At 36.4% G+C, this 1,153,433-nt stretch overlaps 8 protein-coding genes, 1 long non-coding RNA gene and 1 other non-coding gene across 15 annotated transcripts; 6 read left to right on the top strand and 4 right to left on the bottom strand.

Moving 5' to 3' along the window:
* Positions 1–31,075: 31,075 nt before the first annotated feature.
* On the top strand, positions 31,076–228,245 carry LOC150108681 (histone-lysine N-methyltransferase SMYD3-like). 3 transcript variants are annotated; one of them, XR_016550678.1, is made up of 13 exons: positions 31,076–31,569; positions 41,930–41,993; positions 47,646–47,756; positions 62,918–62,987; positions 87,819–87,946; positions 117,316–117,383; positions 141,179–141,287; positions 153,084–153,194; positions 161,708–161,819; positions 178,071–178,263; positions 201,312–201,420; positions 201,844–202,068; positions 227,755–227,876. XR_016550678.1 is itself a non-coding variant. In XM_090416146.1 (12 exons), the coding sequence occupies exons 1-12, from the start codon at positions 31,466–31,468 to the stop codon at positions 227,884–227,886; spliced, it is 1,311 nt and encodes a 436-aa protein (XP_090272272.1). In that variant the 5' UTR covers positions 31,076–31,465; the 3' UTR covers positions 227,887–228,245. The 3 variants fall into 3 exon arrangements, 2 of the variants coding, with proteins under 2 accessions (XP_090272272.1, XP_090272273.1); XM_090416146.1 differs by lacking the exon at positions 201,844–202,068 and having other exon boundaries at positions 227,755–228,245; XM_090416147.1 differs by lacking the exon at positions 201,844–202,068 and having other exon boundaries at positions 178,089–178,263; positions 227,755–228,245.
* Positions 228,246–239,985: 11,740 nt separating this feature from the next.
* Positions 239,986–271,691, bottom strand: LOC150108682 (endoplasmic reticulum chaperone BiP-like). Its single transcript, XM_090390919.1, has 8 exons — positions 271,538–271,691; positions 267,426–267,573; positions 262,243–262,474; positions 254,627–255,029; positions 251,222–251,457; positions 243,334–243,571; positions 242,579–242,736; positions 239,986–240,842 (listed from the first exon to the last, which is right to left on the bottom strand). The coding sequence occupies exons 2-8, from the start codon at positions 267,554–267,556 to the stop codon at positions 240,273–240,275; spliced, it is 1,968 nt and encodes a 655-aa protein (XP_090247045.1). The 5' UTR covers positions 267,557–267,573; positions 271,538–271,691; the 3' UTR covers positions 239,986–240,272.
* Positions 271,692–312,456: 40,765 nt separating this feature from the next.
* On the top strand, positions 312,457–313,131 carry LOC150108683 (general transcription factor II-I repeat domain-containing protein 2-like). The gene has a single exon (XM_090390506.1). The coding sequence runs from the start codon at positions 312,457–312,459 to the stop codon at positions 313,129–313,131; it is 675 nt and encodes a 224-aa protein (XP_090246632.1).
* A 2,634-nt stretch (positions 313,132–315,765) lies between these two features.
* LOC150108684 (transmembrane ascorbate-dependent reductase CYB561-like) lies at positions 315,766–515,884 on the top strand. 3 transcript variants are annotated; one of them, XM_090416148.1, is made up of 7 exons: positions 315,803–315,932; positions 358,203–358,613; positions 399,651–399,878; positions 444,006–444,214; positions 484,526–484,680; positions 504,748–504,947; positions 515,353–515,884. In XM_090416148.1, exons 2-6 carry the CDS (start codon positions 358,430–358,432, stop codon positions 504,911–504,913), a joined length of 942 nt encoding a protein of 313 aa, XP_090272274.1. In that variant the 5' UTR covers positions 315,803–315,932; positions 358,203–358,429; the 3' UTR covers positions 504,914–504,947; positions 515,353–515,884. The 3 variants fall into 3 exon arrangements, with proteins under 3 accessions (XP_090272276.1, XP_090272274.1, XP_090272275.1); XM_090416149.1 differs by having other exon boundaries at positions 515,372–515,884; XM_090416150.1 differs by lacking the exon at positions 358,203–358,613 and having other exon boundaries at positions 315,766–315,932.
* A 2,482-nt stretch (positions 515,885–518,366) lies between these two features.
* Positions 518,367–761,716, bottom strand: LOC150108685 (protein scarlet-like). Its single transcript, XM_090390507.1, has 11 exons — positions 761,640–761,716; positions 734,574–734,593; positions 720,132–720,237; positions 690,759–690,890; positions 680,119–680,211; positions 665,432–665,489; positions 612,305–612,382; positions 601,145–601,250; positions 581,607–581,707; positions 531,091–531,164; positions 518,367–518,426 (listed from the first exon to the last, which is right to left on the bottom strand). Exons 3-11 carry the CDS (start codon positions 720,156–720,158, stop codon positions 518,367–518,369), a joined length of 729 nt encoding a protein of 242 aa, XP_090246633.1. The 5' UTR covers positions 720,159–720,237; positions 734,574–734,593; positions 761,640–761,716.
* On the bottom strand, positions 754,126–918,623 carry LOC150108686 (protein white-like). The gene is made up of 11 exons (XM_090390508.1): positions 918,597–918,623; positions 918,152–918,320; positions 906,766–906,814; positions 898,743–898,844; positions 890,834–890,918; positions 869,649–869,720; positions 846,915–847,013; positions 828,725–828,891; positions 811,775–811,846; positions 769,999–770,101; positions 754,126–754,257 (listed from the first exon to the last, which is right to left on the bottom strand). The coding sequence occupies exons 1-11, from the start codon at positions 918,621–918,623 to the stop codon at positions 754,126–754,128; spliced, it is 1,077 nt and encodes a 358-aa protein (XP_090246634.1).
* On the top strand, positions 788,776–788,849 carry TRNAI-AAU (transfer RNA isoleucine (anticodon AAU)). Its single transcript has one exon. It is a non-coding gene; the product is annotated as a tRNA-Ile (tRNA).
* A 32,523-nt stretch (positions 918,624–951,146) lies between the features above and the next one.
* On the top strand, positions 951,147–997,598 carry LOC150108688 (protein white-like). Of its 2 annotated transcripts, XM_090390921.1 has the most exons (18): positions 951,147–951,178; positions 955,439–955,689; positions 963,148–963,383; positions 964,312–964,383; positions 966,158–966,256; positions 968,224–968,462; positions 976,074–976,176; positions 980,177–980,260; positions 981,074–981,102; positions 981,353–981,458; positions 983,786–983,917; positions 986,706–986,798; positions 987,403–987,460; positions 987,954–988,031; positions 988,440–988,545; positions 989,865–989,965; positions 994,676–994,743; positions 997,307–997,598. In XM_090390921.1, exons 2-18 carry the CDS (start codon positions 955,458–955,460, stop codon positions 997,406–997,408), a joined length of 1,938 nt encoding a protein of 645 aa, XP_090247047.1. In that variant the 5' UTR covers positions 951,147–951,178; positions 955,439–955,457; the 3' UTR covers positions 997,409–997,598. The 2 variants fall into 2 exon arrangements, with proteins under 2 accessions (XP_090247047.1, XP_090247046.1); XM_090390920.1 differs by lacking the exon at positions 951,147–951,178 and having other exon boundaries at positions 955,361–955,689.
* LOC150108689 (uncharacterized) lies at positions 968,360–1,102,899 on the bottom strand. The gene is made up of 5 exons (XR_016548140.1): positions 1,102,850–1,102,899; positions 1,097,623–1,097,651; positions 1,091,996–1,092,033; positions 1,089,898–1,089,974; positions 968,360–968,487 (listed from the first exon to the last, which is right to left on the bottom strand). It is a non-coding gene; the product is annotated as an uncharacterized LOC150108689 (long non-coding RNA).
* Positions 1,012,794–1,085,319, top strand: LOC150108690 (protein white-like). Its single transcript, XM_090415362.1, has 18 exons — positions 1,012,794–1,013,216; positions 1,023,041–1,023,281; positions 1,033,993–1,034,228; positions 1,036,022–1,036,093; positions 1,039,103–1,039,201; positions 1,042,075–1,042,313; positions 1,043,929–1,044,031; positions 1,044,327–1,044,410; positions 1,048,426–1,048,454; positions 1,054,551–1,054,656; positions 1,056,882–1,057,013; positions 1,057,183–1,057,275; positions 1,065,367–1,065,424; positions 1,068,161–1,068,238; positions 1,070,023–1,070,128; positions 1,078,748–1,078,848; positions 1,081,390–1,081,457; positions 1,085,200–1,085,319. The coding sequence occupies exons 1-18, from the start codon at positions 1,012,794–1,012,796 to the stop codon at positions 1,085,299–1,085,301; spliced, it is 2,370 nt and encodes a 789-aa protein (XP_090271488.1). The 3' UTR covers positions 1,085,302–1,085,319.
* Positions 1,102,900–1,153,433: the final 50,534 nt, after the last annotated feature.

Consider the following 1,153,433-nt stretch of genomic DNA (forward strand, 5'->3'; position numbering starts at 1 on the left):
CACTTCTGACCAGATCAAGATCAAGATAAAATAAGGAATCGTGACGTGAATTTTTATTGTTATAGAGATTGGAATGTTTGAAATTTCGCTGGGGCCGTCGTCTGTCAGTGACGTCGGTTCTTGTGTTTTAGTTCGTGTATTGAATTATGGATGAGCCTGTGTAGCTCAGTAGAAGTGGCGTTTGCACTCTACAGCGCTTGACCGCACGAAGAAAGGATTTGCTGGTTCAAATCTAGTCGCCGACTAGAGGAAATTTATCTAAGCCTTTTTTCGACCGGTTACCGAGTTAGTCGATCTCTGGCACGGGCAAGCGGGTTTTTCCTCCTGAAAACTCGGGTTTTTCGTCCCGTAAACTCAAGAAAATCGACCGTAGAACCCACATTATTTTCAGACATTAAATATATTGTGTTAAGGTTAGGGACCACGAGATGGCGGCACAATTGAACCGTCTCTCTTCACTGTGTACCGCTTAATTAGTGATAGCCTTGGGCCATCTATCTCCGATTGGTACCAGTGGAGATTGAACTGCCCACTCAGTCTCCAAAAGTTAGATAGGGCTAAATGGCCTCGCCTACTCCCGTATACGGGAATAAAAAGGCGTTAGCTGATTTTTTTTTTTATTTTTTTTTATTGAATTATGGGTGATGTTTTTGAGATCTTGGAATTTTTCCAGGGTGACACACACGTTCGTCATTGTCGTGATGTTTTGTGTTTGGTTGTCTATAGATGGGTGTATACTAATTTTCCAATACATTTGGGGTATTTCTTTCCTGTTAAAGGCTGGGAATTCTTAGTTGAGTAGAGTCATGATGGCGGCTGTGATTAGGGTTTTCTGAATAATTTAATTATATACTGGTGTAACTCAAACACAAACTTTTTTTTCTTCTATAGATGGCTGTACTAATTTTCCAATACACTTAGTGTTATTTCTTTCCTGTTGAAGGGTGGGAATTCTTAGAGTAGAGTCGTGATGGTTGCTCTCACTAGGTTTTTCTGAAAAATTTAATTATATACTGCTGTCCCTCAAACACACACCTTAAATTAAAAAATAAAAAACGTGTTTTTTATTTTATTTTTTTCCAAAGTTATCAGTATCAGTTGGAGGTGACATCACTAAAAAATATCCCCAAAAGATGAGCTTGCTCATCTCCACTAGACTGAGCAGACATTTCTGGAGGGGAGGGGAGAATAGGGCAGTGGTGTGGATTATTGAGCAAAGACCCTTGTCACCCTCTTGACTACCCTTTCACTTCCACCACCAAATGCTATTTTTTTCTCCAAAGTTTTCAGTATCAGTTGGAGGTGACATCATTAAAAGATATCTGCAAAAGATGAGTTGCTCATCTCCACTAGGCTGAGCAAAACATCTTCTGGAGGAGAGCGGGGAGAACAGGGGGTGATGGGGTTAGGGCATGCGGTGGGGAGCATTGTGGGAAAGACCTCTGTCACCCTCTTGACGACCTTTTCACTTCCACTACCTAATGTTATTTTTTTTTCCCATCCCAAAAATTTTCTGGACATATGAGCGAGAGATATAGTCACATGGTCTAACATCAAAAACACTTTTTGAGGATAAAATACTTAACATAAGAAGGACAAATAATATAGAATACCATTCGAGCCACTGAGATAAGGTTTGCCCTATGATGTCTCAAAGTAAGATAATCTCATATCAACATCATATCCAACAGCATGTAGAAACATGTCTGTGAATCAACTTTGCGAAAGTTTTATTTTGGAAGGAATGGTCATGGTTAAGGGTCAGGTAAACAGTACTATAAGGAAAAACAAACAAGTCAAGTGTCTTTGCAGTTACGGCAATTCGTTCATCCCGTGCAGCTATCATATTGTGTTGTGGTGATTGGTATCCAGGAAAGTAAAGTAAAATCATGGGTGAGCCACAAAAGTCGTTGAAATTTTCTTTCTTCAAGAAAATAGCACGAGAAAAAGCTCTACACGTAGCTCTAAAAGGATGCAAACCGATTATTATTTTATAAGACACGTAAATTGTTCTGTATTTATCCAGGACCACTTGAGAAAAGTTATGCAGGAAGTGGCCTGATATCCTTGGCTGCTTGCCAAGAAGAGTTGACTAGGAAATTGACCTCAGTGAGTGTTATATTCTGAAATGCCAAGAAGAGGAACTAATACTTGATGATACAGGAGCTGATGGAAGTAAAGTTTTTTCTATTAGTTGTGAAGAAGCTGAGAGATTTTCACCAAAAATGTATGACGATGATGATCATTTACTATTCTTGGAAATTGAATTACCATCTATTCGTATCATGGGGAAAATTATCGCTGATCATTTAAATTCATCAATAGTAAAATTAGACTTTCAAGATTTTATCCAGTTCGATAAAGATTCTTTATTTTGGGACATTTACGAACATTTTACGAAAACTGTTTGTGTATATTTTCTGACAAAAGAATACCAGAATGTTTAGGGAGGAATGGTGTCATTGCCAGACTGACACAATATCAAATGTATGGAAGTGTGGTTACCATGCCATCTGATTTAAAAATTCTTTTGCATGACCAGCTATTTTGATGTCATGTAACCAAGAAACAGTGAGTAACAAAAATTGTATTCATTGAACTCTTTGGAAAATGTTAAGAATCTACAATAAATATTGTGAAATACTTTAGGTAATTACATGTTTCGAGTTTTTCTCATTGAATATTCTTGTAAAGAGTATTTCAGCAAAACAAAATATACATTTGTAAACTTAAATGAACAAAGATATGTGCTTTTGTTGTTATCTTATTCTACAGTGAATTTTTTACTTAGTTATTCTGATTATAACTTGATATTTAAATCCACAGCTTTATATCTTAATGCAATTCTGTTCAATTATTTTAAAAAAATCAAAACTGAAATTAATCCCACGAAGAGGGGGGAAAAGTGTTGAAAAACTGATATCCATGTATTGATTATTTTAGAAATTGTCTAATGCTACCTATTGACATTGTTTGAGTTGTCTGAAAACAATTTGTTCACATAATCGAAAATCCAAACTGTTAGAATTTGATTGTTTTACAGAGTGATAGCAGATAATTAACCCAAAACCTGACTTTAACTCTTAAAGGTTGGTATAAAAAAAATGTATGTACTCTCCAGATAACATATATACAAATTTTACCTTTCCCTACACAAAGTAAGATAAAAACACATGAACAGTATATCCAACAGTATGCAAAAGCATGTCATTGAATAAACGGTCAGCATAGGGCATATAGTAAGGGTAAACAGTACTATAAGAAAAAAACATCGAGTCGAGTGACTTTGGAGTGAAGGTAATCGTTCATCCACTGCAGCTGCTGTTTTGTGTTGAGCCACAAAATTTTTTGAAAGTTTCTTTGTAAAAAGTTCTAATTATTTAGAATTTTGTAACAGAAAGTTAAAATAAAATATAAGATCAGAGCTAATAATCAGTGAAATAATAATAATATATAACTATTTATTTGTGGTGCCATATGATGTAATCTAAGAAGAATGAAGGAAAATGATTATGAAAAATCAACAGTGGTTGAAAAATACGAATTTTCACTTATCATTGGAATAATTGATTGCCAATTTCTCTTGAATAAGACTTCAAATTTATTTCCTAAAGAAATTTGTATTTCTGATCGAATCATTGTATGATATGCATTAATAAAATCACTTTGTCATTGAAAAGAATTACCTGAAAGAGTTAAAAAAACAGAATTCTTGGTTAATAAAATATAACCCTCAGCTGAATTGGGAAATTGGTTCACTGACTCTGGACAAACTAAGAAATTGGATGATTGAATCAACATGCAAATATCAAATATTACTCGCCAAAGGAAGAGAAAAATCAAAGATATTAATGTGGTTAATTGGGAGGCCTGTTCTTGATTTAAATGAAATTGGATGCCCAAAACCTGAAAACATAACTTGTACTTTTAAATGCTTTTGGAAACATAATGAAAGATTCCGTGCTGTTAATAAATCTCAGAAGTATATATGGGTTGCACATTTAAAAATAAATATGCAACCCTTAATTTTACTACAGTAATAAATTCCCAATGATCACTAAATGAAACTTAACTTTCAGATGAGAGTCATTTTGTCAAACACCACATGATAGCAGTTCCACAAGCATGGGAAGAATCTTTGAACAACAGTGCAAATTTAACAAGAAAATTAAGGAACAAAAAACTTGATTGTATTTTTCACTTTATTTGTTTTCTGTATGTTAAATTCAGTAAATACAATTTGTAAATAATATTTCATTGAAATAAAATGTGTAAATTTAAATAAACAAATTGGGTTTCGTTGATGTTTTTTAACAAATAAGTAAGACCATAACATTTTTTTTCTCCTTGTAAAATTTCATTCCACAAACTAACCAGACTTTTTTTTTGACTCAGTGAATTAAAAGTCTTATTTGTTCATTCAAGCCCTCAAATATTTTAAGAAACTGTCATCTCTTGGAAGCATAAGGAATAATCAGGTATTAAATTAATAGGCAGAATTTTAGTGGAGAATATTTCACCTGAAAAGTGACAATTTATTTATTATATATATAGATACCTGTCTTTTTCACTTTATTTAATTTCTGTATGTTAGATTCTGGAAATACAATTTGTTAATAATATTACAGTCTAATAAAAGGTAACATAGAAATTAACAAAGTATATATTACAGAGTTATATTCATTTGAAATAATGCTAAAGAAACAAATAATAAAATAAATAAATTTCAGCTACAGAAATAGGTTAAGAGCACAAGGAATCGCAGGTAAAATTAATAGTCAATATTGGTTTTAAAAAAATAAATGTAAGCATTAATTTACTACAGCAATAATTTCCCACAGGAATAAAGAGTTCCAACCTAAACACAGGATTTCTCACCTACGTACAACAAAATTGGCGACTGGATAAGAGAGATTACAGAGCCAGTATTCATTTGAAATAAATTCCAGTTTCCTAGCTACAAAATGTAATCAAACAAACAAGCCATCGACTTGAAAACAATAACTGTATAAAATCCTTAATTAGGAATGAATAATTTTAGGATATCTGTCATCACAATCATCTGAATGCTAATCACTTAGCCATATGTAAGTATTTGAGAAACATCCAAACTTGGGAAAATGATACCTTTTGAACAATACTGCAACTTATGGATAAGACGCATGTCATCTTCATGAAAAAACCCCTTTGAAGAAAACTGCGATTTGAAGTAACCGCTAGCTAGGGGATATTACTCATGATGATAACATAACATGATCCTATTGGGCTGAAATCTAAAGGAAGAAGTACTGAACTATTTCAGGTCACGGTATTTACAGAAATTTCGTTTTTTCTGGTTTTTGTGTTTGCGTTGTGATGGGGATATAAAATTCAACTATTTTGGAATATTCGCATTTAGAAGAGCCATTCTAGAAAGATAGTAATTAATTTAAATTATCATTAGAATTTCTAGAAAACATACAAAAGGTTTTGTAATCTATTTAACTGTCCGTTTATTTTAATTTATTTTTAAATGCCATAGAGACACCAACATATAATTAAATTATTCAGAAAAACCTAATCACAGCCACCATCATGACTCTACTCAACTAAGAATTCCCAGCCTTTAACAGGAAAGAAATTCCCCCAAATGTATTGAAAAATTAGTACACCCATCTATAGACAACCAAACACAAAACATCACGACAATGACGGATGTGTGTCACCCTGGGAAAATCCCAAGATATCTTATCTCAAAAACATCGCCCACAACTCCATTCACAGATGATGTCTGTAAAGTACTATTTTTGCATATTATATTGTAAATAATATCTGTGCAATAAAATGTATAAACTTAAAAGAACAATCACTGTCGTTGATGTGTTATATATGTTTAAGTAAGATCACTTTCGAAATTGCTGTGAATTCACATACGATTTGTTTATTTATTTATTTATTTATTGAACTTTAAGATCTTAATTTTAGACAAATTAAAATATTATGATGAATTATGAATAAAACATGAATTAGAATTAGAATATGAATATAGAAGAAAATTCGGATGAGCAATGGAAAAAAAGTGTGTGTTTGAGGAACACCAGTATATAATTAAATTATTCAGAAAAACCTCATCACAGCCGCCATCACCACCCTACTCTAAGAATTCCCACCCTTTAACAGGAAAGAAATAACCCTAGCGAAATTTCAAACATTCCAATCTCTATAACAATAAACATTCACGTCTCGATTCCTTATCTTATCTTGATCTTGATCTGGTCAGAAGTGTCCCACCAATCACGACACGATTCCTTATAGACTAATATATATCCCTTTCCATTCAAAACAACGTCACTTATTTACAACTAACAAATGACGTCACTTAATTACAAATAACAAATGACATCACTTAATTACAAATAACAAATGACGTCACTTATCTTCATCTGGTCCCACCAATCATGACATGATTCCTATACACTAACATATATCCCTTTCCATTCAAAACAACAACGTCACTTATTTACAACTAACAAATGACGTCACTTATCTTCATCTCATAACAACAAACATTCACATCACGATCCCTTATATTATCCTGATCTTGATCTAATTTAAAGTGTCCCACCAATCAAAACACGAATCCCTATCTCTATCATCACCCATAATTCCATACTCGAACGAAAACAAGAACTCACGTCACTGACACATATGCTCCAGGGAAATTCCTAACATTCCAATCTCATGACGTCACACCCACAATCACGTCATCAAATCAACTACAAATCACGTCATGATTCCTTAGCTTATCTCGATCTTGATCTCGTTCAAACCGCCACCCGTATGACCCATGTGACTTCGCGTGTTGGTAACCAATTCATGCATCATTTATTTCTTTCTCCCCTTTAGCATGAATTGATTACTCTTGGCACAAAGCCAAGGTCGGTTCTACGAATTGCGTACAATACTCAAACGTACTGATGATAATAATAATACTAAGCCAATGCCTTTTATTTAATTACAGGTAGCATGCTGAGTCGGCAGTTCAATCTCAACCGGTAACAATCAGAGATACCTGGGCCATTATTATCTCTAATTATAGGGCCTCCAAGGAAGAGCCTTGCAAACAAGTGCTGCCATCTTTTGCAAATTAACAGGATATACTACTGTCTGAAATAATGTGGATTCTATGGTCGATTTTCTTCAGTTCACAGAACGAAAAAAGCGAGTTTCCAGGAGAAAATAACTGATTGGCATTGCTAGACCTTTTTGCCACCCAGGGCCATCTCCCTGTATTTTCTGCTCCTCTCATCAATACACACCAATAATGCTACAAAAAGTCAAAACAACGTATAGGATAAGGTTCAAAGTGTCCCCTGGGAAGCTCCCCCTAGCTATGCCACTGCCAGTGCCAGAGATCAACTAAATCGGGAAGCGGTCAAAGGAAAGCTTAGAAAAATTTCCTTCAGTCGGCGATTAGATTTGAACTATAACTCTATCTTCAGGTGGCCTACCGCAAAGGATGCAAGTACCCCTTGCACTGAGCTACATACAAAAGCTTCAAACATACTCAATTACTTAAATAATTTTCTTTGTCTTTTATAAACTTTATTTTAAGTGAATCAAAAAATGAAGTATTTATTGAAACGAAGTATAAAACCTAATTAAATTTATACTAAGATTAAAATGTAATGTAATAATATTATTAGCTACAATATTGCTATTACTTTATACAGTGTAATAATCTTATTATATAGGAAATCAATATTACTATGCATAATGTAATAATATTTCTATGTAATATATGAAAATAGAATGTAATAAAACATTAATATTACTAAAATGTTTGTAAATAATGAATTTGCACTTACTGTATGATTGTACGAAATAGTAGGAAATATAATATTTTAATTGTAAATGTCAATAGAGTGGGTAATCACACTTTTTCAAATTTTTAAGAAACTTTGTACTGAACCACGAATACTAAAATGTAATATTGTTAGTAGTATTGTAGTCACTTCTGACCAGATCAAGATAAGATAAAGAATCGTGACGTGTTGGTTGACGTCATTGTGGGCGTGGCTTCGTAGGTTTGGAATGCATGGAATTTTCCTGTGGGTAATGTGTCAATGGCTTCGGTTCTTGTATTTTGGTTCGCGCATGGGATTATGGCTGATGGTAGAGATAAGGATTCGTGTTGTGATTGGTGGGACACTTTGAACCAGATGAAGATCAAGATAAGATAAGGAATCATGACGCGAATGTTTGTTTTTATGAGCTGTAGATAAGTGAAGTCATTCGTTATTTGTAAATAAGTGATGTCACTTGTTAGTTGTAAATAAGTGACATTGTTGTTTTGAATGGAAAAGAGAGATATATTAGAGATGAGGAATTGTGTCCTGATTGGTGGACACTTCTGACCAGATCAAGATCAAGATAAGATAAGGAATCGTGATGTGAATGTTTGTTGTTATGAGACATAGATAAGTGACGTCATTGTTAGTTATAAATAAGTGACGTTGTTTTGAATGAAAAAGAGATATATTAGAGATAAGGAATCGTGTTGTGATTGATGGACAGTTCTGAGCAGATCAAGATTAGATAAGGAATCGTGACGTGAATGTTTGTTGTGATTGGTGGACAGTTCTGACCAGATCAAGATCAAGATAAGATAAGGAATCGTGACGTTAATGTTTGTTGTTATTGATTTTGGAAAGTTTGGAATTTCGCTGGGGTCCCTTCTGTCAGAAACATCACGTGGCGTTTTTGGTTCGTTTAATGCATTGTGGGTGTATTTTGGGATAAGAATGTGACGTTATGTGTTTGGAAATTCACAGTTTCGAGGGTTTTCTGAATAATTTAATTATATGCTATATCATTCAAACATACAGTTTTTTTTTCTTCTTCTTCTATAGAATGACTGCTAATTTTCCAATACATTTTTGGGTTATTTCTTTCCTGTTAATGGGTGGGAATTCTTAGAGAAAGTCGTGATGGCGGCAGTGTTTCGAGCTTTTCTGAATAATTAATTATATACTAATGTCATTCAAACACACTTTTTTTCTTCTATAGATAGTTGTACTAATTTCCAATACATTTGGGGTATTTCTTTACTGTTAAAGGGTTGGAATTCTTAGAGTATGTCGTGATGGCGGGTGTGAATTTGTTTTCTGAATAATATAATTATAATGGTGTCCTTAATCTCACACACACACACACACACACACACACACACACACACACACACACACACACACACACACACACACACACACACACACACACACACACACACACACACACACACACACACACACACACACACACACACACACACACACACACACACACACACACACACACACACACACACAACACACACACACACACACACACACACACGCACACACATTAGACATGAAAAGTCGCTAATGTATTCATGTCGATACTCTAATATGTACCCTATGATTATTCTTATAAAAAAAAAAAACTCTTCCGTATTAGAATTACGCTTACCGAAATATACGAGCATAGATTATTGAAATTACAATTAGCAATCGTTATGTTTAAATTTAAAAAAAAATTAACTTACATTTCTTTCCGGAATGGGAACATCTTGGTGCTATGCTTTTCTGAATAATTTAATTAAATGGTGCTGTCTCTACAGTATTTTTAAATAAATAAATTAAAATAAACGGACAGTTAAATGGATTACAAAACCTTTTGTATGTATTCTAGAAATTCTAGTGATAATTTAAAATTACTTACAGCTTTCCAGAATGGCTCTTCTAAATACAAATATTCAAAAAAAAAATTCCAAAATAGTTGAATTTTATATCCACAACACAACACAAACACAAAACCAGAAAGAACGAAATTTCTGTAAATACTGCAACCTGAAATAGATGAGTAGTTCTTCCTTTAGATTATAGACCGTAGATGCTATGTTATTGTCATGTGCAATATCCCCCAGCGAGTGGTTTTCTTCAAAGGATCTTTCATGAAGATGACATGAGTCACATCCGTAAATTGTGGTATTGTTCGAAAGGTAGCATTTTCTCAACTTTGGATATTTCTCAAATACTTACATATGACTAAGCGTTTAGCCTTGACATGTTTACGATGACACATATCCTAAAATTATTCATTCTTTGTTACCATCGGTATTTATTGGTGTAGTAAATTAATGCTTACATTTAATTTTTTAAAAGCAATATTGGCTATTAATTTTACCTGTGATTCCTTGTGCTCTTAACCTATTTCTGTAACTGAAATTTATTTTATTTTCTTCTTTCTTTAGCATCAGTAATTTTACATAACGGATATTTGCGAGAAACAAGGTTTATGAACTCGCCCTTGCGTTTTCTTTTAGAAATTTCTTTTACCAGCACAACAAATAAATAGTTATTTCTTATTATTTCAAATGAATATTAGCTCTGTAATATATGCTTTGTTAATTTCTATGTTACCTTTTATTTGACTGTAATATTATTAACATATGGCTCTTTAAAATAGTCAAATTCTTACAGTATTTTAACTTTTCAGATGAAATCTTCTCCACTAAATTCTGTCTATTAATTTAATACCGAACTATTCCTTTTGCTTCCAAGATTTGAATATTTCAAATGAATATTAGCTCTGTCATATATATATATATATACTTTGCTAATTTCTATGTTACCTTTTATTTCACTGTAATATTATTAACAAATTGTTCTGTAAAATAAAATAGCTAAATTCTTACAGTATTGTAACTTTTCAGGTGAAACCTTCTACACTAAAATTCTGGCTATTAATTTAATACACGATTATTCCTATTGTTTCCAAGAGTTGACAGTTTCTTGAAATATTTGAGGGCTGGCATGTATTTTTAAAGATTTGAACGATTACCTTAAGACTTTTAATTCAGTGAGTCAAAAAAAATGTTATCGTCTTTCTTAAATTTGTATAACACAACAACGACACCTAATTTTTTATGTAAATTTACACATTTTATTTGAATAAAATATTATATACAAATTCTATTTACTGAATCTAACATTTCAGAAAATAAATAAATAAATTGAAAAATACATCAAAGGTTCTTCCATGGCTGTGGAATTGCCATCATATGGTTTTTGACAATGTGACTCTCATCTGAAAGTTAATTTTTCATTTGGTATTCGTTGGGAATTTATTACTGTAGTAAAATTAAGGGTTGTATATTTATTTCTTTGAATCCAATACATATACTTCTGAGAATTATTAAAAGCACAGAATCTTTCGTTATGTTTCCAAAAGCATTTAAAAGTACACATTATGTTTTCATGTTTTGGGCATCCAAATTCATTTATATCAAGAACAGGCCTCCCTATTAATTTCGTTAATGTTTTTGATTTTTCTCTTCCTTTGGCAAGTAATATATGATATTTGCATGTTGATTCTATCAACCAATTTCTTAGTTTGTCCAAAGATAGTGAACCAATTTCCCACTTCAGCTGATGGTTATATTTTATTAACCAAGAATTCTGTTTTTTATCTCTTTCAGGTAATTCTTTCCAACCACAAGGTGATTTTGTCAATGAATATCTTACACTAATTCCATCAGAAATACAAATTGCTTTAGGAAATAAATTTGAACTCTTATTCAAAAGAAATTGGCAGCCAATTATCCCAATGATAACTGAAAATTCGTCTTTTTCACCAACTCTCGATTTTTCATAATCGTTTTCCTTCATTCTTCATCTTCTTAGATTACTTCATATGGCACCACAAATAAATAGTTATTTATTATTATTATTATTATTTCACTGTATTAGCTCTCAGTGTATACTTTATTGTAACTTTCGTTTACAAAATTCTAAACAATTAGAACTTTTCACAAAGAAACTTTCAAAGAATTTGTGGCTCACCCATTATTTTTACATTACCAAACACAAAACACCACAACACAAAACAGCAGCTGCAATAGATGAACGATTACCTTAAGTCCAAAGTCACTCAACTCTATGGTATTTTCTTATAGTACTGTTCACACTTACTATGCCCTACCCTGACCGTTCCTTCAAAAATGAACCTTTTATGCAGATGACTCAACGACATGTTTTCACATGCTGTTGGATATACTGTTGCTGTGTTTTTATCTTACTTTGTGTAGAGAAAGCTAAAATTTGTGTGTTATCTGGAGAATACAAACATTTTTTCTATACCAAACTTTAAGAGCTAAAGTCACGTTTTGGGTTAATTAGGTGCTCTCTCTCTCTCTCTCTCTCTCTCTGTAAAATAACCAAATTCTAACAGTACGGATTTTCGATTATGTGAACGAATTGTTTTCAGGTAACTCAAATAATGTCAATAGGTAGCATTAGACAATTTCTAAAATAATGAATACTTCGATATTAGTTTTCAACACTTTTTCCCGTCCCAGCATTAATTTCACGGTTGTGATTTTTTTTTAATAATTAAACCGAATTGCATTAACATATAAAGTTGTGGATTTAAATATCAAGAACTAATCAGAATAACTGAGTAAAAATTCACTGTGGAAAACACAACAACAAAAACGCACATCTTTGTTTGTTTAAGTTTACAAGTGCACATTTTATTTTGCTGAAATACTATTTACAAGTATATTCACTGAGAAAAATTTGAAACATGTAATTACCTAAAAATATTTCTCAATATTTAGTTTAGACTGTTATTTTTTTCCAAAGAGTTTTCAATGAATAAAATTTTTGTTACTCATTGTTTCTTGGTTACATTACATCAAAATAGCTGGCCATGCAAAAGAATTTTTAAATCAGTTATCATGGTAACCACACTTCCATACATATGATATTGTGTCAGTCTGGAAATGACACCATTCCTCCCTAAACATTCTATGTATTATTTTGTCAACAAATATACACAAACAGTTTTTGTAAAATGTTCATAAATGTCCCAAAATAAAGAATCTTTATCGAATTGGGTAAAATCTTGAAAATCTAATCTTACCATTGATGAATTTAAATGATTAGCAATAATTTTCCCCATGATACGAACAGATGGTAATTCTATTTCCAAAAATAGTAAATGATTATGAATGTCATACATTTTTGGTGAAAATCCCTCAGCTTCTTCACAACTAATAGAAAAAACATTACTTTCATCAGCTCCTGTATCATCAAGTATTAGTTTCCCATCTTGGCATTTCAGAATGTAACACTCACTGAGGTCCATTTCATAGTCAACTCTTCTTTGCAAGTAGCTGAAGATAGCAGACCACTTCCTGCATAACTTTTCCCAAGTGGTCCTGGATAAATACAGAACAATTTACATGTCTTATAAAATAATAATCGGTTTCCATCCTTTTAGAGCTAAGTGAAGAGTTTTGTCTCCTGCTATTTTCCTGAAGAAAGAAAATTTCAATGACTGTTGTGGCTCTCCCATTATTTTACTTTACTTTCCTGGATACTAATCACCACAACACAATACGATAGCTGCACGGGATGAACGAATTGCCATAACTGCAAAGACACTTGACTTGTTTGTTTTTCCTTATAGTACTGTTTACCTGACCCTTAATCCTGACCGTTCTTTCCAAAATGAAACTTTTGCACAGGTGATTCACGGACATGTTTCTACATGCTGTTGGATATGATGGTGATGTGAGATTATATTACTTTGACACATCATAGGGTAAATCTTATCTCTGTGGCTCGAAGGGTATTCTATATTATTTGTCCTTATTATGTTAGGTATTTTATGCTCAAAAAGTTTTTTTTATGTTAGACCATGTAATTATTTCTCTCACTCATATGTCCGAAATTTTTGGGGTGGGAAAAAAATAGCATTAGGTGGTGGAAGTGAAAAGGTCGTCAAGAGTGTGACAGATGTCTTCCCTGCAATGCTCCCCCACCTAAGCCCATCCCTGCCTAGTCTCTTCCCTCTCCTCCAGAAGATATCTGCTCGGCCTAGTGGAGATGAGCAAGCTCATCCTTTGCGGATATCTTTTAATGATGTCACGTCCGACTAATACTGATAACCTTTTGGGAAAAAAAATTAAAAAAACGCCTTTTTTATGATAACTTTTTAGGAAAATAACATGTTTTTTATGATAACGTTTTTGGAAAAAAAATAAAAAAACGCGTTTTTTTATTTTTTTTAATTTTATTTTGTTGCAGGAAATGTACAGAAATGTGAAGACAAGTGTTTGGACCTGTCTGGGACAGACAGAAAATTTTCAAGTAACAGTTGGCTTGCATCAAAGGTCAGCATTAAGTCCGTTTCTGTTTTACATTGTGATGGAGATGGTGACGCAGGAGGTGAGAGAAGATGCACCTTGGACAATCATGTATGCAGATGACAACTTGCTGTGTGCAGACTCAAGAGAAGAAGCTGGAACTAAATTGGAAAGATGGAGAAAAGTACTGGAAGAGAGAGAGGTATGAGACTGAGCAGAAGTAAGACAGAAGTGGGCGGCGGCCACGAGACAGATCTGGAGCTGGAAGGAAATGTTATCAGGAAGTTGAGATACTTTAGATACTTAGGTTCAACAGTGGAAGAAGATGGAGGAGCTGAGAAGGAAGTGGGATGCAGGATACAAGCGGGTTGGAGGAACTGGAGGGAGATGGCTAGAGTGTTATGCGATAAGAGGGTGCCGATCAATCTGAAAGGCAAAATTTCTAGGAAAGTAGTGAGGCCAGCTATGATATATGCTATAGAACCTCTGGCCCTGAGGAAAAATAACATCAACAGGATGGAAGTAGCAGAGATAAGAATCCTTAGGTGGATGTGCGGTGTGACCAGAAAGGATCGTCTGAGAAATGACTATGTCAGGTCAACAGTGAAAGTTACGAACTTAGGAGCGAAAATACAGGAGGCAAGGTTGAGATGGTTTGGTCATGTGATGAGGAGGGAGGACGAATATGTGGGAAGAAGGTTCATGCAGATGAATGTGCAAGGAAGGCGGAAGCGTGGGCGGCCAATGAAGAGATGGAGGGAGCTGGTTGAAGAGGAATTGAAGATGAAGAACTTGGATGTGGTGACAGCCCAAGACAGGAAGGTGTGGAGGGGACTCATTACAAACAGTGACCCCACTTAAGTGGGAGAAGCTGCAGAAGAAGAAGAAGACTGTAACAGAAAAAAACTCAGCAATTAAACTTTTTATCAATGTATTTAAAAAACGTATAACTATTCTGGAAGATCAATAAGATTATCATTGATATTGTTATTAAAATTATTATTGTTTTCTTTTACATATGCAAAAAATATTTGTATTATAGTTAGAATTTTTTTTAAAAAATTGCATGTACGAGTACATGTAGGGTTACCATACGTCAGCGTTTATGTAGACATATCCGCATTTTGATAATGGATATATCTTATTGATGTAATGGAAATGTTAACTGTATTACATGATCTTCTTCAGGAAAGGAAAAATTAGCATTTCGTACCATTAAAAGCAAAGGACATGTTGAAGAAAATGAAAAGTGATGGCTTCAAATCTGGGGTAAAAAAGTTTTGGTGTAATGTGGAAACACTCTATGTGGAGTGTTTATACTATTTGAATATGTGGATGCAACAGTTTAATGAATTTTTCTGTTTTAAGTAGCTAGGTCTTAAAGATATCTCCTCGGAAAGTGTAGAAAAATGAATTCATTTCTTGATGGAGGTGAGGTGCGCAAGTTGATGGCAGCAAATGTTTTGACCAATTTTCCAACTTGAAGAGATTTGTTGTTTCATATGATGGAAAAGAAGTGTTAAGTCAGAGAAAATGGTGTAACTACATTGAATTCTGCAAGAGTGAAGAACAGTACAATGAAATCGTAAAGATGGCTCAGTTTCTGTTTGTAATTCCAGGTTATAATGTCAGTGTAGAAAGGCTCTTTTCATTAATACAAGCTCAGTAGACCAAGGAAAGAAATAGACTTACCATATTATCTGTTACATACCATATTAGAAATAGACTTACAATATTACTATAGTTACATTTAATTACAGACATTTTACATGTAAAAATATGTTCGATTATTTGTGTCGAAACAAAGAACTGCTAAAGAAAATTAGGTCTAGTGAAAAATATGCATCGGCTGCAATAATGCATGTAGTGTGATAGTCAAATTCTTTTTCATGTAGGACTACCCTTGTTTCATAAGACTTATGATGACACTCAAAATCTCATATTTTTGTGTGTTCTAATAAGCATACTCATCACATCTAATTAATGAAAATCTTACAAAGTAAAGATTTCAAACATGTATTTATTTTTGTGTTAGATATCTGTGTCCAGAACGAGTTGGTCAGCCTAAGGGATGGCAGCATTTTGGCATTTTAGAATATGATAACCCTAAGTGCATGTAATTTCTTTGAAGGAGGATAAATATTTAGAAGAAGAATAAAAATTATTATTATTATGATTATTATTATTATTATTTTATTCACGTAATTGATACATAGTCAAAACAAGATATCGTATAAATTAAATTTGACTGGTGATACAGAACAATTCAGATTCCACCCAAGAATCTAAGAATAGTCCGTCAGGTAGCGTCTTAAATAAGACACTACCTTAAATACCGTTCCAAGTAATGTTGCTTTTTGTAGCTGATATGGGGTCACTTCATTGATTTTTAATTGCTGTAAATAGCTGGATAGCTTCTTTGAAGTTGCACCAAGTGCACCGATAACTTAAACACACCAATGTTTGTTTAAGTTAAACAGGATGACTTAAACACACCAATGTGTTTAAGCAACAGCCGGATAACTTAGGTTGCCAGATCTCGATATTTAGTGATTTTTTCCAGTTCTTTGTTGTTAATGTTGTTATCACTGGGTACTGCGATATCAATAATACAAACTTGTCGATGTTCGATAATTGTAATGCCAGGTCTATTGTGTTCCAAATGCCGATTAGTTTTGTATTCTAAAGTCCCAGAGAATTTTTGCTGTTTCGTTTTCCAATACAGTCTCAATTTTATGCTGCCACCAGTTATCAGAAGTAGGAAAGCCATATTTTTTGCATTCATGCCAATGAACTATTTTGGCCACTTGATCATGGCGGTATTTATAGTCAGTTTGAGCTATTTTGCTGCAGGCACTGATTAGATGTTCTACAGTCTCATCTGTCTGATCGCATAATCTGCATTTGCTGTTATTATTGATGTTCAAAATTTTGCTGTGATTGCACTAGTTTGTAATACCTGTTCTTGAGCTGCTAGAATAAATCCTTCTGTTTCTTTTTTAATGTATCCGTGTTGTAGCCATTGCCATGTCTTGTTCACGTCAATTTTTTCCACAGTATCTCAATGAAATTGGCCATGCAAAGGTTTATTTTTCCAGTGCACATATCCGATATTTTGTTGTTCCTTTTTTGTAACTGGATTTGTTTCCTGTTGCTTTTAGAATTATTATTATTATTATTATTATTATTATTATTATTATTATTATTATTATTATTATTATTATTATTATTATTATTATTATTTCATAGGCACCACACCTTCGTGGACTCTTACGACTGAACGTGGGAGATAAAAACTATCAACGAAATAGCTACTTTACCTCTCCCTGACCACCATTATCAGACAAAGCACTTGAAATTGACTCAGGCAACCCATTCCATACATTCATCTCTCTCTCTGCAAGTGAAAAATCTAGTCCTCACCCAATTTCACTAAACTATTATCCAATTTCCAGGGATAAATTCTTCTTCTTCTGATGCTCTCTCTGGCCAATTGCTGAAACATTTTCCCTGCATCAATCTTAAGAAATCCTTTAAGTAGCTTACATGTTTCTGTCATTATACTCCCTTTTTTGCCCATCAATCAATGAATCAACTATTGGCAATCCACAAAATCTCAATCTCTCATAGGAAGCATTCCACAGCCACATGCAGACACACACAGACCATCTTCATTACTCACATCTGGATCCTCTCCACCACTTCATCATTCCCAAGAAACCGAGGATACCAAACTTAAGCACAGTAATCTACATTCGAATCAAGGCTTTTTAAAGAGGAATAATAACTCCCTGGTCTTTGCTTGTTAGTATATTCTTCAAAAACCAAGAGATCCGTTTGGATATTTTAGTAATATGCCCTATACTTTGTTGATACTACCCCCAATCAGTTTCCCGGAGTACATTTACCTCATTGTGATACACAGTTTCTAATCTTTGTATCCCAAAATGCATAACTTTGAGCCGTTTTACATTCAATTGTAACCCATCTTTATAAATATTATTTCTGGAAATTTTCCATGGTACTACTCTAAAACTGATATTAATATTTATTCTGTTTTGCATATTTTGTTCTTAAGGAGTACCCCTTGTAATACGTTATTGGCTATCTACTCCAATTTACTTAAAATATTATTGGTAGCTCAGTGGATGCGGCGCTTGCATCCTCTGCGTCAGGTCGCTCGAAGATCGGCTTATACTTCAGGTCTAGTCGCTGACTGGAGGATCTTATAATAAGCCTTTCTTCGACCGATTCCCGAGTTAGTCTGTCTTTGTCACGGGCAAGCGAGTTTATCTCCGTTAACTCAAGAATATCGACCATATTATATCAGAAAATAACATATCCTGTCAGGATTAGGTAGCAAGAGATGGCAGTACTTGTTTCCCAGTCTCTTAAACGGTTGCCACTTATAATTAGTGATAGATATGGGCCACCTATCTCTGATTCGGTACCAGTGGAGCATACAACTGCATACTCAGTCTCCTATATAGGGTTGAAAGTCCTCACCTCTGCCAGTAGCAGGTGAGCTTTTTTACAACAGTAATCCAAGCATTCTACTTCTCCATAAACTACTTTTGGGCATCGGTCCCGAAGCCACCCTTTTCACCATACCACCAGGTTAGGTCTGAATTTAAATCCTTGAGTTGTGATAAAAGCCGAGATGTTTTTGTTCTGTAATTCAGGTCCGTTACAAGTTGATGAGATATTCTCATAATTCCATCATGAACGACGATAGCTGTTTAGTAGTTAAGTACTTCTTAACTACTTTCTAACATAGTTGTTAGTCATGGGATCTTGTTTTTTCTGTTTTCATGTTTGCCATCGTTTGGAAGGTTGATGTGCTTTGTTATGTACATTCATAGAGAGAGAGAGCCGCTAATTTCTTGAGTTTATTGATATTCATGCATCATCTTACATTTTTCATATAGGGATTTAGGTGTATCTCATTGTGAGGTTACCATTTTAAATTATTCTTTCCAATACTTTGATCTTTTACTCAAGCAATTATGATTTGCACCGGATGTTTATTTCAGACGACTTGTCTCTAAATTGAAAAGTCTTCTATATCACTGGAAATGTAGAGATAGTTTTCTTATTTTTTTTTTAATTTTCTCAAGGATACACACATCTCCCCCATCACAGCAGGAATGCTGAATTTGTCGGAAACATATTTCTGGAAAGAGTGTTTTTCACAACAAAGACATTATTGACAATTCAATGATGACTCTTTTAAAACAGCAGGCTAAAACTATCCATATCAGCTTTAATTTCGAAAAAAGAATTAAGGAGACAATTTAACAGTAGCTAGTTTTTTAATAATAATTGACAGTAAATCTGTAACCTTAGCTAATCATAGAATAGTAGTCAAGTACAGGCACCAAATTTAATTGGTAGATGTAAAAAAGGGAACAGTAGAACAATGAGCATTTAGTCTATGGAAAAGGCTCAGGATTAGAACTTATTACAAACCTTTCGTTGACCGCTTGCCAAATTTGTGTAGGTGGGATTTTCTCTCAAAACTGGGAATTTCGTTCCGTAAAATCTCACAAAAATCTAGTGTATAATCCATATTATTTGAGGCAATAAATATAAAATCAAACACTATGGCCTTTAATGGACAAGCTCCAGCAAGAACTAAAATAGTAATAGATAACAAGATCTTAGAACAGGTAAATTCATTTAACTACTTAGGATGTACGATCACATATGAAAATAAACAAAGCAAACCTAGTTCAAAAACAAACCAGGCTAAAAGTATACAATACATTAGCCCTGCCAGTCTTAATGTATGGAAGCGAAATCTGAACAATAAACAAAAAGACAAACAAAGATTAATAACAGTAGTAATGAGAAAAACTGCAAAGTATACCCTATTTGATCATAAAAGAAACGAAGAAATTATGAAAGAATTAAACCAAGAACCAGTAATAGAAAAAATTAAAAAATATAAACATGAATGGATGGAACATGTTCAAAGAATGGAAACAGAAAAATTACCAAAACAAGCCTTAAAGTACAAGCCATTAGGAAAAAGAAAACCAGGACGTCCGCTTAAACGATTCAACGATGACTTCTAAGGCCGGAACAGGCCATGCTAGGCCTAAATCCTTGATACGCATGAAGATGATGATGATGAATAAATATATTGTGTTACAGATATGATCTACGAGATGGTGACACTTGTTTGCCATCTCTCCACCAGATGCCGTTTATAATTAGTGATAATCTTTGGTCAATTTCCCCCCCTTCCTCTTTTCTTTCTCTTTCTCTTTCTCTTTCTCTTTTTTTTATCTCTCGCTCTGATTGGTTAACAATGGAGATCGAACTTCCCATCAGTCTCTAAAAATAATTAAACTTAACTAAAACGGCGTCCTCCACTCCCTATAATGAAATATAAGGTATTAGTGGAGTTTTTTTTCTCTTTATTTTAAACGGTGTAATATAAAGTGTATAATTAGTTGAGAAATTGTGGAGGGAGTTAGACCTGAAAGATTTATGAGTGGTGGTAAATAGTTCTGAGGTATAAGTAGGCTGAGCATTGACAATAACGGGGCCCGGGTTATATAAGATTTTGTCTTCATGAAAAATTAGATAAAAAAAAGTTTTATTATATAGACATATTGAGCTCACCATTATTCTTCAGTGTCAGAACCCATACAAAAATTTAGGTAGAGTGGGAGTGTATTTCACCACGATCGTATCATGAATATTTCTCCGATGAAGTCATCCCATGCAACAAATTTCGGTCTTTCAACACCTTATCATAAAACTTTTCACACTCCATAACAAAATTTTGTCTTACAACTAACATAGCCATCATTGTCTCAACACTTAATCTCAGCTGCGTTGATATAGCTTTTGCCGCCAGGGGTGGTCCCTGAGTTACCGCTCCTCTCAATACACACCAAAAATACTACAAAACAGTCAAAACGACGCATAGTGTAAGATTCGAAGTGCCGCCCGGGGTGTATCGCCTCCCCTACTTCCTGTACTTCCTGGAAGATAAGAATAATTACAATATTTCAAAAGTCTTAAATGTCTAGGTGTTTTTCGCTCATTTCAGAAAAAAATTGTACCCATCTATCAGATATGGAATATTTTTTATTCCGTGTATCCAATTGCCTCACAATTATACATTTTATGAGGGTCAACTGATCAAATACACGAGTTTCTTCTGTTTCTGGGCGTGTGATGAGGTCCTCGTTCAGGCTGTCCTGTATTTCTTTCCATTCAGGTGTCTTCCTTAGTAGCACGCGGTTGAACTTCTCAGTGTTTCCTAAACTGTACTTCCACTTGTTCACATATTCTAAGCTGTCATAGAAATTGTTTTCGAAATTCTCAACTACCTCAAAAAACTTAACCTCATTAATTTCTCCTGAAAATCTACTAACATTTTCAGTTGTTTTTTGACGTCGGTAGTTACAAAAACTTTACTTTTTCTGGACTCTATATTATATACAAGATTTTCAATGTTCATGGCTACTTCTGTAGCTGAAATATTATCTTTTTCAATTAAGCTAATGTATGTTTGGAAAGTAGATACTCGATCTCTTGCAAATGCAACCCCAATTTCAAATAGGGATCTTCGCAACATAACAGGGCATTTTTCTTGAGAAATAAAATAAGAACGAAATCCATGAAACATGAGCCTGTGTAGCTCAGTGGATGTGGCGTTTGCACACCATCGCGCTAGGCCGCACGAAGGAAGTCTTGGTTTCGAGTCTAGTCGGCGACTAGAGGAAATTTTTCTAAGCCTTTTTTCGACCGGTTCCCGAGTTAGTCGATCTCTGGCACGGGCAAGCAGGTTTTTCCTCCCGGAAACTCGGGTTTTTCGTCCTGTAAACTCAAGAAAATCGACCGTAGAACCCACATTATTTCAGTCATTAAATATATTGTGTTAGGGTTAGAGACCACGAGATGGCGGCACATTTGAGCCGTCTCTCTTCACTGCGTACTGCTTAATTAGTGATAGCCTTGGGCCATCTGTCTCTGATTGGGTACCAGTGGAGATTGAACTGCCCACTCAGTCTCCAAAAGTTAGATAGGGCTAAATGGCCTCGCCTACTCCCGTATATACGGGAATAAAAAGGCGTTAGCTGATAAATCCATGAAACATGATTAAAATTCTGTCAATTGATGGACCCAAGGACAAAAATCTTTCCAGTTCTTCAACTCTGACTTGTGTATATATTAAAGTACAGTCATCCCTCGAGTTAGATCCGTTCGAGTTACGTCCTTTCGATGATACGTCTCTGATCCTATAAAGATATAAATAACTAAATAAATAACATTTTCGACTATACTTTCGAACAAGACGCAAGCGAGCGTAAAGTAAAAAATGTTTTTATTTAGAAACAATTCAGTGGAAACAGCGCATTCATCTGCAACCTCCCCTAGGCAGTCGGGACTTGGCTTCAAAAGTTCCACTGTTGATTTTGTGTTTGTGACCTGTATATTGTTAAATATTTCGCGATATTTTGGACAACATACCCCCACATATCCCAACTAAAAAATCTAGTGAAGAATCGCAGAAAAGGAGGCGAGTAATTGATCTTGAAACGAAGCTGCAAGTTCAACAATAGTGACGAAGCAACGACAAGGTCCTATCAGTGATTGGAAAAGCTACTTCCATCATGCATAGAGGACCTGAATCAATTGCTCATACCTCTTAGGACTATGACCATAACCACTAAGGAAGTCTCTTCAACATGTTGAAGCAGAATGCAGGGTAAGATTACGACTATAAATTCAATACTTCTTCCGGTTGGTTCATGAGATTCAAGCAGCATTTTTCACTGCATAATGTGAAAATGTATGGAATCTGGAAGTTCCGAAGAGAAGGTTCCCAAGTAGTTTGTAAAGAAATTGGAAAAAAATATTACAGAAGAAAATTATTTGCAACAGCAAATGTTTAATATGGATGAGACCTCCTTGTTTCGGAAAAAATTTTCAGAGCAGACAATTCATCCACAAAAAGCTAAAATCTATGCCTGGTTTCAAAACTCTTAATGACCATGTTACGATTCCGTTAAGGGAATAATGTGGCTGGATATAAACTGAACCCATTTCTGATATTGCACAGTGAGCATCCACGAGCCTTCAAAAGCATTAGGAAGTATACTCTTCCAGTTCAATATCATAGCAATAAGAAGTCGTGGATGACTCAAAAATTGATTGCGGATGCCTGTGTTATGGAGTGAAATGGAAAGCTATTGTGTGAAAGAAAATGTACAATTTAAAATTTTATTAATTGTAGATAATGCTCCGGGTCATCGGTCTTATATCGATGTTCTTCGTCAAATTGAAGGTCACGTTTCTTTTTCCAAACACTACTTCATTGATCGAACCGATAGATCAGGCAGTTCTTGCAGTGTTTAAGGCTTGTTATCATCTACAGAGAACTTTTCCACAAGCCATTTCTGCCACTGAAGGAAATTATCGGACTCTCGTGCAACCTGAATCTCGAAGTGAATGACGACGACATAGTTCAACTCATAAGAAGTGCCACCTGAAGAGTTGACCAACGAAAAATTGGTCGAACTGGAGGAAAACGTGTTGCAGAAGAGGACGAACGAGAAAAGGAAGAGGAAAAAGAGAAAGTATAGGGGTAGGTAAATAATTCGCAGTGAAGGGTCTTGCTGAAATGTTCTCTGCAGTTAGCGATATTCTCAAAATGGTTGAAGACGTGGAACCAATGTTGAACGCTACTTACTAGTAGAAAGGAAAGTTCATGATGCGTTCGTTTGCTATAAACAAATTTATGATGAAATAAAGAAAAGGAATAAACAAAGCATATTGGACGTTTTCATCAAAAAAAGATTACACCAGAAAGCCACAGCCAGGTCATTCACATAGGGAAGGTAATGAAGATGTGATTGTGGAGGAACATTTGTGTGATTACTCTTCTGTTTTACAGTGGCAGTAAAGCACTGTACAGTTTTATAATAAGGTTTAAATATTAAAATCACAGCATACTTATTACTGTTAAGTCCCTATAACTCTTTTGATTTAATGTTGTGACTTACGTCCTACCGGATGGAACGGAACCCCGAGGTAAGTCGAGGGACGACTGTATTTATATACTTTCACTGCAAAAGATTCAATCTCAATTGGTAAGCAGTCGACAGCAGCAGAACGCTACAGCAGAACAAACGCAAAGCCTGAGACACCCAAGTGTTGCCAATATGTATTTTTATTTTTTATTTTTTTATTTCTCTGAATAAATCACTGAAGATTCGATATTTAGTATCGAACAATGCAACTATGGTTATACAAATTACCGATATCCATGATATTGGTATACGATTATAGGTTATGAATAATAATTTATGATTGACCAATATTAAATTATATTTATAGTTTTTATTAAAAATGGGACAAAATTAACATTTTTATTAAAATGACGGGACGGCTTGGAAATATGAAAAAAAAAGTACTCTCCCGTTCAAAACGGTACGTATGGTCAGCCTAGGTATAAGGGATCACTTTGCTCAAGGCAAGAAATCAACATCTGATATTATGGCGCTGAAGAGGAGGAATTCGACTTGTAGAAGTAAAGTGGTTATGGTTCCATTGTATATGATTCACTCATGCCTCCTGTGAAATGTTGTGGATTGATTTGATAATATAACTTTAATGTAGATGAGGCTATATCAAAAAGGTCCGGAAAAGATTTCCTAAAGTAATTTCTAGTCTTTCAAATCTGGGATATGAAGACAGATAGAAAAAGTACTATTTGAAGAACCTCTTCATGAATAGGAAAAGGAAAAGTGACATATGATGGAGACAGATAAATTGGTAGGCATATTTTTTGGCAGTGTTTATCATTCTAGGGCTGTGATTTTTCATCCCGGAATCAGTTATTCGACCAGAAGAACACTAAATTCACATTCGAAGACTACTCATTCATATGAGTAGTCTTCGAACAGAAAGAATAGAATCGAAAGAACCTTCCTGTCTTAGAATTGTGGGTACGAAATCCAATGCTACTAGGAACTACAGTCACTTAAGTGGTCGTTAAAACAATTATGGCGATTATGATGATAGATATTTGAGAAAATAATTGTAAAATATTTCATATTTCAAAAAAATCACTGGATGTGAATTAAGTTCTATGAATTAACTTTTGCTACAACCTTATGAAGAAACCTATACAAGTCAGTCGATCTCTGGCACGGGCAGGTGGATTTCTTTCTCCTGGAAACTGGGGTTTTGATTCCATTAAAAGCTAGAAAAGAGCAGCATTAGAACCCACCCTATTTCAGAAAAGAAACATAATGTAGTATTAGAGACCACCAGGTGGCGATACTTACCACCCGATTCTGTTGACCGCATTGGTGTATAATTAGTGATAGTCCTGGGCCAGTTATCACTGATTGGCTACCGGTTGTGATTGAACTGCCTTGTCAATCTCCAAAAGCTAGGTAGAACTTACTCAGCCTCACTTACATCCGACAGCTCAATAAAAGGCGTCAACGGATTCATTTTTTTAAAACATGTTTTGAGATTGTATATTGTATTTGAGATTGGTGAATACATTTTGAACAATTATTATAGCTATTCTTATAAATAAATATATTTGATAATATTTTCTATATTTTATTCTCACACTTAGCTACAGAACTCAAAGGTTATTACAGAGAGTAACACATAAGCTGACCATTCGTACCGTTTTGAACGGGACAGTGCGTTTTTTTTTTTTTTTTTCATATTTCAAGGCCGTCCCTTCGTTTTAATAAAAATATCTATTTTGACCCATTTCAAATAAGAACTATAAATATACTCTAATATTTATACTTCTTATAAATCATTTAAAAGGATGGCTTGCACTTGAATTCATTTGGCATCAGAAGCCTGGAGAAATTACATCTTATATGAGACCTAATGCAGAGTGTCAGAGAAACTATCCAAAAAAAGAAACCGAACTTTTCGAAAATAGAAGAAACTAGTGGCGCCGCCTGTTATATCTCTTTGTTGTTGAAAGTGCAAACTTCATTAGTGTTGTGTTAACTGTTTATGATATTTGTTTCATTAGAAGCCGAATTACAGTGCCAAGAGTGACAGTGCGTTTTGACGAACGGTCGGAAAATGAGTTTCAAACTGAGATTGAAATTCATTAGCTGCGATTGACTTTTGTATTAAACTTGGTAAACGTTTTGCCGAAACACATCAGATGCTTCAAAAAGAACACGGTTGTGAATGCTTATTCCTCACTGAAGTTAACGAGTGGTTTAAGTAATTTCAAAGTGGTCGTGAGACGCTTGAGGACTACGAAAATTAGGGCCGTCCAAAAATTGGACTCAGGGAAGTTAACATCCAAAACGTGCATGATTTCATTAAAGAAAAACCGAAATCATCTGCAAGATTGATTGAAGATGAATTGGGGATTCCAAAATCAACTGTGCACAACATTTTGACCGAGAGTTTGGGCCTTCGTAAATTGAATTCGCGATTTGTTCCTCAAAAGTTGACCGACGACCAAAAAGTGTATCGAATTGAATACTGCAAAGACCTCATTAAAACCGCTCGTAAAGACTCAAACTTCCTTGAAATGGTTGTTATTGATGAAATATGGTATTTTGTGTATGAGCCCGAAACAAAGCGCAGGAGTGCTGAGCGGAGACCACCAGAAGAGTCGCTATTCGAAAAAAAGTCACTTGGAGAAGTCAAAAGTAAAGACAATGCTGATTTGTTTCTACGATTCCAAGGGTACTATGCACAAAGAATTATTTCCGCCTGGCCAAACGGTCAATGGTGAGTTTTATCTCGAAGTTTTCAAGCGATTGATAGCGAGAATTCGTCGCGTACGGCATGAATATAGTGACGACCGACCGTTCGTCAAAACACACTGTCACTCTTGGCACTATAATTCGGCTTATTATTATTATTATTATTATTACGTGACACCTCCAGGGAGTTCAAAGACTCATCAAGGTAGGACAACTACTCTGTATCTCTCTCTCTCTCTGTCTCTCCCACCCAATCTATTAACTAACCCAACGCCATCTGCCATCCACCACCATCAACACCACCACTTCTACAGAAATCACAAACATCCATGCCCACAGCTACACAGCGGGATTCGAACCCGCAGCCTTTTGGCTGGAGAAACAAATGTCATAAACAGTTAACAGAACCCTAATGAAGGTTGCTGCTTTCGACAACAAAAAGATACAAGAGGTGGCTCCACTAGTTTCTTCTATTTTCGAAAAGTTTGGTTTGTTTTTGGATAGAGGGTATAGATCATCAAGGGAGGAATGGGAAAAATGTGTGTGAAAGTTCAGCTATGGTATGCAAATATGATAAAGATATGTCTTTGAACATGGTTATGTATGTGGCGAAGGGGTGGAAAAATACTTTAGGATTGGAACTTTTAAGCATGTCTGGGGAGGGAAAAGAGAAAATTCTAGAACAATACTAAATAGATTGCATATGTATTTATAAGAATAGGCTAGGTCATAATTTATTATGTCTATACAGAAATGCCAGGAGCATTAGAAACAAAGGGGTTAAGTTGGTTGCTTTACTGAATACGATGTGGGCAAAAATTAATGAGTTGGCATTAGTGAAACCTGGCTATCAGAATCAGATATGGTAAGTGGGATCGAGTGTAACGGATATACTATTTTTAGGAATAATAGGAGGAGGAGGTGTGCTACTAATAATATCAGATGACTTAGAAATACAAGAAAACAATGATGGTAACAATGTCCCATGTAGCAATGGGCTTGAGTCTATTTGGTGTGAAGTGGAGGTTAGCAGAATGAAATATATGGTGAGGTGTTGCTACAGACCTAGCGGCTCAGTTGCAGGGGACGAAGAAATGCATCGCCAATTTAGCCATATGAGTATCAAACGCATGATCATATGGATGACTTTAATTTTCCAAACTTTGATGGGGTAGAAGCGAAATCTCACGATAAGAAAGAACAGGAATTTATTGAATTGTTGCGAGACAACTTTCTCAAGCAGCATGTGAAAGAAGGACCTTAAGGTCAAAGAGTGTTGGATTTGCTCATAGCGTCAAACTGGGTTTCTGTCAAGAATATGGCGATTTTACCACCAATTGGTAACAGTGATCATGCTGTACTTTCTGTGAACGTATCTAATTGTATTGATGCTCCCATTAAAAACAGCTTACATGCTGAACTACAAAGCTGGAAATTATGATCAACTTAGGAGAATACTATCTTTGGTCCCATGGTATCAGTTACTGAATGAGAAAAATGTAAGCAATGCATGGAAATCTTTGAAAAATTGTTCAGAATAGTTGATCTGAATGTATCCCTAGTGGTCAAAGAATAAATATCTTGGGAGTGAAATGGATATCCAGCCTTATTAAGCATGAAATCCAGAAGAAAAAGGTGATGTGGAAAGAATATCGTGAGAATAAGAGTGAGAGGAGTTGTGAAATATATAAATTTCAGGCCAGAAAAGTAACAAATATTGTGAGAAAATCTAAATCAGAGTATGAAAAGAAATTGGACATGCAAACGGAGGGCCAGCGGTGCAAGGCATGCATTTGCACGGGGCGGCAAGTTTTTTGGTGCGGCAAAGTTGTCATAAACTATACGAAAAATAAGGGAGAAAGGTCGGCAAAATCCCTGTGCAAGCGAAAGGCAATCTAAAAGAATTTTATCGTTATATCTCAGGTATAAGAAAGAATCAATGCAGAAGAATAACTTTGTTGAATGCAATGTCGGAAGCTAATGAGATTCTTCAGTTAATGAGCACTCACTTTACTAAGATATATCAACCACGTCTATGTAACATGGTGCCCAACGCTATTGCTACATTGGATGAAGCATTAGGGATTCATGAAAATGAGGTTGAAGAATTGTTGCATAACCTGGATAAGAATTTGTCTATAGCGACAGATGAAATATCAGCCCATTTGCTAAAGGAATGTTGAGCCAAATTGGCTACGCCTTTCATACATTTGTATAACTTGAGTCTCAGCTCAGTAATTATGCCACAGGAATGGAAGTAATGTATGATAGTTCGATTGTACAAGGTGGTGCAAAAACTGATGTGTCTAACTACCTATGAGTATCTGTGATATGTGTGGTAGTGAAGATTTTAGAGAAGTTGGTAAGAACTCGCATACAGAAATGGGTAGACAAACATGATATACTCTGTAAGGAACAGCATGGGTTTACTAAAGGAAAGTCATGTTTAGCAATTTTCTCATATTTTATAACAATCTTATGGGCGAGTTGGACAAAAGGAATGGATACACTATAATAATGTTGAATTTTATCTATGGCATTTGATAGGATATACCAGACGAAAGGCTGTTGCGTAAACTGGAGAATATGGGATTGGAATATAAACTCTTGACTTGGATCAGGGAATGGTTGGCAGACAGATATCAAAACATAGTATACAGTGGGTGTGAATCTGCCAGACTTAAAGTAACCAGTTGTGTACCTCAGGGTTCAGTCCTTGGGCCATTATTGTTCAATCTATTCATTAATGACATCAGGAAGGATCTAACATCAGATGTGCAATTGTTTGACAATGATGCGAAGATAGTCAGAGTAATCAGGGATGCTACTGGCATTCAGCACTTACAAAATGATTTGAATAGACTGGAAAAGTGGGCAAACAAAAATGTCTGTCAATTTAATGTTAGTAAATGTAAAGTTATACACTTTGGCGTGATTTGAGTTCCAGCAGCATATTATATTAGCGGGGTATTGCTAGTAGACACCGAAGAGGAAACAGATCTTGGCGTATAATTGCGTAAAAGGGATAACTGCGATTGAAGCGAATGTCCCGTAAACTCAAGAAAATCGACCGTAGAACCCACACTATTTCAGACATTAAATATATTGTTGGGGTTAGGGACCACCAGATGGCTGCACTTGTTGAGCTGCCTCTTCACTGCATGCTGCTTAATTAGTGATAGCCTTGGGCCAGCTATCTCTGATTGGGTACCAGTGGAGATTGAACTGCTCACTCAGTCTCTAAACGCTAGATACGGCTAAAACGGTCTTGCCTACTCGCTATACGTGAATAAAAAGGCGTTAGCTGATTTTTTTTTTCACACCTGGATTATTGTGTGCAGATTTGGTCTCCTGGGTTCCAAGGGGATATAGAAGCCATGGAAAGGGTGCAAAGAAGAGTTACAACTGTCATATCTGGATTATGGGATTTAGATTATGACGACAGATTGTGAGTATGTGGACTGGAGACTCTGGTTAAAAGGAGAAAGGGGGAATGATATGATAGAGGAATGGGTGTCATAAGATATCAACTGTTATATGATATCATATAACATGGGATTTTTCTTTATGTGGAATGTGGGGAGAAGACACGGGGGCATCCATGGAGTCAAGAAAGGGGGTAAGGGCTAGGTTTTGCTCCCAGAGAGCAGTGAGTAAGTATTTTAGTTTGCCTTTGGGGGTTAGCAGGGGCGCGCCGGCCATATGTGGAATGTGCGATGCACACAGACTTCAGGATAGTAAATGCGCCAAAGAGGAGGAAATACTTTTAAAACAAACTTTTTTTTAAGTGATTTTTTTATTGGTGGGGGGGGGATAGGGGCACCAACTAAAGTTTTGCACACAGGTGCCGGACACTACTGGCGCGCCCCTGGGAGTTAGTGAGTGCATCTAGTGTGAATGAATTTAGGAAGGTATGACAGCTAGTTTGGCCGATGTATAGTCTCTCCTCGATGAGCCCTTAACTACCTGAAGGTCTCAAAAAAAAAAAAAAAAAATAATAATAGTTATATAACCCTCAGTTATTCATTAGAAAATCGAACCATCAGGGAAAATAACCACTTGGTCTCGGGAATGAACGATGAAATGCCAATCTTTTATATTTTTAACATAATTAGTTCTTAATTAGTATGCTATATTCCAGTGTTTAGCTCTCTTTGCTGGCATGGCAGAATATAAATTGTAAACGATATTCACTGTAGTTAAATTTCATTAGAGGGATAACAATTTTATCATTTGTGCTTATAAGAAGATTGGTAAGGTGATTTTGTCGAAATTTAATCGCGCCTTCCCAGAGAAAGAAGTAAAAAGGAGGTTAAAAGGAAAAAATTTAATTAGCTACAAAGTGGTAGCAAAATGTAAAAGTTCACGAACTGCATTCGGTTAATTTTTTTTCTTCTCTCTTATGTGTAGACCATTGTCAGTGAAAACTGGAAATGTTAATATTGTTTCTGAAAATATAAGTGCTGTTCACTGTGAAAATAGCCTCTAAAGAAAGTATGCGTCTCCTATTAAAAATGAATATTTTTTAATCTTCGTAACCTACGCCTGCGAAGATCTCGAGATGAGTACCTATAATTTGGGTGATGTGATAATGATTTCAAAACCTTTTGCGTATATTGTAAATAACACTGAACGTGGACATGTGTGTGACACATGTCTGAGGAGGTAAGAATAATGTTCTTTTTTACGGACACTAAGTGTAGTCAGTTACTGTTTATTAACATGATTTATACTTAGAATAAAGTTTTCATTACTACATAGATAGTTTGTTATTCTTATTGTATGGACAGCTCCATGGAGTCTGGAGATCCAAATTATCCACACAATTTATCATACCTTTCATTGAACCCATTAACACACAAAACATTCACAACTGACTCTGGCAACCTGTTCCATTCATTCACAACTCTCCAGCAAAAAATCTAGTCCTCCCACCCCTACTCACTACACTTTTATTCAACTTCCAGGGATGACCATCTTGTTCTGGCACCTCTAGCCAAGTGCTGAGGTGCCAGAACATATTTCCCCTGCATCAATCCTATAAAACCCTTTAAGCAACTTAAATCTTTCTATCATATCCCCTATTTTTCTGCAATCAACCAATTTCTGTAATCCACATACGTTGTCAATTTATCCTCATCAGGGGGTGAATTCTCCATGCTTGCTATGCTTGCTGCGCAAGCTCATTAATTGAGAAAGAAGTAATATTTATTTGTTAATAAATGCATGCATTTATTAACATTCCATTTAGGCTTTTATTTTTGTAGACAGAAGACTTCTTAAGCTTGTGCGGCAATAATTGAGCTTTGCATTGTGTATCGAAGGCCGATGCTTGCTTGTCTAGTCAAAGCTACCTTGGCTTCTCGGTTGTAGGAGCTTCCAGGTCCTAGCAGTGGCACTGTGATTTCACGCGCCCACATAGCCATTTCATCTCACTCTGTTGCTTAAACACAGGCCATACGCAGCTCTAGCCAGTGAGCTTCGGCCAGCCTTTGCAAGTGTGCGTGTTGCTTGGGAAAATTAAGTTACAACCAACTTTTTATGACGATGTTATTGACCAGTTCATAAAGAAGAACCATAGGGTAGAATTTGTATTCAAGTAGCTAAATTGAAAAATATAGAATATCATTTGTAAAATAAATGTTGTATTTGTATGATTAAATATACGTACATTTCTAAATATATAGTTTTAAATGGTCAACAATTCATTATTCCGCTAATCAGACTTCAATCACACCTCTCACTCCCTGAATGATAACAAGAGCAAGCGTGAATTTCAAGACCAGCATTTGCCCCCGATCCTCATAGAGAACATTCCACAGGCCACTCACCTCTGAATCCTCTCTACCATTTCCTCATCCCCCTGGAAACCAGATCTCAGCACAGTAATCCAGATGTGGATGTATCAAGGCCTTATAAAGAGGAATAACAGCTTCCTCATCTCTACTTGTTAGTGTGTTCATCAATAGCCAAGTAATCTTATGAGCTACCTTAGCAATCTCTTCTTCTTCTTTTAACCTTTTTATTGCCACTTCTGGCTATAGGTTTCCTCCAATTCTCCCCATCTGTTTCTATCCTGAGCTTGTTGATTCAGGGGATTCCAATTGTTTTCCTTATATTGTCTGGCCATCTTCTTTCTGGTCTTCCCACAGATCTTTTATCTTCATGTGGCTGCCACTCCAGTAAAACTTGGCCATCTATTCTCCTTGAGTATTGCGATATACTTTTCCAATATCTAAAAATTTTGTTTTAGGCTCTTATTTCTTCATTTTTGATTTTATCTTTTGGTCTTATATTTAGCAGACATCTTTCCATTCTATCTGATTTTTGCATTTTATCTATTATTTCTTTTTTGATTGGCCAGGTTTTGCTTCATATGTCATAACAGGCAATACACACTGGTTGAAAGTGTTGCTCTATTCTCATATTTTATTTTGCTGTTTAAAAATCTCGCCAATTTTTCAAATGCTGACCATCCCATTCCTATTTGTTTTTTCACTTCTTCCATCAATTCATTACACTTATTCATGGAAGAAGTGAAAAGACGAATAGGAATGGGATGGTCAGCATTTGGAAAATTGAAGAGATTTTTAAACAGCAAAATAAAATATGAGAGCAGAGCATTAAATAAGAGGATGACTGACTGACAGATATCAAAAAGTGGTGTATGGGGGATGTGAGCCCACAAGATTTAAGGTGAATGATTGCATGCAAAAAAAGAAATGAGAGCTAGTTTTTTTCTCATAGTGGTGTACCCCAGTGATTAGTCCTTAGTCCATTATTTTTTGATGATGATGCAGAGATAGGCAGGGTAATCAAGAATGCAACTGACATGCAGTACTTAAAGAATAATCTAGAATTATGGGCGTGTTAATATGGCTGTCACTTCACTGTTAGCAAATGTAAAATTATGCAGTTTCATGCAGTGAGATGACCAGCAGCATGTTATATTGATGGGATTATACTAGAAGAAATTTGCTAGACCTAAGGATCTTGGAATTTTAGTAGACAACTCAGGATAAATGCCAAAACTAACACTGAATATATAAGAATAAGGGTTTGATACAACCTCATCTGGTGTATTGAGCACAAATCTGGTTTTTGAGGTGATGCGAGAGTATAAAGGAGAATGTTAAGATGATATCAGGACTGTAGAATGTGGGTTATGTGGAGAGATTGAGAGAATTTGTGGACTGAAGATGCTAACAGACAGGAGAAAGAGGGATGATATGATAGAGACTTACAGACTTTTAGAATGATCATACAAGATCCCAGTAGATGAAATTTTTCATTTTTCTGGAGGTTGGAGGATTGAGAATGAATGCAGTCAAGAAAGGAATGAGAGCTAGATTTTGCTGTCATAGAGCAGTACTTGACTGGAATGACTTGCCTTTGGAGGTGGTGAGTGCAGATAGTGTGAATGAATTCAAGAAAAGGCATATGTGGTGTTAGTGATATGTGGCCTTCCTCAGTGATTCTTTGACTCCCCAGAGGCCTCTTGTAATAATAATAATAATAATAGTATAGAGTGGCTTCCTGAAACGAGTCTTGTTGTCATGCAATAATAATGTCATGTAATGATACTTTTAGTGTGAAGAGTAGTATAAGTTAGTCATTTTGTAGTTATAGGACATGTAAGAATAAGGTGATCCTTTTCATTATTTTAAAACATATTAAGGTCAGTGACAGAACCAGTCCTACAACAGTAGTATATTCTTAGCTGGTAATGGCATTGTAGAAGTGAATAAACAATATTTTTTCATAGGCAGTTTTGTTGACACTTAATAAAAAAATGAAGTGGAAAATAAATCACTTTGACAAATATAGTTTATAGTGAGTGACTTCTCACATTTCTTTTATCAAATGAAAAAAATATTCTGAGTAGATACCTGTTTAATTCCAATCTTTTGTATTAGTAAAGTATTTTTTTTTTTTAATGTTGTGTCCATACACAAAGAGGTTGGTTGGTCAACCTATAGTACATTAATACCATGTATGGGTAGTGGATTGGGAAAAGAGGAACTTGTTTACATTTGATTTAAATGACTATAAATTGTATTACTTGGGAAACACAGCAAGGGGGGGGGGAACTGTTCCACATAGCAGTTGCAAGGATGAAGGAGGAGGAAAAAACCTTGTTCTGTTTGTTTCTAGGTGTACTGTGAAGGGATGTTGAGCAGCAGCTGCACATGTTCCAACGAGCTTAGTACTGAGTGGAGGAATTATCGATGTTATTTCAGATGAGCATTTCCCATGGAAATATTTGTAGAATATACATACTGCAGAAACCAAATGTCTGTGTGAAAGTGAGGGGAAAGAGTTGGTAAGAGAAGGGTCATTGATAAGTCTAATTGCTCTTCTCTGTATTGCGTCAAGCATTTTGAGAGAGCTTTTAGGGGCCCCCACCCCATATGTGGGAGCAGTATTCAATAACTGGGCAAATTTGTGATTTGTATAATGTTAACACTGTTCAGGGGTGAAGTAACGTCTTGAGCGAAAGAGAAATCCTAGTTTTTTTGAAGCTGAGGATGCAATGGTTGTGATGTGTTTATGCCAGGAGAGATTTGATGTGAGGGTAATTCCAAGAAGAGAGATTTCAAACTGTCTGGATTGGGTATCGTCAAAAAGGATATTGGGAAAAAATGGTTCTTTTTTATGAGAAATGGAACAGAACTGGGTTTTATTTAGCATTGAAATTGATGAGGTTATCTGAACCTCATTGTAGGATGGCTTGGAGATCAGAATTGAGGGTGGTGGTGGTTGATGTTCCATAGGTGAGTAGGGTAAGGTTCATCAAATGAAAGCGAGGAGTGTAGTATGCTGTTGTCTGCAAAACTGTGTATTGGGTTAACTGAAGTAGGTCATTGATATATAGCAGGAAGTGGGTGATGAGAGGACAGAACCTATTGGAACCTAGTATTAATTGAATGGTGAGAGGATAGGGAGCCATCCACCATCACACACAGTGTGCATCCAGACAGAGAGCTGGCAATCCAACTACAGATGTCCTGGGTCAGACCGAATGATGGTAGTTTGCTTAGTAAGCCTTTATGCCAGACCCAGTGAAAGGCTCTGGATATCAAGTGCAACCACTCGAGATTCTCCAAACTTCTCCATGGCATTTGTCCAGAGATCGGTGACATATGTGAGCAGATCTTCCATTGATCGGCAACAATGGAATCCATACTGGTGGTCATTTATTAGGTGGGTGTCTTCAAGGTAGTGTAGGAGATGGGAATTGATGATTTTTTCCATTACTTTAGATAGGACTGAGGTGAGCAAGATAGGATGGTAGTTGGACGGCAGTGATTTGTCATCCTTCTTGGGGATGGGCTGAATATAGGCCAATTTCCAGTTTATGAGATAGATTCCAGTGGAGTAAGAAAGTATATATAGGCAACATAGGTGAGAAGTTAGTTCTGGTTGTCAAACTTTCAGGACAATTTGGGGGAATGCCATCAGGGCCAGGAGACTTTTTTGTGATCTCATTCCTGATCTCATCCTGGCAAAAGGATATAGGGGGCATTATATGTTGTGTGCCTGAAATGGTTGGGGGGGGGGACATTTACCATCGTCAGTTATGCATGCATCGGAAGCAAAGTGTGAAGCCAGAAGATTAACTTTTTTTGTGGGTGATGATGCAATAGGATCATCTGGGTACGATAAGGGTGGGAATAGTGTTGGGCAGAAGTTACAGCCAGTTTCTTCGGCAAGAGACCAAAAGGCTCGGCTGCCATTTGGACAGGCTGCTAGTCTCTTGTTTTTTGCTCTTTCGAACTCTGTTTTGGAAACATTGATTGTTTTTTTTGCATCAATTTCGGGCTTCGGTATAAGCTCTAAAGGAGAATGAGGTTCTTGATTTCAGCCAGTTATGGTATGTCTGGTGTTTCATCTGTACAGCCTTGGCACATCTTTTGGAGAACGAGGGTTTAGTTAGGGAATGGCAGTTCAGAGTACTGTGTGGAGTGTATGTTTCCATGCCAGTGAGGATTACTTTGATAATAAGTTCAGTGCATATGTTTTGGTTGGAACGCCAGAAGCAATTAGGTAGTCCAACCATGGGAATATGGCATAGAAGTTGTGGAGGCTATCCCCCTTGGCACTTTATAATGCCAAAGCATTAGCAAAGAGTTAAGCATGTCACATGCTTTGCATTAGAATTTCAGAAATTTTGCTTCCTTACTATTATATCCTGTTTCCTCTGCCCAGTTTATAGTGCTATAGTTTAAATCTTCCATAACAATCACTTGTTTTGCACTTGCCAAACTAAACCTCTTAAACATTTCCTGCTTTTCGCCCTCATAACCTATATTAACATCCCAATAAATGTCTTGTCTGTCCCACCTCGCACTATATGCTATCAAAACCATTAGTACCATTTACATCCAAATTCTCTGCTCTGAGAGAATATGACTCATCTCTTATTCATCAGTAACATTCCACTTTCCCATTTACTCTTCTGCTGAAATAGGCTGTGTCAACCATGTTTCACTTGATTCCAACAAATTTTGGACAGATTGAAGCTATTACTATCACCAGTTCATTTTCTTTATTCCTGATACTTCTGGCATTTTTTGACTAAGTGGTTAGTGTATCCGCTCTCCAGCCAAAAGTCTACGGGTTCAAATTTTGCCATGGGATGGGCATGGATGTTTGTGATTGTCTGTGGAAATACTAGTGTGGTGGTGGGCAGTAGATGGTGTTAGTATAGTTGCAGTTAGTTGGTGAATTGAATGGTGGAGACAGCGTTGTAGAGTAGGTGCCATCCCTTGATGAGTCTTTGGACTCCCTGGAGGGGTCATGTAATAATAATAATAATAATTTGTGTAGAGAAGCTTTAGTGCATTATCAGTATTCCTGCACCTATTATTATTTCCTCTAGACTCTATTTGACTCTGCGATACACCATGCATTCTCCCAAGTAACTATCCCCACAAGCAGCTATCCCTGCTGCCAATTCACCCTTGGAATTGTAGTTTTTCTGTCCTGACACACTAGTCATTTCTACAGATGCCCACATCTGGAGAGCATTTTTCTACTAGGCCAAAGGGAGAACAACAGTTCCCCAACCTATTCTAACATCCTACTGACATATCTTCCTCTCATTTCTCTGTCCTTTGTCCCCTGTGCCTTCTTGATTTTCTCTAATTTCCTCTCTTTCCTTGGTTCTCTTATTCTCTCTGTCATTCTGTTATTTCCATGACTTTTTTTTCACTCCTCTTGTTCACCTCATGTCAATTAGCCTTTCAAGTCTTTTAATTTCTTCCTTTCAACTCATTCTCATATTTTCTCTCAGTATCTGTGTTTCTTTCTACAAGTATCATACCTTCGCTTATCCATCACCATCTTCCTCAAAATCTGCTAAATCGCGAGCCTCACTACTAATGTTATGTCCAGCCCCATGATGTGGGGCTGGACATAACCCTCCCCATCATGCTCACCTTCCTCATCCTCAATCAGGCTAGTCATACCTCTCTGCCTGCACTCACATATTTTTGATGCTTTACCACTGCAGCTATTGAAACCAGGGATACTGATGTTGAGATCATCCAGCTCTCCCAATTATGATGACATACCCCTCCCCATCTCTTACCTGCCACATTTTCATTTACATTGATGCATACATGCCAAGAAGAGCACGCTACAAAATCTTGCAGGGTATCGTATGAATGTAGTCCTCAAATAGTGTCATGTAGGACAACATTGTATCAGTTAAAAGGTACAGCAGCTACTATTGTTTAAGACACTACAGTACACACAGACTCAGTATACCAGAAAAGTATACTCATGTCCAAAACCGAAGGAAGAACATTATTTCGAAGGAGAACATTATTCATCTAAATTTCCACAAATTTAGATGAATCAGCTTGTGGCAATTTATATAACTGACTATTTCAAATAGAAAGTGGATACACACATTCAAATTTTCAAATTGCATGCAAAGGGATCATGTGATAGCACTCAACATGAATAGAAGACAAAAGGCTGTGCTAAGCAAATTGTGTTTGAAGGAAGCTCTTTTCATGAAGGAATAAAGTTGCGAACTAATATTGCCAAAGAGTTGCGAATCTCGCATAGCATTGTGTCCAGGCTCCGGGCAGCATTCAATGGAATGTGTTCCAGATGTTTGCTAAGAGGTCACCCTTGCTTCATCACAGAGCATGAAGACAGATATTTGGTTTTAACAGTAAATTATAATTGACACACCACAGCAGGTCAACTTGCAAATCAGCTCCATTCAAGCACAAGTACGTGGATATCTCAAGAAACTGGCAAGACGTCTGTGATAAGTCTATACATCCGAAAGCCAGTAGTCTGCTTCCCTTTATCCACAGATCATCGTGGATCATGTTTTCAGTGGTGTTGTATCCATTAAAATTGGACAAATCACCAATGGGCTAATGTACTCTTTATGATGAGAGTTGCTTTAGTCTTTCCTCTGATTCTAGCCAACACTTGATTTGGCGTGAAAGTGGTACTGCTTACTGTCGCTAGAATGTTCTTGAAAGGGATGGATACAGTGATGCTGGGGTCATAGTGGTGAGGCATTATGCTTAATGGATGCAACGAGCTAGAACTTTTAGAATGGGCAGTGGAGATACTTCAGCAGATTGAGGATATTAATTGATCAAGCGGCCAGCATGCTCCCCAGATCTCAACTTCAACTCCCTATTGCATCCCAAACATGTGGGATGCAATAAGGAGATACATTGCTGCTCAGAATTGCCCTCCAGAAAATAACTCCTTGATGGCTAGTTTGCCTCAAGAACTCCTGAATCACTTGGTGCTAAACATGGTATGACGTGAGAGCTGCATTGCAGTTCAGAGTGGACATATTCCATACTGAAATGTTTCCACATAGTTTTCTGTAAGCACTGTACATTAATTCCTTAACTGTGTCCTTAGGAAATTTGTAACTTTTGCCAAAAACGTATTGCAATTTAATTTGTATAAAATTTATAACACATTTTTTGTGTAATATAATTTATTAGTATGCTGCAATAAGTTTATATCCACATTTGGCTGTAGTCATGAAAATATTTTCATATACCGGTAAAATTGTAGTTTATCCTTAGCTATTGGACACCAGTGTGTGTAATAAACACTAAGAATGTCAGAATGCAAACTCTCCATACTCATTAAAGGCCAACTTAGTGAAGACTCACTCTAAATTTAAAATAATAACCATAATAATTAATGGAATGTATTCATATGACATATATCCTAATAATTCATATGATATATTTGTGCTAACAATGATTAGTGTTTGCTTTTTATGATACATCTTTGGTCTTCATAGTGATGCCTATATGATAATAACAGTAGGAACAAATGTTGGAAAACATTAACATGACAACGTAGAATTAGAACAAGTAAAACATTGCAGCTATTTAGTCAGTTTTTAGTGAATAGATAATAGAATATGCAATATTCAATTATAGAACATGATTATAACATGATGAATTTTAAAAGAGTCAAATTCAATCATGTTAGCATTCAATCTTGCTTTATAAAGGACTGTAGTTTTAATGTACTTGATTTTATACCACAAAATTAGTGATATTTTGATATTACACCCTCTGTCCAAAAAGAAACCGAACTTTTCGGAAAATAGAAGAAATTAGTGGCACCACCTTTTGTATCTTTTTGTTGTTGAAAACGGCAACCTTCATTAGTGTTGTGTCAACTGTTTATGACATTTGTTTCATTAGAAACTGAGTTATTATGCCAAGAGCGACAGTGTGTTTTGACAAATGGTCGGAAAATGAGTTTCAAACAGAGAGCTGCGATTGACTTTTTGTATTAAACTTGGTAAAAGTTTTACCGAAACACATCAAATGCTTCAAAAAGCATACAGTGATGAATGCTTATCCCATACTCAATTTTACGAGTGGTTTAAGCGATTTGAAAGTGGTTGTGAGATGCTTGAGGACAACAAAAAGCCAGGCCTTCCAAAAACCGGACTGAGTGAAGTTAACATCCAAAAAGCACGTGATTTCATCAAACCCGAAATTGTCCATGAGATTGATTGAAGATGAATTGGGGATTCCAAAATCAACTGTGCACAACATTTTGACCGAGAGTTTGGGCCTTCATAAATTGAATTCATGATTTGTTCCCCGACGACCAAAAAATGTATCGAATTGAACGCTGCAAGGACCTCATTAAAACCGCTCGTAAGGACTCAAACTTCCTTGAAACGATCATTACTGGTGACGAAACATGGTGTTTTGAGTATGAGCCCAAAACAAAGTGCCAGAATGCTGAGTGGAGACCACCAGAAGAGGGGCATCCGAAAAAAAGTCGCTTGGAGAAGTCAAAAGTAAATCCACAAACAATTTGTCCTGCCTAGCCAAACAGTCAATTGTGAGTTTTATCTCGAAGTTCTGAACCGATTGATAGCATGAGTTCGTCACGTACAGCATGAATATCGTGATGCAGGCAGCTGGTCACTTTTGCACAATAATACACCATCTCATCATTCGAACAATGTGAGACAATTTTTGAGCAAAACCAATTTTGTGTGTTGGATCACTCACCATATTCACCTGATTTAGCATCCTGTGACTTGTTTCTCTTCCCCCGACTTCATTTGCCGATGAAAGGAAAGCGATACGACACCATTGAAAACATTCAAGCAGCAGTAACCACGACCCTTAACAGTATCCCAAAAACCGATATAAAAAAAACTCATTTAACGAATTAATTGACTGTACCAAACACTGTATCGAAGCTGAAGGAAAGTATATTGATTGAAATAAATGATTTAAATAATTATAATTGGCCTGTGTTTAATTTTCTATCAAAAGTTTGGTTTCTTTTTGGACAGAGGGTGTATAATATAATTTGTTTCTCTCTGTGTGTGTGTGTGTGTGTGTGTGTGTGTGTGTGTGTGTGTGTGTGTGTGTGTGTGTGTGTGATGTATTGTATTGATGATTATATATGTGGTTACATATATTTGACTTATTATTTCTTATGTAAATGATAAATGTGTGTCATTCTAATATAAAATCTATTTTTTTAGGAAAGATAAATTACGTCGGTGCTCACAGTGCAGTTTTACATATTATTGTGATAGAAGCTGTCAGGTAAGACCCTAAACTTATGCATGATGTTCAAATTTTAGGACCTTAATAATAGAGAGGGTGATTTTTTGATTGAATGTTCTCAGTCAAATTGTTAGCACATGAATATAAATTGGCCCTTGCAATGCTCCTTATTTATACTCAAGTGTGATTGTTTTGGGGACTCAACTTCTGAACACAAAGATCCATATCACTACTGAACTGAGATCTGATTAATACCTTTAATCAGATAATCATGACATCAGTTCTATTGCAGTGACTTCCCTAAGGTAATAAAGTGGATCTTTGTCATGCTACTGGATCTAATGAATTAATTTCAATATTTTTTGAAAATGTGTGATTGCATTTAGTTGCTTTTGTACAAATACATGAATAACAAGATATTAGTTATTCAGGTCTCCATGGAGTCAAAAGAGACTCATCATGGGAGGTCCTTCCTAAGAACATAAAGTCTGTCAAGACTCATCGAGGGGAGGTTCCCCCTAAGAAACACAAAGTCTATCATACCACTCCTTAAACTCATTGACCGTTCTCGCCCTCACCACTCTATCAGGCAATGCATTCCATGGCTCAACCACCCTCCATGCAAAGAAACCACTCCTCACCCTCTTGCTCACAGTTTCCTTTCGTAACTTCCAGGGATGGCCTCTTGTCATCACTCCTTCCCACTGTTCAACCAAGTGAAAGAACTCCCCAGTGTCAACCCTGTAACCACCTCTCAACAGTTTAAAAGTCTCAATCATATCACCTCTCCTTCTTCTATCCGCCAAACTCTGCAGTCCACATTCCCTCAGCCGATTCTCATAACTATCCTTGTACAGTCCTGAGACCATCTTTGTCATCCGTCTTTGTATCTTTTCCACAGTTAATTTATCACCTTCAAATCCTGGGGACCAAATCTGAGAACAATAATCCAAGTGTGGTCTGATCGGAGACTTATACAATGGAATGATAACCCTCTTATCTCTGCAGGTCAGTGTCCTTCTCATAATTGTAGCAATCCTCTGTGTTACCTTCACCACCTTTGCAATATGTCCCCTAAACTTCAGGTTTCTATCAATCATCAACCCCAGATCTCTTGTCTCCCCAACTTCCTCCGGTATAACTCCTCCCATAGAGTATGCAGCATCCCATCGATGTTTCCCAAACCTCAAGACCTTACATTTTACTGCATTAAACTGAAACCCCCATTCATTTGCCCATCTATCTAGCTTATTCAAATCCTCTTGCAGGGCTACCGCATCTGCACTATTACTAATAATCCTTCCCAGCTTCGCATCATCCGCAAACAACTGAATATCCCCTTGCAATCCACTGGCAATGTCATTGATATGAAGGTTAAACAATATAGGTCCTAGTACTGAGCCCTGTGGGACTCCACTTGTAACCTTCTGTCTCCTTGAAACTGCTCCACCATACACAACTCTCTGATACCTATCAGACAGCCAATCCTGAATCCAGTTGACCGATCTGACATCCAGACCCATGTGTTGCAACTTAAATATCAGCTTATCATGTGGCACCCTGCCAAATGCCTTTGCTAAGTCTAAGAAAATTATTATAGTATATGCCTTTCCCTCATCTAATGTTCTTATCCCTCTAGCATTAAAACTGACTCCTCCAGGATGAAATACTCCAATAAAGTGGTCATTAAACAATTCCACTATGTCCTCTGCATCAGTCACTCTATTCCCATTTTTATCCCACAATATCATTCTTCCACAGTCATTTCTCCTCCTACTGGCCGCATAGCTAAAAAATTCCCTAGGATTTTCTTTGGATCTTAGGGCCAATCTCCTCTCATATTCCAGTTTCGCTTTCCTTACCATACTAGTCACTCTTTTGGTCTGTGTCCTATATTCTTCATGCATCCTCTCTTCACCTGTCTCCTTATATCTCTTCCATAGCCTCTTTTTCACATGCAATTCCTGTTTAATATTGTTTGTCATCCACTTTACTCCAAATTGTGTCCTCTTCTTCACTCGTGGTATACAACTTACCATTGCTGCTAACAAATATTCTTTCACAATTTCCCACACACTAACGATATCCCGGCCTTCCAATTCCTCCCTCCATGAAACTTCCCGAAGTTGACGTCTAAGACTATTATAATCACCTGCATTATAGTTCCACATAAGTTCCCGTCTCTTTGATACTCCTGCATGTCTATTCATTTTCCAAGTCAAAACCATATGGTCACTCTCTCCAAGTGGTGGGAGAGATGTCATCTCAGTTATTATCAATTCTTCTGATGCTATAACCAAATCTAAAACTCTTGAACCTCTTGTTCCCTCTGTTACATGTTGCCTAAGACATTTGTCCCTCAAGAATTCTAGAAATTCCATTCTACTATTGCTACATGCATCTTCCTCTCTCCAATTTATACTACTGTAGTTAAAATCTCCCATAACAATCATTCTTCTTGCACTTGCCAAACTTAGCTGTCTAAACATCTCCTGGTCCCCATCCTCCGTGCTCCTGGGTCTGTTTCAACACCCCACCAAATATCCCGTCTTGCCTGCCTCTACCTCACACCATATGCTCTCAAAATCATTTGTCTCACTTCCTTCCAAAGCCTCCACTCTTAGAGGACATAGATCATCACTTATCATAAGCAGTACCCCACCACCACGCTTTCCCCTCCTATCCTGACAAAAAATGCTATACCCAGCGACTTCTATTCCTGTTATTATATCCCCTTCTGTCAACCACGTCTCAGTGATCCCAATAATTTTTGGCCAGGCTGATGCTATCTGCGCCACCAATTCCTCTCCCTTATTCCGGATACTCCTGGCATTAGTATAAAGCATATAAATACCATTGTTTCTATACCCAGCATTATCCCTTCTAGACTCCACTGGGCTCAGTGTTACCTGACATTGTCTCCCTTCTCCCAAGTATCTATTCCCACAAGAGGCCACCCTTGCTATCATCCTCCCTGGGACACACTGACTCGTTCAGAACAGCAATCCCTCCAGATGCCTACGTCCTTCCTCATTCAAGTGTAAACGGTCTCTTGCATACAATTCCTTATACATGTAGCTAAAAACTTAAAAACTTCAGTATATTTCATCCATTGACTTCATCAGAGAGACAGACCATTAACTACATTCAAAAGATGAATCACAATGATGAGTCATAATTCATGCACATATTAGGTCATGTCTCGTTGCAGATGAAGTACACGTTATTACACTATTAAAGTTCAAAGGAAAATTGTAAAAAGTTGTGTAGATAAAATGAATTAGGAACAGTTAACACGTTCACTGCCAACTACAAGTATACTCGTAGTTGGTAAACCAGCCACACAAGCCAGCTACGAGTATACTCGTATGACTCTTACCGCCAGCAACGAGATTACTGTACTGACCTTGAAGAAGTGAAAATGCTTGGCTTGTGGAGCTAGCATTAAAACTGTGTATTCTCATAGATGATATATGCTCTGCACAAGCCAACTACGAGTATACTCGTATGACGCTTACCGATGGCAACGAGATTACCGTACTGACCTTGAAGAAGTGAAATTGCTCGGCGTACGGGAACAGACTATGCCGAAGTAGCGTGGCAGCAAATGTGTTAATAGTGATCACTTTCCAAAACTTGGATATCAGCATGCAGTCTGATCGGTTCAGGTTTGGATGATTTCGTAAAGTTTCACATGTTTCTAGGAAAAGTTGATTGAATTTGAACTTGCTAGAATGAATTTTAGTTTAGTTCCAAAGAACTCTGTGCCTAGTTCCAATAGTATGCAAAGCAAGGCCACTAACACAGAGTTCTTTGGAACTAGACTAAATTTCGTCATTCCAGCATGTTCAAATTCAGTCATCTTTTCCTAGAAACGTGAAACCCTGCAAAATTGTCCAAACCTGAACCAATCAGATTGTGTACCAATATCCAAGTTTTGGGAAGTGATCTGTTCATAATTTATTTTATTATTATTATCTTTTATCTATGCAATTTTTTGCAATTGCTTCTTTGAACTCTAATAGTATAATATCATGTACTTAAGCTGCATCTGAGACATGAGCTAATATTTGTATGAACTATGACTCATTATTGTGATTCATCTTTTGAATGTAGTTAATGGTCTATCTCCTTGACCGAAGTCCACATAATGTTGGATAAAATAGGTTGGAGTTTTTTTTTTAAAATTCTATATAATTGTTGGCTATCCATAAGCTATAAAGTTATTTTATAATAGAACTGATATCTGGTTATTCATGTATTTGTACAAAAGCACCTAAATGCAATCAGACATTCCCAAATAAATATTGCACCCAAACTGAGCACAAAATATTAGATACAGTAGCATGAAAAAGAGCCACTTTATTACTTTAGGGAAGTCACTGCAATAGAACTGATGTCATGGACAAACTGCAGTTTACAAATTCATCACAAATGGTGATACTGAGTAAAACAGTTATAGTGTCTCTGTACAAGGAGAATGTAGATACTAGAGTAGTGGAAAGGCATTTTGTGGAGCAGCAGATTTTGTTGAGTACTTGCTATTTTGCATCCACTGAAAGCATGGAGCTGAAACCCTCCATATGCCTGAGTGTTGAAAGTCAACTGAATGTGACTTTCAACTCACCTTTAGTCAAAAGTCCTTATAAATGTTCTTTTAATATGGCAATGAGAATCAAGCCACTTCTTTCCACTGAATGGTTGTAGAGTTTACCTGTAAAACTGTAATTCTATAGAGGAAGACTTCCTTCATTTCAACACCAGAATTTCCTGTTAATCTGATATGCATGAACTTAAGATAGTGTCAACCAGTATGTGAGTTTTTTATTATCTTATGAAAAAAACAAGCTGGCAATTATCCTAGAAGTTGAAGTTGACAAAAAGAAGAAATAATGTATGCTACTTTACAACCAGTTCATTCTAAATGATTATCCAGAGTTCACAGATTATGTATCAAGAAACTTGACATCAAACATAATGGCTTCATCTCTTTACCATACATTTGTGAGACTTTCCAGTTTTTTTGCATCTATACTGTAAGACGTAGGTGTTGGAATCTCCTTTAAACTAATGCAGATACATTGAAGCTGTTTTTTTGTTTTTTTTTTAAATTCCAAAAGATAGTGTTCCTTTCCTAAAATATACTGTCTCATCTATAAGATCTCCTGTTCCTGTAACAAGTTTACATAAGTTATACTGGGAGAAGTTACAAAATTCAAGACAGTGAACATCACAGTGATATTATCCATTAATGAAAAGATAAGTCAGGCCTTTCTGCTTATATTTTCAATGAACACTATGAAATAGATTGGCCTTCATTTTGATGCCTTATCTCCTGTTTCTTATTTTTAAGGAGTAGGAGATTATCATTCTGTACGACATTAGGAAGATGTTTATCCATTTTTGCATTATTTCTAGACCTTCATTATACTTATATCTTGATCTTCTAAAGCATTTTTAATTTCATCAAAATATTTTTATCTTGGTCTTTTCATGTTTTATTAATCAGATTAATTGTTTACAGAATTTTTACAAAATTTTTATAGGAAATTTTGATATTTTTTCATAAGTTCAGATTTTTTTTACTTTAATTTTTATATTTTTTATGTAATTTCATTATTATTCTGAAGTTTATGATAGAAGTTATTTTGAAAACATTTATTTATTTATTTAATTTTATTTTTTTCCTAGAGTAAAGCTTGGCCTTACCATAAATGTGAGTGTAAAGACATCAAGCTAATATCTCCAAAAATCCCAACTGATAGTCTTCGATTTATAGCCCAAATTATTTATAAACTGCAGGTATGTTAAAATTGTAAATGAATTAGTTGCATTTTATAATTTTAATGCTCAGATTTATATGTGGTAAAATTTCATAGTTCATGTTCCACTTCTGCATAAGCACATGCATATATGCATGATTGAGAATTTCATATTCTTGTGTGGTGAATTATATCAAGGAGAGTTGCCTGTAATGATTCAAGAAGATGGTGCCACTTGTAGAAGTGACTTTATAGATTTGATTCTTAGCAAAAATGAAAAAAGACACTTAGGATTTCTTAGTTTTTTTTTAAATAAATTAAAACATTAATTCAGTTTTACAACTAGATTAGTGAGGCAAATCATATTCAGCAGCTTCTATTCTGTATTTTTTTTAAGCATGCTGGTTATTGTAGCAATAAACCTGCATTTGAGTGTGTGTGCACGCATGCATACACATGTCCAAGCATTCAGTTTAATAGATGAAGTGATACATTTATGGTAGTTAATTTATTCTCTAAGAATGAATAGGGAATTGTACAATTAAAATATGTCAATCATTTTAAATCTCTGATATTCAGCTATAGTTTAGTAATTTATGTCATTATTAAAAAGCTGCCCATTCTTTGTTCATTACCATAGCATTATTTTCTGTATGGAATGCAGTATATTTTATTATAATCTGGCAATACCAGATTTTTTTACATTCCTATTTTGTAAAAAAAAGTTATAATTAGCTTCACCCCTTTCCCCCTAACTAAGTACTCATGTTGATATTTAGTGGAATAAACATACAGTGTTTATTTCACTAAATAATAACTAAATTTATTTAATTAATAAATTATGGCAATACTTTGTCTAGGTCACCTAGGCATCTTCATGAGCACAAAGAATTATGTTGATCATGTACATACTGGCACACTGATAAGAAAGCAAACACAGACTATGTATGAATGGCAGGATCCTACGGTTCTAACTGGCACCTCTATGTATGTGATGATGGAAACTTACTGAAAGTCTTGTGATGATGGTCTACCGCATTTTAGGTATAATGAGGCAGCCGAATTTATTGAGATTTGGCATATATTATCTGGTGAAGCAGATTCTAGAAATAGTCTCTCAAATTTCTATCTGCTATAAGAAAGGTTTGATTCCACTGAATCTCTCTATGGTATGGTCCTGCTATTCTTCCTGTTTGTACAAAGTAGGATAGTTTGCAGGAGCAAGGGATTCAGTAGATCCCAGAATGGTCCAGATGATGGAGTGGAATTTTTGGTGAGCAGATTGCTATCAGCTCCTTATACGTGTCAACAATTTACATGAGAGAGGAATGAAAATTTCACCTATCTAACCAAGCCATATACACTCAGGGAAATTCTAGCAGACTCAGGCAGATTGCATAATGTTTTTAATTTTTTTAGAAAGAATTAATTTGTACAAACACATTTGACTGTATGTTTATATGTAAATACTGTATTGCTTAACTTAACTTTTATACATACATATTATTCATTAGTTTATATTTTGACCAATTATGTATTACTGTAGGCCTTGATCTTGTATATTTGTGTCACCCTGTTGTAATTTTGTTAATATGTAAATACCACAATGCTAAACTTAATTTTTATGCATATATGCTGTATAATAATTCCTTTCTGACTCTTTATGTATTAGTATAATAACATTTGTTGTAATCTTACTATATGTAGATACTGCTTTCTTTGACTTGTTTTGTATATGCATATGTTAACCTGTACTGTTATCTATTTATGTACTGCTGAAACCTCTGCAGTAATTTTGTTTATATGTAGATACTGCATTGTTTAACTTAAATTTTGCATATGCATTTTATTTACTAGTTTATTTTTCGGCTAATCATGTATTGCTGTAGGATACCTTATCTATTTGTGTACCTTCTAGTAATTCTGTTTATATGTATTGCTAATTCTGTTTATACTGCATTGCTAAATTTAATTTTCATCCATTCATATTGTATAATAATCCCTTTTTACCTATTTTTCCACTGCTGTAAAAGCATCTGTTATAATTTTACATAAATGTAGATACTGTCGTGACGTGTTCTCTTGACGTTCGAATCCGCCATCTTGCTAAAAGTCACTTTCTTAAAATAAAGGAAAACTAATTGCAAATTAATCACAGATCTAAGGGTAGAGAAATTTCTATTATACTGCGCCACTCTATCCTTAGATAAGTCTATATGAATTAGTGGGATTAATTCAAAATTAGTTATCAGTCTATTCATTCATTCAGGCCGATGGTATTTATTTTCTTTCTTTCTGGGATTCCCGCTAGATTCGAGTTTTTGTGAACGGTGCAGTAAAAAGAAATTCAGGCAAACACAATATTTAAATTAACAAACAAAACATTTAATATATGGTTATATAACAAATACATGAATTTCACTTTTAAATATGACAACTCAGTCAAGCCAGTACATCAGGTCAAGTCATACACAATAAATCAATCTTCCAAACTTTCACATACTAATTCACAGTTTCAGAATCACAAAGTTTCTTTACTCAATTTATTACAATAGAATTTCTTATTTAATCAGTTTCCATGTATCTCTCAGCTACACTCTATGATTAACTCATAACAGGCACTAACCACGGCAGATATTATTTCAATGTAACTATATTTTCAACTCTCAGCCTCGATGATATGCTACAGTTAATGTTAGAAACAGCGCAACGGAACTAATACTTAAATCTTCATACACTGAAATAAACTAATATGACTGTCCTTACCAGAAATAATCTTCAGTACTTCCAATATTTTGTGAGCACACTTTCAAATTGTATTTATCACACTTGCGAAACACTAAATAACTAAAACATTACTAATTGCGCTTCAAAAATCCAGATAACAACTATGAGGTACATTAATTATTCTTATTTATCATTCATCAACTAGTTTAACTCCGTACAATTCCCTTTCATTTTAGTACAGAAATAAGTCGTAATTGTAGACTGACTGGATTTATTCAGTATTCTTCTTTGAATGTCCAGTTCTCTAATTATCTGATTACGGCAATAATTTCTTTTTATTACTACGGCTGGTTTTGCTTTCAGCCAACTATAAGATTCACTTATATAAAAAAATATCTACTCAACTCCTATCCTTAGGAATCTTTTAATTACTTCTACTTCTTTAGTTTACTTCCTTGCTACCTTATAGTTCCAAAGTTCCGTTCCGACTCCCTCTTACTACTACCTATCTATTTTCTCTTCTCCTCCACAAACGCTCCCCTCACACGCGCTCGTTTATTTCCACGCGTCTCTATGACAACCGATAGACGTAAACATTCTCGCGAATGTTACATTAGGTTATATAACTACATTCAGTTATTACATAACGTTAAACTTTCACAAAAAAGAATAAATAGAATATTTGCATTTCAATAAGTGCGTAGTTAAATTACAAATATAAGTTCTTACAATATTGACAAAATAATAAATAAAACAGCTTAATAATATTTAATACAGAATCTATTTACCATTAAAACATTTCTTTGATTAAGCAATTAAATATTTGACATAATTAAGGTAGTTATATGATATCAATTATAATTTATGTTATTTACATCGAATAATATTTACAAATATAGTTCTTGGGACGGAAAGTCATGTTGGATTCTGAATCAAACAACATTTATTCTATTTTCTACATAATTAGAATCCAACAATACTGCATTCCTTGGCTTGGTGTTGCATATTTTGTGTATTAACTTATATTGTTAACTATTTTTGTACTATCTCTGACCTTGTGTGTTGCTGTGCCCTCTGCAGCAGTTCTGTTTATCTGTAGATGCTGCTTTGTGGAACTAGATTTTTGTACAGACATATTGTTTACAATTTTCTGTAACTACTTAAGTATAGATGTAACCTTTAATATGGAACAGTATGACCTGTGCTGTCTTTGTGCCAAATAAACTATAAACCAAACCTAACCTTCTTATACAGGAACAGATAGAAATCTGAGTGACTTTCCCTAAAATTGCCTCAGCATTAGAATATATGCTAAATCTTAAAAATTCAACTACCTCACTTTGTCTAAAATCTGGAAAACCATCATTGTGAAATCTTCAAGTTTCCATCATTATGCCCATAAAGAGCACCAGTTGGGACTATAGGAACCTACCAATCAGTCTGTGCTTACTTTCTTACCATTGTACCTATGTGCACTTTCTCAGCATAAACATGTAGAAAGTCTTATGTGTTCATCATACATGGATTAATTTTAATGATATAGATGAGAACACAGACTGATAAGAAATAACTATTTATTAACTTATTGCTGACAATATCACTGGTATTCTATCCAGCATCTTCAGAGCACAAAAACAGTTTATTACAGTATGCGAAACAACAGCAATCCAGTATAACAATGGGAACTAGTTTGAACAGTTGTAACGTACAACACAAAGACCAAAGTCCTAATTAGGCACCATCTATGTTGGAAAAAAAAAAAAAGAAAGAAAAACAGAGAGAGAAAGCAGGTATTAATTAGGTCTTAAGATGGCTGTCTCCTAAATCTTTATCAAATTTATACAGCCATACTTGTTGAAGTTTGGAGTATGTTTCAAGGCTTCTGTTGATTCCAAGAACAATCTCTCTGACTTATAACAACTTCTGTGCAGTATTTTTGTTTTTTTGCCAATTGATCCTGTGTGCAAGGGTATCCAAGGCATGGTTTGCTAGACCCGACTTGCCATAGCGATAGTGCCAGATGTATTTTTTATGTTCACTGAGGTGGATGTCCACAGTTCTTCCTGTCTGTCCATAGTAGGCGCGATCACATGAACAGGGCACTTCACAGACTCCTAGATGTGATAAAGAAGAGATTCTGTCCTTGGGTAAATGGATGAGAGTTGCCAATTTGACATATGGTTTGAATACAGTGCATAGCTGATGTTTATTAAGCACTCTAGATATCTTTTAGATGTACCTTGAATGTATGGGATGGTAACAGTTTTGCTGCGGTCTTCTGTGGTAGAGTGGGGGGGGTATTTCTGGGGAGCATTTAGTATTTTGTCTATCTTAATCTTATAGGGATTATAGCCACTGACTGGAAGGTGTGAGTGAGTTCAGAAGTGTGAGCATTGTCATTGGAACAAATTGCTCTAGCTCTGTGGGTTAGTGTTTTTAGGATACCTTACTGTTGAGATGGGTAATGGTGTGATTGTTTGTGCAAATATTTCCCTGTATGTGTGGGTTTTCTATAAACCAAAAATGATAAGAAACCACCTGGAAGATGTGTGATTAGTGTATCCAGGAAGGGCAGACAGTCATTAACTTCCATTTCCATTGTAAAGTGAATTTTTAGGTGTTGGTTATTTAAATATGCTAAGATTGTATCCAATGTGTCTGGGCCATGTGGCCAAATAGCCACCACATCATCAGCATAGTGTAGCCAAAGCACTGGTTTGAGAGTGGCTCTTTTGATAGCTAGCTTTTCCAAGTGTTCTATGTAGAAGTTGGCTTAGGGAAGGGGGGGGGAGTCCATTGCTTTCCCATCTAATTGTTTCTATATTTTCTCTTTCCATGTAAAATAACCTGCATGTACTGTGAATTTAAAAAGTTCAAATAAATCAAGGGTTTCCATTAACGGTACATTTGTGAATAGTGACATGATATCAGATTAAAAAGTTCAAACATAATGGTGAGTTTTGATATCACTTGCCATATGTATTAATGGAAACTTAAATTACTAAAGTTACACTTTCCTCCTGATATATTTGAACTTTTTAAATTCATAGACATGCAGGTTATTTTACATGAAAAGGGAAAATACACAAACAATTAGATGGGACAGCAATGGACTCCTCCCCCCCCCCCCCCCCTTACTGTAACAAACTGTTTTTTTGTGCTCTGAAGATGCTGGATATAATACCAGCAAAATATCAGCAATAAATTAATAAATAGTTATTTTGTTATCAGTCTGTGTTATCATCTATACCATTAAAATTAATCAACTTGCTCAGCCATGAAGATGCATGCCTATGTGGTCTAGGAAATATTGGCATAATAATTTATTAATTAATAAATAAATTTAGCATTTATTATTTGTAGATCTGTGTGTATTCCACTAAGCATAAACACCAATGATAATCAATCTGTATATATCCATACCGGATTAGTAAGCACCTATTCAAGGTAATACATATGGACTTTATTTGTTTGTATATATATATATATATATCCTTCAGGAGTGTCCCAGATATTATGACAATTAACATTGTGAAAGGTTTATAACTAGTTTTCAGTCAACAACTCACAAAAGTGTATTACCTGTCAGTTCTCTAATTAGAGCACCTGTCCTTACATTTTGATCTTGAAAAGCACTTCTAACTTTATCTGTTTACCTATATCTTGTCATCCTCTCAATCTTTCGCTGCAATCTATGCTTCTAATTTTTGTTTTCTAATCTCTGGTTCTTTTAAGTGACCATGCTATCTCACATTAGCTCTGCTTAAACATTCCTAAATATTAATAATACTACATTCTTTTCATATATATATATATATATATATACACACATTTTTTTTAATAGTCCTGCCATTAATACTATCTATTATTTCACAGTTTTCTTTGAAACTCTCATATCTGTAAACTACATGGTTTTTGGTCTTTTTGTGTTTGTTAAAATTATTTTGAATACTGTCATATGTAGTAGCTTGGTCTTTTAGCTATGTTTTCATTTGTTCATTATCAATTTATTGATTAGCTTCCTCTTAGATAACTAGCTTATTCTGTTATCTCTTTACATAATGAATTTGCTATCTTCACTAAAAATTTTGACTAAATAGCAAATGTGTATTACACATTTGTTATATAGCCACAATTTTTAATAGATTTTCATTACTGAGGATGCAGTTTTCTTTTTTTCTGCATATTTTAATTTCTTTTTTTTTATTTACACTAAATTTGTCACAGCAATTATTTACTCTAACTGAAAACTCTGGGTGACTTGAAGTACCTTTATTTAAGATTTCCTTTTCAAATATTGTTTAATACCACTTTACTTAATGTTGTAGTCCATATGGAGTATAAATAGCAGAGGTGATAGTGATGATACAGCAGGGGTGATACTGCCTATCACCTGATTTAACTTGAAGCCATTTTCCTGTACCACCTCTTTCAATTCTGACTACTAATTTGCATCTTAAATATGGGCCATGTACCTCCCTGTGTAAGATTCCATTTATACTGCACAGAGTCTTTTGAACACTTTCCCTTAGTAGTACTTGACCATTTATTTAATATTTATTTTGGAATACCATAGCATGGTTTATGCATTTATTTGCAGTTCAGTGGATATTATTCATCATCATCATCAAATTCCTGCCATGTACCCACAAGGGGTGTACAGGATATGATAGTACTACATGAAAAAATTATATCATTACTAACTTCCTATCTACAATTTTCCTCCAAATCAGTCTGTTACTTGTCAAGACTCCAACATTATCAGATCTTATATTTCTATCGTCTAAGGCACTTTGTACTGTATCAATCCACCTATATCTTGGTCTTCCTCTGGGTCGTTTTGCTGCCAACCTGGCAGAGAACACTTGTTTTGCTAATCTTTCCTCGCCCATTCTGTTTAGGTGACCATACCACCTGAGATTAGCTCTGCTAACGCATTCCTGAATGCTGACAATATCAAGTTCTTTCCTAATATCCCCGTTTTTAATATGATATTGCTATTATTATTATTATTAAAACAGGCACCTCTATAGAGTCCGAAAGTCACCACAGGACAACCAATCTATCTACACCATCTATCATACTCTCCTTGAACCCATTAACAGATAAAGCACAAAGCACTCACAACTGACTCTGGCAACCCATTCCATTCATTCATCACTCTCCAAGCAAAAAATTTAGTCCTCACACCCCTACTAACCGCACCTTTGTTCAACTTCTGGTCCCTCTGGCCAATTGCTGAAACATTTCCACATGCATCTCTCGTATAGAACCTTTTAAGCAACTTAAATGTTTCTATCATATCCCTTCTTTTTCTCCTATCAACCAACTTCTGCAATTCACACACCCTCAATCTATCCTCATAAGGAACATTCCACAGGTCACTCACCATCTTGGTCACACTTCTGAATCCTCTCCCCCCCCCCCCCCCAAGAAACCCAGGGGACTAGACTTGTGCATAGTAATCTGCAGGCATTTCAAGGCCCTATCTCTACTGCTAATGTGTTCTTTCTTCGTTCTTCAATAGTTCTTCTAATGTGTTCTTCTTCCTTATCTCTACTTTCAATGTGTTCTTCAATAGTCAAGTAATTTTATGGGTTACCTTAGCAATATGTTCTCTAAACTTTAACTGTCTGTCTATCACCATCCCTAAATCTCTAGCTACATCAATTTGCTAGAATACAGTACGATCAATGTGATACACGGCTTGTAATCTGTTTATCCCAAAATGCATAACTTTACATTTGTCTGCATTAAACTGACACCCATTATCTTTTGCCCATACTGACAGTCTATTTAAATCAACCTACAAGTTCTCCACATCTCCTTGATTATCTATTACTCCACTTAATTTCGCATCATCAGCAAACAACCGAATATTATCTTTCAGGTTATTTCCTATATCATTTATGTACAAGTTAAACAGCAATGGTCCCAGTACTGAACCTTGCAGCACACCATTAATCACCTGTTTTTGCCTTGATTCTGACCCTCCATGTATCACTTTTTGATATCTATCCAGCAGCCACCCTCTTATCCACTTAACCAGTGTTCCTCTCTATCCTCATTTGTTCTAATTTGCATAACAGAGTTCCATGTGGTATTTTGTCAAATGCCTTTGCAAAATCCAGCAAAATCTTTGTGGCCATTTTCTTTATCCAACTCAGCTGTTACTCTATTATAAAAAGTTAGCAAATATCTAAGGCATGACCTACCCTTCACAAAGCCATGTTGACTCTCATACATGGCTTGATGGTAAGATGGTAATACTGATGTCAAGAGGATAATCTTTTATCCTTTTACCATCAGTATTTTTACCCATCCCTTCTCAAAATTCTCTTTTTTACCAATTTTTCTAGTACTTTTACCACCATGCCTGAGATACTGATTGGTCTCTAATTTGCTACTGTATTCTTAGAGCTTACTTTATGCAAGGGAATTATTTTGCACTCTTTCTACTTCCCTGGAACTCTACCAGAGCCGAGACTTAAATTAAAGAGCCTAAATATTTGCTACTATATTCTTAGAACCTACTTTATGCAAGGGAATTATTTTGCACTCTTTCTACTTCCCTGGAACTCTACCAGAGCTGAGACTTAAATTAAAGAGCCTAAATAAAGGCATTGTGCCAGTTCTCTTGCACATTTGCGTGAAACCCATCTAATCTCACAGCTGTATTTACATTGAGATTCTGCAATATTATTATTATTATATGACACCTCCAGGAAGTCCAAAGACTCATTGAGGGAGGACACCCACTCTACAACTCCGCATAACTCTACAGCTCATTCCACCATCTACAACTTACCGCAACTACACCAATGCCATCTACCATCACCACAACTATCACCACTAGGTATTTCCGCAGACAATCAAAACATCCATGTCCACGGTGCAATTCGAACCTGCAGCTTTTAGGCTTGAGAGCAGATACGCTAACCACTCGGCCAACCAGGCCGGCATATCCTATGAACCTCCAGTTCATCCACCTCTGTTCCCACATTAGTGTCTGTCACAAAAGTTGAAGCAGTAACCTCACTAGGATGATATACCCTTACAAAGTGGTCACTCAGTAACTCAACTATTTTATCCTCTTCTGTCTCCTTGTGACCATCATCATCACTGATTAAGGTTAATCTTCCGTAGTCATTCTTCCTCTTACTTGCCGCATGACAAAAGCACTTTGGGATTTCCTTTGGCCTGCTTGGCTAAATTCTTCTCATAATCTGATTTTGCCTTCCTTCCCATGCTGCACTTTTCTTGCCAGAGCCTTGTACTGTTCATGAGTTTGCTGGTTACCTTTCTCTTTATATACCCTCCACAGCATTTTCTTCTCCTACAGTTCTTGATGGATGAGTAATATCTAATGATATTACTCATCCATTTAATTCCTACCTGATTAATCCTCTTACCTTAGGTATACAATTTAATACTGCTTCCTCTAGCTGACCCTTAATTATATCCCATGCACTACTGATATCCTTACCCTGCAGTGTTTTATGACATGGCACAGATTTATGCTTCTTCCTAAGTTTGTCATGATCAACTGCCTTGTAGTTTCACATGTACTCCTTCTTGACAGAATATTCATCATTTTTTACATTCTCCCAAGCCAAGACCATATGTTCACTTTTCACAATCAGAGGCAATATGGCCATCTGAGTTACAGATAGCTCTTCTGATCTTGTGACCAGGTCCAATACTCTTGCACCTCGAGTCCCCTCCATCACATGCTACATCACGTAATTATCTCTCAGTAAGTGTATAAATTCCATTTCCTTCTTGGCATGTGATATTTCTTCCTTCCAGTCTATATCTCCATAATTGAAGTCCCCCATTATAATCACTCGATCTGTACTTATTGTACTAATTTGGCAATGTTTCAAATGAACAGCCATCCTCCAGCTTCTCTCTCTCTCTTCTATTGTTTTTGGCTGCAATTCATCTGCTATCATCAGCAGCAGTACTCCTTCTCCCATTCTATCTTCCCTGAAAAAAAATAAACCCCTCACATTCAGTCCATATAACTACATCATCTGTTGTTAGCCAAGTCTCACTAATGCCTATAATGCCAACTACTCCTCCCTCTTGTTTCTGATACTTCTGCCATTAGCATATATAGAAACTGCAGCATCCCTTTGGTCCTCCCCACTCAACTTTACTTCCTGAATTTACTCTTAAATATTTTTGCTTGAGAGATTAGATTCCACACTTGGTCATTCTCACACTCGCCTCATGGGTGCCTTCACACAAATTCACTTACTTGCACCCTAATTGCTTAAGTTTTCCTGAATTTGCATTTCAGCACTCGATGAACAAAGCTCTCTCCAGTCACCTAACACCAAAATAGGTGTCTGGAGGGATTAATCCTCTTACCTTAGGTATACAATTTAATACTGCTTCTTCTTCTTCAACTTACTTTGTTGCATTTGGATGGTGTGGCCAATATTGTGAATTTTTGATTATCTATTACTTAACTCCTTAACTTGTTTTTCTTGTTTTTCGGTCAGTCTTTATTATTCCTTTGGATCACCTGCTTCTTACTCTTTTCAGTCTTGTTAATCTCTCGCTGCTTCTGCAATTTTTCACTTTCGCACTTTGTCCTATGAAGGATAACCTTTAAGCTTGATTTTAGTTATATTAAACTAAAGTTTTTATTCAAACACGGTAGTTGTCTCCATAATTTTCAAAAATGCATTCGGATCACCGTGTAAGCTTAAAAGAAAGGATGACCTTTTAAGCTCGTTATTTCTTTATTAATGTTCCTTTTGTTCTCCTCTATTTCCACAGCTGCATGTTTGACATTAATAACATCATTTTCCATCTTACCATCAGTATTTGCTGCATTCTCATCACCTAACAGACACTCACTTTTGAAACACTTCATACATACTTTCTCTCTCCAGTTTTAATTTCGTTCCACATATTTTTTAGTTTTCTTGATGAATACATTTCACACACACTGCACTGAATAAAATCCCACAAATTAAAACTGCTGGACAACATAGTCTTTGCCTCCATTGTTTGTTGCATGCTGACAATGTTACAATAAATTATTTACACAACTTGAAATAGGATAGATTTAAGTGAATGTAAAACTACAAGAAAGATTTATGTTATCAAATATTAATATTTTTAAAATTACTAAAAGTTTACTATTTGTTGAGGTATTATATTTCAAATTATTTTAAAGGAAAGCATTTCTCTCAGAGAAATGCTTTGCTTGTTGACTATTATTACAAAGTGCTTGAATAAGCAAAATTTTGATAGCCATTTAGATGTGATTAAATTAAGTATTACCAATTTTATCACACTTTTCTTTTCTTTGGTTGAATCATGAGCAAGAAGTCACAAACCATAAGCCATGACTGGATTTAAGTCTTAAAATCATTCAAGCTTCTGAAATTCTTTGAATAATTTCAGAAGCAATCCAAAACATCTATAAAGTGAAAGGTTAGAGTATTCAGAATAAATGCTGTGAAGAAGAAAAGTACTGAATTGGACTGATTAAAAAAAAAAAAAAAAATTATGGCTAATAATATCACTCTCGTAGACCAACTCCTGAATGGTCACTCTCAGTTGATTCCGAGATGCTGTATCAAGTTTTTAAGCCAGTTCATTGCAATACTCATGAGTTGTTGGCTAAACTTATTACTACAGGGAAAATTGTGAGTCAGCATTTTTACATGCTTGGGAAAGTCACCAGAAGCTGTCATAAATTGTAATGGGACACAGATGGTTAACTGCAGTGAAAAGTTGATTTTCTTCAATATCTGAGTACACAGAGTCACTTAACAGGTCCCAGTGACGCAGCGCTCTTCCAATGAGAGATTAACTTAAGAATAATGTTCTATTGTTAGTTAAAGATGCCTAGAAATTATATTTTTGGCTTCATCCTTTATCCAAATGTAAGCAAACAAAGTTTGCCTGTGAAGTAACTTCACAACTAGGCTACTTGCACATAGAGCATAGAGGCTAATGACTTCACATCAATTGCCTTAGTATCCCATAATGCAAGGCGCATATCCTTTCAGATATGTAGAATATATATAAAAAAAAAAAAAAAAAAACTCAACCGCAACGTTCTTTATGCATTAGGCAGAATTTTGAGGACATGCCATCAATCCTGATCTACATTTCAGGAATTTAAGCAAGTGCATGCTGTTTTCTGTACAAATACTATTTGGTGGTGGCCTGTTGCAAGTTCTCAGCAAGACAGCAACACACACACACACACACACACACACACCATAAAATTAAAGGAAATGGAGATTGCTTTTTCCTTGTATAGCATCATTCACATTCAGTCCAGACCTGCTGCAATTCTATATCACCACTATCCATGAAAGGTGTAAATCAGTAGAACATACTAATGCTATGGGTGGGCTAAAAGTTTGATAATCTGGAGAACCTTACTCCAGAAGCCAAAAATGGAACTCTTCCAAGCCTCTTTTTAGATATTTACAAAATATCAGTACTATTGTGAGATTTGAACTTGCAGTCGGTAGATTATGAAGATGGAGAATGTAGATACTCTGCCAACCATTCTCTCAGATTAATGGTTTGCCTCTTGCACCAAAGATACTCTTGCTGTTGTTAAGGAAATTAATACTGGACGTCAGTTTCCACTCTGACGATGGCTGTCTTCAGAGGGGAAAGTCCTCTGAATACCACACCAGATATCATATAAGTCTAAGACTGCTTGCAAAGTTATTAATCAAGAAGTTTGTTTTTAGAATGTTTCCAATTTTAATTTTATGAAGCAGGAAAATTTCATCATCATCATCAAATTCCTGCCATGTACCCTCAAGGGGTGTACAGGATATGACAGTACTACATGAAAAAATTACATCATTACTACCTTCCTATCTACAATTTTCCTCCAAATCAGCCTGTTACTTGTCAAGACTCCAACATTATCAGATCTTATATTTCTATCGTCTAAGGCACTTTGTACCGTATCAATCCACCTATATCTTGGTCTTCCTCTGGGTCGTTTTCCTGCCAACCTGGCAGAGAACACTTGTTTTGCTAATCTTTCCTCTCCCATTCTATTTAAGTGACCATACCACCTGAGATTAGCTCTGCTAACACATTTCTGGATGCTGACAATGTCAAGTTCTTTCCTAATATCCTCATTTTTAATATGATATTGCCATTGATGCCATCTGGTCATGCCTCTAATCTTTCTCAAGACTCTCATATCTGCGGTTTCTAGTCTTTGGTCAAGTGTTTTACTTCTGACCCAGCTCTCAGATCCATAAGTTAAAACTGGTTTGAACACTGTCTTGTATATAGCTAATTTAGTGTTCCGACTAATTTCTTTCTTATTCCATATGAATTTATTCAATTGACTTCCCACGATACCAGCTTTGCTGATTCTGTTGTCTATTTCTATATTTAATTTACCATCTTCGGTAAAAATCGTGCCTAAGTAGCTGAAATGTTTTACTTGTTCCACAGGTTCTCCATTCACAACACAGTTGACATTTTCAATGATTCTGCCTATTTTCATTGTCTTTGTCTTTTTATTGCTGACCTTCATACCATATCTATTACAACAGCTATTCAATTTAGTCAGAGAATCTTGCAGACTTGTAGCGGATTTATTTAGAAGTATAACATCATCCGCATAAAGCAAAGAGCTGACATTAACATCTCCAATTTTGATATCAGGTTTAATACCACATTCCTTCATAATGTGATCCATATAAATAATGAATAACAGAGGGGATAATGTACATCCTTGTCTCACACCAGATTTAACATTAAACCATCTTCCTGTACTTCCTTCAATTCTGACTGCTGACTTACAACTCAAATAAAGACTAAGTATTGCTTGATATAATGCCCCATTGACACCATATAACTGCAGTGTATTGAATAGCTTCTCTCTTGGCACCTTGTCATATGCCTTTTCCAAATCGACAAAACTTAAATACAGATCTCTGTTGTATTCCCATGCTTTCTCGACTATTTGTCGTAAAGTGAAGATCTGATCTTGACAGCCTCTATTTGGCCTGAATCCAGCTTGTTCTTCACCAAGCTTTTCTTCCTCAATTCTTCTCAACCGTTTCTCAAGTATACATGCATAGATCTTGCCAGGAACACTCAGTAATGAAATACCTCTGTAATTCTCACATTCAGTTTTATTTCCCTTTTTATATATGGGTACTATGAGAGCTCTACTCCAATCATCAGGAATTCGTCCCTCTGTCCAGGCTTTCTGAACTATGCAGTGCAGCCACTCTAAGACTTTTATACCACCATACTTCAGCATTTCTGGTCGAATATCATCTACTCCTGCTGCCTTTCCACATTTCAAGCTGAAATGTGGAAAGGAAAATTTCAGAATTGTGAAAACTTTTCAATTTTCCTTTTAATAACAAATCTTTTATTATTACAAGGGATCCAGATCTTTTATTATTATTATTGTTGTTGTTATTGTTTAATTTTTTCCTTTCTTTCTTTTAGACATACAGGAAAACAAGTGTGCTGAATTCTGAAGGAGAATATACCCGAGCTTTCAATGACCTTGAGTCACGTAAGTATATGTGTACATGTGTAAAGTTATGGTAATAGAATAATCTAAAGAGATTTCCAGTAAGTGCCATTTAATCATTAAACCAGGCTGCAATAAGTTGGTTTTGTGGGGGTTGTAACAACAGAAATGTAAATGACATGTTCATCATAAAAAGCAACAATGGAACTATATACAGAGCATCAATGGGAAGGAAATAAGTGGAGCTAGTAGAGGGACTTCACACTTACCATATTGATTCTGTAAGATACATGTGTTGAGGCTTAAGTGCTGTGAAGAATTCATGTTAGAGGTTTAATGGAATATTAACAGCGCTGAGAAAGGATTAAAAATAATTTTAATACTTCCAATATTTCGTCTCCATCACAGAGACATCTTCAGGGATTACTAAAACTTTTTGTAACAACACACACACAAATACAATACAAAGTGAAATTAAAGTCCTATCTAGGTGGTGCTCCCTCTATGGGCATTTGCAGGTAGCTTGGGATGTAAAGAGGGATGTCTGATAATTAAAGTTTCCCTAGAGGCTTAAGTGCTGTAAAGAATTCGTGTTAGAGGGAAACTTTAATTATCAGAGATCCTTCTTTACATCCCAAGCTACCTGCAAATGCCCATAGAGGGAGCACCACCTAGATAGGACTTTAGTTTCACATTGTATTGTATTTGTGTGTGTGTTGTTACAAAAAGTTTTTGTAATCTCCGAAGATCTCTCCATGATGGAGACAAAATATTGGAAGTATTAAAATCATTTTTAATCAGTGTTGTTAATATTCCATTAAACCTCTAACATGAATTCTGTAAGATAATTTATTCAATGTGGTATTTAATATGAACTGCAACTTTAAATAAGAGGCAGTTTCATGTACAAAGGCTGATCAGAAATATTTGGACAGAATTTTTTTTATAGAGAACTACTAACAGCATCAAGCAACTATGTGTGTGGTATAGGACATTTTCTGATGCCACATACCAGGAAAGAAGATGGAAGGTTGACTTGATCATGAGTTGACTTGATCTAAAGTGCAAGCATGTTTCTCCCTTCACTGCATTTTTAAATGAATATATTGAATAACCAGCAAGCCTGTCACATTCTGTTCAATACTTTTTAAGATAACTAGAGTAATATGAAGAGTTATATAAATGATACTGAACACCCCTTGAGAGTACATATCAGGAAATTGATGATGATTGATGATGAGATGTTACAGTTAAATATTTGGAGAAATAATGATGAATCAATCCAAGACATTGGGGTGTTATTTGAGATGTCAGTTGAGTCTATGACCCCACTGGGTGACCTGAACCTTTACTGGAAATTTACTGAGCCTTTCTCCAGCTCCTCTGAGAATGATTTGTTGCAAATTGCAAATTTTGTTACAGATAGTTTCCTGGTGTGCATATTTCTGCACCACAGCAGTACACCATGAAAAACAGCTTTCATTGAATAACTTTCTTAGCTAAACACATTCCTGACAACATCAAGCAACTATATGTGGTATAGAACATTCCTATGATTCTCCACCTGCCTTTTTCACTAGATTTAATCCCATTTTCTTCCTCAGGTTGAAAAGCATCCTGAGGAGTTTCAAAATTGCAATATGTACTGACCCTCATTATAGCAAACTCGGGGACTAAATTAAAAGTTTGCTATAGTGAATTTCATTCAGCTTGGCACACTGATACCATTAGAGTCTGCCTAGAATTTTTTTTGGTAATTTGTTGTAATGAATGAATTCACAATAGTGGAGTTTCTGTTTGGCAGGCCATTCCCATAATGGCATACCAAAGAGGCATTGAAGAAGGGAAAAACTACTGGAATTGCTGCATGTGAATTGCTTTCATTTTGCTAGAAAAATTCTGTCTTTGATATATTTGAACATCTTCATAGAGTGAAGTGTTGCGAGAAAAATTGAAATTTGAAAAGGGCACATGAAGAGAAAAGGAAAAAAAAATAGAGAAATTACTTCTTGTTAAAAGAATAGTTTAAGATACTGAATGAATCCCAAAGTTATAAAATATTTTGGAACAAACTGTGAGGAATGGCAGATCTCTCTCCTCGGTTTTTTTATGTATGTATTCTTATGGTAGAGTTCAGCTATAGTTCATTGTCCAATGTTGAAAGCCACTCTAGAACCTCCTTTGAGGTTGCTGTTTTCACAGCGAAGGGAGCAGTCACTGATGATGTTTGATAGTCTGTAGAATATGGGTGCAGTCACAGTAAGGGCTGTTTGCCATATTCCTTTATGAAAGAGATAGCCACATCTGCCCTGATTCACCCTGATTCTGTTGATAGTTGTCCATAGCCTTCTAGGAAGGATAAAGCCAGGCTGGTGGCTGCAGGGATCTTTCATAAGAGAGCAATTTGTCGGAAAGTTCATAGCCCAATGTTGGTTCCACATGTCGTGAGTTGAAGGTGCTGGACCAGAAAAGGCTCTGGTTATATCCCAAAATGGGTACCTTGAGTTCATCTGGGTTCTAGGGGGATTTATAAGGATTGAGTGGAGAGGCAATAGGGAGTTATTTGTGAGTTTCTCCAGTTCTTTTAGTGAAACCTGCATTCTTCATATATTTGGTGGGGGCTATGTTGGAAAGCACTGGTAGCCATGGCAGAGGGATGGATTTCAGGGTCCTGCTAATCGTGCACATTGTTATGTTCAGTTGGGAGTCAATAGTGTTTGTGTTAGCACTTCTTTCTCAGACTTGTGTGCAGTTGGTTGGTTTATAGTTTATTTGGCACAAAAACTACAAAGGCCATACTGTGCTACTAAAGGTTACAACATTAGCATTTACAGAAAATTATAAACAGTATGTCTCTACAAGAATCTAGTTTCACAAAGCAGCATCTGTAGGTAAACAGAACTGCTGCAGAGGGCACAGTAACACACAAGGCAACACACGTTACCAACATAGATTTTAATACATGATATATGAAACACTAAGCCAAGGAATGCAGTATCTACATATATGTAAATTTATAATAGATGCCTTTATAGCAATACAAAAATAAGCAAAAAGGGATTATTATACAATATGCATGGATGAAAATTAAATTTAGCAATGCAGTATAAACAGAATTTAGCAATACATATAAACAGAATTACTAGAAAGTACACAAACAGGTAAGATGTCCTACAGCACTACATGATTATTCAAAAAATAAAGTAGTAAATAAGGTGCATACACAAAATGTATATTAAGTGATGCAGTATCTACACATAAACAAAATTATTGCAGAGATTTCAGCAGTACATAAATAGATAACTATAGGTTAACATATGTATATACAAAAAAAAAGTCAAGGAAAGCAGTGTCTACATCTAGTAAGATTACAACAAACATTATTATAAATTAAAGACTTAATTCTGTATGTTAGTCAAGTAAATAATAGTTTAACATCCGACGTTTCACTGACTGACATCTGTCAGCATTTTCAAAGGATACGCTGGTAAGCAATAGAAAGTAACAAAAACTAGGAAACTAACCTACAATTCTAAAAATTATATAAAGTTATTACTGTGCGTGATACAATGATATAATACGTATGTCGCAAGTACAACGTTTTATTTATTGAGAAATTTATTGTAATTTTCATGGAAGTTCATTTCTTTTTGGTTAAATGATCTGATTAGAGTTTTCCATATATCTGGTAAGATTAGGCCTTGATTCTTATTTAAGTTACCTGTTGAACGGGCGACTGTAGCAGCTTCTTTAAATGTTCTGGAATGGTAGTTCTCTTCTATGTAGGGCATATGGCTCATTAATTGCTTCCACAACACTATCAAGTTCACATTGGAACTAGAAAAAGATAATAAACTTCCATTCCTAGATGTCCTTATTAAGAAGCAAACTGACAATAGCATCAACCTCTCGGTATATAGAAAACCTACTAACACTGGACTCTACCTCCATTTCGACTCATCTCACCACATATCCCAGAAACTCAGCATTATTCATATGCTCAAAAAAAGAGCTATACAGTGTACCACAGACCCTGGCGACTTACAAGAAGAATTAATGAAAATCTCCAGGGATCTATCCGTAAATGGCTACTCCACAAGAATCATCAACAAGATTCTCTTTAGTGACATTCCCTCAAAGACAACGAGATGAAACCCAATACATCAGCTCTATAACAATTCCATTTGTTAGTACAATATCAAAAAAATTAGCTCTTTTTCTAAAACCATATAATATCAGAGTAACCTTCAAACCTATTTAGACCATTCAAAAGTTTATAAGATCACCGAAAGATAGCCATCCTTTCTACAAATACTCTGGAGTTTATAGCATGCCCTGTGTATGCGGCATTAATTACATCGGACCGACATCTAGAAGTTTTGAAACAAAAAACAAGGAACACATAGGCTTTGTAAGGAACAACAGACAGGATATATCAGGCCATTCTTCCCACTTTGCCTCTACCAACCATAATATTGAATGGGATATGAGCCATATGCCCTACATAGAAGAGAACTACCATTCCAGAATATTTAAAGAAGCTGCTACAATCGCCCGTTCAACAGGTAACTTAAATAAGAATCAAGGCCTAATCTTACCAGATATATGGAAAACTCTAATCAGATCATTTAACCAAAAAGAAATTAACTTTCATGAAAATTACAATAAATTTCTCAACAAATAAAACATTGTACTTGCGACGTGCATATTATATCATCATATCATGCACAGTGATAACTTTATATAATTTTTAAAATTGTCGGTTAGTTTCCTAGTTTTTGTTACTTTCTATTGCTTACCAGTGTATCTTTTGAAAATGCTGTCAGATATCAGTCAGTGAAACATCAGATATTAAATTATTATATACTTGACTAACATACAGAATTAAGTCTTTAATTTATTAATACTAGTGGTCAAGAAAAAAGGTCATAATAAAAACATTATTATACTAATACTTAAAGAATCAGAAAGGAATTATTATACAGCATTGATGCATAAAATTTAAGTTTAGCATTGTGGTATTTACATATTAACAAAATTACAACAACACAGTGACACAAATATACAAGATCACGGCCTGTGGTAATACATAATTGGTCAGATTTAACGTAATGAATAATATATATGTATAAAAGTTAAGTATGTATAAAAGCAAAAAATTATTTACATATAAACAAATTTATGGTCAAATGTGTTTGTACAAATTACTTCTTTCTAAAAAATTAAAAACATCATGCAGTTTGCCTGAGTCTGCTAGCATTTCCCTGAGTGTATATGGCTTGGTTAGATAGGTGAAAATTTCATTCCTCTCTCATGTAAATTTTTGTCAGTCTACCAGAATATGATGAATAATGAGATGTGTGTTGCATTTTTCACATATGGGAGGGTCTTCAGCTCTCAGTAAATGAGAATGCGTAAAGGTGACTGTGACCTATGCGGAGCCTAGCAAGGACAACCTCCTCCCTTCTCTTTGTACGTTGACTAGAATGCCAGTGTTTAATTTCAGGTGTTTTTATGTTATATAATTTGTTTGTTGATGCTTCTTGCCATGTTAACTCCCACTGAGCAATTAGCTTTGATCTTATAAGTTGTCTGTAGTCTGTATATGGAACTGTCAAACAGTATATGGAGAAGGTATGAGCTGATTTAGCAGCTGTATCTGCAGCCTCATTTCCTTTGATTCCAATATGGCTGGGAATCCAGCAGAACTGAACATCGAAATTAAGGATTTTCATTTTGTGAAGCAGGTGTAGCACCTCATAAAGTACTGGATGTGGATTATACGTAGGAGAGAAGCCTGTAAAGAGCCTGTAAAAAGCCTGTAAAGATAGCCTGTAAAGAGCTCAATGAGTCTGTATAAATTATACACTTTTGGTAGCGGTTTTCTTTTATATGCACAATTGCAAGCTGAATGGCATGTAACTCTGCTGTATAGTTACTGCAGCCTGGTGGGATCTGATTTGAGATAATAATGTCAGGAAACACAGCAGCACAGCCAACAGAGGTGTTAGTTCTTGAACCATCTGTATAGATGGGTAAGAAATCAACATGTGCTGCTCTGTGTGCATTAAACAATTGCAGGTAAATGGATGATAGAGTATAAGATTTCTGTAGCTGACAGAGTGAGAGGTTGCAGGATCGTGTGCAAACCTGCCATGGAGGAATGCTGTTATGTTTAGTGTAGCTAATGTTGTCAACATTTATACTAACAGTTTGCACAGTTTCTTTAATATGCATACCAAAAGGATGTATAGCAGTTTGATGTGTGTGATATTGAGCTTCCCAATGCAGAGAGAAGATACTATTCCATGTAGGGTGATCTGGGAGAGATTTTATTTTTAAGGGCGTAATTAAGATACAACTGTTTCCGTCAAAGTGATAGAGCTGGTTCATTTGCTTCAACATAGAGACTTTGAGTGGGTGAGGTGCCAAGGCACCAGTAGCTATCCATATACCCTGATGATGGATGGAATCCAACCATCGTAGGTTACTCTGTCTTGCCAAACCATAGACTTGGGATCCATAATCCAGCTTTGAACGTATAAGTGCATGATAAAGATGGAGGAATGAAGCTCGATCCGTACCTCACTCAGTAGAGGAGGTTCAAAGTTCTTTTGCACTTTTCTCTTAGTTGACAAATGTGTGCTAGAAATGTGAGTTTTCTGTCAAAGATGTTCCCAAGAACTTGGTTTCTGTAGCTACTGGAATAACAGTATGTCCCATTCTCAGTTCAGGATCTGGGTGATGAGTGCGTTTTCGACAGAAGTGTACACAGACACTTTTTTCTTTCTGTTGAAAACCTAAACCCATTATTAAGAGCCCACAGAGAGACATGATCAATTGCTTGCTGAAGTTGTCTTTCAGTTACCCTCATGTTACATGAGTGACAGTAAATTGTGAAGTGATCAACATATAGAGCATTGTCTACAGTGGGAGGAAGCTGTTCAATGATTGAGTTAATTTTAATTAACTCAATCATTGAACAGGGTTACACTTAAGACAGAGGTTACAAGGGTTACACTTAAGACAGAGCCTTGGGGAACACCTTGTTCTTGATGATATGGTCGAGATAGCGTACTTCCCACTCTGACTTGGAAAGTTCGCCTTGCCTGGACAGAAAGAAAGTTTTTAATAAATATAGGGAGGTGTCCTTTGAGACCTAGGTTATAGAGGTCTTAATATGCCATATCTCCAGGCTGTGTCATAAGTTTTTTCCATGTCAAAAATAACTGAGACAAGATGTTCTCGCTTCAGAAATTCATCTCTTATACAAGTTTCTAACTGAACTAAATGGTCTAACGTTGATCGATGTCTACAGAAACCACATTGTGTATTGGAGAGAAGACTGTTGCTTTCTAAATACCAGAGAAGTCTGGCATTAACTTTTCTCTAGTATCTTACAAAAGACAGCTGGTCAGAGCAATGGGTTGATAATTATTTGCTTGTGTTGGATCTTTTCCTGGTTTTGGGATAGCAATGACAATTGACTTATGCCAAGCATTTGGAAACTCTTCCTCTGCAAGTATTCTATTGTATAATAAGAGAAGAAGATCCATAGAAGATGATGGTATATGTTTTATCATTTCATAATGGATGTCATCAGGTCTTACTGCACAGGGTGAGATTGTAGGAGAGCTCCTTTTAGTTCCTCCTTGACAAATGGCTGATTATATGGCTGAAGAATGTTGGTAGAAAAATTAAGCCTTTGTTTCTCTTGCTGCTCTTTCAAAAGTGATCACTTCCATATTGAAAATTCCGGAGAATATGAAGCTGTTGCTGAGATTTTAGCACAAGTTTCTTTCAAAGTATCTGCAATGGCTTTGGGATCAGCAAGAACACTTCCATTATAATCTAAGGTAGACAAACAGTGTGTACTATATCTGCTTTTCATTTTCCGGATTTTATCCCATACAATTTTTGGACTGGTCATTTGATTAATTGATGCAGTAAATTGGATCCATGATTGTTTTTGACTCTGACGTCTTACATAACGTGCTTTGGTTCGAGCATGCTTGAAAGTTATTAAATTTGATGTGGTGGGGTATCTATGAAATATGCTCCATGCTCTGTGTTGATCTTTTTTGGCTGCCTGACATTCTGGGTTCCACCAAGGCTTTGGATAGACTGGAAATCGAGATGATGTTTTTGGGATGGAGGTTGTTGCTGCCTGGGCAATACATTCTGTTATATATTTTACAGCTTCATTGATAGGTGTTTGACTGATGGCATCAGCATTAAATTTTGCGAGATGAGAGAAAGTGTTCCAGTCAGCCTGGTCCATTTTCCATATAGGTATCCATGTGGGTGAACATGGTTCCTGTGAAGACATTGTACAAAGAACAGGAAAGTGATCACTTCCATATATGTTCTCTTCAACGTCCTACATGAGCAGTGGAAGAAAGGAAGGGGAACAGATTGTAAGATCAATTGCAGAATATGAGCGCGGGTAGTCATATGGAAGAAAATATTGAGTTTATTATTTAGAAGGGAAAGGTTATTATCATCAAGAATTTTTTCAATGATTCGACCTCGTCTGTTAGTGGTGGTGTTGGATTCTAAATAAAGAGAAATTTAAATTATTAATACTCTCCTCAGAATCCAACATAATCCACCATGGCAAAGGCTACATTTGTAAATATTATTTAATGTAAATCACTTGTTTATAATTTAATATTCATATAACCACCTTTAATTTTATCTAATATTTAATTATTTAATCAAGAACGTATGTATTAATAGTAGAAAAACTCTGTGATAAAATATTATTAAGCTGTTTTAATTATTACTATGTTAATATTATAAGAACATGTATTTGATAATTTAACTGCGCATTATTTGAAATGTAAATATTCTCTATTTATTTCTGTTTGTGAAAGTTTAACATTATGTAATAGCTCAATTTTATTTATGTTTTGTTTTGTTGTCATGGAGATGCATGTAAGTAAGCGAGCGTGAGAATTGGAACAGAACGTGAAGAGGAGGTTTATTGGAAATGCTGAAAGTTTACTGGAAAGTTAAAGAGATCTCGAGAAGAATTTAGGCGGGAAAAATGGATATAAAAAGGAGGAACGCTGGAAAAAAAAGGGAGCATTAGAGATTTATTAGAGAGAGAAGGATTGGCATTAGGTTGGAATCAGGCATTCAGCAATCACAGTGTGATAATAGCGAGTCGGCAAGTCACTCAAGCAACTAAATAAAGTCTACAAGTTGAGAAGCAGTTAGCTAATAAGTTTCTGAATAACAAATAAAGCAACAGAAGATAGCTGAGTGACTACTGAATGACTAGCAATATTTTAGTTGAGATTTATTTTCAGGGCCGACCTTTCAAGGACACACTGAAATGTGAAGCATAGTAAGAAGTAACTAGAGAATAAATAGAGGCAACAGGGTTGTGTTTAGCATTATAGCTGTGTTTAGAATTATAGTGCCTAAAGAATTATTTGAATGCTGGAGGAATGAACATCTGTACATATAAAACCCCAAGTTAAAGAATTATTGTGTATTGCCCTAATTCAAGAGTAATCAGTGCATCTTACAAGAACATCTGATTATATGTATTGTGCCTGTAAATCAATTCAGTTAATACTAGAAGATTTATTTTAATGAGTGCTGTTTATTGTTAAAAGTGTTTACAGTTATAAAAAGTGTTTGTGTGTATGTTGATGAAGGAAGAAGATTAACGGTAAGATTATTCCAACTTTAATATTTCTGTTCAGAGAAGTGTGTGAGTTTCATCTTAGAATTCCCTGATGTTAACAGTAACTATCGCGGAGAATTAAAAGAAGCGTAAAATTAAAAGTGTCTGTTTATGAAGAGGTATTACTGCAATTTTTTGTATTTGGAACTTAAGGAACTATGAAAAGACTGTGATATAGAGATAACAGATTTATCTTGTCAGAGTTTGATTGTACTTATCGGAGAAGCTGAAGTGATTGTGATATCTTAATTACTGATTTGAAGTTAAGTGTAAAATTTATGATTTTAAAATTAAATGTTTGGTTTTGTTAATGAAAAGTTGTATTTTGCCTGAATCTCTTTTACCGCACCATTCATAAAATATTCGAACCAAAGCGGGAAAATTAAGTAGGTTAAATATACTCGGCCTGTATATATAATAACATCATATAAAAGAGGATAGTTGTGAGTTGGTTTTTCTTCAATTCTTGAACTAATTCAGATATAGAGTGGCGCAGTCTATAAATATAAATTTTCTCTATATTGAATTAGAAATCAACTAGCAACTTATAATTTTGTTTAAGAACATCATAGTGACTAACATGTCGGATTCAAAGTATAAATTAAGAAGTAGGATCCAACAGTGGCATTACCCCATTGGGTATTGTGACCGTTAAAGTCACCCACCAAAAGTATGGGTTCAGGCAGTTGCGAGATAAGGTTATCAAGATCAGTTTCATTTAACTCAGCATTTGGTGGTAAATAAATTGAACATACTCTAATAAGAAATCCCACAGAGAAGCAAATCGCTACTGCTTCCAGAGAAGTATTAAGTTGGACCTGATGGAAAGGAGTATGATTGCCCACTAGGATAGTTACTCCTTCAATGAACAGGACCATCTCCAGTTCTATCCTTTCATACAACAGTGAAATTCCTAAAGGTACGATCCTCATTGGGTCTTAAGTAAGTTTCCTGTAGACAGAAACAGAAAGGTTTGCGTTTCTGCAACATCTTGATATCGTCAATATTCTGGCGGATGCCACGACAGTTCCATTGTAAAAATTTTCCTTTTGTCTTGATTTTATTGACTTGTCTGGTTTTCGAGAGGTTGAGGGCTTACCTTTGTCAGATTTATATTTATCCAGTTTTAGGAAAGTATGGACAGTGTCCATCTCTTCCTCTGGTAGAGTGTTGAAAACATCAAATGTGTTAGGATCAGTTGGCATGTTTAGTTTGCTTTCAGTTGGTATCGAGTTATCCATTTTTTCTGTGCGAGTGTCTGGTGGGTTATCTTTGAGTGATATCTGAGCCATAATTTTTTTGACAGGTGAGTTTTCATCGAATGGGACCATTTGTCTCTGGAGTAAGGCCATAGGTCTTGTGATTAATGCGCTCAACAGAGAAGCACTTGCGATCGTAAAGTTCAGGTATGGTGAAATTATCAAATGGTGGAATAGACATACATGTTTGAGTTGCTGTTGGCACTTTTTTAATTGTTACTTTTTCTGCATCGTAGAATATCGTAGAATAGGTGTAATGGTGGCCAGCTTTCTTTTTGCATGATATGTTATGCTTTGTTCTGTTTTAATTTTTTGTATCTCTTTTTCATCTTTCCATTTCTGACATGCACGAGAGTATGCTGGATGATCTCCCTGACAGTTGACACATTTAGCTTTTTTTTTCACAGCAAGATTTATTATCATGTTCTTTACTACCACATCGGGCACAGGTAGTAGAGCCACGACAGGCAGTTTGGGCATGTCCATATCCTTGACATTTAAAGCATCTCAGCAGGTTAGGAATGTACATTCTAACAAGACAGCTGAGATACCTTGCTTTTACAGATTTCAGAGGCCTAGGTTATCAAAAGTAAGGATGATGTTCTTGGTTGAGACCAGAGACCATCCCTGTGTACCAGGATGTGCCTCACACCTGTCACTCCTTGATCTTTAAGCTCTGAACATATCTCCTCATCAGGAACATCAAGGAGATCCCATTCTGATATCACTCCTCTACTGGAATTGAGTGTTCTGTGAGGTGCTACTGCAATTTGTATTCCACCCATTGTTGTTACTCTCAGTAATTTCTCGGAATGTTGTTTGCACATTGTTTTCATGAGGATATCACCAGAACGCAATTTCATGACAGTTTTGGGAGGTCCTACCAGTCCTTCTAAACCTTTGTGGATAAAGATTAGTGACATTTTCCCAATTGGTTTTTCACCTGTTGCATGAATGATTAAAAAGGTTGGTACATTTATGTTAGTATCTGATATCTTTTGTTTCTTACTTCTGTTTCCATATGCTGTGTCTATATTATCAGTACTCGGTTGGGACTTTGTTAGGGTCCCTGAAACATTTGAGGATGAAGAATTCATAATTAAGGAATGTTTAATTCGGTGGCAGAGCTCCCCACCCACCACGGAGCCACACATGGATGCCCACTACCCGGCAAGCAAAGACTGCGCTCAGGAGTGGAACGCCAGGGTTACCCTGGATACTATACCGGTATGGTGTAGTATCCAGGGTAGCAGGTCTAGGATCCCGACCCCAGACCATGGGGTGAGAGACTTACTGCAACAGTGTTGACTCTTGCAGGCAAGCCCAGTAGCCGATTGATCCTGGCTGGGATCAATCGGCTACTGGGCTTCCAGGACCACCCGTCTTGCCAAAGTAGTGACTACCAGGATCCCCCTTTCCGGATGTCCACGGGTCGCACCGCATGGCAAACATGCCAGCAGGGTGTTGTATCCCAGTGATGGTGGTATGGAAAAAGGATTGAAAAAGACTCAGGAGAAGTAGAGCAAAGAAAAAGTGGAAGAATGAAAAGGGCCAGTACCATCACTGGGAGGTCCCCTCCACCACGAACAGGAATCCCCACATGGAGGGGCTTGTGTGCAGTACTCTGCAGCAAAGTAAACAAGAGTACCTCAGCTCTGCAACCCCAGCTAGTTTCACTTAATCTAGAGATTATGTTATTTCTCAATTTTATTTTGTTTTTTACTTCATAAATATGATTTTTGCAGGTCATACTTCTATCCAGGTTCACTCCCAGGTATTGCAGATGAGAATCATGCTTGACTTGGCTGTCACAGAAAATAAGGTTGGCTTTAGGTGCCACTACTCAAAATATTTTTTGAGGATCTCCAAATCTGTGTTCAGGGCAACCTCCAGAGAATCAAAAGAAAGTGATTGGTGGAGTATCGCCATGTCATATGCATACATATATTTGCTTGATCTTGTTGAAGGAATGCAAGATATAGTTTAAAAGGGTTGGAACCAAAACAGAGTCCTGGAGCAAGCTGTTCTGAAGGAATCTGGGTCTGCTTTTCCTTCCTCCAATATGGACCTGAATTTTTCTGTTTGTGAGCATGGATTCTAGGAAGTGTAAGGTTGTTTTGCATTTTATGATGAAACTGAGCTTTGAGTGAAAGCCTCTGATCCAGACTGCATCATAGACCGATGTCAAGTCAGTGAAGGCAGCTCCAGATTTTAATTTCTTTTGGAAGCTGGCCTTAATTTGAGTTATTAAAGCCAAGACTTGATCACAGCAGTTTCTGCCAGGGCCTAAAGCCAGCTTTCTCTATAGGGAGAGCCATCTCGATGCACAAGGAGATCCTTTTCAGTATGATTCTTTCCAGGAGCTTGTAGATTGAGCATAGAGGGGAAGTTGGGTGAAGGTTTCCAGTGGAACTGGGATCTTTCCCTGGCTTAGGAACTGCAATTCCTTGGTAAGTGATAAGGTTTCTTAGATTTCCTCTGTTGTGATTGGGCTACAGAGGTCTGAAGTTTCAGAGCTTGAAGCTAAGTTGTGAAGGATAGTTTGTATGTCCTTCTTTCTGGAGATCCTTGGATTATCTTAGATGTTGAAAATAAATGGGATGCATCTTGATCTGGAGTCACTTCTGGAACTTTTTTTGCACATACTGCTCCTCCACGTTTTCTCAGTAGGGACCTGCTTTTCCAACTAGTTTTAGAGAAGTCTAGTTTTTCCAGGAGTAATTTTAACCATATCACTCTCTCTCTCTCTCTCTTCTGTTTTCTCTCATCCAGGAACTTTGCCAGTTCTTTAGCCACTAATGGGTCACCAGATTCCTCATGTAAAGCTAGAAAATCTTCAAGTTCTTTGTTCCAGCATAATGTTTAGTGGGGCCAGAAACTATGAAGGATGGTTACTTTAGCAGCTGTTTTTACCAATTTGGCAAATCTCGTGTAGTTTTTAGTAATAGGTAGGATGTTATTGATAGTTTGATCAATTTTTTCACCAACTCCCTCCAGTTGGCTTTCCAAAGGTTCTATCTAGGGATTGGAGTAGTTTAATAAGTGGAATAAAGAAACCAATCTCCAGAAGGAAAGATGTTTGGCAAGCTGCCAAAGATAGATCTATTTGTTGGTAGGAGTGGTTGTCAGTGTCTCTACTATGCATAGGTCAGGAGTATATGCCTTTCCCCTACCTGGCAGAGTGAAGGTTGTGGATATCCATCTAGTTGGCCAATCATTCGCCGTTAAGATCAGCCGATTGGTAGCCCCACATGGAGTGGTGGGATTTGAAATCTCCCGTGCAGGTGACTGGATCTGTGTGTGTGGGGGGGGAGGCTTAGTATCTGGTTTGACCATGGCTGAGATGGAAGTTTGTAGACATTGTGGATTATAAATAAAATTGTCTGCCTTTATTCCAGTGTGGTGTATTCCAGGTCAGGTGATGGCTGAGTTGAGTTAAGCAGGTCTGGGTGAACATAAGTGGCCAGACTATAACTGGGATAGAACCTCTGGGCCACTAAAATGAGGCTAGGGATCTTAAGTCTGTTTGGGACAGTGTCAGGCACATGGGTATTTTGAAGTAACAGGACATTAATGTTCTTATTCTGGAATATTTTGCAATGGCTTTGGATCTTGAGAGACCTTCAGTGTTCAGGGAGCAAATTCTGAGTTTTGATTGATGTAGGGACTGTAGTACACTGCCTTCCTGCCAAGCAGGTTACTCGATCCTTGTTGTTCTGGTGATGTAGAGCAGGCATGAGGCTCAGTGGTGGGAAAATTACATAGCTGTGTAAAAAGAAGTTCAGGAAGGATACATTTGGACTCTAGGTTGGTAGTTCCACATATAGGCCGTCTTAATTAAAAATACTACATGCTTAGCCACTTCCCAGGTTAAGACTACCTGATTGCACTCGTTGTTTGGAGGGAAAATTATCATTAACACATTTTCAAATGTTATTCAACCATACTCATTACTCATGTGTCTTCCATTACCTGTTGTTTCCGTAGTATTTGCATAACTTCCATTTCCTTCTTCCACACATCTTTTTCCTCCTTCTAGTCTATGTCCTCTTAGCTGAAGTCTCCCATATGATTACTCACCCTGTGCTCATTGAGTTAATTTTCCAGTGCATATCATCCTCATCTCCTTTTGCTCTCATTACCCTATAGCAGTAACCAACTATATATTTTGTTTTATTGGCTTTTATCTCACACTAAACAACATCACATGCACTGCTTCATTTGGGAAGCTGCCAAATGAAGTCTGCTCTACCTTCCTGTCGAACTTATTCTTTTGCTATTTACGGTTCTTCTGCTGTCATTAGCAGTACCCCTCCTCCACTTGTATTCTCTCTATCCTCCCTGATAATATAGTATCCCTTACATTATATCCTTGCGACATTATCTTTCTCTGTTAACCAAGTCTCACTAATACCTGTAATTTTTGCCCAGTTCATGATAACCAATGTAAAATATATGCATTGGGATATTTTCATGAAGGCTTTTAATGAGTATCTTGCTCATATTTGAGACTTCTGAAAAAGTACATTCAGTATTCTATAGTGTCTCTTGTTCTCACACTCACTCACTTCAAAAGGAGCCTACACACATGGTCACCAGCATCCCTTCAATAGCTTTAAGTATTTTGATTTTGCATGACTGTTGTTACTGAACAGCTCCAAATCAATTGATCTAATTCTGAATTAATTTAAGTAAAATCCATCATGCATATATAACCACTACTTTCATCCATCAAATCTCCTCAAAAAAATCTAAACACTTATCTTTCCTTCTACAGAACCTATGCATTGAGTTGTTTATAGTCAAGTTGTTTTCACTCCACCCCTATCATATACCTTGGTAAAAGACACAAATTTTACTCTCTCACTCTGAATTTTTTTCACAATCTGACCAGTTTTGATATCCTATACACCAAGATTAAAATTCATATTAATTAAATTAGGGAAACAAAACACACGTGTTAAAAAGATTATTTTACTGATTAATAATAAAATAATAACTTTACGTTTCGACCCCTATATTGAGGTCATCTTCAGAAGGATACATTCAGAAGTATAAGAACAAGCTACATGCTGTTGCACTCTACACAAGTAAATTACATCTACGTTGTTAACTAATCTTTTTTTCTTAGCCTGCCCTCTAGTGGAAAAAATAAATTAAAAAAAAATTAAAATTAAAAAATAAAATAAAAACTACAATAAACTCTGCTAAAGTCCTCATGTACTAGCATTCTTCTGGAATTATACAGTTATATTACGATTATCTTCTGGATTTGTCATCATCATCATCATCAAATTCATGCCATGTACCCTCAAGGGGTGTACAGGATATGACAGTACTACATGAAAAAATTACATCATTACTAACTTCCTATCTACAATCTTCCTCCAAATCAGTCTGTTACTTGTCAAGACTCCAACATTATCAGATCTTATATTTCTATCGTCTAAGGCACTTTGTACCATATCAATCTGCCGATATCTTGGTCTTCCTCTGGGTCGTTTTCCTGCCAACCTGGCAGAGAACACTTGTTTTGCTAATCTTTCCTCTCCCATTCTGTTTAAGTGACCATACCACCTGAGATTAGTTCTGCTAACACATTCCTGGATACTGACAATGGCAAGTTCATTCCTAATATCCTCATTTTTAATATGATATTGCCATTGATGCCATCTGTCCACGCCTCTAATCTTTCTCAGGACTCTCATATCTGCGGTCTCTAGTCTTTGGTCAAGTGTTTTACTTCTGACCCAGCTCTCAGATCCATAAATTAAAACTGGCTTGAACACTGTCTTGTATACAGCTAATTTAGTGTTCTGACTAATTTCTTTCTTATTCCATATGAATTTATTCAATTGACTTCCCACCATACCAGCTTTGCTGATTCTGTTGTCTATTTCTATATTTAATTTATCATCTTCAGTAAAAATCGTGCCTAAGTAGCTGAAATGTTTTACTTGTTCCACAGGTTCTCCATTCACAACAACACAGTTGACATTTTCAATGATTCTGCCTATTTTCATTGTCTTTGTCTTTTTATTGCTGACCTTCATACCATATCTATTACAACAGTTATTCAATTTAGTCAGAGAGTCTTGCAGACTTGTAGCAGATTTATTTAGAAGCATAACATCATCTGCATAAAGCAAAGAGCTGAGATTAACATCTCCAATTTTGATATCATGTTTAATACCACTTTCCTTCATAATGCGATCCATATAGATAATGAATAACAGAGGGGATAATGTACATCCTTGTCTCACACCAGATTTAACATTAAACCATCTTCCTGTACTTCCTTCAATTCTAACTGCTGACTAACAACTCACATAAAGACTAGGTATTGCTTGATATAATGCCCCATTGACACCATATAACTGCAGCGTATTGAATAGCTTCTCTCTTGGCACCTTGTCATATGCCTTTTCCAAATCGACAAAACTTAAATACAGATCTTTGTTATATTCTCATGCTTTCTCGACTATTTGTCGTAAAGTGAAGATCTGATCCTGACAGCCTCTATTTGGCCTGAATCCAGCTTGTTCTTCACCAAGCTTTTCTTCCACAATTCTTCTCAACCGTTTCTCAAGTATACTTGCATAGATCTTGCCAGGAACACTCAGTAGGGAAATACCTCTGTAATTCTCACATTCAGTTTTATTTCCCTTTTTATATATGGGTACTATGAGAGCTCTACTCCAATCATCGGGAATTCATCCCTCTGTCCAGGCTTTCTGAACTATGCAGTGCAGCCACTGTAAGACTTTCATACCACCATACTTCAGCATTTCTGGTCGAATATCATCTACTCCTGCTTCCTTTCCACATTTCAAGCCTTTGATGGCTTTTTCTACTTCAAGTATGGATATGTATTCCTGACTGCATGCCTGGTCAGTGTTTTTTATTACTGTGCTGTCATCACTGCTTGTTTCATTTAGCAGTTTTTCAAAGTAATTACTCCATACTTCAAGGATATCTTTTTCTCCTGATTTCATGTCACCTTTATCATCTCTAACTCCTTTTACAGCACTCTTTCCTCCATTCCTAAGCTTCTTCAACAACCTCCAGAATATTTTGCCACCTTCTTGATATTTATTTTCTGTATTCTTGCCAAAGTCCTCCCATGACTTTTGTTTAGTTAGTTTTACACACTGTTTAGCTTTCTTACATTTGTCTATGTATTCTGTAAGAGTAAAAGCTGAGTTATTTGGCAAGAACTTTTGATATGCTTTCTTCCTTTCCTTCACTGCCTCTTTAACTTCCTGTGTCCACCAGGGAGTTCTGATTTTTTTCTATCCTTCCAGACAACTTCACCACATGCCTCTCTAGCTGAATCAATCAGGGCTTTCTTCAAGGCTTGCCACTGAATCTTCAAGGTTTGATTCCTGTTCTCAAACTCTTTCATTTTTTCTTCAATAATCTTTGTATATTTTAGTCTACAGTTCACATCTGAGAGAGCTGCTCAACTTTTATTCGCTTTAAAACTTTCTTACATGTTATTGTTTTCAATATGAAATTCAATTTTATCCTGCTCAAGACTAAATAGTGATCACTTCCAATTTCAAATCCTCTGTATACTCTGGTGTCCTGCACCAGGGAGAAAACATCACTCTCAAATAACATAGTCAATGAGACTTTTCTTATTCCTAGCCTCTTCTCTCCATGTGAATTTGTGCACATTTTTATGTTGGAACATGGTGTTAGTAATAACCAGTCCATGTCCTGAGCAGAAATCCAACAGATATTTGCCATTATTATTAGCTTTGCTCTTTTCTCCAAATTTTCCCAAAATATATTTGTATGTCTGGCAATCATTTCCTAGATCCCCAACAAGGACCAACTTTTCCTTTTTCATTGTGTCAGTTGCTTTTTCTAAAGCGTCAAAAAATTCCTCCACTTCTACCTTAGTAGAACCTTCTGTGGGACCATAGGCACAAATAAGTCTCATTGTCCAGTTCCCCATTCTCATATTTGCCCAGATTACTCTACTTGAGACTGACTGCCATTCAAGAAGATTAGCCTTGTATTTTGTGTTGAATACTATGGCTACTCCTTCTTTTCCTTGATTGTCATTGCCTGAATATAACATTTTGTATTTATTGCTCAGAAAGATCTCACCAGTTTTGGTCTTTTTTGTTTCAGTCACCCCTATTATGTTGATCTGGTACTTATCTAATTCCTCAGCTAGCTCCATTTCTTTGCCATTCAGGCTTCTTACGTTGATAGTACCGATCCTTAATTCTGGTGATGTTGAGTTGGGGTTTGTTTTCAGATTTGTACAGGTTGCTATTGAATGTTCAAGGGAAAAAAAAAAAAAAAAAACACTTCGCTAAGTCTTGTATTGAGATTTTTCTTTGTGGTTGCTATGAAGGTTGTAGCTGGGTCCTCCACATTCTTGGAATTGTTAGACCATCATTTTTATTCAGATTCGGATCATGTTAAGGTACCAAGTCCCTACACTGCACCTAAACATGGTTTGAGCGGAAATTCAAAGAAGCATGTGAAATGCTCAAACATGTTCCGAATCTGAATAAAAATGATGGTCTAACAATTCCAAGAATGTGGAGGACCCATCTACAACCTTCATAGTAACCACAAAGAAAAATCTCAATACAAGACCTAGTGAAGTTTTTTTTTTTTTTTTTTTCCCTTGCAATAGCAATAGCAACCTGTACAAATCCAGAAGATAATCGTAATATAACTGTATAATTCTAGATGAATCCTAGTAAATGAGGACTTTAGCAGAGTTTATTGTAGTTTTTATTTTATTTTTATTTTAATTTTTTAAAAAATTTTATTTTATTTTATTTTATTTTATTTTTTTATTTTTTCCACTAGAGGGCAGGCTAAGAAAAAAAGATTAGTTAACAACGTAGTAGATGTAATTTACTTGTGTAGAGTGCAACAGCATAGCTTGTTCTAATACTTCTGAATGTATCCTTCTGAAGATGACCCCAATACAGGGGTCGAAACGTGAAGTTATTATTTTATTATTAATCAGTAAAATAATCTTTTTAACACGTGTGTTTTGTTTCCCTAATTTAATTAATATGAATGCTGATCACCGTGTAACCTTAAAAGAAAGAACCAAGATTAAAAATGACAAGACCTTTTAATAAGTATCTCAAATGCCAACTTTTGTTATGGACTGGGCCAAAAATATGAATATAACAGGCTTGGCTACAGAAATACACTTGCCATAGGTGAGTTATCAGACAACTGGCAAACAAATGTTCAGCCTTGTTCTAAATGCATTGCCTTATTTTCATATTTTCTTCTTTTATTTTATTCTTGTTAACACTTTTTTTTTTTTTTTAAATTTTAAAACATCATCGCATTCACTGTCAAGTTATTTGATTATGGGGGGGGGACTCCAAATATAATAAAAAAAAGTTTATTGTCAACCAATATGTAATTAATTGAATTAGAAGTATTCCTTCATAGAGTGTTTGTCTCTGCCAAAAGTTAGTTTGCATAAAGATACCTTGTTGATGTTTCCCAAGTATGTGAAGCAGTTCCAATCTGTGAAAACAGATGGCACTATTTCTCTCTCAACCTCTGTTATAAAGTAAAGCCTATCCTGGTAGAAATGCTGTGACATATACTTGGCTAGAAATAGTCTGGGGAACATATCTGACTCCTTTCCAAAAAAAGTATCGGATTATAAACTGTTTGATCACACAAAGTGCCTTTTTAATATGGTCTGCTATAAAGCTAAATTCAATAAACAATTTACTGACTACAAAAATTTCAGATTAATTTTGAAATAAACAGTCAAGTATTCTAAAACATTTTATTTTACATAAATTGCAAGTCATCACCATTCTTATAAAAATCAAAGATAATACCCTTAAAAAATTAATTTAGCAAGAATTATTTCCATTTATTTTACTGCCAAGTAATTCTCCCAATATCATCTTTAACCCTGATGTAGATATGCAGTCATATTGGTGGAAGCTTATTTTCATAATTAACAACATGAAATAATGATGAAAAGGCTTTTTAATGGTGTTATTAAGATATATAGATATATATATATATATTTTTTTTTTAATATTGGAATTTTACTGACTAGAAACACCGAGATAAGACAAAACTAATTAGAACACAACTAGTTTCATTGGAATGCTGACTTCTTTAGGTGTACATACTATCACAAAAAACTGGAAAAATTAGCAAGATAAAAAAGTGAACTTCTCACATAAAAAGTTAGGAACAACAACAGTCAAATTTCAGTTGGCGTCTGCATGGCAGGTCTAGCATGAGGCATTAGTGAGTGGGAACTATCTCAAGAAAGCCGATTACTGCACTGTGTGAATCAGGTAAGTTATAACTTAAATTTCTATTCATGTGTGAGGAGTACAGAACTATTTCTTTCGATCCTAAGATGCGTCTTTCTGGTTCATCAAGGCATTTATGGATATGTGTAGTAAGATTCCAGTCTATCTGGTGTTGACCCTCTTCTAAATTAGAGTTTGCAGAGAAAAGGACATGGCTGGAGAGGACGCTTGCACGGGTTCTGTTGTACGAGATATCACGTTGATGCTCTTCGAGTCGTAGTGAGATAGACTTATCAGTTTGCCCATAATATAGCTTCCTGCAACTACAGATGATTTTATATACTCCTGGGAACTGAACTCCTGGATTTTATATCTAAGGTAAAAAATTTACAACTAGGAGTCTGACAGAGTGGTCAGCTTTGACATTCTCTCTTTTTACAAATGTTCCCTCCGAAGAAGTCCTCAATCTCCTAAAAAAACAAACTCTCCAAAAAAATTTTCTCCTTATTAATGCATTGTGTAAACTCTGGCTATTTCTTATTTGAAGGAAAAAAATCTTTAAACAAACCAGCGGCTTAGCTATAGGCAGCCTTTTGTCTCCAGTGTTAGCCAACATTTTTCTTGAAGACTTCGAGGAAAAAGCAATTTCTAGTGCTACACTAAACTTCAGCTTCAATACATAGATGACATCTTCCTCATCTGGGAATATGGTCCAGAGAACTTACAAACCTTCCTAGATCATTCGAACATTTGTGTAAACTCTGGCTATTTCTTATTTGAAGGAAAAAAATCTTTAAACAAACCAGCGCCTTAGCTATAGGCAGCCTTTTGTCTCCAGTGTTAGCCAACATTTTTCTTGAAGACTTCGAGGAAAAAGCAATTTCTAGTGCTACACTAAACTTCAGCTTCAATACATAGATGACATCTTCCTCATCTGGGAATATGGTCCAGAGAACTTACAAACCTTCCTAGATCATTTGAACAATCGCCACCAAAACAACAAATTCACATCGGAACTTGAAGTGAATGGTTTCCTCTCTTTTTTAGATTTAAAGATTACTAGGATGCCTAATTGTCTAAAAATTTCTGTTTTTCAAAAAACAACTCATATGGACATATGGATACTTACATGCCTTCTCTCATCACTTCCCTCTGCAGAAACTCGGAATTATCACCGCTCTGGCTCATCTGGCGAGATCTCTAATTTCAGAAGAAGATCTTTAAATCGAACTTAACCACCTCAAAAGTACTTTCTTAAACAACGGCTACTCACCTCGAAGCCTTTCTAACGATCTATACCCTCACCCTCAACAACAAGAAGATAACTCTAACCTTATTGCACACATTCCATTACCATACGTGAGTTCTATATTGCCCAAATTGGTGAAAATTATGAAAAAATTTAATATTAGAACTTACTTCACTACCCTACCAAAACTTTGTTCTTTCCTGAGTCACCCCAAGCCAAAACATCACCAACTTCAGTTCCCAGGAGTATATAAAATCATCTGTTGTTGCAGGAAGCTGTATTATGGGCAAACTGATAAGTCTGTCTCACTACGACTCGAAGAGCATCAACGTGATATCTCCTACAACAGAACCCGTGCAAGCGTTCTCTCCAGTCATGTCCTTTTCTCTGCCAACTCTAATTTAGAAGAGGGTCAACACCAGATAGACTGGAATCTTACTACACATATCTATAAATGCCCTGATGAACTAGAAAGACGCATCTTAGAATCGAAAGAAATAGTGCTGTACCCCTCACACATGAACAGAAATTTAAGTTATAGCTTACCTGATTCACACGGCGCAGTAATCGGCTTTCTTGAGATTCCAGTTTTTTGTGATAGCATGTACACCTGAAGAATTCGGCATTCCGATGAAATTAGTTGTGTTCTAATTAAAGTTTTGTCTTATCTTGATGTTTCTAGTCAGTAAAATTCCTATATAAAAAGTCTGCAGTCACATATATATCTTGCAAAGATGAGCTGGAGACCAGATCATATTATGTATATTACATCTTATTATTTGCTGGCTCAGTTGCTAACATTGACCAGTTTTTGTTATTTTCACAAACTTTATTATTTGCATTTCCTCTTGAATTATTTTTAAGGATAATTTATTTAAATTCACTCATTATTATGGCCAACAAATGAAAGAAAATAAAAAGTACACTTTTTTGTTTAGTTTTATAAAGTGAAAATCCGAAGGCAATCTGAAACCAGAAAATATTACTATCACTACACAAAAGAATTCTGTTGTGTCATCGACTCAAAACAGTCAAGACATGCTTTCAAATGGCTGAAGGTATTCATCTTTGTAGTACAACAGAAGTTACATTCTGTATTGCATAAAATATATCCTGGGACTGCTCACAGAAACTCTGAATTACTACAATGTTTTTGAGGCTTTATTTCAATTTTCACAAAAAATGCTGTGACATAGACTTGGCTAGAAATAGTCTGGGGAACATATCTGACTCCTTTCCAAAAAAAGTATCGGACTATAAACTGTTTGATCACACAAAGTGCCTTTTTAATATGGTCTGCTATAAAGCTAAATTCAATAAACAATTTACTGACTACAAAAATTTCATAGGCCATTAGTAGAACAGTATCAAAATGATATGAAGAATTTGTGTCAGTTACTGATGTTGTTAAACAAAAAAATTAGTTAAGTAAATCAAAGAGTCCGGTAGTGAGTTTTCTTGTAGATGCTTCTAAGATATTGTGAATGAAGAGGAAACTCATCTGTTATGAGTTATATAGATAAAATCAGGAGAGGCATTTGTTTAAATTATTCCTCTCCAAAACTCAGATGTAGTTATTTTGATGGAGAATGAGTGAAATAAGCAAGTTCTTATTGTGATGAAAGTTTGGTAATTGGTAACAGGAAATGGAATAAAAGTGACATGGAACATGTTTGGGTAAAAAAATAAGTTAGAAAGATTGATTAGTGGCAAAATTAAAGAGACATGCTAGAGCTTACAAATTATTCCATGTAATTTGAATTTGTGGTTTTAAATTCTGTTCTGTATATTCTATATATATATATAATATAGAATAATCTAATATATTATGTAATATTACATTATATATTATTATGATGTAATGATACAAATATAAATATATTTATATGCCTTTAGACATAATTTGTACTCTGGGCAAGTAAAATTCTTTTGTAATCAGTAGTAATCAGAGCCCTGTTAATAGGTAATTATGCATTTTGCAAATCGTACATTAATACGAATAAAGATAAGTAAGTAATGATATGAGTCATATTAATTTTTACTAAGTGTTTGTTGTTAAACCACATTATAATAATGTTAACATATACTAGCCTGGCTGGCCAAGTGGTTAGCGTATCCATTCTCCAGCCAAAAGGCTTCGGGTTCGAATCCCGTCGTGGGCATGGATGTTTGTAATTGTCTGTAAAAATAATAATGGTCAGCGGTAGATGGCGTTGGTGTGGTTGTGGTAAGTTGGCAGATTGGGTGGTGGAGATAGAGTTGTAGAGCGGGTGCCTTCCCTCGATGAGTCTTTGGACTCCCTGGAGTTGTCAAATAATAATGATAATAATAATACTAACTACTATGAATTCCTCATCTCAAACTTATTAAAACTCTTACTTATTGAAGATGTTGAGGAAATCAAGAAGGATGTAACTCGATTTCAACAGTTAGCAGCATTGACTGGTGCCCTCAAAGAATTTATGACATCTGCTGACATACTTTTACCTCAAGTTCTTTTAGAAATATTTGGTAAGGTGAGTTGTTTATGTTCTTTGCAATTCAGAAACTGATATTTACATTTCAGATAATTTTCTGTGAGTATAATTTAGGCTAGAAAGTTTTAAAGTAATAACAAAATTATTCCTTTGGCTTGTATTTTTTTAAATATCCTTTTCTTAGCTCTGTATTCTTCTTAGGTTTCTGGTAGAGTAAGAATCAGTAGGGAAATGAGGTATGATGCCATTGAAATTATCCTGGCTGGCCGAGATAGTTCATCCTTGGATAAAGTTGTAAAGCAGAATACATATGAGAAAGTGATTGGAAGGAGTCTGTGAGAGTTGATCATTAACCAGCCTTCCCTTTTTTGAATAGCATCAATTATTTTAAAGACTGTTTTTGGTGTATTACACCAAATGTGAAAATAGTTTTATATGATTAGGTAGATTTGGGATTTGATATTGTGTTAGCAGTTGTGCAGGTAAGAAGTAGTGGGCTCAGTTTGATCAGAAAAATCTGATCTTGCTTAGAAGTGTAAGCATTATCAAAGATAAAGGGAAATGAATTATTATTATTTTATTTATTTATTTGCAAGAAATACACTGAACCATATTTTGACAGCATTGAGATCCACAAGTTGATTATTTTACCATAATTCCTTTGTATTCAGTGAATGCCAATAAATTAAATGCAATTTACAGTTGATTTTCACCATAGCAAACATTGCTATAACAAACTACAAAAAGGTTCTGACCATAGCTCCATAAGTATACAATGGTATGCAAAAAAATTCACTATAACAAACCATTCATGTGATCCTATGAATTTGCTATAATGAGAATCAACTGTATATCCAAGTTCACTTCATTATGATCATCATCATTTTGTATCAAGAGCATTCAAGAATTAAATAAATTCATGAATGTTATTACCAAAGGTGAATTATATTGCCAAGTCATGAGTTAAATTGCACTCTTCTGAATGTTAAATAAGAGGTTTACCACATGCCCACACACACACATTAATATTATTAATGTACTATAGGTTTGCAACCTTTTGTGGAACAGGATAAAGGTGATATAAAAATTGAAGATATCTTGAATGTCTTAGAGCAGGGGTGGCCAACCTATGGCGCATCGCATGATTAGAAGTGGCACACTGAACCCCAGAGAAAAATTTTTAAAAAATTTCTGTATGATTTATATATATATATATATATATATATATATATATATATATATATATTTATAAAACTAAATTTAACTGACTAGAACCCGAGAAAGTATAACAAAAACCTTTAATACATCACAACTAGTTTCATCGGTGCTCCGACTTCTTCAGGTGAGAAATAAAAACATAAGATATAAAATAACACGGTAAAAAATGAACTTTACAGCTTAATAAAAAGCAGAATAATAACAGTCATATTTGAATAGGTGACCGCGTGCTACCGTTGGCATGAGTAGAATGTGTGCGACAGCTAATTTTTGAGCGCCAGTACTGGATTACTGTGCTATGGGAATCAGATAGATTGTAGCTAAGATTATTGTTTAAATGTGAAGGGTCCAGAACTATTTCTTTTGATTCGATGATTCTTCTTTCTAATTCATCCTTGCAAATATATAAATTAGTAGTGCGTTCCCAATCAACTTGATGTGGCTGTTCTTCAAGGTTAGAGTTTGCCGAGAAAAGGACATGACTGGAAAGGGCGCTCGCTCGTGCTCTACTGTAGGAGATGTCACGTCTATGCTCCTCAAGACGAAGTGAAACAGATTTGTCTGTCTGGCCAAAATAAGGTCGACCACAGTTGCACAAAACTTTATAAACACCAGGAAAATGCAGATGGTTGTGTTTTGGTTTTGGTCGACTCAGAAAAGAACGAAGTTTTGGCAGCGTAGTATAGTCAGTCTTTATGTTGAATTTTTTTAGAATCTTAGCTAGTTTTGGGGTAAGAGTGCTGATAAAAGGTAACTGTATATGAGTGATAGGGTTGGAGTCATCTTCTTGTCGAGGATGTTGGCGTGGTCTCAAACGTTTAGTGATGTTACGAGACGAATATCCATTATTTAAGAAGGTGTTTTTCAGGAAGTTAAGCTCTGTTTGAAGGTCTTCTTCTGTGGAAATGAGACATCTTGCTCGATGGGCAAGGGTGGAGATGATGCCCAGTTTCTGAGGTGGGAAGTGATGAGAAGAACCATGTAAATATCTATCAGTGTGGGTGGTTTTTCGAAAAATTGAAAATTTAAGACAGTCAGGAAATCTACTGATCTTTAGATCCAAGAAGGGGAGAACGCCGTTAATCTCCAGTTCAGATGTGAATTTAATGTTTTGATGTTGGTTATTTAAATGGTTTAGGAAGTTTTGCAGTTCCTCTAAACTATGTCCCCAAATAAGGAAGACGTTATCAATGTAACGTAACCACAGTTTAGGTTTCAAGTAGCTGATGAAATAGCTTTCTCTTCAAAATCTTCTAGAAAAAAGTTAGCTAAGACTGGAGATAGAGGGCTGCCCATAGCTAAACTGCTAGTTTGTTTGTATATTTTCTCTTCGTAGCAGAAATAGCCGGAATTGATGCAGTGAGTTAGAAGAGCGAACACTTTTTTAGAAACCTTGTCCTTAAGAAGACTCAGAACTTCATCTGTAGGAACATTCGTAAACAGAGATACGATGTCAAAACTCACCATTCTGTCCGAGTCTAAAAGATTCAAATTTTTTATTTTTGAGACGAAATCTTCAGTTTTTGATGAAGGAAGAAGAATTGCCAACTAAATGTTTTAAAGAAGCTGCAAGATATTTAGACAGATTGTACGTAGGTGAGTCAATCCCTTCCACAATAGGTCTTAAAGGGGTGTCAACCTTATGGATCTTGGGCAAGCCGTACAACCGAGGAATGAGGGGATGGAGAGAGCGGAGAGATAGTCTTGTATGTCTAGGAAGTTCAGAAGTTGATTTCAGAAGATTGTTTGTACGGTTATGAAGTTCTCTTGTGGGATCACTTTCTAGCATAGAATACGTATTAGAACTTAACAAGTTGTTCATCTTACAACGGTAGTCAGCTTTGTCTAAGATTACAGTAGCATTCCCTTTATCAGCAGGTAAGATAATAATGTCGTTGTTACGAAGTTGGTGTAAGACCTATTGTGGAAGGGATTGACTCACCTACGTACAATCTGTCTAAATATCTTGCAGCTTCTTTAAAACATTTAGTTGGCAATTCTTCTTCCTTCATCAAAAACTGAAGATTTCGTCTCAAAAATAAAAAATTTGAATCTTTTAGACTCGGACAGAATGGTGAGTTTTGACATCGTATCTCTGTTTACGAATGTTCCTACAGATGAAGTTCTGAGTCTTCTTAAGGACAAGGTTTCTAAAAAAGTGTTCGCTCTTCTAACTCACTGCATCAATTCCGGCTATTTCTGCTACGAAGAGAAAATATACAAACAAACTAGCGGTTTAGCTATGGGCAGCCCTCTATCTCCAGTCTTAGCTAACTTTTTTCTAGAAGATTTTGAAGAGAAAGCTATTTCCTCAGCTACTTTGAAACCTAATCTGTGGTTACGTTACATTGATGACGTCTTCCTTATTTGGGGACATAGTTTAGAGGAACTGCAAAACTTCCTAAACCATTTAAATAACCAACATCAAAACATTAAATTCACATCTGAACTGGAGATTAACGGCGTTCTCCCCTTCTTGGATCTAAAGATCAGTAGATTTCCTGACTGTCTTAAATTTTCAATTTTTCGAAAAACCACCCACACTGATAGATATTTACATGGTTCTTCTCATCACTTCCCACCTCAGAAACTGGGCATCATCTCCACCCTCGCCCATCGAGCAAGATGTCTCATTTCCACAGAAGAAGACCTTCAAACAGAGCTTAACTTCCTGAAAAACACCTTCTTAAATAATGGATATTCGTCTCGTAACATCACTAAACGTTTGAGACCACGCCAACATCCTCGACAAGAAGATGACTCCAACCCTATCACTCATATACAGTTACCTTTTATCAGCACTCTTACCCCAAAACTAGCTAAGATTCTAAAAAAATTCAACATAAAGACCGACTATACTATGCTGCCAAAACTTCGTTCTTTTCTGAGTCGACCAAAACCAAAACACAACCATCTGCATTTTCCTGGTGTTTATAAAGTTTTGTGCAACTGTGGTCGACCTTATTTTGGCCAGACAGACAAATCTGTTTCACTTCGTCTTGAGGAACATAGACGTGACATCTCCTACAGTAGAGCACGAGCGAGCGCCCTTTCCAGTCATGTCCTTTTCTCGGCAAACTCTAACCTTGAAGAACAGCCACATCAAGTTGATTGGGAACGCACTACTAATTTATATATTTGCAAGGATGAATTAGAAAGAAGAATCATCGAATCAAAAGAAATAGTTCTGGACCCTTCACATTTAAACAATAATCTTAGCTACAATCTATCTGATTCCCATAGCGCAGTAATCCAGTACTGGCGCTCAAAAATTAGCTGTCGCACACATTCTACTCATGCCAACGGTAGCACGCGGTCACCTATTCAAATATGACTGTTATTATTCTGCTTTTTATTAAGCTGTAAAGTTCATTTTTTACCGTGTTATTTTATATCTTATGTTTTTATTTCTCACCTGAAGAAGTCGGAGCACCGATGAAACTAGTTGTGATGTATTAAAGGTTTTTGTTATACTTTCTCAGGTTCTAGTCAGTTAAATTTAGTTTTATAAATGTATACATCCCGAGTAAATCCTAATTTCAACAATATATATATATATATATATATATATATATATATATATATATATATATAAACACACAATTAACTTACCGCTGAATTCCAGAGTGCGCACTTATTATATTTGTCATCATCATCATCATCATCAAATTCCTGCATGTACCCTCAAGGGGTGTACAGGATATGATAGTACTACATGAAAAAAATTACATCATTATTAATTTCCTATCTACAATTTTCCTCCAAATCAGTCTGTTACTTGTCAACACTCCAATATTATCAGATCTTATATTTCTATCGTCTAAAGCACTTTGTACCGTATCAATCCACCTATATCTTGGTCTTCCTCTCGGTCGTTTTCCTGCCAACCTGGCAGAGAACACTTGTTTTGCTAATCTTTCCTTGCCCATTCTGTTTAAGTGACCATACCACCTGAGATTAGCTCTGCTAATGCATTCCTGGATGCTGACAATGTCAAGTTCTTTCCTAATATCCTCGTTTTTAATATGATACTGTCATTGATGCCATCTGTTCATGCCTATAATCTTTCTCAGGACTCTCATATCTGAAGTCTCTAGTCTTTGGTCAAGTGTTTTACTTCTGACCCAGCTCTCAGATCCATAAGTTAAAACTGGTTTGAACACTGTCTTGTATACAGCTAATTTAGTGTTCTGACTAATTTCTCTCTTATTCCATATGAATATATTCAGTTGACTTCCCACCATACCAGCTTTGCTGATTCTGTTGTCTATTTCTATATTTAATTTACCATCTTCAGTAAAAATCGTGCCTAAATAGCTGAAATGTTTCACTTGTTCCACAGGTTCTCTGTTCACTACCCAGTTTACATTTTCAACGATTCTGCCTATTTTCATTGTCTTTGTCTTTTTATTGCTGACCTTCATACCATATCTATTACAAGAGCTATTCAATTTAGTCAGAGAATCTTGCAGACTTGTAGCGGATTTATTTAGAAGTATAACATCATCCGCATAAAGCAAAGAGCTGACATTAACATCTCAAATTTTGATATCATGTTTAATACCACTTTCCTTCATAATGTGATCCATATAGATAATGAATAACAGAGGGGATAATATACATCCTTGTCTCACACTAGATTTAACATTAAACCATCTTCCTGTACTTCCTTCAATTCTAACTGCTGACTTACAACTCAAATAAAGACTAAGTATTGCTTGATATAATGTCCCATTGACACCATATAACTGCAGCGTATTGAATAGCTTCTCTCTTGGGACCTTGTCATATGCCTTTTCCAGATCGACAAAACTTAAATACAGATCTTTGTTATATTCCCATGCTTTCTCGACTATTTGTCGTAAAGTGAAGATCTGATCCTGACAGCCTCTATTTGGCCTGAATCCAGCTTATTCTTCACCAAGCTTTTCTTCCACAATTCTTCTCAACCGTTTCTCAAGTATACTTGCATAGATCTTGCCAGGAACACTCAGTAGGGAAATACCTCTGTAATTCTCACATGCAGTTTTATTTCCCTTTTTATATATGGGTACTATGAGAGCTCTACTGCAATCATCGGGAATTCGTCCCTCTGCCCAGGCTTTCTGAACTATGCAGTGCAGCCACTGTAAGACTCTTATACCACCATACTTCAGCATTTCTGGTCGAATATCATCTACTCCTGCTGCCTTTCCACATTGCAAGCCTTTGATAGCTTTTTCTACTTCAAGTATGGATATGTATTCCTGACTGCATGCCTGGTCAGTGTTTTTTACCACTGTGCTGTCATCACTGCTTGTTTCATTTAGCAGTTTTTCAAAGTAATTACTCCATACTTCAAGGATATCTTTTTCTCCCGTTTTCATGTCACCTTTATCATCTCTAATTCCTTTTATAGCACTCTTTCCTCCATTCTTAAGCTTCAACAACCTCCAGAATATTTTGCCACCTTCTTGATATTTATTTTCTATATTCTTGCCAAAGTCCTCCCATGACTTTTGTTTAGCTAGTTTTACACAGTGTTTAGCATTCTTGCATTTGTCTCTATATTCTCTAAGAGCACAAGCTGACTTATTTGACAGGAACTTTTGGTATGCTTTCTTCTTTTCCTTCACTGCCTCTTTAACTTTCTGTGTCCACCAGGGAGTTCTGATTTTTTTATCCTTACAAACAACCTCACCACATGCCTCTCTGGCAGAATTAATCAATGTTTTCATCAGAGTTTGCCACTGAATCTCCAAGGTTTGATTCCTATTCTCAAACTCTTTCATTTTTCCTTCAATAATCTTCGTGTATTTTAGTCTACAGCTCACATCTGAGAGCTGCTCAACTTTTATTCGCTTTAAAACTTTCTTACATGTTATTCTTTTCAATATGAAATTCAATTTTATCCTGCTCAAGACTAAATAGTGATCACTTCCAATTTCAAATCCTCTGTACACTCTGTTGTCCTGCACCAGGGAGAAAACATCACTATCAACAATAACATAGTCAATGAGACTTTTCTTATTTCTAGCCTCTTCTCTCCATGTGAATTTGTGCACATTTTTATGTTGGAACATGGTGTTAGTAATAACCAGTCCATGTCCTGAGCAGAAATCCAACAGATATTTGCCATTATTATTAGCTTTGCTCTTTTCTCCAAATTTTCCCAAAATATTTTTGTATGTCTCACAATCATTTCCTACTCTGCTATTTAGATCCCCAACAAGGACCAACTTTTCCTTTTTCATTGTGTCAGTTGCTTTTTCTAAAGCCTCAAAAAATTCCTCCACTTCTACCTTAGTAGAACCTTCTGTGGGACCATAGGCACAAATAAGTCTCATTGTCCAGTTCCCCATTCTCATATTTGCCCACATTACTCTACTTGAGACTGACTGCCATTCAAGAAGATTAGCCTCGTATTTTGTGTTGAATACTATGGCTACTCCTTCTTTTCCTTGATTGTCATTGCCTGAATATAACATTTTGTATTTATTGCTCAGAAAGATCTCACCAGTTTTGGTCTTTTTTGTTTCAGTCACCCCTATTATGTCGATCTGGTACTTATCTAATTCCTCAGCTAGCTCCATTTCTTTGCCATTCAGGCTTCTTACATTGATGGTACCGATCATTAACTCTGGTGATGTTGAGTTGGGGTTTATTTTCAGATTTGTTCCATTAGCTGACTTTTCGCTGTTCGCCCTGGTTCCCTGGCGAAAACAACGGGGGCCTTGTTTAACTGGGCGACACCCCAGCCGGCATGAAATTTTGTCATGTTGTACCATCATTCTATATTTTGGTTTAACCAATAAGAATACAATTTGGTCGGCTAAATCCCAAATTGCCAGCCCATCCTTGTCCGTTCAGTATCCAAGTAGATACCCAACAGGGTGCAGCACGAGAAGGTGAGGATTGGACATTAGGTCAGAAGCCCTGGTCGGTTCTCCGCATTCCTTTAAAGGCTATGTGCAGGTCTCCTCTCGGTTATACAGCTTTGACCCTTAAGCACCACTATTATATTTGTTTATTCTTCTATTGTATTAGATAATAGAAGACATGATCTTAACAGACACTATAGAAAACATCAGACTGAATTAGAAGAAAAACTGAAGTTAGTTCCTGGGTCTGAGTTGCGGAAAGAATATGTGGTTAAGAAAAAGGAAGAAATAAAAAAAGAGACAAAATATACACCTAAACCTCTTTTTATGCGAATTTGTTTTACGCGAATTCGGAGTTACGCGAATTGGGATATCAAAAATAATTTTTTTTATGTGATTTTTATTCACATTTACATGACCAACCTGAAATCTAAGTTAGGAAAAAATCCTTAATTCAAGAAAATTCTGAGAATTGCATTGTTGTTTCAATTAAGAAAATTCTAAATTCTTACGAATTTCATGTATTGGGAATTCCCCGAATTACATAACTGACTGCACATAAAAAAACAGTTCTTAGCAGTTTGAATTTGGTGTTTAAGTGGACAACACAGTTACCGCATTTTTTTCATTTGTATTTTTTAAGTGAAATCAAAATAAAAATCGCGTTTTAAAATTAATAATTTTGCCAAGAAATAATAAATGGTAAGCTATATGTAATTTTCAAACTTTCATTTCGTTAACCGAAGATTTTAATCCAGCCCTCACATGATGTTGCCGATAACAAAAAAAAAGCCGTTTCCTTGGATATAAAAATTCAAATTTTAGACAGTCTTCAAACTGGGGAAGGTGCAACGGCTGTGGATAAGCATTTTGGAGTCCATGAATCAACTGTCAGATCTATAAAGAAAATGAAGAGGCTATTAGAAAAGTGGTATGTTCTGGTACAAAATCGAGTGTGAAATTATCATCATACACAAGAGATGTTGTTCTAGAAATCACTGAATAAGATTTAGTGATATGGATAGATGTACAAAAACGAATGCCAGTTGACAGAAATTCCATCAAGCAATCATCATTGAGATTTTATGAACAGATTAAAAAACTGCAGCCAGATACTTCATCTCAAGCGAGGAAAAAATATGAATTTCATTCAAGTGATGGTTGACTGGCAAAGTTTATTAAAAGACATGCTCTTCATAATGTAAAAATTAAAGGTGAAACGGCTTCTGCTGATGAAACAGCTGCTAAAGTATTTCCACAAAAACCTGCTAAAATATTTGAAGATGGAGTTACACTCGTGAACAAGTTTGGAATATAGATGAAACCAGCCTTTTCTGGAAAAAAATGCCAAACAGAACTTACTTATCAAAAATGCAAAAAAACTTTTGGTGGATTCCAAGCAGCAAAGGATTGCATAACATTTCTATTTTGTTCGAACGCTTTAGGAGATGGGATGTTGAAACAAAACCACTGCTCATAAATCGATCATTAAGACCACGGCCAATTAAAGGTGTAGATTTTCAGAAATTGCCAGTTCATTGGATGGCCAACAAAAAAGCTTGGGTGACCATTGATATTTTAACTGAGTGGTTCCACAAACATTTTGTGCCAGAAGTTAGATGCTATTTGAATGACAAGGGCCTCGAATTTAAAGTGCTTTTGATTCTTGATAATGAACCTAGTCATCCTGCCATTGAACACCCAAATGAACAGATTAAACATATTATGTCAGACGAACATTTCAGTACGTTTTGAACAAGTTAAATGATGATGAAACACTGTCAGTTATAGATGTGTGGAAAAAATTTTCAATTATGGATTGTATTGATCAGGTTCGATTATCGTTATCTGAATTGAGATCAGAATCTATGAATGCATGCTGGAAAGTTATTTGGCCCGCATGTGTTAAAGAGAATGCTCCTGTTTCCTTCAATCATACTGCAGAATTCCCCAATATAATAAGTTTGGCATGTGAAATTGGCAGAGAAGGATTCGATGATCTTACGTCGGCAGATATCGAAGAATTGTTAATTGCTAAACCTCTTAGTGAAGATGAAATAGTGGAGATTGTTTCTGAGACTCCCGAAAGTGAAGAAGTTAATGATAATGATCAAGATAATCCTACTTTTACTGTTGATATAATTAAAGAAGGTCTTAAGCTGGCCAGTAATTTAGGCAATTATTTTGCCCAACATGATCCAAATGAAGAACAGGAAGTTTTCATGTGAGCTTAAGTTGTTAATGTCTTTATACAAAGAATTATATCGCGACTTATCTAAAGCATCAGCACAGCAATTAATAACTGAGTTCATGCCTAAAACTACTGAAACAACCAGTGGTACTTTTGTTCAAGACATGACAAGAAGAATTCCACAAGTTGAGGCAGAAGTCGATGACGATAACACCATATCTAGTAGTTCCAGTGATATTACAGAAAATGAAAGCTTTCGCGTTTATGTCAGAAACTGATAGCGAATAACGTAATTTTTTTTTATAGAATCCTTAGCAAACAACTGAAATGAATATGTTAAATTGCCAAGAGGCTATTTTTCCAGCAGTGTAAAATAAGTTAAGGAGATAATAAAGAGGGGATAATTTACGCTGCCGGAAAAATAGCCTCGTGGCTCTTTATCGTAGTAATAATAAAATATGGGTACACCGCTCTGGTAGTTCGTTAGTGGGGGTATATGTAAGTTCGGTTCACTTTAAACCTTGGTATTCCAGGTCTACCTACTCACTGATGAGACCTAAATAAAGGTCGAAACCGGTCTGGGTAGCGACCTCTCCTCATAATGTGAAACAGTAATACATCTCCTAGTAGCTGCGTTTTACATTATGAGAAAATATTAAGGATAGTGACGAAGCTTGCTCCACCTTTACAACGAGTTGCCCTAGTGTTGTACCCAGGTGATCACTTACGCCTGGACTCGCTGATAGTTCTTCGGCATGAAACGCTTAGATTTTGATCTCCGAGTTTCGTATCCGACTTTAAAATAAAATAATGAGGGATTTATTATCCCCTTAACTGAAATGAATATGTTTTTTTTTTAAGTTATTAAAATTCATTATATGTATGTGTATTCTCCATGAAATGTAAATAAAAATCTTACGATCCTAATGAATTTAATGTTTGTTTTTTTTCATTATTTTGCTTATATTTCAGGTTTGGAACCAATCTTCACTTTTTCTATGGAGTCAGTAATTCTTTTTATGTGAATTCTATTTACGCATAATTTTTAGGAACATATCTATCGCATAAAAAAGAGGTTTAGGTGTATATGTGACACGAAGTTGTTAAAGTGTGGCAATGCTGGAAACGTCTTATTAAATTGCTTTTGTGTTGGCTAAAAAACACAAGCCTTTCTCTGATGGAGAGGAGGTTGTTAAGCCCTGTCTCGAAAAATTTGCAAAATGTCTTGGGGATAAGAATGTTGTAGAGGCTACTAATGGCTCAGTTAAGCAAGTTTGAGCGTGGTTAGTAGTTGGAAGGGGACTATCGTTCGATGCTGTTGGCACACTCTCCCTCGATGAGTCTTTGGACTCCCTGGAGGTGTCAAAGAATAATAATAATAATAAGAAGAAGAAGAATGTTGAAAGAAAAGTAAACCAAATTGCTCTGTCCAAGCAAACAATTACAAGACACATCGAAGAACTTTCCCATGATGTTAATGAGCAATTGAAAGACCATGTTCTTTCTTTTCTTTAGCCTTGAACAAATCTGCTTGCATATGTAATGTAGCCCAATTAAGCATTTTTATAAGAGGAATTGATGGTAATTTTAACATCTTTGAAGAACTTATCGGTCTTAAGTCACTTCATGGAAAAACAAGAGGGTCAGACATATTTCACAAAGTAAAGTCATGTCTCGAAAATCAACAACTAGATTGTTGATTTTCTAATTAATGTTTGCACAGATGGAGCACCGTCAATGGTAGGTAGAGTTTCTGGGACTGTAACTTTACTTGAAAGGTTTTTAGGTTGTTCTCTACTAAAGTATCACTGTATTATATATGAAGAATCTCTGTGTGGAAAAACTCTAAAAATTTGAAGCATGTTATGATACCAGTTGTAAAGTGTGTGAATTAAATTAGAGCAAGAGGGTTAAACAGAAGAGAATTTGGAGAATATTGTGAACTGCTAGATATGGAATATGGTGATCTCATCCTTCATTGTGAGGTGTGCTGGCTTTCTAAAGGACAAGTTCTCAGTAGATTTTGGAAACTGAAAGAAAGTGTTCGTAATTTTCTGGAAGAGAAGGATGAGCTGCATGAGGAAAAAGCCCTGTTGTGTGATGAGAAATGGCTATTTGATTTAGCATTTTTAGTTGATGTTACTAGCCACCTCAATGATCTAAATTTGAAACTGCAGGGCAAGAACAAATTGTTTCCTAGCTTAGTAAATGACGTCAGTGCATTCAAAATGAAATTAAAACTGTTCATCTCCCAGTTAGAAAATGGGGATTTAAGTCAATTTCTACATTTAAAAGAACATAGTGAATCTGTTGAAGATAATGGCAACTTTACAGAATATACTGAAAAACTCAGATCATTGCAAGAGTTCTTTAACAGTCGTTTTAACGATTTTGCCGAAGAAGAAGAAGACTGCATACTTGCATTTATAAATTCCTTTTCACTTACTGAACAAAAAAATCTTGACGATGCCTAGTAACATACAAATGGAACTTATTGATCTCAAAACCAATTCTTTATTGAAAATGAAATTTAATGAATTTCCATCACTCCCAGATGCTTCTGATATAATTAATTTCTGGCGATCGTTGCCCTGTGAACATTTTCCAGACCAGAGAAAATTTGTTCAGAGTTATATCTGTCATTTTGGAACTACATACAGATGCGAACAAGCATTTTCATCAATGAAAATGATTAAGAACAAACTACGGTCGCAACTGACTGATTCAAATTTGAAAAACTGTTTGATGCTTTCTGTAACTGATTTAACTCCAAACACCACAAGCTTAGCAAAAGCAAAGCAATTTCAAAAGTCTCAATAAATTAATTAATGTTTATCTTGTCTTTATATGAAATCCTTTTATTTAAAACTGCTAAAAGTGTCTATATTACCATATATATAATAAATCATTTTATGCATGACTGTTAAATATATCCATATTACCATATTTTAAAAGGGCTGAAAAGTGGCATAAGTTTGTATGCCGCATCTTAACTTAAAAATAAAAAATTGACGCATGAACTATAAAAGGTTGGCCACCCCTGTCTTAGAGTAATGACTTTGAAAGATTGTTATAAGAAATAGGCAGTGACAGAAGAAGGGTAGAATATATTCAAGAGGAATGCAGTTAGAATTACATAACAATACTTAGACATTTGAAATAAGAAAAAAAAAAAACTTCTGGAATAGATATTTGACTAGAAATGCACAAATATGGAGGTATAAAAGTTTTACATTGGTTGCACTGCATATTTCAGGTCCACTCAAATCACCCAGAAGATCGAATTCTGGGTGATTTAAGTAGAGCTCTATTGGCACCATCTATAAAAAGGGAAATAATACTGAATGTAATTATAGTGTATTCCAGATAAGATTTGTACAAGCATATCCGAGAAGAAGGAAAGAAAAATTGGGGAAGAGAAACTCTGGGAAGAACAAACTGGGTTCAACTGAAATAGCATTTGCCATGATCATATTTTTACTTTTAACACAAATTGGTGAAAAATCATGGGAGTATAACAATTTGTGTTTAAGTTTATTTTTATTTTTTATTTTTTAAATCTAGAAAAGGCAGATGACAAGTTACCTAAAGAAAAGCTGTTCAAAATGCTGCAATTATATGCTGTATGAGGGTGGTCGGAAAAGTTCTTGGCCCAACAATGAAAAAACGAATTTATAATTTCAAAATTAATTTTATTTTCAACATAATCTCCGTTAAGACTAATACATTTATTCTAGCGATGCTCCAGTGCCATTCTCCCATCCCTGTAGTGGTTCTCAGTGAAATCTGCAAAATACCCTACTACAGCTACAATCGCCTCTTGATTCTAAGAAAAATGCTGACTAACGAGGAAGAGTTTTAGTTCTGGGAAGAGATAGAAGTCAGAGGGAGTCAAATCTGGGGAATAGGGTGGATGATCCAACAATTCATAGTGCAGATCTCTTAATTTTCCCATTGCCAAAACACCTTTGTGGGCAGGTGCATTTTCCTGATGAAAGGTGATTTTTTTCTTCTGCAAACTGGGTCTTTTCTCATGAATTTTTTCATCTAGTTTGGTTAAAAGATCGGAATAATATTCCCCAGTTATTGTTTTACCCTTTTCAAGATAATTAATAAACAAAATGCCTTTAACATCCCAAAGCACCGATGCCATGACCTTTCCTGCTGATGGAACTGAATTTGTCTTCTTTGGCACTGAACAACTAGCTTCTGTCCACTATTTTGACTGCTGTTTGGATTCTGGTTGTAATGTTGAATCCAAGTCTTATCCATAAATTGACACATAAAATCAGTTTTATTCTTGTTAAAACACTCCAAGCACTGTTCAGAGATTTTCATGCAAGTGCGTTTTTGATCTGCTGTGAGCAAGCACGGCACCCATCTTGTGCAAAGCTTTTTCATTTGCAATTCTTCATGCAAAATATATTCTACGTGTTCTTTTGAAATGCCTATAGTCCTAGCAATTTCATAATTTCATGCACTTTGACTCACCAGTCATCCAATACCATATCATGCAATTGATCACTGATTTCCAGTGTTGTTACACTTTTTGGATGTCCTTCACATGGATCATCTTCAAGGCTGGTACGACTTTGTTTAAACTCGGCAGCCCATTTCTTAATTGTCAAAAATGAAGAAGAGTGCCCATAAACTTTTATGAACTTCGAATGAATTTCTTTGCCGTTAAACCTTCTTTTACAAAGAATTTTATAACAGAATTTTATGTTAAAATTATATATTATAATTTTATAATTTTAAAACAAACTACTTGATAGAATGACTTGCAATTTCACATGGATGCTTAGGACAGATGTACCAACTTTGGAAAAAAAAAATCGTGCTGATAATGTTGCCATCTATGGTCGAGGTTGAGAACTTTTCAGACCACCCTCGTAAATATGACATTATACAAAGCAATACATACTTTATTAAGTATAGTTTCTGGGAAAATTCCCACGTTACTCCTCTTAAACACTATTAATATAATTATGGCTATTATAGCCTGTTTTTGTTTAGGAGTGTCCCTTATTTTAATATAGTTCGCCCACCGATTAGAGATCCTTCGACACTTCTGCGCATCTCAGAAAAAGGAGAATCCATTCCAATAATAGGGTAATCAATCCGTATTGTGGGATGAGTTGTTTATTATTACATTCGGAAAATTATCTTCTGTTTTATGATCATCGTACTTAACTATGTTGCTTGTATAACAGTTGGAAAATTTTACCTATACAGCATGTGATTTCGCGTGTTGGTGACCAATTCGGACGTCCTTCATTTCATTCTCCCCTTCAGCATGAATCGACTATTCTTGGAAAGACGCAAAGCAGGGACCTACAAACGGTGGGCGAACTATACATTGGCTAACATTACTCAAAAAAGGGGTATATACAGGGTGTTCGGGATAAATTTGACAGTTTCGTAAGGAAAAAGAAAATCTTCTTTGTATCTATTAAATTTAATGAATTGACAAAAAAACATTACAGGCAGAGTTAATTACAATACTATCAACAAGATTTACTCAAAATAACCACCATTAGCATCGATCACAGCTTCAATTCTGCTTCGGAACCTCGAACAAGCTGATGCTACAGTCTCCCTGGGAAGGGCCGCAAAAACTGTTTTAATTTTATCCATTAACTGGGCTTTTGTATTACTGGAAGTGCGATTGGTGTCTTTTTCAACTGTGCCCCATACAAAATAATCCATGGGGTTAAGGTCTGGGGAGTTTGGAGGCCAAACATTTGGACTGGTGAAGTCGTAGAAATTTTCAGACAACCATTTTTGACTTTTCCCAGAGGTGTGGCAAGGGGCCGAATCCTGCTGCCATACATACGGCCTACCATTGGCTACCCTTGTTATCCAGGGCTTGACTACAGTTAGCAACTCCACGAACAAAGCCCGAATTCCAATGCCAGGGTTCTTCAACACCTGTTCCTGCAGATTTGCGAGGAATTCTGCTGTACGAACGCAATCAGATCGTCTGCTAGGGATCTTTCTTCTTGCTACATCCTCGTAGTCACCATTGCAAGTCTCTAGTTCATGCCTGATTGTTTTTACTGTATTCAGGGAGCATTGGGCAGCAGTCGTAATATCCTTATTTTGATGGCGGGCACGAATCATCATGATACAAGTTATTCTCTTCCATGATTCAGGTGGGTTCCAGCTATCCATCCTTTCTGACATCTTGTATATGAATGAAGAAGGGTCCAAACTTTTAAATGAAGAGAAGTGTGTGTTAATACATGTAACTTACGGAAAAATATAATTAATTATAAATATGTCAAATTTATCCCGAACACCCTGTATATATTTTTTTTAGGACATTATGGGTGAGTATAGAAGGCAATATAGCAGAATAAAAGAAGTGGAAAAAATTTTATATATACCTTGTTTTTGGTTCTATATGATGCCTTCCAATTCCAAAATCTTGCTGAAGGTTGTTTATATACGGGGGGGGGACATGGGGTGCCTTTTGACGCAGGAAATAAGATTGGAAACCAGGGTTACTATTAATAATATATATATATATATATATATATATATATATATATATTATTTTGTTTAGGGCTGCATTTTTTGTGGGGGGGGGGAACGAAGGGAAAGAATATCCTTATGTGATATTCTGATATATGATATTGTCCCAGTTTCCACATAAGGATATTCTTCCCTTCGTTTCACCCCCCCCCTCTCCCTCCACAAAAAATGCGGCCCTAAACAACATAATATATATATATATATATTATTAATAGTAACCCAGGTTCCCCACGTCAAAACTCACCCCCATGTTCCTTTCCCCTCCCTCTCTCTTCCATGAAGGACATGAACAGTCCTTCTACTGTTCATGAGTTTGCTGGTCACCTTTCTCCTAATGATACTACTCATTCGTCTAACTGCTTCCCAGTTTACTTTCCAGACCTTGGGTATACAGTGTGATATTTCTTCCTCCAGATATCCATTGACTACCTTCCATTGTGAACATCCTTCCCTTGCAGAACTTTATGCAATTTTACTGCTTCAAGCTGCCTCCTAAGTGTATCATAATCACCTACCTTATAATTTTCCACATATCCTCTTTGGAATTTCCACATATTTTGCTACCTCTCAAGTCAAGATCACATGATCACTTTCTCAATTGAGGGCAATGTAGCCACCTTAGTTATGGGCAGGTCTTCTGAACCTATAACAAGATTCAACCGCCCCATTCCCCTGAGTCCACACCATCACATTCTGTTTCAAGCAGTTATCTCTCAGTAAGTGTATAAATTCTGTTTCATTCCTGCCATGTGATCTTATCCCCTTTCCAATCTATATCTTCAAAGTTGAAGTCCCCTCATAATAATTACTCGACTTGCACTCATTGTACTAATCTGCTGATGTCCGTCTTCCACGTCATTTCTGGCATCTCCTGGCCTACAGCAGCAACTGATTTTCTTGCCCTGTTGGCCTCGATCTCACACCGATTGACTCAAAAAAAACTGCTATGTACCTGACTGACTCCTCTTGTTGAGTGCGGTTTATCTGCTATCACCAGCAGTTTCCCCATCCCCTACTCTGTCCTCCATGAAAATTCTACATCCATCACATTCTATCCCTGTAACAATCTGTTGTTAGCCAATTCTCACTAATGGCTATAACTTTTGATGAGGTTGCCCTAACCAATGCCTAAAACTCTTCCCTCTTATTCTTGATGCTTCTAGCATTAATATATGGAAACTGTAGCATTCCCTTAGCCCCCAACCACCTTTACATCCTGAATTGACTATCCATTCAATATTGCTGCCTGAGAGACTAGATTCTGTATTTTTTTGTTCATTCACACATGCATTCACTTCATGGGTGCCTTCACACACAAACTCATGTGTATCTGTTCTAATTGCTTTAGTTTTCCTGACTTTTTGCTTCCACATTCTTAGTGAACAAAGCTCTTATTATATATTTGGTTTAATCCTTTATCCAAATGTAAGCAAACAAAGTTTGTGCCTGAAGTATTTTCAGGACTGGGGCAACTCGTGGCAAAGGTGGTATAAGTTCTCATCACTTGCCTTAGTATCCCATAATGCAAAGCACATGGGATACTAAGGGAAGGATCACTACCCAGACCGGTTTCGACCTTTATTCGACATTTATTCGGGTCTCATCAGTGGGAGGCAGACCCAGAGGTGGTGATACTAAAGTGGAAGTAATGGAGAAGTCATATTTCTATATGCCAGTTACCAAAAGATGTCACACCTTATTATTAAACTTCTCTGGATTAGAGATAAGTTGATGGAAGTTGATGGAAGTAAGTAGTATTTTTATTTAATATGCAAGATGCACTTTGCTTGCCTTAATCACTGCTTATTTATGCAAAGGCTTTGTGAATCCCATGTAAGGCATTGATGTTTGTAAAAGTTTGTTCTGGATGAGCTTATAAAGTTAATGTCTCTTCAACATTGCACTAATGTGACTTTAACTACCTTAGCAAGATGCTCTTGAACTTAAAATTCGATCTATCCTCACCTCACCTCTGCCTTTCTACAGGGTGATTGTAAAGTCAAGCAACCAAAAGTTTGAATTTGTACCAATTGTTTCCAAATCATTATAATCACTTCTTACACCACTAGATGTCACCATCATGTTATTATTATTGCCAGCGTATAAGACACTTTTTTTTCTTTGAAAATAGGTCTGAAAAACAGGGTGCGTCTTATACGCTGATACTCAGTTTTTTATTTTCATTTTTGGAAATTTTCTCTGTTCCGAGTTACGCGATTTCTTTATTGCTTCCTTGCGGTGTGTGTGAGAGCATTCCAGTTATGTGGAGCAGTGTTTCTCAAACTTCAGACATCCGCATTCATATGATTGGTGCGGTATTAACAAAGGATTGTGCTACTAAATGACAAAGACAAGCCGACAGTTGAGTTGAAATGTTAATTCTCTTGAACCGAATTCCTTATATAATATCTGAAACACATTCACTATATATTTCTTCATTTTAACACATTCACTCAAACAAAACCATATGTTGCACCGGGCAACATATGGTTTTGCTTGAGTCATACAGCATTTTCTGTGGGAGGGGGACATGTAATTCATTAGTTAGTGCCAGTTGTCTCTAATTGCACTGTTTGTTGAGAAACATATTGCACAGCCTGCAGATGTCTCTGTACCTTATTCAGTGATACAATAGGAACGTTTTACGATCTCGAACTTCACGGATACATTGAATATGGTATGCATACTCAATGTATGTGGTATGCATACCCCCGTGAAGACCTTTCACGTACCCCCGGGGGTACGTGAAAGGTCTTCACGGGGGTATGCATACCACAATTTGAGAAACACTGACGTAGAGTTCAGTGGATGCGCATGCACTGTCATCGATTTAAACAAACAGGACACAGCTGTGTCCTGTTTGTTTAAACTTTCTAATTGTTGTCGCAGTTGTGCGCAATGATAAATTTCTGCCGTTAAATTTTCTCTAAATTTCTTGGCAAATTATGGCTGAAAGTGAAAGCGATAGCCACTAACAGAGGGATCACCAACTTTACTGTTTAAACTTTCCAATTGTTGTCGCAGTTGTGCACGATGATAAATTTCTGCCGTTAAATTTTCTCTAAATTTCTTGGCAAATTATGGCTGAAAGTGAAAGCGATAGCCACTAACAGAGGGATCACCAACTTTACTGTTTAAACTTTCCAATTGTTGTCGCAGTTGTGCACGATGATAAATTTCTGCCGTTAAATTTTCTCTAAATTTCTTGGCAAATTATGGCTGAAAGTGAAAGCGATAGCCACTAACAGAGGGATCACCAACTTTACTGGATCAACATCATGGTTTTCAAGATTCGTGAAGAGAAACCAGCTATGTATGCAGACTAAAACAAAAATATCACAAAAGATGCCAGATAAATATGAAGAAAAAATGATTGAATTTCATTGATTCGTCATTAACGCAAGGAAACGAGAAAATTTTGAACTTGCGCAAATAGGAAACATGGAATGAGGTTCTGCTGACTTTTGATGTGCCCTCAAACAAAACTGTAGATTCCAAAGACACTAAAAGTGTTACTTTTAAAACTTTGAGGCACGAAAAAACTCACTACATGATTGTTTTATCCTGCTGTGCTGATGGGACAAAATTGCCACCATTATTGATTTTTAAAAGGAAGACACTACCCAAAGAAAAACTGCTTAAAGGAGTGTTTGTACATGTTCACACAAAAGGCTGGATGGATGGAGGAGGAATGAAGTTATGGATAGATAAAATTTGGTCTACGCACCCTGATGGACTGTTGAAGAATCCTGCCATGCTAGTATGGGATCAGTTTCGTTCTCACAGAACAGACGATGTTACAAATAAACTCAAGGAATTAAAAACTCAGTTAGCTGTAATTCCAGGAGGTCTAACTACTCAGCTTCAACCTTTAGATGTCTGTATTAATAAACCATTTAAGGGATTTATGGAGGAGAAGTGGAACAGCTGAATGCAGTCTTCAGATTTTGAGGTTACGCCATCAGGAAGAAGGAAGAGGCCTAGCATTTCGTAAGTATGTGAGTGGGTCAAAGCTTTATGGGATGCTGTGAAAACTGAGACAATGGTTAAATCATTTAAGAAGTGTGGAATTAGTAATGCACTGGATGGTACAGAGGACAATTTGTTGTATGAGGACTCAGATTCTGATTTAGAAGAGGTTTCAAGTGTCTCTTCATTTAGCTCTAGAGATGAATTTCTGAGTTTTGATGATTAAAAGGTGGGTACTCTTTCCTAGTTAGATTAGGTATTTGTTGAAAGTAGCACCTACTTAATACTTTATATTTGAAATACTGTAAATTCATTATAATATTCAGTGATAAAGTTTTTTCCTAAAAAATGTGTACAAGAAAGGGGTGCATCTTATACGCCGGCAAATACGGCATATAATAGGCCTAAGCTCGATTCTCGTCACGACGGAAGGAATCTTTATCTGGACGATTTCAATCGAAGGTGAGTTAGCCGATCTCATATGGAGGTAGCAGGGTTTTTTCTCCCAGAAACTCGGGTTTTTCATCCCACATTCAGACAAATCGGCCCTTCAGAACACACGCAATTTACAGATAGATAGCGTTGATGGAGATGATTTGTAGTAGAGGTTTGGTGTAGTGATTGAGACAGGTGTAGGTGTCCTCCCGCGATGAGTTTTCAGACTCCTTGGAGGTATCAGGAATAATAATAATAATATTTGGTCACTAAAATTCTCTGGATTAGAGATGAGTTGATGGAAGTTTTTTCATTTTTTAATTTTAATAATAAGATATGACACCTTTTGGCAACTGACATATGGAAATATGACTTCTCCATTACTTTCAACTTAGTATCGCCACCTCTGGGTCTGGCTCCCACTGATGAGACCTCAATAAAGGTCAAAATTGGTCTGAGTAGTGACCTTTCCCTTAATGCATAGCATTATACATGTCCGCAAGGAGATATGCTTTGCATTATGGGATACTAAGGCAAGTGATGAGAACTTATACCACCTTTGCCATGAGTTGCCCCAGTCCTGAAAATACTTCAGATGCAAACTTTGTTTGCTTACACTTGGATAAAGGATTAAACCAAATATATAATTGGTAGCATAGCCAAGAGGAAAAAAAAAAAAACTTCCATGAATAAAGCTCTCTCCAGACACCTAACTCCAAATCCATTTAAATGCAGTCCATCAGCATTGTACAAATCTTTCTGTTCATCAAATTTAGGCCATATGTCCACAAACTGTACATCATTCCTTCTGTACAAGCTGCATATTGATTCATTAGCTATCATCACCCTCCTTCTCAGTTCACCTCTATTATAGCATGATAACAGACATAAACTTCATCGTCTCACTCTCCTTTTTTCGCTTCTTCCAATAACTCTTTCATATCCTCCATCATACATTACCTCTCAGGTCATTGGTTCCAGCCAAAACAATCAACCCTTTCTGCATTCTGACAGCATTACTAATATTATTAATTTTCTCATTAGGGAAACAAGATTTTGTAGATTTTCCATGATGAACCTCTGTTTATCATAGAATCGCTTAAATAATTATTTACTTACACTTTCTCTCAATTATTCTTACAATTTTCTTTTTGGCTTTAGACTTCTTCTTTTTTTTTTTTTTCTGTTTTCAGTTTGGCTGATCTCTTGTTTCTGCAGTCTTTTTATCTCACTCTTTGTCCTACGAAGGATTGCATGCAAGTGCACAGTTTTCTTTATTCAGGTCTTTTACCTTCATCTAAACTTCCACCACCACACTTTCAGTATTATTACTGATATTTACATTTATTGTCTTGTATCATGCTCTCTACAAAATTATTATTATTTGCTGTTTTAAGGATACTTGTGACATAAGACTGAATGATAAATGCACGTAAACACAAGAAAGATTTAATTAACCAAATATTTCGGTCTGGAAATGGCAGACCATCCTCAGTGGTATTACAAGAACAGTTTTAAAAAATACAAGTTAGAATATTAACAATAGATCATTTAAAATAGAACACGCCACGTGATGTTATATCACTAAGTATGAAACGGAATATTTTGAAGTAGAGACATGATTGAAAAAAAAAAAAAATTAATGAGTAATCTTGATTAGACGTTCCCAGATTCTTGATATAGATATACAATCATTACGATTTAGGTTGAGACGATGGAGCAAGGAAAGCGTGGAGGCCTTGCTCCATCGTCTCAACCTAAATCGTAATGATTGTATATCTATATCAAGAATCTGGGAAAGTCTAATCAAGATTACTCATTAATTTTTTTTTTTTTTCAATCATGTCTCTACTTCAAAATATTCCGTTTCATACTTAGTGATATAACATCACGTGGCGTGTTCTATTTTAAATGATCTATTGTTAATATTCTAGCTTGTATTTTTTAAAACTGTTCTTGTAATACCACTGAGGATGGTCTGCTATTTCCAGACCGAAATATTTGGTTAATTAAATATCTTAATTGTGTTTACGTGCATTTATCATTATTATTATTACATGAAACCTCCAAGGACTCATCCTGGGAGAGTACACTACTCCACTACAGCTCACCCTTACTTAATCCTCCCACTACTACTACTGCTACTACTATTCATCAATGCACAGCACCGTCTATTACCCACCACCACTAGTATGTATTGTCTGTAAATTGTGTATGTTCTCATTGCTGATTTGCCTGTATGTGTGATGAAAACCTGAGTTTCCAGAGCCAAAATAAAAACCCTGCTACCTCTGTATGAGATCAGCCAATTCACCTTCAATTGAAAAAGCCCTTATAAAGATTCCTCTTGTCACAATGAGAATCAAACTCATTTCTTTTCCATTCAAAGAGTGCAATGTGTCGGCATTCTTCCAATTGTGCTACAGATCCTCTTTTGCAATTCGTTTGATGTCAGAAAAAGGATCCAGAGGAAGACCACAGATCTTTCAAAAGAATGAAATGTTAGATGTGCTTTAGTGGTGCTATCATGTAAGTATACTATCATAGTGCTGAACTCTTCTATTTCTTTAATAAAAATGTTCATTCAGAAAAAATCTTTCAAAAATTTAATTTTCCTCTTTTTATTTGAACAGGTTCTTTACTAAATGTCCATTTGAAATTTAGGATTATAAATTTTCAAGCATGTAAATAAAATCAGACTGTTGTTTACCATTTGATTTTCAAATAATATATATGAAAATGTTGAAAAATTAATGCATAAGTTGTGGACATAAATAAATATGAGATGGATTCACTTTAATATTTTCAGTGTTTCAATATCATTGTCAGTGTCTAGATCCAGTTAAAGAGAAATATAAATGTGTGTGTTACGAACTGTCTTTTGAGAATAGCTGTTTTTTCTGAAAAGTTGTAAGAAGAAACTGTAGTTCTTTGGTGATCTCTCCTTCATCACTGAGTAGGGAGCGAGCATGTTTACCCAAAGTGGAAATGATGCCAAGTTTCTTGTAATTTTGTAGAGAACCAAGTTTCTTATATTTTGGCAATGTTACATTGTATCATCTTCAGGGATCACAAAAAAGACAATGATATGTGCATGCAGGCACTAACACTATGTAAATGAGGCTGAATAAAGGGAGCAGAAGTCGGGTCTAGAGTCCTAAACAGTGCTTCCTGGTGGGCTAAATTGTCTTGGCCGTTGGACTGATGATCTTAAAATATATGCTTCCCAAATTTGGGATAGTCTCATGCATCCAAATTTGTTGAGGTTTGGAAAGTTTTTCAGAGATGAGGCAGATTCCAGGAAGAATCTTTCATACTTGTATTTGCTGCAGTGTAGTAGCCTTCTTATTGTGTATCCTTTGGTGGGTGTCCAAAGCATGGTCAGCAAGTCCTGAGTGGCTGAAGTGGTAGAACCGGATGTAGTCTTTGTGTTCTGATATTCTGATATTGGCTATCCTGCCTGTTTGACTATAGTAGGACAGTTTGCAACTTCAAGGGACCTAGTATACTCCTGGTAGGTCTAGGGGATGTGGCTGGTCTTTGGTGGAGGCAGATAAGAGATGTCAATTTCTAATGTGGTCTATAAGAGGTTGTAAGGTCATATTTTCTTAGGATTTTTGTTAATTTTTCAGATGTGCCCCAGATATAAATGGTAATAGATTTTGAGTAATCTCTGCTTTGAATTGGGGTGGGGGGGTTTGCAATTACATAGTTTTAATATTTTTTTGAGGGTTGTAGCCATTGGCTAAGAAAGTGTTAAGGGCACTGTCTGAATTGATTAATTTTGCCCTGTTATAAAGGATATTTATAATCCCATATTGTTGGGAAGGGGGGGGGGACTTCTGGTGAATGTATCTAGCTATATGTCAGGGGCATTTATTCCGTGTGTACTAGGTGTGGATGAGCAATATCATTGTTATTATATTTTTGCATTTATTCCTGTTAAAGACTCCCCTAATTGTTTCCACACTTTGTGTGATTCCTAAAAGTAAACACATTACACTAATGCTTCATGAAAACACCACTTTTTGATGCATAAACATTGCATCACATTTTCGTTAATAGCCCAGGTGTGCATTCAAAATACATACACCTGGAAAATTAAATATGGAAATGCAAAGAAAATAACAAAAAACACTAAACTAGAAGTATGCAAAAGAGTATTCAAACCAGTTGAACTTATGGATATGTAGAGTTGGGTTGAATGAGACAAATATCATCTTGGAGATTACAGATATAACAGCACTAAGAGAAATCGGGAGAAGCATACAGATAATGTTGATGACAGAATCATTAAAAACTAAGATATTATGAAAGAACTTGACATTGTTAGCATTCAAGAATGTGTGAGCAGAGCTAATCTGAAGTGGTATGGTCACTTAAACAGAAAGGGAGTGTAAGATTAGCAAGATGGAAGGGAAAAGACCCAGATGAAGTCTAAGATATAGGTGGATTGATGCAGTTAGAAGTATCCTAGAATGCAGATTTATAAGATCTGAAAATACAAGTTTTAGACTAATTTGGAGGAACATTATTGGCAGGACAACTTTCTTGTACTTATAAATTAATCATAGTGCTGTCATTATAGTACCTGTAACACCCCCCCTTGAAAATGTATATTAGGAAATTGATACTGATTCTGTTTAACTAGTATGTTAATGACTATTAAGAAAGAACTGAGTGTGGTCATGCTGCAGTTTTTTGCAAAGTTGGGAAGAACTGTGAGGAGTAGAGCAGATATTATGACTTGCATAATCTATCACATAATCTATTTGCAAGTCCTCTTGCAAATAGATTATATGAATGGCTAAGCAAGTCGGAGTACCAATTCCTTATTACAAAGAGTAAAATTGGGAATGAAAGATGGAATGCAGAGTATTCAGTTGGTTGGGATATCTCAGAGGAGGCAAAGGAGATAAAGGATCTAGGGTATGGATGGTAGATAACCACCATCATCCCTGAAATCTCTTATCCTCCTGAAGATTGAAATGATTGGAATGAATATCCTGAGAGAGAGAGAGAGTGGTAAGTGTTCAAGACTGAATATGTTAAGGTGCAGTATAATGAGCTATGTGTGTATGTGATGTGACATTGAGACCTCCCACAATGAGTTTTATGACCACATGACTGTCTGATGATGATGATAATATTTCTGCTTTGCACCTTTTCTATCTAATATTTTTGCTCTTTAATCTTTCTAAGAACAGTATTGATGCTGTTCTTATAAAAAGTTGGATCATTATAAATGCCTGTGATTTGATAATATGCGCTGGACTGAATTCTTTCACAAGTTCACACTGGACACCATACTTATTGTATTTATATCATTTGGTGCTCGTCCATGGGGACAGGATGTGACAGATCAGTACTTCCAGTTTGCCAAATCTCAGGTATGCAATAAATCATTACACATGCTTTCTAGAGAAACCAAATTCATGTTAGAAAGGAAAGACTTTTTGGTTTCTGGTTTTATAATTCACAGATAATTAAAAGAAATTCTATAATTCTTTGCATTTTTTTAAAAATTTCTAAAGGTGTATGTGATTATATTTCAACCTGCATTAATCATATATGAACCCTTTGCAGATGATTGGCATGTCTGAGATTTGTAGATTTGTTACAGTCAACAAAAGGTAGTGTAATAAATTACTAATAGATTACTGGAAGGAAATGAATTGCATCATCCTGTAAACTGTAGTTACATTGTTGTGAATTCATGATGGACTTCATTTTGGGGGGAAAAAATAGCAAGCAATTTGTTTTGTAAAAAATAACTAAATAATAGTAATTAATAGTTTTCGTATATATCATTAGCTTATTTATGACTACATGGAGAGCCTTATCTGTCAAATTATGAAGTATGATGATATAATATGTTTGGTCATGGCATCAGGTACATGTGTATTGATTGAGCTTTTTAATATAAATATAAAATTTATGTTTAATATTTGGTTGGAGACTACCAGATGCAGTTTTTTTGTGTGAAACATGAGTATAGTTCGCCCACCGTTTCCAGGTCCCTGCTTCGCGTCTTTCCAAGAATAGTCGATTCATGCTGAAGGGGAGAAAAAAATGAAGGACATCCGAATTGGTCGCCAACACGCGAAATCACGTGCTTTATAGGTAAAATTTTCCAACTGTTATACAAGCAACATAGTTAACTACAATAATCATAAAAGAGAAGTTAATTTTCCGACCGGTAATAATAAACAACTCATCCCACTATACGGACTGATTACCCTATTATCGGAATCGATACTTCTTTTTCTGAGATGCGCAGAAGTGTCGAGGGACCTCAAATCGGTGGGCGAACTATACAACAATTAATTTTTATGTCTATATGTTTTATAACTAAATATACTGCTTAGTAGGGATACAGTAAAATACCCTAAAAACCTATTTCTTTTTTTTTTTTTAAGAATTTTCAATTATCTCACATATCTTTCTTCTATTCTTTAACTCCAAGTAAGAAAAAACTAGCTTTTAGAGTTTCTTTTTGAGGAATCCAAGAAAAGCTTGGCATGCTTAAAGACTAGCAAGGCTTTCCTAGTTCATGAATTCCTATGAGGAATTCACAAACTAGGAAATGAGAATTGTGAAGAATTGTACAGAATCCATTTTTCCAAACCTGGTGAAGTATCAGTGACTTACTTTAGTACGTGAGACTGAAATCAATACAATGAGACAAAGAATCAATACGTCGAATTCCAATTCCATATATTTCTGGGATTTCAGAACCAGTTTCAAGAATTCTGATGAAATATGATTTAGCAGCCACTTATATACCTATTAAAAAAATCCACCTATTTCCCCCTCTTCTAAAAATAAATGCTCAACTATGTCTCTACCTGGTGTGTATCAAGTTCCTTGTAACTGCAATCTGTCCTACTTTGGACAAAGGACGCTCTATAGGAAAAAGAATTCAACAACATCAGTCATACATTCTGCACAACAAATCCGATAAGTCTGGATTGGCTCAGCACGGGATAGAGACTAGCCACAACATCCTCTGGTCCAAGACTCACCTTCTACACAGATGTCGCTATAAATTTGAACGCCTATTCAGAGAGTGCTGAGGCCTTACTTCAATGCCCTAACTTGAATCGAAATGACTGTATATCCTTATCAAAAATATGGGAAAGTTTAATCCGGATAACACATTATTATTTTTTTAATATTTTTTATTTATTTATTTATTTTTAATTGAGACTTTAATTCCTACATTAGTCTAATGTTATTTATAAATTAAGATTATTATATGAAATTGTGAATTAATACCTATAATTTAGTCATCACTCTGATGAAATTTTTTCCTCTCTTTAATGCTTAGCAATGTAACATCATGTGGCTCGTTCTACTTTTGAATGATCCTATGTAGCCACTGAAGATAGTCTGTTAGTTTCAGACTGAAATATTTGGCAAATATTAAAATATTCTTGTGTTAACGTGTCTATAATTCCTAATTATAATGTTACAAGTGTCTCGAAAGAGTAAAATTTGTTTTACATGAAAATTCTACCAACAAACTTGAAATTGGCATGTCACATATAATGCATAAAAATGTACTCATCCACCTGAATCAAAAGGGACATGTTACAAGGTCAAGTGAGCAACATGCTAGATTCATTACCAATGCAAAACATAGCCCAGTATGAACATGTTCAACCAGTATATTTTAAACCACAAGTACATCTGTAAATTTAATGTTTATTGTTTGACTTAAACTTATCTGCTACTATTACTACTCGATATTAAATTTTTATAATTTTTATTAAAAGTTAAAGCCAGTTGGAAGTCTATGAGATGAGGAACGTTTATAAACAGTTTTCAACTGAAGATGAGTTAACTGGTCTAATATGGAATTAATAGTTTGTTTGTTTGTTTCCAAAACAATCAAAGGGCTAGAGAACACTCAGTGTGAACAGATATAGTTGCTTCAGCTGTAATGCAATCTGCTTAACCATGGTGAAATCGTATACACAACTGTCACACAATTTCTTTCTGTTTTTTTCTTCCCCTTGTTAGTAGACCTCATGTAGTATCAGAACAGTTTCAGGAATTAATTTTAATTGATATTCAAACAAAGTGTATTATTTTAAATGAAAAAAAAAAAAATCAATGGAATTAAGATTTTCTTTACTAGGCTGTTTGCTAAGCATCAATTTTGAATATTAATATGTTTGTTTTTGTTTAATTAGATGGTCATCAATACTTTTGGAATTTGGGATGAAGAATTGAACACTATAGGAACAGGTCTTTATTTGGGGTGAGATCATTTTCTTTCACTTCTTGATTAACATTTAAGTAAGTAGTATTTTTATTTAATATGCAAGATGCACTTTGCTTGCCTTAATCACTGCTCATTTATGCAAAGGCTTTGTGAATCCCATGTAAGGCATTGATGTTTGTAAAAGTTTGTTCTGGATGAGCTTATAAAGTTAATGTCTCTTCAACATTGCACTAATGTGACTTTAACTACCTTAGCAAGATGCTCTTGAACTTAAAATTCGATCTATCCTCACCTCACCTCTGCCTTTCTACAGGGTGATTGTAAAGTCAAGCAACCAAAAGTTTGAATTTGTACCAATTGTTTACAAATCATTATAATCACTTCTTACACCACTAGATGTCACCATCATATTATTATCAATTATTGGAGACGCCGAGTTCACTGTGACATGTACAGGTTGTTCTCAATGTAGCTTTGTTCATTTTGGAAGTGAAATGTCTTTTTCCTAGCCGCAACAAGTTTTCATTTTGGAAAGTTATTTCACTAATCATTCTTATGCATGTGTTGCAAAGAATTTCACTAGAAATATCCAGGTACAGCACTTCCTCAGAAGTCGACAATAATGAGATTAGTGCAGCATTTTCAGGAAACTGGATCTGTTGTAGATAGGAATTGCTCTGGAAGACCTTCCATTTTGACTGACTATAAAATGGATGAGGTAAAGAGAGCATTGCAGCATCCCAACAAAAAGCCTCAGGAAATTTGCCATGCAATCATCAGTGTCATACGGTAGTGCTCAGAAAGCTGCAATATCGTTACACCGTCATCCATGTTGTGTGCACTAAGTCCATGAATTGGGACTGAGATAAAGGCAAACAAACAAATAATCTTCTGCAGATAGTTATACTCATTCCTTGAGGAACATGGTATTGAGATGCTTGATATAGTTTTCTTCAGTGATAAGGCCAGGTTTCACTCCACTGGGTATGTGAATAGTCAAAACAATAGGGCTTTAGTCATGTGAAAATCCACATGCTTTTCATGAAAATATTTTGCATTCCCAAAAAAGAGTTTGGTGTGTGATGTCACAGTTTTGTATAATGAGACGCATTTTCTTTGAAACAACGGTGAATAGTTCTGTCTACCAAGACATCATCACACAGTTCATGGCACTCCTTGATGTCAGCGAATGCCATTGTTGGTTCCAGCAAACAGTGCCATGTGCCACACGTCGAATAGTACCATACATTTGTTGCAAGAATTTTTCGGTGAAAAATTCTTAAAACATCTCGAAAGAATTGCGGCCTCCAAGATAACCAGGTTTTTTCCTTTGGGGGGGGGTATCTCAAGGTGTTGTTTATCGGAATAATCCTCACATACTGGATGAACTAAAAATTAACATTTCAACAGCAATTGAAAACATCAGTGTGCAAGTGCTTCAGAAGGTCGCATCAAACCTCGCAAAAAGAGCACAAGTTTGCATTCATGAAGAAGGTGACCACTTTCAATGTATGTTATAACGAGGTTCCTGTTTCATTTTTCACATACTTGTAATTAATCTCAAAACATATACATATTGTTTCTGGGTTGTGTGACTTTACCCTATAGTTTCGTTGACCTGATTTTTTGTAGCAAATTACCATTAATATAATATTCTGCCTGCAGTGTCCTCAGTTAATGCCCAGCTTGCACTTTGTAATATTGAACTAGCATTCATTATCCTTATTGTCCATAGAACCAGTTTTTCCATATCAGCTTTCAAGAATTCTGCATCTGAAATGTCCTCCCTAATTATCCTTTGTAACTTGATTATGATCATTTTTCCTTTTGCTTGCCATATAGTGAAAAATATTCTCTCATATTTCTTTCTGCCTGTAAAGCTGATTGCTTTTTATTGTTTCATTTTGCTTTCGAGATCATGGTTATCACTCTCTGAGCCTATTTTTTTTATACTGTACCTTGGTCTGTCATCGCTTTTCTCTTGTTATTGCATTTAAAACATTTTCTTTTTGTGTAGCCCAAGTGTTATTCATCCATTTAACTCTCATATAATATATTCTAACACTAGGGTTGCAGTCAGATATTGCTTTCTTCAGCCATTCTGCACCATGCATTTTCTCTTGTCAAAGCACTACTTCAAGCTGCCTTATAGCACCGCAATATCATTGTTATTTATTCACATCACAACTTGCCACCTCCTAAGTTAAAACTTCATGATCACTTTCTCCAGTTGGAAGCAAACTACTACCTCATCTTTATACAGATTCTCATTTAAATTCCTATTACAAATTCTCAAATGCTTTTACTAGATCCAATATTGTTGTGCCACAAGTTCCCCCCCATATCGAGGTAGCAGGATAAAATTGGGTTTTTCACCCTACAAAACAAAACAAACAAACTGGCCATAAAAAAACATGCAAGGTAGCACTACTTTAAGCTCAATTAACAGACATAATACACTTGCCTCATAGCCTGAGTTGCTTTGGCCATAAATCCAAAACAATTATCCAACCAACCAACCAACCAACCCTCAGTAACTCCCTCATCTTACATATGGTTCATCTGTCTGTACAGCCAAGTCCTATTCAGATGACCCTTGCCGCAGTAGCTTCCAGCTGTGTTAACCTCACATTCTTCACATTAGAGTTGGATAAAACAAATAATTTTTCATTTTCTGGATGTTTTAGTCACAAAGGGACTAAACAATGGTGTTTCTTTAGAAGTTTGGACAAGTCCACCCCTACTGGACACTGCCCTCAGATCTGTACTTATGCACAGGTGCATGAGGCTCTTAGATGGGGGGGGGGGCAAAAAATCAGGGCCGATTTAAGGGTCCCAAACAGATGAGATTCTGTAGCACTCTAGCGCCTTGGGGCCCCACCCACTTCAGGAAAAGTGTAAGTGCAGCCCTGACTGCCTTCATGCTTCATCCCTTCCTTCCAAAAAACTTCTTTCCAAAATATTTCTATTCAGATCTCTTAGTACATCAGAATTTAACTCCTCCAACAATTACCTGCAGGCCCTACAAAGAGGCAGCTGACTCATGCATTTAATTTGTGTCAGATTGTTTCCTCTTCTGATGATTTATTTATGTTTTAACATCAGTGAGTTTAAGGAGTGGTATGATAGATGTTGTGTTTCCTAGGAGGGACCTCCCACGATGAGTCTTTTGACTCCATGGAGGCCTGAATAATAAATAAATAAATCATATACTTTCTTCATTTCTCCCATTTTAAAAAAGTCCCTGAAGAAATCACCAGATTAAAATTGTTGCCGAATTAGTCAGTTTTATTTTTTGTAGCAGTGTGTGTAATTAATAACTAATTAAAATTCCTATTACTTGTATATTAGTTTATTTCAGTGGCTAGATACAGCCATCCTTTCAAAACTAATATATATATATATATATAATGTATGTATATGTATTATATTATTCCCTTTGAAGAGAGGCTGCAAGGCCTAAGGCAAATAAATGCCACGTGTAAGCTAGATTCAAGAGCAAAGTAATCTGTTGGTAATCCTCACACATACAGAACTGGAGATTTCAGTCCTTTGGAGAACACTTCATGAGGAATGATGTTCTACAAAATTAAGGAAGATGGAATGAAAGATGACTAAGAGTATCAGTGATACAGATGTTTTACAGTCATCCTGTAAAAGGATGTTGGACAGCTGTTGCTCCCATTTCTATGGATTAACAGAAATGGGGGATCATACTGAATGCTAGTTCTGTAGCAGATCACCTTTAGAAAGATTGGGCAGCTGTTGCTTTTGTTTCAGTAGAGCATCAAAAATTATGATACATCTCAAATGTGAGAATAATATTTCAAGATTGGGTGAATTTGGGATTTTTACAGAGCAAGATGAAAAATTAATGCCTTGAGTGAAAAGGATGCAAGAGAAGTGATGTGATTATGCCAAGAAAAGCTTAGGAGAGAGTCAGTCAAAAAAGAGAGATTTGGTCTTGACTACTAATTTGAGCATTAACAAAGGTAAGAGAAGAATAACTGTTTTTTTTTTGGAAAGAAAAAAGACAGAAATGTATTTTGGAAACATTGGTGATAACTAGGTTGTCATTACCCTAAAGAGTGGTGAGCAGTCAGTGTTTAAGGCCCTTTCCATGGAAATTGCTATCATCAACAAAATTGTGGATAGGGTTTGAAGTTAGGTCATTTATGTATATAAAGAAGAGGGTGAGTGATATAATAGAGTCCTGTGAAATACCAGCATTAGTAGGAAAATCTGAACATAGAACACTTTCCACCATTACATGTATTGAATGAGCTGAGAGAGAAACTGACAGTTCAATTACAAAGGAAGAAAGACAGCCCATAAGATGATAATTTGCTTAGAAGCTGTCAATGCCAAACTATTACATGTCTTGGAAATATAAAGTGCAACATCATAGGTTTCTCCAAATCTTTTCATAGTGTGTGCCTAGAGGTGGGTGATGTAAGTGAGGTTTCCTATGGATCTTGACTGGTGAAATCCATATCAGCGGGTCACTGATTAGTTGACAGCGTCAGAGAAGTTGACTGTTGATCACCTATATTAGTTTATTTAGACAATACTGAGGTAAGAGCAATAGATTAATGGTAGCTGCTTGTCACCTTTTTTGGAATTGTCCTACAGCATGCAATTGGGTGGATACCAGCTGAGTATATTACAGTGTATAGATTTATTTCCATGTTCAAATTTCTTTAGCTGTTGCTATGATTCATGTTGAAGTATCCAGAATAAAAAACTACATAGAATGAGGAATGGAAATAAATAATTTACTGAACTAAAATTAATTATTTACAAGCTGATGTTTTGCTAACTTAAGTTACCATTATCAGAGGCACTTTAACAATACAGTCAGTGAAAACTTGAATGAAATTACCCAAAGAACAAGGACAGTCATATGCATGGAGGTGACAATAGGTAATCTGATCCTGGTAATCCGATCACGAAGATATGAAACTTTTGCGAGTGACTAGGAGGCGCACCTGCCATTGACACAGATGGTGAGGTTCTACATTTAACCCTTTCAGAGTAAGACTGAGCACTATTAATGATGGTTTTGCAAGTGTTGTGGGCTTCAGAGCAGACTGTAAATGAAGCTGAGTTTTTTTTCTCAAGACTCTCAAAATAACTGGCATAGTTTTGAACAGAGTAGGAAATGAAGACCTTCATTCCAACATGGATGGTTTTTGAATAAAAAGATCACAACAAAGATCAGGATAACAAAAACAGTAGTCTAACCAAGTAAAGAAGAATGGAGATCTTCTCATTTGGTATTGTTGTGTTAAACACACAAGATGGTGAATAGCTAAAGGGATTACATTCTGCTACAGATGAAACTTGGATGAGATTGTGATCTGCATTACCAAGAAGAGTAGTCACCTCAGCACTTTGTCTGGAAGAGAAGTGATTAAGAAAAGATCCTGTGTTGGGTAAATGGAGAGGATTGTCAGCAATTCTGGTTGGGAAATAAATGGTTTGCTTTAGGTAATTTCTTTCATCAAATACATCTGCTTCTCTTCCCGCTTAGTCAGTGAAAATGGATAAAGAGAGCCAATTAAAGTTGTGGACATTAAAGTCATCTAGGAAGAGATTTGGCTGTTAGAAATTTGGTTTACAAGAAATCAGGTTTCAAGAATAAGAAGTCATAGAGTCAAAACTGGGGGGATGGTAGAGACAGCAGATGAATAATGCATAATGAGGCAAGGAAATCTTAAACCACATAAAGTCAAAATAAGGAGATTCCAGATTAGGAAGATTATGCAATCTCTGGAAAGGATTATTGGATCACACAAAATTGCAGGTATCATACAGTGTCATTTGGACTGTTAAAATTGCTGTGATTGTTTCAGCAGAGGTTTGGGGGTTTGGTCAAAAACGGAGGGTTCGATGTCTGCAGATTATTGCACATCGTTTAGATAGGTGTTTATGCCAGAAATGTTGGGTGAAGTGAATCTGTGGAAGTTTTATGCAAGTTTTTTGTGTTTTTAAATTTCGGGGAATTTTTTGAGAGAGGTTATTATTATATGAAACCTCCAAGGAGTCCAAACACTCATCATGGGGGGGGGGGGGGGGGCACTGTACTCTGCTACACACATCTCTCCTACTGGCTGGGTTTGTTTTTTATTTTAGCCAGTGATGCTATATACTGTATGTACTGTTATTGTCATTAATATTTCAAAGGTGAAGAATAAAGAGCAGGAGATAGACCCTTAGGTATATCACCCTCCACTAAACCTGTTATTGTAATGACTACCATGCTACGAATTCCTACTTGACTCTGCAACCTTCTCAATTTTTTTACACACCACTTTCAGAGTTGATATGAATAGATGATATCTGTTCAGGCAGTGTACAAATGATCAAAACCAGCAGATCTATTATTATTATTATTACAATTATTGTTAGCTTTGCTCTTTTCTCCGAGTTTTCCCAACACATTTTAATATGGTATTTGTTTCTTCTTCTTTATGTTAACTGCCTTCTCTAATGACTTGAAAAATTCCTTTACTTTTTCTTTAGTATAACTTTCTTTGTAACCATAGACACAAATAAGTATCATTATCTGATTTCTTCTCTTGATATTTGCTGATGTCACTACTACTACTTGATGTTGCCTGCCATTCAAGAAGATTATTCTCATATTAGTCTTGGATGCTATATTTACTCTTCCTTTCTCTGATCATTAATGCCTGAACGTAACATCTTGTATTTGCTATATAAATAAACTTGCTATTTTTTGTCTTTTTTTTTGGTAACATGAGTTGTAATGTTCCAAAATATGGTACTTTTTAAATTCTTCTGCCAGTTTACTCTCTTTTCCAATGGTAATTGTTATGTTGATTGTACCTATCTTGAATTCTGCTGATATTGAGTCGGGATTTATTTCAGTATCTAGCTTTCCACTGTTCTTCCTGGTTCCTTGCTGAAAACAGTAGAGGTTTTATTTAACCAGGTGATGCCTCCATCCACCCTGACATTTTATCTTGTTGTACCATCAGTAGCTTTTGGTTTAAGCCAATAGAGAATACAGTTTTAAATTAAAGATACCAAGAAATTATATACTTGGTTTAATCCATTATCCAAATGTAAGCAAACAAAGTTTGCGCCTAAAGTATCTTTCTGGACTGGGGCAACTCATGTCAAAGGTGGTATAACATCTCATCACTTGCCTTAGTATCCCATAATGCAAAGCACATCTCCTTGCAGACATGTATAATGGTATGCATTAAGGGAAGGGTTACTACCCAGACTGGTTTCGACCTTTATTAGGGTCTCATCAGTGGGAGCCAGACCCGGAGGTGAGATACCAAGGTTGAAGTAATGAGAAGTCATATTTTCCTAATGAGTTGCCAAAAGGTGTCACACCTTATTATTAAAATACTTCATTATAAATTAAAGATACCAAGAAATTATATACTTGGTCTAATCCATTATCCAAGTGTAAGCAAACAAACTTTGCACCTGAAGTATCTTTCAGAACTGGGGCAACTCATGGCAAAGGTGGTATAACTTCTCATCACTTGCCTTAGTATCCAATAATGCAAAGCACATCTCCTTGTTGACATGTATAATAATATGCATTAAGGGAAGGATCGCTACCCAGACTAGTTTCGACCTTTGCCATGAGTTGCCCCAGTCCTGAAAGATACTTCTGGTGCAAACTTTGTTTGCTTACACTTGTATAATGGATTAAACCAAGTATATAATTTCTTGATATCTTTAATTTATAATATAACCAAGGGAAATCTTTCAACAACTATCTATCTCTAATCCAGAGTATTTTAATAATAAGGTGTGACACCTTTTGGCAACTCATATAAGAAAATATGACTCTGCATTACTTCAACCTTGGTATCTCACCTCTGTGTCTGGCTCTCACTAAAGTCAAAACTGGTCTGGGTAGTGACCCTTTCCCTTAATGCATAGCATTATGCAGGACTGCAAGGAGATGTGCTTTGTATTATGGGATACTAAGGCAAATGATGAGAAGTTATATTTGCCACGAGTTGCCCCAGTCCCGAAAGATACTTCATGCACAAACTTTGTTTGCTTACACTTGGATAATGGATTAAGCCAATTATATAATTTCTTGTTATCTTTAATTTATAATATAACCATGAAAAACTTTCAACAGAATACAGTTTTGTAAGCTGCAACCAAAATTGTCAGACCATCCTCATTCATTAAGCATCCAGGTTGATAGGTACTAACAGGGTGCACCATGAGAAGATGAGGATTGGACATCAAGTCAGAAGTCCCAGTTTGTTTTCTTCTTTAAATATTCCCATATAAGAAATCACTTTAGTCAGTTATCTCAGAACCCTTTCCAGTATCCCTTCGTCCTTGGAAAATTGCCTAAGCATGTAAGTTCACAGTGATCCATATGGAACCATAATCTACTAACTTCAAAATGTCAGTATTTACCCCTAGATCTCTTATCTGCAATGCCTCCTGGATATTTCCTCCCCTCAGTTATATACTCTGCATCTCGTCTTTGTTTCCTGAATGTTAAAACTATACAATTTCTATGTGAAACTAGTACCCCCCTGTTCCCACTCTCATGTAATCTATTCAAGACCTCTTGTAAAGTCACATTTCTACTCCTCATAGTTCTCCCTAACTTTGCATCTGCAAATAACTTATTTCCATTCCATTTCCTTCAAATATGTCACTGTATATACATCTCCCTTGTCCATTGCATTGTGATAAGGAAGGAAATTGCTAAAACATCATCTTCCTTTAGGAAACCCATGGCATCCATTAAATAGAATGCTGCTATTGTTAACCTAACTCTGGATCTTAGTTCTCACTAATCTTTAACCACAACTCTAGTCATAGAGATTGGTCTAGAATTCATAGCCTTTACAATTTTCCTTATCAATTGGAACAGTTTTCCTCTCTTTTCATTCTTTTGTGGCCCATTGTGAGACTCATTTTAAACAAGTACATCAAGGCAGTTGTTAACTCAGTGAAACATTTCCTCAAAATCTGCAGTGATATATCAAGTTTTTACCACCTTACTAGTATCGAGTTTATGTAATTCCTATATAATTTCTCCTCTGTTCCCACTGCATTGAAGCTCCACATGCTGCCACATCATAAGGACGAAGTGCATTTATGAATTAATTGCTCATCATCATCATTCTTTCAGGGATTTAGGCATAGTGGCCTGTTGTAGTCTCACAACAGGCCACTATGATGATGTGATCTGATGAATGCACACCTGTGCATTCATCAGAACCAACATACCATACCAGAGATTGCAAAACCTCAAATCCTCACTGTTTGATCTGCTTTGGCTCAAAATTTCCCTACCATATTAACCTGCCCTTTTCATATGCTCTCTATTACTCTCCAGACTCCATTAATCACGCTGATCTCTTCTACTGTCTCTCTCTCTCTCTCACACACACATTGCTGATGGCAAAGGTGTTCTCCATCAGCAGTGACATATCAGAGATCATCAACCTCCCTACCAGAATACCTGACAACCCACTCCAATTTGCCAACACATGCCATCTTAACAAGCTTCCCTTCCAAGTATACCATGGATGTCACTTCTCCTCTTGGTAACTTGGATCACAACCTCATACAAGTCTCTTTTACCACAGAACAATCTTTGCCAACCAGTTCACAGTCTCATGTCCTTTGGCACTACAGGAGTGTCAAATGGGACAACCTTTGTGACTTCTATTCCTCCTTCCCATGGTCTGACTACTACTACATTTCTTCTGATGTAAACACCTGCTCAGATGTAATAACAGAAATTATCCTCACAGGAATGAAGTCTTTCCCTTATTTCACTTCAAATGCTCTGCTGCCATCCAAACCTTGATTCTCAAAATGGGTACCAATGCAGTAAAAGAAAAAAACTTCTGCATACCATGAATGGGCTCAAGCCTCCAGCTGCTCACTTTGCCTGCAGCTTGCAACAGTTGTAAAAGAATCATCACCATGTCCAAATCGGACTTTGAAAGGGCCAAATGCTCCAAACTCGCCTCCTGCCCCAATGAGCTGTTGTTCCTTCTGGTTACCTGCCAAGGCCATTGGGCACTACTTTTGCCCACCCAGGTTTCTATCACTCTCACATCCAGATGGTACCGTAGTTATCTCACCTAAGGACAAGGCCAACTAATGGCATCACTCTTCTCAACCACTTCCTGCATTGATGACCTCAGTGAAGTTCCCTCCACTCCACCAAGAACAGCAGCTCTCTCCGTGTCACTCATTGTCTTCCACCAAAAAGAAATCCAAAGAACCCTTAATAACCTGAACACAAACTGGTCCTGATGATATCCCACCTATTATGTTAAAAAATTATGTCCCAGAACTAACACCTATCCTGTATTGTCTCTTCAGTCTGTACTATTCAACTAGCATCTACCCTACAACCAACTCTTGAACCACCTAAAGACCTACCAACTAATCAGTGACCAGCAGTATGGATTCTGCCATTCTTTAACTACAGCTGATCTTCTTGCTTTCAACACCCACATCTGAACTCAAGCTATAGAAAAAATTTGGAGAAAGTCATGTGGCCACACTCAACATTTCAAAGGCATTTATTTGGGTTTGGCACAGGGACCTACTTAACAAACTGCCATCCTGTGTTCTGCCTTCCACACTCTGCAGCTGAATCGCCAACTTTCTCACTGGTCACTCACTAGGTGTCATGGCAGATGATTTTCTCTCCTCAGATTTCCACACCAGTGCAGGAGTACCCAAGGGTTCTGTTCTTTCACCCACTCTCTTCCTCTTGTATATAAATGTTCTTGTTGAAAGACTTATACGCTAGTTAAACATGATAACTAATAATTAAGGAATTGACAGCGTACACTAGAAATATAAATTAAAAACAACTTTAATAAATACTTTCCGATATTTTGGCAACGTCATGTTGCCATCTTCTTGGGAACTTAAAATAAAGAACAGGTGCACGCAAGTGCTACATAACAGCAAATGAGAAACGAAACGAGGAAGCTACCGTTTTACTAAAGCCCTGGTGGGCTATATTGGTAGTTATTGGGCTGAAGTTCTTCTGATATATGTTTCCCGAATTTGGGGTAGTCTTATGCACCCAAATTTGTTGAAGTTCGGCATATTCCTAAGGGCTGAGGCTGATTCCATGAATAGTCTTTCATATTTGAACTTGCTGCGGTGTATTACTGTGGCTTTCTTCCACCTTATTCTGTGGTGGGTATCCAGAGCATGGTCTGCAAGCCCAGAGTGGCTGTATTGGTGAAATCGGATGTAGTCCTTGTGTTCTGTGATTCTGATATTTGCTGTCCTGCCTGTTTGGCCAAAGTAGGACAATTTACAGCTGCAAGGGACCTGGTATACACCAGGTAGGTCTAGGGGAAGTGGTTGGTCTTTAGTGAAGCGGATAAGGGATGCCAATTTGCTATATGGTCTGTAACAGGTGGTTAAGTCATGTTTTTTTAGGATTTTATTGGTTTTTTCTGAGGTGCCTTGGATGTAGGGGATGGTGATGGATTTAGAGTAATCTTTTTTGTGAAGAGGGGGAGGTGGGTTGTGGATAACTGGTTTAAGTATTTTTTGGATTATTTTTTTTTTGCGGGGGGTAGCCATTGGCTGAGAAAGTGTTAAGGATGTGATTTAGTTCAGTGGTTAGGGCTTGATCATTTGAACAGGTAAGTTTTGCCCTGTTGAATAGTGTCTTAATAACTCCATATTGTTGTGAGGGGAGGGGGGATTGTTGGTGAATGTATCTGCCTGTATGGGTGGGTTTTCTATAAACTGAGAAAAACCAAGGTTCCATCAGGTTGGCGGGTGACTAGTGTGTCTAGGAAAGGGAGGCTATTGTTTTTCTCTTTTTCTAGGGTGTTGGTTGTTTAAGTGTGTTAAGAAGGAGAGGAGTGTATCCGGGACATGTGGCCAAATAGCTTCGCTACATTGATGATGTGTTTGTTAACCCATGGCTGTCCCCTCTATCTGTTTGTAGAATTTTTCCTGCCAAACAAAATAGCCTGAGTTCATTGTGAACTGAAATAGGGCTGAGATATCGGGAAGAAATTTAGCTTGGATTAGCTGTAAGATTTCTTTGAGGAGGGGGGACATTTGTGAATAAGGAGGAGACGTCAAAACTGACCATTATGTCATTATGTTGGCGTGTAAGGTTTTCTATACTGGCTTTGAAGTGGGCTGAGTATTTTATGTGTGATGGTGTCTTGCCAATATAGTGTGAGAGCACTTTGGCTAAATACTTAGCTAGTTTGTAAGTGGGGGAAATCAGTGCCATCCACTATGGGACGTAATAGCACATTTTCTTTGTGTATTTTTGGGAGTCCATATATACGGGGGGGGGGTCTAGAGTTATATGGTTTTAGTCTGTTAGTAATCTCCACAGGCCAAGAAGTAACCTTCTTAAGAAGCCTATGGAGTTTTCTAATTTGTGAGTTGGTGGGATTGCATTCAGTGGGGAGGTAAGTAGCTCGATCTAATAGTAAAGCCTTAAGCTTACCTGTGTAGTCATTATGATTGAGTACCACAGTGGCGTTCCCTTTATCCGCTTTGGTGATAACTATTTCTTTGTTTTTCTTCAATTCTTGTAGTGACTTGTATTCACTAATGGATATGTTGGTTTCTGGTGGTTTTGCTTTGGTAAGAACACAGGCTACATCCAATCTAATATCGTTGGCGATGTGGTTTGGAAGGTGGCGAATCCCGCGTTCAATCCGGATCATGAATTCCTCGGCCGGTAATTTCCTAGGAGCAATGGCGAACTTGTGACCATGTGACAGAGCGTTGAGTGCTTCAGGCTTCATGGTAACTGACAAAAGGTTAACTACAGTGTTGGTTTGTAGTTTTTGTTTGGACGTTGAGTTCTTTTTTAGTTTATCAAACTTGTTGATATGTCAACTCCGTATTCGTTTGAATTCTTTATTGGCCACAGTACACGAGACGTCATGTAGAATTGACCAAAGTTTGTGATTAAATGTATATGAAAGCTCATCCTCTAGCGCTAAAATAGCTCTGTTTATGTCGGCTAGGGAACCGCATGTAGCGGTAATTTGCTCCCGAAGTAAAGCCTGGCTTGCCCGTTTGTAGATACGGAGACCTTTTTGTGAAAAGAAACGGTGCTTCAATTTTACACAATTTGGGATTACCTGGTTATCCCGGCAGCGTTTTAGGAAGGTCAGACGATTCAATTGTCTGGATAACTTCAGCTTCAGTTTGCCGTAATGGCGGGCCTTGCGTGTGAAGGAATCTCCGTGAATGATTGTAATTCTTGTTGAAAGGCTTATACGCTGGTTAAACATGATAACTAATAATTAAGGAATTGACAGCGTACACTAGAAATATAAATTAAAAACAACTTTAATAAATACTTTCCGATATTTTGGCAACGTCACGTTGCCATCTTCTTGGGAACTTAAAATAAAGAACAGGTGCATGCAAGTGCTACATAACAGCAAATGAGAAACGAAGCGAGGAAGCTCCCATTTTTCTAAAGTCCTGATGGTGCCCCCTGGCGGGCTATATTGGTAGTTATTGGCCTTTGGGCTGAAGTTCTTCTGATATATGTTTCCCAATAATACACCGCAGCAAGTTCAAATATGAAAGACTATTCATGGAATGAGCCTCGGCCCTTAGGAACATGCCAAACCTCAACAAATTTGGGTGCATAAGACTACTCCAAATTCACAAATGTCCCCCTCAAAGAAACCTTAGAGCTAATCCAAGCTAAATTTCCTCCCGATATCTCAGCCCTATTTCAGTTCACAATGAACTCAGGCTATTTCGTTTAGCAGGAAAAATTCTACAAATAGATAGAGAGGACAGCCATGGGTTCACCACTTTCCCCACCCTTGGCCAACTTCTTTATGGAGACTTTTGAAGAGAAAGCCTTAAACTCAGCCCCACAAAAATTGTCCCACTTTGGCCAGACAGGCAGGACAGCAAATATCAGAATCTCAGAACACATAGACTACATCCGATTTCACCAGTACAGCCACTCTGAGCTTGCAGACCACTGGATACCCGCCACAGAATAAGGTGGAAGAAAGCCACAGTTATACACCGCAGCTTTCAAATATGAAAGACTATTCATGGAATCAGCCTCAGCCCTTAGGAACATGCCAAACCTCAACAAATTTGGGTGCATAAGACCACCCCAAATTTGGGAAACATATATCAGAAGAACTTTAGCCCAAAGGCCAATAACTACCAATATAGCCCGCCAGGGAGCATCAGGGCTTTAGTAAAATGGTAGCTTCCTCGCTACATTTCTCATTTGCTGTTATGTAGCACTTGCGTGCACCTGTTCTTTATTTTAAGTTCCCAAGAAGATGGCAATGTGACGTTGCCGAAATATCGGAAAGTATTTTTTAAAGTTGTTTTTAATTTATATTTCTAGTGTACGCTGTCAATTCCTTAATTATTACTTATCATGTATATAAATGACCTGCTCTCACAGTCTTCCAATGCTATTCTTATTTTTGCCTACAACAGTACGTTCTATTCCTCCTTTTCATTTGACAAACCTTGTAGTGCTCGAGTATTAGAATCCTGAAGATCCACCACATAGTGACCTGAATTCTGATTTCCTAGCTATATCCCAGTGGGGCAAGGACAACCTTGTCAACCTCAGTGCCACCAAAACTAAGTTGTGTCTGATCTCTCACAAGATTTCTCTTCTTGGACTGCCCTGCACCTCCAGTCCTTCGTGGCACAACCACATTTCAACTATAGCTTCAGCAGCCAGCAAAAAATTTGGTGTACTTTTTTGCACAAGACAATACTTCAACACCTTCACAGCTGCTAACTGTATACAAACCCCAAATCTGCACAACCATGGAATATTGCTCCCATATTTCACTCATTGACAGTCTACTCTTTCCTCTTTTCCCAAGAACTTTACCTTCTATTATTGTTTTGAGAACTCCTCCTTCCATCCTTTCACTATGTCCAAAGTGTTTCAACTTTCTTCTGTCATTAGCTTTAAGGAGCCTTAAAGTTCTACCTATCCTTTTTAGCATCCATTCATGTCTGCCTTTCACTATATGATATCAACAACCTTCTGTAACACCACATCTCAAAATCAGCTATCCTTTTTCTTTCAGACTTCTTTAGTTTCTAAATCTCATGTCTATAAGTCACTCTTAAAAAAACAGCTGCATCCAAAATTCTCAACTTTGTTCCCATGGAGATCGATCCATCCTTCCAGATTTTAGACAGGTCTCTGACTGTTGTTTTAGCCACTCCTAGTCTTCTTCTAACGTCTTCTGAACAGCAATTCTTAACATTAATAATGTATCCCAGGTACTCAAACTTGCTGACTTCCTCAATTCTTTCTTCATTAAGGTACACTTGTTTCTCAGGAGCTTCCCTGTCTGTATTTCCTTTGAGAACCATAATTTTTGTCTTGCTTGGATTCAGCTGAAGTCTTCTGGTTTTTTTTTTTTTACTGCACTTGTTAACTTTGTCAAGAGTTTGTCATCCTAGTTCTTCTTTGTCATTACAAAGGAGTACTGTATCATCAGCACACCTCAGATTACTGATCAATCTACCACGTATCTACATATCACTATATGATATCAACAGATATCATATAGTGATAGGTAGTATCTATTCCTGTCTGCTTATCCAATGCTACACACATGATGTCCTTGGCATAGATACTAGACAGGTGAGTAGAAGGTAGGCATCCTTGCCTGACTCCATTTCCAACCTGAAGCCAATCAGTTAATCCAACACTTGTTCTCACCATGTGGCTTCTTGCTCACTGTACAAGTTAGCTATCAACCTAATAGTGTGTTGAGGAAAACCCATTATTTTCATTACTTCTCACAGTTTCACTTGCTGAACACAGTCAAAAGCTTTAGAGTAGTATATGAAACACATTACCATAGGGAATCTAAATTCTTTATACTTTTCTATGATCTGTCTGAGGCAAAGAATCAGATCTCTGGTATCCTTACCTTTCTTAAAACCTGCTTGTTCCTCAATCTGCTTCAACTTTGGCCTTAATCCTATTTAGAATGATCTTTAATAAAATCTTGATTGCATTAGAGATTAAACTAATAGTTCTATTGTTCTCTTGCAATCCTTCATATCTCCCTTCTTATGTAGTGGTATGAAACTGATTTCTTCCAGTCTCTAGTGTAAACTCTCTCATAATAATTAACTTATCTTGTTTGTTTTCACATGTTTTTCTAGGGAGATTGCACTTAAAGGAATGTCAGATTTTGTCTGTAATAAATTTTGTACTTGTAATAACTTAACCCTGAGTCTTTGTTAAAATGTGGTGCATCACACCATTATGTAATGCTGTCCATATATGGCAATTTCAAAAGGCATGCGAAGTATGATGGCATCATGTTCAGACATCCATATATGACCATACACGGAAATTTTGAGAGTTGTGTGCATCTGTACAATGGAAGTCCGGGCCTTTATAAGGCAAAGCGTCGAGAAGGACTTTGAGGTTTCTGAATGCCTGGGTCCGCTGCCATGGGAAGTATAGTGTCAATTGTCAGGACATCTCACTAGGAAAGAGCTGCACATTGCTGCCATGTTAAGGGTCCTAAAGGGCATAGAATAATTAATGACTCAGACAAAGAAGAAACTTGGTGTGTGTGTGGGGGGGGGGGGAGATTAAGAATGACCTGGCAGAAACAAAGAGAACAAAAAGGGGCACTTTCATGTGGACAAAATTTCATGTAAAAGACAGTGCGGAGCGAGATATGTGATATTTCCTATACACAGATACAGGTAGAATAAGATTGTGTAAGTAATATCGAAATAAGCTCAATCTCAGTTGTGTATAGATAATTACTGTAAATTATCTATACACAAATTATCTATACTAATTATCTTTAATCAATAATAAATTAATATTGATTTAAGCTTACTCAAAGTATGCATTATTTTCAGTTTGTGTATGTATGACTAGCAGGATATTCTAGATTGTGATTTAACTTTAAGGGAAGAAACGAAGAACTAACCTGAATCAGGAAGAATTAAAATTGACAAAGACTTGTAATGTAATTATATATATATGTTAATATGGATCAGACTTTATCTTTATGTACAAATTAAACAACAGTGGTCCAAGCACAGAGCCCTGCAGCACACCACTAGTAACCTGCCTTCTCCTGGATTCGGCTTCTTCATATACTACTTTTTGATATCTGTCCAGGAGCCACCCTTTTATCCACATGACCAGTTTCATATCCATCCCCCATTTGTTGCAGTTTTTATAACAGAGTTCTGTGTGGTATTCTGTCAGATGGTTTTGCAAAATCCACAGTACCATTCCCTTTATCCAATTCAGCTGTCACTCTATTATAAAAAGTTAGTAAATTACTAAGACATGATCTACCCTTCACAAAGCCATGCTCCCCCCCCATAAAGTATCTTTCTTATCCATCTATTCCTGAATTCTTAGGAATAGGTGGATAAGTACAACTTTTTTAAGTACCTCCAATTCATCAACCTCAGTTCTCACATCAGTCCCTGTCACCTCTGCCATAACAGTATCTTCACTCTTGCAAAGTGGTCATTTGGTAGCTCAACAATTTTGTCTGTTTCTGTCACTTTTCACCCATCTGCACTCATTGAAATTATCCTTCCATAATCATTCTTCCTCCTACTTGCCACATAATGAAAAAAACTCTTTGGGATTTCCTTTCACCTGTTCAGCTAATTTCTTGTCGTAATCATTTGCTTTCTTACCATGCTGGTCATCTTTATTCTTATATATATACCTTCCACAACATTTCCTTTTTTTTTTTCCAGCTCAGCTTAATAATATCATTAAGCTGAGCTCATCCATCTAACTGCTTCCCAATTTACCCTCCTTCCCTTGGATATACAGTGTGATGTTGCTTTCTCCAGATACTCCTTGACTATTCCTCCTCCCCCTCATGCACTGTGAACATCCTTTCCTTGCAGATTTTTAAGCCATGGTACTGCATCAAGCTGCCTCCTAAGTGTATCATAATCACATGCTTTGTAGTTCCAAATACATCCCTGCTTAACTACAATTTCCTCATATTTTGCTACCTCCCAAGTCAAGACCACATGATCACTTTTCCCATTTGGAGGCATTGTCCATAACTAAATTTATGGACAAGTCTTCTGATTCTAACGAGATCCAACACTGTTGTACCCTGTTTCCATTTCCTTCCTACCATGTGATCTTTCCTCCTTCCAATCTATGTCGCTGAAGTTGAAGTCTCCCACACCATAATTACTCAACTTACATTATTGTACTAATCTGCTGATGCATGTCTTCTATATCTCACACCAGATTTGACTGAAATGAACTGCCACATGCCTGACTGACTCCTCTTGATGGCTGTAATTCATCTGCTTTCATCATTAGTATTCCACCTCTTGTCCTCTCTAATATATCCTCCCTGAAAATACTAAATTCACCACATTTTATCCCTGTAACTACATTATCTCCTATTAGACAAATCTCACTAATGCACAAGATTGCATTAACCATTAGCAAAAACTCCTTATTCCTGATACTTTCTAGCATTAAATATAGAAACTGTGTCATCCCCTTAGCCCCTAAACTACCTTTACATCCTGAATTGACTATCCCATTCACTATTATTGTCTGAGAGACTAGATTCCACATTTTTTGCTCATTAACGCACTAATTCACATCATGGGCCTTCACACACACACACACACACACTTGCCTGTATCTGACCTAATTTCTTTAGGTTTCCTGACTTTGCACTTCTATACTCTCAGTGAACAAAGCTCTCTCTAGAGACCTAACTTCAAATTCATTTAAGTGTAAGCCATTAGCATTGTACAAATCTTTCCATCCATCAAACTCAGGCCATACATCCACAAGCCCTGTATCATTCCTTCTGCACAACCTACATATTGATTCATTAGCTATGATCACACACCTTCTCACTTAACCTCTATCATAGCATGATAGAGGTTAAGTGAGACTTAACCTCTATCATGCTATGATAGCGGTTAACAGACTTACAAACTTCATCCTCTCACTCTCCTTTTTTTGGCTTCTTCCAATAACGCTTTCATATCCTCCATTCTACATTACTTCTCACCTCTCCGGTCATTGGTTCCAGCCAAAACAATCAATTCTTTCATCTTCCTTGTCTGCATTTTAGCAGCATTACTAATATTATTATTAATTTTTGCACCAGGGAAACAAGATTTTTAGCACTTTTGTGAAGTACTCCCCTTATCGTATAATTAGCATAAAAAATTATCTGCTTACACCCTGTTATATCGTCGTTTTCTTCTATAATTGACCTCTATTGTTCTTCTTTGTGTCTACTGAGATATAACCTCTAAACTGACCTTCTGGGGACGTTTCCCGTTTTGAGCTCTGACAGAATTTATTTGTTTCTGCTGCCTCAGCCAGAGCTCTAGGATAGAAATTCTTATCCAGAGAAACCTTCTCAGAAATCAAGTAATATGTTATCTAGTTTAAGTAGGTAAGTAAATTTCAGAGTTCTCAGTATACAGTCATGGCCTTGACAATCTTAAGTTTCCCCTTTTTCCTCTAAACATAGGTTCGATATTTTCGTAAGTGGTAATTTCAGTCTCATGCTCAGACAGGCTCAGACTTAAAAAAAAAAAAAAAAACGTTTATTAATTATCAAAATTACATTCAATAAACTTCCACACATCAAAGGTATGTCATATCAAAATTCTAATTCACTAGCTAAACAATAAGGAACATTCTAATTATCAAAATACTCTAATCTTACATCTCTAGGTTAAATAAGTACACATTCATCATAAAACACTAGTTCAAAATTTTAAATAAAACTTGCTAACAAAGATCAATTCACATTCATCTAAGTGTTGCATGCTCTCATGCTTTCAGACTACTAGTCCAATATGACTAATATGTATATTCAAAGCTAATCAAGATCAATACTAAAATACAGGTAAAGCAAGGCAGTGGTAATCATACAGGCAAGTTATTTATACACACTCATGATTCATCTAAATCACAAACATGGTTCTCGATATCAAACTAAATTACTGCTACTAACGGCCCATACACATTAACTTGGGTTTAGACAATCTATGAACGTAGACTACCAGTCCAATTCAATCAACATAACACAGGAAGCTGTCTCTAAATTCTCACTATCTTCTTTTCTAATCTCTGTCCATTTTACACATTCATCACTAATAGATAATACATAAAATGAAGATTTTGTACGTTACCACCTTGTTAGATGATTTCTCGATCCTTCCATCTGTTCTTTGTTATGGATTGTCCCTCTGTACGGTGATCTGCCGCCACATGGAGTCACATGCTCGTCCCGAATTTCCCCCTTCTTTCTTCTGAGCTTACAAATTTTTCGCGTCGCTGCCTTTAACATAATTTACCTTCGAGGGGAATCCTTTGCTGCCTTCTCATCGGTTAGAACCAGACTGATGGCCGAAACTCGAAACACTGCCATCATTTCATGCTAAACTTCTTCGATTCGCGCCACTCAGCAACTGGAAACCCGTTGCCGCTATGCCATCTTATCGGATATCAGCTATGCTGACCCGCCTCGGAACTATGAGCCAGTAACGCATATGGGGGGGGGGGGGGGCACGCAACCGGGGAACACCACAGAAACCAAAACCAGAAACATTGAAGGAGCCAAGAGAGAGAGTCTCGAGCCCTGTGAGTTCGTTTTTAAACTCTTCTATAGCGCCCTTTTCCATAATCCAAGCTTATCTATGACTTTCCTATTTGCTGTCACCTCCTCGCTGAACGAGGATCGCTCTCTTTGGGGAACGCGAAATTTGAGCGCCTTCCACGAATGCCTACTCATCATTCGTTACGTCATCTTTGGTGGTCAAACTGCAACCTTTGAACTTTTGTTTGCACGACAATATGCAATTTCTTTACATGGCATAGTTTAATATTGATATTTTTGAAAGTTTAATATTTCCATCTATTTTAGACAATACTTTAAACATAGTACAATCTAATACTTATTTCCTTCTTCGATTTCATTTTAATTTAGGATTCAATTTCTTCCTTTATATTTTAATTCCCTTCTCAAACAAAAATGACATCTGCATTTTCACATATTATGTCTGTTTTGCCAAGAATACAAGTGTGCTTTTGCTTGATATTGTTGTTCTTGTTAAATCTTGAATGGTGCAGTTCTATTCTTGATAGAACCATCATTCAAGATCTAACATACCCTTTATCTTGTTTATTTTTACAGTTTTATTTATTTATTTATTTTTTTGGTTTTGGACCTCTTTCTTTTTTTTTCTGCTCTCAGTTTGACTGATCTCTTACTGTTTCTGCAGCCTTTCAATCTCATGCTTTGCCCTCTGATATAAGTGTTCTACATTCTCTTGAACTTCCTCCACTGCACTTTCAGTATTATCACCAATATTTACATTTTCCAGTCTTCTATAAATATCATCTACTCTACTATCACTTCATTTGTTCTCCCTCTCTGCATTCACTCTGAAAACATTTATTACACGTTTGTTCACCGGTTTCTCTCTCCTTCCATAAATCTTTCAGCTTTTGCAACAAATACATTTTATAAATTTTACACTTGGCAATATTGCCAAATTGAGCTCTCCCAACAAAGATATCTTATTCTGCTATGCCATACTGATAGTATCTACTTTAAGGAAAAAATGATACATAGCTGGTACTTATCCCAATGTGTGGAAGAAATCTCATATCCAACCTGTTCCAAAAAAGGGAGATAGACGTCTACCATCAAACTATCATCCAATTGTCATCACCTCAGTCCTCTCCAGAATAATGGAGAAATTAATCAATGGTCAACTGCTCCACTACCTAGAGGTCCATCAATTAATCAGCAACCACCAGTGTGGATTCCACCATTCAAGAATCACTGCTGACCTCTTAGCTTGCATTACCCACCACTGGATATGTACAATAAAAAGGTTTGGTGAAACTTATGCTGTCACTCTTGACATTTCCAGAGCTTTTGATCATGGCGTCTGGCTTCATGGATTCTGGCATCGAGGTCTGCTAAATAAACTGCTGTCCTTGGTCTACCTGCCAACCAGTGTAATTGGATTGCTAACCTCCTCTCTGGTCATTCACTGCATGTCATAGTTGAATATCACCTCTCTTTGAGTTTCACTACTACTGCAGAAGTACCTGAGGGCTCTGTCTTATCACCTACCCTCTTTCTCATGTACATAAATGACCTCTCAATCACCACTAATCCTCTTCACAGCTTTGCAGACACGAGTACTCAACATTCGTCCTGCTCATTTGACAAACTATGCAGTGTGCAGATATCTCAAACATCAAGATCATCTACAATTAGTGCCTTAAACACTGGTTAATGTACTATCCTTCAGTAGGGCATGGTCACATTCATTGCAACCAAAACACAATCTTGCCTCTTCTTATGCAAAGGAAATCTCAGTTAACATTCCCTTACCCTCTGGAATACGCAAATCACCAAACAAGATTAGATCCCTCTACTTGGACTACATTATCTCCAGCCTCTCCTAACACAAACACACCACAACAGTATCTTCCTCAGCATCCAAAAAAAAACTAGGCCATCTCTTTTGTTCAAGATGTTGTTTTGGTTCATAGACAGTCCCTCTGTTACAGATTCACTTCAACCTCTATCTCACAGACTCAGTATTTCAACTCTTTGTCTATATTCTATAGGTACTTCATTGGTCATTGCTTCCCTGAACTGGCAACCATCATTCCCCCACTTTCTGTTGCCCCAGTTAATACAAGAGCAGCAGCAGCTACCTAGCACCCCCTTTACTATGCAACTGCAAACACACTGAATCTGTTTTTCTTTCTCTTTTATTCCATCTGTCTCCATCCTCTGGAACAGCCCTTCACAAGAAGTATTTCCAAACAGTTAAAACCTGCAAAAGTTCAAAAAAATTTCAATAAATTGCTATTTGATTCCTCACCTGCATCTCAGATATGGCACTTATGTGCAGATAGGTCCTTCGACCTCTTGTGTATGGTATCAATAAAAAAATAAATAACAAATATTTAATTTGCCATCTTCACTAAAAATTGTGCATAAATAGTTAGTTGAAATGTTTTACTTGTTCTATACATTTTCTGTTCAAGATGCAGCTGATGTTTCTAGTGTTTCTGCCTATTTTCATACTCTATCTTTTTATTGCTATTTGCATGCCATGTTTGTGATAGGATTCTTTAGTTTAGATAAACAATGCTGCAAATTTTTTTTTCTGAATTTATTTCAGAGTAGAACTTTAAAACAGTTTAATATATGCTAAATGACATCAAGTTTAACAATGCTTTCATTAATAAGGTGGTCTAAATAGGCCACCTTATTAATGAAATTACTATAGCACACTTTTTTTTTTTTTTTTAATTTAGACCCATGCACGAAAGGTTGCAAAACCTATAGCACATCAGTGCTTTATGGCAGATAGGATCTACAGGAATAATTTGTTGTAGTGGATAGTTTAATAGTATGAGAAATTGTTATAACAGTGTTTGCTATAGTTGAGAGTTGATTGTATAAAGAAAAAGTGATGGAGAAATAAGGAAGAAGAAGAAGAAACAATAGGTTTCTTCTCTCAATCCCTGATGTATGCACAATATTATTGTTTTAGGATCTGCAATTTCTCATATGTTGGGGTTAATACTAAAAAAAAACACTAGAAGAGACTGACAGGAGTCAGTTCCTTATCACAAGATGGTGTGAGAATAAATTATGATATATATATGATAGCTTAATAAATATTTTTTTGCTTATCACCTTTTCTAATTTTATTATTTTTTAACTTGTTATTATCAAGAGGTTTTTAAGTATTTAAACACACATTTGAACTTGATATTTTAGTCCATCTGTCCTAGACCATTCATGTGATCCTGATGCTATAGTTATGTTTGATGGGCCTACTATGTATATCAGAGCTATTAGAAATATTCCTCATAGAGATCTTAAAAAAGTAAGGATTATTTCTGAATTTATAAATAAACATAAAATTAAATAAATCATTGAATTCATTTTGATTATTACATGTCTGACTATAGATGACTGAATTTATGACTCGGGGTGGGGAGGCATGAAATTCATCCCTTTATTCTGCACTACATTATATTCTTATAGCACCATTAACTACAATTTCCTTTAGTTTGAAAGATGCATTCATAGGCCTTTCTAGGAAATGTGGAATTTATATTGGACTTTCAGCTGAAGGGAAGTCAGCCCATCTCACGTGGAGATGAAAGTTTTCCTTCCTGAAATTTTGGTAGAAAAATTCATTTGCCAAAATTAGGTTTCATTTTATCAGTGGAATGAGGGGAAAAAAAGTTATTGTCCATAGCGAGCTATTGAACGTAGTATATTAAGAAGCATGGGATATTATTATATATATATACATTTTCAAATCTCACAAAAAGAAAAAAACCTCATTGGCTAGTCTTCTTCATACTCATCTACTTCTCTCCTATTGATGAAACTGAGTTAGGAATTGCTGATATAAAAAACATTATATCAGCAAAGAGATTGTTTGATGAAATGATAGCTTTTCTTTAGCTGGTTTAGAGTTAATAATTTTATATAAAAGTTGAGATTATGTAAAGCATACATCTTTATGTTCCCAATTACTAGTTTTTCACAGCTGCATAGGTTGATGAGATCATGTAGCAGTAGATCTGACAGATCTAGTTTCATACAGTCAAGATTCCTAATGACTTTTTTCATCATTACCAGAATTGGCAAATCCATATTCCCAGGAATGTCATATCTCATACTAGCGTTCAGTAATATTTTATATTTTACTTGCCATATATGTTAGAATTCCTGGTTGGCCCAGTGGTTAGTATACCACTCTTCAACCACCAGGCTGCTGGTTCTAATCCCACTGTGAGCATGGATGTTTGTGATTGTCTTTAGATGGAAGATGAATTTCATCGCCCATGTGAGACGAACTCCCCACTTATTAGAGATCTGAAGTGGCTTGAAAAAAAAGTTCCATGTTTGGTCTCTAGAGCGAGGTTTCCAGACTATGTAAAAAATAGATTAAAAAAATTAAATTAAATATTTAAATTTAAATAAATAAAATAAATTACAAAAAATATAGAAAATTGATAAAAATAAAAATTCCAACCCAGATTATGATTGCTATTTATAATGTTATTGCTGCTAGTCCATGCTAATATTAAATTTGGAAATGTGAGCCAATTAAAACACAACTTTACTTTACATTAAATTATCACTTTAGGACATTTATTTCCATAGGGTTTGTTCTTGAGAAACTCATGCTTTTTGTCCTGCAAACTGATGAATCAGAACTGGTTAGGAAAACATGTAATTGACAAACAGTGGCTATGCAGATAGAATTATGTTTATATGAAGCCAGGCAGTTACTTGACCACGATATACCATTGAGCACCACATTAAGAGAAGGGTCATGATATCAAATGCTTGAGTAAGATCCACTGAGAGCACTGTCATTAGCTGCTTTTTTTTCATCTTAACTAGATAGAGTAGAATACAAAGCAGAAACATATTAAATTCAACTGCTCAAATTGGGACATTACACATACGTGTGCTTTTAATTATTTATCTCATTCCTACTTTGAGCCTGTTGTTGATAATGTGAAAAGGATCTTGGTAGTCAGTATTAGTTTAGAGAAATAGGCTTCCAGCTATTGATTACGGTATGATCTCTATTAGGTTTTTTAATGAGGACAGTATGGCTTGCTAAATTCACTTGGCATGTGATGACCTGCAGAAAGAAAAGAATTAAAGAGCTTAACTAGACTTTGAAGAATTCCAAAATTCCAGTCCTCTCAGTAAAGTTCTTTCCCTAGACTGTCAGGACCTTGGGATTTTGTTGTCCGGCATTCTTTATAGGCTATAGTAACTTCAGCTGCAATAATGGGTCTATCAAGGCCATCTTGAATGCGAACAGGGAAGGCATTAATGTTCCAAGTCTTATAGTTTCATATGGTACTGTTATCTTCAAACAGATGTTCATAGGCTTTTTGAAAGAAGTCAAGGATATCTTGTGTGGTGGACATGTCTTCACCATCTACACAGATTTCCTTTGTTCACATCATTTGGTGAACTATCTATTGAAGAAAACAGCTGAAGGACTAAGTGCTGCTGCTGCTGTATCCTTACTTGAAAATTTCTTTCTCCCACTTGTTTCTGCCTTTCCATTTCTATTTTTGTGTTGATGTTTCCTGATATCTATACTCTCAGGGAATCTAAAGATATGATAGTATTACATAGAAACTTTACATCAATACTTACTTCCTATTAGTAATTTTCCTCCAAATTATTGTCTATCTGTCAGGACTCCAGTACTTTTAGATCTTATATTTCAGTCTTCTAAGGTACTTCATACCATATCAATCCACCTAGATGGCCTTTCTCTGGGTCTTTTTCCTGTCATCCTAACAATAAATACCTGTTTTGCTACTCTTTCCTCTTCCCATTTTATTTAAGTGACCATACCATGCTAATAATGTCAGGTTTCTTTGCAATATCCCTGATTTAATATGATTCTGCCATTGATGCCACCTGTTCACTCTTGTAATCTTTCTCAGAACTCTCATATTTTCTAACCCAGCTCTCAAATCCATAAGTTCAAATTGGTTTGAACACTATCTTGTAGTGTACAACTAGTTTAGTGTTTTGATTAATTTCTCTTTTATTCCATTTAAATTTATTTAGTTAACTTTCTACTATATTAGCTTTGCTAATTCTAATGTCTGTTTCCATGTTTAATTTGCCATATTTACTGTAAATTGTGCCCAAAAATAGCTGAAATGTTTGACTTATTCTGTAGGTTCTCCATTCAAGATGCAGTCAAGTTCTCTATTCCTACCAATTTTCAGTCTTTACCTTCTTATTGCTGATTATCAGTGAAGAATATGAAGAAGAACCAGAAAGAACAGTGCTGAAGCTAAGTGAAGAAGGAAAGAGATATGGCTTGATAATGAACATCAAATAACTAAAACGATATGCAGTGAGAAGGGGATAAAAAAATTGAGCTAGAAAAGGTTAGGAGCTTTACATATTCAGGGAGCAACATGATGCATGATTTAGACTAGGAAAAAAAAAGATAAGGTGCCATATAACAAAAGAAAAAGTAAACCTATAGGCAGTAAATAAGACATGGAAAAGTAAATCGGACTCACCACAAACTGAGACTACTAGAAACATGCTTATTCACAAGCACTTTCTATGGTTGTGAGACATGGGTAATGGTCAAAGACTGTGAGATGAAAATTGGCATTTGAAAGAACATGATATAGAAAGATTCTACAAATTGGGTGAATGCAAAAGGTGCAGAACTTTAGGCCATATCTGTATGATAGATAACAGCAGAAATATCAAAACCTCAATGTTTGGTACTATAGATAGTATATGTCCACAAGGAGATGTGCTTTGCATTATGGGAGATACTAAGACAAGCAGTGATGAGAGCTTGGCCTGCCTTTACCAAGAATTGCCTCAGTCCTGAAGATACTTCAGGTGCAAACTTTGTTTGCTTACACTTGGATGAAGGATTAAACTAAATTTATTATAGTGTAACCAAGTGGAAAAAAAAAAAAATCCAACATCTTTTTCTAAATCTAGAGTAATTTAATAATAAGGTGAGACACCTTTTGGCAACTCGTATAGGTAAATATGACTTCTCCATTGCTTCCACCTTAGTATCACCACCTCTGGGTCTGGCTCCCACTGACAAGACCTCAATAAAGGTTGAAACCAGTCTGGGTAGTGGCCCTTCCCTTAATGCATAGCATTATACATGTCTGCAAGGCAATTTGCTTTGCATTATGGGAGATATTAAGACGTAGTGATGAGAGCTTGGTCCACCTTTACCACGAGTTGCCTCAGTCCTGAAGAAACTTCAGGTGCAAACTTTGTTTGCTTACACTTGGATAAAGGATTAAACTAAATTTATTATAGTATAAACAGATGGGGCAAGGCAGGAGTGGGGTAGATGATGTGAAAGAGTGGTGTGGAAAGAGTTTACAGGATTTGAGTCACTTGGCACCAGACCAAGAGGAATGGCAAGCAATGGTGAAAACTGCACCTGTGGATATTGGACTCATTGTCACTGATGATGATCATACCACATTTATTACATCAGTTATTCAGTTTAGTTAAGGAATTCAGCAAACCTGTACTCAATGTATTTGAGTATAATACAGGGTGTCCACATGGGACCTCTCTAGTCTCGAAGAACGGTAAAAATTCGAAATGCAGAAATATGTAAGGTGTGGGTTGTTCAAATGTTCCAGAGACTACAAGTTTCATCCAGAATTTTTTTTACAAAAACTTGGTGATTTTGACACCATAGTCCATACACTTAAGTAGTACTAACACATTGAAACTAGGGAGGTCCAACGTGGACACCCTGTATTATCTGCATAAAGTAAAGAGTTGAGTTGAACATCTTCAATTTTGATATTAGGTTGAATGCTACTTTCCTTCATAATGTAATGCACATAGATGGTTAATAGCTGTAGAGATAATATACTTCCTTATCAGCAAACCTGATTCAACATCATGCCATCATACAATTCAAATATGGACTATGTTTTCTCAATAAAATGTCCCTTTTAAACCACATAATTGTAGCATTTTGAATAGCTTTTCCTTTTGGCACCTTGTCATTTGTCTTTTTTAGATCTACAAAGTTTAAATATTATCATCATCATCATCATCAAATTCCTGCCATGTACCATCAAGGGATGTACAGGATATGATAGTACACCATGAAAAATTTACATCATTACTAACTTCCTATCTACAATTCTCCTCCAAATCAGTCTGTTACTTATCAAGACTCCAACATTATCAGATCTTATATTTCTACCGTCTAAGGCACATTGTACCATATCAATCCACCTATATCTTGGTTTTCCTCTGGGTCGTTTTCCTGGCAGAGAACACTTGTTTTGCTAATCTTTCCTCGCCCATTCTGTTTAAGTGACCATACCACCTGAGATTAGCTCTGCTAACTCATTCCTAGATGCTGACAATATCAAGTTCTTTCCAAATATCATCGTTTTTAATATGATATTGCCATTGATGCCATCTGTTCATGCCTCTAATCTTTCTCAGGACTCTGATATCTGCTGTCTCTAGTCTTTGGTCAAGTGTTTTACTTCTCAACCAGCTCTCAGATCCATAAGTTAAAATTGGTTTGAACACTGTCTTGTATACAGCTAATTTAGTGTTCGACTAATTTCTCTCATTCCATATGAAATTATTCAATTGATTTCCTACCATACCAACTTTGTTGATTCTGTGTCTATTTACAAATTTAATTTACCATCTTCACTAAAAATCGTGCCTAAGAAGCTGAAATGTTTTACTTGTTAAACAGGTTATCCGTTCACAACGCAGTTGACATTTTCAGTGATTCTGCCTATTTTCATTGTCTTTGTCTTTTTATTGTTGACCTTCATACCGTATCTATTACAACAGTTATTCAATTTAGTCAGGGAATCTTGCAGACTTGTAGTGGATTTATTTAGAAGTATAACATCGTCCGCATAAAGCAAATAGCTGACATTAACATCTACAGTTTTGATATCATGTTTAGTATCACTTTCCTTCATAATGTGATCCATATAGATAATGATATTTATATACCATTATCTACATACAGAGGGGATAATGTACATCCTTGTCTCACACCAGATTTAATATTAAACCATCTTCCTGTACTTGCTTCAATTCTAACTGCAGACTTACAACTCAAATACAGACTGCAGTTAGAATTGAAGCAAGTACAGGAAGATGGTTTAATTTATGTTTTGTCGATCTGGAAAAGGCATATGATATAATGCCTGTAGCTTATTGAATAGCTTCTCTCTTGGTAACTTCTCATATGCCTTTTCCAGATCGATAAAACATAAATATAGATATTTGTTATATTCCCATGCTTTCTCAACTATCTGTCATAAAGTGAAAATCTGATCCTGACAGCCTCTATTTGGCCTGAATCCAGTTTGTTCTTTGCCAAGCTTCTCTTCCACAATCCTTCTCAACCGTTTCTCAAGTATACTTGCATATATCTTACCAGGAATACTCAGTAATGAAATGCCTCTGTAATTCTCACATTCAGTTTTATTTTGCTTTTTATATATATGGTACTACGAGAGCTCTATTCACATGGTCAACGAGACTTTTCTTATTCCTTGCCTCTTCTCTCCATGTGTATTTGTGCACATTTTTATGTTGGAACATGGTGTAGTAATAACTAGTCCATGTCCTGAGCAGAAATTCAACAGGTATTTGTCATTATTATTAGCTTTGCTCTTTTCTCCAAATTTTCCCAAAATATTTTTGTATGTCTGACAATCATTTCCTATTCTGCTATTTAGATCCCCAACAAGGACCAACTTTTCCTTTTTCATTGTGTCAGTTGCTTTCTCTAAAACATTAAAAAATTCCTCCACTTCTACCTTAGTTGAACCTTCTGTGGGACCATAAGCACAAATAAGTCTCATTGCCCAGTTCCCCATTCTCATATTTGCCCATATCACTCTACTTGAGACTGCTTGCCATTCAAGAAGATTAGCTTCGTATTTAGTGTTGAATACTATGGTTACTCCTTCGTTTCCTTGATTGTTATTGCCTGAATATAACATTTTGTATTTATCGCTCAGAAAAATCTCGCCAGTTTTTGTGTTTTTTGTTTCAGTCACCCCTATTATGTCGATCTGGTACTTATCTAATTCTTCAGCTAGCTCCATTTCTTTGCCATTCAGGCTTCTTATGTTGATAGTACCGATTTTTAACTCTGGTGATGTTTAAATATTATCCCTGTTATATTCCCATGATTTCAAATTTTTCTGTCTTAAACCAAAAATCTGATCCTAATAACTTCTATTTGGCCTGAAATCAGCTTGTTCTTCTCCACGTTTCCCTTTCACAATTTTTCTTAGCCATTCCTGAAGGATTCTTGCATAAATCTTATCTGGAACACTCAATATTGATATTCTTCTCTAATTACGACATTCACTTTTCTTTTCCTTTAAAAGTCATCTTTTTATAGCTGAGTACTATGACTGCCCTACTCCAGTTAACTGGAATTTGACTCTCTCTCACCAGTCGTACTGAATTATGCAATGTAGCCTCTGTAAAACTTTTATACGTCTATATTTGAGCATTTCTTGTTGAATATCATATATTCCAGGTGCCTTTCCATATTTCAGATTTTGATGACTTTTTCTGTGCAAGTATTAATGTGTATTCCTGATACTGCATTCCTCTGCATTGTTTTCCATCTCTCTGCTATCACTCCTGCCTTGAAACTGTCTCATTTTTGTTTGAATAATATTTGTATATTTAAGTCCACACTTCACTTCTGGAAACTGCTTGATTTTTATTTTTTTAAAAAAAAAACTTTCTTCAATACTTTTCTTTTCAGTATGATATTCAATTTTATTCTACTCAAAACTAAATGGTGATCACTTTCAGTTTCAAGTCCTCTGTATAGTCTTGTATCCTGTACCAGCATGAAGATATTACTATCAACAGTGACCTAATCAATGAGACATTTCTTATTTCTTGTATCTTCTCTCCATGTGAATTTGTGTGCATCTTTATGTTTGAACATGGTGTTAGTAATGATTAGTCCAGTAGTGCCAAGTTGGAGTTTGTTCCAGTGGCTGACTTTTTACTGTTTGCCATCATTTACTGACAAAAACAGTAGGGCTTGTTTATTGGGAAACTCCCCAACCTGCATGAAATTCTAATCGTTTGTAATATTTTTTTATTTGTTTAAGCCAGTAAGAGTATAGTTTCACTGAATCCCAAATTGTCAGCCCATCCTCATTAGCTCTGTATTATCCATGTAGATACCTACTAATGGGGGTGCACCATGAGAGGTGAGGATAGTGCATTAGGTCAGAAGTTTCCATTGGTTCTCTATATTCCTTAAAAGGCTATGTAATGTTTAAGTGACTCCCCTGAATAATGTTTTTAAATAGATTCTCAGTTAATTTTTTGCAGCTAAGTCTATATTGCTGTTTCGTTACTGAATCTGATTATGATAATGCATGTACAAAAGTTCATTTTTTAAATGAATTAAAATTGTAATAGAGGTTAATTATAACTGAAGAGTGAAAACTAGAAAGGAACATTTCTATACTCATTTCTTATACTTTTTGCATACATTTCTTTGGGAGGGTTTGTTAGATATCAGTTAAACAAGACTTTCACTGGTATCTGGTTCACTATTCTTTATCAAAGCTAGAATTATCACATTTCAAAACATAACTGGCATCACATCCAAGGTCTATGTACTTGCAGTTCTTGATGTGAGGTCCTTAATTTGTATTCCTTCGAGTAGGTGTGTGTTTGTGTGTAGCATTTCTGAAGGAGGATGCTTCAGAAATGCTATACATTTCAGTTATGGTTCACATAAGCATTTCTGTTTTCTACCATAGTACAGAATTATCTTCATTGATAGTGCAATAAGCTAATCTGGTTTTGTGTTTTCCCTTCTTTTAAAATGTTCTAAGATGCAGATATTACCACATCATCCTGTTTGTCTTAGAAAACATATGCTGCATGAAGAGTGAATTTATAGCCCCCCCCCCCCGTTTATGGAGTAGATGAAGCAGATTTAGAAGGATATAAAAATCTTGATTTTGTATTGTAGAATGAAAACTGATTTTATGTACTGAAATAAAGAGCCAAAAGGCTTCACTTCGGCGATGCAAAATTATTCAAATTAAGTGGATATTGAATCCAACATTATTTCAAATCCAAATAGAGAAACTGCAAGAGTTTCGTGCCGAATATAGAAACTATAAAAAATATAAGATCTGATAATGTTGGAGTCTTGACAAGTAACAGACTGATTTGGAGGAAAATTGTAGATAGGAAGTTAGTAATGATGTAATTTTTTCATGTAGTACTGTCATATCCTGTACACCCCTTGAGGGTACATGGCAGGAATTTGATGATGATGATGATGATAAAAATTTTGGCAGATCCAAGCGTAAGTAAGCAAACCTTTCATGACAGGGGAAACTCGTTGTAAAGGTGGAGTAAGATCTGATCACTATCCTTAGTATTTCCCACAATGTAAAACACATCTCCTAGCGGACAAGTATGATATTATACATTATGGGTAGGGTGGTCACTACCCAGACCGGTTACGGTCTAAGGAATAAATATATTCAATAATTTGAATAATTTGCATCGCCGAAGTGAAGCCTTTTGGCTCTTTATTTCAGTAATTCTTGGTGCCTTTTGTTATGTGACACCTTTTTTAGCAACTCGTATGATAAAGTATAAGTTCTGCATCACTTCAACCTGAGTATTTACATCTGTGTCTGGCTCCCACTGACGAGACCTCAACAAAGGTCGAAACTGGTCTGGCTAGTGACCCCCTCCCCATAATGCATAACATCATGCATGTCTGCTAGGAGATGTGTTTTACATTATGGAAAATACTAAGGATGGTGATCAGAGCTTACTCTACCTTTACTATGCGTTTCCCCTGTCATGAAAGATTTGCTTACGCTTGGATCTGCTGAAACTTTTATAGTTTCTATATTCGGCATGAAACTCTTGTAGTTTCTCTATTTGGCTATGAAATAATGTTGGATTCAATATCCACTTAATTTGAATAACTGTTTTATGTGTTATTGAAGTATTTCAAGAATTTTGTCCATTGCATGTGGAATACAAGGAAGGCACTGCACCTTTGCATTTTTGCATATTTGTCATTGTCTGGGGGATGGGGGTGGAGGTGTGAGATTATCTTGTACTTATATTCATTTTGAGATAGGTCCTTACGTTGAGGTTTTAAGTTTATGATTATTCTCCTTCTTTGTATTACTGAAGATGCTGTATCTCTTAGCTTTTTTTTTTAACTTTTCCCATTTTCTTTATGTCAGCTGCCTGCAAGAGATGACTTGATGACTTGAAAAATTCCTTAATTTCTTCCTCAAGAGAACCTTTTGTGGCACCATAAGCACATTTGTTCATTTCCCCATTCTGAAGTTTTGCCCACATAAACTTCTTAACTGGAAGGCAATTTCAAGTAGTTATCTTCATGTTTGGTGTTGAATGCTATCACTACTCCTTTTCTTGATCATTATTGCATGAACATAACATCCTATATATATTATTTGGTTGGATCTCACCTGTTTTTGTCTTTGTCCCAGTAGTGCCAATTATGTTCATGTGGTACTTCTCCAGTTCTTCTAGCTGTTTTCTTCAGGGAACCTGAGTGGACAGTGAAAAGTCAGCTACTGGAACAGACTCCAACTCAACATCTAGAAGTAGAATGAACCCAAAATCAGAAGAAGAATTGAATATCAGAGCTATCGGATAATGGGAAGAAATCAAACTTGCAGAAGAACATATCCATTGTTAAACTGGTTTTCACCCGTTGATTCCATTCCATCTTTGATACACTAAAGGTCTCTTGTAATTTAACTGATATTTGAAAAACTCTCCTGAAAAAGTGTATGCAGCAATTTCAAGGTAACCACAGAAATCTCGAAATTTTGAAAAGTTTTTTTTGACTCATAAAAAGGAAAAGCTAGTTCTTTTAAAATTAGTTTTTCCTTTATTTCCTAAGCTGATATAGTGCATAGCCATTTGAACAATTTATATGGAATAAGAGAAAGAGAGAAGATAACTAAAACACTAAATTAAGAACCCACAAGACAACATTGAAACTAATTTTAATTTATGGATCTCAAAATGGGTTAGAAATACAATGGTTGATTAAACATGAAAGACAGCAGAATATGAGAGTTCTGAAAAATATTAAGGGAATATGCTGATGGCATCATTGACGGAATCATATTAAAATGACATTATATTAAAAATATGATGACGGAATTTGACATTGTTACCATTAAAGAATAGTTGAATGGTACTAATCTAAGATTTTTGAATTATTAATATTATTACATTTCATAATTTAGCCTCCATAGCTTAGTCGAAAAGACCTGGGTTCAATTCCCATCAGTGATGTGAGGAATCTTTATCTGGTCTCTTTTGACGAAAGGAAAGGTGAGTTAGCTCATCTCATACACAGGTAGGGGTTTTTTCACCCGGAAACTCGGGTTTTTTGCCCCTCAAAACAGGCAAGCCAGTCCTGTGAACACACACAACTACAGACATAGGACACACCAGGGGGGCATAGGGCTAACCACCTTGAGTTACGGTTGCAGTTGCAAGAATAAAAGCCATAAAGGTAAAAGAGGAGGATTAAGAAAGAAAGAACATTTCATAATTTAATATACATTCACTTCCCACTATATCAGATGGCATAAATGTTTCACTCACTATATCCAACTAGAAAGAAATCTCAATGAATGCTTTACACTGTCAGTATTATTCTAAAGGAATTTTGCTGAAGCACACCTTCAATTCTATTCTTTATTCTATTTGGTCTATTCCTATAGTCACTTGGTTTTCTCGTCTCCACAGTAGAGTTGACTATAATATTTCATTAAAGCAAATTAAAATGATTAAATGAAATGGCTGTCATTTTGGAAAATTCATACTAATGCTTTATTTATTTTTATTTTATTAGTATATTGCTTTCATAATAGAGCTATTCTATATTGATATGTGATACATGTTAAAATTAAATGACAGCTGAATTATCATTCAGTTTTGAAATGGAATCAGTGGCTAGATTTTGAATAATGCTTACAGAAAAGCTTATAATGAAAAGGATTAAGGATGAATATATAATTTAATCACAGGTATTTCTCTTTATCATTGTTAGATATACATTAGCTATATTGACCAGATGGCTGTCACAGAAGTCAGGCAGAAACAACTTTATGAGCAATATTATTTTCTCTGTAATTGTTCTAGGTGTGCTAATTCTGATATGGTAAGTTATATTATGTAACTGCTAAAATAAAAAAAGAAAAAGTAATTTCTCAAATTTTTGATTCAGAAATTGTCCTTGGTGTATATAATATAATAATATTACATTTAATCTAACATTTATCTGTTGTGTCTAAATATTATTTGTATAGCAATACATATGATATCTTTTATTCTTCATTCAACAAACCATGCGTTCATATCCAATGGTAGCACAGATGTTTGTGAATGTCTTCAAGTTGTAAGTAGTTCATTGGTCAGTTTGCAAAGATACAAATGGCAGTCAAGATATTCTGCAGATCACCAAAAAAAAAAAATGATGATATATTCTAAAAATATGTAAAGAAGGAATTTGATAATAATCTCTCATTAATATTGGATTCCAAAGCTTGTTGGAATAGTTGATTGGCCATCTCGGAGTGCTTCTTGATGCTTAAAAATTGTGTTAGAAGGAGTCTCAGTGATTTGAAACTGAATATGAACTTTAAAGATAATGAACTTGAATTGTTTTTTCATACAATATTAGCATTTCAATGGAGGGGACTGCTCTAGAGGCATTAATTAAATTTGTAAAAATGTGAATTTGCATATCGCTGATATACCATTAAAATTCTTGCTGCACTAAGAAATCAAAACGTGTTTAAAAAAGACCTTTTAGATACACTGTAATTTAATTCACCTAAATGAAGAAAAACATCTTATTCTGATGTTCTGCAATATCTTTATTATCCTAAGAAATTGAGTGAAGATTACAGAATTTTTAATAAAACCAGCAAATGTATAATAATGAAGATAATCATGGAATCAACAGAATACATTTATAATAATAATAATAAAAAATAAAAAAAGAAACAGAAAATTCAACATGGGGTTAGTGATGCCAAGTCCAAGGATGTTGCAACTTCAGATTCAGTTCTTTTGACATCAGCTGCATCAGCAATGAAGGAAAATCTTCAGTTGGTGATAAAGAAAACATTGAAGCAGCCTATGAAGATGTATCTTAAATAAGAAAAGAACAAAAGATGATCAGAAAGTAATTGACATATTTTCAAGAAGAAGAAAAAAAAAAGAGAAAAGAGAAAAATATTTAAAAATGGCTCATTATTGACCAGTTAACCAACAAATGTCAAATTGAAAGAGCTTCTTTCCATGGCTTGATGAACATGTTGACTGTCATTTGCCTCATGTGCAAACTTGCTACTATTGCCAATAGGGTGTTAGCATTTTCTATTCAAAGTATATAATTGTTAATACATTTTTCACTTGGTCACTATAACTACAAACTTTTCCTTATTGAAATAAATGTCAATGTTTGTGTGATTATAAAACTGGTTGAAAGTTTCTAGTCCTGAGCATGTAGGGAGCTGCTAGCTCATTAGCAGTGGATGACACTGATGTCATACTGACATCTACACCCGGCTACCATTAATCAGTTATCAACTTGCCACTACTGCCAAAATATTTGTGGTATTTGCTCTTCAATAACATAATTCCTGTAATTTTTTTCACAATGTCACTGTAGTTAATTTTTTCAAGAATCAAAGTACCTTGTGGTTGGTGTATGGATAAAACTTCTTTTGTATATATGCCATCTGTGAGATATCTTGCCCTGAGTTATGTATTGGTTCCTGAAAAAACATTGGTGTACACCTTAAAAAAGAAAAAAAAGTGACTTATGTTAACTGTCTGTTGATGTTAGTATGATCTTGGTACTGTTTGTTTCTAATAAGCTGAAAGCTCCCTTCTCCCATTAGACTAGAAACCTAGAACCAGTAATATAAATTTGCAAGCTCTGAAATCATGTTAGTACAACTCTGATGTAGCAATTTTTGTTGTTTTACAAATATGTTGTGTTACTTCTCTTATTTATTCATCTGAAAAAAAAGCATTTAGTTCAATTTTGCTATAGTTATTCCATGTGTCGATCTTCCCTTTCTCCCATTTGAAATACCTGCATCAGCAACGAATTATTGTGTAGTTTGCAGCAATGTTAATAAGAAAGATATGATACAAGATAACTCATAGTTGGTAGTCAGCATGTTAATTTGTACTAAAATTAGTTCACATTTAGGGGATCACAGCTTTAATAAGTTATGTTTTCTGTGTGCTCATTTTAATAAAAAAATACACTATTTTTATTAAAGACTCATTTTAATAAAAAAGACACTAAATAAAATAAAAATAGTTTGTTGAGTTATGTATGTTTGGTTTCCTTATCATTACAGTTACTTATATTTTGAAATAAGTTTTGTTTATTTATACTGTATATGAATAATATTAAATTTTCTTTAGGATAAAAGTGTTAATTTTTTAAATATTTGTCGTTTTATGTTTCAATGAAATTTAATGTATTAATAGTTATTGATTTTATTTCAATATATATATATATATATATATATATACAGTCATACCCCGAAGTTACGCGGTAGGTGGGACCAACAAAAAGCATGCAAGTCGAATTCGCGTAACTCGGGGTATAATTTTGCATGTAATTTATATATACAAACATACAATTGGGACCAAAGGTTTACAAAAACACCTATATTTTTTAAGAAATATAATCATAATTGTAGTTTTTCGTACATAAAAAAAAAAGTTATTTTGATGTCGATGGTTTCATAAAATCTAATAGATTCGTGTGACGGCATAATGTCTTTTTCTTCTCACAAATTTTCATTCCGCCTTCAAAAATCCTTAGTGATGTTGAGTTTTGCTTCCAAAGTCATTGTTTTTCTTTTCTTGCTAGCTGTAGAAGAATCGGACTTGCTTCTTTTGGACAACATTATTATTTTTTATGTGATAAAATTTTTATCAGGAGCATAACATTAAACAATGGCAAGGTTTGTAGACTATAAAAATCATGTATGAATGGAGACCACACGAAACATGTCAGTGCTTGTTCACAGTATGTGCGACACCGGCGAATGCAGCCGGTGCCGGAAAGATACGACTAGTGGTGAGGCGTGAAGTGGGACGGGAATACATACATATAAGAAACCGCGTAACTTCGGATTCGCGTAAGTCGGGGTATGACTATTTTTTTTTATTGAAAAAGTTGATAAATTTGCAAACACTACAGTTGTAAATACCACCTAGATCTTGGTCTTTCTCTGAGACTTTGTCCTGCCTTTAGTTAGCTCTGCTGATGCATTTTTGAATGCTAACAATGTCAAGTTCCTTTCTAATAGCCAGATAGCATTCTGGCATGGTTGGCTGAGCAGTTAGAGTATATTCTCTTCAACCAGCAGCCTAGAGGTTCATATCCCACTATGAACATGGATGTTGTGATTGTCTGCTGTGAAATTACTACCCGGCTTACTGATATGGCTTTTTTTAAGCCTGAAATGGCTTGAAAAAGTTATGTTTGGGGCTTTAGAACAACGTTTCCAGATTATGTAAAAATAAATTTTAAAAATACAAAAAAATTTATAAAATTAATAAAAAATAGAAATAAATCCTTTGCTCATCTATGGTACTAATGTACTATATGCGTACAAACTATCATAGGCAGGAGGAAATTTATAAAAATAAATTTTTATAAATTTATTTTTATAAATTTATAAAAATTTATAAAAATAAATTCATTGGGTAACTATTTTACTTCCCCATTCTCAGCTCTGTTAAGTTAAAATTGGTTTGAATCATTCTTTTTTTTTTTCCCTATACTGCTAATGCTATGAGGGTTGTTTGAAAAGTTTGGTAAATTTCCAGTAGATGGCAACACAATTCATTCATACCAGTGTCGGCACGTATCATCTTTTTCATGACCATCGGCAAAACTTTAGCCATGTGCGATGCATAGTTCTCGTTTGGCAAACATTTAAAATGACCGTGTTTGCATTTTTCATAAAAATGGAGAAAAAAAGAGTTTCGTGCAGTGATAAAACACTTTTATTTGAAGAAGTGGAAAGCCGAGCAGATCAAAGCCGAGTTAGATGCAGTTCGTGAGGACTCTGCACCAGCATTAAAGACTATTTATTTTTGGATAAATGAGTTTAAGCGTGGTCGTAAGTCCATCGAAGATGAAGCATGCTCCAGACGCCCATCTGAGGTCATTACGAAGGAAATGATTGACAAAATCCATGGTATCATTATGGAAGACCACCAAGTGAAAGTGTGTGAGATTGCTGAGATTATAGGCATCTCAACTGAACAGGTGTATAATATCCTGCACAAAAAATTGCACATGAAAAAGCTCTGTACGAGATGGGTGCTGCGGTTGTTGACTGTCGATCAAAAACGCATGTGAAAAGACATTTCAACGCAGTGTTTGGCAATGTTTAATCACAATCCACAGGATTTTTTGCGTCAGTTCATGACTGTAGACGAAACTTGGATCCACCACTACACACCTGAATCCAAGCAGCAATCAAAACAGTGGACAATGCCCAGTGAAAGAGCATCGAAAAAAGCAAAGACCATTTTCTCAGCTGGGAAGGTGATGGACACTGTTTTTTGGGATTCCCAAGGAATTATCATGATAGACTATTTGGAAAAGGGTAAGACAATAACAAGCGTCTATTATGTGTCATTGTTGGACCTTTTAAAAGAAGAACTGAAGAAAAAACTGCCAAGATTGGCACACAAAAAGTGCTCTTTCATCAAGACAATGCACCATCCCATTCATCGGCTGTCGCAGTGGAAAAATTGCATGAATTGAGGTTCAAATTGGTTCCACATCCAGTATTCTCCGGACTTAGCCCCTTGTGACTTCTTCTTGTTCCCAAACTTAAAAATTTTCATTGAACGAGGATGTCATTAAGGCTGTCAATGACTATTTTGCACAGTTCGACAAATCCTAATTTTTAGATGGGATGAAAAAATTGGAAACTCGTTGGACCAAAAGTGTAGACCTTGATGGAAACTATGTTGAGAAATAAAGGTGATTTTTTTCCAAATAAAATGTGTTTAACTTATTTTTTTTACCAAAATTTTCAAACAACTCTCGTAGTTTAGTATGTTGGATAATTTCTCTTATATTACGTTAAATTTCATCAGTTGGCTCCCATATGAACTTTGCTTCTATCTAATTTCATATTTCATTTGGAAAAACTGTTTCCTAATGAAAAAACTCATCTCTTTTCTTTATGCAGATGATGTTATACTTCTAAACAAATCCAGTACAAGTCTGCAGGATTCTTTGACTAAATTGTATAACTGCTGTGATAAATTTGGTATGAAAATCAAGTTTGTATATTGGGAGGCAATATCTTCAAAGAGGAAAGTTACTAGTGACATGCCCTAAGGGCCTTTTCTGGTCATTGTTTAACTTATGTGTTAAAGATATTGAGAAAGGTTTGAATGGTAATATGTAGTTGTTTGCAGATGACACAAAGTTGGGAAGAATTATGAGGAGTAGAGCAGATTTTGCTTTGTAAGAAGACTTGAATAGACTGGCTGAATGGGTTGTAAAATATTTCAGGAAGCAATAATAGGATGAAAAAGATACAGATAGGGATATCTTAAAGAATTGGAAGATATGAGGGATCTGAGGGTAATGGCAGATAAGGACCTAAGTTTTTGGCGATAACTGCGAAAATAGTGAGGACAACACAGGAGATTATGGGAATGATACAGAGAACACAAACATATAAGGAGATTATGATTCTACAATATAAGGTCTTGATCAGGCTATATATGAATTACTGCACACATTTGATTACCTGGTTTTCAGAGGGATAAACATATATTGGAAAGAATCCAGCAACAATTGGCTGAAGTAGTTTCTGGTCTTTGGAATGTTGAGTATGAAGAAAGATTGAGGCAGTGCAATTTGTAGAATCTGTTGGATAGCAGAAGGGATATGATTAAAACATATATGTTAGTAAGGGATTATTGCGAGATTAATGCAGCTGAGGTCTTTCATAGAATGGACATGATAGGGGAGAACAAGAGACTATCCCTGGGATATGAGCAGGGAGTGCATTTTTTTTTTTACATGGAAAGTGGTGAGTGATTGGAATGTATTGCTTTAAAGCTGCATGATATGAACTGTGTGTGATAGCGGGACCTCCCACAGTGGGTCTTTTGATTCCATGGATGGGTGTGATGACGATGATGATAATGAAATGTATTTTTGAATCGTAGATTCTCTCATGCAGCTCAGCTGTCAACAGTTGTTTGTTACCCAATAAATAGAAGATAAATTGAATGATTTTTACAATTTGTTCCTAGTAAGCTGATTTGGATACTCCAGCAAGTAAAGTAAAACCCACGAAATGTATTATTAATATCAAAGACCATTACAAAGTTTTAGAACAATGCTGAAAAGCTGGTAGTGTTCAATGTTGAGCACTATATTAATTTAGTGAAAAAATAATTTTGAGACATTTTTTTTTCCAGCAGTATACACGGAAAAATGTATAACAAGAAATTGTTACTAAATTACTGCAATAAATACAATAGATGGCACCATGGTATCAGTTTCTGGATGAAAAGAATGTCAAGAGTGCATGGAAAGCATTTAAAAAATACTTAAATGATGTCCAATATCAGAATATGTCCCGAGAGTTAGAAGAATAAATAAAGTAGGATTGAAATAGGTATGTAATCTTATCAAGCAAGAGATTCATAAGAAAAAGAATGATGTGGAACGAATACCATGTGCATAAGGATGATATCCATTATGAAAATTATAAGCAGCAGGCCAGAAGAGTTACAGCTGCTGCTGTACAGAAAGCTAAGTTTGAGGAAAATGCTCTGCAAGCTAAAGACAACTCTAAAGAATCCTGTTGTTATGCTGCAAATAAAAGAAAGAAGGAATATGAAAGAATAACTCAACTGAATGCAGATGGTGTGAGAGTAACAGATGCAGAAGAGGTTGTTCAACTAATGAGTGTCCATTTTCTAAAATCTATCCAACTGGTGACCAGGCTATATAATTTGAATCTCAGAACAAGGATGGTTGCTTACAGGAGTAGAAAGAATATGTGATAATCCTATTGCACAAGAGTGGTGCAAAGGCTGATGTATCCAGGAGTGGTGACGAAGATTTTGGAAAAGTTGGTTAGGACTTGAATTCAGATATAGGTTGACAAAGAATCTTTACTCTGCAATGACCAGCATGGGTTTACTAAGGGAAGATTTTTTTAGCAACTTGCTGATGATGCAAAGATAGATAGGGTAATCAAGAATGCAGCTGTTATGCAGTACTTCAGAATGATTTGAATGGACTGGAATTGGGGATGTAGAAAAATGGATGTCAGTTCAATGTTGTAAATGTAAAGTCATGCACTTTGGTGTGATTAGATATGCAATGTCGTAGTATATTGGTGGGATTGTACTAGATAGGAAGTTGAAGTTCAAGGGCCATATAGCTAAGATTGCAAATACAACTCAGTGGATAATTGCAATGCTGAAACAAACTTTGTTATGCAAAGACAATAATGTCATTTTGCCTCTTTACAAGGCCTTGATAAGACCTCACTTGGGCTATTGTGCACAGGTCTGGTCTGGTTTTCATTGATGATTCTGATGCAGTAGTGCAAAGGAGAGTGTTGAAAATGATATCAGGTTTGTGGAATTGTTTATGAAGGAAAAGGATTATGAAGACATATTGAGAATTTGTTGACTGCAGACACTAGCAAACAGGAGAAATAGGGCTATGATTGAGACTTACAAACTTCTGAAAGGTCATACATGATTTCAGTTGATGGAATTTTTCATTATATGGAGGGTGTAAAAAGGACAAGAGGACATCCTTGGGAGCTGAGAATGAATGCCATTAAGAAGGGGGTGAGATCTAGATTTTTCTCTCGTAGAGTGATGTGCGATTGCAATGGATTGCCATTGGATTATGTGTGTGGGGGGGGGGGGGCCTCCATCGATGAGTCCCTGACTTCCTGGAGGTCTCTTAATAATAATAATAATAAATAAATATTTCTAAGAGAGACCTCCAGGGAGTCAGGGACTCATTGATGGAGGCCACACACACACAACATCCAATGGCAATCCATTCCAATCACACATCACTCTATGAGAGAAAAATCTAGATCTCACCCCCTTCTTGATGGCATTCGTTCTCAGCTTCCAAGGATGCCCTCATGTCCTTTTCCCACCCTCCATAAAATGAAATATTCCATCAACTGAAATCATGTATGACCTTTCAGAAGTTTTTAAGTCTCAATCATATCAGCCCTCCTTCTCCTGTTTGCTAGTGTCTGCAGTCAACAATTTCTCAATATGTCTTCATATTGAGAATATGAAGACATAATCTAGACACAGACTTGACAAACTCTTTTCACATGTGTGGACTTTTTTGAACCAGATATTCTATGTATACTATAGTGTGTAATTTTATGAATTAAATACTAGATAAAAAAAGAATCATGAATGGATAGTCGGTAAACCAAATGTTCAAGAGTACACTGTACATAGGGTATTTCTTTAATCAGGATATTTGAATGATTAAGCACTGCAAAGTGTTCTGAATTTAATATTAAAACCTATAAAATCTGAATAGATTTTATAGGTATTGACACATAATATTTAGACCTTTTTGTATTTAACCTTATTTAGGAAAAAATAATAGTCAATGGCACGGAATTATTTCAGACATCTAACACTGAGAGTTCTATAACGGCTTCACAAGAGACATTAGAAAAATTGCAGTCTATGAAGAAAAACAAAGGTAGGTAACAGACGGTGTATATATCTGTAATGATTTAAAAACTAATTTCTTTTAATTAAATTAAATTTGTCAAGAAATTAGATTTTAATCTTGTATTCCGTTGTAAGTAAACAGAGTTTATGCGTGAAGTATCTTCATGACTAGGTTACTTGCATATAGAGGCTAATGAGTTCACATCATTTTACTTAGTATTCCATAATAGAAAACACACATCCTTTTGGGTATGTGAAAGTAGTGTATTATGCATTATGGGAAGTGCAATAAAGGATTAAACAAAAATATAATTTCTTGGCAAGCTTAATTAAATTTATAACCAGGTGAAAAAACTTTTTCCAACTATCTCTAATCTAGATTATTTTAATAATAAGATGTTATACCTTTTCACTACTTGTATATGGAAAATATGTGAATTCTGCATTACTTCAACCTTGGTAACTTTTCTGGGTCTAGCTCCCAGTAATGACATTTAATAATGTTTGGGCTTGCTTGCTTCCTGGGGAATGGAGCCACTGCTGAGTTTCCAGTCCTGGAGTGCATGCAGGTCAGGAGTGACGAATTTATTAGTGATCCTTTAGGGTTACTCAGTTAGATTGAGTGATCCTCTAAATCACTAGAGTTTTTGGAGAGACCCCTCTTGAACTTTAGCAGTGCCCAATAAAGGTCGAAACCAGTGGTCCTTCCCATAATACATAGCATTATACACATCTGAAAGGATACATACTTTTCATTATGGGATACTAAGGCAATTAATGTGAAGTTATTAGCCTCTATATACAAGAAGCCTAGTTGTGAAGATATTTCATGCACAAACTTTGCTTGCTTTCATTTAGATGAAGGATTAAACAAGAATATAATTTCTTGGCAAGTTTAATATAATTTATAACCAAGTGAAAACACTTTCTATAAGTTATTTTGAAACAAATGGTGTTTTTGCTATCAAGCACATACTATTAGTATGACATTATAAGTTAATATGATTATTATATACACCATATTCAAACATCACTATTTAACAGCCAGTCATAGCATGTTTGCCATATCCATATAGTACATTAATCGCAATAAATATAATCAATCTGTCAATGACAACCATGGGTTCAACACCTGTAGGTGTCTGATGCCATCTTGATATGATTCTTCCATTGTATTCTGTTTTGTGCAAGATGACTTAGTTTGTGTACAGAGTTTCTGCATCATTTGACAATGCCATCACCCCATTCTCTGCTTGATCTTCCTCTTTTGTTCTTTTCTTCAATCATCCCAAACAACAGCATTTTTAATTTCCTCTCATTGTTCATTCTACATATATTGCCAAATAGATGTAGTTTCCTTTTGATTATTTTGTGGATCAGGTTTTCTTTTGGTTGTATTCGTCTATAGATTTCCTCATTGTTCACTTTCTGGATCCAGCTTATTCTCAAGATCTTTCTATAGCACTTCTTCTCGAATGCTAATATCCTCCTTTCAGATTCTCTCAGAAGTATCCAGGCCTCACATCCATAGAGCTATTCGTCTATAGATTTCCTCATTGTTCACTTTCTGGATCCAGCTTATTCTCAAGATCTTTCTATAGCGCTTCTTCTCAAATGCTAATATCCTCCTTTCAGATTCTCTCAGAAGTATCCAGGCCTCACATCCATAGAGCATGCTGCTGAAGATACAGTTTCCCACAATGCACAGTTTAGTGTGTATCTTTGTAGCTCGGCTCTTCCATATTTTGTCCATGGCTTTTAAGATAGCTGTTACTCTGATTATTCTAATTTTTACCTCTTTCTTTGAGTCCAAGTCATACATCATGTGGCATCCAAGATATGTGAAGTGTTCTACATTTTCCAGTTGAAATCCTTCAATGGTAACTTTGTTCAGTAACTCCTCTTGTCCGAATATTATTTTTTTAGTTTTTTTCAAAATTGACATTTAGTCCATAAAATATGGACTAAACGAAGTTGGAGTTTCCTTTTCTAGAGATTAAATATGGCTTTATTCACTTCATTCCAGTAAGCAGAGTGGATATATATGTTGCAAGTAGCAGTGATCATTGCTATAGATCTTCTATTTTTATGTCACAGTTGATAGTGACTTAGAGAGGTTATGCATACTGTGCTTTCCCTGATAATTTCTGAGATGTAAATAGTGAATTTAGTTTTATTAGTATATTACATCTTTTGAACTTTATGGTGTCCATTAAATTCTTGGAAGATACCACATGATGTACAGAATGGATGGGGAGGATTCTGTATTAATCAGTTATAATCACATCTGGCATCTCATAAACAAGGCTTTGATGGTGGTATCAAACATATCGATTTAAAAATTAAATGTTTCTTCACCTATGAGTGGATAAGAATTTCTTATTTTCCCCTTTTATTTCTCTGCTAACTATTATCCTCTCATTTTGGTTACTTTACTCTTAAAAGGCTGTGAAAATTTTGCAGTGAGTTAAATTTCCGAGATCAAAACTAACATGTCTATAATTATCTGCTTGCATCCCTTGAATTAGCAACTCCTTTCCAATTGGTAAGTAAAAAGAGCTGTTATTTGTCTGAACCTCTTATTTAATCACCTTTTACATTTCAAATTGTCTTCCACAGCATTCTTAACTACATGAGCTCTCATATATAATGGTGTTTTTTTTCTGTCATTTGTCATTTGTGCATGGAACATTTGTTTTGCTACTGGTTTTATTTACGAGGGTGTGTTGAAAAGTTGTGATAATCACCATAAAGGAACTGAGGTAGAACCATGTAACTTACACATTATTCTACATATTTCCCACAAAAGTGCTATGCACTTGTTACAACGCCTACATCATTTACAATCCTCTGATAAAAAAAAGTCTTTCCCTTGTTGCACAAACCAGTCTTCAGCTGCAGATATGACTTCATCATCATCTGTGGTAAATTTTGTTCCTTTCAAGTGTTTCTTTAAATAGGAAATAGTCCGATGGGGTCAGGTCTGGTGAAAGGGTGAATGAGGTAGACAATTAAAGCCCAAGTCGTGTATTGTCTCTTGGGTTTCGTGAGCAGATGCATTGTCCTGCAAAAGCAACACACCTCTGCTCAGTTGCCTGTGGCATTTTTCCTTCAATATGTCCTTCAATTCTTTCAGAGCTGTTGAATAAACCACTGCTGTAACAGTTTCATCTTTTTTGAGGTACTTGGTAAGGATTACACCATCCATATCCCAAAAGGCAATGTCAAGAACCCTCCCTGCTTACTTTTGGGTTCAGAACATCTTTGGCCGTGGAGAAGCTTTGTGTCTGTTGTTTGGTCTCTGGGTCATAGTGGTGAAGCCATGTTTGATTAACAGTCACAAGACGAGCCAAAAAATTTGCACCTGATTTCTCCAAATGACCCAAAATTCCTTGAGATGACAGCAGACATTCTCTCTTTTGGTTGGCATCCAAACATTTGGTGACCCACTTCTCTGAGAGCATCTGCATGTCCAGATGTTGCTGGATAATAACCCCCAACTCGTTCCATCCCCAGAGTCTTTGCAATGTTTTTTGCTAGTATTTGTGTATCATCAAGGATCGTGGCATGCACTTCATCAATGTTTTCAGTTTTGATCGGCGTGGAAGGTCTTCCTTACCTGGAGTCATCTGTTGTCTCAGGATACTCAGTTTTAAACCTGGCCACCCATCTGTCAGCTGTTGGATATGCTAGGGCACAGTGCCCTAAAGTTTCACACAACATTTGATGAATCTCAGTTGCAAACTTTTCTTGCAGCACGAAAAACTTTTATGACCCACAGTTCTGTGTCTTCATATTTCTTCAAAACCTCTGACATGTCTTCTTATATATCCTAAAAGAAAAAGAACAAATTATTACAATTTGATGAAACATAGTGGTTAAAGGGTTTTAAGATTATGCTCTTTCTTGTGATTATATCAGTTGCTTTAGCATCATTTTTTGTTCTGGGTATTTATCAGAATTTTCAGCCCTCCCCCACTTATTTTCATCTTTTTATGCTCCTGTTTTCATTTAAGGGTTTGGTTGAAAGGTCACTGCTAGATAACCGGGAGGACACCGCATCAAACCTGTTTAAATAATGCAGATAACCAATGAGGATTTCTAACCTCCTCATATTCTCATGATGAAAATTTATGAAAAATTTATTTAAATAAAGTTTCAAAAATTTCAATGAAATCCGTTGAGTCAAGTGGTGGATGAATGACTTGAATATTTGCATTCGATTTTACCACCACTAGTTGAATCATATCCCCTGACAAAATAATCTGTAGTGAGATGAGGAAATACTACACTGCTGCACGGGCAGATATATCAGTCATAAATCGGTGGTGTTTTGCACTACAATTATTTTGTAATGTCTTATGCACTTTTCATACTAAAATAAAGTGGGCATTGTATAAATTTATAATATTATGATTGTGTATATCGCAAATTAAAATATCATGGATGGTTGGTTGAGAGGAGTTTTAAAGAAAATTTGTAGCAAGCAATTCACATGTTTCTAGTGACAAGGAGACTAGTAAAGCAGATACTGACAAAAATACAAATCAAGGCACTTACATTACTTGTGTAGTAGATGAGTGGAGGAAAAGGGAAGTGTTGTTTATCAATATTAAAACATTGCTAAATTATAAAAACGTAAATATGACTAAAGTTATTACTCGGATTCATGACGACGTGAAATCCTGAGGCAGTATGTATATTATGCAATAAGATAGCTTCAGCTAAATTGCAGATATTTTGAAACGAATCATTCAGAATATAAAAATAAAGATGTCAAATTTTTTGATGGAAAACTTGAGTCTCTTAACAAAACTAAACATTTTATGTCAAAAATTGTTGTCGGAAAACGAAAGGACAAGAATGGCTTCCTACAAAGCAAGCTACCGGCTTACAGGTGAAGCGGATACAATTTCTGAAACTCACATAAAACCAATCATTCAAATTTCTTTCTCAAATAATACAGTTTCACACAGAATTCATGATATGGCTGAGGATATTGAGCAAGAACTTAATTTAAGACTTCAATTATGTGATGAGTACTCTTTACAATTAGATGAGACAACAGACATTGCAAACCTATAAATTTTATTAGTTTTTGTTCATTATTACTACAATAATTCTATCGAAGAAGTCATGTTACTCTGTGAAAATTTACAAACCAATATAATAGGAGAAATGATGTTATGAAGACTCGTGGAATAAGTTGAGAGAAATGTGTCGATGTATGTAGCAATGGTGCGAAGTCGATGATAGGAGTGAAAGGGACAGTAACACAAATTAAAAGTGCTGCTTGTACTAGTAGAGTTGCTGTGTTTTTCATAGACATGCACTGGTTGCTTCGAAATATCCCTTCATCTTTAAAATGTATTTGAGATAAAGCAATGAAAATGATTAACTTTGTGAAAACACAACTGTTAAAACAAGATTATTCAAAATTATATGTGAAGATATGGGCAGCCAACATACATCTTTGTATGGCTGTCACATGGCAGAGTTCTTGTCAGATTGTTTGAATTACAAGAAGAGCTCACCATAGTCTTACACAATGACAAATTTCGATTAGCAGATTGCTTTAGAAACGTTTTGTGGTTGAGTCAAATTACCTACCTGGCAGATATATTCACAAAATTGAATGATGTTTCCCTCTTCCTTTAAGGAAAAGATGTAAATATTTTCAACACAAAAAATAAATTATGATCATTTTTCAACAGCCATGGTTCAGTATCGTAACAAAAGTTACAGTACTGGACCATGGCTGTTGAAAAAAATATATATATATATATGGATCCATTTCCAACTTTAAATGACTTTTTACAGGAATTGAACTATGAAATTGATGAGGAAATTCTAAAAGAAATTATTTATCATCTAAAATCAATAAATGTGGCTTAAATTAATACTTTCCTCTACTAAAAGATGACTATAACTATCAGGGTTTCAATATTAAAGCAAAACCAGAGGAACTATCTACTTCAGAATATGAAAATATCGTTGACCTGATATCAAACAGCCAAATAAAAGTTAAATTTAATGAAGTTTCATTAAATGAGTATTAGTGTGACTTAAAAGAAGAATATCCTTTAAATTTTTCAGGAAATGACAATGCATACTAAAATATTAATTAAAAAACTTTAATCAATACCTTCCAATATTTTGGCAATGTTAACTTGTCAAAATATTGGAACATAAAACAATATGTGCATGCAGGCACTAACAACAAATGAAGCTGAAGAAGGCAACTGTCGTTGGTCCTAGCATCCTAAAGGTGCCCCCCCCCCTAGCAGGCTAAATTGGGTTGTGTTGGCTGTTGGGCTGATGTTCTAAGGATGAGCTTCCGAAAATTGGGGCAGTTTCATGCACCCAAATTTGTTGAGATTTGGGAAGATTTTTAGAGCTGAGGCTGATTCCAGGAACAATCTTACGGCGTAGTAAAGGGGCTTTCTTCCAGCATATTCTGTGGTGGGTATCTACTGCATGGTCTGCAAGTCCTGAGTGGCTGTTTTGGTGAAACCTTATGTAGTTTTTGTGTTCGGATATCCTGATATTAGCTGTCCTGCCTGTTTGGCCATAGCAGGACAGTTTACAGTTGCAAGGGACTTGGGATACTCCAGGTTGATCTAGGGGAAGTGGCTGGTCTTTGGTGGAGCAGATAAGGGATGCCAATTTCTTATGTGGTTTGTAACAGGTAGTCGGATCATATTTTTCAACCAAACGGATTACACAGGTAAGCTTTCAACTTGACTGTTAGATCGTAACTACCTCCCCATTGAATATGATCCCACCAGCTCCTAAATCAGAACACTCAAAGGCTCCTTAAGAAGGTTACTTTCTGGCCTGAGGAAGTGACTAGCAAACTAAAACCTTTCAACTCTGGACTCCTCCCCCCCCGAATATATGAACTACCAAAAATCAATAAGCAGAATGTGCCATTATGTCCCATTGTGGATGGCATTGATTTCCCCACATATACAAATTACCCAAACATTTAGCCAAAGTGCTCACACATTATACTGGCAACACACCATCACACACACATTAAAAACTCAGCCCACTTTGAAGTTAGTATAGAGAACCTCTCACCTGCCTCTCATTATGTCAACACACTGACTTAATGATCCGTTTTGATGTCTCCCCCTTATTCACAAATGTCCCACTCAAAGATACCTTAGATCTTATCCAAGCCAAATTTCCTCCTGATATCTCAGTCCTATTTCATTTCACCATGAACTCAAGCTATTTCATTTGGCAAGGAAAATTCTACAAACATATAGTGGAGAACCCATGGCTGTACTCTCTATCTCCACCCCTGGCAAACTTCTTTTGGAGTGTGCCAGGGGTCGAGATAGTGGAGAACTATCTCCATAAAAACTTCAAACTTCTTTTGGAGTTTTTATGGAGACTTTTGAAGAAAAAGCCTTAAACTCAGCCCCACATAAACCACTGTCTGGCTACACTACGTGGATGATGCGTTTGCTATTTGGCCACATGGCTTCAACACACTCCACAACTTCCTAACATGCTTAAACAATCAATACCCCAGAATCCAGTTTACCTTGGAAAAAGAAAACAACAACAGTCTCCCTTTTCTAGACACTCTGATTACACATCAGCCTGATGGATCCCTGGCTTTCTCTGTTTACAGACAACCCATACAGGTAGATACATTCACCAGCAATCATCCCATCCCCCCCTCACAACAATATGGGTTATAAAAACCCTATATAACAGGGCTAAATTAATCTGTTCAGACAACAATGTCCTAACTGAACTTAACCATATCCTTAACATCTTAGCCAATGGCTACAACCAGTGGTGAGCTATAAGGGGCTCGCTCGAGCCCTTTGTTAAATTTTTGTCAAATTTGCGAGCCCCTTGTTCTTCTTATAGAACTAGAAAAATAACACCGTGGAATGTATACATGCTACTATAATTGCTAGTTTAAATTCATATGGATTTTCTGATAACTATATGAAAAATCATTTCATTGCATTTTGTTCTGATGGAGCTAGTGTAATGTTAGGAAACAAATCAGGTGTTGCAATCAAACTTCTACAAAAATTTCCCAACGTTGTGATTTGGCATTGCACTCATTGTTTACAATTAGCATTAGACGATTCGATAAAAAACATTAAAGAAATAAATCATTTTGAAATATTTATGGATAAATTATATGCTTTTTAACATCAATCACCAAAAAATCAATGAGAATTAAATACGATTGCAAAAGACCTTGGAATCGAAATTTTAAAGATCGGCTGTGTGTTTGGACCACGATGGGCAGCTTGCAGTATACAAACGGCTCTTGCTTTGTGGAGAAATTACCCAGCTTTATGCAAGCATTTTGCATCAAACGATAAATATAAAGGCTTTTTAAACAGACTTCTCAGTTTGGAATTTTTAAAACATCTAGCATTAATGATTGATATCCTACAGGAATTATCATATCTGTCAGAAGCTCTACAAAGTCGCAATATAAGTATTATAAGGGATAAGTTAAGCTTTTTTTTTTTTTTTTTTTTCGCTCGACGATGCGAGCCCTTTGTTAAAATTTCCATAGCTCACCACTGGCTACAACCCCCAAAAAAATCCAGAAAATATTAAAAACCAGTTAACCACAACCCCTTCTTAACAGAGATTACACTAAATCTGTCACCATTCCATATATCTAGGGCACGTCTGAAAAGCTCACAAAACTCCTAAAAAAATATGACCTGGCTTCCTGTTGGCATCCCTTATCCACTCCACCAAAGACCAGCCACTTCCCCTAGATCTATCTAGAGTATACCAGGTCCCTTGCAGCTGTAAACTGTCCTACTATGGCCAAACAGGCAGGACAGCTAATATCAGGATATCCAAACACAAAGACTACTTCCGGTTTCACCAATACAGTCACTCAGGATTTACGGACCATGCACTAGATACCCACCACAGAATACGCTGGAAGAAAGCCACTTTACTATACTGTAGCAAATATAAATATTGAAAGATTGTTCCTGGAATCAGCCTCAGCTCTAAAAAACTTCCCAAATCTCAACAAATTTGGGTGCATGAGACTGCCCAAATTTGGAACGCTTGCATCCTTAGAACATCAGCTCAACAGCCAAGACAACCCAATTTAGCATGCTGGGGGGGGGGGGGGGGGGCACCTTTAGGACTCTAGGACCAATGTCAGTTACCTTCTTCAGCCTCATTTGCTCATTGTTAGTGCCTGTGTGCACATATCATAGTTTTATGTTCCCAGAAGATGGCAATGTAGCATTGCCAAAATATTGGAAGGTATTGATTAAAGTTTTTTAATTAATATTTAATATACATTGTCATTTCCTGAAAAATTTAAAGTCATGTATAACCAATGAAGAAGAATATCCAAATTTATTCAAAAAGGCAATTTATAGTTTGTTGCCATTTTGTACCACATATTTGTGTGAAAGCTGATATTTCAGCTTTAACACAAATTCAGCTGTCCACAATCAAACCAAATTTTGAAAGAAAATATAATTTTCAATAAATTTATTGAAAATTATATTTTCAATAAATTTTTTGATTTTTTGATTTGTTGTTTTATTTATAATATTTAAAAATCGTCAGGGTTCCAAAATTTTTTATCAGGTGAAAATGGTTCCATACTTAAAATAAGTTGGGAACAGCCGGCTTAAACCAAAAGAAAATATCACAAAATGATAGAATGTCATGCTCGCCAAAGCTTTGCTTATTTAAACAAGGCTCCCATCTATTTTCGTCAGCAATCAGACAAACAGGAAAAGTTGGCTATTGGAACTCAGCATGACTAGAATTGAACATATACACAAGAAGTACCAAAAGAAATAAAACTTGGAACTGGTAGAAGAATTAGAGAAAAATCATATCAACATAATGGTGTTACTGAAACAAAGAAAACAAACAAAAAAAAAAAAACCGATGGAATCTTTCTAAACAGTAACTACAAAATATATTCAGGCAGTAATGATCAGGGAAATGAAAGAATACCTATAATATCAGTACTAAACACAAAGATAATCTTTGAGTGGTGATGTGTGCATACATCGAAATAAGGAATAATCAGACAGTGAAACTATTTGTGCATCTGATTCCCTATAAAGTTCTACTAAGGAAGAAGTGGAGAAATTTTTTAAGTCATTAGATTAGTTCATTAAATTCATTAGAGAGGGTAGCTTATATAATGATAAAGGAAAAGATGGTCTTGTAGATCTATAAAGCAGAGTAGGAAATGAATCCCAGTCATAATAGAAATATTTTGGGAAAATTAGACAAAAGGATCAAAGCTAATATTAATGGTATGTATCTGTTGAATTTCTGTTCAGGACATGGACTAGTTGTTACAAATGCCATGTTCCAACATAAAGATGCACGTAAATTCACACAGAAGACAAGAAATTAGGGAAGTCTCATTGGCTGTGTTATTATTGGTAGTGATATCTTCCCATTGATTCGGATCACAAGATCAGATAGTATACAGGAGATTTAAAATAGAAAATGATCACCATGTATAGTTGTAGAAAGTTTTTTCACTTGGTTATAATTTACATTAAGCATGTCAAGAATTATATTCTTGTTTGTTCCTTTATCCAAGTGTAAGCAAACAAAGTTTGGGCATGAAGTATCTTCACAACTAGGCTACTTGTATATAGAGGCTAATGACTTCACATTAATTGCCTTAGTACATCGTTTCAGATGTGTATAATGCTATGCATTATAGGAAGTCTACTACCCAAGCTAGTTTCTACTTTTATTTTGAGGTCTCATCAGCAGGAGCCAGACTCAGAAGAGATAACAAGGTTGAAATAATGCAAATGCCTTATATTTCCCATATGCAAGTAGTGAAAAGGTGTATCACTTTATTATCAAAATATTTTTTTATTAGAGATAGGTGTAAAAAGTTTTTTCACTTAGTTTCTGTATACAAGTAAAGATACTTGTGAAGATACTTCACTCACAAACATTGTTTGCCTTACACTTAGATAAAGGATTAAAAAAAAAAATAAATAAAATCAGCTAATGCCTTTTTATTCCCATATAGGGAGTAGGCGAGGCCATTTTAGCCTTATGAAACTTTTGGAGACTGAGTGAGGCAATTCAGTCTCCACTGGTACCCAATCAGAGATAGATGGCCCAAGGCTATCACTAATTAAGCGGCACGAGTGAAGAGAGAGAGAGGCTCAACAAGTTCTGCCATCTCGTGGTCCATAACCCTAACACAATATATTTAATGTCTGAAATAACGTGGGTTCTACAGTCAATTTTCTTGAGTTTCCGGGAGAAAAAAACCTTCTTGCCTGTGCCAGATGTCGACTAACTCGGGAACTGGTCGAAAAAAGGCTTAGAGAAATTTCCTCTAGTCACCGACTAGATTCAAAAGCAAGTCTTCCTTCGTGCGGTCAAGTACTGTAGTATGCAAAAGTCACATCCACTGAGCTACATGGGCTCCTTATATATAGGATAAAGGATTAAACAAGAATATAATTTCTTGGTAAGTTTACTTTAAATTTACTCACCATTTAGTTTTGAGCAAGTTTAAAAATGAACTTCATAATGAAATGAAAAGTTTTGAAAAGAATTGTAAAGTTGAGCAGCTTTCAGAGGTGAACTGTGGACTCAAGTATACATATATGATTCAGGGAAAATGAAAGAGTTTGAAAATACAATCTAAACCTTGGAGAGAAACTGACATACTCAGAAGAAATCATTGATTAATTTAACTAGGAAGGCATATTGTGAAGTTGTTTGCAAGGATAGAAAAATTCCACCTGAATTGTAAACTCACAGAGTTTGAACAGATTTTCTTCTTTACCAGGAGCAGTAAAAAAGAAAGCATATAGAAAGTTCCTAACAGGTAATCATCTTGTGTTTTGAGACAATGCAGAAGAAATATATGAAAAAGCAAAACAATATATAAAAGTAGCTAAAATAAGCCATGGGAAAACTTGGGTAAGAAAATATATGATAAATATCACGAAGATGACAATGTTTTGGATTCTTAGGTTACATGCATTTTTTTAATGTCGTGTTTTAGTGGCTTGGTAATTTCTTCTCCAACTGAAGTGGCTAATTGTAAGGAGCAAAGAATCTGCAGCAAATTTTGTTTCAATATCAAAAAAAAAAAACGTGCAGAAACCCACCAAATGCTTAAAGAAGCATTTGGTGATAATACTATAAGTCAAATCAAAACTTTTTTGTGGTACAAATGCTTCAAAGATGGATGAATTTCTGCCAACAACGATCAGTGTTCTGGATGACCATCAACAAATAGAATACCAGAAAACATCACAAAAGTGCATGAGACTATTGCAGGTCATAGCAGGCTATCCATGATGTTCTGAGATTGTAAGACTGTTGTACAGGATTATTCAACACATTTTGTTGGATGTTTCGAACATGAGACGTATTGCTGCAAAATTTATGCCAAGAGTGCTGAGTGACAACTAGAAAAAACATCACATTGCTGTCTGCAGGGAGCTCAAAGATCAAACCAGAAATGATCAAACTTGAAGTTCATAACCAGTTATTACCCTGATACAAACCAGCAGTCATCGCAGTGGAAGTCATCAAATTCATCACATTTGAAAAAAGCACATCAAGTTCACAGCAATGCCATTTAAATAGCGATACATCCAAGCATATGAATAACAATAGCACTAGCACTAGAATATAAACCTACAGGAAGAAGAGACTGTGAATGTCCAAGATTAAGATGGAAAGATAAACTTCATCTGCAGTGCAGGAACAGGACATAAAAAGCCTATACTACCTAAATTGCTCAGACGATGACATCCAAGCATTGTCCACAAAGAATCCCCCCCCCCAGTCAAACTGTAAATGGCAAGTTTCACTGTTGGGTTTGAAGCAGCTAAGAGAGAGCATTCACTGCAAACATCCAGACAAGTGGAAGAATAATGACTGGGTGCATTGTCACCATGTCTCCTGTTATGTTTCCTGTTCCTCAAGATGAAATTTCAGCTGAAAGGGCATCACTTTGACACGATTGAAGAGATCTGGACAGAGTTATAGGAGGTGCTCAACACAGTTAGACTTTGAAGACTTTCAGTTATGCATGAAAAAAACTGGAGATTACTGTATACATGCCAAAGGGATATATTTTGAAGGAGACAGTGGAAACTAGGAGTTTGAGTAAGTAATTTTTTATGGTCAAATTCTCTGACTTTTGGATAGCACCTTGTATCATATTAAAAATGAGGATAATGCTAACATGACATTGTTAGCATTCAGGTATGTGTTAGCAGAGCTAATCTCAGGTGGTATGGTCACTTAAATAGATTGATAGAGGAAAGTTATCAAAACAAGTATTCTTTTGCCAGGATGGCAAGAAAAAGACTCAGAGGAAAACCAATATAAGTTGATACAGTAAGAATAACCTTAGAAGACAGAAATATAGGATCTGATGATATTAGAGTCTGGACAGATAACAGATTCATTTGAAGGAAAATTGGTGATAAGAAGTTAATAATTATGTAATATTAACTTCCTGTATCCTTCCTGGGGGGGAATATCGTGTATCCCCCCCGAGGTACATATAAAAAATTTGATGATGATGATGACTGCAATCAGAAGTATATCTAAATATTTAAGGTAGAAAAACCATCAAAAATGTGAAAGCACATGCAGAGCAGATGATATTCAACCAGAAATGTTCAGAAGCTTTATACTAGTTACACTACATAATTCAGAAAGTCAAATTCCATAAAATTGAATGATCAGATTTCTCATTGCATACTACTCATTTATAAAAAAAAGAATAAAACCGAATATGAGAATTAAAAAAAATTCACCAACAAAACACAACAGACTTTGGCAACTCTTTCCACTCATTCACTACTCTCCAAGGGAAAAATGTAGTCCTCACACCCTCTAACGACTCTCTTACTCAATTTCCAGGGATGACCTTGTGTTTTGGCCCTCTTGCTAAATGCTGAAAACTTTCCTTTTCATCAGTCCTGTAAAATACTTTTAGTAACTTTTTTTATCATATTCATCCCTTCCTACCTGTCAACCAACTTCTGCAACCCCACACATACTTGGTCTATTGTTGTAGGAAGCATTCGCATGAGGATACTCTCCTCCACTTCCTCATCCCCAAGAAACCCAGATGACTAGACCTGTGCACAGTACTTCACATGTGGCAATATCAAAGCCTTTAAGGAAGGATGATAACTTCCTTATCTAACCAAAATATCTTATGAGTTACCATGGCCACTTCTCTCTGAACTTCAGTTCCCTATCTAGCAGCATTCCCAGATCCGTAGCTTCATCAATTTCCTGGAATACAGTTCCATCAGTGTCAGTATACAGCCTGTAATCTCTTCTTTCCAAAATGCATAACTTTATGCTTCCCATTGAACTGGTATCCATTATCTTCTGCCCATACTGTCAGCCTATGTAAATCATTCTTCAAGCTCTTGATTAACCTCTCTACCAGCCGAGGTGGATGAAATAGTGAGACCAACTTGCACTTCTTATCCATGTTATTCAATATGTGTTACAGAATTGTATCCAGATTTATCTGGACGTATATATACATCCTGGCCTGTTGGGGGGTTAACTCACACTATCTAGTTTTGCATCATTAGCAATCAACTGAATGTTTTCCTTCAAATAATTTGTTCACCAGACTGGTAACCACCATTTCTCCACTTTCTTTTTCTTTAGTTATCTGTCTCCGTTCTTTAGAACATTCTTTCCAAAGGACTACCCCTTCATCTGTTTAAGAAACACAAGATGACATTCCTTCTTTCTTCCTGACCATTTGCTCCTGCATGGCATTTTGGATTATATATTTTGTGACCTTGTGTTTGTGTGTGTGGTGAGGAGGTAACCTAAAAAATATTTTTATTTCTTTATCTGTTTATTTATTTTGTATGCTAGTATTAATATTATATGACATTTCTGAAAAGATATAAATTTTATTTTATTTTTCAACATCATATTATACATATACACCTAATCATTGTGATGGTAGTTTGGGGTCAGGCTTCCATTGGATCTTGATTTCACAGATACCTGACAATTATACTATATAATGGCCAATTGCTGATTAGTTAGTAATGAGAATTAGAAAGAGTGCAGAGTCTGACAGTGACTATTTCCAGATATTTTTGACAGCACCCATTATGTTTCCAGATTCTGATTAGTCACTTCACTTTATCAGAATAGTCTTTGCAAATCATTGAAAAATTCATGTAGTAAATTTTTTAATGATTTGTGAATGCTTGTCAGCCATTTTTGAATTGGTGAGAAGTTAACTAGCAAGCTGTTTTCTTTTTTATCAGAATTTTATTATCAAACATCATAAATAATCATCAAAAAAAAGAAAAATTAACTGATGAAATATTTTTATCAAATATGAGAGTTCTGAGAAAAGTAAGAGAGAGAGTACAGATGGCATCAGTGGCATAACCATATTAAAAACGAGGATATCAGGGAGGAACTTGATGTGATTAGGCACTCAAGAATGTGTGAGCAGAGTTAATCTCAGGTGGTATGGTCACCACTTAAACGGAATGGGTCTGAAAAGACTAACAAAATTATGTTTGTTGCATGGATAGTAGGAGAAAAAACTCAGGGGATAACGATCCATGTGAATTTGATATAGTAAGAAGTACCTTAGTAGATCAAAGTATAAAATCTGATGATATCATAATATCCTGTAGTACATGTCAGGAATTTGATGGTGGCATGATAGTGATATTTTTATCAGGAAGAATAAAAATTCATTTTAGTTCCTAACGGACACTATGTGCTGTATCACTAATAAATTTTATATGGGTAAGTCAGTACTGAATCTACTGGCCTTCTGAGCAGTTTAATTCATGTACAAGAGGAGTAAAAAACACAGATCATTACTAATGATTTGTATTTGCTTGTTTAGTGAACAATAAACAATTAGTGAGTCCTAAACTAATTTAAAATATTAATTTTTATCACTATAATGCCTATTTTTCTTTAGGAGTACCTGTTGTATAATATCATTGGCTTTTTACTCAATTTTTAAAGCAGTATTGATATTTTAGAGATATAGATACATAAAAAATATATGGAATAATTTTGGATCATAATCCAAAATTATTTTAGCCAATAATTTAGAGGAGTAGCATGGACATTTTCCAGAAATAATATATAAATAATAGTTTAAAAAAAGAAGTATTTTAGCTAAACTTTTGTGAATAAAATGAAAAGGCAATTGAATAGCATAATTTCTTATTTAAGATATTAATCACATATTCTATGTTATGTACATACTTAGGAAATATTTGTCTCTTAGAGTCTTCATCAAAAATTTTGGAAGTCTGCAATAAGTATTTACAACAGAATCACATGTTATCTGATATGAATGTATGGAAAGTTAAAATCTTGGATTTTGCCTTTGATGCTTGTATTGATCTTCATCTCTGGAGAGAAGCACTGGATTTTGCAGTATGCACTCTAGAGCCTTATAGGTATTGTATTTCTGTTTCTCTCTCTCTCTGAGACAGTGAATTTGTATATATGATACCCTTTGTACTAGATCTTTTAGATTGCTTGTAAAAGTCAGTTTTCCATTATTTCACTTTATTTCTAAATAGGCTGAAAGTAATACCTGTTTTGGAATAAAAAAACCAGAAATACCTTGATTCTTGATACATTGTGAACAAAGGCAACTCTATTGAGCCAGTCTTAAACGATTTTTTTTTCCTTTTTTTTTTTTCCCAATTGCTCATCAATGTTAAAATTATGTCTAGGATGAGCATAACATGATTGTCCAACCAGATCAATATTTTTTTTTTACTTGTGACCAGTGTGTAGTCTAGCATGCGATGTAAAGTTATCATTGTTAATTTAATTCTAGTGGAAACTAATGAAAGTATGCAAGAAAACATAATGAAAGAACAAAGAGTAAAAGAAGTGATGAGTGATTCCATGATAGCAATATATGGAGACTCCATAGTTAGAGGGCTAGTTACTGACAGAGTCCATAAGGTCTGCTATCCGGGTGGGAGAATGAGTACAATAATTAAGGCGTTGGACATGAGGAAGAAACGAGCGAGAAAGAGAGTTAGTTGTGATTGTAGGGACGAATGATCTAACTGGACATAAGAAGGATGAGGACGAATATCAGAAGATTATTGAGAAGAGTGAAAGATAACAGTTGTAGTAGGAAAGGTTGTCAGCTTGTTACCCAGGTATGATGATGATGAGTTGCGATGGAGAGCCAAAATCATGAATGGTATGCTGGCGGAGCTGTGCGAGGAGAAGGGAGTGGAGTTTGTGGATGTATGGCATGTGTTTGAGGGAAGAATGAAATTATACAGGTGTGATGGGTTGCATTTAAATCGGTTTGGAGTGAGTGTGCTGGATGAAAGTATAGTGTATGGAAGTACAGTGTGTGATGCGTGTCAGAGATCAGAAGGAAGAGATGAAGAGAAAAATCAGGAGAGTAGTACTGAAGAAACAGAAGTGCTTGGCAGTGGAAACAGTAGTAGTGTGAGAGAGGAAGAGAGAACAAGGAAACCAGGGGGGGTGGGGGAACTTGGGTGGACAGGGAGACGTGGCATAGAGAGATAGAGTGCCTGTTGAAAGTGGCAGTGAATGTAAATCTGTGTGTGAAGATGGAGTATATTGCAATGTGGATGGAGAAGTAAAGACTGAGCAGGTATATGTGGTAAGCGGTGATAAAGGTGATTTGGCAGGTATATTGGGGAAATCACAACCAACATATGACTTGGATAAGATTGGTTATAGACCTAAAATGAACTATTGTGTTTGTTTACAAATGCGAAGTATCAGAAATAAAGGGGATAAAATGGTTTTCAGTGATTGAGTTTATTCGCCTCCAAATCATTGGAATAAGTGAAACATGATTGAATGAAGATGATATTGTAACGGGAATAGAAATGGAAGGGTACAGTATTTTTTGTCAGGATAGAAAGGGCAGGAAGGGAGGGGAGTGCTGCTAATGGTAGCAGGGAAATTAAGTTCACATAAGGTAGACATGAAAGGAGTGGCAATGGTTATGAGGCAGTGTGGTGTAACATGGAGGTTGAGAGCAAGGCATGTTTAGTTGGATGTTGCTACAGGCCTGGGAATGTGGAAGATGGTGATGAAGAAATGTATAAACAACTTGGATTAGTGAACAAAGGAAGGGTAATTATTATGGGTGATTTTAATTATGATGGTATAGATTGGAATGAAGAGATAGCATTTGTGAATAAGGAAATTGAATTTCTCAAGTTCTTGAGAGATAACTATCTCAGGAAGCACATAAAGAAAGGCATGCGAGGATCAAGAGTTGTAGATCTCATCATTTCATCAGAGGATGTAATTGTGAGTGGGTTTCACATTTTCCTCCAGTTGGTGAAAGTGATCATGAAGTAATCACCTGTGTTGTGGCTAGTCATATGCAGATTTTTGCGAGAAAAGGATATATGTCGAATTATAAGGCTGGTGATTATGACAAGCTTAGGAGACAACTTCGAACTATAACATGGAACGAGGAGTTGAGCAGCAAGGAATTAAATGCTGCATGGGAACTTACAAAGAAATACATAACAGCATCAATGTACGAATGTATCCCAAAAGGCTGAATAAGGTAGGTGTAAAATGGATGAACGTGGAGCTTAAGCATGTAATCTGGAAAAAGAAAGTACTTTGGAGAAAGTACATGATGAATAATGGTAATCAGTCACATGAAGAATATAAAGAACAAGCCAGGAGAGTGATTCAGTTAGTAAGGAAAACAAAAGTAGAGTATGAGCAGAAATTGGCAAATCAGGCTAAGAAACACCCTAGAGAATTTTTTTTAGATATGTGGCAAGTGGAAGGAAGAATGATCATGGAAAGATGAAGTTAAGGGATGAAAGTGGTAGAATGGTAACTACTGCAGAAGACATTGTTGAGGTATTCAGTGATCAATTTATAAGGGTGTTTAATCCTGATCAGGGTGGAATCATGAGGAACTTAAGGACATAGGGGAGGATAGCTTAATTGTGAGTGAGCAGGAGGTATTTGAGGAAATAAATAACCTCAATGTTAATAAGGTGATAGGATTTGATGACATATCACCATGCATCTTAAGGAAATGTTCCAGGGAACTGGCAGTAGCATTGGCATGCCTGTTTAATAAGAGTTTTGCAACAGCACAGGTTCCAAGGGAGAATAAAATTGTTCCACTGCATAAAGGAGGTGATAAGGCTGTAGCTTCAAATTATAGGCCTGTCTGTATATCTGGAGTTGTGGTGAAGGTACTGGAGAGATTGGTGAGAAATAGAATACAGAAATGGGTTGATAACAGCAGTATTCTCTCAGCATGGGTTTGTTAAGAGGAGATCATGTTTCACTAACTTATGTACTATAACAAGGTGACAAATACCTTGGACAAGGGAGATGCATATACAGTGGTGTACTTGGATTTTGCAAAGGCTTTTGATAGACTGCCACATGAAAAGCTCTTAAATAAATTGAAACAGATGGGCTGGATAACAGTCTTCTGTGTTGGATCAGTGACTGGCTGTCTGATAGGTATCAGAAAGTTGTATATAGGAGTGCAGTATATCAAAAGAGAAAGGTCATCACCAGCAGTGTGCCTCAGGGGTCAGTTTTCAGGCCATTATTGTTCAATTTGCATGTTAATGATATTGGGTTGGGGTTAACTAGTGATATCCAGCTGTTTGCAGATGATTCAAAACTGGAGAGCAATGCACAGTCAGGCAGGAAGGAAAGTTAATGCCTTACAAGAGAACTTGAATAGATTGCATGAATGGGCAGATAAGTGGAACTGTCAGTTTATTGTTGCCAAGTGTAAGGTTTTGAGATTTGGTAAGCAATGATGGGATGAAAATTACAGCAAACCCTCGATTTAACAGACTAATAGCGGCTAAGGGGTGTCCGTAAAATCATTTTTTTTTAAAATAATTTTCAAAAAATTATTTTTTAAAATAAAAATATTTGTAACATTATACTGCAATTTTATCAATATTAGCACTGTAATAACAAAAAAAATTGTTTTACACACACTTTTAGATAAGTTAATGTGAAGTTAATGTTCGATGTTGAGGCTCTTGGTTTAAGTAATCCTGCTTTGAATAAACTATCAAGTTTTTTTGAGCTTTTGAATTCTGCTGTTTTTTTATAATTAACTACCTAAAATTACGAAAATGTGTGTAATAAAACTGCCGCAGAAAGCCATGCCATGCGACAAAAGAAACAATTATAGTGTGATCCAGCTCTCAGATTTCTGTAGACTAAAATACACAAAGATTATTGAAGAAAAAATGAAAGAGTTTGAGAACAGGAATCAAAACTTGGAGATTCAGTGGCAAGCCTTGAAGAAAACCCTGATTGATTCAGCTAGAGAGGCATGTGGTGAAGTTGTCTGCAAGGACAGAAAAATTAGAATTTCATGGTGGACACAGGAAATTAAACAGGCAGTGAAGGAAAAGAAGAAAGCATATCAAAAGTTCCTGGCAAATAAGTCAGCTTGTGCTCTTAGAGAATACAGAAACAAATGCAAGAATGCTAAACACTGTGTAAAACTAGCTAAACAAAAGTCATGGGAGGACTTTGGCAAGTTATTGAAAATAAATATCAAGAAGGTGGCAAAATATTCTGGAGGTTGTTGAAGAAGCTTAGGAATGGAGGAAAGAGTGCTGTAAAAGGAGTTAGAGATGATAAGGGTGACATGAAAACGAGAGAAAAAGATATCCTTGAAATATGGAGTAATTACTTTGAAAAACTGCTAAATGAAACAAGCAGTGATGACAGCACTGTGGTAAAAAAAACACTGACCAGGCATGCAGTCAGGAATACATATCCATACTTGAAGTAGAAAAAAGCCATCAAAGGCTTGAAATGTGGAAAGGCAACAGGATTAGATGATATTCAACCAGAAATGCTGAAGTATAGTGGTATAAGAGTCTTACAGTGGCTGCACTGCATAGTTCAGAAAGCCTGGACAGAGGGACGAATTCCCGATGATTGGAGTAGAGCTCTCATAGTATCCATATATAAAAAGGGAAATAAAACTGAATGTGAGAATTACAGAGGTATTTCCCTACTGAGTGTTCCTGGCAAGATCTATGCAAGTGTACTTGAGAAACGGTTGAGAAGAATTGTGGAAGAAAAGCTTGGTGAAGAACAAGCTGGATTCAGGTCAAATAGAGGCTGTCAGGATCAGATCTTCACTTTATGACAAATAGTCGAGAAAGCATGGGAATATAACAAAGATCTGTATTTAAGTTTTGTTGATCTGGAAAAGGCATATGACAAGGTGCCAAGAGAGAATATTTTCAATACGCTGCAGTTATATGGTGTCAATGTGGCATTATATCAAGCAATACTTAGTCTTTATTTGAGTTGTAAGTCGACAGTTAGAATTGAAGGAAGTACAGGAAGATGGTTTAATGTTAAATCTGGTGTGAAACAAGGATGTACATTATCCTCTCTGTTATTCATTGTCTATATGGATCATATTATGAAGGAAAGTGGTATTAAATCTGATAACAAAATTCGAGATGTTAATGTCAGCTGTTTGCTTTATGCGGACGATGTTATACTTCTAAATAAATCCGCTACAAGTCTGCAAGATTATCTGACTAAACTGAATAACTGTTGTAATAGATATGGTATGAAGGTCAGCAATAAAAAGACAAAGACAATGAAAATAGGCAGAATCATTGAAAATGTCAACTGTGTTGTGAATGGAGAACCTGTGGAACAAGTAAAACATTTCAGCTACTTAGGCATGATTTTTACTGAAGATGGTAAATTAAATATAGAAATAGACAACAGAATCAGCAAAGCTGGTTTGGTGGGAAGTCAATTGAATAAATTCATATGGAATAAGAGAAATTAGTTGGAACACTAAATTAGCTCTATACAAGGCAGTGTTCAAACCAGTTTTAACTTATGGATCTGGGAGCTGGGTCAGAAGTAAAACACTTGGCCAAAGACTAGAGACCGCAGATATGAGAGCCCTGAGAAAGATTATAGGCGTGAACAGATGGCATCAATGGCAATATCATATTAAAAACGTGGATATTAGGAAAGAACTTGACATTGTCAGCATCCAGGAATGCGTTAGCAGAGCTAATTTCAGGTCGTATGGTCACTTAAACAGAATGGGCAAAGAAAGATTAGCAAAAGAAGTGTTCTCTGCCAGGTTGGCAGGAAAACGACCCAGAGGAAGACCAAGATATAGGTGGATTGATACAGTACAAAGTGCCTTAGACGATAGAAATATAAGTTCTGATAATGTTGGAGTTTTGACAAGTAACAGACTGATTTGGAGGAAAATTGTAGATAGGAAGTTAGTAATGATGTAATGATGTAATTTTTTTCATGTAGTACTATGATATCCTGTACATCCCCCTTTAGGGCGCATGGCAGGAATTGAATGATGATGATGAAGTTTTTTTGAGCTTTTGAATTGTGCTGTGTTTTTATAATTAATTCCCTAAAATTACGAAAATGTGTGTAATAAAACTGCCGCAGAAAGTCATGCCATGCGACAAAAGAAACAATTACAGTGTGATTGGTGTGATCACATCCTAATCATTCGCCGAACATGTTTTATGACTGGTGACTCATTTATGTCGGCTAAATTACTACAATGTTTTTCCATCATATGGCCTATTCGTCAAAATTTGTTAAATATAACAGGAAATTAATAACAAAAAATAACCTGTTAATTTAATTATAAGCAAATCTTGGTTAAAAGCATTTTAAAATTAACAGGCCATTAATTTTCACGTGTGATATGGACCAGAAATTTTGTTCATTAAATCGAGGGTTTACTGTATACACTTGAAGAATAAGGTGGATTGATGCAGTACAAAGTGCCTTAGACGATAGAAATATAATATCTCATAATGTTGGAGTCTTGACAAGTAACAGACTGATTTGGAGGAAAATTGTAGATAAGAAGCTAGTAATGATGTAAATTTTTCATGTAGTACTATCATATCCTGTACACCCCTTGAGGGTACATGGCAGGAAATTGATGATGATGACTTGGTGGAGAAACTTTAACGGAAGTAGAGGAGATGAGAGATCTAGGAATGATGGTGGACAAGGACCTGAAATTCAGGTCCTTGTCCACCATCATAATTGAATAATTGCAATGATGTGTAGAACCCTGACGTGTAGAAATAGAGAGGTTATGATTCCATTGTATAAGCCCTTGATCAGGCCTCATATGGATTATTGTGCACAGATTTGGTCACCGGGTTTTCATGGTGACGAGGATACGTTGGAAAGGGTACAGAGAAGATTCACAAAGGTAGTCAGTGGTCTTTGGAATGTTGAGTACGAGGACAGATTGAGAGAATGTAAGTTGCAGAGCCTTGTGAATAGGAGGAAGGGGGGGGAGATGTGATTGAGACATGTAAGCTGGTCAGGGGTTGTTATCAGGTAGACATGGAAGAGATTTTTCATAGAATATGAGAGGGAAGTAGAACAAGAGGCCATTGCTGGAAACTGTATAAGGAGAGTGTGAGCAAAGGAGTGAGAAGCAGGTACTTTGCATGGAGGGTGGTTGGTGAGTGGAATGCATTGCCTGAGTGTGAGTGTGTTGTGGATGTGGACACATTGAATCAGTTTAAGAGTCGGTTGGATGAGCATTGTATGCAATAGTGAGTACCTCCCACAATGAGTCTCTGACTCCATGGAAGTCAAATGTTAATAATAATAATACAAAAAAAAAAAAATAATAATAATTTTTTAAGCTCTTTTCTTAGTTTTTTGCTCAGATTTTTAACAGTGATTCCTTGTTGTTAATCTGATCTAGATTTGAACTGTCAAAATAATGTATTGCTAGTCCATAAGAATGTTGCTACCTTGCACTGAACTTGGAAAGCATGTTTTTTTCTGATATTGCTGATTTCAATGGTTTCTTCATCATACACTTTGAATAAATTTTTATGAATTTCCACTTTTTTTTTTTAAACCTGATTTAACTAAGAACTAATGGACAACCTTCACGGCAGGTAAACATCACTTGGACTGGCCATTTTAAAAAGTTGTGATAAAAGCCAAATTTTTGTAGATTTAGAAATCTTAAAGTAAAAACTGTGGGCATTACATACATTACTTTTTGGCCTATCATTGTATATTAATAAAATATCTTTTTTATTATTTTTTTAAAATAATATATTGTATAAATATAATATCCCCATTCTTGTGATAAGTGGCACACTTGATGGTGGATTAAGTAGTGTAGATGGCAGTTATTGGTGTAGAGTGCCTTTTCACGATGAGTTCTTTGACATCATGAAGATGTCACAATAATAATAATAATATTTGTCATAAGGTAAAAATCTGGACATGAACAATATCTTCTTGGCCTAAATCCAACTTGTTCTTTATCAGCTTTCCCTTCAACTTTTAAAAAGATAATTTTATGTGCATATTAAAAAGAATAAGCTGCTTTCTTATATTTGAATATCAGGTTTGAACCACATCACTTTACTTAATCATGTAGTACATGTAGTTATAAATAATGGATATCCTTAATTTCTGACTACAAGGTTGCCCCTTTCTGGATGTCCATGGCTCATGCACAGCAAACATGGCAGCAATTGAAGAATACTGGAAGAAAAGCAAAGAAAAAGAGGAAGAATGGAAAGGGCTAGTACCATCACTGGGAGGTCCCTTTCACCATGAATAGTTGCCCCATGGGGAGGAGCAACATGAAAGATGGCACAAGTATACTGAAAGATCAATACACTGTATAAGCTGAGTCAGTGAGAGGAATCATGAGTCATTTATAAGCTGTAGTTTGATGCAGTATGACTTTTCCTATTCCTAGGAGCTACAGTTAAAGATTGGAAAAAACAGGTCACCGCAAGAAGGTGGGGATTGACTGAACAGGGAAAGACTACATATTCTGCACCACCCATCCATTAGTGGCTCATATTAAATGCTGCATTAAAGTTCTTTTATTTTAATATTTTGGTGTTTGATTCATATTTTAGGTTCCTGAAACCAGGTTATTTTGGATGTTTAGTCATTTAAAGTATTTTAAACAGAGTAGAATCCAGTTAAATAATTGAGGTAACCATTTATTTGGGACATATCTTAAAGAACCAAATCAAATTGAGAAAGTTGCCAGATTTCTTTGTTTATTTGGAATTACAAGCCATTTATTTGGGACATGAGAAGCAGTACTCGAGATTATCCCTCTGAGGTAATAACTTGTAAAGGATTAACTGGTTTAACGCTTACAGCACAAGGAGTGCATTATCTCCGATCATAATTTCTGCTATTATTTTTGCTGCAGGCTTGACCAGAGTTTCACCAATTGTTTCCACTGCACCACTTTTTGCTATTAATAGCGACACACGATATGAAGATTCTAAAGCCTTCATGTTTTCACCTCCTGACACGATTGACATCATTTTTTGAGATTCTTTTAAATTTTTTTGTTTATTTTGAAAAAATTCGACAGGTTTGTCCTTGCATTCATTATGTTTAGATTCAAAATGGCGATTTAAATTACATGGTTTCATGCTTTCATTTTTTAAAGTTTCACCACAAATTACACATAATGGAATAGGTTCCTCTTCATTTCCCATCCATGAAAATCCACATTTCAAGTAATTTATATCGTACTTATGAAGTTTTCTCATTTCTTCCTGGTTGGTTCTTTAGAGATGTCAGACGACACACGCTTATCAATTTTACTTGATCCAGATACAATATCAACATTTTCTTGTTGCTGACAGCTACTTGTATCTACTATGTTCCTCTCTTTTGCACATTTTAAAAATCCAGTCTTTAACCAGCGATCCATACTTAAGAATTTGAAAGCTTCTTAAGTATGGATCGTATTTAACGAACAGTCCTTCAACAAATGGCTAGTGAAAGCAGAACTCGAAACAGACAGCAATGGTAGGCCAGTAGAGATAAAGCAGCTATGAAGACGTTCATATGATTGGTGCGGTATTAACAAAAGATCACGCTACTAATTGACAAAGGCAAGCCGACAGTTCAGTTGAAATGCTAATTCTCTTCAACCGAATTCCTTATATAATATCTGAAACATATTTACTATATATTTCTTAGTTTTAAGGGTCAAAGCTGTATAACTGAGAGGAGACCTCCATATAGCCTTTAAAGGAATGCGGAGAACCGACCAGGGCTTCTGACCTAATGTCCAATCCTCACCTTCTCGTGGTGCACCCTGTTGGGTATCTACTTTGATACTGAACGAACGAGAATGGGCTGGCAATTTGGGATTTAGCCGACCAAATTGTATTCTTATTGGTTAAACCAAAATAAAAAATGATGGTACAACATGACAAAATTTCATGCCGGCTGGGGCGTCGCCCGGTTAAACAAGGCCCCCGTTGTTTTCGCCAGGGAACCAGGGCGAACAGCGAAAAGTCAGCTACTGGAACAAATCTGAAAACAAACCGCAACTCAACATCACTAGAGTTAAAGATCGGTACTATCAACGTAAGAAGCCTGAATGGCAAAGAAATGGAGCTAGCTGAGGAATTACATAAGTACCAGATCGACATAATAGGGGTGACTGAAACAAAAAAGACCAAAACTGGTGAGATCTTTCTGAGCAATAAATACAAAATGTTATATTCAGGCAATGACAATCAAGGAAAAGAAGGAGTAGCCATAGTATTCAACACAAAATACAAGGCTAATCTTCTTGAATGGCAGTCAGTCTCAAGTAGAGTAATGTGGGCAAATATGAGAATGGGGAACTGGACAATGAGACTTATTTGTGCCTATGGTCCCACAGAAGGTTCTACTAAGGTAGAAGTGGAGGAATTTTTTGAGGCTTTAGAAAAAGCAACTGACACAATGAAAAAGGAAAAGTTGGTCCTTGTTGGGGATCTAAATAGCAGAGTAGGAAATGATTGTGAGACATACAAAAATATTTTGGGAAAATTTGGAGAAAAGAGCAAAGCTAATAATAATGGCAAATATCTGTTGGATTTCTGCTCAGGACATGGACTGGTTATTACTAACACCATGTTCCAACATAAAAATGTGCACAAATTCACATGGAGAGAAGAGGCTAGAAATAAGAAAAGTCTCATTGACTATGTTATTGTTGATAGTGATGTTTTCTCCCTGGTGCAGGACAACAGAGTGTACAGAGGATTTGAAATTGGAAGTGATCACTATTTAGTCTTGAGCAGGATAAAATTGAATTTCATATTGAAAAGAATAACATGTAAGAAAGTTTTAAAGCGAATAAAAGTTGAGCAGCTCTCAGATGTGAACTGTAGACTAAAATACAGAAATATTATTGAAAAGAAAATGAAAGAGTTTGAGAACAGGAATCAAACCTTGGAGATCCAGTGGCAAACTCTGAAGGAAACATTGATTGATTCTGCCAGAGAGGCATGTGGTGAGGTTGTGTGCAAGGATAAAAAAATCAGAACTCCCTGGTGGACACAGGAAGTTAAAGAGGCAGTGAAGGAAAAGAAGAAAGCATATCAAAAGTTCCTGGCAAATAAGTCAGCTTTTACTCTTACAGAATACAGAGACAAATGTAAGAAAGCTAAACAGTGTGTAAAACTAGCTAAACAAAAGTCATGGGAGGACTTTGGCAAGAATATAGAAAATAAATATCAAGAAGGTGGCAAAATATTCTGGAGGTTGTTGAAGAAGCTTAGGAATGGAGGAAAGAGTGCTGTAAAAGGAATTAGAGATGATAAAGGTGAAATGAAAACGGGAGAAAAAGATATCCTTGAAGTATGGAGTAATTACTTTGAAAAACTGCTAAATGAAACAAGCAGTGATGACAGCACAGTGATAAAAAACACAGACCAGGCATGCAGTCAGGAATACATATCCATACTTGAAGTAGAAAAAGCCATCAAAGGCTTGAAATGTGGAAAGGCAGCAGGAGTAGATGATATTCGACCAGAAATGCTGAAGTATGGTGGTATAAGAGTCTTACAGTGGCTGCACTGCATAGTTCAGAAAGCCTGGGCAGAGGGACGAATTCCCGATGATTGGAGTAGAGCTCTCATAGTACCCATATATAAAAAGGTAAATAAAACTGAATGTGAGAATTACAGAGGTATTTCCCTACTGAGTGTTCCTGGCAAGATCTATGCAAGTATACTTGAGAAACGGTTGAGAAGAATTGTGGAAGAAAAGCTTGGTGAAGAACAAGCTGGATTCAGGCCAAATAGAGGCTGTCAGGATCAGATCTTCACTTTAAGACAAATAGTCGAGAAAGCATGGGAATATAACAAAGATCTGTATTTAAGTTTTGTCGATTTGGAAAAGACATATGACAAGGTGCCAAGAGAGAAGCTATTCAATACGCTGCAGTTATATGGTGTCAATGGGGCATTATATCAAGCAATACTTAGTCTTTATTTGAGTTGTGAGTCAGCAGTTAGAATTGAAGGAAGTACAGGAAGATGGTTTAATGTTAAATCTGGTGTGAGACAAGGATGTACATTATCCCCTCTGTTATTCATTATTTATATGGATCACATTATGAAGGAATGTGGTATTAAACCTGATATCAAAATTGGAGATGTTAATGTCAGCTCTTTGCTTTATGCAGATGATGTTATACTTCTAAATAAATCTGCTACAAGTCTGCAAGATTCTCTGACTAAATTGAATAGCTGTTGTAATAGATATGGTATGAAGGTCAGCAATAAAAAGACAAAGACAATGAAAATAGGCAGAATCATTGAAAATGTCAACTGTGTTGTGAATGGAGAACCTGTGGAACAAGTAAAACATTTCAGCTACTTAGGCACAATTTTTACTGAAGATGGTAAACTAAATATAGAAATAGACAACAGAATCAGCAAAGCTGGTATCGTGGGAAGTCAATTGAATAAATTCATATGGAATAAGAAAGAAATTAGTCGGAACACTAAATTAGCTGTATACAAGACTGTGTTCAAACCAATTTTAACTTATGGATCTGAGAGCTGGGTCAGAAGTAAAACACTTGACCAAAGACTAGAGACCGCAGATATGAGAGTCCTGAGAAAGATTAGAGGCGTGAACAGATGGCATCAATGGCAATATCATATTAAAAATGAGGATATTAGGAAAGAACTTGACATTGTCAGCCTCCAGGAATGTGTTAGCAGAGCTAATCTCAGATGGTATGGTCACTTAAATAGAATGGGAGAGGAAAGATTAGCAAAACAAGTGTTCTCTGCCAGGTTGGCAGGAAAACGACCCAGAGGAAGACCAAGATATAGGTGGATTGATACGGTACAAAGTGCCTTAGACGATAGAAATATAAGATCTGATAATGTTGGAGTCTTGACAAGTAACAGACTGATTTGGAGGAAAATTGTAGATAGGAAGTTAATAATGATGTAATTTTTTCATGTAGTACTGTCATATCCTGTACACCCCTTGAGGGTACATGGCAGGAATTTGATGAAGATGATGATGATGATGATGATGATTTCTTAGTTTTAACACGTTCACTCAAACAAAACCATATGCTGCCGGTTTTGATTGTCTACTATACAGCATTTTATGTGGGAGGGGTCATGCGATTCATTAGTTAGTGCGAGTTGTCTCTAATTGCACTGTTTTTTGAGAAACATATTACAGCCTGCAGATGTCTGTACCTTATTCAGTGATACAATAGGAACGTTTTATGATCTCAAACTTAAATTTTATTCCATTCATTAAAGATGCATAGCCGAAAATTGCCACGGACCCCCTGAAGACCTTTCGCGGACCCCGGGGGTCCGCTTACCACACTTTGAGAAACACTGCTCTAAAGCATCAAAAAAATTCCTTCACTTCTACCTTAATAGAACCTTCTGTGGGACCATAGGCACAAATAAGTCTCATTGCCCATTCTCATATTTGCCCACATCATTCTACTTGAGACTGCTTGCCATTCAAGAAGATTAGCCTCGTATTTAGTGTTGAATACTATGGCTACTCCTTCATTTCCTTGATTGTTATTGCCTGAATATAACATTTTGTATTTATTGCTCAGAAAGATCTCACCAGTTTTTGTCTTTTTTCTTTCAGTCACCCCTATTATGTCGATCTGGTACTTATCTAGTTCCTCAGCTAGCTCCATTTCTTTGTCATTCAGGCTTCTTATGTTGATAGTACCGATCTTTAACTCTGGTGATGTTGAGTTGGGGGTGTGTTTTCAGATTTGTTCCAGTAGCTGACTTTTCGCTGTTCGCCCTGGTTCCCTGGCGAAAACAACAGGGGCCTTGTTTAACAAGCTGGTGCCCCAGCCAGTATGAAATTTTGTCATGTTGTACCATCATTTTGTATTTTGGCTTAAGTCAATAAGAATACAATTTGGTCAGCCCATCCTCATTCATTCAGTATCCAGGTAGATACCCAACAGGGTGTACCACGGGAAGGTGAGAATCGGATTGGACATTATTATTATTATTATTATTATTCAGGCCTCCAAGGAGTCAAAAGAGTCATCGAGGGAGGTCCTTCCTAAGACATAAAGTCTATCAAGACTCACTGAGGGGAGGTCCCCCCCTGAGAAACACAAAGTCCATCATACCACTCTTTAAACTCACTGACCGTTCTCGCTCCCACTACTCCATCAGGCAATGCATTCCACGGCTAAACCACCCTCCACACAAAGAAACCACTCCTTACCCTCTTGCTCACAGTTTCCTTTCGTAACTTCCAGGGATGGCCTCTTGTCATCACTCCTTCCCGCTGATCAACCAAGCGAAAGAACTCCCCAGTGTCAACCCTGTAACCACCTCTCAACAGTTTAAAAGTCTCAATCATATCACCTCTCCTTCTTCTATCTACCAAACTCTGCGGTCCACATTCTCTCAGCCGATCCTCATAACTATCCTTGTACAGTCCTGAAACCATCTTTGTCATCTGTCTTTGTATCTTTTCCACAGTTAATTTATCCCCTTCAAATCCTGGGGACCAAATCTGAGAACAATAGTCCAAGTGTGGTCTGATCAGAGACTTATACAATGGAATGATAACCCTCTTATCTCTGCAGGTCAGTGTCGTTCTCATAATTGCAGCAATCCTCTGTGTTACCTTCACCACCCTTGCAATATATCCCCTAAACTTCAGGTTTCTATCAATCATCAACCCCAGATCTCATCTCCCCTACTTCCTCCAGTATAACTCCTCCCATAGAGTATGCAGCATCCCATCGATGTTTCCCAAACCTCAAGACCTTACATTTTGCTGCATTAAACTAAAACCCCCATTCATTTGCCCATCTATCTAGCTTATTTAAATCCTCTTGCAGGGCTACCACATCTGCACTATTACTAATAATCCTTCCCAGCTTCGCATCATCTGCAAACAACTGAATATCCCCCCTGCAATCCACTGGCTATGTCATTGATATAAAGGTTAAACAATATAGGTCCTAGTACTGAGCCCTGTGGGACCCCACTTGTAACCCTCTGCCTCCTGGAAACTGCTCCACCATACACAACTCTCTGATACCTATCAGACAGCCAATCCTGAATCCAGTTGACCAATCTGACATCCAGACCCATGTGCTGCAACTTAAATATCAGCTTATCATGTGGCACCCTGTCAAATGCCTTCGCCAAGTCTAAGAAAATTGCAGTATATGCCTTTCCCTCATCTAATGTTCTTGTAACTTTATTATAAAAGGCTAGCATATTGCTAAAACAAGAGCGTCCTTTCACAAATCCATGTTGATTCTCACAGATAACATTACCCTCATCTGCCCAATGCTGTACACGGTCCCTCATTACTTTCTCCAAGATCTTAACAACTACTGATGACACACAGACTGGCCTATAATTAGACACTTCCAGTCTGTTACCACCCTTATGCAATGGCACTATCTTACCTTCCTTCCATTCCCTGGGCACCTTTGCCAAAGCCAGACTTTCATTGAAAAGCCACGTTAAAGGTACTCTCAATTCCCTAGCACATTCTCTCAAAACTCGTGGCGAAATACCATCCAGTCCCACAGCTTTACTGACATCCAGAGTACTCAGTATCTGAAACACACTCTCCTTCTGTACCTCCAGACCTCGTACCAGTCCTATCCCTCTAGCATTAAAACTGACTCCTCTAGGATGAAATACTCCAATAAAGTGTTCATTGAACAATTCCACTATGTCCTCTGCATCAGTCACTCTATTCCCATTTTTATCCCACAATATCATTCTTCCACAGTCATTTCTCCTCCTACTGGCCACATAGCTAAAAAATTCCCTAGGATTTTCTTTGGATCTTAGGGCCAATCTCCTCTCATATTCCAGTTTCGCTTTCCTTACCACACTAGTCACTCTTCTGGCCTGTGTCTTATATTCCTCATGCATCTCTTCACCTATCTCCTTATATATCTTCCATAGCCTCTTTTTCGCATGCAATTCCTGTTTAATATTGTTTGTCATCCACTTTACTCCAAATTGCGTCCTCTTCTTCATTCGTGGTATACAACTTACCATTGCTGATAACAAATATTCTTTCACAATTTCCCACGCACTGGTGATATCCCGGCCTTCCAATTCCTCCCTCCATGAAACTTCCTGAAGTTGACGTCTAAGACTATTATAATCACCTGCCTTATAATTCCACATAAGTTCCCGTCTCTTTGATACTCCTGCATGTCTATTCATTTTCCAAGTCAACACCATATGGTCACTCTCTCCAACTGGTGGGAGAGACGTCAACTCAGTTATTATCAACTCTTCTGATGCTATAACCAAATCCAAAATTTTTGAACCTCTTGTTCCCTCTGTTACATGTTGCCTAAGACATTTGTCCCTCAAGAATTCTAGAAATTCCATTCCCCTATTGCTACATGCATCTTCCTCTCTCCAATTTATATTACTGAAGTTAAAATCTCCCATAACAATCATTCTTCTTGCACTTGCCAAACTTAGCTGCCTAAACATCTCCTGGTCCCCATCCTCTGTGCTCCTGGGTCTGTAGCAACACCCCACTAAATATCCTGTCTTGCCTACCTCTACCTCACACCATATGCTCTCAAAATCATTTGTCTCACTTCCTTCCAAATTCTCCACTCTTAGAGGACATAGGTCATCACTTATCATAAGCAGTACCCCACCACCACGCTTTCCCCTCCTATCCTGACGAAAAATGCTATACCCAGCGATTTCTATTCCTGTTGTTATATCACCCTCTGTCAACCACATTAGGTCAGAAGCCGTGGTCGGTTAAGCACCCCTACTATTATTATTATTATTATTATTATTATTATGTAACACTTCCAAGGAGTCCAAAGACTCATCGAGGGAGGGTACCTACTCTACAACTCTCTATCTCCACCACTCAATCCACCAACTACAATGAACCGCAACCACCAATGCCATCTACCGCCCATCATCACCACTGGTATTTTCAAGACAATCCACAAACATCCATGCCCATGGTAAGATTCGAACCCACACCCTTTTGGCTGGAGAGCTGATACGCTACTATGCTTCCTTAGCTGGATTACTGTTTTCATTCCCCATTTCACTATATATTCCTTATATAAGCCAGTTTGTTCTTTCTTCAAGACGTGTGGCAGGGCTGTACTAAATAAGAAGAAAGAAGTGTTGTGGCTTATCTTACATGAACCAAGAATAATAAACATCAAGAAAACAATTAAAAAAATTGTTTAATTGACCAGTTTCCTATGACATATCATGTACATCTTCAGGATAAAATTATAAATTTGAATTATGAATGCTTATATTAATAGGGTTTTTGAAAGTAACAACTGTCATACACAATGAATTTCAAGTAGATGATGAACACAGCATCGAGATGACATGCATGGTTCATTATTGTGTTGTATAATGAATACGGTAGCCTAATTCACAACTATGCCAGTCTTTGATATACGCAGACCAAAGTTGGTTTAAAACGAGACACTGGTTTTTGTTACACTGGGTTAGACCATGTAATATTTTGGGAGCTTCTTTCAAACTACATACATAAATGGCATTCCTGTGAGCTGCCAAAGTACCTATGTTTTTCTTTGGTGATATGAATTAAGAGGAAAACAAGAATTTCTGGGTAATTATCCCCTACATGTGGAGATAGTAGAGTAAGTAAATATTTGTATTGGTAGTATGTCAGAAAAAGCCTAGTATCTACAATAGCTTTAAGTAGAATGCCCTCCTTATAATTTTAGGAGCACCATATACTATATATATATGTGTGGAATAACTAGATGGTTTGAAGAAATTTGTTATTTCATCTCCTTATGCCAATTACTAAGATCATTAATTAAATTGTTTGTTTTGCTATGAATGTTCCATGTAGTGGCCATTCTCCAAGTATTGATGCTATGAACGCTTTTCATAGCATCAATATTTCACCAAGTATTGATGCTTTTCTTTGAAGTACAGAAAAAAAAAATTCACACTGACAGGTGCGTGCTACATCACACCAATCCAGTCCAGAAGAAAGATATCATAAAAACACTCAAAGGAAAAGCATACAATATTCAGTGATAACAACAAAAGAAGAACAGGAAATGACATATCTCATCAGATATGTCATTTCCTAGGCGCTACAGTTAAAGATTGGAAAAAACAGGTCACCGCAAGAATGTGGGGATTGACTGAACAGGGAAAGACTACATATTGTGCACCACCCATCCATTAGTGGCTCATATTAAATACTGCATTAAAGTTCTTTTATTTTAATATTTTGGTGTTTGATTCATATTTTAGGTTCCTGAAACCAGGTTATTTTGGATGTTTAGTCATTTAAAGTATTTTAAGCAGAGTAGAATCCAGTTAAATAATTGAGGTAACTATTTATTTGGGACAAATCTTAAAGAACCAAATCAAATTGAGAAAATTGCCAGATTTCTTTGTTTATTTGGAATTACAAGCCATTTATTTGGGACATGAGACGCAGTACTCAAAATTATCCCTCTGAGGTAATAACTTGTAAATAAATAAATTGATCGGATTTGCCTTTCAAATAGTACCATTCATTGAAGAATCACTGAAATGGCTGAAAATATAAAACAAACATTGTTATCCGATATACATAAGAGTCATTATTATACGTTGCAGGTAGATGAATCCACTGACATTACAAATTTTGCAAATCTTCTAGCGTTCGTTAGGTACGAAAAAAATCAAAAATTTCATGACGACCTTTTATATTGCCAACCCTTCCTTGAATATTTCTTCTCCTGTTATATGTTCTAGGAAGGGTTGGCAATATAAAAGGTCATCATGAATTTTGATGCATAAAGGTATTTGCTGTATAAATACCTTTATGCATCAAAACAAGATTGATTGGAAAAGTTGTGTTGGAATAAACAAAGCATGGATGGAGCGAAATCCATGGTCGGATCTAAAAAAGGGCTTGTTTCAAGGATTCAAGCTGCAGCAAATGCAAAGTCGACACACTGCTGCATACACAGGGAGGCTTTGGCTACACATATGACATTTACAGAACTAAGAAAAGTTCTTGATGAAGCTGTAAAAATCATAAATTATATTAAAGGCCGTCCTCTAAACACCAAGACCTTTCTCTCAACTTTGCAAAGAAATGGGAAGCAACTATACACAACTTCTTTTCCATACCGATGTTCATTGGCTTTCTCGTGGAAAAGTCCTTACTCATTTATTTGAACTTCGGAATGAACTACAAGTTTTACTTGATGAAAAGTTTGAATTGAAAAAGCATTTACATAATTGGAAATGGCTCAGTCATTTAGCATACCTGGCAGATATATTTACTGTATTAAATAGTCTTAATTTATCTTTACAAGGCAAGGAAATTTCTATATTTCATGTCCAAGATAAAGTGAATTACATTGGCAAAAGCGGGTTGGTAATGGAGAATTTGATGCGTTTCCATCACTTCATGAATTGCTCGCAAGTTCAAATGAACAAATTGATGATGATGTGAAAATTACTATCATGCAGCATTTAAAAAGCTTACAAATGAATCTAGAAAAGTATTTCCCTGAATTGGACATTGATATTGAGTGGATAACATACCCTTTCAATAAAAACAAATTTATGCCAAAGGGTCTATCGTCAATAGAAGAACAACAACTTTTAGAACTAGCTTTTGATGGTTTCCTAAAAAATAAATACAATGAGAATACGTTATAATCATTTTGGCTACAAATACAGTATGAATTTCCTGAATTAACAGATAAAGCTCTAAGGTACATTTTTCTATTTCTAAGTTTATATCTGTGCGAAGTTGGATTTTCGGCCCTTGTAGATATTAAGACAAAGAAGAGGAATCGCATTATAGATGTCGAGCTGCATCTGAGATTGAAATTAACAACTATAGAGCCAAATTTTGCTGAAATTTTATCTCACCATAAGCAATTTCACTCCTCTCATTGATGATAAATTATTTCAAGTAAGTAAAACTTTATAGTATCTTTATAAAGTTTGTTCTATTAAAAATAAATCATATTTTTTGTTTACATGAACATATAAATTCAAATAAAATAGATATTTAATTTTTTAATATTTTAAATTCATTTATTCATTTTAATTAATTGATTTTTTAATTAATTAATTAGGGGGTACTTGGTAATAATGAAAATTTAAGAAAGGGTCTGCGGATATCTGAAGTTTAAGAAAGCAACTGACACAATGAAAAAGGAAAAGTTGGTCCTTGTTGAGGATTTAAATAGCAGAGTGGGAAATGATTGTCAGACATACAAAAATATTTTGGGAAAATTTAGAGAAAAGAGCAAAGCTAATAATAATGACAAATACCTGTTGGATTTCTGATCAGGACATGGACTGGTTATTACTAACATCATGTTCCAACATAAAAATGTGCATAAATTCACATGGAGAGAAGTGGCAAGGAATAAGAAAAGTCTCATTGACTATGTTATTGTTGATAGTGATATTTTCTCCCTGGTGCAGGACACCAGAGTGTACAGAGGATTTGAAATTGGAAGTGATCACTATTTAGTCTTGAGCAGGATAAAATTGACTTTCATATTGAAAAGAATAACATGTAATAAAGTTTTAAAGTGAATAAAAGTTGAGCAGCTCTCAGATGTGAACTGTAGACTAAAATACACAAAGATTATTGAAAAAAAAATGAAAGAGTTTGAGAACAGCAACCAAACCTTGGAGATTCAGTGGCAAGCACTGAAGAAAACCCTGATTGATTCAGCCAGAGAGGCAAGTGGTGAGGTTGTCTGCAAGGATAGAAAAATCAGAACTCCATGGTGGACATAGGAAGTTAAAGAGGCAGTGAAGGAAAAGAAGAAAGCATATCAAAAGTTCCTGGCAAATAAGTCAGCTTGTGATCTTAGAGAATACAGAGACAAATGTAAGAAAGCTAAACACTGTGTAAAACTAGCTAAACAAGCTGAATTCAGGCCAAATAGAGGCTGTCAGGATCAGATCTTCACTTTACGACATATAGTTGAGAAAGCATGGGAATATAACAAAGATCTATATTTAAGTTTTGTTGATCTGGAAAAGGTATATAACAAGGTGCCAAGAGAGAAGCTATTCAATACGCTACAGTTATGTGGTGTGAATGGGGCATTATATCACGCAATACTTAGTCTTTATTTGAGTTGTAAGTCAGCAGTTAGAATTGAAGGAAGTACAGGAAGATGGTTTAATGTTAAATCTGGTGTGAGAAGATAAAGTTGTACATTATCCCCTCTGTTATTCATTATCTATATGGATCACATTATGAAGGAAAGTAGTATTAAACATATCAAAATTGAGATGTTAATGTCAGCTCTTTGCTTTATGTAGACGATGTTCTACTTCTAAATAAATCTGCTACAAGTCTGCAAGATTCCCTGACTAAATTGAATAACTGTTGTAATAGATATGGTATGAAGGTCAGCAATAAAAAGACAAAGACAATGAAAATAGGCAGAATCATTGAAAATGTCAACTACATTGTGAACGGAGAACCTGTGGAACAAGTAAAACATTTCAGCTTCTTAGGCACGATTTTTAGTGAAGATGGTAAATTAAATTTGGAAATAGATAACAGACTCAACAAAGCTGGTATGGTAGGAAGCAATTGAATAAATTCATATAGAATAAGAGAGAAATTAGTCGGAACACTAAATTAGCTGTATACAAGACAGTGTTCAAACCAATTTTAACTTATGGATCTGAGAGCTGGGTGAGAAGTAAAATACTTGACCAAAGACTAGAGACCGCAGATATGAGAGTCCTGAGAAAAATTAGAGGCGTGAACAGATGGCATCAATGGCAATATCATATTAAAAACGAGAATATTAGGAAAGAACTTGACATTGTCAGCATCCAGGAATGCGTTAGCAGAGCCAATCTCAGATAGTATGGTCACTTAAATAGAATGGGCGAGAAAAGATTAGCAAAACAAGTGTTCTCTGCTGGGTTGATAGGAAAATGACCCAGAGGACGACCCAGATATAGGTGGATAAGTGCCTCAGACGATAGAAATATAAGATCTGATAATGTTGGAGTCTTGACAAGTAACAAGCAAATATCAACCTAAGTAAATAAATATATTTATTTACTTAGGTTGATGTTTCGTAGGGTGAAAATAGTAGATATGAAGTTAGTAATGATGTAAATTTTTCATGTAGTACTATCATATCCTGTACACCTCTTGAGGGTACTTGGCAGGAATTTGATGATGATAATAATAGTAATCATAGAAATATCCCTATTGTTATAATGCCAGATAGCACATGGATGTAGGTGGCAATGTGAGCAAAGACTCAAACAGCCATCTACATCTATGTGTTATATGTTGATTGTTCTAAATCAAAATTATAGAAGAGGAGAACAACATACAACACACATTTCTCTCGTAGAACACAATCCATGTCAATTGTTTTGGAGAACAATCAATATCCATAGTGAAGGGAGTGTTAAAGAGTTATCTAGTATTCTGGTAGGCATGTGAACAGTTGGTGTGAGATCACTGGTGATAGCAGATGTCTTTGCATCTCAACCTACGGGATAACTTCAGTTTTTATTATGGTTTAATTCACGACACAGCACAAACACTAATAAGAAAATAAATATATTTATTTTCTTAGGTTGATATTTCGTTGGTTTTCTACCCAGCATCTTCAGTGCTGGGTAGAAATGCTACGCTGCATCGCCGCCGTCATCAAGGCGAAAGGGATTGCTACCCGCTACTAGGCAGGTATCTCTAATTCAACTGCTCATTAGTGTATAACACTGTTACATCTCTTATTGATGTTTAAAATCATGAAATATAATGGAGAGAGAGATCAGAAATTGCATGTTGTTTGTTTCAAACTATTTTGAACAAAATAAAACTATTCAAATAAAAAACAAAACTGTTAACAAATGAATTAAGGTTTTTGATTTCTAAACCAGAGAAGACTTGAGGCTTTCTTACATAGAATTACTCTAACAGCTGTATCTGCTTATAGAAATTCAGGTATGTGTTAATCACTTTTTTTTTTTGTTTTTGCAATTAGTATAATATTTTGTTTTGATATAAATTCTTGCATTTAATCTGCAAAATAATTGAAAAGTAATTAAACTCTACACAGCTGTTTTATATTATTTTATTTTTCCATTTAAAACCATAGGTTCTACTATGGACACTATCATCCTAATTTAGGAATTCAGTTGTTTAAAATTGGCAAAATCCAGCTGTACTTAGGTTATTTTGATGAATCTGAATTCACCTTTTTGCAGGTAAAGCACAATATTAATAGTGAAATCTGCATTTTTTTTTATATTATACTGCATTTTTTAACTTGTAATACTCTATTGTATTATTGTTCATTTCATCTTTTTTTTTTAAATATTTGGAAGTTTTTTAAGGTAATAATGGATTAAAAAATCTATTGAACTATAAGGCTAGATGATATATAAGACTATATGTTTCAAGGGAAACATATAAAAATTATTAATTTATCAAGGACATCTTTGGGGAGAGAAGAAAAGCTCAGTTAATAACATTCAAAACTTATACTGTTATATAGTTTTTGTAATTCATTACAAGGTTACAAAATCATTTAAAAAAAAAAAAAACTATGAACGGTTAATCATGATTACTTCTCAAAACTTTGAGATTGGCATGCAATCAGAACAGATTGAAATTCAGGTGTTTTTCAGGTTTCACTAGATTCAGTGAACAGATGATAAATTTAAATCTATTTGGGTGCAGAATCTCAGTTTGATTCCAAAGCCTAGTGTTAATGCCATGGTGTGCTGAGCCAGATATAGCAGATTCCAAGAATTTGGTGTAGTCCTAATGTTTCTGGATTCTTATCTTGGCAGAACTGCCTACCTGTCTGGAATAACAGAGTTGACAGGAACAGGGTACTTGATAAACACCAGGTAAGTGAAAAGTATTATCCTTGGATGGTGTAAAAGAGGATTTCTAAAATGGTTTGAAAGTGGTAATAGATCAGACTTAAAAATAATCCATGCTGTTCATTTCTATCTTCTTTTAATGTATGGTAGAGCAACTCTTTTTACATCCATTTTGTGGTCTGGTTGGGGGATGATATTTATTGATAAATTTCTGGATAGCAGCTTGGTTATATCAGTCATGATGATTTTTATTTTGTTTAATTCTTCCAGCTGATTTCTTTCTGTTGATAAATATGAATAAGTAAATACACATTACGTGACACTTCAGTTTTGAATGTTTTTAACCAGTCTTTTTTTTCTCTCCCTGTTGATGCTCTTGTAACAGGAAAGAAATCTGTAGGAGTTAATAAATTCTATAATTTTTATGTTTCTCTCTTGGATCTCCTCATGTCTGAGGACTCGTGACCTTCCTGATGATGCTTCACCATTTCTTTCTCTCCTGTGCTTCTCTTATTACTTGTTCTATTTGGTCAATCCACCTATTGGGGGGGTCCCTCTTTTTTTTCCCCACACGGTTTACCCTGGATGATTACTTTTTCCAAGCAGTTGCCTTCCCTTCTACATATATTTCCAAAATATTGCAGTATTCTCTTTTCAATTATGTTTATCAGTCTTGTGTGGATATTCATTTCTTCTAAGATAATTTTGTTGGCTCGCTTTTCTGTCCAAGACACTCTTAACAATCTTCTCCAGCACCAGAACTCGAATGCCTCAATTCTTCTGTCATAGTCCAAGACATAGAGAAAGAATAGAGAAGACATAGACATAGAGAAAGAATAGAGAAGACATAGACATAGAGAAAGATCAAAAAAACTAAGGTTTCTACAAGCTTAATTTTCGTCTTTTTGGAGATGTGCTTGTCTTTCCAGATCTTGGTTAAATCAAGATCTGGAAAGTCATCGCTTTCTTAGCTAGTGCTATTTTCTTCTTATCTCTATTTTACATCCATCTTTTTTTGTTATTATCACTCCAAGGTAGTTGAAATGGTTGACAATTTCAATTCCTTCTATATCTATCTCTTCTGCATTGTTTAAAATCATTATTTTGGTTTTATCTTGATTTATTCGTAAACCGTGACTTAGGCTTTCCCCTGTTTGCTTGTTGCTATTATCACTGTGTCATCTGCATATTGTAAGTTAGTGATTGTTTGGCCACCTGATTTAATGCTACCATTCCACTTTTCTAGAGATCTTTTCATTATAGTTTCGCTGTAAAGGTTGAATAGTAATGGTGAGAGTATGCATCCTTGTCTTGATCGTTTTTCAAATTGGAATGCAGGGGAGGGACAGTTTACTGTTGCTTGATTTCCTTGATATAAGTTCTTTATGAGGGTTATTAGATGGTTTGGTATTCCTGATTCTTGCATGATATCCCACCTCATGCAGTCAAAGGCCTTGGAGTAATCTATAAAGCATAGATAAAGGCTTAAGTTGAATTCCCCTTTTTTTTTCAATTATTTGTCTGATGTTAGATATATGATCTCTAGTTCCTCAACCTTTTCTGAATCCTGCTTGTTCTTCTGAGATCTGATAGTCTATAAAACTTTGTAATCTCTCCTTAATGTGTAGTAAAATCTTGCTGGTATGTGAGATAAGGGCAATGGTGCAGTAGTTTTCACAGTTGTTGTGATTGCCTTTTTTTTGTAGATTGGTATAATGGTGGAATTGGTCCAGTCATTCGGCCATCTTCCAGATTTTGTTGCATAAATCATGTATCCAGTTGACTGCATTCTCTCCAAAGTTGTTCAACATTTCAGCTGGTATTGAATCAGGACCTGGAGCTTTGTTTTTTTGATTGCTTGTTCAGCTTCACTTTTGAGGATCTCTGGTTCTGTTTCCATGTTTTCCATAGCTCCTTCATCTTCTTGTTGAATAGCTGGGTCCTTGTAAAGTCAGCGCAATACTCTTTCCATCTTCTGGCTATGTCATTAGTGTCATTTAAGATCTTGCCATTTTCCTCTGCAATTATATTAAGTTTTGGTTTGATTTTTTGGTTATATCCTTAACCTTATTGAATAAATCTGTTGTTTCATTAGAGTTGGAGTGTCTTCTATTTCTTTACAGATGTTTTGGATATAGCTATTTTTATCTTTTTGAAAAGATTTCTTAATAGCTTTATTCAGGTTCAGGTAATTTGGGTTTTGCCAATCTATTATTTTAATTTGTTTCCTTTTTTCAATTAGTTCTAGGGTTTCTTTTGTAATCCATGGACTACCATTCTTCTTTTTTATTGGGATGTTTTTGGCTGCAGATTTTGCAATGGTTTGTTTTAGGTGTGTCCAATATGATTCAATGTTTTGTTCCTGAGGCATGTTTTTTTGTTTCTTGAGCTCTGATTCAATGTCCAATGTAAATTTTTGTCCATTTGCGAAAAGTCATATCTTTTGTTGCTGTTATTCTTGTTTGCTTTCAGATGGATCTTTAAATTAGAGATTAATAATTGATGGTTTGATCCACAATCTGCACCTGGCAATTTTTTGGTGTTATTGATTAGTGTCCTCCATCTTCTGTCAATTAAAATGTAGTCAATTTGATTCTTACATCGATTCCCAGGTGTCTACCCATGTGTATAGTCTCCTCTTGTGCTGTTTGTACATAGTGTTAGTGATCGCTAATTCCCTTTCAATGCAGAACTCCAGTAGTCTTTCACCTCGTTCGTTTCTAATTCCCAGTCCGTATTTTCCAATGATTCCATATAAGTGATCATCATGTGCATTGAATCCCACCTTAGCATTGAAGTCTCCTAGAACTTTTCGAATGTCCTTTCTTGGTATTGTATCCATAGTTTCATTTAGGTCTTTGTAGAATTCCTCACTTACTTCATCTTCTGCATTTGATGTGGTTGCATAAAATTGTATCAGCATTGTTGGAATTGGGTTGGTATTTAATCTTACTGTTATGATTCTGTCACCGACTGGGTTGTATCCTTTTACTGCTTTACTTATGTTTTTATTAACAATAATGGCAACTCCCTTTTCACTGTTATGGTCTGGACCAGAGAAAAACACCTTGTTTCCCTTATGTGTTGTAAAATGACCACGTTCTTTCCAGTGAGTTTCAGCCAACCCTAAGATTAGTATCTTATTGTCTTCCATTTCATTCTGTATTATGTCTAATTTCCCAGGTTGCAGGAGTCCTCTAATGTTCCATGTTCCTATCTTGAAGGTCTTTCTGAGAGTTATTTTATGATGATCTGGTTGGTGATTTTGTGGGCTGGGATTGTCATCAGTCTTGTTGACGTCATAGTTCCTCAGTCTAGTCAAATTTGGTCTTTGTTGCACATTCATTTCCCCTCCATGTACCACCTTAGTGTGCCAGGCTGGCAGTTTCTCCTCTGTTATAAGTCTGCATCATCATGAAGCTTATCATGGGATAATAGTAGAGTGGTTTTCCATTGCCTTCTCTACCAGTATCCTGGCCAGAGAGATGAACAGTTCGTCATAGCCCAAGATTATCATGTTGGAGCCAAGTCAGTCCTCTGGATCTCTGCTTCTTATAGCATATATACTACAAGAGGTTACTACTAGTAGCACTGCTGCTCACTACTAGGTATGTTAGTGGTTAGTTGCAAGAGGAGGAAACACCCCTGGTCCTCGAATACTCTAATAGCTCCAGGGAGAATGGAGGACCTCCTCCTGGGGTTAGTAAGAGACAAGAGATAGATAGAAAGCTTAAAGTAAAGAACCCTCGTTAGGAGGAATGTTAGTATGAGGGTAGAAGCAATAAGCAGAAGAATAAGAAAAAAGTATGACCAAAAGCTTGAAATAGATCATACTTAGCTCTGGGACCTCCGGTTAGCCATGCCCATGCCTGCAAGCTGTAAGCCCCATGGGGAAATCTGTACGAGTTAATAAATTCTATCATTTTTATATGTACTATTCATCATTTAATTTATAATAATATAAGACAAGTCATACAATAAATTGAGGCGGCAACTTGAATCATAAGAAACTGCATTGTGAAGGAAACAACAGTGCACTGGAAATAGTCAAAAGGTGTCTGAAGGAATCTACAGCTCACTGCATCCCAGCCTTAAGAGAATAAACCACATTAGAGTTAAGTGTATGAATAAAACTTTAAAATAACAGCTGCATAAAATGTTCTGGATCCATTATTGGAAGAGTGATTGACTAGATTCAGAAACAATATAATGAATAGGTCAGGAAAGTGACAGCCATGTTGAGGAAGAAGAAGACTATGCTAAGAAGTTAACTGAACAGACCAAAAGAAATTTGAAAGAACTCCTTTGCTGTTTGGCAAATTAAAGGAAAAATCAACATGGAAAAATAATTAGTGAATGTAGATGGTAGGAAAGTATCCGATTTACTAGAACTGCTGAGTTATTAAGTAATCACTTTAGTGATTAAAAGTTTTACATTCCAAGGCAGAACCAGTAGTTCTTTGGATGCTGAAGAGGAAGGAATAGAGTTAGCTGGGTTAGAAGTACTAAAGATATTGCTATGTTTGCAAGAGCTTAATGTAAACGTAGCAGTGGAATTAGATGGATGTTGGCATTGTCTTTAACTGTCACTTTAACTTGTAACTTTTTAAATAACTTTCACTAGATGTTGAAAATTTATTTATCACTAGGTTAGACTATAATAGATTTAGTTTAATCCTTTATCCCAGTGAGAGCAAACAAAGTTTGCGCCTGAAAATATCTTCAGGTCTAAATATAGTGTTGTACTATCTTATCCAGTAAGTAGTGCAACACCAAGGCAACTCGTGGCAAAGGTGGAGCAAGCTACCAGGCACTTCTAACCCAGTATCTCCCATAATGCAAAACACATTTCCTATGTGGATATGTATACTGTTATGCATTAAAGGGATTGGCCATCTACCCAGACTAGTTTCGACCTTTATTGAGGTCTCTTCAGTGGGAGCCTAATCTGGGTAGATGGCCAATCCCTTTAATGCATAACAGTATACATATCCACATAGGAAATGTGTTTTGCATTATGGGAGATACTGGGTTAGAAGTGCCTGGTAGCTTGCTCCACCTTTGCCACGAGTTGCCTTGGTGTTGCACTACTTACTGGATAAGATAGTACAACACTATATTTAGACCTGAAGATATTTTCAGGCGCAAACTTTGTTTGCTCTCACTTTCACTAGATATTTAACTTAACACAAGCAGTCGTTTCCAAATGAGGCTTTTTTGGGAATGGAGGCAAGATAATTCCATTATACAAAGTTGGAACTGACTGTTGCATTAAATCAGTATCTCTGAAATAGTCATTAAGGTACTGGAGAGGTAGGTTAGAACATCCAGAGGTAGATAAACGGCCTTTGATTAGAGCCAAAATCATCCTGACCTGTTTAGTGGATAGGATGGCTTTTTTTTTAGAGGTAGTTCTTGCTTTAGCAAGGTGCTCACATTTGTCAGTTAAGTGACAGTAGAATTGTAGATACAGACTAGAGCAGTGGTCTCCAAACTTTTTGCCGTGAGGGCCACATTGGGTACTTCAGCACTGTTCAGAGGGCTGTAGTAATAACAAACTCTAGAACTAGATATATGAGTTTTATCGAAAGCAGATAAAAACTGATTACAGAGTATGTGAGATTAAATAATCATATATTAATGACCATGAAGACTATCAGCAAATTTTTGCTAGTCGTTAGTTTTTTAACAGAATATACACAGACAATTTACATGTAACTTTTTTTTAATTTCGTATAATTTCGAGTTTTTTGTCAATGAACAGATCAGGAAATTTTGTTTTTATTTTGTTTTTTGCTCGTTAGTTCATTTTAACCGTGTTTTTACCGACTTTTTTAAGTGTTCTTATTTCGTGCAACATAAATTTTTTTTCGTTGATAAAAAAAGTTTAATCGGATGTAACTTTTTTATTTTGTTTTGAATTCTTTTAAATTTTTTTTCTTCGTTAGTCCATTTTAACCAACCTTTTACAGTCAGAAATACCGTAACTTGGATTATGGTTACTTTTTGCTATTCGGGAATATATTTTGACCACAGTTTTAATTAATGCATTTGAAATCTATCAACACCCCGTGTTTTTTTTTTTTTTTTTTTTTTTTGCAGATTCGTATTGAAAAATTAGTCCAATTGGCAGGCCAGATAAAATCATATTGCGGGCCGCATCTGACCTGTGGGCCTTAGTTTGAAGACCCCTGAACTAGAGGAATAAGTATGTAAAATAGTATTTTGACATAGAAGAGAGAGTGGCTGGTTGACAAGTATCTGAAAGTGATGTATAGAAGTACTGAATTCATAAAAGCATAAACCTGCTGCTGTTTGGCTTGCAAATACAGAATCCCTGTTGGCAGATTTTAACAGACTGGTTCTACAGTAAATGCAGCTGTCTGACATGATGATATAACTACTTTAGCAATGTGGTCCCTTAAACTCTTTTTACTGGCACCTCTATGTATCCAGTACTGTTAATTGGTTAGCATTCATAATCTTTCCCAACTTATTCCAGTTCTACAAAAACATAGTGAGAACTCACCATCAGTTGACCACTAAGCTGACATCTCTTTTATTCTCCAGTATCCATTCTTTTCAACTCCTCTTCTTCCTCTTTCTATTTTCTCCAGAGGACTGTTACCTGCACCCATTCAAAAAGAATGGTAAAAGTATCATCTTTGTTTTTCTCCAATGACCTGCATTGTACTGGTATACTAGGTAATTCTGCAGTTTCTCATGTGGAATTAATATAAAAGGAAAAAAAGCACAATCACACTATCTATCCATTTGATCCCTTTCTGATATATATAGGAGCATCAACACTATCAAAATTATTCAAGAACAGTCCAGCTGACTATTAGAGGGATTATTACTGATCATAATAATATCATTATCATTAGAGACCTCCAGGGAATTAAAGACTCATCAAGGTAGGCCATACATCATGCACACCAGCTATTATACCGTCTCTTAAACTGATTAACACTAAGAATAAAGTGCATTATGCAGAGTAACCAATATATAGAGGTATAAAAGTTTTTATATCCCCATATTTTAGCATTTCTGGTTGTTTTCACAAAGTAAACTGAGTAGAACAGTTTTATAATACAACCAGAAATGCTAAAATATGGGGATATAAAAATTTTTATACCTCCATATATTGGTTACACTGCATAATTCAGAAAGCCTGGTAAGAGGGTCGAATTCCATATGATCGGAGTAGAGCAGTCATAACCCATCTGTAAAAAAAAAAAGGAATAAAGCTGACTTTCTCAACTGAGTGTTCCTAGTAAGATTTATGTAGCATTTCTGAAGTATTCTTCAGAAATGCTAAGAAAAATTGCAGAGGAACTTGGAGAATAACAAAGCTGGGTTCAGGCTAAACAGAGGTTATCAAGATCAGATTTTCACTTTAAAACAAATGGTTGAGAAATCATGGATTTGTGAAAACAAACAAGGATTTGTTTTTAGGTTTTGTAGATCTGGAAAAGGCATATGACAAGGTTCCAGGAGAAAAGCTGTTCAAAACATTCCAGTTATATGGTGTAACTGGGACATTATATCAAGCAGTACATAGTCTCTATTTGAGTTGTAAATTAGCAGATAGAATTGAAGGAGATACAGGAAGATGGTTTGATGTTAAGTCAGGTGTGGGACAAGAGCGTACATTATCTCCACTGTTATTCATCTATATGGATTATATTATGAAGAAAGGCAGTATTAAACCTAATATCGAAATTTGAGATGTTAACCATAGCACCTTTACTGTATGCAGATGATGTTATACTCCTAAATAAATCCAGGACAAATCTACAGAATTCTGTGACCAAATTGAATAACTACTGTAATAAATTTGGAATGAAAATCAGCATTAAAAAGACAAAGACAGTGAAAATAAGCAGAAACATTGAAAACATCAACTGCATTCTGAATGGAGAACCTATAGAACAAGTGAAACATTTCAGCTATTTAAGCACAATTTTTAGTGAAGATAGCAAATTAAATTTGGAAATAGACAGCAAAATTAGCAAAGCTGGTATGATAGGAAGTCAACTGAATAAATTTATATTGAATAAGCAAGAAATTAGTCAAACCACTATATATAAGACAGTGTTCAAGCCAATGTTAACTTATGGATCTGAGAGTTGGGTTAGAAATAAAACTCTTGATCAAAGACTGGAGACCACAGATATGAACGTCCTGAGAAAGATTAGGATGACTGAACAGATGGCATCAATAGCAGTATCATATGAAAAACGAGGAGATTATTCTTATTCTTAACTTTCTAAGATAAAAGAAACCATCAAATCTCCTGGAGCTCAAAAAATCTACAGGAACACCAGCTTAGCTTTAATCTGCAATCAACTCAGAGTAGCTAAACATGATCTTGCTATCAACATTCATCAAGTTGCTGATCTCCGTACCTTTATCTCCGCAAGCTTAGACCCACAACTTTCTGACATAGTTCTTAATGTGGCTAAACACTCTATACAACATTCATATAAAAAACAGAACCAACATCTAAACCATAAATTTGTTTATCAAATATATAACAAAAATATTAAATAGACAAATCAAGCCTTTCCACGTTCCAGATAATTGGGTCGTCAACTTGTCCGGTTGCCCTTTAACGAGTAGTGAAACACTCATCCTCTCAAAAGGACATGATTTTGCTATAGTCCCTAAAAAAAAATTCCTTATTTAGATTTCCTGGTTAACATCGAATGGAACCTTAGTAATCTCTCCAGTAAAAAGGCTAATTCTCTCCACCTAGAAGTTGCTTCTACGCCACTTAAAGCCAGGCTTCCTCCTTCCAACATATCTCCTTCTGAAAAGAAAGCGCTACATTCCTTAAGAAGCAACTGTCGCTTTGTTATCACTAAAGCAGACAAAGGAAAAGCGACAGTAATAATGGATTCTTCAAACTACAGAAGAAAAATTTCTCTTTTACTTCAAGATCGCTCAACATACCAAGAACTTGATCACGAACCCACCAACAGGCAACTGAAGAAATTAAATTCCCTTCTAGATGAGGTGATAAGTTTAGATGTTAGAAAGGTTAAAAACACATTTTGGAAGACCTAGATTTTATGGTCTACCAAAAATTCACGAGAAAGATATTTCTCTCTGTCCTATAGTTGACTGTATTGGTTGCATAGCCAAATATTTAGCGAAATTATTGAAATCGTGCTCTTTTTTTGAAAAACTCTTTGGATTTCTTAAATAAATTAAAAAATATCTCATTACAACCTACTGATCTTATGGTGAGTTTCGATGTAGAATCTCTATATACTAATGTACCTCTCAAAGAGAGTTTACAATTACTTGCTGACATCTTCCCACAAGATATCGTAAAATTATTCGATTTCGTGATGCACTCTGGATATTTCTTGTGTCAAAACAAATTCTACAACCAAGTGGAAGGCACGGCCTTGGGAAGTCCACTTTCACCTGCTTTAGCCAACTTTTATTTGGAATATCTAGAGGACATCCTGTTTTCATCTATATTCCCTCAACCATCCTTTTATGTTAGATATATAGACATCTTTTCAGTGTGGTCTCACAACAGAGATTCCTTACCTTCCTTTTTATCCAAAATCAATTCCTTACATCCTCATTAAGTTTACCATGGAGATTGAAAAAGACAACAAGTTATCCTTTTTAGACATGCTCCTCATCCGCTCACCTTCAGGTATGCTGACAACAGTTTACATAAAACCCACTTTTACTGGACGTTACATTCTCAAACAATCTGCCCATCATTCTTATCAAAAAACAGGAATCATAAAATGTTCACTTCGAATCGCTAGAACTAAATGCTCAATTCCCCATGAATTACAGAAAGAACTTTCAACTATCAAAGAGCACATAAAATTAAATAGCTTCTCCAAAAAAACTACACAACATCTGTTCGATTCCAATCCAGAACAGCAAACAGTCAATACATCAAGTTCCAATTCCATATATTTCTGGGATTTCAGAACTAATTCCAAGAATTCTGAAGAAATTAGATTTAACAGCGCCACTTATATCCCTATTAACGAAATATCCACCTATTTCCCCTCTTCTAAAGATCAACTATGTCTGTGCCTGGTGTACATCAAGTTCCTTGTAACTGCAATCTGTCATAATTTGGACAAACATGACGCTCTATAGAAAAAAGAATACAAGAACATCAATCATGCATTCTTCACAACAAATCCGATAAGTCTGGATTGGCACAGCACGGAATAGAGATAAGCCAAAACATTCTCTGGTCCAATACTCGCCTTCTACACAGATGTCGCTATAAATTTGAATGCCTATTCAAAGAGAGTGCTGAGGACTTACTTCAACGCCCTAACTTGAATCGAAATGACTATATCCTTGTCAAAAATATGAGAAAGTTTAATCCGGTTAACACACTATGTGGCATTTGCATACCACGGTGCTTGACTGCATGAAGGAAAACTTTGTTTCGAATCTAGTCGTCGACTAGAGGAAATTTTTCTAAGCCTTTTTTCGGCCGGTTCCCGAGTTAGTCGATCTCTGGCATGGGCAAGCAGGTTTTTTCTCCCGGAGACTCGGGTTTTTCGCCCATAAACTCAAGAAAATCGACCGTAGAACCCACAGATTTCAGACATTAAACATATTGTGTTAGGGTTATGGCGGCACTTGTTGATCCGTCTCTCTTCACTGTGTGCTGCTTAATTAGTGATAACCTTGGGCCAGCTATCTCTGATTGGCTGCCAGTGGAGATTGAACTGCCCACTCAGTCTCCAAAAGTTAGATAGGGCTAAATGGCCTCGTCTACTTCCTATATGGCAATAAAAGGGCGTTAGCTGATTTTTTTTAACTTGAGACCTTTAATTCTTACATTAATCTAATGTTATCTTTAATTAAATTTATAAATTAAGATTGTTATATGAAATTGTGAATTAATACCTATAATTTATTCATCACTCGGATAAAATTTACCTCTCTTTAATGCTTAACAATGTAACATCACGTGGCTCGTTCTACTTTTGAATGATCGTTTGTATTCCACCTTGTAAAAACTGTTCCTATGAAGCCACTGAGGATAGTCTGTTAGTTTCAGACTGAAATATTTGGCAAATATTAAAATATTCTTGTGTTAACTGTAGATGTTATACATACTACTAACACTAGACATCAAAAATGAAAAGATAATTTGAAAAAGAAATTCATATTTATATACAAGCATAGCAATTCATGCATTGATAATGAAGCAGCAGCAATATGATTGCTTAAGGTAGCCTCCTAGCCCATACATGAATGAATTGTTATAAAATTTTTATTCCATACAGTAGTGCATACTTTTTATTGTGTAGTGCATACTGCAATTTTTATTGCATACAGTTAATTGTAGTACAGTATGTACTACAGTTATTTTATGCGGTTATAATTTAATACTGCATCTTTACATTTGTTTACATTTCTTTCGACTGCGAATGGCACCATGTACGGTCTGTAAATGTTTGTGTGCATACGTTTTGGTAAATTTTAACTTTTTATAATAGAGTTGTGTGTATTTTATGGTAGTAAATGACAAAATACACTAGTATTTACATATATTTTATGCATTCATGACATACCGAACTTTTTCTTAATTTTTTCGATATTTTTAGGCTATGCAGTTCATCTGTGAATTTTTTCAAATTGTCACAAATTTCAAAAAAATTTTCAAATATATTTATTAAAAAGAAATCAGCATATTAGCGAACCTGTGCAGTTCAAACCTATGTTGTTCAAGGGTCAACTGTATTCCAGTCCCATATTCACCAGTTTATGCAGCAACCGTTCATGTGATGTCCTATCAAATGTTTCAGCATATTGTACAACAGTATAGTATATCCATTCCCTTTATTCAACTCAGTTGTAACATTATTATAAAATATGAGAAAATTGTTCAGACACGATTTCTCTTCAGTAAACCATCTTGTTCCTTGCAAAGTGTAATTTGTCTGTCAACCCATTTCTATATGTGATTTCTAAACAACTTTTTCAAAATCCCCACAACCACTCCAGAGATATTGATAAGTCAGTAATTAGACATATCAATCTTTGTACCATCCTTGTGCGATGGGATTATCTTTACATTTTTCTATTCCTGTGGAATATTTCCTTTGCTGAGACTCAAATTATACAAAAACACATGAAGGACCTAGCCACTTTAGCTGAACATTCTTTTAACATACATGCTTTTATCTCTTCTGTCCCTATTGCTTAATTGTTATCCAGGTAATGCCAAGGCTCTAGAACCTCCTTCTTGTGCATACACCAGATTGAGAGATCTTGGTGAATCTGTTTGAATTATCATATCTGTTTCTGACACAAGGGTACTTACCATATGCATTCAGTAAAGTTATTCTTCCACATTCATTCTTTCTTTTACTTGCAGCATAATGATAAAATTCTTTTGGGTGTCTTTAGTCTGCACAGCCAACTTTTCATACTCCAAATCAGTTTTCTGTACAGTACTTACAACTTTCTCTCCTGTGCTTTACATATTTCCTGATATTCCTTCCACATCATCTTATTATTATTATTGATTTCTTGCTTGTTAAGATCTCATTCCATTTCATTCCTATTAAGCTTTGCATTTCAAAGCTTTCCCTGCAGTACTGACATTCTTCTCATTCAGTTAACTGATGCCATAGGACCAAAGGTATTCCAAGTTTGTAATAATTTCCAGCATTGTATTACAAGAATGTAACCTGTCCTAATCAAAACATCCATATATACCTGGCTACTTCTCGGATCAGTATGGCATGGTCACTGTCATCAACTGGTAGCAAATCAGTCACATCCATAACTGAAACTACTATGATCAAATCCAACACTCTTTGACCTCAAGTTCCTTCTTTCACAATACTAGCTGAGAAAATTGTTTTGCATCAGCTCAATAAATTCTCCTTCATTCTTATGAGTTTTCTCTGCTGTCCAGTGTTAATGTTTGGATAATTTAAGTTGCCCATAATGATTACTTGTTTATCCATTAGGATAATTTGGTGAGGCAGTTTACCATATGGTTCATCCTATTATCCTCTACTTCATGCTAGATAGCCTCAAATTCACTGTTACATGAGGCATTACTGTTATTGCTTTCTTGAGTTTTTATCCTAAATGGACTGAAATCATCTGATAACATTAATAGTATCTTTCCTCCTGTTTTGTCTCTTCTGTTCTTCCTGAAAATATTAAATCGTTTATGCTCGATTCTGTTTAATACATTTGACTCTCTGAGCCAGGTTTCACTAATCCCATCAACCTTAGGCCTCAACGAATACAATCCCTTTGTTCCTGCTGCTACTGACATTTATCTATAGACATAACAAGTTACATCCTGGCTTTTCATAGTCTTGCATCTGCAGTTTGCTTGGCCCAGATGGGCAACTCTCCCATCCTGAAGTATGCACACACACTCAAAACCTTATCACAGTTACATACCTTAGCTGGCTTACACCTGTAGATGTATGTTTATATAAATATTACTGACTGTGCATGTGTAAATATAACATAAGATATATATAATGATCAGTTATATATATTGATTAATTGGAGATGAAGCAAAGAAGAGTTGCAAAGATGATATCAGGATTATGAAGTGTACTATTATGAGGACAGATTGAGAGTATGTGAAATGCAGGTACTGTTAAACCAAAGAAAGAGAAGTGAATATGATAGAAGTCTATAAATTTCTGAAAGGTAGATGTTATATCATGCCAGTTGATGGAATTTCAGGAGAGTACAAGAGAGACACTCGTTGAAGTCAAATTTATGTGCAATTAAGAAATGGGTAAGGGCTAGATTTTCTCTCACAGAGCAGTGAGTGGAACAATTTTTCTGTTGAAGTAGTTTAGTACAACTAACTTGAATGAGTTTGGGAGAGTATGATGGCTGGTTTGGATGAAATAGGACTGTCCTCAATAATGCACACTGAACCTTTTTAAAACTTTTAAAGATATCTCTCACTACATGGCGAGGCCTGGTGTGGCATGTCACCAACCATCGGAGTAACCATATGGCATCTATGGATGCCCAGTGAACATATAGACAGAACCTTGTCATAGAATTCCATGTCTGATTCTGCACCACACTGTACACTCATGAAATTTATGAAAAAATAATTTTTGAGCAGTTATTAATTTTCAATAAATAGTCATGAACTGTTACAAATATCAAGACTTCACAGTGTGACTGTAAATCAGATAAGGCAAACATTGACTAGTCATATATGAAGCCAAAGAAATGTGGTTCAGATATATGGAGTTCTCTGACAAGGTTTAATGTGTATTTTTAAAATGTAAAGACAAGTGGAGACCAAGCAGTGCACATGCACTGATTGAAATTTGCATGTGCTCTCAATAGTTAGCTTAGTTGTACTCAATAGATTACCAACAGCTGAGAAGTGAATTGCAGTTAGCTATTTCTTGTTAGATAACTGTGTACTTTTTTAAAACCAATGTTCATCTTTCTCAGCAATTGGAAATGGTGTTGAAGATATTTTGCACACACTTTTATTCAAACCAAGAATAAGAGATTCAGTTACATAGTTTTAAAGACAAAAAGAGTGAAAAAAAGATTGTATGATCTCAGTTCAGTTTCAGCTGAAAAAAATTCGCTTACAGAATTAAGTAAAAAAAAAAATAACCCTTTTATGCTAACATGATAGAAAGTTCACACCTCAGAAAGGATGAAGCTGATGTATAAATCTAATGTTTTTTTTCCTTAATAAAGTAATTTCTTTATACAAATTTAGTGACTTTTAATAATGTTGCCTTATCACAGCCCTCCCACCTCCTTCCTGGATTCAGCCAATCAAACTTTGTTTTGCTATTAGCGTATACCTAAACAAAATGATGGTACAGTGTGATGACATTTCATGCCAACTGGGGCCATCGCATTAAACAATGCCCCTGCTTGAAATACTTAAAACAATAAACTTAACAAAGTCTGCTGTTTTAAGTGTTTCAAGCTTAAACTTTTATATCAACAGAATTCACAATTGGCACATCACCATAAGAAGTATCAACAGAAAACAAGTGGAACTGGCAATAAAATTAGAAAAGCACTATGTCAACATAGTTTTATCAAAACAAAGAAGACAAAAACAGATGAGATTCCTCTAAAAAAAATATTCCTATAGGATTCAATATTAAATACGAGGATAATCTTGAATGCAGGTATACTGATGCCTCTATTTTGATGTGCATCTACATCAAATTGGAGAAGAGACCATTATAATTGTCCCTTTGGTCCACTGACCATTCTATTAAGGAAAAATTGGAGGAATAGTAATAGAAGAAAAGGCCCAAGCATTATATATGAGGAGCTGATTGCTTTTAAAGCAACTCTCAAGGCTTCAAATAAAATGTTGACATTACATTAACTAATTTAATTTAATTAGCTAATATGTAACTGTTCCTGAAGGCTATTGAAAAAGTTTAGAAATGGAGGAAAGAGTACTGTAAAAAGAATCAGCGATATAAAGGTGACATGAAACTTTTGTTTAGCTACTTTTATGCATTACTTCACTTTCCAAGTGTTTCCTCTGTGCCTTTCAGCTTACATTAGCTTACTTGCTAGGAATTTTTTGGTTCGTTAGAGGAGGTAGCTGACATAAAAGAGAAAGGAAAGCTGGTCCCAGTTGGAGCACAATAGGAAATGAATGTGAGACATATATTTAGAAATATTTTGGGAGAATTTGGAGAAAACAAAACTAATAATAATGTAAGCACCTGTTATATTTCTGTTAAGGATATGGACTAGTCATTACTAATACCATGTTCCAACGTAAAGATGTGTACAAATTTGCATGGACCGAAGACACAAGAAATAAGTCTCATTGGTAATCTTATTGTTAATAGCAATAATGAAAATGAGACACACGAAACAAATATAATTCAAGGAAAATTTTGAACACAAGAACCAAATGAGACCCATTGGCTAGCTGATGAAAACATTGATAGATTCAGCAAGAGAGGCATGTGGCAAGATTGTTTGAAAACTAAAATCAGATTTCCATGGAAGACTCAGGAAGTTAAAGAGGCACTCATGGAAAAGCGCTTATTAAAAGTTCATAACAAGTAAGTCAGCATGTGCAGTAAAAAAATGACAAAAGTATAAGAAAGTGAAGTAAACAAAAGTCAAAATGGAAAGGCTAGTAAGAATACAGAAGATAAACATCAAGGTGGTGGCAAACTGTCGTGAAAACTTTTGTTTAGCCACTTTTATGCATTACTTCACTTTTCTACATTTTTCTCTGTATTCTCTCAAAGCACATTGGTTTACTTTCTAGGAACTTTTGATAAGCTTTCTTCTTTTCCGTGAATATCTCTTTAAATTGATGATTCAACATGGAATTCTGATTTTTCTACCCTTGAAGACAGCTTCACCATACTTCTCTGGCTGAACTTTTTTTTTTCAGAGTTTGCCAGTAGTCTCCAAGGTTTCTTGCTTAAAAACTCATTTTTTCTTGATGCATATTTTTATATTTTAATCAACAGTTCATCTCTGAAAGCTGCTCAACTTTGATTCTTTTTAAAACTTTTAAAGATATTTTAGATGTTTAGAGCAGTTATATGAATGAGTACTTCATATAGCAAAAATCATCAAAAATCTGAAATGGAAAAGGCAGCTAGAGAAGATAATATTCACCAGGATTATAGTGGTTCAGAAGGTCAAATAGAAGTTAGAAAGTAGATGATTTGAGTAATAATACCCATCTATAAAAAGAGGATAAAACTGAATGTGAGAATCACAAAGGAATTTCCCTATTGAGTGTTCCAAGTAAGACTTACACAATGTTTAATGGCTGGGTGATATAATAACGTTTATTAGACATACACATTCACAAGAAAAAAAAAATTTATTACTGCAAATATTTCAACCAGAAACTAACTGGCACAAGGTGAAGCTAGAACAGAGAAAGTCCCATTTAAAGAGTTGAGCCATGTGCTGCAATGCTATGAGGGTTGTTTGAAAAGTCTGGTAAAAAAATAAGTTACATTTTTATGGAAAAAATCACCTTTATGACTCAACATAGTCTCCATCGAGGTCTACACATTTGGTCCAGCGAGTTTCCATTTTTTTCTTCCCATCTAAAAGGTAGGATTTGTCAAATTGTGTAAAATAGTCATTGACAGCTTTGATGACATCCTTGTTTAAAGAAAATTTTTAAGTTTGGGAACAAGAAGTCACATGGGGCCATGTGCGGAGAATATGGTAGATGTAGAACCAATTCGAACCTCAATTCGTGCAATTTTACCATTGCAATGGTTGATGTGTGGGCTGGTCTTGATGAAAGAGCACTTTTTTGTATGCCAATCTTGGCCATTTTTTCTTCGGCTCTTCTTTTAAATGGTCCAACAATGATGCATAATAGACTCGTGTTATTTTCTTACCCTTTTCCAAATAGTCTGTCATGATAATTCCTTGGGAATCCCAAAAAACAGTGGTCATCACCTTCCAAGCTGACAAAACGTTCTTCACTTTTTCGTTCTCTTTCACTGGGCATTGTCCACTGTTTTGACTGCTGCTTGGACTCAGGTGTGTACTGGTTGGATCCAAGTTTCATCTACAGTCACGAATTGACGCATAAAATCAATGCAAAACAATCTGGCGCTGTGTCAGAAAGAACGAAAAGCAAAAACAATCAACAATTAAATATTTTTTAAATAGATAAATGTAATTGTGTAGCTCAGTGGATGTGGCGTTTACACACCACGGCGCTTGGCCGCACGAAGGAAGACTCGGTTTCGAGTCTAGTCGGCGACTAGAGGAAATTTTTCTAAGCCTTTTTTCGACCAGTTCCTGAGTTAGTCGATCTCTGGCACGGGCAAGCAGGTTTTTCCCCCCGGAAACTCGGGTTTTCCGTCCCGTAAACTCAAGAAAATCGACCGTAGAACCCACATTATTTCAGACATTAAATATATTGTGTTAGGGACCACGAGATGGCGGCACATTTGAGCCGTCTCTCTTCACTGTGCACCGCTTAATTAGTGATAGCCCTGGGCCATCTATCTCTGATTGGTACCAGTGGAGATTGAACTGCCCACTCAGTCTCCAAAAGTTAGATAGGGCTAAATGGCCTCGCCTACGGGAATAAAAAAAAAAAGGCGTTAGATGATTTTTTGATTTTTATTTATTTTCAGTTATTAAATTTTGTAATCTAGTATGTAGACTCACATCTTTTAGCCTTTTTTTTTTATTATTTTTTATTTACATTTCCTGCTATTTACACTTTTTCCATCAGTCCCCTGAAAAATGTAAAAAAGGGGTTTTACTATAATTATTTTTTGTCTGTTAGTTAGCATCTTTGATAATTAATTGGAACAAAAATTTTAGTTATACATGTGGTATGGACTCCAGAAACAGGTTGCAAGAAATCAAGGTTTTTAAAAAAAATAAAAAGTTAATTTTTTATTAGTTTCTACTTGTATTTACTTCTTTAGTGTTCAAAATTCAACAGATTTAGTCAAAATATTGCTTTTTCTACTCTTCTTCAACCGTTTGGTTCAGTCCACTGCTGGACAAAGGTCTCCCCGTGGTTTTCAAGACCACTCAGTTTTCTACCTCTTCCATACATCTCACTCCTGCAACTTGCTCCAGTTCATCCCTCCACCTTCTTCTCGGTCTTGCTCCTCTGCACTCTGTTGTTTTTCTAGTCCATCTCCACTTAACCTGTTTAATGTATTTTACAATATGATGTTACATATTACATTATGACAAGATGTTACATAAATAATGAAAATTATAAATACAATTTATGTGTGTTATTATGATGAAAATATCATTTTACGTAGGGGTGTACATCACTATAATTATCCACAAAAGGTGAGTGTAAATTATTGAATTAAGCCATTCAGTTTTTGAAATGCCACGACCTCGCATGCGATCACGAACACGACTCGTTGGACTGCCTCAAATTTGGTCACCTTTCGTTTTGAAGTTCTGTGTCACTGTCGCTTGACTTGGAGCTCACATTTGTGGGGAGATCTGCTTCCTCTTGTTCTAATTCAATCATCTAATTCAGATCCTTCATTATTGGGTATTTCCTTGAGTATTTGTTCTAATTCGCATTCAGTCAAGAACCATTTTACACCCCTGCTTTTGGCACCCAGTGGTGCCAAAAGCAGGGGTGTCAGAAAGAAGAGAGCCATGAATCCCTTATATTGAAATGAAATTTCAATATAAGGATGGGTACCAGGGTTTCTTCGTGATAGGGAGGAAGTGGAGAGGGTCCAGAGACGAGTGACCAAGATGATAGCCGGTCTGTGGAATGAACCTTATGAGAATAGGTTGAGGATTTGTGGGTTGCAGAAATTGGACGATAGGCGAAGAAGGGGTGATATGATTGAGACATTCAAATTACTGAAGGGTTTTTATAAGAATTGTCAGTACCCTCCTGAATGAATTGTTTGAGGTAGCAAAAGAAAAGAGTGAGAGAGTTAGAATGATTAGTCTTTTGCCACGGTATGACAGTGAAATGTTTAAAAAGAGGGCCATAATTGCAAATGACTTTATGCGTGGGTTATGTATGACGAGTGGTGTGGAATTTGTGGACGCGTGGAGTGAGTTTGATGGGTGAAAGGATCTAGATAAGATGGATGGCTTGCATTTGAATGGTTATGGTGTAAGAAGACTTGAGAAAATGTTGCTGAATGTAGTGGATGTGCAAATTCAGGGAAACTAGATTTGTTAAGGGGGGGGGGATATACAGTCCTTAGGGAGGCAGTTGAATGTAAGAATGAATATAATATGCTAGAGCAAATAAGGACAACAAACCAGAGTGGGATAGTTAATATAAGGCATCAAGATAGGGTTGGGGCTAATGGAGGTCTTAAATTCATGTACACTAATACTAGGAGTATTAGGAACAAGAAGGAAGAGTTTTTGGCCATGGTTGGCACTTCCAGACCACAGGTTATTGGTATTAGTGAAACATGGCTGACTGTAGATGATATAGCTAGTGGGATTGAATGTGATGGGTATAGTGTGTTCAGGAATGACAGAGAGAATAAAATGGGGGAGGAGTATTGTTGATGATAGCTGATGAGCTACAGCCAAGGAGAATAGAAGTTGAATTGCAGGATAGAGAAAAGAGCACATTTGGTGTGAGATTGTGGCTAGCAAAACTAAATATACAATTGGGTGCTGCTACAGAAAAGGTGATGGAAAAGATGATGGTGACAATATGCATAAGCAAATAGAAGAAATGAGTGGAAGGAGGGTGATTATTATGGGAGATTTCAACTATGGTCGCACTGATTGGAGTGAGGAGAGGACACACGGGAGGAAGGAATTGAATTTTATGCGGTTATTAAGGGATAACTATCTGCGACAGCATGTAATGGAAAATACTAGGGGTCAGAGAGTGCTTGACCTAGTAATTACATCTGAGGATTTGGCTGTAACAAATATGACCACATTGCCACCAATCAGTGAGAGTGATCATAGGGTCTTGACTTGGGAGGTGGCTAAAGGTGTAGAATTTTCAATTAAGACAGGGTACATGTGGAATTATCGGGCTGGAAAGTATGACAAGCTTAGGAGTTTGATTGGCTCAGTGCCATGGCATGTACAACTGCAAGGACTAGAAGTTGATAGTGCATTGGAGGTAGTTAAGAAGTGCTTGTATGAAGCAATGGCTGACTGTATACCTAGAGTCCGAATAATAAATCAAGTAGGGGTTAAATGAATGAATAACACCATTAAGCTTGAGCTGCAAAAAAAGAAACAACTATGGAGGGAATTTAAGGAGAAAGGTGACCGGCAGGCACATGAACGGTATAAAGCGCAGGCCAGAAGGGTGACGAGTGTGGTAAGAAAAGCAAAAAAGGATTACGAAAGAACATTGGCCATGCAGGCTAAAGAGAATCCTAAACAGTTTTTTAGATATGTAGCAAGTAACAGGAAAAATGTACATGGCAGAATGATTTTAAAGAATGCCGATGGTAGGGAGGTAACTGAATCAGTTGAGATAGCTGAGTTACTGAGTGAGCACTTTGCAAGAATATATCATCCAGGTGGTGACATTGCAGAAACGAATAAACCAGTAGATTATACGGAAATTGTGGTGAATGAAGTGGAGGTGAGTAGTCTATTGCATAACCTCAATGTCAATACATCTGTGGGATTGGATGGTATACCAGCTCGTGTTGTACGAGAAGCAGCTAAAGAATTGTCAGTACCCTTGACCATTTTGTTTAATTTGAGTCTCGGGTCTGGGTTAGTCCCGAGCGGGTGGAAAGAGGGGAAAATAGTTCCACTGCATAAAGGTGGTTCCAAGACTGCTGTTGTAAATTACCGACCGATTAGCATATCAGGAATCATTGTCAAGGTCTTAGAGAAATTAGTCAAGAAAAGAATACAGGATTGGATAGATGAAAATGGGATATTGTATGGGGGACAACATGGTTTTGTGAAGGGTAGATCATGCCTCAGTAACTTGCTCACGTTTTATAACACAGTGACGGCTGAACTGGATAGGGGTAATGGGTTTACAGTGATACTACTGGACCTTGCCAAGGCCTTTGACAGGATACCACTTGTTTGCTGATGATGCAAAGTTGGGTAGAGCGATTGTGAGTGCACAGGATGATTTGGATAGTTAGGAGGAATGGGCTAGGAAAAATGGATGTCAGTTTAATGTGGCAAAGTGTAAGGTTATGCACTTTGGGGTGAAAAGAATAGCAGCAGTATATCCCATAGGTGGAACCGTACTCCAGGAGATTGATGAGGCCAGGGATTTGGGAGTGCTGGTGGATAGGGAGTTGAAGTTTAGGGGGCACATTGCAAAAGTAACTAAAACAGCTCACCAAATCACTTGGCTTATGAAAAATACTTTAACATGCAGAGAGAAGCAAGTTGTTGTTCCTCTGTATCGAGCCTTGATAAGACCCCATCTGGACTTCTGTGCCCAGTTATGGGCACCAGGGTTTCTTCGTGATGGGGAGGAAGTGGAGAGGGTCCAGAGACGAGTGACCAAGATGATAGCAGGTCTGTGGAATGAACCTTATGAGAATAGGTTGAGGATTTGTGGGTTGCAGAAATTGGACGATAGGCGAAGGAGGGGTGATATGATTGAGACATTCAAATTACTGAAGGGTTTTTATAAGATTGATCCAGAAGATATTTTTGAAAATATGACTGGTGGTGGGAGGACTAGGGGCCATGCATGGAAGCTGGGCAAGAGCGTGGTTGACAAGGGTGTTAGAGCTAGGTTTTTTACTTGGAGAGTGGTGAATGAGTGGAATAAGCTTCCAGAGTTTGTTGTGGGTGCTACGACCGTGAATGAGTTCAAGGCAAGATATGATAGATACTGTGTGAATGTTGAATAGTTGTTCCAGACATGATGTTAGGGCCTCCCTCGATGAGTCTGTCGACTCCTTGGAGTTTCCCGGAACAACAATAATAATAATTGTTTAGATTGGAGCAACCAGAGTTATGGCGCGATGTAATATAAACATGCACACTTGCGAATGTACGTGACACAGCCAGTGGGCAGGCTTTACAATATACTAATATAAATTCCCTTTTTTACTAAAAAAATCAACTATTCTTATGGATAATGAAGCTGAAGGTTCAAATTTAACTACAGTACAGTCTGATAATGAATTTCAAGCATATATTATTATTTTTGGAATTTTTAATTTAGTGATGTAAATATACATAGATGGGATTTTGGGTTCATGTGTGATCGATGTATATTTACATCAATAAGACTCAAAGTGTTAATGCTGATGTAGTGTCCCCATGAACTGCATCTAACTCAACTTTGATCTGCACGTTTTATCACTGCATAAAACTCGTTTTTCTCCATTTTTATGAAAAATGTGAACACAGTCATTTTAAATGTTTGCCAAATAAGAACTACACGTTGCACATGGCTAAAATTTTGCAAAGGGTCATGAAAAAGATAATATATGCTGACACTGGTATGGATGAACGAATTGTGTCGCCATCTATTGGAAATTTACCAAACTTTTAAAAGGACCCTCGTACCTGGCAGGTGATTTTTCCGGAAGCATTTCTTGTTGAATGTCATCTGCTCCAGCTGCCTTTCCACATATTAAGTTTTTGATGGCTTTTCTACTTCAAGTGGTTATATATAAACTCCTGAGTTGCATTCCTCTTGAATATTTTCTATCACCATTCCATTACTTCTTGTTTCGTTTAACAGTCTTTCAAAGTAATTGTTCACAACATTTAGGATATCTATATCTTCAGTTTTCTTGTCACCTTTATTATTTACTGATCTCTTTTACAGTACTATTTTCCTCCATTTTTAAGTGTTTTCTATAGCCTTCAGATCATTTTCTCACCTTCCTGCCCTTTATCTTTTGTATTCTTTATCATGGCTTTTGTTTAGCTGCTTTCACCACATTGCGTAGGTCTTTTACAGTTTTCTCTGTATTCTCTCAGAGAATACATGCTGACTTACTTTCTAGGAAGTTTTGACATGCCATCTTCTTTTCAATTCAACTTCTTGTGTTCACCATGGTGTCCTGAATTTTCAACCCTTGTAGACAACTTCATTGCATGCTTGTCTAAATCAAAGAATGTTTTCAATAAATTAACACGATAATACAAGGAAATGAGTGAATGATATTTATTCACAGTAGTAGAAATAGGCTGTTGAATACAAAGTGGAACTCGGACAATGGATTAATTGAAACATTGAGAGCCACACTATGTTATACATAAAACAGCAACTGAGGAAACATTGTATTATTAATTAAAAAAAATGATGTGTGAATAGAGTAAGCCTGTTTCAGACCATAGTATATTGTCAGGCCAAAATATGGCCTTTGAATATTATTCACTCCTTTTCTGGTGTTAGCATGTTAATTTTATGAAACACCTTATGGCACAAGTATCTCTAAAACAACAAGGAATGTCTTCTTGAATCTTTGATTGGGTCTTTTCAGGTTTCCAAACTTTTTTTTTTTTTTGAATCATTTTGTAGTCTTCAACCAGTTATTTCTGATGGGCTACCAGTGGCGAATGAACTTCCTCTCAGTCTCCAAAAGTTAGATAGGGCTAAAACAGCCTAGCCCACTCCCTATAGGGAATAAAAAGCAGACGATTTATTTATATTTGTATAATCTTGTATGGTAATTCCATTGCACAAGGGTGGTGCAGAGACTGATGTATCCAACTAGCAACCAATCAACATCTTAGGAGTGGTGAAGATTTTGGAAAAGTTGGTTTTCCAAATTTTTTTGAAAAAACTTTCCCTTGGTAAACCCATTTGTGAATGTGAGCCACATTCAGAAATGGGTTTACTAAGGGAAAGTTATGTTTTAGTAACTTGCTCACATTCTATAATAATGTTACCAGAGTTAGACAAAGGGAAGGGATACACCATGATACTTTTGGATTTTGCTAAGACTTTTGACAGAACATAGCTAATAAAAATTGGAGAAGATGCAATTGGATTATAAACTACTGGCATGGATAAGAGGATGGCTAACTGACAGATATCAAAAAGTCTTATGTGGGGGGGGGGGGGTTGAATCTGCAAGGTTCAAAGTAACCGGTGGTGTGCTTAAGGATCAGTCCTTGGTCCATTGTTATTCAATGTGTACATTAATGCCATTGGGAAGAATTTGACAGGCAATATATGGCTGTTTGCTGATAGTGCAAAGATAGGTAGGGTAATCACGAGTATTATATGCAGTACTTGCAGAATGATTTGAATATTCTGGAATTGTGGGCATTTGAAAATGGCTATCAGTTCATTGTTATAAATGTGAGGTCATGCACTTTGGTGTGATTAGATATCCAATGTCATATTATATTGTGGAATTATGCTAGAAGAAACAACTAATCAGGCTAGGGATCTTGGAGTTTTAGTATACAGAAAGTTGAAGTTCAAGGGTCATATAGCAAAGATTGTAAATACAACTCAGAAAATAATTGCAATGCTGAAACGAACCTTGACATGTAAAGTAAGAATGTTGTTTTACCTCTCTACAAGGCCTTGATAAGACCTCACTTGGACTATTGTGCACAGATCTGATCTTCTGGTTTTCGTGGTGATTCTTATACAGTGGAAAGAGTGCAAAGGCGAGTGTTAAAAATGAGATCAGGATTGTGGAATACTGATTATGAAGACAGATTGAGAATTTGTAGGATGCAGATGCTAGCAAACAGGAGAAAGAGGGATGATATAATTGAGACTAACAAACTTCTGAAATGGTTATACAGAATTTCAGTAGATGCAATTTTTTTCATTTTATGGAGGGGTAAAGGATGCAAGAGCATCCTTGGAATTTGAAAATGAATACTGTCAAGAAGGGGATGGTGATGACTAGATTTTTCTCTCACAGAGTGATGTGTGATGGGAATGGGTTGCCATTGGATGTTGTGTGTGCAAGTAGCATGAATGAATTCAAGAACAGGTATAACAGCTGGTGCGAATAATATGGACTCCCTCGATGAGTTCCTGACTCCCCGGAGGTTTTAACTGTGTCTAGTTTACCTCTGAAAACTGATTTCTTTTTAAAATTTTTGTGCATATTATTTGTTACATTATGAAATTATTTTTTATCTTGCTGAAAACTGAATTATTTGAAGTTAATCTGTTAATTATTGTTTAAAGTTTGAAATTAACAAATAAGAAGGTTAGTATCCTGGTTCACAGATACATAATGATTGGAATAAAGAGGTATGATATGTAAAAAATACATAATAATTTTCCTTTTATTTAAACAGGCACAGAAAATTCTCTCTGTTACTCATGGAACCAACCATTCCTTATACCAGTCTCTTCTGGAATTTGTATACCAGTGTCAGTCTGAAAAATACATGGAAAATGTGTGCAAAGAAAGAGAGACATGTAGTTAGACATACTTATGGATTTAAGTTTCTTTCCAGCATAAATGACTCATTTGTAATCATCGTACAAAACATCTCTTATCTATGATATAAATCTACTTTTATAAATTGAATATTAACTACTTCTTTGCAAATTGTACATAAGACAATGTATGCCACATGTATATATTATGTAAAATTTGAAATGTTCTTTATTCATTATATGCTCAAGTAATGTGTTTTTAATTTAATTATGCAAGTGCTCGTTGTAAATAATTTTATGTAATGAATATTTTAAGATCCATAAGAATATGTATCATGTCAAAAACTAATGAAGGATCTGATGTTTAAGAAATAAAATTTCAAATAAAAAGCAAGATTAAATATTAGTGTTTCATTTAAGCGGCACTTAATTTTCTATAAAGAAATGTCACTAGAAAATTTTCCACGCAGAGGAAAGTAGCATAAAAATTGTTTAATGGTATTATTTACCAATATTTCATATTTTAGCAGATAATTGTGTGTCATATATCTCTGAGATTTTGTGCCAAGGAATATAATTCATTGGTATTTGTACCAGAACACATTCCAACTCAACACCAACAGAGTTCAAGACTGGTACTATTGACGTATCAATGGAAAAGAAATTGAGCCAGCAGAAGACTTGGATAAGTTTTCTGCTAGTTCATTACAAAGAACAGACAAGGAGGGCGACTTAGTTGATAAGGGTAGCAAAAGTGAAATAAGAGCAATAGTTAGCTAATGAAGCCAAAGAGAATCCTATTCAATAATGTAGCCAGCAAAACAAGAAATAACAGACTATATTCTCACAAAAGGAATAAAGAGAAATATGTTAAAAACTTGAAAAACAATCCCATATGAACAAATAACATAAAATTGAGTCATATTAGTAGATGAAAAGAAGGTTAAGTACAGATGGAAAAAATATTTTACAGAGTTGTTAAATATAGAAAATAAGAGGAAGATGCTGGAGGAGCAGGAAAGCATACAGGGGCTAAAGATGGAAGTTACAAAGGAAGAGGTAATAGAAGCAATAAGAAAAATGAAAAACAAAGCATTGGGACTATCAGAAGTAGTAATAGAAATGATAAAAGCAGTAGGGGAAGAAGTAGTAGACTGGGCCCATGAACTATTTAGTAAAGTGTGAAGAGAAGTAAAGATACTGGAGGACTGGAAAAGGAGCTTTGTAGTACCTATCTACAAACAAAAAGGCGACATACTAGATAGGAAACTACAGAGGGATAAGACTTACAGAACACCTACTAAAGACATTTGAAAGAATAGTGGATAAGAGATTGAGAGAAATAGTGGGTATTAACCAGATATGTGGTTTCATAAAAGGGAAAGGAACAATAGATGTAATTTACATGATGAGACAACTACAAGAAAATTACCTCGAGAAAAATAAAAGGTTTATCCATATATATTTGTAAACCTGGAAAAGGCATAAGACAATACCAAGGGGCCTTGTCTACTGGGCTCAGGATTATAAAAGTGTATGAAAAAATAGAGATGGCAGTAAAAACAAGTATTGGAACCAGAGAATTTTTTAACATCAAAGTGGGTTTGCATCAAGGGTCAGCACAGAGCCCATTTCTGTTTGTGATTATTTTAGTTGCACTCAGTGAAGGTAGAGTAAAAAATACAGCATGGAATATATTATTTGCAGATGACTTGGCTATCACAGGTGAAACTGTAGAAGAGATGAGTTTTATAGAGTGGCAAAATACCTTGGAGGATGCATGTCTCAAGACATGGGAAAACTGAAGTAATGGTTAGTGAGAGGGGAAAAACATGAAGAAATTAGTATAAAGGATAGGGAGGGTAATATCCTGAAAGAAGTCGACCATTTTAGGTACAGATCAACCATAGAGAGAAAGAGAAGGCACATGTAACTTGGCAGTCAGAGAAAGAATTAAGGGAGGATGGACTAAATGAAAGGAGATGTCAGGAGTGATATGTAACAAAAATGCAGTGAAAAAAAGTAAAAACAGGTGTGTGTGTGTGTGTGTATATATATAAATCAGCCATTAGAGTGGCCTTGTTGTATGGAGCAGAGGCATGGTAACAAAGAGAACTCAGGAGGAATATTTGGAAAGAACAGAGATGAAGATGCTACGATGGATAAATGGTACATCAAGGAAAGATGATATAAGGAGGTGGGGGTTAGAAAAATTAGTGACAAAGTGAGAGAAAATAGATTGAGGTGGGCTGGCCATGTACAGAGAAGACCAGTAGACCACCCAATTCAAAGAGTGACAACAATGGAAGTGTAGGGTAAGAGGAAAAAAGGAAGACCAAGAAAATGATGGAAAGGAAGGATGCCCAAAATAGAAATAAGTGGAAGAAAATTGTCCAAGTAGCAGACTCCAGGACTGTCTGGAACTAAAATGCTGAAAAGAAAACACTGATTGGAGAAAATGGTATAAGAGCAACTGCTGCAGAGAATATAGTTGGAATATTTAATGAGCAGTTGATAAAGGTCTCATTCTTGTGAATGTGACATCATGGAGAGTTTGAATGCAGTTGATGAGGAGGAGATGTATGGGGAATTTAACAAACTTGATGTTAATAAGGCTGTTGAACGTCATATCACCACACATTCTAAAGGAATGTGCCAGGGAGTTGACATCTGCCTTAACATTTTTTTAATATGAGTCTTGTACTGGGTCGAGTTCCAAAGGAGTGTAAGGATGGCAAGATTATGCTGTTTTATAACAGAGGTGACAGAACTCAGGCAGCAAATTATAGGCCTATCTGTGTGTTAGGTGTTGTGGTTAAGTTGTAGAAGCTGGTGAGATCTAGAATGCAGAATTGGATTGAACAATGGTATTATCTTTGATGGAGAGCATGGATTTGCTAAAGGGAGATCATGTTTTAGTGATCTACTTACATATTACAATAAGGTGACAGCTTTCTTGGACAGAGTAGAGGGATACACAGTAGTGTATATACTAAGATTTTGCAAAGGCTTTTGAAAGATTACTGCATGATAAGTTGACAAACTAGAGTGCATAGGGTTGGATATTAGACTAGTGCATTGGATCAGAGATTGGCTATCTGATAGGTATCAGAAAGTAGTGTATGGGGGAGCAATTTCCTGGATGAGGAAAGACCTCCTAGATGAGTCTGACTCCATGGGGTCTTAGGGTAATAATAATAATGTTATTGTTAATAGTGATGTTTTCTCTCTGGTGCAGGACACTAGAGTGTATAGAAGATTTGAAATTGGAAGCGACCATTTATTCTTGAGCAGGATAGTGAAGGGAAAAGAAGAAAGCATATTGAAAGTTCCTGACAAGTAAGTCAGCTTGTGCTGACTTACTTGTCAGGAGAAAAATGTAAGAAAGTGAAAGTAGGCTAAACAAAAGTCATGGGAAGACTTTTAGTAAGAACATAGAAAATAACTATCAGAAAGGTGGCAAAATATTCTGGAGGCTATTGAGAAAGCTTAGAAATGAAGGAAAGAATAGTGTAAAAGGAATCAGAGATGATAAAAGTGCCATGAAAACTGAAGATAAAAATATTCTAGATGTCTGGAGTGATCACTTTGAAAGATTGCTAAATGAAACAAGCAATGTAAGCATGATGGTAGAAAGCTTTCAACAGGAATGCAGTCAGTATTCCTGTATCATTTGTTGAACGCGGTACTTATACAACGTAGTTTTGATATAAGACGGTCTACAAACTGTAGTAATCCTTTATCTTTTCATATATTTTTCAACACTAGACTTAAAAATCAAATTTTGAAATTAGTGAATTAATTGATGGGGAAATAGATTTAAATGAGGAGGAATTTTACAATTAATAGATGGCGTCAAACCAAATGCACGGAAAGTTCTGCCAAAGATTCTGATTGCGATGGATCCGTTAAAGAATTCAGTTTAAAGAAATTAGCAGAACTTCGCAAGAAAGTTATTTTTATAATGATCTCTCAATGGAGCGCTCCGGAAAATTCACGAGACAATTGGATATTTGTTTAGCTCCATATTATGAACTTAATAAAAAATTGCAGCATATCGATATGCAAGGTCTTATTACTGCCTTCTTGATAACTAAATCAACTTGAGTATGAAATGAGAATTATACAAATGATGTCCAAGAGATTTCAAGTGATTATGACGTCCAGCCACTCGTAAATAAAGAACATCTACGAAATGTTAGTTTTGAAGAGAGTGATGACGATTAAAATATACACTTTATTTTACCTAAGACATTTATGCATTATATATGCAATGAAGTTTACATACAATTTATATTTTTTTATATGTATTTGTTTCATGGTTTGTTTTTTTAAATTACATGAATTAAATAAAAAAATTTTTTGTTGGATGTCATTGAACGATTTCGGAACCTAACCCTACTTTTTCTGTGTGATCTGAGTCTCGCACAATGCAATTTGTATAACGCGGTATTTCTATGGAATCTAACATCTGCATTATACGAGGATTACTTGTATAAAAGTTTTACAGAAGCTGCATTGCATAATTTAGAAAGCCTGGTCAGAGGTTAGAATTTTGGATGATTGATGCAGAGCTCTGAGTACCAGTCTGTAAAAAAAGGGAATAAAGCTGAATGTGAGAATTATATAGAGGAATCTCTAATAAGTGTTCCTGGTAAGATTTATGCAAGTATTCTTGAGAAACGGCTAAAAAAAATTGTGGAACAGAAGCTTGAACAAAGCTGGATTTGTTTCAAATAGAGGTTGTCAGGATCAGATTTTCGCTTTAAGACAAATATTTGAGAAATCTTGGGAATATATCAAGGATTTGTATTTAAGCTTTGTTGATTATTATTACATCCGCACAGTTAGCCAAGTGGCTATGCGCTTTGCAACCATATGCCTGGGAAAGGAGTGGCCTGGGTTCGATTCCTGTCATCGACACGAGGAGCTTTCTCAGACATAGCCAAGTTAGCTGGTCTTGGGCATGGACAGTAAGGTTTTTCTCCCTAGTTTATCTGTTGTTTTTCCTCCTGCAAACTGGCTCCGTGAACACACGCAGCTATAGACATAGGACACACCGGGAGGCATAGGACTAGCCACCTTATCCTCGGGACGTGTACGGCTTAGAAGAGCTAAGGATAGAATAGCTCCATAACAGGCCACTAGGCCTAATACCTGAAGGGAAGAAGATTATTATGGGCTACTTCAAGGAGTCCTTAGATTCATTCAGGGAGGCCCTAAAGAACTATCCAACATGTGTGCAGTATCTATCATATATTTTGCTTTGAACTCATTCATGGCACCCACAACAGTCTCTGGCAACTTATTCCACTCATTCACTACTCTCCAACCAAAAAACCTAGTTCTGCCACCCTTGCTAACTACACTCTTACTCAGTATCTATGGATAGTCCCTAGTTGTCCTATCACCAGATGTGTTCTGAAATCTTTCCTCTGAATTAATCTTGTATAAACCCTCAGTAATTTTTATGTCTCCACCTATTAACCAGTTTCTGCAACCAACAAATCTTCAACCTGTTCTCATAAGGTTCATTCCATAGACCTGCTACCATCTTGGTCACTCCTCTTCATCAAGAAACACTGGCACCCAAATCTGCATGCAGCAATCAAGATGGAGTCTTATCAAGGCTGAACACAGGAACAATAGCCTACTTGTCAAAATATTCTTCAGTAATCTGATGAGCTGCTTTAGCCATTGCTATGTGCTCCCTAAACTTTAATTCCCTATCCACTAACAATCCCAAGTCACTGGCTTCATCAATTTCCTGAAGTACAGTTCCACCAATGTGGTATACAGCTGGTAATCTTTTTACCCCAAAATGCATAACCTTACACTTTGCCACATTAAACTGACATCTTTTGCCCAGTCTCTCAATCTATCCAAATCTGCAAAATTTTGACATCTGTATTTTAACTATTACACTGCCCAACTTTGCATCATTGGCAAATTCCTCTCAGATCCTTTTCTATATCGTTAATGTACAAATAAAAGACATATGACAAAATGCCAAGAGGGAAGCTTTTCAAAAACACTCCAACAGTGCTTCTTAACCTGAGCAGTAGCTCCTCACCTGGGGGTGCTGTGAATGCTGAGGGGGGGCAGTAAGCATTATAATGCTACTAATATATAATATAATAATAAACTTGAAAAAAAATATATATAAAAAAAAACTTGAATTTGTTTGTCGAACATTGAACTTGATATCGAAAAATTACCAGGATCAGGGTAGCCATTAATGATTGGCTTATTAAATACAGTAAGTTTACATCTTTTTTGAGTAAAAATTAATTTATATCAATATCACTAATTTTTAATTACCTATCAGTACAAATATGTTGATAGTAACTTAGGTGTGCCTAATATTATTATGCCAGCCTGGCTGGCCGAGTGGTTAGTGTATCAGCTCTCCAACCAAAAGGCTGCGGGTTCGAATCCTGCCGTGGGCATTGGATGTTTGCAATTGAACTTGGAAATACTAGTGGTGGGCAGTGGTAGATGTATTGTGGTCAGTTATTGGATTGAGTGGTGGAGGCAGGTGCCCTCCCTTGATGAGTCTTTGGACTCCTTGTAATAATGTTATTGAGTCATTAACCAAGTGCAAAAATAAGCAGGGGTGCCACACCATACAAATAGTTGAAAGGAGCACCAAGGGGGTGGGACCATATTCATATTTCAGTGGTTCAAGCAATTCTTTTCAAAGCCTGTGTACACATTTTTCAATGGATACTCATTTGGTTCACTACTAGATGTTTGCTTTCTATTTTAAATAAATCTCTTGTACATTCTTTTATCATAGACCTTTCAAAAGATGACACTATTCAGTAACATAAACCATATGCACATATTGGAACTATGTTTAGGTCATGTCCCAGCAATTACATACAATTAGCCTTCTTTCCTAAATTTTCATAAACGTTTTTACACCAATTCATTTTTTTTTTTTTTTGTCCTGCATCAAGCTTTCTTCTGAGTAGTCCAAATGAATCAAAATTGTACATCCCCAATAACACAAATCAGCATGAATAGTGTTACTGAAACAAAGCGAAATGTTAAATATAATCAGATGTTACAATTAGTATTCAAGAAAAGGAATCAGAGAAAGGTTTTCACAGAATATTCTGGAGGATCATTAAGCTTAGAAATAGTGGAAAGTACTGTAAAAGGAATCAGTTAAGGACAGTAACTATAGTATTCAACACCAAAAACAATAATCTTGAAGAGTAGGTAATACCATCTGTGTGTTGAGGCTTAACATGTTCATTGCCAATCGCACGATGAGAGTTCTCACCAAACGGCCGATCACGCATTATCATCGCTAACTAAATAAATAAAATTTGGCCACCACACGAAATTCCAATTTTCAGCTTGGCAATGAAAGTGTAAAGTGCTGGGAGGCCATGTTGAAGGTTTAATGGAGTATTGACAGCACTAGGAAAGAATTAAAAACTAACTTTAATGCCTCCAATATTTTGTGTCACTTCAGGGAGTACAAATAACACAAAAAAAAAACAATACTTAATGAAACACATGAGTGACTATCTCTAGATGGTGCACCCTCTATGGGTGTTTGTAGGAGGCCCAGGATGTAAACTGGGACCAATGACAATTATTCCCAAATTTTGAGAAGTTATGTCAGTATTTGTTTAGATTAATTTCTGAGTGCTACTGCAGATTTCAAAAAGTTTTTCCTTTTTAAATTTACTATGGTGGAGCATGCTGGTTTTCTTCTAGAAGATCCTGTTGTGTCCAATAGATGGTCTGCAAGGCCAAATTGACCAGTTTTGATTGCAGACAGATATAAGATTTGTGTTCATCTAAACAGACAGTGGCTGATATAGTTGTCTGCAGTAGACCAACTTGCAGGAATAGAGTACTATCTATATATAGGTATCCCTTGATTAATACAGCTAATTAATCCCTCTGTTACCGCATCAAAATTGCGTTAATCAAATCTAATAATCAATGGTAAAAATTACAATTTGCCCATGATTGATTACTGTATTAATAATTTGTTTTATATGATACTCTTTTAGGAAAGGAAAATGAATGCAAAGTAAATGTTTAATAAATACTTGTACAACATTTCATAGCCAGATATAGAAACTACAAGAGTTTTGTGCCAAATATATATAGATATAGAAACAAACTTTCGGCAGATGCAAGCAACCTTATGGGCAACACTCGTAAAGGTGGAGTAAGCTCTAGGTCACTTTCCATAACGTAAAGCATATCTCCTAGAGGAGATATGATAAATAAGCCTTTGGCTCTCTATTTCAGTAATAGATGGTTTATTTTCAGTTATAATCTAGAAATTATTGAAGAATAAAAAAAAAACAACTAAACCATATTATACTGACATCAGAGATAGTCTATTGTATCCGAGAAATACTGCTGTCAAATATCACAAACCTTTACATAACATGTGTTAAACCAAACTGACAGCAAAAAACAGTGCGGAATATCACTTGTAACATAAGAATGCAAAGCTACTCGTGACCTCCAAGCCAAGCTATACACTGAATTGTGTAAGAACATTTATATTAAACATTTTACATGTATCTGTCAGATCAGCTGAGAGCTCCACAGGGTTAAAGACACATCAAAACCATTACTGCAATTAATTTTGCCAATCGCGCATTAAGCAAGGGATACCTGTATACACACACACACACACACACACACACCACAAGCACTAAGAGATGGAGCTGATCTTGGGTAGAAGGAATAAGGGTAGCAAGTTTCCCAGTGGGGGCTTAAAAGCTATGTACAGCTACTTTTTTTTTTTAACGACCTGGCTATTTTTACTATGGATGTAGGTTATCGTCATGGCATTTCTGAAATCTTTCTGAAGAGATGGCAAAGGAATGGGAAGAGAAACTGATTTTTTTAATTCTGTAATCACTGTAGCCATTGGATAGGAAAGTGTTGGTATATGAATACAGTTGAGAGGTTCCACTGAAACAAAGATAGGATCTATTGGTTAGAGTTTTAATGATGCCATATTGTTGAGGGATGGTGATGGAAAGTCTGTGAATGTATCTGCCTGTTTGAGTGGGTTTTTTATTTTTATATACACACACACGCCTATAGCGAAGAAAAGGTCACCATTGGAAGGCATGTTATGAAGGTATCTAGGAAGTCAACTTATCCTTTTCCATCATAAACTGGATTCTTGGATACATTAGACTCCTTCAATCACCTCCAATAGTACATCCAAGAATCCAGTTTTCTTGGATGTTATGTTACATAGATGATATGTTTTCTATTTGGCCATGAAGCCAAATAGAAAACATACCATCTACGTATCATAGCCATATAGATGGGGCTGAGTAAGGCTCATTTTTCAAAATTTTCCATGTAAAAATTGACAAGAGGGTGAAGGGAACCTATAGCAGTTCCCTCTATAAAAAATAACCAGAATTGATGACAAAGAAAGATTTAAGATATCTAAAAGAAAAACATTTTTTTAAATCTAATATATCTGTATTATTTAAAGTTAGATTCTCAATCAAGGTTTTGAAAGTGATTTACATCCCATTGTCTCTGGCTGGTGACAGTGATCAAGCAGTATTCACTTGGGAAGTGGCTTTTCTGAATGTTCCATTCAGAAAAGGTTACATGCTGAAACTACAAAGCAGGAAATTATGACCGATTGAGGATTATACTGAGTTCAGTGCAAATTGTATCAGTTGCTAGATAAGAATATTGACAGTGCATGGAAGCATTTAAGATAATTAAATTATGGAATATAAGAATGTATCCTGAGAGTTCAAAGAATGAAGAGTTCTTGTGGAGTACAGTAGCTGTTTTTAGCTGGCTCTGCAAGCTAGATAACCCAAAAATTTTATCTACATCCTGAAAGTAAAAGGATGAAATTGAACTACTGAATTTTTTATGTTGGTCCGATTTTTTTTTTTATTTATGTTGGTCCGATATATGAGAGGTTGGCTGGTCAACCTATAGTATGTTAGTACCGTACATGGGTAGTGCGATGAAAAAAGAAAAAGCTCGTTTACAGTTGATTTAAAAGCCTGTATGTTTCATTCCTTTGGAAATAAAACAGGAGAAAGACTATTCTATAATACAGCAGTAACAGGGAGGAAACTTGTTCTGTGGGTTTCAAGGTGTACTGTGAAAGGATGTTGGGCAGCAGCTGTATGTTACAATGGGCTTAGTACAGAGTAGGGGAATTATTGATGCCGTTTTAGATGAACATTTTCCATGGAAATATATACACACACACATCCACAAATTGCAGAAACCAAATGTCTATGAGAGTGAGGGGGAACAAGTTGGTAAGAAATGAGTCATCTCAGTCGAACTGTTCTCCTCTGTATTGAGTCAAGCATTTTGAGGGAGCCCCCTCCTGCTCCAAAATGGGAGAACAGTATTTCATAGCTGGGCAGATTTGTTTTGTATAAAGTTAACAGCTGTTTAGAGATGAAATAACATCTTCAGCAAAAGAAAACCTAATTTTTTTTGAAAGCTGAGGATGCAATATGTTTATGCCAGGAGAGGCTTGATGTCAGGATAATTCTGAGAAGAGAATTCTCATCGTCTGGAAATTTGAGTGTTATCAAAAATAATGTTGGAGAAAAATGGTTCTTTTTTGTGAGAAAAAGACAGAACCGGGTTTTACTAGTGTTGAAGTTGACAAGGTTATCTGAGTGCCATTGGTTGTTGATGCTCTGTGGGTTGAAGTGAGTTGTGTTGAGTAGGGTTTGTCAAATGAACAGGAGGAGTGCAATGTGGTCATCTGCAAAACTGTATTGGTTGGAGGTCAACAGAAGTCAGTCATTGATATACAGAAAGAAGAGGGTCAGTGAGAGAACTGAACCTTATGGGACCCCCCCAGCATTGATTGGATGGCAAGAGAATAGGGAACTGTCTACCATCACAGCGTGCATCCAGACAGGAAGCTGGCAATCCATCTGCAAAAGTCCTGCTACCTCTGCAAGGGATGAAGAAACTCATGAAGGAGGTTAGAGCTATTGCAAATAAGAATTCAGCAAGAGGAGCTGTAGGTATATCAGTACAGGTGCTAAGAATGTTCAGCTAAACTGGCTATTCTTTTGACCAAGCTATATATAGCTTCAATCTCACAACAGGGAAGATTCTACAGCAGTGGAAAGGATGTGGTAATCCCATTATATTCATTTTGTACAAAGACTGATGTATCTAATTATTGACATCAGTATCTCAAGAGTCAAGATTTGGGAAAAAATTGGTTCGGGATCATTCAGAGATTGGTTGACAGCAAATCTGCATTTCAATGAACAACGTGGATTTGGTAAGGGAAGGTCACATTTGCAACTTGACCATATTCTATAATAATGTGACCACTGAACTATTGCAAGTGGTTACACTGATACTTTGATTTTGCTAAGGCTTTTGACAGAATACAGTATAAAATACCGTTTTGAATATTATCCATTGGATTATAAAACAGATAGATATCAGAGTGGTATATACAGGATGAGAGTCTGCAAGATTTAAAGTAACCAATGAGGTACCACAAGGATCAGTCCTTGATCCACTTATTCATTCTGTACATTAATGATACTGGAAAGGATTTGACAGGCAACATACAGCTAGTTGCTGATGGTGTAAAGATAAAGTAATCAGTATTCCTGATTACAGAATGATTTGAATAGTCTAATTGCAGGCATGGGAAAATGGATGTTGCTAAACAAAGTCATGCACTCTGGCATGATTAGATCATGCTAGAATAAACTGATCAGGCTATGGATCTTGGAGGAGTTAGTAGATAAGAAGTTGAAGATCAGGGGCCATGTAGCAAAGATTACAACTTAAAAGATAATTGTAATGCTGAAAAAAAAAAAAAAAAAATTTGTCATTCTGCCTCTTTACAAGGGCTTGATAAGACTTTTTTCACTGTGCGAAGGTCTGGTCTCAAAGGAGTGTTAAAAATATCAGGAATTTGTAATGCTGATTTTTTGCTTAGCGGTGCACGAATGGAATGGATGCATGTGCAAGTAGTGCGAATGAATTCAAGAACAAATATGGCAGCTGTTGCATGTAGATACTACTAGAGTCCCCTATTCCCTAGAGGTGTCTTAATAGTAAGATTTAAGCACAATAGAATTATTCTATTTGACATACATACGACTATTGAAAACAGATCAACTTCATAAATAGTTTATTGCGATTTGACGAACTACATTGACAACTTGTGATTAACAAAAGCTTAAATATACAGCTGCAAACAGCGAGGTTACCACAATTTTATACAGTATTAGATGTTCTCTATATCAATGGCAGAGTGAAACTTCATGGGCAAGTAAACAATGAATGATGTGAAAGCCACTGATGCAGAGAACTTCATGGAAGGCAAAAGTTCTTTAAATATGTGCCACCTCTCATCTTCATCTTTGGAAAACAATTTACATTAGTCTTAGTACTAAAGGTTTTATAGTTCATCTTTCATTTCATCTTCACTTGGTGGCGGAGGTCCTCCTGCACCAGCATAAAGTTTAGACATAATTGGCTGAACAACATCTTCAACTTCTTTCTTTTGTTTCTGGAAGTCTTCAATTTCAGCATCTTGGTTACTGTCTAACCATTTAATCTTTTCTTCTATAATTTCTTCTATTTTCTCTTTTTCTTCTACACTAATTTTAGCTCCAAGTTTCTCTTTGTCATTTATCTGATTCTTCAATGAATATACATAAGATTCAAGTTCATTCCTAGCTTCTACACGTTCTTTCACACGTTTGTCTTCTTCTGAGAACTGTTCAGCATCTTTAATCATTCTTTCTATTTCATCTGGAGTCAGTCTATTATGGTCATTAGTGATGGTTATTTTTTCTTTGTTGCCAGTACCTTTGTCTTCTGCAGTTACTTTTAGAATGCCATTGACATCAATTTCAAATGTCACTTCAATCTGAGGCACGCCTCGAGGAGCTGGTGGTATTCCTGTAAGGTCAAATTTACCTAGCAAGTGGTTATCTTTAGTAAGTGGTCTTTCTCCTTCATACACCTGTAAAGACAAACAAAAGCTTTAGTAGAAACAGAATGCTAGGATTTTCTAAAGTAATTAGACCAATTAGAAAACCAACCAAAAAAGTGCATGTTTAATTTAGAAATTAAAACAAGTTATTAACTGCAGATATTTTAGGACTTCCAAAATATATAGTTTTGTATTAGTCCAATTACTCAGAACTTTCAGGTAGAATCTGAATATTACACAATGTCTGGACAAAATTTGTCCAATTTTAAGTTGAGCAAGATTAATAGATATGGTCAACCATAAAGTAATAACATCTGAATATCTCAATTAAAAAAAGGTATTAGTGTACCCCAGGGATTGGTTCCTGGACAATTATATACTTTAATCATTAAAGATAGGCAGGGCAATCAGATGCTATTATATTAGCATTCATAAGGTGACTGAACATGCCTGAAGTGTGGGCAAACAACTATCAATTCAATGCTACTAAGTAAAGTTATGCACTTTATTATGCAATATCACAACATCATATTTGGGATTATGCTTGAAGTAACTGATAAGGCTATAGAAGTCATTTTGCTTTTCCACAAGTGCTCAATGATTGCACTTTGATTACTGACCTTTCTTGGATCCTGAAAGAAACAAGCTTAGGAAAGGCTGCAAAGAGTTAATGATATTGGGATTATGAAGACAGATTGAGTAGGAGTACAGACATTGGAAGATAGGAAAGGTGTTACAGGATGTTGAAATTTATGGTATGGTTCTAGCCCTCCCATATAAAAGTATGGTTTGTATTGCAGTTAAGGGGTAGATTTTTTCCCTAGAACTACCTGTGAGTTGCCTGTTGAAGTAGTGAGTGCATCTTTTGTGAATGAGTTTACAAAAATTTATGACTTCTTGATAAGCTGTTACTCCTTGGAGATATCCCTTGTAACCATGTCAGAAACATAGGACATGAAGTATATTAATGACTATTTTCAAAAATACATGATTTGTTGTGTCTAAAGATGACTACTTCTTTGCTTCCTTCCAACTATCATCCTTGCTATCAAAACATTTGTAATTGCTATCTGTAAATGAACTTAGTTTTATACAGTTTTTTTTCCCACTCCATTGGCTTTCTTTTCATGTGAAGATAAAAAGAAAGCCAATTATCCTTTTATAAAGCAGTCAATAGCACTAATAAACATGTAAAGCTATATCTATTTATCTAATCTGCAATGAACTACATGGATGTACTAAGGAAAAATCATGTTTCAGCATCTTGCTCATTTCATCCAGTTAGCAAAGCTTGAAGCTTCCTCCTCATCCCTCTGCAGGGAGGCTTTCCATAGTTCTGTTATTCAAGATGATTACAGATGCACCAGTGGTTGGACGTAGTACCAGTACTCCCAGATAGTGACAGCATTGGCAGAGCATAAGAGATGGGCATCTACTTCATGGATTTGTTGATGGTGGTTCTCTGCGAATCTTACAAGGTGCCCTCTTAACATCAGTGGATTAGGGATGGTACCAGATTATCTTCAGGATATGAGTATGTTGACCTGATTATCATCAGGACGAGAGAGTGTGTGTGTGTATCACAACTTCCTGGTTAAAAGAAAAGTCCTTAAGATGAAACCTGCCCTTTCCTCACACCAGTTTTAGCATTACAGTTCTAGTTTCTTCATAAAAGTAGTTACAGCCACTCAAAACATAGAAACTAGCTATTTTTCAACTGAAGTTATAGTCAATGAGGAATTATGAAAGTTTGAGGATAATCTTACCTGAATTGTTACAGTATGCTGATTATCTGATGCAGTTGAAAAGATCTGCGACTTCTTGGTTGGAATAACAGTGTTTCTTGGAATGAGTTTAGTCATAACTCCACCAACTGTTTCAATACCCATAGTCAGAGGATTCACATCCAACAATACAAGCTCACCTAAAAATAGGAGTAATATTTTATCCTAAAGGCTTAAATTTAACTTAAAATTTAAATTGTAATAAGTTAGATGCATTAAAAGAAAAAAATATAAGTTTTTAGTTACTGAGATCAGATTTACTTTAATTATAAAGTTTATGATAAAACAAGTATCTTATTAAAAAGAGATTTGCATTAATGATCATGCTATAAAAATTTAAACAAACCCAACTTGGCAGAGTTAAATCACTTAAAAAAAAAGTTTATAGATAGCAAGCATCACAAAATGCTTTAATATTCCCGCCTCTTCTTTAGAAGTTACGAACTATTTGCAAATATATAGCTATAAATTATTTAAAAAACCAAGGAGAAACTCAAGGACCTATACAAGCTTGTTCAGAGAAGGCTTTTACAAATAAAAAAAAGATGCCCTAAGGTGTGATTTGAACACAATCTGTTGTTTAGCAGAGCATATAGCATACCTGCTCTCTAGATATACAAATAATGATACAGATCTCAGTAGCTTGTTTTTGATTACTGAAATTCAAAAAACATGTATTTATATTCTGTTGGATAAGTTAAAAATTTCAGATATTACATGTTTCAAGTAGTGCTTACCAGTGTCTTCTTCTCCACTAAGAACACCAGCCTGTACGGCAGCACCATATGCTACAGCTTCATCAGGATTAATGCCTCGAGTTGGTTCTTTTCCATTGAAAAATTCTTTTACAAGTTGTTGTATTTTGGGAATACGAGTTGATCCACCAACAAGTACAATTTCATCAATATCTTTTTTCTGCAAATCCCCATCCTCTAGAACTTTCTGAACAGGTTTCATTGTAGAACGGAAGAGATCCTACAAATTGAGATTACATCAATGCTATTTAACGTTTCTAGAAATAGCAAGAAAATTTCAAGCTACAGCATCTTTCATGAACAATTACATTTGCAATTGACTAAGAAAATAAAGTATGGTATTTTATTCAGTGTATATTAGTACTGATAGGACAATAAGATTTGTCTTAATAGGATATAACAATGAATGTATAGGAATTTAGAAAGCAGATGAAAGCTGTTCTTTCCTTATTTCTATGTAAAAATAAGGAAAGCAGATAACATTGGCTTAGGATGAAAGTATAGGAGGTTTGAATAAGCTCCTGTTAGATCTGAAATAGGTAACCTCATTTTACATGAGGTCACCATTCCAGAATCTAACAGTAAACATAAAATAAATATGCATACTTATCTTTTAGCACAAGATGTTTTTTTTGTAAACATCTTGTGTATTAAAATTAATGTATCTGTATGTCACGCATGAATGCAAGTCAGCAAAAAGGGGCAGTTATAAGAAATAATTAGCAATTTTCTACAAGTGAAAGAATGCAAGTTATTCAGCAACATAGGGCAAAGATCACCCTAACGCTACAAGAGCAGCATTAGCACCCGCAGGCATCGCATTTGAGAAAATATCGTGATACATACATTTTCGGAAATAGAATGTCCTGTATGTTGATTGGTGATGTCACCCAGTCTGAGACCAATGGGCGAGATGATGAGAGAAATTCAAACTCTGAAAGGTGGCACTCTTGGGAGTGTATAAAACCCACAACACTGAATTGAATCCCCCCCCCCCCGTTTTCTTGTTTCCGCATTTCTCTCCGTGTGCTACAAGTGTTCATCGCAGTTCAGCTCTTATTTTTAAGAGCTGACTCTTGAGAAGTTCCCGCATGACACTGCAGCAGATTTCGGCAAGATCAAGCGTAGGCCGTCAGCGAGAAGGTCATTAGCATAAAACCTTAGAGAAATAGTGCCCAGCTCAGGAGAGCACGTGCATTCCACATGGCAAAAGAATTGAGATAGCCAGAATTGTAACAAGGAAGGAAGGATGGAAAGAAACCGATAAAGAGTAGATAAGTACTTTCACTTGTTCTAGCCCCTTTTGGGAATTGAATTGACTAACAGTGTGAAGAGAGTGTATCTTAAGTTTGTATTAGAAGGAAGAAGTGTGAAGAACTAAGATTTATGTAAATGACTATGCCTTTTGAAGTGAGCTTTAAGAACTTTCAGTTAGAGATTTTGTCGCGATTCATTCGAGAGAGATTATCAATGTGCTAAATGCCTAAATGTCCAATAGAGTTGTAGATAATGTAAAATGTTGAAATTTTAATTTGCTAAAATTTAGAAATCAGTGCTTAATTACTTAAGGAGCAAGAGAAAAGTAGAAGTTTAATTTAGAATTAATAATTATTTTGTTTTGTATTGCATTGCATAATGAGTTCATTAAAATTATTTAATACTTTACATATCTGTGTTTCTGATCATGCTGACCGAACCTGTGATTGTATGTGTGCGCAGGGATATCCCAATTAAGAGTAGTAGGGCATGACTGCAATAAACTAGAAAACCTAAGGCTTCTGAATTTCAGTTAAGATTATTAGTAGCACCTGATATCCTATCACTATTCTTAGGCTGAGTTTAGCTCTACCCTTAATGCCCAGGCTGGCACAGTAAAAATAAATTTGCCTGAGTGAACAGGATAGCTCATAGTATTCAGGGAACAGCTAATTTCTAGTGGCCCTAGAAAGTTAAATTACTTAAGGAAAAGTATTAAAAAAAGGAAACCACGATAAAATTAAAACAAAAGAAGATTACATAACAAAAAAGGTGCAAGCGGTAGGAATTTGATAGAAGAGGTTGAGGTAAGAAAGGATAAGATTAAATATAATGCATCGATATAATAAATTGCAATAAAATTAAAGAAAACTACCTATATAAAACACTATTCTATTACAATATGGTGCTAGTAGAAAATATTAGTACCATATTGAAAGAACATATTAGAAATGTTAATCAGTTCAGCTTTCTAAAGCAGAGCCAGACTTAGAGGACAATGAGAACCAGGCAGCAACACAATCTAAAGAGTAGACTGGGGAGAACAAATAAGACTAAATTCAATAGAAATTTTCTAGGACTACCCTTCAAGTGAGATGCTCTAGGAAAGCCTTTCCATATTGAAGTGAAAAGTAGAAAACTATTGAAAGGCTTGGAAAAGAAATGTAAAAAAGGAATCTATGGAAAACTGAAGCTATTCTGGAGTAATAGGGTTGAAAGATTTCATGAGCAATAGAGAAAAAAAAAAAATTAAATACAAGTCATAAGTACATCAATATTTGCAAGAAAATGAGACCTGAAATGAAAGTTGTTTAATTTGTCTCAAAAATTAAGTTTGTCTGGCAAAAGTTCCAGGAAAGTAGAAAAGTAAGATAGTTCCATTACATAGAGGCTGCTCCAAGACAGGAGTAGCAAATTACAGACCACTTAATATCTCTGGAATGGTGATATTGGAAAAGTTGCCTAAAAGTAAAATTCAGGAATGGGTGGATAGGAATGATATTTTTATATGAGACAGCATGGGCAGTTGGGGAAAAACAAGGGAGATCACTTGGAAACCATCTAAGTGAGGTAAGTAAGGGTATACAGACCAGGTTCTTTTCTTGGAATGGTGAATGAGTTGCCAGAAATAGTTATTCACTATTGGACATTCATAGGTATTGTGTTAATGAATAGAGTGGGTCTCCTCCCACAACAGGTCTCGACTCCATGGAGTGCCCATATAAATAATAGATGACCAATAACTACATGGGAATTAGTCTAAATGCAGGATACAAAATATTTGCAGGAATATTAAGAGAAACTAATTAGTATTGTAGAAAACAAAACTACTAGAACAGAATGGATTTCAAAAAGGTCAATCTTGCATACTTAAATTTCACTAAAAATATTAATAGAAAACAGAACTAAGAAATGGGCTTCAATGATGGAGTCATTTGATAAAATTATCATCAAATTCCTGCCATGTACCCTCAAGGGGTGTACAGGATATGATAGTACTACATGAAAAAAAAAAATTACATCATTATTAATTTCTTATCTACAATTTTCCTCCAAATCAGCCTGTTACTTGTCATCACTCCAACATTATCAGATCTTATATTTCTATCGTCTAAGGCACTTTGTACCGTATCAATCCACCTATATCTTGGTCTTCCTCTGGGTCATTTTGCTGCCAACCTGGCGAGAGAACACTTGTTTTGCTAATCTTTCCTTGCCCATTCTATTTAAGTGACCATACCACCTGAGATTAGCTCTGCTAACGTATTCCTGGATGCCGACAATGCCAAGTTCTTTCCTAATATCCTCATTTTTAATACGATACTGCCATTGATGCCATCTGTTCATGCCTATAATCTTTCTCAGGACTCTCATATCTGTGGTCTCTAGTCTTTGGTCAAGTGTTTTACTTCTGAACCAGCTCTCAGATCCATAAGTTAAAACTGGTTTGAACACCGTCTTGTATACAGCTAATTTAGTGTTCCGACTAATTTCTCTTATTCCATAAGAATTTATTCAATTGACATCCCACCATACCAGCTTTGCTGATTCTGTTGTCTATTTCTATATTTAATTTACCATCTTCACTAAAAATCTTGCCTAAATAGCTGAAATGTTTCACTTGTTCCACAGGTTCTCCATTCACAACACAGTTGACATTTTCAATGATTCTGCCTTTTTTCATTGTCTTTGTCTTTTTATTGCTGACCTTCATACCATATCTATTACAACAGCTGTTCAATTTAGAGAATCTTGCAGACTTGTAGCAGATTTATTTAGAAGTATAACATCATCTGCATAAAGCAAAGAGCTGACATTAACATCTCCAATTTTGATATCATGTTTAATACCACTTTCCTTCATAATGTGATCCATATAGATAATGAATAACAGAGGGGATAATGTACATCCTTGTCTCACACCAGATTTAACATTAAACCATCTTCCTGTACTTCCTTCAATTCTAACTGCTGACTTACAACTCAAATAAAGACTAAGTATTGCTTGATATAATGCCACATTGACACCATATAACTGCAGCGTATTGAATAGCTTTTCTCTTGGCACCTTGTCATATGCCTTTTCCAGATCGACAAAACTTAAATACAGATCTTTGTTATATTCCCATGCTTTCTCGACTATTTGTCGTAAAGTGAAGATCTGATCCTGACAGCCTCTATTTGGCCTGAATCCAGCTTGTTCTTCACCAAGCTTTTCTTCCACAAATTCTTCTCAACCGTTTCTCAAGTATACTTGCATAGATATTGCCAGGAACACTCAGTAGGGAAATACCTCTATAATTCTCACATTCAGTTTTATTTTCCTTTTTATATATGGGTACTATGAGAGCTCTACTCCAATCATCAGGAATTCGTCCCTCTGTCCAGGCTTTCTGAACTATGCAGTGCAGCCACTGTAAGACTCTCATACCACCATACTTCAGCATTTCTGGTCGAATATCATCTACTCCTGCTGCCTTTCCTCATTTCAAGCCTTTGACAGCTTTTTTCTACTTCAAGTATGGATATGTATTCCTGACTGCATGCCTGCTCAATGTCTTTTACCACTGTGCTGACATCACTGCTTGTTTCATTTAGCAGTTTTTCAAAGTAATTACTCCATACTTCAAGGATATCTTTTTCTCCCGTTTTCATGTCACCTTTATCATCTAATTCCTTTTATAGCACTCTTTCCTCCATTCTTAAGCTTCTTCAACAACCTCCAGAATATTTTGCCACCTTCTTGATATTTATTTTCTATATTCTTGCCAAAGTCCTCCCATGACTTTTGTTTAGCTAGTTTTACACAGTGTTTAGCATTCTTGCATTTGTCTCTATATTCTCTAAGAGCACAAGCTGGCTTATTTGACAGGAACTTTTAGTATGCTTTCTTCTTTTCCTTCACTGCCTCTTTAACTTCCTGTATCCACCAGGGAGTTCTGATTTTTTTTATTCTTACAGACAACTTCACCACATGCCTCTCTGGCTGAATCAATCAATGTTTTCTTCAGAGTTTACCACTGAATCTCGAAGGTTTGATTCCTGTTCTCAAACTCTTTCATTTTTTCTTCAATAATCTTTGTGTATTTTAGTCTACAGCTCACATCTGAGAGCTGCTCAACTTTTATTCGCTTTAAAACTTTCTTAAACGTTATTCTTTTCAATATGAAATTCAATTTTATCCTGCTCAAGACTAAATAGTGATCACTTCCAATTTCAAAATCCTCTGTACACTCTGGTGTTCTGCACCAGGGAGAAAACATCACTATCAACAATAACATAGTCAATGAGACTTTTCTTATTCCTTGCCTCTTCTCTCCATGTGAATTTGTGCACATTTTTATGTTGGAACATGGTGTTAGTAATAACCAGTCCATGTCCTGAGCAGAAATCCAACAGATATTTGCCATTATTATTAGCTTTGCACTTTTCTCCAAATTTTCCCAAAATATTTTTGTATGTCTCACAATCATTTCCTACTCTGCTATTTAGATCCCCAACAAGGAACAACTTTTCATTATGTCAGTTGCTTTTTCTAAAGCCTCAAAAAATTCTTCCACTTCTACCTTAGTAGAACCTTCTGTGGGACCATAGGCACAAATAAGTCTCATTGTCCAGTTCCCCATTCTCATATTTGCCCACATTACTCTACTTGAGACTGACTGCCATTCAAGAAGATTAGCCTCCTATTTTGTGTTGAATACTATGGCTACTCCTTTTCCTTGATTGTCATTGCCTGAATATAACATTTTGTATTTATTGCTCAGAAAGATCTCACCAGTTTTGGTCTTTTTTGTTTCAGTCACCCCTATTATGTCGATCTGGTACTTATCTAATTCATCAGCTAGCTCCATTTCTTTGCCATTCAGACTTCTTACGTTGATAGTACCAATCTTCAACTCTGGTGATGTTGAGTTGGGGTGCGTTTTCAGATTTGTTCCAGCAGCTGACTTTTCGCTGTTCGCCCTGGTTCCCTGGCAAAAACAACGGGGGCCTTGTTTAACCGGGCGACGCCCCAGCCTGCATGAAATTTTGTCATGTTGTACCATCATTCTATATTTTGGTTTAACCAATAAGAATACAATTTGGTCGGTAAATTCCAAATTGCCAGCCCATCCTCGTCCGTTCAGTATTCAAGTAGATACCCAATAGGGTGCACCACGAGGCGAGGATTGGACATTAGGTCAGAAGCCCTGGTCGGTTCTCCGCATTCCTTTAAAGGCTATGTGGAGGTCTCCTCTCAGTTATACAGTTTTGACCCTTAAGCACCCCTTGATAAAATTAAGAAGTTATTTAAAATATAAAAAATGAGCTTAATCTATTAAGGTTCCGTTCCAGGAGAGTAGAAAAGAAATATTTAGACCAAGCCATCTGTAGTAATTATAGGTGGTTTCACATGAGTCAAAAGAGGAAGCAAACTTATTTCAATGACATTTTACTATAACTATTTGTTTAACTAGAAAACAATCAGCTGTAAACAAGCAAAAAGAAATCAAGTTAACTGTCAGTTTGATTATAAACAAACTTAAATTATTGGAAAAAAAACAGGAGCATATCCTGCAGTATTAGTTAGAATTTATCTGATCTTGAAACACTGCTTATGTACATAAGAACGAAGCATATGCTCAGGAAATACAGATTAGATTAAGAGGCAACAACATGCCTACTAGTGAAAGGCAAGATCATGATTAAAAATGTCTAAAAACCTAAATGGCTCAATAGGTCTTAAATTCTAAAAATGAAAAACTTTAGACATTAATAGCAATAGATTGTCATTCTATACAAATACCATTAAATGAAATGCTATGAAAAGATCCTTAAATAGAGAAAACTTGCTTTATTGCTCCAAAGTAATAAGGGTAAAAGCTGTATAACTGAGAGGAGACCTCCACATAACCTTTAAAAAGGAATGCAGAGAACCAAACAGGGCTTCTGACCTAATGTCCAATCCTCACCTTCTCGTGGTGCACTCTGTTGGGTATCTACCTGGATACTAAACGAACGAGGATGGGCTGGCAATTTGGAATTTAGTCAACCAAATTGTATTTTTATTGGCTTAAACCAATATAGAAAATGATGGTACAACATGACAAAATTTCATACAGGCTGGGTGGGGCATTGCCCGATTAAACAAGGCCCCCCCATTGTTTTCGCCAGGGAAAAAGCGAAAAGTCAGCTATTGGAACAAATCTGAAAGCACACCACAACTCAACATCACTAGAGTTAAGATTGGTACTATCAACCTAACAAGCCTGAATGGGAAAGAAATGGAGCTGGCTGCGTTATTATTAGGTAAGTACCAGATCGACATAATAGGAGTGACTGAAAAACAAAAAAGACAAACTGGCAAGATCTTCCTGAACAAGAAATACAAAATGTTATAATATTGGAGTCTTGACAAGTAACAGACTGATTTGGACGAAAATTGTAGATAGGAAGTTAGTAATGATGTAAATTTTTTTATGTAGTACTATTATATCTTGTACCCTCAAGAGGTGTACATGTCAGGAATTTGATGAATTCCTAATTTACTTGACTTAGTTCACAATAAATTATTATAGTAAAGAAGCTAATATTGTAAAATAAAGTTATCCTGAACAGTTGTTACTACCTACCATGTTTAGTTCTTCAAATTTAGCTCTTGTTAAAGTTTCACTGAAGTCCTCTCCTTCAAAGAAAGACTCAATTTCTATACGTGCTTGATGGGCTGTAGAAAGTGTTCTTTTAGCTTTTTCTACTTCCCTTCTTAACTTCTGAACTGCTCTATTATCTCCCCTGATATCCTTACCAGTTTTCTTTTTGTATAGTTTAATGAAGTGTTCCATCACTCTTTGATCAAAATCTTCACCACCTAAACATGAAATTGAAGTTTCAGATTTTACATGCTAAAAGCAAGAAAAATTAAGTACACATTACATTTCTGAATGTATTTTGCATCTGAACATTTAACTAGAATCAAGTTCTTTCACATTTGCAATGAAAGGAATGGAATTTGCAATACCAAGTGAAATATTCACTTGTAGATTGTTTTTTGCAAGTAAATATTATACTATTTTTCAGTTTCAAAGACTAAAAAAGGTATGCAAGGCATAACTTGAAAGGATGTTTCTAGAGGTAGCAACCTTACCATTATCTAAGGACACACTAGTAATCTAGTGTGTGTGTATATATATGAAATAAAAAGTCAAATTAGAACAAACAGCAGAATGGAAAGACAATCTAGTATATAGCGATAGACTATTATAACATGAATGTATATATTGAAGTAGCTAGCCTAGAAATGTTAACCATTTGGTATACGAATAATCTTCGTGTTTAGGCACTGATTCTCCAGCATCATGTGGTAGATTTGCTCCATAATCATCCTTTATATTCAAAGTCTTGGAAAAGGTGGTCAAGATCTTTAATACCTTCTTTAAGACCTTAAAGTGTAGTCTTGTGACCACTTATAAACCACAAAGCTAGCAACCTTTATCTGCTCCTAAAGATAAGCTATACCCCTCTGGATTTAGCTGACCTTATAGCTAAAACTATTTATACAATGGACCAACCAGGTAGAACAGACGATATCTATATCAGAGCACCAGGATTATATCCATTTCCACCATCACACCCACTCAGGATTAGCAGACCATGCTCTGGATACCTAGCACAGGACTTGGGGGAAAAAAGATATCTTAAAGGAAATTTAAATCCACGAGGCTTTTCCTTGAACCTGCTGCAGCTCTTGCCAACTACCCCAACCTAAAGCAAATGGTTGACAGACTGTTGATATGGGAAACTCTCACTGGTAGACAGTGAGCTCAATAGGCTATGTATTTATAGAATTTAGATCATGCCATATCTGTCATGTTTGTCTTTGTTACTTAAGTGCTTGCATGCACATGTTTAATATTAGTGTATTAATCCCTGAAGATTCTGATTTAACTATGACAAAATATCATGTGAAAACTCTAGAATGTCCAAAAGACATCGTGAGTGTTTGTTATGCAGATGATGTTGGTGGATAGAAAGAAGAAATGATAGAATCCATTAACTAATTTGAAGTTAGATTAATAGAAAAAAGAATTATAAAACCAGTATGTTAAAATGGGAAGAGCAAAAGGCCATCCCTAGAAGTTAAAGATGAAGGATGCGAGTAGTAGACATTTTGCATGGAGTTGTTGGCAAACAGAACGTATTGCGAATGCAGGTAGTGTACCTAACTTCAAAGTGCATTATGATAGGCATGTTGCTGGTTGGGTGTGTGGCCCATGATAAGATTATTCAAATCAATCCGACTCCATTGAGTCAGATTTACTTTTGACCAGTATTTACTGGTCAAATTTACTTGACAGGATCTAATTTATTTTAAGATGATATACATAATTTTAAAAGATAAACATTTACTAAATAATTTATTAAATCATATTTAAGCCATTCATGACAAATAAAAAAAAAGTCTAAAAACAGAAGTAAATGGACCATAAAGAAAGATGAAAAATTTGACCAGCCAACAAAAATAGAAATTTCAGAACAGCAGGATGTACCAAGTGGTACAATAAAACCAAAAAATTTTAATCCCTGAATATAAACAAGATTAATTATATTAAATATATGCAAAAAAATTAACAGAACAAAAACAGAATAGATGATATTCAGATAAAATGGAAAAGCTTTGTAAGTAATTGGAAATGATGGCATGAGACCAGATCATACCAAATGGTCTGAAGTCCAATAAGGAATTCGAATAAATCTTAATGTATAGAATTAAACTAATTAAGTTCAACTTTTATACTGATTTTAAAGTTAAAGAAAAGTTAGCTGACACGTTCAAAAATTACTATTTGTATGTAAAAAACATTCATATCTTGGCTTACCTACTTATAAGCTTAATTTTTTGAGGTCTCACTTTGAAGAAAGATTCCTATAATTTGTATGTGTTCTAAGCTTGGAAAAGTTATTGTAAGACTAAACATTGATCATTTCTTTTCGTGTATCTAAATTTATGATAACATACATAAAATGCTGTGAGGGAAAAGTTCAAATAGTGCTGGTTCTTTTGAAAAGAACTGCACTGATGAAGAATTTATTGCTGAATGACTAGTCATGAAAGCTTCATGCAAACATTTTCACTATAAAGTAAGAAATCAAAATTTTTATTTATATATATAAATAACAAAAATGTACACAAAGACAATTATGAACTATTGTATTCTTGTTATAAAGTTTAAAAAACACCTTTATAGGCATGTATACACACATATGCCAATACATATAGATAGGCAGTGATATTTAGTAAAAAAAGTTGTTGCTCCCACCCATGGGCAGGCTACAGTTTTTTTTTTTTTTTTTTTACTTAGTCCCATCTAGAAACTTCTCTATAGAACAAAACATGGAACTTAAGCCATTTCAAGCCTTCAAATAAGTGGAGGAATGGTCTCACACTGGAAACAAAAAACATACTAGTTCTGAAGTATTTGCTAAAAGACAGGTTTCTCATGTTGTTTAAAACACTGGTTGCCATGTGATCATTTTATTTTGGAGAAAGACAAAATAAATGCTTATAATTTGCACTTTAAGCCAGATGGAAAATCTCACCTGCAATATATGCTCAGAACTTGATATTTATATCAAGTTCTGAGCATATATAAACTTTATATAAATTCTATATAAACAGTAAAATCCAATAAGCTACAAGACTTGCACAAATGGATCTATGCAAAAAGGTTTAGCCTAGCATAATTATTTTATGCTAGTTTAAAAGTTTAGTTTCAAGTCCATTAGGAAATCCTTTCAACATTATATGAATTGGCACCTTTAATTCCTTCTCCATAGACATCTTTGAGATTGCAAGTCAAAGCTAGACTTATGACTTCTAGATTAGAAGCCATAGTCATCCATTCTTGCAACATACAAAAAAATAACTTATTTAGATAACATGTATAGGATATAAATATTCACAATGAAAAAGTAATCATTTACAAATAGGTGTTACATAATGTTTAAGTTAACTAACTCTAGAGAAATTTGGTACTTACCAAGATGAGTATCACCATTAGTGGCAACAACTTCAAAGACTCCATTATCAATAGTCAGAAGAGAAACATCAAAAGTTCCACCTCCTAAATCAAATACCAAGATATTCTTTTCACCTTCTTTTTTGTCTAAACCATATGCAATGGCAGCAGCTGTTGGTTCATTAATGATTCTCATGACATTTAATCCCGAAATTGTGCCTGCATCTTTAGTGGCTTGACGCTGTGCATCATTAAAATATGCTGGAACAGTAACAACTGCATTTGTTATTTTTTTTCCAAGATAGGCTTCTGCAGTTTCTTTCATTTTTGTCAAAACCATTGCTGAAATTTCTTCTGGTGCAAAGATTTTAGCACCTTGTGCTGTATTAACCTCAATGTGAGGTTTGCTGTTTTTTTCAATTACCTGAAATTGAAAAATTCAGGTATTAATGATGATTTCTTATAGACCTATACCCTTGAGTCACTGAACTTAAATCTAAAATTATGTTGATCTGAACTTTACTATCCTAAAACAAAATTTTTGGTCAAAATGGAAAAGGAATGTTTGAAAAATCAAATTATGAATTTAAAAATTATCAGAGCATTTTGATTGTGCTATTTTAACTTGCAACATAAGCATGGCTTGCAGAAGTTGCTATCAACCACAGGGTTTAATACCTACAGCAGGTAGGTCCTGTGTATAGCAGAAGTAGTTGAGGGAAAGTAAGTCTTCATAAACAAATGAAAAAAGGATGAGAAGTTTAGTAGCTGCTCTTAATAGCTTAGCACAAAGATGAATTTAGTTATTTAAAAATTATCATGAAAAGAAGTTATCCATTCTAGAAAAGATTTGATGCATTAGAATACTATAAAGTTTACTATTTTATATAGTAAAAATATAAAAATTTCTTACTTGGGACAAACCAGGTTTTTAGGCTGATTAATCTATTCATGAGCAAAATAGAACAGAAATCTTGTGTCTGATTAAATATTAGTTACCATACTAATCATCTTCAATAGCATTTAAAGTTCTGTTCAAATATGTAAGGTATGGTATTTACATGTAAAGCAATACAAGTTATAATAAAGTAGATTTGTTTAACTTCATGTCAAAGTAGTTGTTTAATATCTAATGAAAATTTAGTTATGGACTCTTTCAAGTGAAAGCTATTGAGTTGTCAGTCCTGAAACTAACTGTTCTATAGTAGCCTGAACTGCAAATAAGATTTTTGCAGCAAATTTTCAAAAATGTGTTACACATTTAATATTTTCTGGACCTTTTGACATTTTTGAAAGAAGGCTATCTCCTGAAATTAACTGATCCAAACTGTTCTAACATGCATCGAAGTTAAAAAGGTCATCTTATTTAATTCATACCCTTTATGAAATTTCCAATCAGATTGAAGAATGAAAGTTGTTTAACAATTTTGACCATAAAATTGCTAACTTCATATTTTGCAATGACTGGGTTTTCCCCATTGGGGAAATAATTTCAATATTTGTTAATAGGGAATATGTGCAACTAGAGAAAAAGAAGGTTAAAAAAATGTTGCCATAAATAATTTTACTATATTCACATCACTGATCATCACAGCAGAATAAGATGTATATTTAGGAAGTGCTCAGTTGCACTGCAAAGTAACCAGTTAATGCTAGCAACATGGATCAGAGATGTAATTAGATTATTTTTTAAGCTAGTAAACAAATATGCAGAATTTGTTAGTAGCAGCTCAGTAAAAAAAATTCCGAAAGTATCATTTTCCATAAAATTTCAGACAATTTGAACCTGAAAATTGTTTCGAGTTTGCTGTCATATCACTAAGCCAAATGTTTGATGCAACTGGAATGCAGGAACTCATTCATGTAGTTTGTGTAGACCTAAGGGTCTTGTTTTATTGGAGTTTGAATTTGCTTTTTCTATAAAAAAATTTCTATGTTAGAACAAGTGAAAAATGCAAGGTGGTATATTAAAAAAGATTACTATCATAAAGAAAAGACATTAAAAAAGTTGTTAAAGTAAACAGCATAATAAATTTAAACCATTGCTGTACAGAAACACTGGAATAAGGAGTTCCAAGACTCAGAAGGAAGGCACCTATGCTACAACTCAATTCAACTACAGCAAACCACATCTACACCAATGCCATCTACTGCTCCTCACCACCACTAATATTTTCACAGACAATCAAACATCCATTTCCACAGCATGATTCAAACCTGAAACTGTTTAGCTGCAGAGTGCATACGCTAACCACTTGGCCAGCTAATAAGACTTATGTTTTATTATATAGAAGCAAAACATGGACCATAGAAAAGTGAATTAATTTAAAACAAATTAAAATTTTCAGAATAGCTGGATATACCAAGTGGGACCTTAAAAATGAATATAAACAGAAAGGGTTATATTTAAATCCAATAGTAAACTGCCAAAAATACTGTGGATATAAAATAAATGGAAAAACTGGGAGACCAAAAAAGATCACTTTGCATTGCTTTTCAGATTGTCCATAAAAAACTGGATTTGAGATTCCTAGTGATACCAGGTGAACTTAGATGTTGCATTCCAGGCCTCCTTGACTGAGAAGGGTTTGTTTGTCCAGACCAAACACATTCTTGGTTTTGACATTTTTGAATGTAACTTTTCAATCTTGTATCATGGAAGTTTAACAATTGTTCAGCTCAGTCTGAAGAATAAGGAGAATTAGATTAGATTTAAGATGGAGAAGAATAATTAAGGCTAGTTTTTTTTTAAACCTACTAAAATACAATCTTTTGTTAATGAAAGACATCTTATAAGCAACTGAACTTGTGAAAAAGGTTATAAATATCATGGTAGGCTAAGAGGATTCTGTCTAGAAGCTACATCCTAAGAATGCACATGAAATTTAAGCTATTTAAGGCTACAAAAGTGGGACAGTAATCAGACCAAGATATTCATATCTGAAGAAAATATAAATATTCATGCCTGAGATTGAATTTAAACCAACAGAAAGCACGTGTCCCCCCCCCCCCAAAAAAAGAAACCTGACCACTAGATTATCTATTATTGTTCATTCACATCTTGACTGATTTTACAACTGAGGTCTATAAGTGAAGAAGCAGATAGAATTGCCAGTTTAAAATTTAATATAAAGTCCATCTGCATCAATGCAGTTTTAACATTAGCAGCAATAAACCAGATATGAAATAATAGAAATCAAAAAAGATCTCCCCATTCAAGTCTTGCAGATATAATCTATTATGCTTTTATACAAAAAAAAAAAAAAAGCATTTATACAATGCTACATTCAGACAACAGTTTTAATAACACAAAATCCATGAATTAACTGATATGCAATATTCATGAGTGTTTATTTTTGATAATTTTGTTATTTGCATTTGATGTTTCCAATTTTGTTAATGGCAGATAAAATTCAAAATAAGGGTGTTGCTTTTATGCATTTTTTCAATAACTCCTATTACATTAGGTGCCAAGATTTAAAAAAAAACATTTATAATCTTTAGTGATAGTGTCTCACACATAGGCTACAGGCTAAAAATTTTTTGCACTACTGTTAAAAAAAAAAAAAATGCTATGCTAGTTAATTCTTGTGTAAAGGCTTAAGTGCTGTGAGGACATTATGTTGGAGGTTTAATGGATTTTTTTTACAACACTCAAAAAGAATTAAAATAGAATTTAATACTTCCTATATTTCGTCCTAGTGACGAAGACATCTACAGGGATTACAAAAACAATTAATGTAACATGCACACAAAAACTTACAATACTAAGCTCAACCACGTGGGTGACACTAAAGTCCTATCTAGGTGGCCTGGAATGTAAGGTGGGACCTCTGGTGATGAGTGTTTCCCAAATCTTCGGAAGCTTAATGCAACCGTATTTGTTAAGATTTGGTTGGTTTCTGAGAGCTGCTGCTGCTTCTAAGAAAAGTCTCTCTTTCTTGAATTTGCTGTGGTGGAGCATGGTGGTTTTCTTCCATGATACTCTGTGGGTGGTGTCCAAAACATGGTCAGCCAAACCTGAATGGCCATAGTTGTGTTTAACGATGTACGACTTGTGTTCCTCCAGGCGGATGGATGCTGATCTCCATGTCTGTCCAAAGTACGCAAGCTTACAGGAACAGGGTACTTTGTAAACTCCAGGCAGAGAGAGAGAGAGAGGAGGGAGCTGATCTTTCGTAGAACGGATAAGGGTAGCAAGTTTGCAGTAGGGCTTATATGCTGTGTGTAGGTTATACTTTTTTAGTATCTTGGCTATTTTTTCCAAAGTGCCTCGGATGTAGGGTATGGTGATGGCATTTTTAAAATCTTGTTGACGAGAGGGACGTGGAATGGGGGAGGAATTGATTATTTTTTTGATACTGTGAATACAATCGTAAAATGAACATTATCCTCCGCGATCGCGCTACCTGCGTCCCGCTAGAACACGACCCTACAAAAACACAAGTTAAGAAATTAAAAATCTTACTTAAAAAAGCAACCTCCTGGCCCCCTGATGTCACGAAAAAACTTAAACCTTTCTGCTCCCGTCCATCCCGAATATACGGTTTACCAAAAATCCACAAACCCAATTCCCCACTCAGACCTATAGTAGATACCACCAATGCACCTTGTTACAGACTGTCTAAACTGCTGGCCAATTCTGTCCCCCCCTCACCGGAAATTCAGCTTCCTATATAAAAAACTCAACCCACTTTAAAGCCCTCACAGAAAATTTAACCTTGAATAATACAGACATGTTAGTAAGCTTTGATATCTACTCTTTGTTTACTAATATTCCCTTAACTGACTCTTTATCTCTTAGAAAACGTTTTCCCCTCTGACATCTTACATCTCTTTTCCTTTGCCATCAACTCTGGGTATTTCTCTTGGAATAACAAAATCTACAAGCAGATAGAGGGAACCGCCATGGGTTCCCCCTCTCACCCCCCCTTGCCAATTTCTATTGGGAAGATTTCGAAAAACGAGCCATAGATTCAGCCCCACTCAAACCTATCCGGCTAAGATATGTAGATGATGTGTTCTCTATTTTGCCTCATGGCCCAGACACGTTAGACTCCTTCCTCGGTCATCTCAATAGCCTACATCCAAGAATCCAGTTACTATGGAAAAGAACAATTGTTTACCCTTCCTAGACACCTTAGTCACGCGCCTGCCTAATGATACACTTGCCTTCACTGTATACAGAAAACCCACACACAGGCAGATACAGTCACAAACTCTCCCACCACCACCACCCCTCAACAATATGGCATCATTAAAACCCTTACCAAGAGAGCCCACAATCTTTGTTCCATTGGAACCACCCTCACTACTGAGCTTAACCACATACACAGAACTTTCCTCTCCAATGGCTACAGCAAACACAGTATCAAAAAAATAATCAATTCCTCCCCCATTCCCCGTCCCTCTCGTCAACAAGATTTTAAAAATGCCATCACCATACCCTACATCCGAGGCACTTTGGAAAAAATAGCCAAGATACTAAAAACGTATAACCTACACACAGCATATAAGCCCTACTGCAAACTTGCTACCCTTATCCGTTCTACGAAAGATCAGCTCCCTCCTCTCTCTCTCTCTCTGCCTGGAGTTTACAAAGTACCCTGTTCCTGTAAGCTTGCATACTTGGACAGACAGGCAGATCAGCATCCATCCGCCTGGAGGAACACAAGTTGTACATCGTTAAACACAACTATGGCTATTCAGGCTTGGCTGACCATGTTTTGGACACCACCCACAGAGTATCATGGAAGAAAACCACCATGCTCCACCACAGCAAATTCAAGAAAGAGACACTTCTTAGAAGCAGCAGCAACTCTCAGAAACCAACCAAATCTTAACAAATACGGTTGCATTAAGCTTCTGAAGATTTGGGAAACACTCATCACCAGAGGTCCCACCTTACATTCCAGGCCACCTACTACTGCCCTTAGAGGGCGCTCCACCTAGATAGGACTTTAGTGTCACCAACGTGGTTGGGCTTAGTATTGTAAGTTTTTGTGTGCATGTTACATTAATTGTTTTTGTAATCCCCATAGATGTCCTAGTAACTAGGACGAAATATAGGAAGTATTAAATTTTATTTCAATTCTTTTTGAGTGTTGTAAAAAATCCATTAAACCTCCAACATTATGCTAGTTAATATAACTATCCACAAAACAAATCTCATTACTAAGATGGGACTTAATAGTGTGCTTTGATACTCAAACTGGTTGGAATATTTCCTAAAAACTACTCAGAATAACTCATTTGAGAAAATTCAATTTTTCATTTTTATATATCTGAAGTAAATGCTCTAGTTGCATCATTTACTCACATAACTGCTTAAAAACATTAATTTGGGCAAAGTAGCAATTCACTATACAACATTAGCATAGAACCTACATATGAAGTGGACAAAGAATAGTTACGATGCAAAATGCAATCTAGCCTAAATGCTCACGTTTTCAGGTGTAAGCTAAGGAAATCTATGTAGCAAGAAGTTGAAGCTCAAGAGCTTAAATAAGTCTGATAAACTGATTAAGCACTATCAAATTAAGTCATTGGTGTCACTTTTAGAAGCGAAAACTGATCAAGTATGTTAGCAATACAACCTGCTTAGATGCTATCAAACCGAAGTGAAAGGTGGAAAAAATAAAAATGTTTTAATGCAAGGTCTGACTAGTTTAGAAATAATCAATAGCCTATATTCTGCTTATACACATGCAATGAGGAATATAGTAATGTACAGAAATACTAGAGGACTAGGTTGTATTTTAGAACTTAAGAAAATTAGTCAGTTTAATACAGTAAACAGCACTGACAGTAAGAGTGGCATCAAAAGCTCCATCAAGTGATGTTATATTAAGATTTATTATATCACAGTGTAACATAAGAAACTATGGTCCATAGGAATATTTAAGGTATCAACTGCATTTTTTAAAGTTGACAGAAGAGAAAAGGTTGAAAAAGTACTATAGGACAATATTCTGAGATTTCTTGGTAAATATCAACTGGCAATCTATCAGCTTAAAATCAGCTAACACCTTTTTGTTCCCATATATAGGGAGTAGGCAAGGCTGTTTGGCCCTATCTAACTTTTGGAGACCGAGTAGGCAGTTCAATCTCAACTGATAGCCGATCAAAGATAGCTGGCCCAAGGCTATCACTAATTAATCGGTACACAGTGAAGAAGGCAGCTAGCAAGTGCCACCATCTTGTGAAGCCTAACCCTAACACAATATTTTTAATGTCTGAGAATAGCGTGGGTTTGAAGGCCGATTTTCTTGTGTTAACGGGATGAAAAACAGTTTCCAGAAGAAAAATCCCGCTACCCCGTGCCAGAGATCGACGAACTCAGGAACCGGTCGAGAAAAGGCTTAGTTTTGTTCCACTAGTTGCCGACTAGATTCAAACGCCACTTCTACTGAGCTACACTGGCAATCAAAAGTAAGTCAAAGCAATATTAAGTCATTACAGTATAATGTTTTGGAGTTCTACTCTAATATAATGGAAAAGAAATGTGACAATCTATCATGTGTTTCTGCTAACTAATGAAATTCTTGCAAGGCAGAGATTTTTTTGCAAGAGTATCTAGTTCTTTAGTTTTAATTTAAAAAAATTTAACTTTTACATGCAAAGTCAGAATTGCTTACCTTGAAGGGAAAGAATTTAACATCACGTTGTACTGAAGGATCAGACCATTCCCGTCCAATTAAACGTTTAGCATCAAACACTGTATTCTCAGGATTTGTTGTTAGCTGGTTTTTGGCTGCATCCCCAATTAATCTTTCTCCTTCTGCAGTAAAAGCCACATAAGATGGAGTAATTCTGTTTCCTTGATCATTAGCAATGATTTCAACTCTTCCATTTTTAAAGACACCCACACTGAAAAAAAAAAAAAATTTGCTAGTTGAATATAACTAAACAATTCATGTTATCTAACATCAATACAAAAATGTGACTAGTCAGCTGTATAAAGGAAAAAAAGCTTTTATAATGCTATAGCAATGTTGAACAAGTGTAGAAAAAGGTTCAAGCTTCTTATTTTATAAAGGCTACAATAGCCCAATTCTTGATTTCTAAGAGGAAAAAAGATCTTCACTATGAAGAAATAGCAAGATTTTTTTTTTTTTTAGTGATAAGCTATATTAATCCTACTTTTTTTTTCAACAGCCATAAGATGAGGAAAAGTCACTAAAAAAGTAACACCTCACTAGAAAAAGCAAATTCCACATTAGTGATACACTAAAAATGATAATTAGATTCTATAAAATTAGAACTTACAAGACGTCAAAATTTATGCTATCTCAGTGGTTAAATATATTAACTGTCATGAAATCAAAAGATAACTGCAAATGTTTTAGTTTTGTTATGTGATCAACAATTGAAGTTGCAGAGTTAGTCATAATAGGAGTAGCTACTGCATTAATGTAAAAATAATGTGAAAGGCTTGATTTCTGATCTTTACCTTTAAAGAATAGTATAGAATATGTTATGGTAAATTTATATACCTAATGCATTCCTATCAACTTTTGGCCATCTAATTTGCGAAATAAGACTGGATCTTATTTCAGTCTAAAGAAATTTAACTTTCTGAGAAACTCAAATATTTTGCTAGATTCATTACTGAATATCTAGCATGTATAAAACTAAAAATAAATCGCAAGATAACTTTTGCTCTTATTCAGCAATTTTGTAAGTAAATTATAAGCTGCCTATCCAAGCCATGACTGAAGAGATCAATTGCTACTTTATAACATTTACCACTTTAGATACTTAAAGCAATGGTTTAAATCATGTTTACAGTTAAGAAAAGAGTAGCTACCCAAGCCTCATAAAAAAAAAGGTAGAATACAGAATTAAGATAAAACTAGGCAGACCATTCTTGGTTATCAGAATTTAAGGCATTTAGCTAACTAATCAACTGACTGTTTCAAAACACAGCCTGGTAGCATTTATGAATGAGACCCAATAATAACAAAAAGATGTAGCAAGATTGGTCAAGAGATTAGCATATTCGCTCTCCAGCCAAGAAGCTGCAGGTTCGAATCCTGCCATGAGCATAGATGTTTGCAATTGTCCAAGTGTGTGGATAGGGTATCTGCAACCCTACCACTTCTAGCAGAAGCTCTTTACTCCTGAAACCCAGTGAAATATGGGAGTGACCATATGGTGTCTGCAGATGTAGAATTTATTTTTTGAAAGATAACCAAGTCATTGTCATTAGAAACCTAGCTAGCATCTAAATGCTAGTGTACTTAGCAATACTGCTGCTGATTACATAAGAATTCATCTACCAAAATAGATCTTTTAGTACAAATATGGGAAATGGATTTGATACTGGTTTCATTTACAAAAAACAGCTACATGCAGTTACAAACCAGGTCATCTGAAGATGATATGCCCGATGCGATTGGTAATAACTCTTGAGAATAGACTAGAGAAAAGAAAGCATGCAAGACAAAGAAAATTTTTAGGAATTTAAGTGGCAAGCAATGGGATAATGTCAAAACTATTACATCTTGCAACAGCATTTGCTAGTTTAAATGAGATGGTTTGCCTCTAAATTGGTTATAACCTAGAGATGGTCTTTCATGATCAAGTATAGGTGAGTCAAGTTTCAGAACTATTGAAAGAAAGATTCATCTTTCAGTAGCAGTAGAAAGATATTAGTAAGGATGTCAAAAGGCATAACACCTTGAACTTGTGTTTTAGATTAAGTGATTAATCAAGTGAGAGAACAAGATAATTATATTATACTGAGGATGATAGAAAACCAGTTTTAGCCTAATGTCTGGAGTGGTTAAGGTGGAAGGCTCATAAGCTTTCTTTCAGATAGGACTCATTCTATTTAGGATAGACCAGCTTTAAAATCATGCTAAAGCAAGCTTTTATTGCTTTATGAGCAATGACTGCATCAAGAGAAATAGATATCACTGGTTTTGCCAGGGCATTTGACATGACACGATTCTATACTGGAAATGTTCACATGAACTCTAGGAGGGGATATAATATTGATAGAAAGAGTGACTAACCAGTAAAGTGCTAAAAACTTTGCAACAAATTGTTGCTATCCAGACCAACCTTAATAGCAGACTAGTTAAGGTAAAGAAATTATTTACACAGAATTTAGGATTAAGGAAAGGGCTCTATGGACAACTGACACCACAATGTTGGTTATTCATTTTTGACAAATACAAAAAATTAATATATATAATTAATGGTTAGTTGCTATAAATGTCCAGCAGATGTAGTTTAGGGTTTACTATTTAATAAATCATATGATAAAACCTCCATACTTATGCCTGATTCCCATGGTTGGATTTGTTTCTGGCCTTCCAACCCAACTGACACCACAATGTTGGTTATTCATTTTTGACAAATACAAAAAATTAATATATATAATTAATGGTTAGTTGCTATAAATGTCCAGCAGATGTAGTTTAGGGTTTACTATTTAATAAATCATATGATAAAACCTCCATACTTATGCCTGATTCCCATGGTTGGATTTGTTTCTGGCCTTCCAACCCAAATATGTCACTGAAGTAGTCTTTATTGGCATGGAAACATTTCTTATACTACTCTGCTGTCCCTTAATCCTGGTTCTCTAAAAGATGTGCCAATGCTGTTCAAATAAAAAAAAAAAAAAAAAAAAATCACAACTGGCTTACAAGAACTCCATTCTCCTTTAGTGCTTATACTCAAGCCCAAAATAGCTGAAAGAAAGCTATCAATACTTCCAAAACAATTGGAAAACAGGACACTTGCAAAGATTGGTCATAACTTTTGCCCAACACTATTCCCACCTCTATTATACTATTATGCATGACTATTGCATCATCACCCATAGAAAGTCAATCTCCTGGCTTCACACTTTGCCTCCAATGCATGCATAACTGAAAATAGTAAATCCCAACCATTCCAGATGCTCAATATACATAATGCCTCCTGCATCCTTTTGTCAGAAAAAAATTGTCCAAATTAGAAAAGTCTCCTGGTCACATTCCTCCGATGGTCCTGGAGATTAGTGCACCAGAACTAACTCCTATGTCAGTTATATGTACTCTTCCACAGCCTGGAAATAAAATATTTGGCTGAATATAGACCTGTCTATATTCTGTCTTATCCAAAGTAATGGAGAAGACCAATTCAACTCCTATAATACCTCAAAAAGGCACCTAGCTAATAAACAATCATTAGTATGGATTTAATGAACTTTAATATCAAGAAAAAGATGCATTTCTTTATAAATGCAAGAATTCAGCTAGGCTAATGCTTGTGGCAAACTGAAAAAAAATCCTGTGTAATAAATTAAAACTTGAAAATTAAGTCAAATGTTTCAATCAATGCACCATTCTAGTACTGATCAGTAGGAGATCTACTCACATCATCCATCTCTGGACAAATGCCATAGAGAAGTTTGGTGAATCCAAGTGGTTGCATTTTAAATCTCTAGAGCTTTTGATCTGGCACAAAGGCTTACTAAGCCTACTCCCATCATTTGGTCTCAGGACTTTTGCAGTTGGATTGCCAGTTTTCTGTCTGGATGCATTGTGTGATGGAGGATTCCTTATCCTTGCACCATTCAACTAATGCTGAAGTTCCATAGTCACCAACCCTCTTCCTATATATTCTTCCAATTCCACCACTGCATCCTCAGCTTCTAAAAAAAATAGAAGCTCTCTCTCAAAGATGTTACTTCACCTCAATGACCTCCAACCCAATAGTTTTGGGATGACAGAGCACTGTATCCTCCTTTTATTTGATAAACCTTACTGTACACAACTTGCCTCAACCTATAAAATATTCACCAATGCCCTAAATTCTGATCTCCAAGCCATCCTCCAGTGGGGTTCAGATAACAAATGCTAGTAAAACCCAGTTCTATTTGTTTTATTTCTCAAAAAAAAAAAAAAGGAAAATTTCTCCCAGTATTATTTTTGATAACACTCAAAATTTTCAGACAAGATGAGATCTCTTCTTGGAATCACCCTGACATCAACACATCACAACCTCAGCTTCTTTAAAAAAAAAAAAAGATTTCTCTTTTGCTCAAAAAATGACTTCACTTCTGAACAGCTGTTAACCTTATACAAATCACAAATCTACCTAGCTATTGAATACTGCTCTCACATTTGGAGTGAGCCTAAGAGCTCCCTCAAAATCTTGATTCAATATACAGAACAACTGATTAATAATCCATATTATACCAACTTACTCCTCTCACTTTTGTATAGATGTCTGGTTTCTGCAATATATGTATTCTAGAAATATTTCAATGGCAAATGTTTATCTGAAATAGCATGAATAATTCCCCACTCAGTACTAAGCCCACTGGAAAATGTGCAGCTACTGCCTATGCAACTCTTCACAGTACACCTTGAAACCCATGCAAGTTTGTTTTCCTCCATCTTTGCAAATGCTGTATTGTAAGGCTTATGATTTGCTTCCCAAAAGGAATACAATACATGTAGGCTTTTAAATGAAATGCAAAAAAGTTTCCTTTCCAAACCCACTACCCTATTAACATACTAAAAGTTTTATCAACCAACCTCTTGTATGGGCTCAAGAAAATTACCCAGGATGTAGACTGAGTTTAATGGAGATGTCTCTATGGAAATATTCTATAAATCATGAGGGAGTGGTATCTTATAATTAGATACCATTTTTTTTTTTTTTTTTTGCCAAATTAACAAGTCAATGCAGTGTTCACAAAATTTTGTAGTTATACATTCTAGTTAAGAATAAAATTTAAGGAAATGTGGTTTAAATAGCTCTTATACCAAGTTCAGAACAAAAAACTTACTGAATAAGAATTTATTACATAACTTACCATGAATAAGTTGTTCCCAAATCTATTCCAATTACTGTACCTATACTTTCTTTTTTTGAATCTTCATCCTTCTTAGCTATTATTGATGTAGCCAAGAATAACATTACTGCTGTTACCTTTAATCTGTTCATTTTTTTTTTAAGTTTTCCTAAAATTTATTAAAATTAAGAGAAAAGATAGAAAAAAAAATTGAATTAAATAATTTCATACAATCATTAAAATTTATGATTATATATATATATATATATATATATATATATATATAGTAGTAAATTTGCATATATAAGAACTGTACCTCTATGCAAAATAGCTGCTTGTAACACAAGCATAATGCTATAAGATTGAATGTTACAATCAGTTATTTTGCATGATGGTAAATAGTTCTTATATAGAATTATATGAAAGTTCATATGTAAATAAATACATTGCATTTTACGCTGTCTTTACAATCAGAATAAACACAAGAGTAAAAACTGCATATGAAAATTCGCTGTTTGAGAGGGTATTATATTAGATTAGCTGTATACCATTGTTCAAACTTTAACTTATAGATCTGAAAGCTGGGTTAGAAATATGAAATTGATAACAAAACTGGAGACCAGGATAGTCTGGAGAAAAATTAGTGGCATGAACAGATGGCATCAATGGCAGTGTCATTAAAAATGAGGATAGTAGGAAAGAACTTGCCATTGTTAGCATTCAGGAATGTGTTAGAGCTAATCTCAGATGGTATGGTCATTTAAACAGAATGAAAGGAAAGATTAGCAAAAGAAGCATCATTCTTTGTCAGGTTGGCAGTCCCAGATGATACAGTTAAAAAGTGCCTCATAAGATAATGTTGGAGTCTTGCTTTAGCACTGTACCTATTAGTTGTGATATGATGCTGAAAAAACCAGCAAGACAGTAGCAAGTTTAATATTTTTCCCCTCTTGGTGTTGGTTATGCCAACAAGCATTAATATGAATGTTGATCAGAAGTTAGTAATGGTGTAACTTTTTCATGTACCCCTAAGAGTACATATCAGGAATTCGATAAAGTCTTGTTTATCACTTACAAAGCATGCCTGTAGGATTTCAATCAACAGTATTTGACTAGAACGCAACAGTTTAAATAGAAAGTTTGGACTGAGTCAGCACTTGTGATGCTGTCATTTGCATAAACTTAACCATATTGTTGAAAATCAAAATCTGCTCATCTCTTGTTAAAAAGAGAACTGATGAGAGTATAGTGGCCTAGCAAATTAAAAAACCAAAAGGGATACCCTATAAATGCCCATTTACAGCATCAAAATCAATTCCATAAGTTAGGAATGGTTTGAGATTAAAAGCAGATTCAACAAAAGAAAAATCCTAAGGATAGCTATTTGATTCTGTTGGAAATAGCCATAGCATTGGTCTATCAAAACTGAAGTAACAGTTATAGCCATACTTTTGTTCTTTTAGAAAAAGGTTCTGGTGTACCCATAGCAACAGCTTTCAGTTACAAAAAAAAAAAATAATTGTAGACAGAAGTGAAGGAAAGGTTTAGTAAAGCAGATAAAAAGCTTTATGGTTTAAAAAAATGTTAAATTCAGAAGCTAACATATGCCTGGATATAAGGAAAGATGAGGTGAGAAATTACTAGAATAGCCTCTTATTACATGTATGGCAAGATAAGACTTGCCATGTGACTACATGTTTAAATTATTACTGAAACAATCCAGTAGTTAACAAGCTATGCTAGAACTTGCCACATTAATATGAAGTTAAGTTAGACAAGTTATCTGCTGGTCTGGTTGGCCAAGTAGTTAGCATGTCTGCTCTTCAGCCAAGAAGCTGTGGGTTCGAATCCCGCTATGGATGTTTGCGATTGTCCTACATATATTTTGTGGAAAGGGAATCTGCGACCCTACCACTTATTCTAGTATAAAAAACCATTGCCAAAACCATGCGAGGTACAGCAGTGACCATCCGGTGTCTACGGATGTCAAATGTGGAAAAAAAAAAAAAAAGTTAGACAAAACCAGATGTTAACAGTGGTTCATGGTGATATCTCACTAGATGAGTGAGAAGAGAGGTTGAGACAAGATGCAAAAACAAACTAGGTGACCATAAACCCAGAAGATGTGGCAGTTAGATCAGCATACAGTTAATGACAGAAAAATCAAATTTACAGAGAAACAGTGAGGAAAATTTTTAATATCGAAAGCAAAATTGTACCATATTCCAATTCATTACAGCTGGCTGTGTTTGAAGAGCAATTAAAATGTCTTCAGTATAATCCTGAAACAAGTATGCAATGGAGATTCTCACTAAAATGAAAAAGCAAGAATATCAGATTAAGATATGCTTATTTTCAGATCATAGCTCACTTTTACCCATTAAACAAATTTGGAAGTACTGATAAGATTACCAACTTTGACCTAAACAATAATCACCCATTACAACACCTATAGATATGATGCAATATTCTATCCAAGTTCTATCTAAACTATGACTAAAAACTACAGCATCCTCCAAATTCAGAGTTCACTCTTTGTAACTTGGCTATTCCCAGAAGTCAAGATAGCTCAGCAAGATTCTGATATCCAATATATGATGACAGAACATTCCTGGAATGCTTAATAAATGGCAAGATTAAGTAAGTGCACTGCTACACATAGGGATTACTTCACAAAAGGTAGTAGCCCTTAACCTATAGTGAAAGGTACTTTAGACTCCAGGAATTTGTCACCCTTTGAAGTCAATATAGATTGTTCTATTTTATTAGAAAATACTGAAATAATCCATTTATTGAAATAGTGTGACAAAATGTTGTCACATTTAGTAGGTTGCCTTAGGCCGAGATTCCTTATTAAGAGTTACTACTTAATTCTTCTAGCAATTATTAGGGAGAAGTTAGGATCAATAACTAAGAAGACCATTTATAGATTACTGCTTTCATAGGATTTTATGTCTTGTACCTATTCCCAGTGCATTATTGAATATAATACTATTACTTTGTCATTAATTCTGACAGCTTTATTTATCTCCTCTTCCATTAACACCTAATGAAGTGTACAGAACAAGATGCATTCCCTGAATAATAATTATATTAAAAAAATTATAAGCAGTGCCATAAGCAAAGATGGCACCGACCTAGGCGAGTAGCATTTTATCATGCTATAACCAGCAACTACCATCACAGTTTGTTCTTGTATTTAGGACTTTATATTTCTTTGAAGTGTTTAGTTTGCAAACCATTTGAACGTTCGTAAACATCTCTTTTTAAACAGCTGAATGTCAGCTTGTATACAAACTGCTGTCGTTAAAGTGAGCAATTTTTAAAAGAATAAAAACAATACACTAAGTACACTGAAGAGTGATACTCTCATTGATTGGGGTGGCTTCCGTAGCCCTATAGAGAAGAGAATTACCATTTAGAATCCAAGACGAGTGGATCCAGGTTATCAGCCACTACGAACCTGTCATACAAACAGATGCATTTAATTTTAGTTTGGAATTTAGCATTTACATTTTAAATTAAAAAAAAAAAAAAAAATATTTTTTGAAGAATCAAGTCCCGTAACCGACTAATACCTCCACCCCTGGGACAGTGCTAACTATTAAATTAATATTCGTTTAGTTAAAACTCGGGAAAATCCTTTGATGATTTCTATTAACAGGTTAATTCTCAGGAAAATTTGACACCCATGAGCTGCAAGAAAAACTTGCCAAGCATTAAAAGTTAAGTAACCGATGTATCAAAAAATGTCACTCTTTACACTTAATACACTATTTTAAAACATCAAATACCTAGAACTAGTTATTTTATTGCTCATAATTAAAAAGAGGTTATATCACAGAAATGAGACGTCACTAAATGCTACCCACTGAGAAAAGTTAATTTTAGTATTGATAATAATGGAAGTAGTAGTTCCTCCCAACTGAAGTAAATGATAACATTAATTCTATAAATGATTATATCTTATGAACAATTGAAAGCAGAGTACTTCAATTATTATTACATTAACTCTTTTAGAATCCAAGACATTATTATTAATATTATTAAGAGAGATCTTCAAGAACTCATCGAGGGTGTTAAGTTTATACCACTAACAATTAATATTAATGCAGAAATTCAATCAGACTTACCTTATGTAAAATGTGAAGCCAATTTCCATCCGCTATAACAACTTAGATATTAGAGAAACGCACCTGAAAAAACCTGCCCCCTTACTTTTCTTTTGTACAACGGAATGTATGATTCTAACACAAGTTTCTTTGCCGGGTGCTATATGAACAGCACACAACCATCGTGTCGACCTGTGATTGGCTTCTACTTCGTAGTTGTCTCTTTACTATTGGAGGAGATATCACGCAGATGAAATGTCCCGAAAATGACACGTAATGTGAAGAGATTTCTTCAGATTGTGGACAGCAACACACCAGTAGTTGTGAGTAGTATAGGTAACTCACTAATTGTACATAGTTACTTAATCTGTGATGTATGAGGGTCAATTAGTATCGCTCTCTGGTGTACGTATCAAAAAATTATGTATGTGTATTTGTATGGGGTAAGTTTAGCGAGCCTATTTTAGTCGTACTGGAGGAACTTAGCAGTGGAGAGTTTAACGATAGTGTAAAGTTCGAGCACCAACTATTCTGAAATTTAAAAATGTTTGACATCACTAGTGACCGATATCTGTAATGACTGATATATTCCTATAACGTAATTTTTAAATTTTTGGAAAAAAATATTCTATACTGCATTTTTGTCAAGAGAACATGAGAAACTGAATCAGAAACTTCTCGGAATCAGTCAAGCAGTGTATTGGATCAAAGTCGTAAAAGACAAAATACTTTTGATACTAAAGGGGATCTCGTTTCTTGTTGCATAAAATAGTCCACAATTCGAGATTCTTTTTTCTAATAAGCGAGTTCGAGCAACATATGCAAGCATATAACCCATTAGTGTAATTTTTCGTTTCTCTAAAATAATCCTCATAATAGTATCCTGGTTCTCAGTGTGCAGATCATACACTGTTTCCTTCTTTAAACTGAAGGCAAGTAAACTATATCAAAACAAAAATACAGCACAGTGACTTTTTTTTTTTTTTTCTTCCAACGGTATTAATATTCACTATTTAATGGATGTAATTTTCTAGGTCGAAATGGCCTAATATACCAGAATAGTTTTCAAACTTCAATTCTTAAGTAGTTTTAAAAATACTTTACTGGATTATTGTAAACCCGAACCTATGAATCGTGACTTATACTTGACAGAAAGACCATGTACTTAAAGGTTGAAGGCTTCGCTAGCAGCAATGAGGGTCGCTAGTGAGTCTTCACTGATACGGTTGTGAACTTTCTTCTCTGTAGAATGTGGTAATTAAATATGATGGTTTTGAAGTGTAGCTGCTAGATTAACTAGCAGAGACGCGTTTATTTAAAGTCATTAAATTGCGGACTATACTGAATCTAAGAACATCAGCAAAGGTAAGTGGACGGTAATTGCAACGAGGGCGATTCGTTAGGCCTAACAGCCGATAGAATCGCCATTGTTAGCATATCTATTCCAGATACATTTACTTGCGTTTATACGCAAACTGTCAATAATGAATGTGTCAGATTTGGACGCCCTCACAGATTCGCTGGACGAAGAGCCAGCGCTCATACTTGTAAATAAACTTCAAAGGAAATTTAAGTTCAAATGGCCATCAAACTTGATAGATCCTGATACAATTATAGACTCTCTAGTTAAAGGATTGGCTTTCAGCTTCATAAAGAAACTCCTTAAGAAGTTCGAGCGTGAATGGCCCGGCTTCCTGAATCTTTACTCTTCACCTGAGACTGACGATGATCCAAATGAAGACACTCCTCAAATGGAGGAAAATTTAAATCCAGTCACCTCTGAATCTACTCATTCAGATCAAGGAGAGAAGCACGTGCGTAAAAAACGCAAAACTCTCGCCTCGGAGTCAGCAAACGAAAATGGCATGGATGAAGATGCCCCCAACATAGATTCCTCTGCCTCCACCAATGAAAAGGTGCCTCCAGACATTCTTAGGGAAAAACAGAGATAGACAGCCCTAAGAACCACCATGGCCAACCTGCAAATAAATTACTCCACTGCCAAGAACATAGAGGAGGGCATCAAAATTCAGCCCACTACAGTGTCTGACTATAGAAATCTAACCAAGGAGTTGGACACAAGAGGTATACAATACCATACCTTCACACTTACCTCGGAGAAAAATCTTAAAGTGGTACTCCGAGCAGTATCTGAAGACATTGAAATAGCTGCTGACCTCAACATGCAAGATCTGCCTCCCATCAAAGTCAGTAGAATGTACAGATCTAACAAGACCCCTATGCCTCTAGTATTGGTAGAAATACAACATCTATAAAGATATTTACAATTTGAAGACAATCTGTGGGCTCAAGATCTCACCAGAGCCACTTAGGAAGAGGGCATCTTCTGGGCAATGCCATAGATGCCAAAAATTTGGTCATGCCCAGAAGTTGTGCAAAGCCCAATACAGATGTCTGAAATGTGGTGACACCCACCCCACATATACCTGCTCCAAGCCAAAAACCACCCCGGCTAAGTGTGCTAATTGTGGTGGCTCCCACCCTGCAAATTACAGAGGATGTATATGCCACCCAAAAAACAGACAAACTGAGTTAATCAGTCAGTCTGGCTCACTGACAGAAACGAAAGCCCCAGAAGCCCAAGTTCATCAGGCTCCTATTAGCTTGAACAAGATGACAGGTGTTCACCCACCATCAACTGAGCCCCCTAAGAAAATAAATCTTCAACACCAAACAAGAACATATGCTGATGTGGCCCGCCCCAAAAAAGCAATCCATGACCAGAATATGACAAATCCACATTCAAATATAACAGCCATCATCACCTCTTCTCTTGTAAATATGTTACAGGATTTCAGTAACGCAAATCCACCACTGAGCACTACAAAAAGTTTCTTGCAGCAAACACAGCTCATTTTATCTGCACTCTCCAATGCATAGGAAAAAATTTACCCCAGATTCTCTGATTATCTCATGGAATGCCAACGGCCTTAAAAATAAAATACTAGAAGTACAGGAATTCAATGACAGATATAATCCGGATATATTATTAATTAATGAAACTCACCTGAGACCTGCTGACAATCCTAAATTCAAAGGATATCAGCTCTACAGGAATGATAGACTGGATTACAGAGGTGGCGGCACAGCCATCCTCATCAAAAATCACATCAATCATCATTCTGTAGCCATTCCTACAACCACCAATCTCGAACTTACAGGTATCAATGTCATCACAAACTCTATCGGAAACATAAAAATATATTCTGCTTATAACCCACCATCAAAAACATTGCTGACCACAGATCTGGATGCTATCCTCGGCATTAAACTGCCGGTTATTATTGCAGGAGATTTTAACGCAAAACATCACGCCTGGAGCAGTAGGTCTATAAATAGGAATGGCCGCATCCTATATAACTACACAAGCTCAAATTGCGCAATTGTGGCTGGTCCCTCAGTGCCAACTCACCACAGTCCTACTGGCTCATCCGACGTCTTGGATATAGTTGTCATTCAGAATGTTAACCTACAGTACTCCCTGGAATCATGGAATGAGTTATCATCAGACCACAATCCTATTCTGCTCCAACTGGGTTATCAGAGGGATCTTCCCCATTCGCCTCATACCTTCATTCCCTGGGAAAAACTATCCAAAATGCTTCCAAACTACATTGATCCCATCCCTCATATTAATTCCAAGGAAGAAATTGATTCTGCAGTCAATAAACTTACTGATCAAATCAAAACAGCCATAGCATCTATCACCTCAAATTCAGTTGCCTTCAAGCCTAAACGACTACCAGATGACATAATGAACTTAATCAGGGAGAAAAATAAAGCAAGAAAAAGATACCACAACACCAGAGCACCCCAAGACAAGAAATATCTCAACAAAATGAACAGTGCAGTGAGAGATGCACTTAAAGTCCATAGAAACAAACTATGGGAAGATAAATTAGCCTCCATATCACCTGGTGATCAATCCGTTTGGAAGTTCCTGAGAAACATCAAAAACAAAAACAAATCTCTTCCTCCTCTCAAATCTGACCTGAACATTGTTTACACAGATGCAGAAAAAGCCGAAACTATAGCAAAAAATTTAGAAAAACAGTGTAGCCCTTCATACAATAATCTAAATTTCAATCATATTTACAAAGTCCACCGCCACGTCAGACACGTTAAAACGGCCTGATACCTGTACTAGCCAACTCACACCTATTTCCCCAGCTGAAATTTATGACATTATAAAGAATTTAAAGAATAAAAAAGCTCCAGGGCCTGACGGCATCTCCAACAAAGTTATTAAACTGCTACCCCGAAAGGCCATCGTATATCTCACAACAATAATAAATGCTATGTTCAGGTTTAAGTACTTCCCCTCTGCATGGAAGTTGGCAGACGTAGTTCCTATATACAAACCAGGCAAGGATCCTCAGCAGCCTCAAAGTTATCGTCCCATAAGTCTGATATCTAATCTGGGCAAAATAGCAGAAAAAGCTATCCTTTCCAGAATTCAACTTTCAGTTAAAAAATTAAACATCCTTCCTTCAGAACAGTTTGGTTTTCGCCAATTTCACAGTACCACCCAACAAATTCACAGACTAATAGAATTCATTATCACAAGTTATAATTGGCATCAATACACCGGGGCAGTTTTTCTTGATTTAGAGAAGGTGTTTGACAAGTTATGGCACTTTGGACTACTATACAAGTTGATTTTAGCTGGCATTCCATCAGATCTAGTTCAAATTATAAAGTCATTTCTTAGTGACAGACGAATGCAAGTCAAACTAAATGATATATTATCTACCCAACGACGCATCTTGGCAGGAGTTCCTCAAGGGTCCCTTCTGGCACCGATACTTTTCACGATTTACACGGCGGACATTCCGCACAATCCAATGTCATCCATCATTGCCCTATACGCAGACGACACAGCTATACTAGCCAGATCTATTAAACCTCACCTTGTCACCAAGAAACTGCAAGAAAATCTGCAGAGATTAGAGCACTGGTTCTCGGAATGGAGACTGCAAGTAAACCCTCAGAAGAGTATTGCCATGCTCTTCACTAAAAACTCAATACTCCCCAAAGATGATATCTTCCTATTTAATACCAAGATTCCCTGGAAAGTAGAAGCCAAATATCTGGGTGTACTGCTGGACAGAAAACTAACTTTCAGTTCACATATAAAAGCCTCATGTTCAAAAGCATCAAGAGTCATTGCACAGCTTTACCCTCTTATCAATAGGAATAGCAAGCTGGATACCAAAATAAAACTGCTCCTTTATCAACTGTTGATTCGACCCATTATCACTTACGCATCCCCAGCCTGGAGTCACACCTCAAGTACAAATATCCTCAAACTACAGAAAGTGCAAAACAAATGTCTCCGCATGATATTAAACGCACCATGGTACGTCAGAAATGTCCAACTTCACCGGGATACAAATATCCCCTACATCTATTCTTTCCTGCAGTCTTCAGCAGTGAAGTTCTTCTCAGTGTCCTCTTCACATCCAAATGAATTAGTGCAACAAGCAGCAAATTATGATGAAACAGACTTCTCAAAATATAGGAGACCGAAGGCCATCCTACTTCCAAATGAAGATCTCCGAATCGCACCCACTCAGGCAGAGCTCTTAGCTCATAAACTATTCCTCACACAGTAATCCTTATCAGATAGCAGGGAATAAAAAAGCATTTTGCTTCGCCCTTATAGTCAGCAACGTCTTGCGTGCGTCTTGCCTAGCAGCAATGATCAATGATTGCATTAGCTGTATGTCAGCTTGCAGTGATGTAGGTCTAAACACACGGGTCGGCAAACGTTTTAGACCATTGACTCCATGGAATCCTTGATCCCTCATCGACCCCGATCATGTTAAATAAATTATCAATAATAAATTTCTCAATTTAAAAATAATTCCTTCACCCTTTTCATTGGTAAAGGATGGTACAAATCCAAATTTTAAATACTCTTGCGAATACTGTCAGCAGTTCTTACTATCAGGGGCCGCCATAATGGGCACTATAACTTAAAAAAAAAAATTACATAGTAAATTCAAAGTTATCAGATCACTGGACACCACTCTGATAATTATGGCGATAACTGTGCACTAACTCGGATTGTCTCTGTTCTAGATGTCTTCATCAGGGAGAGCATGCTCTTCTCCCTCGTTGGCGTTGCATGTTTACTATGTGTTACTCAAAATCGTTTTAATACTCTTGCGAATACTGTCAGCAGTTCTTACTATCAGGGGCCGCCATAATGGGCACTATAACTTAAAAAAAAAAATTACATAGTAAATTCAAAGTTATCAGATCACTGGACACCACCCTGATAGCTATGGCGATAACTGTGCACTAACTCGGATTGTCTCTGTTCTAGATGTCTTCATCAGGGAGAGCATGCTCTTCTCCCTCGTTGGCGTTGCATGTTTACTATGTGTTACTCAAAATCGTTTTAAGTGTTTATTGACCCCTCGACATTTATCGACCCGTGGATAGCCACATCTACCTCCAGGGATCGATATCGACCACTTTGCCGACGCGTGGTCTTAAACATTTTACATGAATATTTAAACCATCTTATGAAGGAATCGCAGCGCACACAGAATTACTACTCAGATATAACATTTTTAATATTTCGTACATATCTAATTCCTGTATGCTAAATAGAAAACTTTTGTTTAGTTTGTTCAGAATAGCTTCTGTTGTCTGGTGGAGGCAATGCCGCAACTGGTGCAATCAGTTATTTCACCCAAAGAATAGCAAACATGCTACTAAAGAGGTGGTCAGAAATAACATATAACCACGTATCTAGTTTATTAGAAATTTATATATAAAATAACCACGGGCATTAATGGCATACTGTCACATCAAAGATGCCCAAAGTTGCCTTTCTCTTACTAACAGTCTCCATTTATGGTGCAATCACTGTCGCTCTCCATCTTTATATTTCAGAATACATTTCCACTCTTCAGTGGAACTTGACATTATAACAAATAGTTCAATAACGCTTTCCACTGAAATCTAAATGTCTGATATAATTATATCATTTTCAGTGAACAGTCAAATCAAATAGTGTGCACTAACAATGGATTTCAAAAGATATGAGCCGTGTGTTGATACAAGACGGTATAGTAAATTGCAAGCTGTGATGAAAAAAAAAAGACTTATTTTCAATTAATAAAAATAACATAAGGCCTGTGGAAATGGCGGTTGCATCCATAGCGCTAGGTCGCCCAAAGAAAGATAGTCGATGACTGGAACTTTTTCTATTTCCCTATTTTCAATCAGTTCCCAAGTTAGTTGATCTCTGGTAATTAAAGATTCAGTTTTTTTTTCCCTCTGGAAAGAAAACTTGAGCTTTTCATTCCATACACTCAAGAAAATACAAGAACCCACGCTATTTTAGACATTAACATATAGTGTTATGGACAACAATATGATGGTAGTTGTCTGCCCTATTCTTATCAGGTACCAATTAAAGTCACACATAGTCTTGGGCCAGCTATTCTGTGAGTAGCTAAGGGTAGAGGCTAGTTGCCCACTAGTCTTCAAATTTGAGATTAAATGGCCTCCCCTACTTTCTTTGGGAATTAAAGGCATTAGCAGATTTTTTAAGAGCAAAATTCCAAAACTGCAGGTAAAGAAACATGGTAATTACTGTCTAAGTGGAACCATGTAGCAGCACTCTGAACAAATGCTCAAACATGAAGTAGCATTAGTACAGTAGGCACTTGTTAGGACCACAAGATTCTGTGGCATCTCCATGCTGTACTAGACAAGCCATCTGTCTTATTATAAATTATATCAGATTCACCCTCCTAGTCTGCTCAACAAAACGTCTTATTTGATCAAAGTAAGAGAGATGGCAGCTGCAAGGAATTTCGTAAGCATCTAGGAGGGACAGAGGAGACAGTTTATCCTTGGTGGAAGGTAATAAGATTAGAGTTTGACCTAAAAAATTGCAGTCGATTATATTTCTTGAGGATCTTCAACGTTGATTTAGAGATCCCAGCAATATAAGGAAATGAAACCTCTGTACAAGTTCAAGTCCTTAGGAATAGGTATGTAAGAATTCGAATGCTGTGAATCTTCAGTGGGAATAACCCATCCTGCTACATAATCTGTAGGAAGTCAACTTTTAGTTTCAGATCATGAGCTCTGTTCAGGCAAGATTTTAATGGTCTTATTTTTTGAAACTGATAATCTTGTATTAACTGCCGGTGAAGGTGAGTTTCAATAAACAAGTGGATGGTACACCAGAGGATTCTCCCAGGTTCTTTGTAATTGCTATTACTTTTACTTTGAACCCCAATTATATCAACCATAATATGTTAAACTAAACTAAGAAGTTTGGTTTAGCAGATAATCTGATAGCATCACATCAAAATATTTAATAAATAAATCAGCCAATAAATAAATTATGATACCCCAGAAATTAAGGAATGGGAAACCGAAGCAGCCGTTAAAAGAATAAAGGATAGGAAAGTTCCAGGAGTGGATGACATTCAAGGAGATCTGCTGAAGTCATTGGGAAAGGATGGAATAAAACTTCTATCCATTATCTTTAATAGAAGTCTGGAAGAGGATAAAATACCTAAAGATTTCATAACATCTATTTTTATTCCTATTCCCAAGTCTACAGGAACAATGGATTGCAATAAGCAGAGAACTATCAGCTTGATGAGCACGTTGCAAAAGTCCTAATCAACATACAAGGGTGGTCGGAAAAGTTCTCTGCCTAACAATGAAAAAACGAATTTATAATTTCAAAGTTATTTTTATTTTTCATCATAATCTCCCTTAAGACTAACACATTTATTCCAGCGATGCTCAAGCGCCATTATCCCATCCCCGTAGTGGTTCTCAGTAAGATCTGCAAATACCCCTCTACAGCTGCAAGCACCTCTTGATTCGAAGAAAACGCTGAAGAGCGAGGAAAAGTTTTAGCTTTGGGAAGATCCAGAAGTCAGAGGGATCCAAACCTGGGGAATAGGGTGGATATTCCAAGAATTTATAGTGCAGATACCTTAATTTTTCTATTGCCAAAACACCTTTGTGCAGGTGCATTGTCCTGATGAAAGATGATTTATTTTTCTTCTGCAAACCGGGTCTTTTCTCACGAATAGTCTGGTTAAAAGAGCGGAATAATATTTCCTGGTTATTGTTTTACCCTTTTCAAGATAATTAATAAACAAAATGCCTTTAACATCCCAAAACACCAATGCCATGACCTTTCCTGCTGATGGAACCGACATTGTTTTCTTTGATGCTGAACAACCGACTTTTGTCCACTGTTTTGACTGCTGTTTGGATTCTAGTGTTTAATGGTGAATCTAAGTCTCATCCATAGTAATAAATCGACGCACAAAATCAGTTTTATTTTTGTTAAAACGCTCCAAGCACTGTTCAGAGATTTTCATGCTAGTGCGTATTTGATTTGCTGTGAGCAAACACAGCAACCATCTTGCACAAACTTTTTCATTTACATCCAATACCATATCGTGCACTTGATCGGTGATTTCTGGTGTTGTTACACTTTTTGAACCCCCTTCACATGGATCATATTCAAGGCTGGTACGACTACGTATAAACTCTCAGCAGCCCATTTCTTAATTGTCGAAAACGAAGGAAGAGTGCCCGTAAAATTTTATGAACTTCGAATGAATTTCTTTTGGCGTTAATCCTTCTTTTACAAAGAATTTTATAACCGCACGATGCTCAATTTTATTCATTACAAAGAATACAGACAACTGTTTTGCTTCAGACAGCTGTATAACACAAACTTTTTGATAGAATGACTTGCAATTTCACAAGGATGCTTATGACAGATACACCAACTTAGAAAAATAAATCTTGTCGATAGTGTTCCCATCTATGGTTAAGACCGAGAACCTCTCAGACCACTCTCGTAATATATAGAAGAATGAAACAGATGATAGAAAGAGAATTAAATGAAGCACAATTTGCTTTCAATGGAACCAGGAAATCTATTAAAACACTACGTATATAAGGAGAAAGAACGATCGAGTGCAATAAAGATTTGTGTCTATGCTTTGTGGATTACGAAAAAGCTTTCGATAATGTTAATCATTCTGTCTTATTTGATATTTTGCATAAAATAGGAATCGATGAAAAAATTATCGGACTTGTTCAGAATATATAACTCAAGAAGCCATGGTTAGATTTGAAGGATAGAATACTGAATGGATTCCCATAAGAAAGGGTGTGGGATGTCCCCACTCCTTTTTAATGTCTATAGTGAATGGATGATGATTGTCGAAAACAATCATCATCCATCAAAGGGATGGAAAATCTGAAGGATGGAATAAAGATAAATGGACATCTGATAAATAATATAATATATGCAGATGATATTGTACTTATGAGCAAACAGAGGAAGGTTTGCAAAGAATTTTGAATAGACTGAATAGGGTTGGAAATGAGAGCTATATAATGAAAATAAACATTCAAAAGACAAAAGTGATGAAGATTTCAAGTAAAGGAAATGATGGGATGGAAATCACCGTGAACGGACAAAGAATAGAGAATATAAAAAGTTTTGAATACCTTGGGAGTTAGATCACAATAGATCTAATTATGAAATTAAGAACACAGTTAAAAAAAAAGCAAAAGCAGCATTTTTCCAAATATACCACATATTAAGAAACGGAAATCTGAACAAACAGTTAAATGTAAGAATCTCAGGACAATGATCTGGAGCGTGGGACATATGGATGTAAGTCGAATGATCGATTGAATGCGTTTGAAATGTGGTGCCTGAGAATAATGGATTCGTATCAGCTGGACTGAAAGAGTGAGCAATGAAGAGATTCAAGATGAAAAGAGACTATATGGCTAGTATCCAAAGAAGAAAAATAGCGTTTGCAGGACGTTTGATGCGAGGTTTTTCTGGAGAGCTCGCCAGAATAGTATTGCACGGAAGGGGAGGAACATCCCGACTGCAATGGAAAGACAACATCAAAGACCGGACGGCAAGTGTCTTACAGGAGCAGGAGATAGAGAGGCATGGAAGAGGACTGTTCGTCAGCTGCAACCCTCTTAAAAGAGGAGACCACCGGATTAGATTAGATTGAAGATACTCTGATAGCATCAGATGAAAATATTTAATAAATAATCAGCTAACGTCCTTTGTTCCCTTATAGGGAGTAGGCGAGGTCCTTTTAATCATATTTAGCTTTTGGAGATTGAGTGGACAGTTCAGTCGCAAACACCTAACCCTAATAGAGGGTTTATTGCCTGGTATTGTGTGGATTACACGAAAAACCCGAGATATGAAAAAAACCCTGCTTGCACATGCCATCGATCGACTAACTCGGAAGTGGTTAGAAGAAAGGCTTAGAAAAAGTTCCTGCAGTTGCCGATTAGACTTGAACTTAAGTCTATCTTCGGGCGGCCTAGCGTAGAGGACGCAAACCGCACTTCTACTACGCCTTTCTATTTAAATATTTATTGTAATTAAACTCGTGTCCACTTTTTTTTTCCAAAATATATATAGGCAACGTCTATTTTCTAGAGTTGCTAATCGACTAGTCGATTAGCAACTCTAGCAACGAAGGTAAAGGATCATGAATTAATCTACACGAGAAAGAAGTGACTATTTCGGTACCATTTGAAGATGGGTAGGTTATTACGATCTCTTAATATCTTTGTTTTTTGGACATAACATTCAAGATCCTTCGCTTTTTTTTTTTTTTTTTTTTTTGACACAAAGTAAACCCGTTACCGAAGAGCTTGGCGATGTTTCATTTCTTTACATTCTTTTATTATATATATATATATATATATATATATATATATATATATATATATATATATATATATATATATATATATATATATATATATATATATATATATATATATTTACATTGTTTTACATTCTGTTCCATTAATATCACCAGTTGGCGATATATCTCCACAACCCCCCCCCCACGTTGGTCATCAAATCTTCAACACTCTTTGCATTGGGTGTGTGTAGGGGGAGGGAGGAGATTAAGTATCGTGGAAACAGCTGCTTATTTAACAAAATAAATAGCAATGTATAATTGTGAGATTAATTAGTTCAGAAAAGCAGTAAACAAAGGAGATTCCAGCCAAATTGACATTTGTTAATGCAAGGAATTACTGGATGTTACTGAACATAACAAACAGTATGATTTACGAAGCATTTCGACTATTTCGTTTCGTAAGAAATAAGACCTAAAACATGCGACAAAAATAGTTTTCCTCCATTTCTGATATAACTCTATTCCATCGCAACCTCCTCTGTAAACCTCCATAATCGCACCGAACCGAAGGCTTCATCAGTTTATTGCAGTTCAGTTCCATTAATATAATACAGTTTCTAATCTCTTCCCAAAGTGATTTCACCTTACACTTGGCCACATTAAAATGGTAACTCATACTGTTTAAATCTTCCTACTGGATCTCTTCAAAGCATTCATTTACCATTGCTCTTCCTAGTTTAGCATCATCAGAAAAAAATTAAATATTTCCTGTCAAATCATTTCCTATATCAAGTACTGGGCCCGGTAATACACCAATGGTCACTTGCCTTCTTCTGGACTCAACTCCTTAATAAACCACTTTGATAACTGTCCATCAGCAATCCTCTAATTCAAATCGCCACATTCATATCCATCTCCATTGCTCCAATTTATGCAATAGAGTTCTATTTGAATCTTGTCAGACGCTTTTGCAAAGTCTAGAAATATCTGAGTAGCCATTTCTCCTATCCAATTCCATTGTCCTATCCTTCATGAAACTATGTTGACCCTTATAGAGTATTACATTCCTATCCACCCAGTTCTGAATTCTGTCTTTCACCAATTTCTCCAATACCTTTATCATAATTCCTAAGATGCTGATTTGCATATAACTGCTTCTGTCTTGAAATCTCCTTTATGCAGTGGGACTATTTTGCTCTCTTTTCACTCCATTGGCAACTTCCTGGTACTGAATCTTAAATTTAACAGCTTGGTCAGAGGAGCTGTTAATTTCCTTGCACGTTCTCTTAATACATGGAGTGATATTCCATTTAATCCCATGGCTGTGCTCTTGTTGAAGTTCTGCAATATTCTAAGCACCTTCATTTCTGCAACCTCTCTGGTCTTATCAGTCAGTCATATGTGGCATTGCAACGTCACCATATAGATAGTACATCCTTGCAAATACTCGGTAATTCAACTATTTGGTTTGATTCTGTTACCTCCCAACTGTCAGCATTTTTTAAAGTCATCCTTCCATAGTCATTCCTGCTTTTACCTGCCACAAAGTGAAAGAACTCTTTAAGATTTATTTTGGCTTCATCAGATAGATTTCTCTCATAATTAGCTTTGGCCTTCCTTGCCATATCGGTCACCCTTCTTGCCTGCGCTTTACATTGCTCATGAACATGCTGATCACATTTTCTGTGTAATCCCTCCACAGCCTTTTCTTGTGTACAACTCCTACTTAGTGAAGTATTTATCCATCTTAACTATCCTTCTGACTTTAGGTATCCATTCAGATACTGCTTTCTTTAAAGAACCTTGATCACCCCCTATGCTCTAACAATATCTCTCCCATCCAAATTCTTATCCCATTACTCTGCTGAAAGCGTACTCAGCTTGTCATAATCACCTGTTTTGTAATTCCACATATATCCATTTTTAGAAAATTTGGCATGTCTGACGATCTACCAGGTCAAGATTACCTGATCACTTCTAAGTAGTGGCACTTAGCTAGATTGGTCATTATTATGTTCTCTGATGGAATGATCAGATCGAGCACTCTTGAACCTCATGTCCCCTCCATTACATGTTGCCTCAGGTAATGTTCTCTCAGTAGTTGTATAAATTGTATTTCTTTCCCGATCTGTCACGGTTCCTCTTACCAATCTATGTCCGCATAGTTGAAATATCCCATGATATTTATTCGATCTGTATTCATCATGCTAATTTGCAAATGCAGTTCATCTACATTCTCCCATATTTTCTCTTGATTATAGCAGCAGCCAATTACACATTTAGTATTATTGGCCTCTATCTCCTACCAGATAGCTTCAAACGAACTCTCCGAATCCCTGTCCTCCTGATGTACTTGAACTCTCTTTGGCTTTAATTTCTCTGTTATGCCCTACCCCCATCCTGTTTCGTTTGTTCTCTCTGAAGACACTATATACTTTACATTCTATTCCTATGAAAATATCATCCTCCGTCAACCACGTCTCATGCCTACAATTTTAGCTAAGTTGTGCTAACCGATGCCAAACCCTCCTGAACCTTATTTCGAATATTTCTGGTATTGCATTAACTGCAATACTGCCTTCATCTCACAACCTTATACATCTCTTATACTTTGTATTACTTAGCCGACTAAAGTTTACCTGGGAAACTACATTTTGCATCATGTGATCACTCTCCCACTTTCTAACTTCTAGGTTACATGGATCCACGCTTGCCTGCATCAACCCCCCCCCCCCCTAAACATTCCAGTTTCCCTGACTTTGTACTTCCAAATTCTCACCGAACAACACTTTCACTGACACCAAATCCAATTAGATGCAAATCTAATTGGATTTGGTGTCAGTCATCTACCTTTATATACATTCTCTTTTCCATCAAACTCACTCCACTAATTCCAAACCACTCCTTCTGCGCACTGACTCATTCGCGAACATCGCTCTCCGTCTCATATTGCCTCTATCATACCGTAGGAACGGGCTCAGAACTTTTACTTTCTTACTTTTCTTTTTCGCATACACTAGCAACTCTTTCATGTCGTCTTGTATACAACACTTTTCATCTGCTAGATCATTTGTTCCAGCCAAAATAAACATCTTTCATCTTAACTGTCCGCATCCTTATAGCATCATTGACACGAAAATCTATTGACAATGGGTTTTGGACAAACACATCTGGTTATATTAATATCTGAATAGTCATTAATACTCGAATTTAACTATTTCAATTCAGTAAGTTCTATCCAATTAATATTCAAGAAGCGGAATATATCGCAATTTGAATAGAAAGAAACAAACATCCTGCTTTGCTATTACTGATTGTCTCTTCTGGAAGTTTCTATACCAGGAAATTATATATATATAATCTTCTTACAAGTTATTTTGTGAAAAATGGCGATCATTGGCATATTCAGGTGTAAGCTGCTCATTGTCGTCAATGGTTTTGAGTTACCAGGAATAGCATGCTGCTGAAGCTTATTAAGTCTTTCAAATATCGTGTAGAATAAGACGTTGGTTCTTGATTATGATATTCTAAGAGTGGGACTTTATAAGATTCCTTGAAGGTTTATAACAAGTTATCTTCTAAGCGCAGTGTTTTTTGTCCTCCAGCAGTTATTTAGAAAAAATTAACCCACGTGGTTTTCATAATGAGTCAAATGAGCTTATTGTTCACACAGCTGGTTTCTGAGAGGAATAAAAAAAAAATGCCTAAATTACATCAGAGCAATCCAGGATATTGTAATTCTCCCACACACAAAAAAGTTTTCTTCTGGTCTTACTCTCACAATACCCGAATCTCTAGACAAGATGGCATCTCTCTTCTTGAGATTACAAGGCGTCTTCACCTCCGAACAGGTATCAGTCCCACCCAAGTTTCTAATCTGTCCAACTATTGAATAATGCTCCACATACTGACTTGTGTCCTTAAGAAATCCAATTCACTCCACATATTAGCATAAGTACATCGTTTTTTCTGTTTTCATATTCTACAAATATTAATATAGCCAATGTTTATCCGAACTAAAATCAATAATTCTTACACCCTGTATTAAATCCATTGAAACAAGTGCAGCAACTACTCTATATTCCTTCACGGTTAAAACTCCAATTCTGCAGAACAAATTTCTCCTCGTTTGCCCATTCTACCCTCTAGAATAGTCTTTCATCCTTTGGGAATATAATCTACAGCTCTTGAAAGTTAATGTGAACAAGGTCCTTCTTGCCGTCTACTGTACTAATATTCTGTAGAGTGCCCAACTTCTCATGTGTAGGATTGTCATTTAAAAAAAAAAAAAAGAAAAAGAAAAACCCTAGGCTGTATGGAGTTCCAAATTTTCAAAGCCAGAATACCACTACTCTCATTAGTATATGCCACAATCTGTAAGCTAAATTTTTAGTCAAGCTTCTAAAGAACCACATTGGACATTCTAGCGCACTTTCTAGAGAGGATATTAGGCAGCATATCAACCGTTCAGATACTTAAGACAGTTTCAGTGTGATATTATTATTCACAAACGTTCTAGTTGAATCTGTCACCCTCTTAGAAGATCTATTTCCTCCAAACCACAAATAATTTTCAACATCTTCTTCAGACAATCCTTCTTCAGCTAGATGAAACACATATACTTAAACATGGTTTAAGATTTATGTTCTTGGCTACTGCCTCCAGTCGCTGATTTATATTTTCCCGTATATTTATATGGGAAAATTTGAGAAGAAAACTGGAGTCACCTTAAAAACGTAGTATTGGGTTTTTGTAAACATTGAGTTCGCACTAGAAATTGAAATTAACTTTCTGAAGAGCGAAAAATACACTTAGAGGAATAGGTCTATTGCATCGGTTTCCAACTGGTGGTACGCGTACCTCCCCGGGGGGGGGTACGTGCTGGGCCATTCAAAGGTACACGAAAAATAATCAGTAATGGTGGAAAAACAAGTAAAGTAAAACGTTAGTTATGGAACAATAAATGTTAAATTTGAATCACCGCTAATGGAGACACTTCAAAACTAGCTCACATTAGCGAATGATGATTGGTGAGGGCGTGGCTATAAACCCCTCCCTCCCTAAACCATTCTTCTACCAATCATTACGCACAGTTCATGTGTCACTTTAGTCACTCATCATCCTTTCCAGAACAATCGTCTGTTACTAAGAAATTACCTTTGCGATAACGAACTTTCCACTGACTTCCATTTGCAACGTTTCTAGAACTTCTTCAAAAATATAAATGCATTCATAGCCAGACTGTTTTGATCAGTTCAGTTATTGACTGAGTATAAGTAAGTGCGTTGTCTTTAATTGTGATTCCTTTCAAGTAGTTTTTTTCATTTAAAGTTTAATAGTTATTATTTATTATCATTTATTATTGTCAGTGATTTTAAAGCGTGTCAATCATGGATCAGTGGTTGAATACATTAACGCATAACAAACCAAATCTTGATGTGGATTATAACCCGTCGCCAAGTATTTCTCAACACGTGTCCGCAGCTACGAGTACACCCACACCGGGAGATAGTAAAAAGGCGTGTGCTTCAGGTACTACACAGAAGAAAAGGAAATACTGTGAAGAGTATATTAAATATGGGTGTTTTCATTTGTAGGGGATGATGGCATTAAAATTACATTAAGATAGGCACTGAACAAAAGTGTCAGTATTTAAAAACAGCTATTTAAAAAAAGGGGGGTACAATTTATAGAAATGGGTTTAAAAGGGATATACAAGTGGAAAAAGGTTGCGAAACACTGGTCTATAGGAATCTAACTCGTGTCATCATCCACAACAAACGAAGTTATGAATTATCACACCCTTAAAATCATCTAGTTTCACACCTGATTAAAGAACAAAAAGTGAACTTAACCCTCTGTTTAACAGTGTCTTAAATAGCTATTGGAAAAAAAAAAAAAAAAAAGATATTAAAGAGTTATTCTTCTCCAAGAAACCTAACTGCTCGATTACTGAAGTCAAATATAAAGGTTCGATTGCACTGTCTTATGGACATACATTTGTAAAACACTTAAGAATTACTTTCAAACTGGTTTATATAGTAAGGTTAAAAAAAAAAAAGTGTTCTCTGGACAAACCTTGTTTAAACTGGGAGAATTTCCGAAATACGTTAAATGATAAACACCCCAAGAGACATACAAAAGGAACGATAAAAGCTTCACTTCAGACCACAATGGAGTGTATTGTGATCTGCCTACATGCTGTACATAGGAGACTTCTAAAGACCTTCACGAAATCGAAATCATATGTTCTCAAGTCGCTTTGAACACAAACTAGTTCCTCATTTTGCGCAATATTTGTATGTTTGTTATATATCTGTATAACATGTCATACCTCCATTTCAGCTGGTAACCATCAAGTGTTGAGGACAATATTATTTTAAGCAGTATAGTGTCTGTAGGAAAAGAGATGTTCTTCTCTTAGGGATATTTGCATTCCAGTCTTCGGAAAGAATAGACGAAATGAGTAATAATTCATTCATTCTCTTGAATAAAATGAATCCACTGTTATACAATGAATCCACAGAGGACTTGAAAGTATTGTTAAAGGTAGCGAAAAAAAAGAGTGGCAGAGTTAGGATGGTGAGTCTGTTGCCACAGTATGACAGAGAGGAGTTTAGAAGGAGGGCCATAATCGCAAATGACTTTATGCTCAGGTTATGCAGACGGTGTGGTGTGGAATTTGTGGACGTGCAGAATGAGTTTGATGGACGAAAGGATTTGTATAAGAATGATGGCCTGCATTTTAAAGGATTTGGTGTGCGGAGACTGGAAAACGTGTTGCTGAATGAAGTGAAAATGGAGGTACAGAACCAGGGAAACTAGAACTATCAAGGAGGGGCGGGGGAGTGGATATGCCGATATCAGTGAGACAGTTGAGTGTAAGAATGTATATAATGTACCCGAGCCAATACTAAGGACAAGAAATCAGAATGGAATAGTTAGAATAACGCATCAAGATAGGGGCGGGACAAAGGGACCTCTGCATTTCATATATACTAATGCCAGGAGTATTAGGAACAAGAAGGAAGAATTTCTGACCTTGGTTGGCTTTTCCTTGCCAAAGGTTATTGGCATTAGTGAAACATAGCTGACGGAAGATGATATAGTTAGTGGGATAGAATGTGTAGGTTATAGTGTGTTTATGAGGGACATAGAGAAAAAAATGGGGGAAAGAGTTATTGATGATGGCTGTGGAACTGCAGCCAAGGAGAATAGAAGTTGTATTGCAGGATAATGAAAATAACTCATTTGAGGCTATTTGGTGTGAGATTGAGACTAGCAGAACAAAATATACAGTTGGGTGCTGCTATAGATCAGGTGATGGAATAGATGGTAGTAGTATGGGGGTCAGTTCTGACCAAATGCTTCCGGTGGGCGTGGCTTTTCCCTGAGGGTATATGTGTCAATGGCTTCACTTTGGAGTTTCTGACCAAATGCTTCCGGTGGGCGTGGCTTCCTGGTGTCATTGTGAGTGACGTCATGAGTTTGGAATGTTAGGAATTTCCATGTGGGCGAGTGTGTGAATGGCCCCCCCCCCCCCCACCCCCCCCCCCCCCCACCCCCCCCCCCCCCCACCCCCCCCCCCCCCCACCCCCCCCCCCCCCCACCCCCCCCCCCCCCCACCCCCCCCCCCCCCCACCCCCCCCCCCCCCCACCCCCCCCCCCCCCCACCCCCCCCCCCCCCCACCCCCCCCCCCCCCCACCCCCCCCCCCCCCCACCCCCCCCCCCCCCCACCCCCCCCCCCCCCCACCCCCCCCCCCCCCCACCCCCCCCCCCCCCCACCCCCCCCCCCCCCCACCCCCCCCCCCCCCCACCCCCCCCCCCCCCCACCCCCCCCCCCCCCCACCCCCCCCCCCCCCCACCCCCCCCCCCCCCCACCCCCCCCCCCCCCCACCCCCCCCCCCCCCCACCCCCCCCCCCCCCCACCCCCCCCCCCCCCCACCCCCCCCCCCCCCCACCCCCCCCCCCCCCCACCCCCCCCCCCCCCCACCCCCCCCCCCCCCCACCCCCCCCCCCCCCCACCCCCACCATACATACGGCCTACCATTGGCTACCCTTGTTATCCAGGGCTTGACTACAGTTAGCAACTCCACGAACAAAGCCCGAATTCCAATGCCAGGGTTCTTCAACACCTGTTCCTGCAGATTTGTGAGGAATTCTGCTGTACGAACGCAATCAGATCGTCTGCTAGGGATCTTTCTTCTTGCTACATCCTCATAGTCACCATTGCAAGTCTCTAGTTCATGCCTGATTGTTTTTACTGTATTCAGGGAGCATTGGGCAGCAGTCGTAATATCCTTATTTTGATGGCGGGCACGAATCATCATGATACAAGTTATTCTCTTCCATGATTCAGGTGGGTTCCAGCTATCCATCCTTTCTGACATCTTGTATATGAATGAAGAAGGGTCCAAACTTTTAAATGAAGAGAAGTGTGTGTTAATACATGTAACTTACGGAAAAATATAATTAATTATAAATATGTCAAATTTATCCCAAACACCCTGTATATATATATGACTTATGGGATTTCACTTAACACAAAACAGAATGAATATCATGAACATGATTTTTATTTTCCATTGCAAAAACCACCTTATAACTTTATAGACAAAATCGCTAATGTAGTCATTAAAATTCATATGACATTGCTATAAAATGACAAAATTAACTTACCTTTTCTCCAGGAAAACTCATTTTGAAACTATAATAATCTTCTGAATGCATACACTGTTACAAATACTACTAGAAAGTAACTACTAGAAACTCAAATTGGAACCAAAGAGCGAACCTTTAGTCTATTTATAAAAAAATTAGAACCAATGGAAAACCAAAAATCACATCATGTGACAATGAATAACTTAGTTCTCATCGATCACACAAGGTCAAATTACGAACCTTTGCTACCGATCAGAAAGTTGACTAATACACATCCCTGAGAAAAATTTACCTTTGAAGTAACCGCTAAGAAAAGAACGATGACCGACTGATCGGAAATGAGTCACTCAGTTATCTACAAACAAGTTAATGAAAATTAACAGTGTGGGAAAATAATTCACAAATAAATTCTACTTACAGAAATAGGTTAAGAGCACAAGGAATCGAAGGTAAAATAAATAGTTATATTGGTAATTTCCCAACGGAAACCAAGAGTTCGAAACAAAACACACGATTTCGCACCTACGTACAACAAAAGGCAAGCGGATAAGAAAAGACTTAATGAGAAATATACAGTGTTGGAAAATAAATTCTCATATACTTTATATATTTATTAATTCTGCTCAGTTATTCTGTTAGAATATGACCTGTAAAAGTAAAATACAGAAAATAACCAATCAATTTGAAAAAAAAAAAATAAATAAAAATTTCACTTGTCTGAATTCCATACTCTAACAGCAATCGGAATTCGAAACCGGAAATAACACTTACCCTAAACAAAACGGCGCATAGAGTTTCCACCAAGGTGGGCACCAGTGAGAATGAATTAATACAGAGAAGCAAACGGATACTAAAGTAAATTAAGTAGTCCACTAGCTTTTCTGGTTATTTACAGAAATATCTTTCAACTACTATGTTTTGTGTGTTTTGTGTTGTGAATATATGTTAGCCACAGTAACCTATAATGAAAATGTCTTTTCAGACTTGTGTTTGTGTTCTGTGAATATATGTTAATCAACATTTTGGAATATTCAGAAAACCTAGATAGTACCAAGATGTTCCCATTCTGGAAAGAAATGTAAGTTTTTTTTTTTTTTTTCAAAGAAATGTTACGCCAAGAAAAATACCATTTGCATTGGTGATATATGTAAATTCCTATTCCTGCATATTGCATTGTAAATAATATCTGTGAAATAAATATGTAAACTTAAAAGAACACTTTTGAAATAACCGTGAAAACACACACGATTTGTTTATTTATTTATTTATTTATTTATTGAACTTTAAGATCTTACTTTTTGACAAATCAAAATATCCGGATGAATTATGAATAAAATATGAACTTGATTAGAAATGAATATAGAAGAAAATACAGATGCGGTATGGAAAAAAAAAAGTATGTGTGTTTGAGTGACATCAGTATATAATTAATTATTCAGAAAAGCTCGAAAGACTGCCGCCATCACGATTTACTCTAAGAATTCCCACCCTTTAACAGGAAACAAATACCCCAAATGTATTGGAAAATTAGTACAACCATCTATATAAAAATTAAAAAAAAAAAAAAAAAACCGTATGTTTGAGTGACACCGGTATATAATTAATTATTCAGAAAAATCTAATCACAACCGCCATCACGACATACTCTAAGAATTCCCATAGACGACAATGACGGATATGTGCCACCCTGGGAAAATTCAAAGATATCTTATCTCAAAACATAGCCCACAATTCCATAGCCAAACCAAAATACCGCACAAAGACATAACGTCACGATTCTTATCTCTAAATATCACCCATCACACCACGTGATATTTCTGACAGAAGGGGGGCCCAGCGAAATTCCAAACTCAATAACAACAAACATTCGGACACGATTCTTCCTTATCTTATCTTGATCTTGATCTGGTCAGAAGTGTCCCACCAATCACGACACGATTTCTTATCCACTAATATCATCCTTTCCATTCAAAACAACAACGTCACTTATTTACAAATAACAAATGACGACATTTATTTACAAATAACAAATGACATCACTTATCTACATCTGAAAACAACACACACCCACAACACGAATCCTTATCTCTACCATCACCCATAATTCCATACGCGAACCAAAACACAAGAACTGAAGCCAGTGACTACATATGCTCCCAGGGAAATTCCTGACTCAGGAAGCCATGCACACCGGAAGCATTTGGTTTAAAGTGTCCCACCAATCACAACACGAATCCTTATCTCTATCATCACCCATAATTCCATAGGCGAACCAAAAAAATCACCCATAATCCCATACGCGAACCAAAACACAAGAACTGAAGCCATTCACACACTCGCCCACATGGAAATTCCTAACATTCCAAACTCATGACGTCACTCACAATGACGCCAGGAAGCCACGCCCACCGGAAGCATTTGGTCAGAAACTCCAAAGTGAAGCCATTGACACATATACCCTCAGGGAAAAGCCACGCCCACCGGAAGCATTTGGTCAGAAGTGACCCTCATACTACTGATGGTGGAGATAGTATGCATAGACAAATTGATGAAATGAGTGGAATTAGGGTAATTATTATTGGGGATTTTAACTATGGTAACATTGACTGGAAATAGGAGAGGACACATGTGAAAAAGGAACTGGATTTTATTCAGTTACTAAGGGATAACTATCTGAGACAGCATGTAATAGAAAATACTAGGGGTTTGAGAGTGCTTGACCTGGTAACAGCATTTGAGAATTTGACTGTAATGAATATGACCATGTTGCGACCTATTGGTGAGAGTTATAAGGTGATACTATTAGTGATAAAATTGATGACTAAAGGTGATAAAATTCTACACCTTTAACCACCTGGGAGGTGGCTAAAGGTGTAGAATTTTCGATTAAGACAGGGTATATGTGGAATTACCATGCTGGCATGTATGACAAGCTTAGGAGTTTGCTTGGTTCAGTGCCATGGCATGTAAAACTGCAAGGGCTGGATGTCGATAGAGCATGGGAAGTGGTCAAGGAGCATTTGCAGGAGGTTATGGAGGTTATTGTATACCTAGGATCCGAATAGTAAAACAAGTAGGGATTAAATGGATGAATAACACCATTAAGCTTGAGCTGCAAAAAAAGAAACAAATGTGGAGGGAATTTAACACGTTCATTGCCAATCGCGTGATGCGAGTTCTCACAAACGGCCGATCACGCGTTATCGCGTTGACGTCGCTAACTAAATAAAAAAATAAAAAAAATTTGGCCACCACACGAAATTCCCATTTTCAGCTTGGCAATGAAAGTGTTAAAGAGAAAGCAGGCAAACGTATGGTATAAAGCGCAGGCCAGAAGGGTAACGAGTGTGGTAAGAAAAGCAAAAGCGGATTATGAAAGGAAACTAGCTATGCAAGCTGAAGAGATTCCCAAACAGTTCTTTCAATATGCTGCAAATAAAAGAAAAAACTGTACACGACAGAATGATTTTAAGGAATGCCGATGGCAAGGAGGTCACTGAATCAGTCGATATCATGGAATTGCTGAGTGAACACTTTGCAAGAGTATATCATCCAGGTGGTGACCTTAAAAGAATGAAGGAACCATTAGTTTTTATGGGAATTATGGTGAATGAAGCGGAGGTGAATAGTCTATTACAGAACCTTAATGTGAATACATCTGTGGGATTGGATGGTATACCTGCACGGGTCTTATGAAGCGGCTAAAGAATTATCAGTGCCATTGACCATGTTGTTTAATTTGAGTCTCGGGTCTGGTTTAGTCCCGAAGGTATGGAAAGAGGGGAAAATAGTTCCACCGCATAAAGGAAGATCCTAGACTACTCTTGCAAATTACCGACCAATCAGCATATCAAGAGTCGTTGTCAATGTCTTGGAGAAAGTTTTCAAGGGAAAAATACAGGAATCGGTTGATGAAAATGAGATACTGTATGGGGACAGCATGGCTTTGTGAAGGGTAGATCATGCCTCAGTAACTTTCTCAAGTTATATAACACAATGACGGCTGAACTGGATAAGGGTAATGGGTTTACAGTGATACTGCTGGACCTGGCTAAGGCCTTTGACAGGATACCACATGGAATTCTAATCCGTAAACTACATCATATGGGAATGGATAGGAGGGCGGTTGATGGAGAGATATCAGAGAGTAGTTTATTCAGGAGTAGATTCCAAAAGATGGCCTGTGACTAGTGGTGTGCCACAGAGTTCTGTTCTTGGACCACTGCTGTTTAATTTGTTCATTAACGATATAGGGAAGGATCTAAGAGGAACGGTTTGTTTGTTCGCTGATGATGCAAAATTGAATGTAGAAGATGTCAAAATCTTGCAGGATGATTTGGATAGATTGGAGGTCTGGTCTAAGGAGAAGGGATGACAATTTAATGCGAAAAAATGTAAGGTTATGCATTTTGGGGTGAAAAGATTAGCAGCAGTATACCACATTGGTGAAACTGTACTCCAGGAGATTGATGAGGCCAGAGACTTGGGAGTGTTGGTGGATAGGGAGATGAAGTTTAGGGGGCACATTGCAAAAGTGGCTAAATCAGCTCATCAAATCACTTGGTTGCTGAAGAATACTTTGACGACAGAGACATGCAGGTTATGGTTCCTCTGTACTGAGCCTTGATACGACCTCCTCATCTCGACTACTGTGACCAGATTTGGTCACCTAGGTTTCTTCTTGATGGGGAGGAGGTTGAGATGATTCACAGGCGAGTGACCATGATGATAGCAGGTCTATGGAATGAACCTTATGAGAACAGGTTGGAGATTTGTGGGTTCCAGAAATTGGTTGATAGGCTGGAAAGAGGAGATATGATTGAGACATTCAAACTGCTGAAGGGTTTCTATAGGATTAATTCGGAGGATATTTTTGAGATCAAGACTGGTGGTGGGAGGACTAGGTGACATCTATGGAAGCTGTTCAAGAGTGTGGTTAGTAAGGGTGTTAGAGCTGGGTTCTTTACTTTTAGAGAGGTAAATGAGTGGAATAAGCTGCCAGAGTCTGTTGTGGGTGCTATGACAGTGAATGAGTTCAAGGCATAGTATGATAGATACTCTGAGAATATCGAATAGTTGTGTGGACATGATGTTTAGGGGCCTCCCTCGATGAGTCTAAGGACTCCTTGGAGTCTTCGGTAGTAGTAATAATAATAATAATACAAGAAAAATTGTTTCCAGCAATATCCAACAAAATAATTAGCATGTTTTTTTTTAAAAAAGAAGTGTTCATGCACTTGAAGTGTGTAATCTTCATTCTTATCTTCTTGTATGTAAACAGCGAAGTATTACTATTTTCACACTCATTTATACTGAATTTCGAATAGCTCTTACGAGTAGCTTTTATCTGTTTGCAACAACGAACAATTTACACCTGTTATTCTAAATGATTTCTGTTTGTAATGCATGCTATAATATTCTATTTAAAAAAAAAATCTGTTAGTTCATAGAGGTTCTATGTACATTTCTCTTCTGCAGTCATCTACCTATAGACTTAATAATACTCGAAAACAGGCTCATTTGTTCATATTAAATAAAAGTGACATCTTTTTTATGTTGTATTTATCATAGTATTTAATGATCTCGTCATTTTTGTAGTACTGTCCAGGCTGATGATCGAAAAAATACGTAATCTATAGATTTTTATTTTGATGGATAACAAGTGTGGGAAACTAATCCTGTATGCCAATACAAACTTTGAAAAACATATTAATGAGCCATTTTAGAGGAAATTGAATCTTAGATTTAATATTAACATCAGAAGATTTAGGAATTAATCTTATTAGTTACTTAGAGCCACTCTGATCAGATAATTTAAACCTAACATAGGAATTAAACGGAGAAGCTGTGAAAAGAAAGAATGGAAACGTTCTTCCAAAAGCGCCTCCGTAGCGCATTTGGGAGAACGACGGTGCATTGCGCCCTTCGATTGGAATAGGCCTAAGTTCGATTCTCGTCGCGACGGGGGGAATCTTTATCTGGTCGATTTCAATCGAAGATGAGTTAGCCGATCTCATATGGAGGTAGCAGGGTTTTTTCTCCCGGAAACTCCGATTTTTCATCCCGCATACATACAAATCGGCCCTTCAGAACACACGCAATTTACAGACAAAAATGACTAGTTGTGGTGGTGTTGGAGGTGGGCGGTAGATGGCGTTGATTCGTAGTAGAAGTAAGGTGTAGAGACAGTTGTAGATGTCCTCCGCGATGAGTCTTCGGACTCCTTGGAGGTATCAGGAATAATAATAATAATAATTTTAAAGAAAGCTGCTTCTCAAGGAATTGGTAAAAGATGTAAATTAAGTGGATATTAAATCCAACATTATTTCAACGCCGAATACAGAAACTATAAAAGTTTCAGCGAAGTTTGACCAGAGAGTTTACGGGATTATTATTATTATTATTATTATTATTATTAATTAAAATATTTTAATTAATTTAATTAAAATAATTAAAATACAAATTATTAAAAAATTATTATTATTATTATGGGAAACTCCAAGAGTCCTTAGACTCATCGAGGAAGGCCCTAAACATCATATCAAGAACAACTATTCGGCATTCGCACAGTAGCTTTGAACCCATTAACAGTCATGACACCTGAAACAAACTCTGGCAGCTTATTCCACTCATTCACCACTCTCCAAGTAAAAAACCTAGTTCTAACACCCTTGCTAACTACACTCTTGCTAAGTTTCTATGGATGGTCCCTAGGCCTCCCATCACCAGACCTGTTCTGAAAAATTTCCTCTGAATTAATCTTGTAAAAACCCTTCAATAATTTGAATGTCTTAATTATATCACCCCTTTTCCGCCTATCAACCAATTTCTGTAACCCACAGATCTTCAGCCTGTTCTTGTAAGGTTCATTCTATAGACCAGTTATCATCTTGGTCACTCGTCTCTAGATCCTCTCTACCTAAGAAGAAACCCAGGGGCCCAGACCTGGGCACAGTAGTCAAGATGGGGTCTTATCAAGACCCGATAACGAGGAAAAATAACTTGCTTATTTCTGCTCGTCAAATGATTCGTCAGTAATCAAGTGATCTGATGAGCTGATTTAGCCATTCTTGCTATGTGCCCCCTAAACGTTACCCAAATCTCGGGCTTTTCAACCTCCTGGAGTACAGTTCCACCAATGTGATATACTGCTGCTAATTTTTTCACCCCAAAATGCATAACCTTACACTCTGCTACATTAAACTGACATCCATTCTTATTAGCCAGACTGCCAACCTATCCAAATCATCCTGCAAAATTTCGACATCATTTGCATTCACTATTGCGCTACCCAATTTTGCATCATCAGCAAATAAATGAACAGATCCTCTCAGATCTTTTCTTATATCATTAATTAGCAAATTAAATAGCAGTGGTCAAAGAACAGAACCCTGCAGCACACCACTAGTAACAGGCCTTCTTTTGGACTCCACTCCTGAATAAACTACTTTTTGATATCTCTGCATCAACCACCCTCCTATCCATCTCACCAATCCTATATCCATCCCCATGTGCTGCAGTTTACTGATTAGAATTCCATGTGATATCCTGTCAAATGCCTTAACAAAGTCCAGCAGTATCACTGTAAATCGATTACCTTTATCCAGTTCAGTCGTCACTGTATTATAAAACGTGAGCAAGTTACTGAGGCATGATCTACCCTTCATAAAACCATGCTGTCCTCCATACAGTATCCCATTTTCATCTATCCATTCATCTACATTTATCCATATATTTCATCTATCTTGTATTTTGCTCTTGGCTAATATCTCCAAAACCTTAACAACAGTTCCTGATATGCTGATCGGTCGGTAATTTGCAACAGCAGTCTTGGAACCTCCTTTATGCAATGAAATTATTTCCCCCTCTTTCCACCCCCTCGGGACTAATCTAGAGCTGAGACTTAAATTAAACAATATGTTCAAAGGAACTAACAATTACTTTGCGGCTTCACGTAAGATTCGAGCTGGTATACCATCCAATCCCACAGATGTATTTACATTGAGGTTCTGTAATATACTTTTCATCTCCATTTCATTCACTTCAATTCCTGTATCAGTCATTCATTCTCTCATTCCTGCAATATCACAGCCTGGATGACTCTTGCAAAGTGTTCGCTTAGTAATTCTACTATTTCATCTGATTCAGTTACTTCCATGCCATCTGCATTCCTTAGAATTATTTTGCCGTATACATTTTTTTTTTTTTTACTTGTTGCATCGAAAGAACTGTTTGTGATTCACTTTAATTGCATTGCTAATTTACTTTCATAATCTGCTTTGGCTTTTCTTACCACACTAGTTACCCTTCTCGCCTGTGCTTTGTACTGTTCGTGTGCCTGCAAGTCACCTTTCTCCTCAAATTTCATGCACAATTGTTTCTTTTTTTTTATGCAGCTCAAGCTTAATGGTGTTATTGATCCTTTTAACTTCCACTTGATTTACTCTCCCGACTCCAGGTATGCAGTCAGCCATTACGTCCCTGAAACGCTCCTTTACTACTTCCCATGCACTATCAACATTCAGCTCTTGCAGTTTAACATGCCAATGCACTGATCCAAGCAATCTCCTAAGCTCGTCCTACTTACCAGCCCGGTAATTCAACATGTACCCTGTCTTAATTGAAAATTCCACACTTACATATACTTGTCGCCATGTTACGAGTTGCTCCAACAATAAACGATAGGAAGCACGATCACTAGTAAGCGTCCGAACTTCGCCGAAACTTTTATAGTTTCTGTATTCGGCTTTGAAATAATGTTGGATTTAATATCCACTTAATTTATATAATTTTGCTGCCGAAGTGAAACCTTTTTGGATCTTTATTTTAGAAAATTGGTAAATGATTTAGAAAGTACAAATTGAGAGATGGAATTGAATGGAATAAATATTAATAGAAAATGAGACGCAGCTAAGGATATTCGTTAAATCGAATATTTAAACTTATCTTAGAATTAAATTCAGAAAGAAACGAAACTAGAGTTCGTTTTAAGAAACACCTTAAAGAATTAAAAGAAACACACGTATTAACCACAGTGAAAATTGTTTAATTGTAAATATTTCATCCTAAGTATCTTAGGACATCATCAGTACAGTAGTTTTAAACAATAATAGGAATTATGATCTTTTAATTATGATCGCACCACAGGTTTCGTTATTTATAAAAAAAAAAAAAAAAAAAAAAAAACTTAAAGAAATACACCGTAGATAAACATTAGGCGGCGAATATCAGTTGGGATCAGTTTTATCATTAGGGAAGTATGAAAAAATAAAAACTAATAATAATAAATGATCATATCATTCATTGAGCTAAACAGGAGCCTGTGCAGCTCAGTGGATGTGGCGTTTGCACACCATGGCGGTTGGTCGCACGAAGGAAGACTTGGTTTCGAGTCTAGTCGGCGACTAGAGGAAATTTTTCTAACCCTTTTTTCGACCGGTTCCCGAGTTAGTCGATCTCTGGCACGGGCAAGCTGGTTTTTTTTCCTGGAAACTCGAGTTTTTCGTCCCGTAAACTCAAGAAAATCGACCGTAGAACCCACATTATTTCAGATATTAAATACGGGTGTTAGGGTTAGGGACCACGAGATGGCGATACCCGTAGAGCTGTCTCTCTTCACTGCATGTCGTTTAATTAGTGATAGCCTTGAGCCAGCTATCTCTGATTGGGTACCAGTGGAGATTGAACTGCCCACTCAGTCTCCAAAAAGTTAGATAGGACCAAAAACGGCCTCGTCTACTTCCTGTATATACGGAAATGAAATTAACTTACCCCACCAACGAATTGCAGACGTATGAATGCTTTGATAGTTCTGATTGGTTTATTCAGAATCAGCCATTAATGACGACAATTGACTGAATTAACAAAGGCTAGTGATTGGCAGAAGCCTGTTCGCAGAGACAAGGTACCGTCAGTTTCGCCACGTGAACCGGTGACTCACCCGTGTATAAGACGAGCCCAAATTTTTGATCTACAAATGTTAGAAAGAAAAAGTATCGTCTTATACACGGTAAAATACGGTATGTCTGTTATATTATCCGTAGACTGGTCCCTATCTTTTTTTTTCTTTCTTTTTTTTTTCTTGCTCATATCCCCACTCCAATGCTGCCAGAGTATTCGAGGGGTAAAGCTTTCCTACTTTATTTTTTTTTCCATCTTATGCAGTAAGAGTCTGCCTTCTCTACCAGTCTAATATCCCCCCATATATGTGGAAAGAGCCTCTGCAATCTATCACGTTTTTCTTGCAGTGACTTCACTTCAAAATCCTAATATGTTTGTGCATTATAATACATTTCATGCTGCATCAGTTATCGCGCAGAATAATCACAGGGAGAGAAGTATATTACAGTTTCCAGTATAAATTAGCATAACTGTGAACGAGGAATACAGAAGGTAAGGGATTAATCTGATGTGAACTTTATATTGATCCATGGAATGTACGGGATCTACAGATGCATACTTTTGATATTGTCTAGAAAGAGATGGAAAGGTATAAAGCTGACATGCTATGAGATACAGAGACAAGGTGGAATGGAGAGGGTCATTTCAAAAGACAGAATGGCACGCTAGTTATTTATTCAAGAGATGCCTCAAAGCATAATAGGCTAGTTGTGGCACTGAGGAAAGTTTAGGCAAGAGCTCTTCTTGGTAATAATCCTTAATGACAGGATGAACCTTAATCTAATACTTATATTTGATTAAGGCTCATCCTATCAATTAGTAGTTATGTGCGTTACATAGATAGGCCTGATGAAGATAATAAGGAGTTCTACAAAAACCTGCAAATTGTGTTGGACTGCCTACCAAGAAGGAATGTACTTTTCATCAGTTAACAAAAATGAGAAAGAGTATGAGAATTAGGCCTGAGTGTCTAATTCTCATTTGAATTAGAAACACTTGTTTGAACAGTGTGAACTTAACACCCGTGGTGAAAGACTGTTGGAATTTGACAATGCTAACAGATTAGTCATTACCAATACCTGCTTCCAGAAACACCCACGATGGACCTATACAGGGACATGGAACATAGATAGGCCAAGGCACCAGGAATCAGATTATCTGTAGTCTGCGTCCATCCAAAGCTCGTCATAGAGCACGTTTCCACTGGTATTATATCAACAAACATTGGACAAGACACCAGTGGACTAATGTACTCTTTATAGATGAGACGTTTTAGTCTTTCCTCCCATTCTAGATGACACATGATTTGGCGCAAAAGTGGTACTGCTTACCATTCTGAGAATATTCTTGAAAGGTGCTTCGGTCATGGTGTGATGAGTCCATTATGCTTAATGGCCTCACCGAGCTGCAGTTGCTGGAAAAAGGGAGTAAGACTAGTGAACGATATTTCAACGAAGTTCTTCAACGACTTTTCGTGGTGCTGTAGGCGAAGAATTCATTTTATGGAAGACAATGCCATACCATTCGACTCAGTGACAGGTAAAAACTTCCCACCGACAGGCACCAGGAAAGCCGCAATCAGTGGGAGCCAGACCCAGAAGAAATACCAAAGCTGAATTAATTCAGGAACCATATATTTTCCATATATAAGTAGCAAAAACCTGTATTAATTTATTAATACAATTCTCTGGATAAGTGTTAGACATGGAAATATTTGGTTTCTTGGTTGAAAATTAAATTAAACTTGTCAAGGAACAAGAATATAATTTTTTAGCAAGCTTAATTTGCAACCAAGTGAAAAAAAAATTCCACCATCTATTTCTCGCTATTCAATGCACGAACATATCACATCCATAGCATCTTTTGGCTCTGATTTCCTCCATCCCATCCTCCCGAACTAGAACTTGCAAACTATATATATATAAACAATGATGAAACAATAAAATCTGCCTGTCTTTAGAATTCTGTATCAAAAACTTCTTAAAATTGACATGAAGCCTCATGTCAGATTAAATTGTTTAATCTGGCATAAGGCTTCATGTTATAGTGGCATGCTCATACTCTTCCATCAGTATGGCTAACAAGAACTGGGATTCATCACAATTTCCACACTTTTCTGGTGGTCAATAATGATGTTTCTTTTCCCTTATGCAATTTTGTTGGACAGGAAGTGCTCTTAATGGCTGTTTGCTGTTATAAACCCTATTTTGATCAGTGTTGGATATGTAGCGTTTTCGGATATGCACCATGCGGTCAGATGATAATTTCTAGCACGTCTATTGAACATTAAAACGTGCTTGATACTATTTAGAAGATTGTTACTGTAGAAAATCTATAGCTATTGATTGCTATGAGCGTTGTTGTGATTGGCCATCATCACTCATCTACTTTCTTTTCACTAAACCGGTAAAAGCACGAATGAAAGTTGGTCAACGTCCGTGTACAGTTCAGCTGCAGATCCACCGAAACTTTCCACAGACTTCTCTCCTGTAACTTTATTCTGTGCAATAATCTTCCTCACCTGGTATTCCCTATGGACTACACCCTTCAAATGTTAAAAAGTATATTAGTGTAGAAGATGCAATCTTAACAGTATGCTACTATGAATCTTTAATTGATCTTCGAGGATTTTTGAAGAATTTCTATGGGTTTCATCATCCTACAGCTTAACAGGATTGAATTTCCGTGGATGAGAAGATATTAAGGAGAAACCACAGCAGCTATGGCTATTCCTGGAAATATGCAATCTGTAATAATAGCACATTATTTTATTTTTATTTCTAATATATTAGAAATAAAATTTCTAATATATTAATGCTCTGAGTGGGCTAAGGGTTAGGTGATCTAGAAACTCTAATACAATACTTTTTCCACGCTCCACCGTTCTGGTCTCTAGTAAGCTACTGAATCAACAAAATCAGCATACGTGAAACGATATTCATATGCCGCACAATTCAGCTCTTGGTCTACTCTTATTTAAGGGACTTGAGCCAACCCAGTAAAACGTACCTGAGACCATAGCTCTTACACTGTTGTCATATATTTGTCGGTCTATTTGACCAAGTGGTAAGACATCTTTAGGTGCACGATTTCATCGTCTGCAATTAGACCACCGCTCTGCTTATTGGATGTCTGAAGGGGGGTTGTAAAAGTTCTATTATTTGGTCTCTAGAATGTTGTTTCCGGATTATGTAAAAAATAAACGCAGAAATACATATAAAAATAGTAAAAAAAAAAAAAAAAGAAAGAAAGAAATCAGCTAACGCCTTTTTATTCCCTTATATATAGGGAGTAGGCGAGGCCGTTTTTAGCCCTATCTAACTTTTGGAGACTGAGTGGGCAGTTCAATCTCCACTGGTACTCAATCAGAGATAGCTGGCCCAAGGCTATCACTAATTAAGCGGCAGGCATTGAAGAGTGACGACTCAACAAGTGCCGCCATCTCGTGATTCCTAACCCTAACACTCGTATTTAATGTCTGAAATAATGTGGGTTCTACGGTCGATTTTCTTGAGTTTACGGGACAAAAAACCCGAGAGTCTGGGAGAAAAAATCAGCTTGCCCGTGCCAGAGATCGACTAACTCGGGATCTCGAAAAAAGGCTTAGAAAAATTTCCTCTAGTCGCCGACTAGACTCGAAACCAAGTCTTCCTTCGTGCGGCCAAGCGCCGTGGTATGCAAACGCCACATCAACAGAGCTACACATGCTCTATAAAAACACTTTAGAACTTTTACAACTTTTTTTTTTTTATTGTCTGGTGTCTAGAATGTTGTTTCCGGATTATGTAAAAAATGAACACAGAAATACATATAAAAAATAATAATAATAAAAAACTTAATTCACCTACAATACTAATGTGCTATAGGTTTACATCATGAGTGTCAAACTCGCGCCCCGCGACGAATATTCTTGTGGCTCAGCCAAACGTTTGCCAATGAAAGTGATTACTACATATAGCCGTGTTGCATGCATTTCCTTTACACGCAGGCGAACCATTTCCCCCACTTTGAACTTTGAACTTAATTGGTTGATGGACTGAGTCCTTGACACTTTATCCCTTCATCTGGATTTTAGATTGTGGGTGATGAGATTATTGTGGGTAATTTACCCGCTCATTGTGAGTAATTTACCCGCTCATTGTGAGCATTGAGGCTGTATCAGCTTTCTCTTGCGATGGAGGATTTCGGTTTTTTATGTTTGAAACCATCTGAGGGCTTGTAGTCCGCTGCCTGTCGAACTAGCTGATTTGGATGATTATCCGTGATTGTGAAGAATTTCTCCGCAATGCTTGTCATGTAGGTCTTAATATCTGGAAGATTGGCTTCTTGATGTAACTGGATGTTTCTGATGACCCATGGGGCATTTAATGCCATTCTTAGGCATTTATTCTGTATTATCTGAAGTCCGTTGATGTTGCTTTTAGTCGTGTGAACTCAGGTTGGAGATGCGTAAGTTAGTTGCGGTCTGATTAACAATTTGAAAAGGAGGATTTTGTTACTTATGCTTAGGAAGCTGTTCCTATTCAAAAGTGAATATAGCTGTGCTATAGTCTGACTTGCCTTAGTGCAGGGTTTCTCAAACTTTTTCTATGACGGAACAGTTCACAAATCCTGAAATTTTCACGGAACACCTTCGTTATTTTGTAATGTATTAATTAATAATTAACTGGTAATTTAGCTAATTTTTATTATTAGTTAAGTTTAATTTAATTTAATTAACAATTAATTCAACAAAAATTAAAGTTTAATTTAATTGACTTAATTAAAGCAACAATAAACCATCATTAAATTAATTTTTGTGCTGCTTTTCATTGACATATCCTATTCTGATCACCAAATATATTTATAATATTATTATAAGTACTTACGAGTGAATGCAGACTTTTTCTCCTGTGTGCTGGTAGTTTTTCCCTCCTTTTGTACATCCTGGAGATCTTTATAGACTTGAGGTGGATGACTCACTATCTGTTCCGTCACAAACACCTTAAATAAGAGATTTCTTAATACCAAAATTAAACAAAGTGCCTTGTCTCTTATTCATATTAGAATTTAAATCTGTATTCCTATTAATTTTAAAAAAATCACGGCACTCCGGTTTCAGAATTACACACTGCAATACGAACTTGCGAAGAAAGTATTCAGTATTACTAGATCTGGGAACCAGATACAGATCTGAGAACGTTGATCTTCAATTTCAGTGGAAATAATTTCTTTATACTTCCTTGATGATTGGTCACTGACATTTGCAACACAGATGTTATTTCTTTCAGTTTTAAGAACACGGCGCCCATTGTTTTAATTGGTTTGCAGGCAATTTTTTATGATCGGTCATAAACGGCGGTATTCTCTTTCCTGATTGTTGAAAGATTTCGATGTATGAAAATTAACGATAATTCATGAATATTGCCATGTTTAAAAATATGCTGCTTGGTCATTGACATTTGCTACACAGATGTCATTTCCTTCAGTTTTGAGAACAGAGGATATACCACCATTGTTATAATCCGCTTGCAGGCAATTTTTATGACCCGTCATAAACAGCGTTATTCCCTTTCTCAAATGTTGAAATGCTTCGATGTGTGAAAATTAACGATACACAGATGTTATTATGGGTTCTGGGTTTGAGCTATTCGGCATATTCGCGAGTATTATTCTCCTCAGAATATTTCTATTATAAAATATTTCTTCATGAAAAATGCTTAGAAAACTAAAATGACAAATTCCAGAACTTCTCGCGGAACGCCTATTCGCCTTCCGCGGAACACAGTTTGAGAAACCCTGCCTTAGTGGCAACACTATCCATATATGACTTGAAGTTTAGACGTCTATCAAGATGATCTCCCAGATATTTGGTAGAATTGCGCCAAGGGATGGTTTTACCAAACATTTGTATGCTTGTATTCGGTTCTGCTTTACGTCTGGTGAAAAGTACTGCAGGGATTTTATTTGGATTAATTGCGATAGGCCACTTGGTGTACCAATCCTCCAATTCATTGACTGCTCTCTGCAGCTTGATTGTGGCCAGGTGTGGACGGAGGGATCTGGCTATAATGATTGTGTCGTCGGCATACAGAGCGGTGATAGCTGGAGACAGTTTGTGGAGATCTGCCATGTATATGGAGAAGAGTAGGGGTGATAGCAGAGAGCCTTCAGGGACTCCGGCCGTGATTCTCCTCTCTGTGGATCTGATACCGTTGAGTTTTAGTTTAAATTTTCTGTTATTTAGATGTGATTTGATAAGTAGAACTAGTGGTAATGGAATACCAACTTCGTGTAGTTTAAAAATTAGTCCGTGATGCCACACTCTATCAAATGCTGTCCAGGAAAACTGCGCCAGAGTGTTGGTGCCATTCATACCCTTGGGTTATATGTTCGATAACTCTGTAAATTTGTATCGTTGTGGAGTGATATTTCCTAAAGCCGAATTGTTCATCTTGAATGACATGGCTGATATCTGTTGCCTCTTGAACCCGTGCGAGAATAGAACGTTCGGCTATCTTACCTATGCATGAAAGAAGGCTGATTGGTCTGTAATTTTCAGGAAACTGTGTTTTTTCCAGGTTTGCGAATTAGGAAAACGTCGGCAATTTTCCATCGCTCTGGGAAATAATTTAGCCAGAGGATGGCATTAATGATGACTACTAGATGCATAACTCCTTTGCGGGGAAGTAACTTGAGTAACTTGTTTGTTATTCCATCTGGACCCGTAGCCTTTTTTTGTTATTTAGTTTTCTTAAATTCTCATATACTTCTGTTGGTGACACGGATTTGTTATTGGATTGGATTGAGGCATTTTGAGTTATTTTACGCACTTGGGTGTGAATTTTAATTATGAAATTTATATCTGTATTGATATAATTGGGGCTGCATTGTTTTTCTAAACTGTCAGCAAATGCTTCAGCTTTTTCTTCGTCGTTGTAGACAACATTAGATTCACCTTGGATTGGAGGAAATGTAAAACGCTTTGAACGGAGTGATTTCATCATTTTCCATATTGATTGATCCTCTGTGTTTAATTGGTGAATTTTGTTATTCCAAAGTTGGTTACGGTGGTCCTTTAGGGCATATCGAACCTGGTTTGTTGCCCTATTCACTGCTTGTTTATCCGCTGGGTCCATTGTTCTCTGATAATGTCTTCTTAATCTGTTTTTCTCTTGGATAAGACGTTTTATATCCTCTGAGAGTTTATTTGATGGTGTACATTTGGTTATATTTGTTACCTGTGTTATAGCTGTCAGCAGTTGTTTTTCAAGGGTCTTCACTTCTTTTTCTACATCTTCGGCAGATATTATATGCGGTATTGGACCAAAGTTTTCCTGGAAGGCTGAGGGAAGTTGTTTCCAATTTATAAATATGGTCGTGTTTTCTGTTAAATCTTGTATGGTGCCTAGTTGTAACATGATGGGGTTATGATCAGAACTTAAGTCGTTGATTGCTTGTATGTGATAGCTGTGCGCTATGTTTTTTAATATAGCTATATCTAGTACATCAGGACGTCAAGTAGCTCCGTAATGTGTGGGTTCAATGGGTCCTATTACTGTTATATTTCTTGAAGTGGTGTAAGAGTTGAGTATTCTTCCGTTAATATTTGAGTTTCTGCTGTTCCAGACTGAATGTTTGGCATTAAAATCTCCGGCTATAATTACTGCTCTGCCTGTATTTAGTATCACATCTAAGTCAGATTCAAGGAGTTTTTTTATTTGGGGGGAGGGGTCGTAGGCTGCATATATCGTAATGCTGCTTGTGTTTTCCATATGTATTTCTATTCCTGTAGTTTTCATGTGTTCTGTTTGGGGTTCGGCTATTGAATTATGTTTTATGTTTCTTTTCACAAAGATGGCAGTGCCTCCACCTCTAGCAAAGCATCTGTCTGTACGGTAAGTGCTATAACCGTTGATTCTGATTTTGTCACTTGGACGAAGATGCGTTTCATTTATGAGGATGATGTCTGCTTGGGTTTCTGCTGCAAACTCCTGCAGCTCCTGTAATTCGATAGATAAATCATTTGCGTTCCATGAAACAATTTGTAACGATTTCGGTTTTCTTTTAGACCTATCCATTAAGAATTTCCATAAAGAGTGATTGTGTATGCCTTAAGATGATATCCTTGGCTTCTTGAGTTGGGTTGGTTTGTTGGAGTTCAGCAAGCATTTCACCTAAGTGGCTTGTTATGTTCAGTAGGAGAGGTTTGTTGGTTTGTTGGTTTTGGGCCTTTTTGGAAGGTTGATCTTGTAACTTCAACATACGATCTTCCATCCGTTGTGGAGACTATGGTTTGATGGGAGGACGCGTGTTCTTGAAGAGGTTTACTGGTTTTGAGTTGTATCTTTTGGTTTTGGGGAAATGCTATACAGCCCCTATGGTTTGCAGGGTGTGGTCCTCCGCAGGACGGAGGACCACACCACACCAATGCCATAAACCTCGCACACTTTGCTGGAAGTGTGCGAGGTTTATGGCATTCATTTGATGCGTGTTTGCCACCACATATCACTCAACGAAATTCAGCCTTGTAGCATCGTTGTGCATGCCCAATCTTCTGGCATCTATGGCTCTGGGTTGTAGTTGATTTATGTTTCAATGTTTCAACTTTTATGGCTAGATCACAGATGGTTTGGAGATTGTATATATGTTTTTGGTATTTGCTTATTTCCACCAGAATTAGGGGATAGGGAGTTTTATCAGCTCTCCGCATTCGGCTGACTTTAATTGGGCTAAATCCCTTAAGTTGGAGGTCTGCATTGAGGTCTTCTATTTGTAATGTTTCAGTTACTCCCCTTAATACCACTTTTAAATTTTTCTCACTGTTGAGTGCAAAAGTGTGGTATGGCAAATTGTTGTTGTCTAGAAGTTTGGTTATTTTTCTGTAGTCTGATGACGTTTTAGGTTGTATGCAAATCCCTTCTTCTGTGTTTGTGGCTTTAATGAAGGTGATATCTGAAGATTTCAGTGTGGATGCAACGGACGTCCAGTGCTCCCTCCTTGGCCCTTAGGACGACTGGGGGTACCCTTTCTTTAATTACATTATCTGGTTCTATCTCCGCTGTTTTGGGTGTATCTGCAGTAGAGGAGATTTTCCTTTTCTTTTTGACCGTTTGGAATTCTGTGTTGGTTTCCAAAAACTGCAGAGTATTATCCAGAGATGCAGCATCTTCTATATTCGTGGAGTGACTTAATTCTGGTTCAGTTAACATACTTCCATCATTTAAATCATCCATCCTATCTTCTGTGACTGCTGTAGGGTGAGGGGGGATGTATCTAACAGCTTTGCTTTCCCTGGCCAGTTGTCGCTCAATAGTTTTCCTAATCTTAGGAATTCTCTGTAAACTTCTTCGAATATGCTTTCATTGAGAGGTTTTGACATGTCTGATAGAAGGCAACAACTCTATTAGAATAAAGTTTGAGAAATGGGTCCTAGTAAATATCTCATAGATCAAATCGATCTACCAGCATAGGTAGCAAATATTTCACAAAATGAAGAATGTTTACCTCTCTATATAAATATCCCGCAGATCAAATCGATCTACCAGCATCGGTAGCAAATATTTCCTTAAAATGGCGAGTTCTAAACTACAGATTTTTTAACACTAACACGCGAGACGCCATTTTTTCAAGAGCCTATCCTCGCTATGTATGTTACGTTCTCAGAATTTCATCCAAAACTCATCATTTCCCTCACTATTTCTACCAGCCGATTATATACCTATTATCACGTGGAAGTGCCACGCTCAAAACTAGTCATCAGTCTTGTTTGAACTGACTTGTTTGGTGTGCGTAACAGGAAATATTTCGCTTTTGGTGAACAAGAAAATTAAGTTTATTTATGGTACACTTATTAATTTGTGCAATTATTTAGTGTCTGGTAAGTTGATGTTCAAGAAAAAATATCAGTTTTTATTAAAATATTCAGCATGTCTCTATCGAAACCAAGTGATAGTAATAAATGAAAAACTGCTGACGAACATCGAAATTTCCAAGAAAAGTGAGAATTGGAATATTTTTGCTGTGAAGTAAAAAATAAAATAAAAATAAAATGAAAAATCAGCTAACGCCTTTTTATTCCCGTATATAGGGAGTAGGCGAGGCCATTTAGCCCTATCTAACTTTTGGAGACTGAGTGGGCAGTTCAATCTCCACTGGTACCTAATCAGAGATAGCTGGCCCAAGGCTATCACTAATTAACCGGCACGCAGTGAAGAGAGACGGCTCAACAAGTGCTGCCATATCGTGGTCGCTAACCCTAACACTGGTATTTAATGTCTGAAATAATGTGGGTTCTATGGTCGATTTTCTTGAGTTTACAGGACGAAAAACCCGAGTTTCCGGGAGAAAAAAACCCGCTTGCCTGTGCCAGAGATCGACTAACTCGGGAACCGGTCGAAAAAAGGCTTAGAAAAATTTCTTCTAGTCTCCGACTAGATTCGAAACCAAGAAGTTTTCCTTCGTGCTGCCAAGCGCCGTGGTGTGCAAATGCCACATCCACTGAGCTACATAGGCTCCAAAAATCTACTTAATATGTAATAATGTTATCAGTGTACCAAAGTTATACAACATTAATCGTTACTATGAACAATATAAATCGAAACATGATAATTACGAGGGATTAATGAGAAGAAAAGTTGAAAGAACTCAAGTCGGGACTGACAAAACAATAGTTCATGTTTGCTAAAGTATCACCAGAAAGTGAAGCGGCAGTGCATACAAGCTACGTCTTGTCGGAGTTAATAGCTAAACACTCGAAACCTTTTACTGAAGGTGATTTCATTAAAGAATGTCTAATTAAAGCTGCAGAAATTATTTGTTCTGAAAATATGAAGGCTTTTCAAACAATCTCCTTGTCTCGAAATACAGTTGCGGAAAGAATTACTGATTTGGCCAACAATTTAAGTGTTCAGATCAAAGCAAAATCATCTAGTTTCGAAGCTTTTTCCATTGCCTGTGAGGAGAGTACGGACATTGGGGACGTAGCTCAATTAGCTGTGTTTCTTCGTGCTTGCGACACGGATTTCAACATTTTTGAGGAATTATTGGAACTAGTAACAATGCATAACACTAGCACAGGACAAAATATATTTAATTGTGTTTTTGAACTTCTGCAGAAATACAATCTACCTCTGTTAAAATTAACTTCTGTAGCTACAGATGGTGCTCCTTCTATGACAGGAAAAAACAATGGTTTCGTGGCATTACTGCAAAAAAAAAACAAAGTGAAATTTATGACGGATCCAAGATTCTCATACGCATTGCATTATACATCAAGAAGTATTATGCGTGAAAGTAATAAACATGGAAAATGTGTTGACATCTATCAAAAAAAATCATTAATTTCATAAAATTTCGAGGGTTAAATCAGCGACAGTTCTCTGCTTTCTTAAGTGAATCAGATAGCGAATATTCCGGTTTGTCCTACTATACCGAGATACGTTGGCTATCCTGCTCCATGATTCTTAAACAATTCTGGAACTTGAAAGAAAAAATATGTCAGTTCTTAATAACTAAAAATCAAGACACAAGCCTGTTTTTGACACAGTGTGGTTGCAAGATTTTTCTTTCATTGTTGATATAACAAAACACTTATATGATTTAAATTTAAAACTGCAAGGAAAAGATCAAATCATTACGAACAAGTTAAGGCATTCAAATGTAAACTAGTTCTTTGGGAAAAGCAGTTAAAAAATGAAGATTTAACGCACTTTCCGACATACAACATGGACAAATCAAGTTCAAGTGAAACTGCATCGTATCAAAATTACGCAGAAAAAATTGTAAGCCTTATAACTGAATTTGAAACAAGGTTTGCAGATTTAAAATTTTTGGAAGACAAGTTTTCTTTGTTTTCTTCGGTTTTTTCAATAAATATTGAATCAGTACCTAATCAAATGTAATGAAGGTAATTGAGATCCAGTGCGATTCAGATTTGAAGGCAAAATTCAGTTAAGTTGGCGTGTCTGGATTTTACAAATATTTACCTGCCGGGTTTAAAAATACTCGAAAATTTGCATATGAAATTATATCCATGTTTGGAAGTGCTTATCGGTGTGAGCAGTTATTTACAATTATAAATAAGTCTCCTGTCAGATCCAGAATTACGGACATTCACCTTGGATCAGTTTTGAAAGTAATCACTGCGAACAAGATTTCCCCCGAAGTAGGAAAGATAGTAGCAGAGAAGAGATGCTAAGTGTCAGAGAGAAAACATAAATTTTTATCGTTGTTCTTGTTCTTTTTTTTAAATTGTACTTTTTAAAATAAACCTGAGTTTTTATGAAAATTGAAGTTTTTGTTTTTTGCGGTCCACATAAACTTAAATCTCGTTTATTTGGCCCGTGTTAGCCTTTGAGTTTTACGTGCTTGGTTTACATGGATCGGAATTACATAAATATGCACCATGCGGTCGATGATGATTTCTAGCGCGTCTATTGAACTTCAAGTTCTTATGTTTATCTCTCCCTTCTCTCTCATTGATCAGCTATTTCCGCCCACATCCCTGACGTTGCTTGCTTTGTTCTTTTCTGTTTATCACGACACTGCACGTGGCCATTCTATCCGGGCAAAGATTTCAGAGATTTTATTACACTCCTGTCTAGTCTTCTCTGTTATCTCCTCTTGGATATCGCACACTTGACCCTGGATACTAAAGCATTTCCCAGGAGGCACCTGTCTCGTTTTTAGTAGTGCTGTGTTTATCTAAATGGATTTAGAAAGGGGGTGTTTTTCGCATTATTTCGGCTACTGTGTGTGTGTGTGTTTAATAATATCAACCTACTGCAGAGATTTGTCGTTTCTTGCTTTCCACTATGGCGATCACCGTATTGATTTAAAACACTGTTTATTTTACTTAGACTTTTGCGTTCAAAGTAAAAGCTGAATATATTAATAGAAGATCGTAATATCTTTGAACACACTGGCTTATTATCCTTAATTATTCTATCATTAGGTTTTATTATTAAATGGAATAATGAAAATATTTCAAGCATGCATTTTCATAGCGATCACCAAATCTCTTATTACTTATTGTAAATATCACTCAGTAGTCTGACGTCTGTAAAAATCGAGTGTGAAAGTGATGTCAATTAAGTGAAACTTGATATTGCAGATTTTTTTTAAAATAGTTCGAATAGAAGGCAATATACCAAAGACAGTAAACGCCACGTGAATATCTTGTTTCATTATCACTGTTATTTTACTTTGCGCTTTTAAAAGCTGAATAACTATTGAAGCACTAATTTTATTCTCTAACATTCATCTCTTTTTCATATATATATATATATATATATATATATATATATATATATATATATATATATATATATTAGGATAACCAAGCAATTTTATATGCTTGGTTATTTTAGCTCCTAATCCCAAGTGTGCAAACAATTAAGTTTGCGCCTGAAACAAAGTTCAAGTCTAAAGATGGTACAACACCAGGACAACTCATTGTAAAGGTGGTTAAAGCTTTGATCACTATTCTTAGTATTTTCCCATAATGTAAAGCACATCTCACTAGAAGATGTATACTGCAATGCATTATGGGTGGGGTCACTACCCAGACCGGTTTCGACCTTTTTTGAGGTCTCCTCAGTGAGTAGCTAGACCCTAAATACCAAGGTTTTAGTAATACAAAGCCTTATCAACTTTACCTATATAAGTTGCAACAAGGTGTATTAAGTTTTAATAAAAATCTCTGGAGGAGATATTGATGGGAATAAATTTTTAACTTGGGTATATTGTATATATTGTATACAATATACCCAAGTTAAAAATTTATTCCCATATATATATATATATATATATATTTCTAAATAGAGAAATTTAGCAATTTTATCTTTCCTGTGACAGTTATGTCTGAAATGAAACGAACCAGAATTATTGGTTAAACGCAGACGCGGGTTAAACAGGGACGCGGAACTTTTTATTGACCTTTAGATTACCAAAGTGTGATAAATGCTAATATAGCGTAAGAGAGCGTATTTCTCTCTCTCTCTCTAGTAGAGAAAAGCGTGCCAAATTGTGCTTCCAATATTACGTGTACTTTAAAAAAAGAGAAGAATTTAGTGCAGTTTAGCTGTTACCGTTGAGGTCTTGTAATCCAGCAAAGTGAAAATGATGAACTTGCCTGGGCCCAGCAAAGATGGTTCGTATACGTAATTAGTAGTTTTATTGCTGAAGTTCATTTTAGACATTTTTCATGTAAAGCTTGTACAAAATTTTAACAAAATCTTTATTTTCGTGAATATAAACACTTTAACGCAGGGTAAGAGAAAGGTAGCGGTTTGAAATGAAAGCGATTTAGCAAATTATTGAAAATTATTAACGGTGAAATTAACGGCAATGTATCTATACGAGAAGTAAATATTTGAGCTAATAGATTTCAATTTTAGCACCACAACATTAAATAATTTATGTATTGCATTTTAATTAAAAACTTTGAATTTTACTATTAAAAAAACTACTTAACTCGATATTGCGATATGGTTATACTCGTAGAAAAATAAATATTGAAGATAGTTTAACACATGAATTAAATGATTTTATAAAACCGTATAATACATGCCTTTTTAAGGGGGGAAAAATACAAATGTGTAAACATTACACAAAAAGGAAAGTTTCTTTACCGTTTCAAATTGCAAAAATTTTGTAGTCATAGCGCACGATGTAAAGCAATCTTGCAGCATGCTTTTTTTTAATTACTGTGTTTTAATTTAGAGCACTAATGAAAAGCGAAACATCTCTAGGGAATTGGGTTTTTTAAATAGTGTATCTTATAGCAAGCGTGGTCTAAGCTAGTATGGTATTAATAAGACTGTCAATAATAACTTATCAACATTTTTTTTACAAATGTTCGGTACAAGCAGTTTGTTTAAATTACTCGGATAATATTTCTAAAAAAAAAAAAAATCTTTATTTCGTCTCTCCGAGTAAAGTCAAATCATCCCCACATTCCCGTAGTAATGACCTGTTTTCACAAACGGGGCTTTGGTGTGACGAGTAAAAATGCATATCTTCCCTAATTGTGAGGATATGCCAACTAGACCTCTAGGTCAGCGCTTCCCAAACTGTGGGCCGCGTCCCCCCCTTGGGGATCGTTTGTTTTGTTTTGTTGAGGGAGTCGTGAAATAATGAAAACAAATTGAAAATGTTTTAAGACTAAGTAGATATTTTTCATCTTAAAAGAAACGTATTTAGTTTTTATTATTTATTATTTTTTTTTGTTAATTTTATATTTTAATGGAAAAAATCACACATTGGTGTCAGTTCACAAATTTTGCTTCCTGTGTATTTCGGCTCTTAATGAATATTAGTAAATATAAGTTATTCATATAAGTTTCATTTCAAAGATATTGATAACAAAAAAGCTTACAAACGCAAAATCTTGCGCTTATTTAAAACAGCCAAGTTTTTCGCTGTTTAAATAAATCACCACCTTTAAATAAATACTTTAAAGGTGGTGATTTATTTAAATAAATCACCACCCTGGTTTGGGGTGGTGATTTATTTAAATAAATAAAGTAGGGTCTTCGGTTTCTCTCCTTGCTTTTTTTTTCTCGCATGCAGTTTGGGTGATGGCCTTACTGAACATACTCATTACACCGTTATCATTTTCAATTAGGGAGCCAATCTCTGCTCCATTTGAGGGCACAGCAGTAAAACAGTTTTGCGCAGGATGGCCGTCAGATAGTGCACGGGACCGAACCGGACCCTATGGTAACGCATTTGTTGGAGGCTTCCGTATCAGCTGGTGAATAATCCTGCTGCCGGTTACCCTGCCAGGTCGTGCATGGAGGGAAGCCGGGTGAATGGTATGCAGGGGATACTGTCCAAGGCCACACACAGACTGGAGTCCGGGCACTCTCTAGGTTATGTACACAAGTCCTTCACTACCTGCATGCCCTTCTCTTTGTTTTCTGAATCAACTACCATGCACATGAAAGTCAATCATAAAAATACTAGTTTAAACTGCGGATAAAAATCTCCCATAAAAAAATAACAAAAGGGCAAAAATGAAAAATATAAAAAAAATTGGAACAAATAATAAAAATAAGCTCCAACCCACCCAAAATAATATCAAAACTTTTTTCAATAAGAAACACTTTCATGTTCATTTCACCAACATTCAGGCATTAATATAAAAATTAGTGACATGCATCACCACTTACAGGGGTCTCATGCTAGTCCCAAGCCTGGATAAAGGAGGAGGGTCGGTCAGATGAGTGTCGATGCTCTGACCGTAAAAAAAAAAAAAAAAAACACGATTGATGCCTGTACAACCAACAGCTACAACATGCCCGAGATACCAATCGAGCGATCGGGGTTGGATCGAAAAGTGGGATACCGAAAGGAAACTGAAACTAACAGAACTGTTATCAGTAGGAACATGGAATGTGCGGACACTCTGGATGTCAGGAAAACTAGAACTACTTCGTGAGGAAATGAAGAGATATCGGTGGGATATACTAGGATTGGCAGAAATGAGATGGACATCATCTGGAGAGATCAATGGATGCGAAGTAATATGGTCAGGACATGATACCATGCACGAAGCAGGAGTTGGCTTCCTTCTCAGCAAAAGAGCTCGAGAGGCACTGTTAGGCTACAAACCAGTAAATGGACGAATCATAGTAGCAAGATTTCAGGCAAAGCCATTCAACATATCAATAGTCCAGATATATGCACCCACATCTGACAGCACAGATGAGGATATTGACTTATTCTACAAAGATCTGACAGAGACAATAGAAACAATACCAAAGCAAGATGTGCTAATTATTGAAGGAGATTGGAATGCCAAAGTTGGAATAGATAATGATGGTTGGGAAAAAGTCATGGGAAAATATGGTTTCGGAGAAAGAAATGAACGAGGTGAAAAATTGTTAGAATTTGCTGTGGACCACGAGATGATGATCTGTAACACAAGATTCCAACAAAAAGAGTGTAGAAAATGGACGTGGCGATCAAATGATGGGAAAACCAAAAACATGATTGTTATGATTATGATTAAAAGAAGATGGATAACATCAGTACAGCAATGTACTGTACTGATGTACAGTACAGTACATTGCTGTACTGATGGAGAGCATAAAACAAGGGAGGTATACAAAATGATCAGAACCATTAATAGAAAGTGGCAACCAAAACAGACCACAATTAAAGATGAAAAGGGCAAAGTATTGATGAATAAAGAAAAAAATGTACAGCGGTGGACAAAATACTGTAGTGAGTTATATGAAGAAAAACTAGATTCAGATAGCATTGGGAAACTCACTGAAGAATTGAAGCAGATATCACCACCAGGTAATGAGCATGATATTGACATTTTAAGAGGAGAGGTAGAAAAAGCAATAAGACGGCTAAAACACACAAGAGTCCTCGTAACGATAACATTACTGAAGAAATTATTAAATATGGTGGCGAAAGTATGGTTAGAAATGCACCAACTATGCAATATGGTATGGAAAGAAGGGAAAATGCCAGAGGAGTGGGTGAAACCAATATTAGTAACATTATACAAGAAAGGAAATAAGCTAGAATGTAAAGAATGTAAAAATTATAGAACAATTGCCTTGATAAGTCACCTTGGTAAAGTAATGATTATCATATTGACAGAAAGATTGAGAACACAATTGGAAGCATACCTTGCAGACAAGCAAGCAGGATTTAGGAAGGATAGAACTACAATTCAACAGATTTTGACAATGAGGTTAATAGCAGAGAAAGCTAGGAGAAAAAACAAAAACATATATACTTTCTTTGTTGACTTTCAGAAAGCATTTGACAGTATTGGCCAGAAAGTTACATTAGCAGTTCTGGAATCCTATGGAATTGATAAAAAAACTAATAGCTATATTAAAAGATGTTTACCAGAATGCAGTTGCAGCAGTTAGAATAGGTGATGGTTTGGGGAAATGGTTTAAAACAAGCAGAGGTACTAGACAGGGAGACCCAATATCACCAAGCATTTTCATCGCACATTTAGAAAGAGCAATGGATAAAATGAAAGAAGATGCCAAAGGAATATCTGTACACGGAATGAGAATTAACAATCTGAGATTTGCAGATGACATTGTTATTATTGAAGAAGACGAAAGAGAACTACAAAAAACACTGGAACTGTTAAATGAGGAAGGGAAGAGATTTGGACTTGTTATGAACTTTGAAAAAACAAAGACAGTGGTATTTGGTGAGAAGAACATGAAACAAAAGATACAAGTGGATGGAACTGATATAGAAAATGTAGAACAATTCACATATTTGGGAAGTAAACTGACATATGACTTGGACTGTAAAAAAGAAATAAAGATCAGGATTGCAAAGGGAAGAACAAGTTCTGATGGCCATGGATAACATCTGGAAAAGTAAAGTGATCAGTCTGCAAACAAAACTAAGAGTATTGGAAACATGCATCTTCAGCGGTGTACTGTACGGATCTGAAACGTGGGTAATAAATAAGGAATCAAAAAAAAGAATTTTGTCGTTTGAAAGAACTTGTTACAGGAAGATTCTAAGAATAGGATGGGTACAGAAAATCACCAATGAAGAGCTCTATCAGAAGATACAACCAAAACAGAATCTAATGCAGAATATTATAAAACGGAAGCTGCAATTATTTGTACACATCTGTAGAATGAGTGAGGACCAGAAGATAAAGACATTTATGTTTGGTATTTTGGATGGTTTAAACAAAAGAGGTAGACTATACAGAGAATGGATAGACGATATAAAAGACTGGTGTGGAATGGGTGTACAAAAACTGCGACACTGTGCACTGGACAAAGAAAGATGGAAGAAGATAGTGAAACAGGCATCAGACATCAACGGGCAGTGAGCCCATGATTCGTGATGATGATGATGATCACCACTTACAGACATCAAAACTTGATATCTTTTTCCTACATCGTACATGATGAATTTCGCATAAAGGGTGGAACATGTGCTTTTATGAAATCTGATATCCCCTGTCAAAGGCAATTCAACTTAAAATCCCCAATTTTCAATCTGCTCGGACTCAAGATTTTTTTACCTCAGATTTCTTTACAGCCTTCACTTGCTGCCTTTAACGCTTTCCTATCTCCTATTACTAAAAATTGATATCTTACAAACCAATTACCCAAATTGTGAGATTGTCCTCCTTAGGGACGTTAACGTCCATAACACAAACTGGTATAACTTCACAGATCTGACTGGAAGGGAAGCTATATCATTTGCCGTTAGTCATGACTTAACACAAATAATCTACCAACCAGAATACCAAACAATTGTCATCATTCTACTAACTTCCTTGACCTTTTCTTAACTCAAGTCTCCGTCTCTACAGTTCGTTTTCCACTCAGCCAATATCAGCCTCCTACCCTATGGCTATAACTGCTTTCGCTCTCATGATCCAAACACCTGCACTGAACTAGTAACCGAAATAATTTTCACTGGAATGAGAGCCTTCATTCCCCGCTCCACTGCAACCCCCCCCTTCCCGACCTGTATCCAAGGCCTGTTTTTTTTTTTTTTAAAAAAGTATCTCATGATAACAATGCAGCTTATGTTGAGTGACTTTGATTAAAAACTCCAGCTTCTCATTCAGCTTACACAACAGCGAGAAACATGTAAAAAAAAAGTTATCAACGATTCCAAAGCATACTTGATAAGAATGAAATGCAGTAAACTCTCCTCCTGCTCAACTCACAGTCAAGCCTTCTGGTCCCTTGCTAAGGCTGTTAGGCGTATCTTTGCCCTTGCATGTTGCCACCTATATTTCCTGCATCCTGGTGACGCTATGGTAACTTCAACCAAGGAAAAGGCAGACCTCTTGGCATCAGTTTTTTCCTCCAACTCCTGCCTGGACGAAGACAAATTTCCTCCCGTACTTCCACAAACTGCCCACTGCGTGCCTCCTTTGAACTTTCACTAAAAGGACATCAGAAGAACGCTCATTAATCTTGATACTAATAAGGCTCCTGGACCAGATGGTATTCATCCAGCTGTACTCCAGAATTGACGCACATCCTTAATCGTCTACATCAGCGCTTCCCAAACTGTGGGCCGCGGCACCCTTGGGGGCCGTAGGTTTTGTTGAGGGGGGGAGCCGTGAAATAATGAAAACAAATTTAAAATGTTTTAAGACTAAGTAGATTTTTTTATTTTAAAAGAAACGTATTTAACTTTTATTATTTATTATTTCTTTTTTGTTATTTTTTATATTTTAATGCAAAACTTCACACATTGGTGTTGGTTCACAAACTTTGCTTCTTGCGTATTTCGGCTCTTAATGAATATTAGTAAATATTGCTTATTCATATTTTTCATTTCAAAGCAGTGGTTATTTGTATTTACTTCGAATGCTCTCCTTATTTGTATTTACTTCGAATGCTCTCCAGGGAAGCTCCAAATCTTCCTATCCCTTTCATCAGGTGTTCCTAATCAGTGACTGTTGATATTGACTTTATATACACATCAAAACTCGTTTTATATTATCACTGTCATCCGAGCTAGTTTTCTGTTACCAATAAAAGTTTCGCATATACTTCACACATGAAAAAAAAAGCTTAAACAAGTTCATGTGGAGAGATAGTAACTTGCTTGCAGTGGTAAACAACACGCCCTCCCCAATAGCTACTATACTGCAGAGGCAATAAAAACAAATACTTTTATTATATTAAGGTATGAGGAGTCTGTGTAATATATTTCTCAACAAATAGTGCAATTAGAGACAACTGCAGTAAAAACACACTAATTAATGAATCACATGTCCCCTTATACAGAAACTAAGCTGTATAGACTGAAACAAAACCATATGTTGCATGGGCAAACACAGTATCTGACTAAAAACTGTTATTAATTAGATGTGTGTGAGTTCGATTTCCCAAGGCAGCAATAAAATTCAACCGAACGTGTTAAAATTCGTAAAAGTGTTAAAACTAAGTAATATATATATATATTACTTAGTTTCACATATAGAATTCGGTTGAAGACAGTTAGCATTTCAACTCAATTGTCAGCTATGCTTTTATCTTTCGGTTGCGAGATCTTTTGTTAATACCGCACCAATCATATGCACGTTTTAATAACCTGCCTTTGCTGTCTGTTTCGTATTTCGTATTTTACCAGAACAGCCCGCATCGTCTTCAGAACTTCTGAAATTTTCACGGAACACCTTGGTTATTTTGTAATGTATTAATAATTAATTATGCCATAATCATAAAGAGTATTAGTACACTTATGTATACGGTGTGACATGTTGACAAATATAAAATTACATTTAAATCAGTTATCAATTACTGGACTAATGAAATCTTGTAGCATATTATAGTTTCATCAGGCCAACATCATTAAATTAATTTGTACTGATTTTCATTGACATATCCCATTCTAATCACCAAAAATGTATAATATTATTATAAGTACTTACGAGTGAATGCAGACTTTTTCTCCTGTGTGCTGGTAGTATTCCCCTCCTTTTTGTACATCCTGGAGATCGCTTTGTAGGCTGGAGGTGGATGAATCACTATCTGTTGCGTCACAAACACATTCAATAAGAGATTTCTTAACACCAAAATTAAACAAAAGTCCCTTGTCTCTTGTTCATATTAAAATTTAAATCTGTAGGCCTATTATTTTTAAAAAATCACAGCACTGCGGTTTAGAAACAAGCACTTTCAGCTTTCATCCTATAATATGAACTTGCGAAGAAAGTATTCAGTATTACTAGATTTGAGAACCGGTACAGACTACCTTGATCTTCAATTTCAGTGGAAAAATTTACTTTATACTTCCTTGCTGATTGGTCACTAACATTTGCAATACAGATGTTATTTCGTTCAGTTTTTAGAACAGAGGATACACCGCCCATTGTTGTAATCGGCTTGCAGGCAATTTTTATGAGCTGTCATAAACAGCGGCATTCCCTTTCCCCGAATTACTTCCATGTTTAAAAATACACGGCTTGGTCACTGACATCACGGAACACTTATTCACTTTCTGCAGAACACAATTTGGGAAACCCTGGTGTATATAAACTCTCATATTCTACTGGCATCTACTCAGCAGCATGGAAGCAAGCCCATATCCAGTCCGTACCTAAAAACGTAGACAAAAAAAGTCAGTCATCTAACTATCGTTCCCATTGCTTTCTCACCTAAATACTTTCAAAACTGATGAAGAGGGTTGTCAACAACCAACTTTTTCATTACCTGGAAATTCAGTTAATTAGCTATTACCAATATGGATTCCGTCATTCTCGCTCTACCTATTAGCTAATCTCACCTACCTTTGGACTCTGACCAGGAGAGATTTGGAGAAACTCGTCGCTCCCGATATTTCCAAGGCATTTAATCGTGTTTAACATCGAGGCCTTCTGAACAAACCGCCATCTTATGGACTGCCTTCTACCACCTATGATGGGATTGCCAACTTCATCACTGATCGTTCATTGTGTGTCATGGTGGAGGGCTTCCACTTATCAGATTTCCCCATCAATGCTGGAGTGCCTCATTTCTGTGCTCTCACCCACGCTCTTCCACCTTTACACCGATGACCCCTTCTTTCTCTGACTTCAAATCCTACCACAGCTTTGCCAATGACAGTACTCTTCATCATTCAATAAAATCTGTAGTATCCTAATTTTAGATGCTTCAAATATTCCATAACCAGTGACCTGAACACTGACCTCAACATCCTAAAATGGGGTGAAGGCAACTTAGTAAATTTCAATGCCAAAAAAATCTGAATCCTGCCTTATTATCCACAAAAAAATCCTTCTTCATCCCCTCTCATTACCGATAATATTCCAGTTTCCTTTTAAGATCAAGTTTCTCTTCTTGGGTTTGCTGCCATATCCAGTTTATCCTGATACAAACATATTACTTATATAGCCTCTAAAAATTTTGGTGTTCTTTTCCGTTCTAAACACTATTTCTCCTCCTCTCAACTCCTAACACACTATAAGTCTCAGATCCGTTCAACTTTGGAGTACTGTTCCCACATTTGGGGTAGAGTACCCAAGCTCTCTAAGAATTCTTGGTATTCAGAAACGACCCTACCCTCACAGACTCCCTTCAGTCACTTTATCATAGCTGCTCTGTTTCTGCGCTATGCATTTTCTATAGGTATTTGATGATTAAAATTTGATGATGCCCATTATTTTCATGAGCAATGCCCATGAAAATAATGGGCATTGCTCCTCTGAATTGGTTGCTGCTATTCCTCCACTTTCTTCTAAATATAAAATAACCAGAGCAACCACTGGCCAACACCCATTATCGACGAACATACCAAATCAACTTCTCATCTCCCTTCATTTCATTCACCTCTATTCTTTGGAACATCTCTCCTATACTGTTTTTCCCACTGAAATACAACCTCCCACTCTTTAAGACACATGTCAGCAGGCTATACTTTCTCCTTGATCTCTTGTCCACACATGGAACTGTAGTGTTATAGGTCTTGTGAACTTTTATCTGTGGGATCAACATAAAAAAAATTAAAGTTTTTAGTTAAAACGTTTTTTATTATTCCATTTAAATTACTGTAATATTTTCTATTGAAAACGGATGTTTTTTTATTGCGGTTACTAGTGCGGCAGAAGGGCGTTTAAAAACTTGGAACTATTAGCATGGTTTCAGTTTTGGTTATTGCATATAGTATTCTCTATTACGGTCGTAATTCCACTCGACTGATCTTGAGACAATGTTGATTCCTAATTGTTTTAATTTGAAGAAAATGAACCTCTCTAGCTCAGTCAGTATAGACGAAGTCTTTTGGTCGGAAAGACCTGGGTTCGATTTCTGTCCATGACGTGCGGAACCTTTATCTGGTCTCTTTCAACTAAAGGTGAGTTAGCTGGTCTCATAGGTAGAGGATTTTTTCACCCGGAAACTCGGGTTTTTCGCCTTTCATAAGAGGCAAACCAGCCCAGAGAACACATACATAAAATACATACTTAATCCCTCATTAGGAAGGTTTAAACCTTCCTAAGGACGGGTGAGGGGAAGGGGGGGGATCCCATACGAAATAAATTTGGAGAAAATATTTTCGCTAGAAGTCAGTGATAAGTTAAACACTCCTTGAGTCATTCGCGCGTTTAAGTATGGGAACCCTGTTAGGAAAAACAGATTCAAGACAGCAATACCAAATCAGTTACGTTACTTAATTATACCACATAACTATTTTTAATCATCTTCTTTCGTCTCTTCCCAATTTTTTGTTCGATGTTTTTAAGTTTCGGTACGCATGTTATTTATTTCCACGCCTTCTGGCTTGGCTAACAGTGGTAGGTACTATATTATGCATTGTTTGTAGACGTGTGTGTTGATGGGAGGATACATTAGCTTCTTTTGTGGAACGAAAAACTAGAGTTAACGTTAAGAAAAAAAAGCAAAAAAAAAAAAACATCGAGGGCGTATGAGACGAATAACTCCCTTTAGTTAAGTTCTTATAAAAGTTCCTTTCGTATAGAGAACTATAGTACAATATCATTGCCGAAGACTGAGCTCCGGAGGCTCCTGATATCGTCTCCTTCATTCAAATTGAACACAATAATAAAATAATTTTTCATAAATAGTAAATTTTCAATTATATAAGCTGTTGATAATTCTCATCAGTTATACGGATAAATTCCACGTAATTTAGAAAATACAGTTATAAACAGAAAATGTCACTTCTAGAAAATTTTATGAAACTAATTAGCACTGTCGACAATAGCCAGATAGTAGTTGTTAGTAATTAATTAACAAGTTCATTTTGTGGACCATCCTTAAATTCCAAAGTCAAACTAGATAAATTACTGTACTAGAAAAAATACTGGAAATCTCACCTTTAAAATCCTAGTTTTGTTGTAGCTTTTTTCCCTTTGCTGTTAAATTAATTATTGGTTTGAATTCAAAACATCATATCCAGTACGTTTTGTAAATGTTTTCTGTTTTCAGACCAGCAGTTACATTTAAAACCTATTAAATTATTTGAATTAAAAAACGTAAGTTTGAATAAAAGTAATAAAATATTAAACTGCATAAGTAGTTTGGATGACCATTTATTTTAATGAATGATAAAACTGTGCAACACTAAAATAATAAAAGGAAATCTCCAGCATTTATTATTTTACTACATTCAAGCGTCTATAGATGATCTCTTAATATAAATACATACCAGGTTGATTGGAATTACATCGAAGTCAATGAAGACCAGTATATTATATCATGCCTTTGTGTATCTATTTTTATTTTATTTTATTATTTTTTTATTTTATTTATTTATTTGCTGTTTTGCTCGTTGTAGGATAAAAAAAGTTTTATAGAACAAACTCATTTTGATTTTGGTTACAATTATGGCTGAAGCAGCCAAGACGCTATATTATGTTTGTTAAGTGTAGTTCAGTGAAAGTGGCACTTGCGTCCTCTGCGCTTGGCTGCTCGAAGTTAGACCTAGGTTCAAGTCTAGTCACCGATTGGAGGAACTTTTTCTAAGCCTATCTTCGATCGGTTCCCGAGTTAGTCGATCTCTAGCACGGGCAAGCGGGTTTTTTTCTCCCGGAAACTCGGGTTTTTAGTCCTGTAAACTCAAGAAAATCGACCGTAGTATCCATATTATTTCAGACACTAACATATCCTGTTAGGGTTAGGCACCAAGAGATGGCAACACTTGTTTGCCAGCCTCTTCATCGGTGGCTGCCTATAATTAGAGATAGACATGGGCCAGCTATCTCTGATTGGCTACTGTTGGAGATTGAACTGCCCACTCAGACTCCAAAGCTAGATAAGGTATAAAGGCCTCGCCTACTCCCTATTAGAGAATAAAAGGCGTTACTGAATTTTTAATCAATTATAGTCTCTTGCTGACTTGCATGTTTTCCTGGAGATGAAAAATTCATTTTTTTTTTCAAAAACAGCCATAGTCCTGTAGGAAACCCACTGACTAATCATCAGTTGAAACGAGATTCCAACCCTAGTTTTACAACTCGCAGAAGAAATATCGCGTTGTGTCGCTATGGAGGCACTGTTCCTGGAAAAAAAATCCTCCACATGAGACCATCTGATTTACCTTTAATTGAAAAGTTCCTATTAAGGTTCCTACATGCTAGATAGGTTTCGAACCCAGTAATTTCCAAACGAAGAGCACACACGGAAATATTTTTCGAATGTTTCCAATGTCGTATTATATTGGTGGGATTAGGCTAGAAGAAACTGATGAGGCTAGGGTCTTGGAGTGTTAGTAGACAGGAAGTTGAAGTTTAGTGGCCACCTGTAAAAGATTGCAAATACAACTTAAAAGATAATTGCAATGCTGAAACGAACGTTCACATGTAAATATGAGGATGTTATTTTGCCTCTTTACAAGCCTTTGATAAGACCTCACTTGGATGCACAGATTTGGTGTCCTGGTTTCCATTGTGATTCTGATATATTGGAGAGAGTACAAAGGAGAGTGTTAAAAATGACATCAGGATTGTGGAATACTGATTATGAAGACAGGTTGAGAATTTGTAGACTGCAGACACTAGAAACAGGAGAAAGAGGGGTGATATGATTGAGACTTACAAACTTCTGAATGGGTCATACAGGATTTCAATTAATGGAATTTTTCAATTTATGGAGGGTGGGGAAAGGACGAGAGGGCATCCTTGGAAACTGAGAATGAAGGCCGCCTAGAAGGGTGTGAGGGCTAGAGTTTTCTCTCAGAGGATGGTGCGTGATTGGAATGAATTGGCATTGGATGTTGTGAGTGCAAGCAGTGTGAATGAATTCAAGAATAAGTATGATAGTTTGTGTGTGTAGTATCTGGCCTCCCTTGATGAGTCTCTGACTCCCTGGAGGTCTCTCTAATAATAATATAATAATAATAATAATAATAATAATAATAATAATAATAATAATAATAATAATAATAATAATAATAATAATAATAATAATAATAATGTGCTGACAGACTCTGTAATAAATACATGGCAATGATCCTATTACTTATAAATATAGTACATCAATAAGTCTCATTATTCATAGAAATTAGTTTCGCTATATATAGCGAACTACTTATCTTGTAAAATTTATTTATATACCTCGAAAAATAACACCCATGGACCAACTCTTTTCTCTCTTTAAAGTATAGTTGTCTACTTAGCAGTCAACTGTTGTCACAGACATCATTGATAGAGTGAAGACCACCAATCTTTCCATCTCGACTATTTTAGAGTTATCTTTTATTTTATTCTGACCCTTATTACCCGTCGATCCTTATGTCCTGCACATATTTAAGGTCCTTTCAGGTGTATTTACAACTCTGTCCAAGGTAGTCTAGTAATTTACAAACACAGTATTCCTGGTACACACTTGACGTCTTGGATGAAGAGTATTTTATTTTTATTTATATATTTATTTATCTATGGTAAAGTGTATGTTAACTGTCCAGATGTACCAAAAATGTTTACATGTCTAGGCCATGTGCAGTCAAACACAACATGCTATCTACAAAGCGTGGGTAAATGGCACTGTGCGTGCGAATGTGCCCAGACTGCATGTTCTTAGTGCGCACGCACGCACGCACACCCACACCCACCCACACCCCCCCCCCCCACACACACACACATCTTAGTTTCTAAGCGTCCCATGAAAAAGTTTAAAATTGGGGTGAGAGAGTGAGGAGATACATCAAGATGTTACTGATATATTAGTGAATTATTACTGATTTTTATTGGGTAGGCGTAATGAAATATCGTTCTTATTTCCAGTCTAGATATCTCCAGCTAGAATTGGGATACATTAGGCCTGAGCGTGAGGTTATTTTTACGTGATTAAATTCAGTGCGCTGCAGGGCGATCATCGCATTATAATTTGCTATTTTTAATTAATTTTAAGGATTTTTAAATAAGCAATTTATTATCTATGCATATTTTAGTTTATTACTTGGCTGTTCTGCATTCATAATCATCTAACCTCCTGACCCTCTTGAAGTATGCCGAGTTCTTAAAATATATATACTTCCTTGTTCCTGGCATTGCTCCAATAAAGTCATGTAGTTCTTTCAGAAGGGAAGTGACAATGACTTTCAGTCATTTATCAGCAAATTTTGAATAAATGCTAAATTAAATTATATAAACTTTTATTTTATAATTCAACTAGTGAAAATAATGATATTGTAAGTCTTACAAACTCTTTATTTAATATGGAAATTCTTTTGAGTATATCATCTTTTTCTCAGACGAGAGAGAGAATGGGACTGCCAGAATTTAGTATGCCTCCAGTTCCAAGAAACGCATCCAGGGGCAGGCTTTGTTGCGGATGCAACAAATGGTCCACTTACGAACTAATCGTGTCAACACCGTAACTATCCAAGAGTTTAAAAGAATAAATCTAGTATAAAATAAATATATACCTATTATTATTTATATATTATATATAAATAAATAATATTATTTATATTATATATATATTATATATATAATATTAATAATATTATATATATTATTTAATAAAGAAGGCAGTAATAATAATTTTTTTAAGTTTTAATTTTTTATTTTTGGTGTAGTCATCGAGGAGACGGAGCCTCCGTAATTCAGTCAGTATAGACGAAGCCCTTTGGTCGGAAAGACCTGGGTTCGATTCCCGTCAGTGACGTGAGGAACCTTTATCTGGTCTCTTTTTAAAGGTGAGTTAGCCGGTCTCATACCGCAGTAGAGGGTTTTTTCACCCCGAAACTCGGGTTTGTCGTCCCCCAGAACAGGCAAACCGGCCCCGTGAACACACATGGATTACAGTCATGAATACGTCCAGCCATATGCCGGTCCTGAGCCTGGATAAAATGGGGGGGGGGGGGGGAAAGCAATGGTAAACTACCCTGTAAAATTTCACCAGGAATACTTTGTGGGCAATGCGTACAGAGTCACCTACGGTCGAAAAACGACTGAAAGGGAAGATCAGATCATCGAAAAGACTGCACCTGCATAACTAGATCAGAAAATATTTAAAAACATCTGTTATTTAAATTGTATTTTTGTTGTTTTTTAATCCAGAAACTATTCCCAGTATTTCTAATCTTCTACTTTTAAAATATACTTGTAGGTAAAATATTACACGTCAATTAACAATAAACTCCCAAATGAAATCAAATCTATAACCTCAGCTTATGCATTCAGAAAAAGATTGAGAGACTACCGTATGGGACTAAACAATGTTGATAATTACTTTAAACGTAGAGTATAAGAGATCATTATAACTCACATATCCAATTAAGGTACCAATATACTAACTAGTTTACTTAGGAGACTAATATATTAACATGTACATCAAATCAAACTGTGTAAGGTGAGCCCTCATAGATACGGTCACTGGACTCGCAGTGACTGTTTCAAATTAATTTAATTCTCTAGTAACCAGTATGGCTACTGCCCTTGGTTACACATAAACACACAAACTTACTTACTTTATCACTAAAACCAGTAACTTATTATAAACTACGAAAACTATCCGAAATGTATTTTACTCTGTTTGTAAGGAAATATTTATTAACTGTAACAAAATAAATAGCCAAAAATAAGTGTAATTACCAACAGAAAATGATAGTAATACTTGAACTGTATTGTATAATACTGTACATCGAATTGCAAAACTTGAACTGTATTGTATAATACTGTACATTGAATTGTACAACTTGAATTGTATAATACAGTATAAATAATTTGTATACGTGATGGGAATGATAAAAAACTGTTAAACTGATAAAACTGATAAATACATATTTTCTTCATATACACACACACACACACATATATATATATATATATATATATATATATATATATATATATATATATATATATATATATATATCAGAAATTATTACTACAACATTAGAATTATATTTCTCTATTAATTATGTAATTTAATTAGATGAGCTGAAATTACTCTCCAGCTGATAAATATTGTTTTAAGCTTAGACTCGACGATTCTTATGGGCAAACAACAGATCAGAGAAGTATTATTATTTTTATGAAGATATCAAATGCAGAAACGATTGTGTGTGTGTGCATCGAATAGAAGAGTGTGCATAACGCTCATAAAATTAAAGCACTTGAAAGGGGAAAAATTATTAAAAGCATAGCATGTGAATTTCGATTTTTATCAATATTTTGTATAATCAGGTTTTAGGATAGTTTTCTTGTTTAATAAGAATATAGAATTCAATGTATATGGTGTCGATGCTATTCAGAATTTACAGAATTTGTATAGTCATAATCAGCAAATCTGTGAAGTAATTAAAGGACTGTTGATTTCTTTTATTCTGATACAAGCCATACGTCATTGTGCTTATACTGAAAGAAACATTGCTTCTCTCTCTTTCTCTCTCTCTCTCTCTCTCTCTCTCTCTTTACTTCCATTTTTGCTTTCCAAGCATAGTGAAGTCAAACCTTTTTTATGAATGCAGTGACGCGAAACCTAAGTTTCACTTATGCGAAAACTTCTGTTCGCCTAACGGGAAAAAATGAAGTAACACTGGTTTGGTTAAATGTATTACTCCGCTAGGCATGACGCTCTTTCAGGTTCCTTTTCAAATACTCATCTGTAGAAGTAGTGTGTAGCACTAAAGCGCACGCGCATGTCTTCCGCATACAAGTGATGGCCAGTACAGTACAATACATTTAGATCGTGTCAAGCTGCGACCAGCAGTGGGATAAGATTTGAGAAGAAGCGGTGTATCCATATGGCTTACCTAATAAAAATATGAACAATATTTGTCTTTGGGATAGCACTATTATTATTACACCGTAATTAATCTCGCTGTGTAACTGACTTGGCTGAGAAATACTAGCGTTTTTCTCTGAAGAGACACATACGACGACCCTTGAAGGTAGCAGTGCCGCATAGCTAGAAAGCAAAATCTATCCTAAGGTAAGTTTGAATTCGTAACTATCCATTTTTAAGATATTAATCAATAGTAAGAAGAAATGTATGTAGTTACAGTCAAAATTATTCTTTGACATAAATTGGCTGCTCTGTGCTTTGTGGTAGCTATAACTCCATATGTCAAACATATGGTTTGCTTGTTTCATGTGCAACAAGACATCTACAACCATATGTTGTCCTCGTTGAATGTGAACCGCTTTGTACTGAACAAGATGATTTTTCCACCTTATTTTGTTTACATCGTGAAATTAAGTCATAAAAATTATATTTTTATAAATGAAAATTTACATTTCCTATAGTTTTATTTATTACGTTGCTTCAAGTATCTGTCATCCAGTTCTTCTCTCCATTATTCATCTTATATAACAAAATTCTTGTGAATCCATCTGCTCAAAGCTACGAACTCTTTCTCCAAAACATGGTTCAGCGTTTGATATACATTTCAAGCGCAGAATAAGCATTGTTAGCTTATTCTGCGTTTTGTCATTTGTCATTTTTAAACGCCTGTTGTCGTCCGTGATAAAATAAAGTCTGTATGGGTATATTTTCCACATAAAAATAGTCCATATTAGCTCCCGAAGAAGTTTTTCATAAAAACTGCTTCTTCTGGATCAACAAGGATGAATTTTCAGTTCGGAAACCGAAATGATTACAGGATTCGTACTAATTTTTGCCATAGTTCATTTCATTCGTGTTAAAGTTCTTGATTGTAGACAAATAAAACTGTCATTTCTTCATTTTTAATGTCTTGTGTAGGAACACGAATTTTCTTATATAATGCTGTAAGCAATGTTGTATGTTTGTCTGCTCTCGAATACATAACTTTGTATTCGTTCTGCATGGAATGCTAATCTCCCACTACGGAATGAATGGAAACCTAATTCCATGAAATACTTAGAACAGAATGCTAATTGCAAAAGTTAGGATTAGCACTCCATACCACAAAGGAAATATCATCTGGAAGGAGATTAAAAAATACTATCAATTGTATTTATTTTTAATGTGATCTCACCCATGAGAGGTTGAAAATCTCTCGTGTATAAGTACCGTGGTGGGATTGATGATTCAGAAGTTCTGCTCTAGAAACGTCTTAAACATGCAATGTTTTCAAGTCACTTCAGATCTCTGTTAAACAGCAGAGGAGTAGTCGCACACCGGGCAATGCAATTTATCTATCACCTAAAAACATTCACTAGCCAAATGGTTGCAGAGTGGATACTCTATTCTCTCAGCCAGCCATGCCAGCATTCAGTATTACATATGAAGATTATATGTATTCCGACACAATACAATAAAAATCAAAGTACGACTAATATTTTATTATCTATGCCGATCAACAGTTTAATATGAATGACACGTCAAACTTACTAACAACGAGTCACGTATTTAAATCTGTGGAATTATCTGTGGTTCAGGAAACATGAAATCATGTTTCATGAACTAAAAGATAATTCACGTTTCTTCTACGAATTTATATATTTTTATCGTTTTATTTTTTATTTTTATTTTTTCATGTCTGATTTTCTATATTCACAGTTCATGCGATTGTTACTAAGATCTTGAAGAAGCCGTTCGTAGAAAGAGTGAAACAACTGAACTAATATAACTGTATATTTTTTGTTAAGAAAATACGGTTCCGACATTGCTTCACCAAACATCTATTAGTCATGCTTCAAAGAAACAGTGTAGCTCGCAACGTTTGTTAAAATTTACTTTTCAGCAGCCGATTACAGTTCTGGGCTCTGTTGGACTGTTTGAATTAAGTTGTCGATGAAGCAACTTAAGGCTATTGAGATTGAGGCCAATGTATTATTATGGCTGTTAATTCTTCTTCTGGCGCTTCCTGTTGTGCAGAATGGAAAAACCTTTCCACCTGTGTATGAGGTCCACCAAACTTGCCTTTATTTGAAATGGTCTTATAAAAAATTTTTGCGTAACAGATGGGAATTCGAACTGTCTTTCCAATCAGAAAACATCATTATCAGTTTTAGTTTACGTAGTCAGCAAAATGAACCACGCTTATAGTACAGATGTAAGAGAAAGAGATACAGATACCCACGTTATAAAGTCTGCCGGAATTACAAGAGGTTAAACAAGATGTAAGATCACTAACAGCAGATTTTTACTTCGAGAGTAAAATACTAATAATTGTAGATAATATTGGATTAGAATACGAAAGCACCTATATGGCACTCGTATATGGAATTCCTAATATAGTACGTAAATAAAATTATAGCAGCATGAATTCAAGAATAAATTAGCTGATCTAAATACGCTACTAAAAATTTTGTGCGTACGCAGTGTAATTCGTACTCTGAACAAGAACAGCAGATACGTTAGTAACATTATTCTATACATTTCTTTTATAACGTTTTAATAAAATTACTTAAAAAAAAGTTTCTTCTTACTTTTTTGCGAAATCTTCGGATTTCAATGAATGCTGCTGTAATGCTACTCTATACGCCATTAAAAATGTAATGTAATTAATGTGTGTATGTGTGTGCTTGAGGAAAGGCAATGCACTATGAGCAAAACACGGAACCAACTAAATAGTGCAAACTTTACCAGAACGAATAATATATGTATATTGAGACTGTAGTTGAGTACACCTGGCAATCCGGCCCGTAGGCCGTCTGTGGAACTCCCAGATATATTGGAATATCTTCTTAGATGACGTCAATTAGCATGATTCTTCATTAATAAATGAATTAATACTTCCACATTTTAATTTCTTTCAGGACCCCGAGAATCGTATATAAAATAAGCACCGTATATAAAGCAGAACTCGTTGGAACACTAACGTCTGAATAAGTTGATGTTAATGAATCGGCATCCATCACATATCTTCCACCTCATACAGTTGTAACTAATGAGATGAAGACTTGAATAACTTTTTTTTTAATGTGAAAAATTATCTAGTTCGTATCTCGTCAAAAATTAGTTTAACGTAAATCAATCAAGATAATTTTAAATGATCCCATGAAACGCCTAGGTTTTTTGTTGTTGTTGTTGTTGTTGTTGTTTTTTATTCCCAGCAAAATAGGCGATTACTAGTAAACAAGGCCAGTATACTTGTTTAATTAATAGACGTAATATACTACCCTCATAGCCTTATTTAATTAGCCTGTAGTAGTTAGTTCCAACCGAATACCAAAATGCCACTGATGGCGAATACCAGTTTTTGTGGACAGTATTTGCTGGTGTCTGATATTTTACATATATTCTAACGGAAGACATTGGAAAACCTATACATATTAGTGTTCTGCCTTACGAATTTCTAGCCAACGAACTAGGTTTGAAATCCTGTCTGTGACAAAGGAACTTTGTTAGAATTATCAGGTAAAACTAAGCTATCCATTGGTTGGTAGTTTCTTTCAGTTCTTATATGAACTACTCATTCTTGTTATTGATAATGATCAGCATGTCTTTACCACCCACTACAGCGCGAAGGCCACTCCCGTTGCGGGAGGGTTGGGTCTACTTCTCCCATGATGACCTAGTCCATCTTGGGAGAGTGTATACATACTTGGATGACTGAATGTATGAAGGTGGAAGACAATCACAAACATCCTTGCCTAAGCGGGATTCAAACCCGCAGCCTCTTGGCTGGAGAGCGGATACGCTAACGACTCGGCTAACCAGATCGGCATTCTTGTTAATATTATTGACATATTCTGAAATTGTTGAAGCTCCTCCAAGTGAAGTTGAAAATCAGATGGGGAAATCACGACGTTTCCTTTTAGTTACAAACTTGTTCATAAAAATCTTTTATTACCGACGAAGTGATAATGATTTCGCTGTGATGTATGGATAAAGGAACTTCAGTTTTGGCATCCTAAACTGATCAAAATGCCGAAAGGAAAATTTAAATTCCATAAACCAAGCTATAACTAAATTTTACAGAACTGTTAAAAAAAAAAAAAAAAAATTCGTAACCGAAATATTCTATTGCCTCCTATAGATGGTAGCATTAATTAATCTAATGGTTAATTTCTGACCGCTTAGAAGAAATATTCTGAATTTCCATCATCTATTAAAACATTGCTTGCTCACTGTATTCTTAAATGAAATTAAAAAAAAAAAATTCAAAAATATGGGTAATGATGAGACTCCCATTCTGCCCTCCAGCTACAAAATTCTTTATGGGTCCTTTCAGAAACTGGCATTGCCAACATGCAGTATCACTAGAGTAAATTATTTGGACAATGGATCAAGTGTTAACTAATATATTTATTAAACCTACTAGTTTCACCAAACTTTAGCTGTTAGCATCTTCAGGGTACAAGCATTTAAAAAACATTACACAAATATGAAAACTGTAAAATTCTAACGATTATAGTTGCAAACTGAAATAGCATTGAACGTGAGTGATACACGCATCGCGTGTGCATAATTAACTAGTTGTTGCTAAGGAACGTTCTGTAGGTTACATTGAAGTTCATTTCCTGTGTGTTAAGAGATCTAATTAGGGTTTTCCATATCTCTGGGAGTATTAAACCTTGGTTCCTGTTAAGGTTATCAAAAGAGCGAGCGACTGTAGCTGCTTCTTTAAACATTCGGGAGTGGTAGTCTTCTTCTATGTAAGGGGGAACAGCTTTTATCCCACTCAAAGCCAGTGCAAAATTGCTTAATCAGTGCTGAGAGCGTTTCTTCTTTCTCATCGGTCAGATGACGAGTTGAGTTTCCTATTAACAAATCTTTGTCATCTTGCTCTATCTCTGGCCATTTCGTTCGTCTTTCTGAAGTTCGATAGTTGTGACATTTCCTTCAAAGACTGTAACGAAGTCCTTTTTGGTCTATCTCTTGATTGTCTTCCTCCAATGATTCCATTCAAGGCTATATTTGATAATCTCTGAGTGGACTTTCTAAAGAGATGTAAAAACTATCTTAACTGTTAGTTAAGAATTATATACTTGATGTTTTCTCTACGGTTTAATACGTGCTTGACTTGCTCATTTGTTTTGTGTTCTGATCAGAGAGCTCTATTTATTTTTCTTAAGGATTCTTTTCAAACCCTCTGATTTTCTATATTTTTTCTGATTGGGCCTCCACGTCTTGATTCCATATGTTGCCGTAGGTATAATAATGGGTTTACATTACAGAGTTTTAGCTTGAGGTTTTTTGAAATGCCGTTATCTTCCCATATTTTGTTTCATTTATTCATATCGAGGTTACAAGTAAGAGACTACAAGAATATGTAAATTGCTTTACCTGTTCAAGTATATGATTTTCTAAGTTTATTGAAAATTTTGCATCTCTTCCTGTTTTCATTGTTTTAGTTTTTCTTAGATTGATTTTCATTCCAAAAGTTTTGCGCTTTTCATTTAACATTTTTATTGTCTTTTCCAATTGTGCTGTAGATTTTGTAAGAATAATAATACCGTCTCCATATTTAATGTGATTGACATTCGTGCCATTTCGTAGACCTGGTTCTTCGTCTGTAGAACACATATATGGACAAATAAATTCTGTTTTAGAGATAGAAACATCACATCTTTTCTGTCAGCAGAGATAATACCACAGGTTAAGTTATGTTAAGTTAGTTGATTACAAACAAATGATTTTTTTTTCTTTCCAGAAATTTATGCGGAAGGAAATATATATATTTACCGACCCACGAAAGGTTATTAGTAAACCTGTAGTAAATTTGATTTTTTTTTTAATTTTATCAATTTCATATATTTTTTGTAAATTTTATTTATCTTTACATAGTCCGGAAACGTTGCTCCATAGACCAAATATGGAACTTTTCAAGCCATTTCAGGCCTCCGATAAGCTAGGCAGTGACCTCACATCTCCGATGAAATTCATCTCCCACTTGAAGTTTAGTTGAGTTGGGATATTTGCTTCCCTACCAAATGCAAGAGAATATGCGGATTTTAAAAGAAAAGATATATTCATTTTAGCCTTTTCTTGTCAAACTTTGAGCAACCACATCAAAGTATCAGAGTTGTCAGGTTGATTGGAAAAAGAAATGATGCTGATCTTGGCAGAAAAGGTACAGAATAGAGACTCAACGTCTTTATCTCTTATTTCTTTTACGTACCATTTGCTTAATATTTCAGCATCTTCTTTTTTTTTCCAGTACCCTCCACAACTTTAGGATTTTTACTTCTATATTCTTCCCACACTCTTTTGTTTAGCTACTCTTCTCATTATTTAGCTTTATTATATTTTACTTCGTATTTTCTTACAGGACCAACTTACCTGCCAGGATTTTTCGATATGATGTATGCATAGTGGCTCAAAGAACTTAAGGAGGAAGTCATAGAACTGCCCTTTAAGTAATTGAATCCAATTACGAAGGCTTTTTTTTTTTTTTTTTCCTTGCAAATAATAGCCACATGCAGTCGCAAAATCTGAAGAAAATCACAATTTTCTTCAGATTTTCCATTCAGTCTCTACGGCTTGGTTTTTGTTTTCAAACTTTTTCACTGTTTTGTCTTTTTTTTTTTTTTTTTCAATAGGCTGAAATTTCCAAATTTCCTAAAATCTCTCTTTCTCTCTCTCCCTGTGTGTGTGAACAATTTTGGGAAATTAAATGTGAATTCATTTCCACACTGGGTTTAAATATCCAACACGGGCCAACTTTTCTTTTTAATTTGTCAGGCGTCCTTACTGATGACTCAAAAAAAATAAATAAATAATAAAAATAAACATTAGTTCTTCACTCTGCTAGAACTGTCAACAGTGAACACGAACTTACTGAACTGCAGATGCCCACCTCATTCCACTTGAAAGCAATTCCAGTTCATGTAATGCTTTCTCCCTTCCCTGAATCAGTATTGACTGAATATAACTCCTTACAGTTATTATAAGATGATTCAGGCAATATAAGTCTGGCTTCTCACCCACCTCCCTTACTTCGCTCCCCTCCATAATAATAGAGAACGTCATCAGCATTCAGCTTCTTCACTACCTAGAGCAGGGTTTCCCAAATTGTGTTCCGCGGAACACCAGCGTTTCGCAGAAAGTGAATAAGTGTTCCGTGATGTCAGTGACCAAGCCGTGTATTTTTAAACATGGAAGTAATTCGGGAAAGGGAATACCGCTGTTTATGACCGTCATAAAAATTGCCTGCAAGCCGATTACAACAATGGGCGGTGTATTCTCTGTTCTCAAAATTGAACGAAATAACATCTGTGTTGCAAATGTTAGTGACCAATCAGCAAGGAAGTATAAAGAAATTTTTTCCACTGAAATTGAAGATCAAGGTAGTCTGTATCCGATTCTCAAATCTAGTAATACTGAATACTTTCTTCGCAAGTTCGTATTGTAGGATGAAAGTACTTATTTCAAAACCGTAGTGCCGTGATTTTTTAAAAGTAATAGGCCTACAGATTTAAATTTTAATATGAATAAGAGACAAGGGACTTTGTTTAATTTTGGTGTTAAGAAATCTCTTATGAATGTGTTTATGACCCAACAGATAGTGATTCATCCACCTCCAGCCTACAAAGCGATCTCCAGGATGTACAAAAGGAGGGAAATACTACCAGCACACAGGAGAAAAAGTCTGCATTCACTCGTAAGTACTTATAATAATATTATAAATTTTTGGTGATCAGAATGGGATATGTCAATGAAAATCAGCGCAAATTAATTTAATGATGTTGGCCTGATGAAACTATAATATGCTACAAGATTTCATTAGTCCAGTAATTGATAACTGATTTAAATGTAATTTTATATTTGTCAACATGTCACACCGTATACATAAGTGTACTAATACTCTTTATGATTATGGCATAATTAATTATTAATACATTACAAAATAAGCAAGGTGTTCCGTGAAAATTTCAGGATTTGTGAAGTGTTCCTTCGTAGCAAAAATCTGGGAAACGCTGGTCTACGTCATTATATTTATCTATAGCAATGGTGTTGACGTTAGAAGAAAAGAAATTTATTGAGCACTATTTTCGTTCATATGGAGTTGGTAGAGCAATTGTGAGGCTCAAACCTACAATAGTTTTGAGCAGTTTGTTCGTCGTTTCCGTAAGCGTGTCCCAAGCAATAGTGTCATCATTAGGGCATTCGGGGAGACAGCGAACTGTTAACATAAATGAGAATCACGGGCATATGTTATATGCCCGTGATTCATAGAGCAAGTTATAGTCTATGAAAGCAGTTAATGCCAAACAGCGATAAAACTTTGGATACCATGGCGGTCGCTTCAGAGAATCCTTAAGGAGCTGAGTGCAGAGGCGTAGCTAGGGAGGGGCTGAGGGGGAAGTGCGCCCCGGGCGGCACTTTGAACCTTTTTGAACTTTCGCAGTTAATTCCAAAATACAGGCTCGAGAACTCATTTCCAAATACTGTAATACTACAGCGAATTTTCCTCACAATTGCTGCAAGTGTTGCTAGTTGTGAGAGGAGTTTTTCTAAATAAAACTGATTAAGAATTATCTACATTACTATGAAACGGACTTCACCAATGTCATCGACGATTTTGATAACAGAAAAGCAAGAAAAATAACATTTTAGAATGTTGAAATTTACTTCAAAAATGAACACAGTGTTTTAATTATCTCCTTATATGTCGTTGGTAACTTTTTGTAGTATTTTTGGTGTGTATTGAGAGGGGCGGCAAACTCAGGGATCGCCCCAGGTGGCAAAAGCTCTAGCTACACCACTGGCTGGGTGCCTTTTCGTACGTCATTCAGGTGGGTCATTGTTTAACAGCAACGGATTGCACTGCACGGCGAGAATCATGAGCACACGTGCTGGCCGATGTCTATGAAGATCTGTTCTTCCTCCATAATGTCTGGTTCTCGGACGAAGCGCATTTCCATCTAAGTGGTCATGTAAACATACGAACATACAAGTTTATTGATTTCTCGAGACCTAAATTTGTCCAAGAAACCTCTTCACAGCGAGAAGGTCACCGCATTATGTGCGGTTTCCGGACATGGCATAATTGGATCCTACTTCACTGAAGAGGGCAGTGTACTCGTGACCTTGAATAGCGAATACTACATCAAGAATGTGTTGGTTCCGCTCACTTAGGACTTGCATAGGATGTGTCATATACATAAAACATTCCATTTCGTGCACAGGTATTCCATTAGGACGGAGCAACCTGTCACGCATCACGTGGTTCCAGAGCCTATTTATCAGAACATTTCCCCAGTAGGCTCATTTCGAGGTTTTCGGAATTCCGTACCCTCCACGTTCTCCTGTTCTCAAAACGCTTGAATGATGGGTTGTTTCTGGTATGTTGAAGGAATGGGTATTTCCTCCACATACCCGTCTTCAAACCTTGATGAACTAAAGAATAAAATTACACGATATGTCCAGCAGATGTCCAAACCCTTGTTCTCCAAAATGACAAAGAATCTTCGCATGCATTACGAAACCTGTCTTGAAAGACAAGGTGCCCATTTTAAGCGTAATCTACAATGGTTAATGTTTTATTCTACCAAAATTTCACTGATAGCTGTGATTGTGCATACCATCAGGTGTAAACATATATTTCTTCGTTAATAAACCCATTTACTCCATAAGTTATCACTGTAGTTATTTAGTACTGATATTTTTGTGCCATACTGTATATTTAAACTGTTCGGAAAAAAGTCAACGGACACTCCCATGGGCAAGGTGCACCGTGCCATGTAACGAAGCACGTGTTTATAGCCGGTATAAATTGGAGGAGTAAGATGCTCTCAAGTCAGTTTAATTGTGTCCGGATAAAACGGCTACGAGAGGGGAAACTGACGGAATTTGAAAGAGGCGTTTGTGATAGGATGGCATGGTGCAGACCTATCTATTCGGCAAATTGTTGAGAGTTTGGGCCATCCAAAGTCAACAATTAGTGAAACCATGCTGAGATTGGAAGCGCAGGGAGTCAACTGCAAGTGCTACCTGCAGTGGACGACCCACCACATTCACCGAACGTGATCGTAGGGTGCTACCAAGGATAATATGTAAAAAACCGCCATTAATCGGCCGACACGCTGAATGCGGAATTCCCGGGCATAGACTGGGACACAAATCTGCACGAAAACATTCAGAACCGTCTCACAACATGGGTTTCCTTGGCAGGACCGCAAAATGCAAGCTCCACATTACCCGAACCAACATGCAGCGTTCTATTCAGTGGTCCAAGGAGCGTGTATGAAAGCGTGGAAAACTGTGTTATGGAGCAGCGAAGCACGCTACAACCTCTACCGAGATGGACGGATTTGGGTGTGGGGGATGCTCTGTGAACGTCTCTTACGAGAGTGCGTAACCCCCAACTATGAAATTCTGAGGTGGTGGTGTGATGGTAGGGTTCTGTTTTGCCTGGTTTGGCCTCGGACCTCTGTTTGTGGTGCCATGAACATTGAACTTCGAGAGGTATTTGAACATTCTGAACAATGTAATGCTTCCCTTTGCATTTCTACGGAATTGACCATTGTCTCTTTCAATACTGTTTTGCAATACACCTTATCATAAAGCTGCTGCTGTGATAATGCGTGGTTTGTGGACATGAACCCCATCACACATGATTGGCCTCCACAGAGCCCCGATCTCAACCTTATATATATATATAAGGTATTTTCTGGCGCTATTAGATGAAAATACTGCATATTGAAGGGGTAGGTGGGAATACATGCAATGCTACTTTTGGTATTACGTGGCATTTTTGAAGAAGCTAAGTTTTACTGTTCTTTTAGACTAAAAAATGTGTAGATAATTTTAATTTCTTGTGAACAGTTTAGAAAATATTTTAAAGAGCGGCTAAATCTTTCCGTCTTTCCTCAGGAAATAGTTCAATGTCCAAAACATCGCGTTAATCAAATTTACAAGTGATTATTATCATATAATGTTTTCCAGTTTTATCATTTTTTTACCCTTCAGATCAGAATATTAACACTTTGCAGTTTGGTTAGTAAATTAATATTAATTCATCCAGATGGTTTGCTGGGAACAAAATGTCCAGCAGGCGGACTCTCATACCATGGAATCCTTACATTGCTGATAAGTTTAGTCATGGCTAGATGACTATATACTGAGGATATGCAGTGAGAGAAGTTAGACTCTTTAACATAATATCCATACAGAAAGAAAACAGTCTCCATATTATTACGTGGCCTCGACAGTTCCTCCCGCATATCACTACGCGGACTTCCTCTACAGGCACGCTCTGGCAGAGTATGTGGCAGCGAGATTATGCGCCAGTTCACCAGAAGCATCCGGACTCGTTACTGACAGGTTCAGACCGTGCACTGACTAGCTGCCGGGCTGCGGTAACACCATTTTAACTGATGTATTCTCGAAATGAAGTAGGTTATGGGTCTCTAAGTATGTGTTGGCATGACCTTGAAGGGTATCACTCACACTACACGGAGAAGAGGAGTGTGGGATCAGAAACCGGAAGCCCTGCTCTTGAGACCAAACATGACATCTACCGCTTCAATCCTCCAAAAGTCAGGTGGTGGTATTTCAACGGGCAATGAAGGATATCTACCCCCCCCCCCCCCCCAGTATCTAGTTGGCATTTCGTCCAACTAGGAAAGTATCCATCCCTTTGTAGCGGGGAATATTCGCTGGTTTAACCAGAGCAGTTTCATTAGAATGAGCTTTTGTAGAAACAAGCCACCTCACGGAAAGGCAGGATTGACTTAACAGAGAGAGTGAGTCTGTATATTGCGTATCTCTGCTTACTAGTTGTCCGAAGACAGTATTCTGGATTACTTACATAAACCATGCTTGAAGAAATAATATTTTAAATACAGTAATCATTCAGTCTGAATTGAATGTACGATATCCTAAAAACGTACTTTCAAATAAAAAAAAGTTTATAACTGAATGAGATAAATTCATGAAGATTTAAAAATTCTTGTATTTTTATGAATTTATTATCTGTAATCATTTTATCATAGTATAACGGAAGTGGATCCGCTTTTTATTTGTACCGGAATTTATTCAAATTAACAGATGTCTGCAATAAAATATGGAAGTCACATTAATTCTTATAAAAATAAAATCATATTGGGCTAGTTGTCACTATCTATCTATCCCAATGGCTTTAACAGGCCTTTAAGGCCCACAACCTTCCAAGCATGCTTGGATTTCGTAACCGAAATACGAGGATAGAATGGTCATTCCTATGCCTCAAGGTATTCTTGGCTGTATCCCTGTGTGTTCAAGGGGCCGGTTTGACTGCTTGCGGGATGAAAAACACCAGTTAAACTGGCGGAAAAAAACCCTACTGCCCGCGCCCAAGACCGGCTAACTTAGCTATGCCTGAGGAAGATCTTTCAGCTCCTCACGTCTCCGACGGGAATCGAACCTAGGACACTCCTTCCCCAGGCATATGGTTGCGAAGCGCAAAGCCACTAGGCTAACCGCGCGGACACTAGTTGTCACTGAATGACGCTAATATGCAGGGTAATAAATATATTCGGTTACCTACTTATTGACATCAGAATGATCTGTTGTCGTGTAGCGATATTTTAATGAACTCTTAGTGTTTGCGCGTATGTGCTGTTATTAAACCAAGACCAATCTTCTAAATTGATCCGAAACTTCACGCAGGAGAGTCAATACTTGCGCAAGACGCTTACCACTGATGTGTAAGTGAAGGACCCTAATGGCGCAAGCGATATTAAATTCTTTATCCCTCATGCGAGGTATTAAATTCTTTATCTTGCACGCTAGATATTAAATTCTTTAGCATTGGCTTAGGTCATTTCATTTCAACAAAAGGAGAGAGAGAGAGAGAGAGAGAGAGAGATGTTGTTTATAAGATGTATGACACGACTAAACAAAATAAAAGCAGTCATGAAAAAAAACATCTGAAAATATACAGCATAATATCCAAGGTCTCAATGATATTCTAGATACGAATAAGAATTTCAAAAGTTAGTCGAGATTATTCTAATGTGTATGTATGTATGCATACACACGGTAAGACAAAAGCACTTGATAGATGCATTACAAGTGACCTATGCTGAACATCCATTGAAAGGTTGGAATCACATATCAATTTATAATCGGTTTGGACATTTATAACTCAATATAAAATGTAATTGTATTTAATATATTTATTTTATTTCATCTTGCATTAATAAATGCATCTAACTGTCAAGTGACTTTTGCCTCACCCTGTATATGTACTGGCCATAAGGTCAGTCATTAGAAAGTAGAGACAGAAGATACTCGGAGTCAGTTTGAGGCATTTATAGATCATGGACCAGAAATTTTACTCAGTTGAAAAAGAAAAAAAAAAGCGCTTTATAACGGCAAACCGAAACATCCGACTTTAAACCACAATAGAAGCATCCTGTCTCTTAGATTTACTCTAACTTTTCTAAACTAACAAAGCTTTCCAGACCAATGAAGCGTGTACTAAGTCTTTCCCCCCCCCCCTCTCTATCTCTCTCATAATATATAATATATATTATGAGAGAAATAGAGAGGGGGGGGGGAATATATATATATATATATATATATAATTAACCACTGAACAACAATGATAATAAAAATTAAGGTATGGAGAATCTTCACAATATTTCGCAGAATAATTGTATTCTGCGAAACTACAGGAACTACAAAGTAAAAATATAAATAAAATATATTTCTTTGCAGAAGATACTTGAAATCCTTTTTGAAAATATTACGAACACTACTACTACTAATAATAAAATTTATTATTATTAGTAATTTAAGAATTAGTAAATTAAGAATTTAAGAGGAGGAAGGAATAGAATTTGTAATGTACTGAAAACAGCTTTAAAAAAATAATAAAAATAACAATAATAAATGTTTCATTATAAACATGTGTGAAATTTTACGAAAACTTGGAAAACGGCAGCGACTGCTAGGACATAAAATGTATTTGTGGTCTCAAAAGGAATTCATCGGTAGAACTTGACACTAATTTGTTTCCTTTTTTATATCCTATTTTGTATGAAGACCTTCTCTGCGCTATTTTTATCCCAGGTGATTCCAGATTTAGTTGATACAAACAATAGTTTTTTTTTTTTTTTTCTTTAAAGAACCTATAGATTATTTTTTCTACAACTCAAAAATCCCATCGTAGAACACACACAAACTCGCCATCATATTTTTCCCAAATAATGGAATTTTCCTCTGATATATAAACCTAATTCGTTATGTTTTGTGAGGCAACATAGTGTTCTTCATAAAGCTTCAGAAATTGTTTCACTCCAACTTGATCATGTCTGCAGAATTTTATAACAAAAAAAAAAAAAAAAACTTAAGTATAACAAAAGAAGAACATAATTTCTTGTCTGGTGTTTATTTTCCATTTTTCTTCTCATCTTGTTTCTACTCAATTTACCAATAAATTTGCCCCTGCTATTTGAAATTATGGAACATTCCAGGTTTGTTAATAACATAAACCAGTGTACAGATAGTAGTAAGCAGTGTATTTCATCGTAACAGTTTAATACAAATGGTATGGCAACACGACGTAAACTCGGTGACTTATAGAGAGGTGTCATCGTGGGCTGTCACATTGGCATGTCCATACATGTCATTGCCGCTCAATTGGAGCATCCAAAATCAATTGGCGATGTCATCAACAAACAGAGACATTCTGGCGTCAACAGTGCAGAAAAAACACACAGGGCGGCCGCCGAAAATGACTGACAGGGAGAGGAGGGTGTTAAAACGGGTGGCACGTAAAACCGGCTACAGTCGGCCACTGGCGCACCCAGAGGGGGGGAGGTCCGGGTACCCCCAAAGAAAAGGAAAAAACACTAGAAAATTTTCCAAAAATCTTTTCCTAATTAAAATTCTTTTTTTTTTATTTATGTTGTGTCGTGTCTTCTATTTCTATACTACTTATGAATTAGCGATCACTGCAGATGCTCAGTCATAGGTCGTATGCGATGCGTAGTGTGTATTCGCAAATCATCTACTCAACTCGCCCCTCCTCCCAAGGTTAAATCCTGAGCGCTCGCCCCCCCCCCCTAAGATTAAATCCTGAGTGTGCCACTGCAGTCGGCACAGACCATCATTGATGAGTTTCAGAGCGGCAGTAACACCTGGTGAGCACTAATACTGTACGAAAAGGACTCCATTTACTGGGTTTCCACGGAAGAGCAGCGGCACACAAGCGGAACATCACAACAACGAAGTGCTGGTGCAAAGAGCATGTGAACTGGACAATTAACCAGTGGAAAACGGTACACTGGAACGATGAATCAAAGTTCACCTGTTTCCAGTCTGATGGCAGGGTGTGGAGGCAGCCTGGTGAACGCTTGTTACCACAGTGTATTGTACCCAGTTTTTGTTGTAGCCCTGTGGAAATAATGGTGTGGTGTGCATTCAGCTGGTTTAGAGTGAGACTGCTGCTGGTTGTCAATGATTCCATGAAAGCAGCTCAGTATCTTGATATTCTGGATAATCAGGTGCTGCCTAGACTGTGGATTTTTATGGAATGGATGCGTGTTACTATCAAGACAGCAATTCCCCACGCCACAAAACTGCAATTGTTATGTAATAGTATGAAGAGATGGGTGTTAAACGACTGCCCTGACTTGTGCAGAGTCCTGACCTCAAACCTATCGAACATCTGTGGGACGAATTGGAGCGGTGATTGAGGTCCAGAGCAGCACATCCTCGATCTATTGCTGAACTCAGTACTGCTTTGATGGAGGAATGGAGACAAATTCCACCTGATGTCTACCGCACATTGTTGGAAAGCCTTCCTCAAAGGGCGCAGGAGGAGATCAAAGCTAAAGGTGGACATACCCGATATTAGCGTTCTCCTGCTGGTATCAATTGTAAATTGCTAAAGTGTCCGGACAATTATTGGTAGATAATGTATTTCTCGTGTTATTACCTCAGTTTGAATTTTTCCTTATTTTTCCTTTATTGAGCTGTTAAATCCTTAGGTTACTGCCCAACATGCTATTCTCCAACTAATTTTATAGTGCTCAGTCTTATGGTTATCACTTATCAGTTGAAGATCGTGGTCTATCACCACAGTACTACCACCTATATTCGTTTTTATTTTAACTATATATAAATCAAATCAATAGGACCATGTAGCCCTGTGGAAATGGCATTTGCATTTTTAGAATAGGCCACTTGAAGAAACACTGTTATAAGAGAGTATAGGACCATTTTCTAAACCTTTCTTCGATTGGTTCTGGAGTTATTCGATCTCTGGTACTGTAAGTGTTTTTTTTTCCCCTTCTCTTGTAAGCTACAGTTTTTAATTCCCCAACTCAATGAAACTGACCGTGGAACTCGCAGTATATAGATAATATCTGCTGTTAAGGTTAGAGACCAAAAATGGTGGCGGTTGTGTACTATACTCTTTAATAGGTATTAACAGCATTGACCAGCTGACAGTGATTGGCTGCACACCAATCTTCAAAAAAAGTTAGATCTGAAACGTCCCCGTTTAGTCCCTTTGGGAATAAAAAGTGTTGGATTTATTTAAATTAAATCATTTTATACATTGTCAAGTCACATCAATATAACCTCGACGGCTTATGTTCGCAAAGATTTGCTTGATAATAAATAATTATCTGTAAGAAGAAGAATGATGATTTATTTAGCGTTTGGCTAAGAAGAATACATGCACACACACACACACACACACCACTACACACAAAAAAACCTGCATAAGACAACAAAATACATAAAAGAATGCAATAGTGTGAAGTGACACTGTAGTCAATACATACGGGGTGTTCGGGATAAATTTGACAGTTTCGTAAGGAAAAAGAAAATCTTCTTTGTATCTATTAAATTTAATGAATTGACAAAAAAACATTACAGGCAGAGTTAATTACAATACTATCAACAAGATTTACTCAAAATAACCACCATTAGCATCGATCACAGCTTCAATTCTGCTTCGGAACCTCGAACAAGCTGATGCTACAGTCTCCCTGGGAAGGGCCGCAAAAACTGTTTTAATTTTATCCATTAACTGGGCTTTTGTATTACTGGAAGTGCGATTGGTGTCTTTTTCAACTGCGCCCCATACAAAATAATCCATGGGGTTAAGGTCTGGGGAGTTTGGAGGCCAAACATTTGGACTGGTGAAGTCGTAGAAATTTTCAGACAACCATTTTTGACTTTTCCCAGAGGTGTGGCAAGGGGCCGAATCCTGCTGCCATACATACGGCCTACCATTGGCTACCCTTGTTATCCAGGGCTTGACTACAGTTAGCAACTCCACGAACAAAGCCCGAATTCCAATGCCAGGGTTCTTCAACACCTGTTCCTGCAGATTTGCGAGGAATTCTGCTGTACGAACGCAATCAGATCGTCTGCTAGGGATCTTTCTTCTTGCTACATCCTCATAGTCACCATTGCAAGTCTCTAGTTCATGCCTGATTGTTTTTACTGTATTCAGGGAGCATTGGGCAGCAGTCGTAATATCCTTATTTTGATGGCGGGCACGAATCATCATGATACAAGTTATTCTCTTCCATGATTCAGGTGGGTTCCAGCTATCCATCCTTTCTGACATCTTGTATATGAATGAAGAAGGGTCCAAACTTTTAAATGAAGAGAAGTGTGTGTTAATACATGTAACTTACGGAAAAATATAATTAATTATAAATATGTCAAATTTATCCCGAACACCCTGTATAAAAATATACAAATAAGTATATTTGTATATTAATAAATAAATAAACCATAAACCATCTAAAGCCTTTTAATCCTTACGTACGCAGTGCTCCTCTATCTTAACTAATTTGTTGCACATACAGACTATCTATCCTTCAGCTATTACTGATTGTGAAGTCGAGCATCAATAAATCAAAGCTGAAAAGCAGAACGTTACTGATTTGATGAGTGAAGCATATATGTTTTTCTTATTCCCCCTTTGTCTGAGAGGGAAGTTCTTTGAGTGGAGAGTTATTTAGCTTTAAGCTCGCCCTGGAAGGGCAGTGAGATTAGTTGTGTTCAGCTGAGCATAGAATTGACTTGGGTCTTTTGTATTTGTAGAATTCTGCTTTATTGTAATCTGAAGCTTGATTGATCAGCGGGTTTGGATGATTGCTTGTCTTGATAAAGAACGTTTCTGCTAGATCATGAAGGAGGGATGTGATGTAGGGAATGTTGACATCTCTGTGAATCTGGGAGTTTCTAATGAACCATAGGGAGTCCAGAATCATTCTCAGGCATTTATTCTGTATCCTCTGCAGCCTTTGAATATTTATTTGTATCGGAGATGCGTAAGTGATGACTGGGCATATTACCATCTTGTATATGAGTAGTTTGTTCAGAGTATCCAGTTTGCTTCTTCTGTTGATCATGGAGTAGAGTTGCGCGATTATTTTGGATGTCTTCGAGCTTATGTGTTTTATGCGACTGGTAAATTGAATTTTTTTGTCAAGCATCATGCCGAGATATTTCACTTCAGTCTGCCATGAAATCGTGACTCCTAGCAGGTGTATCTCCTCCTTAGTCTGGACCTTCTTTCTGGAGAACAGTATGGCTGAACTCTTCTGGGAGTTTGCTTGGATCCTTCAATCCATCAACCACTTCTCCAGTGTATGGATACTGGTTTTGGAATCTTCTGATAGCCAGTTTTGGGCTGAGAGATCTTGCTAGTAAAGCAGTATCATTTGCATATAATGCAGTGATTGTTGAGCTTGGGTTTTGAGGGATATCGGCTATGTAGATAGAAAACAGCAAAGGGGCCAGAAGTGAGCCCTGCCGCACACCTGCCAGGATTTTGCATCTGGTTGATATAGTTTCATTAATTTTGACCTGCATGTATCTGTCTTTGAGGTATGTGTCAATTATTTTTACTAGATTAATTGGTATATTGAATTTAATGAGTTTGTAGAGAAGACCCTGATGCCACACCTTATCAAAAGCCTTCGCAGCATCTATAAAACCCACAGCTGTGTGGAGATTCCAGCTAAAACCATTTGTGATATGTTCGACCAGTCGGTGTGTTTGTTGTGCAGTGCTATGGTTTTTTCTGAATCCGAACTGCTCGTCTGAAATAATTACTAGCTTATCTGTTGCTGCCTGAAGCCTTGTAAGGATGAATTTTTCCGCCACCTTTCCAAGGCTGAATAGAAGACTGACAGGTCTGTAGCTTTCGGGGAGTTGAGAGTTCTTTCCAATCTTTTTGATTGGTGTGACACTCGCCGTTTTCCAACTTATGAGAAAATGCTTGAATCTGAGGATGACATTGATTATGTTGACTGGATGCACAATGGCTTTTCTGGGGAGTAGTTTGTGATTCCATCTGGGCGTGAAGCCTTGTTGTTGTTCAAATGGGTTATGATGCTTATAACTTCCGCTTGAGAAGTGGATGTGATAGGTTCTAAGTTATCCTTTTGTTATTTTAAGACCTTCTTGACTCGGTGGTGAATCTTGTAGATAAGATTGATATTCAGGTTTTCATAAGAAGGGTTGCATTTAGTTTCCAAGCTGTCAGCTAGAGCTTCTGCTTTTTTCTTTGTCAGTGTGGACTACTCCCTTCTTGGTCTTAATTGAGGGTATAAGTCGTCTTTTAGTGCAGCGGGTTCTGAAGAATTTCCAGATGGAGTTGTCCTCTGGGTTTAAGTTTGCCAGCTTGGTTTCCCAATCTTGGTTTCGGTATTTTTGCAGAGCTTCACGGACTTGTCTATTTAGATTGTTCAAAGTTGTTTTATCCTGTGGGGATTTTGTATTATGGTACCTCTTACTGGCTTTGTTTTTTGATTTGATTAGGTCCATGATTTCCTCGGGGATCCAGCTGAGCAGGTGAAAGTGTGGTTTGGGTGACTGACTTTATTACTTTTTTGGTTTGACTGATTAGGTTGTTTACAGCAAAGTCTATCTCCTGTTTATTGTGATTAACATGGGCTGGGCCGATGTGCTCTGGGAGAAATCTAGAGAGTTTGTCCCAAGATATGAATGAGTGTAGTGGAGTGAGTTGCTCGAGGGTACCGAGCTTAAGCAGGATGGAGTTGTGGTCAGAAGACAGTTAATTTAGTGTTTCCAGCTGATATTGGTATCCAGTGTTTCTGAGGATGACAATGTCAAGTACATCTGAGCTTCCAGTTCAGCTGTGACTATTGAGTTTTGGGTTGAGTAATGATATAGAATATGACCTTTGTCATTGATTGTGGAGCTGAACGAAGCTGTATGCTTGGCATTAAAATCTCCAGCCATAATAATGGAGTCAGTAGAGCCAATAATGGAGTCCAAATCAGCTACCAACAGTTTGATGCCAGGTGGGTTGTATGCGGAGTAGATTTTGTTGCTGCTTGTATTGTTGGTATAAACTTCAATACCTGTTATCTCAAGGTTCTTGGTTTGTGGGTTGGTCAGGACGTTGTGGCTTAAATAATTTTTGATCTATAATGCTGTGCCTCCTACACCTGCGGTAAGTGTGTCGGTTTTATACATCGCAAAGTCCCGTAATTTTGGGCTGTTAGCTGGCCTAAGGCGCGTTTCATTAACTAAGACTATATCAGGATTGTATCTGTGAATGAACTCTTACAGTTCAAGGATTTTGTTTATCAGGGCTATTAGCATTCCATACTATTATTATGAGTGAGTTAGGTTTGAGTTTTTTATACATTGAATAGTGCTGTCAGTAGGGACTGAGTTTCTAGATAAAATCTCTTTCGGGAAGATGGTGAGGAGCTAGCTTTGCTGAATTCCTGAAGCATGGTGGCAAGACACGCAGTTAGAACTGATGCTAGATTGGAGCTTGCTTGCTCATGCGATGAAGGAATCTGTGTTCAAGCCACCTCCGCATATGTCTTGGTCGTGGATGAAGATCGCATGCCTTCCTGTGCTGTTGAAGTTGAGGTATTTCGAACAGGAGAGCAATCTGCTTAGTTGCTTGTGGTGTTATTGTGTGGAGGAGCAGGGATCACTCTTGGTGACCCACGATTTTTTGGATGGAAAAGGCATTCCTTGTAGTTTGCAGGGTGAGGTTCTCTACAATTGGCACAACAGACAGGTGTAGTCCTTGGCTTGGTGCAGGGACTGGTCTGGTGTCCTTCACCACATTTTAGACATCTGTAGGCTGCTCTGCACAAATTTAGGGTGTGCCTAAATTTTTGGCATCTATTGCATTGGCCTGCCGATGCCATTTTCCTTAGAGGCTCAGTAGTAATTTTGAGCCTGCAGATATCTGTCACTTCGTATACCCTTTTCCAGGTGTTCTGACTTTTAATACTAACGGCATTGGCTTTTCGTGAGATCTCAGCATTCTGCTGACTTTGATTGGGGTAAGTCCTTGACTATAAGGTCGGCAGTGACCTCATCTGTTGTGATGCCCTCGGAAACCCCTCTGAGGACCACTTTTAGATTTTTCTCGCTTGCGAGTGCAAAGGTGTGGCAATTTGGAATTGTCTAACAATTTTTGTCATTTTGCGATAGTCTGAGACAGTAGCGCGATGAATCTTAACTCCCTCGTCTGTGTTTTTCGCCTTGGAGAAGTTGATGTTTTGTTCACCAAGGGTCCTTGAAACCGATGTCCACTTTTCTTTGTCCCAGAGAATAACTGGTGGGACTTTTTCTTTTTTGTCTTCTGAGGCTTGTGGTGTTAGATCTTCTTCCATAAGATTTTCAGAGGTCCTCCGTCTTTTGGTTGCCTGTGCACCCTGGGATTCGACCTGTCGCGGGTTCTTTGGCGATGGGACCGTTGTGAATTCGCCTTCTGTATCCTCCTCCTCTCCTTCTTGATCAGTTTATAAATCCCGGAAATTCTGTATCAAACCTTTTTAGTATCTTCTTGAATAGGTCAAGCAACTGGTCTTTGCTAAAGGCTTGAACAATATCGTCGGTGATGTCCATAGCGGGATAAAAAACGCCTTGGTGGATACACCTCTTGTTCATTTATGCCTGTTTTGGCAATCCTGTTGGCTTGTAACCCACTATTAGATCCTGTAGATTAATGCAGAAGTCTACTAGCAAGGTTGTAATGTCCTACTAAAAGGAGAAAGGAGTGTCAAAAACTCACTTGGCCACAGAGTGAAACCTACCCCCCCCCCAAAAAAAAATACCATAAATCCACCACTGGCCATCGTTTCGGGTGGGACCGACATGGTCATCAGACCCCGTGCATTTTTCATGCAGAGGAGGAGACAGTAGGAATCAAACTGTGTCAGCGCCAGTGCAATGTGAGATTCCTGAAAAACCTTGTATGCAATCTAAAGTAATACGTCTGTTCTCGTGAAAAGTCAAAAGCAGAGTCCATTAATTCGCTGAAAAGCAGGATATGCGATGCATTCCACAAGGAAAATGTATTTTCCTTGTGGAATGCATCGCATACCCTGCATATTCTGAATACTATGATAGTTCCAACACAATTAATAGTTCACAAATAGTTTCCTATCAACTTCAATACCCGTTCCAAATGAGCCTATTACATGTCTTACCTTTGACTAACTTAGTTCATAAAGTGGTTTAGATCTGTGAAATGAAGTAAGAAACTGTCTTTATTCACTCAATTAAGACAGTATATTGATTAAATAAAAATAAAGACACTAAATTAAAAAATGAGCAGTTTGAAATGCAGTATACACCGAAGAAAAGTATTCTCTATGTTACAACCAGTTAATATTCCTCAGAGAAAAATTTATTGTTTATAGTTAATAAATAAATAGAATACATAAGAATGCAGTCTTATCCTGGGAGGTCACTCAAAATGTGAAAATTTCAGTCAAGAAAGGGTTTATGCTATGGCATAAGAAACTACATGGAATGAATGTCATTAGTGCATAAAAAAGTAGCCAAGGATTGTTTGAGCGAGGCGGTATCAGAATGCGTATCCAGGGTCAGCAGTAGCATAAACCGTGTGGTATTATAATTACAAAAAAAAAAAAAAAAAACATTGTGGAAGGAATATAAACAAGCCGATCAGCATGCCACTGAGCAGTATAAAGAAAAAGCAAGAAAAATAACTATAAGGTAACTGGAAAGGAACGCCTAAATCAGATTTCGAGAGAAAATTAGCCAAGCGGGACAAAGTAAATTCTAAAGAGTTTTTTCGCTACGTAGCAAGTAAGAGAAAGAATGATTATGGAAAGTTATCTTTCCATAATCATAACTTTCCGTATGCTGATGGTAGGAAAGTGACAGAAGCAGAAGAAATAGTTCGATTACTAAGTGACCACTTTGCGAGGGTATATCATCCAGGTGATAACTTTGCAGTTACTGAGGTGACAGAGACTGATGTGACCACTGAGGTAGATGACCTGGAGGTACTCAGTATATTGAAAACTATCAATGTGGATACAGCAGTAGGCTTGAAACGGTATGTCTGCTCGTGTGCTAAGAGAATGTGCAAGTGAACTGGCAGTTCCTCTGATAAAGTTGTTTAATCTAAGTCTCTGGCAAGGTTACAAGGGAGTGGAAACATGATAAGATAATTCCATTACATAAAAGTGCTCCAAGACAGAAGTAGCAAGTTATAGCCCAATTAGTATCCCTATCTCTGGAGTGGTGGTTAAAGTATTGGAAAAGTTGGTTAAAAGTAAAATTCAGGAAAGGGCGGATTGGAATATGATACTCTATAGGGGACAGCATGGCTTTGTAAAAGGAAGGTCTTGCCTCAATAATTTATTCACATTTTATAATAAGATGACAGAATTGGATACAAGAAATGGCTACACCATGATACTGCTGGACTTTTCAAAGGCATTTGACAGGATATCATATGGAAAAACTGTTATATATGTTGGAGCAAATGGGAATGGATATGAGGCTGGTAACGATAGTGGAGTGACTGATAGACAGACATCAGATCTGGTATGGTGTATGGCGGCAGAGCCGAATCAACACCTTCTTGGGCCCCCAGTGGGAAGAGAAATGTGAGGCCCCTATCACATTTCCGAATGTTCAGTAATAATAATAAGAAGAAGAAAAAGAAGAAGAAACTCATCGATTTTGAAGTTCCAAGTAATTCCATTGGTGGATGTGAGGCGATATTCAAAACAAAAATAACACAACAATTCACTCCTTACCACCCACATGCTTCCCCATAGCAAAACTAACATTATAAAGCGATTTTTCTACATTTTGTGGTAAAATCATGTATCAGGTCACCAACTTTGACCTGATACATGAGTTTCTGATACACGAGTTTCTGAAACTCGGGTATCATCAACTTTGACCTGATACATCCTACGTCGACGTGACTGTCGACGTAGGATGCCCCAAATCAAGTTAATGTTAATTTCATAAAAGTGAGTAGCTCATAGCTTAGCACAGAAATAAAACGAAGTTTAATAGCAGTTTTTGTTTAACCGGGTTTCTTGTAACCGGAGTTTGAAAACGACAATCGACAAAACTAAATTAAGCTTTTCAACGTAATTCTAAGTTCTTTCCTCATAACATTTTCATAAAATACTTTGCATCAAGTTATATTAGGGTTATGAAATATTTTAACCGGTCCATGTCAAGCACTGAAAATTTGTTTGGTTCCTCTATTTAAAAAAATTAGAGAATGGGGCCCGCTAAAGAGCGGCGCCCTATCGGCAGCCAGGTTCGCCGTTACCTTAAAACGACACTGTATCGCGGAGTGGAATTAAGGCGAATTAGAGTGACTAGTGGAGCTCCAAAGCTCTGTACTAGGACCACTACTCTTTAATTTGTGCATTAATGATATAGTAGAAAGCTGAAGGAGGATATTCAGTTGTTTGATGATAAGGGGAAACTAGAGACGGCAGTAGTTAATAAAGATAATGTAGATATCTTACAAGATGATTTAAATAAGATGGCAACGTTGGCAAAGGACACTGGTTGTGAATTCGATGTTGTTAAATGTTGGTAATGCACTTCGAGACAGAAAGATTACACACTTCATAACACATTAATGGTATTAGTGTACAGGAAATCGATGAGACTAGGGATCTGGAGGTGATGACGGATAGAGATTTGAAATTCGGAGGACATATTGCAAGAGATGGAAAAACAGTTCAGAGGATTACTTGGTTGCTGAAGAACACATTGACAAGTAAAGATAGTTATTATCTGAGGTTATTATCCCTCTTGACAAGGCTATGATTCAGCTACATATTGACTACTGAGCACAGATTTGGTCGCCTGGATTTCTTGGGGATAGGGAGGTGGTGGAGAGGATTAAGGGAAGAGTGACCAAGTGACCAAGCTGGTGTCAGATCTATGGAATGTTCTCTATGCAGATAGATTGAGGGTGTGTGGCTACAGAGTTTAGCTAACATGCAGAGCAGAGGAGAGATGATAGAAACTTATAAGTTATTAAAAGAATGCGATAAGATTGACACAGACAAAAGGGGTGGTTGTCAGTGCCCCAATAGTGAATCGGTTTAAGGACATGTATGATGTGTATTGTGTTAATGAATAGAGTGGGTCTTCTGCAATGAGCCTTTTGACTTCATAGAGGGCACATATAATAATAATAATAATAATAATAATAATAATAATAATAATAATAATAATAATAATAATAATAATAATAATAATAATAATAATTATTATTATTATTATTATTATTATTATTATTATTATTATTATAGTGCTGTGTAGGCAGATGGATATATGCAAGCTATTATCGCTGCTCCCGTTTTTATAGCTTTAAAGTTTTAACTGATATTTAATTCTTCTAGTCACACTGAAGACAGGGACGTTTAAATCATCAAAACCGGCTAAGTAATATCCAAATTTTGTGTGCTGAAAGTCATAGAGTGAACTGCTGTCACCACCAACAACAATCAAAGTACGTCGCCAGTTTAACAGTCCCACAACAGTCGCTAAAGGGAAGAATATCCAAAGGTCCCGAGACAGCGAAGGTCAAGTACAATGAGCTGAAATAAGTGCAATAAGTCATTAACCGATGCAGGGGACAGGCGGCATTGTTCTGGATGTGGCCAAAGACAACACTACCAATGCTCTGGGATCTCAGAAAGCACGCGCAAAGCAAAAGGAGCCGCGAAACGGACTGGATGGCACTGTCTACACGGTGAGAAAAATGAAGAACAAAGAACAGATACCAAAGAAAAGCAACGATGGACATCAAAGTAAGTCCCTTCCTTATCCTAAAATTACAGACCACTTAGATTCATTCAAACTTATGGTTAAAGATTTTCTAAATACACACACACGAAACAAATTAACAAAAAATTCAAGGGGTATGAACATTACATACAGTACAATAACATGACTGTATAAGAAATGTTAGGAACTGTGCAAGAAATAAAGACAAAATTAACGGTAGCGATAGAAACACTCAAGCGCGAAAGTGAAGAATTGTGGAAAGAGGTAAACACACTCAAGTGTCAAATGGAGCACATGATGCAAAAAGAAAGAAAAAAAATAACTTCAAATTGAGGAAATACCAAAAGAAAAGACAGAAAATTTAAGCAACATAGTGCAACTGATCGGCAGCAAAATTGGCATTCAAGTCGCAACCACAGACATCGCCTCTATTAACCGAAACCCATAAAAAACAAAGAGAGACCGCTACCAATTATCGCTCGTTTTACCAGCAGAAGTCTGAGAGACTCCATTCTTGCAGCAAGCAAGAAAACAAGGCCAACAACATCGATCTTAACTGACAAGACTCTCCCAACACCAATCTATATATCTCAACACTGGACCCCATACTTTAAAAATCTTTTATACCAAGCAAGGAAGACAAAAACAAAGAAAAACTACAAGTTCCTGTGGACTAAGGATTCACAGATATTTATGAGAAAGAATGAAAATATTCGAGTTTATATAATTGCAAGAGATCCGACGTACAGATCCTACCAATATAAACCACTGACTCTTCACATCATTAAGAACAAGATTAGAAATCACTTGAAAATTATATAATGGAAATCTCAAATATAGTCGAACATATTCAGTGAGACAATATAAACTTCAAGGTCTTTGACTCTTTGAAGTAATGGTAAGACAACATTTCCACCAATACCAACTTCACTATCATACACACAAACATAAGAAGTATAAAAACACACTGGCTTACATTGATGACACTGCTCAACTACACCTTGACAAACATAGACGTGCTAATACTGACCGAAGTTGCAATAACCGACACAGAAATTTATGCATACAACATTAATAATTACCAAACCTATAACTTATCTACATCAGTTGTAGGTTTGGTAACCTACAAAGTGCCGCCTCCTCTACACCAGCGCTTCCCAAACTGTGGGCCGCGGCTCACAGTTTGGGAAGCGCTGATGTAGAGGAGGTTTTGGCCGTAGGTTTTGTTGAGGGGGGCCGTGAAATAATGAAAACAAATTTTAAATGTTTTAAGACTAAGTAGATTTTTTTATTTTAAAAGAAACGCATTTAACTTTTATTATTTATTATTTCTTTTTTTGTTATTTTTTATATTTTAATACAAAAATTCACACATTGGTGTTGGTTCACAAACTTTGCTTCCTGCGTATTTCGGCTCTTAATGAATATTAGTAAATATTGCTTATTTACTAATATATATATATATATAATGAATGTTATGGCAGTTTCACATATGGAATTCGGTTGAAGAGAGTTAGCATTTCAACTCAATTGTCAGCTATGCTTTTATCTTTCGGTTGTGCGATCTTTTGTTAATACCGCACCAATCATATGCACGTTTTAATAACCTGCCTTTGGCGTCTGTTTCGCGTTAGGGTTAATTACCATAAAGGGAGAAAAGTCACAAAAGAGAAAAATGTTCTTGGTCTGGGGATTCCCTTATTCAGGTAATATTCACTAATTTCATGTTATCAGTCTGTGGTGTGCCAGTATCGGTAAGTGGTGATATTATTTGATCTATTCTACGTTAAAAAATTTAACCCTGAGATGGATAAGTGGCTGATAAAAAAAAAATTTAAAAATCCCGCGAACAATCAGAAGAAGCAGAAACAGATTCAAAAAAAAAAAAAAAGGACAGTATTTCATATTTTACCAGAACAACCCGCATCGTCTTCAGAACCAAATGGTAAGAGGCAAAAAATGTAATACATGCATTTGATTTTTGCAATATTCGCTGTGTATGTTTTGTATTGAATATAAATACAATAAATATTATAATAATATATCTCTCTATTACGATTTTTTTTCGAGGGGGGGCAGTGAAATATTTTAATTTTTGCAAAGGGGGCCCTGACATCCAGAAGTTTGGGAAGCACTGCTCTACACGATGCCACCTCTTCTTCTGTTTGGTTCCCAAACAAAAGAGGATGTGACATCGTGGCATTTATCAAAGAAAAATACAATGTGACTGAAAACAAACTCATTTCGAACATGCGGAAACACTAATTTTGGAAATCACAAATAGCGACAAACATAGTATCAAATACACAATAACCATAATATACAGAACCCCAGATAATAATCAACTCAGCTTTCTGCATGAGTTAGAGGCATGGCTAAGCGGCATCGAACCGTGTACAAGACACAGGCTCATCCTAATAGGAGACATTAATATAAATACTCTTGACCACGCTTCTTCAACCACTAACACATACCTTGATATACTAAGTCAGTACAACATAAACCCTACCATTGACTCACCAACAAGAGAAGAAATACTCAACAATTCATTAACACAATCATGCACTGATCATATCAATATACGGACTCCCATCCATACATGTACATCATCAGTAATTAACGTCAAAATAGCCGATCACTACTTTGTCTCAACTTCGTTTTATTACGTTACCTACACCCCCCCCCTCCCTCCACCACAAAAGTCAACAAAACCTGATCATATTAAAGAGCATTGTCGACAACCTTGTAAAAATTACAAAGTGGAATTGCCTACTTAAACTAAATGATCCTGTAACATTATACGAGAATTTTTGAAGACGATTATTGTAATTTGTGTAAAATATTTTAGACATTAATAATAAAAATATAAATAAATAAATAAATAAAAACAAATTATTATTATTATTATTATTATTATTATTATTATTATTATTATTATTATTATTATTATTATTATTATTATTATTATTGACCACTAACCACTCTGCCAGCCGACCTGGTTGCCAGAGTGGTTAGCGTGTCCACTCTTCAGCCAAGAGGCCGTGGGTTCGAATCCCGCCATGGCATGGATGTTTGTGAATGTCCTACAAAAAAAAAAAAAAAAAAAAAATATATATATATATATATATATATATATATATATATATATACATACATTATTATACAGGGAAGATATAGGACTGCAATATTTCTACTTGTTTGATCAATAAAATATTTAAGTTATTGTGTAAAAAAAATAATATTTTTATTTCTTCTTCTTATCCAGAAACTCGAATTGTTCGTCCCGTGAGTCAGACAAAGAAATCAATAAGAAAATACACTCAGTTAACAGCTATACCAGATTAGCATCGGATTTGGTTTCGAATGGTTGAGAGTCCGAAAGCAGGAACATTTCTGTGCATAAAATATAACAACAGTACTTAAAAAAAAAAAAAAAAAAAACTGTGAATAAATAGTAAAGTAAAGGAGCAATTATAAATAGAGTATATCTAAGAAAGGACAGAAAAGCACTTTTTCAATGAAACCAGCACTACATTTATGTCTATTTTGCCATGGTTTAGTAGCAGTGCTCAAAGAATATAATATTAAAATGTATTTTGATACAAAACATCTGAAATCTTTCAGCATTTCATGTGACTCCCTCAGAGCAACATTTCCTTTGACGCATGACGCAAACACACCAACTATTAATTAATAATTTACGAGACACAAACATAAACCACCCATTAAATCAGGGCCTTAAATTGGTAATTCTAAAAAATGCAGCAAATCTTATTAACATACTGAATTTCTGACTATTTATTACGGTTTTACGAGTTGCTAGCATAATTTTATACAGCATAAATTTGTCTATTCGCATAAATAAAATAAATCTTTTAATGTCTTATTATTTCTGAAGGAAAGCATTTAGCCCTAATTACGTTTAGGAAATCAGTGAACAGCCAGTTATTATGCTTCGCATCCAACGATAACTGAATTCATGGTTGGCCAATGGTTTTAAAGAGAGAGGGAGGTAGCTGTGGCCACCTTGTAATCCTAAACTCCATCGTTTGAATAGTGTTGGTTCTACTATCGACTGAAAGAATAAAAATTCGAGTTTCTTGGATGAAAAAAAAAATCCTCTTTGCCTGAGCCTAAGATTGATTCTGTGTGTGTGTGCTCTTGCCCTGGAGTTCTTTTTATTTTATTTTATAGAACCGAAGCATTGCCACATTGGCAACAGTCCTGTTCAACATAATTGATAAATTTAAATAAATGAATTTCATTTGATTATATTTGTTAATATTTTTCAGTAAATCGCATTACTGAAACTATCATAATGCAAAGTTGATATTGAGATCCGATTAATTTTAATATAAATCGAATGTTGCCGACATCAGAATCCGGTTGTTTGTTGTTCATGCATATTATTATTATTATTATTATTATTATTTGACACCTCCAGGGAGTCCAAGGACTCATCGAGGGAGGGCACTTGCTCTACAACTCCATCTCCACCACTCAATCATCAACTGACTGCAACTACACAAATGCCATCTACCGCTGACCACCACTGGTATATTCCACAGACAATCACAAACATCCATGCCCACGGTAGGATTCGAACCTGCAGCTTTTTGGCTGGAGAGCGGATATGCTAACCACTCGGCCAACCAGGCTGGCAATATGCTGTAGATGATATTCCAAGCAGATCCATTTATAAAAACAACTGGAAACGTATTTCGAACGTTTAATCTCGTTATACTGTTTTCATCTTATTAGAGAGCCTGGATTTAGCAGTAGCCCAGCAAGTACTACAAGCAGGATTATGTTGTTCAAACTGTAAAACACAATGGGTGAAGCATAGCAGAGAATTAGTTGTTTTCCGACAGAACCATGAACAGAAAGATATACCTCAATGTTCTAGATTAATGCTCTACTTACGGAATTCTATGATAAAGAGCTATACTGCTCCAGCAAAACAATATCCTCTCTCAAAATCTGCTATAAATTGGTTTTTAGGATAATAATGTGCCTCCAATGGAATGGTGATGTCAGATCACTGAGTTGGTAGCCCTGAGTCCTTTGCCAATCAGGCCAGAAAATCTGGCGTGATAGGCCTAGTTTTCGGATATCTAACTCTTTCCTCACCTCCCAGTAGTAATGTATTATTATTATTATTATTATTATTATTATTATCGCTGCCCCCGTTTTTTATAGTTTTAAAGTAGTTCCAACTCCTGTTTTTAATTTGAAAGTGTTCCAAAGTAACTCTACCAGCCACTCCGAAGACTGTGATATAAAATTCACCGAAATCGGCTAAGAAGAAACGAAATTTTGAATGGTTGAAAAGCAACGAGCGTAGAACAAAGGACGTCGTCATCTTTACAATCACGCCACAATTGCTCAAGGGAAGAAAGGTGAGTCATAAAGTATGAAATGCCTGGAGGATTTATCGTCCGACGGAAATCAAATAACCTGTACAAAATGCAGTAGGATTCTACACTTAAAATGTGCTGGCTTTTCATAAACAACCTGACAATGTAAATCCAATGCAACACGCTAGAAATGGAAGTGTGTGATCTGCAGGAGAAACAAAGAAACGCACCTAAGGCAGCCACCTACGACGCATCCGATTATACTGGAGACAAAACCAGATGAAGAACTGAACAGACAAAAAAATGCAGGTGAGTCCTGTAATTTCAACTCTATAAATATACTAATAGAAAGAGGTCTAGAGACTATAAAAGCCAGTTTAGTAGATCTTGTGCAAGAACTCTTCGTCAAAAGAACGAACAAATAACAAAAAATCTAGCGAATATGAAGATTTGGTCAAACATAAGAATTTAGCAGTGATAGAAGTGTTGCAAACGGTAAGAGACATCAAAATCAGCATTAACGCACTAAATGACAGGCAACACAATTTGATGAAAGAAACTTGAACGCATTGCAAAACAACACACCAATCTTCCTATCCGAATATTTAACACCATTCAACCAGAATCTGTTGTACCAAGCAAAAAAAGCAAAAACAGAAAAAAATTACCAATTTTTACTAATACGAACGTTTAAATCAGCAACAACATAAAGAAGATCTTATCATAAACGGTCTTCCTGAAACTGCACCTACAGAAAACCTCAGAGACGTAGTTTTAAAATTAGGCCATGCAATTGACATCCCCTACAGCTTAACGACATTCAGACCGTAAATTGGATTCCTAGGAAGAACAAAAAAACAGGGCTTATCACGACCTGCACCAGTCATAGTTCGTCTTACAAGCAAGTCCACAAGAGACAATCTCATAAAAGCCAGCAGACAGAAAAAAAAACATTTGCCAAGGACTTGAACGCATTGCAAGACAACACACCAATCTTCCTATCCGAATATTTAACACCATTCAACCAGAATCTGTTGTACCAAGCAAAAAAAAAAGCAAAAACAGAAAAAAATTACAAATTTAAATTTTTGTGGATCAGAGATGCCAAGATATTCTTGAGGAGGTCACAAACTTTAAAACCGATACAAATTAAAAGCTCAGAAGACATAGAAAGGCTGCCACAGTGGGGGAAAAAGCCTCCTAATTAGTTCAAAAAGAAGACCACAATAAAAATGAATGTGAACCACCAAGACAGATTCAATAACACCAGAACATACCGGCAAATTCACTTTGATCAGACCATTCAGATCATTCATTTGACCTCCCAAACATCAGCTTACTTCCAACACAACAATCAAATCAATAATAATAATTTTAAAAAAATACATATATCTAACCGGTGTCATCCTCAGATTATTTATTACATCAAAGTGCTGTAGTTACAACAGTTAAAAACATTAAAAAGCAAAAATTGTAAAATACATATAACTTGCTGTTATACTATAAATGCTGTCAAAAAAACGTAACCTTATCCAATTGCAAACTATAAATTACCATCCATAGTAACTATTATTACCCATTTTAGAATACAAAAAAAAAACCGGAAAAAACTGTATGAAATTCACTGTTAAAAAAATATATATATATATAATATGTAAATATATGTAAATATGTGTATATATGTAAATGCTCTGTAAGATGATAAATAAAAAGTTATTACAGAATTAATATATATATATTATTATTATTATTATGTGACACCTGTACCCTCTCACTACTTACGAGGGTGGTCTGAAAAGTTCTCTACCTCAACCATAGAAGGCAACACTATCGGCACGATTATTTTTTCTAAGTTGGTACATCTGTCATAAGCATCCTTGTGAAATTGCAAGTCATTCTATCAAGTAATTTGCTTTATACAGCTGTCTGAAGCAAAGGAGTTGTCTGTATCCATTGAAATGGATAAAATTGAGTATCGTGCGGTTATAAAATTCTTTGTAAAAGAAGGTTTAACACCAAAAGAAATTCATTCGAAGTTCATAAAAGTTTATGGGCACTCTTCTCCTTCATTTTCGACAATTAAGAAATGCGCTCCCGTGTTTAAACGTGGCCGTACCAACCTTGAAGATGATCCACGTGAAGGATGTCCAAAATGTGTAACAAAGCCAGAAATCAATGATGAAGTGCACTATATGGTATTGGATGACCAGCGAATCAAAGTGCGTGAAACTGCTGAGACTATAGGAATTTCAAAAGAACGTGTAGGATATATATTTTGCATGAAGAATTGCAAATGAAAAAGCTTTGCGCAAGATGGGAGCCGCACTTGCTCGCAGCAACGCAAAAACGCACTGACATGAAAATCTCTGAACAGTGCTTGGAGTGTTTTAACAAGAATAAAACTGATTTTGTGCGTCGATTTATTACCATGGATTCACCATTACACACCAGAATCCAAACAGCAGTCAAAACAGTGGACAGAAGCCGGTTGTTCAGCGCCAAAGAAGACAAAGTCGGTTCCATCAGCAGATGGCATTTTGTTTATTAAAAAGAAAAAAAATCATCTTTCATCAGGACAATGCACCTGCTCACAAAGGTGTTTCAGCAATGAAAAAATTAAGGGTTTTTCTTCGAATCAATGATTGCAGCTGTAGAAGGGTGTTTTGCAGATCGTACTCAGAACCACTACATGGACGAGATCATGGCGCTAGAGCATCGCTGGAATAAATGTATTAGTCTTAAGGGAGATTATATTGAAAAATAAAAATAATTTTGAAGTTATAAATTCGTTTTTTCATTGTTAGACCGAGAACTTTTCAGACCATCCTCGTAATTACCTCCTACTACTTAATTCTCCAACTACGATATTGCTACCATCAACGCCATCTATCGTCCATCATCACCAACAACAGTATTTTTTGCGTGTATTCTGAAGGCCGAATTGTCTGTATGCGGAATGAAAAACCTAAGTTTCCGGGAGATAAAACTCTGCTACTACCGTACGAGATCGACTGACTCACCTTCAACTGAAAACGCCCATATAAGGTTTAGGTTTGCTACCTTTTTTTGTAAGTTTCCCACCTACATAAGAAAACAGATAAAATAAAAGAAAGGAAGAAAGAAAGAATTTCTCTTTTTCCTGATATATATCACATTGACATATTTCCCAACGACTGAATCGGCAAAAATGTAGTAGGAAGAAAATGCCGTACCAAGAAACCAACGATTTATCCATGAAATATTACCATTAAACTCAGCTAAAAACAAATGATATGTAAATAATGTAATGACGAAACTGAGAAGCTTTCAAGATTTATTATCTGGTAATAAATTAATAAATCACTCAAGGACACAACGCATTTATTTTCCATAGCCAGGTGTAACTCCATAGCCATAAGTAATTTAGGTGGCAGCCAGCCTCCATTCATCAGCTGCCATTATCTTGTGACACTAAACCTTAACACTGACATTACTGTCTAACCATATGAGTTCTACGGTCGATGCAGGATTGAAGACTCGAGATGTAATATTAAAAACTCGAGTTTTCAGGAGGAAAACTCCTAATTGCGTGTGCAAATAATCGACTAACCTGGGAACTGTCTTAAAAAAAGCATAAAAAAATTTCTCGTTGGCGGCTAAAATCGAACCTATAATAACAGTCTTTGCTATGGCCTCCTAGTGCTATGGAAACAAACACAATTTCCACAGGACATGTAAAAAAAAATAAAAAAAATAAAGGCTTTTTAATTCCAAAAAAAAAAAAAAGTGGACAACTGAAAATAAGATTGAATCAAACAATAAAGATGGTATGAGCATGCAGATAAATTATCATTATTTTTAATGAAAGAGAGAAAAAAACATTGATCAGTACAATCTGTAGGGAATAATTTCATTGAGAACATAATATAATCATTATCTTATACTCACGAAAAATGCAGAAATAACTATTCAAAATTTAAACAGGCAAAGCAACAATATATCTTCTGAAAGGAGGAAAATAACCTAATATTTATGCTCTTCAGAAATCTGTCAACAAGAATGTGATTCCGGAATTGGTACGCTGCTATTATTTTTTTTTCCCTTAAAAAGGGAGGAGTAAGAACGAAAGAAAAGTAATTTTTCTTTCGTTCTTTAGGATGATCAGCCAGTAAACTTTCTACGGTCACATTAATTCTAAGAATTGAATGAAAAGTAGAATACAACTTACACCTACAAGATGGATTGGTAAGAAAAGCAATACCGTTGGTCATACGAGTATATCAAGTCACTTTCATCTGTTGTCTCAATGAGAATGTTTTTCTTTTTAATAACAGAAATAGTCTGCTTCTATCGCGGAGCAGTACTTTTGTTTTTATTTATCCAATAGCAAAAGAAATTAATATGTGGATTGAGAATAAGCATGAAAACAGAAAATTTTCCTGATGTTGAGTGCGTGGCGCATGCTCAAGCAATCCCGAAACATATGAAGGGGGAAAACATGTGTTACCTCCCCCTTTTCTTTTTTGAAAAATATGCGTTGCAACATAAATATGCACCAATCCTCTCAAAATGTTATGATCATTCTGTTATTTCATAATCTGTCATTCCGCCGAACACAGTGGCAAGTGTTGGGCGGAATGAAGTGCTGCTGATTCGATTACAGTAGAACAAGGAACGTGATCTGACGAACTTTGAAAAAGGCATGAATGTAGGGTATCAGCTGACGGGTTGTGGTACTAATCAAAGAAACTACCAAGTCTTGTAGGCTCATAGTCTGATTTAAGGATGTTGTGGCCTCACGCTATAACATTTAAGAGTCCCGCCGTCTACTGACTAAATTTTAGGTTCTCTATAATAATCAGAAGAGTCTCCATAGCTCGATCAGTATAGACGAAGCCCTGTGGTCGGAAAAACCTGGATTCGATTCCCGTGTGAAGTGAGGAACCTTTATCGGGTCTCTTTCGACTAAACGTGAGTTAGTCGAAATAGGTGAGTCTCATACGGAGGTAAATTTTTTTCTCCCGGAAACTCGGGTTTTTCATCCCTCAGAACAGGCAAACCAGCCCCGTGAACATACGCTACTACAGCCAAAAATACATTCTCCCCAAGCGACAGGCCGGTCGGTTGGAGGGAGGGGGGGGATACTAACAAAAGGGCATCAAGTGCAACACGCTGACCCTGCATTGGAAGCGGGATAAACGCGCAGAGGAAAAAGATAAGAAGAAGAAGAGGAGGCTCTTGTAATGTGAGACCCTGAGCTGAAGCTTGTCTAGCTTATGCATAAATCTGGTCCTGTGTACACTGTTCGCGGAATGCTGTATTTACGTGTTTCAAAATATTGAAGGGATACTCGGAAGAACAGCATTCGCTGGCTAATGGCGTGCGTCCACGCCAAATCGATGATCGTGGTAAACATAGGTTGTCTCTTCTTGTACAAGCCCATTGACTAAAAACTCTAGAATGTTGACCTTGAAAATTAACAATGGGAAGTATTGCAATGTTTAATATAAACACTGTAGTAATAACACACATACACATCCTTTTTGGTATTTTTGGTAAATGAAAAGACTTGAGATGATGCATTAATTTATCGATTAGTGTTAGACCAAACTGACGCAGTGCTAGATTTGTATACACAGTGTTCCCGTTAAATAACCAGACAGAATTCTACCTATATATATGGTGTACTATATATATGGTGTACTCTAAATACACTGGGCAAAACAGTATATTATTTTAATCGCTAGCGTATGCACTTTCCAACGAGTACATGCGCATTGCGGTATCTTCATTTGTTTATCTTCTTGTATACGCTATTTGTGTGAGCCTGCGTAAGCCTGGTATCAAAACTGGAAAAATGAGATGTAATAACACTTCAGTTTAAGCAATTCCGCCTGAGAAGCATTTAATGATCTTAAAGCGGTGTAAGAGAATGACTATTTATTGTGTGCATAAGTTTTTTGTGCCGTTCGCAAGATTTCTTCAAAGAAAACAATATTGATCGGTTTCTTCTACATTGATGAAATTATTCATAATGAATTTGTTCTGGAGGGCCAAGTGGTTAACAGTCAACACTGTCTCGGTGTCATGAAATCTCTGAATAAACGCCTGAGATAAGTGAAGGAGAAGCAATGCTCACTGCATATTATTATTATTATTATTATTATTATTATAAAAAACCTCCATGAAGTCAAAGACTCATTGTGATAGGTCTATTGTTATACACACAGTTTATCATACCGTCCTTAAATATGTCCCCTGTCTTTGCACTCACCACACTCGCGGACTATGCATTCCAATCATTCACCACTCTCCATGCAAAAAACCTACTCCTCACCCCTTGCTCACACCCTCCTTATACAGCTTCCAGGAATGACCTCTTGTTCTTTTCCTATCTTCATCCATTCTGTGCAAAACCTCTCCGACATTAATCTGGTAATAACCTCTTAACACCTTATATGTCTCGATCATATCCCCTCTCCTCCTCCTATCCACCAATTTCTGCAAATTGCATTTTATCAATCTGTCTTCATACTCAACATTCCAGAGACCAGAAAACACCTTAATCAATCGTCTCTGAACTTTTTCCAAATACATCTTCATCTTTTTAAAAACCAGGTGACCAAATCTGCGCACAGTAATTCATATGTAGCCTGATCAAAGTCTTACAAGGGAACCGTAACATACTTACTTCTACAAGTCAGTGCCCTCCTCATCATTCCCATTATCCATTTTGTTGTCCTCACAGTTTTAGTAACATGTCCCCGAAAATTTAGGTCATTTTCTACAATCACTTCCAGATATCTCATCTCTTCTACTTCTTCCAAGATATTTCCACCGATTGTGTACTCTACATCCCATCTCTGCTTCCCAAATTTCGAAACCTTCCATTTTGCAGCATTGAATTGACATCCCTATTCATTTACTCATAAAGCCAGTGTATTCAAGTCCTCTCCCAAAGCTACAGCATCCACTCTACTCCTGATATCTGTCCCCAACTTTGTATCATCTGCAAACAACTGCATATCACCATTCAGACCTCTCCAAATATCATTTACATACAAATTAAATAGCAATGAACCCAAAACAGACCCTTGGGTTACACCACTAGTAACTTTCCTCTTCTGGTATATCGCTCCTCCATAGAAAACTCGCTGATACCTATAAGACAGTCAATCTCCAATCCAGCGAACTAATCTACTGTTCAGCCCCATCCGTTCCAGTTTATTTACCAGCTTGTCATGTTGGCAATTTATCAAACTCCTTTACAAAATCTAAATATATCACTGTGTATGCAACACTCTTATCCAATGAGTTCGTCACTTTATTATAAAGTGTAAGCAGATTGCTAAAGTACAATCTTCCTTTAGTAAATACATGCCGGCTGCTAAAGAGTATTTTTCTGTTGTCAACCCAATTCTGAATCATATCACCATCCTTATGAATTGGAACAATTTTATTCTCTTTCCACTCCTTTGGAACTTGACCCAGTGAAAGACTCATGTTTAAAAAATATGTAAAAGCTGTTGCTAACTCTCTGGAACATTCCCTTAAAACACGTGGTAAAATAGCATCAGGTCCCACAGCCTTATTTACATCCAGTCTACTCAATTCCTCATATACCTGCTCGCTTACTAACAGTTCCTCCGCCTCCTTCGTTCCCACTGCATTCAAGCACTGCATGATGTCACATTCATAAGAATGAAATATATGTACCGTAACTGCACATTGTGCTTTAAACGTGACGGAGTTTCTGGCTTCCAAATCTTGCACAGTACTCGAACATCAGCCATATTTGCTGGATTTGGCACGATGTATTTTTTATTTATTTTTTATTTTTTGCAGAAATTGAAAACGAAATTCCATATGATGACAGTTTGACTCAGTAGAGTCAAACTGTCATCGTACACACACACACGCGCGCGCGTGTGTGTGTGTGTGTATACGATGCGAGCGTGTGTGTGTACCAAAGAAATGAAGTTTTGTGATTTTTAGTAGAACTCAATACAAAACTTCAAAATTTAAGTCCAGTCCCTCGAACTTTGTATTGTATTAACTAGATCCAAGAGAGAGAGAGAAAGTGTGCGCTCGCGCATGCGTTCATAAATTACTCGTTCTGCTTATTATTATATTATACTCGTACTTATACATTCTTTTTCTGTCTTTATTATACATTCTCTGTCTGTCGTATTCTCGGACTGTCCTCATCTGCCAGTAACTTTTACTGGAGGGCATAATACAGGCTCGCGAGAATAATGTTGCAACATTATTCTCGGCATGTACAGTATTAAGAAGGAAAATTTTAGCATTCTGGAAAAGGTGATGGAAAGTTATTGTCAACAGCATGTATAAAGAAATTTTCAATAAAATCAAATTTTTGTATCTGCATTGGCGGAGTCTTTTTTTGTAAACCTAAAAGTACATTTGAGCCGTGAGTGGGCTAAGGATTTTTCTATTTTTATTAATTATATATATATAAAAATATATATAAATATATATATATATATTTTTTTTTTTCGATATATTTTTACATAGTCCAGAAACGCTGCTCAAGAGGTATACAGTTCAAGAATTTCCTGCTGGGAATTCTTGAACTGTATCTCCTGCCTAATAACAATCACAAATATGTACGTCCACAGTGGGATTCGAACTCGCAGCCTGTTGGTTGGAGAGCAGATAGGCTAACCACTCAACCAAGTGACGATATAGGGTAGACTATCGGCATTTAAAGGAGATGAAGATCGTTGACTTAACATACTTCCATTTGAGGCTGAGTTTATCTTATATTCTTATTAAAAGGAGATGGTTTTCTCACCTGTGAAACATATCAATGACTTAACTGTCTTTGATAATATTGGACTAGCTATCTTTAGAGAAGATTATCTGTCCTTCACCTTCCAGTCTTCAAAAAGGTCGCTTATTCCCTGTGGGATATAAATGACCTTAGTGGATTTATTTACTTATTTATCTATATTTATTAATTGTCAGCAGAGAAAACTAAATCTCTCAATCAAATTTCTAACATAATCCCTTGTCCCAAATAATTTTTAGCATTATCTCTAAACCGATTATTTGACCACCACAAAATATTGAGTTTCAAATTATTACTATTACTATTACTTCCAAGCCTCAATGGAGTCCGCAGACTCATCGTGGCAGGTCAAACATTCGCAAATCACAATAAATAGCATACTTCGACAATGAATTCGAATCATTCACCACTCGCCAATCTCCTTTTCACCTCCTTATTCACATGACCTTCGTACAGTTTCAAGGGATGACCTGTCGTCATCCATGTCTTTCTCACCAACTGATAGGTCTCAATCATATCACATCTTCTCCTCGTCCTCCTATCTTCCAAGCTCTGCAGACAATAATCCATCAATTTGTTCTCATACTTACATTCCAGAGTCTTGAGACAGTCTTAGTTGTTTGCCTCTTCCCTTTCTCAAATGCTTCCTTATCACCAATAAAACTAGGTGATTAGATCTGCATCCAGAAATCCAAATTTCTGCACCCAGAAATCCATTAGTGCTTTATACAGTGGAAATATCGCTTCCTACTCGTCAGGGTTCTTTGCATTATAGCAGCAGTTTCCTGAGTAACCTTTACAACTTTTAAAATGTTTCTCTGAATTTCAGTTTCCTATCTACCTGGATCCCCTGATCCTTTCTTCTTCTACCTTTTGAAGCAACAGTTCCTCCAACATGCGATAAACCTCACCCGTTTTCTCTAGCCAAAGTGTATAACAATATAAAGTACTCGTATAGCAATATTGAAGTTCTCAAATTCCCATTCTTCAGTCCTAAGCACCAGCCTTTTCAAATGCACATGCAATATCACATCGGAATTTCCTAACATTGCTCTTCCTATTTAGGATAATCAGTAAACAATTGAAAAATTCTTTGAAAAATCCTTTCAAATATTGGACTATATCATTGATATAAAGTAAACAACAGTAATAAAAAATAGCTAAACTTATTAGGTAACCCCCGCTCATCTAACCAGAGGTTAAGTTAAATTAATAATATAATATAAAATTTGAATTTATATTAAGAGAATGATTGAATAACATACCTAAGTTGTATATTTTAGAAGATAGAAATGATCAAATATTCGTAGACTAACTTTATTGAGTAGAAAACAAACGGGAAGAGAAAGGTGCTGGAAATAAAGCTCAGTTACATGAACCTAAAAATATTTGAAACTAAACATTTAAAAACCAAAGAGAAACAACAACTAGTAAAGTTTATACAAGATAATAATATTGTCAGCAAACATGACAGTTGTGCTGACAATTTCTTGGGAATCATCATCGGCATCTTAAGCCATGGGGCAGTTCACGGTAGTTTTGCGCTGTTTATCATCTGGTGACGATTCTCACGATACGGTCAGTACAATCGTCATGTTGCTGAGTCTATATATGCTTTACTAATTTTTGTTCCTCTTTGGTATTTAAATTTCAAAATTTGTTCCCGTCAACTCGGTCTCGAAAAGTAAAATAGGGCTAAAACAGCCTCGACTAATCCCTTATGGAATAAAAGGCGTGTTCATATCTTTAATTCTTAATGTTTCAAAAATGTATAGTCCATTTGATTCATTATTTTCCCTGTTTTCCCGTTTTATTTATGTTTTAATTTTCGACTGTAAAAACATACAACTCGGTATGCCTTTTTTTAAATTACCGACTTAATATAAATAAACCTTTTATATTAATAATTTAACTTAGTCTCTTATTGGACACGGGGGATAGCTCTATTGATGATGATGATGATTGATCCCTTCTGTCGTTTTCCGATTCTAGGTAACTTTGTAGGCAAGTGTTCTTGCTCACAAAGTGTTCTTGGCTAGATTTTTTTACAGGGTAGTTCACCATTGCTTTCCCCAACTCTCCCCATTTTATCGGGACTGGGCACCATCATATAGCTGACGAATCAGACCTATGACTGGGACGTAAGTATTCATGATTGTAATCCATGTGATGTGTGTTCACGAGGTTGGTTTGCCTGTTCTGGAGAACGAAAAACTCGAGTTTTCGGGTGACACGCCCCCCCCACCAATATACGACATTGACTAACTCGCCTTCGTCGAAAAAGACCAGATAAAAGTTCCTCGCGTCACTGACGGAAATCAAACTCAGATCTTTCCGACCAAAAGGCTTCGTCTATACTGACTGAGCTACGGAGGATATATAGCTCTATTACCTAATAAGCATTGCAATTTTATTATTATTATTATTATTATTGTTTTAAAATCAGGAGTGGCATGAAACCTAGTCAGTGCCGGATTAAGGGGCGGGCGGATGCCCAGTGCGCCAAAACTTAGGATGGCCCTGCGGCCTTAGAGCCTGCACTCTTTCCAAAAATAATTACCTGGCAATGGAAGCATTGCCTATACTTTCTTCCGCTCCGAGAAATTTGAGTCTCAGGTTTGGGTTAGTTCCGAGGGGGTGGAAAGTGAGGAACATGGTTCCACTGGATAAAGGAGGTTCCAAGACTGCTGTTGTAAATTACCGACCGATCAGCATATCAGGAATCGTTGTCAAGGTGTTGGAGAAAATAGTGAAGAGGAAAATACAGGATTGGATAGAAGAAAATGGGATACTCTGGGGGACAGCATGGTTTTGTAAAGGGTAGATCATGCCTCAGTAACTTGTTCACGTTTTATAACAGTGACAGCTGAACTGGATAAGGGTAATGGGTTTATAGTGATTTTACTGGACCTTGCTAAGGCCTTTGACAGGATACCACATGGAATTCTAATCAGTAAACTGCAGCATATGGGGATGGATATAGGGTTGGTAAGATGGATAGGAGGGTGGTTGGAGAGATATCAGAGAGTGGTTTATTCAGGAGTAGAGTCCAAAACGGCCTGTGATTAGTGGTGTGCTGCAGGGTTCTGTTCTTGGACCACTACTGTGGTCCAAGAACAGAACCCTGTTGCTATTGCTCACTATATTCTGTTCCCAAGAACAGAACCCTGTGCACTCACTATTGCTCTACCCAACTTTGCTGATGATGCAAAGTTGGGTAGAGCAATAGTGAGTGCACAGGATGTCAAAATTTTGCAGGATGGTTTGAATATGAATAGTTTGGAGGACTGGGCTAAGGAGAATGGATGTCAATGTAATGTGGCAAAGTGTAAGGTTATGCATTTTGGGGTGAAAAGATTAGCAGCAGTATATCACATTGGTGGAACTACACTCCAGGAGATTGATGAGGCCAGGGATTTGGGAGTGTTGGTGGATAGGGAGTTGAAGTTTAGGGCACATCGCAAAAGTGGCTAAATCAGCTCATCAAATCACTTGGTTGCTGAAAAATACTTTAATAAGCAGAGACAAACAGGTTATTATTCCTCTGTATCGAGCCTTGATAAGACCCCATCTAGACTACTGTGCCCAGATATGGGCGCCAGGGTTTCTTCCTGATGGGGAGGAGATGGAAATGAGCCAGAGACGAGTGACCAAGATGATAGCAGGTCTATGGAATGAAGGAGGAAAAGGGGTGATATGACTGAGATATTCAAATTACTGAAGGGTTTCTATAAGATTAATTCAGAAGATATTTTTGAGAATAGGACTGGTGGTGGGAGGACTATGGGCCATACATGAAAGCTGGGCAAGAGTGTGGTTATTAGCAAGGGTGTTAGAGCTAGGTTTTTTACTTGGAGAGTGGTGAATGAGTGGAATAAGCTGCCAGAGTCTGTTGTGGGTGCCATGACTGTGAATGAGTTCAAGGCGAAGTATGATAGTAGTGTGTGAATATCGAATAGTTGTTCTTGACATGATGCCAGGGCCTCCCTCGATGAGTCTATCGACTCCTTGGAGTTGTCCGTAATAATGAATAATAATAATAATATTCACCGGAGGTAAAGGGATGTCTATTTTTTAACGCATCTGAAGTAAACAGCTACTTGTCCACTTAGTGCTCTTTACCTCGATACCATGATGGCACATAGTGCCCTTTCCAACTGGGTAATCTGCTTATTATTGCACACAGGAGATAGTGCTTTGCTCAACTGAAAAGAGCGCAAAACAAAACATTAAAATTTATCTAAAACTCAATTCTGTGAAAAAATGGACATAGAGCTCTCTACCTCTGGTGTACACACACACACACACACACACACACACACACACACACACACATAAACTTAAGGGCATCACATCCGGAGTGTGTCCAGGGTGGGAAATTATCTTGGTCCAGTACTGAACCTAGTTTTAGAAAATTTGCATATTAAACAACAGTGATCCCAGAACAGATCTCCCTGCAGTGCTTCGCTTGTGATCTTCACTTTTCATGGCACTGTATTCCTATGTACAACTTGCCAGCTTCTATCAATCAACTATTCCTCTACCCAAACAGCCAGCTGACTATACATCTGCATCCTACCTAATTTCAAATGTAGTTTATCATGGAGTAAAGATTATAGAATTAAGTTAACATCAGTATTCTAGTGAAAATAGTCAGGGATAGAGTTTATTGAGACAACTAGACATTCTATTTAAAATGTAATAATAATAATAATTACATTTACTGGTCACGCCCATCCACCCACCCACCGACACGCAAAATTTCGATCAGTGTTGCTTCTGATAACTTAGGTCTGTTGTGTGCAGTGCCAGCTCTAGAGTATGTGGCACACCTAGGCCAGTTTTATCAACGCATTGTAAGACAAGACAGTCATCATAAATGTTGGCACCCCAACGCGATTACGCCCCTAGGCGGTAAATCGTGAGCCTAAGCCTAGATGCGGCCCTGGTTGTGTGTATTATTCATATGATTTGCAAATGTGCTTCTATACGTCGTAGTAATTTTATTATGATAGATCTGCAGACGAAAGACCAAAAGATAGGTTCGATCCTTGTTGCCGTCTAAAAGAAATTTTTTCCAGCCAGTTTTCGAGTTAGCCGATGTTTGGTGAAGGCAAGTAGATTCATTTCTATCGGAAACATGGATTTTTATCCGAGACTTAGAAAAATTGGCCATCGAACTCACACCCGTATACACAAGAATACTAATTATGGTTAGGTATAAGAGATGGTGACAACTGTCTGCCATGTTCTTGAGACCATAAATCTACAAATGGTCGATAGAAGTGAACTAAATTATCGATGATGATCACGAATGTCTGCTTACCGATTTGCAAAAGTTTTGTCTATTCCCTAATCTGCAAAACATTTGCGATTGGTAAGTTAAATTTATAGTCTTCCTCCCCCCCCCCTTTTTTTAAAGGTTCCCTTTTTAGCAGTAACATCACCGCCACATTAAATGTGTTTTTCTTTTTTGTGCGAGAAGGAAATATTATATATGATCGTTTTCTACCTAAAATAAGTGCTTTTCTTTTTAATATTTTGCAGCAGGGCCTTATAACCCTAAGAGTATTTCTTTCTGACATTACTGCGTTTTGCGTTACGCAGGACTGATTATGCATTAGACGCGAGGTGAATTCGAAGATTGTTCTGGTGTAATGTGCGATTGTATATCTTTCTGAATATTTAAAAACAACTTAGTGTGAAATCTTCTAATTTGGGGGGTGGGAAGAGAGAGAGAGAAATGGCCAGTGGAATTAAAGGTAGTTGTTTTTATTAGCGTACTTATAATTAATATTTCATTCTAATTTTTCTATCAAGTGTAATGTTACTCCCCGATTACTTGGTACTTTGAGAGTGAATTCTTCAGAAATTTTTGAATGCTGCAGAAATTCGATGTTTCGGAGTGCTTAACTATGAGCATATATGATAATTATACCAGAAGATATAGTTGCTTCTCACAGAAAAATATAAACCATGTTTGAACCGGAAGAAATATTGTGAGATATTCACTCAGTAATTGATTCACGATTATTGAATGGACATCAACAGAATTAGTATTTTGCTCAAACACCACTTTCTGTGTCAGCAAGGGTTGGTCGATTGGTAGAGCTTTTGCCTAATGGCTCACGCAAAAAGTTAAGCAAGTTTAAGCGCGGTTAGTAGTTGGAAGGTGTCAATCGTTCGTTGCTGTTGGCATACTCTCTCTCAATGAGTCTTTGGACTCCCTGGAGGTGTCACATAATAATAGACGTATAAAATTACGTAAACATTAAATTCATTAAAAAAAAAGTCAATAAATGAAAACTAAACCCCCCCCCCCCCCAAAAAGGCGATGTCTTTGGTAAATCGTATTTTTCTTTTTAAATTATGTAATGTATATCAAATTGCTTGCTGTTGTCATTATTTTGAATGCTGCTATTCCTCGTGATCGTAGCCCAACCATAGATTTAAATTATCCGCCTATTTACAGTAAAAATGAGCATTGCGATACCAGTATTTTTTTTTAAAAGAAAAACAATCACCATTAGTAATGCAATTAATACAATGGCAGATGGCCCTGTGTTGAGGAAATGTGCTTGTCTGCTGACTTGAAAACGATTAGTTTTCCGAGAATTCGAGGCACAGATTGTGTTAAGCCTGAGATATCGATGTTCTTGACAAGCCGACTCAATCGTTTTTAAGTCAGCCATATATTTGTTTGGAAATTACTTAGCATTTATTTCAGCAATTCTTCTATGAAAAGAAGCTGTTATTTTAACGAGGACCATAAATCTAATACATCTGTAGATCATGAACGATGCCTGAACTTCCGATTTACCGCAGCCATCTTTATCCCATTATTGGCGAACATCAGCAAAACACTACACTTCTTTTCATACTAACATAACTTAATTTCACATGCTTATCACACTTTCCCTGTGTCGCCGCTTTTTGCATTACATTACAAAATGCATTATGTTTAGTAGGCCTTTATACACCTGGTCAGAAAGTAAATTATAATTGATAAGAAATTATATTCTTATTTAGATGCTTTATCCAAACATAAGCATCTCCATTCTGGGCCTGGCTCCCACTGACGAGACCTCAATAAAGGTCGAAACCGGTATGGGTATTGTCCCCCCCCCTCAATGCATTAATACATAGCAGTATACATGAATGCAAGGAGATGTGCTGTGCATTATGGGAGATACTGAGACAAGGAGTTGAGAGCTTGATCCACCTTTGCTGCGAGTTGCCCGGTGTTGTACTACCTTACATCAGTCCTGAAGATATTTTTAGGCGCAAATTTTGTTTGCTCACACTTGGATAAAGGATTAAACTAAATTTATCATAAGCAAATAGTTTGTGCAGTAGTATCTTCAGTGCCGGTCCGAGAGTATCTGATGCTCCAAGTCAAAGAAAATTTAGGCATCCCTATACATTTTCTCTCTATATATATTTTGTCATACTTACGCAAGCACACGTACACCTACACATGCGGATATTTATAAAAAATAATATCATTCCTCGCTCATCTTGGGACAGATGCCAGAAGGAGGAAATATCTCTGCACTTGAGGTTAAGTATACAAAGAGCAGGGGAGTGTAAGAAATAGAGAAAGGCAAAAATAATGTGGGATCCTCAGTGGGCACCAGGACGGCTTGACTTATTTCAGTTTTTTATTATTAATCAAGGTTTTACTAATTTTTTTCAGAGGTTGTAATTTCCCCCCGAACTATTATTATTATTATTATTAAACAAGACTATGTAGCAAAATCTGGCACCCCGAAGTCTTAGCGCACCTAGGCGATTGCCTAGGTTCGCCTAATGGTAAAACCGGCTCTGAGTATCTTCATGATTAAGCCACTTGTATATACAGGCTATTGATTTCTTACTAAATTATTGTTAGTTGCAGTACATTCTCCTGGAGTTATGAAGGGAAAAATTTGTGTCAAATATAACAGAAGTTCATATGGAAGGTCCATGCAGCTGTTTGTAACATATCTATCATACTGAATCATAAATTTATTTACATTCAGACAGTGGATGTGTTGTGAATGCTAGGAATAAGAACCAGGGATGGTCTCTGATTCTTGTCCCTACTCCTTGTTTTACCATTTGAAATATTTCTTCCATATTTATTCAGTATGTACCTCTCAACAGCTTAAATGCCTCTATCATATCACCCCTATGTATTCTGTCTGCTAAACTGAAGATTATATGCCTTGAATCTATCTCCCATAGCTAACATTCTGCACTTCTGAAATCATTTATGCCGGTCACCTCTATATCCCTTTAAAGTTTTTTCATTCCACTAGAAATTCTGGTGACCATTTCTGATCACAACCTTATATGATGGAACATTACCATTTTATTTCTGCTTATTGACATTCTTTTCAACGCTCTTGGAAAAAAAAAACCTTCTGAGTTGTCTTTACCACCTTTGCAATATGTCCTGTGAATTTAAAATTTCTATCCACCAAGATCCAGTACTTCTCCATTATAGTCCAATAAACAGAGTATGCAGCCTGCCATCTGTGGATCCCAATCCCCACTCATTTTCTTGCCTTTTTGATCATCCTGAAGAACTACTAAATCAGATAATGCTTCCCAATTTAGCATCATCTGCAAATAACTGAATATCTCCCTGCATTCTAGCAAAAGTCATTAACATAAAGGTTAAAGAATAGTCTCAGTATTGAGCCTTGTAGAAGCCCACTAGTAATGTTCCTATTCTCTGTTAATACTCCTCCATACACACCTCTTTGATATCTGTCAGACAGTCATTTGCCAATCCACTCCACTGACCTGAGTGAGACTGACAAATGTGTTAGTCTCACTTATATTGTAATTTTACCATATTTACTATACTAATCACCCTTTTAGTTTGAGCTATATATTCTTCATGCAACTGATCTTCTCACTTTATAATTTTTCTATAACTTTTTTTTTTTTTTCCATCATGCATGATTTCCTTAGTCATCCATTTTACCTGAAATTTCTTTACTTTTCTCACTTCTGATATGCAGCCTGCCAAATCAATGAACATATTCCTTAACTCATTCTCATTCATTACTTACCTCTTTGCTTCAGATTCCTTTTTCCATGATGCTGCTTCAAGCTGACACCTAAGATTGTTAGTCTCCTACTGTATAATTTTACATGGTGAATGATTCCTTTTTCTCTTTAACACTTTTGCATGTCTATGTAATCCCAAGTCAACAGGTGGTCCATACATAATCACCGCATAATCTACATAATTGCTCAACAACTAGAGGCAGGAAAAAATATGACAGTAATAATCAGATCATCTAATGCTATAACAAAATCCTTTGAACCTTGATCTTTGAATTCCTTCCACTACATGTTTGAAACATTTGTCCAAAAATTGAATTTCTTTATTATTATATCCTGCTTTCTCTACCCAGTCTATATTGTTGTAAATGAAATTTCCCATAAAGATTACCTGCTTGTTAGACAGCTAAACTGCCATTTGAACAGAGAAGATTTTTCAGCATGTGGCTCATTCAAAGTCACATTTAAATTTGTTGGTCATTTTATAAAGGTTGCAGGCTGAGTATGATTTGAGCCAGTTGAAGTATGTTGAATAGTTCTCTAAAAGTTGTGAAGGTCCTTAATTCCTGTATGGGTCATTTTAGTTCTTAGTTAGGAGTAGGTGTTTGAATTGAATGAGAAGGAACAGTAATTGGACAATGAAGAGGAGGAGTAGAAATGATAGGTGACTTATTTGATGCAATTGTAGTGCCAAAGGATATGACACTGAGAATAGTTAGGCAAAAAGAATATTTTTGTTGAAAAGAAAACATGGCCATACACTATCTACCAAAAATTCTCCACACACCCCCTGTTATTTGAAGTTATGGAACATTCCAGGTTTGTTAATAACATAAAAACTGGTGTACAGATAGTAGGAAGCAGTATTTCATTGTAGCAGTTGAATACAGGTGATATGGGAATATGATGTGAACTCGGTGACTTCGAGAGAGAGGTGTCATTATGGGCTGTCACATTGGTGGCATGTCCATACATGCCATTGCTGCTCAACTGGATCATCTAAAATTGGTTGGTGATATGATCAACAAATGTAGTTGTTCTGGCATCACTAGTGCAGGAAAACACCCAGGGAAGCTGCCAAAAATGACTGACAGGGACAGGAGAGTGTTAAAACAGGTGGCATGCAAAAAAATGACTGCAATTGGCACAAACCATCTGTGATGAGTTCCAGAGTGTCAGTAACACAATGGTGAGCACTAATACTGTACAAAAAGAACTTCATTTACTGGGTTTCCATGGAAGAGCAATGGTACACAAGCTGAACATCACTGAACAAGACAGCTTGTCTAGCCTGGTGAAAAGAGTGTGAACTGGACGATTGACCAGCCGAAATGGTACTCTGGAGCAATGAATCAAGGTTCACATGTTTCCAATCTGATGGCAGGGTGTGGAGGCAGCCTGGTAACGCTTGTTACTGCAGTGTGTTGTATCCACAGGAAAGTTTGGTGAAGGAGGGGTAATGGTGTGGGGTGCATTCAGCTGGTTTGGAGTGGGACCACTGGTCGTTGTCCATGGTTCTATGAAGGCATCTCAGTACCTTGATATTCTGGATAATCAGGTGCTGCCTATACTGTGCAGTCTTTATGGAATACACCTGTGTTACTATCAAGACAACAATACCCCAAAGCTGCAGCTGTTAAATGATTGCCCTGGCCTGTGCAGAGCCTTGCCTCAACCCCGCTGAACACCTCGATCCATCACTAAACTCAGTGCTGCTTTGATGGAGGAATGGAGACACATTCTACCTGATGTCTGCCACACATTGGTGGAAAGCCTCCCTCATGGGTTGCAGGAGGTGATCAAAGCCAAAGGTGGACATACCTGATATTAGGGTTTGCCTACTGGTATCAGTTGTAAATTGCTAAAGTGTCCAGACAATTATTGGTAGATAGTGTAGTTATGATTTTTGTTGCCAAGAGGAAAGCTGAAATCTATATATTTGAAAGGAGAGGTGGCCAAAATAAGGTCCAGGATTTGAGAGATGTTGAGGATTATTATTATTAACGGACCTCCATGGAGTCAAGACTCATTGTGGGAGGACCCACTCTCACATACACAGGTCATCATACTTTGGTTTAAATGCATTCATTCTCGCTGCACTCACCACACTCTCAGGCAATGCATTCCAATCACATCCACTCTCCATACAAAAAAACCTACTCCTCACCACCTTGCTTACACCCACTCTATACAGCTTCCAGGGATGGCCTCTCATTTTTTCTCCTGTTTCCAAATATTCTAAGAAAAATCTCATCCATGCTAATCTGGTAATTACCCCTTACCAATTTATACATATTTATTATGTCTCTCTCTTCCTCCTATACACTAGGCTCTGTAATTTTCATTCTCTCAATCTGTTAACATATTTTATTGCAGAGACCAGAAATCAAATTAGTCGATCATCTCTGAACTCCCTTCAACATCTCATCATCCTTTTGAAAACCTGGTGACGAAATCTGTGAATGAACAGTAATTCATATGTGGCCTGATCATAGTCTTGTACAATGGAATCAAATCATCCTTACTCTACGCAGTGTTCTTTCCACATTATTCCCATAATCTGCTGTTGTCCTCACAATTTTAGCAAAATGTCAATGAAATTTGAAGTTCTTATCCACCATTTTCCCTCAAATCTTTCATCGGAGTATTGGATTAGTGGGGAAAATATCCCCACCAATCCTATACTCTGCATCCCAACTTTGCTTCTCAAATTTTAAAACCTTACACTTTGCAACATCGAACTTGCATCCCTACACAGTTGCCCATTCAGACAGTCTATTTAGGTCTTCTTGCAAACCTACATCTTCTGTACTTCTCATAACTCTTCCCAACTTTGCATCATCTGCAAACAACTGTATATTACAATTTTTGCCATTTTCAATGTCATTGACATACAAATTAAACAACAATAGCCCCAAAACTTTGCCAGCCTGGTTGGCCAAATGGTTAGTGTATCTGCTCTCCATCCAAAAGGCTGTGGGTTTGAATCCTGGTGATCGTATGGGAAAATACTAATGGTGGCAGTGGGCAGTAGATGGTGTTGGTGTAGATGATGTGGTTCTTGTGGTTGGTGGATTGAGTGGTGGAGATGGAGAGTTGTAGAGTAGGTGCCCTACCTCAATGAGTCTTTGGACTCCTTGGAGGTGTCACGTAATAATAATAATAATAAAAAAAACAGAAACCTGAGGCATGCCACTAGTGACTTTCATCTTCTGGTGACTTTCATCCCATACACAACTTGTTGATACCTTCCAGACAGCTGATCTCAAATTCAATGCATCTACTATTGAACCCAGCTGTTTCAATTTAACTGCTAGTTTGTCATGCAGGAATCTACTGAAAGCCTTTGCATTATCTAAACATACTACTGTTATGCAACCCCCCCCCCCTCTTGTCCAGTGTATTCGTCACCTTGTTATAATAAGTAAACAGGTTGCTAAAATACACTCCTCCTTTAGCAAATCCATGGTATCCATTAAAGAGAATTCTACTGCTGTCCACCCATTCCTGAATCCTTGCCCTCACTAACTTCTCCAACACCTTAACCATGAATCCAAACAAGCAGATTGGCCTATGATTCGAAGCCTTAGTCTTATCACTCCTTTAAAATGGAACAATTTTGCTATCTTTCCACTCCTTTGGAACCTGGGCTAATCAAGACCGATGTTATGCAAGTTAAAGTTGTTAATTCCCTGGAATATTCTCTCAAGACACGCTGATATACCATCATATCCCAGCATTATCTAGTATGCTAATTGGTAGGTGCACAAGGTTAGATTGTTATTAATAGGACAAATGTGTAGCAAATTTAATACTGTATAAAGGCTTAGTAGTTAAATAACCTACAAATCTGTTTTAGAGACCAAATATGGTATTTTTTCAAGCAATTTTAGGTCTCTGTTAAGGGGTGTTTAATAAATAAATCTAAAGAATTAGATTTATCTATATTAAAGTGGCATCCATTCATTTTCGCCTACCTTTCCAGCTTATTCCAATCCTCCTGAAAGGCCATATCAATAAACCTTTCAAGATCACACCATATACAAAAAAACTGAATATATTTTCTTGCAAACCAATAAAAGTTAAACAGGTTCTGAGCCCTGTAGAACCTCCACTTGTAACCTTCCTTCCTGTATTATCAGACAGTTCATTTCCAATCTAATTCACTAACCTAATGTCTGAACCCGTACTTTGCAACTATAACATCATCTTAATCAGGCCTGGCTGGTGGCATGTGCGAAGTGTGCAATATACACAGGCGCCGCAGAAGAAAAGGCACTTAAAAGATGTCAAAAAATATGAGATAAGAGTTTAAATGAACAACGAATGGTACAGAATGGTACATATAATTATGAATGTACGTCATCTTCCATTCGGGCCTCTTCAGATCTTCCTGGAAACGAACAAATAAATTCTGAAATTGTATTCTGGACCCGATTATATCACTGTAATTTTTGATTAAAATTTACGAAAATATACCTAAAATAGTTCTTTATTTTTTGATGTATCATAAATCAACTTATGATTAATTGTTGAGTTCCGTGTAAAAAAAAAATTGTATAAGCAGAACTAATATGTAGGTAACATTATAATGTAAAGTGGTTTTCATTTGTTTTTCATTTCCTTCATTTTATTCACACTTTATTCAAAAAAAACGTTTTTGGAATGACGCCGAACATTAATCGCACACACAAGAAAAATACTAGGTGCCAGCGCTGATCTTAATCATATGATATTCTTACAGATATCTTTGTAAAAAAAAAAACATCCTGACAGGAATAGAGATGGAAGGGTATGATCTGTTTTGTGAGGATAGAAGGGGTAAAAAAGGAGGGGGAGTGCTATTGATGATAGAGAAAGTGTTATGTCCATAGAAAGTAGAGATGCAAGAGGGAAATAGTGCCAGTGATTTTGAGGCAGTATGGTGTGAGATAGAGGTGAATGGAATCAAATACTTGGTGGGATGTTGTTATAGACCTGGTAATGTGGATGGTGGTGGTGATAGTGAATGAAATGTATAATCAAATTAGCCAGGCAAATAAGAAAAGGGTGATCATTATGGGCGATTTTAATTTTGGCAATATAGACTGGAATGATGAGATAGCAACTGGAAGTAAACAAAATGAGTTTCTTGAGTTTTTGAGGGATAACTACCTCAGATAGTATGTAACAGAGGGCACGTGAGGATTGAGGGTCTTGGATTTGGTCATCAATTGGTGAGAGTGACCATGAGGTGGTTGCCAGCAGTGTAAGGATTTCTGTGAGAAAAGGGTATATGTGGAACTACAAGGGGGGAGGGGTGATTATGAAGAGCTCAGGAGACAGCTTGCAGGTGTAGCATGGAATGAGGAGTTAGCTGGAAAAGATATCAATGCAGCTTGGGGGATTTTCAAAAACTATCTAGTAGATGCAATGTCTAAATGTATTCCAAGGGTGAAATGGATGAATAAAGAGATTAAGCAAGTGATACAGAGAAAGAGGGCATTGTGAAGGCAGCATAAGAGAAGTGGAAATAACCAATTCCATGAGGTCTACAAAGACCAGGTAAAGAGGGTGACTTGGTTGGTGAGGGTAACTAAAGAGAGGTATGAACAGCAGTTAGCTAATGAAGCCAAAAAGAATCCTAAGGTATTCTTTTGATATATAGCCAGAAAAAGAATGAATGATTATGGAAGGTTGACATTGATTGGAGGAAATATAAAGACAGCTGTTGCAGAATGTGTGGTGGAGATACTTAATGAGCAGTTCATAATGGTCTTTCAATCTTGTGAATGTGACTTCATGGAGATGAGAACAGTAGATGATGGGGAGTTGAGTAAACTAGATGTTAATAAGGCTGTGGGACTTCATAATATATCACCACGTATTCTGAAGGAATGAGCTAAGGAGCTGACACCTACCTTGACATATTTTTTTAATACGAGTTTTGCACTCGGTCAAGTTCCTAAGGAGTGGAAGGAGGGCAAGATTGTGTCACTTCATAAAGGAGGCGATAGAACTCAAGCATCAAACTATAGGCCTATATGTGTGTCAGTTGTTGGAGAAGCTTGTGAGAACTAGGATCCAGAGTTGGGTTAACAACAATGGTATTATCTTTGATGGACAGCATGGATTTGCTAAAGAGAGGTCATGTTTTAGTAATCTACTTACTTATTACAATAAAGTGACTGCTTCCTTGGATAGAGGAGAAGGATACACAGTAATATACTTAGATTTCGCAAAGGTTTTTGATAGAGTACCTCATGATAAACTGATAGTCAAACTAGAGCAGATGATGGTTGGATATTAGGTTAGTGCATTGGATTGGAGACTGGCTATCTGATAGGTATCAACAAGTTGTTTATGGGGGAGCAATATGCACGTAAAGGAAAGTCACTAGTGGAGTGCCTCAGGGGTCTGTTTTAGGGCCATTACTGTTTAACTTGTATATTAATGATATTGAAGATTTGGATGGAGATATTCAGTTATTTGCAGATGATGCAAAGTTTGGACGAACCATGAAGAGTAGTGAAGATGTTGTGGCCTTACAAGAAGACTTGGATAAATTGAGTGATTGGGCATGGAAATGGGGATGTGAGTTCAATGTTGCAAAATGTAAGGTTAAATTTGGAAAACAAAGATGAGATGTGGAATTTATGCTTGGTGAGGATATATTGTTGGAAGTGGAGGAAATAAAAGATCTTGGGGTGACAGTGGATAAAAATCTGAAATTTAGGGGAAACATAGCCAAAATTGTGAAGACAACACAAAGGCTTCTGGGAATGATGCAGAGGACACTGACGTGTAGAAGTAGGGAGATTCTTGTTCCGTTGTATAAGGCTTTGATTAGGCCACACATGGACTATTGTGTCCAGATTTGGTCACCTGGTTTTCAGAAGGACAGTGGTGGCCCATACATAAGCACCGCGACACTACAGCACCCCCAAGGAAAACATGAAAAATTTAAATTTTGTTTGTGTTTTATAAATAATAACAATGCTTACAACATTATATAAATGCAATACAACATGTTAAAGGTTACTGCTTATATTTCAACAATGATTGAATAGTTAATAATAGGAATTGTTCGATTAACGCTTTAGATTACGAAACAAATACACTGCGATCTAATGCAGTGTCAGAATTATCAAATCCGACTAATCGCAGCCGGTCTCGCCGATTATTCGTTTGTGCTTGTGATTGCACTTTACAAGTCATTCCAACACTGCTTGGTTGGGCAGTGTATCATATGCTTCCGTGCATTATTTCTGTGAGATACAAAACTTTTATTATTGGTGCGTGGTGAGGGTGAACTATTATTTGCAAATCTTATTTTATTCTGTTAAAATAACATATATTTATTTATTTATTATAGATACAAGGTTGAATTATGATGAATGTCACTGTTGAAAATATGAAAACAATTATATTTTTTTTCAATTATCGTTAAATGAAACAAATACAGTGTGAGAATTATTGCGTTTGGCAAAATGCAGCCAGTCTCGCTGATAATCGTGCACGCTTGTGATTGCATGTTACAAGGTCATTCCGACACTGCTTGGTTGGGCAGTGTATCGTATACTTCCACGTTATTTTTGTGAGATACAAAACTTTTATTATTGGTGTTTGTTTGTGGTGAGGGTGAAATATTTTTAATAAAATAATTTTTGAATATGTAAATTTATTTATTAATAAATTGGTTACTGATTAGGAAAAAATAATTTTTTAGTTTTTTATTTGCAGCACCTCCACTTAAAATTTTCACCGGCCGCCACTGCAGAAGGATGAAGAGATGTTGGAAAGGGTCCAAAGGTGACTGACTAAGGTAGTTTCTGACCTCTGGAATGTTGAGTATGAGGAAAGATTGAGAAGATGTAATTTGCAGAGTCTGGTGTACAGGAGGAAGAGGGGGGAGATATGATAGAGACCTACAAATTGGTAAGGGGTTGTTATAGGATCAATGCTGGAGATGTTCTACAGAAAATAGTTGAAGATCGGGGAGAACCAGAGGTCATCCCTGGAAACTGTATAAACAGGGTGTGAGTAGGGGACTGAGAGACAGGTTTTTTTCTTGCAGAGTTCTAGATGATTGGAATGCCTTGCCTGAGAGTGTAGTGTCTGCAAGGAGTTTGAATGTGTTCAAGGCACGGTATGATGAGCTGTGTGTGTGATAAAAGCACCTCCCAGATGAGTCTTTAACTGCGTGAGGTCTTGGGGTAATAATAATAATAATTACTGTAAATAAAACCCCTTAACAAATTCAATCTGACCCAGAGATAATATTACCCTCAAATGCATAATTTTGTATATGATCCTGTATAAATTTCTTCAAACTCTTAACAGCTATAGAAAAAATACAAATAAGTCTGTAGTTTGATGTCTCCATTCTACAACGATCCTTATGCAATGGTATTCACTCCTTGGGGATATTTTCATTAACTAGGCTTGCATTACACTATCAGCCAATGAAGCTGTCGGAATCTTAGCATACTCTCCCCCCCCCTCTTAAAACACATAGTGAAATCCCATCTATTTCTGCTGCCTTATGACTTCCACAGTATTTGTCATTCAAAATGCATTCTTCCTCATGCATTTCTAACTTTTCAACCCTCCTCTTATCCTTCTAGAAATAAAACTTGCTTTTCCAGAATAAAACACTTAAATAAAATGATGATCAAACAGTTTCAGTACATCATTTACATTGATCACTTGACTTCCATTTCTATCTAATAGTTATTCCTCTGCAATAATTTCCCATCCTGCTGGCCACATAATGAAAGAAATCTTTAGGATTTTCCTTGAGTCTTAGTGCATCTCTTGTATTCCAATTTTATCTTCCTTATTGTATTAGTCACTTTCCTGGCTTAAGTGTTGTATTTCTCATGCAACTGCTCCCCACTTTTCTCTTTATAATTTTTTATAACCTCTTTTTGTCACCTGCAGTTGTTATTATTATTTTTATGTGACACCTTCAGGGAGTCCAAAGACTCATTGAGAGAGGGCACTCACTATACAGATCTTTGTCTTCACCACTCAATCCATCTACTACAACAAACCAAAACTACACTAATGCCATCTACCGCTCACCACAAGCACTAGTATTACAGAAAATCACAACATCCATGTCCAAGGCAGGATTCGAACCCGCATCCCCTTGGCTGGAAAGCAGATATACTTACCACTCGGCCAACCAGGCCGGCAGTTCCTGTTTGATTTCGTTAGTCATCCACTCCACACTAAATTGTATCTTTTCATTTGAACGCAATTTACTGTTGCTTCTGATAAGTATTTCTTAAATAGTTCTCATGCACTGTTGATATCCCAACTTTTAATTCTTCTGCCCATGGAATTGCCTCAGGCTGATTTCTGAGACTGTTATAATCACATATCTTATAATTCTAAATAAATTCTTTTTTCCTTGATATTTTTGCATGTCAATTTATTCTCTAAGTTAAAACTACATTGTTTGGAAAGAAGCCCATGGACACCATAGTGTGAGGAAAAACAGCCATGGCACCCACGTTAATAAGATGTGGTATGACCTCTTTTTTGCTGTGATGACTTCAGCAGTCCCACGAGGCATACTTTCCACAAGCATACAATAGTGATCAATGGGAAATTTGGACCATTCTTCCTATAGGCATTTAATGAGGTAGACTAATTGTGTGGCAGACATCCCTTGACCTCACCCAACATTACAGTTCATCCCACAGGTGTTCAATAGGGTTGAGATCAGGGCTCTGTGGAGGCCAGTCAGGTGTTGTGATGTTCATGTTCACAAACCATGCAGTTACTGCAGCTGCAGTCTTATGACATGGTACACTGTTTCACTGAAACAGACAGTGGTCTCCATAGAAATGCCACAAAGTAGGAAGCATTGCATTGTCCAGAAGTTCAGATACTTTTCTGAGTTCGGTATTTGTGGCACCATAAACAGAGGTCTGAGGCCAAACCAGGAAAAACACAACCATACCATCACACCTCCAAATTTCATGGTCGGGGTTATGCACCCTGGTAAGAGCTGTTCACTGGGCATCTGCCACACCCATATCTGTCCATCTGCTTGGTAGAGGGTGTAGCATGATTTGTTGCTCCATAACACAGCTTTCCAAGCTTCCACATCTCACTGTGTATGCTCTTTGCACCTCTGAAGACGATTCAGCATGTTTTTTCAGGTTATGTGGGGTAATTGAATATTGATGTTCCACCATGGAAACCCATATTTTGAGCCTTGGTTCTGAATGTTTTAGTGCAGATTTATGTTCCAGTCTATGCCCAGAAGGCTATATTCAACGTGTAAGCAGACAAATGTCAATTTTTACATAGTATCCTTCAAAGCACCCTATTGTCACTTTTGGTGAGTGTGGTGGGTCATCAACTTCAGATAGCACTTGCAGTTGACTCCCTGTGCTTCCATCTCAGTATGGTATCCCTGATCATTGACCAGGAATACTCTATTTGCTGAACGAATAAGCCTGCGACATTGCATCTTATTACAATGCTTCTTTCAAACTCCATCAATTCCCATGTTGCAGCTATTTCACTGAGATACAGTTGCACTGACCTGGGAGCATCATATTCCTCCATTTTATACTGGCTACAAACATGCGACTCATTACATGGCATGATGCACCTTGCCCATGGGGGGGGATGTCCGCTGACTTCTTTCCAAGCAATGTAAATGGTTCTCCCTCCCCTCTCACCATCTGGGTACAAGGATGATGATACAATCTGATCCTCTGATGCTATGACAAAATCCAGAAGACTTGATGTTTGTGTTTTCTGTACTACATATTGCTTAAAGCATCTGCCCATCAGGAGTTTTAGAAATTCTAAGAGTTCCCTTACTGCTATCAGAACTGCTACATCTCTAGTAACACTGTTGAGTTAAAATCCATTTCCTACTTCATATTCACCTTCTCGCTCTCATTCACATTACTGGTACTCTTTGTCAGCACTTGATCTTTTGAAATGCACTACCACTGCTATTAAGACATGGAGTGTTGACATCAGTTATCTGGTGCTGCCCATTGTCTACATTTCATACAGACATGCACTCCTGCTACATTTGCAATTGATGGAATGCATACGTGCCACCAGCACTGCATAATACAAAATTATTATTATTATTACGTGACACTTCCAAGGAGTCCAAAGACTCATTGAGGGAGGGCACCTACTCTACAGCCCTCCGTCTGCACCACTTAATCCATCAAATACAGGGAACTGCAACTACCATCATCTACACCAACCATCTACTGTCCACCATCACTAGTATTGCATGTTTTCTCAATGCCTGTTTGTCTCCTGTATGTAGGATGAAAAACCAGAGTTTCTGGTAGAAAAAATCCAGCTACCTCTGTATGAAATCAGCTAACTCACCTTCAATTGAAAAAATCCATATAAAGCTTGTATGACATTTGTGAAAAATGGAATCTTTAAATGGTTGTGGACTTGGCAATGTGTTAGTAAATGGAGATATGGCAACTTCCATAACCGAAACAAAACAAAATTTTTTGCTGCCAGTTAGAGAGAATGACTATGTAGTTTTGACTTGGAAGATGAATAGACATACAGGAATAGCAAAGATTGTGAATGGATTTCAGGGGGATATTCAGTTGTTTGCAGATTATGTAAATTTGTAAAGGGTTATTTATTAGTAATAGTGCAGATGTGGTTGCCCTTCAAGAGGATTTGAATAAACTGGACAGATAACAAATGAATGAATGGGGATGTCAAATTAATTTGGCTAAATGCAAAATCTTGAAGTTTGAGATACATCAATGAGAGGCTGCATACTTTGTTTGAGGAACTGTACTGAAGGAAGTGGGAGAGGCAAGTGATCTTGAAGTTATGATTGATAGAAACCTGAAATTCAGGGAACATATTACAAAGGATAATAAATTTAGTTTAATCCTTTATCCAAGTGTGAGCAAACAAAGTTTGCGCCTGAAAGTATCTTCAGGACTGGGTTAAGGTGGTACACACCAGGGCAACTCGTTGCAAAGGTGGAGCAAGCTACCAACACTCCTATCCTAGTATCTCCTATAATGCAAAACACATCTCCTTGCGGATATGTCTATTGTTATGCATTAAGGGAAGGGCCACTACCCAGACCGGTTTCGACCTTTATTGAGGTCTCTTCAGTGGGAGCCAGGCCCAAGTCGAGATATCAGGCAGAAACATTAGCAGGTCATCTCCACCTATAGGAATTGCCAATTGGTGTGCCACCCTTTTTTAATAAGTTACTCTGGATTTAGAGAAAGATGTTGAAAGTTTATTTTCCACTTGGTTAGAGTATAATAAATTTAGTTTAATCCTTTATCCAAGTGTGAGCAAACAAAGTTTGCGCCTGAAAGTATCTTCAGGACTGGGTTAAGGTGGTACACACCAGGGCAACTCGTTGCAAAGGTGGAGCAAGCTACCAACACTCCTATCCTAGTATCTCCTATAATGCAAAACACATCTCCTTGCGGATATGTCTATTGTTATGCATTAAGGGAAGGGCCACTACCCAGACCGGTTTCGACCTTTATTGAGGTCTCTTCAGTGGGAGCCAGGCCCAAGTCGAGATATCAGGCAGAAACATTAGCAGGTCATCTCCACCTATAGGAATTGCCAATTGGTGTGCCACCCTTTTTTAATAAGTTACTCTGGATTTAGAGAAAGATGTTGAAAGTTTATTTTCCACTTGGTTAGAGTATAATAAATTTAGTTTAATCCTTTATCCAAGTGTGAGCAAACAAAGTTTGCGCCTGAAAGTATCTTCAGGACTGGGTTAAGGTGGTACACACCAGGGCAACTCGTTGCAAAGGTGGAGCAAGCTACCAACACTCCTATCCTAGTATCTCCTATAATGCAAAACACATCTCCTTGCGGATATGTCTATTGTTATGCATGGGTAGTGGCCCTTCCCTTAATGCACACACCAATTGGCAATTCCTATAGGTGGAGATGACCTGCTAATGTTTCTGCCTGATATCTCGACTTGGGCCTGGCTCCCACTGAAGAGACCTCAATAAAGGTCGAAACCGGTCTGGGTAGTGGCCCTTCCCTTAATGCATAACAATAGACATATCCGCAAGGAGATGTGTTTTGCATTATAGGAGATACTAGGATAGGAGTGTTGGTAGCTTGCTCCACCTTTGCAACGAGTTGCCCTGGTGTGTACCACCTTAACCCAGTCCTGAAGATACTTTCAGGCGCAAACTTTGTTTGCTCACACTTGGATAAAGGATTAAACTAAATTTATTATACTCTAACCAAGTGGAAAATAAACTTTCAACATCTTTCTCTAAATCCAGAGTAACTTATTAAAAAAGGGTGGCACACCAATTGGCAATTCCTATAGGTGGAGATGACCTGCTAATGTTTCTGCCTGATATCTCGACTTGGGCCTGGCTCCCACTGAAGAGACCTCAATAAAGGTCGAAACCGGTCTGGGTAGTGGCCCTTCCCTTAATGCATAACAATAGACATATCCGCAAGGAGATGTGTTTTGCATTATAGGAGATACTAGGATAGGAGTGTTGGTAGCTTGCTCCACCTTTGCAACGAGTTGCCCTGGTGTGTACCACCTTAACCCAGTCCTGAAGATACTTTCAGGCGCAAACTTTGTTTGCTCACACTTGGATAAAGGATTAAACTAAATTTATTATACTCTAACCAAGTGGAAAATAAACTTTCAACAACTTTCAATATTACAAAGGAGATGAAGATAATAACCCAGAGGATTGTGCAATACTGAGAAGGATGCTGAATAACAGTTGCCATTCCATTGTATCAAGCCTTGATTAGACCACACATGGACTATGGTGCTTACATTTGGTTTCCAGGATTTGAAGGGGATAAATGTATACCTCTGACCACCTCTATCAGGCAATGTTGAATACATTGCCCGATAGAGGTGGTCAGAGCACGAACTGTAATGAGTTTAAGGAGTTATATAATAGACTGTGTTTTCTAGGATGGGCCTCCCATGAGTCTTCTGACTCCATAGGGGTCTTGAATCACAATAATTATTATTATTTTATTATAATTTTTGAATTCTTATTAATCCTCACAAAAATAGGTTGTAGAAAACTGCATGACGAATTTCAGCTCTTCTTCAGATAATTCGGGAAATTCCCTTCTCACTGAAGGCGAGATCCAGAATCAAGCCAAAGCAAGATCATGGAATTGCATTTTAAGCCCACTGTCACTTAAAAGCTCAATTAACTGTTCTTTTTTCGCTTATAGTCACGGGAATGACGAAAGATCATTCTCGTGACTATAAGCCTGAAATAGATCTCGAAACCACAAAAATTTCTTATAAACGTTATTCGAAAAATATGTTTGAAAATTCTGTTTCAGAGTTTTGAAGGGTTACAAACCCTTTCCAGAAACTCAGAATGAATAAAAAGATAATTTTCCACTAAAAAGGATTCCAATGTTGGAAACAGTGCAAATTATCTGTATTTTAGATAACTAATGCATAACACCAGTTTTTTTTTTTTCCTCGAATGCTTTTATTTTGTTGTAGGCATCAGGAACAGTTAAAGAATTTCCCTGAAGGGAGAGATTTAGTTCATTTCATTTTGAAAAAAAATGTCTGAAAGATAGGATAGTGTTGATAGCAATGCTTTGTCAACAAGGAGTGATGCAAACGTAGAATTACGTTCATTTATAAAAAAAAACAATAAAACATTGTGCCTTAATTGAAATAACCTTGTTAGTACTTTGCCTCTGGAAGGCCAGCAAATTTCAGAATGAAGCAAAAGTTGTATATATTCACTGCCTATTTCATCGTAGAGTACTGAAAATAACCCGTTATTTAATGGTTGAGCCTTAATAAAATTAACTGCCTTCACAGCGTTGTATAGCACAGTTTTAAATTCTGGTGGTATTCCTTTGGAGGCCAACCTTTCCCTATGTCATACATTGTTTCATAAACAATATACCTAATTCATATCTGGAACCACTTCCTTGACCATAGAAACAACTCCCAACTATGCCTGCCTGCCTGTAAGGGCGTGAGCTCCATCTGAACAAAAGCACATGCATTTTTCCCACTGGATCCCTTTGTGTATTATGTAATTACTGAGAGTGTGAAATATTTCTTCTCCAGTTGTTTGGGATGACAAAGTTCTACAAAACAGAATATCATCATGCATGTTGTTATCATGCGCATATCTTATGTCACACATTAACTACGCATCATCTGTAACATCAGTAGTCTCGTCTATTTGTAACGCATAATAAGGGCTCTTCTTAACTCTTTCGATTAACTCAGATTCTACGTCACCTGCCATATCATTAATTCTGCGACCTACACTGTCATTGAAAGAGGAGTCAAATCAAAATCTTTTAGTAACTTGTTGCCACGCATCTTTTATAACTGGAAGTAGTAAATTTTCCCTGATAGAATGAGGTTTCCCTATTTTCGCTAAGTGCAAACTTAAGAGATAGGATGCTTCCAGCGCCTTGCTATTAATCAAACCCATGGCCAAAACTACATCTTTCCCGTGATTTAATGTCCCAAAGCATCGTTGAAATTGGCTTTTTTTTTTTCTCAATTTGCTTATTTTTCACATCACAATGTTTAGTTTCTAAATGTCAGAGTTTCACAGGTTTCAGGCACTCGTTCGACAACACTTCATAACACATTGAGGTTTCTGTTCGCTTTCATCTTCACACCAAGTAAACCTGAATTCCAAATATGAACTGTTATATTTCCTGCTGTATTTTTTCTTTGAACTGCTTGTTTCTTCTACTTTAATAGTATCAGATTTACTCGCCGTTAAAATAGGTGTATCACAATTAGGCTAGCATCACCTGTTTCATTTGCTCTTCTTTTCAAAGTCCTAGTTCTAAGCCTCTTTTCCATTATTAAAAAATGTTTCCAAAACTTGTATAAATATATAAATATTGGGGTTAACTCAAGATACACTTTGTCTGAGTATCATTTAGCACTTCTGAAGATATACTGAGCCTCGGTTGAAGGAGGAAAGCCTTCAGTAATAAAAATCAGTAAAAACAAGCAATTGGTTGAAATACGGATAACACATGTTCACTTCAAATCTGACAAAACAGCAAGGGAAGGCAGAAGCAATAAAACTATATTGTTGTTCACTTCACCGATCTTATTATTCGTCATTCTGCCACTACAAATTATTTGTTGTGCCAGAATGGCGAGTAATAAAAGAGTGGTGAAGTGAACAACAATATAGTTTTTTGCTTCCACCTTTGAACATTCTGAAGCTTTTTTTTTTTTTGTCTCCATTTGATTTCAATAATTTTTACTTACTTATTCAATTTTAATTTGGTTGGATAACTAAAAATATATATTTATTTAATTAATTTAAGTCTGCTTGTGGACCACCTGTCCCATTCCTGCGGACCACAGGTTGAGAAACACTGCTATAGCACATAAGTCCTTGACTTATGACAGCCATCCCATTAACACATTCACTGAATACCACTTCACTCTTGCACAAGTTGTATGGAACTTAATAAAGATGTTGAAAAACATATTAAATTTGATATAACATAAAAATTATATGCTCTGCTAATATACACCGAGTTAGCTTTGCATTAGGAACACCCACCTAATAATGCATTGGTCCACCACTCTGTGCACTTACAGCTCACAGAAGCCTAGGAACAGATTCCACAAGGTGTCAAACATCCTCCATTCATAATTCAACCAACGTTCCCTGCAGCAACTCTGTCAGTTCATGCTTATTCTGTGGAGGAGGATCAGCAGTTCTCGCACCTTGCTAGCATGTCCCACACATGTTCAAATGGGTTACATTCAGAGGAGTTTAGGGGCCAAGGCAATGTGGTGAATTTGTTGTCATGTTCCTCCACGTAGTCGTCACTCAGTAGTTGTACAAGCCTGATGACAAGGTGTGTTGTCCTGTTGAAAGATAGCACTGTGATCAAAGTAAACCTCCTGCAGATATGGATAGAGATGATCAGCTAACAGGTCCCCACAGTGTTCACCATTCAGTGTTTATGAGATGATAACCAATGGCCATAGGGCATGTCAGGAGAAAGCTCCCCCAGACCATAACACCAACTGTTCAACTAGGGGATAGGGCTAGAGATGCCGTTTATGCCAAATGCAAACCCGACCATCAGCACGATGCAGCAGGAAATGGGACTCATCACTCCATATGACCTTCTTCCATCTGTTGAAAGTCCAATGCCAACATTTCTTGGCTGCCCATGCGAGGCTTTGTTTGCGATACTTGACTGTCATTATGAGTACCCTTGTCAGTCTCTGGTTGTAGAACTCAAGTAAAGAAGCAAGGTATACTGCATGTGGAAATGCTTGCCTCTAGGATCAACCACACAAAGTGCTGACCAATGTTAGCCCTTTTGCTGGATGTCTGTTAATGATTAATCTTGTCCTGGTACACCCTTGATACAGTAGACAGTAGTATGGAAGCAACCAACAAGTGAGGCTGTTTCTGAAATACTGGCACCTATCCTCCAGGCTTCAAATGTCTGAACATGGTCAAATTGGCTTACATCACCATGTTTCTCCATTAGTGGCAAGCATTTACCGATTACTTACAGAGGATAGGTGTGCCCATTTATAGTAGCCACACATGACATTGATATTATACAGTACTTTGTTATCACACCGAATATGTGAATCAGGAAGGGTGGTGGGATTCTTCATGCAAAGCTAGCTCCATATACATTTTAATGTGTAATTTTCAGAGCGATATGGAACTTTTTCAGAATTATGTATCATAATTTGTTTTAGTGAGCATTATATTTACATTCAGTAACAAAATCTCTATAGAATTCTAATAATAATAATATAGAAATAATATAAAGATAGCAATATAGTTTAATATACCTTTTTGTTTTAAACCATACTATAGAAACTGGTGTTTCTCAGCCAGACAAAACAATGGAATCAGATCAGCTCAGTAGAGCCTTCACTACAGGATTTTTTTTCAGTCAGCTTTTAGGAATTGTAAATATTGCATTAGTTGGTGCTTGGACAGGAAGGTATCTTGGAGGTTTTGCTTGGAAGACAGATCCAAGGAAGCAGTTTAATTATCACCCTTTATTTATGATTGTGGGATTGCTCTTTCTGAATTCAAATGGTAAGCATATTAAACTTAAGCAAAATATTTAATGAATTCTTACAAAAACAAAAGTAATCTTTTGTTTTACCTTTTACCATTACAAGACTTTTAATTTAGTTTAGTTCAAACAGTGCTTAAACATAATTTCCAAATTGTTAACTGATGTTGCAGTCATCACTACTTTTTAGGCAACCCTTGTTGATCTTCAGGTGACACTTGCTGATCACTCTCTGGCAATGAGAAAAATTGAATTCTTTTATTTTCTCTAAGTATCCTCCTTCTCACCTCCCAAGAATGTTAATCTTATCAAAATATCTCCTATATCTGTTCTGTAAAATACTATTGCGATAACTTTACCAACTTATATCATAAGACATATAGCTTGGAAAAGAATTTACTAACTTAAGAGAATGTTAATTCAGTGAATTCTTTTCCAAGCTTACATGTCTACCAACTATGAGGTTGAAGTACATTATAGATATACATATTTAACTACAGTAGTATAAATTGGAGAGAGGAAGCAATAGGGAGCATGTAGCAATAGGGGAATGAAATTTTTAGAATTCTTGAGGGACAAATGTCTTAGGCAACATGAAACAGAGAGAACAAGAGGTTCAAGAGTTTTGGATTTGGTTATAGCATCAGAAGAGTTGATAATAACTGAGTTGACATCTCTCCCACCAGTTGGAGAGAGTGACCATATGGTTTTGACTTGGAAAATGAATAGACATGCAGGAGTATCAAAGAGACGGGAACTTATGTGGAATTATAAGGCAGGTGATTATAATAGTCTTAGACGTCAACTTCGGGAAGTTTCATGGAAGGAGAAATCGAAAGGCTGGGATATCATTAGTGCGTGGGAAATTGTGAAAAAATATTTGTTAGCAGCAATGGTAAGTTGTATACCACGAGTGAAGAAGAGGACACAATTTGGAGTAAAGTGGATGACAAACAATATTAAACAGGAATTGCATGTGAAAAAGAGGCTATGGAAGAGATATAAGGAGACAGGTGAACACAAGATGCATGAAGACACAGGCCAGAAGAGTGACTAGTGTGGTAAGGAAAGCGAAACTGGAATATGAGAGGAGATTGGTCCTAAGATCCAAAGAAAATCCTAGGGAATTTTTTAGCTATGTGGTCAGTAGGAGGAGAAATGACTGTGGAAGAATAATATTGTGGGATAAAAATGGGAATAGAGTGACTGATGCAGAGGACATAGTGGAATTGTTCAATGAACACTTTATTGGAGTATTTCATCCTAGAGGAGTCAATTTTAATGCTAGAGGGATAGGGCTGGTTCGAAGTTTAGAGGTACAGGAGGAGAGTGTGTTTCAGATACTGAGTACACTGGATGTCAGTAAAGCTTTGGGACTGGATGGTATTTCACCACGAGTTTTAAGAGAATGTGCTAGGGAACTGACAGTTCCTTTAATATGGCTTTTCAATGAAAGTCTGGCTGCAGGAAAGGTGCCCAGGGAATGGAAGGAAGGTAAGGTTGCCATTGCATAATGGTGGTAACAGACTGGAAGTGTCTAATTATAGGCCAGTCTGTGTGTCATCAGTAGTTAAGATCTTTGAGAAAGTAGTAAGGGAACGTATACAGCATTGGGCAGATAAGGGTAATGTTATCTGTGAGAGTCAACATGGATTTGTGAAAGGGTGCTCTTGTTTCAGTAATATGCTAGCCTTTTATAATAAAGTTACAAGAACATAGATGAGGGAAAGGCATATACTGCAATTTTCTTAGACTTAGCGAAGGCATTTGACAGGGTGCCATGTGATAAGCTGATATTTAAGTTGCAGCACATGGGTCTGGATGTCAGATTGGTCAACTGGATTCAAGATTGGCTGTCTGATAGGTATCAGAGAGTTGTGTATGGTGGAGCAGTTTCAAGGAGGCAGAGGGTTACAAGTGGGGTCCCACAGGGCTCAGTACTAGGACCTATATTGTTTAACCTTTATATCAGTGACATTGCCAGTGGATTGCAAGGGGATATTCAGTTGTTTGCAGATGATGCGAAGCTGGGAAGGATTATTAGTAATAGTGCAGATGCAGTAGCCCTGAAGAGGATTTAAATAAGCTAGATAGATGGGCAAATGAATGGGGGGTGTCAGTTTAATGCAGCAAAATGTAAGGTCTTGAGGTTTGGGAAACATCGATGGGATGCTGCATACTCTATGGGAGGAGTTATACTGGAGGAAGTAGGGGAGACGAGATCTGGGGTTGATGATTGATAGAAACCTGAAGTTTAGGGGATATATTGCAAAGGTGGTGAAGGTAACACAGAGGATTGCTGCAATTATGAGAACGACACTGACCTGCAGAGATAAGAGGGTTATCATTCCGTTGTATAAGTCTCTGATCAGACCACACTTGGACTATTGTTCTCAGATTTGGTCCCCAGGATTTGAAGGGGATAAATTAACTGTGGAAAAGATACAAAGACAGATGACAAAGATGGTTTCAGGACTGTACAAGGATAGTTATGAGGATCGGCTGAGAGAATGTGGACCGCAGAGTTTGGTAGATAGAAGAAGGAGAGGTGATATGATTGAGACTTTTAAACTGTTGAGAGGTGGTTACAGGGTTGACACTGGGGAGTTCTTTCGCTTGGTTGAACAGCGGGAAGGAGTGATGACAAGAGGCCATCCCTGGAAGTTACGAAAAGAAACTGTGAGCAAGAGGGTAAGGAGTGGTTTCTTTGCATGGAGGGTGGTTGAACCGTGGAATGCATTGCCTGATGGAGTGGTGGGAGTGAGAACGGTCAATGAGTTTAAAGAGTGGTATGATAGAATTTGTGTTTCTTAGGGGGGACCTCCCTTCAATGAGTCTTGACACACTTTATGTTCTTAGGAAGGACCTCCCACGATGAGTCTTTTGACTCTGTGGAGGCCTGAATAATAATAATAATAGTCCAACCTCATAGTTGAAATTCCACACTCTTACACCATCTGCTAATCATTATAATTATTGTTGTATTATGTTGGAAGTTTTTCCACTTGGTTATACTATAAATTAAAGATACCAAGTAGGGCCGTATTCATGGGTGTGCAAACTGTGCGGTGGCACAGGGCCTCCGCAAAGCTCAAAAAAATTGAAAAAAGAAAATCAATTAATTTTTTAAAAATTATTAATAAATTAATATTGTAATTATTAAAAAATATTATTATATAGAAAAATATATGTATATAATTTTACAACCAACTATTTTTGTTATAATAAGCGAAATAAGATCGTAACGGTAGTGTTTGAAACTATTCTAAGATATATAACAATATCATATGACATAGTGGTAAATAGGGAAAAGTGCATTTTAAAACAGGTGTTTTTAGTAATTGTAAGGAGTTTATTTTAGTTTATGATTTTATGAACTAGTAAGTATATACACGTACTGTCATGGCAATTTTTTTATATGACATTACTTGCAAAACATCTTTAAAAATATATTTTGTAAACTGGCTTTAGGTTATCCGACATCAGAATTTTTCTTCAATAGCAGGTTTCAATCTATATTAGATTTATTTATTTTCTAATATTATCTATTTTAGATATATTTTATTTATCAGTTAAGGAATTTTGTTTTAATTTATTAACTTATTTTATAATTAAATCTATCGTATTTAATTCTAGAGTATGACTAGTCATGAGCAAGATTATTATGGAAGAAAATGCCCAAGTGGGCATAAAAAACTAAAGAGAAAACAAGAAAAAGAAGCGGCTGAGGAACATCAAAGAAATTCACTGTTTAAATTTATGAAGTTGAATTCATATTTTTGTTCAGATATATCAGTTGATAACGGGAATTCTGAAATAACTACAAACAGTTCTTCGGCTTCAATATTAATTAATAATGAGAGTTCTGAAATACTCAAAGGAAGTGGAGAACATGATGCGTTTGGTCAAACAATGAGTATTGAAGATCCTAAAACTGAGACATTAGAGGAAGGTGAACTGTTTACTATTGATGATCCAGCAACATGGCCCAAAACTTTGAACAATGTAACACTAACACAAATTGTACAACGTGGTCCATCGTCTCCTCTGACTGAAAATGATTTTCCAAAAGATGACAACAAGAGGTGTTTTTCCACAGCTCACTATGTTAGGACAATTGCAAATGGAGAGAAGCAAAACAAAAGATGGCTTGTATATTCAAACTCTTCCAACTCTATTTTTTTGTTTTTGTTGCAAATTATTTTCATTTGATGATAATTTTTTATCTAATAATGGCTTTTCTGACTGGTGACATGTAAGTGAAAGATTAAAGTCGCCCGAACGAAATCCAGTGCACATGAAATGCATGTATTCATGGACATAAATGGAATGTAATTTACAAAATCACGATACAATTGATCAGGCAAATCAAAATGTCATAAAATTTGAAGCAGAATGGTTAAATGTTTTAAGATGAATAGTAGCAGCAATTCTTTATTTATCCGAACATAATTTAGCTTTTAGAGGTAATTTTGATGCTTTGTACACAGCCCATAATGGTAATTTTTTTGGAATCATAGAATTAATTGCAGAATTTGATCCACTTTTAAAAGATCATTTAATGTGATGTTTGGGGAAAAAAATTATAGGTAAGAAACAAAATTCGTATCTATCATCCATTGTGCAAAATGAATTATTTGTTGATATGGGAACCAAAATTCAACAAAATATTGTAAATATGATACGACAGGCAAAGTACTATTCAATAATTCTCGATTGTACTCCTGATGTTAGTCAGCAGGAGCAAATTTCAGTAATTTTTAGATTTTTACATATATTTGAAGCAGATATTGAAATTCGTGAACACTTTTTGACGTTTTTTACCAAGTAATGGCACTACTGGTAAAGGTATATATGAAAATATAAAATCACTTTTTAATGAATTAAATCTTAAATTGTCAGATTTTAGAGGGCAGGGGTATGATAACAGAGAGAATATGAAAGGAGTATATGAGGGAGTCCGTGCTTACATTTTAAATGAAAACGAAAAGGCATTTTATACCCATTGCGCCTGTTATAATTTAAATTTGATTTTAGGGGATGTTGCAAAATCATTAATTATAGTAATAAATTTTTTTAATGTTATACAAAAAATATGTACATTATTTGCTTCCTCAACTTCATGTTGAGACATATTAAAGAAATTTGTTAAACAATTAACTCCAAAACCGGTATGTGATACAAGATGGGAATGTAGAATAGAATCAGTTAGAGCTGTACGTTTTCAAATTCCAGAATTTTTAAATGCACTAAAAGAATTATTTAAAACTGCATCAGATAATACTATTAAAGTAGAAGTGGTTTCAATATATGAACAAATAGATTCATTTGAGTTTATACTAAGCCTTGTAATTTGGTATGAGCTTTTTTCAAAAGTTAATTTAGTAAGTAAAGTATTACAAAATGCAAAAATTCCCATAGATGCAGCAACTAAGCATATTAAAGAGTTAGTGCAGTACTTTGAAGAGTAGAGAATATCAGGATTTGATAGCTGTTTTGAGTTTGCTAAAGAACTGTCAAATCTATTAGAAATTAAATTTAAAGAAAGTTGAGTACATCGAAGAAAAGTGTTTTTTCATTATGAAATGCCTGATGAATCACACATAGGTGATAACAAAGATAATTTTAGGATAAATTTCTTTTTTGTAATTTTAGATACTGCTCTACAATCTGACAAACAAAGATTTGAATTGTATGAAATTCACAAAAAATCATTTGGATTTCTTTGATATGAAATTAATAATTAAAATGACAGAAAATGAATTAAAATTTTGCTGCAAACAGCTGTATCAAAAATTAAATACAGATATTGATGAATCTGAATTTTACAATGATTAATTATTTTAGAAATATTGTTCCAGAAGATACACCCATTAATATTTTAAAATTCATAATTGCAAATAATTTGTCGGATATTTATCCAAATATTACTACGACATTTAAAATATTATTAACCAATTCAGTTATGGTCGCATCAGCAGAAAAGTCATTTTACAAATTAAAATTAATAAAAACCTATTTGCGATCTTCTGTGTCTCAAGAACGTTTGTCGTCCCTAGCAATAATATCTATAGAGCATGAAATTGCAAAAAATTTGAATTTTGATAGCATTATAAATGATTTTATTGATAAGCGCATTAGGTTAAATAAAACTTAATATATTAAGATTTCTTTTAAATCTTATAAGTTGTTATACATATATTTCATTCTTTATGGTAAAAATGGATATTTTTTCATATTTTTATATTATTATTTATATTATTAAATAAATCATTGTTCTGGCATATATATATGTGATAAGGTGTACTTACATAATAAAATAATATATATGTACATACAAACACATATATTTTTTAACTATTTTTTCCCTTTACTTAAATTGATGCTAAAGAGCATGCTTGTTTATTTATGTGCATAAATATTTTTCATATTTGATTTAATTAATTAATTAACAAGATATTCTTCCATTTAAAATTTCCATAAATTTTACTAACTTTCAGGGGCCCCGCTTTTCCATTTCGCACAGGACCCCGCAAAATGTAGAAACGGGCCTGATACCAAGAAATTATATACTTGGTTTAATCCTTTATCCAAGTGTAAGCAAATAAAGTTTGCACCTGAAGTATTTTCAGGACTGGGGCAATAGAAGCTAATGACTTCACTTCACTTGCCTTAGTATCCTGTAATGCAAAGCACATATCCTTGTGGACAAGTATAATGCTAGGGATTATGGGAAGGGTCACTACCTAGACTGGTTTAGACCTTTATAGAGTTCTCATCAGTAGGAGCCAGACCCAGAGGTGATACTAAGGTCGAAGTAATGCGGAAGACATATTTTTCATATACGAGTAGCTCTGCATTTTCTCTTTACTATTTCCTTGTCATCCAAACTATCATCAAAAAAATTTTAGTTCCATTACAAATATGAGCCGTATACCTGTGCATACACAAATAATTCATTTCCTGGTGCATATTGACATTGGTTTGGTTTTAGGTAGAACTATTCAATATGCATGACAAATAAAAGTAGTTATAAATATGATAGAAAAATGATTTCCTTATTGTCCCAAAATCATTGGAATAAATGAAACATGGTTGAATGAAGATGGTATCGTAACGGGAATAGAAATGGAAGGATACAGTATTTTTCGTGAGGATAGAAAGGGCAAGAAGGGAGGGTAGGGGGTAGTGCTGCTGATGATAGCAGAGGAATTAAGTCCACATAAGGTAGACATGAAAGTGGGAAATAGTGGCAATGTTATGAAGCAGTGTGGTGTAATGTGGAGGTTGAGAGGAAGACGTATTTAGTTGGATGTTGCTATAGGCCTGGTAATGTGAAAGGTGGTCATGAATAAATGTATAAACAACTTGGATTAGTGAACAAAGGAAGGATAATTATTATTGGCGGTATAGATTGAAATTAAGAGATAGCATTTGGGAATAAGGAAAATGAATTTCTCGAGTTCTTGAGAGACAACTATCTCAGGCAGCATGTAAGGGAGGGCATACAATGATGGAGAGTTCTAGATCTGATCATTTCATCAGAGGATGTAATTGTGAGAGGCGTTTTGCACTTTCCTCCAGTTGGTGAGAGTAATCATGAAGTGATCGCCTGTGTGGTGGCTAGTCATATGCAGACTTTTGTGAGGAAAGGATATGTGTGGTGATTATGACAAGCTTAGAAGATGGCTTGGAGCTATAACATGAAACAAGGAGTTGAGCAGTAAGGAAATAAATGCTGTATGGGAACTGACGAAGAAATACATAACAACATCAATGTGCGAATGTATTCTGAACAATAGGCTGAATAAGGTAGGTGTAAAATGGATTAATGTGATGCTTAAGCATGAAATCTGGAAAAAGGAAGTACTTTGGAGGAAGTACAAGATGAATAATGGTTATAAAGAACAAGCAAGGAAAGTAAGGAAAATAAAAGTAGAGTATGAGCAGAAATTGGAAAATCAGGCAAAGAAAAAACCTAGAGTTCTTTAGATACCTGCAACTTGTCTGTGACAAGTCAGTTAGAATGATCATGGTAAGATGATGTTAATGGATGAAAGTGGTAGAATGGTAACTGTTGCAGAAGACACTGTTGAGGTATTCAGTAATAAATTTTAAGGATGTTTCATTTTGATCAGGGTGGAATCATGAGGAACTTAAGTGTATAGGACACTGGAGATGATGGCTTAATTGTGAGTGAGCAGGAGGTATTTGAGGAAATAAATAAACTTGATGTCAATAAGGTGATAGGATTTGATGACCTATCACTACTCATCTTAAGGGAATGTTCCAGGAAATTGGCAGTAGCATTAGCATGCCTGTTTAATAAAAGTATTGCAACAGCACAGGTTCCATGGGAGTGGAGGATAAAATTTTTCCACTGCCAGCCTGGTTGGCCGAATGGTTAGCATATCTGCCCTCCAGCCAAAAGGCTGCAGGTTCGAATCCCACCATGGGCATGGATGTTTATGATTGTCTGTGAAGTACTAGTGGTTTTAGTCAGCGGTAGATGGCATTGGTGTTAGATGATGAAGGTTGGTGGAGTAGTGAGACAAAGAGTTGTAGAGTAGATGCCCTTCCTCGATGAGTCTTTGGACGCACTGGAGGTGTGATGTAATAATAATAATAATAATAAAGGTAGTGATAAGGCTGTAGCTTCAAATTATAGGCCAGTTTGTATATCTGGAGTTATGGTGACGGTACTGGAGAGATTGGTGACAGGTAGCATACAGAAATTGGTTAATAACAGCAGTATTCTCTGTGGTTATCAGCATGGATTTGTTAAAGGGAGATCATGTTTCACTACCTTACTTATGTACTATAAGAAAGTGACAAATACCTTGGGCAGGGAAGATGCATATACAGCGGTGTGTACTTGGGTTTTGCAAAAGCTCTTGATAGACTGTCACATGACAAGCTGTTAAATAAATTGAAACAGATGGGATTGGATAACAGGCTTCTGAGTTGGATCAGTGACTGGTTGTCAGATAGGTATCAGAAAGTTGTGTATGGGGTTGCGGTATCCTGAAACAGAAAGGTCTCTAGTGGTGTACCTCAGGGGTCAGTTTTGGGACCATTGTTCAATTTGTATGTTAATGATATTAGAATGGGTTTAACTAGTGACATTCAGCTGTTTGCAGATGATGCAAAATTGGAGAGAACAATGCTTGTAAGGCCATAACATCAAGTGGATGTTATGGCCTTACAAGCAGGCTTGAATAGATTGCATGGATGGGCAGGTAAGTGGAATATCAGGTAAGTGGAACTCTCAGTTCAATGTTGCAAAGTGTAAGGTTTTGAGATTTGGTAGGCAATGATGGGATGCAAAGTATACAATTGGTGAGGAAACTTTAAAGGAATTGGCCTTGTCCACCATCACTCCTAGAAGAGAAAGATCTAGGAGTGATGGTGGACAAGGACATGAAATTCAGTGGCCACGTTGCACAAGTTGTGAAGACGTCACATCAGATAATGACAATGATGTGGAGAACCCTGACTTGCAGAAATAGAGAGGTTATGATGCCATCGTATAATGCCTTGATCAAGCCTCATGGATTATTGTGCACAGATTTGGTCACCGGGTTTTCATGGTGATTAGGATATGTTGGAATGAGTCCAGAGAAGATTCATGAAGGTGGTCAGTGATCTTTGGAATGTGGAGTACAAGGTCAGATTGAGAAAATGTAAGTTGCAAAGCCTCATGAATAAGAGGAAGGGGGGGGATATGATTGAGACATATAAGCTAGTTAGAGGGTTATCAGGTTGAAATGGAAGAGATTTTTTCATAGATGGGGGGGGGTAGAACCAGAGATGATCGCTGGGAACTGTATAAGGAGGGTGTGAGCAGAGGAGTGAGGAGTAGGTTCTTTGCATGGATAGTGGTTGGTGAGTAGAATGCATCGCCTGAGTATGTTGTGAATGTAGACACATTGAATCAGTTTAAAGCATGGTTGGATGAGCATTGTGTGCATTAGTGGGTACTTCCTATGATGAGTGTCTGACTCCATGGAGGTCAGATGATAATAATAATAATACTCAACATTTTGACCTCTATATCAAGATCATCATCAGGGAAACATACATATGAACAAGACACAGGCTATATATACATGGTCTGATAGGCCTGTTTTTATTAAAAAAAGAAATAGCTCATACTCCACAAAAAATCAGTTCACAAGATCCTCTGCAATAATGCCATCAAAGGTAAAAATTATTACAAAAATGCCATTGCCATATCATACATTAGGGAATATCAGTAAAAATAGATAGAACACTCATAAATACAATATTAAGGCAACTTTCAAATTTCTTGTAAAATTAAAAAGTATTCTCAGCTCATCCAAAGATTCCCTTCCTTACCTTGCCCACCTTGGGGGGGGGGATTACAAAAGCCAGTGCACCTGCAACTTTTCCTACATAGGTGGGAAATAGGACACATAATTCCACCAAGAAAAGATGAACAGAAACACCACATTAAAAACCTGTCAGACCATGCACTCCAAACATGCCACAGAATTAACTGGAAAGGAAACATCTGTGCCAAAACCTGGTTTAAGAGGAAATTTTGATGGATTAGTAATTCTAAGAATTTGGAAGATCCATTACAACAATAAACATCCAGAACATGATGGCAGATACCAGAAAACAGTAAGATAACAGGATTGTAGATGCATTTGAAGTTTCACTGTAATTTTATTTATCAATTTTTTTATCCCTCTCTTTATGTGGTTCTTTATCTCTCTACAGTGGTTCTTAACCTTTTAGTAGTTGCAGCTTCCTAGTTTGCAGCTCTCTTTTAGTAGTTGCAGCTTCCTAGTTTGCAGCTCTCTTTTAGTAGTTGCTAGCTCCCTAGCAACATAATAATAATTAAACTTTTTTTTTTTAATAGTGGTTTTACTTATTGATTATAATGAAAAAAAAAAAGAAAACAGAAATCAACGTTACTTAAATGTATTTTAATGAGGCCCCTGTTGTTGAACATGCTCTACTAATTTGTCTATTTTTGCTTCAATTATGTTACTCAATGCTATTTGCATGCATGAGTGTATTTGGAGTCAATTTCAATGTTTTGTTTTAATATTTACCATTGTGGAAAATCCCTTTTCACACAAATATGTAGAAACAAAAGGCAACAAATTTTGAATAGCAATGATAAAGAGGTGCAGATATGTATCCAAAATTGGACCAAACTTTTTTTCTTCTAAACAGAGATCAGACTTAAATCCTTTGTCAATTCCAGTAATGTATCTTTGTCCATTTGTGATAAATTTGTATTTTTGCAGTTATTATATGGATCTTGAACCCACAATTTTCTACAATCAAGTTCATTATTTGGAAAACATTTATTGACCTTTTCAATTAATCTGGAGGTGATATATAATTAAAGAATTTAGGTGTAGTCTATCAAATTTAAAATTGTAGTCTGAAATCATTTGTGACTAGTTAGAAACATTTCAAAAACATCTGAATATACTCTTTGAACCCATCTATGCAGTTTTATTTTCATTGCCTCTATTTTACCTAGGATAGTAAAAATATTAGACTGTTAGACTTGTAAAGATAAATTTAGCTGATTTAGAATAGAGAAAATATCTGCTAAATATGAAAGTTTTGCAATCCAATTTTTGTCATCGAAATAAATGGCCAGGCTGGATTTTTTATCATTTTAAAATATTTCGACTTCCGTTTTTAATTCTAATAAATGAGCAAGAATTTTTCCTCTCGACAGCTGTCTAGTTTCTGTATGAGCATACAGAAACCAACTTCTTCACAAAGAGCAGAAAACAGTCTTGAATTAAGAATATTTGCTTTTATAAAATTTATAACTTTTACAGCAACTATCATTACTTTGTGTAATTTCAGACTCATTTCTTTCGAAGCTAGTTGTTCTCTGTGTATGAAACAATGAGTAACCATTATATTAAAATTTACAATTTGTTTTATTTGAAAGAGAGAAATATGATGACCTATCATAGCGGCTGCACTATCTGTACAGATTCTGACACAGTTTTGCCACTGTAAGTCATTGGATGTGAAAAATGAATTTATTTTGTTAAATATACTTGTTGTATCACTTTCTAATTCTAAACAAAATATTTCTTCAAATATATCTTCTTCTGTATTATGGTCAATATGTCACACATATCCCAAACAGATACTCTTGTTGGACATGACAGTTGATTCATCTATTTGTAGTGAAAACCACAGAGAATTTTTAATATTTTGATAATAATAAGTACACTAACAGTTAGTATACTTATTAGGTAAAAAAAAAAATATGAATTTGAATTATTCATTTATTTTTTTTCTCACCTGAGGTCAGGCTACTGTAAATGATTAACCAAGCAGTTAGATTTAACATACTTTTGTGTGTTAAATCATTTTTTGTCAGCTAGACAAGACACAAGCTACATAGTGTTATGTAGCTTGTGTCTTGTTCATATGTATGCTTTCCTGATGATGACCTTAATATAGAGGTTGAAACATGTTATTTACTGTGTACAATTTATGTTCAAGCAACAATTACTTTACTCACAATTAAGAAAATAATAATCGATGTTTCAACCTCTATATCAACATGCTCCTATGTTAAGAACACTGAACAAGTAGAGATAACAGTGTGATTATAATTTGTACAAAGCCCTTAAAATACTACACTCAGACTGCTGTGCATAAATTTGGTCACTGAAGTTGTGATTAGGATTGTTGTTTATTTTCTAGACATTGTCTAGAAAGCAAACAACAATCTAGAAAGTAAAAGTCTAGAAAATAAAAGGAGTGATACGAGCAAGACATATCAGTGGTTCATAGAGTAGATGGAGACAGGGATAGAATAAGAGACTATTCCTGATCTTATCTAAGAAGGTAAGGAGGGTGTGAGCATAGAAGTAAGGAGTAGAATTTTTACACGGAGAGTAGATAATGAATGGAATGGATTGCTTGAGAATGTGATGTGTGCAGAAAGAAAGAGTGGATAAGTTTTAAGGCACAGTTTGATGAGCATTATACGTTACAGTGAAGATCTCTCATAATGAGTCCTATATGCCAGCAAAGATTGGTCGATTGGTAGAGCCTCTGCTACTAATGGCTCACTCAAAAAGTTAAGCAAGTTTGAGCATGGTTAGTAGTTGGAAGGGGTTAATCGTTCGATGCTATTGCCACACTCTCCCTCGATATGTCTTTGGACTCCCTGGAGGCATCACATAATAATAATAATAATGGATTATTGTGTGCAGATTTGGTTTCAGGGATTTATGGGAGAAGAAAAGATGGAAGTACAGGAATACCTTGTATAGTGCGGTTAATTGGTTCCAAGAAGAGTCCGCACTATGCAAAACCGGGTTGTTCAAGGTCTATTTATAAAGGTTTTCAATTTAATTTGTTTATTACAAAAATTTAGGATGATAAAAATCTTTAAAAATGAAAAAAAAATGTTATTTTTATTAACTGAATAACAAATAAAATCCTTTTATTCTGATATAAAAGTTGTAGAAAACAAATATTGTTTCAATTTTAACGTACAATAATTTACTTTTTACTAAAGTAGTCTTTTAGTGTTCTTTGAACCATTCTTGTCTTCTTTGTCTCTTCAAATACTAGATCTCTGTAGCATTTGATGGCATTATTGAGACTTTATCTCACTTTGATGCTTCTTTCCAAATTCAGGTTGGCATTTATGAGAAAGTCGGAAGCTTCGTCGATTTTTCTCACAAAAGTTGAGAGGTCAGCAAAGGAAAATTCTTCAACCATGACATCAGTGGGGTCATCTTCGTCTTCTTCTGCTTCATAGGCTCATTGTTGTTCCAACTCAAAGGGTTTCATCATCCAGATCATTTGAATGAGAATCAATACATTCGTTCACATTGTTACAATCAAAACTTGTAAAACCAAGATCTTCGCCCATCTGCACAATTTCTGTTGAGATTTCTGTGTTACAAAAGCAACAAAGTCCTTTGAACAATGTGGCAAGATATTATGCGATACGGCTCTCATGTTGCTTTGAGTCACCTCTTGCCAAGATTCATAAATATTTTAAATGGCATCTTTTATGTTAAATTTCTTCCAAAATTCACTCAAAGTCCAAGAATCTTCTTCTTCTGCAGCTTTAATAGCTTGAGCAAAAGTTCGTCTTAAATAGTAAGCCTTGAAAATGGAGATAACACCTTGATCCGTCGGCTGCAGAATTGATGTTGTGTTTGGAGGGAAAAAATTAATCTTGACATTTTCATCTAAGTCAGTCAGTAGAGTTGGATGGCCTGGCGCATTGTCTAATAAAAGAAAATTTTTAAAAGGAATTCTTTTTACAATAGCTTTTAAGTTCATGGCAAAAACAAGTTTTAAAGCAGGCTTCGAAAATTGAACGAGTCATCACCCATGCTTTTTTTATTCGAATGCCAATGAACAGGTAAATTGTTATTTGCAAAGCCCTTAAGAGCTCTTGGGTTTTCCACTCTGTACACTAGCAGCGGCTTCAATTTTAAATCACCTGATGCATTACCTCCTAGTAAAAGTGTCAATCGGTCTTTTGACACTTTATACCCAGCTTGTGTTTTTTCCTTCTCTGCTAGAAATGTGCGCGATGGCATTCTTTTCCAGAACAAGCCAGTCTCGTCAGCATTAAAAATTTGATCATCTGTGTAGCCTTCCTTCTCAATAAGCTCCTTCAATTCATTGGGAAATAATTCTGCAGTTTTAGTGTCAGCACTTGCGCTTTCACCTTGGATTCTTACGTTATGGAGTCCCATACGCTTTTTGAAACTGTAGAACCACTCGCAACTTGCTATAAAAGTTTAACTGGTTGTACCTCCTTCATGTTTGCTTTCATTTTCTTTTATTTTTTCATATAGACGTTGCTTTTGCCTGGATTATCATTTGACTCAAAGGAATCTTTTTCAGATTACAATCTTCAATCCAGATCATTAGAAGGCATTCCATATTTTCCATTGTAGAAGATCGATTTCTTGTGATCACTTTTGACATATAAGAAGCGGTGTTCATTCCATGTTGTTTAATCTTTTCTTTGCTCTGAATAATTGTTTGTACAGATGACTCATTCACTGAATTCTCACATGCTATTTTAGCAAACGAAGCGCCATTCTCGTGACATTTTATAATTTCAAGTTTCTTCTCTAATGTCGACCATTTGCGTTTTTTTGTTACTCCAACAGTGTCTTGTTTGTTTCGTCTCTTTTCACTCATAGTTAATTAATAAAAAAATATTAAATACTAATATTAACGTAAATAATAAAATGCTGTGGGGAAAGAACATCTCTACGTGAGAGCCAATCGAATAACTACTGCATAAACGTGGCTCTCGACTGTCACTTTAGGTGCCCAGGAGTCGCCAGTCAGTGTTGACAATGTTAGTGTATGTAATAATAAAAACCGCATTAGACCAAAACCCGCGTTGTTCAAAGCCGTACTATACAAGGTATTCCTGTATTTGTATTAAGATAGGACTTTTTTGTGTATAGATCTTTATTAATAATGGTTTTTAAGTTTGCACTATTGAATTTTGCTGGTTTTTTGTATAATTGATGTGGCTTTTATTTTTTTGTTACAAATTTGTCTGTCTTATGACTAACTGTATTTGTATCCATCATGGTGGCCACCAGATCTAACACATTATTGCCCATTTAAAGACTACATTACATAGCATAGTACAGCTGAGCATTTTTAACAATGTGGCAAGTGAGAAACGAGAATGTGTATGTGTACAATAAATGTAGGTGGTGGGAAGTGCTGAGTGACATAAGTGCTTTGATCTCAGGATTCAGCAACAGAGACGGTGCTTTGGAAATGGGTGGTACCAACTTCTGGATACCAGTAGTGTGTGTTAAGAGAATGATGAAACCCTGAAAGATTGTCTGTGGATTTGACCTTTGGTAGTGCAGCAGAGAGAGAGAGAGAGAGAGATGGTATTTGATGATCATGATTGCATGATTGAATATCGAGTGAAAGTATAGAGAAGGAAATATAACTGCTGAGATGGAAGGCATGAAGATTGAGTTGAGGAGGGTTAATGAAATGATTAGGAAGGTAGAATGGTTGGGTAGTGTGAGGAGAACAAGAGTAGGTGTGAGAGAAGGACACGAGAGAGAGAGTGAGTGAGTGTGGAAGCAGAATGGGTCAGGGAGACCAGTGAAAAAAAAATAAATGATAGGGTGTGGTAATGAGATTGAATGTGAGTTGAAAATGTAAAGGAAGTGGTAATGATGGTTAGCACGAATAACTGGAGAAGTAGCATGTGAAACGGGTAGCAAGAGATTTGAGACTGATGTTAGGGATAGTGTAGCAGAATTTTGTCAGACGGAAAATAATGAGTGTATTGCCTTGGCATGATAATACAGAGTAGAAGAGAAGAGCATGATAATGAAGGAGATTACCGTAAGAATGTGTAGGGAGAAAATCTGGAATATGTGGATGCATGGACTACACTTAAGGACAGAATGGAGCTGTATTCAAGAGATTGATACATATGAACACAGAAGGATGCAGGCATTTGGAGAGATTGTGGTTGTCCAAGCAAGCGAGTGTGTTAGGGCAGAGCAACTAGAATTGTGTGTAGTGGTGATGGGGGGGAGACAGATGGCCTTGTGGGGATAGTGGCTTGAAAAATGAGAGGGTGTATACTGTATTGCAGAGCTAAATAGAGTATTCATAGAGTAATAATAGCTATAGGAATTCTAGTAATGCACTCGATTTTTTGTATACAAATGCCATGAGCATTAGGAATAAAGAGAGTGAGTTTGTGACATTGATTCACTCACTCTCTCACTGCCCAAAAGAACTTTGGTATCAGTGAAATTTGGTTAACTGAGGAGGATGTTCTGACAGGGAAATAAATCAAAGGATATAGCAAATTTCAGCAGGGTAGGAAAGGTAAACACTGTAGTGGAATGTTGCTTATGATAAGAGATGAATTGTGCCCTCTCAGAATAGAGAATCATACTGGAAATGAGAGTATGTGATGCAAAATAGAAGCTTATGGGACAAGATATTTAGTTGTATGTTGTTATATTTTGGGGAATATAGATGGTGATTACCAGGAAACATTTAGTATATTAATTTGAGTTTTCATTATGGGAGACCTCAACTATAGCAGTATAAACTGGACAGAGCAATTGGACAAAAGCAATAGTTATCTCCATCTACAAAAAAAAAAAAAAAAATAGAAGAACAAAATTGATTCAGAAAAGGCAGGTCTTGCATAGACTCTGCATTTATGTTAAAATTGCTAATTAAAAAACACAGAGAAATGAACATAGAAACACACATAGCTTTTATAGATTACACCAGAGCATTTGATAAAATGATCAAAGAAAAACTATGGGAAATCCTGGAAGAATATGAAATACCAAACCAACTCTTTAGAGCCTTATCAAGATGTTAAAATATCTGTACTTCACAGATATTTTATTATCAAGCTAGAAACCAATAAATAGAGGAGTGTGTCAGGGTTGCCCTCTCTCACCTGTTCTATTTAATATATACATAGATAAAATCATAAAAGAATGGAAGATAACTAATGAAGGAGGATTCAAGATAAACCGTAACAACAGATTTGCTACTCTACTCTTTGCTGAGGACCAAATAATCCTTGAAATCAATGAAGATGAACTACAAAAATCATTATGCAGTCTAAATAATTTAATAAAAACATATGATATGGAAATATCAACAGATAAAACAAAAGTCATGGCCTTCAAAGGTGCTAACCCAATAAGAAGCAAAATAGTAATAAACAACAAAATAATAAAGCAAGTAAATATGTTCAAATATTTAGGATACACAATGTCATATGAAAATGAAGCAGATATAGAACTGAAACTGTCAAACTTTTTAAAAGTAATAAACATTATAAATAAAATGTTTAAACCCAATTATGTACAAAAAAAAACACAAATAAGAATCTACAATACAGTAGCTAAAATTACCTTACTTTATGGCAGTGAGATATGGACAATTAAAAAAAAAGCAGATGAAAGAAGAATTGAATCAGCCGAAATGAAATTTCTGCTCGGAACTGAAGGAGTCACAATAATGGACAAAATGAAAAGTAATGAAATCAGAAATAAACTTGGAATTACAAACTCCCTAAATGAAACAGTTATTTGCTTTATATGCCTTCGAAAGAACATGTACTCAGAATGAATAGAAACAGAATACCTAAACAAATTCTAAATTACCACCCAAAAGGTACCCAATGCAGAGGAAGACCTTTAAAAAGATAGAATTGAGTCCGGAACAGGTCACTTGGCCTATAAGACTAGAAAGGAGGAAAAAGAAGTTTAGTGAGTTATCAATATGGGAGACCTTAACTATAGCAGTATAAATTGGACAGAGGAAGCAGCACATAGTACAAGTGAACTGAATTTTTGGACTTCTTAAGGGGCAATTGTCAGGCAGCATGTGATGGAGCTAACATAATGATCAAGAGTTTTGGACTTGGTCATAGAATCAAAGGATCTGATTGTAACTGAGTATCATACTTGCCCCCCAGTTGGTGAGAGCGATTATCTAGTCCTGACTTTAAAGATGAATAGGCATGTAGAAGTACCAGGACAGAAGCAATTTATGCAGAATTTTAAGCAGTAGCTATCATAGACTTAGGAATGAGCTTGGAGCAGTACAATGGAGGCACTGCTCCAAAGAACTTGAAGAAGAGAGATCAATAGTACATGGGGGATACTTAAAATAAAATTTGTCAGCAATCGCAGATTGTATACCCAGAGTGAAGAATTTTGGATGACTAGAGAAATTAAACAGGAATTACAGATGAAAAGAGATTATGGAAGGCATATTATTCTCTCTTTATATGCCTTCTATAATCTCTTTTCATCTGTAATTCTTGTTTAATTTCTCTAGTCATCCAAAACTCTTCATTCTGGGTATACTGCTGATTGCTGACAATTTTTTTCTTAAGTATTCCCCATGTACTACTGATCTCTCTTCAAGTTCTTTGGAGCAATGTCTCCATTGCACTGCTCCAAGCTCATTCCTAAGTCTATGATAGCTACTGCTTAAAATTCTGCATAAATTTCTTCTGTCTTGGTACTTCTACATGCTTATTCATCTTTTTTTTTTTCTATTCATCTATATTTCTTATACCACTATCTTATGTCAGGACTAGATGATTACTCTCGCCAAATGGGGGCAAGTATGATATCTCATACTTTCCCAAAGTTGGTGATCCTGGTGTTTAGGCTTATACATTGATTCTTTAGCATCATATGTTGTTTAAAGAAATTGACAATGTAGACTTGATAATAATTAAAAATATTTAATTATCCTATATTTCTTATACCACTATCTTAGATCACTTATAAACCACACAAAAAACTATCAGCCCTTATCTACTCCCCCAGCTACAACCTCTGGATTTATCTGGAGTGTACCAGGTAAGCCTGCAGCTGACCTTTCTTATTATGGACAAACAGGTATGACAGCCAACATCCATATAGCAGAGCACCAGGATTACATCCAATTCCACCACTACGGCCACTCAGGATTAGCAGACTCTGCCCTGTATACTTGGCACAGGATCCGATGGAAAAAAGTCACCTTGCTCCACCAAAGCAAATTTAAGTTCAAGAAGCTTTTCCTTGAATCTGCTCTTACCAACTATCCACCTAAACAAATATGGTTGTATCAGAATACCCCCTCATATGGGGGGAACCCTCATCCACAGATAGTCAGCCCAATGGCCAAGAACACCCAACCAAAGCCATTAGGTAGCATAATCATAAGACTTTAGCTTCCTGTATCTCTCTTTGTTACCGAAATATGCTTGTGTGTACATGTTTATTAATCCCTAAAGATGTAGATTTAACTTAAGCGAAATATAGCAAATGATGATAACTAAAAATATTTAATTATTAAGTCTACATTGTCAATTTACTTAAACAATATACAGTGTATAAAGAGAGAGGTTGAAAGAGATTGCATGAGGAATGTAAGGCTCAGGCTAGGAAGATGACTAGTATAGTAAGAAGAGAATAATTAGAATACAAGAATGACCAGCATTGCAATCCAAGGAGAATCCCAAGGAATTGTTTTGCTGTGTGGCCAGTGGGAGGAAAAATGATTGTGGATGGATCACCCTGCTGGATGGAGATGAGATTCAGGTAACTAGTGTAGATGACATAGTTGAGTTGTTTAATGATCACTTTATTAGAGGGTTCCATACTGGTAAATCGGGCTTTATTCCTAGAGAGAGAGAGGATAAGGAAGTGTGAAGCATTAGAAGTGAATGAGGAGGATGTGTTCTGAATACACTAGATGTCAGTAAAGCAGGAGTCGGATGGAATTTCACTACGTTTTAAGGGAATGTGCTGTAGATCTGACTGTACCATTAACTTGGCTGTTTAATGAAAGTCTTACACTAGGAGTGGTTCCTTTAGAGTGGAAAAGGGATAAGACAGTGCCATTACATATGGGTGGTGGTACAATGAGGGGTATCAGATTAGACCAATTTGTATTTCTTCTGTGTTTGTTAAGATTTTGGAGAAATTGGTAAAAACTTTATTCAGAATTGGGCAGATGATGGCAATATTATTTATGCATACCAGCATGGATTTGTTAAAGGATGCTCATGTTGTACTAATCTGGTTACCTTTTACAATAGAGTAACAAGAGCAGTAGATGAGAGTAAGGCACATGCTGTTGTTTTATTTGATTTTGCAAAGGCATTGACAGGGCACAACATGACAAGTTGTTTTTTAAGTTGCAACATGGATTTGGATAACATGTTAGTGGACTAGATTGATGACTGACTTATTTGTTTCGTATCCAAATGCAAGTGGTACAGTAGTAAGTAAGTGGTACAACATGATTTACAACAAATTAGGATACATTACAATGAGATCAGCTTAGATTTGGTAGGTGAATTATACAGGGAATAATAATTAAATATGAAAAAAAATGGAAGCTATACATAACTTATATACAATAAATATGGTCAGATGTTCCTCCAGTATCTTGCACAATCAACTGCTCTTTCTGTGCAGGATATAAGGTCCTCTTTTGTGCAAGGTGATGGAAGAAAGGGACAAGAAAGAAGGTGTTCCATGGACTGGGTTGTCCCACACTCACAATTGTCTGGGACAGTAAGGTGGCCCCATTTGATGAGGTTTTGTTTGCAGCATCCTGTCGTTCAAAGAATACTTTTCCAAGTATTCCAGTCCAAGTGGGCACCACGTGGAAGATGTTCGGCTGTTGGAATACCAGTATTATTTTCAGGATATAATGCAAGCCATTGTTGAAGTCTTGTCTCTGAGAGGTTTTTAGGCGGTTCAACAGTTGCCAGGAAGCTATGTTGGGATCTTAGTCTTTGGGGCACTGCGGTCTGGCCAAATAATGGGTGGCGTTCATCATTCATTTGTCTGCTTCTTTCGTCAGCTGAGAATGCAGATCTTCGAAATGAAGGGGGTGCAATACGAGCCAAAGTATACAGGTCTTTTAGTGGTGTTGGTTTCAGGCATCCTGTAATTAAGCAGCAGCTTTCATTCAATACTGGATCAAGTTTTTCAGCATGGCAGGATCTGGACCATACTGGGCAGGCGTATTCAGCACGATAACTGACTTTCTGATAGATATCAGACAGTTGTATATGGAGAAACAGTATCAGGGAGTAAGAAGGTTGCAAGTGGAGTTTCACTGGGTTCAGTACTGGGACCATTACAGTTCAGTGTTTATGGCAGCGATATTGTCACAGGATTACAAGGAGATATTCAGCTGTTTTTCAGATGATGTGAAGCTTGGGAAGGTTATTAGTAATAGTGATGACGTTCTAGCTCTTCAAGAGGATTTGATAAGCTGACTGGTATATCAGTTTTTACAAATGAATAGGTTTAGCAGTTTAATGGAACTAAATGCAGGACTGAAATTTGGAATTCACAGATGAGATGCTTGATACTCACTTGTTAGAGAGCTGAAACATTGCATCTGTGAGATAGAAAATTGAAGTGAGCCTGTATGAGATGGATCACCTAGGAGCCGAATTGCTCTCCTCTGGTCATCATCAAGAATTTCTATGGAGATTTTAGGTGCATCACCCCAAATGTGTGTACAGTATTCTAAGGATGGGTGGATTTGGGATTTGTATAATTAGCAGCTGGGTGGGTGTAAAATAGCTTCTTGAACAGAAAAAGAATGCCTATTTTTTCAGAAGCTGAGGAAGCTACTGATGTGATGTGTTTGTGCTAAGACATGTTGGAGGTAAATGTCAATCCAAGGATAGAGAGTTCATCCTGTCTAGTGATATCTGTATTACTGAGGATGAAGTGAGCCGAGATCCCTTTTACCAGAGAAAAGGCAGGACTGTGTGTTGGTGGCATTGAAAGTTACTAGGTCATTCTTACCCCCACTGGTAAGAATGGTATGGAGATCAGTGTTTAAGCCACTGGTTGCAGATGATCTTGATGCAAGGGATGTCTGGAAACTACATGGTTCGTTAAAGGAGCAAGATGAGTGGAGAGTGCTATCACCAGCAAAGCTATGGATAGGATTTGTAGTGATTGAGAGTAGGTCATTTTTGTACGACAGAATGGAGCCCTGAGGTATACTCCTGCATTGGTGGCAAAGCTCGAAGAAAGTTGCCATCCACCGTATGCAGTGAGTGACCAGAGAGAAAGCTGGCTATCCAGTTACTAGAAAAGTGAAGAAAGCAAGTGATCTTGGGAGGTTGTAGATTAAAAATTTGAAGTTCAGAGAACATATTGCAAGGTCTGTAAAGACAACTCAGAGAATTGCTGCAGTGTACTGAGGAGGATACTGACCATGGGAGATAAAGATGATGGTTCATTGTATAAAGCTAAGATCAGACCACATCTGGATTTCTGTGCTCAGATCACTTGCATTTGAAAGAGATGAAATAACCTTCGAGAGGTGCACAGATGGAAAACAAAAATGATATCAAGACTGTACAAACTGAAGGCATGCAAACTAAAGATTTGGTGGATAGAAGACAAAGATGGGATATTATTATTATTATTATTATTATTATTATTATTCAGGCCTCCAAGGAGTCAAAAGACTCATCGAGGGAGGTCCTTCCTAAGACATAAAGTCTGTCAAGACTCATCGAGGGGAGGTCCCCCCCTGAGAAACACAAAGTTTATCATACCACTCTTTAAAGTCACTGACCGTTCTCGCTCCCACCACTCCATCAGGCAATGCATTCCACGGCTCAACCACCCTCCACACAAAGAAACCACTCCTTACCCTCTTGCTCACAGTTTCCTTTCGTAACTTCCAGGGATGGCCTCTTGTCATCGCTCCTTCCCGCTGATCAACCAAGCGAAAGAACTCCCCAGTGTCAACCCTGTAACCACCTCTCAACAGTTTAAAAGTCTCAATCATATCACCTCTCCTTCTATCTGCCAAACTCTACAGTCCACATTCTCTCAGCCGATCCTCATAACTATCCTTGTACAGTCCTGAAACCATCTTTGTCATCCGTCTTTGTATCCTTTCCACAGTTAATTTATCCCCTTCAAATCCTGGGGACCAAATCTGAGAACAATAGTCCAAGTGTGGTCTGATCAGAGACTTATACAACGGAATGATAACCCTCTTATCTCTGCAGGTCAGTGTCCTTCTCATAATAGCAGCAATCCTCTGTGTTACCTTCACCACCTTTGCAATATGTCCCCTAAACTTCAGGTTTCTATCAATCATCAACCCCAGATCTCTTGTCTCCCCTACTTCCTCCAGTATAACTCCTCCCATAGAGTATGCAGCATCCCATCGATGTTTCCCAAACCTCAAGACCTTACATTTTGCTGCATTAAACTGACACCCCCCATTCATTTGCCCATCTATCTAGCTTATTTAAATCCTCTTGCAGGGCTACCACATCTGCGCTATTACTAATAATCCTTCCCAGCTTCGCATCATCCGCAAACAACTGAATATCCCCCTGCAATCCACTGGCTATGTCATTGATATAAAGGTTAAACAATATAGGTCCCAGTACTGAGCCCTGTGGGACCCCACTTGTAACCCTCTGCCTCCTGGAAACTGCTCCACCATACACAACTCTCTGATACCTATCAGACAGCCAATCCTGAATCCAGTTGACCAATCTGACATCCAGACCCATGTGCTGCAACTTAAATATCAGCTTATCATGTGGCACCCTGTCAAATGCCTTTGCCAAGTCTAAGAAAATTGCAGTATATGCCTTTCCCTCATCTAATGCTCTTGTAACTTTATTATAAAAGGCTAGCATATTGCTAAAACAAGAGCGTCCTTTCACAAATCCATGTTGATTCTCACAGATAACATTACCCTCATCTGCCCAATGCTGTACACGGTCCCTCACTACTTTCTCCAAGATCTTAACAACTACTGATGACACACAGACTGGCCTATAATTAGACACTTCCAGTCTGTTACCACCCTTATGCAATGGCACTATCTTACCTTCCTTCCATTCCCTGGGCACCTTTGCCAAAGCCAGACTTTCATTGTAAAGCCACGTTAAAGGTATTGTCAATTCGCTAGCACATTCTCTCAAAACTCGTGGCGAAATACCATCCAGTCCCACAGCTTTACTGACATCCAGAGTACTCAGTATCTGAAACACGCTCTCCTCCTGTACCTCCAGACCTCGTACCAGTCCTATCCCTCTAGCATTAAAACTGACTCCTCTAGGATGAAATACTCCAATAAAGTGTTCATTGAACAATTCCACTATGTCCTCTGCATCAGTCACTCTATTCCCATTTTTATCCCACAATATCATTCTTCCACAGTCATTTCTCCTCCTACTGGCCACATAGCTAAAAAATTCCCTAGGATTTTCTTTAGATCTTAGGGCCAATCTCCTCTCATATTCCAGTTTCGCTTTCCTTACCACACGAGTCACTCTTCTGGCCTGTGTCTTATATTCTTCACCCATCCTCTCTTCACCTGTCTCCTTATATCTCTTCCATAGCCTCTTTTTCGCATGCAGTTCCTGTTTAATGTTGTTTGTCATCCACTTTACTCCAAATTGCGCCCTCTTCTTCACTCGTGGTATACAACTTACCATTGCTGATAACAAATATTCTTTCACAATTTCCCATGCACTGGTGATATCCCGGCCGTCCAATTCCTCCCTCCATGAAACTTCCCGAAGTTGACGTCTAAGACTATTATAATCACCTGCCTTATAATTCCACATAAGTTCCCGTCTCTTTGATACTCCTGCATGTCTATTCATTTTCCATGTCAACACCATATGGTCACTCTCTCCAACTGGTGGGAGAGACGTCAACTCAGTTATTATCAACTCTTCTGATGCTATAACCAAATCCAAAATTTTTGAACCTCTTGTTCCCTCTGTTACATGTTGCCTAAGACATTTGTCCCTCAAGAATTCTAGAAATTCCATTCCCCTTTTGTTACATGCATCTTCCTCTCTCCAATTTATACTACTGAAGTTAAAATCTCCCATAACAATCATTCTTCTTGCACTTGCCAAACTTAGCTGTCTAAACATCTCCTGGTCCCCATCCTCTGTGCTCCTGGGTCTGTAGCAACACCCCACTAAATATCCTGTCTTGCCTACCTCTACCTCACACCATACGCTCTCAAAATCATTTGTCTCACTTCCTTCCAAATTCTCCACTCTTAGAGGACCTAGGTCATCACTTATCTGATTGTCATCACTTATCTTATATATATGATTGAAACATTTCTGTTATTGAAAGGTTATTGGTAGAATGAACAAAGGCCATCTAAAAGAAGGACAAAGGCTATCCTTGAAAGTTTGGAGAAGGAAGTACTGAGTAAGTTTTTTCTGTGGAGAGTGGTAGGAGCATGGAATGCATTTCCTAAGAAGGTGATAAAAGTGAAAATGGTTGAGTTTAAGAAGTGGTATGATACTTTGTGTTGTGTAGTGTTGACCTCACTATAGATGAATCTTAAGATTCCATGGAGGTTAGAAAAATAAAGTTGAAGAGAAAGAAGAAATTTGTTAACATTGGAGTACAGACTGACAGCGTAGTGCAAAGTTTCTCAAATGAGAAGTGCATCATACTGTCATCAGCAAAACTGTCAGTTTTTATTTACAGTCAAATAGCAGTCACTGATATATATAGTGCATACAGTAGGCACAAGAATAGTACTTAGCATTAAGGAGAAATAATCCATGCACACTATCACATGTAATGTGTAACCAGGGCGAAAACTGGTAACTCAGTTGCAAAATTCAGAAAATGGCCATATGATGGAGCTTACTTATTAATAGGCCTTTGTGTCAAACACAATCAAATGCCTTAGAGATGTCAAGACAATCATTTGAGGTTTTCTGGATTTTTCCTAGCATTTCTAAGAAGACAATAAGTAAGAAAATAATAATAATATTATTATTATATGAATATATAATAATATATTATATTATTATTATGCCAAGCACTATCTAACATTTGCACAGTATCTATTATACTTTGCTTTGAACTCATTCACAGTCATGGCACTCACAACAGACTCTGGAAACCTATTCCACTCATTCACCACTCTCCAAGCAAAAACTCTAGTTCTAACACCCTTGCTAACTGCACTCTTGCTCAGTTCCAAGGATGGCCCCTAGTTCTCCTATCACCAGACCTGTTCTGAAAAATTTCCTCTGCATTAATCTTGTAAAAACCATTCAGTAATTTGTATGTTTCAATCATATCGCCCCTTTTCTGCCTATCAAGCAGTTTTTGTAACCCACAAATCTTCAACCTGTTCTTTCTTTGCTCAGCTTTTCATGCTTGTGTTTATGGTGGGTTTGGTAAGTATATACAATGTCTCTCACAGGAGGGACATTGTATATACAGCAAGGGATTTTTTTTTTTACTAAGTTACATATGGAGATGTTGAAAATTTATTTATCACTAGGTTAGACTATAATAGATTTAGTTTAATCCTTTATCCCAGTGAGAGCAAACAAAGTTTGCGCCTGAAAATATCTTCAGGACTAAATATAGTGTTGTACTATCTTATCCAGTAAGTAGTGCAACACCAAGGCAACTCGTGGCAAAGGTGGAGCAAGCTACCAGGCACTTCTAACCCAGTATCTCCCATAATGCAAAACACATTTCCTATGTGGATATGTATACTGTTATGCATTAAAGGGATTGGCCATCTACCCAGACTAGTTTCGACCTTTATTGAGGTCTCTTCAGTGGGAGCCAGGCCCAGAGCTGGAGATACCAGGCAGAAGCAGTAGCAAGTCATCTGTGCCTATGGGAGTTGCCAAAAGGTTTATCACCTTTTTTTAAAAATTACTCTGGATTTAGAGAAAGATGTTGAAAATTTATTTATCACTAGGTTAGACTATAATAGATTTAGTTTAATCCTTTATCCCAGTGAGAGCAAACAAAGTTTGCGCCTGAAAATATCTTCAGGACTAAATATAGTGTTGTACTATCTTATCCAGTAAGTAGTGCAACACCAAGGCAACTCGTGGCAAAGGTGGAGCAAGCTACCAGGCACTTCTAACCCAGTATCTCCCATAATGCAAAACACATTTCCTATGTGGATATGTATACTGTTATGCATTAAAGGGATTGGCCATCTACCCAGACTAGTTTTGACCTTTATTGAGGTCTCTTCAGTGGGAGCCAGGCCCAGAGCTGGAGATACCAGGCAGAAGCAGTAGCAAGTCATCTGTGCCTATGGGAGTTGCCAAAAGGTTTATCACCTTTTTTTAAAAATTACTCTGGATTTAGAGAAAGATGTTGAAAATTTATTTATCACTAGGTTAGACTATAATAGATTTAGTTTAATCCTTTATCCCAGTGAGAGCAAACAAAGTTTGCGCCTGAAAATATCTTCAGGACTAAATATAGTGTTGTACTATTAGAAGTGCCTGGTAGCTTGCTCCACCTTTGCCACGAGTTGCCTTGGTGTTGCACTACTTACTGGATAAGATAGTACAACACTATATTTAGTCCTGAAGATATTTTCAGGCGCAAACTTTGTTTGCTCTCACTGGGATAAAGGATTAAACTAAATCTATTATAGTCTAACCTAGTGATAAATAAATTTTCAACATCTTTCTCTAAATCCAGAGTAATTTTTAAAAAAAGGTGATAAACCTTTTGGCAACTCCCATAGGCACAGATGACTTGCTACTGCTTCTGCCTGGTATCTCCAGCTCTGGGCCTGGCTCCCACTGAAGAGACCTCAATAAAGGTCGAAACTAGTCTGGGTAGATGGCCAATCCCTTTAATGCATAACAGTATACATATCCACATAGGAAATGTGTTTTGCATTATGGGAGATACTGGGTTAGAAGTGCCTGGTAGCTTGCTCCACCTTTGCCACGAGTTGCCTTGGTGTTGCACTACTTACTGGATAAGATAGTACAACACTATATTTAGTCCTGAAGATATTTTCAGGCGCAAACTTTGTTTGCTCTCACTGGGATAAAGGATTAAACTAAATCTATTATAGTCTAACCTAGTGATAAATAAATTTTCAACATCTTTCTCTAAATCCAGAGTAATTTTTAAAAAAAGGTGATAAACCTTTTGGCAACTCCCATAGGCACAGATGACTTGCTACTGCTTCTGCCTGGTATCTCCAGCTCTGGGCCTGGCTCCCACTGAAGAGACCTCAATAAAGGTCGAAACTAGTCTGGGTAGATGGCCAATCCCTTTAATGCATAACAGTATACATATCCACATAGGAAATGTGTTTTGCATTATGGGAGATACTGGGTTAGAAGTGCCTGGTAGCTTGCTCCACCTTTGCCACGAGTTGCCTTGGTGTTGCACTACTTACTGGATAAGATAGTACAACACTATATTTAGTCCTGAAGATATTTTCAGGCGCAAACTTTGTTTGCTCTCACTGGGATAAAGGATTAAACTAAATCTATTACATATGGAGAATTCACAAAACTCCTACATATCATGGCCACAGCAGTAACTTATACATACCACTGTTTGAACTCCCTGCAGGTGATTACTTTGTAACTGATTTGGAAGTCTCTTAAAATATTACTATTAGATTCAATTCAGTATATTGCATAATGACCAGTTTGCCAAATAACTTGTGAGGGTGAGGTCATGGTATTGTCTCATAATCTAGCTATGTCAATAGTTTGAGGACTGGCCTATTTTCCAGTGGTTATTGATTTGGACATCTATACTATGCACATCATCAGTATGGTGACTTTGATGGAGCTCAGAGACACAATTGCCTAATAAGAGGTATTTCTGCCTGGAGTGTACACAGCAGGCAAAAGCTTTCTTGTCATGCAGTAATGTGATTGCTTCTGTGGACATACACTGAATAACAGCCAATATAACCATATCCAGTTCTTTTTGGGAAACCTCTGTGGCACAATTGGAAGAACAACAGGACATTGTTCTTCAATCAGAAAAGATCCAAGTTTAATTCTCATCATGAATGAGAGGAATCTACTTTAGTCCCAACATGGTTTTTAGCAGTATGAGCACCAGGTGCTGCAAGTTCTTTCTTTTGGTACCTTGTACAATGGTTTGGCCATTCCTGTGAGGAGGTGTGGATGACACATCTTGAATCCCTGGCTGTGTTAGTTCACTCCTGCTTAGTTTCCTTGATACTATGGTTTGATAATTGTTGACTGGAGGATATATCCAGGACTGCTAATAGATCCACTAATATGATGATGATTTGATTGCTGCACACAGAGTAAACTTCTGCAAAGTTCCACATACTCTGATAGCCTGAACATCATTTACATCAATATTTTAGTCATTATTACCATTATTATTACCACCCCAAGACCTCACTGAGTCAAAGACTCATCTGGGAGGTCCTTTTATCATCCACACATCTCATCATACCGTGTCTTAAACACACTCAAACTCCTTGCAGACACCACACTCCCAGGCAAGGCATTCACAACTCTGCACGAAAAAAATCTGCCTCCCACTCCCCTACTCACACCCTCTTTATACAGTTTCCTGGGATGACCTCTGGTTCTCCCCTGATCTCCCACTATTCTCTGTAGAACTTCTCCACCATTGATCCTATAACAACCCCTTACCAACTTACCCTTACCCGGTGACCAAATCTGGGTACAATAGTCCATGTGTGGCCTAATCAAAGCCTTATACAATGGAACAAGAATCTCCCTACTTCTACACATCAGTGTCGTCCACATCATTCCCAGAAGACTTTGTGTTGTCTTCACAAATTTGACGATATGTCCCCTCAATTTTAGATCCTTATCCACTATCACTCCCAGATCTCTTATTTCCTCTATCTCCAACAATATATTTTCACCAAGCATAAATTTTGCATCCCATCTTTGTTTTCCAAATTTTGAAACCTTACATTTTGCAACATTGAACTCGCATCCCCATTTCCGTACCCAATCACTCAATTTATTCAAGTCTTCTTGTAAGGCCACAACAAGTCGTCTGAGGTCTTCACCTGTTTAGAAAGTTATAATGTTTTAATTGTCCTATTAGATTCAGAGCAGAGTACTTATACATTGCTTCCATAAGTTGCTTCTGATCTTTTTCTTAAGTATTCTACAATTAAGCACGTTCTTCTTTTACTAGCAAAAACTTTCCTCCCACTTTCTTCTGTTCTGAACCTTCTTTTTCAAGGTTGTGTATCTGTCTCCATCCAGCATGGCATCTAGTGTTGTTTTCCACACTCTTCCTCTGTCTTTTTCCTTCTATTTTTCCTTCAATGGCATCTCTGATTATTCCATTTCCTCTCAGGATATGTCCAGTCCAATTTCCCTTTCTTCTTTTATCCTTTTTAACAGATACCTTTCTTCCTCTACTCTTTTTAAGACCTCTTCATTATTTATTTTATCTGTCCATTTTATTTTTTCCATCCTTCTCCAAATTGAAATCTTGATCTTTCTAAAAATTTTATTTCTTCTTTCCTCAATGTCCAGGTTTCAGATGCATAAGACAGCACTCCATAATAACATTTTATTAGTCTTTTCTTTAAATTTCTGTCCATTTTACTATTGAATAAATTTCATTTTCTATTAAAGGCATCTCTTCCCATTGCTATTCTTGCTTTTATGTCAACTGTACATCTTCCATCGCTGCTAATCACACTTCCTAGATATTTAAATGTCCTTACTTGATTCAATTTTTCTCTATTTATTCTTACATCCATAGTTGTCTCTTTTCTTATTAATTTCATTTCTTTTGTTTTGCTTATGTTAATTTTCATTCCATAGTTGATGTAAGATTCCATTAATCTGTTCAGCAGATGTTGTAATCCTTCCTCAGTGTTTGATAATAATGCCTTGTCATCTGCATTTTTTCCTATCTTTATTCCTTCTTCTGCATTCTCCAATGCTTCTTTTAACATTGCTTTGGAATACATATTGAACAAAATTGGTGACAAAGAACAGCCTCGTCCAATGATACCTGTTTCTGCTGTACCATATATATCTCTTACCATATCAGTTTATCCCATATATAGTGAAATAATTAATCTTCTATCTTTCCAATCTATGCCAATCTTTTCCATTACTTCCATCATCTTATCCCATTTTACAAAGTCAAGCTTTTTCAAAATCTATATAACAGATATTAACTTCTTTATTCACATCTAAACTTCTTTCACTTATTATTCTTCACAATCCAATCACATCTCTTGTTCCCTTATCCTTCCTGAAACGAAACTTATCTTCTCCAAGAAATTCTTCCACCTTAGATGCAATTCCTCATGTTAGGATTCTCATAAGTTTTGATTCGTGGGAAATAAGGCTTATTTTTCTAAAATCCTTGCAATTCACTGCATTAATTTTCTTTGGTATAGGTATAAATATTAAGATAATAAAATCTTTTGGTAATTTGCCTTTGTTATAAATTTATTAGTTTAGTTATTTCTTAGATTCCTTTCTTTTGATGTTTCAGGAATTCTGAAACAACTTCTTGGCTCGACCAACCTTTGCCAGCAAAGGTTGATCAATTGGTAGAACCTCTGCTACTAATGGCTCACGCACAAAGTTAAGAGAGCTTGAGCGCGGTTGGAAGGGGTCAATCGTTCAATGCTGTTGGCAGACTCTCCCCCTATGAGTCTTTGGACTCCCTGGAGGTGTCACATAATAATAATAATATAATAATAATTCTGTAGGTATTACATCTACTCCTTCTGCCTTTCCATATTTCAGTTCTCTAATGGCCATCTATACTTCTGTCTTCAAAATCTGTGGTCCTAAATCATTTTCATTTACCTTCTTTATGTTTTCTAAAGGCAACTCATTTGGTCTATTTTCTTTGTCATATAGATCTTCAATGTATTCTTTCCATCTCCCTAGGATTTCAACTTCTTCCATTATAATTTCTCCATTCTCATTTTATATACCTCTAGCTCGAATTCCCTTTCTCTTTTGATTGATACTTCTGGCTTTTTCATATAAAAGATGTTTTTTTCATATTCATATATCATGTCTTCCCTCTCTCTTATAATTTTCCATATCATCACATTGTTTTTCAAGCTAATTTTCTCTACTTCTTTCTGTCTCCCTTCTCAATATGTCATTCATGGTTCTATATTGTATTTTCCCTTCTGGGGTGTCTTTATTTTTCCATTTTCTTCTTTCTTCCATTATAGAAATCATCTCATTAGTTATCCAAGGTTTTTTTTTTATTCTTGTACTATTTACATATCCAATTTCTTCTTCTGCAATCTTCACTTTCTCTTTGATTTGATCCCATTTCTTTTCTGGATCTTCAATCTTAACATTACTTGTTTTCTCTAATTCTTGCTCCAAACTATTTTCAAATTCCTTGGACTTTTTCAATTTCTCTAAGTTTGGTACCTGTCTGTATCTCCTGTTTTTTTTCCATGCATGTAGTCTTCTCTTAGCATTTTTAAACCAAGTATTTATAATAATTATTAGCTCATTTTCTCTACAAAATTCCACTAACCTTTCTCCTCTCTCTCATTTCTATTTCCTAATCCATGTCTTCCCACTAAATTTCCTTCCTCTTCTTTTCCCACAACTCCATTCCAATCTCCCATTATAATCATATAGTTTTTACTTTTTTCTTCCTTAATTAGTTCTTGTATTTGTTCATACATTTCTTCTATTTTCCTCATCTGAATGATCGCTTGCTGGCATATAAACCTACATTATTATGTCAAAACTATTATTATTGTGTTGTTATTATTATTATTATATATGTATTATCATGTCAAACCTATATAACTGAGAGGTGACCTCCACATAGCCTTTAAAGGAACTCAGAGAACTGACCAGGGCTTCTGACCTAATGTCCAATCCTCACCTTCTCGTGGTGCACCCTGTTAGGTATCTACCTGGATACTGAACGAATGAGGATGGGCTGGCAATTTGGTATTTAGCCGACCAAATTGTATTCTTATTGGCTTAAACCAAAATTTCAAATGATGGTACAACATGACAAAATTTCATGAAAGCTGTGGCATCACCCAGTTACACAAGGCCCCTATTTTTTTTTTGCCAGGAAAGGGAACCAGGGCAAACAGTGAAAAGTCATCTACTGGAACAAATTCTGAAACACTCCAACTCAATATCACCAGAGTTCAAGATCGGTACTATCAACATAAGAAGCCTGAATGGTAAAGAAATGAAGCTAGCTGAGGAAATGGATAAGTACCAGATTGACATAGCATTTTAAAACCAAGTATTTGTAATTATTAGCTCATTTTCTGTTATATGCAGGTAATGACAATCAAGGAGAAGAAGGTGTAGCCATAGTATTCAACACTAAATACGAGGCTAATCTTCTTGAATGGCAGGCAGTCTCAAGTACAGTGATGTGGGCAAATATGAGAATTGGAGAACTGGACAATGAGACTTATTTGTGCCTATGGCCCCACAGAAGGTTCTACTAAGGTAGAAATCAAGGAATTGTTTGAGGCTTTAGAGAAAGCAACTGACACAATGAAAAAGGAAAAGGTTCATTTCCTACTCTGCTATTTAGATCCCAAAAAAGGAAGGACCTCAATAGCAGAGTAGGAAATGAATGGCAGACATACAAAAATATTTTAGGAAAATTTGGAGAAAAGAGCAAAACTATTGGATTTCTGCTCAGGACATGGTGGACTGGTTATTAATAACACAATGTTCCAACATAAAAATGTGCACAAATTCACATGGAGAGAAGAGGCAAGGAATAAGAAAAGTCTCATTGACTATGTTATTGTTGATAGTGATATTTTCTCCCTTGTGCAGGACACCAGAGTATACAGAGGATTTGAAATTGGAAGCGATCACTATTTAGTCTTGAGCAGGATAAAATTGAATTTCGTATCGAAAAGAATAACATGTAAGAAAGTTTTAAAGCAAATAAAAGTTGAGCAGCTCTCAGATGTGAACTGTAGACTAAATTACACAAAGATTATTGAAGAAAAAATGAAAGAGTTTGAGAACAGAAACCAAACCTTGGAGATTCGGTGGCAAGCCTTGAAGAAAACCCTGATTGATTCAGCCAGAGAGCCATGTGGTGAGGTTGTCTGTAAGGATAGAAAATTCAGAACACCATGGTGGACACAGGAAGTTAAAGAGACAGTGAAGGAAAAGAAGAAAGCATATCAAAATTTCCTAGCAAATAAGTAAGATTGTGCTTTTAGAGAATACAGAGACAAATGTAAGAAAGCTAAACACTGTGTAAACAAAAATCATGGGAGGACTTTGGCAAGAACATAGAAAATAAATATCAAGAAGGTGGCAAAATATTCTGAAGGTTGTTCAAGAAGCTCAGAAATGGAGGAAAGAGTGCTGTAAAAGGAATTAGGTGATAAAGGTGCATGAAACCAGGAGAAAAAGATATCCTTAAAGTATGGAGTAATTATTTTGAAAAACTGCTAAATGAAACAAGCAGTGACAGCATAGTGGTAAAAAACACTCAACAGGCATGCAGTCAGGAAATACATATCCATACTTGAAGTAGAAAAAGCCATCAAAAGCCTGAAATATGGAAAGGCAGTAGGAGCAGGTGATATTCAACTAGAAATGCTCAAGCATGGAGGTATAAAATTCTTACAATGGCTGCACTGCATAGTTCAGAAGGACTGGACAGAGGGACGAATTCCAGATGATTGGAGTAGAGCTCTTATATATATAAAAAGGGAAATAAAACTGAATGTGAGAATTACAGAGGTATTTTTATACTCAGTGTTCCTGGTAAGATATATGCAAGTATACTTGAGAAACAGTTGAGAAGAATTGTGGAAGAGAAGCTTGGTGAAGAACAAGCTGGATTCAGGCCATATAGAGACTGTCGGGATCAGATTTTCACTGTACGACAGATAGTTCAGAAATCATGGGAATATAACAAAGATCTCAATTTGAGTTTTGTAGATCTGGAAAAGGCATATGTTAAGGTGCCAAAAGAGAAGCTATCCAATATGCTACAGTTATATGGTGTCAATGGGCATTATATCAAGCAATACTTGGTCTTTATTTGAGTTGTAAGTCAGCAGTTAGAACTGATGGAAGTACAGGAAAATGGTTTAATGTAAAATCTTGTATGAGACAAGGTTGTACATTATCCCCTCTGTTATTCATTATCTATATGGATCACATTATGAAGGAAAGTGGTATTAAACCTAATATCAAAATTGGAGATGTTAATCTCAGCTATTTGCTTTATGCGGACAATGTTATACTTCATCTACAAGATTCCATGACTAAATTGAAAAGACAGAGACAATGAAAATAGGTAGAAACATTAAAAATATCAACTGTTGTGAATAGAGAATCTATAGAACAAATAAAACATTTCAGCTACTTAGGCACGATTTTTAGTGAAGAGTGTAAATTAAATATGTAAATAGACAACAGAATCAACAAAGCTAGTATGGTAGGAAGTCAACTGAATAAATTTATATGGAATAAAAGAGAAATTAGCCAAAACACTAAATTAGCTGTATAGAAGACAGTGTTCAAACCAATTTTAACTTATGGATCTGAGAGCTGGGTCAGAAGCAAATCACTTGACCAAAGGCTAGACTGCAGATATGAGAGTCATGAGAAAGATAAGGGGCATGAACAGATGGCATCAATGGCGATATCATATTAAAAATTTAGCATATTAGGAAAGAACTTGACATTACCAGCATCCTGGAATGTGTTAGCAGAGCTAATCTCAGTGGTAGTCACTTAAGCAGAATGGGAGAGGAAAGATTAGCAAAACAAGTATTCTTTGGCAGGTTGGCAGAAAAAGACCCAGAGGAAGACCAAGATATAGGTGAACCGATACAGTAAAAATTGACTTAGAAGACAGACATATAAGATCTGATAATATTGGAGTCTTGACAGGTAACAGACTGATTTGGAGGAAAACTGTAGACAGGAAGTTAGTAATGATGTAAAATTTTTCATGTAGTACTATCATATCCTGTACACACCCCTTGAGGGTATATTCCAGGAATTTGATGATGATTATTATGTCTACTGGTTATGTCTACTGATTATTATGCCTTCTTCTATCCACCAAACTCTGCAGTCCACCTCAGACGATCCTCATAACTATGCTTGTACAGTCCTGAAACCATCTTTGTCATCCGTCTTTGTATCCTTTCCACAGTTAATTTATCCCCTTCAAATCCTGGGGACCAAATCTGAGAACAATAGTCCAATTCCAGTTTCTTGGATAGTTAGTAGTAGGGATTGTTAAATCAGTTTACTGGTAAATGGTGCAAAAATCCTTCAAAACTTTGCCAGGAATTCAGTGTTTACTACTGGTATTTATGTAAATCAGAAACATTTGACTAATTTTGTGAAATGTAGTTTCCTTGAGTAAACTATTCAGACCTTAATGAATCTCATGGTGATGTAGCTACATGCTTATGTTAGTAGTCAGCTGTATGCATTATTATTTCACATATTTCACGATTATTTTAACTTTGCAGTACTAGCAACTCATAAAGTTAGAACATTCATGCCAGGCTAAGTCTGTCTTGCACAAGTGGAACATCAGGCTGGAAACTTGCTTGACTGTACAATATGTTTCTTTGGCACCATCTGGCTACATTTTTAGATATTGTTAAACATATTATTATTATTACCCAAGACCTCATGGAGTGAAAGACTCATCTGGGAACCAGCCACACCAGTTTCAATTCAGTAGACTTATTTCTAAAAATAGCATTTATATATAATTTTAATAGTATAGAAATCCCAAATGGAACTTTATATTATTTCAATCATAAAAAAAATAAAAAAACGGTATTTGTTTTTGATGTTTACATTACATAAATCCATTTGTTTCTGCTCTTAGTGAAGTATATATATATATACAGGGTGTTCGGGATAAATTTGACAGTTTCGTAAGGAAAAAGAAAATCTTCTTTGTATCTATTAAATTTAATGAATTGACAAAAAAACATTACAGGCAGAGTTAATTACAATACTATCAACAAGATTTACTCAAAATAACCACCATTAGCATCGATCACAGCTTCAATTCTGCTTCGGAACCTCGAACAAGCTGATGCTACAGTCTCCCTGGGAAGGGCCGCAAAAACTGTTTTAATTTTATCCATTAACTGGGCTTTTGTATTACTGGAAGTGCGATTGGTGTCTTTTTCAACTGCGCCCCATACAAAATAATCCATGGGGTTAAGGTCTGGGGAGTTTGGAGGCCAAACATTTGGACTGGTGAAGTCGTAGAAATTTTCAGACAACCATTTTTGACTTTTCCCAGAGGTGTGGCAAGGGGCCGAATCCTGCTGCCATACATACGGCCTACCATTGGCTACCCTTGTTATCCAGGGCTTGACTACAGTTAGCAACTCCACGAACAAAGCCCGAATTCCAATGCCAGGGTTCTTCAACACCTGTTCCTGCAGATTTGCGAGGAATTCTGCTGTACGAACGCAATCAGATCGTCTGCTAGGGATCTTTCTTCTTGCTACATCCTCGTAGTCACCATTGCAAGTCTCTAGTTCATGCCTGATTGTTTTTACTGTATTCAGGGAGCATTGGGCAGCAGTCGTAATATCCTTATTTTGATGGCGGGCACGAATCATCATGATACAAGTTATTCTCTTCCATGATTCAGGTGGGTTCCAGCTATCCATCCTTTCTGACATCTTGTATATGAATGAAGAAGGGTCCAAACTTTTAAATGAAGAGAAGTGTGTGTTAATACATGTAACTTACGGAAAAATATAATTAATTATAAATATGTCAAATTTATCCCGAACACCCTGTATATATATATGAATGAATGAATAAATTTCCCTTATCAATTATTTTGAAGTAAATCATTAGCATATTGTACTTAAAGAATGCTACAATAAAACCTATGTTCTTCAGCTTGCTTTGGCTTTTTTAAAGTTGCTATTTATGTTTTGAAATAAAAATTTTGTTGATTTATAATTTATATTAATTTATTTTTAGAATAAATGTTTGTATTGTTTTATGCTATAATAAAATTTTTATTAATATTTCTTTCAATACAGCATTTTTGGAAAATGTAAGAAATTATTGATAAATTAATTTTAAACCACTATTTATGGAAGTTTATTTAGTGAAGTATATATATAATATATATATGAATGAATAAATTTCCCCTTATCAGTTACTTTGAAATAGGTTGTTATCACATTATACTTTTTAAACTAGTATTTATTTCCTCAAGGTCTCACTTTAATGAGTATGGGAGTGGCGAACCTGAGATACCAGATGCTGGACCCTGCCTTATTCCATGTAATATGCATCTGTTATAATCTGTTGTATTAGCTGTAGACTAGTCCCTACTCTTCTTTATTTCCTTCCTTCTTGCTCCTTCTCCAATGCTATCAGAATATTTGATGGCTAGGGGTGAATCTTTCCTATTTTACTTTCCTTCATCTCATGCAGTGTCTGCCTTTTCTCCCAGGTATTTGCCTTACTTAGTAGACTAAACATCCACAGAAGAAGGCAATGGCAAACCACTTCTGTATATATTTTGCCAAGAAAATCTTATGAACAGAGGCTTAAGTTATTGATATGGTGCTGGAAGATGGGACAGCCAGGTTGGAAGTCATTGAAATGGCTACTGGGGAACAGCAGAGAGAAACTTCCAATGAAGTTAACAAGAATGATGAAGCTGGGTCAAAGTGAGCATGGAGGAAACTATTAAGAATCCCATGGACTACAAGAAAGACTAATAAGATGGTTTTAGAGAGTATAAAGACAGAATGCTTCTTGGAGTTGATGATCGTTAAACAGAAGTTGATGTACTCTGTACATATTATGCGAGCTGATGAATCATTGGAAAAGGAAGTTATGTTGGGTAAGGAATGAGAAGAAGACGCTGCAAAAGATTGGATGGACAACATAAAAGAACTTATTAACTTGAACTTACAATTGCTGAAAGAAAGGACAAGTGGGATGGAGAGCCTTTATTTGCAAGATCACCAAGAGTTGAAAAGGACTGGGATGGCACATAACAACATTTATGGAAATGTTTAGCAAATTATGAGTAATAATAATGGAAATGCCATAAGATAAGGAGATATCAAGATCTTCAGTTATTTTAGTTTTTATTCATAGAAAAAAAAAAAGTATTGGTTGAGAGATTAATTGCTTTAAGTTGAAAAATTAGTTCCAGGTTTCCCTACTTGTTTATCTGACCATATGTATAAAAGATTGTATGCTCAGATTTTGCATTTATTGGACTAACCATAGATTTAAAAAAAATTTTTTTTTTATTATTATTACTATTATTACGGGCGACTCCAGGAAGTCCTTAGACTCATCGTGGGAGACCCTAAACATCATGTCCACTATTCGACACTCACAGTATCTATCATACCTTGCCTTGAACTCATTCACTGTCATAGCACCCACAACAGACTCTGGCAGATTATTCCACTCATTTACCACTCTAAAAGTAAAGAACCCAGCTAACACCCTTGCTAACCACATTCTTGGACAGCTTCCATAGATGTCCCCTAGTTCTCCCACCACCAGTCCTAATCTCAAAAATATCCTCTGAATTAATCCTATAGAAACCCTTTAGCAATTTGATTGTCTCAATCATATCTCCCCTTTTCCTCCTATCAACCAGTTTCTGCATCCCACAAATCTTTCACCTGTTCTCATAAGGTTCATTCCATAGACCTGCTATCATCTTGGTCACTCGCCTCTCGATACTCTCAACCTCCTCCCCATCAAGAAGAAACCTAGGTGACCAAATCTAGGCAGAGTAGTTGAGATGAGGTCTTATCAAGGCTTGGTACAGAGGAACAACAACTTGTTTGTCTCTGCATGTTAAAGTATTTTTCAGCAACCAAGATTTGATGAGCTGATTTAGCCACTTTTGCAACGTGTTCCCCAAACTTCATCTCCCTATCCACCAACACTCCCAAGTCCCTAGCGTTATCAATCTCCTGGAGTACAGTTCCACCAATGTGGTATACTGCTGCTAATCTTTTCACCCCAAAATGCATAACCTTACATTTTGTCACATTAAATTAACATCCATTCTCCTTAGCCCAGAACTCCAATCTATCCAAATCATTCTGCAAGATTTTGGCATCTTCTGCATTCACTATTGCTCTATCCAACTTTGCATCATCAGTGAACAAATGAACTGTTCCTCTTAGATCCTTCCCTATATTGTTAATGAACAAATTGAAAAGTAGTGGTCCAAGAACAGAACCCTGCAGCACACCACTAGTCACAGGTCGCCTTTTGGATTCTACTCCTGAATAAACTACTCTCTGATATCTCTCCATCAACCACCCTCCTATTCATCTCACCAACAATTTATCCATTCCCATATGTTGCAGTTTACAGATTAGAATTCCATGTGTTATCCTGTCAAAGGCATTAGCCAGGTCCAGCAGTATCATGGTCAACCCATTACCCTTATCCAGTTCAGCCGTCACTGTGTTATAAAACTTGAGCAAGTTACTGAGGCATGATCTACCCTTCAAAAAACCATGCTGTCCCCCATAGCATCCCATTTTCATCTATCCAATTTTGTATTTTCCTCTTGACTATTTTCTCCAAGACCTTGACAACGATTCCTGATATGCTGATCAGTTGGTAATTTGCAACAGTAGTCTCGGATCCTCCTTTATGCAGTGGAACTATTTTCTCCTCTTTCCACATCTTCGGGACTAAACCAAACCCGAGACTCAGATTAAACAATATGGTCAAGGGCACTGATAATTCTTTAGCTGCTTCACGTAGGACCCATGCTGGTATACCATCCAATCCCCCAGATGTATTGACATTGAGGTTATGCAATAGACTACTCACCTCCACTTCATTCACACAATTCCCATATAAACTAATGGTTCCTTCATTCTTTCAATGTCACCACCTGGATGATATATTCTTGCAAAGTGTTCACTCAGTAATTCCACTATATCGACTGATTCAGTGACCTCCTTGCCATCGGCATTCCTTAAAATCATTCTGCCATGTACAGTTTTTCTTTTACTTGCAGCATATTGAAAGAACTGTTTGGGATTCTCTTTAGCTTGCATAGTTTGTTTCCTTTCATAATACGCTTTTGCTTTTCTTACCACACTTGTTACCCTTCTGGCCTGCGCTTTATACCGTTCGTGTGCCAGCAGGTCACCTTTCTCTTTAAATTCCCTCCACATTTGTTTCTTTTTTTTTTGAAGCTCAGGCTTAATGGTGTTTTTCATCCATTTAACCCCTACTTGTTTTACTATTCGGACTCTAGGTATACAATCAGCCATAACCTCCTGCAAATGTACCTTGACCACTTCCCATGCTCTATCGACATCCAGCTGTTGCAGTTTTACATGCCATGGCACTGAACCAAGCAATCTCCTAAGCTTGTCATACTTGCCAGCACAGTAATTCCACATATACCCTGACTTAATCGAAAATTCTACACCTTTAGCCACCTTCCAGGTCCTTATGATCACTCTCACCAATAGGTGGCAACATGGTGTCATATTCATTACAGTCAAATTCTCAGATGCTATTACCAGGCCAAGCACTTCCAAACCCCTAGTATTTTCTATTACATGCTGGCTCAGATAGTTATCCCTTAATAATTGAATAAAATCCATTTCCTTCCTCACATGTGTCCTCTCCTCCTCCTTCCAGTCAATGTTACCATAGTCGAAATCCCCCATAATAATTACCCTCCTTCCACTCATTTCATCAATTGTTTATGCATACTATCTCCACCATCTATTCCATCACCTGGTCTATAGCAGCACCCAACTGTATATTTTGTTCTGCTAGTCACAATTTCACACCTTGTCCTTAGTACTGGCCTCGGGTACATTATATACATTCTTACACTCAACTGTCTCACTGATGTCTGCATATCCTCCCCCCCCCCCCCCAGTAGTTCTAGTTTCCCTGGTTCTGCACATCCATTTTCACTTCATTCAGCAACACGTTTTCCAGTCTCTGCACACCAAATCCATTGAAATGCAGGCCTTCCATCTTGTATAAATCCTTTCGCCCATCAAACTCATTCCACATGTCCACAAATTCCACACCACACCGTCTGCATAACCTGCACATAGAGTCATTTGCGATTATGGCCCTCCTTCTAAACTCCTCTCTGTCGTACCATGACAACAGACTCGCCATCCTTACTTATATTTTTATATTGCTTCAGTTTTATCTTTATCACAAATCAAATCTAACCATTACACCAGTGGAGGCCATTGAAAATTTTAAGTGGGATGCTGCATATACAAAATAAAAATTTTTTTTTTAAATTTTTTTTTTCCTAATCAGTAACCAATTTATTAATAAATAAATTTACATATTAAAAAATTGCTTTATTAAAAATATTTCACCCTCACTACGAACAAACACCAATAATAAAAGTTTCGTATCTCACAAAAATAATGTGCAAGCATACGACACACTGCCCAAACCAGCAATGTCGAAATGACTTGACACGTGCAATCACAAGTGCAAATGAATATCGGCGAGATGGCTGCATTTGGCCAAACGTCGAATGTGATGATATCAACACTGCTTTAGATCGCAGTGTATTTGTTTTGTAATCTAAAGCGTTAATCAAACAATTCCAATTATTAACTATTCAATCACTGTTGAAACATAAGCTGTAACCTTTATCATGTTGTATTGCATTTACATAATGTTGTAAGCATTGTTATTATTTATAAACACAAACAAAATTTTAATTTTTCATTTTTTCCTTGGAGGTGCTGCAGTGTCACGGTGCTTATGTATGGGCCGCCACTGCATTACACATATGAAAAGCTATGGAAATGTCATGGCATACATTGTCCCTATTGGATATCATTGACAGATATAAATCTCACTTCCATTCATTGTTGCAAGAACTCTGAAAGGGGGAATCAGGAGGTGGTGGAGAGGATCTAGAGATGAGTGAACATGCTGGTGACAGATCTGTAGAATGCCTCCTATCAGAACAGGTTGAAGGTGTATGGGTTGTCAAGTTTAATTGATAGGCATAAAAGAAGGGACATGATAAAAACTTATGCGTTACTAAAGACTGACGCAAAAGAAAATTTTCAATACATGACAAATAGAAAGAGAGAACCAGGATTCACCCTGGGAATTTGTAAAGGGTGTATGAACTAGATTTTTTTTTTGTTTGAATGTGATGAGTGAAATAAATTGCCAGAACTAGTTGAGCACCCTGACAGTGAATGAGTTGAAGTATGATAAGTATTGTGTGTGATATATGTATGATGTATGATAAGTCTTGTGAGTATAAAGTTTAGTATAGGTCTCTTGCAAATAATATAATTTATATATCTGAATCCACTATGAAAGGTTATTAACCTGTTACATACAGTATGATACAGTATTAGTACCATGGGTGAGCTAAGGGCTAGATAATTGGGAAACCCTATTCTTAAAACCAAACATGGGACTTACCACTTAAAGACATATACATTCATGCTCACTGTGGGATCCAAGTCCTTAGCTAAAATTGAAGAACTAATATGCTATCCACTTATCCAACTAGTCCAGCATATGTAAATTGATACAAATTAATTAATATTAAGTGGATGTCATTGAACTAAAAGATTTTTTTCTGTTGAGATGTATTTAGCGAAGTAGAGTGCCATCCCACAATGAGTCCTTGGACTTCCTGAAAGTGTCAATTAATAATAATTATTATTATTTTTTGTAGTTATAAAGTAAATCAACTTTTCCTATAGTGTGTTTAAGTGATAGTAGTTAGGAATATCAAATGATAGCAATTTTTATTTTCTAGCAATCCTTATATTTCGTATATTGCGTAATGAAAGGAAACGCGGATTGAAAATTTTCCATGGTATTCTTCATATGTCAGGTTTTATATTTGCTGTTGTGGGACTAAAAGCTGTCTTTGATTCTCATGATCTTGCTGAACCTCCCATTCCTAATCTATATTCTTTGCACAGTTGGCTTGGGTTGATCACCATTCTTCTTTTTTCACTTCAGGTAAGTTATTGAATTCAGAGCTATCAGTTTATTTTTTATTTTTTTATATATTACATTCATTGCAGTTAATCAACTCCTTTGGGCCATGTGAAGAAATTAGAATTACAGCTGCATTCAAATAACTTTTGATATAGCTATAATATTAATATCACTTAAATATTCATCCGATCATACACAACACTCTCCGTTAAAAAATACCAAAAATCCTGCCAAAAGGGACAGCAATTCCACTAAATAATTAAGACCTACTGTTCTAAATACTTAAATTTCCTGGAATCTGTTAAGGACGTCTAATCCTAAAAGACTTTTCACAAATTTATTCCAATGGTTACAACTATTTCACCAAAAGCATACAAGCTTATAGTGGCTCCATTAATTTCAAACTGTTAGTAGTTTGTGATTCCTGGGGAGATGTAAATATTGTATATCCATATAATTATATAAGGATACAACACTATTATAATAAAGATATATTGTTACAAAATATGACTTATTGTTAAACTGACCATAGATTTTTAATTCATACGTATGTTCGTACAATATTGCCCACCAGTTTCGCTAGTAACTGACTAGCTTTCTCAAGGCTTGCACAGTACAAAAAAATGGTAAATGCAAAAAAGGTTTAAGAATACAAAAAAACGTTAGTACCTGTTAGGTAGCTAAGGTAACACGTTCTTGTGACATTTCTACTCAGTATCATGAACAGGCGTTGCATGCAAACGTGTAATATGATTATTCACATACTGTAGTTCTGTTGAACTGAGGGAATTAATTAGATTTTTCCAAGTATCGTTCAGTATGGCCCCCTTGATTTCTGTGTTTAGGTTGCTGCCTGTACGTAGCACTACTGCTGCTAATTTATCATTTAAAGATATATTGTATATCCTTATAATTCAATCATAATCCGGACAACCTCCTCTGCATTTTTCTAGCTTCATTATTGTCTTATCATTTCATTGTTATGTTGAAGTTCTCATCATCATCATGCATGATGATGAGAATCTTGACATGCAGAAGTAGAGCTTATGGTTCCCTTGTATATGACATTGATCAGACCACATATAGACTACTGTGCACAGATGATTTGATCTGGTTTTCAAGGAGATGCCTTTGGGGTCTTCGGAGAATTCACTAAGTTGGTGCCTGGTCTGTGAGATATGAGATATGAAGACAAATTGAGGGAATGCAATTTGCAGAGCCTTGTAAATAGAAGTTGAGAGGATATGATTGAGATGTGTAAGTTGTAAAGGCTTATTACCAGATTAATATGGAGATTTTTCAGAGTAGAGGAGAGCAGGTTAGAACAAGAGGCCATTCCTGGAAGATTTATATGCGTAGATAGGCTTATGTGTTCGTCAGACATGTTGTAATAGATTTCATGGTATGATATGAACACAGATGGATAAGAAAATAACTATTTATTAACTTAAAAGCTAATATTTTGCTGGTATTATATCCAGCACCTTCAGAGCACACAACACAAAGTTTGTTACAAATGCAAGACAATCTTACACACACACACACACACACACACACACACACACACACACACACACACACACACACACACACACACACACACACACACACACACACAAATAAAATAAATCATTGATTCACCAACCCCTTCATGCAATGAACAAAACAAAAGAAATCACTAAGAAATCACTAAAAACAAAAGAAATCAATATTTTCTTATCCATCTGTGTTCATATCATACCATGAAATCTATTACAACATTCCTGGAAGATGTATAAGGAGTGTGTGAGCAAGGAAATGAGGAGTAGGTTCATTGCATGAAGAGGTTGATGAATCAGTGATTTATTTTATTTGTGTGTGTGTGTGGACCTACTGTAACTCTTTTTGCCTCCATGGAGGTCTGATGTTAATGTTTAATATTGCCATAAAAGTAATAAAGTTGAATATAAATTTAGGAACAGTTTCATTTTAATCATTTGTGTGATGTTTATTATATGTATACATTTCTTATCTTTGTTATCAACTCATGTATATCTAGAAGTGTAAATATACTACAATTTAAATAGAGCACTTGTCTGAACACCATAACCAGTAAATCCCGCATTCAACGGAAGCCATTATTTGGGTTTTAGGCACATCTTTAGGAGTAACAGCAAAATTGTGTCCAAGACGTAATGCACTCGTGGCCTCTTTGGATAAGTTTGTCGATGATAGGTTCACAACGACGCCATCTTGATGAAATTGTGGCTGCTGCATAACATTGCATTGCTGAAGGATTTCAAATTTTTTCCGGTGTCGGTTTTTAACTTTAGCAAATTCTTTATTGGCTGTCGAGTCAGAGATTTTATCCAAGATATCCCATAGCTCTGGGTTCAAAATGTCAGATAATATATCACGTAGTACACTGATGGAGGAATTTATTTTTGAAAGTTCTCAGCGAGTAGCGTATACCTGTTCTCGTAATAGTACTAAACTCGCTCTTTTATAAATACGTTGGGCTTTGGCCGAGTGAAACTTGTTCCTAATTTTTATACAGTTTGGTATCAAATTGGTATCTCGGCACCTTTTTAAGAAGGCTAACCTGTTCAGGTTTTAATACTAGAGGGATAGGGAAAGTTCAGGGTTTAGAGGTGTAAGAGGAGAGAGTGTGTTCCAAATACTGATTACTCTGGATACAAGTAAAGCTGTGGGACTGAATGGTATTTCACCATGGGTTTTGAGAGAATGTGCTAAAGAATTGACAGCTCCATTGATCTGGCTCTTCAATGGGAATGGAAGCAAAGTAAGATAGTGCTGCTTCACAAGGGTGGTAGCAGACTGGAAGTATCTAATTATAGGCCAGTTTGTGTGTCATCAGTAGTTGTTAAGGTCTTGGAGAAATTAGTCATCATCATCATCAAATTCCTGCCATGTACCCTCAAGAGGTGTACATGATATGATAGTACTACATGAAAAATTTACATCATTACTAACTTCCTATCTACAATTTTCCTCTAGATCAGTCTGTTACTTTTCAAGACTCCAATATAATCAGATTTTATATTTCTTTCGTCTAAGGCACTTTGTACCGTATCAATCCACCTATATCTTGGTCTTCCTCTGGGTCGTTTTCCTGTCAACCTGGCAGAGAACACTTGTTTTGCCAATCTTTACTCGCCCAGTCTGTTTAAATGACCATACTACCTGAGATTAGCTCTGCTAACGCATTCCTGGATGCTAACAATGTCAAGTTCTTTCCTAATATCGTCGTTTTTAATATGATACTGCCATTGATGCCATCTGTTCATGCTTCTAATCCTCAGCTCTCAGATCCATAAGTTAAAACTGGTTTGAACACTGTCTTGTATACAGTTAATTTAGTGTTCCAACTAATTTCTCTCTTATTCCATATGAATTTATTCATATGGAATAAGAGAGAAATTCTTCCTACTATACCAGCTTTATTGATTCTGTTGTCTATTTCTATATTTAATTTACCATCTTCACTAAATATCGTGCCTAAGTAGGTGAAATGTTTTACTTGTTCCACAGGTTCTCCGTTCACAATGCAGTTGACATTTTCAATGATTCTGCCTATTTTCATTGTCTTTGTCTTTTTATTGCTGACTTTCATACCATATCTATTACAACAGTTATTAATTTAGTCAAGGAATCTTGCAGACTTATAGCGGATGTATTGATAAGTATAACATCGTCCGTAAAGCAAATAGCTGACATTAACATCTCCAATTTTGATATCATGTTTAATACCACTTTCCTTCATAATGTGATCCATATAGATAATGAATAACAGAGGGGATAATGTACAACCTTGTCTCATACAAGATTTTACATTAAACCATTTTCCTGTACTTCCATCAGTTCTAACTGCTGACTTACAACTCAAATAAAGACCAAGTATTGCTTGATATAATGCCCATTGACACCATATAACTGTAGCATATTGGATAGCTTCTCTTTTGGCACCTTAACATATGCCTTCCAGATCTACAAAACTCAAATTGAGATCTTTGTTATATTCCCATGATTTCTCGACTGTTTGTCGTAAAGTGAAGATCTGATCGTGACAGCCTCTATTTGGCCGGAATATCCAGCTTCTTCTTCACCAAAATTTTCTTCCACAATTCTTCTCAACCGTTTCTCAAGTATACTTGCATATATCTTACCAGAAACACTCAGTAGGGATATACCTCTGTAATTCTCACATTCAGTTTTATTTCCCTTTTTATATATGGGTACTATGAGAGCTCTACTCCAATCATTGGAAATTCGTTCCTCTGTCCAGGCATTCTGAACTATGCAGTGCAGCACTGTAAGACTTTTATGCCACCATACTTCAGCATTTCTGGTCGAATATCATCTAGTCCTGCTGTTTTTCCACATTTCAAGCCTTTGATGGCTTTTTCTACTTGAAGTATGGATATGTATTCCTGACTGCATGCCTGGTCAGTGTTTTTTATCACTGTGCTGTCATCACTGCTTGTTTCATATAGCAGTTTTTCAAATTAATTACTTCATACTTCAATGATATCTTTTTCTCCCATTTTCATGTCACCTTTATCATCTCTAACTCCTTTTACAGCACTCTTTCTTCCATTTCTAAGCTTCTTCAACAACCTCCAAAATATTTTGCCATCTTCTTGATATTTTTTTCTATGTTTTTGCCAAAGTCCTCCCATGACTTTTGTTTAGCTAGTTTTACAGAGTGTTTAGCTTTCTCACATTTGTCTCTGTATTCTCTAAGAGCGCAAGCTGACTTATTTGCCAGGAATTTTTGATATGCTTTCTTCTTTTCCTTCACTGTCTCTTTAACTTCCTGTGTCCACCATGGACTTCTGATTTTTCTATCCTTGCAGACAACCTCACTACATCCCTCTCTGGCTGAATCAATCAAGGTTTTCTTCAAGGCTTGCCACTGAATCTCTAAAGTTTGGTTCCTATTCTCAAACTCTTTCATTTTTTCTTCAATAATCGTTGTATATTTTAGTGTACAGTTCACATCTGAGAGCTGCTCAACTTTAATTTGCATTAAAACTTTCTTACATGTTGTTCTTTTCAATATGAAATTCAATTTTATCCTGCTCAAGACTAAATAGTGATCACTTCCAATTTCAAATCCTCTGTACATTCTGGTGCCCTGCACAAGGGAGAAAACATCACTATCAACAATAACATAGTCAATGAGACTTTTCTTATTTCTTGCCTCTTCTCTCCATGTGAATTTGTGCACATTTTTATGTTGGAACATGGTGTTAGTAATAACCATTCCATGTCTGAGCAGAAATCCAACAGGTATTTGCCATTATTATTAGCTTTGCTCTTTTCTCCAAATTTTCCCAAAATATTTTTGTATGTGTGACAGTCATTTCCTACTCTGCTATTTAGATCCCCAACAAGGACCAACTTTTCATTTTTCATTGTGAAATTTTCAAACAATTTCTCAATTTCTACCTTAGTAGAACCTTCTGTGGGGCCATAGGCACAAATAAGTCTCTTTGTCCAGTTCCCATTCTGATATTTGCCCACATCACTCTACTTGAGACGGCCTGCCATTCAAGAAGGTTAGCATCGTATCTGATGCAGAGGATATAGTGGAGTTGTTCAATTAGCACTTTATTGGAGTATTTCATCCTGGAGAAGGTTTTAATACTGGAGGGATAGGACAGGTTCAGGGTTTAGAGGTGCAAGAGGAGAGTGTGTTCCAAATACTGAGTACTCTGGATACAAGTAAAGCTGTGGGACTGGATGGTGTTTCACCATGGGTTTTGAGAGAATGTGCTAAAGAACTGACAGCTCCATTCACCTGGATCTTCAATAAAAGTCTGGCTGTGGGAATGGAAGCAAGGTAAGATAGTGCTGCTGCACAAGGGTGGTAGCAGACTGGAAGTGTCTAATTATAGGCCAGTTTGTGTGTCATCAGTAGTTGTTAATGTCTTGGAGAAATTAGTGAGGGACTATATACAGCGTTGGGCAGATGAGGGTAATGTTATTTGTGAGGATCAACATGGATTTGTTAAGGGGCACTCTTGCTTTAGTAATATAATTGCCTTTTATAATAAAGTGACAAGAGTAGTTGATGAGGGAAAGGCATATACTGCCATATTTTTAGATTTTGCAAAGCCGTTTGACAGGGTGCCACATGATAAGCTGATATTTAAGTTGCAGCATATGGGTTTAGATGTCGGGTTTAGTCAACTGGATTCAGGATTGGCTTCTGATAGGTATCAGACAGTAGTGTATGGTGGGAAAATATCAAGGAAGCAGAAGGTTACAAGTAATGTTCCACAGTGCTCAGTACTGGGACCTGTATTGTTTAACCTTTATACTAATGACATTGTCAATGGATTGCAAGGGGATATTCAGTTGTTTGCAGATGATGTGAAGCTGGAAAGGGTTTTCAGTAATAGTGCAGATGTGGTAGCCTTGCAAGAGAATTTGAATGAGCTATACATATGGGCAAATGAATGGGGATTACGGTTTAATGCAGCGAAATGTAAGGTCTTGAGGTTTGGGACACATCGATGGGATGCTGCATACTCTATTGCAGGAGATATACTGGGTTGATGATTGATAGAAACTTGAAATTCAAGGGACATATTGCAAAGGTGGTGAAGGTAACCTAGAGGATTGGTGCAATACTGAGAAGGATGCTGACCTGCAGAGACAAAAGAGTTATCATTCCATTATATAAGATCCTGATCCGACCACACTTATATTGATAAATCAACTGTGGATAGGGTACAGAGGCAGATAACAAAGATGGTTTCAGGACTGTACAATGTCAGTTACGAGGATCTACCGAGGGAATGTGGACTGCAGAGTTTGGTGGATAGAAGAAGGAAAGGTGATATGATTGTGATTTTTAAACTGTTGAGAGGCAGTTACAGGATTAACCTTGGGGAGTTCTTCCGCTTGGTTGAACAGCAGGAAGGAGTGATGACAAGGGACCATCCCTGGAAGTTACGAAAGGAGGCTGTGTGCAACAGGGTGAGGAGTGGTTTCTTTGCATGGAGGGTGGTTGAAGCAGATGGTTACCCACTTGTAACCTTCTGCTTTCTTGATATTGCCCCACCATACACAACTCTCTGATACCTATCAGGCAGCCAATCCTGAATCCATTTGACTAACCCGACATTTAAACCAGATTTTAAACTATTAAGTGCATAAATGAAGACTCAATCAAAACCATCAACAAATAGAGATTAAACATATTCTTCTTTGGTGAGTAGGACTACTATATAGTTGTATAACTGGTAATTAGTTTACGAAATTAACAACGCATATAAAGTATATTAATTAAAGATAACTTTAATAAATAACTTCTATATTTCGGCAACGTCACGTTGCCATCTTCAGATGGCAACGTGACGTTGCCGAAACATAAAGATCTTTATGTTGCCGGAACATAAAGATATGGTATGTGCACGCAGGCACTAACAAAAGCAAATGAGGAAGAAAGCAAGAAACTAATATTGCTCCTAAAGTCCTAATGGTGCCCTCTGGTGGGCTGATTTGGTTGACTTGGCAGTTGGGCTGAAGTTCTCAAAATGTAAGTCTCCCAAATTTGGGGTAGTTTCATGCATCCAAATTTGTTGAGGTTAGGAACGTTTTTTAGAGCTGCTGAAGATTCCTTGAATAATCTCTCGTATTTAAACTTGCTGCGGTGTATTATTTTTGTTTTCTTCCAGCGAATTCTAGGGTGGGTATCTAAGGCATGGTCTGCCAGCCCAGAGCGGCTGTACTGGTGAAACCGGATGTAGTCTTTGTGTTCTGAAATCCTGATATTTGTTGTTCTGCCTGTTTGGCCAAAATTTATTTTGACTAAACAGGCAAAACTTTAATAAAAATAAAAAAATAATAACTTTAATAAAAAATTATTTATTAAAGTTATCTTTAATTAATATACTTTATATGTGTTGTTAATTCCGTAAACTAATTACCAGTTATGTATGACCAACGTATAAGCCTTGCTACTAGTATATAGTTGTATTTTTTATTATTTATAAATACAATTTTAAAATAATATTTTCTGCATCTCTTGAACATTCAAAAATATATTATATGCGGCTCTTATTACCGAAGAACTTGCCCACCCCTGGTATAGAGCATAAAAATGTCACTGCTTCTATACATATCATTATCCCCTCTCAACCATACTGGGCTCAGTGTTACCTGATGTTGTCCCCCTTTCCCCAAGCACCCATATTCACAAGAGGCCATCCCTGCTACCATCCACCCTGAGAATTCTAGTTTCCCTGCATTGACACACTGACTCATTCAGAAAATAGCAATCTCTCTCCAGATACCTTCATCCTTCCTCATTCAAATGCAAGTGGTCTCTCGCATAAGTTCCCTTCTGTCCTCGAATGCCCTCCAAGCATTCCAATTCCAAAATAAAAGGTAAGGAAATTATTTTTGAAAATTTCAAAAAAACTAGCTATTTAAGTTTGTCTCTTGATTCTACACCTGATCATATTAATATGATAACATATTAATCAGTTAACTGTTGTAAGTTATGTTTCTCGGCATGATGGTCATCCCATTGAACAATTTTTAACATTCGTTCCAGTGGAAGCCATTCTGAAGAAAATGTAGCCAATTTTATACTTGATTATATAACAAATTAATGTAACATTGATTTTAGCAAGGACAGTCCTATAATTATACAATCAGCATGTCTTGGAAATATAAGGGTATGCAGCTAAAAATTTCAGAAAAACATAAATATATGTATGTTCCCAATGCTGGGAATTCATATTTAGTCAGCTGTGCTGTGTAGTTAATTGTTGTATAGACAAAATAACCTTTTTTGCAACAAACCTATACTTTTTTTTTCTCTACTTCTACAAAACAATAGTCTATTTTAAATATGACATAATTATTATTATTATTATTATTATTATTATTATTACAGGTATCTCCATGGAGTCAAACTAGCAAAACAATATCTGTCGTATCTCTTCTTGAATTCATTTGCAGACAAAGAGCTCACAACTAAGTCAGGCAATGAATTCCACTCATTCACCACCCTCCAGGCAAAAAACCTTGTTCTGACACCTTTGTTAACCATACTCTTCTTTAATTTCCAGGGATGACCTCTTGTTCTTCCATCACTATCACACAGCTGAAACATTTCCCCTGCATCAATCCTATAAAAACCTTTCAGTAATTTAAATGTTTCTAACATATCCCCTCTTCTCCACCTATCAACCACCCTCTGCAATCCACAAGCTCTGAATCTGCCAATGTAGGGAGCATTTTTTACATCACTTACCAACTTAGTCACTCTTCTCTGAACCCTCTCCACAGCCTCCTCATCTTCAAGGAATTCAGGTGACCAGACCTGAGCACAATAATCCAAATGTGGAAGTATCAATGCTTTATAAAGGAGAATAATAACCTCTTTATCTCTGGATGTTAGTGTGTTCCTCAATAACCAAGTAATTCTATGTGCAATCGTGGACACCTTAGCAATGTGTCCCCTGAACTTCATCTCCCTATCTACCCACACCCCTCAGTCCCTAGCCTCATCAATCTCTTGGAGTACTGTTCCATCAATGTAGTACACAGCTGGTAATCTTTTAATCCCAAAATGCATGACTTTACACTTTTCCACATTGAACTGACATCCATTATCTTTTGCCCATTTTACCAGCTTATTTAAATCATCCTGCAAACTTTCAACATCAGCTTGATTTTTTATTGCGCTACCCAACTTTGCATCATCAGCAAACAACTGAATATCTCCCTTTAAGCCATTTCCTATATCATTTATATACAAATTAAACAACATTGGCCCAAGCACAGAGCCCTGAGGCACATCATTGGTCACCTGCCTCATCCTGGACTTGGCTCCTCCATACACCACCTTATGGTATCTCTCCCTGAGCCATTCGCCTATCCATATCACCAATTTAGTATCCATTCCCATCTGCTCCAATTTGCATAACAGTGTTCCATGGGGTATCCTATCAAAAGCCTTAGCAAAATCCAGAAGTACCACTGTGTAACCAGTTCCTTTGTCCAACTCAGATGTCATTCTATTATGAAAAGTTAATAGATTGCTAAGGCAGGATCTACCTTTAACAAATCCATGTTGGCCTCTATAGAGTATCATATCCTGATCCACCCATTCTTGAATTTTGTCTTTAACCAACTTTTCCAATACTTTTACCACTACTCCTGAGATAGTGATTGGTCTGTAATTAACTACCACAGTTTTAGAGCCACCCTTATGCAAAGGAACCACTTTGCCTAACTTCCACTCCCTAAAGTGGAGGAAACGGAGGAGTACATGTTAAATGAAGTGCAATTATGAATAAATATGATTCGATTACTTATGCTTTAATTAAATTTTGGGTTGATGAATATGAAATAGAAAGTTTTTTTCACCTGATTATAAATTAAAAATACCAAAAAATTATATTCTTGTTTAATCCTTTATCCATGTGTAAGTAAAGTTTGCACATGCTGTTTCTTTATGAGCAAACTTTGTTTGCTTAAATTTGGATAAAGGATTAAATAATATAATTCTGGGCATTTTTAATTTGATGAATGCAAAAATGGTGAAACCAAAACAGAACTCTTTGTTATCCATGAAAAAGTGGAAGAACCTGAATTTAATTTTTATACTTGTATTATGGAATTATATACTGGAAGAGTTTCACAAAACCAGCAAAATATTACAAGATTCTCAAACTTCGTTAAGTTCATGTTCAAAACTGCACGCATATTTTCAGATTTCATAAAAGAAACCTGAAATAGTTTTGATAAGTTTGAACAAAATGCAAAAGAAAAATTACCAGTTGACATAGATTATAAGAGTGCAAAGGAAAGAAGATCCTGTAAAGAAAATAGTTTGTTGCCTTAGTCAATATGTTGGGACCTCAGATTGTAGGCATTAGTGAGACTTGGCTATCAGAATCAGACATACTAACTGGTATTGAGTGTAAAGGATATATTATTTTTAGGAATGATAGAGAGGATATGAGAGGAGAGGAGGAGGCATGCTGCTAATGATATCGGATGACTTGAATCCTGTTAGAGTTGAGACCTATGATTGTAGTACTACTAACAACATTATTTCATGTGACAGTGAAATTTGAAGCCATCTGGTGTAGGTGGAATCTAACAAGATCAATTACACAGTATTGTGTTTTTACAGACCTGGTGGATTGGTTGCTAGTGATGAAGAAATGAATAACCAAATAGACATGATGAGCGCAAAAAGAGTAATAATAATGGAAGACTTTAATTATTCAAATATTGATTGGGTAGCAGTAGAATGTCATGAGGAGAATAAAAATGCATTTATTGAGCTATTGCGGGACAACTTCCTCAAGCAGCATGTGACAGAAGGAACTTGAGGTCAGAGAGTGTTAGATTTGATTATAGTGTCAGAGGGCATTTCAGTTAAAGATGTAACTATTTTCCTCCAGTTGGTGACAGTGATCATGTGGTACTCTCTCTTGGAAAGTAACTAAGTTTATGAATGTTCCATTCAGAAAAGGTTACATGCTGAACTAAGCAGCAAATTATGACCAACTGAGGAGTATACTGTGAGTTCAGTGGAATGGGATCGGTTGATGGAAGGGGATAATATTGACAGTGCATGGGAAGCATTTAAACAATACTTAAATGATGCAATATCAGAATGTGTCCCAAGACTTCGAAGAATAAATAGAGTAGGAATCAAATGGATGTGAAATCTTATTAAGCAATAGATTTGTAAGAAAAGGACAATGTGGAAAAATACTGTTTGCATATGGATAACATCCATTATGAACGTTATAAGCAGCAGGTTAGAATAGTCACAACTGTTGTATGGAAAGCAAAGTCTGAGTATGAAAAGAAACTGGCTCTTGGCTCTACCTGCTAAAGACAACCCACAAGAATTCTATCGATATGCTGCAAGTAAAAGAAAGAATGAAATGCAGATAGCATGCAAGTTACAGATGCAGAAGAGGATGTTCAACTAATGAGTGCCCATTTTGTTAAAAGCTATCAACCTGGTGTACGTGACATTGAGCTCACTGCTATCTCTTTATTGGATGAAGAAACTCAGGTGTATGAGGATGAGGTATTAGAGCTGTTGCACAAACTGAATAAGAATTCAGCAATAGGGACTGATGGGATATCAGCACGTGTGCTAAAAGAATGTTCATCTGAACTAGCTATTCCTTTGACCAGGCTGTTTAATGAGTCTCAGAAGAGGGAAGATTCTGCAAGAATGGAAAGAAGGTATAGTACATTACAGAAGGGTGGTGCAAAGACAAATGTATCCAACTATCTACCAATTAATATCTCAGGAGTGGTGGTGAAGATTTTGGAAAAATTACATAGGGCTCGCATTCAGAAATGGGTTGATAGTGAATCTCTACTATGCATTGAGCAACATGGATTTACTAAGGGAAGGTCATGTTTTAGCAAATTGCTCACATTCTATAACAATGTTGCCATTGAACTAGAAAAAGGGAATCGATACACTATTATACTTTTGGATTTTGCTAAGGCTTTTGGCGAATATAGCATGGTAGACCGTTGCATAAATTGAAGAATATAGGTTTGGGTTATAGAATATTAGTATGGATAAGAGGATGGCTGACTTACAGATATCAAAAAGTGGTATATTGGGGATCCGAGTCTGCAGGACTATCCATTCAGCCATGAGATCATAGCTCCGATGGCTGCCTAACACTCCTACTGCATATTTCCACGTGAGGGTGAAAGACGGTGGGTTCAGGGTACCATCACTTAGATGACTGATTCCACACCTGTGGCTCCCCACGTGTCCAGAATCATGAAATTAGAACTATCTTCTTCCCAAATCTGCAGAGAGGCTTTCTATAGCCCATTAATACAAGAAGACTTTAGGCAGGCTAAAGGTTGGTCCTATTATCAAGATACCTTAATTGAGTCAGCACCTGCAGAACACAAGAGATAGGCATCTCTGCTGCACTGTTCTGTAGATGGTGCTCCTTTAAAAGAGTCATGTGGTGCCTCCCCAGCATGAGTGGTTAAGGGATGGCACCAGAATCCTCCCTAGGTTCGAGTATATTGACCTTATCATGATGAGGATCAATACCCTGGCCACTGAAGCTTGCACAGCTTGATGTGGTAGTGACGACTCATACTGTAGGGCTGGCTGCCACTACAGTGAGACATTATCTCATATAGCCCAGTGTTGCTTCCACACCCATGGGGTCAGCATGAGGGGGGCATGACACCGCGGTCTCCATTGTGAACAACCACTTTAAGAACAAAGGTTGGAAGACCGCAGTGGAACTACATTATAGGACCTCCATGGGTTTGCATAAGCCAGACTTAGTGATTAAAATAGATGGTGATGTTTGGGTAGTTGATGCCCAGGTGGTGGGAACAGGATGCCCACTAGCCTATAGCCATAATAATAAAGATAAACTATTATAAGATCTAGTTAGTAAGATACGGGAGGAACATGGGGCAACTCGGAGGTTTACCAGCGCCACCATCTCTCTACATGGTGTATGGAGCACAGATAGCTATAAGGACTTAAAACAGCTTGGGCTTATGCAGAAGTATATAAAAGTTCTTTCCTTGAGAGCCCTACAGGGCAACTGGTGGCATGGTGTTGCCACCAGAGAATGACTACAATGATAACTAGAACAGGCATAGGGTAAAATACTTGTAAAAACTTAGGCCTATATCAAGTTTGGACGTGATGTAAGGGTAGTACTGCCCATAACCAGTACAAAGATTAATAAATAAAAAAAAATTAAAAAAAACCAGCGGACCAAGTACCATAAGGATCAGTGCTTGGTCTGCTGTTATTCAATCTATACATTAATGATATTGGGAATGATATGACAAGTGACATACTGCTATTTGCTGATGATGGAAAGATAGGTAGGGTAATCAGGAATGCTGCTGATATGCAGTACTTGCAGAATGATTTGGATAGGCTGGAATTGTGGGCATGGTATTAGTAATAGTAAAGTCTATTAGTAATAGTAAAATCTATTAGTCTAGTAAATGTAAAGTAATTTACTTTGGCATGATTAGATATCCAATGTCGTATTATATTGATGGGATTATGCTTGAAGAAACTGATGAAGTTAGGGATTTTGGAGTGTTAGTAAATCAGAAGTTGAGGTTCAGGTGCCATGTAGCAAAGATTGCAAATACAACTCAAAAGATAATTGCAATGCTGAAGTGAACGTTCGCATGTAAAAATAAGGATGTCATTCTGCCTCTTTACAAGGCCTTGATAAGATATTGGAGAGAGAGAAAGCCTTTACAAGGCTCTCTCTCTCTCTCTCTCTCCAATGTACCACTGTGATTCTGGTACATTGGAGAGAGAGAGAAAGTGCAAAGGAAAGTGTTAATAATGATATCAGGAATGTGGAATACTGATTATGTAGCCAGATTGAGAATTTGTAGACTGCAGACACTATCCAATAGGAAAAAGAGGGGTAATATAATTGAAACTTACACACTTCTGAAAGGGTCATACTGGATTTCAATTGATGGGATTTTTCAATTTATGGAGGGTGGGATAAGGACAAGAGGGCATCCTTGGAAGCTGAGAATGAATGCCGCTAAGGAGTGGGGGGGGGGGCTAGATTTTTCTCTCATAGGGTAGTGAATGATTGGAATGGATTGCCACTGGATGTTGTGAGTGCAAACAATGTGAATGTATGCAAGAATAAGTATGATAACTGGTGCATGTAGTATATGGTCTCTCTCAATGAGTCCCTGACTCCCTGGAGGTCTCTCTTAATAATAATAATAAAATGCAGAGTAATGATGGAAATGTATCAATCTTTTTGCAAGAGGTAAATTTATTATAAAATCTTTCACTTCTATCATGGATTCATTAGAAAGTCATTTACAACAAAGAACTGAAGTTTATAAGATTTCTCAAAAAATTTCATTTCTATTAAATTTTGACTAGATTGACAAAGAGCTCAGAGAATATGTAAAACGTTTAGCATAAATAATTATCCTGAATACATAGATGATAACCTATATGAAGATTTGAAACATTTTCATCTGTATATAAAGCAGAATTATTCTCAAACAAATGAGAATAATTATCAAAATTTAAGCAATATAATAATTCAAAACAATACAGTCAGGTCATATTTTTCAAATGTTGAAAGTATATTTCAAATTTTCTTACCTAGATAACTAATTGCTTTGGAAAAATATAGTGAAAGTTTTTCACTCAGACTATGAATTAAAGATACCAAAAATTATATTCTTGGTTTTTAATCCTTTATTCAAGCGTAAGCAAACAGTTTGCAAATGAAGTATCTTTATGACTGGGCTACTTGTATATAGAGGCTAAAGACCTCACCTTGCCTTAGTATCCCATAATGCAAAGCACATCCCCTTTTCAGCATATGTAATACTATGCAATATTGGAAGGGCCAATACCCAGACCGGTTTCAACCTTTATTGAGGTCTAATCAGTGGGAGCCAGACCCAGAAGAGATACCAAGGTTGAATGCAGAACTCATATTTCCGATATACAAGTAGTGAAAAGGTAAACTATGTGTAATAAGGAGTATACACCTTATTAGTGAAATACTCTTAATCAGAGATGGATGTTGAAAGTTTTTTCACTTGTATGAGACCTCAATAAAGGTCAAAACTGCTCTGATTTCGACTTTTATTGAGGTCAGAGGTACATCAGAAAAGATAGCCAAAGTACTAATGAAACATCCTTGTGTTAAATTAGCAACTCTGATCTGCTCTCCTAAGGATAAACTTTATCCTCCAGCATATCCTAAAGTGTTTGAAGTTCCTTGTGACATGGACTACTATCGGCAGACAGGAAGATCTATTAACATCTGCCTGGAAGAACATAAAAAAATACATTTGCTACCATTATTATGGGTAAGTTAGGACTGGCAGACCACGCTTTGGACACCCCTTCACACAGGATTAGTTGGAGGAAAACTAATGTGCTATTCGGAAGTCATTAGAGATCTGAAAGATTATTTTTTGAGGCAACCATGGCTATGAAGAATTCTCCTAACCTGAACAAATATGGTTGCATTAATTATATATTACATATATAATTATATATTACAACATTGTTGTTATGTGCCATCCAGTTGTTTTCAACTTTTAGTGATCTTTTGAACAAAGACTCTCCATCCTACTTGGCTTCTTATCCTTTCTGTCAGTAGTTGTAAGTTCAAGGTGGTAAGTTCATGTAAGTTCTTTCATGTTGTCCATCCAACTTTTTTGTGGTCTTCCTCTTCTCATTCCCTCAATTTTCCCCAACATAACTGCGTTTTCCAATGATTCCATCAGTTTGCATAATATGTCCAAAGTACATCAACTTCTGCTTAGTGATCATCACCTCCAAGAAGCATTCTGTCTTCATATTTTCTAAAACTTTCTTATCGGTCCTTGTTGCAGGTCCATGATATCCTTAATAGTTTCTTCCACACCCATAATTCAAATGAATCAACTTACTTTCTATCTTTCTTCTTAATAATCCAGCTTTCACATCCAAACCAGGGGCGAATGCTGGTCTTGAAATTCACGCTTGCTCTTGTTATCATTCAGGGAATGAGAGGTGTGACTGAAGTCTGATTAGTGGAATAATGAATTACTGACCATTTAAAACTATGTACAGGTAACCCTTGTATAATGTGGATGTTAGGTTATATAAATCGCGTTATGCGAGTCTCACATCACATAGAAAAAGTAGGGTTATGTTCCGAAATCGTTTTTTTTTTTTTTTTTTAATTATATAAACAAGGACCTATCCAACAAAAAATATATTTTTTATTTAATTCAGGTAATTCATGTAAGTTAAGAAAACATATAAACTATTATACAAATACATAGTATAAAAGTATAAAAATTACAAATTGTACTTAAACTTCATTGCACACAATGCATAAATGTTTTAGGCAAAATCAAATAGTGCATATTTTAATCTTTCATAGCACAAAGATTTGAGGATTGGTTAATAAACACTGGTGTTAATAAACATTGGTGAATAATCACCTGATGCATTATTACAAAACAATAGAGTAATTCTATCTTTAGAAACTTTGAATCCAGTTGTTGATCTTTCATTTTTCGAAATATAGGTGCATTTTTGCACTTTTTTCCAGTATAACCCGGATTCATCCACATTGAACACCTGGTCTGCACTATAAATGTTTATAAACTTTGAGAGATTTTTGTTTCATAAGATTTCCATCCATAGGAATTTTCTTTTGAAGTGCAATCTTCTATCGAAATCATTAGAGATTTCTCCATTTTTCCATTAGAATATCACGTACACGAGCAACGTGCTTTGCAATTATCGTTGACCAAGCAATAAACACTTTCTCGGATTTTATGTTCATTTTGTTTGATTGTTCGAATTGTTGATTCATTTAAATTCAAAGTCCCTGCAAAAACTCCTGGTTTTTCTCCGTTTGTCAACCGATCCAAGGTTTTGAATATTTTTCTTCGAGAGAAATTAATTTTTTTTTCAATGTTGGTTTTTTCCCTTCCGTTGCAGTTTGTAGCCATTACTATAAAAATAATTTTTTACACAAAAAAGCAAGCATTACATATTATATGTAACTCACCAGAAAATAAAGTGCTCAGCTTGAGATGAACACACTTACGATTTTTAATGCACTTTCCTGGCAGAAACGAGGATAATTTTCAACAATAAACATCTTATACTGTAAACAATTGAGGTACATGCGTGCTAAAGGGTATTTCCCCTAATATCAACTTATAATTATATGCAGGATACAGGTAGACACAAATTAAACGAAGATAAAATTTGATTTTTAAGTCACGCGGTGAAAAACATATGAAAAGATAAAGGGTTACTTCAATTTGTAGACCATGTTTTTATCGAAATTGCGTTGTATAAGTACCGCGTTATATGAGGGTTATCTGTATTTAGAAATTTATGTACATTTAATCATACAAATACAACATTTATTTTACAAATGATATTCTATCTTTTTCAATTTAGCTACTTGAATACAAATTCTACCCTACAGTTCTTCTTTATGAACTGGTCAATAACATCACCATAAAAAGTTGGTTGTAACTTAATTATCCCAAGCAACACGCACACTTGTAAAGGCTGGCTGAAGCTCACTGGCTAGAGCTACTTTGACTGTGTATTGCCCGTGTTTAAACAACAGGGTGAGATGATATGGAGGAGGCAGAAATGGCTATGCATGCACATGAAATCACAGTGCTGAAGCGAGGACCTGGATGCGCCCACAACCGAGCAAGCCATGGTAGTTTGACTAGCGTCGGCCTTCGATACACAACGCAAAGCTCAATTATTGCCACGCAAACTTAAAATGTCTTCTGTCTACAAAAATAAAAGCCTAAATGGAATGCTTATAAATGCATGCATTTATTAATAAATAAATATTACTACTTTCTCAATTAATGAGCTTCGCAGCAAGCATGGAGAATTCGTCACTGATCCAAACATCAGCACTGGAAGTTTATTTTTCACTAGTTTATAGACTATAATAAATTTAGTTTCATCCTTTATCCCAGTGAAAGCAAACAAACTTTGCACCTGAAAATATCTTCAGGACTGAATATAGTGTTGTACTATCTTACCTGGGTAAGTAGCACAACACCAGGTAACTCGGAGCAAAGGTGGGGCAAGCTACCAACACTCCTATCCCAGTATCTCCCATAATGCAAAACACATCTCCTTGTGGATATGTATACTGTCATGCATTAAGGTATACTGTTATGCATTAAAAATAAACATTCAACATCTTTCTCTAAATCTAGAGTAATTTAATAAAAAAAAAAAAAAAAAAAGGTGGCAAACCTTTTGGCAAACCCCTATAGGTACAGATGACCTTGCTACTGCTTCTGCCTGGTATCTCCAACTCTGGGCCTGGCTCCCACTGAAGAGACCTCAATAAAGGTCGAAACTAGTCTGGGTAGTGGCCAATCCCTTAATGCATAACAATATATCCACAAGGAGATGTGTTTTGCATTATGAGAGATACTGGGATAGGAGTGTTGGTAGCTTGCCCCACCTTTGCTCCGAGTTGCCTGGCGTTGTACTACTTACCCAGGTAAGATAGTACAACACTATATTCTGTCCTGAAGATATTTTCAGGCACAAACTTTGTTTGCTCTCACTGGGATAAAGGATTAAACTAAATTTATTATCAGTACTGGAAATACCATTGCTTTGACAATTCTAACTTTCATGGCCTTGCTCACACCTCTATCTTTCATAATTTTTGCTAAATTTAGCATCACATTTTTTCCCATGACTATCCTTCTTTTAATTTCATCTTCACATTTACTATAATTTCTGATTCTGGAATCCAGTAAATCATAAATTTCAACAATTTCTATTTTATCTCCCTTTATCTGAAATTCATTTAAATTGCCAGAAACCATCACTTTTGCTTTGCTGATGTTTATATTAAACCTGACTTTGGTACTTACCATCTTAACCAATAGAATCAACCATTCCAGATCTTCCTTATAGCAGAAAATAAGATATCATCTGCATATCTTAAATTATTTATTTTCCTGCCATCAATCTTAATTCCAGCTGGATCTTTGTCTAAATCAACCATTCTCATAACATATTCACTATAAATATTAAAACGGGAGGGCGACAGTATACAATCCTGCTGCACCCCTTTCTCCACTTGAAAACTGTCTGTTTCTCCAAAGACTCATTTTACTGAAGCTTCTTGGTTGTCATACAGCTCTCTGAATTAGATGTTTAGATATTTCCATTGATCTCATTATAATCTACAGTCTGTTGTGATCCACACAATCAAAAAGCTTTCATAAAATAGTTTTACTTTTTAAATTAAAGTGATGGTTCTATAATTATCACAATCTCTGGCATTTGATTTTTTGGCATTGGGATGAATACTGATGTTTTCCAATCTCTAGGCCAGTATATTTTCTTCCAAACCTGTTGACAAATTTCAATCAATATGTTCATTACTTCATCCCCAGCTGCTCTCAATAATTCTACTGACACACACCATCAGCTCCAGAAGCTTTTCCTTTTGACAGCTGTTCCATTGCTGACATCACTTCACTTTTCATTACTATGGGTTCCTCAACAAATACTCCTTCAATATTATTTTCTTTCTTGTACAAATCTTCTACATACTCTTTCCATCTTTTTATCACTGCTTCTTCTTCCATCAGACATTTACCTAAATTACTTTTTACAACTTCTAATCTAGGGATAAACCTCCCTGTATTAATTTTCTAAACAGATCTCTTGTTCTTCCCATAATATTGCTTCCTTCCTTGCACCTTTTGGAAGTTTATTTTGCACTTGGTTAGACTATAATAAATTTAGTTTAATCCTTTATCCAAGTGCATGCACCTTTTGTTTAGATATCTTTCCTTATTTCCTAGCCTGTCTTTGAAAATCTGCACTCAATTGTCTAACTTTTTCTTTATTTCTCTGAAGTTTCATTTTTCTTTCCTCTGCTATTTGAATAGCTTCTTCTGACAACCATTTACAATCTTTCTTTCTTGTTGTTTTATTAAGATTCTTTGCTGCTTATGACTGTACATTTTGTTTCTTCCCATAGTTGTTCTTAATCTCTTCCTGTCTTCTCTAAACTTTTTAATTTCTTTCCGACTGCTGCTACTTTAAATGCTCCATTTATAGGATCTAAATCAAATCTGATTTTTTTGCTGGAATAGCAAAAAAAAAAAAAAGTTTTGCTATTCTAACAAAAAATTTGTTTTTGCTAGAATAGCACCATACAAAACAGGAGTTTGGTGGTCAATCTCGTTCTTCTTTTTTTTTTCCCTCTTTCTTTCACATAAAGCTGCAAACATATACTTTTACAAGCTTCAACTCTTTCTCTCTGCATAAAAATATAAGAAATTCATATCAGAACACCTGATATTTTGAGAATCATGTAGACTGAAAACACACCAGAATTCCTGTCAATTTCACTAAGTTTCTTTTTTTGAAAATCTGTTCACCATTGTTAGTTTTCCCCAGTGGGAAAACTAACAATGGTGAACAGATTTTCAAATCTATTTTTTAGGAAAAATAGATTTGTTCCTGATTTGTTAGGAAAACTAACAAATCAGGAACAAAAGGAATTAAGAATGAATTGGTGGCATAGATAGCCTTAACCTGTCAACAGATTCTAATAATCTTTTGTAGTTCACAAATGATGCACTGATGAGAATATAAGTAGAAAGGTATGGCATATTTTCACAAGAGTAGAAAGAGTAAACAGAGAGGTGAAGCGTTATGATAAATGATGAGTTGTGTCCTCTCAGAATAGAGAGGACCTAAATCATTTGTCATAACCATTCTTGAATTTGGAAGAAAACATGACTAATGGTTTTGAGAGTGTGAGATGTGGATGAGCATATTTAGTGGGATGTTGCTGTGGGCCAGGAAACACAGAGGATGATGAGCAAAGACATGTTGAGGCTGACAAGTGTGGTAAGGGTGATTATTGACTGAATGGCCTATAATGATCATTATAGGCCAATCACATCTCAGGAGTGTTGGTTAAGGTAATGGAGAAATTGGAGAAAGAGAGAATTCAGGTCTGGGTGGACAGGAATACGATACTTTAAGAGGGACAGCATGGTTTTGGGAGGTGTAGGTATTGCCTTAGTAATTTTCTTACTTTTTATAATCAAATGACACTGGAGTTGGATAAGCTAAATGGTTACTGAGTGATATTACTAGACTTTGCAAAAGCACTTGACAGGATTCCACATAGAACTATTGCACAAATGAAGATGGATAGGAATCTGTTGATTTAGATTAGAGGGAAGCTGATAGACAGATACCAAAGAGTGGTTTATGGAAGAGTTGAGTCCAGAAGGCAGGTGATCATTGGTGTACCACAGGGCTCAGTTCTTGGTCCTCTGTTGTTTAATTTGTACATCAGTGAAATAGGAAATGATTTGACGGGAAATTATTATTACTATCAAAGACTCATCTAGGAGGTCATTTTATCATACACACAGCTCATCATATCACACTTTAAACACACTTAAGTTCTCTGCAGACACCACACTCTCAGGCAAGGCCTTCCAATCATTCACAACTCTGCACGCCAAAAACCTACTTCTCACTCCCTTGCTCACACCTGCTTTATACAGTTTCCAGGGATGACTTCTGGTTCTCCCCTGATCTCCCACTGTTTTCTGTAGAACCTCTCTAAAATTGATCCTATAACATCCCCTTACTCTGCATGCAAAAAACCTGCTTCTCACTCCCTTGCTCACACCCTCTTTATACAGTTTCGAGGGATGACCTCTGGATCTCCCCTGATCTCCCACTGTTTTCTGTAGAACCTCTCCAAAATTGATCCCCTTACTAACTTGTAGATCTCTATCATATCTCCCCTCTTCCTATCCACCAGACTGTAAATTGCATCTTCTCAATCTTTCCTCATATTCGACATTCCAGAGATCAGAAACTACCTTAGTCAGTCACCTCTGGACTCTTTCCAACATCTCTTCTTCTTTTTGAAAACCAAGTGACCAAATCTGAGCACAGTAGGCCATGTGTGGCCTAATCAAAGCCTTATACAATGGAACAAGAATCTCCCTAATTCTACAAGCCAGTGTCCTCTGCATCATTCCCAGAAGTCTTTGTGTTGTCTTCACAATTTTGGCAATGTGTCCCCTAAATTTCAGATCCTTATTCACTGTCACCACAAGATCTCTTATTTCATCCACCTCCGATAATATATCCTCGCCAAGTATAAATTCTGCATCTCATCTTTGTTATCCAAATTTTAAAACCTTACATTTTGTAACATTGAACTCACATTGCCCATTCCGTGCCCAATCACTCAGTTTATTCAAGTCTTCTTGTAAGGCCACATCTTCCCTATCCTTTATGGTTCATCCCAATCATCAAGTCCCAATGTTTGCATCATCTGCAAACAACTGAATATCTCCATCCAAATCTTCACCAATATCATTAACATGCAAGTTAAACAGTAGTGGCCCTAAAACAGACCCCTGAGGTACACCACTAGTGACTTTCCTTTTCCTGGATATCGCTCCACCCTCCCCCCCATACACAACTTGGTGATACCTATCAGATAGGTGTCTCCAATCCAATGCACTAATCTAATATCCAACTCCATCCGCTCTAGTTTGACTCTCAACTTATCATGCGGTAATCTATCAAAAGCCTTTGCAAAATCTAAGTATTTTACTGTGTGTCCCTCTACTCTGTTCAAGGAAGCTGCCACCTTATTGTAATAAGTAAGTAGATTACTAAAAGATGACCTCCCTTTAGCAAATCCATGCTGTCCATCAAAGATAATACTATTGTTGTCAACCCAATTCTGTATCCTATTACTCACCAGCTTCTCCAACAACTTAACCACAAACACCTGACACACAGATAGGCCTATAATTTGATGCTTGAGTTCCACCTCCCTTATGAAAGGGCACAATCTTGCCCTCCCTCCCACTCCTAAAGAACTTGACTCAGTGCAAGACTCCTATTAAAAAAATATGTCAAGGCAGGTGTCAACTCCCTAGTACATTCCTTCAGAATATATGGTGATATATATTGTCAATTCCCACAGCCTTATTAACATCTAGTTTTCTTAACTCCCTATACACCTCTTGCTCACCAGTCAGTCTCTCCTCCCCATCATCAGCTGCTCTCAAGCAGCTCACAAGACTCAAAGACCTTTGAACTGCTCATTAAGTATCTCCACTATATCTTCTGCAATAGCTGTATTTATATCATTTTCCCCCAATCAATGTCATCCTTCCATAATCATTCCTTCTTTTGCTTGCTACATATCAAAAGAACTCCTTAGGTTTCTTTTTGGCTTCATTAGCTAACTGCTGCTCATACACCACATTTGCTACCCTTACCAACCAAGTCAACTGCCTTGCCTGCTCTTTGTAATCCTCATGGAATTGGTTATTACCATTCTCTTATGCTGCCTCCATAATGACCTTTTTCTCTGTATCGCATGCTTAAAATCTTTATTCATCCATTTCACATCTACTCTATTTAACCTTCTGACCCTTGGAATATATTTAGACATTGCTTCTACAAGATAGTTCATGAAAATCTCCCAAGCTGCATTGATCTCCTTTCCAGCTAACTCCTCATTTCACCCTACACCCACAAGCTGTTTCCTGAGCTCTTCATAATCGCCCCCCCCCCACCTTGTAGTTCCACACATATACCCTTTTCTCACAGTGCTGGCAACCACCCATGTAATCACTTCATGGTCACTCTCACCAATTGGAGGATGATTGGACACCTCATTTATAATTCACTGTATTTTTCTGTGTATAAGACGATACTTTTTTTCTAAAATTTTTAGACCAAAAATTGGGGATCGTGTTATTCTCGGGCAGGGTAACCAGTTGAGAGACCTGCAGTTGCTGTGGCGAAATTGCCGGTACCTTGTCTCCATGAACAGGATTTCGCCAATTACTAGCCTTTGTTAACTCTGTCATTTAACATCATTAATGGCTGATTCTGAATAAACCAGTCAGACCTCTCAAAGCATTTATACGTCTGCAACTTGTTGGTGGGGTAATTTAATGCATTAACAATATTTTGAGCACTAGCTCATAAAAATGTCCGAAAATAAAAAATAAATGATTGTCATATTCTTCAAAATTCAAGTAAGTCATCAATTATGCAAAAGAACATGGAAATAAAGGTTCAGAGAGACAGTTTGAACATCCTCATACTGAGTATATGATTGGACACAGGAAGAACAACTACTCAAGATGCCAAAAAAGAAGGCCTTAAGGGGGAAACCAGCAAAATGGCCAAATTTGGAGCAGAGGCTTAAGACTTGGATTATGGATCAGTGCCAGAGTGGGATATGTGTGTCAACCGAGCTTATTCAATATGAGGCAAAAAAGTTTGCAAGAGAAATGAACGGTGTTGATTTCATAGGAAAGGCAAAACGGTGCTTCAACTTCATAAGAGAAGGGTTGGTCATGAGAACACAAACCAAATTAGCCCAGAAAATGCCACCAGCTTATGAGGATAAAATCCAACAATTTTACTCCTATGTCATAAAACTTCGGAAAAATTATGCTTTTGAACCAAGTCAGATTGCAAACATGGATGAGGTGCTTCTCAATTTTGATACACCTTCCAACAGAACTGCTGATATGAAAGGGGTAAAAACAAGCGGTCATGAAAAGACACACTATACTGCTGTCCTTTTATGCTGTGCAGATGGTACCAAACTGCCTCCTATGTTCATTTTTAAGAGGAAAACATATCCTAAAGAGAGCATACCACTACATGATGTTCTTGTCCAAGTTCATGAGAACGGCTGGATGAATGAAGAGATCATGGCTATTGGGTTTGCAAAGGTTTGGTTCAGAAGACCTGGAGGTCTCTCAAAGAGGCCAGCTCTGCTTGTGTTTGATCAGTTCCGAGCACGTTTAACAGAAAAGACAGAAAAGGTAGCAGCGGATTTGTGAACACAGCTGGCAGTTATCCTTGGTGGACTTACAGGTCAGCTACAGCAAACTAGATATTTCTATCAACAAGCTCTTCAAAGCTCTGATGAAAGAAGAAGAATGGAATAAATGGATGCAAAAAGCAGGTAATAACTTGACACTGACGGGAAGAGTGAAAAAATCAATACTGAGGTATGCAAATGGTCCTAAACTCATGGAATGGAGTCAAGCAAGAGGTGGTTGTGAAGTCCTTCCAGAAATGTGGAATCAGCAATGCCATGGAATGGATGGAACTGAGGATGATCTCATATATATATATATATATATATATATATATATATGGAGAGAGAGAGAGAGAAGTGACTCAGAAGACAGTAGTGATTCAGTAGAGGTTGAAGAAAGTGATGATATGTCTGGAACTAATAGTGATGAAGAAAATAATATGCTTGGAACTGAGAATGATGCATAATTTCTTAGTAAGCATCTTTAAAATATTACCTAATTACTAAATATACTTTGAATATTTAAAAAATATATCAAATGTGTTCTGTTTTATGTTTAAAATATTGATTTCTTAATTTTGAGTTCAAAAAAGCAGGGTTTGTATTATATATGTCTTATACACGGAAAACTATGGTACATCCTCTGATGAGATAATCAAATCCAAGACCCTCAATCTTCATGTGGCCTCTGTTACATACTGTCTGAGGTAGCTGTCCCTCAAAAACTCAAGAAACTCATTTTCTTTATTTCCAGTTGCTATCTCATCATTCCAGTCTATGTTGCCATAATTAAAATCACCCATAATGATCACCCTTTTCTTATTTACTTGGCTAATTTGATTATACATTTCATAGTCACTATCATCCACATTACCAGGTCTATAACAACATCCAATCAAGTATTTCATTCTATTCACCTCTATCTCACGCCATACTGCCTCAAAAACCGCTGACACTATTTCCCTCTTGCATCTCTACTTTGTATGGACATAACTCTTTTTCTGTCATCTATAGCACTTCTTCCTTCCTTCCTTTCTACCCTTTCAATCCTCACAAAGCACATCATACCCCTTCCATCTCTATTCCTGTCAGGATGTCGTCCTCATCTAATGTCTCACTTATTCCAACAATTTTTGGGTGAACAGACTCAATTAATGCAACCATTTCTTCTGCTTTGTTTCTTATACTTCTAGCATTTGTATACATACACAACAACTCATTCCTGGATCTACAACTGGTTCGCTGATTATACCACTCATTTGATATGATTTCTCCATGCTCAACTGGAGCCATTTCCCTTTCTGCTTATTCATTTTAGAACTCTCTTCAAGTCCAACTGTTTCCTCATGATCCCAGGTCATCCCATTCCTTTCCTGTCTGCACATGCATTCGCATCCTCTTGGAGAATCTGCCTTAACTCTATTCAGTAGTTTGCTGATGAAACTGGGAAAAGCAATAGTTAATAAAGGTAACGTAGAAGTCCTGTAGGATGACTTAAACATACTAGCAGTATGTGTCGTGACGACTCCTTTCTGTCGTGTTCTAAATCTATCTAGTTTCAAGTCACTTTTATGAATAATACAACTAATTACGAAATGATCACCGATCCAAAAGTAGGGAAATTTATATTTATACTGCGCCACCCTATTCTTAGATTAGTCTATATAAATAGTAGGATCAGTTCTAAATTAAGTTAGCAGTTATCTCATTAGGCCGAATCATCTGTTATCATTTTTACTTGGGGTTCCCGCAAGATTCGAATGTTTATGAATGGTGCAATAATAAGGAATTCAGGCAAACACAATATTTAGATCAACAAAATAAAACATTTAATATATGATATGGTTAACAAATACAAGAACTCTATTTTAAAATGGAACTATACAATTAACTTAACACATCTTCTTAGGTCACTGATGCTAATTCAATGTTCTAACTTTCATATACTATTCACAGTCTCAAAAATACAAATCTTCTTATCTCAAGTTAATATAACAATTTCACATTTTATTCAGTCTTCACAAATCTATCAGCTCAATGTTTATATTCACAGCAGGCAATAAACTACGTAAGCTATATTCCAAGCAAATATATTCCCGGACCTTGAGCATCGGAGATATATTACAGTTAATGCTAGAATAGAGAAACTTATACAACTACTCTTACCAGACAAATTCTTCAATACATCAAATTATTGAGAGAGCACTTATGAATTAACTTAATTAACATTAGCGGAACACACATAACAAATATTCTCCATAGTTAAAACTGTATTACTGTAAGTCGCACTTCACTATTCCAAACAACAGTAATTAGGTACTAATATCTTTTCCTGTTCACTTTTCTCCAAATAATCAATATAACCTTTTCCTAGGGCAACATAGAATTTAATCGTAATCCAGATTAACTAGAACTAATCAGAATTTTCGCATTGACTGTCCAGTTTTCTTTTATCTGATTACGGCATCAACCTTTCTTCATAACAACAGCAGATTTCGCTTATGACATTAAACTTTATGTTTCACTACTTATAGGTTCACTTCCGAACACTATACTCATAAATTTCTGCCCTGAGGAATTTATAATCTTGGTTCCGCAAAACTCTCTCCTCACTCCTTAATAATAATTCTTCTCTTTCTTTCTATCTTATCTATGACCTTCCCTCTTCTTTTCTCTTTCTCTCTCTATAACCTTCTATATATGACCTTCACTCCCACCTTACGTTCGAACGCCACGCTCTACTCCACTCGTGGTTGTTTACGCGTGCGTCTCCATGACAACAGACTGCACGTAAACATTTCGCTAATGTAATGTATGGTCTATTATTATTCATGAGTGATTACATAACATTAAATATTTCACAAATAAAAACAACAGAATATTTAAGCTACTTCTTTAACTTTTTGATTACGTATACAGTTAAATATAAATTAACACTTTACGTTACACCATATATATTTAGTTATACAAAATTCTAAACATATTATTATTTTATAAACTAATAATAGGTCAGGTTTTGAATAAATTTTTAATTAGTAATTCTTATTTAAGAAATAATAAATAAATTTATATGAGCCATGATTAATATTTAATAAGCAATGTTAAATGTGAATGAAAAATAATAAATTACATAACATAGCTTCATTCACAATTTAACATATGGTCAAAGGTAAATGGCTGCCAGTTTAATGTGGCCAAATATAAGGTAATGCACTTTGGGAAGAGGTCAGAATACTATATTGATGGAATTGAACTGCAGGAAACTGATGAGGCCAGGAGTGTGATTGTGGGCCAGAAGTTGAAGTTTAGAGAACATGTTGTAAAGGTAACCAAAATAGCACATCAGATTATGTGGTTGTTGATGAACAAACACACTAATAAGCAGGATAGAGAGATTATTGTTCTTTATAAGGCCATATCTGGACTACTGCACACAGATCTGGAATCCTGTATTCTGTGGTGATGAAGTTGTGGAAAGGATCCAGAGGAAAGTGACAAAGATTGTGACAGGTCTGTAGAATGCTCCTTACAAGAACAGATTGGTCTGTGGACTTCAAAAATTAGCAGATAGATGAAAAAGAGGAGACATGATAGAAGCATGTAAGTTATTAAAGGGATTTTATAGGATTAACAAGGAAGACTTGTTTTCAGCACATGGCAAGAAGGGAGAGAACCAAGGTGGTCACTAGTGACAGTTGTGTAAGAATGTAATTAGCAAAGATGTTAGGACTAGGTTTTTTGCTTTTGTGGAATGGGTTGCCACAGGTTGTTGTGGGTGCTTTATCAGTGAATGAGCTTAAGAAGTATGATAAGTATTTCTTATGGAAAGGCTTAGATGTTGGTTATACATTCTCACTAAATAGCTTAAGGAAATTACATTGTACAATAGAATATACATTAAAATAAATTTTAATACACTTCCAATATTTCGGCAACGTCATGTTGCCATTATCACAGGAACTTAAATACAAGACATGTGCACGCAAGCACAACACACAGTAAAAAATTAGTAAGTATGATAAGTATTGTGTGAATAAATGGATCTCCCTAATGAGTCTTCTGACTCTATGGGGAATACCTGTATGATAATAATAGGAGATTTTAGCTAAACTAGTACAAGAATGATCCCTTTTTCAATTCTGGCTTGATCACTAGAATTGAAGCAGGGATCATTCTGAGTTGTGAATGTTGAAAGATGACCTAACTGTTTGATTTTTGGGCTGTAGATGATCAACCTTCATAGACAAGTAATGGAAAAGGTCTGAGTGGTTCTCAGAATATTGAAGAGTGACACAGACAGTTAATCAATGTATTGTATGGGGCAAGGAAATTTTGAACCACAGCTGATTGTAAAGAGTAGATTCAGGATTTGACTGCATAGATCGTATATTGAGCCTCAAACTATTAATTGAGAAAAAAAGAGAATTCAGCTTAGAAATACATCTAGCATTCATAGAATATATATATAAAAAAGATTTTGACAAGATAGACAGGTAAACGCTTTGATATATTAAAAAAACACTTCAAGTATAAATTTATTAACACCTCTTTACAGCCTATATGAGCAACAATAATAAGTCCAAAAAGAGGCAAGAATAGAACAAAAACAATTGAAGTAACAAAAGGACTTTGACAAGAAAGGTCAAAGTCCTTTTGTCTTTGTCCTATGTCCATTATTATTTAGAATGTACATTATATAAATGAAATAATTAAAGAATGGAGGTTTACCCACAAAGGATTCAAAATAGAAAAGAATTTATCTTAGATATCTTACTCTTTACAGATGACCGCATGATCTTTGGAGCAACTGAGGGCAATCTACAGAAATCTGTATATAAATTTATTTTTAATAGTAAAATCATACGCGAGTCTCTAGTTTAAAAAAAAAAAAACATTTGGGAACAAAAAACATTCAAGAGGGAAAAAATGCCCAATAGACCTAAAACAGTAATAGACAATAAAAGAAAATAATTAACAAGTCAATAAATAAATGATGAGCTACTCAACATTTTTAATTATTTGGGCTGTAAATTAAGTTAAAAATAAAGATTTAGACATTTCTAGAATTTAGAGTAGGTACCCTCTCTCGATGAGTCTTTCGATACCTTGGAGGTCTCTCACATAATAATTTCTAACAAAATGAACAAATTGTCCAAAGGAAATGGAATAATAAATAAAGCTTTACCAGCAAGTGTTCTCCAAAAGAAGCAGACTAAGAATGTATAATAATTTATCAAAACCAACATTATTATATGCCAGTAAAAAATGGACAATAAGAGAAAGAGATAAGAAAAGAATCATTGCAGCAGAAATGAAATATACGATAACAACACTAGGTTACCAGACTAGATAAAAAAAAAAAAAAAATGAAGACATACTGAAAGAACTAGACCAAACACCAATAATGGAAACAATAGAAAAATACAATAGAAAATGGAAAGAAAGCATCTAAAACAATTGGCATGTGATAGAATACTCAGGAAGATGTTGAACTACAAATCAAAGTGGGGGGGGGGGAGGGTTGAAGAAACAAAGGTAGACCAATGAAATGCTGGGATGAGACCAAAACAAGCCACCTGGCCTAGATTCATGAAAGGAGAAGAAGAACATAAACTAAGGATACAAATATCCTAGTTGTCTGGAGTAATTCCTTTGAAAGATTATTAAATGAGACAAGCAGTGACAGAACAGTAGTGGAAAATATTCAAGAGGAATGTAAACAGGAGTACATCAATATTTGATGAGAAAGCTATCAAAAATCAAATGTAAAAACCGTACAATAATATCAGCTGGAACAGATGATGATATTGTACGGGCACCTCATGGAGTCCAAAGACTCATCGTGGTCACCCAAAACTACCCACACAATATATCACTCATTCACAACTCTCCAAGCAAAAATTCTAGTCCTCATACCCCTACGAACTACACCTTTATTCAACCTAAAGGGATGACTCCGGCCTCTCCAGCCAAGTGCTGAACCAATTTCCCTGCATCTATCCTATAAAACTCTTTAAGCAACTTAAATGTTTTCATCATATCCCCCTGTTTTTCTCCTATCAACCAACTTCTGCAGTCCACACAAACTCAATCTATCTTTATAGGGAACATTCCACAGACTACTCATCATCTTGGTCAATTGCCCATGAATTTTCTCCATCACTTCCTCATCTCCAAGAAACCCAGGAGACCAGACTTGAGCACAGTAATCCAGATGTGAATGTATCAAGGCCTTATAAAGAGGAATAACAACTTATCTCTGTTTGTTAATGTGTTCTCACTAACCAAGTAATCTTATGTGCTACCATAGCAATATGTCCTCTAAACTTGAACTGTCTGTCTACCACCAACCCTAAATCTCTAGCTTCATCTATTTACTGGAGTACAGTGCCATCATCGTGATAAATGGCTTGTAATCTATTTATCCCAAAGTTCATAACTTTACATTTTTCGACATTAAACTGACACCCATTAAATTTTATCCATACTGACAGCCTATTTAAATCGTCCTGCAAGCTCTCCACATCGCCTTGATTAACTATTGTTTTACCTAATTTCATCATCAGCAAACAACTCGATATTTCCTTTCAGGTTATTTCCTATATCATTCATGTACAAATTAAACAGCAATGAACCTTCCGGCACACCAATAGCCACCTGTTTTCACCTAGATTCTGCCCCTCCATATACCACTTTTTGATATCTGTTCAGCAGCCACCCTCTTGGGGATGGATATGACACTTAATCAGTGTCATATCCATCTCCATTTGTTCTAATTTGCATAACAGAGTTCCATGTGGTATCTGTCAAATGCCTTTGCAAAATCATTATATAGCCAGTTCCTTTATCCCACTCAGCTGTTACTTTATTATAAAAAGTTAGTAAATTACTAAGGCATAACTAATCCTTCACAAAGCCATGTTGACCCTCATACAGTATCATATTTTTATCTGCCCATCCTTGAATTCTCTTTTTGACCAATTTTTCTAGTATTTTTCAACACACCTGAGATACTCATTGGACTTCACAAGGGCATTTAACAGAATATCACATGAAAAATTATTACATAAGTGGGAGCAAATAGGAATGTATATGAAGTTGGTCTATAATCATTGTCTATAATTTGCTACTGTAGTCTTAGAACCTCCCTTATGCAAGGGAATTACTTTGCCCTCTTTTCAGATCTTAGAACTCTACCAGAGCTGAGACTTAAAGAGCCTAGTCAAAGGCATTGCCATTTCCCTTGCACATTCTTGCAAACCCTAGCTGATATCCCATCTAATTCCACAGCTGTTGGAAGTTTTTTTTCTACTTGGTTAGACTATAATAAATTTAGTTTAAATTTATCCACTGCTGTATTTACATTGAGATTATGCAATATCCTATGAACCTCCAATTCATCCACCTTTGTTCCCACATTAGTGTCTGTCACATAGGTTAAAGCAGTAACCTCACTAGTTTGATATACCCTTGCAAGATGGTCACTCAGTAACTCAACTATTTTATCCACTTCTATCTCCTTGTGACCATCATCACTTGTTACGGTTAATCTTTCATAGTCATTCTTCCTCTTACTTGCCACATAACAAAAGAACTATTTGGGATTTCCTTTGGCCTGCTTGGCTAGATTCTTTTTATGATTTGATTTTACCTTCCTTGCCATGCGTCACCTTTCTTGCCTTAGCCTTGTACTGTTGATGAGTTTGCTGGTCACCTTTCTCTTTATATATCCTCCACAGCATTTTCTTCTTTTGCAGCTCATGCTTAATGATATTAGTCATCCATCTACCTATTATCTGATTAACCCTCTTTATCCTAGGTATACAATTTAATACTGGTTCCTCTAGATGACCCTTAATTATATCCCATCCACAACTAACATCCTTACATTGCAGTTGATGGGTTCAATGAGAGGTATGATAGATTATGTGAATAAATTGGATCTCTGTGATGAGTCTTCAGACTCAATGGAGGTGTCTATATAATAATAGTAACCTAGCCCTGTGACATTTCACTAGTCAATTTCATTTGCCTTGATTCCACTCCACAAAACTGCACGCTGTGATGTCTGTCTATCAGTCTTCCCCCCCTCTTATCCATGCCACTAACTTCATATCCATTCCTATTTGCTCTCACTTGTGTAATAATTTTTCATGTGGTATTCTGTCAAATGCCTTTGTGAAGTCCACAATTTAACTTGTTATGCCTGTATACAAATTCCAGGAGCATTAGGAACAAAGGAGTTGTTTGCTGCCTTAGTGAACCTTGTAAAAACTGAGATTGTTGGCATTAGGAAACCTGACTCATATTCAAATGTAAATGGAATTGACTGTGAACAGAATAGTATTTTAAAAAAGGATTGAAGAGTACTACTAATAATATCAGATGATATCAGTCTATTTCAGGTAGAGCTCATGAAAACAATAATAGTAATAATGTCCCATGTACCAGTGAGTTTGAGGCTATTTGATGTGAAGTGGAGGATAACAGGATGAAATATATGGTGGAATGTTGCTACAAACCTGGGCAGTTTACTTGCTTTGTACAAAGAGATGCACTGCTAAATTATCTAAATTATTATTTGATGCGTACTAAATGAGTAATCATTATGGTTGACTTATAAATTATCTGGACATTGATTGGGTAGCAGAAGAGTGATATGGAGAGTGAATGAAGGAGAATTAATTGAGCTGTGGCAAGATGACTTTCTCAAGTGCATGTGAAAGGAGCATCTTGAGGCTAAAGAGTCTTCAATTTGATCATAAAATCAGCAGGAGTGTCAGTTAAAGATGTGACTATTTATCACATTTTATGACACTGATCATGCTGTATTGATCTGGAAGTTGCTAAGTATATGAATGTACATCTGAACAGGTTGCATGCTGAAATACAAAGTTGGAAATTATGACAAACTCAGGAAAATACTAAATGGACACTGTATTCCTGGGAATGAATACTATGTTCATTCCCATGGTATCTGTTACTGAATGTGTGTGGAAGGCTTCAAAAAAATGTGATATTTGAGGGGCACCCCCTACAGTTCAGAGAATAAATAAGGTGGGAGTAAAATATTTGCGTTATTTTAAGCAACAGATCCATAAGAAGATAAGGGTGAGAGGAGTTATGAAATATGCAAAGTGCAGACCAGAAAACAAGAGTATTTTACAGAAATCTAAGTTGGAATATGAAAAGAAATTGGCTGTGCAGGATAAAGGCAACCCAAAAGAATTTTATCATTATGATGCAGGTAAAAGAAAGAATAACAATTGTTCTAAGAGTTATCAACCTGGTGCGTGTGTGTGTAACACGCACCAGGTTGATAGCTCCTAGCGAAGTGAGCATTCCTAGCACACCATAGGGTTGAAGAGGTAGAGGAGCATGAGGAGGCGTTCTGGAGATGTTGCATAACTTGGATAAGAGTTTGGCAATAGGGACAGATGGGATATAAACACATGCAAATGAATGTCCAAATTCATTTGCAATTCTTTTCTCAGCTCAGAAAAGATCCCACAGGAATGGAAAGGATTATAATTCCTTGGCACAAGGGTGGTGTGATGTGTGTATTGACCTGTCATTGGAGTGGTTGGGAGATGTTAGAGCACTTGGCAAGAGCTCACATACAGAATAGTTGACAGAAAAGCATGATTTGGGTGGTCATGTCTGAACAATTTGAGTAACATAATAAAATATGAGTACTGCTGATTTGGATAAAAGGAATAGATACTCTCTGATACTGTTGTACTTTGCTAAGGTATTTGATAGAATACTACATTAAAAGGTATTGCATAAATTGGAAAATATGAGATTGAAATATAAATTATTGACTGTGATAAGTATGTGACTGAGGGACAGGTATCAGAAAGTGGCATGTGGGGGAGGGAAAGTCTGCCAGATTTAAGGTGACTAGTGCTTTACCTCAGGGATCAGTCCTTGGACCATTGTTGTTGTTCAATCTGTATATTAATGGTATAGGAAAGAACCTGACAGGAGTGTTCAATTGTTTGCCAATGATACAAAGTTATGTAGGGCAATCAGAGATGCTACAGATATACAGCACTTAACAGAATGATTTGAATAGGCTTGGAGTGTGGACAAATGATAATGGCTATCAATTCAGGGTAGTAAGTTTCAAGTTATGCATTTTGGCATGTTGAGATATCCAGTGGCATATTATATTGGTGAGATTATACACCACCCTTGTGCTAAGGAATTATACATTCTTTCCATTCCTGTGGGATCTTTCCTGCAAAAAGGGCATCTGTACCTCTTACCTCTTTTAGTTTTGGAAGTGAATCCTTCTGCTAGAAAAAGTGGTAGGGTTACAGATGCCCTTTTCACACAGAGTTAGTAGGACAATCACAAACCTCCATGTCCCTGCAGGAACCCACAGCCTCTTGGCTGGAGAGCGAATATGCTAACCAGTCGACTGGTCAGAGTGGTTAGCATTTTCGCTTTTTCTCTTTACAAGGTCTTGATACAACAACTAATCACACCTAGTCTACTCAAAACTCAGGCAACCAAATGTAGATTATGAGGACAGATTAGAATATGTGGGCTGAAGATATGGGTTGATAGGAGAAAGGGAGATGATATGATAGAAGTCTAAACTTCTGTAAGAGTGTTATAGGATATCAATTGATGAAATTTTTCATTATATTGGAGATGGGGAGAAAACAAAGGAGCATCCATGAAAGCTGAGTTTGTGTGTAGTTAAGAAAAGGATGAAAGCTAGAATTTTCTCTCAGAGCATGATTTATTTATTCATATGGAGTTTCCTCCCTTTATCTCTCTTGTCCCTATTTGGGCGAGTTGAGCCCCCTTCATGGGGGGGTTAAGTATTTATGGCTGTAGATCGATATGTTCACGGGGCCGGTTTGTCTGCTTGCGGAATGAAAAACCCCAAATAAACTGGGGGGGGGGGGAATCCTGCTGTCCGTGCCCAAGACCGGCTAACTTGTCTATGGCTGAGGAAGATCCTTAAGCTCCTCACATCCACAACGGGAGTCAAACCTAGGACACTCCTTCCTCAGGCATATGGTTGTGAAGCACACAGCCACTAGGCTAACTGCACAGACAGAGCATGATGAGTAAGTGGAACAGTTTGTAAGTGTGCTGTCTGTTGTCATTTTCTTGTTTCTTTATTAAAGAAGCAGATCCCTTATGCTTTCTTTGTCATGTCTTTGATTGCATTTTTATTATAATAATTATCACAGGATATACATGATTCCTGAGGTTAACCACCGAAGATATGCTTTAGATATTTATACCCTAATCACACTGTTCTTTAAACCATTAACCATCTGCCCTCTCAGGAATGCATTCCATGTACCTTCCACCCTCCATGCAAGGGGTAACTCACACCTCTCTTACTCACTAGTACCATGTTGCAACTTTCAAAGATGGTTCATTGCTTCCAAGAACATCCCATACCCATTCAAACATCTTCCCAGAATTTATCCCGTAAATACCTATCAACTGTTTAAATTCCTCAGTCGTATCACTATTTCCATCTTTTATCTCTTAATGCTACAAATTTGCACGTGTGTTCAATCCAGTGGTGGCCAGTGAAATTTTAAGTTGGGGTGCTGCCTATACAAAAAAAAAATAAAAAATTTTTTTTTCCTAATCAGTAACCAATTTATTAATAAATAAATCTACAAATTTATTTATTAATAAATTGGTTACTGATTAGGAAAAAAAAATTATTATTTTTTAAATTTGTATAGGCAGCACCCCCACTTAATATTTCACTTAATATTTCAGTTGAGTATACAGAATTCACAGTATATGCATTCCCTACATTGACTGCCGTTATTTAAAAGTACCTGATTACTGAAATCAGCATCTCACAACAGATCCATGTAGATCTTCATATATAATATTATCTATATCTTCCCAATTCTGTGTTTGAGTCTTCATTTAAAACAGAAGAAACACAGATTGATCTATGTTTCATGTCTCCAGCTTATCACCACACTGAAATTGTGCTATTTGGTCCTCTCTCTACGATTCACAAATCCATGTTGACCCTCACAGATAACATTACTCTCATCTACCCAATGTTGTATACGGTCCCTGACTAATTTCTCCAAGATCTTAACAACTACCTATGACACACAAACTGGCCTATAATTAGACACTTGCAGTCTGCTACTGACCTTATGCAATGGCACTGTCTTACTCTCCTATTTCCTGGGCAGGTGTCCTGTAGCCAGACTTTCATTGAAAAGCCCAGGTCAAAGGAGCTGTCATTTCTTTAGCACATTCTCTCAAAACTCGTGGTGAAATACCATCCAGTCCCACAACTTTACTCATATCCAGAGTACTCAGTATTTGGAACACACACACACTCCTCTTGCACCTAAAACTCCTGAACCTGCCCTATCCCTCGAGTATTAAAACCTTCTTCTACAGGATGAAATACTCTAATAAAGTGCTCATTGAACAACTCCACTATGTCCATTTTTATTCCACAATGTCATTCTTCCACAAAAATTTTTCCTCCCACATAGCTAAAAAATTCCCTAGGATTTTCTTTGGATCTTAGGGCCAATCTCTTCTCATATTCCAGTTTTGCCTTCCTTACCATACTAGTTATTCTCCTGGCCTGCGTCTTATATTCTTCATGCATCTGCTCTTCAACTGTCTCCTTATATCTCTTCCATAATCTCTTTTTCACATGCAGTTCCTGTTTAATATTGTCATTCACTTTACACCAAATTGTGTCCTCTTCTTCACTTGTTGAATACAGCTTACTATTGCAGCTAACAAATATTCCTTCACAATTTCCAAAGCACTAATGATATCCCGGATTTCCAATTCCTCTCTCCATGAAACTTCCCTAAGTTGATGTCTAAGACTATTATAATCACCTGCGTTATAATTCCACATATGTTTTCTCTTTGATACTACTGCATGTCTATTTATCTTCCAAGTCAAACCACATGGTGGGAGAGATGTCATCTCAGTTATTATCAATTCTTCTGATGCTAAGATCAAATCCAAAACTCTTGAATCTCTTGTTCCCTCTATTACATGCTACCTGAGACATTTGTCTCTCAAGAATTCTGGAAATTCCATTACCTTATTGCTACATGCATCTCCCTCTCCCCAATTTATACCGCTGTAGTTAAAATCTCCCATAACAATCACTCTTCTTGCACTTGTCAAACTCAACTGTATAAACATCTCCTGGTCCCCACCCTCTGTGCTCCTTGGTTTGTAGCAACATCCCATTAAATATCCTGTCTTGCCCACCTCTACCTCACACCATATGCTTTGAAAATCATTAGTATCACTGCCTTCCAAAGTCTCCACTCTTAGAGGATATAAGTCATCACTTATCATAAGCAGTTCTCTACTACCACACTTTCCCTTCCTATCCTTGTGAAAAATGCTATATCCTGCTACTTCTATTCCTCTTATTATATCCTCTTCTGTCAACCACGTCTCAGTGATCCCAATAATCTTTGGCCAGGCTGATGCTATCAGCACCACCAATTCCTCTCCTTTATTCCAGATACTCCTGGCATTAGTATAAAGCATAAAAATGCCACTGTTTCTATACCCAGCATTATCCCCTCTAGCCTCCACTGGGCTCAGCGTTACCTGATGTCATCCCCCTTCTCCCAAGTACCCGTTCCCACAAGAGGCCAACCCTGCTACCATTCACCTTGAGCATTCTAGTTTCCCTGCATAGACACACTGACTCGTTCAGAACAGCAATCTCTCCAGATGCCTATGCCCCTTCCTCGTTCAAATGCAGGTGGTCTCTCGCATACAATTCCCCTCTGTCCTCAAACACACTCCAAGCATCCACATATTCCAATCCTCTCTTCTGACACATTCTAGCTATTATGTTATTCAATACTGCTGCTCTTCTGCTCAGCTCATCACTATCTTTCCTCTCTGCGTCTTCTTTCATACTACCTCAAGCAAGAATCTCGTATCTCTCTCTCTCGCTGCCCAATTTACATGACCTCTCAAGTCATTTGTTCCTACCATCACAATCATCTCATCCACCCTTTCACCCCTCTTAATTGCCATAGCCACACTTTCTATCGTTCTTCCAGGCAAACACTCCTCACGCATCCTATTTTAACATCACGGATCATCGAGTCCCCATACATTAAACCTCTCACCACCCTGTTCCTCGATTGTTCCCATGCATCCCTCAATCTCTCTCCTCTAACACTTTCTCTCTGTGTTCCCCTACTTACCTGACATCATGCTATCCCTGGTTCCAGTGCTCCCTCGCATTCTTCTCATTCCCTCTCTCCTACTGTTTGCATTCTCTTCTCTTCTATCATTTACATAACTCTCTCTCATTCCCTCCCTTCCACTTACCCTATTCTCTCCCCTTCTATTGTTCACATAACTCTCTTTCATTCCCTCCCTTCCACTTATCCTATTCTCTCCTCTTCTATCATTCCCATACCCCTCTCTCATTTCCTCTCTCCTACTGCTTCTATACTCTCGTCTTCTATCATTCCCAAACTTGTCTCTCATTCTCTCTCTCCTACTGTTTCTATACTCTCCTCTTCTGTCATTGCCAAACCTCTCTCTCCCACTGTTTCTATTTTCTCCTCTTCTATCATTCCCAAAACTTTCTCTCACTCCTACTCTGATTCGCTTTGCATACATCTCTTCCATTCTCTGTTCCCTTATAGTCCAAATAGAAATCATCTAGGTTTTAAAATCAGAATTTACTATTCTGTGTGCTGTATAAATGCATTAACAGTGAGTAATTATCTGTTTTTATTTCTACCTTTTTCTTTCTAATATTTGGAAAATGAAAAAAAAGTTGTAAACAAAATGTTAAAGTATTTTGTAAATTATGTAAATTTTATAAATCATACAGTATAATATAATAAAAAAAATTATTATTATTTTGAACTAGTTTATTGCAGGTTTTCTAGCTTTTCTCTTTCCCACACTTACTGAACCTGTGAAAGCAAGCTATCATCCAGTACATGTGAAGATTGGTGTTACTATATTTGTTCTGGGTGTTTGCACAGCTGTTATTGGAATTAATGAGAACCTTATATTTAAACTGTAAGTATAGCTCGGTTTTATGCTGTTATAAAATGATCATCACCAGTTTCCTGATATGTACCCTCCAAGGGTGTTCAGACTACTATCAGCACTACATGATTAAGTTTATATTATTAATCTCCTATCCACAATTTTCCTCCAAATTAGTCTATTACTTGTCAATACTCCAATATTATCATATCTAGCATTTTGTGCTTCTAAGGCACTTAAGACTGAATCTTCTTGCCATCTTGGCACCAAACACCTGTTTTGCTAACAATTAAAGATACCAAAATAATTATATTCTTGGTTTAATCCTTTATTCAAGTGTAAGGAAACAAAAGGTTTGCATCTCAAGTAATTTCAGGACTGGGCAACTCATATATGGAAGCTAATGACTTCACATCACTTGCCTTAGTATCCCATAATGCAAAGCACATATCCTTATGGACATGTATGATGCTATGCATTATGGGAAGGGTCACTACCCAGACCAGTTTCGACCTTTATTGAGGTCACATCAGTGGGAGCCAGACCTCTGCCCATAATGCATAGCATTATACATGTCTGTAAGGATATATGCTTTGCATTATGGAATACTAAGGCAAGTGATGTGAAGTCATTAGCTTCCATATACGAGTTGCCCAGTCCTGAAATTACTTCAGGTACAAACTTTGTTTCCTTACACTTGAATGAAGGATTAAACCGAGAATAGAATTTCTTGGTATCTTTAATTTATAGTATAACCAAGTGGAAAAACTTCCAACACTGTTTTGCTAACCATACCACCTTAGATTAGCTCTACTGGCACATTCTTGAATGCTAATGCGAAGGTCCTTTCTAATATCTTCATTTTTAATATGATTCTGCAATCTGTTCACTTCTCTAATTTTTCTCACAACCCTGTCTTGTATACTGCTAGTTTGGTGTTTTGGCTAATTTCTCTCCTATTCCATATAAATTTATTCAGCTGGATACACACAGCATGCCAGCTTTGCTTATTCTGTTATCTATTTCCAAATTTAACTTGCCATCTTCACTAAATAGCTGAAAAATGTTACTTGCTCTATAGGCTCAACATTCAGAATGCAGTTGGTATGTTTAATGTTTCTGCTTATTTTCTAGTTTTTATCTTTTTATTGCTAATTTTTATGCCAATTTGTTACAGCTGTTATTCAATTTAGTTAAAGTACCCTGAGGACTTGCACTAGATGTGTTTTGAAGTACATCATCTGCATAAAGCAAAGAGCTAAGTTTGACATTTCCAATTATAAAATCAGGCCCAATGCTACTTTCTTTCATAATATGATCCATATAGATGATGAATAAGAGTTGAGATAAGTGCATCCTTGTCTTACCCCTGATTTTATATCAAACCATCTTCTGTATTTCCTTCAATTCTAACTGCTGACTTACAACTTAAATATAGATGTATTGCTCTGTGTAAATGTTCCATTTATCCCATATAATTGTAGTGTTTTGAAAAGTTTTTATTATTATGATTATTATTATTTAGACCTCCATGGAGTCAAAAGACTCATTGTGGGAGGTCCTTCCTAGGAAACACAAAAGTCTATCATACCACTCCTTAAACTCATTGACCGTTCTTGCTCTCACCATTCTATCAGGCAATGCATTCCACAGTTCAACCACCCTCTATGCAAAGAAACCACTCCTCACCCTCTTGCTCACAGTTTCCTTTCATAACTTCCAGGGATGGCTCCTTGTCATCACTCCTTCCCGCTGTTCAACCAAGCTAAAGAACTCCCCAGTGTCAACCCTGTAACCAACTCTCAACAGTTTAAAAGTATCAATCATACCACCTCTCCTTCTATCCACCAAACTCTGCAGTCTACATTCCCTCAGCGGATCTTCATAACTAACATTGTACAGTCCTAAAACCATCTTTGTTATCTGCCTTTGTATCTTTCCAAAGTTAATTTATCCCTTCAAATCCTGGGGACAAAATCTGAGAACAATAGTCTAAGTGTGGTCTGATCAGGGTCTTATACAACGGAATGATAACTCTTTTATCTCTGCAGGTCAGTGTCCTTCTCATTATTACAGCAATCCTCTGTGTTACCTTCACCACCTTTACAATATGTCCCCTGAATTTCAGTTTTCTATCAATCATCAACCCCAGATCTCTTGTCTCTCCTACTTCCTCCAGTATAGCTCCTCCAAGGAGTATGCAGCGTTCCATCGATGTGTCCGAAACCTCAAGACCTTACGGTTTGCTGCATTAAACCGAAATCCCCATTCATTTGCCCATCTGTCTAGCTTATTCAAATCCTCTTGCAGGGCTACCACATCTGCACTATTACTAATAACCTTTCCCAGCTTCACATTATCTGCAAACAACTGAATATCCCCCTGCAATCCACTGACAATGTCATTGATATAAAGGTTAAACAATATAGGTCCCAGTACTGGTCCCTGTGGGACCCCATTTGTAACCCTCTGCCTCCTTGAAACTACCTCACCATACACAACTCTCTGATACCTATCAGACAGCCAATCCTGAATCCAGTTTACCAACCTGACATCCAAACCCTTAAATATCAGCTTATCATGTGGCACCCTGTCAAATGCCTTCACTAAATCCAAGAAAATGGCAGTAATTTTCTCTGGGCATTGTGTCACATGCCTTTTCCAGATCTATAAAACTTAAGTTATGGATCTTGTTATATTCCCAAGATTTCTCAACTATTTCTAGAGTAAAATCTGGCCTTGACAACCTCTATTTGGTCTGAACCCAGCTTGTTGTTCTCCAAATTTCTCATCCACAATATTTCTCAATCTCTTAATCACTTATGCTTGCATAAATCTTATGACACTTAGTAGAGAAATTCCTCTATAATTTTCACATTCAGTTTTATTTCCTTTTCTATAAATGGGAACTATGAGAGCTCTACTTCAGTCATCTGGAATTTGACCTACTGACCAGGACCTCTCCATGCTTCAGCATTTCTTATCAAATATCTTCTACTCCAGCTTCCTTTCTGCATTCAAGTTTTTGATGGTCTTTTCTACCTCTAGTATTGATATGTACTCCCTTTTTTTCCCTCTTGAAAATGTTCTAGTGTGTTCGTTTCACTGCTTGTTTCATTTAACAATCTTTCAAAAGTAATTACTCCAGACATCTAGGATATCCTTATCTTCAATTTTCATGTCACTTAATCATCTTTGATTCCTTTTCCAGTACTCTTTCCTTCATTTCTAAGCTTTTTCAATAGCTTCCAGAACATTTTGCCATCTTCCTGATATTTATCTTCTTTATTTTTAAACAAAGTCTTCCCATGCAGTTTTGTTTAGTTACTTTTACACATAGCTTAGCTCTCTTGCATTTTTCTCTATATTCTTTTAGGGCATCTTCTGACTTATTTGATAGGAACTTTTGGTATGCTTTCTTCTTTACCAGAACTGCTTCTTTAATTTCTTGTGTCTGCCATGGAGGGTTCTTATTTTTCTGTCTTTACAGGCAACTTCATGACATGTCTCCCTAGCAGAATCAATTAATGCCTTCTTCAGAGTTTGCTACTGAGACTCCAATGTTTGGTTCTTGTTTTCAAACTGCTTTAAGTTTTCTGCAGTAATTTTTTAAATTCTCTTTAAAACTTTGCTACATACTATTCTTTTCAATGTAATAGCCATTTTTTTTTTCTTCTTAGCACTAAGTAATGGTCACTTCCAGTTTCATATCTTCTGTACACTCCTGTATCTTGAACCAGCTATCAACAACGATGTAGTTAACGAAGCTTTTTTTTTCTTGTGGCCTCTCCACGTGAACTTGTGCACATCTTTATGTTGGAACATGGTGTTAGTGATGACTTGTCCATGTCCTGAACAGAATGGGATCATTGTTGGATCTCCAACAAGGACCCATTTTCTTTATGTCAGGTGCCTGTTCTAATTTACATGGAAAATTCTTTGATTCCTTAGAAGAACCTGGTGTGTGACCGTAGGCAATAAGTTTCATCATCCATTTCTCCATTTTGAAGAGTGTCCGCATCACTCTACTTTAAACTGCCTTCCAGTCAAGAAGTTTATCTTCATGTTTGTTGTTGAATGTTATGGCTACTTTATTGCCTAAATGTAACATCCAATACTTATTACAGGTAACCCTCGTATAACGCGGTACTTATACAATGCAGTTTCGATATGACGCGGTACTTATACAACACGGTTTCGATATAACGTGGTCAACAAATTGTAGTAATCCTTTATCTTTTCATATGTCTTTCACCGTGCGACTTAAAAATCAAATTTTATCTTCGTTAAATTTCTGTCTGCCCGTATCCTACATGTAGTTATAAATAGTGAATTTATATTAGGGAGAAATAACCTTTAGCATGTCAATTGTTTACCGTATAAAGCGTTTATTGTTGAAAATTGTCTTCATTTCAGCCAGGAAAGCGCATTAAAATCATAAATGTGTTAATCTCAAGCTGAGCACTTTATTTTCTGGTGAGTTATATAATACAGATTACAATTTGGGCAGCTAAGTCCCAAATTGCCAGCCAATCTTCATACCTAGTACTAAGTATGAAATACCACTCCTTAAACTCATTGACCATTCTAACCTACCTACTAACAGGGTGCACCATGTGAAGGTGAAGAATGTTATAAAATGGTATGAAAAATTAATACTTAATTTTGTTGCAGTGAATATTTGTTGAATTAGTATTTTTCTTACTAATGCCTACAATCTGAGATCATGTATTTATCAAAGCAACAATCTCAACTCCCTTTTCTCCTGATGACGTTTCTAGCATTTGTATACAGACATAACTTTATCTGGTCTTCTTTTTATACTCACCTTTGTAGCCTGATTGGTTCAATTGGATAACTTATCATTATTCATACCTAATATTTCACTTATGTCATCATCATCATAATAACACTAATAATGGGTATAGACCATACTGGTCTGTTCCAGTCTCATTATCCATCCAATATCCTTTTTTGAAGTCTACTCTGCCTTCTTTTTCCAATCGGCTTATATTTTAGTATTTTTTTCGGATGTCGGGTGTTGGCCATTCGGTTTACATGTTCAATCCATTTTTGTTTATAATTGTTTAGTTTTTCTTCTATTGATTTTGTTTTTAGTTCTTTTAAAATGTCTTCATTCTTTTTTTGATCTAATAATGTGTATTTTGCAATTCTTCTCATAAATCTCATTTCACTTGTTTTTATTCTTTGTTTATCTTGCTTTTATTCTTTGTTTATAATGTGGGCACTGCTAAAGTATTGTATATTTTCAAGCGTGTTTCTTTTTGTACTATATTTGGGTTGAGTGTTCTATTTATCAGGCCTATAATCTGTAAAAATTTTGAAGTTTTTAATTTTATGTGTTTTTCTCCTTCATATGATATTTCACATCCAAGATAACTGAAAGTATTTATCCCCTTTTTTAAATTTCACTTATGTAGATATCCTTATGTAAGTGTTGTTATTATTATTATTTGGTAACTTTCATAGAGTCAACAGACTCATCGTGGGAGGCCCACTCAATCAGCAGCATGCCTATCATAATGAGCTTTGAAGTTACTATACAAATAACTTATAATTAATTACTATGTAAATAACTTACTAACACTTCTTACTTACTAACAATTCTCCATGTAAAATATCTACTCTTCACTCCTTTCTTCACTACATCTCTACACAACTTCCAGAGATGGCCTGTTGTTTTTCCCATCTTAACATCCACTCTTTTTATAATTCCTTGTGTATTAATCTGATAGAATCCCTTAACTAACTTGACGGTCTATATCATATTTTCTCTTTTCATCCTATCTACCAACCTCTGTATTTCACATTCACTCAAGTGCTCTTTATAACCAACACTTCAGAGTCCTGATATCACTTTGGTTATTCGTCTTTGGACACTCTCTAGTGTTTCCACATACACAGTGAAAACTAGGTGATCAAATCTGAACATAGTAGTCCATATGTGATCTGACCAATGCCTTATATAGATGCACCACCACCACTTCCTTATCCCTACATGTCAGTGTACTTTTTATCATAGCAGCAAGAAGATGTGCAGTCTTTGCAACATGTGTGATGTGCACTCAGAACTTCAGTCCACTGTTTACCATCACTTCAAGATCCTGAATCTCATCCATTTCCTGAAGTACAGGTCCAAAAACACAGTATGTATGAGGGTTGTTTGAAAAGTTTGGTAAATTTCCAATAGATGGTGACACAGTTTATTCATTCATGCCAGTGTCGGCACATATCATCTTTTTCATGACCCCTGGCAAAATTTTAGCCACGTGTGACACGTACTTCTCATTTGGCAAACGTGTAAAATGACCGTGTTCACATTTTTCATAAAAATGGAGAAAAGTGAGTTTTGTGCAGTAATAAAACACTTTTTATTTGAAGAAGTGGACGGCTGCACAGATCAAACCGAGTTAGATGCAGTTCATGGGGACTCTGCACCAGCATTAAAGACTATTTATTTTTAGATAAATGAGTTTAAACATGGCCGTAAGTCCATCAAAGATGAGGTGTTCAGCAGACGCCTGCCTGAGGTCACTATGAAGGAAATGATTGACAGAATCCATGGTATCATTATGAAAGACTGTCGAGTGAAAGTCCATGAGATTTCTTAGATTGCAGGCATCTGAACTGAATGGGTGCATAATATCCTGCACGAAAAATTGCACATGAAAAAACTGTGTGCGCGATAGGTGCCGCGATTGTTTACTGTTGATCAAAAACGCATGATCAGAAATGCAAAAAGACATTTCAATGCAGTATTTGGCAATGTTTAATTGCAATTTGCAGGATTTTTTGTGTCGATTCATGACTGTAGACGAAACTTGGATCCACCACTACACACCTGAGTCCAAGCAGCAGTCAAAACAGTGGACAATGCCCAGTAAAAGAGCACTGAAAAAAACGGAAAAAGTTTTCTCAGCTCGGAAGGTAATGGATGCTGTTTTTTGGGATTCCCAAGGAATTATCACGATAGACTATTTGGAAAGGGATAAGACAATAACAGGAGTCTATTATGTGTCAGTGTTGGACCTTTTAAAAGAAGAACTGAAGAAAAAACGGCCAAGATTGGTGCACAAAAAAATTCTCTTCCATGAAGAAGACAATGCACCATCCCACTCATCGGCCGTCGCAGTGGCAAAATTTGTATGAATTGAGGTTTGAATTGGTTCCACATCTGGTATTCTATGGATTTGGCCCCATGTGACTTCTTGTTCCCAAACTTAAAAATTTGGCTCGGTGGGAAAAATTTTCTTCGAATGACTGTCATCAAGGCCGTTAATGACTATTTTGCACAATTTGACAAATACTACTTTTTAAATGGGAGGAAAAAATTGGGAACTCGCTGGACCAAATGTGTAGACCTCGATGGAGACTATGTTGAGAAACAAAGATGTCTTTTTCCAAAAAAAAAAAAAAAAAAAGTTTTATTTTTTTACCAAACTTTTCAAACAACCCTTGTAGCCTTTATATCTCTGTATCCCAAAGTGTAATATTTTGCATTTATTAACATTAAAACTGCAACCCCACTCATTTGTTCAAGCTAAAAGTATATTCAAATCTTCCTGTAGAGAATTAACATCAACACTACTCCTGATATTTCTTCCTAACTTTGCATCATTGGCAAACATTTGACGATCCCCAGTCAATCCACATGAAATATCATTAACAAACAAGTTAAACAGCAGGGTCCCAAGCAGAGAACCCTGATGCATGCCACTGGTCATGCATCAAGTTGGTATCGTTCAGAAAGCCAATCTCTGATCCATGTAACCAATATACTATCTATATTCTCTGCAGATTATACACCAACTTATCATGTGGTAAATTATCGAATGTTTTTGCAAAGTCCAAGAATATCACTGTATGTATTCTCCCTTATCCAACACATTTGTCACCTTATCATAAAACATAAGCAGATTGCTAAAACAAGACCTACCCTTCACAAACCTATGCTGACCATCATAGAGAATCTTATGTTCATCAACCCAATCCTGTATTCTATTTCTAACCAATTTTTCCAACACTTTGATCACAACTGCAGATATACAGACTCGTCTATAATTGGGAACTTCTATTCTCAAACAATGCTTGTGGAGAGGTATTATTTTGCTTTCTTTTCACACCTTAGGAACCTTACCCACTGCAAGATTCATGAAATAACCAAGACAAGGGCATGGCTAACTCTTTTACACATTCTTTAAAAATATGTGGTGATATGTCATCCATTCCCACAGTCTTATTAACATCTAACCCAAGCAAGACTTATAAAGCAATCCTATCATCCTTAGATATTTGCTTCTTCTAATTTCATTTACACCAGTTATTTTCTTCTTTAAATGTTCAATTTTCTCTTCTATACATTTAACTTGACTCTTCATTTTCATTAACTATTGCCTAAGCTCTTCCATGTCACTTCTATTATTACCATCATAAGCACTCCCATCCATTTCATGATTATTCCCGGTAATGCTATTATTATTTCGTAACTATTTTCATCATTAAGTCTGAACCTGGTAAGCATGCAGTCTTTCTTTCATCATACTCTCCTCCTTTACTGCATACTTTCATATCATTATCACAACTATATAACTTAATTGCTCTTGTGCACAGATAATTGCTATTCCTCTCAACATGATCTAGTTGTTTCTATAACTCTCAATATTAGGTCTCATACCAATAAGTAATTTTTCCATACTCCTAATTACAAACACATTCAACTGCAGGCCGTGTTTTATGTATGCATAGAAAATTGCAAACACTTTGGACTGCGAGGATGAATGAAAAGGATGAGAGTATTAGAATAGTACATTAGAAAGAGAACAGTGTAGCTAAGAATAAAGAAAAGCGTGTGCACAAATGATGGTAGTGAGTGTTGGTTGGAAGAATTTTGGCAAGAGTAGGTGAGAACGAAGACTGAAATTAATGTGACAAGTATGAAATTGGGCATTTGAAGAAGTGATTAGATGATCTGATTAAAGGGGGGGGATTAGTATCACAAAAGAGGCATCAAAGAATAATGAAGTGGTCTTGTATAGTGATTTGGTTGTTATTTGTGTTCATGGATAAAAGGGTAAATGTCATAAAATGTGTTTCTAGTGGCACAATGATACAAACATTATTGGTAAAAAAAAAAAAAAAATTAAAAAAATGAGTTTGAAAACAACAACCAAACCTTGGAGACTCATTGTCAGACTCGTTGTGACAAATGCATGTCATTCAACATGTTGAATTGGATTTTAACGGTATTGATGTGAACATAGATTGATAAAAAAAAAAATAAATACAGGTAAGTTATTTTAAATGGAAAGGGAAAATATACAAACAATTAGATGGGACAGCTATGGGATCCCCCCTTTCTCCCCCCCTTAGCCAACTTCTACATAGAACATCTGGAAAAGTTAGCTATCAGCACAGCATCTCTCAAACCTAGTCTCTGGCTATGCTATGTTTATGATTGTGTTTGCTATTTGGCCACATGGCCCCCCGACACATTGAATACATTTTTAGTGCATCTAAATAGCCAGCACCCTAAAATCCACTTTGGAACTAGAAGCCAATGACTGCCTGCCCTTCCTGGACACACTGATCACATGTCTTCCAGAAGGTTCCTTATCATTCTTGGTTTATAGAAAACCTACACATACAGGGAGATATTTACACAAACAATCACACCATAACCCTTCTCAACAATATGGTATCTTAAAAACACTAACCCATAGAGCTAGAGCAATTTGTCCCAAAGACATTGCTCTTACTGCTGAACTTTCTCACCTGCATCACACCTTCCTGACCAATGACTATAACCCCCATAAGACAGATAAAATACTAAATGCTACCCAAAAATCCCCCCCCCCACTATCTACCACTGAAGACTACAACAAAACTATCACCATCCCATACATTAAAGGCACATCTGAAAAAATATCTAGAGTGCTTAACAAACACCAACTACTCACCGTATTTAAACCTTATGCGAAATTGGCAACTCTCATACATTCACCTAAGGACAGATTCACTCTTTTATCACATCCAGGAGTCTATGAAGTGCCCTGTTCATGTCATCGAGCTTACTACAGACAGACAGGAAGAACTGTGGACATCCACCTCAGTGAACACAAAAAATATATCTGGCACTTTCACTATGGTAAGTCGGGTCTGGCAGACCATGCTTTGGATACCCTTGCACACAGGATTAATTGGAAAAAAAATAAAAGTACTGCACAGAAGCTTCTACAAGTCAGAGAAGTTGTTCCTGGAATCAACAGAAGCCTTAAAACATACTTCAAACTTCAACAAGTATGGCTGTATAAATCTACCAAAGATTTGGGAGACAGTCATCCTAAGACCAAATAAATTTTTTTTCCCCAAAAACTTTGGACTACTATTTTTAAAAACTTTCAAAGACTTGGACTAGTATTTTTCAAAACTTTGGACTGCTGTTTTTTTTTTTTTTTTTTTTTTTTTTTTTTTTTTTTTTTTTTTTTTAAGGGCCATCTAAGTTTAATAACTTAGATGGCCCTTAATTAGGACTTTAGTCTTGTGTTGCATGCTGCAATTACTTATACTAGTCCCACTGTTATACCGGATTGTGGTTGTCTTGCTATTGTAACAAACTCTGTTTGTGTGCTCTGAAGATGCTGGATATAATACCAGTGAAATATTAGCTTTTAAGTTAATAAATAGTTATTTTCTTATCAATCTGTGTTTGCATCAATACCATTAAAATCAAATTCAACATGGGGGGGGGGGGTAAGAAAGCTAAGCTATGTGTAAAATCAGCTAAACAAAACTCATTAAAAGACTTTGATAAGAATATAGAAGATAAATATCATGAAGGTGGCAAAATGTTTTATGTCAACTTTATCACCTCTTAAGCTTAGAAATGAAGACAAGATACTGTGAAATAAACTGAAAATGATAAAGGTGACATAAAACATTGAAGATGGACATTCTGAATGTCTAGAGTAAGTACTTTGCAAAATTGTGAGATGTGATAAGCAATTAATGGAACAATGATAAAACTTTTGTGTGCAAAGGTTTCTGTGGTTCAGTAGTTCGAGAGATAGATTCTGGTCTTGAGACCACATGTTTATTAAATGCGAACAGGATACGTGAAACCAGATAAGTTTCGTAAGTCGTATGACTTACATCATCAGAGGCATTGGTGTATAAAAAAGTTAAACACAACTAACAAAGATTAAATTCATAGTCCATTAGATGTTTCTAACTGTAACATTGAAAAAATTGAAACATTCGTTACTGAATGTTTCATTTTTTTGAAACAAACTTCCAAGATCTGAGGAAGTTTGTATTATAGGATACTAAAGCAAGTGATGGGAAGTCGTTAGCCTCTATATACAAGTAGCCCAGTTGTGAAGTTACTTCAATCTAACTTCCTCATATCTCAGACATAACACATGTGAAGCACAGAATGTGACAGTGTTAGTTGGAAACATCTAATGGACTATGAATTTAATCTTTGTTAGTTGCATTTAACTTTTTTTATACACCAATGCCCCTGATGATGTAAGTCATACGACTTACGAAACTTGTCAGGTTTTCACGTATCCTGTTCGTATTTAATAAACATGTGGTCTTAATATTGGAATCTATCTCTCGAATGATAAAACTTATTCAGGAGGAATGTCATCAGGAGTACATATCAATACTTATTGAATCTTGGTTTAATCCTCTATCCAAGTGTAAGCAAACAAAGTTTGCACGTGAAGTAACTTCACGACTGAGCTATTTGTATATAAAGGCTAACGACTTCGCATCACTTGCTTTAGTATCCTATAATGCAAAGCACATATCCTTATGGACATGTACAATGCTATGTATTATAGAAGTGTCATCCAGATCGATTTTGACCTTAATTGAGTGATGTGAAGTCATTAGTTTCTATATACGAGTTGCCCATTCATGAAGTTACTTCATGTGCAAACTTAATTCGCTTACACTTGGATAAAGGATTAATCCAAGAATATAATTTCTCGGCATCTTTAATTTATATCAATACTTAAATTAGAAAAAGCCATCAAAACATAAAATATGGAATGGCAGCCAAAGTAAATGATATTCAATCAGAAATTCTCAGTGAAGGTTTGAAAGTTCTACAGTGGCTACATTACATAATTCAAAAAGCCTGTTCAAAAGTTCAGATACCAATAATTATAGTACAGTACATCTACAAAAAGGAAAATGAAACTGTGCATGTGAAAATTACAGAGGAATCTATTGAACATTCCCAGCAAGATTTATGCAAGTATGTTAGAAAAGAGACTAAACAAAATTATGGAAAGGAACTTGAGGAAAAACAAGTTAGGTTATGGCCAAATAAGGGTTGTCAGGATCAGCTGCATTATGCAATACATACCTTATTTTTTACCTAGGAACTCTCTTTGACAGTTTTTATTTCAGAGGTGATATTTGCATATGCTCACTTTGATATACCATGTCAAAGAGTTTTCACTTAAATTTCCTCTTTTTGATCTCTGACTAAAAATTTCTCCATGCCGTTCTATTAGATTTATTTACTGTCACTCTTACTCTGGTAATTAGTACTATTTCCATGCCTCCGTGGCATCCAAAGACTCATCGTGGGAATTCAAACACTCACACCAGTGCCACCAATCATATTACACTTTTTTTTTTTATATCTTTTCTTTAAATAGTGATTTTGTCCAGTCCAAATTTCCTAACAATGAAGTCATCTTCATTAATTTCAGTGTCTGCTACAAGTCTGCAAGATTCTCTGACTAAATTGAATAGCTGTTGTAATAGATATGGTATGAAGGTCAGCAATAAAAAGACAAAGCCAATGAAAAAAGGCAGAATCATTGAAAATGTCAACTGTGTTGTGAATGGAGAACCTGTGGAACAAGTAAAACATTTCAGCTATTTAGGCACGATTTTTAGTGAAGATGGTAAATTAAATATAGAAATAGACAACAGAATCAGCAAAGCTGGTATGGTGGGAAGTCAATTGAATAAATTCATATGGAATAAGAGAGAAATTAGTTGGAACACTAAATTAGCTGTATACAAGACAGTGTTCAAACCAGTTTTAACTTATGGATCTGAGAGCTGGGTCAGAAGTAAAACACTTGACCAGAGACTAGAGACCGCAGATATGAGAGTCCTGAGAAAGATTATAGGCATGAACAGATGGCATCAATGGCAATATCATATTAAAAACGAGGATATTAGGAAAGAACTTGACATTGTCAGCATCCAGGAATGTGTTTGCAGAGCTAATCTGAGGTGGTATGGTCACTTAAACAGAATGGGCGAGGAAAGATTAGCAAAACAAGTGTTCTCTGCCAGGTTGGCAGCAAAACGACCCAGAGGAAGACGAAGATATAGGTGGATTGATACGGTACTAAGTGCTTTAGACGATAGAAATATAAGATCTGATAATGTTGGAGTCTTGACAAGTAACAGACTGATTTGGTGGAAAATTGTAGATAGGAAATTAATAATGATGTAATTTTTTTTCATGTAGTACTATCATATCCTGTACACCCCTTGAGGGTACATGGCAGGAATTTGATGATGATGATGATGATGATGATGAACCTTTTTTACTTAAATCTTGGTTTTAGTCATTCAATTCTTTTAAAATATATATATATATTTTTTTTTTTTTAATGATTTTATTTAATTTAATTATCACTAGAGGTCAGGCTAAGAAAAAGATTAATTAACAGCATAGATTAGATTTCATATACCAGTTCAGAGTGCAAGAGCATGTAGCATGGTTCCTTATACACATGTATCCTTGAGATGATGACCTCAATACAAGGGTCGAAACGTCAAATTGTTATTTTATTAATAATAAGTAAAATAATCATTTCAACACGTGTTTTGTGTCCCTAAATTCGGATATATGAATTTAGTCAGCGAATCTTGCAGACTTGTAGCAAATTTATTTAGAAGTATAACATCATCCACATAAAGCAAAGAGGTGAGATTAACACCTCCAATTTTGATATCAGGTTTATTATTATTATTCAGGCCTCTAAGGAGTCAAAAGATTCATTGAGGAAGGTCCTTCCTAGGAAACACAAGTCTATCAAGACTCATCGAGGGGAGGTCCCCCCCCCCTGCACCTGAGAAACACAGTCTATCATACCACTCCTTAAACTCATTGACGGTTTTCGCTCTCACCACTCTATCAGGCAATGCATTCCACGGTTCAACCACTCCTCATCCTGTTGCCCACAGTTCCCTTTCGTAACTTCCAGGGATGGCCCCTTGTCATCACTCCTTCCTGCTGTTCAAACAAGCAAAAGAACTTACCAGGGTCAACCATGTAACCACTTCTCAACAGTTTAAAAGTCTCAATCATATCATCTCTCATTCTTCTATCCACCAAACTCTGCAGTCCACATTCCCTCAGCCGATCCTCATAACAAACATTGCACAGTCCTGAAACTGTCTTTGTTATCCACCTTTGTACACTTTCCACAGTTAATTTATCCCCTTCAAATCCTGGGGACCAAATCTCAGAACAATAATCGAAGTGTAGTCTGATCAGGGTCTTATACATCGGTATGATAACTCTTTTATCTCTGCAGGTCAGCATCCTTCTCATTACTGCAGCAATCCTCTGTGTTTTCTTTACCACCTTTACAATATGTCCCTTGAATTTCAGGTTTCTATCAATCATCAACCCCAGATCTCTTGTCTCCCCTACTTCCTCCAGTATAGCTCCTCCAATAGAGTATGCAGCATCCCATCGACATGTCCCAAACATCAAGACCTTACATTTTGCTGCATTAAACCGACAACCCCATTCATTTACCCATCTATCTAGTTTATTCAAATCCTCTTGCAGGACTACCACATCTGCACTATTACTAATAACCCTTCCCAGCTTCACATCATCTGTAAACAACTGAATATCCCCGTGAATCCACTGACAAAGTTCTTGATATAAAGGTGAAACAATATAGGTCCCAGTACTGAGTGCTGTGGGACCCCACGTGTAACCCTCTGCCTCCTTGAAACTGCCCCCACAATACACAACTCTCTGATCCTATCGTACAGCCAATCCTGAATCCAGTTGACCAACCTGACATCCAAACCCATGTGCTGCAACTTAAATATCAGTTTATCATGTGGCACCCCTGTTAAATGCCTATGCTAAATCCAAGAAAATGACACTATATGCCTTTCCCCTCATCTACTGCTCTTGTAACTTTATTATAAAAGGCTAGCATATTACTAAAACAAGGGCATCCCCTCACAAATCTATATGTTTACTCTCACAGATGACATTACCCTCATCTACGTAATGTTGTATACGGTCCCTAACTAATTTCTCCAAGATCTTAACAACTACTGATGACACACAAACTGGCCTATAATTAGACACTTCCAGTCTGCTACCATCTTTATGCAATGGCACTATCTTACTTTCCTTCCATTCCCTGGGCACCTTTCCTGTAGCCAGTCTTTCATGGAAAAGTTCGTTAGCACTTTTTCTCAAAACTCGTGGTGAAATACCATCCAGTCCCACAGCTTTACTGACATCCAGAGTACTCGATATTTGGAACACGCTCCCCCCCCCCCCCCCCCCCCCCCCGCACCTCTAAACCTGAAACCTGCCCTATCTCTCTAGTATTAAAATTTACTCCTCCAGGATGAAATACACCAATAAAGTGTTCGTTGTACAATTCCACTATGTGCTCTGCATCAGCCACTCTATTCCCATTTTTATCCCAAAATGTCATTTTTCCACAATCATTTCTCCTTCTACTGACCACATAACTAAAAAATCCCCTAGGATTTTCTTTGGATCTTAGAGCCAATCTCTTCTCATATTCCAGTTTCACCTTCCTTATCATACTAGTCACTCTCCTGGCCTGTGTCTTATATTCCTCATAACAATTTGCTCTAATCAACAAGCTCTTAAACAAGAATTAAAATTATTAGCAACACATTTATAAATAATGGCTATAACAAAAATACTAGTAATAAAGTTCTTCATAAAACTGCATCAAAAAAGAATATAGATTACAGTAAAACCATAGCCATCTCATACATTAAAGGATTATCACAAAAAAATCAATAGAATTCTACACCATTATAATTTTAATGCCGCTTTTAAACCACCTATAAAATTAAAAAACATATTCAACTGCTCTAAGGATCCTCTCCTCCCATTGACACATCCTGGAGTTTATTGCATCTACTGCACCTGTAACTTACTTTATATTGGTGAAACTAGATGTACAACCCTTATAAAAAAAAAAAAAAAAACAATTTTGGTGAAGCAGGCCTCTCAAATCACTCTCTCAACACCCTACACCAAATTAATTGGAAAAGTACCTGCTCTTTGCATCACACAAAAACCTGGTATGAAAGAAAATTTAAAGAAGCCTGTGAAATTCTGATTAACCACCCTAATCTCAACAATAATAGTGGCCTAAAAATTCCAAGGATTGGATGGTACATATTCAGCCTACTTAGTATCTAGCATACTTTAAGACTAAGCAATTTACAGATTTTATTGAAAACTATTCCATACCAATTGGTTGAAATTTATATGTATAATCACAGTTTTTTTTTATTTTTTCATTTATATGTCTATTCTATATATAAAAAAAGATAAGCCGAAATTTGAAATGTTTTTATGTCATGTTTTTTGTCTTACCAGCCCTGAACTTGGGGGATTGGGTGCTGTAGGCACCAGGGGGGGCAAGTCCCCCCCAGTGTATATATATATATATATATATATATATATATATATATATATATATATATACAGGGTGTTCGGGATAAATTTGACATATTTATAATTAATTATATTTTTCCGTAAGTTACATGTATTAACACACACTTCTCTTCATTTAAAAGTTTGGACCCTTCTTCATTCATATACAAGATGTCAGAAAGGATGGATAGCTGGAACCCACCTGAATCATGGAAGAGAATAACTTGTATCATGATGATTCGTGCCCGCCATCAAAATAAGGATATTACGACTGCTGCCCAATGCTCCCTGAATACAGTAAAAACAATCAGGCATGAACTAGAGACTTGCAATTGTGACTACGAGGATGTAGCAAGAAGAAAGATCCCTAGCAGACGATCTGATTGCGTTCGTACAGCAGAATTCCTCGCAAATCTGCAGGAACAGGTGTTGAAGAACCCTGGCATTGGAATTCGGGCTTTGTTCGTGGAGTTGCTAACTGTAGTCAAGCCCTGGATAACAAGGGTAGCCAATGGTAGGCCGTATGTATGGCAGCAGGATTCGGCCCCTTGCCACACCTCTGGGAAAAGTCAAAAATGGTTGTCTGAAAATTTCTACGACTTCACCAGTCCAAATGTTTGGCCTCCAAACTCCCCAGACCTTAACCCCATGGATTATTTTGTATGGGGCGCAGTTGAAAAAGACACCAATCGCACTTCCAGTAATACAAAAGCCCAGTTAATGGATAAAATTAAAACAGTTTTTGCGGCCCTTCCCAGGGAGACTATAGCATCAGCTTGTTCGAGGTTCCGAAGCAGAATTGAAGCTGTGATCGATGTTAATGGTGGTTATTTTGAGTAAATCTTGTTGATAGTATTGTAATTAACTCTGCCTGTAATTTTTTTTGTCAATTCATTAAATTTAATAGATACAAAGAAGATTTTCTTTTTCCTTACGAAACTGTCAAATTTATCCCGAACACCCTGTATATATAAACATGTTTCTCTCCAGCCCCATTTAATTTTGTAACCTAATAGATAATAATAGGACTCTAGCTTTTTTATTATTATTATTACTACAGGTGACTCCAAGGAGTCCTTAGACTCATCGAGGGAGGCCCTAAACATCATACCCACTCAACTATTCGACATTCTCACAGTATCTATCATACCTTGCCTTGAACTCATTCACTGTCATAGCACCCACAACAGACCCTGGCAGCTTATTCCACTCATTTACCACTCTAAAAGTAAAGAACTCAGCTCTAACACCCTTACTAACCACACTCTTACCCAGCTTCCATAGATGTCCCCTAGTTCTCCCACCACCAGTCCTAATCTCAAAAATATCCTCTGAATTAATCCTATAGAAACCCTTTAGCAATTTGAATGTCTCAATCATATCTCCCCTTTTCCTTCTCCTGCGCTTTATACTAGCTTTGATGTAGTAAAGGTTTTTTTTTTTTTTTTCACCAGAGGTCAGGCCAGTAATTGTTGTAACAGTTGGTCAATAACTTTAGCAAACCATGTAGATTGTAGTGCAGCTTGTTTCTCTGTATTATATGTGTATGCTCCAGATGATGACCTTGATATGAAGGTCGAAACGTCGAATGTTCATTTTGTTCATATTAAACTAAAGTTTTGCTCTAACACGATAGTTGTCTCCATAATTTTCCATAATGTATGGAAATATGAATTTGACACTATTCTCTACAACAGTGTATCCCAGACTCACTACCCACATAACCCCCCTTTCAAAATTTTAGTGATACCAGTAGATCCCATTTCAAGTACAGGCAATTTGGGAGAAGTTAAAATAATATTTAATTCAAACAAGTTTATTTTTTTAAAACATTTTCATTATAATTTATTACAAATATACAGGGTGTTTGGGATAAATTTGACAGTTTCGTAAGGAAAAAGAAAATCTTCTTTGTATCTATTAAATTTAATGAATTGACAAAAAAACATTACAGGCAGAGTTAATTACAATACTATCAACAAGATTTACTCAAAATAACCACCATTAGCATCGATCACAGCTTCAATTCTGCTTCGGAACCTCAAACAAGCTGATGCTACAGTCTCCCTGGGAAGGGCCGCAAAAACTGTTTTAATTTTATCCATTAACTGGGCTTTTGTATTACTGGAAGTGCGATTGGTGTCTTTTTCAACTGCGCCCCATACAAAATAATCCATGGGGTTAAGGTCTGGGGAGTTTGGAGGCCAAACATTTGGACTGGTGAAGTCGTAGAAATTTTCAGACAACTATTTTTGACTTTTCCCAGAGGTGTGGCAAGGGGCCGAATCCTGCTGCCATACATACGGCCTACCATTGGCTACCCTTGTTATCCAGGGCTTGACTACAGTTAGCAACTCCACGAACAAAGCCCGAATTCCAATGCCAGGGTTCTTCAACACCTGTTCCTGCAGATTTGCGAGGAATTCTGCTGTACGAACGCAATCAGATCGTCTGCTAGGGATCTTTCTTCTTGCTACATCCTCGTAGTCACCATTGCAAGTCTCTAGTTCATGCCTGATTGTTTTTACTGTATTCAGGGAGCATTGGGCAGCAGTCGTAATATCCTTATTTTGATGGCGGGCACGAATCATCATGATACAAGTTATTCTCTTCCATGATTCAGGTGGGTTCCAGCTATCCATCCTTTCTGACATCTTGTATATGAATGAAGAAGGGTCCAAACTTTTAAATGAAGAGAAGTGTGTGTTAATACATGTAACTTACGGAAAAATATAATTAATTATAAATATGTCAAATTTATCCCGAACACCCTGTAGATGTATGCAAGGGTGGTGAAATAGTTGCTGAGGATTACAATTAAGACACGAATAATTCCCAACAAAAGTTAGTTCCAGCTGTGTGGTTTGAACTATTTGAATTTAAACTTTTTTTATTTTATTTTTTTATTATTTTGCACCTCCAGGGAGTCCAAAGACTCATCGAGGGAAAGCACCTGCTCTACAACTCTATCTCCACCACTCAATCATTTTTGATGCAAATAGTTCAAATCACATGGCTGGAAAGCACTCATGCCATCAACCAGACACAACCCTAACAGATTAGTCAATAATGCCAAGAGATACATTTTGTGTAAAATGACCATCAATTTTTTTGGTTATTGAAAAATTAGTTATAAGATAGGCCTGCACTTATCTGAGACAATAAAGTAAAAAAAAAATTAATCAAAATTTAAAAAAAAGTGCTCATACTCCCTAATGACCTTTTCACAAATACCTGCTGGTATGTGTACCACACCTTGATAAACACTGTCTTAATCAAAATAAAATATCCTAATCACTTAATTATTATAATTATATGTATATTACAATTTTTGATTAGAAATTTTTTATTTTTAGGGGTCCTCGCTATTCTGAACTACCAGATACAGCAGTTCTTGGTAATGTTTTGGGACTTGCACTGCTTGCATGGTGCTTACTTGTAGTGTGGCTTGTGACAAATCCTCATTACAAACGAAAACCACTGCCTGAAGAGATTGCTTTACAGCAGAGTCCAGTTAACTAAGATACAGAATGATTGTGTGGATTTCATTCACATGGTAATTAAATGTTGTATAATTCAAATTAAAAATTGTACTATATAGAATAAGTGAGAGCCTTTTTCTTATCAGTATTAAATTGCCCTTGTTTGGAATGTGCACATATTTACCATGTTTTTGATAAGATGGAAAAGATAAAAACTTATTTGAAATATGTTAAGTGCATGATTCATAAGTGTGTACTTTCAAGAATCATTTGGAGATTGTTTTTCTCACTGCTAGTGACATTATTATTTTCTTCAGCCCTCTCTGAAGTCAAAGATTCATCATGGGAGGCCCCACTATCTCTCTCACACATACACACTGCTCATCATACCATGTCTTAAATATATTCATATTATCTGCAGACACCACACTCTCAGACAGTGCATTCAATCATTTACCATTCTCTATGCAGAAAACCAACTTCTCACTCCATTGCTCACACCTTACTTTAGCAGCTTTCAGGGATGACCTCTTGTTCTTTCCTCATCCCCATCTCCTACCATTCTTTGAAAAACCTCTTTCTTAACACGTTCATTGCCAATCACGCAATATCGCGTGATGCGAGTTCTCACCGAGCGGCCGATCACGCATTATTGCGTGGATGTCGCTATCAAGTAAAAAAAATTTGGCCACCACACGAAATTCCAATTTTCAGCTTGGCAATGAATGTGTTAATCTGAAAAGAATCCCTACCAACTTTTGTCTCTATCATATCACCATTCCTTCTATCCACTAAACTATGTAAATTGCATCCTCAACCTTTCTCCATACTCTACATTTCAGAGACCAGAAATCACCTAAGTCAGTTGTCTCTGGACACTTTCCAATATCTGTTCATCCTTTTGAAAACCAGGTGACCAAATCTGTGCACAGTAGTCCATATTTGGCCAAATCAGGGCTTTATACAATGGAACCATAATCTCTATACTTCTATAGGTCAGTGACTTCTGTATCATTGCCAAAATTCATTGTGCTGCCCTCACAAATTTAGCAATGTGTCTGTTCTCTAGACTTTAGATCCCTATCCACCATCACCCCCAGATCTCTTATTTCCTCTGCCTCCTTCAATATATCCCCACTAATTTTATACTCTACATTCCAAATTGATAATCCCCCCCCCCATAATCAGGAGTAATTTTATAAAATTCTTATTAATGGATCTTGCAAATTTTTAGAAAATCATAAAGTAAGGATCCCTATTTTTTAATTTTAAATGGAAGTGAATTACATTTGTAGGCTTTCAGCAGTCTGCATGATTGTTCAGGTATCTGAAAAAATGGTTGATCAGACTGTCAGAGGTTTAACAGTAACTTGATTTTCTTTTCAATATCTTCATCCATTGGGAAATATCATCCCTACAGATGCCTCTTTGAAAGGGTGATTGAGAAAGCCAATGTGTTTTGGACTTGTTTTGTTATGCTACAATATATCTGACCTCTTGTGGTGGGTAGCAGTCAACAGTTTTGGCCAAAGGTGAATGCTTGTAAACTGTAAGTCTGTTAAACAGTCATGTTATTTGTTTCACCATATCCACTCCATGTGGTGTGGAATTGCCAAAATGACTCCACTGTTTAAAATGACTTCATATTTTCCCAAGATTGCTGTACCTGTTCATCTCCTACTTTTGTGAAGAGTGGTGGGAGATTGGGAAAGAACAAGTGGTCATCCTTGGAAGCTGTATGAAGTGTAAAGGCGTGTGAAGCAGGTTTTTGCATGAAGAGTTCTGAATGACTGGAATGCCTTGCATGTGGTGTCATGCAAGGCATTCCAGCAGAATGCATTGCATGAATTATTATTATTATTTAGGCCTTCAAGGAGTCAAAAGACTCATCTCGGGAGATCCTTCCTAGGAAACACAAGTCTATCAAGACTCAACGTAGGAGGTCTCTCTCAGAAAAGGAAATACAAAGTCTATCATACTTAAACTATATACTTGATCATTCTCGCTCTCACCACTCTATCAGATAATGCATTCCACGGTTCAACCACCCTCCATGCAAAGAAACCACTCCTCACTCTCTTGCTCAGTTTCTTTTCGTAACTTCCATGATGTTACGAAAGGCCCCTTGTCATCACTCCTTCCTGCTGTTCAACCAAGCAAAAGAACTCCCCAGTGTCAACCCTGTAACCACTTCTCAACAGTTTAAAAGTCTCAATCATATCACCTCTCCTTCTTCTATTCACCAAACTCTGCAGTCCACATTCCTTCAGCCGATCCTCATAATTAACATTGTACAGTGCTGAAACTGTCTTTGTTATCTGCCTCTGTACCCTTTCCACAGTTAATTTATCCCCTTCAAATCCTGGTACCAAATCTGAGAACAATAGTCTAAGTGTGGTTTGATCAGGGTCTTATATATCGGAATGATAACTCTTTTATCTCTGCAGGTCAGCATCCTTCTCGTTATTGCAGCAATCCTTTGTGTTACCTTCACCACCTTTGCAATATGTCCCTTGAATTTCAGGTTTCTATCAATCATCAACTCCAGTATATCTCCTGCAATAGAGTATGCAGCATCCCATCAATGTGTCCCAAACCTCAAGACCTTACATTTTGCTGCATTAAAGTGAAACCGCCATTCATTTGCCAATCTGTCTAGCTCATTCAAATCCTCTTGCATGACTACCACATCTGCACTATTACTAACCCTTCCCAGCTTCACATCATCTGCAAACAACTGAACATCTTCCTGCAGTCCACTAACAATTTCATCGATATAAATATTAAACAATATAGGTCCCAGTACTGAGCCCTGTGGTGCCAAAGAGGAGGAAATAAACTTTTTTTAAAGTGATTTTTTTATTGGAGGGGGAGATAGGGGCGCCAACTAAAGTTTTGCACGCAGGCGGCGGACACTACTGCCGCGCCCCTGAACCCTCTGCCTCCTTGAAACTTCCCCACCCTACACAACTCTCTGATACCTATTGGACAGCCAATCCTGAATCCAGTTGACCAACCTGACATCCAAACCCATGTGCTGCAATTTAAATATCAGCTTATCATGTGGCACTCTGTCAAATGCCTTCACTAAATCCAAGAAAATGGCAGTATATGCCTTTTCCTCATTTACTGCTCTTGTAACTTTATTATAAAATGCTAGCATATTACTAAAACGAGAGCGTCCCCTCACAAATCCATGTTGACTCTCACAGATAACATTGCCCTCATCTGCCCAATGTTGTCTACAGTCCCTAACTAATTTCTCCAAGATCTTAACAACTACTGATGACACACAAACTGACCTATAATTAGACACTTCCAGTCTGCTACCACCCTTATGCAATGGCACTATCTTACCTTCCTTCCATTCCCGAATTTTGAGAGAATGTGCTAAGGAAAAGTCAGGTCAAAGGAGCTGTCAGTTCCTTAGCACATTCTCTCAAAATTCGTGGTGAAATATCATCTGGTTCCACAGCTTTGATCCAGAGTACTCAGTAACATGTTCTCCTCCTGCAACTCTAACCTGCCCTATCCTTCTAGTATTAAAATTTACTCCTCCAGGATGAAATACACTAATAAAGTGTTCATTGCACAATTCCACTATGTCCTCTGCATCAGTCACTCTATTCCCACTTTTATCCCGCAGTGTCATTCTTTCACAATCATTTCTCCTCCTACTGGCCATTTGTATGGTAATTTTTCAAGTAGCTTTTCAATCTCATTAATTGCTATACTGAATTAGCTTCCTGTAGAGAATACCTCACCAAGGAATCAGCTTACAAACTGAAGATATCAAAATACTATCTCTCTTGCTCCCCATGTTTTATTTTAAAAAATAATAATCATAATAATAAAAATAGTTACTGAGAACCCATAATATATTAGTCAGTTTTAACGTACCTACCCTCTTCACTAATGTCTCCATTTATAGGATATATATTCTATTTTATAATTGCTTTCCTGATTGTAAAGCATTCTTCATTCTCCATCCTGTAAGCCTGTGGATTTAAATCCTTCTACAGTCCAGATGTTTACAAATGCATTAAAGTAGTAGATGATTTTCACCTGGTAAGACCACTGTCTTCTAACTGGATACATATTTTGTGGGTGGGAACAAATGAAATATAGTCGAAGTGACTCAGACTAGGTGCATTTCTTAACCATTTCATATAATCTAGCTTATCAACAAACAACATAAGCATATAAAATTAACAATTCTGAAATGGGAGAAAAATAATACTTTGATGACAGATAATGAGGGTATCAAGAAAAGTGTTATTTTTTTGATAGCCATTAATCAGGTAGGTTTGGTGATGTCTTGGTGGGGTAATCACAATGATGTGATAATTGCTCTTTGATTAGAAAAAGCTTGGATTTCAATCCTGTCTAGGACATAAAGAAACTGAACATGAAACTGAATTAATTGCTCTCATTCTGAGATGTCAAGGGGTTTCGTCCCAAAAAGTGGGATTTTTATCCTACAAAACAGACACACTATCCACAGCAATATAATTGACAAGCATAGTACTTTTACACTAGCCTTATAGCCTTGGTTGATTTGCTCATAATCCCAACTCATACTGATGGCTAATACATGCCAGTTTCCTTTTCATCATTCTAAACTACTGTTTCTCAATGAGGGTGAAAATTAGTTTTTAGTGAAAATGTTGTTGGTGATTTTTTTTTTTGCAAAGAAAATTAGTTTATGGTGTGAAGAATAACATTTTTCCATACCGTTTGTATTCATTAAAATGCAGTGTGAATAACAGATTTTCTGATTTGTTTTCTTTTGATGTGAGCCCATGGATGCTATAAGATTCAGCTAATTGAATTCAGTTAATCTCATGCTGAGAACTGAATTGAATTGAGAACTGATTTTAAAATAAAATGAAAAATGCAGCTATAACGTTGAAAAGTCTGCATGGTTAGCTTAGTGGCTATGCGCTTCACAACCATATGCCTGGGGAAGGAGTGTCCTAGGTTCGATTCCCATCAATGACGTGAGTAGTTTAAGGATCTTTCTCAGCCATAGCCAAGTTAGCCGGTCTTGGACATGGACAGCAGGGTTTTTTCCAGCAGTTTATCTGGTGGTTTTTTGTCCTGCAAGCAGGCATACCAGCCCATGAACACACAAGTTACAGTCATAGGATATAGTACGACAAGGAAGGCAATGGGAAACCACCTTGCTCATAATCATTTCCCTAGATGGTGGCATATATAGCTACCCCCAAACAGCCGTAAGGCTAAATACTATCAATCAAACTTTGAAAAAGGTGGAATGACTAATTTGTGAAGATTAAAGACAACTGAATTACTTTATCCAATAATGTGGTCTAAAATGGCTGAAGAATTTCTAAGTTTCCAACATCTGATGTGGTTGAAAGTGATTTTAGTTCAGTGAATAAAATCTTAAAGAAAGAACAAAACAGAATTGATGTATGTTCAAGAGGAAATATTAGAATTAAGCTAACATCAACATAAGCACCAAATCAACAGAAAAAAAGTTCTTTAGGGGTAATGATTTTTATCCCCACACCCTCATGGAGTCACTCTATTAATGGAAATAGAGACTAACCATTTGTTCATTAGTTTGCAACTGCAATATGTCTTTCCCTTCCATTTGTTCCATTCGTAGAACTACCCCAAGCAGATTTCTAAGACTATCATAATCGCCTGTCTTATAATTCTTCATAAATTCCTTTCTCTTTGATATTTCTTCATGTCTGTTCATTTTCCAAGTCAAGACTAAAAGCCGCGCTCACTAATCAGGCACAATGATGGCATCTTAGTTACAATCAGATCCTCTAATGCTAGAACAAAATCTGAAACTCTCAAATGTCATATTCCTTCTACAAAATGTTGTCTAGATTTTGATCCCTTCAGAATTCTAGAAATTATGTTTTCTTACTACGCTGTTTTCTCTTACCAATTTATACTACTGTAGTTAAAATCTCCCATAATGATTACTCATTTTTCCCTTACTAAACTGTCATATCTCCTTGCCCCTCACCCTCTTTGTTTCCTGGCCTGTAGCATCCCACTAAACATCCTGTCTGGCCCACCTCCACCTCACACCCTCAAAACCATTAGTACTGTTTTCCTCCAAATTCTAAACTCTGAGAGGACACAACTCCACTTATCATAAGTACTAATTCTCACCTCATTTATTATTATTATTATTATTATTATTATTAAACAAGACCTCATGGAGTCAAAGACTCATCTAGGAGGTCCTTTTATCTCACACACATCTCATCATACCGGGTCTTAAACACATTCAAACTCCTTGCAGACACCACACTCTCAGGCAAGGCATTCCAATCATTCACAACTCTGCACGAAAAAAACCTGCCTCTCACTCCCCTACTCACACCCTCTTTATACAGTTTCCAGGGATGACCTCTGGTTCTCCCCTGATCTCCCACTATTCGCTGTAGAACTTCTCCACCATTGATCCTATAGCAACCCCTTACCAACTTGTAGGTCTCTATCATATCTCCCCTCTTCCTTCTCTCCACTAGTCTCTGCAAATTACATCTTTTCAATCTTTCCTCATACTCGACATTCCAGAGGTCAGAAACTACCTTAGTCAGTCGCCTTTGGACCCTTTCCAACATCTCCTCATCCTTCTGAAAACCAGGTGACCAAATCTGGGCACAATAGTCCATGTGTGGCCTAATCAAAGCCTTATACAATGGAACAAGAATCTCCCTACTTCTACACGTCAGTGTCCTCCTCATCATTCCCAGAAGTCTTTGTGTTGTCTTCACAATTTTGGCGATGTGACCCCTAAATTTTAGATCTTTATCCACTATCACTCCCAGATCTCTTATTTCCTCTACTTCCAACAATATATTCTTACCAAGCATAAATTCTGCATCCCATCTTTGTTTTCCAAATTTTAAAACCTTACATTTTGCAACATTGAACTCACACCCCCATTTGCTTGCCCAATCACTCAATTTATTCAAGTCTTCTTGCAAGGCCACAACATCTTCACTACTCTTTATGGTTCTTCCCAACTTTGCATCATCTGCAAACAACTAAATATCTCCATCCAAATCTTCGCCAATATCATTAATATACAAGTTAAATAGTAATGGCCCTAAAACAGATCCCTTTCCTTTTCTTTTCCTTTTTTTTTTTCCTTTCCTTTTCTCCTTTTGCCTTTCCTTTTCTCCTGAAATATAGTATATTCTTCGAAATCAAATTGCCATCATCTGGAAACAACATATAATATATGTGCATGGAGGCACTATACTAGGTAATGAGGCTGAAGCATGTGAGCTGAGAGTAAGCCTGATGACCTAAATAGCACCCCATGTGAACTAAATTAGCATCCTTGGCTGTTGGACTGAAGTACTTCTTGAGTTTTCACAAACCATTGAGGTTCTTTAGCTGCCTCACTTGGACTTCTCAACCATCTCCCCCCCAAGGATAAGGTGGTTAGCCCTGTGCCTTCCAAGTGTCCTATGTCTGTAGATGCGTGTGTTCACAGGGCCAGTTTGCCTGTTCTTGGATATGAAAAAACCCGAGTTGTCAAAAAATCCCTACCTCTGTATGAGACTGGCTAACTCACCTTTAGTCAAAAGAGACCAGATAAGGTTCCTCACATCATGGATGGGAATTGAACTTGGGTATTTTGGATGAAAGAGCTTCATTTATACTGACTAAGCTACTACAGAGGCTCTCAGTACAGAGTTGGACTGAAGTACAGAGGATGAAAACTTCCCAAATTTGGGGCAGTTTCATGCAGTCAAATTTGTTGAGGTTAGGGTAATTTCTTAAGGCAGAAGCAGATTCAAGGATAAGAATTTTTGTGAAACTCAAGAGGTACTTTAGTCCAACAGCCAAGGATGCTAATTTAGTTCTCATGGGGTGCTATTTATATTTGCTGCAATGGAGTAGGGTAGCATTCTTCCAGTATATCCTATGGTGGGTGTCCAAAGCATGATCAGCAAGTCCTGAGTGTTGTAGTTGTGGAAACGGATAGTCTTTATGTACAGCAATTCTAATTTCTCTGTTCTGCAGGTTTTGGCCATAGTAGGATAGTTTACCCCAAGCAGATTTCTGGTCTGGGGACTGTGACTGGTCTTTGGTCTAGCAGAATAAAGATGCAAATTTTTTATATGGTCCCTATGTGGGTTGAAGGTCATATGGTTTTCAGATTTTAGTTAATTTTTCAGATGTCTTGTATATAAGAGAATGGCAATAGCTTTAGTGTAGTCTCTGTTCTGGAGAGAGAGAGCGGTGGTGGTTTGGGGGTTTTAATATTTTTTTGGATACGGTGGGAATTTGTAGCTGTTGGCTAAGAAGGTTCTGTGAATATGGTCAAGTTCTATGGAGAGGGCACTGTTATATGAACTAATTAATTTGCGGGGGGGGGGGGGGAATGTTGACTATTTTGTAAGTGTATCTACCAGTGTGTGTGTGTGAGAGAGTTTTCTGTAAACAGAGAATGCCAGAGATCCATCAGGCTGGTGTGTAATTAAAGTGCGTAGAAGGGGAGACTTATTTTCTTTTTCTCATGTGAACTGGATCCTGGGATGTTGCTTGTTTAGATGTGTTAAAAATATATTTAGTACATCCAGGACATAATATATAACTTGGTTATCTCCGTTCATTAGGATATTCTTCAATAACCAAGTAATTCCAATGACCTGTTTTAGCCATTTTTACAATATGCCCTCTAAACTTCAACTACCTATCCATTAACACCCCCAAATCTTTGGCTTCATCAATATCCTGGAGTGCAGTTCCATCAATATGGTACACAATTGGTAATCTTTTCATTCCAGAATGCATGACCTTACACTTTGAAACATTAAACTGACATCCATTTTCCTTTGCCCATACTGCCAGTCTATTTAAATCATCCTGCGAAATTTTAACATAATCTTTATTGACTACTGCTTTACCCAGTTTTGCATCATCTGCAAATAACTGAATAGTTCCTCTCACATCATTTCTTCTGTTGTACTATATACAATTTAAATAGAGTGGCCCAAAGACAGAGCTCTGCAGCATATTACTAGTCACAGGCCTTCTACCAGACTTGACTCATGTATAAACTGTTTGGTATCTCTCCATTAGCCACCTTCTTATCCATTTCACCAACTTTATATCTATCATGTTTTGCAATTTCTCGATAAGAATTCTATGTGGTAGAATTTAATATTATAGTAACATATCTGCATTGTAATAAGTTTTGTTAATTAATGTTCCACTATTATAGTAAATTAAATATTATAATTAGACATTAAAATGTTATACTGACATTTAACTAGGAGAAGATTTCAATCAGAAGAAAACATGTATGCATCTGCTTTTGTGCAGTCATAAGCCTTTTGTAAACTCTACAGTATCATCATAAACCTATTACCTTTATCCAACTCAGCTTTCACTGTATTATAAATGGTGAGTAAGTTACTGAGGCATGACCTGCCCCTCAAAAAATTATATTGCCCCCCCACCCCATGTAGTATTTAATTCCTGTTTATTCATTCCTGTATTTTGCTCTTAACTGACTTTTCCAGTGCCTTGACTACATCCTGAGATGCTGATCAGTCAGTAATTTGCTACTGCAGTCTTGGAACCTCCTTCATGTAATGGATCAGTTTTCTCCTCTTTCCACTCCCTTGGGACCAATTCAGAGCTGAGACTTAAACAATGCTGTCAAAGGCACTGCCAAATTCCTAGCACCTTCTCGTAAAACTTTAGTTAGTGTGCCATCTAATTCCATAGCTGTATTCACATCAAGGTTCTGAAATATCGTATGCACCTTCAGCTCATCTACCTCTATTTCGATATAAGCCCTTCCTCTCTTGTTACTGCAATATTTCCACCTTTTGTATTCTTGAAAATTGTTCACTTAGTAATTCAACTATTTCATCCATTTTGTTTACTTTCCTACCATAGAGATTCCATTTTCCATATAACTTCAACTGTTACATTGATTATGATCCATAACATGTGAATCAAAATATTTGTAGTTAACTAAAATAAAGAGCCAAAAGGCTTCATTTCGGCAATGCAAAATTATATAAATCAAGTGGATATTAAATCTAACATTATTTCAAAACCAAATACAGAAACTATAAATGTTTGTCTGACTAGGGCAACTCGTAAATGCTGGCAAGTGTATTCCCATAAGCTCTCTGGTCAAATTTCATACGAATCTTTTATAGTTTCTGTATTCGGCTTTGAAATAATGCTGGATTTAATATCCACTTGATTTATAGTATTTGTAGTTAATATTTTTTAATTAAATAATTTTTCAACTGTGTGTAACTTTAGCAGAAGTTTGTTATAAACTTTGTATAAATCAGATATACAAAATTATTATTATCATCATAACAAACCTCCATTATAGTAGTAGCATATCTGCATTGTAATAAGTTTTGTTAATTAATGTTCCACTATTATAGTAAATTAAATATTATAATTAGACATTAAAATGTTATACTGACATTTAACTAGGGGATGATTTCTATTACAGAAGAAGACATGTATGTATCTGCTTTTGTGCTGTCCCAGTATTCAAATACATTACCCCAGTGCAAAGTATCATGTAGTGATATATTAATATTCATCATATTCTACAGGGAAAAGCATTATATTTCCTGTTAAGTCTGTACATGGATTAAGATTTAGACTTAAAAAAAAAAAATGCACATAATTATATACCCTGAAGAATATTTTGAAAACTACTTCTAAGATTTATAAACAGGTATGTATAATAATGTGGACATTTGAAAAAGGATATATAAAAGTGTGTGTGAATAATTAATTTGCAACACTTCTTGAGATGTTTATCCTTATGCAGATGTTTCTTGCCCTGTTTAAACAATTTAATCATTTATAGTGTCAATTTTCTGAGTTTGTCATACATAATAACAAGCAAAGCAAAATGTAAATTGTAATTTTGTTGTACTTACTGAACTGATTTTAATGTTGTATTTTTGTGATAATTTTTTAACAATAAATTCATGTATATGTAACTACTAATGTATTACTGCACTGTCTCCTTTATTATCATTGGATAATACATTATCAAAAATTGATAGAAAAAGCATATTTATATAGATGACAGACTGATTTCTTACAGTATATGTGCATATAAATGTTTACTCTAAGCATCCATGTGCATGCATGCGCAAGCGCGCGCGCACACACACACAGTGGTTGAAGTGGGAATGAAGAATTAAAAACAAGCCATTCACGTTGATTCTCCTCATGATAATGAACATTTAGAGACCATATAAAATAAATCGTTTCACTGGAAATTTTCTACAGTAAATTTCTTTTGGGATAGCACTGTGCCTATGGGACATTGATCAGGAATTTTTCAATGTTTATAGTGAATGAATTTGTTACAATATTTCATGTAGTGAGTCAGTTAGAACAGCGCTTCCCAAACTGTGGGCCGCGGCCCCCTTGGGGGCCGTAGGTTTTGTTGAGGGGGGCCGTGAAATAATGAAAACAAAGTTAAAATGTTTTAAGACTAAGTAGATTTTTTTTATTTTAAAAGAAACATATTTAACTTTTATTATTTATTATTTCTTTTTTGTTATTTTTTATATTTTAATGCAAAAATTCACACATTGGTGTTGGTTCACAAACTTTGCTTCCTGCGTATTTTGGCACTTAATGAATATTAGTAAATATTGTTTATTCATATGTTTTATTTCAAAGCAGTGGTTAATTGTATTTACTTCGAATGCTCTCCAGGGAAGCACCAAATCTTCCTGTCCCTTTCATCACGCGTTCATAATCAGGGACTGTTGATATTGACTTTATATACATATCAAAACTCGTTTTATATTATCACTGTCATCTGAGCTAGTTTTCTGTTACCAATAAAAGTTTCGCATATACTTCACACATGAAAAAAAGCTTAAACAAGTTCATGTGGGGAGATAGTAACTCCCTTGCAGTGGTAAACAACACCCCTCCCTAACAACCACTATACTGCAGAGGCAATAAAAACAAGTGCTTTTATTATGCCAGTGAATAAGGTATGAGGAGTCTGTGTAACATATTTCTCAACAAATAGTGCAATTAGAGACAACTGGGATAAAAACACACTAATTAATGAATCACATGTCCCCTCATACAGAAACTATGTTGTATAGACTGAAACAAAACCATATGTTGCATGGGCAAACACGGTATATAACTAAAAACTATTGTTATTAATTAGATGTGTGCGAGTTCGATTTCCCAAGGCAGCAATAAAATTCAACCGAACGTGTTAAAATTCGTAAAAGTGTTAAAACTAAGTAATATATATATATAATGAATGTTATGGCAGTTTCACATATGGAATTCGGTTGAAGAGAGTTAGCATTTCAACTCAATTGTCAGCTATGCTTTTATCATTCGGTTGCACAATCTTTTGTTAATACCGCACCAATCACATGCACATCTTAATAACTTGCCTTTGGCGTCTGTTTCGCGTTAGGCTTAATTACCATAAAGGGAGAAAAGTCACAAAAGAGAAAAATGTTCCTGGTCTGGTCCGGGAATTCCCTTATTCAGGTAATATTCACTAATTTCATGTTATCAGTCCATGGCGTGCCAGTATCAGTAAGTGGTGATATTATTTGATCTATTCTACGTTAAAAAATTTAACCCTGAGATGGATAAGTGGCTGATAAAAAATAAAAAAAAAATCCTGCGAACAATCAGAAGAAGCAGAAACAGATTCAAAAAAAAAAAAAAAAAGGACAGTGTTTCTTATTTTACCAGAACAGCCCACATCGTCTTCAGAACCAAACGGTAAGAGGCAAAAAATGTAATATATGCATTTGATTTTTGCAATATTTGCTGTGTATGTTTTGTATTGAATATAAATACAATAAATATTATAATAATATATGTCTCTATTAAGATTTTTTTTCGAGGGGGGGGCGTGAAAGGAGGCGTGAAAGGGGGCCCTGACATCTAGAAGTTTGGGAAACACTGAGTTAGGAGAGTCTGTCCAGAAATGTGATTATTACTCTATATGTTTCAATAATTTTTAATTGGGAGACACTTTTAGCTTATTAATGGCATTGTTGCTATTATTTTCTCATATCATTTTTATAACTACGCCTTAATAAAGCAAACAAACCTAAAACAAGAAATACCACATATAAAGCTGCCAAGAAGAAAATGTTCCAGTACAGATTTTCCTGTAAAAAAAAAAAAAAATATATATATATATATATATATATATATATATAGACCGACAGACAGATATAGGGGTGTGTGTGTATATAGATAAACAGATATTACATTATAAATATGATTTTTATACAAAACAGACAGGGTTATTAAAATTCAGTAAATGAACACTGAATAACCATTTTCTAAGGAACAATTCCCCATTTTCCTAACTGGTGAGGTGTTCTTAATAAAGTGACCACTCTGTGTGTGTTAATATCACTTGCTCGATTTAGTTAGGAATGGGAATACAAATTTATGTGAAGTAACTTTTTTGTATGTGCATCTTACTCATAATTTAAAACTAAATATAAACCCTGTTTTTCTAGCAACTGTGCTAAAATAATCTAAAAGTAAAAAATTCAGTATATGCCTAATGACTCGTCAAAAACTCCAGCCTCTTACTTAATGTTTGTAACAAGTGCAAAAAAAAGTCAAGAAATCCAAAGTAGACTTTGTAAATTACAGATGCCAAGAAAATTCTTGATTTCATCCTTTATCCGAGTATAAGCAAACAAAATTTGCACATGAAGTCACTTCATCATTATTATTATTATTACATAACACCTCTAGGAAGTCCAAAGACTCATCGAGGGATGGTACCTACTCTACAACTCTCCGTCTCCACCAACCACACTACTTTCATCATCTACACCAGTGCTGTCTACCACTGACCACCTCCACTAGTATTTTCACAGACAAACCCACCCGCAAACATCCATGCCCACAGCCTTTTGGCTGGAGACCAGATACGTTAACCACCCAGCCAACCAGACCAGCAAATAGCTCATGATTGAGCTATTTGTATATAGAGACTAGTTAACAATCTCACATCAATTGCTTTAGTATCCCATAATGCAATGCACATATCCTTATGATATGTGGACATGTATAATACTATGCATTATGCAAAAGACCACTACACAGACCGGTTTCGACCTTTATTGAGGTTTCATCAGTAGCAGCCTATGACTTCTGCATTACTTCTGGGTCTGGCTTCCTTTATTATATTATTTAATAATAAAGACCATGCCTCATTCTTCATTTCTGATAATATTCTGTTTGACAACCTGGATCAGGTTTCTCTTATGTTAACTCTTCTAATCTAACCTCTTTTGGCATAAATGCATTGTGTCCATTTGCCTGTTCAGGCTCCAAAAAGCTTCTCATTCTTTTTTGTTTGTTTGTTTCAAACAGTATTTCTCTCTTGCACAACTCGCACTTTACTTTCATACTTATAACCAGTGCTTTTATTTCTGGCAGTATGCAACGGTATGCAGTACCGGCACCTTTTTTCTTAAGTTTTTAAAAATTTGCGATTTATTGACAGCAAAATGTATTATAAATATTCCAGTAGATGGTAGTGTGTTCATGAATTGAATTTTCAGTTTTGATTACTCATAAGTTGGTACCCTGCTTTCCTGTTTCATAGGTTGGTACGCAACCAGAAACATGAAATTATGTTCACTTCCGATTGCTTCCAATATCAATTTATCAGTTCTATATTCACTCTGCAACAGGCAGGTGTTCACATGAGTTTTGAATTAATCTTAGACAAATCGGACAAATCATTGTTCAAAATGAGTAAAATAAGTAGCTACTTTATGCCAATGAGTAAAAAAAAGGAAGGCCGAAGAAGCAGAAATTGTTGAATCTACTTGTGATCCTGTGAAACAGAAAACTAGCCCAAAAAATACACTTGAAGAGGATCATAAAACTAAGACTGAAGATCCACATGGTCAAAAGGAAGCAAATTCTGATAACGATTGGCCCAAATGTTGGACATTTTTGCAGAAAAATGACTTCTGCGAGAGAAACGAGTGGCTGTATGTCAAGAATAAAATGTTGGGCTGTAAAGTGTGTCGTGATGTCGGAAGTCTTGCTGTTGATAAACACATGGGAATGAAAATTTTAGCAGAGTGGGCAAATGGTAAAATCAGTCATTTTGGAGAATCTCGCAAACAACAGTTAATGTCAATAAGAAAAAAGATTTATGATCATCAGGAGAGTGCAGCACACAAAGCGTGCCAAAAAATAAAATCTGAAGCAAAAAATGAAACATTAGAAAAAGTTTTCCTAAATACTTTGTCTCATAATAAAGACGTAACAGGAAAAGTGTTTCTATCCACTTACAAAGTTGCGAGGAGAAATCCATCATTTAACAACTTTGAAGACGAAATAGATTTACAGGAACTTAATAGCCTAGGCATGGGATATATTCTTCATTCTGCAAATGCTTGCATTAACATTGTGAGCCATATCACAAATGAAATGAGAAAAACATTAATAGACAATATAGTGAACTCCACGAACAAAACATCGTTACTTATTGATGAATTGACAACTGTGAGTAACACAACAAACAACATTGATTGTTATTGTTCGTGTAGTTCTTCCTGAACTTTTGGCTCCTGTGAGACTTTTCCTTGATTTGATTGAATTATCAGATATAATGCTAGAGGAATTCTAAACTCTTTAGTCATCTTGAGTGTTTAGGATTATCTGAAGATTACTTAAAGGAGTATTTATTGTCTGTAACTTGTGATGGTGCAGCCATGTTGTTTGGTGTGCGTAATGATGTGAGGAAGCTAATGCAAGAGAAGTTTCCTAGTGTTATTTTCTGGCATTATGCTAGCCATCCGCTTGAATTGTGTTAGTAACACAGTGAACAATGTGGCAGGAGTGAATCGCTTTAAGAGTTTCATGGACAAACTTTATGTGACTTATCATACTTCACCTAAGAATGCTAGGAAACTACAGGAAGGTGCAGGGACTCTAGAACGAAGTTCTAGAGTCCCTGCACCTTCCTGTAGTTCCCTACACTTAGTGCTTAAAATTAGCAGAATTTTAAGCACTTGCTGGGTTGCATCTAGCTTTCGCACTATTTCTGCAGTGTGGCAAGACTTTGAGCCCTCGTCCATCACTTTCTGGAGGCAAAAGAAGACAGCAGAAGAAACAAAACAGATCTCTTTCTTTATGAGGGCCTTTTAAGAAAAATAACGTCAGGTGTGTTTGTTCATGATTTGGGCCTTATGTGGGATGCTGTCCAAGAACTTAGTGAACTAAGTCTAGATTTACAAGAGAGAAATATTGACTTGTAAAAGCAGACAGGAAGATAAAGAACACAGTTCAACTTTTTGATGAAAGAATTGAAAATCCTGGTTCATACTACAGTATTTCTCTTCAAAGTCAGAAGAACATGAAGTTCAAAGGGATTGAGCTCCACAAAAATGAAAGACACAGTCCTTCAATAAGTTCATCTGATTTCAATAAAAGTCTGAAAGAAGCTGTTGGAAAGCATCTGCTTGAAGGAGATGATGCTGATTTGCCTGAATGTGCTAAGATTTTAGATACCAAATATTGGCCAGAAAATCATGGGAATCATCTGACATTTGGTGAAGCTGAAATTAAAAAGTTAGCATGCAAATTTCGCTAAAATGAAAGAGAAGCAGTTCGTGCATTCTGTAAATATCGTCAAGAAAATAAAGTCCCGGACATACTACTTCCTCTAAAGCACATTTTGGGCACAGTTGCAATATCTTCCAGTGTATGTGAAATGGGTTTTTCTCATTTTACATACTTCTGCTCTGATGTTTATCAGGATAGTAGGACCTCCTCTCGCTCAGTTGAACCCTAGCAAATATGTGGACTCATGGCTGCTCCGAGGTCGTCATTCTGCAGTTGATACCAAAAGCAAGAAGCGATCTAGAGACAACGAGGGTATATTGGAGGATAATATGTTAAAAGTGTGGAAGTTGCTGTAATAACATCTTCATGGTGAGTACCGGCGCCTTTTTTCCCAGAAAAAAAGCACTGTGGAATACTATGTGATTTCTTTATCCTAAACAGCATGACCTTACACTTGGCCACTTTAAACTGGCAGCTGTTATCCTTTGTCCATGCCACCATTCTATTTGTCAAATTCGACAAGACGTTAAACCTGGAAGGAAGCTTGGTCACGGATGTCGCTGGTTGGAAAAGGGAGGCTCCCTGTTTCACAAGAAACCACAGGATTGGAACTTGGAATGTTAGAAGTATGAACCAAGGTAAGATGGAAATGGAGCGCAAGAAGCTGGATATATTGGGAATAAGTGAACTTAGACGACAGGAATGGGTTATTTTCAGTCAGGGGACTATATGGTGTATTACTTAGGACATGAGACAAGTCAAAAAAATTGAGTATCTTTCTTACTCAAGAAAAAAGATGGCTAGGTATGTATTGGGTTAATCCAGTGAGTGACAGAATCATTTCTCTCAGAGTGAGTGGACATCCAATGAATATAACCATCATTCAGGTTTATGCACCTACTACAGAGGCATCAGAAGAAGACAATGAAGATTTTTATGGCAAGTTACAAGAAGTGCAGCACCAAAGCGAGATTTATGGCTACTTATTGGAGATTGGAATGCAAAAGTGGGAGAGACTGAGGAACAAGGAATAACAGGTCATTTTGGTTTAGGTATTCGTAACACTGCAGGAAAGAGACTAGTTGAGTTTTGTGCAGAGAATTCTTTGTTTGTTGCTAACACCTGCTTTAAACAGCACAAAAGAAGATTGTACACATGAATATCACCTGATGGACAATACAGAAATTAAATTGACTATATACTTGGACAAAGAAGATGGAGAAGTGCAATTCAGTCTGTCAAGACTTTTCCCAGGTGCAGACTGTGGAACAGACCATGAGTTATTAGTGGCTATGATACGTGTGAAATTATGGAAACTGAAAACAACACAAATGTCGATCAGATATGATCTTGGAAATATACCAGCTGAATACAATATTAGCATACAGAACAGATTCAACACACTCAATTTGTGTGAAAGAGAACCAGATGAACTATGGGAAGAGATTAAAGATATAATTAAAACAGAAGCAAAGAAGAATATTCCAACAGTTTGTAAGAAGTCCAAATGGCTGTCAGAAGATGCCACCAAAACTGCTCAGGAAAGGAGGAAAATGAAGTTCACAGGAAAGTACAGCATTAAATGCAGAGTTTCAATGACAAGCCAGAAGAGACAAGAAAATATACTTTAACAAGGAATGCCAACAAATAGAAGACCAAAACAAGAAAGGAAAAACGAGATCTTTTCAAAAAGATCGGAGAACTAACAGGGAAGTTTAGTGCCAAGGTGACAATATTGAAAAGTAAACACAAAGGATATCTTAGAGAAGCTGCAGACATCAAAGAAAGATGGAAAGAGTATACAGAAGCCCTTTACAGAAAGGACTCCAAAATTACTGAGAAATTTGAAGAGCAGGATTATACACAGGAGCCAGTACCACTGGAGAGTGAAGTGAGGTGAGCAGTGCAACAGCTATCCAGTAAGAAAGCACCAGGAGGAGATGGAATACCCATTGAGCTGCTCAAAGCCCTGGGAGAAGAGGCAGTTGAAATTTTAACAGCTCTATGTCAGCGAATTTGGATAACAACTACATGGCTTAGGGAATGAAAAAAAATCAGTTTATATACCTTTATTGAAGAAAGGCAATGCAAAAGAGTGCGAAAATTACAAAACTAGAGCACTAATTTCTCATGCAAGTAAAGTCTTAAGATCGTTCAGAAAAGACTGGAACCATTCATATGGAGAGAAAAATGGCAGATGAACAGACAGGATTTCGAAAAGGCATAGGAGCAAGAGATCAAATCACCAATGTGAGATGGATAATAGAAAGAGCACAGGAATATCAAAAGAATGTCTACTTTTGTTTCCTTGACTATAGCAAGGCTTTTGACTGTAGATCATGTGAAACTGTGGAATATGTTAAGAACAATGGGAGTCCTAAAGCATTTCATTATCCTTCTGAGGAATCTTTATTATGAACAAGAAGCTACTGTTCGAACAGATCTTGGAGAAACTGAGTATTTCACAATAGGTAAAGGGGTGCGACAAGAATGTATTTTATCTCCGTACCTGTTTAACTTGTACAGTGAATACATTTTAAGGATGGCAGGGCTGGAGGAGTTGGAATTAAAATTGGTGGAAAAAATATTAATAATTTGAGGTATGCAGATGATACCACCTTGCTAGCGAAATGCAAAGAAGATTTGGAGGAACTTATTATGAAAGTTAAAGAAGAAAGTGCTAAATATGGTCGTAAACTTAACCTCAAAAAACAAAAGTTATGACAACATGTGAACTTAATGATTTTGAAGTAGATGGGGAGAAAATGGAAGCAGTTAACAATTTTGTGCTCCTAGGATCCCGAATTGATAAAGATGGTCATTGTACTGAAGAAGTTAGAAGAGGATTCTTACTTGGAAAGAAAGCAATGACAAATTTAAGCAAGATCTTTAAAGATAAAGATATTAGCCTCGTAACAAAAATCGGAATCGTGAAAGCAATGGTATTCCCTGTGGTACTCTATGGATGTGAAAGTTGGACCCTGAGAAAGAGTGAAAGAAGGAAGATAGATGCATTTGAATTATGGGTTTGGAGATGCTTACTAAGAATACCATGGACTGAAAAGCAAACCAATAAATCAGTGAGAGACAGAATAAAGCCAGATTGCTCCCTCGAAGCTATGATCATCAAGCAAATAGTGTCATACTTCAGACATATTATGCGAGCAAATGACAGTCTGGAGAAGATGATGATGTTTGCTAAATTTGATGGAAGCAGGAAAAGAGGAAGACCAAGAATTAGGTGGGTGGATGGAGTTAAAGAAGCAACTGGAGTGCACTTGGAAATTCTGAAAGACATGGTCTGGGACAGATCTGAATGGAGAATGTGATGTATGTTCATAGGATCACCAGGAGCCGAAAATGACTCGATGGAACATAACAATCTGGAAAAAGTGTTATCCAGAGAGAGAGACTGAAAGTTTAAATCATAAAAAATAGGGCTGTTAGGAGGACTCAGGTAAATATGTGTGTGTGTGTGTGTGTGTGTGTGCATGCACATGCATGCAGAAACTTTCAGGTGGAATGAGTGTGAGAATAGAAGTAAGCAAAACATGCTGAAAGTAGATTCTCAGAAGAATAGTAATTACAAGATTCAAGGGTGCATGTGGTCCAGAGGGATATTGCAATGCATGTATATTAATTCCAGAGTTGGAAGTTTCAAAGTTTCAAAACCAAAGAAAACTGACAATATTGCACCTCCACCCAATGCTACATTGCAGTTGGTCATTTGTCATCCCTACATTCCTAACAAGTTCAATGGACCTGACAAGTTAAAATGTGTAGTGTGCTCTGTGAAACTGTGTTCTCGCTATAGTTTGCTATATGGTGTTGGAGAAATTATTTTAAGAAGAAAAGTGTAATAGTGCATCAACAATATGAAGAGAACCAATGAAAACAAATTAATCAATTACTTCCCAAAACTTAAAAAGAATGAAAATTCTAGTACGAGTTCATACTAGAATTTTCCTCCAAAAATTAAGAACAATGAGCGCAAGTGTGTTTCTTCTTCGATGCTTCAGAAAAACCAGAAATGCAAGATAATTTGTGCAAAGTTGCGAGTGTATCTTCAGCTATCACAGGACATCAAGAACATGCAGGTAATGCAATTGACACTAATTCTATAAATGTAGAATACCTAGCAGTATGGTCAGAGCAACAGTGGGTTGAACACAAGGAAAAACATAAGTGGCTCATATTTAGATAGAATGGATATTTAGGTTGTAGTGATTTTCATCAGTAGGGTACTTAGGACTTCACAAAACCTAGGGGTTATCTCTCAGTAACGAATAGGTGAATTGCATAATTACATTTAACAGTACAGGAAAAACTCAGCCATTGAAATCCCTAAGAACTAAAATTTCTGCCCATCAGGCATCTATAGTACACAAAAGATGCAAGTCAATTTTAGCCTAGTCTAAAAAATCTCAGGAAGTTTAACATTACAACAAAAAGAGCATCATATCAGTGCGACAGAAAAATTTTTTAACACTGCTTATCACTTGGTTAAAAATGATCAACCGTTCAGTGACCATAAAGATTTAATTCGATTGCAAAAGAAAAACGGATTTGATGTTGGGATAACTCTTCATTCATTACAGTGCAGCCAAAATAAACACATCGCATCAGAATTTAAAAAGAGACTGATATCAGAACTTACAGGTGCTGATCATAAAGTTTCCATTTTAATAGATGAGTCAACAACATTAGGCAAGCAATCTGCTTTAATAGTCTATATTAAAACTTTCATACATGGCAAAGATGAAATTATATTTCTTGACTTAATTATTTTTGTAAATCAAAATGCCGAAACAATCACTAACGAACTTCTTAAATGCCTTTGCTCATACGGTTTCACTGAGTATTACCTGAAGAGAAACCTGATTTGCTTTGTACGTGACCACTGTCGGTACCACGGTTTGCACCCTAGGCAAAGTTTACAAGTGTGTTTCTAATTGACATTAAACAAAATAAAATTGTCTTTCAGGTTAAATTAATAGGTAAATTAATAGGGCTTTTTTTTCTTTTTTAATTAATTTTAAAATTCTCTGCTAATTCATTTACAAAAAAAGAGTTATAAAATACCGAAATTTCATATTTTAAAATGTTAATGTTTTAAAATATTTATCTTAACTGAATTTTAAATAGCAATAAGTTCAAATCGTTTAGGTAAGGAACAAAAAAAGAACCAAGAGTTAAATAGTAAAATAGTCTGATGTGTGAGGGATAAGGAAAAAGAATCGATACCTAAATCATATATCACTATTTAATTTTGATATTTTAGTAAAGTATGAATAAAGCATAGCTTGAAGTTTTGCACCCCTTGATGGCTTGCGCCCTAGGCGGTTGCCTAGTTTGCCTAAATGGTAGTGCGGCCCTGTATGTGACGGTGCAGGTGACCTAGTTGGTAGAATTCCTTCAGAATAAACTGCAACAACCATGTTATTTGGCACTGTCTTAATCATCATTTGGAGTTGGCTGTTCTTGACTGTATTGCTGACATGAATGCCATTAATCATTTCAGAAGTTTCATTGACACTATTTATGCCTTATTTAGTCAATCACCAAAAATTATGACAGAGTTGCAAACAGTAGCCTCAAGCTTGAGTGTCCAGTTAACTAAAATTGGAAGAGTCCTAGATTGTCGTTGGGTTGCTAGTAGTTTCGGATCTGTGTCTGCAGTATGGAATGCATATGTTACCGGCAAAGTGTGAAAACCGGCATTCTATAGAATGCCGAAAGTGGGACATCAAAGTATGAAACGCTTAGATTTTCACACATTTCCTAGGCATTCTATAGAAAGGCAAATCGGCAAAGCATAAAATACTCCCAGCAGTGACTTTTAATGTCGCAAGGCAAGTGATGTGACTTTCAACGCTCGCCTCAAACAGAGAGCCAGAGCACTTCCTAACCTAAACCTAACCTAACCATTTCTGTTTAGGTTACATTTAGGTTAGGTTAGGTTCATGCCACCTGTGGACATGAGAGTAAAGACGATGGAAATGAGAAAATAGAAGGTTATGATGTTAATATTTTGTGCACTCTTTGCTTCAATATTGAGAATGCTATCGAAGATAAAATTCGATCTAAATTGAATCTGGAAATACAGGCCAAAAAAATGAAAATGGATTCCAACAATAAATTTCCTCCTGCACCTTTGGGGGCCACTGCATGAGTTCCTATCCCAGACGTCGACAAGGGACGGGGTGACTCGTGCAATCTGCTGGCAGTTGTTACGAGTGTGACAGATGATAGTTTTTACCAACTTGGAACTGCTGAAGGAATTTTAAACCAACTCTATGTCAGATCACAATTCACTTTATGTCCCAAGGACTTACTGAGAGTTGGAGACATTCCTGACCATAAGATAGCTCTCTGGTCAGTAACTTCCGCTCTGTCCACGGGTAGTGGCCAAGGGTTCATAAGGTGTACTTGCAAGACCAAATGCCGAAATTTGAAGTGCTTTTGTATGAAAAAGGCAGTTAAGTGCAATTCAAAATGTCATTCCAGTCTACCTTGTAACAACAAGTAGTTCAGTACTGGTCTTTTTCTCTTTCTATAGAAAAATCCGGTATCTTACATTTTCAAATGCATCTTTTCAATAAAAGCCTTTTTCATACTTTGCCGAAATAGTATTTGTCATGCTATATAATGCCTAGGTATTGTATACAATGCCTACAGAAAGTATTTAAAATATTAAAATAAAACAGACATTTCATACTTTGTTTCATTTCATACGAAAAACATCACGCATTCTATAGAATGCCTGCTTTTCACACTTTGCTGGTAACACACACACACACATATATATATATATATAGCATTAATTGCTTATTTCAAAGAAGCAGCTTCTGATTCTAAACAAACAGCCAGTGAAAGAAAAATAGCATTAATTGCTTATTTCAAAGAAGCAGCTTCTGATTCTAAACAAACAGCCAGTGAAAGAAAAAAAGTTCACTGGACTTTATAAATGCATGGAGTCTATCGAGTTCCTGAAGGACTTAGCATTAATGCATGATGTTTTGGAAGAACTGAAAAACTTGTCTCTGCAGCTTGAAGAGAGAACTTGCATCGTGAGTTGTGCAGACAAATTGATCAAAAGAACAATTTGGTATATATAATCCCTGAGGGAAAATCCAGGAGAAAAGGAAACAGAAGCTGAGAAAGCATCAGAGAGCATGAATTATCTTGGGATCTCTTTGGCGAATAATAAAAGAATAAGTATTGATAGACTTCATTTCCTTACAAGCATTATTAATAATCTTGAAAGACATTGCTTTACCACTGTTGCATCACATCAAAAAAGTAAAAATGGCAACCATGAAACTGAAAGTTATAACCAAATGTTGGCTGACTATGAAATTTTAAATCCTGACACATGGCCTGAAGATGAAAAAGAAAACTTATGATATGGCAAAGAAAATATTAGAAGAATGTGCACAAGATTCCACATTGAAAATGTGTGACCCATTTTAAATGGATTTCGAGAGGATTTTGATGAAGGATGGAAGAAGATGCCCGTTGCTTTGTCCCCTTTGTCAAATGCAATTACAACTATACCAGCAGCACGGCTGAGTGTGAATGAGGATTTAGTGCTATGAACATTATAATTACAAAGTTATGCACAAAACTCTTAATGAAAAACATTTCTGCTGCGATGTTCATCAAGCTTAATGGACCATCACTGTCCACATGGAATGCACTTCCTTATGTCAAGTCATGGCTAGTGCATCACCGCTCAGCTGAAGATCGACAGTCGTGCCATGTAGCAGAAAGGAAAGATGAGAGCAGGGAAATTTGGAAATTATTTTGTCAAGGTAGGCCTAAATGAACTACAAAAGTTGATCAACAAGCTAAACGAAACCTGTAAAACATATGACATGACAATAAATATACAAAAGACAAAAGTGATGAAAATAGGGAGGAACAGAACTACCATCTCAGCCACCCTAAATGGAGAACAAATAGAACAAGTAGACAACTTCATATACCTTGGATCAAAACTAACAGAAACAATAGATGAATTCAAAACAATCAAACACAGATTAGCGATAGGATGGACCACCATGGGAAAATTACAGAAAATCTTTAAAACAAACAAGATAAAACAAGCCAAAATCAAATTATATGAAGCAATAATTATACCAACAGTCATCTATGGAGCAGAAGCATGGACAGTTAAAAAAAAGGGAGAGGAGAAAAAACTGCTGGCATTTGAAATGAAATGGTTAAGAAAAATAAATAGAACAAGTTGGATAGAAAAGAAAACAAACATCACAGTCAGACAAGAACTATTGTATAAAAAGACAATAATAGAAAAAATTAGAAAACAACAACTGAGATGGTTTGGACACACTGTACGCATGGACACAGACACGTAACGTCCTAATCAATACTTTTCCAGCTGAAAAAAGAAGACCTGGAAGACCAAGAATTACCTGGCTGAAATTAATAAAGAACATCTCGGGATGCAGAACATATAAGGAACTTTTTCGAACAGCAAGGAATAGAGAAGACTGGAAGATCCTGCTCAAGAGAAGACTCAACCTATCTTAGACGGAAGAGAAGAAGAAGAAAAGGCCTAAATGTTAATAGTGTATTATCATTTTAATTTTAATTGAAGTAACACCTAAATGACCAAAAATGCAGGCTGCTGGATGATTAAAATTATTTCAATGAAAACAATGAACGATTTACATAATGGCATGGTGTAATTTTGCATAATAATAATAATTTTTGTTTATGTACGGTACTGACTGGGTTCTGGGGTTAACCATGTGTTTAGGGTAATCCTTTGCCCACTGTTATTTTTTGTTATTCTCTGTTAGTCTGCCAGTTTATCCCACCCAGTTGGACAGGGCCTTAACCACACGATCTCCCTCATCTCGTAGGGCATACCACAAGCCTTCTTCCCCTCTCAGAACCATGCCCACCACTCTGCCATATGGCTGTTGTAATAATAATGATAATGCCGCACTTCGTGCTCTGGATTTTTTGTTTCCAAGATAGAGCCCTGGCACTATTTCTTTTAGGACTACACCCCTGTCTATAGTTAGTTGATGAGTTTCAATGCAGTGCATGAGATCACTTCCCCCTTTTATTGGAATCCTGAAGTGGCTTGAAAAAAGTTAAATGTTTGGTCTCTAGAGAAAGATTTCTAGACCAGATAAAAATAAAAAAATTGTTAGTTCACGTAATGTGCTAATGTACTATAGGTTTAATGTGAAAATTAAATTACGGAATAACTTATTTATTAACAGCAGAATTTTCAGCCACATTTTATGACCATTCTCAGTCCACATAGTAAATGAGATAACACAAATTAGAATTTTTTTTTTTAATTTCCTCAACAAATTTTGCGGAAGAAATTTTTCTTCTGCATCACAAGAAGAGAGAAAACAATGTGTTGCTTCACTCACCTTGAAGTTGTGTAAGAGTGTGGTTAGCAAAACACGAGAACATTAATTTTTGCATAGAGGGGATAGAATGGGTTGCCAGAAATGGTCACCTTACACTATGTGAAAATTGGTTAATGTGATTCTCTGGTATTGAATCTTAGGATTCCAAGAACATGCCTGTGATAATAATAAGATACTACATACTTACAATATTGAAATTGTAGACTGAGAGCACATCCACTCCATTTTTTATGCACTGAATAGTATGATATTTTCCACAGGCTAAAAAAAAAAAAAAAAAAAAAAAAAAAAAAACATATGTATATATATATATATATATAAGTTATGAGGAATAATAAGATTAACAATAGACATCTATCATATATTATATCAATAATTAAATTGCTCAGCATGCTTACGATTAATTAAGAAAAATACAGAAAGGCAATTTGTGTAACTGATGATTTTGAGTAGAAAGCAAGTACACATTCAAATTTTTCAAATTGTGCACAAGGGATTACATGGTAACACCCAACAGGATAAAAGGCTGTACTAAGCGAGTTGTGTTTGAAGGCAGTTCTTTTCATTAAGAAATAAAGTTGCAAACTTGAATGTCTTTTAATGTCTCAAATACATCATCTAGATCGATGTTTCTCAAACTTCAGATATCTGAATACCCCTTCTTAAATTTTCATTATTACCAAGTACCCCCTTGTCAAATAATAAATAAATAAAGTATATTTCATTGTAAATGTCTATTTTATTTGAATTTATTTATATGTTCATGTAAACAAAAAATATGATTTATTTCTAATAGAACAAAATTTGGAATAGGTTCCTCTTCATTTCCTGTCCATGAAAATCCACATTTCAAGTAATTCATATCATACGAAGATTTTTCATCTTCTTTCTAGTTGGTTCTCTAGAGATCTCAGAACGACACACACCCGTATCAATTTCATTTGATCCAGATGCAATATCAACGTTTTCTTGTTGCTTACAGCTACTTGCATTTGCTATATTGCTCTCTTTTGTGCATTTTATAAATTCAATCTTTAACCAATGATCCATACTTAAGAATTTGAAAGCTAAAAAAAAATACCGTATTTACTCTAATATAACTCGCACTTTTTCCCAAAATTAAAGCAAAAAAATCGTGGTGCGAAATATATGCAGGGATTTTCGGAAACTAAAGTTTTCAGGAAAAAAAATTGCAAAGCAAATGGTGTGGCTTACCAAGAAGCTCCTACTCGCTATCACTACTTTAGGCATCAAGAACAGTTTCCTTGTGTGCATCGTCAAAGTCATCTACCCAAATTGCTTCATTTTCTTTCCCATTATTTCAAGCAAAAATTACCAGTAATTTACAAGACTTGAGATACATAGAGCAGCTATGAAGAGGTGCATATGATTGGTGCGGTATTAACAAAAGATCGCCGAACCAAAGACAAATTAGTATTTCAACAGTTGAGTTGAAATGCTAATTCTCTTCAACCGAATTCCATATATTTACTGATATTGCTAGATAGTTTGGAATCTCACACAGTGTTATATTCAGGCTCTGTGCAGCATTTCAAACCAATAGAATATGTTCCAGATGTTTGCTAAGGGGTGGCCCTCACTCTACCATGGAGCATGAGGATAGATTTTTGGTTATAATAGCAAAAAGCAAAATGTAATCAATGCACCTTGACAGGTCAGCTTGTCGCAAGTCAGCTCCATTCAAGCACAGGTATGTGGATAACTTGACAAACTGGCAAGATGTCTGTGACAAGTAGGCCTATACACCCAGAGGCCTGTAGTCTGTGTCCCTTTATCCACAGCTCATAGAACAGCATGTTTCCAGTAGTGTTCTATCCATAAAAATTTGACAGGAGACAAATGGGCTAATGTGCTCTCTACAGATGAGAGTTGTTTTAGTCTTTCCACTTGACACTTGATCTGGTGGGAAAGTGGTAGTGCTTACCATCGTGAGAATGTTCTTGAAAGGGATAGATACGTCGGAGTTGGGGTCATGGTGTGGAGAGGTATTATGCTTAACGAATGCACCAAACTACAAGTGCTGGAAAAAGGGACTATGACTGGTGAACGATATTGCAACAAAGTTCTTCAATACCATGTTCAGTTGTTCCATGGTGCTGTAGGTGAAGAATTTATTTTTATGTTTTATGACAATGCCACACCACATTGTACACAAGCAGTAGAGATATGTCTGGAGACCAAGGATATTAATCGAATCAAGTGGCCAGCATGCTCCCTAGACTTAACTTAAACCCATAGAACACATTTGGGACACAATAATGCAATGCTGCTCAAAATTCCCCTCCAGAAAACAAATGAGGCCTTATCCTTGCTCTGAAGGAGGAGTGAGCCACTTTTGCCTCAAGAACTCCTGAATCACTTGACATTAAGCATGGTACAACCATACTGTAATGTCTGTCTGCATTGTTTTTCTGTATAAGCACTGTACATTAATTCCTTAACTACATGTTTTGGAAATTTGTAACGTTTGACAAAAAATGTACTGCAATTTAATTTGCTACAAAATGTATAATACATTTTTTGTATAATATAATATAATTTATTAGTATGCTAGCAATAAATTGATGTCCATATTTGGCTGTGGTCATGAAAATTTTATAGATTTTTTAAAGGCTTTCGATAAATTTCCACATGAGAAACTAGTAGTTAAATTGGAACAGATTAGTGGATTGGAGATTGGCTGTCTGATAGGCATTCAGCAGGTTGCGTATGACAGAGTGATATCTCAGAAGAGGAAATTCACTAGCAGCATACCCGATGGGGTTTTGTTTTGGGGCCATTATTGTTTAATTTGTATGTAAATGACATTGGAAAGGGCTTAAATTGTGATATACGGTTGTTTGCAGATGATACAAAGTTGGGAAGAGTTATGAGAAATAGAGCAGATGTTGTAGCTTTGCGACAGGATCTGAATAAACTCTCTGTGTATGGGATGTCACTTTAGTGTTACAAAGTATAAGGTTTTAAAATTTAGGAACCATGGGATGCAGAGTATAGGATTGGTAGGGATATTTTAGAGCAGGTGAAGGAGATGAAAGATCTAGGGATGATGGTGGATAGGGACTTGAAATTTTGTGGACATTTTGCTAAAATTGTGAGGACAATACAGCAAATTATGGGAATGATGCAGAGAACACTGACATGTAGAAGTAAGGTTATTTTGATTCCATTGTGCAAGGCTTTGATCAGACTGCATATGGATTACAGTGCACAGATTTGGTCACTAGGTTTTCAAAAGGATGATGAGATGTTGGAGAGGGTTCAGAGACAACTGACTAAGTTGGTTTCTGGTCTCTGCAATGTGGAATATGAGGACAGATTGAGAGAATGCAAATTTAAGTGCCTAGTGGACAGAAGGAATTTAGGAAACATGATCGAGATGTATAAGTTAGTAAGGGGTAATTACCAAATTAGCATGGATGAGATTTTTCAAAAGAATATCTGGAGACAGGGGGAGCATGAGAGGCTATCCCTGGAAGCTTTATAAGGTAGGTGTGAGCAAGGGGGTGAGGAGTAGATTTTTTGCAAGTGGTAGGTGATTGGAATGCATTGAGAGTGTGGTGAGTGAGCTGTGTATGTGAGAGTGAAAACTCCCATGATGAGTCTCTTGTTACTGAATGGAGGTTTGTTGATAATAATAATAATAATTTTTTTATACACAGGTAAAAATATAGTTTATTCTTAGCTTTTGGACACCAGTTTATTATACATAAGTAGGAAGACAATGTTTGCACTTGGAACCTTTAGAGTTTCAGAGATGATTAAAATCTTGCACAGCTTTTATTGGCATGTATTTCTTTCATACTGTATTACTAAATGATGAGATCTTAAAAGGGACGTATATTCACCTTTTATTGTTTTGATCAAGGATTTTACAAATATCTGAAATGAGAAATCAGATAGAATTCTAGAATATGTAAAATGCTCATCAGATAAAACTTGAACGATTTTGTCACTGATCATAAGTTCACTTAGAAAGAAATATCTTTCAGATACAAGCTGCTGTATATATTCTTGACTTCTCCCTAGTTTCTGAGAAGAATCAACTATTCAAAACAGTAATAAAAGGAAATGCAATAAACCCTTCAGAGGTCTGTCTGTTAAGTAGTGCAGTATGAGGAGAACTCATTCTAAATATTATGAAACTTTTCATGCTTGTACATGCAAATATTTGCTTATTGAGTATAAAAAAAAAAAAAAAAAGGATATTTATTATTATCTTTCCTTAAAATCAATTGATGTATTGATTTTAAGATTCTATTCTAATTAAATAGAAATTCTAATTAAAATTCTATAAATTTTAAGAATACAGGAATACCATGTATAGCGCGGTTTTGAACAACGCGGTTTTTATCATTACACTTATCATTATTACAATGACATTGTCAACACTGACTGGCGACTCCCGGGCACAGCAAGTGACAGTCAAGAGCCAGTAATTATTCGATTGGCTCTCACGTAGACACGTTCTTTTCCAGCGGCATTTTATTATTTACGTTAATATTAGTATTTAATTTTTTTTTTATTATTTAAGTATGAGTGAAATGAGACAAAACAAAGAAGACACTGTTGGAGTAACAGAAAAACGCAAGTGGTTGACATTAGAGAAGAAACTTGAAATTATAAATTGTCACGAGAATGGCGCTTCATTTGCTAAAATAGCACGTGAGAATTCAGTGAATGAGTCATCTGTACGAAGAATTATTCAGAGCAAAGAAAAGATTAAACAACATGGAAGGAGCACCGCTTCTTATATGTCAAAGTGATCGCGAGAAATCTATCTATATTTTACAATGGAAAATATAGAACGCCTTCTAATGATCTGGATTGAAGATTGTAATCAGAAAAAGATTCCTTTGAGTCAAATGATAATCCAGGCACAAGCAACAAGTCTATATGACAAAATAAAAGAAAATGAAGGAGGTACAACCAGTGAAAATTTTATAGCAAGTCGCGGGTGGTTCTACAATTTCAAAAAACGTATGGGACTCCATAACGTAAGAATCCAAGGTGAAAGTGCATGTGCTGCACTAAAACTGCAGAATTATTTCCCAATGAATTGAAGGAGCTTATTGAGAAGGAAGGCTACACAGATGATCAAATTTTTAATGCTGACGAGACTGGCTTGTTCTGGAAAAGAATGCCATCGTGCACATTTCTAGCAGAGAAGAAAAAAACACAAGCTGGGTATAAAGTGTCAAATGACCGACTGACACTTTTACTAGGAGGTAATGCATCAGATGATTTAAAATTGAAGCCACTGTTAGTGTACAGAGTGGAAAACCCAAGAGCTCTTAAGGGCTTTACAGAGAACAATTTACCTGTTCGTTGGCGTTCGAATAAAAAGAGTGGGTGACTCGTTCAATTTTCGGAGACTGGTTTAAAACTTGTTTTTGCCCTGAAGTTAAAAGCTATTGTAAAAAGAATGATATTCCTTTCAAAATTTGGCTTTTATTAGACAATGCGCCAGGCCATCCAACTCTATTGACTGACTTAGATGAAAATGTCAAGATTCATTTTTTTCCTTAAAACACAACATCAATTCTGCAGCCGATGGATCAAGGTGTTATCTCCACTTTCAAGGCTTACTATTTAAGACGAACTTTTGCTCAAGCTATTAAAGCTGCAGCAGAAGAAGATTCTTGGACTTGGAGTGAATTTTGGAAGATATTTAACATAAAAGATGCCATTCAAAATATTTATGAATCTTGGCAAGAGGTGACTTAAAGCAACATGAGAGCCGTGTGGCATAATATCTTGCCGCATTGTTCAAAGGCCTTTGTTGCCTTTGCAACACAGAAAAAGGAAATCTCAACAGAAATTGTGCAGATGGTCAAAGATCTTGGTTTTACAAGTTTAGATTGTAACAATGTGAAAGAATGTATTGATTCTCATTCAAATGATCTGGATGATGAAATCCTTTTGGAGTTGGAACAACAACGAGCCTATGAAGCAGAAGATGAAGATGACCACCACTGATGTCACGGTTGAAGAATTTTCCTTTGCTGACCTTTCAACTTTTCTGAGAAAAATCGACGAAGCTTCCGACTTTCTCATAAATGCTGACCCGAATTTGGAAAGAAGCATCAAAGTGAGACAAAGTCTCAATAATGCCATCAAATGCTACAGAGATCTAGTACTTGAAGAGCCAAAGAAGACAAGGATGGTTCACCGAACACTAAAAGACTACTTTAGTAAAAAGTAAATTACTGTATGCTAAAATTGAAGCAATATTTGTTTTGTTTTTTACAACTTTTATATCAGTTTAAACCTTTATAAATAGACCTCGAACAACGCGGTTTTGCATAGCGCGGACGCTTCTTGGAACCAATTAACCACGCTATACAAGGTATTCCTGTATAGTATTAGTATTATTTTACAGGCAACCATGGAGTCTTGACTCCATGGTGACCTTGCTGAGCATTCACCATGAACTTGGACAACATTCGCTGCTTCATTCGCTACTTGCCATGCAAAAAAAATCTCCTTTTCACTTTCTTACAGTAGCCTTTATACAGTTTCCAGGGATGATCTTATGTACGCCCATTGCCATTTGCAATTTATTTATTTATTTATTCATATGGCATGAATATCAAAACATGCAGTACAATACACTTTAATAACATATAAAATTAAAAGTCAAAAGTCATTTTAAAAACCAATAAAATTAAAAGGTTACATCCATATTGGTCAGATAGTTCATAGCTTCGGGTGTAGCACTTAAAAAGTTCAATTTGTCTCCTGAATATGCTCTGAGATAACACTGAGTCACAATATGGTTCACAGTTTGTCTCTGAGCTCCACAATCATAATGCAGGGATGGTCGTTTACCCCATTTAAAAAGCATGTCTGCACATACACCATGACCAGTTCGTATTCTATTAAGCTGAGTCCAGGATTTTCGTGGGAGGTGTGAGCAAGCATCAAAACTTTCTTGTAATTCAGAAATTAATTGTGCCATTTGCAATATTTCTCCTCTATCTATCTGACAGGCTTCTGACACCAACTTATATATATCTCCATCATATCACCTCTTCTCCTCCAATCTACCAAGCTCTGCAGACTAAATTACCTTAATCTGGTATTATAATCATATTCCAGAGTCCTAAGACAGTCTCTTAATCACCTGCCTCTTAGGCACTCTCTCTGATGTTTACTTTTCACTCAGATAACTCGTGATCAGATTGTGCACTGAAATCCAAATATGCCCTGATTAGTGCCTTATACAGAACTGTCACTTCTTATCTCTCATTTGTCTTTGCATTATAGCAAACATTTTCTGGTCAACTTTTTTGCAATTTTTTTCAACATTCCTAAATGTCTTCTCTCCTCTACTTCCTCCATTATAATACACTTTGTCCAGTTTTCTGTAGCCACAGTGCATGATTTTACACTTAGCGATGGTGAAGTGATATCCTCATTCTTCAGCATACCAACTTATTCAAATCCTTTGGCAACATTACATCATATTAAAGCTTCCTGACATTGCTTTTCACAATTTAGCATTATCTACAAACAACTAAATATCTCCTCTAAAACCATAGCTGCATTATCGATATATCAATTAATCAAAGTCCTAGAAATGGACACTGTGGTATCTCATTTCTCACCTTACCCATGAAATTGCATCCCTATACACAACTTAATAGTACCTATTGACCAACAATCTCTGTCATGAGGTATCTTTCAAACACTTTTTTAAAATTGAAAAAAAAAAAAAAAGTATCTTCCCTGTCCAATACACTTATCGTCCTATAAAATGTAACCAGGTTACTAAATAAGTTCATCCCTGAATACCCATGCTGTTCTCTCAAAAGATTTCTGTACTCATTTATGAGTATAAAAATCAGTCCATGTTTATTCTTTCTCTAACTCTATTAACAATTTTGTCTTCTAAATTAGTCTGTCACTTGTCAGTACTGCAATACTGTCAGATCTTATATTTCTGTTTTCAAGGACATCAATCCATCTCCAGGTGGATTGATGTAATCAGTCCACCTAGATCTAGGTCTTCCTCTAGGTATTTTTGTCCTGCCATCAAACACCTGTTTTGCTAATATTTCCTCTCCCATTCTGTTGAATGTGTTAATTATTTAACCTCTTTACTAGTTGAACAGACTTGGATTCTCATTTTTGTACAATGGCATTCTTGATTTTTCTTTCTTTTCACTCTTCTGGGATTGTTCCTTGCCAGATCCTTCTTGAACAACCAAGTCAAGAACTGTCAGCTATCCCGAATATACACTGGTGACATCCATTCAGTCCCATAGCCTTATTAACATTAAAAGCTCATTGAATACTACTCGTAATTTTCCAACATGAAATATAATGACAAAATAGTCATTGAACATTTCCACTGTACATACATTCACTGGGTGTGACACTTGAGTGCAGTCAATCTCCAATCTCCAGCAACTTAAGCAAGCTGTAGATTTTTTTTTTTCACTTGGTTTTAAATTAAAAAAAAAATGCCAGGAAGATATATTCTAGTATAATTCTTTATCTAAGTGTAATCAAAGTTTTTGTGTGAAATTTTTTTATGACTAGGCTACTTGTATATAGAAGCTAAGGATTTCATATGAGTTGCTTTAGTATCCCATAATGCAAAGCACACATCCTTTTGGGTATGTATAATGCTATGCATTATGGGAAGGGCCACTAACTAGACTAGTTTCAACCTTTATTGAAGTCTCATCAGTAGGAGTCAGACCCAGAAGAGAGATATATATGCAGAAGTCATATATATATCCCATATATGAGTAGTGACAAGATGTCACACCTTATTTTAAAATAATCTGGATTAAAACAAGTTGTAGAAAGTGCTCTAAACTTGTCCTAATCCAGAGTATTTTAATAATAAGGTGGGATATCTTTTCACTACTTGTATATGGAATATATGCAGGGTGTCCCAAAATTCACGCAAGAAGTAATTTTGATAGAAAACACAGGTTTTTAATTAAAAATTGTAATTTCTTATTGATTCATAAAGTATACAGTATAGGGTTATGCATGGAATAGCATATCGGGTAAATGGCTTCCACGGCTTTGCTGGCACATATGCACTCTTTTGTCAAAATTTTCCATGACCGTTTTGCATAAATGTGGCTGAATTTTGTTGACAGTTCTCAATTTCCTCCTTCAAGGCGTGGGTGGTTGTTGGCTTGTTGGCATAAACCTTAGACTTCAAAAAACCCCAAAGAAAAAAAGTCCAACGGCGTTAAATCACATGATCTGGGCGGCCAGTTCTGATCACCAAAATGGGAAATTACACGATCAGGAAATGACTCATGCAGTAATTGAATTGTTTCTCAGGCTGTATGGCATGTGGTACCGTCTTGTTGAAACCACATGTCGTCCACATCCATATCTTGCAATTTAGGCACAAAAAACTGGATTATTATGTCGCGATAGCGAGCACCATTAACTGTTATTGCCTTATCATCCACATTTTCGAAGAAGAATCGACCGATGATGCCTCCAGCCCAAAATCCGCACCAAACAGTGACACGTGGTTGCATTTGTTTCTCAACAATCACTCGTGGATTTTCTGAACAATGTGACAATTTTGTCGATTAACAAAGCCATCAAGATGAAAATGAGCCTCATCGCTGAAGATGATTTTGTTTGAAAAATAAGCATCCACTTGTTGTTGTTCCATAATCCATTCAACGAACTCTCTTTGCTGTGTGTGGTCAGTAGGCTTCAGTTCTTGAGTCAATTGAACTTTGTAAGCATAAAGATGCAAATCTTTCGTGAGAATACGCTGTAGAGAGCTTCTCGAAATGCCCAATTCAAGAGCACGGTGCCGAATTGATGTTCCTGGACTCTCAGCAACACTCTCACGAACTGATTCGATATTTTCTGTTGAACGACTTGTTGAAGGACGGCCAGCGTGTATAAGATCACTAATTGATCCAGTTTCCTTGAATTTTTTAATTAATCTTTTCACAATTGATGAAGTTAAATCACTATTCCGACCATATTTTGTACGAAAATTGCGAACTGTAGCTGCCAAACCTTTATTATTTTTAAAATATTGCTCAACAATGAAAATGCATTGTTCTTTCGTGTAGCGCTCCATTTTTAATAACCATGAACTGTCAGCTGTCACGCTGTCTTTTTTTTCTCGTTGGCAACGCTTTACCGCACAAATGGCACTAAATTTAAATCTTGCGTGAATTTTGGGACACCCTTTATGATTTCTGCATTACTTCAACATTGGTATCTCTTCTTTGTCTGACTCTCACTGATGAGATCTCAAAAAAGGTCCAAGCTGGTCTGGGTAGTCTCCCTTCCCATAATGCACAGCATTATACACAACCAAACTGATCAATGTTTTGCATTAAGATACTATGGAAATTAATGTTAAGTCATTAGCTTCTATGTACAAGTAGCCTAGTTATTATTATTATTATCTTGGGCAACTCCAAGGAGTCGATAGACTCATCGAGGGAAGCCCTGGCATCATGTCAAGAACAACTATTCGATATTCACACACTACTATCATACTTCGCCTTGAACTCATTCACAGTCATGGCACCCACAACAGACTCTGGCAGCTTATTCCACTCATTCACCACTCTCCAAGTAAAAAACCTAGCTCTAACACCCTTGCTAATAACCACACTCTTGCCCAGCTTTCATGTATGGCCCATAGTCCTCCCACCACCAGTCCTATTCTCAAAAATATCTTCTGAATTAATCTTATAGAAACCCTTCAGTAATTTGAATATCTCAGTCATATCACCCCTTTTCCTCCTTCATTCCATAGACCTGCTATCATCTTGGTCACTCGTCTCTGGCTCATTTCCATCTCCTCCCCATCAGGAAGAAACCCTGGCGCCCATATCTGGGCACAGTAGTCTAGATGGGGTCTTATCAAGGCTCGATACAGAGGAATAATAACCTGTTTGTCTCTGCTTATTAAAGTATTTTTCAGCAACCAAGTGATTTGATGAGCTGATTTAGCCACTTAGCACCCACAACATACTCTGGCAGCTTATTCCACTCATTCACCACTCTCCAAGTAAAAAACCTAGTTTGAACATCCCTGCTAACCACACTCTTGCCCAGCTTCCATGTATGACCCCTAGTCATCCCACCACCAATCCTATTCTCAAAAATATCTTCTCGATTAATCCTATAGAAATCCTTCATTAATTTGAATGTCTCAATTATATCACCCCTTTTCCGCCTATCAACCAATTTTTGCAACCCACAAATCTTCAACCTGTTCTCATGAGGTTCATTCCACAGACCTACTATCATCTTGGTCACTCGTCTCTGGATCCTCTCCACCTCCTCCCCATCAAGAAGAAACACTAGTGCCCATATCTGAGCACAGTAGTCTAGATGGGATCTTATCGAGACTCGATATAGAGGAACAATAACTTGTTTGTCTCTGCTTGTTAAAGTATTTTTCAGCAATTACGTGATCTGATGAGCTGTTTTGGCCACTTTTGCAATGTGCCCCCTAAACTTCAACTCCCTATCCACCAACACTCCCAAATCCCTGGCCTCATCAATCTCCTGGAGTACGGTTCCATCATCATCATCAAATTCCTGCCATGTACCCACAAGGGGGTGTACAGGATATGATAGTACTACATGAAAAAAAATTTACGTCATTACTAACTTCCTGAAAACAAACCCCAACTCAACATCACTAGAGTTAAAGATCGGTACTATCAACGTAAGAAGCCTGAATGGCAAAGAAATGGAGCTAGCTGAGGAATTAGATAAGTACCAGATCGACATAATAGGGGTGACTGAAACAAAAAAGACCAAAACTGGTGAGATCTTTCTGAGCAATAAATACAAAATGTTATATTCAGGCAATAACAATCAAGGAAAAGAAGGAGTAGCCATAGTATTCAACACAAAATACGAGGCTAATCTTCTTGAATGGCAGTCAGTCTCAAGTAGAGTAATGTGGGCAAATATGAGAATGGGAAACTGGACAATGAGACTTATTTGTGCCTATGGTCCCACAGAAGGTTCTACTAAGGTAGAAGTGGAGGAATTTTTTGACGCTTTAGAAAAAGCAACTGACACAATGAAAAAGGAAAAGTTGGTCCTTGTTGGGGATCTAAATAGCAGAGTAGGAAATGATTGCCAGACATACAAATATATTTTGGGAAAATTTGGAGAAAAGAGCAAAGCTAATAATAATGGCAAATATCTGTTGGATTTCTGCTCAGGACATGGACTGGTTATTACTAACACCATGTTCCAACATAAAAATGTGCACAAATTCACATGGAGAGAAGAGGCTAGGAATAAGAAAAGTCTCATTGACTATGTTATTGTTGATAGTGATGTTTTCCCCATGGTGCAGGACACCAGAGTGTACAGAGGATTTGAAATTGGAAGTGATCACTATTTAGTCTTGAGCAGGATAAAATTGAATTTCATATTGAAAAGAATAACATGTAAGAAAGTTTTAAAGCAAATAAAAGTTGAGCAGCTCTCAGATGTGAACTGTAGACTAAAATACAGAAAGATTATTGAAAAGAAAATGAAAGAGTTTGAGAACAGGAATCAAACCTTGGAGATTCAGTGGCAAACTCTGAAGAAAACATTGATTGATTCTGCCAGAGAGGCATGTGGTGAGGTTGTGTGCAAGGATAAAAAACTCAGAACTCCCTGGTGAACACAGGAAGTTAAAGAGGCAGTGAAGGAAAAGAAGAAAGCATATCAAAAGTTCCTGGCAAATAAGTCAGCTTTTACTCTTACAGAATACAGAGACAAATGTAAGAAAGCTAAACAAAAGTCATGGGAGGACTTTGCAAGAATATAGAAAATAAATATCAAGAAGGTGGCAAAATATTCTGGAGGTTGTTGAAGAAGCTTAGGAATGGAGGAAAGAGTGCTGTAAAAGGAGTTAGAGATGATAAAGGTGACATGAAAACGGTAGAAAAAGATATCCTTGATGTATGGAGTAATTACTTTGAAAAACTGCTAAATGAAACAAGCAGTGATGACAGCACAGTGATAAAAAACACTGACCAGGCATGCAGTCAGGAATACATATCCATACTTGAAGTAGAAAAAGCCATCAAAGGCTTGAAATGTGGAAAGGCAGCAGGAGTAGATGATATTCGACCAGAAATGCTGAAGTATGGTGGTATAAGAGTCTTACAGTGGCTGCACTGCATAGTTCAGAAAGCCTGGACAGAGGGATGAATTCCCGATGATTGGAGTAGAGCTCTCATAGTACCCATATATAAAAAGGGAAATAAAACTGAATGTGAGAATTACAGAGGTATTTCCCTACTAAGTGTTCCTGGCAAGATCTATGCAAGTATACTTGAGAAACGGTTGAGGGCCAAAATCTGATCCTGACAGGCCAAATAGAGGCTGTCAGGATCAGATCTTCACTTTACGACAAATAGTCGAGAAAGCATGGGAATATAACAAAGATCTGTATTTAAGTTTTGTCGATTTGGAAAAGGCATATGGCAAGGTGCCAAGAGAGAAGCTATTCAATACGCTGCAGTTATATGGTGTCAATGGGGCATTATATCAAGCAATACTTAGTCTTTATTTGAGTTGTGAGTCAGCAGTTAGAATTGAAGGCTGTATAGGAAGATGGTTTAATGTTAAATCTGGTGTAAGACAAGGATGTACATTATCCCCTCTGTTTATTCATTATCTATATGGATCACATTATGAAGGAAAGTGGTATTAAACCTGATATCAAAATTGGAGATGTTAATGTCAACTCTTTGCTTTATGCGGATGATGTTATACTTCTAAATAAATCCGCTACAAGTCTGCAAGATTCTCTGACTAAATTCAATTGCTGTTGTAATAGATATGGTATGAAGGTCAGCAATAAAAAGACAAAGACAATGAAAATAGGCAGAATCATTGAAAATGTCAACTGTGAATGGAGAACCTGTGGAACAAGTGAAACATTTCAGCTACTTAGGCACAATTTTTACTGAACATGGTAAATTAAATATAGAAATAGACAACAGAATCAGCAAAGCTGGTATGGTAGGAAGTCAATTGAGTAAATTCATATGGAATAAGAGAGAAATTAGTCGGAACACTAAATTAGCTGTATACAAGACAGTGTTCAAACCAGTTTTAACTTATGGATCTGAGAGCTGGGTCAGAAGTAAAACACTTGACCAAAGACTAGAGACCGCAGATATGAGAGTCCTGAGAAAGATTAGAGACGTGAACAGATGGCATCAATGGCAATATCATATTAAAAATGAGGATATTAGGAAAGAACTTGACATTGTCAGCATCCAGGAATGCGTTAGCTGAGCTAATCTCAGGTGGTATGGTCACTTAAATAGAATGGGAGAGGAAAGATTAGCAAAACAAGTGTTCTCTGCCAGGTTGGCAGGAAAACGACCCAGAGGAAGACCAAGATATAGGTGGATTGATACGGTACAAAGTGCCTTAGATGGTAGAAATATAAGATCTGATAATGTTGGAGTCTTGACAAGTAACAGACTGATTTGGAGGAAAATTGTAGATAGGAAGTTAGTAATGATGTAATTTTTTCATGTAGTACTGTCATATCCTGTACACCCCTTGAGGGTATATGGCAGGAATTTGATGATGATGATGATGATGATGATTGATTTATTATTCGGACACTAGGTATACAGTCAGCCATTGCTTCATGCAAACACTTCTTTACATGCAGTATCAACTTCTAGTCCTTGCAGTTGTACATGCCATGGCACTGAACCGATCAATCTCCTAAGCTTGTCATACTTACCAGTCCGATAATTTCACATGTACCCCCGTCTTAATTGTAAAATCCATACCTTTAGCCACCTCCCAAGTTAAGACCCTATGATCACTCTCACCAATTGGTGGCAACGTGGTCATATTCGTTACAGTCAAATTCTCAGATGCAGTTACCATGTCAAGCACTCTCTGACCCCTAGTATTTTCCATTACATGCTGTCGCAAATAGTTATCCCTTAATAACCGCATAAAATCCAATTCCTTCCTCCTATGTGTCCTCTCCTCCTTCCAATCAATATTACCATAGTTGAAATCTCCCATAATAATTACCCTCCTTCCACTCATTTCTTCTATTTGCTTATGCATACTATTTCCACCATCTATTCCATCACCTGGTCTATAGCAGCACCCAACTGTATATTTAGTTCTGCTAATTTCAATTTCACACCAAATAGCTTCAAATGTGCTCTTTTCTCTATCCTGCAGTTTCACTTCTATTCTTCTTGGCTGTAGCTCATCAGCTATCATCAATAACACTCCTCCCCCCATTTTATTCTCCCTGTCACTCCTGAACACACCATGCCCCTCACATTCATTCCCACTGCCACTGTGATGAAACTTTCTTTATCAGACTACATAACTGTAGAATTTTTAGGATTTCTTTACTGCCTCAGCCAATCTCTCTTAATATTGCCAATTTCTCCATTCCCAGTACATTCATTACCTTCTTTTGCCTGGTCACATTCCTGTGTAGCATATCATTTAACCATACTTTGCTTGAATTATTACAATTTATATAAAAATTTGCAGAACTGCAGTATCCACTAGGACATTACAAATTTTTCTTGGTGAGAGAGGGGGGGGGGGTCTGTGTTTTCAGACTCTTAGTTAAGACCTGAACTTATAAAAAGGGCACAAGACTTGGTATTACTCTGAAAGATGATGTATATGGTATTCAAAATAATGTTAGCAATGGCATAAATGTTTTGTTGAACCAAGGTGTTCAACAAAAGCATTGAAGAGTGTAGCAAACAAGGCCAAAATGGGCTTGTTATCTACTTCAAATGTGCTATCTACTTTTCAGACAAATGATGGAATTGGCTCAAACTCAGATGAGAGTGTGGTCATTTCTGCATAATGTATCTGTGAAGAATGCCATGATAAGGAAATAGAACATTTGTACTTATAATGTCAGAACTTTGAAGGGAGAAGAAAAAGAAGAGTGTGTAATGCAATGAAAAAGTAAATTGAGATATACTTGGACTTTCTGAAACTGGAATAGAATTAAAATACTGAAACAAGCAAGTATATTTTACATACTGCTGGGGAAGATTATGGTTAAGTAAGAGTTTAAATTATGGTTCATAAAAGTTGGAAAATAGCATTCTTGAATTTAAAGCAATCTCCCAGAGATTTACATCTCTTAGACCGAAAAACAATAAGTGGAATAATTTCAGTGTAACACAAATCTATGCACCTATCTCCAATCATTCAGATATTACGTTTTCTGTGAGGATCTCTCTCTCTAGCACTCTCACAGATAATACATGTCATTGGAAATTATAATGGGAGGTTTTAACTGTAAATTAGGCAAGAAACAACAGGGAGAAAGTGCTTTAGGTGTAGCCAAATAAATGAGAGAGGACAAAGACGCTGAATATTCAGAGCCAGTTATTGTAAGTGACACTTTCTTTAAAAAATGAAACAAATGAAAGTGGACCCAAAGATCAACAAATAGAGAAGTTTATGGTGAAATTGATTATTATTATTTTCTCAAGACCCCACATAATCAAAGACTTATCATGGGCAGTCCCTTTTCAATATGCATGTCTCATCATACATGCCTTAAATATGTTCAAATTATCTAGAGACACCACACTCTCAGGCAATGCATTCCAATCATTCATAACTCTATGCAAAAAAGCTTGCTTCTCTCTTGCCTATGCTTATACAGCTTCTAGGGATGATCTCTGTTCCCCCCCCCCCCCACATATCCCACCACTTTATGAAAAGCTTCTTCAGTGTTAATCCTATAACAAACAATTATCAACTTATATGTCTCTATTATATTACCCCTCTTCCTGCTATCCATTAGACTATAAATTACATCTTCTCAACCTTTCTTAATACTCATTCCATTCAACATTCCAAAGACAGAAACTACTTTAATCAGTTATTTTTGAACCATTTCCAATATCTCTTATCCTTTTGAAAACTAGGAGAGCAAATGCATGAACAGCAGTCCATACATTGCATAATCAAGACCTTATACAATTGGACCATAATCTCTTTACATCTATAAGTCATTGAGCTCTGCATAATTGCCAGAATTCATTGTGCTGTCCTCACAATTTTAGCAATATTTCCTCTAAACTTTAGATCACTAACCACCATCACCTGCAGAGCTTTTATTTCCTCTGCCTCCGCCAATATATCCCCACTTATTTTATACTCCATATTCCATTGTTGTTTTCTGAATTTTAAAACCTTACACTTTACAACATTGAACTGGCAACCCCACTCTTATGGCCATTCATCAATCTATTCAAGTCCTCTTGTAATGCCACAACATATACTCAACTCTTAGTTCTTCCATACTTTGCATTGTCTGCAAACAATTGAATATCCACACTCAAATCTTCTGCAATATGATTAACTTATAGGTTAAACAGCAATGGCACTAAAACAGACCCCTGAGGCACACTACTAGTGACTTCCTCGTCCAGGATATTGCTCTTCAATACACAACTTGCTGATATCTATCAGACAGCCAGTCTCCCATCCAATGCACTAATCTAATATCCAATTCCCATCCACCCTAGTTTGACTTTATCTATTTTATTCGTATGGGAGGGTTTCCCCCTGTTCCTCGACTGCCCCTTAGGATTTGTTGAGCCCTCCTAATGAGGGATTAAATACTATATCCTATAACTTTAGCTTGTGTGTACATGGGGCAAATGCGTAGAAAGTCTTATGTGTGCATCGTACATGTTGACTAGTTTTGACGGTAATTTATCAGAACACAGAAAGATAACTAGATAATTATTTATTGAATTATTGCTGATATTTTGCTGGTGTTATAACTAGCATCTTCAGAGCACAAAAACACGGTTTGTTACAGTACGCGACAACAACAACATGGTGTAATAATGGGACTAGTTTGAAAAATTATAGCAACAACACAAAGAATAAAGTGCTAATTAGGCACCCTCTATGTTAAAAAAAAAAAAAAACAGAGAGAGAAAGCAGGCACTAGTTATGTCTTAAGATGACTGTCTCCCAAATCTTAAGCAAATTTATACAGCCATATTTGTTAAGATTCAGAGTGTTTCAAAGCTTCTGTTGCTTCTAAGAACACCCTCTCTGACTTGTAAAAGCTTCTGTGCAGTACTTTTGTTTTCTTCCAGTTGATCCTGTGTGCAGGAGTATCCAAAGCATGTTCTGCTAGACCCGATTTGCCATAGCGATAGTGCCGGATGTATCTTTTATGTTCACATTTAGGGATGTCCACACACTGCGGATGTCCAATAACACGAGCAGGGTACTTCATAGACTCCTGGATGTGATAAAGGAGAGATGCTGCCCTTGGGTGAACAGATGAGAGTTCGTATCAGGGAAAAAAACAGAGCCAGGAAAAGATTCCATAACACTCATGCGCCACAAGATAAAACAAATCTAAACAGACTCATGGGGCTGTCTATTACACTCTGACCTAAATGCCATCTTATGCGTCAGAGAACCCACCATTATAGCCGGGGATCTGAACTCCAAGCACCCTGCATGGAATTGCAGATCCACCAACAAGAACGGTTGCATCCTTTCCAACTTCATAGGCTCACACAATGCTGTTGTGGCAGGCACCACTGAACCAACTCATCTTAGTATGTTTGGAACTGCGGACATCCTGGATATACTCAAGGCTCACAGAGACCATTTATGGGAAGAAAAGTTAGCCGCTATCTACCTACTGATCACTCTGTCTGGAAATTACTAAGAAATATAAAAATCAAAGGCAAATCTCTTACCCCAATACTCTCTGACCAGGGCCTTGTACACACTGATGCGGACAAGGCAGGCCATGGTAAGAAACTTGGAAGAGCAGTGCAAACCAACATATGGAAATCTAGACTTCAATCAATTATACAAAATTCACAGACAGGTTAGACACTCACTCAAACTTCCTGATACCAGTACTGACCACATTGTGTACCCACATCACCTAGTGAAATATATAATATTATTAAAAACTTAAAGAATAAAAAATTAACACACAGTCTGAATACAATGCGTAGTTGATGTTTATCGAGAACTCTAGATATCTTTTTTGATGTGTCTTTGATGTATGAGATGGTGACTGTTTTGTTGTAGTTCTCCATGGTGGATAGTGGGAGGGGTTTCTTGGGAGCATTTATATTTTGTCTATCTTATAGGGGATTATAGCCATTGGCTAAGAAGGTGTGACGTAAGTGAGCCAGTTCAGCAGCAAGAGCATTGTCATTGGAACAGATTGCTCTTGCTCTGTGGGTAAGCTTTTTTAAGATACCATACTATTAAGAAGGGTGATGGTGCGATTGTTTGTGTAAATATCTCCCTGTATGTGTGGGTTTTCTAAAAACTGAGAATGATAAGGAACCATCTGGAAGATGTGTAATTAGTGTATCCAGTAAGGGCAGACAGTTATTGTAAAGCAGATTTTTGGGTGTGGCTATTTAAATGCGCTAAGAATGTATCCAATGTGCCTGGGCCATGTGGCCAAATAGCAAACACATCGTCAACATAGCGTAGCCAAAGCGTTGATTTGAGAGTGACTGTATTGATAGCTAGTTTTTCCAGGTGTTCTATGTAGAAGTTGGCTGGGGGGGCAGGGGGGGGGAGATGTGGCCAAAATCCTAATTCAGTCCAACCCTCCCAAAAATAATATCCTACATATGGAAATCATTGCTCTAAAAGAGCTACATAATAATAACCAGATTATCATAACAAAAGCAGACAAAGGTAACGCAACCGTGGTGATGGATACAACAGAATATGAAAACAAAATGCACACAATTCTAAAAGACCAGTCAACATACAAAATTATAGATCGCAATCCCACCAACGCACAAAAGAATAAGGTACATAAATTACTGAAAAAATCACTTCCTAGCCTAAAGAAACAGTAAACAAATTCAAGCCCTTCCACGTTAAAACACCCAGGATATATGGAGCACCAAAAATTCACAAACAAGGTACAGCCTTACGCCCTATTGTGGATAGTATAAATAGTCCCACATACAACCTGGCTAGACATTTAGCTGAACTACTAGCCACTCTCACAAACAATTCTCCCTCCTTTGTCAAAAATTCAGGCTGCCTAAAAAGTATTTTAGAACACTATACCTTAGAAAAGTTCAGACATAATGGTGAGTTTTCATATCACCTCACTATTCACAAATGTACCACTAATTGAAACCCTTGATCTGCTAAAGTCACACTTTCCCCCTGATATATTTGAATTATTTAAATTCACAATACATGTAGTATGATATTTCTGATGAAAAGGGAAAATATACAAACAATTAGATGGGACTATAATATATTTAGTTTAATCCTTTATCCAAGTGTAAGCAAACAAAGTTTGCACCTGAAGTATCTTCAGGACTGAGGCAACTTGTGGTAAAGGTGGACCAAGCTCTCATCACTCCTTGTCTTAGTATCTCCCATAATGCAAAGCACACCTCCTTGCAGACATGTATAATTAATGCTATGCATTAAGGGTAGGGCCACTACCTAGATTGGTTTCGACCTTTATGCTCACCCCACCACCGAGCAGAGCTGCTCATTTGCTCATATCTCATTTGAGGGATAACAGCAACAGCCATGCCTCAGTTAACTTCATGGGCAACAGCATTGCCATTCATTACCCCCCTCCCCACACACACACCTAGGACCTGGGTGACAGCAACAGCCGAGTCTCAGTTAAATCTTCATGGACTACAGCATTGCCATTTCAAGCTTCCAACTGGTTTCAAGACTCAAGCTTCCAACTGGTTTCAAGACTCAAGCTTCCAACCGGTTTTGACCTTTTTTTGAGGTCTCATCAGTGGAAGCCAGACCCAAAGGTGGTGATACCAAGGTGGAAGCAATGGAGAAGTCATATTTACCTATAAGAGTTGTCAAAAGGTGTCTCACCTTATTATTAAATTACTCGGGATTTAGAGAAAGATGTTAAACGTTTATTCCACTTGGTTGGCTATAATAAATTTAGTTTAATCCTTTATCCAAGTGTAAGTAAACAAAGTATGCACCTGAGGTGTCTTCAGGACTGACGCAACTCGTGGTAAAGGTAGAGCAAGCTCTCATCACTCCTTGTCTTAGTATCTCCCATAATGCAAAGCACATCTCCTTCACGACATGTATAATCCTATGCATTAAGGGAAGGGCCACTACCCAGACCAGTTTCGACCTTTATTGAGGTCTCGTCAGTGGGAGCCAGACCCTTAGTTACACTTGGATAAATGATTAAATTAAATTTATTATAGTCTAACCAAGTGGGAAAAAACTTCCAACATCTTTCTCTAAATCCAGAGTAATTTAATAATAAGGTGAGACACCTTTTTGCAACTCTATAGGTAAATGACTTCTCAATCACTTCTACCTTGGTATCACAGGGTTTTGGTTTGCGTTTATTATGTGTCTTGAAGATCATGCAATTTTGAATAAGTGCTCTTACCAAATCAGTTCAGAGTCCTGCAGAAGTGCCAGTAAGGCTATAACTGCATGGTAAGCTTTTTTTTTTTTTTGTAAGTCAACATTAACAGAATGGAACAGCAGCCAAAGGAGACAACATATGAAGAAGTATATTGGGAATTTATCAGACTTGGCGAGCTACTCAACAAAAATTGGCCAGGAAAGGTGAAACTTTATGATACGTTTCTCCCGGTAAGTGTCACAGACGTTGACGCCGAGATTATGGAAGATCAGTCAGAATTGGCAAACCCCACTGCTTCTGATTTTCAAGAAGTCCACGTACATAAAAAGGGAGAACAACTGATGAACCACTCAAAGACAACACAATGGAACAATACGATCATGTTTCGGACTCCACTGCCTCTCCCAAAGAAAAGGTGCCTCCGATTATATTACAAGAGAAGCAGAGATGGACAGCTTTAAGATCAACTATGTCCAACCTAAACATTGCCTATGTAATGGCCAAAAATGTAGACGAAGGAATAAAGATATATCCTACAACAGTGTTAGATTACAGGCATCTAACAAAAGAAATGGACAATATACAATATACAATGGACAGTATACAATTTTCATACCTTTTCGCTCAGCTCGGAGAAAAATTTGAAAGTGGTCCTCCGTGGCATCTGTGTAGACATTGATACAGAAGATATAGTTGCTGATCTTAATTTATAGGATCTACCTCAAGTTAAGGTCAGCAGAATGTACAGATCCAACAAATCTCCCATGCCGTTAGTTCTCGTAGAGATCCATAACATATATAAAAATATCTACAACTTGAAAACAATCTGCGGGCTCATAGTCACACCAGAGCCACTCCGAAAAAGGGCATCTTCTGGGCAGTGCCATAGGTATCAAAAGTTTGGTCATGCCCAGAAATTATGTAAAGCTGAATTTAGATGTTTGAAATGTGGGGACAGCCACCCAACCAATATCTGCACAAAGCCAAAAACAACCACGGCTAAATGTGCCAACTGCGGTGGCCCCATCCTGCAAACTACAAACTACAAGGGATGCATTCAGCACCCAAAAAATAGATAGATGGAAACAGCCAAACAGTCCTCTTCCTCTAATACAAGAACACCAGAGGTCCCTGCACTACAGCCAGAGGCTCAGCATCCACAGGCAGAGACCTTCAAAGACAGAGTAAACCAAAAGCAAACAAGAACTTATGCTGACGTGGTCCGTACAAACAAATCAGCACCTACTAATCTATCAGCTGTTGTTGCAGCCTCTCTGGCCGACATGCTACATGACTTCAGCTTGTCAAACCCTTCAGCAACCTCCACCAAAAGATTTCTCCTTGAAACACAGATCATCCTCACAGCGCTAATTGATGAGTAGAAACAAGCTTATTCCATCCTTCTTACAGATCATTGCATGGAATGCTAATAGTCTAAGAAACAAAATTCTGGAGCTTCAAAACTTCACTAACAGATATCAACCAGATGTTATATTAATCAGTGAATCTCTTCTAAGACCTTCAGATAACTCTAAAATAAGGGGTTACCGTCTATACAGAAATGATAGATTGGTCTACAGAGGTGGTGGCACTGCCATCTTCGTTAAAAACTACATCAAGCACAATTCTGTGAACAACCCTCCAACCACTAATCTTGAGATCACGGGTGTGGAGGTGTTCACCAGCTCGGCGGGCAGACTGAAAATCTACTCTGCTTACAACCCACCCCTAAAAACTCTATTACACTCTGACCTAAATGCCATCTTATGCGTCAGAGAACCCACCATTATAGCTGGGGATCTGAACTCCAAGTACCCTGCATGGAATTGCAGATCCACCAACAAGAACGGTTGCATCCTTTCCAACTTCATAGGATCGCACAATGCTGTTGTGGCAGGTCCCACCAAACCAACTCATCTTAGTATGTTTGGAACTGCAGACATCCTGGATATAGCTATCCTGACGGACATTGATCTTCAATACAGCCTAAGATCATTAAATGAGTTGTCATCTGATCACAACCCTATACTACTTCAGATGGGAAGACAACAATTCTGTGAACAACCCTCCAACCACTAATCTTGAGATCACGGGTGTGGAGGTGTTCACCAGCTCGGCGGGCAGACTGAAAATCTACTCTGCTTACAACCCACCCCTAAAAACTCTATTACACTCTGACCTAAATGCCATCTTATGCGTCAGAGAACCCACCATTATAGCTGGGGATCTGAACTCCAAGTACCCTGCATGGAATTGCAGATCCACCAACAAGAACGGTTGCATCCTTTCCAACTTCATAGGATCGCACAATGCTGTTGTGGCAGGTCCCACCAAACCAACTCATCTTAGTATGTTTGGAACTGCAGACATCCTGGATATAGCTATCCTGACGGACATTGATCTTCAATACAGCCTAAGATCATTAAATGAGTTGTCATCTGATCACAACCCTATACTACTTCAGATGGGAAGACAAGAATACCTGTCTCCTCCCCCTCACTCCTATGTATGGTGGGAAAGGTTGTCGGAAGTGCTCAAGGATGGTATTTGCCCTGTTCCTAACATAAATACAAAAGAAGACATTGAATCTGCAATTACAAGCTTCTCCCAACTAATTAACTCCACTATAACAGTTGCTGCCTTCTACAAATCTGTCCAGAAGCCTGGTCATCTGCTGAAGACATTATGAACTTGATCAGGGGAAAAAAACAGAGCCAGGAAAAGATTCCGTAACACTCGTGCGCCACAAGATAAAACAAATCTAAACAGACTCATGGGGCTGTCTATTACACTCTGACCTAAATGCCATCTTATGCGTCAGAGAACCCACCATTATAGCTGAGGATCTGAACTCCAAGTACCCTGCATGGAATTGCAGATCCACCAACAAGAACGGTTGCATCCTTTCTAATTTCATAGGCTCACACAATGCTGTTGTGGCAGGCTCCCACCGAACCAATTCATCTTAGTATGTTTGGAACTGCGGACATCCTGGATATACTCAAGGCTCACAGAGACCATTTATGGGAAGAAAAGTTAGCCCCTATCTCACCTACTGATCACTCTGTCTGGAAATTACTAAGAAATATAAAAATCAAAGGCAAATCTCTTACCCCAATACTCTCTGACCATGGCCTTGTACACACTGATGCAGACAAGGCAGAGGCCGTGGTAAGAAACTTGGAAGAGCAGTGCAAACCTAAATATGGAAATCTAGACTTCAATCAATTATACAAAATTCACAGACAGGTTAGACACTCACTCAAACTTCCTGATACCAGTACTGACCACATTGTATACCCACATCACCTAGTGAAATATATAATATTATTAAAAACTTAAAGAATAAAAAAGCTCCTGGTCCAGACGGCATTTCAAACAGGGTGATCAAGCTATTGCCTCGAAAAGCTGTAGTGCACCTGACCATTATAATAAATGCAATCCTATGACTTCACTATTTTCCTTCCACCTAAAAACTGGCAGATGTAATCCCTATATATAAGCCAGCAAGGACCCACATCTACCGCAAAATTATCGTCCAGTCAGTCTTATCTCCAATCTGGGTAAGGTTGCAGAGAAGGTTATCCTCTCACGACTCCAAACCTCAGTAAATGACCTAAACATCCTCCCTAAAGAACAGTTTGGTTTTCGGCAACACCATGGTACTACCCAGCAAATCCACAGAATTGTGGAATACATCACCACCAGCTATAACTGGCACCAGTGCACAGGAGCAGTTTTTCTAGACCTATTCAAAGCATTTGACAAAATCTGGCATTTTAAACTCCTACACAAACTTATCTCAGCCGGTATCTCACTAAAATTGGTTCATCTAATCCATTTATATCTTCAGAATAGATCAATACAAGTCAAAATCAATGGTTCTACCTCATCCCAGTGTCATATTTTTGCTGGAGTGCCGCAGGGATCCCTACTAGCTCCATTGCTGTTTTCTATATACATGTCTGACATCCCGCACATTCCGATGTCTTCCATTTTGGCCTTGTATGCGGATGATACAGCAATACTAACCAGATCTCTCAGACCCCATTTCATTACCAGAAAGCTTCAAGAAAACCTTCTAAAGCTGGAGGGTTGGTTCTCCAAATGGAGATTGGAAGTAAACCTCCAAAAAAGCTCAGCTATTCTTTTTTTGAAAAGGCCAATATCTCCTGAAGGAGATGTATTACTATTCATACTAAAATTCCCTGACAGACAGAAACAAAATACCTGGGTGTAATTCTCGACAAAAAGCTAACTTTCAACCAACACATCAAGTCTGCGTGTGCAAAGGCATCTAAAGCCATCGCTCAGATCTATCCGCCAATTAATAGAAACAGTAAGCTAAGCAACAGAATCAAATTGCAGCTATACCAGATGATGATTCGTCCTATCATCACCTATGCCTCTCAAGCCTAGAGCCACACCTCAAATACTAACATTATTAAAATACGACAAGTACAGAACAAGTGCTTGAGAATGATTCTGAATGCCCCATGGTATGTTATAAACAATCAACTTCATAGAGATACAAATATTTCCTACATTTTCTCTTGTCTACAATCTTTAGCATCTAAGTTCTTCCTAAAGATGTCTACACAACCCAACGATTTGGTTCAGCAAGCTGCAGCATACGAGGCAACGGACATATTCAAACATAGAGGACCAAAAGCTATTTTAACCTCCTATAGTGATGCATAATCTCCATGCCCAATCAGGGCAACCAAACTGCTCTTAATTTTATCCTCACTGTAACCGCAACAGATAGCGGGGAATATGAAAAGCATCTTGCTTTACCCCTATAAACATAAATGTCAATTGTCAATTGTCTTGGTATCACCACCTCTAGGTCTGGCTCCCACTGATCAGACCTCAGTAAAAGGTCGAAACTGGTCTGGGTAGTGGTCCTTCCCTTAATGCATGGCATTATACATGTCAGCAAGGAGATGTGCTTTGCATTATGGGAGATACTAAGACAAGGAGTGATGAGAGCTTGGTCCACCTTTACGAGTTGCCTCAGTCCTGAAGATACTTCAGGTGCAAACTTTGTTTGCTTACAGTTGGATAAACGATTAAACTAAATTTGTTATAGTCTAACCAAGTGGAAAAAACTTCCAAAAAATTAGATAGGACAGCGATGGGCTCTTCCCTAGCCAACTTCCACACAGAACACCTGAAAAAACTAGCTATCAATACAGCCTCTCTCAAACCAATGCTTTGGCTATGCTATGTTGATGATGTGCTTGCTATTTGGCCACATGGCCCAGGCACATTGGATACATTCTTAGCACAATTAAATAGCCAACACCCAAAAATTCACTTTACAATGGAACTGGAAGATAATAACTGTCTGCCTCTCCTGGATACACTAATCACACGTCTTCCAGGTTCCTTATCATTCTCAGTTTTTAGAAAACCCACACATATAGGGAGATATTTACACAAACAATTGCACCATCACCCTTCTCAGCAGTATGGTATCTTAAAATTGCCATAAGTGTTTTTACCCACAGAGCGAGCGCAATCTGTTCCAATCACTTGCTCTTGTTGCTGAACTGGCTCACTTATGCCACACCTTCTTAGCCAATGACTATAATCCCCATAAGATAGACAAAATACTAAATGCTCTCAAGAAACCCCTCCCATATCCACCAGAGAACTACAACAAAACAGTCACCATTCCATACATTAAAGGCACATCAGAAAAGATATCTAGAGTTCTCAATAAACATCGACTATGCACTGTATTCAGACTGTGTGTCAAATTAGCAACTCTCATCCATTCACCCAAGTACAGCATCTCTCCTTTATCACATCCAGGAGGCTACAAAGTATCCTGCTCATGTGATCAAGCTTACTACGGTCAAACAAAAAAACTGTGGAAAACACATCAGTGAACATAAAAGATACATCTGGCACTATTGCTATGGCAAGTCAGGCCTAGCAGACCATGCTCTGGATACCCCTGCACACAGCATCAACTGGAAGAAAATAAAAGTAATGCACAGAGGCTTTTACAAGTCAGAGAGATTGTTCTTAGAAGCAACAGAAGCCTTGAAACATACTCCGAATCTTAACAAATATGACTGTATAAATTTGCTTAAGATTTGGAAGACATTCATCTTAAGACATAACTAGTGCCTGCTTTCTCTCTTTGTGATTTTTGCACCTAATTAGCACTTTAGTCTCGTTGTTGCTACAATTTTTCAAATCCCATTATTACACTATGTTATTGTTGTTGTTGTTGTCGCGTACTGTAACAAACTGTGTTTTTGTGCTCTGAAGATGCTGGTTATAGCACCAGAGAAATATCAGCAATAAGTCAATAAATAATTATTTACTTATCTTTCTGTGTTCTGATATATTACTGTCAAAATTAGTCAACACGTATACGTGCGGCCAGATTGCCTGCTTGCAGGATGAAAAACCTCAGATAAACTGGGAGGTTGGGAACCCTGCTGTCCACGCCCAAGACCGGCTAACTTGGTTATGGCTGAGATCCTTAAGCTTTTCACATCGTCGACGGGAATTGAATCTAGGACATTCCTTCCCCAGACATATGGTTGTGAAGTGCATAGCTACTAGGCTAACTGCACTGAGTCTAGTTTGACTATCAACTTATCATGTGATAATCTATCCAAAGCCTTAGAAAATTGTAAGTGTATTGTTATAGATTCCATTGTTATACGATTAGTTAATGAGCGGGTCCATGAGGTCTGCTATCGAAGAGGGAGAATGAGCAAGATAATTTGTGCTTTGGACATGAGATGGAAACGAGCAAGAAAATTAGTGATGGTTGTGGGGAGACAAATGATTTAAGTAAACATAAGAAGAATGTATGTGCAAATATTAGGAAATTATTAAGGAGAGTGAAAAACACTGTAGTGGGAAAGGTTGTCAGTGTGTTGCTGTGGTATGACAATGATGAGTTGACACGGAAAGTCAGAATCATGAATAGTATGCTAGCAGAGCTGTGTGAAAAGGGGAGTGCAGTTTGTGAGTGTATGTCATGTATTTGAATGAAGAATGGAATTATATAGACATGATGGATTGCATTTGAATGACTTTGGAGTGAGTGAACTGGAGAAACTGTTGCTAGATGGAAGTGCTGTATGTGATGCAAGCAAAAAATCAGAAATGAGAGATGAAGTGAAAGATTAGGAGAGTGGTATTGAAGAGACAGAGGTGCTTGGCAATGAAAACAGTAGTAGTGTGAGAGATGAAGAGAGAAAGGGAATGCAAGAGGAAGAAGGAAATGAGTAGAGTCTCTGTGGACAAGGAAATGTGGCATAGGGAGAGTGGATGTTGGAAGTAGTAGTGAATGTTTGGTGAAAATTTCCGGGCTCTCATTTTTGGAATTATATTTATATTACAAATTTATGATATAAATAGGTTATGCATGTAAATCAACATGTTCATTAAATATGGGGGGAAAAGCACTTTCTGAGAGCCTAGAGGCAGGAAATACCTAAATACACCACTGGATAGCAGGGGAATTATGTCCACAGTTGGACGAAATTTTGAATCTTACCTTCTTTGAATGGAACACAATGGCAGTACTCACATGTTCAACCATGCAGGCATCGACCGATGCCTGCTTGGATGTTGCTATAAGCCAGGGAATGCAGAGGATGATGATGGTGTAAATGTATAAACAACTTGGGTTAGTGAACAAAAGAAGGGCGATTATTATGGGCAATTTTAATTATGTTGATATAGACTGGAATGAAGAGATAGCATTTGGGAATAAGGAAAATGAATTTCTTGAGTTCTTGAGAGACATCTAACTCAGGCAGAATATAAAGGGATGGGGGGTAAGGATTAAGAGTTTTAGATCTGATCATTTCATCAGATGAAGTAATTGTGAGTGGGGTTTCACACTTTCCTCCAGTTGGTGAGAGTGATCATGAAGTGATCACCTTGGTTGTGGCTAGCCAAATGCTGAGTTCTGTGAAAAAAAGATATATGTGTACAAAGCTGGTGATTATGACAAGCTTAGAAGACAGCTGGAGCTACAGCATGGAATGAGGAGTTGAGCAGTAAGGAAATGAATGCTGTATGGGAACTTACAAAGATATACATACCAGCATAAATGTACGAATGTATCCCAAAGGCCAAAAGGCTGAATAAGGTAGATGTAAAATGGATGAATGTGGAGCTTAAGTATGAAATCTGGAAAAACAAAGTAATTTGGAGGAAGTACAAGATCAATAATAGTAATCAGTCACATGAAGAATATAAAGAACAAGCCAGGAGAGTGACTCAGTTAGTAAGGACAAGAAAATTGTAGTATGAAAAGAAATTAGCAAATCAGGCAAAGAAAAACCCTGGAGAGTTTTTTTAGATATGTGACAAGTAGCAGGAAGAATAAGCATGGTAAGATGATGTTAATGGATGAAAGTGTTAGAATGGTAACTGCTACAGAAAACATTGTTGGGTATTCGTTGATCAATTTATAAGGGCGTTTCATCCTCATCAGGGTGAAATAATGAGAAACTCAAGTGTAGAGGGCATAGGAGAAGATGGCTTAATGGTGAGTGAGTGAGCAGGAGGTATATGAGGAAATAAATAAACTTCATGTCAATAAGGTGATAAGATTTGATGACATATCACCATGCATCTTAAGGGAATATTCCAGGGAATTGGCAGTATCATTGCCATGCCTATTTAATAAGTCTTACAACAGCAAGGGTTGAAAGAAGGTAAAATTGTTGCACTGCATAAAAGTAGTGATAAGACTCTGCCTACAAATTATAGTCCAATCTGTATGAGGGGGTATCCAAAAATAACTGGAATCTGAACTTGATATGCATGCATTTTCCAGTTATGGATGATGTCGCTAGGCATCATGAGTGTGCAGTTTTCCACGCTAGTCTGGCAAGTGGCATCATCCTGTGTGAACTGGTTCACTGCCTGCTTTGGCTGCTTTTTTTTTTTTAATTATTATTATTACGTGACACCTCCAGGGAGTCCAGAGACTCATCGAGGGAGGGCTTTTACTTTACAACTCTCTATCTCCATCACTCAATCCATCAAGTACAATGAACTGCAACTACACCAACTCCATCTACCTCTCACCACCACCAGTATATTCACAGACAATCACAAACATCCATGCCCATAGCAGGATTCGAACCTGCAGCCTTTTTGGCTGGAGAGGGGATACGCTAACCACTCGGCCAACCAGGCCAGCAAAAACTCATATAAAGTATAATGATTCCTCCAGTGACGACAAGAATCAAACTTAGGGCTTTTCCAATCAAAGAGGGCAATGTACCGTCATCCTTCCAATTGCGCTATGGAGGCGCTTGTTAGTGCTTTCGAGCTAGTTTGGTGATTTTGTAATGGCTGACTACAAAGAACAGAGAGTGTGCATGAAATTTTGTTTTCTTTTGGGTAAAACTGCAGCTGAAAGTATTGTTATGCTTCAGCAAGCCTTTAAGGATGCTTTCAATGATATCTACCAGTGGTTTTCCCATTTCAAAAATGGAGACATGTCAGTTGAAAAACAACCACGATCTGGCTGACCTTCTACAAACAGAAATGATGAAAACATTGAAAAGGTTTGCCAGGCAATCAATGAAGATCGTCGAAAGATCATTTAGCAAGTTTCTGAAGAGACAAATTTGTCATGGAATTTGTGCCAGCGAATTTTAACAGAAGATTTACATCTGAAATTTGTGTCTCGTTTGCTTACAGAGGATTAAAAAAAAAAATGTGAATGTTTGCCATGATTTAAGGGAGCAAGTTCATAATGACCAAAACTTTCTTTCAAAAGTTGTGACCAGGGATAAGTCTTGGTGCTATGGTTATGATCCAGAAACAAAACAAGCATAAAGCCAATGAAAGCATGCAAATTCACCAAGACCCAAGAAAGCACATCAAGTTCAATCAAATGTCAAGACAATGTTGATTTTTTTTTTAATGTGAATGGAATTGTACACAAATAATTTGTTCCTCCCGAACCAACATTTTTATCTCAATGTTTTGAGAAGACTGCATGATAATGTGCAACAAAAACAGCCAGAAATATGGAATAGCAGAAATTGGTTGTTGTTCCACGACAATGTCCCAGCCCACATAGCCTTGTCTGTCCAACAGTTCTTGATGAAAAACAACATAATGGTTGTTCCCCACCCTTCCTACTTACCCAATCTCTCCATGTGATATTTTTTTATTCCCACAGATAAAGAAAATCATGAAAGAGCAGTAGTTCATTGATGTGCATGAAGTGAAAGAAAAGTTGCTGGAGGCCATAAACCGTATTCCAGTTGAACAATTGGAGACCATGTTTTACTAACTTATGCACTATAACAAGGTGACAAATGACTTGGATAAGGGAGATGTATATACAGTAGTATACTTAAATTTTGCAAAAGCCTTTGATAGATTGCCACATGACAAGCTGTTAAATAAGCTGAAACAGATGGGACTGGATAACATACTTCTGAGTTGGATCAGTGACCAGCTGTCAGATAGATATCAGAAAGTTGTATATGGGGGTGCAATACCCCGAAAGAGGAAGGTCACTAGTAATGTGCTGCAATGATCAGTTTGGGACCATTGTTGTGAAATTGGTATATTACTGATACTGGGATGGGTTTAACTGCTGATATGCAGATGCAAAATTGGGGATAGCATATGCAGAGTCAAGCAGATGTTATGGCCTTGTGGGAAAACATGAATAGATTGCATGAATGGGCAGTTAAGGGAACCTGTCAGAATTTCAAAACTTGACACTTTTGCAAAGTGTAAAGTTTTGAAATTCATTGCACAAGCTGTGAAGTCATGACATTGGATAATGGTAATGATGTGGAGCACCCTGACATGCAGAAATAAAGAGCTTATGATTCTTGTATAAGGCTTTGATAAGGCCTCATATGGAATATTGTTCACAGATTTGGTCATCTGGCTTTCATGGTGATGAGGGTATATTAGAAAGGCTCCAGAGATAATCTCTCATGACAGATTGAGAGAATGTAAATTTCGAAGCCTCGTGAATAGTAAGAGGAAGGGGCAAATATGATTGAGATACCTAAGTTAGTCAAGGGTTCTTATTAGGTTGACATGGAAGAGAATTTTCATAGAATGCAAGAAGGGGGTGTAGAACAAGAGGGCATCTCTAGAACGTGCATAAGGAAGGAAAAGGTTCTTTACATAGACAGTGGTTGCTGAATGGAATGCATTGCCTGAGTGTGTTGTTGTGAATATAGACACATTGAATCAGTTTAAGGCATGGTTGGATGAGCTTTGTGTGTGATAGTGTACTTACCATGATGAGTCTCTGATTTCCTGAAGGTCAGATGCTAATAATAATAATAATAATAATAATCCATATACACATGCATTCTCTTCTACTTCCAACATCCATTCTCCTTATACTGTCTCCCTGTCCACCCTGACTCTCCCTGTTTCCTTGTCCATCTTTCATTCTTTTTCTATCATTATCATTCACAGTATTTCTATTCTCATTTACAATAACTTCAGTCTTACCAGTTCCACTCTCCTGATCTCTTGCTTCACTTCTCACTTCTTCTGCTCTCTTGCCCACATCACTCATTCCTCCTTGCAGCAATAGTCTCTCTAACTGACTCACACCCAATCCATTCAAATGCAACCAGTCTCTTTTGCACATTTCTGTCTTTCCTTCAAATGTATCCCACACATTCACAAACTTCACTACTTCTCACACAGCTCTGACAACATATCATTCATGATTCCTGCTCTTCATCTCAACTCACCATTATCATACCTAGGCCACACACCAACTACCCTTCTAACAACACTTTATTTGTCTTTCATGCTGATCTACATAATTGTCTACCTTTCACCACTAATTTGTACCAGAGCACTAACAAGAAACAATGAATTTAAAGTAAATCTGCCTAAGAAATTTAACCAAACACCACGTTCCCCACTCAAATATCATACAGTAACACTCAGTGTAAAAATTAGACAATATCATCACACAATAAATATGAAATTGTGGTTTAAAATTATAGTTAAAATTAGGGTTATATTATAGTGAAGAACAAAATCAATTAGATGTATCTGCTATCAACCAGTTTTACTATGATAGTGAGCACAGGCTGAAAAAGCAAGCATAAAAATAAACAGGTCCGAGAGAGAGAGAGAGAGAGATTGGTAATAAAATAACCCACAATAAAGTGAAGATATAATAAACCATAATGAAAAATTTGAGGAAATAATGGAAGAATAGTTGAACGTTTCACATGAATAAACCAGACATCTGATAGAATGATGGAAATAGTTCAACAACAATAGAAGTTGCTAAAAAGTTAAAAACATGGAATGACAAAGAATAGTATAATGTAATAAAGAAAAAATAATAGCATAATGGGAATATACAGTGATTTTTATAAGTGTTTATACACAGGCAGAGAAACATATCCTCAACTAAATTGAAATGAGGCAGATACAGAATCACCAGTCATCATCATCATTATTATTACATGACACCTCCATAATAGACCTCATAATAGAAGAAAATCCTGAAGTCAGCAAAGAATACTGAAAGTCCTGAAGAAGGTGGTATATTAGCAGAACACATAAAATTAGGAAGTTCCCGGTTTCATAAGGTCATACTGGATATGTTCATTGACATTATAACTACAGAAAAAATTCTCCACTGCAATGTCATAAATCTTGTCTTGTCTTGTTAGATGTCATCTCCTTCCAGGAGGTTGACTACCATGAGCTTCCACCATGTATAGTTTTGTACTTCTCTTTGATATTCTTCATAGGACAAACAGGTCCAGTCCTCAATATTTCCCACCCAGTCTGTTCTTTGTCTTCCTCTTCTTTTTCCCCCCTTGTACCATTCCTTCTAGAAGTGTTTTTTGTAGGGATTCATGCTTTAGTATGTGACCAAGGTAGGTAGTTTTCCTTTTCTTAATGGTTTTCAACAGAACTCTATCTTCTCCAATCATCTCTAATATTTCTAAATTAGTTTTTTTGACAGTCCATGGAACTAAGAATTCTTCTGAGGAGCCACATCTCAAAAGCTTTTAGTTTATTTTCACAATATTTTGATAGTGTACAGGTTTCTGCTCTATATAGCAGTGTTTACCATACATAGCATTTAGAGCCTAATTCTTGTTTTTGTGTGAATTTCATTTGAGGTCAGAATGTTTTCCATGCTAATGAAGGTTGATCTAGCAATTTCTATTCTTCTTAATATTTCCTTATCACACTTTCCATTTTCTGTAATTAGAAAGAGTGGCTTTAGCAATAAAGAGAGGGCATGAAGCAGACAAGATGATAGTTATGGTGGGTACGAATGACCTGAGAGGTAGTATAAATCGGGTAGGAAAAGATTTAAGAACATTATTAGATATTGTAAAGAGGAAAAGTGTCAATGGGAGGATAGTGTGTGTGTGTGTGTGTGTGCTGCCTCGTTTTGACAATTATGAGTTAAGTAGACGAGCAATGATAATGAATGATATGATTGCAAAAATGTGCAAAAAAAGAGGTTTGGAATTTGTTGATGTTTGGAGTGTATTTGAAGGAAAAAGGCAGTTGTATGCTAGAGATGGACTGCATCTTTACATGGAAGGACATAAGCGATTAGAGAAGTTATTGTTTTCTGAACAAGTTGAAGATATTGGGCAGGGAAACTAATATTGAAGAGGTTGACTGTAAGAGAGAGAAACTTTAGCACTGATTGTATATTTAATGATCCTTATATGCAGAATAAATTGCAGAAGAGAGAGGATAAAAATCGGCATGGGACTACAGAAGTTAGTGACTTATATATCAGTTCTAAAGCCGGTACAAGATCTAGAGGGAATCTGCAATTTTTGTATACCAATGCCAGAAGCATTCAAAATAAGAGAGAAGAATTTTTGGCATTAGTCAGTGCAATCTCACCAAAAGTTGTAGGCATTAGTGAAACTTGGCTGTCAGCAGAAGATGTGGTCACTGGAATTGAATGTGATGGGTACAGTATTTTCAGGGAGGATAGAGAAGATAGAACAGAGGGAGGAGTACTGTTGATGATAGCTGATGTGCTGCAGCCAAAGAAAGTAGTGTATCAAGATGATAGACATGTGAATGAGAGTTCGTTTGAGGCAGTCTGGTGCAAAATAGTGACCAATGCAACCAAATATACAGTTGGATGCTACTATAGGCCAGGAAGTACAGGGGGAGATATTGAATTCATGCATCAGCAAATTAGTGCAATGAGTGAAGGCTTAGTGATTATTATGGGGGATTTTAATTATGGTGATATCAATTGGAAGGAGGAAATATCACGTAGCAAAAAGGAAAATGAGTTCGTACATCTTCTACGAGATAATTACTTGAAACATCACATAACTGAAGGGACACGTGGTGTGAGAGTGTTGGACCTGGTTATTGGTTCAGAGGTTATATGCATAAGTAAGGTGTCCTCGTTGCCTCCAATTGGTGAAAGTGATCATGTGGTATTGACTTGGGAGTTTGCAAAATCTGTGGATTTTTCTGTTAAGAAGGGGTATATATGGAACTACAGGTTAGGCAATTATAACAAGCTTCGAAGTGAGCTTGCAGCCATCCCATGGCAGAATATATTGCAAGGGAAAGATGTTAGCAGTGCATGTGATAAAATCAGCAGGTATCTGAGGGAAGCAATATCAGATTGTGTCCCCATGGTCAGGAGGTCAAACAAGGCAAGCGTTAAATGGATGAGCAGTAGTATCAAACTTGATCTGCAAAAAAAGAAAAGGTTTCGGAGAATTTACAAGGAGAAAGGCGACCAGTACACCCATGAGCAGTACAAGGCTCAAGCTAGTAAGGTTACCAGCATAGTAAGAAAAGCTAAATCAGATTATGAGAAGACCTTAGCCAAAGAGATCAAGGGTAATCCCAAAGAATTCTTCCGCTATGTGGCAAGTAAGAGGAAGAATGACTTCGGAAGGATAATTTTAGTGGGTGCTGATGTTATTGAGGTGACAAAATCAGATGTAATAGTCGAGTTACTGAGTGATCACTTTTCAAAAGTCTATCACCCAAGTGATGATATCTCTATACCTGTAGCAATACCTAATGTGAGAATTGAAGCTAAAAAATCAGAGATATTAAATATATTGCAAAATTTAAATGCAAATACTGCTGTAGGCTTAGATGGAATATCAGCTCGGGTGTTGCGTGAATGTGCAAATGAATTGTCAACTCCTCTTACTTGGATATTTAATTTAAGTTTGAACTCTGATATGGTCCCTAGGGAGTGGAAGTTAGGCAAAGTGGTTCTTTTGCATAAGGGTGGCTCTAAAACTGTGGTAGTTAATTACAGACCAATCACCATCTCAGGAGTAGTGGTAAAAGTATTGGAAAAGTTGGTTAAAGACAAAATTCAAGAATGGGTGGATCAGGATATGATACTCTATAGAGGCCAACATGGTTTTGTTAAAGATAGATCCTGCCTTAGCAATCTATTAACTATTCATAATAGGATAACATCTGAGTTGGACAAAGGAATAGGCTATACAGTGGTACTTCTGGATTTTGCTAAGGCTTTTGACAGGATACCTCATAGAACACTATTACGCAAATTGGAGCAGATGGGAATGGATATTAAATTGGTGATATGGATAGGAGAATTGCTCAGGGAGAGATACCATAAGGTGGTGTATGGAGGAGCCGAGTCCAGAATGAGGCAGGTGACCAGTGGTGTGTCTCAGGGCTCTTTGCTTGGGCCAATGTTGTTTAATTTGTATATAAATGATATAGGAAATGGCTTAAAGGGAGATATTCAGTTGTTTGCTGATGATGCAAAGTTGGGTAGCACAATAAAAAATCATGCTGATGTTGAAAGTTTGCAGGATGATTTAAATAAGCTGGTAAAATGGGCAAAAGATAATGGATGTCAGTTCAATGTGGAAAAGTGTAAAGTCATGCATTTTGGGATTAAAAAATTACCAGCTGTGTACCTACATTGATGGAAAGGTACTCCAAGAGATTGATGAGGCTAGGGACTTAGGGATGTTGGTAGATAGGGAGATGAAGTTCAGAGGACACATTGCTAAGATGTCCAAGATTGCACATAGGATTACTTGGTTGTTGAGGAACACGCTGACATCCAGAGATAAAGAGGTTATTATTCCCCTTTATAAGGCATTGATACTTCCACATTTGGATTACTGTGCTCAGGTCTGGTCACCTGGATTCCTTGGAGATGAGGAGGCTGTGGAGAGGGTTCAGAGAAGAGTGACCAAGTTGGTGAGTGATATAAAAAATGCCCCCTACATTGATAGATTGAGAGCTTGTGGATTGCAGAGATTGGTTGATAGGCGAAGAAGAGGGGATATGATAGAAACATTTAAATTACTGAAAGGTTTTTATAGGATTGATGCAGGGGAAATGTTTCAGCTGTGTGATAGTGATGGAAGAACAAGAGGTCATCTCTGGAAATTAAAGAAGAGTGTGGTTAACAAAGGTGTCAGAACAAGGTTTTTTGCCTGGAGGGTGGTGAACGAGTGGAATTCATTGCCTGACTTAGTTGTGAGCTCTTCGTCTGTAAATGAATTCAAGAAGAGATATGACAGATATTGTTTTGCTAGTTTGGGTCTCCCACGATGAGTCTACTGACTCCATGGAGATACCCGTAATAATAATAATAATAATCTTAATATTTATATCGGGTATTTTCCATTGTTACCAGCATTGTTTTGGTTTTTTGAAGTTGAAATTAAGTCCATATTTTTCACTTAATTTCAGCATATCTTTTAGTAGGTTTTGAAGATCTTTTTAATTTTTAGCTAGCAGTACTGCGTCTGCATATCTTAAGTTGTTTATATTTCTGCCTCCTATTCTGACTCCTTTAAATTCTTCTAATTGCTGGAAGATATTTTCAGTATAGAGGTTAAACAATATAGGAGAAAGAACACAGCCTTGACTGGAAATTCCTCCGAGGTTTCTCCTGATATTTTTATTGAGGCAGTTTGCTCCCGATATAGATTTATCAGTAATCTGATATCTTACCAATATTAAATATTGGTAAACAATTAAATATTGCTGGATTGATATAGTTGCTAGATCAACCAATCTTTCTTGGGTCATTGCTGTTCGCAAATAATTTTCAATCAGTTTAACCTTAGAAAAACGTCTTTCCACATTTGCTACACTAACAGGAACTGTTAACAATATCTTTAGGGTGGTGGTTACGTTGGGATAAATTTCTACAAGAATTTGGTTGTATGTATATATATATATACAGGGTGTTCGGGATAAATTTGACAGTTTCGTAAGGAAAAAGAAAATCTTCTTTGTATCTATTAAATTTAATGAATTGACAAAAAAACATTACAGGCAGAGTTAATTACAATACTATCAACAAGATTTACTCAAAATAACCACCATTAGCATCGATCACAGCTTCAATTCTGCTTCGGAACCTCGAACAAGCTGATGCTATAGTCTCCCTGGGAAGGGCCGCAAAAACTGTTTTAATTTTATCCATTAACTGGGCTTTTGTATTACTGGAAGTGCGATTGGTGTCTTTTTCAACTGCGCCCCATACAAAATAATCCATGGGGTTAAGGTCTGGGGAGTTTGGAGGCCAAACATTTGGACTGGTGAAGTCGTAGAAATTTTCAGACAACCATTTTTGACTTTTCCCAGAGGTGTGGCAAGGGGCCGAATCCTGCTGCCATACATACGGCCTACCATTGGCTACCCTTGTTATCCAGGGCTTGACTACAGTTAGCAACTCCACGAACAAAGCCCGAATTCCAATGCCAGGGTTCTTCAACACCTGTTCCTGCAGATTTGCGAGGAATTCTGCTGTACGAACGCAATCAGATCGTCTGCTAGGGATCTTTCTTCTTGCTACATCCTCGTAGTCACCATTGCAAGTCTCTAGTTCATGCCTGATTGTTTTTACTGTATTCAGGGAGCATTGGGCAGCAGTCGTAATATCCTTATTTTGATGGCGGGCACGAATCATCATGATACAAGTTATTCTCTTCCATGATTCAGGTGGGTTCCAGCTATCCATCCTTTCTGACATCTTGTATATGAATGAAGAAGGGTCCAAACTTTTAAATGAAGAGAAGTGTGTGTTAATACATGTAACTTACGGAAAAATATAATTAATTATAAATATGTCAAATTTATCCCGAACACCCTGTATATGATAAAATTTGGTGAGGACCACTTTTCTCTTGTATTATTTTTGGGAGAATTTTTAATTCTTCAAATAAATCTATTGCATCCACATCAGATGCAAAATATCTTGTTGCCCTACTATGGCACCTACCGCAATATAGCTAAACGAGCTCCCTTAATTAAGCGCCGCTGTGAGGCAGGCTGCCTCTATGCTACACCCTGTCAATGGTACTGCATGTTGTAACATCCATACTTAACCATGAGTCAAATCATGTAGTCAACTTCCTAGATAGGAGATGGCACTTGAATGGGATGGGAATAATATCCCTTTCTGTTTTGTGGAGCATTCTTTTCTCACAGTCTCTTTGGACCACATGCAACTTGTCTTCCTATTTTTTTTGTCATTGCAAGCACCTCCGTAGCGCAATTGGAAGAACGACAATACATTGCACCCTTCAATTTGAAAAGGCCTGCATTCGATTCTTGTCATGATGGGAGGAATCTTTATATGGACTTTTTCAATTGAAGGTGAGTTAGCCGATCTCATACAGAGGTAGCAGGGTTTTTTCTTCCGGAAACTCGAGTTTTTCATCCTGCATACAGACAAACCGGCCCTTCAGAACACATGCAATTTACAGACAAAAAATACTTGTGGTGTTGGTGGACGGTGAATGGTACTGATGTTGTTGATTGGTAGTAGAGGTTCGGTAATGATGGAGACGGAGAGTTGTACAGTGGGTGTTCTCCCGCGATGAAGCTTCGGACTCCTTGGAGGTGTCACGAATAATAATAATGTTTCACTTCCATAAGTGAACACTAGAATAATGTGCATATCAAAGTGCTTTCTTTTTAAACATACAGACAGATCTAATTATCTGAATTAAATATAGTCATCCACAATTTCAATAGGATTATCTGCTAATTCCAGTTCAATCTTATCTAAATTTGCCATCAATTTTGCTTTAATTACATTAACTTTTAAATTTTTTTCTGCTTTCTCTGTCAAGGTTATTTAGCATTTCCTGAGCTTCTTAATTTTTTTTTGCTAACCAAACAATGCCATCTGCAAAATGTAAAGGATTCAAATTTCTTCCATTGATATCAATTCCATAGTTTCTGCATGATACATTCCTAATGACTTCTAATACAGCAGAAAACAATTTGAGTGATATTGGATCTCCTTGCCTCACTTCCACTCTCAGTGCAACATTCCTTTCTCTGATGTTCTAACTTTATATGAGATGTTGAGTTCTGATCTATAGTTTTTAAAATTCTGATATACTTTGCTGAGATGGCTTGTTGTTTTAAGATTGTATATTATTTCTGACTAAGATAGAAAATCATACGCTTGACTAAAATCTACAAACACTAAACATTCAAAATGATATTAATTTACTTTTTTCTATTATTAATTAATATTGTAGATATGATCTATTGTAGAGAATCTTTCTTGAATGCCTGCTTGTTCATATGGCTGTACATCATTCAAAAATTTTGTGATTCTGTTTAATATAATGGATATATTAACTTAACAGCCTATGTAGCACAACTGGAAGAACAGCAGTGCATTGTGCCCTTCAATTGGAAAAGGGCTAAGTTTGATTCTAGTTATTATGAGAGGAATCTTTATATGGGCTTTTTCATTTTAAGGCAGGCTAGCCAATCTCATACAGAGGTAGCAGGTTGTTTTCTTCCAGAAACCTGGGTTTTTCATCCAGTGTACAGGTAAATCGGCCTTCAGAATACATGCAATTTACAGACATAAATGATACATGAATGATGGAAGTTTATTTTGCACTTGGCTAGACTATAATAAATTTAGTTTAATCCTTTATCCAAGTGTAAGCAAACAAAGTTTGTGCCTGAAAATATCTTCAGGACTGAGGTAAGGTGGTGCAACAACAGGCAACTCTGACCAAAGGTGGACCAAGCTCTCATCACTCCTTGTCTCAGTATCTCCCATAATGCAAAGCACATCTCCCTGCAGACATGTATACTGCTATGCATTAAGGGAAGGGCACTACCCAGACCAGTTTCGACCTTTATTGAGGTCTCGTCAGTGGGAGGCTGACCCAAACGTGGAGGCAGAAGCAATAGGAGAGGTCATATTTATTGGTTTATTTATTTACTGGCCCCCACTGCTCATGCAACTCTCGCTTATGGCTCCAAGTAGCTTGTTGCAGTTGAAGACTAGAATGATAGAGTTAACAGATGACCAAAATTTAATTTGACAATGGCAATGAAGGCATGACAGCAAACTATGTGACGTAGTCCGGGCACACTTCGAGACAAAACAGAGATATGGCCAGTCACTGTGAAAGAGACAGGAAATTCATCACATAACATCCTTTAGTAAACCACGAAACAGAGAACCATGCCGAATTTAAGTAATAGAGACAAGGTTGGACCCTCTGCAACTTTTATCTCTCAAAAACATTACAGGGAAGAAGAAAAAGAAGAAATGTAAGACAGAAACTATGAAAATAGCATACGAAGATACCTTATATCCTCCGGGAGGGTATCTCCTGATCCTTTATGTCTGAAAACCAAGAATCTTCTCTTAAGGCTTGCAACTTGGAATGTAAGGATCTTATATAAAGCTGGGAAGTTAGATAACCTTATACAAGAACTTGAAGCAATGAAAATTGACATTGCTGGTATCAGTGAAGTCAAATGGACTAATAGTGGAAAAATAAACAGAAAGAGTCATTCAATTATATACTTATGTGGAGACAGCTATAGGAATGGAGTAACATTTGTACTAAAAAATAAGATTGCCCAATCCTTACTTGGATTTTGGCCCATAAGTGATGGAGTAATTGCATTAAAAATTGCAGCTCAACCTTTTAATATTTTTATTGTCCAAATATATGCACCTACTTTCTGATTACCCAGATGAAGATGTACAATGTTTCTATGAAGGCATTCAAAATGCACTTGACAATGCTAAATCAGATGACATAACAATCGTTATGGGGAAATCTAAATGCTAAAGTAGGCTCAGAAAAAATCTCTTCCTGCATGGGAAACCAGGGCCTGGAACATAGAAATCCAAGGAGAAAGATCAATACAGTTCTGTGAAGAAAACAATCTGGTAATAACAAATACTTTATTTAGCCAGTCTCCTAGAAGACTTTACACATGGAAAAGTTCCAGAGAAGTTGTAGGAACTAGATTGACTAATGATTAAAAAAAGATTCCAGAATAACATCTTACAAGCCAAAATATACCCGGGGGCTGATATTGGATCAGACCACAACCCTGTGGTCATTAGAGCAACAATAAAATTAAAGAAAACAATGAACCTATACACATAGAAAAATATGATCTTGGCTCCCTTAAAAATCAAGAAATACAAGATGAAATTTTAAAGGAACTGGCACAATCCACTGCTCTTAACTTTCCTTATTCCACCAAGTATCCCTACCCTAAAGATAAGAATGAGGATAGATGGCATAACAAAAAAAAACAAACAAACAAAAAAGGCAGTAAAATAAATAATTCCGAAATTTGAGAAGAAGATGAGTAAACCCTGGACAAATGACAAGATACTGAAAATGATATAGCCAAGAAAGAAACACAAAAATCGTCCTGAATACAAGAACTTAAACAGGAGATCGTGAAAGAATGTAGGATTGCAAAAGAACTATAGCTCAACAACAAATGCAACAGGAAATTGAACTTTTGGACAAAAAGCACAAAACCAGAGAACTTCATGAAAAAGTTAGGGAACTAACTGAAAAATCTGGCAAAAGGGTAGACTCTCATTGCATTGAAGTTCTCATTGCAATGGAAACATCCTAATGGAGAAAGACAAAATAAAGGATTAGATGGGTAGAGTATTCAAAGAAACTCTACAATCATGATAGAACAGATAAGCTGTTGCAAAAAGATTTGGAGGGGCCTACTATTCTTACCTGGGAAATAACAAATGCCATTAAGAAATTGAAACCAGGAATGGATGGAATTATGGCAGAATATCTAAAGGCTTTAAATGATAAGGCTATAAGATCACTGACTGACATATGTAACAAAATATACGAAACTGGACACCTGCCAAAAGATTTTAAGCACTCAACATTCCTATCAATATCTAAAAAATTGAAGACAATCAAATGTGAAGAGTACAGAACAGAACAATCAGTGTGATCAGTCAGACAGCAAAAATTATTATTATTATTATTATCTCGTGCAACTCCAAGGAGTCGACAGACTCTTTGTGGGAGGCCCTAACAACACGTCAAGAGCAACTATTTGACATTTACATAGTATCTATCATACCTCGCCTTGAACTCATTCATGGTCATAGCACCCACAACAGACTCTGGCAGCTTATTCCACTCATTCACCATTCTCCAAGTAAAAAACCTAGTTCTAACACCCCTGCTAACCACACTCTTGCCCAGCTTCATTTATGGCCCATAGTCCTCTCACCGCCAATCCTATTCTCTAAAATATCTTCTGGATTAATCCTATAGAAACCCTTCAGTAATTTGAATGTCTCAATCATATCACCCTTTTCTGCCTATCAACCAATTTTTGCAACCCACAAATCTTCAACCTGTTCTTGTGAGGTTCATTCCAGAGACCTGTTATTATCTTGGTCACTCGTCTCTGGATCCTCTCCACCTCCTCCCCATCAAAAAGAAACCCTGGCACCCATATCTGGGCACAGTAGTCTAGATGGGGTCTTATCAAGGCTCGATATAGAGAAACAATAACTTGTTTGTCTCTGCTTGTTAAAGTATTTTTCAGCAACCAAGTGATTTGATGAGCTGTTTTGGCCACTTTTGCAATGTACCCTCTAAACTTCAACTCCCTATTCACCAACACTCCCAAATCCCTGGCCTCATTAATCTCCTTGAGTACGGTTCCACCAATGTGATATACTGCTGCTAATCTTTTCACTCCAAAATGCATAACCTTACACTTTGCCACATTAAATTGACATATATTTTCCCTAGCCCAGTCCTCCAAACTATCCAAATCATCCTGCAAAATTTTGACATCCTGTGCACTCACAATTGTTCTACCCAACTTTGCATCATCAGCAAACAAGTGAACACTTCTTTCAGATCCTTTCCTATATTGTTAATGAAAAAATTGAAAAGTAGTGGTCCAAGAACAGAACCCTGCGGCACACCACTAGTCACAAGCCGTCTTTTGGACTCCACTCCTGAATAAACCACTCTCTGGTATCTCTCCATCATCCATCCTCCTATCCATCTCACCAACCCTATATCCATCCCCATCTGCTCCAGTTTACTGATTAGAGTAACATGTGGTATCGTGTCAAAGGCCTTGGCAAGGTCCAGTAGAATCACTGTGAACCATTACCCTTATCCAGTTCAGCCGTCACTGTGTTATGAAACGTGAGCAAGTTACTGAGGCGTGATCTACCCTTCACAAAACCATGTTGTCCCCCATACAGTATCCCATTTTCATCTATCCAGTCCTGTATTCTTCTCTTGACTAATTTCTAAGACCTTGACAACGATTCCTGATATGCTAATCAGTCGGTAATTTACAACAGCAGTCTTGGAACCTCCGTTATGCAGTGAAACTATTTTCCCCCTCTTTCCACACCCTCGGGACTAACCCAGACCCAAGACTCAAATTAAACAAAATGGTCAAGGTTACTGACAATTCTTTAACTGCTTCATGTACGACACAAGCTGGTATACCATTCAATCCCACAGATGTATTGACATTGAGATTTTGCAATAGACTACTCACCTCCACTTCATTCACCACAATTCCCGTATAATCTATTGGTTCATTCATTTCTGCAATGTCACCACCTGGAAGATATATTCTTGCAAAGTGCCCACTCAGTAATTCAACTATATCAGCTGATTCGGTTACCTCCCTACCTTCGGCATTCTTTAAAATCATTCTGCCATATTCATTTTTTCTTTTACTTGCAACATATCAAAAAAACTGTTTAGGATTCTCTTTAGCCTGCATGGCCAACGTTCCTTCATAATCCTTTTTTGCTTTTCTTACCACACTCGTTACCCTTCTGGCCTGCGCTTTACACCCTTCAAGTGCCTGCAGGTCATGTTTCTCCTTAAATTCCCTCCATAGTTGTTTCTTTTTTTCCAGCTGAAGCTTAATGGTGTTATTCATCGATTTAATGCCTACTTGATTTATTATTCGGACACTAGGTATACAGTCAGCCATTGCTTCATGCAAACACTTCTTTACTGCCTCCAATGCACTATCAACTTCTAGCCCTTGCAGTTGTACATGCCATGGCACTGAACCGATCAATCTCCTAAGCTTGTCATACTTACCAGCCCGATAATTCCACATGTACCCCCGTCTTAATTGTAAAATCCACACCTTTAGCCACCTCCCAAGTCAAGACCTTATGATCACTCTCACCAATTGGTGGCAACGTGGTCATATTCGTTACAGTCAAATTCTCAGATGCAATTACCATGTCAAGCACTCTCTGACCCCCAGTATTTTCCATTACATGCTGTCGCAGATAGTTATCCCTTAATAACCGCATAAAATCCAATTCCTTCCTCCCATGTGTCCTCTCTTCCTTCCAATTAATGTTACCATAGTTGAAATCTCCCATAATAATTACCCTCCTTCCACTCATTTCTTCTATTTGCTTATGCATACTATCTCCACCATCTCCATCACCTGGTCTATAGCAGCACCCAACTGTATATTTAGTTCTGCTAATTTCAATTTCACACCAAATAGCCTCAAATGTGCTCTTTTCTCTATCCTGCAGTTTCACTTCTATTCTTCTTGGCTGTAGCTCATCAGCTATCATCAATAACACTCCACTCCCCCCCATTTTATTCTCCCTGTCACTGCTGAACACACCATACCCCTCACATTCAATCCCACTAGCTGTGTCATCTTCTGTCAGCCATATTTTACTAATGCCAATAACCTGTGGTCTGAAAGTGCCAACAAGGCCAGAAATTCTTCCCTCTTGTTCCTAATATTTCTGGCATTTGTATACATGAACTGAAGAAGCCGATTTGTCCCATCCCTATTTTGATGCCTTATACTATCTATTCCATTCTGATTCATGGTCTTTCCTACTCGCTTGGGCAAATTACACACATTCACACACTCAACTGTCTCCCTATAATCTGCAAATCCCCTCCCCCCTTAATAACTCTAGTTTCCCTGGTTTTGTAACTTAACTTCCACCACATTCGACAAGACCTTTTCATGTTTCCGCACACCAAATCCATTCAGATGTAATCCATCCATTTTATATAAATCCTTTCACCCATCGAACTCATTCCACAAATCCACAAATTCCACACCACTCATCAAACATAATTCACGCATAAGGTCATTAGCAATTATAGCCCTCTTTCTATACTCTTCACTGTCATGTTGTGGCAACAGACTTATCATCCTAACTCTCTCTCACTCTTTTCTTTTGCTACCTCAAGCAATTCCTTCACACCCTCACTCATCGCATTTTTATTTCCTTTCAAATCATTTGTTCTGACTACCACTATCAATTCCTTCACCCGCTGTTTTTGCATCCTAATTGACTCACTTACATTCTTTATGTTCGCACCGGGTTGGAACGATTTTATTAAACTCTCAACTAACACACCTCTTACTAGGGAATCTCCATACAATACACGCGCTTTCATTTTGTTTATACTCACTATCATACCCTTATTTTTTCTATCATACTTTTGCCAATTATTAGTCGGTACGCTTGTTAAAGATTTTTGCCAACATTCCAGTTGCTGGTTTACGCTATGTATCATTCTGCGTAATAGAGCTATTTCACTCATTGCATCAGTGTCGTCATTTTTATTTTCCGATGATTCATTTAATCGTTCTGTATGCTTAACTTGATTCACTCTATCAATGCCACTCACACAGCTATCAGGCACTATCTTGCAAATATCCTTGTTCATAACTCGAATATCGCTGTTATCTAGATTCTCACTTTCGACAATATCACTGACACGACCTGAAACATTCTTTAAATCCTCACATCTTTACACTTTTTGCACACATTCACTCCACAATCATTGTTTAACCAGACTGCAACCGTTCTCCTCGATGCATGCATTTCGCAAACGGAACACTGAATCAAGTCTTTTAAATTAAGATTTTTAGACAAATATGGCGACCTGGACGCCATCTTTATGTTCCTCTTTATGGGAGCCATGAGCACAGATAATCGATCTATCAGTTTACTGTTAAAATATTCAAAAAACACAGAAAAATCACCCAGACACGTTAAACTACTAAAGGAAACAATACTATGTACTATGTAATACTTAATATATACTTAATTATTCCTAGAATAACTTATCTCAATCAGGAGCTCTTCTTAGACACGTCCAACATAAAATCAAATTGGAAATTAATGAAACACAATCTAGTTTTCAGGAAAATAAAGGAACTAGAGAAGGACTCTTCAACATTAGAACTATTATAGAAAAATATCTGGAGAAGGAGAAAGAAGTCTACTTATGTTTTATTGACTACACAAAGGCCTTTGACAATATACAACATTTAAAACTGGAAATATTTAATTTTTTGCCTCAGGGCATGATCTAATCTGGCGACAGTACTGATGACATGTGGTGAGGACCCTATCTCTTCCACATATTGTCGTAAGTATTTGTGGCTGTAAATCCATGTGTGTTCACGGGGGGCCAGTTTGCACATTTTTTGGGGTGAAAAAACCTGAGTTTCTGGGTGAAAATCCCCTCCCCCTCATCTCCATATGAGATCAGCTAACTCACCTTTAGTCAAAAGAGACCAGATAAAGATTCCTGACATCATGGACAAGAATCGAACCCAGGTTTTTCCAACCAAAGGGCTTCGTCTATACCGATTGAGCTACAGAGGATCTAAAGGGATAGTATTAGAAATAATATAATTAGATGATGATTAGATGATATAGGATATTGTGAATTATTATAAAGCATGTAAATGGAGATAAGCTGGCCATATTAGCAGATTAACAAATGAAAATTGGACAAAATTCAGCACTATGGGATACCAAGAGAAGGATATTTTGTCAAAGAACAAGATACAGGCATGATCAACAAAGGTTTGACATCAGATGATAGACAATAGCTAAAGACAGATGGAACTGGAAATTTAAGGATGAGGCCTATATCCAGCAGTGAATGGAAAATGGCTAAAGAAGATCTTTGGAAAATATTAAAATTCATAAACTACACTGACTCTGCATTAATGGACTCACAAGAATCTAAAATAACTGAAGTGACTTTAACTCACTAAAGACAGCATCTACAGATTCATTTACCAGTTGACAAAAACTTATCTGCAACATTAATGTTGGTCACACTTACCACACTGAATAAAAAGGTATAAAAATAAGCTTAAACTCCACATAGAGCTTCTGCCTTTCTTTTCCCCCCTCCTTTTCATTCCTCTTATCTGTTTTAGAGGATGCAGCAGGCATGCTTGAGAAGAGAAAGGTTCTGGAGTCTCCCACTTCTAAGCTACAGCAGTAAAACAGTTTGAAATATCACCTGAGTAAAACCTGAATGAATCTAATGTTAAAAAGTTAGGAGACTTCTGAGTCAGCTGAATAATCTTTCTCATCAAGGAGTGCACCAAGGTCACACCAAGACCAAATACCGATAAACAGTGGAAGGACAGATTTGTGCAAAGGCAGTTGTTTTTTCTGCTTATACAGGACATCTTACCTCTTTATGCTCCATGTTTCTCCCAAGTGAATTTTTTCCAAATGAAAAGAACTTAAACAATGACAAAAAAAAAATCACAAAAGAACTAAGAAAATTTCTCAAAACATTAGTTCATTTTATCAACATATGTGACAAAATGTATGTGGTGAATATTTATTCCGTAAGAGAGGGAGAGCGAGAGAGAGAGAGATGATTACAAAGATGGCCTCAAAAGAAGCAAAGTGAAATATCTTATAGGGTAGTAGGGACAAAAAATGTGGAAAGCAAGGGGGGGGGCTACTAAATGACTCAACAAACACACCCCAATTGTGAGATGGACAGGAAAAGTCATTGACTAAATAAATTCAGAGGAAATAAGTTCTTATCCTTGTCTAAAAATGCCAGGCATATTAGGAATGTAGAGTAATGGAGAAGTACTTGTACATTTCCAGAATTGTGCAGTTATAAAGTCTGTGGTGTTGAATGATTTACTTTGTTTAAAAATGATTCTATTCCTAGAATTATTGACAAGAGTGAAAAATGTTTGACTGAATAACACTTTTATTTATATGAGTGAGTCAGATATATATGAAAAAAAAAAACTGTATTCAGCAACCAGTCACCATGAATATAAGGAAGAATTATTCTTTCCCATTTAAGGGAGGGTGATTGCCTTTTTCATCAGTTGTTATGGTAACTCACCATTCTCAATATGGATATTGTGCTGCAATCAGCAAAATGAAAATTTTGATGCATGAATTTTGACATCTCCTGCTAGTAAATGAAGTTCACAATAGTGAATTTTTAAATATTTTATTTATTCACAATACATGGCTATACCTGTTCAGTAAATAGCACTGCTGTTAGCAGCTTCACTCAGGACCTTTTCAGCAGTTCCTAATTGAATGCAAATTTTCCATAATATGAGTGAACTGTAGAAAAAAAATGTAATATGTAATTTTTTGTGTTGAAAGGGTTAGGAAAGGATCTTATACTGGAGAATTTGTTTGCCAGACATCACATTGATCACCTTATTTTTGAACAAGTAACAACTACCTAACTTGACAACTAAGATGTGCAAATCAAATTTATTGCACTATGCATTCTTGTTGAATGTTTTATATGTACATAAAATATTTTTAGTCTGTGTTAATTAACAGAATAAATACAAAAATATGAATATAGTATTGAGTTTACTGACTTCAGAGATTATTCATATCAATAATTCATTTCAAAATTTTCCCTTTCTATTTATTGGTGAGCAATAGCAGTCAAAAGAAAAGTCTGGCTCTGGTGAAAAAACTTCATGTATGAAGTTAGTTAATCACATCCTCATATGCTTCGTATCCATCATATATTTCAATGTAATATCAATGGTATTACAATTTTAATATGCACTTCGCATCCACGATAAACTGGACATATATATACGTCATGGCCGGCAGCGTGGTTAATCAAGTAAACATTATATAACATGCACAAAATCTTTATAAAGCTTACATATATTTTTTACGTCCTCCCACTGCAATATCATCATTGCTTCATTGGCATAGCGGAACCATGAAATATACTGAGTCCAAGATAGATAATTTGGCAATGTTCTGGAAATTAATAACATAGTATAATTCTAAAACAAATGTATTAATCAAAAGAAAGAAATATTAATTTACAGTACAAATAAAATAATATAATACAAAGGTGATTAAACATGATATACTTGTATTTCATTGTTTTATTAAAGAAGAAATCAGCGAGATTAAGTTTCCATGGGATGAATGTCCACTTATTTTGTTCTGCAAGCACCACATGCAACTTATTAGAAATACAATGTTTCAATACTAGTTTTTCATGCATCTTGTTGTATATATCGTCAGATTAACTGTTACATGCAAATAGAAAAAAAGTATATATACGTTTTTTTTTTTCAAAGTGTGTGTGTGTGTGTGTGTGTGTGTGTGTGTGTGTGTGTGTGTGTGTGTGTGTGCGTGCGCGTGCGTGTGTGTGAGTGAGTGAGTGTATATATATATATATATATATAACCAGTTTAAAAGGACTTGGTATCTTTAACATTTATTATACGTGTTTAATATATATATATATATATATATAGAAAGTATATTTTACCTTGGGTATAATAAATGTTAAAGATACCAAGTTACTTTAAACCTGGTTTTACTCCATTTCCCAAGTAAGCAAACAGACAAACAAGTCAAGTTTGCACCTGCATGTATTGGAAGTCTAGCTGACCCTCAAAGTAGTGCAAGTCAAGGCAACTCATGGTAAAAGTAGAATAAGTTCTGATCACTATTCTTAATATTTAACCTTAATGCACAGCCCATCTCTTTGAGGAGATGGATGATGTTATGTATTAAAGGCAAGGGGCCACTACCCAGACCGGTTTCGACCTTATGAATAAGTAAAGCCGTCTCTAAAAATTCAGACGATCCCTAGCCACTCAAATGTGGGTTAAAGACCGTCCAACTCAGTGTTGGCTCCACTCAGTGACAGCCTTCCACCAACCACCACCGAGCAGAACCGCTCATATTCCGAAGAAAAGCATTCACCGACAAAGCCCCTCACTGGGCCGTGCCAGAGAACACTTTCCCCGGAGACTCACATTGCTCCCTTAAGGCAAAAACCTTAAGAGATCAAACTCATAATGGCCCTCACCGGTTTCGACCCCTATTCAGGTCTCATCAGCGGGAGAAAGGCTAGAAATACCAAGATTTTAGTAATACAGAGCTTATAAGTATTTTACCAGAACAAGTTACCATAAGGTGTTTTAACCTTATTAAATAAAAATCTCTGGATGAGATATAAATGTAGAAAGTATATTTTACCTTGGGTATAATAAATGTTAAAGATACCGAGTTATTTTAACCTTGTTTTACTCCATTTCCCAAGTAAGCAAACAACAAACAAGTCAAGTTTGCGCCTGCACGTATTGGAAGTCTAGCTGACCCTCAAAGTAGTCCAAGTCAAGGCAACTCATGGTAAAAGTAGAATACAATCTTGGTATTTCTAGCCTGGCTCCCACTGATGAGACCTCAATAAAGGTCGAAACCGGTCTGGGTAGTGGCCCCTCACCTTTAATACATAGCATCATACATCTCCTCAAAGATATGGGCTGTGCATTAAAGGTAAATATTAAGAATAGTGATCAGAGCTATTCTACTTTTATTATTATTATTATTATTATTTCCCAAGACCTCATGGAGTCAAAGATGCATTAAGGGTAAATATTAAGAATAGTGATCAGAGCTTATTCTACTTTTATTATTATTATTATTATTATTATTATTATTATTATTATTTCCCAAGACCTCATGGAGTCAAAGACTCATCTGGGAGGTCCTTTTATCACACACACATCTCATCATACCGTGTCTTAAACACACTCAAACTCATTGCAGACACCACACTCTCAGGCAAGCCATTCCAATCATTCACAACTCTGCACAAAAAAAACCTGCCTCTCACTCCCCTACTCACACCCTCTTTATACAGTTTCCAGGGATGACCTCCGGTTCTCCCCTGATCTCCCACTATTCTCTGTAGAACTTCTCCAGCATTGATCTTATAACAACCCCTTACCAACTTGTAGGTCTCTATCATATTTCCCCTCTTCCTCCGCTCCATTAGACTCTACAAATTACATCTTCTCAATCTTTCCTCATACTCAACATTCCAGAGGTCAGAAACTACCTAAGTCAGTCGCCTTTGGACCCTTTCCAACATCTCTTAATCCTTCTGAAAACCCGGTGACCAAATCTGGGCACAGTAGTTCATGTGTGGCCTAATCAAAGCCTTATATACAATGGAACAAGAATCTCCCTACTTCTACATGTCAGTGTCCTCCGCATCATTCCCAGAAGTCTTTGTGTTGTCTTCACAATTTTGGCGATGTGTCCTCTAAATTTTAGATCCTTATCCACTCTCACCCCCAGATCTCTTATTTCCTCTACCTCCAAAAATATATTCTCACGAAGCATAAATTCTGCATCCCATCTTTGTTTTCCAAATTTTAAAACCTTACATTTTGCAACATTGAGCTCAAATCCCCATTTGCTTGCCCAATCACTCAATTTTTTCAAGTCATCTTGCAAGGCCACTACATCTTCACTACTTTTTATGGTTCGTCCCAACTTTGTATCATCTGCAAACAACTGAATATCTCCATCCAAATTTTCGCTAATATCATAAATATACAAGTTAAATAGTAATGCCCCTAAAACAGACCCCTGAGGCACTCCACTAGTGATTTTCCTTTTCCTGGATATTGCACCCCCATACACAACTTATTGATACCTATCAGATAGCCAGTCTCCAATCCAATGCACTAATCTAATATCCAACCCCATCTGCTCTAGTTTAACTGTCAACTTATCATGAGGTACTCTATCAAAAGCCTTTGCGAAATCCAAGTATATTACTGTGTATCCTTCTCCTCTGTCCAAGGAACCAGTCACTTTATTGTAATAAGTAAGTAGATTTCTAAAACATGACCTCCCTTTAGCAAATCCATGCTGTCCATCAAAGATTATACCATTGTTGTCAGGCCAACTCTGGATCCTAGTTCTCACAAGCTTCTCCAACAACTTACCCACAACACCTGACACAGAGATAGGCCTATAGTTTGATGCTTGAGTTCGATCACTTCCTTTATGAAGTGGCACAATCTTGCTCTCCTTCCACTCTTTAGGAACTTGACCAAGTGCAAGACTCGTATTAAAAAAATATGTCAAGGCAGGTGTCAACTCTCTGGCACATTCCTTCAGAATACGCGGTGATATATTATCAAGTCCCACAGCCTTATTTACATCTAGTTTACTCAACTCCCCAAACACCTCTTGCTCATTTACAATCAGCAAGTCTTGCAGAGACTGTAAGTCTCTCCTCCCCATCATCAACTGCTCTCAATCTTTCCATGAAGTCACATTCACAAGATTGAAAGATCTTTATGAACTGCTCATTAAGTATCTCCACCACACATTCTGCAACAACTGTCTTTATACCATTTCCTCCAATCAATGTCATCCTTCCATAATCATTCTTTCTTTTGCTGACTTGCACTACTTTGAGGGTCAGCTAGACTGCCAATATGTGCAGGTGCAAACTCGACTTGTTTGTTTGCTTACTTGTGAAATGGAGTGAAACCAGGTTTAAAATAAATTGGTCCACAAACTTGACTTACTTGTCTGTTTGCTTACTTGGGGAAGAAGGATTATACATATATGTATATATAAACCTAAACTGTGGTTACGCTACATTGATGACGTCTTCCTTATCTGGGAACATGGTTTAGAGGAACTTCAAAACTTTCTAAACCATTTAAATAATCAACATCAGAACATTAAATTCACATCAGAACTAGAGATTAATGGCATTCTCCCCTTCTTGGATCTAAAGATCAGATCAGAAAAACCCGACTGTTTTAAATTTTCAATTTTTCAAAAAACCACTCACACTGATAGATATTTGCATGCCTCTTCTCATCATTTCCCTCCTCATAAACTGGGCATCATCTCCACCCTTTTCCATTGAGCAAGATGTCTCACTTCCACAGAAGAAGACCTTCAAACAGAGCTTAACTTCCTGAAAAACACCTTCTTAAATAATGGATATTCATCTCGTAACATGACTAAACGTTTGAGACCACACCAACAACCTCGATATGAAGATGAATCCAACCCTATCACTCATATACAGTTACCATTTATCAGCTCTCTTACCCCCAAACTATCTAGGAATATGAAGAAATTCAACATAAAGACCGACTATACTACTCTGCCAAAACTTCGTTCTTTTCTGAGTCAACCAAAACACAACCAACTGCATTTTCCTGGTATTTATAAAGTTATGTGCGACTGTGATCGACTTTATTTTGGCCAGACAGATAAATCTATTTCACTTCATCTCAAGGAACATAGAAGTGACATCTCCTACAGTAGAACACGAGCGAGCACCCTTTCCAGTCATGTTCTCTTCTCCACAAACTCTAACCTCGAAGAACGGCCACACCAAGTTGATTGGGGCCACACAACCAATTTATATATATATGCAAGGATGAATTTGAAAGACGAATTATAGAATCCAAAGAAATAGTTCTGGACCCTTCAACTTGAACGACAATCTAAGTTACAATTTGCCTGATTCCCATAGCGCAGTAATCCAATACTGGCGCTCTAAAATTAGCTGTCACACACATTCAACTCATGCCAACAGTAGCATGCGGTCACCTATTCAAATATGACTGTTATTATTCTGCTTCTTTTTATTAAGCTGGAAAGTCCATGTTTTTTACCTTGTTATATCTATATATATATATATATATGTGTGTGTGTGTGTAGATTTAATATTATTTAATAATATGACCTAATTTAATAAGGTCAAATCACGTTTTGGTAACTTGTTTTGGTAAAATACTTATAAGCTCTGTATTACTTAATCTTGGTATTTCTAAGCCTGACTCCCACTAATGAGACCTCAATAAAGGTCGAAACCAGTCTGGGCCCCTTGCCTTTAATGCATAGCATCATACATCTCCTCAAGGAGATGGGCTTTGCATTAAGGGTAAATATTAAGAATAGTGATCAGAGCATATTCCACCTTTAACACGAGTTGCCTAGACTTGTACTACTTTATGGGTCACCTAGACTTGCAATACATGCAGGTGCAAATTTGACTTATTTGTCAGTTTGCTTACTTGGGAAATGGAATAAAACCAGGTTTAAAATAACTTGGCATCTTTAACATATGTTATACCCAAGGTAAAAAACTCATAAGAGAAGTTGCACAGCACATGCCAGCAATAAGAAATGCATCCATCTTCTCATTACTGTATTAAACATCTATTTTATGTTTAATATATATATATATGACCTAATTCATTAATATATTCTTTGAGGTGGATTCTCTAGATCAGATCTTCTTAAATTGTGGGTCGCGACCCCATTTGGGGTCGCGTAACGGAAGGTGGGCGTCATGAAAAATTTGGCAACAGTAAAAGGTTTCTGAACATGCAATGACCAAAAATTAATTCAAAATCAAACCCGTAATGAATCCGAGGTGTTTCTGGCAGCGTTTGCCCATGTTGCATCATGCTACTTCACTGCAGCCTTGGTTCTGACCATACAACATGCGCACCATGCACTGCGCATGCCGTCACACCACACAACACCAATGAAAGCTGCCAAAAACACCTCGGCTCAGATTCGAGACTATTGTATTATAATTCTTTATGTAAATGGTAATATTATATGTATAACAAAAAATTATTTAAAATAAATTTCTTTATGATTTATTATCAGTAAATGTTTCATTTGTATACCTATTTTATATATCTATATACCCGGGGTCGTCTAAAAATTTCTCGGGCAAAAAGGGGCCGTGAGTGGAAAAAGTTTAAGAAGCTCTGTTGTAGATCAACTTATCAGTCCAACATAAAAGATGTTGCATGTACAGAAAGTTTTATATACATCTGTCATCTTTTAAAAGGGGATGAGATTGTTTTGGTGATCTTGTGAAGCCAACTTTTAAGTTACATTTCTTGAAAAGCTTTGCTATTTTATCCATAGCAATTTTTATGTAGGGTAAAGAAATTACACCATTATAGTCATCCTGCTACTGTATGTGCACTGTAAATGTGCAATGTATATGTAACATTTTCACATTGCACATTTACACATTGCACTGTAAATGTGCAATGTGTAAATGTGCTCAGTAACATTTAAAATGTTACTGAGCACTTTGAGATTGTATCCATTTTTTAGGAGTTTCTTTAAGATATATTATATTTTCTTTTTCTTCTCATCACTAGATATTGTGAAGGCCCTGTTGCTTAGTGTTTTGATGATGCCTTACTTTTGGTCTTTTTAACTTCTAATGTGAACTGGATTTTGTAGTTTAATCTGTTGAGGAATTTTGTAAAATTCTTGGGGGTTTCTTTTCATAGCTTGGTCATTATTCTTCTACTTATTATTATTATTATTATATGGACACTCCACGGAGTCCAAAAACTCATCACGGAGATACAAACTACACTTTTACTCAACTTCCAAGGATAACTTCTTGTTCTGTCTCCTCTAGCCAAGTATTGAAATGATTACATCAATCCTATAAATCCCATTAATTAACTTAAAAAATGTTTCTATCATATCCCTTTTGTTTCACTTATCAACCAACTTCTGCAGTCCACGCACACCCTCAATCTGTCCTCATAGAAATATTATTATTATTATTCAGGCCTCCATGGAGTCAAAAGACTCATCGTGGGAGGTCCTTCCTAAGAACATAAAGTCTGTCAAGATTCATCGAGGGGAGATCCTTCCTAAGAAACACAGTCTATCATATCACTCCTTAAACTCATTGACCGTTCTTGCCCTCACCACTCTATCAGGCAATGCATTCCGCGACTCAACCACCCTCCATGCAAAGAAGCCACTGCTCACCCTCTTGCTCACAGTTTCCTTTTGTAACTTCCAGGGATGACCTCTTGTCATCACTCCTTCCCGCTGTTAAGTGAAAATAATTAAGTCGAAAGTTTATTTTTTTTAAACCTATAATAAATCTAGTTTAATCCTTTATCCCAGTGAGAGCAAACAAAGTTTGCACCTGAAAATATCTTCAGGACTGAATATAGTGTTGTACTATCTTACCTGGGTAAGTAGTGCAACACCAGGGCAACTTGCAGCAAAGGTGGAGCAAGCTACCAACACTCCTATCCCAGTATCTCCCATAATGCAAAACACATCTCCTTGTGGATATGTATATATACTGTTATGAATTAAGGGCTTGGCCACTACCCAGACTAGTTTCGACCTTTATTGAGGTCTCTTCAGTGGGAGCCAGGCCCAGAGTTGGAGATACCAGGCAGAAGCAGTAGCAAGGTCACTCACCCTCACCTGAAGATATTTTCAGGTGCAAACTTTGTTTGCTTTCACTGGGATAAAGGATTAAACTAGATTTATTATAGTCTAACCTAGTGAAAAATAAACTTTCAACATCTTTCTCTAAATCCAGAGTAATTTAATAAAAGAAAGGTGATAAACCTTTTGGCAGCTCCTATAGGTAAAGATGACCTTGCTACTGCTTCTGCCTGGTATCTCCAACTCTGGGCCTGGCTCCCACTGAAGAGACCTAGACCTCAATAAAGGTCGAAACTAGTCTGGGCAGTGGCCAATCCCTTAATGCATAACAGTATACATATCCACAAGGGGATGTGTTTTGCATTATGGGAGATTCCGGGATAGGAGTGTTGGTAGCTTGTTCCACCTTTGCTGCGAGTTGCCCTGGTGTTGCACTACTTACCCAGGTAAGATAGTACAACACTATATTCAGTCCTGAAAATATTTTCAGGTGCAAACTTTGTTTGCTCTCACTGGGATAAAGGATTGAACTAGATTTATTATACGAGATAATTACTTGAAACAGCACATAACTGAAGGGACACGTGGTGTGAGAGTGTTGGACCTGGTTATTGGTTCAGAGGATATGTGCCTAAGTAAGGTGTCCTCGTTACCTCCAGTTGGTGAAAGCGATCATGTGGTATTGACTTGGTTGCAAAATCTGTGGATTTTTCTGTTAAGAAGTGATTTTTACGGAACTACAGGTTAGGCAATTATAACAAGCTTCGGAATGAGGCTTGCAGCCATCCCGTGGCAGAACATATTGCAGGGGAAAGATGTTAGCAGCATATGGGATAAAATCAGCGGGTATCTGAGGAAAGCAATATCAGATTGTGTCCGCATGGTCAGGAAGTCAAACAAGGCAGGCGTTAGATGGATGAGCAGTAGTATCAAGCTTAACCTGCAAAAAAAGAAAATGTTATGGAGAATTTACAAGGAGAAAGGTGATCAGTACATGAGAAGTACAAGGCTCAAGCTAGGAAGGTTACCAGCATAGTAAGAAAAGCTAAATCAGATTATGAGAAGACCTTAGCCAATGAGATCAAGAGTAATCCCAAAGAGTTCTTCTGCTATGTGGCAAGTAAAAGGAAGAATGACTTTGGAAGGATAACTTTAGTGGGTGCTGATGGTATTGAGGTGACAAAATCAGATGTAATAGTCGAGTTACTGAGTGATCACTTTTCAAAAGTCTATCACCCAAGTGAGGATATCTTGTACCTGCAGCAATAACTAATGTGAGAATTGAAGCTAAGAAATCAAAGGTATTTAATATATTGCAAAATTTAAATGCAAACACTGCTGTAGGCTTAGATGGAATATCAGCTCAGGTGTTGCGTGAATGTGCAAAGGAATTGCCAACCCCTCTTACTTGGATATTTAATTTAAGTTTGAACTCTGATATGGTCCCTAGGGAGTGGAAGTTAGGCAAAGTGGTTCTTTTGCATAAGGGTGGCTCTAAAACTGTGGTAGTTAATTACAGACCAATCACCATCTCAGGAGTAGTGGTAAAAGTACTGGAAAAGTTGGTTAAAGACAAAATTCTAATGTAAAAAATGCTGCCTACATTGATAGATCGATAGCTTGTGGATTGCAGAGGTTGGTTAATAGGAGGAGAAGAAGGGATATGATAGAAACATTTAAATTACTAAAAGGTTTTTATAAGATTGATGCAGGGGAATTGTTTCAGCTGTGTGATAGTGATGGAAGAACAAGAGGTCATCCCTGAAAATTAAGGAAAAGTGTCGTTAACAAGGGTGTGAGAATGAGGTTTTTCGCCTGGAGGATGGTGCATGAGTGGAATGCATTGCCTGACTCAGTTGTGGGAAGATGAAGTTCAGAGGACACATTGCTAAGGTGTCCAAGATTGCACATAGGATTACTTGGTTGTTGAGGAACACACTGACATCCAGAGATAAAGAGGTTATTATTCCCTTTTATAAAGCGTTGATACTTCCACATTTGGATTACTGTGCTCAGGTCTGGTCACTTGGATTCCTTGGAGATGAGGAGGCTGTGGAGAGGGTTCAGAGAAGAGTGACTAAGTTGATAAGTGATGTAAAACATGCTCCCTACATTAATAGATTGAGAGCTTGTGGATTGCAGATGTTGATTGATAGGCAGAGAAAAGGGGATATGATAGAAACATTTAAAATTACTGAAAGGTTTTTATAGGATTGATGCAGGGAAAATGTTTCAACTGTGTGATAGTGATGGAAGAACAAGAGGTAATCCCTGGAAATTAAAGAAGAGTGTGGTTAACAAGGGTGTGAGAATGAGGTTCTTTTTCTGGAGGGTGGTGAATAAGTGGAATACATTGCCTGACTTAGTTGTGAGCTATTCGCCTGTATGTGAATTCAAGAAGAGATATGACAGATATTGTTTTGCTAGTTTGGGTCTTCTGCGATGAGTCTACTGACTCCATGGAGATACCCATAATAATAATAATTACAAGGAGGGGTGTGCTGAAAAGTTCTAATAAACACCTGGAACAAAAATGACATTAAAGCAACAGAGGTTTGAAGAAATTTGATGACACAGAGGTTCAGGCTGTCATCAAGTTTTTTTTGTGCTGCAAGAAAAGTCTGCAACTGAGATTACAGTTGCAGACTTATACAGTATATCCAATAGTTGTCAGATGGATGGGCAAGTTTAAAACTAATCATTCTGAGAAAACAGATGTTCCCAGGTCAGGAAGACCTTCCACAGCAATCACAGATGAAAACATCAATGCAATGTATGGCATGATCCTTGATGATAGACGAAGACCAGCCATAGATGCTGCAAAGACTCTGGGGATATCCAGGGAATGAATTGCAGTTATTATCCATCAACATCTGGACAAACAGAAGTTCTCAGTGAAGTATATCCCCAAATGTTTGAATGCCGACCAAAAGAGAGAACATGTGATGTCACCTCAAGGGATTTTTGAGTCATTTTGAGAAATCAAGTGCAAATTTTTTGGCTTGGTTTGTAACTGTTGATGAAACATGTCTTCATCACTATGACTCAGAGACCAAACAACAGTCAATAGAGTGGAGACACAAAAGTTCTCCAAAGAAGTTCTGAACCCAAACTTCAGCAGGGAAGGTTCTTGCCATTGTATTTTGGGATATGGATGGTGTAATCCTTACAAAGTATCTAAAAAAACATTTGAAACAGCAGCAGTTTACTCAAAAGCTCTGAAGAAGGTACTGAAGGAAAAAAGAATGGGAAACTGAGCAGAGGTATGTTGATTTTGTAGGGCAATCCATCTGCTCACACTGCTCGTGAAACGCAACAGACAATACACAACCTTGGGCTTTGAATGTTTGCCTCACCCACACTATTAGTTACATCTGGTTCCATCTGACTATTTCCTATTCCCAAATTCAAAGAAATACTTGAAATAAAGGAACAAAATTTACCACAGATGATGAAGTCATATCTGCAGCTGAGGACTGGGTTTGTGCAACAAGGAAAATACTTTTTTATTTTCATAGTTTGATTTTTTTTATTCATTCTTTTTTTACACATACTTTTTATATTAACTTTACAGGAGTAACTATTAATTGCATTATGCACTCTGATGCATTTTTTATGCACATGTTCTAATTTAATTTTTAATTTATTTCTAATTTATTAAATTTTTCTTTTTAAACTTTCTTCCTGCATACACTTTTATATCCCTGTAATGAGGCTTGTAATCCATTTTATTTTTATTCGCATGGGGTCCCCCCCCTGTTTCCTCAGCCGTCCCTTAGGACAGGTTGAGCCCCTCCTAATGAGGGATTAAGTATGTATTTTATGATTGTAGATTCATGTGTGTGTGTGCGTGTGTGTTTTCATGGGCTGGTTTACCTGTTCTGAGGGATGTAAAACCTGAGTTTATGCATTAAAAAAACCCTTTACTTCCATATGAAACTGGCTAATTCACCTTTAGTAGAAAGAGACCAGATAGAGGTTCCTCACATCATGGATAGGAATTGAACCCAGGTATTTCTGACCAAATGGCTTCGTCTATACTGACTGAGCTACAAAGGCTCTGTAATCCATTGACTAAGCTTGTTTACAGCTGTGTGATCATGCTTAGTTTCTCATGGGTTGCTAATAGTATCATGTGGCTGACCAAGTGTGGTAGAGAGCAAACATTTGTAGCATGTGCTGTCATTTCACTCTTGATTCATCAAACTATCCATTTCTTTGTGTGTGTGTTCACTCTGATGATATGATGAGATGCTCATCAAGAAATATGTGTTCTATATTAATTACCATATTTTGCTTTATGTAATTTAAGGTGTAGAATGGAATGAGGAGTTAGCTGGAAAGGAGATCAATGCAACTTGGGGGATATTCAAGAACTGTCTAGTAGAAGCAATGTCTAATTGTATTCCAAAGGCCAGAAGATTAAATAAGGTAGGTGTGAGATGGATGAATGAAGAGATTAAGCATGCAGTATAGAGGAAAAAGGTTATGAAGGCAGCATAAGAGAAGTGGTAATAATCAGTTCCACGAGGTTTACCAAGAACAGGCAAGGGGAGGGGGTGACTTGGTTGGTAAAGGTAGTAAAGGTGAAGTATGAGAAGCAGTTAGCTATTGAAGCCAAAATGAATCCTAGGAAGTTCTTTTGATATGTAGCCAGCAAAAAAAAAAAAAAAAAAAAAGATTGTGGAAGGGTGATAGTGACTGGAGAAAATGATATAAGAACAACTGCTTCAGAAGATATAGTGGAGATACTTAATGAGCAATGTCTAATTGTTTCTAAAATGTCTAATTTCTAAAAGAAAGGAAATGAAAGACCTCATTGAGGTCTTTCATTTCCTTTCTTTTAGTGTTGCACAGTGATCAGCATTCATTTAAAAAATTTTTGTGAAATTTACAACTGTGTTAAAAAACGTTTTTATTATCCCGACATTTAGATCTTCATATCAAGATCATCATCTGGAGCATACATAAATATACAAGACAAGCTGAGTTGCATTATTAACTGTAAGCTAGAGAAACAATGATTTGACCTCTAGTGAAAAAAAAATATTTATAAATTACATCAAGCTAAATTCTATTTATGATGACAGGATTAAACATTCTTTCTTACTTACAGATGGTTTTCTTTCAGAAACAATGATGTCCTATTTTTAGTATTACAATTGTTATTTAAGATACTGGATTTTCTATAGTCCTGTTTATAGTTGTTCTTAGTGAAGAAGGTTCCGTGGGTCGAATCAGTGGTGCACCCAGGAAGGGGGCCAAGGGGCACTGCCCCCCCCCCCCAAAAGAAAAAGGAGATAAACACAAGAAAATTTTCCAAAAATCTTTTCCTAATTCAAATTCATTTTTTTTTATGTTGTGTCTTCTATTTCTATGCTACTTATGAATTAGCGATCATATAAGGTGGGAATACTCTATAGCACTCGGGAATCCTGGCCGCTGTGAACGCAAAGAGAAAACGAAGTAGTGCTCAGGCCTTACTTTGTTTGCCCACTGGTCAGAGGAGATCATGGGTATCATGTATTGGCGATCACTGCAGATGCTCAGTCATAGGTCGCATGCAATGCTAGTGTGTATTCGTAAATCGCCTACTCAACTCAGTCCCCCCCCCTCAAGATTAAATCTTGATTGCTCGTGCCCCCCTCCCCCCCAAGATTAAATCCTGAGTGCACCACTGGGTCGAATATATGCCTTCCATATGTTTGGGATTTTTAGACCATCATTATTGTTCAGATAGCTAGTGCTTTTCCAGTAAATTCTGTGTAAGGTATTCAGGGCATGACTGAAAGGCCAGCTTCACCATAATAATTATGGTGAAGCCTGTGAGATCATTATCAACCACCCCAATCTGAACAATAATGATGGTCTAAAAATCCAAAACATATGGAAGACATATATTTGACCCACGGAACCATCTTCCCTAAGAACAACTATAAACAGGACTGGTAATTAGTTTACGGAATTAACAACACATATAAAGTATATTAATTAAAGGTAACTTTAATGAATAACTTCTATATTTCGGCAATGTCACATTGCCATCTTCAAGAACATAAAGATATGGTATGTGCACTCAGGAACTAACACAAAGCAAATGAGGAAGAAAGCAAGAAACTAATATTGTTCCTAAAGTCCTAATGGTGCCCTCTAATTTGGCAGTTGGGCTGAAGTTCTCATAATGAAAGTCTCCCAAATTTGGGGCAGTTTCATGCACCCAAATTTGTTGAGGTTAGGAACGTTTTTTAGAGCTGCTGAAGATTCTTTGAATAATCTTTCGTATTTAAACTTGCTGCGATGAATTATTTTTGTTTTCTTCCAACGAATTTTATGGTGGGTATCTAAGGCATGGTCTGCCAGCCCAGAGCGGCTGTACTGGTGAAACCGGATGTAGTCTTGGTGTTCTGAAACCCTGATATTTGTTGTTCTGCCTGTTTGGCCAAAGTAGGACAATTTGCAGCTGCAAGGGACCTGGTATACACCAGGTAGGTCTAGGGGAAGTGGTTGGTCTTTGGTAGAGTGGATAAGGGATGCCAACTTTTTATATGGTCTGTAACAGGAAGTAAGGTCATATTTTTTGAGGATATTGGTTATTTTCTCAGAGGTGCCCTGGATGTAGGGGATGGTGATAGACTTGGTGTAATCTTTATTGTGGAGGGGGGTTGTGGTTTACAGGTTTTAGTATTTTTTGGATTTTTTTGGGGTTATAGCCATTGGCTAAGAAAGTGTTGAGGATGTGGTTTAGTTCATTAGTCAGGGCCTTGTCATCTGAGCAGATTAATTTTGCCCTGTTATATAGTGTTTTTATCACCCCATATTGTTGTGAGGGGGGAGGATTGCTGGTGAATGTATCTGCCAGTGTGGGTGGGTTTTCTGTAAACAGAGAAAACCAAAGATCCATCAAGCTGGCGGGTGATTAAAGTGTCTAGGAAGGGGAGGGTGTTGTTTTCCTCTTTTTCTAAGGTGAACTGGACTCTGGGGTGTTGGTTGTTTAAGTGTGTTAGGAAGGAGTGGAGTGTGTCTGAGCCATGTGGCCAAATAGCAAACACATCATCCACATAACGAAGCCAAATAGTGGGTTTTTGTGGGGCGGAGTTTAAGGCTTTCTCTTCAAATGTCTCCATAAAGAAATTGGCCAAGGGTGGGGAAAGTGGTGAACCCATGGCTGTCCCCTCTATCTGTTTGTAGAACTTTCCTTGCCAAACGAAATAGCCTGAGTTCATTGTGAACTGAAATAGGGCTGAGATATCGGGAGGAAACTTGGCTTGGATGAGCTCAAGGGTTTCTTTGAGTGGGACATTAGTGAATAGGGAGGAGACGTCAAAACTGACCATTATGTCAGTGTGTTGGAGTGTGAAGTTTTCTATACTGGCTTTAAAGTGGGCTGAGTTTTTTATGTGTGATGGTGCGTTGCCAGTGTAGTGTGTGAGCGTTTTGGCTAAATGTTTGGCTAATTTATATGTGGGGGAATCAATGCCATCCACTATGGGATGCAATGGCACATTTTGTTTATGTATTTTTGGGAGTCCATATAATCGGGGGGGTGTCTAGAGTTATAAGGTTTAAGTTCGTTGGTGACTTCCACAGGCCAAGAAGTGACTTTCTTAAGGAGTCTGTGGATAGTTCTAATCTGAGAGCTGGTCGGATTATATTCAATGGGGAGGTAAGTAGTACCGTCTAGTACTAAAGAATTTAGCTTACCTTTGTAGTCTTTTTGATTGAGTACCACAGTGGTGCTTCCCTTATCAGCTTTGGTGATTACTATTTTTTTGTTGTTTTTCAATTCTTGTAGGGCTGTATATTCGTTTTTGGATAAGTTGGATTTTGGAGGTTTGGCTTTAGTGAGAACACCGACTACATCCAGTCTTACGTTGTTGGCGATATGGTTAGGCAGTTGCGAATTCCACGCTCTATTTGGATCATGATTTCTTCAGCAGGTATCCTTTTAGGAGCTAGGGCGAAATTGTGACCATGTGAAAGTGCGGTGAGTGCTTCAGGCTTTAAAACTGCCGACGAGAGGTTGACTACAGTGTTGAGTGGTGGCTGGGGTATGGAAGTAGAAGTCTTTGTCAGGTTTTCGTATTTTTTCACGTGCCGACTACGTATTTTTTCGAATTCCTTTCTTGCCGATGCGCATGAGATGTCATGAAGTATAGACCATAGATCAAGGCTGAGTGTATTCGAAAGTTCTTCCTCTAGCGCCCGTAAGGTTTTGTTTTCATCGGCAAGGAGAACGCGCGTCGCGGTAATTTGTTCTCTTAACAGGGCGAAGCTAGTGCGGTTATAAATGCGTAGAGCTTTCTCGGAAGTAAAACGGTGCTTCAATTTGACACAATTAGGGATCACTTTGTTATCCCGGCAGCGTTTTAGGAACGTCAGACGATTTATTTGCCTCGATATCTTCAACCTCAATTTGCCGTATTGACGGGCCTTTCGTGCGATTGCATCTCCGTGGATGATCATGATTCTAGTAGTAAGACTTATACGTTGGTTAGACATAACTAGTCTTACAAGACTAGTCTTACTACTAGAACTATAAACAGGATTGTAGAAAATCCAGTATCTTAAATAACAATTGTAATACTAAATATAGGACATCATTGTTTCTGAAAGAAAATCAGCTGTAAGAAAGAATGTTTAATCCTGTCATCATAAATAGAAATTAGCTTGGTGTAATTTATAAATATTTTTTTTTCTTTATTTTTTTTCACTAGTGGTCAAATCATTGTTTCTCTAGCTTACAGTTAATAATGTAACTCAGCTTATCTTGTATATTTATGTATGCTCCAGACGATGATCTTGATATGAAGATCGAATCGTTGGGATAATAAAAAAGTTTTTTAACGCAGTTGTAAATTCCATAAAAATTTTTAAATGAGGTCTTTCATCCTTGTGAATGTGACATCGTGGAGAATTTGAGACCTGAGGAGGAGAGACTGCCTGTAAGTGAGCAAGAGGTATATGGGGAATTGAGCAAACTTGATGTTAATAAGGCTGTGGAACTTGATAATATATCACCATGTATTTTGAAGGAACATACCAGGGAGTTGGCATCTGCCTTGACATATTTTTTTAATGTGAGTCTTGCACTGGTTTGAATTCCAAAAAGAGGGGAAGGAGGGCAAGATTGCACCTGTTCATAAGGGAAGTGATAGAACTCAAGTATCAAATTATAGTCCTATCGTCCTATCTGTGTATCAGATGTTGTGGTTAAGGTATTGGAGAAGCTGGTGAGAACTAGGATTAGGTTAGCAACAATAGTATTATCTTTGATAAACAGCATGAATTTCCTAAAGGGAGGTCATGTTTTAGTAATCAACTTACTTATTACAATAATGTAACACATCATTGGAAGGAGGGGAGTTATACACAGTAGTATACTTAGATTTTGCGAAGACTTTTGATAGATTAAAGATGATAAGTTGATAGTCAAACTAGAGAGGATGAGATAATAGGACCTCCTAGGGTTGGATATTAGATTAGTGCATTGAATTGAAGATTGGCTATCTGATAGGTATTGGCAAGTTGAGTATGTGGGAGCAATATCCCAGAAGAGGAAAGTCACTAGTTGCATGCCTCAGGAGTCTGATTTAGGGCCATTGCTGTTTAACTTTAACCTTTAGCCAAATTGAGTGAATTGGCAGAGAAATGGGGATACCAGTTCAATGTTGCAAAATGTACGGTTTTAAAATTTGGGAAACAAAGATGGGATGTAGAATTTACGCTTGGTGGTAATATATTGTTGGAGCTGGAGGAAATAAGAGATCTTGAGGCTATAGTGGATAAGGATCCGAAGTTTAATGAACACATCACTAAAATTGTGAGGACAGCATAATGAATTATGGGAATTGATACAAAGGACACTGACTTGTAGAAATAAGGAAATTCATTTTAAATTGTATAAGGCTATGATTAGGCCACATACAGACTACTGTGCCCAGATTTGGTCACTTGGTTTTCAGAAGGATGAAGAGATGTGGGAGAGTGTCCAGAGGCAACTGACTAAGGAGTTTCTGACCTCTGGAATGTCGAATATGAGGAAAGATTGAGAAGATGCAATTTATAGTCTGGTGGATAGAGACCTACAAGTTAGTAAGGTGTTATTATAGGATCAGTGTTGGAGAGGTTCTACAGAAAACAGTGGGAGAACCAGAGATCATCCCTGGAAACTGTATAAAGAGGGTGTGAGAAGCAGGCTTTTTGCATGCAGAGTTTTGAATGATTGGAATGCTTTACCTGAGAGTGTGTTTAGAGCACAATATGATGAGCTGTGTGTACGATAATAGGACCTCCTAGATGAGTCTTTGACACCATTGGATCTTGGGTGATGATAATAATAATAATAATAATGAAGTCCTTGATTAGGCTACATATGAACTACTATGAACAGATTTGGTCACCTGGTTTTCCAAGGGTTGAAGAGAGTGGAAAGGGTTCCAGAGGCAACTGACTAAGGTAGTTTATGATCTCTGGAATGTTGAATATGAGGAAATGTTATAATAATATTGTTCTGATATTTGGGGTAGTGCACTCAAAATCTTCCATTTTGATTTTATACAGAAGAGGGTATTGATTCTTCTGTATTACCATACAGAAGAATCAAGAAACTCTTTGTTGTATACAGTAGACAGCAATCTGCCTAACTGCAGAGTTGTGAATGATTGGAATGCCTTGCCTAAAAGGGTGATGTCTGCAGAGAATTAGATTGTATTTAAGGAGTGGTATGATGAGCTGTGTGTATGCTAAAAGGACCTTCTAGATGAGTCTTTGACTCCGTGGGGTCTTAGGGTAATAATAATAATAATAAATAATAATAATATGTCCTTATTCAGTATGTAGAATACCAACCAACACTAGCAGATTCCTCTCACTGATTCTTCTCACTACCTTTCCTTGCAGAAGATAGGAATAATCAAAATCTCTAAGTAACAGAGCATGCAACATTTCCAGAAATAGAGAAAAAGAATAAAGAATTATACACATAAAAGAAGACATATTAAAGAATTATTGATATGAATGCAAAATGATCACCAGGATTTTTCAATTCCCCCCCCCCCAAAAAAAAAAACAAACATTGATAAATAAACAAGACTTAAAGGTACAGTCATCCTTCCTTACATTCTTCAAGGTCTTAGGTCTTGTATAGTGGAGTGAAAGTCACTTTCACTCCACTATACAAGATCTCCAAATTATTATAGCTTCCAAAATCTCTTTGCCTTACCCTCAAGAAATAAGATGTTGACAAGATTCACTGTTCGTGCAGCATTTGTGAATTATGTGAATCAAATTTGTCATTCTGGAGAAATTTGTATGTCAGAACATTTTAAAGATGGCAAAAAGAAAAGAAAACATATATGTGATTTAGCGTTTTACACAACTAATGAGAGTCATCTGGCACTTTGGCAAAAAAACAGAAATGTAGTATATTAAACATACCTACTTTGTCCTAAAATTTAGAGAAGCTTCTGAAATGCTGGCCTAGTTGACCCAATAGCTAGCATATCCACTCTCCAGCCAATAGGCTATTGATTCGAATCCCACCGTAGGCATGGATGTTTATAATTGTCTGTGAAAATAGCTGTGGGCAGTAGATGACGTTGGTGTGGATGATGGTGGTTGCAGTTCGTGGTGGTTGGTGGATTGAGTGATGGAAGCGGAGAGGTTGAGGAGTGGGTACTTTCCCTCGATGAGTCTTTGGACTCCTTGGAGGTGTCACATAATAATAATAATAATAATGCCCACTCAATTCAGTAAGAAGCAAGGTATGATACCCATTATGTTATACATGATGATATGCAATATAGGATATGATGCGCAACTGCTTTATTGCATTCATTGTTTATTTTAATTTTTATCTATTATTCTTTTTTATTTCTTACTGTGATATGTTTTACATCTCTAGCTATTTACGCTTATAAGCATACTCCTGACAAAGTGTATCTTCAGCTTACAAAAATTAATTGAGAATTTGCATATTTAATAAAGTTTTTTTTTAATATAATTTCTTATTATTCCAGAATTTTGAAGAAAATCAACTTGTTAATTTGTTAACAATCAAATTGTTAATCAACCTAGCTGCCAAGTTACTGAATATATGTAAAGATATTGCGATGAGTCTTTTGATTCCATAAGGTTCCCATATAAATAATAATAATAATAATAAATACTTACAACACATTTATGAAAAGACCTCCAGTAATCATAAACATTACATCAATGGGAACTAGATACAGCATTGCTGTTGTGGAGGATTCAGAGGCTGCTGAGAAGAGACAACCTATTTAGAAGAGCAATAGAAAAAAAAGAAAAAAATTAAAAGAGCTTCAGTGTTTAAATATTGGGCTGCACAGTTTTTAAAGGTTTAAGTCTGCTTGAATACAAATCCATATTAAAGTTTTGGGGACTGAGAAGAATGTAGAAACATTACATATTTGTGCAGATATTTATCTGTATCTTGAATGAAATTTAGACTGCCACAAGCAGTGTATTGTTAACAAGGCTGCATTTTGTCATATTTTATAACCACAGTCATACAAATTCTACATTTTTATAGCAAAAAGAGCAGCTATAACTATGTAACAATGGTAAAGCAGATTCAGACACTTCTTATTTTTCTGTAGAATTCTAAATTTTTTCATATGAATGATGCTAACTTTCAATTTTGAATCACTGGAAATGTGATCACTGAGGATTATGCAGAGGCATTTGTATTATATCTGTCAAGTATGTGTGTTTACTAGCAGGTTTGTCTCTTTTTTTTCAGAGGAAGTGAGGGGAAATGTCAAATTACTTTAAAAAATATAATTACTCCATCTGAGACTGAAAAATATAAAGAATTCAGACTCCCTCTGGTAATGTGTTTCTTAGACTACTCTAAAGCTTTTGAATGTGTTGAGCATGTGAAACTCTGGGAAGTAATGAAAAGAATGGATTTTCCTCAACACACTATCAGGTTGAGAGCCAACTTGTATAGGGAGCAAGAAGCCATGATAAGAACAGGTGTTGGATTGACTGGCTTCAGGTTGGAAAAGGAGTTAGGCAAGGATGTTTACTTAATTATTATTCCTGACACCTCCAAGGAGTCCGAAGACTCATCGCGGGAGGACACCTACAGCTGTCTCAATATATAGTATTGAGACAGCTGTAGGTGTCTCAAATTATATATTTGAGACACGTACCTCTACTACGAATCATCTCCATCAACACCATCTACCAGCCACCACAACTAGTATTCTATGTCTGTAAATTGTGTGTGTTCTGAAGGGCCGATTTGTCTGTATGCGGGATGAAAAACCCGAGTTTCCGGGAGAAAAAACCCTGCTACCCCCAAACAAACCCTGCTTTCTCTCACTTGTTTAGTATATATGCGGAGGACATCATGCATGAAGCATTGGGTGAGCTCAGGACAGGAATTAGGATAGGAGGTAGATTCATCAGTAATCTGAGGTATGCTGATGATACAGTACTCCTTTGTAATGACATGGAAGAACTAGGACTAATTCTTGACAAAGTTAACAAGATCAGTAATAACAGAGGACTTCAACTCAATCTTAGCAAGACAAAGATTATGGTTCTCAAAGGAAATACAAACAGAGAAGCTCTTGAGAAACAAGTGTACCTTAATGGAGAAAGAATTGAGCAAGTCAGCAAGTTTGAGTACCTGGGATCCATTATTAATGTGAAGAATTGCTGTTCAGAAAACATCAGAAAAATGTTAGGAATGGCTAAAACAACAGTCAGAGACCTGTCTAAAATCTGGAAGAATGGATCTATCTCCATGGGAACAAAGTTGAGGATTTTGGATGCAGTTGTTTTTCCAACAGCAACTTATGGATATGAGACCTGGAACCTAAAGAAATCAGACAAAAAAAGGATAGCTACTTTTGAGATGTAGTATTACAGAAGGCTGTTGAGGATATCATATACTGAAAGACATACAAATGAATGGGTGTTAGAAAAGATCAGTAGAACTTTAAGGCTCCTTAAGGATACTGACAGAAGAAAGTTAAAATATTTTGGACACATTGAAAGGATGGAAGGAGGACTTCTCACAACAATAATAAAAAGTAAAATTCCTGGAAAAAGAGGAAGGAGTAGACCATCAATGAGATGAATGGATAGTATGTGTAGTGATTGATCTTCAGAAACTTGAGGCCGCATCACTGCATCGGAGTGACCATACGGCATCTGTAGATGCCCAGTGAACATAGAGATAGAGAGAGAGAGAGATCTGAAACTAATACACCATCAATTGTGAAATGACTTCCTAAAAAAGTTTTCCTTATAATCTCAGTTTGAATCCTAGCAATTCCAAGTTCTTCAGGTGTGTGTTTTAGGACCATTGCTGTATAACCTATATGTTAATGATACTGAGGAAAATATGAATGGAGATATAGAGTTCTTTGCAGATGATGATGCAAACATTCTCTGTGGTGGATGGTGGGAGGGGTTTCTTAGGAGTGTTTAGTATTTTGTTTATTTTATGTGGATTGTAGCCGTTGGCCAAGAAGGTGTGGCGTAAGTGAGTCAGTTCAGCCGTAAGAGCCTTGTCATTGGAACAGATTGCTCTTGCTCTATGGGTTAGCGTTTTTAATATGCCATATTGTTGAGAAGGATGATGGTGTGATTGTTTGTGTAAGTATCTACCTGTATGTGTGGGTTTTCTAAAAACTGCAAATGATAAGGAACCATCTGGGAGACGTGTGATGAGTGTATCCAGGAAGGGCAGACAGTTGTTGGCTTCTAGTTCCATAGTAAAGTGGATTTTTGGATGTTGGCTATTTAAATGTGCTAAGAATGTTTTCAATGTCTCAGGGTCATGTGGCCAAATAGCAAGCACATCGTCAACATAGCGTAGCCAAAGTGTGACCTGCCTCCAACAATAGCTAACAACATACGTTTAGATGTGGCCAACATCCTAATCAAGTCCAAGCCTCCCAAAAATAATATCCCACATAAGGAATTCATTGCTATAAAAGAGCTACACAACAGCCAGATAACCATAACAAAAGCAGACTAAAGAAATGCAACCGTGGTGATGGACACAACTCAATATGAAAACAAAATGCACACACTATTACAAGATCAGTCAACATACAAAATTATAGATCGCAATCCCACCAACACACAAAAGAATAAGGCACGAAAATTATTGAAAAAAGGCACTTCCTGGCCCAAAGACACAGTTAACAAACTCAAACCCTTCCATGTTAAAACACCGAGGATCTATGGAGCACCAAAAATTCACAAGCAAGGCACACCCCTACGCCCAATTGTGGACAGTATAAATAGTCCCACATACAAACTGGCTAGACATTTAGCGAAGCTACTAGCCACTCTCACAAACAATTCTCCCTCCTTTGTCAAAAATTCAGCACACCTAAAAAGCATCGTACAACACCTTACCCTAAAAAGCTCAGACTTAATAGTAAGCTTTGACATCACTTCACTATTCACAAATGTACCACTAATAGAAACCCTCAATCTACTGAAGTCACACTTCCCCCCCCCTGATATATTTGAACTATTCAAATTCACAATACATGCAGGATATTTCACATGGAAAGGGAAAATATACAACAAATTGATGGGACAGCCATGGGCTCCCCCCCCCCACCAACTTTTACATAGAACACCTGGAAAAACAAGCAATCAATACAGCCACTCTCAAACCAACACTTTGGCTACGCTATGTTGACGATGTGCTTGCTATTTGGCCACATGACCCTGAGACATTGAAAACATTCTTAACACATTTAAATAGCCAACATCCAAAAATCCACTTTACTATGGAACTGGAAACCAACAACTGTCTGCCCTTCCTGGATACACTAATCACACGTCTCCCAGATGGTTCCTTATCATTTGCAGTTTTTAGAAAACCCACACATATACAGGTAGATACTTACACAAACAATCACACCATCATCCTTCTCAACAATATGGCATATTAAAAACGCTAACCCATAGAGTGAGAGCAATCTGTTCCAATGACAAGGCTCTTACGGCTGAACTGACTCACTTATGCCACACCTTCTTGGCCAACGGCTACAATCCACATAAAATAAGCAAAATACTAAACACTCCTAAGAAACCAATCCTACCATCCACCACAGAGAACTACAACAAAACCATCCCTTACATTAAAGGCACATCCGAAAAGATCTCAAGAATTCTCAATAAACATAAACTATGCACTACATTCAGACCATGTAGCAAATTAGCCACCCTCATCCGCTCACCCAAGGACAGCATTCCTCCTTTATCACATCCAGGAGTCTACCAAGTACCTTGCTCATGCAATCAAGCCTACTACGGTCAAACAGGAAGAATTGTGAACATCCGCATCAGCGAACATAAAAGATACGTCCAGAATTATCATTATGGGAAGTCGGGCCTAGCAGACCATGCTCTGGATAGAAGTACTACACAGAAACCGGTATAAATCAGAGAGATTGTTCTTAGAGGCGACAGAAGCCCTAAAACACACTCCAAATCTCAACAAATATGGCTGTATTAACTTGCCGAAGATCTGGGAGACAGTCATATTAAGAAAAAACTAGCACTTCTCTAGGACTCTAGTAATACATGATACCTTTTTTTTTTTTTTTTTTTTTTTTTCAGATAGAGGGCGCCAAAATCAGGACTCTAGTCTTTGTGTTGCTGCTACAATTTTGTTTAAGTACACCATGTTGTTTTAGTCTCGCGTATTGTGACAAACAGTGTTTTTGTGCTCTGAAGATGCTGGTTATAACACCAGTGAAATATCAGCATTAAGTTAATAAATTATTTATTTACTTAGTCTCTGTGTTCTATTATACCGTTAAAATAATAATCAACATGTTCGACGAACACATAAGTCTCTCCACACGTTTAAGGTATTAACAGCAGTTAGCTAATGAAGCCAAAAAGAATCCTAGGGAGTTCTTTCGATATGTAGCCAGCAAAAGAAAGAATGATTATGGAAGGATGACATTGATTGGAGGAAATGGTATAAAGACAGCTGTTGCAGAATGTGTGGTGGAGTTACTTAATGAGCAGTTCATAAAGATCTTTCAATCTTATGAATGTGACTTCATGGAGAGATTGAGAGCAGTTGATGATCGGGAGGAGAGACTGACTGTAAGTGAACAAGAGGTGTTTTGGTAGTTGAGTAAACTAGATGTAAATAAGGCTGTGGGACTCGATAATATATCACTGCGTATTCTGAAGGAATGTGCCAGAGAGTTGACACCTGCCTTGACATATTTTTTTAATACGAGTCTTGCACTTGGTCAAGTTCCTAAAGATTGGAAGGAGGGAAAGATTGTGCCACTTCATAAAGGAGGTGATCGAACTCAAGCATCAAACTATAGGTCTATCTCTGTGTCAGGTGTTGTGGTTAAGTTGTTGGAGAAGCTTGTGAGAACTAGGATCCAGAGTTGGCCTGACAACAATGGTATAATCTTTGATGGACAGCATGGATTTGCTAAAGGGAGGTCATGTTTTAGTAATCTACATACTTATTACAATAAAGTGACTGGTTCCTTGGACAGAGGAGAAGGATACACAGTAATATACTTGGATTTTGCAAAGGCTTTTGATAGAGTACCTCATGATAAGTTGACAGTCAAACTAGAGCAGATGGGGTTGGATATTAGATTAGTGCATTGGATTGGAGACTGGCTATCTGATAGGTATCAACAAGTCACTAGTGGAGTGCCTCAGGGATCTGTTTTAGGGCCATTACTATTTAACTTGTATATTAATGATATTGGCGAAGATTTGGATGGAGATATTCAGTTTGCAGATGATGCAAAGTTGGGATGAACCATAAAGAGTAGTGAAAATGTTGTGGCCTTGCAAGATGACTTGAAAAAATTGAGTGATTGGGCAAGCAAATGGGGATTTGAGTTCAATGTTGCAAAATGTAAGGTTTTAAAATTTGTAAAACAAAGATGGGATGCAGAATTTATGCTTGGTGAGAATATATTGTTGGAGGTAGAGGAAATAAGAGATCTGGGGGTGAGAGTGGATAAGGATCTAAAATTTAGGGGACACATCGCCAAAATTGTGAAGACAACACAAAGACTTCTGGGAATGATGCGGAGGACACTGACGTGTAGAAGTACGGAGATTCTTGTTCCATTGTATAAGGCTTTAATTAAGCCACACATGGACTATTGTGCCCAGATTTGGTCACTGGGTTTTCAGAAGGATGAAGAGATGTTGGAAAGGGTCCAAAGGTGACTGACTAAGGTAGTTTCTGACCTCTGGAATGTTGAATATAGGAAAGATTGAGAAGATGTAATTTGCAGAGTCTGGTGGAGAGGAGGAAGAGGAGAAATATGATAGAGACCTACAAGTTGGTAAGTGGTTGTTATAAGATCAATGGTGGAGAAGTTCTACAGAGAATAGTGGGAGATCAGGGGAGAACCAGAGGTCATCCCTGGAAACTGTATAAAGAGGGTGTGAATAGGGGAGTGAGAGGCAGGTGTTTTTCATGCAGAGTTGTGAATGACTGGAATGCCTTGACTGAGAGTGTGGTGTCTGCAAAGAGTTTGAGTGTGTTTAAGACACGGTATGATGAGATATGTGTGTGATAAAAAGGACCTCCCAGATGAGTCTTTGACTCCATGAGGTCTTGGGAAATAATAATAATATTAATAATAAACACAAATGGATGGAAACATTGAAAGAATGAAAGATTACCAAAGAAAGCCTTAAATTACAAACCATTAGGAAAAAGAAAACCAGGACATCCTCTTAAGAGATGAGATTCAACGATGACCTCTAATTCCGGAACAGGCCACACTAGGCCTAAGTCCTTCATAGGCATGATGATGATTTTATATATATATATATATATGTATAAGCCGGTAACATACACACACACACACACATATATATATATAATTGTGTGTGTGTGTGTGTGTGTGTGTGTGTGTGTGTGTGTGTGTGTGTGTGTGTGTGTGTGTGTGTGTGTGTGTGTGTGTGTGTGTGTGTGTGTGTGTGTGTTACTAGCAAAGTGTGAAAAGCAGACATTCTATAGAATGCCTAGGCGTTTTTTGGCAAAGTATGAAATGTCTGTTTTTTTTAATAATTTACATATTTTCTCTAGGCATTGTATAGAATGGCAAATACTATTTCGGCTATATTTTCATTTTGAAGTTTTAAATTTTGCCGCCAAGGGGAGGTTAGGTTAGGTTAGGTTTCTGGCGGTTGTTACGAGTGTGACAGATGATGGTTTTTACTGACTTGGAACTGCTAAAGGAAATTTAAGCCAACTCTATGCCAGATCGCAATTCACTTTATGTCTCAAGGACTTACTGAGAGTTCGAGATGTTCCTGACCACGAAATAGCTCTCAGGTCAGCCGCTTCTGCTCAAAAAGCACTTGAAGTGCGTTTGTATGAAAAAGGCAGTTAAGTGCAATTCAAAATGCCATTCCAGAACGTCTCCAACTCTCAGTGAGTCCTTGAGACATAAAGTGAATTGTGATCTGGCATAGAGTTGGTTTAAAATTCCTTCAGCAGTTCCAACTTGGTAAAAACCAACGTTTGTCACACTCATAACAACCACCAGCACCTAACCTAACCTCTCCATGGCAGCAAAATTTGAAACTTCAAAACCTAACCTAATCAGTTCCAAGTCGGTAAAAACCATCGTCTGTCACACTCATAACAACAGCCAGCAGCTGACCTAACCTAACCTTCCCATGGCGGCAAAATTTAAAACTTCAAAATCTAATCTAACCTCCCATGGCAACAAAATTTAAAACTTCGAAATGAAAATATATATCCGAAATAATATTTGTCATTCTGTATAATGCCTAGGTATTCTATACAATGCCAAGGAAAAATAAGTAAAATATTAAAAGAAAACAGACATTTCATACTTTGCCAAAAAATGCCTAGGCATTCTATAGAATGCCTGCTTTTTACACTTTGCCAGTAGCATACATGTATATATATATATGTATAAAGGTGGGACTGCCACCCTTAAAGTCTTCAAGCTTGCCTTGGTTAGTGGTTATTAAAGGAAAATGAAATTCCCCTTAGCCCTCGATTATTACTCTAATAGCTTCAGGGGAGAGTAAAGGAACTCCTCCAGAGTTAGAAGCACTTAGGATAGTAAAGATTATGGTATCGTGTCCTCTTTTATAGATGTTAATAGAGGAGATGTAAGAGGGATCAAGATGAAGAACAATATAGGAAAGAAGTATGTCTAAGAGTGAAGGAGGCTAGTGGCGCACTCAGGATTTAATCTTGGAGAGGGCAGAGCACTGAAGATTTAATCTTGGGAGGGGGAGGTGAGTTGAGTGGACGATTTCAGAATACACACTATGCATTGCATACGAGCTATGACTGAGCATCTGCAGTGATCGCCAATACATGATACCTGTGATCTTCTCAGGCCTGGCTCGGGCAAACAAGTAGCGCCTGAGCACTACTTTGTTCGGCTTGCGTTCACAGAGGCCAGGATTCTCGAGAGTTATAGGGTATTCCCAAATTATGCGACCACTAATTCATAAGCAGCATAGAAATAGTAGACATGACACAACATACATAAATTTAAAAAAAAAATGAATTTTAATCAGGAAAAGATTTTTGGAAATTTTTCTAGTGTTTTTTTTTCTTTTTCTTTTGGAGGGGGTGTGCCAATGAAGGAGGCCATATTTAGCTCAGGTACCTTGGGTATGCCAAGCCCTTACTTGCAATTGCAAATCCCTGGGGATAGTGTAGAGGAACAAGAAATAGAGGACAACCAAGAAGAAGATGGGCTGAGTCTGGAACAGGCCACTTGGCCTAGAACCTGGATAATAATAATAATAAGATATATATATATATATATATATATATATCTTATTATTATATATATATTATTATATATATATATATACACTCGGGTCTCTTTTTATATGGATCTGATCTTTTTTATGAGGATTTGAAGTTATGCGGTACACGCCTACAGATACGAGACCTTTCGACACTTTTACGCATGTCAACAGAAGGAGAATCCATTCCGATAATAGGATAATCCAGAGTTTCCCAATGTAACGTATTCATTAATAATTAATTGTTAATTTAGCTCATTTTATTATTAATTATTAATTGATCGATAATTAATAATTAATTAAATTTGGCCCAATGGGGGGGAAAAAGCACCAAAGAAAAGCAATTTCTTTGGAAATGAAAATTGCAATTTTAGATCTTTTAGCAAAAGGAGAGGATCTACGGTGATTGGTAAACATTTTAATTTAGGCGAATCTACTATAAGAGCAATTAAAAAAATGAAGTCGCAATAAGAAAATCTATCATTTCTGGCACAAAACTAAGTGCCAAATTATCATCGTACTCAAGAGATTCTTTGTTAGAAAACACGAAATGAGCGCTCGTAATTTGGATTGAAGAATTAACTCAAAGAAGAATTCCTATAAGTAGTTATTTAATTAAACATAAAGCTCTTCTGTTTTATGAACAGATGAAGCAATTGAAGCTGTCTACTTCTGCATCACAGGCCGATAAAGAATTTTCGGCTAGCAAAGGAGGGTAAACCGGGTTTTTAAAAAGGAATGCACTTCATTACATGAAGATTACAGGCAAGGTTGCAGCAGCAGATGAAGAAGCAGCCAAAAATTTTCAAGAGAAGTTAGCTTAAATTATTGAAGATGGTGGATATTAAACACTTGATTGTCCCAATCAATCATAATGCTGACGAAATAGGATTGTTTTGGAAGAAAATACTTAGTCGAACTTACATCGCAAAGTCTGAGAAAAAAGCAAGCAAAGATCGAGTAATGTTGTTACTTTGTAGCAATGCATCAGGAGATCGAATATTAAAATCCCTCCTAGTATATCGATTTCTAAGACCACGTGTTCTAAAAGGCAAAGATCTAAAACAGCTGCCAGTACATTGGATGGCTAACACAAAGGTTTGGGTAACAACTGCTGTATTTACTGAATGGTTCAATAATTGCTTTGTACCAGAAGTGGAAACATATATGAAGAAAAAGCTCTCGATTTTAAAGTTTTATCAATTGTTGACAATGCACCAAGTCATCAGCATTTAGAACATCCAAATGTGCAGGTAATGTTTTTTCTACCCAATACAACATGTATTATTCGGCCATTAGATCAAGTCATAATTTCTACTTTTAAAAAATATTATGTTGAGCACACTTTTCAATTTATATTGGATGAATGAATGAATCATTAACAGTAACTGACATTTGGAAAAAATTTTCTATTTTGGACTGCTTAAATCATGTTGCATCTGCTATCGCTGAAATAAGACCACAAACTTTAAATGCTTGCTGGAAAGCAGCTTGGCCTGGAAGTATTGCAAACATCTACATTATCAGCTGAAATGGCACATGAAATTGGTGGAGAAGGTTTTGATACATTTAGCCAGAACGATGTACACAAATTGCTTGTGGATAATGCCTTAAGTGACGATGATATTATTGGATATCGATTAACTTTAGATATCGTCGAAGATCCAGAAAACGATAGTGAAGCAGAAGAAAAACCTGTCCTCCTCACTGTAAATATAATTCGAAAAGGTCTTGAACTGTGCAATAAATTGGAAAATCATTTTCTTATTAATGACATAAATTCTGAATGAGCCTTTAAATTCCAACGTGAGCTGAAGAACTGTATGTCTGGATATCACGAGCTGTATAAAAAATTAGTGAAATCATTATCGCAAAGTTTAATCACTGATTACATTATCAGAAGAAAAAAATCAGCACAGAATGAGGAGGGAAGCTAATTCTGTTTGTGAGGAACCATTGCCTTTACCATACAGATCTGATGCGCTGACTATCTCTTCTGGTGATGAAAGTGATTTTGCACCATTTCGTAAATGTTGCCGAATATTGTCTAATAGCGATGATAATTCTGATGACAAAATGTTAAAAAAAAAAAAAAATGTTACTGTACTTTTCAATAAAATTAAATGAATAAAGATTTAAAACAAACTTAGGCATTCTTATTTTCCTGAATTTTCATAAACTTTTTTTATGTGATTTTAGGTTTATTTTAATTCATTGCTTCGGTTTTATGGGGTTTTAGAAAATTATGGAATGTATCCCTGATTTTTCAATGTAAGTTAGGCCTTTTTTGTGTGATTTTTTATATACAGTTTTCTGTGGAACGTATCTACGGCATAAAAAGAGAATCGACTGTGTATATATATATATATATATATATATATATATATATATTAAGTGATACACACACACACACACACACACTTCTATAAACTATTTTTTCTGCAAACTAATATCTAGTGTACTAGTGTACACATAATCTGAAAACTTGAGTTGTTATTATATTATAAATAAACTTACCAAATGCACTGGCTGTATTTGAAGTAAGAACAATTACTGCTACCGTTAGGAAAAAGCTCTTCATGCTTCTTTGCAATCCTAATTATTAAAATAGAAATAATCAAATAACATAATATAACATGGGATGCAAAGTATATAACTGGTGGGGAAGCTTTAAAGGAAATAGAGGAGAGAGGAGATGAGAGATCTGAGAGTGGTGATAGATAAGGACCTGAAATTCTGGGGCCTTGTAATGATGTCAAATCAGAATTTAATGGCAATGATGCAGAGGACCTGTCATGCAGAAATAAAGAGATTACAATGCCACTGTATAAAGCCTTGATCAGACCTTATATGGATTATTGTGCACAGATTTGGTCACTGAGTTTTCATACTGATGAGAATATGTTGGAAAGGATCTAGAGAAGATTCACAAAGGTGGTCAGTGGTTTTTGGAATATTTAGTACGAGGACAGATTGAGAGGATGTAAGTTGCAAAGCCCTGTGAATAGGAAGAAGAGGAGGAATATGATTGAGACATATAAGCTAGTCAGGGGTTGTTATCAGGTTGACATGGAAGAGATTTTTCATGGAATGGGAGAGAAGGATAGAACAAGAGGCCATCGCTGGAAACTGTATAAGGAGGGTGTGATCAGAGGAGTGAGGAGTAAGTTCTTTGCATGGAAGATGGTTGGTGAGTTGAATGCATTGTCTGAGTTTGTTGGGAATGTAGACCAATTGAATAAGGCACTGTTGGATGAGCATTGTGTGCAACAGTGTGTACCTCCCATGATAAGTCTCTGACTCCATGGAGGTCAGATGCTAATAATAATAATAAGAAGAAACAATGTCTCTGTTTATTTCGTTTTCTCTTTTTTTTTTTTTTTGTGAAAAATTATTATTATTATTATTATTATTATCCAGGCCTCCATGGAGTCAAAAGATTCATTGCAGGAGGAAACAAAGAAAAGGTTTCTTTGTTTCCTAGAAAGTTTCCTAGGAAACAAAGTCCATCAAGACTCCTCACCGGAGGTCCCTCCTAGGAAACACAAAGTCTATCATACCACTCCTTAAACTCATTGGCCATTGTCACTCTCACTACTCTATCAGGCAATGCATTCCATGTTTCAACCACCCTCCATGCAAAGAAACCAAGAAACCACTCCTCACCCTCTTGCTCAAATTATGCATTTTTTTTACACATAAAAGTTACACATAAACAAAATATACACATTGTATTAAGTTTTTAAATTGTTCACATATAGTTTTATGTGACCCCCTCCCCTATGAAAAGTTGTAAGCCTTTAGTACACCTATGGTAAACCTGTAGTTCCATAAATGTGCTCATGGATTAGGTAATCACCAGTGCCAGTCTATTCCATGCATTCTCCATTGTTCAAGAGAAAAATCTACTCTTTACTCCCCTTTGCCAATCACACTCTTACTCAAACAGAGATGATCCCTTATTTTTTCCACTTCTATCATATACTAAAGAGTTCCTTTACCTCCATCCTGTGAAATGGAGATTAGAATGAAGGTATGGAGAGGTTTGTGAGCCTGAGTTGATATGAGTAGAATTATGTAAAGGTTAGCATTGTTTCAGTGGCAAGGAGCCTTAGCAATTTATATATAGATTATTACAAGGTGCACATATGCATATATAGTGATATATGTAAATTAAGTAAATATTTTTGACAGATTGCCACATGATAAGTTGGTATTTAAATTAAAGCAGTTAGAGTGAATTACCGATTAGTGAGTTGACAGGTGATTGGTTGTCTCATGAATATCAACAAGCTGTGTATAGGGACAACATCCTTGAGAAGTTAAGTTTTAGAGTTCATGTTGTTTAACTTATACTGTAATGACAGTGAGGAGATTTAACAATGGATATGCAGCTGTATATAGATGGGAAGAGTTATAAGGGAGATGACATCAGTGTTCTAGCTCTTCAGGAGAACTTGAACAGGCTGTTAGAATGGGGAGATGAGTGAAACAAGACAGTAGAGGAGTAAAGAAACTTGACTGCGATAGAAGACAATGAGCTGAAATTTAGGATCATGTTCCAAAAGTCATCAGGACAACATGACAAATTATGGTGATGATGAAGAGAACACTGATATCTATAAGTGAATGGTCTTCTATACAAGACCTTATATAAACTCAAATATCCATTTAGACTGCTGTGTACATTTTTGGTCACATACTTTTTTAAGGTGATGACAGGATTTATTCTAGAGAAGTATGAACTAAGATGATATGAAGTCTAGAATGCTGGATATAAACACACAAATTTGAGCACAGTAGATTGAGGAAATGCCATCTGCAGAGTCTGGTAGAAAAGAGAAAGATGGGGAGAGTGATACGAAAAGAACATAAGCTATTGAGTAGTTTCTATGACTTAACAAAGAAGACATGATTACTCATAATAGATCACTAATAGAAGTTGGAGGGAAGAGAACAAAAGGCAATCCCTAGAAGCTGCATAAAGTAAGAGTGAGTATTTTTTGCTTGAATTTTTAGGCATTCTAGGATGCTTTTTCAGAGAGTACAATAAGTTGGAAAATGGGAGATGAATCTCATTGAAAAGCATGATATCACCACCCAGATTAGGCTTGAAAAAGTGCCATATTTGGTCTGTGGTATCCAAGACTTGTCCACCCATTGTACTAAAGTTTGTTAAGGTTTCAACCATTTGTGAATGGATTTCATTATTATTATTATATGGACACCATGGAGTGAGGTGATTTATACAGGGGATCTACACTGCAGGGTCGGTGGATGTTTATTGACTCAATAAACATCCAATTGACTCAATAAACATCCAATTGACTCAATAAACTTTTGCTACATGCCATCTGAATTTTAACTCTCTGTCAACCAGTGGCAGCTCGTCCATAAGGGCTGCAGGGCTGCAGTCCCTCCAGTATAAAATGAAAGTTCCTGTTTTATTATTGCTGTTCTTAAACTTTTATATATTTCATCTAAAACCATTCTTTTCTTGTTTGTAATACAATACCACTCGACCCCTCAATACTATTTTATATAATTCATTTTGTAGCAATAGTTGTATTTTGTAATAGTCAATGTGCTGTGCAGGCTAGGGATAGTATCAGTACTGGCAAGTATACTCAATACGAGCTGCATTCAATTCAGACCACACCAAACTGCTACCTAATGGGGGTAACGCATGATTTACATATAGTTTGGGAGTAGATGCGTGAGTACACAAGAAAAGATTAAGATAGTCAAGAATGTGGGAGTGACATTCAGGTCTGGGGAGGGGTGTAATATTAGTGATGGCAGACTAGAATGGCTGGGGGAGAGGGGGAATCAAATCCAAGAAGTGGGGTTAGTGGGACTTGTTATGTTTAGTGTGTATGTTTACAAATGTCAGAAGTATTCAAAACAATGAGGACATGGTTGAACGAGCCTGACATACTGACAGGAATACAGATGAAGAGACATGTAGTCTTTCATGAAGACAAACAAAGCAAAAAGGGTGGAGAAGTGCTAATGATGATGGTAGAGGAGTTGTGCCCATCTAGGGTGGAGAAGCAAGGAGCAAATACATAGCAGTTTTGAAGGAGTATGCTATGAAGTGGAGGTGGACAGGATGAAATATTTAGTAGGGTGTTGCTATAGACCTGGTAATGTGGAAGGCAGTGAGAAGGAAATGTTTAGACAAATTGGTCTGGCTAATAAGAAAAGAGTGATCATTATGGGCAATTTCAACTATGGTAATATAGACTGGAATGAAGAGACAGCATCAGGAACCAAAAAATAATGAATTTCTTGAGTTTTTAATGGATAACTACTTTAAGCAGTACATAACAGAGGCCACGTGTGGATCGAGGATCTTGGATTTGATAATCTCATCAGAAGATATTGTTGTAAATGAAGTGTCACATCTTCCTCCAATTGGTGAAAGTGACCATGAAGTGATCACTTGGGTGATGGTCAGCCATATCATGGCCTTTGTGAAAAAGAGTTATATGTGGAAATATAAGGTGGATGATTATGGCAAACTCAGGAGGCAGCTTGGTGATATCATTGAATGAGGAATTGCATGAGAAGGAAATCAATGCTGTTTGGTCTCTACTCAGGAAGCAGCTAGCAGAGGCAATGACTGTATTCTAAATGTCAGGAGATTAAATAAGGTAGGTGTAAAATAGATGACTAAAGAGGTGAAGCATGCAATCTGGAAGAAAAAGGCATTGTGGAGGTGGCACAATGAATATAGATAATCAGTTACATGAAGAGTACAAAGAGTGAGCAAGGAAGATGACTCATTTAGTAAGCATAGCAAAAGTGCGGTATGAGTGGCAGTTAGCAAATGATGCTCAAAGAAATCCTAGGGAGTTTTTTTTTATAATGTGGGCAGAAGGAAGAATGATTATGGGAGGATAATACTGGTCAGTGATAATGGGTGAATGATAAACACTGAAGAGGATATAGTAGAGGTGTTTAATGAACAGTTCATTAAAGTATTCCATCATTGAGATTGTAACAAGGCAGAACTTGAGAGTAGTGAGAATAGGGAGGGGAACAATGATGGTGAGTGCGCAGAATGTAAATGAGGAATTGAGTAAACTTGATGTCAACAAGACCGTGGGACTTGATGGTATATCACTACATGTACTGAGGGAATGTTTCAGAGAATTAACAACAGCTTTAACTTACATAACATGAGTCTTAGATTAGCCCAGATTCCAAAGGAGTGGAAAGATGGCAAAAATTGTTTTGCTTCATTAAGGGAATAATAAGACTAAGGCTTGAAATTATAGACCAATCTGCTTGTCTGGAGTTGTGGTCAAGGTTTTGGAGAAGTTAGTGAGGACAAGGATTCAGAACTGGATTGACAGAAGTAGAATTCTCTTTAATGGACAGCATAGGTTTGCTAAAGGAAGATTGTATTTTAGCAATCTGTTTACCCATTATAACAATGTGACGAATACATTGGACAAGGAGGATGCATATACAGTAGTATATATAGACTTTGCAAAGGCCATCAATAGATTCCCATATAACAAACTATTCAATTTAACAAACTAGTTAAATTGAAACAGTTAGGGTTGGATAGTAGATTACTATGTTGCATTTGAGATTGACTGTGTAATAGGTATCAGCAGGTTGTGTATGAGGGAATGATATCCCAAGAGGAAAGTCGTTAGTGGCATGCCACAGGTGTCTGTTTTATTATTATCCAAAGACCCCCCCCCTGCCATGGAGTCAATGTCTCATTTAGGAGGTCCTATGGTCGTAAACACAGCTCATCATAACACACCTTAAACAAACTGAAATTCTCTGCAGACACCACACTCTCAGGCGAGACATTCCAATCATTCACAATTCTGCATGTAAAAAATCTATCATATATCTCTATCATATCACCCCTCCTCCTCCTCCTACCACTAAACTCTGTAAATTGCATCTTCTCAACCTTTCCTCATATTCAACATTCCAGAGATAAGAAACTACCTTAGTCAGTAACCTCTGGACTCTTTCCAACATCTCTTCATCCTTTTGAAAACCAGGTAACCAATTCTGTGCACAGTAGTTCACGCATGGCCTAATACAATGTGTGACCGTATACAATGGAACAAGAATCTCCTTACTTCTACAAGTCAGTGTCCTCTGCATCATTCCCAGAATTCTTTGTGTTGTCTTCACAATTTGGCAATGTGTCTCCTAAATTTCAGATACTTATCCACTATCACCACCATCAGATCTCTCATTTCCTTCACCTCCAACAATATGTCCTCACCAAGCATAAATTCTGCATCCCATGTTTGTTTCGCAAATTTCAAAACCTTACATTTTGCAACATTGAACTCGAATCCCCATTCCTGTGCCCATTCATTCAATCTATTCAAGTCTTCTTGTAAGGCCACAACATCTTCTCTATTCTTTATAGTTCGTTCCAACTTTGCATCATTTGCAAACAACTGAATAGCCCAATTCAAATCTTTGCCAATATCATTAACATACAGGTTAAACAGCAATGGCCATAAAAGAGACCCCTGAGGTACACCACTAATAACATTCCTCTTCTGGGGATATTGCTCCCACATACACAACTTGCTGATACTTATCAGATAGCCAGTCTCCAATCCAATGCACTAATCTAATATGCAATTCCATCCTCTCTAGTTTGACTATCAACTTATCATGTGATAATCTATGAAAGGTCTTTGAAAAATCTAAGTATACTACTGTGTATCCCTCTACTCTGCCTGAAGCAATCACCTTATTGCAATAAGTAAGTAGATTACTAAAACATGACCTCCCTTTAGCAAATCCATGCTCTACATCAAAGATAATATCATTGTTGTCAACCCAATTCTGTATCCTAGCTCTCACCAGCTTCTACAACAACTTAACCACAACACCTGACACACAGATAGACCTATAATTTGATGCTTGAGTTTTATCATCTCCTTTATGAAGCAGCACAATCTTGCCCTCCTTCCACTCCTTGGGAAATTCACCCAGTGTAAGACGCAAGGCAGATGCCAACTCCCTGGCACATTCTTTCAGAATGTTTGGTCATATATGGGGAGTGTCACTAGTGAACGTGGTGGAGTTATGCTAGAAAATGTGTTTTTAAATTGAAGTATAGTGTGGCTTTTTATCTCAAATTGTGCTGCAGTTGTGCTTCAGTTGGATACAAGTGTCCTTCAGTGGTGTTATTGTTTGAAACTCTGTTGTATTTATTTTGTTTTTCACTGCTGTTTGTTTCACTACTTCAGCGACGAAAGATGGAGTCCAACAAGAGACGTACGTCAGCAGCTTGGAGGACTTCTATATGAAAGTCTGGCTCTGGGTTGGATTTTTCCCAGTGGATGCATTGCAGAAACTGGAATATGTATGTGCTGAGGAATGTGAAGGATCTGTGGACTGTTTGGCTGAATGAGAAGAATGAAAACATCGACATATGTGAGAAGTGTCAGGATAGGCTGGAGCGATTAGGAATGAAAACAGACGTCTGGACCATAGCGGAAGAACTTCGGCAGGAGTTTGGGAAAATGAAAAGTGACCTTTATCTTCTGCAAGAGGAATTGGAAGTGCTCAGTAAAGAGGTTCTGGAAATTAAAACTGAGTTAAATGGGTTGAATACAGAAATTAGGACTATGGAGATTACTCTAGCTGAAGTAACTAGAACAGGATTAAGTATGGGAGAGTCTTTGGTGATTGATGAAGTAATAAATAGTATGGGAGTGATTGGGAGGCAACAGAATGAAAGCACAAGAGGTATAGAAGAAAAGAGATGTCGTGAGATGAAACTGGGAGAGTAATGCTGAATAGCGTAGAAAATGAGGCCGTGAGTGATGCTTCTTTGGACTTGAATGAAGTTATGAGTTGTAAAATATATGGTGATTCTATGATTAAGTGTATGGAGAGTGGCATGCCTGAGGAGTGCTTGGCTAATGGTACAATAGAGAGTGGCTTTAGCAATAAAGAGAAGGCATGATGCAGAAAAGATGATAGTTATGGTGGGTACAAATGATCTGAGTGGTAGTATAAATTGGGTAGAAAAAGATTTGAAAACATTGTTAGATATTGTGAAGAAGAAAAGTGTCAATGGGAGGTTAAAGTGCATCTGCTGCTTTATTTTGACAATTATGAGTTAAGTAGACGAGCAATGATAATGAATGATATGATTGCAAGAATGTGCAAAAAAAGAGGTCTGGAATTTGTTGATGTCTGGAGTGTATTTGAATGCAAAATACAGCTGTATGCAAGAGATGGGTTACATCTGAAAATGGAAGGTCATAAGCGATTGAAGAAGTTACTGTTTTCTGAACAAGTTGAAGTAATTGGGCAGGGAATCTAAAATTGGAAAGGTTGAGTGTAAGAGGGAGAAACTTAAGCAGTGATTGTATATTTGTTGATCCTTATTCGCGGAATAAATTGCAGAATAGAGTGGATAAAAATCGGCATGGGACTACTGAAATTAGTGACATGTATATCGGTTCTAAAGCTGGTACAAGAACTAAAGGGGAATCAGCAATTTTTGTATACTAATGGAAGAAGCATTCATTCAGAATAAGAGGGAAGAATTTTTGGCATTAGTCAGTGCAATCAAACCAAAAGTAGTAGGCATTAATGAAACTTGGCTGTCAGCAGAAGATGTGGTCACTGGAATTGAATGTGATGGGTACAGTATCAGTATTTTCAGGGAGGATAGAGAAGATAGAACGGGGGGGGGGGAATACTGTTGATGATAGCTGATGAGTTGCAGTATATCATGATAATAGACATGTGAATGATGGTTCATTTAAGGCAGTCTGGTGTGAAATAGTGATCAACACAACCCAATATATTAGTTGCTGCTATAGGCCAGGGGGTACAGAGAGTGATATCGAATTCATGCATCAGCAAATTAGTGTAATGAGTGCAAGGTTAGCGATTATTATGGGGGATTTTAATTATGGTGATGTCAATTGGAAGGAGGAAATATCAAGTGGCAAAAAGGAAATGGAATTCATACATCTTCTACGAGATAATTACTTGAAACAGCACATAATTGAAGGGACACGTGGTGTGAGAGTGTTGGACCTGGTCATTGGTTCAGAGGGTATGTGCATATGTAAGGTATCCTCATTACCTCCAATTGGTGAGAGCGATCATGTGGTATTGACTTGGGAGGTTGCAAAATTTGTGGATTTTTCTCGTAAGAAGGGGTATATACAGAACTACAGGTTAGGCAATTATAACAAGCTTCGGAGTAAGCTTGCAGCAGTCCCATGGCAGACCATATTGCAGGGGGAAAGATGTTAGCAGCACATGGGATAAAATCAGTGGGTATCTGAGGAAGGCAATATCAGATTGTGTCCCCATGATGGTCAGGAAGGCAAACAAGGTAGGCGTTAGATGGATGAGTAGTGGTATCAAGTTGGATCTGCAAAAAAAGAAAATGTTATGGAAAATTTACAAGGAGAAAGGTGATCAGTACACCCATGAGCAGTACAAGGCTCAAGCTAGGAAGGTTACCAGCATAGTAAGAAAAGCTAAATAAGATTATGAGAAGACTTTAGCCAAGGAGATCAAGGGTAATCCCAAAGAGTTCTTCCGCTATGCGGCAAGTAAAATGAAGAATGACTTCGGAAGGATAACTTTAGTGGGTGCTGATGGTACTGAGGTGAAAAATTCAGATGTAATAGTCGAGTTACTGAGTGATCACTTTTCAAAAGTCTATCACCCAAGTGAGGATATTTCTGTCCTGTAGCAATGACTAATGTGAGAATTGAAGTTAAGAAATCAGAGGCACTTAGTATATTGCAAAATTTAAATGCAAACACTGCTGTAGGTTTAGATGGAATATCAGCTCGGGTGTTGCATGAATGTACATAGGAATAGTCAATGCTTGGTTATTTAACTTAAGTTTGAACTCTGGTATGGTCCCTAGGGAGTGAAGGAAGGCAAAGTAGTTCCTTTGCATAAAGGTGGCTCTAAAACTGCAGTAGTTAATTACAGACCAATCACCATCTCGGGAGTGGTGGTAAAAGTATTGGAAAAGTTGGTTAAAGCAAAATTCAAGAATGGGTGGTTCAGGATATGATACTCTATAGGGACCAACATGGTTTTGTTAAAGGTCAATCATGCCTTAGCAATTTATTAGCTTTTTATAATAGAACGACATCTGAGTTGCACAAAGGAAATGGCTACACAGTGGTACGTCTGGATTTTGCTACGCTTTGGACAGGATACCCCATGGAATACTGTTGCAAATTGGAGCAGATGGGGATGGATACTAAACTAGTGATATGGATAGGAGAATGGCTCAGGGAGAGATACAGGAAGGTGGTGTATGGAAGAGCAGAGTCCTGGATGAGGCAGGTGACCAGTGGTGTGCCCTGAGGCACATCACTGTTCACCTGGTCATGTTGTTTAATTTGTACATAAATGATATATAAGAAATTGCTTAAAGGGAGATATTCAGTTGTTTGCTGATGATGCAAAGTTGGATAGCACAATAAAAAATCAAGCTGATGTTGAGCGTTTGCAGGATGATTTAAATAAGCTGGCAAAATGGGCAAAAGGTAACCCCTAGGGACTGAGGGGTGTTGGTAGATAGGGAGATGAAGTTCAGGGGACACATTGCTAAGGTGTCCACGATTGCACATAGAATTACTTGGTTATTGAGGAACACACTAACACCCAGAGATAAAGAGGTTATTATTCTCCTTTATAAAGCATTGATACTTCCACATTTGGATTACTGTGCTCACGTCTGGTCACCTGGATTCCTTGGAGATGAGGAGGTTTTGGAGAGGGTTCAGAGGAGAGTGATTAAGTTGGTGAGTGATGTAAAAAATGCTCTCTACATTGATAGATTGAGACCTTGTGGATTGCAGAGACTGGTTGGTAGGCAGAGAAGAGGGGATATGATAGAAACATTTAAATTACTAAAAGGTTTTTATAAGATTGATGCAGGGGAAATGTTTCAGCTGTGTGATAGTGATGTAAGAACAAGAAGTCATCCCTGGAAATTAAGAAAAAGTGTGGTTAACAAGGGTGTTAGAAAGAGGTTTTTCACCTGGAGGGTGGTGAATGAGTGGAATTCATTGCCTGACTCAGTTGTGAGTTCTTCGTCTGTAAATGAATTCAAGAAGAGATATGATAGATATTTTTGGGTCTTCTGCGATGAGTCTACTGACTCCATGGAGATACCCGTAATAATAACAATAATAATATTATAAATATCAAGTCCTACGGCCTTATTAACATCAATTTTGCTCAATTTCCCATACACCTCTTACTCACTTACAGTCAGTCTCCTCCCCAACATGAACTGCTCTCAAACTTTCCATGATGTCACATTTACAAGAATGAAAGACATTTATGAACGGCTCATTAAATATTTCTACTATATCTTCTGCAGCAGTTGTCCTTATACCATTTTATCCAATCAATGTCATACATCCATAATCATTATTTTTTTTTGCTGACTACATATTGAAAAAACTCTGTAGAATTCTTCATTAGCTATTTGTTGCTCATACTTCACTTTTGCTACCTTTACCAACCAAGTCACTCTCCTTGCCTGGTCTTTGTAATTCTTGTGAAATTGGTTATTATCACTTCTCTCATACTACCTCCATAATGTCTTTTTCTCTGTATCTTAATGCTTAATCTCTTCATTCATCCATTTCACACCTACTTTCGCTGGTAGCAGTTGGTCAGTGTCTTTAACGAACCGGTTTGATTGTAGTATAGCTTGTTTCTTGTGTATATTTGTACGCTCCAGAAGATGACCTTGACATAAAGGTCTAAACGTCGAGGTGTAGATTTTAGTTATATTAAACTAAAGTTTTTATTCAAACACGGTAGTTGTCTCCATAATTTTCAAAAATGCATTCGGATCACCGTGCAAGCCTAAAAGAAAGGATTCACACCTACTTTATTTAACCTGCTGACCCTTGGGATACATTTAGACATTGCTTCTACTAGATGGTTCTTGAATATCCTCCAAGCTGCATTGATCTCTTTTCCAGCTAACTCCTCATTCCATGCTACACCTAAAAGTTGTCTCCTGAGCTTCTGATAATCATCAGCTTTGTAGTTCCACATATACCCTTTTCTCACAGAGGTCTTCACACTGCTGGCATCCACCCAGGTAGTCACTTCATGGTCACTCTCACCAACTGGAGGGTGATTTAAAACCTCATTTATAATTACTTCCTCTGATGAGATGATCAAATCCGAGACCCTCAATCCTCATGTGCCCTCAGTTACATACTGTCTGAGGTAGTTGTCCCTCAAAAACTCAAGAAACTCATTTCCTTTACTTCTAGTTGCTATCTGATCATCCCAGTCTATATTGCCATAATTAAAATCACCCATAATGATTACCCTTTTCTTATTTGCTTGGCTAAGTTGATTATACACTTCATGGTCACTACCATCCACATTACCATGTCTATAACAACATCTGACTAAGTATTTCATTCTGTTCACCTCTATCTCACACCATGCTGCCTCAAAACCACTGGCACTATTTCCTCTCTTGCATCTCTACTTTGTATGGACATCTCTTTCTGTATCATCAATATCCTTTCTATCTTCCCAAAACACATCATACTCTTCCATCTCTATTCCTGTCAGGATGTCATCCTCATCTAACCATGTCTCACTTATTCCAACAATTCTTGGGTGAACAGACTAAATTAATGTAACCATTTCATCTGCCTTGTTTCTTAACAAACATAGCAGCTCATTCCTGGATCTATAGCTAGTCCCACTGATGCCACTTATTTGATGTGACTTCTCCATGCTTAACTCAAGCCATTTCTTTTTCTCCTTATTCATCTTAGAACCTTCTTCAAATCCAACTGTTTTCCCTTGATCTCAGATCATCCACTTCCCGTTTTGTCTACAGATGCATTCACGTCCTCTTGGAGCATCAACCTTTCTCACGCTGTGTTCCCCTGACCACTCTTAGCCTCCCCTTTCCCTGGCTGTCTTGCACACCTGCTCTCTCATTCTCTGTACTCGTTCAACTCACTTCTTTATTTATAATCACCTCTTCAATCTCCCCTATCTTACTTTCCTGTTCTTTCACATTGATTCCCACTTGATCAGATTCATTCTCTGCACTTACTTCTCTACCTCCCAGAAGCAGTCTCTCCAAGTGAGTTACACCAAAACTATTCAAAGTATCATTCATAATCCTTGCTCTCCTCCTCATCTCACTACTCTCATACCTGAGCAACACATTTACTATCTTTCCTATCACACTATTCTCTTTTATCCATCTCACCAACCTCCTGATATCCAATCTGATGTGTTCTTTGTTCACAGTCAAGTCATTTGTACCTATTACAACTACCAACTCTTTTGCTTGCTTACTTCTCATATCTAATGCCTCAATCACTTTATTCATTCTACCTGCAGTAAAACATACTTTGTGCATCCAACACAGATTGTCCAGCACATCTTTAATAATTGAATCGTCATATGTGGTTCTTTTGTTACCACTTTTATACCAACATTATGTGTTTTCATCATTTTCACTCTTCCATACATATATTGAATTCTCAACTTCATTCCGCATCCATTTCATCTCTTGTCTCATCTTAACCAACTCAACTTTCAAATCTTGAGTCAAATTTTCACTGTTATTCATTCTCTCAATTTTTTTGCCAGCCACACATGCTTGTTCACAGTCGATGCCACTCACCACCTTATCTTTAAATGTACTCTGTTTTTTAACTTCTGCCACATTCGCATCACTTTCATCTGTCTTACCATCAATTGTTAAGTTTCTCAGATCATCGTCACGCTTCACACACACCCTCCTTCCATCTGCCTTAAATATCCACAATTTATCTATATAAACAAATGAGTACATATAGCACACCTCACATTTCACAAAACAACTGAAATTGAAATTGAATTCCTGCATGGACAAAGCCGTCGCAATCTTTCCTTCGCCAGTTACTATACTCAGCTCTAATTTCAACAAATTCATAAATAAACTTAAACAAAAAATCCCACACACTAATACACTGCAAGCACACAACCTTTATGGCAACTCTTACTCAGGAACACACACTTATATACTATTAATTATTTCAAAAACATTATCTGAAACAAGAGCCCTCTTTACACATCGCTACTTCTCTCGCTAAACCCTGTTTTGGAGCCATTGTTATTTAATTTGTATAAATGACATTTGAAAGGCTTAAATGGTGATATACAGTTGTTTGATAATAGTGCAAAGTTGGGGAGAGTTATGAGAAGTAGAGCAGATGTTGTAGCTTTGCGAGAGGATCTGAATAGACTGTCTGAATGACAAGTGTATGGGATGTCAGTTTAATGTTGCAAAGTGTAAGATTTAAAATTTGGGAAGCAAAGATGGGATTCAAAGCATAGAATTAGTGGGGATATTTTAGAGGAGGTGGAGGAGATGAAAGATCTGGGGGTGATGGTGGATAGGGACTTGAAATTTTGTGGACATTTTACTAAAATCATGATGACAACACAGCAGATTATGGGAATGATACAGAGAAGAACACTGATGTGTAGAAGTGAGGATGTTTTGATTCCATTGTGCAAGGCTTTGATCAGGCTGCATATGGTTTACTGTGTGCAGATTTGGTCACTAGGTTTTCAAAAGGATGATGAGATGTTGTAGAGGGTTCAGAGATGATTGACTAAGTTGGTTTCTGGTCTTTGGAATGCAGAATATGAGGACAGATTGAGAGAATGCAAATTATTGAGCCTAGTAAATAGAAGGATGAGAGTACACATTACTCAGACACAAGTTAATAAGGGACAATTACTGGATTAATGTGGATGAGATTTTTCATAGAATATCCAGAGGCAGGGGGTGAATGAGAAGCCATCACTGGAGTCTGTATAAGGTGGGTGTGGACAAGGGAATGATGAGTAGATTTTTTTTTGCATGGAGAGTGGTAGGTAATCAGAATGCATTGCCTGAGAGTGAGTGCAGGGACAGTGAATGCATTTAAGTTGAGGTATGATGAACTGTACATGTGGGAGTAGGACCTGCCACAATGAGTCTCTTGACTCCATGGAGGTCTGTTGATAATAATAATAAATCCCTAGCCTTAACAGTTTACTACAATCCAGTAACCATTAGTGTGATGCACGTGTAATCTTTTCTAGCCATAGTGCATAATCTTGCATTTTGCAACACTAAATTAACAACCATTATCCTTCATCCACAATGTCCATTTATTTAAATCATACTGCAGGATGTCTGTGTCACCATTGTCAACTACACATACTATCCATTGAATTAGGAAAACTTTATGCATTTAAACTTTATTAAAAAACTTTATGTATGTAAATGTCCTTTATGCAGTGTATATGCAAAATATTTGGTCATGTGTTCTAGGCAACTATTTAAGAATTCTAGTAGTCAGTAATTGTCAATAGTGTTAATCATAATGGAAAAAACAAAGGTTCTTTTGGAGTTCGATAAAGGGCTTATTGTGGGTATCCGTCTAGCTGGAGAAATAGTTCTGAAAAGAGCAGAGCTGACTGGTTTCTCCAAAGGTGATATATCCTAGGTGTTTACTCAGTGGAAAAATAACCTGCATTGCTTGTGTAAGATGCATAACTGTGGTCCTAAGACAGTCTGTCAGGAACAAGATCACAGTCATCTGAGAAAGATTGTAGGGACAAGCAGAACTTCCTGTTTGCAGCAATTGATGAAGAATATAATGAAGGCTGTTCCCAATCCATATCTCACTGAACTATGCACAGGGAATTGAAGAGGATCAGTACTGGCAGTCACATGCCTATAGATGAAATGAAAGTATCTAATTCAGTAGCCAGTATATGTGCTCCTGAGATACTAAATGGTCTGTAATTTGCTACTTCTGTCTTGGAGCCATTTGTATGTAATGGAACTAACCATGTTTCCACTTCCTCAGAACCTTACAAGAGCTGAGACTCAGATTTATCTACTTCAATTAGAGGCGCTGCCAATTCTCTTTCATATTCTAGTAGCGCATGGCCAAAATGCCATTTAGTCTACTGCTGTATTCACTTTTTTTTTTTTCTTTCAATATGCTAAGTACTTCCATAAGCGGTGGATTGAGTGAACAACAGAAAGGCTATCTTGGAATTAAAAATACTAGTAGAAAGATCACTTGAAAGAAATAGGAACATTTACATATGCTTCATAGACTTTCAGAAGGCATTTGACTGGGTAAAACATAATAAAATGTTCAATATATTAGATAAATTAGACATAGAAGATCACGTACTTAAGATTATAAAAATGATTTACACCAAACAGAAAATGCAGCTGTTTAACAATGAGACGACTTCTGTAGTGAAAATAAAAAGAGGAGTTGTATCCTTTCACCAAATCTATTTAATATCTATAGTGAGACAGTGATGAAAAAGATTGAAAAACAAAAAAGGAATTAGTATCAATGGTATAAAATACAACAATCTCAGATATGCTGATGATACCATTCTAATAGCAGCAAACAGAAACAAATTAATCAAATTACTGCAGCTACTAAATGATAAAGAATTTGGATTAGATATAAATGCAAAAAAGACCAAATTTATGAAAATCCCAAAAGAAAGCAGATCCTAGCCAGAAATATTCATAAACAATATGAAAATTGAACATACAACAGAATACAAATATTTAGGCACCTACTTTACTGCAGATGGAAAGCAAGATAAGGAAATAAAAATAAGAATAGCTATAGCTAAAGATGCATTCTGGAAAAATAAAGATCTGCTCAGAAGTTCTGTGAGTATCGAAACAAAGAAAAGAACGATAAGAACATTAGTGTGGCCAATTTTCACATGTGGAAGTGAGACCTGGATATTCAAGAAGAGAGTAAGGCAACAGATAATGGCCTTTGAAATGTGGTGCTATAGGAGAGTTCTAAAAATCCCATGGACAGAATATGTGATAATTACAGATGTCCTACAGAGAATGAGAACACAAAGATCTTTATTACAGGAAATGATTCAGAAAAAGATGTGATTGGCAGGACATGTACTCAGAGGTTCAGCAAGACAGAGGATACTAACAGTTTTAGAAGGAAAAATTATGGGAAAAGGACCAAGAGGTAAAAAACGAAAGACATGCCTTGAAGATATAAGATCATGGACAAGATCACATGGCTATGCAGAAACAAAAAGGAAAGCCACCAACAGAGAGAACTGGAAGGACATGGTGCTGCACCCTCTCACTGAGGAAGCTACATGAAGAAGAAGAAGGAGAAGAAGAAAGCACTTCCAACTTATCTCCCTCAGTTTCACATCAGTCTCAGTCACACTAGCAACCAGTGGTGCACCTAGAAGAGGGCCCTGGCCCCCCAAAGAAAAAGGAAAAAAAAACACTAGAAAATTTTCCAAAAATCTTTTCCTAATTAAAATTCATTTTTTTAAATTTATGTTGTGTCGTGTCTTCCATTTCTATACTACTTATGAATTAGCGATCGTTACAGATGTTCAGTTGTAAGTCATATGCGATGTGTAATGTGTATTCTCAAATTGTCTACTCTACTCAGGCCCCCTTCCATCATTAAATCTTGAGTGCACTACTGCTAGCAACTACAAAATTTCTGCCTGGATGATTCACCCTTGCAAAGTAATTACATAGTAATACAATTCTTTCTTCTTTCTTCACTTTCCTACTATTGCCTTCTTGATAAGAAGGCAATATGAATATCACAAGCATCGTATCCATTCCTCAGATATCTATCAGCCTTCCAGAAGGTGGCTGATAAATAACAAAAGAATAATATATGGTGGAGAAGAATCAAGGATAAGGCAGGTGACCAATGTTGTGCCAGAGGACCTGTACTTGGACTTCATTTAATTTGTACATTAATGACATTGGGAATGATATGAGTATAATTGTCCAATTGTTTGTTGATGGTGCTAAACTGAGAAGGGTAGTAGTAGTAGTGGTGGTGGTAATATTGAGATCCTGCAGGATGATTGGTATCAGCAGTCACATGGCCGATGATCAGATGTTTGGCAGTCACATGCCTTTAAATAGACTGACAGAGTAAAAGGCGATGGTTCAATGTAACAAAGTGTAAGATTATGTTAGAGTCAAACAGATTATCAACTATGATTACTAACTACATATTATGCTGGGGACAGCACTACATGAAATTGATGAAGCCAGAGATTTGGGATGATAGCAGTTTGTGAGCTTAAGATTAAAAATAGTGCAAAAGCAGACAAAAATCAGAAAGGATTATTTGAATGTTTAAAAATGTGCACTGACAAATAAAATAAGGAAGTTGCTGTGCCTCTTTATAAAGTTGTGATACGATCATATCTAGACTGCTATTCTCATATTTGACCATTTGAGTTTCTTGGGGATGAGAAATAGCACAGAGCTGGGCTGGGTGGCTGCATGGTTAGCATATCTGCTTCCCAACCAACAGGCTGTGTTCAGCTCTCACCACCGGCATGGATATTTTTGGAATGACCTTAGGTAGTAGATGAATTTGACCAATAGGATAAACATATATGGGAGTCCACTAGAGAGTCACTTTCTGCCAGGCCATTGACTGCAGATGCTTCTTTTACTAAATTGTTTTTCCAAAAGCACCTCCATAGCACAATTGGAAGAACGACAGTAAGTTGTGCCCTTCAATTGGAAAAGGTCTAAGTTCAATTCTCATTATGACAAGAGGAATTTTATATGGATTTTTTCAATTGAAAGGTGAGTTAGCTGATCTCATATGGAGGTAGCAGGGTTTTTTCTCCCAGAAACTCTGTTTTTTTATCCCACATACAGACAAATCGCCCTTCAAACACAATGCAATTTACAGACAAAAAAAAATACTAGTGGTGATGGTGAGCAGCAGATGATGTTGATGTAGATGATGATGGTAGTGGCAGTTTGGTATAGTTGGTGAATTAAGTGGTGGAGATGGGGAGTTATAGAGTAGGTGCTCTCCCTCGATGAGTCTTTGGATTCCTTAGAGGCGTCATGAAATAATAAATAATAAAAATTTTGAAGTTTGTGGTGAACGACAAAATGGTGGTATAAATGAGAACTGCAGCCAAGCGGTGCAAAAATCAAATGTAATTAATTGTGTAGATTTTTAAAAATGATTCATTGTCATGAGTGCAGCATGTATACTTGGCAGATGGAAAATGCATTTATAGCGAGAATGAACAGGATATGAGAGAAGGTGTGAGTATGTTGAAAGCATGATTTTAAATTGGACTGTGGGATCAAAAGACTGTATGAAACATGGAATGAAAGTGAGCGAGACTTTAGAAGAAAAGAAAGTATGGATGATGAAAAGAAATTGAGCAAAAAAGTGTAAAGGAAAATGGGACTTACTGGTGAACAGGAGGTATACGAAGAATTAAGTAAGCTTGACATCAATAAGGCAATAAGACTTGATGATATATCACCACATGAGGGGAATGTTCCAGGGAGTTGGTGGCGGCCTTGGGATACCTGTTTGATGAGGATCTTGCAATAGCACAGGTCCCAAGGGAATAGAAAGAAAGTAAAACAGTTCCACTTCAAAATGTGGGAATAAGACTACAGCTATGAAGTATAGGTCAATACTGCTGTGATGGCTACAGAATATAGGCCAAAACAAAGAATACTGCTATTCAATGAGTCTTTGGACTCCTTGGAGGTGTCGCAAAATAATAATAAATTTTGAAGTTTGTGGTGAATGACACAAACTTCACAATACAAATGAGTTGATAACAGCAGTATTTTCTGTGATTATCAGCATGGATTTGCTAAAGGGATGTCATATTTTACAAATTTGTTTATGTGCTATATAACAAGACTACCTGACTGCCACACAACAAACTGTCAAATAAATTGAAATGAATAAGACGGATAAAAGACTAGTGAGTTAGATTGATGACTGGCTATCAGGTAAATATCAGAAAGTTGAATATGGGGGGGGAGTACAGTAGAAAGAAGAAAGTAACTAGTGATTGGCTGCAAGGATCTGATTTGGGGCTATTCTTGTTTAACTTGTATATTAATGATATTGGGACATGTTTAACTGGAGATATGCAACAGTTTGCAGATAATGCACAACTGGAAACAATGAAGAGTCAAATAGGGACTTGAATAGTTGTATGAGTAAGCAACAGTTTGCAGATAATGCACAACTGGGAACAATGAAGAGTCAAATAGGGACTTGAATAGTTGTATGAGTAAGCAAGTGTGTGGAACTGTCAGTTCAATGTTGCAAAGTATAAAGTTCTAAAATTTGGGGAGCACTTGGTAAAGAAGTTCTGAAGGAAGCAGAGGAGATGAGAGATCTGGAAACAGTGGTGAATAAGGAAATGCAGTTCTGGAGGTCACATTGCACAAATTCTGAAGTTGTCACATTGGATTATGGTAATGATAGAGAGGATCTTGACATGCAGAAGTAAAGAGGTCATGGTTCCACTATATAAAGCCTTGATGAGGACTCATATGGATTACTGCACACTGATTTGGTCACGAGGTTTTCATGGCGATGAGAATATACACTGGTTTTCATAAATTAAGGAACAAGGAGAAAAATCACAGTAACTTAAAAAGTCTGTGATGAATTTTTATGCAACTCGGTGAAAAGCAGTGATGAAATGCGAAAGAAACACCTATAAAAACTGTAAATTAATAGTTTAATTTAGTAACAAATGGATACATGAAGGCAATGGTCAAAATGAGATTGACAAAATTCCTGAATAAGAAATGTGGTTATTCCTCACACTTGCAACAATGTGTCATACTGTTTATAATGATGTCCAGGAGCTTAGTTGGTAATAACAACCATTGCTCCTGCAAAGCTCTCATAAATCCCTCAAGGTTGTGGAGAAAGGATGTTGCTCTTTCAAACATCCTCATGAGTGTTTGAAAGAGCAGCAGCAAGGTCAAGTTCAGGAGAACTAGCTGACCAGCTCATAAGAGTGACTGACCTGCAGAGGGAGATAGATGAGTTGAAAGAGGAGGTGGAATGTCTTGTGAATGAGAGCAGAAGTATGAAAGATAAGATTAGGAGAATGGAAGAGATAAATGCAAGGCGAATCAGAGTAGGAGAGAGAGAGAATTTAGGGAGTATGAGTGAGAGGTATGGGGGTGCTAGAAGAGGAGAGAATGGAAACAGTAGAAGAGAGGGAATGAGAGAGAGGTATGGGAATGCTAGCAGACGAGAGGATGGAAACAGTAGGAGAGACGGAATGAGAGAGAGATATGGAAGTGCTAGAAGAGGAGAGAATGGAAACGGTAGGAGAGATGGAATGAGAGAGAGGTATGGGAATGCTAGAAGATGAGCGGATGGAAACAGTAGTAGGAGAGACAGAATGAGAGAGGGATATGGAAGTGCTAGAAGTGGAGAAAATGGAAACAGTAGGAGAGAGGGAATGAGAGAGATGTATGGAAGTGCTAGAAGAGGAGAGAATGGAAACAGTAGAAGAAAGGTATGGGAATGAAAGAAGAGGAGAGAATGGAAACAATAGGAGCGAGGGAATGGTAAGAGGTATAATGTATGGCGACTCAATGATCCGTGAGGAGTGTTTGCCAGGAGGAACAATAGAAAGGGTGGCTATGGCAATTAAGAGAGGTGAAAGAGTGGATGAGATGATTGTGATGGTAGGAACGAATGACTTGAGTGGTAATGTAAGTCGGGCAGCGAGAGATATGAGATTTTTGCTTGAGACTGTACGGAAGAAGACAGAGAGAGGAAAAATAGTGTGCGTGTTGCCTAGGTATGATAATGATGAGCTGAGCAGAAGAGCGGTGATATTGAATGGCATAATAGCGAGAATGTGTGACAAGAGAGGACTGGTATATGTGGATGCCTGGAGTGTGTTTGAGGAAAGAGAGGAGTTGTATGCGAGAGACCGTTTACATTTGAATGAGGAAGGACGTAGGCATCTGGAGAGATTGCTGTTCTGAACGAGTCAGTGTGTCCCAGGGAGGATGATAGCAGAGGTGGCCTCTTGTGGGAATGGATACTTGGGAGAAGGGAGACAATGTCAGGTAACACTGAGCCCAGTGGAGTCCAGAAGAGATAATGCTGGGTATAGAAACAATGGCATTTATATGCTGTATATTAATGCCAGGAGTATCTGGAATAAGGGAGAGGAATTGGTGGCGCAGATAGCATCAGCCTGGCCAAAAATTATTGCAATCACTGAGACGTGGTTGACAGAAGGGGATATAACAACAGGAATAGAAGTCGCTGGGTATAGCATTTTTCGTCAGGATAGGAGGGGAAAGCGTGGTGGTGGGGTACTGCTTATGATAAGTGATGACCTATGTCCTCTAAGAGTGGAGAATTTGGAAGGAAGTGAGGCAAATGATTTTGAGAGCGTATGGTGTGAGGTAGAGGTAGGCAAGACAGGATATTTAGTGGGGTGTTGCTACAGACCCAGGAGCACAGAGGATGGGGACCAGGAGATGTTTAGACAGCTAAGTTTGGCAAGTGCAAGAAGAATGATTGTTATGGGAGATTTTAACTTCAGTAGTATAAATTGGAGAGAGGAAGATGCATGTAGCAATAGGGGAATGGAATTTCTAGAATTCTTGAGGGACAAATGTCTTAGGCAACATGTAACAGAGGGAACAAGAGGTTCAAAAATTTTGGATTTGGTTATAGCATCAGAAGAGTTGATAATAACTGAGTTGACATCTCTCCCACCAGTTGGAGAGAGTGACCATATGGGGTTGACTTGGAAAATGAATAGACATACAGGAGTATCAAAGAGACGGGAACTTATGTGGAATTATAAGGCAGGTGATTATAATAGTCTTAGACGTCAACTTCAGGAAGTTTCATGGAGGGAGGAATTGGAAGGCCAGGATATCACCAGTGCGTGGGAAATTGTGAAAGAATATTTGTTATCAGCAATGGTAAGTTGTATACCACGAGTGAAGAAGAGGACGCAATTTGGAGTAAAGTGGATGACAAACAATATTAAACAGGAATTGCATGCGAAAAAGAGGCTATGGAAGAGATATAAGGAGATAGGTGAAGAGATGCATGAGGAATATAAGACACAGGCCAGAAGAGTGACTAGTGTGGTAAGGAAAGCGAAACTGGAATATGAGAGGAGATTGGCCCTAAGATCCAAAGAAAATTCTAGGGAATTTTTTAGCTATGTGGCCAGTAGGAGGAGAAATGACTGTGGAAGAATGATATTGTGGGATAAAAATGGGAATAGAGTGACTGATGCAGAGGACATAGTGGAATTGTTCAATGAACACTTTATTGGAGTATTTCATCCTAGAGGAGTCAGTTTTAATGCTAGAGGGATAGGACTGGTACGAGGTCTGAAGGTACAGGAGGAGAGTGTGTTTCAGATACTGAGTACTCTGGATGTCAGTAAAGCTGTGGGACTGGATGGTATTTCGCCACGAGTTTTGAGAGAATGTGCTAGGGAATTGACAGTACCTTTAACGTGGCTTTTCAATGAAAGTCTGGCTTTGGCAAAGGTGCCTAGGGAATGGAAGGAAGGTAAGATAGTGCCATTGCATAAGGGTGGTAACAGACTGGAAGTGTCTAATTATAGGCCAGTCTGTGTGTCATCAGTAGTTGTTAAGATCTTGGAGAAAGTAGTGAGGGACCGTGTACAGCATTGGGCAGATGAGGGTAATGTTATCTGTGAGAATCAACATGGATTTGTGAAAGGACGCTCTTGTTTTAGCAATATGCTAGCCTTTTATAATAAAGTTACAAGAACATTAGATGAGGGAAAGGCATATACTGCAATTTTCTTAGACTTGGCGAAGGCATTTGACAGGGTGCCACATGATAAGCTCATATTTAAGTTGCAGCACATGGGTCTGGATGTCAGATTGGTAAACTGGATTCAGGATTGGCTGTCTGATAGGTATCAGAGAGTTGTGTATGGTGGAGCAGTTTCCAGGAGGCAGAGGGTTACAAGTGGGGTCCCACAGGGCTCAGTACTAGGACCTATATTGTTTAACCTTTATATCAATGACATAGCCAGTGGATTGCAGGGGGATATTCAGTTGTTTGCAGATGATGCGAAGCTGGGAAGGATTATTAGTAATAGTGCAGATGTGGTAGCCTTGCAAGAGGATTTAAATAAGCTAGATAGATGGGCAAATGAATGGGGGTTTCAGTTTAATGCAGCAAAATGTAAGGTCTTGAGGTTTGGGAAACATCGATGGGATGCTGCATACTCTATGGGAGGAGTTATACTGGAGGAAGTAGGGGAGACAAGAGATCTGGGGTTGATGATTGATAGAAACCTGAAGTTTAGGGGACATATTGCAAAGGTGGTGAAGGTAACACAGAGGATTGCTGCTATTATGAGAAGGACACTGACCTGCAGAGATAAGAGGGTTATCATTCCGTTGTATAAGTCTCTGATCAGACCACACTTGGACTATTGTTCTCAAATTTGGTCCCCAGGATTTGAAGGGGATAAATTAACTGTGGAAAGGATACAAAGACGGATGACAAAGATGGTTTCAGGACTGTACAAGGATAGTTATGAGGATCGGCTGAGAGGTGATATGATTGAGACTTTTAAACTGTTGAGAGGTGGTTACAGGGTTGACACTGGGGAGTTCTTTCGCTTGGTTGATCAGCGGGAAGGAGTGATGACAAGAGGCCATCCCTGGAAGTTACGAAAGGAAACTGTGAGCAAGAGGGTAAGGAGTGGTTTCTTTGTGTGGAGGGTGGTTGAGCCGTGGAATGCATTGCCTGATGGAGTGGTGGGAGCGAGAACGGTCAGTGAGTTTAAAGAGTGGTATGATAGACTTTGTGTTTCTCAGGGGGGGACCTCCCCTCAGTGAGTCTTGACAGACTTTATGTCTTAGGAAGGACCTCCCTCGATGAGTGTTTTGACTCCTTGGAGGCCTGAATAATAATAATAATAATAATAATAATAATATATATATATATGATAGTCTCTTCTCAAAGATATTGATTCAAGAGCTTCATTCAATGAAGCTCTTGAATCAATGTATTATCATCTTGTAGGATAAATATCTTCCCTATTATACTGCAATATGAGTCCAGGACCTCATCTCTATAAGTTGCAGCATTCACATTTTCAGCACATAGAAATTGGTTTATCCATCCAATGAGATGCCTCCCCAAACAATCATGCTACCTCTGCCATAAAATGTCTCTTTCATGGATATTAGAGGAATGATAATGTGTCCCAGGTTCTTTCCAGATCACAGCATGCCTGGTATCACTTTATAGAGTAAATTGGGACTAATCTGTAAGCAATACTGACCCCATTGGTCGTGGTGCAGTTGATGTGGAGCCCATCCTATTTCAAATGTTCTCTCCTGTGGCATGAAGATAGGGGCACATGATGTGAGCTTTGTGTATCTCCCACACTGTCTTCCGACACCATAGTTTTATGTCATATTATAAAAAAAGAAGTACATATAAACATATTATGTGTTTCATAGAAAATTTTATGCATACCATATATATATATATTTGTCTCTTGGCTGTGATAGTTGTTCTATTGTCTGCAATTAGCATCAGATTTCTATATTGAAATCTAGATGCACAAGTAAGCTAATGACCTCAAGGAGTCACAAGACTAATTGCAGGGGGCCCTCATGCAAAAAAAAAAAATCATCAAGCTGTGCCTTAAACCATTCACAGTTACCACATTCATGACACTTTCAGGCAATGCATTCCACTCACCACCTGCTCTCCATGCAAAAACCTGCTTCTCATTCCCCTACTCACACCATCCTTATACAGCTTCCAGGGATGGCCTCTAGTTCTACTCTTGCCTCCCTCTACTCTACAAAAATCTCCTCTGCATTAATCTGGTAACAATCCCACACCAACTTATACATCTCATTCATCCCCTCTTCTGCTTCTATTCACGAGGCTCTGTAACTTGCATTTCCTCAATCTCTCAGAATATCTGACACTGACTTAGTAAACCTTCTCTGGACCCTCTCCAATACATCCTCATCCCTTGAAAACCAGGCAACTAGAACTGTTCACAGTAGTCCAAATGTGGCCTGATCAATGCTTTATATAAGGGAACAATAACCTCTTTGCTTCTTCATGTCAATGTCCTCCTAATCATTGCCATAATCCATTGGGATGTTCTTACATAACAATGTGATCCCTAAACTTCAACTCCATTTACCATCACTCCCAGATGTCTCATCTCCTCTACTCCTTTAAAATTTCTCCATTAATTGTGTACTCTGCATCCCACCTTGCTTACGAAATTTCAAAACCCTACACTTTGCAACATTAAACTGATAGCTGAACTCATTTGCCCATTCACATAGTCTATTCAGACCACCTGAGATGTCACAACATCTGCTCTTCTTCTCATAGTTCTTCTGAACTTTGCATCATCATAAAACAGCTGCATATTTCCAGTTAAGTCAGTCCCAATGACATTAATCTACAACTTTAATAATAATGGTCCCAAAACAGATTCCTGTGGCACCTTCCTCTTTTAAGATACCATTCTTCCATACAGAACCTGCTAATACATATCTGAAAGCCAATCAGCTATCCAACTCACTAGTCTGTTATCCAATCCCATCTGTTTCAATTTAGTTACTAATTTGATATGTGGCAGTCTATCAAAGGCCTTTGAAAAATATCCATTTATCTAGTAAATTCATTATTTTGTTGTAATACATAAGCTAATTACTAAATCACTTAAGGAATTGACAACGTAGATAGGAATATAAATTAAATTACACTTTAATAAATATTTCCGATATTTTGGCAACGTCACGTTGCCATCTTCGCAAGAACTTACAAAAAAGGCACGTGCACGTAGGCACTACAACACAGTAACTGAGAATGAGGTGATGAAGTTATTGTTCTCCTAAAAGTCCTGATAGTGCCCCCAAGTGGGCTAAGTAGGTGTTCTTGGCCGTTGAGGCTGAAGGTCTGCTGATGTAAGCCTCGCAAATTTGGGGCAGTCTCATACAACCAAATTTGTTGGGGTTTGGAGGGTTTCTTAGGGCTGAGGCTGATTCCATGAATAGTCTTTCGAATTTGTATTTGCTACGGTGTATTACTGTAGCTTTCTTCCACCGTATTCTGTGGCGTGTATCCACAGCATGGTCTGCAAGACCAGAGTGGCTGTACTGGTGAAACCGGATGTAGTCCTTGTGTTCCAAAATTCTGATATTCGCTGTCCTGCCTGTTTGGCCAAAGTAAGACAGTTTACAGCTGCAAGGGACCTGGTATACAGCAGGTAGGTCAAGGGGAAGTGGTTGGTCTTTAATGGCACGGATAAGGGATGCCAATTTTCTGTATTGTCTGTAACAGGAGGTCGTCATGTTTTTTTTAAATTTTGGTAATTTTTTCAGAGGTTCCTCGGAATGGTGATGGATTTAGAGTAATCCTCATAGTGAAGGGGGGGGGGATTGTGGTTTGTTGGTTTCAATATTTTTTGGATTTTTTTGGGTAGCCATTGGCTGAGAAAGTGTTGAAAATGTGATTTAGTTCAGTGTTTAGGGCCTTGTCGTTAGAACAGATTAGTTTAGCCCTGTTGTATAGTGTTTTCACCACTCCATATTGTTGTACCCCCCCCAACAAACTCATGCTGACCATCATGAAGGACACTGGTATTATCAATCCATTTCTGAATCCTTGTTCTCACCAGCTTCTCTAACAACCTGGGGTTGTTGATAAACAATCCCACACACACACACACACAGATTGGTCTATAATTTGTAGCCTTAGTCTTATCCCCTCTTCTTTGTGAAGTGCAACAATTTTTCTTTCCTTCCATTCCTTTGAGACTTGCTGTGTTTCAAGACTCATGTTAAAGAGGTGTGTTAAAGGTGCCATTAATTTCATAGAACATTCCCTCAAGATATGTGGTCATATATTGTGAAGGCCTACTGATTTATTGACATCACATTTATTTAATTTCTCATATTTCTCCTGCTCATTCACCATCAGTCCTTACTGTGCTCTTGATGTTGCCTTCATGAGGATGCAATACACTGATAAACTGATCATCGATTACTTTAACTATATCTTCTGCATTGGTTACCAATATGGCAGTGTCAATGACTAGCATTATCCTCTCATACTCCTTTTTCTTCTACTAGCTACATATCAAAAGAACTCACTAGGATTTTTCTTAGCTTGATTGACTAATTTCTTCTAATAATAAATTTAGTTTAATCCTTTATCCAAGTGGGTGCAAACAAAGTTTGCACCTGAAAGTATCTTCAGGACTGGGGTAAAGTGGTACAACACCGGGCGACTCCTTGCAAAGGTGGAGTAAGCTACCAACACTCCTATCTCAGTATCTCCCATAATGCAAAACACATCTCCTTGCAGATATGTATAATGTTATGCATTAAGGGAAGGGCCACTACCCAGATTAGTTTCGACCTTTATTGAGGTCTCTTCAATAGTAAAGAGTCTGGGTAGTGGCCCTTCCCTTAATGCATAACATTATACATATCCGCAAGGAGATGTGTTTTGCATAACATTATACATATCCGCAAGGAGATGTGTTTTGCATTAAGGGAAGGGCCACTACCCAGACTCTTTACTATTGAAGAGACCTCAATAAAGGTCGAAACTAGTCTGGGTAGTGGCCCTTCCCTTAATGCATAACATTATATATATCCGCAAGGAGATGTGTTTTGCATTATGGGAGATACTGAGATAGGAGTGTTGGTAGCTTACTCCACCTTTGCAAGGAGTTGCCTGGTGTTGTACCACTTTACCCCAGTCCTGAAGATACTTTCAGGCGCAAACTTTGTTTGCACACACTTGGATAAAGGATTAAACTAAATTTATTATAGTCTGACCAAGTGAAAAATAAACTTTCAACATAATTTCTTCTCATCCTGCATTTTCCTCTCTTTATCAACTGAATCACCTTCCTGACTTGCTCTTTGTACTCTTCATGCAGTTCATCATTGCCAACATTCATCTTGTGTTGCCTGTGCAGTGCCTTCTTCCAGATTTCATGCTTAATCTCTTCAGTCATCCATTTTACTTCCACCTTGTTTAGCCTTTTCACCTTTCGAATACACTCAGACATTGCTGCTGTTGAATAGCTCTTGATCAGTGCCCATGCAGCATCTGTCTGCTACCCACTCAAATCTGCTTTTCACGTTATACCACTCCACTGTTTCCTAATCTTTTTATAATCACCATACTTGTAATTCCACATATATCCCTTTTTTTACAGAAGTTCTCATGTGACTGGCTGCAACCCATGTGATCACTTCCTGATCACTCTCTCCAACCAGGGGAAGATTAGACATTCCATTCACATCCTCTGATGATATAACGAGATCTAAGACTTTTAATCCTTGTGCGCCTTCCGTTACATACTGTCCAAGATTGTTGTCCCTTAAGAACTCGAGAAATTAATTCTTCTTATTTCCTAATGACATCTCTTCATTCCAATCAATATTGACACAATTGAAATTGCCTATAATGATCACCCTTCTCTTGCTCACTAAGCCAAGTTGTCCATCATTTTTTTTTTTGTCTTCATCCTCAACATTCCTTGGCCTGTAGCAACATCCCACAAAATATCTATTATCAAGCTCTTATTATTCTGCCATCCTTTAGATACATGTATATTGTTTTAATATTCTCTCCTATTCTTAAAAATCAATATTAACTTCCAAGTAATTAACTGAGTCCTCATTCATATACAAAAAAAAAAAAAAAAAAAAAGGTAACAGTTTTTTTTTTTTTTATGTGGTTCTCCCATATGGAATGTTAATTGTAAATCTATAATACATTGTACAGTGGGTGGGCAAAGGATTTTTTTTCCATTTTTATCTATTTTACATATTTGTTTTGTAATTTTTTATTTATTTTTTTAGATAGTTCATCAACCCTGATTTAGAGACCAAACACTGAACTTTTGCTAGCCACGTCTGACACCCAGTCAGTGAAATTCATCTCCCACCTCAAGACAAATACAAACATCCATGCCCATAGCAGGATTCTAACCTGCAACCTGTTGGTTGGAGAGTGGGCATGCTAACCACTCAGCAAACCAGACCAGCAAAGTTTAGCCATTTCTAAGATACATTAAATAAAAAATATACAACATATTGAATTTAACTTTAACAACAGAAACTCATTTCAACATCTAATTAATAAACGTAAATAGAGGATGTAATTGTAAATGAGGTGTCAAATCACCCTCCAGTTGGTGAGAGTGACCATGAAGTGAATACCCGGGTGGTTGCCAGCGGTGTGGGGACATCTCTGAGGAAAGGGTATATGTGGAACTACAAGGCTGGTGATTATGAAGAACTCAGGAGACAGCTTGCAAGTGTAGCATGGAATGAGGAGTTAGCTGGAAAAGAGATCAATGCAACTTGGAGGATATTCAAGAACTATCTAGTAGAAGCAATGTCTAAATGTATTCCAAGGGTCAGAAGGCTAAATAAAGTAGGTATGAAATGGATGAATGAAGAGATTAAGCATGCAATACAAAAAAGGCAATAAGGAGGCAACATAAGAGAAGTGGTAATAACCAATTCCATGAGGATTACAAAGACCAGGCAAGGAGGGTGACAAAGGACAACTACGTTGGAAGATATAGTGTAGATACTTATTGAGCAGTTCATAAAGGGCTTTCATTCTTGTGAAAGTGATATCATGAAGAGTTTGAGAGCAGTTGATGTTGGAGAGGAGAGGTTGACTGTAAGTAAGTAAGAGGTGTATGGAGAATTGAGCAAACTTGATGTTAATAAGACTGCCAGGTTTGATAATATATCACCACATATTTTAAAGGAATGTGGCAGGGAGTTGACATCTGCCTTGACATATTTTTTAATGAGTCTTGCACTCGGTTGAGTTCCAAAGGAGTGGAAGGAGGACAAGATTGTGCCACTTCATAAGGGAGGTGATAGAACTCAGGCATTCAATTATAGGCCTATCTGTGTGTTAGGTATTGTGGTTAAGTTGTTGGAGAAAGCTGGTTAGAACTAGTATCCAGAATTGGGTTGATGATCATGGTATTATTTGAAGTTTTTCCACTTTGTTATACTATAAATTAAAGATACCAAGAAATTATATACTTGGTTTAATCCTTTATCCAAGTGTAAGCAAACAAGTTTACACCTGAACTATTTTCAGGACTGGGGCAACTCATATAAAGAAGTTAATGACTTCACATCACTTGCCTTGGTATCCCATAATGCAAAGCACATCTCCTTGCAGACATGTATAATGCTATGCATTATGAAAAGGGTCACTACCCAGACTGGGTTTGACCTTTATTGCGGTCTCATCAATGGGAGGCAGAAGTGAAATGAAGTCATTAACTTCTTTATACAATTTGTCCCAGTCCTGAAAATAGTTCAGGTGCAAACATGTTTGCTTACATTTGGATAAAGGATTAAACCAAATATTTAATTTCTTGGTATCTTTAATTTATAGTATAACCGAGTGGAATAACCTCCAAGAACTATCTCTAATCCAGAGTATTTTAATAATAAATTGTGACAGCTTTTGTCTACTTATAAATGAAAATATGACTTCTGAATTATTTCAACATTAGTATTACTTCTCCTGTTCCCTGCCTTGTGCCTGTCAGTAGTCTTCTGCCTCTAAAAAAGGAGATTTCGACTGCTGGTCTACACTCGATGGAATGAAGGGACAAGACAGGTTCTGAATCATGTGGCCCCCATTAAAATCACAGGTTGATTTAATTTGAATCGTTGCTGCAGCTCTCGGTCTTGCTGGTGGTCCTTTTGTGACTGTGGGATCTTTCTTTGCTGATGGATCATCGATTTGATCTACGGGATTTCACATTTGGGTTCTAGGACCCCCTTATCAAACTATAGGCCTTTTGATAATTGACACTGATAGACATAAACATAAAACAACCAATAGACGAAACAAAATTTGAAGACTTTTATCGGGAATTTATCCACTTGGGTGAACTACTTAATAATAACTGGCTTAATAATAACCAGGAAAAGTAAAACTCTATGACACATTTCATCCCACAAGTGTCACAGATGATAGTCTGGAAAACCGTCACCATGATGCCGTTGGACATCGGACAGCGAAGCTCGGGGAAGTCACTAGATCCTGAGGACGCGGCAATATCCCAAAAAAGTGCCCACCATATATTGGATACAGCTGACACAGAGGAAGAATTCCAAACCGTTAAAACTAAAAAAAGGAAAATTTCTATTACTAGAGAATCACCCAAAACAGTAGAAATGGAGACTGATATTAATACAAACTCAAAAAAAAAGAATATCCTCAGTCATCCTAAGGGATAAAAACCATTGGACATCAGTTGCTACTTCACTCTGAACTCTAGAAATATCATTTGCGAAAGCCACTAATACAGAAGAAGGAATGCGCATCCAGCCAAAAGCTTCTACCGATTACAGACAACTAACAAAATTACTGGATAATAGCAACCTACCCTACCACAAATTTTCACTCAATAGTGAAAAGAACCTTAAAGTTGTGCTGATAGGGGTAACAGAATCCATTACAACAGACGAAGTACAAGCAGATCTCCAAAACAAATCCTTCAGACCAACAAAAGTCAGCCACATGTGTAGAGCTGATAAAACACTACATCCTCTAATATTGGTAGAGATCAGCAAAGACCAGAAACACATCTACGATCTTCAAACTATCTGTGATTTAGTCATAAAGACTGAATCCCTAAAACACAAACAAACAATGATGCAATGTCATCACTGTCAAAAGTTTGGTCACTCACAACGCTGCTGCAAAGCAGATTACTGATGTGTTAAATGTGGTGGCAAACACGCAACAATTGAATGCCAAAAACCCTACACACAACCAGCAAAGTGTGCAAATTGTGGAGGCCCACACCCTGCAAACTATAGGGCTGCATGGCATTTCCTCATAACCAAAATACACAACTCAAAACCAGTAAACCTATACAAGAACGCACATCCTCCCATAAAACCACAGTCTCCACAATGGATGGAAAGTCATATGCTGAAGTTACAAGACCAACCTACCTAAAAGCTCCAAATACAAAACCAAACCAGTCACAGCAAACCAACAAACCTCTCCTACAGAACATAACAAGCCACATAGGTGAAATGCTTGCTGAACTCCGGCAAACCAACCCAAATCAAGAAGCCAAGGATATCATCTTAAGACTCACTGCTTGTTAAAATCCTTAATGGATAAGGCTAACAAAAAACCTAAATCATTACAGATTGTCAGTTGGAATGCAAATGGACTATCCAACAAGATACAGGAACTACAGGAGTTTGCAGCAGAAACTCAAGCAGATATCATCTTCATAAATGAATCACACCTTCGTCTAAGTGGCAAGATCAGAATCAACAGTTATAACACTTACTGTACAGACAGATCCTATGCAAGAGGAGGCACCGCCATCTTTGTCAAAAGAAACAAAAAACATAATACAATTGTTGAGCCCCAAACAGAACACATGGAAACCACAGGAACAGAAATACATATGGAAAACACAAGCATTATCAGGATATACGCAGTCTACAACCCCGAAATAAAAAACTCCTTGAATCTGACTTAGATGTGATACTAAATACAGGCAGAGCAGTAATCATAGTTAGAGATTTTAATGCCAAACATTCAGTCTGGAATAGCAGAAACTCAAATATCAATGGAAGAATACTCAACTCTTATACTAATTCATGAAATATAACAGTAATAGGACCTACAGAACCCACACACTGTGGAGCAACCAGACATCCTGATGTACTTGATAATAGCTATATTAAAAAAACATAGCGCACAGCTATCAAATACATGCAGTCAGTGACTTAAGTACTGATCACAACTCCATCATAGTGTAACTAGGCACCATACAAGATTTAATGGAAAAGACCACCACCTTTATAAACTGGAAACAACTTCCCTCAGCCTTTCAGGAAAACCTTGGCTCAGTACCACATATAACATCCACTGAAGATATAGAAAAAGCAGTGAAAACCTTTGAAAAGCAATATCACAGGCAACAAATATAACCAAATGTGCACCGCCACCAAATAAACTCCCATAGGACATAAAACATCTTATCTGAGTGAAAAACAGGTTAAGAAGACAATATCAAAGAACAATGGATCCTGCAGATGAGTGGGCAGTTAACAGAGCAGGTTTGGTATGCCCTAAAGGATCACCAAAACCAACTTTCGAATAACAAAATACATTACTTAAACACAGAGGATCAGTCATTGTGGAGAATGATGAGATCACTTCATTCAAAACGTAACATGCTTCCACCAATCCAAGGTGAATATAGAGTTGCCTACAGTGATGAGGGAAAAGCAGAAGCATTTGCAGACAGCTTAGAAAGGCAACGCAGTCCCAATTATATCAATGTAGATTTAAACTTCATAAGAAAAGTTTGCACCCAAGTGCATAAAATAACTCAAAATGCCTCACTCCAATCCAACGACAAATCCGTGTCACCAACAGAAATATATGAATCATAAGAAAACTAAATAACAAAACGGCTCCAGGTCCGGATGGTATAACAAACAAGGCACTCAAGCTACTCTCACATAAAGGAGTTATGCATCTGGTAGCCATCACTAATGCCATCCTTCAGCTAAATTATTTCCCAGAGCGATGGAAGCTTGCGGATGTCTTCCTAATTCCAAAACCTGGAAAAAATACACAATTTCCACAGAACTATCAGCCTTCTATCATGTGTAGGCAAGATAGCCGAACGTGCTATACTATCATGGATTCAAGAGGCAACAGATAACAACCAAGTCATACAAGAAGAGCAATTTTGATTCAGAAAACAGCATTCTACAACTCTCCAAATTTACAGAGTTACATCACCCAAGGGTATGAATGGCACCAACATTCTGGCGCTGTCTTCCTGGACATAACACAAGCATTTGATAGAATCTGGCATCGTGGTCTAATTTTTAAGCTACACCAAGTAGGAATCCCATTACCACTAGTTCTACTTATCAAATCATATCTCAATAACAGGAAATTTGAAATAAAACTTAATGGAATCAGTTCCACAGAAAGGAGAGTCACAGTGGGAGTCCCTCAAGGCTCTCTGCTATCTCCCATACTCTTCTCCATATACATGGCAGATCTCCCCAAGTTGTCCCCATCCATCACTGCCCTCTATGCCGATGACACAATTATCATAGCCAGATCCCTCCATCCATATCTGGCCACAAACAAGCTGCAGAGAGCAGTCAATGAATTAGAGAACTGGTACCAAATGGAACATCACAATCAACCCAGGAAAAAGCTCAGCAATACTTTTCACCAGACGTAAAGCAGAACCGAACACAAGCATACAAATATTTGGAAAAATCATCCCTTAGCACAACTCCCAAATATCTAAGAGTTCATCTTGATAAACGCCTAAATTTCAAGACACACACATAAATAGTGTCTCCACTAAAGCAAGTCAGACAATAGCACAGTTATATCCACTTTTGAATAGGAACAGCTTCCTAAACATAAACAACAAAATTCTCCTCTACAAATCTGTGATAAGACCTCAACTAAGTTACGCCTCACCAACCTGGGGACACACAACTAACAGAAACATCAACAGATTACAGACAATCCAGAACACATGCCTAAGAATGGCATTTAATTCCCCTTGGTTCATCACAAACCTCCAGTTACACCAAGAAGCCAACCTTCCAGATATCAAGACTTACATGATAGGCATTGCTGAAAAATTCTTCACAATCACAGATAATCACCCAAATCAGCTAATTCGACAGGCAGCAGACTATAAACCCTCAGATTGTTTCAAACAAAAAAAAACTGAAATCCTACATTGCAAGAGAAAGCTAATACAGCTTACAATGCTCACAATGAGTGAGTAAACTACCCACAATAATCCCCTCATACACAAACTAAAATCAGATGAAGGGATAAAGAGTCAAAGACTCGGTCCATCTCCCAAAGAAGTTCCAAGTTCCAATTAGTATTACCTCTGGGTTTAGCTTCCATGATGAGACCTCAATAAAGTTTGAAACTGGTCTGGGTAGTGACCCTTCCTATAATGCATAGCATTATACATGTATGCAAGGAGATGTGCTTTGCATTATGGGATATTAGGCAAGTGATGTGACGTCATTAACTTCTTTATACGAGTTGTCCCAGTCCTGAAAATAGTTCAGGCACAAACTTATTTGCTTACACTTGGATAAAGAATTAAACCAAGTATATAGTTTGTTTTAATTCTTTAATTCTTGGCATCTTTAATGGTATTATCTTTTATGGACAGCATGGATTTGCTAAGAGGAGGTCATGTTTTAGTAATCTACTTATTTATTACAATAAAGTGACTGCTTCCTTGGACAGAGGAAAAGGATACACAGTAATATACTTGGATTTCGCAAAGGCTTTTGATAGAGTACCTCATGATAGGTTGACAGAAACTAGAGCAGATGGGGTTGGATATTAGATTGGTGCATTGGATTGGAGACTGGCTATCTGATAGGTATCAGAAAGTTGTGTATGGGGGAGTAATATCCAGGAAGAGAAAAGTCACTAGTGGTGAGCCTCATGGATCTGTTTTAGGGGCCATTGCTGTTCAACTTTGTATGTTAATGATATTGGTAAAGGTTTGGATGGGGAATATTCAGTTGTTTGCACATGATACAAAGTTTGGATGAACTATGAAGAGTAGAGAAGATGTTGTGGCCCTACAAGAAGACTTTGATAAATTGAGTGAATGAGCACAGAAATACAAGTTCAATGTTGCAAAATGTAAGGTTTTAAAATTTGGAAAACAAAGATGGGATGTAGAATTTATGCTTGGTGGGGATATATTGTTGGAGGTGGAGGAAATAACGGAGTTTGGAGTGATAGTGGATAAGGATCTGAAATTTAGGGGACACATTGCCAAACTTGTGAGGACAGCACAAAGAATTCTGGGAATGATGCAAAGGACATTGTCTGACTTGTAGAATTAGGAGATTCTTGTTCCATTGTATAAAGCTTTGATTAGGCCACATGGACTACTGAGCCCAGATTTGGTCACCTGGTTTTCAAAAGGATGAAGAGATGTTGGATAGGGTCCAGAGGCAACTAACTATTTCTGATCTCTGGAATGTCAAATATGACGAAAAGTTTTATCCAGGCCCTAAAATATGCCAGCTAAAGAGTGCATCTGTTACTCCTAAATTCAGCTGCACTTCAAATAGAAGTTTAATGAAGCAATCTCTTTAATTCTTGAATTGTTTTCCTGGAAAAAACTGTAGAATTCCTGTTTACAACTAAGCTGACTTGGACAATAAATCCTCAATTTCAATACTTCAGCATTTAACGTTTAATACTTTCTAGAAAAATGACATTAAATGTTCCTTTCTGCTTTGTGATTCACAATTTTTTCCTCTTCTTATTCAAAGGATTTCCAAATAAAAATTATCAAACATTTAAAAATTTACTTCTATAATTTACTTCTCAAAAACAGGAAGAAAAGTATTACTGATTTTATTTAAAAACTTCATGCATATAAAGTTCCAAAGCTCCTTTAATTTCTTTTGATCTGTTATCTGGTTACATTTGTAAAGCAACAGCTGAAACATTTGAACATCTTTCATTCTTTAGGAAAGATTAATACTAATGGATATTTCTACTAACTTGTTCCAAAAATTCTTCCTCTCTCTCTCTCTCTCTCTCTTTTTCTGTCAGCTCTTCCAGCTGTTTACTAGTTACTGTACTCTTTGTCTTCATAAATGTTCCAGTACGCATTTAATTTTTGGCTTCATTTGTGATGTGAGAATAGAAGCCACTATTGCATGTTGTCCTCACAGCATTTTGCTTGAAAGCGACAAAATTTCATACTTTCAATTAAATGATTTTTTTAACTTATGTGTTTTAAACATATCTAAACATTAAACTACGATACTTATTCTGGATAGACTAACTTACAGTCAAGTGAATATTCCACTGCATTTACATTATTAACATATGAAAGCAATATATAAACAATGCACAACTATATACACAAAAAAAAAAGTTATAATTAATTTGAACTTTTCTCACTATATTTCACACTGATATAAGAAACTGGTAAGTATAAAAAGAAAATTTAAATTTATGCTAAATTAAATTAAAATACCATAGGACATTTGTACGCATATACTGATTTTCCACAATGGTCCACGCAAAGAATAAAAGAACATACAAAGTGTTCATTAATCACAAAACTTGCAAGTTTTGAAATGTGGTCTCATTTCTCTTTTCTAGTTATCCACTGAACTCTGCAATTTACATTTCATCCTCTCCCTGTAACCAAAATTCTTACAATACTGCCTAGTCACTCATCTCTGAATCCTCTCTACAGTTTCTGCATTAAACTGTAACCGATGTAACCATATCTGTACACATTAGTTCATGTGCGGGTGTAACTAAATCCCCACATAAACTTCAAGCCTATGTAAGCATCATCCTCAACTCCTAAATCTCATCAATTGTCTGAAACACAGTTCCGCTGCTACAGTTAACAACCCTATGCCTTTGTCCACCAAAGTACAACATCTTTACTTATTAATAGTGTTTCTGTAGTATACTTGGAAGAACAGTACATGTATCCTTCACTAAAAAGGATACATCTTACTGAAATTGAAGGAGAATTTTTTTTCTCATTCTTGCTACTCACCACAAAAATATATTTATGCCCTCCCATAATGAGTCCTGTGACCACACAAGTAAGTATAACAATAATAATAATATTTAAACTGCAATCCATTCACTTGACTAAGCTAAAACTATGTAAATCTTCTTGAAGGAACTTTTTCTTATACTTTATAGCTCACTTCAAATTTGCATCATCAGCAAACAAGTGAATAGTCCCAGTCATTTCACATGAAATATTGTTAACCTCTAAGTTGAACATCAGGGGGCACAAGAGTTATCTCCACTGGTTACCTTCTTTTCTGGGATAGAGTTCCTCATACACATCTTCCTCGTATCATTCCCAATCTCCAATCCATCTAACACAACTATTATGCCATTTCCCATGGTCTGTTCACCAAGTTGGTGAACCTATCTAAGGTCATTATGTACTTCAAGAATATAACCATGTATGAACCTCTCTTATAGAGCACTTTTATCATACATTAAATCATAAAATGCAAGTAGATTGCTAAATCAACTGCTAACAAAGCCACTTCTTACCCTCATGTGTTGTAAAGAATCCTATGTCCATTAAACCCAATCCTGTATGCTATTACTAACCATTCTCTCCAATATCTTAACTGCTAAGGCAGTTATGTAGAATGGTTTATAAATGGAAACCTATGTCCCAGTACCATTTTCATGCATGCAGTTGCAGCACTGTTTTGCCACCTTCCACATGTTGGGATTTTCCTATTACACAGTGCATATTAATCAAAAGATTCACAGACACAGCCAACTCTTTTGTACATTCCTTAAAAAAACACAATCATATGTCATCCACTCTAACAGCCTTATTAACATTTATATTAACATAATTATTATTTTTCAGGAGGCATCTTAAACAACACAAAGTCTGTCATACCATTCCTTAAACTCATTCACTGATTGTGATCTCATTACCCCATCAGCCAATACATTCCATGGTCCAACATCCTCCATGCCAAAATTCCACTTCTCAGCCTCTTACTCACCACTATCATTCTGTTTGCTTGCTTTCTAGATGAGTAATAATTTTCACCAGTATAAATATTATACTGATATTATACAGGCAAAGTGTTCATTAAATAATTTCACTACATCTTTAATTGTGGTCACTTATACTATTTTTGTCCTCCATTTTGACTCTTCTTAATTACTCTTGCTTTTTTATATAATATTTCACCAATTGGTGAAAGTGACCATGAGGTGATTACTTGGGTGGTTGCCAGCAGTGCAAGGACCCCTGTGAAAAAAGGGTATATGTGGAACTATAAGGGGGGTGATTATGAAGAACTCAGGAGACAGCTTGCAGGTGTAGCATGGAATGAGGAGTTAGCTGGAAAAGAGATCAATGCAGCTTGGGGGATTTTCAAAAAATATTTGTGGATGCGATGTCTAAATGTATACCACGGGTGAGAAGGTTAAATAAGTTAGGTGTGAGATGGATGAATAAAGAGATTAAGCATGCAATACAGAGAAAAAGGGCATTGTGGAGGCAGCATAAGAGAAGTGGAAGTAACCAATTTCATGAGTTCTACAAAGACCAGGCAAGGAGAGTGACTTGGTTGGTGAGAGTAGCTAAAGAGAGGTATGAACAGCAGTTAGCTAATGAAGCTAAAAAGAATCCTAGGGAGTTCTTTCGATATGTAGCCAGCAAAAGAAAGAATGATTATGGAAGGATGACATTGATTGGAGGAAATGGTATAAAGACAGCTGTTGCAGAATGTGTGGTGGAGATACTTAATGAGCAGTTCATAAAGATCTTTCAATCTTGTGAATGTTACTTCATGGAGAGATTAAGAGCAGTTGATGATGGGGAGGAGAGACTGACTGTAAGTGAGCAAGAGGTGTTTGGGGAGTTGAGTAAACTAGATGTAAATAAGGCTGTGGGACTTGATAATATATCACCACGTATTCTGAAGGAATGTGCCAGAGTGTTGACACCTGCCTTGACATATTTTTTTAATACGAGTCTTGCACTTGGTCAAGTCCCTAAAGAGTGGAAGTAGGGCAAGATTGTGCCACTTCATAAAGGAGGTGATCGAACTCAAGCATCAAACTATAGGCCTATCTGTGTGTCAGGTGTTGTGGTTAAGTTGTTGGAGAAGCTTGTGAGAACTAGGATCCAGAGTTGGGTTGACAACAATGGTATAATCTTTGATGGGCAGCATGGATTTGCTAAAGGGAGGTCGTGTTTTAGTAATCTACTTACTTATTACAATAAAGTGACTGCTTCCTTGGACAGAGGAGAAGGATACACAGTAATATACTTGGATTTTGCAAAAGCTTTTGATAGAGTACCTCATGATAAGTTGACAGTCAAACTAGAGCAGATGGGGTTGGATATTAGATTAGTGCATTGGATTGGAGACTGGCTATCTGATAGGTATCAACAAGTTGTGTATGGGGGTGCAATATCCAGGAAAAGGAAAGTCACTAGTGGAGTGCCTCAGGGATCTGTTTTAGGGCCATTACTATTTAACTTGTATATTAATGATATTGGCGAAGATTTGGATGGAGATATTCAGTTGTTTGCAGATGATGCAAAGTTGGGACGAACCATAAAGAGTAGTGAAAATGTTGTGGCCTTGCAAGAAGACTTGAATAAATTGAGTGATTGGTCAAGCAAATGGGGATGCGAGTTCAATGTTGCAAAATGTAAGGTTTTAAAATTTGGAAAACAAAGATGGGATGCAGAATTTATGCTTGGTGAGAATATATTGTTGGAAGTAGAGGAAATAAGAGATCTGGGAGTGATAGTGGATAAGGATCTAAAATTTAGGGGACACATCGCCAAAATTGTGAAGACAACACAAAGACTTCTGGGAATGATGAGGAAGACACTGACGTGTAGAAGTAGGGAGATTCTTGTTCCATTGTATAAGGCTTTGATTAGGCCACACATGGACTATTGTGCCCAGATTTGGTCACCTGGTTTTCAGAAGGATGAAGAGATGTTGGAAAGGGTGCAAAGGCGACTGACTAAGGTAGTTTCTGACCTCTGGAACGTCGAGTATGAGGAAAGATTGAAAAGATGTAATTTGCAGAGTCTAGTGGAGAGAAGGAAGAGGGGAGATATGATAGAGACCTACAAGTTGGTAAGGGGTTGTTATAGGATCAATGGTGGAGAAGTTCTACAGAGAATAGTGGGAGATCAGGGGAGAACCAGAGGTCATATCTGGAAACTGTATAAAGAGGGTGTGAGTAGGGGAGTGAGAGGCAGGTTTTTTTCGTGCAGAGTTGTGAATGATTGGAATGCCTTACCTGAGAGTGTGGTGTCTGCAAAGAGTTTGAGTGTGTTTAAGACCCGGTATGATGAGATGTGTGTGAGATAAAAGGACCTCCTTGATGAGTCTTTGACTCCATGAGGTCTTGTTTTAATAATAATAATAATAATAATAATAATAATAATATATATAATTAAGGCTACATAACACGAATTTTATTTTGGCATGAGATGGTCTCCTCTAATATTGCACTTTACATTTTTTCATCATATTGGTATTATTATTATTATTCCAAGGCCCCATGGAGTCAAAGACTCATCATGGGAAGCCCCCCCCCCCTTGGTCATACACGCATCTCATTGCACCATGCCTTAAATATATTCAAATTCTCTGCAGACTCCAGACTCTCAGGCAATGCATTCTAATCATTCACAACTCTCCATGCAAAACACCTGCTTCTCACTCCCTTGCTTACACACTCCTTATACAGCTTCAGGGATGACCATGACCTCTTATTCCCTCCCCATCTCCCACATTTTCTGAAAAACCTCTTCAACATTCATCTTATAACAATCCCTTACCAACTTATATGTCTCTGTCATATCATCCCTCTTCTTCTTATCCACTAGACCAGCGTTTCTCAAACTTCAGATATCCGCATACCCCTTCTTAAATTGTCATTATTACCAAGTATCCCCTTATTAAAATAATAATAATAAATAAATAAATAAAGTATATCTCATTGTAAATGTCTATTTTATTTGAATTTATATGTTCATGTAAACAAAAAATATGATTTATATTTAATAGAACAAAATTTGGAATAGGTTTCTCTTTTCATTTCCCATCCACGAAAATCCACATTTGAAGTAATTCATATCATACTTATGAAGATTTTTCATCTTCTTCCTAGTTGGTTCTCTAGAGATGTCAGATGACACACCCTTATCAGTTTCATTTGATCCAGATACAAAATCAACTTACAGCTACTTGTATCTGCTATATCATTGTGCGTTTTATAAATCTAGTCTTTAATCAGTAATCCATACTTAAGAATTTGAAAGCTAAAAAAATTATCATATTCACTTGAATATAACTCCACTTTTTTTCCAAAATTAAAGCTAAAAAATCATGGTGAGAGATATATGCTGGAATTTTTGGAAACTAAATTTTTCAGAAAAAAACAAGAAGCTCCTGTTCACTATCACTACTTTTGGAATCGAGAACAGTTTCCTTGTGTGCACCGTCAAAGTCATCTGCCCAAATAGTTTCATCTTCTTTCCCATTATTTCAAGCAAAAATTACTAATTTACAAGACTTGAGCTATGTAATGAACAATCCTTCACAAATGACTAATGAGAAGTAAAAGCATAACGCAAAACAGACAGCAATTGTATGCTAGTAGAAATAAAACAACTATGAAGAAGTGCATATGATTGGTGCAGTATTAACAAAAAATCACACAAACCAAAGACAAAGGCAAGCTAACAGTTCAGTTGAAATGCTAATTCTCTTCAACCAAATTTCATAATATATGAAATACATTCACTATATATATCTTAGTTTTAACACGTTCACTATGGGGCGGTGTCAAGCAAAACCATATGTAGCACTGACAACATGGTTTTGCTTGAGTCTATATACCAGTTTCTGTTGGAGGGGGAGATGTGATACATTAGTTAGTGCCGTTTTTTTCCCAGTTGTCTCTAATTGCACTATTTGTTGAGAAATATATTACACAATCTGCAAATGTCTCTGTACCTTATTGATACAATAAAACTACTTCTTTTTCTTGCGTCTTCAGTATAGTGATGCTGTTGGGGAGAGCATGTTGTTTACCAGGGAGCGAGTTACTATCGCAAGGACGTGAACGTCGTGGCGATAGTAACTTACAATTTCATTAGGAGAATTCATACATAATATAAAGTGGAGACCAAAGATTAAGCTAAACAGTCAACTAATTACATTTAATGAAAATCCCAAATACCTTGGAGTTACTCTGGATCCACTAATACTCTGGATCCACTGGATCCACAATGTTGCAGTCAGAGCAAAAAGAAGACTGAATATCATGAACAGTATCTCAGGTAAAGAGTGGGGGAGCCGATGCTAAAACCTTAAAAGCACATATACCTCTTTACACAGATTCCTTAGCAGCCCTTCAGGCTATTAAGAACTACTACACTAGCCATCAAGAAATACTTAGAGACATAGCAAAATACATAAACAAACTACATAAGGATTCCAAAATAATCTTCTAGTGGATCCCATCTCATGTGGGATTAAAAGGAAACGAAACTGCAGATGAAGTAGCAAAAAGCCGCAACATCAAGTGATACCACAGATTTCAATCTTTTTAAAACCACCCAAAAAGAAAACATAAAAAGAACAATTCTTCAGGACATGACTCGCCACTGGTACTCAGCAGAAAATCCAGGAGCTACCATCAACTCCAAGTTTAATAGCAAGGCCACTGCCATGATCTCTTGCTTCAAGACCGGCCACACAAGACCAATCAAATTTAGGAATGGCATAAAAGTCTTCCCCACCTGCAAAATCTGTAACATTGAGGAAGCATCACCAGTGCATTTGCTAAACTGTATGAATATTTCCAAATGTGAACTCTATATATAATAACCCAGAAAAGGTGCTGTATAAAATACATGAACTTGACCTCTATGATCTGGTGTAATAATACCATGGGATAATCAAAAATAAAAATAAAATAAAAAATACATAATATATAATTTATTGAGAAATATATACGTTTAAAATAATTCTTTTTTTCAGAATAATGATGCCATGCGTTAATGATGCATAGCCGAAAATTTCCACATACCCCCCTGAAGACCTTTTGCATACCCTCAGGGGTATGCGTGCCACACTTTGAGAAACACTGCACTAGACTCTTCATCTTCTCAACCTTTCTTCATACTCAACATTCCAGAGACCAGAAACCTTAGTCAGTTGCCTCTGGACTATTTCTAAATATCTCTTCATCCTTTTGAAAACCATATGACCAAATCTTTGCAAAGTAGTCCATTATTATTTTTACGGCTATCTATTTTTGCCTGTTTTTGTTTAGGAGTGTCCCTTATTTTAAAAACATTGGCTTTTTACTCAAGAATTCTTAGGGCATTATAGGTGTATTCTAAAGATAAATATATGCAGACTAGTAGAGGAAGAAATTTTGTACATACCTTGTTTGGATGTCAGGTTGTCTTTGTTCTGCATACTTCTGCTGTTAGGCTGTTAAAAGGGGAGGGAGAGTTAATGAAACGTGGGGGGGGGTTGAGAAGCAAGGTGGGAAATTAATTTGAAAACCTGGGTTTTTTTTAAAATAATATATATACATATATATATATTATTATATTTAAGAGTGCTTCTTTGGGGTAGGGGAAGGGTTTTATGGGAAACAGGGGCAGGGGAGAGCATTAACGGGGTGTGAGTCATTTCGATCGTGCTATCGTCATCGGAACACTTTGGGATAAGTGTAGGGCTATGTCATGTCGGCTTGGTGTTTCTGCCTTTGAGGTGCTTGTGTTATTGCCTATCGGTCGGAGTCGTGACCTAATTTTTATGTTGTGGAGCTTCCAACACTCGGAGATTAAGTAGGATCGGTGGACGTTGATTGAGTTTTTGTCACATTTTATGGCCACTGTTTCCGATATTCTAAGCATTGTTTCGTTGTCTTGTTTGTCTATTATTATGGCCTTGTCAATTTGCGGGGTATGTTTCTGTTCAAGCATGTGAACTGTTATTTCTGTCTTCCCTGTACTCTGTATTCTATTTTTCTTTTTTGATGTTGCGTTTTTTTGTGTTTAAATGTTCTGAATTAGGGATGTTATAGTCACGGAAGTGTGCATGTAGTCTAGCCCATAAAGACCTGATGGTAGAACCTGTGTAGCTGATATCACAGTCTTTTTGGCAAGGAAATTTGTAGACTACATTGTGGTATTCTAATATTTCTTTGTGTGTGAGAGATTTAGTGGGTTTTAGGAGAGTTGCTAACTTTTGGTTCGTGGTGAATACTAGCTTATAATCTGGCTTTGTATGTGTATGGCAGTTTGATGACCTTTTGTGTTAGGAAGGTTGTTTTGGTTGTTGGGTTGTTTTGATGGGTTTTTGCTTAATTTATTAGTTGTGTGGGATAGTTGCGATTTTTAAAAATCTCTGTTAAATTCTTTAATTTAGTGTTGAGATAATTACGGTTAGTTGAGAATTTGTAAGCATTTATAAATTGTCATAGGATGACCAATTTTTTAACCGAATATTAATGGTATGAACTGAAATGGAGGTGGTTTCCGATATGCGTGGGTTTGTGGTATATTTTCATGGCTATTTTGTTGTTAATTCTGATTAATGTCAGGTTTAAGAAATTGATGGATTTGTTCTGTTCGGTTTCTATGGTGAATTTTAGTCAGTTGCTGTAATTGTTAAGGGATGCTTGTGGTGGTGGTGATGTGTGTTGGTTCTCCAATGCAGTCCATTGGTTCTCTAAAGTAGTCCATATTTGGCCTAATCAAGACCTAATACAATGGAACCAAATATCCTTCTTCTACAAGTCACTCTCCTCTGCATCATTACCATAATTCATTGTGTTGTCCTCACAACTTCGGCAATGTGTCCTCTAAATTTTAGATTCTTATCCACCCCGAGATCTTTGATTTTCTCCACTTCCAACAATATATCCCCACCAAGAGTAAATTCTATATCCCATCTTTTTTCTTCAAATTTTAAAACCTTACATTTTTCAACATAGAACTAATATCCCCCATTCCAGTGCCCATTCACTTAGTCTATTCAAGATTTCTTGTAAGGCTACAACATCTGCTCTACTCCTCATAGTTCTTCACAACTTTGCATTATTTGCAAACAAATGAATATCCCCATTCAAATCCTCCCAGTATCATATGTCACTTTTGCAATATTTCTCACTTTTTTTTTTTATCACTGCATTTTATACTACTAATGCAGACAACCATCTTCAACTATCTTATAGCATCTCCATAACAGCTTTTTTTTTCCCACACTGCTTTCCTAATTTCACAGTTCATCTATTTAACTCCTACTTTATATATTTGTCTAATCATTTATATCTATCTCAATGGCTTTAACAGGCCTTTAAGGCCCACAACCCTTCAAGCATGCTTGGATTTCGTAACCGAAATACGAGGATCCAATGCCTCAAAGTATTCCTGGCTGTATCCCTGTGTGTTCACGGGGCCGGTTTGCCTGCTTGCAGGATGAAAAACGCCAGATAAACTGGCAGAAAAAAAATCTTTGCTGTCCATGCCCAAGACCGGCAAACTTGGCTGGCTAACTTGGAGAAAGATCCTTCAGCTCCTCACGTCATCGACGGGAATTGAACCTAGGACACTCCTTCCCCATGCATATGGTTGCGAAGCGGAAAGCCACTAGGCTAACCGTGCAGACAACTGTGTAATGCTTAGGTAAGATGTATTGTAACAAATTTCATCTTCTATTAACCTGCAGCCTCCGTAGCTCCTCATCATCCCATGATGCTGATGTTAGTTGACTAGAGAGCTTCCCATTATCACCCACCTTACAAGGTGGAACTACAGTTCCACATATACTGCATCCATGCAAAAAAACTCTCTTGACACCAACTGTAACTTACATGTACTTGACCACTCCCCAAGTCAGAATTCTATGGTTACTCTCACCAATAAGCAGTAGTGTTAATATCCCATTCGTATCTTCTTGTAAGGTTATAACAAAATCCAAACTCTAAATCCTCATGTTACTTCCATCACATGCTATCTATGGTAGTTATCTCTCAATAGTTCTAGACATTTGCTTTCTTTGTTTCCATTATCTCCTCCTTCCAATCCACATTCCTATAATTAAAATCCCCATAGGAACACTCCTCTTTTATTTTCCAAACTAGTCTTAAGTATTTCACAAACATTACCTTCTGCATTCTGAGCCACTTCTACATGCATCTCATGAATGTTAAATACATCTCACCCTCTCTACTACTACTCAATTCTACCACGATAACATTACTGCCATCAATGCCATCTACCGTCCATCATCACCACCATTAAATGTATTTTTTGTCTGTAAATTGCACGTATTCTGAAGGCAGATTTGTCTGTATGCAGGATGAAAAACTCTGCTACTTCCATATGAGATTGGCTTACTCACCTTCAATTGAAAAAGCCCATATAAGGATTCCTCTCGTCATGATGAGAATTGAACTCAGGTCTTTTCCAATTGAATGGGCATAATGTTCATCATATAATATATACTGCTCTATTTATTTCAACCACTCATGAAAAAACCTCAACTGCCATTTTCCACCCCTTAGCAGACATAATTCCTCTACAACGATGAAGAATATTTCCTTTTTATACTGCCTATTTTATGATATGATATGCTATGACACATATTATTATTATTATTAAACAAGACCTCATGGAGTCAAAGACTCATCTAGGAGGTCCTTTTATCTCACACACATCTCATCATACCGGGTCTTAAACACATTCAAACTCCCTGCAGACACCACACTCTCAGGCAAGGCATTCCAATCATTCACAACTCTGCACGAAAAAAACCTGCCTCTCACTCCCCTACTCACACCCTCTTTATACAGTTTCCAGGGATGACCTCTGGTTCTCCCCTGATCTCCTACTATTCTCTGTAGAACTTCTCCACCATTGATCCTATAACAACCCCTTACCAACTTGTAGGTCTCTATCATATCTCCCCTCTTCCTTCTCTCCACTAGACTCTGCAAATTACATCTTTTCAATCTTTCCTCATACTCGACATTCCAGAGGTCAGAAACTACCTTAGTCAGTCACCTTTGGACCCTTTCCAACATCTCTTCATCCTTCTGAAAACCAGGTGACCAAATCTGGGCACAATAGTCCATGTGTGGCCTAATCAAAGCCTTATACAATGGAACAAGAATCTCATTACTTCTACACGTCAGTGTCCTCCTCATCATTCCCAGAAGTCTTTGTGTTGTCTTCACAATTTTGGCGATGTGTCCCCTAAATTTTAGATCCTTATCCACTATCACTCCCAGATCTCTCATTTCCTCTACTTCCAACAATATATTCTCACCAGGCATAAATTCTGCATCCCATCTTTGTTTTCCAAATTTTAAAACCTTACATTTTGCAACATTGAACTCACATCCCCATTTGCTTGCCCAATCACTCAATTTATTCAAGTCTTCTTGCAAGGCCACAACATTTTCACTACTCTTTATGGTTCGTCACAACTTTGCATCATCTGCAAACAACTGAATATCTCCATCCAAATCTTTGCCAATATCATTAATATACAAGTTAAATAGTAATGGCCCTAAAACAGATCCCTGAGGCACTCCACTAGTGACTTTCCTTTTCCTGGATATTGCATCCCCATACACAACGTGTTGATACCTATCAGATAGCCAGTCTCCAATCCAATGCACTAATCTAATATCCAACCCCATCTGCTCTAGTTTGACTGTCAACTTATCATGAGGTACTCTATCAAAAGCTTTTGTGAAATCCAAGTATATTACTGTGTATCCTTCTCCTCTGTCCAAGGAAGTAGTCACTTTATTGTAATAAGTAAGTAGATTACTAAAACACGACCTCCCTTTAGCAAATCCATGCTGTCCATCAAAGATTATACCATTGGTGTCAACCCTATTCTTGATCCTAGTTCTCACAAGCTTCTCCAACAACTTAACCACAACACCTGACACACAGATAGGCCTAAAGTTTGATGCTTGAGTTCGATCACCTCCTTTATGAAGTGGCACAATCTTGCCCTCCTTCCACTCTTTAGGGACTTGACCAAGTGCAAGACTCGTATTAAAAAAATATGTCAAGGCAGGTGTCAACTCTCTGGCACATTCCTTCAGAATACGTGGTGATATATTATCAAGTCCCACAGCCTTATTTACATCTAGTTTACTCAACTCCCCAAACACCTCTTGCTCACTTACAGTCAGTCTCTCCTCCCCATCATCAACTGCTCTTAATCTCTCCATGAAGTCACATTCACAAGATTGAAAGATCTTTATGAACTGCTCATTAAGTATCTCCACCACACATTCTGCAACAGCTGTCTTTATACCATTTCCTCCAATCAATGTCATCCTTCCATAATCATTCTTTCTTTTGCTGGCTACATATCGAAAGAACTCCCTAGGATTCTTTTTAGCTTCATTAGCTAACTGCTGTTCATACCTCTCTTTAGCTACTCTCACCAACCAAGTCACCCTCCTTGCCTGGTCTTTGTAGACCTCATGAAATTGGTTACTTCCACTTCTCTTATGCTGCCTCCACAATGCCCTTTTTCTCTGCATTGCATGCTTAATCTCTTTATTCATCCATCTCACACCTACCTTATTTAACCTTCTCACCCGTGGCATACATTTAGACATTGCATCCACTAAATATTTTTTGAAAATCCCCCAAGCTGCATTGATCTCTTTTCCAGCTAATTCCTCATTCCATGCTACACCTGCAAGCTGTCTCTTGAGCTCTTCATAATCACCCCCCTTGTAGTTCCACATATACCCTATTTTCACAGGGGTCCTTGCACTGCTGGCAACCACCCAAGTAATCACCTCATGGTCACTTTTACCAATTAGTGGATGATTTGATACCTCATTGATAATTACATCCTCCGATGAGATGACCAAATCCAAGACCCTTAATCCTCTTGTGCCCTCTGTTACATACTGTCTGAGGTAGTTATCCCTCAAAAACTCAAGAAACTCATTTTCTTTAATTCCAGTGGCTATCTCTTCATTCCAGTCTATATTGCCATAATTAAAATCACCCATAATGATCACCCTTTTCTTATTTGCTTTGCTTATTTGACTATAGATTTCACTATCACCACCATCCACATTACCATGTCTATAACAACATCCCACCAAGTATTTGATTCTATTCACCTCTATCTCACACCATACTGCCTCAAAACCACTGGCCCCATTTCCCTCTTGCATCTCTACCTTGTATGGACATAACTCTTTCTCTATCATCAATAGCACTCCCCCTCCCTTTTTACCCCTTCTATCCTCACGAAACACATCATACCTTTCCATCTCTATTCCTGTCAGGATGTCATCCTCATCTAACCATGTCTCACTTATTCCGACAATATCTGGGTGCACAGACGCAATTAGTGCAACCATTTCATCTCTCTTGTTTCTTATACTTCTAGCATTGGTATACAAACACAACAACTCATTTCTGGATCTACAGCTAGTTCCACTGATACCACTCACTCGATGTGATCTCTCCCTGCTGAACTGGGGCCATTTCCCTTTCTGCTTCTTCATTTTAGAACCCTTTGCATTTCCATCTGTTTCCTTTTGATCCCTGATCATCCCATTACTTTCCTGCCTACACATGCTCTCACCTCCTCTTGGAGCATCCACCTTTCTCACGCTGTGTATCCCTGTCCACCCTGAGCCTCACCGTTTCCCTGCTCCTCTTGCACACCCATTCTCTCATTTTCTATACTCATACCACTCACTTCCCCATTCATTTCCACTTCTTCAATCTCTCCTGTCTTACTCTCCTGCTCTTCCACATCACTCCCCTCTCAATCTGATTCATTCTCTCTATTCACTTCTCCACTTTCCAGCAGCAGTCTCTCCAAGTGACTCACACCATTACCACTCAAATGCAGTCCATTGCTCCCATACAGCTCACTTCGTCCCTCAAACTCATTCCACACATTAATAAACTGTACTCCCATCTCCTCACACATTTCAGCCAGAATATCATTCATAATCCTTGCTCTCCGCCTCATTTCACCACAATCATACCTAGGCAACACACTGACCACCCTTCCTGTCACACTATTCTCCTTTATCTTTCCAAGCAGTCTCCTGACATTCATTTTGACATGCTCTTTGTTCTCTCTCAAATCATTTGTACCAATTAATACAATTAACTCTTTTGCTCGTTCCCGCCTCATATTCAATGCCTCAATCACTCTACTCATTTTACCACCTGGAAAACATACCTTGTGCATTTTATCCTCTAGCACACCTTTAATAATGGAGTCGCCATACAACGCCACTCGCTCATCTTTTGTTAACTCTTTCATGCCATCATGACTTATTTTAATAGTTTTGACCTGAATTCTCTTAATTTCATTCCGCATCCATTTCATTTCTTGCTTCATCCAATCCAATTCACCTTCCGAACCTCGCGACACATTCACTCTATCATTAAATCTTTCTAACTTTCTAACTCTCGATCCCCTCTTCTCACTTTCCCTCTCATTCATCCTTCTTTGTTTCCGTACTTTCGGTCCAACATACGTCCAACTTTCACTATCATTCTTCTCACTTTCACTCTCACATATCTTTCTTTGTTTCCGTACTTTCGGACTAACATGCGTCCAACTTTTGCTATCGTTCTTCTCACTTTTACTGTCATTCATCTTTCTTTGGTTCAGTACTTTCGTTCCAACATGCGTCCAACTTTCGCCATCAGTCATTCTTTTTTCGCTATCATTCATTCTTTCGATTTTTTTTACTTGCGATTTCTGCATCACGCCATTTCTACTTTCATTCGTTCTCTCAATTTCGTTTCTTTCCGCCTCACTTTCGTCCCTTTTAACATCCGTTACGGTTGTCAAATCGCTCTTTTTCTTTTTTCCTGATTTTTTAACATTTTTTCACCTGTCTTACTCACCATCCTTCTCTTTCAAACGTGCACTTGCGACACAATCGGTACTAGCACTTTCTGTCATCAACTTCATATTCGCATTCATCAATTCCTCGTTCAGGTCACATTTCGCACACACCCTTCTTCCATCCGCACTAAACATCCACAAATCATTTATGTAATCGAAGGAATACATATAACAGACCTCGCACTTAACGAACCGACTGAAATCCAAATTAAAATCATGGAATGACAATGCCGCCGCCATTTTTTTTTTTTTTTCTCTTCAGGTTACTAGGTCTAATATTAACGTTTTCGTATTTAGTTTAAGCAAGAAAAAAAACCCCACACTAATAATATCGGTAGCGTACAACGTTTACAGCCGCTCTTACTTAAACAATTACGCATATATACTTAATTATTCCTAGTAAAACTTATCTGAATCAGGAGCTCTTCAAAATATCATATCATGGTCATCATATCATGCTCTGATGACCAAGTTTAGATTATGTTAATTAACCTTGGACATGCTGATTCCACCAATACTACAAAATGTTCCTCTCTTATTTCTAATCTACTTGCTTTAGTATACAAACATAATGGTCATCATCTGAAGTCCCATAAGTCATGTCTGTATCATTATTCCATACTGTTTCACCATTCCATGACCTCACCAACCATTCCTTCCTATTGCTATACTTTTTCAAATGTTGTCACCAATCTTAATTTCTTTTTTTCTTTTTTTTTTTGAGGCTATTACACCAACACCATCTCTCTCTCTCTCTCTCTCTCAACTCTAGTTGCTTGACGACTCTTATTTCCCTGTTCCTTTAGTCTCCTCCATTTACTCACTCTCATGCATTATATCACTCTGCTCTACCACAGTCACTCTCTTACCCTTGTATAAACCTTCTGACTGTCCTTCCAGAACCTGCTCCTGACATCTCTCTCTCTCTCTCTCTCTGATCTTTTGCCATACTCACTTTATTCATCTCCCCCTCAGCTCTCTCTTTCTCTCTCTCTGCCTCCCTCCTAGTTATTTGCAGTGATGCAATTTGTAAAACTTCTTTTTTTGTATAAAATGAACCATAAACTTTGTGATTAAGAATGTACAGACTATTCTTTTTTTTTATTAATTCTAGATATATAAATATACTATTCCAAATAATAAGTTAAATCAGAGCTTACCTATCATCCAGTAAGAAATAGCTATAAAAAGTATAGGTTCAAAGATGAAACTTGGAATCTAGGATATGATCAGTCAAATAAATAAGGATTAGAATTCTGAAGATATTTGATATTAATGCCATTAATTAAATATTTTTGATTGAAATTGGTATTCACTATACAATGGGTCTTTACAAAGTTCTGGAAAATCCCCTATAGACTGAGCCACAATCATTTTTGCCCGTCAGCGTATAGAGTATCAGGGAGTGTACATAACAACATTAATACAACTCAACTACTTTGCTCTACTTATTCATCAACATGCACACCATCTATAGCTAACATGAATAATGTTGACTATTTGTTGCAATAAGGCATTTAATTTAATAATTTTTCTCTTGTGTATTGGTGAGTTGTATTCCATGAATTTTTTATACACAAAAGACTGTAAACCATTAACACATTAGTATTACATAATCTAAAAAAACTGCTCTAAAGACATTCACAAACATTCATATCCATGATGGGATTTAAATCCACAGCCTGTAAGCTGGAGAGTGGATACACTAACCACTTAGCTAGCCAAGCCAGAAAGTGTTATACTGTTTATCACTTACAAGTTGAATTTGGGAAATGTATCAAAACCATAGTTACTATTGATCTTATTCAAAAGTAAAGCCTCTGTTGGTTGATTTCCTAAAAAAAGTTCTTTGTGTTGAAAAGACTTGGGTTTGAATACCATCTAGGACATGAAGAACTTTTTTCAGGAGCTTTAAATTGAAAGTGAGAAGTGAGTTAGCCAAATCTCATATGGAGGTGGCAGGGTTTTCTCTTCCAAAAACGTTTTTTTTTTTTTTTTTGGTCCTGCAACCAGACAAACCAACCAGGAGCATACACAGAATTTACAGGCAGAAATGCATTGCAACTAATATAGTTCGCCCACCGATTTGAGGTCCCTCGACACTTCTGCGCATCTCAGAAAAAGAAGAATCCATTCCGATAATAGGGTAATCAGTCCGTATAGTGGGATGAGTTGTTTATTATTACCGGTCGGAAAATTAACTTCTCTTTTATGATTATTGTAGTTAACTATGTTGCTTGTATAACAGTTGGAAAATTTTACCTATAAAGCACGTGATTTCACGTGTTGGCGACCAATTCGGACGTCCTTCATTTTTTTCTCCCCTTCAGCATGAATCGACTATTCTTGGAAAGACGCGAAGCAGGGACCTGGAAACGGTGGGCGAACTATAGTATTATATTGGTTTCATAAGATAGTGCTCTACCTCTCTACCTGTCTTTATGGGCCTTGAAGTTATTGTATCATCATCATCATGTGCCAAATAAATAAAAAAAAGTGGAAAACAAAACTCGAAGGTGATTTGGCCAGTATGTCCAAATAGCATATTGTAATGAAACCATGGCTAATGTCAAGTAAATGATTAAGGAGGACAGATGACTGTAGTTGAAATAGTATTAGGAGCATAAAATTAGCTTCTTGGCATGGGCAAGATAGATTTCTGTCAGATGGGTCCTACAACTCCTGAGACAAGAAAGACAAGAAAGTTGGACTATGGAAACTTGTTGCAACTACCTAGCATTCTAAGAATGACATGGTGATAGGTTCTGGTATCAAATCATCACTATACATGAAATATGGATATTCTGTTTCATTGTTTCAACTTGCAGGCCTGGTTAGCATATGTGTTTAGTGAGTGTCTTTAAATGCTAGATGAAATTGATTAACATGAGATTATCAATTATTTAAATTAAGGGGATATTTAATCCCACATTATTTCAAAGCCGAATAAGAAACTCTAAGATAGAAATCAAAGAGTTTCATGCCGAATATAGAATGTGAAGCCTTTTGGCTCTTTATTTCATTAATTTATTCATGCACCTTTTTGACAACTCATACTGTAAAGTATTAAAGCTATTATCACTACAATCTTGGTATTATTTGGTCTACCTATTCACTGATGAGACCTCAATAAAGGTTGAAACCAGTCTGGGTTTCTCCCTTAATGTAAAACAACATACATCTCCTAGGGGATGTGTTTTACATTAGGGCGAATACTAAGAACAGTGATTGTAGCTTTATACACCTTTACTGCGAGTTGCCCGGCATTGTACTACCAGGTGTTTGCTTACGTTTGGACTCACCGAACTTTTATAGTTCGCTATATTCGGCATGGAACTCTTTGATTTCTATCTTAGTGTTTCTTATTCGGCTTTGAAATAATGTGGGATTAAATATCCCCTTAATTAAGATAATTTTTACATCACCGAAGTGAAGCCTTTTGGCTCTTTATTTCATTAATGAGATTATTGATGTGCTGGTTGGTGGATTCTGTGACATAAAAATGTTCCGTGTTTTGTCTCTAGAGCAGGCTTTCTGAATTATTTAACTTTGCCTGCCCACAGTACTAATACCAGTGTATGGTGTGTTGGATTCATAAATAAAATAAATAAAAATAAATAAAATTAAAATTAAATCTGGAGGTAACAAAATGCTCAAAGAAGAGATGTCCCTGCAAACCTAAAGGCATTCAGTAATCAGTCAGTTGGAAAGTTATGTTCCCAGTATGTTGAAATTGCAATGAAATGAACTCACTAGACTATCTGTCAAAAAAAAAAAAAGACAACCAATTAATTCTGCATATTATTCATAGTTTTTAAAGGACTTCTAAACAAATCTCTAAGCAAAATATGACCTTTTCAGTATTTTGGATTTATATATATATATATATATGATCAACAGATGAAAGGCCACAAGACCCATAGCACATTGATGCCGTATGTGGGCAAGAGGAAAAGAGGAATAGAAGAAAGGAGGAATCTGTTCACATGTTTCTTGAACAGCTGAGTGCTATAATCTTTGGGGAAGGCAGAGTGGAGGAGACTGTTCCAAAGGACAGAAGTAGATGGAATAAAAGAGGAGGCAGTGAAGTTGGCTTGGCAAGTTTCAAGATGGACTGCAAAAGGGTATTTTTTAGCAGTGGCTCTTGTTTTAATTATTTTGGCAGAGAATAGAGGAATAATAGTGATCAATTCAGCAGAGCATGTTCATGAAAGTATCTGTAGAAGAGACACAAGGCAGAAATTGAACATTTGTGAGAGAGGGATTGAAGTGGATATGTGAGCCATTACTTCCATATTTAGTGCACCACCCCCAAATATGGAAGCAATATTCCATGGCAGGGCATATTTGGGCTTTGTATAGGGTTAGCAGCTGTGAGGGTGCGAAGTAGTGTATCTTGCAAAAAAAGTACACCAAATTTGTTTGATGGTTGCAGAAACTATTATTATTATTATTATTGTTCCGGGAAACTCCAAGGAGTCGACAGACTCATCGAGGGAGGCCCTAACATCATGTCTGGAACAACTACTCAACATTCACACAGTATCTATCATATCTTGCCTTGAACTCATTCACGGTCGTAGCACCCACAACAGATTCTGGAAGCTTATTCCACTCATTCACCACTCTCCAAGTAAAAAACCTAGCTCTAACACCCTTGTCAACCACGCTCTTGCCCAGCTTCCATGCATGGCCCCTAGTCCTCCCACCACCAGTCATATTTTCAAAAATATCTTCTGGATCAATCTTATAAAAACCCTTCAGTAATTTGAATGTCTCAATCATATCACCTCTCCTTCGCCTATCGTCCAATTTCTGCAACCCACAAATCCTCAACCTATTCTCATAAGGTTCATTCCACAGTCCTGCTATCATCTTGGTCACTTGTCTCTGGACCCTTTCCACTTCCTCCCCATCACGAAGAAACCCTGGTGCCCATAACTGGGCACAGAAGTCCAGATGGGGTCTTATCAAGGCTCGATACAGAGGAACAACAACTTGTTTGTCTCTGCATGTTAAAGTATTTTTCATAAGCCAAGTGATTTGGTGAGCTGTTTTAGTCACTTTTGCAATGTGCCCCCTAAACTTCAACTCCCTATCCACCAGCACTCCCAAATCCCTGGCCTCATCAATCTCCTGGAGTGCAGTTCCACCAATGCGATATACTGCTGCTGTTCTTTTCACCCCAAAGTGCATAACCTTACACTTTGCCACATTAAACTGACATCCATTTTTCCTAGCCCAGTCCTCCAAACTATCCAAATCATCCTGTAAAATTTTGACATCCTGTGCACTCACAATTGCTCTACCCAACTTTGCATCATCAGCAAACAAGTGAACACTTCCTCTCAAATCCTTTCCAATATCATTGATGAACAAATTGAAAAGCAGTGGTCCAAGAACAGAGCCCTGCGGCACTCCACTAGTCACAAGACGTCTTTTTGACTCCACTCCTGAATAAACCACTCTCTGGTATCTCTCCTTCAACCACCCTCCTATCCATCTTACCAACCCTATATCTATCCCCATCTGCTCCAGTTTACTGATTAGGGTTCCATGTGGTATCCTGTCAAAGGCCTTGGCAAGATCCAGTAGTATCACTGTAAACCCATTACCCCTATCCAGTTCAGCTGTCACTGTGTTATAAAACGTGAGCAAGTTACTGAGGCATGATCTACCCTTCACAAAACCATGTTGTCCCCCATACAATATCCCATTTTCATCTATCCAATCCTGTATTCTTTTCTTGACTAATTTCTCTAAGACCTTGACAATGATTCCTGATATGCTAATCGGTCGGTAATTTACAACAGCAGTCTTGGAACCACCTTTATGCAGTGGAACTATTTTCCCCTCCTTCCACTCGCTCGGGACTAACCCGGACCCGAGACTCAAATTAAACAAAATGGTCAAGGGTACTGACAATTCTTTAGCTGCTTCTCGTACTACACGAGCTGGTATACCATCCTATCCCACAGATGTATTGACATTGAGGTTATGCAATAGACTACTCACCTCCACTTCATTCACCACAATTCCCGTATAACCTGGATGATATATTCTTGCAAAGTGCTCACTCAGTAACTCAGCTATCTTGACTGATTCAGTTACCTCCCTACCATCGGCATTCTTTAAAATCATTCTGCCATGTACATTTTTCCTTTTACTTGCTACATATCTAAAAAACTGTTTAGGATTCTCTTTAGCCTGCATGGCCAATGTTCTTTCGTAATCCTTTTTTGCTTTTCTTACCACACTCGTCACCCTTCTGGCCTGCTCTTTATACCGTTCATGTGCCTGCCGGTCACCTTTCTCCTTAAATTCCCTCTGTAGTTGTTTCTTTTTTTGCAGCTCAAGCTTAATGGTGTTATTCATCCATTTAACCCCTACTTGATTTATTATTCGGACTCTAGGTATACAGTCAGCCAAGGTATACAGTCATTTCAACTATAGTTGAAATGTGGTTGCGTCAGGAAAGATCAGAAGTGCAAGTGTCAATCCAAGAGGAGTAGTCTGATCTTTGGATATCTCAGTATTATTAAAGGTAAGGGGGGGGGGGATACAAGCTCTTTCTTGCAAAAGATCAGATAGAACTGATGAGTTTCTGGTGGCATTGAAGTTTACACGGTTGTCCTTACCCCACTAGAATATAGCTAGGAGATCTGATTTCAGGTACCTATTCATGGTAGGTCTTGAGGATTCTAATACTTTAGCATTACAAGGTTTGTCAAATGAAAAGGACAAATGGAGTGTCCTGTCATCAGCAAAGCAATGGAAGGGGACTGGAAGTCTGAGAGAGCAGGTTATTTATATACATGAGAAAGAGAGTGGGTGAAAGAACAGAACCCTGAGAATCCATACTCCTTCATTGGGGGGAGGGGGGGGGATCTGAAGAGAGGAAACCATCTACCATGACATGTAGCAAGCGATCAGTGAGAAAGTTGGTGATCCAGTTGCAGAATGTGGGAGGCAAACCATAGGAAGGCTTGCCTCCTATGGTTTGCTTTCTATTTGCTCAATCAAATACCTTTCCTTACCTTTAAAATGTCAAGGGAAACCATTGTGAGATCTCCAAATTTTTCCACAACCTGAGTCCATCTGTAGATCGTGAGTAACAGAATCCATACTGCTGGTCACTGATTAGTTGGTATGTCTCTAGGTAGTTTAAGAGTTGGTTGTTGATGACTATAACATTATCTTACCATAATTATTTTCTTTCTACTGTACACATATCTGAAAAATTTTCTAGGGTTTTTGTTAGCCTGATTTGCTAATTTCTGCTCATACTGTAGTTTTGCTGTTCTTACCAAATGCGCTACCTTCCTGGCTTGCTCTTTATACTCCTCATGCACTTGATTGCTCCCATTATTCATCTTGTGCTGCCTCCAGCATCCTCCTCTTCTTCCAAGTTTCATGCTTAATCCCTTTATTCATCTGTTTGACTTTTACTTTATTCAGTCTTTTGATCTGTGGAATACATCTGCACATCAGTGCTGTTAAATATCTTTTAGTAAGTTCTGATGCAGCATTTATCTCCCTCTTGCTTAACACCAAGCTGTCTCCGAAGCTTTTCATAATCACCAGTCTTGTAATTCCATATATATCCTTTCCTCACAGAAGTCTTCATATGGCTAGCTGCAACCCGGGTGATCACATCATCATCTGATGAAATGATCAGATCTAAAACTCTTGATCCTCATTTGCCCTCCTTTACATACTACCTATTAAGATAGTTGTCTCTCAAGAAATTCATTTTCTTTATTCTCAAATGCTATTTCTTCATTCCATTCTATACTGCCATAATTAAAATTTGAGTGACTCAAACAATGATCGAGTCACTCAGTAACTCGATCATTATTTGCTTTCTTTACCTTGCTACCATCAGCACTTTTGAAGTTATCCTTGTGTAATCATTCTCTTACTTGTCACATAGTTAAAGAACTCTTTTGGATTTCCTTTGGTTGTTTTATTTCTTCTCATAATTCTTGCATTTGTTAGCAGATAATATGACTCATTATAGAACATAAATTACACAAATTATTATTATTATTATTATTATTATTATTATGCCAGCCTGGCTGGCCGAGTGGTTAGCATATCTGCTCTCCAGCTAAAAGGCTGCGGGTTTGAATCCGCTGTGGGCATAGATGTTTGTGATTGTCAGTGGAAATACTAGCAGTTGTAGTGGTCGGTGGTAGATGCCGTTGATGTAGTTGAGGTCAGTTGGGGGATTGAGTGGTGGAGACAGAGTTGTAGATAGGTGCCCTCCCTCGATGAGTCTTTGGACTCCCTGGAGGTGTGCAATAATAATAAAAAAAAAAAAAAAAAAAAAAAAAAAAAAAATATCAGCTAACGCCTTTTTATTCCCATATACGGGAGTAGGCAAGGCCATTTAGCCCTATCTAACTTTTGGAGACTGAGTGGGCAGTTCAATCTCCACTGGTACCTAATCAGAGATAGCTGGCCCAAGGCTATCACTAATTAACCGGCACGCAGTGAAGAGAGACGGCTCAACAAGTGCTGCCATCTCGTGGTCGCTAACCCTAACACTGGTATTTAATGTCTGAAATAATGTGGGTTCTACGGTCGATTTTCTTGAGTTTACAGGACGAAAAACCCGAGTTTCCGGGAGGAAAAACCTGCTTGCCCGTGCCAGAGATCGACTAACTCAGGAACCGGTCGAAAAAAGGCTTAGAAAAATTTCCTCTAGTCGCCGACTAGACTCGAAACCAAGCCTTCCTTCATGCGGCCAAGCGCGGTGGTGTGCAAACGTCACATCCACTGAGCTACACAGGTTCTGAAATAATAATAACAATCAAAAATATTATTCAAGCCTACATGAAGTCAAAAGACTCATCATAGGATTCCCTTCCTAGAAAACACGGTCTGTCATACCACTCCTTGAACTCATTGACTATTCATGCTCCCACCACTGTATCAGGTAATGTATTCCATGGTTCAACCATCCTCCATGCAAAGAAACCACTCCTCACCCTCTTACTCACAGCTTTCTTTGTAACTTCCAGGGATGGCCCCTTGTCCTTGCTTCTTTCCTCTATTCCATCAAATGAAAGAGCTCCCCAGTGTCAACCCTGTAACTGCCTCTTAACAGTTTAAAAGTCTCAATCATATCACTTCTCCTTCTTCTGTCTAGCAAACTCTGCAGTCCGCATTTCCTCAGCCTGTCTTCATAACTAACGTTGTACAGTCCTGAAACCATCTTTGTTATCTGCCTCTGTACTTTTCCACAGTTAATTTATCCACTTCAAATCCTTGGACCAAATTTGAGAACAATAGTCCAAGTGTGGTCTAATCAGGGCTTTGTACAATGAAATGACAACTCTTTTATGCCTGCAGGTCAACATCCTTCTCATTATTGCAGCAATCCTCTGTGTTACCTTTACCACCTTTGCAATATGCTCCCTGAATTTCAATTTTTTATCAGTCATCACCCCCAGATCTCTTGTCTCCCCTACTTCCTCCCGTATAGCTCCTCCAATCAATTATGCACCTCCCATCGATGGTTCCCAAACTTCAAGACCTTACATTTTGCTGCATTAAACTGACAACCCCCTTTAATTTGCCCATCTCTCTAGTTTAATCAAATCCTCTTGCAGGGGTGCCACATGTGCACTATTACAGATAACCCTTCCCAGCTTCACATCATCTGCAAACTGAATATCCCTGCAGTCCACTGACAATATCATTGACATAAATTTTAAATATTATGGGTCCTAGTACTGAGCCTTGTGGGACCCACTTGTATCCTTCTGCCTTCTTGATATTGCCCCACCATACACGACTCTCTGATACCTATCAGATAGCCAATCCTGAATCCAGTTGACTAATCTGACATCTAAACCTATGTGCTGCAACTTAAATATCAGCTTACCATGTGGCACCCTGTCAAATGCCTTTGCAAAATCAAAAAAAAAAAAAAAAAAAAAAAAAAAAAGAGCAAAATATGCCTTTCTTTCATCAACTGCTCTTGTTACATTATTATAAGAGGCAATCATATTACTAAAGCAAGAGTGTCCCTTAACAAATCCATGTTGACTCTCACAGATAACATTACCCTCATCTACCCAATGTTGTATATGGTCCATCACTAATTTCTCCAAGCTTTAACAGTTACTGATTAAACAAAAACTGGCCTGTAATTTGACACTTCCAGTCTGCTACTGTCCTTATGCAACTTAAATATCAGCTTACCATGTGGCACCCTGTCAAATGCCTTTGCAAAATCAAAAAAAAAAAAAAAAAAAGGGCAAAATATGCCTTTCTTTCATCAACTGCTCTTGTTACATTATTATAAGAGGCAATCATATTACTAAAGCAAGAGTGTCCCTTAACAAATCCATGTTGACTCTCACAGATAACATTACCCTCATCTACCCAATGTTGTATATGGTCCATCACTAATTTCTCCAAGCTTTAACAGTTACTGATTAAACAAAAACTGGATTGTAATTTGACACTTCCAGTCTGCTACTGTCCTTATGCAACTTAAATATCAGCTTACCATGTGGCACCCTGTCAAATGCCTTTGCAAAATCAAAAAAAAAAAAAAAAAGGGCAAAATATGCCTTTCTTTCATCAACTGCTCTTGTTACATTATTATAAGAGGCAATCATATTACTAAAGCAAGAGTGTCCCTTAACAAATCCATGTTGACTCTCACAGATAACATTACCCTCATCTACCCAATGTTGTATATGGTCCATCACTAATTTCTCCAAGCTTTAACAGTTACTGATGAAACAAAAACTGGCCTGTAATTTGACACTTCCAGTCTACTACTGTCATTATGCAAGGAGTGGAAGGAGGGCACTTTCTTACCCTCCTTCCACTCCTTGGGTACCTTTCCCATAGCCAGACTTTCATTGAAAAGCCAGGTCAATAGAACTGTCAGTTCTTTAGCATAGACCCATTACCTTGCTGTAGCCAAAATATAATTTGAGAAATTAAATCAGCCAAAGAAAAAACAAATTTTGTTCATTTTATTATTTCAGAGATAATCTGGAGTAAATGATATTATTATTATTATTATTATTATTATTATTATTATTATTATTACCACCCCAAGACCTCATGGAGTCAAAGATTCATCTGGGAGGTCACACGCAGAGCTCATCAAACGTGTTTTAAACACATTCAAACCCTTTGCAGACACCACATTCTCAGGCAAGGCATTCCAATCATTCAAAACTCTGCATGAAAAAAACCTGCCTCTCACTCCCCTACTCACACCCTCTTTATACAGTTTCCAGAGATGACCTCTGGTTCTCCCTTGATCTCCCACTATTCTCTGTAAAACTTCTCCAGCATTGATCCTCTAACAACCCCTTCCAACTTCTAGGTCTCTATCATATCTCCCCATCTTCCTCCTGTCACCCAGACTCTGCAAATTACATCTTCTAAATCTTTCCTCATACTCGACATTCCAGAGGTCAGAATCTACCTTAGTCAGCCTCCTTTGGACACATTCCAACATCTTTTCATCCTTCTGAAAACCCGGTGACCAAATCTGGGTACAATAGTCCACTTATGGCCTAATCAAAGTCTTATACAACAGAACAAGAATCTCCCTACTTTCTACACGTCATTGTCCTCTGCATCATTCCCAGAAGCCTTTGTGTTGTCTTCACAATTTTGACGATGTGTCCCCTAAATTTTAGATCCTTATCCACTATCACCCCCAGATCACTTATTTCCTCTACCTCCAACAATATATTCTCACCAAGCATAAATTCGGCATCCCATCTTTGTTTTCCAAATTTTAAAACCTTACATTTTGCAACATTGAACTCACATACCTATTTGCTTGCCAAATCACTCAATCTATTCAAGTCTTCCTGTAAGGCCACAACATCGTCATAGTTCGTCCCAACTTTGCATCATCTGCAAACAACTGAATATCTCCACCTATATCATTAATATACAAGTTAAACAGCAATGGACCTAAAACAGACCCCTGAGGCACTCCACTAGTGACTTTCCTTTTCCTGGATATCACTCCCCCATACACAACTTGTTGATACCTATCAGATAGCCAGTCTCCAATCCAATGCACCAATCTAATATCCAACCCCATCTGCTCTAGTTTGACTGTCAACCTATCATGAGATTATCAAAAGCCTTTGCGAAATCGAAGTATATTACTGTGTATCCTTTTCCTCTGTCCAAGGAAGCAGTCACTTTATTGTAATAAATAAGTAGATTACTAAAACATGACCTCCCTTTAGCAAATCCATGCTGTCCATCAAAGATAATGCCATTGTTATCAACCCAACTCTGGATCCTAGTTCTCACAAGCTTCTCCAACAACTTAACCACAACATCTGACACACAAATAGGCTATAGTTTGATGCTTGAGTTTGATCACCTTCTTTATGAAGTGACACAATCTTACCCTCCTTTCACTCCTTAGGAACTTGACCGAGTGCAAGACTCATATTAAAAAATATGTCAAGGCAGGTGTCAACTCCCTGGCACATTCTTTCAGAATACATGGTGATATATTATCAAGTCCCACAGCCTTATTAACATCTAGTTTACTCAACTCCCCATGCACCTCTTGCTCATCTACAGTCAGTCTCTCCTGCCCATCATCAACTGCTCTCAATCCCTCCATGAAATCACATTCACAAGACTGAAAGATCTTTATGAACTGCTCATTAAGTAACTCCACCACACATTCTGCATCAGCTGTCTTTATACCATTTTCTCCAATCAATGTCATCCTTCCATAATCATTCTTTCTTTTGCTGGATACATATCGAAAGAACTTCTTAGGATTCTTTTTGACTTCATTAGCTAACTGCTGTTCATACCTCTCTTTAGCTACCCTCAACAACCAAGTCACCCTACTTGCTTGGTCTTTGTAGACCTCATGGAATTGGTTATTTCCACTTCTCTTATGCTGCCTCCACAATGCCCTTTTTCTCTGTATTGCATGCTTAATCTCTTTATTCATACATCTCACACCCACCTTATTTAACCTTCTCATACTTGGAAGACATTTAGACATTGCATCTACTAAATAGTTTTTGAAAATCCCCCAAGCTGCATTGATCTCTTTTCTAGCTAACTCCTCATTCCATGCTACACCCGCAAGCTGTCTCTTGTGCTTTTCATAATTACCCCCCCCCCTTGTAGTTCCACATATACCCTTTTCTCACAGAGGTCCTCACACTACTGACAACCACGCAGGTAATCACATCATGGTTACTCTCACCAATTGGTGGATGAATTGACACCTTATTTACAATTACATCCTCTGATAAGATGACCAAATCCATGACCCTCAATCCTCGTGTGCCCTCTGTTACATACTGTCTGAGGTGGTTATCCCTCAAAAACTCAAGAAACTCATTTTCTTTACTTCCAGTTGCTATCTCATCATTCCAGTTTATATTGCCATAATTAAAATCACCCATAATGATCACCCTTTTCTTATTTACTTGGCTAATTTGATTGTACATTTCATTATCACCACCATCCACATTACCTGGTCTATAACAACATCCTACAAAGTATTTGATTCCATTCACCTCTATCTCACACCATACTGCCTCAAAACCACTGGCACTATTTACCTCTTGCATCTCCACTTTATATGAACATAACTCTTTCTCTATCATCAATAGCACTCCTCCTCTCTTTTTACCCCCTCTGTCCTCACGAAACATATCATACCCTTCCATCTCTATTCCTATCAGGATGTCATCCTCTTCCAACCATGTCTCACTTATTCCAACAATCTTTGGGTAAACAGACCCAATTAGGGCAACCATTTCATCTGCCTTGTTTCTTATACTTCTAGCATTTGTATACAAACACAACAGCTCATTTCTGGATCTACAGCTAGTTCCACTGATACTACCACTCACTTCATGTGATCTCTCCATGCTCGACTGAGGCCATTTCCCTTTCTGCTTCTTCATTTTAAAACCCTTTTCAATTCCAACTGATTCCTCTTGATTCCTGGTCATCCCATTCCTTTCCTGCCTACACATGCTCACCTCCTCTTGGAGCATCCACCTTTCTCATGCTGTATACCCCCTGTCCACCCTGAGCCTCCCCGTTTTCCTGCTCCTCTTGCACACCCATTCTCTCATTTTCTATACTCATACCACTCACTTCCCCATTCATAACCACCTCTTCAATCACCCCTGCCTTACTCTCCCGCTCATCCACATCACTTCCCACTCTATCTGATTCATTCTCTCTATTCACTTCTCTACCTTCCAGCAGCAGTCTCTCCAAGCGACTCACACCACAACCACTCAAATGCAGTCCATTGCTCCCATACAGCTCACTTCGTCCCTAAACTCATTCCACACATTAACAAAGTGTACTCCCATCTCCTCACACATTTCAGCCAGCATATCATTCATAATCCTTGCTCTCTGCCTCATTTCACCACAGTCATACCTAGGCAACACACCGACTACCCTTCCTGTCGCACTATTTTCTTTTATCCTTCCAAGCAGCCTCCTGATATCCATTTTGACACACTCTTTGTCTTCTCTCAAATCATTTGTACCTATTAATACTATTAACTCTTTTGCTCGTTCCCGCCTCATATTCAATGCCTCAATCACTCTACTCATATTAGCGCCTGGAAAACATACCTTGTGCATTTTATCCTCTAGCACACTTTTAATAATGGAGTCGCCATACAACGCCACTCGCTCATCTTTCGTTAACTCTTTCATTCCATCATTATTTATTTTAATAGTTTTTACCTGAATTTTCTTAATTTCATTCTGCATCCATTTCATTTCTTGCCTCATCCAATCCAATTCAACTTCTGAATCTCGGGACACATTCTTTCTATCATTAAATCTTTCTAACTTTCTAACTCTCAATCCCCCTCTTCTCACTTTCACTCTCATTTATCCTTCTTTGTTTCCGTACTTTCGGTCCAACATGTGTCCATCTTTCACTATCATTCTTCCCATGTTCACACTCATTCATCTTTCTTTGTTTCCGTATTTTCAGTCCAAGATGTGTCCAACTTTCGCTATCATTGTTCCCATTTTCACACTCATTCATCTTTCTTTGTTTCTGTTATTACAGTCCAACATGCGTCGAACTTTCGTTATCGTTCATTCTTTTTTCGCTATCATCCATTCTTTCGATTTTATTTTCACTTTTGATTTCTGCATCATGCCATTTCTAGTTTCATTTGTTCTCTCAATTTCATTTCCTTCTGCCACTCTCACCTTACTTTCATCCCTTTTAACATCCATTACAGTTTTCAAATCGCTCTTTTTCTTTTTTACTGATTTTTTAACATTTTTCGCCTCTCTTTCCCACCATCCTTCTCTTTCAAGCGTGCACCCATTTTCCCCGTGACAATCTCGCTACTAACACTTTCTGTCATCAATTTCATATTTGCATTCATCAATTCCACATTCAGGTCACACTTCGTACAACCCTCCTTCCATCCTCATTTATGTAATCAAATCATTTATGTAATCAAAAGAATATATATAACAGACCTCACACTTAACGAAATGACTGAAATCTAAATGAAAGTCATGGAATGAGAATGCCGCTGCCATTTTTTGCAGGTTACTAATAACGATTTCATAATTAAGTTTTGATAAAAAAAATCCCCCACACTAATAACACCGGTAGCGCACAATGTTTACAGCTTCTCTTACTCAAAAAATCACACATATATATTTAATTATTCCTAGAAAACTTATCCCAATCAGGAGCTCTTATATCCAACTCTGCTATGTAATTCACATTTTTATGATACACATTTTATCGTTTTATGAATACACATTTTATGATACATATTTAGAAGTAATGTATTTATATCATTACTTACCATGGAGATAGTTCTAGAAAGGTAGTATGTGTCAGTACGATAAACATCGTTTTGGTTTTCCTGGAGAAAGATTAACAGCTCTTCAGGAAATGTCTGCAAGAAACATGGTGCAATTAAATATAAAATAATCAACCAACATAGAAAGTGTAGAAGTTTATTTGCATCACTGTCTTCCTTTAGGATTAAATTAAACTTGGCAAGAAATTATATTCTTGATTAATCCTTTATCTAAGTGTAGCAAACAAAGTTTGCATATACAATATCTTCATGACTAGGCTACTTGTACATAGAGGCTGATGACTTCACATCAGTTGCCTTAATATCCCATAATGCAAAGCACACATCTTTTCAGATATGTATAATGCAATGTATTATGGCAAGGGTCACTGCCTAGGTCTCATAAGTGGGATCCATACCAAGAAGAGATACCTAGGTTGAATTAAAACAGAAATCATATTATTTATTATTATTATTATTATTTTGGTAACTTCCATGAAGTCAACAGATTCATCATGGGAGGTCCACTCAACCAGCAACATATCTGTCATAATGAGCTTTGAAGTTATTTACACTATCTGCATTCACAATGAACTCAAGCAATGCATTTCACTCACTAACAACTCTCTATGTAAAAAATCTACTTTTCACTCCCTTCTTCAAGACATCTCTATACATCTTCCAGAGATGGCCTCTTTCTTCCTATCTTAACGTCCACTATTTTTATAATTCCTCCTGTATTAATGGACCATTGTGCCCAGATTTGGTCACCTGGTTTTCAGAAGGATGAAGAGATGTCAGAAAGGGTCCAGAAGCGACTGACTAAGGTAGTTTCTAACCTCTGGAATGTCGAGTATGAGGAAAGATTGAGAAGATGCACCTTGCAGAGTCTGGTGAAAAGGAGGAAGAGGGGAGATATGATTAGAGACCTACAAGTTATTAAGGGGGTTGCTATAGGATCAATGCTGGAGAGGTTCTACAGAAAATTGTGGGAGATCAGGGGAGAACCAGAGGTCATCCCTGGAAACTGTATAAAGAGGGTGTGAGTAGGGGAGTGAGAAGCAGGTTTTTTTCATGCAGAATTGTGACTGATTGGAATGCCTTGACTGAGAGTGTGGTGTCTGAAGGACCTCCTAGATGAGTCTTTGACTCCATGGGGTCTTGGGTAGTAATAATAATAATAATCTGATATAATCCCTAACTATCTTGAAGGGGTATATCACATCTCCTCTTTTCCTCCTATTCACATTCTCTCAGATGTTCTTCATAACTAGCAGTCCATAGTCCTGATATCACTTTGGCTATTTGTCTTTGGATCCTCTCTAGTGTTTCCACGTCACAATCAAAACTAGGTGACCCAATTTGAGCATAATAGTCCATATGTGGTCTGACCAATGTATATATATAGGGTGTCCCAAAATTCACGCAAGAAGTAATTTTGATAGAAAACACAGGTTTTTAATTAAAAATTGTAATTTCTTATCGATTCATAAAGTATACAGTATAGGGTTATGCATGGAATAGCATATCGGGTAAATGGCCTCCACGACTTTGCTGGCACATATGCACTCTTTTGTCGAAATTTTCCATGACCGTTTTATATAAATGTGGCTGAATTTCGTTGATACAGCGCTCAATTTCCTCCTTCAAGGCGTGGGTGGTCGTGGGCTTGTTGGCATAAACCTTAGACTTCAAAAAACCCCAAAGAAAAAAGTCCAATGGCGTTAAGTCACATGATCTGGGTGGCCAATTCTGATCACCAAAACGGGAAATTACACGACCAGGAAATGACTCATGCAGTAATTGAATTGTTTCTCGGGCTGTATAGCATGTGGCACCGTCTTGTTGAAACCACATGTCGTCCACATCCATATCTTGCAATTTAGGCACAAAAAACTGGATTATCATGTCACAATAGCGAGCACCATTAACTGTTATTGCCTTACCAGCCGCATTTTCGAAGAAGAAGAATGGACCGATGATGCCTCCATCCCAAAATCTGCACCAAACAGTGACACGTTGTGGATGCATTAGTTTCTCAACAATCACTCGTGGATTTTCTGAACACCAAATGTGACAATTTTGTCGATTAACGAAGTGATCAAGATGAAAATGAGCCTCATCGCTGAAGATGATTTTGTTCGAAAAATAAGCATCCACTTGTTGTTGTTCCATAATCCATTCAACGAACTCTCTTCGCTGTATGTGGTCATTTTTAATAACCCTGAACTGTCAGCTGCCACGCTGTCTTTTTTTTTTCTCGTTGGCAACACTTCACTGCACAAATGACGCTAAATTTAAATCTTGCATGAATTTTGGGACACCCTGTAGAAGCACCAAAACTACCACCTCCTTATCCCTAGACATCAATGTACTTTTTATCAAAGATTGCAATACAATGTGCAGTCTTTTCAATGTACCGTTGGAACTTCAGTCCACTGTCTACCATCACTCCAAGATTCCAAATCTTACCACTTCCTGAAGTACTGCTCTACCAATACAGTATGTGGCCTTATATCTCTGTATCCAAAAATAAAACACCTTGCATTTATTAATATTAAATAAATTTGTCCCACTCATTTGTCCAAGATAGAAGTCTATTCAAATCATCCTGTGGAGAATTAACATCAGTATTACTCCTGATAATTCTACCTAGCTTTGCATCATTGACAAACATTTCAAGATCTCCAGTCAATCCAAACGAAATATCATTAACAAATAAGTTAAACACAGTGGCGTAGCTACAGCTTTTGCCGCCCAGGGCAGTCCCTGAGTTTGCTGCCACTCTCAATAGACACCAAAAATACTACAAAAAGTCAAAACCACGTAGGGAAAAAAATTAAAACACTATCTTCTTCTTTCACTATGCGTTATTCCCACTTCCTATGCAGGGTCCGCATGTTACTTGATACGACTTCTTGTTAGTACCACTCCCAACCGACCTGTCGCCTAGTCTGCCGCTGGGGGGGGGGGGAATTAAAACAATATGTTTATGTTTATTTTAGTTGTAAGTATAATTGTTGAAAATTAATTATTAATTAAGTAATAAAATTAAATTTACTAAGTTAACATAAATAGAATAATCGTAGAAAAATAAAATTGTCTCACGTGAAACATGCCGCCCGGGGCAGACCGCCCTCTCTGCACCCCCCCCAGCTATGCCACTGGTTAAACAGCAGGGTCCCAAGAACAGAACCCTGAGGCACAGCAACTGGTAACCTTCCTTTTCTGAGACACTGCTCCATCATACACAACTTGCTGGTATCATTTAGAAAAATAATCTCCAATCCATCTAACTAATATTAAGATAAAGGCCAGTAAGACAAAATATACAGTTGGTTGTTGTAATAGGCCAGAGAGTTCCATGGGTAATCTGCAAGACGTTGCACCCAAGAGGCGAGTGAGTGTGAGAATGACCAAGTGTGGAATCTAGTCTCTCAAGCAAAAATATTGAATTGAGTAGTCAATTCAGGAGGTAATAGTGGGTGGGTGGGGGCCTAAATGTATCTATTCCCTCTGTTGAGACCTAATATTGGGAAAACCAGTATTGCTAGCTCACATAATGCTTTGTAATATACATGTCTGAAAAGAGGCATGATTTGTATTAAAGGATACTGAGGCAATTTAATGTGAAGTCATCTCCTTCCATATGCAAATATGAAGACATGAAGATATTTCATTTGTCAACTTTGTTTGCTTGAGCTTGGGTAAAGGATGAAAACAGGAGTATGGTTTCTTTATTATTATTATTATTATCCAGGCCTCCATGGAGTCAAGAGACTCGTCGTGGGAGGTCCTTCCTAAGAAACACAAAGTCTATCAATACTCATCGAGGGGAGTTCCCCCCCCCCCCCCAACAAACATAAAGTCTATCATACCACTCCTTAAACTCATTGACCATTCTCACTCTAACCACTCCATCAGGCAATGCATTCCATGGTTCAACCACCCACCATGCAAGGAAACCACTCCTCACCATCTTGATCACAGTTTCCTTTTGTAACTTCCAGGGATGACCCCTTATCATCACTCCTTCCCGCTTTTGAACCAAACAATCCCCAGTGTCAACCCTGTAACCACCTCTCAACAGTTTAAAATTCTCAATCATATCACCTCTCCTTCTTCTATCCACCAAACTCTGCAGTCCACACTCCCTCAGCCGATCCTCATAACTAACATGGTACAGTCCTGAAACCATCTTTGTTATCCGCCTTTGTACCCTGTCCAAAGTTAATTTTACCTCCTTCAAATCCTGGGGACCAAATATGAGAACAATAGTCTAAGTGTGGTCTGATCAGAGACTTATTCAACGGAATGATAACCCTCTTATCTCTGCAGGTCAGTGTCCTTCTCATTATTGCAGCAATCCTCTGTGTTACCTTCACCACCTTTGCAATATGTCCCCTAAATTTCAGGCTATCAATCATCAATCCCAGATCTCTTGTCTCCCCTACTTCCTGCAGTATAGCTCCTCCAGTAGGGTATGCAGCGTCCCATCACTGTGTCCAAACCTCAAGACCTCATATTTTGCTGCATTAAACCGACACCCCATTCATTTGCCCATCTATCTAGCTTATTCAAATCCTCTTGCAGGACTACCACATCTGCACTATTACTAACAATCCTTCCCAGCTTCGCTTCATCTGCAAACAACTGAATATCCCCTTGCAATCCACTGACAATGTCACTGATATAAAGGTTAAACAATATAGGTCCCAATACTGAGCCCTGTGGGACCCCACTTGTAACCCTCTGCTCCTTGAAACTGCTCCACCATACACAACTCTCTGATACCTATCAGACAGCCCATCCTGAATCCAGTTGACTAACCCGACATCTAAACCCATGTGCTGCGACTTAAATATCAGCTTATCATGTGGCACCCTGTCAAACGCCTTTGCAAAATCTAAAAAAATGGCTGTATATGCCTTTCCCTTATCTAATGCTCTTGTAACTTTATTATAAAAGGCTAACATATTTCTAAAACAAGAGCGCCCCTTCACAAATCCATGTTGGCTCTCACAGATAACATTACCCTCATCTGCCTAATGTTGTATATGGTCCCTTACTACTTTCTCCAAGATCTTAACAACTACTGATGACACACAAACTTCCTTATAATTAGACACTTCCAGTCTGCTACTGCCCTTATGCAATGGTTCTCTCTTACCTTCCTTCCATTCCATGGGCACCTTTCCCGCAGCCAGACTTTCATTGAAAAGCCACGTCAAAGGCACTGTCAATTCCCTAGCACATTCTCTGACAACTCGTGGTGAAATACCATCCAGTCCCACAGCTTTACTGACATTCAGAGTACTTAGTATTTGAAACATACTCTCCTCCTGTACCTCTAAACCTTGAACCTGGCCTATCCCTCTAGTATTAAAACTGACTCCTCCAGGATGAAATACTCCAATAAAGTGTTCATTGAACAATTCCACCATGTACTCTGCATCTGTCACTCTATTCCCATTTTTATCTCACAATATCATTCTTCCACAGTCATTTCTTCTCCTACTGGCCACATAGCCAAAAAATTCCCTACGATTTTCTTTGGATCTTAGGGCCAATCTCCTCTCATATTCCAGTTTCACTTTCCTTACCATACTAGTCACTCTTCTGGCATGTGTCTTATATTCTTCATACATCTTCTCTTCACCTGTCTCCTTATATCTCTTCAATAGCCTCTTTTTCGCATGCAGTTCCTGTTTAATATTGTTTGTAATCCACTTTACTCCAAATTGTGTCCTCTTCTTCACTCGTGGTATTCAACTTACAATTGCTGCTAACAAATATTCTTTCACAATTTTCCACACACTAATGATATCCCGGCCTTCCAATTCCTTCCTCCATGAAACTTCCCCGAGTTGACATCTTAGACTATTATAATCACCTGCCATAATAATTCCCCATATGTTCCTGTCTCTTTGATACTCCTGCATGTCTATTCATTTTCCAATTCAAAACCATATGGTCACTCTCTCCAACTGGTGGAAGAGATGTCATCTCAGTTGTTATCAACTCTTCTGATGCTATAACCAAATTCAAAACTCTTGAACCTCTTGTTCCCTCTATTATGTGTTGCCTAAGACATTTGTCCCTCAAGAATTCTAGAAATTCCATTCGTTATTGCTACATACATCTTCCTCTCCACAATTTATACTACTGTAGTTAAAATCTCCCATAACAATCATTCTTCTTGCACTTGCCAAATTCAACTGTCTAAACATCTCCTGGTTTACACCCTCTGTGCTCCTGGGTCTGTAGCAACACCTCAGTAACTATCCTGTCTTGCCCACCTCTACCTCACACCATATGCTTTCAAAATCATTAGTGGCACTGCTTTCCAACGCCTCCACTCTTAGAGGACATAGGTCGTAACTTATCATAAGCAGTACTCCACCTCCACACTTTCCCTTCCTATCCTTGCGAAAAATGCTGTACCCAGTAACTTCCATTCCTATTATTATATCCTCTTCTGTCAACCACGTCTCGGTGATCCCAATAATCTTTGGCCAAGCAGATGCTATCTGCGCCATGAATTCCTCTCCCGTATTCCGGATACTCCTGGCATTAGTATAAAGCATATAAATGCCGTTATTTCTATACCCAACATTATCCTTTCTAGACTCCACTGGGCTCAGTGTCCTGATGTTGTCCCCCTTCTACCAAGTATCCATTCCCACAAGAGGCCACCCCTGCTACCATCCTCCCTGGGACACATTGACTCGTTCAGAACAGCAATCTGTCCAGATGCCTACGTCCTTCCTCAATCAAATATAAATGGTCTCTTACATACAATTGCTCTCTTTCCTCAAATGCACTCCAAGCATCCACATATTTCAGTCCTCTCTTGTCACACATTCTAGCTATTATGTCATTGAATATTACTGCTCTTCTGCTCAGCTCATCATTATCATATCTAGATAACACACACACACACACACACTATCTCTCCTCTCTCTGTCTTCTTCCGTACAGCCTCAAGCAAAAATCTCATATCTCTCGCTGCACAACTTACTGTGAATGTCACTGAGTGTTTGGACTGAGATACAAAATGCTGCAAACAGTGGACAAAGACTCATTAATAAAAAAAAAAACCTCTTTAATAACAAACTCATGCTGAGAATCACAGAGAATGTTGATATTATCCTACCCATTTGTTGATAATATCAGTATTCTCTGTGATTGTATCTTAGCTCTCACCAATCACTCAACACCTTAACTACAACTCCAGATAAATGATAATCTATAAACTCCAGATAATCTGTAACCCGAGTCTTATGACCACTTTTGTGAAGTTTCAAAAATGTTACCTTCTTTCCACTTCTTCTGGATTATTACAAGGAATTAAGGAATTATTGGGTATTAGTGACAGCTTTGGCAAATCCTCTTGACTTGTTCACATCAAGCTTACTGAACTTCTCATATACCTCTTGCTCACACACCAGTTCGCCATCTTCTCCTCATTACCCTACACTTCAGCTGCTCATGATTTCACACTGATCATGATGAACATCCTAATGAATTGGTCACTGAATCTCTCAACTATACTACATTTGCAGCAGTTACCAAACTATCATTTTTGTCCATCGACATGATCTTACCATAATCATTCTTCCTTCTACTTGCCACATATTGAAAATGTTCTCTCTAGGATTTTTCTTGGCTTGATTCATTAATTTTTGCTTGAACTGCACTTTTGCTGGCCTAACCAAATGAGTCATATTCCTGTCCTGGCCTGTTCTTTATACGCTGTGCAGTTGAATGGTATGCATTATTCGTCTTGTACTGCCTTCTTCTTCTTCTTCTTCTAGATTTAATGCTTATATCCTCCTTCATCCACTTGATACCTATCTCACTCAGCCTATGTGTAAATGTATCCCTTCTGAATATATTCAGAAGGGATAAATTCAGGCCTCCATGGAGTCAAAAAGTCTATCATACCACTCCTTAAACTCATTGACCATTCTAGCTCTCAGCACTCCATCAGGCAATGCATTCCATGGTTCAACCACCCTCCATGCAAAGAAACCACTCCTCACCCTCTTGCAAACAGTTTCCTTTTGTAACTTCCAGGGATGGCCTCTTGTCATCACTTCTTCCCACTTTTGAACCAAGCAAAAGAACTCCCCAGTGTCAACCCTGTAACCACCTCTCAACAGTTTAAAAGTCTCAATCATATCACCTCTCCTTCTTCTATCCACCAAACTCTGCGGTCCACATTCCCTCAGCCGATCCTCATAACTAACATGGTACAGTCCTGAAACCATCTTTGTTATCCACCTTTGTACCCTGTCCACAGTTAATTTATCCCCTTCAAATCCTGGGGACCAAATCTGAGAACAATAGTCTAAGTGTGGTCTGATCAGAGACTTATACAACGGAATGATAACCCTTTTATCTCTGCAGGTCAATGTCCTTTCTCATTATTGCAGCAATCCTCTGTGTTACCTTCAGCACCTTTGCGATATGTCCCCTAAATTTCAGGTTTCTATCAATCATCAATCCCAGATCTCTTGTCTCCCCTACTTCCTGCTGTATAGCTCCTCCAGTAGGGTATGCAGTGTCTCCTCAATGTGTCCCAAACCTCAAGACCTCACATTTTGCTGCATTAAACCGACACCCCATTCATTTACCCATCTATCTAGCTTATTCAAATCCTCTTGTAGGGCTACCACATCTGCCCTATTACTAATAATCCTTCCCAGCTTCGCATCATCCGCAAACAACTGAATATTTCCTTGCAATCCACTGGCAATGTCATTGATATAAAGGTTAAACAATATAGGTCCCAGTACTGACACACCATGTTTCACTTATTTCAATAATTTTTGGTTTAATAAAATGGTCAATGAAACAATTTCATCTTCCTTATTTCTGATGCTCCTGGCATTCGTAAAAAAGCCACAACAGTTCACTTTTAGGTCTAGAACCATTCTTATCCATGCCACCTGCTGGATTTGATTTCCTCACACCAACCCATGCCAAACTGCTGTTATCACCATTTACCTTATATGTCTCTTCAGACTCAAATATCTCCCTTACATCCCATTCTCATGCTGCCCATCCTCATACAGACGTTCACTACTGCTTCCAATATCCATTCTCCTTATGCTGTGTGTCTCTCTCTCTGTCCACCATAACTCGCCCATTTTTCTGTTCATCTTGCAATCCTGTTCTCTCAAAATCAATTACACTGACAAGCATTTTTCTTGTCTGATCCACTGTTTCGATCTTTCGCATTACCTTTTATTTTCTCTGCTCTCTCAGATCACTCAAATATCTCCCTTAGCAACAGTCTCTCCAGTTGACTTTCACTCTTCTCAGTAACTGCTTGATATCTATTCTCACATTCGTCTTATGTCTGACCAAAACATTTGTCCCTACAACTGCTACTACTTCACTTGCTTGATCACTTCTCATATCCAAAGCATCAATTATCTTGCTCATTATTCTTCCTGGAAAACAGACCTTGTGGACCCTTTCATTCACCACACTCTTAATAGTCGAAACTCCACACATAACTAGTCTCAAGTCTGTCTCCTCTTTTTCTTTACTTTCCTTCATTCTGTCCTTTTGCACTCTTTTATTCCTACCTACCAAATATGTAATCTCACTCTACATATTCCTCCTCTCATTTCTGATTCTGATCAGTTTGCTCTTTAGATCTTGCAATTGCACTCTCTGTCACTCCTGCAACCTCACTCTCTCTCTCTCTCTCTCTCTCTCATTCTATCATTCCTTCCTTTCACTTCAGCACTCTTGCTCACTTTCATTTCCTCATTCCCACTTTCACTTCCACAGTCTTACTCGCTTTCTTTCCATAATTCATAGAGTTGTTTGCATCTGCAAGTATGCTATCCTTCATTCTGTAAGTGTGTTTCACAATGCAATGCAATCAATTTTGCCAGTCACTATAAAAAATAAGATGTAAGCTTTTTCAGTGCTGTTTCTCAATGGCTTGACACCTACTAAGTCTCTAATTATTGTGTTAATTTTTTTTTATCCATGAAGATGGTTAATGAACAGAATGTTTTGCCAGGATTTGTGAGTGCATTATCACTGAATATGTTTAAGGAGAAATGTGGCAGACACTGTGTAAATAATGATTAGTTTCAGCTTACTGTAATGATCCTAGGACATTGAAGAGACAACTGAATCAAAAAACTGTCTCAACTTATGAATATCATGACTACTGAAGGTACATCTGTGATGTTTCCATCCAGTTCTGCAATGTATTATCTGATATTCTTGCAGTTCTATTCATTATCATCTTCAAAACCCTTCTGTCCTCTACTTCCTACAGTATAGCCTTACTAATAATGAATACTGCTTGCTGTCTCTATCTCCAAGAGAAAATCCTTTTATTGCATCTATTTTCAAGAGAAAATCTATAAAATTCCTTATTTTCCTGCAAAGTCTTATTATTTCTCATTTTCTTCCGATTTCCCAATACCTGTCATCTCTCTCATTAAATTTATCTCCCTCATCAGTGTTCATTAATATATATATATATATATATATATATATATATATATATTTTTTTTTTTTTTTTTTTTTTTTGCAGAATAACAATGAGTGCTAAAATTATATAGAGTATCTGATGAGATTTTAAGTATTTTAAAGAAAACTCTCCTTACCTGCAAAACTCCATACATGCTTGGAAATGTACTTTCAGTCAGAAGAATATATATTGCGCCATTTATAGATGATATACCAGTTTGGTCAAGGTGTACATGGAAATAAACTGTTCCAATCATTAAGGCAAGAAACTATGGGAAAATATATTTACATAATAATTATATGCATACTTAAATATAACAGAAATTGAAAAAGATTATATATAGAAAAATATGGTATATTGTTGTACAGCTAATTTTCTTTTTACACTGCTTTTTTTACATGATTTCAAAATAACACAGTTTAGAAAACAAAAGCAATTCCTTTTTTTTTTTTTAAATTAAGGGGATATTAAATCCCACATTGTTTTAAAACCGAATAAGAAACTCAAAGATTGGAATCAGAGAGTTTCATGTCGAATATAGTAAACTATAAAAGTATCGGCGATTACTAGCATGAGCTAATGCAAGTAGTCCTAGTATGTAGTACAATCTCAGGCAACTCTCAGCAAAGGTGGTAAAGTTCTGATTGCCATTCTTGGTATTTTCCATAATGTAAAAACACATTTCCTAGGAAATGTATGCTGTTATTACATTCTGGTGGGAGGTCACTATCCAGACCAGTTTCAGCCTTATGAATAAGTAAAGCCATCTCTAAAAATTCGGACGATCCCTAGGCCACTCAATTGTGGGCAAAAGACCGTCCATCTCAGCATTGGCTCCACTCAGTGATGGCCTTCCACCCACCACCACCACCAAGCAGAACCACTCACATTCCAAAGAAAAGCATTCACCGACAAAGCCCCTCACCGGGCCGTGCCGGAAAACACTTTCCCCGAAGACTCAAATTGCTCCCTTAAGGCAAAAACCTTAAGAGAGCAAACTCATATTAGCAATCTCACTGGTTTCAGCCTTTTTTGAATGTAAAAGTGAAACGGGCTCTAAAAATAAGATGATCCCAAAAGATCACCTAACTCTGCATTGTTCCACTCAATGACAGGCTCACCCCGTCATCGAGAAGAACTTCTCAGTATTGGCTCTACCCAGTGGCAGGCTCACCCCACCACCAAGCAGAGTCATAATCTCAAAGGTGGCCCTACTCAGAGACAGGCAAAAAACCTATCCCCAAGCAGAGCCTCATGGAGTCCCCATCGAGCCCCCACTGGTTTCAGCCTTTTTTGAGGCTTCATCAGTGAGTAGCTAGACCAAATAGATACCAAAGGGTATAGCGAAAAGAACTTATATACTCTGCTATACGAGTTGTCAAAAAGGTGCAACCATTAAGTTGCTTAAATATAAAGAGCCAATAGGCTTCATTTCAGTGATATAAACATTATTTAAATTAAGGGGATATTAAATCCCACATTCTTTTAAAACCAAACTCAAAGATTAGAATCAGAGAGTTTCATGCTGAATATAGTAAACTATAAAAGTATCGGCGATTACTAGCGTGAGCTAATGCAAGTAGTCCTAGTACGTAGCGCAATCACAGACAACTCGCAGCAAAGGTGGTAAGCAATCGCCGATACTTTTATAGTTTACTATATTCGGCATGAAACTCTCTGATTCCAATCTTTGAGTTTCATAAGAAACTCAAAGATTGGAATATCCCCTTAATTTAATATCCCCTTAATTTAAATAATGTTTATATCGCCGAAATGAAGCCTATTGGCTCTTTATATTTAAGTAAAAAAAAAGCAATTCTATTTTTACACTATATTTTGATTTAGCATGGTTCAAATGGCTTATTTTTAAAATTTCTGTTTGAATTCAGTTCTGTTAAAAAGGTATTTTCATTATAATTATAATTTCCTAGTACAGTTCATATGTACTTAAACTTGAATTCTGGGACCCCCCCCCTTGATGTTTTAAATATCAGGGATTACTCTATGCTACAGAATGTAGACAAATGCCAAGTAGAATTTACATAGCGAAATCACAAAAAAAAAGTGTTGGTGGCTTTAAAGCAGCTAAGGATCGTGTGACTCTATTATTTTACCACTGCCATGCTTTTGGAGGCTTGAAATAACTTCAAAAGTTTCATGCTTTGTTTCCAAAGAAGGATTTTAGGATTATGTAAAAATAAAAACTAAAAATAAATAAATAAAATTCTAGCCTATCTACATAATGTACTATAGGAATCATATTATTATTAAAAAAATGAAATAAAATAATAATAATAATAATAAATTAAATTATAAATATAATTTATAAAATAAATTAATTCAAATCCTCCAAGGATTTCTTTCCTCCCAAGGCCCATTCTGGAGTGTACTGAATTCAATGCCCATGTATGTGCCATATACAGAGGAAAGAGGATGACGATTCCTTGAGTAAAGGATTTGTGCTCATATCAGGTATGAGCATGAAAGTTTGTTTACTCTCATACCTGGTATGAACATTTCTTTAAATTTGCACTCATATCAGCAGATTAATTCTTTCAAACTCATTGTTTCTTCTATTTGCAGCATAACAATAGAATTCTTTTCAGTACATGATACGAGCACTTCTTTAAATTTGCACTTGTGTCAGAACCTGGTATGAGCACATATTTAATTAAAGAGGCCTGCAAAATTCTAGTCAGTCACTAAACGCAATAATACTGATGAGCTAAAAATCTCAGGAATATGGATTGCATGTTTCAACCCACATAGCTTTTGTTCTAACCCACATAGCTTTTGTTCTAACAGGTCATAATAATAAGGACTGTAGAAATCTAGATACCTTACTCCAGCAATGTAATCATTAATTATTCTGGGTCCATTTTGATAATAACAAACTTCAGCCCTTATTTTAAATAATGATCAGCCCACCTCCACTAATGCTTTTGCATTTACCAGTATTTCTCTGGAGGTCTGGAGGTTTCACACATTAAATTGACATCCATTCGCTAAGGAGAATGGATGTCAATTTAATGTGGCAAAATGTAAGGTTATACATTTTGGGGTGAAAAGATTAGCAGCAGTTTACTACATTGGTGGAACTGTACTCCAGGAAATTGATGAGGCAAGAGATTTAGGTGTGTTGGTGGATAAGGAGTTGAAGTTTAGGGGGCACATTGTAAAAGTGGCCACATCAGCTTATCAAATCACTTGGTTGCTGAAGAATACTTTGATGAGCAGAGACCAGCATGTTATTATTCCTCTGTATCAAGCCTTGATAAGACCCCATCTCGACTACTGTGCCCAGATTTGGTCACAGTAGTCGAGACGTCACAGTAGTCACACTCCTCCGCATCGGAGGAGGTTGAGAGGATCCAGAGGTGAGTGACCAAGATGATAGCAGGTCTATGGAATGAACCTTATGAGAACAGGTTGAGGATTTGTGGGTTGCAGAAATTGGTTGATAGGTGGAGGAGGGGAGATATGATTGAGACATTCAAATTACTGAAGGGTTTTTATAAGATTAATCCAGAAGGTATTTTTGAGAACAGGGCTGGTGGTGGGAAGACTAGGGGAAATCCATGGAAGCTGGGCAAGAGTGTGGTTAGTAAGGGTGTTAGAGCTGGGTTCTTTACTTTTAGAGTGCTGAATGAGTGGAATAAGCTGCCAGAGTCTGTAGTGGGTGCTGTGACAGTGAATGAGTTTAAGGCAAGGTATGATAGATACCGTGTGAATGTCGAATAGTTGTGATGAACATGATTTGGGGCCTCCCTCGATGAGTCTCAGGACTCCCTGGAGTTGCCTGTAATAATAATAATAATAATAATAATAATTTTTCATTATAAGATAACATGAATGAATTTGATCTCTGGCCACATAAAACAGGTTTTGTTTTGTTTTATTTTATACCACAGGTCAGGATGGTAAAGATGACCAAATTAATGATATTTTGGCATGCTGTATCAATTGTAATGTAACTTGTTTCTTTTTAAGAATTATAAAATAAAGAATTATAAATATGTTAACACAAGAATATTTTAATATTTGCCAATATTTCAGTCTGAAACTAATAGACTATCCTCAGTAGCTTGATAGGAACAGTTTTTACAAGGTGGAATACAAACAATTGATCATTCAAAAGTAGAACGAGCTACGTGATGTTATATTGCTAAGCAATATAATTAAATATTAATTCACAGTTTCATATAACAATCTTAATTTATAAATTCAATTAAAGATAACATTAGACTAATGTGAGAATTAAAGATCTCAATTAAAAAAAAAAAATTAGTGTGTTTATCCTGATTAAACTTTCCCATATTTTTGACAAGGATATACAGTTATTTCGATTCAAGTTAGGGCATTGAAGTAAGACCTCAGCATTCTCTTTGAATAGGTATTCAAATTTATAGCGACATCTGTGTAGAAGGCGAGTCTTGGACCAGAGAATGTTGTGGCTTGTCCCTATCCCATGCTGTGCCATTCCAGTCTAATTGGATTTGTTGTGAAGAATGTATGATTGATGTTCTTGTATTATTTTTTCTATAGAGTGGCCAAAATATGACAGATTGCAGTTACAAGGAACTTGATATACACCAGGAAGAGACATAGTTGAGCGTTTATCTTTAGAAGAGGGGGAAATAGGTGGATATTTTGTTAATAGGGATATAAGAGGCTGTTAAATCATATTTCTTCAGAATTTTTGAAATTGGTTCTGAAATCCCAGAAATATATGGAATTGGAACTCGACGTATTGATTGTTTGTTGTTCTGGATTGGATTGTAGGAATCCAATATGATAAAGGTACGGAGATCAGCAACTAGACAAATGTTAATAGCAAGATCATGTTTAGCTGCTCTGAGTTGATTATGGATTAAAGCTAAGCTAGTGCTCCTGTAGATTTTTTGAGCCCTAGGAGATTTGATGGTTTCTTTTATCTTAGCGAAGTTAGGCATAATCTAATTATTGTGACATTTTTTCAGAAAATATAGTTTACCTACCTATTTTACCGGTTTTTTTTTGGTAAAGTTTTCCCCATGTAGGAACAGAATTCTATTCTTGAGAGACACTTGTGACATTAAATTAAGATTATAAACACATTAACACAAGAATATTTTAATCTTTGCCAAATATTTCTGTCTGAAACTAACAGACTATCCTCAGTGGCTTGATAGGAACAGTTTTTACAAGGTGGAATACAAACAACTGATCATTCAATGATCAGTTGTTTGTATTCCACCAAACAAACCAAAGTAGAATGAGCTGCATGATGTTACATTGCTAAGCATTAAAGAGAGGTAAATTTCATCAGAGTGATGAATAAATTATAGGTATTAATTCATAGTTTCATATAACAATCTTAATTTATAAATTCAATTAAATTTATTTATTTATTTAGCATATGGCTCACACATGAAAAGTTACATTACATTAATCCTTAATATATATGGACATAGTAATAGACATACGTAAATAAGAAGACATAATACAGTCATAAAAGAGACACTCAAGAATCAAGAATAGGCTACAACTGAATGTCTAGGTTGATTATCCAGTCGACTGCACTTGGTGTAGCATGGATGGAGTCTGACAGGTTTCCACTGTATGCACGTAGGACACATTCTGCTATAATATGATTAATTGCCTGGTGGGGTGATCCACAGTCACACCTGGGTGAGGCACTCATGCCCCATTTATAAAGGTGGTCTGCACATCTGCCATGGTTGGTGCGGATTCGGTTAAGGGCAGACCAAGTTTTCCGAGTTAGGTCAAAACCCGAAGTTATCTGTGTTGGGTCCACTAATTCATGGAAGATCCCTGTTGAAGTGTTACACCAGGACTCTTTCCACTTCTCCTTCATGTTGAAGCTTGTCTCTGCAAGACTTTTTGTTGTTAAGATTGGAGGGTGCCTTGACTTTAGCCTGTTTATTTCTAGGGGTGGGATGTCTTCATGGATTGGAAGATTTTGGATTTCCATGATTTTGCTGTATTCATGTAGAAGAAATTTGGATCTGCAGATGTATGGAGGTGGGATGTTGCTTAGCAGTGGGAGCCAGTAGGTTGGGGTTGATTTTACAGTTCCAGAAATAAGGTGCATGGTGGTGTTAAGCTGGGCATCAACCAAATACACATGGGTGCTGTTCAGCCATACGGGTGAGGTGTATTCAGCTGTAGAGAAAACGAGGCCAAGAGCAGTGCAGTGAAGCGTTGTTGCTGAGGCACCCCAAGTTGTTCCACATAGTTTTTGCAGTATATTGTTTCTTGTTTTTAGCTTGGATGCTGTGTTAATGAGATGTGGTTTAAAAGATATCTATCTAGAGTGACACCCAGATATTTCAGGAATCTGTTGTAGTGCAGAAGTTTGTGGTTGAAGTAGACCATGAGTTCTTTGTTAGCCTGGTTATTGCTCAGGTGGAAGCATGAAACTTGTGTTTTGCTAGGATTTGGGCATAATCTCCATTTGCTGAAGTATTCATCTAGGACTGCAAGGTCCTTTAATTAAAGATAACATTAGACTAATGTAAGAATTAAAGATCTCAATTTTAAAAAAAAAAAACTCCTAGATTTTATGGTCTACCTAAAATTCATAAGACAGACATTCCTCTCCGTCCTGTAGTTGACTGTATTGATTCACCTACTTATCGCATAGCCAAATATTTAGCGAAATTATTGAAATCACATATTCTTACATTAGTCTAATGTTATCTTTAATTGAATTTATAAATTAAGATTGTTATATGAAATTGTGAATTAATACCTATAATTTATTCATCACTCTCTTTAATGCTTAGCAATGTAACATCACACGGCTCGTTCTACTTTTGAATGATCAATTGTTTGTATTCCACCTTGTAAAAACTGTTCCTATCAAGCCACTGGGGATGGTCTATTAGTTTCAGACTGAAATATTTAGCAAACATTGAAATATTCTTGTGTTAATGTGTTTATAATTCTAAATTTAATGTCACAAGTGTCTCTCAAGAATAGAATTTTGTTTCTTTATATATATATATATGTGCTCCAGATAATGACCTTAATATGAAGGTGAAAATGTTGGGAGGTAGTAGTTTCAATAATTTTACCATATTAAATTTTATGTGAGAGATGAATTTCATTGCTCATTGTGAGACCACTTCCCTGCTTTACAAATTTTATTGGAGGCCTGAAGTGGCTTGATAAAGTTCCATGTTTGCTCTCTAGAGAAGGATTGCCAGACTGTGTAAAAAAATAACTTAAAAACACAAATATATATATATATATATATATATATATATATATATATATAATTGATAAAAATAGGAAATAAAATCCTTAACCTATCCATGCTAAAAATGTACTATAGGTTTGCAAATATCCTTTCATGAGTGGGAGCAACATAAAAAAAATTGAATGGTGATCATCATCTTACATTTTTTTAATGCAAGATGATGATCACCTTTCAGAAAGCATTCACTTTCTGAAATAATATCAGCAAGTTGTGTGTGATAGAGTAGTGTCTCAGGAAAGGAAGGTGACCAGTGGCATATTTGTGTTCTGTTCTTGAACCTCTGCTGTTTAACTTATTTTTTAATGATATTTCATGTGGATTGAATAGGTGCTGATTTCAATTCCCTTTAGGAATATTTGAATAGACTTTAGTTTGGACAAATGAACTGGGTTAAAGTTTTAATATTCATACATGTGAAGAGTTGCATGTTGTAATTTTCAGTTGTATTTTGGAATTCAAAGATATGATGCTGAGTGCTGTATTGATGGAAGTACTTTAGGAAGTGGATGAGATTCAGAATTTGGAAGTGATGACTGACAATAGACTGAAGTCCAGAGGCAAAATTGCCAGTGTTGCAAAGAGTATACATCACATTGCTGCTATGATAAGGGACACACTGATAAGTAGGGATAAATTTGAGCAGACCAAGAAAATCTCAAAGAGTTCTTTCATTATGTGACAAGTAAGAGGAAAAATTTATTTATTTATTTATGACCATCATCACCTTAATGAGTGATGATGGTCACAAGGAGACGGAAGCAGATAAAATAGTTGAGTTACTGAGTGACCACTTTGCAAGCATATATCTTCCTAATGAGATTACTGCTTTAACCTATGTGACAAACACTAATGTGGGAACAGAGATGGATGAATTGGAGTCCTTATATTGTAGAATCTCGATGTAAATACAGCTGTGGGATTAGATGAGATATCAGCTAGGGTTTTGCAAGAATATGCAAGAGAACTGGCAATGCCTTTGACTAAGCTGTTGAATTTAAGTCTCAGCTCTGGTAGAGTTCCAAGAGAGTGGAAAGAGGACAAAATTATTTCTTTGCATAAGGGAGGTTCTAAGACTATAGTAGCAAATTATAGATCAATCAGTATCTTAGGCATGGTGGTGAAAGTATTCAAAAAATTGGTAAAAAAGAGAATTCAAGAATGGGTAAATAAAAATACTGTATTATACTGTGTGAAGGTCAACATGGCTTTGTGAAGGTTGGTCATGCCTTAGTAATTTACTAACTTTTTATAATAGAGTAACAGCTGAGTTGAATGAAGGAAATGCATTCAACTCAGTTGAATTCAGAGTCTGATGGAGAGGAGGAAGAGAAGAAATATGATAGAGACATACAAGTTGGTAAGTGGTTGTTATAAGATCAATGGTGGAGAAGTTCTACAGAGAATAGTGGGAGATCAGGGGAGAACCAGAGGTCATCGCTGGAAACTGTATAAAGAGAGTGTGAGGAGGATAGTGAGAGACAGGTTTTTTTCGTGCAGAGTTGTGAATGATTGGAATGCCTTGCCTGAGAGTGTGGTGTCTGCAAGTTGTTTGAATGTGTTTAAGACACGGTATGATCAGATGTGTGTGTGTGTGTGTGATAAAAGGACCTCCCAGATGAGTTTTTGACAACATGAGGTCTTGGGGTAATAATAATAATAATAATAATAATAATAATAATAAATGGTTACATGATAATTTTGCTGGATCTTGCAAAGGCGTTTGACAGAATACCACATGAAACACTGTTATGCAAATTAGAACGAATGGGATGAATATGATACTGGTTAAGTTGCTAGATATCAAAAAGTGGTATATGAAGGGGCAGAATTGAGGAGAAAGCAGGTGACTAGTGGTGTGCCACAAGATTCAGTGCTGGGACCATTGTTGTTTAATTTATACATAAATGATATAGGAAATAACCTGAAAGGAAATTCAGTTGTTTACTGATGATGCAAAATTAGGTAAAGCAATAGTTAATCAAGGTGATGTGCAGAGCTTGCAGGACGATTTAAATAGGCTGTCAGTATGGGCAAAAGTTAATGGGTATCAGTGTAATATCGAGAAATGTAAAGTTATGAACTTTGGGATAAATAGATTACAAGCCATTTATCACATTGATGGCACTGTACTCCAAGAAATAGATGAAGTTAGAGATTTAGGGGGTGGTGGTAGACAGAGAGTTAAATTTTAGAGGACATATTGCTAAGGTAGCACATAAGATTACTTGTCTAGTGAAGAACACATGAACAAACAGAGATAAGAAAGTTGTAAAACCCACATCTGGATTACTGTGCTCAAATCTGGTCTCCTAGGTTTCTTGGGAATGTGGAAACAGTGAAGAGGATTCGGAAGCGAGTGACCAAGATGGTGAGTGGCCTGTGGAATGTGCCCTGTGAGGACAGATTGAAGGTGTGTGGATTGCAGAAGTTGGTTGATAGGAGAAAAAGAGGATAAACATTTAAGTTGCTTGCTTAAAGGATTATATAGGATAGATGCAGGGGAAATATTTCAGCATTTGGCCAGAGGGACCAGAACAAGGGGTCATTTATCCCAAAAGATGTGGTCAGTAGGGGGGTATGAAGACTAGTTTTGATTAGAGAGTGGTGAATGAATGGAATGGGTTGTCAGAGTTAGTTGTGAGTGCTTTGTCTGTTAATGGTTTCATGGAGTGGTATGATAGATTGGGTCCCCTGCAATGAGTCTTCAGACTCCATGGAGGTGCCGTGTAATAATAATAATAATGATAATAATAATAATAATTGTATAAAACATTGGTCAGTACTTTTATGACCAATGCTTTATACAATGGATATTCAAGGTAATATAAGGACTCCAGAATATTGGCCATGCAGACAGATTGAAGGCATATAGCTTGCAGAGTATTGGAAGAAATGGTGTGAGTTGGTTAAATTGGTTAAATCTCCTCACAAACTTAAATAACTTTAAGTTTGTGAGGAGATTTAACCAGATTAATACAAAGAGGATTATAAAAAGAGTAGAGGGTGAGAGGGGAAGAATGAGAGACAATTCCTGGAATTATATAAAGGTACTGGGGGATGAAAAGTTTGATAAACGACTAGAACAAAAATAATATTAAAGCAACTGATATAACCACACGAAAGAACATATCCTAAAACCCTTTAACTCCCATTTTCATCGAATTGTAATAATTTGTTCTTTTTCTTTTAGTATATATAAGAAGAGTTGCTTTAATATCATTTTTGTTCTGGGTGTTTAATAGAATTTTTAAGCCCCCCCTTCATATGTTGAAGAAGAGTGTGACAAGTGGAATAGTGGTGGGTGAGTAGAACACATTGCCAAAATGTGTTGTGAATGTGAGAAGCATAAATGAGTTCAAGGTTTAATATTATGGACAAATTGTTAAGTAGCCCTTCAGATATGAGTATGCCAACTCCATGGAAGTTAAAGATGCCAAGAAATTATATTCTTGGTTTCATCCTTTATCCAAGTGTAAGCAAAGAAAGTTTGAATGTGAAGCAACTTCAAAACTGGGCTACTTATATATGGAGGCTGATGACTTCACATCAGTTGCCTTAGTGTCCCATAATGCAATGCACATATTTTTGCGGGCGAAGGTTGGTCGAGCCTCTGCTACTAATGGCTCAGTTAAGTAAGTTTGAGCGCGGTTAGTAGTTGGAAGGGGACCAATCGTTCGATGCTGTCGGCACACTCTCCCTCGATGAGTCTTTGGACTCCCTGGAGGTGTCAAAATAATAATAATAATAATAAAATAATATATCCTTACAGACATGTAAAATGCTATGCATTAGGGGAAGGTCCACTACCCAGACTGATTTCGACCTTTACTGAGGTCTCATCAGTGGGAACCACACCCAGAATTGATACCAAGGTTGAAGTAATGCAGAAGTCATATTTCCATATACAAGCAGTCAAAAGGTGTCACCCCTTATTACTAAAATACTCTGGATTAGAGATTTCAAAGTTTTTTTCAGTTGGTTATAATAAAAATTAAAGATGCCAAGAAGTTATATTCTTGGTTTCATCCTTCATCCAAGTATAAGCATACAAAATTTGCACGTGAAGTCACTTCATGACTGGGCTACCTTTCGGACCATCAGAATTAAAAGTGCACATATCCTTATGGACATGTCTGTAAGGATATGTGCATTTCATTACGGGAAACTAAGGCAACTAACATGAACTCATCAGCCTCTATATATACAAGTAGCCCATTCATGAAGTTACTTCATGCACAAACTTGGTTCTTACACTTGGAAAAAGAATGAAATCAAGAATATCATTTCTTGGAATCTTTAATTTATGATGGTTATTTGAAAAGTTTGGCAAATTTCCAATAGATGGCTACACAATTCATTCATTCATTCACACCAGTGTCGGCACATATCATCTCTTTCATAACCCCCTGGCAAAATTTTAGTAAGGTATGATGTGCAGGTTTTGTTTGTTCTTGATCAAACATATAAAATGACTGTGTTCGCATTTTTCATAAAAATGGAGAAAAACGAATTTCATGCAGTGATAAAACACTTTTATTTCAAGAAGTGGGCGGCCGCACAGATCAAAGCCGAGTTAGATGCAGTTCGTGTGGACTCTGCACCAGCATTAAAGACTATTTATTTTTGGATAAATGAGTTTAAATGTGGTCATAAGTCCATCGAAGATGAAGTGCACTCCGGATGCACAACTGAGGTCACTATGAAGGAAATGATCGACAAAATTATTATTATTATTATTATTACCCCAAGACCTCATGGAGTCATAGACCCATCTGGGAGGTCCTTTTATCACACACACATCTCATCACACAGAGCCTTAAACACACTCAAACTCCTTGCAGACACCACACTCTCAGGCAAGGCATTCCAATCATTCACAACTCTGCACAAAAAAAAAAACCGCCTCTCACTCCCCTACTCACACCCTCTTTATACAGTTTCCAGGGATGACCTCTGGTTCTCCCCTGATCTCCCACTATTTTCTGTAGAACTTCTCCACCATTGATCTTATAACAAACCCCTTACCAACTTGTAGATCTCTATCATATCTCCTCTCTTCCTCCTGTCCAACAGACTCTGCAAATTACATCTTCTCAATCTTTCCTCATACTCAACATTCCAGAGGTCAGAAACTACCTTAGTCAGTCGCCTTTGGACCCTTTCCAACATCTCTTCATCCTTCTGAAAACCCGGTGACCAAATCTGGGCACAACAGTCCATGTGTGGCCTAATCAAAGCCTTATACAACGTAACAAGAATCTCCCTACTTCTACACGTCAGTGTCCTCCGCATCTTTCCCAGAAGCCTTTGTGTTGTCTTCACAATTTTGGCAATGTGTCCCCAAAATTTTAAATCCTTATCCACTATCACCCCCAGATCTCTTATTTCCTCTACTGCCAACAATATATTCTCACCAAGCATAAATTCTGCATCCCATCTTTGTTTTCCAAATTTTAAACCCTTATATTTTGCAACACTGAACCCTATCCGCATTTCCGTGACCAATCACTCAATTTATTCAAGTCTTCTTGCAAGGCCACAACATCTTCACTACTCTTTATGGTTCATCCCAACTTTGCATCATCTGCAAAGAACTGAATATCTCCATCGAAATCTTTGCCAATATCATTAATATACAAGTTAAACAGTAATATCCCTAAAACAGACCCCTGAGGCACTCCACTAGTGACTTTCCTTTTCCTGGATATCGCACCCCCCATACACAACTTGTTGATACCTATCAGATAGCCAGTCTCCAATCCAATGCACTAATCTAATATCCAACCCCATCTGCTGTAGTTTGAACGTCAACTTATCATGAGCTACTCTATGAAAGACTTTTGCGAAATCCAAGTATATTGCTGTGTATCCTTCTCCTGTGTTCAAGGAACCAGTCACTTTATTGTAATAAGTAAGTAGATTACTAAAACATGACCTCCCTTTAGCAAATCCATGCTGTCCATCAAAGATTATACCATTGTTGTCTACCCAACTCTGGATCCTAGTTCTCACAAGCTTCTCCAACAACTTAACCACAACACCTGACACAGAGATAGGCCTATAGTTTCATGCTAGAGTTCGATCACCTCCTTTATGAAGTAGCACAATCTTGCCCTCCTTCCACTCTTTAGGAACTTGACACAGCCCACAGCCTTATTTACATCTAGTTTACTCAATTCCCCAAACATCTCTTGCTCAGTTACAGTCAGTCTCTCCTCCCCGTCAACAACTGCTCTCAACCTCTCCGTGAAGTCACATTCACAAGATTGAAAGATCTTGATGAACTGCTCATTAAGCATCTCCACCACACACTGCTACAGATGTCTTTATACCATTTTCTCCAATCAATGTCATCATTTCATAATCATTCTTTCTTTTACTGGCTACATATCGAAAGAACTCCCTAGGATTCTTTTTGTCTTCATTAGCTAATTGCTGTTCATACCTCTCTTTAGGTACTCTCACCAACTGAGTCATCCTCCTTGCCAGGTCTTTGTAGATCTCATGAAATTGGTAATTTCCACTTCTCTTATGCTGCCTCCACAATGCCCTTTATCTCTGTATCGCATGCTTAATCTCTTTATTCATACATCTAACACCTACCTTATTTAACCTTCTCACCCTTGGAATACATTCAGATATTGCACTACTAAATAGTTTTTGAAAATCCCCCAGGCTGCATTGATCTCTTTTCCAGCTAACTCCTCATTGCATGCTACACCCTCAAGCTGTTTCCTGAGCTCTTCGTAATCACCCCCCCAACTTGTAGTTTCACACATACCCTTTTCTCACAGTGGTCCTCGTACTGCTGGCAACTACCCAGGTAATTACCTCATGGTCACTCTCACCAATTGGTGGATGAATTGACACCTCATTTACAATTACATCCTCTGATAAGATGACCAAATCCATGACCCTCAATCCTCGTGTGCCCTCTGTTACATACTGTCTGAGGTAGTTATCCCTCAAAAACTCAAGAAACTCATTTTCTTTACTTCCAGTTGCTATCTCATCATTCCAGTTTATATTGCCATAATTAAAATTGCCCATAATGATCACCTTTTTCGTATTTACTTATCTAATTTGATTGTACATTTCATTATCACCACCATCCACGTTACCTGGTCTATAACAACATCCCACAAAGTATTTGATTCCATTCCCCTCTATGTCACACCATACTGCCTCAAAGCCACTGGCACTATTTCCATCTTGCATCTCTACTTTATATGGACATAACTCTTTCTCTATCATCAATAGCACTCCTCCTCCCTTTACACCCCTTCTGTCTTCATGAAACACATCATACCCTTCCATCTCTATTCCTCTTAGGATGTCATCCTCTTCCAACCATGTCTCACTTATTCCAACAATCTTTGGATGAAAAGATGCAATTAGTGCACCCATTTCATCTGCCCAGTTTCTTATACTTCTAGCATTTGTATACAAACACAACAGCTCATTTCTGGATCTCCAGCTAGTTCCACTGATACTACCACTCACTTGATGTGATCTCTCCATGCTAGACTGCGGCCATTTCCCTTTCTGCTTCTTCATTTTAGAACCCTTTTCAACTCCAACTGTTTCCTCTTGATCCCTCATCATCCGATTCCTTTCCTGCCTACACATGCTCTCACCTCCTCTTGGAGCATCCACCTTTCTCATGCTGTGCACCCCTGTCCACCCTGAGCCTCCCTGTTTCCCTGCTCCTCTTGCACATCCATTCTCTCATTTTCTGTACTCATACCACTCACTTCCCTATTCATATCCACTTCTTCAATCTCTCCTGTTTTATTCTCCTGCTCTTTCACATCACTCCCCTCTCGATTTGATTTATTCTCTCTATTCATTTCTCTACCTTCCAGCAGCAGTCTCTCCAAGCGATTCACACCATAACCACTCAAATGCCATCCATCACTCCCATACAGCTCACTTCGTCCCTCAAACTCATTCCACACATTAACAAACTGTACTCCCATCTCCTCACACATTTCAGCCAGCATATCATTCATAATCCTTGCTCTCCACCTCATTTCACCACAGTCATACCTAGGCAACACACTGACTACCCTTCCTGTCACACTATTTTCTTTTATCCTTCCAAGCAGCCTCCTGATATCCATTTTGACACGCTCTTAGTCCTCTCTCAAATGATTTATACTTATTAATATTATTAATTCTTTTGTTCGTTCCCACCTCATATCCAATGCCTCAATCACTTTACTCATTTTACCGCCTGGAAAACATACTTTGTGCATTCTATCCTCTAGCACACCTTTAATAATAGTCACCATACAACGCCACTCACTCATCTTTCGTTAACTCTTTCATGCCATTATGATTTATTTTAATAGTTTTGAAATGAATTTTCTTAATTTCATTCCGCATCCATTTCATTTCTTGCCTCATCCAATCCAATTCAACTTCTGAATCTCACGACACATTCTCTCTATCATTAAATCTTTCTAACTTTCTAACTCTCAATCCCCTCTTCTCACTTTCACTCTCAATCCCCTCTTCTCACTTTCACTCTCATTCATCCTTTTTTGTTTCAGTACTTTCGGTCCAACATATGTCCAACTTTTGCAATCCTTCTTCTCACTTTCACTTTCATTTATCTTCCTTTGTTTCTGTACTTTGGGTCTAATATGCATCCAACTTTCACCATCATTCATTCTTTTTTCGCTATCATTCATTCATTCCAATTTTTTCACTTTTGATTTCTGCGTCACGCCATTTCTAGTTTCATTCATTCTCTCAATTTCGTTTCCTTCCCCCAATCTCACCTCATTTTCGTCCCTTTTAACATCCATTACGGTTTTCAAATCGCTCTTTTTTTTTTTTTTAACATTTTTTTGGCTTTTTTCTCACCATCCTTCTCTTTCAAATGTGCACAGATGTTTCCCGTGACATTCTCATTACTAACACTTTCTTTCATCAGTTTCATATTTGCATTCATCAGTTCCTCATTCAGGTCACACTTGGTATTGTTATGGAAGACCACCAAATGAAAGTGCATGAGATTGCTGAAATTGTAGGCATCTCAACTGAATGGGTATAATATCATGCACGAAAAATTGCACATGATAAAGCTGTGTGCGCAATCGGTGCCACAATTGTTGACTGTCAATCAAAAATGCATGCAAAAAGACTAATCTATAATTTCATTCAATCTTTAATTGAAATGTCTTTTTTGCATGCAAAAAGACATTTCATTGCAGTGTTTGGGGATGTTTAATTGCAATTTGCAAGATTTTTTGCATTGATTCCTGACTGTAGGCAAAACTTGGATCCACCACTGAACACATGAGTACAAGCAGCAGTCAAAACAGTGGACGATACCTGGTGAAAGAGCACCAAAAAACAGCAAATATTATTTTCTCAGCTGGGAAGGTGATGGACATTGTTTTTTGGGATTCCCAAGGAATTATCATCACGACTATTTGGAAAATTGTAAGACAATACCAGAGTCTATTATGTGTCATTGTTGGACCTTTTAAAAGAAGAACTCAGGAAAAAACAGCCAAGATTGGTGCACAAAAATTTCTCTTTCATCAAGACAATGCACCGTCCCACACGTTGCCCGTTGTAATGGCAAAATTGCACGAATTGAGATTCGAATTGGTTCCACATACACCGTATTCTCTGATCTTCGCCCCATGTGACTTCTTCTTCTTCCCAAACTTAAAAATTTGGCTCGGTAGGAAAAAATCTTTTTTGAACGAGAATGTCATCAACGCTGTCAATAACTATTTTGTCACAATTTGACAAATCCTACTTTTAAGATGGGATGAAAAAATTGGAAACTCAGTGGACCAAATGTGTAGACCTCAATCGAGACTATGTTGAGAAATAAAGGTGATTTTTCCACAAAAATGTGTTTAACTTATTTTTTTACCAAACTTTTCAAACAACCCTCATGAAAACATGGCAATGTAATAATAATAATGTTTTTAAGGAATATGCATGGAAGTTGTCTAAGCCTTTGATTAGGTTATGTAATGAAAGTTTTACATTATTATTATTATTATTATTATTATTATTATTAACATTTGACCTCCACGGAGTCAGAGATTATATATTTAGCTTAATCCTTTATCGAAGTGTAAGCAAACAAAGTTTCAGGCACAAACTTTGTTTGCTTACACTTGGATAAAGGATTAAACTAAATATATAATTTTATTATTATTATTATTATTATTATTATTCAGGCCTCCAAGGAGTCAAAAGACTCATCGAGGGAGGTCCTTCCTAAGACATAAAGTCTGTCAAGACTCATCGAGGGGAGGTCACCCCCTGAGAAACACAAAGTCTATCATACCACTCTTTAAACTCACTGACTGTTCTTGCTCCCACCACTCCATCAGGCAGTGCAATCCACGGCTCAACCACCCTCCACACAAAGAAACCACTCCTTACCCTCTTGCTCACAGTTTCCTTTCGTAACTTCCAGGGATGGCCTCTTGTCATCACTCCTTCCCGCTGATCAGCCAAGCGAAAGAACTCCCCAGTGTCAACCCTGTAACCACCTCTCAACAGTTTAAAAGTCTCAATCATATCACCTCTCCTTCTTCTTTCCACCAAACTCTGCAGTCCACATTCTCTCAGCCGATCCTCATAACTATCCTTGTACAGTCCTGAAACCATCTTTGTCATCCGTCTTTGTATCCTTTCCACAGTTAATTTATCCCCTTCAAATCCTGGGGACCAAATCTGAGAACAACAGTCCAAGTGTGGTCTGATCAGAGACTGATACAACGGAATGATAACCCTCTTATCTCTGCAGGTCAGTGTCCTTCTCATAATAGCAGCAATCCTCTGTGTTACCTTCACCACCTTTGCAATATGTCCCCTAAACTTCAGGTTTCTATCAATCATCAACCCCCAGATCTCTTGTCTCCCCTACTTCCTCCAGTATAACTTCTCCCATAGAATATGCAGCATCCCATCGATGTTTCCCAAACCTCAAGACCTTACATTTTGCTGCATTAAACTGAAACCCCCATTCATTTGCCCATCTATCTAGCTTATTTAAATCCTCTTGCAGGGCTACCACATCTGCACTATTACTAATAATCCTTCCCAGCTTCGCATCATCTGCAAACAACTGAATATCCCCTTGCAATCCACTGGCAATGACACTGATATAAAGGTTAAACAATATAGGTCCCAGTACTGAGCCCTGTGGGACCACACTTGTAACCCTCTGCCTCCTTGAAACTACTCCACCATACCCAACACTCTGATACCTATCAGACAGCCAATCCTGAATCCAGTTTACCAATCTGACATCCAGACCCATGTGCTGCAACTTAAATATAAGCTTATCATGTGGCACCCTGTCAAATGCCTTCACTAAGTCTAAGAAAATTGCAGTATATGCCTTTCCCTCATCTAATGTTCTTGTAACTTTATTATAAAAGGCTAGCATATTGCTAAAACAAGAGCGCCCTTTCACAAATCCATGTTGATTCTCACAGATAACATTACCCTCATCTGCCCAATGCTATATATGGTCCCTCACTACTTTCTCCAAGATCTTAACAACTACTGATGACACACAGACTGGCCTATAATTAGACACGTCCAGTCTGTTACCACCCTTATGCAATGGCACTATCTTACCTTCCTTCCATTCCATGGGCACCTTTCCCGCAGCCAGACTTTCATTGAAAAGCCAGGTCAAAGGCACTGTCAATTCCCTAGCACATTCTCTCAAAACTCGTGCCGAAATACCATCCAGTCCCACAGCTATACTGACATCCAGAGTACTCAGTATCTGAAACACACTCTCCTCCTGTACCTCCAGATCTCGAACCAGTCCTATCCCTCTAGCATTAAAACTGACTCCTCTAGGATGAAATACTCCAATAAAGTGTTCATTGAACAATTCCACTATGTCCTCTGCATCAGTCACTCTATTCCCATTTTTATCCCACAATATCATTCTTCCACAGTCATTTCTCCTCCTACTGGCCACATAGCCAAAAAATTCCCTACGATTTTCTTTGGATCTTAGGGCCAATCTCCTCTCATATTCCAGTTTCGCTTTCCTTACCACACTAGTCACTCTTCTAACCTGTGTCTTATATTCCTCATGCATCTCTTTACCTGTCTCCTTATATCTCTTCCATAGCCTCTTTTTTGCATGCAATTCCTGTTTAATATTGTTTGTCATCCACTTTACTCCAAATTTGCGTCCTCTTCTTCACTCGTGGTATACAACTTACCGTTGCTGATAACAAATATTCTTTCACAATTTCCCATGCGCTGGTGATATCCCGGCCTTCCAATTCCTCCCTCCATGAAACTTTCCGAAGTTGACGTCTAAGACTATTATAATCACCTGCCTTATAATTCCACATAAGTTCCCATCTCTTTGATACTCCTGCATGTCTATTCATTTTCCAAGTCAACACCATATGGTCACTCTCTCCAACTGGTGGGAGAGACGTCAACTCAGTTATTATCAACTCTTCTGATGCTATAACCAAATCCAAAACTTTTGAACCTCTTGTTCCCTCTGTTACATGTTGCCTAAGACATTTGTCCCTCAAGAATTCTAGAAATTCCATTCCCCTATTGCTACATGCATCTTCCTCTCTCCAATTTATAGTACCGAAGTTAAAATCTCCCATAACAATCATTCTTCTTGCACTTGCCAAACTTAGCTGTCTAAACATCTCCTGGTCCCCATCCTCTGGAGGCACCGGTAACCAATGAAAAAACTTCCAACATCTTTTTCTAATCCAGAGTAATTTAATAATAAGGTGTGACACCTTTTGGCAACTCATACATGGAAATATGACTTCTGCAGTGGCGGCCAGTGAAAATTTTAAGTGGGGGTTCTGCATATACAAAAAAAAAAAAAAAAAAAAAACTTTTTTTTCCTAATCAGTAACGAATTTATTAATAAATAAATTTACATATTAAAAGTTGCTTTATTAAAAATATTTCATCCTCACCCCGAACAAACACCAATAATAAATGTAGAGCAGGCGCTAGGGTCTTTGCCGCCTGCATGCAATGTCTATCTAAGTGCCCCTGTAACGATCCGGACTTGTGTGGTTCTTTTACGATAATAAAAATTTTAGTTATTTGAAATTTCTTAAATAAATTTTGACAGAACAGCCACACATTGGTTTGCTAAATGTAACGAATCGCAGGTGTTGACTAAGCAGGATAATCGTGAAAAACCCGAAAATTCAAAAAAATTCTCAAAAGTTAAAGCAGATTTCGATAAAGCCACCTCACTTTAATCATTGAATATAATGATACAGGGATTATAGCCTTTTCACCGACCCAAATCGCTAACAAAATTAAAATGAATTTTAATTAAAGTTAAAATTTATTTGAACTAAAGTTTAAAAACTTCTTGCATTTTACAAGTTACTAAATTCTTAGTAACTTGTAAAAAATTTTTAATAATTTTTATAAGTGGAACTATCTTTTAGGAAAATAAAAGAAACTCAAGATAGATGAGAAAATAAGAAAAGAATTCAGAAATAATTAAAACATTTAATATAAGTTTTCAAAATAACTATACTTGACATTTTTTTAAATTAAAATTTTAGGGTTATTGACTGCATATTCATAAAATTAGAAATAATGGTCTCAACGTCTAATTCCGCACATATATCATTTTCAATAGCTATTAATGCCCAACTAACAAGCCTTTTTTGTGACATGCTTGTTCTTAAGTAGGTTTTAAATTAAAACCTACTTTTAATCAATTTCAACTTGGAAAAGGATCGTACACTGCTCGCTACACTAACAGCTAAGGTAATAGTATTCTTAAAGCAATTGAAAAGTTAGGGATAGATAAATTATTGGACAAAATAAAATTAAGAATATCGAAAGGGTTTTGAATATTTAAATTATCCTTCCGAAAAATATCTCAGAAAGTACATAACTTGTCATATAGTTCTATTGCATTTACGTCTTTATTGTCGCCATCCTTGAAGAGAATCTCTAAATCGTCATAATTTTTTCGTAAATCTTCGTTATTAATTTGTAGTAATCTATACAAGAAATTGAAATTATCATAATATGTTTTTAGTTGTTCACAACGTGCTATTAACGAACACATTGCAACGTCTAGAAGAGTATAAAACACATTCACTGTAAATTTATCTTCTGGTGATTGTGGCATTTCATCATGATGCTTGTAGTCAAATTGCAGTGTCTTCTTTCGTCATCAAACTTCCGTACCAGCTTTAAATTCTTGTTCTCCATCCACCTCTTCACTCAGTTATTTTGTCATTTTTAGAACTTCTTTAAAATGTGTATCTGATTGATACTCTTGTAAGAATATTTTTAAGTTTTCAATAGATTCTAAATCAAGTGTAATGTTCATATTTTTGTCTTGAAGCATTTTACTCACAGGGTTTATTCTGTTAAGTAAATCATGCCCAGTTATAAGAGAGCAAATAAATTTGTAGTCCTTTATTTTATCACATAATGTTTATGCTTCATGCTGAGTTTCTTTATTAAAATCTTCATTATTTAAAATTTCAAAAAGTGCATCGTAAATTTCTTGTAACTGATATCGTAGAGGGTGGATTGCATTAATTTTACTTTCCCATCGCATATCTGATGGCTGTTTCAATGTTAATTTTTTTACGAACTTCAAAAGGATTGCCCAATGTTTGTAAGAGAATGAAAAGAAATTGTATATTTCTTGAATAATTGCAAAGAAAGTAATTGTATCTGCATTCACTTTGGCTGAATCGTTAATGATTAAACTTAGAGTATCAGCAGCACATGTCACATAAAAAGCTCGAGGAATTTTTGTTGAAAAGCAAATTTTGGAGCCCATATTTTTCCCCTTTCATATTTGCCCCATTGTCATACCCTTGACCTTGCATGTCTTCAATGGGAATGTTTCATTTTTCCAGTTGTTCCATTATTGTTGCGTATAAATCACGTCCTGTGGAATCTGATATATTTGCAAAACCTAAAAAGTTTTCCCTGATCTTAACAATTCCATTGTCACAGGAAACAAAGCGATTAATAATGCTCATTTGTTCTGTGTTACTTACATCAGGTGTGCAGTCTAAAATTATGGAATAATATTTAGATTTTCAAATTGATAATAAAATTGTATCCCTGATTGCATTACTTAAAGTTTCCAATATTTCATTTTGACCATCTTTACTCAAATAGTGTACCCTATTGTTTCATTGTAGGGTCCTATCAACATGATTTTCCATAACGGGATCAAACTTCACGAACAGTTCGACTAATTTTTAAAAATTGCTGTTATTCCTTTCATATAATTTATCAGATGATTCGCGAAAAGATAAATTTTGGCTACCAAGGAATTTTATAATTTCGATCAAGCGTTCTAAAACACTTGTCCAATGTTTCTTTTCCATTGAGTCTCTCAATCAATAGTAGTTTTGTTTTTTAAATTTTTATCAACTTCCTTCCATTTTAAGAAATTTTTCATGTGAGTTAAACTAGTCTCATGTGTATAAAAGTGCAATCTGTGCAATCGGTGCAATCTGGCGCCACTTCATATAATCACCGCATGCTCTGCATGCCCGCTTCCGCTGGCCCTTCCGCATTAGATCGCAGTGCATTTGTTTCATGTAACAATAATTGAAAAAATATAATTCTTTTCATATTTTCAACAGTGACCACAAACACGTCCCAATAATAAACGTTTCATATCTCACAAAAATAACGAGCACAGGCATAAGATACACTGCCCAAGTGGCAGTGTATCTAATGACGTAACGTGCAATGACAGGAAACGAATATCGGCGTTAGATTGCAGTGTATTTGTTTCGTGTCATGATAATTGAAAAAATATTATTCTTTTCATATTTTTAACAGTGACACTCGTCATAATTCAACCTTGTATCTATAATAAATAAATAATTATATGTTATTTTAACAAAATAAAATAAGATTAACAAAAAATAGTTCACCAGGCACACACACCAATAATAAACATTTCATATCTCACAGAAATAAGGCACATAAGCTTACTAAAAATACACACTGCCGTTTGAGCAGTTACAGTTGGGAATGACGTAGCATGCAATGATAAGAGCAAACGAATATTGGCATTAGATCGCAATGCATTTGTTTCGTAATCTAAAGCGTTAATCGAACAATTCCAATTATTAACTATTCAATCAATGTCAAAACATAAGCCGTAACCTTTAACATGTTGTACTGCATTTATATAATGTTGTAAGCATTGTTATTATTTATAAACACAAACAAAATTTAATTTTTTCATTTTTTCCTTGGGGTTGCTGCAGTGTCGCAGTGCTTATGTACAGGCCACCACTGGACTTCTGCATTGCTTCAACCTTGGTATCACCTCTGGGTCTGGCTCCCACTGATGCTTTTTAATAGAAGTTCTTGACAGTCACTACAAGAGACGCTGTAGTGCAGCAGGATTTCTTTTGCTCTACTTGTGTTCCGCCAGTGTTTGCTTTTTTTGCATTTTATTAATAACATTATTATATTAATTTTGTTGTTGATGTTTATTTTTTATACTAACATTACTAACTACTGGTAGTGCATTTTTACGCACTATGGGGATTTTTTTTTTTTTTAAATAACGGAACCTGTTGTGAGATCATAATTAAAAGAAACACATGTATTAATCACACTGAAAATTATTTAATTGTAAATATTTAAATATTTTAACTATTCAAGTCGGAAGACTCATTAATTCTTTACCCCTTTTTTTTTAGACGCAGAGAAAAGCAAGATGAGCAAAAGGATCCCCCCCCCCCCAGGCCCAGGACATTAGGAGTGGAGATTCCAGGGTTAGAGGACCCCAGAATCACCAAGTCCCTCAAGGAGCTATTAGGAGTTAATAATATCTACTCCTTCACCCACTACGGTGGAGGACAATATTTGACTGTATTAGAAAATGTGGCATCGAGAGACAAACTTTTAGAAGGTTTCTCTGTCCAGAGGAAGCAGGTGATCCCAACCATGGTGGGATCGCAAGTGCAACAACTTAAGATAGAGTGTTTTCCCATGGAATATCTTGAGGTCGGAGACGACGTGCTAATACAAACATCTAGCAAGTGGGGGAAACATGAGTAACATCAAGAAGAGCATCTTCAAGGAGGACCCTGATTGATACTCCGGTGAAGTGACCTTCACAGTGGACATGCGACAACCAGTGCCCATCCTCGTCACCATCGGCACATCACATGTCATGGTGAATTATCCCAGAGTTCAGAGACAGTGCTTGCAATGTACCTCGATAGAACATCTGGACAGTGATTGCCCCCTGAGCCAAGTGCTTCAACTGCGTAGGCATCGGGCACATTTCCGGCCAGTGTCCAGACCCCTGCCAAAAGTGCTGCATCACTGAACATAAAATAACATCGTATCCTCTGCACACATTCACAGAGTGAGCAAGGGCACCGATAGAGCTTCTTAATCTGCAGCCTGCAAGAGACACACCAGGGAATTTCTGGAAATACCCAACACCAGCGGGGAGAAGACATTTTCCCAAGTAGTCTTGGACAAAATTAAAAAACAGTCAACATCAGAAGAAACTGTTTCCCCCTCAGTCACTTCCAGTCTACCATCTTTCATGTATGGAAGAACAGCTTACAGCTGAGGCTACAGATGAAGATAAGGTCGCAATAACACCTGCAACTAACCCCTCTACATCAGAGGAAACTTCATCTGTAGATGCTCCCAAGACCTCCCCCGCAATAGCCAGCATCCCCCCTGCACAAGACATGCAAGTTGAGGAGGGGGAAAACAACTGCCACCTCCTAAAGAAACAGCAAAGGGAAAGGAGGAGGCTTCACCGAAAAAAAAAAAAAAGAAAAAAACATCGAAGCCACTCCCGACGAACCGCACATACAACATCAGAATCGAATATGGAGATGTAAACCCCTGCCCAAAGAAAAGAAAGTGTCAACTCAAAAATAAGTAAATACACTGGCTATGAATATCAAATAACTGACAACAGGATCACGTTTCAGGATAAAAAACAGTCGACACAAGTTCAAGATCCTCTCAAGCTTGCGCTCGAAACTGGAAGCCAGTTTGCAGTTTTGAGTTCTGCTTCCATGGATCAAATCCTTAATAAAGTATGTGAAACGGCAAATTAAGGAATTAGGGTGGATGTTTCCATCATGAAACATCATAATGAAAACATCCCACCCTTCTGTGTTGCCTCATTTAACATCAGAGAGCTCTGTTCGCCATCAAAACAAGAGGAGGTGTGGAAGTTAATGCTAGCTTTCAACATCTGGCTCTTGTTCCTGCAAGAGACACATTCCTTTCATTACAAGGACATGCAGGAACTGAGCCACAAGCACCCTGTGATATCTTTCTGGAGTTTTGGCAACAGTAACAGCGGCAGAGTCAGGGTACTTATAGACTGGAAGTACCATAGCTGTACCACTAGGTTCATCAACATCTACACTCTGGTAGATCCACCATCAAAATAAAATTTCTTCCAGTCACTTTACAACTATTTGTATGGCACCTATCATGTCATCCTGATGGGTGGACTATCTGCAGAGCAGACCTGACCTATGATGGGGGAAATCCCAAAATAGGGGGGAAATATCAACTTAGGCACTGCTGGCTACAGGCAACTGGAAATTCACCTCAAGAATCTCTGGCTTACAACCCCTACTGTCGGGATTACACGTGGATAAGCCAAGGAATCAACACATGGCTCGACCACTTGTACCTATCACTATTCCTTGTTTCCAGAGTTGAGCCCGTAAGGCATGTTGATATCAGTAATACAATCTTGGACCACAAACTAGTTGTGTTCAAGTACCAACATCTAGAAACAGTAGAAACTGGTCTGTGCCCCTGGAAGTTACTGTCAGACTTCCCATCCCTGTTCTCAGCCAAGCTCCATCAATTGTGCTCCACCTGGAGCATTGCTGGCTGGGACTGGGACACTTGGGCACAACTCAAAATCTCCATCAAAGAACATATGATCAAATGGATCCCAAGAATGTGCCTTTTATCGAAGATCTCAGCTCTGTGATCTCTACAAGCAGCAAAGCTGGTTCATGGCCAGCCAATGCCAGGGCTTTCCATGTCACAATGCCATCCATGACATTAATCTCGACATTGAAATGGAGAGACAGAAACAGGTGGAAGAAAAGAACATAATGATTGGAGGATAGCCTACTGCCATCTAACATCTGGAGGTTTCACAACACCAGGAAGCCCTTCTGTGACTTCTGCCGGAACTTGGATACCATACAGCACGCCCTCTTCTACGAGTATCCTCTATCCAACATCATCTCGGCGAGGTTAAGAGGCATGCTCCGCATCCCCCCTCCTACTGCAGGAACAAATCATCCACCTGCAGTTTGCTCCACCAGCCACCAACAAGCAGAAGTTACTGGTATTCATCATTAATGAGATTAAATACCACATCTGGAAGGTAAGGAAGAAATTCCCTAACAATGCTAATCCCCCCCCAGTCTGTTGCAACTCTCTAGAGTCATCCTCTAGAAGTTCATAGCTCTTTGAGGAGGTTCCTACATCTAGAGAAAGGCTTAGGGTGACACCAGATTTAATATCCAGTGGTGTACACCTCCTATCCTGTGCACTAACAGAAATAACACCATCAAGTTCTGTTTGCTGTTGCTTTAACATCTCCATCTGTAGCAGCATCTCCACTCCTAGCCATGTTTTTGGTCTTTGCATCCATTATGAGTTTATCCCGGTTTACTCTGTTCCCTGGTCTCCCACGTTGGTAACTCAGTGGAAGAACCCAGGCAGTACAGGCCTACTCAAGGATGTCTGACCTGAAGGGGCTGATCACTTGGGCACCAGTTACCCCCGTGGTACTTTCCATCTTATGAGACAGACATCTGGTTCGGGGGAACAGTTTTCATTTGAGAGAATTGAGCTAGCAAGATGAGCATTGTGAGCCGAGGCACATTGTTCTTCCCTACTCCCCATCTCCCCACCTGCCCTTCCCTTCCCTTCCCTTCTCATCCCATTCCCTTTCCTCTCCTTTTCCCCTCTCCCCTCCAGCACCCCACCTTAACCTCTCTGTCACTTCCTTTCCTTTCTTTTTCTTCTCTTCGGGGACACTCTGAAACTGGTCCGGGTAGTGACCGTTCCCATAATGCATAACATTATACATGTCTGCAAGGAAATGTGCTTTGCATTATGGGATACTAAGTGAGAGAAGTTTGTCCACCTTTGCCACGAGTTGTCCCAGTCCTGAAGATACTTGAGGCGCAATGTTTGTTTGCTTACACTTGGATAAAGGATTAAACTAAATATATAATTTATAGTCTAACCAAGTGAAAAAACTTTCAACATGGAGTCAGAGACTTATCGTTGGAGGTACACACAATGCTCATCCAACTCTGCCTTAAACTGATTTAATGTGTCTATATTCCTCATGCAAAGAATCTTCTCCTCACAAAGAACCTTCTTTTCAGGCTCTGCAATTTACATTCTCTCAATCTGTCCTCGTACTCCACATTCCAAAGATCCCTGACTACCTTTGTAAATCTTCTCTGGACCCTTTCAATTATTATTATTGGTATCTCCATAGAGTCAAAAAACTCATCACAGGAGACCCACACTACCCATTATTCACACAATATCCATCATATAAGTGCCTCCGTAGCACAATTGGAAGAACGACGGTACATTGTGCCCTTCGGCTGGAAAAGGCCTGAGTTCGATTCCCGTTGTGCTGGGAGGAATCTTTATATGGACTTTTTCAATTTAAGGTGAGTTAGCCGATCTCATATGGAGGTAGCAGGGTTTTTTCTCCTGGAAACTCAAGTTTTTCATCCCACATGCAGACAAATCAGTCCTTCAGAACACACTCAATTTACAGACAAAAAATACTTGTTGCGGTGGTGGTGGGTGATAGATGGCGCTGAGATAGTTGATTGGTAGTAGAGGTTCGGTAGTAGTGAAGACAGGGCGTTGTACAGTGGGAATTCTCCGGTGATGAGTCTTCAGACTCCTTGGAGGTGCCATGAATTATAATAATAATACCTCTCCTTAAACATATTCACTGTTGGTGCACTTGCAACTACCTCTCCAATCCATTCGACTCATTCACCGCTCTCCAAGTAAAGAACCTAGTCTGCACACTCTTACTAACCACGCTTTTAGACAACTTTCAGTTGTAATCTCCTTGTTCTTTCCCTTACTCCTCATGTATTGAATATTTTCTTTTGCCAATCTTATAGAATCCCTTCAGCAACTTATAAGTTTCTATCACCCCCCCCCATACACGCATGCTCCACTCCTTTGCCTGTGAACTATGCAGCCCACACACATTTAATCTATCCTTGTAGGGAACATTCCACAGACCTGTCACCAACTTTGTTACTTATCTCTGAATCTTCCACACCACTTCCTGATTCCTTAGAAAGGTGACCAAATCTGTGCATATTAGACAACATGTGGCTGAATATATCCTTATAAATATATAAAGAGATTTATATAAATATATAAAGATATATATATATATATATATATATATATACATATACACAATAACCTTATAAAGAGGGATAATAACCACTTCCCTCTCTTTGCTTGTCGATGTGTTCTTCAACATCCAAGTAATCTTTATTATTATTATTATTATTATTATTATTATTTGCAATATATCCCTTGCAATATATCCTCTGATTTTCAAATTTCCATCCATCATCACCCCCAGATCCCTAGCCTCATCAATTTCCTGTAATCCAGTTCCATCAATATGATACAAGGTATATAATCTTTTCTTCCTGAAGTGCATCACCTTATATTTTGCAACATTAAATCAATAACCATTGTCCTTTGCCCACACTACCAATTTATTTAAATCATCCTGCAGGATATCAACATCATATTTATCAACTATTACCCCCAGCCCTCAGTTTTGCATCATCAACAAACAACTGAATATTCCCCCTTAAATCTTCTGCTATATTATTAATGTACAAATTAAAGAGTAGTGGCCCTAGTACAGAGCTCTGGGACCCTCTACTAGTCACCCACATTTGCCTTGATTCCACTTCACCATCCACTATAATAAACCATTTCTATGGTCCCCTAATTTGATATAGTGAGTCAGCTGTATTTGCAATTCCTATTCAATAACACTAGTTAATTATTATAAAAACTGCATAAAGTCAAAAGATTCATTTTAAAAATCCTACCAGCTAATCTTATTATATTTTCAAAGTTATTAATTGTTATTTATTGTAAATTGCAGCAGTCCTAGACAACAGATTTCAAGCAAGGACTTACAAGTTTCTGAAATACTCGAATCTTCATAACAGCTGGATTTCTAATTGAGTTTATAACAGCACGCCAGAGTAGTGTGTGGAATTGGACAAACCATGAAACTTTTTTTCTGGAAGAAATTATGACAGTAATTTAAAATTACAGAAAAAAAATTTAAGATTTTTGAAAATTAAACATGTTTGTGTTTATTATGAGTATATATATATATATGCATGCACAAGGCATATTGTATGTTCTCTATTACCTAAGCATAGTGAACATAACCTTGCATTGAAAGAAATATTTATGACATTCTGCTAAATAAATCCAAAAATCTTCTTTCATATATTTTAGGCTCAAGTTCAATAGCATGGCTGGAAGGATGTTGCATCATGCATCCCTCGATTTAAATAAAAAATGATTCCTATCATAATAGGAGGAATCTCTAGAAGAATTGTTCAAATGAAGGTGAGTTAGCCAGTCTCATAAGAGCACAGAAGGACACAATCATACTAGATAGAAGAATTATTCCAATCAAAGGACACAACATACCAGAAATGATGGCATGTTGAGTCCTTCAGTTGGAAAAGGCCTAAGTTTGATTCTCGTCATGATGAGAGGAATCTTTATATGTTTTTTTTTTAAATTGAAGGTGATTTAGCCGATCTCATATGGAGGTAACAGGGTTTTTTTTCTCCTGCAAACTTGGGTTTTTCATTCTGCATACAGACAAATCGGCCTTCAGAATACATGCAATTTACAGACAAAAAATACTAGTGCTGGTGGTGGACAGTAGATGGTGTTGATGTAGATGATGGAGACAGATGGAAGTGGTGGAGATAGAGTTGTAGAGTAGGTGCCCTCCCTCAATAAGTTTTTGGACTCCTTAGAAGTCTCATGAAATAATAATAATAAAATAATAATAACTTAGTGTTTGTTTTTTCCCCTGGAAAATTGGACTAGCCAGAAAATATATGCATTTAACAGATAACAATCCATGCATTTAGTTGGGGATGCTACAACCAGATTGAATGTAGAGTTTCTATGCTACAGGGTGTTCGGGATAAATTTGACATATTTATAATTAATTATATTTTTCCGTAAGTTACATGTATTAACACACACTTCTCTTCATTTAAAAGTTTGGACCCTTCTTCATTCATATACAAGATGTCAGAAAGGATGGATAGCTGGAACCCACCTGAATCATGGAAGAGAATAACTTGTATCATGATGATTCGTGCCCGCCATCAAAATAAGGATATTACGACTGCTGCCCAATGCTCCCTGAATACAGTAAAAACAATCAGGCATGAACTAGAGACTTGCAATGGTGACTACGAGGATGTAGCAAGAAGAAAGATCCCTAGCAGACGATCTGATTGCGTTCGTACAGCAGAATTCCTTGCAAATCTGCAGGAACAGGTGTTGAAGAACCCTGGCATTGGAATTCGGGCTTTGTTCGTGGAGTTGCTAACTGTAGTCAAGCCCTGGATAACAAGGGTAGCCAATGGTAGGCCGTATGTATGGCAGCAGGATTCGGCCCCTTGCCACACCTCTGGGAAAAGTCAAAAATGGTTGTCTGAAAATTTCTACGACTTCACCAGTCCAAATGTTTGGCCTCCAAACTCCCCAGACCTTAACCCCATGGATTATTTTGTATGGGGCGCAGTTGAAAAAGACACCAATCGCACTTCCAGTAATACAAAAGCCCAGTTAATGGATAAAATTAAAACAGTTTTTGCGGCCCTTCCCAGGGAGACTGTAGCATCAGCTTGTTCGGGGTTCCGAAGCAGAATTGAAGCTGTGTCGATGCTAATGGTGGTTATTTTGAGTAAATCTTGTTGATAGTATTGTAATTAACTCTGCCTGTAATGTTTTTTTGTCAATTCATTAAATTTAATAGATACAAAGAAGATTTTCTTTTTCCTTACGAAACTGTCAAATTTATCCCAAACACCCTGTACATAAAATAGACAGGGTTCTTGGTAAAACTGAATAAGGCTGCTATGTCAAGAGGAAAGAGAATCTGAATGAGTTCTGAGGTTTCCTTTAGGGGTACATTAGTGAATAGGAGGCTATATCAAAACTGACCATAATGTCAATATCTTTCATCAGCTTTGACAAGCAAGATTTGAAGTGCACAGAGTTTTCCATGTGGGAAGAAATGTATCCTCTAATGAAAAGAGCTGTTAGGCTAAGTGGCCATTTTGTAAGCAGGTGAACCCATTTTTCATTATCTTGCATTATAAGGACTAAGTTTATAGATAGTTTCTGAAGGACAGAATATAACTTTGGAGTGCTTTTTGTTGTGTTTGGATAAGATTGGCATCAGTTAAGCTAAGTACATTGATCACTAAACAAGATTGCCATTTTTTGATCGTATTCAAAGTGATCGAGTATTACCCTTATCCTCTTGTGATTAATCTTGAATACGATCAAAAAATTGCCATTTTTTGATCGTATTCAAAGTGATCGAGTATTACCCTTATCCTCTTGTGATTATGATATTCTAGTTTTGGTGTAACTTTTTAAGTACAGTATGTTCCATATTGGATAGATTTCTTTTCAGAGGCTTAGCGGGATAAAAAGGGATAATAAAATATTGATTTTAAAATGATGACTAGGTCTATCTGGGTAGGGTATTATTAGTGCAACTGAAGGAGAGGTTGTAGATACTTCGTTCCATTTTTGCTATGATCTGAAGACCAGGTGCTTGTTTTGGAGCTAAAAGTGAAGTTATGGCCAAGGCTGAGGACACCAATAGCTTCTTTCTTGAGCTAAACAGATGCCAAGTTAATTACAATTTGTTCTAGAGGTAGCAGAAGGCTTGTATTTTTTGACTACATTACTGAATTTTTGGATGTCGTGAACCTTCACTTTTTAAAATTCTTTTTATGCTAAAGCATCGGAGACATTCAAGAGAATTGTCCAAAGACTAATATTTAGCATGTTGAACAGCCCATCTTGTGGCACTTGGTGAATATCATTAACACGCTCCTGCCATGCCCGTCGGGCATAGTTTGTTATTGCACAACAAGCACTTGCATTTCTACAAGGTCAGTATGAATTATCTCATAGTTGGCTTATCAGACAGAATTTGGTTTCATACACCAACTATGAGTAATCTCGTATCACCCCCACCTATGTCTTACATGCACTGACAACTGTGTAACTTGAGTTCAGAGTTGACTACTACCGGGTGCGTCCCCAGGTGGGGGATCGGGGAACAGCCTTCAGATATGGAGGTTAGCTGCGATATAAGCAGAGCAATCTGGCGAATAAGCAGCCGTGGACCAACAGCGACTGAGCTATCAGGGCGTGGGGGAGCAGAAGTGGTAACTCTGTCTCACTTAAAACCTCACAAAGCCCAATGACAACTCGGTGACATGGCGAGTAGTGCCGCCATTAAATAAGTACCTACTGGGGTCACCGCCCCTGACATTGGGAAGCAGCATTGTCAGTACTGACACAAGGTTGAAGCCAAATGATGACGGAAAAGCTTGTGATCAGAGATTTGCAGGTGGCAATATGATTATATTGTGTACGTCTGTAATACTGCAGAGCAGAAAGCAAATGGAGAAACTACTGCTCTACCTTATCTCCAGAACAACCACCATGGCGAGCAAACCCTTACAATTGGCCCCAAGTTCCCGGCGTCCCTTAAATGGGACAGGGGTGCGAAGAATCTCCGGGCTCAAAATGGTGTCCACTTTTAAAATTGCAACTTGGAATGTCAGAACTCTGTATGAAGCTGGCAAATTAAGAAATGCCACAAGAGAAATGAAGAGGCTGGGCATCCGGATTTTGGGAATTTGCGAAACAAGATGGCCAGGATCTGGAAAGTGTCAACAAGATAATATGACAATGTATTACTCTGGGAATGATGAGAACAAACATCGACATGGTGTAGCTGTAATAGTAGATGAAGAAATCAATAAATCAGTAATAAATTGGATTCCATTTTCTGAAAGGATAATGCTGTTACAACTTAAGGGAAACTCCTTTAACATAAATATCATCCAAGCTTATGCACCCACAGCTGACAAAAGTGAAGAAAATGTTGAAGAGTTTTATGAACACCTAAAAGAGATTAAAAACCTAACAAAGAAACATGATATAAACATAGTGATGGGTGACTTCAATGCAAAAGTGGGAAGAGGGGGTGATGGAGAAATTGTTGGCGAACATGGCTTAGGCACCAGAAATGACAGAGGAGATCACCTAGTCCAATTCTGTCAGGAAGAAGATCTAACAATAGCAAATACCTGGTTTAAACTTCCACCCAGAAGACTATACACTTGGAAATCGCCTCAAGATAACCAACATAATATTGTCAGAAATCAAATTGATTATATACTGATAAATAAAAGATTCCACAGTAGTATAAAGAGTGCAAAGACTTATCCTGGAGCAGATATCTCATCAGACCACAATCCCATAGTTGCAGAAATACGTCTTAGATTAAAATCAGCTAAAAAATCACAAAAGAAGAAAAAGAAAATAGATGTAGAAAAACTGAAAGACCCGAACATAAATAAAAATGCCAAGACACAGCTTAACCTGCGATTACAACAGATTAACATAGAAGAAAATAAAAGTGTGGAATCTCTTTGGAATAGCTTAAAGAATGCCATTGTAACAAGTATTGAAGAAGTAGGTTATGTGAATAATATAAAACAACAGGAATGGATGACAGATGAGATTCTTTCTCTTACTGATACAAGAAGAATGTATAAAAACAAAGACCTAGTCAGGTATACAGAAACACATAACATCATCTAGAAAAAAATAAAAGAAGCCAAGGAAAATTGGATGAAAAATTTATGTACTGAAATTGAACTGCTTCAGAAACAACATGATAATTTCAATCTGTATAAGAAAATCAACGAAATTTCCGGAAAACTGAGGAAAAAGCAAATAGTGTCTCTAAGAGACGAAAATGGAAAAATAGTTCTAGAAGAAGAGAATAAAGCACAGATTTGGATAAAATATGTAACAGAACTTTTCAATGATACTAGACAGAAGCCTATAAATATAAAAGATAACATTCAAGGACCAGCAATCATGAAATGCGAAATAGAGAATGCTATACAAACAAGTAAAACAGGAAAAGCCAGTGGACCAGATGGTGTGCAAACAGAATTTTTAAAATTAATCGATCCAGATAACATCAAACTTCTTGAAAAACTATTTAATAAAATATATGAAAGTGATGAATTTCCATCAGATTGGCTCAAATCTACATTTATCACTATCCCAAAGAAACCCAAAGCGAATTCCTGTGGTGACTTCAGACTTATTAGTCTAATGAGCCAAACATTAAAAATATTTTTGAAAGTAATTCAGAATCGCATTCATAGAAAAAGTGAAGAAACTCTAAGTGAAACACAATTCGGCTTTCGGAATGGTTTTGGTACTAGAGAGGCCCTTTTCTGTACCCAAATATTGATACAAAAATGCATAGAAAAACAGAAATCTGTCTTTATGTGTTTCATAGATTTTGAAAAAGCATTCGACAAAGTCAGACACACCAACTTAATAGAAATCCTTCAAAAAATAAGGCTAGACGAATAAGACATAAGACTAATAACAAATCTGTATTGGAATCAGTCAGCTACCGTTCAATTAGACAACATTACCACCAGTGATATTAACATCAAAAGAGGAGTGAGACAAGGATGTGTGCTCTCACCACTCCTGTTCAACATATATGCAGAGGTAATCTTTAAAAAAGCATTGGAAGAATGTCCAGAGGGAATCACAATAAATGGAAAGATTGTTAACAACCTACGATATGCAGATGACACCGTGCTAATTGCAGATAACATTATGGATCTCCAAAAACTCGTTGACAGAGTATACATAGAAAGCCAAAGAATGGGAATAAATATAAACATCAACAAGACAAAATACATGATCATCAGCAAACATCCAGCCTCATCAATGAAACTGACACTCAATGGGAAAAATATTGATCAAGTGTCAAGATATAAATATCTTGGTTGCTGGCTTAATGAACGGTGGGATCCAGAAATAGATATAAAGACAAGGATTGAAGTTGCACGGCAGTCCTTCATGAAAATGAGAACACTATTCTGCAATAAAGACCTAAACATGGAAGTCAGATGCCGAATGCTGAAATGCTACGTGTGGTCTATTCTGCTCTATGGAGTTGAAACATGGACATTGAAGGCGACAACCATCAAGAAAATCGAAGCCTTTGAGATGTGGCTATACAGAAGAATGCTAAAGATATCATGGACAGAAAAAATTACCAATGAAGATATCTTAAAATCCATTGGCAAAGCTAAACATCTTGTACAAATAATCAAGAAACGAAAAACATCATATCTTGGACACATCATGAGAAACAGCAAATACCAACTTCTACAAACTATTTTGGTAGGAAGAATTGATGGCAAAGGAACTAGAGGAAGAAAAAGAATATCATGGTTTGACAACATTAAGACGTGGACAGGAAAGAGCAGTGCACAACTGCTCTGATTAACACAAGATCGCAGTTTGTTCGCCAAGATGGTCGCTGACCTTCGATAGAAGATAGCACAATAAGAAGAAGAAGATGTTCAGCATTCAGTGTGTAAGGTTTATTGCACCTAGTCTTACAATTATTTAAAATTATCAAAATAAAAACCTTCAGTTATGCCATGGCAAGTAAAAGAAGCTTACTTAAGAAGAATTAGAAGCTTATGCTAATATGAGCAATGACGAATGGAATGAATTATTTGGTTCTGATTCCGAAGATGATTATAATCCTACAGACGACTCTAGCAATGACTCAGATGATGATATATCATATATAAATATATGTATATGTTGAAAAAACTTCAAAAAATTGTTTTATTTGCATTAATACATACACAGTTTATGCAACAATACCTCTTATAATATACTATACTTTTGCTGAAATTATTTTCCTTCTACCAAGCCCCCAGACATGCTCTTCGCTTTATTCGCAAGACAAAGGTCCAAATTAATGTGCTTATACTATGGGTTAACTCGTGCTTGGCATAGGAAGTCAGTAATCCAACTAGAGATTTTGGAGACTTAAACTTGGGTATGATTTAACACAGATAGGGAAAGTGCCCAAGTCACACCAACATTCGAGGAAATGCAAGTTTGTTCAATATTCTTACTCATGTTTACACTTAAACTTAACACATACACTTGTAGAAAGTTTACACTTACCAAAGCAGTATACTTTGTCTGTTATATTACTTCTGTGTAAGATCATCAATTTGGTATGGATGTTTGGACATCAATCATCACTTACATTAATGTTTAGTGAGAAGAAACACATCTAGAAATAATAATTACTAACTAAATTTATTTACTCTATAAATTTTCATTGTTAATCCAATGGTTTACTTTGGTCACCATCGCATCTGCATGGGCACAAAGAAATACAACTAAGCACATGCATATAGGCACAACTTTATGCTGGTGTGCTTAGTTATATTTCTTTGCCCATGAAGATGCCTTGTTGGCCACGTGAAAATATTGGCTTAATAATTTATTAACTAAACAAATTTAGTTAGTAATTATTATCTTCAGAAGTGGGCTTGCTCTGCAAAACATCAACATCAGAAAACATTGATTTGTAAGAATAAAAAAGTTATTTTTGTCTCTTTATGAGGTCTTGATATGACCTCACAATGACTATTGTATGCAGATCTGGGTCTCCTGGCTTTCAAAGTGATGCAGATAAAGTGGAGACACACACACACAGAGAGAGAGAGAGAGAGAGAGAGAGGTACAGAGACAGAGGAGCAAAGGAGTGAGTGTTAAACATATCAGGATTGTGGAATATAGATTAAAAGGCCAGACTGAGAGTGTGTAGACTACAGATTTTAGCAATCTGGAGAAACAGAGATGATATCATGATATCCACAAAGACCAGGTAAGAGGATGACATGGTTGATGAGGGTAGCTAAAGAGAGGTATGAACAGTAGTTAGCAAATGATACCAATAAGAATCCTAAGGAGTTCTTTCAATAAGTAGCCAGTAAAAGAAAGAATGATTATGGAAGGATGACATTGATTGGAGAAAATGGTATAAAGACAGCTGTTGCAGAATGTATGGTGGAGATACTTAATGAAGAGTTCATAAAGGTCCTTCAATCTTGTGAATGTAGCATCATGGAGAGATTGAGAGCAGTTGATGATCGGGAGGAGAGACTGACTGTAAGTGAGCAAGAGGTATATGGGGATTTGAGTAAACTAGATGTTAATAAGGCTGTGGGACTTGATAATATATCACCACATATTCCGAAGGAATATGCCAGAGAGTTGACATCTGCCTTGACATATTTTTTTAATACGAGTCTTGCACTCGGTCAAGTTCCTAAGGAATGGAAGAAGGCAAGATTGTGCCACTTCATAAAGGAGGCGATCGAAATCAAGCATCAAACTACAGGCCTATCTGTGTGTCAGCTGTTGTGGTTAAGTTATTATTATTATTATTATTATTATTATTATTATTATTATTCAGGCCTCCATGGAGTCAAAAGACTCATTGTGGGAGGCCCTTCCTAAGAAACACAAAGTCTATCATACCACTCCTTAAACTCATTGACCGTTCTCGCTCTCACCACCCCATCAGGCAATGCATTTCACAGTTCAACCACCTTCCATGCAAAGAAACCACTCTTCACCCTCTTGCTCACATTTTCCTTTCGTAACTTCCAGGGTTATGGCCTCTTATCATCACTCCTTCCCGTTGTTCAACCAAGTGAAAGAACTCCCCAGTGTCAACCCTGTAACCACCTCTCAACAGTTTAAAAGTTTCAATCATATCACCTCTCCTTCTTCTATCCACCAAACTCTGCAGTCCACGTTCCCTCAGCTGATCCTCATAACTATCCTTGTACAGTCCCGAAACCATCTTTGTCATCCATCTTTGTATCCTTTCCACAGTATTTATCCCCTTCAAATCCTGAGGACCAAATCTGAGAACAATAGTCTAAGTGTGGTCTGATCAGAGACTTATTCAATGGAATGATAACCCTCTTATCTCTGCAGGTCAGTGTCCTTCTCATAATTGCAGCAATCCTCTGTGTTACCTTCACCAGCTTTGCAATATGTCTCCTAAACTTCAGGTTTCTATCAATCATCAATCCCAGATCCCTTGTCTCCCCTACTTTCTCCAGTATAACTCCTCCCATACAGTATGCAGTGTCCCATCGATGTTTCCCAAACCTCAAGACCTTACATTTTGCTGCGTTAAACTGAAAACCCCATTCATTTGCCCATCTATCTAGCTTATTTAAATCCTCTTGAAGGCTACCACATCTGCACTATTACTAATAATCCTTCCCAGCTTCGCATCATCTGCAAACAACTGAATATCCCCTTGCAATCCACTGGCAATGTCACTGATATAAAGGTTAAACAATATAGGTCCCAGTACTGAGCCCTGTGGGACCCCACTTGTAACCCTCTGCCTCCTTGAAACTACTCCACCATACACAACACTCTGATACCTATCAGAGCAGCCAAACCTGAATCCAGTTTACCAATCTGACATCCAGACCAATGTGCTGCAACTTAAATATCAGCTTATCATGTGGCACCCTGTCAAATGCCTTCACTAAGTCTAAGAAAATTGCAGTATATGCCTTTCCCTCATCTAATGTTCTTGTAACTTTATTATAAAAGGCTAGCATATCGCTAAAACAGGAGCGCCCTTTCACAAATCCATGTTGACTCTCACAGATAACATTACCCTCATCTGCCCAATGCTGTATACGGTCCCTCACTACTTTCTCAAAGATCTTAACTACTACTGATGACACACAAACTGGTCTATAATTAGACACCACCAGTCTTCTACGGCCCTTATGCAACGGCACTATCTTACCTTCCTTCCATTCCCTGGGCACCTTTGCCGAAACCAGCCTTTCATTGAAAAGCCAGGTTAAAGGCACTGTCAATTCCCTAGCACATTCTCTCAAAACTCCTGGTGAAATACCATCCAGTCCCAAAGCTTTACTGACATCCAGAGTACTCAGTATCTGAAACACACTCTCCTCCTGTACATCTAAACCTCGAACGAGCCCTATCCCTCTAGCATTAAAACTGACATCTCTAGGATGAAATACTCCAATAAAGTGTTCATTGAACAATTCCACTATGTCCTCTGCATCAGTCACTCTATTCCCATTTTTATCTCACAATATCATTCTTCCACAGTCATTTCTTCTCCTACTGGCCACATAGCCAAAAAATTCCCTACGATTTTCTTTGGATCTTAGGGCCAATCTCCTCTCATATTCCAGTTTCGCTTTCCTTACCATACTAGTCACTCTTCTGGCATGTGTTTTATATTCTTCATACATCTTCTCTTCACTTGACTCCTTATATCTCTTCAGTAGCCTCTTTTTCGCATGCAGTTCCTGTTTAATATTGTTTGTCATCCACTTTACTCCAAATTGTGTCCTCTTCTTCACTCGTGGTATACAACTTACCATTGCTGCTAACAAATATTCTTTCACAATTTCCCACGCACTAATGATATCCCGGCCTTCCAATTCCTCCCTCCAGGAAACTTCCCGAAGTTGATGTCTAAGACTATTATAATCACCTGCGTTATAATTCCACATAACTTCTCGTCTCTTTGATACTCCTGCATGTCTATTCATTTTCCAAGTCAAAACCATATGGTCACTCTCTCCAACTGGTGGGAGAGATGTTAACTCAGTTATTATCAACTCTTCTGATGCTATAACGAAAGTTGTTGGAGAAGCTTGCGAGAACTAGGATCCAGAGCTGGGTTGACAACAATGGTATTATATATGATGAACAACATGGATTTGCTAAAGGGAGATCATGTTTTAGTAATCTACTTACTTATTACGATAAAGTGACTGCTTCCTTGGCAGAGGAGAAGGATGCATAGTAATATACTTCGATTTCGCAAAGGCTTTTGATAGAGTACCTCATGATAGGTTGACAGTCAAAGCAGGGCAAATGGGGTTGGATTAGACTATTGCATTGGATTGGAGACTGGCTATCTGATAGGTATCAACAAGTTGTGTATGGGGGTGCGATATCCAGGAAAAGGAAAGTCACTAGCGGAGTGCCTCAGTGGTCTGTTTTAGGGCCATTACTGTTTAACTTGTATATTAATGATATTGGTGAAGATTTGGATGAAAATATTCAGTTGTTTGCAGATGATGCAAAGTTGGGATGAACCATGAAGAGTAGTGAAGATGTTGTGGCCTTACAAGAAGACTGGATTAAATTGAGTGATTGGGCACGGAAATGGGGATGTGAGTTCAATGTTTCAAAATGTAAGGTTTTAAAATTTGGAAAACAAAGATGGGATGGAGAATTTATGCTTGATGAGGGTATATTAGAAAAGCAAACAACAGGACTACATGGCGAGGCCTGGTGTGGAACATCACCGAGCATCGGAGTGACCATACGGCATCTGTAGATGTCCAGTGAACATAGAGAGAGGGTATATTGTTGGAGGTAGAAGAAATAAGAGATCTGGGGATTAGTGGATAAGGATCTGAAATTTAGGGGACACATCGCCAAAATTTTGAAGATAACACAAAGGCTTCTGGGAATGATGCAGAGGACACTGATGGGTAGAAGTTGGGAGATTCTTGTTCTGTTGTATAGGGCTTTGATTAGGCCACACAAACCGTGACCAGATTTGGTCACCTGGTTTTCAGAAGGATGAAGAGATGTTGGAAAGGGTTCAAAGGCGACTAACTAAGGTAGTTTCTGACCTCTGGAATGTCAAGTATGAGGAAAGATTGAGAAGATGTAATTTGCAGATTCTGGTGGATAGGAAGAAGAGGGGGAGATATGATAGAGACCAATAAGTTGGTAAGGGGTTGTTATAGGTTCAATGCTGGAGAAGTTCTACATAAAATAGTGAGAGATAGGTGGAGAACCACAGGTCATCCCTGGAAACTGTATAAAGTTGGGTATGAGTAGAGGAATGAGAGGCAGGTTTTTTTCATGCAGAGTTGTGACTGATTGGAATGCCTTGCCTGAGAGTGTGGTGTCTGCAAAGAGTTTGAGTGTGTTTAAGACACAGTATGATGAGATGTGTGTGATAAAAGGACCTCCCAGATGAGTCTTTGACTCCATGAGGTCTTAGGGTAATAATAATAATAATAATAATAATAATATGATAGGGACATACAAATTTCGGAAAATAACTGCATTTTTTAAGAAAATTACAACATAGACTAATATAGTAACTAAAATGAATTTAATTAATACTTCCAATATTTCAGCAAAGTCCAATTGCCATGATCAGGGAACCAAATATAATAAGATTTGTTCACACAGGCACCACACTAAGTAATGAAGCTGAAGCATGTCACTATTTAGGACTTAGGAAAGTCCTAAATTCCCTAGTGAGATAAATTGAGTATCTTCAGCTGTTGGGCTGAAGTACAGAGGATGAGCTTCCCAAATTTTGGGCAGTTTCCTGCAACCAAATTTGTTGAAATCAAGGTGATTTCTTAAGGCAGAAGCAGATTCAAGGAAAAGTCATTCGTATTTATATTTGCTGCAATGGAGTAGGGTAGCTTTCTTTCAGTATATCCTATGGCAGGTATTCAAAGCATCGTCAGCAAGTCCTGAGTGACTGTAGTTGTGGAAACAGCAATTCTGATTTTGCTGTCCTGCAGGTTTTGGCCATAGTAGGATAGTTTACAACTACAAGGGACCTGGTAAACAACTGACAGGGTCGGGTACGGTGACTGGTCTTTGGTTTTATAGAGTAGAGTAGAGTAGACTTATTCCAGCATATGCCATGGTTGGTGTGCAAAGCATAGTCAGCAAGTCCTGAGTGGCTGTAGTGTGGAAACAGATATAGTCCTTACTTAAGTATAAAGAGCTAATAAGTATCGCAGAGTATATAAGTTCTTTTCGCTATACACTTCGGTATTAGGTCTAGCTACTCACTGATGAAGCCTCAAAAAAGGCTGAAACCGGTCTGGGTAGTGACCTCCCTACCATAATGTAATAACAGCATACATTTCCTAGGAAATGTGTTTTTACATTATGGAAAATACCTAAGAATAGCGATCAGAATTTACCGACTTTGCTGCGAGTCTTCCGGTATTGCACTACGTGCTAGGGTCACTTGCATTTGCTCACGCCAGTGGTCGCCGATACTTTATAGTTTATTATATTCTGCAAGAAACTCTCTGATTACAATCTTTGAGTTTCTTATTCGGTTTTAAAACTATGTTGGATTTAATATCCCCTTAATTTAAATAAAGATATAGTCCTTATGTTCAACAATTCTAATGTTGGCTGTCCTGCCTATTATTATTATTATTATTATTATTATTATTATTATTATTACCACCCCAAGACCTGATGGAGTCAAAGACTCATCTGGGAGGTCCTTTTATCACACACACACAGCTCATCATATCGTGTTTTAAACACATTCAAACTCTTTGCAGACACCACATTCTCAGGCAAGGCATTCCAATCATTCACAACTCTGGACGGAAAAAACCTGCCTCTCACTCCCTTACTCACACCCTTTTTATACAGTTTCCAGTGATGACCTCTGGTTCTCTCCTGATCTCCACTATTCTCTGTAAAACTTCTCCAACATTGAACCTATAACAACTCCTTACCAACTTGTAGGTCTCTATCATATCCCCCCCTCTTCCTCCTCTCCACCAGACTCTGCAAATTACATCTTCTCAATCTTTCCTCATACTCGACATTCCAGAGGTCGAAATATTTGGCCATATTAGGATAGTTTACAACTAATATAAGGGAATTAGTGCCACCTGACAGATCAAGGGATTGTGGCTGGTCTTTGGTGCAGCAGATAAGGGATGTTAATTTTTTATATAGTCTGTAAGTGGTTAAAAGGTTATATTTTTTTCAAGATTTTTGTTAGATTTGCAGATGTGCCTTGGATATATAGAATAGTGATAGCTTTAGTGTAGTCTCTGTTCTGCAGAGGGAATGTATGGTTTTGGGATTTTAATATTTTTTGGATATCGCAGAAATTGTAGCCAATGACTAAGAAGGTTTTGTGAATGTGGTCAAAGGCTCATATATCATACTAGTAGATGGATTTTTGTTATTTTATAGAAGATGAGAGAGAAAGAGAGAGAGAGAGAGAGGATGATAAGACATCCTTGGAAGTTGAGAATGTGGTCAAGTAAGGGGTGAGAGCTAGAGTTTTCTCTCTTAGGGCTTTGTGTGAGTGGAATATCTTGCCTTTTGAAGTAGTGAGTGCAAGTAGTGTCAATGAATTCAAGAACGGTATGACAGCTGGTATTGGTGTTGCAAAGCTTTTCTTGATGACTGACTCCCTGACTCATTGGAGGTCTCTAATAATAATAATAATAATAATATAAATTCATCTTTTTAAAATGATGTTTGCATTATCTGTAATTTCTCATAAAATACATGCTATACATGGAAAATATCAGAATTGATACTCACATGTAGATGGCTTCATGAATCTAAAACACACACAAAAAAGAAATCATCAGTAACATTGCCATAATATCACCACAACTTGGGTATATACATTATTGTTATTATTAGAGTTAACCGTTCTTTTGAAATTCTTTTATTTGTTTTATTTCTTTGACTTGTATTTGCATTACAACAGTAGCAGTAGTCAGGCTCATTCTCAACTACATTTGTTGTTGATTTGTGTAATAATAAAAAGCAGTGATAATAGTGATATTTTTTAATACTTTACAGTCATAGTTTTACAGTTGAACAAGTAGCAATGTAATTACATTTTACAGTTGTTTTTTTTTTTCATTTTTATTTATATTTTAGAGGTATATTTATTTAAAAACAAGAATAATAATAATGACATTTTTTTAATGAAACAAATATTTATTGTTCAAACAAACAGAAATAGTGCAGTAACATAAGAGCTGAAAATATTAACTTGTTTTTAATAATAATACTTATAATAACATAATAATGATAGTACAGTTAAGTAGAGAAATGAAGAAATACTAAGCCAGTATAATCCTAATGACTTTAGAGCTAGAATGAGCTTTTATGCAGAAAGATGAATTAACATATCCTATTTATTCCAAGGTGAATTCCACAGATTAGTAGATTAATCTTCTTTGTTCTTCGTCTTCTTTTTCTTCCAGATTTCTGGAAGAAGAAGAAGAAGAAAGTATTATACTGATGCATAAGTTGAGATAAAATAATCAGTTATGTGAGGAGCACCAAGAACAAGCCAGGAAAGCACTCTCTCTTGATATGGATAGCAAATGAAGTCAAAAAACAACAAAATCTTAGAGAGTTCTTTTAATATGCAGCCAGCAGATAAAAAGAAAAAGAATTATGAGGATGATATGAAAATGCTAGAATGATAACTACCATAGAAGATATAGCTGAGATAATAAACATACAATTCATAATGGTTCTCATCAAGCAGAACATGGGTGCAGTGGGAAAAGAAGGAAGAGGGATTGATGGTGAGCAAGCAGTTATATTATTACTATTACTATTTGACACCTCCAGGGAGGACATCCGCTCTATAACTCTGTCTCCACTGCTCAATCCACCAACTGACAGCAACTACACCAATGCAATCTACCGGCAACCACCACTAGTATTTCCACAGACAATCATAAACATCCATGTCCATGGTGGGATTCGAACCCACAGCCTTTTGGCTGGAGAGTGGATATGCTAACCACTTGGCATAATAGATACTAGGCTTTACAAGAAGACTTCAACAGAATGGGAGTGGGAATGCCAGCTCAGTGTTGCAAAGGTAGGATTCAGAGTATATATTTAGTTGGAGTAATTTACAAGTGGTAAAAGTGGATGAAGATATAAAATTTTAGACTCACATTGCATTTTTTGTGAGAATAACATAATGGATTATTGCAATGATGTAGGACACATTGATATATAAGAATAAGGAAGTTATGGTTCCCTTATATAAGGCCTTGGTCATACCTGATGTGAATTAATGTGCATAAATTTCATCACTTGGATTTCAAAAAGGATAAAGATATAATGGAAAATCCAGAAACAGTTAACTAACCTGGTTTCTGGACTCTGGAATGTTAATATCAAGAAAGAGTGTGGGAATGCAATTTGCATAGTCTATTGCAGGGGTTCCCAACCTTTTTTTATTTCCTAGAGCACATTCTAAAATACCGGTAGGGCGACGGGGACCATTCATTTTTTCAAGCAAATTTTTTGAATTCGTTTGTTAAACGAATACATACAAAGTTTACATTATAATCAAATGTTTTATCACTTAAAAGTTTACATTATATAAAAATTTAAATATATATATGTAAGTTAGTGTGATCTTTGGCATTGCATTTCATTGGCCAGTGCTTCATAATTAGGAGAATATGATGATATTCCAGTTCTTAAACTAGAATGAACAACTTCAAATGCGTGTCTACTTTACATCGTATGCATTTAATACTCATCATGTGTCATTAACGCATGCGCCATATAGCATGCCATGAATTGTTGCGTGATTATTTCAGACTATACGGCACATGGTTGAACAGTGGTGGGCACACACAAATTGGTCGACGGGCACCATGGTGCCTGCGGGCATAGGGTTGGGAATCCCTAGTCTATTGGATAGGATAGGAGGAGTAGGATATGATTGAATCATTAAGATTAATATAAAGATGTTTTCATAGAATGGGGAAGCAGAGGGAGAAAAAAGATGCCATCTCCAGAAGTGTATAAGGAGGATGAGAGCAAGGGAATGAGGAGTAGGTGTTTTATGTGTACAGAATGGTGGGTGACTGGAATGCATTGCCTGATAGTGTGGTGAGTGTTGAGATACAGTCAGTCCTCAACCTTATGACCTATGCAACTTACAACCACTCATACTTATGAGGTCATCCCATTAATACATTCATTGAATTTCACCTCACTCCTGTAATCCATGGACTAGGATGTTATTGCTGCCTTCAAGGCATATAATTTAAGAAATTCATTTGCTCAGTCTATTGCTAGCTATTGATAGAGAGAAGACCCTCAGGGCTTTTGGCAGGAATTTATATTGTATTGCACAAAGAATGTAGATGAAGTATGGGGTAAGGTGATTATAGTGTGTATGAATGGTATTTGGAAGAGGCTTCTGAAAATATATGGTCATATATTCTTAGGATTTGATAAAGACAAATCCTCACAAGAGACTGGTGATGTGGCAGTTCTGCTAGCTAAAGAGGTGAAGTTGAAAGTTGAGACTGAAGATCTAAAGCAATGGGTGGAAGCTGTGAAAGAAGAACTCTCAAATGAAGACCTTATAAATTAGAAGCACTGAAGGTTGCAGAAGAAGAAGTGAAAAAAATCAGAAGAGCAAGAAAATAAGTCAAGCCTCCCAAAAAGTTTATAGTGAAAAAATTGGAAGAGACATTTCCCTCTGTTAATGCAGGAATTTCAGTTATTTACAGAAATGGACCTCAACATGGAGAGATGGATGTAATGTACAAATCTTTAAAGAATCCCACTCGTGCTATTACTTCACAGTCTGAAGATGAGCTAAATCTTCTATAAGTTATGCATCTGGTGGGCCATCCTCAGGACACTTTGTTACAATTCCTGAATTTGAAGAATTTATTGTTGATGACTCCTCTGCTTCCTTCAATGAAATGTTCAATTCATAAAGCAGTAGTTTTGAAGAATTACTCTCACTCCATGTGTTTTCAGGTGATTACTGGTAAAGCAATGAAACACTAATTTAATGTTATCATTTTATTATTATTATTATTATTATGGCATCTCCATGGAGTCCAGAGATTCATTGCAGGAGACCCAAATCACCAAATCAACCATCATACTCACAAATCTTATCATACCTCTCCTTGAATCCATTCACCATCAGGGAACTCACTACCAATTCTGTCAACCCATTCCACTCACTCATCACTCTCTAAGCAAAAAATCTGGGGTCAGCACATCCCTAACTAACCTTACACTCTTACACAACTTCCATGGATGGTCCCTAGTTCTCTGGCTATTTGTCATATATTGAAAAATTTCACTTGTATCAATCTTTAATAAATTAAAAGTTTCTATCATGTCTCCTCTTTTTCACCTATCAACTAAACTTTGTAACTCACAAACCTTCAACCTATCCTCATAGGGAGTATTCCACAGACCTATCACCATCTTGATTACTTATCTCTGAATCTTTTCAACCACCTCTTGGCTCCCAAGAAACCCAGGTGACCAAATGTACGGTACTCAAGATGTGGCCGAATCATAGCCTTATAAAGAGGAAAAATAACTTTCTTATATTTACTTGTTAGTGTGTTTTTCAACATCCAAGTAATTTGGATGTTGCATATATGCCTGCTGAACTTTAACTCTTTGTCCACCATTATCCACAAGTCCTTAGTCTCATCAATTTCCTGCAAACCAATACCATCAACATGATACACCATGTAGAGCAGATAGGGTTGGATATTAGATTGGTGCATTGGATTGGAGACTGGCTATCTGATAGGTATCAACAAGTTGTGTATGGGGGTGCAATATCCAGGAAAAGGAAAGTCACTAGTGGAGTGCCTCAGGGGTCTGTTTTAGGTCCATTGCTGTTTAACTTGTATATTAATGATATATGTGAAGATTTGGATGGAGTTATTTAGTTGTTTACAGATGATGCAAAGTTGGGATGAACCATGAAGTGTAGTGAAGATGTTGTGGCCTTACAGGAAGACTTGAATATATTGAGTGATTGGGCACGGAAATGGGAGTGTGAGTTCAATGTTGCAAAATGTAAGGTTTTAACCCTCCTACCGGCCAAGGTGGGTGAAATAGCAAGACTACCCCAGACTTTTTCATGGATCAAAACTTCATCGGCATTCTACCCTTTATCAAGTATTTATCCTCCGCCGCTGTTAATCCTTAATGGTGATTTGAGAGCCATTAGCGGATTAACTGTGGTCGAGTGACTTTTGTGTCACTTGTCTTTACATGTACTCTGTTACTTCGAATTTTCTTCACTGTACTTGGATATTTGATCTTTTTTTTTTTTTTTTTTTTTTGCTGAACAATTTATTTATTGTGCCTCTTTCCAAAAATAGAAGTTTCACACTGCCAAAATAAATAATCAATCCTGAAATGACCATAGATCAGCTTTTGCAATGAATATACTTTAGCAATAGTTAATTTCCTCCACTTTACTGACAATATAGATTCTTTTTCGCGAATTTTCGAATGTCCGTTTACATTTAAAATATTTTGTCAAATATTTATATTTTTAAATAACATTTAATGAAATAAATATGACATTTTGCTTTCGTTCTTTCTTTGCAAAATACCCTAATATGGATTGTCACATTTCAATTTCAGGAACGATTGTTTTTTTTGTTTTTTTTTTTATGAACAACAATGATTATAAACTGCATTACTCGGTTTCCGATATTGTGTCTTTTTTTAGTATCAAAAATTTATACCTAATGGTATTTTATCAGAGACTCTTTGCCTTCTTCTTTTGCTGAAAATTGCGACAGAGGGTTTTTTTTTTTTTTTTTGTAGGATGCACATTACTATAATATCCAGTGTTTAACCACTGTAGATATGTTGAAAATATAATAGGAAGGATATCCTGTATGGAATGATTAAACCTTTATGCTCATTTTTAGGATTTTTTACTGCAAACTCTCCCCCTCTCCTGTCCTGGAACTGAGTTGCATAACTACTTTAAATTTCTACAGCTTTGAAAGCTTTCAGACGGTATTCAAAATCTCTTATTTCAGTTCACCATTTTAACATTTTAACAAAATGTTAAAATGGTGAGCTGAACCACCATTTTAACAAAAGAAATAAAACAATAATATTGTTGTATATCGAAGCTTCTAATTCTGTACTCATTCTTTGAATCTGAAATCAGCGGTCTTCTGAAATTATTATAAGATTTAGAAATACTATGCTGTATTTTCAACATGTAAAACTGTATACCACACAAAGAAATTTAAATTGTATTATTTCTGTTTCTTTTTAAAAAAAAAAAAAATATAAATATTACTACTTTTATTATTATTATTATTATTGTTCCGGGAAACTCCAAGGAGTCGACAGACTCATCGAGGGAGGCCCTAACATCATGTCTGGAACAACTATTCAACATTCACACAGTATCTATCATATCTTGCCTTGAACTCATTCATGGTCGTAGCACCCACAACAAACTCTGGAAGCTTATTCCACTCATTCACCACTCTCCAAGTAAAAAACCTAGCTCTAACACCCTTGTCAACCACGCTCTTGCCCAGCTTCCATGCATGGCCCCTAGTCCTCCCACCACCAGTCATATTTTCAAAAATATCTTCTGGATCAATCTTATAAAAACCCTTCAGTAATTTGAATGTCTCAATCATATCACCCCTCCTTCGCCTATCGTCCAATTTCTGCAACCCACAAATCCTCAACCTATTCTCATAAGGTTCATTCCACAGTCCTGCTATCATCTTGGTCACTCGTCTCTGGACCCTCTCCACTTCCTCCCCATCACGAAGAAACCCTGGTGCCCATAACTGGGCACAAAAGTCCAGATGGGGTCTTATCAAGGCTCGATACAGTGGAACAACAACTTGCTTCTCTCTGCATGTTAAAGTATTTTTCATAAGCCAAGTGATTTGGTGAGCTGTTTTAGTTACTTTTGCAATGTGCCCCCTAAACTTCAACTCCCTATCCACCAACACTCCCAAATCCCTGGCCTCATCAATCTCCTGGAGTATGGTTCCACCTATGCGATATACTGCTGCTATACTTTTCACCCCAAAGTGCATAACCTTACACTTTGCCATATTAAACTGACATCCATTTTTCCTAGCCCAGTCCTCCAAACTATCCAAATCATCCTGTAAAATTTTGACATCCTGTGCACTCACAATTGCTCTACCCAACTTTGCATCATCAGCAACCAAGTGAACACTTCCTCTCAAATCCTTTCCAATATCATTGATGAACAAATTGAAAAGCAGTGGTCCAAGAACAGAGCCCTGCGGCACTCCACTAGTCACAAGACGTCTTTTTGACTCCACTCCTGAATAAACCACTCTCTGGTATCTCTCCTTCAACCACCCTCATATCCATCTTAACAACCCTATATCTATCCCCATCTGCTCCAGTTTACTGATTAGGGTTCCATGTGGTATCCTGTCAAAGGCCTTGGCAAGGTCCAGTAGTATCACTGTAAACCCATTACCCCTATCCAGTTCAGCTGTCACTGTTTTATAAAACGTGAGCAAGTTACTGAGGCATGATCTACCCTTCACAAAACCATGTTGTCCCCCATACAATATCCCATTTTCATCTATCCAATCCTGTATTCTTTTCTTGACTAATTTCTCTAAGACCTTGACAATGATTCCTGATATGCTAATCGATCGGTAATTTACAACAGCGGTCTTGGAACCACCTTTATGCAGTGGAACTATTTTCCCCTCCTTCCACCCGCTCGGGACTAACCCAGACCCGAGACTCAAATTAAACAAAATGGTCAAGGGTTCTGACAATTCATTAGCTGCTTCTCGTACTACACGAGCTGGTATACCATCCAACCCCACAGATGTATTGACATTGAGGTTATGCAATAGACTACTCACCTCCACTTCATTCACCACAATTCCCATATAATCTACTGGTTTATTCGTTTCTGCAATGTCACCACCTGGATGATATATTCTTGCAAAGTGCTCACTCAGTAACTCAGCTATCTCGACTGATTCAGTTACCTCCCTACCATCGGCATTCTTTAAAATCATTCTGCCATGTACATTTTTCCTTTTACTTGCTACATATCTAAAAAACTGTTTAGGATTCTCTTTAGCCCGCATGGCCAATGTTCTTTCGTAATCCTTTTTTTGCTTTTCTTACCACACTCGTCAGCCTTCTGGCCTGCGCTTTATACCGTTCATGTGCCTGCCGGTCACCTTTCTCCTTAAATTCCCTCCATAGTTGTTTCTTTTTTTGCAGCTCAAGCTTAATGGTGTTATTCATCCATTTAACCCCTACTTGATTTATTATTCGGACTCTAGGTATACAGTCAGCCATTGCTTCATGCAAGCACTTCTTAACCACCTCCCATGCACTATCAACTTCTAGTCCTTGCAGTTGTACATGCCATGGCACTGAGCCAATCAAACTCCTAAGCTTGTCATACTTTCCAGCCCGATAATTCCACATGTACCCTGTCTTAATTGAAAATTCTACACCTTTAGCCACCTCCCAAGTCAAGACCCTATGATCACTCTCACCGATTGGTGGCAATGTGGTCATATTTGTTACAGCCAAATCCTCAGATGTAATTACTAGGTCAAACACTCTCTGACCCCTAGTATTTTCCATTACATGCTGTCGCAGATAGTTTTTCCCTTAATAACCGCATAAAATCCAATTCCTTCCTCCCGTGTGTCTTCTCCTCACTCCAATCAATTCGACCATAGTTGAAATCTCCCATAATAATCACCCTCCTTCCACTCATTTCTTCTGTTTGCTTGTGCATACTGTCACCACCATCTTTTCCATCACCTGGTCTATAGCAGCACCCAATTGTATATTTAGTTCTGCTAGCCACAATCTCACACCAAATGGCCTCAAATGTGCTCTTTTCTCTATCCTGCAATTCAACTTCTATTCTCCTTGGCTGTAGCTCATCAGCTATCATCAACAATACTCCTCCCCCCATTTTATTCTCTCTGTCATTCCTGAACACACTATACCCATCACATTCAATCCCACTAGCTATATCATCTACAGTCAGCCATGTTTCACTAATACCAATAACCTGTGGTCTGGAAATGCCAACCATGGCCAAAAACTCTTCCTTCTTGTTCCTAATACTCCTAGTATTAGTGTACATGAATTTAAGACCCCCGTTAGCCCCAACCCTACCTTGATGCCTTATATTAACTATCCCACTCTGGTTTGTTGTCCTCATTTGCTCTAGCATGTTATATTCATTCTTACATTCAACTGCCTCCACTTCTATTTCTTCTGATTGCTATTTCTGAAATACGTCTTAGAAATATTGGACAATAATCCTCTTACCTAGAGGAAAAGCTAAAAGTCATAGATTACTCTTTTGAGAAACACAAGACAGAAAGTTTCCGAGAAGTCACGCTAAATTGCCTCAAGCAAGAATGTCTTGTTTCGTTTTCTGTTGTTCAGATATCCTAACACAGTAAAACTGACATTTCTTTTACAGGCTGATGAAGTATTTATGCCAAAAATGATTTCTTTATTTATAGTGATCAGTTTCACTTTTATTATCGAAAAATTCTAAATTATTTGATAAATATCTTGAAAAAAATTACTGCTATTGCTTGCCATCTCACAAATGAATTGTATATTCCTTTCTGCCCAGTAAGAAGTTGTAGACTAATGGAGATTACTACCCCCCCCCCCCACTGGGAACTAGATCGAAAGAACATGCCCAGAAGGCAGCACACTAAAGTACCTCGCGCAATAACTGAATATTTTACAGAAGGAAATTCTTTGTTCTGTTTTATCATCTTTCTGATTGATTAGCAGACATTCGAAGCATATTCTGATATTGCATTTGTAGGATGACAGTGTTTTTAAATATTAATTTCCCCTATAAGCCAATGTCACATAACCTCCTGATTTATAATAATAGGGAAATGATATGTATATTTTCTTATTTATAATTTACAAATTTATAATAATCAAAACTTAGTTTCTGTGTCGAAAAAAATAAATGTTATGTGGAACAATTATTATGGAAAAATCGCGAATGAAATTAAAACTATATACCTATATTTCATAACAGCTTTCAGGTTCTGGTAATTTTGCAACGGGAGTGGGGGGGGGGATGCTATCAAAGTCGATATAAAGTTCATTTCTGTTGTGAAAATATGAAATTTCATATTTGATGCATGCACATATACATATTTTGTATTAGAGAATATATGCAAAAGTATCACTTATATTAAAATTGGCAAAAAATATATAAACTAGCAGAAAATATATACATATCAATTTAAATAATAATTGTTTATTTCATTTTATAAAGACCGATTATACAGGGAAACCAAGAAAGTGAAAGTACAAAGAACAGTAGATTACTATATAATATAAAGAAAAAAAATTTAGTGATATGATTACAGAATTTCATGTTATTCTCTATAAAGCAAAGTTGCTCCAGTGTGCCTTAAAGGAAATCTGTGAAGTATTATTCGATTTTGATGGTTTTGTACAAAAAATAAAAATAATATAATCTGGAACGTCGGCAGCCGGTTTTCTTTTCTTTTTTTAAAATAATATTTCAAATAATTATCGTGAATTAATTTTTTCGAGAACAAAACATGATAAGCTGATATTTAAGTTGCAGCACATGGGTCTAGATGTCAGATTGGTCAATTGGATTCAGGATTGGCTGTCTGATAGGTATCAGAGTGTTGTGTATGGTGGAGCAGTTTCAAGGAGGCAGAGGGTTACAAGTGGGGTCCCACAGGGCTCAGTACTAGGACCTATATTGTTTAACCTTTATATCAATGATATTACCAGTGGATTGCAAGGGGATATTCAGTTGTTTGCGCATGATGCAAAGCTGGGAAGGATTATTAGTAATAGTGCAGATGTGGTAGCCCTGCAAGAGGATTTAAATAAGCTAGATAGATGGGCAAATGAATGGGGGTTTCAGTTTAATGCAACAAAATGTAAGGTCTTGAGGTTTGGGAAACATCGATGGGATGCTGCATACTCTATGGGAGGAGTTATACTGGAGAAAGTAGGGGAGACAAGAGATCTGGGGTTGATGATTGATAGAAATGAAGTTTAGAGGACATATTGCGAAGGTTGTAAAGGTAACACAGAGGATTGCTGCAATTATGAGAAGGACACTGACCTGCAGAGATAAGAGGGTTATCATTCTGTTGTATAAGTCTCTGATCAGACCACACTTGGACTATTGTTCTCAGATTTGGTCCCCAGGATTTGAAGGGGATAAATTAACTGTGGAAAGGATACAAAGATGGATGACAAAGATGGTTTCAGGACTGTACAAGGATCGTTATGAGGATCAGCTGAGGGGATGTGGACTGCAGAGTTTGGTGGATAGAAGAAGGAGAGGTGATATGATTGAGACTTTTAAACTGTTGAGAGGTGGTTACAGGGTTGACAGTGGGGAGTTCTTTCGCTTGGTTGAACAGTGAGAAGGAATGATGACAAGAGGCCATCCCTGGAAGTTACGAAAGGAAACTGTGAGCAAGAGGGTAAGGAGTGGTTTCTTTGTGTGGAAGGTGGTTGAACCGTGGAATGCATTGCCTGATGGAGTGGTGGGAGCGAGAACAGTCAATGAGTTTAAGGAGTGGTATGATAGACTTTGTGTTTCCTAGGGGGGACCTCCCCTCGATGAGTCTTGACAGACTTTATGTTCTTAGGAAGGCCCTCCCACGATGAGTCTTTTGACTCCATGGAGGCCTGAATAATAATAATAATAATAATAATAATAATAATAATAAAAGCAAAGTGTTTTGTGGGAAAGCGATTAGAAAAAAATTAATGCAAAAAATTAAAAATGAAATTGGTTCTCCAAGGTAAGGCAATATTTAAGTGAAAAAATTATGCAAGACCTTTATTTTGTCCAGAAATTAAAATTGTATTGTACAATAAAAAGAGAAAACAAAAATATAAATAATTTCTCTATTTTTAGTCTATCCTATATTACTTAAATCCAGTTACCCAGCATAGAACAAGGATGTGAGGTTCTTGTTATAGGCAACTGAAAGGTAGCTACGAACATGAGATAATCCGATTAACCGTTCTCTTCAGCGTGAGGGTTTATCACACCTTCTAATGGACAGGATGGTCAAATTGCACTTCTTATCCTGGTTCTTTAAACAGGTGGGCTGAATCATATCCAGATTTAGCTAGACGTCTATAGGCGTCCTGGACATTTAGAAGGTTAAAATTTGGAAAACAAAGATGGGATGCAGAATTTATGCTTGGTGAGAATATATTGTTGGAAGTAGAGGAAATAAGAGATCTGGGGGTGATAGTGGATAAGGATCTAAAATTTAGAGGACACATTGCCAAAATTGTGAAGACAACACAAAGGCTTCTGGGAATGATGCGGAGGACACTGACGTGTAGAAGTAGGGAGATTCTTGTTACGTTGTATAAGGCTTTGATTAGGCCACACATGGACTACTGTGCCCAGATTTGGTCACTGGGTTTTCAGAAGGATGAAGAGATGTTGGAAAGGGTCCAAAGGCGACTGACTAAGGTAGTTTCTGACCTCTGGAATGTTGAGTATGAGGAAAGATTGAGAAGATGTAATTTGCAGAGTCTGTTGGACAGGAGGAAGAGAGGAGATATGATAGAGATCTACAAGTTGGTAAGGGGTTGTTATAAGATCAATGGTGGAGAAGTTCTACAGAAAATAGTGGGAGATCAGGGGAGAACCAGAGGTCTACCCTGGAAACTGTATAAAGAGGGTGTGAGTAGGGGAGTGAGAGGCGGTTTTTTTTTTTGTGCAGAGTTGTGAATGATTGGAATGCCTTACCTAAGAGTGTGGTGTCTGCAAAGAGTTTGAATGTGTTTAAAACATGGTATGATGAGCTGTGTGTGTGATAAAAGGACCTCCCAGATGAGTCTTTGACTCCATGTGGTCTTGGGGTGGTAATAATAATAATAATAATAATAATAATAATATTCTGCAGAATATCTGTATCACCTTTCTACATTATATTATTTCATTATAAATTAAAAGTAAAATTTAGTTTAAAAATATAACAACATATATTTCCTATATACATTAGCATGTTGTATTTTAGCATTTAGACATGTTAACTGTTAACATATCTTTATAGTTCATCTAGTGATTTCTGAGTAATGACTTTTTTGACTTGCAACTCAGTTGTACGTAGAGGAGGACCAATTGAATAAAATTTTGATTAGACTGCACCTGAGCACTACAATGTGCAAATGTAATTGCACATTCACTGTGTGTAAGCTGCAGAATCTGATAATTGAAGAAGAAACGACAACATGATTGAAACCCAAAAGTTATCATGTAGAGCTTACCAGAAAAATATTGGGAAGATTTTTCAAAAGGTGAAAAGAATAAGAACGAATGGTTATCTCTAGAAACGGCATAAAAATCATGTGTTCATAATTATGTGATCTCCATTTCCTCTTGCAAAACAAAACAGGCAGGCATGTAAGGTCAATTGCCATGTGGGGTAGCTTTATGAAGAATATTTGTGCAGTGTAGAATAGTATGATGCAGCATCAATTTTGGGTTGATGAGCTGTGCAGAAAAGATGTTGACAGTGTATTGGAATATATAAGGCAGTATCTTATACAAGTAATGTGTAAATAACTGCAAACCAAGAGTTAAGTAAATAAATAGAGAAAGAATGAAATGGAGGAACATGAAATCAAGCAGTGTTGGAAAAGAAGACGTTATGGGGGAGATACAAGACAGTTAGTGGCAAAATGAATGAGGAGTATAAAGTGCAGGCTAGGATGGTGACAAGAAGGGTTAAAAAAAGTATAGTGTGAGAGGAAATTTGCCAGTGAGGTGAATGATAAATCAAGAGAATTTTTCTGTTACGTTGCATGCAAGACAAAGAATAATTATGGCAAGTTAACACTGGCAGATAGTTATGGTAGCAGAGTAAACATAGTAAAGGATATATATGTATAAATATAGAAATACTTAGGTAGCACTGATTCAAAGTGCAAAGGAATTAGTGGAATTACAATAAGCACTTCATCAGAGTATATCATGTTATATAGTTGTTGAATTGTATAAGAACTTGATGAGACCTCATATGGATTACTGTGCATGGATTTGGTTCCCTGGTTTTCATGGTGATGAGGATATGTTGAAAAGGGTCCAGAGAAGACTGACTAATGCCATAACTGGTCTTTGGGATGTGGGATATGGGAGAACAGATTGAGGAAATGTGGGTGCCTTGTGAATAGGGAAAAGAGAGGGATATGATTGCAACATTTAAGTTGATAAATAAATAAAATCCGTGTGATGATACAGCATTCCCCCTTTATACGGGAGTTCACGGTACCATCTAGTCCCCCCAAATTTTATCCAGGCTCCAGAACCGGCATAGGCTGACGAATCAGACCTATGGCTGGGTCAGTATTCCTGACTGTAGTACGTGTGTATCCTCGGACCGGTTTGCCTGCTTGCAGAATGAAAAACACCAGATAAACTGGCAGAAAAAACCCAGCTGTCCAGGCCCAAGACCGGCTAACTTGGCTATGGCTAAGGAAGATCCTTGAGCTCCTCACGTCATTGATGGGAATCAAACCTAGGACATTCCTTCCCCAGGCATATGGTTACGAAGTGCAAAGCCACTGGGCTAACCACACGGACATTTAAGTTGATAAAGAATTGTAACCAGGTTAATGTGGAAGAAATTTTTTGTAGAATGGAGAAAGAGGGTAGAACAAGGGAACATACATGGAAGTTATATTATTATTATTATTATTATTATTATTATTATTATTATTATTATTATTATTATTTGACACTTCTAGGGAGTCCAAGGACTCATTGAAGGAGGGCAGCTGTTCTACAATTCCGTTTCCACCATTCAAACCAACTGACCGCAACTACACCAATGCCATCTGCTGTCGACCACCACTAGTATTTCCACAGACAATCACAAACATCCATGGCCACGGCAGGATTCAAACCTGCAGCCTTTTGGCTGGAGAGCAGATATGCTATCCACTCAGCCAACCAGGTGGCTTGTATAAGGAGGATGTTGGCAGGAGCATAAGTAGTAAGTTCTTTGGATGGAAAGTGGATGGTCAGTGAAATGCTTTGCCTAACATTGTGGTGAATGCAGATATATTAAATTAGTTTAAAGTATGGTTTGATGGAATGTGTGTAACAGTGTTTGCTTCCTGTGATGAGTCTTTAAACTACTCCATGGAGCTCTCAAGTTAATAAAAAAAGTAATAATAATATTCATGTAAATAATGTTGTGAACATGTAGAAGGGAGGCAAGTGTAAGAGAAAGTAGAGGTGAAACAATCAGAGGTGTATCAGTGTTGGATGGATTACATGTTAATAATGCTGTGGGAATGGATAACATATTATTATTATGGGGGGGGGGGATTGCTACTCCATGGAGTCCTTCGATTCATCAAAGGAGGCCCTAAATATCATGCAAAGCACTATCCAAATCATCAAAACAAAACATCATGTAAAGCACTCTCCAAATTTCGTGCAGTAACGTACCCAATACAGACTTGGCATCCTATTCCACTCATTCACCACCCTCGAAGCAAAAAATCTAGTCCTTACACCCATGCTAACTACACTCTTGCTCAGTTTCAAGATGGCCCCTAGTTCTCCCACCACCAGATGTGTTCTGAAAAATTTCCCCTGTATTAATTTTGTAAAAAACCCTTCAGTGATTTGTATTTCTCAATCATATCATCCCTTTTCTTCCTGTCAACCAATTTTTGTAACCCACAAATCTTCAACCTATCATCATAAGTTTCATTTGCCTCCTCCTCATTGCCAAGAAACCCAGGTGACCTTGCTTTTCTCCACTTGTTAGGGTATCCTTCAGTAGCCAAGTAATCCGATGAGCTGCTTTAGCTACTTTTGCAATATGACCTCCAAACTTTAACTTCCTATCTATTAGCATTCCCAAATCTCTGGCTTCATTAAATTTCCTGGAGTACAGTACCATCAATACAGTACATAGCTGGTAATCTTTTGGCTCCAAAATGCATAACTTTACACTTTGTCACATTAAAATACCCATTCTCCTTTGCCCAGACTGTCAGTCTATCCAAATCATCCATATTAACTATTGCTGTACCTAATTTTGCATCAACGAAATACAACTCCTCTGAGATCTTTTTTCTATATCATTAATGTAAAAATTAAATAGTAAAGCTATTCAATTCAATAAGAGAGCCATATGGAATGCTACCAATTTCAGGCCTTCTATTGGATTCTCCATCAACCATCCTTTAATCCACTTCACCACCTTTATATCCATCCCTGTGTAGTCAGGGCTGTTTTAAGGTAACAGCGAACCTGGTGGCCTCCAAGGGCCCCACTGTTAAGGGGCTCCCATTCTTTTATTTTTTTAAAATAGAGAAACCAAACAAATTTTCAGTGCCTGACATGGGCCAGTTGAAATATTACATAACCCTAATATAACTTGATGCAAAGTATTTTATGAAAATGCTATGAGGAAAGAACTTAGAATTACGTTATCTATCACATTAGGAAATGTGATAGGGGGGCCTCACATTTCTCTTCCTGCTGGGGGCCCAAGAGTGTTGCAATGGCATTTGACAGGATACCACATGCAGGATTCGATTCTGCATGTGGTATCCTGTCAAATGCCTTTGCAAAGTCCAGCAGTATCACAAACACATTACCTTTATCCAACTCAGATGTCACTGTATTATAAAATGTGAGCAAATTACTAAGGCATGACCTACATTTCACAAAATCATGTTGCCCCCCCCACGCATATATTTCTGTCCATCCAATTCTGCATTTTGCTCTTGACCAACTTTTCCAGTCCCTTGACAAGAACTCCTGATATGCTGATTGGTTGGTAATTTGCTACATCAGCCTTGGGGCCTCCTTTGTGCAATGGAACTATTTCCTCTTTCCATCCCCTTGGGACTGAACTCAATCTGAGAATTAGATTAAATAATATGGTTAAAGGCACTATCCTCAAGGACTCACTTTAGTGAGTATGGGCTTGGCAAACCTGAGGTACCTGATGCTGGACCATATCTTACTTCATGTAATATACATCTGTTATATTATCTGTGGACTGGTCCCTCCTCTTTTTTCTTTCCTTCTTTTTTCTCTTCTTGCTCCTCCCCCCCTCCAATGCTATTAGAGTAGTATTTGAGGGCTAGGGGCGAATCTTTCCTATTTTGCTATTTCATCTCATTTTATGTGGAAAGGGCCTCTGCAACCCTACTACTTTCTTCTCACAGTGACTTCACTCCAAAATGCTAATATGGTTGTGCTTTATAATACATCTCATGCAGCATTGGTTGTCACGCAGAATAATCAGAGCCACATTCAGGGCTTAGGCAGAGAGTCCTGTTTGAGAAGTATATTACAGTCTCCAACAAAAGTCAGTGATATTGTGAATGAGCAACACAAAAGGTATAGGATTAATTTTAGAAAGGAATTTTACATAGCGCATGGAATATTCGTGGTCTACAGATGGTTCGTGGTCTTGACATTGTCTGTAAAGAGATGGATAGGTATAAAATTGTCATATTAGGAATTACAGAGTCCAGATGGAATGGAGAAGGGCACTTCAAAAGACAGGATGGTAAACTCAGTTTACTCAGTTGGTGACTCAAAGCATTATGGGGCAGCTGTGATATTGAAGACAGCTTAGGAAAGAAACCTTCTTGGTTATAACCCTTTTAATGATAAGATACTTTCTATTAGACTTAAGGATCAGCCTACCAAAGTATCAATCATGGTAGTTTATGGCCTATCCATGCTACCCCACATTGATAGGCCTGAAGAAGCGAGTGGGGAATTCTATGAAAACTTACAGACTGTTTTGGACTGCCTACCCAGCAAAGACATAAGACTGTGGCCTAACTCTCATACTCTTCCCCATTTTAGGGGGACTTAAGTGCAAAAGTGGGAAAGAGTATAAGAGTTAGGCCACAGTGTGGCATGTTTGGTCTGGGTGAATGTAACACCTGGTGAAAAGCTGTTGGAATTTGACCATGCTAACAGATTAGTTATTACCAATATCTGCTTCCAGAAACGCCCACAATGGACCTATACTTGGATATCTAACATTGATAGATCAAGGCACAAGATTGATTACTTCCTGGCTCTTGCAATGGAAGACAAGGATCTCTGATGTGCATACTTGTACTGGAGCAGACTGTGGTACAGACCATCAGCTAGTAAGAGCCAAAGTAAGACTGACTCCAAAAACTTCCAAGTCAAGCACATCCCACTAGATTGAATGTTAGAGTAATTCCCAGTAGATTCACAGAAGAAACATTGACTTGGTTGTATGATTTTTTGAAGACCAATGAGGAGAACTCACCAGAAATGCTTTGGGAAGGAGTCAAGGTGATAATACACGATACAGCCAAGAAGTATCTCATCCCAATAAGAAGACCAAGAGACCCATGGATGTCAGATTTAACATGGGAACTAATCAAAAGAAGGTGGTTGGAAAAACAAAGAGACACAGTGACTGAAGAATATAAGAGATTACCTAGAGAAGTCAGAAGAGCCATCAATCAGGACAAGGAAAAGTTCTATTTTAATAAATGTGAAGAGACAGGGTTACAGATGAGAAGGCACAATTATAAAAGGATGTTTAATTTAGTTTGTGATCTAAAGCACAAGTTTAAACCCAAATTGAATGTCATCAAAGACAGGAATGGAGCATTACTAACAGAAGAATTGTAAATCAAAAATAGATGGAAAGAATATTGTGAGGAACTGTACAATAGCAAGGATAAAGAAAATTTGGAGAAGCCCTCTGACCAGGAAAATTCCGATTTGGAACCTTCTCTATTTAGGCATGAAGTTGAAAGAGCAGTTAAGCAGCTTAACAGCAATAAGACCCCAAGTGCAGATGGAATCCCAGCAGAGTTAATTCAGGCCACAGGGGAAGGAGGGATAAGAATGTTTCTGAGAATGATTATAAGGGTATGGCCTAGAGACTAGAATAAGTCAGCTTTCATGCCACTGCATAAGAAGGGAGATATGAATGCTTGCAAGAACTATAGAACTATTAGTTTAATATCTCATGCAAGCAAAATTTTATTGATGATCATGCTAAATAGGATTGAGGCCAAAGATGCAGAGATGCCAGAGGAACAAGCTTGTTTTAGGAAAGGTAAGGGCACCAGAGATCAGATCCTCTGCCTTAGACAGATCATGGAAAAATATAAAGAATTCAGACTCCCTCTGGTAATATGTTTCTTAGACTACTCTAAAGTTTTTGACTGTGTTCTGCATGTGAAACTGTTGGAAGTAATGAAAAGAATGGGTTTTCCTCAAAACACTATCAGCTTGATAGCCAACTTGTACAAGGAGCAAGAAGCCATGGTAAGAACAGGTGTTGGATTGACTGATTGACTTCAGGTTGGAAAGGGAGTTAGTCAAGGACGTTTACTTTCTCCTCACTTGTTTAACATATATGCAGAGGACATCGTGCGTGAAGCATTGAATAAGCTCAAGACAGGAATTAGGATAGGTGGTATGATCAGTAATCTGAGGTATGCTGATGATACCTTACTCCTCTGTAATGACAAGGAAGAACTAGGACAAATTCTTTATAAAGTTAACAAGATCAATAATAACAGAGGACTTCAACTCAATCCTAGCAAGACAAAGATTACGGTTCTGAAAGGAAATACAAATAGGGAAGCTCTTGAGAAACAAGCGTACCTTAGTGGAGAAAGAATTGAGGAAGTCGGCAAGTTTGAGTACCTGGGATCCATTATTAATGTGAAGAATTGATGTTCAGAAGACATCAGAAAAATGTTAGGAATGGCTAAAACAACAGTCGGAGACCTGTCTAAAATCTGGAAGGATGGATCTATCTCCATGGGAACAAAGTTGAGGATTTTGGATGCAGTTGTTTTTCCAACAGCAACTTATGGATATGAGACCTGGAACCTAAAGAAATCAGACAAAAAAAGAATAGCTGCTTTTGAGATGTGGTATTACAGAAGGTTGTTGAGGATATCATATACTGAAAGACATACAAATGAATGGGTATTAGAAAAGATCAGTAGAACTTTAAGGCTCCTTAAGGATACTGACAGAAGAAAGTTAAAATATTTTGGACACATTGAAAGGATGGAAGGAGGACTTCTCAGAACAGTAATGAAAAGTAAAGTTCCTGGAAAAAGAGGAAGGAGTAGACCATCAATGAGATGAATGGATGGTATGTGTAGTGATTGATCTTCAGAGAGATGAAGCTACCAGAAAAGCATACAACAGGATTATATGGCGAGGCCTGGTGTGGCACACTGAACATCAGAGTGATCATATGGCATCTTTGGATGCCCAGTGAACATATGGACGGATGGTTAAAGGCACTGCCAATTCCCTAGCACCTTCTTGTAAAACTCGAGCTTTTATACCATCTAATCCCATAACTGAATTCATATGAAGATTCTGTATATTCCTACAATTCATTGACCTTAGTTTCCATATAAGCCGTTGCCTCTTTTGTTACTACAATGTCTCCACCTGAATGATATATTCTTACAAAGTGTTCACTTAGTAATTCAACTTTTTGCCTGCTTCAGTTATCTCCCAGCCATTGGCATTCATTAAAACTATTCTGCCATAAACATTCTTTCTTTTACTTGCAACATACTGAAAGAACTCATTGGAATTATCTTTGGATTGACTGCTAATTTCTTATCATACTCTGCTTTTGACTTCCTTATTAAATTGGTTATGCTTCTGACCTGTGCTTTGTGTACATCTCATGTGCCTGATTATCACCTTCCTCATTGAATACCCAATGCAATTTTTTTTTGTAGCTCACGCTTAATGATAGTATTCATCCATTTAACTCCCATTGGATGTATTCTCCTGATCCTAGGAGGGAAGTAACAGTTTGAGGGAAGTAACAGCAGACTGCATACTTCCCTCAAATACTCCTTTACCACTACTGATACACTACCAAACATGCAACACTTGCAGTTTCACAAGCCATGGCACTGATCCAAGCTATCTCATAAGCTTATCATACCTACCAGCCCTGTAATACTACATACATCCTCTCTTAACTGAAAATTCCATACATTTAGCCACCTCCAAGATCAAGACCATATGATCATTCTCACCATTTGGTGGTAATGTGGTCATATTCATTATGGGCAGGTTCTCTGATGCAATTCCTAGATCTAGCACTCTCAAACCCTTAGTACATGCCATCAAATGCTACCTCAGGTAATTATTCCTTAGTAACTGCATAAATTTCATTTCCTTACTCCTATGTGTCATCTCCTTCTTCCAATCTATGTTCAAATAGTTGAAGTCCCTCTCAATAATTACCTGCTCTCCACTCACATGGAGCTTATTTGCCAATGTATATTGTTCCCATCATCCTTTATGTCCCATGGTCTATAGAATCTTCCAACTGTATATTTTGTTCTGCTAGCCACACCAGATGGCCTCAAATGTGCTATTATCACTGGCTTGCAGTTGAACTTTTCTCTTTGGTTGCATTCATTGGCTATCATCAATATACTCCTCCTCTCTTCCCTCCCAGTCTTTCTTTCCATCCTCCGTGAACACACTATACCTTTCACATTCTATCCCCCTAACTATTTCATCTTCTGTCAGCCACGTCTAACTAATACTAAATAACCTTAGGCCAGGATGAACTAACTAATGCCAAAAACTCCTCACCCTTGTCCCAAATGCTCCTGGCATTAGTGTACATAAAGCACAAAAGCTCATTACACACACACCACTGTCCTGACACTTTATACTAACCTTCCCATTTTGGTTTGTTATCAGTGGTACTAACTTAGGCATTTTATGCATTTTCTTACACTCGTCTGCCTAACTGATATCTGCACCTGCTTAACAGCTCCCTCTCACCCCCAAAAGCCCTAGTTTCCATGATTTGCACATCCACTGTCACTTCATTCAGCAACACTTTTTCCAGACTCTGAACAACAAATCCATTCAGAAATGTCTATATATCTGTAGGTGTAGTCAAGGTATTGTAGAAACTAATTAGGAATGACTACCAGGATTGTGTTGATGAAATAGGATTCACTATGATAGTCAGCATGAAGGGCAGGTCTTGTTTTAGCAATCTGCTTACATTTTACAATAAACAAGGTGATGAATGCACTGGATAAGAAACATTCATATACAGCTATTTTCTTGAACTTTCCAAAGGCATTTGACAGATTATTACATGACCAATTGGCATATAAGCTGCAGAAGATGGAATTGGATAATAGATTGCTTAGATAGATTGAAAACTGGCTGCCTGAATGATACCAGCAAGTTGTGAAGTTCTGTGATGGAGCATGTCTCAAAAAAAGAATGGTAGCTGATAGTGTGCCCCAATGTATGTTCTGTTAATAAATTAAATAGCAGGGACCCCAATGTGGGTCCCTGTTATTTAATTCATTTGTTAATGATGTTTCAAGGGAATCAATTGGGGATCTTCAGTTGTTTGCTGATGATGCAAAATTGTGGGAAATTATAAGGAATAACTGCTAATAATTATAATTATTATTATTATTGGTTGACACTTCCAAGGATTCCAAGGACTCAATGAGGGAGGATACTCCACTCTGCTCCACTACACACATCCCATCATGATTTGTATAGATTTTCTTCTGGGGCAGATGAGTAGAGATATAGTTTTAATATTAGTAAACGCAATGTGGAGTGCAGATATATAAGTCTGTATTTGTAGAACTCTGCTTTTGGTTGACAATGGACTGAAGGTTAGAGGGCACATTGCAAGTATTGTAAAAAAAAAAAAAAAAACACATTGAATTGCTGCTATGATAAGAAGAATACTGACATGTAGGGAAAAGGGGGTGGTTGTGGCACTGTATAAAACACTGAACAGACCATACACAGACTACTGTGTTCAGATTTAGTCAACTGGTTTTTTATTATGACATGGAGGAGAAGGTCCAGTGATGAGTGGCCAAGGCAAGATCATGATTATGGAATGTTGATTAATGGAAGAAGTTAAAGGAATGCACATTACAGTTTGGTGGATAGGTGGAAAAGAGGTGTATGATGAAGATGTTGAAAGTTTTTTACCTTGGTTCTGTTATACATTAAAGATAAATTATATTCTTCATTTTAATCTTTTACCCAAGGAAGCAAAACAATGTTTTACATGTGAAATATATTCACGACTCGCTCTCACAACTTGTATATAGAAGCTAATGACTTCACATCAGTTACTTTAGTATGTATCTCATAATGCAAAGCACACACCTTTCAGACTTGTACATACTAAGGCAATTGATGTGAAGTCATTAGCTTCTATACACAAGTAGATCAGGCGTAAATATATTTCACACAAAAAACTGTCTTGCTTCCTTAGGTAAAAGATTAAAACCAAGAATATAATTTCTTGGAATCTTTAATGTATATTATTATTATTATTATTCAGGTCTCCATGGAGTCAAAAGACTCATCGTGAGAGGTCCTTCGTAAGAACATAAAGTCTGTCAAGACTCATCGAGGGGATGTCCCTCCCCCCCCCCTAAGAAACACAAAGTCTATCATACCACTCTTTAAACTCATTGATCGTTCTCGCTCCCACCACTCCATCAGGCAATGCATTCCACGGTTCAACCACCCTCTACGCAAAGAAACCACTCCTTACCCTCTTGCTCACAGTTTCCTTTCGTAACTTCCAGGGATGGCCTCTTGTCATCATTCCTTCTCACTGTTCAACCAAGCGAAAGAACTCCCCACTGTCAACCCTGTAACCACCTCTCAACAGTTTAAAAGTCTCAATCATATCACCTCTCCTTCTTCTATCCACCAAACTCTGCAGTCCACATCCCCTCAGCTGATCCTCATAACGATCCTTGTACAGTCCTGAAACCATCTTTGTCATCCATCTTTGTATCCTTTCCACAGTTAATTTATTCCCTTCAAATCCTGGGGACCAAATCTGAGAACAATAGTCCAAGTGTGGTCTGATCAGAGACTTATACAACAGAATGATAACCCTCTTATCTCTGCAGGTCAGTGTCCTTCTCATAATTGCAGCAATCCTCTGTGTTACCTTTACAACCTTCGCAATATGTTCCCTAAACTTCAGGTTTCTATCAATCATCAATCCCAGATCCCTTGTCTCCCCTACTTTCTCCAGTGTAACTCCTCCCATAGAGTATGCAGTGTCCCATCGATGTTTCCCAAACCTCAAGACCTTACATTTTGCTGCATTAAACTGAAACCCCCATTTATTTGCCCATCTATCTAGCTTATTTAAATCCTCTTGCAGGGCTACCACATCTGCACTATTACTAATAATCCTTCCCAGCTTCGCATCATCTGCAAACAACTGAATATCCCCTTGCAATCCACTGGCAATGTCATTGATATAAAGGTTAAAGGTCCTAGTACTGAGCCCTGTGTGACCCCATTGTAACCCTCTGGCTCCTTGAAACTGCTCCACCATACACAACACTCTGATACCTATCGGACAGCCAATCCTGAATCCATTTGACCAACCTGACATTCAAACCCATGTGCTGCAAATTAAATCTCAGTTTATCATGTAGCACCCTGTCAAAAGACTTTCATTGAAAAGCCAGGTCAATGGAGCTGACATTGCTTTAGCACATTCTCTCAAAACTCGTGGTTAAATACTATCCAGTCCCACAGCTTTGCTGACATCCAGGACTCAGTATTTGGAACACACTCTCCTCTGCCACCTAAACCTCCTCCAGGATGAAATACTCCTATAAAGTGTTCATTGAACAATTCCACTATGTCCTTTGCATCAGTTACTGTATTCCCATTTTTATCCCACAATGTCATTCTTCCACAATCATTTCTCCTCCTACTGGCCACGTAACTAAAAAATTCCCTAGGATTTTCTTTGGATCTTAGGGCCAATCTCTTCTCATATTCCAGTTTCACCTTCCTTACTGTGCTAGTCACTGTCCTGGCCTCTGTCTTATATTCTTCATGAATCTGCTCATCACCTGTCTCCTTATATCTCTTCCATAGTTTCTTCTTCACATGCAGTTCCTGTTTAATATTGTTTGTCATCCATTTTATTCCAAATTGTGTCCTCTTCTTCACTTGTGGAATACAGTTTACTATTGCTGCTAACAAATTTCCTTCATAATTTCCTAAGTGCTAACAAGATCCCAGCCTTCCAATTCCTCTCTCCATGAAACTTCCCCAAGTTGATGACTAAGACTATTATAATCACATGTCTTATAATACCACATACATTGCATCTCTTTGATACTCCTGTATGTCTATTCATCTTCCAAGTCAAAACTACATGGTCACTCTCTCGAACTGGTGGGAGAGATCATCTCAGTTATTATCAACTCTTCTGGTGCTATGACCAAATCCAAAACTCTTGAACCTCTTGTTCCCTTTATTACATGTTGCCTAAGACATTTGTCCCTCAAGAATTCTAGAAATTCCATTCCCTTATTGCTACATGCATCTTCCTCTCCCCAATTTATACTGCTGTAGTTAAAATCTCCCATAACAATCATTCTTTTTTGCACTTGCCAAGTTCAACTGTCTACACATCTCCTGGTCACCACCCTCTGTGCTCCTTGGTTTGTAGCAATGTCCCACTAAATATCCTGTCTTGCTCTCACCATATGCTTTCAAAATCATTATTGTCACTGCCTTCGAAATCCTCCACTCTTAGAGGACATAAATCATCATTTATCATAAGCAGTACTCCACCACCACATTTTCACTTCCTATCCTGCGAAAAATGCCGTTTCCTGTTATTATAACCTCTTCTGTCAACCACATCTCTGTGATCCCAATAATCTTTATCCTGGCTGCACTGATGCTATCAGTGCAACCAATTCCTCTCCTTTATTCCAGATACTTCTGGCATTAATGTAAAGCATAAAAATGCCACTTTTTCTATATCCAACATTATCCACTCTAGACTCCACTGGGCTCAGTGGAGTGTCGTCTCGCTTCTCCCAAGTACCCATTCTCACATCCCTGGTACCCCCAACCCTGGGCATTCTAGTTTTCCTGCATTGACACACCGACTCGTTCAGAACAGCAATCTCTCCAGATGCCTATGTCCTTTCTCAATCAAATGCAAGTGGTCTCGCGCATACAATTCCTTTCTCTCCTCAAACGCCCTCCAAGCATCCACATATTCCAATCCTCTCTTCGGACACATTCTAGCTATTATATTATTCAATACTTCTGCTCTTCTGCTCAGCTCGTCACAATCATACCTAGACAACATGCACACTATATTTCGTCTCTGCATCTTTCTTTTGTATAATCTCAAGCAAGAATCTCATATCTCTCGCTGTCCAATTTACATTACCTCTCAAGTCATTTGTTCCTACCATCACAATCATCTCATCCACCCTTTCACCCCTCTTAATTGCCATAGCCACAATTTCTGTCAAGGCAAACACTCCTCATGCATCATATCTTGCACACCATGGATCATTGAGTCCCCATACATTACACCTCTTACCACTCTGTTCCTCAATTGTTCACATGCATCTCTCACTCTCTCCTCTAACACCTTTTCTCTGTGTTCCCCTACTTACCTGACATCACTCTATCCCTGGTTCCAGTGCTCCCTCACATGCTTCTCATTCCCTCTCTCCTACTGTTTCCATTCTCTCCTCTTCTATCATTCCCATATCTCTCTCTCATTCCCTCTCTTCCACTTATCCTATTCTCTCCTCTTCTATCATTCCCATAACTCTCTCTCATTCCTACTCTGATTCGCCTTTCATTCGTCTCTTCTATTTGCCTAATCCCATCTTTCACACTCCTCATCTCATTCCCTAGACATTCCATCTACTCTTTCAGCTCATCTATCTCTTTCTCTGCAAGTCAGCCACTCTTATTTGCCATTCATTCTCCCAATTGAGACCATCTTCAAAACTTTCACAATCTTTCAACCTTTCCATACTCCCCACTCTCATTATTTTATTCATATTTCTCTCGTTATTCTCGCCCTCTGTCATACCACTCTGTCATATCTCTATGTGGAGAATCTCCCACCTCTGACTCAACGAGGTCAGTTATAGTCATCTCTAATTCACCAAGTCCCTCCCATTGCCTGCATTTTGCACATATGCGTATTTCTCCTTCTCTTACCAGACACATATACAACCGCCGGGACGTATACATTCCACAAGTCCCACATGCTACAAAATCTCATGTTATATCATGCCAAATGGATTCCTTAAATGGGGGATGACTTGGTGATATGCCATTTGTAATTTTAACTGCCGCTGCTGCCATTATTCAAAATAGTATAGAGGAACTATCACAACTGAACGCTAAATAAGTATAAGGGAGTATAACTATATAAGTAAAAGGACAAACAAAAGAGGATTATAAAAAAACAGTAAAAGGTGAGAGAGGAAGAACAAGAGGTCATTCCTGAAGTTATGTGAAGGTGTTTTGAAGGTGTGAGAAGTAGATGTTTCACATGGAGAGTTGTGGATGAGTGGAATACATTACCAGAGTGCTTTTTAAATGCTAGGCATGCTAAGAATTTTAAGGTTTAATATGATAAATATGTTGATGGTCGAGTGAACTTCTCAAATTGAGTATGTTTTCTCCATGGCGGTTGATGTGTTAATAATAAATCGCAAATATAGCATTACTACTAATCATCAGCATGCTTATCAAGGATTCAGGCCTAGAGTGGCCTGTTCTGACCTTAGAAGTCATCATTGAATCTCTTAAGAGAATATCCTAGTTTTCTTTTTCCTAATGGCATTACTACTAATATAAATAATTTACTAACTGGCATTTTACGATTAATACTAAATGATTTAGGTTAAAAATCTTACCTTAGAATTGGTGGGGTGCTTTGAATAAAATGAAACAATAGCATCTATTTGTTGACCATATGCTGATGTTTGAAATTTAGTACAGATTTCCTATAAAAACAGTTAAATATTATAGTTCCATTTGTAATCCAAATTTTATCAAATATAATTTCAAACTTGAAAAACCATTAAATACGTACACCATACACACAAACTAAAACGCATAATAGAACTGTATGTGAGAGTGTATTTAGAGTGTATAATAAGATCCATTCAAAAAAGTATTTCAATTAGTTGCATATTTTGATGTGAACTGCATGCCTTATTAGAACAGTGCAGACAACTCTGTATGAGTTTAGGCAGTTTCATTCTAGAGTGCTAATTAACCCTGATATCACATAATATTCATGTGCAGTGTTTAAAGCTAAACATATTTTGTGTCATTATAATTTTAATGCCATCTGAAAGTACATGCAGTATATTTGTATTAAACTTTGCTTCAAAAATAGCAAAAACATGCATTATTGAAAAAGAGCATATGAAGATGAAACTTGGAAACTATACTATTCTTAAGTGATTCCATCTATTATTATTATTATTAAAGGGCATTTCAGCAGCAAGTGATAGCTAGCACTTTATTTCGATGCTCCTATTTTTTAAATTGTAGAGTTTTTACTTGTGGATTAATGTTCAAAGTGTATCAATGAATGATGTTCATCGAGCCCATCAAATTGATGTAAAAACTGTATCTGTTAAGTAATAAATAAGTTATAAGTTTTCAAAGCATGAAGAATGTGGCAATCAACCATGTGACAGGAGAACAAAGGAAATCGCCATTTTAGCAGTCACACCAGGATCACCAAACCCAGAAAGATGAAGTTATAAATTGGAAGACTTAATGGGGAAAGAAAACCACATAACATACAGAAATTGCCAGAGAAATATGCATTTTCTCTGTTCAGGTTTGTCTGAGGCTACATGGCAGCAAAAATTGAATGCGAAGCATGACAAGTGTAAGTGCCCACAGTAGAGAAAACAAAGGAATGTCACCTTCAATGGCAGGCAGGAAACAGCCAATGCAGCAAACAAGAGCAGGAGGTAAACAGCTAACACAGCAAACAACAGCAGGCACCAAATTGCCAATGCAGCAACTAACAGCAAAAGAAATGAAGAACATGGAGTACAATAATGGAAACTCAGGTGAGTCAACTTTGAATGTATTACTAGAAAATAGATTACAAAATTAAAAGACTGCTTAATCATATTTGTTGGAGAACTATTTGAAAAATGTACCGCACATTACTGAAAAATTTAACCGGTATGAGGAATTTATTAAATTTAATAACAGTTCTGTAGAAGAAGTATTGCTGACTATTAGAGAAATTAAAAACAGCATAACTTAATTTAAAGAGACAATGGAACTAGGGCAAGAACTAAATTCTTTAAATGACATTATGAACTCCTAAACACAACAGTATAAAAGAGTCTTTGGACTCCCTGGAGGTGTCAATTAATAATGATCTCCTCATAGATGGTCTCCCAGAAATTGCAAATGAACATTTAAAAGACATGATAATTCAACTAAGCCAGAAAAATGGCACTCCCACAGAACCAAAAGAATCCAATCAGTTCAATGATTACCTCAAAAAAAGGAAAAGAGGTTTTTCCCAGACCTCCCCCCCCCATCATAATGTGACTCACTAACAGCCCAACAAAAGATAACCTCATAAAAGCTAGTAGAATTAAAAAACCAGTAGCCAAGTATCTGAATGGAACTCGCGACAATACTTCAATCCACCTGTCCGAGTACTTAACATCATATTATCAGAAACTATTCTACCATACAAGGAAAGTAAAAACAGAAAAAACTACCAGTTGATATGGATAAGAGGCAGCAAATATTCCTTAAAAAGACACAAGCTGCAAAGCCAATCCAAATAAAATCCATAGAAGATCTCAACAGGCTGCCACATTAAAAGGAACACTGATGAGTCCTTTCTTTTAAGCTTACATGGTGATCCGAATGCATTTTTGAAAATTATGGAGACAACTACCGTGTTTGAATAAAAACTTTAGTTTAATATAACTAAAATCTACATTCGACATTTTGACCTTAATGTCAAGGTCATCTTCTGGAGCATACAACTATACACAGAAAACAAGCTACACTACAATCAAACTGGTTTGTTAAAGACACTGACCAACCACTACAACAATTGTTGGCCTGACCTCTGGTGAAAAAAAAATAATAAAAATAAAAATAAATAAATAAATAAAATAGAAAAAAAATTTTTTTTAAAATAAATAAATAATAAAAAAAAATTATACATCAACGCTAGAGTCCTATTATTGGTGTTATCTGTTGGTTGTAGAATTACATTGGGCACAACAACAAGTATCTATCTATATACATATATAACATCATGTACATTCCAGCCAGTTGGTATGGAATGGTTTCTAATACTAGCTGAAGATTGGCTAGAGTTCTGACTTATGTTGGATCTTATATATTAGGTAGGCTGAATGTGTGCCATCCAGATCCTTGGAATTTTCATGCTATCTTTGTTGTTGATATTTGGGTGGTTTATCAGGATTTTGCAGGCTTCCTTAAATTTCCTTTCGTACCAGGTATTTGTGCGGTGTAAAGAGCAGGTGCTTTTCGAGTTGATTTGGTGTAAGGTGTTGAGTGCATGGTCTGAGAGGCCTGCTTCACCATAATGGTTATATTTAATGTGTCTAATGTGTTCTTTCTTGCATATAGGGATTGTCCATCCTGTTTCCCCAATGTACGGTAAGTTACAGGTGCAGCGGATGCAATAGACTCCAGGATGTGCTAATGGGAGGAGAGGATCCTTAGAGGAGTTGAATATGGTTTTAACTTTAGTGGGTGGTTTAAAGGTGGCATTGAGGTTCAACAGAATCCTACAACATTATAACCTCAATGCCACCTTTAAACCACGCACTAAACTTAAAACCATATTCAACTCCTCTAAGGATCCTCTCCTCCCATTAGAATTTTTCAACAGCACAGATTCCAAGGGAGTGGAAGAAGGGTAAAATTGTTCAACTGCATAAAGGCAGTGATAAGGCTGTAGCTTCAAATTATGTTGGTCTGTATATCTGGAGTTGTGGTGAAGGTCCTGGAGAGATTGAGAAGTAGGATACAGAAATGGGTTGATAATAGCAGTATTCTCTGTTGCCAAGTGTAAGGTTTTGAGATTTGGTAAGCAATGATGGCATGCAAAGTATACACTTGGTGGGGAAACTTTAACAGAAATAGAGGAGATGAGAGATCTAGGAGTGATGGTGGACAAGGAACTGAAATTCAGGGGCCACATTGCACAAGTTCTGAAGACATCACATTGAATAATGGCAATGATGCAGAGAACCTTCACATGCAGAAATAGAGAGGTTATGATTCCATTGTATAAAGCCTTGATCAGGCCTCATATGGATTACTGTGCACAGATTTGGTTCCCTGGTTTTCATGATGATGAGGATATTTTGAAAAGGGTCCAGAGAAGACAGACTAATGTCATAACTGGTCTTTGGGATATGAGGGAATAGATTGAGGAAATATGGGTTATAAAGTGAGAATAGGGAAAAGAGAAGGGTGGGGGGATGATTGAGACATATAAGCGGGTCAGGGGTTGTTATCAGGTAGACATGGAAGAGATTTTTCATAGAATGGAAGAGGGAAATAGAACGAGAGTCATTGCTGGAAACTGTATAAGGAGGGTGTGAGCAAAGGAGTGAGAAGCAGGTTCTTTGCATAGAGGGTGGTTGGTGAGTGGAAGGCATTGCCTGAATGTGTTGTGGATGTGGACAAATTGAATCAGTTTAAGACGTGGTTGGATGAGCATTGAATGCAATAGTGAATACCTCCCACGATGAGTCTCTGACTCCATGGAGGTCAAATGTTGATGATAATAATAATAATAATAATAATAATAATAATAATAATAATAATAATACAATCACCTCATCCTGTATTGATCACATAAATATATGGGCCTCTCCAAACAGCTATACAGCAGCTGTCATATGAGGGTGGTCTGAAAAGTTCTCGGCCTAGACCATAGATGGCAATACTATCAGCAAGATTTCTTTTTTAAAGTTGGTACATCTGTCATAAGCATCCATACGAAATTTCAAGTCATTCTATCAGTACTTTGTTTTATACAGCTGTCCAAAGTAAAAGTGTTGTCTGTATCCCTTGAAATGGATAAAATTAAGTATTGTGCAGTTATAAAATTCTTTGTAAAAGAAAGTTTAACACCAAAAGAAATTCATTCATAGTTCATAAAAGTTTATGAGCACTCTTCTCCTTCGTTTTCGACAATTAAGAAATGGGTTCCTGAGTTTAAACGTGGCTGTACCAGCCTTGAAGATGATCCACGTGAAGGACATCCAAAAAGTGTAACAACACCAGAAATCATTGATCAAATGCACGGTATGGTATTGGATGACCGGCAAGTCAAAGTGCATGTAACTACTGAGACTATACACATTTCAAAAGAACGTGTAGGACATATTTTGCATGAAGAATTGCAAATGAAAAAGCTTTGTGGTAGATGGGTGCCGCTCTTGCTCACAGCAGATCAAAAACACACTCACATGAAAATCTCTGAACAGTGCTTGGAGCATTTTAACAAGAATAAAACTGATTTTATGCATCGATTTATTACTATGGATGAGACTTGAATTCACCATTACACACCAGAATCCAAACAGCAGTTAAAACAGTGGACAGAAACCAGTTGTTCAGTGCCAAAGAAGACAAAGTTGGTTCCATCAGTAGAAAAGGTCATGGCATCAGTGCTTTGGGATGCTAAAAGCATTTCATTTTGTTTATTAATTATCTTGAAAAGGGTAAAACAATAACTGGAGAATATTATTCTGATCTTTTAACCAGACTAGATGAAAAAATTCATGAGAAAAGGTGTTTTGGCAATGGGAAAATTAAGGAATCTGCACTATGAATTGTTGAAACATCCACCCTATTCCCCAGATTTGGCTCCCTCTGACTTCTATCTCTTCCCAAAACTAAAACTCTTACTTGCTGGTCAGCGTTTTTCTTCAAATCAAGAGTTGATTGCAGCTGTAGAGGGGTACCCACAGATCTTAGTGAGAACCACTACAGGGACGGGATAATGGCACTAGCATAAATGCATTAGTCTTAAGGGAGATTATGTTGAAAAATAAAAATAGTTTTGAAATTATAAATTCGTTTTTTCATTGTCAGGCTGAGAACTTTTCAGACCATCCTCGTGATGTATAAACTGGCAGACCATTATGTCACTGTACTACTGCTGCATACTGAACCACAAACCTTAAAACTCACTGAGACTACAAAACAGTATAATAGCATCATAAACAAATTATTATTATTATTCCTGATACCTCCAAGGAGTCCAAAGACTCATCGCAGGAGGACCCCTACAACTGTCTCAACCACTACACCGAGCCTCCCAAGAAAATGTAAATGACGAAATCAGAAAAATAGACAGGATGCAGATAGCATCTTTCTTCAGACTGTGCTGATGTTGTATATACTGATCTTAAACTTACATGTAATAAAATATATAACAAAGCATTAACAAAAATAAAAATACACTCCCAAACCAGATGGAATGCATGGATAAATTGAGTGATTTGGCACGGAAATGAAGATGTGAGTTCAATGTTGCAAAATGTAAGGTTTTAAAATTTGGAAAACAAAGATGGGATGCAGAATTTATGCTTGGTGAGAATATATTGTTGGAGGTAGAGGAAATAAGAGATCTGGGGGTGATAGTGGATAAGGATCTAAAATTTAGGGGACACATCGCCAAAATTGTGAAGACAACACAGAAGTTTCTGAGAATGATACAGAAGACACTGACATGTAGAAGTAGGGAGATTCTTGTTCCATTGTATAAGGCTTTGATTAGGCCACACATGGACTATTGTGCCCAGATTTGGTCACCGGGTTTTCAGAAGGATGTTGGAAAGGGTCTAAAGGCGACTGACTAAGGGAGTTTCTGACCTCTGGAATGTGGAGTATGAGGAGAGATTGAGAAGATGTAATTTGCAGAGTCTGGTGGAGAGGAGGAAGAGGGGAGATATGATAGAGACCGACAAGTTGGTAAGGGGTTGTTATAGGATCAGTGCTGGAGAAGTTCTACAGAGAATAGTGGGAGATCAGGGGAGAACCATAGGTCATCCCTGGAAACTGTATAAAGAGGGTGTGAGTAGGGGAGTGAGAGGCAGGTTTTTTTCGTGCAGAGTTGTGATTGATTGGAATGCCGTGCCTGAGAGTGTGGTGTCTGCGAGGAGTTTGAGTGTGTTTAAGACACGGTATGATGATCTGTGTGTGTGTGATAAAAGGACCTCCCAGATGAGTCTTTGACTCCATGAGGTCGTGGAATAATAATAATAATAATAATAATAATAATAACAGAAAACATATTAATAGAAATACAAAGAAAAGATGCCTTAAGGAAACAACTTAAGTGGTCACCCAACAATGCAGTTTTACAAGCTGAATACAAAAGAAAACAGAATTACTTAATAACACAGATTATAAGTACAAAAAGAAACTAAAATTAACAATAGCTCAGAATGACATATAGGAAACTTGGCACCTGATATCAATGAAATTCTTGACAATACATACTAAACCACTGCCTAAGAAACAATAAAATACAGCTTTGCTAGAGAGCTCAGATTCCTCAAATTGTTGGCAAACAACTTTAATCAGCACTTTGTGAACTCTGTCCAAAAACTGCAGGAAACATTCTCCCCCCACACACACAAAGAAATATTCTCCACTAGGACCATGAGCAACCTAATGAATGTGGTTCCCCCACTGTAACAAAAGAAGAACTGTCACTTGCAATTCATCAAATTAACACAAAAGAGCAGAAATAGATGAAATCAAACAAAAGATATCAAAATATTGGCAACTCTCATCCATTCACCCAAGGACAGAATCTCTTCTTTATCACATCCAGGAGTTGAAGTGCCGTTTTCATGTGATCGAATCTACTATGGACACACAGGAAGAACTATGGACATCTGCCTCAGTGAACATAAAAATTACATCCACACTATCTCTATGGCAATTCGGGTCTTGCAGACCATGCCTTGGATACTCCTGCATACAGGATCGATTGGAAAAAAATAAAAGTACTGCACAGAAGTTGTTATAAGTCAGAGAGATTGTTCTTGGAATCAACAGAAGCCTTGAAACATACTCCAAATCTCAACAAGTATGTCTGTGTAAATTTGCCAAAGATTTGGGAGACAGTCATCTTAAGACCGAATTAATACCTGCTCTCTCTCTCTCTCTCTCTATTTTTTTTCCCCAACATAGATGTCACCTAATTAGGACTTTAGTCTTTGTGTTGTACATTACAGTTGTTCAAACTAGTCCCATTGTTATACCAGATTGTTGTTGTCTTGCATACTGTGACAAACTGTTTTTGTGCTCTGAAGATGCTGGATAAAATACCAGTGATAAAAAAAGTTAATAAATAGTTATTTTCTTATCAGTCTGCGTTCTCATCTATAACGTTAAAATTAATCAACATGTACGATGAACACATAAGCCTTTCTACACATTTGAGGATTCCCCACTCTTTTCTGCATATCAACCAATTTCTGCAACTCATAAACTCTAACTCATTTTGTAAGAAACATTTGTCACTTGCTTCTGGATCCTCTCCACCATATCTTTGTCCACACAAGAAAACACATGTTGAAAGTTTATATTTCACTTGGTTAGACTATAATAAATTTAGTTTAATCCTTTATCCAAGTATGTGCAAACAAAGTTTGTGCCTGAAAGTATCTTCAGGACTGGGGTATAACACCGGGCAACTCGTTGCAAAGGTGGAGCAAGCTAACATCACTCCTATCTCAGTATCTCTCATTATGAGAGATACTGAGATAGGAGTGATGTTAACTTGCTCCACCTTTGCAATGAGTTGCAACTGAGATAGGAGTGATGTTAGCTTGCTCCACCTTTGCAACAAGTTGCACGGTGTTGTATCACCTTACCCCAGTCCTGAAGATACTTTCAGGCACAAACTTTGTTTGCTCACAGTTGGATAAAAGATCAAACTAAATTTATTATATCAAGAAAACACAAATGACCAAATTTGTGCACAGTATCATCTCTGCTTATTAATAAATAATAAATAATAAATTGTTGCAGAGATGCCCATGTGATGATAATAATAAAATACCTTGAAATTTATTTAATCTGTGATATATTGGTTGGGCCTGTTATGTTGCTTATTATAACTAATATCTTTTAGTTTTATCTGTTTACTTTTGTGTGATGGAAAGCCAAGAAAACATTTTTAATGTAAACAGTCTTGTTTTTAACTCTTACCTTAACTTTTTCTTTATCTGCAACTTCCTCACTTGGATGAATAGCAAGCAACTGAATATAATAATCAGCAGGATTGTACATACTTGGACACAAACAGTTGATACTGAGTAACAAAGTAAACATGTTTATTATGTTTTGCAAAACATGTTAATATATAGTATATGTTATTTATTCAACACGGTAAATAACATTAAATATCATTAACATTAAATAAAGATCATTAAAGATATTACTATAGGTATATGAATTTAGTGTATAATAATAATAATAATCACAAATTTTTATATATATAATAATAATTTGTGATTATTATTATTATTATTATTATTATTATTATTATTATTATTATTATTAATGTGGTTCTATATTATTATTAACAGTAAACTATAACAATTATTATCTTGACATGATGTTAGGGCCTCCCTCGATGAGGATGAGTCTGTCGACTCCTTGGAGTTGCCCGGAACAATAATAATAATAATTATTATTATTATTATTATTATAGTTTTAATGTGGTTCTAACTCCTGTTTTTAATTTAAAAGTGTCATAAAGTAACTCTACTTGTCATGCTGACGACAGTGATATATAATTCATCAAAATCGGCCAAGTGGAATAGAAAATCTGAGTGTGCTGAAAATTGAACACAGTTAACCATGGTCACTAATGAGCATAGAACAAAGGATGTCGCCATCTTTACAGTTGTCCAAGGGAAGAAAAGTGAGTCATGAAGTACAACAAGTGCCTGAAGGAATTACCATCTGACGGAAGTCATATAACCTACAGGAAATGCCTTAGGAATCTTCACTTTACATGTTCCAGAATTTCAGAAACAACATGGCAACACAAATCCAATGTTAAACGAGAGGAATGGAAATGCTTAAACTGCAGAGAGAACAAAGAAATGCTGGAGGCAGAATCGAACGATGAACTGAACAGACAAAAAAATACCAGTGAGTCTTATAATTTGAATTCCGTAAATTTATTACTAGAAAAAGGTTTAGAAAATATAAAAGCCAGCTTAGTAGATCTTGTCCAAGAACTATTTGATAAACAGAATAAACAAATAACAAAAAAATTAGCGAATATGAAGAGTTTGTTAAATTTAATAATGCAACAGTTGAAGAAGTCTTACAAACGGTAAAAAACATTAAAACCAGCATTAACGTACTAACTGACAGGCAACACAAATTGATAAAAGACACATCCGAACTTCGTCAAGAATTTAATTCCCTAAAACTACAATATGAACTTTTAAATCAACAACAACATAAAGAAGACCTTGTCATAAACGGTCTTCCAGAAAGTGAATCCACAGAAAATCTCAGAGACATAGTTATAAAGTTAGGCCATGCAATTGACATCCCCCCTAGAGCATAATGATATTCATTCCATAAATCGGTTTCCCAGGAAGAACAAAAAACAAGGCTAGCCACGACCCACACTAATCATAGTTCATCTGACAAGCAAGGCTAGAAGAGACAATCTCATAAAAGCCAGCAGACTGAAAAAACCAGTTGTCAAGGACTTAAACACAATGCAAGACAATACACCACTCTTTCTATCTGAGTATTTAACACCTTTCAATCAGAATCTGATGTACCTAGCAAGAAAAGCAAAAACAGAAAAATATTATCAATTTTTGTGGATCAAACACGGCAAGATACTCTTGAGAAAGTCACAAACTTCAAAGTCTATACAAATAAAAAGCTCGGAAGACTTAGATAGGCTGCCAGAGTGAAATAAAAGACTCCAATTCAAAAAGAAGACCTCAACACAACAAAAAATGAATGTGAACCATCACATAGATGTAATCACACCAGAATACAACAGCAATTGTACTTTCCACTTGCTTGATGCATGGAAACAACACACAGTACAAGAGAGAGGACTCTCAATCTTGCATATTAACATCATGAGCATCCGAAAACATTAGTTATTGTTACAGGCTTATCTGAGGAATTACACCGGTATCATTGATATATTGGTCCTAACAGAAATATCCATAACTAATGACAAAGCGACTGCTTTCCAAATTCCAGGCTTCCAACAAAGATCATGCAGCCAAACAAAAAGAGGGGGTGGAATATTAATATTTATCGAACATAAATTGATAGCAAAAGAAACTGCCTATCAATTTGAGCATACTGAAACCCTTTGCCTCGAAATCACTAATACAACAAATAGACAGTATCCCATAATACTAAATGCTATTTATAGGTCTTAAATCCACAAATCTTAAACATGATAAAATTCTTGCACGAACTCAATTGCTGGCTTTCTTGCCAAGAAATATGCTCAACCGAATACCTAATGATAATCGGCAACATAAACATAAATATTGCAAACGAAAACCAGAACAATACTGTACAATACCTAGACACGCTATCCATGTATAATCTAATACCAACAATAACATCATGTACTACAGAAGAAATAATCGGAAATACTATCACTGCTTCCTGTCTAGATCACATAAACGTCTGAGCACCACCAAACAGTTACACTGCACCAGTCATAAAATGCAAAGTAGCAGATCATTACTTCACGGCTCTAAACCTGCACACTAAGACAATATCCATGCAACGCCCCACAGAAGAAAATTATTATTATTATTATTATTAGACACCTCCAGGAAGTCCAAAGACTCATTGAGGGAGAGTGTGCCAACAGCATCGAACGATTGGTCTCCTTCCAACTACTAACCGCGCTCGAACTTACTTAACTGAGCCATTAGTAGCAGAGCCTCTACCAATCAACCAACCTTTGCCGGCAACACAAAACAATAATTGATGAAGAAGTAGTCAACGAAATAAGAAAAACCAACTGGGAACACATGGCATCAGATTCAGCGGATATCTTATACAACAACAACATTAGACTCACATTGGAGGAAATATATAAGAAAGCTGCAAAGAAAGTAAGAATTTGCTCAAAAACAACCCAAAATCCTTGGATAACACAAAACTTAATCCTAGAAATACACAGAAAGGACGCTCTATGGAAAGAATTAAAGCGATATCCAAATAACACAGCTTTAAAAACTGAATATAGAAACACAAGGAATTGCCTTACAACACAAATAAGAAATGCAGAAAGAAACTACTACAGAGACAAATTAACCTCTGCACAAAACTACATGAAACAAACCTGGCACCTGATCAACGAGATGCTAGATTTTGCTCCCAACACCACTGTCTCCGAAACCATAAAACACAGCTTCATGAAAGATGCAAAACCTATCCAACAACGAGCCAATGCCTTTAACCAATACTTTGCAGACCCCATCCAAGAACTGCACAGAAATATTCCACTAATCACAAAACGTGATCCTCCACTTGGACCACAATCAAAACAGACATTATGGTTCCCAACGATAAAAGAAGCAGAACTTCTCTCTGCAATACACAAAATCAAACCAAACAAAGGCCCAGGAATTGATGGTATAAGACCTAAGGATATCAAGCAACATGCAACTAGCTTAGGTCCTATCCTACTAAAAATTAATAAACAAAATATTTAAAACAGGACAGATACCAAGTATGCTAAAGACTGCCATAATCACACCTATATACAAACATGGCAAAAGAAATTTAATCAGCAATTACAGACACATAGCAAAATTACCAATTATCAATCAAAGTATGGAGAGGATCATACTAAAGAAACTCACAGCATATACAGACACCTTTTATTAACCCAAAACACAATATGGTTTTCAGAAAAAAAGGGAACAACATCTCTCTTGGAAGGCTTTACAAACGTAATTAATACTGCCTTAGACAAAAACAAAATTGCCATGGAAGTCTTTATTGATCTAACTGAAGCATTTGATACACTCACACATCAAACCTTGTTAGAAAAGCTGAGGCATGTTGGAATAGATGGGCCTCTGCACAGGTGGTTTACAAACTACCTCCAAAACAGAAAGCATATCACACGTATAGGGTCAAAATGAAGTAGAGCTACCAGTGACCTGTGGAGTGCCACAGGGAGCTGTACTCTCCCCAACTCTATTCAACATATACATGCACGATATTAATCAGCTACCTCTCAAAGGTAAGATATTCCAATACGCAGACGATATAGCGATAATATCCATCCATAATAACGCAAATATAGCCCAAACAAGTTGAAAGTTTATTTTTCGCTTGGTCAGACTATAATAAATTTAGTTTAACCCTTTATCCAAGTGTGTGCAAACAAAGTTTGCACCTGAAAGTATCTTCAGGACTGAAGTAAAGTGGTACAACACAGGGCAACTCCTTGCAAAGGTGGAGCAAGCTACCAACAATCTCAGTATCTCCCATAATGCAAAACACATCTCCTTGTGGATATGTATAATGTTATGCATTAAGGGAAGGGCCACTACCCAAACTGGTTTTGACCTTTGTTGAGGTCTCCTCAGTGGGAGCCAGGCCTAAATGGCGATACCAGGCAGAAGCATTAGCAAGGTCATCTCTTCCTATAGGAGCTTCCAAACGATGTGCCACCTTTTTATTAAATTACTCTGGATTTAGAGAAAGATGTTGAAAGTTTATTTTTCACTTGGTCAGACTATAATAAATTTAGTTTAAACCTTTAGAAAATAATATAATAAAATTAGAAAATAAACTTTCAACATCTTTCTCTAAATCCAGAGTAATTTAATAAAAAGGTGTCACACCGTTTGGCAACTCCTATAGCAGGAGATGACCTTGCTGATGCTTCTGCCTGGTATCTCCACATGGGCCTGGCTCCCACTGAAGAGACCTCAATAAAGGTCGAAACTAGTCTGGGTAGCGGCCCTTCCCTTAATGCATAACATTATACATATCTGCAAGGAGATGTGTTTTGCATTATAGGAGATACTGAGATAGGAATGTTGGTAGCTTGCTCCATCTTTGCAAGGAGTTGCCCGGTGTTGTACCACTTTACCCCAGTCCTGAAGATACTTTCAGGCACAAACTTTGTTTGCACACACTTGGATAAAGGATTAACTGAATTTATTATAGCCCAAACAAATATGCAACATGACATAAATCTGATCACAGACTGGTTCACGAAAAACTCTATACACCTAAACTCAGATAAGACAAAATTAATGATATTCAGAAATCCATTGGCTCGACCAGTTGATAACAAATATATAACCATCCAACATCCACTCTCCAACATAAAAACACACAGAACAGCGAAACCACTATAATCACTCAAATTGAAACAATACGATACCTTGGAATTTACTTCGATGCAGATATGAATTGGAATAGCCACATAAACCAGCTACACAACAACCTCCGAACAATAACTAGCAAACTCTACAGGTTAAAAGACATAGTTCCTACACGCCTAAAAACACTAATATACCAAGCCCTATTCCAAAATATAATAAGATACGCTATAACAACATATGCTTTCGGTGCACCGTACAAACTAAATAGATTAATCTCATTACAGTACAAAATCATAAACTGATCTTTTGGGAACAAAGAGACAATAACGACTTTATATACACTGCAATGTCAGAACACAAAATACTGACAGCAAAACATTTATGTCACTATGCAGCTTACATTATTTCGATGCCAACTACAGGACAGTCAGAAACACATATCGCATCACAAGACCTCAGACAACTAATTATAGCACATATAAATACAATAATCACTACGGAAAAGCCACACGAAACTTCTACATCCCAGACATTATAAACAAATTATCTTTTGAATACAGAAACCTTACAAACTACAATAGCCTGAAAAGAGCTCTAAGGACATACTATGACCAAGAAACACACCCAAAATACCATACAAACTTAATGAAACACAATAGATTCGTTCAGGCTTCCAGTTGAGCAACGCAAGTTATTGTGTGTGTGTGTGCGTATGTGTGTGTGTGTGTGTGTGTGTGTGTGTGTGTGTGTGTGTGTGTGTGTGTGTGTGTGTGTGTGTGTGTGTGTGTGTGTGTGCGTGCGTGCGTGCGTGCGCACGAATTTCTCAATCATAGATTTCGTAGCTTCCCAACACAGCAAAAAAAAACAATAAATAATAACCAACTGATGTCATCCTCAGATAAACTTACATATAAGCTTCGAGGATGAAAGCAGAGAAATTACTTCTCATCTAAACCAAATGCATGTAATGTACATATCACATGTAAGCAAATATATGAAACAAATGTAGATAATGTTGTTGTTGTCTTGTCCTTTGAAGAGTCTTAGATGTTTCCGTGCGCTCTTTGTACTGCTTTGGCTATGTCTGTGATTTTGTTTGTATAGAGCTGTTGTTCAGGATTAGGATCTATTTCTTGCAAGGCTGCTGTAATTGCTGGACAGGTAAAGATGTGAGTGGGTGTCAGTTCCGTATTGGGGCAGTTGTTGCAGTTTCTATATGTTCTCGTATCATCTGTATTGATCTTCATTCCTCTATAATGTCCTGTTCGTAGTCTTGCTATCGTAGTGGAGGTCCTTCTGTCAGCATTGATCTCGGGAATTTGATGTTGTATCACTGATTTCAATGGAATTAGTTTAGCTTTTGCTAGTGCATTGGCATCAGCAAGAGTTATCATATGAGTTTCTTGGTTGAGTTCTCTGGCCTCTTTTGCTAATTTATCAGCTGCTTCGTTGTGATCAATGCCTACATGAGCAGGAATCCATTGTAGAATGCAACTTTTACCTAAACACTTTAGATGATTTAAGAGTTTATGGATGTCTTGTGTGAGCTTGGTATTGCCATTTTTGATTGCCTCCATAGCTGATCTTGAGTCACTGTAAATTATAATTCCTTCAGATTGTTGAGATGATGATAGATTTAAGTAGGCTTCTAGTGCTTTAATTATTGCGTAGAGTTCGCTGGTAAAATTGGAAGCGATTCTCCCAGATCCAACTTTTATTGAAAGTTTTTCACCTTTCGGGAGTAGAAGGAGAACACCAGCGCCTCCATTAATCATATTGGTGTCTGATGAATGTAGATAATGTAAGTATCATATGTAATAACTGTAATAAATGTATGCAATGTAATAAAAAAATAATTTAAAAAAATGTAAATCACGAGTTTACACTGTATGTTTGTGAGAATTAGGAAATATAATATTTTGATTGCATATGTATAAATACTGTTGTATAATCACACCTTTTCAAACTTGAAAAAAAAAAATAATAATAGTAAACTACAAGATGTAATATTATACAACTTATGTAACTCTGAACAATATAATTGTAAATTATTACTGTGATTGTTATTTAAAAAAAAAAAAAACTACATTATCAAAGGGATAAAAATCCTATGTTGTTATATAGCCAGTAAGTGAAACTCAAGATCGATAACTACGATCTATGAGATTCAATGCTGAAAAACTATCGGCGAAGGCAATTCGAAGCAAAGGTGGAGCAAGATCCCTCACTATTCTTGATATTCTCTCATAATGTAAAACACAGCTCCTAGGAGAGATAATATACTGTCATTACATTATGAGGAGAGGTCACTACCCAGACCGGTTTCAACCTTTTTTGAGGTTTCATCGGTGAGTAGGTAGACCTGGAAGATATCAAAGCTTAGTGAAAAGAACTTACATACCTTCACTATACGAATGCCATAAAGGTGTGCTTATATTTTGTAATTAAAATGAAAACCCAAACGGCTAGTTTTCTGGCAAATTAATAGATATTAAAGGGATAAAAATCCTATGTTGTTATATAGCCAGTAAGTGAAACTCAAGATCGATAACTACGAACCAAAACTATCGGCAAAGGCAATTCGAAGCAAAGGTAGAGCAAGCTCCCTCACTATTCTTGATATTCTCTCATAATGTAAAACTGATGAGACCTCAAAAAAGGTTGAAACTGGTCTGGGTAGTGACCTCTCCTCATAATTTAATGACAGTATTACATCTCCTAGGAGCTGTGTTTTACATTATGAGAGAATATCAAGAATAGTGAGGGAGCTTGCTCCACCTTTGCTTCGAATTGCCTTCGCAGATAGTTTTTCGGCATTGAAACTCATAGATCGTAGTTATCGATCTTGAGTTTCACTTACTGGCTATATAACAACAGGATTTTTATCCCTTTAATATCTATTAATTTGCCAGAAAACTAGCCGTTTGGCTTTTCATTTTAATTACAAACTACGTTATCATCATTACTATTTAAATCTCATTATATGTAGCACAAAGTGCTGAACCTTGTAAAATAATATACTGAATAGATGATCATTGTACATATGTAAATATTTGAAAGAACAATAAAAAATAAATAAAATAAAATAAAATTATTAACACCAGACCTTCATGAAGATCATGGGAGGCAAACACTATTACACACAAAACCCATTAATCCATGCTTTAAATTCATTCAATGTATATATTCACCATAATGTCAGGCAATGCATTCCACTGACTGACCATATCTTCATGCAAAGAAACTACCCTCTAGGTCAGTGCTTCCTAAACTTATGGATGTTAAGGTCCCTTTGGAAAAATTAAAATATTTCACGGGGCCCCCATCGAAAAAAAAAATCATAATACAGACATATATCTTATTATGATATTTAGTGTATTTATATTCAATACACTCTTGGGGGACCCTGTAACCCCTAGAGAGCGCGTCCCCTGGGTGGCGGATAGGGGAGCCCACCATGTGTGTGTGTGTGTGTATGTACATGCACGTGCGTGCGTGTTTGTGTATATATATATATATATGGTGGGGTGGTCCGAATATACTGAATAAGGACTCGTGGACCAACAGAGCCATAAGGGGCAATTATCTTGATTGTAAGAGAAGCAGCACTCCCATGAACCCCTAGCTGGATCTATCCTCTTCTACTTTGAGGAAGATCCACTTACTTTAATCTTTCCTATAAGGCCTTATCAGCCAATTCTTCTTATTTTATGACCCTCATGCTATTAGAGTGCTCGAGAGCCATGGGGTCTTTTCGTTTCAGGCCTTACAACTATGTCCTCTCTATAAACCTTACTATAATTCTTCTATAATCTACTCTTTCCCCTTCAATATACCCTATTCCTCCTATGGGTTTAAATTAGGAAGAAGGCTAGTTCAGAAGCCTTAAGGTAGCAGCCCTACCACTGAACTATTCCATCGTCAGGCTAGTCATCTGACATTGAGAACATAATCCTACTTGTAAGCTGACAGAAAAAGATAATCGGATTGAATCTATGGGAAACAACCCTGGAATGGAAAAGGTAAAACGAAAATGGAAACGACAAAATAGAATACACATAGCAAACTGGAATGTAAGAGGAATAGCATATAAAGAAATAGAATTAGACCAGTTATTAAATGAAAGAAATTTTAAAATAGCAGTAATCACTGAAACAAAAAAGAAATTGAAAGGACCTATAAGAACTGAAAATTTTAATGTGATATACAGTGGAGTTGACAGAGACCAAAGAGCACAAGCAGGAGTCATGATTTGGATTCATAACTCCCTTTCAAAACAGTTAAAACATTATAAATTATGGAATGAAAGAATAATAGAAGCTAGAATAAAAAGAGATAGAGGCGATTTAACAGTAATTGGTTTATATGCACCAGAAGAAGGAAGAGAACAGGATAATATTGATTTTTATAATCAGCTACAAAACATATATATAAAATAAATAAAAATGATTACATAATTTTAGCAGGAGACTTAAATAAGAATTGGAAACACGAAAATTAATAATAATATAGGAATACACGGAGAACACACTCTAAACAGAAATAGTAAAAAATTGATTGATTTTGTAGTTTATAATAACCTAAAAATAATGAATTCCTTCTATAAACATAAAGACATGCATAAATATACTTGGGCAGCAAGAGGATGGAAATCAATATTAGATTACTTCATATTAAATGAAAAGACATCAAAATTTTCACTAGATGTTAGAGTTCACAGAGGATATGAAATAAGCAGTGGTCACTTCCTTGTTAAAATAAAATTAAGATTACCACCTAAATGGCTACAAGTAACAAGAACAGAAAGAAAATTTGAAACATTTCTTTATAAAACTAGACTATTGAATGACAAAAATGTACAATGGCTATATGAACAAAGAATTAACCAATATCCAGATAAAATAAAACAAAATGAAGAAATAGAAATAGAATGGCTTAATATAAAAACGATACTAAATGCAGCAGCAAATGACAGCTTAGGAAAGACCAAAAAATTCAATAAAAGAAAAAAACTGAAGATCTGGGATGCTACAATCAAAGAAATAATCAAAGAGAAAAAAGAAGCCTATCACAAATGGTTAAGCAGTAAAAGATTAGAAGATGAAATAGAATAGATGAAATAGAATATAAAAGAATAAGAGCCATATAAGAGCCATAGCTAAAAGAGAAGTCAGAAAAAGACATAGAGAATCATGGAATAAATTTGTTTCTAATTTAGAACATGATTTATATAAAATATAACCCAATGTATATAAGATTTTGAAACACCTAAATGCAGATACCAAAGAAAGCATAAAATTAAACACTGAATTAAAATTAGAAGAATTTCTAAATTACTGCACAGAACTGTGGACAGACAAATATTTTAAAAAAGACAACTGGCAAACAATTAACGAAAATGAAAAGGAAATAACTGAAGAAGAATTAGAAATTAGAAATCAGCCTGAAAGAAACAAGAAATGGAAAATCACCTGGAGAAGATAAGCTAGGTTCAGAACTATATAAATATATATAAATATATATATATATATATAAATATAAATATGCAGGAACAAGATTCAAAGAAAGACACTTATTATTTAAATTAAGGGGATATTAAATCCCACATTGTTTTAAAACCGAATAAGAAACTCAAAGATTGGAATCAGAGAGTTTCTTGCCGAATATAGTAAATATAGTATAGTAAACTATAAAGTATCGGCGATCACTAAGCGTCCGCTAAATGCAAGTGGCCCAGCACGTAGTGCAATACCGGAAATCTCGCAGCAAAGTCGGTAAAGTTCTGATCACTATTCTTAGGTATTTACCATAATGTAAAAACACATTTCCTAGGAAATGTATGCTGTTATTACATTATGGTGGTGAGGTCACTACCCAGACCGGTTTCAGCCTTTTTTGAGGCTTCATCAGTGAGTAGCTAGACCGAGTTAATACCAAAGTGTATAGCGAAAAGAACTTTATACTCTGCTATACGAGTTTCCGAAAAAAAAAAGACACTTATTATTTTTAAATAAAATTTACTCAACTGGTATCCCCCCCCCCTAATAGAATGGAAAAAAGCAATTGTGATTCCTATCTTTAAGAAAGGTAATAGAGATGACCCTAAAAACTGTAGAGGTATCAGTATACTAAATTCCTGTTACAAAATATATAGCAGAATCTTAAATAACAAACTAATGAAATATTCCGAAAACTTTATTCTAGAAGTAGAGAATGGATTTAGAAAAGGACGATCATGTATAGACACAGCCTTTTGCCTAAAATTAATAATAGAGAAAACAAGAGAATATATATTTAGAAACACATATTGCATTTATTGACTTTGAAAAAGTATTTGACAAAGTTAAAAGAAAAATATTATTTAACATATTAAAAGAAAGACAAATACCAAATAATATCCTAAAAGCTATCACAAGTATATATTGAAAATAATCAAATACAAATAAGATTAAATCACGAGCTATCATATAAAAGAGAGATAAAACAAGGGGTCCGACAGGGATGTCCCTTCTCAGCAACTCTTTTTAATATCTACCTAAATGAAATAATAATAAAATGGAGTAAAAATTTACATCAAGGAATTAAACTTTCTCCTACAGTTAACTTAAACACTCTCCTCTTTGCCGACGACCAAATAATAATTACAAATTCTGAAGATAACTTACAAAAAGCTATTTTAAATCTAAATGAGATATCCAAAGATTATGGTATGATAACACAAGAACTAAAATAGTAATAGATAACAAGATCTTAGAACAGGTGAATTCATTTAACTACCTAGGATGTATGATCACATATTAAAATGAAAAAGATATAAACATAAAAATTGCAAAATATTTAAAAATAACAGGTGTAATTAACTCTATATTTAAACCAAACCTAGTTCAAAAACAAACCAGGCTAAAAGTATACAATACATTAGCCCTACCGGTCTTAATGTACAGAAGCGAAACCTGGACAATAAAACAAAAAGACAAACAAAGATTAACAACAGCAGATATGAAGTTTATGAGAAAAACTGCAAAGTATACCCTATTTGATCACAAAAGAAACGAAAATATTATGAAAGAATTAAGACCGGTAGGGCTTAGTGCAAGAACTAGTAATAGAAAAAATTAAAAAATATAAACATAAATGGATGGAACACGTTCAAAGAATGAAAACAGAAAGATTACCAAAACAAGCCCTAAAGTACAAGCCATTAGGAAAAAGAAAACTAGGACGTCCTCTTAAACAATTCAACGTTGACTTCTAAGGCTGGAACAGGCCATGCTAGGCCTAAATCCTTGATACGCATGATGATGATGATGATATTCGATACAAAACATACACTGGGAATATTGCAAAAATCAAATGCAACTATTACATTTTTTAGCATCTTACATACACATTTGACATGGTACACTTAGTCTTAAAACATTTAAAATTTGAATTCATTATTTCACAGCCCCTTCAACAAAACTAATGGCCCTCAAGGAGGCCATAGCGCACAGTTTGGGAAGTACTGCTTTGGTCATAGGTGATGGTGATAAGTTATTACAAATAAAAATAATTTGTATATTTATTGAAGGAGTAGAGTAACCAATAGAGCTTGCATTTAAAATACATTTATGTGATCAAAAGAAGCAATAGTCAGATGCTAAATTATAAATATAAATATCTAGTTCAGTCCATCTCAAAAACAGTCGCTCACCAGATTTTGATTGGTTACTCTTCAATAGCAGTTAGACAATATCGTATGAAGAAATACAAGTCACATTGATGAGTCTTGATAGACTTTGTGTTTTTTAGGAAAGACCTCCCATGATGAGTCTTTTGACTCCATGGAGGCCTGAATAATAATAATAAAATAATAAATAATAATAATAATTACCATTACACTAGCCTTAGTATCCAAATGGGCAAAATAACAATGTGGCTAAGAGGCTATATGTTCTAAATCCACTTCAAAGTAATCCTGTGAAAGTTTAAGTAGTAGGTGATTTTTAAAACTACTTACCCCAACTTTATGCTTATCCAAAGTGAAATAAAATAAAAAAACAGCAAGCTTAGTCTCTAGAGCAGAGTTCTCAGATTATCTTAGCTTGGCATAACTATACTCAGGGCCAATCCGAGAGTATCTGATGCCCCCTAGGCAAAGAAAATTTAGGCACCCCTATACATTGTCTCTCTATATATATTTTGTCATACTCACACAAGCACACATACACCTACACATGTGGATATTTGCTTAGCGCCCCTAGGCGATTGTCTAGGTTTGTCTGATGATAAAATCGGCCCTGACTACAGTACATAATCATCATCATCATAACAAAATAACTAATAACAGCAAAGCAACTCCATGGCATAGTTGCAAGAATGATGGAATTGTGTCCTTCAAGTCCCAGTTCAATTCTCCTCATAATAAGAGGGATCTTTATATCAGCATTTTCAACTGAAAGGAAGTTAGCTAATCTTATATGGAGATAGCAAGGTTTTTTTTTCCCCCCAGAAACTTGAATTGTTCATCCTGCATGCAGGTAAATCTGCCAGAGAATGAACACATGAAGTTAACAGAAAAATTACTAGTATTGTATGGTAGATCCTCAAATCTCAATCCTCTCCAAAATAATGGAGAATGTTATCAATAGTGAGCTTCTTCACTACCTAGAACTCACCAAGTAATCAGCAACCACCAGTATGGATTCATTCAACTGAGATCCATAGCTAATCTCTTAGCCCACATCATCCACCACTGGACATGTACCAAGAAATGGTTCAGAGAAACATGTACTGTTGCCCTTGACATTTCCAGGGATTTCAGTTATATTTATGGATCTGGATGTCAGATTGGTCAACTGGATTCAGGATTGGCTGTCCGATAGGTATCAGAGAGTTGTTAAAGTTACCAAGCTATTTTAAACCTGGTTTTACTCCATTTCCCAAGTAAGCAAACAGACAAACAAGTCAAGTTTGCGCCTGCAAGTGTTGCAAGTCTAGCTGATCCTACAGGTAGTGCAAGACCAAGGCAACTCATGGTAAAAGTAGTATAAGCTCTGATCACTAATCTTAATATTTACCCTTAATGCAAAGCACATCTCCTAGAGATGTATTAAAGGCAAGGGGGGGGGGGGTGCCACTACCCAGACCGGTTCGACCTTTATTGAGGTCTCATCAGTGGGAGCCAGGCTAGAAATACCAAGAATTTAGTAATACAGAGCTCATAAGTATTTTACCAGAACAAGTTACCATAAAGTGTTTTAACCTTATTAAATAAAAATCTCAGGAGGAGATATAAATGTAGAAAGTATTTTACCTTGGGTATAATAAATGTTAAAGTTACCAAGCTATAAGGTTAAAACACCTTATGGTAACTTGTTGGTAAAATACTTATGAGCTCTTAATGTTGGAGGTTTAATGGATTTTTTACAACACTCAGAAAGGATTAAAAAGAATTTAATACTTCCTATATTTCGTCCTAGTCACTAGGACATCTACGGGGATTACAAAAATAACTAATGTAACATAACACAAATATCATACAATACTAAGCCCAACCATGTGGGTGACGCTAAAGTCCTATCTAGGTGGGGCGCCCTCTAAGGGCGGTTGTAGGTGGCCTGGAATATAAAGTAGGATCTCTGGTGATGAGTGTTTCCCAAATTTTCGGAAGCTTAATGCAACCGTATTTATTAAGATTTGGTTGATTTCTAAGAGTTGCTGCTGCTTCTAAGAATAGTCTCTCTTTCTTGAATTTGCTGTGATGGAGCATGGTGGTTTTCTTCCATGATACTCTGTGGGTGGTGTCCAAGACATGGTCAGCCAAGCCTGAATGACCATAGTTGTGTTTACAGATGTAAGACTTGTCTTCCTCTGGCGGATGGATGCTGATCTGCCTGTCTGTCCAAAGTATGCCAGCTTACAGGAACAGGGTACTTTGTAAACTCCAGGCAGAGAGAGAGAGGAGGGAGCTGATCTTTTGTAGAAAGATATTTCCTATATTTCGTCCTAGTCACTAGGACGAAATATAGGAAGTATTAAGTTCTTTTTAGTCCTTTCTGAGTGTTGTAAAAAATCCATTAAACCTCCAACATTATGTCTTCACAGCACTTAAGCCTCTATACACGAACTTATGAGCTCTGTATTACTAAAATCTTGGTATTTCTAGCCTGGCTCCCACTGATGAGACCTCAATAAAGGTCGAAACCGGTCTGGGTAGTAGCCCCCCTTTGCCTTTAATAAAAAACATCATACATCTCCTCTAGGAGATGTGCTTTGCATTAAGGGTAAATATTAAGATTAGTGATCAGAGCTTATACTACTTTTACCATGAGTTGCCTTGATCTTGCACTACCTGTAGGATCAGCTAGACTTGCAACACTTGCAGGCACTAACTTGACTTGTTTGTCTGTTTGCTTACTTGGGAAATGGAGTAAAACCAGGTTTAAAATAGCTTGGTAACTTTAACATTTATTATACCCAAGGTAAAATACTTTCTACATCAGAGAGTTGTGTATCATGGGACAGTTTCAAGGAGGCAGAGGGTTACAAGTGGGATCCCACAGGGCTCAGTACTCAGTACAATCACTGGGACCTATATTGTTTAACCTTTATATCAATGACATTGTCAGTGGATTGCAAGGGGATATTCAGTTGTTTGCAGATTATGTGAAGCTGGGAAGGAGTATTAGTAATAGTGCAGATGTGGTAGCCCTGCAAGAGGATTTGAATAAGCTAGATAGACGGGCAAATGAATGGGGATTTCAGTTTAATGCAGCAAAATGTAAGGTCTTGAGGTTTGGGAAACATCGATTGGACACTGCATACTCTATGGGAGGAGTTAGATCTCTTATCTCCCCTACTTCCTGGAGGAAGTAGGGGAGATAAGAGATCTGGGATTGATGATTGATAGAAACCTGAAATTTAGGGGACATATTGCAAAGGTGGTGAAGGTAACACAGAGGATTGCTGCAATAATGAGAAGGACACTGACCCATTGAGATAAAAGGGTTATCATTCCATTGTATAAGTCTCTGATCAGACCACACTTAGGCTATTGTTCTCAGATTTGGTCCCCAGGATTTGAAGGGGATAAATTAACTGTGGAAAGGACACAAAGGCAGATAACAAAGATGATTTCAGGACTGCACCATGTTAGTTATGAGGATCGGCTGAGGGAATGTGGACTGCAGAGTTTGGTGGATAGAAGAAGGAGAGGTGATATGATTGAGACTTTTAAACTGTTGAGAGGTGGTTACAGGGTTGACACTGGGGAGTTTTTTCGCTTGGTTGAACAGTGGGAAGGCCATTCCTGGAAGTTACAAAAGGAAACTGTTTGCAAGAGGGTGGTTGAACCATGGAATGCATTGCCTGATGGAGTGGTGAGAGCGAGAATGGTCAATGAGTTTAAGGAGTGGTATGATAGACTTGTTTCTGAGGGGGACCTCCCCTCGATGAGTCTTGATAGACTTTGTGTTTCTTTCTTAGGACTTCCCACGATGAGTCTTTTGACTCCATGGAGGCCTGAATAATAATAATAATAATTTGACATCAATGCCTGCTTTGCAAAGTGCCTTCCTTTGGCTGGTTGTTCACTGTATATCATGGTGGATGGTATCCTCTCTTCAACCTTTGCCACTAATGAAGAAGTACCTCAGGGCTCTGTTCTAATATTATTATTATTATTTGACACCTCCAGGGAGTCCAAGACTCATCGAAGGAGAGCACCTGCTCTACAACTCTCCGTTTCCACCACTCAACCTCATCCACCCATCATCCACTAACTGCATCATCTACACCAATGGCATCTACTGTACACCACCACTAGTATTTTTACAGAAAATTACACACATCCATGGCAGGATTCGAGCCCACAGCCTTTTGGCTGGAGAGCAGATATGCTAACCATTTGGCCAACCATGCTGGCTCCATTTTATCACCTACCTTCTTTCTCTTATCCATAAATGACCTACTCTCAATCACTACAAATCCCATCCATAGTTTTGCCAATGACAGCAGTCTCCATTTCTCCTACTCCTTTAAAAAACCATGTAGTTCACAGACACCCTTATGTCAATGTCATCATCTACAACCAGTGCCTTAAACACTGATCTCCATACATACCATCCTTCAGTTGGGCAAGGATAACCTGTCACCTTCAATGCTGCCAAAACACAATTGTGCTGTTTTTTTTCTCACAAAGGGATCTCAGATCACCTTCCCTTATTCTTAGTAATACACACATAACCAGACACGATGAACTATCTCTCCTTGGACTAATATTTACCTCCTACCTCCACTAACAAAAACACATCACATCAATAGCATCCTTATCTTCTAAAAATTAGGCATTCTTTTCTTCTCAAGAAGCTATTGTAAACCTAATAGCTACTAACCCTATATAAATCCCAAATCTACCTATCCTTATAATACTGTTCACACATTTGAAGTGATGTACCTAAAACCTTTTTAAAGCCTTTGATGTTGTCCATAGGAGAGCAATTCAGATCATAGATGACCCTTCCCTCACAGGTTAACTTCAACTTCTCTCACAGATACAGTGTCTGAGATCTGTGTCTCTTCTACTGGTACTTCCATGATCACTGCTCCAGTGAATTCACAAACATCACTCACCCACTTGCTGTTAGGCCTGTTAAAACAAGAGTGGCAGCTGCTCAACATCCCTTTTCAGTACAAGTGCAAATTCATCAAACCTGCTTCTCCTCTTCCTCATCAGGCTTCCTCATAATATGTTTCCCAACAACTTCAATTTCCAGCTCTTTAAGAAAAATTTCAATGGATTTCTTCTTTCTCAATACTTATCTGCACCTCACACATGGCACTAATGTGCTAGAGGTTCTTATACATCTTATGTGCAGAATAAATATATTAAAAGAAAAATTATGTAAGATGCAAATGGTAGATAGTGATGTGGTAAATAGACGGATTAAGTAGTGTGAATGGTAGGTTATTATTATTATTATTATTATATATTATATTATAATATATTATTATATATATCTGTAATTCTCAGATGAAGATACCTCACATCAAGGAAATCTTGATGTGAGGTATCTTAATCTGAGAATTACAGAGGAATTTCTAAGTGTTCCAGATGAGATTTATGCAAGCATACTTCAAAAGAGGTTCAGAAAAATTGTGAAGAGAAACTTGGAGAAGAACAAGCTTGATTCAGGTCAAATAGATTGTCAAGATCATATTTTCACTTTACAACAAACAGTTGAAAAATCGTTGGGAATATGACAGGATCTGAACTTAAGTTTTGCAGATCTGGAAAAAGTATATGACAAGGTGCTCAGAGAAAAGCTGTTCAAGACACTACAATTGTATGTGGTAAATGGAACATTATACAGAGCAATATATAGTCAATATTTAAGTTGTCAGTCAGCAGTTATATTGAAGGAAATACAGGAAGATGGTTTAATGTGCAATCAGGGGCAAGACAAGGGTGCACACTATCTCTGCTCTTATTTATGATCTATATGGATCACATTACAAAAGAATGTGGCATTAAACCTGATATTAGAATTAAAGATTGCAGCTCTTTGCTTTATGCAGATGATGTTGTGCACCTAAACACATACAATCACTTGCAAGTCTGCAGGGTTCTCTAACTAAATAGAATGGCCCGTTAGCTCAGTTGGTTAGAGTGTCGTGCTAATAACGCAAAGGTTGTGGGTTTGATCCCCCCACGGGCCATTAAAATGTTTTTGCCAGCCTGGCTGGCCAATTGGTTAGCATATTCGCTCTCCAGCCAAAAGGCTGCAGGTTCGAATTCCACCATGGGGTGGATGTTTGTGATTGCCTGTGGAAATACTAGTGCTGGTGGTGGTCGGTAGTAGATGGCATTGGTGGATTGAGTAATGGAGACAGAGTTGTAGAGCAGGCCCTCCCCTTGATGAGTCTTTGGACTCCCTTGAGGTGTCAAATAAAGAAAGAAAGAAAGAAAGAACACCTATCACAAATTTGACATGAAAATCAGTAAAGAAAAGAACAAAATTATAATAGGCAGAACATAAAAAACTTCAGCTGCATTTTTAATGAAGAACTTATAGAATAAATAAAATATTTCTGCTATTTAGGCACAATTTTTAGTGAAGATGGCAAATTAAATAAATAACAAAATAAGCAAAGCTGGTATAATAATGAATAGTCAGATGAATACATTTATATGGAATAAGAGAGAAATTAGCCAAAACACCAAATCAGCAGCATGCAAGAAACTGTTCAAAAAGTTTGAGGCTATGGGTTTGAGTTGGGTTAGAAATAAAGCACTTGATCAAAGATTTACAGACCACAGATATGAGTGTTCTGAGAAAAATTAGAGGAATGAAAAGATTTAATCAATGGTAGAATCATATTAAAATTGAGATAGAAAATAACTACTTTACATTGTTAGCATTCAAGAATGTATGAGCAGAGCTAATCTGAGGTAGTTTGGCCACTTAAATAGACTGGGTGAGGATAGATTAGCAAAACAGGTGTTCGATGCCAAGATAGCAGGAAAAAGACCGAGAGGAAGACCAAGTCTAAGTGGATTGATTCAATCAGAAGTGCCTTAGAGGAACAAAATGTTAGGCATGACATTGGAGTGCTGACAACTAATGGACTAATCTGGAAGAAAATTGTCGATAAGAGATTAATAACATAAACTTAATCATGTAGTGCTGTTATAGTAAACTGAATAAACTTAAGGATACATATCAGAAAATTGACGATATTATTGTTATTACTATTCCAGACTTTCATGGAGTCATATGACTCATCATCGGAGAGCCATCTTAGACAACACATAGTCTATCATATCAGTCCTAAACACATTCACTATCTACACAAACCATGAATTACATAGTCCAGTCACCTTCCATGCAGAGAAACTATTTCTCGCCCTACTACTCACCACTTCCTTTTGCATCCATAGATGACCTCCTGCCCTTACTCCTTCCCCTTGTTCTTTTAGATAAAAAATCCCTCTTGTGTAAGTTCTGTAATTATCTCTCAACCATTTTAATGTATCAATTGTGTCCCTCTTCATCTTCTATCCACCAAACTCTGCAATTTGTATGCCCTCAGTCTGTCCTCATAACTGACATTGCAAAGATTCAATTGCAAAGTGAGAGGGGAAGAACCAGAGGTCATTCCTGGAAGTTGTGTAAAAGTGTGGTGAGGAGGGGTATGAGGAGCAGATTTTTTACATGGAGAATTGTCAGTGAATGGAACACATTACCAGAATGTGTTGTTAATTCAAGGAGTGTGAAGGATTTTAAGATTTTATATGATAAATATGTTGTCAGTTGAATGAACCTCCCATGATGAAAGTTAAAGGAATAATTGTGGGAAGTTTACATTCTTTCGTGCCAAGGATCATTGAATTGTCCTTGAACCATTCACAGTTTCTGCACTCACCACTCTTTCAGGCAATGCATTCCACTCACCAATCACTCTCCACACAAAGAACTTGTTTCTAACTTCCCCACTGACACACTTCTTATACATCTTCTATGGAAGCTGTATAAAGAGTGTGTCTCTAGTTATACCCTTGCTGCCCTCTATTCTATGAAATACCTTATCCACATTAATCTGGTAACAGTTCCTCACAAACTCATATGTCTCAGCAAACAGCTGCATATTTCCAGTCAAACCAGTACCGATGTTATTAGCATACAAGTTAAACATAATGGACCCAAAACAGATCCCCTGCAGTATCCCACTAGTGACCTTCCTCTTTTGGGATACTACTGTACCATATACAATTCCATGATATCTGTTTGACACCCAATCAGCTATCCAACTTACTAGTCTTTTATCTAACTTCATCTGTTTCAGTTCAGCTACTAGCTTGTCATGTGGCAGTCTATCGAATGCATTTGAAAAATCCATGTACATCATCGTATATGATTCTCCTTTATCAAGTGAGTTTGTCACCTTGTAATATACAAGCAGAATACTGAAACATCACCTCTTGCTAACAAACCCATGCCTCACTATCATAAAGAATACTGCTATTATTCCTTTCTTTTAGGCTTGCACGGTGATCCAAATGCATTTTTGGAAATTATGGAGACAACTACCGTGTTTGAATAAAAACTTTAGTTTAATATTACTAAAATTTTACAATTCGACGTTTCGACCTTTATATCAAGGTCATCTTCTGGAGCGTACAAATATACACAAGAAACAAGCTATACTACAATCATACTGGTTCGTTAAAGACACTGACTACCACAATTGTTGGCCTGACCCCTGGTGAAAAAAAAAAAAAAAAAAAAAAATTATACATCAACGCTGGAGTCCTATTATTTGTGTTGTCTACTACTATATATACATATATTAACATCATTCCAGCCAGTTGGAGTGGAATGGTTTCTAATACTAGCGGATTGGTTGTCTACTATATACATATATTAACATCATTCCAGCCAGTTGGAGTGGAATGGTTTGTCTACTATATACATATATTAACATCATTCCAGCCAGTTGGAGTGGAATGGAGAGGTCAGGCCAACAATTGTGGTAGCGGTTAGTCAGTGTCTTTGACGAACCAGTATGATTGTAGTATAGCTTGTTTCTTGTGTATATTTGTACGCTCCAGAAGATGACCTTGATATAAAGGTCGAAACGTCGAATTGTAAAATTTTAGTAATGTTAAACTAAAGTTTTTATTCAAACACGGTAGTTGTCTCCATAATTTCCAAAAATGAATACTGCTATTATCAAGCCACTTTTGAATCCTAGTACTCACCAACTTCTCTAATACCTTAACAACAATCCAAGACACACAGACTGGCCTTATTCAAGCCTTAGTCTTATCCCTACCTTTGTGAAGTGGAATAATTTTTCCCAACTTCCGTTCCTTCGAGACTAGTATAAACTAGTAGAAAGAGTGTAAATTTCCATTCCTTTGAGACTTTCCGTGTTGAAAGATTCATGTTAAATAGTTGCACCAAAGGTGCCATTAATTCCATAGGGCATTCCCAAGACACATGGCAACATACTGTCAAATCCTATTTCCCTTATTAACATTGTTTACTTAATTCCTCATATATTCCTTCTCATTCACCATTACTCTATCCTCTGCCATACATTTTACACTCCAGCTTCTTCTGATGTTACCTTCAAGAGGATGAAATACACTGATAAACTAATCATTGATTAATTCAACTGTATCCTCTACATTTGTTACCAATCTACCAATGTCATTAACTACACTACCGAAAGCTAAGGATGAACTACATTTTTACCTGTTTATGAAAAAATTTTCATGACACAGCCAAATGTGGACACAAATTTATTGCGAGCATACTAAGAAATTATATTACACAAAAAATGTGTTATAAATTTTGCACAAATTCAATTGCAATATGTTTTTGGCAAAAGTTACAAATTTCTTAAGAATGTAGTTAAGGAATTATGTACAGCGCTTTCAGAAAACTATGCAGAGGGACTTTTCAGTATGGAATATATTTCCCCCCCCCCCCCCAAAAAAATAAATAAATACAATGCAGCTCTCACAGTGTTGTACCATGCTTAGCACCAAGTGATTCAGGTGTTCTTTGAGACAAACTGGCCCACTCCTCCTTCAGAGAAAGGATAAGGCCTTGTTTGTTTTCCGGAGAGAAATTAGCGAGCAGCAGTGTGTCTCCCCATTGCATCCCAAATGGGTTTTATGCGATCGAGATCTGGGGAGCATGCTCGCCACTAGATTTGATTAATATAGGGGGATGATTATGAAGAACTCAGGAGACAGCTTGCGGGTGTAGCATGGAATGAGGAGTTAGCTGGAAAAGAGATCAATGCAGCTTGGGGAATTTTCAAAACCTATCTAGTAGATGCATTGTCTAAATGTATTCCAAGGGTGAGAAGGCTAAATAAGGTAGGTGTGAGAGGATGAATAAAGAGATTAAGCATGCGATACAGAGAAAAAGGGCATTGTGGAGGCAGCATAAGAGAAGTGGAAATAACCAATTCCATGAGGTCTACAAAGACCAGGCAAGGAGGGTGACTTGGTTGGTAAGGGTAGCTACAGAGAGGCATGAACAACAATTAGCTAATGAAGCCAAAAAGAATCCTAAAGGGTTCTTTCAATATGCAGCCAGCAAAAGAAAGAATGATTATAGAAAGATGACATTGATTGGAGAAAATGGTATAAAGACAGCTGTTGCGGATTGTGTGGTGGAGATACTTAATGAGCAATTCATAACGGTCTTTCAATCTTGTGAATGTGACTTCATGGAAAGATTGAGAGCAGTTGATGATAGGGAGGAGAGACTGACTGCAAGTGAGCAAGAGGTGTATGGGGAGTTGAGTAAACTAGATGTAAATAAGGCTGTGGGACTTGATAATATATCACCGCGTATTCTGAAGGAATGTGCCAGAGAGTTGACACCTGCCTTGACATATTTTTTTAATATGTCAAGGCAGGTGTCAACTCTCTGGCACATTCCTTCAGAATATGTGGTGATATATTATCAAGTCCCACAGCCTTATTTACATCTAGTTTACTCAACTCCCCATACACCTCTTGCTCACTTGCAGTCAGTCTCTCCTCCCCATCATCAACTGATGATGGGGAGGAGAGACTTCATAAAGTCTCTTCATAAAGGAGGTGATCGAACTCAAGAATCAAACTATAGGTCTATCTCTGTGTCAGGTGTTGTGGTTAAGTTGTTGGAGAACAGTTATTTAAGCATCTTGTGTGACATTGCACCTTATAATTTTACAGAGTTCAGCACTAAGTGCTGCAATTCCTACATTGGATTTCAGTTAAAATTTTTAATGATACTTTTTTGTCTTTATATTATGTATTTACATGTTCTTTTAATATTAACAATGAAGATTATACAGAAGTTTTTGTATAATTTTTTATTTTTTTATTTTTTTTATATATTTTTTTTAAAGTTTGAGAAAGAGTGATTATACATACAAATTTCTGCATTTGCTTTTAAGGATTACTTGTAGATGACTGAGGCAAGTTAATCCCACCTACTTCGAAGCTTGGGTTAGCTTTTATGAAGAGAGTGGGATTTAGCCTTCACTATTTGTGTTGTTGCTACTGTTTATGTATGGGATATAGACATTGGATGCTAGTGATTTGGGATGTGTATATTAGTGTTAATGATTTCTTAACTTTGTTGGTATATTTTCCAGAGTTCGTTTTTTAATGTTCTGTAGTTGTCTACGCGTTTTAACTTTCTTGGTAGGTTGTTGAATTTGTGTGGGTATCTGATGTGATCTCACAAAAGAAACGAATGAGTTGTTTAAGGGTTTGGGGATGTAGAGAGTTGTTGTAGGTCGTGTTATACGATATGTGTCTCTGTTGTTTCGATAGGTGATTTGAAGTAATTCCTTGTTAATGTCATGCAGTGTTTGAGGTTTTTAATGCTCAGAATTCTGTGTATCGCCATGTGCTTGTGGGATATTGGTTGTTGCATGTAAGGTGTCCAGATCACTGTTGACACGATTTTCCTGTGTAGTGTTTCTAATTTTGTTAGGTGGCTGTTTGATGTATTTGCATAGACTGTTATTCCATATCTGAGTAGGGATTCGCAGATACCGTGATATAGGAGTTTTTTAATGTTGGGTTGAATAATGTCTTTAACTTGGAAGAGTTTTGCTGCGATGATCCAGAGTTTGGTGTGTAGGTATTCTATATATTTTGTCCATTTAAGGTGGGAATCTATATAGAGACCGAAGTATTTTGCATGTATTACAGGTTTGATTTCAGAACATTGGCAGGTATATTTGTTGTTATGCAGCGGTATGTGTGACAATGTATCGATAGTGATGCAGGGCGTATGATTCTTGGGTTGTGTATTATCAACATCTGTGTTTTGGTGCCGTTGATTACAATTACATTTTGGTGGAAGTATGTTGTGATTTCGTTTAGGTTATTGTTGTGGTTTGCAGAGAGCTGTGTTAATGTCTGTGTGGATTGCTAGTAGTGCAGTGTCATCTGCATATTGAAATATTTGACTTCTTATGGATATGTTATGAACATCGTTAATGTATATGTTGAATAGAGTGGGTGATAATATGGCACCTTGAGGTACACTGTGTTTTACTTGTATACTCTGACTGTGACATGTACCTATTTTTGTTACTGGTGTTCTGTTTGAGAGGTAGTTCTTGAACCATGTATGCAGTGTTCCTCTTATACCTATTGAGTTATTGAGTATAGTTTGGTGAGTAATATGTCATGTTCAAGTGTGTCAAATGCTTTGGTTAGGTCCAGCAGTATAAGGACGGCGTACTTGTTTTTGTTGAGAGCTTTGTTTATTGTGTCGGCGATGTCTTCTAATAAAGTAATGGTGCTTTTTGTTTTCTGAAAGCCGTATTGGTTTTGTGAGATGATGTGGTACTTCTGTAAATAGTTCTGTAATCTGGTGTGTGTTATTTTTTCTAGAATTTTTGAGATGACTGGTAGTGTAGCTATTGGTCTGTAGTTCTGAGTATCGTTTCTTTTGCCGTGTTTGTATATTGGCGTAATTACTGCAGTTTTTAGTTGTTGTGAAATAATGCCTGTGTCGAATATTATGTTCACGAGTTTCAAAAGTATTGGATTTATTTGTTCAAAGTGTGTTATAAGGTCTGTGAGTCTTATTTTGTCTATTCCTGGAATGGTCTTTGGTTTTAGTTGTAGGATTGCTTCTTTCAGTTCCTGTTTTGTTATGGGCGGAAAATACATTGTTTCTTGTTGACTGTGTGTCGGTAATTTTTTGTTGATCATTGGTAGTTTGTCTTTTTTTGAGTTGTGTGATGTTGTTTGTGAAAGCATGGTTGAATGAGTCTGCTAGTTCCTCTTGGTTTGTGTCCTGACTGAAGCTTTTTACAATGAAATCTTGTGCTGAAGTTTTCTTTTTTTGGGTTACTAATTTGTTGAGTGTAGTCCATGTTTGCTTAATGTTGTCATTATATTTCATGAATTTTTGGAAATAGTAACGTCTTTTTGCTTTATGAATTTTTGTTGTTAATTTATTTCTTGCGTTTTTGTAAAAGGTTTGTAAATGTGTATTACTTGGTGGCTTTTTAAGTTTTTTCCATAGATTTTCTTTTACAGTAATAGTATTTAGTATGTTGTCATTTATCCATGGATTGTTGTCTGTTTGTCACCTCGTTTGTGTAGGTTTCGTTGCTTTTTTGTATATTTCTGTGAACTTTAGTTGAAAATTCTCGTATAATGTTACAGGATCATTTATTTTAAGTAGGGAATTCCAGTCTGTATTTTTTACTTGGTTATCGACAATGCTCTTTAGTATGAGTTTTGTTGACTTTTGTGGGGGAAGGGGGAAGGGGGAGGGGGGGAAGGAAACATAATAAAATTAAGTTGAGACAAAGTAGTGATCGGCAATTTTTACGTTAATTACTGATGATGTATATAGAGAGTTCGCACCTGCCTTGACATATTTTTTTAATATGAGTCTTGCACTTGGTCAAGTTCCTAAAGAGTGGAAGGAAGGCAAGATTGTGCTACTTCATAAAGGAGGTGATCGAACTCAAGCATCAAACTATAGACCTATCTCTGTGTCAGGTGTTGTGGTTAAGTTGTTGGAGAAGCTAGTGAGAACTAGGTTCCAGAGTTGGGTTGTCAACAATGGTATAATCTTTGATGGATAGCATGGATTTGCTAAAGGGAGGTCATGTTTTAGAAATCTACTTACTTATTACAATAAAGTGACTGGTTCCTTGGACAGAGGAGAAGGATACACAGTAATATACTTGGATTTCGCAAAAGCTTTTGATAGAGTTCCTCATGATAAGTTGACAGTCAAACTATAGCAGATGGGGTTGGATATCAGATTAGTTCATTGGATTGGAGACTGGCTATCTGATAGGTATCAACAAGTTGTGTATGGGGGTGCGATATCCAGGAAAAGGAAAGTCACTAGTGGAGTGTCTCAGGGGCGGTTTAGGGTCATTACTATTTAACTTGTATATTAATGATATTGGCGAAGATTTGGATGGAGATATTCAGTTGTTTGCAGATGATGCAAAGTTGGGACGAACCATAAAGAGTAGTGAAGATGTTGTGGCCTTGCAAGAAGACTTGAATAAATTGAGTGATTGGGCAAGCAAATGGGGATTTGAGTTCAATGTTGCAAAATGTAAAGTTTTAAAATTTGGAAAACAAAGATGGGATGCAGAATTTATGCTTGGTGAGAATATATTGTTGGAGGTAAAGGAAATAAGAGATCTGGGGGTGATAGTGGATAAGGATCTAAAATTTAGGGGACACATTGCCAAAATTGTGAAGACAACACAAAGACTTCTGGGAATGATGCGGAGGACACTGACGTAGAAGTAGGGAGATTCTTGTTCCATTGTATAAGGCTTTGATTAGGCCACACATGGACCATTGTGCCCAGATTTGGTCACCGGGTTTTCAGAAGGATAAAGAGATGTTGGAAAGGGTCCAAAGGCAACTGACTAAGGTAGTTTCTGACTTCTGGAATGTTGAGTATGAGGAAAGATTGAGAAGATGTAATTTGCAGAGTCTGTGGAGAGAAGGAAGAGGGGAGATATGATAGAGACCTACAAGTTGGTAAGGGGTTGTTATAAGATCAATAGTGGAGAAGTTCTACAGAGAATAGTGGGAGATCAGGAGAGAACCAGAGGTCATCCCTGGAAACTGTATAAAGAAGGTGTGAGTAGGGAAGTGAGAGGCAGTTGTTTTTCGTGCAGAGTTATAAATGATTGGAATGCCTTGCCTGAGATTGTGGTGTCTGCAAGGAGTTTGAGTGTGTTTAAGACACGGTATGATGAGATGTGTGTGTGTGTGATAAAAGGACCTCCCAGATGAGTCTTTGACTCCATGAGGTCTTGGGTAATAATAATAATAATAATATGTATGGATGGGAGCCCTTATGTTGATATGATCAATGCATGATTGTGTTAGTGAGTTACTGAGTATTTCTTCTCTTGTTGGGGAGTTAATGGTGGGGTTTATGTTGTACTGACTTAGTATATCAAGATATGTGTTAGTGGTTGAAGAAGCGTGGTCAAGAGTATTTATGTTAATGTCTCCTATTAGGATGAGCCTGGGTGCTGTATGCGGTTTGATGCTGCTTAACCATGTTTCTAACTCGTGAAGAAAACTGAGTGGATTATTATCTGAGGGTCTGTATATTGTGTATTTGATACTATTGTGGCTATTTGTGATTTCCAAAATTAGTGTTTCTGCATGTTCGAAGTGAGTTTGTTTTTCAGTCACATTGTATTTTTCTTTGATAAATGTCACGATGCCACCTCCTCTTTTGTTTGGTCTACATAAGTTGTAGGTTTGGTAATTATTTATTATTATTATTATTATTATTATTATTATTATTATTATTATTATTCAGGCCTCCAAGGAGTCAAAAGACTCATCGAGGGAGGTCCTTCCTAAGACATAAAGTCTGTCAAGACTCACTGAGGGGAGGTCCCCCCCTGAGAAACACAAAGTCTATCATACCACTCTTTAAACTCACTGACCGTTCTCGCTCCCACCACTCCATCAGGCAATGCATTCCACGGCTCAACCACCCTCCACACAAAGAAACCACTCCTTACCCTCTTGCTCACAGTTTCCTTTCGTAACTTCCAGGGATGGCCTCTTGTCATCACTCCTTCCCGCTGATCAACCAAGCGAAAGAACTCCCCAGTGTCAACCCTGTAACCACCTCTCAACACTCAGCCGATCCTCATAACTATCCTTGTACAGTCCTTGTATCCTTGTACAGTTATGCTGTACGCATAAATTTCTGTGTCATTTATTGCAACTTCAGTCAGTATTAGCGCATCTATATTTATCATGGTGTAGTTGAGCTGTGTTATCAATGTAAGCCAGTGTTTTTTTATACTTCTTATGTTTGTGTGTATGATAGTGAAGTTGGTGTTGGTGGAAATGTTGTCTGACCATTTCTTCAAAGAGTCAAAGATCTTGAAGTTTATGTTGTCTGACTGGATATGTTCACCTATGTTTGAGATCTTCATTATATAATTTTTAAATGAGTTCTAATCTTATTTTTAAGGATGTGAAAAGTTAGTGTTTTATATTGGTAGGCTGTGTAAGTTGGATTCACTTGTATTTATGTATACTCGAGTGTTTTCATTCTTTCTCAAAAATATCTGGGAATTCTTTGTCCTCAGGAACTTGTAGTGTTTCTCTGTTTTTGTCTTCCTTGCTTGGTATAGAAGATTTTTGAAGTATGGAGTCCAGTGTTCTGTTATGTAGATTAGTGTTGGGAGTTTCTTATCAGTTAGAATCGTTGTTGGTGTTGTTTTCTTGTTTGCTGTAAGAATGGAATCTCTCAGGTTTCTGTTGGTAAAACGAGCGATGATTGGTGGCAGTCTCTCTTTATTTTTTTGTGGGCCTCAGTTGATATAGGTGATATCTGTGGTTGCGATTTGAATTCCAATTTTGCTGCCGATCAGTTGCATTATGTTGCTTAAGTCTTCTGTATTTTCTTTCGTTATTCCCTCAATTTGAAGTTCTTTCTTTTTTTCTTTCTTTTTGTAGCATGTGTTCCATTTGACACTTGAGTGTGTTTATTTCTTTCCGCAATTCTTGATTTTTGCGTTGGAGTGTTTCTTGCATTTCTATCGCTACCGTTAATTTCATCTTTATTTCTCGCACAGTTCCTAACATTTTTTCAGAGGTCTCGTTATTGAACTGTATGTAATGTTCATTATCCTCGAATTTTTTGTTAATTTGTTCCATGTGTGCATTTAATAAGTCTTTCACCATGAGTTTAAATGAATCAAAGTTATGATAATAATAATAATAATAATAATAATAATAGGTTAGTGAACTGAATTGGAAACTGACTGTCTGATAGATATCAGAGAGTTCTGTATGGGGGGGTTGGGTAAGTATTATTATTATGATGATTTTGTGACACCTTCAAGGAGTCCAAAGACTCATTGAGGGAGGACACCTACTCTACAACTCTCCATCTCCACCACTCCATCCACTAACTATACTGAACCTCTACTACCATCATCATCTATATCAATGCCATCTACTGCCCAACCCCGTTAGTATTTTTTGTCTGTAAATTTCGTGTGTTCTAAAGGCCAATTTGTCTGTATGTGGGATGAAAAACCTGAGTTTCCAGGAGCAAAAACCTACTGCAGCTGTATGAGATTAGCTAACTCACCTTCAATTGAAAAAATCCATATAAAGATTCCTCCCATCATAATGAGAATCAAACTTAGGCCTTTAACAATCGAAGGGCACAACGTATCATTCTCCCAATTGCGCTATGGAGGCATTGAGGAAATACAGAGGTATCAAAGAGGAAAATTACACAGAGATTATCACTGGGATCTTTGCTTTTTAACCTTTATGCCAATGATAATGTCACTAGGTTGGAGGGGATATTCAGTTATTTGCAGATGATGAGAAGCTTGGAAGAATTATTAGTAATAGTGCTGGCATGTAAGTCCTTCAGGATGATTTAAATAAGCTGGATGGATGTGTAAATGAATAGGGATATCAGTTTAGCACAACTAAATGTGAGGTTTTGAAATTTGTAATCCACCAGTGGGAGTCCGCATATTTTATTGGTGGATTTATACTAGAGGAAGTGGATGAGACAAGGGTTCTTGGGGTGGTGGTGATGATGATCAGCCTGTTTCTACCCACTACTATTATTATTATTATTATTATGGGCAACTCCAAGGAGTCGACAGACTCATCGAGGGAGGTCCTAATCATGTCAAGAACAACTATTCGACATTCACACAGTATCTATCATACCTTGCCATGAACTCATTCACAGTCATAGCACCCACAACAGATTCTGGCAGCTTATTCCACTCATTCACCACTCTCCAAGTAAAAAACCTAGCTCTAACACCGTTGTCAACCACATTCTTGAACAGCTTCCATGCCCTAGTCCTCCCACCACCAGTCCTATTTTCAAAAATATCTTATGGATTAATTTTACAGAAACCCTTCAGTAATTTGAATGTCTCAATCATATCAACCGTCTTCTGCCTATCGACCAATTTCTGTAACCCACAAATCTTCAACCTATTCTCATAAGGTTCATTCCACAGACCTGCTATCATCGTGGTCACTCGTCTCTGGATCCTCTCAACTTCCTCCCCATCACGAAGAAACCCTGGTGCCCATAACTGGGCACAGTAGTCCAGATGGGGTCTTATCAAGGCTCGATACAGAGGAACAACTTGTTTGTCTCTGCATGTTAAAGAATTTTTCAGAAGCCAAGTGATTTGATGAGCTGATTTAGCCACTTTTCCAATGTGCCCCCTAAACTTCAATTCCCTATCCACCAACACTCCCAAATCCCTGGCCTCATCAATCTCCTGGAGTATGGTTCCACCAATGTGATATACTGCTGTTATTCTTTTCACCCCAAAGTGCATAACCTTACACTTTGCCAGATAAAATTGACATCCATTTTACCTAGCCCAGTCCTCCAAACTATCCAAATCATCCTGTAAAATTATGACATCCCGTGCACTCACAATTGCTCTACCCAACTTTGCATCAGCAGCAAACAAGTGAACACTTCCTCTCAGATCCTTACCTATATCATTGATGAACAAATTGAAAAGCAGTGGTCGAAGAACAGAGCCCTGCAGCACACCACTAGTTAAAGTCGTCTTTTAGACTCCATTCCTGAATAAACCACTCTCTGGTATCTCTCAATCAACCACCCTCCTATCCATCTCACCAACCCTATATCCATCCCCATCTGCTCCAGTTTACTGATTAGGTTTCCATGTAGTATCCTGTCAAAGGCCTTGGCAAGGTCCGGTAGAATCACTGTAAACCCATTACCCTTATCCAGTTCAGCTGTCACTGTGTTATAAAATGTGAGCAAGTTACTGAGGCATGATCTACCCTTCACAAAACCATGTTGCCCCTACAATATCCCATTTTCATCTATCCAATCCTGTATTCTTTCCTTGACTAATTTATTTAAGACCTTGGTAATTAATCGGTAATTTACAACAGCAGTCTTGGAACCACCTTTATGTAGTGGAACTATTTTCCCCTCTTTCCACTCCCTCAGGACTAACCCAGACCTGAGACTCAAATTAAACAAAATGGTCAAGGGTACTGACAAATCTTTAGCCGCTTCTCGTACGACACGAGCTGGTATACCATCCAATGAATACAGGAGGGTTTGGTCTACTACTCCCATGGTGACTCAGTCCATTTTGGGAAAGTGTATTTATACTTCGATAAATAAATATTTGAAGATGGAAGACAATCACAAACATCCATGCCCAGGTGGGATTTGAACCTGCAGCCTCTTGGCTGGAGAGTTGATATGCTAACCACTTGGCCAACCAGGCTGGCTCTTGGGGTGATAGTGGATAAAATTCTGAAGTTTACAGCACACATTGCAATGGTGGTGAAGATAACTAGAGAACTGCTGTAATAATAATAATAATAATTATTATTATTATTCAGGCCTCCATGGAGTCAAAAGACTCATCGTGGGAGGTCCCCCCCCCCAAGAAACACAAAGTCTATCATACCACTCCTTGAACTCATTGACCGTTCTTGCTCTCACCACTCCATCAGGCAATGCATTCCATGGTTCAACCACCCTCCATGCAAAGAAACCACTCCTCACCTTCTTGCTCACAGTTTCCTTTCGTAATTTCCAGGGATGGCCTCTTGTCATGACTCCTTCCTGCTGTTCAACCAAGTGAAAGAACTCCCCAGTGTCAACCCTGTAACCACCTCTCAACAGTTTAAAAGTCTCAATGATATCACCTCTCCTTCTTCTATCCACCAAACTCTGCAGTCCACATTCCCTCAGCCAATCCTCATAACTATCATTGTACAGTCCTGAAATCATCTTTGTTATCTGCCTTTGTACCATTTCCACAGTTAATTTATCCCCTTCAAATTCTGGGGACCAAATCTGAGAACAATAGTCCAAGTGTGGTCTGATCAGGGTCTTATACAACAGAATGATAACTGTTTTATCCCTGCAGGTCAGTGTCCTTCTCATTATTGCAGCAATCCCCTGTGCTACCTTCATCACCTTTGCAATATGTCCCCTAAAGTTCAGGTTTCTATCAATCATCAATCCCAGATCTCTTGTCTCCCCTACTTCCTCCAGTATAACTCCTCCCATAGAGTATGCAATGTCCCGTCGATGTTTCCCAAACCTCAAGACCTTACATTTTGCTGCATTAAACTGAAACCCCCATACATTTGCCCATCTATCTACCGTATTCAAATCCTCTTGCAGGGCTGCTGCATCTTCACTCTTACTAAAATCCTTCCCAGCTTTGCAAACAACTGAACATTCCCCTGCAATCCACTGATAATGTCATTGATATAAAGGTTAAATTGATATAATAAGAAGCAGACTTTGACCAGTAGAGATAAAAGAGTGGTGATTCCATTCTATAAAGCTCTGATCAGACCACATATGGGTTATTGTGCCCAGATCTGGTCATTGGGATTTGAAGAGGATAAATTAGCCTTAGAGAGAGGGCACAGAGGCATACCATCAAAATGATTCTCACCATTAGAGGGCAAACAGTTCAGTCTCCCATGATGTATGATTTGTGAAAAAAATATTAGTTTCTATATTAATTGCTAATGATATATTATAACGTTAGGGTAATTTTAGCATAATTTTAGTCTTGTTTTGATGTGATTGAGTGTGGTATGTTTTGTTTCAAAGTTAATCAATTTGAACCACTTTTTCAAAATAACAGTTAATAATGACAGTAAGAACATGGTCATTTGGATGCAGGGTGCTAAAGTGGTGTGGATTTTACCAAAATGGTTTGTTGTCAGGAATGTAATATGTATGATTGGGAAAATCTGGTAAATGTGTTTGTTGAGAGGATAAAACATGAGAAACAGTCTGTAGAAAATGTGATATGTCAATGAATTGAGTGTGATTTGAATGAAATCAGGAACTGGAGGCGAAGAATACTAGAAGAAAGGCAAAAAGCAGTGATGGATGCAAGACTACAAATGATAGCCAGAAGAGTGAGCATGAGAATGTAAGTGTGGAGAATGAGATTGTGAATACAGAATAATTAAAAAAGGAAAACTTGGCTTAATTATGGAAGTAGAAGTGTGCCTGACTGACTAAGCAAGAGCTGGTATGACTGTGGAAATGGAAGAAAGTCAGACTGACACAACAATAGTGGGAGTGATTGCTGGAATGCAAGAGTTGAAGAATTAAATGAGGCATATACAGAATGAAATTAGATGCATGGTAGATAAGAAGGGAAGAGTGCAAAAGAATAAAAAGAAAGACAGTGGAGAGAAAGAAGTAGCAAATGACTCGAGAATACTATATGGAGATTCTACCACAAAAAGTTTTGTGGATGAGAAGGTGCACAAGGTATATATTCCAGGAATGAGAATGACAAGGGTGATTGAGGCACTAGATATAAGAAGTAAGCATGCAAGGGAGTTAGAAGTTGTAGTTGCAATGAATGATTTGGTTGAGCATAGGAAGAACGTGAGAATGGATAACAATAGACTATTGAGGAGAGTGAAAGACAACAGTGTGGTAGGAAGGGTAGTTTGTGTGTTGCCCAGGTATGGCAATGATGAGTTGCAGCAGAGAACAAAGATCTTGGATTGAATGTTAGAAGTAATGTGTGAAGAGCAAGGAGTTCAGTTTGTGAATGTGTGGGATGAGTTTGAGGGATGAGATGCAGTCCATCACTCTTAATAATATACTCTATAGAGTGCTGCAAACAAGGAATCAGTGGAAGTCAGAGATGATGTAAATGACCAGCAGAGTGAACTATGTGGGAGAGATTTAGTTGTAAATAGAGAAGAGAATGTGAGAACAGGAAAACAAGTTTACACAGGGTAGGTTAGGGGAGGTCACTGGGACATGGTGTAAGGAGAGTGGATTCTGGAAGTGGTAATGAATGCACATATGTAGATAGTGTAGGAATGGAATGGCCAGGAATACATGGGGGGGGGGGTTAAGTCTGGGAGGCTACATGTATGCTTGGGCAAATTTGCAAAAGATGAGCAGACAGGAGCAGGTGAAGAAAAGTCACAGTTGAGGGACAGCATGAGTAGGGTTGTCTAAAGACCAAGAAATGAACTGCTATGTTTATTAACGAATACCAGAAGCATCAGAAATAAGAGAAGTGAAATTGTTGCATTGATTGAGTTTATTATTATTATTGTTGTTATTATTATTATTATTATTATTATTATGGGCTACGCCATGGCAGTGGTGCACTCAGGATTTAATCTTGGGGGGAGGGGGGGGAGTTGAGTAGATGATTTGAGAATACACACTGCATTGCATATGACCTAAGACTGAGCATCTGCAGTGATTGCCAATACATGATACCTGTTATCTCCTCTGGCCTGGCTCAGACAAACAAAGTAGCGCTCGTTCCACCCGAGCACTACTTTGTTCACCTTGTGTTCACAGTGGCAGTGATTCCCAAGAGCTATAGAGTATTCAAACATTGTGTGACCCATCCTAATTCATAAGTAGTATAGAAATAGAAGACACGACACAACATAAATGAAAAAATAAATTTTAATTAGGTAAAGATTTGGAATAAATAATTTGGAAAATTTTCTCGTGTTTTCTTCCTTTCTTTTTTGTTGGGGGGGGGTGCCTCTGCTTCATGGAGTTCTCAGATTCATCAAGTGAGACCATAAGTATCATGCCAGTCACTATCCAAAATTTGTGCAGCATCTATCATACTTTCCTTTAAACTCATTCACAGCCATGGCACCCACAACAGACTCTGGCAACCCATTCTACTCATTCACCACTCTCCAAGCCAAATATCTAGTTCTAACATCCTTACTAACTGCACTCTTGTTACGTTTCCAAGGATAGCTCCTAGTTCTCCCACGACTAAACCTGATTTGCTTTAGTTACCTTTGCAATATGCTCTGTAACCTTTAACGTTGGTGGTACAAAAAGTAGCCTAGTTGTGAAGTGACTTCCCATGCAAGTCATGCAAAGTCACTTTATTACACTTGGATAAAAGATGAAATCAAGAATAGAACTTCTTGGCATCTTTAATTCGTAGTATAACCAAGTGGAAAAACTTTCAACATCTATCCCTAATTCAGAGTATTTTAGTAATAAGGTATGACACCTTTTAACTTCTTGTATATGAAAATATGACTTGGGCATTACTTCAACTTAGGTATCACTTGAGTCGCTTGAAATGTTATAAGTGGTAGCTGTCGCTTTTTTAAAGCGAGGTCATGGTGAGAGACAAAAACGGCTGATAGCAGTTGTCGCATAAGAGATTGTGAATGAATGAATTCGAAGTGTTCTTTATTTTGCAAAATATCAAGGTAAGACTTTGATTAGATGCAATTTAATTGCTATTGCTTCATTTAGCCTATGCTTGGTATTGCTGGCAGTCCTTTGGGGCTGCAGGATATTCTACAATGATTTCTGCTGGCAGGTCTTTAGATCTGCGGGATTTTTATTAACGCTCATACGCAGTTAAAACGATATGAATGTACCTGAAAAAGACATATTCACTGATTTGCTCGATAAAGAGCCGGCTCTTGTACTTATTGATAAACTCCAAAGAAGTTCAAGCTGACATGGCCTACTAGCATGATCGACCCTGACATCATCATTATCGAGTCACTCGATAAAAGGCTAGCACTCACTTTTATTAAAAAGCTTCTCAAAAAGTTTGAATGGGATTGACCTGGCTACTTAAACTTATATTCTTCACCCAAAGTCGATGTTGAGAAAAATGAAGATCCTCAAATGGAGGAAAAACTCAATCTAGTTGTCTCTACCTGTAATCCTTCTGATCAAGGAAAAATCCACACTCGTAAGAAGAGGAAAAACTCTCACTGCTGAGCCAACAAATGATGTTGGTATGGACAAGGATGTTCCCATTTCAGATCCCTCTGACTCCCCCAATGAAAAGGCGCCACCGATTATCCTACGGGAAAAGCAGAGATGGAACAACACTAAGAACCATCATGGCTAACTTACAAATAAGTTATAGATCTGCTATAAATGTAGACGAAGGCATAAAAATTCAGCCCACCACGGTGGCTGATTATAGAAATCTTACAAAGGAACTGGACACAAGAGGAACTCAATATCACACATTTTCACTTGCCTCCGAAAAAAATCTGAAAGTGGTCCTACGAGGAGTCTCCAAGGATATGGACACAGATGAAATAGTTATTGACGTTAACTTACAGGATCTACCTCCTATAAAGGTCACTAGAATGTTTAGATCAAATAAGGCACCTATGCCTTTAGTCTTAATAGAAATTCATAACATTTACAAAGACATCTATAATCTAAAATCAATCTGTGGACTCAAAATCACCCCAGAACCATTGAGAAAGAAAGTATCTTCTGGGCAATGCCACAGATGCCAAAAATTTGGCCATGCCCAGAAGCTATGCAAAGCTCAGTTCAGATGCCTAAAATGTGGCGAGAATCACCCCACAAACACCTGCGCCAAGCCAAAATCCACCCTGGCTAAGTGCGCTAATTGTGAGGATATACACCCCCTATAATTAGCAGGGTGAGGATACATCACCCCAAAAACAGATGGAATGATCCAAATCATCAATCTACCTCGTCATCTAGTGTGAGAGTTCCTGAAGCTCAGTCCTCCAAGAGTGAGATCATGACAACAGGTGCTCGCCCATCATTAACTGAGCCACTTAAGAAAATTAATCTTCAACATCAAGCGAGAACATATGCTGATGTGGCCCGCTCCAAACAGATAGTACAAACCCAGAACCCAAATAATCCACATTCAAATCTATCAGCTGTTATCACCTCTTCTCTTGCAAACATGCTGCAGGATTTCAGCAACTCAAATCCATCACTAAGTGTTACAAAGTTACAAAAAGATTCTCACAGCAAACCCAATCCATATTATCTGCACTCTCTGATGCATAGGAAAAAAATCGCTCCAGATTCTCTTAGGATTATTGCTTGGAACGCCAACGGTTTCAAAAATAAACTGTTGGAAATCCAGGAATTCAATAATAGATACAACCCAGATATATTTCTAATCAATGAAACTCACCTGATGCCTGCTGACACCCTAAAAATCAGAGGGTATCAGATTTACAGAAATGACAGACTTGGGTATAGAGGTGGAGGTACAGCCACCCTTATCAAAAACTATATCAGTCATCATTCAATAACCAACCCTACAACTGCCAACCTCGAAATCACAGGAATTAATGTCTCACAAACTCAATTGGAAACCTTAAAAGTTTTTCTGCTTACAACCCTCCATTAAAGACATTATTGACCTCAGATCTGGATGCCATCCTTGGAGTAAAAGGACTGGTCGTCATTGCTGGAGACTTCAATGCAAAACATCCTGCTTGGAACAGTAAATCTACCAATAAAAATGGTCACATCCTTTCCAGCTACACAGGATCAAACTATGCTGTTGTGGCTGGACCTACCAAACCAACTCATCTCATCTCAGTACATCTGGCACTGCTGACATCCGGGATATAGCTATCCTGCAAGACATTAAACTATAGTCCAGTCTTAAATCACTAAACGAGCTGCTGTCGGATCACAACCCAATTCTACTGCAATTGGGAGAACAAGAATGCCTGTCTCCTCCCTCTCATTCAAGCATATCATGGGAGAGATTGTCTAAAGCACTTAGGGATCAAATTGGACCCGTCCCTCACATATGCACACCAGAAGATGTGGAATTTGCAGTGACTAGCCTCACCCAACAGATTAAGTCCACTATAATGGTTGCAACCTTCCACACACCTGTTCCCAAGCCTGATCACTTGCCTGAGGATATTATGGACCTGATCAGAGAGAAGAACAGAGCTAGGAAGAGATTTCGTAACACTCGCACTCCCCAGTTTAAGACAGTGCTTAATAGATTGAATGGAGCAGTAAGAGATGCGCTTAGAACTGATAGAACCAAGTTTGAGATAAAAAGTTAGCCTCTATCTCACCTATTGATCACTCTATCTGGGGGGTTATTGAGAAACATCAAAAATAAAAACAGATCCCCCGCATAATCTCAAACCAGGGCCTAGTCTACACAGATGCAGATAAGGAAGAAGCCATATTAAAGAATCTTGAGGAGCAGTACAAACCTTCTTATAACAACTTAGATTTCAATCACTTGTACAAAATCCACAGGCAGGTCAGGCATGCATTAAATCTCCCAGATACCAGTGCTCACCATATTGCACCCGCATCACCTGTTGAATTATATGATATTATTAAAAAACTTAAGAACAATAAAGCTCCTGGACCAGACGGCATCTCAAACAGGGTCAAGCTGCTGCCACGAAAAGCTGTAGTGTACCTGACCAGTATAATAAATACAATCTTAAGATTTCACTATTTTCCTTCCTCCTGGAAACTGGCTGATGTAATTCCCATACATAAGCCAGGCAAAGACCCACACCTACCGCAAAATTATCATCCAATCTGGGTAAGGTTGCAGAGAAGGTCATCCTCTCATGACTCCAAACCTCAGTAAATGACCTAAACATCCTCCCTAAAGAACAGTTTCGTTTTCGGCAACACCATAGTACTACCCAGCAAATCAACAGAATTGTCGAATACATCACCACAAGTTACAACTGGCGCCAGTGCACAGGAGCTGTTTTCCTAGACCTATCCAAAGCATTTGACAAAATCTGGTATTTTGAACTCCTGCACAAATTTATCACAGCTGGTACCTCACTAAAAATGGTTCGTCTAATCCATTCATATCTTCAGAATAGATCAATGCAAGTAAAAATCAACGGTTCTACATCGTCACAGCGCCATATCTTTGCTGGAGTGCCGCAGGGATCTCTACTGGCTCCATTGCTGTTTTCTGTATACATGTCAGACATCCCACACAATCCGATAACTTCCATTTTGGCGCTGCATGTGGACAATATGGCAATACTAACCAGATCTCTCAGACCCCATTTCATTACCAGAAAGCTTCAAGAAAACATTCTAAAGCTGGAGGGTTGGTTCTCCAAGTGGAGATTGGAAGTCAACCCCCCCCTGAAAAGCTCAGCCTTTCTTTTCACAAAAAGGCCAATGTCTCCTGCAGGAGATGTGTTACTATTTAATACTAAAATTTTCTGGCAGACAGAAACAAATTACCTGGGTGTAATTCTCGACAAAAAGCTATCTTTCAACCAACACATCAAGTCTGCATGCGTAAAGGCATCTAAAGCCATAGCTCAGATCTATCCGCTAATTAATAGAAATAGCAAGCTCAGCAACAGAATCAAATTGTAGCTATACCAGATGACGATTCGTCCTATAATCACCTATGCCTCTCCAGCCTGGAGCCACACCTGTAATACTAACATTATCAAGATACAATGAGTGCAGAACAAGTGCTTGAGAATGATTCTGAATGCCCCATGGTATGTTAGAAACAATCAACTTCATAGAGACACAAATATTCCCTATATTTTCTCTTTTCTACAATCCTTAGCATCCAAGTTTTTCCTAAAGACATCCACACATCCCAACAATTTGGTTCATCAAGCTGCAGCATACGAGGCAACGGACATATTCAAATATAGAAGACCAAAAGCTATATTAGCCTCCTATAACAATGCATAATCTCCATGCCCATTCAAGGCGAGCATGGATAAAACCAGGAATATGACTTCTTGGCATCCTTAATTTACAGTATAACCAAATGGAAAAACTTTCTACAACTGTAAAGATGTTCTGGGGTTGTTTTACACATGACAGTCCAGGATCACTTGTGCCTTCTGACAGTATCATGAAAAGTGACTAATACATTAAAATATTGGAGAAGAGAGTGCTTCCATAGATCTAGAAACACAAAGAACTCATCTGACAGGATCTAGCTCCATGCCACACTTCAAAAAAAAGTGAAAGAGTTCCTCAAAAATCACATCCAATTGCATCAGTAGTCAGGAGATTCTCCTGGCATTAACTGAATAGAAAATTGTAGGCCATTGTGAAAAAGAAAGACTTGGAAACTTAAATTGTATACAAAGGATAACTTAATACAATCCATTATAAAAGTATGGTTTCAAGATACAAAAGATACAAAAACAGTAAAAATGTGTTCTATGTTGGTAGAGTCCATGCCTAAGCAAATTAATGAACTTATTTGAAACAGATGTTGAAAGTTTATTTTTCACTTGGTTAGAGTATAATAAATTTAGTTTAATCCTTTATCCAAGTGTGAACAAACAAAGTTTGCGCTTGAAAATATCTTCAGGACTGGGGTAAGGTAGTACAACACCAGACAACTCGTAGCAAAGGGTAGTGGCCTTTCCCTTAATGCATAACATTATACATATCCACAAAGAGATGTGTTTTGCATTATGGGAGATACTGAGATAGGAGTGATGTTAGCTTGGTTCACCTTTGCTACGAGTTGCCCAGTGTTGTACTACCTTACCCCAGTCCTGAAGATATTTTCAGGCACAAACTTTGTTTGCTCACACTTGGATAAAGGATTAAACTAAATTTATTATTAGGAACAGAGGAGCATATATAAATTATTAGGTGAAGTTGGAGTTTAATTTTTGTACTTATTTTCTTGCAAAATTATACTAATTAAATTACTAATTATACTAATTAAAGTTTTTGTTTAAAATGTGGGTGTTCAGATTAATTTGTTTGCTAATGTAGTACCTATAAGAGAGAGTTAGTTACCTTCTAAAGAATTCCAGAGCATTTTTGGCAGGACCAATATATGCAGTTTGTCCTTCTGCTAAAATCAATAAGCTAAAGAATGAAAATGCATAAATTTGTATTCCACTTTTACATTCATATATACTAAAATATTTATCAAAGATACTATCATCTGAGCATTTTTTTTAATAAAGTTTTCTCTTTTGTTATTCTCTTTCTCATTAGTAGTTATTCACTGTTAAGTCTATCTTCAATATATAAAATATAAAAAAATGAATTTACTTCCAAAAACAGAATGGAATTGGCTAATATTTAATAACATGAAACAACAATACAGAAAATATAATGTAAGGAGATATGTGCATATGTACATGATATACAGATATATGTATACTGCTTGGAAAGAAGTCAATGGACACCCCAATGAGCAAAGTGCATTGTGCCAGGTAATGAGTCATGTGTTTGTAGCCAGTATAAATTGAAGGAACATGATGCTATCGAGTGTGAGAACTGGTCTATAACCAGTTCCATGCATACCACTTCTTAGATGTGACTCCATGTCTTCTGCCAGCCATTCATCTCTCTAATACCCATCCCTCCCTAGACCCAAATGCTCCCTCCACATCCTGTGCTATCCCATTCATTTCTTTTCTTGTCTACTTACACATTCACTTTCTCTTCTGGCACTGACCTTTTTCATGTTGTGTCCCTCTGACTCCCCTGTTTCCCTGTCTGCCTTGCACTCCTATTCTGTCATTCTCCTCACTCATGCTACTTATTTCTCCAGTCTCTCTTATGCTTCTTCAATCTCTCCTACCTTACTCTTTCATATCACTTCTTACTTGCTCAGATCCTCCACAGTTTGCAACCTCTTAGCAAACGTCTTCACCATATTAAATTGATCTGAAATGCTGCCCTGAGCCTGATACAACACTGTGTGAGATTCCAAACTCTCTGTCAATATCAGTAATTCTGCAGCATTCTTCAAGATTTCCAATAATTCTTCCCCGCTTGAAATCATCTAGATCAGGGGTCAGCAAACTTTTGAGACAGAAGAGCCAAACCTGTCCCTCACAACAATTTAAAAATTATTCGAGAGCCATAAATATATTTTTACAAATAAGGAAAATTTAAAGTAATATTATAGTAAATTTATAGTAATATATAACAAGTTATAATATTAATTATATCTTTGTTGAATGAATTAAAAATCACACAAAGAATTGCTCTCATTCATTTTAATCAGTGTGAGCAATGAGCTTGCATTTCCTTAGAAAGTTTCTGTATGTCCAGTTTGTAACTAGTCAGTTTTAATTTAAGGCACAATTCCAAGTTGGCATCAGTAATTTAGCTCCTCAATTTACATTCAATGAAATTCATGTTAGAAAACGATTGCTCATATCAATATGTAGACCCGAAGATAGTGAGAACACCAAATGCAAATTTTTTCAACTCGTGATATGAGTCCCGAAGACTATTCCAAGTATTGAAAATCATTGAGTCTGCCTTCTGTAGTTCTTTTATAGCAGTCTGCTTGCACTGTGAAATCAAACTGCATATTTCTTTTTCCAATTCTTCTGTTTCCATACCAAGACCATGTGCTCAACCATCACCACCACTCCCTCTGTATACCCTCTCCATGCTCGCTTTCCCCTCCCTAACATCGCGCATCTTAGTGACACAAAGTTTTGCGAGACCTATAAAGCAAATGAAATTACCATTATGTGAATAAAATCCTTTACAAATTTTATAAATGAAACTATGATAGTTTTATTTTCATTTTCAATTTTACTTCAGAGCCACATGTACGTACCCAAAGAGCCACAGTTTGCTGACCCCATATCTAGTTGCTGACCCCATATCTATTATGTGGATATTGGAGAGAGAGAGTTGTCAGAGGGTATATTGCAAAAGTTGGTAAAATATCTCAAAGGATTATGTGGATATTGAAAACCACATTACCAAGTAAAGGTAGGAGGTGATTATCCTGCTTTATAAGATTATCCTGCCGGCAAAGGTTGGTCGATTGGTAGAGCCTCTGCTACTAATGGCTCAGTTAAGTAAGTTTGAGTGTGGTTAGTAGTTGGAAGGGGACCAATCGTTCGATGCTGTCGGCACACTCTCCCTCGATGAGTCTTTGGACTCCCTGGAGGTGTCAAAATAATAATAATAATAATAATAATAATAATAATAATAATCTAGATGATGTCTTTGAAACATTACGACATCCAAGTTTGCAACATTATGCTTCATGAAAAGAGTTTCCTTCAAACACAATTTGCTTAGTGCAACCTTTTACCTTTTATCCTGCTGAGCACTACAGTGTGACCCCTTTGTGTGATTCAAAAATTTGAATGTATACCCACTTTCCACTTGAAATTGCCAGTTATACAAATTGCCACAAGCTGAGCTGATTTGCCTGAATTTGTGGTTGTAATCTTCGGAAATAGTGTTCGTAGTGCATTGGTGGATCTTATATATATGGTGGAATAGAATCTAGGGGAATGAAGCTGACAAGTGGAGTGCCTCTGGGTTCTGTACTAGGGCACTATTCTTGAATATGCATATTAATGATATATATGGAAAGATGGGGGTGATATTCAGTTGTTTTACTATTGATGCAAACTGGGGAAGGCAATAGTTGATAAAGGTGATGTAGATATCCTGCAGAGTGATTTAAATAAATTGGCATTATGCCAAAGGATACAGATTGCCAATTTAATGTTTCAAAAATGCAACATCATGCACTTTGGGTTGAAAAGGATACATACTGTGCATCACATTGATAGTACTAGATTGCAGGAAATTGATGAGGCTAGGGACTTGGAGTAATATTGGAGAGAGAGAGTTGTCAGAGGGTATATTGCAAAAGTTGGTAAAATATCTCAAATGATTATGTGGATATTGAAAACCACATTACCAAGTAAAGGTAGGAGGTGATTATCCTGCTTTATAAGACATAATCTTATAAAGACAGTATCTTGACTACTGTGCACAGATTTAGTCACTTATTTTCTTGGGACCAGGGAATTGTGGTGGAGAGGATTCAGACACAAGTGACCAAACTAGTGATGGTCTGCAGAATGCCTCCTATGAGGACAGATTGAAGGTGTGTGGGGTGATAGTTTAGTTCAGAGGTTCCCAACCTTTTTGTTTCCTAGAGCACTTTCTAAAATACTGGTAGGGCGACGTTTTTTTTTTTTCAAGCAAATTTTTTGGATTCTTTTGTTAAATGAATACATACAAAGTTTACATTATAATGAAATGTTTTATTAGTTAAAAGTTTACATTATATAAAAATTTAAATGTATATATGTAAGTTAGTGTGATCTTTGGCATTGCATTTCATTGGCCAGTGCTTCATAATTAGGAGAATATGATGATATTCCAGTTCTTAAACAATCATCAAGATGCTCATCAGTGAGTCGTGATCTATATTTCGATTTTATGATATTCACGGTTGAAAACAATGATTCACAAAGGTATGTGGAACCGAAAAACAATTTTATCTTGTATGCTGCTCTTTTTTTAAGAATGGAAACTTTTTTCTATCCACTAGATTCCAGAAGTTTTCATCTGGAATCTAATCAATAATTTAAGTACAAGACACTGTTAAAATTATGCGCATATAACTAGCAACAGATAATGAACAACTTCGAATGCACGTTGACTTTACATTGTATGCGTTTAATACTCGTCATGTGTCATATAGCATGCCATGAATTGTTGCGTGATGTGCGTGATTATTTCAAACTATACGGCACAAGATTGAACAGCGGCGGGCACACACAAATTGGTTGACTGGCGCCATGGTGCCCGTCGACCAATTTGTGTGCCCACATAGGCATAGGCTTGGGAATGCCTGGTTAAGTTGATAGGCAGAAAAAAGGAGACATGTTCAAAACTTATAAGTTATTAAAGGGATTCTATAATACTGACAAAGTAAAATTTTTACTACTTGACAAACAGAGAGAGAGAGAGAGAGCTAGTGGTTATTCCTTGAAGTTGTGTAAGAGAGTTAGCTTGGAGAGTGGTGTGTGAATGGAATGGATTGCCACCATTAGTTGTGACTGCCCTGATAGTGAATGAGTTTAATGAGAGGAATGATAGGTATTGTGTGAATAAAGGTTAGTGAGTCTCCTACGATGAGTTCTTCTGACTCCATGGAGATTCTCCTCCAGTAGTAGTAATAATAATAATAATAATATTAGTGGACATTGGATGGCATTGTATATAGATGAAAGAGTAAGTACTGTGGACAGTGTCTTTATACTCCTTGGACAGTGACCAAAGTACAGAGCCCTGCAATATGCCATTATCACCTGAATTCAGTTCCCCCATCTATCATCTAGTCTGTTATTCATATCACCAGCTTCATATTCAACCCCATTTGCTCTAGTTTCTGTAAGAGAGTTCCATGCTATATCCTACTGTAAGAGCAAAGTCCAGCAGTATCACTTAGTCATTTCCTTTATCTATCACAATTGTCACTTTATTATAAAAAGTGAGCACATTACTAAGACAAGACATGCCTTTTACCAAACCATGCTGCAACCCATGGAGAACCATATTCCTGTCCCCCTCACCCTTCTATTGTTTTTCTGAATTCTACCTTTTACTGACTTCTCCAATATCTTGACCACCACTTCTGGGAATACTAATTGATCAGTAATTTACTACCGCTTTTTTTGTGCTTCCTGTATACATTGAACTATTTTGTCCTCTTTCCATTTCTCTAGCACTTTCTTAGACCTAACACTTAATTTAAACAGCCATTGTCAGCAAAGCTGCTAATTCTCTTATACTTCTTCATAATACACTAGCTAATATCCCATGTACCATGTATTGCATTAAGATTCTGAAGTTTCCCAATCACCTCCAATTCATCTACCTCTAATGTCGCATCTGGCACTGCCATATCTCTATTTGGATGATGCACACTTTCACCTCTGTATCCCCCATCCTGGTCTATAGCAGTAGCCAACTGTATATTTCATCCTGTTCATTTCTGTTTCCAGATAACTTCAAATACACTACAATTTGTCTAACTCTCTTCTTGTTGAACTTCTACTTTTTTTATCTTCAGTTCTTTTGCTATCACTAGCAACCTCATCCCATCCTATTCCCTATGTCTTCTCTGAAAATACTCTATCCATTGTGCCTATCCCAATGAATATGTGATTTTCTTTCAACGAAATCTGAACTGCAAAACTATGAAGTACTATTTGTTCAATTTGTAAACTAATTCATGTGGTTCTGTATGAAGAATGTGTTTTTGAACCAGTTGTTCCTAAATGGTCCATCTTTAATGCATACCATATCTTATAATATTATAAGAAACAGATTAGGTATGTATGCATACATGTATGTGACTTTCTTCATTTAAAAGAAAAAAGAGGGTTACTAACTATTTATTGGCATAACATTTATGCCTATGTTTCTTTGACATCCTCAGTATAAAAAAATGGAACAGAATGACATAAATACATAACAGAAAAATATTGTATTTCCCAAAAGAAAATAAATTGTCGTAATCTGAACAAACTTGTTCAGATCAGGAGAGTTTAATTAATAATACTTCACAGCTTTCTTAGTAAAGCCTTTCCATAAGAAATCTACTCTTGTGTATGAGCATAGTTATCTTCCAAAAGACCCTATATTTGGACTAGATGGAAGGTTCTGCAAGGCCAAAATATTCAGTTTCATGAAACTTGATGCATTTTTTATGCTCTTCATGATGAACAGAAACAGATCTTTCAGACTGACCAAAATTTGATAAACTAGATATTCCTTTGACATATGGATTGAAATATGTTTGATTTCTTCCTGAGCAGAAAAAAAAGAGGGGATGTAACCACTATTGATAGCTTTGTTGAATAAGGACTCATTATTTTATTATTTTTTTTTATTATTATTATTATTTAGGATTCCAAGGAGTCAAAAGACTCATTGTGGGAGGTCCTTCCTAGGAAACACAAAGTCTATCAAGACTCATCATGGCAGGTCCCTCCTAGGAAACACAGTTTATCATACCACTCCTTAAACTCATTGACCATTCTCACTCTCACCACTCTATCAGGAAATGCATTCCACAGTTCAACCACCCTCCTGAGGATGAGGAGTGGTTTCCACAAAGAAACCACTCCTCAGCTTCTTGCTCACAGTTTCCTTTCATAACTTCCAGGGATGACCCCTTATCATCACTCCTTCCTGCTGTTCAACCAATCGAAAGAACTCCAAAGTGTCAACCCTGTAACCACCTTTCAGCAGTTTAAAAGTCTCAATCATATCACTTCTCCTTCTTCTATCCACCAAACTCTGCAGTCCACATTCCCTCAACCGATCCTCATAACTAACATTGTACAGTCCTGAAACCATCTTTGTTATCTGCCTTTGTACCCTTTCCACAGTTAATTTATCCTTTTCAAATCCTGGGGACCAAATCTGAGAACATGAGTCTAAGTGTGATCTGATCAGGGTCTTATACAACGGAATGATAACTCTTTTATCTCTGCAGGTCAACGTTCATCTCATTATTGCAACAATCCTTTGTGTTACCTTCACCAGCTTTGCAATATGTCCCCTGAATTTCAGTTTTCTATCAATCATCATCCTCAGATCTCTTGTTTCTCCCTATCTCCTCCAGTACAGCTCCTCCAATAGAGTATGCAGCATTCCATCGATGTGTACCAAACTTCAACACCTTACATTTTGCTACATTAAACCGAGACCCCCATTCATTTGCCCATCTGTCTAGTTTATTCAAATCCTCTTGCAGGGCTGCCACATCTGCACTATTTTTGATAACCCTTCCCAGCTTCACATCATCTGCAAACAACTGAATATCCCCCCTTGCAATCCATTGACAATGTCATTGACATAAATGTTGAACAATACAGGTCCCAGTACTGAGCCCTGTGGAACACCACTTGTAACCTTCTGCCTCCTTAATATTACCCCACCATACACAACTCTCTAATACCTACAGGACAGCCAATCCTGAATCCAGTTGACCAACCTGACATCCAAACTGTGCTGCAACTTAAATATCAGCTTATCATGTGGCACCCTGTCAAATGTCTTTGCTAAATCCAAGAAAATGGCAGTATATGCCTTTCCCTCATCTATTGCTCTTGTAACTTTATTATAAAAGGCTAGCATATTACTAAAATAAGACCGCCCCTTCACAAATCCATGTTGACTCTCACAGATAACATTACCGTCATCTGCCCAATGCTGTATATGGTCCCTAACTAATTTCTCCAAGATCTTAACAACTACTGCTGACACACAAACTGGCCTATAATTACACACTTCCGGTCTGCTACTGCCCTTATGCAATGGCATTATCTTACCTTCCTTCCATTCCCTGGGCACCTTTCCCATAGCCAGACTTTCATTGAAAAGCCAGGTCAAAGGGGCTGTCAGTTTTTTAGCACATTCTCTCAAAACTCGTGGTGAAATACCATCCAGTCTCACAGCTTTACTGACATCCAGAGTACTCAGTATTTGGAACATGCTCTCCTCCTGCACCTCTAAATCTCGAACCTGCCCTATCCCTCTAGTATTAAAATTTACTCCTCCAGGATGAAATACCCCAATAAAGTGCTCATTGAACAATTCCACTATGTCCTCTGCATCAGCCACTCCATTCCCATTTTTATCCCACAATGTCATTCTTCCACAATCATTTCTCCTCCTACTGGCCACATACCTAAAAAAATTCTCTTGGATTTTCTTTGGATCTTAAGGCCAATCTCTTCTCATATTCAAGTTTCACCTTCCTTACCATACTAGTCACTCTCCTGGCCTATGTCTTATATTCTTTATGCATCTGCTCTTCACCTGTCTCCTTATATCTCTTCCATAGCCCTCTTTTTCACATGCAGTTCCTGTTTAATATTGTTTGTCATCCACTTTACACCAAATTGTGTCCTCTTCTTCACTTGTGGAATACAGCATACTATTGCTGCTAACAAATATTCCTTCACAATTTCCCAAGCACTAATGATATCCTGGCTTTCCAATTCCTCCCTCCATGAAACTTCCCCAAGTTAATGTCTAAGACTATTATAATCACCTGTCTTATAATTCCAGATATTTTCCCTTTTCTTTGATACACCTGCATGTCTATTCATCTTCCAAGTAAAAACCACATGGTCACTCTCTCTAACTGGTAGGAAAGGTGTCATCTCAGTTATTATCCTTTTCTGATGCTATGACCAAATCCAAAACTCTTGAACCTGGTGTTCCCTCTATTACATGTTGCCTAAGACATTTGTCATTCAAGAATGCTAGAAATTCCATTCCCTTATTGCTACATGCATCTTCCTCTCCCCAATTTATTATTATTATTATTATTCCTGATACCTCCAAGGAGTCCGAAGACTCATCGCGGGAGGACATCTTCAACTGTCTCTACACCTTACCTCTACTACGAATCAACGCCATCTACCGCCCACCTCCAACACCACCACATTTATACTGCTGTAGTTAAAAACTCCCATGACAATCATTCTTCTTGCACTTGCCAAGCTCAAATGTCTAAAGATCCCCTGGTCCCCCACCCTCTGTGCTCCTTAGTTTGGACACCCCACTAAATAACCTGTCTTGCTCATCTCTACCTCACACCATATGCTTTCAAAATCATTAGTGTCACTGCCTTCTAAAGCCTCCACTCTTAGAGGACATAAATCATCACTTATCATGAGCAATACTCCATCACCACACTTTCCCTTCCTATCCTGCTGAAAAATTCTGTATCCTGCTACTTCTATTCCTGTTATTATATCTTCTTCTGTCAACCATGTCTCAGTGATTACAATAATCTTTGGCCAGGCTGATGCTTTCAGCACCACCAATTCCTCTCCTTTATTCCAGATACTCCTGGCATTAGTGTAAAGCATAAAAATGCCACTGTTTCTATATCCAACATTATCCCCTCTAGACTCCACTAGGCTCAGAGTCCCGCTTCTCCCAAGTACCCATTCCCACAAGAGATCACCCCTGCTACCATCCACCTTGGGCATTCTAGTTTCTCTGCATTGACACACTGACTCGTTCAGAACAGCCATCTCTTCAGGTGCCTACATACTTCCTCATTCAAATGGAAGCGGTCTCTCGTACAATTCCTCTCTGTCCTCAAATGCCCTCCAAACATCCACATATTCCAATCCTCTGTTCTGATACATTCTAGCTATTATGTTATTCAATATTACTGCTCTTCTGCTCAGCTCGTCACTATCATATCCTATCCTGCTGAAATCCTATCCATTTGTCTTATTCTTACCCACTATCTTTCCTCTTTGGTCACTTCTCAAGTCATTTTTTCCTACCATCACGATCATCTCATCCACCCTTTCACCCCTCTTAATTGCCATAGCTACACTTTCTAATGTTCCTCCAAGCAAACACTGCTCACGCATCCTGTCTTGCATGCAATGGATCATCGAGTCCCCATACATTACACCTCTTACCACCCTGATCCTCGATTGCTCCCATGTATCCCTCATTCTCTCTCTCCTCTAACACTTTCTCTCTGTGTTCCCCTACTTATCTGCCTTCCTGACATCACTCTAACCCTGGTTCCAGTGCTCACTCGCATTCTTCTCATTCCCTCTCTCCTACTGGTTTCATTCTCTCCTCTTCTGTCATTCCCATAACTGTCTCTCATTCACTCTCTTCCATTTGTCTTATTCTCTCCTCTTCTATCATTCTCTCATTGCCTCTCTTCTACTGTTCCCATTCTCTCCTCTTCTATCATTCCCATACCTCTCTCTCTTTCTCATTCCCTCTTCTACTGTTTCTATACTCTCCTCTTCTATCATTTCCAATCCTCTCTCTCATTCCCTCTCTCCTCTTCTATCATTCCCAAAACTTTCTCTCACTCCTACTGTGATTTGCCTTGCATACATCTCTTCCATTCTCCTAATCTCATCTTTCATACTTCTCATCTCGTTCATAAGACATTCCACCTCCTCTTTCAACTCATCTATCCCTCTCTGCAAGATAATCACTCTTACTTGCCATTCATTTACCCAATCATCTCTGTAAACTTCACAGTCATTCAAGCTTTCCACACTCCTGACTCTTATTTTCTCATTCATACTTTCATCGGCATTCTCTCCTATCATACTACTCATTTCCCGACATTCATTTCCCAGTCATAATAAATTTAGTTTAATACTTTACCCAAGTGTAGGCAAACAAATTTTGCACCTGAAGTAGTTCAGGACTGAGGCAACTTGTAGCAAAGGTGGACCAAGCTCTCATCACCCCTTACCTCAGTATCTCCCATAATGCGAAGCACATCTCTTTGCAGACATGTATAATGCCATGTATTAAGGGAAGGGCAGCCACTACCCATACTGGTTTCGACCTTTATTGAGGTCACGTCAGTGGGAGGCAGATCCAGAAGTGTTGATACTAAGGCAGAAGCAATGGAGAGGTCATATTTACTTATAAGAATTGCCAAAAGGTGTACCACCTTATTATTAATTTACTCTGGCTCTAGTCTAACCAAGTGGAAAATAAACTTCCAACATCATTTCCCAATCCTGAAGCAACTAGGTCGGTTATTGAAATATCTAATTCATCGATTTCCTCCCACTGCCTGCATTTTGCGCATATACGCTCTCCCCTTCTCTCATCCAATTCCAGGGAAGCATACATGCTGCAAACACTGCATGCCACAAAGTCCTTTATTATGTTATGTATAATAGAGTTCTTAAATGGCGGAAAACTTGGTGACACTCCATATGTGATTGCAGTTGCGTCCACCATCATTTCTTACTGCCAAGTAACTACTAAACTAATCGCTAAAAATATATATGAACACTGTATCATAGATATATATATATAAATAAACACTAAATATAAATTCTGCTATCATATAGATAGCGGAAACTTATCTTCTCTTCCACCGCAAATGCTGCCGACTGTGAACCTCGCCTTCTCGGTAACCCAAAAATAACACAATATATAACAACAAAACTCCAAAAGCAGACCACTAAAGATCACTTGTGTTACTGAGAAAAAAATGCAGCACAATCACAAAAGAATTCACACTATACACCGTTTAAAAAACACTTTTTTTTTTACCACAGCTCAACTCCACGTGCTTCAGAAATCCTAGCGCCCAACCATTAGTTAAGAATGTAGGTTTAATGTAATAATAAGTCAGTAGAATGCAGAGCACAGTGAAGTAGGACAAATTAGATGCTGTTTAAACAGCACCATTTGATAAGGATATCAAAAAGGTGGGACTGTGTATGGATGTAGCATCCTGTATGGGTTTTTTTTTTCTTCCAAAAGACAAAAAATTAAATTTCTATCAGACTGACAAAGAATATAAAAATCGTGGTAATTGACTTTGTTGCTCTATTCTAATGTGAACTGTATTCTAAGATGGAGAGCATTAATCTTTGTAACAAAACTTTTTAGCTCTGATAAAGAACCTTTCCAAATAGCAAAGATATATAAACATATCTCTATGAGACAATAGGTTTGGGAAGAATGTCCCAGAAGAGATACTTCTTGTAATGTTTCATAAAATAATTTGTAACTGTGGCAAACAGGGAACTTCCATGCTAGTTTCTGGTATATCTTATAGAAAACAGTAAAACATTCTGAATCCATAACAAAGTCAAAGAATTAGAAAATTTCAGCAGGAAAACCTTGTTTAAATAAAAGTATAGTTTTGATACACACATATCCTCAGTTTATACTGAGGATGTTGGAAGTTTTCAAGGTAAGTTTGAAACTATACTATATATGGATTTTATCCAACAGCTGCTATGTTTTTATAGGCTTAAAGGAAAGTTCAGTGATGACAACTGCTAGTTTGGTAGAACAGCACCCATAAGAATACCAAAAAACAAGGCATAAAACAGAAAATATATGAGACAACACATTATTATTATTATTATTATTATTATTCGTGACACCTCCAAGGAGTCCAAAGACTCATCATGGGAGGATACCAACTGCACAACTCTCCATCTCCACCACTGCACAGAACCTCTGTGCTGACAAAGTCAGCACAGAGGTTCCACAACCACCGCTAGTATTTTTTGTCTGTAAATTGCATGTGTTCTGAAGGGCCGATTTGTCTGTATGCAGGATGAAAAACCTGAGTTTCTGGGAGAAAAAACCCTGATACCTCTGTATGAGATCAACTAACTCACCTCCAATTGAAAAAGTCCATATAAAGATTCCTCCCATCATGATGAGAATCGAACTTAGTCCTTTTCTAATCGAAGGGTGCAACGTACTGCCGTTCTTCCAATTGAACTATGGAGGCTCTTAAGACGCACATGGAGCATGTACATGAAAAAGGAATTTATCTATTAACCTGATCTATCATCAAGCATTTTTAAGGTTTTAAGTTTTTTGGTGCACCACTCTAAATGTGAAAACAGTATTCTAAGATTGAGCAGTCTTTTGAATTTATATACTGATATCCTCAAGCTGAATAGGTTATAGATGTGATGTGTTTATGCCAGGATAGACTGAAGTGTTCAGTCAACTCAAGAGAAATCTGATCTTTCCTGGAGATCTGAGTATCATCGAATGTAATGTGAAGTGAAGCAGGTGAACTTTTTCTTCTATGTTCTAGTAATGTTGAGGTTAACTAGGCTTCCCCCCCCCCCCCTAATTGAATGGCAAGGAGTGGTTTACAACACTGGTTAAGGAAAATTTTGAAATTTGGAATGTTCAAGCACTGTGAGGTTTATCAAATGTAAAGAAGAGGAATGAAATGTACTGTCACCAAAAATGAAATGTACTGTCAAAAGCGGATTGCATGTTATCAGCAAAACTGTTCCATATCATTTGCCTATGATATGCAAAATACAGCATCTCCTGGTCAAGTTAACCCTGCCTTTCTTGAGGTGTGTTTCTATCAAAGGAGTTCTAGTAATACCTTCCTAGTTAGAGGAAATACCAACCAGACCTACAATGTGTTAATGACCTTCTTCATCCAGTGAGATACATTGGATGATGAAGGTCAAGTAATAACCAGTGTACTGGGTGATGAAGTACCAGGTCACCCAATACACCCAGTGTATTGGGTGACCTTACTTACTTATTGGCAGCCTAAAGTGGCTATTGTCATATTTGGTCCCAGAGCAGGGATTCTAGTTTCTATGGGAATATATATATAGATTTGAAGAGGAAAGATGATGCAGAAGGAAAGAAATGGAATTTTTATCTGTTAAGAGATAATTACTTAAAGCAGCATGTTATTGGGGGTGGGAGGGGGCTTAAGGTTTTGAGAGTATTGGATCTGGTGATAGCATCAGAAGATTTGTCCATAACCAAGATAGCTGTATTGCTTCTAATTTGGATGAGTGAGAATGCAGTCATGGGAGGTTACTAAACAAGAGGAATTTTCAGTTAAGAAGCTGTGTTGTTAGTGGAACTACAGAGTAGGCGATTATAGCACTTTGAATTTAGCTTGGAGCAATGTCATGGGAGATGCTTGAATGTTTGAAAGAAGCATAATCAGAGTGTATATCTAATGTCATGAGGATAAATTAGACAGGTGTTAGTGGATGAGCAATATCATTAAACAGGAGCTGCACCCACACACACACAAGGGTGCAACGTACCGCCGTTCTTCCAATAAGGTTGATTTGGACTTATGGCTAAACAACTTAGGCTAGTGAATTATGTCTCATAATTATGAGTGTGTTTCAATGGCTGGTTTGCCTATTTTGCAGGAAGAAAAACACTTTTGTATGAGACAGGCTAACTTACCTTCAGTTGAGAAGCCATGATAAAGGTTCTTTGCATTTTGGACAGGATTTGAATCCAGGGTCTTTCTAGCGAAAAGGCATCATGGAAACCAAACTGAGCTATAAACGTTTACATGATAAGAAAGGCAAATGAAATGAGAGGAAATTTGTCAAGTAGGCCAAAGGAAATGTCAAAAGAGTTTTCTTTCTCTGTGTGGTAAGTAAAGTTAAAATTGACTGTAGAAGGATAACTTTAATAAGTTGGTTTAATAAATTGATGGCAGAGAGGTGATAGAAGCTCACAAAATAGTCCATTTTTCAAACATCTCTCAGCCAGGTGTGAATACTGCAGTGAAGGAATGGGTATAGATATAGATATAGTGGTAGACTAATTAGATTTGCTTAGGCTATCACAACATCTTAATGCAAATAAGTTCACAGGATTAAGTGGATTACTGAAATGCATATTATTATTATTATTATTAACACCAGACCTCCATGGGTCTAAAGACTCATTGTGAGATTTAAACAGATAAACACTGTTACACACGAAGCCCATCAAGCTGTGGTTTAAACTCATTCAGTGTATCTGCATTCAGCACAATATCAGCCAGCGCATCTCACTCACCAACTATTACTTATGTCCCTGCTCACACCTCCTTATACAACGTCAAGGTATGTCACCTTGTTCTAGTCCCCTTCCTCCCATTCTACAAAAAATTTCTTCCAACAACCATTTACAGGAATGGATTGATGAAAATGAGAAGATCATGCCTCAGTAATTTCCTCAAGTTTCATAATACAGTTATGGCTCAACTGCATAAGGATAATGGGTTTACAGTGATACTGCTGGACCTGGCTAAGGCCTTTGACAGGATACCACATGGAATTCTAATCCGTAAACTGCAACATATGGGAATGGATAAAGGTTTGGTGAGATGGATGGGTGGGTGGTTGATGGAGAGATATTAGAGAATAGTTTATTCAGGAGTAGATTCCAAAAGATGGCCTGTGACTAGTGGTGTGCCGCAGGGTTCTATTCTTGGACCACTGCTGTTTAATTTGTTCATTAACAATATAGGGAAGGATCTAAGAGGAACGGTTCATTTATTCGCTGATGATGCAAAGTTGGGTAGGGCAATAGTGAATGCAGAAGATGTCAAAATCTTGCAGGATGATTTGGATAGATTGGAGTTCTGGGCTAAGGAGAATGGATGTCAATTTAATGTGACAAAATGTAAGGTTATGCATTTTGGGGTGAAAAGATTAGCAGCAGTATACCACATTGGTGGAACTGTACTCTAGGAGATTGATGAGGCCAGGGATTTGGGAGTGTTGGTGGATAGGGAGTTGAAGTTTACGGGGCACGTTGCAAAAGGGCTAAATCAGCTTATCAAATCACTTGGTTGCTGAAAAATAATTTAACAAGCAGAGACAAACAAGTTATTGTTCCTCTGTATCGAGCCTTGATAAGACCCCATCTAGACTACTGTGCCCAGATATGGGCCAGGGTTTCTTCTTGATGGGGAGGAAGTGGAGAGGATCCAGAGACGAGTGACCAAGATGATAGCAGGTGTATGGAATGAACCTTATGAGAACAGGTTGAAGATTTGTGGGTTGCAGAAATTGGTTGATAGGCGGAAAAGGGGTGATATGATTGAGACATTCAAATTACTGAAGGGTTTCTATAAGATTAATTCAGATATTTTTGAGAATAGGACTGGTGGTGGGAGGACCAGGGGCCATACATGGAAGCTGGGCAAGAATGTGGTTAGCAAGGGTGTTAGAGCTGGGTTCTTTACTTTTAGAGTGGTAAATGAGTGGAATAAGCTGCCAGAGTCTGTTGTGGGTGTTCTGACAGTGAATGAGTTCAAGGCAAGGTATGATAGATACTGTGAGAATGTCGAATAGTTGTGTGGACATGATGTTTAGGGCTTCCCTCGATGAGTCTAAGGACTCCCTGGAGTCACCCGTAATAATAATAAGAATAAGAATAATAAATTTACGAACTTAAATGTGTCAATCATATCCCCTCTCTTCCTCCTATTCACAAAGCTTTGCAAACTGCATTCCCTCAATCTGTTCCCATATTCCCATCCCAAAGACTAGTTATGACCTTAATCAGTTTTCTATGGACTTTCCAATAAATCCTTTACATATTCATATGTTCACTAGACATCCACAGACTGTATGGTCACTCTGATGCTTAGTGATGTGCCACACCAGGCCTCGGCATGTAGTCCTGTTGTATGCTTTTCTGGAGGCTTCAACTCTTTGAAGATCAGTCACTCTACATACCATCCATCTCATTGATGGTCTACCCCATCCTCTTTTTTCCAGGAACTTTACCTTCTGTTACTGATCTAAGAAGTCCTCCTTCCATTCTTTCACCTCCATCTCTTCACAATTATTAGTACAGAACTTTTCCTTGTGCTTGATGATGAGTGATCTGTGAAATGTGCCTTATAAGGATAGACTGAGAGTTTATTGGTTGCAGAAGTTAGCTGATAGGTGAAAGAATGATATTACTGAAACTTATAAGTTACTAAAAGGGTTTTATAGGATTGGTGACAAGAAATTTTTTTTGTACTTAACTGGAAGAGAAAATCAGTGAGTCTGTGTGTTTAGCAAAGGCATCAGGCTAGATGTTTTGCTTGAGTGCTCTGTCAGTGAATATGTTCAAGGAGAGGAATGGCAGGTATTGTGTGAATAGGATTAGTGTAAGGCTCTTATTGAGTCTCCAGATTCCATGTAGAGGCAGCATAGCTGGGGGGGGGGGACAGACTGCCTGGGCGGCACTTTGAATCTTTTTGAACTTTTGTAGTTAATTCTAAAATACAGTCTCCAGAACTCATTCTAAATATTGTGATACTACTGCGAATTTTCCTAACAACTGCTGTAAGTGTTGCTAGTTGTGAGAGGAGTTTTTCTAAATTAAAAGTGATTAAGAATTACCTACATTACTATGAAATAGACTTTGCCAATGTCATTGATGATTTTCCTAACAGAAAAGCAAGAAAAATAACATTTTAGAATATTTAAACTAAAGTTTCACTTCAAAAATAAACATAGTGTTTTAATTTATTTCCCTATATGTCATTTTGACTTTTTGTAGCATTTTTGATGTGTATTGAGAGGGGCGGCAAAAGCTCTAGCTACACCACTGATTCCATGGAAATACTAATGAAATAATAATGATAATGGCAATAGTGATAAATAATAATAAGCAACTTACTTATCAAACATAGTGAAGATTTCAGAAGATGGTGTGTGTATGGTACAAATAATGGTTTTTCCATTGGAAGCCATATTATATAAGATGCTGATGACGTTTTTTGCTATGAAGTAGTCTAATCCAGTTGTTGGTTCATCAAAAAATAACAGAGGCTTATTGGTAAGGATCTTGTATAAAATAAAATAAAATAAATAAATAAATGAAGCAATAATAATAATAATAATAAAGATAAAATACAGCTTTTACTGTCTTCACCATAATAAATTAGATAGGAGGCAATGGTAATGATTTAGAAATAAAATGAATGCTATTTCTGTTAATATAACAAGTATAAGTTTCTCCATATGCAGTGAGATTCAATGAGTATATATCAAACTTAAATCTACTAAATCCTGAAATAATTTTAATTATTTCAGGATATGTAAATTTCCTATTAAATGTAAATATTTAACAGTAAATTAAAGATTACAAATTTACATTCAGAAAGAACTCAAATCTAGTATCCAATATGTTTTCAGAAAGACCATCCTTACATATTATTATTATTATTATTATGTGACACCTCCAGGGAGTCCAAAGACTCATTGAGGGAGGGCACCTCTGTCATCACCACACAATTCATCGACTACAATGAACTGCAACTACCATCATCATCTACACCACCACCACTAGTATTTTGCAGACAATCACAAACATCCATGCCCACTGCAGAATTTGGACCTGCAGCCTTTTGGCTGAGAGCGGATATGCTAACCATTCCCAGATGGAATTTAATAAATTTTGGAATCTATGATCCAAGCAAGCAAATCTTCACATGATTCAATTTTGGTTTTGATTACAGCATTTTTTATTGGTGAAATTATTTGAATGAATATTAATAATTCTGCACTAACTAGATGGAATTTAATGAAATTTGGAGCTTAAGATCTCTGTTAAAATTTGTTCAATTGGGTCAAATTTGGTTTATCACACTGTTTATAGTGACAAAATTAGCAAACTAAAATTATATATCCAGGGGGGTGTGCTGAAAAGTTGTGATAATCACCATGAAAGAATTCAGGTAGAACCACGTAACTTACACATTATTCTACATATACATTTGTTACAATGCTGCTGCATCATTTTCAATTCTCTGAGAAAAAAGCCTTTGTTTCTCTAAATTTGGAAATAGGAAATAGTCAGATGGAGCCAGGTCTGATGAATAGGGTGGGTGAGGCAGACATTGAAAGCCAAAGTTGTATATTGTTTGGGTTTCATGAGCAATGTGAGCAGGTGCATTGTCCTGCAAAAGCAACACACCTCTGCTCAGTTTCCTGTGGCATTTTTCCTTCAGTACTTCCTTCAGAGTTGTTGAATAAACTGCTGGTGTAACATTTTCACTATTTTTTTTTGGTGGGGGGGGGGGGTACTTGGTAAGGATTACACCATCCATATCACAAAAGACAATGGCAAGAAACTTCCCAGCTGACTTTTTCCATAACTTCTTTGGCTGTGGAGAACCTTTGTGTCTCTACTCCATTGACTATTGTTTGGTCTCTGGGTCACAACGGTGAAGCCATGTTTAATCAAGTCACAATACAAGTCAAAACATTTGCACCTGATTTCTCAAAATGACTCAAAATCCCTTGAGATGACAACACGTTCTCTCGTTCAGTCAGCATTCAAACATTTGGGGATCCACTTCACTGAGAGGAAGAAGCTCTTTCAGTTACTATCCATCAACATCATCTGGACATGAAGAAGATGTCCAGATGTTGATGGATAGTAACTGCAATTCATTCCCTGGATATCCCCAGAGTCTTTGCAATGTTTTTGGCTGGTATTTGTGTATTATCAAGGATCATGGCATGCATTGCATTGATGTTTTCAGGTGTGATAACTGTGGAAGGTCTTCTTGATCTAGGCGTGTCTGTTGTCGCAGGATGCCCAGTTTTAAACTTGGCTACCCATCTGGTAACTATTGGATATGTGAGAAACAGTACCTTAAAGTCTCACACACAAAGTTTGGTGAATCTCAATTGCAGACTTTATTTGCAGCACAAAAAAACTTGATGACAGCCTGCACCTCTTGTCTTTGAATTTCTTCAAAACTTCAGACATGTCTTCTTATATATCCTAAAAGAAAAAGAACAAATTATTATGATTTGATAAACAAGGGGGTTAAAGGGTTTAAGATATGTTCTTTCATGTGGTTATATCAGTTGCTTTAATAACATTTTTGATCTAGATTTTTATATGAACTTTTAACATCCCCCCCCCCCATAAGCTGAGAACTGTCAATATTTCCTAAATCTGCCATAACGTTTGACACAATTGTCAAATTTTTATAAAAGTACCACCACTGATAGAACATTTTGAAAAGAACAAACTTGTCATGAGCATCATAACAATTATTGTGAAAATAATGGAAAATATTAACAAATGAAAATTCAACTCTGAACAACTTTAAACTGTACTTAAACAATTACAAGTGCTTGTTAGCACAATGTGTATTTAATCATCTGGGTATGCTGCAGAGAAGTAATTTCATTCCTAGGTTCAAGATTGGATAATGAAAGCAGTTTTGATAGTATCTTATCTCATTTCATCTTGTTTTAACCCTCTTTTACCTTGCGGTGTTAAAAGTTTATTACTCATTGGATCTCAAACCGTTCACAGGATAAGGTGATCAGCCCTACACCCGGTGTATCCTATGTTTGTAGTGTTGAGTTCTCGAGGCCGGTTTGCCTGCTTTGCGGGATGAAAACTCCAAGGATAAACTGGGGAAAAAATCCTACTGTCCATGCCCAAGACCTGCTAACTTGGCTATGGCTGAGGAAGATCCTTCAGTTTCTCACGTCTCCGACAGGAATCGAACCTAGGACACTCCTTCCCCAGGCATATGGTTGCGAAGCGCACAGCCACTAGGCTAATGATGCAGACTTTGATAGTATTATTATTATTATTATTATTAATACCAGCAGACCTCCATGGAGTCAAAAGGACTCATTATTACAGTAAGCACACACACACACAAAGCTAATCAAACTGTGCTTTAACCTCATTCAATATATCTGCATTCACCACACTCTCAAGCAATGCATTCTACTTACAAACCACTCTCCATGTAAAGAACGTGAACCTCACTCACTCTCTTTCTCTCTCTCTCTCTCTCTCTCTCTCTCTCTCTCTCTCTCTCCCCCTTTTTTTTTTTTCTTTTATGTGACTCCACCCATGAAAGGTTGATTTATAAACTTATAGTACAGTCATACCATGGGTGGGCTAAGAATTTTTTCTATTTTTATTGATTTATATATTTTTATGTATTTTTCATTTATTTTTTACACAGACCAAAAATCCTGATCTATAGACCAAACATGAAACTTTTTCAAGTCACTTCAGGGCTCCAGTAAGTGGGAAAGTGATGATGAAATTCATGTCACACATAAAGATAATCACAAACATCCATATGAACCTGCAGCCTGTTGGTTGGAGAGTGGATACACTAACCACCCAGCCAATCAGGCTAACAAACACCCTTGCTCTCACCCTCCTTATACAGTTATCAGGGATGACCTGTTGTTATACTCCCCTCTCCCCTTCTGTAAAAAATTTCTTATGAATTAGCCCAATAACAACCTAAGCTAACAACCAACTTAAGCATCTCAATTATATCCCCTCTCTTTCTCATCCTATTCAAAAAGCTTTGCAAATTGCATTCCCTCAATCTGTTTTCATATCCTACATTCCAATGAGTGGTGACTGCCTTAGTCAATCTTCCTTTCTAATATACCCTCTTCACCATGAAACCAGGCAACCAATTCTGTGCACAGCAATCTATATAAGGCCTAATCAAGGACCTACACAATGAAACTATAACTTCTTTATCTTTGCATGTTAAGGTCCTCCACATCATTGCCATAATCCAATGTGATCCTCTGCACCATTGCCATAATCCAATATATACATCACAATTTGTGCAATGTGATCCCTAAACTTCAGGAGCCACCACCACTGCTTCCAGATCTCCTGTCTTCTCATCTTCCTTCGAAATTTCCCTAGTCAAGTTTATACTTTGCATCTCATCATTGCCTAGCAGATTTTGAAACTCACAATTAGCAACATTGGACTGATAGTTCCACTTACTTACCCACTCATACAGTCTATTCAAGTCCTGTAAGGCTACAACATCTGCTTGACTTCTCATTGTTCATTATAATTTTGTATTATCAACAAAATGTTTCTTTACACAGAAAGTGGTTGGTAAGTGAAATGCATTGCCTGAGTATTTTGTAAATGTAGACACACTGAATCAGCTTAAGGCATGGTTGGATGAGCTTTGTGTGTAATGTATGTACCTCCCATGATGAATCTCTAACTGCATGAAGATCAGATATCAGGAATGCCAGAATTAATAATAATAATAAACCTCTCCCAATATCATATTAGTGATACAAGTTAAATAACATGTCCTCCAAACCCTGAAATACACCAATAGTGACTTTCCTTTTTTTCAGAGAATACCTACCTGAGCTGCTTACCTATCTAACTTGGTAATCTGGTATCCATCCCAAACATTACAATTGCCTTTAATTGCAGGCCTGGCTGGCCGAGTGGTTAGTATATCCGCTTTCTAGCCAAAAGGCTGCTAGTTCAAATCACACCGTAGGCATGGATATTTTTGAAAAATACTAGTGGTAGTGGTTGGTGTAGATGATGAACGTAGTTGAGTGGTGGTGATGGAGAGTTGTGGAGTAGGTGCCCTCCCTCAATAAGTCCTTGGACTTCCTGTAGGTGCTATGTAATAATAATAATAATAATAATAATAATAATAATAATAACTTGTTGAGTGATAATCTATCAAAAGCTTTTGCAAAATCTAAGTATACCACTGTATATACATCTCCCTTGTTCAGTGCATTTGTTATCTTGCCTTGTTATACAGTAGTACTTAAGTGAATTGGTAAAATATGGCTTTCCTTTAACAAATTCATGCTGATCATCACAGAGAATACTTCTGTTATCAATCTGCTTCTGTATCCTGGCTCTCACCTACCTCTCCAACACCATAACCACAACTTCAGATATACATAAATTAAAGATTTCAAGAATCTTGGTATCATCAGTGGGAGCCGGACAAGAGATGATACCAAGATTCAGAAGTCATATGGAAATATGACTTCTGAAACCATATTTCCATATATGAGTAGCCAAAAGGTGTTACACCTTATTATTAAAGTACTCTGGATTAGAGATAGTTGTTGGAAATTTTTCCACTTGGTTAAACTATAAATTAAAGATACCAAGAAATTATATTCTTGGTTTAATCCTTTATCTGAGTGTAAGTATCATTTTACTCAGCGGTGGCCCAACTCAGAGACAGGCAAAGACCTACCCCCGAGCAGAGGTTCTCATATCTCAGTGTGGCGACCACTACAACACTAAAGCACATCAGTGGGAGCCAAATCCAGAAGTGACACCAAGGTTGAAGTACTGCAGAAGTCATATTTCCATATACGAGTAGCCAAAAGGTATCTCACTTTATTTTTAAAATATTCTGGATTAGAGATAGTTGTTGGAAGTTTTCCCACTTGGTTATACTATAAATTAAAGATACCAAGAAATTATATTCTTGGTTTAATCCTTTATCCAAGTGTAAACAAACAAAGTTTGCACATGAAGCTTGTTTATTATTCCACTCACCAACAACTCACCAGGTAAAAATTCTACTCCTCACACCGTTCTTTCTGTACATCTTTATACAACTTCCAGGGATGGTCTCTTATTCTTCCCATCTTAACATGCACTCTTTTAATAATTCCTTCCGTATTAATCTGATAGAATCCCTTAACTAACTTGAAGGTCGGTATCATATGTACTCTTTTCCTCCTATCTGCCAACCTCTGTAATCCACATTCTATCAAATGCTCTTCATCACCAACACTCTTGAGTCCTATAATAAATTTAGTTTAATCCTTTATCCAAGTGTGAGCAAACAAAGTTTGCACCTGAAAATATCTTCAGGATTGTGGTAAGGTAGTACAACACCAGGAAACTCGCAGCAAAGGTGGATCAAGCTCTCAACTCCTTGTCTCAGTATCTCCCATAATGCACAGCACATCTTGTTGCGGACATGTATACTGCTATGCATTAAGGGAGGGACACTGCCCATACCAGTTTAGACCTTTATTGAGGTCTCATCAGTGGGAGCCAGGCCCAGAGTGGAGATACTAAGACAGAAGAAATAGGAGAGGTCATCCTTACCTATAGGAGTTGTCAAAAGGTGTGCCACCTTATTATTAAATTACTCTGGATTTAGAGAAAGATGTTGAAAGTTTATTTTTCACTTGGTTAGACTATAATAAATTTAGTTTAATCCTTTATCCAAGTGTGAGCAAACTTTGTTTGCACACACTTGGATGAAAATATCTTCAGGACTGAGGATGGGAAATACTGAGACAAGGAGTTGAGAGCTTGATCCACCTTTGCTGCGAGTTGCCCGGTATTGTACTACCTTACCTCAGTCCTGAAGATATTTTCAGGTGCAAACTTTGTTTGCTCACACTTGGATAAAGGATTAAACTAAATTTATTATAGTCTAACCAAGTGAAAAATAAACTTTCAACATCTTTCTCTAAATCCAGAGTAATTTAATAATAAGGTGGCACACCTTTTGACAACTCCTATAGGTAAGGATGACCTTTCCTATAGCTTCTGCCTTGGTATCTCCACTCTGGGCCTGGCCCCCACTGATGAGACCTCGATTGCCGCAGGACAGTATTGTATTTATTCATTGTTAAATTTGTTACTTACTAATAATAATTTGTTATTTATACTTGTTATTTAGTTGGTTGTACTAACCTTTTGTATTCTTAGTTCTAACTCTACTAACTTGCTGGTAGTGCGTTTATACGCACTACGGGATTTCCTTACAGAATCTTAGGACTCTTTATTTTTCTCTTTTTTTTAGAACGCAGAGATCAACCATGAGCAGAGTAATCCCCGTACCCCCCAGGACCCGGACATTAGGAGTGGAGATTCCAGGAATGGAGGATCCTAGAGCACTTACTACAGCCCTTAAGGAGATAATAGGAGTTTCTAACATCTACTCCTTCACCCCGTATGGAGGAGGACGATTTCTTATAGTAGTCAAGAATTTAGCTTCGAGAGATCAACTTCTGAAGGGTTTCCCCGTCCAAGGGAAGCAGGTGACCCCTACCATGGTGGGGTCACAAGTACGTCAAATTAAGATCGACCGCTTCCCTATGGAATATCTAGAAGCCGGAGAAGACGTGCTTGTACAAACTTTTAGTAAGTGGGGGAAAGTGAGTAATATAAAGAAGAGCGTCTCTATGGAGGACCCCGCCTGGTACTCCAGCGAAGTCACCTTTACCATGGACATGCGACAGCCAGTGCCAAACCTCGTTACCATCGGCACGTCGCATGTCATGGTTAATTATCCCGGGGTACAAAGACAGTGTCTGCGATGTGGCTCGACTGAACATCTGGGTAGTGACTGCCCCCGAGCCAAGTGTTTCAACTGCGTCGACGTCGGGCACATCTCCAGCCAGTGCCCACACCCCTGCCGAAAGTGCTCCAATACAGAGCACAAAATAACATCGTGTCCTCTGCGCACATTTGCAGAGCGGGCAGGGGCACCGATTGAACCGTTGAACCCGCAGCCTGCTCAAGACGCCGGTGAATTTCCGGTACTCCCCAACACCATCGGGGAGAAAACATTCTCTCAAACAGTTCTAGGGAAAATTACGAAACGTCCTGCACCATCAACAGCAGAAGGTACTATTTCCCCCCCAGCAACAACATCAGCTGAGGAAACAGTCCCCACCTCGGTCGTTTCAACTGTACCACTACCAGCGACAGAGGAACAACAAACAACCGAGGGTACAGAAGAAGCTATGGATAACACTTCACCAGTTACCCCCCCTCGACAACATCGGAGGAAGCTTCGTCTGTAGACGCTTCTAATACTTCCCCTATAGTAGCCAGCGTCCACCCTGCAGAAGAACAGAAGACAGAGAAAGGGAAACATCAACTTCCACCCCCCAAAGAACCTCCTAAGAAGAGGAAGGAGCAGGCTTCCCCTGAAATGGGGAAAAAACATCGAAGCTGCTCCAGCAAAAGCACGGACTCAACAACATCTGAGTCCGAAATGGAGGTAGAAACCCCTTCCCGCCATCAAGAGAGCATTAACTCTAAAATTAGTAGACACACCGGCTCCCAATTCAACTGCTTTGACCATCAAATAGTGGACAATAAATTAGCAAGTTTTAAGATTAAGAACAGTCGTCACGAGTTCGAGGTCCTCTCGAGCTCGTATGCAGAACTGGCAGCCGGTCTGCAGGGTGAGGGATATACTACCTCCCCCCCCACAAATTAAAGCCTTAATAAAATATGTCAAGCAATTGCGAATCAAGGACCTAGGCCGGGTATAACAACGTAAAACATCATAATCCAGCCACCCCCTTTTTACGTTGCCTCGCTCAACATCAGAGGGCTCCGCTCACCATCAAAACAAGAGGAGGTGTGGAAGCTCATGCTAGCGTTCAACATCCAGCTTTTGTTCCTGCAGGAAACACTTTTTCCACTACAAGGACATGCAGGAACTAAGCCATAAGTACCCCGTAACATCGTTTTGGAGCTTCGGCAACAGAAACAGCGCCGGGGTCGGGGTACTTATGCTAGCCCCCCTCCTCGGAGCCTTCTATAACATCCAGAGGGATGCAGAAGGGAGAGTTCTCGCCATTGACTGGAAGTACCGGGGCTGTACCACCAGGTACATTAACATCTACGCCCCGGCAGATCCAACATCAAGATCGACTTTCTTCCAGTCACTTTACATTTACTTATATGGCGCCCATCACGTCATTCTGATGGGGGACTTTAACTGTGTGGCGGACCCGGCCTACGATAAAGTGGGGGGTAATCCCAATACAGGTACTGCTGGCTACAGGCAACTGGGAATTCACCTCAAGAATCTCCAGCTAACGGATATCTGGAGAGCTCACAACCCCTACTGTCGGGATTATACGTGGACAGGCCAAGGTATCAGCACACGGCTCGACCGGTTCTACCTGTCACCCTCCCTTGTCTCCAGATCCGAAGCCATAAGGCACGTTCAAATTAATTATACCATATCGGACCACTAAATGGTTGTGCTCACGTATCATCCACTAGAAGCAGTAGAAGTTGGTCCGGGCCCCTGGAAGTTACCACCAGACTTCCCGTCCTTGTTCTCGGCTAAGCTTAACCAACTGTGCTCCACTTGGAGCACCGCTGGCTGGGACTAGGATGCGTGGGCACAACTAAAATCTAACATCAAAGAAAACATGATAAAATGGGGCCTAGAACGTGCCTTTCTCAGAAGATCTCGGCTTCGTGATCTATACAAGGAAAGAAGCTGGTTCGTGGCCAGCCAACGCCAAGGCTTTCCATGTCACAACGCCATCCGTGACATTAATCTCGACATTGAAGTGGAGAGACAGAAGCAAGTGGAAGACAAGAACACCAAGATCCGACTCCACCTCCGCTCGGAAGACAGGCAATCGGCTGCTTTCTACAACAGGCGCTATGTCAATTTTCGACAGGAGAGAACCATCACCACCATCACTGAAGGCGGGTGTACTTACACCACAACACCCGACATCCTGAATGCCTTCTGGGGGTACTACAACACCCTCTACCAGGATAACAGTACCCCCCAAGATTACTCCTGTTGGAATATTGACCCCTTCCCTGTACACATCCAAGCAGGGTTGGATGCACCAATTACAGCGGCCGAAATAACATCAGCCTTCAAGCAGTGCCATACGAAGAAAGCGCCTGGGCCAGACGGACTAAGCACAGAACTCTATCGAGAAGCCTGGGACTACATCCTCCCCATTCTCGTGGCACTATTCAACAACTTTCTCAACACAGGGGACGTGCCGCGAGAATTCGTGGAATGCCATACAGTGTTCATCCCCAAAGCCAACAGGGATCCATCCAACATCAAAAACTGGAGGCCCATCAGTCTGTCGAATACGGACTACAAGATCCTTGCCCGTGTTCTCAATGACAGACTGAAGCTGGGGATGAGATACGTCATCAATAGCACACAAGTGTATGGTGTTCCTGGCCGATCGATGGAGTTTAATCTCATCCTCATCCGAGAATTGCTGCGTCTGGTCAACCTTAAGACGTACTCAATGGGACTGCTGACCATCGATCTCAACCGAGCGATCGACAGCGTCCGGCACTCCTTTCTGTTCAACATCCTGCAGAAAGTCGGGGTCAGCAGCGGACTGCTTTCCATCATCAGAGGAAGCTACATGAACAGCTCCACCTGCCTCCTCGTCAATGGACACCTTTCAGACCCCATTAACATCCAGAAAGGGGTCAAACAAGGGTGTCCCCTCAGTCCACTGCTCTTTGCACTAGCCCTTGAGCCATTTCTACGGGCAGTCAACAGCTCAAGAGCTGTGAGAGGGATTCCACTACCACTCACCACGGATGACTCCAAAGTAATTGCATATGCGGACGACGTGGTGGGCACCCTCAGGGACAACGACTCCATACAGAGCTTCTTCAACATCTTAGAGAGGTTCAAAGTGTCGGGGTTAACACCCAACCCCAACAAAACTAAGATCAAGACGTATGGAGTCTGGGACCTAAACAACATCCCCATGGGTCTCGTCCCTACAGGAGACCCCCTTACCATTCTGGGGGTCCCATTTGCAGCAGAGCCCATGCTCAACGTTCAACAACTTATCAGCACCACAGTCGAGCGTCTCAAGGACTGGACAAACGGACAGCTGTCGCTCTCCTCTAGGGCTACTGTCATCAAGACCATCTTGTGCCCTATGTACCAGCACGTCGTAAATATAACAAACATCAGCGAAGATCAAGAACTTCGGCTTTACAGGAAACCCTTGAAGTTCTTCTGGGGAAGTCTACGCCAGGAGGTTGACATGAAGATCCTTCAACTTCCGGAGAAGCTGGGAGGCTTTGGCCTCCCCGTCCTTAACATCAAATACCTGAGCAATACCGCCTTCCATCTTAGCAGGATACTACAGACCAACCATCCCTGCAGCTATCCTGTGCGTATTTCTTAGGCTTCAAGCTTCCCCTTTTTGGGATCCCAGCCCACCAGGGTCCCAAGGCAGATATTGTTCCAGAGGATTACAATAGACTTTGCCAGCTAGTACAACAACTCCGCTCGTCGGGTGTCAACACTGCCGGGATCCGGAACAGCAAGATGTGGTATGATCATCTCCTTAACATCCTTCATACTGACGTTCCGGATCTAGGAATCAACAACAATGACATCCTCTTCGGCCACCTATCTAAACATCGAGGCTACCCGTCGAGAAAGGACCTGGCCAGGAGGATAGCCTATGGACACCTTCCAGTCAATGTGAATAAGTGGTGGTTCAACAACAACCTGGACACATTATGTAGCTTCTGCCGGAGCCCGGACACCGTAGAGCATGCTTTCTACGGGTATCCCATCTCCATCTTCATCTGGAGGAGGCTAAGCGACGTGCTCCGCATCCCCCCTCCTACTGCAGAAGCAAGTGATCTTCCTGCAGTTCGCTCCACCAGCCAACAACAGGCAGAAGTTACTAGTATTTATCATCAATGAATTCAAATATCACATCTGGAAGGTTAGGAAAAAATTTTCCAACTATGCTAATCCTCCGAGTCTGTTGGATCTCTCTCGGATCGTCCTCTATATGTTCTATGGCTCCTTAAGAAGATTTTTACATCTCGAGAGAGAGGCTCTGGGTGACACCAAATTTAACAGCAAGTGGTGTTCACCTCCAATCCTGTGTACTGTCAGAAACAACACCATCAAGTTCTGCCTGCTGCTGCTTTAAGATCTCCATCTGCAGCAGCAGCTCCACTCCGAGTCATCTTCTTGGTCTCTGCGTCCCCCCCCCCCGAGGTCTGTTTTGTTTCCTGGTCTCCCACGGAGGTAGTTCGGAGGAAAAATCCAGGCAGCGCAGGCCAACTCGAGGCGGGCTGCCCTGAAGGGGCGGGTCACCTGGACACCGGCTACCTCCGTGGTCCTTTTGATTTCTTGAGGCAGATCTCCGAGGAGGGTGAGGAAATATCACTTGATAGCTTTAAGCTAGCAAGATGAGAATAATGAGCTGAGGCCTATTTTTCTTCTTTTTCCCTATCCCCCACCTCCCCACCTGCCCTTCCCATCCTATTCCGCTTCCTCTCCTCTTCCCCTCCCCTCCCCCCCAGCACCCCACCTTGACCTCTCTGTCACTTCCTTACCCCTCTTTTACTTCTCTTCGGGGGCACTCTGACCCCTTTATTTTTCAATAGGCCGATGATGGGTTTATTCTTTACTCTCACCCACCTCAATAAAGGTCAAAACCAGTATGGGTAGTGGCCCTCCCTTAATGCATAGCAGTAAACATATCTGCAAGGAGATGTGCTGTGCGTTATGGGAGATACTGAGACGAGGAGTTCAGTGCTTGATCCACCTTTGCTGCGAGTTGCCTGGTGTTGTACTACCTTACCTCAGTCCTGAAGATATTTTCAGGTGCAAACTTTGTTTGCACACACTTGGATAAAGGATTAAACTAAATTTATTATAATCTAACCAAGTGAAAAATAAACTTTCAACTCTTGAGTCCTGATATCACTTTAGTCATTCATATTTGAACCCACTCTAGTAGTTCCACATTACAATGAAAACTAGGGTACCAAATTTGAACATAATAGCCCATGTGTGGTCAGACCAATGCCTTATATAGAGGCATCAATACCTCTTTATTCCAACATGTCAATGTACTTTTTATCATAGCAGCACTGCAATACCTGTTATTCTTAGTTTTTTTTTTTGTAATTTTTGTATATATGGTGTTTTCATATTCATATAATACCAAGTATCCTTAATATGTAAAAGAATTTTATAACATGTTCTAAAATTTTGTTATTTATTACTATTTTATTTTAAATTGGATGTTGACTTTTAAAAGGCTTTGTTTTTGATTTTTTTCTGTTGAGATTATCATTCTGAAATCATTGACTATTTCTTACAGATTGAGAATAGCTTTCTGAAGATTATCTTCAGAATCTGTGATTACCTGTTCATCAGCAAAAAAAAAAAAGTTTAAATGTACATTGAAGAATAGTTTAATACCCTGATGTGTTTTTTTTTTCTGTCATATTTTTTTTTATTATTTCATTTAAACAAATATTAACTAGACTTGCAGACAAGTGCAATCCCCTGTCTAACACCTTGTTTTCTAGTGGTAAGGCTAATATGTTGGCTATTCATAACTGTATTTTTAAAGAAATGTAGACTAAATATTAATTATAATACATTAATTCATTAAATGTATTATAATTTAATTCATCAGTTAATCTTCATTAACTGATGAATTAAATATATTGTAATTAATATTCAGTATATTTAATTTCCATAAAAACAGTAACTCCTTGTTTTATTTCTCACCAAGATGACAGTTCAGAATTTAATCATCTGTATTTCATTATCTTCATGTATGCATATAATTACTCTTAGAATACTATTTGCTGTTCGTCTTTCTTGTAATATGTTAAATGTTTCTTTAATGTATGCTTTTTTAAAAAAATCAATAAATTATTATTATTATTATTATCAGACCTCTATGGAATCAAAGACTCATTATGAAGGCCCATCTGTCATGCACACAACTTATCATGCCATGTCTTAAATAAGCTAGCATTCTCTGAAGCCACCACATTCTCAGGCAATACATTATCCCCTCCTATTGCTAACTTTTATATGGAACAATCTGAGCAACATGCTCTAGATTCCTCTCCTTTAAAACCCAAAGTCTAGCTTAGATATGTTGACGATGTTTTCGCGATCTGGCCCCATAGCCGCCAGATACTAGACACTTTCCTTAGCCACCTAAACAAACAACACAAATGCATACAGTTTACAATTGAGATTGAAAAACAGAACACACTTTCATTTCTAGATACACTTGTCACACGTCTTCCTTCTGGCAGTCTTTCCTTCACTGTTTACCGGAAACTGATGCATACTTGCCAATATATACACATAAACTCCTACCACCACCCAACGCAAAAACTAGGTGTCATTAATACTTTAAAAAACAGGGCTTTGAAGATCTGCTTTAATGAACAAGTACTGAAAGACAAATTTAAAGTTATCAGCAATACTTTTTTAAAAAATGGTTACAGCCAAAACACCATTAACAAAATTCTCTAAAAGATCTTAATATAAAACAAAGGTAAACCAGACTACAATAAAACTATAACCATTCCTTACATTAAAGGGACATCAGATAAAATAAACAGAATACTACAGAAATACAACCTCAAAGCCACCTTTAAACCTCCTGCAAAATTAAAAAGCTTACTCAACTCATCCAAAGACCCTCTCCCTCCGCTGGCCCACCCTGGAGTATACTGTATTTATTGCACCTCTAATCTATCATACATAGGGGAAACAGGATAGACAATTCCTATCAGACAAAAGGAACATAAACGACACATTAAATATAATAACTATGGTGAAGCTGACCTTTCTGATCATGCTCTGAACACTTTACATAGAATTGACTGGAAAAGCATCAGTTGTTTACATCCCACCAAAACATGGTATGAAAACGCAAATTTAAGGAAGCCTGTGAGATTCTTATCAACTACCCTAATCTGAGCAATAATGGTGATCTAAGAATCCCAAGCATATGGAAGGCACATATTCTACCCACGGAGCCTTTCTTCCTAAGAACTAACTATAAACAGGACTGTAGATAATCCAGAATCTTAAATCTAATATACCAACTGTCATGTTAAAAATAGGACATCATTGTTACTGTAAGAAAACTATCAATATGAAGAATGTTTTTCCCATATTATCTTAAATAGAATTTAGCGTTGATGTAGTTTCTAAATATTTAATTAAATTTTTAATTTTATCTGTATCTTTTTTTTTTCATTTTTTTTTTTTTCCACTAGAGGTCTTGCCAGTAGAATAACCGGTGATCAAATCATTGTTTCTTTAGCTTACTGTGTGAAATGTAACTCAACTTGTCTCTGTATATTTGTATATACTCCTCCAAATGACCTTGATATGAAGGTCAAAACGTTGGGAAATCAAAAATAGTTATTTATAACATGGTTTTCATGTTGGAGGCTTAATGGATTTTTTACAACACTCAAAAAGAATTAAAATAGAATTTAATACTTCCTATATTTCGTCCTAGTCACTAGGATATCTACAGGAATTACAAAAACAATTAATGTAACATGCACACAAAAATCTTACAATACTAAGCCCAACCATGTGAGTGACACTAAAGTCCTATCTAGGGGGAGTGCCCTCTAAGGGCGGTAGTAGGTGGCCTGGAATGTAAGGTGGGACCTCTGGTGATGAGTGCTTCCCAAATTTTTGGAAGCTTAATACAACCGTATTTATTAAGAATTGGTTGGTTTCTGAGAGCTGCTGCTGCTTCTAAGAAAAGTCTCTCTTTCTTGAATTTGCTGTGGTGGAGCAGGGTGGTTTTCTTCCATGATACTCTGTGGGTGGTGTCCAAAACATGGTCAGCCAAGCCTGAATGGCCATAGTTGTGTTTACAGATGTAAGACGTGTTCCTCCAGGAGGATGGATGCTGATCTGCCTGTCTGTCCGAAGTAAGCCAGCTTACAGGAACAGGGTACTTTGTAAACTCCAGGCAGAGAGAGAGGAGGGAGCTGATCTTTCATAGAATGGATAAGGGTAGCAAGTTTGCAGTAGGGCTTATATGCTGTGTGTAGGTTGTACTTTTTTAGTATCTTGGCTATTTTTTCGGATGTGCCACGGATGTAGGGTATGGTGATGGCATTTTTAAAATCATGTTGATGAGAAGGATGGGGAATGGGGGAGGAACTGATTATTTTTTTGATACTGTGTTCGCTGTAGCCATTGGAGAGGAAAGTGCTGTGTATGTGGTTAAGCTCAGTAGTAAGGGCGGTTCCACTGGAACAAAGATTGTGGGCTCTCTTGGTAAGAGTTTTAATGATGCCATATTGTTGCGAGGGGTGGTGGTGGGAGAGTTTGTGAATGTATCTGCCTGTGTGTGTGTGTGGGTTTTCTGTATACAGTGAAGGCAAGTGTATCATTAGGCAGGCATGTGACTAAGGTGTCTAGGAAGGGTAAACAATTGTTCTTTTCCTTTACCATAGTAAACTGGATTCTTGGATGTAGGCTTGAGATGACTGAGGAAGGAGTCTAATGTGTCTGGGCCATGAGGCCAAATAGAGAACACATCATCTACATATCTTAGCTAGATAGAAGGTTTGAGTGGGGATGAGTCTATGGCTCGTTTTTCGAAATCTTCCATATAGAAATTGGCAAGGGGCGGTGAGAGGGGGGGGAATCCATGGCGGTTCCCTCTAGCTGCTTGTAGATTTTGTTCTTCCAAGAGAAATACCCAGAGTTAATGGCAACGGAAAAGAGATCTAAGATGTCAGAGGTTTATAACATGGTTGTAAAGTCCATAATTTCCAAAATGAAAAGAAGAGCAATGATACTGAATAACAAGAAGGCCAAATTGTGTCAGATGAATGTGTTCTGTGAATGTATGGGAATGAATTTGAAGGGAAGTTAGAATGGTTCGAAGCTGATGGAATGCATTTCAATGGGTTTGGTGTTGGTTTACTAAGAGTACACAAAGTTCATACAATATTAGTAACACTAAGAGTCAGAGGGAGGTTGAGAAGTAGGTTGTGAAAGGAGAGGAAGAGGATGGATACAAAAGTGAGGAGTGATTATAGCAGAGCAAAGTGATGCAGTGCAAAATGGTGGGGATGATAAGAATATAAATGAAAATCAGAGTCAGAATCAGGGAAACAGGGATGGTCAGGAGGAAGAGAGAAATGCACGATAGCAGAGAGAGAGAGAGAGAATAAAGAGTGGTTGTGTTGATAGGATGGTCTCAAAGGGTGGAGAATTATTATACTTGTTTACTAATGTACGTTGTTAATGTAAGTGTCAGAAATAAAAGGGCTGAGTTTGTAGCATTGACTGAACCATTATGCCCAAAGATAATTGGCATAAGTGAAACTTGGTTGACTGAGGATGATATACTATCAGGACTTGAAATGGTGGGATACAGAATTTTCTGAAAGGAGAGGAAGATGAAGAGAGGGGGCAGGGAGTATTGATGATGGTAGCAGAGGAATTGTATCCTTCAAGAGTCAAAGTTGAGATCAGTAGAAGAGTATATCTAATAGGATGCTGTTATTGACCAGAAAATGTGGAGATTATTGATTGTGAAATATTTAGGCAAATTAGTTGGGCAAGTAAGTGATTGTGTTGATGGAATGGCCTCATAGAGTGGAAAATAGTTATGCTTGTATACTAATGTATTTTGTTAATATAAGTGTCAGAAACAAAAAAGCTGAGTTTGTAGCATTTACTGAACCAGGCCCAAAGATAATTGGCATAAGTGAAACTTGGTTGACTGAGGTATACTTTCAGGACTTGAAAGGGTGGGATACAGAATTTTCTGAAAGGAGAGGAAGATGAAGAGAGGAGGGAGGAGGGTATTGTTAATGGCAGCAGAGGAATTATGTCCTTCAAGAGTCAAAGTGGAAAATAGAAGTACTTGTGAAGATTTTGAAGCATTTTAGTGTGTGAAGTTGAGATCAGTAGATGTTGTGTGTGTGATTAGCTGAAGCAATATGGCACAATATGTTGCAATCAAGAGACTGAAATACAGTGTTGCCAAACTCAGTCTGCATTGCATACCATGTACGCAATGCAGACTGAGTCTCTCCTCAACAAGAGCGAATTGACAGATTTTATTCTCATTTTTGTGTTCAGCTTGAAATGACTAATCTAATCTTTACTTTAGATTTTTTGCTATTTTCATTTCTGAGACTAATTTTGTGTTGTCCAGTGTTATTGTCTGAAATAGTGTGAAGTCCATGGTCAATTTTCTTGATGTGAGATTAAAAGGCTGAGTTTCAGAGAGGAAAAATCTCTACATGCCTGTGCCAAAGATTGACTAGCATAGGAGCTGAAAATAATAATAGAATAAAAAACATAAAGCAAGAATTTAAGTTTGTAAATTTCTGACGTTATAATTAAAAAGTATGACAAACTTTTTTATAAAAGTAATTAAGCATTAATTTCAGCTTCTAACTGAGAAGCTGAAAAACAAAACTTTAAACAAAAGTATAAAGATGTACTTACTTCAGAAGCAAATGTCAATCTTTTTCGTTCTCCACCAGACAACACTTTCTTTATTCCTGGTGCACCAATTAAAGTGTTTTCACATTTTTTCAGTCCAAACTAGAACATTAATAGGGAAAAATGGTATAGTGTTGATTCATTGCATATAAAATGGAATTAAATGATAATTACTGTTGAGGCAAAAACATATACCTAAAACTGAACAAAATCATTATGATTATATGGGTATCTCCTTGAAATCAGAAGACTGGCACTAAAATTATTCACACAATACCTATCATACCTCTCCTTAAACTCATTCAATGTCAGACACTCTATAAGTGAAATGATGTCATATATCACACTCACAACTACCTCTTCCAATCTGTTTCAGTCATTCATCACTCTGCAAACAAAGTAATCTAGTCCACATACTACCCTTATTGGTTTGGATTAACCCCTATTTCTCTCCCTACTCGTCATGTATATGAAAAAAAATATTTTGTATCGAACTAATAGAATCCATTTAGTAACTTATTATTTAAGTTTCTATCATGTCCTACCTTCTTCACCTCTCAATAAAACTTTGCAGCCTATGAATTTCCAATCTATCCTCATAACTAGCATTCCACAGACTCATAACCAGTTTGGTCACTCATCTGTGAATTCTCTCCACTGCCTTCTCATCCCTCAAGAAATCCAGGTGACCAAATATGTGTACAGTAGCCTTATAAAGAGAGATAATAACCTCCTTATCACTACTTGTTAATGTGTTCTTCAACATCCAAGTAATCTTTTGAGCTATTTTGCCAACTTTTGCAATGTCCTCTGAACTTCAACTCTTTGTCCACTATCTCCCCCAAATCCCTAATTTCATTAATTTCCTATAGTCCAGTACAATATGTGTAGCATGCAGTATGTAATCTTTCATTCCCACTGCGCATAACCTTCCACTTTGCTGCATGAAACTGAAAACCATTATTTGCCTGCACTACTAATTTATTTAAATCATCCTGCAGGGTGTCTACATCACCTTTATCAAATGCTGCCTTCACCAATTTCACATCATCAGCAAATAATTAATAATTCCTATATTATTAATATAAAAATTAAGCAGCAGTGACCCTAGCATAGAGTCTTGAGGCACTTCACTAGTTACTCTCATTCTCCTAGATTCCTCTCTACTACATACAACTCTCTGGTGTCTGTCTGTCATTCCCACAACCCACTCAATCTATGTCACCAGCTTTATATCCATTTCCAATGGTTGCAGCTTACGAAATAGTTTCCCATCAGTATTAACATCAGGGAACTAGGGTTGCTGAAGCATGCAGCGGGTGAATTGAGCTGTGGTAAAAAAAAAGGTGTTTTTTTAAACAGTGTATAGTGTGAATTCTTTTGTGAATTGTGCTACATTTTTTCCTTGGTAACACAAGTGTTCCTTAATGGTTCTGCTTTTGGAGTTTCATTGTTATATATTGTGTTATTTTTGGGTTTCCGAGAAGGCGAGGTCACAGTCGAAAGCATTTGTGGGAAAAGAAGATAAGTTTTCACTATCTAGTTATAGTTGAATAAAGCATTTATATATATATATATATATATATATATATATGTTAAATATATGTTATATGTTAAAGATACCAAGTAATTTTAAACCTGGTTTTACTCCATTTCCCAAGTAAGCAAACAGACTAAAAGTCAAGTTTGCGCCTGCAATTGATGCAAGTCTAACTGATCCCACAGGTAGTGCAGGACCAGGGCAACTCGTGGCAAAGGTGGAACAAGCTCCGATCACTAATCTTAATATTTACCCTTAATGCCAAAACACATCTCCAAGAAGGGGATGTATGATGTTTTGTATTAAAGGCAAGGGGCCACTACCCAGACCGGTTTCGACCTTTATTGAGGTCTCGTCAGTGGGAGCTAGGCTAGAATTAGAAATACCAAGATTTAGTAGTACAGAGCTTGTAAGTATTTCGCCAAAACAAGTTACCATAAGGTGTTTTAACCTTATTAAATATAAAAATCTCTGGAGGAGATATAAATGTAGAAAGTATTTTTACCTTGGGTATAAATATAAATATGTTAAAGATACCAAGTAATTTTAAACCTGGTTTTACTCCATTTCCCAAGTAAGCAAACAGACTAAAAGTCAAGTTTGCGCCTGCAATTGATGCAAGTCTAACTGATCCCACAGGTAGTGCAGGACCAGGGCAACGAATGTGCTTTGAAGAGCTCCTGATTCAGATAAGTTTTACTAGGAATAATTAAGTATATATGCGTAATTGTTTAAGTAAGAGCGGCTGTAAACGTTGTACGCTACCGATATTATTAGTGTGGGGTTTTTTTTCTTGTTTAAACTAAATACGAAAACGTTAATATTAGACCTAGTAACCTGCAGAGAGAAAAAAATGGCGGCTGCATTGTCATTCCATGATTTTAATTTGGATTTCAGTAGGTTCGTTAAGTGTGAGGTCTGTTATATGTATTCCTTCGATTACATAAATGATTTGTGGATGTTTAGTGCGGATGGAAGAAGGGTGTGTGCGAAATGTGACCTGAACGAGGAATTGATGAATGCGAATATGAAGTTGATAACAGAAAGTGCTAGTACCGATTGTGTCGTGAGTGCACGTTTGAAAGAGGATGGCGGGAAAGACAGGCGAAAAAATGTTAAAAAATCAGGAAAAAAGAAAAAGAGCGATTTGACAACCGTAACGGATGTTAAAAGGGACGAAAGTGAGGCGGAAAGAAACGAAATTGAGAGAACGAATGAAAGTAGAAATGGCGTGGTGCAGAAATCGCAAGTAAAAAAAATCGAAAGAATGAATGATTGCGAAAAAAGAATGACTGATGGCGAAAGTTGGACGCATGTTGGAACGAAAGTACTGAACCAAAGAAAGATGAATGACAGTAAAAGTGAGAAGAATGATAGCGAAAGTTGGACGCATGTTAGTCCGAAAGTACGGAAACAAAGAAAGATATGTGAGAGTGAAAGTGAGAAGAATGACAGTGAAAGTTGGACGTATGTTGGACCGAAAGTACGGAAACAAAGAAGGATGAATGAGAGGGAAAGTGAGAAGAGAGGGTCGAGAGTTAGAAAGTTAGAAAGATTTAATGATAGAGTGAATGTGTCGCGAGGTTCAGAAGGTGAATTGGATTGGATGAAGCAAGAAATGAAATGGATGCGGAATGAAATTAAGAGAATGTAGGTCAAAACTATTAAAATAAATCATGATGGCATGAAAGAGTTAACAAAAGATGAGCGAGTGGCATTGTATGGTGACTCCATTATTAAAGGTGTGCTAGAGGATAAAATGCACAAGGTATGATTTCCACGGTAAAATGAGTAGAGTGATTGAGGCATTGAATATGAGGCGGGAACGAGCAAAAGAGTTAATTGTATTAATTGGTACGAATGATTTGAGAGAGAACAAGGAGCATGTCAGAATGAATGTCAGGAGACTGCTTGGAAAGATAAAGGAGAATAGTGTGACAGGAAGGGTGGTCAGTGTGTTGCCTAGGTATGATTGTGGTGAAATGAGGCGGAGAGCAAGGATTATGAATGATATTCTGGCTGAAATGTGTGAGGAGATGGGAGTACAGTTTGTTAATGTGTGGAATGAGTTTGAGGGACGAAGTGAGCTGTATGGGAGCGATGGACTGCATTTGAGTGGTTATGGTGTGAGTCGCTTGGAGAGACTGCTGCTGGAAGGTAGAGAAGTGAATAGAGAGAATGAATCAGATCGAGAGGGGAGTGATGTGGAAGAGCAGGAGAGTAAGACAGGAGAGATTGAAGGAGTGGAAATGAATGTGGAAGTGAGTGGTATGAGTATAGATAATGAGAGAATGGGTGTGCAAGAGGAACAGGGAAACGGGGAGGCTCAGGGTGGACAGGGATACACAGCGTGAGAAAGGTGGATGCTCCAAGAGGAGGTGAGAGAATGTGTAGGCAGGAAAGTAATGGGATGATCAGGGATCAAAAGGAAACAGATGGAATTGCAAAGGGTTCTAAAATGAAGAAGCAGAAAGGGAAATGGCCCCAGTCCAGCATGGAGAGATCACATCGAGTGAGTGGTATCAGTGGAACTAGCTGTAGATCCAGAAATGAGTTGTTGTGTTTGTATACCAATGCTAGAAGTATAAGAAACAAGGCGGATGAAATGGTTGCACTAATTGCGTCTGTGCACCCAGAGATTGTCGGAATAAGTGAGACATGGTTAGATAAGGACGACATCCTGACAGGAATAGAGATGGAAAGGTATGATGTGTTTCGTGAGGATAGAAGGGGTAAAAAGGGAGGGGGAGTGCTATTGATGATAGAGAAAGAGTTATGTCCATACAAGGTAGAGATGCAAGGGGGAAATGGGGCCAGTGGTTTTGAGGCAGTATGGTGTGAGATAGAGGTGAATAGATTCAAATACTTGGTGGGATGTTGTTATAGACCTGGTAATGTGGATGGTGGCGATAGTGAAATGTATAGTCAAATAAGCCAAGCAAATAAGAAAAGGATGATCATTATGGGTGATTTTAATTATGGCAATATAGATTGGAATGAAGAGATAGCAACTGGAAGTAAAGAAAATGAGTTTCTTGAGTTTTTGAGGGATAACTACCTCAGACAGTATGTAACAGAGGGCACAAGAGGATTAAGGGTCTTGGATTTGGTCATCTCATCGGAGGATGTAATTATCAATGAGGTATCAAATCATCCACCAATTGGCGAAAGTGACCATGAGGTGATTACTTGGATGGTTGCCAGCAGTGCAAGGACCCTTGTGAAAAAAGGGTATATGTGGAACTACAAGGGGGGTGATTATGAAGAGCTCAGGAGACAGCTTGCAGGTGTAGCATGGAATGAGGAGTTAGCTGGAAAAGAGATCAATGCAGCTTGGGGGATTTTCAAAAAATATTTAGTGGATGCAATGTCTAAATGTATACCACGGGTGAGAAGGTTAAATAAGTTAGGTGTGTGATGGATGAATAAAGAGATTAAGCATGCAATACAGAGAAAAAGGGCATTGTGGAGGCAGCATAAGAGAAGTGGAAGTAACCAATTTCATGAGTTCTACAAAGACCAGGCAAGGAGAGTGACTTGGTTGGTGAGAGTAGCTAAAGAGAGGTATGAACAGCAGTTAGCTAATGAAGCTAAAAAGAATCCTAGGGAGTTCTTTCGATATGTAGCCAGCAAAAGAAAGAATGATTATGGAAGGATGACATTGATTGGAGGAAATGGTATAAAGACAGCTGTTGCAGAATGTGTGGTGGAGATACTTAATGAGCAGTTCATAAAGATCTTTCAATCTTGTGAATGTGACTTCATGGAGAGATTAAGAGCAGTTGATGATGGGGAGGAGAGACTGACTGTAAGTGAGCAAGAGGTGTTTGGGGAGTTGAGTAAACTAGATGTAAATAAGGCTGTGGGACTTGATAATATATCACCGCGTATTCTGAAGGAATGTGCCAGAGAGTTGACACCTGCCTTGACATATTTTTTTAATACGAGTCTTGCACTTGGTCAAGTCCCTAAGGAGTGGAAGGAGGGCAAGATTGTGCCACTTCATAAAGGAGGTGATCGAACTCAAGCATCAAACTATAGGCCTATCTGTGTGTCAGGTGTTGTGGTTAAGTTGTTGGAGAAGCTTGTGAGAACTAGGATCCAGAGTTGGGTTGACAACAATGGTATAATCTTTGATGGACAGCATGGATTTGCTAAAGGGAGGTCGAGTTTTAGTAATCTACTTACTTATTACAATAAAGTGACTGCTTCCTTGGACAGAGGAGAAGGATACACAGTAATATACTTGGATTTCGCAAAAGCTTTTGATAGAGTGCCTCATGATAAGTTGACAGTCAAACTAGAGCAGATGGGGTTGGATATTAGATTAGTGCATTGGATTGGAGACTGGCTATCTGATAGGTATCAACAAGTTGTGTATGGGGGTGCAATATCCAGGAAAAGGAAAGTCACTAGTGGAGTGCCTCAGGGATCTGTTTTAGGGCCATTACTATTTAACTTGTATATTAATGATATTGGCGAAGATTTGGATGGAGATATTCAGTTGTTTGCAGATGATGCAAAGTTGGGACGAACCATAAAGAGTAGTGAAGATGTTGTGGCCTTGCAAGAAGACTTGAATAAATTGAGTGATTGGGCAAGCAAATGGGGATGTGAGTTCAATGTTGCAAAATGTAAGGTTTTAAAATTTGGAAAACAAAGATGGGATGCAGAATTTATGCTTGGTGAAAATATATTGTTGGAAGTAGAGGAAATAAGAGATCTGGGAGTGATAGTGGATAAGGATCTAAAATTTAGGGGTCACATCGCCAAAATTGTGAAGACAACACAAAGACTTCTGGGAATGATGAGGAGGACACTGACATGTAGAAGTAGGGAGATTCTTGTTCCATTGTATAAGGCTTTGATTAGGCCACACATGGACTATTGTGCCCAGATTTGGTCACCTGGTTTTCAGAAGGATGAAGAGATGTTGGAAAGGGTCCAAAGGCGACTGACTAAGGTAGTTTCTGACCTCTGGAATGTCGAGTATGAGGAAAGATTGAAAAGATGTAATTTGCAGAGTCTAGTGGAGAGAAGGAAGAGGGGAGATATGATAGAGACCTACAAGTTGGTAAGGGGTTGCTATAGGATCAATGGTGGAGAAGTTCTACAGCGAATAGTGGGAGATCAGGGGAGAACCAGAGGTCATCCCTGGAAACTGTATAAAGAGGGTGTGAGTAGGGGAGTGAGAGGCAGGTTTTTTTCGTGCAGAGTTGTGAATGATTGGAATGCCTTGCCTGAGAGTGTGGTGTCTGCAGGGAGTTTGAATGTGTTTAAGACCCGGTATGATGAGATGTGTGTGAGATAAAAGGACCTCCTAGATGAGTCTTTGACTCCATGAGGTCTTGTTTAATAATAATAATAATAATAATAATAATAATAATAATAATAAACTCGTGGCAAAGGTGGAACAAGCTCCGATCACTAATCTTAATATTTACCCTTAATGCCAAAACACATCTCCAAGAAGGGGATGTATGATGTTTTGTATTAAAGGCAAGGGGCCACTACCCAGACCGGTTTCGACCTTTATTGAGGTCTCGTCAGTGGGAGCTAGGCTAGAATTAGAAATACCAAGATTTAGTAGTACAGAGCTTGTAAGTATTTCGCCAAAACAAGTTACCATAAGGTGTTTTAACCTTATTAAATATAAAAATCTCTGGAGGAGATATAAATGTAGAAAGTATTTTTACCTTGGGTATAAATATAAATATGTTAAAGATACCAAGTAATTTTAAACCTGGTTTTACTCCATTTCCCAAGTAAGCAAACAGACTAAAAGTCAAGTTTGCGCCTGCAATTTATACCCAAGGTAAAAATACTTTCTACATTTATATCTCCTCCAGAGATTTTTATATTTAATAAGGTTAAAACACCTTATGGTAACTTGTTTTGGCGAAATACTTACAAGCTCTGTACTACTAAATCTTGGTATTTCTAATTCTAGCCTAGCTCCCACTGACGAGACCTCAATAAAGGTCGAAACCGGTCTGGGTAGTGGCCCCTTGCCTTTAATACAAAACATCATACATCCCCTTCTTGGAGATGTGTTTTGGCATTAAGGGTAAATATTAAGATTAGTGATCGGAGCTTGTTCCACCTTTGCCACGAGTTGCCCTGGTCCTGCACTACCTGTGGGATCAGTTAGACTTGCATCAATTGCAGGCGCAAACTTGACTTTTAGTCTGTTTGTTTACTTGGGAAATGGAGTAAAACCAGGTTTAAAATTACTTGGTATCTTTAACATATTTATATTTATACCCAAGGTAAAAATACTTTCTACATTTATATCTCCTCCAGAGATTTTTATATTTAATAAGGTTAAAACACCTTATGGTAACTTGTTTTGGCGAAATACTTACAAGCTCTGTACTACTAAATCTTGGTATTTCTAATTCTAGCCTAGCTCCCACTGACGAGACCTCAATAAAGGTCGAAACCGGTCTGGGTAGTGGCCCCTTGCCTTTAATACAAAACATCATACATCCCCTTCTTGGAGATGTGTTTTGGCATTAAGGGTAAATATTAAGATTAGTGATCGGAGCTTGTTCCACCTTTGCCAACGAGTTGTCCTGGTCCTGCACTACCTGTGGGATCAGTTAGACTTGCATCAATTGCAGGCGCAAACTTGACTTTTAGTCTGTTTGCTTACTTGGGAAATGGAGTAAAACCAGGTTTAAAATTACTTGGTATCTTTAACATATTTATATTTATACCCAAGGTAAAAATACTTTCTACATATCTACATATATATCTACATATATATATATATATATATATATATATGTATTCCTGAGCTTCTACTCGGTTATTCCTGAGCTTCTACTCGGTTATTTTAAAGTAATGTATCATTACTTTAAAATGTAATGATACATTTTAAAGAATAAATTTTAAATGACTTTAAACCGAGATAAAATATTAAATTTTAATAATAATGATACAACTAGTTTCAGCCTTTTACAGCCTTCTTCAGGTATTCACTAAAGGTAGAACACAGTAATAAAAAATTGAAGTTACAAAAAACTGAAAATTACAGGCAAAATATGCAATACATAATTGACACAAAAACATTGTATTTTTCAAGCTGTTCTATCTAATGCGCTATTGTTTGTTGCATGCGTGCTTGCATTCTCGTGAGCGCCAGTATTGAACAACTGCAGTATGGCTATCAGGGATGTTATAACTCAAATTGCTAGTGGAGTCCAGGGAAATCCTCCTTAATCCTGAACATTTGAACAGCAATTTGAGTTATAACATCCCTGATAGCCATACTGCAGTTGTTCAAAACTGGTGCTCACGAGACCCTGCAAGCATGCATGCAACAAACAATAGCGCGTTAGATAGAATGGCTTGAAAAATGCAATGTTTTTGTGTCAATTATGTATTGCATATTTTGCCTGTAATTTTCAGTTTTTTGTAACTTCAATTTTTTATTACTGTGTTCTACCTTTAGTGAATACCTGAAGAAGGCTGTAAAAGGCTGAAACTAGTTGTATCATTATCATTAAAATTTAATATTTTATCACGGCTTAAAGTCATTTAAAATTTATTCTTTAAAAAAAAATATATATATATATATATATATTTAGCATTTATATATATATATCTATATCTATATCTATGATACAGTGTTTATATAGCGTTTATATATATTTTTAGTGATTAGTTTAGTAGTTACTTGGCAGTAAGGAATGATGGCAGATGAAGCTACAATCACAAATGGCATGTCACCAAGTCCTCTATCATTTAAGAACTCTATTATATGTAACATAATAAAGGACTTTGTGGCATGCAGTGTTTGAGGCATGTATGCTTCCTGGGAGTTGGATAAGTGGCAGGTGAGAGAAGGGGGAGTGCATATATGTGCAAAATGCAGGCAGGTGAAGGAAATCAATGAATTAGATATTTCAATAACTGACCTAGTTGCTTCAGGGACAGGAAATGAATGTTGGGAGAAGAGTAGTGTGATAGGAGAGAATGACGAGTGAAATATGAATGAGAAAATAAGAGTCGGGAGTGTGAAAGGCTTGAATGACTGTGAAGTTTTCGGAGATGGTTTTGATTGGGTAAATGAATGGCGAGTAAGAGTGACTAACTTGCAGAGAGGGTTAGAGGAGGTGGAATGTCTTGAAGGAGATGAGAAGTATGAAAGATGAGATTAGGAGAATGGAAGAGATGAATGCAAGACAAATCAGAGTAGGAGTGAGAGAAAGTCTTGGGAATGATAGAAGAGGAGAGAAAAGAAGCAGTAGGAGAGAGGAAATGAGAGAGAGGTTTGGGAATGATAGAAGAGGAGAGAATAGAAACAGTAGAAGTATCAGAACACAGAGAGAAAGGCTTAGAGGGGAGGGAGAGAGAGAGAGAGAGAGAGAGAGAGAGAGAGAGAGAGAGAGTGAGGGATGCAGGCTAGCAATCAAGATCAAGGAACAGAATGGTTAGAGGTGTGATGTATGGAGACATGATGATCTCAGGTGTGCAAGATAGGATGCCTGAGGTGTGGTTATGGCAATTAAATGTGGCTATGGCAATTAAGAGGGGTGAAAGGATGGATGAAATGATTGTGATGGTGGGCACGAATGACTTGAGAGGCAGAGTAAATCGGGCAGCGAGAGATCTGAGATTCTTGCTTGAGGTTGTGCAAAAGAAAACACAGAGAGGAAAGATTGTGTGTGTGAGAGTTGCCCAAGGTTGACAGTGATGAGTTCAGCAGAAGAGCAGTAATACTGAATAGCATAATAGCTAGAATGTGTCAGAAGAGAGGATTGGAATATGTGGATGCTAGGAAGGCATTTGAGGACAGAGGGGAACTGTACGCGAGAGACTGCTTGCATTTGAATGAAGAAGGATGAAGGGATCTGGAGAGATTGCTGTTTTCTGAACGAGTCAGTGTGTCAATGCAGGCAAACTAGAATTCCCAGGGTGGATGGTAGCAGGGGTGGATTCTTGTGGGAATGGGTGCTTAGGGGAAGGGGGACGACATCAGGTAACACTGAGTCCAGTTGGAGTCGAGAGGGGACAGTGATAGGTATAGAAGCAGTGACATTTTTATGCTCTATACTAATGACAGGAGTATCTGAAATAAAAGAGATGAACTGGTGTGTTGATACCTTCACCCTGCCAAAGATTATTGAGATCTCTGAGACGTGGTTGACAGAGGATGATATAATGACAGGAATTGAAATGGCAGGGTTGTGAATTTTTCGACAGGATAGGAAAGGAAAACACGGTGGTTGAGTACTGCTTATGATAAGTGATGACTTATGTCCTCTAAGAGTGGAGGCTTAGGAAGGCAGTGACACTAATTGCTTTGAAAGCATATGGTGTGAGGTAGAAGTGGCCAAGACAGGATATTTAGTGGGGTGTTGTTATAAACCAGGGAGCACAGAGGGTGGGGAGTAGATGCTTAGGCAGTTGAGCTTGGCAAGTGCAAGAAGAATGATTGTTATGGGAGATTTTAACTACAGCAGTATAAGCTGGGAAGAGGAAAATGCATATAGTAATAAGGAGATGGAATTTCTAGAATTCTTGAGGACAAATGTCTTAGGCAAAATGTAATAGACGGAACAAGAGGTACAAGAGTTTTGGATTTGGTCATAGCATCAGAAGAGCTGATAATAAGTGAGATAACATCTTAACCACATAGAGAGAGTGACCATGTGGTTTTGACTTAGAAGATGAATAGACATGCAGGTGTATCAAAGGAAAGAGAACGTGTGTGGAATTATAAGGCAGGTGATTATAATAGTCTTAGATATCAACTAGGGGTAGTTCCATGCAGGGCAGAAATGGAAGACCAGGATATCATAAGTGCTTGGTAAATTGTAAAGGAATATTTGTTAGAAGCGATAGTAAGCTGTATTCCACAAGTGAAGAAGTGGACACAATTTGGTGTAAAGTGGATGACAAACAATATCAAACAGGAACTGCAGTTGAAAAAGAGATTATGGAAGAGATATAAGGAGAGGGGGTGGTGGGCAGATGCACAAAGAATATAAGATGCAGGCCAGGAGAGTGACCAGTATGGTGAGGAAGGCAAAACTGGAATATGAGAAGAGATTGGCACTAAGATCCAAAGAAAATCCTACGGAAATTTTTAGCTATGTTGCTAGTAGGAGGAGAAATGATTGTGGAAGAATGATATTGTGGGATAAAATGGGAATAGAGTGACTGATGCAGAGGACATAGTGGAGTTGTTCAATGAGCACTGTATTGGAGTATTTCATCCTCTAGAAGAAGGTTACTAGACGGATAAGGCAGGTTCGAGGTTTAGAGGTGCAGGAGGAGAGCATGTTCCAAATACTGAGTACTCTGGATGTCAGTAAAGCTGTGGGACTGGATGGTATTTCACCACAGGTTTTGAGAGAATGTGCTAAAGAACTGACAGCTCCATTGACCTGGCTTTTCAATAAATGTCTAGCTGTGGGAAAGGTACCCAAGGAATGGAAGGAAGGTAAGATAGTGCCATTGCATAAGGGTGGTAGCAGACTGGAAGTGGCTAATTATAGGTCAGTTTGTGTGTCATCAGTAGTTGTTAATGTCTTGGAGAAATTAGTGAGGGTCTATATACAGCATTGTGCAGATGAGGGTAATGTTATTTGTGAGAATCAACATGGATTTGTTAATTAGCGCTCTTGCTTTAGTAATATGATTGAATTTTATAATAAAGTGACAAGAGCAGTTGATGAGGGAAAGGCATATACTGCCATTTTTTTTAGATTTTGCAAAGGCGTTTGACAGGGTACCATATGATAAGCTGATATTTAAGTTACAGCACACTGGTTTAGATGTCGGGTTAGTCAACTGGATTCAGGATTGGCTGTCTGATAGGTATCAGAGAGTTGTGTATGGTGGGGAAATATCAAGGAGGCAGAGGTTACAAGTGATGTTTCACAGTGCTCAGTACTGGGACCTGTATTGTTCAACCTTTATATCAATGACATTGTCAGTGGATTGCAAGGGGATATTCAGTTGTTTGTAGATTATATGAAGCTGGGAAGGGTTATCAATAATAGTTTAGATGTGGCAGCCCTGTAAGAGGATTTGAATAAACTAGACAGATGGGCAAATGAATGGGGATTTCGATTTAATGCAGCAAAATGTAAAGTCTTGAAGTTTGGGAACCATCGATGGGAGGATGCATACTCGATTGGAGGAGGTATACTGGAGGAAGTAGGGGAGACAAGAGATCTGGGGGTGATGATTGATAGAAAACTGAAATTCAGGGAGCATTTTGCAACCCAGAGGATTGCTGTAGTACTGAGTAGGAAGCTGACTTGCAAAGATAAAAGAGTTATCATTCCGTTGTTTAAGACCCTGATCAGACCACATTTAGACTGTTGTTTTCAGGTTTGGTCCCCAGGATTTGAAGGGAATAAATTAAGTGTGGAAATGGTACAGAGATGGATAACAAAAATGGTTTCAGGACTATGCAATGTCAGTTACAAGGATCGACTCAGGGAATGTGGATTGCAGAGTTTGGTGAATAGAAAAAGGAGAGGTGATATGATCGAGACTTTTAACTGTTGAGAGGAAGTTACAGGGTAGATATTGGGGAGTTCTTTTGCTTGGCCGAATGTGCAAGGTGACAACAGGCCATCCCTGGAAGTTATGAAAGGGAGCTGTGAGAAAGAGGATGAGGAGTGGTTTCTTTGCATGAAAAGTGTTCGAACCGTGGAATGCATTGCCTGAGTTAGAGTGGTTAGAGCAGGAACGGTCAATAGGTTCAAGGAGTGGTATGATAAACTTTCTGTTTCCTATAAATGACCTCCCACGATGTGACTTTTGACTCCATGGAGGCCTGGATAATAATAATAATAATTCTATCATATGCCTTCTCAAAGTCCAACAGTACCATGGCATAGCCATTTTTCTTATCTAATTCTGCTGTCACTCTATTATAAAATGTGAGTAAATTACTAAGTCAAGGCCTATATTTTACAAAGCCCTGCTGTCCATTATAGAGTATTTTATTATTATTATTATTATTATTATTATGAGACACCTTCAAGGAGTCGAAGGACTCATTGCGGGAGGGCACTCCACTTTGCTACATGCATATCACCATCTCCTCTACTGCTTAACTCTTACACTACATGCAATTTCCATCAACACTATCTACTGCCCATTACCTCCAATAACATACTTTCAATAATCTATGTTTCACTAATTTTTCCAATACCTTCACCACCACTCCTGAGATACTAATTTTCTATAATTTGCCACCTCTGTCTTGGAGCCTCTTTTATATAAAATTGCTTAGCCTGCACTCATTGTGTTAATCTGTTTGTGTATGTCTTTCATACCTTTCTGGTAACCCTGTGGTCTATAGGCAGCAGCAGCCAACAATATATTTGTCCTGTAATGTGTATCTCTCACCAGAAAGCCTCAAATGAACCACATCCCTCAGATCTAAACCTCTCCTTACCTTCAATTTTTGCTGATTGAAGTTCTTCAGCTATCATAAGTAATTCTCTCTTCTGTCCCATTCTCTGTCCTCCCTGAAAATACAGTATCCCCTTAAATTCTACCCCTATATCATCTTCTGTCAACTAGTTCTCACCGATGCTGATAATTATTGGCCGAGTCAATGCTGATCAATGCCCAAAACTTCTCACTTTATTTCTGATACTTGTGGCATGCATGTACATGCAGCTTCAACATTCCCTTGGATTTGTAATTGTCCTTATCAAAGTAATTACCCACCTATTCAGATATAAAACCTTGAAAAAACCCTACTGCATTGCATGATGATTTCTACACTTGCACTCATTTGTCCCAGAACTAGACACATACATGACTGCATCTTCTCTTCTCCCCCCCCCCCAATGCCCCTCCTGATTTTGCACTTTCACCCTCTCATTGAACAACACATCCTCCAAACATCTATTCTCCAAAACCATTAGAATACAGTCTTTCAGGCATATACAGGTCCTTTCATCCAACAAATTCACTCCATACATTTATATACTATATACCATTTTTCATTCCTGCACAATTTTTTCATTTACTCATTTGCAATCATGACTGTTCTCAGTTTAGTCTTATCATTTTTAGCCCCCATTTATGTAGTAGGTAGCCACATCTGCCCTGGTTAGTTCGATCCTGTTGATTGATGACCTAGGAAGAGCAAAACCAGGCTGCAGAGATCTTCTACCAGGAAGCTGTTTGTTGGGAGATTGTTGGACCAGTATTCTCTCCACATGTCAGGTGTGGATAGCAGGGCAGATGAAGAGAGTTCGTCCATGGACCAGAAAGGCTTTCTAGATTTTAGGCGAAGACTAGGTGGATTTATGAGAGTCTGGTGCAGGGGCAGGAGTGGGTTGCTCATTGCTTTATTAAATTCTTTAATTGAGGCTTGTCTTCTCTGTATGTTTGGTGGAGCAATGTTAGATAGGACAGGCAGCCAGGAGAGAGGGGTGCTTCTCACTGTCCCACTAATTGTGCGCTTGTAGAGTTTAGCTGGGTGTCTATAATGTTAGTGTGTGTGTGTGCTTCTTTCCCAGACAGGCAGGGGCACGCCAGCCATATGTGCAATGTGTGCGATGCACACGGGTGCTAGGATAGTAAAGGCATCAAAGAGGAGGAAATACTTTAAAAAAGCGTTTTTTTAAGTGTTTTTTTTATTGGAGGGGGAAGATAGGGGTGCCAACTAAAGTTTTGCACACAGATGCCAGACACCACTGGCATACTTCTGTGTATAGGGGTGCCAACTAAAGTTTTGCACAGAGGTGCCGGATACTACTGGCATGCCCCTGCAGACAGGGGACACAATATTCTGCTCCAGATAATGTGAGGGCTAGTGTAGACAACCTTAGAACTTCTGCACCACAATTCCAGGTTGTTCCAGCAAGCCTTGAAATAATATTGTTTCTCATTTTAATTTTGTTGGACAGGTTGGTGATGTGCCTTTTATAGGTTAGGCTTTTGTCCAGGCTCACTCCAAGGTATTTCGGGTGAGGCTCGTGTTCTACCATTTTTCCACAGAAAGAAAGATTGAGCTGTTGATTCATCTCTGCATTGTTCAGGTGAAATACTGTGGACACAGTAATAAATTTAGTTTAATCCTTTATCCAAGTGTGAGCAAACAAAGTTTGCACCTGAAAATATCTTCAGGACTTCAGGAAAATATCTTCAAATCCAACAAAAACTGTCGACACAGTTTTTGTTGGATTTGGCTTCAAGTACCACTGCTTGAAGTACTCTTCCAGAATGTTCAGGTCTATGTTCAAGGTTGATTCCAGGTTGGCAAAGGAGGTAGATTGATGTAGGATCGCTATGTCATCAGCGTTCATATACTTGCTTGAACTGGTATGTGGTAAGTCATATATGTAGATGTTAAAGAGTAAAGGGGATAACACAGAGCCCTGTTGGTGACCATTGTGAAGGAATCTGGGCCTGCTCTTTTTTCAGTCAATATGGACCCCCCAATTTTTCTGTTGGAGAGAATGGATTAAAAAAACTGGAAAGTTTTTCTGCACCTTATAATATTTTCTAGCTTTAGGAAGAGGCCCCTGATCCAGCCTGTGTCATAAGCTGATGTTAGGTCAATGAAAGTGGCTCCAGATTTAAGTTTCTTCTGGAAGCCTGCTTCAATCTGTGTTGTCAGGGCCAGGACCTGGCCACAGCAACTTCTTCCCAGCCTGAAGCCAGCTTGTTCAATCGGGAGTGCTCTTTCGATGAGGGAAAAATTCTTTCAAGGAGAATTCTTTCAAATAGCTTCGAGGTGGAGCAAAGCAAGGAGATCGGTCATGGATTTTTGACATCATTTGGATCGTTCCCTGGTTTGGGCATGGCAATTATTTTGGCTTCCCACCACAGATTTGGTAGTTTTCCAGTCATTATAATTTTTGAGAAAAGGATGGCCAGCCATGTTTGGCCTTGTTCACTGAGATGCTTTAGAAACTCAGGGAGGATATCAACCACTCCTGCATTTGCCATTCTTGGTGAGTTTTAAGGCTACCTGTACCTCTTCCCGAGATACTGGGTGTACAAGTTCAGGAAGCTTGGGGCCCATCTTCATGATTTGTCTGATGGAAGATTGCACAGTAATTTTCCCAATAGAGCTGAGATGTATCTTGGAGATTTTCAATAAATGATTAGCCATTTGATCAGGAGTTATCTCTGTTGTTTTGTGTGTTGTTGGTTCTGCCCCACCTAATTTTCTCAGAAGTGACAGCTTTTCCAGCTAGATGTTATGAAATCGAGTTCATGGATGGTTGAGACCCATCTTTCCTTTCTGTTTTTATCCAGCGTTGCTATGAGCACCTTAACAACAGTTGGGTCTCCAGTCTCTTCATATTTGGTTGAAAGTTCCTCAGTTTCTCTACTCCAGCATGGGATGTATTGTTTCTGTAGCCTCTAGGAATGGAGGCTTTGGCTGCAGTTTTGATTAGTTTAACAAATCTTGGATAGCAATTAGGGGTGGTGGGATTGCTGTAATGGTTTGCTCGATTTGTTTCTGAAATGCATTCCAGTTGGACCTGTGAAGATTCCATCTAGCAATTGGTGTTCTGCTGATGACTGGGATTGATGTGCCTGTCTCTATAGGACAATGCTGACTATCAGGAATCTGTTGAGGATGGTTCTGGTTATTGGCAGAGGGTGGTCTTTAGAGACTATGCACAGATCTGGGGTGTAGGTTCTGTTCAACTGGCTGAGTGGAGAGTGCCTTCCTGCTCTTGTCATCGTAAATCAAATACAGGTTATCCATCCATTTAACTAGATTATTACTGTCTGGGTTGTTAGAAGAACAGCCCCACATTGTGTTATGAGAGTTGAAGTCACCAACATAGATAGCAGGGTGAGGTGGTGGCCGGTACATCAGATTAGGCCGGGATTGCGATGGTGGTTTGTAGACATTGTAGATGGTGGTATTTTGCACCTTAATACCTGTGGAGTATTCTGCATCAGGTACACATTGGATTATGTCCTTGAGGCCAGGCCAGATGTAGGTTGCTAGACCATGCTTGAGATGGCAATTATAAGACATGCGAATTAGGCCTGGAATCTTTGGTCTATTGAGGGCTGTGTCAGGCACAGGGTTTCCAGGAGAGCCAAGACGTCAATTGCTTTGTCTTTGGCTATTTTGCCAATGACTTTGGCTTTGGATTTAGATAGTCCTTCTATCTTTAGGGAACTTTAGAGTGTTGTTTAGGAGACTGTAACTTATTTTCCGAAGCTTGCCCTCCACCCAAACAAGCAACGTGATCCTTGTTATTCCGGGCGATGATCGAGCCAGCATGGAGCTTTTTAAGTTTTGTATCATGGTTGCTGTAAGTGGCCCAAGAGACTTGGTACCTTTGGACGTCTTGTTTGAAACATTATTATTATTATTATTATTATTAAACAAGACCTCATGGAGTCAAAGACTCATCTAGGAGGTCCTTTTATCTCACACACATCTCATCATACCGGGTCTTAAACACATTCAAACTCCTTGCAGACACTACACTCTCAGGCAAGGCATTCCAATCATTCACAACTCTGCACGAAAAAAACCTGCCTCTCACTCCCCTACTCACACCCTCTTTATACAGTTTCCAGGGATGACCTCTGGTTCTCCCCTGATCTCCCACTATTCTCTGTAGAACTTCTCCACCATTGATCCTATAACAACCCCTTACCAACTTGTAGGTCTCTATCATATCTCCCCTCTTCCTTCTCTCCACTAGACTCTGCAAATTACATCTTTTCAATCTTTCCTCATACTCAACATTCCAGAGGTCAGAAACTACCTTAGTCAGTCGCCTTTGGACCCTTTCCAACATCCCTTCATCCTTCTGAAAACCAGGTGACCAAATCTGGGCACAATAGTCCATGTGTGGCCTAAGCAAGGCCTTATACCATGGAACAAGAATCTCCCTACTTCTACACGTCAGTGTCCTCCTCATCATTCCCAGAAGCCTTTGTGTTGTCTTCACAATTTTGGCGATGTGTCCCCTAACTTTTAGATCCTTATCCACTATCACTCCCAGATCTCTTATTTCCTCTACTTCCAACAATATATTCTCACCAAGCATAAATTCTGCATCCCATCTTTGTTTTCCAAATTTTAAAACCTTACATTTTGCAACATTGAACTCACATCCCCATTTGCTTGCCCAATCACTCAATTTATTCAAGTCTTCTTGCAAGGCCACAACATCTTCACTACTCTTTATGGTTCGTCCCAACTTTGCATCATCTGCAAACAACTGAATATCTCCATCCAAAGCTTCGCCAATATCATTAATATACAAGTTAAATAGTAATGGCCCTAAAACAGATCCCTGAGGCACTCCACTAGTGACTTTCCTTTTCCTGGATATTGCACCCCCATACACAACTTGTTGATACCTATCAGATAGCCAGTCTCCAATCCAATTCACTAATCTAGTATCCAACCCCATCTGCTGTAGTTTGACTGTCAACTTATCATGAGGTACTCTATCAAAAGCTTTTGCGAAATCCAAGTATATTACTGTGCATCCTTCTCCTCTATCCAAGGAAGCAGTCACTTTATTGTAATAAGTAAGTAGATTACTAAAAAACGACCTCCCTTTAGCAAATTCATGCTGTCCATCAAAGATTATACCATTGTTGTCAACCCAACTCTGGATCCTAGTTCTCACAAGCTTCTCCAACAACTTAACCACAACACCTGACACACAGATAGGCCTATAGTTTGATGCTTGAGTTCGATCACCTCCTTTATGAAGTGGCACAATCTTGCCCTCCTTCCACTCTTTAGGGACTTGACCAAGTGCAAGACTCATATTAAAAAAATATGTCAAGGCAGGTGTCAACTCTCTGGCACATTCCTTCAGAATACGCGGTGATATATTATCAAGTCCCACAGCCTTATTTACATCTAGTTTACTCAACTCCCCAAACACCTCTTGCTCACTTGCAGTCAGTCTGTCCTCCCCATCATCAACTGCTCTTAATCTCTCCATGAAGTCACATTCACAAGATTGAAAGATCTTTATGAACTGCTCATTAAGTATCTCCACCACACATTCTGCAACAGCTGTCTTTATACCATTTCCTCCAATCAATGTCATCCTTCCATAATCATTCTTTCTTTTGCTGGCTACATATCGAAAGAACTCCCTAGGATTCTCTTTAGCTTCATTAGCTAACTGCTGTTCATACCTCTCTTTAGCTACTCTCACCAAACAGGTCACCCTCCTTGCCTGGTCTTTGTAGACCTCATGAAATTGGTTACTTCCACTTCTCTTATGCTGCCTCCACAATGCCCTTTTTCTCTGTATTGCATGCTTAATCTCTTTATTCATCCATCTCACACCTACCTTATTTAACCTTCTCACCCGTGGTATACATTTAGACATTGCATCCACTAAATATTTTTTGAAAATCCCCCAAGCTCTATTGATCTCTTTTCCAGCTAACTCCTCATTCCATGCCACACCTGCAAGCTGTCTCATGAGCTCTTCATAATCACCCCCACCCCTTGTAGTTCCACATATACCCTTTTTTCACAGGGGTCCTTGCACTGCTGGCAACCACCCAAGTAATCACCTCATGGTCACTTTCACCAATTGGTGGATGATTTGATACCTCATTGATAATTACATCCTCCGATGAGATGACCAAATCCAAGACCCTTAATCCTCTTGTGCCCTCTGTTACATACTGTCTGAGGTAGTTATCCCTCAAAAACTCAAGAAACTCATTTTCTTTACTTCCAGTTGCTATCTCTTCATTCCAATCTATATTGCCATAATTAAAATCACCCATAATGATCACCCTTTTCTTATTTGCTTGGCTTATTTGACTATACATTTCACTATCATCACCATCCACATTACCAGGTCTATAACAACATCCCACCAAGTATTTGATTCTATTCACCTCTATCTCACACCATACTGCCTCAAAACCACTGGCCCCATTTCCCTCTACCTTGTATGGACATAACTCTTTCTCTATCATCAATAGCACTCCCCCTCCCTTTTTACCCCTTCTATCCTCACGAAACACATCATACCTTTCCATCTCTATTCCTGTTAGGATGTCATCCTCATCTAACCATGTCTAACTTATTCCGACAATATCTGGGTGCACAGACGCAATAACTGCAACCATTTCATCCGCCTTGTTTCTTATACTTCTAGCATTGGTATACAAACACAACAACTCATTTCTGGATCTACAGCTAGTTCCACTGATACCACTCCCTCGATGTGATCTCTCCCTGCTGGACTGGGGCCATTTCCCTTTCTGCTTCTTCATTTTAGAACCCTTTGCAATTCCATCTGTTTCCTTTTGATCTCTGATCATCCCATTACTTTCCTGCCTACAAATGCTCTCACCTCCTCTTGGAGCATCCACCTTTCTCACGCTGTGTATCCCTGTCCACCCTGAGCCTCCCCGTTTCCCTGCTCCTCTTGCACACCCATTCTCTCATTTTCTATACTCATACCACTCACTTCCCCATTCATTTCCACTCCTTCAATCTCTCCTGTCTTACTCTCCTGCTCTTCCACATCACTCCCCTCTCGATCTGATTCATTCTCTCTATTGACTTCTCCACTTTCCAGCAGCAGTCTCTCCAAGCGACTCACACCATAACCACTCAAATGCAGTCCATCGCTCCCATACAGTTCACTTTGTCCCTCAAACTCATTCCACACATTAACAAACTGTACTCCCATCTCCTCACACATTTCAGCCAGAATATCATTCATAATCCTTGCTCTCCGCCTCATTTCACCACAATCATACCTAGGCAACACACTGACCACCCTTCCTGTCACACTATTCTCCTTTATCTTTCCAAGCAGTCTCCTGACATTCATTTTGACATGTCTTTGTTCTCTCTCAAATCATTTGTACCAATTAATACAATTAACTCTTTTGCTCGTTCCCACCTCATATTCAATGCCTCAATCACTCTACTCATTTTACCGCCTGGAAAACATACCTTGTGCATTTTATCCTCTAGTACACCTTTAATAATGGAGTCGCCATACAACACCACTCGCTCATCTTTTGTTAACTCTTTCATGCCATCAGGATTTATTTTAATAGTTTTGACCTGAAATTCTCTTGATTTCATTCCGCATCCATTTCATTTCTTGCTTCATCCAATCCAATTCACCTTCCGAACCTCGCGACACATTCACTCTATCATTAAATCTTTCTAACTTTCTAACTCTCGACCCCCTCTTCTCACTTTCCCTCTCATTCATCCTTCTTTGTTTCCGTACTTTCAGTCCAACATACGTCCAACTTTCACTATCATTCTTCTCACTTTCACTCTCACATATCTTTCTTTGTTTCCGTAATTTCGGACTAACATGCGTCCAACTTTCGCTATCATTCTTCTCACCTTTACTGTCATTCATCTTTCTTTGGTTCAGTACTTTCGTTCCAACATGCGTCCAACTTTCGCCATCAGTCATTCTTTCGATTTTTTTTACTTGCGATTTCTGCATCACGCCATTTCTACTTTCATTCGTTCTCTCAATTTCGTTTCTTTCCGCCTTACTTTCGTCCCTTTTAACATCCGTTACGGTTGTCAAATCGCTCTTTTTCTTTTTTCCTGATTTTTTAACATTTTTTCGCCTGTCTTAACCACCATCCTTCTCTTTCAAACGTGCACTCGCGACACAATCGGTACTAGCACTTTCTGTCATCAACTTCATATTCGCATTCATCAATTCCTCGTTCAGGTCACATTTCGCACACACCCTTCTTCCATCCGCACTAAACATCCACAAATCATTTATGTAATCGAAGGAATACATATAACAGACCTCACACTTAACGAACCGACTGAAATCCAAATTAAAATCATGGAATGACAATGCCGCCGCCATTTTTTTTTTTTTTTTTTTTTTTAGCTTCACGTTACCTGTGATTCATCTCTGGGGCTTCTTTTGTCTATAGCGCCAGCAATGCACCACAAGGTAACACTACTGGCGGGGGGCACACAGGAAGGCTGTCTCACCCCCCTCTGAATGTAAATATACATTTATAATGGTAAAAAATAACAACTATATTATTAAAACAAACTTCTGATATACACCATTTAGCTGTCTTTCAATTTATTTACTATAAAAATGGTTAAAAAAATCACAAAGCCCTTTCTGTCGTTAGTACATTTTATGTAAACCAAATTGTTGATGAAAGACACGTAAAATAATTAAAAATGTATATAAAAAAAGAGATTTATATGTAAATACTCTTACTTCTTGAAGCAAGATTTCTATGCGCCGTTCTCTGTCCTTACATGAGAGGCTGGAGTCCATTCTTAAACGTGCCTGTTCATATAACAACAAAAGTGATTTATAGACTTGATTCTCTTTACAAGAAAGTGAATTAATTTTCAATCTTTGGTATTTTAAGTACTAATTAAAACACTTTTAAATGTTATGTTACCCATTAATTACTTAATCCTTTCCCTTAACTTTAATAGCCTGTCGACCAAGAAATTAGGCATCATATAAACCTCATTAATGTCATGATAAGGTCATTAGTGTGTTATAACTCTCTGTTTTTCCAGATAGAGAAACAATTTCCAGGAAGAAAAGGCCTGCTACTACTACTACCACATGAGGCCCTCTAATTCATCTTCCGTTGAAAAATTCTTTAAAGACTCTTTGCATTCTAGGCTCCTTCATAGCTCAGTCCATAATAATAATCCTCCTTAAAAGGGAAAAAACCTGCGATCGAATCTGAAGTAGAAAATTAAGAATCTTTATATGGTTTCTCCAACCGACAGTCAGTTTTTTCCTTCCCTTTCTCCTCCAAGGCACTCGGGTTATTCATCTGGCAAAACAAATAGGCTAGAAGAACATACAAAATTAACAGACATAATACACTGTACTCATAACTAGTTGCTTTGACCGCAATTCAAAACAATCCACTATCTTCTCTCGCTTAATGGGATTTGATGAAATTCGAAAATGGAAAATGCAAGCATTAAGGCAGCGAAAGAATATATACAACACATCTGACAATGTTGGCTCTACAGTAAACTGAGAATGAAAGATGTGATGTCGCTTTAGAAGAATGCTGTTAAGAAACACATTTTATTTCATGTTATAAAAATTAAGTGGATATTAAATCCAACACCATTTCAAAGCCGAATACAGAAACTATAAAAGTTTCGTGCAAAAATTGACCAATGACCTTTGCGGGAATACACCGCTGCCATACTACGAGTTAGCCTAGCCGATCCTTATAGGAAGTGTCGAACGCTGTGAGCGTTCGACACTCCCTATAATATGTTCGCCTCCTATTGGTTCATTTTTATAACGTTTCACTAGTCTGGCAGCTGTTTCAAACTCATAGGTTTTCGTCAGAGACCATTGTTTAATTGCAGGACTGACTGTCCAAAAACTCGTGTGATCCCTCAGATCCCACGACAATGAGCAACCTGAAGGATCATTTAACTCAGCGGTAGTTCCACTCAGTAACAGGCTCACCCCGTCACCGAGAGGAACTTCTCAGTATTGGCTGTACCCATCACCGAGCAGAACCGCTCATGTATCATCTGAGGGTAACAGCAATTGCCGAGTCTCAGTTAGCTTCATGGGCTACAGCATTGCTATCCATACCCCCCCTTCCAAGATAACATCAACAGCTAAGCCTCAATTAAACTTCACTGGCTTCAGCATTGCCATCCATTACCTTAGGCAGAAACCTAAGAGAGCAAAAACTCATAAGTACTAAGGAATATAATGCATATAACACTAGTGTGAGGATGGGTGAAGCAAAAATGCTTTTCATATTCCCCTTTGTCTATAAAAGACGTTATTTGAGAAAGGGAGTTTTGTGAGCTTTAAGCTCGCCCTCTTGGGGCAGTTGTATTAGTTATGATCAGCTGAGAGTAAAATAGCCTTCGGTCTTTTGTACTTGTAGTACTCTGTTTCATTATAATTGACAGCTTTTATGATCAGCAGTTTTGAATGCGAACTTGATTCGACGAAGAATTTTTCTGTAAGATCACGAAGATGGGAGGAAATGTATGGAATGCCGGTTTCTCGATGAATCTGTGAATTCTAATAAACCATGGGACATCTAGAATTATCCTTAGGCACTTATTTTGGATTCTTTGTAGTTTTGAAATGTTCGATCGTGAAGTGTGACTCCATGCTGGTGAGGCGTAGGTAATAGCTGGACGTATAACCATCCGGTAAAGTTGCGGTTGACCATTGGGTAGAGTTGAGCTATTACGTTAGATGTCTTGGAGCCAATGAGATTGATGTGCTTGTTAAAAAGGAGTTTCTTATCTAGTAGTATCCAAAGATATTTGGTTTCTGATTGCTATGGGATATTTTGACCAGAGAGCAAGATGTCTTCTTTAATGCAGACCTTTTTTTCTAGAGAATAACATGGCCGATATTTTGAGCATGTTTACTTGAATCCTCCAGTCGGTGAACCATTTTTCCAGTGCTTTGATACTTCCTTGGAGTCTACTGATTGCCAGGCAAGGGCTGAGATACCATGTTAGAATAGCGGTATCATCTGCATAAAGGGCCGTAATGGTTGTTCTTGAAATTAGACGAATGTCTGATACGTCAATTGTGAACAGTAGTGGAGCTAGAAGGAAACCTTGAGGTACACAAGCTAGAATTTTGCGCCTTTGAAAACAATTCCGTTAAGCTTTACTTGCATGTATCTTTTGCTAAGGTATGAGTTAATAAGTTTTACTAGGTTAATTGGGATGTTGCTTTCAATACGTTTGAAGATAAGGCCTTGATGCCAGACCTTATGAAAGGCCTTGGCAATGTCCAAGAACATAGCAGCAGTATGGATGTGCCAGGTGAAACCATGGCTGATATGTTCTGTTAATCAGTGAAGTTGTTGCACTGTGCTGTGAGCTTTGCGAAAACCAAATTGCTCATTTGGAATTATTTTATGTTTGTCCACTGCTAGTTGTAGCCTTGTTAGGATGACTTTTTCTGTTATTTTGTCAAGGCAGGAAAGAAGACTGATGGGCCTAGCTTTGTGGGAGTTGTGGGTTATTACCAGGCTTTTTCAGATGGTTGATGTCAGCAGTTTTCCAAGCTGTGGGAAAGTACTGGAGTCTTAATGTGAAATTAGTTTTATTAACTAGATGAATTATGGCCTTCATTGGGAGTAATTTTATTATTCTATTGGTGATGCCGTCGGGACCAGGAGACTTTTTATTCATCAATTGGGATATAATGTTGATTATTTCTGTTGGAGTAGTGGAGGTGATGAGATCTGAATCATCCTTAGGCTGTCTTAAGGCTTTTCTGACTTGAGGGTGAACTTTATAAATGAGATTAATATTTCAGTTTTCGTAAGATGGGCTGCATTGATTTTCCAGATTGTCAATTAGGTACGAAGATTTTTTAGATCTTTTGGTACAAAGAGTTTTTAGCAATTTCCATATGGAGTTATCTTCTGGGTTGATTTCCATAAGTTTATTTTCCCATTCGGAATTCCTCTGTTTCTGAAGAGCTTCTTGAACCTGTCTGTTCAAGTTGTTTAAGGTTGTTTTGTCCTGCGGTGCTCTTGTGTTGTGGTACCACTTTTGGCTTTGTTTTTAGTCCTAATCAGGTCCATTATCTCTTCCATAATCCGACTGGACGAGTTGAAGACAGTGGTTTGTGCAACTGATGTTATTGCTGTGTTAATTTGTCTTGTTAGGTTGCATACAGAAAAACCTATGTCTTCTTTTTGCAAATAACAGGAGGTGGGCTGATGTCATTTGGGAGAACCTTTGAAGGCTTATCCCATGCTATGAGTGTTGAGGAGAGAGATGATCCTGGCTACCTAGCTTGAGCTGGATGGGATTATGATATGAAGTAAGCTCTTCTGTCTTCAGCTGATATAGGCCACTAGAGGGCTACATGGTGTGTAGTGTTTGTAGAGAGCTCCTGAACAGATAAGTATTATTTTGAGTAATAATTGGTAAATTTGCTTGAATCTTACAGAGTATTATTTACTTTTCGTATCTTAGCGTGTCTGGGTAATTTTTGTGTGTTTTCTGAGTATTTTAATTAGTAAATTGATAGATACGATTATTTGTGCAGATGGTCCCCATGAAGAGAAATACAAAGATGGTGTCCAGGTCGCCATCTTTGTCTAAAAATTTTAATTTAAAGGATTTGATTCAGTGTACCGTTTGCGAAATGTATGCATTGAGGAGAGCGGTTGGAGTCTGGTTAAACAACAATAGTGGAGTGAATGTGTGCAGAAAGTGTAAGGAATGTGAGGATTTAAATAGCGTTTCAGGTCGTGAGGGTGATATCGTTGTTGAAAGTGTGAATGTAGAAAATAGTGATATGGGAGTGATATTTGCGAGGTAGTACCAGATAGCTGTGAGAATGAAAGTAAACATACAGAACGAATGAATGAATTAACGGAAAATAAAAATGATGAGACATGCAATGATTGAGATCGCAAGGTTACATGGAGCGATACATAGGGCAAATCGGCAGCTGGAGCATTGGAAAAAATGTTTACAAAGCGTGCCGACTAATAAATGGCAAAAGTATGATAGGAAAAATAAGAGTATGATAGTGAGTGTAAACAAAATGAAAGAGCGAGTGTTGTACGGAGATTCGTTAGTAAGAGGTGTGATAGTTGAGAGTTGAACAAAATCGTACCAACCTGGTGCAAACATTAAGGATGTAAGTGAGTCATTTAGAATGCAAAAGCAGCTGGTGAAAGAATTAATAATAGTAGCAGGTACAAATGATTTGAAAGGAGACAAAATGGCTATGAGAGAGGATTTGAAGGAATTGTTTGAGGTAGCAAATGAGAAGAGTGTGAGAGTTAGGATGGTGAGTCTGTTTCTGCGGTATGAGAGTGAAGCATATAGAAGGAGGGCCATAATTTCTAATGACATTATGAGTGAATTATGCAGGAGGAGTGGTGTGGAATTTGGATGTGTGGAGTGAGTTCGATGGGCAAAAGGATTTATATAAGATGGATGGTTTACATTTGAATGGATTTGGTGTATGGAGACTTGAAAAGCTGTTGAATGTAGTGGAAGTGGATGTGCAGAATCAGGGAAACTAGAGTTATTAAGGGAGGGGGAGTATATATGCAGAATTTAGGGAGACAGTTGAGTGTATGAATGTGTGTAATATGCCTGAGCGAGTACGAAAGACAACAAATCAGAATGGATAGTTAGAATAAGGCATCAAAATAGGGATGGGACAAATGGGCTTCTGCAATTCATGTATACTAATGCTAGAAGTATTAGGAACAAGAAGGAAGAATTTTTGGCCTTGGTTGGCACTTCCAGGCGACAGTTATTGGCATTAGTGACACATGGCTGACAGAAGATGATATAGCTAGTGGGATTGAATGTGAGGAGTATGGTGTTCAGGAGTAACAGGGAGAATAAAATGGGGGGAGGAGTGTTATTGATGATAGCTGAAGCTACAGCCAAGGAGAATAGAAGTGGAACTGCAGGATAGAGAAAAGAGCACATTTGAAGCTATTTGGTGTGAGATTGAAACTAGAAGAACTAAATATACAGTTGGGTGCTGCTGTAGACCAGGTGATGGAATAAATGGTGGAGATAGTATGCATAAGCAAATAGAAGAAATGAGTGGAAGGAGGGTAATTATTATGGGAGATTTCAACTATGGTCGCATTGATTGGAGTGAGGAGAGGACACATGGGAGGAAGGAATTGGATTTTATGCGGTTATTAAGGGATAACTATCTGTGACAGCATGTAATGGAAAATACTAGCGGTCAGAGAGTGCTTGACCTAGTAACTGCATCTGAGAATTTGGCTGTAACGAATATGACCACATTGTCACCAATTGGTGAGAGTGATCATGGTATCTTGACTTGGGAGGTGGCTAAAGGTGTGGAATTTACAATTAAGACAGGGTATATGTGGAATTATCGGGCTGGTAAGTATGACAAGCTTAGAAATTTGATTGGTTCAGTGCCATAGCATGTAAAACTACAAGGGCTAGATGTTGATAGTACATAGGAGGCAGTTAAGAAGTGTCTGCATGAAGCAGACTGACTGTATACCTAGAGTCCGAATAATAAATCAAGCTGGGGTTAAATTGATGAATAACACCATTAAGCTTGAACTGCATAAAAAGAAACAACTATGGAGGGAATTTAAGGAGAAATGTGATCAGCAGGCACATGAATAGTATAAAGCTCAGGCCAGAAGGGTAACGAGTGTGGTAAGAAAAGCAAAAACGGATTATGAAAGAACAGTGGCCATGCAGGCTAAAGAGAATCCCAAACAGTTTTTTCGATATGTTGCAAGTAAAAGAAAAAATGCATATGACAGAATGATTTTAAAGAATGCCGATGGTAGGGAGGTAACTGAATCAGTTGATATAGTTGAATTACTGAGTGAGCACTTTGCAAGAGTATATCATCCAGGTGATGACATTGCAGGAATGAATGAACCAATAGATTATATGGAGATTGTGGTGAATGAAGTGGAGGTGAATAGTCTATTACAAAATCTCAATGTCAATACATCTGTGGGATTGGATGGTATACCAGCTTGTGTCATACGTGAAGCGGCTAAAGAATTGTCAGTGCCCTTGACCATTTTGTTTAATTTGAGTCTTGGGTCTGGGTTAGTCCCAAGGGGGTGGAAAGAGGGGAAAATAGTTCCACTGCATAAAGGAGGTTCCAAGACTGGTATTGTAAATTACCGACCGATTAGCATATCAAGAATCGTTGTCCAGGTCTTGGAGAAATTAGTCAAGAGAAAAATACTGGATTGGATAGATGAAAATGGGATACTGTATGGGGGACAACATGTTTTTGTAAAGGGTAGATCATGCCTCAGTAACTTGCTCACTTTTTCTAACACAGTGACGGCTGCACTGGATAAGGGTACTGGGTTTACAGTGATTCTACTGGACCTTGCTAAGGCCTTTGACAGGATATTGCATGGAGTTTTAATCAATAAACTGCAGCATAAGGGGATGGATATAAGGTTGGTGAGATGGATAAGAGGGTGGCTGATGGAGAGATATCAGAGAGTAGTTTAGTCAAGAGTAGAGTCCAAAAGACGGTCTGTGACTAGTGGTGTGCCGCAGGGTTCTGTTCTTGGACCACTACTTTTCAATTTGTTCATTAACAATACAGGAAAGGATCTGATAGGAAGTGTTCAGTTGTTTGCTAATGATGCAAAGTTGGGTAGAGCAATAGTGAGTGCACAGGATGTCAAAATTTTGCAAGATGATTTGGAGAGTTTGGAGGACTGGGCTAAGGAAAATGGATGTCAATTTAATGTGGCTTATGCATTTTTGGGTGAAAAGATTAGCAGCAGTATATCACATTCGTGGAACCGTACTCAGAGATTGATGAGGCCAGGGATTTCGGAGTGTTGGTGGATAGGGAGTCGAAGTTCACGGGGCACATTGCAAAAGTTGCTAAATCAGCTCATCAAATCGCTTGGTTGCTGAAAAATACTTTAACAAGCAGAGACAGACAAGTTATTGTTACTCTGTATCGAGCCTTGATAAGAACCCATCTAGACTACTGTGCCCAGATATGGGCACCAGGGTTTCTTCTTAATGGGGAGGAGGTGGAGAGGATACAGAGACGAGTGACCAAGATGATAGCAGGTATATGGAATGAACCTTATGAGAACAGGTTGAAGATTTGTGTGTTGCAGAAATTGGTTGATATGATTGAGACATTCAAATTAATGCAGAAGATATTTTTGAGAATTGGACTTGTGGCGGGAGGACCAGGGGCCATATATGGAAGCTGGGCAAGAATGTGGTTAGCAAGAGTGTTAGAGTTAGGTGTTTTACTTGGAGAGTGATGAATGAGTGGAATAAGCTGCAGAGTCTATTGTGGGTGCCATGACTGTGAATGAGTTCAAGGCGAGGTATGGTAAATACTGTGTGAATGTCGAATAGTTGTTCTTGACATGATGTTAGGGCCTCCCTCAATGAATCTGTCGACTCTCTGTAGTTGCCCGTATTAATAATAATAATAATATTGATATCTGATGTTCCTGAGGATAACTATGTCTATTACATTCCATACTTACTAATGGACTGTAATGGTGGACTTGTTAGGTCCAGCTACTATTGATGAGTTGAGTAACGTGTAGTTAAAAATAAAGTAACGCATTTGGAATTGAGGTCTTCTGCTGTAATTATGGAATCCGTGGAGCCGAGGAGTCTAAATCTGATGTCAATACTGGAATGCTCAGAGGATTGTAGGCTGCATAGATTTTAAGTCTATCTGTGTTGTTGGTTGCACCTCCACATCTGTCACTTCAAGGTTTAAAGTTTGAGAGTTGGTTAAAACATTGTGGCTTAAATAATTTTTAATACAAATGACTGTGCCACTACCACTTGAATTAAATCTGTCTGTCATATATAGTATATATCCTCTTAATCTTGGTTTGTTAGGTGGTCTGAGGTGTGGTTCGCAGATCAAGATTCTGTCCGGATTGTATTTATTTGCAAATTCTTGCAGCTGAAGAATTTTATTTGTCAGGCTGTTAGCATTTCCATGCTATAATTATGAGGGAGTTTGGTTTGAATTTTTTATGCATTGCAGAGAACTGACAATATGAATTGAGTTTCTAGATAAAATCTCGTTCTGGAAGATGGTAAGGTGCTTGCTTTGCTGAATTTATGCAGCATTGTGGGAAGTTAGAACTGATGTTTGCTTGGAGCCTGTTTGCTCTTGAGATGAAAGAATCTGAGTTCCTACGTCTGTGCATATATTTTCATCATGGATGAAGGTTGGGTGCTTTCCTGTGCTGCTGAATGTGAGGTATTTCAATCAGGAGGGCGACCTGCTTGGTTGCTTATGGTGTCATTGAATGGGGGAGCAGGGTTCACTCTTGATGACCCACATTTTTTTGGGTGGAAAAGGCACCCCCTTGTAATTAGCAGGATGTGGTCCTCTACAGTAGGCACAACAGGCAACTGTAAATCTTGGCTTGGTGCAGGTGTTGGTCTGGTGTCCCTCTCCACATTTCAGACATTTGTAGGTAGCTCTGCACAGCTTTTTGGCGTTCCCGAATTTTTGGCATCTATGGCATTGCCCTGCCAATACCTTCTTCCTTAGAGGCTCAGTTGTAATTTTGATCCTGCAAATGTCTGTCACTTCATATATCCTTTTCTGTGTGTTGCTGATTTCGACCAACACCAGCGGCAGTGGCTTTTGTCAGATCCCAGCATCCTGCTGGCTTTTGTCAGATCCCAGCATCCTGCTGGCTTTGATTGGGGGTCAGTCCTTGACTGAGGAGGTCGGCAGTGATCTCATCAGTTGTGATGCCCTCAGCAACCCCCTCTAAGTACCACTTTAAGATTTTTCTCACTTGCTAGTATGAAGGTATGGAAGGGCAATTTGGAGTTGTCCAGCATTTTAGTCATCTTACGGTAATCTGAAACAGGAGCAGGATGAATCTTTACACCCACATCAGTATTTCTTGCCCTGGAGAAGTTGATGTTTTGTTCTCCCAGGGACCTTGAGACTGAGGTCCACTTCTCCTTATCTCGGAGGATAACTGGAGGGATCTTTTCTTTTCTGTCTTTGGTATCATGTGTTGCCACATCCAGTGGCGCACTGAGGATTTAATCTTGGAGGGGGCTGAGCGCTCAGGATTTAACCTTTGGGGGGAGGGGGGGCCGAGTTGAGTAGATGTTTTGCGAATACACACTACACATCGCATACAACCTATAACTGAGCATCTGCAGTGATCGCTAATTCATAAGTAGCACACAACATAAAAAAAAATGAATTTTAATTAGGAAAAGATTTTTGGAAATTTTTCTAGTGTTTTTTCCTTTTCTTTGGGGGGGGTGCCCAGGCCCCTTGTGTCCTCTGGGTGCACCACTGGCTACATCCTCTTCCATATGATCTTCAGATGTTCTTCACCTTTTGTTTGATTGTTCTGTCTGGGAACAACCATGTTGTCTGGGTGTGTTTGGTGGAACAGGTGTGAAGTCCTCTTCAGTGTCCACATCAACTTCTTCCGTATCATTAACCTGAGTGTAGAGATTCAGACAGCCAGGATATTTTGTCTCAAATTTCTTTAAAGTAAATTTAAGAACGTCGAGAGTCAGATCTTTGTTTAAATTTTGAATGGCGTCCTTAATGTCTTTTACGTTTTCCATTATTGTTCACCGTATATTATCAAAGAATATTTTGGTGTCTGTAGATAATCCTGTAGACTTTGGAAGATCCACTGGCAAATCCTGTAGACACACATGGGTGTCTACCAGCAAAACAATATATGTTAAATTTTATAATGCCCTAATAACAGGGGGAAAGGAGTGTCAAGAACTCACTTGGCCACAGAGCGAAAACCTACCTCCCTAAAGTACCATACATCCACCACTTGTCCTCGTCGCGGGTGGTGCGTACATGGCCATCAGACCTCGTGTATTTTTCATGCAGAGGTGGAGACAATAGGTTTCGAACTGTGTTAGCGCCAGTGCAATGTGAGATTCCCGAAAAATCTTATATAAAATTCAATCAGGCACAGTCTAAAATAACACGTCCGATCTCGTCAAAAGTCACTGTATTCTCTCCCCTTAAAAAAATTAAAAAAAAAAAAAAATCACTTAAAAAAAAGTTCCTTGCCCTCTCTGTACTAAGGAACTTGAAGCGTCGGCGAGGTGTATTTCAGTAAGCGAACTCTCGGTCTGTACGTAAAGTATTTACTAAAATAAAGAGCCATAAAATAAAGAGCCTTAGTACTGAGAGTTTTTGTTCTCTTAAGTTTCTACCTAGTTGCTGATGAAAACCGGGTTTGAAACAGTTGTCAGACTAGTGAAACCTTATCAAAATAAACCAATAGGCGGCGAATATACGGGCGCTTTGAGCGTTTGTCACTTCCTATAAGGTTTGACTATGGCAACTCGTAAACGCCGGCGAATGGATTCCCGTAAGCTCTCTGGTCAAATTTCATACGAAACTTTTATAGTTTCTGTATTCGGCTTTGAAATGATACTGGATTTAATATCCAATTAATTTATATAATTTTGCATCGCCGAAATGAAGCCTTTTGCCTCTTTATTTTAGTTAATATTTAAAATTATTAAAAAAATTTTTTTTTTAAATTGATTGTCTGCTATTGCTATAATTTCTTTATTTGTTAACTTTTCTGTGTCTGCGTGGTTAACGTACCCTCTCTGCAACCAACAGGCTTCAATTTGAATCTCGTCGATGTGATGATTGTGATTGTCTTTGGGTGGGAGGTAAATTTCAGCGCATCGTGTAAGACCACCGAAATGGACCGAATTGGACACCTGAAGTGGCTTGAAAAAGTTCCACCTTTCGTTCTCTAGGGCAGCGAATCCAGATTATGTAAAAAATAAAATAAAATAAAATAAAAATAAATAAAAGATTTTTAGTCTACCTACAGTAATAAAGAACTATAATTTTACAACCTTCACTAGGTGGTGGAAGTTGCATTAACAAACAAACAAACAAAAAAAGCAGCAAACTAATGGTGTTTATGAAATTTTGTGAAATGCACCTTAACGCAGAGCACAGCAAGTTGTAGAATTGGTCGGTTTTGAATGAAAATATCGGATGCGTGCTGAGAGATACAAAGTAAATTTATACGATCTTAAAAGCACAATATAACAACAACAACAACAACAACAAAAAGTCTCATGTTATCAGCGATTAAAACAGTAACATTAAATTTCATTATATTGATATCATTTTTAATAGTCGGACTTTTTTTGAACATTATTATAGTTTGATGATGAATTTGATTGAAAATTGGAAAATGTTCACACAGAATTGTTTAAAATTAGGACAGATGTTCTGAAAATCTGTTATCCCATTTAAAAAAAAAAAATTTTTTTTTTCTGAACGATCTGTCAAATCAAAGGATGACCTCTTATTGCTAAAGCACATTTACGAGTACACAGTGGAAACTCATCAACACGCAGTAGTTGCCATATTCTCTGATGTGCCGATGGTTTCCTTCAAGATTGTGTAACTGCAACAATAGCTGTGCTCATTTCTGTCTTCTATCTCTGCTGTGATATAGTGAGTTGAACCTAGAATATATATATGGAAGATTTCACAGACATGAGAGTGAAATATTATTATTATTTTTTATTATTTTATATTGAAATGTCCGCGGGGTTAGCCTAGTGGCTTTGCGCTTCGCAACCATATGCCTGGGGAAGGAGTGTCCTAGGTTCGATTCCCGTCAACGACGTGAGGAGCTGAAGGTTCTTCCTCAGCCATAGCCAAGTTAGCCGGTCTTGGGCATGGACAGCAAGGTTTTTTCCGCCCGTTTATCTGGTGTTTTTCATCCCGCAAGCAGGCAAACCGGTCTGAGGACACACGGATTACAGTCAGGAATACTGAACCAGCCATAGGTCTAATTCTTCAGCCTATGCCGGTCTTTCTAGATGGTACCGTGAACTCCCATGAAAAAAGGGGTGGGGGGAACGGGGTATCATCACACGGAATTTATTTATTTATATATTGAAATAATGGCAGACCATTATTTCATAGCATTACAGTTACACACTGAACACTGAATCCTTAAAACTCACTGAGACGACAAAACAATATAATAGCATCCTAAACGAAACAATAGTAAACGACGAAATCAGAAAAACAGACTGAATGCAGATAGCATCTTTAGACTCTGCTGACGCTGTATATAATAGTCTTAAACTTGCATTTAATAAAATACATAAAAAGGCATTAATAAAAATAAAAATACGCTCCCAAACTAAACAGAATCCATGGATAACAGACAACTAATTAATAGACATACAAAGAAAAGATGTCCTGTGGAAACAACTTAAGAAATCGCCTAATAATACCGTTTTACAAACTGAAACAAAAGAAAACGGAATTCTTTAACAACACAGATTAGAACGGCAAAAAGAAACTATTACAGAAACAAATTAACAACAGCTCAGAACGACATAAAGGAAACCTGGCACCTGATTAATGAAATGCTGGGCAATATACACAGAACCAATGCCTCAGAAACAATAAAACACCGCTTTGCTTGTGACTCCAAATCCCTCAAACAGTCGGAAAATAACTTTAATCAGCACTTTGCGAACTCTGTCCAAAAACTACAGGAAACAATCTCTCCTCACAAAAAGAAACATTTTCTACTAGGTCCACGAGCAACCCAGTCGATGTGGTTCCCCACAGTAACAGAAGAACTATCACTCGCAGTTCAACAAATTGACTCTAACATAGGACCACGGTTAGACGGAATCAGACCAAAAGACATCAAGAAACACTTAATCAATCTAATCAAATAAATTCTTCGAAACGGGGCACATACCTAAAACTCTAAAAACAGCATTAATCACACCCATACATAAACATGGAAAAAGAAACATCATAAGTAATTACAGACTAATCGCCGCATTATCTGTAATCAACCAAATCATAGAGCGCATTGCGCATTGTAAAATTGTAAACTCTCCACAAACTCTCCAGTGGAGGTTCACTCAACTGACAACAGATTTATCATACTGAATCGTAAAATCCTTAACACTTTCTGCATTAACAACATATTCCCGAAATACTTTCCGTCCACTCACAATTTTTCATGTAATAAAATTTACACCTCGCACCCCTCTTCACTACACTCTTACATAACTTCCAGGGATGGGTTCTGGTTCTTTCCCTCACGATTTCCACTACTTTTTATAATCTCCTCTGGATTAATCCGATAAAGCCCTTCACTAACTTAAACGTCTCTATCATATCACATCTTTTCTTCCTGTCTACCAAACTCTGCATTCCAAATTTCTTCAACCTCTCTCTCTCTCTCTCTCTCCATAGCCAGCATTCCAAAGTCCTAATATTGTCTTAGTGACTCGTCTCTGGACTTTCTTCAATGTTTCTACCTCACATTAAAAACCAGGTGACAAAATCTGAGAACAATACTCCAAGTGTGATCTGACTAGTGTGCTTTATGTAGGGATACAACCAACTCCTTATCCCTACATGTTATAGCACTCCTTATCATAGTGGCACTACGATATACAGTTTTTGCATCACTTGCAATAAACTTCAGTCTACTGTCAACCTTCACTCCCAAATCTCGAATCTCATCAACTTCCTGCAGTACAGCACCATATAGTACAGCGTCAATATAGCACACAGCCTTATATCTCTGCAATCCAAAATGCAAAGCCTCATATATTAATATTAAAACTACAAACCCCACTCCTTTGGCCAAGTCGAAAGTCTATTTGCATCTTCCTGAAGGAAATTAACATCATCAGTGCTACTTATAATTCTCCCCAACTTTGCATCATAAGCAAACAACTGTAGATCTCCCATCAGTCCACATGATATATCATTTACAAACAAGTTAAATAGCAGGGGTACAGTAACGTGCGCCAGGGAAAACCCCTGGCGCACGCTACTGTTTACCCTCCTTTTTTTGAGACACTGCTCCCCCATAAATAACTTTCTGATATCATTCAGAGAACCAATTATCAATTCATCTATCCACAAATGATGTTAGATGATTTGATTTTTATCCTCTGCAGCTTGTGCAGCAACTTATCATGTGATAATCTTGCAAACGCTTTTGCAAAAATCCAAGAGTATTACTGTATATGATTCTCTCTTATATAACACATTCGTTACCTTATAACAAAATGCAAGTAAGGTGCTAAAACACTAAATACCCTTTGTTAATCCATGCTGACCATCATATGTCCATCAGCCAGACTTGTATTCTATTTCTGACCAATCTCTCCAACATCTTGACTACACCTTATCTTTCAGAAATGTCCCTCAAAACTGTAAGCATCGAAGTACCTGCAGAATAGCCAGAGTGCTGAAACAATGTGCCTGTGAGATAATGGTTGGAGTAGTTTTTAAGAAAATGATTATTTATGAGCACTCTGCTCCCATCTGGACAGCATCAAAGATATTTAGGGAAATTCTGTTAGAAAAGTTAAGACATACCGGAATAAGTGAGCCTTTGAACATGTGTTTTAAAAATTACCTTCAAAAAAGAAAATAAATCACGTATCGGGTCAATCCACTGTACAGAGTTACCTGTGGAGTCCTGAAGGGACCGCTCTCTCTCTCTCTCTCTCTCTCCAGTTATCTTCGACATTTATATGCGTGATATTAACCAGCTAGTTCTCAGAAGGAAGTTCTTGCAATGCGCAGATGAGTTATTATATCTATCCATAATAATGCACGTATAGCTGAAGCAATCATGCAAAGCAATAATCTGGTCACTAATGTTGTCTCTCATGTGATGTGACAAAATTACTGAGATTCAGAAATTTTGTCACATCTGGAAAAATCCAGAGTCAATCATTTCACAATAAGTATTATAACAACCCAACATAAGCCCGCCAGCATACAAAAGACATAAACAATATAACCACCACCACCACTACCACTTAGGCTGCGACAATACGGCACTTTGGAATTAACCTTGATACTGATATGAACTAGAGCAGTTCGTATCAGCATAAATAACCAGGATTAAAATTCTACCTAATTGGTCACTCTACATACTTTACAGCCGTAATGTGACGATCTGTACTTGAAGCACGCACGCACGCACACACACACACATAACAATATTACCATCAACATTAAGAACAGTTCCTAGAGCTTCTACACAACGAAAAAACCGAACGCGCAACTTTTATAGGTACGATTACAGGCAGAGAGCCTTTATCCCTTCGGACGGCTGTGCCGAGAACATCTACCTTCTTTCTTCTCTTCTCTTCTCAAGCCTCAATATATGGCGTCTCTGGATCTCCAAAAGGCCTTTAATACCGCCTCCCTTCCTGCTCTCCTTCAAGCGCTATCTATTGCGGGATGTCCAGAATCCTTTCTTTCATATATTATGGAGCTATATTTAGGTAGCTCCATTACTATCACTACAGGGTCCAGAGCGACCTCTATTCCCGCGGGGGTGTGCGCCAAGGTGACCCTCTATATCCCCTGTTCTTTAACTGCGTTATAGATGAATTTCTTCACTCACTTCCTAATCATATAGGATATTCTATTGTCGCTTCTTTGTTTAATGCTATGGCCTTTGCCGACGACCTTATTCTCGTAGCCTCAACTAAAGTAGGCTTGCAGGAATTCCTTGACCAGGCAGTTGATTTCTTCTCCGTTCGAGGCCTATCTATTAATGTAGAGAAGTGCTGCTCTCTAGCTCTTGTCTCCCTCTGGACGTGACAAGAAGCTTAAGGTCGAGGGTATAGAGTTTTCCCTGCACTATAGGTTCCTGCATTCTTTGACCATCCTGGAGGAGTGGAAATACTTAGGTATCATATTCACTACGAAGGGGAGGTCTTTTGTTCCTTCTACCATAGAAGTTATGCTTGCTTCTTTGAGGAAAGCTCCTCTGAAGCCCCAGCAGAGACTATTTCTCCTTTCCCATTACCTCCTACCACGCTTTTACCACAAGTTGGTACTTGGTAGAACGTATGTCTCGGCACTGTCCCGAATGAACAAGGCAGTCCGTGCAGCCGTGAAGTCGTGGCTCCGACTACCACCAGACACCCCTACAGCCTATTTCCATGCTGGGGTGAAGGACTGCGGGCTAGGAATCCCATCACTTGGATGGTTGATCCCACGTCTCAGGCTCTAAATACTTTGAAACTTGAATCATCTTCCTCTCCTATATGTAAAGAGGCTTTCTATAGTTCTATTATACAACAGGACGCGCGAAAGGTTGGCTCAGTATAAGGGTTCTTATATAGAAACAGCTGCTGTTGGCATAAACGGTGGGCATCTCTTTTGCATAATTCGGTTGATGGTGCCCCTTTAAAGGCGTCATCTCTGGTGCCGTCTCTGACGTCAGTGGGTGAGGGATAGTACCAGACTCCTCCCTGGCTATGAGTACATAGACCTCATAAGAACAAGAATTAATGCCCTACCTACTAGGGCATGTACAGCGAAGGGATGAGCGATGACAGGAATTGTAGGGCTGGATGCCCCCTATACTGAGACTCTGTCACATGTTGTCCAGTGTTGCTTTCGCACACTCATGAGGTCCGAGTGCAAAGGCATGGTCTCCATTTTAAACAACCGCTTAAAAAACAAAGGTTGGGAGACCGCGATAGAGTCATAATATAGGCCCAAGTTGGCATTCGTAATCCAGACCTCGTTATGAAGAAAGATATTGTGTGTGTGTGTGTGTGTGTGTGTGTGTGTGTGTGTGTGTGTGTGTGTGTGTGTGTGTGTGTGTGTGTGTGTGTGTGTGTGTGTGTGTGTGTGTGTGTGTGTGTGTGTGTGTGTGTGTGTGTGTGTGTGTGTGTGTGTGTGTGTGTGTGTGTGTGTGTGTGTGTGTGTGAAAGAATGATCATTGACTCCGTTAACATCATATATATTTTTTAAAAAGAATTGAATGACTAAAACCGAGATTTAAATAAAAGGTTTTAATATTAAAACACGACTAGTTTCGGCTTGTAACAGCCTTCATCAGGTGACATTATAAAAGAAAGAAAAAAAAAAAACACTAAAACACTGAAGCTTAATTAAACTATGAACAACATAGAGAGTCTCTATACATAATTGACATTAAAATGTTGTGGTTGTATTTTTCAGGCAAGTCGCCATCCTTTATCAAGAACACTACAGAATTTGTTTCATACATCAAGGATATAACAGTTAATGAAGATGAAATCATGGCTAGCTTGGACAAAACTTCTTTGTTCACTAATGTCCCAACAGATGAAGTCCTAACATTACTCAAGGACAAGTTATCCAAACAAATGCTAGCCTTGCTTACATATTGCATTAAGTCCGGTTACTTCAGATTTCAAGATATTATATACAAGTATACAAGGAAAATCATTGGCTGACTATGGGTAATCCTTTATCCCCTGTACTCGCAAATATTTATTTAGAGGATTTTGAAACCAAGGCTATCTCTTCCTTTATTTTAACATCTGAAGTTTGGAAACACTATGTAGATGATGTCTTCATTATTTGGAGCCATGAACATGATTCCCTTATGGTGTTCCTCGAACATCTTAATAGCCGACATCAAAGTATTAAGTTTACTGCCGAGCTTGGAACGGATAATTCCCTGCCTTTTCTTGATGTCAAACTGACCCGCTCTTCTGGTAAACTCAAAATATCGATATATAGGAAGCCCACACATACCAACAGATATCTGCATAGTCAGTCCCATCACGTCCCTCCTCGTAAACGTGGAATAATTTCCACCTTGGGACATAGAGCCCGTTCTCTTCTGGATGACCCAAATGAATTTCTTACAGAAATAAACCATTTCAAAACTTCTTTCAAAGTTGATGGATATTCCACGAGAATCATTGAAAGATTCCTCCTTAATCCTCCTAGACATCGCTCAGAAGAAACAAATATATTCAAATGCAATATATATATATATTCCTTACATAAGTACAGTTTCACATAAATTAGCAAAAGTTCTAAGAAAATACAATATCAGAACTTTGTTCACTCCACTTCCAAAAATGCGTTTCTTAATAAGCCACCCAAAACCTTGTCATCATCATCTTAAATACCCTCGTGTATATAAAATATTGTGTGATTGTGATATTCCTTATTTTGGGCAGACAGACAAATCTGTCGAATTGCGTATGGAAGAGCACATGAGGGACATTACTTACAAGAGACAGCGAACCAGTGCATTATCAAGTCATATCCTTTTCTATGCTAATCCTAATAATGAAAGCCAAAGTCACACAGTCTGCTGGGAAAAATCTACTAACATCTTCCGTTGCAATGATGAACTAGAGCGAAAAATCGTGGAATCTAGGGAAATCATCTTTAATCTTGTTCATCTAAAGAACAACTTGAGCTACAACCTCCCAGATAGTCATTCAGCTGTAATCATGTACTGGAGTTCACGAGATGCTACTAGCACGCACTTTCCCAACAATACAACAAACGAAAGAACAGCTTTAAATACAACCACAACGTTTTAATGTTAATTATGTATAGAGACTCTCTATGTTGTTCATAGTTTATTTAAGCTTGAGTGTTTTAGTGTTTTTTTCCTTTTTCTTTCTTTTATAATGTCACTTGATGAAGGCTGTTACAAGTCGAAACTAGTCGTGTTTTAATATTAAACTTTTTTACTTAAATCTCGGTTTTAGTCATTCAATTCTTTAACATATATATATATATATATAATTAAAGCCATCCCAATCAACACTTAATTGAAGCCATATTAGTCAGTTTTTATACTACTTATCTATTTAGCAACCTCTACATCATTGACACTTTCAACTTATACTTGGCAAATTTTCTTCCCAATATTATTGTCCTCTAAAATGTCTCATGTCTTGAGTTGAGGTTATTTGATTGCATTATGATAGAACAACGTTGATATCAGAAAGGCAGGCACTGCCATGGACTTCCCACCTTTCGGGTTATGCCACTGTTATATCTAATCTTCTAAGCAAAGAGTCATGCAACTTACAATTAGTGAAATAGATGAAATATGATAATTAGAAAAAAGAAACACGTTAGTTACACAACGTACCTGCATCATCGTATCTCTGACTATGTTATTAATACAGGATATCAAATCATTTGGAAAGAGGTGAACACCTTCTTTTCCACCTCTTCCTTCTTTCTTCAAATCATCTGGAAAGAGGTTAGACAGATCTTCAGCAGATCGTGAAACCTTCGAGGTGTTAGTTATATATCCTAACAGTAATTCAAAATCTGGTCTGCTTAAATAAAAAAAAAAAACCAACGTTCTAACCCTGTCTTTTAGAGGAATTTCCTCCATGCATGCATCATTTATCTCACTGATCACTCTCCGTCAAATCATTCAGGATTCCACAACTTATTATATGCCCCTTTTATATAAACATAACATTCACTGAACTTTGATAAGCTTAAGGTTCCAAGCTAGATAACTGAGAGGAGATCTTCACATAACGTTTAAGGAATGCAGAGAACGACTAGGGCTTCTGATCTAATATCCAATCCTCACCTACACGAGATTCAGATCAAAATAAACCAGAGAGAGAGAGACCGACATCTAGGTGGAACTGAAGTAGGTAGAAATGCCCAACAAAGCAGAAATATAAGATATTATTATATTGAAGTACTGAGAAGTGACAGATTAATTTGGAGGAAAATTGTTAACCGGACATTAGTAAATAATGCAAACTTCATCATGCAGTACTGTCATATGTCGTTGTCTCACTGGAAATATCATCATGAAATTGATAATATTTCTAGTGAAGCAACTCTGATCTATATTCTCGGTATGTATTACACATCTGGTATTATAAAAATAGAGTACCATTAATCGGGATATGCAGGCCTAGACAATTATTGTCTAACTTAAATGAAGAATCAATTTAGAAGTGCAAAGAAGTAGCATATGTTCGCTATAGCACAAATTCATACTTGAAATGTGTGAAAAATAGTGATAATTTAATTTTCACACAATACTAGACTTTAATACTAATTTATTTATTTATTTATTCATATGGAGTTTCCTCCCTTTTCTCCCCCGTCCCCTATTGGGGCGAGTTGAGCCTCCTCATGGGGAGGGTTAAGTATTTATGGCTGTAGATCCGTGTATTTACGGGGCCGGTTTGCCTGCTTGCGGGATGAAAACCCCCAGATAAACTGGGGGGGGGGACCTTGCTGTCTACGCCCAAGACCGGCTAACTTAGCTATGGCTGAGGAATAATGCTCCTTAAGCTCCTCCCGTCGGCGACGGGAATCGAACCCAGGACACTCCTTCCCATCCCAGGCATATGGTTGCGAAGAGCAAAGCCACTAGGCTAACCGCGCGGACTTAATACCAATAATTCACCTCTACTTACTAAAGTATTCTCAGATAGAGAAATCAGAATGCGATCACAAGTGATGTGAATGAAGTCACTCAATACTCAGGCTTTACGAAATATCCTAGTGGCCTGGTTATAACTTTTGGATACAGAGAAGAATGTTAGATTTGTTGCTATTTATAGGAGGAATAACTTTGTCCAGAATCTTTGACAGTTTCTTGCAGTCGAATAATATATGACTGCATAAAATGTAAATTTAAATAAATTTGGCTGCAAGAAATGAAAGCAATAAAGGTCTGAATGACAGTCATGCTCTGCCATAAACCTTAGCACCCAAGAACCGCAGAGAGGGATATCAGGTCACTAGTTTGAGTATTTTGCACAATTTATTTACTGAGCGACCAGCAACAAGCTATCACACTAGAGTGTGATAGCTTGTTGCTCTACCTTGTTGCACTAGGTATACGGGAAATATCGTTGTCTCGGTAGGTATAGGAAAAATATTATTATAAATGTGCTTACTTCTTTACTTAATGCGTGAGCCTATTCACCAAATCACCAAATGCGACAAATAACATAAATTTTAATACCCATAGAAGGACTTTAACAGGAAACCTTCTGCTTAATTTAATTAAATATAACATTCCAATGATCAATAAATATTACAGACAAACGTTGTAAACATACATGAAATGCTAGATGCTCTTTCACTGTAAGACTAGGAAGGAAGATATCTTCCTGCTGTACATAGGTGGCGACATTTTTCATACAACTATGAAAAGAGATAAAACCATCAGAGAATGAGCGAAATTAAAATTTGTCGAGTTCAGTGTCATTTATCTTAACATTTTCTAGATAATAGTAAGCATCCACTGTTTTATTAGTTACTATTATTTCAGTATATCAATAGATGATGATGGTGATGATGCAGAAATCACATGGAATTAATTTCCTGAGGATAGTATAATATCAGTAATGTACAGTATATTGCTATGAAATGTCTCACTGTTAGTGAGACATCTGATAGTGAGATAGTAACTATACGCTGATAGTGAGTATTAACTATATAATATAGTAAGTCATCATCATCATCATCAAATTCCTGATATATACCCTTAAGGAGTGTACAGGATATGATAGTACTACTTGAAAAATTTACATCATTACTAACTTCCTATCTACAATTTTCCTCCAAATCAGTCTGTTACCTGTCAAGACTCCAACATTATCAGATCTTATATTTCCATCTTCTAAGCCACTTTGAACTTTATAAATCCACCTATATCTTGATCTACCTCTGGGTCTTTTTTCTGTCAACCTGGCAGAGAACACTTGTTTTGCTAATCTTTCCTCACCCATTCTGTTTAAGTGACCATACCACCTGAGATTAGCTCTGCTAACACATTCCTGGATGCTGACAATGTCAAGTTCTTTCCTAATATCCTCGTTTTTAATATGATACTGCCATTGATGCCATCTGTTCATGCCTCTAATCTTTCTCAGGACTCTCATATCTGCAGTCTCGAGCCTTTGGTCAAGTGTTTTACTTCTGACCTAGCTCTCAGATCCATAAGTTTAAACTGGTTTGAACAGTGTCTTGTATCCATCTAATTTAGTGTTCTGACTAATTTCTCTCTTATTCCATATGAATTTATTCAGTTGACTTCCTATCATACCTGCTGTGTTGATTCTGTTGTCTATTTCCATATTTAATTTACCATCTTTATTAAAAATCTTGCCTAAGTAGCTGAAATAGTTTACTTGTTCTATAGGTTCTCCATTCACAATGCAGTTGATATTTTCAATATTTCTGTCAATTTTCATTGTCTTTGTCTTTTTAATGCTGACCTTCATACCATATCTACTACAACAGTTATCCAATTTAATCAGTTAATCTTGCAGACTTTGTAGCGGATTTATTCAGAAGTAAAGGGTGTCCCAAAATTCACGCAAGATTTAATTTTAGCGCCATTTGTAAAGTGTTGCCAACGAGAAAAAAAAGACAGCGTGACAGCTGACAGTTCAGGGTTATTAAAAATGGAGCGCTACACGAAAGAACAACGCATTTTCATTGTTGAGCAATATTTTAAAAATAATGAAGGTTTGGCAGCTACAGTTCGCAATTTTCGTACAAAATATGGTCGGAATAGTGATTTAACTTCATCGACTGTGAAAAGATTAATTAAAAAATTCAAGGAAACTGGATCAACTAGTGATCTTATACACTTTGGCCGTCCTTAAACAAGTCGTTCAACAGAAAACATCGAATCAGTTCGTGAGAGTGTTGCTGAGAGTCCAGGAACATCAATTCGGCACCGTGGTCTTGAATTGGGCATTTTGAGAAGCTCTCTACAGCATATTCTCACGAAAGAGTTACATCTTTATGCTTACAAAGTTCAATTGACTCAAGAACTGAAGCCTACTGACCACACACAGCGAAGAGAGTTCGTTGAATGCATTATGGAACAACAACAAGTGGATGCTTATTTTTCGAACAAAATCATCTTCAGCGATGAGGCTCATTTTCATCTTGATGGTTTCGTTAATCGACAAAATTTTCGCATTTGGGATTCAGAAAATCCACGAGTGATTGTTGAGAAACAAATGCATCCACAACGTGTCATTGTTTGGTGCGGATTTTGGGCTGGAGGCATCATCGGTCGATTCTTCTTCGAAAATGCGGCTGGTAAGGCAATAACAGTTAATGGTGCTCGCTATCGCGACATAATAATTCAGTTTTTTATGCTTAAATTGCAAGATATAGATGTGGACGACATTTGGTTTCAACAAGACGGTGCGACATGCCATACAGCCCGAGAAACAATTCAATTACTGCATGAGTCATTTCCTGGTCGTGTAATTTCCGGTTTTGGTGATCAGAATTGGCCGCCCAGATCATGTGACTTAACGCGATTGGACATTTTTCTTTGAGGTTTTTTGAAGTCTAAAGTTTATGCCAACAAGCCCACGACCACCCACGCCTTGAAGGAGGAAATTGAGCGCTGTATCAACGAAATTCAGCCACATTTATGCAAAACGGTCATGGAAAATTTCGACAAAAGAGTGCGTATGTGCCAGCAAAGCCGTGGAGGCCATTTACCCGATATGCTATTCCATGTATAACCCTATACTGTATACTTTATGAATCGATAAGAAATTACAATTTTTAATTAAAAACCTGTGTTTTCTATCAAAATTACTTCTTGCGTGAATTTTGGGACACCCTGTATAACGGCGTCCGCATAAAGCAAAGAGCTGAGATTAACATCTCCAATTTTGATATCAGGTTTAATACCACTTTCCTTCATAATGTGATCCATATAGATAATGAATAACAGAGGGGATAACGTACATCCTTGTCTGATACCGGATTTAACATTAAACCACCTTCCTATACTTCCTTCAATTCTAACTGCTGACTTACAACTCAAATAAAGACTAAGTATTGCTTGATATAATGCCCCATTAACACCATATAACTGTAGCGTTTTGAATAGCGTCTCTCTTGGCACCTTGTCAAATGCCTTTCTCAGATCTACAAAACTTAAATACAGATCTTTGTTATATTCCCATGATTTCACAACTATCTGTCGTAAAAGGAAAATCTGATCCTGACAACCTCTATTTGGCTTGAATCCAACTTGATCTTCACCAAGCTTCTCTTTTACGATCCTTCTCAACCGTTTCTCAAGTATACTTGCATACATCTTACCAGAAACTCTCAATAGAAAAATACCTCTGTAATTTTCACACTCAGTTTTATTTCCCTTTTTATATACGTGTACTATGAGAGCTCTACTCCAATCATCTGGAATTCGTCCCTCTGTCCAGGCTTTCTGAACTATGCAATGTAGCCACTGTAAGACTTTTATACCTCCATACTTCAGCATTTCTGGTCGAATATCATCTACTCCTGCTGCCTTTCCACATTTCAGGCTTTTGATTGGTTTTTCTACTTCAAGTATGGATATATATTCCTGACTGCATGCCTGGTCAGTGTATTTTGCGACTGTGCTGTCATCATCACTGCGTGTTTCATTTAGCAATTTTTCAAAGTAATTACTCCATACTTCAAGGATATCTTTTTTTTTTCTGTTTTCATGTCACCTTTATCATCTCTAATTCCTTTTACAGCATTGTTTCCTCCATTTCTAAGCTTATTCTAAAACTTCCACAATATCTTGCCACCTTCTTGATATTTATTTTCTATGTGCTTACCAAAGCCCTCCCATGACTTTTGTTTAGCTAGTTTTAGAGAGTGTTTGGCTTTCGTACATTTGTCTCTGTATTCTCCAAGAGCACAAGCTGACTTGTGCTCTTTGAGAATACAGAGTTATTGCCAGGAACTTTTGATATGCTTTCTTCATTTCCTTCAATGTCTCTTTAACTTCCTGTGTTCATGGAGTTCTGATTTTTCTATCCTTACAGACAACCTCATCACATGCCTCTCAGGCTGAATCAATCAGTGTTTTCTTCAGGGCTTGCCACTGAATTTCCAAAGTTTGATTCCTGCTCTGAAACTCTTTCTTTTTTTCTTCAATTCTGTTTGTGTATTTTAGTGTACAGTTCACATATGAGAGCTTCTCAACTTTTATTCGCTTTAAAACTTTCTTACATGTTCTTCTTTTCAATATGAAATTCAGTTTTATCCTGCTCAAGACTAAATGGTGATCACTTCCAATTTGAAATCCTACTAAATGGTGATCACTTCCAATTTCAAAGAGCTGAGATTAACATCTCCAATTTTGATATCAGGTTTAATACCACTTTCCTTCATAATGTGATCCATATAGATTCCCCCTAGTAGGACACTCTGGTGTCCTACTAGGGGAAAACATCAGTATCAAAAATAACACAGTCAATGAGACTTTTCTTATTCCTTGCCTCTTCTCTCCATGTGAATTTGTGCACATTTTTATGTTGGAACATGGGGTTAGTAATAACCAGTCCATGTCCTGAGCAGAAATCCAACAGGCATTTGCCATTATTATTAGCTTTACTTTTTTCTCCAAAATTTCCCAAAATATTTTTGTATATCTCACAATCATTTCCTACTCTGCTATTTAGATCCCCAACAAGGACCAACTTTTCCTTTTTCATTATGTCAGTTGCTTTCTCTAAAGCATGAAAAAATTCCTCCACTTCTACCTTAGTAGAACCTTCTTTGGGACCATAGGCACAAATAAGTCTCATTGTCCTGTTCCCCATTTTCATATTTGCCCACATCACTCTACTTGAGACTGCCTGCCATTCCAAAAGATTAGCCTCGTATTTAGTTTTGAATACTATGGCTACTCCTTCTTTTCCTTGATTGTCATTGCCTGAATATAACATTTTGTATTTATTGCTCAGAAATATCTCACCAGTTTTTGTCTTTAATGTTTAATATAGCAGGTATAGAGTTCTCACTCCCAAGTAGCAGGCAGTGAGAGGATGAACCAGCCAAAAATGTAGGATGCCCTAGTAGCAGGGAGATAGTATGTAGAGAGCGAGCACACTGAAGAGATAGTTAATGTATATATGAGGACAGTTAGTATGAAGGGGAATGATCTGAGATTATTTGAATCTGGGGTGGGAAGGATATGATAGATGGGGATGGTCGAGTCTAGTAAGAAGGAATCACCGCTGAGAGATGCATAGGTTGGACAGATTTAAAAAATGATTTCTATGCTTGTTTGCAATCGCCAGTTGCATGAAGAATAATCGGGAAAATCTATGTTACCGATTCAGTTTATATAGTAGAAAATTATTAGCATCAGTAAAACATTAAAGAATGATATACTGTAAATAGAAATGGAGATGTGTGATGTGTTCTTTGAGAATAGAAAGGTAAAATGGCAAGCGAGAAGTAATCTGAGTATAGCATAAAAACTGTCCCTGCTCAAGATGGATATGCAGAGAGGAAATATATTGTGAGGTGGAGATAAACAGGGTGGAATATTAGGTGGGGATGTTACTATAGGCTTGAAAATGCGGGAATAATGGTGAAAATCTTTAAACTTATTGATTTGGGGAATAACAGCATAGAAATCATCATGAGTGTTTTTTATTATGTCAAATAGTTATTAGAATGAAGTTTGTCAGTTATATGAGCAAGATAATCGCTTTCCTCCCTCTTTCAATCGAATGATTACTGTACCACTATGTACCAGTACTCAATCGAAGATCAAAAATTTAGATGTGTTCATTACATCAGAGGTTACATTTAGATTTAACAATTTTTTGATATGGAGGAAGAGACATGAGAACCAACAGGATGCTATTGTTCAAAATAAGAGTGTAATCATCTTAGGATGCGCAGTTTAGACAAGTTAGAACAGTAGTAGAAAAAATTCTGGTGGACATTTAGTTTAGGTGATTTAGATGAATCGTGATTCATTTTCATAAAGAATGGAACAAGAAAGTGGAATCAAAGTTTTGCGATATGTCGCCTCCTCAGATGGAGATCATAGGCTTCGTATAACCACCGTTAACATGTTAATGCAAGTGGCTATGAGGTATTCAACATAGATGGTGATGATCCATTTCGAGGACTTATGAAATAGGAAATTTAATGGGAAAAGAGATAAGTATTGCTTGGAAACCAGTTGAGAAACACTGTCTATTAGCAATGTCTGAATTTAATCCAAATGCGAGGAGGACAAGTAGGATAGGTATGAAATGAATGAATGGCAATATTATGCAAGAAGTATAAGAGAAAATAAGAGAAGACATTTATGGCGTCAGCGGAATATAGAAGGTAATCGTCAATTGAATGAGGAGTATAAAGAGCGGGTCAAGAAGATGATACGGTTGTTAAGCAGTAAGTAACCAATGGTCAAGGAATAGCTCAGGGCATTCCCTAGATTAGTAGAAGGGAGGATGAATATGGGAAGATGATATTAGTTAATAGAAATGGTAGCATGTAATAATTAGGAAAGATATTGCTGAATTATTTAATGAGCAATTCATAAGTTATGGATATTAAATGCTGTTCAGTGTTGATAGCATACAAAGTCTGAATGAAGATGGAAAGAGCTAAGAGTAGGAGAGAGTAGGAGTGAGTAGAAGTTATACAAGAAATTAAGTAAACTCAATGCTAATAAGGAGATTGAGCTAGTTACACCTTTTGCAGTGTTATATGAGGGGCACTTCCAGAGATTTGACAGCAACCTTGATATAACCCTTTTACAAGATCTTTACAACAGGAAAGCTCCCTAAACGATGCATGGAGAATAAAATATCACATTTCAAAAATGAGGTACTGTCTGATGGCAAATGCGAGATCCCTCGACACTTCTGCGCATTCATTGCAGAAAGCGAATCCATTCCGATAATAGGGTAATCAATGTGTTTCGTGAGATGAGTGTTTATTATTATACGTCGGAAAATTAGATTTTATTTTATGAAAATTCTAGTTTTTAAAGTGATAACTATTTTTCTTGTACAACAGTTGGAAAATATTTTACGTATAAAGCACGTGATTTCGCGTGTTGGTGACGAATTCGTACATCGCCTTATTCCTATCTCCCCTTCAACATGAATTACCATTTCTTGGCAATTGTGCCAGCCGGGGCTCTCTCTGTGATCGGACAGTAACAAGTTTGTTTTGGGTGGAATTACAGCAGAGGAAATTAAAATTATCAGTTGTTTTATTCCTGTTCTCTAGCCAGCATGTCTGTTTCCTCGGTGAAAAATCCGAGTTTTCAAGAGCGTTATGGTCCCAGCGCCTCCGACTGGGTTATCATAAGGGTACGTTTCAAATTATAGGCACGTTTTTGTATCTGTAGTAGTAGTGGCAAAAGTCAGTAAGGTTAATGTTGAATCTAGGAGTGGGAGGATACCACATTAACCTTGCTGACACTTGGATTCATTAAATGGAGGTCATGTTCCAGTAATTCCCTTACATACAACAAATGATAGACATACTAGGCCAGGAAATGCCTTCACAATAACTTTGACAAGTTCCTCTAACAACTGACTTTGATCCCAGTTTAAATACCAGTTTGTCAACTACAAATGTACAGGATAAACTGATATTTAAATTGGAATGGATGATTTGGATGAGAGATTAGTGAGCTGTGTAAGAGAATGACTTTCTGACCTCTTACAACAAAACGTGTATATGGTGTATTATTCAGAAAGATGAAAGTTACTAGTGGTTTTCCCCATGCACCTGTTTTGGATTTGTAGAACGTCTTTTATTTGTTGTATACTTCAGTGTAAAGCTGGAAACGAGGCTAGATTTCTTGTGTTAAGCTATTTACGATTATGTTGAATTTTTTCTTTTACCGCATTGCCACACCTGTTATTAATCCATAACTTGGATTAATAACAAGTAATCCGACATCAAAAGGAATCGTAGAAGACCTAGAGATCATCCATTTTCACTATTCAAGTGCTAGTAATCAAAAGGTTGTGATAGCCAAGGGACTGGTGTTTTGTGGAAAATGAAGTTGGCGTATGTGTTTTTGAAAACAAAAATGACCTCGGAATTCAGAGAAATTGATATGTGATATAAGTAAAATCATAATCGCTATATCATCATTTACAATATGTTGGATATTCATAATTAATGCACTAAAATGACACTTTAAAATAGAGTTAAAAATTTTACCTTGCAGATGGAAGTCCATTGATCAACACTTCTCCTTTGATATCCAATCCTGCAATATTGCGACTAGCCAGGCACTTTAATAATGTTGTCTTACCTGCTCCACTAAAGAATACGTTTAGAAAATAAATAAAAACTACATTAAATGTTTTACAGTAACAAGCGTAGCACGATTATTATAGTTGTGTTTAGTACTCTACGTACAAGTGACTTAACAAGAAAAGTGTGTGTGTGTGTGTGTGTGTGTGTGTGTGTGTGTGTGTGTGTGTGTGTGTGTGTGTGTGTGTGTGTGTGTGTGTGTGTGTGTGTGTGTGTATTAATATTACATAATATTATTATGTAATATAATTACATAATAATATTAATTAAATGTTTGCTCTTCGGGAATATCGCACAATAAAACTGTTAAGCTCTTCTAAATTTAAATTATAAGCTATGTCTGCCTCTATCGATATAGTTGCTAGATCAACCAATCTTTCTTGGGTCATTGCTGTTCACAAACAATTTTTAATCAGTTTAAACTTGGAAAAACTTCTTTCCGCACTTGCTACGCTAACAGGAATTGTTAACGCAGGACGCAGGACATACAGGGTGTTCGGGATAAATTTGACATATTTATAATTAATTATATTTTTCCGTAAGTTACATGTATTAACACACACTTCTCTTCATTTAAAAGTTTGGACCCTTCTTCATTCACATACAAGATGTCAGAAAGGATGGATAGCTGGAACCCACCTGAATCATGGAAGAGAATAACTTGTATCATGATGATTCGTGCCCGCCATCAAAATAAGGATATTACGACTGCTGCCCAATGCTCCCTGAATACAGTAAAAACAATCAGGCATGAACTAGAGACTTGCAATGGTGACTACGAGGATGTAGCAAGAAGAAAGATCCCTAGCAGACGATCTGATTGCGTTCGTACAGCAGAATTCCTCGCAAATCTGCAGGAACAGGTGTTGAAGAACCCTGGCATTGGAATTCGGGCTTTGTTCGTGGAGTTGCTAACTGTAGTCAAGCCCTGGATAACAAGGGTAGCCAATGGTAGGCCGTATGTATGGCAGCAGGATTCGGCCTCTTGCCACACCTCTGGGAAAAGTCAAAAATGGTTGTCTGAAAATTTCTACGACTTCACCAGTCCAAATGTTTGGCCTCCAAACTCCCCAGACCTTAACCCCATGGATTATTTTGTATGGGGCGCAGTTGAAAAAGACACCAATCGCACTTCCAGTAATACAAAAGCCCAGTTAATGGATAAAATTAAAACAGTTTTTGCGGCCCTTCCCAGGGAGACTGTAGCATCAGCTTGTTCGAGGTTCCGAAGCAGAATTGAAGCTGTGATCGATGCTAATGGTGGTTATTTTGAGTAAATCTTGTTGATAGTATTGTAATTAACTCTGCCTGTAATGTTTTTTGTCAATTCATTAAATTTAATAGATACAAAGAAGATTTTCTTTTTCCTTACGAAACTGTCAAATTTATCCCGAACACCCTGTATATGGCGCAGAGGGTGAAGCTTGACGCTTTTCATATTCCCTGTTGTCTGTTTCGGGAGCAGTGATGGGAGAGATTTGTGAGCTATTTTAGCTCGCCCTGAGTGGGCAGAAGTGGTTATTCGTCTTTGGGTGTTAGGATGGCGTTCGGTCTTTTATGTTTCCAGTAGTCATTACTGTCATAGTTTCCGGCTTGTTGTATCAGTTGGTTTGGATGGATAGATGTCTCCATAAAGAATTTTTCTGCTAGGGAGCGTAGTAGTGGAGAGATGTAGGGGATATTTATGTCCCGGTGGATCTGGGCGTTCCTGATGAACCACGGGGCGTCCAGAATCATTCGCAGGCATTTGTTCTGTAGTCTTTGTAGCTTGAGGATGTTTGTCTTGGAGGTATGGCTCCAGGCTGGGGAGGCGTATATGCCTGTGGGACGGATCACTGTCTTGTACAGTAGTATTTTATTTGTTGAGCTTAGTTTGCTGTGTCTGTTGATCAAGGGGTATAGCTGGGCGATAACTTTTGAAGCTTTGGTGCATATGCTCTTGATGTGGCTGTTGAAGCATAATCGCTTATCGAGAAGTATTCCTAGGTATTTTGCTTCAGTTTGTTAACAATCAAAGATAGATATTAAATAAACACTGCTAAACTTGCCAAATTCTGGTGTTTTATAGTCTGAAAGCGATCTTGCAAGTGACGTGAAAATAATACGACCCCGCGTTTTATTTCTTTAATTTCATTCCATCGTCTCATGAAATTTCGTGTTTTTTTTTTTTAATTTTAGTAAGGCAGTTATATGGATTCTATCTCGATGGTCGCATTTCGGTTTTAAAAATTTAGTGATACCTATGGTGTGAAATGTTGGTATACATATCTAATCGGTATCTATGTATAACCTGTAGAAATGGCATTTACTTCCATGACACTAAACTGCTGTAGGTTTTCTAGTCCCTGAATAGAAGAATTTTTATCTTTTTTTCTTCTTCTTTTTTTTTCAGGTAGTTTAGTCGATCCTTGACAGGTAAGTAGGGTTTCCTCAGGGAGAATTGAGTTTAAGCCACAAAACTCAAGATAGCTGACTGTAGAAAATACACTGCAGACAATGATATATACCTATTGTTTAGGATTAGCAACATCTGTCTGAAATACTCTCTCTCTCTCTCTCTCCCCTCAGTGTCTGAGAAATTGATAGTCTTGAGATCAGCTATTAGTGACCGCTTATAGTGAGGAGACGGCTGTCTATTGATCTTCCAAAAAAAGCTGGGCTAGTGAATCTCCACCTACTCCCTTGGGGAATACAAGGCTAAAGCTTCATCAATGGTTAATTTTTAAAACGATCGTTAGCTCTTTCTGCCTTTCAGTTGCGTTCACCTAAATTTCCCACAATATAACATATAACACGAAGCAACGTGTCACTGCATGTGCTAAAGAATGGCATTGACAAAAGTTAACAATCAGAAGAGCTATAGTATTTTTGCAATTATTGAGCGATTGGTCCTGTTAACAAGTGCTGTTAACTGCATCAGTAATCATACTGATTACTGGTGCAGTTATCATTACTGTTAGTTGTAGCAATCTATAGACAAGTGTTTGATAGATTCGTGAATGTAAACAAGAAATGGACACTGATATAATATCGCAGGAGAGACTCTTTTTTTTTTTTTTTTTGCATCCGACCCCGGTAGCAAGTATTTGTTTTTTTTTTCGATGCTTTTAAGCGTCGAAACATTTTGTTGGGACATTTCCTCCATTCACCACTCCCACAAGTTCCTCTTTCTCATGATTAATCCCTGCATTCTAGATTTTATTGAATGACACATACCTATTACTGTGAGTGCATTAAATCAAGGTGAAGAATAATATAGCCTAGTTATTTGAATGCAGATATTGATTAAAAATTCAAAATAGTAGAGAGAGAGAGAGAGAGAGAAGCATAGCTATACAAAGGCTGAAAGAGATACTTTACCCCAACTTCGTACTGATGGACAGTGAGGGATATACCTATATTTACCTTGATTACCTTGATAGACCTGTGATTTCAGTCAGGATTTCTCCATGACTGCAGGTCGTAAAAAGTCCAGCTGTTCCTCTTCTTGGGCCTTTCTTCTCCATTTTCTTCCGACTTTCTTAATCATTGGGTCTTCCCAACCTTAAAGTTGGTCTTCTAGGCTTCCTTTTGGTATCTCTCGGATACCAGTTTGTAACTCTGACTGTCCATTTGTTGTCTCTTGTTCTGCGAGATGTCCTGCCCATCTTCTTTTGCTGTTGTAGATTGCTTTTATTACATCTGTGAGTCCAGACTTCTTCCTGATTTCTGTGTCCTACATGGTCTATTTTGTTTATATTGCACGTTGAGTTGTTATTAAGCTTTGTTCTTCTTTTAAAGTTGTGTTCCATGTTTCACTGCCACGAGTTAATGCTAGTAAGATGTGGCTGTTGAAAAGATGGACTCTTATTTCTATATCTATGTTTTGGTTGGTAATTGTTGATTTTATTGTGTTGAAGGCTATCCAAGCAGCTCTTTTTCTCCTTTCTATTTCATTTGATATGCCATTATTCATTTTTATGGACTGGCCAAGGTAGATGCAATTTTCAACTTTTTCAATGATGTGGGATTCTAGAGTGATTTTATAATCTTTACAGTATTTGTTCTTCATTCATCTTGTTTTGTCCGGATGTATTTCCAGTTCAATTTTTTGGCAGTTTTGGTTTATGTTATTCAGGGATTGATTCTAAGAGTTTGAGTGAGTGAGATATTAATACCACATCATCGGCGAATAGTAGGATATTTAACATTTCACCATCAATGTTTAGTCCACCTTTCATGACAGTTTTTCGAATGATGCTGTCCAGAGTAGATGTGAAGAGATTAGGTGATAAGACATCACCCTGACATACTCCTCTACTTAAGTTAATTTTAATCGGGTGATAGAAAAGGGTGATTTTGTTGTGCCTTCTTTGTAGATATCTTTTATGAGTTGGATGTATGCTTTTTCTACACCTTGTTCTATTAAAGCTTGGAATACTGCATTATGTTCAACATGTCAAATGCCTTTTTAAATTCTATAAAAAGAAGACAAAGTGGAATCTGGAATTCTCTGCATCTTTCTGTTAGTTGAGTAATAGTTTGAATGTGATCTATTGCTGAAAAGCCTTTTTTGAAACCGGCCTGTTCTTTGCAGCTATTTTTGTTGATGGAGATTTGTATTCTGTTTAGAATGACTCTGGCGAATATGTTATGTGTGTGCTAATAGACAGATGGATCTGTATTTACTGATGTCTTCTTTATTACCGTTTTTATTCAGAATTATGGTCTTTGATGTTTTCCATTCAGTAGGTACTTTCCTTAATTTATATATCGAGGAAATCTTTCTGCTAGAGCTTTAAAGAGTATTTGTCCACCCATTTTTAATTCATCAGATTTTATATCGTCAATTCCTGGTGATAGGTCACTTTTCAATTTTACTTCTTCAGGTAGGACAGATGGTTTTTCCAAATTTTCCAAATTTTCTTCTGGTACTGAAGCTGTGATTACTTATTTAGATGAGTAAAGGTTCTCATAAAACGATGTTACTATTTTTTCCATTTCACCTCTGTTTGTGTATCTGTTTCCTTGAATTGCTTAAGAAGGCTGACGGTAGTGGTTGCTTTAGATTTATTTCTTTTTCTACTTTTTTAGGCTACTGCGGAGCCTAGCTGCTTCTGCCAATTTTGTCATTCTGTACATGTTATAGTCGTCTTTGATATTCTGCCTCAGTTATTTACAGATAACTTTATATTCTAAGCGGTTTTTTCCTGTGTCTTTCAGTATTTTTCTTTTCTTTAATAATTCTATCGTTCTTGCTGATAGGCGTTCCCTGGTCTTAGAAGGAAGTTCATAGGAGGTTCTTTCCTTGCATTTCATTAACTGATTATTAAAGTTTGTTAAATCTTCGTCGATGTCACTTTTTAATTTCCAGCCACTTTCTTCCACATGTTTTCTAAATTCTTCTGGGTTTATCTGTTTTGAGTGTTTTTTATGGTTGAACTGTACTCGTATGCGTTCTTCATTTTTCTTTTGTATTTTGAGGGTGGCACTTATTGGACGGTGGTCTGAATGAATGTCGCAGTAGGTTTTCCCAATGACTTCAACATTATTTATTATTCTTTTGCAATATGTTAGAATGAAATTAATTTCATTTCTTGTCTCTCCATTTAGAGATTGCCAAGTCCATCTTTTTCCAGTTCTCTTTAAAAAAAAAAAACTATTCATAATGTACAGCCTTTCTGCTTCTACAAATTCTGCAAGGAGTTCGCCTCGTTCATTTCTTTTCCCTTTCCCCCACGGTCCAATAAATTTTTCTTCAATAAATCCTGTACCAATCTTTGCATTGAAATTCCTGCACACTATGTTGTTTTTTTCGGTAATGTTTCTCGTAGGTGTTCATAGAAGTTTTCTATTTCTTCTTTGTCAGCTGTTGAGGTGGGTGCATAGGCTACTATTATTTGTATTGTTTCTGACTCTCCTATTTTTAATTTTAGTGTTCCTAGTCGTTCAGAATGGATTGTGCAAGAAATAATATTTTTAGTTAGCTTTTTATTTATGATGAAGCCAATTCCTTCAGCCCTTGCAGCGTTATCTGAGGCTCCCAGGAAAATCTGGTTGCCATTGTTCCATTTTGCTGTTAATTCAGAGCTTTTTCGGGTTTCACAAATAGCAGGGACATCCAACTTTATATTTTGCAGTTCTTGAAACAGGAAATCAATATGGGAGTCGGAAGACAGAGTTCGAGTGTTGAAAGAACCAATAAATAGTGTCGAATTTCCAGATGGTGGTCTACCTTCCTCTGAGAGATTCTTAGCCTCCCCCCCGCTCTTGCAGATTTCTCACCACCACCTTGGTGGGATTGCAAAGACCCGCGCAGGATGGTGGCCTTTTTTTTTCTTCTACTTGCTGGCATCTTTACAGTGGTCTACAATACTTTTCCTGACCATGGTTCTGATGTGGGCCTTTGGTCCACGGCTCCTTATTCGTTATTCGGAGCTTCCCACTTGGGCTTCCCTCATCCATCACCCGAGGGACGCGCTTGGTAGGGGCGAGGTCCCCCCACACCTATATTTAATAACATAAATTAAAGAACATTATTTCATGTAACATTGCAAAAAAAAAGGGTACGTTAAGCGATATGACACTCGCTTTTCTTGGAAAAAATTTTTCTTATTTTTCTTGGAAAGACATATAATGATAAAGTCGAATACAGTTAATTTATCTCATGGTCTGAATATCTTTTTTATTATCATACAACCTTTCTGAGAATTAGATTTTCATTGCGTGAAATACGAGAGACGTACAGAAAGTAAGTTTCGATGGGCTGTCAGAGAAACAAAAATATACTTACAAAAAACTTTATTGGAAATTAAAGTAGACATCTTTCACTACTTTTCTACATAATTTCCGCCATTGTTCAGGCACTTATCATAACGGGAAACCCAGGGGCGCGCCGGCCATATGTGTAATGTGTGAGACGCACACAGGCGCCAAAGATTTAGTCAGATATTTTGGATCAACTTGATATACATAATATTATTCGAAAATTTTCATTATTGAAAACCAGAAAAGTTCAATTCACTAAGTGATTGTTCTTTCTGTTTAAATATTTATTTACCTATTTCTTTACTCAATAATGTTTAATATGTTCCTATTTTATATAGTTGTAAGTTTATCTGTTTCTTATTTATACCTATACAAAATGACAAAGTGATTTTCTTGCCAAATAAAATATAGTCAATTTAATTTTGTACCAAAAAATATTTAATATTTTTGTTTTTATAAAACTGTACGTTTATCTGTTAATTTACGTTAAACTATATAAGGTGCAATTCGTAAACGATTTCCTTGCCAAATAACATAAATTACTTTATTTTTTTCCAAATTATTTTTGTTGTTTTTTTATGGGGGGGTATAGGGGTGCTAACTAAAGTTTTGCATACAGCTGCCGGACACTACTGGCGCACCCCTGGGGCATCAAGAGTTGTATACCTTCGTCATAGAAGGTTACCGCCTGTGACGCAAACCACATATTCACTGCTTCTTTGATCTCGTCGTCGTCTTGAAACCGCTGGCCACCAAGGAAAGATTTCAGATGTTTAAACAGGTGAAAGTCGCTTGGCGCGAGGTCAGGACTATATAGGGATGATGGAATTGTTCCCAGCCGAAGGTGACGAGAAGTTGTGTTACGCCGGCCGTGTGTACACTCCTTGCGTGTTCTCCATAAATCTCAATAATTTGCCAATGAATTTCAGCTGCTTTAACGTTCCTGACATTCAAGAAACGGATAACTGACTTAATTTCACATGCGGCGGGCGATTCGATTTTCTTAGACATTATAAACACACACCAAGAAGCGTACGCACTGCGAGAATGTCAGAAAAGGGCACCAACGCCTTGCTAAGGAATCAACAAACTCAGCACGCATGAGTACCATTGCGATCGCAGCGCTGCAGTGAAAATGTTTAAAAACGGAACTTACTTTCCTGACGTCCCACGTACTTACCTTGCTCCTATAATAGCTAACATAGATCCTTCATGAGCATAGCCAGTCACTAATTAAAAAAAATAAAATACATAAGACATCAATCACACATATAGTAAATGAAAAGATAATGTTAAAGATATCTACATTTTTAAAATTATAATGGCTTTGCCATTCTCAATACAGAAATTATCATATTAATTTATAGAGACGTGCATTTTATTAATCTAGGCAAGTGATTCAGAGAACAAAAATAAATAAATATCATTGTAAAACAAATTTTGAAACATTATTATGGTAAAAAGGAACTGCCTAGCTTGATTCAGCATGTGATGACTTCTTTCCAGAGATGCAAGACGCCTCGAAATAAAATGTCAGCGATGTTAGCACTGATGATATTTAAAAGTTATGGAGATTCAGCTTGTGAAGACGATCACAAAAAGAAGAGTTGGATAAACGTTATTCTTTAACAGAGCTTATACCATTGCCCAATAGTGTTATCATCTATTACAGATACAGTCTCACTGATGCTCTTTTATCTTTCATACAATTGAAAAGGTGTCTCTCCCATACGCTCGAGTTTTTCATCCTGTAAAACTGGCAAACCGACAAGAAGAAGAAGAATACAGGCAATTAACGGACATAATACTGTCATGGATAATAATACTGTCATAGCTACACTTCCTTCGGCATTAATTCAGCAATCCAATCCAACCCAATGTTTCATTATTTCTCGGAATCTAGTTTGAAAATGCCTACAGTGATTTGTCTAATTACAGGATCCCGACAGTTCGAGAAACATCCCATCTAAATCTTTTCTACTGTGAGTATTGTTTAATTTTCTTCTTTAGCCTGTTGGTCCAGTTTCTACTCTCCATTTTTAAACTTCTTTAACTAATTCATATGTAAAATATATTTGACCACATATAATACACTCTAATTTCCTCTCTATTGGGTACTAAATTTTTCTACTCCATTAACCAGGTATAATTCCCGAATGTTTTTTTTTTTCCAGTCCATCATTATCCTCCAAAATCTGTTTCTTTTCCTATTTCTGTTACAGTATTTTTTTCGTCCAATTGTAACTTTAAACACAAACTCAACTGGTTTTTTTTTTTTTTTTTTTTTGCTAATAATAATATTTTTGCCGATGACAAGGTTTATTATTATTATTACGCGACACCCCCAGCGAGTCCAAGTGCTCATCGAGGGAGGGCATCTCTTCTACAACTCTCCGTCTCTACCACTCACTCAATCCACCAACTACAACGAACTGCAACTACACCAACGCCATATACCGCCCACCACCACCACCGCTTTCACAGAGAATCGTAAACATCCACGCCTATGGCGGGATTCGAGCCCGCAGTCTTTTGGGTGGAGAGCGGATACGCTGACCACTCAGCCAACCAGGTCGGCATTATCGTACAGAGTATTTACATATATACAATGAAACACGTTATATTTTCTGTACAGTACAAAGATTCAGTACAAAATGCAGAGTACATACATTTTTTTATAAATATACATTTCTAACTAGCTAAATATTTATCATCTATTTAATATAACACACAATTCACTACACCAGTAGTCGACAACCCGCGGGCCGCATGCAGCCCAAACGTGCATTTTTGTCGGCCCATAAAAGGTTAACCATACTTACATGGCACGTGGCCCGTATGCTGAATTATTTAAATAATATATTTTATAATATGAATAATAAATGAACGATAATTTTATACCCATACTTCGTGATATCGCCATGCAAATTGGCGCGGGTCAACCTTGTGAGTCATCATGTGTGGGGATAACCAGGCGACTTCATCCGACGAAAACCGATATTTTGGCGCGCTTTTTCAGTCACTTTCCCTGGTCCGTTTTTTAATATAATTCAATAAATCAACTATTATTTTCAGAGGATATATATTTCTTAAAAATAATTTCAAAAATGAGTTCAAGAAAACATAAAATTGCAGATGAAGGAAGAATGTTTAATGATGAATGGAACAGCAGGTACTTCTTTATTGAAAATGAGGATAATCCCCTTTGTCTTATTTGTCATAAAACTGTTGCTATTATAAAAGAATATACAGCAATCCCTCAATTAATGCGCCTAATGCGTTATTTAAAACAGGAGCATCAATCGAAAACGTACTAATCGATTATAATAACCTATGGGAAAATGTATAATTCTTCCACAGATTTCTTTTTTGACCCTTAATTTTTTTTATAAAAGAATTAGGGTATGTCGCAGGGCCTAGTTAAAGGAAACCATGAAGCTGAAAGACAAAAACATATTCAGAATACAAATTTATTATTCTGCATCTTAACAAAGAATTGAGCTAACGTAGTTTGGCGAGCATTCTGTTTCTTTTTTTCTTACAACTGACGGTATGGCCTCATTGCCTCTTCTGCAAATGAAGAAAATTTAATCACTGTGAAACTTCTTTGGGCTTGTCAGTGATTAAATTTTCTTCATATTCTCCAGGATCTTCCCGCTGTGCATCTAAATTTAGTAGGCAGAATTTGCACAATGTGGAGGAATGTGCTTCCAAACGGCTCGCATATTGCTAGCAGTAATTTCATTCGACTTTGAGACTTTATAACCAGGCTGAGATTTCTCTGATTTAGCTAGAAATGTCTTGGAAGTCATTCGCTTCCAAAAAAAGGCCGGTTTCATCGACATTAAATATTTGTTGATCACAATAGTCCCCTTCTTACACAATTTTCTTCAAAATCTCTGGATATGTCCTTATCTGCACTTGCAACTTCGCCTGTGATTAGAACATTATGTAGGCTAATTCTCTATTTGAAATCTTCAAATCACTCAGCACTAACTTGGAATTCTTCTTCTTTTCCATCATTGATAATCCTTTCTTTCCAGGTTACAAAGAGACAATGCTTTTGATTTAATAAGGCCAGTGTTTAGCGGGATCCGTTTTTGGTTACAATCTTCGATCCATGTAAAAAGAAGTCTCTCTAATTCAATCATTATAATACTTTGATTTTCAGTGCATGCATGATGAACTTCAAGCAGCCTTACGTTTCTATTTGTATTCAGCAGTTGATTCACCCATTTTTGTGTTCTTGTCCTATCTTTGCTCTGAACTCGCCTCGTTCATTTTTCTTTATTATTTCAAGTTTTTCTTCTAATCAGATTACTTTTCGAGTAATTTTCGCACTTCTGTTTTTTGCTCACATAATCTTTTACTCATGATTAAAGGTTAGGAAAATAATTTAAAATAAAAAAGTAAGGAAAACAATTGCACGAGATATGATGAGCAAAATGCTATGTAAAGCAGACGACATAAATTTTGTCGGTAAATTTGGAAATAGCGTAGTATGCCATTAAAAAATAAATCTGTAAAATGTTTCAAATCGGAAACTAAATTATTTCATCCTGGTGAGTGATTTTTTAAAATAGTTAGCCATAAAAAATGTATAGATCGAAAATTTTTAAAATCTGTAATCTTTATTTTTAAGATGTTGTGGAAGCCTGGAATTTGGAAAGCAGTCGCTTCGTCATTAGTTATGGATACTTCCGTTAGGTCCAACATATCAATAACACCAGTGTAATTCCCAAGATAAGCCCGTAACAATAACCAATGTTTTCGGATGCTTCTGATGTTAATATGCAGGATGCAGAGGCAGAATCGGACGATGAACTGAACAGACAAAAAAAAAAAAAAAAAAAAAACAGGTGCGTCTTATTATTTGAATTCCGTAAATTTATTACTAGAAAAAGGTTTAGAGAATATAGCCAGCTTAGTAGATCTTGACAAAGAACTCTTTGATAAACGTTCTCTTTTCCTTATTTCCAAACTTCTCGAGTTTGGAAATAAGGAAAATTAATTTAATTTTATGGTTCCCAACCATAGAAGAAGCAGAACTTCTCTCTATAATACATCAAATCAAACCAAACAAAGGTTTGATGTATTTGATGTATTTGATGGTATAAGACCTAAGGATATCAAGAAACACGCAACTAGCTTAGGCCCTATCCTACTAAAATTAATAAATAAAATATTTAAAACAGGACAGATACCAAGTATGCTAAAGACTGCCATAATTACACCCATAATCAAACATGGAAAAAGAAATTTAATCAGCAAGTACAGACACATAGCAACATTACCAATTATCAATCAAAGTATGAAGAGGATCATGGATCATACTAAAGAAACTCACAGCATATACAGAGAACTTTCATATTATCACCAAAACACAATACGTTTTTCAGAAAAATAAGGGAACAACATCTCTCTTGGAAGATTTTACAGACGTAATTAATACTGCCTTAGACAAAAACAAAATTGCCATGATAGTCTTTATTGATCTAACTAAAGCATTTGATACACTTACACATCAAACATTGTTAGAAAAGCTGAGGCATATTGGAATAGACGGGCCTCTTCACAGGTGGTTTACAAACCACCTTCAAAATAGAAAGCATATCACACGTATCGGGTCGTAGAGAGCTACAACTAACCTGTGGAGTGCCAGAGGGAGCTATAATTTCCCTAACTCTATTCAACATTAATACGCATGATATTAATCAGCTACCTCTCAAAGGCAAGATCTTCCAATACGCAGACGATACAGCTATAATATCCATTCATAATAACGCAAGCATAGCCCAAACAAATATGCAAAATGATATAAATCTGCTCATAGACTAGCTCACCAAAAACTCCATACACCTAAACTCAGATAAGACAAAATTAATGATACTCAGAAATCCACTGATTCGACCAGTTGATAAGAAATATATAACCATCCAACATCCACTCTCCAACATAAAAAACACACAGAACAGTAAAACCACTACAATCACTCAGGTTGAAACAATACGATACCTTGGAATTTACTCGATGCAGATATGAACTGGAATAGCCATATAAATCATCTACACAACAAATTTCGAACAATAACTGGCAAGCTCTACAGGTTAAAATACATAGTTCCCACACACACCTAAAAACACTAATATACAAAGTACTATGCCAAAATATACTAAGATACGCTATGACAACGTATGCTTTCCGTGCACCCTACAAACTAAATACATTAATGTCATTACAGTACAAATTGATAAAAATGATCTTTTGGGAACAAAGAGACAATATCAATTTTATATATACTGCGATGTCAGAACACAAAATACTGACAGCAAAACACGTATGTCACTATGCAGCTTTGCTAAAACATTATTTCGATGCGAACCACAGGAAAGTGAGAAATACATGCCGTATAACAAGACCTCAGAGAACTAAGTATATCACATATAAATACAATAATCACTACGGAAAGGCCACATGAAACTTCTACATCCCATACATGCTAAACAAATTAACCTTTTGAATACAGGAACCCTACAAACTACAATAGCCTGAATAAAGCCCTAAGGACATATTATGAACAAGAAACACGAACCCTAAATACATATAAACTTAATGAAACACAATATCAGACTTAATTCAGCGACGCATCAAGATATTCCAAGTTATCGTGTGCGTGTGTGTGTGCATGTGCGCGAATTTCTCAGTCAATCATATTTCTCAAATCAATCATATTTAAGCGCTGTAGTTACAGCGCTTAAATATGTTAAAATCAAAATTATAAATATATATATATATAACTCATTTAAATGAATAAATGATGTATTATTATTATTATTATTATTATTATTATTATTATTATTATTATTATTATTATTATTATTATTATTATTAACCACGTTAATGCATTATACAGAACAAAAAAAAAAGAAAAGAAAGAAAAATCTGTACGAATTTCATTGTTGCAAAAAAAAAAAAATTGAATTAAACCTGTTGTAAAAATGTAACCTTATGTGTTGTAAATATGCAATCACAATATGTAATCATAATTTTAATAATAAAAAAGGATTGAATTTAAAAAAAATGTAATCAATGAATGTATCATATGTAATCAAATGCATGTAATGTATGACTCAAATGGAATCAAACGCACGTAATGTATGTATCATATGTAATCAAATGTATGTAATGTATGTATTAATGTAATTAAATGCATGTAATGTAATGTAATGTATGAATCAAATGCATGTAATGTAATGCAATGTATGAATCATATGGAATCAAATGCACGTAATGTAATGTATGTATCATATATAATCAAATGTATGCATGTATGTATCACATGTAATTTAAATATCTAATCATAAATTATAATAAAAATATTATTATTATTATTATTATTATTATTATTATTATTATTATTATTATTATTATTATTGCAATTAGCAGATTTGTTTTGTGAGCGAATTCGTACTCAAGTTATTCCTGGATTTTCTCTCTCTCTACTGATTTTACTCAACTTCGGTATTCATAATCTTACCTAATTTCAATTTTGGTTCCACTCGGATTATTTGCCTTAGCAGCAGTTGGAAAAACGTTTATAAATTATATACAGGAAAACTTGCTAAAATCCTAATGATATTTAATTTAAAAAATATGTCTCATATCGCCTTTTATTTTCAAACGAACTAACGACACTCTTTTAGCACTAATTTTGAAAAGGTGTTTACGCCAATTTCCACCTTCATCATCACTAGAGATGACCGTGTTTCTTGCTGTGTGACTAAACGTTGGGTAACAATAACAACAAAAAGTGGTAGACAACTGCCTCTATCTCGAGTAGTAATCCTAATGCAGTATGTTATTTGTATGTATCACTGTGTGCCCTCTACAGCTAATCTTTCAGCTCTTAAATATTAAAAACATTTTATGCTGGCGCTATAACTGGTGGAGACAAACTCAGGAACCAGAAAAAAAAGTTCATGTAATCAATGACTAGGATCAAACCTATTAGTCTTTCTTCTTATTGTAACAATAAGTAGTCATGGTTTCTACCGTATGCTCCTACTCATCTGTTGACTAATAATAGTTTCCACTCGCCCGAAGATCATCTTCATGCTGTTCTTCTCCAAAATCATATGGATGTGTTTCTCCCTGAGTGAATAAAAAGAGAGTAACGAGAGAATAAGTTCTTAATCCCAATCCAGTATATTATATGTATGTATTTTGCTATATGTGCTCGAAAGCTGATTTTTCAGCTGTAAGAGAACTTAGGAACTAAAAGAAATAGTTCATGTAACTAGTGACTAGGATCGAGCCTATAAGTCTTTCTTCTGAATGGAGCAATAAGTGTCATAATCTCTATCCCATTCCTTACACTCATATCTCTTGATTAATAAGCTTTCTATTGTCTTTCGGTCATCTCAAATATTCTCCTCCTTCTCCAACATTTATGGCATTCATACACTTTTCAGTTAAAAGAGCTTTCTCCAGCATACAAAAGTCTGATTCTCTAATCATTCAATTCATTTCAAGTGCCAAGTACTAATTCTATCCTTCTTTGATTTTTGTTCTCATCTCACATCATTAATATCCAGATTCTTCTGCTCAACACTGTGCACCATATCCTCTATCGGTATATTCCATATCGCAAGTTGAAGTATCCTGTGTTAATTATAACTGGAATAAAAGTGAATTTCTTAGTCCATTGATATTGCTGAAAAGTGTATTTTTTTCATCATGTTATTACAAAATAAAAAAAAATCATATGTAATGCATGAAGTTTTTTTTCGCTTTTGTCTCTTCCGTGTTTTAAGGGTTATTATTATTATTATTATTATTATTATTATTATTATTATTATTATTATTATTATTATTATTATTATTATTATAACTAAATTAAAACAAGATGTCCGAAATGTGAATGTGCAAATCAAACAGATGATTATCTTTAGGGTTTTTGTAGAATAATTCTTCATCTGCATGCTGCATGGTTTGAATAAAATATCTTCTTTGTTGACATTTTTGCATACTGTGTGGAGAAACAATATTCTACTTCGGCCAACTACCTAGGTGCTGGTCTGCTCAGAAATAATGTGTTGTGTTGGAACGACTCTTGTTCTCAAGATACTCAAAACATTAAAATATTACGTTTTCTTTTATTTTTTTTATTTATTTAAGAAGAACATTCCTGATTCGTCGTTCTTCGTCATATGGGATTACAAATATTCATAAATCACATATTTATCTTTATATTATAAATATACTTTAAGTTTTTGTGAACATATTTAATTTTTTATTAATTAAATTTAAATTTATTAATTTAATATATATATATATAATATGCCAGATCTCGTCTGGCCCGGCACGGGTAAACGAAATAGCGCTCGGTTCACCAAGCATTACTTCGTTCGCCTTGTTCACAGCGGCCATGATTCCCGAGAGCTATAAGGTATCTTATATGAGTGCTAATTCATAAGTAGTATAGAAATAGAAGACACGACACAGCATAAATAAAAAAAAAAAAGAATTTTAATTAGGAAAAGATTTTTGGAATTTTTTTAGTGTTTTTTTCCCCTCGTTCTTTAGGGGGTGCCAGGGTCCCTTGGCCCCCGCCTCTGGGTGCGCCACTGTGTGTGCGTGTGTGTGTGTGTGTGTGTGTGTGTGTGCGCGTGCGTGCGTGCGTGCGGTTAGCCTAGTGGCTGTTGCGCTTCGCAACCATATGCCTGGGGAAGGGGTGTCCTAGGTTCGATTCCCGTCGGTGACGTGAGGAGCTCAAAGTTCTTCCTGAGCAATAGCAAAGCCAAGTTAGCCGGTCTTGGGCGTGGAAAGTCGGGTTTTCTCCTCGGTTCATCTGGGGTTTTTCATCCCGCAAAGCAAGCAAACCGGCGTTGAGAACTCAACACCACTGCGGACGTAGGATACACAGGGAGCATAGGGCTGACCTATGCCCAGGTGTAGACCCTGATATAAACCCTCGACACCGCAAGGTAAAAGAGGGGAAAATGAGATGAAATACATATATATATATATATATATATATATGTATAAACTAAAATTAGAGAATAAGTAATCTCTTGTTTCATCATCATCATCACGAACCATGAGCTCACTGCCCGTTAATGTCTGATGTCTGTTTCACTATCTTCTTCCACCTTTCTTTGTCCAGTGCACAGTGTCGCAGTTTTTGTACACCCATTCCACATCAGTCTTTTATATCGTCAATCCATTCTCTGTATAGTCTACCTCTTCTGTTTAAACCATCCAAAATACCAAACATAAATGTCTTTATCTTCCGGTCCTCACTCATTCTACAGATGTGTCCAAATAATTGCAACTTTCGTTTTATAATCTTTTGCATTAGATTCTGTTTTGGTTGTATCTTCTGATAGAGCTCTTCATTGGTAATTTTCTGTACCCATCCTATCCTTAGAATCTTCTTGTAACAAGTTTTTCAAATGCCAAACTTCTTTTTCTTGATTCTTTATTTATTACCCACGTTTCAGATCAGTACAATACACCACTGAAGATGCGTGTTTCCAGTGCTCTTAGTTTTGTTTGCAGACTGATCACTTTACTTTTCCAGATGTTATCCATGGCCTTAAGACTTGTTCTTCCATTTTCAATCCTGATCTTTATTTCATTTTTTTACAGTCCAAGTCATATGTCAGTTTACTTCTCAAATATGTGAATTGTTCTACATTTTCTATATCAGTTCCATCCACTTGTATCTTTTGTTTCATGTTCTTCTCACCATATACCATTGTCTTTGTTTTTTCCAAGTTCATAACAAGTCCAAATCTCTTCCCTTCCTCGTTTAACAGTTTCAGTGTTTTTTGTAGTTCTCTTTCGTCTTTTTCAATAATAACAATGTCATCTGCAAATCTGAGATTGTTAATTCTCATTCCATGTACAGATATTCCTTTGGCATCTTCCTTCAATTTGTCCATTGCTCTTTCTAAATGTGTGATGAAAATGCTTGGTGATATTGGGTCTCCCTGTCTAGTACCTCTGCTTATTTTAAACCATTTCTCCAAATCATCACCTTCTAACTGCTGCAACTGCATTGATAAACATCTTTTAATATAGCTATTAGTTTTTTTATCAATTCCATAAGATTAAAAAACTGTTAATGTCACTTTCTGGTCAATACCGTCAAATGTTTTCTGAAAATCAACAAAGCAAGTATATATGTTTTTGTTTTTTCTCCTAGCTTTCTCTGCTATTAACATCATTGTCAAAATCTGTTGAATTGTAGTTCTATCCTTCCTAAATCCTGCTTGCTCGTCTCTTGCAGACGAGCAAACAGGATGCAGAACTGCACAATTGGAAGCAGGGTATGCTTCCAATTGTGTTCTCAATCTTTCTGTCAATATGATCATCATCACTTTACCAAGGTGACTTATCAAGGCAATTGTTCTATAATTTTTACATTCTAGCTTATTTCCTTTCTTGTATAATGTTACTAATATTGATTTCACCCACTCCTCTGGCATTTTCCCTTCTTTCCATACCATATTACATAGTTGGTGCATTTCTGTAACCATACTTTTACCACCATATTTAATCATTTCTCCAGTAATAACACAACAAGAGTCCTGGTAAGGACTCTTGTTGTGTTTTAGCCGTCCTATTGCTTTTTATACCTCTCTTAAAATGTCCATACCATGCTCATTACCTGGTGGTGATATGTGCTTCAATTCTTCAGTCAGTTTCCCAATGCTATCTGAATCTAGATTTTCTTCATATAACTCACTACAGTATCTTGTCCACCGCTGTACAATTTTTTCTTTATTCATCAATACTTTGCCTTTTTCATCTGTAATTGTGGTCTGTTTGGGTTGCCACTTTCTATTAATGGTTCTGATCATTTTGTATACCTCCCGTGTTTTATGCTCTCCATAGTACTGTCCTATATTGTTGCATTGAGCTTCTAACCATTTCATCTTATCCATTCTGACTGCTTTTTTTCACCTCATTACACTTTCTTCTATATTGCACTTCTATTTGTTCTGATGTATCCCTTCTTATCTTCAACAATCTTTTCTCCTGTACTAACTTCAGTGTTTCTTGTGTAATCTATTTCTTCTTGATCTTCTCTTCTTCTGGTATTGTTTCTTCAACTGCATTTTCTATCGCCTTCATTATTCTTTTCACTCTTAAATTCGTGTGTTTTTCTTTCTCCACACTTTTAAGTTTCTCTTCTAACACTGTTCTGTGCCTTCTTCCTATTTCTGCTTCAATTATTCGTGCTGTATCTCTTCTATTCTGATGTTGGGGGTTATATTTCTTTTTAATTTTAACTTGATGTTTGCAATCACTAAACTATGGTCCGAGTCTATATCCGCTCCTTGAAAAGTTCGATCTCATTGTTAAAATAAGGTTAATGAGGTCATTAACCTCATGAACATGAGATGAAATAAGATACATATATATATTTATTTATTTATTTGAAAACTAAAATTAGTGAATAAGTAATATTTTGTTTGCTTACATGTATATTTATATATTCTAAGCATTCAAAGTGAAATTTTTTAAAAAAAACAATTAATACTAAAATTCATATTTACCACCAGATAAGAGAGTCCTCGACGCATTTTCTTCAGATTTATTTCTCTGCCAAAACGTCTTTTTCGAATTCTTTAATGTTACAGTAAGATCTTTCCATGTTAAAACTATGCCTTCATTTCTAGGCACCAAAAGGTTCTTTATTCGTTTCTTTATATCAAAATCTTCCACCTGGGGATAAAATATACAATAAAGTGATTACTTCCAAATGATTATTCAAGAATTACCACATTCTTCCGACTTTCATCTAGAAGTGTGAAAAAAATGAAAGTAACGTCTTTCCTAAATGAAATACAAAGTCATTCTAGATAAACGAGACAGGTCATACAAGTATCTTTTTTTCAAACATAATTCATCTGTATAATGTCACTTATCAGACAGCAAGATAAACTATTCAAGTATTTAGCAGCATCTGATGCTGTGTTTGTGTCTGATATTACCACTCACTTTGTATTCACCCATATTTAATGCCATATTTAACCATCGCTTCCTTTTCAGCCAACCAAGAGGAGAGATATCTGATCACAGAGTCTGAAAAAATACGCTGGAAACGAGTCTCTTTTCATGTCTAGTCAGAGCTTTAGCAATAACTCTTAGCAATATACATAAAAAGGAGACTTTTCACGCTCTTTGTAGTTTTTCGAAATGTTATCCTTTTCGTTGGTTTCTAAGCTCGTTATTTTTTATCTATTTATTTATTTATTGGAGGATCTCAAACAGGAAAGGTTGCACATCCTTCAATACGAGTACCGTGGATAATAGAAGTTTGAAAATAAATAAACGCATAAATATTATATTTGAAACTTTAGGTTGTACTATTTAGAAAATAAATACGAGAGGATGGCAGATGAAGCTATGCAGGAATCAGTAGAAAAAAATCCTTTGTTTGAATATGAAATGCTGAATATATCTTCAAAGCTTAATGAGGAATTACTGATACAAATTCTGATGAAGAGCAAACCATCAAAATATCTGTAGAAAATGCATAGCGGAAAGGTATGTTTATATGACAGAATGAAGAGAAACTGAGACTGAGTGAGACAGGCTTCTGAATATACTCGTATATTATACTTTTTTGTTTCTCTTTTAACTGTTGGAGTATAAGCTGAAATAACGCATTGCATGTTTGGATATGCATAATAATTTCTTCAGCCACTGCCGTTATAAAAAATAATTGTTAAAAAAAAAGTTACGCTTAAAAAGTACTTAACATAACTTTGTGTAATGGTCATGACAATAGGTGTGCAGAAGACCATCATAGTCTTCTAGCCATTGACCTAAAAAAATTTTTCTTAGCTTATTTTATTATTATTATTATTTATTCAGCTGGTTCCAGAGTTCGTTTATTCTTGACACAGGCAAATAGAATTTTTCCTCTTGGCAGTTCTCGTTCTCTTCCACCTGATATACATCAACATTAATACTGATTCCTTATGTAAGGATACTTGACCCTTTTGAATGTTGACCGTTCTTATTTGGAGTTATTCCGTACTTTAATCTCAAATATCGCTTAAAACTATTACTATTATTATTATTATTATTATTATAAATTTTTGATAAATTGGGCCATCCCAGGTCAACATTCATACTGAGAAGTAAGCGTAGGGAGTCAACTGCAAGTGGGCTATCCCCCACACTCACCGAATGTGACCATAGGGTGCTACGAAAGAATATGTAAAAACCTCCATTCGTCGAAAGGCACGTTGAATGCGAAGTTCCGGGCATCGACTGGATCACGCGAATCTGCACAAAAATATTCAGAACAGGCTCACAGCATGGGTTTCCATGGTAGGACTGCAATATGCAGTGATGCAAAGAGCGTGTACAGTGAAAGCTTGAAAAGCTGTGTTATGTTATGGAGCGACGAATCACGCTACACTCTCTACCGAGCAGATGGACGGATATGGGTGTGGCGAATGCCCGGTGAAGTTCTCTTACCAGAGTGCATAACCCCAACTATGAAATGCGGAGGTGGCGGTGTGATGGTATGGTCCTGTTTTTCTTGGTGAGCCTCGGACCTCTGTTTGTGGTGCCACGAACATTGAACTCCGAGAGGCATCTGAACATTCTGGACAATGCAATGCTTTATACTTTGGTTTGTGGACATGAACTTCACCACACTTGACTGGCCTCCACAGAGCCCTGATCTCAACCCTATTAAACACCTGTGGAACGAACTGGAGCGTCAGGTGTAGTCAAGGGATGTCTACCCCCCACAACATTCCAAGACCTCATTATATGCCCACAGAAAGAATGGTCCAAAATTCCCATTGATCGCGATCTTGTGTTTGTGGAAAATAGTCCTATAGAATTGCTGAAATCATCACAGCGAAAGGATCCTACATCTTATCAGGGCGGGCGCCATAGCTGTTTGTTCCTCACATAATGGTGTTCGTTAACTTTTTTATCTATTGTATATGTACTGTATGTATGTGTGGGAGGGGAACTCCAATGTCAAAATAAGTGACTTAATTTTAGTACTTAAAAGCGATGTATATAATTTCATACGCATCATAATTTATTCAAGTTGTGTATATAAACTGATATTCTGCATAATGTTCTCATTAACCAATTTCTTGTCATTTGAATTAGATATCCTTTCAATGTAGAAACAGATGAAAGCATGCCTCCGTTCTTCAATACAGCGATAGAAAGCCATAGTGATGCAACAGAAAACTACAGGAAAAATCGGAGCTGAAAGAACGTTTATAAATTAAAATTTAAAAATTATCTAAGAAGTGACAGGTATGTCATCCTTAGCCGTCGACAGTTATGTCAAAGTTGACAGATAAATTAATGGCTAAGGATAACAGATTTGTCATCCTTAGCCATTGACAGCTAAGGATGACATTCTGTGGTTAATGGAATCAGCTCGTAAGACGATCAGTGATAAACATGTTATGAAATCTCATATAGCTCAACCGTATCTGTTTTCAGAATTTCTGATTGAAAGTTTGAAAAAGAGAAAAGTTGCTGTTTGGTCATAGAGTAGCAGGCAGCTCATAAGAGGATCCCAGAAGAATTCTTGCATCATTATGAGTCAAAAAGTGAACAGGGTTTGAACAGAACCTTTGCCTAAGACGCATATAACATTTGAAACAGAACTAAAAAGTTAATCCTTACTTCGCACACATCCAACCTCTCTTCATCAAAAGAAACAAATAATGCCAACTTCAACAAGTCGAAAGTTAATCTAATGATTATAATAGCTTACAAGAATGAAGATATAGCGATCGAATGAACGTCTGAAACAGCCGTCTATAGGAAGTTTCTGCAAAAATGTTGTACTATGCCCGAAAATTAGAGGCAAAAGACATCTAAGTGAAGCATTACTTTTTGTATAATGTTTCATTTTAAGTATCTGAACTATCGAAAAGCTATAGGTTGACACTAAATATAGTACATAGTTTCTAATTGCCTCTGTATATTGATTCTAATTGCCTCTGTGTTTAGTGATATGATAAAGCTACACCTTACCTCAAGGTCAAGAACAGTCCAAGAAGTTTCATCTGAACCAGCACAAACAAAATGTTTTAAGCAAATTTTTAACCCATGGTTAATAAATTGATACCCCATTTTAGTTAACATGTTAAATTCAAAAATTATTGTTTATTGCTTTTAAATATTGAAAAATAATATTGTTTTTAAAAACAATACTAATCCCAAAGACATTCAAAGAATTTTAATTCTTCAATGATTTTGTTATTTATTTGTATCAAGTACAACCATTTTGCATAATGGTTGCACATTTCTCCCATCAATCCTATAAAATCCTTTCAGTAATTTAAATGTTTATATCACATTTTTTTGCCTATCAGCCAATTTTGCAATCCACAAACCCTCAAATCTATCCCTCATACGCAGCATTCCACAGACCACTCACCATCTTGGCACCTCTGGATCCTCTCCACTACCTCAATCCGTAATCCTGTGAGTTATCCTAGCTACTTTAACAATATACTCTCTAAGCTTCAACTTTCTATTACAGTCCTGACATGCACGCTCCAATCTCCGACAAGCTTCCCAAGTTGATAAACATCTATGGTAGCTAAGATTGTAGCCGTTGGTTGGTAGCTAAGTTGAAAAACGCCTATGCTCGTTTGGCAAAATCTCTGCTGAAGTGATTCAACTTACAGAGCACACCGAGAAATAAAAAAGTATGCTAGCTGGAATGCAAAACTTTCCCAAACGTTTGAAAAACAGTGAAAAGGCAAAATGAAGATTATACTGAATACTATAAATGTATTTTATTAAATATATGTTTGGTTTAACAACAGAAGGTCATTGTAATAAACATTAAAAAAATTGCCCTCTTACAGCATACGAGGGTATACCATTGAGATGGATTTTCGTTAGCCAGTATGACTGTTTTTGCCGGATGAAATACTGGAGGGAATGAAAAGTGTTTAGTGAAAGCAAGTGTTCTATTAAATTAGAAGATGGCATAGACAAGAAATAATTTGAAAGAATCGAGTAAACAAATTTTCAGTCAGAGAAATTCAAAATACATCCGAAGATTATTTGAATGAGATATCAGAGAAAATGCATTCGTAAAGGTGACTTTTTAAATGATTAATTAATGAGTGACAGAGAGGGAAATTAATGAGTCAAATAATTGTGATGAAAGAACCTATAGTTGTGATTAATAAATAATAATTTTTAAATGTAAAACGAAATACGTGCGATTTAGATTTTTGCAAGTTTCATTAATGTATTTCTTATATTCTTGATACGAATTTCAAGGGTCCGAGAAAGTGATTTTACATCTCGTGAAAACTACTTATTAAAATTCCTGAATCCATCACTCATATATCAGAATATTATCATCAGATATGAAATGTTGAATAATACCAGTCCAGAGAGTTTAAACTGAATAATTGTTTTGAAATCCCCATTGTTTAATTAATTTCTCCACCATTCTTTTAAACTTTACAAACTTTACACAGCGACATCCATGATATATATGAAATTTGTGATAAAAATACAGAGCTCAATTAACTAACTTAGAAGGTTCACCAAGTCAATCAGCCATCAAACTGATTTTTCACTTAAGCGAAAAATCAGTTTGATGGCTAAACAGTAAGGTAATTTAATAAATGTACAAGAGAGCGCCAAATGCGTGCGTTGAAACTGCAATACATTTTCTCCGATGAGTTCTATAGAACTTTTATATCTCTTATATTTGGGAATTACATCTCTCTCTCTCTCTCTCTCTCTCACACACACACACACACACAGATGCACACACGCGCCCGCGCACACACGCACGCACGCACGCACACACACACACACACACACACACACACACACACACACACACACACACACACACACACACACATACACACAGTTCTTATATTTTATCTTGAAGTAAGTGAGATAACTATACATGTTTGACGGGTTGATTGTATTACTTGTAAGGAAGGTCAGTCTGAAAAAATTAAAAAAAAGTATTGTATAGTAATCCTATTCAATTTCGAACATGAAACCTTGCGTTTAACTGTAGTTTCTAGTAATTAGGTCAGATCGTTCTCATAGGATATGAAGAATCTCATTTCTATTCAGATATCATGTACAGAATGTATTCTGATCCAAACTTGAGTTCGTGACAATGCCGATGGAGGGATATAAAAAAAATGCTACGTAACATTTTTTTTATATCCCTCCATTTGGTCATTGAAGCAATAACGAATTAAATATATGAGTTAACTTTCTTATCTTTTTTTTTTAATAAATATCTATTATTTAGATTAGCATGGCTTTATTGAACTCTGATCTGTGTTCATCTGTTTATATTGTCATGAATTTCAAAAACTTATCCGAGTGGTAAAATTTAAAGATTGGATAATAGGAAGTACTTATCATTGAAAACAATGTAATTCGACATTAAATAAAAACTGAAATATAGATTTCATAAAGAAATAAAATATTTATATTTACATCCTCAAGGGAAAATGAATATATAGAGAAATTCGCATTTTATTAAAAATAAGAAAATATGTGGAACATATTTCTTTTCAACTTCACTTTTTTATGTTAATAGTGCGGATTGGTATTTTATAATCCGCGCGATACCAATCCGTATCTATTAGAATCGTCATGTTGGTATATCCTTACCCATAATAATAAATCTCCGACTTTATTCATATAAAAATTTGAAATTTGGAGTGTCGGTACGAAAATTTGTGCAGAAATCTTAGTTTGAATTCCAAAGGACTATTCTGACTGATAAAGTTTAGCAAAATGATTCGAAAGAATAAAAATCATAAGTTACAAATGGCAATCGGAAACCTGTCCAGCACATTAGTCAAAACTGATTCTACATTAGATTGCTGTGTTAATAAATGATATTACTGAATGCTATTATTTATAATGATATAAAGAATGCTATTACAAATCGCAGCATTTTTATGACTGTCTGGGATTATTTCCCGACAGTCACAAAAGTAAAAAAAGGTCTTTACTCAATTAATGAAAAATAATAATAATAAATATCCGTCATTAATTTGTAATAAGTAGAAAATAAAGTAATGTCTGCTTTTTAAAACTATAAAAAAGATATCGAAAGTTATCGAGAACTTATGAAACTGTACATTCACATACAGTTTGTTTTATTGCACTATTTAAATAACACGTACTCTGCCTAAGAGCCAATATATTCACATTTTATTAATGATTTTCATTAAGAGTTTCACTGGGTTGATAATATATCATGAAACGTTGGTTTTCTCCAGAGAAGACAAAGCAGAAACCCTGAATATCTCGCTGATTTCGTGTTTAAATATTTTTTCATAATTATTATATTATTATTATTATTATTATTATTATTATTATTATTATTATTATTATTATTATTATTATTTCACCCCTCCCAGGGAGTCCAAACACTCATCGAGGGAGGGCACCAGCTCTACAAACTCCGTCTCCAACACTCAATCACCAACTGATCGCAACTACGCTAACGCCATCTACCGCCGCCCACCACTGGTATTTCCACACACAATCACAAGCATCCATGTCTACAGCGGGATTCGAGCCAGCAGCCTTTTGGCTGGAGAGCAGATACGTTACCCACTCGTCCAACCAGGCCAGCCTGGTTGGCCGAGTGGGTTTATTAATATTTAATAAAGTTGCACAACCAGTAAATGTCAACACAGAAAGTGAAGAGCAGTAATTCTTGCCAATCCTTGGAAAAGGTACAACAAATGAATATATCCATTTGTTCAACTGAAGGCGAGTCAGACGGTATCATACGAAAATGGCAGGGTTTCTCTAGGAAATTAGGATTTTCAAATCCGAGATAAAACACTGGTTAAAAGAACACACACACACACACATTATTAAGACTCAGATTGTATGATGTTCATTTCTGAGAACATTTTCTTTCTCTCTCTCTCTCTCTCTCTCTCTCTCTGTAAGACGTTTTATTAAATATTTAATGTTTAATATTTTTTATATCATTGTTCTATTTGTGAGTCCAGTGGACGAATTTTGTTTTTGAACTAAGATTTTTGTTTCTTCTCTTTCACCAGATTTGAATATATATATATATATATATATATATATATATATATTATTTCATTGTTACCTCATATTTTTCAGCCTCTATGAGAGTTCCAGTTGTTTCGCACGCTGCAGTTCTCACGACTTTGATTTAAAGCAAACGAATATCCGTAAACTGTGATCTTTATCAGGCCATAGAATTCTCTCTCTCTCTCTTCTCCCCGCATCTTTTCAATTTTGAGAGGCTATCTAATTTATCTGAAATGTTCGCTCAACGTCATTAGCTATATAAAATTCCAACATTCACTCAAGATACATACCACCTTCTTTCCCACAACGAAATGTATTTATGTTAAATCAGTAGTTTTTCTTTCATTTCTAATTATTTTTTTTGTTCGTACTGTGATACTGTACCCTACAAAAAAAAGACATGTGTCAACTTAATGGGTGTCTCTTTTCACTAATATTTCGACGAGTCTTTAAGGAACAGGGTGGTTCTTTAATAGTTTGTATTTATAGTTTCCACGTCATATATCGTAAAGATTTCAATACTTGGGGAGCTTCACTCCTACCAAGCGCGTCCCTCAGGTGGCGGATGAGGGAAGTCCAAGTGGGCAGCTCCAAATAATGAATAAGGAGCCGTGGATCAAAGGTGCACTTCAGAACCATGGTCAGGAGAAGTGCTGTAGACCACTGTAAAGATGCCAGCAAGTACAAGAAGAAAAAGGCCCCAGTCCTGCGCGGGTCTTTGCAATCCCACTAAGGTGGTGGTGGTGGTGGTGAGGAATCTGCAAGAGCAGGGGGTGCTAAGAATCTCGCAGAGGAAGGTAGACCACCATCTGAAAATTCGACACTATTTATTGGTTCTTTCAACACTCGAACTCTGTCTTCAGACTCCCATATTGATTTCTTGATTCGAGAACTGCAAAATATAAAGTTTGATGTTCTTGCTATTTGTGAAATCCAAAGAAGTTCTGAATTAACGCAAAATGGAACAATCGCAGCCAAATCTTCCTGGGACCTTCAGATAACGCTGCAAGAGGTGAAGGAGTTGGCTTCATCATAAACGAAAAGCTAACTAAAATATTATTTCTTGCACAATCCATTCTGAACGACTAGGAACACTAAAATTAAAAATAGAAGAATCGGTAACAATAAAAATAGTAGTAGTCTATGCACCTACTTCAACAGCTGACAAAGAAGAAATAGACAACCTTTATGAACACCTACGAGAAACATTACAGAAGAAAATAGCATACACTATAGTGGGTAGGAATTTCAATGCAAAGATCGGTAAGGATCTAGTGAAGAAAAATAAATTGGACCAATTGGGGAAAGGGCAAATAAATGAAAAGAAAGATACCCCAAGCAGAATTTGTTGAAGCAATAAAGGCTTTACATTATGAATAGTTTTTTTAAAAAAGAACTGGAAAAAGATATATATCAGTGATATAGTTCACGGTGTGAAAAGGGATATTCAGTGTTTGCTAATGATGCTAAATTAGGAAGAGCAATATGAGAAAGTTCTGAAGTGTTACAACAGAATATGAATAGGTTGATGCTTTCCGCTGAAAAAAGGGGTGTCACTCCTATGTGGCTAAGTGTAAAGTTATGCACTTTAGCCAGTGAAAATGAAATGAAGTTTATCATATTGGAGGAACTTTGCTTCAGGAGCGGAAGGAGGTGAAGGATTTTGGGAGATAGGAAAGTGAATTTCGAGGTACAGATCGCGAAAGTTGTAAGGTTACCCAGAAAACTGCTGCTATAATTCGAAGAACCTCCATAAGTATGAAAAAGAGGTGACAGTGATATTGTATAAGACACTACTCGGACCATATTCAGATTTCTGTGCACAGCTCTGGTCACCTGGCTATGTTGAACATAAGCAAACATTCGAGAGAGCGCAGAATCAAATAAGTAAAGCGGTCCAAGGTCTGAGTACGAGAGCAGATGTGGTCTGCAGTGGTTCATGAATATGAGACATATAAGTTGGTGCGAGGACTCATACAGATACAGGAGGATTATTGCATATGGTAATAGGCGCTACAAGAACAAGAGATCATCCATGAAAACTCTTACATCAGAGAGTTTTCATGGATGACTTACTACTTACATTAGTAAGGAAGCGAAAGGGGATTTTTTCATGGAGGGTGGTGATGAGTAGAATACCTTGCCAGAGTGGAGTAGTGATACTTCAACGATGAATGTCTTCAAAGTAAGGTATGGTAGTTATTGTGGTCCAGGGAGTGTTCAACCTCTCACAATGAGTTTTAGTACTCCACGGAGGCTTGGCAGTTAGACTAATACGAAAAATAAGGAAATAAATTGACACAACACAGAAAATATTGACATTTTTAAAAAGCTTTATTTACAAAAGTTTTTGAAAATTATCTCCAGTACTTACAAAATGATAACAGTACATGCACAGAGAATTGATATCCTGGTTATCTTCCTAAAATTCTCTACTTTTTAACATAGACTCTTTGATGTCACAGTGAATAATTATAAATGTAAATAAACTGAAGCAAAGCAACATTGTGAGCTTTTAAATTTTAAACATATTACAAAGAACAGAAAGAAATAAAGAATCAAAAAATGTAACTATATCTTTTTAATGTGATCTATATGAGCACTATCATCTACTGGTGAAGAAGCATGAAAAAGATTTTTTTCATTTACTGTTATCATTATTGATGAATTTACTGTGTGGTATACAGGTAACACTGTAATTTGTACATCAATGATATAATTAACTTGAGCAAAGTGGATAGATGACAATTTAATTTTTTTAAAAACAGAAATATATCCGAAAAAAAATCTGACCTGGTTATGAGGAGGCGAAGAACGGCCCGCTTCCATATCGCGTAAGGATAATTCATCGTGTTCTGTACTGAGAGGCATGTTTGTTCTCTAAGAAAAGCAACTAGCAATGTGGCGTTCTCTTCGAATGCGAAGCTCTCGTGTGAAAATTAAAAAGAAAAAAAAATACTGTAAACGCAACTGGGAGAACCATCTCCTGATTGGCCTGTTTAGAAAGAAATCCAATCACCTGTGAAACTTAAGATGGTCATTATCTGTTGGCTTTCAATGAAAAGAAAATATGATTTTTCCTCTTACTAATTTGCATTAGTTTGTCCCGTCCTTTAGTAAGTAAAATTATAAATAAAATTTCCATTCAATCCCATAAACAAGTTATTTTATACTGAAATAAATTTTTGTTTCATGATTGTGATTCATTTATGGTTAACTGAAAAGTTTTGAGTTAACATTTCTAATGAAATAAGATTTTTTCAGTGCACGTTGTAATTTCATGGAAATTTCAAAAATGTGTGATAGATTTACAAACAACGCTATGGAAAATAGATATCATAAATCACTTGTAAATAATTCATTGTACATGAAAATAGTAGAAATTTAACATAAGGGACGATGGAAGAGTTAAAAAAAATTGATAATTCAATAAATACGGCGAATTGTTTTACTAGCATTGAGGGAAAAAATTAAGATTGCATATTATAATTATACATTCCAGAAAATAACGAAAAAATGCAGATAAGTTTTATTATTTTGGCACTAAATAAGACATTGACCATAACTATAGCCGAATGCAAATCTTCAGGACATGAAGCTTATGAAAAATCGGCATTTCCTGTAAAATAGGACAATATTACAACTATGAAATTTGCAACACTTCTTTCAAATATTAAGTTCTCCTAGACATAAAACCAAATCATAATTTTATACCTAATTTTTAAGAATACGTATCTCTGTTATTATGCAATAATACATGACACCCTAGTTTTACTTTTGTGTTACTGAAGTAATACTTCATCATCATCATCATCACGCGTATCAAGGATTTAGGCCTAGCATGGCCCGTTCCGGCCTTAGAATTCATCGTTGAATCGTTTAAGAGGACGTCTTGGATTTCTTTTTCCTAATGGCTTGTGCTTTAAGGCTTGTTTTGGTAATCTTTCTGTTTTCATTCTTTGAACGTGTTCCATCCATTTATGTTTATATTTTTTAATTGTTTTCTATTACTGGTTCTTGGTTTAATTCTTTCATAATTTTTTCGTTTCTTTTGTGATCAATTAGGGTATATACTTTGCAGTTTTTCTCATAAACTTCATTTCTGCTGTTATTAATCTTTGTTTGTCTTTTTGTTTTATTGTCCAGATTTCGCTTCCATACATTAAGACTGGTAGGGCTAATGTATTGTATACTTTTAGCCTGGTTTGTTTTTGAACTGGGTTTGGTTTAAATATAGAGTTAATTACACCTGTTATTTTTAAATATTTTGCAATTTTTACATTTATATCTTTTTCATGTTCATATGTGATCATACATCATAGGTAGTTAAATGAATTCACCTATTCTAAGATCGTGTTATCTATTACTATTTTAGTTCTTGCTGGATCTTGTCCTTTAAAGACCACAGTTTTTTATTTTTCTGTTGATATTATCATACCATAATCTTTGGATATCTCATTTAGATCTCAAATGGCTTTCTGTAAGTTATCTTCAGAATTTGTAATTATTATTTGGTAGTCGGCAAAAAGGAGGGTGTTTAAGTTCACTGTAGGAGAAAGTTTAATTCCTTGATGTATATTTTTATTCCATTTTATTATTATTTCATTTAAGTAGATATTAAAAAGAGTTGCTGAGAGGGGACATCCCTGTCGGACTCCTTGGTTTATCTCTCTCGTATATGATAGCTCGTGATTTAATCTTATTTGTATTTCATTATTTTCATATATACTTGTGATAGCTTTTAGGATATTATTTAGTGTTTGTATTTCTTTTAACTTTGTCAAATGCTTTTTCAAATCAATAAATGCAATATGTGTTTCTAAATTGTATTCTCTTTTTTTCTCTATTATTAATTTTAGGCAAAAGGCTGGGTATATACATTATCGTCCTTTTCTAAATCCATTGTATACTTCTAAAATAAAGTTTTCGGAATATTTCATTAGTTTGCTATTTAAGATTCTGCTGTATATTTTGTAACAGGAATTTAGTATACTGATACCTCTATAGTTTTTAGGGTCATCTCTATTACCTTTTTTAAAGATAACAATCGCAATTGCTTTTTTCCATTCTATTGGGGGGATACCAGTTGAATAAATTTTATTTAAAAATAATAATTTGAATCTTGTTCCTGCGTATTTATATAGTTCTAAACCTAGTTTATCTTCTCCAGGTGATTTTCCGTTTCATGTTTCTTTCAGGCTGATTTCTAATTCTTTTTTAGTTATTTCCTTTTCATTTTCGTTAATTGTTTGCCAGTTGCCCTTTTTAAAATATTTGTCTGTCCACAATTCTGTGTAGTAATTTAGTAATTCTTTAAATTTCAATTCGGTGTTTAATTTTGTTTTCTTTAATATCTGCATTTAAGTGTTTCAAAATCTTATATACATTGGGTCTTATTTTATATAAATCATGTTCTAAATTAGAAACAAATTTATTCCATGATTCTCTATGTCTTTTTCTGACTTCTCTTTTAGCTATGGCTCTTATTCTTTTATATTCTATTTCATCTTCTAATCTTTTACTGCTTAACCATTTGTGATAGGCTTCTTTTTTCTTTTTGATTATTTATTTGATTGTATCATCCTAGCTCTTCAGTTTTTTCTTATTATTGAATTTTTTGGTCTTTCCTAAGCTTTAATTTGCTGCTGCATTTAGTATCGTTTTTATATTAAGCCATTCTATTTCTATTTCTTCATTTTGTTTTATTTTATCTAGATATTGGTTAATTCGTTGTTCATATAGCCATTGTACATTTGTGTCATTCAATAGTCTAGTTTTATAAACAAATGTTTCAATTTTTCTTTCTGTTCTTGTTAGTTGTAGCCATTTAGGTGGTAATCTTAATTTTATTTTAACAAGGAAGTGTTCACTGCTTATTTCATATCCTCTGTGAACTAACATCTAGTGAAAATTTTGATGTCTTTTCATTTAATATAAAATAATCTAATATTGATTTCCACCCTCTTGCTGCCCGATTATATTTATGAATGTCTTTATGTTTATAGAAGGAATTCATTATTTTTAGGTTATTATAAACTACAAAGTCAATAAATGTGTACCATTCCTGTTTAGAGTATGTTCTCCATGTATTCCTATATTATTACTAATTTTCGTGTTTCCAATTCTTGCATTTAAGTCTCCTGCTAAAATTATGTAGTCATTTTTATTTATTTTATTATATATGTTTTGTAGCTGATTATAAAAATCAATATTATCCTGTTCTCTTCTTTCTTCTGGGGCATATAAACCAATTATTGTTAAATAGCCTCTATCTATTTTTATTCTAGCTTCAATTATTCTTTCATTCCATAATTTATAATGTTTTAACAGTTTTGAAAGGGAGTTATGAATCCAAATCATGACTCCTGCTTGTGCTTACTGTATATCATATTAAAAATTTCGGTTCTCATAGTTCCTTTCAATTTCTTTTTTCGTTTCAGTGATTACTGATATTTTAAGATTTCTTTCATTTAATAGTTGGTCTAATTATATTTCTTTATATGCTATTCCTCTTACATTCCACTTTTTTGCTATGTGCATTATATTTTGTCGTTTCCATTTTTGTTTTACCTTTTCCATTCGAGGGTCGTTTTCCATAGATTCAATCGGATTATCTTTTTCTGTCAGCTTACAAGTAGAAATATGTTCTCCATATCATGGGACTTGCCTGACGATGGAATAGTTCAATGGTAAGACTGCTACCTTAATGCTTCTGAACTAGCCTTCTTCCGAATTTAAACCCATAGGAGGAATAGGGTATATTGAAGGGGGAAAGAGTAGATTATAGAAGAATTATAGTAAGGTTTATAGAGAGGGAATAGTTGTAATGCCAGAAATTAAAAGACCCCATGGCCCTCGAGTACTCTAATAGCATAAGGGTCATAAAATAAGAAGAGTTGGCTGATAAGGCCTTATAGGAAAGATTAAAGTAAGTGGATCTTCCTCAAAGTAGAAGAGGATAGATCCAGCTAGGGGGGTCCATGGGAGTGCCACTTCCCTTACAATCAAGATGATTGCCCCTTATGGCCCTGTTGGTCACGAGTCCTTATTCAGTATATTCGGACCACCCCACCGCGCACACACACACACACACACACACACACACACATGGTGGGCTACCCTATCCGCCACCCAGAGGACGCGCTCTCTAGAGGTTACAGGGTCCCCCCAGAGAGGTAACACTTATTATTATTATTATTATTATTATTATTATTATTATTATTATTATTATTATTATTATTATTATTATTATTATAACATGTAATATAATATAACTTGTGTAACTCTGAACTATGTAATTGTAAATTATTACTGTGATTGTTATTTTAAAAAATAGAAAAAAAAACTGTTATCATCATTATTATTGAAATCTCATTATATGTAGCATTTAGTGCTGAACCTTGTAAAATAATATACTGAATGTTACTCAAGATGATCATTGTATATATGTAAATATTTGAGAGATCAATTTTAAAAAAATAAAACATTATTATTATTATTATACGCGTATCTCCAACTAGTCAGAAGACTAATCATTAGAGACCAACGATAACTATTATTCCCAGAGTACCAATCGTACCTCTTCTAGAAATAATTCACTGACAGGTACTCACGCTGCATCTAGCACTTCATTCTGGTCATTCACCATTCTCCAAGAAAAAAATCTAGTCTACACCCTTGCTAACCACGTAATTCTGTAATTCTCTCTCTCTCTCTCTCTCTCTCTCTCTCTCTCTCTCTCGCTCGCTCTCTCTCTATCTCTCTCTGTACTCGTCAAAATTGAAATTTTCTTGTGGTAGGCTTATAGAATCCCTTTAGTAACTTAAGGTTTTTCCACTCTCCACTTTTCGCCTCTTTTGTTGCAAAGTCTAACCTGTAGACCAGATTTTGCAACCGTACATGTTCAATCTGCTCAATCTGTCATATTACATGTATAGGGAAAATTTAACAGATCCTATCATCTGCTTGGTAACTTGTCTCTAAATCCTCTCCATCCCTCCTGATTCCCAAGAAACACAGATGATCAAATCCATGACAGTAGTCAAGATACGGCCGAATCATAATCTTATAGATACGTATAATAAACTTCCCATCTTTACTTGTCAATGTGTTCTTCAACATCCATGTAATTCTTTTAGCTATTTTGCTAACTTTTGCACCTTGGAAAGAAGTCAACGGACACCTCCATGGACAAGTTCAACGTTTCATAACGAACCACGTGTTTGTAGCCGGCATAAATTGGAGAATATAATGTTTCCAAGTTAGTGCAACTCTGTCCTGGTGAAAAGGCTGCGAGAAAGAAACTGACAGAGCATTTCACAAACCTATCATCAGCTTGGTCACTTGTCTCTGAATCCTCTCCGTCCCTCCTGTTCCCCAAGAAACACACTTGAAACACATAGAAGTTGTGATAGGATGTCATGTTGCAGGTACACCTGTTCGACAAACCGTTGACAACCTGGGCTATTCCAGGTCAAAATCAGTGGTACGTATTGAGATGGAAGCATAGTGATCCGGTAGATCACGCATATACTTCGTAGCACCATACGGTCACTGAACGTAGGGTGAAGATGCCCGGTGGAACGTGTCTTATTGTCTTACTAAAGTGCGTAACCCCAACTAAGAAATTTGGAGGGAGGTGGTGGTGTGATGTGGTATGGTGTGGTGTGGTGTGTTTTCCTGGTTTTCCATCAGATCTCTGTTCGTGGTTCCACGAACACTGAACTCCTTGAGGTATCAAAATATTCTGGATAATGTAATGCTTCCTACTTTGTGACGTTTCTACGGAACTGACCATTGCCTTTTTCATCAAGACAATCACTGTGTCATAAGGCTGCTGTTGTCCTGATCTCAACTCTATTGAACATCTATCGGATGAATTGGAACGTCGAGTGAGGTCAAGAGACGTTCGCACCAAAACATTACAGGACCTCATTACATGCCTACATGAACAATGGTCCAAAATTTTCATAGATCGCTATCGTGCGCTTATGGAAGGTATGCTCTGTAGGATTGCTGAAGTCATCGCAGTGAAAGGTGGGAACTGGCTGTTTGTTCCTCACACTATAGTGTTCATTGACTTCTTTTCAAACAGTGTACGTTCTGAACTTCGACATTCTTTCCACCATCACTCCCAGATCCCTAGCCTCGTCAATTTCATGTAATCTAGTACCATAAATGTAATACAGAGCATGTAAGTTGTTTATCCCGAAATACATAACCTCACATTTTGCAACACTAAATTAATATTTATTATACTTCCCCACACTGACAATTTATTCATATCATCTGCAGAATTTCTAATCACTTTAATTAACTATTTCCCCTTCTCAGTTTTGCATCATCAGTAAACAGCTGAATATCCTCTCTGAAATCACTCCCTACATCATTAGTATGTAGACTGAACAGAGTGGTCGCAATACAGAACCTTGAGGCACTCCACTAGTTAACGCATTCTCGAAGACTCCACTCCAATATATGCAATTCTTTGGTGTATCGCAGTCAGCTTCTCACATCCCTGCCACGAGCTTCATATGCATTCCCATTGGCTTCAACATGTGCAATCGTTTTCCATGCGTAATTAGTCACATGCCTTTGCAAAGTACAGCTGTACCATAATGAAGACATTTCTCTTATATAAATTCTGTTGTTACTCTATTATAAAACTGGAGTAAATTATTTAGGCTGAACCTAACTTTTACAAAGTCGTGCTATCCACTATATAGTATCTCATTCTTGAATTCTACCTTTAAATAACGTGTACAATTCCTTAACTACCACTTGTCAGATAATAATTAGACTGTAATTTGATACCTCTGTCGTGGAGCCGCATTTATATAATGGAAATATTTTACCCTCTTTCCACTCTCTTTGGAAATTGCCACATCTGAAACTTAAATTAAACTTCATAAAAAGAGCACTACCAGTTCTCTTGCACATTCTGTTGCACACGGCAGACATGGCTTTCAATCGCACTGCAGTATTCGCATTCTTGTTTTTTGAAATGCTTAGTACATCCAGTTGATACACAGCAATTCTCACATTGGGCTATTGCAGCTGCCAGGATAGGCAACATTACCAGACTGCATCGCCCCATCCTGTTAAGCAGTGGAGTTTTGATGTAGGACGCTTATGCTGGTATGGACTAGGAGTTCTTGGCGTAATGCTCGGTGAAAGGAACAATGAACATGTTAATGGCATTCTGGATAATATTATGGAAATCTAGTTGAGCATTGTCGTGATTGTGCATAATATTGTAATTTAAGTATGAGCAGCGAGTCTGCCAATTCAAAACCCTCAGGTGTCCATGTCGGTTTTGCAACATAAATTATTTGAAATGAAAGAAGAAAATGGAATGGAAGATTTTTCTCTATATAAGATCATTTTCTATATAAGGTTTGCGAGTAATAACTTTTCTATCCACTTTACTCTGAATGCGTGAATCAATCCTTGATGATTTATTAATAGAAAGTAAACAAAAGTATTCACCATTATCAAAAACAGTTTAGAAAGTTCAATAAAACAGCAGCTGAACGAAGAGGGAGAAATATCACCGTCATTCGCCTTATGTCTCACTACATTAAAAATATGCTGCAATAAAGATATCGCAAATAATAATAACTCTTCATGAAACTCGTGCATAGATGAGTATGGCAAATCACTTCCAACTACACTTGAAATATTGCGTCACATGCTTTCTGTATCCTTCCGTTAAAAAGAAATAACAATAATTTTGAACAACCTGGTTACCAAAAAATGCTTCTGGCCCTGATATTCCGCCAGTGGTGCACAAAAGATTTGCTCCTGAACAAACACTTCCTTTACCTTCTCTACACTGTATTATATTCATCTGGCATTCATCCTACCACAAGCAAGTACCATACCCAGTCGTCATTTTTCCTCATGAAGTATTACTCGAAGTTTACAACCTCTAACTCTTCATAAAAGAATACCAACAGATTACTTTATTCTTTCACCTCTGGCTCTATTTATTTGCTGTAGATTTTTCAGCGGCTCATTGTGTGTGTGTGTGTGTGTGTGTGTGTGTGTGTGTGTGTGTGTGTGTGTGTGTGTGTGTGTGTGTGTGTGTGTGTGTGTGTGTGTGTGTGTGTGTGTGTGTGTGTGTGTGTGTGTGTGTGTTAAATTCTGAGAATATTAATTTTCTGTATTTTCAGATTTACATAGAATACAATTTGCATTGTTTTCCATGAGTGCAAGAGTGAGTAGAATATTTTTACGTTTATAATGAATACTGTTCTTCTATTTACAATAAGAAGAAACAGAATGTCTGTCATGTGTATATGTGGTCCTTGAAACATTCCTCTACTTTGTACAATATGAGAGTAAATAAATTAGTCAACGAAGATTATTCTGCAATATATTAAAGTGTTGTGACAGTCAAGTAATTCCATTTTATAGCATTATTCTTTATGCTCGTATCAAATATAAAAGTCAACCCATCATATTTTATGCAAGATTGAAAACAAGAACAAAAATGCTTTCATTAGGTAATACATAACTATGGAGTGTTTTTAAAAAACCACGTGGCTCTTTAGCAAATAATATACTTTATCATAGACCGAAATCTGTTATCGGGTAGGATTTTTGTTCATAAACTCTAATCGCATAATCGTTATCTTTATCCCGTTATGTGTTAGATCATGTGGTCCGTATTGTCTTACTGTTTCCCATTCTTCCTTCGTTTCTTTTTTTATGTTTGGTTTATATGTTAGTGTTATCTTCGATTATCTTTATTGGTCTGTTCTCCTCAAGTGATACACATATTGATTTCCGCATTTTTAGCTTCCATTACTCCTAGCTGGTTTACTCCTAAAATCTCTTCACTTTTTTTTTTTTTTTTTTTGTTTTATAATCCTTTGTATACTGAAATGCCATTTTCATTTCATTCTGGTAGCTAAAATGCACATCTTCTTATTAAAGCATTACTAACATATAATAATTTTGTTTTTAGTAATATGTTATATGATTACATTCTAATTTCTCTTTAATCATAATGTGATTAGAGAGAAATTAAATATCTATTTATTATTTGGTTTAGTTTCTTATATTTAATTATTTTATTCATTATGGGGTTTTCGTTTTAGAAGTGCCTATGTTGTCTTGCTGTAACGTTTTGGAGACCATAACGTTAAATCACCAGAAGAATCCCTGTTAGAAGTTTCATTCTAGTGGCGACTAGAGAAATTGTTCTGTGCACGATTATTAGCCAGAGCGAATTTGTCGATTTTTGCACACGCAAGTGGAGGTTTTCATTCCGGAAACCTGTTTTTTTTTTTTTTTCTCTCTCAAAGACAGCAGAAAAATCGACTCCATTTCTCACAATAATATATACCGTCAATATTTAGGAATGCGAGATAGCGGCAGTTGCTTATTGCTCTCTCTCTCTCTCTCTCTCTTTCCTGAAGTCTTGAAAATCGTCAGTAGTCATAAGATCTGCTATCTATAGATTTCCAAAAGCCAGCTACAGCTAAAAGAGTTCTGTCTATTGGCTTTAATAAAATTCATTTTTTTTTTTTGGTAATTAATTTCATAATCTAACTATATGGCGAACTTAATAGTTTTATATGTGATTACTCTTTTCTTTCTCTTGAAACTGTGAATAGCGTTGAAAAACTAGTTCATGGAAAAAAATATATATATAAATGGACGAGAGATGAATTTCAGTGCTGAACGTGAGGCCACCCTTTAGTTATCAGAGACCTGAAGTAGCTAGAAAATGTTCCTTGTTTGGTTTCTATATCGGGGTTTTTAACCCAGAGTAAACTGACAGTACTGAAGTACGATAGGATTCATCCCTTCCGTTGATGAGATGAAAATTCAAAAACAAAAAAAATATATATATATATATATATATACACACACACACGCACATACATACATACATACAACACATCTGTAGACCATTTGAGCAAATTACACAAGATGATCCCTTTGGTTGAAAAAAATCAGTTCAATTCTCGTCATGATGTAAAGTTGAAAGTGTATCGTTTGTCCTATCTTATAGTGTCTTGCCCAAAATTATGGTGTCCCATGACTTTTGGCAGGAGAATGTACGTTTTATAATTGCAATCATTTTGCAAAATTTCTTTTGCAAATGATTCCAAATCAGCAAAAGAAAACAGTAAAAACAGGTTTGTACAATCAACAAAGCTAATTCATAATGAAAAGAAAGTTGATTTCAATTGAGAAAGTGAATTGGTGTCAGATAGGGAAAACAAAGTGGCCGTTCACGATATACCTTCTAGAAAAGCTTTAACAGGAAAATGTTGGATGGTCTCTGCAAAGCTGTGTAAAGAATAATATTGTTTCAGTATTTTCAACGCAACTGTTGCACATACTCTTACTCGACTATGACATTCCGCGTTATTAATATCATTTATCCCCATAACTTTCATTTTATTTCTTATTTCTATTGTATTGAAAAGCTGACGTAACAGGAACAAAGTGAAGCACACTTTTTATTACAGCAGTTATTACGTTTTTTTTTTGATAACTGCTTGCGTAATTCATGTATTAAGTATACCTAACTCATCCTTATCAGATATGCAGTGCATCCACACCAATATATTCTTCATATCTTTTTATATATCTTTGTTATTGAAAGAGAATTATATACAAAAATATTTTAAACTAGAAATAAATGAAGTTAATAAAGTGGCGATCGTTATAGTGAAAGTGGCATTTTCATCATCCGCTTCCTTTGATCATTTGGTATTTGTGACATCAATTATAAAATCGTCTGTATTAGCATATTTCACGTTTAAATTTATTTCTCTCTTTTATCTTACATGTGGGAGTTCCTGAGTTTACTTAGAAACATTTAATATTGTTAGTGTACTTCACGTTTATTTCACAAAACTTGCATTATTATTATTTACTACATGTTTTTATCCTTTTTGTGCGCTTAATTTTCAAACATTTTTTCCGTTTCTTATAGCAGTTTGAAACAGTTTCTGATTATGGTTTACTTAAAAAGCAGTCTAAAAAAAGTATGAACACCCCACACTGAACAGTTTCTAGCAATCAAATGCATAATTTTTTTCATGCCTATTGGTTTGCTATCAATAAAACGGTTTTCAGTCATTCTGTTTTAGCATACCAGTTGTGTTTTAGAAGAAATTTGCAAATTTTAGGTAATATTTTTCCCCAACTCTAGTTGTCTCAGATACCTCATATCGGACGAAAGAATCGATTGTATCTTAAAACTAATCCTTGGTAATTAAGAGTTAGAATTACAAGTGATATTATTCTTATGTAATATGCGGCCATTGTTAGGCTGTGTAAAAATCAAGTAGTGATTGCACAAAAATATTTAGATATTTAATCCTATGTTGTCATTGTAGTTATTTGCGAAAATGCATGTTCCTTTGATGTTATGAAAATTCTGTTTACTATATTTCTTAAAAATATTTATTCGTATAGAAATTTGAAAGGCTGCTAAGATCTTAATAAAAACGATTAAATAATTATCTAAAGTCTATATTATTTAACTCAACTAACCGCCTGGATTGCTGGGTAATTGGAAAAGTATTGGCAAAACTTATCATTTATTACATATTCCACTAGTGAACTGTATGCTAGTTTTGATATACAGTATTACCAATACAGAAACACTATTTGTATAATTGTATATTATTTGTTACAATCTATATTATAAATTTTCCTGTATATTATAATGTAGATTATGGTCTGTACCGTGACAGAAACTTACTGGTAGTTCAAAGGCAAATACAGAAATATCTCACAAATCATTTGAATGTTTCCCATAAAGTTCTATAATAAAATGCCCAGTCAAATAAAAGTTGTCACTTTAGATTATGGATCCAGAAAAAGATTGAGATATTACATGCATCATGAAACTAATTAATGTTGACTTGCATTGTTAACGTATAGTATGAAGGTTTACTAGTGAAGCTTATATGTTATGGGAGAAATAGAAAGTCCCATATAAATAAGGTCAATGTAAAATCTAACATGTCAGGGATTATTTTACAGTAACTGTATTGACCTCAATGGTATTTTCCGTGACCAGTAACCAATTAATAATCAGCATGGTTATGGCCTCTGGTTAAACCCTGTATATTTTCAATAGTTTCTCCCCTCCTTTTTATTTTTCCTATTCTTATGTTCTGCTCTTACTTTCTCTCATTGTTATTTGTCATTCTTTCAGCCTCTGTATTATCACTTACATATTCCATGTATTGTATTAAATTTCCATTCAGTTACTAATTAACACGTGCATTACGACAGTATCAATAAATTTTCGTCTTCAGAAAATTTAAAACAAATTCTTAAATTAAAGTATATGGTCAAAGGTAAGTCCCTTGGAAAATCACTCAACACACTTGCCATGGAAAAATTCATTTTGCCTACCTCAAAGTTCACAAAACTGCCTATCTCATCAGTAACTGCTTATTATATTAATCCTGTGATTTGAATGTTCGCAAAACCTTCGCAAAATAATCGCTCAGTAATTCAACTATTTCTTGATGTTCTATTACCTCATACCAGCAGAATTCCTTAAAAATATCTGTCCATAATCATCTCTCCTTTTGTCTTGTTCTTGATAATAGAACTAACTACTGATGCATAATATCTATATCTACTCTTGTATCTCCATGCCTATAGCAGCAACTGAGAACATATTTTGCCTACTTTACCATATCTCACACCAAATAGATTCAAATATAGTATGGCTCTCACAATCAGGCTCTGCCCTTCCGACAAACTCCCAGCTTTGTTTGCATATCTTCTGCTATTATCAACACCAGTTCATATCTCCCATTTTGTTGTCCATATCTTCTTTAAAAATACAATAACTCTCGTATTCTCTTACTGTATTTACATCATCCTTCTTATAAGTGTCTCTAATACCCACATTTCTAGCTCAGATATATGAATATACTCATCAAAAATAAAATTCTTCACGCTTGTTCTTGATACTTCTGGTATTTGTATGTCAACATTTTAATAACCAAATGAGTTCACTAGCAGTGGCGAACCCAGAGGGGGAGCCGATGGACCCTGGTCCCCCCCAAAAGAAAAAGGAACAAACACTAGAAAAATTTCCAAAAATCTTTTGCTAATTAATAAAATTTATTTATTTTTAATTTATGTTGCGTCGTGTCTTCTATTTCTATACTACTTATGAATTAGCGATTATTGCAGATGCTCACTCATAGGTCGTATGCGATGCGTAGTGTGTATTCTCAAATCGGCTACTCAACCCCCCCCACCCCCAAGATTAAACCCTGAGTGTGCTACTATTCACTAGAACCACTTTTTTCAATGGTTCCTTCATATAAACTAACCTATTTTATCCTGTCATTAGTTTCCATGGTTATGCACATTAGTTCTCATTTTGACTAACTTCCTTCAAATAACGAGTTCCAAATTTTTTAAATGCACGCCATTATTCAAATACATCCTTTCATCCATCGAATTCACTCCATGATCTATGAACTGCACACTATTTCTTCTACACAACCTATTGGTTTTTGCTAACCTGTCTTTTCTATTCAATTTCATTCCATTACCCCCCCCCCCCAATCATACAACCTATTTATTTTTCCGCCTGCTTAACAACTGCAATTCTGCTATATCTATTGCTGCCCGATACTGTGAGGCAACACCTGAGTAGCTAAGTTATTGCAAGTCATTTTCTTGCAATAACTTAGCTACTCAGGTGTTGCGTAATACTCAGCGGGCAACAAATTATGCAAAATCTTACTCGCTACAAAAAAATAAAAATAAAAATTTAAAAAAAAATTACTCTCCCAAGACTCTCTCCCCATATTTTTAATATATTTTTAATTATATGTTCCAATAATTATATGTACCAGACAATAAGAGTTTTATAGTAGTGGTGTATCACTGTTTAGAGAACGTTTCCTTTGTTAAAAACCATTCCAAGAAGAAGAAGAAGAAGAAGGAGTGAGATAATAAGAATAGGAAGAACAGTAAAAACAACATTAATTTTTTTGGAAATATGATTTTATATTAATATAATATATTCATATATAACGTAATATAATGCCCTTTATATTACGCATATTCTGCGTTTTCTTAAAGTTAAAAAAATTAATTTTGTTTAGAAAGTTATTTTTTACTAAATTAAAAATATTGTGTTTTGTTCAGTCTGCAGCTACTTGCTAGCTGGAAAAACCTACTCGCCAGGGGCGTGTGGGACGGTGCATTTGTCGATACCTGATAATACTAACCTCAATTGACCAGATACGACTTCTATTAAACCTTCCAACATTAGGAAGGTTTGTACGAGCAGTATCGAAACATCAATATTAAAATCACGATATCAATATAAATAATATCTCGGCCTTCTTTCTGTATACCGAGTTATCGTCATGAGATGGAAAACGTTATAAGATATTTTATAACTGATTTAATTAGCAAGTTTTATGAAGAGGTAACAGGTTTTTAACTCAATCAAAAATAGGCAAACTGGCAAGTGAACAGACAATATATTAAATTGGAGAAATGTAATTGGGTGAATTTGAAGTGGCCTCCGTGATGAGGAATTCTTGAACTTCACGGAAATTCAGAATAATAATAAAATTAAAAATGTCGATCGGGTTTTATTTTCGAACTCTCTAAAGTAAAACAAAAGTCATTAATTTCAGAAAAGTGCAATAAAATGAGTGTATTTTTTGCCTACTATAGAAAGATTGAATCTCTCTCTCTCTCTCTCTCTCCCTGTGTGTGTGTGTGTGTGTGTGTGTGTGTGTGTGTGTGTGTGTGTGTGTGTGTGTGTGTGTGTGTGTGTGTGTGTGTGTGTGTGTGTGTGTGTGTGTGTGTGTGTCTTCCTATCTATATCCACATACTAACACATTCTGCTTTTGGACTTCACACTCCCGAAGTAGTAAAATTATAAGTTACGAATTAGAATTCGTGAGCTTATCTTATAGCTTCTATTATCAAGCTGAAAAAATGTCAACGAATCTCTCTTTTTATGAATTTATAACTCAACGATGACAGCGTAGAAAGTCAGATAAACTGAACATATAGTTATAATTTGAATAAAAGGATTAAGTTCATCATTAAACATATTTAAAATATAATATTAAAAATTAGAAAATAAGAATACTTAGTGTAACATGATATTCAACATGAACCCATTAACTGCTAGTAAACATAAAGAAATACTGCATTGCATTGTTTAGAGCTTAACGTTAACCGTAGAGTGGTACAGTCTTTCTTCAATCAGTGTATAATAGCAAAACACTTTTTTAATGTACTTCCACATATACAGAAGTAAATTAATACAGCTGACCGACATAGGACTACATTGAAACGATGCCATAGATATGACATGCCTATCAAAAGTGCAGCTATGAAAATACCCAAAACATGTAAATTCTGTTTCATCCAATAAACTTTCACTTCGAAAGAGGAAACAATGTGATATATTGGTAAATTCAAATAAATTCAGATTTGTCTAAGTGATAATTAATTCAATACTGTCGACAGAAATTTAGTATTGTTACATGTTTAATTAGATTGTTTTAAAGAAAGTATTCAGGGAATGTTATTAATGTCTTGTTAGAAGTTATGGGAATTTTTACAGATAAGAAACCCAAAGCATTCAGTGTGATTATATTACTTTTATTTTTGTATTGATGAATTGATTTAAAAAAATATTCTGTGTGTTTTAATTAAAAAAAGAATCGGATTGATTTTTAAACAAACTTAACAAAAAAAATCAAAATCTAATATTTTGGTTTATTTATTATTTGTATATTAAAACTAATTTTATCATGCTGTATCATTAGTTTTTGAGCGAAGACAAAAATAGAGATGTAAGAGTTCTGAGAAAAATTAGGGGAATGAATAGGAGGCAGAATCATATAAAAAATAAATATATTACTAATGAACTTGGCATACAGTTAGTGTACAAGAAGACTGTGCAAGCAAAGCTAATTGAAGGCAATATTTGGTCACTTAAACGGAATGGGAAGGGTAAGCAAAACAGATGCCTGATGCCAGTAAAAAAGGATCCAGAGGAAGACAAAGATCTAGGTAGATGCAGTTAACAGTGCCTTAAAAGACTGGAATATAAAATCTGACAATACTGGAGTCTTGACAAACAGTACAGTAATTTGGAGGAAAATGTTTATAGAAGGTTGACAATAATGCAAACTTAATCATCTAGTAATATTACACTATCCTGGAATTTGATGAAATGATGAAACCAACTCCAATTTCAAATAAATTTAAGTAATATTTTTCTATTTTAGCAACTTAAAGAACATTTTATTATTAGATATCATAAAACAAGTAAAACTTATTTTATTTACTACTTTATGTTTGGCATGCTAGCCAAAACAATTAATTTTTATGGTTTTATCGCACAAGCTAGAAAAGTTTCTTAATTCCTGCTATCGGCTATATGCAATTTTTCAGAGACTGCAACGATTATATAAACTAGGGAAAGATTTTTGTTTATGTAAATTCCACTTCCAAAAAAAGTTAGGAACTTACTGATACATTTAGTATCGAGAGAAAGCTAACAGATAATCCGAAAACCCTACTCCCAAAACCAAACATGCAACTTTTTCAAGCCATTCAGGCCTTCAAAGAGCAAGATGCTTCAAAGGGCTTACACAAGGCGATATAAATGATTTAATAGACAGCGATAATATCGATCTGTAACAACGACAGCGAATCACGCCATCAACCTTGTGGTATTTATTATACAAATAAACAAATTGTTTGTCACTGCAATTCGTTTTATAAAAGTAGTGGAGACATGGTGTTGAAATGTTATTGCCAACAATGGAATAGTAACAGGTCTTGTGGAGCACGTGAATAAATAGAAATGTACACTTTACTGCATTTCAAATACACTTATGAAATGAAGCATCATGACCACCTTACCTAATAGCGTAATGTGCCTCCTTCGGTCGAGATAACTGCTTGCACCCGAATTGGTACCGACTCCATTAAACCACTGACGGTGTCCTAAAGTATTCTGGACAAACTAGACTCAATATCTAGATACGTCCCGGAGGCACTGGTGTTGATTAGTGGATGCTACGTTCTACGCGATCTCACAATGTCCTTTGTGTTCGATGTCCTTTGAAATATGTTTACACAATGTGGCTTGTGGCACAGGACGTTGTCCTGCTGGAAGATTCCAGATCCATCTGGCGACATTGTCACCATGTAGGACAATACCTCGTTCAAAACAACATCCATGTAAGAATTAGGTCAAGTTGTATTTAATGGGGATGAGAAGGCACAGTTTGGTCTATGATAACAATTCCCATACCAGAATACAAGCCTGTCTCCAGCCAACTGTGCAGTCTGGTTTGCTAGAAACAGGTTGGATGGTCATAATGTTTTAGCTCATGAGTGTGTATTGAAGTGGTTGGAATCTATATTGATTATGATATTTTTTTCAGAAAGAGGCTTAAGAGCAGTCACCGATATTGTCAAACAATATCTCTCACCTATAGCAGAATCACTTAATATGAGTTCAGAACAGCAAGTCAGTATATGTCTGGATATGCCAGAAGTGATGGAGGGCCGTTAAAATGAGCATGCTTTTCATAGTACAGTGTATATAGCGGACCTTTTGGTTATTAGCTTTAATGACCTGCGTGTCAATCCTCCCGTCCGTATAAAACAACTAGAGAATGAAAGATCTGATTTCTAGAAAATTCATGAAGATTTTGCAGACTGTCTACAAGTTTATTTTTAATCTGATAATGATAATGACCGCCGTACATAAAGACCAAAATGCATTGTGTATTGTATTGTGTACCCATAAAGAGAGAAATTATGGGTACACAATACCGCCATTTTTGGTTCTAAAGGCTAAAAATTATATCTTATGTATGAAATACTGTGAATTATATGCAACAACAAAACAGAATATGTAATTATGATGGATAAAGAAATAAGATTTAGATTAATGTCATGCGGTGCGGGATTAAAAATTCGAGTTTCAGGAAGAAAACGTTTCCTATCCAAGTACTGACTAACTGGGGAACCGGTAAAATAAATGCGTAGAAAACGTTCCTCTCATCCACGACTATAATCGAACCTATAAGTCTTTCCTTGGGTTGCACAGGCCATTTTCAATGTCATATAAACTGGTATATTTCAGTTATATTTTTAATATTTTGTTTGGTTATTTATAAACGGTATGACATCACTCTCCAGCTCAAACAATTCAGCATGCGGAGAAGAAAAGAAGTGTTACCCGTTCCATTAATTTGAAATTATAGCATTTGTACCACATTCTTCTAGTGTATGTGCTCGCTTATTCTTATTATTAAAAGTCATATAGGTTCATTATTTATAATCTTAAAATGGTATAATTTTCTCACTACAGCAAACGTCTCATTCTTTGCTATGCAATACCAACAATACAATAGATTCAACAGCTTTTAAAAACTATTAACAAACTTATGGGTGTTCTAGTAACTATATACAGAACAATAAAATACAGTATCGTTTAATTTTTCACCTTATATTTTTCTAAAACCCAGGTTCACTTACAAAAGGGGAAAACATATTTTGTCCATTTAATGAGTAACTTTGAATAGAATGTGAGGAGATAGTGGATTTTGTAGTTGCACAGAAAGTTCGTTTCCAGCAGTAGAATTCAAAATTCTCCCCTCTTGATTGTGAACGTTGGAGTTTGTATTTGGGTTGTAATATCTCCATACCTAAAGAACAGTGCGATTCTCTAAAATTACTAAAAAATAAATGAAACAGATCGGTAAAGAAATATATTCTTCAAAAACAAATTTTTAAGAAATTGAAAATTACTCTGAATCAAGCAGCATTGGTCTGAGAACCTAAATTCTAAAATGAGATTCATCGTTTTCAGTATTTCAAAGTAATGAGATCAGAATGAAGACATTATTCACACTTGATATTTGTAAATATCTATCTCTGAAGCTCTTCAAGGACTTAATTACGTTTATTATGATTTGGTATTATTAAAAGTCATCATTCATATATGATATTTGAGTCTGATAAATAAATTTTATTCTTAGATTGAATCAGTAATTTATATACCTGATCGTTAGGTATAGCATATGATCTTATATTATACCTATCATGATGCCTATGTATTTATATGAATGACTGCGAACTTTAATCTCTAAATGGCATGTTAGTTGTAATTTTTCAAATGAAAAGTTAACCTACTAATGATCAGTAATTATAGAAATATGTATATATAAACTGATGCTGCAGGAAGGTGAAAGGACTATATAAATGTACCGCTGAATCGCTTGAATAATTAGTAAGCTCATTGTGGTCTTTTGTGGAAAATTCATACTTTTAGGATAATTTTAGGATTTCTAATATAGATATGATTGAAGTTTTAGGTGAGTGGGTAAGAACAAAGTTAGCAGTTGTCCTGAGTAATTTTTTTGCCAAAAGAAACGCAAAGTTTCTGATGTAAAGAAAATAAACTGGCCAAGATCCACAAATTAATAATCATAACAAACAGATCTTCACGGCTTAGTTGACTTGAAGTAATTCAAAACAAACTATAGTGCACTGATTAATCCGTTTATTAGATACACCGATCTAATAAACTGACTGGTTGTCAACAGCATCAAATTTAAAAAAAGGACATTCTCTGTTCCTGATTTGTTTCTGCTACGCAGGAACTGAAAAAATGAGAATGGATCTAGGTCACTCAAAACTTTTGAGATTCTCTCTCTGAAAAATAAAGCATTTAGAATCCTTTACTATAAGTTTATTATAGTAAATTTATAACCATTTATTATAACCCTTTTTAATTTAAGTAAAATAAATTAAAAAAGTAAAGTTTTTTTTTTATTATAACCCTTTACTTACAAAGGAAATAAAATTGGTGATGTTCTATGCCTCATAAAATAGCTCTGCTGACAACTCTCTCTCTCTCTCTCTCTCTCTCTCTCTCTCTCTCTCTCTCAGATCCTGAAGCAATTCCAATAACGAATAGTAGCACTATCGCCCATTTAGCCCTTAGAACAGCCTGAACTCTAAGACTATTGTGTCAACTGATGAAAGTATTCCATAAAGATGCTAACCCATGCAGAACAAATCATATCACTCAGTTGCCTCAGATTAGATATCCAATGAATTTCAATATTTTCGTTATGTCCTCAAGCAGTCTGGCACTGACAATAGCTAATTTATGGAGATCACTTATTTGGCTCATTCGAAGTGAATTTGAAAGTGAATTAACCGGTCTCATACAGTGATCATAGGGTTCCCATCGCTTCTAAAGCAAACAAACTAACCTGGATCGGGATAAGTTTGGATTACAGTCAAAACAACTAAGACTTTGAGACACACAGGTAGTTGTGCCTATTAACTGTCTCTAGATGTCTGCCTACCGGTTTGTTTAATATATGAAACTCAAGTTTCCAGGATGAAAAATTCCTCCCTTTGCACATGGGATCGGATTGTCCGTAGAACACACGCAGTTGCCAACCTTATTACAATTTTGTCACAGTCGTACTCATCTCGGTGTAATTTTAAATGACAACAAAGTTGAGTGTTAGCTTTTACTTAAGTCATATCCATGTGAAACTCGTTTCAAAATACCTCCAGTGTTTCTGAAGTTAATCCACTTCAGAAAGTGGATTAAATCAGAATTGTTATCTCTAAAGAGACGACAAAATGTTACACTTAATTAAACATTATAGATCAGGTGCATTCTACAGCCTATGGTATTTCTTTTTCTAGCCTATCTCATTTCTCCCTTCTGAGGAAGGAAGTCTGGGGGGAAGATGTTATAGGCGCTAGGGAAAGAAATCCTAACGGAACTCATTTAGGATTAATACCTTTTCTGACTTCAATGTACATACTCATAATTAAAGAAATACCCTGTTCAAAACTGTGCAGCATCCTATGTTATATTTTAGATCCACGGTTATTATCAGAACTGGAAATTACTGGTCTCCTTTCTCATAAGGCAGTTTTCAAACATTTTAGAGACGCCTCCCCTCTTTTTGTAGAAAAATTGTTTGCTCCCCCATACACTTTTTATAAACTAATATCTACCTATAATTTTCTTCAGATGCATTTATTTTAGTAAACCTAAGACGTTCTTAAAGTTTTTTGTAGTGCACAATTATACATTAAACTAAAACTGATATAGCATAAAAATGTTTATTTTAAAAATTGCAATTTTTACTTTTCTAACTTGACAATAAAATGACAAAAATATTTAATGGGAGTGTCTTAGTTTTTTCTCAGCACATATGTTTTCAAAACGTGGAGTTCATGATATTGCGACTCGTATTTCCCTGGAAAAACTGCAATGGATAGGAAGAATTCTTTTCAAAAATTCCTCAACGGTTTTGCTGCTCAATCTAATCAGAAAAAGAGAAAAACAATGCATCCAAAATGTAGTGACCTAGCAAAAATAGAAGTACGATACACATACCCAGATATGCAGAACAGTTGCGCGTCGGAAAATTTGATAACAATCTTAGGCGTTAAGTGAAATCAAATTCTTATGATGCAGTGACTACATTATAGTATAACCACAATGGGAACTTACAATGTAATAATGTGAACGAAATAAACATAGAAGTTGCAAATTTTTTTAATGCTATATCGTGTCGAAATAAGAGAATAACATATCGAGTATATGAGGGAACTGTGCTGAAAATAACAATATTAACTTTTGCATTGTGCCCTGCCGGCCTGGTTGGCCGAGTGGTTAGCGTGTCCCTTCTCCACCCAAGAGAGCGTGGGTTCAAATCTCGCCATGGGCATGGTGGTTTGTGATTGTTTTACAAATTTTTTGTGGGAAGGGAATCTGCGACCCTACCACTTATTCTAGCAGAAGACATCATTGCCAAAACCATGTGAGGTACGGCGTCTATGGATATCAAATGTGAAGCTTTTTTGTGCCCTCCGCCCCCCCCCCCCCCGAAGTGTATCTCACTTCCCGGCACTCCACAGGTTGTAATCAGTATTAGCAGAAATGAGTTTGCATGACATTTCATTTCAAGTTTCTGAAAAATTTTAATAGCTATTTATAAACAGGAGTTATAAACGGCAGGAGTAAGAGTCTCCGCTGTTTGCCAATTGACTCTAAAATTAAACTCGTCCTGAACCCTAACGCGATGTAGGATTTGCTGTTTCTCGTAGATTTACGATGACTGATAACCGTATTTTATTTGACAAATCCAAATTATCGCAGTTCAAATGATCAGCAAAATAAATATATAATTTTTGTGTAAACATATCAAACCACCCTTTTAAACTTCTCACACTAAGTTTATTTGGGGGGGGGGGAGATAAAGAAAAACAAGCGGTGAATGCCAGTTGGCGCTGTGCCTGGTAGTGAATTCGCAGACCTAGTTTTCTTTTTTTATGTTCTATATAGGAAATGTGGACCACAGAACTTAAATGAGACATTTTCTGGGTCTCAAGAAACGCTGCCGGAAAAAAGAAGAAGGCGGCAGAAAGCAGAAAACAAGTATGCTACCCTGAAGGTACAGGTTTGAAATTACGCAATAAAACTTCCCTTAAAAAGATCTCGATGATATATCTATTTGTTTCGGCTTTATTAAAAAAATTCTTTAATAGATCACGATTGTACTTTGTGTAAATACTATGCATATGTTATATCTAAAATGTGATTAAGCAGAATGGTAATCCAATGAGTGTATGACGAGCAATGGTAACTGAAGTAATTCCAGATACAATAAAAAGAAAATTATAAATTTTCTTTAATTACAGTTTGTATTCCAAGTGGAATAGTGTCTGGAATATATTTAGCCAACTTGTGATGTAATAATAACATCATTAGTAGCTTTGGGGGAGGGGGAGGCTCTGCATCCGTACGCAAATTTCGGATACATTCCATAGTTCCTGCAGTTCGCAATTGGATTGAGACCTAAAGACTAGAACAGAAAAGAAACCAAGGAAAGGGAAATGAAAACGATTGGACCATGACTTTGGGTACGTTCTAATCAAACTGAAAATAATAATAATAATAATAATAATAATAATAATAATAATAATAATAATAATAATAATAATAATAATAATACTGTTGTCTACCTGGCTTTTGACTATTCAAAAACAGCATTTGTCACTGTCAAGTGGCACTTGACCACTTAATTCTCAGAATCACTTTGAGATCGATGGGACTTGAATTAGAATGTAAGTGAGTGTTCCATCAGCCACTAATTTTAGATATAATTTTCCCAAAACATTTCTTGGATGATTTCTTTTGTATAGTTTCTCATTATTTGGGAACAATAAATTAAGTTATTCTGGAAGCCGGTTGTATCAAGAATATTACTCATATCAAATAGAGTGCAGTGATGAATTTTGTTATGGAGGCTGCACTTAAGACTTCGAGGATAACGTATAACTAGCTAAGGTGATCATTTGCACTTCTTTTCAAACATTTTGATTATACATAATATATATATATATATATATATATATATATATATGTGTGTGTGTGTGTGTGTGTGTGTGTGTGTGTGTGTGTGTGTGTGTGTAATAAATTTTTTAACTTGGGGATCTTGTATATTAGGATAACCAAGTAATTTTATAAACTTGGTTATTTTAACTCCTAATCTCAAGTATGCAAACAATTAAGTTTGCGCCTGAAACAAAGTTCAAGTCTAAAGATGGTACAACACCAGAAAAACTCATTGTAAAGGTGGGTAAAGATCTGATCACTATTCTTAGTATTTTCCCATAATGTAAAGCACGTCTCACAAGAAGATGTTTACTGCAATGCATTATGGGTGGGGTCACTACCCAGACCGTTTTTTTTTAGCTTCTAGTGAGATGTGCTTTACATTATGAGAAAATACTAAGAATAGTGATCAGATCTTTACCCACCTTTACAATGAGTTGCCCTGGTGTTGTACTATCTTTAGACTTGAACTTTGTTTCAGGTGCAAACTTAATTGTTTGCATACTTGGGATTAGGAGTTAAAATAACCAAGTTTATAAAATTACTTGGTTATCCTAATATATATAATATATATATTATATATTATATATATAATATATATATATAATAAAAAAAAAATAAATAAATAAAAAATATAAAAAAAATATATATATAAGTATGCTTATAATGTTTTGCATTTTACAAGCATATTTGAGGTACTGTGAAGAAATATTATATATAATATATATCCCAACCCATTCAAGTTCCATCTCCTGTCTAGAAGGTCGACTATCATGATTTGACTCATCTTATTGTTAACTGCAAGCGTTACAACATGTGGTGAGGACCCTATCTCTTCTACATATTGTCGTACGTACTCATGGCTGAAAATCCGTGTGTGTTCACGAGACCGGTTTGCCTGTCCTGGGGATCGAAAAACCGAGTTTCCGGGTGAAAAAATCCTACCGCTGTATGAGGAACCTTTAGCTTGTCTCTTTAATCGAAAGAGATAAGATAAACGTTCCTCATCTCGTGGGCGAGAATTATTATATATAGATATATGATATATGGGATATCAGTAGCGCACTCAGGATTTAATCTTTGGAGGGGGGGGAGCGAGTTGAGTAGACGATTTGAGAATATACGCTGCGCATCGCATACGACCTATGAGTAAGCATCTGCAATGATCGCTAATTAATTAGTAGTATAGAAAAAATAAGAAGATACGACGCAACGTAAATAAAAAAAAATGAATTTTAATTAGGAAAAGATTTTTGGAAAATTTTCTAGTGCTTTTTTTCTTTTTCTTTCGAGGGCAGAGCCCCGGACCCCCTCTGAGTGTGCCACTGGAACCTCAAGTATACTTATATAACAACTATATATATATAGTTCAACACTAGTTGCATTTGGCGAGAACACTTCGTAAGGAAGATTGTTCCAGGAAATAGAAGCAAAAGTTAGTTTGGTGGGCGTGCAATTGGACTGTAAAAGGATGTTGGCAGTTGCTACTCGTTAACAGGTTTAATGGAAATCGGAGTAATGACGGTTGCCAATTCGTTGGAGCAACGCAGTAAACGAAGGTAAATTGAAATCCTTTTGGAAAAGAAAAAGCAGATCATTGTTTTGATTGTGTTGAATTACTTGCTAAACAATGAAATACGCATAAAAATGCTCCTTGCGAAATATCACTCATGCACTACCACGATTCATTATGCATGGATTAGTATGGATTGAGAGATCGGTCCTGACGCATATCGTTTAACGTGTCGAATTCTGTGCTGGTTAAATTTATATAAAATTCGTATTTTTGAAACAACAGTAAAAACGAAATAAAAATCCATAAAATAGAATAAAAACTAAAATTAAAATAAAAATAAAAGATTTTGATAGCTAATCTCTGATTTCTAGAATATTTTAATAAGATTCTGATTTCTAACAGTTTTTTTTTTTTTTAAATTCTACATTTCCAGCAGTTTTATGAACAAGAACGCACGCACAACGCCCTAAGTAGATTTGAATATTATAATAAAGGTTGCTTAAGATAATATCTGAATGGTCTCTTTTACTTCTAGGTTACGCTAGCTACTTTTTTCCCTCTTCCTTTTAAGTTATATCTTATCCTCCTTTCAAATAAATCATTTTTGAGGATATGTTTTTGACTTAAAAAAAGTCAAGTATCTAATTCTAAGATTGCTGCAATTCTGAAAAAATCAACTGTAAACGCAATACAAGTATTTGTATTGCGTTTACAGTTGATATTAGCGTTGATGCTGCTTAAGTTAATGCTACCCACTAAAGCAGACATATCTTTTTTTACGATGATAATCATAATAAAATGAACATGGCTCGTTTCACGTTCATTTTCCAGAAGATCATTTTGGACGAAAATACTTTCCTGTAGAAAAGCTTCTGTATGAACAAAGGTACTTCTCATCTCTTGAAGGGTGTTATTATTGACATTATAGAATATTCAAATCCAGGTCTTTCCCATCCAAGTGTATCTATGGCGATTGCGACTACACTATTCAGTGTTGACTTATTACCAAAAATTACAGATATGCAATACTATTTGTGATTTATTTTTTTTTTATTCCAGGAACATTAAATGAACAATGTTATTACTGTTGCTTTCTTTTGTGAATGGGAAGCTAGTGAAAACTGCAGTTGCTACTTTCAACTGTCTTTTGATTTCTATGGCTATGAATATTTAAGTTGGTTGCATCATATTTACCTAACGGCACTTTATGTTTATGACTGTAACTGGGCTAGCAGTAGATTATTTATTCGAAAGTCTTTTTGACTTCCTTAATTCGGAATGTTGACCTCAAGGAAGCATTCACTTAGCAGGTGCCACTGATAAGTAGCTCTTTATAAATGTGAAAGTGGACACCAAGTAGTCGTTCTTTATAACATTTGTATCGGTAACTAAAAGGAATATTATTATGATCAACATTGGATAGAACGAATATAATTGTGAGGTAGAAAAAAATTTAAATGCTTAATCATATTTAATTCTAATGATGTATTTTCAGTTTTTCACTAAACCTACAATTATGAATAGAACATACTCTGCTTGGGAACTTTGTAACGTTCGTTCGTGAAACTCTGATAATCAAAATAACTAGCAAACCAGGGGTACTGACGTAACTTATTATCTTTCGTCTCCCACTTTTATCAATGAGAAGAGTTGTAAATCAAGGTGTACTCTTGGTGACGAAAGAGAATTTCACTATTTAAATGACGAAGGTAGCCGATGCGGTTTATTTACTTCTACACTTAGAAACTTCCCATTCACAACTGTAATTGAGATGAATTCTAAATACTAATTCCCTTCCAGTTTCACTTCACTTGATCTGATGTCCATCTCAGAGGCTACTAGTTATAGGCGAGAGGAACTAGCTGTGATTTCCTTCGGAGATCCTGGTCAACATGATAATTTTTCTAGGGCACCACGTAAACATAGTGTTCTGAATCCTGTTACCCTCTCATGGCACAACATTAATGTCACTGTGACAACACAAAATAAAAAGTGGTTTTCTTGTTGTCGATCAGACAGTCCTGCTAAACAGAAGCAAATTCTTAAAAATGGTAAGTTTATTTTATTCCAGTTGTATATAGAACTACACTTGTCAAATTTTTGTTTTATATTCCTATGTATGATTATAAATAATTTGATTCAAGGAAATATTTCGTACAAATTAACTACGTGAAATTTCTGTGTTTATCAAATCACGATGCACTCATGCGTTATAAAATATTTCAATCTGAGATTTAAGCACAATTTACAATCTTCCGTTTGAATAATATCAACATTGTCTTCCTGAGATCTCACATGATAATGATTTGTGAAAATCAGTGTGCTTGTTATTCATTATAATTATCCATTTCTTTATAGTAGAGATAAAAAAATCTGTTGGTGAAGGGAAAACTGTAAGTTAAAAATAATAATATTTACTCGTAATCATAGTTGATAATTATTTAATTAAGACAGATGTTCTTATAATTACGAACGTCTCTTTAAAGCAAGTGCCAAAGTCCTGCTACATTGACTTAATATCCAACTTTAACGATGGAGTTTCCATACTCACATTTTGGGAAATTATTATCAAGAATTATACATGATATAATTAATATAATATAATTAATATTATATAAGTTGCTTTGTTTCTCACTTAAACGCACACACGCTTCAATAATACCCTAATATTATTGTTTTTAACCTGCCAGTTTCGCGACCGCATACAAGGAAAGATTTCATTCTCCAAGTACCGATATTTCAATTTACTTATCGTGAATCATCATCATCATCACTTTTAATTAGCTGAAAATTAAAAAAAAAAAAAAACGATGAAGGTACTTGGAGAATGAAATCTTTCCTTCTGTGCGGTAGCGAAACTGGCAGGTAAAAACAATAATATTAGAGTTAACTGAAGCGTGTGTGCGTTTAAGTGAGAAACAAAGCAACTTATATAATATTAATTATATTATATTAATTATATCATGTATAATTCTTGATAATTTCCCAAAATGTTAGCATGGAAACTGCATCGTTAAAGTTTGAGATTAAGTCAATGTAGCAGGACTTTGGCACTTGCTTTAAAGAGACGTTCGTAATTATAAGAACATCTGTGTAGTAACTTGTTATCGTTACAAAGGATCCTGTGCTAGTATTAGTAATCCCATGTTTTTCTGAAGTAAATTTGTTGTATATCTTGGAAGTAATGTAGGACCGATGTTGAGAGATGCGTGTAAAGTCCCATGCAAGTGCCATTTATTCTACTTCAGATAGGACAATCAGTATCTGTTTCATAGAAGTTCGATACTGAAACGAAACAGGGCTTAGCTTAAACAAAAACGATCATGAAATATCTCACAAGTCAGGAACTGAAATGAAATTCACCGCAATTATTGGAGGTGTATAAAAGTATAAAAGTGTATAAAAAGTGTTGAGTGAAGTGAGTAACAGCTACTAGTGAAATCGAAAAATGTTTTGCAATAGTACTATTTTGTCTTGGTAACTGAGTAGGTTTCGACGATTCCCCTTCAGTTGGAAAGACTTACATTTGAATTCCGTCTATGCGAAGAACCTTCATCAGTGCTTTTCGTTTGAAAGTGGGCTAGCCCGTCTCATTCAGAGGTGGCATTGTTTTTTCTCAAAGAAACTCGAATTTTTCTTACTATAAAATAGGCAAACTAGTCAGGAGACAAGAGCAATACAGAAAGGAGACTAAAGAATAAGGATTAATCAAACTATTTCGATTTGGCTTCGAATATCCATGTGGTACGGTGTAGATATACGTACAAGGATAAAACAGATCAGATTTTTTTGTGTTTCTCTGTGAAACCACTGAGGCCCTTGAATGGTTGTATACGTTCCAGAGGAACGTATACAACCATTCAAGGGCCACAGTGATTTCACAGAAAAACCATTCAAGAACGACCTCTGTTATTGGAAAATAAATGCGGTCATTGGAAATTTAAAGGAGACTCGTCTTAATTTAGTTAACTTCAGTAAACTTAAGTTCAGTTTAGTTAACTTAAGTTCAGTTTAGTTCAGTTTTAGTTCAGAATTAGTTCAGTTTAGTTAACTGAACGAAAGCACTTTTAATATAGCAGATCGCCTTCTCTCTCTCTACGCTGATCACGTGGCATATGAATATAACTCGCTAAGACGAGCTATGCAGACTACTATTTATAATTCATATGTAGACTATTATTCATAGCTGGTTAGACTAAGTCAGTCTTAAAATGAATATATATGTCTTGAACAATCAGATTATGGATTTCTAGCATAGGGTAAATCAAACTGCCAACCAAAGCCCTTATATGACAAAAGCACACAGTTGGAGTACTTTCTGTGTAATTGAGGTATTGTCAAATACCTCTATTAGCCCTACTAATTGAGGTATTTTCAAAGTCAATGTATCGCAATAAATATACATATATTAATAAATGAATACTTTTTTTCTAAGTTAAATTTTCCAAGTACATTTATTGTTTTCTAAGTTGTCAGAAAAATAAAAATTTATTTACTAAAATAAAGAGCCAAAAAGCTTGTTCGACGATGCAAAATTATATAAATCAAGTGTGATAATTTTATTTTATTATTCTAACAAACTTTCTCTAAGTCTTTTTCGACTGGTTCCGATCTCGGGCACGGGGAAGCGGTTTTTTTCTCTCTGAATTACGATAAACGACATTTTTGTGTATGTCAGTTTCTTTATTGTCTTTGGAAGGTTTTGAAATATAATAGTATACAGGTAACCCACCTGTAACGCGGTACTTATACAACGCGGTTTCGATATAACTCGGTCTACAATTTCTAGTAACTCTTTATTTATTTATTTATTTTTTATATATATTTTTCACCACGGGACTTAAAAATGTAATTTTATCTTCGTTAAATTTGTGTCTGCCCGTATCGCACAAGTAGTTATAAGTATCGAATTTAGTTTTATTGTATCCATGAATAAGGTACTGTACAGAGGCTTTTGCAGTCTGTGTAATTCTCAACAAGTGCAATTAGAGACAGCTGTAATAAAAACGGCGCTAACTAATGAATCACATGTCCCCTCTCACAGTACCTATGCTGTATAGATTCAAGCAAAACCATATGTTGCACTGAAACGCAGTATCTAACTAAAAACTATTGTCCAATTTTTCAATTATGAAATAAGTGTTTGTTTTATTGCATTTGAAATTCTCGATGTCGTTATGACAGATCACAAAGGCTAACTTAAAATAAAATTCTACAAGAATTGGAACATGCCATATAATGACTATGTGAGTTCGCATGCCACTTCAAATGCAAACAAACAGCCATAAAATTCAACCAAGGGTTGAAACTTTTGTGTGAGTCGAGCCAGTCGGTAATGAGAAGTTCCGTCGGAACGATAAATGACGCCCTGTGGTGAATGTGTCAGAACTAATAGTGAATGTTGTTATGACCGTTTCAGATGTTATGGAATTCGATTGAAGAGAATTAGCATTTCAACTCAACACTTGTCGGTTGCCTTTGTTTTTGGGTCACGCGATCTTTTGTTAATACCGCACCAATCATATGCACGTCTTTATAACTGCTCTCTTGTGTAAAACAAAATTCAACTTGTACACATTGTAATAATTAAAAAAAAAGTTGAATAATTTATAAGCGTATAAAAGGATATCACCTGTAAATCGTTGATGTGCCACCTCTGACACTAGTGCCATAAGTTCGCCATCTAGGGTTTACTGTATAAAGTGTTTACTGTTGAAAATTGTCTTCGTTTCCTTCCAGGAAAGCGCATTAAAAATCATTAAACGTATTAAAAATCATATGTGTGTTATTCTCAAGCTGAGCAGTTTATTTTCTGGCGAGTTACATACATATGTAACGCTTTTTGTTTTATGTAAAAGTTTATTTTTATTGTAAAGGTCACTAAAACTGCAACGAAAGGGGAAAAAACAATATTGGAAAGAAAATTCATTTCTCTCGGAGAAAAAAATTAAAATCTTGGATCGGTTGGAAAATGGAGAAAAACCAGGAGTTCTTGCAAGGACTTTGAATTTAAATGAATCAACAATGCGAACAATCAAACAAAATGAACATAAAATCTGAGAAAGTGTTTATTGCTGGGTCAACTATAAGTGCAAAGCGCATTGCTCGTGCACGCGATATTCTAATAGATAAAATGAAGAAAACTCTAATGATTTGGATAGAAGATTGCACTCAAAAGAAAATTCCTTTGGATGGACACCTTATTGAGCAAAAAGCTCTCAAAATTCATAAATATTTAAAAAAAACTTGATCAAGATTCTTCAGAAGTAATCTCTCAGCATGGATTTTGTTCCAGTAATGGTTTGTTCGAAAACTTTAAAAAGCGGTTTTCTTTGTATAATCTTAAAATTCAGGGAGAATCAGAATCGGCAGGCGCTGATTTTCCAAGAAATACCCAGCAGAACTTTTAAAATTATTGAAGAAGGTGGTTATAGCGCAGACCAGGTGTTCAATGCGGATGATCTGGGTTATATTGAAAAAAAATGCCAAAACGCACCTATATTTCGAAAAATGAAAGATAGGCTCCTGGATTCAAAGTTTCCAAAGGTAGAATTTTGTAGAAATGCATGAGGTGATTACATGACAAAACAAATGTTTATTAACTGATCCGCAAATCCTCCTGCAATGAAAGGACTCGACAAGTCCACCCTACCTGTTTATTAGCGGGCCAACAAAAAGGCATGAGTTACAGCTAGCATGTTCGAAAATTGGTTTTTCGAGTGTTTTGTAACCGATGTAGAAAGTTACACAAAGAAAAAGAATATGGACTTCAAAATTCTACTAATTTTAGATAACGCACCAGGCCACCCAACATATTTAAGCCATCCGAATATTACAATAACTTTTTTGCCGCCTAATACTACTTCACTTATTCAACCACTCGACCAAGGAATAATATCAACATTTAAGTCATATTATATTCCGCGAACATTCAAATTAATTTTGTAAAAACTGGAATCTAATCTAAACATGACACTGCCTCAAGCGTGGAGAGAGTTTTCAATATTGAATTGTGTGAAAATTATTTCTCTGTCCATTAAGGAATTACAACCCTCTATGCTGAATGCTTGCTGGAAAAAAATATGGCCTGAAGCCGTTCTGGAACAAAATTTCATACCTCCAGTGGATGCCGAGCTACGTCGTATAATAAACTTCGCACACATTTTTGGTGGAGAGGGCTTTTGCGATATGGTTGAAAACGAAATTAGTGAATTAATCGATGGAGAAACAGATTTAAATGTGGAGGAACGGCTACAATTAATAGATGGCGTCGAACCAGATGGCGGGGAAAGTTCTGCCGGAGATTCTGATTGTGATGAATCCGTTGAAGAATTCAGTTTAAAGAAATTAGCAGAAGGATTGGACTTGGCAAGAAAGTTAGTTGTTTTACGGATAATGATCCCTCAACGGAGCTCTTGGGAAAATTCACGAGACAATTGGATATTTGTCTAGCTCCATATTATGAACTTATAAAAAAATTGCAGCATAGTGGTAAGCAAAGTCTTATTACTGACTTCTTGATAACTACACTAGCCGAAGTAGGCAATGAGAATTATACAAATGATGTCCAAGAGATTTCACGTGGTGACGACCTCCGGCCACTTAAAGAACATCTACGAAATGTTATTTCTGAAGACAGTGATGACGATTCAAATATGCGCTTTATCTTATTGTGTCTAAAACAGTGATGCATTATGTGCAATGAAATTTATGTGCAATTTGTAATTTTTATAATTTTATACTATGTATTTGTCTAATAGTTTGTTTTCTTAACTTACATGAATTACCTGAATTAAATAAAAATATTATTTTTGTTGGATATGTCATTGTTGTTTATATAATTTAAAAAAAAAAACGATTTCGGAAGCTTACTCTACTTTTTCTATGTGATCTAAGTCTCGTATAACGCGCGATTTATATAACGAGGCATTTCTATGGAACCTAACAACCACGTTATAAGAGGGTTACCTGTACTTGTGCACCACTAGGAAGCCTTCGAAATGAACTAGTAATAATGTATGTGTTCTACATAAGATTTATTCCATGTTTTTACATATATTTTTTGTAGTTAATACACGATCATATAATTTATATGAATTTAACGGATTTTTTTTTTTTTAAATAATCTTTACTTTTGCTGCAGGCCCTGTTTAGCTCAATGGAAGCGACGTTTGCTTCTGAAGAAAGACCTAGGTTCAATTCTAGTCGTCGACTAGAGGAACTTTTTCTAATCCATTCTTCGACCGGTTTCCGAGTTCGTCGATCTCTGGCACAGGAAAGCGGGTTTTTTCCTCTCGGAAACTGGGGTGCTTCGTCCTATAAACTCAATAAAATAGACCTTAGAACGCACACTATTACAGACAATAATATATCGTGTTAAGATTCGAGAGCACGAGATGGCGACACTTATCAGCGGTCTCTTCATCGGATGTCGCTTATAATTAGTGATAGTCTTGAGCCGGCTATCTCTGATTTGCTATCGATGGAGATTGAACTACCCACTCAGTCTCCAAAAGTTAGGCTAACTCCCAGTGGAATCGCTTACTCCCTATAAGGGAATAAAAGGTGTCTGCTGATTTCTTTTTGCTACTTTTGCTGCAGTATATTGAGTTTCCATTTATTATGCGATAATAATAATAATCACTTGCGATTTCTTAAAAGAGCTTAAGGGCCAAGGCCTGTTCAGAACGGGTTTTCGTAATTATAGTTTTACGATAAGTGTATGATGATTTAGGCTTATGCCTAAATGTATGTTCTCGTGCAGAAATTATTCAACATTTGCTTCCTCAGTACAAGGTCACCGGAAAAAAGACCTAGGTTCAATTCTAGTCGCCGACTATAGGAACTTTTTCTAACCCTTTCTTCGACTGGTTTCCAAGTTAGTCGATCTCTGGCACGGGAAAGCGGGTTTTTTCTCTCGGAAACTCAGGTTTTTCGTCCTATAAACTCAATAAAATAGACCTTAGAACGCACACCATTACAAACAATAATATATCGTGTTAAGATTCGAGACCACGAGATGGCGGGGTTATCAACTTATGGTTGATAACTGCAAATAATCAGCATACGAGGTGGTCTGGAAAGTTTTGATAAACACTTTGAACAAAAATGATATTAAAGCAACTGATATATCACAAGAAAGAAACATACAAAGATATTAGAATATAAAAGTTACCTTCATAACTCTGCTACCAGTATGTTCTTTCTTGTGATTATCAGTTGCTCTAATATCATTTTTCTAGGTGTTTATCAGAACTTTTCAAACCCCCCCCCCCTCATATGTGCTATCATTCGGTATGCAGTATACCGAATGATAGCTCATATGATCAAGAGAGCACCACTTGATCTTCATGTAAACGTCCACTAACATATATAAATATATAAAAACAATGATTCTTCCATCAGTTGCCCATTCATCAAAAGAGATTCTTCCCCTCTCCTCTCCCGCTGCACATTATTTCTGAATATACTGATTTCTAAGCTAAAACGTTAAAAATATTTTGTTTCAGTAAATGGCGAGGTACGACCAGGTCAGTTACTGGCAATCATGGGAGGAAGTGGTGCTGGAAAAACTACTCTGATGAATGTCCTTACAGGAAGAAATCTCCGATTAGTGTCAGTAACCGGCTGTGTGCAGGTAAATGGCCAGAAAAGAAATTCCTCTTTTGTACGTCTGATGGCGTATGTCCAGCAGGATGACCTCTTCATTGGAACACTTACTGTTAAAGAGCACTTAATATTTCAGGTCAGTACACGTTGCAGACACCAAATATTCACCCCAGTTTTTTAATTGACATAATTAAATAATCAGATTTAAAGAGAGCGAGAGAAAGATAGATAGAGAGAGAGAGAGAGAGAGAGAGAGAGAAAAGGATTGATATTGATAATCAGTCTAACTTATTATAAAAGTTGAGATATTTGAAAAGTAGGTTGTTTCAGGCATAATGTTTTAAAGATAATCGCAGTTTAAAGGTATTCGCACCGTATTTAACTTATTTTAATACAATTTTCTTGTTCCTCTGAGTCTGTCTGTCTAAAGAGAAGTTTCTGAAAAAACCGAATTTCTGTGCCGTAACTGCATATGATTTGCGCTCAGCTTATCTATGAATAAACAATAGCGAATATATCTCGAGAAAAAACCTTAGATCCCTGATGAAACGTTCCCCAAATGTTCCATCGGATTAGAACAATCCTCGAACTGAAACACTGTTCGCAACAGACATTAATAACAACGACGCATTCAAATCACTGAGAAGATCCTAGATGTTTACCTGTCTTTTACTGTAAACGATTACGTTTATTACATTATTACAATCAGTAGCAGCAAATGCCAAAGACGGAAGGGATCCTTGCCTTCATGAGATCAGAGTAAAATCAAGCAAAATACTATTGTGCGCTTTCATATAATTAACAAACTTTTTTTATTTATAATACAAATTAAATATCTGAAATAAATAACTTAATAAAAATCGAAGTTTTTAAGTAAACGAGAAGCATTTTTTTTTAAAAGGCCTGAAAGTCTTACCTTAAATTTCAGTTGTCGCTCCCAAGTTTCAGTACCGATCGCCACTGATTACGTAACTGCGATACCACCTTTAAGAGATAAAATGAACTGCTAGTTTAGTAGCAAATAAATTCTAACATATTTCTGCAGTGTATTTAATTACTTTCAGGCTCTTCTGAAAATGGATAAACGTTTGTCTCGTAGCCAGAGAATGAACAGGATCGAGGAAGTTCTCCAAGAGGTATTTTTATATTTGATGAGTGTAATTAAGGACATGAATGTAGTTAATAAGTACCAATAGAGTAATTCTATCACATTAAAACAAACGAAATTATTTAAACTCCGATTTAACTTGTTTTATATAATGACATAAAAGTAATAAACAATAGTTAAGAAGTAATAAACAACAGCCTTAAAACTAATAAATATGTTCATAGAATTATTGCATTATTGGCTTCTTCTATTTGCTCTCATATTTTTATTCTGGTTAAACAAAAATTTTTGTAATATTTAATAGCCAAGTATATTGAAAGAAAGAGGTAAAAAGGCTTTTGACTGTGCAATTTCATAAGCGTAACGGATTATATTTTCTAATTATTGATTTGATGCGCATCACTAATGCGGTCCTAGTTGGTCGAGAAGTAGCGTATCCGCTCTGCACCCCAACTGCAGATTTGAATCGCACCATGGGCATAGATGTTTATTTAGCTAATGTCTTTAGGTGAGAGATGAATTTTTATCATCTGTGTAAGACCAATGCCATATTTATTGGAGGCATGAAGTGGCTTCAAAAAAGTAACTCGTTTGATTTTAGATTAACGTTTCCGAATTATCTGACCCTTATCAGGCCTATGGTACTAATGTGCGATAGATTTATTATCTTTAGTAGGAGGAATTCACATTAAAAAAGTTAGTGGAAATATGTCATTAGAAATATTTCTAGTTTTCTGTTCCCCTAACTACACTTCATTTAGTTTCATATTTATGGCTATTTCCTTGTAATATTTCTTATTTCTCTGATTTGCGTTTTTGTAGTATTGCAAAACTGAATAACCGATTAGAAATGTTTTGTTTTGCTATCCGAATATTCACATATAGTGTGGAACTATTATCATACGGAATGTTTCTGTCGATATAACCTTCTGTAGTGAAGTGAATGATGATGCCTTTTGGTTCGAATCTGTCTAGCACATCATTTAATGGAGGCCTTTTTAACTACCTCCTTCTTTTCTTCCTCCACAAAAAAAAGCGGAAAACAGATAGAGAACACACCTATTGACAGACATAGACATAGTAGGCTACAGAAACAGGATCTCCATGACAAAAATCGGCTTCAGATCAGCTTTAGAAGAATCACCTTACTATTCAATAACAAATTATTGGATTTAATGCATAAAGAAAGGTATTTCATAAACAATTTCTTTCCCTTTTAAATAAAAAATACATTAGTGATACTTAATTATGCATGTTGGAGTTTGCTACTAGAGGCATTTTTTTTTACTAAATACGTATCAACATTATCTTGACGTAACGAAATATTATATTTTTTATTATTGATTTGATGCGCATCACTAATACGGTCCTAGTTGATCGAGAAGTGGCTCAAAATTTCTTGTTATTGACTATATATATTATCCTTGCCACTTGAAGTCAAGACCAAACTCAACTAAGTAGAGTGGGTAGAGTTACATATTCTCTTATTTATCCGTTTTTATTTAAATCATTTTAATTGAAAAGCACATTTTATCAAACCTTCAATATCTGTAGTGTGTTGAAATACTTCAATATAAGTCAGGTGAAATCAAATTACGTTAGGGGAACTAACCAGAAACTTCGGGACAGGGATAAATTGATAGGTACCCTCATTTTTGTATCTTTACTGATATTTTGAAGTAAAATGTATAAATATTTATTAAGGGAATGTCCTGACCTGATAACCACCCCATTTTCTATACATGTGGTGTATTGCAAATTTTAATTAAATACATATACGTTGTGTTTGATTGATTTTATAGATTGGATTAAAGAAATGTGAAAACACGATGATTGGAGTTCCTGGACGGGTGAAGGGGATTTCCGGTGGCGAAATGAAGAGACTAGCTTTCGCATCAGAGGTAAGGAATATTTTATTCCTTCAAATCAGAGTCAAGTTATACTGAAGAGAATTATATCAAAAGAGTATCATTGCTGATTCATTGTTCTGACAACTAAGTATGACAAGAAATATAATACTCAGAACTAATTTATTAAAATACAAAATAAATAAACTTTAAAGATATTTTGGAATAGGGTTATTTAGACATTTACAAAAGACAAAATCTTTTTTAAGGTTTGATACTGTAAGCGTCTGTGGCCTTCTGCGGACGTTAATATTCATTTCAGCAAACCGTCAGTGAAACTCAATCAGTTCAATGCAAATTCGGTTTCATTGTAAGTTGTTTTTGGTACTGAGACAATAAACGAGATAAAATAACGAAATTGCGAAGTTTCCATGGGTAACATCGCTTCTACCGACATTCTCAGACATTTTCTTTTAAGAATAGAAAAACTCCTTAAAAACAGAATTTTATTTCATTATTTAAATTAAGGGAATATTAAATCCCACATAGTTTTAAAACCGAATAAGAAACTCAAAGATTGGAATCAGAGAGTTTCTTGCCGAATATAGTAAACTATAAAGTATCGGCGACCACTGGAGTGAGCAAATGCAAGTGACCCTAGCACGTAGTGCAATACCGGAAGACTCGCAGCAAAGTCGGTAAATTCTGATCGCTATTCTTAGGTATTTTCCATAATGTAAAAACATATTTCCTAGGAAATGTATGCTTTGGGATTATGCTGTTATTACATTATGGTAGGGAGGTCACTACCCAGACCGGCTCACGCCAGTGGTCGCCGATACTTTATAGTTTACTATATTTGGCATGAAACTCTCTGATTCCAAACTTTGAGTTTCTTATTCGGTTTTAAAACTATGTGGGATTTAATATCCCCTTAATTTAAATAATGTTTTCATTGCCGAAATGAAGTTTATTAGCTCTTTATACTTAAATAATTTTATTTCATTTTTTTTTAGAATTTATAAATAACATAAGTTCTTGTTAAAATTAAGATGTTTCCAGATAAAATTCTGCTTTTCTCTATGTAATATGAAAATAATAACGCAAAATCGGAATATGTCATAAGGGACATATGATTAACTAAGTACGAGAGACTCAATACTGCTGTCAACCAAAGAGAAAGGGAAAAGCAGACAAAATTTTTGCATATAAAATTCTAAAAACGATAATATATGTTATAAGAAGCAGAGGCCGCACTCGAAGAGAACCAGAATTGTGCACACAAACTCATTCTAATCCTTTAAGTGTTGGCAACGTGTTCACACTCCTTCGACTTTAGTGAAACGTCAACAACGCGCCTAGCGAGTTACATGAATTGCACTTAACACCCAATACACAAACGCATTTTTAAGCGCTCACTACTTTTCAAAAAAAAAAAAAAAATCTTTCTTGCTCCTGTGTTTAAAAGATCTTTATGCAACTTTAAACGATGGCATCGGTGCATCTATCAAAATAAGTATCTCTTAACCTTATTCGCTTAACTTTTAAGTTCAAGTTCTAGTCGTTGTTTACTAACACATCCCGATTGTTTAACATAAAACTTCTGAATGCGATAAGCGAATAAGGTTAAGAGATACTTATTTTGATAGAGGCACCAATGCCATCGTTTAAAGTTGCATAAAGATCTTTTAAACATAGGAGCAAGAAAGATTTGTTTGTTTGTTTGTTTTTAAAAATAGTGAGCGCTTAAAAATGCATTTGTGTATTGGGTGTTAAATGCAATTCATGTAATTCGCTAGGGGCGTTGTTGACGTTTCAGTAAAGTCGAAGGTGCTGTGAACACGTTCCTAACACTTAATATTAACAAGAACTTATGTTATAAATAATATAAGTTCTTGTTAAAATTAAGATGTTTACGGATAAAATTCTGCTTTTCTCTATGTAATATGCAATCCTTTTATTAAAACATTACCCGTAAAAAATACATATATAATAGGGTTTACGCAATGGCTCTCAAACAGGTCTTGACTAATCCATCTCTAATGTTCTGCGATGAACCCACTTCTGGACTAGATTCGTTCATGGCTCAGAGTGTCGTTTCAGTTTTGAAAGACATGGCTGCTGCAGGAAGGACAATCATCTGCACAATTCATCAGCCATCCTCTGAAGTATTCGCAATGTTCGATCACATACTTTTTATGGCCGAGGGGAGAATAGCATTTTTGGGAAAGACTTCGTATGCCTTGTCTTTCTTCTCCAGGTAAGTGTGAATTTTCATCAAATACCTGATAAAATTTGAAGTTTGACCAAAATGAAGTTCCATGTCATTTCATCGGGTGCATTAAATGAAAAGAGAAATACAAAAAAAAAATTCATAAATAAATAAATAATATAATAAATAATATAATTAAATACTGTATATACATGAGTGTATACTCTCTTCATGCATATATATATATATATATATATAAATTTCTACAAGTGTGTATATATATATACACACTTGTAGAAATTTTTTACCTTGGGTATAATATACGTTAAAGATACCAACCTATTTTAAACCTGGTTTTTAATTCATTTCCCAAGTAAGCAAACAGACAAAGTCAAGTTTGCGCCTGCAAGTAGTGCAAATCAGGGTGACCCAGCACGTATTGAAAGTCTTAGGGAACTCGTGGTAATATATTATTATTATTATTATTATTATTATTATTATTATTATTATTATTATTATTATTATTATTATTATGAAAACCTCCATGGAGTCAGAGACTCAGCGTGGGAGGTCCACTGTTATACACAGATTTTATCATACCGCTTTAAATATATTTACTGTCTCTGCACTCACCACACTCTCGGGCAATGCATTCCAATCATGCAAATCACCTCCTCACTCCCTTGCTCACACCCTCATTATACAGCTTCCAGGGATGACTTCTTGTTCTCCTGCTATCCTCGCCCATTCTGTGCAAAACCTCCCCGACATTAATTCAGTAATAACCTCTTAACAGCTTATGTATCGATCATATCCCCTCTCCTCCCTCTATCCACCAATTTCTGCAAATTGCATTTTATTAACTTATCTTCGTACTCAATATTCCAGAGACCAGAAACCACCTTAGTCTATCGTCTCTGAACTTCTTCCAACACATCTGCATCTTTTTGAAAAGTGACCAAATCTGTGCATAATAATCCATATGTGGATCAAAGCCTTGTACAAAGGAACCATAACATCCTTACTTCTACAAGTCATTGCCCTCTGCATCATTCCCATTATCCTCTGTGTTGTCCACACAATTTTTGTAACATATCCCCGAAATTTTAGGTCCTTGTCTACGATCACTCCCAAATCTCTCATCTCCTCTACCACTTCCAATATATATTACCACCGATTGTGTATTCTACATCCCATCTCTGCTTCCTAAATATCAAAATCTTATACTTTGCAACATTGAATTGACATCCCACTCATTTACCAATTCAGCCAGTGTATTCAAGTCTTCCTGCAAAGCTACAGCATCCGCTCTACTCCTGATATCTCTCCCCAACTTTGCATCATCTAAAAACAACTGCATATCATCATTCAGACTTCTCCAAATATCATTTTGATACAAATTAAATTCTACTTATTCAGACACAAGTGATTTTGAAAAAAAAAAGGTCACTCTCACCAGCTGGTGAGAGTGACCACGAGGTGATCACTTGCAGGTGACCAGCATTCGAGGACCTCTGTTAGAAGGGGATATATGTGAAATTATAAGACTGGTAATTACGAAAAGCTGAGGAAACAGCTTACGATAATAAATTGGAAAGAGGAACTGGATGGAAAGGATATCAATGCTGCTTGGGCCATACTCAAGAACTATTTGGTGAAGGCAATATCAGAGTGTATTCCAAAGGTTAAGAGGGTAAATAGAGTAGGTGTAAAATGGATGAATCAAGAGATAAGGTATGCAATCTGGAAGAAGAATGTATTATGAAAGAAACACAAAATGAGTATTTATAACAACCAGTTGTATGAGAAGTACAAAGAGCAGGCGAGGAAGGTGACTAGCTTGATAAGGGTAGCAAATATGTAGTATAAGCAGCAGTTAGCTAAAAAATCCTAAGGATTTTTTTCGATATGTGGCCAGTAGAAGAAAGAATGATTATGGTAGGATGGATTGATTGATGAAAACGGAGGAATGATAACCACTGCGGAGGATATAATTGAGATATTTAGTGAGCAATTTATAAAGGTATTTCATGCTTGTGAATGTGGCAACATGCAGAACTTGAAACCAGTGGGAAAGGAGGAGGAGGAACTGTTAGTAAGTGAACAGGAGGTATATGAGGAATTGAATAGACTTCAGGTAAATAAGGCTGTGGGATTTGATGCTATTTCACCACGTGTCTTGAGGGAAATATTCCAGAGAGTTAACAACAGCTTTTGCATATCTTTTCAATATGAATCTCTCATTGGGTCAAGTTCCAAAAGAGTGGAAAGAGGGTAAAATTGTTCCAATTCATAAGGGAAGTGATAAGAGTAAGGTTTTGATTTGAATTATAGACCAGTCTGTGTGTCTGGAGTTGTGGTCAAGTTATTAGAGAAGTTAATTAGGACTAAGATTCAGAATTGGGTTGACAACAGAAAAATACTCCTTGGCGACCAGAATGGATTTACTAAAGGAGATTGTGCTTTAGCAATCTGCTTACTTTTTATAATAAAGTGACAAATGCATTGAATAAGGGTGTTACATATACAGTGGTATATTTAGATTTTGCAAAGGCGTTTGATAAATTGCCACATGACAAGCTGGTAATTAAATTGGAACGAATGGGGCTGAACAGTAGATTAGTTCGCTGGAATGGAGATTGGCTGTCTAATAGGTATCAGCGAGTTGTCTATGGAGCAGCGATATCCCAGAAGAGGAAAGTTACTTGTGGTATACCTCAAGGGTCTTTTTTGGGTCCATTGCTGTTTAATTTGTATGTAAATGATATTTGGAGAGATCTGAATGGTGATATGCAGTTGTTTGCTGATGATGCAAAGTTGGGGAGAGCTATCAGGAGTAGAGCGGATGCTGTAGCTTTGCAAGAGGACTTGAATACACTGGATGAATTGGTAAATGAGTGGGGATTTTAATTCAATGTTTCAAAGTGTAAGGTTTTGAAATTTGGGAAGCAGAGATGGGATGTAAAGTACACAATCGGTGGAAATATCTTGGAAGAGGTAGAGGAGATGAGAGATCTGGGAGTGATTGTAGTCAATGACCTAAAATTTCGGGGACATATTACTAAAATTGTGAAGACAACACAGCGGATAATGGGAATGATGCGGAGGACAATGACTTGTAGAAGTAAGGATGTTATGGTTCCTTTGTATAATGTTTTGTTCAGGTCACATATGGATTACTGTGCACAGATCTGGTCACCTGGTTTTCAAAAAGATGACAGTGCGTTGGAAAACGTTCAGAGACGATAGACTAAAGTGGTTTCTGGTCTCAGGAATGTAGAGTATGAAGACAGATTGACAAAATGCAAGTTGCAGAAATTGGTGGATAGAAGGAGGAGGGGGGGGGATATTATTGAGACATATAAGCTGTTAAGAGGTTATTACCAGATTAATGTCCGGGAGGTTTTGCGAATGTGAAAGGATAGCAGGAGAACAAGAGGTCATCCCTGGAAGTGTATAATGAGGATGTGAGCAAGGGAGTGAAGAGCAGGTTTTTTTGCATGGAAAATGGTGAGAGATTGGAATGCATTGCCCGAGAGTTTGGTGAGTGCAGAGGCAGTGAATATATTTAAGGCGTGGTATGATAAACTCTGCGTATAACAGTGGACCTCCCATGATGAGTCTTTGACTCCATGGAGGTTTTTATTTTATTATTATTTTTTTATTGGTTGCAAAAATATTTATACATACAATAAACATCTTGTGTGACATTGCACCTTAAAATTTTACAGAGTTCAGCACTAATTTCTGCAATTCCTACATTGGATTTCAATTAAAATTTTTAATAATACTTTTTTGCCTTTATATTATGTATTAACAACACATGTTCTTCTAATATTAACAATGAAGATTATACAGAATTTTTTGTATAATTTTTTATTTTCTATTTTATTTTTATTTTTATTTTTTAAAGTTTGAGAAAGAGTGATTATACATACAAATTTCTTCATTTGCCTATAAGGATTACTTGTAGATGAGATGAGTAATATAATAATAATAATAATAATAATAATAATAATAATAATAATAATAATAATAATAATAATAATATGTTTTATTGATTGCTAAAATATTTATACATATAATAAACATCTTGTGTGACATTATAATTTTACAGAGTTCAGCACTAAGTGCTGCAATTCCTACATTGGATTCCAATCAACATTTTTAATAATACTTTTTTGCCTTTATATTATGTATTTACAACATATGTTTTTTTAATATTAACAATGAAGTTATACATAATTTTATATATTTTTTTTTTCAACGTTTGAGAAAGAGTGATTATACATACATTTTTCTGCATTTGCTTATAAGGATTACTTGTAGATAAGTGAGGCAAGTTAATCCCACCTACTTCGAAGCTTAGGTTAGCTTTTATGAAGAGAGTGGGATGTAGCCTTCACTATTTGTGTTGTTGCTACTGTTTATGTATGGGATGTAGGCATTGGATGCTAATGATTTGTGATGTGTATATTAGTGTTAATGGTTTCTTAACTTTGTTGGTATATTTTCCAGAGTTCGTTTTTTAATGTTCTGTAGTTATCTACGTGTTTTAACTTTCTTGGTAGGTTGTTGAATTGCGTGGGTATCTGATGTGAGCTCACAAAAGAACCGTATGAGTTGTTGAAGGGTGTGGGGATGTAGAGAGTTGTTGTAGGTCGTGTTATACGATATGTGTCTCTGTTGTTTCAATAGGTGATGTTGAAGTAATCCCTTGTTAATGTCATATAGTGTTTGAGGTTTTTAATACTCAGAATTCTGTGTATCGCTATATGCTTGTCGGATATCGGTTGTTGCGTGTAAGGTGTCCAGATCACTGTTGACACGATTTTCCTGTGTAGTGTTTCTAATTTTGTTAGGTGGCTGTTTGATGTATTTGCATAGACTGTTATTCCGTATCTGAGTAGGGATCCGCAGATACCGTGATATAGGAGTTTTTTTATGTTGGGTGGAATAATGTCTTTAACTTGGAAGAGTTTTGCTGCAATGATCCGGAGTTTGGTGTGTAGGTATTCTATATGTTTTGTCCATTTAAGGTGGAAATCTATACAGAGACAGAGGTATTTTGCGTGTATTACAGGTTTGATTTCGGAACATTGGCAGGTATTTTTGTTGTTAATGCAGCGGTATGTGTGACAATGTATCGATAGTAATGCGGGGCGTATGATTCTTGGGTTGTGTATTATAAACATCTGTGTTTTGGTGCCGTTGATTAGAATTGCGTTTTGGTGGAAGTATGTTGTGATTTCGTTTAGGTCTTGTTGTGCTTTGCAGAGAGCTGTGTTAATGTCTGTGTGGATTGCTAGTAGTGCAGTGTCATCTTCGTATTGAAATATTTGACTTCTTATGGATATGTTATGAACATCGTTAATGTATATGTTGAATAGAGTGGGTGATAATATGGCACCTTGAGGTACACCGTGTTTTACTTGTATACCCCGACTGTGACATGTACCTATTTTTGTTAGTTGTGTTCTGTTTGAGAGGTAGTTCTTGAACCATGTATGCAGTGTTCCTCTTATACCTATTGAGTATAGTTTGGTGAGTAGTATGTCATGTTCAAGTGTGTCAAATGCTTTGGTTAGGTCCAGCAGTATAAGGACGGCGTACTTGTTTTTGTCGAGAGCTTTGTTTATTGTGTTGGCGATGTCTTCTAATAAAGTAATGGTGCATTTTGTTTTCTGAAAGCTGTATTGGTTTTGTGAGATGATGTTATACTTTGGTAAATAGTTCTGTAGTCTGGTGTGTGTTATTTTTTCTAGAATTTTTGAGATGACTGGTAGTTTAGCTATTGGTCTGTAGTTCTGAGTATCATTTCTTTTACCGTGTTTGTATATTGGCGTAATTACTGCAGTTTTTAGTTGTTGTGAAATAATGCCTGTGTCGAATATTATGTTCACTAGTTTCAAAAGTATTGGATTTATTTGTTCAAAGTGTGTTATAAGTTCTGTGAGTCTTATTTTGTCTATTCCTGGAGTGGTCTTTGGTTTTAGTTGTAGGATTGTTTCTTTCAGTTCCAGTTTTGTTATGGGTGGGAAATATATCGTTTGTTGTTGACTTTGTGTTGGTAGTTTTTTGTTGATCGTTGGTAGTTTGTCTTTTTTGAGTTGTGTGATGTTGTTTGTGAAAGCATGGTTGAATGAGTCTGCTAGTTTGTGTCCTGACCGAAGCTTTTTTGCAATAAAATCTTGTGCTGAAGTTTTCTTTTTTCGGGTTACTAATTCGTTGAGTGTAGCCCATGTTTGCTTAATGTTGTCGTTATATTCCATAAATTTTTTTTTGCACTACGAATTTTTGTTGTCAGTTGATTTCTTGTGTTTTTGTATAAGGTTTGTAAATGTGTGTTACTGGGACTTTTTAAGTTTTTTCCATGGATTTTCTTTTACAGTAATAGTATTTAGTATGTCGTCATTTATCCATGGATCGTTGTCTGTTTGTCGCCTCGTTTGTGTAGGTTTTGTTGCTTTTTTGTATATTTCTGTGAACTTTAGTTGAAAATTCTCGTATAATGTTACAGGATCGTTTATTTTAAGTAGGGAATTCCAGTCTGTATTTTTTGCTTGGTTGTTGACAATGCTCTTTAGTATGATCGAGTTCTTTCGACTTTATCGGTGGGAGGGAGGGGGGGGGAGGGATAGGAGACGTAATAAAACGAAGTTGAGACAAATTAGTGATCGGCAATTTTTACGTTAATTACTGATGATGTACATGTATGGATCATGCATTGATATGATCAATGCGTGGTCAAGAGTATTTATGTTAATATCTCCTATTAGGATGAGCCTGTGTGTTGTACGCGGTTCGATGCCGCTTAGCCATGTTTCTAACTCATGAAGAAAACTGAGTGGATTATTATCGGTGGTATAATAATAATAATAATAATAATAATAAAACATACCAAACATATTTGCTTGTTTATTACAAAATGAAAAGCGCCCTCTAAACTCAGATACCTTGGAAAACTTCGAAAATATCACAAAAATATGACTATATTAGATTTGCATAATGTTTCTATTGTTAATATAATAGCAAGCATTGTGTTATTATAATATGCATAATACGTATTATTATAATAAGATTAACAAGTATTATAATAATTATTCGCAACGAAAAATTGCACTCGAAAGGAGGTCCCCTTCCATCCTATTGTTTTTAATGATATGTCCCAATAAGGCAATAGAAGTTCCATGAAATTATTAGCGGCGCTGTTTCTTGGTTTGGATAATTATTTCAAGAAAGAAAAGTCGATAAATAATAAGAAAATGAAAAACAGTAAAAACAAAAACTGAAATTTTTTAAAAACATAGTTTGTCACAATTTTTGTTATTAGAATGGTACTTTATATTACGAATATGCTTCTGTATTTTCTTAAAGTTAGAAAATATTTTGTTTAGAAAGTTAATTTTTATTAAGTTAAAAACAATATATTTTGCCCACTCTGCAGCTACTCATCAGCTGACAAAACTACTCGACATGGAAGAGCTGGCGAGCGTCTGATTATAAAGACTGATTGGATATAGACAAAAAATAATATCTTTATGAAAGTGTTAATTTAATTAGTCAATAATTACTGCTTATAACTAAGACAAACATTATATTGCTTTAAAAGCAAAGCAGATTTTAAACAGAACTGATTGTTCTACTTCATATTTGCAGTCTCGGATACAACTGTCCTCCAAACTTTAATCCCGCAGACTTCTTTGTGCAGATTTTAGCCATAGTTCCAGGAAGAGAAACTGAGTGCAGACAAAAAGTTGGAGTAAGTACCATTTGACAATATTATTTCGGGAAAATTGTTTCCTAATTGGCATAAATATTACGATAGTATGGTACTAAGAAAGTTTTCATATTAACTGTAATATCACAGAAATAAACACGATATCTTTATTCAACCCATAACACTCCTGGAAATCTAATTCTATAAAGCCTAGATTGAGAAGTAGACCTTTTACATATGATCGAGTACAACTGGGATGAATGGTATTTCGATTACGCTAGAATAACTTCGCCCACGAGGTAATTTTCTGTCGAGTGTGATGTTTGTCCTGTTTACCGATTAAGGAAAAAGTAAAATTTCCGGGTAGAAAATCGTTTAAGACTAATTCCTCATCAGTTAAGAATTTCTTATAAAAGCTCTTTGATTTCTCCACAAGATTCACACGCTGGTTTTTCGAATCAAACAGTATTATCCTTGTCAACTGACCTAAGATGAACTTCCCTAGAAATATCATTTCGCTAAAAAGTTATATTTTCTTTTCATTTTAAACATAACAATAAATATACTGATAGAGTTTTCAATCACTAAATTTGAAAAATCCAAGTTATTTTTAAAAAATGAACACTGTTTAAAAATTAATCTACCGAGTAAAGCTTTTGAGAATCACACACACACACACACACACACACACACACACATGTTATAAACGTTAAAAAAACATTGCTTAGTATACCACTTACTCGATAACTGGCAAATAAAAATTATTGTGAATGATCTGACATAAGCTCAAAATATAAAACACTCATCCTTACTTTATATTTAGAAAAAGGTGTGCGTATATTATTGTAATTTAGACCAGCTGAATTTGGCTTTCAACAGATTAAACTGCTAATAATTGGCTATTTAAAATTATATTTTTAATTGGCTAACTTGGAGAATGGTATTCTTCCGATGCTCTACAAACAATGCTCATAGTGTATAGGTATGGGACATGGGAATAATATAAAAATCATAACTCCCGGTTATTTAGAAGTCTGAAATGTGGATAGTACTTTCTTTAGAATCAGAGTGTAATTTTGTAATTTGAAGTCAGTTATAGTCGTTAGAAAAAAATTGAGTAGCTAACAGCAGTGAGTATGGATTTCTAATGTCTTGTTTTGCTTTCTTTTATGTAACTAGAGTGAATGTATAGAAATTATCATCTTGATGTCTTGCATAATATTTTCATGGAAATATATATCTAAATTGTTTACTTGTGCTTATAAACTGCCATGCTAATCCTTGGTATGCTTTTTATTTAATTTTGTTGGAAGTCTAATTCACTGGGATAGAGAGCTCATTTAGCATACAAAAAGCTGAATGAGCTATTTTCATGCTGCTCTGTTGATCTTTCGGGAGAAAATAACGTGTATGATACAACAGGTTAAGTTGAATAAAAGAAATGAAACCATTTTTTTTAAAAAAAGTGCATGCGCGAAACATTGATTCCTGAACAGAAGTTATGCTGAATTTCAGATTTGTTTTGCATCAAATGTGTCATGCCATCCCAAAAAGTCAACGTAAAGCGTACTTGTATATTGATGGACCAAAACATTAAAACTACCAGTGTAGTAACGTGTTGGACCTGATTTATCGGACATAACCGCTTGCACCCGTCTTGCATTGACTCCACTAGACCACGAAAGGTATTCTTGACCAACTAGACAGAATAACCTTCTGGAGGACAGCGAACAAGCGAGACTCTGGCGTGGATCGGGGGATGCTCCGTCCCACGTGTGCCAAAAGTTTGATAGAACGCAAATCAGGAGAATTAGGCCACCAGGGGATAGCACAGCAAATGCTTAGATATGCTCGTAGAACTATGCTTGCACAATACGAGCCTTGTGACTATGGGAGTCGTTTTGCGCAAAAAAGTCCAGATCCATTAGGACATATTGTCATCATGTAAGGCAATACCAGCTCTAAAACTACCCCCTTGGAAAAATTAGCGATTAAGGTGTGCTTAATAAGGATAATAGACATCAGTGATGTCAATGAGAACAATCCCTATTCCAGGTTACAATCACCACCATTTTTTCCTGTCATCGGTACCGTCTAGCTAGCCGAAAACCAGCTAGGTAGTCATGTTTCTCAAAAAATTGGTGTGTCACGTCATCTATTTTGAATAGAGCTTTATTTTTGGAAGCTACCCTATTAAGTTATGAACAAAACTTTATTATGAAGGCATGCAGCTCGTAACTGTGAAAAATACTATTAGATTATTTATGTTGTAGAAATAAGAATCTGTGTAATTGATTACCTGAAGTTAATTTATTGTGACTATAAATATGCGGAAGTTTTGTTAAATTTCGAAATGTGTAAAGAGTATTCAACGATCAAATAATTACTAATTTTATTTTTCAGCTGTATGATTTTAATTAGAAATTAAATATTAGTTTCTTAACTATATTTAACTATTCTATACTGTTATGAAAATATAATGTAAAGTTCTCTAACAGTGCCTGTCGGAGGCTATCATCCTAGTTAAGTGTTTATCAAATTCTTAGTTATTCCAATTTAGGCAGTACTAAACTATCAGACCCGCGTTTTGAACCAGGTAGTTTTCATTTCATCTTGAATCGACTGAGTTCGCTGATCATTAAGATTTTCAGATGCTGGCGGGAAAAAAAAGTGTAGCACAAAGCAAATTTGTTTGATTAGATATATTTAACTAATTTTATTATTTATTCTACGCAGAGAAAATAAATGTAAAATTAAAAATAAAATAATTGCCTGTTATTATTTTATTTTTAATTTTAAAAATAAAATAATTGCCTGTTATTATTTTATTTTTAATTTTATAAGTTTAATACGTTGTCTAATTTTTTAAAGTTTTATAAGTTTTATATGCTTTCTATATTTTTTAAAAGTTTTATAAATTTTATAAGTTTTGATGTATTATGCGCATCAAAGAACTACTGTGTTTCTTTGAGTTTTTTATTTCTCTAAACTCTTCCGAACTCTAAAAACTAATCTAAGGCAGCATTCTTCCCTGATCAAATTCAAGAATGATAAGTAATTAAATCAGTTTTGAAATAATTTACTTAGCATTAAAATTTTTAATTTCATAAGGAAATGTGCTCGTAAGCGTCTTGATATTTTCTAGCTTTAAATAAACAAAGCGCTCTTGGCTAAATTAATTAATAACAAAAAATATCTATCGTCCACAAGCATGTATCGCTAAGTGGAAGATCCCTATTCCCCAGATTTCATCGACTTCTCCTAAACATCATTAGAAAGAACTACCTGATCAATGATAAAGAAATCAAAATAAATGTTTCAGTTATAATACATTGAAATTATGTCATACCAAAACTTTCGTTCACGTTGAACCATTCGAGAAGATTATGTTTAAAAATCAATAAAAATCAATCAATAAATAAATAACCCATGCGAATATTCTCATGATTAACAGTAACTTGTTGGAAATCGGATGATATCTAGCTCCCATCTTTGATATCGCCTAAAAATTAATGAGATTTCTAATTTCGCATTACAGAAGAAAGTGCGCAATTACTTCCGCCATTCGTGGCTCCTAATTCTAAGTGGTATCATTTTGCGAAATCAGTTAATTTCTACAGTTATTTTTTTCTCTCCCAAAAACTGAGTCTGAAGTATAAAAAAAATCCTATACCAGTTCCGTTGACTAACTCAGGAACTAGCTTAATAAAGGCCTAAAAACAGTTCATCTCTTCGGACCAGAATAGAAACTATAAATTTTTTTGCTCCGATTATAGCATATGAGCATGATATGATAGTTCTTGGTGGCTCGTAATATGCCGATCTACTATATCATGAATATCGATACGAGACTTCTCAGGCAACTCAAAATCGTAAAATGAAACATAATTGACAGTTACGCAATTCTAAGACGGTAGATAAAAATCAACAAATGAAAGCTATTGAACTAAATGTGACTGCAAATGATCAGTACTTTCAGCTTTCTCAAAATCCAAAACACCGTGATGAACTAAGATGTGTTATTTGTATTTCTTTTTCACAGGCAATCTGCGATGAATTCAGCAAATCAGAATATGGCAGTGGATTTCAAAAAGCGAAATTTATAAATGACGATAGCATCGCTATGGTAAGAAAACATAACGTACTTTTGTTTTATTGTTGCAACTTTCTGTTTTCACGATTAAAAAGTATCAAAACACGAAGGAGGGTAACTTTTAATTCTTTGCATTGCTTCGCAGAAAAACAGCCTGATTGTTATGTGACACTGTATTAACATTTATTAGGTAACATCAATATTTGCTAGCTGCCAAATAGGTTAAAGAAAAGGTTCACGGTAAAGAAAAGGGCACTAAGGATTTTTTGTATTTTTATTCATTTTACTTATATTTTTGTAATTTTTATTTAATTTTTTACATAACCCGGAATTCAAGAGACGAAACATGGAACTTTTCAACCCCCTTCAAGCCTACAATAAGTGCTGCGGTGGTCTCACACCGAATCTCCCATTTAATTTACTTCAGTTGCAGCACAATCTTCCAAAGGTGCCTGCATTTTGACCTCTTTTTGTTTGTTTTTGTTTGTTTTATTAGAGATAAATACCCCTGTTTAGTTTTCCGGAGATATAGCGTTGTCCAATACTAGAAACAGAACCTTCAGTAGGTTATAATTATAAGACTGATCATATTCCCCTTTTTTCGAGTTTAATATGCCATTTTTTAGTTGTATTATGCTTAAAAGACTTTTTTTAGGTTAGGTTTTAATTTTTTTTTTTATATATATAATTTAGAAGAATAAAATTATATGATCAGTGCATGAGTTGCAGTAAAAATGCATATTTTATACAAAATATGAATAACTCATGCTTCTTTTGAAGGAGTTTATAATAAAATGAAATAAACTTTAAATCTCTTTCTTCACGGATTTGTTTTACATATTTCAGGTTAAAGAAATACAGCAAGCCCGTTCAGTGTAAGTATTCTCACCAATATTGACTATTAAGTTTTAATCCATAGAACTTTGAGAATGATCACAAACATTTCTTTCACTGTAACTAATGAAAATAATTCACATAGTTTTAATGTGTGATTTATATATTTTGAAATACGTGATTTAGAAGAAAAGTACCAGATTAGAGTTTGAAAAATAATAATAATATTCATCATTTTTCTTTTAAGTTGTGAAATTGGATTAACTTTAAGCACGACTTGAACATTGACAGGTATAAAGCTTCATGGTGTACCCAGATGAGAACATTACTCTGGAGATCGTTTCTTAGCACAAGAAGGGAGCCTCTTTTGACTACTGTACGGCTGTCTCAGACTGTGGTGTGTATATTTAAAAAGTAAGATGGGGTTTGTGTTTAAAATTTTGCGGGAAAACAGGAAACAAAAAAAAAAGAAAATTAAGCATGTAATTCTAGGATTAACGAGAACTCATCAAAGAGATTATTAAAATCATAGCGGCAACTCCAAACAACCGCGTACTTTACAGTCTCTAGTCATTCATTACAATTACTAGTAGTGTCATATTTCCATCTACTAACCATAATAACAGCACTAAATTATGAAAATTAATGTTAGTAAAGTAGCTACATTTAAATTGGAGAAGACTTCCTGGATTTTCAGTATTTGGCTCGGTTTGTATATCGAGTAATACATTGCTTGAATATTAAAAAAATATGTTAACAAAGGTTTTTGATGGGCCTACCTTTACGAATATCGGACACAAAGTAATACTTCACACAAATACATAATTTAGAAGCAATCGCTGTACTTCCAGTTCATAATCTTCCAATGATGGTGCATAAAATCATAGCATACACATAAAAGAAACACAAGGAATATCGCAACTCGATATTATAAATCAGAAAATAAAATATATTCATATTAGCGAGAGCGGGAAAATTATATATACGAGGGTGGTCTGAAAATTTCTCGGTCTCGACCATAGATGGCAACACTATCGGCAAGATTTTTGTTTCTAAGCTGGTACATCTGCCTTAAGCATCCATGTGAAATTCTATCAATTAGTTTGTTTTATACAGCTCTCTAAAGCAAACGTGTTGTCTGCATCCCTTGAAATAGATAAAATTGAGTATTGTGCGGTTATAAAATGTTTTGTAAACGAAGGTTTAGCGACAAAAGAAATTCATTCGAAGTTCATAAAAGTTTATGGGCACTCTTCTCCTTCGTTTTCGACAATTAAGAAATGGGCTGACGAGTTCAAACGTGGCCGTACCAGCCTTGAAGATGATCCACGTGAAGGATGTCCAAAAAGTATAACAACACCAGAAATCATTGATCAAGTACATGATATGGTATTGGATGACCGGCGAGTCAGTGCGTGAAACTGCTGAGACTATAGGCATTTCAAAAGAACATGTAGAAGATATTTTGCATGAAGAACTGCAAATGTAAAAGCTTTGTGTAAGATGGGTGTCGCGCTGCTCGCAGCAGATCAAAAACGCACTCGCATGAAAATCTCTGAACAGTGCTTGGAGCGTCTTAACAAGAATAACACTGACTTTATGCGTCGATTTATTTCAATGGATGAGACTTGGATTCACCATTACACACCAGAATCCAAACAGCAGTTAAAAGAGTGGACAGAAGCCGGTTGTTCAGTCCCAAAGAAGACAAAGTCGGTTCCATCAGCAGGAAAGGGCATGGCATCGGTGTTTTGGGATGCTAAAGGCATTTTGTTTATTAATTATCTTGAAAAGTGTAAAACAATAACCGGGGAACATTATTCCAATTTTTTGACCAGACTAGACTAAAAAATTCGTGAGAAAAGACCCGGTTTGCAGAATAAAAAAATCGTCTTTCATCAGGACAATGCACCTAATTTCACTTATTCCTCAAATTTGGCTCCCTGTGACTTCTGTCTTTTCCCAAAACTAAAACTCTTCCTCGCTGTTAGCGTTTTTGTTCGAATCAAGAGTTGATTGCAGCTGTAGAGGGGTATTTTACAGATCTTACTAAGAACCACTACAGGAACGGGATAATGGCGCTAGAGCATCGCTGGAATAAATGTATTAGTCTTAAGCGAGATCATGATGAAAAATAAAACTAATTTTGAATTTATAAATTCGTATTTTCATTGTTAGGCCGAGAATGTTTCAGACCCACCCTCATATATGTATATAATTTTCTCAAAAAATCAGTATACTGAAATAATGATTTATTTATTTATTTATTTATTTATTTGCTGTTGTTGTTTTAACTATGTTACAGTAATATTCACTTTTTATTGTAGGTTACTAACATATAGGTAACAAACAACAGTAGAAAAATTAATTACAAAAAAACAAAACAAAACAATAACGGATGGCTTTTCATCAATAAAATCTGATTTCATCACCCTCATAATCAATTTATTTGCCACTTTCTAATAATTTAACTCCACAATAGTCATATGTTAAAGAAATAATTTCAAACATTTGGATTTTCATGGAACTAACCCGTTTTGTGGAATTTTAATTATCCTGTTCAAAATCAGTATATTTTCTTTACACATATTCAAGAAATCATCAATTTTAGTTACATTCTCTTGCATGTATTTCGTAATTTTTTTTCAATAAATGTATTATTAACAAATGACAATATTTTTTATGTTTACTAAGAAAAATCTTAATATTGTTATATTTCCTTAGATAGTGGCATTGATATTGGCTGCAGTCTACTGGCAACAAAATCTGACTCAAGAAGGTGTGATGAATTTGAATGGCTGCCTTTTCATTCTTCTTAATAACATGTCCTTTCAGAATATGTTCGCAGTCATGAATGTAAGTACCTTTGAATTTCTACATTCCTTATGCAAATTACACGCATAAAAGGTTGGCGACAATCATCATTATTTTTCCAATTCTTGATTAGAGAATTACAACCACGAAAGGATTTTAACAGTCTAGAGGAGGATTGGAACTCTACACTCGAAACCAAATGTAGTATTTTTCGAGCAACTTCAGGTTTTCAGTAAGAGGGCTGCTGGTCTAACACTCGGCACAAAAAATCTTCTGCAACCCAAACTAATAAAAAATAGCATGTATCATCATTGCCAACTTTTTTCTTTTCCAGAATAATAGCCTAGCAAGGTATGCAACTATAAATCTGTATAGTGAAACCAGAATGTTTAAATCTTTTAGGAATGTACCTTAAAATATAAGATTTATAAGCTGATTTTGAGATAAATTTTCGAAACTAATTATTTTATCTTATTTTTCAATTTCACTAAATTTGCTCTCATCTGTATAACGCAAAGCTATTCATTTGTTTGGTTTGCAAGTATTTTTAATAGAGTAACATCTTTTTATTGAGAGTGAACGTTGGGAATTCCCAGCAACAAATGTCCACCCATAGAAAGAACTGATGAAAATGCGATACTGATCAAGGATATTTGCACACGAAAGCAAAAGCATCTGCAATTTGGCTGACTAGTTGGAATCTAATTTGGATCGGGTCAAATTTTGACGATTGATATTATCGATAACATCATCACGTCTCTTTAATGCCTTCTAGTAGAGCCTGGTTTTGCCAAATCCACAAAAGTCTGCTGTTTGGCTTATATATATATACTCTGAACTAACTTAGAAATATCGATGACATTTCTGTCGCATGTGAAATCAATGCAAGTTGATTTCAATATACTATACTTTCTCTCCATGCACTTAATGAATCTTTTGGTTCCATCAGATTCATACATGAAAAGTCAGCTATTTTCAACTGAATTATGACCAGAGTTATAGAGTTTTCCTATCTATACAGGAACACTTATCCTCTTCTAAATCGCCATTGCCGAATCTATTTATTCTCTGGAGAAATCAGATACAGTATCTCTATTTCTTAGCAAGTAACTATATAAAATAATGTTCATATTTAGGTGATATGTTATTAATAATCCGATATCCGAATAACCTTGAGTGAATTCCTTCACAGTGGAGCTCAGTGGAAGTGGCGCTTGCGTCCTCTGTGCTTGGTGGCTCGAAGTCAGACTTAAGTTCGAGTCTAGTCGCCGACTGGAGGAATTTTTTCTAAGCCTTTCTTCGACCGATTCCCAAGTTAGTTCGATCTCTGGCACGAGAAAGCGGGTGTTTCCTCCCGGAAACTCGGGTTTTTCATCCTGTAAACTCAAGAAAATCTACCATAGTACCCACATTATTTCAGACAGTAACATATCTTGTTAGGGTTAGATACCAAGAGATGGCAGCACTTGTTTGCCAGCCTCTTCATCGGTGGCTGTTATAATTAGTGATAGGCATGCGTCTCAGTCTCGAAAAGCTAGATAGGGTATAAAGTCCTCGCCTACTCCCTATAAGGGAATAATAGGTGTTAGCTGATTTTTTTTTTTAGAATTCCTTCACAAATTTTAAACTCTGCGCATAATACTTTTCCAGTCGTATTTGTTACTATCTGCAGTATTTACTTTAATTCAGCAGTTTCTAAGTGATGCTTAAAAATAAATTTCATATTATCTCATCACCTTTTCTCGTTTCATATGATAGTCATATTTCTCCATGTAACACTTATCACACGCAATGGGACCTCCTGATAAATTCTGTTTCTTCCGAATTGACTACTTCCATTGTTTCCTTACTTTCCTACATGCTAATTAAAAAAGTCTCCTCTTAATAAATATTCAGCATTATGTTAAGAATCTGCTTTCGATCTGTATATACTCTAAACCAATCCTTCTTCCTATAGTAATTCAGAAAACATAGAAAATTTCATTCATATAATACGAAATCGATCAAAAATTACGAAGGTAAGAGCACTTGTTTCTTCTTGATTTAGTCATATTCAATCAATTAAATTTTCGTGGGGTTATAGCCCTGTGGAAATAGCATTTGCTTCCGTAGTGCTAGATGTCTCGAAGAATGACCGTTACATGTTCAACTGCAGTCGCGACCAGAGGGACTTTTTGTAGACTTTTTTCATCTGGCGGTTTTCCCTCAGCAAACTCATGTTTTTAACTCCGCAGCTAAAAAATCGACTGTACAGCTTAGACTATTTCAGATAAAATATACCTGTTAAAGTTTAGGGCCAATACATGGCGACACTTGTCTGTCATAATCTCTTCCCTGAACGCCTTTATTTATTGATGGTTTGCGTTCACTACAGTGATGACTGAAATCTTCTAACGCCTTTTATCCTGAATAGACAGCAGAGACCAACCGTCTACTGAAAATACGAGACGTTAGAGTAAGGTGATATCGTTTTCTTTTATTTTTAATTTTTATGTATCTTATATGCCGTTGAAAGTAATTTTTATTAATATGTAATAATTTTATTAAATAAATTTCGTTTTAATTTTAAAGCGAAATTGGAATAATAATTATATTATGATCTAAATTGCTATTACTTTTCTTCCGCATTCTGTTTCCTTAGCAAATGTTCGTGTTTAAATTAATAATTTTAACAGTGTTGTGTTAAAATCTGAACAAGGATTCTTCATTTTTACTATTCATCTTAAATTTAGCAAATTTCAAGAATCCCAGGCTATTGAAATTTAGTTTTGCAATTTATTTAATTATGATTGATTTCATTTTAATAGTATTCTCTGTTGTTGAATTACAGGCGTTTTGTTTAGAAATACCAATCTTTTTGAGGGAACATTTCAATGGGATGTACCGCACCGACACATATTTCTTATCAAAGACGCTGGCAGAGGTAATATATATATATATAACTACATATCTCCGTGATAATGAAAAAATTATGTAAAGACTAATGTAATTGAAAGAATGGAATGAGGAATAGGTTTTTTATATATATATATATATATATATATATATATATATATATATATATTACTTTTGAAGACTGATAAATGGTTTTTAGTAAAGTATTGAATCCATGAAGCAAACTTCAAATAAATACATTTTCACTAATTCTTTAAAATAAATATTCCATTCATTTATTTATTTTAATCTTAGTTTTTCTCTTACCAGTTAGTCATATTACGGGAAGGGGGGTCATTAATGCAAATTTTGCTCATTTGCACTCCCTCAAAATGCCACAAGAATGAAATTTACAAGTTCGAACGTCAAGAAGAAGTGGTTAGGTATCATGTTGCAAATATGTGACGGATGGAATTGGGGATAATTTTTGAAGAAAAAAAAAAATTCTTTGATCATATTACTGTTTCTTTTGTGGATGCACTGTAAAGAGGGATATATATATATATATATATATATATATATATATATATATATATATATATATATATATATATATATATATATATATATAATGTTTTTTTTTGCTTTTGTAGGTTCCGGTGTTCATTGTAATCCCAATCATCTTCACATCGATTGTGTACTGGACAGTTGGTAAGTTGATTTGAAACAATACAATAATTATTATATTGCTATTAGATTGCGATAATGCATGTTAAACACATAATTTAGCACAGAGATATATTTGAGAAGTAATATAATTTTAATGTCTCACACCATAGCAAAATGGCTAAAAGATCAGTGCTTCGAGTTGCTGTAAAAATCAAATATGGTATATTTCATGTCACTTCAAAAGTCTCAAGTAAGCCAGCTAGTGTTCGCTAGCAGAACACGATGATTTACTACTTAAATATACTTGCCATAGCATGTTGGTGTCAAAGCGGAGATTACTAGTAGGCAATGCAAGTTGAGAGATATTTTAAAATCAATTTAAACAATTATTTTTTAAAAAAAATGCATTTTGCTTCTGTTAGCGTGCATAATTGCAAAACAATAAACAGAATATAAATACCAACATATTAATTTTTAAAACAATCTTCCATTTCTAAAATTGTTGTAATTTGATTTGTTTTTATTCTTCTTACAGGACTTAGAGGAGATCTAATGGCCTACATTATGTGTGTCATCATCAGTATTCTTATAGCCAACACGGCTTGTTCCTTTGGTAAGTCTAATTTTAATAACAGTCCATCTGTAACAAATTGGAATAAATCATTTCGCATTAAAGAATCTCTTAATTGTAATTTGATTTAATTACAGAAATGTAATCTTTCTGTGAAATGTTAATTGTTCATTTAGATTTTTTTCGAAGAATTGCTTTATCGATAATATGGCTGTTGTTGAATTGTTGTTCGATGAATTGTTTTTAGTAAATTTTCTGCATACCTCAACAACCATCTTTTTTCTTAATTATTGGAAGACAAGATTTTTAACTATAAAAAACATTAAATTAATTTGCATATATAACCTCATTTCTCATTCAGAGAATTTATTCTAAAATCAGATCATCTTGAAATTGAACAGAGCAAATTAGAAAATTATGAAATTACAGAGAAAATCGTTTCTCTTTTAGGTTACATGCTATCTTGTGTGAGCAGCAATCCAAGTATGGCAATGTCTGTGGGACCTCCCTTGCTGATACCTCTCATGTTATTTGGAGGATTTTTCATGAACAGCAAGTAAGACTCCAAATGAAAATACTCCTATTTATGAAAGTTTTAAAATAAAGGCGTCACTAAACTAGGAAATAACATACATGAAATTTAATATTTACAATAATTATCCTGTCTTTCTTTTTGAGTTCAAGTGAGACTTCCAAGGTGATTTTTTTTTCAATTGCAAATAGGTTCATAATTCCGTCATAATTGTTGAACGCTTATGGAAGAAAAAACGCCCGGGGCAGGCGTTTTTTCTTCCATAAGCGTTCAACAATTATGACGGAAATGAGTGTGGTATTATTTTTTTATTGTGCCTGAAATAGAAACACTAAACAGGCTGGCTGTTCTTAAGATTTATAGTGAACGAATGATATCAGGGCCCAAACTAAATTGAGATTAATTCCATCTTTATCTCGATACCATCTCCACTCCCCCAAAGGCACACACACACACACGCACACACTCATCGATCTGTTGCATAAAAATTTACTGCAACTTGGATTAATGATAAATCCACTAGGTTATTTCCAAATGTGGCGTGCAAGTATGGTAACTAAAAGTATCGTTCCACAGTTAATCATTTTAAGGTCCAATTTTTAAATTAAAAAGTCGTTTTTCAAGTATAATTTCCTTTTTTATAAAGCAGAGCAAAACCTAATTAGTTTAAATGAAGGTTGTATGCATAAATATCCCAAGTTTTGTATTTGTATATTTAGTGAATAATAATATCATTTGGCTAGCGAATATTGTATTCTATTTTTCGCGTATAATATTATTTCCATTTATTTCTACATATAATAACAGACAAAGAAAATAATTCTTCTTTGTCATCATGCCATTCTGAATGCGGATCTATTCATTTGATTATAAATTTAATTATCTTTCTGTATTCTCTTGTTGTAGAAGGAAAATCCAAAGTTTCCCAACACCACATTACTTGATGCATATCACGATTCGGAAACAGGACACACACATCATAATCAAACAATACACAGAATAAGCTGAATCATCACAAGTGATGAATGCTGATAATGTTTTATATCGCTCGCAAGTTTACCTGTACCTAATCTTCCAATAGATAACTTTGTTTAAAATTTGTGTATCACGTATAAGATTTCAGATAATGCCGCAGATAATGCAGTTTGTATTTTATTGTCGCTGTTGTATGGGAAAGGTAAAAGTGTACTCCCCATTTTACTGTATCAGTCAGATTTTTTTTCTCTTAGAAAAAAAAAATTAAAAATTAAAAAAAAATTTAAAAAAAAATAATAATAATAAAATAAATAAATAAAATATATATATAGCAATTCTTAAAGATTACGTCGAAATTTCTTTTACAGATCTATTCCGGAATATTTCATTTGGATCAAATATTTATCGTGGTTTCAATATGCTTATGAAGCCTTAGAGATCAACCAGTGGACCCCTGTTCAGAATATTGGTGAGTGCACATTCAATCACCTTAATGAATAGATATTCATACCCTTTTGATGAATATTTTTTATAATGAATTTCAACGGATGAACACTACCATTAAAATAATGAATATACCAAAATTAGATTTCAAATGTGTTGAAGAACTGCAGGGAATCGGAACACACTCTTATTTTAGGTATCTGAATTTTTGTTTATACAGCTGATTATGTATAAATACTTCTTGACCTTTCATATGCTACTCATAACTATCATTGATCAATCAATAGAACCTTGAAATAAAACCTTGGTAACAATAATGGCAGAAACTTTGGTGTGTCTTAAACTACCAGTGCAAATACGTCCAGTATATTAGTATCTAGTAATTGCGTGCGTTCTCATTGGGCTGTCTTTCGTTCCTGGGAATAATCAAAGTTTCTGAAAAAAAAAAAAAAAGTATCGTAACCCAGGACATTAGCTAATGCGTCTGTTCCTATTATTCTTCTTGTATTAAGCGAAAAGGCCCTTTAATAAATAAATAATAATAATAATAATAAAACATTGGCTTTCAGAGACCTATTTAAGAATAAATTGTTACTAAATGGGAGTGTGAACCTATCTCCTATAAGCTTGGCTTTATCTGTCAATATATGCGTTCTCTGGCCAGTTTGTCTTTTTAAGGAACGGGAAAAAAAAAAACTTTCCAGGGAGACAAAAACCCTGTTAACTCCCGTTCAGCATAGAAAGGATTCACCTTCCTGACACTCTAACTAAAAGGCCTTCTTACTAACGAACGCACCATGGAGGCACGAAAAGTTAGTGTTTAAATTCGGTTTTTTAATAAAAAAATTATATCACTTTAATTAAAATTTCAAAAATAGCTTAATTAAATATTTAAAAATAGTTTTCAAAATAATTTAATTAAATTTTATAAATATTTAAATTACATTTTGTAAATATTTTAATTACATCTTTAATTTTTTTATAAATATTTAAATTAGATCTTTTAAATATTTTGCAAAGCTTACCAAATTTACTGTGGTTACCACAGTATAATACGTTTCCGACAAATGAAATTCTGACAGCATACTTTTAAAAATTTAAATTAATTGTGTAGTTGTGTTTAACAGACTTATCACAGAACTGCATCGTAAAACAACATGAATTCTGTAGAAGGGCGAAATTGTTTATTTCGTTTATAATCAGTCTCATACAGAGATGGCACAGTTTCCTTCCCGTACTCCCAAGTTTTTCATCCTGAAAATCTAAACCTCAGGAGAACACAAGCACTTGAGAGACATAATAAAATGGTCTTATAGTCATAGCTGCTTCTGCCGTAGCAACCAATACAGCGCTTAACTCATCCTACAAAAGGATGGAAAGATGAATGCAGAATATGGAGAAGCGAGGGGGAAAAGACGGAGTTGCTGCTTCAGGGCCTGAATTTTTCACAAGCATGAATGTTCACAATACTGATCAGGCTGGCCGAATGGGCAGTTTCTCTCAAAACAATAACGAGGGTATGAAGCGCCTGTGACAAGTGTCTAATTGTGCCCCCCAACCCAAAAATGACGAAAATTTTGAAAAATGTAAATGTAACAAGTTAAATTTTACTAAATGCAATATGTTAAATACTTACTATTAACCTCATCAAAATGAGTTGCAGTGTGTTGCAGAATTTGTGTCTAAAGCGGCGTATTGCCGAAATTTAAAAATACAATTTAAAATAGTTGACTTTTATATCTATTTATCTATTTTTATTTTTTTATGTTTTTTACGTTTTGCACTCCAAACCTAGTTGCGCCCTTGGCGGGTGCCTCTTTCGCCACGCCCTCGTTACGGCACTGGTTTCTCTGCTCCTTAAACGGTTTAAGGTTCCTTGAACAGTATTTTTTTTTAATATATGCTGTGCAAAGAACAGTGCATTCTTAGTAAATGACAATAGAGAAAAGCAACCCTAGCAAAAGAATTAAAGTTTGATTCTATTATTCAAGCATTTGTCAGTTAAGTGAGTGGAAAACGTATCATTAAAATGAAGTACTTTGTCAATTTAAAATGGCTGTTATCTACGCATACCAACCATTGATTAGAAACTTTTATTTAATGCCGTGTTGGATCTCATTTAGTCCGAATTACAGCGCATATGAGGTTTGGCATGCCGGATTTTCACCAAATAGTCCTTCAACTGGCTCAGATTTGGGGTAGAGGCCTTTGCTCCCATAACATGTTCCATACATTCTCAATGGGATTCAAATCCAGACTTTGTGGTGGCTAGGGAAGATGGTGGGAGTCGCTCTCATGCTCGCTCATCCACTGCTGAACACTTCTTGCGCGATGGACAGTAGCATTGTCGTCCATGAAAGAACCATCACCTGCTGGATAAAAAACCAACATTTCAGAATGAACTTGATGTGCAACAATGTACAGATGGAGGACACACGACCTTCCAGCAATATCAGGGAACCCGTTCCCTACCAACAGAACATTCCCCACACCATGACGCAACCTCCAGAATCTTGAGTTGTGTTTACAAGACAAGCTAGATTCATTGCTTCATGGCGGTCTCGCCAAACTCTCTGCTTAGTGTCGATACAAAAAAAGGTACCGTAACTCGTCGGACCACATGACGTTTTTTCCAGTCTTCCAGGTCCAGTTACGGTGTTCCTGACACCATTGTTGTAGAAGAACTTCGAATATAACTTTCCGGTTCTTTTAAGAAATCATCGGTTTCCGTATAGCCATGCGACTGCCAATGCCGAACCTCTTCAATTCCCTGCGCATAGTTCCGTGAGATATGGGTCGAGAACTGTTTGTCTGTACAAGCATTCTCAGACCATGTGGGCTCATTTCTGACAGACTGTTTTAGAACCACAGTTACGCCTCTTAGACAAGAAATATAGATTATTTTTCCAATGATTAAACATCCAGGATATTTCACCTTTTGAGAACCCAGTCATCTCTGTTGTTTTCAGAATCGTGGCTCCAACCAGACGGCACTCTCAATAAGTCATTTATGGAACTCCAAAAGATCCTTTGGTTTTCCAATTGCGATCAACACTGTTGACGATTACTGACGAGCAGCATTCTTAAATAGTTACCTAGAGACACTGTCGGTGCCAGGTTATTTTGCGCCCTGGGCAAAGTTTACAAGTTCGCCCCTTATTTCACAAGTTGGATATTTTTTAAAATGAAATTTTAAATATAAAAAAATAAAAATTATTTTGGCATGCTTTTTTAATAATATACAAAGTAATATACAATATGTATAATATATGAAAATCAAATTTTAATTTTTCTTGCCTTCAATTTTGCAAAATTTTGAAAGTTTTGCACCCCTTCATGGCTTGCACCCAAGGTGGTTGCCTAGTTTGCCTAAATGGTAACGCCGGCCCTGCCTAGAGACGTGGTGACACGTGACTAACTATTTTGCAAATACGCTGCATAAGTAAGCTTACGTATATCTGCATAAAGGTTCTTAATTCAGTGGCTGGTATGTGTAGTAACCAGCTCTTTTGATTCGTGCACAGTGCCCTAAATTTCTATTCCATTTTTTTTTTCATTACGAATAATTCCTAGTGTAATTTAAATCCGAACCTAGAACGTTTGGAAAGAAAAAGAAACAATATTAACCATGATCGAGATAGAAACATTGCAACATTGATGTCAAATTTGTCTCTGCCAACAAACAAAGCTTTCATAACATACAGGAGGATAAACAAAGAAAGAAAAAAAACGTGTACTTATGACATATCTTTTGTATTTTTATTTGTGACTAAATGTTGGTGTGCTAATATGAAATTTACGAAATACGTTTTGTTGTATTTTACTAAATTCTATCTAAACATATTTCATTTTATAGTTAAAATAAAAATACGAATCGCAAAGCCCGTACTGGCTCTCGATGCCCTTGACTGATGACAAGATGCACTCAGCCATAGTCGTGACGTCAATGTTTGATCGACTGCCTACAGTTTCTGCACCCTTAATAAAGATGCAAAAACCATAGACAGGTCATATGAAATGAAAGAGGATGATCCGAACAGTTTAACATTTAATCCAGTTGTTGGCCTCTTCGTCTAATAAAGAGTTTCTCAAAATTTCTTAGCGAATCTTTCAACTATTGGATCTGTATGTGTTCAGAATTTTTCGGAATGTAGAAGTTAAGTAGCGTATAGCAGACGAAATTCTAATGGTTGTTTCAAATAGAAAAGATTCTAGGATTCATAATGCACTTGTACTAAAAATTTATTTTTGAATATCTTTGGGTAGTAGTTATTTTGGAAAAATAAATCAGATGACAGCAGAGAGAATATTCGTACTGAAAGGAAAATAAGTGTATATGTGAGAGTATTCTAAATGATCCATGTCTCTAGAAAGTATAAAATAAGGAAGGAAGATCAGGTAAATCAAGATCAGAAATATTAGGATTAGTACCTCGATAATTTAATGGAAAGTAAATTTAATGCAATGGAAAGAAAAAAAAAGTGCATTAAATCTTGGGCTTTGGGCGAATAGTTGCTCAACAGATATTCAAATATGAACCTGCTGTTGGCTACTCTCTCTCTCTCTCTCTCTCTCTCTCTCTCTCTCTCTCTATGTGTGTGTGTGTGTGTGTGAGAGAGAGAGAGAGAGAGATCATAAAGGATATTTAATCAGTTTCTCATGTGAAATCATTTATGAATAGACAGATTTCAAAAGTATTTATTTATAACTATTATATAAATTTGTCTTGGAATAGATTGCGAAAATGCAACTTCTTGTATAACAGATGGACATTCAGTCTTGAGAAATCTTAGTTTTCGAGAGGTAAGTTTAAAATTATTTTGATTTGAATCGAATTTTATTTCTAAGCACTGTGTATACTTTCTTCCACTTCAGGTAGCACACATTTTAAACAGTATTTTTGCATTATGTTCTAATAACTTTTAACCCATGAGAAAAATATATAATGCTCTAATAAAAAACGGAAATAAAACACTATGAGACTGTGTCCTTGAAGCATAACAAATGCGAAGTACATTTTGGCAAAGGTGGAATAATCTCCGTAGAGATTATCTCACCTTTGTGATAATTTGTAAATTTGTAAACTTACAAATTTGTGATAATTTGTATAATTTTTCCACTGGTGGAAAAATTATACTGACCTCTGATGAAGATCGATTAACTCGGAACGAGCTAAAGAAAGACAGAAAATTTCTCTAGTCGGTGACTTGGATCGAACTTATAACGAGGTTTCTTCGGGAGACAGCATTATTGAAACATACGCCTTATTCACAGGCTACACCGAAACCTCACTGCCCAGTAGAAAAACTAGGCTCACAATAAAAGATATTTTGCGCAAACAACGCACTCAACATATCGATATATTTATATAAGTCAGAGATGGTGTTATGTAAGCAGCATGGAAATGAAATTAGTATGGAGTACATGTTTCAGCTTATTGATAAACGTATAGAAATTCCAATAAGACTGTAGTCATCGGATTTTAACTAAAAAAAAAACTTCTTAATAGGTTACATTAAAAAATAAATAAAAAACTAACTTCGTAACATATGTTGTTCGCTGAATCGCACTTTTTGTTTTCAGGTTACCATAGGATTTCTTATTCTCAAACTATGTTAACTGTTGTAATTGGAAACCGTTAGATGCAACTTATTTTCAATTTCATCTTCTTACGTGAGACACAAATTTAATACATCTATAGCTATATCATTGCTGTCAGAATTTCTAGGAAGGTTGGTATGGAAAAACGGTGACCTAATTCTCTTTCAGATGAAAAAATCTTTATAAAGGTTCTTTATAAAATAAAGGATCCAAACAGGATTCGAATCTATGCTTTCCAACAAAAGGGTATTATCGATACCGACTAAGCAACGGTGGCTCTTTCCAAAAGGATAAATTTTATCACCGCCGTATGAAATCGGTTGACTCACCTGACGGCTGGAAACCTGAGATGATTTTGAAGTACAAATATGTCGAGCTTTCTTTCACTACTAAGTAGACTGTGCAACAAGCAACCTTCCAAGAGCATGATGTGATAATACGATAGAGGTTTCAGTATAAGTTTGAAATTTAAGCTTTCACACTTTGGTTTAGGAAATAAACCAAAAACAGGTTAAGGTAGTTATTCATTGTTTACCTTTCAATCGTTTCATGATAATATATTATCAGACCTACGCTTCTTGGAAAGAAGTTAACGGACACCACCATGGCGACAATAAGATATAGGACAGCTTTTCACTGTAGTCATCGCATCACTCTGGTAAGAGACGTTCACCGGGCATCCGCCACATCCACCTGTCCAACTGCTCTGCAGAGATGACCCACTGTACGCGCTCTTTGCAGCACTGAAGACAACACTGCATGGTAATTCGGGAATATCGTGCTTGCATATTGCGGTCTTACCATGGAAACCCATGTTGTGAGCCTCGGTTCTGAATGCTTTTGTGCAGATTTGTTCCAGTCGATGCGCGGAACTCAGTGTTCAACGCATCGGCCGACGAATGCCGGTTTTTACATGTTATCCTTCGGAGCACCCATACGTTCGGTGAGTGTGGTAAGTCGTTCACTGCGGGTAGCACTTGCAGTTGACTCCTTGTGCTTCCATCTCAGTATAGTATCACTGATTATTTGATTATTGACCTGGGATGGCCCAATTCGCTAACAATTTTCTGAACAGATAGGCCTCTAATCACAATACCTCTTTCCAACTCCATCTGTTTACTTATTGGAGCCATTTCACACGGGCATAGTTGCGCTAACTTGGGAGCATCATATTCCTCCAATTTATACTGGCTACAAACACGTGACTCGTTACATGGCACGATGAAACTTATCCTTGGGGGAAGGTGAGGGGGGGGGAGGATCCGTTGACTTATTTCCAAACAGCGTATATACCCTTATTAGTAGATTCACTCATAAATCGAGATAATAATGCCCCAGTGGTTGGTGTAAACTTACTACTAAGCTCTTTTTTTTATTTATTTCTTAATATGCAGACGTTCTTAGCTTATTTCTTTTATAGAATAAATAACTATTGCTAAAATATGTGCATAATGAATCATAGACTACTTAGGCCATTCAAATGTGTAAAATATTAACATCTGAAAAATAATTAATAAAAAAAAATACTACTCCTTTTCATACGGAAGTATCTTGGCTTTTGTATGTCTGATAATTTTTTTTAAATAAAAATAAGAAATTTTTCAATTAAAAACTGGAAAAAAAAAATGAAAAGAAACCGGCTGTCCCTCATTCACCCCACCTACAGAATAATGTTTTGTTATTTACATTTCTTTTTTAATAGTTCATGCCCCTTATCAAATGCTGTTTAGCTTTATTCTTAATATTTAATTTTTTTTAATTCCAGGAAAATTTCAGTTTCGATTTGGGGATGCTGGTTGTCTTGTTAATAGGATATCGCGCTGCAGCATATCTGGTGTTCCTGCTGAAGGTTAGCAGGAAAAGGTAAATCTTTCTTGTCAAGGTATCGAATGAAGCGTTGGAATAATCCGAGTGGTCTTCCAAACACTATTGTACATATAATTCAAGATGTCAAAATTCTTCATGTACATATTGAGCTCAGAATTAATTTGATATTGTAAGCAAGGTTGTGTGTATCTTATATCCGAATAAAGTTAAATACATCTCCAGTTGTAAAATGATATGCATTTAGATTGCATCACACGCATCATTAAATTCATTTTTTCAAGATTTCATTAATAATAATAATAATAATAATAATAATAATAATAATAATAATAATAAATGTATTATTGCTATTGATGTTTTGACTGTGATTCGATTATTCCTGAATAAATTTAATAATAAGTCCCAAATGCTTTATCAAAACTTTATATACTTTGTACACAGAGCCTGTGTGGAACCACTTATATAGTCCTCTCTCTCTCTCATCCACACACATACAACACCCTCCTATCTTCGTCTGTTCTTTTCCCTGTTTCTATTTTATTTTATTCCTTCTCTATTTCTTTCCAGTTCACTATTACTATTTTATTTCTCGGGCACTCTCTTCGTTAACCTGCATCATAAACTGACAGTATAAGGCGGGACACTTCCTCACTCAGTTTTTAAACTGTTATAAATAATGGTGTTTAATTTATTGATTGGGATTAGCGTTCTGATATAACAGTCGCTTATTTCAAATACAGTATATTCAGAGAATTCTGACATATTTAAGTATCTTTTGCACAAAACAATTTACTCCTAAATTATTAGTAAACATTATTAAGATAACTATTTTTGATTAACTTGAATTTATATACTTTAAATATTTACTTTAAAAATCCATAATATTATATTTATAAATATTTAAGTATTTGCTTTATCTGTATTTGATTTGAATTATATTATTCAAATTATTAAAAATCAAAAATTCAATTCGTGATATTTGCTGTCCCAAAATGTTCTGTTCTCACTCCAGTCACGAAATGGAAAACCAGTCCAAAACTCCCTGTTTTATATCGCATGTATTTGCATATACAGAAGACGGCTAATCAGACAGCGTCACTTTTTACATATTGCATCAAACTTTTATATGTAATTTTCTTTTTCCGCTTGAATTACAATTTTTTTTGTTTATTAATTTATGAAAGCCAGTGTAAATGGTGCTTAAAAAAGATTGAGAGACATGTATTAAAATTAAAAAACGATAAAAAGTAACTGCAGCACACTGAAAATATGCAAAAGCTAGCTGAAACTTTTATAGTTACAAAATTTGTGTTTGTGTGTGTGTGTTTAATTGTTCATGGCACAATTTATATCTTAAATGTTGATACAGAAACACTCCAGAATGTTCAGTTTACATGCAGTGATGCAGGAATAAAAATTAAAAAAAAAAAACTAAAAAAAAAAAAAACAGAAAAGGAAAAGTTGGATATACTTCTGTAAAAGAGAACAAATGCCTTTTCATCCCAAAAATGAAAAGCAGTACGAAGGTTTCAATAGAAAAAAAAAAAAAAAACTATATAATTAACATCGATGGTAATTTGAAGTGTATAAGTGTATATACTTAGGAGAGTAAAACTTGCGGAGGTGAAAATATGTCAGAAACACAATTTTAGAAACACATCTACTGTTCTTTCATTACTTGCTAACGAACGTTGAACTGAACTTGACGATAAATCCATTTGGCCGAAAACACGCCATCGCATGAGGAATGGAATAAAATAAATGTAATCAACAGCACTCATCCTGCTTTCAACTCTTTGATCTGCATATTACGCATTCAAAGAGATGCTGACATTTTCCCTTATTCACTAACGTTGCTCCACCAATGCTCTCTATCCTTCAGATCACCCATTCGAGCGCACAGTAAAACATACTATTGTAAGAATTCCGACATAAATCTCCTGCACTATTTGAAGCAAAATGCAACGAGTTTTCTCTCCTCCGTTCTAATTGCACTCAATTTTTCAAATTAGTCTAGAACAAAATTTCTCAATTACTATTAAGTCAACTGCGACTCTCCAATAGGCTTATTTACAGGAATTTTTTTATTCTTTCCAGCAATTGCTATATCCAAGTACAGTAGATTCTGTAGGATTTTTGCATAGAAACTACTAAGAGCATCGAATTGCCATGTAAGAAATTTGGCAATAAAGCGAAACACAAAGTACCTATAGTTTCTCGCCGCCTTAAACTGCCTACTAGATTTAATATATGGGACCTCCTTCTTCCAAAAAGGGAACGATCTTAAGATCTCAGATAACTGAAAATTGAAGTTTTCAGCTATTCTCAAAATGATCTACCAGAGGTACTTTGAACACTGAAAAAACCGGCTAAAATGAAATAATTATACTTTGAGGATTCTAACTGAAAGTACCTCGTTATGGGCTTTAATATTCCAAAAAAAAAAAAATTCTACCTACAATTTTTTGGTCAACCCGAATATATATATATATATATATATTTCTTATCCACGTATTCCGTTTCTGATCCAATCATACTTCATTCCATTCTAAATTGCTTTTCTTAATTTTTGCATTCCTTTGCATTTAGTGTCCAAGTTTGGCAGCCATATGTAGGAAGAATAAATTGGTGAAAAACTTTTCTCTTCGGGCATAATGATGGCTGGCTTTTGAATATTGAGTGTAATTTTCCAAATGCTTTCCACCCAAGTCGTGCGTCTTTCTTCCATGATATTTTGTTCCATTGATATCTGTTCTCCTAAGCATATGTAATGATCTATCTGTTTAATTTCATCATTGTTGATTTTTATTATTTCTGGTTGGAAATAGCTATTGAACATAACTTAAGTCTTGCTTTAGGTTTATCTTTAGGCTAGCTATTTTGTTAGCAATTTGGAGTTCATGGATACAAGTCTATATATATATAATTCATGCGCAATTGAAGTAAATATAACTTTGTCATCTGCAAAGCATAAATGGCTTAAACATTTTCCATTTATCTTCAGACTCTTCTTCAGATTTTATCTTCCCTTCCCAATCAAGAAGTTCGAATATTTCTTCGAGGCATGCCGTGAATAATTTTGGAGATATTGTATCACCCTGTCTTATACTGCACAGTAGAAATATTTCCACTGAAATGAATTTCTGCTGTTGCAAGATGTATGCTGATATGATGGTCCTGACGTTCCATTACGAACAGCATTACGAAACCAACCACTTGTTGGTTTCGTAATGGTTTTGTAAACACTTTGTAAGCGACCGATAGTAGACTGATGGGTTGATAGTTCGTCAAGTCTTCTACTTCATCTTTTTTACGTATCAGAATTAGGGTAGCCTTCTTCCATGTTCTTGGTACATCATATTTCTTCAGAAATAAGGTAAATAACTCTGTTAAGATTTTGTTGATAATTTCTCCACTTGCTTTTAGAATTTCAGCTATAACTCCATCCTCACCTGTAGCTTTTCCATTTTGCAAGCTTTGGATGTTCCACATAACTTCGAGTAAAATCTGTGGCACTTCAGCTATTTTGTAGTTGTCGTTGTCGTAGTAGTAGTAGAAGTAGCTATTTCGTAGTGTGTGTGTGTGTGTGTGTGTGTGTGTGTGTGTGTGTGTGTGTGTGTGTGTGTGTGTGTGTGTGTGTGATCTTTAAAAAAGTGTTTCATATCAACTCCTTAGAAACCACTTGCTTTCTGAATCGAAAACTCCCGTTTTGGAATTCTAGGAGGAGTGAAGATTTATTTAATCATGATAACATACAAGCTATAGCTAATTATGTTAACCAATTAATAATGTATTTCTACAATATTTAATATACTTAATCATTCTTCATCGTGTATGAATACAATTTCAATCACGCTTCGCAACTCCAATCCAACGATATTCAGAACTGATAATTCAAGCCACCTCAGAGATGACTGTTATCACCGACAGAACAGAAGAAAAAATTACTCTTTCGTTTTTTTAAGACTTGATTATTCTGAAGGGTAAGAAATATGTTAAACATGATTCAAGGATAACACAGTTTTATCTGGAAGTGTTCTTCCGAAATTTCACTAATTCTTTAAACTTCAGTTTGGTCTGTTAGCTTAAGGTGAAAGGTAAAATATTCAGAAAATTATTCATGTCGTGCATGTTTCATGTATAACCGAGTTAGGAAGGAAATATGACTCCCATTTATGTTAAACAGGCTCTGTTGCATATGAGAATGACAACGCAGATGAAACACAATATCCTTGTCCTTGTCTCCTTTGTAAAATAATTAGGATGACTACATGTATAGATCATTCTTTTCTCCACATTACCCTTACCTTGTATTAAATATTATCGGCAGGATATCGTTATGTGTATGAATATGTCGAAATACTGCAAACCAATAAACTTAATGCAATTTATTCATAGATATCCTACATTTTATTATTTACTGTAAAACTCTCAAAACTACATGAATAAATGATAAGCACAAGTACAACTGTATCCGATATAAGTATTTTACTCGTACCAAGAGGCTGAAAAACTGGTTTAAGGCAAGGTTTAATCTCCTTGTCGTTGTCCAGTGGCGTGAAGACAACCTGGTGAACTTCACTCCTACCAAAATATAGTCCCGCATTATTACTTTCAAGTAATATCTTTCTTTATTTTCCCTTACTTTTCTGATAGCAGTCCGACGTATAAGCAAGATCAACTTTCTGTGATTGGACTGAGTTTACAGCTTTAACCTTTCCTGTAGCTAAAACTTCACGTTTATAACCTACTCTGTCTCCTTAAAACTTAGTATCCTTCCCTTTCAAGACGCTACTTCCTATCTGTACAATTCATAAAACTGTAAACATCCCAAATGCTTCCCTTAGAACACTGATCTCATATTTACAGTGGTTCGCTAAATAGGATAACATCAAGCATTTTTAGCATAAAGCATAAATGCTTAATTTATGAATTTATGGCTTATGATTTATTTAAGCAACCTTCAGAAGACATAAATTTGCTTAATAGATTCTCTCTCCTCTCTCTCTCTCTCTCTCTCTCTCTCTCTCTCTCTCTCTCTCTCTCTCTCTCAACAAAACTACATGAATAGAAGGAACATTGCTAACTTCTCATTCCCTCCTCTTTCATGCCTGAAACATGCTTTTTCGCACTCATTTTTTTTTTGTTTCCAAGGGCTATAACCTCAAGCTCCTCTATGAAAACATCATCTTCTTCTTCTTCTTCTTCTTCTTCTTCTTCTTCTTCTTCTTCTTCTTCTTAATCCTTAATCACTTGACAACACACGGCATCGTTGTGTTATAGGTTTTGGGTCTCTTGTGTGAGAGGTTGCTATTTAAAAAAAAAAAAATGAGACCTCTTGATAAAGTGATTATTAATTTTTATATATTGTGCTACCTTTCTAAGATATATAAGCACGTGTTTTAAGAAGTACAGTTCTGTTTGGAAGAGAACATATTAATACATTGAAGTGATAATTAGACGAAATTCCTGTTAAATTCAGCAGGAGTTTTCCCTAGTACTCAATGTTTCGCCTTCTGTTGAATGCGTTTAATTGTGTTTAGGCATGATTTCGCTGCATATTAAGGTCTCTGATGTTCAGGAGTTAGTACAACGAAATCCCAGAAGGCCTAAACCTACTATTATTATCATCACTGTAGAATATCTCAGTAATTTTCATATTATTTGTACAAAGGCATGACAAACAGCTCTATTTCAGATCTAGCACACCCTTCCGTAAAGAAATAAAATTATTCATCCATAAAAAAGCACTTTCATGGCTGAATTTGTTAGGAAGTCCTTGGACTGAGTCCCACTTAAGAGCTGAAGAATATTTATAAGGGCTTTTCAGTTGGTTACTTAATCGATCTCTTACAAAGATAGCGGTATTTTTCCTACTGTAAATTTGGCTTTTACTCCCCCCCGAACAATATGAGCAGAAAAATGCAGAGGCATTATACAACGAACATTATACACTCTTAGTTGCTTCAACACAGTTCTAAATAATACCTCCGTAAAATACAGCTACAGTGACATATTTCATATTGACTAACACAGAAATTAAATCCCACGTATTTTTCCATGGAAAATATTTAAAACTGCACTAAAAATAGCAACAACAATACTCTACGTACTTTTATGTATTTTTGCAATTTTTACTGGACAATGGATATTCCTTTTAGTTATCCTTTCAATAAATTACAACTCTCATTTAACTTACAATTATTGTTATAATGAGCAGCATTTCAGAGTGATGCGAAATTCACAAACAATAATTTTCGTATAGATCCTACTGCATTAGCAGTATCATCAATGGTATGCACATTATAGTTCTCGGTTTTTCTTATTCCTCATATGAAGTAAATATATTATAAATGGCATTTGTAATTATATTGTATTCGTTAATAAATATGAAAGAATTATAAAAATGTTAATAAGTAAGGCAGTATACAAACATGTTGTAATGTGAAATCCTAAATTCTTTGTCCTGTATCGCTCTGAAGTTTCGTGTTTACCTACTGACCACATATTTCAGTTCATTATCTAGAATTATATCAATAATCTCGATCAATATTTCGACTGTATCAAATTACAATCAAAAAGTCGATTAACAGACACACGTCTTTATCAATATAACAATAATATAACAAATAATAATATAATCATTATAATATAATCATTATATTATAACATAATAATTGCTAAAATAAAGAGCCAAAAGGCTTCAGTTCGGCGACGCAAAATTTATAAAAGTTAAGTGTATTATTCAGCATTATTTCAAAGCCGAATGTAGAAACTATGAAAGTTTCGTACAAATAAGTTAAAAAAGTTGACCAACAGCTTATGGGAACACGCCCGTCAGCTTTTACGATTCTCCCTACCGCAGATCACTTTAGAAAACACACACGCTGCACAGGCGTCCGTATATATTCGCTTTTATGGACCAAATTAGAAAGCAAATATAAGGACGCCTGGGCAGCGTGCGTGTTCTCTATAGTGGTCCTCGCTAGGGCGTTTTTCAGTAAGCTCTCTGGTCAATTTATTTGTACGAAACTTTCATAGTTTCTACATTCGGCTTTGAAATAATGCTGGATCTATTATCCACTTGATTTTTATAAATTATAACATAATAATTTTATTATTGCACAATTTATTATCTTTTGATATAACCGAGAATTATCGATGTCAATGATAAAGGATATCTCAAAAAATGAAACGCAGGTTTGAATTTTATAAAATCTGAAAAAAAAAAAAAAAAAAAAAGCTTTCTGAATTTTTGTTTGCAGATTTTCTTTTTTTTTTTTTTTTTCATGTTTAGTATCCACGCCGTTTTATAACTAGCTAAATTACAAGCCCAAATATTACTTTAAAAAAGCTGCTGTTGATTAAACTTTGATTTTAGACTTCTGTTACGACTACCAAAAGCAAACTTCTCATGAAATTCGCTGTGCATATTGAAAATATATTTTTTTTAAATTGTTCACTATGATGACATTAAAATTTTTATTAAGCAATACCCCCCCCCCCCCCCCACACACACACACGTTTTTTTTTCATTTACTTTTACAAATGCCAGAAAATGTCATTCATTATGGAACTTGCGGATTAATATTTTCCCTAATTTGTTATGTCTCTCCCTCTCTCTCTCTCTCTCTCTCTCACATCTCACACTTTTTTTTTCTTGTTGAAGTATCAGCTTCTGCGTTACTGGCTCAGCAAAGATAGCATATTCCCATTTCCGAGTGACGAATTATTCACGTCTGCAAAATGAAATAAAAAAAAAACCTAATAATTTGACTTCACTTAACTTTTAAATATGTAGACTGTATACTCAAAACGCGCGCGCACACACACACACACGCACATATATATAGTTGATCCTTTAACAACGCGGGAGTTAAACTCCCGCGTTGGGCTCCGATCCCCACGCGTTGTTCGAAAATCCGCGTATAACCGGTAGCCTTACCGATAACATAAACAGTCGATTAACACAAATTTTATATGGTATGTATACTATATTTTTACAATAAAGTAACTAGAGAGAAGAAAATGTTATTAAACAAAATTATAAGGAAGTGAAAATACGTTTACAGAAATGTTCTGTGTTTATCGATACCGTACGTTTACGTCGTTGTTTACAGGATGAATCGTATGTCTGTCAGTACTTACATCAATATTGTCTTATACAGGGTGTTCGGGATAAATTTGACATATTTATAATCAATTATATTTTTCCGTAAGTTACATGTATTAACACACACTTCTCTTCATTTAAAAGTTTGGACCCTTCTTCATTCATATACAAGATGTCAGAAAGGATGGATAGCTGGAACCCACCTGAATCATGGAAGAGAATAACTTGTATCATGATGATTCGTGCCCGCCATCAAAATAAGGATATTACGACTGCTGCCCAATGCTCCCTGAATACAGTATAAAAATATCATGATGATTCGTGCCCGCCATCAAAATAAGGATATTACGACTGCTGCCCAATGCTCCCTGAATACAGTAAAAACAATCAGGCATGAACTAGAGACTTGCAATGGTGACTACGAGGATGTAGCAAGAAGAAAGATCCCTAGCAGACGATCTGATTGCGTTCGTACAGCAGAATTCCTCGCAAATCTGCAGGAACAGGTGTTGAAGAACCCTGGCATTGGAATTCGGGCTTTGTTCGTGGAGTTGCTAACTGTAGTCAAGCCCTGGATAACAAGGGTAGGCAATGGTAGGCCGTATGTATGGCAGCAGGATTCGGCCCCTTGCCACACCTCTGGGAAAAGTCAAAAATGGTTGTCTGAAAATTTCTACGACTTCACCAGTCCAAATGTTTGGCCTCCAAACTCCCCATACCTTAACCCCATGGATTATTTTGTATGGGGCGCAGTTGAAAAAGACACCAATCGCACTTCTAGTAATACAAAAGCCCAGTTAATGGATAAAATTAAAACAGTTTTTGCGGCCCTTCCCAGGGAGACTGTAGCATCAGCTTGTTCGAGGTTCCGAAGCAGAATTGAAGCTGTGATCGATGCTAATGGTGGTTATTTTGAGTAAATCTTGTTGATAGCATTGTAATTAACTCTGCCTGTAATGTTTTTTTGTCAATTCATTAAATTTAATAGATACAAAGAAGATTTTCGTTTTCCTTACGAAACTGTCAAATTTATCCCGAACACCCTGTATAATAATACAAACACTGTAGATGTTATATGTATTACTAACACTAGACATCTAAAATGAAAAGATAATGGGAAAAAGAAATTATTCATATTTATTTACAGGTATAACGATTCATGCATTGATAACGAAGCAGCAGCAATAAGATTGCACTATGGTAGCCTAGCCTATCGTTATAAGATGTTTATTTTTATTCTAATTAATTATTTTAACTATTTAACTAATTAATAATAGTCAGTTTTATGGAGTTATGATTTAACACTGCATCTTTACGTTTGTTTACATTTCTCTCGACTGCAAATGGCCATGTACAGTCTGTAAGTGTTTGTATGCGTAAGTTTTGATAAATTTTAACTGTTTTATAATAGATTTGTGTATACTTTATGGTAGTAAATGATAAAATAGACCAGTATTTGCATATATTTTATGCATCCATGACATATCTGACTTTTTTCTTAATTTTTTCGTATTTCTCAGCAACGCGATTGGTCTGCGAGTTTTTTTTTTTTTTTTTCAAATTGTCGCAAATCTCCAAAATATTTTCCAATATATTTATTCATAAAAAACCTCGTATAAGTGATCCGCGCAGTTCAAACCCGCGTTCTTCAAGGGTCAGATTATATATAAATTCTGACAGCATAGAAGAGGATATTGACTTATTTTACAAAGATCTGACAGAGACAACAGAAACAATACCAAAGCAAGATGTGCTAATTATTGAAGGATATTGGAATGCCAAAGTCGGAATAGATAATGATGGTTGAGCGAGCGTCATGGGAAAATATGGTTTCGGAGAAAGAAATGAACGAGGAATGCTAGAATTTGCTGTGGACCACGAGATAATGATCTGTAACACAAGATTCTTAAAAAGGACTGTAGAAAATGGACGTGGCGATCAAATGATGGGAAAACCAAGAACATGATCGATATGATTACGATTAAAAGAAGATGGATAACATCAGTACAGTTCGAAATGTCGAACTTTTCAAGGAGCGGATATAGACTCGGATCACAGTTTAGCGATTGCAAACATCAAGTTGAAATTAAAAAGAAAATATAAACCTCATCATCAGATACGAAGAGATACAGCAAGAATAAGTGAAGCAGAAATAGGAAGAAGGTACAGAACTGTGTTAGAAGAGAAACTTAAAAGTATGGAAAAAGAAACAAAATTCGAATCTAAGAGTGAAAGGAGTAATGAAGCCGATAGAAGAAGCAGATGAAGAAACAGTACCAGAAGAAGAGAAGATCAAGAAGTGGATTAAACAAGAAACACTGAAGTTAGGACAAAAGAAAAGAATGTTAACGATAAGAAGAGATACATCAGAACAAATAGAGGAGCAATATAGAAGAAGGTGTAATGAGGTGAAAAAAGCAGTCAGAATGGATAAGACGAAATGGCTAGAAGCTCAATGCAATGATATTGAACAGCACTGTGGAGAGCATAAAACTAGGGAGGTGTATAAAATGATTAGAGCCATTAATAGAAGGTGGCAACCAAAATAGACTACAATTAAAGATGAAAAAGGCAAAGTATTGATGAATAAAGATAAAATTGTATAGCGGTGGACAAGATACTGTAATGAGTTATATGAAGAAAAACTAGATTTAGATAGCATTGGGAAACTGACTGAAGAATTGAAGCTGATATCACCACCAGGTAATGAGTATGATATGGACATTTTAAGAGGAGAGGTATAAAAAGCAATAGAACGGCTAAAACACAACAAGAGTCCTGGTAATGATAATATCAATGCAGAAATGATTAAATATGGTGGCGAAAGTATGGTTACAGAAATGCACCAACTATGTAATATGGTATAGAAAGAAGGGAAAATGCCAAAGCGGTGAAATCGATATTAGTGACGTTATACAAGAAAGAAAAGTTAGAATGTAAAAATTATAGAACAGTTGCCTTGACAAGTCATCTTGGTAAGGTGATGATGATGATGATGATATTTACAGAAAGATTGATGACACAATTTGGAAGCATACCTTGCAGACAAGCGAGCAGGATTTAGGAAAGATAGAACTACAATTCAGGATTTTGACAACGCGGTTAATAACAGAGAAAGCTAGGAAAAAACAAAAACATATATGCTTGCTTTGTTGATTTTGAGAAGGCATTTGAGTATCGACCAGAAAGTGACATTAGCAGTGCTAGAGTCGTATGGAATTGACAGAAAACTAATAGCTTCTTTATAAGAATGCAGTTGCAGCAGTTACAATAGGTTCTGATTTGGGGAAATGGTTTAAAACAAGCAGAGGTACTAGACAGGGGGGCCCCCAATATCACCGAGCATTTTCTTCGCACATTTAGAAAGAGCAATGGATAAAATGAAGGAAAATGCAAAAGGAATATCAGTGCATGGGATGAGAATTAACAATCTGAGATTTGAAGATGACATTATTATTATTGAATAAGGCGAAAGAGAACTACAAAAAACACTGAAACTGTTAAATGAGAAAAAGGAAGAGATTTGAACGTGTTATGAACTTAGAAAAAACAGACAATGGTATTTAGTGAGAAGAACATGAAACAAAAGATACAAGTGGATGGAAGAATTGATATAGAAAATGTAGAACAATTCGCATATTTAGGAAGTAAAACGACATATGATTTGGACTGCAAAAAAAGAAATAAAGATCAGGATTGCAAAGGGAAGAACAAATCTGAATGCAATGGATAACACTGGAAAAGTAATGTGATCATCCTACAAACAAAACTAAGAGTACTGAAAACATGCATCTTTAGCGGTGTACTATATGGATCTGAAACGTGGGTAATAAATAAGGAATCAAGAAAAAGAATTTTGGCATTTGAAAGAACTTGTTACAGGAAGATTCTGAGAATAGGATCGTTACAGAAAGTCACAAATGAAGAGATCTGTCGGAAGATACAACCAAAGGAGAATCAAATGCAGAAGATTATAAAACGGAAGCTACAATTATTTGGACACATCTGCAGAATGAGCAAGAATCGGAAGATAAAGACATTCGTGTTTGGTATTATGGACAGTGTAAACAGAAGAGGTAGACCATACAGAGAATGGATAGACGACATAAAGAACTGGTGTGGAATGAGTGTACAGAAACTGCGAAACTATGCACTGGAGAAAGAAAGGTAGAAGACGATGGTGAAGGAGGAATCGGACACCGATGGGCAGTGAGCCTATGGTTCATGATGATGATGATGATAATGATGATATATTAAATGGCGTACTTATTGTTTACAATATATTTAAAACAATAGTGGAATTTTTCAGTTATTTTATGTTTTTTTTCCTGGTAGAAATGACTATTTATTAAAGAGTAATGCAATTCTCTAGTTGCTATAAATTAAATTTACTTGAAGATTCAGACTTCTCTTTCTAGTTTGTTACTACTCTCCAACTGCATCCCGCTTCGTGCAGATTTAACAGTTTGATTATGTTGCTTCAATTTGCTCTGTTTCAGTTTGTAGCTAGTTCTCTGCCTCTGCTTTCTCTCATGGAGCCTCCGTAGCTCAATTGGTTTCAACGGAGCCATTTGGTTCGAAAGACTTCGGTTCGAATGCTGTCTTCGACGTCAATTATCTTTATTAGGCTTTCCAATCAAAGGGAATTAGCATGTCTCATACGGAGACTTTTTCTCCCTGAAACTGTTTTTTTTTTTTTTGCCTTTCAAAAGAGGCCACCCTGCCCCGTGAACCCACTGTCTACGGCGAATACTATTGGACAAGGATAGCGACGAGAAACTACCTTGTTCTATAATAATTCCCTAGTGATGTAGCGTTTCTACACCACTTACCATTGGGATGAGAGAAAACACTCTCTCATACGTCATCAGCGCCATATGTATATTGCCCCTCAGTCCGCTATGTTTTTGTGATATTGGGGAATCGGTAGAGACTTTTAGCACGTGTAATATTTTCTGAATTAATACAGAGAGAGTTTAGTCGAAAAGTATCCGTTTTTTTTTTCTTTAATTTTTTTTTTCTGAAGTTCCCACAAGTTTCACTTTCTAGCCATAGGTTTGTTTCGCAACCTACTGTATCCAAGTCGGATTATATATAATATATAAATGGTAAACCGCTGAAACTGCGGGATGACATTGCATTTTGCTGATTTAGATAACATCTAAGTAGTAATAGATTTACATTTGTTATTCTTCTTTGTCTTGTATCCTGACAGTTATTATTGTCTTTGTGGTGAGACATGTTTTAGGAAAACTTCATTCAAAGATAAGATCTAAAGTCCGGGTCATACTGAATTCTCGTAAATTAATAATTCCAAAATTCTTTTTAGAATATTCTGTAAAAGTCTCAGTAAATAAATAGTATACCCTACTTAAGTTAGTGTTATAGAGTCCTTTGAAAAGAAAAAGAATCTATAACATAATAATCATAATATGTTATATATAAAATATAATTACATCATTTTCGCTTATAAATCGTATAATTGGTAAACAAGGATCGTCATAGCTTAGTCGGTATAGACGAATCCCTTTGGATGGAAACACTCGTTCGAATCCCACACGAAGGACCTTTATCAGTGCTTTTCAAGTGAAGGTGAATTAACGGTCATATATGGAGGTGGCAGGGGGTGAAAATTATAAAGGACGTAAAAATTGAAATTAAATATATTACAGTCAGTATTGTGAAGGAATGTTATGTGCATATAATGGAACTCTTAGAGTAATGCCACACGCTTGTTGTATGAAGGCGCACTCTACACAGTCAACCTCGTTGGCTGTGTTACTCTGTAGTGGAATGATTAGAGGAAAGATAGTATGAAATTATTCTACTAATGTGAAACAAGAAAAGATTAGGAATACATCTTGCTATATTTTTAAGACCAATGAAAAGCGAAACGTATCTTAGAATTATTTCGCAGATAAGATGGTGTAATTGTTTTTCAGGTCCCTTTGACATCAAAATGTGCTTAAACATAAACCTGAATTTATATAATAGTACCAAAACGTAGATCGCATGGAATGTACAAATAACGAACATATAATTTTTAAAAAAGCATGAAAGAGAAATTGATTGGTAGACAATATAAAGTGGATCGAAATGATAAAACATAAAATCCTAAAAAGGATTTAAACATTTAATAACTTTTTATTAATTAATTAATGTTATTCTTTTATTTGTTATAATGAAATACAGAACTTGGAGATTCAACCACTGCCTTGATGTCAAAGAAATAGAAGAAGCAATTACATCATCTCATTTCTGGAAAGCAGCAGAAAAATGTCGAGAATGTTTCTCTTAAAATTCAACATGTAGAAAAGATTATATTTCGCTATCTGTACATTCGATAGGTTCCAGTTAACTTTTATGATTCCATATACTCTGGTAATTAGTGTGTATCCAAGCAAAATGTATAAAAAATTCTTATTAGCAATTGAGATCTGTGTTAATTTATTTTTACATAAATATTATTAGCATAATTATGCTGTACAATAAATATACTTTATTGAATATTCTGCCTTCAATATACTTTTAAGGGCTACTGATAACCCTAAAAACTAATACTGAATAAATGAACATCAAAGACATCTTTTTTTATTGGTAAACTACACTTTCTGAGTAGTTCCAAGTTTTTTCGATAATTTATTTTTGACAATAAGCAGCGATATTAACCAAAGCTATAAAAATAATATCTGAGCCTACTCCCTATAAGGGAATAAAAGGCGTTAGCTGATTGTTTTTTAATTGTAAAATGTAGACCGTCATCCATTGGAGAGACTTATTCATACTTCTGAGACCAGAACATATCGTAACAGACCTAAATCATTAAACGAATGATGACAATAACGATGATGAACCTTTGCTTAGAAGAAGCATTAAAGTGATTGTCCGACGAATTGTGGTATCATTCAGAACAGTGTAGTTCGCAAATATACAAAACTTCACTACTGCCGCCTTAAGATTTCCAAATAAATATCTCTATTTAACAAAAATCGCACTTAAACTGCTTCATATTCGATAACAAACTCAATTCTGAAGATATTTTAAATAAAAAAACGTTACTGACATTTAGCAAACAACAAACAACATAAAATTCATCTATTAAAATGGCGATTGCATATCGACCTTCGATGGCTTTGTGCGCTGTTAGCGTTTATATGTGTTGCGGAGCAGGGAGCTTCAGGTAATGATTGTCAGGAAGCAGGGAAACTGATCATGCATAAGTCATATTGTGTCTGCCCAAAGAAAACGGCATTCAAAGAAGGAAACACAGATAGGTAAGAGTCAACAAGGGGAATCGTCAAAAAGTTCTATGATGGACTTAGATCTGAACGTTACAAATAGTCAAATGGCTAAAAATTCTGATATAGGTAATGTGAGGCAGCCATTGTCAGAGGTTAAACATCTTGAAACGATGGTTTCTATCCCACTTAGTAAATTTAAGCTGGGTAAATATTTGAAATCAACATTTGACAACTCAAGTGACAGTGTTATAGATGACTTAGTATCATTAAATGATAAGAAGTCAGACTTGCCAAATGAGTATGGTCATCTAAATCAACATTTAAGTGGCCTTGATCTGGTTGCTGAAGACCAACTATCAGGTGAATGTATACATACCAGTGTACTGTCCCTTTCAGTTTCTGATTCTTCAGCTAATTCTCACCTACCAACCAAAATCTTGGGTAGTGGTGACGACAATCCTTTCATCAATTCAGATGAATGTGTGCATATCAATGTATTGTCCCATTCAGTTTCTGATGCTACAGTTAATTCTCACCTGCCAAACAAAATCTTGGGTAGTGATGACATCAATCCTTTATTTTCTAGTTTTGATATGTCGTCTGAGTCAACCATTTCTTCTGTAGTTGCTAGGGATGTCAATCCAGATTACTTAACATCTTTATCATCCTGTGTGTCTATGGTATCATCTCCAGAATCTGATGTCAAGGTAGAAATGAAAGATAATGCAGTCCATTTCGCATCTTCTAATGTATCAACTACTTTGCCTGTATTAATTGACTCGTATAAACACCGAAGTTTTAGTGTAATATATGATGATACATCTGGTTTGTCTAATGTCCCAAGTTTAAGTGATCATCAAGACTTCACAGTTAGGTGCAATCAGTCTCATAGGAAACATTCCTTTTTTATACAGCCATATCTCAATGTAACTGATAGAAGCATGTGGTGTAAACTGTCTTGTACAAGTTCTCCTGAGACAAAGGAACTGACATTTTTAAATGACTGTAATATATTTTATAATTTTGCTCTGACCAAATTGTATAGTCTATCTTTCAGCATTCCAATATGTTCTAATGTTTTTTATGGAATAGAAAGTATGGGAGATTAAGAACGACATGGAATGAGAATGACAGATTATTTAGTAACCGATTAAGAGAGAGAGAGAGAGTGTGTGTGTGTGTGTGTGTGTGTGTGTGTGTGTGTGTGTGTGTGTGTGTGTGTGTGAGTGTGTGTGTGTGTGTGTGTGTGTGTGTGTGTGTGTGTGTGTGTGTGTGTGTGTGTGTGTGTGTGTGTGTGTGTGTGTGTGTGTGTGTGTGTGTGTGTGTGTGTGTGTGTGTGTGTGTGTGTGTGTGTGTGTGTGTGTGTGTGTGTGTGTGTGCATGGAATAAATAGTGCAGAAATACACACACAGAGGTTTCTGAGCGATATACAAAAGAATGTGGGAGGAGATCAGGGACAAAAACTAGCATCAGTGGGGACAACGAATGTCAAGTTAAAAAAGGAGTAGAAAAGATATTGTGCTGTATGGGGATTCTATAATTAAGAGTGGTAGAGTAATTAAAGCGTGTTATCCAGGATCAAAGATTAAGGATATAACTGAGGCTGTGAGATTGCAGAAAGATAGAGCGAGTGAGATTATTGCAGTTATAAGGACGAATGATCTAGGTAACGAAAGATTTTCTGTGAGACAGGATTTAAGGATTTAATGATAGCAATGAATGCAAAGAGCGAGAGTAGAAAGACCATGTGTGTGCTACCAAGATTTGATAGTAATGAATTAAATATAAGAGCAATTATATTAAATGGAATGATGTCAAAATTGTGTAAAAGCTTCTGCAAAGAAATGAAACTGAAAACTGAATTCATTTTATGAATGTCTGAGATGAGTTTGATAAAAGGAAGGAGTATTTTAAGAGAGATGGTTTGCACTTAAATGGATTGGACGCTTGGCATTTAGAACATTTATTGATAAAGGATAGAGTAAATGGTCAAAAAACAGGGAAACGGGATTTGCTTGGGCAGCAGGTGATAGAGCCAGCTGTAAATAGTAAAGGTCATTAATCGCTGTGAATTTGGGATTAATTATTCGCAGAAAATTAACAGTATAGAGAGTTGGCTAATTCACACACAGGAAGATTATGGGGGGAAGGGAGTATTGCAGTTTGTGTATACTAATGTTCGAAGTATTCGGAATAAGAGGGAAGAATTTTTGTCATTACTACAACTTGGCCAAAAATTGTAGGAATTAGTGAGACTTGGTTAATTAAGAATGATATAGTTATAGGGATTGAATGTAAGGGGTACAATATTTTCAGGCAGGACAGAGATGACAGAATTGGGGGGAGGGGTTTTACTAATGATAGAGGAAGCGTTAAAGCCAAAAAAGGTAGAAGTGCCTCAAGGTGACAGGTATGTAGAGGGCAGTTCACTCGAGGCTGTTTAGTGTGAGATAGAGATTATCAAGGCGAAATATGTAATCGGTTGTTGCTATAATCCAAGGGGTATAAGGGAGAATGTAGATAGTATGTATTTGCAAATTAGCACGATGAGTGAAGGTTGAGTAATTATTATAGGGAATTTTAACTTTGGGGACATAGATTGGGAGAAGGAATGGTCTCAAGGAACAAAGGAAATGGAGTTTATACAGTTGTTAAGAGATAACTACCTGAGAGAGTATGTAATGGAAGGGACAAGAGATTCTAGAGTGTTAGATCTGGTCATAACATCGGAGAACATATCAATAAGTAATTTAATTACACTCTCTCCACTTGGGGAAAGGGATCATGTGGTCTTGACCTGGGAGATTGTAAGAGGTTCTGAAGATTCTGTTAAGAAGGGGTATATGTGGAATTACAAGGCTGGTGATTATGACAAGCTGAGACGTCAGCTTTCAGCAGTGCCATGGCATGAGAATTTGAAAGGGGGAGATATTGATGGTGCGTGAGAGATTGTCAAGGAATATTTAAAGAAAGCTGTAATCAGACTGTATTCCCAGTCAGAAGGCGAAATCAAGTAGGAGTAAGATAGATGAATAATATTATTAAGCAGGAGTTGCAGATAAAGAAACGGTTGTGGAGGAATTAAAAAGAAAACGTGATGAGCGTTCCCATGAGCACTACAAGGTACAGGCAAAGAGAGTAACCTGTATGGTAAGGAAAGCAAGCCAAAGCTAATTATGAGAGGAAGCTAGCTAAGAATCCAAAAGAAACCCTAAGGAGTTCTTTCGCTATGTGGCAAGTAAAAGGAAGAATAACCATGGAAAGATTACTTTAAAAAGTGTTGATGGTAGAGAAATTACAGAAGTAAATTAAATAGTTGAGTTGCTTAGTGATCATTTTGCAAAAGGGTGTCATCCTGGTTGTGATAGCGCTGTGTCAAATGTGTCATTGACTAATGAAAGTCTAGAGATAGACAAAATAGAAGTGCATAATATATTACAGAACCTTAATGCTAATACTGCCATTGGGGTTAGATGGCATATCGCCCCATGTGTTACGAGAATGTGCAAGATAATTAGCACCTCCTCTAACCAGGCTGTTTAATTTAAGCCTCAGTTCTGGTAAAGTACCAATAGAATGGAAAGAGGGTAAAATAATTCCACTGCACAAGGGAGGCTCCAAGACTGAGGTTGCAAATTATAGACCAATCAATATATCTGGAGTGCTGGTTAAGGTTTTGGAGAAATTGGTAAAAATTAGAATTCAGTACTGGGTGGACAGCAATATGATACTTTATAAGGGGCAACATGGTTTTGTGAAAGGTAGGTCTTGCCTCAGTAACTTGCTTACTTTCTTTAATAAAGTAACAGTAGAGTTGGATAAAGGAAATCCTTACTCAGTGATATTGCTGGACTTTGCAAATGCATTTGACAAGATTCCACACAGAACTCTGTTGCATAAATTAGAGCAAATGGGTATGAATCTGAAGCTGGTGATTTGGATTAGAGGATGGCTGGTGGATAGATACCGAAGAGTGGTTTACGGAGGAGCTGAGTCCAGGAGAATGCAAGTGACTAGTAGTGTACCTTAAGGCTCAGTACTTGGTCCTCTATTGTTTAATTTGTACATCAATGATATTGGGAATACTTTGAAAGGAAATATCCACTTGTTTGCTGATGATGCAAAATTGGGAAGAGTGATGGTCAATTCAGATGATCTAGATATCTTGCAGGATGACTCAAATAGGCTGACGGTATGGACTAAGGTAAATGCTGTCAGTTTAATGTGGCTAAGTGTAAGGTGATGCACTTCGGGAGGATGAGATCACATGCTGTTTACTATATTAATGAAACTGAACGCAAGAAGTTGACGAGACAAGGGACTTGAGAGTTATTGTGGACAGAGAACTTAAATTTAAAGGACATATTGCAAAGATTGCCAAAACCATATCAAGTTACATGGTTGTTGAAGAACGCACTAACAAGCAGGGATAAGGAAGTTATTGTTCCACTTTATAAGGCATTAATAAGACCGCATTGGGACTATTGTGCACAGATCTGCTCACCTGGATTTCTTGGTGATGAAGAAATGGTGGAGAGGATTCAGAGGCGAGTTACAAAGATTGTTGCAAGTCTGTGGGATGTTCCCTACGAGGATAGATTTAAGATCTGTGGGCTCCAAAAACTAGCTGATAGACGTAGGAGATGAGATATGATAGAAGCATATAAATTATTAAAGATATTTTACAGGATTGATACTGATGACATTTTTAACACCAGTGCAGGAAGGAAGAGAACAAGGGGCCATCAATGTAGTGTAAGAGTGTGGTTAGCAAGAGTGTTAGGACTAGATGTTTTACGTGGAGGATTGTGAAGGGGCAGAATGCTTTGCCAGAGGTGGTTGTGAATGCTTCGTCTGTGAATAAATTTAAGTATGATAGATATTGTGTAAATAATGGTTAGTGTGTCAATGTGGGGTCTCCCGCGATGAGTCTTTTGACTCCATGGAGACACCGTGATAATAATAATAATAATAATAATAATAATAATAATAATAATAATAATAATAATAATAATAATAATAATAATATATTATTATTATTATTATTATTATTATTATTATTATTATTATTATTATTATTATTATTATTATTATTATTATTATTATCATCATTATTATTAAAAGTTAAACGTTAAGATCTTATTAAAAGATTGGAATTTTTCAAATGTGTGACTTAGTGTGAATTCACCCACATTTATCTCGTAATCAAATCACTCCAGCCTACCGACACTCATCTCTCAACATGAGCGTGGGCCAGGTAGAACAATATCTACTTACTAACAAACAAATCGTGAATTTTTATCTCGCTGTGGTATTATTTGGACACATCTGCAGAATGAGTGAGGACCGGAAGATAAAGACATTCATGTTTGGTTATGGTCGGTGTAAACAGAAGAGATAGACCATACAGAGAATGGATAGACGACATAAAGGACTGGTGTGGAATGGGTGTACGGAAACTGCATCACTGTGCACTGGACAAAGAAAGTTGGAAGAAGATAGTCAAGGAGGCATCGAACACCAACGGGCAGTGAGCCCATGGTTCGTGATGATGATACCGATGATGATGATGATGTGGTAAGATGAGAATATTAGTGGCCTGTCACAAGATGTGAGACCACCCACGTACTTATTCCTCGTGTTAGTCTCTCAAGTATTCTTCTGGATTATCTAACCAGTATCAATATGATTAGAGTTTATTATCTTTAGTGAGCGCTTGAAAAATGGCACAGGCAAGTCGTATTCTCTTCCTTCTTTAAACATTTCCCGTTAAAATTGGGATAGGAACCCATTCATTATACACATAAAATACAGAAACAATTTTAAAAGTCTAGAAAAAATGAATTTCAAAGCAATGTACACGTTTTTGTTCTTTGTTTAGCATTTAATATTAGTCTCTTTTTGGTGGGCTGAGAGTTTGATAATCTAGAAATAGTACTTTAAACACCAACGTGAAGCATTTCCAAGGCTATTCAGATCTTCAATAAGTAGAGTAGTACTCTCAAACCTAACTACAAACTTCATCTGAGGATATTAAAAAATAGCAATATCCTCAGTGGCCAAACAGCCTATTGGTTGAAGAGCAGAAACGCCAATCATTCCGACAACACGATGCATATTTTCTTTCAGACTAGCAATTGATAGGGGAGATATGATACTTTACTAGGGAATTATTATTATAGAACAAGGTAGTTTCCGGTTCCTTCCTTGTTTGATAGGATTCCATGTCTGTAGATATGTGTGTTCACTGGTCCAGTTTGAGGGACAAAAAAAAAAAAAAAAAATTTCCGGGTGAAAGGAAAGAACCTACTTCCTTAGAGACTGGCTAACTTACCTTCATTGAAAATCCCTGATAAAGGTTCTTCGCGTTCTAAACAGCATTCGAGCCCAGAGATTTCCAACCGAATTGCTCTGTCGAAACCAACTGAGCTTCTAAGGCTCTTCAACACTATAGCCCAGTTTTATTATTATAAAATAGATTACACTCCCTTGCAATTTTCTATCAAATGTTCCATCCCGTTCTCAAGCAGAGTACAGAGCTTCTCTTTGGTTCGAAATATCCAGGGATCTTAATCTTGTTCTTGTATTATATTCCAATATATTATTCTTCTTGTGGAGTGACGTAAACGAAGGTGGCTTCCATTCTCCACTACCTGCAAATTTTCATGAATATAAATGCTTGTGTATGCGATTTTAAATGTCCACACCGACGCTGTGGACATTTCTACAACGTTATCCGTACATGTATTTAGCACCTGCAGTCAAAAGAGGTAGAAAAACTAAAAAATAAAATTATACAGAGATTCAGTGTTCGAGGGATCAATTTAATCATGATTTAAATTTTTCCCTATTCAGAGCATTCTTGCGCCTTTACTTTTCCTTTACCCAATTACCATTCGGAAATTGGGTAAAGGAAAATATGCGAAACAGAAACGCAGGAAAAATAGTCCACATTTTCATCACTATGGCAAAAGTAACACTTTTGAGTGAATGGAGCAATTACTCTACTCGGGTTCCATTGGTAATTGCAATTTATTGGAACGATCTTAAAAAACGCTATATATGCTCCTTGAGATAACCTCCATAATAAAACATTACAAGAGATTAGAGCAGGAGAACAATTTCCATACATTTCCATACTGTTGGAAACGAATGATGATCACTCAGTTTTCAATGATATGTAGTGGCAGTAACTGGAAAAGTGGGCACACGATATTCTGTGGTGCAAAATCCTGTTTTGGGATTGTGGTTAGAGTTGTCCAAAGTTGCAGCTGAAGCAATTAAGGCTATGAGACCTTACATAATACAAACAATGTACTGTACTGCATTGCGTGCAGACATAATACTACATTACCTGTTTTGATGGGTGAAAAAACCTGTTTCCAGGGAGAAAAACTCTTCCACCTCAGTATGTGACAGGTTGAATCACCTTCACTTGAAACACATCCTACACAGGATTCGAACCGAGGTATTTCAAACCCAAGGGGTATCGTCGTTATCGACTAAGACGGAGTTCATCAGACTTTTAAATAAGTACAGCTAACTGACTTTCATGAAAGTTAGTTAACTGGTTTCATCTCCTAACGAGAAATCAATAAGTTAGAGGATATTCAAGATCATTTTCTTAGAAATGAATAAATAAATAATAATAAACTCATGATGAAAGTAGCAGCGAAACTACACGATACCATAATCTCTGATATGTATGCAGGTGATTGCTGTGTCATCCGCGACGGCTCTTATATTTATTTGTTGAAAATGTGAATCTCACCTATGGAAAGTTGAAAACTCATCATATATCTAGCAATATGGATAGTCCAAGAATAGATAATTCGGTTTGCTTGCTCTAGAAACAATAATAATAATTATTATTATTATTTGAGTTGTCTAATAATAATTATAATTATTAAAACCACCTTACCGGCCATTATAGATCAAATACGCATCCGCATACGCTTCGTATCCATCATATATTTCAATGTAATATCAATGGTATTACAATTTTAATATGCACTTCGCATCCATGATAACTTGAACGTCTATAGACGTCTAAGCCGGTAGCGTGGTTATTAGACACCTCCAGGGAGTCCAAAGACTCATCGAGGGTGGGTACCTGCTCTATAGCTCTTTCTCCGAGATTCCATCCACCAACTGACCTCAACTACACCAACCCCATCTACCGCCGACCACTACCACTAGTATTTCCAAAGACAATCACAAACATCCATGCCCACGGCGGGATTCGAACCCGCAGCCTTTTGGCTGGAGAGCGGATACGCTAACTTAAGCACATTCTGTAACGGTTAGCGGATACGCTTCTATTTTACGCTAACCGAGTGGTTAGCGTAAAATAGAACGTAATAATTTGTCAAGAAACTCAAGGATTCCAAAAAAAAATACAGTGCTGGTCTGAGAGATGAAAAATCGTCTACCACCCAAATATATTCGCAAACATTCATGCCTATAATGAAATTAAAACTGACAACTTGTTGGCTGGATAGTTATGGCTTTCCACTCTGTCAACGAGGCTAGCAAATGCGACAACTGTTGAGTTTGTTGGTTTTCGATATTACTGGTATGAAAATGACCTAATCTCCGCTGAAAATCTTCCAAAGTCGGTGCTAATCTATTTGTGCTAGAAAGGACGAATCAGATATGTATCTGGACTGTGCACTTGTCGAACTGCTTGTGTGTGAGAGCATTTTGTAGGGTTAACTCTTCTTATGCTGTTTTTTCTTTTTTTCATTTCCCCATGTTGTATTGCAAAACTTTCTGTTTTTCGATTGTACTATATTTTTCAAAAACAATAGTGTTGTTAAAATATCGTCGCAGGTTCTTATAGTTTATGTTCTCGAAGAATCTCTTCTGGATTACTACTACTACATAATAAATCTTCATTCTGAGCACATTCTGTAACGTCAAAAGAACTGCAATGCTGTTGCTGATCAGTCAAGAACTTTTTTTGTAGTACGAAATCCATTCAACTCCATTTTTCTCCAGTGGTAAAATACTCCCTATTTTACCGTGCCATTCTCTTCCACATTCCATTATCCATTTCCATTCCATTATCCATTATCCATTTCCCGAGTATTAGTGTACTTCATCCACTACACGATTTGACACTGATCTCTAAATAGAAAGTTTTAGCATAACCACCGTGTCGTCGTGCGTCTCCGTATTGGACACAAATGCACTTCAGTTGTAAAGACCTGGTTCAAATTCAATCTAGGACATGGGGAATCTTTCTAGGACTTTTCAAAGGACCATCCAATACAAAAGTGTAAAGGTTTCTGCCTCTCTGAAACTTGGGTTATTCATACCATAAAAAAGACAGCCTTAGTTGCTTCTGCCATAATTTCACACAAAAACTTCATACAGAAGAAGCACTGCATGTTTTTATACTGGATAAATTCAATAGCGCATTATCATTTTATTTATTATCTTCTACATTTATAAGAGTACAACACTAGCATAAGCATAAACCGCATTACGGGTTTTATCATTTTACAGAACATACTAAATATGGTATTTAAAAACTTTTAATTATTTCTAAAGTTTTGAGTGTTTTGTCCGTTTTGAGTGTTATAGAAATTATTCTGACTAGTTGGTGTGATTGTTTAAATCATATCCATTTACTCGGGAATAGTTTGAGAAAATCAGAAAAAACATTTTAGAAAATCGAATTATTGTTTTAAGTTGCAAAGATTTGCTATTGATTTAAATACAGATTATTGAATGATATTGCGATATTTCGTTGTTTTACAACATGCTTTCACCAATTACAACTTGTTCTCCTGTGAAAACATTCCGTGTCATTATATACAGCAGAAACGATAGAGTAATAAAATGGAAAAATCCAGATTTCATAAATCCGCTTAAGAGGAGTCCAAGAGTAAAAGCAGTCATCATTGAACGTCAGCGTGAAAAATAAAAGTTGTGGTTGGAATAATAATAAGTTTCATAATTTGTGTTTGTTGACGTTAGATTGTGAAGTTGCATTATGACAAAGCTATAATTGATATTCAGGATATACCTCAGAGAAAAAAAAAAAAAAATCAAGATAATTAAATAGCATGAGCTGTGAAATTTGAGAGAGAGAGAGAAAGAGAGAGAGAGACTTGCATAATATTCTTATATCTATTCATTTTTAAAATCCGGATATGTAAACAGTGATTGGATGGTTGCATGAAGACGTTCAAATCTATATTTAAATACAGAAGTATCTCGTCAAATCTCTCTCTCTCTCTCTCTCTTTTGCTGTGTCTGTGTTGGTGATAGTGAGTGCTTCCAACTCGACGATCCAAAATTTACGTATCAGATGCTTAATACGGAATCTATAGAAGGGGTTGCTTACAGGTGTGAGGAAGTAACTGTGGTTCCAGTGGAGGAGATAGCAAAAGACACCATAAATTTTTCAAATTCAAAAAAGATCAAAGCTATCACTCAAACAACGTTATCGTGGCATAATATTAATGTCACTGCAACAACTGTAAATAATGAAACATGTTCTTGTTGTCGATCAAAGAGTAAACCAACAGAGAAACAGATTTTGAGAAATGGTAAGTAATGGAAGAATCTCTATTCCTCTTTTTTGGTTGTTTTGAAAATTTCACATGAAAATATTTTAACTTTTTTTTTTTATTTAACAGATTTATTTTTGAAGAATTATAAATACAACAAAATTCAGTTGAAAGAAAACGGCGAATGAGAATTAACAATTGACTCGTGACCTTCGTTTCCCATTAGAATTTTATTAAATTTGGTTTTAGTGTACAGTTGATGTTCGACAAGAATTCAGCGTTTTTTAACCAATAAAAGGCAAATGTGTAGTTTTCCTGCTATAGGTTAAAAAACAGATATTTTAACCTATGGCAGCATTTATGAATAGGCGCACAAGTAAATTACTTGATTTTCATACTGTAGTTAAAATTGTCTACTGATCAGCTAATATTTTCAACGACTGATATTAAGACAGTTTGCAAAAGGAGAGATATTTTTTATGACAACCGCTGAGCTGAGTTACCTCTACCTATGGATCAATGAAAAACACTAAGCGTGTATATCACTTAGTGTTTTCGTCTAGCATGGCCATGTTAAGTTAGAACTGTAATTAACCTTCCTCCATGACAGTATCAAGGCTTTCAGTACAAAAGAGGAGTAATACCTCCTACTGTATCACATGATAATCATCATCGAAAATAATAAGAATAGAAAAATTCAATTGATTACCATAAATATATGCTGTCATATATGATGCGAAGCTTTCAGTGTGAAAGAAAATTTAATTTGATCGAAACATTCTAATAAACTATCTTATTTCAAATTTGGTAACGAACGAAGAAAATATATCCAGATTTTTATTGCAATATTCGTTATTATTTTTAGTTAACTTAGAATAATAAGTTATTAATAGCAACTGAATTGTTAAAAGTTTGCTTCTCTTGCATTGAAGATCTTGGAAGTTTGCTTCTCTTGCATTGAAGATCTTGGAAGTTTGCTTCTGATAACTTCCCTTCTGAATGATAAACAAATAAAATACTGTGAGAATAGCACCTCATCACACAGCAGAAATCGGTTCGTTTACTGACCGTCATTTTCCTATGCTGCTGTCTGAACATGCTTTTTTGTGGTCGTATTTTTCATGGGTTCGTTGCGGCTTTTCAGATAAAGCAGGGTAGACTTAGAATGTTTGTAAGAAAGCGGAAATAACATTTCAGTGTTTTTATATATATATATTTTTATTTTTAACTACTTAAATCGCATTTTTTCAGTTATATCTACTATTTTAGTCATATTCCGTTTATCTTTCGTTGCACTATTAACAAGCATATAATCTCACAGTTTTATAACTGTCCCATGTGCCTTTACTCAAAAGCTAGAAGTTAATTTGTACGACAGACCGTAATGAAATTGTTCAATGTCACATTAAGCGAATTTGATGTTATCCAAGGCTAGGAAATTAGCCCAGTGTCAATTAATTGCTTTCAGATTGAGATGTAAATTATTGTTATTATTATTATTATTATTATTATTATTATTATTATTATTATTATTATTATGTGACACCTCCAAGGAGTCCAAAGACTCATTGAGGGAGGGCAGCTGCTCTACGACTCTGTCTCCACCACTCAATCCACCGACTGACCGCAACTACACCAACGCCATCTACCATTTTTCAAATAATAAATTGTTATTCTATGTGTAGTAGTATAGGTGACCTACGTATTAACATGAAACCTTTCCAAGCCGCTTCAGGCTTCCAATTAACATAGTGGTGATCTCATAACAAAGGATGAAATTCATCTGTCATCTAAAAACTGTCACAAACATTCATGCCGCAAACTCACAGTCTACACAAGCGGGGACGCTATCCACTCGGTCAAACATCACAGTCCGTAGCAAGATTGAATGGGTGGGGGAGGGATATCATTTTTAATCATTCTTGAGCTTTAATATTATTACAGTGAATCATATTGAACATACATAATTTGAATAACATTCTGAGTAGGCTATGTTCAATAAGTTTGTAAGTAGTAGTACGTTGCTACAAAAGCCAAGAGATTTTTTGCAGCAAAGTAACGTCACTGAATTTCGTAGAGAATAAGATCAGATTAATTTTTCCTAGAGCAGAAGTCCTGACTTTTCTAATTATAAAGAAGGTACAGAGCAGTTGAGCAAAAATATAAGAGGTTATGAAAATGAATTAATACATAACGCACACAAAACTTAACAGTTGTTGCTAAGCTCTTATCGAGTAGCACAACACAGAGTGTCATTCTGCAATAACAAGATACCGTCAATGGAAAAATATCGGCTTAGTTTTTGAAGGCCGAGTGTAAACGAGAGAGCCTTAGCACTGAGGAATTATTTAATTAATAGTCATCCAGAAGAAATATAAAATAATAAATAATTTTATTATTTAGTTTATTTATTTTTTACTAGATTCCACAGGCTTAACTGTTACGGTAAATGATCTCGTGTGAAATGGAGATCGAGAGTATTCGGTTATTCTGTTCATGTATATTTTACAGGTCATCTCACTGCTGCATTATTAGATCAAAAGGAGAAAATCCAGTTCGAGGTTATAAATGAAAGTGATATGTTTAGCTGCTAAACATATCACTTTCATTTATACATATCACATATTTCTGGTTATTCAAGAGGAATAACCAGAAATATGTTCTGCTTTCTAAAGTTCGCCTATTTTTAAGATATATTCAAACAAATAACTAAGAAATTATATTCAGAAACTTGTTGAAGTAAGCAAGACTTGAAATATCAATTTGATGCATATGAATGGAAATGTCAGAATCACTAAAATGAGAGACAACTGTTCATTTTCTTTCCAAACATACATTCCACTGTTAACTTGTTATTATGGCTTCCAGTTAAAAAAATAAATTTTGGTAGGGTTTTTATTTCTGCTAAATGTATTCTTTTTTTCCTAAAAAATACACGAAGTTTTGTATTCCCTTTCAGTCGCTTCAGATAACATCCGCATGATTTTTTCGTCTTTATTATAAAATGGGCTTCTTCCACAATGATGACCACCAAATGCTGTTCTCAGTAATGGATTCCCAAATGTAGGACGCGACTCTGAATCCATGGAAGGGGAAGTAAGAAACTAATCAGTGTTCAAGTAACACTGGAAGTATATTGTCAGTGTGCTGAAATGATTTATGCATAAATTTACAAGTTGGACAGACTGCGATATTATAAACTTTGCACGTAAATAAAAGCCTATCCATTAAACTACACTGGCGTCCAAAACCTGAGGACGAACACTATTTCTGAAGATTACAACCAGAAATTCAGGCGAATTAGTTTGTGGCAATTTGCGTAATAGACGATTTCGAGTAGAAAGCGGGTACACATTCAAATTTTCGAATCGTGCGCAAACGGGTCACGTAGACAGTATAACAGTATAAAAAATTTTTTTAAAAACTGCGCTAAGCGAATTATGTTTGAAAGAAGCTCTTTTTGTAGGAATAAAGTTGCAAACTTTGATGTCTCAAAGACATCATCTAGATGATTTCTTTGTGAATTATTGGAAAGCTTGAAGAAGACCGCAGAATTACTGATATTGCCAGAATGTTTGGAATCTCACATAGCTTTGCATCCAGGCTCTGGGCAGCGTTTCGAATCAACGGAATGTGTTACAGACGTTCTACCACGTCAACTAAGTTGTTCCTCTATCACGGAGCATGATTTTTTGGTTTCAACAGCAAAACACAATCGACGCAGCATTGCAGGTCAGCATGCAAGTTGGCTCCATTCAAGCATAGTACGTGGATATCTCGACAAACTGTGGCAAAACGTCTGCGAAAAGTATGCCTATACGCCCGAAGAACTGTAGTCTGCTTCCTTTTATGCACAGCATATCGCAGATCACGTTTCCAGTGGTGTTGTATCCATAAAAATTGGGCAAGACACGAATGGCTATGTACTCTTTACAGATGAGAGTCGTTTTAGTCTTTCCTCCGATTTTGGACGATACTTGATCTGGCGTGAAAGTGGTACTGCTTACCATCGCGAGAATGTTCTTGAAAGGGATAGGTACAGCGGTGCTGGGGTCATGGTGTGTGTGTGCTGGGGGGGGGGGTATTATGCTTAATGGACGCACCGAACTACAAGTGCTCGGTACTGGCCACGCGAATTGAGTGGCCAGCATGCTAACCAGATCTCAGCTGTATAGAACATGTTTGGGACGCAAACAAACCCTTATCCTTGCCTTGAAGAATGAGTGGACCATTTTGCCTCATGGACTCCTGAATCACTTGGTACTAAGCATGGTACACGACCTTGTGAGAGTTGCATCGCAGTTCGAGGTAAACATATTCCATACTAAAATGTCTCTCCGCATGGTTTTCTGTAATCACTGTACATTAATTCCTTAACTACAGCCTTAGGAAATTTTAACTTTTTGCCAAAACCGTATTAAAATTTAATTTTTACGAAATTTATAAAAAAAACATTTTTGTGTAATATAATTTATTAGTATACTGTAATAAATTTATGTTTACATTTGACTGTAGTCATGAAAATTTTCTCATATACATTAAAAATGTAGTTCGTCCTTAGCTTTTGGACACTGGACAAAAGCTAGACTTTATTATGTTTTTTTTTTTTCAATTTTCGTGATTCGATGCGGTATTGTATGAGCGATTTCATTCTGCTAAATTATTCAAGAAATCAAGAAATAACTGTTTAGTTATATATATATATATATATATATACATGAAAAAACTTCACGGTAAATCCACTGAACCAAGGAAAATTGAGAGAGAAAACGATTGGTGAATCACTGTTTACTTTTTAATTACCTTTTGCTTCTATCTTTCGGTCTCTTTATATCTCGAGATTTCATTAATGGCTGAGTGATTTCACAATAGATCAGTTATATAGGACAGATAATGTCACAATATCTGACATCCTGTCAAAGATTGTGAATGACAAGATTTGACATTATCTTCATTCAGTCTTGTCGGTGACAGAATTTTTAGACACTTTACAAGGACTTATGAGGAAACTGCAGTCTCTCTCTCTCTCTGTCAATTTGAACGTCTTTCCCTTTGAAAAACAGGCAAATAGGCCTAAAACACACACACACACACACACACACACACACACACACACACACACACACACACACACACACACACACACACACACACACACACACACACACACACACACACACACACACCTGATTTAATTGGTGCCCTAATTATTTCCACCAGACTCATTCTGCAGCCATCTAAGCTTAAATGAAGTTTTTGTTCTGGTCTTAATTCAAGACCAGAACAAAATGTGTGTGTGTGTGTGTGTGTGTGTGTGTGTGTGTGTGTGTGTGTGTGTGTGTGTGTGTGTGTGTGTGTGTGTGTGTGTGTGTGTGTGTGTGTGGTGCAGTACAGTTTTAATCATTGGGATCTGAAACTAAGAAATCTCAGATCACTGAATAACAGAAAATGTTGCTTTCACTTAAAAGACTATGAGCTGAATTTTGAATACAGTTTAAGTTAGATACCTACGGTGTCACTAAGGGAGGAGTACATTTAGATAATAAGGAATGAGGATAGGGATTCAATCTCAGATCTATTTCAGATGTACATGGATGGAGACAGAAATTACACATACCCAGTTCCGTATGGTAATTCTTGGATTGAGCAATTGATAGGGTTTTCGCAATGTCGTTAAGTTTCTTAAATTTAAAATCTTGAATAAATTTGTATAGATATAAATAATAAATAAAATAAATAAATAAATAAAGATCGATATGTGTATAGATTTTTGACAGTTAAACATTTTAGGAAGATATTACCTAAAATTTAAGAAAAATAAAGAATTTTTCTCCTTGATATATCTAACAATTCTACGCGTTCTTCAACAGCAGAAAGTGTTTAGTCAAGACTTCACTCGCACTGTTTTTCTAAAGGACTAATTGTTAGTATTCAACATGTATAATGTTAATGGAGATATCACAAATGATGTGATAAAAAAAAATCTGCTGGAAAACGGAAGTAGACAGAATGAAAGAAGACGAGACATTGGTCGATATGTTTGAAAATCTGAAAATCAGCCTAAAGTGTGTTTTTTTTCTTTCTTTCATATTTAGGGAACGTTCAGGAATGAGGAAGTTCAGTTCAGTTTTAATTTGTCGTTGAAAATCCTTTAGTAAAGAGATAAATCAGAAACATTAATCTACGGGGAAATGAATGAAGTGAGAGAGAGAGAGAGAGAGAGCAGTCTTTTATAACCTACCCTTTTATAACCTTCTTTGTATAGCTTATATAAAGCATTTTCGGGAGATTTTTTGTGCACTACCTGAAATGCGAGAACAGTATTCTAAATCTGTGAATTTGAAATTTAAATCATGTAAGCAATTGTTATGATGAGAAGGGATGATGTGCTTGTGACAGGAAAATTATAGGGATATACCATCCAAAGAAAGAATCAGGTCTAACACGAGGTGATTGGAAATTTTTCTTGTGAGAAATAAAAGAGAACAGTGCTTAGTAGCAATTAATTTCACAAGATTGTTCCCAGATAAGTGGAAAATGTCAAAAAGATCAATGTTTAAAACAGTAGTTATGAAAGACATTGAAGATTGATGTTTGATTACTAGATTGTCAAATAAAAAAATTGAGTATGCTTTCGTCTGCAAAATTATAAATTGGATTTCTGGTCAGCGAGAGAACGTGATGTATGTTCAGGAGAAAGAGCATGAGTAAAATTGCAGGGTATTCAAGCTCGGGCATTAGTGTGAAAATCTGAAAATAGCAAGTCATTATTTATTATTATTATTTCGTGACACCTCCAAGGAGTCCGAATACTCATTGAGAGAGGACACCCATTTCACAACCGCCCCCGAGTCATCAACCATAACGTATATTGAATGATAAGAGAGGAAACTAGTGACCCAGTTGAAAGAAAGCGGAAAGAAAAAAAAAACAAACATAATGTGATTTAACAATATGGTTTAATAATTAAACCTCAAACGCAATCAGATATACTAGAAATGCCAAGGTCAACCACAAGATTTTCTCAAACGTTTTTCATTGTTAGTATTCAACATGTATAATGTTAATGGAGATAGCCAGTGTTAATTCGCAAATTTAGGATCCATATTGATAGTCGAGCTACTGATAGCAACAGAGTTGACGACTGTTGATGACTTTCTCCGTTATTTTCGACATGAATGGAATGAACAACAGACGTTGTTCATACAGATATAAGCATAAACAACAGACGCTTATTCTTATATCAATAATAATAATAATAATAATAATAACAATATTATTATTATTATTATATAACACCTCCCGGGAGTCCAAAGACTCATTAAGGGAGAGTGTGTGCCAGCAGCATCGAACGATTGAATGCCTTCCAACTACTAGCTGCGCTCAAACTTGCTTAACTTTTGCGTGAGCCATTAGTAGCAGAGGCTCTACCAATCGACCAACCTTTGCTGGCACATCTGTTTTATCTAATTTTTATTATATCTTTTTTTTTTTTTCAGAGGATTTTTCACCAGTCTAACGAAGATTAGTCCTTTATTTTAAATATTTAAGTAATTTATTGGAAATATTTTAAATATTTAAGTATATTTAACATTAGATAAAGTGTACTTAATTATATTAAATATACTTAATTATAAATATTTTTCTGAAATATCACTTTAAGAGTGATTTGTTTAAAAAGTGTCAGAGAGAATAATTAACCACCAACACTTTACAAGGAACTCGTATTCTGCTTTATTCTGCAAAAGTAAGGAATGTAGTCTTAAGTCTGTTTTTCGTTTTTGGTTGTTTGTTTTTGAGGTCTCTTAGAGATAATATGCTTGATATATGGTTTAGATAATTATAAATGGTGTTGCACATCTTTTAGGTTATTGGTACAGTAAAATCTTTGTAATTTTATTAGGAACAGAAATAAAAGCTCTTTGAATACCTTCATCTCGTGTGAAACTGTGAATGATGTGAATGTGAAAGAGTAAAGATTGGCTACCCACCAATTTTCAAAAATTACTTAGGGATAAAAAGAATGACATCTGCTTCAACGTATATTTATATTATTATTATTTGATACCTCCAGGGAGTCCAAGGACTTATTGAGGGAGGGCACTTCTGCTCTACGCTCAATCCACCAAGTGACCGCAACTCTAGCAACGCCATCTACCGCCGACCACCACCACTAGTATTTCCACAATCACAAACATCCATGCCCACGGCGGGATTCTAGCCCGCAGACTTTTGGCTGGAGAGCGGACACGCTAACCACTCGGCCATCTATATTTTATTAACAACAAAGCATCTATGTACAATCTGAATCTGAATAAATATATATACATCTATTTACAATTATATCCATTCTGTACGTAGTATGCTCATTCTAATTTTTATTTTTCTTTGCATTTCTTTATAGTTTCACATTGTGTATATAATCTGTGTTTGTACAATCTTTTTTACATGATAATCAGCTCAGTGCCTAATGTTTCCTAAAGTCCTTATACTTCATCTGAGCATTTTTTCTTCAGTGTGTCATACATAACATATTGATATCATTCTATCTTAATCATTTATATTAACATTTAAATGACTATTTCATAAATCCTATTTGTTTCTATATGTAATTATATTTAGGTATTTGCTGGTAATATATTACCGCTTCCTTCTTGGGTTTGTGCTATATTTTTATGTCATGTTAGATAACACTTCTTTATTAAACCCATGTAATGTTTGTTTTAAAATATGAAGGTTTGGTCATATTTTATGACCAAATTATACATATACATATAACTACGTTACATATCATACATATTCTATACATATAATTACTTTAAAACATGTTTTTGCAGTATCTCATTACATGGTTTATTGCTTCATTATTATCTCTTTTGGAATGCTGCTTCCTATATACATATGTAGTGTTTGTTTTTTAACATAAAAGGAGAGGGTTACATTTTGGCAGAGAATTGAGGTTACCGATTGGATAAGTAAAATGTCATTAAACTCCTCCACGATATAGACTGTTATTGTCATTTTTTGGCACATGGAACTAAACTACAACCTCTATAATTGACCAATATTATTCACAAAACTACAACTAATTACAGTATAAAGCAATCAATGTACAAGTGGTTATACAGCTTAATGAAAAAGTGTACAAGATGCTAACCACTCGGCCAGCCAGGCTGGGCTGGCTATATTTATATATTTACTCACACTCAAGTATTATATATTTGCTCACACTCAAAAGCGATTTATTATATTCCTTAAATAATCTTTAAGGAATATAATAAATCGGTTGTCCTGTAGTTAATCGTCGATACGAAAGGAACTAGAAAATAACAGTAAAATGATAGAGAAGAAATGTAACAAGAGAAACGTAAAAAAAAAGAAAAAAATGGTGATGTTCAAATAAGTAACAATTGAATGGTAAATAGGGTGAAAACAGTCGCTATTCCATTTAAGACCCTTTTTCGAGTTTGATAAGGTAATATTAAGATATCAAATTGGTGTACGTAAAAATATCGTGCTTGCTATTGCTGTCAAATAGGCATACACTGTAAAATTAGAGCACCTTTTTTTTCCATAAATAGTGTGTGTGTGCGCGCGTGCGTGCGTGCACGCACGCACAGATATAGACACATAGACAAACACACACAGATATAGACACACTAGCGCGTGGTTGCGCTGGTGTGTCTATAATCTGCTTTGTTCTTTAAACTGCGACAGGATCTCACAGGTGACCGATACCGAACTGTACGTGTGGGAAATTAGTTCCGGAAGATAACCCTAATTTATTGAGCATATTGGCTGGCACCAGCTCAGGTAAGTTCTGGATCCCTACACTATATTTGGAACATCCTGAAAATATGTAATCCAGAATGCAAGCAAGAAGAGAGAGGTGGAAGAGGAGAAAAGGTGAGGAAAAGAGAGGGGAATCTGGAGACCAGATATGGCAACAGTTTTGCCATATTTGATTAGTAAGCTGCTCTTCAATTCGCTTTCTTCTAAAAAATAAAACATTTTTCTCCGAAAAAGAAATATTATAGATATATATTTAAATCTACGTAACCAGAGCTTTCATCGGACTGCTTTACTAACTGGAATGAATAACATTAAACGGTTGTTGTCATTGTTATTACTTCAGATTGCAGCCGAAGCAACTAAGACTGAAGCCAGTATATCATGTGTGTGTGTGTGTGTGTGTGTGTGTGTGTGTGTGTGTGTGTGTGTGTGTGTGTGTGTGTGTGTGTGTGTGTGTGTGTGTGTGTGTGTGTGTGTGTGTGTGTGTGTGTGTGTGTGTGTGTGTGTGTTCTTCGGGCCGATTTGCGGAATAAAACGAGTTTTCATCAAGGAGGAAAAACGTTCCAATATAAGATCAGTTTATTCATCTTTAATTGAAAAGCCTTTATAAAGATTCGTCACGTGCTACACGGGATACAAACCCAGGTCTTTCGAACAAAATGATATCGTCAATACTACTGAATACATAATATTAAGGGATCGCGAAATGATGACAGGAAAATCTCTACTAAGCTGTAGTAGAGATTCATTCTTAAAATCCCGTATCATATTGTGTTATCAATAAAAAAAAAAAAAAACTAAGAAAATATATGAAGCTTTCACGATTCATTTTCGAACAGATAGTCAGGTTATGCTGATAGAACTATATACTGCTTTTCTCTCTCTCTCTCTCTCTCACTTTCAAAATATTTTTTGTAGTAATAGATAATGTCCGATTTTTTTATTATTATTATTTCAGTTAGCGGAGAAGTTCTTCCCGGTCAGTTACTGGCAATAATGGGAGGAAGTGGAGCTGGGAAAACTACTCTCATGAACGTGTTAACAGGAAGAAATCTTCGAACAGTATCAGTATCAGGCTGCGTTCTGGTGAATGGACAGAAGAGAAATCGATCGTTTATTCGCCTGATGGCATATGTACAACAGAATGATCTGTTTGTGGGAACCCTTACGGTACGGGAGCACTTAACATTTCAGGTAAAAGAAACATTTCAAGATTATTGTAATTTTTATCAAACTACACGTGATAAAAGTTAGTGTAACGGTGAGCTAGCCGCGTCAAATTGAGAGCTGCTTATGAGAGAACCTGTTAAAGTTAGAGGTATACTGATGGCTTAAGTTGTCCTCCAAAAAAAAAAAAAAGGAAAAAACACTACAAGGTCCTATCCAATGCACTTTTGAATAAAAAAAATTGTAAATAATTCATTTTATTAATTGAGCAATGATTATTTAATGGCATTAAGCTATCTTTTCTTTGGGCAAATCCAATGTTAGATTAAGTATATTAGTCAACAAGTGAATAATTAGTTCATCCCAAGTAAAATGTTCTGAACTATTCTAAGTTTAAAATGCGACATATAATTTTCTAGTAATCTACTGGTTACATATTTGCGCACTTTTTTTTTTAAAAAAAATTACTGTTTCGTTATTCATGTGTAAACAATTACTAGAATAGTAAAAGAATAAATCTAGAGACATTTCCACGTAACACCCACCATGTTAACTGATAAAGCTTAACTTCTTCAGTGAGTCCACTGTTACTATTAAAACTTGGATAATTCATACACTTAGTTCCTTAATAATGGGCTAGTTATGTTCATAGGAATTTCATGGTTTAATTTCAATATGGTTATTATCGAATTTTTAATTTATCTTCCTGTCAGCTGCTTCACTGCCTGAATATGGAATGCAGGGAAAAAAACGTCAGTGAGAAGAAAGTGTAATTGTTGGCGCGCATCTGTAGACGCTACAATGACAACAGCTACCGGCCTTCAAAATAGTTTCAGAATGATGTTAGACTGGATGAAAAGCACAGTCATCGAGCGCAATATGTCAATGGACAAGCATGCAACACAGGATATTGAACTATACCTGACAGAATAATATCCTGTGTTGCATGCTCGTCCATTTTTAGAAAGCACGTAGAATGATGCATCTCGAACCACGTGAACACTTCCCCCCGAATAAAAAGGATATTTTGCTACTAAATTACACATTGTTTTCGCAATCCACATTGAATTTCGTAGTTATATATAGTTTGTCTGCTTTCATTCTAGTTTATACTTAGTTCATACTACTGTTGACGTATTGCGCTCGATGACTCGAACAGTGAAGAATCATCAGCTCGATAATGAAGTGAGATTGCATCTTCTTGGCCTGGAGGCATCCTTATTTCCATTAAAAGACAAAATTGGTGTAACAGGCTGAGTAACCATTCTGATTGTCTGTATCTCATAACGTAACCTTCTTTTTTCCTGTTGAGGGGCTTGCTTCCCAGAAAATTATCCACTTTACGAATTACACGTTGTTACCAACTGGTTTCTCAGCACAAAGACCGACTTTCACATCTTCGATTTCTTTCCTAATATCTAACTCTCAACTTCAAAGGTCATTTGCAGGCCTGAATGAGAAAAACTGCACGATGGTTTTCATTTCCATCTCGCCATCCCGAAAGCAGTGCGTGTTTTCAATGCTATCTTACGCTTAAGGAACACAAGTGTTCCATTGCTTGCTTCATTCAATTATTTTTGTATCATAATTAATTAAATAATCATTTTTGGATTGCCATACAAAAAAGAAAGAACTAAAATGACTAAATATGGAGGATCGCTAAAAATAAACAAATAATAAAATTTGAAAATTAACATCCTAATCAGTGATCAAAAGTTTTTGTAGCGACTGCTAACTTATCCATTAAGATATATGACAAATCTTCGTTATCATAAAGTATACAAGAATTTCTAATCTTAAATCAACCTTTTTATTTTCAGGCTCTTCTTCGAATGGACAAACATCTAACATACTGCCAGAGAATGGAAAGAGTTGATGAAGTCATATTAGAGGTATTTGTGGGTTTTAGTGCACTTCGTAATTTGATCGCAATACTAGCTTCTTTAAAATGGAATAACTAATATGAATAGATACCGAATTCTAGCAAATTGTGGGGAAATAGAATACTGATTAATCTTAATTATCATTAAAAGTAATAATGCGTTAAATTGATAAGAGTAATTCACTCTAGTAGACGGAGACTTGCATAATGAGACATTTAATATATCTAAATGATAAGTAATTATCGTAAAATGAGGCATTTAGAACATTAAAACCTTTTACGAATAAAACATATTCGCAGCAGAAATATTCTAATACTGTGTGATACAAAGTTTTGTGGTCAAGGAGTCAAGGAATCGAGTTTCTAGGTTGGGAAAGATGAAATCAGTAGAGGCTACTTTTCAAAATTCCATCTAAATGAAATTTCTACAATCATTAAAGCAACTCAATAATGAGAGTTTCTTGAATGCATAAAGGATCGACAGACTAAATTCCATTGGTCACTATAACTGGTACATCATTTACCGACTTAGAGAAATATTGATAATAAAACCCACTGAAAATATTATATGGTTATTAAGGCATTAAATTTAAACGAATTCAATACATTAATAATCATTTCATTATTGAAAAAGAATAATTTTTATTAAACATAGTAAATGTTTCATTCAGTTGATAGTAATACTTCGATTTGCTTTTAGGCAAACGCACACACACACACATATTGCCGAATGGTTAGCATATTCGCTCTCTAACCAACAGGTAGCGGGTTTGAATCCCGCTGCGGGCATGGATGTTTACGATTGTCTATAGGTGGGATGAATTTCATCGCCTGGTGTAAGACCACCGCTCCGCTTATTGGAGGTCTGAACTGGTTTGAAAAGGTTTCATGTTTAGTTTCTAAGAGTAGGTTTTCCAGACTATGTAAAAAAAAAAAAAAAACGCAACTGATAAAAATGAAAAAAAAAATCCTTAGCCCACGCACAGTACAAATATACTGTTAATATACAATTAACCTTTCGTGGGTAGGAACCACATAAAAAAAATAACAAAAGGTCTGTAATGTCGGAAATGATGATAGCATATTAGAAGCCATAGATTTAAGAAATATTCGTTGACTTTTTTTATACCCATTGAAGAACATAAGGCTGTATATTTGAAAGAAAGAATAATACCGGAGATAATATGTTTATTACCATATTGTGAAAATGCTGGAGACAAGATGATCATTATTACTTCACAATCCCCCCCTCCCTCGAGGCGAGAAACTTGTCAATGAAGGTGAGGACTAAGAGACACGATATTTGTCATACTCAGCCTTAAATTGGTTCAATATTTTTTACTGTCTCATGTGCTAATGCAATTCCATTCACAACCGCTCTACAAAAAAAAAAAAAAAAAAAAAAGATCCTATCCCACTCTCTTATGCATTACATTTCTGCAATCTCTAGGAATGACCTCTTTTCTCTTGTTCCTTTGCCTTCCTCAGCACTTCGAAAAAACAGCCAGGATTAAGCACATTATCTGAACTTTTCCTGAACCTTTTCCGAGTCTTACACATCTAGAAATCCACAAGACCAAACCTGTCACAGTAGTTCAGATGTGGTCTACTCAGAGTCTTGTACAGTCGAATGAAATTGTCTCATTTTAGCATACATACACTTTGTGCTGTTATATATATATATATATATATATATATATATATATATATATATATATATATTATATGTTATATTATATATATATATATATAACAGCACAAATTGTCTAAGTATAATGAATGAAGTATAAGTATACACTTATACTTCATTCTAATACCAACTCTGTCGCACAGAATGATTTTCTCATAGTTATTGAAAGTAAGGGAAACCCAAGGGAGTTTGTTCGCCGAAGACTCCCTTGGATTTCTTAGCTGCTTTACACCTCCTCTCATGCCTATTACTCTTCTAGTTTGCACTTTATAGGCTTCATGCAACTTGTCCGCTTTTAATTCTGTGCATTTTCCATAATCTTCACTTCATCCATAATTCGCACTTAATTATCCTATTTATCCATTAGACAGCTATTGTTTTTATTCTTTTATTTCGTTACATGATCTGTTATTGAGTACATAGTAAAATAAATTTTCCTATTCCAGAATTAGATTATTTTCCTTCAAGTCCCCCCCCCCCTTCTCCCTCCCCCCCTGAACATTGATTCAAGCAATTTTCTTAGCTTTACATAATATCCGTCCTTGCAGTTCTACATATATTCTCTGTTTTTTGTGCCTCAAAGTTTAAATGCTCTAGCGGACATAAGCTGCGTAATTAACTTATTTACTAGTAAATCAATCAAAAAGAAAATCATCTTCGTTGTTTCATTATCAACAGAGATATGCATTACGTGATAATTTCATTATCACGTAAGGCATTTTTTAAAATTCTCCTTGTATTTGCATATTTTTTCTATTACTTTAATGCTACTAGTTATAAGTAGCAAAACACATGGCAAATTCAATTTGTCTTAATAAATTACATGAAATCTGCGTTACTTTCACGTATAATCGGAAGTGAAAATTGTCAAAAAGATTTGCAAAGAAAATCTTCGAAGTTACTTAGTAGCTGTTAAGTTCTTGAAGACAACTGATCCGAAATGTATAATAATTCATTAATCAAATACCTCTTTGAACACGGAAAAAACAAAAGTGAAAAAAAAAATTTCGAAGCTACTATATTTATTGCACTTGTCTCTCTCTCTCTCTCTATGAAGTCGCAAATGACAGCATTCAAAATGTTTAGTGCTATTTGGTTTCTTTCATCTTTTGAGTACCTGTCGTTAATTCTACAGGACAATATTTATATCATTTTCCTGTTAATATTGATAATATTATATAAACTTTATTAACGTTAATATTTATACAGATGTTAATATTAATTAGTATTAATATTAGCCTTAATATTAATTAACATTAACATTACATTCACTCTCCATAAAAAAAAAAAGCCTGCACTTAGGGAAATTTATCCGTGGTTTTCTTTCAGCTTGGTTTAAAAAAATGTGAAAACTCGAAGATAGGAATTCCTGGACGCATCAAAGGCATCTCTGGAGGAGAAATGAAAAGACTAGCTTTTGCTTCTGAGGTAAGATGATTTCAGTAACCACCAGTTCTTTACTTTTGAATTACTGTATTTGTGATGTATGCATTATACTCCGGCAATAACGTTATATCTGCCATTTTCCTATATATTCCTATAGCAGTTCTTCATGCATTAGACAGATGAAGAACTGTCTAATGCAGTTATTTTCAACCTTTTCCATAATACGGCACACCTAGACTAATTATTAAAATTCTGCGTCACACTAAAAATATGTTCTTTTAATTTTTTTTGATGATCTGGCAAAAAACAGGCATAATTTTGATTGATTTACACAGTCAAGAAGAGGGAAGACCAGACACTAATAAATAAATGCGCAAATTACGACATTATTTCTTTCAATTAATTTGTGTTCATAAATCTCGCGGTACACCTGAAGACCCCTCGCGGCACACCGGTTGAAAATCGCTGGTCTAATGCATTTATTAACAAACCGCTTACTTCAGAGAGGAATAAATGGTGTCAGCAGATATTCAAAATGTTCATTCCATAATGCAGCATGCTTTTTTTAAAAAAAACAAATCCCTAGAAGGCTTTATAATGAATCCAGAGAAGTCTGCATGATCGCTTCACTTAACGTTTAAGACCAAAGGCTAGAGTACGATACGTCAAGTTAGGGTAGCTTTCTTTGTAATAAGGCATTAATAGTACTCTTTTAAGGTCGCATACTTCCTACAAAATTATTGTTTTATTTGGATTTGGAAGAGTACTGGCAAATGCCAGGAGGGGGAGAGAATGAAATCTCCGATGGAGAAGTTCTTTCACATTAAATTCTAAATATATATATATATATATATACAGTAACTTACATTTAGGTGGAATGCATTAGTCTATTACAACATGAAACGTTTTGAGTTAATAATATGAATGCGGTCCATTTAGCTAATGAAGGTTTTTTTTTCTGGTAAATTAAGCTTATGACTCATAGCTCATGACTTGCAATTTATTAATATCACAGGTTACAACATACCACTCAAGCAAGCCAACAATTTTGAAATAATGTTGTCTTGTAATGGAACCTTTAAATATGAACTAATAAAAAGAGAGCACACAAAGATTTCCAAAGTTATCTTCTGTTACTTCGCTGTTACGATTACCGAAAGTTTCTGTGACAGCAGAGTTGCAGAGCAAATATCGTAATTTTGCTTTGTACATTTTTTTAAGACTTAAAGTTAGATATATTCATAGAATATTTTAGGATGACCATTGGAATATAAAACTTCTGATCTTGGAATAGTCTTTCATGGATCTCGAAAAGCACTCGATCAAAAATTACTAAATACTACACTGAGTCCAAAATCTAAGGACGAACTCTTTCTGAAGATTACAACCACATATTCAGACGAATCACCTTGTGGCAATTTGTGTAACTGACGATTTCGATTAGAAAGCGGGTACACGTTCAAATTTTCGAATCGCGCGGAAAGAGGTTACCTGAATGTCTTGTAATGTCTCAAAGTCATCAAGAAATTACTGATATTGGAATGTGTTTCGTTTCAAACATTTGCTAAACCCTTGCTTTACTACGGGCATAAAGACAGATTTCGGTTATAACAGCAAAACGTACTCGACGCATCAAAGTCTTGTACACAGCTCATCGCAGAGGACATTTTCAGTGGTGTTGTATCTATAACAATTGGACAAGACACACCAGTGAGCTAATGGACTCTTCACAGATGAGAGTCGTTTTAGTCTTTCCTCCGATTCTAAACGACACTTCATCTTTTTTTTTCTTTTTTTCAAGAACTTGAGAATGTTTTCGAAAGGAATAGATGGGATCGTGGTGTGGGAGGGAATAAACTTAATGAACACACCGGGCTACAAGTGCTGGAAAAAAAAGAAACTATAGTGAAATATCGCAACGGAGTTCTTCAACGTCAGGTTTGATTGTTCCGTAGTACTGTAGGCAATGAATACATTTTTATGGATGACATTGCCACACTTCATCGTACACGAGCAGTGGAGATACTTCTGGAGACCCATGATATTAATCGAATCGAGTGACCTCAAGAACTCCTGAATCACTTGGTGCTAAGCATGGCACGACGCTGTGAGGGCTGCATCGTAGTTCGGGGTAGACATATTCCATAACGAAATGTCTCCTTGCATAGTTTTCTGTAAGCATTGTACATTAATTCTTAACTACATCCTTAGAAAATTTGTAACTTTTGTCAAAAAGGTGCAATTTAATTTGTATGAAATTTATAACGCATTTTTGTTTAATATAATTTATTAATATGGTTGAAATAAATTTATGTTCACATTTGGCTGTAGTCTTATACTTTTCTCGTATACAGGTAAAAATGTAGTTCGTCCTTAGCTTCTGGACACCAGTGCATTTCTGCACCCCCTTTCCTTACCAACTCCTTTATAGCAAAGTCACTTATAGACGGTATGGAATCATTTTCGCACACAAAAATCGAACTCCAACTGCATTCTTAAAGTGATATTTAGTTCGAATAATAATGATTAACCATTTAAGTGATGAGAATTAATTAATAAATAATTATATAAATAATGATTCACATAATATCTATTTCTTTATTTTATTATTTCCAAGATTGGATCGGAGCTGAACATTGTAGAATTTCGATTTGGCAACAATTAATTTTAGTAATTAATTTGAAATCTGCTCTTAAAATAAAACAATATAATTTAAAAACAAGTTAAAGAGTGCTGTAGCATTTTAACCACTGAATAAGTACTCAATATCCAACTATGCATTATTCTTATACTTCAACAACGTGTTATTTGCACCTCACACATCGAAATAAACAAACACATATTGAGGAAACTTCATTTCTGGTAACTGTTATTTATTCAACTACAAAAAGAAATCAAGTGATTTCTCTAACCAGGTACTGACAAATCCGTCCTTGATGATGTGCGATGAACCAACTTCTGGGCTGGACTCTTCCATGGCTCAAAGCGTTGTTGCTGTTCTCCGAGAAATGGCTGCAGCAGGAAGGACAGTCATCTGCACAATCCACCAACCATCGTCTGAAGTTTTCGCAATGTTTAATCATCTTCTTCTGGTGGCAGAGGGAAGAACCGCGTATTTTGGAAAAGCGTCATCTGCTTTATCTTTCTTTGCAAGGTAATGAAATAAGCACTCATTTCAATCAAATAATTTTAAATGTTTTTTTTACAATAAAATAATTCAAAGTAGGTTTTATTGAATAATTTTAAATATGGGATCTTGAACGGAGTTTGTTAAGAATTATACAAGTCGTCTTGTTAGGGATGGTGAATTTCGTGTCCACTGTACGCAATTGGTTTCGCCAGATGGTAATTAGTTAACTATGTGTTTTTATATATATGAGTATATATCTGCATAGAGTTAGTAAGTCTCAGAATTATTGTTGTGGGGATAGCTTCCTCCTGGTGCTCCGGTTTTCCCCTTACATGCAAAAAAAAAAAAAGAGCTTAGCACAATAGTAGTTGCGAAATATCGAAATTCACGAATTATAGAACTCCATATAAATATGGATTTCGATAATTCGTAAAATACATACCGTTTCCACAAAGATGAAATTATTTCTCCTGGTGGAAATTTGATAATAATAATAATAATAATAATAATAATAATAATAAGCAATTTGGTACGACGTAATGGCTGGCATCATCTCGTCATAATCGATTGATTCCTTCTAAATATAAAACAAAGGCTTACTTCAACTGGAATAAAACAGTTTGATTCAGGAAATGGCCATAAAAAGTTTCTCTAGCTCGATTCTGGTCGTCGACTAAAGGAACTGTTTTAGATTATTTTTCAGCTTAAACCGAATTAGTCAATGTTTCACTAAGGTAAATGGTTTCTCGCCCCCAAAAAATCATTTTGTCTGCTATACTCTCTCCCGATTTCTTCGAAATCATCAGTAGACATGAGCCTAGATATCGGATACGCTAAGGATGAACACTGATTTCCATCGATTTCCAATAAAAAATCCTAGATAATTAATTTTATTTTGTTTATTTTTTTCATAGGCATAACTGTAGTGCTAGGATGGGTTGCAATGCAGAAAAAGATTTCTGTTTTGAAATCCTTCCAAGATGAGAAGAACTTTATCCTTCGCCTTTTAAAATGAAGGCTGAGTTAGCCCATTTCAGACGATGTTAACGGATTTTTCTTCTCTAGTAAAGGAAAATTTCTTTTCATCTAGAACCTTAATATTTGTTATCAACTTGGTTGTCACCTCGCTAAGCTAAAAAGGTCTCATATATCTCCATATAATAATAAAAAAACGTTGTTTGATACAACAAGGTTCCATTTTCATTGTTTGTGATTAAAATAACTATAACCGGAAGTAAATCTTAATTGAATTTTTATCATCAGCAAATCGATCATAATGGGGGATGACTTTTTTTATTTTTTTATTGTTCGCAAGTTCGAATTGTTTATAATGCAATTCAGTTTGCTTTTAAGAAGGAATTATTAACTAAAACTTCAGTGGTATATTCGTAATTTCACTAATGCAAAGTGCATTTTTCTTTATGAATAAAATATTGTCCGCATTAGGACAATATCTTTATTATTAATTTATCCTAATGCTTAATATTAACACCATTTTTAAGGTTTTTTAATAAAAGCAAATCTATTTAGCTTGAATAACGAATATTTCGATTTAAAAATCAGTTTAAATAGCATAACAATATTACTGAACGTTACAAAACTATAAATCATGAAATGACTTTTTTCTTTATCTTTTTAGTCAGGGATTGAATTGTCCTTCAAACTTCAATCCTGCAGATTTCTATATCCAGACACTAGCCATAGCTCCAGGACAAGAGAACGAATGTAAAAAGGAAGTGGAAGTAAGTATCTTCCCTCCCCCCCCCTCACTTTCATCATTTATAAAAATTAACTCAAAGGAGCAACAAATGTTGCACCTGTTATTACTACAATGTCAACGAATAATAACCACCTCAGTATATATCTAATGATTAAAGGAAATGAATGCTAATTTAATGAATTACGTGTATATAGCTGAATTCTGCGTGTGAACAAAATGAGTTATGTTTAATAAAGATACGTCTCGATGAATAATAATAATTATTGCATGTCTTTTCAAATCATTACGATTGTTAACACTGATTACTTTATTTACAGAAAATTTGTGATGCATTCTCTGCATCGGAGTATAATGCAGGTTTTGATGCTCCTAAGGATATGACAGACGACAGCAGTGCAACAGTAAGATATTCCATTATATAATTTAATACAATAGATCATAATTTATAAAGAAGTGTTTGGTTTGTATGTCTACTAACTTAGTAATTACCCGAAGTACGTCTCCCTTCATCGCTGATGCTAAATATTCATCTTTTAATTCTATATTAAACTTCTATCCCAGCTTTAATTTATTGTTATTAAGAATTCATCTCAAATTAAATTCTAATAAAGTTCTTAAGAGTCAAACACTAGTCAATGAACACTAAAGTACTACTTGTTTATCTATTAGTAATCAGTTACTTTATTTATTTAAATATACATCATATATACAATAAAGTGAACTGAATATAGAAGAATGCTTACAAAAATGCTCAACACTTAATTAAAATGGCGCAATAATGTATAGTATAAAACAGAACGAGATGTATAAGCTATCCGTGCAATACAATGGCCAGTAAGTTTTCTATTGCTGTTTTACTAATTTCAGCACTCAGTCTTTGCAATACTGCATAGTGTAATGCAAAACAGAAAGCGTGCATTACAATTATAATATTTTAGTAATACTATTATAAAAAAGAAAAAGAAAAATATATTCAAAACAAAATATAATAAGAAGTAAATAGCAACAGAGAAGAATACCTATTCGTAGAATGTATAATTAACAGCCACAAAAAAGTATCTAATATCATTATTAACACGTCCTAATAAACAATATGCAATGCAACATAATAACACTGAATGGACAGTACGCAATTCGCCATCTCTAAACACTGGATATAAAATACGGTACAGTACAGTACGATACAAGTAATACAAGTAATACAGTATCAAAAATATATCGTTAGTAAAAATATTCACTAATCGAGTAAATCAGTGTACCGATATTACACTGACTTGGAACCTCTTCTTTTTAATAATTCTTAAGTTTCGTCTTCTCCGTAGTATGGGATATTATACTGGACTGTTTAAACTCAATAGAACGAAATAAGAACACTAAGGCCCTGACTTATAACGTTTCGCTTTACAACAATCGGCTCATACGTTCATTTATACGATGACGTCTTGTTCAACATCGTGTACGACGTCTTTGCTAGTCTCTCTCTCTCTCTCTCTCTCTCTGTGTGTGTGCGCGCGTGTGCGCGCCATTATAAAATGTTTATAGCTATCATTTCATTTTATTGTTGTTAATAATGGCAGATAAAAATCAAAGTAAGGGTTGTTACCTTCAACATAAAACTCGTAAACGTACTACATTAGGTACTAAGATTAAAATTATTAAATTTAGTGACGATGGTGTATCGAAGCTGAGACAAGCCGCACACTAAATTAACCTCACAGTACTGTTGTAACAAAAGGTTGTTAAAAACATTTTTTTTATTTTGCAAAATAAACAAAATTTTCGTTTGTGAAAATTAAAAATTATTCTAAATTTTTACTTTGGGTAATTGACGTAAAAATGACTGCTTAAAAATGTTCTTAAATCATTACATGCATCTAAGTTAAAAATAAATAAATAAAATAATGATTCGCTACACGACAGTGTTCCGAACTCAATGCACTGTATAACGGGTGTACGCTTGTGTTGTGATTTTACAAAGAGAGAGAAAAATATTTTGATTTTGAAAGTCTAACGAGTTTAAGAGTGGAACTACTGTAGAAGAGAAAAATGCTCCTATCCTCTAAGCTTGACATGTATTTTGAGCTACTGCTTTTACTAAATTGTTCAATTTGCTGTTTCCTGTGCTGATTAATTAAAGAGAAAAAAATAGTGAAAAGAACACACACACACACGCACACACACGCACACACGCACACACGCACGCACAGAGAAATAATAATAATAATAAATAAATAATAAATATAATATAATAATAATAGTAAAAGAAAATGGAAAAAAGTTTTAAAAATGAACAAATTGAAATAATCATTTTAGTAGACAGTTTTATTGTTTGTTCATATACTTCGGGAAATATTCGTTCACATTTTTTTTTCCCCTTGAAGCACAATTATTTAGAATGACACATATGTGCCAACCTAGCTAACTATGCCATACTGTACACACGTGTATAATTGTTTGAAAAAAAATAAAAGTGCAGCTTTATCATGAACTTCTCTGAGACAACAGTTCTAAGGTGACAGATGACAGACGTTGCAAGATGACATACAACGCAAATACCAGAAACATGAGTATTCCACTTAAAGCTCGCATCCTAAAACATTCCAAATTAATTTACAAGTACCCGAATGATATTTGCATGTCCAGTTTCTTGACAATCACATTTTTATCCATTTTATTATTTTGATGAAAATTTAATTTAAATCTCGAGCTTTTTTTCAGCATTCTTTAAAGAAAATAGTATTCAATATTTGATGAAAAAATGTAAATAAATAAATAATTTTCATTAATTTACAGTAAACTGCAGTCAAAGTGCCTTTCAATTTAAATGAAATCATGGTGCATGTCATTCACAAACACACTATATCATGCTTCGGGAATATTAATGTAATATCGTGTGTGTACGAAGTTATACGAATCCATTTAGTCGCAAACGATTTTCGTCATGCAGTGTGAGACAACCATTCGGTTTGATGGAGACTCATCTTATAGGTGTTTTCATTCTTATAGGTGAATTTTTCATTCTTATAGGTGAATTTTTCATTCTTATAGGTGAATTTTATTCATCTTTAGAGCAAAGTTTGCGGATGATTTAACCTTAGCAAATCCACGGGAATGCCGAATATAGGAGAAGTGTACAATCTTCTGTAATTTGAATTAACAAACAAAAAAAAAGTAGAAGTATATGCGAAAAATTCAGAATAAAACTGTTTCAAAGACACTTTTTTATTTCTTCTTCTTTTTTTTTTTTTTTTCATCCACTGAATCATTGCTTCGGTTCTCAGTATGTACAAGCTATTTCTTTACTGACCTGAAAAACGTTTTACAAACCATTTCTAAACATTTACCACAAGCCTAACTATAAATAATTTATGCAACAGGAGATTCTTATCAACTGCATCAAATGTTTTCAGATATCCAGAAAAAAGTCGCTTACTTTTTTCCGAATTATCTGTATTTTTTTATAATGGTTTTAGTCAATGGAATAGGAATTATCGCAAACGGAATTGTGCACAATTAAAGTAAGAATGTGTATTCAAGAAATTTAATAAACGCTTCCCCACTATGTTTATATAATATCTGACAGTTCTCTTAGTTACTAAGGCTAGGAAGCTAATGTATGGATGATAAGCTCTGCTACCTCTGTATGAAATCATCTAATTCACCTTCACTTGATAAATACATACTGTATAATTAATCTTGTTCAGCAGCGCTAATCCAAACCAGGTCTTAACAACTGAACGCAGCCTAGTTACCGACTGCGCTATGAAGGCACTATCTTCGACGTGGAGAGAATTTTTTTGTGTGTGTGTGTGTGTGTGTGTGTGTTGCCGAACAGACGGACCAAGCCGAGTCTACGTGCGCTTTACAGATTGGGCAAAGCACCTTACTCTACAAAATTAGGTTTTGAAAACTAATTACATGGTCTTAACAGGCTTTGTTTTGATAGAAAATTAAAAACTGATTTACGTGTTTTGTTGCGGGATGAAAAACTCCAGTTTCCAGAACAGAAGAAAAGTAAACAAACAAACAAAAAAACTCATTTTCCTATGAGGTGACTAAATTACCTTCCCTCCTAAATCACCTTACACGTCTCTCCAAACAAATGGGATCCTCGATATCGTCTAGCTATATAATCTACATATATAAATTCTCAAATTTGCATCACTTTGCAACAATAACAAAAACTTAAGGGCGTTTTCATAACAATATCGAATGCTATTGATTAAGTTCATCTTCTTGGAGAATAAATTTCTTTTTCTTTTCTTTTTTTTTTATTTTCTTAGAGAATCAGTCAATTTGTTACATATTAAGAGTGAGTTCTTGAAAAAGAAATATTAATGAGAAGCTTTTCCTATATATATATATATATATATATATATATATATATATAATATTATATTTATTTTTGTATTTCAGGTAGTAGATATGGAAGATGCCCTATCTATGTAAGTACATCCTTTCTCTGTTTCTGTGTAAATCTATTCTTTAACAAATATTTCTTGAAACTTGAGAAAAAGTCGTATCCATAAAAGCTTGTCCATAAAAGTCAAAACATTAGTTTTGACTTTTATGGACAAGCCACTAATGTCGCTTGTTCTTTCCTATGTGCTAAACATTTTACTAACAGTTAGCATGTGTTTAGTTATTATTTGTCATTTTTTATATTACTACTACTACTAAGCAACTAAACTATTTTTCAGAAAATATCGGTAGAGCCGGATATCAGAATTAATTAAAAAAATGTTATTTCTGAATAAATCTTCAAAAAATAATCGAGCAATCGTATACCTTGATAAGTTCTACAAGAAAATATTTAATTATAATATACATAAAAATACAATATATCTCCCTTTTGAAATTTTTACATCGACACTTTTTTAAATTTTATTTAAACTATCTTTTAAATATATAGCTGGATCTTTATTCTTTTTCTAAAAACTTTAGGGAGTGTCAGTTTTTTTCTTGCCTCCAAAGCTGTTCTCTTATGGATACTCTTATTAATCTCTCCTCGCATTACTTTCAGATAAACACCGTTATTCACAAAATCTGAATCGTTCCAAAATATCTATTTGTGTTAGTCTATATCCTCAGCATCGCAGTTGCCTTAGCTTGCACTACTTAGAAAGACAAGAGCGCTGCCTTATATAATTCGCCTTATATTAGTGCATTTGATAAAGGTTTCACTCTCCTGACAGTGGTTTCGAACTGTTTGCTTCTCTTCAGAGAGCAGGCAGAAAGAGAGCAAAATCTCTTATTCAATACTAAAGTAATCCATTGGATAAATAAAATGCACTTGACGCAGAGCCTTGTTGGAAATTTCAATTTTCAATCAAGCCTGCATTGCTTCAGCAACTGGTTCGATTGGGTTACTTTAAATTATGGCCCGAGAAACTAAGTTTACGGGGGGGCTAGTGTATTCGTCTGGTTTATGCTAGATGAGAAACAGTTTCAACATTACTTTTTTTCTCAATAGAGAATTAAAGATTCGCTCAATACTGAATTCAAATTAATATTGTGTACTTCTGCTATACAACAAATATAGCACTGATTTTCAGCCTGGAAGTTTGAAGAACTTTAGGAAAGAAACTGCGAACCTTTATTCTTTTCTACAATGAGGAAAACTGCTGCACGATGAGAGCAACATAACTTAAATAGCACACATTTCAATCAACGTTCAGTTGACTGAATCTTTTGGACATATTAATTTTTTTATGAATTTCGAATAATAGTTGCACAAGTTTACTATTAGCACACTTAAAGCAGAAAAGAATTTCATCCTTCACTATGAACAATGAGGTCATTAAGTTTCACTTTAATTTAATTATTTTTAATGAAATTTGCAATTTCACCACAGTTTCCAATCTGCTATTAGAAAATGATTATGTATACAGTAAACAATAACAAAAAAGAAAACTCTTCTAGTCATAAATCAAAGCAAGTTTTTAAAAGACATTGCTCCTTAAAAATCTCTTGCATGGTGCGAGTCATCTATGCCGCTAATTTTTTATCTGACAGTTTGTATTCATTAAGAATAAGCTAAAGAATAAGGTCTTATTTATCAGAGGATGATAAATCTTTATCATCCTCTTTATCAGAGGATGATAAAGATTCTACTCCATATTAAACAGTCCTAATAACTTCAGCTGTTTGTTCGGAGTAAAATGATATATTACTGAAGTACTTTCAATAAGTGAAAAGTTTTCTTCACACCCAATGAAGATGAGTTGCTTAAGAAAATTTCCTGAGTCTTCTTTCTATTCTGCACCATGGTTGGAAGTAAACCTGGAACGGAGTTTATCGAGTTTATCTTCTGTTTCAGTTTTCTATTTCTAGAAGTAATGTACGCATTAGTACTCATTGAATATCGAAATGCAGAAAATAAGGGGAAAGAAAATGATAAACAGAAAGAAAGGTAAAAGAGTTGCCTATTATTATTTACAGGTTATGTTGTCTGTTTCGAAGGGTAAAGTTTTTGATTTTTTTTAAATTATTATTAAACACATATTCATATTGAACACCTATAATTTTGCCATTATGGAATTAAAGTCAAAACGAATTTAGTGCCTGTTCTGGGAAGGACAACTTCTTCTTCTTCCTCAGCTTATCCCACTTAAGTAGAGTCGCTGTTCTTAATGAGCCTCCTCCACATCCTCCTATCTTGGGCTGCAATCACATCTAAGTTCTTCATCCTCAGGTCTTCCTCGATCTCTTCTTTGGCCGCCCGCGCTTCCTCCTCCCCTGCTATCCATCTGCATGACTTTTTTTCCCACATACTCATCCTCCCTCCTCATCATCACATTACCAAACCATCTCAACAGTGCCACCTGTATCTTCGCTCCTAAGTTCGCAACTTCACCGTTCTCCTTACTCATTTCTCAGACGATCCTTTCTGGTCACACTGTACATCCGCCTAAGCATTCTCATCTCCGTTACCTCCATCCTGCTGATGTTATTTTTCCTCAGGGCCACAGTTTCCAAAGCATACGCCATAGCTGGTCTCAACACTATCCTGTAGATTTTTTCCTTTAGATTTACTGCACCCTATTATCACATAGCACTCCAGCCATCTCTCTCTCTCTCTCTCTCTCTCTCTCTCTCGCCAGTTCTTCCATCCAGTTTGTATCCTGCATCCCACTTCCTTCTCAGCCTCTCCATCCAGTATCTAAAGTCCCTAACTTTCCTGATGACATTTCCTTCCAGCTCCAAATCTGTCTCTTGGCTGCCATCCCCTTTGCAACACATGTACTCTGTCTTACTTCTGCTCATCTTCATACTCCTCTCGCTCTCTCTCTCTCTCTCTCCCAGTACTCTCCTCCATCTTTCCCATTTACCTACCACTTCTTGATTCTGCACACAGCACGATGTCATCCGCATACAACATTGTCCAAGGCACGTCTTCTCTCACCTTTTCCGTCACCACCTCCATCACAATATTAAACACGAACGGACTTAATGCTGACCCTTGATTGCAGCCAACTATCAAATGAAAACTATCTGTCTGTCCCAGGCAGGTCCGAACTCTTGTCTTCACATTTATGTATATCTCCTGCATCAACTAGACATATTTCTCTGGTATCGTCTTCTCCCTCAGACGCCTCCAAACTTCTTGCCTTGGCAAGAAGTTTGGAGGCGTCTGAGGTTCTCTAGATCAATAAACGATTCCATAACAATTCATCGAAAAACAGTGAATCGAAAGACAATTCATCGAATGAACAATTCATCGAACGACAATTCGTCGAAAATGCAATTCATCGAAAAAACAATTCACTGAAAATTTTAACTAAAATTTCATTAAATTGATCCAGCCAAAGCGGAATTGCTAATATCATTTCGAAGATGTTTATCCAAAATGTTATGATAAAAGTAATCCATTTAGAACAAAAACTGAACTGTGCAGACAGCAGGAAGCTGTCTGCATGGTTCAGTTTTTATAAAGGAATTAGCGGAATTAGTAGAAGTTGTAGGTGCTTCTTGTGCAGACAACTTCTACTAATTCCGCCAAGTCAGAGAGTTATTGTAATACATAATTTGGACACGTGATTTCTTTGTTGCCCCGAATATAGTTGAACTGAAAACTGGAACAGTTCCACATTTTCTGGTAAAAGTTTCAAATAGCGAATCTGAGTAAAATTCATCCCATACTTATTGAAGTCGCGCACTAGCGACAATAATAATAATGGAGCCTGCGTAGGCTGGGCTTTTCCTCTCGGAAACAGGCAAATCAGTCCCACGAACAGACATGAAACAGTTATCAGACAAGAAAGACAAATAAGAAACCATATTATTCTATAATTATTCCCTATTAAAGTAACATTGCTATCTCACTCTACACCAGTGGTTCTTAAAACCACGCTACCATCCTGGCCGGTAGCGTGGTTTTAAGAACCGTCCACATATCCATGGATGCGAAGTGCATATGAAAATTGTAATACCATTGATATCACATTGAAATTTATGATGAATTCGAAGCTTTTGAGAATGCGTATTTGATCTTTAATGGCCGGTAAGGTGGTTAACCGGTGTTCCTCGGAACACTTGTGTTCCGCGAACTGGTTACAAGTGTGTCATGTGAAAGATGTCACATGACACAATTCTGAGTGTAACTGGAAATCCATTTGGCACAGTTAATACATCAAGTTGTGAATTTTCGTTACAAGCAGAAGAGCAATTAGTTACCTTGTCAACGGATCGTACTCTAAAAATGAAATTCTCTGAAATAACTCTTGAAGAATTTTATATTTTTGTCCAAGCCGAATACCCAGCTCTTTCCACAAGAGCACTGAAAATTTTGTTACAGTTTTCAACATCATATTTGTGTGAGCTCTGTTTCTCAATATTAACCCATATAAAAACTAAAAAAGCATGAAAGACTTACTAATATAGACAAAGAGATGAGGGTAGCTATATTACATATATTGCTGAAATCTGCAAAAGCCGACGAGCTCAAGTATCGCATTAAAAGAAGTTCCATTTTTATAAAAGGCAAGTTTATGCATATGTTTATTGTTAGTTTTATGACCCTAATGCTTTTGGTGTTCCCCAAATTTTTCTTATATTCAAAAGTGTTCCGTGACTTTGAAAATGTTAAGAACCACTGCTCTACACGATCCGTTGTTCTAAATGGATAACATTTTCGAACAGTTCAAATTTTCGGTGAATTGTTTTTTCTATGAATTGCATTTTCATTGAATTGTCGTTTGATGAATTGTTCATTCGATTAATTCTATTTTTTTCCCTTTTCGATGAATCGTCTTTCGATTAACTGTTTTTCGATGAACTCTCCGGATACCTAATAAACACCAGATGTAGCTTCCGTTGTTTCTTTCGAAACTTTTCCATCATCTGCAGTAACCCAAAGATAGCATCCGTTGTCGATCGACCAGGCCGGTCCCAAGCCCAGATGAAGGTGAGGGTTGACGTCAGTAAGGGCATCCAGTCGTAAAACTTCACTGCCATCTCTAACGAGTTCTGGGAAAGACAACAACAACAAAAATGGTACTTGTGTTTTCGTTGACTACGGGATACAGCAGATTTGGCGAATGATGATGAATTAGTATTCTACTCTGACAACTGCTGTAGCCAGAAAATAACAGGCTCGTTAACCCACTGTTATGCACATCATACACTCTCACTAACGATTAAGGCAATGATCACAAAAAATAAAAAATAAATAAATAAATATTGAGTTACGCACTACAGTCGAAGTGACGGGAATAATGTGGCTTAATAATTAAAGAAATCGCTGAAATCAGGACGATTTACGTGTCATCGTAGTACATTTACGATTATTTTAGAACCGAATAGCAAGAGAAGACTTTATTTCGGTCTGGTAATTGGTAGTGAGCAGATGCAGAAAAGTACTGGCTAGGTGGACAAGTACGTTCTTCCAGCAGTTAGGAGGAGTTGGAGAAATGCTTGTTCTAATTATAAGCTAGATTAATCCTGGAGTTACTAACTTCACATTCAAAGTAACAAATCTTTATATCATTTTCACATACAAAAAGTTGCAGAACTTATAGAAAATTGATGCCGCGTGTGGACAACGCTGTGAAATTGTGGCAGTTTTAAAAATGTAATGAAATGCGTCAGAGTGAATCCACTTTTATGCAAAGTGATCCTGAGGCTGTGTTTAACTGTAATGAATCGCTGACTCAATAACAGAAATACTGAATATACACAAGTTAACCTATAAGTGAAGTGCTGGCCGTCCTATGATAAGTATCGGTTTAGATACTTAGAGGTAATTACTTGGTATATGCTTTATCTGCTATTCAATTTCCTCCCTCATCCCTTTAGTCAATTCCAGATGCATGTTAAGGACGGTTTCCTCCAGATGATTTAGTGATTTTCTCCTCGCAGACATAAAAACCGACCTCCAGTACTTTTGGTAGGAATTCCATCGCCATGCTACTGAACTGAACTTATGCCGCCTAGTGAAAAGCAGCTGATGATGATGATAATAAATCCAATATGACACATTAAAACCTTCATGCTATTTACGTCTATATGTTTACATTTCCCCCCCCCCCTTTTCTTAACAGGTATAAAGCCTCCTGGTGTCTGCAGCTGAGGACATTACTATGGAGAGCGTGCCTAAATACCTCAAGAGAACCGATGCTGTCGACCGTACGCGTGACTCAAACTGCAGTGAGTATTTATGGATCGACCCACAAAAATTATTCATTTTTTATATAAGCCACAAGAATATTTTTATTTTCATCCTTGCTGTGTTTTTTCTTCTTAGATTATATTATCCTGTTTCTTTTTTTTTTTTTTTCATTTCCCTCTACCCTTCTTTCCTAAATTCTAAAGTTGGCTTGATTGCTTTCATATAAACGATTTCGATGTTCTCAATTCACCAACTTCTTATCGCTAACACTGAGCAACAGGGTACAACAAAATCCATGAACTCAGTCATCACATTTTAAGGACAAAGTATTTAGTTGGCCAATCGCGTGTAAAAATATAACAAACGGTTACCATTAGTTATGCCATCCTTACGCGTTAGCCGAGATGATGGTGGTGTAGATGATACCATTTGTTTTTGAACGTAAAGAGAGAGAAAACAAAGCATAATATAGTGTCCAGATTAATCTATTCTTAATTAAAAAGGTATAAATTAATAAATTTCGTTATAGAAGGCTCCGCTCGTGTGTAACATATCTTGAAAGAAATCGTCTTCGTTCACATGAAAATTCAAGATTTTAAATTATACGACATAACTTGTGAACAAATTTTTTGCTCTGACAGCTTGTCAACAAATACATTTCTCTGATAGCTAACCGTCTCAAATCTAATTAACAGTCATAGCATGTATACAGAGACATATCATAGGAACCTGGATGAAGAGTATGATATTGCAAAGTGCAAAATTATGCTAATTTATAAAAGCTAAACAATGTGTAATTCTGTATGTTGAATTTTTTCTTGACAATTATTCATAAGACTATTACACTTTTTTATAAAATCTTTATCAAGTAGCTTTATTTTTATCCTCCTACATGTTTCGCCAATCTGTTTCTGTTTTTATACGACAGACAAGGATGACCTACTCACGGAATTAACCACAATATCCAGAGAACTTTCTTTAAATGGTTACCCTAAAAGACTCTATAACAAGATTCTATTTACTGATATACCACTTCGACAACGTGATGACGTCCAATACATCAGTACAATTACGATTCCTTTTGTCAACAACCTTTCCAAAAAATTAGCTAACCTTTTAAAACCACATAAGATCACAGTGGCATTCAAACCAATCAACACTATTCGGAAATTTTTAAGATCACCGAAAGACCCTCATCCATTCTACAAGTACTCTGGAGTATATAATATTCCTTGTTCATGTGGTATTAGTTACGTAAGTCAGACATCTAGAAGCTTCGAAACCAGAAAGAAAGAACACATAGGATATGTCAGAAATAACAGACAAGACATTTCAGGCCTTTCATGCCACTTTGCCTCTACTAACCATCACATTGAGTGGGATAAGAGCCTTATGCCATACATAGAAGATAACTACCATTCAAGAACCTTTAAAGAAGCAGCTACAGTCGTCCGTAAAACTGAAAACCTAAACAAGAATCAAGGTCTAATTTTACCAGAAATTTGGAAAACTTTTATCAGATCATTAAATATCAAAGAAATGAAGTTTCATAACAATTACGTCATGAGTCATTACGAATAAATCACGTTAACGAGACACGCACATTGTCACGCACGATACCAATTTTTTGTATGATTTAGAACCATCGGTTATAACCTTGTCTGTAACCTTCATTTTAGCTTACTGATTTGTATTCCCTGAGGATGCCAATAGAAACAGATTGGCGAAACATGTAGGAGGATAAAAATAAAGCTACGCGATAAAGATTTTTAAAAAAAAGTGTAATAGTCTAATGTGTAATTCTGTTTTGAAATTCGTCTACAGTTAATGTATTAGGCCAAAAATCCATGTTGGTCAATTAACCTGTCCTTTTTAATAATAATTACGAGAATACAGTTTAATTCCCTGCTTATCGTCTGCTGTTAGTGATGGTGTTTTCCAATTAGTCTGTACGTTTAGTGGGAAGGAAAAACGTCAGTTTCCAAGAGGAAAATCTCTTGGATGAAAAGCTTATAAAAGCTCTTTGAATTTTAAACGGCATAGAACCAAAGGGCACAGTCAATAGCACTATTGAAACACTTTTACAGAATTCCTTTTCATATTTTTTCATGGAAGTTAAAAGTGGATTTTGATGTTACAATAAAAACATGTTCGTATATTAAAATTTGATATATAAAAACTTCAAAACAGCTTTATCATAAAAATGTGTTTGTTAAAACTGTTTTCAACATAATGTATAAGAACGTTTATTTTGTTTCAACAGGCAGTCGCAATACTCATATCTGCAATATACTGGGGACAAGAGCTAAACCACGAAGCAGTTATGAATCTGAATGGCCTGCTTTTCCTTATTTTGACAAACATGACCTTTCAGAATATGTTTCCTGTAATAACTGTAAGTACAACTACAACTTTATATAACAACTGCGTTCTTTTATGCTTTTTATGCATACTTGACTTATCTATTTTTAATATATATATAGTTAACCAATGCCTATCTAAAATGATTTTTTAAACCATCTCATGAAGAATTTTTGCAAATTACAAGTTAATTCTTCTTTCAGACATTTTCTGCAGAACTTCCGATTTTTCTAAGAGAACATTTTAATGGCATGTACCGATCAGACACTTACTTCCTATCCAAATCAATAGCGGAGGTAAGCCATTTTAAAGTTTCTTATTTGTATTATACTAATGTAGTTCTGAAAGAATGAGAAAAATTCAGAACGCAATGTTGTAACTTTCAATGTAATTAGAAATAGTTCTTCACAGATCTGTTGATAGTATGAAGTCTGCTGATAGGATTTTCAATGCAATTCATTTAGCTTTAGCTATATAGCAACTGATAAGCACAGCAGCACTGGATATAGCTATGCATTTTAACTACTCCCAGGATGAAAGGAAGAGTCCCTCTTTGGCCCTCGGAAAAAGAACACATTATATTGTCTTATAATGACTATTCCTCACTTTATAACAGTTCTAAAGACTTCTCCATGAAGATACGACTCCATGAAGCCGATTTACTCCATTTTTCTATTTTTGCTTTTCTATTATATTTTTCTTATAGTTCTGCAATATGCTGTGGGCTCAATAATCATAGTCAATAATTTCTGGGTCTACTTCTGGATGTTTTTAATGGTATTATGTTGTTCATAGTTAAATTTCCTTTATATTTAATTATCTTTGAAACGGCGTTAAATTCTGGCCAATTTATGTTTCTCAATCACTTCATTTAGAATTCTCGCAATTTATTTATTATTAAAAGGCAAGCCTTATAAACTAATGTAAATTGGCAAGCTCCTCCAGATAAATGCTTTTACACACATCTCATACCCTACACGGGATTTCGTAAACATCTATTACTTTTATCAACTGATCTACAGATGCATGTAAATGTTCTTTCCTATTGGTAGTCCATGTCTCTAAGCCATACAGTACTGTTGAAATGATGACTGTATTGAATAGTTTGATTTTCAGCCTAACTTTCAATTTCTCGATATTCTATTTTATTACAGAAAAAGGTACATATACTCGTAAGGCTGCCAATCTGTGAATCATCATGAAGATCGCAAATTTTACTTTAGCTCTGTTTATAAATAATTAGCATACTTAACAAATTTACGTGTTGTCCATTAAGATGTATATTTACTAATTTTCTCTCTGTTTTCATAACTTTAGTCTTTTAAATATTGATCTTATAAAATTTCTGTCTTTTGTGGTTTAATCTTTCAATACGTTTTCTCTTCTCATCTGAATCTATTATGAGAACCAAATCGTCAAATTAAAATAAAAGTAAATGAAAGTGAATTTTTTAAAATTCATTTATGTTTACTTAGTTAATTAATATTCCTTTTTTCACTTTGATTTGGATTATAGATTCTGAATGTGTATATTAAAGAGAGAGAGAGAGAGAGAGAGAGAGAGAGAGAGAAGGATGGATAGCCTTACATCACTTCTTGTGAATCTATTTCTATTTCTCGATCTCGCTATTTAAAATTTCTGCTGCACTGTATTCTATAATATTCTAATATCTCTTCGTCTTTTTTTTTTTTTCATTTTTACAAAATCAGATGCCTGCTAAGAATTTATAAAACAGAGCAGTATCATATTCTGTTATATTTCCACTTCTGTTCAGCTATTTGCTTAAGGCTAAAGAATGGGATCAAGTGTTTTGACTTCTTTCTTAAGCCGGCTTCCTTATTTTTATTATTATACTGTGTTTTTCATATAAGTTGTTCATATAAGTTTTGAATCCTATTTTGATTTATATGAGGTTAGATTTACGAGATTAACCTCGTAAATATAAGGACAATAGAGTTATCGTTATATATTTATATCAGTATTATATTCCTAATCCTCAGTCGTCTGGAATTAGCAGTCCATTGACTAGTGCAGTTAATCCGTGCCTGGAATGTGTCACAGTAATCGAAAACTATTAATATGCAATACAAAATAGGATAATTGGTTTTAATATTTTCAATTAATTTCAATAACTAATTTAAATGTATTAAATGTACTAATTTAAATGCATTAGAAACCAATTTTTCGATATATATGATGACTGCAAAGGATGATGATAACATCATTATTAGTCAAACGTTTATTTGAAACAAAGGCATATTGCATAAAAGTATTGTGAAAAATTACATCATTTATTTTTGGATACTTCATTAGTGAAGTTTCAAATATGCTAGTATTTTTATGTAGCAGCTAATAATATTTTTCACATGGTTTCGGAGGATTTGCTTGATTCATACGACATCAGGATCACCATCCGTACTTCGCTGCATTAAAATTTCAAGCGTGCGAAAAATTTCGTTCAATTCTTTTAAAGTGAAATCCTTCAACAGTTCATTATCATTTAATTCACAACTATCCGATCGTTATGCATGCTGTTGACGATCTTTTTCCATTGGTTGGAAAATTAATCAAGTTAATTATTTCTGTAGAGATGCAGGGAAATTTGCAATGTCTTATTCATCTAAATCAAGCTCTCTCTCTTAGTATCAATTATTTCGTCACTAAAAATTATTTCACTAAAAAGGTGAAGTTTACAGTTGAGCAGAAAGCCACCAAACGTCATTAACAATAGACAACCACCTTTTGTCCATATTTATTGAGAGTAAGAATAGCAATGCAAAATAAAATACGCATAGAAATGATTGGCGACTATAGGCTAAAACACATTCTCATACTAGGAGTCTGAGCCACACTGATTTCCTGTGGTGCTTGAGCGTGCAACTGAAATGTTACTTATCTGAGTAGAAAACGCACTAAATCGAAAATCGTATTAATCGAAACCGCACTGACTGGGAGATTGTTATATGCTTGTATCTAAGATTTTTCTTAAATAAATGATTAAATAGTTAAGTTCTGCCTCTTTTCCCAGTTTCCATATTTCATTTTTTTTTTTTTTTAATCTGGGCCTGGAGAGTTATTATTACTTGAATCTCGTAGCGCTTTCTTACTAACTTCTAACATTTTTTTCCCCTCGCGAATTATTTCAAACAGCAGCTATTTGTTAAAAATGTCAACGGTCCCTTCATAAAATATGTTTAGAATGATTTTCCTAATATCTCTTCAAAATTTTCGTATTTGAGTTATCGGTTCTTTTCATTGGAATGTGTTTTTTTGAAGTAAATAATTACTGCACTCTGACATGGTTAATTTACTTAAGGAATAATATTTTTTTTGGCATTCCTTCCAAAGATTAATTATTTTCTGTTATCCATTCTTTATTTTCCTTTTAATATTATGCTTTTAATATTTAACATAATTTCGACTCAAAACTGTTTCAAGATTTTTTCCACGTATCATCTGGTTCTATTATTACTTTTAATTCTTCAGAAGTTTGTTGTACACTTTTTTGTTTTGTTTTATAGGTAAGAATTCTTTATTTCTTTTAAACATCATTTTAGATATTTCTAAAGTGATTTCTTTAAATTTTATTTTAATGTTTCCTATTAATACTTCATGATTCATATTATTTTTAACCACCAGACGATGTGGTACTCGTCTAGTGTACCACATCGTCTGGTGGTACACTAGACGAGTACCACATCGTCTATTATTTAGATCGTTGTCTGTGGTATATATATATTATTCTTGCAAAAATGAATGCATCATTCTCCACTTTCATTTAGGTTATCTATTACCATATTTTCCTATTACCTACTTTGAATTTTCTGTCAGTCTTAACTTTAGCGTGAAATCTCTATTATAAATAGCACAGTTATTTTTTTTTTATTTGTTTATTTCCTCTCGTAATGCTTCCCAGAATCTTTCCCTTTCTGCTTTGTCATGGCCTGAAGTTGACGCATAAATTAAAAATATATTTAGGTCATGGACATGGATTTCTATTATCTTAAAGTCAGTATCCTTGATGATATTGATTTACATCCTGTTATTTAATCTGAACACCTTCCTCTACCTACCCTGGGGAGTGTGACAGAATAGAATATTTTTGCATTTTCTATAATATCGAATGTAAGGAAAAATTGTGTAATAAAATAAATGAGACTTACTAACCTCGCATGTCATCTCATCTGTATCAGTTTCTTATTTCACTAACTCAGAGTTATAAACGATGCCTTTCAGCTAGAAAGACTTGGGTTCGAATCCGGTCTAGGATGCGAAGAATCTTTATACGTTTTATGAGTTAGCTAGTCTCATACGGAGGTAGATGAATTTTCCTCCTGGAAACTCGTTTTTTTTTTCATTCCATAAAGCGGGAAAACCGTCATAAGAACGCACACAATATACGGACATAATACGCAGGCTTCACATACTTAGTTATTTTAGCCTTAAATCCAAAATAATCAACCAATCAACCAGTATTCCTTGATTTTATTATACAAGTGATGTTTCCTGGCTTATATAGTGTTCTTATGTCTTAATCTTATCGTTTTTTTTTTAAGATCTTCGAATGGATACGTTTAGATTCATCGTAAGTAGGAAACATTTTCTCATCTGTAAATCAATTCACAATTGATGGAAACTTTAAAGCTAGACGGCGTTAATGGCTAGTTACTCCTCTCACACATCAAGTTGAGAACTTCTTCGTTATTGTTCATAATTTAAAATAAGTAAGGAATTATTTTGAATTGAAGGTGTGGAAAAGCACAGTTTTTTTTTGTTGTTTATTTAAACATCGTGATGACAAATTAAATAAAATCTGTCCACACCTTCTGTAGTAATCATAAATTCGTGATCAATGATACCTGGCATTTTTTCAATCAAATGGCAGCAAAGTAGTCTTTGTTATTTACAAGATATTTAGACAAATTTACAAAAAAAAAAAAAAAAAATCATGTGATTACTCACTCCTCAAAAACATTTTGCCTGCTATGAATTGCATTATTAAGAAAATTCATTAGTAGTGTGCTAGGGTTTCTAAATTCCTAACAACTTTTAATCTTCAGAAATTAAAAACTGGAAATCCATTTCCTAAAAATTCCGGAAAATTTTATTTTATTCATTTAATGTTCGAAGTTTCTCTTAAATAAGAATCAACTTTTGTGTATATTCATGAAACACTATAATAATATATTACACATCTAATGATATAGGGAATAATAAAATTGAATTAGTAATGTATTACAACCAATGTATTACATATATATATTGGTTGAAAAACACGGAGCTTGAAGCTAATAAAAGAAAATTCTAAATAATTAATAATACTGGAAGCAAAACGAAATAAATAATTTGGTTTCAATCATTAGTCCATCCATCTATAGAAGTACTAATTTTTTAAATTTTTTTTCATATTAAGGATAACAATTTTTCAGCACAGACTTGCTGTATTTCTTCATAATAATTATACATTAATGTTAATGATAGATTTTCTGGTGACTGCAAGCTCTTTTAGAAAAGCTTTCTCAATTACAGTCGCTCTTTACAGTAGAATTAAATCTACTGTTGCAAGGTAAGCAACTGATTCATCTACTTCCAACATATGCTGCTTGCAAATTGAACTCTGTATTTCATTATTATTATTATTATTATTATTATTATTATTATTATTATTATTATTATTATTATTAAAGTGGACAATGTTTGCGCATCGTCTTCACTGCTTTCCCGTCTTTTCATGCCATGAATATGTTTGAGATGACAATGAAGTTCACTTGTTGATGCTTTACATTGCAATATTTTGGAACGTATTCGACAACAAGCACTTTGGTTTTTTAATTTTTTTTTTAAATATTGCTAACATTCTTCGTATGTTTTACTCATTGTTAGGGGTAACAATAAATGAAGTAAATGAAAATAGTTTTTACTCAAAAATAATTATTAATAATTAAATAATATTTGTAATTATTTTACTAACCTCGATTTCATCCATCCTATAGTGTCTCCTCCTAGTCGAGGTGAAGGTAATGCGCGTCCCATGAACTAGAGAGCTATGTCCCCGGTAACAACTACTTTAGGAGAAGTCACTACTGGACAAAGGGTAGGGACCAGACTGAGGAGGCACTATGCATTAAGGGAAGAGCCACTACCCATACCGGTTTCCCTGTATTAAGTGCGGAGTTACTTCTCCAAAAACTCGTGGAATTCCCCCCAGATCACCCAATAATGAGTGACCCAAAGTATCATTTAACTCAGCGGTTGTTCCCCCTCAGTAACAGGCTCACCCTTTCAGCATCGGCTCTACCCAGTGGCAGGCACACCCCACCGAGCACAACCACTCATATCTCATCTGAGGGGCAACAGCAACAGCCGAGCCTCAGATAACTTCATGGGCTACAGCATTGCCATCCATTACCCCTCTACCTGGGTAACAGCAACAGCCGAGCCTCAGTTAGAATTTCATTGGCTACAACATTGCCATCCATCCATCACCCAAGCTTCCAACCGGTTTCCCGTATTAAGTGCGGGGGTACCTCTTCAAAAACTCGTGAGATCCCCGAGATTACCCATCAATAAGTGACCCAAAGGATCAAAAACTCAGCTTTGTTCTCCTCAGTAACAGGCTCACCCTGTCACTGAGAAATCTCAGTGCGTGCCTCTACCCAGTGGCAGGCTCACCCCACCACCCAGCAGAACAGCTCATATTTCATCTGAGGGGTAACAGCAACAGCCGTGCCTCGGCTGTTGCTGTTACCCAGGTAGAGGGGCAATGGATGGCAATGCTGTAGCCCATAAAGTTAACTGAAGCACGGCTGTTGCTGTTACTCCTCAGATGAAATATGAGCAGTTCCGCTCGGTGACCTGAATGGACATAAATTGGGCCTAAGTGAGAAGAGCATTCTGTTGGCTCATGCTGATGACACTCTTATCTTTGGCGACTCTGAATATTATCAAGAAAAAAGAAAAGAAAAACCCTATTTAAGATATCTACGATATACATTAATCTACAGTTGTGAAACATGGTCAACAGCCAAGGCAGATTAAAAAAAAAATAGCTTATCACATTTGAAAGAAAATTCTGAGACATTCGAGATTTTTTCTAATAATATTATCCGATATGAAAATCCCCGTTCTCTTTGCAAAAGAAATAAAATTATTAAGGTTCCTCGAATTCACCGTAATTTTATTTATTTTCTGGCATACACTAGAATTTTCAGATTGGACAATGCTATTAAAAAATCTCGAATTTCTCGAGAAACATTTTTGCTATTCCCAGCAATGGAATTTTAAAATTACGAATTTCCCCGGGAATTATTGGGAATAAACCCTAATTCTGTCATTGCTTTAGCCTAACAGCAGTTTGTTCTAAAGTCAGCGTTCTAATTTTAAAGACTGGTTTCAACATGTAATATTTATGCTTGTATTCAAAGGCGAATATTCTGCATGTAGCATGCCAGAGAATGTCATCGTTGTTATGAAAATGCGTTTCGCGAAACAATGTCCATGACTTAACGTGTGGTAAACAAAAACACCGTTTACCACACGTTTTATTATTTATTTTTTATTTTGTTTACACTAAACTTTATAACACTAAACATCTTGCCAAACTTGTCGCTCTGATCTTAAACATTATTATTAGCACGTACTTTCCACATATCACAAGGCGTTATGTTACCCTTATTGCTTGTTACATCCTTCATGACACGAGAACTAGAATCCAACTTTTGTACTAAATCGTCCTTGATCTCATTTCCACCAGTGTGTCTATGGCATATATACAATACAGATATTGCTTGCAAAATTGTATTGAAATCGTATCACTAGACAAATCCTTAATTGAACCGAACATAAATTATACTGAATGACATTCAAGTCTCTATATCCCATAATGTACAGCACTTCAGTTATCTCCACGTATCTAGAACCATTCGTCGTTCGCCGAATGTTTCTGGTTGATCAATCCCTCCGGAACACTCAGGTCGAGCATCCATCATATAAATGAATTTTTGAATAGACTCTAAGGCGCATAAGTGAGTGAACTGATGCCTTGCATTCTAAAATAAAAATCCTAATAACTCATCCAACATTTTTGACATCCAGTTCATCCATGTCTAAGTTACATTATAGATGTACGCTCTCTCATTAAAGAAACTGAGAGGATTTGATTTTTACTATTTTCTCCAAGAGAGAGAGAGACCGTATTGTTACAGACCGTAAGTGCATCAGTAATGTCATCGTAAAAAATGAATGTCTATGAAAAAAAGAATCTTGTAAAATGATACTGACAAGAGTGGAAATTCTGAACAATGAAATGTCAATCTTAAATATATCAAATTAAAACTACATAAATAAATAAAGTATAAACTCTACAATTAGCAAATTTTATTTTACAGATGCCTGTATTTATAATAGTTCCGGTCATCTTTATAAGTATAATATACTGGTCGGTGGGTAAGTTTTATTTTACCTAAAATTTAAGAGTTAATAATTTGTGAATTATAAATTAATTATGCTTACAATTGTTCCATAAATTTGATTTCAATATCATAGCCCAAATGATACGACCTACGCTTTGAAAAAGAACTTGTCGTATTGGTGCGACACAGGGACCTTTCTTTGGACTAAGAGAAACGGATACAGATGGAACAGATGGATTGGTTCTTGTTACGTTTTTATTAGTGTCTAAAATGTTGTAAATATAAGTTTTTAAACTGAGAAAAACATAAAAGAATTATGTTGCAAGGCAACTGAACATTGCCATCACATGGGTCAGCGCCTATTCCCCCAACGAAACAATTCTTCGAATGCTTCTATCCTTTCCTTTTTTCACAGTTCATTATTGATAAAGCATGAAAGTTTATGAAACCAGCAACTGCGATGTCCTCTCACGGGCTGCCGATCTCAGCTCCAATTAGGTCTGAATGCTTGACTGACAACTGACATTTTAAAAAGAAATACAAATTTTAACTAAATTAATTTAATTATACCTCATTTAACTGGTTTATTTTTCAAGGAAAAAAAAAAGATCAAAAGGGGCAAAAACAGCTGTACTGACTCTATTATTATCTTGCATAGGGATCCCAGACGTCCCGTAAAATACGGGATCGTCCCGTTTTTTGGCTAATGCGTCCCGTTGTTCTGAGAAAACTCTTCGGAACAGCTTTTGGTCCTGTATTTTAGAGTTCAAGACTGAATAACAAAATCGATGAGTTACAATTTCTATTCTGTTACAAACATCACTCCTGTAATGCTTGTAATGGAGAGCGATGTTTGTAATAGAATAGAATAGTTGTTATTTTCTCAAGGTGAGTGATGGCAACACTGCAACAATGATATGTTCGTTATAACAGTGCGCATGTGCATTGACATTTTGGCGTGTGCCGTGATATTGGCTGAGTTTTAAATAGCACAGAACAATCCGCTTGACCCGTGCCATTTTAGAAGTTAGAATCATTTTGTAAGACTGGCATATATGATGGATGGGCATACTAAACTTTCACCCTCAGTCATAAGTGTCCCGTATTTTTTTCCAGTATATCTTTGATCCCTAATCTGGCACCATACTTTTTCGAAACTCTTGTGTCGAATAAGAATTCAATATATCATTGATCTGATAGTCTAAAGCTTTCTTGTTAAGCAAATATCACCCCCCTCCTTCTGTTTTCCCTATTCATTCTCTTCTGCAAACGTTATCATTAACGTGTGCACTTCAGTATCGTGAATGGCATCGTTAAGCCAAGTCTTAGCAATTTCTCAAGACATGCGCTTCAAAAAACTTTCGACTCGATTTAAATTACATGAACTTATTCTTCAAGCATCTTTCATTAGTTTATAGGAACTTGATATCAGTGGAAGTATACTTTAATGTCGACTTTCCTATACAATTAATAATAGAAGGCGTGTTCACTGATCTTCACTGTAACAGCTAGTCAATCACCATTGAAAAACCACTTTCAAAAATGATGCGGTATTTCTTTGTCCATGAAAGACATCACGAAGTTCTTTAAATATATCAGTCAAATTAATGATCGGCACTCGTAAACTTTTTTTTCACGAGCAATAATAATTATTATAGTTGCTTTACTTCTTTAAGGATGAATTTTATGAAAACGCTATATGACTTTCCTGTAGTAATACAGAGGAAGCGAAATACTATCTAATGTTTCTTGTCTCACTAAATTTCAAATAACAGCACTTATATATATACGAGGGGAGCGTAGACAAAAATGATATTAAAGCAATTATATATATATATTATGTTGAGGTTGAACCCATACCAGAGAGGTTGGTTAATTAACCTAAAGTACGTGTATAAGTAGTGAGTTTGGAAAGGAGAAACTTGTTTACTTTGCATTTTATATATATATATATATATATATATATATATATATATTAAAGATACCAATCTATTTAAACCTGGTTTAATCCATTTCCCAAGTACCAAGAGGTTGGTTAATCAACCTAAAGTTTTAATCAGCCTAAAAAAATGAGTTTGGAAAAAAGAAACTTGTTTGCATTTTATTTAAAAGCCTTTCTTTTGAACTTATGAAATTATCGGTAAAATAAGAATCTGAAATTTTAGATCTGGAAACTCATGATAGGTTAAGCTTACATCATCTTAATAAAGCTCTTTTAGAGAGAGAGAGAGAGAGAGAGAGAGAGAATATAATTGTACAGTATAGTGCATTTATGTTTTTATTAAGTTGTATTAGAAAAATAACTACAAGAAATAATTTTAATATTGTAAAATAAATGAAATTTTCTAAGTTAATTTTTAACCTTTCTCGTTGATCTTTAAAGAATTAATCGACAAACTGGAATTCAAACTGCCTCACTGTCAGCTTTAGCTGTTCTGTTAATCGCGGTTCTACTGCTTTTAGTATGAAATTCAATTTTTTCTCAAATTAAGATATTAGGCCATACTTCAATTGCAGAAATGTGAGAAAAAGTTGATACCTCGCACGTAAATATATATGGCACGAAAAAGTTTTATTATCAAATTTTATTATTAATTTCATTAATAATAAAATCTGAATTTTATATCTATAATATTTCAGAAATTTGAAAGAGCGTAAAAACAACAAATTTCTTTTCTTTTCTTCCTTCAAGAATTTTTATTTAACAGTTTTTATACAAAAACATTTTAAAATCCTTCTATTTCATCATTTTTTAAAAATATCTTAATAGGGCTTCAGAGAGATCCTTTACTGTTCTTGACGTGCGTCCTAATTGCTGTTCTTGTGGCCAATACGGCTTGTTCATTCGGTATGTTCATTTTTTAATCAACTATTTACTTATTTCATTGTTAGTAGATTTAATAGTCTCCCCCTTTCATATACAGAGTAAGATTTTGTATTATGCTGATAACAAAAATTTCATAAAAAAAGATATAGTGACACAGTAATCATAATAGTAAGCAGAATACACAATACGTAGCCCGATTATAATAGCGAGTAATGGCTTTGGCTCTCGGAACTTACTCAACTCCTCCGTGCATGGACTTCGTGGGATACTGAAATTGTTTCAAAGGGATGCAAGCCGTGAAAACCTGATAGCTTCCAACATGATCACAACTGATGGCGGTACACCAGAAACAACCCTTTTACCTCATTTTGCTGGTACTCAACTAGGGTGAATCCAGTGGCAGAGAAATCAACTAGTGTAGGTGGTACATTCACATTTATGCTCTTGAAGCAACTCACGAACTATATGCGTCTTCTGACGTGCCACATTATCCCACTGGAACTGTTACTAGAAGAATAAATCGAACAAGAAGCAATGTACCAAGTCGGCAGTAATAATAATTCAAGTCAGAAAGCAATTACTAAACATTCCTTCCATTACCACATTGTGTCTATTGTGTTGCTCCCTAGCTATGACAGATACATTAATTCATACTGCTGTTCATCATTCTCACATGTTTTACCACATAAATATATATATATATATTTATGTGGTAAAACATTATGGCAACCCAGCTTACACATTTGACCGGAAGCAGGTGATGGCGGTATCCTAGTATGGGGAATGTTCGTATGGATACCATTGAGTGCTCTCATCCCCACTGAACAAACTTCGACTACTAATTCTTACCTGCAGATTGTTTCGGATTTATTGCCCTAATGTGACCCGATCGATCTGGACTCTTCCAGTATGACAACACCAGTGTCCCAAGGCTCGCATTGAGCAAACATATTTCGAATGTATATCCAAACATTCTGTTTACTCTCCTGGGCTGCCGAATTCTCCTGATTTGAATCTCATCGAACATTGATGGGATCGTGTGGAACGTAGCATATGCCGGTCTAGTACGCTAGTACCGCCTTCAGACTCTGACATTTGGGACGTTATTCTTTCTAGTTGGTCCAGAATATCTCAAGACACTTTCTGTAGTTTAGTGCAGTCGATATTCTTGCAGAAAACTCACATCATTGATCATGGCGTGGTTCGACAGTGATGGTCATTTAATTTGATTACCAGTCAATGAAAATTAATTGACTGTACCTATATTGTGCATATAAGAACACCATATTGTTTTCTAATCCTGCCTTTCAAAGCAAAAATGAAGAAACCCGGAAACGACCAAGAGATGTTTACTCTCTGCCTCTTTGTGACACAAAGAAAACAGGCAAAGAACTTCAGCTAGCAGTCATTAAATCTTAGTTGGAAACAATACCGACCAAGTTGGCAGAGTTTACTCCACCTATCCAAAAAATAGGTCATAGGTTCGAATAACACTATAGACGTTTATGAAAACGTCATAATTTGGATTAATTTAATCAGCCTTTTGTGGGACCACCATGTTCGCATATTGAAGTGGCATGAAAAAGTTCAATTTTGGCCTATAGAGAAGGGTTTCCGGCTTCTGTGAAAATATATGAAAAGGAAAAAATTGAAACAAAAACAACCTTAAGCCACAAACGGTCACGTACTCTAAGTTTACAATCTTTCTTTAATAGGAATCACAATATATACAGTAAATACAATGATTATAGCAACTTGAATGCTTCAAAATTTAGTAAAGAATTCAATTTTGTCATGTTTTGTAGGTTACATATTATCCTGTGCAACTAGCAATCCTGCCATTGCAATGTCTATGACAACTCCATTTTTGGTTCCTCTTATGTTGTTTGGAGGATTACTTCTCAATAATGGGTAAGCTTCTACTTTAATTATTTCGTAATACAACATTTTTATGTCTAGATAAGAATTTCATATTTCAGTTATCACTTTATAATCCTAAAATTCTTCCATAACAACATAATTACTATGGTCTTGGAGTGGTTTTCGCATGAAGACTCCACTAATATAATATGTCAAAGTTTCAATATACTCATTGTTTCAGAAATATAAATAAAATTCGACATCGGTGAGCTTGGTGTTCACAGTTTCGGAGGAACAATGTTCTTTACAACATTACGATCGAGTAATACGTATGATGTGTACCGAATCTTGGACAGTGCTCGAACTGCTTTGAGTGAAGCATAGGAGCTTGCGCTCTACTGAGTTTTGAAATGAATAATAATTATCATAAAATACTAAAAAGAGAAAACGCAAATAGTAAAAGATCATATAGTACTTTGGACTACTCCAGTTACAGGAAAAAATATGCTACTGAGCAATATACAAATTTTGAAGCTGTAAATTAGATTACAGGTTCATTCCATAATTAACAATTATGGAGCGATTAAGCATCACCAATTCTTATGTTACTGAAAAATAGGAAAAGAATTGTAACAAAAACCTTAAGCCACAAACGGTACTCACGTATTCTAAGTTTATGCTGAAGAAGTGGACGTCCGTAGTGACTCTCGAGATACGATCAGGTAAGTCTAAAATGCTGACAGGCACTGACACTACTTTAGACTGTTAGTGAATTCATCTCGCTCTCAATCCTTAGAGAATCTGCGTTTCGAGACGAGCAGCTTCAAGCTGTCCAATCAGTAATTCCAGGATATGCAAAGATGAACAACCACAAAGGAGTTTCATTCCCTGAGCCTTTGTTGACGACAACGAATTCATAGAATGGTATAGATCAAAGCGCACAGAACCAAGACCAACGGAAAACAGTCTTATGGATAGATGGATTATGCTACACGTTCTTCCAGTTCACAAAAAAATATTTACCGATAATTCTTCACCATAAAATCCATCGCGTACATATTGTAATGATACACATATATGAAAAATGAATGCAAAACAAGACATGTTTTAGAAAATATAGCTTCTTTCTGAATTTTGTATTATTCATTTAATTAGATTTTATTTAACTTTTTCTATAATATATTTATTATGTATAAAGTGAAATTGATATTTTGTATTTTACTGATTGTTGAGTTCCTTAATTTCTGTTTATAATGTTGATTTTTTTTCTTATTTGCAAACTATAGACTCTATCGATGGGATATTAATGTTTTACCAAACTGTGATAGTGGTTAAGGAATAACAGCACCAGAAAAGTTTTTTCTTATAATTCTGTAACTTTTCAGTATTTTTATTTCTACGCACTTAGATACTTATGTAGATGTGATATATATATATATATATATATATATATATATATATATACATATAATGTACACACACACACACACACATACATGTGTGTGTGTACATACATACACACAAAATTAAACACATACACACGCACACACATACATGTGTGTGTGTACATACATACACACAAAATTAAACACATACACACACACATACATGTGTGTGTGTGTGTGTGTACATACATGTGTGTGTGTGTGTACATACATACACACAAAATTAAACACATACACACACATACATGTGTGTGTGTGTGTACATACATACACACAAAATTAAACACATACACACACACACATACATGTGTGTGTGTGTTTAATTTTTTTAAACTGAACTAATTCAGAAGATGGAGTACTTTCAGTTAATAGGATAACAGTGTATTTGTAACTGAGTCAACTTTTATCAGCATAATAAAGAGAATTTTTGAAGACTATTATCGTTTTTCGGGGACAGTATAGGACTAAATTTATTTTTCATAAAATACTAGTACTGGGAAATAAGGTCAAGATTACTGTTTCACAGAAGCGTAGTGACGCTATGGCCAATGTGGCCCCGCCATAGCGCTAATTTTACATAGGCACAAAAATTAAGATTTAAAATTTTTTTTTTTTTTAGAACGGCGCAATTTTCTTTCCTGGCCATAGGCGCCAAAATTCCTCACGACATCACTGCTGTTTCAGTTGCAGATGGCAATTTTGCCTTAAACTGATTTACACTATGAAAGTATTTGTGTATATTCACCATTACTTTCTTTAATAAAATTACAAAGTGATGGACATATAGTCTTACACTATCCCTGTAAAATAATAATAACCCTCAAAATCTCTTTACTATATAGGAAAAGCAATTCCAAAATATACGGTATTCTATAATTTGAAGCACTTCATCTTCTGAATAAGTTTCATTTAGTTTTCACAAGAAAATTTTCTGGGATTTAGTATATTACTGGTAACATTGAGAAACTGCTCCTAGTTTTCGCCTCTTCCATCAACAAACGAGCAACAGATTTCTTACTTTTTTTTTGCCCGAAAAACCGTCCCTTAAAGCAGCAATAGCAGAATCTGGACACTGAATACAAGTTAAAATCTATCTAATAAAATTATTCCTCTTTAGTTATCGCAGTTCTTATGGTTTCCTTTATTAAAGATGGGAATTGTTTGCATGATTTCAGTCATTGCGTATATTTAGTGTTATATGTTAGATTTATTTATGTAAGAAATAAATAGGTTAAATTTATTTACCGCAAATATTTTAAGTTCTGTTGGGAATTTCTCTCCTCCTGGTGATTTTCTGTTTTTCGTTTCTTTTAATATTTTATTTAATTCTTTTTGATATAATCTTATTTGGGAAAGTATTCTTGATTCTTCTTCTCTCCCATAGTCCTAAATGGACTGTTGGGTCATTCATGACTGGTAGATGATGTTCTTTGTTATCCTCCTCCTATCATCTCGGTCTCTTGTTCTTGATGTCAGTTGAGAAAGGGAGAAATTTGTCCATTTTTTGATGTTGTCAGTCCATTTTAATCGAGGTCAGCCCATAACCTTTGATCCGGAACGATTCCTTCTAGTGTTTGCTTTGGAATGCCATTAGCCTTCTCCACATGTCCAAACCATTTCATGTCTTCTTCTGATGACTTTCAGAATATTTTCCTTTTTCTCCCTCTATTAAATTAAAGTTTCCGAACATTTTCATTGGTTTCATGAGCAGTATAGGGAATTCTCAAGGATCTTCTGTAAGTTTTCATTTCAAAAGACAGGAGTTTCCTCTCATCTTCCTTCAAAGTCCAGGCCTCACAACCATACAGGTGGATAAAATTCACCAAAGCGTCAATTAGTCTTAGTCTGGTTGTGATTGCTATTCTGTTATCTCTCCACAATGGTTTTAACTTTTGTAGGGGCCACAGTTGCCTTAGCAATTCGGTATTTAATGTCGGTTTTGGAGCGACCATCTTGACTCAGCATGCTTCCTAGAGAAGTTCCTAGATGCATTCTCAATTTGTTTATTGTCGATTTGTATCTTCAATCTTTAAGGGTTCAATGTCGAATTTTGAGGTTATCATTGTTTTTGTTTTTTGCAGGTTTATGTATAATCCATATTTTTTTAATGTTCGAAAAATGCGGCTGTTATCTCTTGTAATTCTTCTTTACTTTCTGCCAGACGATCGATATCATCTGCAAAACGTAAGTTGTTTATTCTTAGTCCGCCAACTACTATTCCAGTGTCATATTCATGAAGAGCTTCATCTATGACATATTCCAGAAAACAATTAAAAAGAAGAGGAGACAAGATGCATTCCAGTCTTACCTCCGTTCTGCCCGGAACAGTTCACTGTTGTAATTTTTAATTTCAATTCTCATATCAGATGAGGAGTAAAGAGATTTGATAATCCTAATGATTTTATTGTCTATACCATAATATTCTAAAATTATCCATAATGCCTAATGCCATATCGAGTCAAAAGCTTTTTGAAGGTCTAAAAAGGTTGTGACAAATTATTTTATTTCTATGTATTTCTCACCTAGTATGTGTATTGTAAAAATATGGTCGATTGTACTTCTGGAAACCTGCTTGTTCATCTGATAGCCTGCTTTCTATTTTCTTTTCGATTCTTGACAATAATATTTTTAACAGGATTTTGTTTGGATGGCTAATAAGGCTTATTGTTCTATAGTTGCTACATTTATTGCTGCTTCCCTTTTTAGGAATAGGTACAGGGACAGAATTCCGCCAATTAGAAGGCCAAGTCACTGTGTTCCATACATCCTGAAATAAATTTAGCTTAAATATAAGGCTTTCTAAAAAATTCAGATCGCTTATTTCCAGATTTTAACAATAATCTATTCATGCTTGGTAGTCTACCTCACCAATATCTATTGTTCCTTTTTTTAGAGATTATCGGTTGTGGTTTATATATTTCTTTTTCTAATTTACTAATATAATTCTTCTAACTTTTTCCATTGAACTCTTCTTGTCTGTTTTTGCTGGTTTTTTTCTTTTATATTCTATTTCGTCTTACAGTTATCTTAAAGCCATTTAATGTAAGCATTTTTTTTAAATCTTCGATTATATTCTTGATTTCATTACTCCACATTCGGAGTCCGTGTTTTCATTTTTCTGCTGCTTTGTAACTAGTGTCAAATTTTTCCATTCTTCTATCTCTCAACTCCATTCTGTTTAAGTATTTATGTTTTGATATGAATTTTTTTTCTGTTCCTATTAATAGGTTTATGTGCGTGATGATTATCGTGTTATTTTATTTTATTTACTCATTGTACAGTAATATTTTCTGTCTAAATGATCTGAATCAGTACTGCCTATGTAAACACTTACACCATTTATTAATTTTGATACTTTATTATTAGCTACCAAATAGTCAATTACTGATTTTTGATCCTTAGCTGCCCAGAAAAATCTATGAGCATCCTTATGTCCAAAAAACTATTCATTATTTTTAAATTGTTCAAATGCAGTCTATTAATCTTTTCCATTTTCATTTACTCCACAATTTCCCATCATAGATGGCACTAATTCTTGCATTAAAATCATCTATTATTATTTTAAAATCATTTGGGTGAATTTTATCTAATATATCACATAATTTAAAAAATTCTTTACTTTCTTCATCTACTACTGGAGTATATGTTAGATGGCCTATTTTTGATTTTATTGTTTCTAATAATCTTTTACTCCAATAGTTATATCTGTATCTTTGTATATTTCCGATCTATCTTTAACAGCATCGTAATCTTGTTCTGGCTCTCATTTCTCTTCAAAATCCAACATTATCTGTATATATTATTCCAATGCTCTCTTCCCTGCTAAATTTCTTTTTTGTTTCCGTTATTTTGCAAAATCAACTCTTGCCTTCTGCATCCAGTTCTTCTCTATGCTATACTCTGAACAATCAAAGTGTCAATTCTGATTTTACCACTTATCTGTTTTCGGTGACCATTATCCAGTCCTGGGTCTCTGTTCGATGAAATTTCTTTGGAGACTTTCAAGTAGCATAATTTCCCTCAAGTTAGTCACTAAACAAAGTGAGGTAGGTATGGTAGTGAGTTCTCACTTTGGTCTCCAGACTTACATTAGGAATGGCATTTCCTCCAGTCCACATGTTATGATTATGCTATAATCATGTGATTATGTGTTGAGTAATCCTAACCCATTATAGCAGCCCTGCTCATTTATTAAATTTCTGAAACCTTATGCACATTTGACGAAAAATACCTACTGCAAACTATGAAGGGCAGCAACAATACTCTTTGTTAGAATTAGCTACTCGTTTAAAACTCATGGTAGGCGTTTAATGGAAAACAACTATTGTTTCATCGCAGCAAGCTGCGAATGTGAGAGAAATCTTTTAGAATCTATAACTAAAAACCAACCTAATTTAAATAAATATGGTTGTGAGAAACCCAAAGATACAGGAAACTAATTCTTAGGCATCCCATATATATTATATTATAACCAAGGATTCCTACTAGTTTAAGTTCCACTTTAGTGTTACTCTTGTATTTATTTATTACAAAAAACATATCTGTAACAGAAACGAAATATTGGAAGCAGTAAATTTATGCTTTTCATTCCATTAAACGTCTATTGTTGCAAAAGATCTTCCTCTGTTCGTTCTTTTTTGACTTATTTCCATGCATATGGAATCGGCGTATCTTCCACTGAATGTAAGTCTTCAACTCCTTTGCTTTCGAGTTCCATATATCAAGACAAACACTGACCAGCACTTCTGCTATTATCTTGACATGCTTAATGTCAGTCTTTCTGTAAATAATAATAAAGATTCACCATGTGTACATAGATGCCGAAACTCAAATGTTATAACCCTTCGACCACAAAGTGATGCGAAATTTATCTAGGATTGGAAATTATATAAATGAGCCGCATTTATTTAATGCTTATTGCGCAATTTAAGCATTTCATGGGAATAATTCATAACACTTTTCTAACAAATACATGCAGATACTCTGTATGTGCCGAAGTGAAAGTTTATCTTAATAACCATTTCCTCTCCTTGTGCCATATTTAACACATTATGATCACAAAGTCCTATGGAAGTACACTTCTTGAAAAGACATCAACGGACGCCCCATAGGCAAGGTAGGTACATCGTGCCATGTAACGAGTCACGTGTTTGAAGTCAGTATAAATCGGAAGAATATGATGCTCCTTCCAATTCTGGGAGGGTAGTATTCCTTGGTGGTCTGGACTCCCGAGTCAGTGTAACTGTGTCCGCAAGAAATAGTTGGAAGAAGGGAACAGAGTTTGAAGACGCCTTGTGATAGGATGCCATACTGCAGGCCTATTTGTTCACCAAACTGTTGACAAATTGGACCATCCAGGTCAACAATCAAGGATATCATATCATACTGAGATGGAAGCGCAGGGAGTCAACTGCAAGTGCACCGAACGTTACCGTAGGATGCTAAGAATAATATGTAAAAACCGCCATTCGTCGGCCAATTAATGCAGAGTTCCGGGCACGAATCTGCACAAAACATTCAGAACCGAAGCTCACATGGATGTCCATGTAGTACCATAATATGCAAGCCTCACATTACTCGAACCAACATTCAGCATCGTCTTCAGTGGTGCAAATAGCATGTACAGTGGAAGCTTAGGAAGCAGTGCTATGGAGCGACGAATCACGCAAAATCCTCTAACAAGCATATGAACGGGTGTGGATGTGGCGGATGCCAGGTGAACCCCTAACAAGAGTATGTAACCCTAACTATGAAATTCGGAGGTGGCAATGTCATGGTAGGGTTGTTTTTCCTGATCTCTCCTCGGACCTCTGTTTGTGGTACCACGAACATTGACCTCCGAGAGGTATCTGAGCATTCTAGACAATGTCATGTTTCCTACTTTGTAGTGTTTCTCTGGGACTAACCATTGTCTCTTTCAGCAAGACAATACATACATACACCGTGTCATAAGGCTGCAAGTGTAATGCGTGGTTTTTGAACGTGAACATCAGCACACTGGAATGTCCTCCACAGAACCCTATTCTCCTGCATTATTTTCTAATCAATCATTAGATTGTTTCCCCCACTCTATGCACAAGTATTCAGTTATCTATCCTGCAATTAATTGCTTTGGACCAACTAAGATGAGTGCTGATGCACTATGCCCTCTCAAAACTTTCATACATCAATAAAATGCAATTCCAGTCCCCCTCCTGGGCATGTCTATCTTAATGGGTTGGCCTGTTGGGGAGTAACCATAGAACACTTGTTTTATTGTAGTAATAAAACGTGTTCCTTTTTCGGTTCGTTTTCATTTGTGAACAGTGACCGGTTAGTTTGTCCTGTCTAGTAAGTTACTAGTGAAGTGCAAATTATATATATATATACACACACACACACACACACACACACACAGGGTGTTCGGAAGTCAAAAATGGTTGTCTGAAAATTTCTACGACTTCACCAGTCCAAATGTTTGGCCTCCAAACTCCCCAGACCTTAACCCCATGGATTATTTTGTATGGGGCGCAGTTGAAAAAGACACCAATCGCACTTCCAGTAATACAAAAGCCCAGTTAATGGATAAAATTAAAAGTTTTTGCGGCCCTTCCCAGGGAGACTGTAGCATCAGCTTGTTCGAGGTTCCGAAGCAGAATTGAAGCTGTGATCGATGCTAATGGTGGTTATTTTGAGTAAATCTTGTTGATAGTATTGTAATTAACTCTGCCTGTAATGTTTTTTTGTCAATTCATTAAATTTAATAGATAAAGATTTTCTTTTTCCTTACGAAACTCTCAAATTTATCCCGAACACCCTGTATATATATATATATATATATTAGTGAAACAAATTTAAACAAAGATAGATAACACTTAAATAGAATACGAGAGGAAAGATTATCAAAACAAGTGTTCTTTTCCAGGTTGGCAGGAAAAGCCCCAGAGAAAGATAGAGATGTAGGTGGACTAATACAGTTAAAAGTACAAAGAGAGAAATATAAAATATTTTTAAAATGTAATTTTAATATTATTTTGCTTGTTAGTTTTATTTTTTTTGCTTTTAAACTGAAATTTAGGATTAATAAATTAGTTGATTTGATGTAAGCTGCATAAGTTTCGTAAATTTTTTAGGTTATCACATCGTGTGGTACTTTGTATATATAATTTATAATTATTTTATTGCACACATTTATTGATATTTTAATTATTGCATGTTTTAATTTGAGAAATTATTCATTTTACAGTTCTGTTCCAATTTACTTTATATGGCTGAAATATTTATCGTGGTTCCAGTATGGGTTTGAAGCATTAGCCATCAACCAATGGACGAATGTAAAATACATTGGTAAGTGTTAACTACAAAATTATATATATATATATATATATATATATATATATAATATGATGGGATATACTTTATCCGAGATTAGTACAAATTTATGACATTGTATAATATATATGTATGTATGATTCAAATTCTTGCAGATGGTTATTTAGTATTTTATTTATTTTGCATATGTATGATGTACAGGTCTCAGAATAAAACAAATTACATAATAAAATAAAACAGCATAAAAACAATTGTAAAAATCATATTAAATATTAAAAAGGTTGAAATGATTAAACATCAAAATTAAGAATCAGGAGTTTAATCCTTAAATCCCAGATCCACTCCAGGGTCAGTTTTAAAAAGTCCTCTTTATAACCCGAGAATGAGATAGGACACTCAAGCACAATGTGATTGATAGTCTGGATCCCTCTTCCACATTAAGTTGTATCTTGCATAAATGGAACTGGTCCATAAATGGACCAGTTCCATTTATGCAAGAATTCAGTCTTTGTGAAGTATGGAAGGAAATGTCTTGGTGGATAGGCAAGGAACTGTTTCCAATTATTTTTGCCCGGTTTGCTTAAGGCAAACTATGGGCAAAGTTCGGTCCTGCGTAGCGAGGGAGGGGCTATATTATTTATTATTGAGAGTTGGGAGCCAATAGCAGATCTTAAAGCTCAAGAGATTATCCTCAGTTTGATTCAGCTGGACATCGACCAAAGAAGCGTTTGCGCTGTTCAGCCACACAACTCTGCTGTGGAATAGACCAAACACAGTCCAATAGTACATAGTACAGTGTGTTGGCATCAACACCCCAAGTACCAGCATACATTTCCAGCTTTCCTTACCATTCAGGCTTAAGATGCATAAGTTTCCTAAATTTTTTAGGTTATCACATCGTGTGGTACTTTGTGTATATAATTATTTTATTTTACTACTTCATTACTTTCCGACACTACAATTGTTTCATATCATACCATTAAATTCTTACAGGGAATTTATTTTTGAAAAATGCAATTATCATGTGGTCTCTGCCGACTTTACCCTAAACATGGCGGAGATGACTCTTGTATTCCTAAATTAGTAACGCACCCTAAACCTCTGAAAAGCCCATCATATACTATACTAAACTTTTTATGCACTAGAAGTCTACATTATGAGGTCACTACCCCCAGACCAGTTTCAACTTTTGAGGCCTCATTAATGAGTAACCTCAATAAAGATTGAAACCGGTCTGAGTTTCTCATAATGTAGAACACAGAACAATACAGGTGCTAGGTTTCACATTATGGGTGACCAAGAATGATCAGAGCTTGCTCCACCCTTACTATGAGTTGCACTAACAAATGCACTGTCCAGTTATTTGCTTATACTTGGACTCGCCAAACTTTCAGTTTATTATTTTTTTATATATATAAATATAAAAAATAATGTAAATAACGAATTTATTAATAAATTCGTTATTTACATTATATATATATATAAACAATATTTTTTCATGTTTATTTTTTTTAGCATAATTGATATTTTATCCAAACATTGCATCCCCACGATTTCAAGCCACCAGCCGCCACTGGTACATGATCTCCAGTAAGCAGGGTATGGGCTCACAGTAATGAATGTCATTCAAAGACATCCACAAAAAACGTGCTTCATGAGTGAGTAGACCTCAATAAAGATTGAAACCGGTCTGAGTTTCTCATAATGTAGAACAGTAATACAGCTCCTAGGGGCTAGGTTTCACATTATGGGTGACCAAGAAAGATTTTAATCAGGTGTTGATTCCTCATCAAACCAGGCCTGATGACCAATTCCTTCTCCATTCATTCTAGTGCTAAATGGCACTATTTTTTTCTGATCAAGCAGTATATATAGTTGTGCAGATATTTGGGGAAACCATGCCATATTTCATTATATATAAGTTCATATAATAATAAATTACAATCTCTGCAACTATATTACTATGTTAACCATATTTCTAGATTGTGGGAAATCTAGAGATTAAAAAAAAGATGCATATTATTGATATTAATAAATTCACTGCAAAACAGAAAAATTGAATGCGAATGTTTCATTCACATTTTATCTCAACTACTCCACAAATGTAAATTGTTTTCAAAATGCTTCTTGTCAAATATTTGTTTCCTAATTCCTGTCAAACTTTCAGCATTAAGTTTCCTGCAGTGATCAGGTATCTTACCTGATCTGGCTTCAGCTACAAACATGTAGCCAAAATCCCACATGTACAAGTGCCACTTGCCTGCTGCAGTAGTGTTGCAACGTCAGCTTTCATGTGATATTATTTCCCACCTAATCAATCTACAATTCTCATAAAAGTAGTCTTTGGTTCTACTTCATGAGACAACCTAGATGTGAAAAGCCCTTCGAGGATTGTAACATTTATAAAGGGAGCTAATCATAATGGAGTCCTGGAACCTCATGCAGTTAAGTGACCCTAAATGTGTGCTTTAGTAGTAATTCAAATATGAAATAAAAAGTTGTTATAGCAACATGAGAAATGTGCTTTATATATATATATATATATTTTTTTTTCAGACTGCAAAAACAGAACATCATGCAACCCAGATGGGATATCTGTTCTCAGAAGTTACAATTTTATTCAGGTAAAGCTTTTTAGTAAAGCATTTTACATAACATTTAATAGTTAAAGTTAAGCACCTACAAAGTTCAAACATATTTAAATTTATTAATCAAATGCTGGTGTATCCAGTGACATATTAATCTGTGCGCAACTGTCTTCGTATAAAATGTCTTGTCAGACCTTATTGCCTTCTATCAATCCACCTACATTTTAGTTTTCCTCTATTCAGACACCTGTTTTATCTTACCTGATCTGCAACATGTACAGAAAACAATTTGTTCCTAGAAAACCCTTAACTGTGTATTAAGATAGTGCTATATTCAGAAATGCCGAGATTTTCACTTTCCATGTTCCAGTTTTTCTCCCGTTTCCAGAGGGAATATTGTACTGCAATTTGGGTGCTATGATCTTGATTAGCTACCTCACTGTAGTTGTCCAGTACTAAATAAGTTTGAATGCCGATTTTTAAGTTCAATTATTTCTTAAGTCCCTTACATTCAAAGTGTGTAACTTCTCTATCTTTTCTTTTCCAAGAAAGTTCTGATATGGCATCTAGTCTTGTTTGGTTTCTTGAAGCAATTGATTTTAATATTGTCTGGCAAGCTTATTTAAGTTTACATTTCATAATTTCAAATCAGTTTCTTGTAAAATTCTTAACTAGATTTGAAAGTTCAGTGATGATACTTCTCTTGGTTATATTGTGAACTTTGGTACTGCTCAACTGTTCATGAAGCAAGGAGTGCAAACAGGGTTTGAAAAGAATAATTGTCAAACAGGTAGAAGCACAATGCATTCCAAATCACTGAGAACAAAATATCTAGTACTGATTTAGCCTCCCATTTAACATAGCATGTCACCAGATCATGTATACGAGGCACATCTAGAAAGGTCCATACGCAATTTACTGACAAATATATAAGATATGGGAGAGGTTGCACATGCATGGTGCTGTGACAACTCCCACCAGTTCCAAAGTTTGTGGTGATAGTTTTTGTTGCAAGAAAAGAAGTGCTGCAAGTCAGACAACTGTTTTGCTGCCTAATGTAACGAGTGACATTAGGCAATAGTGTCATTTGTTTAAATAAGGGCATAACAATAAACAGTGCAATGGCTGGCTAAGTGTCACAATAGATGATCTCATGGAAACAATGAAGATGAAAATTGCGATTCCAACCTGAAGAAAAATAAATGAGCAAGATCCCTATTTAGTCCCAGAAGAGTGGCCAGCATTTTGACCAACACCTGTTTGAATTTTTTTACTGTCTGAAAACAATTTGAATGAATGTCACCACTACACACATGAAATGTGCATTTTGTCAATGAAAAGCATTTCATTTTTGCTCCAAAAATATGAGCCGATTCCATTCATTGCTGTTTATGCAGTCATTTTCAACATTTTCAGGACCCATCTGAAACATTGTTATACCAGAGATTTTCTGTCACATTTCATAAATGGCAACTCACTTGCTGATCTAATCTATTCTCACTACACTTGAGTTGGGAAGGGGTGAGAGTGCCCTGTTGTGACTCACAGGCATTGGGTTTCTTAGTGGTTTGTGTGGACTAAGAGGCGACGAGACCAATAAGGAACAACTCTGCAAGTAGAATTATAAATGTGCTTGTGTTTTCCCTAATATGAGTAGCTGGAAAAGTAGCTTTTAGATTTAAGTTATCTTAAGGTAATTTAAGATTTACCTTAAGATAACTTAAATTGAAGGGTTTTTTTTAACTAATGATGTAATGAGAATAATGTAATTTACATTATTCTTTACCTAATTTAGGTTAAGATGGGAAAATAACAAGTCACATGCTTGGTCAAATATATAAAATACAGAAATGGTGCAAATTTGGACCAAATCAATGGCGGCACTTGTCCCGTTAGAGACAGGACGAAAATCTGGCAATAATCTAACAAGATATTGATATTGCAATGGCTAATAGTCATACTGTGGTAACTGCATGAACTGAACAACTTTGTCCTTAATGCAAGACAGGGACACATTGCAAAGGGGTTGCAATGTGTCCCTGTCTTGCATTAAGGACAAAGGTACTTTCAGGGACACCTGAAAATATATAACTAAGTGACTTTGATAATAAAGATGACAGGTTAGTTTACCCTACTGATGACTAGACGTACGAGAGGAACCACAGTTTCGGACACTTGTACATGTGTTTGGTCGAGTGACCAAAGTGGTGCAAAGCTACCGTCCATGGAATTATGTCTGAATGCCTCTAAGTCAGAATCCCACCTAGCCACTGCAACAACTGTTTGTGCCTCATGCATTGAAGGCAGCGCTATCCAGAGCTGCTTTCGTACTGTCATGGTACAATCGCTTTGGCCACTAGAATGGAAGCATCAAGGCAGCCGTTAAGACTGTTGATGCTTCCTAAGCTGCACCAAATCGTCTAGGTGTCGTGCTTAGAAGAGCAGCCACCATACTGCAATCTATTGACTCATTCTCAGATGGAAGAAACAAGATATACTCATCCTAAACTGATTTAAAGGATCTGATTACATTAGAGCAACTTTTATATTAGGATTAAAACTATTAGTCCTTACTAATAGTGTTCAGATGACCATGACTTACCTTTATGGATGACTGCACAATGTCTTTGTACTTTAGTGCTGCCTACAATCTTACATGGTATGTGACAAGGGAAAAAAAAAAAAAAAAAAAAAAAAACTGAAGATGTTTCCCTCTAACATAGAAACAAAACATAAGAAATGGCTAAAAGTTGCGACATCTGTTTAATACTCATTTTGCTGAAAAATCCTGCTCAGAAAAATGTCTTTTTTTTTTAACATTGAACAGAAATCTCAGTAAACATATATGCAACTTTTGAAGGAGTAAACAGCATATAGAATAGATTGCTACAGCAAATTTTCAAAAAGAAATCCGGTCTAGGTAAATTGATATGAAAAATCATCTGAGCAAATTCGCTATCCCAAGATTCATGCTTCTGATCAACATGATTATTTTTGTAATAAAATTATAAGTTTGTACACATGAACTTAGTTTGCTATTGGTATGAAAAGTTTCTAGTTGTTTCTTGGATTGTGAAGGAAATCATCATTCCCAAAACAAAAACTTCTTATAGGAGGCCTAAAAAATTTCCATTAGAATTTATACTAAACCTTACTAAAAGTACTGAGCTGGATTAAATAACAATTACTAATAGGTTCTCTTTTGGTATAAATTCATTGGATTTGCTGACAATTTTGAGATCCTCAAGAAAGATTACAATTTGAAGGTTTTTTTTTTAGAGCATTGTAAAAAAATACAAACAGATGTAAAAATTTAATGGAATCACTGAATAGCCACAATTAAGAGCTGTATCAACCTATTTAAAATGACTGACACTTAGATAACTGCATGCAAGGACTTGACCTGATTTAGTTTTTTACTAAGCTGAGATTTATATTAAAGCCTAATTTATTATTCACAACCATAAATTACTGAAAATTCAACTAAGATTGATAGAGTATTTTAAAAAATGTCTTCTACAACTGAAGAGAAAATAAACAGGATAACATGGTGAGTATTACAACACATACAAGTAAATCTACATATGTCATGCTACAAACACTGCCACTTTTTCAACACTTTACCAAAGAATGATCCACTTGAACATAATTCACACTTAGCTTACGTTTGGGTAATGAATGAGCTTGCTATTGCAATCCTTGTTCTCTGACTGAAACATTCACAATTCTTGAATACTTGAAATAACTGAAAATGATTTTTTCCCCAACCTATTTCTAGGGTAACTTCAACTTCGATCTGATAATGCTAGCAGTGTTACTAGTAGGATTTCGTTTGGTTGCTTATGTAGTTCTGCTCTTAAAAATCAGGAGGAAAAGGTAGCACTTTGTCAAAGTAAAACAATAAATACCAAGTCAGCAATCTGTATATATAATGCTATTCACATGCCAAAATTTAGATGTAAATTATCAAAATCACTTGTGCAACTTCAGATAAATAAAAAACTCTTCAGATTACTTGTATAAATAATATTCAAACTAATATCTTAATTCAGTCATTTAGAATTACATTTCTGAATAATCATCTCTTAATTACTAGTTTCAAAAGTGCAAGTAGAGAATATTTTACTCAAATACCTTAAATGGACTGTACTTTACTTTCAATTAATGTTCATCCTCAAGATTTTCAGGCTGAAACACTTTTGGTTTACTCCATTATAAATAAGGGAGAAGTCATGGTTGTAAAGCATTTGCTTTATAATACAACATTCATGTTGGTGCTACCCGAGAGTGTTATGTCCATTAAAGTCATCGATTAAGAGTATGGGCTGAGGTGAGGCAGTTGAGATGATCAAGTTTCAGGATTTCAAGACAGCTAACCATTTGGTGATGTGGTTAGGCACATTTCCCTCCAACCACTATAGGGAAACAGCAGTGTCTTGATTGACAAGATTTTGACCCTTTTTTCACAGATTGCACATGTTGTGCAACCATCCAGGGCACACACCCAATTGTTTTGACAGTTAAACTCTTCAGTGATGAAAGTCTTGAAGCAAATAAATGTGTTCTAGAATGACATCTAGCTCACCTCCCGCCAATTAGCACACGTTCTCTGCATGAAATGTTCATCTCTTGCAATGTCATTTAGTGTCCCTACAGGCAGAGGCATGATTTCATAGCTCTCACAAGCTGTTGCCTCCTAATGCAGCATGGTCGACCTGTTCTTTAGCAGTCAGATACACCTTCTGTAATGGCTAATAGTCTGATACACAAACATCCTATTGATCCCCCAGTGTTTTAGTGTTAAAAAGAATAGGTGGCTGCATTCCAACCTTAAAGTGCTATTACAACTACATGTTTTCAAACTTCTCACGGCCAGACAATTCTCTCTACTGATAAACACAGATGGTCTGCTTAAATTGTAACATCTATAGGCAAGACTGTAGACAGTATAAAAAGAACATCTTCACTTTACATTTCATGCTGAAACTGACTATCATCATTAGTTGGCTCCAATATTGGATGGTATACCTGATGCAAAATCAGGAATTAACTACTTGGAAAATATGCAGAAATGAGAAACTTCCTTTAAGCCCAAGATCTTTAGATTTTGGGTTTTATTAGAATATGCAACATGTTTTATATATTAAAAACATAAATGTTGGTTAATTGCAACTATTTGGATTAGATATGAATTAAGAGCATGCTTAATTCAGATGCATAAAAATAGAATGCATATCTGAACCAAAATTCACTTTTGTGGCATTGCAAGTGAGTACCAATGAATAATGACTCCTATTAACTAATTCTAAGGGTGTGGTTCTATTCCAGATCAAGTGTAAAATATGCCTTCTATTACAGAAACTTTTTTTTTTTTTTTTTTACAAAAACCTTTTCCAATTGGTAATTAATAGTTAATCTATGTATTTGTATTTTTTACCTTGTTCCAGGAATTGAGGCTGAAGTGATAATACAACACTTTAGTACTATGAACCTGATATTAATATTGGGCTATAAAATGACAGTGAACTATTAAGAGTAAACTGTAGTAAGACAGCCCAAGAATGATTTACTTTAAAGATTTTAGCTTGAATAAATGTTTCAAGGAAATTACATTTTAAACATCTGGTGAATAGTGAAAAATAAAAAATCTGACAAGGTACATAAAGAAACCTCTCCACCTTCCTCAGGTAGACTCACAAATAAGTATCTGTTTTGTTTCTGAAAAAACAGAAAAACTGGGTAGCTGACTGCATGGTATGTTGACACCAATCTGAACATTATTCATACACAGGACAAATTTGGTTAGCCAAAATTCATACTTCACAAGAAGCTGGGGAACCAGAAGAAAGCAATGCTGATCAAAGAAAGCCTTTGAGCAATGCTGTCATGAACTGAAATTAAACATACCAAACAATGGAATGAAATACAAGGTGAGTGTTTAAAAGAATTTCCTTCTCTGGGGAAAGAAACCTTAAGTTGCATGAAAGATACTCAAGTTGCCTTACCATATTTTCAGGTTCCTGGTAGTTTTTCTCCATTAACCATTGATATGTACTCCTGAGTGCATTACTCTACAACAGGGTTTCTTTGGCTGTAAGGTGTACCTCTCCTATGGAGAGGTACACCTTACAGCCAAAGAGAATAAGTAAAACTAGAATGGCTGGGAACCAGTTTAATAACTATGATAATCAAGTTTATAATTAAATATGATAAGCCACACTATACACAAGATATCTGTTTGGCTTGTGGATATTTTTAGGACAGCAAATGCAGATTGTCACTTTCTGCTAATTTGTTAGCATAGTATTTCCTGATGCAAGTACACATGTAAATAAGGTTTGTACACTATCTTATATTGCAGATGGCTCTATCTTAAGCTTTCCTAAATGAGGCCATACTGATTTTTTGAAGAAAAATCAAATAAAATGATCAGAGTTGGTTGGGATCTGGACATCCTGTCCAAAAAAGGAATTTAACTGTATTTTTCAGTTTCATATTCAAAAATGTCAAAGTTGAAATAATTTGACAACAGGTAACTAATTTCTAGGTAAATATGTTCCAAGTATTCAACCATGTTAAGGAGTTTAGATTAATAGAAAAAGCATGTATCCACATGGATAGTAAGGTATTCATAGGACTAAATGTACATTTAAACAATTCCATGTGCACATCAGATCAATTTGTCCTCAAAGGAATCAGAGAGAGAGTTCAATTGATTTCATCATATGTACACCAATCTTAATTTTTTTTTTTTTTTAATTACTGAAAACATCTAATACTGATACCTGGGTTGGCTGCAAAATAAGCAATTTCAAAATCTGGAAAAAAAATTGAATAAATAAAAACAAGCACAGAAATGGAATAAATAATCAAACTAGTGAAAAAAAAAAAAAATTAACAGCATCTCAGGAAGAGAGAGTTCCATTTTATTCATTATAACTCATTTCTTACTAGTATCATCATGTGCTGATGTTAATGTACTTGGTTCTTACATGACAAGGCCATACTAATTTTGACAAGTTTATTTGCAAAGTATTAAGTTTGTTTTCTCATGTTAAAAAGGGATAAAATATTTGTGTCACATTTATTACATTTTTCTGGAATAAAATGTCTATGCCACATGTAATCAAATTTTTTAATAAAATTAATTTTTTTATTAAGAAATTTAATTTTATGCAGAACTTATTTAAAAACAAGCATTTGCTTGTTTTTAAATAACCAACTTGCCAATTTTTTTTTTAATTTTTTTTTTATTGCATGTGACTAGTGACAGATGCCAGGGACATAAAAACTAACTCATTAAATTACTGGAAAATAATTTTTTAAAAAAATTCTGTGCTGCCAAATGGACAAGTCCAGACAAATAACCTGAAACCACTGGCTCATTTTAAAGCCAGTGGTTTTAAAAAAGGCATTTGTCCATAAATAATGCACCAGCTAAAAAGGACAACAGTATTATTCAGAGCAATTCTTTCTAGAAAACCCAGATCCTGAACCTTGCCAATCAGATTATGAAGTAAAATTAAAAATCACCACATACCAGCAAAAGTTCATATCGTCTCTGATGTCCAATAGCCTTGCTTCCATGAAACCCAATGTTCCAAAAGTGACTAATCCTGTCTGTTAGCTGATATTGTCACTGCATATTCTCTATATCGTCTTGTAGGTTGAAAATTAGCACCTCTGCATGAGACAACTAATTTTCAGCTGAATAGCTCTTAATGATTCAATGCCTAGTCAGTATTTAAAACTAAGTTTTTCCAATCAAAGAACTAGAGGATCTTGCCAGTTAAGTTGTTTATATAAACTGAAGTATTCCTCAACTGCAATGTTATGCTGCCAAACATTTGAATGGATGACATTCTGTCCATTTCTAAAATGGTGAGCGCCAGGTCAGACCCGTTTGGAGAAAAAAAAAAAAAAAAAAAAAAAAAAAAAAAAAAAAAAAAAAAAAAACATGAAATTGCTATAAATTCTCTTTTTTTTTTTTTTTTTTTTTGGCAATGAGCCCTCTCCACTGCTATAACTGTTCCTAACCTGAGCACCAGATTTAGAATATGAATATTTGCAATTACTGGAGAACAGCAATTTATCACCCTACGTTTTATATTGAGGCAATTTCATTCAAAAAAATAACCTTTTAACAATGGAGCCAACATTTTTTTGTGCACTGAAGGTACTTATTTTTGAAATTTGAAAAGCTTACCTTAAGAGCTGAATACAGTACACCCAATTCTGCAGAACAGAAGACAATATGAATTTACATGGAACCAAATTACTTGAAATTTTTAAGCATTTAAAGGCTCTTCAAGTGTACATTTGTTTGTAAAGCCAACTTTCACTATCCCATCTTTTTATAAAGACAGAAGAAATTCAGCCAAAATACACTGTCAACTATTCCTTTGGTCCCAGCAAGTTTAATAGTGAAAGTGACTAACGTTCTCAACTTATCAAAACATACACAGCAAGTCCTCACCTTAATGTTAGGCTGCATTTACAACTTCACCACTTCAACAGGATTTCAGTAAGTTTCCAAAGCAGCTAATTCAGCAGCTGTGAACAGAAATAAAACATTCAATTAAAAATAAAATCACTTTTGAAAACTGCTGAATTTTAAATATATAACCAACTGATATCAGAAAATTGCAAAATGGTTTCATTAAGAAACTCAAAGAGATTCCCACAAAATTATCATCATATATCACTTTCAAAAATACCTTGTTAGCTATTAAAAAAAATAAATAAAATTACTGATATTTATGAAATAAAACCTGTGTACAAACATACATGGAAAGGAAAAGAAATTCTTGTAATTCAAAATTTTATTCAGCACTTGTCCATTAGTTATGCTATGGTTTCAAATAACTTTATTTCTTACATAATAGAAGGGGACTAATCTATTTGAAATAAAAATTAAGTAAATTTCCACACTAATCGCATTTATGAATAACATTCACTACATGGGAAATGCAGTAGCATTTCTCATGGATGAGCTAAGCATAAGCATCGGATAATTAGTAATTTTGCTTTTCAGGGCAAGTGGTAACTTTTTCAGGATGTCAGCTCTATAATAAGCAGGGCAGTCTTGTACAAGTCACTGAAATCAGCAACCTTGAAATACATTACATGTCAATGCATTAATGAATCTATAGCATATAGTTGGCCAAATCGCTTATCAATGGCATGGACGAGTCTTCAAAAAAAAAAAAAAAAAAACTTTTCCAGAAATGCAGTTTTTATATAAAACTAAAAATACGGAGGAATATTTGTAGATGCAAGAAAGCAGGTGATTTTGTATTGATGGGATTACAAGCAAAAGAAGGGGAAGATACAAGGGGAGAGAAAGCAAGAACATTTCTATGGCAATTCAATGAGAAGTGCTTGAGAGAAATCTTGTTTCCATGGAAACAAGATGAAGGATGTTAGTAATGCCATGTTTGTTTGGGCTGGTATGAATGAACTAGCAAGCCATGAGTATGGTATGCAAGAATATGAAGCATGTGATGTTAAGACAGACAAGATGAGACAAAGAACAATGATTAAATGAATCGTGCAGATTGTGCAGGAGGAATGGTGTAGTTTATGGATGTGGAGTTTGAAGGGAAGAATTTATATAATGATGGCTTGCATTTGAATGGATCTGGGATCAGCTGTCTTGAAAGTTGTTCAGTGAGTGAGTTTGAAAGTGCAGTCCAGAAAACTTTAGACAAGGGGGATACAAGTGTGACAGACAACCTAGAGGTTGGTCAGAATTTAGCTCAAGGTTAACCCTGGGCTTGAGGTATTGCAGTTTATATTAACTAATACCAAAAGTATCCAGAATAAGGGTGACATGTTTTGTGCACTGGTTCAACTCGACCAAAAGTTACAGACAGTCAGACTGGGGATCTGGTCAATTGGATTCTGGAGCTGAAGTGGGAGTATTAAAGCATAATATTAAAGGGGTTTTACACAATGAACACTGGATACTTCAGCACATGGCAGAAAGGAAGAGACCAGTGGAAATTATGTAATGTGGGATTAGCAAATGTTGACTACTTCTGCTAAATGTGAATGATTTGAACAATTCTGCCATGTTGTAATATACATTTATGTTCACATTTTTCTTATATGATGAAGTCTCCTATTATCACCTAAAAGAGAGATACTGTGGATTACTTTTACCTTTCTTCCAAAATCACAGACTCCATCCATTTTTTGGGACTGCCACAATGTGTTGTAAAATGTTCTTTCAGCCTAGACAAAATTCATCAGCTGGATCATAAACTAATACCAATAAGCAAATTGCCTTGTAACATTACCAACTATGAAAGATTATGTAAACTAGGATCTTGTTCATCACACAAGCATGTTTTTCAAATTACATCAGTTCAATAATCTTCAAGCTGAGGCATGTATTTAAGATTAAAGTTGAGTACTGTTTTCAACATTTTCTACAGAAAAATACAGGCACTTCTATGATTACACATCATATTCATATGCTTACTCTATTTATATGCTTAATACAGATTAAGCATATAAACATATACAATACAAATATAACTTATCTTAAGAACAAAATCATATAGACTTACCTCTGCTTTCATGTTTTCCTTATCTTCCAATGCCAAGTCTGAAATGGAGAAAAAATAAAATACAGTAAACAAAAATAAACAATCATTAAGAGATTAATAATGATGCCAGAGTTCCCTCAGCCAAATACGGGCTTGTTATTATTTTCATAACATGTTCAATTGGCAGAATTAATCATCATTAGAAACTTGCTTAACTAAAACCAAATCATTCATTAACATAATCTGTATAATACTGAGAATTTATAGAAATTGCTGGCAAATGACAACTGTTATAAGTCTTACTTTTAATGTATGGTAATTACTGGTTCTTTATTATGGCAATTCAGTGTACCACTTGAAGTGTAATAATTTCCTTATACACATTGATTCCTGAATTAAACCAGAATATCTAATTGTTCAGATAACTAAAAAGTGCTGCATTAAAAATCTAAGTTTGCTATGATAAAAAGTAACACTAAAGTTTTGTAATAGAGGTAAAAATACACTGCACTTTAGCTAATATTAAGAACCTCTCATTCATCAACAAGTTGTACACAAATCTTTGTGAAAATTTATTTAACCTATTTGCCATTAGTCTGCAAAAAAACTTATAGAAAACATGTTTTACATAGAAATCAAGTGCTCATAAGTTCCAGGAGTCTAGAGAAAACAATGCTACTTTTGTTCGAACTTACAAATAAGCTAAATTTGAGTTGATTTTTCACACATACACTACTCACTCATACTGCCCACTTTAATAAAAAAAAAAAAAAAACTAAATTTAACTAGTCCGTGCGGTTAGCTTAGTGGCTATGCGCTTCGCAACCATATGCCTGGGGAAGGAGTGTCCTAGGTTCGATTCCCGTCAGTGACGTGAGGAGCTTGAAGGATCTTCCTCAGCCATAGCCAAGTTAGCCAGTCTTGGGCGTGGACAGCAGGGTTTTTTCCCCAGTTTATTCTGGGGTTTTTCATCCTGCAAAGCAGGCAAAACTGGCCTTGAGAACTCAACACTACAGGCCATAGGATACACCGGGGCATAAGGCTGACCACCTTATCCTGTAAACGGAGTGAGGTCCGATGATCAATGGACCCTCGACACAAGGTAAAAGAGGGTATAAGGAAGATGATGATGATAAATTTAACTAGATAGGAGTGATGTTAGCTTGGTCCACCTTTGCTGCGAGTTGCACTACCTTACCCCAGTCCTGTGTGCTTTTCAAACTTTGTTTGAAAATCTAGCACACAGCCAACAGATTGAGTTTGAAAGAAAATTTTGTAATGGAATAAATGACTGAGATTTAGATCAGTATCACTTTTTATAAGTGATTCGATTCTCAATGATGTTTCTTTCCATAACTCGCTAACTTCCTAATGAAGGAAAGACCAAAATATCTAATCTTTAGTCATATAGCTGATTTTTATAACAAGCTGCCATTGTTAATATCGTCTAAAAATGAAAGTTTGACTATCCAAATACAGAAAGGAACTTGTTGATAAAATGAGAACACTTGATGAAAACTAGATTTTAAAGTATGTGCCACAGAACTCAAACCAAACATGTCTAATTAACAATCCATAAAATAATGACAATGAAAGATCTCATTTATCAAATGGAATTATGTGAACTTTTGATCAAGACTAGAACAGAACTTTTTTCCACTCACAACCAATACAAACTTACTATCCCATCACAAAGCAATCATAGCAAATTATAGTAGCAATCGACTAAAAGTATGAAAGTGGCAGACTCCATAGCTGACTAGCAAATTAAAAAAAATCTAATCAAAACAATATTTTAATGTTATCATGAACAATTCCACTGCAAATTCAGATCATAATCAAAATTATACTTCAGACACACTGTTCATTCATTATAAACAGACAATATTGAAGAACTTGGAGTATCTTGATTGCTAGACCATTCAAATTGTGATGCATCTGTACACTTTAACTTTTCAAAAATCCTTATTTAGTTAATATAAAAATTCTTCCCAGTTTGGTTATATGAACAGATGTTTAAAAATAAATCTGCTACTCATGTCAGCAAAGCATAAAAATTAATTTAAGATTCCTCTACAGCTAACACTGCATTGTTGTAGTTTGAGTGCATCAGTACACTATAAGATTTAATCAACAGGAATCATTTGTCCCTATCTTAGCATCATCATATGCACTCAAATTTGTCCTAAATGGACATTATATAAATATTAAGTATTGAATAGTATGGTATAACCTCCATAGCAGTTTTATTGTACAATGAAACTGTGGAGAATTCATGAGAAAACAAACACACGTAATAACCACAGTAATAAGTTTTAATAAGTAAATATTTCATCCTAAGTATCATAAGACAGTCAGTGCAGTAGCATGTTATAGAATTAAAATAAAATAAAAATATAGAAAAAAGTAAAACATATCTAGAGGAAAAAAAAAATTGCATCAAAATAAAATAACATATATAAAAATTATTTTACACAATTTTGTATGACAATTTCCCATACTTTAGGAATAGCAAGAACATCATTATGGTTTAAGATTTGGTCTGTGAAGTAGGGCTTCAGCACTTTCTTTATATAAAGATTTGTTTATATAAAGATCCATGTAGAAGTCTTCTTTTTCCAATGGATCCTATAGTTTGGGTTTTCAACTCAAGTGATGTGCAAGGCCAGATTTGTGTGGTTTAATAAGACAGATATGGTCTTGATGTTCCAAAATGCATTTATCAACAGATCTACCTGTCTGTCCATAGACAATTTACAGGAGCATGGAACCTCATACATGCCAGATAGCAGAGGTGAGTGTCTTTAGAAGGTAACAAAGTTATAGATCTGGCCGATTGGTTTGTAGGTAATAGGAAGTTTGTATTTCTTCATAATTTTGAAAGATGTTCAGAGATGCCTTTGACATAAGGTATAAGAATCCTACAGACTTGTTCTTGTCTAGGTTGATGTGTGGGGTGACTGATGATTTCAGTTGTTTTAAGATTGTATCCATTTAGTATGGCTGTATTTTTGATTATTTCCAATTCTTGGTTTAGAGATTCTTCAGGAACAGAATCTGTGCGCTCTGGTTACTAATGATGCCAAATTTTTGAGATGGATGATGAGCAGAAGAATTGTGAATGTAGTGACCTGAAAATGTCGGCTTGTGATAGACAGAAGCAGAGATGGAACCATCTTCTTTGGATGTGTAAATCCAGAAAGGAGATACCCTGTGGAGATTCTTTTTCTAGTGTGAATTTGATGTGAGGATGAAGAAAGTTTATTTTACCTAGAAGCAGGTGTAGTTCTTGTTCGGAATGATCGCAGACAGCAAAGACTGTCATGAACATATTGTAGCAAATTTTTGGTTTGGGTTTTAACGTGAAAAAATTTTCTTCAAGGCATTTTAAAAACAGGTTGGCTAAGTTTGGTGATAAAGGAGACCCACTGCTGTTCTTTCCTCTTGCTTGTAAATTTTCTCTTTCCAAGTGAAGTAACCGGACGTAATTTGAATAAATCAACATCAGATGGAAATTTGAGTTAACAAGTCTACAGTTTACTTATGGGGAATATTAGTGAAGAGGGAGACAATGTCAAAGCTAATTAGCATATCAGTTTCCAATAGTTGAATGTCTTATTTTTGCGTGAAACTGTTGAATTTTTAATTGATGAGGCTGAGTGGACTATGAGAGGATGGAGAAGGTTATATAAAAAATTGTGGAATAATTCAAGTGGAAAAGGCCAGTTTCTTGTTACAAGAGGAATCTTTAAGTGGGCTTTTTCATTTGAAAATAAGTTAGCCGATCCCAAACGAAGTTAGCAGGGTTCTCTTCTGGAAACCGGTTTTACCATCCCACATACAGCCAAAATTCAAACCACAGACAAAATACTGTTGGTGGTGGTAGTAGTGGCAATGGATGTTGGATGCCATTGATGGTAGTTGTGTAGGCAGGAGAAAAGTGTGTAGCAATGGAATAGTGCCCTCCTGTGATGAGTCCTTGGAGGTGTCACATAATGTTAATAGTTGTCCTATGCAGCAATCCAACACTGTATTGTTGTAATAGTTAAGTGCATCAGTATGCTACAAGATTTAATCAACAGGAATCATTTGTCCCTATCTGAGGCATCATCATATGCACTATGAAGATAATTCATGTTTGTCCTGAAATGGACATTAATACATCAAGTCTTAAAAATGACATTTCTAAATAGCAAAAAATAAAAATTTAAAAGCAAATTCAAAATATTATTAGTAGTAGACGGCAGTGTAGATGAGGTTTGCTGCAGTTGGTGGATTGAATATGGTTACTCCCTGGAGGAGTCATAATTATTCTTATGTATTACCTCCAGAGAGTCCAAAGACTCAGAGAGGACAGGGCACCAACTCTACAACTAACCACAACTATACCAATGCCATTTACCACTAGTATTTTCACAATCACAAATGCCCATGCCCACAGCAGGGTTCGAACTCGCAGCCTTTTGGAAGGAGAGCAGATACATTGACCACTCAAGTCAACTTTAGGAGGCCTAAGAATAAGAAATCTAAAAACAATTTTAACTGCTGTTAAAATGACATGAAAAGGAGAATGTATTTATAAGGTGAAACTGTGCAGCAAGTGGAAGTTTTTTAATATATATTTATCCTACACGAGATAATTAATAAGATAAAGTTTTTGTTCGTGTTTACATTATGCAGCTCCCAAACCTCAGATAATATAGGGACAAATGTGGTCATTTGTCCACAGATGTCAACTGCATTACAATGTCTTTATTTGCTATAGCCTCTGATATTCTTAGTTTAATTTTTTTAATCAACTATTTGGAGAGATGTTAAATTCGAACACACAAGCAGCTATTTCTGCAGTTGAAGAAATAGCTGCTTGTGTGTTCAAATGATAAGTTTTTTTTCTTATCAGTCACTCCATCCCCGAAATTTTTTTTTTTACAAACATACAAGACTGTAGTCATTCTTTTATGAACTAGAGTTTTGTTCAGATTATTAGCAGCTATCATCTATTTTTCCTGTTATGCTCATTTCATCCAGCCTCTTCAAAGGATGGAAAATATGACAAACAGCCAAACAGGAATCAACCTTTCATTCAATTGATGCGTGCTCTCTCATTGCATTCTCTAGGTGTGTGCTCTTTAGCACAATTGCAATTTTTATTGCTGTTAAGTTCTCTTAAAGATGCTCCTTCAATTTCAAGCAGAATCTCACTTAAAATAAGTGAGAAAATAAAATAAAATTTTAAGCTACTGTTATTCAAATTACATTAATTAGAATACAGTTATACTAGAAAGGAAGGTTCCAGCTTGATTCTGCTCAATACTTAATGGTGACCACTATTTCAAATCATACTTTGGTATCCTGAACAGTCTGAAGGTACCACTATCAGCAATGTTATGAATGTTCTGCTTTAGCATTCAGCTTCTCACATTATTCTGCTTATGAGTACAAAACACTTGAGAGAAAGGAAAGTCATCAAGAAACTAATGTGAAGAGGCTGCTAGAGAAGACATTCAATGAGAAATGCTCAAACATGGCAGTTAATGCATATTATTTGGGTATTCTAAATCATTGGCTACACTGATTAAATTGAACATTAATCTCGAATATACAATAGAGTAATGATTTCATATTGATGAAATTAAAATGAGCATTACCTGTATTTTTTTCCAGCTTGATAAATGACCTAAAATATGAAATAAAAATTAAAAAACTGTATAGTAATAATAAAAAAATTAAAAAGCATGGAAATGTTTGCATCAGTTAGAGCTAAAACACAGCAATCATAGTGATCAGATAAAATTCACATCACACACAAACTAGAATTAATGAAGCACAGCTTTTTTAAAATGTTAAAATAATTAAAAATATAAGTTGAAGAACAAAAGGGCACTGACAAGCAAATAATCATTAGATTTTAGCTAAGGTTCAGAAAAATTTGCAGTTCAGTTAAACATTCATATTTTGCCAAAGAAATAGTTCTTTGATGGAATAATCAGGTGACCTGGACTTGATGTGGGAGATGCTCAAGAACAGAATTCTTAGCCAGATGACACATTAATATTGCATGACAAAACAATGAGGAAGATTAAAGTCAGTGCAACTGTGTCCAAGTGAAATCGCTGCAAGAAGGAAACTGATGGAGTTTGAAATAGGTATTGTGATAGGATGCCATGTTGCAGACCTATCTATTTGGCAAATTGGACCATCCCAGTGAACAATCGATAATTTCATACTGAGATGGATGCAGTCAAATGTAAGTGCTACTTGCAGTTGACTTACAGGTGAGTGCTACCACACTTAAACATGACTGTATGGTGCTACAAAGAATATTAAAAAACACGTCAGCGGCCACATTCACTGCAGTTCTGAGCATTGACTGGAACACAAATCTGCACTAAAACAACATGGTTTCCACAGTAGAAATGCAATATTCTTACTTCATGGCATTTCTACAGAACTGACCACTATCTCTTTCAGCAAAGACAATGCATTGTCATAAGGCTGTTGCTGTAAACATAAAGTTGAAATTAAAAATAAAATATAAATCCTGTCATCAGAAACAAAGAGATACAGCAAGAATAAGTGAAGCAGAAATAGGAAGAAGGTACGGAGAGTTTTTAGAGAAACTAAAAAGCGTGGAAAAAAGGAAAAAAAAATTCGAATTTAAGGGGGAAAGGAGTAACGAAGGTGATAGAAGATGGCTGAAGAAACAGTACAGAACAGAAGTGGATTAGACAGGAAACAGAAGTTAGTACGGGAGAAGAGCATGTTGAAAATGGAGTTGGGAAACCGAAGAATTGAAGCAGATATCGCCACTAGGTAATGAGCATGAGATCAAGTCAAAACTGCATGATCACTCACCATTTGGTGATACAAGTCACCTCACTTAGGATGGCTAAAACGCAAGAGTCCCGGTAATGATATCACTGGAGAAATGATTAAATATGATGGCAAAAGTATGGATACAGAAATGCACCAATGTGACATGGTATGGAAGGGAAAATGCCGGGAGTGGGTGATATCAATATTAGTGACATACAAGAAAGGAAATAAACCAGAATATAAAAATCATAGAACAATTGCTTGGACAGAAAGACTGAGAAGACATTTGGAAGCATACCTTGCAGACGAGCAAGCTAGATTTAAGATAGAAGTGCAATTCAGATTTTGACAATGCAGTTAATAGCAGAGAAAGGTAGGAGTAAAAACAACATACTTGCTTTGTTGATTTTCAGAGGGCATTTGACAGCAACCAGAAAGTGACATTAGCAGTGCTAGAATCCTATGGAATTGACAGAAAACTTATTTCATTGTAGTGAGTGATTTTTTAAAATAGTCTGCCATAAAAATGTATAGATAGAAAATTTTTAAAATCTATAACATTTATTTTTAAGATGTATATAGGCGCACTAATCGAATTTGGGTATCGAAAAAAAAAATGACACATTAATCGGGAGCGCACTAATCAAGGTATTACTGTATTATTTATAAATATATTTATGTTATTAAAAATACTATATTTATATTAAACAGTCATATTAAAAGATGTTTATAAAAGAATGCAGTGACAGCAGTTAGAATAGGTGAGGATTTGGGAAAATGATTTAAAACAAGTAGAGATACTAGACAGGGAGACCCAATATCACCAAGCATTCTTCATCCCACATTTAGAAAGAGCAATGGACAAAATGAAGAAAAGATGCAAAAGGAATATCAGTACATGGGATGAGAATTAACAATGTAATATCTGCAGATGACATTGTTATTATTGAAAAAGAAGATGAAAGAGAACTACAAAAAACACTGGAACTGTTAAATGAGAAAAAGAGATTTGGACTTATGAACTTGGAAAAAAACAAAGACAATGGTAATTGGTGAGAACATGATACAAGTGGATGGAATTGATATAGAAAATGTAGGAACAATTTACAAAGTAAAATGACATGACTTGGACTGCAAAAATTAAAGATCAAGTTTGTAAAAGGAAAAAAAATCTGAATGCCATGGATAACATCTGGAAGAGTAAAGCAATTAGAACTCGCATACTAGAAACATGTATCTTTAGCAGTGTGCTACATGGAACTGAAATGTGGGTAATAAGTAATGAGAAACTTTTGGCATTTGTAAGAACTTGTTACAGGAAGATTCTAATAGGATGGGTACAGAAAATCAAATGAAGAGCTCTATCAGAAGATAGAACCAAAAGGAGGGGATTTAATGCAGAAAATTATACAACAGAAGCTGCAATTATTTGGACATCTGCAGAATGATTAAGGATCAGAAGATAAAGATATTCATGTTTGTTATTATATAGACCGTGTCAAAACAGAAAGAGGTAGACCATACAGAAAATGGATAGAAACATAAAGGCCTGGTGGAAAGGGGTTACGGAAACTGACATTGCACACTGGACAAAAGAAAGGTGGAAGAATATAGCAAAGGAGGCATCAGAAACCAATAGGGTGTTGCCCATGGTTCATGATGACGATGCTGCAGTAACTGCACGATTTGTAAACATGAATGTCACACTTCACTGGCCTCAACAGAGCCCTATTGAACATTTGTGGGTGTGGAATGAAATGGATTGTCTGTCCCCAAACAGTCCAGGACCTCATTACATGCCTGCAGGAAGAATGGTTCAAAATTATCAGGAAACTGAAAGTATGCCCTGTATGACTGCTGCAATCATTACAGCAAAATGAGGTCATACATCTTATTAAGGTGGGTACCATGGTTGTTTGTTTCTCTAATATGGTTCCAATGACTTCTTTTCAAGCAGTGCACATGTCTGAAAGTCTTCCCAGTCTTTTTTTTTTTTTTTTTGAAAAATAACTAACAGAATCAAATGGCATTTAAAGTGAATTAACATATAATGCACTCAGGCAAAAGAAATGTGCTGCTCCATTAGTACAACACAGGTTTAGAAAGTGAGTGTAGTAAGAAAGAAATCAGATGAGCAGACCAAAATAAAGAGAAACTTAAAAGTAGAATAATTTTGGCAAATCTGGAATAGTAAAAAGCAGTGTAATTTATGTAGCCTAATTAAATCATGTCATAGCTTGAAAGATGATAGTCCAAATGCAGACATCAGTATTTCCAAAATGGTTGTCTAGAAAAAATAGCAGTGGATAAAAAAAAAAAAACATGGAGAGAACAAGACTGAGGCCATCTTAGCATTTGCTCCAATTTTGTTATCCAAATGGATTGGTATAAGCACATAATGGATGGCAGGTTACTGCATAAATTCTGATTGTCAGAATGTATAGGTATCTAAAAAAGATGTAGAAAAGTCAAAAAATGTAGGTGGAGTTGAAGTACAACAACTATTTAATATTTGTACATTAATGTGAGTGGTTTCAAGTGCATACACAATTAAGTGATGATGCAGAGCTGATACAGTATCCCTTTTGGATGATTTCAATAGTATGGTTAATAAAAGGAAAACAGATGCTAGTGAATACTATGAACAGCAAGATTTTGAAATGGGGAAACTGCACATTCATCAAGTAGGACCAGACCGCTTGTAGCCTTTCTAGGAGTGCAAAGGATGAGGAGAAAACCCAAAAATTTAAGATATTAAGAAGGAAGCTTTATTTTTTATTAATTTATGAAAGCAATGGATCCATCTTACTCTCGACTAAGCACAGACATTACCTGAATTGTTAGAATAGGCAACTAAGGCTTCATGCCAGTATGTCTGAATTAAGTGTGCTTTCCAAAACTATCAAATCTCACGAACACACATTTTCAGGAGAGTAAAATCCTAGTACTTCCATGAAACTACTAATTAAAAATAAATTTTAAAAAATGCCCGAATTTATATATATAACGGAAATTTATTCCAACACTCCAAAATGTTAGGGGGGGGGGATAGTTTATAAAGAACTTAAAAAAAATTCACTATAGCAACTAATGCAACCTGATAAAGAATTGCAAAAACTGAGAATATATATATATTTGAATAGATATATTGACTTGGGATATTAAATATTTAAGTCAAGAACAGTCAAATCAATCAAAGTTGGAAGTTAATCTCAATTTAGGGCCAGTGTATTGTTAATTGTTCTAGTGCAAGTTTGCCTGTGTTGCAGAATGACTTTACTGGTCAAAAATTTTGTAATCACCGTATGATAGTGGTTAACGCAAAAGTAAACTCATTCTATTCAGAATAGATTTTTGATATAGGGAATAGAAGAGTGCTTCTTTTATAGGGAATAGAATATCTGGATAAAAGAGTGCAAAATTGAAAATAGCTGGAAAGATCAGAAATACAGAATCGAATTAAATTCTGAATGCGTTATTTTACTACATGTAGATAATCCGATTATTGTAATTTGGAACCTTTGTAATGCATGGAAGACAGATATGCATCCTTCCTTTAGAAAGGCATGGTTAGCAAGAAATTACAGAACTAGACAAAGAAAGAAAGAAATACTACAGGCTATATAAGATAACCTTATAAAACAACAAAAATTAGAGGATTAAGAACAAACCCGAAATGAAATAATGAAATGAAAAGATTAACAAAATGAGATGGTACAAAACAGAATATTTTCTTCTCTACATACATTATATATAATATTACATATACGCATACTTTTTCTCTATATACAAGTTATATCATATTAAGCAATGTGATAATTATGAACTCATATTATGAAAAAAAAAGAGAAACAGTGCAACCAAGATAGAAAGGAATGATGCACGTGTTCACCTAAAGGATATAATTATCTGCATGCATCGAAATGCAAATAATTCAGAATCGATATATATAAGAACGTATTAAAACATACAAACTAATAATAATAAAAATAATAATATATATTATTTATTATTAATATTAAAATTAAAAACCTAGTCTAATAATACGTAGATACATACACAAATACCGATCATGGAGGTGCATGACCGTTACCAAACGCAACCTACCCGAAAAACAAATGAGAACATATATTCACACTAAACCACTTTTACGTGCGTTTCATGAAATACTCTCGACCACCACCAATCTTTCGTTAATATAAATAACGCCGTATTTCAGCCACCTGTAGCAATCCTCTTATTGACTGCCAACACACCCAATATTGCAGTCAGTAACAGAAAAACCAAGTTCCTAAAGAAGAGAACAGAAGGAAATATTAGGCTAAATTATCACAGTCATGAAACTTCATTCCTAGCTCTATACACTGACATAGTGAAAAAAAGAAAGTAGCCCTTGGAGGTAAACGAGTTTGACATGCCTCTTCTAATGCCTTTTATTCACCAAATGGAGTAGGCAGAGCTGCTTTAGCACCAACTCCCCTTTTGAAGGTGGTATCTACTGTTCATCATTCAGCTTTCATTAAGAATGAGCTCAATGAAACAAGGCTGTTTAGCTATTTAGTAAGAGAATACCACAGCAATTTAAGCCATATTGGCCCCAAATCGGAACACTTTTATTATGGTCTGTTACATAAATTCCGATATATCACACATAATTAAAAATGTTTGTTAGTGTTTCTTTTTTTGCAGCTCAAGCATAATGGTATCAACCCCATCTATCACCTACTTCCACCACGACTGGTATTCTATGTCTGTAAATTGCGTGTGTTCTGAAGGGCCGATTTGCCTGTATGCGGGATGAAAAAACCGAGTTTCCGGGAGAAAATTTTAAATTTAATTTTAAAAATTAAAAATTTTAATGAATGCTGATGGTAGGGAGGTAACTGAATCAGTTGAGTTACTGAGTGAGCACTTTCCAAGAATATATCATCCAGGTGGTGACATTGCAGAAATGAATGTGCCAATAGATTATACGGGAATTGTGGTGAATGAAGTGGAGGTGAGTAGTCTATTGCATGACCTCAATGTCAATACATCTGTGGGATTGGATGGTATACCAGCTCGTGTCGTACGAGAAGTGGCTAAAGAATTGTCAGTACCCTTGACCATTTTGTTTAATTTGAGTCTCGGGTCTGGGTTAGTTCCGAGGGGGGGGAAAATAGTTTCACTGCATAAAGGAGGTTACAAGACTGCTGTTGTAAATTACAAACCGATTAGCATATCAGGAACCGTTGTCAAGGTCTTGGAGAAACTAGTCAAGAGAAGAATACAGGATTGGATAGATGAAAATGGGATATTGTATGGGAGACAACATAGTTTTGTGAAGGGTAGATCATGCCTCAGTAACTTGCTCACATTTTATAACACAGTGACGGCTGAACTGGATAAGGATAATGGGTTTACAGCGATTCTACTGGACCTTGCCAAGGCCTTTGACAGAATACCACATGGAACTCTAATCAGTAAACTGAAGCAGATGGGGATGGATATAGGGTTGGTGAGATGGATAGGAGGGTGGTTGATGGAGAGATACCAGAGAGTGGTTTATTCAGGAGTGGAGTCAAAAAGACGTCTTGTGACTAGTGGTGTGCTGCAGGGCTCTGTTCTTGGACCACTACTTTTCAATTTGTTCATCAATGATATAGGAAAGGATCTGAGAGGAAGTGTTCACTTGTTTGCTGATGATGCAAAGTTGGGTAGAGCAATTGTGAGTTCACAGGATGTCATAATTTTACAGGATGATTTGGATAGTTTGGAGGCCTGGGCTAAGGAAAATGGATGTCAATTTAATGTGGCAAAGTGGAAGGTTATGCATTTTGGGATGAAAAGAATAGCAGCAGTATATCACATTGGTGGAACTGTACTCCAGGAGATTGATGAGGCCAGGGATTTGGGAGTGTTGGTGGATCTGGAATTGAAGTTTAGGGGGAACATTGCAAAAGTGGCTAAATCAGCTCATCAATTCACTTGGCTTCTGAAAAATACTTTAACAAGGAGAGACAAACAAGTTATTGTTCCTCTGTATCGAGCCTTGATAAGACCCCATCTAGACTACTGTGCCCAGATATGGGCGCCAGGGTTTCTTCTTGATGGGGAGGAGGTGGAGAGGATCCAGAGACGAGTGACCAAGATGATAGCAGGTCTGTGGAATGAACCTTATTAGAACAGGTTGAAGATTTGTGGGTTGCAAAAATTGGTCGATAGGCTGAAAAGGGGTGATATGATTGAGACAGTCAAATTACTGAAGGGTTTCTATAAGATTAATCCAGAAGATATTTTTGAGAATTGGACTGGTGGTAGGAGGACTAGGGGGCCATACATGGAAGCTGGGCAAGAATGTGGTTAGCAGCGGTGTTAGAGCTAGGTTTTTTACTTGGAGAGTGGTGAATGAGTGGAATAAGTTGCCAGAGTCTGTTATGGGTGCTACACGACTGTGAATGAGTTCAAGGCGAGGTATGATAGATACTGTGTGAATATCGAATAGCTGTTCTTGACATGATGTTAGGGCCTCCCTCGATGAGTCTGTCGACTCCTTGGAGTTGCCCAGAATAATAATAATAATAATAATAATAATAATAATAATAATAATATACTACAAGCAAATAAATAACTGTACACGGCAAAATGATTTCAAGGAATGACGATGGTAATGAGGTCACTGAATCAGTCGATATAGTGGAGTTACTGACCTAGCACTTTGCAAAAGTATGTCATCCAGGTGGTGACATTGAAAAAAATGAAGGAACCATTAGTTTTTACGGGAATTGTGATGAATGAAGTGGAGGTGAATAGTCTATTGCAGAACCTTAATGTGAATACATCTGTGGGAGTGGATGGTATACCGGCACGGGTCTTGCTTGAATGGCTAAAGAATTATCAGTGCCCTTGACCATGTTGTTTAATCTCAGTCTTGGGTCTGGTTTAGTCCTGAAGGTGTGGAGAGAGGGGAAAATAGTTCCACTTCATAAGGGAGGATCCAAGACTACGGTTGCAAATTACCGACCGATCGGCATATCAGGAGTCGTTATGAAGGTTGTCAAGTGGCGAAAACGTACCCCAAATATATTGGCGGATGCAAAGGCTATAGTGGAAATGTGGTTGTACCAAAAAAGATTGAGGGTCCAGTCCAATCCAAGAAGACAAATATGATCGTGTTTGGATATCTCAGCTTACATCCCTCTCCCTTTCTGAAGTTAAGGAGGAGATATGTGAGCCCTTTCTTCAGAGAGATCACATAGAGTTGAGTTTTGGTGGCATGGAAGTTTACAAGATTGTTCTTACCCCACTGGAATATAGCTAGGAGATGTGAATTCAGGTTCCTTCTCGTGGTAGAACTTGAGAATTCTAATATTTGAGCAGTACATAATTTGTCAAATGAAAAGGAGTAATGGAGCTGTATTCTGTCATTGTCAAAGCTATTGATAGGATTGGAAGTCTGGGAGAGCAGATGATTTATACACAAGAAGAAGATCACCACTTTCTCACTGCCAGTGAGAAAGTGGTGATCCAGTTGCAGAGTTAGGTAGCAGACTATAGGATAGCCGTTTGTTAAGTAACCCTTGTGCCAAACCCGATAAAATGTCTATAGAATGTCGACGACTTCCACGTAAGTTTCTCCAAATTTCTACATGGTTGAATCTGGAGGTGGATGGTAAAAGCAAGATCAGCTGTAGGTCGTAAGTGTTGGAATCTATATTGTTGGTTATTGATTAATTGGTATGTCTCTAGGTGGTTCAAGAGTGGTTGTTGATAAATGTCTCTCCATAATTCTAGAGAGAACAGAAGTGAGAGCAGTGAGACGGTATTTCGTCTCACTTTGGGATGGGCTGGATGTGGACCTGTTTCCATGTTGTAGGGTAGATGACATTGAATAGGATCGATTTCAGAAGCGATACAAGATTGGTGGTAATTCTGGGGTGCAATTTTTAATAGAATAGGTGGGATACCATCAGGACTATATGCCTTGCTTTTAATCAGATTATTAAGGATTGTTAGAATATCTTTTTGTCAGAAGACAATGGGGGACATAAAGAGGACCATTCTAGGTGGAGTGGAGGGAACTTTGCCCAGGTCATCAACGAGCAGAAAATTCTATATACAATCAGTATCTTGAGATGCTGATGAGGTTACCTAAGTGATCTTAATATTCTAATTTTTCACAGGTGTGAGTGTTATTTTATGAAGTCCTGTTGTTTCGATATCCCAGCTATATTAACAGTAATGTTGTCGATTACAGTAAAGCGAATGTCTGCATACCTTGTGTTCTTTATTCAAAATCACTGGGTGAATTTGTACAGTGTTATTGTTTTGAAACTTATGAAACGTTATGGCGTTTGAACAAAGAAAGACCATTTCAAGTTCGAATCTAATCACCGTCTACAAGCAGAGAGACTTGTTCTAAGCCAGTCTTGGATAAGACCATGTTTAGGACTTCTTAAAATTTGTTCTGTCTTCAATATCATACCGTTTCTAGAGACAAACTGAATTAAGTAAAATTATCCGTGTCAGAAATCAACTTAACTAAGTTGATTTCTGATACGAGCCTGAAGGGTTTTTTCTCTCGCGAAAACTCGAGAGAATTGATCGTAGAACTTATACTATTTCAGTCAATAGTAGTCCGCGCAGTTAGCCCAGTGGCTTTTTGCTTCGCAACCATATGCCTGGGGAAGGAGTGTCCTAGGTTCGCTTCCCGTCGACGACGCGAGGAACTTAAGGATCTTCCTCAGCCATAGCCGAGTTAGCTGGTCGTGGGTGTGGACAGCAGGGTTTTTTCTGCCAGTTTATCTGGAGTTTTTCATCCTGCAAGCAAGAAAACCGGCCTTGTGAACACACACGGAATATAGCCAGGAATACTGACCCAGCCACAGTCCTGATTCGTCAGCCTGCGCCGGTTTCGGAGCCCGCATAAAATTTGGGGAACCTAGATGGTGCCATAACCCCCCCCCCCCGTAAAAAGGGGGACTCACGGCTACTGTACGATCACACGGTAAGGAAGGAATTCAATAGTATACAGTGTTAGGGACTACGAGAGAGCAGAAATTGTATGCTGTGCTCTCTCCTCAAGATGCTAATTAAAATGATTGATAGTCTTGCAGCAGCTACTGTATTTCTAATTGACTCAGACTACAGATGCCCTTTAGGGAATAAAATGTGTTTGTAGATTTATTTCATTTGCTTCATTACTAACCACAAGATCTATTCCTATAGATATCATAAATCTTTCAAAAATATTGTTTAGAAGCCACTTTTTTCCCCAATTCAAAAGTGAGTACATGAGAAAAAGAAAGGCCTAGCCATAGATTGGCCATTTCACTTCGGTCTTTCGGAATGACCAGTGAAAAATGACATTTTAAGTGAAACATATGGCTACACGATGTCCGTGATATTTTCCTCATATGTCCAGGCATCAAGAAAATAATGAATTCAACATTCCTCTAAACACCACATGACTCGATGAAAATTTTACCTCTCATGGAAAGAGGCCATTAACATATTCAGTGAACGATGGTGAAAATTTAATGGACGTCGAATTTTAAAACATTAAGAAAAACATTATATAATTTTTGTTAAAGATACCAAGTAATTTTATTTTCTTGGTTTTGATCATTTTTCCCAAGTAAGCAAACAGACAAGTAAGTCAAGTTTGCGCCTGAACGTGGTTCAAGACTAATGGTGGTGGTGCAACACCAAGGCAACTCGTGGTAAAGATGGTTAAGTTCTGATCACTTTCCTTAGTATTTCCATAAATGTAAAACACATCTTCTAGGAGATGTATGATGTTATACATTATAGGTGGGGTTCAATACCCAGACCGGTTTCACCCTTTATTGAGGTCTCATCAGTGAGTAGGTAGACCCTGAAATGCCAAGGTTTAAGCAATACAGAGCTTATCAATTTTACCAATGCAAGTTGCCACAAGGTGCTTTGACCTAATTTAACATATATTATACCCAAGGTATAATATATGTTTTAATATAACTTTTCACATCTTTCTCTCTCCCGGAGATTCTTAATAATAAGGTCAAAGCACCTTATGGCAACTTGCATAGGTAAAATTGATAAGTTCTGTATTACTTAAACCTTGGCATTTCAGGGTCTGCCTACTCACTGACGAGACTTCAATAAAGGTTGAAACCGGTCTGGGTTGTGACCCCCAACCATAATGTATAACATCATACATCTCCTAGGAGATGCGTTTTACATTTATGGAAAATACTAAGGAAAGTGATCAGAACTTAACCATCTTTACCATGAGTTGCCTTGGTGTTGCACCACAACCATTAGTCTTGAACCACGTGCAGGCGCAAACTTGACTTACTTGTCTGTTTGCTCACTTTGGAAAAAGGATTAAAACCAAGGTTATAAAATTACTTGGTATCTTTAACATATATTATACCCAAGGTGAAAACTTTTTACATTATATAATTTTATCCTGTTTTGAAGACCTGGAATGAAAACAATGAGGATTGATCACATTTGTCCGTTGTCTTGCGTCGTTCGGAATCGGAATTCGCTGAGATAAAATTTTCAGAAAGCATTTGATCATTTGTTAACTTTCGTTTGCATAAAAAAAAGTATCATTTAAAATAGTATCTCCTGTTCCAGAAATCGCCAAAAACCAAAATAGGTAGCTTTGTCAGCATATTTTTACATCCAAACAGGTTCTCAACAAGCCTATTGATAAATTTATGTGCGAACCTGTTCATTTGAAAAAGAAAGTGAATGATTTAATTCTTCGCCATTCACTAAGAAATGTGCAGAGTGTTCCTTCGTTTGAAGAAAAAAAATTATACTGCATAAATTTGTCGTGATTGGTCTGATAATGTGCTTACCTGGTAGTGATACATTTATTGATAAAATATTCTCAAAATTATGAGACATGAACTACTATAGCAGTAAAAACGAATAGTTGCTTATTTTGCGAGGAACTGTGAGAAACTGACAAGAAATCCTGAATAATGAAAATATAATTTCTTCAGAAAAATATCAACCTCTTCTTAATTAATACACCTAGATAAGTGACTTAGAATGCGTTTTTGTAAATGCCATACGTATTGAAAATATGTTTGTATCAAACGTTTTATCTCTACCTTTGCAAACAAACCTTTCCCAACTCACCAAACACTAAAACTTGGCCACTTTAGTTAGGATATTTGTTACATAAAACAAATATCCCTGGATATTACAGGTAGTAGATTGTATATCCTGCTTTCGATTTACTTCTCAATTTCCCATTTAAATACTTGCCTAGATTGATTATCATGCTCGATTACGTATACTCTGCATTAGCTGAATAGAATTTAATTAAATTTGGGATTTCTAATGAACAAAAGAAAATTGCTTTTGACAAATTAATTTGAACTGATACTAGAAATTACCCATCAGATAAATGGAATTTAATGAAATTTGTTAGAAACAATGATTTTCTAACGATTTTGTTAGAAACAATGCACCTTTATTGGCAAAATGAATGGAACTAATATTACTCAAGTCCCTATTGGATAGATGGCATGTTTAGGACTTCTTAAAATCTGTTCTGTCTTCAAAATTATACCGTTTCTAGAGACAAACTGAATTAAGTAAAATTATATCTTTCAAGTATGTAAACTAAAACTGATTGCTGTTTAACAAAATGAGATCAAATTTTAACACCGACGTGCGATTTTTACAGAAATATTGATTCTGTTGAGAGTCCTTTAAATAGCTCAACTTTGCTGCAGACATCACGATAGTTTAACGAAAACAACACTTTTTTTTCCCCACAGGGAATAAACGAGGCCATTTCAGCTTTATGGTGGAGATTAATGGGAGTCAATCTCCACTGTCAACCGATCAGAGACAGCTAACCCAGACTGTAAGGTATTTTAAACGGCATCGGGTGAAGACAGTACAGCACACACTCTGCATCTCACGCTGCCTAAGTATAACACAGCATATTATCCGAAATAGTGTCGATTATGAGGTTGATTTTTTAGTCACGGTGTTTCCTATGTTTCTGGGAGAAAAAGCGCTTGCCCTTGCCAGAGATCGACTAACTGAAAACCCTGTCAAACAAAGGGTTAGGAAAAATTCCTCCAATCGATAACTAAAATCGAACTTCGAAAACCTCTTTCTTCGGGAGGCCTAGCACTACGGATGCGATTGTCATTTTGGCATAGCTACACAAGCCTTTACAATGAAAACGCGACAATCAAAAATATAGCTTTGAATGATTTCAACTTATCTTATATAAACACTTGTTTCCGAACCTGTTTCATAAGATTTTTCCTTATTCTTCAATTTATAAAATCTGATTTATAAAAAATCAGAAATTATTTTTCATACAAGTTCAATTGCTGCTCTAAGCAAAAGAGTTCAATGCAGTAATTTCTATTGTTATAGTTCAAAGTTGATAGATTAAAAAAAAAAATTAATTTCATTTTTATTGGTAAAACAGTATAAAACTCGATTTTTTTAAAACTATAATTGGGCCTGCTTTTTCTATTTAAAAATAATTCTATATGAAGAATATTTTCTTTCCCTTGCTTGATTAAAGTTTCTGAAGTTTGGAATTTAGGATCACTATTTATAAATGATGTTTCAAAAGGACTATTTTAATGACAAAATTTAGGCAAAACAAAATTATATGTGTAGTATACTGTCGTCAGAAAGGGCTATGGTTCAATTGCGCTGACAATAAATCATATGACTATACAAAAATCAGATTATGAAACTAACCTGCTTATAAGCTTGTTATTCTTCTATTTTTTAATGGTTTGGTTTTTAATCTGAATTCCTTATTATTAATGTATAATACAGTCGAATTTCAGATGTTCTTTCAATAAGAGAATTTTGATATGGAATGATCTAGAAATATAATCATATTATAACTGACCTTCGACATTGCTTTCTGCATTTAATAAAGACTAATCCATGAAATGAAATCCATGAAAGCTTCATTTGAAAATATCGGCAGGATTCTTCCCTTATGTCTAGGGAGTAGTTAGGTACACTGATAGCATAGTTTTAATTGGGTTAATTGGATTTTTTATTTAGTCGCCTTATCTAAAAGATTAAATCCATCCTCCTTGTCATGTGTTTCACTCCAAGGTAATTTTAATGGAAAGTTTTAATTTTTCCATTAATCAAAAAGTAATTAAATTCATCCCCCCATCGAACCTGTCTGGACTTGTTTTCGTGGCTGGTCGTTTTGAGGTTATCAGACGGTTGCGTTTATATCACGTGACAGCATACCTGACTTGTCTTGTGGTTGTCTGCAGTTAGGTCACATGGTAGTTCCCTGTCATGTATTTCTCTCCAATGGGGAGAGAACTATGTGACTGTGTGTGTGTGTGTGTGTGTGTGTGTGTGTGTGTGTGTGTGTGTGTGTGTGTGTGTGTGTGTGTGTGTGTGTGTGTGTGTGTGTGTGTGTGTGTGTGTGTGTGTGTGTGTGTGTGTGTGTGTGTGTGTGTGTGTGTGTGTGTGTGTGTGTGTGTGTGTGTGTGTGTGTGTGTTTTATAAATAAGAACCTCTGTCTAGTTCTTGAATTGTTTCTTGAAATCATCTAAATATGTCTAAAGCTAGTGCTAAGTACTTTCTTACTAACGGAGTATGTCTGTGTTTATCTATGTCAGGGTTAGATCCTGAAATATGTCTTGAATCCCGTTCAGCTACAATAGTTTTTGCTGGTTCTGATGTATGGGATGTGTTGAGATTCCAGCTTCCACAAATCAAACGATGCCCGCAGGAAAATGGAGGATGGGAATTTTCTCTTCCCTCCTGCACTGTGAGAGCGGAAGGAATTCTTGTTCGTTCTATTAATGGCGATAGAGTGATACAGTGTGATCAGATGTAATATTGAATTGATTGATTGAATCATGCAAGTAGTATTTCCCAGCATCTTGATGTTTAAAAGCAAATGCTAACGTGTTTCGTCTTATGTCAGAGGCTCTTGCATACAGTTTCAAGGATGTTTTTATAAAGATGGGTTTGGAATCTTCTTCTCTGATGGATGGACAGTTTATGGAAGTGTTATCCTCTTTTATGAAACGCTATTCTCCGTTTTCGATGATAGAGGAATTAATTGTTGTGTAGTAAAGAAGATGTGGAATGTACTTTACAGATGTATAAGTGTCTTTTATGTAATGATTTCCCAACACAGCTATTTTCGTTCATTATTATCTTTCATGTAAATATTTGCTTAATAAAAAATGTATTTAACCTGAACCACTGCTTGTCTATGTTTATTTTATGTTGAGATGTCTACGAATGGTGATCTAAGTAAACGATATTATGATTTGTCGAATCCGGAAGTGTTTGGAAGCATATCATGTTTGCAAAGAACTTCTGGGCATAATATCAGAGATGTAAAACGATGGTTACAAGAGCAACCTACCTATACATTACATAAACAAGTAAAACGTAGATTTAGACGATTGAAAACAAAAATAGCTGGAATTGCTCATCAGTGTCAATGTGATTTGATCGATTTAAGTGCTATTACTAGATTTCATAATGGTTTTAAATAATGATTGATGTATTTTCTCGTGAAGCTTGGGTTCATCCTCTCAAAACAAAAGGAGGTTTAGAGGTATCGAGAGCTATGCAGAAGTTGTTACTGGATGCAAAGATCCTACACAGAAATAGGTTGACAGAGGAAAAGAATTTTGGAATATACATGTGCGTACTACTTTACTTGAAAAATGGGGGATATATTTTTTCTTTTCTGAAGATGACACCAAAGCATCGATAGTAGAAAGATTTTCACCGTACTTTACGAGGTCACATGTGGCGTTATTTCACTCATAAAAATACACACACTTATGTTGATGTGTTACCTGAACTTTTAAGAGGATATAATTTATCTAAACATAGATCTATCGGGATGGCGCCTGAAGAAGTGAATCACAGGAACAAGACTAAAGTATAAGAATGATTATATGGTCAGAATGAAGAAAAGAATCCTGTAATGTTTAAGAAAGGTGACATTGCGTATATCCCGACAAAAAAATCTTTTTGTCAAAGAATCCACACCTTCGTGGACCAAGGAAATGTTTATCATCAAGAGCATTCTTTTTATCAGTCCGGTCACCTATCGACTCGAATGTAAAAGAAATTTCTGGTCGTTTTTATGCGATGAAATGCAAAAGATAGCCAGACCTGAATTTTACGTTGTTGACAAAGTGTTGAAACGAAGAATTAGAAGTGGTATTCCGGAGTTGTTAGTGAAATGGTGATCTTATCCAGACCCAAGTTGGGTTCGTGCAAGCGAAGTATCCTGTTTATAACAGCGCTGTGGGGTATTATTATGATTCTTTATGTTTTTTCTCCTATAAAGAAGGTCGTTCTCCCGGAGGGTGATAACTGTATAATTCCAAATCGAGATGGTACAGGTCAGAGTGTACGTTGTTCGGTAATTGGTATATGTGTGTGTGTGTTTGGAAGATATGGTAACGCTTCATTTAGTGATATAGTTGTAACCTGGATGAGTATAAATCGATTCTCACCTAAACAGAAGCAAGTATACAAAAGTGTTAAATTCATGCTACCACCTGAAATTTTTGCTATACCGTAAATTCGTGCTAGGACCTGACATTTTCACCATACCTTCCAAGGACAGATATGGCTGCTGGTTATTCGATACTGCAAACTTTCGAAGACGAGTATCTGCTCTCGAGAAACAGTTGGGAATATCGTCTCGTGGCATATCTGACTTCAGATCCGAAGTACCTGGAAAAGCAGGGGGTGTACATACAACTCTGTGTACTCCGTGAATACCGACAGAGATACCTAACCTAGACACCCTAGGCGGGTTTACACAAGTGACTGTTCTAGAAACGCGACCGCGAAATACAGGATTTGTGAATGAATCCTTATTAGATGTTGTACGCTTGCTGTGTATCCTCATTTTAAGCGGCACGCAGAGAGATGCATTCGTTGCAGTGATGGGGATGTGACTGTTCATTTAGCACTTCTATCACGTGTAAAACTTGTAGACGTACTGGAAGCTTGGAGCAGTCATATCAAACCGTTTTTAACAGAGAGCAAAAAGGTTTGTGCTTCACTCTACAGTTTGTCGAAGCATGGTTAACAGATTACAAGAATATTCATCTGTTGGAAAAGGTTTTACTATCAGAGTATTCTACTGTATATAATGGAATATCTAATCTTGTCTAGTAGAGTTTCTATGGATATATTCCCAGAGAACAAAATAGGAAATTATTCTGTAAGACTACCACATACTGTTGATCTCGGCCCAGGTGAATGGATGATGGGTTTAGCTGAATTTCAAATCCCTGCTGTTTTTGATAATATATATGAGTCTGTCAATAAATTTGAAATTGCACACGAAACTAAGGATGAATACCAGATTATCGGCTGTTCAATTGGTATGTATCCTACAGTGAGGAAAACAGACCAGCAGGCAAGACAGCTGAACAAGGCTGTACCTGATGATTATAAACCCTATGTGATGTTTACTGCGGATGATAAAAAAGAAAGGGAAGATCGAATGTTGTTATACATATCCTACATGGTTATCAGATCAAACCTTCCTCGGATCTAGCTCATTTATTGGGTGATCCTTCAATCCCTTCTGGAGAGGCTTACATCGGTTGCAAAGGACTATGAACAATAGCGATGCCAAGTGCTATAATTTAAAAGTACACATTTGAGGTGAGAGAGACACTTTCATTCGCGAGATGACGAGTCTTAAATTTTGAAAGCTTGTGCTTAAATAACGTCCTTTTCAGCAAATTTAGTCAAACATCAAAAATACCACAGATTTCTTCTATACCAGCAGCTGAAATTAATGATTTGTGTTGTTTATTAGAATTACATGAAGCAAGAGCCATCGACAACCTCTGTCTGTTAGGTTTCATCCTGAATAAATGACACTTTTTCAATCATTTTCTTGGGATATAAACCACGGTTTCTCCTTCTTTGGGAAAATTGTTTGAGTGCAATCGCAAATATTCTATACATGTTTGCTTGGAATCGATTAGGAGATATGCATGTGGTTTTGATGAAATAGCATCTTTGTAAGCTTGCACTAATATACAAGGACAATCGGGATAAATGTGTCGTGAAAGGTAAAAAATCTGAAACTTATCTCTTAGGTTGGATAGAAGAAATATGTATGAAGCATTCAAACGTATCGTTCTTGCTTGTTTCTCCTTAGGAAACAAATTCTGAGTAATCAGTAAAATGGTGAGATTACGATGATGGCTTCCTTTTGTAAACAAATCTGTTATTGTTGGACACATATTGAGGACGCATTTACTTCGGAGAACATATCACCAATAATTAAGAGGTTTTTCACTTCTAGAGAAAATTCGATTGTCCTGCAGACCACTTTAATCTTCCATATGAGGAATTTTTCTCCTCATTAAGATCTTCAGAGTATTAAAAAAACTATTCTCGGCATGTTTAGAGTGATGATTGTATTTCGATTTTGCAATAGTGAAGCAACCAGAGTTGATTTCCCGCTTCGGGTTGGTCTGCAGACGATTACTGTTGCCAGGTATGTTAACCTCATCATCCGTATGGGTAAGTGATCTGAGTAATAGATTCGATGTAACGTTTGTCATATGAATAACTGAATTTCTTCACTGAATCTTTATTTAATAATTTCGAACTATATTTATCTCAGACTATCTGGTCTTTAACAGGAATGGAAACTATTTTTTTCTTCTAAAACTGTTTTCATGAAGTTAAAAGTAATGATATTGGCTGCGTGTCCTCTCTGGCTAAAGCCTTTTGATTTGATTATGGTGTTTCTATATCGTAAACATAGTGCATAATTTTTAGGAGCCACATAATGCATTATTCCACCGGTTTTTCAGATTGATTTTGCCCACTAACTGACCCAAATGGCTGCCTAAAGTAGGGATTTATTCTCTTTCTTTTACAGTGAAAAGAATAGAATCTGAATCAAAATAAAAAACATGCTTTTGCAATTTCTGGAGTTTTTCGAGTAAACAAAGTCTACCATATGAAATAGCAAATGAATCTATCGCACAGCTCCCATTAACATTAGAAATTATGCACTCTGATATAGACAATGAAACATCCATAATGTTTCCGGTGACACAAACCGAATGTCTTCTACTGATTGTGATGTATCAGTCACCAATTGCAGAAGAGTTTCATAATTATCAACAAATTCCACCTTTGTGTGCTCACTCGACTGACAAAACTTTCCCCACCGCTGGTTCAAGAGGGCCTTTCCTATAGCTCTTAAAGCAGGATTAAATTGCACGCCATCAACAGACAAGCTTGTGTTTCATGTTTCCTGAATTCCTCCAGGTATCTCTGTTTCTCTTCAGAGGTCTGCATGTGCGAAGGAAACCCACTATTTGGGTCTTTCATGGCAAGAAAACGATCGAAGTAACCTTCAAATAATTCCCTTAGATCAAATGTTTTGGTGTAATGCCAAATTTCATAAATCTTTAACAGTTGATATCCATATTTCATGCTGCATAAAGCCCTACAGAAGTCCAAATACTAGTGATTGCTCGAAAATTGTCAGTATGTTCACATATTAAACTCCGAATCTATTTGGCACAGGGGAAAGACAAGCTTGGCATGCATCCTTAAGAGTAGGACAGAGTGGAATAGATTACCAGGGGCGAGCACTTTTACTCGTATGATTCCAAAATAATGATCAATTTCATAAGAAAAGTTTCTGTTATTATTTGAGGATGTTTCTTCTGATATCTCATTTTTTATTGACGAAAGGATAGAGCGTTGAAATCGACATACATGATTTTTTGTCATCTGTGGTTTCGAAATATAAATGTGTTATGTCTGTTCTTTCTCAGTACAAAGCATCGCAGGAGGAAATAAAGAGAGGAAAAGTATCTTCATCTTTGCATTATCAAAGGAAAACATGATTAGATTTCTTAAGTTCCTGGAGCTCACATTCCCAAATTTCATGATACGTATAATCTGGAACAGCTTGTTTAATTGCAAATAAGTGATCGAGTGTTTTTTCAAAAATTTGCATGTCCGTGCTATTTTTATAGATAGGATGCATAGCTCGAGGATTACAACAATTAGGATGAGTGTGAAAAAAGCATCTATTAACTTCGATAATTGTTTTGTGAGCATGAGAAATGACATCGATGAGAAAAGGACCTACTTTGTACTCTCCTTGGGGTGAATCACATGTCTGTAGAGACACATTATATTTATTTTGGTAATACTGGAAATAAATTCTAGCAAGTCTACTCTGGATTTCCTTTAAACGATATCCTCAATGGGATACTACACCTAGCATCTTGAGTTTAAGTTCAACAACAACATTATCTCCATACAAGATAATTCATTCACTGTAGATATCTTACCCTAAAAGCTTTCAAAAGAACTAGGTCGTTGATAACGGTACAAGGTCTAGGTAGAATATTATTCATTTTAAAAGTAAGTCCTGTGACTCCCTTCCCAGAAAATTAAAACTTTCCATTAAAATTATCTTGGAGTGAAATACATGACATGGAACTACCATATGACCTAACTACAACCAACCACAGAGACTCTTAAGGGGATGAATTTAATTACTTTTTGATAAGGGAGGAAATAAAACCATACATTAAAACTATGCTAGAAAACGATGCTGTACCATGTACGATGTCATCAGCTGTCCTCAAAAAACGAAACCAGGATAATTGGTCAGAAACCAGTTCAGACTGGCTCGAAAGGGGATGGATTTAATTACTTTTTGATAAGGAGGAGTAAACAAAAAATCCAATTAACCCAATTAAAACTATGCTATCAATGTACCTAACTACTGTAGGATATTTTCGCAAAAAAAGTTATTTAACAACAGCTGCGTTACTAAATATTCAATCATATTAAGATCCGATATATATTTCAGTCTCAAAAACACATAAAACAAAAAACCAAAATATTTTTTTACCAATGCATCCATAAATCCATAAATGCATCCACATATATCCCACAATAAACATTTTGAAAGTCACTTTTACAAATAGTTCTAGTTTTGTCGCTATACTACATTTACAGTATCTCCAAGCACGCTAGGTGTTTTCATAATCTTCAGTGATGCACTGCATTCATTAAACACTTTTAATTGCGCATATTTCCTTGCATGCTTGCTCGATTTGTGGAAAGGAAACTCCACCATATCTTATGAGAGTTAAAAGTAAGGAAAGTGATTGCAGAGAACAAAAAAATAAGCTTTGCAATTGCATTTTAGCACATTTTTCTGCAAGTGTACTAGATATAGTTTTGTCTCGCTAGTTTGGCCATTAAAATGGTCCGAATGAATGGACTCGATAAATTTTAGACAGAAAAAATCGCAAGGATCTTTCCTTCAACCAGTCTTAGTTTAAAGATAGTGAAAGAATTTTTTCTCCAAAAAAAAATGTTTTCATTGGGAAATTATACCAAATGATAAAAAATATTTTTAAAAAATTTATGAAATTTTGTATTTAGGACCACTGTAAAAACGTATGTAAGATTATGTCTACATTGCATATTGTAAAAACAGCTTTCAGTCGTTTTATTGTCATAGTAAATGGTATCACTATACAAGAACACTATTATAAAACGTACCTTTCCTTTATGATGTAATCATTTTCTTATTTATATTGGCTATTTACAAGGCAAAATTAGACTACTATTTTATTTTTAATTTTATACTACTATTTTCGTTGACAATAATTCCTGCTACATGTATGAGACCAACTAAGTTGTATTTAGTTAAAAAAAGACCTTATAAAAGTTTGGGGTTCCTTCTAGAACGCAAACCTTTAATAAGGGATTCGAATATACTTTTTTGTTCTTCTCCAAACCATCCAAATGTAAGTGGTCGTTATTACTGAACTGCAGAGTCTCGAGTTGAAGGTTAATACAGCATATATAAATATTGCCGCATAATAACATTTAATGTACACTCGCGTCCAAAAGCTAACGACAAATGCATATAAAAACATTTTCATGCTACAGCCAAATGTGGACATAAATTTATTGCCAGCATACCAATAAATTATATTACACAGAAATGTGTTATAAATTTCGTACAAATTAAATTGTAATACGTTTTTAGCAAAAGTTTCAAATTTCCTAAGGTCGAAGTTAAGGAATTAATGTATAGTGTTTACAGAAAACTCTGCAGAAAAGAGACATTCCAATATGAAATTTACGTCCACTACAAACTGCAATGCAGCTCTCATAACGTAGTGCCATGCTTAGCATCAAGAGATTCAGGAGTTCGTCAAGCAGACTGGTCCCCCTCTTCCTTCAGAGCAAGGATAAGATCTTGTTTGTTTTCTGGAGGGTAATTTTGAGCAGCAATGCTTCTCCTATTGCTCCTCAAACGTGTTCTATGGGTTGACATCTAGGCAGCGTGCTGGCCACTGTATTCGATTAAAATCCTCGTTCTCCAGAAGTATCTCCACTGCTCATGAACGATGTGATGTGGCATTGTCATCCATAAAAAATAATTCTTCGCCCCTGAACAATAGAACATGACATTGAAGAATTTCGTTGCAACATCGTTCACCAGTGATGGTCACTTTTTCCAGCACCTCGAAAATTTTTTTGGATTATGATAATCCAAAAAAGCACTAATAGCTCGGTACTTCCATTAAGAATAATACCTTACCATACATGACCCCAGCACTGCCGTATCTATCCCTTTCAAGAACATTCTCGCGATGGTAAGCAGTGCAACTTTCATGCCAGATCAAGTGTCGCCTAGAATCGGAGGAAAGACTAAAACGACTCTCATCTGTAAAGACTACATTAGCCCATTTGTGTCTTGTCCTATTGTTATGGATGCAACACCACTGAAACCATGCTCTACGATGAGCTGTGAATAAAGAGACGCAGGCTAAGCCCATTGTGTGTATAGTCTACTTTTCGCTGACGTCTTCCCACAGCTTGTCGAAATATCGTCGTACCTGTTCTTGAATGAAGCTGAAAGCTGACCTGCTGTGGTGCATCAATTACGTTTAGCTGTTATAACCCAAAACTGTCTTCTCGCTCCGTGGTAGAGCGAGGGCACCCTCTTAACAAACGTTTGGAACACATTCCTTCAGTTTGAAACGATAGGGAGATTCCAAACGCTCTGGCAATATCAGTCATTCTGCGTCCTTCAACATTTTCCAATAATTTTTCCCAGCGTACAATCGTCTAGATTATTCGAGACATTAAAACACATCCAGGTTTACAACTTTATACTTTAACCAAAAGGGCTTCAGTGAAACACATTTCGCTTAGTGCATCCTTATATCCTGATATGTGTAACAGCATGACCCATTTGCGCACGATTCGAAAATTTGAATTTGTACCCACTTTCTACTCGAAATCGTCAGTTATACAAATTTCCACAGGTGATTCGTCTGAATTTGCGGTTGTAATCTACAAAAATAGTGTTGTCCTTAGGTTTTGGACGCCAGTGTATTTAACCATTATGAGCGTGAACCTGAATAAATAAGCTGATATAAGCGTACAATTCACTGGATTGTAGAAACCGTTTTTCCAAATCTGAAGTTGGTGTCATGCTATAACTATATTTTATATCTAATTGCATTCTCGAAATATGTAGTTAAACTCTCTCAAATAGCCATAGCCATGTTTCAATAACTATAAGAAGCACAGTATTTATATTATTCAACATCATATACTTCATAGGAACTGCCAAATATTTCCAATAGCAATCTTCGAGCAAACTATTTATAAATTCCTAGAACAGAAATATTGTACCAATTAATGAACATGAGTTTGTTACACTACAAAGTTACACTATTTTGTTACACTACAAAGGCTAACAGAATAATAGATCATTTATTTAAAACTGGTGATGATGCTACATCATTCACATGTGTGTATTAACATTTATTAATTATCGTCATCATCATAATCAGAGCAGACTAATCCATATGGCTTAGCCCTACTGCAAGAGGACCTCTCTACAGTGCATTTACAAGAACTTAAATGTGCGTTTAAATTACTACATTTCTTCCATAGTGAATTGTCCACTGTTCCTAACAATAAGGACAGAAGTATTGCACAAATCGAGAACTTTTTTTTCGGTTTCTCATTATCAACATCTAAGTTTCTATGTCATGACAAGTACAAATTTACTTGTGTTGATGAAAAGGTGAGCACTTCAGGTAATACAACTTCGCCAGCACAAAACAGATGGTTCACATCGTGCAAGTTTGCTTCACTTGAAGGCATACTCTCAAGAATACGATTATCATAATCATCAACAACACATTTTGTCTTCCCATGATCCCTTTGGAAAATTTACTCAGATTCATTCACTGTATCGTAGAAACTCTTTTTTCCAAATCCAAGAACACCATAAAGAAATCTCCAGACTCCTAAAATGTTTTAATCATTTTATCAACAGGAAGATGTTGCATTTTATTTATAAAATTCGACATACCAGAAAGTGACGACAGGAGTGAGGTAATGTTCGTATTTTAGTCATGTGCACCTTTTCCCATTGAATATATATATATATAATAGTATATAAAGTAAAGTTGCATTGTTCCTTAGCTATTTTGTTACACTACAAAGGATAACAGAATAATAGATCATTTATTTAAAACTGGTGATGATGCTACATTATTCACATGTGTGTATTAACATTTATTAATTATCGTCATCATCATAATCACAGCAGACTAATCCATATGGCTTAGCCCTACTGCAAGAGGACCTCTCTACAGTGCATTTACAAGAACTTAAATGTGCGTTTAAATTATTTGAATTTGCAGCAAGAAAAATCAAATCGGATTACAGTTGTTATTGTCAGTTTTTAGATTATTACCCAGTGCAATTGACTGAATGGGAATTTCTGTTTCATTTGTACTAACGACCTCTGATATTTCTTTTGATGTGGAAATTCTTGCCTCATTCTTTTTGTCTTTACTCCTTAAGAATTTCAGTTTTTCTAAAGCAGTGAGTGGAGATTCAACGAGCATACAAATGATATAGGCAACCCCTGAAGAAGCAGCGAGGTGTCCGAAGAATAACCAAACCTATGGAAACAGAAGAAATTTATTTCAACAATTAATATGCAAGTGAGTTGTAATGGGAAGAAGTTTATTACAAATGATATACATAGTAAAATTTATATTTAGGTAGACTTACCGTAAGTTGAAAAGTTCATATAAAAGTTCTATATAGGATTCGAATACAGATCATTCAAACTAAAGGGATTCAAACTATTTCTGCCCATTGGGGCAGAAGTTGTGGAGTATTATGATATTCCAAAAAAAGACACTGGAGTTTTTAACATTTTCTTTATAAAAGTGAATTAGACTTAGACAAGTTATTTTTCTCCTATCTAATTCACTTTCCTTTAAAAATATGTTGTTTTCCATCATCATAAAAAAGCATATACAACTTATAGAGCGAATGTACCCTTATTCCTCCTGATGAATGCACCCTTATTTCTTATTATTCCAAACAGCTGTCGCTCGATCAATTCAAAAATATACAGGGGAAAAAAGCAGATCAATCTGTTCTATTGTTTCGTTATACTACGAAAGGTTTTAAAAAATTTCGCTAATGAAGGCGTTTATGATCCTGTCTTTCATCCTACACTAAAAAACAAAGTCGTCCATTTTATGCGACGAGGTCATAAACATTGAAAGTTCAGGTTTTGCAGCCGATGGTCCTAAACTGAAATGGGTAACTAATCAGTGTCATCTGTCAAGGAGATTTCGTGTTGTCCGTGGAGCTAAAAGGCATATTTTTTTATTATTTATTTTTTTATTAAACTAATATACCGCTATCTGTTGAAAGAGTTGATCTTATGAATTATTACATAAAGAAAACCGCATTCTTTACTGTTCATTTCTAGTTGTTTCCTTGTTTGGGTGTATCTTGCAACATCCTATATGCATACTTAAAAATTCGCATTCGAAATAATTTCCGGATTAACAAACACCAGGCATCGGTCTGTCAATCACATGTTGTAAGAAAGAAGACAGTTACATCCGTAGTTCTATTTCTAAAATTTCTTGAGTGATTTCAAACACAAGATCCTTTCTTGAAATCTCGGATATCTCTCTACATATCTGTATGATCCTTAAATGTGAAGCTATTTCAGTAATGATTTTTTTCACCTTGTACACTTTTCCTACCTCTTGTTAGCAAGTTGTTTTGTGTCATTGTTTTTCGTAAAATATTCTTAAATAATAATGCTATTCTCGGTGGTTTCATAACTGTTGCATTGTACGGAGAATTTCTTCTTGTCTGCGCAACAGTAATTGTATTTGCATTATACAACAAGATGCAAAGATCCGCATAAACTTAATAGCGAAGTAGTTAGGTACGTCAGGGAAGAAGTTTTAATTGCCGATGGCATACTTTTAATTGGGTGATACAGGGATCCCATTTTGAGATTAGCTGGTACGATCTCTTCATGTACATCAAACGGTCTGAACTGGTTTGTGATTGGTTTTTGAGTTCATTTGGTGTGACGTTGAGCGTTTTAATACAGCATCATTTCTAGCGTAATTTTAATTCATCCTGTTATACGTATGTGATGTACTTTTAATTGGGTCATACAAGGGTCCTGTTTTGAGGACAGCTGGGTGGCATCATGTACATTTTGAGGTCATAGACTGCTATTTATATCACGTGACAGTATTATCGTTTCTAGCATAGTTTTAATCGGGAGGGTTCCTCCCTTATCAAAAAGTAATTAAATTCATACTCCCCCTTATCAGTCTTTGTGGTTGGTTGTAGTTAGGTTACATGATTTTTGACCCGAGTTTGTTTCGAGATCGTATGTAACTGGCTAGCATGGTTTGTACCTCAACCAATGGGGAGAGAGTCACGTTATATCGTCTTCGTTAAATTTATATCGCGTGATAGCGTCGTTTTCTAGCGTAGTTTTAATGTATGTTTTATTTCCTACGTCAGGAAATAAAAATTTCCTGTGTTTTTCCCCCCACTTGAAAGCCTTTTTGTGTATTTTTAATGGATCGTTTCACCTGTCTTGTCTCGAGGCTTAGGTCTTTTCTGTGTAGTTAGGTCATGTATTCCGTTAATCAAAATCTTTTAAATTTCAGTGGGTTTTTTAAATTAAAAAAAACAAATGTTTTGCAGGTCTGTTTACTTATCTAAAGAAATCTGAATAGAAAAAGCAGAGGTCGGTTTTAAATTTTTTTAAAAAAATGTTTTGCATGTCTAAACAAATTTGAATAGTTTCTACCATTTCCCCCCTTTCAGTTGTAGTGTTAAAAATCAAGTTTTATTCATAATAAACACCATACACACTCCACAGTTATATGTTGTGTGGACAGTTACAGTTACGAAAGTAGCGCTTGTTAGTCTCGTACGAATTTTTGTTCTCTAAGTAATCAAAGTCTAAAGCATGCTTTGCTTTAGAAGTCTACTTGAATTATTTACTCGATTTTTTATAAAATAAAAATATAGCAAATAAGAACATCCATCTATACACGTTTGTTTACTTATTTTATTATATTATTATCTTTATCCTTGACAAAAAACAAAATTTATTTTTGTTTTTTATCTTGAAATTGTGTTTAGTCTGGGAAATGTTTCCCAGACTAAACACAAAATCTAATTCCATTTGTGAGCCCTCAGGTAGTGGGGGGGGGGGGTTCTCTTGAAAGCTAGGGAAGTATTTCTGATGATTCTCAGTTGGTAAATTTTTGTATATAAAGTCAAGAGATGTGCTTAGTCTGAACTTGCTGTTTGTATGTGCAATCATATCACTATAAAGGTATCGCTACAGAAGTATTCAAAGAAAATAGGAACAGGTCCATGTACAACTGAAAATATTGCTGATGGTTACACGAAGAATACAGGTAAGCATTCTAAAGTAATGTGATAAATTTACTTGATTTCTCTAACTTTTAGTAATGTAGTGTTTCCTTTCCACCCAGTTTCTAATGTAAGAAAAATTATGAATTAATAATCTCCTTTTTGTTTTTGCTTTTTTTATGTTCATATAAACGTGTGTATTAATAGTTTTAATTTAAACTATAGTTGAGGGAAGGGATGTATTTCTGATACTTTTTTCTTTTTTAGCTGTATGCTGTTGCAATGCATCTTTCCTTGAAAAGGGCTTAGCTGTTTTATATATGTATAATATTTGTGCCCCGCAAATTAGAGAAGAGGAAGTCCTGTTTTATTGTAATTGTAAAGATGGTGAATGTCTGGGAAATACAAATAAAGATGTTAGTGGTCACATGAGTAACTGTGAAATGGGTGCAGCACATGCATTTTCTATATTATGGTGTATATTACTACTTATACACCATAAGTAGTAATATACATTGTATTAATAACACAGGGTAATAACACATACCCTGTGTTATTAATGCAACCGGAGTTTGACATGTTTATATTTTGGTTCTTCAATATCGTGAAAAAACAACCATTAATGTTTGAAATTCCTATAATTTTGGAGCAACTAATTGACGTTTCTAAAGACGGTATAGCGCAAAATAATGTATGTACCGAATGCATGTATATATATTTCACAGATCAGAGTGTTCTGAAGGGTAGCTTGGTTCTGTTTTTTGTGCATTATTTTAGAAATAATTTCAATAGTACTGATCACTCTATATAGCTGTTACCTATATCTGTATTAAAACCTCATATTTTTGCTTAGGAGGAGAGTTAGATATGGAACATCACGTCTGTGTTAACAGGAAGATATCAGACATATTTTGTCATTTATTTCTGACCTCTTTCTGTTTGAATAAATTTTTGCTTCCTGATTTATCCGTATTTAAGCTTCCTTTTACAAATATTTTCGACTTTATGGGTTAAAAAATAAACTATCATTAATGGAGTTTCTATCCCCAATGCAAATTGAGTTTCGTTCAAATTATTCTACATACAATGCTGTTTTAGATGAAGTTGAGAAAATTAACACATACCCTATAGGGCAAATGCATAGGTTCGTTAGGGATTGGGGAAGAACAAATAGCGAGGAGAGAAAGGAAAATAAATCTGTTACACCTTCTGTCAGAAAAGAAGAAAAAATACCTTTCATAGGTAACAGCAAACAAGCAGAAAAAATACCTTTTGTCAGACATTTTACTTCCATGTAAATATTTGCTTAAGTCTTTTATGAGTTATATGTTGTGTGGACAGTTGTAGTTGCTAGAGTAGTAATTGTTAGTCTCGTACGAATTTTTTTACTCTCTAATCAATCAAAGTCTAAAGCATGCTTTGCTAGAAGTCTACTTGAATTTTTTACTCGATTTTTATAAAATAAAAATATAAAATTAACAAATACGAACCTCCGAATGTCGTGAAAATTTCATTTATACACGTTTGTTTACTTATTTTATTATATTATTATCTTTATTCTCGACAAAAAATAAAATTTATTTTTGTTTTTCGTCAAGATATATTGTTCTTTGTAAATTGTCTTCCTTATTTGATATTATTAACTAATCATCTACAAATAATAACGTATTTATTTTATTAATCCGGGAAGTTTCTATACCTGAGTTATTTAAAGTGCTCCACTGCATTAGTGTTGCATTGCTATAAATATTAAAAAATCTGGAGATAGAGGATAACATAATTAATACCTTGATTTAATATTAGTTTTTAGATAATTTTCATTTATTTTTATTTCATTATTTTTTACTGTATATATTCTGTACTGTCTGTAATTTTTTGAAGCATGTATTCAATAAAATTAATTTCTCTGAAATAGTCAGGTTTCTTGTATCTATTTTTAAAATAATTGCATTAGTATACATTAGTCCTTTATGATGAATTGAACATATTTTATTAAAAAAATTTAATAACCTCTGAGGAATACCTGTGGATGTCAATAATTCATTCACTGTAGATATCTTACCCTAAAAGCTTTTCAAAGATCGTTGTAGAGTGGGAAACTGGTATACAGGAACTCAGAACCAGTATAAACAAAAAGATTCCAGTAATGAATTTGACTTTAAGTTCAAAAATAACGATGTCTCCATACAAGATAATTCATTCACTGTAGATATCTTACCCTAAAAGCTTTCAACAGATTTTGATTAACGGAACACATGACCTAACTCCAGACAGTCACGAGACAAGACAAATGGAACCATCCATTAAAAATACACAAAAAAGCTTTCAAGTTGTGGAGAAACACATGACCCGACTCGAGTCGAAAACAAGGCAAAAGAGAGGAAAAAAAACATATATTAAAACTACACTAGAAAACGATGCTATCACGTGATATAAACGTAACAAAGACATAACGTGACATTCTCCCCATTGGTTGAGGTACAAAACATGCTAGCCAGTTACATACGATCTCGAAACAAACTCGGGTCGAAATCATGTGACCTAACTACAACCAACCACAGAGTCTGATGAGGGGGAGGGATATGAATTTAATTACTTTTTGATAAGGGAGAAACCCTCCCGATTAAAACTATGCTACTGTCACGTGATATAAATAACAGTCTGATGACCTCAAAAACGTACATGATGCCACCCAGCTGTCCTCAAAACATGTCCTTGTATGACCCAATTAAAACATTGCCATCGGCAATTAAAAGTGCATCACATACGTATAAGGGGAGGAATTAAAACTATAGAAATGATGTTGTATTAAAACGATCAACGTCACACCAGTTTATCTCGAAATACCAATCACAAACCAGTTCAGACCATTTGATGTACAAGAAGAGATCGTACCAGCTAATCTCAAAACGGGACCCCTGTATGACCCAGACTAAATTTCTATAACTGTATAATTGCTTTTTACTTTTAATGCATTATTAATGCATTATAGACAAACAGGCATTAGATAACCCTGGATATGTCTACTGAAATTCGCTATGAATGAACAAGTGAAAAAAAATTTTTTTCTTTTCTTTATAATAGCCAATCTGATATTTTCTGATTTTAATCTGATATAATCTGATGTTAATATAAAATTACATGCAATGTTTTGAATATCAAGCAAACTCAGTAGAAATTTCTGGTTCAACGCCTCATTTTATCTGTTTATCATTTTCTTGCTATTTTTGCAGATGGCAGAAATAAAGTTTGGGATCAACACCTTCTCTGAATCAATGTTTGTGAATACCTATTTTCCAGTCAATAGCTTAGAATACTGTCACAAGCAGTTTTTTATAGAAAAATTTTTTTTTTCAGTAGTCAACTAAAATCTTCCAGATCTTCAAGCCATGTGATAATAAATATACAATCTTATTTTGGTATTTTCAATAAAACCACGTAAATCCTGTGTAACCAACTCTTTCACACACACACACACACACACACACACACACACACACACACACACACACACACACACACACACACACACACACACACACACACACACACACACACCAATTGTAGAAGGATAAAATAGAAACGAATATGGAATATATTTAAGATAATATTGGATAAATGACAATGGTTATTGTCATTAACACATATCAATTTTCAACAGTTTAAATGATGGATAATGACTTACCGCTAATGAATGACGGAGTGTGATCGTTTCTCTTAAAGATCCCATGAATGCTGCTATTACAATCCAGTGGCATAAATAAATATTGTAGGACATTCTTGACAAAGGGATCCACAATTTCCAACACAAAATTTGGTTTATCCATCCTAAAAATTAAAATTATAATTTTCTAATAACTGTTTTTCAACCTATCGACAAAAAAAAAAAGATTCTGAACGGAAGTTAAATGAAGGTAACATTTTAATTGATATACTGAAATGACCAGAGATAATCAGAAAAAAACAAGGACCATAATGTAAGAATATTATTGTATAGTGATTATTCGTTAATATCACAATTGAATCTAGGACACATTTTAGATACGTCTCACAAAATGTAGAAATACATATTAGTTTTGTTCACCTATTTTTCGTCTCTGCCGAACGAACTTTATTCAAATTTCGCAATCTGAATTTTTGAGAAAGTTTTTCCATCTATCTCATGTTCATTTCAATCTGATTATTTGCATGAGGGTGGGAATATAGCAAAAGATCTATGCTATTAGTTAGCATGGATCTTTTTGAATTGAACTGAATATAATTTAGTATAATTACTAAAATGTTTCAAGTAATTTCAGATTGGATTAATCCAGCATTATTTCAAAGCCGAATATAGGAACTATAAAAGTTTCGTGTGAAATTTGACCAGAGAGCTTACGGGAATACACTCGCCGATATATACTAGTTGTCCTAGCCAGACCTTATAGGAGAGATGATCGCTGCCCAAGCGTCCATATAATCCCCTCCTATTGGTCCATTTTGAAAAGGTTTCACTGGCCTGACAGCTGTTTCAAACTGGTTGGTTTTCGTCAGAGACCAGAGAGACCCCTTAAGAGAGCTTAGTCTGAGGGGTTTTGCTCTCTTAAGGTTTCTGCCTAGGGCAACTCGTAAATATCAGCGAGTGTATTCCTAAGATCTCTGGTCAAATTTCATATGAAACTTTTATAGTTCCTATATTCGGCTTTGAAATAATGCTGGATTTATTATCCACTTAATTTTTATAAATTTGCATCGCCGAAGTGAAGCTTTTTGGGTCTATATTTTAGCAATTTTTAATGATTGTCCACATGTCCTTAACTGTTGGCTTAAGGACATGTGGAATATATAAAAATATAAAGAAATATAAAAGTATAAGTTTGTTTGGCTAATTTTATCACTGAAATATTTTGAGTGAAACCAAATGATTTCACTCGACAAACATGAGTACATGTCCCAAATAAGAAATTATTAAATTCCATCCATTCAGAGCGGAATTATTTTGCATAATTCGAAATGTTTTTTCTAAGGTTTGCCAATGATCCAATTAATAAAAAATTCTATAAACAGATTTTTCAAGCATTCTAGTTTTTTAGTTACTGGACGATTTTCCTCGCCGATATGAAATCATCCCTCACTTACTGGAAGTCTGGAATGGTTTCAAAAACTTCCATATATTGGTATCTAGAGTATGTAATCCTTACATTACGCATGGTGCGAAAATGTACTTCACATTTTTAACATTTATTGGACATATAGGTCTAATAAATAAATATAAAATATCGAATTTCAGTAAACTCTGCTTATAAAATTTTGATATTTATTTTCTTATTTCAGAAATAAATATTAAATTCGATGGAACATTAGCACAAAAGAACAAACAAACGAATCTAAAAGGATTTACGTATTTTGCGAAGCTCGTGGAATTAAATTTTTATTACTTATTAGCATGTGTAGCTCAGTGGATGTGGCATTTGCACACCATGGCGCTTGACTACATGAAGGAAGACTTCTTGGTTTCGAATCTAGTCGGCGACTAGAAGAAATTTTTCTAAGCCTTTTTTCGGCGGGTTCCCGAATTAGTCGAACTCTGGCACAGGCAAGCGGGTTTTTTCTCCGGAAACTCGGGTTTTTCGTCTCGTAAATTCAAGAAAATTGACCGTTGAGCCCATATTATTTCAGATATTAAATACGAGTTTTAGGGTTAGGGACCACGAGATGGCGGCACTTGTTGAGCCGTCTCTCTTCACTGCGTGCCGCTTAATTAGTGATAGCCTTGGGCCAGCTATCTCTGATTGGGTACCAGTGGAGATTGAACTGCCCACTCAGTCTCCAAAAGTTAGATAGGACTAAAAAACGGCCTCGCCTTCTCCCTATATACAGGAATAAAAAGGAGTTAGCTGATTTTTTTTTATTAGCAATTCCAAAAATTGACTCAGCAAATGGACTCACCTATGGGATGCAGCTTTAATGCCTGTATTGTGATCTAGGTGTGAGCAACTTCTGTGATCCTAGATGCATACATCTCAAAGAATCTTGTAACAAAATCCATAAGAATTTTGTTTGTTACAAGAAATTTGATTTCTACAAAAGCCTTTATTGGCTCGATTTGTACATTAAAAAATTAATGAAGGAATCTGGAATCCTTTCGTCCGGAATCTGCATGAAAATTATTTATGCAGTTCACTCTTTCAAGAGTTAATACTTGAAATCATGTCTCGAACATTACTTTAATTCAATTCATCTTTCTCACTAGATAATTGGAGCAGGGACAACCACTATTGCATCACGACTCAAAACCATCTTCGATATTGCTATCATACTCCTGTATAAAGTTATTCTCAACTCTTGCTCTTTCACACTCTCTCTTTCTCTCTCCCGCCCTTCCACCCCCAAAATAATGCTTTCCAAACTTTCATATACGATTAACCTCTCTATCCTAAGATTATATTCCTATGATCTAAAACATGTTTTCATTGTGGTCCCTATATTTAAATATTTTTACAAACAATTATTTTAATTATTTTATTGTATTTTATATAAATAAAATGTATTCATGATTAACACACACATTAGGACAAAGAAAGATACAAAAAAATGGTCTAATGCATAAAAGTTGTTATGCCACGTATTTAGCTGGAAAGACTAATGGTATTTTTTACATCGTTTAAAAAAACATCAGTATTTGAGTTTATTTTTCGATGCAAACTTCTCGGTTAGCAGTGATATTAACTTAGAAAGCCTCCGTAGAGAACTTGTTAGGCGAACCCCCCCCCAGGTTTGAATCCTTTCTTTGAAGCGAGGAACATGAGCATTTTAGTTCTACTGAAAATGAGTTAGCTGGTCTATATTATACTGAGACGGTCTCCCCCCCCCCCATCAATGTAATATATAATAGAGAAGAGGGGCAGAACTGTCAACTGACCACCACCTTGTTGTGTGCACTCTAAGGCTTCAGAAACCAGATGCTACCATCAAGGCTGGTAGGCCTAAGCAGCTATACCGCGTGAAATGGGAGACATTGGAAAATGAGGCTGTGAGGAAGAATTTTGCAGATGACATTTCCTCCAGGTTCAAAGAGATCCCCAAGCATACTGCAGATGTTGAGGAGGAATGAAAGCTGTTCAGAACAGCTGTCACTGCCTCTGCACTCTCATGGTGTGGCAGAAAGCGGCTCCTTGGTGGAACCAAGAAGTCCGAAAAACTGTCCGGGCAAAAAAGGAGTCCTACCTAACATGGCTTAGAGTCAGGTCACCTGAGATGCGTTTACGGTATGCTGAGGCACGAAAAGTTGCTGCTAAGGCAGTAAAGACAGCAAAGTAGAAGGCTTGGGAATCCTTTGGAGAAAGATTAGACTCATCCTATGCAAATGCAAACAAAATATTCTGCAGACTATCCGCCGCCTTCGAGGGAGGAAATCGTGCACAGCAAAGTCAATTAAGGCCTCTGGTGGTGCACTTTTAACAACTGAGAAGGATATCCTCCATAGATGGAGGGAATACTTTGACAGCCTTCTTAGCCCGGGTGGCCCAGCAGTTGTGGACATCCAAGAGGCGCAGATCGGGGCAATGACACAGCAGAAGAGGTCCATTTAGCAATAAACTCGCTAAAATCGGGCAAGGCCGCTGGCGATGATGAAATTCGGCCCGAAATGCTAAAAGCCTTAAATCGAGACGGTGTTCTCTGGCTGACTCGAGTGTGTCAGGCTGCTTGGATATCTGGGCGAGCACCATTGCTTTGGTGCTCGCCAAAGACAGGCATAATAATACCAGTCTTTAAGAAGGGAGACCAGAAGGATTGCAGTAACTATCGTAGCATATCTCTGCTCAGCCTGCCTGGGAAAGTGTATGCTAAGTGCTTGGAAAGACGGTGCAGGAGCATAGTTGAGTCAAAGTTCCAGGAAGAACAATGTGGCTTTCGTCCTGGTAGAAGCACAACTGACCAAATCTTCACTTTAAGGCGTCTTTGAGAAATCTTGGGAATATGCCAAGAATATCTACACATGTTTTGTGGACTTGGAGAAGGCATATGACCGGGTTCCTCGGGATAAGCTTTGGCAAGTAGTACAGAAGTATGGAGTGGATGGTCAATTATTAGCTGCCATCAAGTCCCTGTATGAATGCCCAGAGTTTTGTGTCAGGGTAAACAGCACAAAGTCTGAACCGTTCACAGTCTCCGTTGGCTTCCGCCAAGGGTGTGTTCTGTCACCCCCTCCTTTTCATAATATTTATGGACTGGATTGATAGGCACAGCCGAGGCAGTGAGTGTGTCAGAATTGGAAAATGTAGCATTGGACGTCTGCTTTTTGCAGATGACCTAGTTCTGCTTAGCTCTTCCACAGATGACCTCCAGCAGACCCTGGATAGGTCTGTAGCTGTTTGTGCAGAAGCCGGAATGAAGATCAGTGTGGCCAAAACTGAAACATTTGTGGTCTCAAGACAACCATCCCAGTGCGCTCTAAATGTAAGTGGAGTCCCAATGAGGCAGGTGGAGAAGTTTAAATACCTTGGGTCCATATTCACGAATGATGGAAAATGGGATGTAGAGCTAGATACTCGAATTGGCTTAGCAAGCTCAATATTGCAGGAGCTTGGCCGTTTGGTAGTATTGAAGCGGGAGTTAAGCCAGAAGGCAAAGTTGGCTGTCTTCAATACAGTCTATGTCCCCATCCTCACCTATGGTCATGAGAGTTGGGTAATGACCGAAAAAATGCGGACACAAATCCAAGCGGCTGAAATGAGGTTCCTTCGAGGGGTTGCGGGGCTGACAAAACTCGACAGAATCAGAAGCTCTGCAATTCGGGAAATCCTCAATACTCAACCGCTGCTTCTCCGTGTTGAGAGAGCACAGTTACGTTGGTACGGGCACCTTGTCAGAATGGCACAAGAGAGGCTCCCTCAGCAGGCCCTCGTTGCCAAGCCAGAGGGTGGGAGGCCAAGTGGAAGGCCAAGGACTCGCTGGATAGATTGCATCCAAAACCTTGGGTGGACACGTTTGGGAATCCCACCAGAACACCTGAGCTTGGTGGCAGAGGATCGTGACCATTGAAAGTTCCTCTTGCAGCTATTGCCCCACAACTCAATTAGGAAGAGTTGGCCTTGAAGAAGTTTGTATGTATATTATATATATATATATATATATATATATATATATATATATTAAATTAAGGGGATATTTAATCCCACATTATTTTAAAGTCGGATAAGAAACTCTAAGATAGAAATCAATCAAAGAGTTTCATGCCGAATATAGCAAACTATAAAAGTTCGGCGAGTCTAAACGTGAGCAAACACCTGGGTGGTGCAATACCAGGAAACTCTGAAATGTAAAGCAATGTAATGTAAAACAATGGAGTGACGAAGGAGAGAGAAGATGCGCTTTGGACAATGTTGTATGCAGATGACATCTTGCTGTGTGCAGATTCAAGAGAAGAAGTGGGAACTAAACTGGAAAGATGGAGAAAAGTACTAGAAGAGAGAGGTATGAGACTGAGCTGAAGTAAGACAGAGTATATGTGTTGCACAGTAGGCGGCGGCCAGGAGACACATCTGGAGCTGGAAGGACATGTCATCAGGAAGGTGAGGGACTTCAGATACTTAGGTTCAACAGTGGAAGAAGATGGAGGAGATGAGAAGGAAGTAGGATGCAGGATACAAGCGGGTTGGAGGAACTGGAGAGAGAGATGGCTGGAGTGTTATGCGATAAGAGGGTGCCGATCAGTCTGAAAAGCAAAAGCTATAGGACAGTAATGAGGCCAGCTATGACGTATGCTATAGAACCTGTGGCCCCTGAGGAAAAATAACATCAGCAGGATGGCAGTAGCAGAAATGAGAAAGGATCGTCTGAGAAATGACTATGTGAGGGGAACAGTGAAAGTTACGAACTTAGGAGCGAAGATACAGGAGGCAAGGTTGAGATGGTTTGGTCATGTGATGAGGAGGGAGGACGAATATGTGGGAAGAAGGGTCATGCAGATGGATGTGCAAGGAAGGAGGAAGCGTGGGCGGCCAAAGAAGAGATGGAGGGAGCTGGTAGAAGAGGACTTGAGGATGAAGAACTTGGATGTGGTGACAGCCCAAGACAGGAGGATGTGGAGGAGACTCATCATCAACAGTGACCCCACTTAAGTGGGAGAAGCTGCAGAAGAAGAAGAAGAATCGCAATGTTAATAATCACTCTTACGTAGAGATGTCTTCTCTTATCGAATGGCATCAGAAATATTAAAAGAAAAAAAGCAAAAATATATAAATAAAGAAGTGTTCTGCCTCTGAAAATTTACCATGGAGAAAGTCACCCTATACACTACGAATATTCTGGTTGCAGTGTAAAATGCACGTAATCTTTATTTTGTCATGCTCGAGGTGTTAGATTTCCACAATAGTCTCGATATTTTCACAATCCATCTAATTCTCGTCCGTCCTTACACGGGATGATGAGTTCCCTAATTATGGGTTTTAGGCAATTTAATACAGCCGGCTTGTCATTCTCCTGCTGCATCCCTCTAAGGGTAAGTAAGTTATGTTTGTAGATATGTGATTCGCGTGGTCAGTTTGACTGTTTTTGAGGGATGAAAATCCAGAGTTTTCGCGAGGAAAAACCTCCACATCCGTATCAGACCGGCTAACTCACCATTTAATGAAAAGCCCGGATAAAGGCGGGCTTCATAGACGGAAATCGAACCTAGGTCTTTCCGACCAAAGTACTTTGTTAAAACTGACTGAGCTATCTAGGTTCTGTTTGAGCAAACCTTTGAGTAAACTAATGGCTTTTGAACAATTTCACGGTTCTCAAAATAATAATAATAATAAATAAATGACATAAATATAGCAGTAATAACGCTTACCTCCATTGCCAGTAGCACACATTAGTATAATCCAAGCGACGCCTAAAGACCATGCTATTCTGTGAAGAGAAGCATAAGAAACTGATTCTGCAATGCTATGCTCTTGACCTATGTTCCAGCCGTACGAACCATAAAGAACCGTAGTATTAAATGCGACTGCTGTCACCCAGCCTACCACCTGAAACATCTAAATTAGAAAACATAAATATCACATTCCAAAATTCGACGCGATTCGATTATATCAGACATTAACTCAACACATGGATCCTTTACTTACAGGTTTAATGCTCATTTTAGAATGTGTTGCTAGGAGGTATCCCAAGAATATTCCAATTGAATAAACACCCAAATGAACGTAAATCGGGAAATACATTTCACTTAGAAATCTTGCGAAATATCTGAAAACGGAAAACAGTCTTAGAAATAATTCATGGTTAGTAGTTTATTATATTAGCTATTAATATAGATATATAAATACATAGTAGTATGAATATACATGTATATGCACTGGTATGGCATTGTATGTAGATGAATGATCAAATAGCATAGACATTTGGGTTTCGTGGATTCCTAGGGAGAATTGCGTAGTAATTATAATGAAAACGAGTGATATGACGTGTTTTTCATACTGCTCAGTGTTAGACCTGCCAGTCTGACTGGAAAATTGAATCGAGTATGCTTTGCAACTAACAGGCTGCCGATCCTTAGTTCATACTACCTAATTTCAGAGATTTTCACTGAAGACGAGTTAGCTGATCTTATAGGGAGATAGCATGATTTCCCCTCCTGGAAACTTCGTCTGAAGAAATGCAGACTGGCTAGAACAACCTATACAATTAACAGGTCTAACACTGGTCTCATAGCTTTATTGCTTTGGACAAAATTCTAAAGAACTCCTTCCTAATATCAGTTTCATTATGTTATTATCAATCACAACACGACTAGATACAGTAGCAGCAATGATGTCAGGATTTGCATCAGCCGCACTAATTCATGTGGTATCAATAAAAGCACGCGTAAAAAAATCCGTTTATTGGGTTTAGAAATACGGCATCGAAGTATATTGAGTTTTCATCTGTCGGAATCATTGCAACATACCTGGAACACTTAATAAATGGGAAAAGAAGAGGGTGATATGTTAGAAAACAAGTTCGTTGCATCAGAAGCAACTTTAATAATTAATGGTTTGTTGCTTCTCACTGAATCGAGAAAGAAACTCAAATGAATAATTTCAGTTTCGTTAGCGACCTGATAGTCACCAAAGAACGAGATAACCACGATAATATGATTGCATTTTAATGAGGGTTCGTCTGGATTAATTAGATCGAATTCTTGTTTATTAAGGCAAGCTGTCCAACATTACTATAAATGTTAGCTGTTTACTTCATGGCATATTGTTGATAAAAATTGTGTCAGATATGTCAAACTTCTTATTTCGGATTCAATAAAAGTTGGTGTCATTTACAGCTCCATTTTTATTTTTTATTTTTTAAATTCAAACATTTGCTATTGGTATTAACAATACCACAGGATTCATGAAGCGAAACAATATAAAACTAGTGAGTCATTAAGTGTCTGCTTGTTTTAAAAACCTTGCAAGAACACCGCAAATAACACACGATTTTATTTAAAAAAAATCAAGTACCAGTCGGGTTGGCAGATGGGGTAGGGGAATATTAACGTATCCGCTCTCCAACCAAGACTGAATACTATTCTACCATAAGTGAAACGGGTAGGTCAAGAAAGCTTTTATTTCTACATGCAAGCCTTTCTTAAAATCTATAAATGACTAAATTCAAAAGAATTGCTTTGAAATATAAGCTACATAAATAGAATCCGAAAAAAAGATAAAATTAAAATACATAATTTCACGGTTTAATAAATGATAGCAATACTTACTCTGAATTGCCATATTTGAGTAATATAGATGGAGGATGGCCCGTGTAGAATGTAACAAAACCACATGCGATAATGGAACCGATTAAAAGGACGAAATTTATAATCAATCCTATAATTGGTGACCTATGAAGATACAAACTTTCCGTAATTTCCGATTCTTTGAATACATAATAATCAATCAATTGTGTGATCTATAAAAATCAGCCTTAAACTACTGACTACAATCAAACAGAATTTAGACAATGTTGTAAAGCAAAAAAAGATTTTATGATTTCATAACAAACAACAACACTTATTTTTCTTTTATTTTTAATATGGACAAGGCAGTTTTATGGCGCCTATATATCTTTTTCTTTGCAGAAGCTCATTTCAATATTTTCACCACTTTAATGTTTTCCTAGAATTCTGCTTTTCAATTTAAATATTTAAGAACTATTCTAACTGGAAAGTTGTGTTTTATATGAATCAAATTCTTTCTCTTTTAATTTCTATAAACTATATAATTTTGATAATTATTAAAAAAAAGTCTATACGATATATTTTAAAGAAATGAAGCATTTAAACTTTTTTCCAGTAATTTAATTTTTTAAAACAAATATTTTAAAATCCATTTTTAAAATAACGCAAAATTAGCATAAATGAAAATTTCTTTCTTACTCCTAACAGCGTTTAAAATATAAAGTGTATCAAGTACAGCAATCGTCGTGTTTACAAACTGCAACGCAGAATGAGAGATAGAGCTTCATGTGTTTAGTAGAAATGCTCAGGGAATGTACGAACAGGATTCGTCTATAATTCTCACGAGATTCAGGGAAAGCTTAGTGACTGAAGGGATGGGCGAAGACGAAATTCTTAAATGCGCAACTGAATACCTGTAATTTTCATTGACTGAAAGTAATGATATTTTTATTATTATTTTACTTTAAAAAGTGTTCTTTTTAAAATAAAAAGACAGAAGTTACAACTGAAATTTCAATTTTATATTAACCTTTCCCAGTTCCTGTTAAACACTCCACAGAAAATGCTACAGAAATTTAGACTTTTGATTCTGCTTTCTTTTTTCCACATATATTTTTGAGTATTTCGCAAATATCATATGCATAATATAACTTGCAACTCATAGTGGAATATTTCGGCCTTTTCAATTCAAGCAGAACAAATTAATAGATTCTATGGGAATGGCGATCTTGCGAAGAATGCATTTATGTATATATATATATATATATATATATATATATATAATTATACCTTTCCCATAATGTTTATAGTACTATGCATTATGATTACCTTTCCCATAATGCATAGTACTATACACGTCTAAAAGTGGGATGTTCTTTCTTTGAATTATGGAGTACTACGAGTAAGGCAAGTGATTTGAAGTTATTAGCCTCCATATACAAGTAGTCCAATCGTGAAGATACTTCCTTCACAAACTTTGTTTGCTTACACTTGGATAAAGGATTAAACCAAGAATATAATTTCTTGCATCTTTAATTTAAATTGATATTATTAAAAATTATATTATACAAGAAATTGTATTCTTCTTTTCATCATCCTTATTTTGCATCCAAACATGAGCAAACAAGATGCGATTGCGTATTCCTATGTCCTTTTACATCCGCTACACTTTTATTGGGATTAATTGCAGGACTGTTTGAGAGGTAGGAATCGGCATATTTGTGCTCTTAATAATAATAATAATAATAATAATAATAATAATAATAATAATAATAATAATAATAATAATTTACAGACTAATGCAATTAAAACAAAAATTTTGAACACCAATAATAACAGCAAATGCAAATTATCAGAAAGATGAGACTGCAGAATTCAGTGCCTGCAGCAAGATAGCGCAAACTAATTATAAATACCGTCATGATCAAGTGGCCAAAATAATTCATTGACATATATGCAAAAAATAAGGCTTTCCTACAGAAACAGTATTGGAAAACGAAACAGCGAAAATTCTCTGGAATTTTCGAATACAAACTGATCGGCATTTGGAACGCAATAGACCTGACATCACAATTATCGAATATCGACAGGTTTGAATTATCGATATCACAGTATCCAGTGATAACAACATTAACAACAAAGAACTGAAAAAAATTGCTAAATATCGAGATCTGGCAATCGAAGTTGGTTGGCTGTGACTTAAATACACCAAAGTCATCCTAATGGTTTTTGGTGCAATTTCAAAGAAACTATCCAACTATTTACAGCAATTAAACATCAACCAAGTGACCACCCCCCATATGACCAACAACAAAAAAAAAAAAAAAAAAAAAACAGCATTACTTGGAACAGTCCATATTTTACGACGCTACCTGAAGGACTATTTTTAGATTGTTGGGTAGAATTTGAATTGTTCTGTATCACCAATCAAATTGTTATTTAAATGATACATTGTTTTGACTGTGTATCAAAGGCGCTTCTACAATATCCAGGAAAAACGAATGTTTTTCTTGGATATTGTGCATTTGAACATTCATTATCTTTTTTTTTTTTTTTTTTTTTTTTTAATGGCATACAAGTCATCCAGCGATATGCGACACATAGGTAGATATGAAACATGTAACTTAACTCGTGCTTGGAGGCGAAAAATTATTACACTTCGATGCTCCAAATTAAAATAAATTTGAGTCATTTTTTCCCGTCAGTGATCGTGTAAAGTTTAGCAGTGCAACGGCCCTGGCCAAGTCCTTTCAGTTGTATTAGCACTTTGACCACTAAGGTCATTACTAGTTTTTCCTGGAAAATTAAAACCTACAAGGTCTATTGGTCCTTAACTTGATGAAAGGCCTCATATTTTCAAATAATTCGATTTCAAGCCCTCCCCTCCCTTTTTTTTTTTTTTTTTTGCATAATATGTACACACAACATGATGTGTGTACAGATGTGTCTCGTAACAACTACACCATAAAGAAATCGTCGTCTTTATAAAGCACCGTCTCTAAAGCTAGAGTTAATCAACTGCATTATATAGGAAATAGATGGATACATGTCATTGTCCAATACTCTTGGCGGAAGATTTTCCAATTCACCTGAGTTGCCACCACAGTTCCGTACTGTATTTTGTTGATTCTAATTTCGAAGGTTCTGTGAAAGTATTAGTGTAAAATTTATGCAGAATTGACTTTCTAGGTTTGCAAAGAAACAGTACTATTAATAATAACTGAAACAATTATTATAAAAATAATGAGATAAATTACTTCTCAACCTACCTGATCATAGCCCACACAACAACAACGAACAGTAAGTAGAGTTGCATGTCAGTAGCTAGGTACCACGTATGTAACAGACACTAAGAGAAAATAAGATGGTTTTCATTTTTTTTTTTTTTGAATGAACACAAGTATTCCATTAATCATATTAATTAACTAATGTATAGCTTGTTTACGCAATATGAGGCTCTTTAACATTGCATGATTAGTTCGGCTCGTATACAAATACAGTATAACTAATACAGCATAAAAATAAAAATCAATAAAGGAACTTATTATGAGAGATATTATATTCGCCATAGAGATTTATCTTTCCGTGTTCTAATCTGAGATACTTCGTCGTATGTTAATACTTGTGATTCATTTGCATAATGTAAGTATCAACACGTCTATGTTGATACTTACATTATGCAAATCCATTTGTATATTCATTTTCGTATGTGTGTGCACAGATAGCAGGAACTTGGAACAGTCTCGTATTCGGGTCCTTCTAAATAAGATAGGGAGCAAACAACGCATGTGATCTATGCACACGTTTCAAAGAAATATAGTATTGACAGAATCATCTCAATATCAGAGAAACCAGCAGCTTCATAGTCTTTACTTGATTTCATGGATCAAACAATTTAAGCAAAAATTAATTATTTGATTATTAATTTTATGGCTATTTAGTAGCCTATTTTTGTTTAGGAATTCCCCTATGTGTTTGTCCTAAGTGTTATTTTCAGGATTGGATTTAAGTTCTTAGCGCTTATTAATATCATTTTTCAAATGCGTATATTTATTTACAAAATGTTAATTATGCGTTATTTTCTCTTTTTTTCTTCCCTAAAATTATTTGAACGATTATTATTATTATTATTATTATTATTATTATTATTATTATTATTATTACACACACACACACACACACAGGGCTCGAGAAATTATGCAAAATCCTACTAGCCACGACAAATATTTAATCACCCAAGATCCCTCTTCGATTTTTAATGATCTGTGCCAAAAAGTCAATAAAGTTCCATAGAATGATTAGTGGTGATGTATCCTTGTTTGCAGAACATTTCGTTGGTGTGAAAATCATTCCGATAAGGAGAAGTCAATAATAATAACAATACGAAAAACATTAAAAATAACTATTTAAAATATAAAGAGCCAATAGGCTAATTTCGGCGATGTAAACATTATTTAAATTAAGGGGATATTAATTCCCACACTGTTTTAAAACCGAATAAGAAACTCAAAGATCAGAATCAAAGAGTTTCATGCCGAATATAGTAACTATAAACGTATCGGCGACTACTAGCGTAAGCTAAAGCTAGTAGTTCAAGTACGTAGTACAAACTAGGGCAACTCGTTTGCAAAGGTGGAGAAAGTTCTAATCGCTATTCTTAGTATTTTCCATAATGTAAAACTCATCTCCTAGGAGATGTATGATGTTATAGATTATGGTAGAAGGTCACTACCCAGACCGGTTTCGATCTTTATTGATATCTTTGATTAAGTGAAACGGGCTCTAAAAATAAGACGATCCCGAAAGATCGCCCAACTCCGCGTTGTTCTACTCAATGACAGGCTTACCCTGCCACGGAGAAAAACTTCTCAGCATTGGCTCTACCCAGTGGCAGGCTCACCCACCACCAAGCAGAGCCATAATCTCAGCAGTGGCCCCACTCAGAGACAGGCAAAAATCTATCCCCCAAGCAGAGCCTCTCAGAGCCAGCCCCACACCGGTTTCAATCTTTGAAAGAATTATTTTATAGTTAGCCTATTTCTATTTTATTTTGTAATTAGCCTATAAACAACGAGTGTTTTAAGTTTACGTTTTCTTTCTTAATCATTATAATTTCTGCATAGTCATATGATATTATAAAAACTTATAAAAATTATTATCAATATTATACGATACAAACTTATAAATACGTGCTTTATATATTATAAACTTAAAGTTTTCATTTGACTTCTGTGTGAAATTCGTTCATGCATCCTGCAAAATATTAAGCTATAGTATAGCCTAGACCAGTGGCGAACCTATGACACGCGTGTCAGCACTGACACACTTACTTCCAAGTCTCTCAATTGAGTAATACAAGTTCTAAACATATTTAAAACCACTTTAACAGAAAATATAATTCGCAGCATTAAATATTGAATTTATCTGAGTAAATAATGAAAACATTTTTATAGTTGCAATAAATTCAGTAAATTTTGTTAAATAATGCAAATAGTAACAACTTACGAGACGTCACAACAAAACCTACTACATAGCTGCTATTTAGTAGCATGATAGAGAGTAAAACGTAACAAGGTTGCTACGAACATACCGGTAATAAATCTGGCAACCCTGCTGAAAGAAGTATTGGTAGTCTTGCATAGTCTGCCACTTAAGTAATTTGAGTTACTGGTGTATAATTCATTTCCAGTAATTGTTAGTTCTTATATAATTGTGTTCTTTTTTAATTTGTGAACCTTTTACAATGGCAGCTAGCACTAATAAAAAACTAAAATTATCACAGAAAGGAAGTGGAAGAAATTTCCAAGATGCCTGGACTGAACAATATGATGTTATTGATAGAGGCGATAAAGTTCTCTGTAAATTGTGTGGTGACCTATCTGTGAGTAGAACTTGGAATGTAAGAAGACATTTTGAAACTAAGCACAAATGCTCCTAGAAAAAACTTGTGAAGAACGCAAAGAATTCATATTGCAACATCTAAAACTGGCAGAATCACAATCAGGGACTTTAATTAAATTTGTTTCAGGCCCTTCAAATTTAGTAACCCCAAGTTACAGTATTTCACATACTATTGTTGAACATGGGAAACCACTTAGTGATGGTGATTATATTAAAGAAGCTTTCGTAAAGTGTGCACCATTTTTATTTGAGGACTTTCATAATAAGGAAGCTATTGTAAAGCGAATGAAAGAGTTACCATTAAGTTGGAATGCTATTAAAGACAGAGTTATATCAATGAATGCTAGTACAGAAAATCAAATACAACAAGACTTGAATTCATGCCATTGTTTTTCCATTTGTCTCGACGTAATATCTGTAGTTTCGTCGAGACAAATGGAAAAACAATGGCATGAGTTCAAGTCTTGTTGTATTTGATTTTCTGTACTAGCATTCGTTGATATAATAGTAATAGTATTCCTACTTAATGGTAACTCTTTCATACTATTGTATTATACATCAGGAGAAACTGTGTGCGAAATCAGGCTTAAAGGATTTGGATGATGTGATGAGAATTGTGACAAAGGTAACTAATTTTATTGCTGTCAGGACTTTAAACAAACGAGAATTTAATTCACTTTTAAGCGAAGTTGAATCAGTGTACAATGGTCTATTAATGTACAATAATATTCGATGGTTGAATCGTGGCCAAGTACTTGAACGGTTTGTTGAATGTTTAAATGAAATTAAATTATATTTAAATACGAAGGGCATGGAGCATGAATTTTCTCAGTTGAAAGATTCTGATTGGCTCAGTAAGCTGATGTTTTTCATAGATTTTTCATTGCACCTGAATGAACTTAATATACAATTGCAAGGTTTCGGAAAATCTGTCGATGTTATGTTTGACACGATCAAGAGCTTTGAGAATGAACTCAAAATATTTCAACGTGATTTAGAAAGTAACAATTTTAAGTATTTCCCAAGAGTGAAAATTTGTTTTTAACGAAACCAGCCACAAAAATCGTGAACAACATATCAACCAATCTATCGAAGTTCTAAAGTCAGTAACTGAGCAGTTTTCTTCTAGATTTGAGCAATTTCGAATGTTGGAAGAAACAATCCAATTCATAAAGTATCCTGATGAAACAGAATTCATTGATCTTAAATTAGATGGCTTTCAGTGGTTGGATTTAAAAGATCTAGAAATACAACTAGCTGACTTCCAGTGTAATCCTATCTGGAAAAGAAAGTTATTGCTGTTAGAAATGCATTAGAAGAACTTGAGCCGTCTGCATGATACCGCGTGTAAAAATTCAGACTGTGAAATTTTCAGTGCGTGTGGAATAGCCTTCCCGAAAACTTTCATGCTCTTAAAATCTTTGCTAAAGCTCTTCTAATAATTTTCTCTTCTACATACTCTGGTGAAACTCTATTTCCTGCCTTAAATAATATCAAATCGAAAGGGAGAAATAGATTGAACAATGATTTGAGCGCTGCCTGTGTAGCATTAAAATGTACACACTATACCCCTTCTATAAAGCAACTTTCTACCAGTGCTCAGCAACAGAAATGTCATTAAATGTAATGTAAGTTTGTAATTTCAGTTTATTAAATTAATTGTATAATATGAATTCATAGAATTTATATCAATGTCCTATTAAATAAATAGTCTAATATGATATGTATGTCACCATCTATGATTATGTAGTTAAATTTATAATGTATGTATGCAAGTGGCATATCAACAACGTCAATATTTAAAAAAAAAAAAAAAGATGTTTGACACACCTGGGTATAAAGGTTCGCCATCACTGGCCTAGACTCTTTAAACGAGCTGACATCTGATCACAACCCAATCCTGCTCCAGCTGGGAAAGCAAGAACAACCGCTGCCTCTCCCATTCCACTTCATCTCGTGGAAAAATTATCAACAGTACTACCAGAACACATTGGTCTCGTTCCTCACATCAGCACCAAAAAAGAAATTGAAAATGCAGTCAAAAGTCTGACCTAGCAAATCAACAACTCAGGGACAAAAAATAGGATTAGGGACAAAAAGAAAGCAAGGAAAAGGTACCACCCGTGCACCTCAACACAAAAAGATCTTCAACAAGCTAAACAATGAAGTAAGAGAAGCACTTAAAGCTCCCATAAACGAAACATGGGAAGACAAGCTAGCCTCTATATCACCAAGCGAACGATCCATCTGGAAGATATTAAGAAACCTCAGAAACAAAAACAAACCTCTTCCCACACTTAAGTCAGACCGGGGCCTCGTACACACGGACGCAGAAAAAGCACAAGAGATAGCAAGAAATCTAGAAAAACAGTGTAGCCCTGCATACGAGGACCTGGACATCAATTTTATCTACAAAATCCACAGCCACGTCAGATACTTACTAAAACTCTCCGATACCTGCACCAACAAACCTGCAACCACCTCACTGGTGGAAATATATGAAGTCATAAAGAAAGCTAAAGAATAAAAAAGCCCCTGGTCCTGATGCCATTACCAATAGAATTACTAAGCTGTTGTCCCGAAGAGCGGTTGTACAACTCACCACAATAATTAACGCCATGTTCAGATTCAAATACTTCCTCTCCTATTGGAAAGTTGCAGCTGTGGTCCCAGTGCATAAACCAGGTAAAGATTCACACCTGCCTGAAAGTTACCGGCCATCAGCCTGATCTCAGACTTAGACAAAATTGCCGAAAACATCATTCTCTCCAAACTCCAAGCCGCAGTAAATGAGTTAAATATCCTTCCAAAGGAACAGTTTGGCTTTCGACAACATCACAGCGCTACTTAAATTCATAGACTAATTGAGTACATCACCACTGGTTACAATTGGCATCAACACACTGGAGTGGTCTTCCTCGACATAGCAAAAGTTTTCGATAACTTAAGGCACTTCGGATTACTACATAAACTCATCTTAGCTTGCATACCAACAGGAATGGTCCACCTAATTAAATCATATCTCCAGGACAGATACATATAAGTCAAAAATAATGGAACAGTTTCAACCCAGCGACGGATCTCAGCGGGAGTTCCCAAGGGGTTCCTACTGGCACCAATACTTATTCTCTATATATAGAAGACATCCTGCACAACCCAATGTCATCCATCTTAGCCCTCTATGCGGATGACACAGCAATACTGGCCAGATCTCTACAGCCACATCTCGTCACCAAAAAACTGCAAGAAAATCTACTAAAACTAGAACAATGGTTCTCCAAATGGAGATTACAAGTGAATCCTCAAAAGAGTATTGCGTTGCTTTTCATTAGAAGATTGGCATCTCCCAAGGGGGACCTTTACCTGTTCAACACCAAAATTCCCTAGCAAATAGAAACAAAATATCTTGGGGTAATACTGGACAAAAGATTAACCTTCAACCCACACATCAAAGCTTTATGCGCTAAGGCATCTAAAGCCATCGCACAGCTCTACCCTCTAATAAACAGGTACAGCAAGCTAAATACCAGAATCAAAGTACTCCTCTATCAGCTGATGATCCGCCCCATAATTGCATGCGCATCTCCAGCCTGGAGCCACATATCCAACACTAACATCCTCTAGCTACAGAGAGCGAAAACAAATGTTTGCGCATACTAAAAGCACCGTGGTTTGTAAGAAACGTCCAACGGCATAGAGATACAAATATTCCTTACATCTACTTCTTCCTGCAATCTCCAGTGGCAAAATTCTTCTTAAAGATCTCTACACACACCCCAATGAACTAGTGAAACATGCTGAAAGCTATGACAAAACAGACTTCAAACACAAGAGGCCAAAAGCCATACAAGCAACGACGAGTAATTTCCGTGCCCCCTCCCCCCCAGAGCGAGCTTATAGCTCATAAATTTTCCTCCTCAATTCGCCCCTATCAGGCAGAGGCTATGCTAAATCAACATAGTGTTGATGTTTAGGTGTTCTCTGTTTTGCAAATTATTTTTACTTGACTTGTTCTATCATCAGTCATGACTGATAATACATCTTAATACACGCATCTGCACTATGCGAGTTGCTTTGGAGATTCTTGGGTCCACAATATTTTGAATATTTCGAAACCATTCCTCTGTATTATGGACCCAAGAATCTCCAAAGCACAGTATAATTTTACTATCATATACGTTAACGTCTGCGAAAATGCCACATACCAGAGTGAATTAATGCCACATACATAAATGTGAATTATGTCATACGATCCATGGCGAAATAGAAGTATTGCATAAAGCTTAACGATTTGTGACACTCACTCACTTCTATCACAGGCGATTTCCACAAATAAGATTAAAGGATTAGGAAGATTTGGAGATTTCTTGGAAACAAAATTGTCTGAAGTACAAAATCCTTTTAATTTCTTTAGTGAAATAAAACGATAGAAGGATATGCAATTGTCGAAAATTTCAGAATTATCTCTTATCTGTTATTCTGAAATAGGTTCTGTTGGAACTGTATTGAGGTATTCTTAGAGGCACAAAAACAGAATGTCTAAAAAAATAAACAGATGTGAAAACGGATTAATTTATTTCCTTTCTGTTAACACACACACACACACACACACACACACACACACACACACACACACACACACACACACACACACACACACAATGTATATTAGATGAGAGACGATAAACAATACAGCAGGCAAGTGCTGCCATCTTATGTTATCAAAACCAACTACAGCTACTATATGGGTTTCTAAGAAAGGTGCCAAATTTGTGTGCGTGAAAAACCAGAATTTCTTCCCAAAGAAAATCCCTACCCCGAATATTTACTAATTTGTGAGCTGGCTTAAAAATCTTGAAAATTCATTTAGCTCGAGTGCCTTGTGCATAATTTTTGTGTTGCACAAACAGTGTGAGTATTTCTAATAATTATGCATTAGCGATCTTTGTGTTTGAAGTTTATCATAAACTCTGTGTGAAATAAAATTATCTTAATTTTTTTAAGTGTCAGGGAGTCACTTAGACTTACCATTTTGTTTAGCGGAACAAAATTGTTAAAATAAAGTACATTTTTCCACCAGTTATCACGACAGTTCTGTACTTCCAAGCCAACAGTGTCCAGCCACAGAGGTCCTGAACCCACCAGAGGAAGAAGTAATACCAAAGCAATTGATGCCATTAAAGAGGGCGTTAACCTACAGTAAATAAAGAGAGTTAATCCTCGTAATGTTAAATATTAATAAGCCCTTTATTGCAAAAATTACTGTTCAGTACTTGATTTTAATAAAGCAGAAAAAATTAATAATAATAATGATAGTTCAGTACTTCTTGATTTCAACACTGATCATACTAAATTAAAAATATAGACAGAGACGTTTGCAAAGTATATTGTGTACTAAGATGCAATTTTAATATTCATGTAACTAATTACATGATTTATTTATTTTTATTTTTTTATTTTTTTAAGGAAGCACGCGTATGCGATGACAGCTTACCTAACATAACGATGAAAAACATACACAAATATGTTAAAAGGTAACTTCTGGATGTGGACCATGGTGATGACTATATGAGACAACAGGAAACCTCTAGGAGTAGGAAAGAAATAAGCCAAATAAGCAGCTAAACTTCAATCTTATCGGTAATGACGAAAACAGTGTAGACTGATTTCAAAGGAGAATACTTTACCCTTCCTTAAATTAAGCGCAATAACTTGCAAAATGTCACAAACATTATACATATTTCATGTAATTTTGCATTTTCCGATACTGGAATTTGCAAATTACGAATCTTAGTATCGGAAAAAAAAATTAACAAAAAAGTTTCAAATGATTAAACTTACCCTAAAAGGAAAAACGTATCCACAACAACCGAACCATTTAAAAGAACTTGAAGTGCAAGATTTCTTTCCATCATTGTATGTAAGATGTTCTCTGTAATAAATAATGTAATATTTATTAAATATTTCAAGGATGACGTACTGCGCAACATTCAATAGATGGCCTCTCCCCAACCCTCCATAAAATTAAAAATTCCATATACTGGTATCTATATGACCGTTTTTCAGAAGTTTATAAGTTATCGTGTGACTCCTCTTCCTTCTGTTTGCTAGTACCTGCTTGTCTGCTGCTCACAAATTCTCAAACTGTTCTGGTAATCTACATTCCACAGTCCCAATATGGACTGTGGAATGTCATTTTTATATCATTATGTCATATTTATATCATTTTAACACTCTACTTTTGCATCCTCTCCACTTTACCTGCATCATCTTCGAAACCAGATCTGCACACAGTAGACCAGGTGAGATCATATCGAAGTCTTGTAAAGAGGTACAATATCTATATCTTTATCTTTCATGCCAATATTTGTTTCAGCATTGCAATTATCCTCTGAGTTGTACTTGCAACTTTGCTACATGACTACTGAACCATAACTTCTAACTCCAAGATCTCTAGCCTGATCAATTTCTTCTGCACACACACTGGCTGTTGAATTAGAAACCGTTATGCAAATATACGTAAACGTCACTTACACAGAGTATATGCAAAATAATTGGTCACTTGTTCTAATCAACTATTTAAGGATGCTGCTGGTCAGCAATCGTCAATAATGTTGATCACAATGGGAAAAACAAAGGATCTTTTGGAGTCTGATAAAGGACTTATTGTGGGGGCCTGTCTGGCTGGAGCCATGATACTGAAAACAATAAAGCTGACTAGTTTCCCAAAAGGTAAGATATCCTGAATGTTTAATCAGTGGATAAATAACCCACCTTACTTGTCTAACAAGCGCAACTTTGGTCCTTAGGCAGTCTGTGAGGAACGAAATCCCAGTCATCTGAGAGGGATTATACGAACAAACAGTACTTACTGCAGTAATTGACCGAAGCACTTAATAAAGGCTGTTCCCGACCCATATCTCACTGGCATCCGGAGAGTTCACCGAAAGGGCAATTCATCGAAAAGGCAATTAACCGAAAAAAACAATTCGCCGAAAATTTTAAATTTTCGGTGAATTGTTTTTTAGATGAATTGCATTTTCGGCGAATTTTCGTTCGATGAATTGTTCATTCGATGAATTGCCTTTTCGATGAATTTTCATGTAACCGTCTCACTGAACTATGAGCAGGGAATTGATGAGGATCGGTATTGGTAGTTGCATGTCTATACAGAAACCACTGTAGTAACTAAAAGTTTCTAATTCAGTGGCCGGTTTGGGTGGCATAATCTTGCCACTGTAATACCCCACTGAATATCTATATCTCATCACACGAAAGTGCATAACTTTGCACTTAATAACTTTGAACTGATAACCATTTTCACATGCCCACAATTTATTCAAATCATTCTCCCAGTACTGCATGACATTCACATTCCAGATTATGCTGTCTCACTTTGCATCATCAGCATAATCAGCAAACAGCTCTGTGTCTCTCGTTTCTAGTATCATTATTATAAAATTGAATAAAAACGGACCAAGGGCTGATCCTTTTGACAGACTACTGGTTACCTTAAATCTTGCAGACTAACATCTCTTATATACTCGTACCACTTTTTGATACCTGTCAGTCAGCCATCCTCTTATCCACGCTAATATTTTATAATTCATTCCCATATTTTCCAATTAATGCAACAGTCTTCCATGCTGTATTCTGTCAAATACAGCATACAGCATGCTCATCATCGTCATCAAAATCCAAAAGTATCATGGTGTATCCATTCTCCTTCTAATTCAATGCCATAACACTATAAAATGTAAGTTCCTCAGACATGATCCCCTTAGTCATGTATGAGGAACATACTGTCAGGTAACAGATTGATTTGGAGGAAAATTGTTGATAGGAAGTTAGTAATGGTGTAAGTTTTCATGTAGTACTATGATATCCTGTACATCCCCTTGCAGGTATATATCAGGAATTTGATGACGATGATGAGCTCTGTTGGTGTATTCCTGTAGAACTGTTTAGCAATATCAAGTAATTATTTTAGTCCTATGCCAATCGATCCTCCTATAAATTCTGATTATCAGCAAATAGTTCTGTCAATATAGGCTTGAAAACTATTTTAAATGAATTGTAAAAGGGAAGAAAGGATGATATATACTATCTATTATGGTTTTATAGCTAAGCCGTAAAACAATGTTTTCTCGTTAAGTGTTTAGAAAGTGACAACAGCTTATGAGAGTACAGCTTCCAGCATCAGAATTAATATGGTAATGCTCTACTGAAAAAGACGATCGACACTGATAAAAAGTGAATATTCCCTTTTTTTGTGTGTGTTGCTTTTGATGGTTTCAAAATAGCTGCTTTTGGTAACTAATGGTGATTATCATTATCGAAACATTCAAGTTAAAAAAGGAAAGCTTTGTTTTGCTATTTGGGTATGAACAATAATGGGTAGTGATTTTCATATCAAGATGACATCTTGATATGGAAATCACTAAATGTTTATACTGTTTGTTATATTTTAAATTGATTTTGTTCTTTAAATGTGTTATTTTAAAAACGTATGTACTTGTACTTGGAAACTATTGTGGCCATATTAAATAAAAAGTCATATTTTAGGTTGCTTAAGCTGTTGTATTGAAGATTGCATTGTAAATAAAAATTAAAAGTTTTGCTAATCAAAAATAAATTTTCTGACACACAGAGTAATGAAAATCAACCAATAAAAATTACACAAACGGTTATGGTAACTTGCAGATATTTATATAAATGGCTTGGTAGATCGCAATCAAATTTTTTATCAAAACATTAATGCAGAAACTAGTAAAACATAGTCTTTATTATAAACATTTTCCTACGTCTGCCCTTGGGATCGACAGGATTCGCACAGCAGGTCTGACAAAAATTATCCAGACATCCACATTTCTCTCGATTAGTGAGCGCCACTGATAAAAACCATGTGACAATGACATATAAATTTAGCTCAGAGAATTCAAACTAAATGATTATCTGTAACTGAAATGGAGCATAGTTTATATAGGATGGCTCTTAAGTCACGAAGGGATTTTAAATGTGAATAACGTTTCTTTATTAATATTTTTTTTTCGTTTTATTGTTTTCAGATATTCTAAGGAACATTTGGGAAATCAATCACTGAAAAGTAAAACCCAACGACGAATTACGATCCTACAATTTTATTTTAAAAATCAGCATTCGATTATTCAAACGCAAAAAGCGAATAATTTCGCAATTAATTGGCCATCACGCTCTCTGAATCTGGCGGCTCCCTTCTCCTTCTATGAGGTTACCTGAAGGAAAAGTTGTATCAGACAAATCAACAGTTGAAGGAGAATATTCGTGCAGAAA

The sequence above is a fragment of the Typopeltis vanoorti genome, chromosome 3, assembly GCF_054136105.1.
Source record: "Typopeltis vanoorti isolate ZY-2024b chromosome 3, IOZ_Tvanoo_1.0, whole genome shotgun sequence".
Lineage (NCBI taxonomy): Eukaryota > Metazoa > Arthropoda > Arachnida > Uropygi > Thelyphonidae > Typopeltis > Typopeltis vanoorti.

Bases quoted from the DNA above. Each gene is read 5' to 3' on its own strand.
- LOC150108690 (XM_090415362.1), top strand. From the start codon at position 1,012,794: ATGGACTTAGATCTGAACGTTACAAATAGTCAAATGGCTAAAAATTCT. The intron at 1,034,229-1,036,021 runs GTAAAAGAAACA...TTTTATTTTCAG, and splicing joins GGGAGCACTTAACATTTCAG to GCTCTTCTTCGAATGGACAA. The intron at 1,057,276-1,065,366 runs GTAAGCCATTTT...TTTATTTTACAG, and splicing joins TATCCAAATCAATAGCGGAG to ATGCCTGTATTTATAATAGT.
- LOC150108685 (XM_090390507.1), bottom strand. From the start codon at position 720,158: ATGAAGATTCGAGTATTTCAGAAACTT. The intron at 581,708-601,144 runs GTAAGTATTTAT...ATTAATTTCCAG, and splicing joins GGTCTTTTCATAAATGTGTT to AACATTGCCAAATTATCTAT. The intron at 531,165-581,606 runs GTAAGCTTTATA...TTTTTTTTTTAG, and splicing joins GGAGGACGTAAAAAATATAT to CCTGTGGAAAATATCATACT.
- LOC150108684 (XM_090416148.1), top strand. From the start codon at position 358,430: ATGCAGGGGACAGGCGGCATTGTTCTGGATGTGGCCAAAGACAACACT. The intron at 358,614-399,650 runs GTAAGTCCCTTC...ACCATACTATAG, and splicing joins AAGCAACGATGGACATCAAA to AAACTGGTGTTTCTCAGCCA. The intron at 444,215-484,525 runs GTAAGTTATTGA...ATTTTGAACTAG, and splicing joins TTCTTCTTTTTTCACTTCAG to TTTATTGCAGGTTTTCTAGC.
- LOC150108688 (XM_090390921.1), top strand. From the start codon at position 955,458: ATGTCCATCTCAGAGGCTACTAGTTATAGGCGAGAGGAACTAGCTGTG. The intron at 980,261-981,073 runs GTAAGAAAACAT...TACATATTTCAG, and splicing joins ATGACGATAGCATCGCTATG to GTTAAAGAAATACAGCAAGC. The intron at 988,546-989,864 runs GTAAGACTCCAA...TTTCTTTTACAG, and splicing joins GGATTTTTCATGAACAGCAA to ATCTATTCCGGAATATTTCA.
- LOC150108683 (XM_090390506.1), top strand. From the start codon at position 312,457: ATGTTTGCTAAAGTATCACCAGAAAGTGAAGCGGCAGTGCATACAAGC.
- LOC150108686 (XM_090390508.1), bottom strand. From the start codon at position 918,623: ATGGCATTAAATATGGGTGAATACAAA. The intron at 869,721-890,833 runs GTATGTTTACAA...TTATATGAACAG, and splicing joins AAGAGCATCTAGCATTTCAT to GCACGTTTAAGAATGGACTC. The intron at 828,892-846,914 runs GTAAGTACATCT...ATTTTATACAAG, and splicing joins GATTGACATTTGCTTCTGAA to ATCCTTACCAATAAGCCTCT.
- LOC150108681 (XM_090416146.1), top strand. From the start codon at position 31,466: ATGAGTACCTATAATTTGGGTGATGTGATAATGATTTCAAAACCTTTT. The intron at 153,195-161,707 runs GTAAGTTATATT...AACCTTATTTAG, and splicing joins GGTGTGCTAATTCTGATATG to GAAAAAATAATAGTCAATGG. The intron at 161,820-178,070 runs GTAGGTAACAGA...GTACATACTTAG, and splicing joins GTCTATGAAGAAAAACAAAG to GAAATATTTGTCTCTTAGAG.
- LOC150108682 (XM_090390919.1), bottom strand. From the start codon at position 267,556: ATGAACAGATTAAAGGTAACAGCAGTAATGTTATTCTTGGCTACATCA. The intron at 243,572-251,221 runs GTAGGTAGTAAC...CTCAATTTGTAG, and splicing joins AATTTGAAGAACTAAACATG to GATCTCTTCCGTTCTACAAT. The intron at 242,737-243,333 runs GTAAGCACTACT...TCCTATTTTTAG, and splicing joins TAGTGGAGAAGAAGACACTG to GTGAGCTTGTATTGTTGGAT.